General features: G+C 39.9%; 6 protein-coding genes, 3 long non-coding RNA genes and 2 pseudogenes across 20 annotated transcripts; 5 read left to right on the plus strand and 6 right to left on the minus strand.

Annotated features, from left to right (window-relative positions):
* Positions 1 to 70,035: 70,035 nt before the first annotated feature.
* Positions 70,036 to 91,305, minus strand: DIPK2A (divergent protein kinase domain 2A). 2 transcript variants are annotated; one of them, XM_032486939.1, is made up of 3 exons: positions 89,984 to 91,305; positions 75,815 to 76,118; positions 70,036 to 72,909 (listed from the first exon to the last, which is right to left on the minus strand). In XM_032486939.1, the coding sequence occupies exons 1-3, from the start codon at positions 90,638 to 90,640 to the stop codon at positions 72,578 to 72,580; spliced, it is 1,293 nt and encodes a 430-aa protein (XP_032342830.1). In that variant the 5' UTR covers positions 90,641 to 91,305; the 3' UTR covers positions 70,036 to 72,577. The 2 variants fall into 2 exon arrangements, with proteins under 2 accessions (XP_032342830.1, XP_032342837.1); XM_032486946.1 differs by lacking the exon at positions 89,984 to 91,305 and adding an exon at positions 77,857 to 78,056.
* On the plus strand, positions 91,007 to 698,061 carry SLC9A9 (solute carrier family 9 member A9). 6 transcript variants are annotated; one of them, XM_032486920.1, is made up of 17 exons: positions 91,007 to 91,137; positions 96,089 to 96,331; positions 111,903 to 112,022; positions 235,968 to 236,045; positions 237,600 to 237,676; positions 339,880 to 339,995; positions 376,859 to 376,964; positions 439,863 to 440,001; positions 442,635 to 442,740; positions 459,901 to 459,989; positions 503,595 to 503,708; positions 505,270 to 505,381; positions 525,181 to 525,334; positions 594,498 to 594,549; positions 606,393 to 606,472; positions 694,935 to 695,040; positions 696,368 to 698,061. In XM_032486920.1, the coding sequence occupies exons 3-17, from the start codon at positions 111,957 to 111,959 to the stop codon at positions 696,593 to 696,595; spliced, it is 1,623 nt and encodes a 540-aa protein (XP_032342811.1). In that variant the 5' UTR covers positions 91,007 to 91,137; positions 96,089 to 96,331; positions 111,903 to 111,956; the 3' UTR covers positions 696,596 to 698,061. The 6 variants fall into 6 exon arrangements, with proteins under 6 accessions (XP_032342811.1, XP_032342817.1, XP_032342800.1 ...); XM_032486926.1 differs by lacking the exon at positions 91,007 to 91,137 and adding an exon at positions 91,243 to 91,344; XM_032486909.1 differs by lacking the exon at positions 91,007 to 91,137 and adding an exon at positions 91,427 to 92,212.
* LOC116665868 lies at positions 194,819 to 204,936 on the minus strand. Its single transcript, XR_004322619.1, has 3 exons — positions 204,488 to 204,936; positions 196,837 to 197,008; positions 194,819 to 195,060 (listed from the first exon to the last, which is right to left on the minus strand). It is a non-coding gene; the product is annotated as an uncharacterized LOC116665868 (long non-coding RNA).
* LOC116665866 lies at positions 649,459 to 661,914 on the minus strand. 2 transcript variants are annotated; one of them, XR_004322617.1, is made up of 5 exons: positions 661,444 to 661,914; positions 659,374 to 659,647; positions 653,452 to 653,585; positions 650,951 to 651,107; positions 649,459 to 650,424 (listed from the first exon to the last, which is right to left on the minus strand). It is a non-coding gene; the product is annotated as an uncharacterized LOC116665866 (long non-coding RNA). The 2 variants fall into 2 exon arrangements; XR_004322616.1 differs by lacking the exon at positions 661,444 to 661,914 and having other exon boundaries at positions 659,374 to 660,062.
* Positions 698,062 to 699,664: 1,603 nt separating the features above from the next.
* LOC116665856 lies at positions 699,665 to 700,042 on the minus strand (annotated as a pseudogene).
* A 42,937-nt stretch (positions 700,043 to 742,979) lies between these two features.
* Positions 742,980 to 744,132, plus strand: LOC116665872. Its single transcript, XR_004322627.1, has 2 exons — positions 742,980 to 743,049; positions 743,574 to 744,132. It is a non-coding gene; the product is annotated as an uncharacterized LOC116665872 (long non-coding RNA).
* A 69,426-nt stretch (positions 744,133 to 813,558) lies between these two features.
* On the minus strand, positions 813,559 to 818,553 carry CHST2 (carbohydrate sulfotransferase 2). Its single transcript, XM_032486935.1, has 2 exons — positions 817,768 to 818,553; positions 813,559 to 817,661 (listed from the first exon to the last, which is right to left on the minus strand). Exon 2 carries the CDS (start codon positions 817,477 to 817,479, stop codon positions 815,887 to 815,889), a length of 1,593 nt encoding a protein of 530 aa, XP_032342826.1. The 5' UTR covers positions 817,480 to 817,661; positions 817,768 to 818,553; the 3' UTR covers positions 813,559 to 815,886.
* Positions 818,554 to 861,475: 42,922 nt separating this feature from the next.
* Positions 861,476 to 908,589, minus strand: U2SURP (U2 snRNP associated SURP domain containing). 5 transcript variants are annotated; one of them, XM_014564204.2, is made up of 28 exons: positions 908,474 to 908,589; positions 900,034 to 900,078; positions 898,563 to 898,694; positions 896,573 to 896,671; positions 894,644 to 894,758; positions 894,078 to 894,208; positions 893,176 to 893,243; positions 892,513 to 892,607; positions 892,393 to 892,428; positions 892,223 to 892,305; positions 891,036 to 891,201; positions 890,642 to 890,853; positions 889,664 to 889,707; positions 886,463 to 886,567; positions 885,324 to 885,390; positions 885,082 to 885,245; positions 883,597 to 883,759; positions 883,115 to 883,194; positions 882,086 to 882,173; positions 881,009 to 881,131; positions 879,297 to 879,453; positions 878,399 to 878,494; positions 877,648 to 877,714; positions 873,450 to 873,609; positions 870,579 to 870,689; positions 868,137 to 868,255; positions 866,758 to 866,934; positions 861,476 to 865,631 (listed from the first exon to the last, which is right to left on the minus strand). In XM_014564204.2, exons 1-28 carry the CDS (start codon positions 908,516 to 908,518, stop codon positions 865,493 to 865,495), a joined length of 3,087 nt encoding a protein of 1,028 aa, XP_014419690.1. In that variant the 5' UTR covers positions 908,519 to 908,589; the 3' UTR covers positions 861,476 to 865,492. The 5 variants fall into 5 exon arrangements, with proteins under 5 accessions (XP_014419690.1, XP_014419689.1, XP_006190605.1 ...); XM_014564203.2 differs by having other exon boundaries at positions 892,396 to 892,428; positions 894,078 to 894,211; XM_006190543.3 differs by having other exon boundaries at positions 894,078 to 894,211.
* A 45,333-nt stretch (positions 908,590 to 953,922) lies between these two features.
* PAQR9 (progestin and adipoQ receptor family member 9) lies at positions 953,923 to 957,102 on the plus strand. The gene is made up of 2 exons (XM_032487052.1): positions 953,923 to 955,302; positions 955,419 to 957,102. Exons 1-2 carry the CDS (start codon positions 954,173 to 954,175, stop codon positions 955,573 to 955,575), a joined length of 1,287 nt encoding a protein of 428 aa, XP_032342943.1. The 5' UTR covers positions 953,923 to 954,172; the 3' UTR covers positions 955,576 to 957,102.
* Positions 957,103 to 1,009,356: 52,254 nt separating this feature from the next.
* On the plus strand, positions 1,009,357 to 1,074,426 carry PCOLCE2 (procollagen C-endopeptidase enhancer 2). The gene is made up of 9 exons (XM_032487087.1): positions 1,009,357 to 1,009,833; positions 1,010,798 to 1,010,906; positions 1,049,056 to 1,049,311; positions 1,055,791 to 1,055,915; positions 1,058,683 to 1,058,819; positions 1,063,908 to 1,064,062; positions 1,068,917 to 1,069,000; positions 1,071,180 to 1,071,347; positions 1,073,842 to 1,074,426. Exons 1-9 carry the CDS (start codon positions 1,009,727 to 1,009,729, stop codon positions 1,073,970 to 1,073,972), a joined length of 1,272 nt encoding a protein of 423 aa, XP_032342978.1. The 5' UTR covers positions 1,009,357 to 1,009,726; the 3' UTR covers positions 1,073,973 to 1,074,426.
* LOC102510718 lies at positions 1,054,291 to 1,055,569 on the plus strand (annotated as a pseudogene).
* Positions 1,074,427 to 1,079,558: the final 5,132 nt, after the last annotated feature.

Below are 1,079,558 nucleotides of genomic sequence, written 5' to 3' on the forward strand. Positions count from 1 at the left end.
GTCATTGGAGTAATTGAGCTTACACAGTGGTGATTCTCAAACCAAGGAGTCCTGTCCCTAAGGAGACCTCAGAGTCACGTGGCATGATAGATTATGTCCCAGGAAGATGACAATGACCCCTCACATCCCCATGCTCTTTCACTAATATAATTGTGCCCTCTTCTCATTAAGAGATGGGTGTCTATTCCCCCCCCCCCCACTTAAAGTTGGGCTGGCCCTCTGACTTATTTTGACTTTGATGCTTTTTCATTTTTTGGATTTATGTCTTAGGAGAACTTACAACCTCTGTTTTTTCCTTCTTGGAAGCCAAACACCACGTAAAGAAGCTGGGGTGAATGATGAATTACCGTGTGGACAGGGAATGTTCCCAGGCTCCAAAGCATCCTCAGCAAGTCCCCAGACATAATGGTGTGGGTAAAGCCAGCTTGGACCTCTCACCCAGCCGGGCTGCCAGCTGAATGCAGCAACCTGAGTGAGCCCAGAGAAGACTAGTAGAAGAACCACTGTGCCAACCCACACAATCTTGAGAAATTAAATGGTTGTTGTGTGAAACCACTCAATTTGAGGTTGGTTTGTTACAGAAATAAATACTGGAAACACCTAAAGCTTTTCTGAAGTAATCATGCATTCTTATCTTCCCCCCTTGGACTCTGATGCACTACTTATCCTCCCAGGAACTTTAGATTTATCTGATAGAATCAATAATATGACCTTTCCTTGCACTCCATTTGTTCAACTGAGGATAATTAGCCATGGTACAAACCAGCTTGTGGTTAAATGCTATAATTTAGGGACACAAGAATTTTGTACTTCATCGGAAGTACATCCACCCTTGTCAAAAAAATTGAGAATTTCTGCTTTATAGAACCATTGAAAATGATTCCCATTCAACAACAACAAAAAATAAACAACCTGATTTTTAAAATAGGCAAAAGACTTGAATAGACATTTCTCCAAAGAACATATATAAATGGCCAACAAGCACATGAAAAGATGCGTAACATCACTAATCATTAGGGAAATGCACATTAAAGCCATCATGAAATACCACCTCATACCCATTAAGATGGCTACTATCAAAATCCAAACAGAAAATAACAAGTGTTGACAGGATGTGGAAAAACTGGAACACTTGTGTATAGTTAGTTGGTGGGAATGTAAAATGATGTAACCACTGTGGAAAACAATATGGTAGTTCCTCAAAAAATTAAATACAGAAGTTCCATATGCTCCAGCAATTCTACTCCTGGGTATATATCCAGAAAAAAAAAAAATAAAAACACTGATTTGAACAGATAGCTGCCTCCACAACATTCACAGCAGCACTGTTTGCAATAGCCAAGGTACGGAAGCAACCCAAGTGCCCATCAACAGATGAATGGATAAAGAAGATGTGATGTGTGTATGTGTATATATATATATATAAAGAATGTGCTCCGTATATTGAGATCAGTCTATTCTCAATCACATTGGAGAAATGAGGTCTAGATTAAACTGAAGAATGAATAAAAGATCAATCTCTGCCCTAAATGAGCTCAAAGTTTGAGAAGGAATTGCTCTGGTGACTGTCCAACATAATAGGTGTGGAAATAGTGACATGTACAGAAAGCCATGGGAATACAAAGAAGGGAGCTGACCCAGGGAATCAAAGAAGGCCTAAGAGATGATAGCTGGGTTTTATTTTTAACAATCATGTTAAGCCATTAAGAAAATGCAACTTAAAACTTTGAGACACGACTTCACACCCACTAGAATGGCTAATAAAAAAGAAAGATAATACAAGTGTTGGTGAAGAAATAGAGAAACTGGGATGCTTGTACACTGCTGGTGGGAATTTTAAATGATGCAGAGGTTTTAGAAACAGTTTGGCAGTTCCTCAAAAAGTTAAGCATAGAGTTACCACATGACACAGTAATATCACTTGTATGTATACAACAAAGAGAAGTGAAAACACAAGTCCACACGAAAACCTGTATACAAATGTTAATAATAGCCCCAAAATGATAACAACCCAAATGCCCCTCAACAGATGAATGGATAAATAAAATGTGATGTCCATACAATGGGATATTATTGGATAATAAAATGAAGTACTGATACATACTATAATACGGATGAACCTTGAAAATATGCAAAGTGAAAAAGGTAAATCACAAAATGCCGCATACTGAATGATTCTGTTTATATGAAATGCGCATAACAGGCAAATCTATAGAGACAGAAAGTAGGTTAGTGGTTGCCAAGAACTGGTGAGAGGAAAAATGGAGAAATATTGCTAGTGGATATGATGTTTCCTTTTGGAGTGATGAAAGTTTTCTAAAATCGATTATGGATATATTAAAGGCTACTGAATTGAACACTTTAAATAGGTAGATTTTATGAAATGTGAATTATATCTCAACATAGATATACAAAAGCTTTGAAGGGAATATGACAAAATCCTAGTATTTCTTAATCCTTCTAGGGGTGTGGGAGTAAGTTTAAGTGCATGAGAGGACAGCACGGAAAGGGAACTCCAGGATAGAGAAGAACGTGGTCCAAGGCATGGATGTATTAAACGCCACGAGCTGAGATTGGAAAGGGGTTTGCATCTTTGGAATTTGCATCAAAATCTGAGTCTGTCCTGAAGGTAACTGAGAATAATGAATTAATTATAACAAAGAGAGTGGGTCATGTTTTAGGAATATATGTGGCCATGTAGAGTGAACTGCTGAGGTAGTTAGTGACTGGAGACAAGAGAGACCAGTTGGCTGTAATCATCTGCATGAGAACTGTCAAGGACCTGACACACTGTGATAGTAGTGGAGATGAACAAGAAGGAAAATATTTGAAAGCTAATTACAAAAAATTGAAGACTTAAAAAGTCACTTACTATGCTAAGATTTTTAGGTTGGGAGATAAGGTAGATGCTGATACCAGTTTTAACTTTTATAGTAAAACCCAGCAACTTTGGGAGGCAGTGTCCATTAAAATGCATCAGTAGGACCTCCTGCTGCAGGGGCATAAGGACTGAAGGCTCAGGTGCTCTGAATCCACCACTGTGTCAGCACCAAGGTCACACTTCCCCAGGCTGCTCTCAGCCAACGACTGGTGTGGTAGGACTACTAAGGCAGGTCCCTTCCTGCAAAATGTGGCCCTCTTCTGGGAGACAAATTTGACTCCAGGACTTCTTGCTAAATTCTTAGAACCACACTGCAGCGTGAGGCTCCACCTACCAGTCCTCTTTCCTTCCCTCTCTCCTTCACCAAGGCCAGTCCCCCGTGGGTCTTACAGCTCTCTCAGCCTCTTCCAGCTCCCTCCCACTTTTCCCCTACACGTTGCCATAAACTGAATGTTTATGCCCCCACATCCATATGTTGAAATACTAACCCCAAATGTGATGGTATTAGAAGGCAAGACCTTTGTGGGTAGGAGTGTCTAAACCACTCTGGCTCCATTTGTCAGCTCCATCTAAGACCCACAGTCCTACGCTCTCTCCTCGCGGTGTAACTGAGCTTTAGCCTACTCACAAGGAATGTGCCCAAGCCAGATAAGTTTCCCATCAACTTTTACCCTTGCCTTCATCTGATATGAAAACTGGAAGAGTGCCTTTTTCTGATACAGGAGGTTAATGGTCATTGAGTCCGTTGAGGGGAAAGAAAAAAAGCCTGGGTCCAGTTGGTGCAGACAAGCTTTTCACTCGGTAGTCAGATTCTGTTTAGCTTTGGCCCCTTTCAGCCACACTGTATGCCCTTCAGTGGTCAGAAGGCAGATGCGAATGCCTCTGGATCTTCTGCCTGCCCACCTGATCCTTCCTACTTGTATGTAACTTACCCACAACTTCATAGTTGCACTTAATGGAGTTGCACACTTAGTCTTTTGGTCTCAAAATTCCTTCTCCATCTCCCAACAGCATGATTAGATCATGAGGGCGGAGCCTTCATGAATGGGATTAGTGCTGTTGTAAAAGAAAACCCCAGGGACCTCCATCACTCCTCCCACCATGTGACAATACAGTGAAAAGACAGCCATCCACAACCCTTACCAGGAGAGGCTCCTTACCAGAACCCAACCACGCTGGCCACCTGACCTCAGACTTCCAGCCCTCAGAACTCTAATAAACCCTGCTTCTCATGTCTGTAGTATTCTCACACTGACTAAGACAGAAATTGGCACTGAGAAGTGGGGGTGCTCCTGAAACAAATACCTGAAAATGTGGAAGCAGCTTCAGAACAGGGTAACAGGGAGAATCTGGAAGAGCTCTGAGGTGCATGCTAGAAAGAGCTTTCATTGTCGCAAGCAGGCTGTTGAGAGCAATGGTGCCGGGAGCTCACAAAGGAGAGGTGAGCTGCAGGGGAGCCTCAGTCTTCCTGGAGATCACCTACTAACCAGGAACAGGGTGTTGGCAGTAAGGTGGACAGTCAAGGCTATCCAAATGAGGTGTCAGACAGAAGTGAGGGATATGTTATTGGACAATGGATAAAATGCAATCCTTGTTATAAAATGGCAAAGAACTTGGCTGAATTGTGGAAGGTAGGACTTGTGAGAGATGAAATCAGATATTTAGTCGAAGTGATTTCTAAGCAAAGTGTTGAAGGCACAGCTTGGCTCCCCTGACTGCTTATAGTAAAATGTGATGAAGGAGAAATGACTAAAAAACAGAATTGTTAAGCAAAAAGAAACTAAATCTTAGAGATTTGGTAAACTCTCAGGTGTTTGGATATTGCAAAACAAGAGAGCGTGTTAGGCAGCTGACTAGGGTGCAGTCAAGTGACCATTTGATAAAGAGATTAGTCTTAGTATGAACCATGGACCTAGTCTGTCTCAATAGAAACCAGGTACTATTCTCCAAGTCAGTGGAAGAATGACCTCAAAGATAATTCAGAGAGCATCAGAGCTGCAGGTCTACCACAAGCCCAAAGTGCAAGGGTGGTGGGGGGCAGTGATGCATGAAGGGCCAAGTGGTTTCAAAGTCAAAAGACTGATGCCTGGGGGTCCCGATGCAGCACAAGCTGCTTTGGCTGCCCCTCTGGAGAGCACAGGCAGCAAATCTGGGCAGCCTCCACATGGGCCTCAGGAATATGGTTGCCTCCACCTGGATTTCAAAGACTCTCTAGCAGAGCCTCTGGCACAGGACCCCAAGCTGCGAGAGCCCCAGGGTCTGGACAGGGAGCTGCTGGAGGGCCTGCCTACTGAGCCTGGGGTGGCATTGCCGCCATAGTGGGCCTCAAGGATTGAGCCGATGAGAAATATTCACCAACTTTTAAGGTCTCATGGAGTTTGCCACGGAGTTTAGACTGACTTGGAATCAGTCGCCCCGCTCTTTTTTCCTGTTTCTTCCTCTTGGAATGGAAATGTCTGTCCTATGCCAGCTCCATCATTATAGTTTGCTTTACTTTAGGTTTTATTTTGTTTTTTAATTTTTCCCCCAATGGAGGCACTGGGGATTGAACCCAGAATCTTGCACACGTCAAGCACGTGCCCTACCACTGAGCTATACCCACCATCCCCCAACCATTGTATTTTGGAAGCACATAACTTGCTTGGTTTCACAGACTCACAGCTGGGTAATTGGCTTTTCAGGTTGAGTTGTAAATTTGAGTCTCACCCGTATCTGATTTAGATGATATTCAGACGAGACTTTGAACTTTATACTTTAGTTGATGCTGGACCAGGGCTGTTGAGATGGAATGAATGTATTTTCCATGGACATGAATTTTGGGGGGCCAGCAGTGGAATGCTACAGATGAAATAGTTATGTAGCTCCAAAATTCATATGTAGAAATCTTAACCCCACAATGTGATGACGTATTAGGAAGTAGGGGCCTTTGAAAGATGATTAGGTCATAAGGGCAAAGCTCTCACGAATGGGATCAGTGGTCTTATACAAGAGAACCCAGAGAGTTCCCTTTGCCTCCACAGTGATTTGAGGACAGTGAGAAGTAAGTCATCTATGAGCCAGGAAGTGGGCCTTCACCAGATACCAACTCTGTCAGCACTCTGATATAAACTTCCCAGCCTCCAGAACTGAGAAATAAATTTCTGTTGTTTATAATTCACCTAGTCTATGGTATTCTGTTATGGCAGCTCAAAGGGGCTAAAACACAGGTGATTCCTTCAAAAAATTTCTTGCAATCTAATCCCATCTTGGTATCTGCTTCTCAGAAGATCCAAAATAATAAATGGGGGAAAAGAGGTGAAAATAACACTCCTTATTCCTTTAGCCTAGTTTCCTTTTTTAATTAAAATTAAATATTAATGCAACAAACATTTTTGAGCACCTATACATACAATGATCTACAGAGAAACAAATCAAATACCATGAAAAATTTCTTGGTTTTAGTTGTTTCCAAGGTTCTATGGTTTTGTTTTACATATTAATGACCTGGCCTTGGTTCAGTACACTTTTTATATTATAGAGAAATACTGATTATCATATAAAAAAAATTGTATAATATTAAGGGAACAAAAACAAAGTTAAAACTTTAAGGTTGCCCCAACTATTTTAAATGTATTTATGTACAAAGAGAGAGAAAAGACAAAAAACAAACAAACAAACAAACAAACAAATAAAAAAAACCAAAAAAAAAAACCAGTTCCCAAAGGTCTGAAAGGTAGAAATTATGAATTACAGGTTAGAATTATGAGTTATTTTCCTTGTTTACTCTTTTCTTTATATAGTTTTAAATTATCCAAAATTTCTTCAATAAACGTTTTGGCAATGAGCAAGATTTCTATGTCTTGAGGTTACCTAAAGAAAGAACTAAATTGGTTGAGGCAGATAAGAAAATGCTATTTTCTAGTTTCAGAGACCTTGGCTAGACTCTTTTAGTGTGTTGCCATGGAAATTAAAATAAAAATAAAAATTGCTATAATTTTTTTTATATCTAGAAAGATCCATACATAGTGTTGAATCTCCTAGATTATCAGAATCATCCCTCTCTGCAGTTTGATGCAGATGTTTTCATGTCTTGTTAAAACCAGGTTTGAGAGCTCACCCCTACGAACTATGCTAAAAACTCTGAGAAACTACTCTTTTAAATACAAAAATAAATACCCTCCAATGCTCATTAACACTGAAAGGATTTAAATTCAACATAATTCTCAAAAGAAAATGTAGGGACAGCAATGTCTGTGCCTGAGGTGCATTTCAGTTCCCTTTCCACCATACCCTCACTGTTTTTTCTTCTTGGTATGTTTAATACAAACTGTTCTCTTCACCCTGGCTCCTTTTTTTTTTTTTTTGCCCACAGCTAGAAAGTCCGAAGTGGCACAAGCCTGTACCTTAAAGATAAAAAGGAAAGGACATTACACTTTTATCCTTGGGAGATTTCATTTTGCTTGCTCCATTATGTCTACAGAAAGCTAGTCTTTCAATATTTGTGCCATTCAATTTCTCAACCAGAATCCAGTCAAGAATCCAGTCAAGAACAAAATATAACTCTTGCGAACACCCTGAACAACCATTCAAATAGAACTCCAGATTGAAAGACCTACCAGATATAGAAAAATGAAGATTACCATTCAAGAAGTTTGGAGCACAAAAAGTCATCAAAGTATAAGAAACAATAGCATTATTAGAAATACGGAATCATTTTCCTTTCTTTAAGAAGACAAATCTCATTGCTTAAAAGACTACACAGTATCAGTTTGAAATACAGAGTTCTGACCAAAATCTCCTGCTTTAATCTCTTGCTATAACAGACTGAGCCAAGATTGGTGCGTCCAGGCAACTATCAGAGAATGATAGTTGATGAGAGCCATTCAATTTTGTGAGAATGCTGAGAAGGGAAATAAGTTTGAAAAATACAGAGTCTATTTTGGAGGAAACAGAGTAATTTTTTATGCGTTGCTATGAATTTGACTAGTGTTCCCAATCTCAAATTAGTGTGTTAAAAAAAAAGCAAATGTTTTAATTACATAAAACCAACAGGACTTGAAATATAAGCAATCTCATTTCACAATATAGAGCAACAATGGCAAAAATAAAGTAGTTCACTATTATGAGGTTCTATATTACTTACTTACATGTAATGTAACAATAGTAGGCTGAGAATTAAAGAAAGTCAAATTCTAATCTCAGATTCACCCTCTACTAAGCTGTACTAATTAGAGCAAGCAAACTGAACTTTCTTATCTGTTTCCTCATCTACAAAATGGGTTGAGTAATACCTGCTCTGTCATCCTCAAGGAATTACTTGAGATTTGAACATGAAAATGGCATAAAAGTGCTTTAAACATCATGAAGCATTACTCAGATTAAAAATGATTATTACTTCCAGCTACAGCAAATTATTAATGTATAGCACATGGGAAAGATGGCAAAGTGAATTCCTACTTCATTAGCAATGTTAGACAGAATGCTCTTTCTCTCTCTCTCTCTCTCTCTCTCTCACACACACACACACACACACCATTCCTTATCAAAGCCAGCTCTGAAGAGCAACTTGGGTGATAAAAGGAAGAATAATATTTAAGAGCAAATTAAAGATATTCTTTAACTCATTAAAGAAAAATTCTGTGTTTTATGTTCTTAGCATTTAGTATTATTTAAGTAGGTAAAATATTCCTTTCTTATTAAATATGCATAAGTGAGAAAAAGTAATAAGATTAAAACTCTACCTCATACCACTCACCAAAATAAAATCTACATGATAAAAGAACAGACTTTTTTAAAAATTTAAACCAACCAGAAAAAAATAGGTGCTCAATCTCTTACATGAAGAGGAAAACTTTCTAAGCATAAGAGCCAAAGTAAAAATCATAAAATAAATTATGGATAAAATTTAATAATAAAAAACTTCATGTATATCAAAATAATATCATAAAAAAATTAAAAGGCAAATGACAAACTGGGGAACTATCTATGTTAGCAATGGATTGATATTCTTAACATATAAAGAACTCAAAATCAATTAATATAAAGTAAATATTACAATAAAAAATTTTAAATAATAAGAAAAAAAAACAACCCAATCCAAAAATGGGCAGAAGATCTAAACAAGTAATTCTCAAATGAAGACATACAAATGATCAATAGGCACATGAAAAAATACTCAGTATCACTAATTATCAAAGAAATGCAAATAAAAACTATGATGAGGTATCACCTCACACCAGTCAGAATGGCCATCATTCAAAAGTCCACAAATGACAAATGCTGGAGAGGATGTGGAGAAAAGGGAACCCTCCTACACTGCTGGTGGGAATGCAGTTTGGTGCAGCCACTATGGAAAACAGTATGGAGATTCCTCAAAAGACTAGGAATAGACTTACCATATGACCCAGGAATCCTGCTCCTGCACGTATATCCAGAAGGAACCCTACTTCAAAACGACACCTGCACCCCAATGTTCATAGCAGCACTATTTACAATAGCCAAGACATGGAAATGGCCTAAATGTCCATCAACAGATGACTGGATAAAGAAGATGTGGTATATTTATACAATGGAATACTGTTCAGCCATAAAAAATGAAAACATAACGCCATTTGCAGCAACATGGATGTTCTTGGAGAATGTCACTCTAAGTGAAGTAAGCCAGAAAGAGAAAGAAAAATACCATATGAGATCGCTCATATGTGGAGTCTAAAAAAAAAAAAAAAGAACATAAATACAAAACAGAAATAGTTTCATAGACATAGAATACAAACTTGTGGTTGCCAAGGGGTGGGGGTGGGAAGGGATAGACTGGGATTTCAAAATTTGTAGATACTGACATGCATATGCACAATAGAGCAACAAGATTATACTGTATAGCACAGGGAAATATATACAAGATCTTGTGGTAGCTCACAGTGAAAAAAAATGTGACAATGAATATATGTATGTTCATGTATAACTGAAAAATTGTGCTCTACACTGGAATTTGACACAACATTGTAAAATGACTTTAACTCAATAAAAAAAGTTAAGAAATTTGATATGACAGTTCACAAAAGAATAAATATAGTCAATAAACATTCTTTAAGGTCAATTTTCACCACAACAAAAGCTGTTAATTAAAATAAAGCATAATCATTTTTCTCCCAGCAACTTGAAGGTTTCAGGAAGACCCATACAACTATAAATGGCTGAGGAGAATTTAATTTGTTATAGCATTTCTGAAAGGTCATTTGGTCATATAAATTATTTCACTTGTTTAAGATAAATTTGCTGAATGCCAATAAAAGTCAGATACTCTAACACAGACTAGAGAAAGAACAAGACATGTGAAATTCCCCCTATAATCTGGTGAGGGAAACCGGCATTAAATTGTTGTACAAATAGCTATAGTAATGTAGTCACATGTGAGGTGATGACTGGAAGAAGGAAATGCACTTGAGATCTGTTTTGGATATAGAATTCACAGACCTTGATGTGAGGTATTCGCTATCAAGAACAGGTTCTAGCATGAGCAAGTGATCAACTACGCAACTGGGTAGATGGTGGCTCTTTCACAGGCTGGGAGGGGGAAAAGGAGAGCAGGTCCAAAGACGTTAGGTTTGACATGCCTGGGAGACATCCAAAGACGTGAGGAAACAGGTCAGAAAAAAGATCTGCATGGAAAATAAAAACTAGTGGATTGTCAACATGGGGTTTACTATATTTAAGCCATGAGAGTAGAGAAGATAGGCAAAGGAAAGTGAACAGAGGGAGAAAGGGATGTTGCTGTTGAAACTGCTGAATTACGGAGAAAAAAGAATGTGGGTGCAACACTTCTGAGACATCAGGTAAATACAAGAATGAAAAGTATCCTTGGGATTTTGCAGCCTGGAGATCACTGGAATTTTAGTGAAACAGTTTCAATCACTCTATTTCTAGGAATTTACTCTAATGAAAAAATTAGAGGAGCACAGAAAACATTAAATAAAAAGGTATCACAGAATTCTATACAATAGAAAAATGCAGAAAATAATCTAAATGACTGAAAATAATTGGTTAATGTTTCTTCTATAAATAGAATGCTATTAAGTCATTCAAAATGTTTTCAGGATAAAATGTTAATTTTTAAAAAGCAGAATACAAAAATATACAGCATGATTTTAAATTTTGTAAAAAAAAATCACAAATATAGAATACCACATAAAGTATATTTAAAGACAATATATTAAATCCATCTCTGTGTAAAGTTATGGATGATTTCTATCATGTTCTAAAAAGTCTTCTCAACATTTCTACTATGACTGTGTATAACTTTAATAGAGAAGAAACTATAAATTACTTGCATATTTTAATAAGAGGTTGCCTAGACACCTCTGAGCACCCAAGAGTTTTTAGTGATATTAAAACCATTTTTCACAATTCAAATATGTTTAAAATGATGTGTCTGAACAATTCAAGTTTCTTTATTTTTATAAAGTTGGAAAATATTGATCCAAAATTTTTTTATGTCAAAAATCCAGAAATAGCAAAATTAAAACTATCAAATCAATAAATAATACTTAGTAAGCTTATTGTGCACATAATAACAATTTGCAAACTGGAAACTTTCCAAATTCCAAGATTGATATGAAGCTCAGGGGCATGAAGTTATAGGATGGCTTATAAAGTGAAAATGAGAAAGTTGTTACCTTTTACAGTGATTGGTTATTACAGTGAAGGTTTTCAGACAGCAGAGTATTGGTTAAAAGTGATTATCTCATACCATTTTAAGGAATCTGACTTGTTGCTTTTAAGATTGTCAGAAGCATTTACAAGAAATAACCTAAGTTAAGTTTCACTTATGTTCATGAGACAAGGTAAATTTAGTTTTGCTTACATGGCTTAAATGGTTTTGTCTGCTCAGGGAATTCTCAAGTCCAGTCTCCACTTTGTATCTACCACATAAAATAAATTTAGGTTACAGGGAAGAGACGGGAGAGAAAATATGACCCATGACACAATCAAGGAGGAATACTAGAAAATAATTTCCAAAGTTTCTTACAAGTACTAAACCCTAGGCTCAGGAAGGCAAGCCCCTTGCAAGAAGAGTTGCAAAGAGAGATGGTGTAGCCTCACTTCTAAAGCCAAGATACCTGCAACTCTATTTTCTCAGCTAATTCTGCTGCTGAAACTTCTAACTAGATGAAAAAGAGATCCAAAACTCCCACCCAAAACTTAAATTTCCAGATCACTTTCTTTCTAAAGTGGTATAAATGAAACTAAAAACAACCACAGAAAGAAAAGGACAATAATTGATCTAGACTCTTGGTTTCAAAACTCAACGATCAAATCCATTTCCCATCAAAATGACACTTGGGGAGGAGGTTTAGAGATTTAGATAATAGCTTCCAGCTAAAAAACAAAAAAGCAATGGAGTGGATTTTGAATGGGTCATTGAGTTTCTGGCCTGGAGCAAGTCACTCCACTTAAAAAAAAAAAAAAAAGTCTGTTTCTCACAATGCTACCATGCTTTTGAAATCAAAATAGAAAATTTGTAATAAAAGACAATACCTACTAGCAAAAAATCAAAACTCTCTAGCACTACTTAGTATAACAGAAACATCTTGTTTCTATGTCAATCTATCTTAACCTAAGGTTAGCCTTTTTTTAATCTGCTTTACTTGCTTCAAAAGAAATTCTGCATTGAAACAAAGAACTTAAAATAATTCACATTATAAGTTCATCTTTAATAACGTTCATCATAAAGACTAACAAGGAAAATCAGCTTTTTAATGGAAAGCAGACATTAGCACAACCAAGTTTGTAATGTGCGAATATCTTGCTTGGTCATCTTACTGCCTCCCTTATTAAAAGCCTGTCAGCTTTTACTTATACTTGACTTTCTGCCTCAACTCTTAAGAGATATTAAATATCTACCTTCCATTTTGACAGACTTTAATTTTGCTAAATGCCACTTCCAACTTTTAGAGTTTCGGAAGTTTTCATTAAAGTGGAGTGTTAGCAGAGCTTTGTTCAAATAATTTATTCAGCATCTCCTTTTATAACTATGCGCTCAGTTTCCAATAGGCCTCTAAATTACATCTGCAATGTATGATAACCTTTTCAACAGACAAAATTGCTTATTTTCTACATAATGGTTAATTTCAACCATAGTCATGCAAGGACTTCTCTGATTTTAGGAGACTATGCCAACTTATTAAATCCAAAAGAATTTTTTCTTCTTATTCAAGAGCTGATACATATTTTAAACTTTGGTTTGACATCAAAGAGGTAGAATATTTAATTTATTATTTCATTTTACTTGCTCCCTAAACCTAGACTAGGCTCAAATGCAGACCAACAGGATTTCTAAACACAAATGCCTGCCAATGTCAAGAAAGTTGAGCATCTACGAGAAAAGCAGAACTGCACTGCACTGTGAGAGGCTATGACCTGTTCAAAGCAGACACCTGCCACTCAGCAACAGCCCACTTTTGCTAGGAGAGAATATAGACCAGATGAAACCAGAGCTTTAGATCCACCAAAAAGGGCCAGAAATTGGGATTTATAAATCCATTAGCAACTAGTGTTAAAAAAAAAAAAAAAGAACTCTGAGAATTAAATCAAGCCAACAAAAAATGTTGCAGCCCACATCCACCACCATTTTGTTACTTCTGATGTAGGAAATCCCCGCATGAAGTGAAATTCCCTCTGTACCTGCTCCTTTGAAGGTTTAAGTTATACTGTTTAAATGTGATTATACTATCTGAAAGGAAAAAAAAAAAATAGCAGTTATCATACTGCCTTAGTTCATAAAATCAGAAAGAATTAATCTAAAACTAACAGAAATGAAACCCAAAACAGCTAGATTTTGATGACGGAAATGAAGGGGAGAGCCTGGTTGAGAAAGCTGCAATGAACTATGGCACGGGAAAACCCAGATGTAGATGAAGCAATGGTCGGGGATCTGTTTATGCAAATGGAGCCTGTGACCTGCGCTGAGGCGGCTTTGACGACCTAGAGGCTCTGCAAGAGTCCCTGGTATTCGGGACGAGGCTGCAAAGTGTCATTGATTTCTAAAAGTTGGAGGAGGCCAGCTCTGTTTTAAACAAGTATTGTCGACTGGCAACTTAGTGTAATAAGTCCCTAATCAATTAAACTACTAAGTACCGTATAGGGGGAAAGTTGCTAACTTTTTTTTCAATCCACTATGTTAAAATTAAGTATTATGCAAAGCACTCGAACATTTAAGAACCATATTATTAAACCATCACCAAGTCTTGGCAACCAGGACACAACAAGGAATCAAAACAAAAGGGTAATTATGATAGTACAGCAGCTGGTATTTTTTTGCAGCCAATTTGTTGAGAGGTGCTGGGTAGCAAACTGTAAAGTTCTCATAGGATTGAAAAGAGAGCCAAATAGTGAGGTATGTGCACTGCCAGGTTCTAAATTATATATCCCAAGTACCACAAAGCCAAAACATCTCACATTTCCATTACCTCTATTCTGACCACTTTAACTCTTTTGTTTCTTCTGACAAAGTACAATATTCTCATGACTCTTCATTATGACACTTACCATAAACTGGCTGGTGCTGTTTAATTGTCTTCACTTAAACACTGGAGGACAGGGAAAGGTTATTTTATTATCACTAACACATCTAGCAGGGTCCCTGGTAGAGAATACCGGCTCCATAAACTGACATGAATCCGACTGGTGGTGGTGCTTCCCTAATGCATCCTGGCAGCTCCCTTTTCTTCAGCTATTCCCCAGGGAACATCTGCTCTACCTTCTTATCTGGCTCTGCTGCCAGCCTTATCGAGAACGGTCTCAGCTCTCCCAACAGAATCTGTCATCCAGAAACTGTTTACCAAGTTTGCTTTTCGTAATACCCTTAAGCAGGCTCTAACCCGTGTCTTGGTATTGAGAATGGTCTCTTAAAAACTAGTTTCCCTTCACATTTTAAAAATTATTCCTGATACAAAATTCTCCCAATCTCTTATAAAACCTAGTAACTATGAAAACTGTCCTAATGTACTCAATAATTCCTAAAGCTTTATGATGATAAAGACTTGAGCTCTGTCACATTTACCTCCTAATTTTCTAGTATTGCAAATTCCTGCCTCTTCAGAACTATTACTTATTTAACTCTCTCTTGGGACATGATTTGGTCCTTAACAGGTATGGACTCTTCTTTCTGGTAGTTCAAAGACACCTTCATCCTTATAGCAATAGACAAGGTTTAATTTCCTTTCTCTCTGCTAAAATACCTGCTAAGATAAATGACATTGCTGAAAAGTGAATCCGATTCAATTCTCCACTGAACATGCCCTTGATAAAAGAAGACCAGCACTTCTTAAACCCCGGTGCGCATATGAATTACTAGGAGATCTGGTTAAATGCCTGTTCTGGATCTTGTATTTCTAAACCCTACCAGATGCTGCTGTTGCTGGTCCACACAGACCATACTCTGAGTACTGAGGATCCAGACAAGGTACCTTTTGAACTCTTCCCCCGATGCTTTTTCAGTTTTCCTTTTCTCCAAAGCACCCACCCAATTGCTGTCCCTACCCTTGGCCACACTGCAGTAACCTGCCCAAGCCTGCTTCCCATGAACTGGCCCACCTCAGTGCCCCATTACTCTTTCATGATTCCCATAGGGACTTGCCCTCGGCAGGCTGCAACACTGCAACAGAAAGCTAGTTGACTGACTCACATGAAATATTAATAGCTGCTTTTTGAGCCATGCTTTATTTTACAACTCTCTACTTGATTCATAGGCAGTGAGAGGAACATTCTAGAGCAAGGGTGGGGGCTTTCTCTGGACTTCTAAAATCCCAACCCATTGATGCTGCCTAAATTCACCTGTGTGGGCTGATTCATTTATGCTCTTGAATGTTATCACTATACTAGAAATTTCCATTATTAGGCACCTCTCAAGTTCACCTGCCTAGAGTGACTCTGATTCTCCTAATTTTCTCCTAACCCCCAGGTTGAGATGCTGTGACAGCCTTACTCGGGAACCGAGACTGTTAAAAATGTTGAAGTGCTTCTGAAATCCTACCAGACTTGGCAATATTACAGGGATGAATCAGACACCGAAGTATGTTCAACTTTCAGCTGAAATGAGAATGTCTTTATCTAAATTCCATTAAACCTGGCATCTTTCAGAGAGTTCTCCGACAGGAACAAAACTCAAACACAGTGTCTGCAGGCCTGCCAAGTTCCCCTTATCTGAATAACCCTCAATTTAGGACTGGCCTATACCACTGACTTTAGGAAATTACCTGTCACTCCATTTTTGCTTCTTGTGTAATTTAGGTTTTGTTATAGTCAAGTTCAAGTATCATTTACAATATAACATTAAGATTCCTTTACGGTCATTATTTTAACCTCTATAAGCATGCATGCCCACAGATGAGAAAGAAAAGAGATTTTAAAGTTAAAAATTTAAAAATATTGCATGATCAACGGCTCCTGTACCAATGTAGAAGAATAACCAGTCCCCAATTTTAGATGTATTTGTCCCTGAGAAATGTTTTTAAGCAGAGTGGAAGGCTGGGTGCCCTGTAAGCTATTGAATGTGCCCTGTCTCTTTCATAGATTAACCATCAATAGAAACAGAAAGGACAAGTCAAGTCAACAAGAGGTGACCCATATCATTAGGCAAAGGAAAAATAAGAGGATTAGCATGGGAATCAGAGAAAGGAGAATATTTGTCTAGGATTTCCTCCTTAACCCACTAGCATGATTCTGATTACAGCTCCTATATTTGCTTCTTTAAACAAAGATTACCCTAATTATCCTAACGATTTTTTCAACAATTACTTAGAAAAGCACTGCCTCGCTTTCCCAATTAGGCAGACAAAAATTGGATCTGATTTTACAGTACTGACAGAATGAACTCAGCCACAACCTAGGGTCAGCAGAGCAAAGTATTGACAGGCACAGACGGAGAGCCTCCTCTCCTGAACTCCTAAAGGCACATGATGTGTTTTCTAGCATTTCTGATTTTGGAACTCACCCTTACCCTCTTGAGTACCAAAAAAGTTGCCCCTAAAAATCTGAAAGGGCATATACTGGGCAAACAGAGCAATGTGAAGGTCTTTCTATAACTTTGAATATGTCTAAAGCTGAACAGCCTTAAAAGCTGCTATGCTCAGTCTCACAAAATCCCCATCACCTATGTGACTTTGATTTATCAAGGAAACTCCCAGCTAACTTTTAGGCTCTGGCTTGGAAGGAATAAGCAGGACACCATTAGTTATGGAGCACACAAAGCAAGCATGTGCTGGGAAGTTCTATAAATCCAACCAACTCTTCAGTTCCAGATTTAGAGATAGAGTCCTGGGATGGCCTCTAAGCCTCCCACCAGCAGCCCTGATGGGCAATGAAAAAAAGTGGCGCTAATGCAAGTTGTAAATCTACTGTGATGGATTCCTCAGTGACGACCTTGGAGGCTGGAGAGAGAGCTCTGTGACAGAGGGCCCTGGAAGCCTGCAGCCTTGGTGATTGCGTAGCAGCTGGGAAACAGAATCACAGAGTCAGGAGCAGCCTCTGACAAGCACGAGTTGTCTGTAGGTGCCCTCCATCATCCTTAATAAGTGCCTGTGAGGTGTCTGTCATGCTCAGGGTCTGGTCAGACAGAAAGAAAGATTGTACAGCAAGGTCCTTTCCCTGTTATGCTCTTGTTTACTTTATCTGTAAACACCACTCAACCTCTTGGCCCCCAGGAAATCCTCAGAGAGCATCTGTTGAAAAGGCACATAGCCCAGAACTGAGAATGGGAACATTTCAATAGACTAAAGGACAGGAGCCAACAGAGCCACTTACGACTTAAAACAAAACAAAACAAAAAAACTGGAAGAAAGAACTGTAGACAGAGGTTGACTTAGTGAGTTTGGAAACTAATCAAGCTACCATCCGTACTACCTGGATTTTAAAGACCTGGCATATTCTGAAATTGCCTTCTCTTAATTATATAATGCCCAAAGTTTTCCATTCTGAAAATTATCAATTCATGAAATAAAAGCTGTCCTATATGCAGTAAGTGAAAACATGTATTTCTCCTTTATTCTTGCACTAACATGAAATCTGGTCTCTTCTGTTTAAAAACACACCAAAATGCAGCTTTAGAAATATTAATAAAAGTGTATTACTTTATATCACTTCATCAGAAAGTGGGCCTAGGATAAAATGACAGAAATATTCTGTACTTCTCACTCAGCAAAGGCCATTAGACACCCGAGGCAAGCAATTATTTGCCAAACTAAACTATTAAACTATTTTCTGACTCAGAATCAATTGTCAACAGTATAATGCAAATACTTTAGAAAGCTTGATTACATAAAACTAGATCACAAATGGGAAATTCAAATAATTTGTTTAATAAATGTAATAAATATGTATGTTGATCAACAAAATATTAGAGATGGATTAGGATTTTTTTTAAGTATTTCCACTGCAAAATAGAAAAATAGCTGTTGCTATTATAGAGTATTTTGCAGTTCAGTGTCCTCTATCTGAGTAAAGTAGAACATTACCCCAGAATAGTGGAAAGTCCTGACCTAGAAGAGGTAAAGTCAAGAGTTGACAAACTTTTTCTGTTAGAAGTCAGATAGTAAATATTTTACACTTTGCAGGAAACAGTCTCTGTTGCAACTACGCAACTCTGCAACTATAGCATAAAAGCAGCCAGAGACCATACAGTGAAGAATGAACATGGCAGGGAGCCAATAAAACTTTATTAACTAAAACAAGTGACAGACCTGATTTGACCCAAGGACCATAGTTTGCTAACACCTGAGTAAAGCCAAACCCCACTATAAAAATCAGATCCAACAATGTTGTCAAATTTTACCTAATTTTAGTATCTGGTCTATTCCACCATTTTCTAATTGTACTAAACCATGTTTTCACAAATATGCAGGAAATAAAAAATCCTGATTAAGTATACAATCAGGTATGACAGTTTTTCAATGAATAAGTATTCATTAAACTAGAATGTGTCACATAATATTGTGCTATTAGATTACATAGAAAATTGCATGAAAAGCAAGTAATATTCTCCTAAAACATCATAATCAAAGCACCTTTCAGGATCTTACAGCAGTTCTGATATGTAAGTATAAACAACCTTCATTATATAATATTGTTAAAATATAATTTCAAAAGGACTCTCAAGCAAATATATACACGTTAAAGATTTTATTTAACTTATTACTTAATGAGAGAACAGTTAAGATGCCAAAAGTGGTTCAACGGTTCAAAGAACATTTGAAATGGTAATATGTAGGCAATTTAACAAGAAAATATCAGGATAAGTTTATTGGGTTAGATTTAAAACTGGTTAATTGACCAACAACTGAGGTTATCTGTTTAACTGGACAGAAATTATTTGCATATTACCTGACATACATCCACAAGTTAACCTTTGTCCCACAGAGTTGTAAATGGCCCAGTTAATAGAAGCCCAGCATTACAATGAAAGAAGATCTAGTAATCTCTTTTACCTATTTCCAAGTCTCAAATGATTTTTCTGACAGTATTGGAGATTAGCCTATATTTGTTCTGCATGTATGAAGCATCTCGAAATGTATTAAATAAACTCTATGTGTTACCTTATTGTTCTATTTTTTTGTTTTCCCATAAAAGTAGAGGATAGAATTCGGAAATAGGTGAGCTTCTCTGCATCATAGCACACAAAAAATAATGACAATGTATAGCCTTCTCCCAAGTCGTCCTGCACTAAGCCCTTGGTTGTGAGGACCGCATTCCCGTGTCCTTCGGCTTTACTGTTCCAAGAGTCTGTATTCACGCAGCCAACAGTGGACAGCTGAATGGATGATGGTATATTAGCACCAAGGGATAACTGCAGCTGTTGCCATCATGTTGGAGAAACACTTCTTGGCATGAAAATATTTTCATAATTAATTCATAAGTGAAAAAATTCAGCTATTTGATAGTGTGCATAGGCACTTCTGTGCGTACATTTCCCTGGTCTTCTGCATTACTTTTATAGTTTTGAAAGTTTAGGATTCTCTCCTTATTTCTTAAATGTAGTCTCTGCATAATGACTTTTTCCAAGGAGTACAGTATGTAAAGGGGGGGAAATAATTTTATAGTGAAGAAACCTGACAAACACTACCTTAACCAGATGATCAAGGTCAGTCTCAACAGTGATAATTCACTCACGCTAACACTAGGTACCCTTGATATGATGTGATGAAAATGGCGCTTTACCTCTGTGGTCTTCCTCTCAAAACCCCACACCCCCAGTCTATGCAGGAGAAAAACTTCAGACAAATCTAAATTGAGAGACATTCTTCAAAATCCAGAACTGCACTACTCAAAATTGTCAAGGTTACCAAAAACAAGGAAAGTCAAAGAATCTGTCACATCCAAGAGGAACCTAAGGAAGACATAACTAAATGTAACACAGTATCCCAGAGCTAAGAGGGATATCAGGTTACAAACTGAGGAAATCTGAATAACGAATGAACTTTCCTTAATAGTTATCTATGAAAATTGGCTCATTAATCACAACAAATATACCATACTAGTGTAAATGTTAATGACAGGGGAAACTTGGGTGTGGGACATATTGGAACTCTCTGTACTATCTTCACATTTTTTTTCAGTAAAGATAAAACTGTTTTAAAATAAAATTATATTAAAAATGTTTCAGGTTTTGATTCTCTATTTTTTGCATCACTGTTTTTTCATTTAAATTTCTTTCAGATTTTTCACTCATGTTTCACCTTCATAAAGTGAAGGCATATTTACTTTAAAACAAGGAAGCATCTTCTGTGAACTCATGCTTCTATATTTTCAAAGTTGCCATCTCAAGACTCAGAGTCTCTTTCTCAGAAAAAGAACACTTCTATACACATCGCATCATAATTTTCTCCAATATTTCCTCAATCGTTTCTTTTAAGAGAGTTCTCCACACAATATGAAAAATTGTAACTTTGATATAATAAGACTTAAACTTCTTCATAGGGTTTGCATGTTTGACTTCCTATCATGTAAACTATCTTCTGTAATATTTTACTTTATGAATACCACCCCAATGCCTAAGTTAAATCAATTCAGCTATACTGGTAAGGAGAGAAATGGTAAAAATATTAAATGTGGGTCCTGCTTATTAACATCCCAGTATAATTTATGGTGACAGAGGAATCTAACAGGTAGTTTTGGGGTCAGAACTGATTTGTGTCTTAAACTTTACTCCATACTTACTGAGAGGTCAAGTTATGTGTATAGAATCTATGTGGTAATTTTAAAATATAAATGGTATGATATAGATGTGTAAATTAACTTTAATCTATATCCCCAAGTGGCTTGTTAGTGATTGGAAGACCCCTAGTCAGAAATCTACATGACAGAGGTCTTGTAAGCCCTTCAAATGTCATTACTGAAATATGCACCAGACTTTTGTTAATGAACATAGAGGATGTTTAGAAAATAATTTTCATGAGTGAAATAAATGGAGTTTACCTGTACTAAATGATTCCACAGATGCCACCACCACCCTTACAAGTGCTACACTCTAAGCCTACTGCTCCATTGGGTTCTGGGTCCTCCCCACCTCCCAGCTGCCCTCATGGCCTGACCGCACAAGAGTTCATGTTGGGCCGCTAGAATGGTGGAACACGGTTTGTGTCCATGTCAGAGTGAACCTTCAAAGTAGTAAGGCCTAACATGTGTTGATCACTTACTGTGTGTCAGGCACTGTTCTATGCTTCATGCATGTAGACACTCATGCAGTCTCTCTGAACCCTGTAAGGTGTGCAGAGCTACACATTACAGATGAAGAAACAGGCCGGAGAGGTTACAGAACTCGGCGAAGGTCTCACTGCCAATCAGTGATGCCAATCAGTGAAGATAATACAAGAAGCACTTCTTAATCCACAGAACTTTATTATGTCTTATATTCTAAGAGGTGGAAACTCCAACAACAAAAAAAAACTCTTAAGGTGCAGACTGCCTTGACTATATTACATGACAGGACACTCTCCTTTGTTCTTCTGAAGCAACACTTGACTCCCTTTCATTTCAAATTTTTGTCTACTGTGATGCCCCTTGTTTTCAAAATGTTTGAGTTTCTTTTCAAATGTGTATGTGAAGTTTAAGAAAAACTTCTATTAAATCGGTGTGTTAAAAATTATTGTGTGATAGTCCCCGGACTCTGGCTGAAATGACTAACCCATCATGTCATCCTCCAGAGTGACCAGTGTGATGCTGGTCTTTTCCCACCACAGTTTGGTATCATCTTGGCCTGACCTGGAAAAGAACAGATACTAAAAAAGAGTAGACTGGCTATACAAAAAAGTCTCATGAAAATCTGCAGAAAACTTCTCTGAGCAGTTTTCAGTTCAAAAAGCTTTCATTATTTCAGGTAGGAATGAATCATCCTGAGCCTGTCTTCTGTGTTTGCTTGTTCTGTCTGTCCTCTGTCATCCCTCCCTACCACTTAATATATTTTCTGTAAAGTTTCCATAAATCGTTTTTTCTAGGTATCCTGTTTTCATCCCTAGGCAAGATTCACTTTTTGTGGACACTCTTTTGTCCAAGAGTCAGGAAGCTGAAGCCCCACCCTGCTCAGTTATCTTCAACCAAATGGACTCTGCATAATTTGGTTTACCAGCCATGACCCAAAGTATTCCCCTTGATGACTTCCAGGACCATCATGACTTGAATCATCTAAGAAAAAATAGAAAATTTTTTCTAATGGAAAAATTCCATCCTGGCCAGATGGAGTCTGGTATCTATGGGAAGAATAAGCATACAAAGAAAAAAAAGCCATACTTTAATTGACTCCCTATCAGATAATCAGGAGAGACTGCAAACCTTACTAAGTACACCCACAGAAAGAGAAATGAAGAAAGACAGGGTGAAACAGAGAAAGAACTCGGGGACAAGCCTTATAAATTTATCTATTAAAAGGCCCCAGGAGCAAAAATTCTAACCCTCCTCATTCAGAGGAGGTACACACCCAGGTCTCTCCACCAGACTATGTTTGGAGAGATGGACCCCTGTGAAACTCCACTGATAAAGGACTGTCCAATAACCTCAATAACATTTATACTTCGTTCTTCAGCTTATAATCACCCATGCATTAAGCCCCCACCAGCTTCTAGATTTCTTTCCTCAGGGATGCCAGGAAAGTTTCTGTACAGTTACTTCAGTACAAGATCAAATATTCAAAACAATAATACTGAAGTCCTAAACCCTGAGGAGGTCACACCTTAGAAATAATGGCCAGTGTTGGCTGCTCCACTTACAATAAATGGAACAAAGACTCATCCCCAGGATAAGTTTATCTTTCGCAAATTAATTCCTCTGCTGCCCATTCCTTCAGTTTTATATAATAGAAAGTAGATCAAAATAACCTCTCTCCTTAAGTAGACCAACATTACAAAGAACAGTAGAATAAAAAAAGTATTAGTGTAGCAGGAAGCAGTGAGTAGATGTTGAAATGCAAACAGGTATAATTACAAGTAACTCTGCTTTAGGTTGTAATGTAATCTCTCTTCCATCCATAGATGAAAAATAATATCCTAAAAAATATATAAAAACCTGTTTGGATAGTTACAAACATAAACTTGTTGAATTACAAATGATGCTGAGAACTTTTTAAGAACCTTAAGAGCTGTCTGATTGAGGAGCACTCCAAATACATTTACCATATAAAACGTCTATTTTTAAATGAATATGGTTAAAATGTATAAAACGTGTTGAATCTATATTAGAATATTTTGATTGAATATGACCATTGATTTATTTAACCAGGAAGACAGGATGACACTGAAAGTCTGTGTATAAAAATAAAACTATATATAAAATAATTCTTATTTGTTTACTAGAAGAATCATCTAAAGCTCAAAAAAGAAAAAGTTATCTTTGGTCTGATAGAGGCCAGTGACAAGCCAAGTAACTGATTCTAGGCTTGAGCCTGAGGCCAGTCTCTGAAAGTGAACAAAAAGAGTGAACAAAAATTGATTTTTTTAAATCAATTGCATTTTATTTGGATATATTCTTGATATATTTATAACATTCTTAGTTGGATTTTAGAAGTCCAAATTCATAAATGTTAAGATAATATTTATCTGCATCCAAAGGCTTCTGAAAAATGGCTGTGTTTATTAGAATCTTTATTAAACTAAGGATATCAAAAGAGAGGGAGGAAGGGAGGAAGGACATCAGCCTAAAACCTGCAAATAGTGGTAATTTCAGTTCTAGAAACCTGGGCAAGAGGTGACTTGATTACTTCCCTCTTCTTTAATAAAATATTCATATTTTATCTCATTTTTATTTCCAAAACACTCATTGCCAGTTTGAGGGAGTTTTGTTGTTGTTGCTGCTGCAGTTTTAAATGCCCCTGTTAGAAAAAAAAATGTATCTAATATATGGAGATAAAACAAAAGGAAGAGTGTGTGTCCTCTCACTGTCTCCCTGGAACACTGTCTCATAAGAGTCAGCCGATTCCCTTTGCTTGACTTACTATTTACTGTTCATTAAAGTTCAAACTCTGTAAAGTTAGCCATTAACCTGCAGAAAACTGGTAAGTTGCAAACGATTTTGATCCGATAGAGATGTAAATGATGTCTACCCTATAGAAAATACAACCCCCCAAATTAAAGCTCTTTTGCCCTGTTTTGCACCTAATTTAGTGCTCTGATTTCAGCATTCTTTGTTTTGAATACTCCTTTGATCCAGCTTTGCCATCCCACTGGATTCCTCTTTAATGAGTTGAACATGCCATGCCTTTGACTCCATCTATATTTATATGAGAATCATATTTTTAACCATCTACGTATTATACTTTGACATCTTTAAATCTGAAACCATAATTTTTAAAAACATTGTGTAATAATGAAACTTCTACTGGTGTACATGAATTGCAAAGAATGCAATTTTATATTGTACTCTGTAGTTACAAGAGCAATTACTATGAGATATAAAACTGGAAATCTTGGGCATAGCATATTTGTTTTCATTCAAGAATTTGAATTTCTGCACTAAAACTGAAGAGCTAATGTTTTATGTAACACATGACATTTCCTTCATTTGAAATGAAGTGCAGTTGAAATGTATTATAACTATAAACCTGGGTATTCTTTCTGAGTATCATTCTAACAGGACACAGATAATCTAAAAATTATGTGAACCCATGGAAAAGTTTCCACTTGAATTTCTTGAGTATACAATCTTCCACATTTTCCAGTTTTTTTAAATCAATTGCATTTTATTTGGATATATTCTTGATATATTTATAACATTCTTAGTTGGATTTTAGAAGTCCAAATTCATAAATGTTAAGATAATATTTATCTGCATCCAAAGGCTTCTGAAAAATGGCTGTGTTTATTAGAATCTTTATTAAACTAAGGATATCAGTAATATATGTGAAGTATTTTTGAACTTTTATTCCAGGCAAAGCCTGAGAAGCCTATATATCCATGCTTTGTTGTTTGATAATCACATGGGTTACAACACATGACACATTCCTTTGATAACCCTGGAGCAAAACTGAAGACTTTGACTGGGTCAACCTGATCCTAATTGAGAGATTTGGTTTTATATATTGTAAACTTGATATAACAATGTAAGTTATAAGATATTGAGTTCTTAAGGGGATGTTATATACTGTAAAATAAAAAAGAATTTGTAGCTCAGAAGAGGAAGCAAAATAAATTTAAATACTTAAAAGATCAGGAGATGATTTACCACAGTTTAAAATATATATAACTAAATACATAAAAATGTATATATAGAGATTCTGATATTCTAGAAATTCAGTAATACTTAGTAATATTTTAATATATAGCTTAATTATGTTTTTATTATGGATGATGATATTATAGACAATATACAGAATTTTGAAAACTGAGCTATTTGCATTTTATTTTATCTCAAGTAGAGCAGACCTTTCTTTCTCCTAGCCACCACGAAAAGATTAGCAGCTAAAAGGTTCCTGTTTCAAGAATTTAGATTATCAGCTAATAAAATGCCAAGGCCCTCAAAATGAAAGCTAATGGAAACAACTGGACTAAACTATGCATCACAGAACTTTATAGCTACACAAAAGCTATATAAGTTCTAGAACAAAGCAATTTGACTGCAAACCCTTTGAGTAATGCAGTTTAAAAACAAAAGGAAATACATAGAAATGTCTGGACGTTATTCTAGTAGTTTTATTATTTGTATTAATGTTGTATTTTTACTCTGAAGCTGCAGCTAGTATAGTTAATAATTATGTTGACTGCATTAGGTATCTAGATTCCTATAAGATATACATAGCATACTATATGTTATAGAGTATGAAAGAAAGGAGGTAACATTTTAAAATCAAGAATTAAAGGAGGAACACTCTATGGATAGAATGGGATTGGAAACTACTCATGGGAAATATGCCCATGAGGCAAGATTACCTCATTTCTTTATAAAATTTAAAAAACAAAACCCTCCAAAAAACGTTTCCTGTCTCTGCAATGTCACTTCTACAACGTACCCTAGCACCGGGTTCTACAGCCACCGATACTGCTTTCCCCAGGTTTCTCGGAAAAATGCCTGATGTCATGCCTGCACTGGGAAGTTACAAGGCAAACGAAGATCAACTTATTGACCAAAAAGCAAGACGGCATTCAAAGTTTATGAGAGCATGTCAAAATTACACCAGAGCCAATTGAAATGGGGCTCCCATTACTCACAAAGCTGTGATAATCTGAGCATCAAAAGGAGACAATTGGCCAAGACTGACTGCCATACTTTAAATTCGAAAAGCCATAAATCCATAATGATATATGGGGGAAGGGGTGGGAAGGGGAGGCTAACGCAAAATAATCTGAGAACTAAAAAAAATTGATTTCTATTGTTTTGTATTATATCAAGATGATCTTATTGAATCATTTACTATACCAGTGAAGAATATAGAAACAAATAAATGCAAATACATAAGTTAAAAGGTATTTTCTGATTCACAGATATGGCCTAAAAGATCCTGAATGACCAGAAGCTCCTGACATTTATTAAAAGAACTTAGATTTTATAAGTTTAATTAGGTGCTATTTGTTTAGTTTTGTTTTTATTTCTATGCTTGGGTAGATTGCCCTAGCAGAACATTGCTAAGATTTATGTTAGAAAATGTTTTGCCTATGTGTTCTTCTAAGAGGTTTATAGTGTTTTGCCTTATATTTAAGTTTTTACATGCACCCCAATGTTCATAGCAGCACTATTTACAATAGCCAAGACATAGAAATAACCTAAATACCCATTGACAGATGACTGGATAAAGAGATTATGGTATATTTATACAATGGAATACTACTCAGCCATAAAAAAGAATAAAATAATGCCATTTACACCAACATGGATGAACCTGGAGATTGTTATTCTAAGTGAAGTAAGCCAGAAATAGAAAGAAAAATACCGTATGACATTACTCATAAGTGGTATCTAAAAAAAAAAAAAAAAAAAAAAGACACAAATGAACTTATTTACAAAATAGAAACAGACTCACAGACATAGAAAACAAACTTATAGTCACCAGTGGGGTAAGAGGGTGGGAAGGGATAAACTGGGAGTTCAAGATTAGCAGATATCAACTACTATCTATAAAACAGACAAACAACAAGGTCCTACTGTATAGCACAGGGAACTATATTCAATATCTTGTAATAACCTATAATGAAAAAGAACATGAAAACCAATATATGTATGCATATATATGACTGAAACATTATGCTGTATACCAGAAATTGAACATTATAAACTGACTGTACTACAATAAATAAATTTAAAAAAAAACTTAGAAATTGCTCAGCAGCTCAGGTGATAGCACAAGGCTATTTCACTATATTAAAAATTAATATTCTTACTAACTAGATCAAAAGTAATCAATAATGAGAACAGACGTTGTATATTGTTAGATAAAGTTGGACACAGTGATTTTTTAAATATCCTTAAATTCATTTTAAAAGTAAACAGGCCTAAGTTTGTCATTTTATCAATAGAATATTTTTTAAATTTATATATTGATTTCTAATCATGCAATCTACTTTTTTTAAAATACAGATGCCCTTACACAGTCAAAAGACTATTCTACCACTCTTCATGCTGTTAATTATTTGTATTACGTTGGGCAAATCATTCAGATATTAATACATTTATCTATTGTTCCTTTTCCTCAGAGTATTGTGGTAAAGATCAACCAAGAAAATATATTTTACAGTGCTTCAAAAAGATAAAAACAAAGAAGGCTTCAGTTCTCACCCTTGTTTTTCCTACTGTGAAGTTAAATTCATATCTTATGGCAAGACAAGAAAAATTTAAATATAAAAAAAAAATCTTCTCTGTCCTTTGGTCTCCTTTCTCCAACCGCCCCCCAACCCCCGACCCCATGCACTGCATATCCACAGTGTGCAGCAATCAAACCTCCCCCATTGGCAGAAATACCTGTTCAACCATTAAGGGCAACATTCTCTGAGAACAAGACAACTCCTTAAAAGATAACATTCCTTCTTGATCTTGTAAGGGTCCACCAAGAGGCTTAGGTCTGGATTGTGTAAATTTTCAATAATATGTCATTTAACATACAGTCCTCTGTCTCAAAAAGCTTATATCACTGTGCCTTGACTTCCAATGGGTGAAACAGTTCTTGGAGCTGAGATGCTGTTCTCAGGTTATAAGCCTCATTTTGGCTAGAATAAAATTTTCCACTTCATTCTTAGATTGACTGATTATTTTTTTCGTTGACATTACCAAAGTGCACATGACAGAAAACATTCACATCCACTATCCACTCCTATGGGAATATTTATATGTTTTTTATGAACACTCACACAACACTTGCTGTGTTCTAGGCTCCAGTCTAAGCAACCTGTAAATAAAACTCACTGAATCCACAACTCCCTATGAAGTAGATGTTCTTACAATTTTCATTTTACAGACAAAACTGAGGCACAGAGAGGTGATGTAACTTGCCACAAGTCACACACGTAGTTGAGTCACAGAATTAAAATATAAACCTACCGCTACAACTCCTTAACTACCATAGGAAGCTGTAGCTAATGAAAATAAAGTGAATCATGATGCAGTTTCTTTGTTTGCTTTTGAGTTTTTAGCAGTTACATAAAGTCACATGAAAGATGAAGTCAGCTATCTGAAGAACTCAAATTGTAATTTTACATGAAAAAATAAAAGGGCTAGTTAAAGAAAATTAAATCGTCTTTAAAATCTCAAATTTTCAAAACAATCTACTTCCCTCTCCCCACCCTTGGGTAATGATACTAAGACAATCACTTGAGAGGCATGTGACATAGGGATAGAAAGGAGTTTCTGGAGTTAGAACAGCTTAGTACTGAAATTCTTGAAGGAGCTTGTAATTGTTGGTCATGAGTATTGAAGGCTCAAAGAATTATAATATTTATGATTCTCCTCATTCAAGACCTGCTGCCAAATCACTTCCCACAGATTCAAAAGTATCTCATTTATCTCTTCTACAGGGGAGGAAAAACACAAATGGGCAGAAAGCAGAACGTTACTTCTCAGATGACAACATAAATTTCAGTGTGGTTTTTTTTTTCTTTCTAATCAGAAAGTGGTAACTTTCACTCACAAAAGAATAAAAGATCCTTCTTCCTAAGCAGAAGTTCTTGTGATTGCTGCTGGTAAGGTATTTAGTGAAGTTTAATAAGAATGGATTTCCTCTTTAGCTAGAGTTGCCACTGGCAGCAATTCTGTTTTATACATCTTTCAGCAAGGTAATGTTTCAGAAATGATGCCTTGATATCTTGTATCCTTTACAGAAACAAAGAGCTTTCAGCACTGCAGCAGACAGGATAATTTCAGTTACTATTATACAGCAATACACAATACTCTTGCTAGTATATGCCTACTATGTGTCAGATCCTGCACTCATCAGGGGAGACCAACATAAGTCCTGGAACACATCCTAAAAGAGGTCCCACAGCAGTGGCGGAGGCAGTCATAGGAGTAAACACTGACAGAACACTGGGACTTGTGGTCTGATACAGGCATATAAAATGCTGTGGAAATACTACAGATGAACAGCTCCATCATCCTGGAGGCAAGCACTGATGAGGTGACCTTTAGTTTTGCCTTGAAGAGCAATGGAATTTTAATAGCTGGAGAAGGGAGGCAGAAGGTGTCCATATGTCGAGTAGGAACAGCACAAGAAGGGGCATAGAGGGATGAAAGGCAATAATCTGTTTGTGGGACTGCTGATAATTCTTAGTTACTTGAGAACAGCACCCCTGAGAGAAGGCTGGAGAGGAGAAGAGGCATGACTTGTGAAGAACCCTGGAGGGCATGCTAAGGAGTTTATATTTTATCCCGCAGACAAACAGGAGACATTTTTTAAGTTTAAAATCAAGCCCTAAATAACACTTCTAAAAAGTTGCAGTTTTGAAAGGTCACTCTTGCTGTAATGTGGAGGTTGGAGTAAAGGGAGAAATTAGAGGTGGGAACACTGCTAGGGGAGTACTGGGATAATCCTAATGGAAGACGGTAAGAGAGTCACCAAGGAGACCAAGAAGATGCTTTGGGAGCACTTCGTGCAATAGAATCGATAGGAGTTGCTGATCATTTGGTTAGATGCGACGAGAAAAAGGATGAGTCACAGATTTGTGGTCTAGATCACTGATACCACTAGCTAAAGTAGGGAGAATAGAAAGAGAGAGAATTAATCAGAAAGTAAAACTGAAAACATACCTGATGCTCATGTTCTGCAGGAAAAGGACAATGGGGAGTAACTGAATCAGAGTCTCTGGCATGGGTGCTTGAATGCAAAGCACAGAGAGTTAGGAGTGGGTAGCAGAATTAGAAGCAGAGAGACACCCAGAATGAAAGTGGTGAGAAGAAGCTGTATGTCTGTAGAAGTCATGAGGTGGTAGAAGACACAGGGCATCAAAAACCATGCCTCTATGAGGAGAGTGGAGAGAACTCAACTAACAGGCAAGAGCAACAGAAGCAGAGAAGGTGCCTGATGGGTCACTGTCATGTGGAGCCCCTCCAGAGTAAGCATGCTAGCTCTATGAGTACAGTTTCCAGAGCTGCCCCGGGTCTCCAGGAGAGCGGGAGGTCAGCTGCCAGATCACTGCCTTGCCCTGTGTACTGACCATATGGTTGTTCCCAGTCCTCCAGGATTGCACAGGGAACCCTCTATTCCTCTACCATTTCCCATGTATCCTGACAACAAATCCCTATCACCTGAATCAGCATGAGTTTTTTATTCATTGTACACCGCTTCCTTTTGTCTTTATGCAAGCTTATTATAGAAAAAAAAACCAGTAAACTATGCTTATTATTGACTTCAAACCCATGGCACTGGATTTTCTTAGCAAATACTTCTAGAGGTTTGATACAGTAGTATAATTACTCCATTCAAGGACTATATCCTTCCTAGCATTTAATTTCTGAAAAAAAAAACTCATGAATTTGTGTTTGGAATTTCATGATCATATGGGTATGATTTTAATACCAATGAAACTTCAATACACAGAAGTTATCCTTCAGACACTATACATGGCTTACCCATGTACGTGTACATCTGCCCATAAATTCTAATTCCTTTTCTTCTGATGTTAGATCAGAGGTAGCTGTAAGCTCTGAGGTTTTATTTGAATCAAAATCAATAAAGAACTCACTATAGGAAAGTAGAGGACAGATGATGTGGTTTCTTCAACAAATAAATCACAAGAAAAAAGAGAAATGATACAAAACCCATAGAATAAGAGAGGCTTAAAATCATACTGATCACAATGTGTGGACCTGATTTAAATAAGTTAAATAAATTCAAGTAAAACTGTAAATAAATACAAAAAAACTTTGGCATTTATGAGACACTTGGAAACTTGAACACTGAATATTGACAGCAAGAAGGAATATTCTTAATTATACTTGTTTCTGATAATGTTTTGTGGTTACACTTAAAAAAAGAATTCTTGTCTTTCAGACACACATACTAGCATCAAGGATTTGCTTCAGATAACATAGGAGGGGGGAGGGGGAAATGGGTGAGGGTATAGATGAAACAAGATTGGTCACAAGATAATTGTTAAAGCTGGGGATGGAGATTCATAATACTATTATGACTCCCTTTACATATATTTTGAATTTTTTGTAATAAAAACTTCTTAAAAAATCAATAAAGACCTTGAGCATCTGTCCTTTCTGTGACTTGATACAATAACAGAAATGAGATAATTTCATCGTCTTCCAAATGTATGCTTAAGCATATGTATGCATGAAAATATAATTGGAAATAAAATGCCAAAATATTAATGGTGACTATATGCAGATGATGTGTGTTTTAGACTGAATGTTTGTGTCCCCCTAAAACTTATATATTAAAGCCTAATGCCCAATGTGATAATGTTTGGAGATGAGACATGTGGGAGGTGATTAGGTCATACAGGTGGAGCCCTCATGAATGGAATTAGAGCGCTTATAAAAGAGGCCCCAGAGAGCTCTCTTGCCCCTTCAGCCATGTGAGGTTACAGCGAGAAGGTGGCTGTCTGCATACCATGAAGCAGGTCCTCACCAGACAGAGTCTGCTGGCACCTTGACCTAGGACTTCTCAGCCTCTGGAACTGTAAAAAATATATTTCAGTTGTTTATAAGCCACCCAGTCAATGGTGTTTTTGTTTCAGCAGCCAGAATGAACTAAGACTGCATGATTCTGAAAGAACGCTTAAAAACTTTTCTACTAATCTGTGTGTGTGTGTGTGTGTGTGTGTGTGTATTATTCCCCCCCCACAGTGGGTATATATGATGTTGTAAGAGATTTTCTTTTTCATTTTGCACAATATCCATTATGCCTGAGATAATAGCTGAATCACAGTGCTTAAATTGCACTGCACAAATTGGTGCATTTCCCTGAAGTGAAACACATACATGCTGAGAATTACTGAGCCAATCAGAAACCTGTTCTGATTAGCCAATCAGAAATACTGATATTTTCAGCCCAAGTTCTTCCTTATACCCTGAATCTCACATTGATACTGTTCCAACTCTTTCAAATTTGTATTTTCTTCATGATTTACTCTAAATGACCACATTCTCAAAAGTCCAATTCTAAAACTTCTTCCCAAATATTTTTCTTCTACATCATATTTCAGATGTCAAATTAATTTTTTTGGCAAGTTGCAATTCCAAAGATCTATAACTTTACAAACATTTATTGAGCGTTTATTCGGCTTAAGGCACTGTGCTAAGTACTACAGAAAATAAAAAGATGAACAACCTGTCAGTCCTCTCTACATATAAAAACTCTTTTATGATATTATATAATAAATATATAATGTTAGATTTTATTTATATTTGTGCATATATATATAAAATATGTGTGTGTGTATATATACGTATATCTTTTGTGAGAATTAAGATAGAGACACAAGCAATCACAAACATAAGGCAAATGGAAAGTGACAAAATAGATATATTAAAATACTGTAGGGAAAATAAAGGAGGAACAGATTACTTCTGATGAGATGCTCTTGAAAACTTCATGGAATCGGGGCCATTTGATCTGTGTCTTCAAAGGTGGGTGGCATATAATAAGCAAAAATTCCCAGGTAACTTTTCCCATTGTCTAGGAAAAACATTCTTGTGTTTTCCTTTGCTCACACACTTACAACACTTCTGACACCAGATGTGTGGGTTTTCCACACATTAAGCAACTCAGCAACACCAGCTGGGTCCTTATAAGCCAATTCAATTCTGACACTGTCTATCTGAAATTAGCATCAGATCTCACAAATTAAGGACTCAGTTCCACAAGACTGCCTCCACTTCAGACACTAATTGCAAGTCCCAGATTGTTACCTGTACTTCTGACCCACTGTCTGTAGATCAGGGTTCTCACTACCCCATCTTGGATTCCATAATTTGTTAGAATAACTCATGGAACTCAGGGATTACTTAACATTTACTGGATTATTATAAAGGATAAAAATGAACAGCCAGATGAAGAGACATATAGGGTGCGACCCAGAAGGATCTGCAGTGCAGAAATTCTGTCCTCGTGGAGTTGGGATGTGCCTCCCTTCTGACATGTAGATGTGCTCACCAACCCAAAAGCTCTTTGATCTCTGTAGTACTGAGCTTTTTTTATGGATGCTTCATCATACAGGCATGATGGAACGTTAACTCAATCTCCAGCTCCTGTCTCCTTCCCAGAAGGTGGGGGGTGGGGCTAAAAGTTCCAAGCTTCTAATTACTGCTTGGTCTTTTTGGTGACCAGCCCCCATGTAGGAGCCCACCAAGAGTCATTAGAACAAAGGACTCTCCTATCACCCAAGAAATTCCAAGGGATTTAGGAGTTTTGTATCAGGAACTGATGTCAAAGACCAAAGTGTAAGAACAAAACATCCTCCTAGTGCTCTTATCACTTAGGAAATTACAAGTGTCTTAGGAGCCCCATGTCAGGAACCACAGGCCGTGTTTTTTGTTTTTTTTTTTTAAAGAGAGATTTATATTTTTATTATATATTTTTTCTATTACTTCACACTCCCTCATCAAGGGAAAAGACAAAAAGAAGCAGTCCAGTGGCATGCAGCTTTGGATACCATATTGAGACTTTTATACATTTTAATAAAATGCAGCCAAAATATTAAATTTTACTCTGATGCAATTTTTTGGTATCATAATGCTCTCTAAATGTAATTGTCTAGTTAATGACCACAATCAATACAATTGAAAATTTTACTAAAATGGGCCCCAAGAACCCTTGGGACCCAATGCCCTGGCTGTATCAACTGAGTTTTTGCTGAGAGTGTGACTGTGGATAAAACTCTTGGGAATGTCTACATATTTAAGAAGTAGGTAAAATGGATGGTAAAAGTGGATTAACTAAAGGAATATCCCTCAAACTTCCTTTGAGGTTTTTGCTTTAAAAAACCTCTCTCCCCATCACATGTCCTCTCCCTGGTCCTACACATGCTTTTCCTGGACCTCCCAGTTCACATTCCTGCATCTGCACTGGGATCTGTATGGCCATTGGGCCTGACTCTGAGCACGCCATATTCTGACACAGTCCAGTAGTAAGCCTCTGTCTCTAAGCTTGTACAAGAAAGAAATATTCTCCCTCTCAGGACATTATTTTTATGCAATGCCCCTGACAAATATTAGATTAGTAAAATCCCATTACCATACAGCCCAATGGATAGGCCGGAAAGCATAGTACAAGAACCCATCTTGGGTAGACTGAAAGAATGCTCTCAGGCTGGTCTGACTACATTCGTTGCTCACCAGAAAACCCAACTTGGAGCAGAACAGAAAAGCCCAAAGTGATAACTTTATGATCAACAGGTTTCAGGAACAAGCAATTTTACAAAGCAGCCTTAGGCAGCAGTATATACAACTGTGTATAAAAACAATGGGCAGTTTTAAAATAAAACCTAAATGTCAGGCATAAAAATGCATTTTTCTTACTTTACTCTGAAAGAATGCACCAGGGAGAAATTCAGCAAATAAAACCTGTTGAAAACATGAGCATTCCTGCAGGCTTACTTCCAGTGGGACATTAACACAGGCTTGCGGTAATACTTCTATTAATGAAGAGAATGTGTTCCAATGACACACTTATATTCATCAGACATTTCATAAGCAAGCCAGAAAAAAATACAAAAGATTGAGGTGTCAGCTTCAGAACTTCATGTGGGAGGGTAGAAATATGACAAATAATATAAAAACATGACAAAAGACTAAAGAAAATAGCACCAAATCTGCTGGGAAACATTAAATATGCCTCCTACGATTCAGTGTAGAAGTAAATGGTGAGAAATCATGCTAAAGGATTAGAGGAAAGAAACCCAGTATTAAGCCTGTAATTGAGAAAGGTTTGGGGAAAGGTTGATTGGAAAAGGTTCACCAGGTGATCTGTTGAAGAGCAGGACAGTGCACCTTTCAGTAAAACCCTGTAACAAAGGACACAGTTTCTAACTCCAGCCACCCCAGTATGTGCCACTGGTAACCCAGAGGAGTGGAAAGAGAGGGAGAGACTGGGAGGAGTATTCTAGGGGAAAAAAATGGAAGTATCATTCCTCCCCTCCTATTTGTATTTTTTTTTCATTTTCCCCAGTTTTATTGAGATATAGTTGACATACAGCAGTATGTAAGTTTAAGGTGTACAGCATAATGATTTGACTTACATACATCATGGAACGATTGCCACAATGTTTAGGGAGCATCCATCAGCTCATATGGATACAAAAACAAAGAAATCGAAAAAAAAATTTTTCCCGTGATGGGAATTCGTAGGATTTACTAAGCGTTAAAAACCTTCATTTATAACATAGAGCCGTGTTAATTATATTTACCATGTTGTACATTACATCCCTAGTACCTATCTATCCTGTAACTGGAAGTTTGTACCTTCTGACTGCCTTCATTCAATTCCCCTTCCCCGCATTCCCCCCACCTCTTGTAACCACAAATCTCATCTCTTTTTCTATGCTTTTTTATTTTTTAAGTATAAGTGACCTATAACACTATGTTAGTTCCTGTTACTTAATATAGTGATTCAATATTTCTATATATTTCAAAATGATCACCACGATATGTCCAGTTGATATGTCACCACACAAAGATCACGCATAGTTATTGACTATATTGCCCACACTGTACACTTCATACCCGTGACTTGTTTATTTTGCAACTGGCAGTTTGTACCTTTTAATCAGCTTCAGCTATTTCTTTCCTCCACCTACAACCCCACTCCTATTTTTAATACAAGTTACTCAACTTTACTTTCATAACCCAGAGACCTCACAACTTAAGACTGTTACATACCTACTTCCCAAGGTCTGATATTCTTTAAAGAGGGAACTAAATCTTTTCCTTCACAATTTGAATGTATATGTATAAAATGCAAGTTCGTAAAACTTAAGTGCTATTGAGGGTAAAATTGTCATTAAATACAAGAGACAAAACAAATGCTCACAAGGGTCAGCAGGGGACTTAAATGAGTGAGGCAGCTGAAGAGCGGGAAAAATGGGGTTGGTGTAGAAGGTGCCCCCTGTGTGGAGGGGACAGACATACCCCAGCTTCAACCAAGGGTGGCTAAGGGAAAGTCTAGATGGTTACAAATGTTGCAAGAGCTTCTTATATTTCAAGAGAGATGCTGAACCATATTTATGTAAAATGTTTGTATTTTTAAACACTGGTAACTAATTCATTCAAGCCAACAAAACAAAGCACTGTGAGGGCAGACAAAACAGTTTTGACAGCCACACTCAGGATATAGATTGTCATTTTGTAACTTGCACATCAAAAAATATTTAGTCAAGAATATACAATGGAATAAAGACAGTCTCTTCAGCAAATGGTGTTGGGAAAACTGGACAGCAGCATGTAAAACAATGAAGCTAGAACACTCCCTTACACCATACACAAAAATAAACTCAAAATGGATCAAAGACTTAAACATAAGACAAGATACAATAACCCTCCTAGAGGAAAACATAGGCAAAACATTATCTGACATACATTTCAAAAATTTTCTCCTAGAAGAAATAAAAGCAAGAATAAACAAATGGGACCTAATGAAACTTACAAGCTTCTGCACAGCAAAGGAAACTAAGTAAAACAAAAAGACAACCTACAGAATGGGAGAAAATTTTTGCAAGTGAAACCGACAAAGGCTTGATCTCCAGAATATATAAGCAGCTCATATGACTCAATAAGAAAAAAAAAAACAACCCAATCGAAAAATGGGCAGAAGACCTAAACAAGCAATTCTCCAAGGAAGACACACAAATGATCAAAAGGCACATGAAAAAATGCTCAATATCACTAATTATCAGGGAAATGCAAATCAAAACTACAATGAGGTATCACCTCACACCAGTCAGAATGGCCGTCATTCAAAAATCCACAAATGACAAATGCTGGAGAGGCTGTGGAGAAAGGGGAACCCTCCTACACTGCTGGTGGGAATGCAGTTTGGTGCAGCCACTATGGAAAACCGTGGAGATTCCTCAAAAGACTAGGAATAGACTTACCGTATGACCCAGGAATCCCACTCCTGGGCTTATATCCAGAATGAACCCTACTTCAGGATGATACCTGCACCCCAATGTTCATAGCAGCACTATTTACAATAGCCAAGACATGGAAACAGCCTAAATGTCCATCAACAGATGACTGGATAAAGAAGAGGTGGTATATTTATACAATGGAATACTACTCAGCCATAAAAACCGACAACATAATGCCATTTGCAGCAACATGGATGCTCCTAGAGAATGTCATTCTAAGTGAAGTAAGCCAGAAAAAGAAAGAAAAATACCTTATGAGATTGCTCATATGTGGAATCTAAAACAAACAAAGAAACAAAGAATCAAACAAACAAAGCATAAATACAAAACAGAAACAGACTCATAGACATAGAATACAAACTTGTGGTTGCCAAGGGGGCAGAGGGTGGGAAGGGATAGACGGGATTTCAGAATTGTAGAATAGATAAACAAGGTTATACTGTATAGCACAGGGAAATATACACAAAATCTTATGGTAGCTCACAGAGAAAAAAATATGACAATGAATATATATATGTTTCTGTATAACTGAAAAATTGTGCTGAACACTGGAATTTGACACAACATTGTAAAATGATTATAAATCAATAAAAATGTTTAAAAAAAAGTTAGGAGATAAAAAATATTTTATGTGCTGTAAGATATGTGCTGCCCTGTTCATTTTTTAAATCACAGTGCCTTGCACAGAGATAAAAACATAGTTGTACCCAAAAAAAAAAAAATTTAGTCAGCTAGGAAAGCTGGTGGAAGTGAGACTTCCTCTTAGGCAAAGGTGAGAGTAAAGAGTACAGGAGGGCACTGGTTTAAGGAGGCAAGACATATTTTGAAAGCCTCACAATTTTGCTCCTTGAAGCCCTAGCTGCCTGCATTTAGATAGGACAAGTAAAAGCTGTGTAGAGTCATTTGTCCAGCTAGTTAACCACATGCAAAGCTTTTCTTCCCACAGTTTTAATAGTGCAATTTCACCATAAAGGAGACTAGTTCCCAGAGTTTTCACTAATCAAGGTATCACATTATGTTTTTTGGAAAAAAGCATATTTGTGTATCACATTAAGTTCTATCCATGAGGATGATTTTTCCAAGATGCGGCAGACAGAGTGTGGTTTTGGATTCTGCAGCCCAAACATCAACAAGGCATTTTTTTTCAGGAATTAAACCATAATCCGCAATGCAGCAATAATTCACTACAGAGCTTTGGGCAAGAAGCCTGCCACAAATTGTCAGTCTGAAATGTTATTAACACATCAGCTACTAAGGTCACCAAAAGACACTATAAAAGTTTCTTTCACTATTCTTAGATGGTAAAATATATAAATCACTTAACTGGTGCCCAGAACCTACTTTAAGCAAATAAATCCAACATTTGCTATTCATCGATTTCAAGGAAAGCAACAAGCTGATGAATAAATAATTTTTGGGATAGTAAGAATCGTACAGCTTAAATTAGATAGCAAGAACCACCCACAATGATACCCCAAAATACTCATGTACATTTGAGTAGAAGGAATATACATATGTTTATAGGTATGAGCACAAGGTAGCTAGGATGTGTGTGTGGAGAAAGCATTCCCTTGCAGAAACTAGAAACATTCATATGGTCTCACTATGAATTTTTTAAAGCTGGTACTGTTTGCTTACACGCTTTTTGCATTCTGTTGTAAATTTATTTTCTATATAAATAAATACTATCTCATTACCAACCATCTCCACTAGAATCTAGCAGACCATGAAATAGGCTTTGCAAGATCAAGCAATGCACTTAAGCCCAAAAAAACATTGTTTTGGCTTTTAGCTTAAGAACTCATGGAGAAATAAAATTTTACATAACAGTTTGGAGAATATACACCATATAATCCTTTCCAGTCAAAGGCATTTCTAAAAAGGAAAGCAGATTATTTATAACTGTGCAAAATAAACATTTCTACTTCTACCTACTTCTTTGTCTACATTTCTAGTATTTCTAACTTGCATTTTTCCAACAATCCATATTTAAAAGACTGTATTTTCTCTAGTACAAAAATCACCCAAGGGCAAAGCATCCTGAGATTTAAATCTGCTAAATTAAACACCAAGTAAGTGATCAATCCACTCCCCAACTTGTTTTAAGCACGTAACTTCCAAGGAGAATGTAACTAAGAATATTATAAAATTCAAGAGCAAGTGCCTGGCCACATCCTGGATGTCATTCTGAAATGTCGCTAAAATACCAATAAATCAGGCGTGTATTCCATTAATTAGGCAAATGATGCTGAATGACAACCACAGTAAATACACACCATCAATTGTTCTTATAGGCACTCATTTAGATCTTTACTTAAATCGCATAAATTTTAGCACTTTTCACAAAGTACATGTGCCCAGGGCCCAAAGTCTGAAAGGAGTATTTAAGTATCCTCCCCAAAGAAACATCAAAGAGTTATATTTTTTGCCCTGAATTTAAAGTGAGTGGGAAACGTAGCAACACAAATTTTTGTAGAACAAGTTCTATTGCCAAGATTAGGAACTGGCGAAAGCCCAGGAACCGATGTAAGAGCCTGGCACAGCAGAACAGTAAGTTTTGATTGGCAGAAGGCGAGCCTTGAGAGGCACAGCAAAACACACACAAGGGCACTTGTGTTCTGCCCACTCTCGTGAGCCCCAGGAAAGAAGCAGTGCAAAGGCCCCAGGACGCTTACACAGCAGAAGCCATCAGTTCTGCAGCGTGCATGAACCATAGCAATATTTTTATTTAACAGTATGTAAAAGAGAGTTTTGAAAGAACTGAGCTTATACTAAAAGAAAAATGAATTAATCTATTAAGTCACTTGGTCTAATACAGTGTTTGTATCGCTCTTTATAGGATATTGATTTGGGGTAGCTATATTTCAAAGTCAAAGATATTTTTCATATACTCCAAGGGATTTCTAAAATGAAGTATATTTAAATATGAACGGTATAGAGGATTCTATTTTAAAAACAAATAATCAATCTTAAAATTCAGCTACTTGGCGGTGGGGAGGTATCACCGTGGAGACTGTTGGTTGGCTGGGAGGCATGTGGCTTTGTAGAGAAGGATCTGGCTGGGACCTCAGGGACTCAGGGATCAGTGCTGGCAGGATGGTGGAGGGGCCACCATAAATCTTGCACCTCCTGATGGGATGCAGTAGGAACTAGGGGACATTACTCATTAAGTATTTGTGTCAAAAATGTTCAACTTGAATCCAATCACTCCTAAAGATCAAACTTCTGGTTTGTAGAAAACCAGGAGCTAGAAGAACAAGCTAAAGCAGCATCACCAGGAAGCAATTAAATTAAAAAAGCAGGTGGTTTCACAAGATGACTGGCCTAGTCTCATCAACAAGTTAATATCATGGAAAGGGAAGGAGGGAGGAAAAGTGGGTGTTGTAGATAAAAATAAACAAGGGACATCACAACAGAATGCACCATGGTCCCTCCTTAGGATCCTGGTTTCAGTAACTGGCTATAAAAGACATACTAGGGACAAGACAGGAAATTTGAATATGGGTTCAGTACTAGATAGTATAAGGCAATTATTACTGTATTTTTAGTTGTAACAATGAATTGTAATTATGTGGGGAACTGCCTTTGTTTTCTAAGAAATCCATTCTGAAGTATTTAAGAATAAAATGTCATGAAGCCTATAATTTATTTTTAAAGATTTCAGAAAAAAAATAGAAATATGACAAATGTTTCAACAATTATAAAGTCCAAGTAGGAGGTATCTTGGTGTTTATACATAGTATTCTCTGTACTTTTTAGTATGTTTAAAATTTTTTAATAATAATAAATATAAACAAATAAAACAAAGTTATTTTTTAAAGATTTTTCTGTCACTTTCTTTAGTTTAGATATTCAAAGCAAAATAGTCTCTATGTAGCATTTAACTATCTTCCTGTCCCATAAGTCCCAAGAAACAATTTTGTATCTTCTATTTATTTGTACTCTTTAATGCTTTTCAAAAAAGCAGCAGGTTTCTGAGCCTTAATTCAGTAACTTTTATAGAACACTTGAGAGTATATCTTATTTTACTCTTCTAAAATACACATTTAAGTGCTTGCTTTGGCAGCACACACACTAAAATACACATTTAAAAAAAGTATTTTAAAAGATAGCCAGTTACTCAATACTGTCATCCAAAAATGACCATTGTTAATATCAATATTCCAGTCTTTTTTTAGAGCACATATATTTTGATATACTAAAGATATTACTACACACAAATTTTTATTCTGCCTTTTTCATATATTGTAAAAGAGCCTGGGTCTTAGTCTTTTTCTAAATTTTTTTTTTCTTTTTCAGTTTTATTAGGTAGAATTATTACAGTTTGACTGCACTTACACATTATATTGCATGTAAATACATATATACAGTATACTGCACTTTTCTTAGTTTACATATATGTACAATTATTGTTTCTAAGAACAGATTAGAGCATTAGCTTTTTAAACTTACCTAGTTATCAAAAGAACAAAGCCAACTACAAAATAAGAATCAACAGAATGCAGTAATCCAATCATAAAGGACAGTCAAATGTGCTTACATATATTCAAGAAATCAAAATAATAATTAGTTCATTTGTGTCATTATTATTATTGCTATTATTTTTTAGATTCTTCATATAAATTATGTCTTAAATTGTCTTAAAAGATTCTCTAAACACAGGGTAGATGTTATAACTACAGTGCATCTATGCGTAAGGACAATTTTTTTAAGCCAATATTTAACTATCTTCTCCATTAGAGAAATTCCTATTAAGGAAGCCACAAAGAGGAAAACCACAGTTAGCATATAACCACCAAGCTATATTATGACTGGAATCATGGCCCCAGGGCTCCCCACTGCCAGCAGACAGCCAGAAATGGGGGCAGAGGCTCCTTCTCTTCAAAGTTGCATAACACTGACATCCAATTTCATTACTTGAAACAATTTGGGGATATGCTCCTTCAGAATGGAAAAACTGAACACAGATAGTTAGAAATATTTATAGAAGTAAGTCTTAGCTGTACCTAGAAGAAGGCCTGGCATGGATATGTGGATTGAGAGTCAGCGAGAAGGCAAAAACACAAGGGAAGGGATTGAGTTGGAGAAGGGTTTGAAAATGGGCACCTCCTGAAGAGGCAACATAGGAAAAGGTGTAGGAAGGTGTCGAGTACGTACCTGTAACCAAGCTACAGCAGAAGGTAGCTGAAGAGATTTAAAACACAATTTCTATAAGTAATATTAGACTGATGATAAAAGACTTTGAATGACAAATTCAATCGCACTTCAAACTTCACATCCTGTACAGTTACTGTGAGTTCTCAAGCCATAGAAAGCCACAGTGAAAGCAATGTTTTAGTTAGATCAATCTGGCAAAAGTGTTGGTGTGGTTTGCTTTGGAGGTAAATAAAAGCTGGGAAAGAATGACACGTCTGTCACAACAGTGAGTCAGTGGACGGCTGTAGCCATGGGACTAGGAAGGCAGGAACACTGTAAAGGAAGAGTAAACATGACTCTGTGGCTAATTAAATAAGAGAGATAATGGAGAGGAAGAAGTGAAGGATGACTCATGGATGTATCCCTGGTGACTGGAGGAAAGGCACGCCACCAACTGAAAAGAGGGCTGGGAGTGGGAAGGAGATAGGGAGAAGAGGGAGGCTTGACTTCGGAGTTTTAACTGATAGTGGGACGTGCATGTGGAAAAGTTCTATAGGCATCTGGAAAGATGAACCTAGACCTAGGGCCTAGAGCAAAATCTGACAATAAAGTAATGTGAAACGTTCCACAACTGGTTTGTACAACCCAGCATTTTAACTATATAGGACTCCTTTTATAGGCCAGTAGCTTAAGCGATCACTGAAACAAGAGCGAAAAATAATCTTTGGTCATTCATGTATTCAACCAATACACATTTATGTTCATCATGAATGCATATTACATTTACCATACATCAATGACATTCTAATCCCCTTCCCATTAAGAAGGTGTACAAGTAAAATTCAAAATACGTGAAAGTCAATCCAGGATAACTAGGGGATGTGTGCTGTCCTCATCTATGCTGGAAATTACTTGTATATTGAAAAATCAAGACAGGTTGTTTTCAGATGATAGAAAACATCAGTGTGATTCTAGCTCCACAATTTGATAACATAGTTATTCTTTTAAAATTACCTGTTAACCCTGGGCAACAGAAGAGTAACATGGCTCCACTGGACACAGGAGGATGGGGTAATAGGTAGGGGCCTTTTTTAGCCTTTTGAGAAGAAAATGAAATTATTTCATCTCTGGACTTTTAAGTACTATTAGAATGTTTTTTTTTTTCTTTCTAAACAGGGAAATAATGTTACAAAAGCATCTTTTTTTATTTGTTTGCATCTCTCCCCCACACCCTGGTGTTTTAAAAATGCAAAAAAAAATACACTTTCTGTATAAAAACACTTAAAAGATTTTTTAAAATACACCAAAATAAAATTTAAAAATACCTGTTATCAAATCTAGCCTTAAAATGCTGTTGCATCGGGAATCAATGTTGCATTAAACGAACTTACAAAAAATTCCCTGCCATCATCTTTGCTATAGCTGTCAATATTACTCAGCTCCCATTAGCCACGGTATGATTAAGTCCCAGTGAGTCTATTTTGATTCTCTTACATAGTTACTCATGGTGTTTCTGCTATGTCTCTAACCCAGAGAGGTATGAAGTCATATAATTCACAAAACTGTCAAAGAAAAGTGAATCAAAAGGACATTAGCATAATGGCTTAATCATTCAAAAATGAGTGGTGGTAGCCAGAGACAGGCAAGTCAACTACCTTTTCAGAACTCTTTTCCCAGGGTATCAAATTTCTTATTTTCTTTATCCTATGCCATGATCTAAAGGTCTTACCATATCTTTATTAACATTTTTCTGCACAATGTTAATAAATGCCAACATGTCAGAAATAACCATTTTTAATAGTTCATTAGTCAGCTGACATTGGCTGGAAGTCTTCCAGCTGCAAGTAAAAACATGATTTAAGCTGTCTCAGATAAGGATATGTATACCTGTAATTCCAGGGGAGGGCACAGTATAGGTTTGAAACAAGCCAATAACTCCAGTCCCTTTTCTCTGTAATTCACTCCACTGAGTCCTCCACTGTGAATTAATTTCACCCTTAGATTAGCTTCTGCATGATGGAAAAAGAGCTGCAGCAGTTCTGAGTTTTTTATCTGCACCTCCATGACGGCCAGAGAAAGACAGAATATCCCTTTTGAGTGTGGCTCTCTCTTAGGAGCAAGAAAATTTCTTTCCCTGAAGCACTTAGCAAACCTTTTTTTATGTCTCACTGGCACAAACTGGGTCATATCACATGCTCATTTCTGAAGCAATCACTTTCCAAGACGAGAGATTATGTTTGGTCAGTGACACCAATCCCTAGAATTTGGAAAAAGGTCTTACCTGAAGACCAAAGGCTCTGCCACTGGACATTATTTTTGTTTTATTTTGTTTTGTTTTTTAAGTAGGGATTTTTGGTGTAGGGTAAAGGAAAAAATGGAAAAGAACCCATTTGCTAGTTCACATGGTTACCTACTCCTTCCACTTGCCTCAATTTTTCACTTTTTGAATTTCAAGAGACTGCCCTGTCATTTGTCCCCACTTACTAGCCTAATTGCAAGTTTAATTTTTCAATAATATTAGTAACTAGGATCCAGTATACTGGGACTACTTTTTCCTAGTAATTTTTTTCACATATGTATTTTTTCTTTCTTCTGTTCCTAAAGATATTAGTCGGATTTCTAATATTTGGAGGGAACACTCATCAAGAATAAAGACTTTCTGTGTATCACTTCCAATACTAGATCATTTGAATACTTTTTGAGGGGTGGGAGTATGCATGGTATTTTTAAAATACCATCAGTTTATCAAAAGAGATCTGACATTTTCACTGCTAGAGTAAAGGTAAAATTTTTAAACATAGTATACTTAAGCCTGGTCAGATTTAATCTTTTCTCTGTCTCCCATATACTGCTTCTGAAAGGGTGTAGTTTTATCTTCTGCCTTCCTCGTTCTCTCAATGGTGTGAAGAATCAATCCCTTGGCTCCAGATCTGATATATATTACAACTAACAGCTACTATTCATTGAACATGTAGGAACTTATCTACATTACTCCTCATATCAGTTCTGCATAATAAATGTTATTCATTAATTTATTTCCAAGGAAACTGAGGCCCAGAGAAGCTAAATTTCACAAAGTTTTCAGACTAATGATTGGTACAGTCGAGATCCAAAAAATGTCTGTCTGATTCAAGGGCCATATTATTTCCATTATGTCAAATGGCTTCTCGGTTTCAAAAGCCCACGAATAATTTTTTTAAATTAATAATCTTTGGGGTGCAGGGGTAGCCCAGTGGTAGAGTGCGTGCTTAGCATGCATGTGGTCCTGGGTTCAATCCCCAGTACTTCCATTAAAAACAAACAAACAAACAAATAAACAAATAGCTAGCTAGCTTTTTTAAGAGCAATTTTAGAATCACAGTAAAACCGAGCAGAAGCAGAACTGAAAGTACAGAGTTCCCATGTACCCTCTGCCCCCACAGATGCATATCTTCCTCCACTATCATTATCCTTCACCAGAGTATTATATTTCTTTCATTCGATTCACTCTTGATGTTATACATTTTGTGGAGTTTGACATCTGTGCAATACAATTACCCACCACTGTACTATCGTGCAGACTACCTCCACTGCCCTAAAAATCCTCTGCTTTGCTGATTCATCCTCCCTCCTTCAACCCCTGGCAACCACTGATCTTTTACGGTCTCCATATAGTTTTGCCTTTTCCAAAGTGTCATGTAGTTGGAATCATACAGTATGTAGCCTTTTCAGATTGCCTTCTTTCACTTAGTAATATGTACTTAAGTTTATTCCATGTCTTTTTGTGGCTTGATAGCTCATTTTTTATCACAATAGTATTCCATTGCCTGGATATACCACAGTTTATTCATCTGTTCACCTTCTGAAGGATATCTTGGTTGCTTCCAAATTTTAGCAGATATGAATAAAGCTGCTATAAACACCTGTCTATAGGTTTTCAAGTGGATATGTTTTCAATCCCATCAACAATCTTCAGTTACTCCCACCTCCAATGAATGTAATTTTAAGGAAAATTACAGCAATCGTTAGAAAGATTTACTGTAGGCTTGTCCTCTGAGTGAAGTTTCCAAGGGACATCAAGAATTCTCTAAATCCAAAAGAAAATATTTTGAAAATATAGGTTAGTAGTTAATAATATCTTATGAGAGAGTTTTTATTAAAATTATACAAATGTTTAATATGGACTTCTTAACACAAATGGAACTCCTGAAATATTGTAAAAATACAATTTGAAGAATATTAATAAAGATTAGTTTTCACTGTTCTTCAGTTGATAGAACTGAAAGTCTCAATGCCAAATGACAATGGCAAAAATAAATTATTTTCCAATAATTACATATTTGCATTCCAGCCATTCTTGGCACAGATTTTAGGGTGAACATATAGAGAAAAAGGAGAAGGCTGTGCAAGCAAAGATAAGGACCTTATCCTGAGAGGCCCTAGATCCTGTGGCCCCCGGGAGAGGCTAAGGGTATGATGTCTGCAGCACTAGACAGCAGTATAATGAATTCCAAATCATAAATTTCACTGAGGGTTAATGTCCAACATGGGCCCAAACAATCATTTTAAAACAAGGGCACATAAAATAAACTCCATTTTCAGCACAATTTTAGAAGTTTAATTTGAATCTGATGAATCATGTTTAACACATATAAATTTTTACTTGTAGAGTTCATGTTATTTTAGATCATTCTTTTTATTATACAGGTAGATCTCAAAGATAGCGTGGGTTTGGTTGCAGACCACTACAATAAAGTAAATATTGCGATAAAGCAAGTCATGTGAATTTTCTGGTTTCCCAGTGTATGTAAAACTTGTGTTAACACTATACTGTAGTCTAATAAGTGTGCAATAACATTATGTCTTAAAAATCTATATAGACCTTAATTAAGAAATAATGTTGGAAAAATGGCACAGAGAAACTTGTTATCCTGCAGCTGCAGGGTTGCCACAAAACTTCAAAGGCAGAGTGGGAAACCTAGACAAGGAACAAAGCCTTGTGAGGCTGCAGTGACGCTCCCCAAACCCTCTCAGTGGTAGTATCAGAGACAGCAAAGTAGGAAGCAAAACCCCCATACTAAACATCCTTGTCTTGCATCATTTCTGACAAACCTGCTGTCAATCATATCTTTATTAACCTATAGTGCATTTTTTTTTCTTTTTTCCTTTAGCTGCTGCTTTTAAGATTTTTCTTTCATCACTTCTTCTAGGTAATTTAATTATAATATGCCTTGGTGTAGTTTTCTTCATGATTCTTGTGCATGGAGTTCATCGAGCTTCTTGGATCTGTGAGTTTAAAATTTCAACAAACCTGAAAAATGCCAGGCATAACTTATTCAAATATTTTTCTACATCTCCCTCCCCTTCTTTGGAGACTCCAATTACAACAATATTAGGCTGCCTGAAGTTGTCCCAAAGCTCACTGATGCCTTTTTCCTTCCTTTTACGTTCTTTTCTTTCTCAGTGGTTCACATTGGATAAATTTTATTGTTATGTTTTCGAGTGTACTAATCTTTTTCTTTCCTGCAATGTCTTATCTGTTATTTATCCTATTCAGTATATGTTAAAATCTCAGCCATTGTGGTTCTCATCTCCAGAAGTTTGATTTGGGTCTTTTAATGATATTTTACTTAGTTTTTTGAATTTAGTTCAATCAGTTTTAATGCCCTTATGTTAACCCATTTCTGGGTCCACTTCAATTGATTAATTTTTCTCATCATTATGGGTCATGTATTTCTGCTTCTTTAAATTTCTGGTAATCTTTGATTGGATGCCAGACATGATTTTTATATGATTGAAGGATGCACATTTTTGTATAAATATTTTTTGAGCTTTCTTTTTTAACACAGTTATTCGAGAAATTTGATCATTTTAGAGCTTACTTTTAAGATCGGTTAGGTAGAATTAGAATAACATTTAGTTTAGGGATGATTAATTATTCTCCACTGTTGAGACCCTTCTGAGTACACTACACAATGCCCTGAATTGTGCGGTTTTTCCAGTGTGGCTGGTGGAATCAGGCCCTCTTCAGGCAGTGTGTGAACACCAGGTTTAATTACCTCTAATCTTTTTTTTTGAACAGTTCTTCCCATGACCTTAGGTAGTTTCCTCCCATGTATGTGTAGATTAGTACTTTATTGAATACTAGAGGAGGACCCTCTGCAGGCTTCCAAGATTCTCTCTGTGCAGCTCTCTCCTTTCAACACCTGGCTCTGTGAGCCCCACCTACCATCATCTCTCTGGACTCCCAGTAGCTCAGGGAAGCCAGTGTTCTCTGCCTTGTTTTCCTTTCCCTGCATCAAGGCCTGGAAACTCTCTCAGGCAAAAAAAGAGGCAATAGTAGGACTAACTTCATGTGTTTTCCCTCTTTCAAGAGTCACCTTCTTTCATTGTCTGATGTCTAGTGCCCTGAAAACTATTTTTTCATATATTTTTGTCTTGTTTTCTTGTTTGTTTACAGCAGGGAGGTAAATTCAATCTCTGTATTCTCTCTTGGCTAGAAGCAGAAGTCTGGTGAGAAAATCTTGAAAGAAATTAGACTTGGAAATTGTACAGTCAGAAGACAAAGGAACCCGTATCTGCCTACTCTCTTTTACTCTTCAGTGGAACATGGCATTTGAGTGCTCACCATTGACTAAATGTTCTTGTCTCCCTAGACCCCACCTTCACCAATTCCCAGAATACCGAGACTTAGGGAAATGTGCGATTAGGAAAAGGAGAACAGATATTAGACCTAGATCCTACACCTCTGTATAAGGGTTGAGTTTTTCTGAAAGTCGGTGGAGATTCATTCAGCATAGTTTCAGTAGAAGCTTGGAACTGAAGATGCAGACTTGAGGTCAGGACTGCCATTTCCCAGTGAATACTCAAACTTCTTGAACATGTTTTCACACCAGCCCTGAGAAGCGCACATGATCCAAAGGTGCAAATTCCTTTAACGGGAAGACTCAAGTGGGACTAAGCTAAAATCTCCCTTTTTCTAACACTTTCTAGAATAAGCTAACTTTAATTGCATTACTTAATTTCCCCCCAAGAAAGAGTATAAATAATAGATTCATAGGGATAAGAGACTGTGGTGAAAGCCACAAGTTACTAAAATTAGACTCATGTGTTTAGCTTGAGATTGTTGAAACTGACATTTGGAGAGCAATGTTTCCTGGCTGTGCAAAAAACAAGTGTATTCTTAGAGAAGTACAATTAAAGAAATGACCATTTCAGAAAAAAAATTATTTTCAGGGTATAGTATAGACAAATTTGCAACACATTTTTCAATGCAGTATTACCAAAATCTGCCAATTGAGTTAAAGTTCTAGTGAAAAAGTTAATCCTTGAGACTGACCAGCTTCTCTGCCTTCTTCCAGACTTCACTCCAACTTCCTTCTTGGAGAAACTCCTCCTGTTTAAATGGACATACATCTTATCCTTTCATGGAGTTCACACCTCAGAAACATAGGCCAAAAGGAAGAGCAAAGAAAGAAAACTGTGTAATACTACCTTCCTTGGTTGACTCCTAGGATAGCAAAGACTTGGATAAACTTCATGAGGAAAACCACAGTACCCTAAAACCAAAATTCAAGCTCACCTGCAGATACCCTACCTTTTCATAGAATCTAATTCAAGTCTTTTAAATGTAGAGGACAATTTAAAGTAAATTCTTGCTTCATTAACCACCCAAAACTCTCTATTAGAAACCCAGTGTAACAGCTCCAGGTTCTTCTTCTTTTCCCAAAACCCCCATTGTCTTCCCTTGAATCTGGAAGATAAGCAATAGCTATAAAACAGTAATCTGGAAGAGACGGCTGAGCCTTTCCTCATAGGGCATAGGGGTGTCTGATGTGTCCAAAGCCCCTTTACAATCTGAGCACATAATCCTCTATCCTATACTAAGATTGGACCCCAAACCACCTGATAAGTCTTGATTTCCCAACCTCACTGTAGCATAGGTATAATGAATAAGTACTTTAAAGCCCCAATATAACGTGAGGACAGATCCTCCTCTGAAAGGACAAGAAAAATCTTCACTCTGCTACAGAATCAAGGCACCATACACTCTCCAGCTCCTAGCACCACATACTGCTCCCAGCTCCAATTCTGCAGTAGCAATTGATGCTCCTAGTCATTTATCCAACAGTTATCTATTGTGCACCTGTTACATGCTAGGCATTGTGCTAGATGATAGAAACACAAAGGAGAACAAGCCTGAAAAGGCCTCTGATGTCACAAAGAGCAGAAGGTGAAAACAGGTAATAGAAGAGTAAACAAATAGGTAATTGCAGAAAAATAAATGTTTTAAAGCAGATGAAATAGGGTAATTATGAAAGAGTACTTTGAATGAGGTGTAGAGGTTTCTATAAATAGAGTAGTCAGGGAAGGCCTCTCTGAGTGGGTGACATTTGGGCTGAGATGGAAGGCAAGACGTTTAAGGAGCCCAGGGAAAAGCCTGCTCTTAATTAAAAGGACAGGCAGGACAAAGTAAGGCCCTGTAAGATCCTAGCCAAGTCCCTGCTCCTTTTTTGGAGACTCTGCCTCCCAGACATCAGACGTCATGAACATTGATTTTCTGACCTGCTCTACTATGACACGCCTGTTCTACCTCCAGACTCCTCCCATGTTGAGTGCAAACCCTAAAGATTTCCACCTCTATCACAAGAGTCACCATCCAGGTCCAATCTTCTACTGATGATCAACATTCCAAGGACAACATGAGCTTTATCCTATAAGTCTACATAGGTATAGTCTTTGGGTGTCTTCCCAGCCTAGAGTTAGACTGTGCGCAAAGCACACTTACAGGAAAAAGCAGAGACAAGAAAAAGGAAGAAACTGATGTTTTCCAGTCCCTGGGTTCACTCCCTTCCTGAAGCCTGGCCACATTCATGCTGTTGGAGTATGAGACACTTTTATAATAAATATTTTTTTAAAACATAAAGTAGCTTGAATTACTCCGTTACTTACAATCAAAGAATATTAATCATAATGCTCTCTCCATTTTTCCCTCTACCATGCAAGTATTTCTATTTAATGTCAGTTCTGAACTATGCACTCAGTGATTTAATACAATGATGAGTGACCACACTTGGTCAGCTTTCCGATGCATTTTCTTCCTGATGGTAGAGAAGTTTCACTAGACAGTCTGTCATTTCTTAGATGCCAGTGGCTTGTACTGTTTTCCAAATATAATACTAGAAGCATCTAGTCTTGAAATTGCCCAACTGCTATTTATATCATCTTTCATCTAATGGCTGTGCACTTTGATAATAATATGTTCATTTTGCTGGTTCTGTCATGTTTGCATGTTTCTCTTAATGTTCACTTTGACATTAGATTCTTATTTTTTCCTATAAACATTTTAACAAACCTTCCTACAGTATTTGCCTTGATATCACTGAAAGTTTCTAAATGGGTTTTATTAGAGCAAAATATCCATACTCTATTTTTGATCAGTAATAATGTGTAAAGGAAATGTCACATTTTCCTTCTCACTTGTTAGTATAGTTCAGGGTATTTGGTAGGTATTATAGACTACATCAATTCTAATCTCATGTACAAATACATAATGAAGGCAAAATCAGGAATAGATGCTAAACTTTGCAGGAGAAGAAGCACTGGGAACTTTCACAAAAATAACTTAGAATCTGTTCTTGATAAGAATGAGTTTTCCTGAGAACACAGATCATATTTTTTAGTAGCCATCATTTCTACTTACAAGAAACAATTTCAATAGAAGAAAAAATTGTTGAAAACAATTATTAGATAGATTCAGACATTTAAGTCACTTTCTTTCTTAGTATAAACAAATGATCCTTTGTTACTATTTCTAAGATGATTGTAGTAACCCATCTACATTTGATTTAATTATGCCTATAAATATTTTAATTAAAAAAAACACATTTAGATAAGTGATGTCTAATGGAAATTCTAATTTCAAGTGTATAAAAAAAGACATTGGAGATGTGATGTGTTCATATTTTGGCATGTTTGAAGCCCAAAATTGGTGGGTAATGGGATAATCTAGTAAATAGGCAATCCCATTGCTGTATCTGTATCTGAATGGGATTGCCTATTTTCAAAGCATTAGACCAGCCCATTAGTCATTTACACCATTCTCTTTGAAATGCCCCCTGACACACTGGGCTGAGATCCTGACAGCCATTTTTTGCAAGTGGCAGTTATAAAAAAAATATACTAAAACATATAGAACTTAAATGATAAAAAGTGCCACAGAGAAAAAGAAACCAAGGAAGGGGCACAGTCATATTCAACAGGGAAACATTCATGTTCTATTTCAAATGTGAATATGATTTTATTTTACAAATATTTGAGAGAAATCTGATGAGAATTTGAATGAGTTTAGGATCTAATAGAATGCATAGCTATTTAGAGACTTAGAAAAATATATAAAAGAAACACAAATGTATAATGCTTTAAAAACAGTTTTTATAAATAAAAAGCTTTACCAAACTCTAAAGAATAGCACTTATTTAGCAACAAGGTCATCCTCCACATTCATCCCCATCAACAATACACCTCACCCTGACAAAAAAACGCACCACACACACACACACACACACACACACACACACACACACACACACACAAATGTCTATGAAAGCAAATGTATATTCATTTAGGTCCTAAAATCACTCCCAGGAAAGTATGGAAAATAGATCTTAGAGGAACTTTATCCCTTGTCTTATTTTTTTCTGCACCAATACGTTTCTCACACAAAGACCCACTACAGTTTACGAAACACATCTAATCCTCTAGCAAGCTTTTATTACAAGCCATTTTGCTTCACACCTAGTTATGAGTGTTCACTTTCCATTATGCTGACAGACTTCCAGGCCCTTAAAGGCATAGATATTTATTGAAAGAATATTTTAAAATATTTAATAGCTTTTTAGTAAGGTGTTCAATATTACTTGTCCAATGATACAGCACATATTATTTCAGAACACAGAGTAGTTATTATTTTAGAAAAGGACTTTTTAAGAAATCTTAATATATGATGTTTAAGTACATCACAAAGACCACAGTAAATTTATATCAACTTGAAATTATAGAAAACTGCAGCTGAAAATATCCTTAGGGATAATTTAATCCTACTTCCTTTTAAGAGGAAAAAGTTGAAAATCAAAGAGACAAAGTGATTTACCCGTGATTATTCAGCTCTAAGGTAAAGAGAGGCCTCAATCATAAATATTCTAGCATCCAAATCTTACCTTCTTTCTCTAAAACTTGGCAAAGGCCTTCAATCTTAAAATTTAATAATCTGAATTATAATTCAGCAAACTGCATTTTTTAAAGAATTGGGTAAAATATCTTTAAAATGCTTAAGTTCGCTCTGAGAATGTATATCCTTAAGACACCACTAGTTTTATCACAGCTTAACAGCAGTATTTAAATCTTCTCTGCCAAATGATGTTTCACAGAAATAAATACAGCCTCTGCCTTGAGGTTGCAGCAGTCCTGACCTTGGTGCACCATTGTCTAAGATGAGGACATTTAGGTAGACATTGTAGTGACACTCAGCAAAGAACATCTTTTCTCAAATCTAAAGAGCTAATTCAGATTTAAGGATGAGGCATTTTCTTATGTTATCCTCCAGGCTTGACCCAGCCTCAGAGACAAGAGAGTATTCATGGTGACTCGGCTCTGAAGTGGTAGCAAAGGAGCTAAAAAGTGAGTACAGATGGAATTCAAATTTGGAACACTATAAGACATAAGATTAGAAAGAGTTCTTTTAAGGGCATGGAGTCCATATGGAAATTACATTGGAAAGTTTTGTCAAGGGCTGCCTCCTTGCATCCTGCAGAATGAAACTACACACTTGAAATTTTTTATCCTCAGTAGAGATCAAAGAAAATGTCCTAAACATTCTCTTTCCTGCAACCAACCTTACTGCTGACCAGACATGCACATTTATTTACAAGGCAGCTGCTCAGAGAAAAAAGGGGGGAAACCTAGCATTTTCCCAAACTTTTAACTTACAGGAAACTAAGGGACTAATAATGGTTAACTATGATGAGACAGCCCATTCTGATGTCCTTTTAAATCACTTTAAAGTGGTAAAAATAAACTTGCTTTCCTAAAGACTTGAAACGTAAACAGACAGAAAAAAAATAATGATTAGGAGTTTGGAATTAACAATATACACACTACTATCTATAAAATAGATAAACAACAGGATCTACTCAATAGAAAAGGGAACTATATTCAATATCTTGTAATAACCTACAATGGAAAAGGATCTGAAAAAGAATATCTATAATATATAAATATATAGGTATATGTATAACTAAATCTTTTTGCTGTATAACTGAAATGAACACAACACTGTAAATCAATTATACTCCAATTAAAAAAATGTTCTTTATTCTTTAGTCATGAATCATGAATGTCTTACGAAGGATAAGGTCCTGTTACTCCTTGGACTAAAAGGGCTCTGGGAAATGGGTGATAAATTATGTAGACTACCCAAGGACAGTCAATTATTGAAATGTACTAAAAAAACGCCCTTGAGGAATGAATAGATTTGTGTCTTTTCTTCCGGAAAAAAAAAAAAAAAAACAATGAATGTATCCTACTTTTTCAGATTAAGCTTTTTGCTGCTTTAAATTTTTCAACAGTCTCTTATTTGGAAACAGTCAGGCTGAAAACTGTTGCAGCATTTCTTCCTGGTCTTGCTGAAGACAGGTGGCGAGTAGGTGAAGGATGAGTTCCCCTGGCCACAGCTCTTCTTTTTCCAGTATCTCATATATGTAACTCTAGGTACATTCATCCACAAATAGAAATGCCCTCCAAAGAAAGGACAACCTCTTAAAATGTGGCAACACATATGAACATATATTTTGTTGAGCTCAAGGCCTGGTACAAGCTAACATTTTAGTGTCAAAAAATAAAACAGTGCAAGGCAAGATCACATCACAGACATACATTTTTAAGAGCATCGAGTTGTCAGAAACTTGCCAAGAGGAAACAAATATCACACACAAGAAAAAAATCTTGCCAAAAACTTGAACAAAGTTGAAAGATCTGCAGACCCATAAAATTCTTTGCCAGGAGCCCTAAATATAACCTGAGGTGGCATGTAAACTTAAAAGCTAATCTCATCTGATGGGCCATTTCCTAACATGTGACTTGAGAGTATTTTAAAAGGAAACACAAAACAGATATGAACATTACTTTTAGCAGTTCTCAAAACTCAGGTTTAGAATTTTTATTAAAACCAGACATGAAGGGTAAATAAAAAACTGATGGCTTGAATTCACTGTTTTTTTTTTTTTTAAATCATTCCTTTATCCCTATAGAATGCACAAAAAAGGCAGTAAGTAAATGCTTCTGAATTAAAACAGTTAGTGCTAGTTTAGTGAAAATACTATGGGGAAAGAAGTGTTAGGAATTTCAAGTGGGATCCAAACTACTGAACTGTTTTCTTAAGGGGTTTCTTCATCCAAAGGTATGACATAAATAAATTTTTCTTCAGGGACTGCATTACCTAGGTATGTTTTTGACAGTCTGGACAGCTTGTCAGAACCACAAAAGCACTGCTAAAGATTTTGAGAGCTAAACAGTTTTCCCCATGATTGCCAAGATTCATCTAAACTTTAGAGATGGTAACAGCACACTTAGAATTCAGAACTTAGTTTTATAAATTCGGTTAAGAGTGAACAGATCATTTTCTCAAAATCAGACTGAAATATCTGTACTTGAGAAAAGGGTGCATCCTAAGAAAAAAAATAGAATCAAGAGAGAAATTTAAAGATGCTTCCATAACTTTTTACCTTAAATTTCTATTGTGGTTACCATTAAAAATGAGATGAATTCTTTTTTTTAAAAAAAGTATTGCCTCATGCATTTATTTTATTTTCTACTCCTTTTTAATATTCATCATCCTACCATCATCATCACGGATGATGAATATTAAAAACCACATCCATTTTAAATAAATCTTAACAAAACAGTATGAGTAAGAGATTCACAAATATTGGTGATATGGACTTAAATTATGAGAGTGTTGAGTGGGAAGTGATCAAAAGTGAAGTAGGATGTGTAATGAAAGAAGACCCAAACTGGGGCAGGAGACCAGTTTCTGGGCTAAATATTGCCAACAACTGTGCCCCCTCCTCCTGCCTTCTAGTGACCTTAACCACTCCTGGTATAATTTCTCATGTATCAAATGAAGAATTCAGATTTGATGAATAATTTTTTGACAGTGTTTTCCAAAGTAATTGGGTTTGGAGGAAGTGCCTCTTTTGGGCCACCCTGAGGCTGGCACAGGTGATGGGTACAGCAGTCAGAGTGGGTCTACCATTTATCTGCCCTATCCATCAAGATCTCTAGGGGATTTTGTTTGCAAATAGTCTATCTCTGCTTGTTACAGTTTCAAAAACTACTGGACAAAACCGCTAATACCCCTTTCTAGATTCTATAAAGTGAGAATTCATTATGAGATTTTTAAGGTCTCTGCTGTAATCCCTTGATTCAATTACTTCTACTAAAGATTGGCACACCCATTTCTTTCTATGGCTGCCTTATCTTGTGTTTAATTGTTGTCTACAATCCAGGTACTGCCTGCATTTTGATGTTCCTTCTCAGAGGGTATCAGTTTACGTGTTAGATAATATGCTCTGAGTAGCATGGGGAAACCTCCAAGACTGGAGAGCAGACCTTTCTGAGAAGCTCTGTATCAGCAGTGTCCTAGCTGATCTGACCTAGCAGGTCCCAACTGGCCAGGCTGATGCTGGAGAAAAATAGCAAAAGCATTATATGTAAAATTGGAATCACCATCATCATCATCTATATACAAATTGAGGTAAGAAAGAACAGAAAGGATGGGCATATTCAGGAAGTGTGGAAAGCTTTCAATTTTAAAGTTGGATCCAGAAGTTAAAAATCAGTGTACAAAAAAACAGCAGAGAAGCTATGATGGTTGAGGAGATGCTGTGAGATGGAAGCTCTGACTGGCCATTTACTTACACAAATGGAACCTCTAGCTATCTTTTGATGTTCTAAAGATCCAGCATCAGGAATATTTATGAAAATTATGTATGATGGAGAAATGCAAAATCAATGGCTTGGTTTCATAATATTTATTTATAGAAACAGTATTGCTGTTTATCATGTGACCTGCAGTGATTAAAGTTGGCTGATCTGATATAGCTATAAAGAAAAAAACGTTGCCTGCATAACCATTCTTCAAGGATCAAGTCATTAGCCACTGCAGTCACCCATCAATAGTGCACCCTGAGAGGGATTCAGGATGGAGAAAAACAGGAAGCATTCTGTGCTTTGGATACACAGGCCCCTAGATAGTTAAGACATATATTTAAGGAAAAATTTCAGTGACTCCAGATTCTTGTATCTTCCCATACTGGAAAAGCACCAAAATCATTAACTTGAGGCATCTGTTCTTTGTAATTAGCAGTAATCTCTTGATGTTTGACTATATGTTTTTTTTTCCAGTTAAAAAAAATGTATATATTCATCCTGGCTCCTCGCTTACCTCTTCAGGACAGTTCCCCAGAGTTATCTGAGATGCTGTCTCCCAGGCTATAGTCCTCAGTAAGATCCCTGAATAAAACTTAACTCACAACTTTTATATTGCACATTTTTCTTTCAGTTGGCATAGCCTACTGCTAACAGTCTAAAAACTTAGGTGGGGTAAGGTATAGAACCTCCTTGAATGTTACAAAATGCATAGGTTGCATCAGTGCTTGGATCATTTGTCTATTACTACTTTAAAAAAAATACTCCATAATTTAATGACCTTAAATAAATAAGCCTAAATCAACCACCATTTTATGTGCTTATGATTCAGTGAGTCACGGAATTAGGCTGGGCTCAGCTGAGCAGCTTTTCTGTTGCTTTTGCCAGGTCACTCATGTGGCTGCAGGTATTAGGCAGCTCACCTCAGAACAGGATGGTCCATGATGACCTCATGGATATGTTAACAAAAAATTAATCAGTCCATCTAAGAAAGATATGGAAAATTTTACTCCAGCCAAATTGTGGATTATAACCTGGGAATAGCATCTCAGAAAACCCTGAGACTTGTTCCACCCATTAGATGTCAAGGGGCAGTTATATATGATTTTGGAGACAGAGGACTGTACGATAAATGACATATTATCGAAAGTTTACATAATTCAGAACTAAGTGTCATGGTAGCCCCTTACAAGATCAAGAAGGAATGCTATTTTTTAAGGAGTTGTCTCGTTGATGCTCGGAGAATGTTGCTCTTTATGGTTGAGCAGGTATTTCTGCCAATGGGGGACATTTAGTTGCTGCACATTGTGGATACACAATGCACAAGGGGGCAGAGAGGAGGCCAAGGGGCAGAGAGAATGTTTTACATTTAAATTTTTCTTGTCTTGCCGTAAAATTTATTTCACAGACCTATCTGGCAGTGGGTACTGCCTGTCAGCTGAGTCATGTGTCTCCAGGTGGTGTTCTCAGGCTCCCTCATGGAACAACAGCAGTGGGCCAGGAGGGCAAAAGCAAAAACTGTGAGACCTCTTGGGGCCTGGGCTCCAAGTCACACCACCCTGCTACATTCTACCAGCCAAAGCCAGTCCCAGAGTCAAGGAGTAGGGAAGCAGAATCTATCTCTTAAGGGGAGGAGGAGAAAAGGACTTTGTGTACAAGATGGAGGGCTTATCCTCCATAATGTCTTTAATGCATTTTCCTGACTCAGACTACTGTACTTGGATTGATAAAGTTGCTTCCTGTGAGGCATGGGTTAACAACTCTGAAACTACTGTACATGTATACCGAGACTGAACAAAAAACTAAAGGCATGACATGATGGGAGCCAGATTTCTCCCAACCCAGGTTTCTTAGAGGAAGAGGCTACAAATAAGAGGGTGAAGCTAGAATGAACCTTATGGGCCTGGACTAAGTTTGGAGACATCAATGTGAACTCATGTTTAGCTTAATATACAGACCGATAAATACATGAATAACCATAGATATGTGTGTATACATATGTGTATGTGTGTGTTAATACACGTACATGTATTTCCTACCTCTGTTCACTGAAAAGGCTTAGAAACAATGGAATTCTCATAGCAACAAGCACACCAAGGGCCCACATGTTGCTTTCTGTGCCATTCTCCAATTAAGGAACCAGTGCTCTTTGGAGAAATGGCTGATTCTAGGGCTGGAACAGAGAATATACAAAGTGAACCTGGAGTGTTTTGTAGTGTCAGAAAGTAAGAAAATACTGAAAAAATAACCCATGTGGTCATGTCACAAGGACACAAGACCAATCTGAAGAGTTCCCAATGACCAAAGCTGAAACAATATAAGCAATAAAATAAATAATACGGTATTGGGTTATAACCCAAAATATAAAATAAATATCCATGAGTCTGTACTGATATAAATAAATGATTGAATAAATAAATAAACAGGGGAGAAGAGACAAATCTCTCATACAAAAGAATTCCAAACAGTTTATGTAGACACACCTCCTCTGAAAGATGCAGCTTAACTTCTCATGCCTCAAGTGTGGGCTGTGCTTAGTGACTTGATTCCAAAAAAGAATAGGAAAGGGGAAAACAGCAGCTTTACAGTGGAAAAATCTGGCAAAAACTATCTCAGGCAGGACATCAAGGTTAACATCATCAGTGATAAGTCATCTGGTAACATGAACCCTTGGTATTTACATGAACCCTTGGTATTTACATGAACCTTGATGTAGTGAGAATGGCACTTCACATGTGTAATCATCCTCCCAAATCGCATAACCCCAGTCTAGCCATGAGAATAACCTCAGGCAGTACCCCTCAAAACTGTCAAGGTTGTTAAAATCAAGGAAAGTTTGGGAAATTGTCATAGACTAGAGGCTAGGGAAACATGAGGGTTAATGTAATGTGACATCCTGGAACAGAAAAAGGACATCAGGCAAAAACCAGTGAAATCCAAATAAAGTATGGAATCGAGTTAACAGTGTACCAATGTTGGGTCCTTAGTTGTGACAAATTTGCCATTATAATGAAAGATGCAAAAGATAGGGGTAACCAGGTGAGGGTTATACAGGAACTCTTTTTGTTATCTTTGCAACTTTTCTGTAACTGTAAAAAGCTTAATAAAAAAGCTTATTAAAAAACAAACCTGGCAACCAACTGTTAAAGAATTCTTCTACTCTCTTGTTCTCTGGTTCAAACCTTGCTTACGTCTGCTTTCCAAACTTTCCTATGACTTTGGACCTGGAGTCTCTTAATCTGTCTAGCCCTTTGGATTGAAGGAGTCTGGATGACCCATTGACCCATAAGTGAAAAGCAAAAAATATATATATTTAAAAACAAATATATACCTATACATATACACCTATACATATACATTTGAAATTCACACACATACACATATACATATAGACACATATATAATCACATTGCAGAGATGCAAAATGAAAATATGCCACAAATAAAAACAGAACAGATAACCACTCCTAGCAGCTCTCTGCATAGCCCACTAGTCTCTTCTGAAATAAGAACAAAGTTTTACATGCTGTTCAGAAACCCACTTTCCCCACAAAGTATATTTGTGAAGCTTAAACTATAAAGCCCCATATAAGCATAGACCCTTTCCAGGTATCTGAATCTATTTTCTTCTTAAGTACTCTAAACTGTAAATTTTAATACCCGCAAAACCTGGATTCACCCACCTCCATGTAAATAAATATGTATCTGCATTATCATTTTAAGCGCCAGAAAGTATCATAGTATTTCACTGAATAGATGGACCATCCTTTTTCAATTAATCCTTTAAGGAGCTGTCTAGCTTTTCTAATTCTCTGGAATATCACCCAATATTTCTGCTTGGGGGTTGAGTTAGCTCTCTCTGAAGTGTTTTCTCTATGCCCTGAAGCCCCTTCACTCAATCCAGGCTCCTCAATAGTGCTCCTGCCCTTGGTGCTCCTGGCCTCTAATGGCCTTGAGGGGACAACTGAGAGTAAATTTGGGACAACAGAAAATAAGTGCAAGTTCTTGAGCAGGAAGTCAGTGAGAGGAAACTATGTTTTGGAGAATGTTATTATGACAATCATTTTATCATCATATTAGTATGACATGTGTGCTCTGTGCAAATATAAGTCTCAGAGTAACAGGAAAGAGAAACTGTAACAAACAGATCTTAGAATCCCTGCAGTGGCAATTGCAATCCTGGGGGAATAAGATCCCTTCATATGGCTCTTAGGAGAGAAAATATTTGAAATAAAAATTAAAATATAATAATAAGTAAATAAATAGGAAATAGAGAAAGCGTCTGCTCAGAGGGCAGAGATAGGGCATGTGGATGGGTACACTTTAGAAAGGCAACCCCATAAGCTACCTTTTTTCTCTCCTATGAAAATAGGAGGCCCCGCTATGCAGCAAGAGCCAGGACTTTGATGCTGAAGTATGCACAAGGTAGACAGAGGAAGTTAGAAAAAAGAAAATTCATACCAGCAGCACAAGGGATGGTTTAAGAGTTTGGGAACAAAGCTTTGTACCTCATTAGCCAGATACCAGACACACTGAAGGAGCTGCAGAGCTCTGGGCAGGATCACAACAGAACAACAGCCAGTCCCAGGAAGGGCAAGGCAAGCCTGCAACGATGAGAGGGCACCCTCTTTCTGACTATGGAGATGGGGAAGTGATGGTTAAAGAATTTCAAACGTGAAACTCATAGGGCCAGAGTGGCACAGTGAAAAGGACTGCAGGATGGGGGTGGAGGTGGCAGGTTATCTAGAAGCAGAGCCCTGTATTTGGATTCCATCTTTGCAGTTCACTAGCTCTACGGCCTTGGGCTGGCATTTAACCTCCGTTTAACCAGTTAACCTGGCATTTAACCATATAAAATGGAAATAGCATATCTATCTTGCTTCATAGATTGGATATAAAATGTGAAGCACAATGCCTGTCACTTTGTGTGTACTCAGGTGGAGTGGTATTTAAAATGATGTCAGTAGACCTAAATCAACTGCTCCTTCTCTCTCCCTGTCTCCTTCTGCTAGTTTCTTCCCTCTCCAAACCCCAGGTCATCTCTGTGGTTTCTGTCTCTCTCCTTTTTTCAGGCAGAGTCTTTAGCTCTTTCCACTTCCTATCCCAGACTCTAATAAGATAGAATTGTTCAGTTACTCTGGGCATAGTTTACTCCTTAGATTAATTTACAACGGCTAATCTCTTTGTTTCTAAAGATACAATTAAAGAACCTCTGGCCGCTCTTGCACTTAATGACATACAGCTGTGTGGACACTGTTGCCAGATGCTTTGCTCCCAGTTCCTTCACAGCCATTGCTGCATCCTTCCCAATGCATAACTTTCTATTTATTCTCCATGGTGTCAATCAGATGTTAGAGTTAAAGGATGTGTGACAGTTTGGAGATTTCTGAAAAAGTTAAAAATAAAATTCCCATGTAACCCAGCAATTCCACTCCCAGGTATATACCCCATAAAATTGAAAACAGGGACTCAAATGGACTCCTCTATGCCAATGTTCACTTCAGCATTATTCACAATAGCCAAGAGATAGAAATAATCCAAGTATCCATCAAGAAATGAATGGATGAACAGAATCTGGTATAGACATGAAATAGAACATTTTTCAGCCATAATAAGGAATTAAATTCTGGTACATGCTACAGCGTGGATCTTGGAAACATTATGCTAAGTGAAAGAAGCTAGACACAAACAGACAAATGTATGACTCCTCCTATATAAAATATCTAGAATAGGCAAATTCATAGAGACTGAAAGTAAATTAGAAATAACCTGGGACTGGGGAAAGGAGTAGTGGGGAGCTATTATTAAATGTGTACCGAGTTTTGCTTGGGGTGATGGAAATAGATAGTGATGGTGGTTGCACAATATTGTGAATGTAATTAATACCACTGAGTTGTACACTTAAAAATAGTTAAATGACAAATTGTGTTTTATATATTTACCATAAAAAAAGAAAAGAAGAACAACATGTTGGAAAAAGGCACTCTAATTCATCAATGATAACATAAACATTTCTTCAAATTTTAACATACCTGAAACCAACATTTGTTTCACCATCATTGTCTTACATTTACTGTCTGCCAGGCTGCAGTTGTGAAGTGGAGGCATTGCCTACACGTGTTCAACTTTGGCTGATATTCCCATTATTATTGGAAAGGTGTAATCCCTCAACACTTCAGTCAACATACAATTCAAGAACCATTTAAAGAGAAAAATATGAGCTCTAGTTTTTTTGTCCAAAACCTTGTTACATTTACTGGTAAGTTCAAGAAAGTGCCAGCATCAAAACTTAAAGAATTGGTGGCTATGGCTTGTAAAAAAAAATCTTGGCAGCAGCACCGAAGCACTCTTTGGAGAAATGGGGCTACATGTTCTTGATGACAGAGAGGATGACATAGTGTGGGAAAACATGTACAGCGAGGGCTCTGAAGAGAGAAGTGAGTCAAGACAGTGGATGAATTCTGAACATGTTTTGCAAATACCCTAGCCAATCTATTTTGCTTATGTTTTTCCTTTTAAGTATATACTCAAAAAAGTCTAAACAAGCTCTTTCAGTACATATAAAATAAAAATTTCAAGTGATAAGACTCACTATGACATGGCTTAACTAATAGGGGTTTTTGTTTTGTTTTTAACCTCCCTCCCCTTAGGAGTATATAAAGCAATGGTATCTTACAAGCAATGGCACCTTAGATTTAATAAATGCAGTAATTGCAACAAAGATTAATATCCTTAAAAAGATTAAGCACTTCTACGAATCAATAAAAAAATGATAAACCAGCTTTTAAAAATGGGCAAAGGATAAGGGCAAACAGTTCACAAAAAAATTAAATGGTCATCAAACTTATTGGAAAGATGGTCAACCTCACAAAAACGAGCTGGAGTGTCAGGAGAAGACATTGACTTTCTACTCCTGTCTCCAGGTGGAAAGACTGCCTGAGAGTGGCACTCCTGATCTGTCTCCTCCCCTTCCTCAGTGACTCATCTAACTGGTGAGTTTGGGAAAGGGAACTGGATGTGTGCGGTTCACACACTTTCTCTTTCCTCATGGGATATGACTGTATTATGAGTCGCAAATTCTCTGCTTCTCCACAGATGATTTCTAAGGAGAGACTACTAATGGCAGGACTGCCCTTTCCCAACTCTGCCTGTGATAAAAGCAGGGAAGATGAATTCCAGGATACAGTATTCAGAAAACGATTGTTACCATGGATATAGGCTATGCTGCCCAACAGCTTTCTCAATACCATAGGTGATATTCTCCATCTTCATGATTCCTGAATCTGCCTCTCAACTTACTCTAAATCAGGCAGGAAGGTAAGGGGATGTTATTAGTTCTCTCAAGCTTCATCAACTAATTATTAGAAATGAGGCAAATATTCTGCACATAAAATATTGGTAAAAATAAAAACATATAATAATGGTGGCAGGCAGTAAGAAGCCCATTCTCAGATGCTGTTTTGGGGAGTATAAGTTGGTAAGTCTTTGGAGAGTTTGGAAGCTATATTTACATATTTAAATGTGCACACCTTTGACCTGGCTATTTCACTTCCTACAGATGTATTCCTACATGTACAGCGTTATTTATATAGAGATATTCAAAACAGCAGTGTTTAATAGTGGAAAACTGGAGACAATTAACTACAGAAATAATTAAAGTATGGTTATTTTTATGCAGAAATACTATGTAGTAATTTAGAACAGGGGTTGGCAAACTGACCCATTGGCCAAACTTTGCCTGTTTATGCAAATAAAGCTCTACTGGAACACAACCATGCTCAGAGGTTTTGTACTGGCTATGGCTAATTTTGTGCTATACAAAGGCAGAGTTCAGGAACTGCAACAAAGACCGTGTGGCCTGTAAAGTCTAGAACATTCACTGCCTGGTTTTCAAAGAAAATGTTTGCCAACTCCTCATTTAGAAGAATGAAGCAGATTTAAACTGATACACTCTAAGGTCTACCATGAAAAAAAAAAATCCAGTTTAAGACTAGCATGATACCAATTATGTAGTTAGTGTGATCTCCCTTACATGAAAAATCTGCCTGTATGCTTACATAAATGCAACCCAACACAAACAGCACAAACAGCAGTTACTGATTTGAAGGAGAGAAGAATTGGGGTAAGGGGAGAGGGGTGATTTTTATGGGCATATATTCATATACTACTTTTGGAAATTTAGCATAGGCATCAAAAAGGACAAAGAAAATGTCTGGATCCATCCAAGGATTTCTCTTTGCCTTCTAGTACCCTTTATCCCTTTACTAAATCCTTGCTCTAGACTCACGTTCTGTCAAGCCAAGAAGGAAGACTCTTCACCTGACTCTCTACCATCTTCCCTGGTACTGGTTCCCTCCAATGAGAAGGGTAGGGATGAGTGGTTTATCATTGGATTACTAATAAGCTTGCATATTTTGCCATGTTAGCCCCACTGTGTTTCCTCTTTTGAGCACTGTGAGACTTAGTTGCATATACTACACTGGTTTCATTTAATTCTGATCAGATAAAACAAAGAAGATTCTAAATAAGACCATGAGCTGAAAACAAATAGCCACACCTTAATTATCACAGTAACTGACATTTTTTTATTTTTGATATTTCAAAAGATGCAAAAATTAAGTTTTAAAAATGATAATTTATTTGACAAAAGTAAAGTTTCTGAACAACCCCCCTTCCCCCCAAACGTTTGATTTCCCCCCTGCTGATAATAAATTATTATCCTATGAAGCACAAGAACCTGGAAACTTAAAATTCTCATGCTGAATCACATCTTTGGCAATTCATCTAAACCACAGGAAGTTTTCTAAAAATATCTGCTGCCTCTTCTCCTGCTAAAACTAGTTTAGAGTCTTAAGTTATAAAGTAAAAGTCATGAGTGGCTGTGTACTGCTAGTTAGCAAGAAGTCAATTATTTAATCCTTGAATGAAGCCTCCTCTGTCTCCAAGCAAACCATCAATAGTTGTTCTTACAATATACTTCACAGCTTACAGAATATTTTCCCATACATTAACACATCTGTTCAGTAAACTTGTAATAAGAGTCAAAGAAGAAATTCTGTTTCTTTAATGTGAACACTATCTCATAGATGTCAAATAATTTGTGCAGGGAAGCAACTGGCAAGTGTCAAAGAAGAGATTCAAACTTCCTTAGAAACATCTAAGTGTACATTTTTAAAAGTTTAGAGATGTCTATCTTTCCTCTCTTTTTTAACTGCCTTTTCTCAAATGACATTAGAGAAACACTATTTTTCCATGGGGCATTTATGAGTGTTAAGTGTTTGAGACTCCCACTTCTGGCTTTAACAATAGCAAATGACTTTTTAAGAGAGAATTACTAGTTTCAGAGGAAGATAGGGAAGAACTACCCACAAAACTTCATCTCATATCACTGCAAGTACACCAGTATCATTAACTAGTTTCATAAGATCAAAATCTTCCTGTAACTTCTCCTAAGTCTTAACCTTATTCTACTTCCCCAAATATTTGAAAAGAAGTTGTCTCAAAATCATGAGACAACTGAAAACACACCTTTCAAAGCAAGCCTCAGAAAATAGATCATTTAGAGGTGGGTATGTTTTCCTCATCACTCCCTAACAACCCAGTATTACCAAGTGATTATTTAAAAAACGAAAAGATAACCTACTTGAGACATCCTTAGGAGAGACTACAAGTATAATTAAGTAATTTGGGTAGCTTAAAAAAGAAAAAATGAATACATATTACAAGAAACTAAAACCAATAATCATGTCTTTAAATATAAAAAGAAAAAAAAAATAGAAAATTAGTGAAACCACTCAATGTCATTGGAGGGCCACTAGCTCTGTCCCAGGATTAAAGTGAAATATTGACAGAGCACTGCTTCTGCTTGTCCTATCTTCATCTTACAGTCTAGAGGTGACCTCTTTCAATATTCTGAATCACCTAAACACCTGAGATATACATTGAAAAGGAAAGCTAAAATGAACAAAATCCCAAGCCTGACAGCGTAACTGTTGAGCTTATTTTAATGGTCTGTCACCTTACAAGGCAGACTTTCTTACAAGTCTACATCCTTAGAACTTAGGGTATAAGGCATGACATACAATTTTAACTGTAGGATAAAGAAAGGTGAAAGGAAAAAAAAAAAAAACTCGAAAGTTTGAGGTAGATCCTTAGAGACAGAATGTATTAGTAAACTTATGTTGGGAAGAGTAATCTAAGTAATACTACATAGATCTACAAGAAGCCTAGCATTTTGAGGTTGAAGTGAGAAAGATCTTACCCTTTTATTTCTCTCACTTTCTGCCCTCTTCTCCCCGTCTCTCTACTAACCCTGACATCCTCTTTTTTTTTATCTTGTACCTTATTTGGGATTTCTCTAATTCTCCTTGCCCTTACAAATCTTCCCCTCCACTTACTTGAGAAAATGCATGTGAATGTTTCATGCACTTATATTTTAATGATCTTGCCTTCAACTCTATTCTTATGGTTCTTAAAAGTTGCAACACGGTATATTAGAATGTTGAAGTCAATCAGAAAATCAGTGTTGAGACCCACGTCTACCACTACCTATTTTTGTGACTATGGGCAAATAACTTTTCAAAAGAAAAAGAACCAAAATTTTATCCAAAATTTAGACATACAGTTAACTTACTATAGGTAGAATAAGTACTTTTATGGTTTTTCCATGTTAAAGCAAACATAAAATTAAGTTGATAAGGTAATTCAAGACATCCACCTATTGTTCGGTTGTTCAAATCTGTTTCCACTTGGTTTTAAAGTAGATTTGTTCAAATCAGGATACAAAGGTAACATTTGTATTTACTTTGTGTGTTATTTAAGTCTCTTTTAATGCAAAGGGTCTCCTTCCTTTTCCTTGTAATCTGTTAAACAAAACCAAGCCATTTATCCTGCAGAATTGCCTGTGTTCTGGATTTTGTTGATTGCATCCCCATGGTGTTCAGCAACGTGTTTCTTTGTGCTGTGTATTTCCAGTTAGTAGGCAGATCTAGGGGCTTGATGAGACTCTGGATTTTTTTTCTCCTGTCAAGACACTGCATAGGTGGTGCTGGGTACTTTTTATTGAGTCATATTAGAACACACATCAAGATTAACCAATAAGTCCATCAGGTGCTACCATCCTGATCCATCCATCCAAAGTTCATCAGCTTTTCAATTAATAGCTTTGGCAGCCATTGAGGATCATTGTCTAGCTCTTGCCAATTCATTAGAACTTTAAAAACAGTGATATTCTAATAGCACTCCTTCTGCATATATTAACTGGAGTAATTCTACCAATTCTTCCCCTCAGTAATTTGATTATCCTGGAGTAAGGCAGGATTAATGCTCCTTTCTCTCCAAGTTACCAGTCTTCAGAATAATCCCTCAACATCATTCCAAAGGTAACTGAGTTGGTTTTTGTTGTTTTTGGTCACATTTATCATTTTGAATACATAGGTTACATATTTAATACATTTCAATCCATTTCAGTTACTATCCTTATGAATCATCAAATCATTTCATGTACATCACTAGTTGTTTAGAGCCTCTGCAGTTCAATCTTGAGCTTTTGAGAAAATACCTTTGAGTTTTTGACAGCTTTCCCTCTTCAGCGATATTGAGGTACTACTGCTAATTTTTTAGATGTGAAATTTTTGTTGAGGGGGATAAAATGCCTAATGTGTACATCAGAATCAAATGATATCTCAAAATAAGGAGGGGGAAAGTAGGTTGGGTATAGATGAAATAAGTTTGGCCACATGTTGCTAACTTTTGAAGTTAGTATAATCAGTTTATTATTGTTCATTATATTATTCTTTTGTATACATTTGAAAAATTGCAGAATGAAGTTTTTTTATCCCATTTTAGTAAAAGTTTAAAAAATCACCAACTACTACAGAAAAACAGAAGAAAACACACATACCTTAAGTCCAGTTCACACCCAACCAGTTTCTGAAAATTATATTAAAATACATGCAAGAGGGGAAAAAAAAAAAACTTGTATCTGTATAACCTTATTTTCCACTCAAGAATAAGCCGTATATTTGAAAAGAGACAGTCTGAAAAGTGTGATTCTTAAAGTACTCTTTATTAAGTTCATTAAAAGTTGTAGAAACAACTTTATATTATAAAGGCACAGGGAGACAGTTCTGATAAAATATTCAAATTAAACAGTAACTTACAGTACAAAAGACAATTTTAATGCACATACAAACCCCAAATGTCTGATTCAAAAATATTTTACTGCGTCTATTAATGGGAAATGATTAAAAATATAAATTGCTGCTGTATAATAAATATCTGATAGTGAACATCTTGATAGCAAAGTGAACAAAATATTTATTGCTTTTCACATACCTATTTTTCCCTGTAATGTTAAATTCCTAATTCTTTTACTATCTTCTCAGTTTTTCCAAAGATAAAAGAAATTCCACATAATCTCATGGGGGAAATGGTAGTTACAAAAAACTACCTCAAGTAGCGATCACTGCTGGCAGTGTTTTTCACTTCCTGTTCTGCAATCACTCTTCCAAAAAGTAAGATAAATGTTTGCTAAACCACAGAAGGACAACTCCTCTATGACTGGCATTCTAAGTTTTGTAATGAATACTTATCAAATATAAAAGGAACTCCATTTTGAAAATGAGTATTTTATTTAAGGTTTTGAATAAGAGGTGAATGTTTGACTAGCAATTTTACCCACTCCCCTCAAAAGTTTTCCAAAGTTGTAAAGTCAGCTTAGTAAAATTTCCAGCAATTAAATGTTTCTTTGAGGGTTAGTTGATATATGTAATGTACTGATGTATAAAAATTAACATAATGAAATCTATTTTATAATGAAGAGATCTTACCCTTCTTCCAGTTTTTAAACTGGTATTAACTCTATTGATTTTCTCCTGCTGTTTTTGTAGCAACCCAGTGATAGATGGTACGAGCAGAATTTCCATCACAACAATAAGATAACACAAAAGCATCATTCTAATGTAATGAATGCTATTTCAACTTAAGAAATACCTACATTAAAGTCTTTGACAATTACTGTAAAGTAACTTAACCATATGTCATGTTCAGACAGTGTGTAGCAGCTAGTGATATACCTGGCACAGAGCTGATGCTCAATAAATAGTTGCTGAATGAATGAAAAAGAAAAACTTGGCTTTGGTTGTGCACATTTTAATCACTGTCTGATTAGAATAAAGTCAGTCTAGAACTAAATACTGCACACTAGAACAAACTTTGCCATAAAGAAAAGTTATAGTTTCAAACAGGAAAATATCACCTATGTTAGTGATAGTCAATTTATATATTGTAACTTTTAAAAATAGCTCACAGAACTTTAACACGCTTGTTAATTTTTACCCACATACTTAAATTTGATGTCTTGATGTTTAATAATTGGGTAATGAAGACCAAGCTGCGCAGACTGGCTAAACCGTCTGCTTTACAGTAAATATTACTAGTCCACCAATAAATAAAAAGTTAGGATGCCAGATTAAACTCAAACTGTGACTACCATGTTGGTTTCTGCAAAACTACCAATCAATAAAAGGTAGGACATCTTTAAGTTACATATGCTTGGGAGCAATAGCTTAATTTTTCAACATAAAATAACTAGGGAGATGTGAATTTAATAATGACAGAGCTGAAGTACTGGAAATAGGATAATAAGAATAAGTAGGTGACCAATTTTAAAATCTAACCATAGGACTAGGTCTAATATTTCTTTGGCATATGCATTACTATCTTGGACTAGTTAGCATTTAAAAAATACTGGGTTTTCTTCCTCAATTAAAATTAACATCAAGGTATAGATTGCTAATATACTCTGAAAGCCTTTTAAAGGACAAAAATGACATTTTGCAATATGCCAAAGTTCATGTTTAGTGTACACTTACAATTATTGGCAGAGAGGGATGTAACTGTTAAATAACCTTAAATGATCTCATGCAGTGGTGAAACCACAGAAAGTAGAAAGAAATGTATTTACATAATAAAATATTCAGCTTTCCAAAAAAAAAACACAGTAAACCTGGGAATCCTGCCCTAACAGTAAATGTGTACCGCATAGCACTGAATGAGAACTAGCCCAAATGTAAATGAAAACCTACATAACCTGAATGTGTAAAATTTAATAAAAAACATAAAAATGAAAAAAAAAACAAACAAACGTTACACATCAGAAGGAATAAGTGGCCTATAAAACAGGCCAATCTAACTTGACATTCAAAGTAAGTATAAGAGATTCACAAAATCATGATAGTAATGAAAACTAAGTCAAGTACCAAGTACCCTTTGATACACAAGCCAATGTAACTATCAGACTCATTTCCAATAGCTTAACAATATTCAGTAATCCACTCAGGCATTCGGGGGTAAAGCAGTCAACGATAGCTCAAGTCTCCAAAGTGAAAGACCAAACTTATTTGCAGAAGCATCACGTGATTTTTGAAATTATGTCTTATGCTGATGGATGTTAACATAAGATCTATCAGTGCAAGTTTATCACCTTCTGAATGTATTACTCCCAACTTTCATTTTTCCAGATAGTTTTTGGTGGTTTCGTTTTAGCCAGTGCTATTTAAATGGAGAAGAGAAAAGTTCACCATAGACTACCTCACATTGTTACTTAATTGTGCTAGATATTCACGCAGTTCTTTTGCAGCCTGGAATCTGCCATAGCGCTTCTTTGGGTTGGCGCACTCATCCAGCAAGGCCTCTAGTCGGCCATCTTTGGCAATTTCACTTGGTGGGTCATGGAGGAGTCCTCCAGAAGTGCCACGCCAGGTGGCATGTCTAGATAAGAGGTTCTGACAAACAGCATAATAATTGTGGTCCACAGTGGCACGAGCACAAAGAATTTCTTTTGAAAATGATAAGCAAGCCTCCTTATCACAGTCATCAAATTTGCTTTCATACCATACATCCCAATTTTCAGGTTTATCTGCGAAAAGGGGACAGAGCAGAAAAAGAAAAATATTTGTTTAAAAGAGTTTTCATTGCTTCCCAAAATACAGCATTTCACTAATTAACATGGTAGTATTTGTTTTTAAAATTTTATTATAACTTTAAACATTTAAATATACTGATTTATACACATTTATTGGGAGTCCACCAATGCCAGGCAGAAGGATCAGATAAGGGCCCTTCTACCAAAGGGTTCAGTGTAGAGTGAAACTCTCCATGATACAGAGGAAGTGCCACACACAAGTCTGACATGATGCTACATGAGTACAGAGGAAGCAGTTACCTCTGCCTGGAGCTACAGAAAGCTGCAAAGAGAAGAACAACTGATTTAGATCTTGAAAGATAAGTAGCTGTGATGTAGTCAGGTAGGCAGGTCATATATACAACTAGAAATAGACCTGAAACTTATGACTTGAGTCAGAAGAACAGTACATGTACTTAAGAATGCATCAGCATATCAGTGCTTGATGGAGCGAAGAGAACAACTGAATTATATTGAAAAGCATGTTGAAAGCAAAGGAAAAAAAAAATTTAAGGGGTTGGCAGAGGAGAAGTTAAGTGAAAGAAACTCCTTCATTCACTCAGCAAATAACTATCTGAATGCCTACTCTATGGCAAGCAAAGATATATTAATGGTAAATAGATAATACATAGTTCCTGTCCTCACTGGCTTACAATCAAGTATGTGAAATATACATTAAGAAAGTAAATAAACATTATCTATCATAAATTGCGGGGAATGCTATGAAGGAAACAGCAGTTCCTAACAGTGGAAAGGTTTATGAAAGAAACCCTCTCTGCCATTAGATATAGCCTTCAAGTTTCTCTCAGAGGTAACATTTTTAGCTAAGGCTTGAAGGACAAGTAGCTAGCTATGTATATGAGGAGAGATGAGACATGTTAGGCAAAGAAAACTGCGTATGGGAAAGCCCAGAAGTAGAAAGAGTCATTCAAGAAATCAAAAGGCCACTGTAGCTGAAGCATTAAGGGCAGTGGAGGGATGTTAAAAATGGAGAATTGAGCCAAGTCATGCAAATTATTCTCTGGCAAGGAGTTCGAATTTTACTCGAAAAACAATGGGAAATCATCAAAGGCATTAAGCAAGGGAGCAATAAGATCAGATTTATGTTTTAAAAAAGGAACCAAATGGAGTAGAAGGAAACCAAAGGAGGAAAGAATTTCAGAAAGCTGTTACAGTTCATGAGTCTGCCAATTAGGTGGCTGCTGATGGTAATACAGACTTCTGAGTCAGGCTTAGAAAGTAGAGATAGGCAGCAAGCAATACTTTTATAAACAATGGGAGAGCAGGAAAGAATCTTATACATACTTGTTTACGGGAAGGTAAGAAAAACTAGATTTTAAGAAAGAGGGGCTGGAAGTCGAAGAAGAAAACTGACGCAACAAGTTCTCAAAGAAGGATCTACTCTGTCTGGAAAAGAGACATGAATGTGTATTGTTTTTACCAGTTTAGATGATAAAGGAAAGGACACTGAGGAAATTGCCACTATAAAACCTCAATTTCCCTGTAAAGGTCATTTACTAGAAAGAGTTCAGAAAAGAGGGTGAATAAATAGATAACAGCCTTTCGCAAAGTGTCTGTTTAGATAGCTCAACATGAGACATTTGAAAAGAACTAGACAGAGCTGAAGTAGCACTGGAGCAATGCTCACCGCATGAAATGCAAGAAAAAAAAGCCATATGCTGTATTCATCTAAGGTCAGGAATTAGTTGGTATAAAACTGTTCACATGTATTCCAGGAACGCCCACATTAAAAAATTTTAAAAAATTAGTTTTACAAATACTGGAATAATTTTTTTTTAAGTTTAGGCAAGCTGCACAACTCTGTGAATATAATAAAAACCACTGAATTTGAAAAAATCATGTTGTAAGCTGATGCAACATTAAAAAATGTAGGAGGAGACAAGTGGAGGGTGAAGCACTCCAGAGCAGGACATCCGCTCCCTGGGGAAGGATCTACATGGCAGGTCAAGGAATAATCAGAAAGTTTGGCAAGTATGGAATCAGAAGAAGGTATTGGGAAAACAGAGTATTTAACAAGATTAAGCTAATATCATGCAAAAAGTTAGTGTCAACCTAATACACTGCTGTTACACTCACTGCATTCATTCCCTAGGTGCCTCAAACTTCTGGTCTTGTGTTCATCAAAAGACCCCTTTATGATGGGAGGGGATTAAAAATACAAGATCCTCACCATGGAACAACACTTCAGTTTCTTTTACTAAGTACATTAATTATAGAACTACAGGCTTTGTCCGTGACACTTTGAAATTCCTATGACATTTAATTTTCAAAACATTTCAGACACTCTGCCCACCTCTCCTGTGAATAGGTGGAAAGCAAAGTTTTGAATGAGATGTAATACTGTCACATCAAAGTTAGAGATGTGTAGTGATGGAATCATCTAAATGGTTAAAAGGAAAAGAAAAATCACTGGAGGGACCCCACAGAACAGTGGAATACAGAATATCACTGTAAGAGACTCTACAGAAAAACATGGCCTCCACAAAAGCGGTATAGTTTCTCTGATAGCCTGTAACTATATGAAAACTTAATTCTGCATTAGACTCCTAAACCATGGAATATAGCAGAGTGTATGAAAAAGATGTGTATACACACACACACACACACACAGAGTATATCTGTGTCCATTTGAACCTGAAGGATATTTTACTTAATATGGAGAAATTGTGACTAAGAGTACAAGAGTGAGTATAATAAATCAGCATCCATTTATTGATACTGGTCAAATAGTACAAAGAAAGATGCAGGGTTGCCATCTAAGGAGGAAATGAAAGGTTTGCTTCACATTAATGTAAACATTATTTTGACATAGAAAAAAATCTAAAAATTATATACTTACTTTGTCTAATTAACCTTTTGTCAGCAACCAAAACATTTTCAGCATCCACGATGATTACCTTGCCGTCTCTAGGACCAACTGCAAAATTGTCAAAGCTGACGTCCAGGAGGTAGAGTGCAAATTCAAAGTCATTGTTTGTAAGCTGCTCTGCTATTTCCATTAATTGCCAAGCGAGGTCAACTCGTTTCTCCCACGGTGCATTAAAGTAACTCCACAGTTCTTCTCCAACATAATTTACAGCCACCATTCTTCCACAGGCTCCAAGATACTTTGCAAAAGGCCAACCTTCATCAGATGGAAAACTCTACAAAAGAATTACCTTAATATTATAAACGATTCCGATGAAGTTATCCTAGGTCTATCCCCAGATCCTCAGTAGAGATTCCTACTAGGCATGGGCTTGGATTTTCTTGTTATATTCAGCAGTTCAATAGAGATAAATTTGATTTCTTTAACTTTTATAATTACTATGGACTTGAAAAAAATTTTTGAATTGGTAACTTTGCATTATAAAACTAAAATAAAATAAGTATGCTTATCAAAATCTCAGAAACAAATTGATCAACAAAACACAAGACATCTTCTTTATTACCAGATTTGAAAGTATGTATGATTTCCTTTATCTTTCTGACTTGCATAAGTAGACTCAACCAATCTTTTCTTTTTTTCTTTTCCATTATGGTTTATCACAGGATATGGAATATAGCTCCTTGTGCTATACAGTAGGCCCTTGTTTTTTATGCATTTTATATATAGTTGTTTGTATCTCCTATTACCAAACTCTTAATTTATTCCTCTCCTTTATCCCCGTTCCCCTTTGGTAACCATAAAATTGATTTCTCCATCTGTGAGTCTGTTTCTGTTTTATAAGTAAGTTCATTTGTATCATTTTTTAGATGCCACATACATCATAGGATATTCGTCTTTCTCTGACTTATTTCACTTAATATGATAATCTCTAGATCCATCCATGTTGCTGCAAATGGCATGATTTCATTCTTTCTATGGTTGAGTAGTATTCCACTATATATATACACACATCTTCTTCATCCAATCATCTCTTGATGAACATTCAGTTTGCTTTCATGTCTTAGCTATTGTAAGCAGTGCTGCTATGAACACTGGGGTGGCATGTATCTTTTCAAATTAGTTTTCTCCGGATATATGCCCAGGAGTGGGATTGCTGAATCATATGGCAATTCTACTTTTAGTTTTTTAAGGAGCTTCCGTACTGTTTTCCATAGTGGCTTCACCAATTTACGTTCCCACCAATCCTTTTCTCACACCCTCTCCAGCGTTTGTTATTTGTAGACTTCTTAATGATGGCCATTCTGACCGATGTGAGGTTATACCTCATTGTAAGTTTTGACTTTCACTTCTCTAATAATTGGCAATGTTGAGCATCTTTTCATGTGCCTACAGGCCATCTGTATATCTTCCTTGGAGAAATGTCTATTTAGGTCTTCTGCCTATTTCTTGAACCAATCCTTTCTTTTGAATGAATAGGACTGCAGGCCTATTAGCCACCAAGTATTTACCAGGCACCAGGCACTATGCTATGCTGGCAATAAAAAACAGTGAACTACACAGTCTCTAAAATAAAAATTTGAGAAAAGACAGATACCAAACAAATAATTATAAGTGTAATAAGTGTTAGTTATTAAAAAGTGGTGCAGGTCCTGAAAGAGTCTTTAATAGGGGCCTTATCTAGCCCAGAAGCAAGCAGGGGTGGAACTCAGAAGGATTCTTGGGAAGCATCTTCTAATCTACACCCACAGGTTGGTAAAGAGCGATCTGATAACCTATCAATGCAACCTCCACTCCAAGTACCAAGTACCTCTGGTCCCACGTTAGTCGTGCTTTTCTTTCCAATGCCACCACATTTTCTATTCACCTTAAACCCAACTTCTAAACTATTTATTCTCCTAATCTCAGCAAGATTTTCTAATGGATTTTATAACTACTGGGAGGAACAAGTCATTTTCAACCTAAGTAAAATGGCAAGCTTATTCTAAGGTACTTTCCAATGCTAAAAAACCTACCTACAAGATGAGCACCCGAGTAAAAACGGATGGGATGAAATGTTTCAACCAACTTCTTGTAAGATCACATGACCAAAGGTGTGTTTTAAGAGCCATTTGTCAGCCTAGCACCTCTCCTTAAATTGGGGGAAAATACTATCCAAAGATGATGTTTACACAAACTGCAGGGAAAACAACAACAAAAATCACTACAGAATATAAATGTAGTCTACTTCTGTTGCTAAAAACTGAACAATCTACATACATTAAAAGAGCTACGTAAGGCTTGTCTTCTTGGACCCCATAATAAAATAAGTAATATTAATTATACCCTGAGCTTTCATAAAATTGAAAAAACTCTAATATCCTTACATTAAAGCTTTTATCAACTTTAAAACAAAAGAGATTTTTAGAACTAAACTTCATCCATAATTACCTGTTTTCATTTGAGCTTCCTTTCAGCTCTATCAAGGCACAATATCTGTACTTGTTCATTGTACATACACATTTTTTTCTTTTAAATTTAAATATATGCAGTTTTGTGATAAAATGCTAAGTATGTAAACTATAAATTTAGATATGATAGTGTGAACCTTTAAATACAGTTAATGAATTGATCAGATTTTGTTTAGAGACAGTATCTACTGATACTTTAGCAATTAGAGGAAAGTACACTTCAATCTTATACCTGAGATTTTTTTTCCATTTCTTCTGGGCATTGGGAGAAGTGACAGATGTCCAAAGTGAAGTGCAAAAACTGCCAATCTCATGTTACTTTCAACTTTTCCTCCCAACTTAAAATACCTCCACAATCTTGAAAATTTAGTTAGGCAAAGTGATTATAAAAGATTTAACTGTTTCCCAGAAGTATTCATGTATAAAAATCTGACATAAAGAAATGAAAGCACTGAAAATAAGTAAATACATGATATTATATAGTTTTATCATACAAAAAGTAAAAAGAAAAAAAGAAAAAAAAAAGAAGTCTCCATACACTATTGGTATATTATTCACATGCCATATTGTAGAACAGATACAAACATATCTTTGTGAAAATAAAATGGTCTTTGACAACAGGAGGAAAGGGAACCCTGCCAACATCTGCACATGTACAAATGCCTCCTTGTTTTTGGAGCCTTTCCAACTGGCAAACGACAGTCAAATATACACTTTATTACCCAAGTCCCTCATAGAAGAGGATAAAATATATGAACAAATGTCACATTGAGCAACTTTATATTCATACAGTGATTTCTGACAATGTTAACTGAAATCCTGTTATGCCTCATTTTAAGAAGAGCACTACAATTCTTTCATATAGTTTGCTACCTAATCTTTTGGAAGAACTTAAATAAATGAGTGCACATCACTTACTCATACAAGAATTTTTCACTGTACAATCAAAATAGTCAGATTTTATTAATGAGAACGGAGTTGTATTGAACACACTGTAGTTCAAAGAAAGGCAAAATACTTACAATTTGTATTTAAAACAGTTCTGACTTAGAACCAAATTACCATGTTCAAGCAGAGTTTGAGAGATAAAATTAAAAGACATTACTGCTTGGACTTATTAAACATATCAAGCAGTAAAAAATACAACTTCTTACTTTCTGACTACCAAATTCCCACAGTGCATAACACAGTAGCTCAGATAAGACGTTTATCACTAAGGTACACATTTTTAAAAATTTAAGCAAAATCCTAAAATCAGTTATTCAAATTCCACACAGCAGGCACACAGTTTAAAGTAAACTGAAATAAAATGGGTGTATTTTAAAGAATCAAAAAAAAAAAATGTGTACAAACACCTTTCTTTTGAAGGAAAGAGTCTTTAAATTGGAAATAATTTAAATTCTACTTGGATTGGAGGCACTCCAATAAAATTGTTCAGACTTTTCATCAGGCTTGAATGTATGACATAAAGTGTAATATGCAAAGTTTTTAAAACAAAGTATTAGTTTAAAGTTATATGGAGGCACAAAGTAGTTCCAAAACAATATATTCCCTATTACACTACCGTTTTTTTATTTTTATGTTGTTAGTGACCACCCAAAGAAAAAGTCTATTGAGTATTATAAATGTAAAAATTAAAAATAGAAATTTTAAGATCAAGTGAAACATGGTTAAGAGTTAGAGGGTACCCGAGTTGTAATTCTAGTATGAAATCTTATCAGCATAACTTAAATAACTTATCTCAAGTCACACAGGTAGTAAGAGGCAAAGTCAGGCTAACACAACCTCTCAATCCAATAACCTTCTGTTTCAGAAGGTTTTAAATTTTGGAAAGGTAATAGTGCATGTATTTCATACTCATATTATGCAATGACCCCAGGAGAGTCTGGGGCAGCATGTCACAAGAGAAACGTATTATGCTGCAAAAATAACATAAGCTTATTCATCCCACATGGGTTAAACCAGATAAATTAGCTTATGTGTTTTCACATGTTTGTTTTTGATTTGACAAAACCTATTTTTCTACAGGTTTTTAAATTTGGATTTGCAGATAAGGGATTGTAGGTCAACCCACATTTCATTGACTACTACAAGTAGCTGGAGTAAAAGGCAGTGAGACAGTTACTGTAGAATAAAAAGAATACAAATTTTGAATTAAAAAGTCCTAGATCTAGCCTAACTCCCCCATGAAATGCTATGTAAACAGTTGTAAATAAAATAGTCTCTATCCTCAGGAAAGCTTTTCAGCCTGAGTTGGGAAGATGGTTATTAAACACATATACATTATAAATTATGAAATTTGTTATAACTACAGAAAAGTATAGAGTATACTGAGAAAGAAAAGTAGAGACCTATTTTAGATTGTGTGGTGAAGGGCGGCCTCCATAAGGAAGTGCTACTTAGGGTGAGATCTCAAGGAGGAGTATAATATTACATAGACTGGAGATGAGGCAGTAAGAATGTTCCCAGCACATGTTAGAGCCAGAAACTGTCTTCTCAGAACTGAAATAAAGGCCAAGGCAGCTGCAGTGAAATAAACGAGGAGGAAATGGCTTGAGGTAACAGTCTGGAGAGGGACTTGGGATCAGATCATGTTGGGACTTACAAATAAAATACAAGCTCTTCAACATGCTATACATACTATAGCATGTGTCAAAACCTTAACTTTCAGAAACATCTTATATACCGGAGTTAACAAATATTCTGTGGTATATAGCATCACTCTGAAAAACAAGCTTTCACAATTATCACAATATCCTTTAATCAACAGTCATTGTCTTACCAGATTAATTAGGTAATTTTATTCTATTACGTCAGAACACAGTCCCTGATGACATGCGACATATAAGTAAAACTGATAGAATAAGGTCAACTCTAATGCACTTGTGTTCTATTATCTTTTTATTTTTCTCTTTACAAAACCAAAAGTAGGGTTTACATATCATGTTTAAAAGATCACAAATGCTTCCATACTAAAAAATATTTTATAGCCATTTATTATCTCACAACACTCCATTAAAAGGAACACAACTTTGCAGTTGGCCGAAAGAAGAAATGTGTTACGAGACTATTTTTTCTTTTTAAATAAGAAAATTCCTAGTAAAAAGACTATGACTTGAAAAAAAATCCATTAATAATCAAAACATACAATCTAAAATCCAGTTATAGGTTTTCTACAGAACTGGCAATTCTGTGTGCACACACACAAATTTAAACTTGAGAACACTTTTAGAAAGAAAATGTTATCAAAAACAAAGAAAATGCTTAAAGGTTTAATTTCAGTTTCAAAATTATTTTAAAAGCCCAAATTTGAACAAAATCCCCCTGTAGTAACGCATGTTATAACAGCTGTTCATGGAGACTAGTCAACTGTACTGGTGACAGACTAATGTGTTCACAGTTTTGTGAACTGTCTGGAGGGGGAATATAGTAAAATTACTGGGATGATTTAATGGTTATCTAATTTTTGCTAAAATTTCCCTAAGACCTTGGCTTAATTTATACCGCCAAATAGTGGCCAAATCCATTGCAAATACTACAGAATCTTAACCTCATATTTTCAAGTTACAGGATATGTTCCATTTATTTCATTACATAATTTTCTGAATGCCATTTCCACCCACCTAGAATTCCAACAATATTAAGCAATGCCTTGAAAATAGCAAAGTTGTGTTATTTTACTGAATATTATGCCCAACAACTGTATCTAAAATTGGAAACTAACGTCAGGACACATCAATGACAAAAAAATCTACCAAGTTTCATAGAAATAAACCATCTTTTAAAATAAACAGCTTAAGAAATAATCTCTGCCACCTTAAAAAAAAAATCACTTGGCCACAAATTTTAAATATGCATAAATTTACTAGTCTCAACTGACCTTTTCTTATCTTGTGAGAATCAGCAACTGTGATCTACGTTTCTAAGTTCAAATATATACTTAGAAACATGACACTCAAATATTTACTTCCAGTAAAACAAAATGACAAATAAAGGGGGGAAAAAGATACAAACAAATTCTTTTGGACCCAATAACCTAAGAATGCTATCTTACTTTCTTTGGTCAAGATCTGATTTCTTTTTAACAGTCTGCCAACAGAACAGTACTAACTTTTCCCATTCCCTTAAAACATAAATTAACACAGCCCTTCAGAAGTATAGCAAAATATCTGCTAGGAGCATAGTATCTCTCTGCATTAAATATCTGGTGCCTGGTTTTAGATTTCCTTTCCTGTTGTTGCCTTAAATATAACATAGTCAAAATGAAATTCTTGACTTTTCCCTACCCCAAAGCCATTCCTTCTCTGGGCTTCCTCATCATAATAAGGAATTGTCACTCAGTAGTTGCTGAGACCAAAACCCTGAAGATATCCTTTATTTCTCTCTTTCCCTCACACCATAACCCATCATCAACCACCTTAATACAAACCACCAAGCTTTCTCCCACAATCTGGTGCAAAAGCCTGATTCCTCTCTTACCCTCTTATAACGCAATCTCCACCAATCAGGCCCTGCTAAAAACATGTCTATTGTTTCCCACTGCACTGAAAACAAAATCCTAAACTCATTAAGCATGTTTACAAGGCTATACAGGACATGGGCCTTGCCTACCTCTATGATCTTTTGTTCTACTATGCTTCCCTACTCTGCTGCTTGATCTTGCTTTGGGGCCTCTGAATTTGCCATATCTCTTGCTTAAAATACTCTGCCATCAGAACTTCACACCACTGGCTTTTTCTCATCATTCACACCTCAGATAAAATGTCACTCTTCCTGACCACCCAATTTAAAGTATTCTATCCTCAATCCAATTCTCCATCACAGGAATCTGCTTTGTTCTTTTTAAAGTATGTAAAATCTAAAATTACCTTGCTCTTTATTTGCTGCCCAAACCTAATGCCCCAGAAAGCAAAGACTGTGCAAACTGTGCCCGGCCTGTCTTTACTCTACCCTAAGGGCATATACAGGTCAGTTCCTGGCACTACTGAACAATGCTGAATAATTCTTGTCAGATCTCTTCATTTCAGTTAAAACTCCAAATGAGCACTAAGGCAAAGTATGAAGAAGACCCTGAAACATCATACCTACCTCAGACAGTAAATCTTTTAAGGTTCTGTCTCAGAGTCTAAGAATGCCTATAAATAACTCAGACTTAACCTCTATTTTTCAAATTATCATTCATCAATGTACTAAGTAGAATTATTAAACTTAATAATGATTTACAGATAAAAAGTAAACTGTTTTGTATTACTGAATCTTTATATAAACCAGGTTTCTTACAATATTCGCTCTATTCATCATATGGAACAAATCTCTAATCTCCCTTTTAACTACTATTCCAAAAAAGCTGTAGCCTGAAGCACCAGCTAACATAGGTATTTATGACGTGTGTGTGTGTGTGTGTGTGTGTGTGTGTGTGTGTGTGTAAAGGAGGCGACATTTGAACATTTGCCATAAGGAGAGTAAAATTTATATATTTCGACGACAGATGTCAACACAGTGTACTACAGAACTTTTCAGCTACTATGGCTGTCTAAAAATGGAATAAGCTGATTTGCAAAGTAATGATACACTGTAAAAAACTTTAAAGACATTTTGTTATATGATCTGAATAATCCTTTTTCCTTTGATAATTTAAAACAATCCTATTGGATAAGTAGTAACATTCCCATTTTACTGATTAAAAACTCAGGCTCTGAAACATTAAGTGACTTGTTCATTGCCACCCAACAGCTTTGTGGTAGTACTGAATGTTATCTCAGTACTGCCCTCACCACACCTCTTGCCTCCCCCAATCTATGGGCAAAATCTCATTTATCCACAAACCTCTAATCCACTGTGAAATCTTCCCAGGTATCCACTCCTAAGAAGACACATGCAGATGTCCCTCCATAATGAGTCATCTGACAGGGTGCACAATATGTTTTTGTAAGGCTTTCTATGCTATATTGATTATAATTAGTTGTTTATATACCTACCTCCTACATAGCTAAGCTACTTGCTGCCTAGAAAGACCTTTTCAGTCCAAATGCCTTATAACAGACTATTTACCAAGTGAACAAACAAAATTCAGTTCTTCTAACTCTAAATCCAGAGCTGGAAGTCCAAAGAGCTTCCAGGTATTTCACAGAAAATTTTGTACCAAGAATCTATTAAAAAGACATAAAAAAATGGATAAAAAACTTGATTACATAATTTAAAACCTTTCAGGGTCTATGACCGGGATGAATGATGAATAACTATCCTCATCTTACATCAATAATTTACAATCTTAAGACATTTTACAATTATTTACTAAAGTCCATTGTATATACAGAAAAAATGCAGGGCTTATATTCAAAGGTCATATTAGTTTAATATATGCATAATGAGTGAAAAGAAAAGAAAAAAAATATGTCAGCATTTTGTGAAGAGTCAGCAGCAATAACAGCAATATAGGAAATTGGCCAGAGACAATAAGCCAGAAAATCAGACTAAAAAAAGTCTGATTATCCCCTGAGAAAGTGACCACCTATCTCCAGAAAGCAGATTCCCAAAAAGTAAGCTTTCTATTCCCAGCCAACATGGATGAGGAAAATGTGCTGATCCATGCAAGAGATATTTGAGGGAAAAGAGTTCAAAGATTAGACAAAAGTACAGAAAGGACCTCAGAACTAATAATGGTCAAAAGATATGGCTATATCCAGAAAATAGGCCAGGGTGTCAAATGATTTTGCTCCACTGATCTGGAAGTGGTGCTTTCCTAAGAGTTATTGTCTGTTTCTATATCTTTCCAAAATAAAAGTCTCCTTTTTTGGACCCGAGTTAAACAGATTTTATTATTTTGGTTTGTTTTATCACGCAAGACGATCAAGTGTTAAAAGTGTCAATGAAACCTCTGATGATAAAAGAAAAAAAAAAAAAGAAAAAAAAATCACTCTAGATTTAAGCTTATGAATTTATTAGATAGAAAGTTCTCTATTCAGAACTATCTAGTCAGAATCATCTCTGAAGCCTAACTCTGAGAGTGCAGTTACTACAGCAGCAGCCAGCGCGAGAGAAGTAGGTGGCTCCCTAAACTGTTGAAAAATAAACCCCTGAGACAAAGTCTGGAACATCCCTTCTAGGTGCTATTGCCCCACAAGATCCTTAGCTACCTTTAGCTCCATATTTTTTTCCTTTAAAGGCAGTCTTAAATTTCTGTTTTGTTTTAATCTAATTTCACACGTGTGAAAATTGGGGATAGGAAGATAAGCTTAAATCAGGGCTATCTATCCTGGTCTCCAATCCATATTTTCCAGCAGAGATCAAAGTACCCAAACCCCCAAGTTCTTCTAGAAGAGTTTAAACCTACCAGTCAAAGTTAAGCTCAGAAGTAGAACAAACAATAATTTCTCAAGACTTTGAGTGTCACAGGATGTCAGGGCTGAAAAGGAAAAGATCTAATCCAATAGTCTCATTTTACAGTTAAGTGAAGGGAGTCCCATGTTTATCAACTGGTCCAAGGTAAAGACCATAATCTTTTATTCACATCAAAAGCTGCATCTTAGACAGTGCACCTTAAAAAATACATTCTTCTCCCATAGAAATTATTTTTAAGGACAAAAACAAAAACATTCAAAGTGTATTGCAAAAATACATCTTGTAATGTAGGAATGGATTAAATCAGTGCAACTAAAGATATGGTTGATATTCAGAATCATAACTATTTTTAAGGTGATCCATATTCCAAACAAGCTTCAAAACTGCTATTCAAATGCACTAATTACTTTTAACCTTATTTAATATCTAACATTTACTGAGTGCATACTATGCATCAGGCACTACGTAAAATGTTTTCCAAGTATTATGTCATTTATAAGAACTGAAATGAAAGCTTAAAATTTACAGCTTAAACAATGATAGTTACATACTATAAAAATTAAGGAAATCCTATTAAAACTATCATTCAGAAAGTTTAAGACAAAGTTCCACAAATATAATAAAACAAATTCTCACCTTCTCATGCCTAAACAAATAAGAGTTTTCTTATCCCTGTAAACAAAATCATGTTCACTATTTCCAGGTCATAAAGTTAGAATACAGTTTGGACTTCAGGAAATCCAGGCACATTTTTCTCTCTCACACACAATTTCAATAAATTCAAGAATAGGTAAGTACAAATGCTGGTAGAAATTTTACCAATAACAGAAAACCTCTTGTTATCGTGCCAAATACTTCAACACCTCAATTTTTGACTATTCCAAGAATGCTATACACAATGTTACAAAGTCCCTCTCTGCATTTTTCCCATAAGATTATGGCATACCTGTAATTAAAATATACTTACTGATGAGGTAACAATGAAAAGAGAAAGTATCAGACTAGAAAAAAAGGTTCTAGTATTATCTTGTTGCTTGATGTTTATAAAATTTTTTAGAAGATAATTCTAAAAAACAACTTCCCTTAGAGCTAGATAAGCTACTGTAAGCTAGTAAAACTATATCCAACCATGGGAAGAGAGTTGTACTTCCGTATCATTTCATATCAGGAAATCTGTATTTCAGATCTGTCTGTATAGCCTTACATAAAGTATGTCCATAATGTATCTTATATTTAATACCATTCATGTTTCTTTTCAAGGCTTAAAAGAAACTTCAGGTTTTTATTGTTTCTTAAAATCAGCAAGAGGCAAGTTTAATGGGTTAAATTAATATATAATTTTCAGTTCTTTAGTACCTTATAAAAAGAGATTTTTTTTAAATGTTTATTTTGGAAGCATGTTTACTACATTGGAACCTTTGTTAAGAATAGTTTGATGAATTCAGTTCAAAAGATTTTTTTTCCCCAAATAGTTAATTTGGGGGAAATATAAGAAAAATCCAGTTTGTCACCAGCTGTCCAAAAATTCAGTAAGTAGCTCCCTCTCCTGGAAAAAAAAAGTGAATTCCTCTTTTAAGCTGTAAAACACACACTTGTACCCTTAATAATATTTTTTAAAGATATATAAACCCCAAAATATACACAGAGAGCACAATTTGAGTGAGTTTGCCTACCATTATCAATTAATACCCCATTACTACCATAAACAGCTATTAACAGTTTCACAGAAACTTGTATAAATACTAAAATTATGTATGTTTGTCTAGCTGACAGAAAGTAATAAATAATAAACATCATGATTTGACTTCTTATATAACAATCTTTGTATTGGATCCAGAATTCTGAGATTCTTTTTACTTTACTGATTTTACACTGTCATCGAACCTTAATTATATTGTTCATACTTCACTCACTAGTTTTTTACCAAAGATGAAGTTGTTCTACAAGGACAGTAGCAGCTCTATGAAGACCTTTCATTTAAAAATAAGTCTACTTATTCTACTTGCTGTTCATCAGGTAAAAACTAAACATACCAATATGAATGACTAGTGCTAAAGACCTCAAATTTATATTTCATACAGCATGTAAGCAGTTACAAAACTGGGTTGACTAAATTAAAAATTCAATTTTCAAGTGTCACAGTGAACAATGTTGATACATATATATCCTCACAAAGAAAAATTCTTATCCTATAACCCATCTAGCCACCCACTCAGAGCAATTGTGTCACTAAGTTTAAATTACAAAAATAACTGTGATTTTGTTTAAAGCTGTTTATCACTACAGATGAAAACAGGAAGAAAGACTAAGCTTAGGGAAAGAGTTAATCATAAAATAAGATACAAGCATGCTTGACTATCTCAGTAATAAACTGAAAAAGCCAAGACAATGTCAAACTTCAAAAAATATAAAAGCTTCCCAAATAAGGCAGATTTACTTTAGTGTACATCAAATGCCAAAGTTTCTCATATTTAAATGCCAAATGTTTATAGAACTGGATATATAACACTCTTAAAATACTGGTTCTAATATTCGTTGTTTCTAACACATACTCATAACAATACTCAGAATTACTTGATAAAAACCGTTCAATATGCATACACAATTATAGATGCAGAAAATGTGTATTACTAAGATAACTCCCTACTAAGTTTTTGAGTCCCAGAGAATTTGACAGACTAACTCAGCAAACTATACTGCTAAAGCATTCCCCAGAGATCAACTGTATTAACATAAACATCTATTTCTCAAAGAGAAAGGCATTATAAGTGAAAAAAAAAAAGTTTCAAATCAAACATATATACCATAAATATGGACTTACACTTTAGAGTTTTGAAAGTACCAAATAAAGTAATTTCTCCCAGGGAAGTTTATCCAGTTTTATATACCATTCACTGTTAAAAAGAGCAGCATTTAATACACAGTCTGTACTTTAAGTGACCCATTACATACAACCTATAATGCCTTAAAATTTACTAAGATCAACACTAAAGTTTTGTTTGAGGCAAAATATTTATTTTGTGTTAAAATTATTTAGCTGCACTAATCAAACAAAACTGGTTTCTCTTAGCTAAGCTAGGCAGTGGAGAACTTGAGAAAAGAAAGCTGTAATGTAACAAATACTGCACATTCCTATTCATGTACTTTAGATTTAAACAATATAACCCTCTACAAACCTCCCGGCCATTAGTGACACTCTTAGCAGCACAGACACGGAGTGAAATATACCAAAATTACTTGTGATTAATTGTAAATCATTTTTCCCCCTTGCATTTGAAGTACAGCACAACAGGTATGGAAAAGGGGCAAGGTAACTTTCCCTGCGTTATCAGGAGAGATCACAATCCCCAGCTGCAATCACTACCCAAGGACACCGCACTAAAGGGGAGTGGTGGGAATGTGTATAAACTCAGTCACTATTCCCAAGGAAAACACAGTTGGGGGGGGTTGTTTTCTTTTTTGCTGTCACCAGTATAAAAGACCCCAACCTACTCCCTTAAAAGGCACATTTGCTTTCAAAATAAAGTCATGAGAGAGCCTATAAGTCAATTAGGAGAAAGGTGAGACTCTCCTTTCTCTATTTCTCCTGGCCCTAACATTTCATCTCCTTCCTGCAGCCAAATTACCAAAGGAATAGGGCAGGTCACAGGATCAGGATGAAAATGTATTGGCCTTAAACCTTCGCAGCCCCATGTCCAACGATGCCTTAGTTTTTCCTCTTCCTAATCCCATTCAAAGCACGGCTCAAGGATTAATCTCACCCTGGCCCACGGTCCCCATTCTCTGACCTCATCCTCCCGAGTTCGTCCCCAAATTAGCTGCCTCAATGATCTGCCAGGTGAAAGAGCTCAGGAATAAAACAAAGAAAGACTTTGAGGCCGAAGTTAAACCAGCCACACAGGTACTAAAAGGGAGAGCAAATGCGGTGTAGAAACACTTGAGAAGAACTAAGGAAGGTCCAAGGGCTCCTGAACAGACTGAGTTGTGGAATTGCAAGCCCTGGCGGATCAAAGCAGAAAGGGAGGGAGGAGAGCCGAAGGAACTCGCGGGAGAGACATTTTGGGAGTGTACAAGACGCGCTCCCTCTGGCGTTGAGGGATCCGCAGTCAGATCCGAGATTGCGCCCGCGTCTAGGTGACAAGAGCAGACTCTCCACCAGTCGCGACGCCCACCGCCACCCCGCACAGCGCCCAGGGGTCCCCCAGCGTCGCCCCCTTCCCATGCCCGCCGCCTGGTCTCGCCGGGCCGGGTCCAGACTGGGAAACGCGCGAGGGCGGGGCCGCTTCTCCCAACTCCCGTTCCCCTCCCGGCCCTCCCGGCAGGACGCCCCCAGCCCGGGCTCCACGCCTACCTGTAGCACCAGCGGCTCGGGGTTGAAGGCCAGGGTCAGCAGCAGCTGCATGCGCTCCGAGTCCTTGAGGTTGCGGAGTAGGAAGCTGCCAGAGTCCTTGGTCTCAGCGTAGCGGCGCACCAGGCGGTCGAGCAGGCGCTGAGAGGGGCAGTGCACCAGGTCGGACCAGCCCTCCACCGCCTCGGGCGTGAGCAGCCGCACGTCGCCGTTGAGGCGCGCGAACTCGGTGCGGGGCATGGCCTGGAGCAGGTCGCAGCGGGGCCGGCCGGTGGCCCGCTTGCAGATGCTCTGGTCGAGCTGCGCCAGCTCGCGCTGCGAGCCGAGGCGCTTGAGCACCACTCGGCGGCGGCCGCCCTCCCGGGGCTCGCCGTACTGTGCGAAGTAGACGTTCTTCACGTTGAGGAAGTCCAGCAGGCGCAAGCGGCCCCACGCCTCGAACACCACCTGCCCGTTGAGAAAGCGACGGCACCAGCTCGTGCCGAAGCACGCCGGGCACTTATTGAGCTGCAGGAAACGCCGGTCGGCCAGCTCGTTCCGCTGCCAGGAGGCGAGCAGCGACGGCGAGTGCATCACCATCAGCACCAACAGGCTGCCCAGCGCCGCCAGCTTCAGCGAGCGGGACAGGCGGCCCAGCTTCGGGGGCACCAGGCGCCACATCCCGCCCGCCGCCCGTCCGCACCCGGAGGGCGAGGGCACCCCCGGGGCGCCCCCGCCGCGCCGAAACCTGGAGAGCGACCGGCAGGGGCCCCCGGGCGAGAGAAGGAGCGAGGGCGCGGGTTGGGGCGGGAGGCAGAGTAGGTGTGTGAAGAGAGACGGGGAGCGGGAAGGAACCGACCAGAGCAGGCTGCGACTTCTCCCAGTCACTAGTCTCCACAACTCTCGAGCTCCCTCCTCCGAGCTCCCCGCCCTCCTACTCCGGCGGCGCCTCCTCCGAGCCAGCCAAGTTATAGAGCAGCGAGAGGGGGAGGGAGCGCGGGGACCTGACGGCCACGCGCACGCGTGCGCGCACGCGCACTGCTCGCTCTGGCGCGAGAGCTGCGGCGGGGCTGGCCGCCCGCGGGGCGAACGAGGTCTCTAAGAGGGAAAGAGGGACTCACGGAAGGGAAAGAGAAGCTGGAATATCTCACACCGAAAAGTAGCAACAGTGTAGAAAGGTGGGAAGGAAGAGGTGCCCGCGCGTCCCTGACGCCGCACGCCCCAGTTCGTGCGCGCTGGCTCTCCAGAGGGAGGGGGCCCGGGGGCGTGGCTGGCGGGGCGCAGCCAGCGCGTCGCGCGCCGCCCGGAAAGCGTAAGCGCGGGCTCCCGGGGGCGGCTTTGAGGGGCCGGCTCTGTGGGGGCGGAGCTGAGCTTCTGGAGGCAGGGTAAACTCGTGAGCTCTTGTGGTGAAATTACTTTTAGTAATAGTTAATCTTTTATGATTGTTGACTTTTACTGGGGCCTGTCTTTTGTCTTTGTGGAAACATTCTCTTGGCGGGGGAGGAGAAATAAACTGAGAAAGCCTACTGCAACCCTTTCGTCTGCGCGGCGCGCGCCGTGTGGCGGCAGAGTGGGCGGGGCGGCGTGCTCCCCGCGCCTTATTCGGGTGGGGCGCGCGCCTGGGGGCGGGGCGAGACCGCCAGAGTGAGCTCGCTTTCCCCGGGGCCCGCGCGCCAGGCCCCCGGGGGCGGCCCAGCCGGGGAAAACGTGGGAAACGCGTGAGGGGTGGCAGGCCGTTTGTGGGCTTCATCTTTGGCGACTGTCACATCTGTGGAGGCCTCTTAAATTACCCTGACTGGGCACGGAAAAAACGAAGTCCGCGAGACACCATGTTACAAAAAGGAAAGTAGGATGAAGAGGGAACTGACGCGGCGGGGTCGCCGGGAGTTCTGCCCTAAACACTGCGAAGAAGCGGGGACGAGCAGTTGGCTTGCTCTCCGCCAGCCTTCCCAGCCCAGCCCCGAAGCCGTTTCCTTCAACTCGGGGAAGCGAACGTCCCGGCGCCGCCCCTGAGGGTCCCTGAGGCGCGCGGGCGGCCACCTCTGCCCTTTCCCTCAGGCTCGGGCCTGCCCCGCGGGCCGCGACGCGTTGCTGCGGCGGTAGCCATGGGCGCCCGGGGCCGCCGGGTGCTCCACACACAGGCACCTTGGCTCCGATTCACGCCAGACAGAAAATAACTCGGAAATGCTGAACTACAGCGCCTTGTTTGAGTATAAGTTTTAGAGGACCCAGACGCTACAATAGCTGAAATATGTAATTATCATGCTTGTTAGTTTTAGCGCGAGAATAGTTGAAATGAGGGGTAGTTATTCTGATGGACGAGTGATTCCTGATGTGATATTAAATATCTGGGGTTTTAACTGAGTTAATTGTAGGGACTGAACAGTGATTTTTAGAAGACCCATTTACTGGCATGTATAAATCAATTCTGAGGAACTTAATGAGAAACGTCTATACTGGATTGTCAGATTCATTTCTGAGTTCTAAGCAGCTGTTTGATTGTAAAAGGCAGAGCCATTCTCTTGAGAAGAATTGTTGAAGTCAGTGTTTTCACCTTCGTGATGTAAGAATTCAAACTAAAATAAAACCTTTGTACAATTTATATTCAACATAGAAGTGATCTTTAAATGATGTTGCAGTGACTACAGACAAACCAGTCTGTAGAAGATTTAGTCTTCAAAGCCTGTAGAAAGTGACTGCTTAAGAAATTTGACTACTAAAACGAGGGACTTTTTGCCACCTTTGGCAGAAATTTGTTTAACTTGCCTTCAAAGCATCCCAGAATTCCATACAATGTGAAGTTGTGAGTAAAATCTCAAATGAGGATTTTGAAAGAAAAGAGTTTGGTATGATTTATCTGGAGGTGTCAGCTATACCATTGCTGCTGCTGCTGCTGCTGCAGCTGAATTGTAAACTAGGCAAGTTATTACTAAACTACAAATTTCTTATCCCTAACATCTTTTCTACCTGGCCTGTAGATCTGTTCAATTAATACTAGGTAATTTATGTGGAATTGCTTTAAAACAATAAAAGCACTACATATGTGTTTATATTTATAGTTAGAGTGAATGATTCCATTGTCGTTCTTGCCAGTGATTAAGCTGAGGAAATTGAAGCATAATGAGAGACTAGGGGACCAGTAACAGGATTAAAGAGGTATTGCTTCTATGTATAGAAAAGATCTCTGGAGTTCTTAAACTATTTTCAGCCTCCAAATCTTTGGAATTGTATAGGTATCATTTGAAGAGTAGAAATAAAAAAAGGTTATTAACCTGTAAGTTGAATATTGAAAAATACTTGCTTTGTATCTAAATATTTTACATTTGTTTAAAAGCCCTGATATTTCTTTTCAGTTAAGTTTTCTAGACTTTTATCAAGAAAGGTAGTCTTCAAGAACTTAATACATTCCTCAAGGTGGTGGAGGGGAGGGCAGGAGGCTTAGAGCTATATGGAATAACTCAGAATGTCCTAAAGTACCATGTAAGGGTTTAGAAAAAGATCAGTAAATGAATGCTAATGTACATTACCCACCTATCTATAAACTACAGAATGCTTTTGCCTAATGGATTATAAGCTAATACCCAAATTTCTTCCCTGTAAATTTAATTAATGACAGTTAATGTGATTTCCAGTACATTGTAAAATGTCAATTTACAATAGCTCTTTTAAATGTATGTAATGGAATTGAATATCATGCTATTTTAATATGCGTCATATGTTTTTTAAAAATGAGCTAGCTCTTTGACAGTCAAACTTTTACATTACATTGCTATTATATCTCCTACAGCAGTGGTACTCATGGAATATAGCCTCGTGGTGTGAGGGTGGGGACATTTGGCAATATCTGGAAACATTTTTGGTGTCATAAATAGGAAGTGGGGGCTATTGGCATCTAGTGGGAAGCGTCCAGGATTATTGCAAAATAGCCTGCATTGTGCAAGGCAATTCCCAACAAAAAAGAATTAACCAGCACAAAATGTCAATAGTGCTGTGCTATTGAGAAACTCTGACCTACAGAATTCTACTGTTAGGTAGTATGGTTTTAGGCATGAGAGTCTTATTGGTTATTATTTCTTTCCTGCAGCAAAAAAAAAAAAAAGTGTAGATACACATTTATTGCATATCTTGTGATCATAATATTCTGAACATTGTCAACTCAGAAAAATTTATCATTATAACTGTTATTAGTATACAGCTAATCAAAATATAAGTATCAACTTTGAATATTATAAAAAGTAATATTGAAATACATTTCTTAAGAAATTGGGCTTTTTATCATTTAGGTAAAGCTTTCTTGGATGAGTATTATTTATTGCTAGAATCTGATAGAGTTCAATATCAATTCTTTTTCTCTTTTTCAGTTTTAGAGATGAAAAGGCTAAATAAAACATCTTGTTCGTTTAAGTTGAGAGGAGTAAAAAGAATATTATACATTAATGTCGTCCAGTACTTTTTATTCCTTCAGTGTTGTTTGCCAAAGATCATTAGTGACATTGATCTATCAGAATATCCTTAATGACATATCGATTAGGCTCTCCAGTTTAGTTTGGTTTGGAAGCAAAGCATTGGAATCCCGACTTGGAAAATGATTCCTTATTGAGTTAACTTTCTCAGTATTGACTGTTTAGTGCCCTGGCAGTTATTTAATGGAACAATGCATCATAGTAAATTTAGAATGGTTAAGAGATATTCCTTTTGTAAAGACCAAAAGGGCAATACTCTGTGTTCTTAAGTGCCCCGAACAGTGTCTGATTTAAGTGGTTGTTTATTTGTAATTGTTGGATGCTTAGATGGATGAACAATTGAAACAATGAACACTTTAGGATTAAATATTATTGGGACAATTCAAACTAGAAATGACAGCTGATAATAAAGAAGCTGTTGAGAACATTCTCGATATATTCCAAAAACAAATCTAACAGTTTACACAAGGTTTGGATGTGAGAGAAGAAAAAGCATCAGCTATCACTGTATGGTTTTTGTCCTAAACTACTAGAAGAGTTACAATTTACTGAGATGGGGAAGATTGAAGGAAACGGAAGAGGAAGATAACAAGTAAAATTTTTCACATCTATTTTTTTCAGTGCCACATTTGTGTTTCTAAACTTAATTTAGCTGTTGAACCTATAGTTATCTATTAAAGTATAAATATTATTTTCAGTCTAATTAAAAGACTTATACAGTCATTTTCCCACAAAATGTTAGTCTTTTCCCTGTTTCTAACACCAATGCCTAGAATTTAAACACTTGACAATGTCAGTTGTAACTCTTCTACTAAGTAATGTTAATTATCTGGTTTATGTACATTAGATATACCTTAAGGACAGGTTTTATAGTTAAAAGATGTTCAATGTTTCAATAGAATTCTAAGTACATGTTATTCTATTTTAAATAAATTTTTAATCAATAACGCTATACACAGGTATTTTTTGACTGGCTTAATATCAAACAGTTGACTCCATTGGATATGAAAATAGACTTCTCAATTTCACAAACACCAAACCATGATTTTGTCTTTGAGAATTGAATCATAGAGTTTTCTGACTTGGTTAGAATAATTCAAATGAGTTCAAATGCAACTGCAGTTTATAACTCTTGACTCATGTTAATTCAAATTAACATGCAATGTTGCACAGTTTTCTACATTGACTATGCTAATCCAGAGAAGCACATTTTTCTCTTAGTAAATTTTTAATAATTCTGTTTTTTTTCCAGTTTGTTTTAGCAGAGAAAATAAGATACGCAAAGACAAAAAAATTAATACCACTTCAGTGAGAGGTCACTTATATATCCAATTGTTAAGATCTTTTGAAAAGTAAAACCAAAACCTATGTAAATGAACATTATTATTATCTATTTTGAGTTGGCATACATACTGAAAATGCCCGTTATTCAGTTCCACCCAAGTACAAGATTCTGTAGGTTTGGGTTCTCAGTCTAGTGGAGGAGACAGATACATACATACTAAATTTTATTACATGTTTGTGATAAATACTGAGATATAAGCAAATATTAAAGTGTCATAACAAATTCCTGTAGCTACAGACATTATCTTTGCATTGATAGCACTCTTCTTAGGAGAGTAGGTTTTGTGCACTAGGGTAATTTTGCTTCTTTTTTTCTTGACAGTTTATTTTCCTCATAAGCCTCACATGCTATGTCTCCTACTCTTTGAATCTACTGGCTTATGCAAGTGATGTTCCTGCCACCTCTGCTGGATGATGACAGCTGCAGCCTACTGCTCTTCTCTCTAAGCAAGCATTCCAGAAAGCTTGGAGAACCCCAACTGCCCTTTTCAGAGCTACAGCATCTTCTGGGTAGCTAAAGCTCAGACTTCTAAGTATGGATCCCTTCGTGGAAACCACAGTTTAGGTAAAAAACCTGCCATAGTCTCCACCGTAATGGCTGTGCCAGGTAAAAAGATCAGCCACAGCTGAGGAAGGCTATTTACATTTTGTACTTGGATATCAAACATAGTGTGTATTTAGTATTAATAATTATGTGGTTGAGATATGTTGACTTTTTTGTTTTTTTCCTTATAGCAAGGTTTATAAACACTGTAGGTAAGTAATCAAGAATTGCCATTTTCAAACCTAAAGATTCTGGTCACCAATTCTTGTGTGGGAAGTATATGTGCATGGGAGGGCATTGCTTGCATCAACAAGCAATTCTTCGACACCAGCTTAGTGTCCTACAATTTAACTCAATTCTGACACCATCAGATTCCATAGATTAAGGGCACAGTCCCATAAGATTGTCCTTCACTTCAGAAGAAAATTATGAGCCCAGGTTGTTACCTGTGCATCGGATGACCAGCTACAAATCAGAGGTTCCCTGGACCCCTCCTTAGGTTACACGGTAGGGGGTCAGTCCTACAAGACTCTCCCTCCCACTTCACAAGCCTGTTGTAAGTCCAGGTTATCATCTATGCTTCTCACCCTGTGCCTTCCTTGGGTTTGATTAATTTGCTAAAGCAGCTCACAAAACTCAGAGGAACATTTTATTCACTAGATTACTGGTTTATTATAAAAGAATATAACTCAGGAACAGCCAGATAGAAGAGATACATAGGCAATGTATGGGAAAAGGGCTCAGAACTTCTATGCCCTCCTCAAGTGTGCACTCCCCTAGACTCTACATGTTCACCAACCCAGGAATTCACTGAACCCTATCCTTTTAGGGTTTTATGAAGCCCTCTCATTACATAGTCACAGCTGATAAAATCATTGGCCTTTGGTGATTGGTTCAACCTCCAGCCCCGTTCCTCTTCCCTCTCCCGTTATCAAGGGGTAGGACTGAAAGTTCCAACCCTCTATTCAGGTGGGTTCCCCTGGCAACCAGCAGCATCCTTATGTGCTTTGCAAAAATCACCTGATTAACATAAACCCAGTTGTAGTAGAAGGGAGGTATTTATGAATAACAGGACACCCATTTCACCGTGATGGCTCCTAAGTGATTTCAATAACTGCAGACAAAAGACCAAATACTATAACAAAAGGTGTTCACATTGCTCTCTGCTCAGGAAATTCCAAGGTTTGGAACCAGGTCAGGAACCTAAGACCAAATATGTATTTCTTATTATAAATCACAATATCATAGGTACTAACTGGTGATGTCTTATCATCTAGTATAATCTAATTACACACTATACCCAGTAGAACTGAGTTCAGAATAGATGTAACTGATTCACTGGTCTTTGTGATTTGACAGACCGTCTACTACTTTTCTGTCCTCCTTGTGCTGCTATATATTTTCTGTGGAAAGTAGATTGATATGCAGGGTGTTTTCCATTTCCCTCCCCCTGCCCTCACCCTCAGGAAATAGTAAAGCTCTAGTTATTTTTTGAGAAGTTGTTACTGAACCAAATTTGGGTCCACTTGCCTGCCTCACAGCAAAGCCAATCTACTGACACTGGGTTGTAGTGAAGGAAAGTACAGCATTTATTTGCAGGGACCCAAGCCAGGAGAAAGGGTAGCTTGTGCTTAAAAGACCCAAACTCCTGGATGACATTCAGGGAAGGGTTTTTAAAGGCAATGTTTTGGGTGAGAGTTGCAGCTTGTGGACTTTCTTCTGATAGCTTGGTGATGCAGTAACAGGGTGACCTTTCAGGAATCTTAACCAGCAACCTGGTTCCATCCAGTCTGGGATCTATGGCTTGTGGTCATCATGTTATCACCATCTTCCATCTGGTTGGGGGTATTAGTCTCTACAGAACAACTCAAAGATATGCATCTGATTGTTACGTATATCCTTTGAGGAAGAACTAGGGTTTTATTTTATCACTGAATTATTGTTTAGGCTGTTATTACTTATCTAGCTTAACTGCTGTTCCTTTGTTTCTGCATTCCCTCACTTTCCTAATTAGTAATGATTTGAGTTTGCTCTTTGGAACTGTGGGAAATCCTGGGAGACTGAAGCTTTTTTCTGCAATCAAGAAAAAAGAGACAGGGAGAGGCTTTTGTATCCAGGAAGGCCCCAAAGGGTCCTGCTCAGTTTGAAAGTCAAGAATTAAAATTTTAAATCACATCAAAGGAAACAGAAAGATTACATATTCCTTTATTATAACTAAGCTTCCTTAAAGATTTGCCTGCTACTTAGAAAATATAATTTAAATAGTTACAGATAAGAAAATATATTGTGTGGTGATCTAATCAATGATAACAAGACCATTAGAATTTACTGATAAACTAAAAATAGCAACTTAGTGGATTAAACTGGAATATCAAAATAATGTATATTTTTATAAATGTTACATCATTTTAACATAAGATAGCACCTAATTGCAGCTATCAGTTTGCAGACTCAAGGGTAAATACAGTAATTGAAGTTCTATAATTTATTTAAAAAGAAGCTTTAAACCCTATACAAAGGCACATTTTAATCCTTTTTTGTGGTAGATTTTGATTCCCAAGTCTTTGAGACACTAGTACTTAATATTGAACTGTAGATAATGAACGGCAGTTTAAGAAACAGTTATGTAGTCTCCAATATCAAGAGAGAAAAAATAATTTAGTGCTAAAGTCATAAATACCAAGGTGATGACCAATAGTAAATAGTAAAACTTTCCTATAAAAATTATTAAATTGTAACATGTATTTTTATTCATTTTTTGGAATGTTCATTTCTATCAAAATGACTACCAATGAATTACATTTTTTTAACCTTGTTTTCACTCTTAAAATGAAGTAATTGCAAAGGAAATTTCAGAGAAAATACTAAAAAGAAAAAAAATGTGTTTTAAAATTACTTTCAAATTCCACAGATATTTTTAAGTCACAGCTCAATGTGCAGCTTAATCCTCAGCAAGACTCTAGGTCAGCCTTCTACAGTTCTCTGCAGTACTTTCTATACATTATTATATCTCCTCAACATTATCATATCTTGCAAATTCTAGAAAATTTGGCATCCTCAAACACCAAACGCTTGGTGTGACTGCTGATTTCTGTCTGGGAACCCTTCCACATGCTCCAACCTGGGAACTCCAGAAATGAACTTGGACAAAAATAGGGCTTACCTTCCTTATTTCCTTTTTAACAGGGTCATTGATCACTATTCTGTGCTGACATTGTCCAGAGTCTGAAAACCATTGTTTAATGTATTTTGTCCAGTTTTCTGTTTGTTTTGGCGGGAGGATAAAATCTGGTCCCTGTTACTCCACCATGGTTCAGAATGTAATATTTTGAAATTACATTCCTTGAGAAGGCACAAACTTTCCCATTTTACCACTAAACTGTTCACACTACATATAGTTTTAGAATGAAGAGTTTCACAAACATTTATGTCACTTGCTTAGACTCGAAAGATGGATGAGTTTGCAACTGAATTCTAGTGTGGCCTTTCCAGTCAGCTTTCTCTAATTCTTAGAGTTTTCTTCTTTACAGTATCAGAGTTCCTACAACAACTGTTCAAATGAAAATGACAAAAAAAATACAGAGGGTGATCCAAATCCAAAAAGAAAAAGACACATTTCACAAGGAAGCCAAAAAACCTGTAGAAACCTGATACCTAGATACATTTAATTTACTAAACAAAACTCAGCTTCTCTAAGATGTTTACATTCAAGATTGTTAAAGTTTTCCCAAGAACAATAGGTATATACTTGATTTACATTTGCTTTGTGGGCACATTTTTTATGGCTGTCTTAGAAAAATAATCTAAAGGTAAATTTAACCTCTTAAAAAGCAAGCATACTTATAACATTTAAATGACATTTTTCCCAGTCTGTATTAATCAAGGGCTCAAAAGTATTTTACAGTATCACCTTTTTGCATGTGGTATAATAGAAAAATATTTGTTCTTTGCCTCCATTTCCTAGCACAAAATTAAAACTTTTAGGATTTCCTTCCTAATAAGGCAGGCCCTTAGACAGCTTCATGTTAGGGGCTGGTCACCAGAGGGCCAATCCATGATTAAAAGCTTGGAACTTTTGTTACCCAGAAACTAGGTTTGCCTCTTGGTTGAGTGTCAAGCCAAAAGACAAAAGAAAGTCAAAGAGTGGGAGAAGAATTTATTTCTTGCAGCAAGTAAGGAGGATACCAGAGATCTTTCTCAAAGCATTGTCTCCCCAAACAGCAAAATTGGGGAGGTTTTAAGCCAAGGGTACATGCATACTCATGAAGGGGCTTGGGCAATGTATGCATATTCATAAAGGGGCTTAAGCAGGGAAGAATTCAGCATAGAATTGGGGCAAATTGATCAAGTCCAAGTTTTAGTTGACTGAAGTCACAAGGGTCAGAAAAGGTCAACATTCATCATTCCTTAGGTTCCAACCAGTCTGGGGTCTCAGCATGTAGTTATCGTCCTCCATCTGGATGGTGACCTTAACCCAGAACTCAAAAATACGTATCAAAATGTTATGTATATCCCTTGAGGAGGAACTTGGACTCTGTTTTATCACAGAACTATTGTTTCTTGACTATTTTTCCTTTATTCCTCCATTCCCTCATTTCTTTTAAGATCATTAATAAGTGAGACCTGTTAAGGGCAAGCATTGTGGCCAAGCTTAGATCACAAAATGGCTTAGGCCAGAAATGACTTCTCTTATGTCAAGAAAGTCATGCCTGATTCTCTTTCTCTGGGGAACCCCTACCTTATCTGCTTACACTTTTAGCACCCCCTCCCAACTTCCAGGATGAGGAGAGGGGCTGGCGATTGAGTTAATTACCCATTTCCAGTAATTTAATTAATCATGTCCATGTAATGAAACCTCCTTAAAAACCCCTGATCAGTGAAGTTTGGAGAGCTTTTCAGTTGGTGAACTCACTGAGGTGCTGGGAGGTTAATACATCCAGAGAAGGCATGAAAGCTTCACACCCCTACTCCTATACCTTGTCCTGCACATCTCTTCCATTTGACTGTTCCTGAGTTATATCTTCTATAATAAATCAGTAGTCATAAGTAAATGCTTTCCTGAGTTCTGTGAGTTGTTCTGGTGAGTTACCAAACCTATAGAGAGGGTTGAGGAAACCCTTGAATGTTTAGTCTGCTGAGCAGTAATGTGAGTAGCTTTGGCACCCCATCTGTGGCCAGCTTCCCGAGTGGATGCACTCTTGGAACTGAGACACTTGTAGATCCTGATGCTAACTCTAGTTGCTTCTGTCAGAGTTGAATTGAATTGTTGGAAACCTGGTTGATAAAAGAATTAGTTGATGTTAAAAAGAAATATCTATTTTTCCATGGATGGTTGTTACGGGCTGAATTGTGTTTAATTAAAATTCGTATGTTGAAATCCTAACCCCCAATCCTCAGAATATAATCATAGTTGGAAATAAGGTCTTTAAAGAGATGATTAAGTTAAAATGAGGCCATTAGGATGGATCCTAATCCAATCTGACTGTGTCCTTATAAGAAGAGGAAATTTGGACAGATAAATGGATACCAGAGGGCGTGCACACACTAAGAAAAGACCATGTGAAGAGGCAGCAAGAGTGCAGCCATCTGCAAGACAAAGAGGTCTCAGAGGAAATCAATATTGCTAGCACCTTGATCTTAGACATCCAGCCTCCAGAACTTTGAGAAAATAAATTTCTATTATTTAAGCCACTCAGTCTGTGGTATTTTCTTATGGCAGCCCTAGCAAGCTAACATAACAATTTGTTACTCCTTTTTCATTTCTGTTGATTTGAGATGTTTATTTCAAGCCTGAGTCTTTAGTCTGGAAATTTTAGGAGCACATTAACTAGTATCCCTTTCTCATTCTATCCAAACCTAAGGATTTGAATCATGATTTTCAAACTTTAAAGCTCAGCGTGTAAATCATACATCAGAATTAGAAGTATGAAATATTAAAAGGAGGACAATTGAGAGCACAGAACAAAAATAAAAATGGTTGGAAAGCATAAAAGACAAGAACAGAGAACTGAAAGACACATACTGAAGACCCAACACTGAATAACAAGAGTTCCAAAAGGAGGAAGAGGAAATGATGGAGTAACATTTTATAGCAAAAAAAAATTTATAGAAAAACAATACTCCCTAAACTGGAGAAATACATTCATCTGCTGAATAAAAGATCTCACTCAGGTAAGACTGATGAAAGAAAACCCTGTTGTGGAAAATAAAACCATAGACTCAAAATTTTAAATAAGACTTTGTTATTTACTAAGAATGACATTGCAGAAAATAAAGAGGGAAGTTCCCACCAGCTATAGCAAAGCCAAGACAACTAATTTCTTAATACATCAAAATTATCATGATTTATTTTATACACTAGTATAATGAAAGCCCAATTCCAAGAATTGCATTGTAGTCAACAGGGGAGAAAGGACTCATTTAATTAGATTAGTGACAATTAATGAGAAAGGAAATATCAGCAGTCACAAATTAGCAAGCAGAATAGCTACTTGAAAGATGTACCGCTATCTTACAATTATAAGGGGTTATAGAATCTTCATTAATATCTTAAGGACCTATCATTTGGTTGAGATTTCACCTTTCTCTGCATACTGACTTTTAATACTGTCTTGTTATGGACATATTAGAAATAATCCGGTTAAATTTCTGAGTTCCAATGATAAAGGAAAAAAAACTGTAATTATCTTCCTTGGAAAAAGAATTAATCATGAAGGGAAAAGAATCAGATCACTTTTTACTTACAATATTAAAAGCTACAAGAAAATTTGGTATCATTTATATTGAGAAAAAAGACTATGGTCGAATGACTCTAATATAACCAAAATATTACTTAGTCGTCAAAGACAATTGTTTGGGAATATGTGAAGATTAATGGAATATATCATTGAGTAGCACAACTGAGGAAATAGTAAAGGAAAGGACTGTAATCAAACAACAAAAAAATGGAGGAAAATACAGACATCAAGAGATGGAAAGATGTACTAAACGAAAGAGCTCTGGCACATCTGTTACCTAAAGAAATACCTAAACAGAGATGCAGAGTGGCTGAATATGTGTAATATGAGTACTAACTTGATTCTTGAAATAAAAGTGGCATACTGCAAGGGAACCCTGATAATAGACTCTAACCAAAGGCAATTAAAATAGATCAGTGAATCCTAGGAGTTTGGGGGTGGAAAGGGGGAAGTAAGTGTTCTAAAGGGTTCATCCAGTGAAGGAACAGATCACCTAGCAAACAAATAATTGGTTTCCTATTTTTATATAACCCTTACTTTCATATACATTTCATTTTGTGTATATGAAAGTGATAATCACCTGTTGAGTGGAAAGTACAATAGGATTTCCTAACTAAAAAGAGGAAAAAGATTATAAATTTAATTAGGTCCCATTTGTTTATTTTTGCTTTTATTTCTATTGCCTGGGTAGACTGCCCTAGGAGAACATTGCTAAGATTTATGCCAGAGAATGTTTTACTTTTGCTTTTCTGCAATGAAGACATACAAATGGCCGATACACACATGAAAAAAAATGCTCAGTATTGCTAATTATCAGAGAAATGCAAATCAAAACTACAATGAGGTATCACTTGACACCAGTCAGAATGGCCTTCCTTCATTAAAAACTCCACAAATGATTAATACTGGAGAGGGTGTGGAGAAAAAGGAAGCCTTCTACATTGTTAATGGAAATAAATGTAGTTTGGCGCAGCTGTTATGGAAAATAGTATGATGATTTCTTAAAAAACTAGAAATAGAGTTACCATATGATCCAGCAGATCCTGGGCTTATATCCAAAGGAAGCTCTAATTTGAAAAGGTGCATTCACCCCAGAGTTCATAGCAGCACAATTTACTATATCTAAGACGTGAAAGCAACCTAAATGTCCATTGACAGATGACTGGATAAAGAAGTTGTGGTGTATATATATATGTGTGTGTGTGTGTATATATATATATGTATATATACACACACACACAATGGAATGCTACTTAGCCATAAACAACAATAAAATAATGCCACTTGCAGCACCATGGGTGGACCTGGAATTTGTCATACTAATTGAAGTAAGCCAGAAAGAGAAAGAAAAATACCATATGATATCACTTTCATGTGGAATCTAAAAAAATGACAGATGACACAAGTGAACTTATTTGCAAAACAGAAACAAAATCACAGACATAGAAAACAAACTTATGGTTATCAGAGGGAAAAGAAAGTAGAAAGGGATAAATTGGGAGTTCAAGATTTGCAGATACTACTGTATATAAAATAGATAACAAGTTTCTACTGTATAGCACAGAGGACTGTTTCAATATCTTATAGTAACATATATGAAAAAGAATATGAAAAGGAATACATGTATGTACATACATGACTGAAACATGCTGTACATCAGAAATTGACCCAGCATTGTAAACTGACTATACTTCAATAAAAAATTAATTTAAAAAAATTAAAAGAGGAAAAAGATAAATAATAATAATGATTAAACAGGAAAACTAGTAATGGAAATATTTAAAAGGAAATAAGGAAAACTTAAAAAAAATACAAAGTGGGGTGAAAGGATTAAAACACACAAATGATTAAATTCCCCAATGTATAAAATAAATTCTCAGATTAAGTTGATAAAAACAAAACTATCAATATATTCCTAAAACACACACAAACATATACATTTAAACAAAGCAGTGAAGACTTCGAAACAAAAAATGGGAAAGGAGAGAAGCAATTGCATACAAAAAATGGAAGAAAGGGAACATTAACATCAGATAAAATAAAAAGGTTTAAAGTACTAAACAAGATAAAGATTATGCAACTATAAAAGGCACAGTTTACAAAGAGAATATAACAATTATAAGCCAATTTTTAAAATATCTCTCAGCTTCAATTTTACCCTTCTATGTTTCATTTTGTGATGCTGGAACTAGAATTCTGGATATTGCCTTTCTGATTTGTCAGATTGTTCCCTGTTGAGCTCTGTCAATAGGGGGAAATAAGGGTGATCACAAGACAGGAAGAAGAGGAAAGAAACTCTTCTTTTTCTTACCATTTGCTTCTTGTTTCTATAAACATCACCCCAATAAAGCTTCATTCTGGCAGTAACATTTCCTTACAACAGCAGCAGTTGACTGTAGTTTGCAATTTTTCAAATACCATTCTGATTGTGGCCCCTCAGGGAAACCAGTACCAATGGTGCTCCAGCTTCTCTTAGGACTACAGTCCCCTCATCTGAACTCAGAAATGCCAGCACCAGCCAAGCAGTACACTCTTCTTTGGTCTCGCATATCTAGATGTGATAGTTGCTTCCTACAGTTTCTAGCTCTATGATATTCAAGAGTTCCTTTTCAACTTTCTTTAATATCTAATTAATTTTTTTATATTAAGTCATCTCACTTTAGTAACTGTATGGGATTGTGAGAAGATGGTAATAGAGATGGTAGCATAGGTTTGAGATCTTTTGAATTCCCACACAAAAGCACATTGCAACTAGATAACAAAGGCAAAAACAGTATTTGCAAACAAGACAACAGGTTTTCCTCACAAGCCTCAGAATACAAGCAGGTGGAATAAGCCATCAGTAGTCACAAGACCTGTGTCCTATCGGTGTCTATGCCGGAAAAAGCAATGTGAAGCAGTGAGGCATCTGATGGACCTGAGAACAGAAAAAAGCCACATAAACTAAAAGGTATTCACTGGAAATTATGGTAACTCAATTTGAGAACAGTAGCTAAAACTGGGAGACATTTAGCATATTCCAATAATCAGAGATAAGTCTTAGTGTTGGCTTATTCCCATAAATTCTCATAACTGACACTAGGGCTCCCTTCAAGTACAAGATCTTATACTGAAGAGAAACTGCTGAGATGAAACAAAATTGTTCAGCATAGAAACAACTAAAATGAAAGGAAAAAAAAAATCCAGGTAAAAGGGAGACGGAAACAGAGCTGGAAACTGCACCAAGCAAGCAATTGTAGTTTTACTAATATAGAAAACAACAGAAAAGGGAGCTCATGAGAAGTTTGAAAAACTATCTGACCCAAATCTTCTAAGAAGTTATGCAAAATAAATTTATTTAAAAATGATCATTGGAAAACTATTGAAGCCAAATACCATACAAGCAACTGTAAGAAAAGATGACAAGAAGAAATAGAATAATCCTGCAGGCAAAGAAAATACACTAAAAAGACATGTTCATCATGTATGCAAATTGAAACATACTATGTCAAAATGACCTAAGAGACTTAATATTGCTTAATGAAAAGATACAAGATATGAAAAAAAACAAAAATTAGAGTTGAAAAACTTAGAAATTAGTGATACAGTTCAAAAAGAAAGAAAAGAAAAAATATTTCAGAGCTGAGGAATAAACTAGAAGAAAAAAATCACACACACTCACACACACACACACACACACACACACACACACAAATCCAAGCACAACAAATAATGCCTTACAAGAAATAGTAGATTAGAGGGAGGTAGTTTTTAAAAAAAACACAACAAAATGAAGAAACAAAAAGGATTTGAGAGAAAATGATGAATATTGAAGATATTAATAGAAGATTCAACATACAGATATAGGAGTTCCTAAAAAAGAAAAAAAATACATAAAGAATAGAACAAATATTAAAAACTTGCTGAAAAATATTGTTGTGAAATATACATTAAAAGAGCACACAATTGCCTGAGATTTTTAACCCAGAGCAAGACTGAGAAATATTCTAGTAAAATTATTGGACTTTAAAGAAAAAGAAAAAATAGTTTTGGGGACTCTAGAGAAAAGAGCACATATTTCATAAGGGCATCACATTATATTATCATCAGATTTTTTTAACAGCAGTGCTTTGTACCAGAAGAAATGGAGTAATATATTTAAATACTTAAATGGGATAAAAAAAATAAGTGAGATAAAGCAAATGAACAATTATGATATATTCTAAATCTATCATTACTTGTGACCTTAAGAATGAGGATTCTTAGTGTGGAAAGATGTAAAATAAGAAAGGTTAAGTAAAGACTATGTAGACCTGAATTTGAAAAATCTAATAAAAACATCACCAACAAGTAGCAAATAGCAACCCTAGCTTCCAGATTATACTTTTGACATACTATTTTCTTTTAAAGGAAACCTTGGCTTCTTCAAAATATGACTGATTCCAAGTCTATAGCAGAAAATATAAGAACATCTTGAAATACTGTATAGCAGAGAAAAAATAGAATATTACAAAGGTCATGTCACAAGGATTCAGAAGTCAAATTGAGGCTCTAATTGACCATAGTTTGTATAAAAATTAAAATGGATTGAGGCCAATAAAATATGTTTAAATTTGTGAGTTCATAATATATTTTTACATAATATATTTTTAAAAGATTGTATTTGTCACTGTGGTAGGTCTTTAAAGATACATAGTTCTTATGACTTTTACTGTAGGTGGAAAAAGGGTCTTTGCACATGTGATTAAATTCAGGGTAATGAGATGGGAAGATTATCCTCAATTATCCAGGTTGGTCTTAAACATAATCACAAGTATTCCTAGGAGGGAGACAGAAGGAGATTTGACTACAGACAGCAAATAAGACTACCATGTGATGGAAACACTGTTAAAGAGAGAAGATGGAGGATGTACCATGAATGAGGATTGCATTCTTCTTGTCTCTGGAGCCTTTGTAGTGAGTGTGGCCCTGCTGAAACCTTGATTTTTAGCTCCATAAGACTCATTTCAGACTTCTGGCCTCCAGCATGTAAGGAACAAATATATGTTGTTTTAAAGCATCAGGTCTGTGGTAATTTGTTACAGCAGCCATAAAAAGCTAATACAGTCAGTCACAAGTCATTATCTTAAAAAGATAAATAAAAGGAAAAAAGTAAGCTTTCATTTCTCCCTTCTTAAATGAACCATACCAATTGGTAAATAGTAAATGAGGTTGTATCTTCTTATAAACTTATTCCAGCTAATAAAAACATTAGGATATCTCTATTTTGCAAACACCAATGAATCAATGAATCTAAGCATTGAACACAAATGGCTGCAAACATAAAATTGAGTGAAAACAAGCTGTAAGTGCCTTCAGATGAAAATTATAGTCTTACCAAAGGGATAAAAAGGTAGTTTTATCAAGCTTTTGGATCCTGAAGACAGCTTGCAAGAAACAGAAAAAACAGAACATGTTGAATTACACCATGAATACATAATCAGCGAAATTCAGACTGTGAGAAACTGGACAAGACAAACAGCTCAATTCTTAAAAATATAAATAGTAAAGAAAAGAAAGGGATGAAGGGAACATCTCTACATGAAAAGAGACTTACAAGACAATTCAAGGTAACAAAAATGGGTAAGACTATATAGTGTCTAAGGGTGCCCACTTGGATGATTGAAAACCTCAAAAACTCCAAGGAAATGAGTATTACAAAAACTGAGATACTAGATATGGATAGAAGGGGGCTGTGAATGGGGAATAGCATACAGAGAGGCTTCCAGGATAGCTAGCCAATTTCTGTTTCTTGGCCAGGGTGGTGGTTATAAAGGTTTTGTCTTAGACCGTTTGGGCTGCTATAACAAAATACCAAAACTGAGTAGCTTATAAACAATGGAAGTTTATTTCTCACTGTATTGGAGCTGGAAGTCCATGATGACAACATTGGCATGGTTGGGTGAGGGCCTTCTTCCAGGTTACAGACCTCCTTGTATTCCCAATGGGCAGAAAGGGCTAGGGAGCTCTCTATTGCCTCTTTTATAAGGCACTAATCCCATTTGTGAGGGTTCCACACCCATGACTTAAACAAAGGCCCCACCTTTGAGGGTTAGGATTTTAACATATGAATTTGAGGGGGGACACAAAAATTCAGACCATGCATGGCAGGCATTTAACTTTACATTAATTCACTAAGCTACATTTTCTTTTGTGTGTTTAATTTAATTTAATTTTACAATAAAAAGGCAAAAAATATAAAGCAAGTAACAAGTACTAGATTTGTACACCATAAACAACTAAAAAACTGGACAAAATATGAGAAACAACTGGTTTCAGACTTTGGAAAACAGGCAACAGAAGGCTGTGAACCTAAAGAGAAGGGAGACCACTTAAGTGAGTTCAACAATCATTCCACCTTTCTAACTGAAGGCACTTTCCAGAATGAAAGACAGGAAGCAGAGAACATGAACAAGCCTGGGAGATATTTGAGCTCAGACCAGCCAAAGTGGAGAAACATTGGTGAACAATCAAGGAATTCAGTAGAGATCCCCAAAGGGTCATACCTTGGTAAGAAGGCTAAGTTATGTCTGAATTAAGGCTATTCTAGCATCTCATGAACAAAACTTTTTAAACCACCTCAAATGGATGAAATAATTATACCTCCCTCCACGCATACAAAAGCGCATTCTTTAGAGGAAAACTAAAACTCCAGACTCAACAACATGAAAATCATCATTAGCATTGAATCAAAAATTATTCAAAATGCAGGAAAAAGCGACTAATAAACTAAGAATGCAGTTAGTTAATAGCAGCAAAGCCACAAATAAAATAGATGATAATTAGCAGACATTCTTTAAAAAGAAATTATAAATATTTTTAAGGATTTAGAGGAAAACATAAAAATGAGGGGAATTAAAAATATGAAAAAAGAACTAAAATTAACATCTAGACCTGAAAAACATATCCAAAGTAAAAAAAAAATCACTTTAAATATAAAGACAATGATAGGTTTTTAGTCATAAAAAAAGCTAAAGTGGCTGTGTTCATATTGGATGAAATAAAACAAAACAGTATTGTTCAGATCAAGCAATATTACCAAAGTAAAGAATATCATCTCATAATAATTAAAGGATCAATTCACCAAGAGGACATAATTCTAAATGCATATGAACCTAAAACAGAGCTTCAAAATACAGGAAGCAAAAACTAAGAGAACTGAAAGGAAAAATAAATTAACCCATAAATGTAGTTGAAGATTTCAACACAATTCAGTATTAATAAAATAAGTTGACAGAAAATTTCTAAGTGTATAGGAAACATGAATAGCAGTACCATCCTGAATGACCTAACTGAAATTATGGAAAACTATACCCAACAAAGAATACATCTTTTTGCATGCACAGGGAATATTTGTCAAGATAGATCATATGTTGAACTATAAAAGAAGTTCCAATAAAATAATAAAGTCATACAGCATGTATTCTGTGACCACAATGAAATTAATTTAGAAAACAATAACAAAACTTACCTGGAAATAAATACCTAAACATTGGAGAATTAGCTACACAGTTCTAAATAACCCATGGTTCAGTGAATAAGTAATATGGTAAATTAGAAAAAATGTTGAACTGAATGAAATGATGAACTGTAATGCGAATAGCACATCAAAATTTGTAGAATGCAACTGAAATAATTCTTATGGGGAAATTTATAGCTTTAAATGCTAATATTAGAAAAGAGGAAATATTTAAATACTGATGATTTAAGCTTTGATTTTAGAAAGTAAAAAAGAAATTTAAACCCAACATAAGTAGAAGGAATGAAATAAGGAATTGAGTAATGAATTAAATAGAAAATAAATGATAAAATCAATTGAGCAAAGAGATAGTTCTCTGAAAAAATTGATAAAGTTGATAAACTTCTTGCTAGACTTATTATAAAAAAATGAAAGAAGACAAAAATTGCCAAAGACAAGATTTAAGAGGGGAAAACTCTTTGGAGCCTACATACATTAAAAGAATAATGACATATTTTGTTAAAAGCTATGACTACTTAGGATAAAATTGAAAATTCCTGGAAGGCCCAATTAATAAAACTGGTACAGGGGGAAAAAAACACATGTAAATAACTCTTCTATTTTTAAAAAAGGAAATTGATTATTTAAAAATATCCCACAAAGAAAATACCAGTCCCACAAAGAAAATACCAGTCCCACAAAGTTGGACTGGTAGATTCAAACATATATTGAAAGGAAAGCAATGCTAATCTTACATAGACTCCTTCAGAAAATAGTGCTAATGAATCACTGCCAAGTTATTTTATGATGCCAACATTATCCTAATATGCTAAAACCAGTTGGATATTATAAGCAAACAGAACTATAAACCAATATCCCTCATGAACATAGATAGATTCAAAAATTCTTATCAAAATATTGTCACTCAAATCCAGCAATACATAAAAATAATATTACATTACCAAGTAAAATTATTCTATTAATGTAACATTGATTTAATTTTCAAAACCCACAGATACTTAACTTGAAATGAGTCATCGATCAAAACATAAAAACTAAAACATAAAACTTCTAGAAGAAAACCGAGGAGAAAATCTTCACAGAACTGGAGTAGATAAAAGTTTTTGCAATGAAATATCAAAAGCTCTTACCATGAAATCAGAAAACTGTAAAATTATTTTATCAAAATTAAAAATTCAGTTCTTTATTTTTAAATGCTTTTATTGTTAATTTTGTAGTTTAATAAATTATTTTGTAAAATATATAAAATCCGTTTTAAGAGGTAAGGAGTTAAATTGACTGGGGGATTGCTTACAAAGGTTATTGGGAGACTGAACATGTGGGTTCTGAGATATAATTGTTTGAACATAAATTGCAGGCACTGACGAGGAGAGAGCATCCTGACTCTGATGACATCCCAAAGGAATGCTCAATGCGAGGAAATCACTGCAACTCTAAAACCTCTGTTTGGCAGTATAAGACCACACTTCATCCCAAGGTACAATGGAGTAGCTATATGTTTTAAGACTAGCTTGAAATTTACTAATACTTTCTTTTTTTTAACATTATTTATTTTATGATTTTGGCTTTCCTATTCCTTTTTTCTTTTCCAGTTTCTTATTAGCTGTTGGTTTACAGTGCTCATCCAATTTATCCTTACTTCATTGTTTTTTCATGCTTGATGTTTTTTCTTGCTTGAAGCACCTGTAGAGATGCCAAAATGTCTCATGATGATAACTGCCCTTCTTTTTTTCTTCTGTGCTTCCCACTCAGGGTTGTTTTATTACCCATTTTCTAGTGTGAATCTGTATTACAGTATATTTTGTTATGACACAGTCACAGTCTTAATTCCTTTTGGAGTGGTTTTAAAAAGTGAGTTATTATTTTTATTTTTAGATTTTGCAACAGTATCTTTACTTTTCCAGTTTTATTAATATATAATTGACATACAGCACTGTATAACTTGAAGGTGTACAGCCTAATGATTTGGCTTACAAATTTGCGAAATGATTATCACAACAAGTTTAGTTAACATCCATCATCTTGTAGAGATACCAAAAAAAAAAAAAAAGAAAAAAATTTTTAAATGTGTGATGAGAATTCTTAGGACTTACTCTCTCAACAACTTTTAAATATGCTATACAGTATAGTTAACTATAGTCATTATGTTGTGTATTATATCCTTACTTATTTATCTTATAACTGGAAGTTTGTATCTTTGACCACTGTCATCCAATACCCCCCACACCTCCACCTCTGGTAACCACAAATCTTATCTCTTTTAGTATGAGTTTGTTTTTTGTTTTTGGTTTTATTGGGGGGGGCTCTATATATAAGTGAGATCATACAGTATTTGTCTTTCTCTGTTTGTCTTTTATCACTTAGCATAATGCCTTTAAGGTCCAATCATGTCACAAATGGCAATATTTCCTTCTTTTTATGACTGAATAATATTCCATCATATATGATATATGTATTTATGTATATATTATTTCTTACATATATTTTATATTACTTATTTTTATTATACATTAACTTTTTTATTTATTCATCAGTGGACACACTTTGGTTGTTTTCATGTCTTCACTATTGTAAAAATGTTGCTATGAACATTGGGGTGCATATATATTTTAGCATTAGTGTTTTCAGGTACTTCAAATGTATTTCCAAAAGTGGAATTGCTAGATCATATGGTAGTTCTTTTTTTTAATATTTTTGAGGAAACGGTATACTTTTATTCATAGTGTCTATACCAATTTACAATCCCTCCAACAGTGCACAAGTGTTCCCTTTTTTCTATATCCTCACCACCATTTGTTGTTTCTTGTCTTTTTGATGATAGCCATTTTAACAGGAGGTAATATCTCGTTGTTGTGATTTGCATTTCCCTGATGATTTGTGATGTTGAGCACCTCATCATGTAGCTGTTGGCCATTTGTATATCTTGTTTGGAAAAATATCTATTCAGGTCTTTTCCCCATTTTTTAGATTGGATTGTTTGTGTTTTTGCTGTTGAGTTGTATGAGTTCTTTGTATACTTTCGTTATTAGTCTCATCAAATATACAGTTTGCAAATACTTTTTCCCATTCTGTAGGTAGGCCTTTCACTTTGTTGATAATTTCTTTCGCTGTGCAGAAGCTTTTAAGTGATAAAGCCCCATTTGTTTCTTTGATTTTGTTGCTTGTGCTTTTAGGTGTCATAACAAAAAATTATTGCCAAGATCTATGTCAAGAAGTTTTTTTTTTATGTTTTCTTCTTGAAGTTTTATTGTTTCTGGTCTTATATTGAAGTCTTTAATGCATTTCAAGTTAATTTTTGTGAGATGTGTAAGGCAGTGACCTAATTTCATTCTTTTGTAAGAGAATATCCAATTTTCCCAGCACCATTTATTGAAGAGACTATCTTTTCTCCATTAAGTATTCTTGGCTCCCTTGTCAAATATTTCTTGGATTTATCTCTGGGTTCTCAATTCTGTTCTGTTAGTCAGTGTGTCTGTTTTTATGCCAGTATCATACTGTTTCAATTACTTTTGCTTTATAATATAGTTTGAAATCAGGAAGTCAGGCCTCCCACTTTGTTCTCCTTTCTCAGGATAACTTCTGCTCTTTAAAACACACTGTTAAGGAAATAAAAAGACAAGCCATAGATTGTGAGAAAATGTTATATCTATCAAATTTATATATATAATTATACATATATAATATATGTAATATACTTACATTATATTTTATATAAAACTGTATATATAAACAATATGTGAAAGTATAAGTAGTCAATAAAAACATGAAAAATGTTCACTATCAATAGTCATCAGAAAAATACAAACTGAAATGCAGGTAAGTTACTACTACATACATACCCTTTCACATGACTAAGATGAAAATAACTAGAAATAATAAGATTTGGCAAGAATATGAAGCAACAGAAACTCATGCTTTGCTGGTGGAATTGTGAATTAGTACAGCACTTTGGAAGGCTATTTAGCAGTTTCAACAACATGTTGTTTTAGAACATGTTTACACAAATAAGTCAGTATCAAGAAATAGCACCCAAATTTACCTTATTTCAAAAATAAAGAGAAAATTGTATAGAAATTCATCTTAGTTACAATTAGTGCTAGAAGGGGATGCAATATTATTTACAGTTTTCTCAGGAAAAGAAGGACCATCCTAAGAATTTAATGCAAAACCAAATTATTGCACATGTTTAAAGCCAACAGACTTTTCAAGCCTATAAATATCGGAGGGTAAGTTATATTAATTTTAAAAAGAAAACTATTGAAATTATTAGGAAGAAAATAAACAAGATTAAAACTAAACCAAATAAAAAAACAAAACCTTATAGCAAACTTAAAATTAAACATAAAACATAACAATTTGACAAAACTAAGACCAAACATATCTATCAGATCAATAAATTTAAATGGAATAAACTTACCTAGTGAAAGAGGAAACTCTCAAATCAAATCACAAAGCAAAACCCAAGTATATAAACTATAGATTAAAGAGAATCTAAAACCAATCTAATTCAAAAAGTTTGAAAATTAATAGTTGGACACAGACATACCTGCGAATACCAATAAAATGGAAATAGGGAATATTTGTGCATGTTTGTATGTACCAACGTTTTTGTTTTGTTTTTGTTTTTTGCAGAAATTGCTAGATGCTCATCAATCCCATTTCCCTTTCCGAATGGGAAGACTACTTTTCCTGAGCCAGATTGCAATATGGATATGGCCTTGTAACTGGATGCTGGACAAAGTAATGTGGTAGATAGGATACATCCACTTCCGGGCCTGACAATAAAATGTTTCATGTGGTCTTCCCACTTACTTGTCTTAGCCAGCTAAAAGCAAAAGATCTAACATAAAATTCTGAGAGGACCGTAGAAGATGACTTGAACTAACTTGTTTTTTCCTAAAAAAAAAAAAAAATATATATATATATATATATATATATATATATATATATATATATATATATATATATATATACACACACACACAAACACACACACGCATACATACATATATATCTGTATATGTGTATGTATATACATAGTTGATAGTTTATACTTATTCCTCTAGATAATATGGCCCTTCACACCAGAAGGTAGCATTTTTAGGGGTGATTTCCTTGTTCTGGGGCCTTGATCTGCTCAACTCTCAACCATGAGATATCCCTAAACTTCAGAGGAAAGGTGATATTGAAATATTGCTGGGTAGTGCAATGTAAAAACTGTTTTTATTTACCTACTTTCCACCATGTAAAAATTCTGAATCATCAAAGCCTTATTCATTTGATGAGAATGATTTCATTCCTAGCATATCCCTTCATATAAATAATTTATTTTTCTATGTTGTGTACTGACTCTTGGCATAGAGTTATGATTTTTTGTTATTCTAGCAGCTTATCTCTGCTTCTTCATGATCTTTTAGCTAATAACTGGTTTCTAACTCCTGATCACCACTTCTGTTGCTGAATATATCTTTCTTGTTATTACCTCCTGGACCCACTTTTTGAATTTCTCCTTTGACCCAGATGCCATGATTTCCTTTCTCACAAAATGGAATTTTCTGTTTTTTCTCTTAAAGTGGTAAAGAATTTCTGGCTATGACATTTATAGATTTTTTTTGCAGAATATCTGATGGTTGTACCTAGTGATAAAGTGATGAATTATATTAATGTATTAAAATATGTTTTGAGCTTAAATTAACACCACATTTTAGATTTCAGAGTCCAATTGAACTGCTCTAAAATACCAGCCTTAACGAAATCGCTGTTGACAAAATGATGGATGTTATACTCCTTTAAAAGTTTCCTTATGGTATTAAAATTCCCCCCTGTTCCCTTCCCCCATCTGTCTGGAGTATCTGTACCTCCTTGGCCCAAGTCAAATATTTCTCTAGGAGTTTAGGCAACATAAATGACCTCCCCATCTTTTAGGCCCTTGATTCGTGTTAAGTTTTAAAGTACATCATTGGATGGTAAATCATCCTCTGTTACGCTTATAAAACTGGCTTATAGTCTTCAATTCTACTTGCCAATTTTGTTCCATATCTAGAATCAGCCTATGGTTCTCTTAAAGCGGAAAAAAAAAAGATGCTTTGTTGTGGAAAGCATAAACATTTCTTTCACTTAAAGACTGTATACTACCTGATTCAATTTACCTTCTTGTTCCTTCTTAACTGCTTCTGAAAGACAGGAGACACAGCCCCTTAGCTAATAGTTCCTAGAAAATAATAAATCTTTCTAAATAAGTGCTGTGCCTTGTTAAATCTAGAGGATTTATTAAAACAATGGCTGTCTCACTCTTCTAAGGCTGCCATAATAAATTACCACAATCTAGGTGGCTTATAAAAATAATCCCAAAATCTATTGTCTCACAGCTTTAGAGACTAGAAGTTCAAAATCAAGGTGTCTGCAAGGCTGTGCTCTCTCTGAAACTTATAGGGAGATCCTCCCTTGCCTCTTCCTAGCTTCTGGTAATTTGCAGCAGTTTTTGGCATTCTTTGGCTTGCAGATGCGTTACTCCAGTTCTGTCTTCACATGGTGTTCTACCTGTGCCTCCTGTTGGAAGCATTCCTCCCTTTGAAACTCAGACCTCTAGATCAGAGTGTAAGATTGCAAGTACACGAAGCAAAAGTTTTGCTAGTGGATCACTAAGAGTAACAGTGAGTGATGCTACTCCCATATTCTCCAGGAGGCTGTGTCTAAATCAGCACCCAGTATATGATATTGTTTCTTCCATAGCCAGAATTCACAGGTCCAGGGATCAGGGGTAGAAAAATGGAAATGAATCCTGTTGCTGTTTAATACAACTATTTCCATACTCTAAAACTTGACCAATGGTAGTGTTTTGCTGATTACTTAAAATTAACTTTCTTAAAAAAACTTTTAGCAATATACATAGTCACTAATATAAACACATTAAAAAGTACTTATGGATTGCTCATATATTAAAGTATGTGAAAAAATTTTAAGAAAAAAAGCAGTTACAGCTGAAAATTATCATTTCTTAGTCATGAGGTTTTTTTTAGTTATAGTTTTAAAAGGCCTCATGCATCATCCAATATAATTTCACAATTACTTCTTGTGCTGATCCCTGGGATATTTAAAAAGTTGTGGAGGCAGTGTTTCCTTTTATGTACATTTTCTGTAGTAAATGTTTGTAAGTCATCAGGCGCCAATGTAGTTTAGAAGGTCTCAGGTACAACTCCTAGAGAAAGTAATTCACTTTGAAAGAAAATGACCACGCCACTTTGTTTAAACAGACCTAGTGTGTTAAACTTGAGGAAAAAGGTACACTTTCATGTATAGATGATGATTTAACTTATATTTGCAGCCTTGATTGCTTCTCTGAGCTCCTAATACACTTACCTGCCATAACGACCTATCCACGGGGAAGCCCCTCAAACTTAACGTCGCCCTACCAGAACCCTTGTGTCTGCCCTTTATCCCCATCTTAGTAGATAGCTAAAATCCAAGACATTCTTATTTTCTCTTTCCTTTACACTTTACATCCAATCTGTCTGCAAGAACTGTTGGATTTATTTAAAAAATATATCCTAAGCCTGACCACTTCTTGAAACCTCCACTGCTACCACCCTAGTCTAACTCACCATCGTCTCTTACCTGAACACTGCAGTAGTCTCCTAAATTTCTGCCTGCTTCTACCAGACCATTACCTACCATCCAGTTTCTATATGGAAACCAGAGTGATATTTTTACAATGTAAAGTAGACCATATATGTTGCCCTACAGCCCAGAATACGGCTCAATGTCTTTACTTTGGCCTAAGGACCTACATACCCTTCTGTCTGGCCTAATCTTATACTACTCTCCCCTTCCTGTCACTCCAGCTACACGATCCTTCCAAATCTTCCTACAAATACACCAAGTTTGCTCTAGCTTCAGGGCCTTCCTACTTGCCATTTCTTTTATCTTTCACTGGATAACTTTGCAGATTCAATCCTTCACCTCTTTCAGTTGTCTGGTCAAATGTCCCCTGAGAAGTTTTTCCTGATTGCTCTAAAATGCCACCCTTTCCCACTGCTTAATACTTTTTGACTCCTTGATTATTTTTCTTCATAGGACGTGTTTATTTTTTGTCTCCATCTTGATTGTCTGTCTCTCCTGCAGGAATAGGAGCTTTGTCTTTTTTCATGGCTTTATCCTCAGTGCCTGGTACAATGTCCAATGCTTAGACAGAAATAAGTATTTTTGAATGAATGGATGAATGAATTTACTTAAGTATTCATACCTTAAAAATTGAGGCAAAATAGTTTAATTTAAAAATGCATAATGCTAGCTTAAAAAAAGAGTTGTATTACTTTGGAAAAATCTCAATCAGTTAAAATTGTTTGGAATTTGCTTCTCTGAAGAGAGTTGATGTTCTGAGTGAATCAAGCATTAATGGGTACACCTGGTGGCAGGTGCAGGCATTGCAGAATAAGGACTAAAAACTTAATTTGTCTCGAATGGGCCCCAAATTTGGCCATACATTAGAATCATCTGGGGAGATTATAAAAGTCTAATGACCAGGATAGACCACAAAAAAAGTAATTCAGAATCTTTAAGAGTTGTATCTAGGGCTCCATTAACATGTTTTAAAAAGTTCCTAAGCTGATTACAATGGACAACCAATAATGAGAACCATTGATCTATGAAGTAAGGGGTTTTTGTAAAACTATCCTCCATGCTGACAATAGTATAGGAAGTATTCAAATACCTGTTAAATGAATTAATGAGTAAGTGAATGAATGAATGGCTGAATGTAAAGGATGTTGATAGCCAACTGAACTCTTGGAAACCATACAAATGGCTCGGTCTACCCATAGGGTTGCCAGATTTAGCAAATAAAAATACAGGATTCTCATTTAAACTTGAAATTGAGATGAACAAGGAACTTTTTTCAGTAATCCATGTTCCAAATATTGTAAGGGGCATACTTATACTTAAAAATGTACTTATTGTTTGCCTGAAATTGAAATTTAACTGGCATTCCCTGTTTTATGTGGCAACCCAATCTACTGATGAGGCAAGAGTTAAGGTTCTCTTGTAAAAATCATTGTGTTATTAAAATATTTAAAGCAATTCACTGTTAAAATGGTAATTTAATCTCTTCTATCTTCAGCTATAAAAAGCTACCATAAAAATAGTCTATTATCCTTAGGAATAAATTTAATTTTGCATTTTTAAAGTATTAATAGAAAAAGTATAAAAATTAGGTGAGTTCTGCATTATAGGTTTTCCAAGAGAACTTCAAATTTAAATACTTCAGTATCTACTTTCAAGCTATCAAATCTTGTACCCTAGAGTAAGAAAAGCATAATTCAAACTGTTTTTAAGACCTATGAGATACACTCATAACCTCTGAGAATGTTCTCCTCATGTCCCTAGAAGTGTGAGAAAGGCAAGACTCCCTCTGGCTATAAGCCTTTATTTCTCCCTGGTTACTTTCTGCTCATTATACTGACCAGCAAAAACTAGGATTAAACAGTAATAATGAATAATACTTGACTTTAATTCCGGAAAAAGAAAATGATTGAAACAAATCAGTTGAATAATTGGTCATGCAAGCCGAAGTATCAAGATACTGCCTTTTTCTTTTTAAAAAATTTTTATTGAAGTGTAGTTGATTTATGATGTTAGTTTCAGGTGTACAGTAAAGTGATTCAGTTATACATATACATACATATATATGTTGTCTTTTCAGATTCTTTTCCATTATTTGTTATTGAAAGAAATTGAATATAGTTCCCTGTACTATACAATAGGTCCTTGTTTATATATTTTATATACAGTAATGTGTGTCTGTTAATCTCCAACCCCTAATTTTTCCCTCCCTGCCCTTTCCCCTTTGGTAAACATAGTTTGTTTTCTATGTCTATAAGTCTATTTTTGGTTTGTAAATAGTATTTCTGTATTTTTTTAGATTCCACATATAAATGATATCATATGATATTTGTCTTTCTTTGTCTGACATTTCACTCAATAGGATAACTGCCTTTTTTCTTAAAGGATCCACTAAAGTTCCAATCCTTTGCAAATGGCAGATAAACACCTTTCCACCACCAGGTGGCATACTCATATGTTCAGAAATTAATGAGTGGATGATCAAAAGAGGGATCAATTATGGTTCATTATCTATCTGTGGAAAGAATAGAATGATGAAAAGGCAAAACAGAAAAGCCTGTTAACATTTCTAATGCTTTCTGTCCCCAGCGGAATTGCACAGAATGGACTGGTTTCTATGCTTCCTGCAGAATTTGCAGGAAATTGTTCCCTGAGAGTTAGATGGTCAGAATTTTTTGATTTTATTGGAACACTGTCTTTTATTGTTTGAAGACATCTTCTTCAAAACTTGTCTAAATGTTGTAATAAAAATTAAATTTTTGTAGGAATTTTCCTGGATATATGCCATTTCTTAGCAGACATGTTAGCAGCCCATTCCTAAATCTACTGATAAGTGGAAAAAAACAAACATCAAAAGAGGAAAAGGTCTATTTAGACAGAAGTTTTAATCCATTTATCCCGTAAGTCTGAGTCTATTTCAACAAGAAAAATGTGGAAATGTCAGGCAAGCTATATATTTTCTACATATCACTCTGGCTGACAATCTGTGGTAAAGATACAAGAACATGGAAACTCAAATTGATTTTTCTGACATGGAGTGCATCTGGCACTATGCTTTTTCATAAACATTACTGCACCTTTCTTTCTCAGAGCTTGAGATGACAATTGTTGGCTTTGTCATTTTTCAGCAACACACTAAGATAGCTGATGCAGACATGAACATAGCTTTAGAGTATAAAATTACAAGCTTTTTTTTGAGGAGGAGGGAATATTTAAAGTTTTGTTCCTAGAAAGATTGTCCTGGGAAAGTCGATACAGGTGTGGAATGCTTAGCTGTATTTTGACTTTTAGAAGTCGTCCTCATACTTACTTTGCAATTTGGTACAAAAGTAGATGCTCTCAGTTCAAAAGGTTGTCCATGAAACTATTTGATTTCCTAACTACATTTGTCAACTTTCAAACATAATGCATAGATGTATTTTTTTTCTTTAGTGAATTGATTTTAAGTTTATTTTTTAAGCTGATACCTATGGTAATAATTATGATAGTAGCTAATTTTTGCTGAGGTATTATAGAAAAAGTTAAAGGCAATGACCTTGCAAAGTTTTCTTCCTGGGTTTTGACCCCAGCTCTGTCTCTTATTAGCTATGTAATTTTAGCAAACTATGTAACCTCTCTAAACTTTAAGAGAAAATAAATGCCAAGTCACCAGCATGTAGTAGGCAGTAGATGGTTGGTAGCTGCTCTTTTAAGGATAGAATTTGTAAACTGGAAGTTAACATTTCAATTAACTCATCTCTGAATTAGAGATTATAGCATACCTACCTTTATGGCTTTTGTGAGGATTAAATGATGTAAAGTGTATGACATACTGAGTTTACTGGTTGGCATATAGTAAGCAAGTCAATAAATGGGAGCCATTGTTTTATTATTCTTGTTCAGGCACCATATGTACTACATTGCTAATAAAAATATTATCCCTGTTTTACTGAGTAGAAACTTAAGCCCAAACAGCCTAAAAGGAATTTGGTCCAGGAGTCAAACCCTAGTCTGGCTTCAAAGACTGAGATCCTTTCCTGACAATCTATTTGACTCTAACCAATGGCCATTCCGACATCAAAAGGGCTGACATTGAGGGACCAAGGAACAAGTTTTATTTCTTTAATTGTTCAGAGATGGGACACTCCTCAAACCATTTTGCTAATACCCTACTGTATAATAACTGAAAAATACATTAAGTTTTGAGGACTTTTAAAGAAACATTATAATGATATTATCTTTTATCATTCAGGCAATAAGATTACAGATTTCATAACTAAATAAAAAATAAAGGGAAAAAAGGCAATATCATATTCTTTGAATTCTCTAAAGTCTCTGATAGAATTATATACTTCTTTGTACTTTTTGGTGTACTTTTAAAAAGCAAGAAATCTGATATTTAAAATTAGAATTATTTTGTACAAAGATGTTACATGAAATTATTATTTTTACCTCTAATGCTTAGTTTCTACCTCTAGTGTTTACAAAATGCACCTGGCTAAATATAAACCAGTCAATCAGTTGGCGTTCCAGATGTCTTGGGAAATATCCAGATGTTTGTGATCTTAAAAAAAGGATATTTTCAAAACAAACATTTTATTTTCCCACTTTTCAGCTTCATGTGCTAGCCTAGCTATTACACAGACTGAACTACAATTTGCTTTTTAGTGTAAAATAAACCGAATCTTTTCACAGAGAAAATTCAATTTCAAAAATATAAACTTTAAGTCACTTTGGAAACATTTTAGAACATTAGAATGGAAAGAAAAATAAGGACTGTCAAACCAGGGATTGGTGCACTTTTTCTGTCAAAGTCCAGATAGTAAATATTTTATAGGCTTTGCAAATCTAAAATCACCCTTCGAACTACTCAACTCTGCCTTTGTAGAGTTGATAGGCATGGCTGGATTCCAATAAAGCTTTATTTACCAAAACATGCAATAGTGGGCTGCATTTGTTTGACCTGGGTCTAAACACACTGTAAATACCAGATATATCCTGTTTTGGATAACAAGTAAACATCTGTCAACATAAATTAGGACAAGAAATTTCAATATGATAGCGCTTATCACTACTTAATCGGCCTTGAAGATGTGCTAATTATGCTTCATGTGCCCCAACTTCCTTCTCTGCCCTCCTCTGTGTCCTGGGAAGCTGACCTTAACAGACAATATCACCCTTGGACATTGGGGTTACACTAGTAGGAGATGAGAAGCTGAAAGGAGGGAGAAACTGTTTCAACTTTGGAGTGCCTCACCCAGACATAGATACTTAACTGCCTACCAAACCTGGACTGCCATGTTCTAAGGGAAACCATACTGTGCAGAAATCTTTCCTCTCTCCTCCAAATTAAAGTGTATTGCTTCTATATGTATTCTCTAAGGGCAAGCTTCTGGCCGATTCTCACTTAAAAAACAGCTCATAAGCCTGCTAAGTGTTAACTAACCGTGAGGAGGGACTTCTCTTTATTAGAGAACTCCAAGAAATACCTTAAAAAGTAAATAAAGAAGGATTTTATAAAAATAGTACCAGAAGCTACCTTGTGGAAAATGAGGGCAAAAGAGCCATTATGGCAATTCCTACCGTAGAGAAAATTCATAATCCATATAGTTAATCTTGATACTGGCAATGAAACAAGATTTGGGGGCACAGGTTTGTGTATTATGTCATCAAATGCTGTTAGGGCTTAACAAGTGGTGTGGTATTTATTCATGTTTGATACCATCTTAACTAGTATTATAGAGATATTTTAAATTACTCTCAATTGTCAGATGTTAGGATATCCATGATATAATTGAGAAATGATGGAATAGAACTAAAGTGGTGATTTTTTTTCATGATATCTTAATGACAATTAGAAATATTACTGGTTTAACTAGCTGTGTGTCTATGAAGAATCTACTGTTGGAAAAAAATCACTTTAGAACTCTGTTAATTAGCCATTTGTACTTTTCTAATTCCTGAAGTCTGCTTCCTGGAACCCTAATCGTATGAGACTCTGTAAAAGAGTTATATTATAATCTGTTCTTAAAGGATCACAGTGCACAGGAGCAGATTGAAACCTCTGGGAAGTATTGCAATAACTAATCTGTTTAACTTTCTTCACCAACTTTTCCCCAGGCCTGCTTAATCATGAAATTTTATTTTGAATGTGATTTATTAACAATCCATGGAACTTACTTTAGGAAATGCTGGTAAAAGATATTAAGATACTTGGTTTCAATCACTAGGAAAATTGCTACTATTTCATTCAATTGTTTATGTCATCTATCAATCTATTAATTTGAATATTTGTTATTTAAAATTCTTACCTTTGAACAGAAGGCAAAAATATAAGGCATTTCCCAAAATGTCTGGTAAAAAACTTTTGCCTGCCTCCAAATGTTAGATCTGATGACTTCAAGTCAGTAACCAATAGTGATTGAGAATAAGGACTTCCTACCTATGTCCAACATTCAACTCAAATCAACTCCACTTGGAAGCATTTCTGACTAATGATCCAGTTCCTTGCTCCCTCTTATACTTTTCCCTTCCCATGGCATTTAATGATCTTGTTTATAGTCAGTGATTTAACCTGTCTAATTCAACTCCCATGGATTATAAAATCCTTGAGGGCAGAAACTATATATAATCATGTTTGCTCCTAATATCTAACATAGTACTTGATTTTTTAGTAGTTGCTTAATAGAGTTAATTTCTTTGACAATTCTCCATGGTTTAAGGCGTCTATAGAAATAATTGACATTCTCACTAAATATTTAAGCAGTAGTAGCCAGAACTTCACCAAATTCTGAGTGTATACCAACTCGTGAGAGCACATGGTCAAAATCTGAGGAATTTTGCCAGCCCATTGATTTCACATTAGTACCTTGATATCAGGCTATGGTGAGAGTATTTACAACATAGAAATTGGCAAAAGCTACAAATCAAGACTTTTTTATTTTCCTGGAGAGCCAGTTATTAGGAAACATTTACCAGCATACCACTATGTATGATGTCTTTTATTGTTTTTTTTAATTAAATAGTAATTTAATCATTAAAAAATAGGATAAAATTTAAATTTTTAAAAGTAATGATTTTTAAATGAGTTGTTCTGTCTCCTCATTTAGATTGCAAGTTCTCTGGGGAAAGGGCCAGTGCTTTCTTTTTCTTTGTTGCCCCAGTGCCTGGGAACTTATAAGCATTGAATAAATAATTGTATATGGAGGGATTGATTTCCTAAATGGGCTTTGCATTTTGAGTAGTAGGGTAGTGGTGGGGTGGTGGTGGAGTGTCAAAAAGGGATGAGAAAACCAAAATAATGTTTTGAGTTGATCCTAACACTGAATTTTGTATTCAGAATTATACATTAATAATTATAATAAATTACACATTATTTTTTCTCCTAATTTTAAGTTTATTCTCAAAATTTAAATATATACAAGAGTTATATTAAAACCAGTAACATAATCATAGCCACAAGATTATAATCTCAGGGATATAGAATTTTATGATGGTTGGACTAAAGACAAAGACATACTTTCACTGCCACAAAACTGCAGCAAATTAGCTGAAGTTGCAGAATTTCCTTAGTTTCCTATTTTAACAAACTACCCTAAATATCTAGGGATATCTAGGGATATTAATCAACCTAATGAACTACTTTATTGTGTGGATTGTGATAAGAATTTCAACATGACTTTTTGACAATATGTGAAGAAAATGCTGCCTCCGCAATGTATCTTGTAGTATTTATGCTCATGTTGTTACAAATAAAATGAACCTTCAAAGCAAAAGTCATCTAACACTAGGATTTAATCTAAGCAAAATACATACTTTAAAAATGTTTTAAATTAAGATGTATTTTACACACAGCAAAATATACAAATCTTAAAAGGAAATTGTGATGAATTTTTACAAACATAAACCTCCATAACCATCACCAGATCAAGATTTAGACATTTACACCCTAACTGAAAGTTCTCTTCTGCACTTTCCTGTTGATACTCATCCTTCTCATATCATTATTCTGACTTCTACCACCATAGGTAATTTTGCATATAGAAGATATATTTTTATGTCTTTTTTGTTGTTAACAATTATATAAAAAGGAATGATTACTGTTTGGGGACTAGTTTGGTGCAAATGAATATGAAACACATTGGTGATTATATATTTAATAATGATAATGATTAACTCTCACTTTTAGGGATCTAGCAGTGTTTTCTTAAAGAGGTTTTTAAAATATCTTCCAACACTTTAGGAACACTTTAGGAGTTGTCAGTCGCTACTATGATTTTATTTACTCTGCCTACAGTTCAGTTAGACAACATAGCTTTTCTGTATGAAGAACTTTTTCACAAAAAGACATTTTTTTTATATTCTTTGAGTTCATTGTTTGAGGACCAAGAGACTGTGTTAGACATAGGCACTTCTGTCAAGAAGTCCATAATCTAATGTCTGTAGAACTTACCTGCCTTTCATCATTCACTACTATTTGCTTTATTAGGTTTTCTCTCCCAAGTAGTGTATTTAAAGCCAGCGTAGGATTGGAATCTGGTTCTCCACAAACCTTACCCTATGGTTAGCTCAGCCTGGTAAAAAGAAAAACAAAAGATGTTTCCTTTGATGGTAGGCCACAGAGATGTAGCCCAAAAGCCAAATGCTCTTCTTCAAGTGGAATATTGTAGGCCCTGAACAGACGGATTCTGGGAAAAGCCTGAAAGGCATGATTTTCTGCAATGTGTCTTCTTCACAGACAAGATTCGGAGACTGGAATGATAATAATTATACTTTATATGGTCTACAGTTTTCTTGCTTCCCAAGTTGCTTTTGAGAAGGGGCAGAATGTGAATGGAACAGGCTCCTCCAGACAGCATTCTTAGGGTGCTGCTCTCCTGGCCTGCTCTCCAACTCTAAACACCACAATTCCATCTATAATTGTCAGCTGGGTCCAGGCTAGAGATGGACCACACCCTCTGTAACTTTAATCCCTTCATCTAATATTCCATATTGCCTATTGCTTTTGGGAGTTAGCATCCAACCCCACAAGTCCCCTGGCGGATTTAACAAAAGCCTCATGAAAGAAAAGATAATGTCTCATGTATCTTCCCTTTAATTTTTTTTTTTTAGTTATTAATTGATCCAAGAAATTCTTGTTTTCTTTCAAAGATATTTGATTTAGTATATTCCCCCAATGTCCCAAACTTAAAATTCAAGTTAAAAATTTTATACCTGAAATTTTTCCTATCTGTTATTTTTCTTTTCTCCTAATTATTATTTTCAAACTTAATTTAAATGAATTCAGTTAAACAAATCTTTCTTGGGTTCTGTTGTGTGCCTGGCACATAACCTAAGTCCTGGGGAAGCAATAACAAATAAGAAGCTCACAGGCAGAGGTTCTCAGAGGGACTGGAGTCACCGAGAAGGTGCAGACCCTGGAATACTTTTTTCCTTTTTAAAAAAATTCCAACTGAATGGGAATTTTGAGAACCACATGTAGTGAATATTGTGGTGTGGCTTTCTCTCCAGCATCTATTTCTTTTTCTTAGAAACCTCCCTGAATTTTCATTTTGATGGTTACAACTACTGCATACACCCCTGGCTTCAGGGTGGGGCATGAAGCTCAAGCCCAAAGTAGATTTTATATTCTCATGTTCTGAGCTCAGTGCTTTATTAAAGGTTATACCACCATAGAAAAGCCAGACTCAGTTTGAGGCTAATACATAGAAGACAGAGACCTGAAAAGGAATGACTTCTTGATCAAATCAGTTGTGAAGTCCACTGAAGCCCTAGACTCTCTAGTTACATTAGCCAATTAACCCCTTTTGTTTTAAAATTTGACCTATCTTAGGGTAAATATTAAGCTGCTATAAGAAAGAGACAAAAAAAAAAAATACACCCAGAAAAAACTAGTTGCTAAATTAAGATAATAGTGTATTTCTTGTTTTATAGTTTAACTTGACCATCTAAGGCTGAGGAAACAGCTCTGTTCCTCCAGGCTATCCAGAGACCAAGAATCCTCCATCTTACTCTTCTGCTATCACTATGGTTATCTCTTCTGGGGAATGGTTAAAACTGGGTCAGTGCCACTCCTATACCCCAGCCTATAGGAAAAGGGGAAAGAGAAGCTGGAGAAATATATCCCAAATGTTTTTAAGGCCAAAACCTAGAAATGGGAAACATTATTTCTCTTCACATATCATCAGTCTAAATCCAATCACATGGCCCTATCTAACTAAGAAGCAGACTGGGAAATGTACTCTAACTGCATGCCTAGCTAAAACTTGATAACTAAGGAAGAAGGTGGAAATAGATTTAGGAGACAACTAGCAGTCTGTCACACAGTTTAGGTTTAGTTTTCTGTTACTTACAACATCAAAAGTTTTGAGACATCATTATTATAAGAGGATAAATTCATGTTTACAATTTTGTGTAATGATATAAATACTATAGAAACAGAAAAAGTGATGCATTTTTCCCCCCTTAGATCTTGACTTAAGGATAAAAATTGCAGTTCTATGAAATTATTTGTAGAGCACATTTAAGCCATTAGAAGATTCCTGGGGATGTCCAATAATTTTTATTTGATCCATTTCCTCTAACCTGATCTATTATCTGCTTTTCATTCAGTCTCCTGGTTTACTTCAAAGTACAGCCTCCAAAATGACCTAATATTGACTATTTTGAGAAATCTTTCTGAGGACATACAAAACTAAATGTGTTTTCTAATTAATCATTACTTTTATTTGTTCAAACAAGAGTACAGAAAAAGACAATGGCATTTATAGAAAAGTACTTCAACCAACCCAAACTTGGTCAATATTTATCATACTCATTAAGCTATCCATGTGTAAATGGCTCATTTTAGTCATATAATTTCATTTTGAAATTACAGTAGTGGAATGTTTTTGTTAAAACCTGAGGAAGCGTATTACAATTTTACTTGGAAAAGTTACTTCCTTTTAAAAAATGGCAGCATCTCAGAGCTTATAGATTTTTTAAGTAGACTTTATTTTTTTAAGATTTTCTTTTTAAGAGCAGTTGTAGATTCACAGCAAAATGAGAGGAAAGTACAGAGTTCCCATTTACTCCCTGCTCCCACACATGCATGGCTTCCCTCATTATCAATAGTCACTTGCAGAGTGGTACATTTGTCACAATGGATCAACCTGCATTGACACATCACAAGCACCCGAAGTCCATAGTTTATATTAGGATTCACTCTTGGTGGTGTACAATCTATGAGTTTTGACGTATGTGTCATGAAAGTATCCACTATTGCAGTATCATCCAGAATAGTTTCACTGCCCTAAAAATACTCTGTGTTCCGCCTCTTCATCCCTGTCACCCTCCTACTCCTGACAACCACTGATGTTTCATACAGTCTTCATAGTATTACCTCTTCCAGAATGTTACACAGTTGAAGTCACACAGTATGTAATCTTTTCAGGTAAGCGCCTTTCACCGCGTAATATGAATTACAGACTCCTTGAGACCAGAGATCTCAAATATAGCCACCCCCCTTTTAAAATAGTCCAGCTGAAAATTTTCATTTGAGGAAAAGTTTTTCCCATTTAAAGTGTTCTGATTCCACATTAGACCTAAAGTAAGGCTTTTGAAAGCTTTGAGGATTGATTGTTGAGGTTTCCCAAAGAGCTGTTTTCTCCTTGTTGACCTCCAGTATTTTATTTTCATCTTTAATTGCAAAGGTTTTCTTTCCAACTTAGAGAATTTCTCAAGTAGCATCACTTCTTTCTTTTTTTCAAATCCTATGGTTTTTAGATACAAACAGACACACGTATATACACTCATTTACAGATATATATGTTTTTAAATTTTAAGATTTTAGTACCTTTAAAAATGATAAGATGTTTCCCTTTATCCAACACAACCTTAAGCAATTAGGTCTATGGCTATTGTCTTTTTTAGTCATCTTCCAAAAGGTTTTTTTTTTTTTTAAGAATTATTACTGTAGCAATAAGATGAGTTATGACAACAAACAATATCACCTCCTTTATTTGTTAAGGAAGAATTTAGTAAAAAATCACAATGATTAATTAGTCAACATTTTACTTTATTAGCATAACAGTTGCTGTGTAATAACTATATTATGTATTGCATTGGCATGGCATTAAATTTAATTCATATTTATTAGTACACAGGTAAAGACTTAGAACTGTAAGATAAAATATTTTTATCTTCTGTCTGAATTCCAAGTTGGGATATTCATTTCATGCCGTATACTATCTAAGTTACCAATATAAAATCATAACATAATTTTTTGTCTGGGAAATTGCAGAAGTTTGAAGTAAAATACATTTCTTCTAGGTTGTTTTCCTACATTGACTTGTAGCTCTTAAATTCATATTACATTTTGAAAGTTTATTCACCTATAAAATAGTTCAAAAAATATACTTCCATTTTACAAATTCACTATTTGAATATCAATGACAGATGCATTAAACATTGACCAGCAGGCTCAGTGGTCTTTAAAGTACAGTGTTTCCACACCTTAATTGCTATGCAAATTGATCCAGTGGAGTGTGGGAAGAAAATGTTAAAACACATAATTCTTGTTACCTTTTGAAAATCTCATCCATTTAAAATAGCTTTTTTAATAAGTTCTTATGTACAGTATTAGTGCAGGAAAACATTATGTAATTCATAAATAAATAATGGGTGTATTGCTTTTTTTTCTAATAACATTGCTCAGTTTAAAAGTTTTTTAGACACTGACTCTAGATATAAACTTCATTTTTCTCTTTCTTATGGCTCGTACCTCATACAGTGCTTGACACAAAGTAGAGATGCTCAGTAAATATTTGTGAATGAATAATTAATTAGAATGGGTAGAAAAGGGCTCCATGCATTATTTAAATCTAGGAATGCCATGGAAACAGACTCAATATATAAATAGGCAGAGTAAATGTTTTCCAGACCTGTTTTTTTCGGGACACTTAGGCTTAGTGATTTCTGTGATACTGGATTGTCCCATGAAGCACAGAGCCTTCTAAAATGAATTCCCCCAATTTTTTTTTTAACTTTACTGGGGAACAAGAACAAAAATAAAAGCAAATGAATAAACATAAGTATTTGATAGGCTAGAATTCTATCTAGACTTAATGAAAAGGAGATTAGGGAAGAATTTGCTATTGAATCTAAAAATGTTGAAAGGGAGCAAAATGAAGTGTTGACAAAGAAACTTACAGAGCCATAGCTTCTAATGCTCAAAGCCTCCACCTTTAAGAATATCATTTAAATTTGCATAAGACTTTATACATTTGAATTTTTATAGTTTTTTTAGAGTCTTTAAAATTAAATAATGAGAAAAAGAAATTTAGGGAAGAGTTCTTTTTTAAAAGGAATGAATGACTGCATAGATTCTCATACAGAAATTACAGCCCTGTTTTGGAGGACATGGTAGTATTTTCTCAGGCACCTGCAGTGTGGCCCTCCGCAGAGTGTAGGAAAGGAAGGAAGCAAGATTGCTTATTGACAGTTAAACTTGAAGATCAAAGCAGAGGGGATAATTGCATAGGTGTGCAAAATAACTAGAAAGACAGGAGTCTTGGCTGTCCCCAGACTGAATGAATCACCAAGGAAGACTTGACAATAAGGTGGGGGCTGCTCAGTCAAGGACTTGGTAGTATTTGATCTCCAGCGAATCCTAGTGTAGTTATGGATGCAGGCAGTGTCACCAATGAACTTTCAAGGGTGTTTTTAGTTTTTTTTTCAAATCAAGACCTTCCCTCTTCTGAGGTTCAAGTTAGTGTTTCTGCTTGATCTGCTTTCAGCCCAGCAAGGGACCTTCTGAACAAAGGGCCTTCTCCTAATTTGATTGCTCACATGGGCTCACCTACAAGAAGAAAAAGATACTAATTGTATGAATTTGGGTTTTTCCTGATAGCTATGATAGTGGTTTCTTAAAAAGAACTAATAAAGTGGCTTCTGATAATGTTTGGGGTTCAAGCTAAGAAAGTGACCATGCTAAAGAGACCAGCACTCTAGTCTGTGAGACAGAGTTCATTATTCATGAACTGGTGTCTTCCTCCAGTTCAGATTCATTTTAGGAACCATGAACATTGCTCAGGTCTTATCATTCCTGAATGAGGACAAAAGTGAAGTATTTGCCATTGCAAAATCTTGAAAGGTTGGCCTGAATCCAGGATTTGGCAGTCCAGTGAACCAGCCTTTACTTAAAGAATTTAGCTTGCCTGCCTCTTCTCTGTTCTCTCTCCCTTACCCAAAAAGTGATTTGAACACAAAGCACAAAGTACTTTAACCTCTGTGTGAAAGAGCAACCAAACTACACAAGTCTTGAAAAATGACTTGGACATTTGTTATGATTTTCTTAAAGGGGTACATCAGACGGAAAAACTACCCCCTAAATCTATTAGCAGCTTTCTTTCTCCACATTTTCACCAGTGAGCAGCTGTTTGAAAATCAGTCCCTCTCCCCACCCCTTCTCTTTGCAGATAGTCCTATTACCCACACACCGTGCATTTCACAGTCCTCAGCCCGGACCCTTTCAAAATCCTGCCTATCGTCTGACTTGTCCTCCCCTGAGAAGAGTGCATTCTTGCTGAACAGTCCCCCTGAGATTCTGTAGAAAAAAAATCCTTTACCTCAGTTCAGCAGTGAAAACAAAACTCCCTTGGAAACTCTTTGAAATGATGCACCATTTTTATTTTAAAAATAAGCAAATATCAAATGGGTGATTTCTTATTTTAGCATAGGCACAAATTCTTTAAAAATGTAAAAATAACACTGAGAGAAAATGATTATTCAAATCTTTGAATTTGGTAAATGACCCTATCACAAGTTAAAAAGAAAAGGGCTTTGAAAAGAATTCCAAGGGACATTTGAAAATGTTTAATAATGAAGAAATACTTAAAAGGGTTGTGTTTATTTTTGATATTACAGAACCAATTGCTAGAAAACTTTACACTTAATCTCAAGCCATTATCTAGGTTACTGTATTTTTTAAAAAATAATTAATTTGGTGGTCTTTTACTTTTCTATTATTATAACAGTACTATGAGTTCATTGTACACCTTTCTTTTTCTCCCCAGCTTTATTGAGATATAATTGACATATAACATTGTGTAAGTTTATTGTGTACAGTGTATGGATTTGATACATGTATATATTGCAAGATGATTACCCCCGTAGCATTAGCTAACACCTCCAATCACATTACCTAGTTACCATTTCTTTTCTTGTGGTAAGACTATTTAAGATTTGCATTTGCCCTCTAGCAACTTTCGAAGGTTTCTGTATTTTGTTTTTATCTTACTCTAAGGAAAACCACTTGGCTAGGCATAACCCAGTGTCAAGCCATCTGATTCTACATTTCTTTGAACTTCGTTTTTTTTTCATCTGTAACATAGGATTAATATTTGCCCTGCTATGGAGATTAAATGATATAATTAATATATGTGTAATAAGGAAAATTTCAACAACTGGCACCTCAATCCTTCCTGAGGAGAAAGTTAAGGGACAGTTGCCTATATGCTAGAACAGAGTTAGAGTTTTTTTTTTTTTTTAACCTTCAAAATTATTTGCCCCTCCAAAAAAGTTAGCAACCTTAAATTCAAGTCTTATATCACAGGACATCATTTCAGTAGTTTCATAGTGGGTGACAAAGAAGCATTTGGGGAAAGTCTGCCTGAAATTGTTTTAATCGATATTAATTTTAGTTATTTAGAAAGGTCACCCTAAAGAATTGGTTACAAAAAAGGAGGCAAAGAAATTTAACCCAGCTGTAATCATTTTTCCCCAGTACACCCTCTCAACTGCAAGTGCTGAATGTCATTGTAAATAAGGCTTGAGGGTCACTTTAAAAAGCAATAAATTAAGTGGTTACATTATGGAGAACATAAATAACAAGTTGATTCTTATGGTTTGGGATAAAATTGCAGTACAAGCTGACTGGATTAAACATGCTTGTACTTCAAATTAGTTAGAAGTGAACTTGATGTGTTCTAGAGAACTGTGTTAGATGATTGAACAGTGGCTCTACTGATTGCAAAGATACGCATGTCAAAGGTGAAGAATTTTCATGAACTTTGAGAGTGGGAAAGAGATCTGTATTTTAAAAAGCAATATAGGTCCTCTATAACGGGTGCTTTTAAGTCTGTGTGGTTAAATTGATAAACTCAATACTGTAAGAACACATTTGACTATTTCTTCTGTATCAGGCATTTATATACATATTATGTTGGCTAAAAACTTTTTAAAGGGAATCTTCTCTTCCAGAAAATACATTCTTGGGTCTCTTTTATTTAGTCATATATAGTATCTTTATGAGCATCTCGTTGGGGAACTTGTGACTCTGGAGATGGGGAAACATCTCCATTTGAGAACATTTGAGGCCTGTTTTCAGAGAAAAAAATATTTGAGTGATTGTTAATTTGGAAATATGTACTTTGTGAAATAAGAAAAGAGTCATGTTTTTACTGAAGTCTGACCTGTCACTGAGTGGGTTTGAATCTTCCTCACTTTGTTTTTACTTGAAATATAAGTGCTTTTGCTAGAGTCACATACTTGCTCAATTTTACTGTATATAATTTTATAGTTTAATTATTATCTTCATTTTACAAAGAAACACATTAGATGCTTAGCTTCATCTATTTTCTCAGAAACATAAATATAGGCATAGCAAACATCTGGCTCATAACTCAGATAAGACCTTTAGGAAAATTACTTTTAAAAATTAATAGAAAAAGCATTAGTTTCAAGAATAATAACTTTTTACAAATAAGCAAGATTGAATTAAAACATGTTTTAATTTTATTCTAAAATGACCTTCTTTAATATATTTTTGGTTCCCATAACAATAAAAAAAGCTGTCATCATTTTCTGGTAAATGAAAATGGCATTTCACAAGCTTTGATAAGGAAAGCAGTTATATGACGTTGCTTCTGTTCATAAATACTGCTAATTTAGTTAAGTCTTATTTCAGCCATTTTACTTCTTAAATCATTTTAAGCATGTACCTGTTTTGAAAGCAGGTATTTAGCTTATGCTTGGAAAAAAATAAGTTAAAATCTGACTATTCTTTGCAGTTTATTGTCCTATGCAGTAAGGACTCACTTGTGAGGAGATTCAAGATGGAGGAGTGGGGAGGAGCAGGATGCCACTTGTTTAGTCACCAGGGGTTTTTACTGTGATCCTTATGTTTCTTATTATCTTGGATCTATTTCTGTAAAACTTGTAGTAGCTATTTTCTAAAATAAGAATTTGAGGCCTAACTGCTGATGTATAATTACAGCAGTATTATTATGTCTCTTGGTATAATCCACTATAATCACAGTTGTGTACTCCCTGATTATATATCCAGTTGTTCTGCCAACCATGAAACAGTTGCTGGGAATGTTCTTGGGAACCAGTTGTGCTTCTCCTTATCATTTCTTCATAAAATCTGCTTCTGCACTTACTATAAAATCTTGAAGACCTTATCTCTCCTCAGACACTCATTATCTTCCGTACATATAAAGCTTCATGTGAGGAATTTCTCTTAGAATTTAGTTTTGAGGCTCCAACTTTCCATACTGACAGAGAGAATGAGAGATCAGCGAGAAGCAGAGAGAAGCAACTCAAAAAAGAATTTAAAAAAATTACCCTTGGCCCACCTTGTTTATAATATTTTTGTTCTTCCCACTTGAAAGCTCTTTTTTCATCCATGAGGACTCCATGTTGTTCTGGGAGTTAGAGAGCAGCATTCTTAATGCCAGATTCATATGTTTGATATCCTACTTCCTGTACCTTTGGCCAACATTGCTAGTTAATTTAGGTATTCTTTCCTAACATGATCTCAGAATCCTCATCTATACAAGATTGGTAGCCCCTCCCAAGCAATCATAATTGGCTTGCAAGATGAAGCCCATTTGTTGTCTTTAGTTTGGAAGGTATAACTAACAATTCCCCTTTAAACACTTTTTATTGATGTTTGTATGAAGACATTGAAGCCTTCTTATTAGATTTGCAGATGACATCATGGTATGGAGATTGACTGTTGTGAGAGCAGCTTAGTGTTGTGCAAAGAACATTGGTCTGGGTGCAAGTTCAGACTTTGATCCCCAATGCGACTCTTCACAAATCGCCTTCCTTCTGTCTGCTTTCCCCTTTTGTAAAATGACTATCATAATTTACCACTTAAGTCTGCAGTGAGAATCTAATTTAATATTGGATTTGACAACTGTTATACTATGTCTGATGATATACACATGGAAGTCAGTGTCATTTTTGTTTTCTTTGGAAAACTGTGAAGTGGAAATATGTTTTGCTCTTTTGTCTTAGTCGTCTAGGGCTGCCGTAACAAAACACAACAGACATTATCTAAGTGGGGCTGTAGTCAAACAGACAACTCATCTCTAACGGACAACTGAAGAAGTGTAGTCCATTAGTCCCAAAGAGCTGGAAAATTCCCTCTTTTCCTATTCCCCACCTTTCCTTTCCCCTGTCTCCTCTTCTCCTTTTTCATCTCTTTCTCTACTCCTCCTCCTTTGTCCTAACTTCTTCTCTTTCCTCTAGAATGTTTTAGGGGGATATTTGGCCAAAGATCAGGGGTGATTTCGTTTTCTATGCCAGGTCTCAAAAAAATTAATAAACTCTTGTGTATAAAGCAGTAGATAAAATGTTCAAAATGCCAAGAGATAATCATTAATCAAGATTTAGAATAAAATTGCTTCATTGTCTACTCAAGAAAAGGTGAGGTAATAGATGTTACCTGCACTGGTTTCTCAGCCCTGAAAGAAGAGGCCTTGCTTCTGCCAACTGTTTCAGAGATCTGAGAAACCTATCCTAGGAAGGAAAGACCCAAAGAGGATCATCCATGGTCAAGATTCATGGCATAACGTGTTCATTCTTTCTCCCCCTTCAGAAGAGGTGTCTTTCCTTTTTGGACCCAAGAGGGATAATTGACAGTGAGGGCATCATCTGCAGTTTTCCTGTTCTCATTTGTAGTGTTGAGAGGCCAGCTTTCTTTTCTCTCTGACAAGTTTGCAAGATCACAAGCATGCAAAATTTCTGAACAAAGGGCAAGCTATAAAGCACATTACGCTTTTGTTCTTTTCCCCTTGTTTTCACTTATGTAAATTACCTCTTGGGAATGGGCCAGTTTAAACTTGCCACATCAGGCTTTCTTAGAGAGTAGATACTCAGGGCATGTGCTCACAAACTGCACAGGATCAGGATATTCCCTCTGTGTTTATGAGATTAGGCAGTAACTTGGAAAATAAAAGAAAAAGAAATAGAAACATCCTTGTTTAGAGTTGTGTAACAATGGAATAGTTTCCTTCACCAAGTAGTGAACTTCCTGACACTGTAAGTATTGAATAAGGGGTGGATGCAACTTTTAGAGACATGGCACTAGAGTTTTCCTCTACTTTGGCTCAAATGATATCTGACTGTTCATTGTAACTCTAATATTCATGGATTTTTCTGGTTCTGTATGACATATCAGCAGGGAACAGAGACCACAGACAACTGAAATATATAACAAAGTAGTTGAGGAAAACAATATTGAGTATGTAGAGTATATGATCATATGAATTATGACTGTAGGTGCCAGTTCTGACCACAGAAATTTATCAATACTAACACACAAAGGCTGCCTACTGTCAGTAAGGGCCACCTCAGCTTTTCAGCACCAAGATATTAGGTCAGCCTAGTTTGCATATAGCCAGTAGTACCAAGAGTGGGAAGAGCAGTAATCCTAGGTGAAACAGTCATAGAAAGGAGCACTTTACTATAGAGAGCAGAAGCCTAGGCTTCTGTGGCTGGATGGCCTTGCTCCCTCAGCAGGGGCTCATGCCATTGCTCTGTTTACTACACACTTGAAAGTTGAGGCTCTGACCAGAGATTCTGGATCCCGCTTGACTCTGACAGTGCAATTTGCTCCATGACAATAACCCAGACAGTTTCCTGGGAGAAAGAAAGTATTCATACCAACAAGGCAACCAATAGACCAATGCAGCTTCTCACCTAGAGACCTCACCCCTCAGCAATGAACGTGTGGGGGAGAAAGGTGCAGGTATTAATGGAAATGGTTCTACATTTGTAACTCTATATAACAGTAAGAGAAGGTATAATCCACTTAGTAAATCATGACCATGGTTGTTTATTATTCACTGTCCATCTTGACCACCAGGAGCTTTGAGGGAATCATTTCAGTATCTCAGTACTTTGGAGTCATTTCCAGGGAGTCCCCTACTCCAAGGTTAGACTTTTCTGAAAATGAGAGGATCCCCAGTGATTATATGAACCAAGGCAAGTCCTGCTTACCCCAGACCCAATCCTCTGAGGCCAAGAGGCCATCACTGATGGATTGAGGCTGGCAGGGGGTCCCACTCTGGCTGATTCTGACAATTATAGGACTGAAGAGGGGAATTAGGAACTTTCATCTTGCCAGTGGTAGGTAGAGTGGGATTGGATGCAGTTTTAGGTTCTGTATTTAGCAAGCCTTGGGCCTCTGTGTATTGAAAGTTCTGGTCTTCCATTCTGATCAGTCCCTGCTCTAAGGGCCTGGTCAGAGTCAATACTGTTTCTGCCTCAATCTTCTGTTCAGCACTCCAGTTTTCTAGAGAACCATATATACCAGTACCAGCCCTTAAACCTGGTTAGAAAGGGCCCCTGTCCTGAGCCCTGAACTTTGGACAGGCTGTATATCAGAAGTACCAAATTGCAAAGACTATGAGAATGTCTTTTGGATGTTTGGTAACTGATAGAACAAGTGAGAATTGTAAGAGAGGAATTTATGAGCTGAACTGGGTGTCCATCCAGCCCAGAGAATGCAGGGCTGAGAACCCTCACCTGTGAGTGTGGTGGTGAGGGTGGGCGGGGGGGGGTGGGGGTGGGTAGAATAAAATCACAGCCTCTGCCCGGGGAAACCAGGGAGAGGGGATAGTTTTTATTTGAAGCTAGCTGCTATTCATTCGAAGTGGCATCTGAGCAAACTGGATTCCATCGATAACTGTGCCCCCTCCCTCTTTTTTGGGAAATGCTAAAAATTCTAAGAAGAAAAAGTCTTTGTCGGGAGGAGGACTGGTCCCCTTCAGCATTCTGGGGAGCTTTTCTGTATCACTGGGCCTGGGGCCAGTTTCTGCCCTGCCCTGCCCTGCCCCACCCAGCTGATCTGTGTTGGACCGGGAGAGGGGCCATATCCTTTAGCCATCAAGGCTCCAGGGCAATACCTGGGAAATTAGTGGGAAAGGAGATGCCTGGGAAGAGAATGTGAGCCCCACACTACACTTTCGCTAGTTCCCTGTGCTGGGTTACATGAGGGGGATTGGACTCTGCTTCTGAGACTCTGGTCCTGGTCTAGGGTCTGACTCAATAAACTGATTACCTAGAAGAACAATATTACTGCCTGCTCTTCTGGGTTTGACTTGCTCCTGCCTAGAAACTTCTGCTACTATGTTCTTCCTCCCTAGAGTACCCACCTTCATAACATCACCACCATGACCACCACATTGAACCATCCTGGATAACTTGGTCAGCTTGAGCTAATCCCCTTTTTGCCTTGGAATATTGGATATTAAGTAAAATCAATCTCCCTTAACCCCATTTCCTACCAGGCCTAGTTCCCTAGTGAAAAAAAAAAGATTTCAGGCCAGGTAAAAATTGTGGGTTAGTCACTGACGTTAGTTTTCTAGGGCTGCCGTAGCAAAGTACCACACACTGGGTAGCTTAAACAACAGAAATTTATTTTCTCACAATTTTGGAGTCTAAAATTTCAAGTTAAAAAGTTGATAGGATTGGCTTCTCCTGAGGCCTCTCTTCTTGGCTTGCAGATGCCTGCCTTCTTGCAGTGACTTTCCTCTGTGGGCCCACATCCCTGGTATCTCCCTTCTCTTATAAGGACACCAGGCATATTGGATTAGAGTCTACCCTAATGATTTCATCTTCACTTGGTTACTTCTTTAAAGACTATCTACAAATACAGTTACATTGTGTACTAGAGGTTAGGATTTCTCATCTATACATTTTGGAGGCAATGCATTTTAGCCCATAACTGTCACTTATCAACTATGTGACCTTGGGAAAGTTACTCACTCTGAGTCTCAGTTTCTACAATTGTAAAATGGAGAGAGGCATAACCACCCTATGAGGTTATTATGGAAATTAAATACATACTACATATAAATAACAACAATGATCCTTGGCACTGAGTAGAACCAGAGACCCTTGGATGCCAACTTGACTACTGTGGGGTGGATGAATGTGTGATTAACAGCTCTGCTAACTCAAACCACGCATACTATGGTGTCTGTGCGAATGTGAGTAGAAAACATGTGACTTCTGGATAACCACTCATGTACGTGCCTTTCTAGTGTCTGATACAAGTATTTATAATTTAGTTTGAAGAAATAGCCCTATACAATTTCAGAAATGAAAGTTACAATCAAATTCAGGTGTTAGAAAATGAAGGAAGGCTTGTTTCCATTTTGGCACAGTTTTTTGTTACTCTTTCAACATTTTAACTTTTGAGTGAATCAATTCAAATTATGTTCCCTAATGGTCTTTGGTGTGCATTTTACAAATTGAAGAAACAGAAAAAAATAGGAAAGAGTCTACCATTGATATAATAGGTTTCAGTTTTCTTTTATCTTTTTTAGTATATTGTTTTTGAAGTAGACTCCCACAGGAATAGAATTTCCTTCATGAAATTTGAAATGAAACTGCAGCATTCCTCACACAGAGAAGGCCGTGTGATTCCAAACATGCTTCCCATTCATCTCCATAATGAGAATGGATTTTCCGTGACATCACCCTGAGAAATGTGAGCATCGTGGCTGGGGTGATCGAATAGGGCAAGATCCATTTTGGGGAAAAACAACAACAGCAAAGAGAAAATAAGTTACCAGAAAAGTTGCTTTTCCTTAGTGTCCTTTGCTATGCATAACTGGTAATTCCCAGAGGCTCTGGTCAGGGGCTTGTCTGGGGACAGGGCTGAGTTGAGCCCATTATAATGCAAGTCTTCAGGACAACTCAGGAGGAGTGGTCAGGCCCAAAGCTGTTCCTGAAGCCTGACTTAGAAGACTAGGTGTTTGGGCCTGAGAAAGAGTGTTTCACTCCATGGGCATAAGCACACCAAGTTAGCAGGAAAAGGAGGCCCCACGCTGCTAGTTTGGTGTCTTTCTCTAAACAGTCTGGGGTTATTTCCAGGACGTCTTGAACTCATTTTTGGCAGCCTTTCCCCATTCTATCCGGTGATATAGTTCTGTTGCCCTGGCAGCTAGTCTGAGATGTGCAGATAGCTTTCCAAATGCCCTTTTGCCTTCCATCCACTTTCCCTGTCTCCCTGACAGGCTCAGGGCCAGGCCTCCTTAATGGTCTCCCCGGCCTTTCCTAAAGTCATGCTTTACACTGAAATCAAAGTGTCCTATAGATAAAACTCCAGATCCTTTCTTGAGCATGTAGCGATGCCAGATAAAATACAAGATGCCCAATTAAAATTAAATTTTAGATAACCAACAAATAAATTTTAGTATAACTATGTCCCATGCAATACTTGGGACATACTTATACTACAATGTTATTTATTATTTATCTGAAATTAAAGTTTACTTGGATGTTCTGTATTTTTATATGCTAAATCTGAGGAATCAGGGCCCTGCATACTCTGGCCTAACCTTGCTTTAACCTCTGTGGATTTTACAAGTTTTCTCTGTTGCTCAGCTGCTTGCAGCTCACTCAATAAGGCTGCTTAGTCTGGATTCCCCAGAGCAGAACCTGTGACAAGGACTGGAGTGAAAGCACTTTATTTGAGAAGTGCAGAAAACACTGGTAGGGAGTAGGAAAACGACACAGGAAAAGGAAGCCCGTGCCCACAGTGGGGTTTGGAGCTAAATCCTTGGTGAAATTCTAGGAAATACTGTAAAACACTCTCAGAATTATCCCACCGGAAGGGAGAAGAAACGGGGGTGTTTTCATATAAACTGCACCACTCTGTCATTGGTTGAAGTCTGCTGCTGGCCATGTCAAGCCTCTCAAGCTTTTTACCAGGATTTCCTACAAGAGAGAAGAGCCTTCTGCCACCTGGGAGAAAACTCTCAGGTGGAGCTGTAGATACAGGCAGGTGAAAATACACTGGAGAATTGGAAAATTTTCAAGCCCAAGGGATACTGACAGGGCAGCCACAGGCCTGCGATACAGATAATGCTTTTCATCTTTTAAGTCCCTTTTCTTTGATAATCTTAGATGCCTCTCATCTTCCCACTGCCCTTTGTTCTATTCACTCTGTAGTATTCAATTTATATGTCACTTCTGGAGGAATTCCTCCCCACCATTACACCCACTCATACATCCAAAATTCAAGTACTTCCCCATCTGTGTGCTAACATCTAATACAACTCTTAGCGTGATTTTCTTTTTCTTTTCTTTTCTTCTTCTTTTTTAACTGAGGTATAGTTATTTTATAGTATTATATTAGTTTCAGGTGTACAGCATAGTGATTGAGTATTTTTGCAGATTGTACTCCACTATAGGTGATTATGGCTATATATAATGGCTATGCTATATAGTATATCTTTGTTGCTTATCTATTTTATGTGTAATAGTTTGTATCTGTTAATCCCATACCCCTAATATGTCCCTTCCTTCTTCTTTCTCCCCTTTCATAACCATAAGTTTATTTTCTGTAACTGTGAGTCTGTTTCTGCTTTGCATAAATATTCATTTGTATTATTTTAAAAATTCCACATATGAATGATATCAGAAGGTGTTTGTCTTTTTCCGTCTGGCTTATTTTACTAAGCATAATATTCTCCACGTTGTGGCAAATGGCAGTTTTTTTTTAATGGCTGAGTAATGTTCCATTGTATATATATACATATCTCATCTTAATCCAATCATCTATTGGGCACTTGGGTTGCTTCCATATCTTAGCTATTGTAAGTAGTACTGCTTTTCAGCTAATTTAGTTATGAGCATATGTCAAAGTTCATTACAACTTTGCTTCAGGGAAAAAGCCTACGAAAGATTATGCTGGCTAAAAATTATTTTTTGGTAAGAAATTTTATAGTTAAAATAATGATTAGATAATTATTGCTGAATCAGATCAAAATGAAAAGAACATTTGGTAAAAGTTCACCAAACTCTTGACTGACAGTCATCATGATAATGGGTTACTTGATTCCCTAAGGCAACTTTTTACCTATTAAAATTTGTAGGGAAATTATTTAAAAATTAATCAAAATTAATACTTTCTCCCCAAAAAAGTGATGAATTACATCACTCAAAACATGTTCTTTCTTGGATCAGATTGGGAACAACTTCTTTTCAAAATGTGATTACATATTTTCTTCTCTCTTGCCTCCCTCTAATTTCTTGAGGTTGGTGATTATATCTGGTTCCTGTTATATTCTTAGTAACTAATACAATTACAAAGCTTTTAATATACAAGGGACTGAATAAATTCATGTTGAATAAATATTTATTATTCTAAATACTAGTAATCTGGTCCTAGCCTGGTAACATAACCTTGAATCTTGCTTCTCTGCAAGATCCCTAATCAAAAATATGTTTCCAAAAAATTAATTCAGCAGGTACTACTGGTATACAGCTCAGCAAGTAAGGATCCTAGAAGTCACCTAACAATAAGTAAAAACATGAACAAATCAATAACTCTTGATCTTTCAGAGCAGTAAGGTTACAGGGTAATCTACTGCCCCCAAAATCAGTGTCTTATAAGTTTGGGCTGCTACAAAAATGTCATAAACTGTGTGACTTGAACAACAAACATTTATTTCTCACAATTCTAGAGGAAGATCAAGATCATGGCATCAGCAGGTTTCATGTCTGGTGAGAGCCCACTACCTGGTTCTTAGATGGTTGAATTCTTGCTGTGTCCAGACATAGCTGGGAAGGGCAAGAGATCTCTCTGAATTCTCTTTTATAAAGACACTAATCCCATTCATGAGGGCTCCACCCTTATGACCTACCTAATCATCTCCCAAGGTCCCCACTTTCAAATACCATCGTATTGGAAGTTAGAATTCAACATACGAGTTTTGAGAGAACACAAATATTCAATCTATGACTTTCCACTCCTGACCTCCCAAAATTTATGTCCTTCTCACATGCAAAATACATTCATTCCATCCCAACAACCCCAAATGTCTTAACTTGTTCTAACATCAACTCTAAAGTCTAAATGCAAAGTCTTCGCTAAATATCATCTAAATCAGAAATGGGTGATTTACCCTGACACAAATTCCTCTACAGTTGTGAATCTGTCAAATCAAAAAATTGGCGTGCTTCTAAAATACAGTGGTGGGACAGGCATAGAATAGACATTTTCATTCCAGAAGGGAGAATTAGGAAAGAAAGAGCCTAATGGGTTCAAAGTGAGTCCAAAACCTAACAGGGCTAAAAACATTAAACATTGAGGCTCAAGAATAATTCTCTTTGGCTCAATGTTCTACCCTCTGATCCCACTGGGGTAGCAACATTGCCCTCAAAGACTCAGTGGGGTGTTGTTTATCCTATGCTGTCTGCAGTGGCCCTGCCCTTGCTGCTCTCTGCTGGGGCCCTATCATTGAGGCATTGAGCAGGGGCATCCTAGCCCATCTGAACTAGAGAAGTAGCCTCACCCTTTGAAGCAGTTCTGCTACCTGGGCTCTTTCATTCTGGGACTGTGGTGGAAGTGGCAGCTCTGATGATCTCTGAATCACTTTGTGGAGGAGGTGTTTTCATTCTTCCCCTGTCTTGGAAAATAGTGCCTGGCTTTTGTTGAGATGTTCTTTTAGGGCCATGGTTCATATCCATGGTTGTACCCTTAATGTTCTCTTCAGAATATGCTTTCTATTTTTTTATAATATGGATAGGCTGAGAATTTTCCAGATCTTTAAGTTTCAGTTCTTTTTTGCTTAACAATTCCATTTTTGAAGGACTTCTTTCTTGTCACATCTTGTGACCAGCAGCCTGAAAGAACCAGGCCACTCCTTCAACATTTTGTTTAGAGATCTCATCAGCAAAATATCCAATTCTATTGCTCACATGTTCCACCTTCTACAAAACACTACAACATGAATATAAATCAGCCAAGTTCTTCGCCATTTTATAACAAGGATTGCCTTTTCTCTAGTTTCCAATAATACATTCCTTATTTCCATCTGAGATCTCATCAGAATGGCCTTTACCATCCATGTTTTTACCAATATTCTGTTCAGGGTTACTTAAGTATTTTCTAAGATGACTGGAGCTTTCTCTATGCTCTATTCTTTTCTTTCTGACCCCACCAGAATTACCTTTAATGATCCATTCATAATGTAGTATGTATCTCAGAACTCTTTCAGCCTCTATTCATTACCCAGTTCCAAAGCTGCTTCCACATTTTTTTGGTATTTGTAACAGCAGCACTCCCTTTTTGTAGTACCAATTTCTGTTAAGAGAGAGAGAGATTTATTATGAGGAATTGGCTCATGTGATTATAGAGGATGAGAGGTCCCAGTCTGCTGTCTGTGAGCTGGAGACCTAAGCTGGCAATGTAATTCGGTCTGAGTCTGAAGGCCTAAGAAGCTGGGGAGCCAATGGTATAAATCTCATTCTGAGGGCTGGAGATGAAATGAGATGTACCAGCTGAAACAGTGAAGCAGATAAAAAGGGCAAATTTCTCCTTCCTCTGTCCTTCATTCTATTCAGGTCCTCATTAAATTGGATTATGCTCACCCACATTGGGGAGGGCAACCTATTTTATGGAATCCACTGGTTCAAATGCTTATCTCATTTGGAAATACCCTCAAAGACACCCAGAAATGATGTTTAATCACCAGGTACTCCATGGCCAGAGAAGTTGATGTATAAAATTAACTGTCAAATTGGAGAGACAGAGAGATACAGAGAATCACAACTAACTGAATCAGCAACCCATGAGAATTGGTGCCAACACAAGAAAATCTAAACTGTAACTGATGAATTATTAGAGACTTAGTGTGGACAAGTCTGAGAATTGGAAACTCTAGGGAGGCCCAGTCATAGGAAGGCCCCACAATATTTTGAGATTTACCCCAAGACCTCTACCATGTCTTCACAGTGAATATCAGAGGCAAATCTCCTCTGGCTTCCAGCAGGGAGAGAGGAAAAGGAACCATCTGCAAATATACCAGAGCATTCTGTTCTTAACAAATTCTGCCCTCAGGAGAAATTATTTTACCAGAGCCTAACTGGCTGGGAGTTTGTCAGAGCCTCATCTACCTGGAGGAAGGGAAATAACCAAATCCAGTTGACTAGTGTTCTACATGAGGGAAAGGAAGTATTCAACTCCTGCCCCTTCTTGCCGTCCTATCCCACATGAGGTAGGGGGACAGGGAATGAGAATCACTAGTGAAGTTTACAGTCCAGGGTCAGAGGCTTACCAAAAGACTGAAACCTAATCATAAGACTGTAGAATGTTTCCCTCCATACACAACTTATAACTTACCATTACATTACTGAAGGTCTATTTACCATGGTTGTTTTTGCAGAGTGCATTATATCCACCTTTCAAAATTACAAGCACCAAAAGGCAAAAAACAAAGTTTGAAGAGAGTGAATAAGCATCAGAACCAGATTCAGTTATGGCAGGAATGTTGTACTTATCAGACCAGGAATATTTTTTAAAGCTATGATTAATATGCTGAGGGCTTTAATGGAAAAGTAGACATGTGTAAGAACAAATAGATAGGGTAAACAGATGGAAATTGTAGGAAAGAATAAAAAATGCTAGAGATCAAAAAAACTGTAATAAAAATGAAGAATTCCTCTGATAGACTCATTAGTAGACTGGACACAGCAGAGGAAATAATCTCTGAGCTTGAGGATATGACAATAGAAGTTTCCAAAACAAAGAGAAAAAGGACTGAAAAGAAAAACCAGAATAAAAGGTGGGATCAAGATGGCAGAGTAGGAAGATCCTGAGCTTATCTCCTACAGATACACCAAAACTACAGCTACGTATAGGGCAACTCTCTCTGAGGACAACCTAAAGACTAGCAGACTAGCTTTTCAACAATTTAAAGATGTAAAGAAAAAACCACATTGAGGTGGGAGGGGCAGAGATTTAATCTAATCTGGATCCACAACCCCAGCATGGCAGCCCACAAGTGAAAGGAGATATCACAAACAGAGGTCCTCTGTGAGGAGTAAGGAGTTCCAGCCTCACACTGGGCACCCCAAACTTAGAGACTGGCACTGGGAAGACAAGTACCTGTAACTGACTTTGAAGCCAGCAGTGCTTACATCTGGGAGAGCTGGAAATCTGTAGGAAATTGAGACTCTATCTTTAAAGGACTTGTGCACAAACTCATTCTTTTTGAATCCCAATGCAGTTTGAAAAGAACCTTTTGCTTTAGCTAGACAGTCAAGGCTGACAGCCTGCCCCTGGTCCACACCAACTCCAGCACCAGCTGTCCCAAAGCAACAGTACTGGCGCACACTGGGAAAGCCTCTAGTCAGCACACACTCCAGCTCCAGTCACTTCTCCATAGTGGGACTGGCCTGGCCTCCTAAGTGCCAGGACTCCCCTAGCCTATGCCTGCTCCAGCCCCAACTGGCCTGCCAAAGCTACCTGGTACATTCAGTCTATATGGGGGATGCTCCTACATAAGGCCATACCTTCAAGACTGGGAGAGGTAACTGTTTCACTTAATTCATAAAAACAAACACAGAAAGTCAAACAAAATGAGAAGACACCAGAATTGTTCCAAATGAAAGAACAAGATAAAACCCCAGGGGGAAAAAAACCCCTAATGAAACAAAGATTAGTAATTTACCTGATAAAGAGTTTAAAAGGAATAGTCATAAAAATGCTCACTGAACTGAGGAGAAGAATAGAAGAACACAGGATGTCAACAGAGAGTTAGAAAATATAAAAAAGAACCATTCAGGGCTGAAGAATAAAATAATGAAAATGAAAATATGCTAGAAGTTATCAACAGCAGATTAGATGATACAGAAGAATGTGTAAGCAACCTGGAAGACAGAATAGTGGGAAATCACCCAACCAGAATAACAAAAAGAAAAAAGAATTTTTAAAAATGAAGATCATTTAAGGGGGTCTAGGAAAACATCAAGCATATTAACATTTGCATTATAGGCGTCCTAGAAGGAGAAGAGAGAGAGAAAGGGACAGAAAACTTACTTGAAGAAATAATGGTTGAAAAATTCTCTACCCTAAGGAAGGAAACAGATATACAGGTCCAGAAATCACAGAGAGTCCCAAATAAAATGAACCCCAAGAGCCACATCAAGACATATAACTAAAATGACTAAAGTTACAAAGAAATAATTTTAAAGGAAGCAAGAGAAAAACAATAAACTACATAAAAGGGAACCCCAATAAGGCTATCAGCTGATTTTTCAGCAGAAACTTTGCAGGCCAGAAGGGAGTGACTTGATACATTTAATATGCTGAAAGGAAATAAATTACAACTAAGAATACTCTACCCAGTAAGTCTATCATTCAGCATTGAAGGAGAGATAAAGACTTTCTCAGATAAGCAAAACTAAAAAGAGTTCATCACCACTAACCTGACCTTACAAGAACGGTTTAATGGTCTTAAGTAGAAAACAAAAAGCCATAACTAGAAAAAAGAAAATATATGAAAGAAAAAAATCTCACTGGTAAGAGCAGATATAGTATGAAAGCCAGTATGAAGGTTCAAAGACAAAGTCATAAAATCACCTATAATAACAAAAAATAGTTAAAAGTAAAAAGTTGTAAAATATGATGTCAAAAACATAAAATATGTGTGTAGAAATGTACTGCTTTTAGAATGTGTTTGGATTTAAGCAACTATCGGTTTAATTGCTATATCTATGATGTATCATAGATATATATCATAGATATATATCAACCTCATGGTCACCACAAATTAAACTTTTTTTAAAAAAAAGAAAGGAATTCAAACATAACACTAAAGAAAATTATCAAACTGCAAGAGAAGAGATTAAGAGAAGAAGAAAGAAATAAGAAGAACTACAAAAACAACCAGAAAACAGTTGACAAAATGGCAATAAGTATATACCTAGCAATAATCACTTTAAATGTAAGTAGACTAAATACTTCAATTAAAAGATATAGGCTGGCTATGTGGATAAAATACAAGACACATCTATATGCTGCCTACAAGAGATTCAATTCAGATTTAAAAACACACATAGCTGAAAGTGAAAGGATGGAAAATGATATTCCATGCAAATGGAAATGAAAAGAAAGCTGGAGTTGCAATACTCATATCAGACAAAGTAGGTTTTAAAATGAAGTCTATAACAAAAGAGAAAGAAGAGAATTATCTAATGATAACGGTATCAAAGAGGACAATGTAACATCTGTAAATATTTATGCAAACAAAATAGGAACACCCAGATATATAAAGGAAATATTAAAAAATGTAATGAGAGAAATTGACAGTAATAAAATAATCATATCCCACTTACATCAATGGACAGATCATTCAGATAAAAAAATCAAGAGTGTAATATAGGCCTTGAATGACACATTAGACTAATAGATACATATAGAAAATTTCATCCCAAACCATCAGAATACATATTCTTTTCAAGTTCTCATGAAATATTCCCCAGGATGGATCACATGCTAGGCAACAAAACAAGTCTCAATAAATTTAAGAAGACTGCAATTATGTCAGGCATCTTTTCTAATCACAATGGTAGGAAACTACAAATCAATTACATGAAGAAAACTGGAAAAACATACCGACACATGGAGACTAAACAACATGCTACCCCACAACTAGTGGGTCAATAAAGAAGTCAATAAGGAAATAAAAAATACCTTGAAATAAGTGAAAATGGAAAAACAACTTTATGAAATCTATGGGACACAGCAAAAATAGTTCTAAGAGGGAAGTTAATACAGAGAGGCTACCTCAAGAAACAAGAAAAATCTCAAATAAATAACCTAACTTTAAATGTAAAGGAACTATAAAAAGAAGAACAAATAAAGCCCAAAGTTAGTAGAAAGAATGAAATAGTAAAGATCAAAGCAGAAATAAATGAAATAGAAACTATGAAACAAAAAATAGAAAAGATCAAAGAAACTAAGGGCTGGTTCTTGGAAAGATAAACAAAGTTGACAAACTTTTAGCCATACTTATTAAGATAAAGAAAAAAGACCCAAATAAGTAAAACTAAAAATTGAAAAGAAACTACAACAGATACCACAGAACTACAAAGAATCATAAGAGACTATTACAAATAATTATATGCCAACAAATTGGAAAACCTAGAAAAAATGAATAAATTTATAGAAAGATGCAATCTTCTAAGACTGAATTTGGAAGAAATAGAAAATCAAAAGGAATAAATTACCAGTAATAAAACTGAATCAATAATCAAAAAACTTCCAACAAACAAAAGTACAGGACCAGAAGGCTTCACAGGGATATTCTGCCAAACATTTAAAGAAAAGTTGATACTTATCCTTCTCAAACTATTCCACAAAATTGAAGAGTAAGGAACTCTTCCAAATTCATTCTGTGAGGTCAGTATTACCCTGATACTAAAACCAGACAAAACACTAGAAAAAAAATTACAGGCCAAGATAGATGCAAAAATCCTCAAAATATTAGCAAATTGAATTCAACAATACATTAAAGGGATCATACACCATAGTCAAGCGAAATTTATTCCAGGGATGAAAGAATATTTCAATATACATGAATTAATCAACCTGATAAAGCATATTAACAAAATGAAAGATAAAAATCATGATTATCTCCATAGATGCAGAAAAATCATTTGACAAAATCCAACATCCATTTATAATAAAAACACTCAACAAAGTGTGTGTACAGAGGAACTATATCTCAACATAATAAAGATTGTATACAACAAACCCACAGATAACATCATAGTCAATGATGAAAAGCTGGAGATTTTTTCCTCTAAGATCAGAAATAAGACAAGAATGCCAACTCCCACCCCTTCTATTTACCTAGTATTGGAAGTCCTAGCCACAGCAATCAGACAAGTAGAAGAAATAAAAGTGTTTACAGTAACAATGGGGTGTAGATAGATTAATATGTAAGATCTTAGCCTGAAGTATCAGGATTTTAGAGTCTAGGAACCAGAGGTTTATTTCATTCAGCCCTGTGCCTTTCCTCGCTTGAATGTGTTCTGGCATCAGCGTTCCCAGAAGACGTGCATCATTCATGTCTGAAGAGTAGAAATGTATTTAGGTTGTTCACTTAACAATTTGCTAATTTTTAGGGATCAATCAAGGAGAATCCTTGTTTGTCATTCCATGTAGATTTATATTCTAAACATTTACCTAAGGGATGCACTCTGGATGACCCAAAACTTTAGCACTAGGAAGATCCCACTACCAGGGGTTAGCATATGAAAGGAATTGGAAGCTGAGGGGCCACTGAGTGATCATGAGTCAAACAGCCCAGAAGTTCATAGACCTTTGCCTCATTGCCCACTGGGTTAGTCTGGCCCTCCTCTATGCTATCCCTAAAATTCCTATCTCTCTTCCTTTCACTGGGAGCATCTCTTAGAAATATGAGATTCTTCATATTTCTGTGGAGAAGCTCAGTACAATATGAGCATTTTCATAGGGAAGACAGTTCTTTGAAGAACATTTTATTGATGGGATTTTTCCCCTTAAGAAACATGAAAGGTTTGGTCTGAAAAGCTCAGATATTAGATGGAATCATTCATACTTTAGAGTTTCCAGGGACCAAAGTATGTGCAAAATCACAATACTCAGGACAATTTATTTATATTATATGTCAATTAGCAATATATAGATGTCCTAAAATTGGTCATAGTTACATATTACAATAATTTCTAATCTGTTACTCATAAAATGACTAATGAAATTAAAATATAGCAACAGACCTGATTCCTCTTGAGTCAGTCTGCTTCCATTCTGGCATACACACACACACACACACACACACACACACACACACACACACACAGCAACTCAGTCACTCAGAGCAGTTTGGAGATCAAAGTCTCTACATTTTCAGGTTTCAAGTTGTCCTGAATAATTAAACCCAATCTTAAATCACTTAAGTTTTCAAAAAATCCTATTTGCTTTTTTCAAGCCACATCCTACCTGGCTCATTAAGAGGGAGTGGTGAGAAAAAGTGCTTGGGATAAATGTTCAGATAGTTCTAGAAATAAACCAACAAGTCAAATTAAAGGTAATATGCATTTGTAGCAGTTGTTCAACTAATTTGATTTAGTTATTGTGATTCTAGAATTTATGCAACTGAATATAGGGCCAACCTTACGGTTCCTGGTATGCTCCTTGGGTTGATCATGTTTTGGGCTGTGCTGTCAGTTTAAACTTTTGAGCCTTAAGGGGAAATATCGGAAATGTCACCAAGTTAGACAAGTTACCTTATTTCTCATCTGTTAGTTTCTCATCTTTCAAGTTTGTAGTGAGAAGTAGAGATAATATAGAAATAAAAGAAAGAATAAACAAATGGGACCTAATGAGAATTACAAGCTTCTGTACAGCAAAGGAAACCATAAGTAAAACAAAAAGACAACCTATGGAATGGGAAAAAATTTTTGCAAATGAAACCAACAAAGACTTGATCTCCAGAATATATAAGCAGCTCATACGACTTAATAAGAAACAACCAAACAACCCAATCCAAAAATGGGCAAAAGACCTAAACAAGCAATTCTCCAAGGAAGAAATACAAATGATCAATAGGCACATGAAAAAATGCTCAATATCACTAATTATCAGAGAAATGCAAATCAAAACTACGAGGTATCACCTCACACCAGTCAGAATGGCCATCATTCAAAAATCCATGAATGACAAATGCTGGAGAGGCTGTAGAGAAAGGGGAACCCTCCTACATTGCTGGTGGGAATGCAGTTTGATGCAGCCACTGTGGAAAAAAGTATGAAGATTCCTCAAAAGACTAGGAATAGGCTTACCATATGACCCAGGAATCCCACTCCTGGGCATATGTCCAGAAGGAACCCTACTTCAGGATGACACTTGCACCCCAATGTTCATAGCAGCACTATTTACAATAGCCAAGACATGGAGACAGCCTAAATGTCCATCAACGGATGACTGGGAAAAGAAGATGTGGTATATTTGTACAATGGAATACTTCTCAGCCATAAAAACCGACAACATAATGCCATTTGCAGCAACATGGATGCTCCTGGAGAATGTCATTCTAAGTGAAGTAAGCCAGAAAGAGAAAGAAAAATACCGTATGAGATCACTCATATGTGGAATCTAAAAACAAAAAAACAAACAAACAAAAAAACACAAATAAAAACAAAAACAAACAAACAAAGCATAAATACAAAACAGAAACAGACTCATAGACATAGAATCCAAACTTGTGGTTGCCAAGGGGGCAGAGGGTGGGACGGGATAGACGGGATTTCAAAATGGTAGAATACATAAACAAGATTATACTGTATAGCACAGGGAAATATACACAAGATCTTATGGTAGCTCACAGAGAAAAAAATGTGACAATGAATATATAAATGTTCATGTGTAACTGAAAAATTGTGCTCTACACTGGAATTTGACACAACATTGTAAAATGATTATAAATCAATAAAAAATGTTTAAAAAAAAAAAAACAAGCAGTTTTAGGTCTTCTGACATCAGTCCTGAGCATGCTTTGATGGTATGCTTGCTTCCTTACTCCACACAAGTTGGTAAAATGGGAAGACCACTGTGAATGGTTGTAAGCTGCTTAACTTTACAGCCTAGGGAGATGACACTATTACAACAAAACAACATATCTGTCCAGCTTTCCATGAGTGAGTTATATTATCCATAAAGATGAAGACAATTACACATTTCTTTATATTTTCTTGAGAATAAGAAAGCTGTAACAACAACAAAAAGGATCAAAAAAATGGAAATAAATGTCAGATTTTTCTTCTGGTTCACCTAGTATTCCAAGATGAAATATTGACAATGCACATTGCAATATTCTACAATTCTCTTATTTGGTTATATTTCTAGCAATTGATGTCTCTAAAATCAAAAGCACTTAACAAGATCTGTAAATGTTAATACTGAAGTATTGTATTAGTTAGCTCAGGTTGCCATCACTAATACCATAGACTGGGTGGCTTAAACAACGGAAGTTAATTTTTCCAGTTTAGGGGGCTGGGGTGTCCAAGATCAAAGTTCCTGGTGAGGACTCTTTTCCTGGATTGCAGACAGCTGCCTCTTTGCTGTGCCCTCACACAGTAGAGAGAGAAAGAGCTCTCTCACTTATACTTCTTATAGGGCTACCAATCCTATTGGATTAGGGCTCCACCATTACAACCTCATTTAACCTTACTTACCTCTTAAAAGCTCTATTTTCAAACAGAGTTACAATAGGGGATCAAGGTTCAATTGTATGAGTTTTATGGGGACATGGTTTGGTCCATAACAGGTATGTTTTTAATATCAAGAATAAATAGAATAGGAAGGGAGGGCAAACAAAGGCAGGGAAGGGAGAGAAATTTTTTAGTGTGTGAAGAGGTAAACATTGGTTTCTTGGTATTTTATATCCTGAATGGGCTTCCCTTAAGTTTATAGACTTGAGTTTTACTGCTGCAAACAACCATTAACTAAGAAACATTTCCTGTCAAGCTGTTGCACACAAAGGTGTGAACTAGCATCCTTCTCACAAGTTTCCATAGAATTCTCAGCTAACTGGCATTGTTATAGCAACCAGAGTGCCAATGGAAGCAGTCATGGTCTTCATCATCATCAAGTATCACTATGGCAACAGGAGCCTCTGGAAAGTAAAAGGGGAAAAAAAAAAACTTAAACTGTCAACTGGAATCAAAGAGGTTTGTGAAGAAAAAAAGGCGGAGGCTGAAATGAACATGAGGCTGGAGCAAGGGGCAGAGCAAAGAGAAGTGATTGTACAGAAGCTGAGCAAACAAGAGAGAAAGAAAACAATAAGCAAAACGGAGGTCAGAGACGTAGCTTGCATAGGAAAGAGGAAGGCAGGAAGAAACATGTAAACATAAAATGATGGAAAAAGTGTTTCTAATGAAGGATTTGTAATATTTACTGATTTGAATAGCCCAGAGGTAAACATAATAAGTTAAGGTTTATATTGTTGGGACTATCCAGTATGCTACTATTAATATTCAAGGAATATTTGAAATGAGGCCACAAGATAGTAAGAAAGGGTAAACCAATTTACAGAGTGCTTTCAGCATAGCATCCCGCTGACTAGGAATTCTTGTAATATTTGGTGTTCAGAGGCACCACATTTAAATGTGGATCTTCCTTTATTGGACAGTATGATTGCTTCAGACAAGGGCATGTTGCCATTTGGTCCATTACAAATGTGTATTTCCTTCATTAAAGGATCTTAATGGATGCTTTTTTTCCAAGAGAGAATTAAGGTAATTACTCTAATACTATTAAAAAGTAAGTGGCAATGTCATTTAGAATAAAACATTTTCAGTTAATATTTTCTGTTTTATTAGTACTCAGACAATACTCAGCTTTTTTATGGCATAATATTAATTTTTTTCAAGGGAAAATATATTTTATTAAAAGGTACAACAAAATTTTGATACTTTTTTTCTTTTTAAAATAAAATGATTTTGAGAAGTGAGAGATTAAAGAATGAATGAAAATAGAGACAGGGAAAGATGTGATAGGTGCAGTCATAAAGAAATAAAGCAAAAGAAAAATAACAAAATCCTGAGATTAAAGTATAGAAATAAAAACAGCAGTCTGGGTGCTTTGCAGAAATCCGTTCCCAAGAATTTTAATAGTATTTTTTTTCTGTTTTTTGTTTTAAAACAAGCATTTCTCTCAAGCACTGTATTTTAGGTGTCATTTGCTGACTTGGCAAGGGATGGTTTGTCACCATTTCTTTTCTGTTCAGAAAGAGTCAACAGGTTGACAACAGAGATGAGCAGACCTCTTTAGGAAGGCCCAGGTTTTCAGTAGCCATAGGCCCCTACTGACTTGTTCCCACCAGCAGTAAAGACCAATCCCCAGAGCACATTATGGGATGAATATCCATCTGGTCTTTGGGATCCATCCCAAAAGCTGGGATGCCAACAATGACAATGCCTCTTTGTGAAAGTTCATGATTTGAAAACCAATGCAAAGTTTTTTTTACTGGATAATACTTACTCTCAAGTTCCATTTTTCTTTTGACTATTACAGCTAAGTTTTAATTTTTTTCCTACTTTTTCTGCCAACAGACACACCAAGCATCATAATTTATAAAATATGTATAAAATTCAGTGATGCATAAGTAAAATAGCCAATTTCTAATGTTCTAGATTCTTGAGAAATGAAACAAAAAAGTGAGGTAATATGCAAATAGAAGTCAAATTATGGATTATATCTTTAAAAATAAACTTTTTTGAAGTGTAATATTAAACAAAAAACTACCTAAAAATCATAAGTGTGTTGCTTGATGAATGATCATATAGTGAACACATTTGTTTAATCACCCAAATCATGATATGGAACACTATAGTATACCTTTTCAATAGTTTTCTAATAGTATAAGAAATTACTTTTGACACATTTTGCAACCACATCAATTTACATTGTAAGATGGATAAGCAAAATGAAAATATTCCATTGCAGCTTTTAAGAATTTTTGTACCATGTGCAGAGAGAGACCCCTGCTGGAATAATTTTTTTTTTTTTTTTTTTGTAAAAAGAATGACTAAACCAACCCAGAGAAAGTGTATGTAAAAAGTTCTACTGGCTTTAAGATAAAATATTTGAATGTATTTTATCCCCCAAAATAGAAACTATTTAACCCTCTACCACAAAAAAAAATTTCCAGTAGGGGCAGCTTTGGATTTTTCCTTGATATTTATTTCTTTGCTTATTTTCTTTTCATCTCTAGGCTTGGGTAACAATAGGATCTAACTTTTTTCTATGTGTCTTGAGATCCCTATGTCATTGCTTTCTGCTGGGCTAATCTCTCCATATACTAAGGATGCTCCTGGAGGCCTCCATCCTATGGGGTGTGTGGCTGCTCCTCAAGTTCTCTATGGCACTGTAACCTAGTGTTTAAGATAGACTGTGGAGGTGTCAATTGACTCCAAAGTATAGGCCATAGTTTTATAGTCATATGGATGCATATCACTTATACTTTCTCAGCTGATTTAATTTATTCCAGAGTTTGGGACTTTGTATATGCTCTTTACTGGGGCTCTCTTAGTGGTATATCTGAAGTCTGTGGTTGCAAATTATGAAGATTGGATCTCTAGTCAGTACCTTGGTGTGGAGTGCCAGCTAAGGTGGGAAACCAAGAGAATCTGGAACTGGAGTAATAGATGCATGGGGGTGTTGTTCAGCCTGAAGTAGGAAGGTGAATGCTGGAGCAGTTCCCTGCCCCAACCACTATATAGTTGGGTAGGCTTAATCAAAAGTTCCTTAGGTAGAGAATGGGATTCAGAGGGATTCAGGTACATAGAACATGGGAATGATGATAATTTTAGAACTTGCACCACTTTAATTTTATCTAAATTTCCTCTAACTCCATACTTGTCCTCTTTCTGTGTTTCCTCTCTCAGCAAAATAGTACAAAATAGCTCCTCCCTCACCCCAAAACTCAGGATTCCAACATACTTACTTCCTTCTCTCCTTCACCTGGACCACTCTCAAAAAGCTAACAAGTTCTACTGAACTCCAATTCGTAACATGTTCTGAATCCATTAATTCCAGCTTCTGGAATGCTCCAGGGCTGCCCGGTAAAAGCCATCATGATTTTTCACCTGGCCCACCATGACAGTCTAAGGATTGGTACCTCTACCTAATCAATTCTCTGAGTGGCAGGGATAAAATAATAGCTCTCTTATCACTAAAATATTCCATCTCAATCTTCAGTGTTTTTGAGGTCAAAATTTCTTGGTGCAACATAAAGGGTCCTCTACTATCTACTTATTTCTTAAGTTTTTAGTTCCGTCTCTTGGTAGACATTGCCTCACATCCCTATATTCTGAACTTCTCAGCTGTTTGGGGGTTTCTGAAAACATCTTTGCATTTGCTATTCTTTTTCCTCCCTTATTTACCATGCCAACAGCTTGTGACTACTACTTTTTTGAACCTTTTATAATCCTTCCCCTCCAACCTCAATTGAAAAGAGCCATTTTCTCTTTCATATTACTATTTTAACCTTGTGTTCTTCAATGGTCACTCTTTTACTAATTTCTTGAACCTTTTTACTTACCTGCCAGTTTCTCCAAGCTGGAAGGTCAGTGGGAGCCACAGCTGATTGATGTTCTTAGTGCTCAGCCCAGGGCCTGGCTCCTAAAGGAGCTCCTTAAATATTTGTTGAAAGTGTAGTAAGGTGCTTCAAGACTCAACACCAGTGACTCTGGAGGAGTGACTGTTGGAAAGGTAGACAATTTGTTATTTTATCTAGGAGGCATTAGCTAAATTTCTTATATTTATTTTAAGAAAATCTATTACTAGGTCTTTACTTATGCAAAAGTAAAGACAAATTCAATTCCAGGATGCCCAAGTCAGGACACAGATATCAACCGAGTTGCATTAGCACATGCAGTAGATTGTCTTCATTTTGATCAGAGTGGTATTTTTTGCAGAGATTATCGTGGCATTTAAGGGACATCAGGAGATAGATTGAGTTAAGGAAGGAATTAAAAAATTTCCCTCCTTGTGAGATGAGCAAAAGCACTTACAGATAGCTGGGTAGTGGATTGGCCCAAAGAAAGGAAAACACTGATATACAAATAGCTTTACTTTTCCCTTTTCCTTTAGTTAAATTCCCTTCTGTAAGCTCTCAAGTTTCAGTTGTATTAATCACTCTAGCCTGGATTCATTTGAGCTTTCAGGACATATGTGAATGGCAGTGAATGGTGGGGTCCGTTCAGGGCAAAACAGCTTAGTTAGGAGCAGTGCGGATGCCTCACCACATGCCCTGAGAAGTTCTGGGTTCAGAGTAAAATGGCTGGATGAGCAGCAGACAGAGCTGCCACTAGCTCTTACGGCACCCTTGTATAAATCAGAAGACGGTGCCCAGTCTTCAGTACCCCTTACTTAACTCTGTCAGGAAGTTGACCTAATATACTTATGTTAACAAATTAACATTTGTTAAGTGCAGCCCAGGGTGCTGGATGGTGAGCTGTGGTTCAACAACAGACCCAGGAGAAATTGAAATGGAGAAGTTTACTACTCACAGGTCCTGAAGGAAGGACCTGGCACATCTTGAGGGGCCACGTGGGGAGGTCAAATGAGAGAGAGAGAGGCAGGACCTGGGGCACATGCCTTTACTAAGGTTCATGAGTGGAGTGCTTCAGGGTTCCCAAGTAAGGGTCAGATTGGTCAATTCAAACCAAAAGAACTGGGTTTTGGTAAGTCCCCTGAGGATCTTAACACTGGGAGGCAGCGGAGACTGTTGATCAAAAGGGGTATGTTGAGAAAGTCATATCAGAAACTTGAAACATTTGCTTCTGACTCTATGGGCTGTTATCTAAGGCTGTACTTATATGACAGGGCTGGTGTTTTTAAGGTTTAAGATTATTGCAGTCTGCTTGGTCAAACAAAATGAGTGCTGAGGCAACAATACTATGAAGTACTTAGCTAAATTCTCAATAACTTCATTTGTTAAAGCAAACTCTTTACTTCTACCTGCCGGAAAAGTGTTGCATTATCTTTATGACGTCCACAATGGGAATGATGCCCCTTTATATGTGGTCCCCTATGCATTACAGACATACATAACTGTACACAGCATATGTGGTCATGAGAGAAAGATGCAATGCATTATCATACCTTGAGAATCCCCAGAAGTATTTGAGATTAAGAACCTGCTAATCAGAGCAGATTAGGACTGACCAAAGAGAACATTACCATTTCTGTTTGCATGAATGGATGATATTTTCAAACAATCACACAAAGTATACATCTTCACAAAACTAGGCAGCAATACAGATGACTACAGCTGTAGTCTAGTGCATCTACAGTTACAGGAAAGTCCTCTTTGAAGGCAGTCCAAGACTTTCCCACTGCACTTCTTTAAAAAAGAAAGGCTGAGATATCTGGTCACTTTGTTCAAATCCAAAGAACTGGATCCTTGCTGACTCTGGCGTAATCTTCTTCTATCCTGAAAGATACAAGAAGTCTAGCGCTTTCTATTTGTACCCAAAACCATCTAGTCTTACTTTGTAGGCAACAGAGAACTGGAATGCTAAACTAAATGCTAAACTAAGTGCCAGGGCTAAGTGTGAGCGATGGCTGGTTGGCCTGTGGACTGTGACATGGAAAGGAGACCTGAATTCTGCATTTGGGAGTGGGGGAAACTAGGGAAAATGGGCCAATTTGGAATATTTGGTCTAATGGGGAAAATGGGAATAACAAGCACAATAGAAGCAGAGAGTCTAGAACAGATGAAAACTGATTTGGCAGGGTCAGGAAGTGGAAGTGGAGGAGATATGTTGGGGTGCTGCTGCACAGAGGGAAGACACATCACATGGAGAAACCCAGGGGAAGGGAGGGAGCTACTAAGGCCAAGCTGGTTCAGAGGGGATATTTGTCACCTCTGTGACTGTTCAGTATCCAAACATTTTGTTTTCTATTTTGGATTAATTCCAAAAAGATGAGAGGCAGGACTTCACCTCTCACCATAGCATCATAAGTGAGGCAGATGTTCCTTTTCCCAGCTTGCTAGTTCAGGATATGAGAATTGTAGCCTAATCAACTGATGGCTCCAGCCTGGAAATTTGAAAGGAAAGGGTGTGACACTGATTTAGCACCAGTTCCCTAGATAAAAGAGCCTGGGGAAGAATCTTAGATGCCTAGTTCTTATTGAGGAGGCACATTCCCAAGAAGACAAGGTTGAGGAGAAGGAAGGAAGTGAAGCAGGGTAGGAGGGAAAGAAAACACAAAGTGATGCATTACAAATCTGGCCACAGCTTCTCAGGAAGACACCATTGGTAGCTCAGTTATGTGAGAGATGACTACAGTGTGTGCACGGAGCTCTGTGTCAAAACAGTCCAGCAGGGGCAGAGAAGAGAGTTACCTGCAAGCCTCTTCCTACCTTCCATCTCCTGTAGATCAAAGTTCTCCTCATTTGGGTGTTAACTCTCCCACACTTCTGGGTTGTGTTAACCTGCTCTCAAGGTCAGCTCTATAGAAGGCTCTGTGTATGTGAACAGATTGGATTGGCCCTGGAGCTGCTTTGGCCATGTAAAACCTACTCCCGTTTCAGGGGAGACTGACAAAGTAGGTGGCAATAGGAGATGTGATAATGTTACAGCAAAGCATCTAACACCACAGCAACTGCATGAGGAGCTCTCTGTCTAATAAGCCAGGCAAGTGGCTCAGGCCTGAGGTCATGAGGGCCCAGCAGCTCTGGGATGGTATGGAAACTGGTTCTGGTGCCAGTAGGTAGTCAAGGAAACCATTGAAGATTATTTAAGGACACATCTATTGTCTTAAGGTGGGGATGCCAACAGTGATATTATAACAACTGTCCCCATGACTAGGGAGAACTGTAAATGACCAGAGTGGGATTTTCTTGCTTGCTTCTAAAACCCCTGATATCCATCATGGCCAATTATCCTTTGGTTTGCAAAATGCAATACTCTGCACTTGCTCTGGATGGAGAGTGTCTGTGATCGTACCCCATCTATGTGGGGGCCTGAGATAGGCAAAACTACTTTTTATGGCTCTAGAACAAGTCACCAATGAAATATTTTGAAAACTATTTCAAGTTTTTAAGACACTATGTTACAGGGTATGAAGAAAGGAACTAGCATTTGGTGGGGCTCATTCAATTCGCCATGTGCCTTATGTATGTTATTTCAGCCTCAGAACAACTTTTGTGATAGGCATAAACAGAGACACCACAAAAAGTTTCAACATAAAGTGGTTTAAGCACTCTTTAATTGCCATTTATTAGAAATGTAAATCTCTGTTTTATGTAATACTCCCTCTGATATCTTTATTAATGTTTTGGTTGGTATCTCTGAATTGTTCACTATATTTAATGTAATACTTCTCACATAGTAGGTCCTCAGAACTGTTCAGCATATGGAGTTGGAGTTATATGCCATATGCTACCAAAAACTGCCTTTTACAGAGCATATAAAAGGCTACTTTGTATTCACTCTGCATATTGTAGCAATGGATTTTCATTTTCTTATGGACCATGAACAGCATAGCCATCTTGTCTCATCAAACTTGTTAGAAGAAGAATTTACCTGTCTGTGTATGTCTGTGCATGTATAAATCTTTTGTTTTGGAAAATGACAGTGACTGTGATTACTATTTGCAAATCAGTTAAATGACTGCTCTATAATTAGCAATCATTTCCAGATTTTACACACAAGGATTCCCATTTGATTTTAACCCATTGTTGCTATCTGTGTGCTGTTTGCTCTTGGCATTGTAGATTGCAACCTGCCACTTAGATTTACTTTCAGGCAGATTATTTTATGAGATAATTGGACATCTATTGTCCCAACAGCTCCTCATGGTGCCACATTTGTTCCTTTAGTAACTATTTTTGAAGTGCCTTTTGTAGGGGCTTTGGTGTTATTGGGCTTCAGTGAATTGCAAGCATTGCCTTGATCTTTCACATGGGCCCTAGATTTTTGTATTAATTACATAAAAATCTAAATTCTGTAACAAAGAGCCCAATAAACCAGTGGATTAAGTCAGATTGTTTCTCTTACCTAGTGAGCTTCTCCACACTACATGACTGTTCAGGGACCCAGCTTCCTTCCCTCTGGTTTCCACTGTAGATTGTTGCCTGCATAGTCAAAGGTGGGTCACAGGCACCAGCCTGTTTCAGTTCACAGCAACAAGAAGCAGGAAGGAGACTATATATAAGGCCCAGGCCCAGAGTGACACACATCACTTCTGTTCACACTCCACGGTCACACTTAGATGCAGAGGGGCCTGCGATATGGTAGCCCCTAGCTAAGTGGCTACATGTGCAAGTGAGACTGCATTTACATGCAGAAAAGGAATGATGGAAATCTGTCTGTCACAGCCTCAAGGACTTCTTATGCTTTACACTTTGTTTTTTGAGAAGTGTAAGTCACTGCCTTTCTAAAATCATTACTGCAGAGCCATCCGGAGGCCTCCCTTTTGGAAATAAAGGTTTTGATGACCAGCTTCTCTAGAAGTTCATGCTGGTCCAGGAAAATGTCATTTTTCTTCCGCTTTGTTGATATAGCATCTTTCTTTCATCTGTTATCTCATTTTCCTGGACTCATTTCTGATGCCAAATCACCCCATCTACCACATCTCATTGTTCCTGGAACTTGCTTGCTTAGAAATTTATTATTGTTAAAGTTAATCCCTGTCGCCAGATAATTTATCTAAATATTTACTGAGATATTAATTGAGTGTTTTTGTTTTCCTATTTCAGAAAAATCACAGAGATGCTTATGTTTTTATTTTTTTATTCTCCAAATGTGTATTGAGTACCTATTATTTATTTAATTGAGATATAATCAACATATAATATTACTTTCAGGTGTACAGCATGATTCAATATTTGTATATTGTGAAATGATCACCACAATATGTCTAGTTAGCACCCTTTACCATAAATTGTTACAAAATTTTTTTCCTAGTGATAAGAACTTTTAAGATTTACTCTCTTAACAACTTTCAAATATGTAATACAGTATTTCTAACTATAATCAACATATTTTGCATTATGTATCCATGAATTTTTAAATTTTATAACTGAAAGTTTGTACCTTTTGACACCCTTCACCCATTTTGTCCACCTTCCACCTCTGGTAACCACCAGTCTGAAATCTATATATATGGGCTCATTTTTTTTAGATTCCACATATAAGTGAGGTCATACAGTATTTGTGTTTCTCTGTCTGACTTATTTCACTTGGTATAATACCCTCAGGGTAAGATTTTATTCTTTTTTATGCCTGAATACTATTCTATATATACCACACTTTTTTGTTATCCATTCATCCATTGATGAATGAATCGTTAGGTTGTTTCTTTATCTTGGTTATTGTAAATAATGCTGCAATGAATATGGGGGTGCATGTATCTCTTTGAGTTAGTGTTTTCAATTTTCTTTGGATAAATACCCAGATGTGGAATTCCTGGATCATATGATAGTTGTTATATTTCTAATTTTTTAAGGAACCTCCATACTGTTTTCTATAGTGGCTGCACCAATTTACATTTCTACCAACAGTGCACAAGAGCTCCCTTTTCTCCATGTCCTTGCCAACACTTGTTACCTTTTGTCTTTTTGATAATAGCCATACTAATAGGTGTGAAGTGATGTCTTATTGTGGTTTCGATTTGCATTTGCCTAATGATTAGTGATGTTGGATATCTTTTCATGTGTCTGTTGGCCATCTGTATGTCTTCTTTGGAAAAATCTCTATTCAGATCCCTTGCTGTGCAGATGTTTATGTTTTATGTTAAGATTTATTTATTTATTAATCAATTTACTTATTATTATAGTCACATCTTTTCCTTCCATGGCCGTGAGTTGGGATAGATGCTATATTGAAGGCTAAACACAGAAATTACCTATGTTCTTGCTTTCAAAAATCTCAGTTAATTGAATGGATTATGCTAGGTCAGTCCTTCTCAAAATGTAGCCTCAAATCAGAGTCACGTGGAGGATCTGTTAAAACACTTCCTTCTGGGTCTTTACATCAGAGATTTTGATAATTTACATTTCTAACAAGCTCCCCCAGTACTGCTGCCACTGCTGCTCTCAAGATCACACTTAGAGACATGAGAGAGGTAAGGTGGGAAGGAGAGTGTTCCAAGAGTAGTTCAGAAGCAGCATAAGGAGGGAAAACAGTTTCCTCCAGCTAAGAAGGGGTCAGAGGTCCTAGGAACCTGAGGCCTGCTAGGTATCCTGGAGAGATATCACATAATGGCTTCTATCAGAGTCTTCTGACTTCACCCAAAGAGGGGCAGTGCCCCTGCCCTCAAGGGACATTTGGGCTTTGCTAACACACATAACAAAAAGGGACCAAACTCCTGGCTCCTTCTCACCCTTTGAAATGTTCTTCTTTACGTAAAGTCTTCAGGACCTTCCCATGCCCTCATGAGTGGACCTCATAATCTTTAGATTGGATTTCCCAACAGCTCTGACCAATCAAGACATAGATTGAGATTGAATTTGATTTGAATAAAGAAAATGACATTCTTGCACATCTGGGACTATAGGGTAAAATTTCTACATGCTTCATTGACTAAGTTGCTATCCAGGAATTGGCTTAGGGCACTAATCCTTCTCTTTATACCTGGACATCTTTCCAAGGCCACAGGGAGAGTACTTCAAAAGGTCATTTACAAGCCCTGTGATTTAGCTTTGGGAGAAGATTGGGGCTGGAGGAACACTTCTCAAGGCCATGCCCATGATCCTGACCCTCTTCCCATCCAGCACAGCTGGTGCAAGTGTTCTGAGGTTACGAGGGAGGTGGCCTGCTATCCCGGATCAGCAGACCTCCATTTGTCTAGACCTCAGGGCTACACTCTGTTGTTGCACTTCTATAAACACTTTTACATTTAAGCAACAGTGGAAATCTTTTGCAAAAATTATTATTGTTCCCCGATTCTCCCAAACAAAAAGGCCATTTTGTATAAGCCAAGATATTTAAAACAAATGTTCTAAATCAGAAATGTTTATTATCCAAACATTATAAACAAAGAAACTTTGTTTCTATGTACTTACCCAAATAAAGTATTTTCTGGGACAAAGTTTCTTCTGGGAAACTTGTCAGGGAAATCTCCAAAATGTCCGGAGTATGTCATATAATGCTTTTCTTTGTCCTTAAAAGATTACCCTTTGTTTTGGCTTTGGCTTGTTCTTTATTGATTGAATTTCTAAGCATAGCCAAGAATAATGTCTGTTTTCTGAATTATTTTCTGGCCATTTTCACAGAAACATGGAATGAGATGGTCATTACATTTAAAGGAGATGACAATAGAAAGAGAGGTTGATATAAATAAGGTTTAAAGACTTAGCAGGTATTGACAGTGAGATAAACCACTGTGAAAGAAAGTGGAAAATGTCCCTATAATAAAAGCATGGTGTTCACACTGGATCATTAATTCATATCCTGCTGTGTACAGACCACACAAATATTTGATACACAACTTGCCAAGTTTAGTCTCTGCCTAAGCTTTACAGTATTTGTGCAGAGGCCCGAACTCCTCACTTTCTGCACATAGATGAACTCTGTCAAGTCACATAATACATGGCTCTTTTGGGTGCTCTATTAGATGTGGCATAAATAGAATACAACATGCAGCACCTCTTCAAAAAGGCAACACTGGATTATTATTTATCTTCTCTTGTAGATTGTGCCTGATACATTTTTGATAGCTATAAAAATAATCAGACTGCACACTGAGGACTGGTGTTGCTTCACAGTTCTAATTTCAAAATATATTAGTAAAAATAGCAGCTTCTGCTGTTGTAAATGCACCTTTGGATCTAAAACAGGAAAGGAATACTGTGTATGGGGCAATTTCAAGTCAGCTTAACAGTCAGCCTCTATCCACTGTCATTTCAGGTTCTGGGTTTGGTTTTTGTTTTCCTTTTGGTAAAACATAGAGAGTTCCTATACTTGCCATTTGTTGAGATTTAGAGAATTCTTAGACATTGTGCTAGGAAATGTACATATATTTCTCATTTGATCCCTACAATAATGCTATGGGGTTAATACTGGTTTTAACTCATACTGCTATAACAAAATACCATAGACTGAGTAGCTTAAACAACAAGAATTTATTTTTTTACAGTTCTGGAAGCTATAAGTGCAAGATCAAGGTGCCATGTCTGATGAAAGCTCTCTTCTTGGATTGTAAATTGCCACCTTCTCCCTGTGTCCTCAGACTGCCTTTCTTTGGTGCATTTGGGTGGGGAAAGAGAGCAACTTCTCTGGTGTCTCTTCTTATAAGGGCGCTAATCCCATCATGATGGTCCCACCCTTATGACCTTATCTGAACCTAATTATCTCCCGAAGGCCTCATCTCTAAATACAATCACATTGAGCATTAGGGTTTCAACATACGAATTTTGGAGGACACAATTCAGTTCACAGCAGTATTATTATTATCTCCACTCTAAGGATGGAGAAATCAAAGCTCTGAGAGGTTCAGCCAATCAGTGGAAGAGCTAGGAGTTGTATCCATTCCATCTCCAGGTTCTGATCCCTGAAAAGCCGTACAACCTTCCTAGAGCCATCCTTGGGATGATATCACTGGCTGATATCAGTATCACCTAATTCCCCAGATCTTAGTAGCCCATATCTATAAATAGAGTTACAATTCCAACTGGACCCTTCCTTTCCTGATCATCCAGGGTCTCATCTCTTGCAGATTGTAGTCCTCCAGTCCTTATGGGAGATGACAACAGTAATTCAGCTTCATTAGGGCTATCTTTCCTCAGGTACCTGTCCTTTCCATCCCCAAACCCCTTGTTTCACCCAGGCTGAAATCCTGGAGCCTTCAAACTTCATGACTTCCTACTGGAAATGTTTGTTGAATGCCTTCTGTGTTCCTGGCACTGTGCTTCATTTACCACAATAGGTGAGACAGAGTATAACTGAGTGAAGTATTAAATATATATATGACTACAAATTATGATACATGTTTTGAAGGTTTCAAACCTGTGTGTTATGGGGTAAAAGTACATCTTTCTCCGTCTTTTTATGAATGTATTAAGAAAAAAAATCTAAAACTTAGAAAAAAGGCAAGATGATAATTGTATGCTCTTTCAAAATCATACTAGACTAGTGATTCTCAGCCATGGGCAATTTTGTCCCCCAGAGTCATTTGGCAATATCTAGAAACACTTTTAATTGTTATGATTGAGAGGGGAGGTACTACTAGTGTCCTGTGGGTAGAGGCAGAGGTTCTGTAGCACGTCATACAGCCCACAGAACAACCCCCTTACAACAGTTATCCAAGTTATCCAGCTCAAAGTGTCAATAGTATCAAGATTGAGAAACACTGTACTAGAGCATGATCTACCAAGCCTGATTAAGTGTCATCTGGTGCTCTAGGGGACAATAACTTTGTTCGACTGTCTATTTACAATTCAGTAGTTCTTCAGATGTAAATTTGGTTGTTAACTTATAGAAAATTGATAAGCTGCCAGTGATTTCTGTCTAGTACAAAAGTTTTATTGTCTAAATGGTCATTGACCATTTTTTTTTAAATCTAACTTTGTAATTTTATTCCAGCATTCTTTTCTTCTCTGAATATGTATACAGTTGGTGTTCATTGTTTGTGGTAGTTATGTTCTATAAAGTCACTGTGAACTCTGAATTAGTGAATACTAAACCACTGCCCCAAGAGGAAATATAGGGTTAGGTTCCTTCAAGCTTCTGGTCACATTTTAATCAATTAATCAAGACTTAACCTTGATTTATGTGGGTTTCTGTTTAAAGGCATCTTATTTAATATATACTGTTAACTAATTAACATTGAACTCACAGCCAACAGCACTGTAACTCATGCCTGAATGAGGCATGTCTAACACACATAGTTTCTCTGTGAGACATATCACAGCTTTCTTGAATTCAAAGCAATAGACAGAATCCCAGCACTACTTGTGGGACTCATTTTGAACAATAAAATCACCAACAAAAATACAAAAATGTGGCAATAGACTTCAAAAAGGACATTTATTTACAATATGAGAACTGAAACAAGAAGAAAGAGCATTTACTTGTTTGACCTCAGCTGGGAACTTATGTGTTAGGAGACACTCCACAAATGACTATGAAGTGATGCAAGTATTGATTTCAAGATTACATATAAACTTTAGTGAGTAGATATATTTGCAAATATGGAATTTGCAAGTACTGAGGATTCACTATGTTAGTTTTTCATATTCCGTTTTGAACCAGCTTCTTTCTCGTCCTGTTAGTTTTTTTTAATCACTGAATTAAAAAATTATTTGACACATGTCACTATATTGGTATGAGTGACATTTTTAGCTTTTTGAAAATTGAAATAGAAAATTTAACACTTTTCAGGTGTCCAAATTTGTTATTTAGGAAGACAAATGCCCAATGTCATGATGGTTTAGGGCAGTAGCTCTTCCAGGTTTATTTCAGGGACATGAGTCCCACTCAAATGGCAGCTGGGCCCAGAGATGAATGTACATGGCAGACGACTCACTGTGTTAAGAGTCTTCTCTCCCTTCAGGTGTTCCTGGGCTAAACCCCCTACGACTGGCCCCTATTTCTCTCAGGACGCGTTCTCCCTCAGGAGGCTTGGTCCTAGGGAAATAGGCTGCTTCTGAGCCCACTACACAATTTCCAGAAATGCCAGGCTAAACTCAGTCTGGGTCTCCTAGAGACAGGTGGGAAGCTGGCCTCTGAGTTCACAGCAAAGGTAAAGTCAGGGAGGCTACAGTCAGAAAAAGTTCAACAAGGTTAAGCCTCACTAAAGGGACTGAGGAAATTCTCTTTCATCATAGAACTTTTTGGAAACTAAAGAAATAAGGTCACAGCCTGTAGCAAAATAAACTTGTAGCATCCTCAGCATACAATTGAAATTTTATCATAAAATTAACATGTAAAACGTCTTTGTAAGTAAGAGGTGCTATATTACATTAATCAGGCTGCCAAGAGGAAGGCTGATGTCTTGAGAATCAAAAGTAACTTTACAATCCCTGCGTACTCAGAATCCATGTGAGTTGTATTTTTAAATACTAGTATACATTTTTTACTTGGGGAGTTTTAAAATTAAAAATAGTATTTAATAAACTCAGCAAGAAGTAAAGTAGCATTTTCCTTTTCATCCCCTCATCTTCCCTTCCTTCTTCTTATCCTTTAGCAACCTGAATCATCCTTATAGCCTTGTGAAAATTACTGGGATGGTGTTTTCATCATTCACAACACTGGTTCTGTTACTGACCCTCTTGAGTCTGAGTCGGTGCTCAGCAAGGTTTCTTCTGCCTGGTGTCACTTGAGCAAACAGAATGAGACCGAACTCCATTCAGAAGCAAAGGAAAGCTTTATCCTTTGATCAAAGAATGGAGAGGTGCAAGCTTCCACTCTAGAGTACAGGCTCACCCCAACAGGCCTCTAGCAGGCTGCCTTATAGGATTCTTGTCTTTGGACAGAGAAGCGGAGTTCTTGTGGGTTGGGAGCAGTGCTGTTGCTCATGGTGCTCCAGACTAAAATACTGGGTGCAGCATCTCTGCACAGAGTACGTTATCACCATCTTGAGTTGGAGTGTCATGGGCAGCACTTCTGCACGTGGTCCACCAAGTTGGGATGTCGGGCCCAGCATTTCTGGCTGGGAACTCTAATCAGACTTGTTAGGTACAAGGCCTCTGCACATGGCCCCTTATAGGCAAATGAAAGTAGACTTAGCACTAAGAAGAGATTAGATCCTATCTTATCAGCTCGACTCCATCTTATTTTTCCTGGGGACCTCAGTGGGCTTTGCCAGTGACCATTCTCAACCAGGAAGGATTTTTGCCCCTCAGGGGACATTTGCAATGTCTGGAAACATTTTTTGGTAAGAGACAGAAGGGTGGTTAGCGCCACAGTTTTGAAACTAGTCTACCCAGGGGTCAGCAAATTTTTTCTATAAATGACCCAATAGTAAGCATTTTAGGCCATACTGTGTTGCAATGACTCAACTCTGGTTGTAATGTGAATGTAGCCGTGGACAACGTGTAAACAAATGATTGTGGCTGTGTTCCAATAAAATTGTATTTATTGTCACTATTAAATTAATTAAGCAAGGAGGCCATTAAGCTGAGGTGGCTGTAATGCTGTGACTGCCTACATAAGCAAACCAAAATCTGATTCTATAAATTATGCTATAAGTTTACAAAATTGAAACCTAAGGACAACCAATCACAGTTACCTAGGCTTTAAGCTGTAGCCAATCAAAAATTTCCTCTCTTTGCTTCCACCTTTTCTCTGTAAAAGTCTCTCCCAAGCTCCTGTCTGTGGAGCTGTCCTGACCACTTCTAGCTTGGCGATACCTCATTTGAATCAATTTTCGCTAAAATACACTTTAAAAATTTTTTATATGTATCAACTTATCTTTTAATAACATTGAAATTTGAATTTCATATAATTTTTATGTTATAAAATACTATTCTTCATGTGATTTTTTTTTCTTTCTCAACAATTTAAAAATACAAAAAAAAAAAAAAAACCAAAAAAAAAACTATTTCTGCCCTGCAACCTATACAATAAGAGGATGGGCCTAATTTGGCCCATGGTCCCAGTGAATACAAGGGGTTTTGCTTCTATCTATTTAAAAGAAATGTTAGCAGATAGAGGGACCCCTAAATTAGGAGGCCCACCAAAGTGTGGGTCTTTGCCACCATCTGTGAAAGAATTCACTCAGAAGAAGCAGAGGGATGATGTGAACAGCCGCTTTATTGCTCAGAAGGGGAAATGTAAGGAAACTCCTCGAGCAGGGAGAAGGGAAGAAAAGTGCTCGAGCAGGTAAAGGAAGCCACCAAGCAAGGAGCCATCGTCAGCCAAGATGGGCAGAAGGGACAGCTCTGGCCCGGGTCAGGCCATGTGGACTTTTATGGGAGGCTTCTGCCCTTGCGTCCGCCTTCTGTGTGTGATGGAGCCAATCAGTCCTTGTATGGGCTTTTCAGCACTTGCATGGACTTTTCTAGTTGTTGTCATGGAGATCGTCAATTGTCAGGCCACTGGTGGGTGTGTCATTTAGCATGATAATACCTTACAGTGAGTGTATAATGAGGCTCAAGGTCCACTGAAGTTCAAATCCTCCACTATCTTGGACTCCGTCTATTCTAAATGATTTTTGTTTATTCTCCTTGCAACTGCCTCCTGAGACTTGGATAAGGGTAATTAGTTTCTATTCGAGGGAGGGGCAGGGGTATGATCCTGGCAGCAACAGCCTTGGTAACAAAAAGGAAAGTTGCTTTTAACCAGAATGCCTAGAATCTGAAGGACCCGGCATCCCCCTGCACCCCCAAAAAACCACATCCAAAGATCCTGTTCAGCCATGAAAGTTTTAGAGGGAAATGGGGGAGTAATCTCAGTTAATCGCTGAGCTAGGAGGTCAGAGTCATTACCATCCCCCAATGCCTGTAGGCTTGTCCTAATCAATTGCGAGCTTGCTCTTCTAAGACTTAGGGAGGACTGGGAGAGTTCAGGTTTTCCATAAACAAGACTGGGGAGGGGTGGTGGATGTGGTGCCCAGGGTCCTGCTCCCTTTCAGAAGCACAGTATTTCCATTCAGCAAAACCATTCTTTTTTCTTCTTTTTTTGCTTACAACATTTTACAGTATGACTTGTGTTGTGTGTTAAACACCAGTGATTCAGCTAAGAAGAGCTGTGGATGAAGAATAGCCCTATTCATGTAAGCAGTGCTGTTGTGTTCCGGTCATTAAGAGCTGAATTTTTAATAGGCTCATGTACTGAGGAAAATTATTCTTTTCCTTAAGTGTTTATGATTTGGTTATTTAATCTTTGTCCCCCTTTTCAGCCTTTTTGGCTTCTTTTGGCTTAGTACTGGATCTTCCGAGTGAAGCAGACCCAATTTTCTGTGGGGCTGAAATTTCACCAGGGGTGAGTTCATTCGGATTTGGAGTCATTTACATTTCAAGTCTACAATTTGATCTGATTATCACTGGCTGAAAAGAAACACTAAGAGCTTTATAATGTGGGCTGAACTGGATAACCCATTCCAAGGGCTGGGTAAAACTGGGAGTCTCAATGGTAGTTGCTTTCTTTTTATTTCTCATCAGTGGAATATTATGGGAGAGTTTCATAAACACCATTTTCCAAAGAACAACTGAAAAAAAAAGGCTGAAGAACCAGGAAGGGAGAAATACTTCCTGCCATGGCGAAAAGGAAGGAGGACCGGGAAAGGAACAAAAAGGGGTTATCAGGGAACGGGCTGAGACATGCCTAAAGTGAAGGGCATTGTTTTCGTACTTCCAGTACTTTCTCCTTTCCTAAGTGGTGCAAAGAGTACCTGAAAAAGCTCTAGAACTGTTCAGAGTTTGCTACAGGGCCCAGATACCATATAAAATATACAAAACTCATTAATTTCTAAGGAAAATGAAGGATCCCATCCTCAGTGTCAACAAAAGACATAAAATAGTTAAGAATGAGCCTATCAAGAAATGTGTAAAACAGACATGATGAAAACCACAATATTTTACTGAAAGTTACAGAGAAAAAGTTGAATAAATGGAGAGACGTTTTATCAGTCAGGCTTCTGTCAGTGAAGCAGAACCATTATGAGTGATGGAGAGTCGGGGCTTTATTCAGTGACTGGACCTTACATACAGCTGTGAACCGCTGAGAAGTCAACATGTGGCAGTTGTTTCTGCATCTGGTGCTGGCCTCTTGTCAGTAGAGTCGGCAAATGGTAAAGAAAGATGGTCTTAAGTGAGGGAGAGCAGGGAAAGACCGGCAGTTGCACTTTTCCCCCTCATCTCCGCCAACCTCAGTGACCTGGGTGGCCTTCAGGAAAACTGGCACCCTTCACCATGGTGAAGCTGGCACATGAAGCTGATTCTGAGAGCTCAAGGAGATCAGGCATTAACCGGTGGCTCTGTAGGTCCCAATGCTGCTTCATTTCATACACTTCTCTTGGCCAACCCTATCAGAACCAAATAGGGAAGGAAAGTGAAGCATAGTTCCAGCCTAGCCAAGTGGACCCTGTATGAAGCAACCATACATACTGTGTCTATGGATACTAATATTAGTTATAATAAAACAGCAAACAAACAACAACATTTACTACATGTTAGACACTTTTCTAAGCATTTTACATTTATTAACTCATTTTAACTCTCACCACAACTCTTTGAAGTAGGTATGATTATTAGCCTTATTTTACAAATGAGGAAACTGAGCCTTAAGAGCTTAATAGCTAGTAGGTGGCCATATACCTTGCAAGTGGCAAAGCCATCATTCAAACCCAGACAGTCTGGAAAGACTGCACTTTAAAAAATGTTGTCTCCCTAGATTAATGTATTTTAATACAATCTCAGTTAAAATCCTAATGGGTTGAATATGAAAATTTGTGAGACTGTTCTAAAGCGTATCTTAAAGACCAAACATGTGACTACATGCAGTAAAACTCCACAGCTGAAATAGCATATTTCATATGAAATAGAAAATCAAATATAGCCCCTAACAGAGCTTAATATACACACCCAGAAAAGAAGAACTAGAACTTGAAAAATGCATCCTTGCAAAACTGGCTTCTGGGGCGGAATCCAGTGAGACTGTCATCTTCCTGTGACTCACTGTGACTGTGACATTGAAAGAGGGGAGACAACATCAGTCACTTTCACACTTTCTCACCATCGTCCTGGCAAAGCTGCCAGACCAACCCCTTTTTCCTGTGTATTTGAGTACTGTCCTGGTCAGGGAGGTCCCATCAATTATTCAACCATTTTTAGGTAGTAAGTCCCTCCAGTCACATTCAGTCATAAAAGTAGGAGTGGCAAGGAGTAGAAAGTTCTGACAGGCAGAGGTGCTCTGGTATTGGCTTCTCCTGCCTGCAGGTGTTTAAAGCTGGCTCTTTATTGTGCAGTCGTTTTCTGGGGCTTACCCTCACTAGTCCTGCTGGATCCCTCCACTGCAGATCCCCTGAGGGGCAGAGTTTTTCCTATCCTGGTTCTTGCCTCCCACCTTAGCCTCTCCTAAATGCTGTTTTCCCTCTTTTTTCATAACTTCTTGGGCAATGTATAGGGTGACCTGGTTTGCCTGGGACTGAGGGGTTTCCCAGGATTTGAGACTTTTAGTGCTAAAACTAGGACAGTTGTGGACAACCAGGAGGATTGGTCACTGTAGACATTCCCATTTAAACAACACTTCTGTGCCACCATGCCTGTCTACATCTGGCCCCTGAAAAATAAGCACTTTTGATCCACTGTTATGTCCCAAACACAGTCTTGTGCTGCCATGGGGTCACTGGTAAGTGGCTTGAATCTTACTCTGGTCCCTTGTGTCCCCAGGTACCAAGAAACTACACACCAGGCTCTCAGAGTGGCCTCTTAAAAGCCCAAAACTGGGATTGAAGTGAAGGGGAAGAGTCCCCAGGTCCTCCCTTCAGAGTAAGTGTGGGACCTGCACTGACAACTCTCTAAAGAGCGCCCCCCCCCCCCAAGGCTTTTTCATTATCAATCCTTGTAAGCCTTTTTCTATGGTAGGAAAAGGGCCGCAACACTGGTGATTATCACTCCTTTGCAGTGCTGTTGAGGCACTGGAGTTTACGCACTACTTTGGAATGTGGGAGCACCTGCCACCCATTTTTCAGTCATGAGTTTTTAGGCCTCAGAAGAAAACTGTGACAAAAAGAATTAAAATTTTAATATCAAGTTTCATAAACCCATTAACCACAAAAAAAGAAAATTTCAGAATGACATTTAGAATGTCATTCTAAGTGAAGTAAGCCAGAAAGAGAAAGAAAAATACCATATGAGATCGCTTATATGTGGAATCTAAAAAACAAAAACAAAAACAAACAAACAAACAAACAAACAAAAACAAAGCGTAAATACAGGACAGAAATAGACTCATAGACAGAGAATACAGACTTGTGGTTACCAGGGGGGTGGAGGGTGGGAAGGGATAGACTGGGATTTCAAAATTGTAGAATAGATAAACAAGATTACACTGTATAGCACAGGGAAATATACACAAAATGTTACGATAACTCACAGAGAAAAAAATGTGACAATGAGTGTGTATATGTCCATGAATGACTGAAAAATTGTGCTGAACACTGGAATTTGACACAACATTGTAAAATGATTATAAATCAATAAAAAATGTTAAAAAAAAAAAGAAAATTTCAGGGTAAGAGAGGACTATGAAATATGAAAATAACTGATTTGATACTTGGAATTGTTGTTTCTGTACATCAAAAATTGTATACAAATTTAAAAATTAATAGACAAGTAAGAATGTGTTTCCAACAAAATAACAAATAAGAGGTTAATAAACATAACTATGTTTGAAAAAACCCACTTTTACAAATAATATTCTAGAGTCCACATCTCACCACCTGTACCTGGCCCCTCCCCTGTCCAAATCACTCTTACCAATTTTCCTGGACTGAAAGCATAGAGATTTAGGGTAATGAATGCCTCTGTTGTCTCCCAATGTTCTATTCACCACCATTGTCAGAATGATCCTTTAAAATGTGAACACATCATTGCTCTATCTGAATTTTCTTTATGGCTTTCCTTACATTTGAAAGTGAGATCCAAAGTCCTTACCTGCCATGGTGCAGAGGGCCTCATGCCGTCTGGTGCCGGCCACACTTCTGACCTGACTCACACCCTAGCCCTCTGTGAGAGCGGAAACTGTGTTTATTGCCATCACTCAACAGTGCTTACCACAGAGCACACACTCACTAAATTTTTGTTGAGTGAATGAATTAATGAGTGGACGACTAGAAGCAAAAAGACCAATGAAATGTGAAGAGTTTTTTTAAAAAAGGGTATTTTCATCTTTGGCTAGTTGCTAAGGGCACTCTCTTGTACTGCTTCAGGACATATACATTTAAACAATATTTTGGGGAAACAATTTGGAAATAAGAATGTAAAGTACATGAAGTTCATATCATTTTAGGATTTAGTAGTTTCAATTCTAGGAATCCAGAATATTCATACCAGTTGATTTAGGTAAAAAGAGTTTATTATAGCATTATTAATTATAATAAAAATTTTGAAATAATCTAAATGTCCAAAAATAGGGGGAAGTTTAATACATGTTTGTTTACTCACATGATGGAATATTATATAGGCATTAATTATAGTGATTTTCAGACAAGTTTTTACTTCTGTGTGATTGCTAAATAAAAGAACAAAATATAAAATTTTAGATTTCATATAATTATAATTAATAATGCATATGCATAAATTAAAAATTGGAGTAAATCATTACAATGTTAACTATGGTTAATTCTGGTTGGTGGGATAACTAGTGATTTAAATTTTTTTATACTTTGTTTAAATTTCAAATTTTATTAAGTTTAGAATCAGAAAAGCATATAAAATTTATTTTTAAAATCATTGTAGTGATAGAGAAACTACTGATCAATGAGTGCTGGTGGTCTTTAACATTTCCACAGGCAGGTGTGGGCCAGTGAATTGATGAATGTGATTCAAATGTACATAAAATTAAATTAATTTCCTACACAACAAGGCCAGAGAACCATGTAACAAGATTGCAGTTCACTCCTGTGGCTCAGATGTGCATAAAGAGGAACTTTGTTTTTTGTAACTGGTCTCATTTTAATCTACACCCTCTTATGCCTCTTATGATAGGACATATTTGATCTGTCAGATGAAGTTGTCTCCATCTCATATAGTTTAAAATAGTATATTTTGGGTAATTAGTCTTTGCTATTCTGTCTCTTTCTTCTCTGGTTAATATAAATCTGGGGGATGTGGTTCATGAGTTTGTTCTAGAAACATGTCATTTCATCCTTGCTGGACCTGGTTACAGTATCTCACTTTGTTTGGCCACTTGCCACATCTGCCAGAGTGTCTCTTGGCTCCTTAGTGACTGGAGTCCTGTTCCATCAACTATGGAAGTGAGGGTGGTCTCATTTGGTGTTTGGGGCAGTGTTTCCAACTAATGCTTATAACAACTAGTTTTTATTGAACACATACCATATGCAGGGGCATTGTTCTAACAACTTGAGGTGTACTAGCTTGTGTAATTCTCATCCCAGCTCTGTGAGATAGATACAGATAAGGAGACTGCAGAACAGAGTCAGTAAGTACTTTGCCCACAGTCTGTAACTGTCAAGGTCAGAATGACCATGGACCTTGCCACTGTCCCAGTTGTCAGGTTCCCTCACACTGTGGCCTTCTCATTTGACCCCAGATCTCCTTGGGACCCCTTCTGCAAGGTTCCAGAAACCCTTGACTGCTTTTCCACAGGAAAAGTTGGGCCCTATGAGGTTGTTCTCATACCTAGGTACAAGTCTGTACCTAGAATCCCCCACCATCGCTGCCTTACCTTGCCCAGGGTGAACTGGAGGCAGTAATGATAGGGTGGTAGTTTTCTCAGGGTCGTCATAGGGAAAGAAGGGAATTTGTCCCACTGTCTTCAATTTTCCAGGGCATGCCCTCCTGAGAACTTCTTCCCAGTTCTGTTCCTCTAGCCTCTGGACAAGATGTATCTTCTTCAGCTTTGTCTTTTTTCCTCCTTGTCTGATCTTCAAGCTTTAGATCTTAATGTGTGAAAACCCAGCTGTGAGATATTTGATAAAACCATTGAAAAGCCAGGTTATTAGGAGGAAAAAAAAAAAATCTTGCTAGGAAAAAAAGTTCAAAAAAGTCTTCTTAACTTCAGGTATTACCAGTTTGTTGCTTTTCTGGATTTGGCTTTATAATGAAGAGCTAAAGAAGGAAAAAAAAAAAAAAAAACACCTGAATTACACAGAAAGGACATTACCCTGCTCCTTATTTTATCTTCAACCCTGAAGGTCCATGCTAGCCTGGCCATCCCTACCTGGAAGCACCCCTTTGTGTCTTAGTCAATGGTCCCGCCTTTCCCATTCTGCAAACACACACTCAAGAGCTATTAATATCTAAGTTCTGCTATTCAGCATTTGGAAGGCTCTTGGGTTTCAAAGGACCCTTGTTGAACTCCATGCTACTGAAAGTAAAATCTTAAACATCAAAAGCTGACATTTTAGCTACAGTTCACTTGTGTGTCTCAAGTGAGAGTGGGAAAAAGAACTCAGAAAGGGATTTCATAGAAGGTCAGTGAGAGTATCAGAATTTTACCCAGAAGACCCTCTTCTTTCTAATATGAATGCTCTCATTGCACAAAGGGAATGCTGTGCTACCTTTACAGGAATATACTTGCAGTTTAATATCTCTGTTGGAGTCATAAGGCTAATGATAACAAGTCTTAGTTGTTACCTTTCATTTTGTTCACATATCTAGATTTCAGGTTATGTTTTCCTCATGTAGGAATAATCAATATTCCCTTTTTATATCAAAGCATTTAGACTCACATTCTTAACTCTGTTCAACTTGTAAGACTCTGCTGCTTGCTTACAGTGGAAAAGAATAACTAGAAAAATTGCTTTTCACTGAGGATTTTTACGGAACTGAACTTGAATCCTCTCACCTGCTATGCAGCAAAGCCAATCTATCGACACCATGTTGTGGTAACACCAACGTTTATTGCAGGTGCCAAGCAAGGAATAAGGGTGGCTCATGCTCAAAAGACCCAAACTCCCTGATGGTTTTTTAGGGAAGCATTTTAAAGGTAAAATTTGTAGGGAGGACTGCAGGGTGTGTGCCTTTCTTCTGATTGGTTGATAATGAGGTAACAGAAACAAGAATCCGGAAACATGGATAGGCTTTTGTGCCTGGGAGGGACCCTCAGGGCCCTGCTTGCTTTCAGTATTATTACCATAATAATTTTAATCAAAACAATCTTGCCTGGAAGTTGAGTCAACAGACAATCCACACTCCTGTAATATTCATTTCTTTCCTGTTTTGAAGGGCTCAACTAAGGGGAGGAACTACCCTTCAAGAAATCTCATTGTGCCCTAGAGGCAAAGTTCTAGAGGTTGGAAGTTCATCTAAGTTAGTATTTAATGGTCTTCTCCCTTCTTCCTTTTTGAATATTGTCATGTACTTGACTACTTCTTTAAGTTACTAAAAGTAAATTCTCCTCTTATCATTGATTTGCTTAGACGCATTTTAACATTCTAATCATGAAATTAAAAAAACAAAAAAGCAAACACTTTAAAAGATATTTCTTCTCTGATTCCCATTATTATAAGGTCCTGCCCATCTAGGTTCTGTTTCTGTCTATGCCTCTTACCCCACACTGGGAGAGGCACTGAGGGCAGTCATGGCAGCTGTCTGCCAGTGCATGAGAGCCGGTTCAATGCAAAAAACCAAAATGATAATGATGTTGATGATGAAGTTTTAGCTTCATTGTCTGTAGGGCCAAGGATATAAGCAGATAGTTCAAAGGAAAGGAAATGTAAATGTCTATTAACTCACATGCACAGATGCTTAGCACCATTCATAGTGAGAGAAATGCATATTATCAGATATACCATTTTTCACCCCGTAGATTGACAAAGATCAGAAACTCTAATAACATGCTGTGTTAGGAAATACATTGGAAAATAGATCACCTTTGGTGCTGACATTTGGCAAAATCTAACAAAATTGCCAATGCATATAGTTGTTGACCCTTAAGTCCCACTTCCAATAAACTTATACTATAAACATACTCACGCAAATGCAAAGTGACAGATGTAGAAGTTTATTCCAGAGTTGTTTTTAATAGGTCTATAGGAAACAATTTTAAATGTTTATTAATAGGTCACTGGTTGCATAAATTATAGTACATCCCTGCAGTAGAAGACTAAGCAGCCTTTAAAAGACTGAGAAAATATACACAGATACATATGATCTCTAAATATAAGTTAAAAGAGCAAAATATTGGAGGCGGTTACCATTTGCAAAAAAATAATTAAAGGAGAGGGCTTTGTTTATGTACAGCACTTTCTTATAGCAGCAAAAAATAACTCTGGAAAGACTTATAAGAAACTGATAGCATTTGTTGCCCCCATAGAAGAGAACTGGAGGGCGTGACATTTTTCACTATATTTCTGTCTATCTACACACATACAAATACACACACACGTTATTTTTTGTTTGAATTTTGGACCATACAAATATATTGTCTATTTAAACCTTACATACACTTTTGTTTGTAAATAGTGAACACTTTTGCTTCTCAGTAACTGTGAGCTGTTTCTACTCACAACTTCTGACACCAAATGTGTGGTGTTTTCACCAGCACCGAGTTCTCCAATTCTCCAGCTGTCTACGGGATGTTCTACAATTCATTTTAATTCTGACACAGACCTCATAGGTAAAGGGCTTATTCCCAGAGAAGCCTGAAGACTGTCCCCACTTCAGACACAAGTTGCAAGTCTTAGACCACCCTACTTCTGATTAACCAGTTATAAATTGGGAGCGCCCATGACTCCCTCCTCAGGTTTGTTAATCTGCTATACCAGCTCACAGTACTCAGGAAAACACTTTACTTCCAATTATTGGTTTATTATACAGGGTACAACCCAGGAATTAACTCAGTCACTGGCCACTGGCCACTGGCCCCTTCCTATAGGTTAGGCAATGGTGCTGAAAGTTCCAACCCTGTAGTTGTGTGTGCCTAGGTCTTTCTGTCTTTCTGGCAACCAGCCCCATCCTGAAGCTATCTAGGGACCCTCAGGCAGCAGTCATCTCATTAGGATACAGAAGACACTCTATGGCTCCAGAGATTCTAAGGGTTTTAGGAGTTGTTTGCCAAGAACCGCGGACAAAGACCAAACATATATTTATTGCATCACAGTAACACATCACCTTACAGAGGATGTGGCAGATTATGTTTTCCAAAGATAGCTATATCAATATATCACACGTCACAAGCTCATCTTACAATATAATTCTGACACTCCCCTTGACTCTGGGTGGGCCTGGAACCACGTGGAGGTGACTATTTGAATTTCAAGGTTAAGTCATAAAAGGTGATATAGCTGTCCCAGACTTTCTTCCTCTCTGGGAATGCTTGCCCCTGGAGTCCAGTTACATTGTCGTGAGGAAGTCAGTAGCCCCACAGAAAGATTTTGTGTAGATGTTTCCACCCCAGCTCCAAATGAGGTCCAGGTACAGCCAGTATTAACTACCAGACTTGGGAGTAAGTGAGCCAGCCTTCAGACTCTTGCAGCCTTCAAGCCATCTCAGTTGGTGCTGACTGTAGCAGAGACAAATTGTCCCCTCCCAGCTCTGCCCAAATTGCAGATTTATAAGTAAAATAAATGATACATTGTTTTAGGCCACTAAGTTTTGGGATGGTTTATTGTTACACACCAATGAATGAATAACTAGAACAGAGGGGAAATTGTTAGAAGTTTTCGAGAAGACCTCTGGTGCACTTGCATGAAATAAAGGCAGGCATACAGCTTGGTGTTGGGCACAGCTAGAATCAGATTGGTCACTTTCACGATTTCCCCTCTCTTTGTCAATTTCTCCTCATCCATTGGTCATTGCTGCTTCTCTTTTCCTGGATATCATTTTCTTAGATCATCTAGCTTCGTTTACATGGTATGCTTTCCCAACTCCCAATTCACAGCTTGGCCCCTTAAAAATAACTAATCCTCTTTTCTCAGTTACAGGTTTCAATATCCTATGAACAACTTTGGACCGATCAAATGTGCCTAAAGGGAGGGTCCTATAACAACATTTGGCTTCTAGGGGCTCCACCAGAGAACTGGGGCTGTTTTCTGAGAAGAGAAAATTGCAAAATGAGTAGTCTTCTCTTTTGAGTTTGGGGGAGCTGTTAGGAAAATAATAAATTACTGTCTGTGTAAGTTTAAATCTCAGAATCTCAAGCAAAATGCAGCTCTAATTTTATGATAGAAATCAGTGGCAAATAGGATTAGCTTAACAGGAATTCTTCTAACAGTACCATCTTGGATACTTCAATAAAAGTCATCAAGATCAGTTGATTAGGGAGCTAGCAGGATGTTAATGGTAAATCAAAAGGGATATTGTGAAGGGCAAATTTATCCAACGTGGCTTTGTACTTAGACTAATTTTATGGAGCAGCAATACATTATAATTGTTAGGAACCTGGTCTCTGGAGTCAGACTGCTCTGCTAAATATGGCTCCACCACTGGTATCTTTATGACATTTGGCAAATAATTTCTCTGTGCCTCGATGTCCTCTCCTGGACATTGGCTATCATAACATTTCTTGCCATAATGGTTATCGTGGGTTTTAGTAAATTTCTTGCAAAGCACTAATAATAGTGTCTGGCACAAAATGAGTCCTCAGTGAATAATGACTCTTGCTTTTATATTCTGGACACCAGATTTGATATCCTATGGAATTTATAGATTAAGTCTTTTTCACTAGAATTTATAATCAAGTTAAATTAATAAAGTATGAGCAAATCCAGCCAAAAATTAGATGCTAATAGGAAACTCCTTTCTATTGCCCTTTGGTCCCTGTCTCCTGTCCATATTTGGAACTGGTGGAACATTATGAATATAGTAGTTTGGCACTCGTTATCCATTCTAACTTCCTCCACATGTGCCTGGAGTCATGCAGCGACTGGCATACTGAAACCTACCTTCCCTAAACTTCCACACAGCTGGTGTTCTGGGCACAGATTAGACTCTTTAATTGGATGCACTTATGCAGTCTTTAAGGTGGACATAAAATGAGCACTGCCATCTTCCTGTTGCTTTAGACCTTTCTACTGGCAAACATGGTTGTGACAATTCTGAGTTTTTCTGGAGAGGTCCTTCATTGGCTCTGTGTGTGTTGAAAGGCCACTGTGATGGGGAGGGCAGTGGCTGCAGCTTCCTGATCTCTGGGTCACAGGAGGTGGCAGTGGGTTTTGAGGTCAACCAATCCAAATGTCATCTCCTGAAGTCCCACATTTTTTAATGTGTCAGAGGTAGCAGCTCTCTTGGCAGGACTGTTATATAATTTGGTTGGGAGTCATTCCTCAAGCCCCTACAACACTTATGTAAGCTCCTAATTTCCTGCATTGTATCCTTTCAGTTCCTTTTCTTGCAGCCAAACTCTGACTGATTCAGACAGGGAGCCACAGAATTTGTCTTCTCCATGGCAGTCCTCAGTCAAGTGACTAATTTTTTCGACTTATTTAGTGTGACCTTGTTGAGCTTCTCTTTATAATGGAGGAAAGCTAGAAAAGGAGAGTGCAGGCTGAGGTGCTGGATTGCTGATAAAGGGTGATTCCTCAAAAAATGACAAACAGGTTCATTATGTGCACAGGCAAAGCCATTCCTCTGCTACAGCACTGTTATTGGGGTGCAGGGGGGGTCATGTAGTGAGAGAACCTAGAGTAATCCTCAGCATGATTACCCCCAAAAGAATTTTAGTTGATTTTACAAGTTATTGTTGGATATTTCCACTTTAGCAGAGTGATTCAGATCTGTTTTATCTCCTCTGCTATGCCACCTTGAAAAATTAACTTTTTAATGCCTGTCATTCTTCATCAACACTAGTATTAGGTTCCCCAAAGGTTCTCAGCTCCCTCCTTTCTTACTGTTTCCCTCCGCAGGGGATAGAAGGCCATACACTTACTGCCCTGTCTTCTCTTGCCCTAGCAGGGGTCATATGATCTAGTGAAACCCTGCCTGAGGTAGCTTCTAGAAAAGCTTTTGTTTTCTTTATATATATAAAAAAAGACATGGTTAATGGAGTGCCCTCCTTTCTTTCCTTCTATCTTAAAAATAAACGTGGTATCTGGAATGCTAGCAGCCATTTTGTGAACATGAGGTGACAAACCAATTCACCAAAGACGATAGAGGGAAAAAGACAGGAGTCAAGATCTCTGATGACACCATCAAGTCTCTGCATTTGCCCTGAACTTCTTACACCTGTACTTTTTCTTAAGTGAGAATAATAAACCTCTACTTGTTTAATTAAGTATTGGTAGGATATTGTAGTCCTTATAGTCTTATTTCTACATAATATGTCACTTATATCTCCTGGGGGTTTTGTGGGGACCCAACAAAATAACTGGTGTGAGAGTACTCTGAAAAAACTAATTTTAAAGTCTTATTTTAAAGGGAATCAGATGTTTTCTGAGTAGCTCAAGATAGAAGAAATTTCAGTGAAATGATAAATGATTGAAATAAATACACCACATATTCCTTTCAGCAACTCAGATGAAGGTTTGCTTCTCTCTTAAATTATTAACAACCCCATTTAGTACTTTCAAAGTGCTTTACTATCATTTGATATTTAATCCTCAGAATTTTCCTAGCAGATTGTAAAATCTCATTTTACAAGGGTCAAAATGAAAACAAGGTTTTTGAAAGACTTTCTCAGAGGTACATATGCCTGTGGCAGATTCAGAATTAAAAATCAAAGAATCTAACACTCCAGTGTGTAATTGGCTTTCTCATGTAAGTTTGATATGCAGGGCATGACACAGCCCAAGGAAGCTGTATGCCCTAAGCATTTTAAGTTTCACTTATATGTGTATTCTAAATGAAGTCCAGCTATCCATATATTTTATACTTTATATATGTGTGGATAAAATGCCTTTATGCACAACATTAGAAGAGGGCAATAAAGTAATATCTTCTACCAGTAGTGAACTTAAGTCCACTTACATGCTGCTATATACTGTATAATAGTTTTGTGTGCCCCCCAAATTCATATGTTATACTTAATCCCCAATGTAATGATATTTGGAGGTGGAGTCTTTGAGGGGTGATTAGGTCATGAGGGTGAAGCCCTCATGAATGAAATTAGTGCCCTAAAAAAAGAGACCCCAGAGAGCTCTTTAGTCTCTTCTACCATGTGAACACAAAAAGGTGGCAATTTTTGAACTAGAAGGAGGTTTCCCCATATATTGAATCTGCTGATACCTTGATCTTGAGCCTTCTAGCCTCCAGAGCTATGAGAAATAAATTTCAGTCTATTTGTTTATAAATCATTCAGTCTGTTTGTTTCAGCTGCTCAAATTAAGACACATGCTGAAAGCACCATCTAATCCTGGCATAAAAGAAGTGAGGTCAGATTACTTTGTTATTTTCCTGATGTACATCATTATAAGCATTAAAAAGGTAGTTATGTTGATACTGTAAGTTGGAAAAAAAAAAAACAGGGGCAAAATATGGGAGATATATAACTCCCTAAGAAGGAAGTAGATTCATGCTTAAAAAAGGAAGTAAGGAATAATTGGTGATCAAAGCCTCATTGAGAATTGTGCTGCTCAGAATTTCCCTCCACCTTCAGCCGAAGGAAATGCTCTGGCAATTTTAATCATGTTTTGTTCCATGAAAAGAAATTTGGCCTTTAATTAATGGTGTTATTTTCAAGAACAAATTTATGCATTTTAAACTCTTTTATACAAATTCTTAGTAAGATTTACATGATATGAGGTCAAAGAGAGGAAAAAGAAAAAAAGAGCTTAGACAGAAATACAAAAAGGCTTAAGTCTATATTATTACTATCTTTATTTTCACATCCAGAGATGGGTGGTATAGGCATTTCATATCCCAGCTCCACTACTTCCTGGTTGTGGGACTTTGGGCAAGTGACTCCCTCTGAACTTAACTTTCTCAAGTGGTAGATGGGCATAATGCTAGTACCTTCATGGGCTGGGTAAGTGGATTGTATGAAATGGTTATTGTAACAATAATGTTAGCAATTGTTACTATCTATAAAAACCGTGACACAGTAGGCACAATTGAAAAAGGGACTCTTAAGACAAATACTACAAAGTTACAGGACCTATGTCAAATACATTTTGTAAAATACTACGGGGCAGATTTTGAGCGGTCACAAAGAGCACCCTTTGGTCTAGTTCTGCCATTCTTAAGGGCAACAATGGTCACTGGATTGAAGAGGACACAGTGAATTTGAGGAATGAGGAGGGTGGTGGTCAGCAAAGAAACAGGGCTATTCCTGAATAGAAATCCACTGTAAATAGGAGAAAATTATCAAAAATTATTAAGGGATTATTACTTGTCACAACAAGGAGGGGATGGCTTCCCAGAACTGTACTTTCCAGAAGGCCTGAACAGTAGAACTCTGATAAGCCCTCTTGATTCTTGTTGAGGCTTATGAGTTTATGGGAATAGCACACACCCTGGGAGAAAGAATTCTGTAAGATATTTAGATCTCTGTCACCCGGTGATTTAAAGCCTGTTGTGTATGTACATTTTATTTGTTAACTACCTCTTCTGCAAAGGTTTTATAACAATTACAACAGGGGAGTGAGGTTACAATCTTGCCTTTTTTATGTAACATATTTTCAAGATGCAGTGGTGTTAGAATGGGGGAGAGATAGGAAAATGAAGCCAGAGAAAGCACAAACTTGAAACAGGAAGGATTAAACTAGGTAAACTCCAGGAAGAAATGTGAAGAGAACATAAATGTCAAGCCATACCTGGCTTCCAAATATTGTTACTGCCTGATGCACCCAGCACAGGACAGAGCCCTTCACCCTCAGGACGCCAAGTGTCCTCAGTGTCCCAAGAGCATCTCTTGTGTTTCCTGTCTGCCTCCCAGGTGGCGCAGCCTCTTCTGAGTAACTTGGGCTAAAATAGGGGAAATAAAATGAAATAAGGGTGAGGAAGAGAAGACAACAGGGAAAAGGGGGGAACTGAGGAAGAATACAGAAGAATGAGGGAAAATTAAGAAGAGAAAGAGATAGCAAAAAAAGGAAGAAAATTAGATAAAATATAGAGAAGAAAGAAAAGAAAGCTGAGAATGGGACAAGCATGGAATCACAAAGACGTCACTTAGAAGCTTGGACTGGAGTGTTGAGCTAGAACTGGGTACAAGAAGGGAGAGAGGGGACACTGTGTCCGGAGGGCATCGTGAGAGTAGAAGAGGTAGGAGAAAAGAAGGTTAGAGGAATAAGGAAACACTGTCATCCCAGATGTCTGGATTAATAATCATCTTTTATGTCTATTCTGTCAAAGCTCTTAGTGGCATTGTGGGCAGAATCACATCCAATATTATTTCAAAATAACGATGCCTTCTGTTGAAGCAGAGTCTATGAGGGGGAGGAGAATTAGATAAATGATGAAGAGATAAGGGGCCAGTCCTATGAGACACTGTGGGGAGACACTGATGCTGATCACTTGGGAATGGAAGTGATGCAATGCCTGTGAGAATGAGCAGGATGTTTATTACCTTTTTGCACAGTTAAAAAAGGAAAAAAAATGATGGCACTGGCAACACACAGTATTTTCTTAAAGAAGAACACATTGATATCTGATTTATCCATGACTGGGTTGATTGTCACCTTGAGGACTTGGCATGTGTGATATTATCTACATGTGATGTTATATACCAGTTATTTTACTATTTTTAAACCAGACTTTAGCACTTTTTTATTTGTATATTGGCTCCTTTTACTTTATGAATCATTTATTGCTCTATCAAATCATATGTCTAACAAGTTATCTCTTGGATCTGTTGTTCTCAAACTTTAGTTAGCAGCAGAACCATCTGGAAGGCTTGTTAAGTACTGATTTATGGGCTCTGTCCCATCAGTGTTTCTTATGCAGCGGTCTGGAGTGGAAGAATCTGCCTTTCTAACAAGTTCCTAGGTTAAGCTGATGCTACTGGTCCGGGTCTCACTTGAGAACCACAGGATCTGACACACAGTAGAGTGTTCCAACTGGGCACAAATGCTGTTACTGCTGAGATATTAAAATTGTATCTCCAAGGATGGAAGTTTTAGGGTTTAGAAAAACTGTTAGAAGCATCACTATAGACAATTATCAATTAGATTATTAAATCAATGGTAAAATCAAAGAGTTCTATGACATTTTTTCAGGAAAGCTTCTGAATTTGTGACTTTCTCTGATTAGATGATTCTCTTAAGTTCTGGTCTTCCCATTATAGTTTCCCCAATTTTAAAACCTCAAACTTAAGAGTTGTGAAGAAGTACACCCAAAACTAACACAATATTGTAAATCAGCTATACTTCAATTAAAAAAGAAGAGTTATGAAGGAAAATTTTTCCTCTTCTTCACCTAATCCCATCTTGGCCCAGAGAGGACATGTTCATTACTACTTTTCTCTTCTCAGAATAGTTCTGGTGAGAAAGCTTGTGCCTCTCCCTACATCTATTCTGGACTGCATGTGATACTCACTGGGCTATGTTGGTTGTGAGGACTGTGCCCATAAAAGAGAAGGGGGCCACCTTTATCTCTGTGACTCCCCTGAGCTCTCAGGTGCAAGGATGCTCACCTGCACTTCTGTGGGTGTGCATTAAGCCCACCTGGGGTAGTGCCCTTCCACAGGCATCAGTTCCTGCTGGAGACAGCGCACAGTGCAGACTGGTCCTTGCAGCTGGCTGGGTAAGTGGACACAGAGTCTTATCTGCAACCTGAACACAGTCCCAGTGTGAATGTGCAGATCCTAGATCTAAGAAAACTTCAGGTTGAAGTTGCATTCTCCAACATGCTTTAGCAGAAGTCCTGCTAAACCATTAATACAACTGGCTATCGGTTCTTTGTTTCATCAGTCAGCACTCTGGAGGGGAGAAAGAAAGAATTTTAGATCAAAAAGACCTCTAAAACATAGGCTGGAAAACAAGTATACACATAATATGGACACTTGGGCAGCAAAAGCTGACCTAGGGAGACAGAATCTCAGTGTGGGACTTGGTCGTCAGCTTGGGCTGGGACAGCTCGCAGTAGTTTGTAACATAGTCTTAGGCGGTACATCAGGCACAAGGATGCTCAGAAGCAGAGTTATGGTCAAGTGCCACCTCAAAATATGTGGCCTTCACTATGTGAGGCCTTTTTAGACATTTGTGGAAAGAATGATCATCACTTTCATAGTGTCTTTTTTCTCCACATAGTGCTTCTCAGCCGGATTCTCAGCTTCACGTGTGGCACAGGGCACTCATGTGTCCATTCTGACCTCCAGCTTGTTAGGATCAGGCTTCAGTGTCAGCTCTAGATCAGTTCCCAATTTCGATTTCTTTATCCTAATTTAAACTAATTAGGAGCCAAATAGTCTCTTGGACTCATGTCTCCTTTATAGAGTTCTGGGAATATCCAACCTCTGCCTCTGAGTTGTAAATTGGCTCTGAAATGGGTATGTTAGGAATTCTGCTTATGGGTGTGGACTTACCCCAATTATAACTTCAACCATGGAAGGGTTGTGCAACAGGCAAAGAGGAATATGGAATTTCTCCAGAGGAGCTATGTCACATTTTTAAGCTGGAGTAGAAGCAAAAACAAAACCATCTTCATTATGAAGCAAAGGGCAAGAGGAATAATTTCAAGATTTCCTTCCAGGACACTCTATTATTTGGAATTTGGTTTGCTTAGTGAAATATTGAGGAAAGAAAACTATTTGGAAAGAGATTTGATCTTGCAATCAAAACATCAGTGAGAAAAAGTGAAAGTAAAATGAAGGCATATGGCATTTAGAAAGAAGACAAAGATGGAGAATCTACTTACATTTGGAGAAAGGTTGAATTCTTGAAAAAAGATGAGACTAGGAAAAAAGGGAAATATTTCAGTTGTTAATCAAGGAGTTTGAGGAGCTTAAGAAATCAACTAAAGGAAAAGATATTTAGAGAGTTAACTGGATTAACTCTCCCAGTGAGAGCCCAGAGAGAGAATACTTTTGAAAGAGAACTTCCCTTCCATTCCCTTCCCTCCCCTTCCTTTTCTCCTTCTTCTTAAAAAAAAAAAAATTATTACAGAAATTTCCTAGTGTATACCAAAGAATAGAGAATAATATGATGATCTCCATGTGCTCATCTCTCAGCTCCAGCAGTTATCAACATATGATCATTCTCAATTCTTCTGTAACTCTCCATTCCTCCCCAAGCCCCTGATCACCTGCTGGATTATTTTAAAGTTAATTTCAGACACCATATAATTTCATCTGTATTATCTTAAAGACATAATGATTTAAAAAGCAAAATTTAACCACAATATTCTTTCACGTCTAAAAATATGAAAAATGACTCCTGGAGCTAATAAGCTATTGCACCAAATTTCCAGTATACAATGTTAATATACAAAACTTAATCACTTTCCTACATACAAACAATGAACAAGTGGAATTTGAAATACAAAATGCAATATCATTAACATTAGCACCTCAAAAAAGAGCCACTTAGGTATAAATCTAAAAAATATGTATAAGATCTATATGAAGAAAACTATAAGACTATGATGAATAATACCAAAGAAGAACTAAATAAATGGAGACATATTCCATGTTCATGAATGGCAAGACTCGATATTGTCAAGATGTCAGTTCTTTCCAATTTGATCTATAGATTTAATCAAAATCCCAGTAAGTTATTTAATGGATTAGACAAGCTCATTTTCTAAAGTTAATATGGAGAGGCAAAAGACCCAGAATAGCCAACACAATATTGAAGGAGAGAAACAAAATTGGAGAACTGACCCTACCCAACTTCAACACTTGGTATAAAACTTCAGTAATCAAGATGGTTTGTTATTGACAAAATATAGACAAATGGTTTAATAGAACAGAACAGAGAGCCCAGAAACAGTAACTCATTAATATAGTCAACTGATCTTTGACAAAGGAGCAAAAGCAATATAATAATATAATGGAGCAAAAATAGTTTCTTCAACAAATGGTTCTGGAGCAACAGGACATCCACATGCAAAAAAAAAAAAAAAAAAAGAAACTAGACACAGACCTTACAGCCGTCACAAAACTTAACTAAAAATGGGTAAAAGACCTGAATGTAAAACACAAAACTATAAAGCTCATAGAAAATTTAACATCGGAGAAAACGTAGATGACCTTGGGTATGATGATACCTTTTTAAATACAACACCAAAGGCACAATTCATGAAAGAAATAATTAATAAGCTAGATTTCATTAAAATAAAAAATTCCTGGCCTGTAGAAGACAATGTCCAGATAATGAGAAGATAAGTCACAAACTTGGAGAAAACAGTTGCAAAAATCACCTGATAAAGGACTGTTACCCAGAAATATACAAAGAACCCTCAAAATTTAACAATAAAAGAATGAACAACCCAACTAAAAATGGGGAAAAGATTTGAACAGAGTTCATCAGATAAGATATACAGATAATAATTAAGCATATAAAAAGATGCTCCACAACATATGTCATCAGGGAAATGCAAATTAAGACAACAATGGGATACTACTACACATTTCTTAGGATGGCCAAATGTGAGACACTGACACCACCAAATGTTAGGAGGATGTGTAATAAAAGGAACTCTCATTCATTGTTGGTGGGAATGAAAAATGGTACAGCCACTTTGGAAGCCATATTTTTGTTTTTTTTTTTGTTTTATGAAATGAAACATAATTTTACCATATCATCCAGCAATCCTGTTTCTTGGTATTTATTCAAAGGAGTTGAAAACTTGTGTCCACATGAAAACCTGCACATGGATGATTGGAGCATTTTTTATTCATAATTGTCAAAACTTGGAAGCACCAAGATGTCCTTCAGTAGGTGAATGAATAAACTGTGGTACATCTAGACAATGGAATACTTTTCAGTGCCAAAAGAAAATAAGCTATCAAGTCATGAAAAGACATGGAGGGACCTTAAATGCATATTACTAAGTGAAAGAAACCAATCTGAAAAGGCTACATACTGTATGATCCAACTATACAACATTCTGAAAAGGGGAAAACTATGGAGACAATAAAAAGATCAGTGGTTGCTAGTGAGGGGCAGGAGGGTGGGGAGGGGGAATTATGAATAGGCAGAGCACAGAAGATTTTTAGGGCACTGAAAATATTCTGTTTGATATTATAATGATGGATATATACCATTATACTTTTGTCCAAACCCATAGACTGCACAATACCATGAATGAACCTTAAGGTAAATTATGAACTTTGGGTGATTATGATATGTCAGCAAAGGTTCATACTTGGTAAAAAATATACCATTCTGATGAATGATGTTGATAATGAGGCAGCTGTGTATGTGTGTGGGCAAGCGGAATATGAGAAATCTCTGTACCTTCCTTTTCTTTTTAATTGAAGTATAGTCAGCTTATAATGTTGCATCAATTTCTGGTGTACAGCATAACGTTTCAGTCATCCATATACATACATATATTCCTTTTCATATTCGTTTTCACTATAGAATGTGACTTTATGATGTGGACACTTAGGAGATCAAAGAAATGAATTTTCTCAGGTCTTTGATTGCAGTAAATTTGCAATAAAATATGCTGCAGCCTGGAGTGGCAGTTCTCCATCATGCCCTCCCTGTCCTTGGCTCCAGAGCGCATACTTCTTTACAACTCTGAAGCCTTCATCCTGGGTTGTGGGGGAGGTTTCAGCCACTGTGGCCAGTCTGCACTTACCCTGCCTTATGAATTGCTGACAGAGACTGAACAAAATAAAAAGCCAATGAGTGACATTCTTCTCACAGTTGACCTTTCAATATGTTCAAGACAAAAGAGGGGACCAGTGAACTGAAACTTGTTATTTCTTTTTTCTTAACTTTTTTTTTTAAACTGAGATATAATTGACATGTATAATTCACAAAAAGGTGCTCTCTCCAAAAGAAAAGGGGTGATATGCTGTAGATAGAAGTCTAGGGACAAAGGGAGAGAAGAAGTAGAATTAGGCATCAAGATATTCACCTGGGACCCTCCTCACTCTGAGACTTTACCTGTGAGGCCATTGACCTTTGATGGCATAGGGATGATGTGGCTAGATCACAGGCACAATGCCAGATTTGCCTCCCTTCAGCTCTGCACAGCTTTGGGACTCTTCAGTGGAGAAATGCTTAAATAAAAAGTGGGATACAGTATGTGTTTGCTGGTCTCACAAGTGGCATCCAGTGCAAGTGCTAGGGGATTTCCCTCTTCTCTGGTCAGCACGGGTCAGGGGACCTTATTATGTATTCCTGCACTTCAAGGATGAACAATCCAGGGATAAGACCTCACCTGGGAAAACAGTGAGGTCTGTACCCATTTTCCCTCCTCAGAGCATGGCTGAAACACACTGTGTGGGTAGAAGGAAGTGATACTCATTCATGTACACAAGTTTCTTCATATGAGTTGTTTAATAAAATTATACAAGTCCTCTCATTTTCACTAGTTTTCAGTGACCTTTATTTCACCTTGCCAACATAATGGAGATCAGTGGAAAGAACATGGCCTTGGGGGTTATGTCCTAAGTTCAAGGTCCTTGGTCCCATACACTCAGAATCTGCAGAGGCTAAAGACAAAAACCAGGTATTATGCAGTGAATTTCTCTGGGACTTAATACTGTCCAAATGTTTATCATGAAATTTAACTTTCTGTGAAATTTTTAAACTCTCATTTCTCTGTGGGAATCTACTGATGGGAGGGGTTCATATTCAAATTAGGGGCATTTTTATGGTAACATGTGACTTTTGGTGGGTAAGGGAAGCTAAGATATGTTAAAAGATAAATTGAAGCACATTAAAATTTTCAAGAGTTTGTTTGAGCATGCATCCGTTCAAACTAGGGCAGCACCAAGCTGAAAGTGATTAGGAGCACTCCACCAACAGGAGCTAGGAGAGAAGTTTTTTATAGAAAAGACTGGGAAACAAAGCAAGGACATTATTTGATTGGCTACAGTTAAAGCGGTCACCTTATTTGGGAAACCTTAGTTGGCCATTTGTGATTGGTTGTTCCTAAATTTTATTTTCTCAGATTTGAGCACATTGACTCTGGCTTAGGTTTGGTTTGTTTGCATAAGTGACCAAGGCATCAGAGTCACCCCAGTCTAATGGTTGCCTCAGTTAATTACTTTAACTAATGGATTTATGGCAAGTTTGAAAATAGAACAGGTGGTGAATCTTTGGTTTAGTGCATTGTGTGACCTTCACATAAACTTAATTACAGTCCTGTCCTGTCCTGTCCTCTTTTAGAACCTTTGTGGGCAAAATATGAAACTCCCACCTCACTGGTCTCAGAGAAGGATAAATACACAGAGAGAGGCCGAGTGAATGAGACAATGGGATTTTCCTCTAACCCAGGGTCTGTGTTGACTTCAGTATTTTCTGTTAAGTCTAATGTTGAGAGAGAGCTAAGGTAAGGTGGGGCTCCAGGGAGCAGGGAAGAGGAACCCTCAGCATCTCTCCTCACCCTAGGGAAGTTTCCCTTCTCAATTCTCTAAGCCCACAGTCTCCACTATCTTCTCCAAGAACAAGGGACTCTCAAATGGTTGGTTAGATCATGAAACACAGTCTATGGGTTCTAACTGGTCACATTCACAGCGTGGGGTTACTGTGCTACACAAGGTTATCTGGCGTGGAATTCTTCTCCCTTCAAGTCTTTCCTTCCATGGGGCTGGATGGGCAAGCTGAGGCAGGGCATACTCACTGCAATAAGCTGGGCCATCCTGCTTTTCTCTTTTCTTCCCTCCTCTCACCTACATGTTGTATCTTGCAGCAAGAGCCTTTGACTCAGTCAGCTAGCAGGTGTTAAGATCTAAATTAAGAGACAATCAAGAATTCTCCTTGGGCTTTGTGTTTAAGTTTTGAGTTTCATCCCAACTTCATCAGAGACCTAGCGCTAAGGGTTATGTCACCAGCTAATAAAAGTGCCTTAATTTTTAACTGATATTTTTCTTTGTGTGACTATCTGGCCTCAGGAGTCTCATAAAGAATAATCATTTTTGACAGTACAGGATTTGTAAGTTGGGGGAACCTTGGCTATTAGGGTGGCCAGTTGTCCTGGTTTGCTTGTGACTGAAAAGTTTCCTGGGATACAGGACTTTCAGTGCTAAAACCAGGACAGTCTCTGACAAGCCAAGATGAATTGATCACCCTAAGATGAAATGCCATCTTAAGGCCATTAAACCCTATACATAAATTTAACTCCTACTGGCTGTGTAACCTTGGATATATTAGCAGCCCTCTCTGAGCCTTAAATCCCTCACATGTAGAAGGGTTTTTATGAATACTACATTAAACTAAATTAAATTTCCCAGCATATTTTCTGGTACATGTAGATACCAAATTAATATGTGTTTTTATTTCATTTTCTTACTTTCATTGGTAAAGAAGAATATAAAATGATATTCTGAGAAGAAAACACAAAATAGGAGAAATTGAAATACTTTTCTGAATGCAAGAATTGGAGAAGTTTCCTGAGCTCCCTTTTCCTCTCAGCTTTCTGTCTTAATGTAAAACAGTATCAGAATTGGACAATGCAATAGTGAATGTATTCCATTCTTGGAATTAACCAGGGGCCACCTATTCAAGTGACTGTAGAGGCCATGCAGGGAACATGAATGAGTGAAATGGGGTGAATGGGACTTGTGGCAAACAGGCAACACCCCCAGCCCTAACAGATTGTGGCCACATGGGAAGGAGGGCCCAGTGTGCCAGAACTTAACATTTTTTTCTAGAGAAGCCATGTCTATGATCTTTTATGTGAAATATACTTCTTAAAATATGTTGACATCAAGCTTAAGATTTAAAAAAAACAATGTATTAGCCAGTCAAAACATTCCATTGGCCTTTAATCCTCTCACTGAGTTGCTTCATTGAGTAAGAGAGGGAAATTAGGTGTCATAATAAGACAACCAAAGAAAGTTTATTCTGCCCAGATGGAATAATCATCATTATTGAAAGGAAACCAAAGTAATTAAATGGTGACTGAAAAGAAAAAAAAAATAAGAAATTGCGAAGTTTTGAATTTGGGTTGTCTTGTAGCTCTCATGACTCGAGACTAAACCTGTGGGGTTGCAAAATTGTAAAGGTAGAACCTGCTAGCAAAGCTTCATGAAATGCTTGCAAGCATCATCTGACAGATTTCAAAACAGTTTGAATATTAGTCATCACAGATATGCCTGCCAAAAAGGGTAGTATGTTAAAAGAACATCTGCAGCCCACATAAATACCCCTTACTGAGTTAAACTCAGGAAATCAACTTCAAAAGTTGCAGAAGGCAAAGCAGCTGAAACAGCAGAGTTTTATATTAAGTGGTTGACAGACTTCCTCTGTGGGTGCAACTGTTATTGAGGAGCTAGTTAGCTCCCAATATATTGCATGTTCGACCTCCAGCTTTTGGTGACAAGATGTTTTGAGGATATATTTGGACTCATCCTACTCAATGAATCACTTACACTGTCTAAAGTGAATACCAGTTCTGTCAAGTATGGACATACGAGGTGATTATTAAAAAAGCAGCAGAGCTGATGGTAGTATTGTCTTGAACTTTTTCAAAAAGCATAAAGATATTAATTCAAACAGAACCAACCTGCCAAATGGAAGATGGTCTGAAGAATCATCACTGTCTGTGCCCTGGGATTCTGGAAACTTCACTGTTGGTGGCAGACTGTTCCTCAGTGAACCACGTTGTTTTGCCACAGGACAGAGGAGGTTTGTGATCTGTAGCAGATTTCTATGGGTCCTGATCGTGTGGACAGGAGCTTACAAAGAGAAATCCACGTATGTGGCATTACTGAGGATGGCTGTATGGTTTCTTACTTCAAAGATACGTGTTTAGCTTTCTTTCTTTTTTAACTCATCATATAAAAACAGTGCAGCTGCAGAGATGAGGACAAAATTCTTTTTGTCTTATGCTTTCATTTATTCTTGTTCAAAGGAAAGCAATTGATTCAGAGTTTAAATACTGCTCTTGTGACTGCCAGTTATATAAAGCCAGAGAGAGAGAGAGAGAGAGAAAGAAAGAGAGATAGAGAGAGAGAGAGAGAGAGAGAGAGAGAGAGAGAGAGAGAGATAGCGAGCCACATACAAAATTATTTCTTGCTTCTCAAAAAAAAAAACAACAAACACAAAAACCTCCTGAAATCATCTTAGGTCAAACCCATCACATTGCTAGGCTTTGGTTGGGGAGGGAAAATCTCGCATGTGACTGAGGTTATGATTCAGGAATTGGCTTTTTGAACTTAGAAAATGTGTTGCTAATTTAAGGTGATCTGTTTTATTATTAATCTGCAATTCACCAATTATGCAGCTTCAGAAGACTTGTTCGAAAAGATTGATCATGACTCAAGATCTCAGAATGATTCCTTGCAGGCTTGTCCAATATGAAAGAAATTTCATGGAATGAATCATTTAAAGACAGTAAGAGTAGATGATGAAACCACACTCTGGAATTTGAAAAGAGACGGGGCTGCTTTAAGAGAGAAACAGGAAGTTGTAACTAGAAGCCATCTGAATACTAAGCCAAGACAGAATGCTCATGAAGTAGCAACTTAAGTGGCAGTGTTTATCCCGAAATCCTCAGGCAGCCAGATCGTCTTAGACAAACCTTGATAAAATAGTCCTTATCCAGGTTTTTATCTAAGGAATCCTGAGAAGACAGAAGAATGGAGAGACAGCGAAGGTTCATGTCAGAGAAGGATGAATATCAGTTTCAACATCAGGGAGCAGTGGAGCTGCTTGTCTTTAATTTTTTGCTCATCCTTACCATTTTGACAATCTGGTTATTTAAAAATCATCGATTTCGCTTCTTGCATGAAACTGGAGGAGCGATGGTGTACGGTGAGTGAAGAAATTGTAGGATTGATGTGAAACTTTTTGCTTGGGCGTAATTAGAGACTTGTGCTCAGATGGCAAAGTATCGAAACTGGAGAAAATGTGCTGATTGAAATGTCATTAGCTTGATGAAAGGTGCTGCAGCATAATGAATGCTCATCTCTTTACAGATGAGCTGCCGAAATTTGCCTTGTCACAGGAGTAAATGTCACAGTTGTGTTCTCACGCAGCACATAATGAGAGTCTGTTGACAGATGTGGGTCCATTGTCATGTGAGGAGCCAAACCAGGCTAGCTGTTTGTTTTTGTAATGATAGATATTGGGAAGTGATGGCTCTGAGGCACAAAGAGCAGCCTTTTTTCACAGGAGGGGCTGATGAGCATTATAAAGTTCTAGAAGCAGCATCACTTAAACATGTATTGGGTAAATCCTCTTAGATCAACTAGTTTTAAGAAGAAAACTTGGAGAAATGCATTCCACCCCTCCTACTGGGATAATTTTGTTCAAATCTGTTTTAATTACATGAACATGTTTTATTTTCTTATAATACACAAGAGTTTCTTTATGCAGTACTCTTCATTTCTTAGCCTGATTTCACACTTTCTAATTAATAATAATTGTCATTATTAGTATTATTTGCTGTGTGTCTTCTTTTTTGGAGGGAGGGACAAGGTGTGGAAATGCACTTAACATTTTAAACTCCCAGTTGCTCTTTCTGTACAATTTACCATGCCATGCCTTTCAGAAAGTTTAATAAAATGTGGCAGAGATTATCCAGGCTATACTCTCACCTTTTAAAGTAAGATGGAAGACAGGTTTAAAACTGACCTGATTGATGAAATAGTTCACTTTACCACTCTTATCTCAGTCTGATAATGGATAGGAACTTTGAACACAGTGGAAAGAGCTGAGGTATTGCTATAATTCATAGCAAAGGATAGACTTTTGTATTTCACTTCCCTTATTTTTGGAAGTCCTGAAGCCTTTTATACCCCTGAGGTTCAGGGAAGAGGATCAATGCACATTTTATATGCTAACCATATGATGTCCTGATGATAACAATGTACAGTCATGATTTGAGACCATAAGAAATCCTATGCCTTAACTGGATCCCACTGTGAGATACTTGAGCTAGAAGGCAGAAGTTTCAGGCTAAGCAGTGTAATTTTTGTCAGGAGACTGGCATGCTGATCCATTCAGAGCACAGAGCTAAATTCCTTTGCATGGAGGGACTTAAAACACACAACAAAACTCTTATTTGAGGGGAGAAACTCATAATCAGTTTAAAGAGAAATAGTCAAAGAGAAGGGAAGTGACACCATCAGATGTAAAGCCCTAGGCGCCAGTCATTGCCCTTGTCCATCATCAATGGACCAGGCTCTTGCTCCTGACTTGACTAATAACTAATCAAGAGGATATGGGAAGTAATTTGAGAAGCCAGAGACAGTGTAATTCTTGGAATTTAATTAAAGGGCTATATATGGTTTAGCAAAACATAGGTTTTAAAATTACAAACTTCTATTAGATGGAAAGATTTCTTCATAGCCTTGAATTTGATTGAACTATGACTGATTTACCAATTTCAGCTTATTTATGATGGAGATACTGTTTTGTTAAACTTTTGATTAGGTTTTGGTGACCTATTAAAATTCAGACATACTTTGTGTTCATAAGACATAAATGTAACTTTTACTTTTGAACCTTAAAAATTCCAGATTATCTTTAATACTCAAAAACTCCATTAAATACTTTTAAGTTGTGGTTAAAGTCCTAAAATATTAGCACACTGAGCAACAGTTGAGGTAGCATTTCTCTAAATTGCTATGCTTAAGGCATTTTAGGCTTAAGGTTTATTATGTGTGGGATTAAAGTTCTGTCCTTCTTTCATGGATTTTCTATACGAATGTTATTAAAAGCAAGTTCTGAAACAATGTAATATACAAAGGTTATAAAAAATTATGGAGACATGCATATATGTGATGAGTATTTGATTACTAGAATTTTTAGTATCCTTGAGTTATCTTGAACTGTATAAATCAAGGGAAAGATTTTTATTTTAGTGTTATTTAATTTTTTTGGCATAGAATTATAATTGTTGGAATTAAATGGGATCTTAGAGGTTATTTTTTCTAGCCCTCTCATTATACAGAGGAAGAAACTAAATCTCAAAGAAGGGGAGTAACTTCCCCTAAACTGAATCGCCACTCATAGCAATATCCGTGTGATTTACTCATCCCTATGCCTAATAAGGTTCATGTTCATCTTAGAAGAGCTGCCACTGATAGTCTCTGCAAATAGTCCATACGGATGGCATTAGTGACCTCTCATATTTCCTCTTAAGGGATGATCTAAATGTTATGTCTAAAATATTTATTAGGGACTTTGTCAGTGATGTAATAAAATAGTCTGAAGCGACAACAGAGAAATAAGATGGGACAGTCTAATAAACCTTTTTAAATGTAAGAGGAAAGGAAATGCCAAGCGAATGAATTTCCCAATAGCTATAAATGTTGAAATTCTTATATTGGGAAGGGGTCTTAGAGATCATAAGTCCACCATCTTCATTTTACAGGTGAGGAAATAAAGACTTAGAGATGTGAGGTCATGTAATTAGTTAGCTGCTGAGCCGGGATTCAACTTTTATCTCTACTAAGAGGTGCTGAATATATTTTAAAATAAATAAATTCTTTCAGTGATTGTCCTGCAGAGAGGATGTATCTGTGAGATCCAGATGCATCCTCATATTGTTTTTGCTTTCAAGATAAGTCAGATAGATTCTATTTTCCAGGAAGTCCAAAAGAGTGAAATTTCAGAGAAAGACCATATAAACCCCTTCCTTATCAGAGGATGGAACCTATGCTTCTGTGAGAGTCCTGCCATGGGCATGATGATAATAAATGGAGAAGAAAAGAAACAAAACTGTGGTTCAAATTTGAGCTTTTAAAAGGTTTTTTGTTTGTTTGTTTGTTTTAAAGGGGATGACCATTGAAGAGTAAACTGCACCTCAGTCATCTCCATCTTACAGATAGATACACTTGTAATGAAATATCTTCTAAGATTTCTTGGTCCTGTATATAATACTTATCGATGAATTTGGCTAACAGTCCCCCTACTGAACTATTGCTCTTACTCTCATAAACTATTTGCATAATGTGTCATTTTCCTCTGTGTCAAGAATCATAAATATTTTTCTTAGGCACCAGATTTTGTGTAATCCCTCAGCCCGGCCTGCTATCTGCCTTTCTGTTCATATTCCATTGGCATGTGTCAGTTATCCTTTAGAAGACACAATAGATGTTGATGCATTTTATCAGTATACCAGGAAATCCAATTTGAAAATTCCAGGGAGCAGGGGCTTAGGAAATGAGCAATTAAAGAAAAGTTAGGGGAAAAGTGATAAAACAGAACATTTAACTACTCTTTTACAGTTATTATTAGAAACAATTTCCAAGTTGTTAACCTTAAAATATCCTATGAAGGGTTGTAGAGGTGAAGAAAAATCATGTGTGGTATTTGGTTTGACTCTGTGTTTACTGGAGATAAATCTGATACTCCAAAAATACAAATAATCCATTATATGAAAAGTAGCTTCTTTTTTGGTATCAAGAGTCCTAGGATACTTGCAAAAATTAGTGGCAGCATTTTAACAATATTTCTGCTTCACCAGGAATAGCAATTTGTAATTGTGTCTCATGACATCCTATAGCTCTTATTATTTCAAAATCAAAGGATTAGAATCCATAACTGGTTTAAAATACAACCCATAGTAATGTTCATTTAAATTGGACTAAAAGCTTTAAAGACTATTAATGGTCAAAATATTGATTGACAGCAGATGGTGCACTTTGCACTGCTCACTTAGGGCAACGTATCCCTTACTCATTGTTCATAAAAGAAAAATTGCTCCTTGTTCCCTGATAGCATTAACAATTCCATTACTCCTCACTGAGGGCTACCTTACTTTATAGGACATTTATAATGCCATGCATTTGAGAGTTGGGATCTGAGCTTAGGGACAGAATAATTTAAACCTCTTAGAATTCTACTTTTGATTTCGTAGCCTTACAATATAAAGGACAGTCTCTAAATACACATGGAAATCTCACTCACTATTTAGTGGGCTGAAGGGAAATTTCAAGCCACAGAGTTTAGATTTTGAATTCATTAAACTATATTATATTAAACTGTTAAACTATGTCTGATCCTCTAATAACATACTTAGAAGTTTAATAGGGCCAATTGAGTTCACTCAACAGCGTATTTTTCAAGATTTAAAGAAAACATAGTTACATAGTCGATCACCAAGGTTTTAAAAGCTATCTCTCTTGAAAAATCATAAGACATTAATTTTATCCTAGCACTGCTTGGAGGTTCCTCAGGATAAACTTGGGTTGTTGGACATGGTGTGGCTCTTCCCTACTGATCCATTTTACTCTGCTCTAGTCCAGCCGCTTGACTGCCAGGCCAATAGGAGATGTTGACTGCTACTTCACACCCTTCTCCCTGCCTGGAAGGCCCTTCTGAGGCTTTTTATTTATTCAAATGTGGCATGCTTTATGGAGAAAGCATTGGATTGGTTTTTAAATCCTTATGACTTCCCTTTTTTTTTTCCCCAGTCGCTAAATGCATGACTTTGGGCAAATGACTTAACCTCTAGCCTTACTTTTTTCATCTAAAATGAGGAAGAAATGAAATATGTATCAATAACCTTCCTTCCAGCTACAAAAGCCCTTCAAAATTCAGGTCAAGACTGACTTTAGTAACCAGGCATCTCTCAGCCACTCGAACCCAAACCAATAGTTTTCTTCCCAGAACCCTACCAGCCTTAAATGACATCTAAGTCTTTCTCCCAGATGGGATCTTGGTTAGTGTTATTTTATGATTCTTAGTTCTTCCAGTCCTGCTCTGATTGTGTATTGAGTGCTAAGTAAATGCTGTTGAATTCCTGTTAGAAAGACAAGGAGAGAAAGTTATACCATCAGAACAGTGAGGGCTGACTATGAATTTGGGGGTTTGTGGATGCATATCATATGAAGATCAGAGTGGCTCTGGTTTAATTTGAAGAGATCTGTAGGAAAGGTAATTAAGGTTAAGAGCCTAATGAACTAAACTTGTTTTCCTTTTCAGTGAAAAAAGATTGATTTTCAGATATCATGGCAAGGTTTTCCATGCTATAAAGTGTTAGCCAAAGAAAGGTTGAAAAGTGGGAAAATTGAAGGTATATTGCTCTATGTAAGTTTTTAAAAGTTAATTTTAAGAGAGTAATCTGCTATATATTCTGCTGTGCTTTGAATCCCTAAGGAGCTATAGAGGAAGATCTTAGAGCAAACCACTGTGTTGCCTCAAAGGATCCCCTCTCAGGTCTTAAAGGCTAATGAGCATGCACATCAAGAAAATGAATTATGATTTAAACTATTTATTTAGATATTATATATAGTCTAACTTGAATTAAAATTACATGACTAGGCACGTGGGGACATGACGAACTAACATTTCTTAATCATTTATTATATCAAAATAACATAATAAAAAGGAATTTAAGAAATAACTAATAAAAATCACTAACACAAATAGCATTTACAGTGTGAACTTTGCTGTCATAAGTACTTTACATATATTAGCTCATTTAATCCTCACAACAACGATTTTTTTTTAGATGGAAAAACTGAGAAATTAAAAATAAAGTAACTTGCTTAATGTCACAGATCTACTAGATGTCACAGCTGGACTCAGACCTTGGCAAGTTTGGCTCCATGAGGTCACTGCGTATCACAGACAAGGGTGTGTTTGTGTGTGCATGTGTGTGTTACAATGGGGGAGGTATTATCATTTTTATGTTACAGATAATCAAAGCAACACTCAGAGACATAAAGTGACTTGCTGGGCTGACCTTCAAACCAAGGACCATAAAACTCATGTTCTTTCACCTATATCCCACATTTAGCCCTGGAAGAATTGCTGTTATTTACTAAATGTCTACTCTGTGCCAGGTGATAGTATCTCAGAAAGTTTATAGAAGAAAGATAGAGATTCAGAGATCTCACTACATACTAACCTTCATTGCGAATCACCATATCCATGGAAAATAGGCATGAGGATCTTCAGTTTGTATATAAGGAAACAGAAACTCAAAAATTTACAACTTTGGCCAAGGCTGCACACAATAATTGTCAAGAACAGCATTTTTGAAAGTTAATGCTCTCAGATTTTGGCCACAATGGTCCTCTCATTAAAGTCTGCTGTTGGTATGTAACTCTCCCATGAAGTCAGGAGTGGGGAGACCTTGGGGAAGGGAGGTGAGGTAGTTAAGTTTTCTATTTACCTTGGAGCTTCAGAAATGTTATACTGTCTATAGTAAAAAGCCCAGAATGGGAAAGACAGTGGGAGCAATATGTGAAAGTACATACATGCCAAGCAGCTGGGTTGAAATTTCCCACGGAGTGTGATGAGGCTGACCCGGAAACACCTGCCCCAGCATCAGGGAAGGTGATGTTGCAAGTCTGTGGCCATTCTGGTTTTAAATGCCTGTGGTTGTCAGAATGGGTGGGGAAGTTACTGTAAATCATGTGGAACATGCAAAATAGTCTTTCATCGTATGTTAGTTTAATGGAATTGAATTTTTGGAAGAGACTGAAAATAAAAGCATTAATTATGCTCTGGGCTCTCCAAGCTCAATAAATCCTGTGTGCATGAGCCTGAGATGGCATGGATTTTGACAGTTCTATGACTGTGGTGGCACTCATATTGGTAGGAACCTTTGTTTTCCAGGGCAGTGCTTCTCACAGTGAAGTCCCAGGACCAGCAATACCAGTATCACCTGAAAACTTGTTGGAAATGCAAAGATGTAGGGCCCAACCCAGACCTACTAAGTCAGAAACTTGGGGTGGAGTCCAACAAAGCAGTGATTTAACAAACCTTCCAGAGGGTTCTGATGCACTAAAGTAGGAGAACTACTTCACCAGGAAAATGAAACTGAACATGCAGTTCCTAGTTTTGTCTCCTTTGTTTTCTTCTATCTTTTTTCTTTCTCACTCCATTACCCTCCTGTGATGAAGAAGGAGTTTGGAAGACAACCTTCATGTATTGGAGAGGCCCTTCCTCTTTCACTATCTATAGTACTTTGTGACATTTCCACCTCTGGTCTGAGGAAAAAAAAGTCTGCTTTGTGTAAATATTATAAAGTAAGAATCATTTCGTTTTAGTCAGTATGTTTCTAGTCAGATATCTCTATCTCTATATTTCTTCTGTAAGCTTCCTAAGGGTATTAGCTAAATATAAGCTGGTGGCTGAAATAGTTTCTAGAGAAAAGTTTCCTATAGTGCTGTGTTAAGAATCCCAGAGTGCTGTGAAATGTGTGTGTTGCGTGTTTGTGTATATAGTGTGCATGCATGTGTTGTCTGGGATGCCCCAAGGATAGGAGTCCACATTGGACAACCTACCATAGTGGACAATCTCATGGTTGAGACTCTTTGTTATTTCCCATGACTCTAACCTGTCCAAAGATAGAACTTTGGATGAGGCATCCCAAGGTGGACCAGCTTCATGGACCACTTTCCACCTTGGAATATCATGGGATACTCTTGCTGGCAGATGCTCCAGAGCAGTTCTGAAATCCTTATGAGACACTTTTCTTCAAACCAAGTTGATAGCACAAAGCAATAAAATGTGTCCCTTTTAGCAACACTCACACATTCCTTTAGTTCTTTGAATTTGGAAGGTTGTGGGAGGGCAGAGAAAAAACAAAAGCCCTAAATAACCAGAAGGCATTGTATATTTTTACTTTGTGTTCTATAGCTGACTAATCTCAGTGTAAAACTAAACTGCTAAAGGAAAATGTTAGGGAATGCATGTAACATTTGAAACTCAAACCCATGTCATCTCTCTAAATCAGTGTTCTGACAAACGCTTTGGTAAGATGGTGGAGGTGGATTAATATCATGTAAACAGTTAAAAATTGTGGAGTTGCCACTTCATCTCTAATATTTGTGAATACTATCTTACAGACAGTTAAATGGTGTCCACTGGTTTGGCTTCCTTCCAATATTTAATTACACTCTTTCCTTCTTTTTTTCCACACCTGAATCCCTAGTTCATGTTTTTCGAATCTGAGCAACTGAAATTACATTTTAGATTCCTTGCCTTACAGAGTCTCCCACTGTAAAAAGTCTTAAAAGTGGTCAAGGATACGCTTCCTTGGGCTTTATTTTATTCCTGTTATCTTGAAATTCCTTGACTCAAGTTCCTCTGCTAAATTCTTTTTTTCACATAAATATAAACTAATTCTGATGTTAACTTCCTTTCCATGTTCCCACTCTATCTCAGTTCTCTCTTTAGATAATTGTCTCCAAACAGTTTCCTCTGCTCCAAGACAGAGCAAATCTACCTCCCCAAAGGAGCTCACTTTGTTCTTCTTCAAGATCTTGGCAACCATCTCCTCCTCTTGAACATGCTCTGTTTCTCAGCTGCTCTGGGGCCCTTGCCCCAGCTGCTCTAGTGGGCCATCCCAAACTGCCTGAAGCGCCTGATTAGCCCTGTACTCATTGATTTCCATGTGCTTCTCCCTAGAAAATCCACACCCTCTTCTCTACCTTGCAAATCCTATGCATCCTTAAGAACCTCCTCTGTGAAGCCTTCCCTAACACTTTAGGGGTGGAGTTAATTAACCTCTTCTTTAAGATTCCTTGGGGCTTTGTACATTTACTTGTTAAAAAAAATGTATCTATTAGGACATATTCAGATACTAGTCACAGAAACCCTGACTCAAACAGATTTAAGCAATATGGACATTTATAATCTCCCATAACTAGAAGTCTAGAGAAAGGCAGTTTTCAGGGCTGGCTGACTGGCAGTCTACTATTGTCATCAAGGACCCAGGTCCTTTCCTTTGCTCTGCTCTGCCATTCCCAGTCCTGACTTCAACATCAGGCTAGGAGCCAGGTGGGTATGGTGGTTCCTGGTGTCCTAACCAGGCCCAGGAATAGCCTGAGGAAGAAGAGAGCTCATCTGGTCTCCCCCTCTTCTCTTAGGATGTCAAAACTTCTAAGAGACCTCTGAGCAAGCTTCCCTTCACATTTTATTGTAAACTGGAATAGATTCACATGCCTTCTAGTACCAATCATCAGCAAGGGGAATGGAAACATCCTTGGAACTGAGAGAGAGAGCAACTTACCCTGAGCATGTGTGGGGAGGGGTGGTTAGCAGAATGAATCAGGGCTTTGTTGCGGGGAAAGGGGAGGATGGATGCTGGATTGGCAATTAACAGTTCTGGTGCCCTTATCAAGGTGAAATATAAGATTACATATTATAAGGATTTATCTTCTTTTTTAAAGTAAGGGACAATATCTCATTTCTGTAGCTTATTCTTGGTGGCCCCTTAGTGCATAGAGAGTGAAAAAACTACAGAATTCTGTTGTTCTACAGTCTTCATATATTAACTACATTTTCTTTAGGCTTCTAAATTCTCTCCGATACCATGCGGCATTTAAATATATATATGTGTAATAGTCTGTTCAGATGCATGTGTATAGTTGGGCTTGTTGCATTGCACAACTCCTGGGGAACACCAGTCCGACAGAAAAAGAGCCTGAAGGGAGCCTGCTGGAGTGGGCCATGCAGTGTGGCAGTGTGTGTGATAGTGTGTGAACACAATCATCAGTTTGAACGGAGCCAAAGACATTGCAACACTTTATATCTTCAAAACCATTCTGTAAGCCATTTCATTATATGTAAATATAATCATTATATATAAAAGTAAATCCCCATCCATATTCCTATAAGAAAAGGCCCTTTAGGATAACACTTCAGCATCATGTAGAAAGACTGTCAATAAGATGCAGGGAAATTGGTTATGAAATGAAGGCTTAATATAAGAAAACACTGAGGAAACACTTTTTGTACCTTATTCTTACTGGAAATCAGGATCACAAGATTGGGCAGGAGAAAAAGGGCTAGTAAGATTAAAATATTTTAATATTTTATGATCAGGGCCATATTTTATTCATTTTTATAACTCCCACAAGCCTTAGAGCAATGATTTGCATGTCTGTAGCATGAAAGCAGAATGAGGGAGGAAGGGAGTGGGGTTTTCTCGTAATTTTCAATGTAGAGAATGAAGTGAGAGCCAGTCCAGAAGGATGAGGCTTATATTTTGAAATGTTTCTCTTTCCTCTTTCCTCCCTCCCTCCCTCCTTTCTTCTCCCTCAAACACCACCATGTCAACTGTATGTCAGGCATCTGTTATGAGAGTTCTTTTGCAAGCTCTGTGAGGAAAGGGACATCGCAGCAGTTGTGATGCTCCATACATATGACATTTTTAAATGTTGGTCACTGACTAACTACATAAATTCAGAAGATCTTTTTCTTCTTGAATTCAAGGGAGTTTGTGGACTTGGAGAAAGTTGGGTTATAACTGCCTAAAGTGTTTGGCATTTCTAGAGAAAAAAGAGATGAATAATAGCACAGTCTCTGCCCTAAACCATCTCATTGTCTAGTGGGGGTGACAAAACCAAGGTCTACAAAGCACAGCTGAACTATATAAGTCTTTACAAAATTGGTCCATAAACAGTGTGTTCAAACTGTGAGTGCTGAAAGAACTCAAAGGCTAGAGAATCAGTGAGCATAAGCTGCATCAGAGCACAGGCCCCCCAGGTGGGACGTGAGCTGGACTTTGTAGGATTGTGAGTGCTTTAGGGATGAGGTCTGTTGTCCAAGTTCCATCTTGGGGCTTGTTGGGGTGAGGTCAAGTTCCCATTACTGTCACCCTAATTGCCCAGATGCTCAGACTTGTAGGCCCAGGGAATACATCTGGACTAGAGTTCCTGCCTAGAGAAGGTAATGTCATCAGCTGGCCAGGTGACCGAGCTCAGCAGAATGGAATGTCATGCTTGTGAGGATACAACCTGGAACCCGGGCTGTCCACACAGATGTTGGTGGTATTGCTCTGCTGGTACAGGCTGCCCCCTTTTCTCCCTGGGCAGGTAGGGCTCTGGTTCATGGCTTACCAAAGAGAGTGTTGTGGTTTGTGTCCATAAGTCATGGTAGACAGTCCCCTCTTTCCTTCTTGTGTACACGGGTGGTTGATGCTTTCTTTATCTTGTATCTCTTTGAGGTGTAAAAACCACCGTCCTTTATTAGCATACTCTTTCTACTAGCAATTCTACTTTATCTGTCACCTGCTCTCATACAGTCTTGGGCTGGAGTACAATAGCTCAAGACTCCACATTTGTGTCAGCATATGGCTAAAGCTCTGAGTGGATGTTTGGCTGTCAAAGGCATTATGAAGCTCCGTGGGTAGGTGTCAGGCCTTCCACATCAAGGATTTTTCAGTTGCTGCTATTGCAGCTGGGGTGCACAAATGGGTGGATGTTTGTTAACTGAGTGCCTTCCCCACTGGCCCTTCCACCATGCCAAGATGTTGATTCCTCTCAACCCTTGAGGTTGAGGAGAAGCAGAGCCAGGGGCTTTTGTCTACTGTGTTAATTTGAGTCCTCCAAGAAGCAGATGCAGGAAAGAGATTAGTTGTGCAAAATATTTATTGGGGGAAATTCCTTTGAGGAAAAATGAGGAGGGAGCCTGTGGATGCTGGGCCAGCTATCAGGCCTTAGTGGAGCACCAGCCAACCCCTGTGGAGAGAGGGAAGGAGGGGATGCTGGGTAGGAAAAGGTTTAGGCTGTGGTGCAATTCTAAGAAAGGTTTGGCCAGGCTGATGAGAAGTCTTTGAACTATGGTGGCCCTTCAGAGAAGTCCCATCTCCCTGTCTTAGTGCCCCTGGTGTGGTCAGCCATTGGTCAGCCAGATTCCAGACCGTCATCAATGTGCTCCTTATCGTGGGAGATCTATCTGAAAGGTGTATTTTATGGCCATTACGTTTGGTCACCTCTGGTGGCAAGCAGCTTTCCACCAGTGTGCCACGTGTTAAAGGCTGGGATCAGAGCTGGTATGGGGGGCCAGGCATGGCCATTTAGCTTTTGAGGCATTGTATGAATTTAACTGCAGAGACCAGGTACTAAGCACTTGCTATTATGACAAATGCCTGTTTTCCCTGCTTGGGAAAAATGGTGGACACTTCACGTTCACTTCTTGCTATTGCACTGAAAGCATTTGCGAAAACAAGCATGTCACCCTCTGGGAATTTCAAATAGTATTAATACAGGTTCTCTCCATTCCACTCAGCAGAAAGCAGAGGTCATAGTATCATTCACCATACCTGCCAAGTTACTTTTAGGAAATGAATCCTTCCTAGGCAAAGAGTGTTAGAAAAATGATGTTCTTACTCAGACACCCTAACCACATGCAGTGTACATGACGTGTCTTCCTTTCTCCTTCCTGACTAATTTTATTGTGGTCGTTTGACGCTGCACATGGAAGGCTGCCCACTGTTCTGTGGCGGGCCCGTCAGCCATGGTGGTTACATATCCGTCACTTACTTTCTCTTGCCAGCAAAGGTTAGAATAAAATATTTCTCACTAGTATGGAGGAGTGGACCACACACTGAAGCAGAAATAAGTAAGGTAACATATTCTTAAAAGAAATCTCTTTTTATTCTTATCTCTCACTATAAGTAGCTCTCCACATTATTGCCAAAGTGATAGTTCTTATATGAAAATGTGACTGTTTTACTTTCCTGCCTGAAATCTTTCAATAGTTCTATATTATCATTGGGTTAAAAAGAAAAACTTCTTTGCCTGACAGAGAAGCCTCTTTATGATCTGGCTTCTGCAGTCTAGAGGTGTTCTCTCTTTTTGTCTCTTTCCCTGTCTATCTGTCTCTCTTTCCACTTATTCTCTTCTTACTCCACTGCTGATACTCTAAACCCGTCAGATTTCTTAAGTCCCTCTGTCTGTATACATTGTATTCCTAGGTCATCTTAATGACAACAGAAGCACTCACATTTTGGTGACACAAGAGAAGTTAACTTTTCACTCACATAACAGTCCAGTGCAGGTTTTCCTGGTTGGTGGATGTCTTTTCCCTACCCGATGTCTCAGGGACCCAGGCTGCTTCAGCGTAGTGACTCTGTCTATCTAGAGGACCCTGTTGCCTCCCCACCCATCTGATAGATGGGGAAAGAGAAGGGAGAAAACTCACCTACTTCTTCAGTGCTGTGCCATATACCACTTTTCTTACGTTCCTTTGGTGGGAACCCAACGAGATGCAAGACAGCCAGAAATACAATCTCTGGCTGAGCAGCCACTTCCCTACAACTATTCTACACATCGACGAACAAAAATCCTAGGGAATGTATAGCTGTCTGTCTCTGCTGTTACTCACGTGCTGCCACCCACATGTGCAGCCTGGATCCTGATTCATTCCCTGATTCAGCTCATCTGGACAAATCTTATGTGACCTTTTAAGATTCATCTAAAGCTTTGCATCATTCAAAGGGCTTTGGCATGTCTCTTCTTTATACTCATATAATGCAGAGTCCTTACCAGCTGTCATAGCACATGTCATGTTGTATTATATTTGTTTGCTAATGGGTCTTCATTTTACAGACTTCAGCTCCTGTAGGATTGGGGCTGTATTTTTATTTTAAGCCTGTAAATGTCTGGTGTAAAATATGCACCCAATGAATGTTTTATTGAATAAATGAAAGGCAATTAGATGACTAGATTCACAAAAGCATGGTAAAACCCTCAACATTTGATGTTTTAAAGAGTGAACTGTGGATTTATCTTAAATACATTAATCCTAAATTTAAATCGAGGAATGTGTGGGCTTCCTTGCTATTTGTTAATAAATCCACAATATTAAGAGAGTTCACATTTATCTGATTACCACAAGCATCCTTACAGAGTTTATAAACTTAAAAGTCAAGGATTGTTACTTGGGTTCAACTCTTTAATAAAAGAAATATTTAATCATTAGAATGCTTTTGGCTACAGGTGAACAGAAACTTGATTTTAAATTGTTTGAAAACTTAGAAAATGTATGTCACATATCAAGAAGTCTAGAATTAGTATAGCTCTGGGATAGATTGATCCAGGGCTCAGTGAAGTCATCCAGGACCTGGGTTCTGTCTATATCTCAGTCCTCCATCCTCAGTATGTTTTTGGACTATATCCCCTGAAGGTCACAAGATACCTGACAACAAAAACATGGATAAACATATTGCCTTGATCATGTCCTAAGGGAGAGAATAAGAACACCTGTCCCCTAACCATGGCATATAAGTACTACCTTGTAGTCTGATGGGGCTGTCTCAGAGATGTGCTGATCTGTGGACCAGAAGCTTTCTCCAGGGGAATTCCATCTCCTGCCTGATTAGGTTACTCAGTATCTGTCACAGAGCCAAGGCTTCCTTGAAGCACTTGGATGGATAGAAAAGGTGGATAGCTCTTTTCTCCAAAATCTATGGGTCCATTAGGAAGGAGAACAGGGGGAATATTAAGAGTGTCCATCACAAATATTTTAACAGTACAATCTATTGAACTGATATCTATGGAAGAGTGAACACTTTTCTAAACCAGGCAATGACCCTTTTTCCTGCCACTTATACAAGTTCTAAATCACATATTTAAAAGCATCTAGTACTGAACATTTTAGATTACATTCCTCCAGTGCAATTATTTATCCTTTATTTTAGGCCTTGTAATGGGATTAATTTTACGATATGCTACGGCACCAACTGATATTGAAAGTGGAACTGTGTATGATTGTGGAAAACTGGCCTTCAGTCCATCAACTCTGCTGATTAATATCAGTGACCAAGTTTATGAATATAAATACAAGAGAGAAATAAGCCAGCACAACATCAGTCCTCACCAAGGCAATGCTATACTCGAAAAGGTAAGGATCCTATCTGGTCATATATTTTTGTTTTCCGGTACAAATAATTGCATCATATGTGAACCACCATATATAATGCAGTCACACACACACACACACACACACACACTTATGCCTCTTTTCAACACCACACTAATGGGGCAATTTAGTTGACTAAACAGCTAAACCTCGATATACTTTTATTATAAGCTCAGTTGTCTGTATTTTTTTTTCTAAAAGTTATAAAAGAATGCTTTTTAATATAGTTGTTTTGCAAGCCACAGGTATATTAGGTAAAAACATAATAATGATTCAGCTGACTCTGCCTTTCATGATACTTGATTCAAGTTTTCACATGTGTGTTTTGTGTCATTATATATATATTACCAGCTGGCTACTCAGTTCAAATCTTCCTTAAGTCAAAATAAAAATGGAAGAGAATTTTTTAAAAAAAATTGCACTTGCAAGCCTTGATCTAGAATGACTGACTTCTGGCTGCCAATGCAAAACACTGGCCACTTGGTTGTTTATAAATACACTGACGCACAGTCAGTCTCAAGAGATCTTAACTCCATCAATTTAATTAGGGATCTTAGACTGCAAAAAGAAAAATTGTGAAGTTACTCATCTTTTAAAATTTATTTCATCATTCCAAATGTGTGCACTGCTTCAGTTATTGGAAGGAAAATGTCTTTCTGCCCCCAGGACTCTGGTTCAGAAAACAGATAAGTTTACCTTTTGTGGTGCCTTGTGTGTGGGTCAGTCTTTGGAATAAGTGAATTTGTGTTTAACCATACAAGTACATGCTTAGAACCAGGATCTCAAGTGACTTATTCTAGATCCTTTTATGTCAGAGCTGAGAACTTCCTTGAAATTATGGAAGTGCATTTTATCACTTTAATCCCATATGGATTTCGTTTTCTCTTAACATATACATCTTTTTTTTTTTTCATTTTGAGAGATTTGGGACAGGAGGGGAAATGTGTGATCTCCTGTTTTTCCTCATTCAAGACGAGTAATTTTTAAGTTGTTTTTTTTTTTTTTTTTTTTTTACAGTATCTCTCACTAGCACATTTCTAGATTAACTTCCTCCTAGCACTTGGTGAGGCTCAGAAAAGTCAAACTAATTATAATATTATCCTAAATCAGACTTAGGAAAGTTAATTGAAGCACACAAAAAGCAAATTAAATAATGTATTTCTGAAGTAAATAGGAGCAATATGTAGATCTTCTGCTATTTTGGGTGATCTCTTCCATGTGATTCTTTCTGGGTAATAGAAATTCTTTCATGGGTAATAGAAAATTATCTATCTTGAAATAAATAATCCTTTTAAATGAACTTGTGAGCAGAATAGGATTTAAATACATTCTTCATTTTTACCTTTGATTATTACCAGAGCATAAATTATTTCCCTTCTCACTCTTTTACCTATTTTTATCTGCATTTCTAAGTAATATTATTTCTCTGAACAGGTTGACCCCCAAAGATGCTGATAATCATCTCTGTTATTATAACAATTTGTTCTCTAACAGGATTGCCAGCAAACACCTGATCAGGAATTTTGTTCCTGTATTATTGACATACTGATTTCTTTATCAGCAAACTCTAGTGTTTGCTTTTTAAAAAATTACAGCAAGAGATGGAGAAAATGTCTAAGTTTCTGGAGCCCTCTTGGTTTTTTCGTTGGATAGATTATGAGTTCTGAACAGAAAATATTTAATGGACCTTAAATGGCTCAACTATTTTATAGATTAAGTTCTAGATCATATGACTTACTGAGTCACAATTAGCATTTGCTCCTCCAGGTATCCAAGATTGGCAATAGGTGACTCAGTTTCCAGGGTAACCCCCCACCGCCCCCACTGCTGGTGGAGAAACGGGCATCCACTTATACACTTACCATACTAGGCGACTTTTAATGGGAAGGATATTTTTTTATAAATAGCCAGAGTATATCTGAACACACATTTGTTGCTTATGTGCCAGTGTTGGGGGGCCCTAGTTAGTCTGTGAAATGGAATACCCATTGTCTGTCTTCCTTACTGGGAATTCTCCACTGCATGAAACTGCTCATATCAATCAATCAATCAATCAATCTGTGTCAGATGCTAAAGAACTCCAAAAAAAGGCCCGTTTATTGGAAGGCTTGTAGGGAGTCACCAAGGGGTAATGGGGAAAAAATCCTGCACCAGACTGATGTGCCATGCATCCTTAGTAAGTTCCTTGAACTTCTTAATCTCCAACTTGCTTGTTTGTAAGGTGGGGAGATTAGGACTATTTTGTAGGATTGTTTTAGTGTTTAAATGAGACACTATATATAAAGTGCCTGACCACCCACCATAAGGCCCCTTACATTGCTCTCACTACCTCTCTCACTACCTGCTCTCACTGCCTCTACTACTTACCACTTCCTCTGCCACTGGTAATACCCACTGCCAGTACCGGTACCATCACTACTACACTACTTCTAACATCAGTGCTACCATTGCTGCTACTAGGTAATGTTTGAATGCTTAATGTATGCCAGGGATAAATGAAATGTGTGTTTGGGGTTTTTTCCATTTATTTAACATCCTGGGGAGATAAGTATATACTAATGTATACTATATGCTAGTATATAGTTTAGTTCTTGATTATATCACATAGACTATGAGGATTTTAAAACTTTACAGATTAGTTGTCACACAAAGCACTTGTCTTGCTTCAGGACCTCTATACATGTTACTCTTTTTTCCTAAAATGGTCTTACTCCTGCTCTTCAGTTGTCAGGCTCCTTTTTATCCCTAGAGTCTTGAAATTCCATCTCTTCAGAGAGGGCTTGCCCTGTGATTTTCTCACACCGTGTCCTCTCTCTCTCTTTCTTTCCTGCCTTCTCTTTTGTTTCGAAGTACTTAGCACCATCTGAAATTTTATATGTATTTTCTTGCTTACTGATTATCATTCTTACATTGTTTAATGTCCTCTAGGCTGTAAACTTCACAAAGGCAGGGATGATGCCTTTTTTACTGACCAGTGTATCCTCAAAACCTACCATAGTGCCCAATGCATACTGCTGCTGAATAAATAGTTTGTGAATGAATAAACGAATAAATGAAAGAGTCTGAGAGCTTGGTGGAGCATATACAGATAGAATATTTGGAAGTTATCACCTTGGAGTTGGTAGAATATTGTTCTGGATGCCTAATGGCTGAAGAAACTAAGATATTATCTAATTTTAGTTGTGTAATATAAGTATAAGGTATATCAAGAGAAATTACAAGGTGGGTCAAGGTCCCACTACTGATCAGAGGCAGAACTGAGACCCACGGCACTTTACCCTGAGTCCTGAGTGGTTTATCATACCCCACACCACTGGACAGGCTTCTGAGTGGCCCTGTGGGAAGAGGAAGGGCAGGGTGCCTTGGGCTGAGGCCTGGGGATTCTCACAGTGACACAGGTGGAAGGAGATAAGGACCAGTGCTGGAGAGAGAAGAAGCTGGGTGGGATTATGGGGAGAAGTCCAGCATGGTGGCATTGCAGAAGCCATTGGTGTGACTCTACTGGTTCCTTTTTCTTTATGGTACAGATTAAAAGGAGTATTTGGCCTTTGTTTTTAAAAGTTACAGGATGAGGTAATAAATTTTACAATCAGAAGAATGTAGTTTAGGGGCTTGGATGAAATTCTTGACTTAAGGATTTGGAGAGGCTGGAATAAATTCCTGTGCAATGTAATCATTTCTTGGAATACTTGTAAGAGCACTTGTACTTTTGGGATGGTTAGGCATTGTTGTGCTTGGAAAAAGCATTGAGCTTGATGGCTTGCTAAGTTTCTTCCAATAAGAAGGTATAAAACTGGAAAATATGAGAGCTGTTGGCATTATATAAGCAGCAGTGTATTCTACTTTAATGCTATGTTGTAAAAATATAAAAAATTCAGGAAATACCGTATGCCAAGCTTCTTTTGTTCATGCTTGATACAGATAAAAGTGTAGAAAAGAAAAAAATATTTTTGCTTAAAGATCAGTGAACACTTTTTCTATATATTGTGAGCAGCTGATGTTCTCAAAACAACCTTCTGAGAGAATAAAACTAGATAGTGTTGCTCGGTGTCTATCCAGTTAATGTTTCCAAAACCATTTGTCAAATTGTTCTGTGGATCCAAGGTATTCTTACCTAGTTTTAACTGAATGAGGCCTATATTCTGTTACACAATGGCTTTACAGACATTGATTTGTTATGGAATATTTAGGAATACTAAAATATCTACTAAGCATTTCTGAATTTCATATCAATAGAAAGTTTAAAACTTGGTTTTGAAGAGCAGATGATAAAAGTGCTCTCTCCATCACTCATCCATTCTTTCAACGCAAGTGAACTGAGTCCCATCAGTATCAATTCTGTTTTGTTTGTTTTGGGGATAATTAGGTCTGTTTGTTTATTTATTTATTCTTAGAGGAGGTACTGGGGATTGAACCCAGGACCTCATGCATGCTAAGCATGTGCTCTACCACTTGAGCTATACCCTCCACCCGCCTCAACTCTGCAATAAGGAATGGTCTCAAGGAGTTTATTGGTAAATCTGGGGAAAACACAGCATATGAATAAATGAATAAATAGACCACAAGATAAGTATTAAAGGAGTGGGTCAAATACCACAGATATTCAGAGGGTACAATATTAATCCTTACTAAGGTGATAAGGAAGATTTCAAAGAAGCTGATTGACTGTGGTGGTGATATATGTAGTGTGTGGAGGTGGAAGAGCCATTCCAAGCAGTAGGAAAAGCATGATGTGGAGGTGGAAAAAGGGGTAGAGAATATTCCAGGAAAGAAAAGTATTTCCAGTTTGTTGAAGTATGGAAGACCAGTGAAACATATGGGGCTGGGAATAAGGGCAGAGCTTGGTTACAGAATCCCTTAAATGCCAGGTTGAGAAATGCCTACTCTATCTGTAGTCAGTGGAAGAATGTAATGTTGACAAAAGCAAAGGAACGGTTAGGCTGCTGTGTACAAGGTAGAGAGTGAAAGCAGGCAGACAGATGAGACCTGTGCTTGGATGGTAACCAAGGGCCAGATTGAAGAGAAGCAAAGAAGGAAGATGCTGTAGATTTTGGAGCAACTGGGCATGAGGAGGAAGAAAGAACAGCTTATTCTGCTACCCTGTTTTGTGGGTTCACAGAGAGTGGTAAGACAGAAGTGGGGAACTTAGAAATTAAGGAAAGGAGCTGGTTTGTAGTTGAAAATCACAAGTATAGTTTAAAACTGATGAATGAATGAATCAATCTATCTCATCACTAATTTATTTACCATTGATTGAACACATTATGTTTTTCCACATTGATATGGAAAGGTGAACAGGCCATTTGGCTGGAAAGGTCTTGCAGACCCAGTAAACTTTCAAAAAGTTGTCAGCACAGTTAAATTTATACTTCCTATAATTTATAAATCAGTTGACTGTAATGTGAAAAGTCAAAGGAACTACCCATTGAAAAGTTTGCCTAGTCTTCACTTCCTGTGTGACAAGTGACACTATCATTTGGTAAGGAAAGTTATTTTGGAGTAAGTTACACTGCTGAATAATCTGTCCTGTCTATTGTTTCAATAAAGAAAATTCCCAGGCTTCAAATAGGTCACACTGAAGCTGTTATCAATTGTGTTGATAATATTGTGTGCTTTTTGAGATATTTTAAGGAAGTCCTTACAGCAACAGCTAATTATATGACTTTAAAAAATAATTTTGTGCTATACAGAGGAAATTTGAAAGACAAATAAAATTTAAAAAAAACAAAACCCATAAAAAGTAATTTTGTATTTGCAGCATTAAAACATCAGTGTCTTAAATTTTTTTCTCTCTGTCCAACTTTTTCTAATGGTTATTTTGACTTATTGTGTTTCAGAATCTTAATTCTCATAAATTTGTTTATAAACTATTTCTGTTCTTTCCAGTCTTTCTCTTTGCTTTATTATTCTGGCCGCAGAGGCCAGAAGGAAAAACTCTTCTGGTAACAGGAACAGCTTGACCAGAAAGAGTCATTAGACTACGAGATAAATATGTGCAGTTAATGCTGGGACACTTTTGGGGAGGATAAAGAAAAGACAGGAAAGAAATCTCTAAAACTATTCTAGGCACAATGAGAGGAGCAAGCATCACAATAAATCAGCACTTTGGGTCTGGAGAAGCATTTGTAGGATATTATCAATTACTTCTCTATTCTGCAGAAAGCAAGGATTCATGATTTATATTTTTCTATCATGACAAGTCTTGGCTCTTACACATGAGATGGTCCCAGGGAATATCAAGCTTGGCAGTGCTTGGGATGCGGCTGTTTGGATAGACTTAGCTACTTTCATCCTCAACCTTAGTTAAGAGATCTATTGTTAATAAAGAAACTTAACATGTTAAATTTGTCTTATCTATTTTTTTCCCACCTTTATTCAACTCTTTGCAGAAAGTTGGCCTGAGAAATGATTTCAGAAATGTCTCAAGACACTAAGTATTCCATTTTTAAAACATGTTTGCCAGTTTTATTGAGATAAAATTAACATAAAAGATTATATTAGTTCAAAGTATACAACATAACGCTTTGATATATATGTATATATCAAATGCAAAATAATTATCATAATAAGTTTAGTCAACATTCATCACTTCATATAGTTATAATTCTTTCTGTGGTGAGAACTTTCAAGTTCTTAGCACCTTTCAAATGTACAATACAATGTTATTTACTGTAGTCACCATGCTGTAAATTGTATCCCCAGGATTTATTTATCTTACAACTGGAAGTTTTTATCTTTTGACTACCTTCAGACATTTTTCCCACCTCTCATCTCTCACCTCTGGCAACCACCAGTTTGTTCTGTTTTGGTGAGTTTGGTTTTTTTGTTTTGTTCTGTTTTGTTTTTAGACTCCTGGTACGTGACATCATACAGTATTTGCCTTTTTCTATCTTATTTCACTTAGCATAATGTCCTCAAGGTCCGTCCATGTTGTTGTAAATGGCAGAGTTTCCTTCTTTTGTATGGCTGAATAGTATTCCATTGTGTATGTGTATGTATGTGTGTGTGTGTATGTATATATATATATATATATATATATATACATACACACACCATTTTTCTTAATCTAATTATCCATCAGTGAACACTTAGATTATTTCCATGTGTTGACTATTGTAAATAATGCTGCAGGAAACATGGAGTGTGACTATCTCTTCAAGACCCTAATTTTAGTTTCTTTGGATAGATTTTTAGAAGTGGGGTTACTGGATCATACGGCAGTTCTATTTTTAATTTTTTGAGAAACCTCTATACTGTTTTCCATAGTGGCTGCACCAATTTACATTCCCACCATCAGTGCACAGTGTTCCTTTTTATTGACATCCTGGCCAACACTTGTTATATTTTGTTCTCTTTTGATAATAGCCATTCTAACAGATGTGAGGTGATATGTTCTATCTCCTTGTGGTTTTGATTTTTATTTCCCTGATGATTAGTTCCATTTGGTTATAATTTAGTCATTGAACAACATAGATTTCCTTATCCATTTAGCCATTAAACAAGTATTTATTTATTTAGCACTAATCATATACCAAGCACTTATTTTAGGTGATGAAAATTTATCAGTGAACAAAACAAAGTCCTTGCTCTCATGGAGCTTAGATTCTATGGGAGAGACAGACAAGCATTTATAGCATTTATAATCTAATGTCAGGTGGAGACATGCTATGAAGAAAGGTTCGCAAAATGAGAGGATGGAGAGAGAAGTACATTGAGATATGTCCTGCAAGCCTCATTGAGGAGGTGAAGTTGGAGCCAAGATGTGAATGAAATTGAGAGTGAGCCACCCAGAGATCTGGAAGAAGAGAATTTCAAAGCAGAGGGCAAAACTAAATAAGATTAGATGCCTTTGCTTTCTGGAAGTCATTTTTTTCTTGCCAGATCTATGCTATATTTTTCAATATCTAAGACCATTTTGTCTATACAAAAAGTTCTGGAAAAATCCCATTTATTGTGGTCAAGAAAGGTAGAGGAGAAGAAGAGAGACATCTACTTGAAATGGGCAGTGAAAATGCAGAAAATGCAGAAATAACAGGAACATCATGCCCCAAAGGCTGGCAGACTCTGCCTAGCTTCCTGGCCACTTTTGCAATCCTGAATTCAGAATGCACAGCCAGACACCAAAGAGTTGTCCTACTGCACTTTGATTGTATCTTGGAGCACCCCAAATGCAAGATTAAGAATTACCTGGACAGATCTGTTTGGCAGAGTTGGGGTCAAGCCCTTGCCACCTGGACTGCAGCTTGGCTTTCTGAGACAGGGCCATGGACACCTCACTCAAAAACTCTTCTGACTTCCTTTCTTATTCTTCACAAATCATCACTCAGGACTCATGTTCTAAGGAAACTGGCCACTGGAACATTGATTTGTGGCAGGGATTGCATTCCACCAGCAGTCCAATTTTATTTCTTACCAAAAATCCTAGCTACTCAAAATAACATAGAAGCTCTTGGTGGCAGTGGTCTACTGGAGTGCCATGTGATTTGAGCATAGATTGTACTGTTTCTCTCACACTCACTCTTGGCTGGGGAATGAGAGCAGTCATATGAAAGTGTGTGAGCAGGCTGAACACTGGCCTTGGTCCTCTTTCTGACATGACAGAATTTGAAAAGAGGAGAGTGGCTGTGGAATAAAGGGATGGCGTCTTAGGTTTCTGGCTTCAAGCCCTAGAAAATACCCTAGAGCACCACAGGGAGAAACAACTGGGATGCCCACCCATCTCCCAGTCTCCCCTGCCTCTTGCCTACTGCCTGGTCTTGGACCATCTTAGATCATCCATCTGGTCATCCATTTCCTAGTTCCAGAAGGGACTTAAGGTTGTAGCACAGACACACTTTCTAAGAACTCTGGGAGCCAGCATGGCAGAGCACACTGTGGACTAGTGATTTGGGATGTTGATAGCCATCCACATAGATTAGATATCAGAGGACATGTTTTTAAAGCTATTTGTGGAGGGAGTGCGTAGCTAGGGGTTCTGAGACTGTTCTCTCCACTTCCCCATCCTGCGCAGCTCAAGATCATGGTGAAATATTTTCCATGCGAGGCTAATCTTTTAAAAACTGACTCATACTTTGTTATTTGATACTATTTTCTATATATATCAATAAATCTTGTATTATGTGTTATCTCAGAACAAATTATTCCTCCTAAGTGACTTTTCACCAAACAAACCCTAAATATTCTTTTAAACATTAACATGTATGGTGATTTAAAAAAAAAGTATAAAAAGTTCTTTGCACTCCCACAGGGATCATCTTGTTCACTTCCTGACATATGTACACCCCAACTTAAAGACCAGTAGAATAGCTCATATTTTATTAACATTTTATTTTTATTTTAACTATTTTTGTTTGTTTCTTGAAAAATTCCGCTCTTTTCTGAAATCTTACTGTATTCTGAGTTTCAGCAGCACCAGTATATACATAGGCTCTTGGCTTGAGGTAAGGATGTTCTTAGAGGCTGTTAGCTTTGTGGGAACATTGATTCCCATCCCAAGTGACCCCACACTGCCATACTTCAGTATCTGGTTCTATCAGCTTGTAGCTCCAGCTTGGGTGCTCCCACTGTATCTTAACTGAGTGGTAAGTTAATATTTATATCTGTGATGCTGGATTAATGTCTATCTCCTCACTAGGTCGTAGGCTCCAGTAGGGCAAGGACCAGGTCTAAGTCTGTCTGTGGTCACATTGTATTCCCAGCTCACAGCAGGGTGCTTTGCACATGGTTGATACTCTGTGGACCCTGGCAAGTGAGTGGATGAAATAATGAAGCATCATTCTCCAGTTTTCAGTTGCTACTTCTCCCTAGTACTCAATCCTGTCTTAGTTGCTGGCCATTTTATATCCAAGTATCTATCATAGCTTCCCCCTCAGAGTGAAGTACCAGGCTCTGTGGTGGATTTTGCTACTCAGAGGGTTGAACTGCTGGCAGTCTCATCTCCAAATAATGGAGTAAGGCTAGAGGGAGAGGGAGAAGAAGAGGCTGGGCACAGGAGAGACAATCGGGGAGTAGGGGGGGAGAAAGGGAGGGAGAAAGAAATTTCTCATCAGACTTTAAGTAGGTAAAAGTTAAAACAGGTCTTTCAATTCCTTTCCCCTTTGCTTTGTTCCTTCTAAAACATTAAACTGTGCTGAGAGTGCACATTTATCATCGTTGATCTCCAGCGAGTAATTATATAAGGTTTCATCCAACTGCATTTCCTTGTTCTTCCCTAAGGAGCTAAGAAGCTCCTCATTAGTAGCTTATACAGTCCGAAGTTAGGATACGCATCAGCGGCACTGGAGGGATGAGGACCGTCAGGAAGGGTGGGAACCTTAAGGAAGCTGTGCATTTAACTGGCTTGTCTCCTGATGCCATTTGAGCCTGTCTTGAGTTAAGAGTCTCCCAGCTGCTCCTCTCAGATCCATTTCCAATTATAAGGCTAACTGGACATGGTCTGCTGTACAGAGTTTCGCTTCAGGTGGTGGCGTGTGGAGAAAGAATGTCCTACAAATTCAGGTGTTCTCCACCGTTCCTTCTGACTATCGGGTTCTTAAAGAAGTGGTCTCTGATGTGGAATTTAGTGAGCAGGATAGTTAAGTGCCCTTGAAATCAACACTTACTAAATGAAAGAGGAAGGAAGCCTGAGTGGGCCGAGGGTGAAGTTAAGCTGTGATGCAGGCTCAACAATTTTTTTTCTATCTCCTCAGGAGGCTCTGGAGTTAGAATGGCTCTTTGGGGTCATCTCCAGTTGGTCCGAGATGGCCTGGACTCTAAAATACCAAAGCATTCTGTCTTTGGATGTGGGCTACTCTGGAAAGGGCATGGCTTCAGATGAGGTAGCTCTTTTTAGTCTTGGCAATCTCTAAAGGGGCTGAGAGCATTCCAAGTGGCAGAGATAACAAGACCTTCATTGGAGGGGATCCCAGTATCCAACACACTGACCTTTGCAGGGGAAGAAAAATTTTTCTTTCTACCCATCTAGGTTTTTGACTAGGGCCCCTGTAAAAAAGGATAGATTAACAAGAGAGAAATAAATGGAAATTTATTAACATAGTTATTTCATATATACCTGGGAGAAATCTAGGGAATGAGTAACCCAGAGATGGCTTAGAATTCAGGCTTTAATATCATCTTCAACTAAAACAAGGGAAAGGATATAGAGGAGGCAAGTTTTAGGAGAGTGGCCAGGAAATGTAAGGTAAATAAGGGTAAGGTCCTAAGGTTTAAGTCTATGCCTTTCTTATTGATAAATTTCTCATGATTTAGAGTCATCCTTCTCTTCCTACTTTAAAGCAGAGGTTTCCTTAGTGAAATTTCCCTTACAAAAGGCGTATTTTGAGGGGGATATATTCTGGTCTTCTACACCTTCCATGGTCTGGGAACTTTTATATAGGTTAAGTGCTCAAGAAGAGAACCCAAATCACGACTTAAAACATAGTTGGAGTCAAATAATGTAGTAGAGTGCTAGAACAGGCTTGTCCATGCTCTGAGAGCTGATTATTTATTAGGTATCTAGGAATCTTGCAAGCCAGTTGCTCAAACATTGGCTTCTTGAAATGGGCCATGGTAAGAGTAGTTAGACCACAGAAATTGTCAAGTCCTACAAATCTGAGCTTGTGGGCTTTTTTTTTTTTTTCCTCCAGAGAGATGATTTACTAGCACACCAGTGAAAATATGCCTATATCATTGCATTTTTAGGAGAACTGGAAATACCATACACCTCATTTTTCATCTCACGAAAAAGTTCTTTGCCACATGATGACTGTCTTAAAATTCCACTGTTAGAGCTGCATATCTTCAGCTTAAACTGACTGCTTCTAAGGTGATATAGATAAATGCATAAGGTTTTTGTCTTAGTCCTTTTGGGCAGCTATAGCAAAAATACCATAGTCTGGGTGACTTAAACAACAAACACTTATTTCCCTCAGTTTTAGAGACTGGAAAGTCCAAGATCAAGACACAGGCATATTTGGTGTCTGGTGAGAGCTAGCTTCCTGGTTATAGATGACTGTCTTCCTGCTGTGTCCTTACATGGTAGAAAGAATGAGAATGCTCTCTGTTTTCTTTTATAAGGGCACTAAACCCATTATGAGGGCTCTTCGCTTATGACCCAGTGACTTTCCAAAGGCCTCACCTCCTAGTACCAACACTTTAGGGGTTGGATTAACATATGAATTTTGAGGAGACACAAATATTCAGTCCATTGCAGTTTTGCAGTTGCACCTAGAGCTGAATCCTATCTATGTCATTTCTAGCACTGAGATCTTGAAAAGTTAACTTCTCATATTTTTTTTCATCTATGAAATAGATCAGTGTTACCCATGTTAGAGGATGGCTTTACAAAATAAGTGAGAAAAAGTTACATTTAGTGTTCGGTGTGCTGTAAATATTACTCTGCTTCCTTAACATCTGCCCTTGGCAAGCATGGAGTCCCCTCTTGGGGCAAAATTTGAGGAAGGCATGTTGGAGGAACTTTGGTGTTATTTTTTAATTCATCATACTTAAGGTAGATGCACTGTTTGAAAAACACATCATTTTAATTTTAAATCAGGCTGTTTGGCATCTATCTTCTGCTGATTTCAGCACCTCCTCCTCCTTCCCCCAAATCCCCTCAAGCATGCCTGCTGTGACTGCGGTCCTTGCTGACTCAGCCCTTCACTGTCCAGCTTCCCCAGGCCAGTTGCTCCCTGGTGAGGTCTTGTGATGGGGAAGCTGCCCGCACGTTTCAAAGTTAGGTGAGGCCAAAAAGAAACTGTGGGGCTGCAGTGCTCCCATATGTTCTGAGGGTTGGAAAGCACAGTTTCTTTTGCCTATAATATAAAGATTGGCCAAGATTAAGACCAATTCCAGATTGGGGAAAATCACTCTTGATGCACAAGTTTTCAATTGTGTTGGATGCCTTTCCTTTTGTAATTCTTACCTTGGTAATGAGGAGTAAATACTCTTGGTGAGATGGGGACCAGTCCCTTCTCACACCCACCTGTTATTTTCTCTTCCCCTGCTTATATCGAGCCAATATTAGAACAGGAGCCTCCCCACCCCACGCCACCCTCCCACCCCCGTCATTTTAATATCACAGCTAGTGGCGGGAGGTAGGCTATCCATACAATGAAGGGCAGGCCCACAAAGGACCAGCAGCCAATCGAAGTTGTGTGTAGGCAGTTAAAAGGCCTGGAGTCTGGGTGCCTAGGTTCAAAGGAGGAAACCAGATCATTTGATTTTCAAACTGGAACTCTTGAGAGTGAATGGGGCCATGATAATTAGGCCAGGACAACAAGTATTACCTGGGACTATTCTGGTCAAACCAGAAGGTATGGTTATGTTAGTAAAGGCTCACAAAGATAATAGACATAATTTCATGTGTCAAGAATCTTATGCAGAAACATAGGAAACTCTGGCCATCAGTGTCTAGGTGCTGTGGCAATGATCTAGAAAACCTAGGTGGTCTTTATGTATTTTTAGCCAATGAGGGCACATCCAGCAGTGGAGTGGGTAACCCGAACCCACAGGTGGATGGCAGATGGAATATTGTAGTTAAGAAGGCAGCCCCTGGCACTGTATTACTTGTTTCAAATGCTACTCACCAGCTGTGCGACGTTGGATGAGTTACTTAATTTCTCTATACTTCAACTTCCCCTTTATAAAATGGAATATTCCTAACTACATTGTGATTTGCAAATGAGAAAATACATGTAAAACACTTAGAATAGTGCTGGCTTATAGTAAGCACTCAAGTTATGTTAACTGTTAGTTTTATTATCATTATTTTTATCAACAAAGCAATGAACTCACAATTAGAAGCTAAGATTTGAGTCTAAGTCTTACTATTTACAAGGTATGTGATTTTGTGAAAGCCACATGACTCTCTGAGCCTTGGTTTTACCTCTGTAAAAATGAGCTGTTCACAATACTTATACTAGGGTTGTTGTGAAGAAAAAATGAGAGTCTGTGTATGAAGGCACTTTTAAAACTGTAACAGCCTTTGAAAATGTCAGTTGTTATTTTTATTATTAATTATTATTATGATTAATTGATGATTGGTAACTGTACTAGTATATAAGTGAGGAAGACAGACCTTGAATTTCAGCCCTGCCTAAATTTTAATGACTGTGTGTTCTCTTTTCCAGGGTAGTTGTTATTTCCATTTCAATCTCACCATTATTCTGTGAGGTGAACAGATGTTACTCCTATGTTTCACAATAGGAAACTGAGGCTCTTGAAAGCTTATATGATTTGATCAATATTGATCTGTGGCAGAACTGGTCTTAGGACCAGGTCTCCTGACTCTAACTTCAATGTTCTTTCCACAACTCCATGCTGCCAAACTCAATATTTAGAACTATATAAATGTTTTGTTCACAATTCTCCGCTTAAGTCTGCCTGGGTTTATAGACATTATCTACCTCCAATGAAATACCAGTGTTTATATCTGTCTTTTTGCATGTATAATGTTCACATAGTGTATTTCTAACTTCTGGAACTTTAATCACATAAAAAGTCATCATATAATGTATATGTGCAGTCAAACTGTAATAATTCTACCTAATAAAACTGAAAAAGGAAAAAAAATGACAACAATAATAAAAAAAGTCATCATAGTTTTATGGTATAATATTCTTACAATTTCTCAATGATAATTTATGCTTATTACATGTAATATTACAAATAAATATATTTACATATATTTCACATTTTTCCTATGTAGTTTAAATCAGATAGTCTTTAAAACACTATAACTTACTTTATTTATTATCATAACCTAAACCTTTCCTCAGGCTTTTAAAATTTCAGGATGAACAGCCAATTATAAAACTTCAGGAAAAAAATATATTTATGACATTAGGATAAGGGAAAATTTTTTAAAGTTACCAAAGCTGAATTAAAGTAAAGATGGAGTAAATTCTACTACATTAAACTGAAAAATTTTGCATGAAAAAGACACAATTGATAAAGTTAAAAGGCAATGTCAAAAAGTTTAAAGAGGTGAGAGAATAGAAGAATGTATTTGAAATGTAAGTAACCAAAACTCACAGCGGAAAAAGAAAGTGACAATGAATATACGTATGTTCATGTATAACTGAAAAATTGTGCTCTGCACTGGAATTTGACACAACATTGTAAAATGACTATAATGCAATTAAAAAATGTTAAAAAAAAATAACCAAAACAGAATAGTAACCAGATTGTATGAAGAACTAATAAACAAGAAAAAGTCACGCTGGGTAATAGATATGATCCAAAATTCACTAAAGAGATATCAAAAAAGGCCAATAAACAAAGGAAAATATGCTTATTTAATTAGTAATGGAAAATGCAAAGAAAACAATAATGTGACATCAGCTTATACTTAACCTTGTGGGTAAAAATTAGAAATTTGTCAGTATTAAGCGGTGGCTAGAATGTGGGGAAATACTCCTATACTCTCCTGCAGAGTGTAAATTGGTATAACCACTTTTAAGTAATTTGTCAGTACATTCTAATATTGACGATTAGTATACCTTATCATCCAGCAGTTCTATATCTAGGTATTTTCTACTTCTGGAGAAATTTATACCTGTACGCAAAGACTTAAGTTCAAGAACATATGTCGTGTTACTTTTAGTCATGGTGACAAATAAGAAACAACCTAATTGTCCTAATTCTCTTGTTAGAGAAAGAAAAAAACAATCATGATACATTCACCAATAGAAGGCTACACAGCAGTGTAAGTGAATGGACATAATACACATGTATTAATGTGGGTAAATCACTTCTGAATGTAAAAAGCAGGATACAAAGGCTAAATTTTGATAAAATTTAAAAATAAAAATACTAATTTTTGCTATGAATACATATATATGAAGTACAAGGATACAGTCATGGGAGAAAGAACACTTTCTAACTTCAGAGTATTTATTACTTCTGGAGAAGGGTAGAGGGAAGGTCTTCAAGTCTGACACATCATTTAAAACTTGTTTGAAGCAAAATTTAAGACATAAATATAATAAAAAGAGAAACAACTCTAATTTAGGATTTCTAAGTTCAGTAGTGCCTCTGAGTGACCCAGTGACCTTCCACATCTCCCTTGAGCTCTCTAGGGGATGATATTAGGTCAGGGCTTTGAATACTTTTTAGCAGAGGAACCTTTCATGCAAAAAAAATCTGAAAATCCTTCCCAACATGTGAAACGGGTGAAATCAAAACTGCTCAGGCAGAAACTGGAGGGCAGAGCCAGGGTGGGCACCAGTGCAGTTGTTCCCACTTCCCATCACCACCGCATCCTCCACAGAGCCCAGGGATCAGCAGAGATCAGTTTGCAGACCCCCAGATGGGTGACCTCTAAGACAGCTTCTCCTTCTGACAACCTGTCTGCGGTGCTGTTTTTCTTAAACAATGGCCTACTTGAGGTAAAGCTTGTTTCTCTGACGAGAGCCTGCCACGTATAAGGGCTCTGTAGGGACCATCTGGAGGGGTGGAAAAATACTTTTCACTGTGAATAACTATCTCCTAATCTGGCTGTTCCTCAGATTTGAATGTTGAGAGTAGGATTTCTCCCCATTAAAAAAAAAATTGATTCACTAACTTTTTGCTGCTCGTATCACTTCCTTACCTCTCTCCACTTATACCTTCATCATTCTATGTCCTGGTCTGCTCTCCTGCATCCTCCTCCCTCAGCCTTTGTCCCTTTGTTCCTCCTTCATCCCTCTGTCTCATCCTAGAGCCATGTATCAGGTTTCTGAGAGAGTCTGACACTCAGCCTCCCAAATGAAGGGCCTAGAACCCACTGCTTCCACATTCTCATCACTCACTCTTTCCTTAACTCCCTGAACCTACTTCTTGATTGAATCAATTGAAAATGATCAACAGCCACTTCTCAACTATGAAATTAAAAGATTTCTCCCGGGCCCTCAAAATTCTGTTCTCAGTCACTGATCCCAGGATGGAGAGTCAGCTTCTGCTTTATCATTCCCTCAGTCAACCAGGTGCAAAAGCATAGGTTCGTTTTGGGTTTTTTATTTTTGCCTCTCTCTTTATTTATTGAGTTTCAGATAAATAAATTATTGGGGAAGGCATGTTCCAAATATGATACTAAGAAATCATTCTGAAAAATTGCTGTTTATCTGAAGTTCCCATTTAACTGGGCGTCCTGTATTTTTATTTGCTAAATCTGACAGTCTTGCAAAAGGGAGCAGCACCTCCTTTTTACACCGTACTTCTTTCTGGCTTTCTTTGTGCATGAACTTTATTCTCCTCTTCTCTCTGATTGTTCCTTCACTGTCTCTCTCCGTGGTACTACCACCTCTTCCCATCCCAGGGTCTATTCTTGGCCCTCTTCTCTGTCCTACAGCACTCATTCCTTCAGAGATCCCATCTATAAGTCATCCTCCATGCTGATGATTCTGGATCATTTCTCCTTGGCGCTGACCGTCCCCAAGTATGCCTTTCCAAATGTCTCACAGACACCTCAGCCTCAGTGAGCAGAGGCTTCAATTAGCCCTCAACTTTTCTGACCCCTCTTACCTCTGCCAAGTCAGCTCCTCTTCAATCATTTTTACTCAGGCAGTCACCCAGGTACAAAAACATAGGTTCCTTCTGGGGTTTTGTATTTTTGCCTCTCTATTTCACCTGCAAGCCCTGCCAATCCTCCCTGCCATATGCCTGGCTTATTCTAAGTAAATATTGCTGGATGAATGGATTCCTCCTGGTGTGTTCCTTTCTTTCCATTCCATATATATATATGGTGAGGCTATGGCAATTTTTGTTACACATGCCAGACATGCTGTTCTATATCTTGCACTTTTACCTTGCCAACAGACTTTAGAAAGCAACCATATCAGTTCGTAGATAGTTTCTTCAGCCTTTCTAACAGTTCATAGTATTCAGTTTTATAGATTACAGTTGACCCTTGAACAACACAGGTTTGAACTGCACAGGTCCACTTATATGCAGATGTTTTTCAATAGCAAATACTATGGTACTTTACGATCTGCAGCACTACATGGTCCAATCTGTGGATGCAGAACCGTGGATAAGGAGGAAATGCAGAAAGGGAAGAACCTTGTGTACAGAGGTCCAACTGTGAGTTGTATACAGATTTTCAACTGCGTGGAGGGCCAGCACCCCTAACCCCTACCTTGGTCAAGAGTCAGCTGTATACTGTGATTTATTTAACCATGATTCTGTGATTTATTTATACCATGATTTATTTAATCCATGGTTCAATTATCCTCAATGCTTTCTTTTTTTCCCATTCATTCATCTGCAATGAATGCTCTTGTCCTGTCATTCCACACACGTGCAAGCATATCTGCAGGACAGATTCTGAGATGAGGTATTGCTGAATCAAATGGTATGGATATTTGACATTTTGATATCTATTGCTAAAATACCCTACTAAGAGATTATACAAATTTATATTCCCCAAAGCCATTTTATTGTTTAATCCTTCTGTGTAAAACTTCTCTAATTTTATCCATGTTTGAACAAATATAGTTCCAATTTATTTACACCGGGTCAGAGAGAGGTTCATAGTCTGGGTAGTACCCACGTGCCAGGCCTTAACTGCCTCTCCTATCACTTAGGAGGTTTACATTGCCTATTTCTGTTCTCCAAGGGCTCCAAGTGCACCCTGGGCCTCCAATCCTCAGTCCATTACTTCAACAGTTTCTTTCACTTAGATTCAGGTACAGTGAACATCTCTTGAGAAACAATCAGGGTTGGGTACCAAGTAGAATTCTTTACATCTGTTATCACATCTAATCCTCAAAAGCAATTCTAGGAAGTAGGTATTTGCATGCCCATATTGCAAATGAGGAAACTAAGGCTCAGAGAGATTAAGTAAATAGACTAAGCTCATCTGATTAGTAGCTGATGTATTTTCCTCAGACATTCTGAACTTATTCTTTTTTCTCCCACTCTAGTGCTGCTCACAGCAAAGCATAACTTAGGGCAGAGGAAAGGAAATGCACACCTTTGAGTTGTCTCTAGGTACGTTCCCACAGCTGCCTGCCCTGAGAGAGACAAGTTTTCTTTGAAGTCCCCAATTTATAATAAAAATGCATACAAATTTTGAATTTCACTTTTAGATATGCCTGCATTTTAAAAATATTTAAAATATTTCAAATTGCTTAGTATCAAATATAACTGAAACTCCAGGAAGCTGCCAGTTTCCTCTGTGGCTTAGTGAACCCTGGCTCACTGCTCCCAGGGCAGACAAAGGAGCATGGTTCTGAATGTTGATGCCCCATGGAGAAGCTCCTACCTGTCTTTCAAAACCCAGCTTATGTGCTGCTTCAACGTGAAGCCTCCCTACAGGGTCAGCAAGCCCAGACAGGTGTCTCTGTCCTAGAGAACTCGGAATTACAGCTTAGCCCCCTGCCTTGTACTGACACTGCACAGCACCTTTCCTATCTTTGACTATAACCTTCATGGATTCAGTCCATCTATCATATATCCTCAAGAAGTTTGCAGCTGAGAAGAAGCTTGTTAGATTTCTAATGAACAAAGCATTGAATATGAGTGAATACATTATTGTGTTAACCATTTTTACTTTTCCAAAAGAACTGGGAATTGCCAAAACAATGAAAGTCTTCTTCTAAGTCCCAACTTCTCTTTAACACTGTTAAATCTCGCTTTAAGTAGTTGTGTTAGCCTGGCACTCCCCTGGAAAATACACGTTTAGTTTGCCCATGCATGTACACCCCATTCCCAGTGATGTCCCTGTCACATTGATTGACACTGGGCATGCCATTCATTTCTTCTTTGTCTCTGGAAAGCAGGAATAACTGCATTTACCAGCTACCACTCAGGAATGTTGTCAGAATTGATGAAACGATGTTTCTAAAAGGCCTCTTTGGAAGTAATATGCCCCATAAATCACAGTCCCCATTAGAGTGGTTATTTTAGTACTTGGTTATTTAGTAGTTGCATAGAACACTGGTATTTCTTCCTAGATAATTCATATTGAGTTGCTGAGTGCCTTAATACTCAGGTCCAAACAGAGTTTTGTATCTGTAACCTTCTGATTAACTTAAGAACTAAACTTGGTACCTTTCCTTTCTACTCTTGGAAGTTTTCAAGTTGATTATCTCTATGAACATATGTCCGGCCCATTCCCAGCCAAATACTGGTGTATATATGAGACAATAGGTAATACTTGTACTAGTTGAATATATTGATATTTTTCTGTCCCTTATGTTATCTGGTATTTAAAAAAAACTGAATCCCAATATTTAAAAATCTCACTTAAAGCATCCATAATTCTTTTACCTCAGGGTTTCAGGTCTGTTTCTCCAAATTAGCCATTCTTTGTATAGGATGATAGACCATCTAAAAACTGAATGTTCTGCATTTTTAAATTCTAGTAACTGTCTATAAACGTTCTGTCCACAGTTACTAGTTCTAGATGGGAAAATAAAAAAGTCAGTCCCTCAGTTCCATTGGCCTACACTTAAGTTGCTCAGTATCTCATGTGGCTTGTGGCTACTGTATTAGGCAGTACAGTAATGGCACATTTTCACCATCACAGAAAGTTCTATTGGACAGTGCTGGTCTGTAATATTTGTGTCTTAAGACTAATGTCTTTAGCTGAAATATTCTTTAACTTTCTGTTCTTCCAAATCACATCTATCTTAGATTTTTCCTCCTCATGCTGTAATGAAAATTTTTAGTTGTTTGGGTTTTAAAAACAGTCTCACCTCCAAGGCCACGATTTGAACACAAAGTCCGAGAAAAATGACGTGTGGAATCGCCATCTGGAGGTTGGTGCAGCAGCAGATCCAGACATCTCTGAGAAATTGTCTAGGATTGGAGTTACTCCCAGAACTCTGATTTAGCAGTTTCTAAGCTTATAGCAAGTCTGAAAGGAACACAAATCTGTTTTGTATATACAAATAAATCCTCGTATGCTGGATGCCATTCTCAGCCTGCCAGTTTGATCTGGTTGTTCCAGAAAATATAATTCAATAGCACATTAGTTAACCTGCATGAAGGGAATGGGGCATTCTGATTATTGAAATGTTCTGGTTGAGTGATTAACCTGATTTTTGCAGAAAAACTGCTGAGGCAAGGAATTTTTTGTCCAAGATGTTGTGCCACTGTAATTCTCTCTCCCAGATGACCACAGCTGCATTGCTTCACTCCTCTAGAACTCAGAAATACATCTCTTTGCTAAAAACTTTCAAAGATGAAATTGATATTCTCTCAAAGAGGCCTCATAAAAATAGATCAATATGGTATTTCAGATAATTTTAGAAAAAATAGTAAACTTAAAAGGAAAAGTAATATTTTTGCCAAATATTTCACTTTTAACCTTCAAGAGTTCCTGACAACAGGGCAATTTCTTCAAATATCATAACTTGAAAATATTTATTCAGATATTTAATTTTCTTTAGTAATAAATAGTTACAAATGCTTACTAGCTGTTAGGCAATGCTATGAGGGCTTTGCAAACATTAATTCAGTTAATTTTTATAACTACCATAGAATTATGTATCAAATTATTATGTTCATTTTAAAGATAGAGAAAGTAAGGCACAGAAACCTATGGATGCGCCAAGCTGATCTACTTGAATGCTCACTAGTACGAAAGGTTGTAGCATCAGTGAGGTTTATGAAGAGGGGACCCAGGCAGCTCCTACTTCACCCACTCATCCCTTCCCAAATAGTGGCTGAGTAGAGCTGAAGGGCTGGGAGGGGGAAAGGAGCAGAAGGACTCCAGCAATGTCAGCTAGGCCCAAAGAAGAAAATACAGTTAAGAAAATCTTTTAATCTTACTTAAATAATTCCTGTGTGTGATGTGTAAGGTTGTTAGGGCCATATATAATTCATTCTATTTTAATAGATTTGATTCTCAAAGGTATTTTTTTTCCAATTTAGAAAATGTATATCGAGCAATGGGCTAGCACTGGGAGGGATGAAAGTAACACAGAACTGATGAAGGAAGGCATCATTGTGATCCTTGATAGGTTCCCAATTTAATGGGGAAAACTGTCAAGCTGAAACCAACAATCATATAAAAACACATGCTATAAGGGAAGGTACAAAGTGCCGAAAGAGCATAGAAGAAACATTGGTCAGTTTTGACTGGGGAAATGAAAGCATGTTTCAGAAAGGAGTAGCTTTTGAGATCCAGCTTCAGAGAGGAGTAAGAATTCAGGCATAAAAGGGGGAGGAAATTAGAAATTATAGTTGTGAAACTCATACATCTGAAAGATTTTGATGAGCACTGTAATGATAAGGAGGCCTTAGTGGTGAAATAATGAAGGGCAGCGTGTGTGTGGGTGTGGGTGTGGGTGTGGGTGTGGGTGTGGGTGTGGGTGTGTGTGGGTGTGTGGTGGCGGGGAGAGAGAGAGAGAAAGGCACAGAGAGAGAGAAAATAAGGAAGAAGAGACTGAGTCTAAGGAAGGTTTTAAAGATTAAATGAGTTTTCATTTTCAGACTGCCCAGTAAATAGCAGATATTGGATTCAAGAATTTCTACATCTCATTTCATCCTACTTCATACCAAGAAATATTTATTTTTTGGGCTAAGTTTATTTTAACATTTAAGTAAAAGCCAATAAACAAATACTAGAAAAATCTATTTTCACTTTTAAATGTGTTTTTTTCTAGAATCTGGAAAATATTTTGAACATTGGAAGGGATAAAATAGGGAAAACTAAGACTAAATTTCTAAAACTGTTTTATTGGGGAAAACTTTAAATAAATCCTTGTCAAAAGCTAAAATGTTTGAACGCTACCAGACCCTTCAACCAGGAAAAAAAAAAACCAAAATAGAATAAAAGCATTTAACGTATGAGGAATGAATAATTAATCAAAGTAAAAGGAAAAAGTTTTCTTTGCCTAGAGAGGTTTCATTGAAGTTTTTTGTTGTTATTATTCTTATTAGCTACAGAATTGAGTATAAGTTTTACATTTAAAATATTACTTTACAGTTGTATTCAATTATGAATTTCTAAGTTTGCATTTTCTCTTATTTTCATCTCTGCTGATTTAATAGCATTTTAATATGTCTCATACAACCTTAGCAAAGGTGACCAAAACTGTTTTGTTTTATTTTTAAACCTATTTTTAGTAGCACCAAGAAGCATCTTCCTAACTCCACTTTTGTCTTTTCTGGCAGATGACATTTGACCCAGAAATCTTCTTCAATGTTTTACTGCCACCAATTATATTTCATGCAGGATATAGCCTAAAGAAGGTAAATATACAGTGATTATTTTCTTCTTTTATCATTAAGTAGAGAATTTTGCCAGCACTAATGAAAAAACAATTATTTTATTTTATTGGTTTACCTATTTGGTAAGAATATCATTATCTTAGATCATGTAATATAGATTCAAATCTGACATTCTTAGACTTCTTCTAAACCTGTTCTGTCCAATACACTGGCCATTAGCCATGTGTAGCTATTAAGCCCTTGAAATGTGGCTAGTCTGAATGAAGATGTGCTTTAAGCGTAAAATATGCGCTGAATTTTACTCAGTGTTAGAAAAAGAAGGTAAAATATGTCAGTAATGCTTTATAGTAATTTCATGTAGAAATGATATTATTTTGCATATATTGGGTTAAATGAAACATATTATCAAAAATTCATTTTGCTTTTTTTAAACTTATTTTATTGCAGCTACTAGAAAAAGTTTAATGACATATGTGGTTTGCATTGTATTTCTATTGGGCAATATTATTCTAGATGATTGTAACCAAAGAGTTTGCTATTAATTAACATCAGGTTTAACCATCAAGGTGACAACTTAAGATTGCTTTGCTAATACTCAACTGTTGATGCTCACAGAGAGAAAGTCCAGTTTTGCAGTTCCTATGCACTTTCATGACATTGCTTAGGTGCAGCCTGAATGTGCACATTTCCCAGATTAGGAATTCACATCATAGTTTAAATGCTAGCACCCCCTGTGCCACAAAGTGAGGCTCTGACCTGAATGAGTTTTGGGAAGCAGAGGTAGTGAGCTGCTTTTCTACTGCCCACTCCCCGCTCCGGAGACTCCTGCGGCTCTCCTCCCTTTGGCCTCTGGGCTCCAGCAGCCAGGGTGGCTTGTTCAGTACAGACCTGATTTTCTGGTGTTCTCCAGGCTCCCTCTTGCTGTCAATTCTGGCTACTCAGACACCACTTGCAGAACCGGAAGGGAGTTTTCCCAAGCAAGCACTGGAAAATATTTAGAAGGCTGGATTCATTCCCATAGTGCTTTCTCCTCCACAGCCCCGAGACTAAGCAGCATTTTTGTGTGATTCATTAAAATAAACTGTTGTAGGTGATTAAGTTTTTGTTTCATCACATTCAGAAGAAATATAAATCAGAGATCCAATAAAAGCCAAAAGGCAACTTAAATCTTTTAGAATGGTATTTTTTAAGTGCTAAAGGGGTCCCAGTGACAACAGAACTTCTTAAAAACTCTGTCTTCCTTTAATCATTCCAGAGTCCTGCGTGGCCATTGCCCCAGTCCTGTCCCTCCCTCCCGGGTCCAGCCAGGTCTGGCAGTCGTTTCTCTCTTCTCTACCCTGTCACCTACCAGAAGTATTTTTTCCCTTTTCTTTGGAACCCTCCATCTTTTGCAGTGTAAATCTTAAGTCTTGTTTATACAGTAAGGCCAGGAACTGAGGCTCCAAAAACAAAACTTGCCGAAATAGTGAAGGAAGGGAGAGACTGTGAAAACTCATATATTTATTTTTACTTCCTGTTACACTAAGAAAAAAACCCTGATGTGCTATATGAAATATATATATTTTTTATCCCCAGAGACACTTTTTTCAAAACCTTGGATCTATTTTAACATATGCCTTCTTGGGAACTGCCATCTCCTGTATCGTCATAGGGTAAGTGACATTCAGAACTCAAGTTCCAGAAGGCTGTGGGGCCAGTCGTCTGTGGGAGGGATCTCACATTTCCTGGACCCTTACTGACTGTATGAATTATCTAGTTTTTTCAGTGTATCACGTCTTTACACATTTTTCTGACTCAGTTCCAAGGCTTGCGTGTCTTCATGCCTTTCGTTGCAAATCAAAGCAAACTAGAATTAGATTGTTGGATTTTCTCTGTGAGTTTTGGACTTCTGACTTAGGAAATGTGGATAATTTGGCTTAAGGTATGAGAAGCAAAATGCCTTTTTTCCCTTTTTGGCTTAAATAACGCAGATAAGCATATTGTATTCTTTTTCCATCTCTTTGCGGAACCTTACCTCTATTTGACAGGAATACATTAGTAACTATATGTCAAGGGTTTTACTTCTAAGGGAAAGTTGGCAAGAGAGCAGTCTGAGACAGGCATCTCCAAAGATCAGCAGAGGTGTTTAGTGCTGGGATGGCTTTTCGGTTGATACACTGTAGAATGCAGACTTGTTTTTTCTCATTACATTTTATTGGCTATACTGCTAAGCCCCAAGTCTAACTATACAGACTCTAGCTTGCAGCTCATCATAAAGTAAAATGTGGTACAAAATGGTGAAGCCAATCCAATTCACTTATAATCCTATCCAATACATTAAATCTCCACTGCAAAAAACATGGCCAGCTTCTATGTCTGTGGTGGTGTGGATGTCTTAAATTGTCTGACACAGCCAGTTCTACCCTGGAATTTTATTGCATAAGTTGTTACATCCCTAACACAAGAAACTGAGGCTAAAAATACACATTAGTCACTCATCCAGTCCTTTCCTTATGAAGTGTTTAGTGCGTGTCACTGGAAGGCTAAGAAGTTATCATTACTTGGACCTGAAAGCCGGACAGGGTTATATTGAATTCTCTTGTAAATTTTTTATTGATTCAAGCCTAGAACAACTCGGGCTACGTTATATGGAAATGTCCGGTATGATGAAGACAGTGAGGAAGCTGAAAATTTCAGCACCTGTAAGTGGAGGCTTGCCGAGACACAGACTGGGGAGCCCCATCAAGTCTGGACAGCTAAGGTCTGCCAACTGTTTGTGGTTGAGAGACACAGTGGATTTGATCCTTCTCAAAGCACATTCAGGGAAGGTTTTTCTGTTCTGTGGGTATGCCATAGCTCAGTATCCAAATTTCAAAGCTGGCAAGGGCCTCAGAGATTTGTGTAATTAAAACTCCTACTTATGAAGATGAGGAATGTAACATCTTAAAAGGTAAATTAATTCTTTCAGTCTCACCATCTATGAGAAGTAGGGCATCGGTCAGGAAAAAATTCAGAACTTCTGCTCTTGACCCAGCAGGGCTTATCAACCCCCCTCTTCACTTAGCAATTTCTCTTGAATTCTTATATTCCCTAATCATTGTTCCTATACATTGACAAAAGACTCTGAGATATGTGGACTCTCAACAAATATTTATCAGTTTGTAGCAAAGATTGATCTTTAGCAGTTCTACAATATGGAAATCTGAAATTTATAATGGATCCAAATTCTAAACTTGTGGACAATGTTGTCAAATTATAGAATAATCAGTTTCATTATTACCCTGTTTCCTTTGCATAGCTGATTTTAAGTATACTTAAGTGTATGCATTTATATAATATGCTTTTACTATCATAAAAATCTATACAACTATTTTTTAAAGCACAACATTGTGTGGTGTGAGTGTATGTGTTCACACATGTGCATCATATATAATTGACTTGTTCTTAAAAATTTCAGTTCAGGAGATCCAGTGATATGTATTTACTGGAGTTGAGAAACTCTTCTAATTGAGTTTTAAGCTACAATCAATAATTTGTAATGGAGAGTGATTTGAATAAAATCTTTTAGAACCATGTTCTTTGTTTGAAGAACAAAAACTTGTAGGATGTCTTCTTAATGTGGGTCATTAGGGTCATTAGATTAAAGTGCAGAAGGGATAGATAGTTAAGATTTTAGGATCTTATCCAGCAAGGTAAGGGAAACCACTGAAGAGCTTTAGCTTGAGGGTAACAAGGTCAGATTTACACTTTAGGAAGGTCATTCTGGTGGCCATGTAAACGAGAAATTTTGAATTGGGAAAAAGACAGCAAGGGGACTGTGTATGAGACAATTTCCCGGCTGTGTTGGAAGAGAGGAGGGCCTAGTCTCAGGCAGTGGCAGTAAAAGTGGATGTGGAATCATTAACTTGTTAAAATCCTGAGAGAATGGGGTCATCCAGGGCAAGTGTGTGGAGTGAGAAAAGCAAGGTACCTGGGCAGTAGCACTGTTTGAAGAAAGGGAAGAGGTACCCACCAAGCACTATCCAGTACTGGGCCAAAGAAACAGGAAGCAAACCAGCAGGGTGTGTGTCTGAAAGTCAAAGGAAGACGTGGATGGAGGATGGACAGTGTCTAACACACGGGGGGGTCAAGGGGGATAGGAGTAGGTATCCACTGGATTCAACCTCTAGGGAATGATGGGTGACTTGACACATCCATCCTGTGGGCAGAAATAAAGGAAGAGTATTGGTAGGGTCAGTTGTTTTTGATACTGTACGATGAGAAACAACACTTTATTTTTATGCTGATCTCCAGACACAATTTCAGAAATTCTGAAGGAAAGGCACAAACTTCAATTCAGACCAAACTGACACTTTCATATTTTGGTGACTTCCATTGTGTGTCACTCAAACGTACCCTTAAACCTTAGAAAATGACCAGTTATGTATTTCTGGTAAGTTAATGCTGATAAAAACAACACAACAAACATTTATGGAGTGCTTGATATGTACCATACCCTTTTAAAAGTACTTTACATGGATTATTTCATTCATTCCAAATAATCCTGTTAAGCACATATTGCTATTACCCTCATTTAACAGTTGAGACAACTGAGGTTGAGAGAGAATGAGTGTAAGTAATATGGCTGGTATTAGTAACTAAATAGTTTGGCTCCAGAGTCAAATTCCAAAAATGCGCTTTACTTCTATTTATTTTTGGCACTAAAAATAACATTTAAAATATTAAACTAGAAAATAAAATGGTGTAAACCAGTCAATAGTTACTAACATGCGACATGTTTCTTCATTTATCCCTTTAGAAGTTCTCACAAACATAAGATATTTTTATTAGGGGATCCCATCTGAAAGGAATCCAGATTTTTAAGGGGAATTAAGGATGTCCAAGTTTATGCAGAAATACTCATACTTGCATGAAATGGGCAGGAGGAGGGATTCAGGGCAGTCAGTTAGATTGGACTCTGAGAATAAAATTATAAAGCAGGTAGTCATCTAATGAAGAGGGGTGAGTAGTTGGATTTTCCATCATCAGGTGCATTAGTCCTGTTGCATATGGGGAATACTGTGCAAGTTTCCAAGCTGGAGAGTAAGTTTCACAGGGCAGTGTAAGAGAATGTGGAAACTGATGCCAGAGAGTCAGCTGAGAGATGGCCATAAAGCCCAGGATCAGAAATGTATAAGGATGTGAAGATCATGAAGAGGGAGTGTGGAACGTGAATGAAAACTTGGCTAGTGGGCCATAGTGTTCTGTAGGTAAAGACTGTGTCTAATCAAAATACAGGTTGGTTTTAGAGCTGGATTCAGATGCTTTATAGGAATTGGGATCATTGGGTCCATTTAAATGAAAGAGTTCTTAAGTTTTATTAAATTCATTTCATTTCAAAAATTGGATGTAAAGCATCTTTCATATTACAAGGGAAAGTTTTACAATATCTCTCTGCCAATAAAATCAAGAAATCTTAAAAAAAAATTTTTTTTTAAGCTTGGATTATTCTTAAAGAATTCAACTGCCTTTCTTGGCCTCTCACCCATTCTATCACTTAGGAAATGTTTTAAATACATCTCTGTTTTAAAATAAAACCCATGTATTTGAATTATTTCTCAATTCACCTGCTCCATCTTTGGGGGCTTTTCCTTTATCTTTGATTTCATGTCTCCACCCTTATGGTGACACAGATATATCATCGCAATGACAACCTACCTAATGCTTATGTCAGCACATACATGTCTGTCCTAAGAATTTATTAGTAACCATGAAATGCTTCTTCTTTAAGAGCAATGAAAACGATATCCTTTTGACTTCTCTGTTAATGAGGAATTAAAACGAATGCCACAGTTCTAAAAATATTTGGAGAAAAAGACATGGATCTAAATGATGAAGAATGGGATTTTGGTTTTTAAAATAGCTCATTTTTAAATCGCATCCCATGTGCCAGAAACTGACCTATGCTTTTTACACACATTATCTCATTTTATTCCTGTAATGCCCCTATGAGATAGATACTATTATTATCCTTATTTTATATCCATGGACGCTGACGTTGAGACTTGCTCAAGGTTACACAGTAAGTAAATGGTAATAAATGGCAAAGCCAGTCTGACTTCAGAACAGACACTCTTAAAATCTCCTTGTCTTCCTCCCCCTCCTGAGTTAGGCCCTTACATTTCCTGTAGTGTTTCCTGTAGTTTGATGAATAGCTATATCTGCCAGACAAACCAAGCCCTAAATAATTTCAGATTCATACATTTATCATTATGGCTAGCAATTATGAAAAAAATCTGCACATTAAGAATGAGCTGTGAATACGATTGCAAAGTAGAAATGGAACCTGTCTTTTCTTATTGGAGGTATTTGGAGGGATAGTCTAAGTCCATTTTACTTGCTTAGAATTGCTAGACTCTGGGTAATACACTCTGGAAAACCTGGCTTCAGAAATGTGAGGTTGTTTATATTATTCAAATCAACATTCCTCTGAAATGTTGGTTTTCCTGTTGGGTTCCTTAATAAACCACCAAGCACACCTGACACTTTGCCCTCTTGTGTCATTGTGCCTGCTGACCTGGGGACCTCAGGCCTAAGTGCCAGTGGCGCTGGTTCTGGAATTGCTGTTGCTCTGTCCTTAACTAGGATAAGGTATGGCGAGGTTCAGTAGTCTTAAAATGCTGACTCCTAAACCTGAAAGAAGGGACAAGGAACTAAAACCAAATCCTGAAGAGGTATAGTTCATAGATGGAGTCCAAGTGATAGATACATCAATGTCTTAAGCTCTAACACTGGAAAGAGAATGACTTAGAGCAGAATTCTTAACCAGGAAACACAGACCCTTAGATGGTGCATAGAAGGACTTCAGGAAGGCAGTCAACCCCCTTAAATTATCCATGAATTTTTCATGGGAGAGAGTCTGCATAGATTTCACTGTTTCATCAGCTTTGCTAGGGAATTACAAAGGACAAGTGTGTTTTTCAAGAGCCTAAGCAAAGAGAGAGTTGGGAAAGGAAGGATTTTATATCTCCATAGTTAATTAGGACTGAAGAATTATCTCGACTGCATTCAGGGTAGCTATAAGGTATTGAAATATGCATGCTATTATTTTATCATGTATCATAATGCAATAACAATAAACCAGCTATTACATAATTGTCTGTGTTCCCAGACTTGGTGGCCCTTCTATATTCATATCTAAGTGTGGAAGTGCCAGGATGGAGAGTCTACAAATGAATTGGTTTTTATAAAATAATGCAAAATTATTTCCAAACCAGTTGTGCCAATTTTTCTTCTTAATTTTTGGCTATCTAATATGTGTGAAATGAAATTATTCTGTGGACTTTATTTATATTTCCCTGATTGTTAATGAAATTAATTATATTTTCATATGATACCAGACCAAATTTTTTGTCCATTTTTCTAATGAGTTGTTTTATCATATTTTCATTAGTTTGCCTGATTTCTTTATATGTTCTACATGGTAATCCATATTCAGTTACATATGCCGCAAGTATTTCCTCCCAGTTTAGTCTTGTGCTTTTATTTTTTCATGATGTCTCTTAATGAACAGAATTTCTTAAATTTAGTGTAGTCAGGTTTATAACTTTTTTTTTTCCTTTTATGGTCAGCACTTTTGTATTTTATTTAATAAATCCTTTCCTACCCCAGAGTCAGGAAGATATTGTCTTCTAAAATGTTTTAAAGTTTTGCCTTTTGCAGTAAGTCCATTTTCTGGAATTGATTTTTGTATACAATATAAAGTAGATATCCAATTAAATTTTTCTTTCTCAAAGGGACAGCCTGTTATTATAACATCATTTATTGTCTAGTCCCACTTTTCCCCAGGGTCTATCTACAGTGCCTCCTGTGCCATTTGTTGTGGTTTCTGTTTCTAAACACTTAATTCTATCTGGCTGGCCAATATCTATCCCTGCACCAATACCACACTGCCCTAATTATGATGGCTTCATAATAAGTCTTTATATCTTAAAAGGATACTCTTCTTCATGAGTACCTTATCTGTTATTAGTTCTTTACTCTTGAACATAAATTTATTTCAATGTGTATATTTATGAGTATATAATTTGAAAATTTATAAATATATTCTTATATTCTTTGTACATATTTGTATACTTTATAACTATATTTCTGAGTATTTTCCAAGGGACCCACTTGCACACATGTACCATGTATAAAACTATTTTGTAGCAACATTATTCATGGTAGCAAAAACTTGTAAACAACTTGTATCATTAAAAGGAGAAAAGAAAAATGAATTTATATAACATAACATTACACAGTGGGGAAAAACAATGAAATAAAATTGCTTATGACAATGTAGGTGAATCTTGGAAATATATTGTAGGATCGATAAATCAAGCCCCATAAGATTACATGCAGTATGACATCATTTTTATAATGTTCATAAATGAGCAAGGTTAAACAATATTGTTTAAGCATGCATGCATGTAGGTGAGAATGCATATATGCATATGTGTAATAAAGAAGGGAATTAAAAACAGAAAATTCAGCGAAGTGGTAATTTCTGGGAAAGAGGGAAAAGAATGGAATAGAAAGAAACACATGGAAGAGATAAATTATTGGTAGCATTCTGGCTCATAGGTTGGAGTGGGTTTCCAGGTATTCAGTATTTTTTTAATAATTTATAACTTGTATAATCCTTCTATATATTCTCTTGCATGTATCAGTTATATTAAAGTAAAAATAAAGGGGGAAACAAGTGAAAGGAGCTATTTAATAGATTTATAAAGCCCTGCTTGATTATTCTGCTTACTTCCATCTCTGGGAAACTCTGATTCTACAATTGTGTGTTTTAATAAGAACAACTCGGGCTGGCAGGCAGTAGCAGAGAAGCAAAGGCGCCAAGTGTGTATTTGCCAATATCCCCTGGTTAATTCTTACCAACCACAAAGCCCTATATTTTTCGTCTCTCTTCTTCTGTCTTTACCTTCCCTCTTCCTTCTCCCTTCTCTCTCTCCCTCCTTCCCAACCATGTTTTTCTCACTGTCTCTTGAGACTCTCTGGGCTGCTGCTCTCTGAGACTCCATTTTCAGTAGGTTGCAAAACAGCAGAGCTCAGGGAGGCTGTGTTGAGTCAGACCAGAAGGCCCTGTGACTCCTCAGTGCATTCATTCATTTACTCTCTGAATTTGGAGCTGGCACAGTAATAGCTGTCACTGATGTCAGAGAGAAAAAATAAATACACTGCTGCCCTGACACAGCCAAATAAGAAAAAAATAATCTCTAATCTGTCAAGTACAGCCCGAGCTGCTTAGCAGTGTGGTTTCTCATATCCATATCACAGCAAGCTTGGGCTGTATGTCTGGCAGCAGAGAGATGAGTGAAGTTTATGAGGAAAAGAAACTAAAGGGAGGGAGGAGGGGACTGTGGGAAACATCAGAGATCTAGTTTGGAAGTAAAGGAGGTGAAGTCGTCAGAGCCACATGGATCTATGCGTTAGTCACCAATGCAGTCCTTCCATCACAACCTTGAAGATGTCTGGGGTAAGAATGATAGGACAGGGTAGGAGAAAATAAACAAATTCTAAAAGATTCAAAAAGGAAAACAAATAAACCCAACTCTAAATTAGGAAGAGAAATGTTAAAAGCCATGTAGAAGGAACAAAATGGTATATGAAATTGCTGATGTGAGAAAAGAGAAACAGAATAATTTTTAAAATATAAAAATAACTGAAACATACTTTATTCTGAAAAAGAATTTACCCGAGAAGTCTTATTATTAAACAGCGTATCGTAAAGATCCTAACTATGGAATTCATTTTAAATGAAATATTCAGATCTTGTAATTACCCAGTTTACTTTCATTCTTCAGTACCCTTAGGCACAAAGCCAAATATTTTTTTTTTCTCAGTTTGACCAAAATCTGATGGAGGAGCTACAGTAAATGTAGGTCAGCTTCTACATGCATACATACATACATACATACACACCCCTCATCCCATTCAGATAGAGGATAAAAAAAATAAGGGAAGTACATCAGTTATCTATTGCTGTGTAGCAAACCACTCTCCAAATTTAGTGTCTTAAAACAACAATTATTTTATTAGTTCACAATCTGTGGCTCAATGATTTAAATTAGACTGATTTGGGCAGTTCTATGGTTCTCATCTGAGGTGACCCATGAGATCACAGTCATTTGGGGCTTGAGAGGGATTGAATGGTCTAAGATGGGCTCACTCAAATGTCTGGTAGCTGATTCTGTTAGCTGGTTGGTCTGGGGCTCAGCTCTGCTTCATGTAACCTCTTATCTCCCAGTAGGCTAGCCCTGGCTTTTTTCCACGGTGGTCTCCGAGCAGCATTCCAAGATGTTGGGAACAGAAGTGAAAGCCCCTTAAATCTCAGACCGAGAAGTCCTGTAGTATCACTTTCACTGCATTATATTGGTCAGATTATCACAAGAGCAGCCAAGATTCAAGGCACGGGGAAATAGGCTCCAGCTCTTGATGCGAGATGTGATAATTCACATTATAAAGGGGTATGCATACAGGGATGGGAAGAATTATCATGGTCATCTTTGCAAATAACCTGCCATGAGAAGAAACTATAAAATATCTTCAGAGCTATCAAGTAAGAACGTGCATTAAAAATGGGACTCAGAACTTGGTATGAAACTTACGGCTACTAAAGGAAAGCATGATGGAGAATCAAGTCGGCCTTAGAGGGGCTGACTCACTGGCCTCCACTGTTAGACTTCCTCATATTCTGAAACTAGAAATAATGATGACTTAAGAGACTTCTAAGAAGTATCTTGTTCTATGTTTGGATATAAAATTTCTAGGGAAAAAAATGCATAAAGTTCAAAGGAAATAAAGTAGAAAGCATAGCTCACTAAGATTTTATGCTACCAAAGCAAAAGGCAGTCATGGAAAAATTGACCCCTGCTCAGCTAGAGTGGGTAATTATGGAAAAGTTTTATTTAATTTGAGAATTTCACTTGCACTTTTCCCCAGCAGTGATCCAGAGAACACGGAGGTGAAGGTGTGGCCATGTTAGCTGTAAAGGCAACATCTCTGCTGAGGGGGCTTCTTTCGTAGCTTGTCAAGGGCTGTCAGATCAAGCCTGGCTTGCATCCGCATTTGTCTGGCTGGTGGTAGTGCTTTGGGAAAGGGTGGAGCTTTGAAGATGACTAAAGCTTGATGTTGGCAGCTTATTCACTTTGCTTGAACAGTTTAAGAAGAAATAAAATTAAGGAGTTATGCCACATGGCCTTTATTGCACCTTTTCAGGGCCTTGAAGATTAACTTAAAAATGGAAACTCATGAATCCTTCACCATACTATAAACTACATTGTCAAAACTGCCAAATTTATCTGTGTGCTCCTCCCATTCTCCTTTTCCTCATTCCCCAGAGGTAAAATCTCATGAGGAATTTTTATTTATAGTTTTTCCATGTGCTTTTGAATTTTATAAAATCAGTGTCGTGCTTTGCATCATCAAGCCATTTTCTTTTCTCCCCTGTTCATAATTTTTCTAATTCATCCATGTCATGGTTTTCAGCTATATTTCAATTTCATTGATAATATGCAAATATGTGAATATTTCACACTTTACTTATTCTCTTACTGATGGAGTTGCTTCCATCTATGAATATTTTTGTACAAGTCACCTGGGGCCCATGTAGAAGATTCTTTAAGCAATGACTGTTGAGTGGAATGCACAATACCAAACTGTCTTCCAAAGTAATATCCCTACCAGCTGGTGTACATGTTTCCATTGCACTACATCCTCACCAGTGCTTTGTATCGTCAGACTTCTTCCTGATCAATTTGTCTAGCCCTGTAACAGTACCACACTACTTTAATTACCATTGCCTTTTGGTAATTAATTAACTCTTGATATTTAATAGGACAAATCTTACCTCTCCACTGTACCTGCCCTACAATATTCTTCTTGAGTGTCATAGTTATTTGGATCTTTTTCTTTCATTGTAAAATTTTTAGAATCATCTTATCAAATTCTTTGACTCACTGCATTGGTATTTTGATTAGAATTGCATCAAATCTATAGATCAGTTTAGGGAAAACTGACATATTTATGATATTGTCTTTCTAGTCTTGAAATCTGATATCCCTTTTACTCATGTTTACTTTAAGTATTCCAACAAAGATTGAAAGTTTTCACTGTAAGAGTCTTGCACAAATTTTATGCAATTTATTCCTAAGAATACTATATTATAAATATTTCATTTATGAAGATTTTATTTTCTTAGTGTTGCAATTTAGCAGTGTTGATGAATAAGAAAATGGCTCACTCCTGGCTGGCCTGGAGCTTACAGACTACAAGGAAGGTAAACATTCATGAGGGAGTCACACAAACACTTGGGAAAGTACAACTGCAGTGAGTGTGAGTGAGGAGAAGTGAATGGTACAAAAAGATCAGCAACTTGGAGGGTCTCCTTGAGGGCTGGGCCTGGTGTGACAAGAACTGTGATGGGGTAGATTGAGGAGGCTGAGGGAGCACACTAAGAGGGCCAGAGAGGCTCCTAAAGAGGTATCTTCTAACCTGAGATCTTACATTTATTTCAAGGGAGGGAGCCAGGCAAAGATCTGGGAGAGGACATTCCAGGCAGAGAGGGAAGCACATGGGAGGCCAATAGCAAGGTAGAACTTCAGTTCTGGCTTTCATCCAAGGAGGCCAGAGTGTGGGCAGGTAACAGTAGGAGATACACACGGTGAGGAGGGAGTTTATCCCAAAGACTTGAGACCTTGTTCTAGAGTTCGGATGTAACTCTGTAGGCTGCAGACTGCTAAGCAGGGGATATGTACTTTTAAAAATTCACTCCAATTGGAATATGAAAATGGAAGAGAGAAGGTCAAAATGGGAAGTAAGAGAGGAGTTAGGAGATAGGTGATTGTACTTTAAACCGGGAGACTACTTGGCTGGATTTGAGAGCGGACTGGGAGGTGGAACTGACAGGACGTGACTGTTGATTAGATTTAGAGAAATAAAGTCCATCATGGGTGACTCTCAAGTTTCTGGCTACAACCATAAGCCAATTCACTCTGAATTTGACTGTCAGATCTAGCACAATTTGGACCTCATGTGCTATCCCCTTCCATCCGTGTCTTATGTTCCCTAGTAGACGTAACCTCGTAGTTATCATGCCTTTACTTTCAGTAAAAGTCAATAACTATATTGCCAAATGAATGAATGAGTTAATGAAAACATTTGAGAATTGCATATCCTTTTGTTGACAAAGAGGTGGTAGAAATAACAAGTTACCACCAAAGCTAGTTTTTGGGGCATTTTCTATGTTCCTGGCCTTGAACTGATCATTCTGTATTTATTATCTTATTTAATCTTTCAATAAACAGTAGAGATTGATAATATCTATTGTTCCCTTTATGTAAGTGAGAAGTATGAGGCTCACATCGCTTAAGTAATTTTTCTAAGCTGTGACTGACTCCAGAGCTTATATGCTAAACTCATCCTTGCAACTTAAATTGCATCTTTGGACCTGTAGCAGCTCCTGGAGCTTGTTAGAAATTCCAGAGTCTTGAGCCACCCTACACCTCCTGAATCCTAATCTGCCTTTTAACAAAAACCCTAGGTAAATTTGCTATGCTGCACTTACAAACTGGTAGTAAGATTTAATACCTTACTTAGGATTTAGTAAGAACAAACTATAGAAAATAAGATAATTTTAAACTTGCATTTAATCCATATTACCCAGGCATCATTGAAACTAAACCAAATCAATTAATTTTATAATTTATATCCACAAGATTTATATAGCTATCTCTGTCTGTGCACATGTCCTCATCAAATATTGTATGTATGTTATGTAGAGGATAGTTGGTAGATTACTATTAGGCACACAGAGCCAACTAAGTGAGAAATGCCCAATGTTCTGGTCTAAAGGTTTTAGCAGTATCAATGTGGGAGGTGCTCATCCTGATTTAGCAATTATACTCTGATGTCATTAAAATGAAATGGCCCCAATAAAAGGAATAGAAGTCAATCTTAACCACAGCTCTGAGATGCTTTATTGCTCTATTTCACCCTCACTTATGAATTCCTGCTGCATGAGAGGTAGCTATAAAAGTTTCCAATAGGCAAGCTACATTATCAACAGAATCATGAATATGAATGATGACATCATTGTTTTAGCTTCAATGAGCAAGTTTAATCTTGAAGGTCATTGCTACTGGATTATAGGTACCTAGGATCTCTTTTTATACACTGTGACTATTTGCCCTGTGGTTGCATCTCCTTTTTCCAAAATGTAAGTGTGATTTCAACACTTATATGAATTAACCTGATTTTAACTGGATTTTTCTTGGAATCTCTGTTCTAGTGCTTGGTGAAGTGGATTACTCAATCTTTTCCTTAACTTCTCAAGTGTGTCATAGCACTTGGTCCCTGTCTTCAAATATGGACTACAACTATAAGAACTATTGACTGTAATGATGACAATTGCTTGCATTTATTGAGCATTTACTATGTGCCAGCCACTAACATGCACTTTACATGCATTAAGCTCATTCATTACCCCAATCCCCCACTTAAAGATTTTTTCTCATCATAAGAATATATATTTATGTCTATATTCTTTATTAAACAAGTTTTAATTTTTTCTTAGAATGTCAAAAAGTTAACAAAATACTTTCATAAATATTCTTATTTATAAAATAGACTTTTGTTGACATTTTGTCAATTTACAGTAGAAGTTTAAGATTCATGAGAAAGAATGTCTACAAAGACAAAGAGTGAACCTTAATGTAAACTATGGACTTTAATTAATAATAATGTATCAATATTGACTTGTAATAGAGGCAACTGAAGGGGAGTGAGGGGTCTATGGGCACATATTTTGAGATTTTGAGTACTTTCTACTCAATGTTTCTGTAAACCTGAAATGTCTCAAAAAATTAAATAAAGCCTATTAAATAAAAAAAGAATGTCCACATTACAAATCTTTTACACAACCTCTTTCTTTGGTAACACATAGAATATACCAGATATTTCCTGTGGTTCCAAAGGTTCAAGACTGAATAAAAATTGGAGGTCCTAAACCTTGGACTCCAACTCTTTTGAGCTCATGGACTCCTAAAGTCCACTCAGTCTGTTTCAGGGGTAGTGCCTTGGTTGACCAGTTTGACAGTGGCCCTATCACACTTCATCTCTATCATTGTATTAGGGGTCCTAAGGAAAGCAGTAGAAACTAAATTCTGTATGACTACTGGGAAACTTTCCCTCTTGTTCACCTCCGTTATACAGTGGCCACCTTCTCAATCCCTTAGAATAAATATTATGAGGATGATGGTTTCTTAATTGCCTAAGTTAAATCACATTTCCTCTATTTTACAGAATGGATATTAGCACTCATGAGTTCCTTGCTTCTCCTTTGTAAGTGTCCAAGCTACACTATTGACAAGGTCATGATTGAATAAAAGCTTTTCATGAGAGTGATCATAATATATCATAAATCTCTAATTGACTGTGATTGAGTAATCACATTTCTCAGGATAATTTTCTCCATGGCTGTGATCATAATGTCTTCATTATGCTTTTTGGTTGCATGTAATGTGCCAATGTTTTCTTCCCTCCAAATACTAGGCATAATTTAATCATCTGTTACTAATTGACTCTTTCTGTCTGAGTAATACATGTCACTTTTGTTTCAAAATTTACTTATGTGTTTAGTTTTTCCTGTTGATTGTGTATAGCTTGGTTTTTGTTATTGGACTCTCCTCTATCCAGGTAAACCTATGACTCCTAACATATGTAGATAAATTGCTTACATGATTGTGAAGGCATTCCTTTTAATTTGCAGCATATGTATCTATTCTAGGTTACAAATTTAAGGCTTCTATAGGAATCAATAACCTGATTATTTAACAAGTTATCCACTGTGCTTCAGAGAGAGAAATACAATTATAGTCTTATCCCAGCAGAGAGAAATTAAGAGTCTAGGAAAAGGTAAACATTATCCTTTAAGAGTAGAAAGTAAATTGAGACTCATTTGGAAAAATATAAGTGGTTATTGTGGATGGCACAGGATTTAGGAAAGAACTTCACTTTAAAATGTCCTATTTACATAGGAATAATATTCTAATGTTAGAAATAAAGGTAAAACATACAATTTTCATAGTTCCTTACCCTCTTCTCAAAGTGTATTCATTTGTATCTTACAATAACCATACCAGACAGACAGGGACAGAAATGATCCTACTTCAGGGATAAGAAACCTGAATATTAGAGAAGTTAAATTACTTTCTCAAATCCTTTCTTCATTAGTATTTGTCAAAACTGGGGATGATATCTATTTTTTCTAATTCTTAGATCTCTTCAAATGCTTTTCATCCTTGGTTAAGGGCCTACCCATCTCTTGAAATCTACTTTCTTGTTGATCACTCAATACAACAATTAAGACTTATAATAGACATGATAAATAATAACAGTATATTACACGCACTATTTATATACATGTACATAACTACACATACACACATACACATACATATACACCACTTTCAATTTTTAATTAATTTTTTAAAAATCTGTTATTTTAACTGCCCATCAAGCCAGCTGGTATGTAAGATTTTCCCCCCAAAACATCCCTGAGCCAGATCAAGAAGTGAATATAAATCCAGTGAAATTTTTTAGGACACTGGAGGTGTAATTTCAAGTTATTGCAAGAGTCCTACATTAGAAAAAGTGCTGTGTTCATGGAAGTTTGGAGAACTGTATTTAGGTAATCTCTAGAGGAAATTACATACACAGAGCATGCAAGTCAACCAGCATTAACTCACTCAATTGCAGCCCAAGTTACACTTTTCAGGAGCTGTGTCTCTAATCTTTTCTTAGACTCAACTGATCTATTACTTCCACTGATGTGCAGTTTAGCTTGGCTACTTCTAATGAATAACTTTTTGTTAGGAAATTGATTTTCCTGTTGGAAAAAAGTACAGAAATCTCCCCAAAGATTTTTCTCTTTTTCTTTCTAAATTTAACTAACTTTCCATATATCAGATTAGGAAAATACAGATTTCTTGAAAGATATGTTCTTACATAGTTGCCAGATGATTTCTAAACCCCCTTTTTCTCTTCCTCCCTGCCTCACAGATGGATAAGTTTACAAGGGACATAATTGGACATTGATATACAGTTCCAAAAACCATTTTCCGATTCCATTCCTCCCATATTGATAAATTTCAGCATAATTTAGTAGCAGTTATGGGGTTTTTGGTTTAAAGTTTTACAAGATGAAAGGGACTTTACTTAAACCTCGAGTCAGTCATAGCTATTTAGATTCTTTGAAACATATTTTGAGTAGTTTTTTTTTTTTTTTTGAATAGTGTTGGTACTCTTCAGACAATGTAGTTATGAGAACATATCAAGTTTTTTACAAACCTTGCTATAAGAGGAAAGGCCATGAGCACAGTGCTACTGAAAGTGTTGTCTGTAGACCCATGCTGATCTGGGAGCTGGGTGCTACTGGATTGGAAGGGATAACTACAAAAAGCCATAAACTTTCCATCTTAAGTAAGTTTCCTTGAGGCAACTGAGCTTCAAGTCACTCTGGCTATCCAGTTTTTAATGAAAATGGATGTTTTCTAGGAAGGGCCCAGTACAACTGAGCTTCAGGAATGATCTCTGTGGTGGGCATGCCAACACCAGCCTAGTATTTTTGAAAAAGAGAGAATAGAGCCCAGGAAGAGGCGACAAAAATATCCTTTAGTGGCCTCCTTGGTACCCCAAAGAACTAAACTGGTGTATCTTTCACTGAATAGATACTCAGTTCCTGAATGTTGCAAGTTGCTCCTGCAAAAGAAAGCTTTTATATCGAGAATATATCTTAGCACTCCCTTTAAGTGAGCTTACAAAATTCTTATGATGAGGTGTTCAAAATTTGCAATCTTTCTAAAATAACAACTGTACATAGGGGTAGATTTTCCTCAGTTGAAGCAACATTCCTACTGTGGTGTGGAATTCATGCATGTTGAAGAGGAAATAAAATATTGCTTTAGAACATAACTTATAATTGAAAAGAATTCTGATCCAAAAATCTAGCCTCCCTTTGTAGATTCTCTCAGATTTTAAAATTTTAACATCTAATAATATTTATGAGATTTTTTATTTTATTAATTTAAATTTTTATCTTTTTTCTCATTATACAATTTTTAAAAATTGATAAATCTGTAGGAGAAGTCATAGTTATGAGAAATAACTTTTATTTTAAATGGAATTTTCCTGCTCTATCCATTTTGAAAAGGAGGGAGAAAATTACATTCCTTAGAATTGAAGAGTTGACTTTATATTGCTTTAGAGTTTGTTTTCATCACCCACGTTGCTGTTCAGTTTTTCAGATGTTCAGATGTTTACTTACTAGTTCTTAACTTCACTGGATAAGTCCATTCAATCACTATGAAGAACATCTCAGTACTAGGGAGAAATTCCCCTGACAAAGTTTAGTTTGATAATTGGATTGGCATGAGGATAGATAGATAGGTAAATAGATAGATAGATGATCTAATAATAATCTTTATACATATTCCTTCTGAAGAAAGGGAATAACACATAGCTTACTATTGTATGTGTTAAATCCTATTAAACCGCCAGTATTTTAGATAAACACATGTTTTGAGAAAACAGAAAAGAGTAGTAAATTAGTTTTTTTTAAATTGTGATGTTTTGGATTTAAAGAACATACATTTAAATTTTGAAGATGATAGATTTTATTTAGAACATGATAAGGATGTGTATATTTTTTCAGTGTTCCAAGGATTTGCATATAAACTAGATTTGGAGCACAGAACAAATAAAGCTATGCCCTTGCTTTTTAACCACTAACGCCCAAGCAGAGTTGAAGCCGGATTTTAGCAGTGCTTAAAGGCACCACGATGTGTTATTGTAAGTTTACATTTCAAGGTCATTTCAAAGTTACAATCTTTTGCCTATTGGAAAGAAAAGCTGTAACTTTAAAAAGATCTGTTTCAATAAGCAGATGTGAAAAGCCATTTTGGTAAAATTATTTGCGGATTTCAGACTCAGGCAAACCCTAAACACGTAAAGAATGGAGTGTGGATTATATTAAAATGGATGTTAAACAGGAGGGGGCAACTATCACCACCTAGGAAGCTGAAACTCCATTCCAAAATCAACAGAATGAAATAATTATACACAGTAAACGATACACCAGCTGTAGCTCGGCAACCATTGGCTTTTATATTGTGCCCTCTGGTGGGAAAATTTATAAACCACAATTTTAACAGTTTTGAACTGACTCAACAAGGTTTGTTATTTCTGGGCTTTATGTATAATCAAATTTTAGCCTAAGGGAAAATACATGATGACTTTTTGAGGCAGAGTTGCCTTAGGTATCAACTAATCCAACCTCCCAGTTTTACCTGGAGATGATAAATAATTTAGTCTGGCTTAAGAGAAGTGAACTATTTATTATTCAGTTCTCCTGTCCCGGGGAACGTATTAATTATTGAATACCTCTTAAGTGCCAGACACTATATAAGCATCATTTCATTTAACCTCATTAACTCTGAATTTAGTCCAATAATTTCCCTGTTACCTTAAGGTCTTCCGAGTGCTAAAACCACATCTCCAGTTTATTCATTCTTGCAAATACAAGCTTTAAATGTTATTTCCTTCCTGTCCCCTTTTGGAGAAAGACCAAGGAGTGACAAGATCAGCAGGGAAGGGGTAGGTCCCAGCAGATGCTGGTCTCTCTGGCTAGTGAGACCAGAGGCCTGAGGCCTGGGGTCCTTCACACAAGTTAGCAGTGGGATTGGGAAATCCAACTCCAGGTCACCTGTCCTGGGCCAGGTGGGGCAAAAGTCCATGACAGAGAACTGCCATGAGGTTTGTGAAGCTGCAAAAGCTGAGGAGAAAATGAACCAGAGGCAGGTGAGAAGAGGCTGGCAGGGTCCTGGGGTGGGGAGAACAGAGTGGGGCTTTTTCACACAGCATTGGGATGGGCTTGCCCACATATGCCAGGTCAATTTGAAAGGTCCAGAGTGGGCAAATATGTATAGAATATGAACATTTTTAGAATTAAAAAATATTGCAACAATATGTAGTTCAACTTTTGGTTTTTAAAAAATTGTCTTTTTTTTTCTTCTTTATAATATGATACATGATGCACATAATAATAATAATATAATAGCTAACTTTATAGGCCACCTTTTATGTAGGTATTTTGTTTTAAGCCTTTCCTATATCTCAACCCATGCAGTCCTCACACACACCCCATGGAGAGGATGGCGCTGTTGTCCTCAATTTGCCAATGAGGAGACCTCAGCTCAGTGGGAGCAGGTACCATGACAGATGTCACATAGACATTTAGTGTGAAGAGCTGAGGTTGGAACCTAAGCCAGCTGGCTTTAACCTGTGCTCCTAACCAATATGCCATGCCTACAGGAAGTTATGAAGCATAATAATAAATCAAACACCTTTAAACCCTCGGCTCAACTTTAAAGAGGGCAGGCATCGCTAGTGCCAGTGAAAGCCCCAACTAGTGAAAGAGCCTTTCCCAGAAGGGCTAAGTGACTGGCCGACAGCTGGTTAATACGCCTTGCTGAGTTTAAAACCCAGGTGATGAATGTACGTGATTGCTACACAGTAGTGAACGTAGAAGTTTACTAGTTGATTTTTTATTTATTGAGGCCAATATAACAGAATTTTTTCTTTATATGACTTTTTTATCTTATATCTAAGGGTCACTCCACCCACCCTTTATTTGATTTTAAACAAACCTGAATCTTTTATTGTTTTTACATTTGGAAGACTTTCAGGCTCTGATAGTTACTCATTAATAGATGAACCAATTGATTCACCAAACGTATGTAAAATGCCTACTGGGTGGCAATCACCACGCTAGGGACATGTGGCGACAGTCAGAGGTGCACTGAAGTGGCTTGTACTGACTCAGAGCTGACAGTCAGTGTTTCAGGACTTTCATAAGCCTGCTGTCAAACACAACCATTATTAAAAATTAAATTATATGAAGGTACAAGTATATAAATTATATTATAACAAAGTTAATAAATACTAAGAACTTATCACTTCCTAATTTTTTGCTCTTGATATTATTTACAATTGCATCTGTATGGTGGAAATACAGTGTAAGAATGTGCTAGCAATTGTGCATTTCTTCCCAACTCTACTTCAGAGACTTCACACTGGTAGCTTGAAACTGGCCATTGTGTATTTGTACTATGGAAATCGGCAAATGCTATATATAAATCAGGGCTTTTCTCCCCAAAGAGCTAGTTTTTAAACTTTTGGTAGCACATATACAATAGTTACAGTGAAAATCAATACACAATCTCTAGCAAAAAAAATGCTTGATTTAATGTAATTAGTGATTTGATCAATACATACACTTAAAATTAAAAAAAGAAGTTGAACAGAACAAACATCAAAACCCACCATGGTCTCCGACAATGATAATTTTCAAGTATTATCCTGTAACAATTATCCTTCAACATAGTTAAGATCAACTCCATTTCCATTTTTCTCTGAAATTTACAGATGGAAATACAGAACTGATTCCACACTTCTGAAATTGGAATCAGTTGGGCTGGACCTCTTGGGGGCAGTGGTATCCCTGTAAATGTTTCCAGTCAGAGCTCTGATCTGACAGTTTTCCACAAACTTGACTTTGGAATAACCATCAGCTTGCTAACCGGCACTTCACAATAGTGGTCATAACTCTTCTTTTGAGGTGAAAAGTCCTTTTGAAAGTATTTAACTAATAGAGTTTAAATGCTATAGTTCCTTCCAGAACCTGCTTTCACTTCAGGTAACAACTAGGCAGAGAATACTTGGAAAAACCACAGAGTCCCTGGGCTTATAGGTTAAACTTACACATGACTCAACCTCGAATTTGAGTCCCTTCTAACTAGAACCTTCCTTCTCAAATATCAGTGTTTGATTATACTGACTGGCTGTCCTTTAATCCACAAGCTTGAGTGTACCAGAAATAAATTTTTCTTTACTCTTTTTCTATAACTAAAATTATTTTCTGTTTTGAGGCTTTAATATTCTGTCTGGGTGGCCAAAACTAAATCTTTCTCCCTGAGATCATGTCCAGTGCTAGGAGACCTTGTAGCACCAGGGTATCCAGGGTGGGGGCCTCCTGGATGTTTTCTGGGCATGCTGGCATTCACGGAGACACCATAGCCTGGACTTCAGACATTGGTCTACACATTTCACTTGTATACCCTTATTTGTCCTGGCAGCAAAGTCTCACCGGGGCTGCCAGCAGCCGTGTGTGTGCCACTCTGGGACCCATGAGAAACGTTCTGCTGCCCCCACCCCTCAACATGCAGACACACACACCCTGGGGATCCTCTGAGGCTGCCTGGGACCCATCTGCCTGAACGTGAGGCTCAGCAGACCATCTGGCTGTTCTTGAGTACTTCCTCTTCCATTTCTGCTTCTCAGACTGGAGGGTAGTCTGGAAAGGAGGCTGCTGCTTCCTCTGTGTCATTTTAGGAATGGGATGTGGTCACTTCTCCACCCCCTGGTGAGTGAGAAGAGGAGCTGAAGTCCTCTACTGGCTGCCTCCAAGTGATGACAAGAGGAAGAAAAGAATCTGAGTGGTTTCTGCTACTTTCACAGCCAAAAATATGGCAAGGAATGGCAACAAGGGTAGAAAGTAAATCATAATGTCTTATTAACTGAGTCCACCCCCATGTCAATAAAATTTCTATTTATAATTAAGGAGTTTCCTGGGGTTTCAATTACAAGTTAGCCTGAAATGTTCGATGTTGAGGATAGATTCCCTTTCAGTCTCTTTATCCTCAAATGTGACATCTCAGCCTTTCCCCAAGGCACTGACTCTCTCCAAGTTCAGGGTATCTGTCTACATGTATGTGTGTATGACTAATAAGGATAGTATTAATTTGAAAAAGGCAGGCTTCATTCAATATAGTCACTCTGTCACTTTCTTTCTTTGATACACACCAAGCACTACATGCAGTTGAGTCAGAATCCCATCTAGCATGTCATGAAAAGAAAATAAATACCACAAAGAACAACTCCACCTTAACATGGTTGGTGTTCAGATTCTATGTGGAGAACTCCTTTCCCTGTTCTCTACAGATGCTCTCATCAGCCATTACAATCCAGGTCTGTTATGAGATCCCCTTGCTTCTTTGCATCATTGTGTTGTGTGGACTGAGTACTTGTGCCCCACTCCCAAAATTAATATGTTGAAGCCCTAACCCTTCAAAGTGATATTTGGAGATGGGGCCTTTAGGAGGTAATTAAATTTAGATGCGGTCATAAAGGTGCCATCCCATGAAGGGATTAGTGTCCTTATAAGAAGAGGAAGAGGAAGCAGAATGTGCGCCCCCGTGCTCTCTCTCTCTGTCTCACTCTCTCCGCCAGTGTGAAGACATAGCGAGAAAGCAACTATCTGCAAGTCAGGAACAGGGCTGTCATCATGACCAGAATCTGCTGACAACTTGATTTTGGACTTCCAGCCTCCAGAACTAAGAGAAATAAATGCCTATTGTTTAAGCCACCCAGTGTATGGTATTTTGTTATAGCAGCCCAAGCTGGAATATTATACAATGTGTATTTGAAATCAAGGCTCCAATTAGAACATAACAGGGAGGCATTTTCCCATCTACAAACATTTTGATCTGATCTTTGCCATTTTGATAGGTGAAAAATAACAACTTGTAATTTTCATTTAGACTTCTCTCGTGCATAAGGCTGAACATCTTTACATTTGTTTAAGAGCCATTTATAATTCCTTTCACTGAATGATCTTCATACTTTTGTCTATTTTGCCTTTTTCTTATTGAGTTGTAGGAACCCTAAAACATCAATAAGAGTGGTCTATAGTGATATGAGTTGCAACTATTTTTCCCAGTTTGTCATTTGTTTATGATAGGAGTTTTTTTTTTTCCAAGAGTATTTTTTTTTCATAGAATTGATGTTATCGATTCTTTATTTTGTGGCATTTAGGTCATTCTCACAAAGCTTTTCCCAGTCTAAATTTTATTTAAACTTTTTTTCCTTGTTGTCTTCAAGTGCTTTCATGTGTGTTTTGTGTTTGCATCAATTATATGGTCTATCTTCAGTTCCTGGTATAAAAGATAATGACGTAAGGCTCTAACTTTATTCCCCCCTCCAATCCCACACACAAGGTGGTTACCCATTTATTCCTGTAGTGTTTGTTGAACAATCTAAATTTTTGTCCACTTATCTTAAATACTATTTTTGTCATATACCAATATACACATTTATTTGGGTTTTCCCCTGAACAATATACCCTGTTATATTGATTATCTTTCTTTTTAAATGCCAGTACACCACTATCTTAATTATCATGGCTGTAAAATATGTTTTAATATATGATAGGGCTAGTGTCTCTTCCTTTCATCCCCAGAATTTTTCTGACTATTCTTTTTTGTTTATTTTCAATATTAACTCATGAATCACCTATTTAATCTTGTACCAGAATCATATGTAACTAGTTTTTTTTAACAGGGATTTTATTAAATTTATAAATTAACTTTTGAAAAATTTGTATATTTATGTGGTTGAGTCCTCTTATTTAAGAAATATATGTTGCAAATAATTGATTATGAATGAAGTATCAATGAGAGATAATGATTTATATTCTTGATATAGTGAGAATTAATTTCAAGCTACCTGTAAACGCTTACTTGCATACAGATCCAGCTTCTCTTAAACTGGAGAAAAAGAGATCACAGTGGCAACTAGTTACCTAGGAATTCCACACACCTCTTGGCATATCTTATCTGTGTACTCAAAGGTGTGTATTCTGCTTATAAACATCATCCATCCTTGTGTCACATTTGAGGGGAAAAAGTTTTTGATTGTAGCCAGAGCACATGCTCTTATTTACCTAATAGATTGCTGTGTTTTCTTGACCTTTTCCTAGAGTATTACTTTTTCAGATCAGTAATGGCCTAACTTGCTGCTATATTTTTATATTTTTGTATGTTTATATGTACTTTTTATTCATTAGTGCACATGGAATTACAAGTTAGCATGGCTTCCTGGAGATCTGGGGGCCCACAAGGCTATTCTTAGAAAATAGCAAAAGAGAGCATTTGTGGTAGTGTGGAAAAGAAACAGTTCTCATGTTTTCTAGTGTTTTCTCCCGATTTTGCTTTTGTTTCAGAAGACTACCTTAGGGACTGAAGAATGAAACATTAAATAGACTAGGCTGGTATCAGCAACTGAACTCAATACGGGCTTGTTTTCACTAATGTTAACATGAGTAAGGGTTGTATAGATTCTCTGAGGGGAATAAAGAGAAGTTTTGGTTTCTGGGCATAGAAACAGCATGATGCAGAGCAGGGCCCAAAGCAAGTTCAGGTTGTAGTAAGAGCTGAAGAAACCACTCCTATATTTTTAAGATTATAAAATATAATTTTATTTTTGTTTACTTTGACAGCTCCTTGCTTCTTCTTTAATAACCGGCAGTAACAGTAGTTACTATCTACTATGTGCCAGTTGCTAAGTATTTTACTTATCTTTTCTCCTTGAATCTGAATAACTATTATCATGTTGTTTCTTCCCACTCTGTAGATGAGGAAATCTAGGCTTAAAAAAGTTTAATAACTTGGCCAAAGTCACACAGACAGTAAATAAAGGAACCTGAGTGAATAGCTGAACTCTTAACCACTAATCCATTCTTAACCTTTTATAACAGACTCAAAACCTTATTATTTTTAACTATTTATATTTCAATATGAAACATTTTCTCAAAGCAAAATATAAACATTTGTACTAAATGTTGCATAAAGATATATAATTTTGTTTTAAATAAAATAGCGTTAGTACTTTGGAATTAGAAACCTTACCGTGGAATCCCATTTCCCACATTTTACTGAGTGAAGACATATTTATAGACCATTAATTTGCCATGCCATTTATTCAGCAATTACTTTTAAGGCATCTATTATAAGCAAAGCACTGCATATCTCAGTAGCCTTACTATAAAGAATCTGTGTCTTCTAGTATGCATGAGTAAGAGTTCTTTTACCTGAAACAGCCCTTTGGTATCTTAAGCCAGCTCCTCCTGTGTTTAGTTAGATGAGATACATTCCATCCAGTTCCAATACCTTGTTAAGTAGTATTCTATTACTAGAGTTACATGCTCAGAGCAATGTGGTGCATCTGATTCCAAGAGAACAATATTTCATTCTCTTAAAAAAAAATAGAACAACCTTTTTCAAATCTGTAACTTGGGGACAAAATAAAAGGCAAGTTTATTGTGAAGATTAAATGAGTTAATATATATGAATTAATATATATGCAGTTCTTAGAATGATGCCAGACACATTTTGCCCCCTCCGTCAGTGGTGTTCTGATTGCTTTTTATTACAGCCATTGTTATTACTTATAGGTAGAAATGCTTTGCTGGTTTTTCCTCCTGACTGAGAATCATTGAGAGAGAGGAGCCCTTCCGGTGTATAACTTTAGTGTGTAGCAGTTAATTAGTGAACGTTGTATGAAAGCAAGAAGAAGGGGTAATGTGAAGAATAAGAGGGGAAAGAAAATGGTAAGAAAGGGAAAGGTCCGGCTGGAAGCAGGGAGCACAGTGGTTATGGAGACTATCTCTATAGCTGTCATCTATCTGCCTTTAATTGCCTTGTACAAACTTTGCTACAAACAGAGCAAAGATGAGATTTTATACCAGCTCTCTTCAAGAGGATATATTTTGATCATTAGAAAATTCTGAGGGAGTGAGAGGCTAGAAAGATGTAATTACTGTCTGTATAGTTAATTCTAAATCATTAAGGGTCCCCTTTATAATCATTTAGTTATAAGATAGAGAGGTGTCACAGAAATGCATGAAGTGATGAAGATGATTGGGAAACCAGACCTCTAAATGACCATTTCATTAAGGAAATAGACTGTTATTTTTAAACATTCAGTGAATTTTTTAAAAAATCATGCTGTAAAGGGTAGAGGAAGATTCATACTTACTGTTGAGAAAATTCTAAACCTTTTCACCTCTATAAAAACAAGGCTGCACTAAAAGTCCCTTACTACAAAAGAGTAGAAACAATAGAACACATTTGTTGAGGGTCTACAATCTTTATTCCAGTGGACTTGGATGCTCTAGGTATTTAAGAGTGAGAGGAGTCCCTGGTCACAGGGAGCTGTCTAGTTGAGGTTAATGAGACTTTTGCCCATTAAACTATCCTTCTTCCACCAAACCACAATAGTCAGTTAAGGTAGCCCTTGAAGTCAATTTATTTTTTCCACTTTCTTGTGCATGTGTGACTCATACGCACACTATCTTTCTGTTTCAGTAAACAAATCATCTGAAGGGCAGTACCGTCTCGTGTGTATATGATAGGGAGGGAGTAAATAAAATGGAAAATTGCATGTAGGTGGGGGATCAGCCACATCTTCAAAGGTCTTGTTGCTCAGTCCTGTCTGAAGATACCCCAGCATGAATAACGTGCTTGAAGTTTGGCCATGTTATCTAGTCAAACACCAGTTCTTTCACTGTTTCCCCTGCAGAGACATCTAGAAATTCAATTAAGGGGCACACTTTCTGAATGAGACATATGCTTTAAACACCCTAACCATATTATTAGCATAATTCTCATGAGGTAGTCTTCAGTTCAGATACACTCAGATCATAGTCGTATTGCTTTTTAATTATATTTTATTTTTTATTCTACTGCTTCTCTCTCTCTCTCTCCTTTTCAACTTTCTTAAATGTCAGCTTATCTTCAGCATGAAGAACTTTCTCACTTTTGTTCCCTCTAGCTGTCATTTTTCAAAATCCCAAACTACAGTTCTTCATTGCTCTCAGATTACTATTTTCCAATAAGAACTTCTTCTCATTAACCCCTAAGCCATCCCCAAACTAGTGAGCATCCTCTCTATCAGTTATCTATTGCTTCAGTAATATTGCACAACAAACCACCACAAGTCTCAGTGGCTTAAGGTGATAGTAGCTCAGGAATCTGTAGGTCAGCGATTTAGCCTTTGCTCTATTGGCTGGTTCTTCTTGTGTCAATTGGTCTCACTCACATATCTGATATTCAGCTAGGGTGACGATAGTGATTGGGCCACTTACCTCTCATCATCTTTTAGCAAGGTTGCTTGGACATGTTTTCATGGTGATGGAACCGCTGTGAGAGAGGAGGCAGAATTGTGCAAGTACCTTGTCATGTCTCTGCCTGAGCCAAGTCTGCTAATATCCTGTGGCCAAGCAAGCCACAGGGTTGAGGCCATAGGCAGAGTTAGAGGGCACTGCAAAGTGGCATGGCAAACAGACGGAAGAGTGATGGAAAGAGTGGGGTCTTTAATGCAATCATTCCCACCAAAATCTGACAGGAAAGTAATATTGAAATTGGTTGCACAGAGGCCAGGGTGACTATGAAGCACAGACTTACATCAGTGATTTATATTAGCAATTGCAGACTTGTATCTTTCATAGACAGCGGTCTTTATACCAACTGACAACTGATGCTTTTTGGTTTTGGAGTAAAAGGCAATTATTATATAAATTTAATGCTACTTAATTCAATTTAATAAGTATTTATTTACCAAATTGATATGTTAGTCATGAATAAACAGCTAGCGTACTGAGTAGCATAATTCTGATGAGATCCCTACTGAACTTCAAATGTCTCCCATCTTTCCAGCAGCATATGTATAATATGACAGACTCATAGGGTCTGAACTCAAGGAGTTAGAAAACAGGGATCCCGCTTGGTTCAGTGATCTCTCAGGGATCATTGGTGATGGACTCAGGTGCCAGAAACAAAATGCCAGACAGAAGGAAGAGAAGGTGGAAAATTCAGCAAAGGCGTTTTTAGCCTTTCCAGATCACTGGGGTAGCCACAAGAGATGGTGACAATGCACCCAAATCTTTTCCAGAAGTTACTATGAGGGCAGCAGTTAGCACTGCTTGTGGAAATGTAACTTGCATGACATGCGGTTTTACTTTTCAAAGGAAAAAAGGATCAGAAGTGGTTTATTTGGAAAATGACATGCTATCATTGAAATTTCTTCAGTTAGTTGTACGGAAATAATCTGTCTTTATTCTGAGACATAGATGGGAGCCCCAGGATTTATGATGTCTCTTTAATCTACCTGGGAACACTCACATCACCTGTTATACACCTTGTCAGCAACTTTCTCCATCAAACTTTTGATGAGAATTAATAACTAGGAGAAAAATGGCCTTTTCTGAGCAATAGTCCCTTTCCCTTGCCCTGCCCATTCAGACTGGATTTTTTTTTAACATTTTTTATTGATTTATAATCATTTTACAATGTTGTGTCAAATTCCAGTGTTTAGCACAATTTTTCAGTTATTCATGGACATATACACACTCATTGTCACATTTTTTTCTCTGTGAGTTATCATAACATTTTGTGTATATTTCCCTGTGCTATACAGTGTAGTCTATTCTACAATTTTGAAATCCCAGTCTATCCCTTCCCACTCTCCACCCCCCTGGTAACCACAAGTCTGTATTCTCTGTCTGTGAGTCTATTTCTGTCCTTTATTTACGCTTTGTTTTTGTTTGTTTTTGTTTTTGTTTTTTAGATTCCACATATGAGCGATCTCATATGGTATTTTTCTTTCTCTTTCTGGCTTACTTCACTTAGAATGACATTCTCCAGGAGCATCCATGTTGCTGCAAATGGCATTATGTTGTCGGTTTTTATGGCTGAGTAGTATTCCATTGTATAAATATACCACTACTTCTTTATCCAGTCACCTGTTGATGGACATTTAGGCTGTTTCCATGTTTTGGCTATTGTAAATAGTGCTGCTATGAACATTGGGGTGCAGGTGTCATCCTGAAGTAGATTTCCTTCTGGATACAAGCGCAGGAGTGGGATTCCTGGGTCATATGGTAAGTCTATTCCTAGTCTTTTGAGGAATCTCCACACTGTTTTCCATAGTGGCTGCACCAAACTGCATTCCCACCAGCAGTGTAGGAGGGTTCCCCTTTCTCCACAGCCTCTCCAGCATTTGTCATTTGTGGATTTTTGAATGACGGCCATTCTGACTGGTGTGAGGTGATACCTCATTGTAGTTTTGATTTGCATTTCTCTGATAATTAGTGATATTGAGCATTTTTTTTTCATGTCCTTTTTGATCATTTGTATGTCTTCCTTGGAGAATTGCTTGTTTAGGTCTTCTGCCCATTTTTGGATTGGGTTGTTGATTTTTTTCTTATTGAGTCGTATGAGCTGCTTATATATTCTGGAGATCAAGCCTTTGTCGGTTTCACTTGCAAAAATTTTCTCCCATTCCGTAGGTTTTCTTCTTGTTTTACTTCTGGTTTCCTTTGCTGTGCAGAAGCTTGTAAGTTTCATTAGGTCCCCTTTGTTTATTCTTGCTTTTATTTCTTCTAGGAGAAAATTTTTTAAATGTATGTCAGATAATGTTTTGCCTATGTTTTCCTCTAGGAGGTTTATTGTATCTTGTCTTATGTTTAAGTCTTTAATCCATTTTGAGTTGATTTTTGTATATGGTGTAAGGGAGTGTTCTAGCTTCATTGTTTTACGTGCTGCTGTCCAGTTTTCCCAACACCATTTGCTGAAGAGACTGTCTTTATTCCATTGTATATTCTTGCCTCCTTTGTCGAAGATGAGTTGACCAAAAGTTTGTGGGTTCATTTCTGGGCTCTCTATTCTGTTCCATTGGTCTATATGTCTGTTTTGGTACCAATACCATGCTGTCTTGATGACTGTAGCTCTATAGTATTGTCTGAAGTCTGGGAGAGTTATTCCTCCAGCCTCTTTCTTTCTCTTCAGTAATGCTTTGGCAATTCTAGGTCTTTGATGGTTCCATATGAATTTTATTATGATTTGTTCTAGTTCTGTGAAATATGTCCTGGGTAATTGGATAGGGATTGCATTAAATCTGTAGATTGCCTTGGGCAGTGTGACCATTTTGACAATATTGATTCTTCCAATCCAAGAGCATGGAATATCTTTCCATTTTTTAAAGTCTTCTTTAATTTCCTTCATCAATGGTTTATAGTTTTCTGTGTATAATTTTTTCACCTCCTTGGTTAGATTTATTCCCAGATATTTTATTACTTTGGGTGCTATTTTAAAGGGGATTGTTTCTTTACTTTCTTCTTCTGTTGATTTATCGTTAGTGTAAAGAAATGCAACTGATTTTTGAACGTTAATTTTGTAACCTGCTACCTTGCTGAATTCTTCAATCAGCTCTAGTAGCTTTTGTGTGGACCTTTTAGGGTTTTCTATATATAGTAACATGTCATCAGCATGTAATGACACTTTTACCTCTTCTTTTCCAATTTGGATCCCTTTTATTTCTTTCTCTTGCCTGACTGCTGTGGCTAGGACTTCCAGGACTATGTTGAATAGGAGTGGTGATAGTGGGCATCCTTGTCTTGTCCCAGATTTTAGTGGGAAGCTTTTGAGTTTTTCACCGTTGAGTACTATGCTGGCTGTAGGTTTGTCATATATAGCTTTTATTATGTTGAGATATGTTCCCTCTATACCCACTTTGGCGAGAGTTTTTATCATAAATGGGTGTTGAATTTTATCAAATGCTTTTTCTGCATCGATTGAGATGATCATGTGGTTTTTGTCCTTTCTCTTGTTGATGTGATGTATTACATTGATTGATTTGCGTATGTTGAACCAGCCTTGTGTCCCTGGGATGAACCCCACTTGGTCATGATGTATAATCTTTTTTATGTGTTGTTGGATTCTATTTGCTAAAATTTTGGTGAGGATTTTGGCGTCTATGTTCATCAGTGATATTGGCCTGTAATTCTCTTTTTTTGTAGTGTCTTTGCCTGGTTTTGGTATCAGGGTGATGGTGGCTTCATAGAATGAGTTTGGGAGTATTCCCTCCTTTTCAATCGTCTGGAAGAGTTTGAGAAGGACTGGTATGAGTTCTTCTTTGTATGTTTGGTAGAATTCCCCGGTGAAGCCGTCCGTTCCTGGACTTTTATTTGTAGGGAGGTTTTTAATTGCTATTTCTATTTCCTTTCTAGTGATCGGATTGTTCAAGTGTTCAGATTCTTCTTGATTCAGTTTTGGTGGACAGTATGTTTCCAGAAACTTGTCCATCTCCTCTAGGTTATCCAGTTTGGTTCCATATAGTTTTTCATAATATTCTCATATGATATTCTGTATTTCTATTTTGTTTGTTGTAATTTCTCCATTTTCCTTTCTTATTTTGCTAATTTGTGCTCTCTCTTTTTTCTTCTTTGTGAGTTTGGCCAGAGGTTTGTCGATTTTATTTACTTTTTCAAAAAAACCAGCTTTTGGTTTGGTTGATTTTTTCTATGGTCTTGTTAATCTCTATTGTATTTAATTCCTCTCTGATCTTTATTATTTCCTTCCTTCTGCTGCTTTTTGGGGCTTTTTGTTCTTCTTTTTCTAATTCATTCAGGTGGTGGGTTAAATTGTTTATTTGAGATTGTTCTTCTTTTTTGAGGAAGGCCTGTATCGCTATAAACTTCCCTCTTAGCACTGCCTTTGCTGTGTCCCATAGGTTTTGAGTGGTTGTGCTTTCATTATCATTTGTCTCAAGGTATTTTTTAATTTCAGCTTTAATTTCCTCATTGATCCATTGTTTTTTCAATAACATATTGTTTAATCTCCATGCTTTCCTTTTTCCTCCTTTGTTTCTCTGTTGTTGATTCCCAGTTTCATGGCATTGTGGTCAGTAAAGATGCTTGAGATAATTTCTATCTTCTTAAAATTGTTGAGGTTTCTTTTGTGCCCAAGTACATGATCGATCCTGGAAAATGTTCCATGTGCACTTGAAAAGAATGTATATCCTATTTTTGGGGGGTGTAATGCTCTGAAAATATCCACCAAGTCTAGTTTTTCTATTGTAGTATTTAATTTCTCTGTTGCCTTGTTTATTTTCTGTCTGGAAGATCTGTCTAGTGATGTTAAATTCAGTGTTAAAATCTCCAACTATGATTGTATTCCCATCAATATCCCCCTTTACCTCTGTTAGTAATTCTTGTATGTACTTAGGTGCTCCTATATTGGGTGCATATATATTAACGAGTGTAATATCCTCATCTTGTATCACTCCTTTAATCATTATAAAATGTCCTTCTTTATCTTTCTTTATGGCCTTTGTTTTAAAGTCTATTTTGTCTGAAATCAGTACTGCAACACCTGCTTTTTTGGCTTTTCCATTTGCATGGAATATCCTTTTCCATCCTTTCACTCTCAATCTATATGTGTCCTTCTCCCTAAAGTGGGTCTCTTGTATGCAGCATATTGAAGGTTCTTGCTTTATTATCCAGTCTGCCACTCTGTGTCTTTTGACTGGAGCATTTAGTCCATTAACATTTACAGTAATTAATGATAGATGTGTGTTTATTGCCATTTTGAACTTATCTTTGCAGTTGAATTGGTATATCCTCTTTGTTCCTTTCTTCTTCCTTTTGTGGTTTGGTAATTTTCCTTTGTATTATCATGGATTTTATTTAATTTTTGTGACTCCTTTGTAAATTTTTGGCTTGTGGTTACCCTTTTATGTAAATCTATCAACCCATTACTATAACTGTTTTTATTAAACTGATAGTAATATGATCTCAAACCCATCCTACTGTTAAAAATTTTTTAAAAAGAAAGAAAAAAATATTCTATATTTCCCTGCCTCCCTCTCCCACTCTCAGTGATTTGTATGTCTTCTTTTATAATTTCATGTTTACTTTATTTGTAATTCATGAGTTATCACCTTTCCAGTTGTGTGTTTCTCATTTCTGTAGCATCCTGCTGCTTTTCTATTTAGAATAGCCCTTTCAATATTTCTTTTAGCATGGGTTTAGTGTTGCTAAACTCCTGCAGCTTTTTTTTGTCTGTGAAACTCTTTATTTCTCCTTCTATCCTCAAGGATAGCCTTGCTGGATAAAGGATCCTAGGCTACATCTTTTTTTCATTCAGGGCTTTGAATATATCTTGCCACTCCCTTCTGGCCTGTAGTGTTTGTGTAGAGAAATCAGCTGAGAGCCTTATGGGGGTTCCCTTGTAACTTACTCTTTGCTTTTCTCTTGCTGCCTTTAGAATCATTTCTTTATCCTTGACTCTGGCCATCTTGATTATGATATGTCTTGGTGTGGGTCTATTTGGGTTCTTCCTGTTTGGGACCCTCTGAGCTTCCTGTACTTGGATATCTGATTCCTTCTTTAAGTTTGGGAAGTTTTCAGTCATGATTTCTTCAAAAACCTTTTCAATCCCCTTTGATCTTTCTTCTCCTTCTGGGACCCCTATTATGCGAAGATTGGGACGCTTTATATTATCCCATAGGTCCCTTGTGCTATTTTCATTATTTTTTATTTGCTTCTCTTGTAGTTCTTCTGAATGGGTGCTTTCTATTGCCCTGTCTTCTAGATCACTAATTCGTTGCTCTGCATTATCTAGTCGGCTTTGCACAGCTATTAGATCATTCCTCATCTCTGTCAATGAGTTTACCCATTCTACTTGGCTCTTCTTTATAGCTTCAATTTCATTTTTGACATATTTTATATCTCTAAACACTATCTCTTTTAATTCCTTGAGCAATTCGATCACTCCTTTTTTGAAATCTTAATCTAGTAGGCTATTGATGTCTATTTCGTTGATCTTTCTTTCAGGGGATTTCTCTTGTTCTTTTAATTGGGAAAGGTTTTTCTGCTTCTTCATCTTGCTCATACCTCTTTGGCACTGTGGTTTATGGAGTATCAGTTGTTTATTTTGGTCCTTAAGGATTTTATCTATCTAATGCCTATTTAGGAATAGAACTTAGGAAAAAAAGAAAAAAAAAATAAGAGAGAGAGAGAAAGAATTTTAAAAGAAGGGAGAAAGAGGGTTTGAAAACAGTGTATAATGAATAATAGAAGAGTGAGTTGAAGTAGAGTATTAATCGGGTTGAGACGTCCTTTTAAAACCTTTACAAAAAAAGGGGGGGGGAGATGAATAGATGTATTTGAAACCTGTGTCTAATCAATAGCAGGACATCAAAACCCAAGAGAAATAGAAATGAATTAAGAAGTAAAAAGAGAATAATAGAAAATAGAACAGGTAAAAACAGATTAAAAAAAAAAAGGGGGGGGGGTGGTTTGTCTGTGTTCTCCTGGAGTCTGTGTGCTTTTACTGTGAAGTCTTTCTGTCTTCGTCCTGTTTTGGAAGCTCAGCTTGCTATTTTCAGAGGCCCTCCGTTGGCGCCCTCTTCTGTGCTGCTCCCAGCACCTGTCGGCAAGCAGATCGTGCCTCCTCCTAACACTGGGTCAGGTGCAGCTCTCTGCTGTGGGCGGGCGGGTCGCTGCCCCTCCGGATGCCGCAGTCAGATGTTGCAGACTGGCCGGGTAGGAGGGCGGGTCGTGCCCCCTCCCAGCACCTCGGTCAGGCGCTGTGTTCCTGCCCGAAAGGCGGGGGGGGCCGCTCTCCCTCTACCTGCGCCGCCGGTAGCTCCGCTCTCTGTACGGCTGCGCGCTCCGCCCTGGTCTGCGCTCCGCAGGTGGGCTCGGGGAAGACCGAGGGACAGCCTTGTCCCTGCTCCCAGCCAGAACCCAGTTCCTTGTTTGTCTTTGTGGAGCAAGTTCTCTGAGGGACCAGGATGGAAGGATCCTATCTGCCCCTGGCTGCAGGCCAGTCTCAGTCTGGCCTTTGAGGCTGCTAAGCCCTTCGGTGCGGATGCAGGTTTCGCCCCCGCCCCCGCCTGAGTGCTAAGCGCGGAGGATATGGCGGCTGTGCCTGAGCCCCGCCTCTCTTCCCCCGAAAACTTTCCGCGGGTTTTCAGAGATGAGGGTGTGCACCCTTCCCCTGAGAGCACATCAACCTTGCTGTTTTATGGAGGGCCCAGGTTGTTCTGCCCTGTGCACCCACAGCCACGGCGCGCAGCCCCTTGCGTTCCCCCGGGGCTGCCTCCGTGCAGCCACTTCCGTCCTCCTCCCGGCTTGTGCAGCCTGGCCCTGCCCGCGGCTGCCGGCCCGCGTCTCAGGCTGGGTGTCGGGGGGAAGCTCTGTGCCCGTTTAACTTAGTTCTGTTAGTCAAGGGCTGCTCTGTACAGATCCGAGCCTCGGAGGCTCCCCCTCCGTCCCGCTGGCCTCAGTTGGAGAGGGGAGACCCAGCGAGCGAGCGCCAGTCCTCCTTTGCCGCTCCCTCCCCGCGGGACTCGTCCCGCGCTGCTTTGCCTTTTGTTCTTTCTTTTTTCCTTTTCTCCTACCAGATTTTTGGCGTCTTTATCTTTTGAAGAGGGCGATGTTCTGTCGGAGTTCCACAGGTGCTCTGGTTGGCTGAGTGGGTCTGTAGATGTGGGTCTTGGTGTATTTGTGGGAGAGGGTGACCTGCGAGCGTCCTTCTACTCCGCCATCTTCTCCGTCTATCCCAGACTGGATTTTTTAAAAGCAGTGAAATCTTCTAATAACAATTTGACAAAGGGAATGAGGAAGAGCCCAGCTATGGTTTGACAAAGAATGGCTTTCAAGGATCAAGAGTCTTAGTAGAAAAAGATCTGTTAATAATAACCTAGGAAATGTGAATGTTCCAAGTTAAAAAGGAGCAATATTGACTTATCATATTAGACTCTCAATAAATACATTTTGTGTAGTAAAGAAAAAACTCATCTGACTTTATGGCCCCATCCCCACCTTTCTTGTATTTTTAGTTCTACAACAGAGTTAAAACCTTAAACATTCCACTAGGTGGAGATCCTGAGCCATATTTCCATGCTTTATGACAAAAAAAAAATGAAGAAATGTGAAAAATATTTAATTTTGCTTTTTACTTCATTTTTCGTGGCTTTTTTTTCTTTTGGAAGATTGCAGAGTAGAATTATTTATCAGTTGGTATATTAAAGAAAATCTGGCATGTACAAACAAGCACTCCAAAGATTTTTAGTAACACCTATCACAGGCGGCTGAATTGATACCAGAAACTAGGAGTGTAAAATCCATGATGGTATTTTATTATAAAAGAGAAGTGCAAGGGTTTGTGCTTTGTTTCAGAACCACAGTGACCAAATTATGCATCAGTTATTTGAACTTATCTGTTTATAAAGACATTTACTTTAAATCAGATTATGGGATTTTTTTTTAATTCAAAATTTCTTTGTATAGAGTTTAGTAAAATAAATGTATGATGAAAAAGAAAAAAAACTAGAACAATGTAATTTTCCAAGGCTTGTGAACTAAATGGTTCTTGCTTTAGTGACTGACACATATCTGAGTGTCATTGCAGATTGTCTCTCATGTACATTATCTGCATTCTGAAGGCAGGGTTGGGGGACTTCCTTGGCTCACAAGGAGAGAGTATGAATTTCTAGTTCTGCCCACTGTATAAGAAAGCCAGTAGAAGCTGCCACCAAAAGCCTCAATGAGGGGCTAGCCAGGTGTTCTAGAGGCATCTGAGGACTCTCCAAAATGTCAAGAAACCATTGGAACTAGTCCTCTCCCTCTCTCTCTCTCTCTCTCTCTCTCTCTCTCTCTTTTTAATTTTAACAAATGGAACCCAAAAGCATAGCTCCATAAATGGCAGAGGCTGGACCAGAACTCCCCATCCGGTGCCTGGCCATTCTACTGGCTACTTCTCATGTGAATTGATCTGAGTTCAACTGATCTGAGGTTTTTGTTTTGTTTTTTTGAAACATTTTCTTAGCAGTATTGATCTGAGTTCAAGAGGCAAACCCTAGTTTTCCTCTTAATGTTATAAAGCTTGTAAAAGCCACAAAGCCTTCTCAAAGAGGTGAAATGTAAAGAGCTTTAAATCAGGAATGTCAACCAACTCAGGATCCAATGCTAAGTGTGCCATTAAATTGTGTAACTTTGCTTTTTAAGCCTCAACATCCTCATCTGTAAAATGAGGATGATGGAGAAGAAAGTCTCCTTGTTCTATTTTGTATTCATCCACAGGCATATTAATAGCTCAAGCAAGTTCAAGTCAACTTGAGAAAATAATCATAGGCAGTATCCTTGCCTCCATGGTCCTCATAAAAACATAGTTCATGTGGGAAAGTTGCTTTCTGGATCATTACACTCTTAAAGCAACTCATTGCAACGTTTTATTTGGGAGTATTAAAGTTAAACTTCTATCAGGGGCTATTTTAATTATTTATCCAGGATTGCAGTAGAATTCCTTTTTAATGAAATTGGTAGACTATCAAAATAGTCCAAATACCATTAAAATTAAAGTCCACTCTACAAAGAAGAAGAGTATTTATGATATTAGATGTGATGGTAGTGGCTATTATTATTTTTAAAGTCATTTTCATAAAGCAACACTCTGTGGTTATTTTGTTCCCAGTCTTTCTAGGAGGAGATAGAGGTCTTCTGATGCCTATGATATTATTGTTCTAAGGCTAAATCTCAGTGGGAGATTCCTCATCTGAAAGGAGACAGAAAAATGTTGATGAAAAGAATAAATGCTTAAGGAAGTAAAATACATAAGAGGAGGAAACTACAGACTGGTATCTCTATGCTGTTTTAATTACATCTCTTTGGTTGTAAGTGACAGAAACCAACTCAGTGCAGGTTAAGCAAAAAGAGTGTGCTTATAATGAGGACAGAGGGCATCTCACTGAACTGATGTCAGAAAAGAACCTGGTCTCAATTAGGCCTGAAATAATGAGCTGGACAACCACTGAGGACCTCAGAAATACTTACTTTCTCTCTTTTCTATGTCCTTCTGCTCATTCCCCATCTTCTGTCTCTTAGTAGGCACAGAGGGAAGACAGCAGACACCTGGTACCCCTGTATTGACATTTTAAAGCTAAAAAGACTGATCCAAACTGACTGGTTATTTCTATCCCAATTCCAAATTACTGGGAAGGAGAGAGAGAACCTGAATGGATTAACTTGGGGCCAGATGCCCTCCTTAATTTGAACAGTTCTGTCCTGGGAGGGGATAGTGCACACAGGGCTTCTGGGGCCCCTCGTGGGGAGATGGAGATAGTTCTCACGGGGTCTGTTATCCAGGGAATAGTAGAGAGTGTCAGGTGTGACAGAAGGCATTGTTACCTAATGGTTAAAAACAGGGATTTGGTACCAGATGCCTGCCTTCATATCCCTCTTTCTACCTGTGATTTGAACAAGTTATTTCACCCTCTCCACTTTAGTTTCTTCAGCTGTAAAATGAGGATGCCCATAGTGTTGAGATGAAAAAAAGCTAATCTGTGTAAATTTGATAGACTATTGCCTACAACATAACCAATGAATATTAGTTGTTGACATCATCATAATTATTAAAAGGAACAGATATTTTAAAAGCATAACAAGAGTTTGAATTCATTTCTGAGGCTATAGGAACTTGTTAGTGACCTCTTATTTTGCAATCCTCCCTTCCTTGCCAGTAATCATGGACATTACATTTAAAAGCCTAGCTTTATACCAAGGCTTAGAGGACTCCTTCCTCCTCCCCGCTCCCCAGCCATGTCACCTCTTTCCCCAGTGACACACACCCAGTTTGCTAGTCTTTAGGACTAAGCTTAGTGTCAGTTGTACCTCCTGACCTTTCCCTCCCCTGGGTCTTCCACCCTGCATTAACTCTGTCTGACACTCCTCCATTGTGAACTTTTGAAATTGTCTAACACATATATACCTCCCCCACCCCCAACTTGATTCATTTTCTCTTCTCTGACAACAGTTTTATTCCAAACATCTTCAAGTCTGCATATCCCTGATACCTTCTTATCGTTTTTACAGATGTGAGGGCCATTACTCTATCAGGGGAATCTCTACAGTCATTAAGTCCTTGTAGGTTGTAGCTTACTCCACTCAGAGGAAACAAAAAACCCTACTTTGAGAATTGGTGCCAGATTTACACAGGATATTATAACATGCAATCAACCATAGGTAATTTCTATTTCTGAATGAAACACTACATCAATAGGTATATTAGCTAGGTTGACTGGTAAAAGGACAATGACTTGGAAATACATCTGTCTTACATGAGTTTTTCATTTAAGGGAGCTAATTATATCCATAGCAGCAACCTTGGGTTAGTGTGGGCTATTGACCATGAGTTGGCAATGGCCTCATTATGTAGAACTGGATGTTATAAATGGTAGTCATTAAGACAGGATTCTAACTTTATTTGAGGGCCAAAGATATAAATGCAAAGTTTCTCAAATTGGGCATTCTGGGAAAGTTCCAAGGTGATGGAAGAGGATGAAAGAGAGCAGCTTTGAAAAACTGTGTGGTAGTAGTAATAATAAAAATCACTAGTCCAGCCTCCCTCCCCACATACTTTCCCTGCTGTTTCCTTTGCCTAGTGACTGCATTGATTCGTCCTTTGATCATTTTCTCCTCCTCCCCATCTCATTATCTTCATATTTCCTGCCAACCCCTTCATGGTACCCTTTCTAATCCGGTGTAAGACAAAGGAAAGGACCTGCTCTTATACTGTCCTTCTTATCCTGAAAATCATGTTGTGAAGAGGGAAAAAAAATAGGGTGAGATATGAAACTATCAAGAGGTAGAATAGTTTAGCCATGAATCTAGACACTATGGTTCTTACCTCGGGAGGGTGGGAAACACATATTTGAAATTTGTTAGTTGTCTGAATGGTGTTATAGCTTTTGGTTCCTTTGAGACCTGAATGTTCATAGACTTGGAATGCACGGCAAAGTCCTGCACAGTGAAAACTTGTTCCACTCCAAGTGCCAGTAGTTCCACTGTTGAGAAACTTTAGTGGAGTGAAATATATTGATTCTTCAGACCAGAGGTCTCAGTATAGCTACTGAGCCAATAACTGTGGTCGACAGATGTGTTTTGTCTGAGTTAAAGCATGTTTGAAAAAAATATAAATTTGAATGATGGGCAGGCACATACTCCATTTCCCCATGAGCCACCCCTTCCCTGGTTTTTCACCACTTCATTCTTATTCATTTATACCACCCACTTGGAACTTGAAGGCATTTACGTTTGCCTGGTGATTTTTGGTTTAGATGTCTCAAATCTATATTATTCAAAACAAAAGTGAACCCTGAGTTCTCCCTGTTACTGGTTTGGTTTCTCCAGCATCTGTGGACTGTTTGGCCCTGTGGACTGTGTCTGACATTGCTCCGGGGGACAGTTTCTGGGATATCACAAGGAGCCTTTATTTTCTCATTTCTCCTGGGCCCTGATAGGGATCTATTTGTTCATCATACATTTTACTTAAGCCCCTGTGGAAAACATTTTTATTTTATTACATTTGTTTATATATGACTTAGATCTTTTAAAAAAGACTTTGAGGCAGCTTACCGTAACAGGATAATTAAAAATAGAAACAGAACCATTTAAGAGATCAATTAAAAGGACTAGAACTACCAGGATTAATTTGTTCCTTCAGTCAGATATTTAATTTAACTCTGTGCCTCCTTGGATAAACCAAAGAATAGATTATAGAATTCTCTTGCCCAGTTAACAGAAGTAGACACCTTTGTTTGGTGAGTCAGACCTCACCAAACAAAGCTAATAATGAAGCTAATATTGAAGTCTAAAAATATTTTATTACTTATACTGTGGCTATTTCTAATTATTTTCAGTCTGTCTCTATTTATTGCTACAAAAATGGATTATCCATTCAACAAACCAACACTCTCCCCAGAATGCCCTGGTTTCTGATGTTCAAAAGTGTGGAGGACCAATGAATGCTTTTGAAAATAAGCACCTCTGAAAATCTCTGGATACTTTACATATATAGGGCAATGATTACAAAGCAAATGAATGTTTGTGTTAAAGTTTCTCAAGCAATTTGGGGCACAGATATTTTTTAAAAAGCACACTGAAAATATGGTACGAGAATGAGATAGTGTATGGAAATGGCAGCAATAACTCTCTTTTCATGCTAAAGCCCTTGTCTGGTGAGTCAATGGCTTTAATTGGTTTATTCCAAGGATTTATAAGGCCTGGGTACTGCCACTGTTCTGTGAAGAAGAGCTTTCCCCACCTGAATCTTGAGGTGTAATTATGGGATTGTGGCCTTCATGTTTTATGACCACAGGCACAGAAAGGCCTCTAGATATCTTCTCTTTATGAGAGTGTGAGATAGATGAAAAGTGATTTGTTTGATGTTGTTTGGGTGCAGAGAGGAGGAAGAGGACCTGATTAGTGAAAAATGGTGATTTACCGACCATGGTGTTTTAGAGACTGGATCTCTGGAGCCACCACTGCGTCACCTAGGATGTGCCATTGAGCAAGTTTTTTACTGGAACCTTAGTTTCCCTAAGGTTATATGGTGTCCATCATCTTTTCTTTTCTTTTCTTTTTTTTAAATTTCTTTTCTTCTGTGAGGCTCAAAGAGAAGTATAGAGCCAAATTTCTTTAACTTATTTCTTGATATCTGACACAATTCTCTTCCCTTTGTTACATTTTAAAAATTACAGACACACACATACGCACACACACGTGCACACACACACGCACGTGCATATTTGCATATACATAATAATATATTTTGGCATAATATATATTATGACATTATATTCTAAGTGACTTCAAACTATTTTTGGAAGTCAGAGGAGTATATATGATAAATAAGTTAGATAAATAATAAATTAGGATTTTTCTAGTGCTTTTCAGCAATTCTGCCTTATTTCTATCTTCCACGTAACTGTTTAACAGGACACTTCTATGTGGCCACATAGGAGCCTCACAGTAAGTATTTCTTGAATGTCTTGAACCCTATTGCTTCTAACGGGGCTCCAACATATTTTCAAAACAGATCTTATAAATTTTAATATTAAATTACCATGGTTGCATACTGATTTAGGCACTCCCTCTTTCCCTGAGTCCTTGGATGTAATCTGTAAAATTCCTCCTTGCTCTGAAATGCCTGTGAACATGTTAAACACTTGAGAACACACTTGTGGTCATTTCGAGGATCACTATTTTGGGGCAATCAGCAAATCTTATAGGTGTGCATACCAGTGTGGATCCAAATGTGTTCATCTTGAGAAGCCAAGACAGTGAGCCTTGGCAACCTACTGAGAGGGGAAGTGCCTTCAGTTCCATTCAAGGGTGGCTTAGGGGCAGCTGGAGAGAGCCCACCAGCCCTAGTGCTTTCCAGAAGGGCTGGAAGCTCCTAAATCACCCATTGTGCAAATACCCATTCACTAGCAAGTTGTGATTATAAGATTATATGCCCATAGCAAGTTTTTGATGGTGCTATAAACCACTCAAGCTGAGCTCTTATAATTTGTTGAAACACCAGTTCCCCTCAAGGGAATTACAGGCTAATTACCATTTGTCCAGGTGCCATAAACCAAGTCAGGAGACTTTAAATTTCTCCATGGCAGAACTAAATGCTATGTTGTAATGGGGGGAGGATGCTTTTGTAAAAACTGAACAGCTTAACAGACAAGGAACCATGCCACCCAGATGAAGTTCTTTTGATACACATATTTTCTCATCTCTCCTCACCACCCACCTTTGTCTTAATCCCTGAAAATTCCTTTTTTTGGAGGAGCTTCTGTGATAATCAGCTTTCCTTTTGAACACCTAGAGAAGCTTTTGTTTTCAGCCCCGGCTTTGTCTCAGGACTTCTGGCTCAGTTTCCACCCCTCTGTTTTCCCCTTGTCACTTTCCTTTCCTGGAGGTGCCTGCCTCTGTCTGACTCGTCCTTTTCGGTGGCTCAGCCTTTTCAGTCGCTTGCTCACATGGGGAAAAGTCTATTCTGTTCAGGGACCCACTGAGGCTTCCACGTCAATAAAGCAAATTGATGGCAGGCTTAACACATTTCCCAATTATTGTCTGCAGATGCTTTTCAGAACAAACAATCCCCCAAACCATTCACACACAAGAAAACACTCCCCTGGCAAAATAATCTTGTTGGGAGCCTGAAAAGGAAAACCCTGATAAAGGAAGAATGGAAAATATTCATTGGCAGGAGCTTCCTGGCCATAGACCTTACTCCTGTTCAGAGGGATAAGAGCAGGAAAAAGTCCCAAAGCATCATAGCCTGATGCTGGGGTTACCATATTGGACCTAAATTTTACTGAGAGATAGAGACTGGGTGCAAGAACACTTTCCCCTATTTTATCACCTCAGTGGTTACGTCTTTCTATATTTTCTATTTTCTTTTTAGTCTCACTTTTCCACTATTGCGGAAGGTGGGCTAATCCTGACAGCTGGTTGTCTCTTTTCCATACCTTTGTCTCAAGAGTCTTCCCCATGTGATCTCTGAAAGGCCTATGCAAAACTGTGGAGGATGGTTGGGCTTTAAGCCCTTCTCATGGCTTCTAGGAAAGAAAGAGAACTCCTGAAACATCCAGACATGCCTGATTACAGGGGAAGATTCAGCACATACGTTGGTCTGTTTCCTGTCGGCAAGCAAACTCTGGTTTTTTATTTCATTTTTCTCTTTATCAAAAATCTTCCCTCTTTGATAACATTTTTCCCTTCCTCTCTCCACTTAAAAAATTAGAAATAAATTTCAAGACATTTTCTTATCTATTATTATTACACGCCCTTCTGGGCATCGCTGGTATGCAAGTGATCCTGACAAGGCTGGGGATCACCAAGGCTGGAGGCCTGAGAGGACTAAGTCCCCTCCAGCTACACGTCCATCTACGGTGAGGGCGTGTCTCAGTCACATCCATCTGCATGAGGGGCCACTGGGACTCAAAAAGCTCTAGGGGCTGCTGCAGTGAAGGACAGCATCATTCCTGGAAATCCTCTAAGGTTGCTGTCAGTGGTCGCCAGTTTGAAACTCAACTGTGATAACCCACGAGGGCCCTGAGGGGCACCAGGAAAGAACAAAGGCCAGTGTTACATCAGGCCCAGGGCATGGCCTCCACTGGCTTCCTTTTCTTTCTTCTTTTGGAGGGAAAATTCCACCTTGTTTCCCCAACCATTCAAAGAAGGGACTGGATCTCCGTGTGGCTGCAATTAACAGAAGTTGGAGAGGGAAAAAAGCAGAGCTTTCAATCAGTGTTTGGTATCTCCGTAAAATTCAGCTAGCCTGCCACCCCCCAACTTGCATGCATGCAGAGTGAGCAAAGTGATACATCTACACCTCTTTTTTCACATAGGCCAAAATCTAATTTCAAGGAGGCAGAAAAGCCTTTCAAATGCGGCAAAATACAAGGCAAAACTACAGCCTAGGGGCAGATGTGAGCTTTCTAAAAGCAGAGCAAAACTTCTTGGAGCCATTCTGCTCGAGGGAGTGAGGAAAGAGAAGGAATGAACTTCAAAGAAATGTAAATAAAACATTCCTCTGGCTCTGATTTTAATCTTTTCATTGGTTGCTTTCTGTGAGGGGCTGCCGAAGTGAGTGGATTTGCCTACCCCTTCAACAAATCAAAGCTTTTCAGAACAGGATCATCGGTGGGGACTCCTTACCCCAGGAAACTATAATTGGAGGTAAATATTAATTCCAGAGGAAGGCCTTTGAGTGCAAGAAGTGCAGCAACAATGTGCCTCCAAGGAGACATTTCTTTTCTTTTCCATATCCGTTGGAAGCAGATTGTGGGAGCAAAGCTTATCTCCCATTTTTATCCACTTTAACAATGCTCTGCCTACTGCTAGTTAAACTGAGCTGCCTTAAGCTCAACACAAAAAGCTCTTTTCAGGGCATCTAACAGATAACTTAAAAAAAAAAAAAAGAAAAGGAACCTTTTCACACCGCTCTCCTGGTGCCCTTTCATGAGATATGGCTGTGTGCAGACAGCCAGCCCTGAGATGGCTTTTGGGGACAAAGGCATCACCAAGCATTAGGTCTGCACTTACTCTTCTTTGAAATTGCCACCATGCTCTTACCTCTAACCTTCTGCCTTTCTCCCCACACCCACCCCTATTCCTCCCAGGTAGGTAGGTCTATGCTGGCAGCTACGATGGCTTTCCTTTGCACGTTGTCCAGCAAAGCCCAGTGAAGGTCTCTTGTGTTAAATCATGTCTCAGTTTCATCAGCTCGTGGTGTCTAAAACTCATAGTCTCATCCGGAGACCCACTAGACCACCTGTGGCAAAGATGATAAAAAGGAGAATTCAGAACAGGTTGGTGGCCAGATTCTGCTAGAATTCTGTGACTGGTTTGTTTCCACACAAGCATGCTAAAGATGGGCTGCTGTTCTCTCTGCTAATGAGACAGATCCCTGGACTGCCATTTCCCTTCCATGATAAAGGCAGGAGTGGCGCCCACTCTGCTGTGCCGCTGAGGAGATTTCTGAGAACTCTGGAGTTTATTTTAAAATCTCTGAACATCACTTTGAAGTAAGGCTTCTTTGAAGTAACTCTGAAGCTGTTTCTGGAGAGTCTGATGAGCGTCTGTGAGGTGATTAAAAAGACTGTGGATGGAGGAATCGCTTCTCCTCCCAAACCTAGTTGTCCTTTCCTCTCAACAGAGGCCACGTTGGTGCGAAAAGATTTTTCAGTAGTCGAACTCACTGAGGATGACCCAGGCTCATGGTCCAGAATCCACTTGACTTGACTCAACTCAGTTTGAGGAGAAAGGAAAACATTACCTACTCTGTTTTAGTCTTCAGTGTGGCCTACTTCTTTCCTGTACCTTCAGCCACTTTGTTACACATCCTTTCAGCATCTGCCTGTTGATGTCATATCCGCCTCGTTACTCTGACTTTGATCAGCGTCATACCATTTACTTGTGTGGAAGGGAACTTCGTGTCATCTCTGTCACAGGCCAGCTCCTTCGGAAGCCATCTATGAAGCAGAGGTTAGTGTGCAGAGATTAGGGAGCATTCTTATGATACAGGCCTGTGGAAGCAGGTAGCCTGGGGCAGGGGGAGAAGTTGAGTGACAACACAGTGCCAAGGCCTTTGTCCTCTTCATCTCATTGGATGCAGGCTGCCTCTGGAAGGAGGATGCTCCTGAACAAGATGGATCTCTTCAGCCAAGGCAATCCCTACAGGGAGGCTGACAGCAGCAGGGGAGTAAACCCTACGTTCCTGAAGGGAGATGAGGCCATGCATCATATCATCTACTACAGTCCCCATGTTAGACCACTAGGTGGGCCTGCTGGGAACATTCTACCAGTGATTTTAAGGTGGTAGGTGCTTAGAAAGATGCCCTTCAAGTGTGTGCATCCTCTTGTCCACATAGCAGGAACCTGACTGAACAGTGGTAAGAACAGTAACCTCCAGTCACCCTGCAATGCCAAACTGGGGTCCCAGTTAGCCTGGCTTCAAAACCAGAACAGTCCATAATGACTTCTTATCTGATGTGCATCTTCTCCAGCAGCCCTGGTTCTGCAAGCTGGAGAGTAGAGACCTAACATTTAGACACAACAGGAAGCCTGAATTTCAACACAGATAAAAACATAAATATTTATCTAATCACTTAATTAAAGGAAATCCACTGTCCCTGTACAGTTGCAATCTAAATGGCCCACTTCATTAAAATGCAAACGTTTTGTGAAATACTTTAAACTATTTCCTTAAAAGACTCTTTCCTCCATGGATTTATTTTTTTAAAGTGGAAACATATAAATATATCTTATATGATATAAATATACTTTTATAATTTAAATTAAATTAAATTAAAAAATATTTTTATTATATATATTATATTTGAATACATTTTGCTTTTACCCTGTACCTACTTCCTGCTTTGCAATAGAACAGTTATGCATTATTGGTACTTAACAAAGACATTACCAGGCAGCATTATGAAACGTTTTCTTCTATGTTGTCATTACAGGTAGCGGGTAGATTCATCTACACAGGTGGGGGAAGTGGAGAGCTGAATTATTCAATGACTTTGATTAATGTTTATGTCAGAGCAGGAACTAATGTATCAGTAATGGGGAAGTTCAATTAGTGCTTTAATTAATTAGACTCCTGTTTTTAGCTCTATTGTGAAGGATAATTATTTGTTAGCTTTACTTAGGACCTGGGTGAAGGCACTGATTACAGGTATTACAAAAAATATGCCACCAAGGTTGGGGCCCTTTGAAGCAATGTGAAGCTTGTGAAAATAGAAAATGTCGGTGAAAATTCAAAAGCATTGTCATTTACTAAAGCCATTAAAGGCTCAACTGAAAGTTAGAACAAAGTTCAAGATGAATGATTATAACTGAAGATAGGATTGTAAGTAAGACCTCTTTGATGCATTAATTGTCTTCTGTTTGAATTTAGAGCCATTTTAAACTGCAATATCCAGGCAATACAGTATCATGCATTTAACCAAGAAGCTGACTTGAGAGTCTCTCTCTTTCTTTCTGCTGCTACAAATTTATATCCTTACAGTGATAAATCTACTAACAAATATTAAGACCATGGAGGCTTAATCTTACCGAAAAATGGAGTACCACCTGTAGGGGAGCCTGCATAATTTAGATTTCTCCCCCTACTCACTGCCAGGGTTCAATCATATCTGAGAGGCAGAGTAATTTAGATGCTTAAGCATCTGCAAGTAGATCTTCCTTTTGTTCCTTATTTTAGTCTGGCCAGTAGTTCTCAAACTTCAGTGATATGCTCAAGGATTACTGTACAGAAATATGTTCTTAAAATCAGGATAGTTGTACCTCATGGACCAATTAAGGGATGTTCAAGGGTAATCTTAGCTATCTGAGAATTATAAGAATCAACTCAACTATTGAGCCACTTAGGCCTTGAAATCAAGGCCTAATGATCAAAAGTATTATCCAACTAGTCATTCTCCTCCACAAATATTAGGCTACTGATAAAGTATTGAACCTTATGAATGATTTGCTTTATACTTTTGAATGAAGTAGAGAGCATTTAACATTTGTCCCATAAAGTAGCATGCTTAATCTTCAGCATCAAAGAATGTTTTCCTAGTGGGAGAAAAGGAATTCCAGCCAAGTCTCCAGATCTGGAATTCTTAGCCTAGCTCTTTGATGCTGTAGCATTTTGCTATGGGTTGTGACTTTCAAATTCCTATAGTGTTTTTGAAATTGAAATTATAGTTAATTTTCTTCTTAACTTATCTATGGATACAGTTTTCTAAAAGGAAGAAAAAAAAAAGAGTAGAGAAAAAAAAAAGAGTAGAGGAAGAAAATGTCTCATTTGTGTATGATAAAGAATGACACCATATCTATCTGTTTTTACATCCCAGCAGTTTCAATGCCTCCAATAGGGCAAAGAGATTTATGCAATATTTATGAGTATCAATTTAAGATAACAAGCAAATAAGTAAAACCATGTGTTCACAATATTTATAGTCATAAAATGCTTAAAAAATTTTAATAGTCTGTATTTGCATCCATGAAATAAATGAAAGTCTAAAAGAAATCAAGATTTAAAAAAATTAAGTTCAGTTAGAAAATATATATGCCATATTTAACTATTTTCTGTGAAAAAAATGACACTTTTATTATTCACTTCCTCATATAATGCTGTTACTCACATCTTTATTATGTTTGAGTTTTTTTTGGACTGCAATTTTAGTTTTATTCCTGTCTTTAGTTAGTACCATCTTTTTTTCTAAATACCTTTTTTACCCCTCTTTCAACTATTTTATATAGTTGAAATAAATCTTTCATATTTTACATTACCCCTTTAAGACTTCTAAAATCTCTTTTTTTTTTTTTTGAAGACTGTGTATGTAAGTGTGCATGTGTGTATGTTTGGGCAGGAGGATAGTGGTAAAAAGCAAGCAAGTAAGTAAATAAACAAAGACATCTTAAAAATATGTGTAGGCATACGTGGCCCTGCATCTCTTACATGGCTGTACTTGAATGAAAAAATGAATGCAATCAGCAAGAAAGCTGTTCTTAGATTTTATATGTATTAAATGTATATAATCAACATACATATTTATTAGGCTTATTGGATTGCTTCTCACTTGCAGGAACAAAATGAATGATAAGATGTGACCCTCGCTTTCAGGCAGCTTGTGGTCGATGGAAAAAGACAGAATAGTATACAAGCTATCACTGTTCCATGAGACAAGTTCTGGAAATACTTGTGCTTAGGCCTGAAGGAAGAATAGGAATCTCCCGTGAGATAGGTCCTCTCTGTTATCAAGGCAGCAAAATCAAAAGCAGCAAGAGTAAAATAATCAAGTCTCAGAAAGCTTCATAGGAGGGATAATTCTTTCTGTTTATGATGGGAAAGAGAAGCACTGTGGTGCCAGATAAAGCGTGAACATTCGTGAAGCAAAAGGCAGTGAGCCGAGAGGATCATGAATCACATATTTTGTCAAAGCGAAAGGGGCAAAGAAGACCAGCATTTATTAAAAATCTCATGTGAGGTGAATGATGGACTCATTGACCCCTCAGAGCAAGCCTTTGACGAGTATTCATTCAGGAGTAAGTTATAGAGCCAGCACCATGCTTGGCACTAAGAACATAGCAGGGAACCAGTCAGTGAATCCCTGCCCACATGGGGCTTCCACTCCACTAGGAGAAACACAGTCAATAAGGAAACAAACAAGTGAATGAGCTGGGAGTGGGACATCAGGAAGTGATAGTTGAGCTTAGAGGTACTTGGAGGAAGGGGTCCATTCCTGAGGTGATGTGAGGGCAGAACATTTCAGGCAGATACAAAGGACCTGAAGTGGAAATGAACAGAGCATCTTCAAGGAACAAAAGGAAGGAAGGTTGGTCTAGAGAAAGGTGAGCAAGGAGATAGCAGAGAGGATAGGAAGTCAGAGGAAGAGGAGCCACGCTGTGGGCTCTAGTGGAGAGTTTGGCTCTTCTAAGTGTGACGGGAAGTACTTGGGTAGTTTTCTGCAGAGGACTGATGTCAAAGAAAAACGCAAGCTATGCAGCAGTGAACATGATCAAAACTGATTTCAATCAGTAACTATTGCAGGAGGGGGAAGGAGACCTCACATAAAACTGGGCTCAATTCTGAATACAAAAGCAAGAGGGGATTTAGCCAATAAGCAGGGTCAGGGGCTGTGGATAAAAAAATTATGAGGCAACATTAAAGCTAAGAGGGGTGGGGTTCTGCTAAACTAACTCAGCAGACTTCCTATTGAAGCTAGGCCAGCATGATCAGATATCGAGGGTGAAGGCTTCTCCAAAAATTGACTTACAATGATACTTGCTCTTGAGGACAAAGTCCTAAAGCTGGACCTAGTCAGAAAAGAGCAGGAGCCTGACTAAAGTTTGATCAAGGAGAGAGTCTTTGCCAGTGACATGATTATCTGATTTTCTCTTTAAAAATATCACTCAAGCCACTGGATGAGAAATGGATTGTGGGGAATAAGAATAGAGACACTGAGGTCACTGCAGTGGGGCAGGTGACAGGCAATTGAGGCTCCATGAACTTAAAGAATGTGCCATTAGTCATGGAGCACAGATTTGATGCAAAGTCTGATTCCAAAGCCCCAGTTCTTTTGGTTATTGGATCCTCCCCTCGTTGGTTATAGTAATGTGCCAGGAACTTGTACAAGAACTCTGATGAAGAAGATCAGGAATGTGGAATGCTCTTTAAACTAGCTATCAGACACTCAGACTTGGGCAAGGCAGAGGAAGTCACATGATGTCAGCGCAGTAAGCCCAGACCTATTCCTGGGTCTGTAACATTTGTGGGTCCCAGGATAAAAGCACAGATGGATACTCATGTATCTTTTGCCTAAATATTTAAAATTAAAAGTCAAGCCAACAGACTGCTAAATAAATATGTTCATACTTCTACCTTGACAAATATACCTTTATCATTAACTAACCTGGAAGGTTAGTTCCAATTTGGAATTCTCAAGACACCAAGTTCAATGCCAGAATGTAGGGGCAGTGAGAGTGTGTCTCTGATTCCTGGTTGCCAGCCCACTCTGGCTCCATCTCAGACTTAGGAAAGGGGCCCACAGAATCCCAGGAGCAAGCGTGGCACCATTTAATGGTAGGGGATCCCGGAGTCTCAGATACCAGAGTGTGATCTAGGAGGGCTGTGGGTTCAAGGTGGCCACATCTCCTTGTTCTACAAACTCTCACCCTGAGGGGGGGGTGGGGGGTCCTCTGGACAAGGTCGATAGTTGTGTGTCTAGAGCACAGGACCTTGGACACGTGGTCATTTCTCCAGGTCTGGGAACAGTGCTGCCTGTCCAGTGAGCTGAGAGGTGCAGTAGGAAGCTACAGGGGACAGAAAGCAGACCAGATCCCCAAGGAGAATTCTTTAAAAAAAATAATAACTTAAAGCATAGCATTGTTGTGTTGGTTTCCTATGGCTGCTCTACAAATTATCACCAATTTGGAAGCATAAAACAGCAGAAATGTATTGTCTCAAAGTTCTGCAGGTCAAATTATGAAATCAGTTTCACTGGGCTAAAATCAAGATCTCAGCAGGGCTGCTTTTCCTCTAGAAGTTCTAGGGGAAATTGATTCTTTGCTTCCTTCAGCTTCTGGTGGCCGCTGGCATTCTTTGGCTGGTGGTTGCATCACTCCAGTATTTAAGGCCAGCATATTTAAATCTCCTCTGCTCCATCTTTATATCTCCTTTTCTCTGTGTGTTCAACTCTCTCTCTTCCTCTGTCTTATAAGGATATATGTAATTGCATTAAGAGCCCACTTGAATAATCCAGGGTAATCTCCCTACATCAAGATTTTTAACTTAATTACACCCACAAAGTTCCTGTGTCCATATAAGGTAATGTTTACAGGTTCTGGTAACTAGGACCTGATATTTTCTGGGCCCATTGTTCAGCCTCCCACAGCATTGTCTTTGTCTGGTGGTTCAAGTTATAATATTTGGTCAAAAGGGATTTTTTAAAATATTACTTTAAAGGGGAAAAGCAATTAGATTTGTCACATGGTTCAAAGAGATAAATATTTTCATCTTGGATGCTATCAAGACCATCATCAGTGATGACAACAATTTTCTATTTGGTCATCTTTTTTATACTTTGGGTGGAAAACTGATCACAGATGACTGAGAATGCAAGGATTTCTAGCCAACTGTTTTCTAATTTTGTTTGTATTAATCAGCACTATTTTTATTTGGAATGGGCAGGTGGCAAGCCACATCATGCTGGAAAGAAATTATTTGAGCGCTTAAAAAAATGGTGAACGTACTCAAATAGGCAAGGCCTAATGACAAGCTTTATTCTTGATAATTTGAGATAGGAGTCTTGAATTCAATTCAACATTTTATTTATTTATTGAGACACCACTAGATGCCAGGCACTGGGCTTTGGAAATAGAAAGATAAATTATATCCCATACATGTCCTTCAAGAGCTCACAATTTAGCTTGCTAGAGAGACACAGAAACAAACAATTAAGAAAATGAAACTACAGTGTGTTAAGTGCTGTAAGATGGATATGATTGAAGTGCTAAGGATAAAGATCCAAGAGGAGAAAAAGGCGAACCTAGGAAACCATCAGACACTCAAGAAGCACTCAATAAATATTTGAATGAATGGACCACTGCCCTCTCTTCCCTAACACCTCCTCCACCTCACTGTGAGTTCAAGCTACCATCATCTCTTGCCTGAACCACAGTAATAGCCAGCAAACTAGTCCCCTGCTGCCATTCTTGTTCCCCCACATCCCTTCTCCATGCAGGAAATCTCTGTCTTCTCTGCCTAAAACTCTCTCATTTCTTACCATATTGAGAATAAGATTCCATTTACTTGCCATGGCCTACCAGGGACATGGTTTACCCCTGCCTATCTTTTGATAGTTGCTTATGTTCATCTTTCTCCATCTACACTGGCCTTCTTTCTCTTCCTGGAAACCCTGATCTTATTCCTGCCTCAGGGCCTTTGCTTTTGCTATTCTTTTGTTGTATCTTAGTTCCTCTTTTCATCCAGTCTCTGCTCAGGTGTCAAGTATAAATGTCCAGAGTGATTTCCTGTATTTATTTTCTTTCTTTTCAACTGAAATGCAATTTCCTTGAGGCAGGACTGTGTTAATCTTATACAACATTTTATCCTCATTGCTTGCCACAAGATAGAGATAAACTTTGACACCTGCCATGATACGAAATTTTAAACTCTATGTTGTCCAAGTCAGGGCCTTGATGAAAAGAATTTCCAGAAAAATACACACCAAACCTTAGTGGTGTAGGCATTGATGACATTATTATCCCAGTCCTTTAAGTAGGCTTAAGAATTAATCCCATAAAGGCCAAGTTGCATGGCTATAAAGTTTTCAGGAAGGATGATTTTAGTATACTTTCCAGACTCCTAGGCTAGTCATTAAGCTAGAATTATGATACAGGAGTAAAAATGAACTTAAAAAATACAGTATCACTTTAAAATGAGAACACAGCAGGAGATAAAATTGTGATAATTTGAAATAGTTATTTGAAAATCTCTTCTTTTTTCTTTCTCTGGACAATATTTTCTGTACTGCAACAATAAAAATATCTGTAAATACTTTGCAGTCAGAGAAGCTTATTATAAAAACATGTCTTCTTTGCTTTAAAATGCTCACTGGTCAGTATTTTTTATTTATCAGTCTCTATGCTGTATTTGTCTGGAAGCTCCATCTCTCTCTCCTTTGAGTTACTGCCTGAACATCAAACTAGTATATTTTGTATGCCAGTCATATTAAATTTGAGGTTAAAATGAAAAAGCTCTTTTGTGTAAAGGTCAAGCTCTCTTTAAAAAGCTTCTGGCATTCAAAGTTGAAGCAATAAACAACAAAAGAGCATGGCAAAGTTGAACAAATGGGCCTTAATTGGCCATTAGACTTAGAATGATTTAAAAACGAATGCCTAACTCTGCATTCTGGGTATCCACCAAATCTAAGCTAGTTCCCCATTAGTGGGTTCACTTTAGATAAGTATCATCTAATTCCTTTCTCACTAAAAACTTCCTCTGGATATTGGCACAGTAAATACCTCGTGTAAAAAGCTACCCCTGGCTCACACCCCTTTCCTCTGATTCTCCACTTAATCAGACTTAATCATTATTCATTTGCGTAATTCAGGAAACATTTAAGGCTGTTAATCATTTTGACTAAAAAAGCTACAAGACCAGTGGAGATTTTTTTTAAGCCTGTTAAAACCTTTAGAGCATAAAATGGTGAACTCTAATTATTATCTAAATAAGACAGGGAAAAAAAGAATCAGGAAGTTCTTTTCAATGGTGAGGGGAACACATGCAGGGCCTGGGTAGGCTGGTAAGTGAGTGGATGGGGCCCTGGGGAAAGGAAGCCAAGTTTTCTATTGCTGTGGCTCAGCTCTGAAGGGGTTTTGTGTTAGGGACACCTGTGTGGGAAATGACTATGCAGAGGTAACTGTCATCTCTGATTAACACCGCCTAGAGTCCCGTGATGAGGGAGACACACTCAGGAGCCTGTTAGAGGGTCAGTCTCTGCAGCCAAGAGGCACCATGAGGGATGTCTTTGACGGGTGTGAAGCAGCTTTTGCCAATGTTCCTAAAGAGGACAGGAGCATCAGCAGGTTTCCACCAGCTGAGTGGATGTCTGGGGACACTGGAGCCTAGGAATGGTGTTATGCTTTAAGGCAAAATTGAGAATTGGTATTAACCTGGAGGTGTTAAAGATTCTGGACTTTTCAGAAATTACCTTGAATTCTATATTGCTGGTGCCGGGGACATAGTCAAGTATTTAATTGATGCTAACTACTGTTATTGGTGTTAATTATATTAGCTACTCACCACCTGCATCCACAGGCTCATGAAGCCTAGATGGTCATCTGGTCGAAACTTCTGCCTTTAGGGGCTTAAAGTGTCAGAATATATTAAAGTTAAATGTCTCACTTGTATTCATATCTAAAGAATTGTACAGCAGAAAAAAATATTCTTCTCACCCTCATGCTTTCACTCTTGAAATAATGAGAAATGCCATGGGAAACTAATACAGGAACTAGCATATATTAATGCATTTATGCAAATTATAAGCACATACCAATGCCTTTATGCAAATTACACAAAGCTGCCCCCTGTGAAGTGGTGCAGCCTATTACCTGGGCCACAAGCTGTATAAGCAGAGTGGAAGTTGGGTTTCAGCCCCAATCACCCTCCACAACTGGCATAAATTGGAATGAAATGAAGGTAACCTTCTGGGAACAGGCCGCAGGCTCTCTTGGAGAGCTGTGATATATATATATTTATATAAAATATATATATACATAATATGTATATATAATTCTTTAAATAATAGGCTATATTTTAAAACAGTTACAGATCTGCAGAAAAATTAAGCAGATAGTATGGAGAGTTCTCATTATATCTCCCCCATCCCCCCTCCACATGCAGTTACCCTTATAATTAACATCTCACACTAGTTTTGTTAAATAACAAAAATTCAACCGAATAAATTTTAAAGATTTACTGAATGATTTATGAATCAGGCAGCATCCCAGCTAGCAAGCAGAAAGGAGCTTTGAGGAGCTGTACAAAATGGAAGACTTTTATAGGCAGAAGAGGAGGAAGAGTAGGTCCTTTCAGGCTTAGGTACCTACCTATGGGGGATGGAAGGGGTCTGTGTGGCAGATTACCTCATTGGTGCTGACCAGAAAATTCCAGACTGATCTGAAAATTCTAGGTTGACCAGTTAAGTCAATATTCCTGGGAGAGGTTGTAACTGCAATTAGGGTAGGTATTAAGTCTTGACTTGATGACATCAGGCTTATGACAAGTGACTTCATTTCCAGCCTGTTGTTTCTTTTTTAACAGTTTGGTATGTTTGTTAACTCTAATGAACCAATATTGATACATTATTATTAACTAAAGTTCATACTTTATTCAGATTTCCTTAGTTTTTAGCTTACTACCGTTTTTCTGTTCCAGGATCCCATCCAGAATATCACATTACATCTAGTTGTCATGTCTCCTTAGGCTCCTCTTGATTGTGACAGTTTCTCAGATTTTCCTTGTTTTTAATGACTGACAATCCTGAGTACTGGTCATCTATGGACAGAATGTCCTTCTGGAATTTGATGTTTTTCTCATGATTAAGACGGGTTATGGGTTTTGGGGAGGAAGATCACAGAGGTAATGTGCCATTTTCATCACATCATATCAAGGGTACAAACTCTCAACATGATTTTTGACTTAATGTTGACCTTGGTCATCTGCCTAAGGTAGTGTTTGTCAGTTTTCTCCACTATAAAGTTACTCTTTTCCCCTCCTTTTATACTGTACTCTTTGGAAGGAAGTCATTATGTGCAGCCCACACTTAAGGGGTAAAGAGTCATGTTCTTTTTCCTTTCCATGGAGTATCTGCATCATTTTTTGGAATTCTACATACATGGAGAGATTTGTCTCTTCTCCCCCATTTATTAATTTATTCAATTATTTATTTATTTCAGTATGGACTCATGTATATTTATTTAACCTTTTGGTTTATATCTGATATCTCTTTCTTTCTTTGTTTCTTTCTTTCTTTCGCTCAAGTTATTTTAGCTTTAGCCATTGGGAACTCTTTTGGTTGGCTCCTATGACCTGTTGACAAATTCCCATCATTGTTGGGTTCCTTGTGGGTGGGGGTCACTTCCTTACTTTCTGGCACTACAAGATGTTCCAGGCTTATGTTGTATATTTCCTGTCCAGTGCTAGAAGCATCCATTTATCCAAAGAACACTGGTTTCTTTTATTGCAGAATGATATTAGAAACCAAGATTTGAGGGTTAGGTAAAGTCCTTTCTTTTAGGCCTCTTAGCTGAGAGGGCAAGGAAATATGTGTGTGTATACTAACTGTGTATATACATATGTCTATAAATATCTCTATATGTAACCATCTGCATCTATATTAACTTAAACATGAGTTCTCACCAGTGTCTCCAACTCTAATCTGTTACCGGAAGGATTGTTTTAGCCTCCTCTCCTTGCTGACCTATACATTTTCCCTCCAATAGGGAGAACCATTTCATTATTTAATTCCAGTCTATGTGTATAGTAGTATCAGAGTTTTTAACCCATACCTCTATGGAAAACAATTTTATTAACTAGAATGAAGTATTTAGGTGCAGTTCCTTTTGCCTTTAGTTTTAGGTCAGTCCCTTCCCCCTTCTTCTGTTAGTGAGTTTTTTCATACATTTTTAATACAGCTACATACTCTTTTCACAGTCTGCATTTTTCCCTGGGATTCTCTAACGAAGAGATGTGATCATTTAATAAATTAATTAATCCCATGTTTACCAAACACTATGAGAACCATTTGTTCATATGTTCAGGTAGTGGCTTAAAGGAAGGACAGATGAACCCTGTATATGTTATTATAGAAAATATCATTGCTTGAAGGCAAATGAAATAAATGAAATTAAACTTGAACTTTGGAGTTCCCTTAATTTTATTATGGTTATTGATTGCAAGATCAGGTAAGGTTATTAACCTGTAAATTTAATAAAAGTGACAATTACCAACATTATCATCTTTGTTATAATCCTTTTCCTTTAATGGCAAACTTTTAGTAAGTATTAAATAACCGTTCTATTTATGTTTGACCTCTTTTAAATCAGGGACATTTTGTTATTTTGGGTGTGGTGGTTAAGGAGCAAATGGTTTGGACAAGAAGGAAATTTTTTTCAATTTTTTTTTTTTTTACTTTGTTTATTTTGAAAACATACCTCAAATTTGCTTCATTTTTCATTTTCTCATTTGAAGTTTATCATAAAATATAAATATAAAAATCTTAAAGAAATTTGTGGCCTCAGATACAGTAACCCAATTTTTAGGAATTTCTTTTTATGGTATAATATGAAATGCAGGCAACACTTGGGAGTATGACTTAAGAGTGAAAATTGGAATTCATCTCAATGTTCAATATTAAAGGACTACTTAAATATATTATGTTAAATAAAATGAAATTTTCCATTACCCTTACAAGTTAAATGTGTAAATGACAAAGAAAATTCTATATAGTGAAAAATAGGAATTTGTAGCATTTTATAAATGGTAGGGGTCACAAATGGGTTAAAACGCATAAAAATTAGATTGGTATAAAATGTGCTAAAGTTGTGTACAATATATCACAGGGCTTAAAAGTGCTGCCTCTGGATACAGACTGAATGAGTTCTAACACTTTCTAGCCATTGGCCTTAAATGAGTTTATTAATCTCTTTTAGTTCTCTACTGGGAAATGGAAGCTGTGGTACAGTGGGAAATATATATTTGGTCTTTATCCTGGGTTCCTGGTACAGAGCTCCTAAAACCCTTGGAATTTTCAGTGATAGGAGTGTCACTATTCATAACAAGCTCCTTTTAACTATATGTGAGTTTATGCTTCTAAGGTGATTTTTTGCAGGCCTGTAGATAGCTTCAGGATGGGGGCTGGTTGCTAGAAAGACCAAGGCATGATTAGAAGTTTGGAATTTTCTACCCCACCCCATGACCTCCAGGGAAGTGAGGAATGGAGATTAAGTTCAATTACCAATGCCAGTGATTAAATCAACCATGCCTGTGTATTGGGCCGTCATACAAACCCTGCATGATGAGGTTCAAAGAGTTTCCAAGTTAGTGAACACATCAAGGTGCTGGGAAGGTGATGTACCTGGAGAAGGCTTGAAAACTCTATGCCTTTCCACACCCACTGCCCTCCACTACCACCACTATCCTTGCCCTATACATCTCTTCCATTTGGCTGGTCCAAAGTTGTATCTTTTATAATAAACCGGTGATAGTAAGTTAAAAGTTTTTATGTGTTTTGTAAGCTGTTCTAGCAAATTACTGAACTGAGAGGGGATTATGGAAACTCCCAGTTTTATAGCTGGTAGGTCAGAACTACTAGTGGCCTAGGAATTGTGACTGGCATCTGAATTGAGGGCAGTCTTATGGGACTGAGCCCTTTAACTTGTGGAATTTGATGCTAACTCCAGTAGATAGTGTCAGATTGAATTGAATTGTTGGACATCTGTTGGTGTCTAGAGATCTGGAGAATTGGTTTTTGGTGTTGTAAAATACGCCAGGAGTCATATTATTATTTAACTGTAACACTAATTGTTCACTTGAGAAAACAGATTGACTCTAGATATTTCAAGTAGAAAAGATGTAATAATACTTGGGGGTTTACAAAACTACTGGAAGGGCTGGAGAGGGAAGTCAGGAAGGTGGCCACTAGATTTTACAACTGTGTCCCAGAGATCCATCCAGTGGTGGAGGACTGTAGGAAACCTTGCTGTTATCCCAGTAATACCTAAGTCCTGTTGCATGTAACTGGAAGGGGATTCAGAAGCCATTGAAAGACTAATTTCTTCTAAGGCCCACATATCTGCAGGAGGAAGAAAAATGAATTCTGACTCCCTCTTGTCTCCCAAACCTAGTGCTAGTGCATCTCACTAAATGGCAAAATGTAAGTTGCCTGCAGAACCTAGGTAGCAATGGAGTCTAGGACACATAGTTCTTGGTCTTCCAACTCCTGTGATAAAGGGAAAAGCACAAAGAAGCATGGGAATACATGCTAATGGCTTAAAAATAGTTTTAAATCTCCAGCATACTATCTTATAGGGTTTCTGTGAGGATTAAATGAGAAATGCATGTAATGTATTAACAGAGAGCATGTGAGCATATTTTAAATATTTAGTTAGTGTAAACATTCTTGATGATGATGGTGTAAGGTCTTAGGGGGTGAGGGAAAAAATGGATAGTCTATCTTGCTCTATACTTTTCCCACACTTTCAAATTTTCTACAGTAAAACCTTGCATATATTTGGAAGAAAATTAAGTAAATACCAACATGAATGCCAGGAAATCATTTTCTGTAGGTACATATAAAATATTTGTATAGGATAGCATATTAGAAGAAATTATATATAAATTTACAAGCAAATTATGTTTTCTACACAAACCAAATACATTGACCTTCATCCTGCACATGTTTGAAACTTGAGATTGATACATGCCATCTGAACAATCCTCACTAGTTCTGCCATTCATGGGAGTTTTAAACTCTCTTTAGTAGGGTTCTTATTTTAGGTATTGAGTGAATTCTGAATCAAGTCTTTATTTCTGTGATTCAGACTTAATTATTCTACCTGCTGTCTTCCAAAAATAAAAGTGCATCCAATTCCTGTGAGAACATCTTGGTAAAAATTGGAAAAGGCAAATGACTAACAGGAAGAACATTAAATGTACCTAGAACATAAAGAGTAATAGGAAGATGAAAAGAGCTAATTTTTCAGTGAACCCAGAGAGACAATTCCAGTTAAAGGACTAATTAGAATACTGGGGCAGAAAATGTTGTTTTCACGATGAAATGATGTAAAGACCTAGAAAGCATGGTACTTCCGGAATGAATTTTAAAATATGACATACTGCCTTGACATTTTTAATGTGGCATGAGGTCTACTGAGTTATTATTACCATAAATCTTTAGTAATGTAAAAATATTATAACCTGGTATTTTAATAAAAAAATATTATTAAAATGACTCAATATCTGAGCTTTGCTCTACTTAGTGTATTAAAATAATTCTTTCAAATACTCCAATTATAATTGTCAGAGTAAGTGGGAAATAGTTTATTTAGGAAGTAACCACATTCTTAATGTTCCCTACCCACTGACTCAGAGCTGATTAATACTTTACAAACCAGATGTGATTAGCTGGCAGCCTGGCTTGGAAGAGTCATCTCATTACTGGCCCATTATTGTGTTAGCCCTTTGCTCAAAAACTGATTAGTGAGCCAATTAACTACCCTCTCCTTAGTGCGCAGGAGCATAGAATTGTAGTGTGTTCCTCTTTTACAGATGTCACCTACCATAGTCATTTATTTTGAATATCATGAGAACTAAGAGCAAATAGGAGAGAGGTTTCCTCAGTCTTAGACCTCCTTGCTATTGCTTTAAAAATACCTCAAAATTTAGATAAAACTTGAAAAGAGTAAATAGTTACCTTCACAGAGCCTCGTATTTAGTGTGTTTTGTGTCTGTTCAACATTTATTGAATACCACTTCTACTTCAATATAACTTCTAAGAGGGTAGGGTTTTATCTTGATTACCTTGAAATCCACACTCTGAGAATTTTGCCTGGCATGTAGTAGATACTCAATAAATGTCTGTTTAATGAATAAATGAACACTTGACATGAGGCTGGTGTATAAGGACAAAGAGAACATTATTCTTACCTTTGGGGAACTCCTAGGCTAGAAGAGAAACAGATACATAAACAAGTAAATACACAGTAGTAAGTGATGAATTATTATAATATAGGTACAAGAAAGAATGTGAGTCAGGGAGAGACTAAATTTGGCGTCAGGAGTGGGTAGGGACAGAGCAAACTCCCCAGGGATGGGGAAGCATAGATTTTAAAGAATTGTTAGGAATATAACAAGCCAAATGAAAGGTTCCAGAAAAAGAACACAACATATATAAATGTATGGATTCCTGGAAGAGCATCATGTATTAAAATATCTCAAGGGAAACTGCATAATCGACTAATTTTTGCAGTTTCATGGTCATGATTCTCAAGAAGAGAAGTAACAGGACATGGGGAAAGAACAAGTAAGTTGCAAGGGGAATCTGAAAGTGGCAAAAAAAATCATTGTTGAAGAAATTAAAGCTTAGAGAGGCTAAGTAACTTGCTCAATGTTAGACAAGTAACAGATGAGAGATCAGGGATTTGAACTCCTCTCTCTTACTCTGGGACCCATGATCTTACACACTAACTCTTGGCAGTATTGTGAGGCATCCACTTACATCATCCTTTCCTTGAATTATTATACCTGAGAAATCACACGAGTTATTCAAAGCCTTATTTGGTGAGCATGAAATCTTAAAAAAAGAAAAGGGAGCCTATAGTTTAAATGTTTTTATAGAATCCTATGGTCCCTTTAGCTTTCTGCAGTTTCATTGCTTCATTCATTCAGTCAGCAGTTCCTAGCTCTTGTATCCCAGGAACTGGGCTGAGCATTGATTCGTAACACTCCTTTCCCTGGGTTTTGTAGACAATGAGAAGTCTTGATTTCCGACTTTACTTTCTCAGGCTAACCTGAGAGTTAATGCAAATCTAATTTTACAGATAGTATATCTTTATTTATTATTTATTTATTTGTCAGTTTTTATTGAAATATAATTGATTTCAAATTCTTTTTCAGATTCTTTTCCATTATATATTATTACATGATATTGAATATTGTTCCCTTTGCTATATGATAGGTTCTTGTTGTTTATCTATTCTATATATAATAGTGCATATATGTTAATCCCAAATTCCTAATTTATCCTTTCCCTTCCTTTCCCCTTTGGTACCCATAGTTTGTTTTCTCTGTCTGTGAGTCTATTTCTGTTTTGTAAATAAATTCATTTGTAAAAGTTTTTTAAGATTCCACATTTATATCATATGATATTTGTCTTTCTCCAACTTATTTCACTTAATATAACAATCTCTAGGTCCATCCATGTTGCTGCAAATGGCATAATTTATTCTTTTTATGGCTGAGTAATATTCCACTATAAATATAATATAATAATAATATAATATAATATACACACATCCATATAACTGGGTTGTTTGTTTCTTTGATATTAAGCTGTATAAGCTGTTTGTATATTTTGGAAATTAGTCCCTTGCTGGCTGCATCATTTGCAAATATTTTCTCCAATTCCATAGGTTGTCTTTTTGTTTTGTTTATGGTTTCCTTTGCCATGCAAAAGCTTTTAGGTTTAATTAGATCCCATTTGTTTATTTTCACTTTTATTTGCATTACTCCAAGAGATGGACCCCCCAAAAATATTGCTGTGATTTGTGTCAGAGAATGTTCTGCCTATGCTTTCTTCTAGGAATTTTATAGTATCTAGGCTTTCATTCAGGTCTTTAATCCATTTTGAGTTTACTTTTGTATATGGTGTTAGAGAATGTTCTAATTTCACTCTTTCACATGTAGCTGTCCAGTTTACTCAACACCGCTTATTGAAGAGACTGTCTTTTTTCCACTGTATATCTTGCCTCCTTTGCCATAAATTAGTTGACCCTAAGTGGGTGGACTTATTTCTGGGCTTTCTATCCTGTTCCATTGATCTATGTGACTGTTTTTGTGCCCATACTATACTGTTTTGATTACTGTAGCTTTGTAGTATAGTCTGGGGTCAGGGAGAGTAATTTCTGCAGCCCCATTTTTCTTTCTCAAGATTGTGTTTGGCTATTCAGGGTCTTTTATGTTTTCATACAAATTAAAAAATTTTTTATTCCAGTTCTGTGAAAAATGCCATTGCTAATTTGAATGAGATTGTATTGAATCTGCCTTGGGTAGTATGGCCATTTTAACAATATTGATTCTTCCAATCCAAGAACGCAATACATCTTTCCATCTGTTTGTGTCATCTTCAGTTTTTTTCATCAGTATCTTGTAGTTTTTGGAGTACAGGTCTTTTGCCTCCTTGTGTAGGTTTTTCCAAGGTATTTCATTCTTTTTGATGTGATGGTAAATGGGGTTGTGTCCTCAATTTCCCTTGCTGATATTTTATTGTTAGTGTTTACAAATGCAACAAATCTCTGTACATTAATTTTTTTATCTTGCAACTTTAATAAATTCATTAATGAGCTCTAGTTGTTTTCTGATAGCATCTTTAGGATTTTCTATGTATAGTATTATATCACATGCAAACAGTGACAGTTTTACCTCTTCTTTTCCAATTTGGATTCCTTTTATTTCATTTTCTTCTCTGATTTATGTGGCTAGGACCTCCAAAACTACATTGAGTAGAAGTGGTGAGAGTGGGCATCCTTGTCTTAGAGGAAATGTTTTCAGCTTTTCACCACTGAATGTGATGTTAGTTATGCTTTGTCATATATGATCTTTATTGTGTTAAGGTATGTTCCCTCTCTATACCCCCTTTCTGGAGAGTTTTTTAAAAATCGTAAATGGATGTTGAATTTTATCAAAAGGTTTTTCTACATCTTTGAGATGATCATATAGTTTTTATTCTTCAATCTGTTAATAGAGTGTGCCACACTGATTGATTTGAAGATACTGAAAAATCCTTGCATTCCTGGAATAAATCCCAGCTGATCATGGTGTATGATACTTTTAATGTATTGTTGAATTCGATGTGCTAGTATTTTGTTGAGGATTTTTGCATTTATGTTCATCAGTGATATTGGCCTGTAATTTTCTTTTTTGTGTTATATTTTTGTCTGATTTTGGTATCAGAGTGATGATGGTCTCATAGAACAATTTTGGAGTGTTCCTTCCTCTGCAATTTTTTGGAGTGATTTCAGAAGGATAGGTGTTAACTCTTCTCTAAATATTTGGTAGAATTCACCTGTGAAAACATCTAGTCCTGGATTTTTCTTTGTTGGGAGTTTTAAAATTATTGATTCAATTTCACTAATGGTAATTGGTCTGTTCATATTTTCTATTTCTTCCTGATTCACTCTTGGGAGATTGTACTTTTCTAAGAATTTTTCCATTTCTTCTAGGTTGTCCGTTTGGTATATAGTTGCTTGTCATAGCCTCTTATGGTACTTTGTATTTCTGTGGTGTCACTTGTAACTTCTCCTTTTTCATTTCTGATTTAATTGATTTGGGCCCTTTCTCTTTTTTCCTCAAAGAATCTGGCTAAAGGTTTATAAATTTGGTTAATGTTTTCAAAGAATCAGCTTTTAGTTTCATTGATCTTTTGTGTTATTTAGGTTTTATTTCACTTACTTCTGTTCTGATCTTTTTGAGTTCTTTCCTTCTACTAATTTGGGGCTTTGTTTGCTCTTCTTTCTCTAGTTGCTTTAGGTTTAAGGTTAGGTTGTTTATTTGAGATTTTTCCTATTTCCTGAGTTAAGCTTGTATTGGTATAATCTTTCTTAGAACTACTTTTGCTGCATCCCATAGGTTTTGGATCATTATGTTTTCATTTTCATTTGTCTCTGGGTATTTTTAAATTTCTTCTTTGATTTTTCCAGTGACCCATTGGACGTTTAGTAGCATATTGTTTGGCCTCCGTGTTTTTTTTTTTTTTTTTTGCAGTTTTTTTTTTCTTGTGGTTGATTTCTAATTTCATATTGTTGTGGTCAGAAAAGATGCTTAATATGATTTCAATTTTCTTAAATTTACCAAGGCTTACTTTGTGGGCCAACATGTCATCTATCCTGGAGAAGATTTCATGTGCACTTGAAAAGAATGTGTATCCTGCTGCTTTCGGACAGAATGCTCTATAAATATCAATTAAGTCCATCTAGTCCAATGTGTCATTTACGACTTGTGTTTCATTATTGATTTTCTGTCTGGATGATCTGTCCATGATGTAAATGGGGTGTTAAATTCCCCACTATTATTGTGTTACTGTCAATTTGTCCCTTTATGTGTCCCTAAATGTCTATTAACTTTTGCCTTATATATTGAAGTGCTCCTATGTTGGGTACATATAAATTTACAATTGTTAAATCTTCTTCTTGGATTGATCCTTTGATCATTATATAGTGTCCTTCTTTGTCTCTTGTAACAGTCTTTATTTTAAAGTCTATTTTGCCTGATATAAGTATTGCTACTCTGGGTTTCTTTTGATCTCCATTTGCATAGAATAACTTTCTCCATCCCCTCACTTTCAGTTTGTATATGTCTCTAGATCTGAAGGTTTTTTTTTTTTTTACTAAATAAACATCCTCAAAGAAAATGTGTATTGGTAACATGAAGTAGAGGTAAACAGTTATAAAGAAGGGAAATATTTTGTATTAACAATAAAAATTAATAGATTAGATGAGTCAATGATTAATGAGTGGTAAATACTGTGTAGCACAGAGCTTTTACAGGCTTCAGAAAGAATACAGAAAATGTGATGTGAAAAGATTAGAAGTAGAGATTTCAGCAAGATACTGAAGTGGGGAAAACTCCACAAGTGAAGAGGAGAATCCACTTGGAAGGAAGAAGAGTGCCAATTTTATATATGTGAAAGTTTCTTGTAGGCAGCAAATATATAGGTCTTGTTTTTGTATCCATTCAGCTAGTCTGTGTCTTTTGGTTGGAGCATTTAGTCTGTTTACATTTAAGGTTATTATTGATATATATGTTCTTAATGCCATTTTGTTCATTGTTTTGAATTTATTTTTTGCAGATTTTTCCCCCTTTTCTTCTTTTGTTCTCTCCTATCATTTGGTGACTGTATTCAGTGTTATGTTTGTATTCGTTTTTCTTTCTTGTGTGTTTATCTATTATAGATTTTTGATTTGTGATTATCATGAGGTTTTGGTATACCAACTTGTGTGTATGTGTGTGTGTGTGTGTATATACATATACATATAAAACATACATATATGTCATTGTTTTAAGTTGCTGATCTCTTCAAATTCATTTAAAATACCCTGCATTTGTACTTTCCTCCCCTCACAATTACTGTTTTTGATATCATATTTTACATCTAGTTGTTTAGTGTATCCCTTAAGTGCTTTTTGTGGATACAGATCATTTTACTACTTTTGTCTTTTAAACTTGCTGCTAGTTTGTGTGTGGATGATTTCCTACCATTACTGAATATTTGCCTTTGCCAGTGAGCTTTTCCATTTTATAATTTTGTTTCTAGTTGTGGCCTTTTCTTTTTTTCCTAGAGAAGTTCTTTTAGCATTTGTTGTAAAACTGGTTTTGTGGTGCTGAATTCTTTTAGCTTTTGCTTGTCTATAAAGCTTTTGCTTTTTCCATCAAATCTGCATGAGAGCCTTGCTGGTTAGAGTATTCTTGGTTGTAGATTTTTCGCTTTCCTCACTTTAAATATATTGTGCCACTCCCTTCAAGCCTGCAGAATTTCTGCTGAAAAATCGTTTGATAGTCTTATGAGAGTTCCCTTGTATGTTATTTGTTGCTTTTCCCTTGTTGCTTTTTAATATTCTCTCTTTATCTTTAATTTTTTGTCATTTTAATTCTACTGAGTCTTGGTGTGTCCTTAGGGTTAATCCTATATGGACTCTTTGTGCTTTCTGGATTTGGGTGACTGTTTCCTTTCCCAGGTTAGGGAAGTTTTCATCCATTATCTCTTCAAATATTTTCTTAGGCCCCTTCTCTCTTCTCCTGGGACATCTATAATGTGAGTATTAGTGTGCCTGATGTTGTCCCAGAGATCTCTCAAACTGTCCTCATATCTTTTCATTATTTTTTCTTTTTTTTGTTCTGCAGTAGTGTTTTCCACTACTCTTTTCCAGCTCACTGATTGTTCTTCTGCCTCATTTATCTACTATTGATTCCTTCTAGTGTATTTTTCATTTTAGTTATTGTATTCTTCAGTTCTGATTGTTCTTTATATTTTCTAAATCTTTGTTAAAAATTTCTAACTTCTAACTCTGTGCATCCATTCTCCTCCCAAGTTCTTTGATCATCTTTACAATCATTACTCAATTCTTTCTTGGGCAGATTGCTTATCTCCCCATCACTTAGTTATTCTTCTGGGATTTTATCATGTTCCTTTACCTGTAACATATTCCTCTGCCACCTCATTTTGTCTAAATTTCTATTTATATTTTTGCGTATGTGGTAGGTTAGTTATGTTTCTCAACCTTGGAGAAGTGGCCTTCTGTAGGACATGTCCTAGGCATCCCAAAAGTGCACTCCCTTCTTATTGCCCAAGGGCCAGCTAATCCTGGGGTTAAATCTGGCCTGCATTTTTGTACTCATTTCACAGACTGCAGAATCGCAGTTTTCTTGCTTCTGGTGTCTGCCCCCTGGTGGATGAGACTGGTTTAAAGGCCTGTGCAGGCTTCCTGGTATGAGGGTTCAGTGCCGGCCCACTTGTGGGTAGAGCTGAGTCTTAGCTCTCAGGTGGATAAGAGTGTGTCTAGGGGCATATCTAGGGGTGACTGTGGATTCAGGAAGTCTTTAGGCAGCCTGTCTGCTGATGGGTGAGGATGTGTCCCCACCAGTTATTTGTTTGGCCTAAGGTGTCCTAGCACTGTCACCCACAGGCTGTTGGGTGGGGCTGGGTCTTGGTGCTAATGATCCAAGCAATATGTGAGCCTCCAGGAGAGTTAATACAGATATATACTCCCCAATATGTCTGCCACCATGTCTGTGTCCTTAGGATGAGCCACAGCCACCCCCTCCTCACCTCCCTAGGAGATCCCCAATACCAGCAGGTAGTCCTGGCTCAGGATCCTATAAAATTGCTGCTTTTGCCCTTGGTTTCAGTGAGCATGAGATTTTGTGTGTATCCTTTAAGAGCGAACTCTCTATTTCCCCCAAGTCCCATGGAGCTCCTGCAATTAATCTCCACTGGGCCTTCAAAACCAAATACTCCAGGGGCTCCTCTTCCTGGTGCCAGTTCCCTGGGCTGGGTAGCCTGATGTGGAATTCTCATTTCTATAGGAAAAACTCTGCAATATAATTATTCTCCAGTTTGTGGGTTGCCACATGGGAAGTGTGGAATTTGAAAATATTGGGAGTCTACCCCTCCTACTTGGCTTGTTGTGGTTCCTTCTTTATGTCTTTAGTCATGGAAGATCTTTTCCAGTCTTTTTTTTTATCAATGGTTGTGATTTTGGTGTCTTTGTGAGAGGAGGTGAGCTCTGGCTCCTTCTACTCTGCCATCTTGGCTGCCAGCCATAAGTTTGTTTTCTGTGCCTGTGAGTCTCTTTCTGTTTTGTAAATAGGTTCATTTGGAATAGCATATCTTTTAAATCTAGGATTCCAGGGCTGAACAAAAATGACTTGAATAATTCCTGGAGTTCCTTAAAGGGGAGGAGTTCTTTTATTTGAGGACTTTAGGAATCTATTGTTGACTTTTCTGCTTCACATCATTGATTGCAGAAGCTTTAATCATTATTAAGATTTTCATTTAGGTAGTTGATCCTCAAAAGTGATTACTTTCTCTTTGAGGAATGAGGAGAAAGAAGAGAGTTTATTTTCATTTTTATTTTTCCAACAGGGCAAGAAGTGTGGCTCTCACAGGTATTAATGTTGATTTTGTCAGGGACTGCATTCTATGTCTTAGTGAATAGACCCTTCATTCTACCCAAAGCAAGTATTTGAGTACACTGTTTATTGTCATTTGTTAAATGGATTCAGTTGGGCTGTAGCCAGATTGAATTGATGCATGTTTACCAAAGTATGGGTGACAACGCAATGCACAATCTTATCGTCTTTGTTATGACTTAGCCAGAAGATACTTCACCTGGGGTTTTCTTTAGTCATTTAGAGAAGGGGAGTAGAGGAAAAAGCATGGCTATGTTACCTAAGTTTTAATTCATCTTCCAGCTCTGTCACCAATGTAACTTGAACACATTACTGAATCGCTCCATAATAGGGTCTGTTCATCCACAAACCTCCCCAGCAGGTTTATGATTTGTGATGATTAGAGATAGTACCTGTATATAACGTAACCAGAACGAAATCAGCACTCAGTAAGTGCTAAGTGCTGACACTAACATTATTACCTAGGTACTAATTAGTGTAATAACACATATACATGGGAGGACACGAGAACATTGGAAAACAAGATTAATTAGAAGGTTGAAGAATGAACTTTGAAATGGAAGACTATAGAGACTAAGGTTCATGATATTAGAAACGAGAAGAAAGACAATTTATTAATGGTATTTTGCAGTATGAAGTGTTATTATCCTAAAGATGGCAATTGTTTGCTATTTAACTGAATACAAAGTAGGAAAACTGGGGCCTATAATATAGGATGGTGAATAGAGGTTAGACAAGCTGTTCCCATGATGTTTGCATACACTAGACTCTTGATAAATTAGTTGAATGAAAGCACACATGAATTAATGAGCAAATGTAGAATAATTTCCTAGTGTTTATGTTTCTTGAACATTAAAGAGATTGGAGACGTGATTAAAGAGGGACTTTCCACTGTCTTGACAACATGTTATTTCTGAGCTGGGTGAGTATATATTTACTATAGTTGTGTGTTGGTTTATTTATTATTTCTTTTTGAATAGGTTAAATATTGCATAATAATTTTAGAAATAATCACACCACTAAAACAGATTTAGGTGTCGCAGAGAATAAAATCCTTTTGCAAAGAGGCTTAGTGATGAGAAGGAATAACAGGAGAGAAGGATACCAAAATGCTCACTTCTGCAGCACCTGTGGAATATGCTGTGCCAGCTCCCCAGGATTTAGCATGTAGGAGGCTGGGCCACAGATATTTCGTTCCTTATCATCACTGCCCTGGAATGGAGGCTGCAGCCAAGGCAGGAGGGAAAGGCATTCTGCTGGAGACAGCTCACAGCTCCCACGGTGTTCCCATGGAGAAACTGGACTAGTTCTGAGCACGTTACATGAGGGGCTGAGACCTCAGCCTTTCCTTTTAGCATCTCATTGGCCTGCAGTGGTAATAGCTATCATGATTCTGTGTGTTTTTCTACTAAATTAGCAAAAATTTAAACTAATGCTCAGAGGTAGTTAAGTGTTGAGTGAATGAAAATAGAGCATCCTTCCTAATACTGAAAAATAAAATTGTAGAAATATATGAACGATTAATGGTTGTGAGTATTACTGACTCCAGTAGATGGACTTTTGTGGTCTCTGTTTCCACTGGACAGCTGCTTACACCTTTGGCTCCAGTTTGGTCCTTCTCTCAGAGTACCTCATTGGATAATTTGTCCTGGGATCAAAATGCCTGTCACAAATGGTTACAGTGGATCCTGGGCCCTTACAAATGGAGGACCAAAAGGAGACCAGTTCTCCCCCTTCATTCCTTCCTCTGAATTGTGAACCTCTAAAAAAAGGGTTTCTACAGCCTTGTGACCATAAGCCTGCTCTCCCCTACTCCCGGTCCCTTTCAAAATCCTCCTTGGGGCCATTCTGAGTATGAGACCCATGAGTGGAGGTAGTAGGGACAATGTTCCTTCATTCTTTTTTTTAAATTGTGGTTAAATATATGTAAACTGAATGTTACCATTTTAAATATTTTAAAGTATATAATCCAGTGGCATTAATTGTATTCCCAATGTTACACTGTACAACCATTATCACTATTTATTTTCAAAACATTTTCAACTCACCATATAGGAACTTTTGTAACCATTAAGCAATAACTCCCCATTCTCCTCTCCTCCAAGCCCCGCCGGTAACCTCTAATCTACTTTCTGTCCCTATGAATTTGCCTAGTCTAGATATTTCATGTAAGTGGAATCACATAATGCTTGTTCTTTGGTATCTGGCATATTAATTTAGCATTAATGTTTTTAGGGTTCATCCATGCATGTTGTAGCATGTGTCAGAACTTTACTCCTTTTTATGGCTGAATAATTTTTGTTCAACATAAGTCCATTGAGCACTTACATTTTCATAGCCCTGAGTCAGCTATACAAAGATGAAAAAATAATACATGGTCTGTGTTCTCAAGATGGTCATGATGCAGGGAAAGATGAGGGAAGGACTTATGGAAGGTGGAAAACAAGTAAATGAGTCATTATTGGTTGTACCATGTGCTAAGTATGTACGTCATGTAAAAGTAAAAATCAAACAAATAAGACCAGTTTAAAATGCTTTGAACAATAAGTGGATTTATTGTCTCAAATAACCTAATGTCTAGAATTCTTCCAGTTGGTTAACTGAGCAACTTAAATCTAGGCCAGTTTCCTCTGATCCTTTTGCTCTGCCACCTCCAGACTCCTCCTATCAAGCTAACTCCCTTCTTCACAATAGCTGTTAGGTTGGACAATAGCTAAAACATTTCTAGGCAGCTATTTCTCATACACAGACATCCAAAAGTGGGAACAGGGATTATCTCCACCTTGAGTGTCCTTTTAAGAGCTAAGAAACATTTTCCACAATATCCACCCACCCCCAGCAGATTTCCCCTCGTGTTTCATTGACTTAGATTGTCCTACATCACCCCTGGGTGGGGATGGTGTAAGGCCTTTCTCACTCAGAGTGCTCTGAGGGAAGTCACCTGAACAAACTTTGGATTCTTCTGGCAACACAGGAAGGAAAGGGCCTAGGGTGATGGACCACATTCTGTTACTTCCTGGGACAGAAGTGTTCATGGAGTCTCTAATCAGCTTACAGAGTGGGAAGAGATTAGATAGGATCTTCTCTTGATGTTTTATTTCTCTGAGGCTCACAAACTGGTTACTTACATCAAATTCTTCTTTCTTTTGTAACTAATAGTTTTATTTCTAATATTGAAGTCCACATGCTTCTTAAAAAATGTTTAGAATAAAAATATATAAAGTAGAAATAAAAATAAGACATAATTCTACTATTCTGGGATTTTTATATATTTCTTTTCTTTTTCCATAAATTATAGATCACATATAATTTGTTAAAAAAAATCAGGTATATAAGCCATGTAACTTTATTTCCTGTAATTCAAATCACCATTATGCCTGGAAGCAAAAACAAAAAATCTTGACTTAAATTAATCTCAATCAATTCAAGATTTGAATTAGTCAATCCAAGTCATCCCCAGTCAGTTCAAGGTGTTCTCTTTCTCTTTTCTTGGGGATTCTCTAAGTTCCAGGAGTCACAGTGTTGGTGGAAAGTCAGGGCATCTGGATTTCATTGTCCTCTGTCCACAGTCCATGGCTAGATCTGCATCCTGGGTAGTTTCTCAGTTTTGGTCCAAGCAGATGACCACTATGTCCTCATTGTTTCTACAGCTAGACCTCTTGGATCTGCCAGCTGTATTGCCTGTCTCTTTGCCAAGAATTGCACAGGAGGTATGGCCAGGGATGAGGTTAATGAAGTATTTAGGTGGATTCTATTGAAGCATGGATTTATCTGTTGTAAAACTGGACATTAAACATTTAAGTGAAGGCTTTGTTGATGAGAAGTTAAAATCAAAGTGGTCAGAGGCTGTCCTCAAATCCCCATTCATAATTCCCACGGGTCTGTCTAAGATATTCATACATGCAGCTGAATGTAGTGTTGCATAAAGCTCTTTCTTTGAGGTTAATACCATAAACATACACTTTCATTTATGAGAAAAGAGGTTAGTGGAACTTGAGATATCTCTGTCACATAAGGAGAGAGTGATGAAGAGCTGTCCCACTTTTCTTTGTAAACTCTCTATTTGTCCATGATTGGATTGCAGTTTAAATACAAATTAAGATATTTGCAAATAAAATACAAAATACAATTTAGGAGGCCAAATTAAGGGACTTGGGGATTTTTGACAGAGAGACATAAACTGCCACCAAGTTTCAGACAAAGTGATGTATTTTAAATTCATGGCACAGTGTGCTTAGCTTTTGAAGTATGAGATCTGGGCCTTCTGTCGTCGTCAAATTCATCCTCTGAATCAGTGACACATGGTCCAATAAACATCAAGTGACAGCTCCTAGTCAGTAACCAACACAGGGTTTCTGGAGCGGATCCAATCCTCAAGAACAGAAGCCATGTAAATAAACTCTGTTGGGCAGGTTGTGCACCGAGAGCAAACCAGACTAAGACATCAAGGCAATTCCTGGACATATTACTGTAGCTGAACAGATGGCAGGCAAGAGAAGTGCTTAAAGGAGCCACTGGAGCACAATTTCAAGCGATGTCTCACATCCTCTGACAGTTGGAGAGTGATAGAAGAAAACAGATCACGGGGATATATTACCACTCAGAAAGGAATGATTTCATTCAAAGATGACCAAGGCAAAAGACACAGGAAGGTCTCCTCAGAAAAGGGCAATGGATATGGAGAGCTGAGAGCAACTTTGGGCACTAAGGACCTACCCTGGGTCAGGAGTATAGCAAGGGTGACTTTCACATCTTAAGAGTCTCATGTTCTTTGTAGGGCACTGCATCCCAAATCATCTTAACAATAAGAATACTTGATATTAGAGGGAGACAGGTATATTAGAGCACTTCTTGGCTCAGAAGTATGGCTGAGGACACATTATGAGGTTGAGCCTGCAGGTGGAAAGATGAGCGAGAACAAACTGTGGAGTAGGAGAATTGAAACAGAGGGAATGAAGTGAGGACTCATAACAAGCAGGATTACTGTCTTCATCCCTTTATAGACCTTGCACAGGCCCAGGAAGGAGCAGTAGAACTCAAACTCAAACCTGTTTGGAGATGCATTTTGAATAAGGGAATCAACTGGGAACTTTGACTTGGGGAACAAATACCTACCCAGCATCCTCTTTTCCTTCCCCTTGCTACCAGAACACCCATTTTGTTAGGCATCCACCCAATACCCTCATGAAGGTGGTGACCTCTTCCCTAGTTCAAGAGTAAATCCTCATAGGTATGAGTAGGTTCCTTGCCAGAGGTTGGTTGGACATGTGATCTAGTTCTACCCAATGAGGCTTGTCGGGGAAGTCTCTACAGGGCTTCTGGGAAAGATTTCCTCTCTCCTAAAGAGATATAGCCCCTTCCGCTTTGAAGGTTGTTGTGTCTATATATAAAGGCCAGAACAAGATGTTGCAACCATTTTGTGACCACAAAGGAACCAGTCTATGTTGATCAGATGAAAATGACTGAACTGAAAAATTACTGATATGGGTCTAGTGTTTTGTCACTTGCAACCTATAGCATCTTAACCAATAGTTTTTTTTTTTAAGTCATGCTGACTTTTTAGAAAGTTTAGTAGAGGTCAGAGAGAGGGGAGTTGGCTTACTCTATAAGGCTCTATCTTTTCTTCTGTCCATCCATCCATCATTTATTATGTGCTTACAGTATGCATTTAGATGACCAGGAAGATATAAAGATGAATTGGAAATAACCCTTGCTCTTGCAGTGCTCACAGCACTATTAATGGATGATATGTCTTGTAAGTTAGGAAAGTACAAAATGTCTTGATAGTCCAGAGTGGGGAGTGATAAGCTCTAATCTATAGGTCAGATGTAGAGTAGGATGTACAGAGACTGATTAGAACTTGCCCAGCAGAAAGTATGTTTCAGGGAGTAGAACTGAGGAAGCAAAAAGAGGCTGTAAAGAAATCCCAGATGCTTCATTCCTAGATGTAAATCCATGCAGAAAGGCAGGCTATGTGGAAATGGACTGTCTACATCATAAGGGAAGTCCAGATCATGGCAAACAAAAAAAAGAGTTTAGATGCTACAAGAGAAAGAAGGTAGGTTTGAGGAAGGGTGGGAGGTGGGTTATAAGAGTAATCCTTGCTCTTGACTTAACACAGTCATGCCAAAGTCCCCAAAATACCTCTCTTTCAAAGGTGGTCCAACAAGTGAGTATGCTCCCTGAAGTCTTCATGACCCCCTTTCTGGTTCTGATTGTCAGAATGAGATAAGGCCACCCCACTTGGCCTTAACATGTACTCTTAAATTCCAAACACATTTATGTAATTAACCACTTGCTATATGTGATATAGTTTAAAGAACAAGGTACAGAGATAAATACCAGGCTTCATATCTAAGGAGCTCACAGGATAGAAGAGAAAACACACAGAACACATAACTATCATACAAGAGGAAACATTATAATAGAAGTATGTACACAGGTGTAATCCTTGAGAGATACAATGCAGGGAGATTGGCCAGGTACAGACAGTAGATTATATTTCTGTTGATTCTGAATGATAAGTAATGGTAGGAGTTTCCAAGTTGGGAAAAGGCAAATAGAAGGATCAACAAAACAGAGAACTCCAGAAGAAGAGGGCCTCTAAGGTAAGAATATTCTGGGGGCAAGAAGTCACAATGAGGTGAATTGGGGAGATGACACACATGAGTGGATGAGAGAGGAATGGGAGGTGATGAGAGGGGAGGGGCCTTATGGACCAGTAAAGGTAATGTATGCAGTCTCAAAGAGTCTGAATTTCATCTATTATGTGTTTGTTGAATGTCTCCTATGTGTCCAGGAGTTTTAGGATTCACAGATACAAAGTCATAGTCCCTACACTCAAAGAATCCTGGACCAGTGGAGAGGAAAGACACAGGGACAGGAGTAAGGAGAGTTAATGTTTGAAGAGCCTTGACCTTGTGCCAGCACTCTACCTAGATTATAGTATGTATAAGATAACTTTTAAACATTAGAAGGAGTTGGCTAGGTGATGAAGGGAGGACATTCTAGACAGAGGGAAGAGCATGAGCAGGGGTGTGGAGGTAGGGGACTGCCTGGTGGTAGAGAGAGTTAAGAGTTGGTATCACATACATTAAGAGGCAAGAGAAGGGAATGAGATGAATCTAAATACGTAGGCAGCAATCAGATTATGGATGACCTTCAAATTACAAGGAGAGGACCAGACACTGTGTATGCTACATGACCAAAAAACACTTCAACCATTTCACCATCACCAGCTCCCTGCAAAATATCTTCACCATATCTGTCATTGGACCCATAATCCACTCAGTTGTTAAGACTAGACCTTGACAATCACCCTTGATTTTTCCATACCTCTATCCCCGAACTTAATGAATCAGGAGTTAAGCGAGGTCATTTCTCCCTTCTAAATATGTCTCTAATCTTCTCTGCTCTCCATCCTCCCTGCCAATACCCAAGTTGAAGCAAATCATTCTTCACCTAGATATGGTGAGGACCTCTTTTGTGACCTTGTACTTCCTCTCAGCAGCTACAGCAATCTCCTGAAAATGTAACTCAGACCACCTAACTCCTCACTTCTGTTTTAAATTTTCCTGTGGCTTCTCTTATGTATCAGATGAAATCCAAACACCTTACCATGGCTGGCAAGGCTCTGCCTTCCTCTCTAAGTTCACCTCACCCCTCTCTCCCCTTCATCCATTTTGCGCCACTTCCGTCAAGATCCTAGAATACGCTGTACTCCTTGCCTCAAGGCCTTTGTTCTTGCTGGTCTTCTTTCCTGCAATGATTCCCTTCCAGATCTTCACATGATATCCCCCTTTCCATTTTTCAGATCTCAGCTTAAACAATGCTTTACTTGATTCCTCCTTCCATTCTCCTACTTCAAGTTGTTCTCCATCATTGATGTTGTCATTTTCTTAGCATCCTCAGCAGAAGTAGTCAACTCCCAAGAGGACAGCACCATGTTGTTTTGTTCACAGTCTATCCTGAGCACCTCATCCAGAATAGCCACAGTCCTTAGAAGTATTGTTGTCTTCTGTTAATTGTTTAATTACAGCTCCACTAATTAATAACTGGAAACTTAAAAATAACTTTAAGGGACAGCATAAGATATAGAAGAATATGGAGAAGAAATAAAATTTGTGCAGGAAATGTATGGAAGCATGATGATAAATTTGGCTTAACAGGCATGGGGACATGGTGACTACTCTGGACAGTGCCTGACACAAAACGGGCATCAATAAATATGCCTAATTAATGTTAGCTCAATGATTGAATCTATTGACATAGACAAACAATCCAATACTAACAGACCTCATAGTGGCATGTAAAATTAAGAGCCCAAGTCGGGTTATTGTTGAAAGCATTTTCTTCCTCTGTGAAGGGAAAGCATTCAGTAAATTAATCTGTTTTATTTTCACGGCTTTCTTTTTTTCTTTACTGTACAAATTTGAAGCCAAGATATAATTTGTTATGGATGATGAGCCCTGCTAGCCATAAAATTTTGGCAGGAGAGAGGCAGAAGCCTTTTCACTTGGTAGTAAATAGAGTATGACTCACTAAGAGTAATCTAATAATAGTGAGAGAAACAAGTGTCAAACCTAAAGAGTGGGCTGAGAATCTTTGGTCCTCATAGGCTAATGCATGGATAGAGATATATTTTAATTTTTAAAAAATTTTAAAGGTTACTTTCCATTTATAGTTATTACAAAATATTGGCTATATTCACTGTGTTGTACAATGCATCCTGGAGCCTGTCTGATACCCAGTAGTTTGTACCTTCCACACCCCATCCCTGTATTGTCCCTCCCCCAACACTGGTAACCACGAGTTCTCTATATCTGTGAGCCTGCTTCTTTTTGGTTATATTCACTAATTTGTTGTATTTTTTAGATTCCACATATAAGTGATATCATACAGTATTTGTCTTTCTCTATGTAACTTATTTCACCTAGCATAATGTCCTCCAAGTCCATCCATATTGCTGCAAATGGCAAAATTTCATTCTTTTTTATGGCTGAGTAGTATTCCATTATATATTTGTTTATTTATTTATATACCACATCTTCTTTATCTATTCATCTGCTGTTGGACACTTAGGTTACTTCTGTATCTTAGCAATTATACATAATGCTGCTATGGATGTTAGGGAGCATGTATATTTTCAAATTAATGTGTGTTTTTTTTTTTTAATATAAACCTAGGAGTGGAATTGCTGGGTCTAAATGTTTATAATTCAAATGGCACAACACCAGGTCATTGAAGTTGGTTTTTAAAATGTAACAATGGTTCCATTGATGCCCTAAGTAGCACTTGTAGAGAAAGCATTTTATAATGTAGATTTTCTTCACTGTTCACATTTATATTTGGAAATGCAGTCTATGTTTGAGCTACCTTGGTTACAAATAAAGATAAGATTTTAGACTGTTGTATCCTCTTCTCAAAGTACTCAGAAATTTTTTTTATCCCTGTTTATTAGACAACAAATATTTATTGAATATCTGCTATGTGCCAGAAAGTGTTAATTAAGGTTTTTTTTCTCTTTGTCATGTTAAAACTCTAGGCCTTTATTGTTGTTTGCCCCGTAATTAGGAAGGCGGCTTTTTTTTCTAACTATTCATTTCTTTTCCATTCACTCAGGACTTTTTGTAGGGGTGAGGATCTCTTATATTTAAAATCGTCTATGATTCATGTCAAACCTCAAGTGATTATTAAAAAGCCCCACAGATGCAGTAAGTCCAATCTTAAGGCACTGGAATGATTCCTTTATATTTTAAGCTGGATTCTTTTGCAATGATGGATTCCTTTAGAATTAAGGAAAGACATCTCTGTCTCGGTTACTACATTTCCAATCAACCATATCCTCCCAGAGTATTTCCCTCAAGCATTTTAGAAAGGGAGTGGATTTTTTTTCCCAGTCTATGAAGATATTCTTTAATTAACTGGGTCAATACCTTTTAAAACTCTGGCTGCAAAAATGTCCATTCACCTCTCCCTGCCTACTATTTGAACATACTTATGTTACAGCTTATTCATGGACAAGTAGCTTACCCACTGAAGAGATGTGTCACAGACTATATTCAGAATATTCAGAGGTCAGCACAAATCTAATGATGTACTGTGGGACAAAAAATTAACAATGTGTGTGATAATCTTTTTACCTGATAAAGTTTTAAAATGAACTTTATCAAGATGTCACTTTCATACAATAAAAGGCACCCATTTAAGATGTACAGTCGGATGAGCTTTAACAAACGTATGCCCCATTTAAGCACCACCTCAGTCAATATAAAGTGTATTTCCATCATCTCAAGCGTTTCCTTGGTGTCCCTGTGCAGTTAGTCACCCTTGACCAAGCCATAGGCAACATTGATTAGAACTGTGTTTCTAATTTTCTCCTCATCACTGGGCAGAGTGAAGGACAAGACACATCTACTGCCTTCAAAATCCTTATGCAATAATAGGAGAGAGGAAAAATTCCAAAGAAATTCAACAGCAAGTTAGTGATATACTCAAGCATAAAGATTGAATGTTGGTGGGGCAAGCAGTGCTGGGGTGGAAGTTGGCCTAGACTGAGTAGTACGAGGCCTGGACTCTCTTTTGTACAAACTCTATTTCTAACTCTCTTGTCTTGGTTTTCTCACCTATGACATGAGCTTGAACTACCTTCTAAAGGCTCTTCTGGTGTCACACTTCTGCATTTCACTTGTGAGGAATGAATGCTCTAGTCCTTGGGATTGCCACTGGTTTCGGAGTCTGTAATTACTCTGTGGTAGGTAAAATGTCTGACTTCACTCACCAAATACATTTTCATAAAAGTTAATTTTTTTAATGTTTAGCATATTAGGCTCTTCTCATCAGAAGCAATCAATGGAATTTTATTTTACTCTATTTGCATAATTTGAAATAATTTGAAGGAGCTACTTTTGGGTTCAGTTTTGTGAAATATGTTAATTGATGTTTTCTAGTCAGGCAATAGCTACAAGAGACTGTCCTTAATTGTCCATAATCTTCCCTGCTGGTCGGTCTCCTTTACTCAAAAGTGGCTTTTCACGAAGTTGAATGTCCAGAAAGTTATAATTCAAACAAGGAATAGATAGGGAGTGAAAACAGAGGAAAAGAGATCTCTTCAATTCCAGCAATGGTAAAACTTCCATCTCCAGAGATCAAATAGATGGGCAATTATTTAAACGTTGTTCTAGCATCTCTGACCATTAGGGGTATTTTATTTTTCTTTAATAGTTCACAAGTTAAACTTCTCAAATTTGAATCACCTGAGAATCTTGTTAAAATGCAGATTCCAAGTCAGTAGGTTTTGGTGTGGACTCTACATTTCTAACACACTCTCAGATGATGTGGATGCCCCTGGACCAGGGGCACACTTGGACAGGTGACTGGAGTGGTGAGCTGTGAGTCAGCTTACCTTTTCTGGATAACTGATCTACTGACCGCTCTACTTCAAGTTATTTATGTTATAAAAGGTGTATAGTTTAGAAATGTCAACTTATGCAGGGAATATGCTTCCTGTGAGTTGAGTCCAGTATAGAGTCAGCAGTCTGCAAATGTCATTGAAATATACATTTTCCATTGGACAACCAATTCACTTGTCTAGTCTTCTGGCTAGAAAATGTCTCATCCTTTGAATTAACATGAAAAATATGAAAATTATCTCCAGCCCTAAATCCCCAGGGACCTGTATGCAAAAAACAGAGGTCCCATCCCAGTCTTCTGATGGACTTAAACTTGAGGCAATAGTAGATTTGGGCCCCTCTACCCAGCGTACCTATTTTGGGAGTTTAGCATCTAACTCTACATGAGCAGTCTAATCAAATTTTTGTCCTGACCTTGGTTTTCAGGAACACAGGTTTTTTTTTCTCTGCTTATTGGTTTGTTGATTTCTAAAAGCAATCTTTGTTCCATCAATCACATATCAGGAAGACATATTATTTTTATCACCTAAAAAAGCTAGATACTGAAACTTAGAGCAGATTTATATGTTGTTGGGTTTATTTATCTGTAGGGGTTCCAGAACTCAATCAGCCTGCTGGGTTGATTAGAAAGGAATGAAGTAGAGAGTAATCATCAAACTATAGTCAGGAGACTGGGGGAAAGATTATAATTTGAAAGTTGTACAGAAAGAATAGGGAGCATTAGCAATAGCTAGAACTGATGATATGGGATAAGGATTACACAGGAACTCATTTTTAAATGAAATGGAGAGTTAGGAGACAGCCAAGGTTTTGGTGTTCTGAGCCCTGTTTGTACTCAGCAAATATTAAAATACCAATTATCAAAAATAATTGGGCCTTAGGAATAGTGAATGGGTAAATAAGCAGAAAATGGTCTTGGAAACCGTAGCACAGAGACTAATTAGTGGCCACTGAAGACAAAATTGACTAAAAATCAAAAAGAAATTCAAGAGGAGTTGGGGAGTGAAAAGAAACTGTCCTCTTCCCAGGAAGGAGGACAAAAGGAAAAGAAAGTTAAAGCCAAAGAATTTTTGACCAAGCAGAGAGAGGGAAGCCTGCATTCTGTGTGATCTTGCAGTTTGTGTGGGACTGGAGGCCAGACCTTCGGTACACAGGCTTGGCCCTAGGTGCACCATCATTTTTATTGATGATTACAATTCATTTTGGCCTGCAGAAAACTGTTGAATTCAGGAGGAAGGAGAGTGTTACCAGATATACATCTGGCAAAATTGCACTTCATTTCCACACCTACTGCCCACCCCTCCATCTGTCAAATTCTTTAAAACTTAACATGATACTGCTTCCCTTCATTCACTTAAAAAAATTACTTTTGGCTTACAAAATTCTTTGTAAAGGCCATGTTTTCAATAATGCGTTTGTTTTAGATGCTGACTAGTCAGATTGCTGAGATATAGAAGCAAACCATCTGTTTTTAAAAATGATTTTTTCTAGGCTCTTCTTCATTTGCCTTTGTCTGATGTCCATCTGACCCTCGGTGTTAAAGGTCACTTCAGAAAGGGCTCCACACTTTCCCCCCTTGTGCTGAGCTGCTACTGTGTGGGAATTTCTCCTGTCTCCACCACTGCTGACCCTTACAACCACAACCACTAGTGGTTTGGGACCTCACTGCTGGCCAAGGCTGCTGTGAAGGACTCTATAAAGCCTGGGCTGTTGGAAAGAAGTGGGGGGGATGGGGTTGGCGGGGGGACGTTACCCACCTCCGCAGCCCACTGGAACATGCCTCTCCCTGGGGCCTGAGGTGGATTACTGAGGCACACCTCCAACTCTTTCCTCTACCCTCCTTCTTATTGATTACCTCTTTCTCCAGAAGTTCCCCTCCTGCTCCCTCACAGGCATCTCCAGATTCAGAGAGTGGAAGCTCACCACTTCTAAGTGTTTCTTTATACCATGCCATTAAAAAGATTAATAAACGGAAGCTCCTAAATTTCTCCTCCCTCTGTCTGCCCACATGAGGGGTTTCTGACTTGGTCCTCTCAAATAGCTTCCTCCCAGAGGCTCTGAGAATGTGGGTGTGATTGCAGTAGGTAGGAGATGTAAGGGGGGATTTTTAAGAGGTCTTGTTGGGACCTTTTCAGGTGAAAAAATTAAATCTGATGACCTGGACTTTGTTCTTTTAACAACGATAAAGTTTAAGGAAAATACTTAAGGACTGAACTATACATGGGTTATAGCTTCAAAATATTAAATTGATCCTTCCTGTACCTAGAAAGCCAGCATTTTCATTTCCCCATTCTTTTGCCTTCCTAAACTGGACTTAGAAGAGAGACTTGGGCATGAAAACCTAAGAAGGCGTTTTTCAATGCTCTGCCCATTTTCCTGTTGAAGGCTACGTGTGTTCCTCCAGGACAGGTGAGTGGGCATTGGAGAGGAGGGGGAAGCTGAGACTGTTGGAAGCAACAGAAGGTGGAGGTGGAAAGGGACGCTGGCTCTTTGCAGTTATAAAGGGTGTGACAGGACACCCGTAGTTCTAGGTCACATTTTGAGGAGGCTTATACTGGCAGGAGAGCCTGGTTTCCTGTCATCTCTGTACAGCAGGGTTGAGTTAAAAAAAGTGAAACTCTGCACCTGCTCATTTGTTCTTTCCTCAGCAAGTGAGGCCTGAGGCATTGGCAGCCGAATGCATCTTCCTCAGGTGGCCTCCAGCCTCACTGTTAGTCCTGACTTTGATTGTCAGGTAAAGAACAGCAAAGAAAAACCCTGGGCTTAGGTAGAAATCTGTCTTGTTTTTTCAAATTATTTATCATGTGTATAGCTAAATAGACAGAACCCTTGGAATACCTGCCTCTTAATTCCCGCAGAGACCCCAAGCGTGGCATGTTGCTCTGTGTGTGTGTGTATCAGAATCTTTACAAAAATCAGTTGGGTTTAATTTAGAACATTCATTTGGAAGCCACTTAAAAATACTGCCAGCTATTTAAGGTTAGGAATTACAGCCAAGCATGAGAGGGAAAAAAAGGTAGATTACTTATTTAATTGTGTACTTATTGGGCATCTACTCAATAGTAGGAGTAATAGTAGAAGCAGTTTTTCGGAAGGGAACGTCAAGGAGTCTCCAAGTAGGAGGACTTCTGATTCTCTGATTGAAAGCTAGTGTGCAAAAAGTATTACCATGTTTGACCTATATACGTATGGGTGGCTGAGTGAAAAATGGAAGGTGATATCCCAGAATGACAAGAGGGCGTATACGTGGCTAGGAATGGAGATAGTTCAATACTGCTGCCAAGTATTGCTTTTTTAATTTATCATAAATGTTTTCAACAAGCAATTATTCAGCACCTCTTAAACGCCAGGCAGCGTGCTAGGTATTGAAGATAAGAGAAAAACACGCTGTCCCTGCCGGAAGGCACCCACAGCCTAGCTGCAACAAATATACAAATGTTACAAAACGAAAAGATAAGCTACATCTACCAGGGAATCAGGGGTAGAAGAAAGGAGAGCACACTACCTTGGAAGACCCAGTGTAAACGATGGACAGGTCCAGATGGCTTCCCAAAGATAGCAGCCCCTGAACTGAAACTTGAAGAACAGGTAGGACTATTTCAGTGGCTATCCAAGGGTGGTAGTGGTGGGGGTGGAAGGTATTCCATGTGAAGGAAACAGCAAGTACCAAGGTGCAATTTTATCAGCCTTACGTGTAATTCAACAAGGAACATTGCATGCATACTTGCATCTATTTTATTTTAGAATAAAAATATGGGCTCTGATATTTCTCCAGTACCACCATCTTCCACATTGCTAAGACTCTCACCATCTCCCTATTAGGAAAAACAAGCAAATATTCAAATAAAATAGTGACTAGATTAATTGGGACAAAGATAATTAAAAGCTGGAGATCCCAAACTGTCTTTTTAACTAATTTCTTTCATTCCTGAAAGGGCTTACTTGAAAGCTAAAGAATGTTTTTGTTCTGTGGCTTCATCTGTGTTTTTATTAAAGATACAAGAAAAGGGACTTTTTTCTCAAGCAAAACAGAATTTAAATTTACAGTTTATTATCATCCAGCATCATGCCTGTGCATTTGGTGCCCAGGGACTGCTGCAGCCCAGATGTCTCCCCACAGGAATGGCGGTGCTTGGAGGCAGCTACAAGTCCTGCCCAAGAATCTTGTAAAATAGAAAGTGGCAAGTCACCTGTCTGCATGAGAAAAATCAGGGCCCTTTATCTGCCATGGAATACAAATTCCCAGTTAGAGCATCTCAATAATGTGCATTGTGTTCCATAAGGAAGCAAACACAAATTGAAAAAAAAACAGTAAGAAATTAATGTCCATGAACACATTAACATGGATTTTTAAAAATCTGAATGAATATATATATATTCATGTGTGACTGAAGCGATGTGCTGTGCACCAGAGATTGACGCAGCATTGTGGACTAACTATACTTCAATTAAAAAAAAAAAGATTCAATAGCCATTTATTTAGCTGTGTGTAAGCACAGCAGCCTTCCAGGTTGGTAGGGTTATTCTCATTGTACAGAGAAGGGGACTGACGTTCTGAGAAACTAAGCTGTCCTAGTTTAAATAGCTCCTAAATAGCAGTGCTTGGAGTTGAATCCAGAGTTTCTGACAAGTCAAATGCCCCTTTCCCTATATTCAATTCTCACCTTGAAATTCATAAAGCAGGGTCCTAAGGAATGGAATTCACGATGAAACAATTTTATAAGAGGAGAAAAGATAAGGAACATTTCGATCCATGTGATACCACCTGGGCGGGCTGAGCCAGGTGAGCTGCTGCAGAGCTGGGCCTGGGCCCCTTGCAGGAAAGCTATGCGGGGCTCAAGGGCAACAGCAGAGCCTGCCTGTCCAGATTGGGAGTGGGAACGAGCTGGGAAGGAGGGGGAGGCATTTCACCCCGTGAGGGGCTCAGCTCCAAGTGAGAGGTGCTGGTACAGCAGGGACCTGACTGAACCTGATCCAGGCCCCCTGGCACTGTGCTGCCTGCACTTTTCATTCAAAGCTCTTGATTCTATAACAAGGGCAGAAATGTTCCCTCTGTGAGGACTCTGCTGGATATGGTTTCAACAAAAACAAGGACGAATTATGCAAGGAAAACATTTTCCCCTGAGTTTCTTCTCCAAATCGAATGTGTGGGGGAGAGAAATATGTAAGGAGAACAGAAAAATGTAAGTAAACAGTGCAAATCAAACCAGTAGGCGAGCTTGCACATCCAAAGATTGCAAGGAGGAAAAAGGAGTTATTTCAGCTTTATGTTGTTCTCTGTGAATGTTTCTTTTTGTTTTTAATGTTTTCAAGTCAGAGGCTTGTAAACGTGCCAATTCCTAAGAAATGGCCTAGGTGGGATGCACTCGCTATCTATTTTTCCTTCTTAGCTTCAGTCGTTCTTTTCTCCCTTGTTTATCTCCCTGTAACCTATTTGATCTTTAACTTCTGTGGCTTGAACTTTCCATCACCATCTGGATCCTTCTACCTTCATTGAACATGATTAGCTGCTTAATTCTTACCGCTTGAGAATGGTACATCCACATTGTGATGTGTGGACCTACTAACCCTGCCGCTGTTGATTCAACTAATCATGTTTTCTCTCTTTATCTGCAAATGGATAAGGCCACCTGTCCATAGAAGATGTGTTCTTTCTGCACTTGTTTGCCTCCTCAATACCAGTGACATAGCTCCCTAAAATGGAGAATTATGTTGGTAACTAAAAAGACTTGTCTGGAAGCAAAATTATCTTTCAAAAAACAGGGAGCATCTCAGTTCAAACTAGTATATCAGAATTCACAGACACAAATGCAGAGGGGGATGAGGCAGGGGATGTAAAAGATTGAAGCCACCTAGATGTAAGAGTAATTCAGACTGTGGCAAAGCAGAAGCAGGCAGCCACCACCCAGTTCCAGTGGGCTGTTTCCATGAGGGAGCAATGGTCCAACATTGCTAGATGTTATTTTCCAAGACAATTTCATAGTCTAAATTTTTATGTGTCATCTTTTACTATTAGCTACTAATCCTGATAATTTTCAAGACACTCAACTGCTGCTCTGTGGTAGGTGAGGAATGAAAGAGAGAAGCCATGCTGAGATAGCACTATTCATTGGAAAATGATACCATGTGTGTAGTTTAGGACCTTGCTCCTTAAAATGTGGTCCATTGACCAGCAGTATTCATATCACTGTATTCAAATCTGAATGAATTAGAATTCAGAATCTCCGGCCCTACCCCAGACCTACTGAATCAGTGTCTGCGTTTTAACCAGGTCCCTATGTGACTGGTCTGCACATCAGAATTTGAGAAGCCCTGATATCAGTATAAGGTGATGGTTGGTGTAAGGACAACTCTGATGTTCTGGAAGGGGACTTCACCACGGTTCACCCATCCTAGGAGACACCAAAGGAGGCTTTATTAGCTCTAAAAGCTACAGACAGGCAGCTGAATGTTGTGGTTTATTTGTAGTCATCTCTCCCTCATCTCTTCCCATCCTCCTTTGCCCCTTTCCTGGTCTCACCAGTTGTGGTTGGAGAAAACAGGGCTGTTGCTCTCCATCGACCTCCCAGACATCTGAGCCAACAGCAAGAGAACCACATAAAGGGCTTTAGCAACCTCTTTCACTTTCATTCTATAATTCTCTCTCCTTTTTTTCCCTCTGCCTTTTGCACATTCCCTTACTTACCACCTCCCCCTTGGCCATCATCTTACTTGTTTTCTGTTTTGTTTTGTTTTGTTTTGCCTTAGCCTTTGTCCAACACCATTTGAGCTGACAACTTCATTCTGGTCTGATTTCCAAACCTTGACCTTGTACTCCCATAGGATGCTTCTCTGGAGTGTCCTTCCTCCTCTCACAACCACGTAACAGGAGAGACTTGCCTGAGTTCAGCATAGGCTTTTGGGCACTGGTGGCCACTTCTCCACTTGTCAGGAGTCTGGGATGAGACTCTTTAATTAATCTCTTCTTTGATGTGAGCTGATAATTAACAGGTAATACTTAATAAGAAATTAAGTAGGTGGTTTTTCTGAAAAATATTGACATTTGAGCCTTGAAGAAAAAAACGCCATTTCTCTTTTGAAAACATCTCCAGGTAACAACTGTGCCAAATCCAGCTAAGTTGCTGTATGGTGGCTTAGCTGCAGTAACAGGAAGTGACTTACTCTTTGGGGATAAACCTCACATTATGAAAATGCATTTAATTGAAGATATCTTCTTTGACAAACAATCTCTTTGTGAAAAGTATCCTGCCAAACAACTTTTTGATGTCATATCTCCCCCAGCTTTTCTACAACAACGAGAGGACAGCCTCTGCTGCCCTCACTTCTTGGCCTTACAGCGTGGACGTCCTTGGTGGGTGATGGCTCTGTTGGCTCTGACTGGGGCTCTTTCACTCCCACCTCGTCCCTCCTTTCTATCTTTTCTTCTTCTCCACTCTCACCAGCGCTCTCATTTGATAGATAATTATTGAGCACTTGTGTGTAAGTGTTCTAGGGATTTGGGAATGGCTACTACAGAGATGGTCCCTACCCTCTTCCTAGGAGGAAGGACAGAGATTAGACAGTCTGCTACACAGTTACTCTTTTAATTCTATGGTGAGTGCTATGAAGAAGTATAAGCATTATTAAAAGATCTGTTAAGCAGATCTGACTCTTGCAGGAGGATCCAGAATAGTGTCCTGAAAGAGTGATGTTTGAGAACTATTTAAAAGATGTGGGCAGGGCAAAGAAAAACTGTAAGGATAGTCCAGTTTCCAAGGCTACTAACAGTGGGGCATCATAATCTGAGGGGGAAAAGAATGAGGTGATACTAGAACTTGAGATGAGATCTGTGTGGACAGGACCAACTGAATGGAGTTGTGACCTTTATTGAAGAACAAAGAGCCCATATAAACCCTGAAGGGAGAGAACTGAAAGAATAAAGAATAAATACCCCACTCTTACACTTCTCTCACACTCTGATCTCCTGCCAGTGTCCCTTTACCCCACTAACCCATTGGTCAAATCTAACCAAAATCTAGAGAATAAGGGAGCCAAGTGATAGAGCCCATACATGGTAGCCTCTTGGGGCACAGAGCAGGGTGGAAAGGATAGAGAATGGATCTGGAGAGGAATAACCACCACAAGTATTTTGGCATTTAATCTAAGAGCAATGGGAACTCATGAAAAGATTTTGAACATGGAGATACATGGTCAGATTTGTGTTTTACAATGATTCTGGCAATACATTGGTAGAAAGTGAGGGGATACAAGGAGACTATTTCAGCAGGCATAGGAATATCTAGAGGAGATGTAGTCTAGGCTAGATGTTGGATATATCTGAAATCAGTTCAAGAGTGAAATAGCAGTTTAGTGATGAGTTGCCTATGGGGAGGCACATGGCAAAGAGGTAGACATGTGTCTAAGATGACCTCCAGTTTTCTGAGTAGGAGATGCTGCCTTTGCTAAGAAAAGAGACTCTGGAGCAACCCCAGGGTTATGGATAAGATCTTGTGTTCAGGATTAAAGCTGCTGAGTTTAAGGTACCTACTCATCATCTTAGAAGCCAGAACAGGAGCCTGGGTATTAGATGTGGTAGAGAGGCTGCTAGATATCCTGTTAGAGTCATCTGGGGGGAAAAAAGTGAGTTATTCCCCAGTCTTGGGGGGAATTAAATGAGTTTTGTGAATATTCCTCCCCTCTCCTAGGAAGGTTGAGGTATTGACACAGACAAGAATAACTTCACGTATTTTCATTTTAATCTCAGAGTAAGCATTTGTGAAGAAGCTACTGTCAAGTTAGGAAAAGAGTGCTGATTAACAAAAGCAGTTCCTGGTGCCAGACTTTGGGTCCTGTCAAACTTGTCTTTATTTTGACTTTGATAACTGACTAAATGCTAGAAAATATTGTGAATTACAGAGTTTCCCATCTTCTGCTCTTGGTCTTTGCTTTTATTGAAAAAAATAAATTTTTTTTCAGATTTTATAAAATCATAAAGTTTGAATTTGAAACTACCTTAAAATGTATTTAGTTCTACCTCCCAAGTTCACTCCTCAAGTATGCCTTCATCTTTTTTCATATAATAAACTAGTATCCTTTTAGTAGAATACTTAAGGAATGCTTAAATGCCTCCAGGGAAGGAAATTCACTACCTCCCACAATAGTGCATTTCTACCTCATTCTTTGAATAGTTGTTCAATAAGCTGATTTGACTCTTTGTAATGTCCACCCCCCTCCCACCATTTTTTCCCTGATTTTCTGGAGGAACACAGATTAAGTTCTCTTTCTTACTTCTTATGATCACCTTCCTGTTCTAAACTCTGGATGCCACATTGCTTCTTGGCCTTCTTCAGGTAGCAAACCCAGCTCTACATCTCTTGCCCATTTAACATGTTTCTGACCCCTCAGTGTCTTAAGAGGCATTTTCCAGTGGGGTATTTTGAATAAGAAAATATTTTAGCTGAGATCTGAACAATGTTGAATACAGTGAAATTAGTATGTCTCAAGACCTACACAAATATACATCCATTGATACAATATCTTTTCCCTCCACTACTTTTGCCATACATCTGTCCTCTCTTATTATCTTCTCTTGTCAAGTCACTAGGCTTTGGGAATTTTGTGATATTTGTTTGATTATTTTCATTATGTGGATGACCAAACCTATTAAGCTATTTGTGGCTTCTTGGCAAGCCTCCCTTCACCATCTTCTGCTTGGCTACTTGCCTGTTTTCTTCAGGGCACCTGAAATTGGATGTGGTGGTGTCAGCAGAGGTAGGCTCTCTGATGTGTGCTGGGCTGACAACACTAGATCTGGTATTAAGAAACATTGAAAGGAGTATTCTCTTTGCCAACGAGTTCTTAGCAACTTTCTATTGCAAAATTAGATGAAAATGTATGTTTCTATGTTTAAAACAACCTATTAAAAGCTTCTCTTGGTAGCTCCAAATCTGTGCCTCCTGGTTTGCTGATTCTCTGAGGGACATGTTAGTGCTAAGTGGCCTTTTGTGTTTCCTGACAAAAGTGATAGCTGGAAGAACTAAAGAATCCCTTGGATCATTCAGCAGTGGTTCTCTAGTAATAACACAAAAGGAGGACTATTATATCTATTTTATGGACAAGGAAACTGAGGAGAAGATGAGATAGATAACTTGCCTAGTATCAAAGAGCTAGAAAGTGGCAGAGGCATTTACCATAACTGATTTCAACAGTCTGTTTACTTCTCTACATACCTGAGTAGAATGCCCATTATTTTTTTTTCCATTTTATGCCCAGCACCTACAGGGTGCTGAGTATATAGTAGGTGCTCAATTAAAAGTGTATTGTATGAATGATAAATGCTGGAGACGGTGTGGAGAAAAGGGAACCCTCTTACACTGTTGGTGAGAATGCAGTTTGGTGCAGCCATTGTGGAAAACAGTATGGATATTCCTCAAAAGACTGAAACTAGACTTACCATATGAGCTAGTAATCCCACTCCTGGGCATATATCAGAGGGAACCTTAATTCAAAAAGGCACCTGCACTCCAGTGTTCATAGCAGCACTATTTACAATAGCCAAGACATGGAAACAACCTAAATGTCCATCGATGGATGACTGGATAAAAAAGTTGTGGTATGTTTATACAATGGAATACTACTCAGCCATAAAAAATAATAAAATAATGCCATTTGCAGCAACATGATGCCCCTGGAAATTGTCATTAGATTGTCATTCCAAGTGAAGTAAGCCAGAAAGAGGAAGAAAAGTACCGTATGATATCACTCATTGAAAAAAAAAACAACAAATGAACTTATTTATAAAATAGAAACAGACTCACAGACATAGAAAACAAACTTACGGTTACCAGGGGAGAAGTGGGTGAGAAGGGGTAGGTTGGGAGTTTGAGATTTGCAGGTACTGACTGGTATATATAAAATAGATAAACAAGTTTATACTGTATAGCACAGGGAACTATATTCGATATCTTGTAGTAGCTTACAGTGAAAAAGAATATGAAAACAAACATATGTATATTCATGTATGACTGTGCTGTACACCAGAAATTGACACAACATTGTAAACTGACTATACTTCAATTTAAAAAACAGTGCATTGTATGACTTCACATATAAACTTGATTCTTACCTCTCTCTCTGAAACTCACTTTTATAAAGAAGAAGACACTTGTTCCTTCTATGTTGTGGTTTTAGAGATTACACTTGGTAATAACAGATGTTTTATTCTCCAGAGGAATGGAGTTGTTAAGAAATCAAATCATTAACTCTTAATTCATCCATTTACTTGGATGAATCATCTGTAGTTGGTTCAAACCACCATGTTATGTCTTACTGCTAAAATTCAACTCAAATCACATGGGAGTATGCCAAACTGTCTACCCTTCAGTTCAGTGCCTAATAGTGTAAAGCCAGTCCATTTGTCAAGTGGATGGGGGTTAGTTGACAGTAAGTAGGGGCACAGATGAAGAGTAAGTTCTATCAATTGTCTGGTGTTGTATAGACCAGATAACTGGGTGATTTGTCAGAAATGTTCTCATAGATTGTGCAGGCTGGCCTAATGTAGATCTAGCCCTGGAGTCTGGTCAGTTAATATTATGACAGGGACACTTGGGAGTAGCAAGATTTAGCAAACCAAATGATCTTTTTTCAGCAAATGCTTGTGCTGCTGGAGTGATGGGAAGCAGCAGCAGTGATCTCAAAGCTCAGGCTCTGTAAAGGAATACTTAATTACCTTATGGGATTAAATATTTTATTGTTTTCTTGTTCTCTAAATCACTTTGGTGATTTCTTCTATATTTGATTAGTTGGTAAACTCTGTTATTAGAAGAAAAACCCATGAGAACAATGTCTCTGGGCTCTGAAAGGTGATTTGAAATATTGCGAAAGAAATTCACTTTATAACTACAAAGGAATTTCAAGTAAGAAGTTGTATTACATGCATCATAAGCAAAACAGGCCATTTTGAATCTCTCCATTCTAGATCAAAAAGTTTTCAAAAATATATTGACATGGTTGAAAAAGGAAGAATCAGGCCAAGGAATTAATGTTTGATTTTCATCACTCATAAGATAAATGGTTCATTTTATCTTGTCACCAATAATGGTAATATATTTTAAAGCCATCAATCAAACAGTAAATAGTGTAACATCTTACACTGAGCTAAATATGTCTTAAACATCTACATTATTTATGAGCTTGCTGCTTGCTGGAAAATTGATCTGATTGGGGAAAAATCCAGAGAGTTGCATTTTCTTGCTATTTACATTCGATTACAACCAGCAGTTGGCTTTAGGGTTCCAAATGGTACAGCTGAAGAACATAAATATGCTTTAGGGAATATGAAAAGAGATGGGAAGTTTTCTGGGAATAGTAAATTAGGCAAATTATATTCAAATCACAGGCTTTATTCCCTTTGCTGAAATCCCAGGCAGCAGATCATCTGTGGAATCTGCCAGTTCTAGTGAAATCTCTTTAGGAGAAAACTGGCATTCCAGTCCTATCTCCTCTACCAACCAGGTTCAGTGTGACTTTGACCAAGTCATTAACCTGGGTGGGTCGTGGTTTTTATGTTTTTAAATAGAGATTCTGCGTTGAATAACTTTTAAGTTTTTTTTTTTTTTTCCTGGTCTAAGCAACTGTTTCCAAGGGGTTTCAATTTCGCACCTTTGGGAAAATAGTGGAACAAAGGCTGTGAAGTGGTGCATAGGCCTCTAAGCTCCTTGTGGCAGTTACTTCATCTGTGAAAAGAGAATGATGGACTTTTATTTCATCCATCTCCTGGGAAGGGTGAGAGCAGATGAGGCAACAGTCACGCACATGTGTTTAAAGGTGAAAAGGAATGGCCAGGGCCTGACTGTGCGGGGCATCAGGTCGTCTGTTACTGCTTTAGCCTGAATGAATTTCATAGTTGGAGATATTTTGTCCAAGCTTCCTTACTTGTTATTGATCAAAGATTATATGTGTGTGTGTGTGTATACATACGTCTACATATTTATGTATATGTGTGTGTGTGCATGTGTAATACACACATACGTATTTGTACTACTAATCAGAGTTTCTGATTTGATATAGTTCAGCCCAAAGCAAAGAAACCTGTTATTTCATTTAATAGTCACAGTATTCCTTTAACAAACCTGTAAATTTCTGCTAGGATTGACAAAAAAAAAAAAAAAAAAACATTTAGAAAGAAAAGCTTGAGGATTCCTTTTACCACTTTTGAAAACTCAGTAGAACTTTGCAGTGACCAGCCTCAGATGTGATGAGACCAAAGCAGTCATCCAGCTCTTTCCCTGTGTCAGTGAAGGGCGGGTCTCTACCTAGGAAAGAAGTCTCCATGGAGCTGTAGATCAAAGGCATAATGGAAGTCTGTTAAATTTTACATTTTAGTGGGAGAGACATTCTTTCACTTCCCCTTCCCCACCTCTTTTTAAATTTTCTTCTACAAGAAGCTCCAAATTGAAAACTAGAATCCTTACATGCTATTCAATAATCCTCACCACTCAGTCACAAATCAGCAGGGAGACGAAGTCACCAAGCCGTGGGTTATTAGGTGCTTATCTGCATGTGAACCTGTATTAATTACATCTCAGGCAAGCTCTATTTGTGAATTCAAAGTGCTGCCCCCTTAAGGAACTTACCATCAGGGCTAGAATGTACACAAGTGGCTGAGCGATTTTGCTTAGTTAGCAGCCTCCTCATTTAGAGTCTCCTACTCAGGGTGTGGCATGGGACCAGCAGCATTGGCACCTGGGAGCTCATTAGAAATGCAGAATCTCAGGCCCATTTCAGACCTGCTGATCCTCAGGTGATTGGTCTGGACATTACAGACATGATGTGGTGATTTAGAACCCTTGTTCTAGATCCTGGCTACATATTGGACTAATGGAAAAACTTAAAAAAAATACTGATGTCTGGGTCCCATCTACAGAGATTCTGACTCACTTGGTCTGGGATGTAGCCTGGGCATCATGATTTTCATAGCTCCCCATGCAATTCTGATATGCAGCAGAATTTGAAAACCACTGAATTAGACTATATAGCAATTCATAGCGGAAAAATCCATCACCTCATGTGTTGCTTTGGTGGCCCTTGTTACTCCTTAGTGACCACCTCCTTTTCCTCCTTCTCCTATCACAACTCATGTCTCACCCCATTGGCCCTTCAAGAAAGATTCACCTCCAATGCTTTCTTCCCCCACACCATATTTCTCCTTTCCTCCCCTCAACCCCATACCACTTTATCTTTAGGTTTCTTCCAAACTGCTTATTTCTCACGTAGTAGTCCAGTTATTTATACGTGTTGCTTATCCCTTCTCCTAAGCTATGAGCTCCTAAAAGACATAAGCCACATCACGTTTATCTTAGCATCTAGCTAGGCTGGGTAGTATGCAGAGGGGAACAGAGAGGGCAGAAGGCAGCACAGCCCAGAGGTGCCATCTCTCTTTACATTGGTCAGATAAGATGGACACACAAAGAATGCATGAGTGGAATTTAATATCTGGATGAAATAAAGGCGAGAGCTGTGTTAACCACGTCAGAGGATGGACAGTGGTGATACAAGTTGAAAGAGGGGTGGAGACAAGAAAGCAGTGAATATATCCAGTAAGCACTAACATGGGGTTCTGAAGGGAGAAGGCAGGATCCCCAGGCTGTAGAGAGAGGAGCAGAGCTATGATTACTCATGCATTCCAGAATGCTGGCTCAGACTGACAAGCTCTGCAAGGGAGGTTGTCGTTTGGGGTGCAGGATGCCTTTGGTGAGTGTGACTGAGTCCTACACTGCCTTCGTTGCTCCTCTCAGTCTTCCCAGAAGCAATCCCTTCACCCCTGAATGAGCCAGCGTGCTCCCAGAAAGTGGATATAAGTAGACACGCAATAGGATGCCTGGTTAAGTTCAATACTGTGCTTAGTTCACCTTTCAGTAGATCTGAACCTCCTACTGCATTTCAGCATCGCCACTTACGCCCGTTCCATATTCATGCTTGGGATTTATATCACATTTCCTTTAACAGCTGTGAAGCACTTAACAGGAGGGAGGCTTGATTCGCTGCAGACAGCTACACAGATTGCTGGAGGGCCTCCAGGGGAGGCCCAAGAAGGTGGTGAGTTGATAGTCCAGTGGTCAGTAGAGTATGTGGGGAAATGGACTCATTTAACTTTGTTCCAAGGGTCTCAAGATCCCAGAGCCCTAGACCCCAGCCATGGTTAAAGAATAGTGTATTTCATCACAACCTCCTCTCTGCAGCCTCTCTATTTTTGAAAAACAAACAAACAAAAAACATGGTGACCATGTGTTCTTCTAGGCCCATAGAAAGTCTGATATAGAACTGGCTTAAAGGGAAAATCATGGAAGGCATGGCACTTTCCATATCCTCTTATAGCCAAATTTGATGCCTAAAAGCAAGGTCTTCTAGGCCATTCCTAACCCTCAAAAAGCTGATCTTATTATGTATCATTTCAAAAACATTCTACCAGAAAAAAATAATATAGTAATTGACTTTTTAAATTTGGAAAGCCAAGGCAAAGATATCATAAATTTTCTACTTAGTGTCCAATAGTAAAATATAGAAAGGAACGTGTATTTAAATCTCATTTCTATCATTTGCTGGATTTCCTTGTCTGTAAAATAGGATTCATGATAGCTGCTCAACTAACTGGTGTGTGTGTGTGTGTGTGTGTGTGATTCAAAAAATATATAAAATGCATTAACATAGGGCCTGATACAGAGTAGAACTCAACAAATGTTAAAATGTTCATTCCCTTCCCCATCCCCCCATTTTTATTCCTATTAATTTTTTTTTAGTGACGGTGCTGGGGATTGAACCCTGGGACTTCATGCATGGTAAGCATGCATGCATGTACCACTAAGCTATACCTCCTCCTCCTTATTCCTATTACTGTTATTCCTTCTTAAAATCTCAGAGCCAGAGAGCCCACTACCCAATGACAGATTAAGTGTCTTGAGAAGAATTAAGGTTTCATGATGTTGGTAGCTAAGAAAAAAGTAGAGGACATGGATAGAGAGAACTGTGGAGGTGCAGTTGTCTTGGTGATGGCTGTTGCAAACAAAAATTTTTGAGTGGTCAAATGTCCTGGCATAGAATTTCCCAACCTCAACACACACATTTGTGCCCTTGACAATGAACCCTCCCTCATTTCTCCCCTTCCTCCTACCCCATCCCATTCTCTAAACAGCCTCCTTTATACTTTTAGGGACAGAAAAGTTGGATGCAACCTTTCTCTTCCTCTAAAGACTGTCTCTCTCTACCCCTTTCAGAGGAGAGAGGATAAAGGGCAGGCAGTGTGCAGTCTTCCTGGTTCCTTGTGCAAGATATCTGATACAGGAACTGGGCAGGGGCTCACTTCTCACCATAGCCAAGCTGAATGGGGCTTCACCTGATACCCTATTTTCTGTTAACATGCCCACAAGCCACCCAATTGATTCCTTCATCCTCTTCTCCCCAACTTTCAATAAAACAGAAGGAACAAAGTCTTCAGACTGGTGGGAAAAATAGAATGGGCCAAAGAGGTCGCCTAGTTTGTGAAATCTTAACACCTGATTCAGTAACAAAAGCCTTCTTGGGGCAACAACTCCCCATACTGGGTGCCAAGGTAAAAGCCATATGTACAGCCACAGCTCAGTCAGGACAGGCCTTTCCCTGTCATCTCTGCAGTGAGTGGCAGATGGCAAATGATTCCCCGGATTGCTAAAGGAAAGGTTTTGATTCTTTGCCCATTGGGTTTTGTACTGAGTCAAAAAGAAACCACCTTCAGTGGGAACGGTTTTGCATTTTAGGGGAAAAAATCAGTAGTTTGGGCATCACGCATTTAGATGAGACATTGCTGGCAGTCTCCTAACTTAAATGTGTATTTCAGATTCAGCAAATATGCCACCTTCCTCTCAAAGCCTTTCCTGAGTCCCCAAGTAAAGAGAGCTCCTCTGTGAACTCAGTGCACTTGATCTGTACCTCTCCTGGGACACTTAGCACCTTCTACCACACATTCTGCTTTTGTGTGTGACTTGTCTCTCCTTCCTGAAGATGAAAATTATGCCTCACTTATCTCTGCATTTCTTGTGGGACTTAGTAAAGGCTTTTATGACAGTAAATACTGTATGTATTTACTATTATATATATGTATGTGTTTATATATGTGTGTGTTTATATATATATACAGTAAGAAACAATGAAAAAATAAGAGACTCATCTCTTTGACACCTGTAGGAGCTGATGGTTCTATAGACCCTCTAAAGTCCATACAATTTCACCCAAATTCATATTTACCACCTTGTGCCACTACTCTTGACGAAGCAGAATTATTATTTTGTAACTCCTGTTTGTGAGCAGCCATGAGATGTGAGCTTCTTCACAAATTCTTCCTTATGTCTCTAAGATTGACTTAAATCTCACCCCAGTCCCCTTTCATAAGCCAAACTCCTTGGAAGGATGGGTATGTTGCCTGTCTCAATTTCCTCATTTTCTGTGAGCCCTTCAACCCATTCTAATCCCACTTTAGCTTCCACAATCCTAATAACACCAAGTAAAATGCCCTCCTTGGCAGCATTCATCCCTATTTATCATACCCTCCTTCTTGAAACACTCTTCTCTGGACTCCTGAGACTCTCCACTAGATTACACTCATGTCTCTGTTGACTGATTCTTGATGTCCTCTGCTCCGCATCATCTCCACCTCGTCTTCAAATGCTGAACGCCAGCGTTCCCAGGCCTCAGCCATGGGCCCTCTTCCACTTTATGTTCTCATCACACTTTCATCCATATCCAAGGCTGCAGTAACATACACCACACCGTTCTGCTCTCAAATCTATCCCTTGGGCAACCCCGTCATTAAGTCTAACTCTGAATACCTAACAGGCTCACCAACTCCTCAACCTCAACATTTCTAAAATTGAACGTGTGATCTTTCCTATAAAATATAGTCTCCCTTTAACGTTCCACAGCTGATCAAAGTGTGCACATGTGCAATCTGTACTTCTCTCCATAGGACTTAGCCACGATATTGATAAAATTATAAATTAGTTATTAAACATCTGGCTCCCCAATAATATATAAGCTCCCTGAGGGAAAGAATTATGTCTATGAGTACTTATTTGTTGAAGAATGACTTAATGAACAAATTAATGAATGCATCAGTGAATGAATGTGTCTAGAAGGCCTTCCCAATCCCATCCATCCCAACATTAATAAATTATGAGTTCTCTCATAGAAAAGGAGAACAGATTGGTGGTTGCCAGAGGCACAGGGTGAGGTAAGGTGGGAGAATTGAGTGAAGATAGTCAAAGAGTGCAAACTTCTAGTTATAATATGAATAAATTCTGGGGATGTAATGTACATCATAGTGACTATAGTTCATACTTCCTTGTATATTTGAAAGTTGCTAGGAGGTAGATCTTAAAATTTCTTACCACACAAGTGTCCCAGAAAAAAAAAAAGAAACTATTGAGATTGAAACTATCCATAAAATGTGAACAAATAAATAAGGAAAGATACTTATCCAAGGGAAATGTCTCAGTATAGAAATCAGAAGTCTCGATGCAGATTATAGTCTTCGTGTTGCTTCCAGAGCCTGTTGGTGCTGGGCTTTCCCACTGCAGACTGGGCTCCATGTAATGGTCTGTTTCACATGCTTTCACGGGCAGGGATGTGTCTCTTCTGACAGCTAACAGGCCTGGTCCACACAGCTGTCTCCAAACTAACAGCAATTCCCTTGCTTATCTCTAGCAATTCAAAAAACTGCCTTTTCCAGTAGATCTATTCATAGCTTGATCAAGACTATTTTTTTTTAAGTTGCATTCTTTTTAAAAAATACTGAGAAAGACTAAGATGGCATACTTAAAAATCATCCAAGCAGTTGAGCCTTCTGGAACATTTTATTTTGAAACATTTTTGCAACATGTCTTTAGGTGTGGAGCTTTAATAGTGTGAAACAAGCTCATGAAATTTAAAATCAGTATGTGTATCACAAGCATTCGATAAAGTGAGTGTGTGGAGCACTGTGTAGGGCATTTCCCCAAATTCTCTTTTACCCAGTGCTTTCTGTTAGCATAAGTGACATGACTTTCATCCTGTGATACTCTACTCTTTGAAGGCAGGTCACGGATTTTTACCTTTGTATCCTCCATAGCATAAGCACTCTGCTTTTTAAAGAATAGCACCAAGTAGATGTCTGTTGGAATCAATGTTATCAACAATTTGGCTTTTTATATGGCAGTTCTGCTTCTGCCCATCCCTGTGGCCCAGGCTGCCCCTAACCACAGACTGACCCCAGGAAGGCATTTCACTCGGATCTACCATCTTCATGGCATTGCATGGGCTGGACTTCACTGAACTCCCTCTCCCCATTAGACTACGTCTTTCCTGTCTTCTGAGCCACCTGAAATACTTTCTAGGAAGTGCTGCTAGAATGTACCACTCTGTGAGACTATGGTGGTGCTTTTGCTTTCATTTTTTATCCTCCCAGTTAATATAGTTATAACTAGTTAGTTATAATAATATAATAACAATGTCAATAGCTATCATCAATAGAAGAGTGCCTGGAACTTAGTAGATGCACACTGATTATTTACTTATTATAATTACCAGTGATAATGACCATTGTTAGTAATATAACAAAATATATTGAGCTCGTACTGAAATGGTCTCCCTTTTTTTGCCTTTTTTTGTTATTATCTCAGGGAAGCTATTGGATATATAGTAATTTTGTGTCCAGGAATTGATTTGGAGTGAATAAGTCATTTACTTTCTTTAAAAAAAGAACAGTGTGTACAGGGGGGTGTGTGTTTCTCCTGATTTCAAACAATTCAAAAGCTTTACAGAATAGTGGTTATGTTGGCTTTGGCATCCAAAAGCCTGGGTTCAGAAGCTAACTTCTGTGACCTTAGGAAACTTATTTAACCTCTCTGAATCTTAATTTTCTCCTTTGTAAAAAGGAATAATTATAGTACCTAACTCATAGAATTGTAAGGATTGGATGACACAATAAACGTCTCTTGTGTCACATAACAGCACTCACTAATGTGCATTGCTATTTTTTATTATGACTGTTATTTTAAAAGAACTGGAAAATGTGGAAAAGCAAAAAAGAAAAGTCACATTTAATTCCATTATATAACCACTATTAACATCTTAGACTATATGCTTCTAGTTTTTTATGTTTATGTGTGTGCCTAAGTATGTTTAATTTTTATAAAATTAGAAATTATTATTTATTACTTTATAATTTGCTTTATAAATTTACTTTTCTGTGCCTAATATATACTGTCATACATGGTATTATTAGTTGCATATTTATCATATGTGTCTTCTGTAATTTATTCACTGGACATTTAGATTGCTTTGAATTTTTCATTAATAAATAATAGTAGTTTCTTGGCAAAATTTATAGGAAATCATTTAATAAACTGCAGAATATAAAAAAAAAATTTTAAATAAATTGTCAAATTGGCTTTTATAAAGACTTTAATTTTATTTCCATCAATAGTGTATGAGACTTCTAGTTTCCATATAACCTTGCTGAGCCTGGATAATATATATGGATATACTTTTTCAATCTTACCCAATCTAATGAGTTCTATGCAATATAGGGCAAGTCATTTTAATGCTGAGCCTCAGATTCCCAACCCATAAAATTAACTAATGAGTATAGAATTTAGAGATATGAGTCACAGGTCATCAAGTTATATTGATTCTAGAGCCTATTGATGCTCCATATTAGAAGTGTAGCTGAAATGAGAAAGGGCTGTGGTGACACTTGGTTAACATGCAAAGAGACTGAAGGGGGTGACTATGGGAGAGCATTTCCCTGGTAAAGTCAGGACTGTCCAGATCTCCCAATGTTCATCAGACATGCAGTCTAATTCAAAGAGTGATGTGGGCAACATGTATAATTAATATTTATGATTATTTTTATTGCCACTTATCTTGCTATAAAATGCAGGCTCTGCAGGCACAGGAATCTTTGTCTTGTTCACTGATGTATTTTAAGTACCTGGCACAGAGCCTGACACATAGTGGGGGTTCAATAATAAATGTCTATTGAATAAACAAATAAGCTGAATGAAACTAACCTATACCTGTCCAGAGGCTGTACACCTTGTTAACCAACAGAATTGCCTCCCCGGGATGAATGTAGGTGACCCGCCATGATTGTGCCTCTTGCCAGAAACCATTGCTGTGTCCCATCACAGAGTCTTTCTCAGTTATGTTAATACCTGCAGTCTGGTTAAGATTCAGGCTTTCTTATGGGAATCCACACTCTTCACAGCAATGTTGGGTCTCCGTGCTCCAACCCATTATAAATTGTCTTAATAGTTCAACTCAGAAGGTAGTATTATTTCCAAGTTCTTAGGAATACTCCATTACTGCCCCTTTGTACTACCTAGAACAACCACCTTATGGCCTAGTTGAGAGTACATTATATGAGATAACATATAATGTAAAACATAGAACTGTTTGTCAGGCAATCTGATGTGGTGGTTAAAAGCATGGGAACTGGAGTCAAATAATGCAGTTCAAATCTGGGTTCAGCAATTTAACAACTGTGTTACCTTGAGCAAGTTACTTTATCACCCAGTATTCAGTTTTCTCATCTGTAAAATGCAAATAGTACCTGCCTTATAGGATCAATGCATGGATGAAATGAGTTAAAACTTGTGAAGTAGAAATAGTAAGTGACTATTACCTAATGATAATTATTATTAGCAATAATAATAATAATCTCATTGAGAATTCATTATGTGTCAAAACCCAAGTTTATATTACTTAAAATAATCTTTAAAACAACTCTATGGGCTAACCATTACTATTATCCCTACCTCATGCTTAAGGCTATTGAGGCTCAGAAAGTTTTAGTAATGCCCTAAAATCACATAGGTAGTGAGTAGTAGAAACTGGATTTAAATGCAGATGTGTCTAAAATAGTCTCTCACGGAGAAATCTTTAACAGAATTTGAAACATCTACATTCTCATTGACGTTACAATTTCTAATATCTGATTTACACTCTTTTTAGTCATGCTCACAGCCCTAGAACATTTTTCAACAAACTTTTTTTTTAACATTTTTTTTTCATTCAACAAACTAACTTTAAATGCATGTGAATACTTGAACACCATCTATTGGTCTGAGGGTCTGTAGTTTCTAAGGATTCTTACACTCACTTTTAGTGATTTTATTATGGTCCAGTTCAGCAATTTCTGTATTTCCTCGAGTAGGATTTAGCAAAATCAGTCAGTTAAATAATTAAATACAATTTATAAGCTGTAGAAGGGCAAATCGCATGAAAAAAACATCTTTCCTTGCAAGGTCAAATGTAACCTTTTCAAGATTCATTTTCAACAGCGTGTTGAAGTTACGGGTACTCTAACCTAGCAGTGATTCTCCACCTGGTGTGGAAGTGTCTTGACACCAGCAGTAGTACAGACTCATCTGTTGTACATTAGCTGGTTGACATGGTCCCCTGTGAGCAGATAATATCCATCTCATCGCATTGAGAGACTTGAAATTTTAACCCTTTTCAGACATCTCCTAGCAGACAAAACAACCTGAAAAAAGCAAGCCATCTACAGTTGTCAAGCCAGCCACCACATTTGTGGGCCTGATTTGCTATGCCATATTTGACAGATTATTTTTTGTATCTTTGAGACTTATCTTGTTTTCATTGAAATATACTCTAAAATGTTCTGTTACCTTTGCCAAGTGAAGGAGTTGTGATGTTTGGTAAAAGTGTCTTTCATAGTCAAGAGATTTAGACAATGTACTGAGAACTAGTATGGCCACGAATTGGTAGAGTAGTGGTAACTTGGCAATGATCCTTATTCAGGAAGCACATTAGAATGTTAGCTATGATTGCATGGGTTTATACAGGATTCAACTTAAGGTTTGAAGATCATATTTTTCTCTTCAACAGGTTAATTATTTATGGCTTTGTGAAGGCTATGGTATATGCTGACCAGCTGAAAAATGGAGACTTTCATTTCACTGACTGTTTGTTTTTTGGTTCACTGATGTCTGCTACAGATCCAGGTAATTGCCCAAATAATGTTTTCTTCTTTTAAGAGTCAAACATGTAAATTGAATGTTTCTTTAAAGACCATCACCTGAGCCTGCATAATAATAATTCCTTATTCCTCTTCATTTGCAATTGACATACATGTTAGTGATTACAAAAAAAAAAATAAGAAAAGAAACAGGTGAACTTTCTAACAGCTCTCAAAAAATGGTTTTGAAAGCAATTTTAGTAATGGGAAAGACTCTTTAAAATTCATTATAGTTTATTTCTCTAGAATATGCAGCCATTTTGAACTATGGTCCTTAATTTTTCTCTGTTTAACTTCTTTCAAAAATGATTTGCTGAATTAAATAGTAAAAAATATTTTTAGAAAATTATTTACTATGTAACTTTTGAAACTAAGAGAGAATAGTAAAAAGATTTATCATATATACTTCAAATCAAATTGTGATAATTATCAAATATGATCAATATTTTTATCTATACCCTCTTGTACTATTCCCAGTGTGACTGAATTATGTTAAAGCAAATCCCAGACATCATATTTTATTTGTAAATATTTTGAAAAACTACCATTGTCAATATGAAACCTAAAAATATTAATAATCATTTAAAAAATATTATCAAAGAGCTAGCCTCTGTTCAGATATCCCCAATAGTCTTTTTGTCATTATCATCATCATTATCAGTTTGAGTAGTAATGTGTACAAATTAGGACCCAAATAAGGGCTACACATTACAATTGATGGTTATGACTATTGAGTTTCTTTTAATCTATATGTTCCTCCTCTCTTCTATTTTTCTTGTCACTTATTTGTTAGGGGGGAAAAAGGCAATTTTTCTTGTGGTTGAATTAAATATGGTACTTAAAGTGTTTCTCTATCCTCTGTATTTCTTGTAAACTGTTGATTAAATCTAGAGGTTTAATCAGATTCAGGTTCCTCTTTTTTGGCAAGATTACTTGCTTACTATGAGTCTTTATAGAATCATATCGGAAAGTGTGTAGTGTTTAGTGACTCAGCTGTCAGCCTGATCCATCACATTACTGAATTGCTACTCCAGCAAAGACCACCAAAACGCACCTGTAGTTGAACAAGATGTGTTTATTGTAGTGAAGAGACTGCTCACCAGAGAAACAATGGGATCTCTCAGAGGGTGTTAGAAAGGACTTGTTATAGGACTTGGGCTTATGCTTAGTGATTTTAGGGAGAGCTTAAGGAATTGGGGCTTTGCTCTGGATTAGATGCTGTCTGGAAGCATGAGTAATTGGGCATTTTAGTAAGTCTTATCCGGTAGGAGGAAAGACTGAATAGAGCCTAAGGCTACAAATGGTAAAGAAGCAGCGCCATTTATAATAGCCAAGGTAGGGGGATCTTTGGTCAATTTTGTTGTTTGGACAGTGTTCATTATTTGTGTTTATGCAGATATGATTATGTAGTAGTCTTATTTTTGTCTTGATCCATGCTCACAGAGTGAACTTGTCTGATGTTTTCTGTGAAATTATTTACATTCAGCAGAAGAACAAGGCCCAGCTAATATACCAGGCCAGCTCGTAAGTGCCAGGAGCTGCTTTTCTCTTTCTTAGAATAGCCCTCTGACCAGCAGTATTGATTGGCACCATGTGGTAGCTTGTTATAAAGCAGAGTCTCAAGCTCAACCCCAGAACTACTAAATCAAATTCTAGAATTTAACAATATCCTCAAGTGATTTATATACACATTAAAGTTTGAGAACCACATTTCAGACTTCCCCATTTTAGCGAACGGCTTTAGAACCAATTGATGCTTACTGCTTAGTCTAGTATTATTAGTGGTTACAAACTAGTGGTATGCTAATTTTATCCTACCTTTTGCATGTATTACCTGGTATTCTCTTAAAAGAAACAATTTTCCAGATCCATTATTTGAGTGCTCTGTGATATTATCTGAGGAAAAAATCAGGATAAATTATTTATTTTTTCTGTTTATTTACTAATTTTCTGTTTTCAAAATAATGAGTTATTTCCCTAGCATCCTCCACATATGACTAAGGATATGGGTGGGGTTGGCTTTTTATGAGTGTCATATCAACACATGGATTTAAACATAGTTGATATGTTATAATCTACTACTGTAGTTATACTTTTTTGATGATCAAAATATTCCATCTTTGACAACCAGGAGCCTTTTCAAGTTTCTCCTGCATCCTTTTGTCATGAACCCAATGGTCTTTCATAGATTTCTTGTTTTGGAAAAACATTAGGTGTTCCAACCTTATCTTGTATGTTTCCTGTACTCTGACATAGACCAGACATTTCTCCAAGAGGCTTGGTTCTTTCTAAGAGGGAAATGTATCTAAAGACCAAAATGTGGGCACTAGGCATTCTCATTGCTACTGGATTGCTCATTGTTTCTAGATATTTTTATTTGTTTTGAAGGAGAAATAATATCACAAATTCATATTAATATTTTTAGTTCCAATTTAGGATTTCAGGAATTTTACTTAACTGCCTTGAATTTTTATTTGCATTTATATTTTTCTTCTTCCTACTTTTCTTCTTTCTATTACATTAATATAATTTCTTACTTCCTTTAAATATATTTTTTCAACAGTATAATACACATTACTACTAAAATATGATTATTGAAAACTGCTTTAGAGTTCATTGTGGTTCTTTTTAACCTTTGTACATATGACAGTAGGATGAGCAGTTTAAAATTACTCTGTTTTACAAAAGACCCTGAATAGCCAAAACAGTCTTGAAAAAGGAGAATGGAGCTGGGGGAGTCATGCTTCCTGAATCCAGACTATATTAAAAGGTACAGTAATCAAAACAGTATGGTATGGCACAAAAACAGACACATAGATCAATGGAACAGGATAAAGTCCAGAAATAAACCCACATACTTATGGTCTATGATATATTAATCTATGACAAAGGAGACAAGAATATACATGGAGAAAAGATATTCTCTTCAACAAGTGGTGCTGGGAAAACTGGACAGCTACCTGTAGAAGACTGAAATTAGAACATCCTCTAAATACCTAAATATAAGGCCAAATACTATAAAACTATAAAACTACTAAAGGAAGACATAAGCAGATCACTCTTTGACATAAATCATAGCAATAGTTTTTTTCAACCAGCTCCTAAAGTAAAGGAAATAAATTAAAAATTAAACAAATGGGATCTAATTAAACTTAAAAGATTTTGCATGGCTATAGATACCATCAACAAAACAAAAAGACAACCTACAGAATAGGAGAAAATATTTGCAAATGATGTGACTGACAAGAGACTAATTTCCAAAATACACAAATAGTTCATACAGCTTAATATCAAAAAAAAGCAGCCTAGTCAAAAATGGGCAGAAAACCTAAATAGACATCTCTCCAAAGAAGACATCCAGTTAGCCAACAAGAACATGAAAAGATGCTCAACATCACTAATTGTTAGAGAAATGCAAATCAAAAGTACAATAAGGTAACACCTCACACATGGTAAATTTTAAAAAGTCCACAAATGATAAATGCCGGAGAGGGTGTGGAGAAAAAGGAACCCTCCTACGCTGTTGGTGGGAATGTAAATTGGTGCAGCCACTATGGAGGACAGTATGGAGATTCCTCAAAAAACTAAAAATAGACTTACCATATGATCCAGCAATCTCAGTCCTGAGCATATATCTGGAGGAAAATATATTTTGAAAAGATACATGCATCCCAGTGTTCAGAACAGCACTATTTATAATAACCAAGACATGGAAACAACACAAATATCCATTGACAGATGACTGGATAAAGAAGATGTGGTATAATTATACAATAGACTATTACTCAGCCATAAAAAAAGAATAAAATAACACCATTTGCAGAAACATGGATAGACCTATATATAGTCATTCTAAGTGAAGTAAGCCAGAAAGAGAAAGAAAAATGCTATATGACTTCTTATATGTGGAATCTTAAAAAAAAAAAGAAAGACACAAATGAACTTATCTACAAAATAGAAACAGACTCAAAGACATAGTGAACAAACTTATGGTGACCAGTGGGTAAAGGGAGTGAGAAGGGATAAATTGAGAATTCAAAATTTGCACCTCTTGGGGAGTGATAGAAATGTTGGCTATTTTGATTGTGGTGGTGGTTCCACAGGTATATATATTTATCAAAATTCATCAGATTATACATCTGAAATAAGTGTAGTTTACTGTAGAGGAATCATACCACAATAAAGGAATTTTTTAAAATTACTCTGTTTAAAGAGTTCTTAAAATAATTCCTCTGTATGTTTAAGCTGCAGGTCAATATACAATAATGTTCATTTGTTTCATTTTGTTTTTAATTTTTGTTTTAAAATTATATTAAATATCTACAGAACTCCAAAATGAAAACCATAGAACTAAACAAGAGAAATCTAGCTTTTATCCCTATCACGTCTATCTTAATTTTCCCACCATTTTGATTGGTTTTTACTTTACCCTTCTACTTTTAAACCTAAGCAAATACACAAACATGAGCACACTCTACTGTATACTACTATACACATGGATCTTCACCTTGCTCTTCTTTAGTTAACAGTGTTTTCAAGAATAATCCTTAGCAACATATAAAGATCTTTCTCATTCTCTTTTATAGCTGCAGAATACTTCATAGTTTATTCAGCCTGTTGTCTGTTGATGGACATTTGGGTTCTTTCCTGTCTTTTGCATTACTAGTGGTGTCACAATTAATAACCTTAAAACTAATAGCTTTTCATATTTTGCCAGTGTTTCTTTAGGATAGATTTCTAAAAACAGTTTGAAATGTATATGTAATTTTCCTAGATGCCAAATTCCCTGCCGAAGGTTTGTACTATTTTGCTTTCACACCAGCCGTGTATGACAGTATCTGTTCTTCACAACCTTGCCAATTCAGAATTCTGTTACAATTTTGGGTTTTTATCCATACAATAGGTGAGGATTTGTATCTCCCTGTGGTTTGACTTAGTACTTTTCTTGTTATGAGTAAGGTTGAACATTTGTTCATACATTTAGGCAACATGTGCATTTTTTTTTCCTGAAAATCAAATATTTATAAGATGCCCTTTTTCCAGTGAGGCTGTTGGTCTTTTATTCTTCAAGTTTTAGAAGCCCTTAATATATTAGGGATATTAACCCTTTGTCTGTAATATCAGTTACAAGTATTTTTCCCAGTTTTTTACCTGTTTTATTTCGCTTATGGGATGAAGGAGGAAAAAATATTTTTTAATGTATGATATTTACCTGTTTCCTGGAAGAGGATGAAATGAAAGTTTGTATCACATTTGAAACCCATGGTGTAAATTAGAGAATCAGAGCTCCAGAATGATGTACATAAATAGACAACTCCATCTTCAGGCCTAGAGATGACCTGGCCACTAAGTCCTTGCTGAAACATTTTACACAACACTCTCTCAGCCCCAGGGAAATGCAGAAGTCCCTTGGCATCCATGGAAGTATGGACTTGAGATAAAATATTTTCAACCCATCAGTGATTTCTAGGGTTGTTCTCTTACGCCATTTATGGATACTTTGCTTCTCATGGTCAGGTCCCATTTTAGGTCACCTTTGCACAAATCTGCATGTTGAAAAGCATTGAATCCATTGTTTCCTGGTCCCAGCATTAATGGCTGAGTTGTTGCATTCTATTGAGTGATTCAGCCAGCTCCAAGCACAAAAGTGTGTTGTGTTAAAGCTTTGCTCCCTCTGTGTCTAGTGATGTTCCTGAGGTTATGTTTACACAACACAAGAAGTCTGATTGAAATAGAAAAAAAATATCTAGCTTAGTAAGATGGTTACTTATCTGCATGGTGTCAAACAGCTGAGCTGACTGGATTTTTAAACACGGAATTGACTCACAGCCATAATGAGAATCCTGGGAACCAAGTAGGCTTTCCAAGTCTGGCACAGACCAGCTGTGCAACTTTGAGCACCACTTAGCCTTTCTAGATTTTATGGGTTCTTGGAAGTGGAAGATATTCGATCTCATCTCTTCCAACCCCTTCATTTTATAGATGAAGAAACTGATATTTCATCTGTAAAATGAAAAGTTTCGACTAGAGCCCTTTCTGGCTCTAAAATTTCATGACAGTATCTGTCATGGTTCTTATTTCTGTGATACTGTTTTTTTTTTTTATTTTAAAATAAGCTTTTGTTTTAAAGAAAGTTAAAAGTCAACCCAGAGTCCCCCACCCAGACATTCTGGGGTTCTAACCCCAACTCAGCAAATGTTAGAGAAGATCTTATATAGCAGAGACCCACACATGAGCAGAAATACTTAAGCTCCTTTCTCTTCTGGGAGTTAATTGTTATATTAAAACACATTGAACCCACTCTCTGCTAAATTGGTGCAATTTAAGATCTTCAACAACCTTTAAACACCTAGTTAATCTTACCCCACAATTATTCATTTATTGCCTAAATTATTGTGACTCACTAATTTATGAAAGAGAACCTATGTTCTCCAGGTCTGATTTTTCTTGGCCTTCTTTAAATTAATTCTTTCCCATTTAGCCTTAGCTAAATCTTAGCTAAGTGTTATTAACTCTTCATATTTTTCTTTTATAGATACACATTTATATTTAAATCTAATTCTTCTTGCATGTTTCATACTCTCTTCAGCCAGTTTTCAGTTTATTTCCAATAAGGATGATTTGGCTATTATTTGATTGATTTTATCTCCTCCCTTTCTCACTGATGAAGATCTTGCTGGTGATGTAAAGGTCATCAGCAGCATTTGACAGAAAGAGTTTATAACTAAAGGCAGACCCCCCCACAAAAGACCATGTATGATAAATTACAGGGTAGGGGAAGAGAGAACTTCTTAGTGGGCCTGATCAATGAGCCAGCTCATCTTCAGTTGTGTTTAGACAAGGAAAATTTGGAGGATGGGGCAGGGGAGAGAAAAGATCAACAAAATGACAATAGAATAAACTTCCCAACAACTAGAAATTGATGCTAGAGTTAATATCCCTCATTTTACAGATAGTCATAGCCCATTAGAGAACCTTCTGACCTCATACTACCCTCCTGTCTCTTTCAGCATTGACTTGGGTCCAAGTTTGGAAAATTTAGGTTATCCAAGATAATTATTTTTATTAATAAATCTGAAATGTCCCTTTATATGGGGTGGGTGAGATAGAGAGGTTTAGGGTATGTAAAGACACTTGGGAATCCCAGTGTACCTATGGGCTATTCTTGAACACACTAGTCTTTTTTTTTTTAGTTAAAGTATAGTTGATGTGCAATAGTATATTAGTTTCAGGTGTACAACATAGTGATTCAATATTTTTATAGATTATACTCTATATAAAGTTATTACAAAATAATGCCTATATTTCCCTGTGTACAGTATGTCCTTGTTTCTTTATATATATATACACATATATATAAATATATATATACATATATATATATAAATATATATAATATATTAGTTTGTATCTCTTAATCCCATGCTCTATCTTGCCCCTGCACTGGTAACCACTAGTTTGTTTTCTATGTCCTTGAGTTTGTTTCCATTTTGTTATATACATTTATTTGTTTTATTTTTTAGGTTCCATATATAAGTGATAATAGAATATTTGTCTTTCTCTGTCTGATTTATTTAACTAAGCATGATACCATCTAGGTCTGCCAACAATGTTGTAAATGGCAGCATTTCATTCTTTTTATGGCTGAGTAATATTCCATTGTATTTATTTACTATTGTTGATGGGTACTTGGGTTGTTTCCATTTCTTGGCTATTGTAAATAGTGCTGCTATGAACATTGGGGTACATATATCTTTTTTTTTCTTTTTCAGTTTTATTAGGTAGAATTATTACAGTTGGATTGCACATATACATTATATTTCATGCAAATACATATATACAATATACTGTACATTTTTTTTAGTTTACATATATGTACTGATAATTGTTTCTAAAACAGATTAGAGCTTTAGCTTTTTTAACTTGCATAATTATCAAAGGAATAAAGCCAACACAAAATAAGAATCAACAGAATGTGGTAATCCAATCATAAAGGCCAGTCAAATGTGCTTACACATATTCAAGAAATCAATCATCTAAGATATAAATAATAAGTTCATTTGTGTCCTTAATTTTTTGTTTTTTGTTTTTTAGGTTCCACATATAAGTGATACCATATGGCATTTTTCTTTCTCTTTCTGGCCCACTTCACTTAGAATGACAATATTCAGGTCCATCCATGTTGCTGCAAATGGCATTATTTTATTCTCTTTTATGGCTGAGTAGTGTTCCATTGTATATAGGGGTACATATATCTTTTCAAATTAGTGTTTTTATTTTCTTTGGATATATACCCATCAATGGAATTGCTAGATCATACAATATTTCTATTTTTAGTTTTTTGAGGAATCTCCATACTATTTTCTGTAGTGACTGCAATAATTTACAGTCCCATCAACAATATATTGGGGTTCTCTTTTCTCCACATCCTTTCTAACATTTGTTATTTGTAGACTTTTGAAGATAGCCATTTTGACAGGTGTGAGGTGATTATCTCATTGTGGTTTTGATTTTCATTTCTCTGATCATTAGCAATGTTGAGCGTTTTTTCATGTGCCTGTTAGACATCTGTATGTCTTCTTTGAAAAACGTCTATTCAGGTCTTCTGCCCACTTTTTAATCAGGTTGTTTGTTTTCTGATATTGAATTATATTAGCTGTGTATATATTTTGGATATTAACCCCTTAGCAGTCATATCATTTGAAAATATTTTCTCCCATTTAGTAGGTTGTTTTTCCATTTTGTCAATGGTTACCTTTGCTGTGCAAAAGCTTTTAAGTTTAATTAGGCCCCATTGGTTTATTTTTCCTTTTATTTCTTTTGCCTTAGAAGACAGATACAAAAAATATTGCTATAATTTATGTCAAAGAGTGTTCTGCCTATGTTCTCTACTAGGAGTTTAATGGTTTCTGATCTTACATGAAGGTCTTTAATCCATTTTTTATCTATTTTTGTATATGGTGTGAGGAAATGTTCTAATCTCATTCTTTTAGATGCAGCTGTCTAGTTTTCTCAGCACCACTTATTGAAGAGACTGTCTTTTCTCCACTGTATATTTTTGCCTCCTTTGTCATAGATTAACTGACCAAATAAGTATGGATTTATTTCTGGATCTATTCTGTTCCATTGATCAGTGTGTCTGTTTTTGTGCCAGTACTATTCTGTTTTGGTTACTGTAGCTTTGTAGTATATCTGAAGTCAGGGAGTGTGATACCTCCAGCTTTGTTCTTTCTCAAGATTGCTTTGGCAGTTTGGGAATCATATAAGTTTTGTGGTTCCATATAAATTTTAGAATTATTTGTTCTAGTTCTGTGAAAAGTGCCATGGGTATTTTGACAGAGATTTCATTACATCTGTAGATTGCTTCAGATAGAATGGACATTTTAATGATATTAATTCTTCCAATCCAGAAATATGGGATATCTTTTCATTTCTTTGTTATCATTTTCAAATTCCTTCATCAGTGTTTTATAGTTTTCAGAGTATAGGTCTTTCACCTCTTTGATTAAGTTTATTCTTAGGTATTTTATTCTTTTTGATGTGATTTTAAATGAGATTGTTTTTTACTTTCCCTTTCTGATAGTTCATTATTAGTGTATAGAAAAGCAACAGATTGATCTATATTGATTTTGCATCTTGCAACTTTATTAAATTCATCTATTAGTGTAAAAGTTTTTTGGTGGAGACTTCAGAATTTTCTGTGTATGGCATCATTGCATCTGCAAATAGTGATAGTTTTACTTCTTCCCTTCCAATTTGGATGCCTTTTATTTCTTTTTCCTGTCTGATTGGCATGGCTAGGGCTTCCAATACTGTATTAAACAGAAGTAACAAGAGTAGGCATCCTTGTCTTGTTCCTGATTTTAGAAGAAAAGCTTTTCAGCTTTTCACCATTGAGTATGATGTTATCTGGAACACACCAGTCTTGTTGCTGCCTCGGGGCATTTGCATTTGTTGTTTCTCCCTCTTCATCTTCTTTGGGCCTTTACTCAAATGCCACCTCAATGAGACCTTCCCTAACCATTCTATCAAAAATTTTACCTTATAATCCCCCTATACAGTCACCTGCAAATCACTTGGCTTCCCATCCCCTTTTCTTGACTTACATTCTTGTACAGCACCAATCACTATTGATCTATGTATTTATTTTATTTCCCCTTATTTCTTTGTCTCCTGTGAAAGAGGAGCTTTTTTCCTGTTTTTTCCCTTTATTTTCACTCTTATATTTCTAGTATTTAGAATAGTAGGTTTTCAATAAATGCTTGTTAAATTAATGAATTAATAAATTTGTGGAAGAAACTGCTAGAGCAAAATGTGAAGGGTGTCTCTTCTCAAATATGAAATGTGAAGTAGTTTAGTATCCCAGATCACCCTTGGAGATAAGGAGTCTCATGGCCCCAGGAGGGACAGTGACTCAAGATGAAGGTGGACCTCCTAGCACATAGCTGAACTTCCAGCACATAGCTGAGTGGCAATATTAGTTTCTGTCCTCCAAAAAAAGATATTCAACCAAAACAAAAACATGTATCTTTCTTTTTTTTTTATTGAGTTACAGTCATTTTACAGTCTGGTGTCAATTTCCAGTGTAGAGCACAATTTTTCAGTTATACATGAACATACATAAAAATATGTATCTTTCTTTTTGTTCAACCGTGCAGCCAATATTTCTTTCTCCCTACTCACCAGTGGTCAATGGCTTAACACTTTCCAGAGAGCACCAAGCCATCGACTGTAGACTTGCAGAAGCAGTTCTATATAAAGTGTGGGGTTTTTTTCAGGTTGGAAGATGTCCAAAATAGGAGCTTCCTTTAGGAAAAGGAAGAACTCAACACAATACATTAAGTAGTAATCACCCATAAGACGCCAGAAACAGATCCTGATATTTATAGGACTGACATTTCTTCCAAGGTCTCCAGGAAGCCATTCATTCAAACACACGTGGGCTATGCATTTTCTCACTTTATCAATTTTCTTGTTTCCTATTTGGATTAAAATGCCTTAATTTTATATGATGCAGCTGCATAGAGACTCAAATACAGCTGCACTATTTTGAACTTCAGAAGTATTAGTCCAGTATTTAAAACTAGAAAATAATTCTTACTTCATAGAGTTGTCCTATTTTCTCTCTAGAAAATTAATCCAGGTTGTCCTGATTTAGGTAACCTCAAATAGGGCTTACTCAAGCATTGCTCTGTCCAGTTTGGTGGCTATAAGCCACATGTAGCTACTTGAAAGGTGACTAGTCAAAATTGACAGGCTGTAAGTATAAAATACACCATAGATTTCAAAGACTTAAAATGAAAAAAAGTAAAATACCCAGTTGATAATTCTATAAGCCACATGTAGCTACTTGAAAGGTGACTAGTCAAAATTGACAGGCTGTAAGTATAAAATACACCATAGATTTCAAAGACTTAAAATGAAAAAAAGTAAAATACCCAGTTTATAATTTTACTGCTATAAAATTATAGCAGTAATTAAATATTTAGTTAAATAATATATGCCATTAGAATTACTTTTGCCCATTTCTTTTTACTTTTTTAATGTGGTCACTAGAAAATTTTAAATTACATATGTGGCTTACATTGTATTTTGATTGAACAGCACTGCTATAGAGCAATATAGATATGGAACTGTGGCAAGCTGAAAAATATTATTGACATATATAACATAGAAATGTTTAAAATGTACAGGGTGATGATTTGATACCTGTATGTATTGTGAAATGATTACCACAGTATGATTAGTTAACACCTCTATCCTCTCACATAATTACCTTGTGTGTGTGTGTGTAGTGATAACATTCAAGATCTACTCTCCTACAATGAGATACCTCATCTACAATGAGATATCACCTCACAACAGTGAGAATAGCCATCATTAAAAAGTCTACAAATAATAAATCCTGGAGAAGATGTGGAGAAAAGGAACCCTCCTACACTGTTCATAGGAATGTAAATTGATACAGGCACTATGGAGAACAGTATGGATGTTCCTTTAAAAACTAAAAATAAAGATACCGTATGATCTAGCAATCTCACTTCTGGGCATATATCTGAGTGAAGCTATAGCTTGAAAAGATACATGCACCCCAATATTCATAGCAGTACTATTTACAATAGCCAAGACATGGAAACAACCTAAATGGATGAATGAATAAAGAAGGTGCCCATATATATATAATGGAATATTACTCAACCACAAAAAAAGAATGAAATAATGCCATTTGTAGCAATATGGATGGACCTAGAGACTATCATATTAAGTGAAGTAATCAGACAAAGACAAATATCATATGATATCTCTTATATGTGGAATCTAAAAAAGCATGACACAGTTGAACTTATTTACAAACCAGAAATAGACTCACAAAGAGAACAGACTATGGTTACCAAAGGGGAAGGAGGGGAAGGGATACATTAAGAGTTTGGGATTAACATATACACACTACTATATATAAAATAGATAAACCACAGTCCTACTGTATAACACAGAGAAGTATATTAGATGTCTTTTAATAACCTATAATGGAAAATTATCTGAAAAAGGATAGGTATATGTATAATTGAATCACTTTGCTACACACCTGAAGCTAACATAACATTGTAAATCAACTATACTTCAATTAAAAAAGATCTACTCACCTAACAATTTTCAAGTTTATAGTACAGTATGGTTAACTGTATTCACCATATTCTATCTTAGATGCCCAGAATTTCTTCATATTATAGCTGGACATTTGTACCCCATTTCCCCTATTTCCAGCCCCTGGCAGCCACCATTCTACTCTCTATCTCTATGAGTTCAGATTTTTTGGATTCCACACAAAAATATGATCCTTAATAGAAATATCACAGTTTTAATTGAGTAGAAAAATTAAGCACAGATATAACACACTGCACAAATTATAGCATTTGCTGAAAAACAGGCCATTTATTTTTATAAGATTGAACTAATGTGTCTGAAATGTTCTTTTTAAAGTCTCTTTTCCTTGTCTTATTTTTCTGCTCCAATACATAATAACCCATAAACTAGTTCACACCCATGCTTCAGAAGTAAAACAAAGCGAAATGAGAGTAAATATCTGTATGATTTAAATGGCATGTATATGCCATTCAAAATCATAAATACAGCAACCTCTGACTTGAGAGAAGCAGATTAAATAAACTTCTGTCCAAATGTCTCAATTTTGTTCCTGTCCCTTAGTAAAACATAAATAACAAGTCCCCAAGCCTGATAATCTCAGAGTTGTTTTTTTAATGCCCATTACTGTTTTGTTTCTTATAGCATGTCAGAAATCCAAGAAACTTGACATTTATATTGTTAGCCCTGTTTCCAAGTAAGTTGATGCGTTTAATGTCCCTAAATTAGGTAGGCCTAATATCAGAAATAAATATTGTTCTAAAAGGAGTAAGTAGAGACTACCTGTGTTGCCAGTTGGGAAAAATCAGTCCATAACTCTTTTCATTAGGTTTAAAAATCCAGTTGATGTAAATTATTAGTTCGATTCTCCAATTAAACAAGTCAAAATATACATAATGCTTAATAATGCCATTTCTTGATCTTTATCATCATTAAATAATATTTAAAGACTAGAACTAAGAAAGCATCTACAGATGTCTCAAAATACAGAAGGTCTGCTAAGTTTTGCATAGTGCATGGTAAATATTTATTGAATAAATAGAGCAGTCATTGAATATTGGTTAGGAACACTGTATATGGTGTGGGATAGGCCTGCATTTAAATCCCCATTCTGTCTGGCCCATTTGAGCCTCGGTTTCTCCAGCTATAAAATGATGATAATAAGATTTATTTTAAAGGTTCTTTATAAGAGTTAAATGAGATAATATATTTAAGTTATTATTTTTATTTTTATGCTATATTAGGATAAGGCTGCTATTTTCCCATCAGCAAGTGAAACGTGCACATTTTTGCTTGTTTTCCTGGTAACAGTAATGGATTTCCATAATTTTACAACTCGATTAGTGGAATGTTCACTTGACCAACTACATTTGCTCATGAGTTGGGAGTGTAATATGTATAATGTGGTAATTTTACTTTGGATAAAGCACAAATACACTTTTATATTTACATTTCACGGGTCAAAGATAGTAATATGTAAAACCAAATCCCAGACATTCCCATTTATCCTCATGTATTTTGGTATGCATCTCTATAATTATGAATATTATTCTTATTTAGCCATGAAGCCATTAACAAACCTGCAAAATTTTCTGTAATCCATTGATATCATCTAATACCCAGTCCATATTCTATTTCTCTGATTTTTGCCTTTTACTTTAATCAAAACTCAAGCAAGATTCCCACTGGACATTTAATTGTTAATATTTCTGCATTCTCTTTTAGTCCAGAGCAGTGTTCCCCTCTTCTAGTCCACACTTTTTATGCTATTGACTTGTAGAGGAAATTGGTCAACTCTGTAGAATGTCCCACATTCTAGATTTGTCTGTTCACTTACCTGTGATGTCATTTTATTGTTTCTGTATTTCCATTGTGAAAGTTAGTTCAAAATCTTGATTAGATACAAGTTTGCCAGTTTTTGCAAAAATATTGCATAGGGGATGGTTTATAGTTCATGTTACACCATGTCAGAAGTTATACATTCTCTGGGTGTTGACTTTTAGTGATATTAAGTGTGATCAGTTAGGTTCAGGTGGTGATTCCTCCTTGTGAATTTCCCCATGAAACTTTCATGTAATGGTTTCATTCATTGATGCTTATTGTCTGGTCTTATTAGTTTCATTAAAATTGAAAAAATGTGATTTTTTTTTCTAATTTTATCATTTCTTTCAAATTGTTTGCTAGAATTTATCATTTCTTTCAAATTATTTGCTAAAATTATTATTGCAGCCAAAAAAAGTCCTATATTATTACTTTGAACCAATCATTTCATCTAAAAGGAAGGTGTAGATCTTATCTGGATCTTTGGCCAAATAAAGCAGCTGTAAACAAATTTCCATTTTAAACATGTGGCTTAAAACGTAACCCCAATGCCATCATTACACATAAAATATTAACAATAATTTTTGTGGTAGGCAAAATAATGGTCGCCAAAGACATCCATATCCAGAACCTGGGAACATTTTATCTTACTTTGCTTAAAGGGCTTTGTAGATGTGATTAAAGACCTTGCAGTGTGTATCACCCTGAATTATCTAGGTGGGCCCAGTCTTATCACATGGGTCCCTAAAAGGTGGAGAAAATATTCCTGGCTGTGATCAGGGGAAGATATGACTATGGAATAAAGGCACAGAGAGACAAAAATTTTACTGGTTTTGAATATGGAAGAAAGAGGGTATTAACCAAGGAGTGTGGATGGTCTCTCGAAGCTGAAAAGGACAAGGAAACTTGTCCAGTTCTCTCTTAGAGCCTCCAGGAGGGAATGGAGCTGTGCTGCACCTTGATTTTTATCCCATGAGACTGATGTCAGACTTCTGACCTCCAGAACTATAGATAGTCCATTTGTGTTGTTATAAGCCACCAACTTGGTGAAAATTTGTTATAGCAACCATAGAAAACTAATATAATTTTAAGTGTTATCAAATTTATAGCTAGATTTAAATTCCCCAAATTGTCTCATAAAAATTTTTACAGCTGCTCTATTAGACCAAGGATTAAGACAATGTCTGCCATTGCTTTCAGATGATACAAGGAATAATTTTAAATAATACAATTGTAGGATATTTTTGCAGGAAGAGACTTTAGAAATTATTTAATCTAACATTCTTATTCTACAAAAGAGCAAACTAAGGTTTAGACGTGAATTACTTGACCCTAAGATGGTCATGTCAAAACAACATTATAATCACTCTAACACACTCAGAAAGGTCTTCAGTGAGTTCTGGGAAAGCGATGACTTTAACTTGGTTTCCTTGGCTTTTATTACCCACTCCAATCTACCCAATTTTGCTATGCAACCAAGTGCTAGTGAAGCCATGAGCTCACAACAAGTGAAAAAACAAGTACTGAGCTTTCTCTACCATGGGCGTCTAGATGCCAGCTTCACAGATGTTTTTAGCTAGAGACAGGAAAGCTATGAATACTCAGCAAAGGTCTGGATTGTAGAAATCTGTGGCTCTTGGTGATGGGAAAGGGGGAATAGGTTGACCTGCTTGACTATGCATGAGTGAACTTGATTACTGGATACGGGGGTGGCTTCCTTCAGGTGTCTGAGAGTAGCCCATCTGCTTCAACACCACTGGCCTACCTTCTGCCCCTTATAGGGCTACTATCTTGGAGGGTAGTCCAACAAACAGTCTTAAGCACCAATAACCTAAAAAAGAAAACACAACGTAACTATTCAGCAGCCTGAGAGAGGAAGATCAGTCAAAACAAACACACATACACAGAATAAATTCCTGAAGTAGTCAGAGGACAATTTGAACAACATTCTTATAAGAAAACTCAGGAGGATCAAGGGCAGATAAAATTCCAAGTAAACAATAGAGTAAATAAATTAAAGAAGAGGATGATGCAGTCAAGACCTTCCCTCCAAATCAGATAATCTTCTGGTCCAAAATGTCAATAGTTCCAAGACTGAGAAACCTGTGTTAGCCAATTTCCCCAGTCACGGTTTAGACCTTTAGGGAGAAACAATGTTGGTAATTGACCAGCCCTGGATTTGTACAGAAAGATAATAGCTAAGATTCTCGTCAACTTCTTACCCCAGGAGATCTTTTGCACTGCCCTGATATCACTCGCATGAATACCTGTCCTAGTGTCTAGCTAATGGTGTGTGTTTTGTGTGGCAAGGAGCTGAGCAGCAATTACTCCATGGAATACAAGTGAGCCGAAAGGATGGAGCTTAAATTGTTTTTTCTAATTTGTCTGTTCACTGCTGTGTATAGCTGCCCTTTGCTGGAGTCAGCTGTACCCTTCCCACTTCCCTCACCTCCTTTCCACAAGCAGCAATTCAAAACAGGCTTCCTTCTTTCCAGGGATTTCTCATGGCTTTTGTTGGTATTATTCTTACTGTTTGTTAGCTTTAATTCCGTTTTCTTTGTATACTTTCTCTACTATTGATTTTGGGGAGGAAGTCAGTAGATTATGCTAGCTTACCCTCTTGATGATGGGGAAAATGCTCTGATAGAAATGCCACTTTCCCCCCAAATAACTATAAAAATTTGATGTAATTCCCATGACAGCCTAACACTTTAAAAGTTGGAACTGGATAAAATTATCTTAAAGTTTACAAAGTAGAAAAAAAAACATGAGGGGAAGTTTCTAATCAGGCATAAGAATATACTGCAAAACTATTATAATGAAATCAATATGGTATTGGCTGAGGAATAGGGAGACCAGTGGAAAAGAATAGAGAATCTAGAAACAAATTTCAGTATAAATGAGGGTTTGACAGGGGTGGTATTTCAATTCAGTGGGGAAGAGATGGTTATTTAATAAATGGTACTTGACAACTGGCTGGCTATCCATTTAGGAGGTGTTAAAATTGCACAGTTATCTAACCATTTACAAAAGTATATCTAGAAGAATTAAAATGTAAATGAAAAAATAAAGTAAAATAACTCCTCTGCAATAAAATCTGTAAATTTATACTTGCAGATTATAGATAGGGAAATTCTTCTTAGCAAAGAATGGAAACCCAGAATCTACATTTGACTATATAAAATTGTTTTAAATGAGAAAAAATACCATAAACAAAGATAATAAAGAGATAATACATTGGGAAAAAGCATTTAAACCTAGAAGACAGAGTATTATTTTCTCTAATATACAAAGAACACTTAAAAAAGACAATCTGGCAATAAATAACTGAAAAATGAAAAAAGACTATAAAAGGGAAATTCATAGAAGAGCAAATCCACTTAGACCACAAATGTGAAGTTATTCAAACTCACCAGAAATCATAGAAAGTAAAATGAAGTAACAGCGTATTATTTTACCCCTAGCAGTTTGGCAACAATTATAACACCAAGTAACAGTCATTGCTGGCAGGGAGGCAGGGAAAAGTGGACTCTTACCCATTTCTAGTGGAAATTTAAATCATTAACAGACTTTTGGAAAGCCATTTGGCCACAGTTTTAGAATTTAAAATAAATAACCCCTTCTCCCAGTGATCTGACTCCTAAGAAGCTGTCTTACACAAGTAAAAAGACTGGTCCTTAGGGATATATGGACAGGGATGTTTACTGCAGCTTTTTGGTTTTTGTTTTTTCTATTTTACTGAAGGGGGGAAAAAAAAGCAGCAAGTGAATCCTATCAATAAGGGAATTGTTGGATACAGTGTAGGACATCTATGCCATGTCAGGTAGCCATTAAAAAGGTAAATTAGTGCTCTTCCAGCTGACTTGAGAGTTTTCCAGGAGGCATTGCTGACTAAGTCAAGAAAAATGCAGAAAAGTATATATAATATATGATTCAAAAAATTTTAAAGCAACAGTCACGCCCATGAATTTGTATATAAATAACTAACCTCCATGCCTGTACTTGTATATACATATATATATGTATAAATCAGGACTCATGGGGTTAACCATAGAAACTGCTTTTTTTTTTCTCCTCCCACTGCTTCTTTAAAAGTATTCAGCAGTACTACTCCTCTCCCATCTTCTGGGTAAAATCTCTTGGCATTTAAGTTGCAATCAGAGACTCAATTCACAATGTGCATGTCCAATATCATGATATGTCAAGTTTTCAATTTAATTTAAGACTTTGCCCCACCTCTCCTAGCCCATTGAAGGCAGATACGGTTCGGGTTTCTTCCTCACATGCCTTATCTACCCTTTGCTAGATGTAGTTTCTGACTTCTACAAGATGGGGGCAGAAATGAAGTAAGAAAAATTTTTATTTGATTGAAAATAAGCCACCATTAGAGCAGCTGAACAGTCACATCCCATTAGATTTCTCAGGTGAGAGTCAACCAGCTTTCCACTGTGTTCCCAAACTCCAGGGGTCACATCTTAAGCTGTTTAATGGTCTAGGCAAAGTTCCTTTTCATAGCCTTGAGATGAAGTCAAATACCCCCATCCCTCCCCATATGGGAGTGTGAGATTCACCACTTACAAGTAGCAGACAAACTCCATTCACAAATCTTAACTGCTAGGCTAGAGTCTAGAGACACTTCGACATTCTTAATGTAGGTGAGAGGTTTAAGGGAGTCATGTAACTGATTTTTGAATAAGTTCTTTCTTTTCTTTTCTTTTCTCTCTCTCTCTCTCTTTCTTTCTTTCTTTCTTTCTTTCTTTCTTTCTTTCTTTCTTTCTTTCTTTCTTTCTCTCTTCTTTCTTTCTGTCTTTCTTCTTTCTTTCTTCTTTTTTTCTTTCTTTCGTTCTTTCTCTTCTTTCTTTCTTTTTCTTCCTTCCTTCCTTCCTTCCTTCCTTCCTTCCTTCCTTCCTTCCTTCCTTCCTTCCTTCCTCCTTTCCTTCCTTCCTCCCTTCCTTCCTTCCTTCCTTCTTTTGGTAGGGGGAGGTAGTTAGGTTTTTATTTAATGTATTTACTTTAATGGAGATACTAGGAATTGAACCCAGGACTTTGTGCATGCTAAGCACTTTCACTGAGTTATACCCTCCCCCTGGATAACTACTTTAAAATTGTACATCTCACTGTGGAAAATGTTCTTTTTTCTTTGCTTCTCAGTTTAAACTTCTGATTTAATCTGTTATAAATGTGTGTATGTGATTATTATACAGAGAATTTTAGTATAAAGAGACATTGGTGGGACATATACTAGATTGTAAAGTTGGGTTACTTGGGAGGTTGGAAGATACAAGTTTAGGAAAGGAAGAGATGGAGAAAAGGGAGACATGCCAAAAAGGAGAAGAAAAAAAAAGACTATTAAAATAAAGCACACAAATAAACAGAGCGTATATAATATGATCACATTTATGCATTTGTATGGAAGCACATCTATGTATGCAAAAAATAAAACTTTAAAATTTCATAGAAATGGGAAAATCAATTATTTTTTATATCCTGTTAGTAAATCACTATGAAGTGTGAATCCAGACTCAGTATGATATTGTGCATACCATGGAGTTAAAAAAAAATCCAGTGAGTTCACATATTACATGTAAGTCACACATCTTGACTCGCTCTGGCGGCTAAAGTGTGCTAAGAATCCTAAGTGCTTGATGAAGCCCTGAGTACTGGGTGTTGGCTTTCATAAGGAGACTGGCTCATGTTAATTGAATTTAGAATATTCCCTCTGGCATTCTCCTGTCTGGAGCCTAAATTAAATGCGTGGATGATAATTCATTTATTGAAGTTAGAAGCCAACAGGAATATAGATACAAAGTCTCTGCTTTGCTAATGTTGAGCCCAACCAGCTTCTACTTGGCAAGTGCCAAAGCACCGTGCTATTCTTATTATTGGGCATTGGGAGATCTGAGATCTAGTTCAGTTCCTGCTGCTAACTCACAGGGCAAACTAAGGTGGCCACTTAACCCTTCTAGGCTTAGTTTCCTCATATATTCTGAGAGGCATTGCTGAGGTCACTCATTTCCTGTTCTCCATTAGTGGTTCTCCAACTTGAGTGTACATAAAACTCACTTAGAGAGTGTTAAAATGCAGATTACTGGGCTCTGTCTCCAGAGATTCTGAGTAGGTTCAGGTGGGGTCCAGAACTATATAATTGTAACAAGTATCCAGTTGATGCTAATGATGCTAGTCCAGAGGCCTGATAAATTAAGAATTGATGAGTGAAATATTTGCATTTCTGAGTAAACATGGTGAATCATAGAGAGTGAAGTAGGCTCAATACTGATGTTTTTAGGCTGAGGTAAATATCAGTTCACGCACTTGTAGGACACATGTAATTTCAAGTGTGGCAAAACTGAGTTTTTAGCGTAATTATAGTAAAGATAAAATTTTCCCCATATATGTTCCCTCTTCAGAGAATGTGACTGTATAAGTCTCATTTTGCAGGAGACTGCAGGAGTGTAGAAAGTGCTGCTAGAAAATTTCTGAGACTTCCACCTCTGGGAATAGTGACCTCCCTCTCGAGATGGCCACAGTCCCGCTTTTCCTGGTGGTCTCCCTTACTCCAGCCTTCCCAGCATGTGCTTCCTAAAGTCACAGCTAGGTGTCGCTCTAATTATGGAGCCCTTGGTCTCAAGGGGAGGTGTGCGCTAGGGCGTTACCAGTTCCTGTGTTTGTGGGTTAAAGCATGTAAGAGAGTGCCTAGCAAATTCTCCATATAAAAGGATCACAGTTAGGGATGGATCATAAACTTTCAATCCCAAGAGGAATTGCCACTAAAAATAGAATAGGCATGTGATGGTGTAGGAGAGTTACCTATAAATGAGGTCAGGATAGGGCCTTCCAGTGACCAAATTATCCTGAATATTGAAGTGTCTGTTCATTAAGGCAGGATTAGTGTCATGGGTGAATGGAGCACCACATTTTAGTGATTTAACTTCTCTGAACCTCACTTTGCATGTCCTTAAAATAGATACTGTGAAAACAAAACACAACATGAAGTACCTTCAGTTTCTTGACAGAATTGTTATGAGATCAAATTTAATGCGTAGAAAATTATTCATAAATTGCTAGGTGTCATTAAACAAATTTTTACTAACAATGAGTTTTTCTAAGTCACCTTATTGGCTTTTTAGATGACACTATCATAACATTCGTATTTGTTTATAATTGAACCTAAAATTGCCAGATATCCATTCTTTTCTTAAATAGCCATGAAGAAATAATTGTTTTCTCCTATTTTATTACTACTGCATCCACTTTCATGGTAAATCCCAAAGGTAAAAAGATTTAAAAGAAATAATAATTATAATTTAATTTATCCTTGTGTGAATTCTCTTTTTGTAGTATTCACTGTACATTTAAATATTTAAAATTCAGAATAGTTTCCCCATGCTTCCAGATGCTGCTCCTGTAGTCATATCAGGCATTACAAAATGGAATACAAGGGCTTGTATGCAGCCTCTGTTTTGCATTATATAGATCATGAAGTAATTGAGCATGGGTGCTCTAGCCTTTTATTCCCTGCTCACCCATCCCTCCCCATCCCTTTCTACCCCTACCACAATTATAAAGCCAAATTCAGATCTGTGTTTGGGTTGGTACTTAACTGCTTTTTCAAACCGGTTCCACTTCCCTAATTAAAGGCTCCTTTTCTTTGTAATGTGACTGCCAGTCCACACCTTGAGTCACTGACTATAGCTTATCCCATGTAATGTATGTCTGCAATCACCATTGACAGTAGCCATCTCTGAGTGCATGGACACAAAAAATAGCTTCTCATCCCGCAGGGCGCCCAAGGGTAGGGTTTTCTCTGTAGCAAATTCTCCAACTTGGCAAAATAATTATTATCGGAAATGAGCAGCATTGAGTTTTTATTTTTTTTCCTATTGTTAACACTTTGAGGAAATAAAAGTCTCCCAAAATGACAGGCGTTTGTATACACCATACTTGCCAGTCACTGTTTTCATTTAACATTTAAGTTGTTGGGGGGAAAAAGGCACCTTTATCCTTTAAAGTTTGCTGCAGTGTAACTATTCCAGCGGCACATGAACTATCTTACCTTTGATCATGTTGGTAATCTGAAGACCCTTTCTATTTGGGGTTACTATGGTTACGGCTGCACGAGTGATGTGCGAGCTACACTGCTGTTTTGATAAAAATAGGTATTAACTACCAGTCATAGTGCTTCTCATTTCACAGTAGTTCTTGCAGAAAAACAGCATTTTTTTAAAAGGAGGAAAAGAAAGAAAAAAGCCTTTCCAAAGAAGTGTGAGAGAACATCTGCATAAATAATGGTGATGGGTCATGTGTATAAAAATATTTTTAATTAAATTTTTTTTAATTAAACAGGGCATTTTGCTGAATCCTTCTCTGTTATTTGCACCAAGCTTAGCCTTGAGGAAGATAGCTGATTAATAGACCCAGGAACCTATAATTAAAAGCAGAACTGTTATTTTTGGAGAAAAGCCTCTTCAGTAAGGGTGACTTAATTGGGCTGTCTTTCATATTTTTTCATTTGTCATTGAACTCTCTGGTTAGAATTTTGATTTTTTTTGTTTTTTTTTTTTTGCCATGGGAGAAATGATTACGAACATTGTCATAATCAGAAGAATTTTCATTGTTGAGTTTTCTTTTTCGTGAGTCCCTTTGATCACACACTCTCTTCACTGTTGGTTTTCAATATTTAATAGTGGTCTTAATTCACTTCTTTTGCTTGTATTATATCTTCTTTTTAAAGTCATATATATTGTTCTTTTCCACCTCTTGTCCTCTCTGCCTTTGCATTTCAGAGTTTCAGAATACAGCAAGTTTGTGGTTTCTCATCACTGGTGTTATCAGCATTCTATAAGGGAATTCAAGAGAAAACTGAATAACTTTCTATCCGCAGACAAAAAAGAAATAAGATGTGATTTACAAAGTAGTCCCTTGAGCACCAGGGCTTGCTTTGAGAACAAAGACAACATTCATTTAATGTTAAGCAGCATAGGAAGAGATTGAGATGGTTTTATGCCCATACTCTAGGGGGAAAGAAAGTTCACATACAGTATAAGGTCCATGTCCTTAAATTATTTGCATAGTTATCTGTAGAGAAACTTGGGTGACTCTATTTTTTACTACCTAATATTTGGTAGAGAAGTATTGTATTAGTATTGCTGTGGCAGAAGGGAAGCTGTGAGGGATCATTCAGGGTCTTTTTATTTATATGCTTTCGTTGAATTCCAGGGGGGGTTATTACACCTCTGAGGAAGTCAGAGGATATTAGACCAGTGTACTTCCCATTGAAGGCAGTAGGCTTCTAGAGACTGCAGACATACCATTTTCACCATGCAATCTGTGTATCAAACCTGCACCCAATGACATTTAATGGTACTCAGCTGCATTTTCTGTGTCTGTCCAATTCCATGTTAAGCACACTGGGATAGCATCAGTTTAAAAGCCTCGACATAAACCCAGGTCTATAAAACACCATCATATAAACCCAGATTCTATTTTTGAGTAAATTTACCCAGAAATAAAAAGAACAGCTTGAATTTACAGTGTATATCTCTTTCAAAGAACTCAGAAAGCTCCCATACACAGTATTTCTGTTACTTTCACACAGTTTTCTTGGGTAGAGAGGATCCATTTCTTAAGTGAAATAATTGAGGCACAGAGCAAGGATATGTTTTTCTTAAGATTTTATAGTAAGTCAATGAGAGATTGACACAAAAGCCAGGACTTCTATTTTCTTAGATGACTAGACTATGTTTTTTGTAAGACACTAACATCTGTGTGATCAAAATATATTATTGATTGCAGCCAACTATGAAATCAGTAATGTCCTTATTCTACCCATCAAAGCAACTGTGCACTTGAGTCAATATTTAGAACCCATAGCCACCAATTGGTAGCAAATGAAAAACTCCATCTGAATTTTTCTACCTAAAGAGTATGTCATTTAGTGATAAGAGCCATTAACTGTGTACACATATATCATCTAATTTGATCATCACTACAGCCAATTACTTCCATTTTAAGAAAGTTAAGATCCTAAATACTTGAGTGGTTTGTTTAAGTCTACAAGCCTCATAAGTGGCAGAGATGAGAGACAAAGCATATCCAATATTCTTTGTCCTACACCTCTGCTGTTTCTCAAAATAGAACAGTGAGGTGCCAATCAGTCTTAGCACAAAATGAAACCCAGTAGTCAAGTTCTCACTTTATTATTGATTTCATTTAGCAAAGATTTATTCAGCACCTGCTATGCACTAGGCATTGTAGGAGTGACTGAGGGAGGGGGTGAGAAACACAGATCCTGCCCTCGAGAAACTCTAGTCTAAAGGGGTATATAAATGCAACAACCGGTAGTGAGTTTAAAAGATAGGGCAGAGGTAGTCAGGCAGTTTTGTAAGCTCGGAGGAAGGGCCCCATGAACTGTATCATTCTGGTGGGGAGAGGGTTCTGGGAAGACATAAAGCCTCCTTCACTTCAAGGTAATATTTTGCTGGATTGAAGAAGATGACATGTCAGTTGGAGGAGCCCCAAACTGTGTTTCTCTTCTACAAGAGAAAGCTGTATGAGTAGGGTATATTTTGTTCCCATTCCAGACCACAGACGACATGACCTGCTCAACATCAGCAAGATCTGCCTGGGCTCAGACTCCCTTTGGAGGGGTCCTGGCTTGATAATCCTGGGGATCAGGGTCAGATCGAAGGCACACACACTTGCTATTATGACAGCTCTCTCCTCACTTATGCAGAAAAGAGTCACACTCATGATCATTTGTCCTCCACGCTATTCTGCACCTCTTGCTGCAACCCGTGGTCCCAGTCCTGCACCCAGGCGCCATCAGCATAATTAGGAAAATATGCACTCTCTACACCTAGAGTCTACAGTTTAGAATTTAGGTTTGAAAGCCATAGAATTTTAGCTTTGAAAGGACCTTGAAGACAACCTCTCTAACCTCATTTTTAGACGGGGACCCTGAGTCTCAGAAAGAGAAAGTAAATGTACACTGAACAGGAATAGGTGTTCTTTTCAAGTGCAGAAACTCAAGGAATAATTTGTGAGAAATTTGGGAGGTTAAGAGAAGTTTTCATCACTTCTCTGCTTGATAATATCTATTTTTATCTCTTGAAGGCACTTTTGAGTGTCAAAGGGAAAACACACAAGTAGAAGGAGTCATTCCATTTTATAATGGACTCTGATGGTTTGATGACATGAATAATAGCATTAATAGTAACCACCATTAATTGAACTACAATATGCCAGACACTTTACATAAATTATCCCACTTAATCATTTCCCAAAAACCTATGAAGGAGGGAATATTTTTATCTCCCTTTTGCCAATGAAGCTTCCTGAAAGCTTAGTGAGGTTAAGTAGCTGGCTCAAGATCACCAAGTTCATTTGCATTGCAGTTGAGATCTGAACACAGGTTGGTGTGACATCAGAGTTAAGTTCCTAACCATTATCTTACTTCAAAACAGAGTTGTGATTAGCAGGGTCTTGGCACAAAGGTCTTCCTTCAGAAATCAGAAGCCCAGTTATGGGAAGTCAGCTCCCTAGAACAGAATTAGAGCAGATAATGGATGACAACCAACTATATAAATGCCTCGGGATATTGAAAGTGGATAAAGCAAGTCTCCAGGTGTTCTGAGGATGGGATTTCAAGAACACACTGAAAAACCATTTGAAGCAATTGAACAGCTCTGTGGACAGCTGGGAAACAGCTGTGGCTGACAGACCTCTCTGGCTCACTGCTTTGGGGAACAGAATGGCTCTGTTTAAATGAAAGCAGTTCATTCTCAGCAGTGCTCAAAGACAGACCTGCAGGACAGAAGTTTTGAAAGTCAGTGTCCAGCCCACACGTTCCATTTTTGTGTTTCATATTGTGGTAAATTGGATTCAGAAATTTGTTAGAGTGTTTCCTTGGACAGGAGGCTGGTTCCCTTGAGGGCTCAGCTTAGCTGACTGAGGGCAAAACCATGGGGCAGTGAGGCAACTAGTGAGTCATACTGAAGGCAGCACTCACTCTCAAAGTCGTGTAAGTGCAGTCAGCACTTACACAACCTGAAAGCGGGGACTTCCTGAGGGCAAGAAGCCCCGGGAGCCAGGAGGTTGAGCAGCAGTCTGGATTGAGTCCCCTTGCTCTACAAAGCTCCACAGGGGCCCCTGGGGTTAGGATTCCTTGAGAAGTGGCTTCCCTCCTTCTAAAACACAGCCAAGAAAGGGAAGAGACTGACCTCTTACCTGGGTACAACAGATAAAAAACATTGTACTGTTCAATGTATTATTTTGATCTGAAATGGAGATAGCTTTTTATGGCAAGTGCTGTCAGGTCAGTGAGTGGGCAAAGAAGTCATTGATCACAATGGGAGAACACAAGAGTGGCAGGGGCTGGTCTGATCCTCAAGGAGTTAGACACATGGCATGTGACCTTCAAGTTTCATTCATTCCTTCACTCACTGAATCAACAGAATTAATTGACTGCTGCTTGCCAGAAATTATCAAAGGTATCAACGCATACACAGATGAACAACCAATACCAGTGATGACCAATTATTTATCTAAGAGGACCAATTCAAAGAAAAGTTGAGATGCTTGCGGGCTATTTCTTGGGCAGGGGTTGGGGGGGGTTCTTTTTAATACTGCTTTCGCATAAGAAAAAAACATTAATCTGCAACTGAACTTCTGCATTCTTATATTATTTTCCAGTTCAGAAAGGATTACTGTAGAGGGCTAAAATTTCAGATATGACAACACTAGTTCATAATGCAGTATCTGATGTATATAGCACTTCTGGAACTGGTTTCTTTTTCTTTTCTTGACTGACCTTATAAACTACTGAATTGCAAATTGTGGCTTGTATCTTGATATTATATCCTACAATGCCAGAGGTTTTTCCATTGTAAATAAGATAAATCACATTTTTATAATACAAACAAAAAGTTTCTCGGTAGGTCAGGATGCCATTTCTTACCAATTCAAGAGCGAGAGCAGCAGATTGACGAGGTAGTTAGGGGATAGAAAATCTATGGTACGTCCATACCAAGTGCCAGGCATGCAGTGATGTTTAATATGTATTTGTTCCAGTAGAAGAACTCCAGGTGGAGTTGTCTTGGCAAAGGCTAGACATGGGAGTCTGTAGCTGAAGGAGAGGAAGGGATAGACTGGAGACTGGGATTACTGAGTGTGGATGAGTTTGCCCAGGGAGAAGGGAACTGAGGAGGAGTTCCTGAGCAACATCTGTATCAAAAGGATGGGTTTACAAAGGGGAGAGAGAAAGAGAGGCTAGAGGGGTTGAAGGGAAACTAGGAGAAGTTGGTCTTCCCAACACAAAGGAGGAGGGCACTTGGAGAGACAAGAAGGGTCCGCAGAGTCATGTCACATAGCGAGCTCAACAGTCTGGAAGCCTGGCGAGAAAGTTCTGAGAGGAAGGGAGGAGAAGAGGAGGCCTCACATGGCATCCTAGGCCATGGAAAGAGACTCTGCGTTCCATACTCTATCTTCTTACTAATTTTGCCAGTGTTTAGAATGGCTTTTTGTTCTTTCTTATTCTAAAAATAGTGCATGCTTATTGTAGAACATTTATAAAATACAAAAAAAAAAAAAAGGTTCAAAGAAGAAAAATGAAAATGTCACTGCTTGCTTTTATCACAAGAGCTGCTTTGTGACTTTTGGCTTGCCCTCCTCAAGCTTGGCTTGCCCAGCGGTGCTAACCTTCCATCCTGGTTTGGACATCATCATTCCCTCTCTCAACACTAATCCTCCATAGTGATTGAGCTCAATAATGTAGGCCAGATAAACACTGGAAAATAAACTGATTTCTTAAGCTATAAAATAATACATTCTGAGTATATGAGTGATCGGTTGTGTGTGATGATCGTACTGAAGGGGACACACATGGATAATTAATCAGCAAGGAGGGCTCCGTAGGCACACATATTCACAAACCCACAGCCTTCTCATTGGTTCAGGCTTTCTTTGCTAAGCATGAGATAAGACATGAATTTGTCTAAGTGACTTCTTTTCTATCAGAGGTAGGGTAGAGGGCAGGGAGGACTGAGGGACCATTCTGGCCTCATTCCCACTCAGTAACTCATGTTTTGCAAAATCAAAGGCCTGGGGGCTTAGCCTGCCCATCATTTTGTAGTTTCTATTGTGAGAGGTGAGCAGAGTATATTTGTTTGCCACGGCTGCTGTAACAAATTATCCAGAAACATTGCAGCTTAAGACAACACAAATTTATTGTTTTACAGTTGTGTAGGTCAGTAGTCCAGGCTGGCTCAACTGGGTTCTCTACTCTGGGTCTCACAAGGCCAAAATCAAGATATTGACTAGCTGAGCTCTTACTGAGAAGCTCTAGGAAGAATCCCCTCCCAGGCTCATTCAGTTTTTTGACAGAATCCAGTTCTTTGCCATTGTTGGATTGAGGTACCTGTTTCCTTGCTGGCTGAATGCTAGGACTACCTTAGCTTCCTGAAGTATCTCTCTGGCCCTTGCAGGTGAACCCCTTCATCCCAGAGTCAGCAATGGTGTGTGTACTCCTTCTCACACATGGAATCTCCCTGTCTTCCCTTTTTTAAAGTCTTTCTTCTTGCCTTCTCTTCAGCTGCATCTCTGACTCCAGGCAAAGAAATTTGTCTGTTTTTAAGGGTTTGTGTGATCAGGTTGGACCCACCCAAATAAAAAAAAAATTCTTCCCATTTTAAGGGAATCTTACTTCCATCTGCAAAGTCCCCTTTGCCATGTACAGTTACATATGCACAGGTTCCAGGGGTTAATGCCAGGACATCTGTGGGGAGGTCATTCAGCCTACCACACAGAGTGATAACAGGAATGATTGGACTCATGATATGACCCCTCTCCTACTGCCTCTTTCCCCCTTTCTCTCACACAGGCCCGGTGTTGACTCTTCTCAGTATTACTCTTGTTTACCCTTAGCAGCTTTGCTCATCTTCTTAAAATACAGGAATATGCACGCTCTACTCTGAAACCTTTCTGTAATGTCCCTCAGGGTCTGGATCCACAGGTTGGGGAAATGATGGTATAAGATATCTGCTTGTTTCATATCTTTTTATAGCAAGAGAAAAATTTAGTTGTGAAATATAGTTATGTGTCCCATGATCATGACTAATACCATCATCTCTTTCCTTACAATTATTACATTTAATGGGTCACAGTGATGTTTTTACCTTTGATTGTTGACCCATCCAAATTTTGTCTGCTTTATGGCTCCACTGAGCTTTTCTCTGAACTTATTTCATGATTTGTAGGCAAACCCCTGCCTACCTCATTCATTTTTTAAATGGCAAAATGCTTAGGTCATAATCCTGATTGGAGAATCCTTGTAGGACAGGGTGAGTCATCTTCACTCAGATACTGAGCACACAGCAAAGATTCCCCATTAAACTGCACCATGGCTCATTAAACCCCATTGGTGAGAAAACTGAGCCTTTGTTAAATGTTTATGTTCTGTGCTAATGTTAAATTTAGAACATTTCTGCTGTAGATACCTTTGGGGAAATTTTTGAAGCATTAGCTAAAGTGCCAACAGATCTCCGCTCATAAATTCCCAAATTCGGGATCTGGAAAACATCTCCCTCCTACCCTGGTATTTATTCTCAGATTTCTCTCTTTTTAATCTTTATATATCTTATTTATTTTTCTTTTCTTAATGCCAAACCTCGTGATCTTCAGATTATCTTTTTTATATTCTCAGTAGCTACTAAGGACTGTACTTCTGGCCTTACAGTAAAAGAGGAAGTAGATTGTTCTAGAACACCATTCAGCCATGTTTGAAATCAAGAAAAGGATGTGTGATTGTCAGTGTTTTTATTATGCACTCATGTACTGAGGAAATAATCTCTTCCTACAAAGCACTTACATTCCAAAAAAGGACTTAAACAAACACAAATACTAGTTCACAGAAATACGGTGGAATTAATGTGAAAAGAATAATTTTCCTTATATAAGAGTAATTAGAAACCCTGTACCTGTACCTGTATGCCAAAAGAATCAGCTGGTTATTGTGTGGCAAGAGATGTTAAGATCTAGGGAGCCTTTCTCAACAGGAATCCAACAGGAGAACTAAACTCTACAGAAAATTATGTGAGGAACTGTTTTCCCTTTTCTCTCAAAGATGATGCTTAGCTGGATGTGTAGCATGTAAGTTAATTCATTACACACAATAAATGCATTTAGTTCTCAAGCGTTTTGGTGTCATAGTCCCTTTTGGTGTCACAAACCACAATTCTTCAAAATTAAGAAACACCTCAAGGAGTTTTATGCTTATGGGTGTTATATCAGTATTTATGTCTATCAATATTTACCATATTAGAACTTTAAAACATTTTAACATATTTTTAATGATCTATTTAAAATAGCAAACATACACCCTTTACATGTTAAATGACATATTTTTATAAAAAATAAATTCATTTCCAAAACAAACAAAAAAAACTTGCTGAGAAGAGAGGTATTGTTCTACACCTTTGCAAATCTCCTTAATGTGTGGTGGAGTAGAAGACAGCTGGATTCTCACATCTGCTTCTGCATTCAGCTGCACTAGCACACATCACATCACATCGCCTCTGGAAAATTCCACTGTACACAGAAGAAATAATAAGAATGAAAAATGCAAGTAACATTGTCATTTCATTCTGAAAATGGTTTTGACCTTGGGAATCTTCCTGGGTAGGTCTCAGGAGCTCCTGGGGGTCCCTGGGCCATACTTTGAAACCATTGCCCTGGGGCATTAGGGCTGGTTTCTCCCAAGGATTCTCGGTGAAGAGGTCTGCAATCGTGTGCTTGCCTATAATATTTTCTCTATTTCTAATTCTGTACCAAAATGATATATTGATGGCCAAAATAAAATTGCAGTGTTTTAGGGCTAAATCATTCATGATGGTTTGTATAACTTCTAATTTAGAATGACCTCAGTGAAGTAACATCTAGTGGTTAGCTTTCTAGATTTGGCATTGTTCTCTGACCTACTTCAGAAGGGTTAGGTTTTCTAGTTTTATTTCTAGAACATGACTGGCAAAGCTTGACCAGCAAAACCAACAGGCACTGATTCTGCTGCCAAGTCTTCACTGGGAAGGTTTGGGCTCAGAATAATTCCAGTATTCCAGCCTGTCCTAGGATACCTCAATTTTTTGGAAGCCTTTCCTTGAAATCTCACTACATACAATATTTCAGAAAAGTGGAAAAAGGTACTGGAGAATTTCCTGTACAGGAATTACAGGAGGGAAAAAGAAACCTACATTTTCCTCATAATCACTTTTTGGAAATGGAAAAATGCTACCTCATCTGTAAGACTACCAGCTTCCTCACCTGTCAGGACTGACATGGTTCAGCTGCACAAGCCGGAGACATTTTTGATTCTCCACGTGTCAGGAACAAATGTCAGACATACTGATTTGCAACCACAGAGAGCAAAACCACAGTGAGCTCTCCAGGGAGAGCCAGCGTTTTGACAAGGCTGAGTGACGACTTAGAACAACAGGGGTGGGAACTACTGTGTGGTGTTGTCCACAGACCCAGGCAGGTCTTGTGCCAGGTTGCTGAGAGCTACTGCATTAAAATATCATTTGAAATTTAAATTCCTTGTGAAACACTAAAAAAAATGAGTCAGAGAGCTGCTAATGGAGATTCTAGGGAAGGAACTATCACTAAATCACCCTGAAGACTTAGAAATGACTGAAAAAGCATTAGGAAAGTGGTCAGTTCAAAAGTTGGCATTGGAAAAGAAGGGAAGAAGGGAAGAAAGAAAAAAGGAAAGAAAGAAGGAAGGAAAGAAAGAAAGAAAGAAAGAAAGAAAGAAAGAAAGAAAGAAAGAAAGAAAGAAAGAAAGAAAGAAAAGAAAGAAAGAAAAGAAAAAGAAAGAAAGAAAGAAAAAGAAAGGAAGGGAAAGAAAAGAAAAAGAAAGAAGAAGAAGAAAGAAAGAAAGAAAGAAAGAAAGAAAGAAAGAAAGAAAGAAAGAAAGAAAGAAAGAAAGAAAAAAAGGAAGGGAAAGAAAGAAAGAAAGAAAAAGGAAGGGAAAGAAAGAAAGAAAGAAAGGCAGACTGATTGTTTAAGAGTCAACACATTGAGATACTGATGGGGTTAACCAGTCATTATCTAAATTTTTATTTCCAGATATGGTTATTACATTTGAGATGGGAAAATGTTTTGATGCTGTAATAGGGTTGTAACTGGGGATAAGACTCCTGATATGAAGAAAAAATTTATCAAAATATCATATTACTTCACTCTTAGGGTTTTTCTCTAGAAGAATGAGAATTAGCCTATAATTGACCTTAACAATTTTTCATAAAACTTGACTTCATCCCCCCCCCCCCCAGCTGATCTGGACATTTTTAAAAATCCTCTAGCCTCTAACTCATGCCCTGCTCCCCTGGCTTCCAGCAAATGATCTTGCTTTATTGAGAAGACAACCTCACTTCAGCCCCTTGGTTGTTCTCTGCCTTCTCTGGACCTTGATTCAACAGTTTCCCTTCTGTCCCCTCTGTCTTCAACTTCTCTTTCCACTTATTCTGCTCAATCTGTAAATTAGTAATTGAAGAGAAAGCCTTGCTTGGCTTTATACTCCATAGGCTTCCTTTTATCACCAGCTTCTCAGAAGTGCCATCCTCACCACTGCCCCATCCATCCCCTATCACTCCTTGCTGTTTGGCTGCTGAAACTATTTTCTCAGATATCTCCAGTGATTCAATGGCATCTCTCAATCATCCACTACTCTTACCTGGGGGTAGTTGTGTGTGTATGTGTGTTCATCTCCTTGAGCATGAGGTCATATATGCGCTTGTATCCCTTACTACCAACTTGGGAGACAAAGTGGGTTTTTCTCTAGCTACAAAGTCAGTGGGAAGAGGGTGTGTGGAGGAGGAGCCCCAAGCGGAGCATTAGAAGCTGCCCGTAAGTGATGAGTACAACTAAAGTACGACAAAGGCAAAAATGACTAAATCTCCTGATAGAAATCAGAGGTTTAAGAAGTTGGATTATGTCTTCATCCCTTCCTACCCAGCTGGTGTCTAGAGTGTTCCCTTTACACTGTCACAGAAGGCTCACCTAAACATGCATTGCTTTTCTGCCCAGCCTTGGGCCCGGGTTGTCCTTATAAACCTAGCAAGGTGCCGTCAGAGCCAATGTGAGCATGTCCACAGCTCTTCCAAGAGGTTCTCTCCTGGGAAGGTGCCACAGAGAGTTTTGGACATTGTGTGTGAGACTGAGTCCTGCCAACGAGCTAATTAAATGAGTTTTTTAAAAAGCTCTATGCTTAGCAGCAAAAGTGGGTGGCTAATTTCCTGACTCACCTATTCAACTCATTTGTGGTCCCAGCAAATACTTCCTCTTGTAGGACACACTGCCTGGCTTTATTTCGAAGCTGTCCCATTTCTTCACAGGGTAGTTAGGAATGCACGAGCAATAGCTTTCTCTTTCGTGTGGGACAGCGTTTATGAAGTGGAGCTCAGTTCTTCGTGCAGGAGGAATTGTGGGAATGTCAGAACAGTTTTGAACAAAACTGGATATTCAATTAAAAGCCTCCAAAGGTCCACAGCTCTCAATGGAAAGATGCAAAGTCTGTTCCAGCACAGGGTGGACTTTGTACATAGGGAAGTGGGGAGAGAAACCCAGGACCTTACTTCCCTACTTGTGAGCCTAGGAAACCCATCTGGGAGTGCAGACAAGCTGCAAGTCATTGTCAAAGGTTGGAAATACAAATAAACAACTGCAGAGATTAAAGTCAATATTCAATAGAGCTTCTATGATAGAATTTTCTAATTTAAGAATAGCTTTATTTTTATTCCACAAGATCCTAGCAAAAGGAAAATGCTATTCATTAGAAACCCCAGATGAAGCCTCTTTGTTTTGATTAGATGCAGGGTCTTGACTCTATCCTAGCAGCAGAAAGAAGTTACTTAGCAGAGGTAATTGTTAGCCCCTTCCCACCACCACCTGCAAAGGCCAAGGGTGGTGGCAAATGTGAACAGCCACACACTGGTAGAGAATACATCTCTGCCGTCCTGCCTGTCACGATTAAGGATCTGCTCAGCTAGAATAATGAAATTGACTCTATGCCTAGTAAAATGGGATTTGGCTAATTATCATGCCGATTCATGACATTTTCTATCTGTTGTCTCTTTACCCCAAAGCTAGTTGTTGAGTTCAATACTCCTTTCCCTAAGATAGTTTTTAGTAAATAAAAATCTACTCATGATGGATATGGTTTTCAGCCGACTTGTTCATGCTTAGGGTCAGGTTTGGCAAATATACCACATGTATATTTCATGCTTCTTTTTCTCCACTTACCCCTCAGCTGTAAGTGTCCCCCAGGGATCTCTCATGAACTCTCTTCTCTTTCTATATACTTTGTCTAGGCAATCTCAGCCACTCTTGTGGCTTTATGTTCCATCTATATGCTTATAACCCCTAAAATCTTTCTTCTGCTTTGACTCTGTGTAGTTCAGCCTTTTATTTTCAGCTTTTTTACTGAAGTTTCCACTTGAAATTCCACCTGGCTATTTAAGTCAACATGTCAAAAACCAAACGTACAAAATTCTCCTGTCTACAAACTAATTTCTCTTATGCAGCTCATCTACCAGCTGCCCAGGATTGAAACCCAGGTCACTCCTTGCTGTCTCTCAGGCACCAAGACCCACCAGTTCTTCATCCCAAATATGTTGTGGGTGCTGTCACCTCTGCTGTATCCTCTCTGACATTATTTTTTGTGCATTCACCCACTAAAAGCTTACTGTATTCTAGCACTGTGCTAAGGGCTAGTGATACACAGGGAAGATGAGAAACAATGAATAAGTGAAGTACAAAGCACTGTGGTGACTGACCTGTCAGAACCCATGGTGGTGGCTGTTCAGGGCAGAGCAGGATGTGCAAGAGTTTAAGAGCCTGAATCTAGGACTCTTCCTGTCTTGGTATAGCTCATCTCTTGCCAGAACATTTGGGAAAGCCTCCAGCCACATGTCCATTCTGCCCTCTGTCCTGCTGCCTGCACTTTATTTCCAAAGTGCAGATTGTGTCACTCTGACTAAAACCCTTCCATTATGGCAGGACAAGAGCCAAAGTTCTTGACCCTACTTATGAAACATTTCAACTCAGCTTTTTCTCCCTCAGCATGCTTTTATACAACACAGTTACTAACCTCACAGTCCAATAGCAAAGGAAAGAACAGAAATGAAAATGCCCACTCTGCCTTAAAAATTTACCATCAGTATCATTTTCAACCACCCTCTTCTCCCCCTTTGGCAATCAGCTCAGTGGATCATTTTCCTAATGATGGCTGTTCACACTTTGCATAACTTTTTCAAATATCAAGACACTGAATAGTTTTGATGAACACAGTTAATCAGAGTGTGATTATTTACTGCCCTGATGAACTCCTGGCAGCTGCATACAAGTATGTGATATATAGTAGCCAGGCAGCAGGCTGCCAAATACGAATCCTGAGGTCCTGATCTTAGGAACATTGACTCCATCTTTATGGATGAATCTGATCACGAGAGAATGAGAGCCAGGTGCCACCGCCTCTCCTTCCACAGGAGTCAGCCACTGGGACACCATTCATTCAGTCAGTCACTTAGTCATTCGTGCATCAAATATTTATTGAGCATTTGACAAGTGCTCACAGTTTCTTCTGTGATAATTTCTCTTATTTTCGCCACATCTGGGATCAAAAAGGAGTGAACTGGGTCACTGCTGAAGGATCAGGGGGCTGGGGGGGCCCTTGAAAGGCTTTTAAAGATTGAATAAAATTTTTTTGTAGCAAGAAGTGTGTATGTGTGTTTATGTATTTAAGGAAGGAAGGGAATGGCAGCACTTGAATGGGAAAGAAATATCTGCTCTGGTAAAGTGAACCAAAATGCAAAAATAATTTACAAAGGACACAATGTGTTTGGGAAATTGTGGCAAATCAGTATGGCTTGAGGGAGGCAGCAAAGGGTGAGCAGGCGGTGCAGATGGAGATGCTGGAAGGTAAACACAGTGCAGATTATACAAGACTTGTACCAAGGAGTTCAAACTTTCTCGGTAAGCAGTGGGAGTCCAGAGAAATCTCTAAGGAAGGGGATGCCAGATTGGATTGTTTGTGTGTGTGTGTGTGTTTGTGTGTTTGGCGGGGAGAGGGTGGGTAGTTAGGTTTATTTATTTGTTTGTATTTGGAGGAGGTACTGGGGATTGAACCCAGGACCTTGTTCATGTTAGGCACGTGCTCTACCTCTTGAGTTATCCCCTCCCCCACAAGATTGTTTTCTGATGAAAGCTCTGGTTTGTTTTTAGAGATGGATTTGAGAAGACAAGCATTTACTGAGTACCTTATACAGGTGACCACAACCAAGGACAAGTCAATGGCTATATCCAGCTAACGCTGCATATTTGTGTGTGTTTCTTCCCCAGTGACGGTGCTGGCCATTTTCCATGAACTGCATGTTGACCCCGACCTGTACACACTATTGTTTGGGGAGAGTGTGCTGAATGATGCAGTCGCCATAGTCCTTACATAGTAAGTACCAGACCTTGGCCTGTGCTTCTTCCACCATGTGAAATATGCTTCTGTTTGGTGATAATTCCTAGTGACTTTTCTCTTATGGCATAGAGATACAGGCAATTTCTAGCTTTTTAAGGAATTGTTACCAAAGAAAATCTCCAATAATGGGTATAATTCATTAGGAACTTAATTTCAACACTAGTAATAAGTTTCATGTTTCTAGCCTATTGCAAGATACTACTCAGATGGTACTGTTTTTTTTTTTTCTCAGTGCATATATTTAGCTGATTCACTTAGGGTTCCTAAAATGCATATAAATAAGCTTTCTTCATTTCTAATCAATATCATTTAATTTTTTTCCCTTAAGTCATTTTCCAGATAATAGACTAGCAGAAACCATTATATTTGTAGCAAGTTTGGCAAATTGGAGATAGAAGTTGAGTCAGAATACTCTTTATTTATCAATGCAAATGTAATGCATTATAGAAACACACGTTTTCAAATCATCACGTGACAAGTAAAACTGATGGAGTTTCAGCTAAGAGCTAATGTAATTTTCCCTTCTTCCTGGAAGAATTTTCTTCTTGAGATGAGAACGAGTGCTCTTTCCTCACCTCCCCCTGCGACACATTTGTATTTAATAAATGCCACTGTGGTGCCTTTCGCTATGTCAGAGGTCTCTTCTTGGCTTTAGATTAAGACCAACATTTTGGGCAACTGTCAAATACCCCAAAGGAAAGCAGCTATCTGATAATTAAATGTGACAACAGGATTCAATTCAGGGTGTTAATTACTTCAAATGCATTTGAAAATGTATTGTGAAGTCATAAAGGATTTTTAAAAGTCAGCTCTCACAGAGGGGAGTAGGAAACAGCAGGGCAGTGCTACTCTTTTTCCTGCCAGCTGACATTTCTTAAGACTGCCACCCCAAAGTTATCACTGAATTCAGCAACTTGCAAGCAAAAGTCTCCAAATAAACTTCTATTTCACCTGGCTAGTGAGAAGTGCCTTTCCCGCATTAAGGGAAAATACCACAAAGTGCAGATTAAGAGCAAAAGCCAAGGCAGATTCACAAATGCTGAAGGATGTTTTTAAAGAAACACCAAGAACAATTAATTAGAACATCAGGAATCTTTGTTCAAGAAATAACAGTGTTAAAGGAACTTCTGGAGTAAAAATGTTTAAAAATCTGCTGAGTCCCTCATTTTTACTTCCTGGGCTGCCAAGTTATAAAAGGCCAAGCAAAGCAGAACCACTAAAGCACAAATGAGCTTGGGAAAGAATAATGCAGCTACAACCAAGGAAAGGTTTGGCCCTTCCGCTTTTAGCACCACCATTCACAGTGGTTTTCCATTAAAAAGGCAAACTCCAAGAATGAATGTTGATGCTGTTGAGCACAAGCCTGTGGGGCATTTGAAACAGTCCATTTAATATTTCAGGTCAATAGGTGGTTATTACTGGCAGCGCCTTTTCTACTCCCCTACCCGGCGTTTCATGTCTTAATAAAATGTTTTTCCCACCATGGCAAGTATCCCTGCCTTTCTAGGCACCAGACACTTGCCATTCTAGCCAAAATCTCATGTGTCCCAGCTTTGGCAATTCAAGTGTTACGCAGAGTGAACCTAATGAATTTCAACTTTAAAATCATGGTAACTCTAATTTAGGAATACTTGATCCAGAAACTTCCACACATTGAAATCTGCAGGCTCTTTATTCCGCCTGGTGCGTTTGGACTCCACCAGCCCCTTCCAAGCACTCTACTGAGTGTTATGTACAATCAGCTCTCTGTCTATAAGGGATTGGTTCCAGGACCCCTGAAGATACCGAAATCCATGGATGATTAAGTCCTATATACAAAATAGCATAGTACAGTCAGCCCTCTGTATCCGCAGGTTCCATATCTGCACTGTCAACTAACCCCAGATAGTTCGATTAGGAACTCACAAATACGGAGGGCCACCTGTACCTACACTGTCCTGGGTCTGGACTCTGTCCACCAGTGCTGACTGTTGTTGACCACTTCTTCTTTCACCTGGCACAACTTTCCACATGTTGTACTCTGCTTTTCTCACTTGCTCCTTAAACAGTCTACAGAACTTATGACAATGTCTTTTGATGCATCTACTTACACACACATTCCCTCTCCTTTTAATGCCACATCCCCATGCTCTCTCTTCCAAGTATCTTCTACTTCACATGGAAGATCCCTATTTAAGTTTTCCATGACTTTCAGACCAGAAGTTCAAACCTTTGTCTCTCTATTTTTCTCTTCCTTCACTCTAAACTTTGCACAGTGCCCAGACACAACTCTCTGGCTTGTAACCTGGCTTTGTTTACACACACAAAGCTGTCTCCTTCCCAACTTCTGTTTCTTCCTAATCAAGTCATTCACCACATATCTCAATCTCCTCTTTCAGGAACCACTAGGCCACCTGCTACGTCCCTACTCCACTCCTGTATGTGCTTCCAGCATAACAGTGCAATATTCAGTTTACACATATATTTGTGTTTCTAGATAGTAACTTTTTGAAGATGGAGTCTTTGAAATATACATTAAAAGAGCAAATGAAAATGTCTTCTGTATTTTTCCTTTCTCAGTTCCACCTTTGTGTGGTTTTGAAATTCAAGAATAGAGATAGACCTTTTATTGTACCATGGAAAAGAAAAGTTACACATTTTGATGTGAAATCAGGGAAAGAACCTAAATCACCGACCACTGTGGCCTTGACAGTACCTCCAAAGCCTCTTTGGAATGGCCACACACTTTCATTTACTCTCCCATCTTCCACCAGCAAACCTCCTTGTTTAAGAACCATCTTCTTAGTATTTTAAATTTTTTTCATTTTTAGTGTTATGACAGTACTGTGCTTTAGTATTTTTCATTCAAATACACAGTAACCTAGCCACATTTTAGATTAAATCAGCTTTTCTGTGCTAGTCTATGAAGTAAATAACTCATTATAATACTGTTTCTTAGGTTAAATGTGCTCTGAATTTCAGACAACTAAGGTACAATTGAATTTTATGACTGCAACTTTTACACACAGCAGTGGGTGTTAGATGGTGCATTATATCTTAAAACGATCCAGAATTGTTTATTTTAAATTAAAAGTAACTTAATTTAATGAAAGTTTTGAAGTTAGGTTGTCTCTGATCCATACTGTTATTTCAAGTATATAGGGAGTATCATGCCCAAATATGTCATGTGTCCATGTTCATGAGTGAATGAATTCCACGTGATGGATTTGCATTTCTAAAAATTGCTTAATAGGCTATGAAGGAAGGCAAAGATATATTAAATATGTCTTGAAGGGTATGTGTTCCCAAAACCTGAACAAAGATCTTACTTTCAGAAGCATCATGGCAAAGTAGAAAGAGCCCTAGATTTAAGTCAAAAGAGCTGATGTCAGGATTGCCGTAAATTAAGTGTGTGATTATTACAGTTGACATGAAACCAACCCAAACTGGACTAAACACAAAAGGAATCTGTGTTGACTCATGAAATTGAGCAGCCAGAGTAGAAATGGCTCAGGCTGGGGAGGGTATAGCTCAGTGGTAGAGGGCATGCTTGGCATGCTTAGCATGCATGAGGTCCTGAGTTCAATCCCCAGTACTGCCACTGAAATAAATAAATAAATAAATAAATAAATAAATAAATAAATAAATAAATAAATAAATAAACGAACCTAATTACCTTCCTCACCCTGCAAAAAAAAAAAAAAAAAAAAAAGGCAAAATGGCTCAGGAAAGGATCCAGTGAAATACTAGGATCCTCTCCTTATGCAGCTTCTTCAGGGTTACCTCCCTCACCTGGTCACAAGATGGCTGCCAGCATCTCCCTGGGCTGTATCTCTCTTAAGGAGAATAGAGCAGGAATCTTTGGCCCATTATTCCCAGCCCAAATCTTAGCACATCTTTCAGATTCTTATGCCATTTCCAGACCCACTTGTGGCAGGGGAAATGTGCGGTATTTTTGTTTCAGGTCTAAGTCACATTCTTCATGAGTTGAAGGCAATAATTGGTTTTACTTGGAAGCACATGAACTGAGCCTGGGCAAAAGTGGGGTTATTGCTGAGAGTGAAGCTGCCGCAAAAAGGAGAAGTGGATACTGCTTAGAAACAAAACAAAACCTAAAAGACCACGACAGTGACTTTATATGGCCCAAAACTCTTCACGCTTATTTCCTTACCTATAATACGTAAAAACAGTCATTCTATATATGTTACAAAATTATCCTGGGCAATAAATAAAGCAATATAGTTGGAAAGGCTCTATAATCTATATAATCTACATAGTCTATGCTTGTAAGTATATGCTTAGTATAATTTATACAGTCATTTATATCAGTATCCTTCATTCTACTTACACAGTTCTCTCTGGTTTCATTGAAATGACTAAAGATAGACCTGCTTCTAGTGAAGCATTCCTTCTTAAATATGGTATTTTATGATCCAAGGAATAGGAGAATAACAATTTTTACATGTGATTTCCCCCATTAGGAATGAACCACTTAGTTAAGGCATCCTGTTTGAAGCTGATAAATCAAGAACTAGAGGTTGAAATGTATTACTTAAAGTTATACAGGTATTCCCACCAAAATTGATATCACTTGTGGAAGTTAATTGGTGGGGAGAGAGGGAAAGACAGGACTGTTACCTAAAAGGCTACATCTCTCACAGTAAGAACTCAATATATGCATGTGAAGTTGATAAATCAAGAAATGGAGGTTATATATATTATTTAGGGTCATAGGGCAGCTATTGGAAGAAATAAATATATAAATGGTTAAAAGGAGATACTTTTGCTACGTAGGACCATGATAAAGGGGGAAAAGATAATTTAATTCTTTATTTCAAATCCTTTCATACTGTCTGAATATTTGTATGTATTTGAATTATATTTATCCAAACTATTCTTCAGGTGATCAAATATCAAAAGTAGAAACTATAAAAAAAAAAAAGGCAATTTATTTGATAGCAATAGAGTTAAGAAATCCTAGCAGGCAAAAGTCACTACAAGCAAAATTAAATGAGGAAGGATAAATCAAGGAAAGCAGTTTCAACACACATGTCGATAGGTTAATGGTCTTTATAATATACATAATGAATTGTTCATCTTTTTAACATACCAAACGTACTAGTAATGTTACCTGAGGTAAAGTACTTAACCTCTCTGTACCCCAGACACGTCATTTATAAAATAGAGATGGTAACAGCACTTACCTTGTTGGGTGGGATTAAACGTAAAACGCTTGGAACAGGGCGTGGCTCATAACACTCAATAAACATTAGATGTTAGCTACTGCTGTTACTCCTGTTACAAAAGACCAATAAAGAAAAGGTAAGCATAATAGAAAAATGAACAAAGGATGTAAGTAGATAATGAGCAAGCGAAGAAACATAAATGGCCAATACTCTACTAAATAAGATCAGCTTTACTAGTAATAAAACAAATTAAACCAACAATGGAGTATCTGCTTTGCCTCCCAAATCTTCAAATTTTCAGAACTCAACCCCCCCCCCAAAAAAACAACAAAAAACCAAAACCACATCAGTCATAATTGGGGTAAATCAAAGTTTAGGGAAATGTGAGCGTTCCTACATTACTAGTGAAAGAGAAGAGGAATGAAACTTTTACAAGGGCCATATGGCAGCATTTATAGAGTCATTAGAATTTGTGAATCCTTCCATCCATTTATTTCATTTCTAGAAACTTATCCTAAGAAGAAATTAAGGGCGTGTGCAAAAACTTCTCCATGAAGATGAGTGCACTGATTTGAGCAAGAAGTTGTACATAAGTTACTAGATGGTTAAATAAATTAGAATATACTAATATCATGAAATCCTATGCAGACATCCAAAAAGATAGAAAAAAATGTATTAATGTTAAAAGATATTCACAATACATTTTTAAAGAAAATGGGAAAATTTTAAAATGATGTATACTATTTTGGTTCAAAAAAATCAGAGCCAAATTCATGTGTATGCATGCAAGGGTGTGTGTATAACACATGACAAGTATAATTTGTATGTAAAATAGTGTTAGGTGGGAGTCATAGGTGATTTTTATTTTCTTCTTTTTGCTCATATGTATTTATTGGGGATAGATTAAACTACTTATGATTAACCCTGGTCCAAAGAATCCTCCATTAACATACTTGATAATTGGCAATCTTCATTTAAATGTAGATTCTACAGAGGTTTAAGTCTGAAATATTTTTCTACCAATGAAATAGGAGAAAGAAGATGTTGAGTGTTCTCAGCCGTTTATCCACAAAACTGAAATATTGCCAGCATTGTACTGAAACATCTTCTTGTGAAATAATTCCATAGTTTGTAAATATCTCCAGATTTTCTCAGAGATAAAATATGAACCTCATTAAACAGCTGACTCTTGGATGACAGCAAATACATACTAGGTGCTTTTAATTGTCTGTTAAGCAAATGTTTCTAAGGAAACTCAATGCAGATTATTAAAAGAGAGTGAGAAATGAAGCACTGATTTTCTCTTTTTTGAGTAAGAGTGTTAAGCTGGTTAGAGGTTCTTGCTAGAAAATGTCATTTAAAGTGTGTAACTGCCAAATGCTTGGCACTTAGAGTGAGTGACATTTTGAAAGACCACATTTCTTATAGCCTATGCATCTTAAGGGAAATTTAACATGAAAATTAATGGGATGGCTGTGAGGTTCATGCAACTAAGAAGAACCCTGAGATGTCATCCAGCTGTTCAACAGAAATGCACTAAGGATCTGTATGTGCCAGATGTTATGCCGAGTGTTGGTGATACAGCTGGATGGGCAGGCACAGTCACCGGTCCCTGCCTCAACTCCTCACTGAAGTAGGGAAATGTTACCTATAGCAGGACTTAATATGTGCAACAAAAACTTGCTCTAAAAATTACCCCAGAAAACAGCTGTATAGGGATTGGTTCTAAACATACATCACTAAGGAAATCTATTATTTCTCTAGGTACCATCATCTCTAAGTAGATTACAAGCTCCTTGAAGGCAACTTATACTTTTCTCCAACCCCCACGACATGCAGCTAATTGTCTGGAAGGTTCTCAAATAATCCCTGAATGAGTGAGATAATATACCCTTTCAAATACAGGTGGGGACATTTTACTAATCCTCTCATTAAAATCGAGAGGATGGATGTTTAATATTCTTCATACTACTTCTTTCAAATATTTGGAAAGCCTTGTTAGTTATCCTCATTAGCTCTACTTCTTCTCCCATTTGACCCATAACTGTACACACGGAGGTGATAAGAAGGTATCTCCTTTTGATGAGAAATGAACCGAAACTGTTATCACAACCAGAAAGTATACTATTTCTCATGGATCTGCTTAACTTGAAAACAAATTTCTTATATCTTGACACATCTTTCTGAGGTAATTCACTTTGATATTTGCCTTGGAAACTGATAATCAGCATGAAACGCATTTATTTTGATGCCTGTCCAGATACTGCTGTGATACATAATTTTTAAAAAATTATGGCCCTTTTTGCTTAAGGATTCCTTGCCCTGGCAGTCAATTCTATGTCAGCTTCATTCTTTGGACACCAGGTGGCATCACCTAGCAGGAATGGGAATACGTCTTGGCATTTTAGAAGCAGCTGGGAGGCAAAGCTCAGCTGACCTCCAGTTTAAGTCAGAACGCCCAGTGTTTGTGGCCCACACCCCTGCCTGCTGCTTCAGCTTTGTTAGTTTTTTCTCATTCCTGATCCCTGCTTCCTGTTTCCTGACTATGACTGGCATCTCCCCTATCCTAGCTCTTAATGTCTCCATTCAGATTACTGAAAGTTGACCTTGGCTTTATCCTGTGACTCTGTCCTCTTGTCTCTCAGATTAGATCTGACATTTACTCACCGCTTCTCCGGAACTCAGAACTTGCTTTGCTTCATGTCAAGCCAAGCACGACAAACTGACCTGCCAAAAATTAATAAATATAAGAAACCCATGTTGATGCCTTCTTATCTCAACTCCATTGTACTTTAATTTATTGGTGTATAAGTCAGATGTAAGTGACAGAAACCCAATTCAAATTAGCTTAAGCAGAATTCACTGACCTACTTAACAGGGATTGCCCTGACTCTGGGCATGCTGGGACTTAGGGATTCGAATGTGTCTATTCTTCCTTTTTCTTTCTTGGCCCTGATTCCATCTGAGTGCAAGTATCATTTTTTCCTAGTACAGATAGATGACTGTGCAGATAGATGACCCCAGAGCAGGAGAGGATGACTAATGGCATCTCCAGGCTTATATGGTTCTAGCTCAAAGTGACACTTAATTCTCACCATGTTTGCATATCAGCCACAGAAAAGGATTCCCACTGGCTCTGCTTGTATCAGAAGATCACCCCTAGGCCAATCACATAGTACTCCATGGGAATTACACATGGTGATTGGCCAGATCTGAATCATATCCCCATCCCTGTGGCCAGTTGCATGGACTGTATTGTCAGAAGAAAACAATTGGAAGACAAGTATAATGGGCATCCCAGAACAACTACTATATTTCACAATAATAGAATGTTCAGAACGTGGTGGATTAAAGTGAATCAGCTGTCCCTATGTCATTACAAGCTTAAAAAAAAAGTTTCATGTAAAAGGGCAAAAATTATTTTCTAAATGCAGATTCGATTTGAAGAAGAGAAAAGGAAATTCTCTAGGTATGAGAACCGAGAGAAATCAAGGCAAGAGTGAGAAGCTACCACTGTCAGTGGCCATGTGATTTTGTATAGGACATAGACCCAGAGGTTTTAGAGCCAGAGTGCCGTTTCCATGTGGAAATCAGAACCCTGTCTTTTGTAGGCTCACTCATGGTAACAGATCTTGAGGAAAGTTCTTTGAATAGAGCCTGCAGTCTCAAAGGGCTCCCTCCATCACACAGGCTCTGTCCATCAGCCTTAAGAAATAGTAGGGAAATTTGCCATCTATCTGGATTTTGCATCAAAATCCCTGGCTTGGGAAGTTATGATATAAGAAATATATGCCAATGAAATAACATTAAAAGTTTTTAGGACTATTAAAACACCTGCCCCAGTCTTATTTCCCTTTCTTTATTTCCAAATATGCTAAACTGCTCTGAAGTGATACTATTTCAACCCAAACACATGGAAATCCCACAGTTAAAAAAACAAAACAAAAAAACAAAAAACCCTTCCTGAAAGTGAATTCACAATAAAAATTTAGAAGCCACAAAGGAAGTAACTCCACTATGAAGAAACTTCAGGATATTAACTCAAAAGAATAAGCACCCTAAGGAACTAAACAAAAATTACAAAATTTGAGATAAATTATAAAATGAGCATATTAAAATGACTAAAGAGATAAATGGAGTAGCAGAAAAAAGTTAGGAAAGAACAGTAAAATAGGAAACAAAAGAATGTTTCAAAATGAAAAATGCAGATACTGGAATTAAAACCTTAAAACCTTAAAAACTAAGTGGATGAGATAAATGTCATATAAAATCCAGCTGGTTAATCAGAAGAAAGAGTTTGCAAATGATCCAGAATGCAGAGCAAAATTGATCTGTGGCAATATTTGATGAGATAATGGATGATGATTTTCCAGAATTGAAGAGAAAAAGTGAAGTAACATATTATGTCCAGAGCTGGATAAATTAAAACTAACCTACATCCAAATATATTATAGTGAAATGTAGGCTCATCAAAGACAAAGTGAAATCTTAAAAAGCAACCAGAGAGGAAAGATGAATTACTTACAATGGAACATAATTTGGATCGCAGCAGTTTTCTCATTAGCAGTAATAGCTGCCAGAGGACAGTAGAATAATATGTACAAAATATCAAGGGAAAGTAACCTGCAATCAAGGTTCTGAATTCAACTGAAATACCATTCAAGGGAAAGGATGAAATAAAGAAATTTTCAACTAGACAGTTAACCACTCATAGATAATCAATGATAGAAATAGGAAACTGAATTCACAAAGGAATGGAAAACAAGGCATGGTGAGCAAATAAATGGATGCAATAACCATAAATATAATAAGGAATGACTGTGGTGTTAATAATGATGATGATTAATGGGGAGGGGTAAATTATGGTAGAAATAATATTATCCACTATAATATTCAAAGATGGTGAACATTAAATGATAGTGAAAGGAGAGATGATGTTTTGTAGAGGAAGTGGAGACACAGCAAAAGAGCTATTTTAAAGCAATCCAATTCTCACTCAAGTAGCTATGTTCATCAAAATGTTTCTCAAAATGGCACAAAAGAGTCTAACAACAGATAATTCTTTCCAGTTTGGGTTAGAAATGCTGGAATCAATTTATAATTTCAAACTGTACAAAGTATTTCTATACTGATGTATAGAATTTAGAAATATAATAATGTATCTTTCTAATGGGAGCTGGTAAAGTACCTTCCCTGGGACCTTTCCATTTTTCTGTTCAATATTATAGGCTCTCTCCTTTGTACCCCTAGTGTCTCAAGTGTGGGCCTTGTCATGTTCTGTCTGGAGTCTGTTCATCTTTCTCATTGTCTTCCTAGTTTTGCTTACCCTCTATTCTGATTGCCTTGCATTCTTTTATTGTTAGATTTATGATCCACACTAGGAACTCATCTGTTCAGTTCTTGCTAAGTCCTAGGAAGAGGAAAGCTCCCTAGATGTAAAGTGGGGGACATTTTCTGCCACACCAGTTGCTGATATCTCCATCAGCTGTATGATGGAGATTCTTTAAAATATGGTCCTTTATGTACACAAGTGACTTTGAGCCAACGTTTTAGGCAATGAACCAGTTTTGAGAAACAGCTGGAAGAGGTAGTTCTGTCTTCTGACACTAAGTCATGGTAGCTCCTTACTCATGGTAGCCTCTGTTTGAAATTTTGGCTCTCTCTCTACATTGAAGAACCTGGTGATGTTCTCTAGTCTGGGCCCAGGATGACCAGCCATGTACTAAGAGAGTGACTTGCAGTATGAAAAGTATGTGTGAGGCAGAGGTGGGTACTAAGGTGCTGATGTAATAAACACCAAGAAATTACTGATCTATGAACCAGAATATCCATGTTAGCAAGATAGCTCATTTTTGTTCTATAGTTAAGCTACTTAGGAAGCTGAATCATAATTAGCATCCACTTTATTAATTCGCCACAGGAAATTACTGTCACCGGGATTTCAAGTACCCCAAAGATCATATGATAAATGCAATTTTCCCTTGTAGGCAGACCTGTATATAAAGACAAATAACATCCAGAGGGTTATATGGTCAGTAAGGGGACAGATGAAAGGTAGACCGATGAGTTATGTTTATCTGCATCTTTCGCACAAAAAAGGTATTTTTCCCCCAATGGAACTTGGAATTTTGAAGTGGTAGGAAACCACCCCTCCCCCACCAAATCCATAGCAACATTTAGGCATTTAAAACTACTCAGAGTTTGTTAGGATAAGTAAATCTTGCTCTCTCCCCACTACATAAAGCTGAGATGGTCATTTGCAGTATTTGATTCTGTGATTCTTCACAATTCTTCTGTGACTAATCAGTCCTTCTTCTGGGGAGAAAGTGATACATTCCACTTTTATCACTATACATGAATGCCATTTGTCTCTATTTAATATCCTTTAATATCTGGTGGGGGATTTATAGTGATTCCCTCTCCTTCTCTGTGTTGTGACCAGTGGCATATATTCAAACACAGTGGCCTAGTGATGGGGAATAATTCATAACTACGTATCAGGGACATCCATGAGAAGAATCAATCTTGGCTTTGGCTTCACGTGAGCTAAGATTTCCAAAGGTTGTCAAACTGGCTTTTATTAATAACATGATCTAAAACGCTACACATTAAACTTTTGGGGAGGAGGTTATAAACTTCTTTTAGAATCTGAAGAAAACTATGGCTCTCACCTCAGAGGTAGAGGGAAGTGAATCTAAACAAAAAGACAAGACTTTATATTTTAAGAACTCTGGGTTAAGATTTTTTTGTGTGTCCTCAGGCATATTTCCTTTCCCATGTGCTTAAGCTTGACTTCTCATTCTTAAGAACCATTTATTTGAGGTGATCAATTCTGAAAATTTTCCAAGAAAAAATATATTCCAGAGAACAAGGGGCCAAATCAATATGCAATCAAAATTTTGGTCTAAATTAAAAGCTCTCTCTTGGCCTGGAGGATATAATCTGTTCATATTACTTGGGCTCCATAATTAATTTACATGGCAGGCTTATTGCAGGTTTTATGTGGGCTCTGCATTACCGTGGCATGTAATTCTCAGGGAATCTGATTAAAACTTTGGGAAGGAGCAGCTGTTCAGCCATAGAGGGTGAACTCAGGGCCTATTTTTCAGAGCATGACTATAACGCCTGACACCCTTGCCAGCTTTGGATGATAAATGAACTGTCTTTGAATGGCCAGCTCCTGTGTTAATAGCTTTAAAATATTGGTTGTTTACGGGAAAGAAGTTGGGAGCTCTTATCAATTTTCCTGTCCCAGGGTCCTCAAATACATCATTTTTTTCATTGCCAGAATGGCAGGCAGTGTTGAAGTGAAAAGGAAAAAATTCTTTCACTATTTAGTTTGTTCTTCATGGGTTAACAGCAAGAGTTTCTCATTTCAAAAGAAAGTGGAGTGAGTGCCCAGTGAATTCTTATATGAAGTGAAACATAAAATCCAGACCACATGCTTGATGGCATTATCCTATAGTAGCAAAATCATGATGTGGCTTCACCTGATTTTTTTAAAGGTACTTCATTCAATTAAACATATGAAAGTCAAATTCTGAAGCCTGTGCCAAATAGCTTATTCCCAGAATGGCAGTTAAATGGTCAGGTTTGATCTAATGCCATTGATGTGAGCATGCTTTACCTGCTGCCACTAAATTAAATCCTAACCATAATATATTTGGAGGTTTATCCCTTTTGATCTTTAACCCCATCTCCACCTTCACCTGCCTACTTTGTTTTTATGAACATTAGGATATCATCTTCTAAGTGGAGTTAATTCTCAATGATGTGACTGTTGACCACTTATACTTTCAGATATTGTCTATCGTTCTAATAGCAGTTTGCTTTTAGCCTTTTCATTAGCATGTTTATAAGACGAAGCTGTGAAAGCTAAAAAATATATACATATATGCATTCAATTTTGTTTTATTAGTCATTCTGGTAAAAGTTTTGGTGGAGGAATTTTAATTAGAACATACCTCATGTGTAGATCGTGTGTTTTACTTTGTCCGTGAAGTGAAGGCTGGGCTGGGAGTCTGGATGATGACTCTATCATTTACTGACTTCATGCCATTGAGCAAGTCAGTGCACCTCTTCAAGTCTGCTTTCTAATTTCATCAAGATGGAAGCTTCAGTGGGATAAAGAAGTGGGACATACATCTATCCCAATTTAAAAGGTAAAAATCTGTTGGGATTTTAGAAGCAAGATTACACTGACGATATAGATTATGAAAACAGATGAGATCAGTGTCATGGGGAAATGAAACTATAGAAAACCAAAGTCCAAGACATGTATAATTATTTACTAAGATGGAATAAAAGACTATTTATATCCCTAATACAAGAATAGTTGAAATTTTAAAAGTAAAATCATAGAAATTTAAAATATAAAAATCAAAATGAAGTACTTGGTAGATGAGCTGATATGGTTATCTACTTAAAAATACAGGGACTCCCCCTAGAAGAAAATATAGGCAAAACATTATCTGACATACATCTCAAAAATGTTCTCCTAGGGCAGTCTACCCAAGCAATAGAAATAAAAGCAAGAATAAACAAATGGGACCTAATAGAACTTACAAGCTTCTGCACAGCAAAGGAAACCATAAGTAAAACAAAAAGACAACCTATAGAATGGGAGAAAATTTTTGCAAATGAAACCGACAAAGGCTTGATCTCCAGAATATATAAGCAGCTCATACGACTCAATAAGAAAAAAACAAACAACCCAATCCAAAAATGGGCAGAAGACCTAAACAAGCAGTTCTCCAAGAAGACATACAAATGATCAAAAGGCACATGAAAAAACGCTCAGTATCACTAATTATCAGAGAAATGCAAATCAAAACTACAATGAGGTATCACCTCACACCAGTCAGAATGGCCATCATTCAAAAGTCCACAAATGACAAATGCTGGAGAGGCTGTGGAGAAAAGGGAACCCTCCTACACTGCTGGTGGGAATGTAGTTTGGTGCAGCCACTATGGAAAACAGTATGGAGATTCCTCAAAAGACTAGGAATAGACTTACCATATGACCCAGGAATCCTGCTCCTGGGCATATATCCAGAAGGAACCCTACTTCAAAATGACACCTGCACCCCAATGTTCATAGCAGCACTATTTACAATAGCCAAGACATGGAAACAGCCTAAATGTCCATCAACAGATAACTGGATAAACAAGAGGTGGTATATTTATACAATGGAATACTATTCAGCCATAAAAACCAACAACATAACGCCATTTGCAGCAACATGGATGCTCCTGGAGAATGTCATTCTAAGTGAAGTAAGCCAGAAAGAGAAAGAAAAATACCATATGAGATCGCTCATATGCGGAATCTAAAAAACAAAAACAAAACAAACAAACAAAACAAAACATAAATACAAAACAGAAACAGACTCACAGACATAGAATACAAACTTGTGGTTGCCAAGGGGGCAGGGGGTGGGAAGGTATAGACTGGGATTTCAAAATGTAGAATAGATAAACAAGATTATACTGTATAGCACAGGGAAATATGTACAAGATCTTATGGTAGCTCACAAAGAAAAAAAGTGACAATGAATATATATATGTTCATGTATAATTGAAAAATTGGGCTCTACACTGAAATTTGACACAACATTGTATAATTATTATAAATCAATAAAAATGTTAAAAAAACAAACAAACAAACAACAACAACAAAAAAACCAATATTACATTGCAGAGATGATGGCAGAAATTGATGCCACCATTAAAAACCTAAAAAAAAAAAAAAAAAATACCCAGGAGACTCAAATGTCAAAATTTAGAGAGCTCAGAAATCTGTCTGGACAGAAGACTGACACACAAAATAGCTTTCTTAAACTTCAGCAACAACTGATGATAAAATGTAATGGGAAAATTATTTAGTTCACAGTAGCATTTAAAATTTTAAATAAACTAGAATATCCCTAAATATTCTATTATTCTATTAAATAAACTAGAATATCCCTAAATAATAAACGATATGTGAGAAGAAAAATCTTAACTTTAGTGAAGGACAAAAAAAGATAACCTCAATAAATGAGGAGACCTACTATGAAATAGGATGGGAGGATTAAATATTGTACAGTAGTTAACCCTCCCCCCAAGTAACCTTCAAAATAATCTCACTCCTCAAATCTCAACAGATTTTTTTGAGGTAATTCTAAAGTTCATGTGGAGCTTCTGCTTAAAACAGAAGGACAAAATATTTTATTCTCCTAGATGCCTTCAAAACAAAGTAGAACTATGAAAACCATTGAAAAATAGGAAATTTTCATAGCACATGAAACAGTGAAATAGTCCCACCTCCAAACCATAAACTATGAAATATTTAAGTATGAAGTATTGCTGCCAAATAATGTGAAATCATGAACAAGAGATGGAAAGATGCTGAGCCAAGGCAGTTCCTCTCGGACCTGACAGCATATCACATCACTAAAAGGAGCAGCTAATTTAATATTCTGTTATTTTGAGCACAGATAAGATCAGGTTGGATGGGCCAAGGAAGAAATGGAGGAAAATAATCTGACCTTTCAGGATGAAAGATGAGTAGAAATCATGCTGACCTACATTCTAGTTTCCTAGCTAGGGCACTGGAGGAGGCTATTTGCATTGGAGGAAAGGGAAAACAATTTCCAAATCAAAATATAATTTGTCTGTAACTTATGGGTCTTTTCTCTATGGCACTCAATTTGAATTCTGTGGACTGCAAAGAGATGTATTCCCAACAGAAAGAAACCAGATTTAGTGACAAATGTATAAGACAGACAACTTGGGGCAGTTTTTGAACATGACCCTCACATTCTTTGACACTTCTCCCACAGGGAGATGAAGCCTATGTTCCCTCCCCTTGTCCTCTTGAATGGATAAAATGCAGAGGAAGGGATGCTGTACCAGTTTCCAGGCCCAGACCTTAAGAAACTAATAGCTTCCATTTCCTGTCCCTTATGACACTCCCTTGGAACGCAGCCACCTTGCTGTGAGGTCAAGCCGCTCTGTGAAGAGTACCACCTGGGGAGGGAATGACAGCCAGCCCACTTTCCAGATGTGTCGGTAGTTCATCCTTGAAGTGTATCTTTAGAACTGCCCTAGCTGATGCCACTGCAGCAGAAATGAGCTGAACCTGCTGAGCTCTGCCCAGTTTGCAGATCTGTAAGCAAAACAACTGATTGTTGTTTCAGACCACTAAGTTCTGGGGTGGTTTGTTGTGCAACGATAGATAACCAGAACCAAACCCGAATTAAAACTTCAGTTGGCTTCAGTTTACTCAACTCTATTCCACCCATTTCCCTGTATGCCTGCACTATATTATTCTTTAATAAACAGCCAGTCTCTTTTAAAGATGAATGATAATCAGAAAGCAGGGAGTAGGACATATTCATCAAAACTGCAAAGTATTTTTTAAAATTTAAGCCAAAGAAGAGCCCATAATCCCCCAATTTACCAAAGTATTAAAGAAAAATTTAAACAAAGAATTCTCCACTATTATGAAGGACAATATGAATTTTCTTTCTCCCTCTAGATATAGATACAGATATATGATTCAAGATTTCATGGGAGAGACATAAAATAATCAAGGGAGATTAAAAGTGTGCTGGCAGAACTCAGGAGAAAAGCTGGAGAGATAAAATCACTGACAAGATTTAAAAAACACTTTAGAAACAACAAAAACATGATGAACTCTGAAAACACTGTCAGGAACATAGAAGATAGACTTGAGGAAATAACGAAAGAAAAGAACAAAGATATAATAATGACTATAGGGAATATGATAGAACTGGATGACAGATAAAATTGAGTGCTTTTGAGAAGAAAACACATGGAAATTATTTTAAAACATAATAAAGCAATATTCTCCTGAAATTATGTAATAAGTGAATTAAAAGACTTAAAGGAGTCACTGGATGCCAGGAAAATGTCATTTGGAATCATCAACACAATGAGGTAAAATGGCAAAGTTTTTGAATTTCAAGTTTAAAGAAAGACAGAAAATCCAAGTTACTTACAAAAGCAGAAATGATTAGGTTGGCCTGGGACTTGACCACAGTGACATTCAATTTCAGAAGATGGAAAGGCCACACATTTTCACTTTTGAGGGACAGAATGTGAAACCCAAGTCAAATTATTCTTCCCATATAAAGGCAACAGATTGGGTGTTTTAATAAATAGTGTGAGTCAATGGACTATTCCTTTGGAAGAAAAAGTTAAATGCCTAATTCACATCATTTCTAAAAAAGAAACTCTGGAGGAATTACAGAACTAAATGTTGAGAAAAAACTATGAAAATATTAGAAGCCATTTCTATAATTTTGTAATGTTAATGGTCTTCCTAAATAAGACTCAAAACTTAAAAACAGTAAAATAAAAAATTAACCAATTTATACACAAATTTTAAAAAGTAAATAACAGCATAAATAGGAGACAAATGACAGACTAGAAGAAAATATTTGTGACTTCTTTGACAGTCTTAATATTTTAAATACACAAAGAACACCTACAGATCAGTGTGAAAAAATAATACAATAAAAATCTGAATAAAAAATACGAACAAATAATTTGCAGGTCTCTGTATGTGTGTATATACATGTATGTGTACATATATATATACATATACTGAGGTAAAATGATGTTTATTTACAAATAGGGAAAATATAAATTCAAATGAGACATTTTACATCTATACAATTAGCAAAATTTAAAGGATTTTTTCAAGTTCAGTTCAGTATTGGCAAGAATAAAGAGCCTTAGGCGTTCTTATACACTATTTGTCAGTATCACCCAACATGTTAAATGTACCCAGTAAAACTACTTCTAGTAATATAACTCAAGAAATATTTCCTTATGCAGACAAAGATACCTATACCGTACATCAGTGTAATGACAACAAAAATATAAACAGCCAAAAATGTATATTGATGAAGGAGATTAAGTATATTGTACTACATACAAACTGGAGAAAACTGCGGAGTCTTTAAAAAGTAGATGACATAGAAAAATCTCTAAGGCGTTTTAAGTTGCAAAATAACATTTCTGAAAAATACGTATTGTATAATAGCATTTATACAAAAATTGACATTTGTATATAAGTACACATAAGTGTAAGGAAATGGCTTTCACATTTTATTCTATATTTTTGCATTGCCTTAACCTTTAATATAGAGGGTGTATTTCTGTTTTACTTTGGTAGTAAATGCATTTTTAATGGGAATAAAAGTGCCTCACCTAGTAGAGGCTTTAAGTTGTGTTTACTGCTACATTCTGAGCACCCCACAACTGGCATAATAGTTGGCAATCTTTTGTTAGTAGATCTCTGTCTAATGAATGAATGACTAAGGTTGTGGTAAGATCCAATGGGAGGATGGTTATAAAAGACTTACACAAGCACAGGTATTTGTGTGACAGCAAAACCTGATTTTAAATTATAAGAGTAAAACCCTAGAAATATGTGTATCTCTGCCAGAACAGTTGACTGAAAATTGAAACCTTTGTCCAGTCCATTTAGATCATTTTTAATTTGAAGTTCCAAATTCCTAGCCATATAATAACATTTAAGAGGTATAGGATGTATGCATCATGAACTTGACTCAAGAAAATATGTTTACATAAAATCAGGTTTTTTGCCTTTGTATTAATGATAATGCAATTTGAAGTATTTGGAGACAAAGCAGGTGATGTAAATTTGCGATGGTCTAGGATACAAGACAACAAAAAATGGTGGGGCCAGTGCCTAAGTGGAAGGTGCATGCCCTCCAAAAGTACTTTAGGTTCAATTTTAATTTTAAACATTGTGATAGCCAAACATAACTAGAGGTGACCAGTTTGTGACCCTAGGTTTATTTGACATAAACAATGAACCATTAGAACTTTCTCATTGCCCTCCCCGTTTCATGCCATCCTCATTTCTACCTTTATTCTTTTGTGCCTGCTGTGTTATCAGCTAGGAGTTCCCTCCCAAGTCTTCAGTCTCCAAATGGTTATTGTTTTACAAAGTTGAGATCACATCCTACCTCTCCAACAAACACTATCAAGAAAATTCTAGGCATAGATTCCCCTCTCTGAACCGTAGGGAAAGCTTTATTTGGAACCATAGACTCTCAGAGTGAGAAAGGGCATTCAAGGTAAATCAATCCAGTCTCAGACTAGACTGCCTTCCAACATGACCAGCAAGCGGTCACTCCTAGCTGGGACTCTGAAGAGCAGTGAGTGCTTCCTTCCAGTGATCTCCTACCTGATTCCCTGTATCTTCAAGCCATTGGTCCTGCTCCACCCCATGGTTGTCCTGCAGTAACTAGCAGTTTGGTTTTGTTGGGACTCCCCTGTGTTGACTGGCAAAGTGTTTTCTTAGAACAAATCTGAATTTATTTAAGATTTAAAAATCAAGCAAATTAACATAAAAATGCAGGTTTCTGGTTACTTTTGAAAAAATCTGTTAGATGTACTAACACTGGGAGAGCATAGATAACATCTCCGCTGACAACAATTCACTGGCATTAGGAAACAGCTGCCCTCCTCTTTCCCCGAAGTACAACACCTCAGTCATAGTATCGCCCCTACGCTGAGCCCAGGGATCATTAGCTGTGGGCTATTGAGTTTGCACAGTGACTTTTTACGGGATAGTTAAGAGGAAAGGCATTATTCCTTGTGCTAATGTCTTTATCAAAGGAGGAAAAGTGAGAGTAAGGCTGTCCTCCCTCACTCACATTGCCGGCCAGACCTCTGTGGAAATTTGAATTGGCCACCTTAGTATTGAAGAACAGTACCCTCTCTTTCATGTAAAAGCTGCACTAACATATTAGAAAAAATAAAACTACCAAAAAGAATTAAAGGTTTTCTCCTCTGCAATCCCTATTTCAGTTCTACACGACGTAGTTCTGATTTCATTCATCATCCCAGTTGCTCTGCTGTGAATGAGTTGGCTGCTATGTTTTCAAAAGTGCATTAGAATTTTTGACCCAAATGCAGGGATTATTGTTAATCCCTACTAAATTTTGTTTGGATTTATGCAAAGTGCTTGGCCTCTCATCAGAAACTTGTGGAATAATATGGAGAACTTAAAGTTAGTAATAAGCAAAATTAAGTAATTGGGTATTCATTTAAGTAGCAAAAGTCAATATTTCTAGTAGCTTGGCAGAGAGCTCTATTTGGGGACTTATTCTGTTTAATATTTTTATCAGTGACTGAGATGGAGGGACAAATCACAGCCTTGTCAAATTTGCAGTTGATATGAATCTAAGAGATATAGCAGATATACTGATAAGATGCTGAGATTCCAGCAGCAGGCTGGAAAAATAGACTACCACATGTATTTAAGGTTAGTTTGACATAACTAGTCTCTGAATTATTAATTATTATATCATAATCATCCTATCAGATTTTATTTTGTTTTCAGCTATTAACTGATGAGTAACACTAGGGAAGAGCATTTCCAGAGAAATATACTTAAAAACCTGTTATATTCGGAAAATACATTGGAGTATGAATTCATTTTTAATGTATTCAAATAATCAAATTAAAAATTGAGCTGTAAATCAGAATTCTGTTCCTTCTTCTTAGATTTTCAAGTAATGAACTCAGCTCATGGCCTGAAAACTAATCTCTGATCATTTTCCCCATGAACTGTATTATCATTAATATAGTAGATATTATCTGAAAAATCTCACAGATAATTGTCAAGACAGAAAGAATTTGCCTTAGCTTCTGTGATAAGAGGAATGGCTCTGTGCTCTTTTCCATAAGAATCATTCCTCCCCCGCCTCCAAATAAACTGATTTTCAGAACAAAAAGACAATTCACTGGAGTGTTTGTAGTTATCCTGGCACCTTCCAAATGACTACATTTATAGAATTTATCCTGTTTTCTGTTCTTTTTTCATATCCAGAGCATCTCTTGATATTCTTAAGGCAGACTAGATCAAACAAGTGGTTGTTTTTTGTTGTTTTCTTTGTGCCTTTTGCCTCCCTGCCCCCACCGCCTCCCATACTTGAGTTGATTGGTTTAGGGAGTTATTTAAATGGGTCTGAATTTTCTCTAGAGAGTTCATTTTACTTCTCATTGATTTTGAGGCATTTTATTGATGAGCAACCCAAAGACAATTATTGTAAAGGATAACAAAAGGTTCTCAGCCAATTTCTTTTCTTCTTTTCTTCCCCTGGCCAAGTTGAGGATAAATGGTTGTTGAATTTAACAAAAATACACATTTTTGTTTTTTTCATTGAGCCTCATATTAACAGCGAAGGGAATAAAAAATCGTATAGTTGGATTATCTTCCATCCTTTTACTAAATATGATTTCACTGCTGCTGTGCCCTGTCATCCTAGTTGGTTCTAAAGAACTCTTACAGGTCCACCAGAGTAGAGAATGCTTCTGTTCTGTTCATCATTGTATTCCCGGTGCCCAGTGCCTGGCTCATAATAGATATTCAATGAATACTTGCTGAAATAAATGGACATCTCAGGGCCTTTGAACATGCTGTTCTTTTTGTCTGGAATTCTTTATCCCTTCCTGCACCTACAACACCCCACCATGCCACCTGCTTTCTTTCCTGGCTGTCTCCTTTTCATCTATCCAATCTCAGTTTAAATAAACTGTCTAGAGTGAGGTTTGCTTGACTATCCTAGCTAGTGTATCTTTTCTCCTGCCCTCTGCAACACACACAGGCACACACATTTATTTTCTATATACTGGTAGGGTTTCCAGATATAGCAAATAAAAAAATAGAATTGAATCATTATGCTGTACACCAGAAATTAACACAGCATTGTAAATCGACAATACTTCAATTAAATAAATAAATAAATGTAGGGCCTGCAGTTAAATTTGAGTTTCAGATCAATAATGAATACTTTTTTTTAGTATATAGAAGTTTAATATAGCAACCTTAAATATGGTGCCCTCATCACAACACTTACCATGATTTACAACTATATGTTCACTTATTTACTCATTTATTGTCTATCATCCCCTACTATTTTGCAGACTCCATGGGGGCAGGGACCATGTCTGTTTTCCTTACCAACATATCATTACTACTCAGCACAATTCCTTGCACTAGTAGATGCGCCATACATATTTGCTGAGTGAGTAGTTTGGAGATCAGATGAGCTATCTATCAAGCTTAATAAATGATTTTTTTATTAATTGATTGATGAGTTGAGTGGACAATTTATTGATTAGTGTTTCCGCCCACCGCTTGATGACTGACTGCAGTCAGTTATATTTGAAGAATATTACCTTTTTCCTTTGATGATGTCACCAAAAAGGTGACCTCTCTAAGTGCAGGTGATCCAGAGGAAACAGAGAAATGGCCATGGATTTACCCAAAAGAGATTTTAACTAGTAAAACATTGACATTGAAGTTCCTCTGATGATGGTATTTGTCTGTTTTAATATTTCTAGCAAAAGAAAAATACTTAACTAAGCTACATTTTAATTTATTTAATTTATTTTATTTTTTGCACAAGAAGGATTTTGAATGCATTAATCTTGTAGAAAATAAGATTGTTTGACTATGACAGTTCAAAGACATATTTGAACATTTGGGCCTGATTTACATCGTCTGTAAAATGAATATTGACTAAATGCCTCTTATTTTATGTACTGTAACTCTGATACCACCAAACTATAGTTCAGAAAATAATTTCATAGTTCAGAAAATGATTGTTCTAACAGAAATAATCAATTTAAATGACTCAAATAAGCCATATTGTCCATTTTACTAACAATGAGTACTAAGAGTGAGTTGTTATGGTACTCTATTCTTTTATCCTTCCATCACTCCATCTACATCCATCTGTCCCTTAGGAAAATAACTTCTACCTGCTAGGTTCTCGCATTCTAAACAAAGAAGATTCTGCTCCTTCTAAAGGGTCACAAACAGCAAGAAAGTAGTATTTCCCTAAGAGTGTGTAGAAGGGATTAGCATATTCTTAGGTAGAGCCCCAGGGTAGAATATAGACTACATTGTAAAATTATAAAATACATTAAATAAATAATGGCCTGCCCTCCTGACAGTTCGCAGTTTAACTGGAAGAGTAAATGTTCTTCACTGAACTTGTGTATTACCAGATTCCTGCTCATTTTTTTTAAAATGTTAATGTCTATTGAGTATTTACTATGTGTTATGTATTGATAAGTAACTTACACATACCATCACATTTCATCTTCCCAACAATACTACACAATAGATACTTCTTATCTCCATTTAATAGATGAGAAAACCTAGGCTTAAGCTACTTGCCTACAACTCCTCAGTTAGAAAGTGGCAGAACTTAGTATTGGAGCCACTGCACAGATATTTGGTACAATTTGAAATGAGATATATAGAATAAATGTTAAAAGAAAGAGGTCCTGTAGGAGAAGTGCAAATGAACCAAAGGGTCATGTCATGACTCCCAGACACAGGGGCCACTGAGAGGAAGAGGGGTTCCCCCAGTCTTGCTGCTGTTCCATGGCCAAGGCACAGCTGTGACAACCCAAAGACAGCCTGGATTGAAGCCCCACCTCTGCCACTTCCTAATGATCCTGGACAAGTTACTCAACCTATCTGACACAAAATATAGTTGTAACTTTTATGAAAACTTAATGAGATAGACTCTTTGTTAACTGTAAAACACTACACAAATTGTATTTATTATTTGACCTCTTCTTTTAGTTTGTCTGGAACTTGTTGAGATATTGAGAAAGAAAAGGGCATTCTTAGAAGTGCTTCCCCAAATCTCAGTTCTTCCCCAAATCTCTGGCCGTGTGGGTGGCCCTCTGGAGTCAGCTGCAGGGTAGTGGAGATTAAGGAGGACTAGTTTATCCTCTTACTCAAAGCTATTGTCCTGGTAAAATGAGGATTTGTGTGCCTTTCCTCAGGATTGACACAGCACGACACCAGTAGATGAATTTTTATCTGGGGCAATACAAAACATTGTACAAATGCATTACACTAAATAAAAGGTCTATAAAGATTTTAATATTTGAATGCTGTGCATGGAAAATGTGTGTGCATTATGTATAAAATGCAAATTTTTGCAAATTTGAAAATCCCATTTTCATCAGACAAGCATAATGGTTCTGGTTTGCTTCAAGTAAGCTTCCTTTCTAAATATTAGTTACTGTTTGGAAATGTGTTTTCTTTCTGTTTTCGCCATACACAAGCACAATTATTCTGCTCAGAGCATTTATCACAAGTTCTTTCAAATACAGAGCATTGCCTGAGATTTTGCTTCAGAAACTTTAATCTTTACAGTGACAGCATTTCTTAGGTTTCCTTTTTAACCTCTTTCTTTCCCTCTTGTCTTTCAGTTACTCCTTGTGGACCTTCTTCAGCATCTCTTTCTAACGTTAGTAAAGTATAGGGCTTAGAAAACTGCCTCAGCTACGCTTCTGAATGAATTAGATAGAGGTGTGTGGGCTGTCAAGGAAAAATCTTTTCTCCCCTGTAAGATTCATTTCACTGTTATGATGAACTTGACTGGAGAAGCTATCACAATTTTCAAAATTCAGGATGTTGTGCTTTGAGTCCCTTTGATGTGATGCTCCATGAAAACTGCCATCTCTTCTCTTCTCAGAGATATGGCCTAAACCCTCTGTCTTTTATTCTCCACTTGGTCAAAATCTTTAGAAAATACTATCTGGTACTTGTTTTTTTCTTCAAATAAATAACTGTTTTGAGATTATCTCTCCATTCACAAGTGAAAGTCGCCTTTCAACTCTGTAAGATGCTACTCCTCACTAGTAGTTGGTGATAGATCCTTATCGGAAAGCTCAAGAGAGTCTTTCTAACAGACAAGAAGTGACTTGCCTGCTGTGCATCTAAAGAGGCTGAGAAGAATGGTATGTCTCCTGATGTAGTATTAGGTTGGTCCTGAGGCAGCCCCTCTCTCTCCATCAGAAACCACTCTTGGTTTTGGAGACAGAATTAGGAAAGAGTGGGAAGAGGCACATGGATTGGATACTATCTTTGAGCCCCTGTGAGGTCTCATATCTGCCTCTATCTACCAGACTTTACAAATCTGGGATGTATATTGGACCCCATGGCTCCTGCTAAAGCACTTGTCCCTTCAACCACCTTGATGTTCTACCCCTACCTATAATGTAAAGTGATGGCCACTAGTCCCAGATATTGTTCTATAGTGTCTTCTGAAGAGCTTCTTTGTCCCACCTCAACACTTGTCATCCCCAAGATTCCTGATGCATAAGCTGTCTTGACCCAAGGTCGATCAGTCAGCCATACAAAGCAGGCCCTTACTGACTTTAGGACTCTGTTGAGAATCCCCAAGTGGGGATTCAGGAAATGGTCTTCCCCATACCATTCTAGTAAGAGAAGAAGTGGTTAGCTTTTGTCAATCTAATGTCTTCTGCTTGTATCTCAGTCCCAGCTGTGCTCTTGGTTGCCATGCAAATATTCCTAATATCCATTTCCTCTTTACTTTTCCTCTGACACTAAGTTAAGATATTCCTCAATCCTTTACTAGACTTCTGAATTCAAAAGCCCTTTGACTGGTCTCACTGCTTCTGGTCTTTGTCTCTATTAGTCCATTCTTCATGATGCTATCAGAGTCTTGTTCTTTAAAAGGCCAGTCTCCTCAGGTCAGTGGGCTCTTTCAAACCCTTCAGTGGCTCCTCACCACCTCAGAATCAAGTCCAAGTTCTTCAACAGGGCATTCCTAGCTCTTCAATGACTCATTACTATCTTTATCTCCAGCTTCTTCTGGAATTTGTAAACTTAAATTCCTACAGGGCAGAAGTAGACAGATTAGTGAATGAGGCTGGAAGCGGAAGGACAATGGGAAAGTGGAGAGCTAATGCCCATCTGCAAGGGGTTGCTCCTACTCAGCTCTGATTCTTGCCATGCAGAAAAGTACGTCCAAAACTGGTAGAACTTCTGATTTTTTAAGAGTAGATACAAATCTGGATTTTTTATGTGCAATCTCTTAATTTTTAAAATTTGAAAGTATTTCATATTTTCTTTTAAACAAACAAAAGAATAATATATAGGCCAAATAAAACATGGCCATCAGATGAAGCCCATAGGCCATCAGTGTGTAATTTGTTCACCCTGCTTCCATCTACTCTAATCCAGGGTTCTGAAGACTTTTTCCTATGGATTGTCAGATGGTAAATATTTTAGGTTTACAAGCCATATGGTCTCTGTGGCAACTTAACTTCATCATTGTAGTACAAAAGCAGCCAAAAACACTATGTAAATGGATGAACATGGCTGTGTTCCAATTAAACTTTATTTATAAAAATAGATAGTTGGCTGGATTAGGCCCATGGGCTGGCTATAGTTTGCTGACTCTTGCTTTATCAAATTAAGGTATCTGATATTTCTCTACAGACTCCATGTCATGGTAGATTCTGTTCCTTTGCCTGAAATACCATCTCCTCCTTCATCTGCCTGGCTGGTTCCCAGGCACCCATTAAGACTGAACTCAAGAACACCTGCCTCGGAAACCATGCCAGATTGTTTTGAAAGTCCAGCTGTGCTGGGTGTCTTCTGGGGTCCCATTTTACCTTGAATATTCTTTCTATCATGCTAGACTTTCTTTGTTGTTTCATTTCTCTGTCTCTCTGACTAGACCATGATCATCTTTCAGGCAAGCATTTGTAGCTAATTTATCGAGTAAAAAGGATATAATATATAAGTAAAAGTTAAATATTTGATTTAACAGTGCCAAACAATGAGATTTCTTTTTTTTTTTTTTAATTCATATTTAGGAGAGGCTTCTTAAGAAGTGTCACTGAGCATCCTTGGGAGAAGAGCCTAGAGGAGTTGTCAGCCTCCTGAGCTAGGAGTTAGGAAAACTGAGGTCTTTGCTCAGCTTTGCCAGTGACCAGCACTTGGCTGAGTCAACTCTGATACCTTCTGGACATCAATTTTTTATATCTGTAAAGTCAGCCCAACCTGATGATCCATAAATGTCCCTTCCATCTCTAATATGCTTTGGGAACTTTTCTCAACATTTTAAAGCAGAACAGTGAATATATTTAATGCCATAATCCTGTAATAAGCCCAGAGATTATTGGCAGACATACAGAACTATTTGCCTTTTCACTCAATGTCCTCATCTTATTTTTCTGTAAAATAGTTTTCTCCTCCTAAAATTTCAGTTCTAAGTTTTTGTACTTCTAGAAGTCTCTCAACTCTCCAATTTGCCATTTCTAATATGTTTTACATTATAAAACTAGGTAATCAACTGCTCTAAACTTCTTAGAATTATGTAGATAGTAAGGATCAGTGGAAGCAGATTATTGTACAGAAAAGAACACAAATGTTAGTCAGATAAGAATTCAGTTCCTCTTTCCATAACTCACAATGTGCAGCCTTGGAGAAATTACCTATTCTCTCTGAACACATATTTTCTTCGTCTATAGGATAGGGATAATTTTACATACCTCACACAGTTTTTGTAATAATAATAATGGTAATTTTTTGCAGCATCTAATGCAAAATAAAAATTAAATAAATGATGTTTGCTATACTTATTTTACTATTACTGTTGACTCTGGGTTATCTCCTGTGATAATTTTAATATATGGACTTAAGTTTTCATGACCTATTTTTTTTTTATTTCAAATGTCTAGGCTCATACACTTGCCTTTTGAAAACCTGAGATTGTCATATAGTCAGTATCTGAGAGAACACCAAGTATCCCGCCTGACATGTAAGAAGATCCCATAAATGTAGAATCTGAATTGATAGTTCCACCACCCATCATGCGAGTGGAAAGTTTCCAATGTCCTAGCTATGGTTTATATCTTTCTTATACTAATAAGACGACCAAAAAAAAAAAAAAAAAAAACCCAAAAAACAAACCAAAAAAACCCTTGAAACATCCTAGATCCCTATTGAATGCCATGTGAGCAAAGACATGATCCAATTATAGCACATTCAGAGAGCAATTTCTCCTCATTTTATTAGGCAATCAGTAAGATGTACTCTATTGTCTGTTGGAAGATTGTGAATTAAAGTGCCTGGAATTGGAAGAGAGCTCTGCACAGTCTATTTTTCTCCCAAGCTAGAGGTATCCCTGAATACGCTTTGTGGCTTATTAGAAAAGAGAGGCAGAAATGATTGAGAGCCAGAAAGACTGATCAAAGAACTAAATATACAGCTTACCAAATGATGCACAGCAAGGGTGAGAGCGGAAAAAAGGGGTCAGAAATTGATACAAGCGTACGTCAGATGAGGAAAGGGATTTGTTTTGAGAGCTGATCAGAAGCAGGAACATGAACCTAGGCCTAGGAAACGCTAGTCTTAACCCTCAGAAATGGTGTACTCACCACATGGCTTGTTGAAGACTCCCCCAAAGGAAACGAAGGAAGGACCCAGACTCATTCAAGCCATTGGTTGCTGCTCCGGAGCAGGTGGGCAACTGAAAACACAAGCAGAGGTAATTCTCAGAGCCCACTGGAGTGGAATTATACAGTTTGAAGAGGGGAGAGATATACTACTGCATAGGAAAACTCATTATTAAAACTGCTAATTCTCCCCAAATTAATTTTAAAATATAACGCAATTCCCAAATTTAATATGACCACTTTTTTAAAAAATGGATAAAATTATTTAAATTTCGTATAGGAGAATAAATGAGTTACAATAATGTCTAAAGTAATCCTGAAAAAGAAAGCATAATGGAATGATATAATTATAATTATTGCAATATGGTACCAGTACAGGAATAGACAGGTCAAATGAGCAAAATAGAATACCCAGAAATAAACAGATGTGTGTCTGTGGAGATGCATGCACATATGTTATATGTTTAAGGTAACATTACAATTCAGTAAAAAATGAGAAAGAAGATGAAGTTGGGCCATTTAACTGGCTAATTATAAAAAGGCGAAAGAAAAATATTATAACTCTACCACCATATCTTACATGAAAATAAATTCCAGATGATGTATAAAAAAAAGGTACGTAAACTCATCAGAAATACTACCTTTACTACTACTGAAAATTACCTATTAGCACTTAATAAATATTTCTGGACGATTTTGTGGTCATAAGATTTAATTGCACAATTTGAGAAGATTCGACATATTCTGAAGACTCTGGTTGCCAGGACTTCAAACATATTGAAATTACAGAATGTTTCACAAATTCTTCATGACTCTGTACTTAATTTTCTTTTTAGTAAGTTAACCATAACTGCCAGAAAATTAGTCATTTGTTATTGATATTTGGAATTTCTTTTCCACTCTTTTCAATTCTAAGATGTTTTTTGAAAAGAAAGAAAGAAAAAAGTAAAAAAAAAGAAGCATACCTCAGGGCCCTGCCCCTCTGCCCCCTTAGACATTAATCATGTGACTCTAACCACAGTATCCCGTACAGAAGGAGAGGTAATTGATCACTATACCAGCAGCTTGCCATAAGAAAATGTTTTGTATCTTTTCAGTACTTCCTGGAGTCAAGGAATCAAACTGAGAAGAGAATACAAGCAGTGTGTTATTGGGAGACTATTGCAATCAGCACAGTTATTTCCAAATTGTTTGTCACATATTTTAGCCCCTGCTGTGTTATTTTTTTCTTTTTTTCTACATTAGGGGAAAAAAATCCATACTGGTCTGATTTAGCTTTCTTAAAGTGCTTCAGGTTTCTAAGACAGTACTTTAAGTATGTTGCTAGTGAGGTAATTCCTTTTGTTTACACATAATATTCAGATTGAAATCACAGTCCTTCCCTCTATGTGGCAGGCTGGAACATTTCTGCGAGAGATGTCACAGAGTCTGCCCTCAAGGATGTATGAAAATGTAACTTGGTGCAAATTAGCTGGGAGTTCCCGTGCATGTCATTTCAAATCTGCTGAGACTAGTTGCAGGTATTTTGGTCTGTTTTTCTATAAACAAAGGATACTATGAAATGGAGGTTTGATAAATACACAGTTTTTTTGGAGATCCTTGAAACCACCTCAGAGAAGCAATGATTTACTTCTGTTTTCAATCCAGCATCCATATTGGCGGCCTGGCATCTTAACCCCTTTTGCAAACCTGTCTGAGGACAGGGGCACCGCCCTGAAGGTCAGTGAGATTGCCAGCAAGGCCAGATCCTTGCTCTTTCATGTAAGATTATCCCATGAGTGAGAGAGTCTGTCTGAAGGCAACTGGATTGCTTAGGATTTGGTTCTACCTTGCAGATACTATTCTGTTTAAATGGGCTGCACTCATGCAAATTCTCGTGGGTTCAGGGTTTGAGACTTTGAAACAGGCTGAAAAATGTCGAGTTTAACTGCTGTTCTGCTGTACGTAGTGGTACCTACCTCTCTTCAAGCTTCACTGCCAAAGGCAGTCACTGCTTGTGGAGACGGGGCCCCGGGCTACCCCACTGTGACACACCCCACATGGAGCAGACTGAGGTGCTGTCATGGGTGAAGTCCAGCACTCACTATCTCTCTTTTAGATGCTTCTAATACTGATGATTTACCCAAAGCTTTAACTTAAACGTATCCCCTGCTTTAATCTCCACTTGCTTGTGTTGACCTCTATAATGTCATTGTCTTTAACCTCTTGATTATCCATCCAAGATCCCTTCTGCGTGAATCTACTCTGTATTTTTTTCACCCATGTGCCCAGACCCTAGAGCACTTCCTAGTCATCTTGCAGAACAGGATCGAATTTAAAACAGCTTTGGAGACCAATTGGCTGCAAACAAATTGATCTATCAGTAGAATGATTTTTTCCATAAATGAGTATTCCATTCTGGCTTTTTTCCCCATGTATCAGTTTGATTTTTGAAGTGCCACAGATCAGTTTTATATGCTTTGTTGTCTTCTCTGATCGTCTCTCTCTTTTGTTGTTGTTGTTATTGTTGTTTCCTCTGCTTCCCTCCACCCTCCTCCTAGAATACAAGGGCAACTAAATATTAAAAAAAAATGTATTAAGTTGAAAAAAACCTAAATACTCAATGGTTGGGGGTGATGCCTACCAAAATTGTTTGGAAAGGTTTTTGTTTTTTTTTTTTAATAGACTGAGGGTAAAAATTGGTTTAAAATGAATGTTTCACTATATCATGATTTCATAACTTTTTGTATAAAGGGCATGAGGTAGTATATGAGGAGAATGCAGAACAGGCCTAATACCTGAGTAGACATACTTGACCAAGAATTAACTCAAACTTTATAAATTAAAGAAAAATATCTGAAAAGCCCAAGTTTGAAAAATTTTAGTATTTTTTCTTTCTTTGTATTTTTCTTTCTTTTCACCTTTAAACAAAAGTAATTTATGCACTTTAGAAGAAAATGACAAATTGTAGACAAGTAAAAAGTACATCAGAACCCTTGCCATGATCCAACCTACTTAGAGACAACCACCATTTTATATATATATGTATACCATTTCTTTGTTCATACCTCTATATAACATACATATATATGCCTTATTCAGAAATTATACCATACCATACCTAGCGTATGAGAACATTTAGCCAATCATCTGTTGTTGGATATTAGTTTTATTTACGTGTGTGGGTAAATTTTTATTACTACAAACAGGTACAGTAATAAGTATAAAAATAGAAATTAAAAACTTAAGAAAGGAAAAAGGAAATAAAAATATTCTTGAAATGGACAAAAATATTTTTAAACAAAACATTGTAAAACTAAATAAGTACCCAAGTTACCTATTTGTGAAAAAAAAAAAAAGTATTGTTGATAATTTTTTTCCAGCAATTCATCCTTTTGACTAAATTATCTTGTTCAACAAATTACTTGTGAACAATTTTCTAACATCAAGTCCCATTATTGAGTCCCATTACATTTTTTGCTGCAAGTGTCTGGCTCTCATAAGAACTCAGAAAGTGGTCCTTTCTGAGCCCCAGGTGTTCTACCACTTACCATATTTCAAATCTATTTCTTGCTCCTTAAACCCCTGATTCTTCCACCCTCCATCTGGAGTTTCTCCTTCAGGCAAGGAGATTTGCCTGATCTGATTTATAAAAATACCCAAGCTGTTGCTTATAAATTAACTTTTACAGAATCAATCAGACATACCATTGTTCCTACCTTTATCTTCTTACTCTTTTCCTTAGTCTCAGATAAACAGTCCGGCTGGTTAGAGGGAATGCCTTCACTTGGATTCTCATCCTTTTGTGTCCATTTTAAAATGTGATTCTAAACTCATCTCTTCCTCTACTTTGTTGTATCTTTTCTTCTGTATCATCTCCTTTATTTCTTCTTTCAGATATACCCTAATTTTCCCCTCTTAAATAGTACTTTTGCTTGTCTCTACTATCTACTTTTACTATAAATATACTTTTCTTTTTCTTTGCATCCCCCAAAATAGTAAATGAATTATACTATTCTACTTTCTCATATCCCTCCTTAACCACTGTAAATTGACTTCTGTCCCACTGACTCAACAAACCTGCTTCTCCATTCCTTTTAGTCTATTCAAACTTTGTGCTTTGCAAGAACTTGGCTGCCTTCTTCTCTGAAGCATCAAGAACTGTTTAACCCCTTACTTTTTAGGACTCTGCCCACTTCCATCTATTCCCAACACTGCGTTAACCTAGCTCTCTACCCATCTTTCCTTAAACCCTCTTGTGTTTTATCCTAACCGCATCTCTTCCTCCTCATCAAACATTAATGAGGCTTAAGTTTCTGTCCTCACCTCTATTTCTCTCTTGGCATGTACTCCCTTCAACAACTTATCTGTTCTCATGGTTTCATATCCCTTCTCTATTTCATCTTTCCCCTGTATTTTCTTTTTTGGTACATTTTGGAGGGGAGATAATTAGGTTAATTAATTTATTTTATTTTTAGAGGAGGTACTGGGTTTTGAACCCAGGACGTCGTGCATGCTAAGTACGCACTCTACCACTTGAGCTATCCCCTCCCACTGCCCTATACTTTCATGGTGCATATCCTTTTGTATGTTTCTGCAAAGGAAGCATAAAGAGCAATTATTTTGAGACATTGCCTGGTAAACACAGCTTTACATGTTTCATCTCATTTTCTCAACTTTTCTCTTGTACTTTTCAATTCTTTATTTATATCTATCTAAACATCTATGTATCTATTAATATAAACATTTTGGGGGAGATTCACTCAACTTTATGTTCCAATTTTGAAATTTTCATTGCAGCCCTTGTATTTTTAATTTCTAAAAGCCCTTTCTTGTTTTCTGGTTGTTTCTTTTTCTAGAGTCCTATGCTTGTTTCCATGAATGCAATATTTTCTCTTGCCTCAAAATATTGATAATAAATTTTAGAAGAATTTTTCAATGCCTTAAATTCTGTCTGTTTTCTGCAAATTCTTTTTTTCCCCATCTTTTCATTTTGTTCTCCACTTTTCCTCACCTCTCTAGAGAAAGTTGGCTGAATATCCATGTTTAAGAGTAAAGGGGGACGTAAAAAAGAAAGCCTAAGAACGCACAGGATGTGGGTCGGGGGCAAATTATGGGCTTGTCAACTGGTGAGCCTCATTGTAGGGTAACTGGGGAACCTGGCCTTTATCTGGGGGTAACCTAAATCTAAATATCTGTGAACCAGGCAGCTTCTCCAAATAATTGTTCTAATAGGAGGTATAAGTAAATTATCAACATTTTAGGAACACTGAATGGAAAAGGATCTTGGGGTCCTCACAGTTCACTGTATGGACTTTCATTTAACCCACCTCTATTCAGTTCTGCATCCCCTTCTTCCTCTCCTGTGCCTTTTGTCTCCAGTTCAGAACTTTTCTGGTTCAATTTCTTAAGAAAGTAAATCCTTCAGAGATGGAGTGCATGAGATTGGCTGACTGCTCAGAGAAACAGATAGGATATTTTAAACTTAACAAAATGATGCTAAAGTTTATCTGGAAAAATGAACATTCAAGGAAAATTCTGAAAGTCCTGAGGAACACTAGAATACCAGATCTACCTGACACTAAAATGTATTATGAAGCTCTAACCATCAAAGTTTGGTGCTGTGAGGGAAAAGACTGTAGCTTTATGGAAAATCAGAGTCAGAAAATAATCCAAACAAACACATGTAGGGATTTTGGATATAATAAAAGCGGCTTTTCATATCTGTAGGGAAAAAGATGAATTATAATAGGATATTAATTGCAACATTGTTTATAAAAACAAAAAATTTTAAACAGCCCAAATGTCTACCAATATGGAATTAGTTTAATAAATGTAATAACTTAATACAATATTTGCAACTGTTCAAAAGAATGAAATAATTATGTGTGAGTGAGCTCATTTGGAAGATATTCAATATATCACTTAAGTTAAAAAACAAGTTGCTCAATAATATGTACGATATTATCCCATATTTGTTCTAAAAAAAGAGAGGGTATATATTTGTAAATCCATGCTTAAAAGTTCTAGAAGCATAAGAAATATTAATAGTACATCTGGGAGTGGGAATCAGGGCCTGGAGAGGGAGGGAAAGAGTCTTTCACTTTTCACTTTATACCCTCTGCACTCTTTAATTTTTAAAAAAAAAATTTCCTATGAGAATACATATCTTGTATAGCTAAAATTTTGTTAAAAATTAATAACTACAAAATTGCTAGCTTGCTGTCCAAATACTAGATTGCAAAACAGTTTTTAAATGTAATTGAAAAAATATTGATTCTAGGCTGGTTTGTCCTATAGCAAATTGGCCCGTGAGCTGGGATTTCTTCAGGCTTGTCATCATCCCATATATTTGCCTTCATCAGCTCCATCTGCCAATTATCATGTTTTCTTGCTTACTTCTTGGAACCCTCTCTCCCCAATTTTTATTTATTTACCCAGTTGCAACATAAAAGTTTCCCAGATATCTGTTCTCTTAAGTCATTTGCTACAGTTGCAGCAGATCTGTATGTAGAACAGCCTGACTGAGAATAGTTATCTCCACCCCACCTTTACCTCACTGGAGTGGGGAAATAGGTCAGATAAGGAAGTTGTAGAACACCGCCTACAAGGACACAACAAGCCATGTTCTATCATAGATAACTAGGGAATTTACATGATCTCACATTTCTTTTGTTTTAGAGAAAATATTTAAAATGATTCAGCTATATGAAGGTACACAGAAAAAAAAACATGTACCCATTTCTCAGATTTCCCCCAAAGGATCGATGTTACTTTAGAATTCCTTTCAAAAGAATAAAATTACAGCTCCTGTTGTAGTCCTATTCCTTCCTGTTCTCTTCCTTCCCCCAACTCCCTTATCCCTGAAGGTAACCACCACCATGAAGTCAGTGTTTGTCCTTCCTGACCATTGTTTATTGTGCTCTGTATCTGTATATACCTGTAAACAATATGTACCCCATTTCTGTGTTTTAAAAATTTTACAAAAATAGTATTATACTGTACTTACTTGTTTCCATTAGATTGCATTCAGATGCAAAGTTAACTGAAAAATACTCTACAGGGTATTAAATAATTGAGTGCTATTTGTGTCACTAAAAAGATGTCTAGGCAAAGATGGTCTGGTGGTCATTTAGTGGCTCAGTGATGTCATCAGAGATGATAGTGATGTTTTCTGTCATCCTTCTCTACTATTCCAGTGAGTAATTCTTAACCTGCTGGTTACAAGTCGGTGACAAAGCCTCAGGAGTTCACACTCCAAGGAGGACAGAGGGAAGGCAACAGCCAAAAGCCTTTTTCCTGTTAAGTTTTGTCTTTTTATTTGGGAAGGTAAAGACACCCATATATTTTCACTACATCTCATTTGCTAGAACTGATACTTTAAAACTTTGCTTTAAAAGAGGGCAAAGTATTGAATATTTTAGTTTTTCATCTTCCTTAGTGGAGAAAGTCACTGGGAAAAAGGGGGGCTGTTAATAACTTTTAGGTAGCCAGCCATGCTATTATTCTTTCAAAACTTGCTTTTTCCATTTGCCATCATGTTTTTTACAGTTTATTCATTTTGGTAATTCTAGATATAATCCATTCATGTTAACTGTTGAGTAGCATTTCATTATATAAATCTATCAAAATTTGTGTATTTTCCTATTGATGGGCCTTTAAATTGTTGCCATATTTTCACTATTTGAAAAATGAAATCTTTGTGTGTATATATATATATCTATCTCTTTGTACTCATGTGAGAATTTTATATATAATACATATAGATTACACAATGCTGTAATACATAATACATGTTACATATTGTATATAGTATATTACATATTGTTATATATAAAATATATATAAATAGTGAAATAGGATGGTAGATAATATCATTTTCATCTCTACATGCACACACATACATATACCTTATTTTGTGCTTTCAATGTAGATTCTTTTCTGTGCTTCTTTAAAAAAAAAAAAAATCTAATGAGGATTGAACCCAGGACCTCATTCATGCTAAGCATACACTCTAGCACTGAACTATCCTCCTCTCCCACCTTCCATGCTTCTTGTTCTTTCCTTTCCTGCTTTCATTTGGATTATTGAATGTTCTGTGTCCCTTTTATATTGTCATCATTCTACTACTCTGGAGTGATTCATTTTGGTTCATTTTGTTGTCTTAGTCATTATCCTTAAATTATAAATACATAATTCATAGCATACATAATTAACAAAGTCTGAAATAAATAAGTATCTCTAGCATCATCCTGGATAATAGTAAGAAATTAAAATCCTTTAACTCTTCTTACTCCTCCCATCATTCATGTTAGTAATTGTCTAGTATTTTAATTTCACCTCATTTTTAGCTATTTAATAATAATTGTTGCTGTTACAGTTAATGTTTATTTTAGCTTATGTTTAATAGCTTCTTTAATTAACATTGCTTCATAAACCTACTCTTTCTTCTGTGTCTAGTTTTCTTCTTTCTGAAAGTTTTGCTGTTGTGATTCTTTTGAGATTAGTAAATTAGTAGTTTAGCAGTAAATTACTAGTTTTTGGCTTAAAATTTTCTTTATTTTGTCATTTTTAAAAGACAGTTTATCTAGCCATAGAATTCAAAATTGACAAATATATTCCCTCAGAACTTTGGACATATTAGAAAACTGTATTTTGGACTTTTTTGCTATTGATTAAAAAATGCTCTGTGATTGTTATCATTTTTAAAGCTAATCTGTCTTTTCTCTCTGGTTGGTTTTTGGTTTTCTCATTACATATTATAATTGTGCAATTTCACTATAGCAAGTCCAAGTGCTTATTAATTTTATTTTGCTTCACTCAGAGCTTGATATGATTCTTCTATTCTACAAATATTCTCCTAGAATATTGTCTCTCCCTCATCTCTTTTCTTTCTTCTGAAACTGTTATTAGATATATGCTGGATATCTTCAGTTTATTCTGCATCTGTCTTATTCATTTAAATATTTTCTCTCTTTGTATCAATTGAGCTATATCCTCAGATCCTGTTCTCTGATTCTCTTTTGAGCTGTGCCAACTGAGTTTTTAATTTTGGTTAAAAATTAAACCAAAGACAACCTCTGGTTGTCTTTCCAGATTTTGGTTTGTTTCTTTTTCAAATTGGCTATATTCTTTTGTTATGTTTTATATTTATTTTTAAGATATCATTAATCATTTTAAAGGTAACTGTTTTGGAGGGTTTACAGATTGTGTTGCTGTTTCTATCTCTTATGGTTCTAGTTAGTTCTCCTTTTTTTAAATATTTTTATTTTCTGCCTCTCCCTCATAGGAGTTTCTCTTTTTACATTATGTATATATTTTTAATTTTTTTTGTTAAACAAACTTAAAATGAAAAGAGAAGGATATTGGTTTCAATTCTTCTTGGGGTCCGTTGCAGAAAGCACGACAACTCATCTTTTGTGAGGTTTTTGTGTTGTTTTTTGAATAGCATCAAATGGAGCTCATCCCTCTTGCTTTCAGTTTTCCTTTGTTCCTTTCTCCTGGGGATTTCTATTTCTTTATTTTGCGTTCAGCTATGAGTTAAAAAAGTTGTAATTTACATATAAATTTACATACACTAATACAGGAGGAAACTTTACATTAGTTTAGTTCTACTAATTGCAAGAACCACATATTAATGACTTTCTGAGGACACTTAACTTCCTTAACACTGCTCTGTACTCCTCTCGGCACTCAATCATGTCAAAAGTCATTGAAGACAAATAGAAATTTTAAAAGTGGTTTCTGTACAATTCCTTTATTATGTACCAAAGATAATATCTGCTAATATGGTTATCCAAAGCTAAAGTTACAAACATATGGTCTATGGTCAGATCCCATCTGCAGACATATTTTTAGTCCACACAATGTTTAAATTTTTATATGTTTCCTACATTTAAAAATTGGTCAATTTTACATTACGGTTAAGATTTTTCAGTGTGTCTTACAAAGAAAATAACCAGAAAAATGCAGTTCCTCCTGCACTCCTGTGCCAGTCCTGAAAGTTAGAGTTCTTACCCTTTCTCCCTTGTTTCCACAGACAGCTTGTTCCTTTATATAATAGATGTGGCCTTGCAGGCACCTGAGTTTGTAACTTCTAGTTTAAGGAAGTAAAAAATTTGTAGAATGCCATCAGATAAATCACCATTCAGATCCTAATAAATATGTAAAAGGCTGGTTAATGTGGTTAGTTGCTGACTGCTTTAGCATGTATGCACTTCTTTGGCTCACTATGGTCAGAATGATGATCTCCTCTTTTGGTAATCTCCAAGGGTTTGGAGAGTAATCCGAGGTCCTATAAAGAAAACCTATACATTAACTAGAGTAACTATGGACACAGTGGGTTCCAGTGTGGTTTGGACCAGCAGAAAGAGCAGAAACGGCATTCATTTTGGCTTTGTATTGGTACATTTGTATCTCTGAAGTTTCGTGGTTTCTTTGGGAGCAGAGCCTCCAGATCTCTCTCTAACTCTTGTTTCAGCTGGTGGGCCCCTTGCTGGAAACTTGACAGAATCTGTGGGTAATTAGTAAGAACTGGACATGTTCCAAGTCTAAATTATTCCTTCTTTCTAGTTTTGCAAGAATTCAGCAGTATCACAGCTGAGTGGGAGTGCTGTAAAATGTTACTGAAGAGCTTTATTATTCCCTGTAGGTTACTATTTATTAATTTGGTCAGTACTCATACGGAAAAACAGTCTTTATTGTGTTGAAATCTCTTCTATATAAACTGTGTTCCTGGATACTCAGAAGCACATTACTTGTTCTGATTTGTACCCCATACACTTCCACCTCCACTTCACCCCTACTTGAGCTACACTGGACTTCTCACCATATCCTAGATGATTGTTACTTCCCTGAGACCTAATGCCAGCTTTTCCCTCTTCATCAGGCCCAGTTCTGGTTTTGTCTCAAGTCAGAAGTCATTTTCTCTCACTAACACTATCATCCTGCTTTATTCACTCTGTGAAGAGCATGGCTGTCATCTTGTTTTATGGCTAGTTCTCCAAGTAGCTGTTCATTACTAGTTTTTGAGCTTCTTAAAAGCAAGCCCTACCTATTTTTTCTCTTATTCATCTTTGTATTTCTAGAGCCTGGTACCCTGCTTAGCACCTAACAGGTACTCAACAAACTCACAATGTCTTGAAGTAATCTTAATTACTTCTGAAAAGGATGTGAGCTAGTTTACGGGCCTAAGGAACATTTATTTTCAAAATGGATAAATAAGATTAAAAACTGATAAGACGTCTTTTAAAAGAAATGAGAAAATGAGTATCGGGCACCAGTTAGATCCTTAATTTAGCACTAAATTTTGCTCAGAGCCTCCTGGCAACAAAGTGAAAAGGAAAGTACATCTGTTTATATGATTCTCTAAGCCAGTTAAAGAAAACACACAGATCATCTGCCAGTATTGCTTTGTTATTGAACTCCATGAGAAACAAGGCATAGGGTGATGTGGTAGACAATATTATTGACTATAGGCTTATGAAAGACACAAAATTATTCTTCAGATTGACCTTCTAAAATCTACCCTCTACAAAAGCTAAAAGTAAAACAATAATCCCTAAGTAAATAAAGCCACTGCTATAATAGTTCTTCAAAGATGCTTCCTCATGATCTGACGTGGAACAAAGTTAGAGCTTAAGTAACTATTAGTTATCCACTGCTGTGTAGCAAATTACCCCCACAACTTTGCTGCTTGATATGGCAAACATTCATCTCCCATTCCTGAGGGTCCATGTAGGCTGGGTATGCTGGCTCAGGAGCTCTTGTGACTTTGCAGCTAAGCTGTCGGTCAGCGCTGCAGTCTCTGACGACTCGACTGGGACTGATGGATCCACTTCCAAGCTCACATCGCTGACAGCAGAATGTTTAACTTCCCTGCCATGTGTTCTCTGTAGGGCTGGCTATGACTTGGCTTCCTCCACAGAGAACAATCCAGGAGAAAGATGATGATGTGGCACATATGAGAGAATGAGAGAGCAACCAAAATGGAAGTTGTGGGGACTGTTTAAATCTGATCTTGGAAGTGACCTGTTATCACTTCTATTGGTCACACAGACCAACTCTGGTACAGTCTGAGAGGGGATTACACAAGGGAGAGGATACCAAATGTCAAGGATCATTGGAGGTCACCTCAAAGGATGGCTGTCACAGCAACCCTGAAGAATGTTTGGTTCTCATATACTTTGGATGGTCCTTCTAGAATCTCAGATGTGAGCACTTTTAAGTAATGCATGAAGACCATTCAAAGTCGACTTCTATGGTTGCAAGTCAATGTTTATGTTGTTGATTAATGAGAGATATATATACTTCCAGTCCCAGGAGACAAATGTACTTGGTATGGGGTAAAAATGTGCAGGCCTGCTGTGCATATTTCTTTCCCATCCTTGCAGTGATTAAGCCAACAGTATCCTCAGAAGAAATCTGATTATGTTCAAGTACTTAGAAGAGCTGAACATAGATTTCTGCACATAAAATATGGAAGAAAAACTCTTGGCTTTAAAACCTTTAAGCACATGTGTAGTCACAGGCATTCTCAGCCACAAGTCTTAGAAATGCTATTTCAAATGCCTGATTTTAAGGACGGCATCTTTTTTTTTTTTTTCAGTTGAAGTACAATCAGTTACAATGTGTCAATTTCTGATGTACAGCACAGTGTAAGGACTGCATCTTAAATGGTCCTCAGGGACAGAGCTAAAGAAGGGAACTGTCTTATAATGTTAAAGGGACTCCTTTGGAAAAAGTCAGGTACTACTATCATCCCTATTGTACAGGGGGATTAAGTAATTTACCCAATATTCCAGAGCTAAGCATCATATATATTAAGCCAGGAGAAACAGATTAGGCTCTGTCATATTAGACTACATGCAGAATTATCCCATTCATGCCTGTATTTCTTTAGCCTTTTAAAAGGAATTATGAAACGATTAAAAATGAATGAAATATTAATTAAAAACACAAAAGCTAGTATTAAATAGAGAAAAAGTAATGTACTTAAGTATCAAGAATTTCTAGAGGGTAAAAAATATCGCTTTACGTCCTTCTATAGGCAGCTGGTAAATGTTTGGAGGAACTGACCTGATACAGCTGGCTTTCCTCACAGGGAAGAACTTCTTAACAGGCAGACTTTAACTAAGATCTCACCGTTGAAATCTTGAGAGGTGTTGACCTAAAGTCCTTGGGTCTGAGCCAGAGCCTTCAGCCCCCGTCAGAGCATGCACAGGAAGAGGCCATTGGCTGCGGGGCTGCCTACGTGCTGCTGGTCCCATAATAAGCAAGCCAGCGAATTTTCAAAGCACACTGGTCCAACCACCCTCCTCTCTCCCCTGACTCTTGGATGCTTTGAAACATTAAATAATACAATAGCAAAGTTAATTTTTATATGGTAGTGTTAAGGACAAATAAAACCTGTAGTAGTAAAAAGTTTTTAAAAATTGAAGAAAGGCATTGACTAAAAATAGGAAAGAGGATGTTGGAAAACTGTTATATACAGGCTGGAAATGCAATAGAGTAGAATTTCTCCAGGAAGTTTCCCCAGCAGGGGCCTCAAGTCTTAGCCAGGGGAGTATGAGGGCACTGGATGGGGGATGGGCATGGGGGGGTGCAGACACAGTGAGGGGAGGGGCACATGAGAGCAGTGTAGGGGAGAGTGAGAGGGTCTTGGGCCCAGGGAGGGTGTTTCCTCCAGAAGAGTCTGCAGAATGAGAGATACTCTTGTGCAAACCACTTGGACACATTCCATCGGGTTTAGGCGCCTTTCAAAATAATGTAGAACTATGTCTTCCTTCTGGGTGATTTTATGTGAGAGCTGGATAACGGGTTCAATAAATAGCCCCCAAAAAGTGTGCTTCATAGGCATCTGCGCTTGAGGATCTAGGAATTAGACTACCTGGTCTATTTGCTGGAGTTCTGCTCACACCATGGCACTGGCCCCAAATTTCAACACAACACTTGTTCATGAATGAAAATAATGAGAAGCCTAGTCCAGCTACATGTCTTCTATCAGACATCTGTCTTATAGGATTCCTTTAGCCATAATTACACTTCACTATTCACAAATCTTCCTACATCTGTTGCACAATATGATTCTCATGACAATATAATAAATAAGGTAAACTAACATCATTATCATTCCCTTTTCACAGATGAACCAGTAGAGGCAAAGAAGAGTAGTAGTAACTCCCCCGGTTTTCATATGGAACCATCATGTGTGTGTGTCATGCCTTGCCTCTTACCCCATTGAATCCTTACTGCAGTCCTGTAAGTTACTGTACTGGAGATGTTGCGTGACCCTGCCCGGTAAATTGCTGCCTCCAGGGTGGCGGAACTCCTCTCAAACCTAGAGGATATGGCACCAGCCCTCCTATCTTTCCACAGTGAAATTTGAAAGCAATGGTTAAACTTCAGTGCTATAAATTAGCAGTAGAGAGTGGGAGAGTTAAATACATGAATTTGGAAAACTGTTTAATACTGGATTTGGAAACTGTGCGTAGGTACACAAAATTTTGAATCAATCTGGGAAGGTGGTATGATACAGTAAAAGAGCAGAGGTTTTGAAGAAAGGTGTCCTGAATTTAAACCCTGGCTTCTCCATTCACTGTTTAAATGGATTTGGCTAAGTCACTGAACTTTGCTTAATTTCAGTCCCCAAATCTACAAAATGGAGCTTTTACCACAAAATTTATTTAATTGAAATACGATGAAACTCAGATAAGATACTGTCTGTGAAGTCACTTTAGAATTCTAAATTCTGAATTCTTTCAAATCTTTGTGTAAGGAGGGTCACAGGTCACTCTCCATCTCAAAATACTGATTGTTGGTTTACATATTTATTGTCTGTCTCGTTGCCTCCCCCTCATATTCACCTACATAATCACAGTCTACAACAGTGCCAGGCACTTAGGCCCTCAGCAAATATTCATCAGATGAATAAACATGAACACCAATAGAAATAATCATACTGGAATTTTATCAAAGAGAAGAAATTTTGAAAAATAACACCTATACTATCATGATTGAGACTGTGTCCTGTGTCTAAGGGAAATGAAATGTGTGCTTAAACAAATACACCTGCAGCGTTTCCATTTATCCCCAGTCACCACTTTCTTATGCCCAGTTAAAATAAATCACACAGAGCTTCACCCCCATATTGTTTTCTGATCTTCAGCAAGTTCTGCCATGAGCTAGAGACTGCCCAGTGGGTCTCTTCTCTCAGCCTTGGGCACCGTGAAAAAGAGGATTTGAAGTAGTTGAAAATGTTTGTTGGAAAAAAATATTTCAGCCTTCTGGTCTGTTTAACCACCTGTATCACCCATATTTCATTACCTTAGCTCCTCTCAATGACTGTAAAATAACTTCTCAATTCTTTCCTTAGTCCTGGTTGCTGACCAACATGAGTGTTTTCATAGTGATCAGTTTTTCTGATTTACTGGCAGTCATTTTTGGGACATGATGTCAAATCCATTGATGAACAAGAATGTCACCAGTCTCTGTACATCATCAATATTTAAAAAGCTAATAATGTTTATTAGCTTTAAGGATTGAGTTACCAATGTTAATATTTAAGTCTAATAAGTTAATATGTCCTACTTTTATTTTTTGCACACTTAAAGAATTCTAATCTGTCTAGAGGGAGCTTCTCTGATTTGCTGCATTTCAGGGCAGCAGACTATCAGCAAGCAGCACTGGGCTGATAGGTAAGAGGCCAAGAAAACACTCGTTGGGACAGTTACTGATTAGCTGCATGACCCTGGACAAGTGACTTCATTCTGCATATTTCCTTTGGTTTCTGAGTTGAAAGAAAAAATGGAATGAGCCCCTGATTTCCTTTGAGAGATGGTAAGACAGGTGAAATGTTCTGGGACACTTTGATCCCTTACAGGTCTCGAGGGATCCATAGGTGTTTGTTTGTTTCTTTCATTTATTTCCATTTTATTATCTATTTTATTATGGGTGATACTGAACACTTCAGGGCACTGTGAAGGAATTTGGATTCCTTGGTCCTCACAGCCCTTGTCCGTGGTCAGCCTTACCTCATTTGCTTTGCAGTAGCACAGAGAGAGGTGAGTGACATTTTGCTGGGTCACAGAGAGTGTCAGTGGCAAGTTAGGACCCAATGCAGGCAGTTGTTTACCTCAAAGTCCCACAGCTTCCCTGGATGATTTGTGGGTCGCATCTCTACTTTATGTTTAGTAACAACCGCCATGAAAATTGCTGATTACTCAGATGTTAAGCACAGCTGTATTTCTTTGCAAACAAAGGCTTTCCTCACGGAATAAAAGAACCACTTATGCTTTCCAAGTATAGTCCCTTTATTAGTAAATTCCTGGGCATTTGGTGATTTATACCATTTATAATTCAATGCTCTTAGTAATAACAAAATTGCTGTAACCAACTGTTTGATAAAATACAGAGAAATCCGGAATCTTTTTTTTTTTTTTTTTTTGAGAGTTAAATGGTAATATGAGATGGAGTGAGGTGGGGGCAGGGAATGTAATTTCTTTTCACACCCTTTTCCTGTGAGGCACTTGGTAGGCTTTCTTTTCCTCTTTGTGGCCACAGCCCCACTGCACCTGTGTTTCAGCAGGAACTGTCCCTTCAGGTTAATGAAGGGATAACTAGTTTCAGTCTTGTTTAGAATGAGGGATATGAGGGACTGAGGCCACCAACATTTCAGAGCTGTGAGTTCTTATCGCATAATATTCAGTAGCTGGTTGGCCAAGCAAATCAAGGGCTTAAAAACAAAAACAAAAATGAAACAATAAACAAAAGCATTATCCTGCTCCCTGAGAAAGATACTGTCATTGTTAAAGAAATGGCAGCTCCAGAGGTGTCTTCTTGTCTTGATTGGTGCCTGCTGTCCCACACAGTGAAAACCAAATTCCCTCTTGAAGGACCAGGACAGCAGCAGGCAGCACACTCGCTGTGACTGGAAAGTGGAGAATGATTTTAAATACATTGTGTTGACCTTCTTGCAGCATTTTAATAACTCATGATGGGGAGCCATGGAACTTCAGATGAACAAGTACTGAGTGAGTGCTGTCAGTAGCGCTTGCTTCTGGAATGTTCTGGGGTAGCATGTGGAGATTAGAGGCAGGTGAGGGTATTTTTTTTAAAGGCAGCTATTGGAGAAAGTTATGTCAACAGCAATGACCCAGTGCTGAGTATCTGTCTGAGAAAACCGGGTAGACATTGAACTCTCATCACCTCTAAATTCCCCTCCAACAAGCCCTGAAGGGAGCCTGGCCACAGTCCATCCTTGGTTCTGCTCGGACTCACAGACATGGCCTTCTCATTCTGGCAAAAGGCAGGAGCATCATTACGTCTCAGCGTGTTTTATGATGCCTCGTGGAAACAGCTGTGTTGCCTGTCTTTGTGTGGATACAGTTTTTAAAAAATGGAAATTGCCATGGCAACAGCTGCAGGCACTTATTATAGAGCAGTAGAAGTGACGCCGGTATTTGTGAGGAAATCTATGCTCTCAGAATAGTGTGCCCCTTACAATGGAGTGGATTTCTCCTACTAACATTTCCATTTTTGAAAAATCAAAAGGTATAAAAACGTGTCCAAAAGAAATTTACCAGGGAACTGGAGAACTTAGGGAATTGGTAAGTGGGAACGGAGCCTTTTAACTGTGGCCCCTGAGTTAAAAATCCAACTGGCAATCTCAACACTGGGATTCTAGGGAGGGCAGCGCTCATTATTTGTTTTTAACCCCGTGGTACCTAATATGGTACTCTAAACAGGATTGCTTAATTGCGATGACAGGGATGATTAGAATTAATTAAAGCCAGTTTTCTGCTTCTTTTCACATCACACCTTCCTTACAGCTTTGAGGAACCTTTAAATTTGAGACTATCGGAACCAATGTGCCCTCATCTCAGCCAATAAATTTAAAGTAGTTTAAGTATAAGCTTCAGTTTTCTTTTAACTCAGTTCTGAGGTAAATAACATCTTTCATAGGCTCATGCTAAATATTTTTTTGCTAAGCATTAAGAAGGAGAGTGAAGAGGAAACCTAACAAAGAAAGATTTGCCATGACGTGTGTTTAAGACTTTATACATTAAGGAGGGAGCATCCTATGCTGAGTTTTGAATGAGTTTTTCATGTTCTCTAAACATGACGTCATATCATTTTAATGATCCCATAGACCATGTCCTTGATGGAAGCAGCCAGATAATTTAACAGGAAGTATTTAACTATAAGGAACACAGAAAAGTGATATCAGTATTGTGTAACTTATGGAAATAAGCTGTGTCTCTAAGACTACAGATAAATAAGCCTTGAGCATGGCACAAACATCTATCAAATCCAGAATTTTTCACTCACTTCCAAAGAACTCTGACACCTGATGAGAGATTTCAGGTGTACTGTTGTCTCTGAGAGAGTCGCAAGGTTCAAATCCCTTAAATAAGTTATTCCATATATATATATTGGATATATATATATTTTTTTTTGGTTGTTGGGCCCTGAAGTTTTAGAGTATATATTTCACCACCAAAATTATATTTCATCTGAGCTTTGTTCAACTAGGTTGTGCCCCGGTTGTTTTCCTCCCATCACTCAGAAGAAGCAGAGAAGCCCATGGAGAAAGTTTTTTTGCCCTGGGCTATAGGAAACATATTGCAAAAAGGCTCCATCTCATCCTATTCCAAGAAATGACTGAAAAACAAAAACTTCCCCCCACTTTAAATCCAGTCACTAGGGATTGTTTTATTTTCATTAGAAGACAAAGCAGCATATTAGAATCTATTGTGCAGCAAGCAGTATGTCCCATCTCTCTCCTTTCTGCTGCCAAATTTGTTCCCCATTCAAGCCAACCAAGCAACTGTTACACAAAATAGGCTAGAACACCATTGGATGGAATCTGTCCAGAGAAATCTTCAGTGCTCATGATTTACCAGTCCCCTTTATTTCTATACTTCATCCATACCACTCTAATCAATTTATTCATGGCATTGCATTGTATCATACTTGAGAGACTCAAGAGGAAGGTAACTTCAACAATTTTATATTCACTAAACTAGGCAAAAAGGAAGGGCGTGCTGATTTAAATCTTGATGCAGAAAAAGGGAACATTGAAAGGAATGCAGCAATAAAGAAGGGAGATAATCTTTCTCTTCATAAGAAGTCAATACATTTTCCTGAATACGGTAGCCTCAGGCAGATGTCTGATAAGAGTTGTTGGTAGAGAAGGAATTACCATCTGGTGATAAAATGCATCTTAGTATAATTAATTTCTCATTTAATAAGTATATTCAATTTTGCTGAACCACCTCTGAAGCCAAAGGAATATGTCTGTTGGGAGGATCTTGGATCTGCAAGGAGGATCTGGTCCTCTAACTCCACTTATAACCTTTGTTGGTGTGCTTAGGTCAGAAGGAACCACTGCCCCCAAATCCTTGTGTACTTTGAAGCACAAATCATTTGTTCAAGAACTCATCAAGGGTCACATTTCTTGATGGCGTCCTATCTAGATGTCCTCAAGTTTGCTTTGAGGTATAGATTTCCAACATTTTGCCCCTAGAAGAGTCTACATTTGGTACCACATTCCATTCTGATAGAAAAATAATGTTTTAATTATCCATAAAATTTAGGAGCAGCCAAAGACAGATATGCTACTTCCTGCCAGATACCAGGCAAGACATTCTACCTTTCAAACACAAACATTTTGTTAAGCCTAGGGAAAGTCTGGAGGAGAGCTGACCCTGATTCTACTTCAGTTACAATAGCCGTACAGTGGCCCCGGGGCCTTTTTTTGGTTAGCTCTTAAATAAACACACAAAGAAAGAACTAAAGAAATATGCAGCTAGATGCTTTGAAGACCTCACCTCCCCAGTAGAGACTACCTAAGGGAAGAACTTACTCATTGGGACCATCAGGTATAACTTACCTTTTGTTGATGCACAGACACGCCGACAGTTTACTGGGAGGAGGCAGTGAGGGAGAGGCAACACAGGAGGTTTGGAACTTGGGTTCTAATGCCAGTCCTACCATTTACTTGCCATGTGACTTTGGCCACATAGCTTAACCTTTCTCAGTGTCCTCAATTTCTCCTTGTAACATGTGGATAATATTATGTCTTCTGTGGGGTGGTTGTAACGATTACAAATGCTGTTACAAAATGCCTCTCACAGTTCTGGCTTGCAAGAGGCCCTCAATAAATGGCAGCTATTAGCACTGCAATGTAGGAAGCACAGGGTCCAAGAGGATACTAACACTGAACATTTTGCAGAAACAGCCCATATATATACAGCTTTCCAAATTCAGTATTTAAGGCTCTAAAATTACACTGGCATTGCATGGGCTGATCACTCAATTTACCAGCAAACTATCTTTTTATATTTTCCTAGTTTATTTTATTATGGTTTTAAATGCCAGAAATTATTATTTTTTCTCTGTGTCATTTTGGTACCTTACTAAGTTCTTTTTTTTTTTTTAATCCAGAATTTTGAAGGCTGAATGTTTTCAATGTAGGTAATTCAACAGAACCATGATCTTGTTCCTCTTCACTGCCACCTACACAGAGTGGTTGGTGCCAGAGTCACAGATTATCGGGTAATTCCAAGGCAGAAGGTGGCAGAGGCACTCATCCAGTTCTCTGAGACTCGTTTTCATTACAGTCCCCACATTTTGGCATTAGGTCTGTGGGATTATCACACGTTGCCTGTGATGAAGTTACCTGGGACGTCACCATCACATTTCGTATGTATCCATGGTGCTCTAGTCTCTACCTATGCACTGACCTCTTGCTGATGATGCTTCAAGAGCACTGAGTGACAAAGCAGGCTTTTCACACACAAAAACATGAATTTTGGATTTTGCTATTTCTCAGCATAAAGTTTTTTAGAGCTTCTCTCTTGCTCTCTAACACACACACACATACAGACACACACACACACACTGAATGGATATGAGAGCAGCACAGTCCTCTATTGTTTTCATCTAAATGGTGTTCATCTCTCCTATCACTGGCTCACCTCTGTTTCCATTTGGATGCTTGCTAACAATGGCCCTGAGGCATTTTTTTTAACTGCATTTTCCAAGAAGGTGGTAATAGGTTTGAATAAAAATATAATGAATACACTTAGTCCAGAGGAGACACTGAGGTATAATTATTGAATTCTGCCTTTTCTTTCAAAGACTTTGCAGTTTCTCTATAACCTTAGTCCCTCTTTAGAAGTAAAGTTCAACACTAGCTGGTAGCATGCTCAGTAATGTGGGCAGAATGGTAATACAAAAGGGACCTGACCAAATGAATAAAAAAAAAACAACAAAAAACAAAACTGCAGAGACAGCGAGACTGACTCCTACCATAAAAGGAACAGAGGGGAATTATCACAAAGTAGCCCTCACCACCTGCTGCATGCCCTCCAAGTAGGGGGATCTACTTGGCATCTTGTACCAGCTCCTCCTTTCAACCCACCCTGGCTACTAGCTTCCTCCCTAACGAAAAATGTGAACAATTCACTAGTTTTTAACCCATCTCAGAAAGAGACATCTGCATCCCAAATGCTATTTATTACCAACATGTTACTTATTTAGTAATTGAGCCATCAAGGAACATTTCTCCCCCAAATTCCTGGAGGAGCAGTGTCCTGCTTCTCCCATTTGCTCTCATGACACATAAACAAAGACAAAGGTAGTGGGTCTTCTGAAGATCTAGCCGTGGGTGCATGGAGCAAAGCCTGGGAGCTGTTGTGTCTCACACATCCTGGGCAACCTAAGAAGAGCCAAGTCCTGGTAGTAGTGATGGTGATGGTGAGTCTGGGCATGTGACTTTGGATATTTTGAGTTGATAAAGTTAAGCTAAACCATAAATAGGGAGCAGGATTGGCTCAAGTCACAGTTAATTTATGCATCGTGGTGTTATCTGCTATACTTCCGAACTCTGCCATTTACTCCTGTGTAAATAGAACTCTCCAAACCTCACCTTCCTCTCCAGGTATACTTAGATGTCGTTATTCACTTGCATTCTCCTATGCACTGCCTGCTAGCCCACAGCAGCCATGTACGATTTCGGTGTGAGCAGGAAGGATGTGAAAGGCCATGGCTTAAGCACAGGGTTTCTTCCACGACCCCACTCCTGTTTCCTGGACTTTGCACTTGTTATCTGATTGTCTTTCATCTCACCTTCTGTGATCACCATTCACTTCAGCTTATGACCACTCCCTCCTTGTTCTACCTATTTGTATATGCCTACTTCAGTGGTTTTTAACCTTTTTGAGATCATGGACTAAATGGAGAAGGTGTATGAAATTAGGGACTCTCCTGCCAGCAAAATGAGTGTGTGTGTTTATTTGAGTTTACATCCACCTCTGGACTCCGTAAATCATTGCTTTCCTGGCCATCTTGCTGGTTGTTTTTGTGCTCATTCTGGCTTGCTCACCTGGTCTAACTTGAAGCCTTCCACTGACCTCCCTCTACACCATTCTCAGACTCAGTCTTCCAACCTGAATTTTTCCCAGCCTCTGAGCTATTTTTGGCCACATGTGCAAAAACCACACACCTGATTCTTCAAGACTGCTTCAGGGCCCAGGGCCCCAGCTCCTGGCACTGCACAGTAGATTGTGTTCCTCCACAGCAACAGCCTTGGTAAATGAAGTATTCAAAATGCTTGTGCTTGGCATTCGACTCCAAGTCTTAGTAACTATCTTTGCTGCATAAAATGGGAAAGACCTGCCTGTTGCTTGAGTTAGGAATCCCTCAATTTTCACAAGTTGTATTGGTTTGAGATTCAGATATAATGTAAAGTCTACATTCTTATCCTGGATAAAGCTGTGCCCTGAAGATCCAGTATCAGAGATGACCCTACTGTGGAACCCTAGCATTCTGCAATATCTACTTTTCAGCAACTGTTAGACACATGTAATGTCCTTTAAAAGCATTATGTGGAAGCAAAACCCACTTTGATAAGATTTGTTGGTCTGTAGCTCACATGCTTCAAACACAAAATCGAAATCTGTGGAGGGGAGGCAAGTACTTTGGTAAAATACATGAGTTTAGGAAGATAACTGTGTGCTTTGCCCCCAAAGACAACCTTGTACTCAAGCAAGAAATTATCTGCAACTCTAAAAAGATGGATGCAGATTCTCAATTAAGTTGTGATTTGGGGCCCAGATGCTCACCTAATTGCTAATAAATGGAAGAATAAGAGAAGGATCGGAGGCTACAAGTTGATCAGTGTGAACATTTCCTGGAGGTTGGCTTGTCACCAGGTAAAACTCCATCAGGCTGTCTCAGAGAGCTGTTTGTAACAGGAGTGAGGTTTATTTAATGCAGGAATGAAAAGTGCCCAGATTAGAAAAGCTTTTCATAGGACATTATCTATGGTAAATCCTTTCATGCAACCAGAGGAAACTGGCATTTCATCCAGCCCCTCATCTCTGTCCTCAGCACACAGAATTAGTGGAGCACTGCAGGTCCCTATGCAAGCAAGTGCCTGCTTTCAGATTCTTCTTTATCTCTAAGTGACATGCAGGGAACTGTGAATTGGTGATCGCCATGAAAGTAAATGTCATTGATTCCTTGATTATTGCTGATCAGCAATTCCACACAACTTCCTTAGACACCCTCTGTTTGTGAACACTTTTTGCCTCAGGTATAGCAATGGGATTTCTGTGGTCTGTCTACCTTGGTGTCCCCTTCTCCAGCAAGGCTGCTAGAAGATCAGCTCTGTTGGATTTGCAAGACACTTGTGGATTTTTTTCGATCTTAACTATTGTTAACAATTTATATGCATCTCCTTTTTTGATACTGTCCCAGTAACTTTGTGCTTTACAGGCCTCATTAAGAAAAAGATGAATTCAGTATTTGATCTAACTCTAAACTTTATTACTCATTCCACCCCAGAAAATTCTTATAATGGTCTGACACATTAATTGGAACTCCTAAATGCCTCTATATTCTTAGAAGTAGACCTCAGTTTTTATAGATTTCTTTTGAGCAAATGGTGAAAGATAGAGTAATTATTCCAACAATAATATTAATACGAGTAATAGTAACAACTGTAGTAGCAGCTAACATTTATGGAGTGCTTTCTATGTTCCAAGTAGGAGCACTGTACATGTTTAACCCAGTTAATCCCTGCTCCATGAAGGAGGCACAATTTTTATCATCACCGTTTATTAGATGAAGACACTGAGACACAGATAAGTAATTATTCTAAAGAGACAGTAGTCACCACATGGCAACACAGGGTGAGCCGAGATGAAATGAGATGAAATGAGACCTGAGCTGGTGTTGCCATGAACACCTAGAGACGTGGAGTGTACAGAGTTTCACAACAGACTCACTGGATATGGAGAAGAGGCCTCCCTGAAGAAGTCCGAGCCTGCGAGCAGCACTAGGTTGTCAGCAAAACAGCTTGTGTGGAAATGGCTATATTCACTAATGTGATTTTTCTCTCACAAGTTAGTACTGGAAGTCCTAAAACCTTCAACTTCCAAGAGTAGTCTGCCTCTATGGTAGGAAGGTGAAATATTTGTTGAGTCGTTTATCCGTGAGCACGCTCGGGCAGTAGATCCAAGTGTTCTCACTTCCCATCTGTGGCTGTGCACGGGCTCTCAACAGTGAGGCCTGAGTTGAGTGCCTGCCCCTCCAGCTACTAGGGAGTTACTTGGGGCAAGTGATTTACCATCCCTGGGTCTATTGATCTCTAAAAGGCAAATATTTTCATTAGATGGTTGGAAGGATTAAATGAAGTAAAATATACAAAGTTACTGAATTTCTCTAAACCATGGTTTCCTCATCTATAAAATGGAAATCATAATAGCAGCTACTTCAGGAGGCCCCTGTGAGGGTTAAATGAGATAATGTTGATAAAAATTCTTAAATGCTCTGTAGGAATGAATGCAGAGAATGATAAGTATTCTGAGTGCTCAGAAAATGTTGAAGCACCTGACCCCCTTCTGCATTTCAACCTTGGGGATTAATATTTGGTCTTTCTTGTGCCTGTTAATGATTATATTTTAATTTTAACTAGATTTCCATCTTTAGTGGCTATTAACCTACTTTTCTATGTCTTTTTATATCTATTATGACTAAAAGTTTCACATATCACAGTACTCTTTGGAGCTAAGATTTCATTAGCAAGGATTAAAGGAACTGAAAAGTTGGAGAAGGGGGTTGAAGCTCCCATTAGATCATGAGAATTAGTCTCTCTCTTTTAAATAGGCTCACGGTAGTGCGATTCAAATTCCTGTTTCTGCTTCAGAAAAGAAAGAAAGGAAGAAAGAAAGAAAATGAAATAAGAGTATTTGCAAGTTACTTTTATATTTAGGACTATCTCAAATTCACTTTTCTCTCAATATTAGGTGTAAGAGAAAAATTCTCAAAGCCCACAGACTAACTCAATTCTGACAAGACTTTTCAGGCTAAATTGCAAAGTAATTTAAGATCTCCTTTCAAAGGAAATGCACATATAATTCATAACAAACCTCCTTCAACTCTTCTTCCCTTTAACCAGTTTTAAACACAGAGCTCTCTTTGTCACTTTAAACTTGGAACTTAATGGACCAGAGCCACTTAGGACTCCGTCAAAGACTATTCCATGCTGAAATTTGTAACTGTTCTTGATGTCATTATCAACCTGGCTCCAGCCTCAATCATCGGTGCCTTCATTGCTTCCCCACTGCTCACTAAATACTCAGCCGTTTCTAGTGGCAGGATCTGGTTTGGCACAGAAAGCTGAGTACTCTCCATCCCTCTCCTGATAGTCCTGGAGGAAGCTGGAAAATACAGAGAGTCGGTGACTCTTGGGGTGGGAGGTTCCTTGAGGCCCCATTATGCCACTGTCTAGTGCATGAATTTCCTCCATAGTACCTGACAGGTAACTCTTTCATGCTGTGTTTAAGTATCTCCAATGACAGAGAACTTGCTTTTATAGATCCCATTTCATTTCCCATCAGATCTAAGAATTAGGAAGTTCTGAAATAGAATATAAAGCTGAACTCTTTCTCCCTCTGATGTCTTACTTGGGGTCTTTATCTTGCCTTCTGGAAACACAAAGAACGAGGCCAGTCCTTCCTCGGCATGATCACCTTTCAAGTGCTTACTGTAGCTGTTTCTAAGTCCATCTGTCTTTTAAACTCTCCTCCTTATTTACACCTTCCTTCCCACACCTTCCTTCCTACTTTTTCTCCTGGGGTCTGCTGTGGTTTGTCAGGTCTCATTCAGGTGGTGGCATCCAGACCAGTGAAGAGAGGCCTGGTCTGCTCCAGCCACTGAGGAGTACAATGGGGCCATGCTGACTCCAGCTCCCTCAGATGTTATAACATAGCCTCCACCTGGAATGTTCTATACCATGCTTTCCTCTACCCTGGACTCTCCAGTGGAAGCCCTTTCACCCCTAGAGGAAAATCCTAAGTCCTGAGAAAGTCCTGAAAGCTTCCACAAGACCTGGCCCCAACCCCATCTCCAGCCCTGTCTCCCACCACACTCTCTCCCCTTGTTCGTTGCCCTCCAGGTACCCTGCCTCCTTGAGGCTCCTCAGACCTACCGAGGCAGCTCTGCTTTAGGGACTAGAAGGCTCACCCCGCTTTTTCCACTCAGGACTCCACTTCATAATGTTTTTCAGAGAAGCCTTTCCTGTCCACCTTAACTAAAGCAGCACCCCCAGTAGACTCTATCCCATCCCCTCATGATGCTTCATTTTTCTTTTCAGTCTCTGTCATTAAATCATATGTCTATTTGCTTAGCTATTTATTATGTCGTCTTCTCCACTGGAATGCAAGGAACATGAGGTCAGAAGCTTTTTTGTGTTTCCTTCTGTATCTTTAGTGCCTAGAACAATGTCTGCAGATTGTAGGTGCTCAGTAAATATGTGGATGGACTGAATCTGTTAATTCAGCCTGAGATCCTATTATTCTGGAGGCAGCCATGGTATACTAACTCATACTTCTCACAGAATTCTTGTCTTTTTCTTTCTTGTGCCAGACCTCAAAATGACAAAATGATCTTTGTCCAGGATTTGGGAAATCACTCTTTGGTATGAATTTGGATTCTCAGGGAGCAGTCATTAACTAAACAGTCCTCCAGAAGCCGAAAGAGTTAATTGATGTACCTCCCCAAACACAGCTCTTAACCCTGCAGGGTTGTTGGCCCTTGGAAAGGTGAAATCCTATGGTTCTAACTCAAGCTCAGCGAACTTCTGGCCAGCTCCTCTTATTATTAAAAGGCAGCTCTTCTAAACTCCCAGGGTGCCTGGAATGCCCCCAGTTCCTCAAGTCATTATGTTTCACAGCAGGTTCTCTTGAAAGAGCTTCATCGGCCTTTGGCAGAACATAAGCCAGAATAATGGGCAAGCAGATGCCAGAATGAATTCCAATGTGTACACACAATTCTTGGCCCCGTAAAAATCAATTCGTTATTCATAATTAAGCAACTTCTTGAGAAAGGGAAGGTTGATACAGTTATTAAAAGATAAATAATAAATAAAGATCTACTTGTTTCTCTTTTTTTGGAGGGAGGATAAAAAATTTTAAACACAAAATAGCACTGTAATTAGTTTTTCTTCTACTTTGTTTCTTACCTGTGACACTTAGGGCCAGCCAAACAGAGCAGCTTTTACAAATTTCCATCACCCCTTTGTGTTGTGTTTCTCCTTAAAATGCATCCTTCAGAGCAGAATGGCAAGGCAGCTCCCGATAGTTGGGGAGAAAAGAAACTAGAAGCACCTGAACATAAAGGTCAAAAGGTGTAGCATCCTGTAATGTGAGTCTTTTCTGGTTTTCCAAATTGAGTTTAGGGAGCAGAGCTGAAAACATAAGTTGCTAAATGCCTTAGTACTAAAAGGAGCCTCTGGGCTGCCCAGCAGTTAGGACCACACACCTCCCAACAGGCTTAATTGGCAACAGAATTAGCCTCATTACCTCCCATTTCTACCTCATCAACCTGGTCTCAAATCAGTATATAAAAGGGATAGGAAAGAAAGGGGGTCCTCCTTGGAGAGAGTGCAGGTTGAAATGTGAAGCTATTACCCCTCCCCATGAAAGAGATTCCTCTCCCCTAAGTCAAGTGGAAGGAACCCCCTGGAATCATCCAGATAGACTGGAACTGTCTGCGAGAAAAGGGCTTCCAGCTCATCCCCCATGGAGGGAACTGCAGGGGGGCTGAGGTCCTCCCAAAACAGAGCAGAGAAGGGAACTCTTGTGTGTGGCTTCTTGGAATAGGAGAGCACGAGAACACAAGGGTTGGCCTAGAGATTTCTGAAAGGAATCAGCAGGAGCCTTCTGTGTCAGCAGGACCTGAACGCTCCCTGGTTTGCTGTGTTTGGGGAGCGATCAAGAGAGAGGTGAGAGCCACTGACCTGCCCAAGTGGCCCCTGATCCAAACCAAAGAAAAGGGCTGGGGATGTGTATAGCTGGCAGGGCAGATGGAAAATTGAGTGGCTCCAGAGAGGGGACTCTCAAAAAAATAGAGGTGCCACCATGTCAGCAGAGGCATCCAAGAGAAGAATCAAGCAGGAACAAGAGTGAGGCCAGGGGCCCCTGACCACTATGGACAAGCAGTGGGCCACCTAAGATGGAGAGCTTGGCTCCCATCCATCCTTCATGCCTCCATCACCAGGGGGTGCTGGTACCCAGGAAGGTGGTGGAAGGTACCTCTTCTGCCTCTCCTTCGTTCTAAATCATCCTGCCTGCTGCTCTAGAATATTCTGCAGGGAGAAGAATACTGCTTTGATGATTTAGGTTTTAAGCTGGACAGCACTAAGTTTTAAAAACTGAAAGGAATTGGATAATGGAATTTGACCAAGACATCATTAATTAAACTATACACCCAGCACAAAGAGGGATTCAATATAGTACAGTTAGAATCAGTGATTGGAAAAAAATATTCATGTATATGTCCCAACTAATCAAAAACTCTGCAATAAACTGGTGCCAGCAGTTAAAAAAAAAATTGTTAGGGATTAAAGATTTGGCAGAGAAAAATGGGAGGCTCTTTTGTGTATCTTTGGCTATAGTAATCATCTCCCCTTTTTTTCTTTAACGATTAAATTCACAGAAATTCTAAAAAGGATACTATGTATTTGCATAATACTTTCCTTCTAAAATTCTTAAAGTAGCATTGATTTCATGTTGATAGAAGAAATGAGACAGGACTGGGAGATAGAGAAGCAGGTTGTCCTAATCAGGCACCCAGGACAGTGAGTGGATTACGTATGGAAGCTGGGAGGACCAGTCAGAGGAGAGCATCGTTATGAAAAAATGGCTGCCTGGTAATTTGAGGTTGTTGGGTAGTATCTGTGAGTAATTGTGGGGGAAATATTTTAGCAGTAGCAGTAAAGAGTAACAGGAGTGGGTGGTGTTGGAAATGGGGTGGTCTCGAGAAAGATTGTAAGAATCAGGAAACAAATGACTTCATAGGGTCCAGAATGGGAAGATGGCCAGAGTTTTGGAAGGGATGGCATTGGTGGCAGTGATGGTGGTACCATTTATAGACTACTTTCCACACATTATCTCATTTTCACTCAGCATAATTGCAGTACCTTCTTACACACCTCTTCATTTTACTTCTTTTCCCCTCTCCCCTTCTCCTTCTTCATCAGTAGCATTTGTTGAGCATATGTGCCCCATGCCATTCTTCACAATCGGTAAGCTCAAATGGTCCCTGAAACCCATAGATTCTAGACCAGGGACCAGTCAGCACATGAGAGAGATAGGTGATGATGCCTCAGTTCTGTTTTGATTGAGGTACTGATTGGACATCCAGTTTGAGATACTTCTTTTAGAATGAAACCAAGCTCTGAGTGAGAGAGAGAGAGAGAAAGAGAAGGAAAGAGAGAGAAGGAGGAGGAGGAGGAAGAGGAGAGGAGGAGGGATGGGTTATTTGAAAAACAGTGACTTACTTAAGAAATGTTTACCTAGTTCTTAATATGTGCCAAGTACTTCTTCAAATGCTTTAAAAACATTAATTTATTGATTTCTCAGAGCAATCTTATGTGACAGGTACAATTATTATCATCCTGATGTTTATTATCATGTTTTAACCATCATCATGATATGAAACTGAGGTTCATATAGTCTTTAAGTAACTTGCTTGAGGTCACACAGCCAGTAAGTGGCAGAGCTGAGATTTGCACCCAGATCTCAGATTCAGATACTATGCTCGTAATGCTACCTAAGCTGCCAGGGGGGCTCCCTGCACGAACATTATAAAGATGAAAAGATAGGTTGTTGAGAAACACTGGAGTTTCCCTCATGTCTATGAATCTTAAATGATCTGGTGAGTAGTATGATCCTTATTCAACTTGCTCTCATCAAAGGAATTTAGGATATTTCATACATTTCAAAACTTTTGAGTAAAAGATATACACATTTATTTCTGAGACTGGATGCAATACATATCATCAAACTAGTTTTTGCTGAATAATCTGTTTCTGAACAGAATGAATCAATAACCTGGACTTATTTCCAATTTATGAGATGAATATTTAAACACCACTGTGTATTTCTGGTCATACCATTTTCAAGGATATTGGTTCCCTCCAACTCAAATATTCTTTTCCAGAAATCTGGGGGCCACAGATCTATCTTCTCCAGCTTGTTCTATGAATAGTACCTCTTCAGAGTGTTGTCCCAAAGAACAAGCACCACAGGTTAGCAGAACGTCTAATTCCTCTTCCTCACCTCTCCCCACTTTGGTATTTGCATCCACTAGTGGTTCAAGCCTCTCCCTTGGTGCAGAGGAGGAGGTGTTTCCTTTTTAAGTCCAAAGTGCTGAAACCGTTGGAACATGATATTCCTTCCTCTCTCGGGTTGAAGTTGGAAAACTCTACACCCACTACCCAAACCCTCAGTTGTTTCCAAAAACACCCTCTGCAGCTGCTGTGCCATAATCCAGAGGCTTAGTGTTGAAGCTGAGTTAGAGCCTGGAGGAACCACCTCCTAAGACCCTGGCAGTCGGGAGAGATGCAACATCCCTGAACCACAGGCTCCTGCTTTCTTTACCTCACTCCTCGCCAAAAGCCAGAGGGCTTTGCCTGCAGAACGTCCCCTGCTAAACCTGGGGAGATGCAACTCAAGCCCAGTCTCCTGGCCTGTTCCTGTCCTGGGGCAGATCCCTGTCCAGACGGCTGAGGACACTCCTTTCCTCCTTAATTCTCAGAGCCAGGAGCTCCGCACTAAACATGACAACCTGCTAGCCTCACTTCTGTGGCCAGTTCCTCCCTGGAAACCCATCTGTTCCCATGAAAAAGTGACTGGTTCCCCTGCAGCAACCTGGAAGCACATGGTGCTGGGAGGGAAGCCATACCCCACTGGCCCGTAGTGGGGACCGAGGCCTGGTTTAGCCACGGCACTCTGCTCTCTGTCCTCAGGAGCTTGTGGAAGTCCTTAGTAGAATGATGATGATGGTGTTGGTGATGGAAGTTAACATTCACTGAGTGTTAATTTTTTGTGCACATAATCAGCACTCAATGACTGGCCCTACAACCCACAAGGTAAATATACAGATTCTAAATGTACCTCATATCCTCACACATTTCTGGGGGATAAGTACTTACTATTATATCTACTTTACAGACTTTGAAACTGAGTCTGAGTATGATGAAGTAACTTACCCAAGGCCTTTCAGCCAATAAGGATCAGATCTTTGAGGCTCAAACTGAGAGTCCCAAGTGTCACCTTCAGTCTTGATTTGATGTATTTTATTTAAAAAACGGGAGTCGGGAGAAAGAAAAAGTTAACCTTACCTCTCTATTTATCTAGCATACATTTTATAGGATCAAATAAGGTTATAATGCAGGCATAAGAGAACTAAATATTATGTAACTGTGAGGGCTTTTGTATATTTTTAATGTGGAATTTAAAGCTCTGGGTGATGCCACCTACCCACATTTACCCCTCCACAGTTGCCCACATACATGCCCCTAGGCTCTAGCCGTAACTATATGGTTCTACCTTGAAGTGCCCTTAACTCACCTGCCTCCTTGCCTTTGCTTCCACTCTTTCCACTGCCTGGAATACCCTCTCCCTATCACTGACTATTGACTTGCTTCTTTGCTCAAACATGACCCCCTCTATTCTAAAATAGTCTCCCTTTCCTCTTTTGCCCCAATAAATGTTGTACATCTCTCACAAAGTCACACTCAGCACTATGACTATAGCTAGTTGTCATCTATATCTTAGGCTTCTCTGCCTATGCCTTGCAGGTGGTCAATAAAATGTTTGTTAGCTTAATTCTGCTTCTCTTTTCTATGCCCTTCCCTGCCTGCCCCCAACACCTTGCACCTAATGCATCTCCTGGTATAGAGCAGGTCCCCAGTGCATCCTGGGTAACATCCTGAGGTGCTTTAGGGCTGGCAAATTCAATGGGCAATCCTCTATAGGTCAAGGAGACTTAAGCTCTTCTTTTCAGTTAAATCTGACGTCACAGGGAAGGTAGGCTGTACCCTGTTGGGTGGGGATCAGAGCCCAGGAAGAAAACATTTCCCAAAATGCAGACTATCAACCCATAGGGATACCCAGATGATTTTAAGTGACACACAGGTGAACTTCTTTTTTTTCAAAATTTATAATTACATAATCTCATTTGTATTAGAAAGAAATATAATAAGCACATCAAATCTATGATTTCATAAAGATTATTTAATAAAAGCATTTACATTTGAACAAAAATATGTTGATTTAGAGAAAATCATCACAAAAATAATGACACAGAATATGACCAGAAGGTGGGCTGGTGGGGCTTCGGGCTCAATAGTCATGGGGACAGAGAAAACACTTCTGCTGAATGTGGAGGTGAAGATGGGGGTGAAGATGTCCTGTTCTATAAGTCAGATCTGCTGGGGGCAGCCTGAGGAATTAACAGAATTATTTACAAAAACTGTGTTACTGTGCAAAAACCTGTGTTTGAAAGGCACACTGCAACTAGAATGTTTTCTCATTACTATTGTTTCTTCATTGGAATGAAGAAATATGTTCACATCTCACGTACACGGCCTTAGGCACCAAGTTTCATGACAACGAGGGGTTTCACACACTTTCCCAGGCCTGTCAGCTACCATGGACCCAAATATGGGTTTGCTTTTCCTTTCTTTTTTTTTTTTCCTGCAAAGCACCACACTTTACAAAGAGGAAAAACACTTCAAAGGCAATCCCTTTCTCGCATACATTTCAGGGTTCCATTTGAGATCCACATTCATCTTCCTTATCCAATTACGTGATCAAAGCAGAAGGGTTTGGCCTACTTTGGCGGTTTAAAGACATCCAGGGAAAAGCTAAAAACATTTAAAACTACCTTTTCTATGCCAGACATCTTCCTAGAGGAGAATTGGAATCCACTCCCCCTGCTTTCTCTTAACTAGTCTCTAGACACAAAAAGTCAGGTCAGAGAGTTAACGTGCCCTAAACATCCAGCCGGTAAAAGATTCAGTTACATCTCTGTAAAATCCAATCTAATCTTAAGTCAGTGTGTCTAGTGTACTGTTTGCTCTCTACACAGCTACAAAGTCCCTTCCAGAAGCTGCTGAGAAACTCTTGTTTTTGTCTGATTACTTTTAAAGACCTCGTATTAAAATAAAAACTGCAACAACAACAAAAAATCTGAACAGTTAATTCATTAGTCTCCCCAAAGCTACTGGCTCTAGCACATCTGTTCATTTTAATGCTATAATATGGAGTCCATGTTTCCTAAAATAAGACATACCTTGTCCTTTACATGAATAGTCTGGGATTTGAGGCCTTGGTTAAAAAAAAATAGCAAATATAAAATCCTCAAAAATATTTAAGTGAAAAGACTGCCTATTGGTGGATTGATTTTTCCTCTATGGATATAAATCTGTTGGCAACCACCAGAATCGGGGTATGAAAAATGACCCGAGGCAGCTGCTGCTATTTGTTTCAGTGGGAAAACGAGGGTTTTGCCTCTCCCCAGGGGTTAATGCTGTGATGCTCTGAACGTCATCTGGGCTCTGTTTCTGAAGGGTTACACTGGAGAGGAGCAATGCTTTGTGGTTTATGACAGGATCACAGCAGAATATTTTGTGCATGCTGTGATTTGTATCGCCCATTTGTGCACAGGCCATAAAAGTGCACTTTTTATCAGGAACATTTGTGAATATATAACAGCGCTGAAGACATATGGCCACTAAATAATTCACAGTTATCTATCTCCTCAGCAGATTCCTTATACACCTACCATGTTTTAATGCCTAGTTTGCTCAGAAACAATATTCTTTATGACCCTTCCAATATAAAAATGTTTACTGACTGGCAGCAATATATGGATACCATGGGATAGGGCTGTATGGAAGGGGAGAGCTTTCTGCTTTCTCCTTCTCTCTTGGTCCTCATTTGTTTCCCCTGAACTCTTCCAGACAGCACCTAATCTCATAGGAGAAGGTGTCCTCCCCCCGAAAGTGGGTGCTAAATTGTAACTTCTAGGGTTTGGGCCACGAGATGGAAGTCACTGACTAACCTTCACCCTCTTCTCTTTTCAGTTCTATATCCATTTACAGTCCCAAGGAGAATCCAAATGCATTTGATGCTGCAGCATTCTTCCAGTCCGTGGGGAATTTCCTGGGGATCTTTGCCGGCTCGTTTGCAATGGGGTCTGCGTATGCTGTTGTCACAGCACTGATATCCTTTGTCTGGATGTGGAAAGCTGGGGACTGTGTGGGGCTGTTAAGAGCAGTCAATGTCCCTGGAATGTTTCTATGGATGGACAAACTCCAGGCCAGAAAATGGCTAGATAGTCTTGTTTAAGTGCAATCCAGCACCACTGGGGCCATCTTGATTCTGAGTCAACCCTCAAGGCATAGGTACCAGTGGAAGAGGGGCCCAGGCTCTTTTCCTGTCTAAGGACAGTTCTAGCACTGCTGCTGATACTCTCTGATTCTAGGATATCAACAGTTTTAAAAATTACCACCTGAGAAAATAGGTGGGAAGGGGGGCATCAGGATTAACTACATTAGGGTCAAGAGGAAGAACTAAAGATCCAAGGCCAAGGATAAAACAGGATTGACTGTGAATGATAAACTAAGTATTTTCTGCCTCCTTCTCAAACTTGTATCAATCACTAGTTCACAGGGTTGGCTGAGCCAATGATCACTATGGGTTTAAACAAGCATCCATAGCTATTTTCTGGAAAGGGAACAGCAAGCAACGCAGAAATGATGTTTGCTGTTATCTGGGCAGTCATCTCATTTCCTCTTTTCAGTAGAGAGGTGAGAGGATGGGTAGAGTTCCTAGAGGAGTCAAGCCAGGGAAAGGAGCTGGTCTGGTGGGTTATTCATTCAGAGCAGTTGGATGGACCAAAAATAAGTCAGATTTGAGGAGGAAAGCCAAAAGGCTAACGTCGAGTATGAGGACTTAACAGAGGTCACAAAGAAGAGGCAGAGCAAAGGATCAAAGACCTTGGGGAAAAGAGAAGGAAGAAAGAAGACAGGTGCAAGAGGGGTCAGGGATTAAGGCAAAGAAAGTGAAATGTTGAGGTCTTTTTGCATGAGAGCTGGTCCAGCAGTTGACTGAAAACTACTAAAAGACTAGGTTCTATGAAGGGTTTCTAAGACAAGTCAGAAGATGAATAAAACGTGGACCCTGCCTTCAATGGGAAAAAGGGTGGAGAGAAGGAAGAGATGGAGGTGGGGCCTCGGCCAAACCTCCTTTGGGTATAGGCTCCAGGGCTCTGGACTAGCGTGGAGCTTGCTCAGAACCGAATGGCTTTCTGGCGGCAGTAGAAGGAGAACACCCTATGTCCAGGGGATGCTCTGCTATTCAAATAGGCCTGAACCTTCTCCTTATAGCACATTAGAAGAGAGAATTCAGAGGAACAAACGCCACTAGAAACAAAGCCTTTCCTCCAAGTAACAAGAAAGGATGCTGGAAGAGTCCAAGGGCAGCCCATTTTTTCCTCCAGATGAAGAATTGTTTCCAGATCCTCACTGAATCTTTTTTCAGAAAATGTTTTGCAGAGCAAATTAATTTAAATCACACTAATATAAAAACTTACACATCCCTTGTCATATACCCCACACTCTTCTGAGCACTCGACATATTGTAACTGGTTTATATACCTAGAGAATCAGTTGCATTATTATGCCCACTTTCAGACAGGGAAACCAAGGCACAGAGCCCAAGATAGAGTTGGCTTCTAGTAGCCATACTCCCAACCATGACATTACCCTTGGTATTTTGTGCTTTCTAAGTCCTAAGACTTTACAAAACATTTTTAATATACTTCATCTCATTTTACTCTCCACACTGTGTGGGTAGGTATTCTTCTTATCGCCAGTTCACCTAGGATACCAATAAGGCTCAGAGAGATAAACATACTGCTCAGAAATCACACAGCCAGTGACTTAGAGAACTGGGACTCAAACCCAGATCTTCCATCCCAGGAGTCATGCTTTTTGCTTCCCTGCCCTGCTGCTAAACATCTCTTAATGTGGAATTTTCTTTAGATTTCGCTCTAGAAGCACAAAAATGCAACATTGCATCTCCTTTTCTGTCAAGGCATTTTCAGCCTAACAGTGGACACAGCTGCAGTGTAGTCCTTTCCCATCCATCACATGCTCCTAATCATCTCCTCATAACCCATTCTCTGCATGACTCAGATCACTGTGCCTTTGCTCTATTTGCAATTTATAGACTATTGACCAAGTGTCATCCTGGCCAAAATGAACCATTGCTCGCCAAAGGGCATCTTGCTTGACCTAGAAATAATATACTTTTTCCTCCATCCTACTTATACAGAGAGAGCATAGGCAGCTTCCCTATCACTGAACATGAATGCTTCTTATCCAATTTCCATCCCCAGGAGAGAAGTTTCTTCAAGGCGATCTGTCCACAGACCAGCACTCCCTGGAGAGCAGTGGCCTCCTTTGGTGTTTATGCCCTGGTAGGATCTCTTCCAGCCACAATCTCCTTGGCTTTCCCCCTAGATCTGCCAGTCTCTTAAGGGGCACACCCCAAGAGCTGAGGCCAAATTTAAGAAGTTTTTTGCCTGCACTTAGCTGATTTTATCCTCTTAGTAAGACATCTTTTTATTCTGAACACCAGTTTGAATTTTTGCAAGAGTGTTCGGCCCCCAGTGAAGCATGAAACTCATGCTGGCTTTCAAAGTAAGTCTCAGTGAGAGTTACAGCCTCCCAGTCAGGTCTGAAAATCAGTTCTCTCATCTAAAACTATCACAACTAGATTAGTTTCTCTCAGCCAAGAAGGAGATTTATCTGTACAAGCAGTTGTTGTTTCCCTTAACACGTCTTTGTCACTTGACCAAATTTACCAAACTGTGTGAGTTCCCAATGCTGGAAACCGGCCTGTTTTTCCTCCTGTCTTGGAGCGCCTTCCTGTCTGCTGAGGCTGCTGGCCTAACAGGTCAGTACTTTGTTCTGTGCAACAAACTGGGCATGTGAATACATGTGTTTCCCACCCCACCCCCTGCCCTGTGCCCCACTCCCTGCACAGCAGGTGAAATGAAGTCTCTCTTCTATAGGTTTGTGTCAGAATCAGTCTCTCTTGGGTACCCTGGGGAGAAAAAAAATTCATCCATTTACCCAATAGCTCAATCAGAAGCCTCCAAAGTGCCATTTCCTCTTCTCTCCTTGTGGGTCAGGAAGGGGATGTTGAAATCTACAAATGACTGATGTGTGGAGGTGATGGATGATTTTACAAATGGGAGTCTCTGCTCAGTGTGAATGGACGCACAGCTGCTTTGTGGGAAAGGGTGGTGGCTTTCCATTGGCTATTTACAGCTATGCCTGCATAAGCAGCCTGTCTGGGGTGTGCACATCTCCACACACAACAGTGTTCACAATCTTTGCATTCACTCCATCACAGGCCAGAAAACAGAGAGCTAATGTGGTGACTCTATAGTTTGGTATCTCCTACTGCAGAAAGTCTGTATGTAGAGTCCTCCGAGGTGGAATAGTTGATAGACAAAGAGGCAGTCCCTAAGGTTCCAGGGCCACGCATCCTGTACCTGGATTTGGCAATTAGATTGCCTTCCTGCAACAGCAAGGGTTTGCGCTTGGATGGCTGCAACAATTGGGTGCTTTTCCATGTAGAAGAATCACTGCAGCTCTGAGCAAAATGTCAAAGCTATTTCTCTCCTTTGGCCTAGTTCCCCGCTTCTCCCAGGTTTCAATCCTAGATCCCTTGCTACTCACTAACTACACCTTAATTGACATTCAAGTGGTGAGACACCCCCTGTCTCCCAAAGTACTAGCCGGGAACAAAGTGTGTCTCCCTGGGTGTTTGAATTTGAATAGATGATACTTTAAGTGTAAATAATAATAAAAGTTGACATATGTTGAACATGTACCATGAGCCAGGTGCTGGCTAACTGCCTTTTGTGAATGTTCTCATTAATTTACAGAAAGACTCAAAGTTAAGGATTATGCACAGTTTACTCAGCCAACAGTAAGTGGTGGAGCTGGGATTTAAAACTAGGAGATCTGATTCCAGAGCCTGGGCTCATGGGTACCAAGCGTTGTTATCTTGAATGAAATTCTATTTATGGAATATAAGGCAAGCCCCCAAGAGTAGGAAGACCCAGGAGCCTGCCAGGCTCACCTGCTTCTAAGTTGGTTTTGTCCCTTCTGGGAAAGCCAGAGCAAATCTTTGTTGCCATGGTAACCTGTTGCTCTGGGCAGCTGACTCACCTGACTTCATAGCCACAGGAACCAAGCTATTCCCACAGGCTCTGAGTGTGTCTGTTGCTGAATCGGATAGCCACCCTGCCAGTTCTTATGACACTATAATCAAGACTACATTACCAGAGTCCACCCCACCAGGCCCTTGTATCATTTCAAGTCATTCCAGCACGACATCCATTATATTAGTGCCTTACCATGTTATTAGAGAGGTTACTGAAGAGCTTATGCATTCCAGAGAAAGAGAATGCTAGTGTCCCTTAAATGAAATAAGGCAGGAAACAGTTTACATCTGTCTTTCAAAAATTTGTGGTCCCCTTTCTTCCACATTCTGTGCCCTTTTCAGCACTTAACATGTTGTAAAATGACGCAAGTAATGTTAACAATAAGAATAGCTGTTTGACCTTCCAGAAAGGTAAAAAAAGTATCTTAATTCACTTGGTATTTTTTAGTCTCCTGTTGAACATTGTAATAAATACACACACACACACACACACACACCAATGCCTAAGATTGTTTCTGTGTGAAAATTGTCTTACTATTTCCTGGTCCATTTCAGCAAGATCTTGTTTTCTTAACTCATTAAAAGGATGTGGTTCACTTACAAATCTCTAGCTTGTCTGTGCCTTGCTTTTTTGCCACCCCTTTCAACCTGGAATCTTTATTGGATACCGTGCAGCCTGCCACTAAGGAGCTAGCATCGTGGGATGGGTGGATGCAGGTATGGGTCTCGTAGCAGGAAGACTCAGACTTCCATGGCTGCACCCAGAGGTGCACTAGTCCAGAACAGTCCTCCAGATTAAGCAACATGCGCAGCAGGCGTTTGATACAAACCAAACTTTAGGTGTGAGCATTTTGTCCTGCCAAAGACCAAGCCTGCTTAGTCCAAATGGCTTATGTGTTTGTTTGTTTATTATTTAATCCTTGCCTATTTCTAAATTGGATTTGAGACAACTCATAACAGGAGCCATGTACATCATGGGACCATTTAGTTGAGGATAGACACTCAAGTGCTTTGGGATAGAGTTTTTCTGCAAAATTAGGCAGCTGTTCATTGCTGTGGCTTGGCAATAAATATAGCTCTGAGCTTTCTGGCAGCCAAAGCCAAAAGGGAAACTTGATGACTTATGTAGGAACAATACAGTATTATAAACAGAAGTCATACTTATTTATAAAATGGGCAACCTTGTTTTCTAAAATTTTAAGGAAATTTATCACATGCATATTTATATAAGGACCTTTGAGCACTATAACAGACAATGTATTGTCTTAGGGAAGATGGAAATCCATTCTTCATGTAGTCATTTCCCATATCAACCATCAATAAAATCTGAGGGTGTGGTATTAAATTACAATTCTCTGCTGATATTTCATGTAATAGGAAAATCCTTCTAGTTCTAATCCATAAGTAAACTAATATAGCACAAAGCTAAAATCTAGAAGACTTTTTAAAAAGTGCTTAACAAATGAATATATGAGAATGAATACAGCAAACTAAATGAACTGAGTTAACAAGTAGTTTATGAGTAACTGTAGCAGTAACCAGCAATCCCAAGGCCTTGCATGGATTCACTAACAATACATCATGTAAGTTCTAGGAAAGGTGCACAATAGTTTCTCAACACAATTCCACCAGCCCTTTCGGTGCTAGGTGGGTGCTCAAGGATGCCCACTAGGCCATCCCCACATCACACCTCTTACTGGTTCCATGAATTGGGTTTTCACACAAGATTTCATTTGAAAAAAAGATTTCTGTTGCTTTAAACAAAATACATCTGTTTTTAAGAACATTTTTAAATTTTTTTCTTACTGCCAAGGTAAGGTATACACATTGTAGAAAATTTGTAAAATGAAGATTCACAGAAGGAAATAAAATTAGAGTTACCTATATTCTCACTGCCTATTAATAACTGTTTTTAGTGTTTATCTGAGTCCATCTAATTATATGCATTTACATGTACTTAATTAAACATATGCATGAATACATATATGTGATTATATTTTTATTTTTAAGTAACTTGCTTTTTTCATTCAGCGATTTATAATGGATTTTTTCATGGCATTAAATATTCTTCTATATTACTATTTTTAATGGCTGCCTAATACCATATCATATTAATTATTCCCATAATTTATTATATCAACCTTTTGATTGTTTATAGTTTTCAACATTATTATGATTGTGATGGTAATCCTCATATATTAACACATGGATTCTTATTTATTTAACTGCCTTAAAATAAAGTTGTAGAGTTAATAAGAAGGCTAAAATTTTAATGTCATCCAAGTTATCCTCCAGAAAATGTCTATCCTTTTGTATTTCCGCCAGCAATGTAAGCGCGAGCTCATTCACTCACATCTTCACCGCACTGACTCATTTTCATCACTGCTAATTTGATAATCAAGTTCCATTTCATTCTGATTTAAATTTATTATATTTTCACCAAGGAAATCATTTTAATTATGTCATTGGCAATTTGTATTTCTCCTTTGGTGAACTACCTGTTTATGCCCTTTGTCCTTTTTTCTAGCGAGGCGCTGATAGTTGTCACATTAAATTTTAGAAGATCTTTATCTATTAAGAAAATTAACCTTTTAGCTGTCCTGTAGGCTATAAATAGTCTCCAATTCATGGTTTTACCTTTCAAATATGTTTTTTTTGTTTAGGTTGATGTAGACATTTTCAAGTTTCATATGGTTAAGTTTATCTCCTCCTTAGAAAGCCCAAGATTTTATTAATTTCTACTTAGAAAGCCCAGTGTTTGTTGACAATAATGTGTACTTTCTTTTAATAGTTGTCTGGCTTTATTTTTGCATTGAAATCCAACTGGGATTTGTTTTGATATAAGGTGCAGTATATAGTGGAGATTTGATTCTATTCACTCATCCTAAGACCCTTCGACCTTAACCTATGAATTTATACTACAGTGTCCACATGTGTAGGTACATACATATATGTGCAAGTTCTGGCCTTTCTATTGTTCCACTGAGCTTGTGGTTTTGGTCTTTACCGTTTTCATCATTTCAGCTCCATGTTTCATTTTAATATCTAATAGATCCATTTCTTAACCCCTTCCCCCCTTTTCAAGGACCTCTTTGCTATACTCATTTTTATTATTCCAGAATGACTTTGAAAATAGTTTCATTATGTTTCAAGCAGAAAATAACTTTAGGATGATGATTTGGTTTGTCTTAAATTTTTAGATTAATTTGAGGAGAAGTGGTGTTTTTACAACATTGAGTCTTCCTACCCAGGAATATGTTATATCTCTCCATTTATTCAAGTCATCTTTTATGGCCCTTAGTAAATTGTTATAGTTGTCTTCACATTAGACTTACAGATTTCTTGTTAAGTAGTTTTTAAGCTATTTTATATTTTGGCTTACTGTGATGAGTGGAAGCTTCTTCCATTATAGTTTCTAGACGGCTATAGTTTATTTATGTGCATGTAGACTTCACTGTACTATTTGACTTACTCTCTGCAGCTCTGAAATAGAGAACATGGGCTGATGTGTAGAATTAGGACTGATGGATCAAACTTATATTAAACTATCAGGCCCATGAGGGCTGTATCATCATTGGCAGTGTGGCTGAAGCATGCTAGGCATTCAGTGTCTTTTGAGCAGTGGAATGAATGATTTTAGCTCAACAAAAGGAAATATTTCCAAAAGTTGAATAACAGACTATTTTATAAGGTAGTGAGTGCCTTATGCCTGAAATATTCTTGCAGATTTTATATTCTGGTCAAGATATTCCAGAGCAGATTCATACACCAACTAAAGGATATATAACAAATTGCATTAATTTGCAATTTCATTTCTCTAACCATTAAGTTAAAATAGAGACATGTGACCTAAGGAAACAAGAGCATAGTCTAAAAGAATATGGTGGGCATATGTTGGTTTTGGCTGCCCAGCACCCATTCTCACTTTTACTGATAAAGCATCCTCCTGTTACTTAGGGAACTACCCCTCCTCCATCAGATACTAACTTGTAAACCCCACCCTCCCACTCCCCTCCCCTACAAAAGATAATAGGGACACCTGAAGCTAGGTCAATCAGAAACTCTTCCCCCAGGATGTGAACTTTAGGAGGGAGAGAGAAGGGTCTATAACTGTTGGCACCCATAATTTCCAAGAGTGGAACACTGTTGGGACCCTCTATTTATTTCTGCCATAGATCCCTGGAGCTGCCTTCCTGCCTCTTCCCTCTAGTAAATTCCTTTCTGATTACAGTTGCCGGAATCAGTTTTTATTGCTTATAAACAAAGAAACCTAAATAGTACGAGGGAAGGAATAATCCATGAGGTATTTCAACAAAAGAAGCTGCATAACTTGGTGACAATTCAGAAGGGAAGAGCGCCTCAAAGACAGCACAGCCTCTAGGCCTGGATGCTTGGGACCATCTTATGCCAGGTGCATACTGATAGACAAAAAGAATCACGCTTTTAAAGACAGTTTGCACAGTGTTCATTATCCTTTTCAATTCAGCTTCTTGTAAGATTCATTATGAACGCTTCTTTGTGAGGGGGGCTTGCTCATTACCACATCTTCTGCTTTCACTTTCAGTTGTTACTAATTTGATGATGATCATCTGATTTATTTTGATCATCTTTTACTTCAAGGGCCACATTTGCAGCCACCTCATCTCAGTCTCTTGGAAGTTGCACCTGCAAGTATTCAGTAGTCACGTAGAAGAACTTAGTTTTATGGAAACAAGTGGCTTTTAGACATGCAAATGAAGGTTGTCATTTCTGTTACCCAGAAGTCTGATGCTCTGCTATTGGAAATATACAAGTGCAGTTTAAGAAAACTTTTATATGGGAAGACTGGGCAGAATGTCAAATGCAGGTGAAAAGTCTTTCTGGAGAATGAGGATGTGTAGATAGAAATGGATTTTAAGGAGTCCTCACGAGCCAGGATTGCATAGAAAGAAGGGAATTTATATGAAAGTGTCTGCCCTAATTACAGAATCAGCCCCTGGGGGATATGTCTCTGGCTTCTAGCTCTTCTGCTAACTTGCTGAGGGATTGGAATAAGTCTCCCTGTTAATTGGTATCTCGGTTTTTTTTTACGGCCAAGGTAAAAGGATTTTTATTATTTTGTAATAGAAGGACACTTACACATACAGAATGTGGCTTTTGAGTAAACACATGACCTGAGGTATTCTCTCCATGAAGCACCTGGAACACATGCATACCTAATTTCTGATCAAGCAGAATTTTTTTCTTGCAGAGTCCTATTTTCTAAAAGTCATTAGGTTACTGAGCCATTATTTTAAATTGAATATTGAAAATAATTCAGCAGTATTATTTATAGCATAATCTCTAGTGGAATTGAATCCTGTCATAGAAGCTGCTTTTCAGTTTATAAAGATAACCCAAAAGCACAGCTGGACAGGTTGTTTGAAAATTCATTTTTATAATCTGTTTCCCAGCTGAGACTTTAGGGGTCAGGTTTTTGCCAGAAGCAAACTTTCAGGGACTGTCACTAAACACCTGAAGAGCAAGATTTCTAATGGCAACATTGACACCATGTCTAATGATTTCTCCACTTCCAGGCACTGCTGTAATAAAGACAGCTTCCATTTTTAGATTCCTGGGGCATATTTTATGTCCATTGGAAGTGAAAGAGGAGGAGGGGGGCCATTGGCATCCCTCATTTTCTCATGCAAAAAGTTAGAACTGTATAGCCCACTGTTTACACAGCTTAGAATGGTTTCCATCTAAGAAAACAAACATGTAAAAGTCTGAAAGAAAAGTGCTCATTACTAAGCAATGCTATTGGGCTTTGTAGTCTGATTCTAGAGAGTAAGAGACTGAAGAATTTTTTTAAACACAGAAGGGTGAAAACAAGTGACACTCTGGCCCATTCACTAAGGAATTGACCAAGATGTCTGAAAGAGAGAAGAATTTAGCACACACAAGCATCAAGCACAATATAAACAGTTAATTCATCTCAATCCCATCAACCAGGCCTTTTCTCCTGTTGGTCTCAAATGACAAAGGCCTAATTACATTGTCATGATAAGGAAAAGCTGACACTTGAAAGCTCAAGTCCTGCTTATCTGTCAGGTCAGTTCTTGAAAGGCTTTTGTAAAGTAGTCATGAAGGGAAGCCTGGGGAAGTCTTTCTTTTTTGCAATAGACAAGGAGGAAAGATTTCCAAATGAAATGACTATTACTGGACATGTTGCAACTTCACTTGATCTGAGTAAGTTGGCTTTTTACCTCTCATCACCATCATCTCTCAGCTTGGCAAAAACTTGTCTGTAACTCTTAAGAAGGCTTCTAGTTCAGAGGTGAATGTGTTCTGTTTGGCTTTCTACTGATGCATCGCATGACTGGATGGGAAATATATTTCTAGATCTCAGTAAATAAAACAAATCACCAGGAGGGGACTTAGTTTGAATTATTTCTCGATTCAAGTCTGGCTGGTTTCAGTTTCTATATACATGTCATTAGCTGACATCTCAGCTTTAGACTGTTCTTGCTTCATATTGACAGGACCATGTGAATCCAGATTAATTAGCCAACAATTCACCAGCAAATGAGGGGCATTGAGTGTTTTCCAAGCCAAAAATAAAACCCGGAGGCTCAAAATATTAGGCATTCAAGCTGTAGCAATAGACACCCAAAGTTCTCAAGGGGATTAGTTAACCAACTTGCTTAACCAAGGGCAAACGCTCAACGATGCCATCGCAATAAAAGCAGGGGTGTAAAGTACATCTCGCATAACAACATATTAACTCACAGCTGCACTTTCTTGAACCAAACAGCTCATCATTTCAATATTCAGACAACCTTGCACATGTAACTTGAATAGTGGACAAATTCACCTCTGCTTTCTTCACTGTAAATGTTTTCAGTCATGATTTAACATCTCCCCATGGTGTCAGCAAGGCTTAGGGAAAAGAGAAAGTTCTTCCTTTTTCAGTTGCCCGTGTTCTGCACAGGTATGTAGAAAATTGTCAGAAGATAGATGGTACAAATGACTAACATGTAAGTGAAGGAGAAAGAGGGGTTGACGATCATTCTCAGTCCCTATAGCAAATGGATCAGTGGTTCATTTCATCAGACTGGGGGCGGTAAGTGAATAAATACATGTAGTAGAAAAGGAGACACAAAAACTGGTTCATTTGAAGAAAATCTTCTGGATTCTACACAAGTGTGGAAACTTCACATGGAAAAGTACAGTGGGCCATGGGACATGAACACCTGGGGTGAGCTTGCTGATTAGAGATTTAGGTGACGATGTCCAGCTGACTCTAAGGAAATGGAAACTGAAAAGAAGGGACAAACCTGACAAACACCAACATTTGAGGTAAAAAGCCAGGAATTTAAGCTAAAGGGGATTTTTCTTCTTCTCTAGGCCTCAAGTTAATTTGCATAAATATTCACTACTACATTATTGAAGGAGATTTTTGTTTTAAATGGAAATTTATAAACCTTGCAGCATTGACAAGAAGTAACTCTTAAATGCATGCCTACCTTCTGCATTGAAGAATCTAGAAATAAGAGCATAGATGTGTGTTGTTTTCTGAATTGATACTCTTACATCCCGCAGACTCATGATTAATTTGCGGACTGTGGCATTGCCAAATATGGTGAACTAGACAGTGATTGTACGCTTTGGAAACTTGGAATCTTTCATATTCCCTGAAGGAGTTTTCTATTTCGCTAAATCTTTGACTTTTCAGTTCCAGGTTCACGTTCAGCAGTGGTTGGTAGGAAACCTGTCAGAAATGTCTCTTTTTACCAGATCAAAAATAAATAAAAGTGTGGCATGGAAAAATAACCCATCAACCTTAAAACCCCTCAGAGTATCGTCTGAGAGGAAGACACATTTTTTTTTTCTTTCTCGCTTGCTCTCGCTCTTTGTTCTGATGATATAATCAATATTTCCTGTCCAAAAATGCAATATTCTCTGGTCTTAGAAACCCCTCAAGTCTGCATTTAATGTCAAAGAAAATCATGCTCCATGTGACAGATGTTTGCTTTTCAGCTGCTGTATCTGAAGGCTTCATCAACTTTTAATGAGAAAAGAACTACTGAATAATGTTATCAGTAGTAGAGACTGTAGGTGACAATAGTCTTGAATAAGAAAATTTAAACACTAGAAGAAAATGGGCCCTGCCACTAATAAATTCACATAAACATCTATTTCTATGCGAGGATCAAAAATAATTTCTCCTGCATTCTCTTTTTAGAGCAGATAAATATTTCTTGAAATAGAGTTTCATTCCTTTTACAAACCTGCATTTGAGTGTCTGATGTCTGCTGGGCACTGTTATGGAATTGGGGGCAATTCAAAGAGGGAGGTCATTGACCAGCCCTTCAGGAGATCAAGGTCAAGAAAGGACACTGGTAATTCAGTTGTCAGGAAGTCAACCTGAAGCTAGGGGGACAGGGAAGGCGACTTATAATTCTTCAATTCCATATATGCAGACCTTGGAGCAAATGTAAAAACAACCATTCAGATCACATTTAAAATGGGGAGGTGCTTAGAGATCATTGAGCAGTATTTGCCAGTTTCTTGACCCTTGTTGGAAAAAATAAAATAGTTTTATCACGCATTTATCTGCATGTAGCATAATTTTTTGCCCACAAGGGTACTTATATACTTTAAAATACACAAAAATTCTAATTAAAAATTATGAGGTTCTTATATTTTCTTCCACCCTTCGGTGGATTTTCTTGTATACTCCAATTTAAAGAACACTAATGCAGACCATCTTCTTCAATTCATTGAGAAGAAAACAGAGGGCCAGGCAATGAATTTAAATTGCACTAGTCATTCAACTAGCTAAGTGTCTGAACTATGACCAGATAGATACCAGGTCTCCTGGCACCCATTGTAGTACAGTTTTTTATATAATTTAGAACCACACAGTGAGCCGTGAAATCATGTACACATGTTTATACATATACCTATACAATATTTAGTAACACAAGAGCTCTCTGAGAGGGTCCAGAAACAGAAATCACAGAGAACAGTATAAATGGTTCTCTGGTAACCAAAAAGAGTTAATTGTCCTCTCAAAATTGATTCTCTGGAAAGAATTTACTGGCTAGCAGAATCATTATTCTTCCCAAAGAATTATGGACCACCTCGTGTTGTTTCCTAAACTACTTTGCTTGCCAATTAATTTGAATTTAACTGTGTACCTCTTTGTGGTTTCTCAAACAGCTCTTTTAGTTAGTGTCATAAAGTGTTGGTTTTAGTTCTTGTTCAAAATTGCATAAATGAGTCCTTGCAGACAGCCCTTCAGGGATGTTGCTCACCCCTGAAAGCTTGCTGTGCAAACTGAAAGGCAATTTTGAGCACACATGTGAGTCAGAAACTCTTATTATTATTTTCTCTAGGCCACTTCTTGATTTCTTTCAGAGCTCCTAATTTATTTTAGTTCTCAGCTATTTTTGAGCATGCTCCACTCCCTGTGGACCGGATATATGTATTTGGTTCCATTTGTCATTGCCACAGGACCCCATAAATACAACCTGAAACCAAGACCTTAGACGTGCAGCCTAGTAGTTGCATTTAATGACTGCTTGCTTTTGCGGAAGAGGTAGAAGCAGAATGATCAGATTTTACTTCTGCTGGGAAAGAAAATGAAGTAATGTTTTAACAGCAGAAGACAGACGTACTATTTGTTTCATAGTTTTATTTTATGGATACTAGAACTAATTTAAAATGTAAGAGAAATACCTTCATACTTATAATAATTAGACTATTTAAACATGGATCATATTCATTGTTTCTTCTAAGTTTTGTATTTAGAAAAAATGTAATTAGTTGATTCAATGTGTGTTTATTCCCTAACCTATAATGGATTAAAACCCAAAATATGCTGGTAAACTGCACGTTCCTCAAACATGCCCCTCAGTCTCCTACCTCACTCCCTTCACTCAGATTGAATTCCCTACCCCTGACCTTGCACCTCCAAATTCTTCTTATTTTTCAAGACCTAAATGCCTCTGCATCCTTTAGGAAAAGTTTCTCATCTCTCTCCCACCTTCCCCAGTCCAAAAGAAATCACTCCCTCTCAGAATTCCTATGTTCTTATCACCTACTGCATTCTGCCCCCTATTAGGTGTCTCTGTATGCACGTGGTCTCTGGTAGGAGACATAAAACTGCTTGAGATCTAGGACTGGGTTTATTCATCCTTGCATTCCCCATAGCCATAATGTATGCTTTCCTCATGGAATGACCTCAGTAGATAGTAACATTTGAGTGGAGGAATAGCAGGTACCCTAGCTAACTTGCAAAAATATGGTACCTTAACTATAGTATACTGAGAATTGTCTAGGTTTGGATTTCTAGGAGGGAGGAGCACATTTTCACTTGCTCTTCCTTGATGTGGGAGTTAATGTGGAAGAGAAGGCAACAAATAATGATTTAGTTATCAAAAGTTGTTTATGAACTGAGAAAAAAAGATAATTAAAAACGTGTTGCTTCTTTGGAGCTGTCTTCTAATTGTCCCAAGATGCTAAAAGGCAAGAATAAAGCAAAAATCTCTTTTTTAAGACCATACGAGATCAAGGCCAAGCCATTGCAAAGGGGAGTTGAGACTTAATACCAAAGTGTCGGTCAGAGATTCACATCTCAAAGTGGGATCCTAGAACTAGTAGCATGGGCGTCCTTGGTAGTATAAATGCAGAATCGTGGGCTTTATACGAAACCTACTGAAGCAGAATCTGCATTTAACAAGATTACCAGGTGGCTTGAATGTTTAGTAATTTCCAAAGGCATGAGGTGGAGTTCAGAAACCTCTCTTGCCTAATGCAGATTCTTGGGCCACAGCTGAGCTTCCAGTGGGGTCAGGTGGTTTCTGATGCATGAGGATGACAAGATAAACTGTAAATCAAGCACAGTCTGGGAGTGACAAGCGAGACAGAGGGGTGAGAAGCAGCGGTAAGGAAAAAGAAAGGAAGTGGGTTCCTCTGAGGTGAACTGTGTCTGGCACCTGAGCACAGATATCAGAATTCACCATTTTCAATGCCCTTTGACCTGAAAGTTTGTGGTCTACAGATTTACCACATTTTCTGCACAGAGGAGATTTCCTGAGTTCATCTTTAAACCTTCTAGCTTACTTGAAAAAATTAAGTTTTTATGATTTGAGGGTATGGTGATGATATGTTTTAAAATTTTACTTTAGAAAGGTTGTCTATCTAAAATTGAAAGAATATTTGAAAGTGTCTAAGTTTATCTTGTCTTCACTTTTTGAGAAAGTCAGGCTGCTTTTATTCAAAAGGTCTATAGGTTTCATTTGGAGCCACTATTATTACTTTGTCCTGAACTTAAAAAAAAAAAACAACTAAATTGAGATGTTAATCCTAGTGAATTAATAAAATAATATATAGGAAAATGGTAGACCCATAGAACTGGAGGATATTTAAATTTCTACTTTATGAAAAAATTTATTTCTATAACACCTCTGACAGATGATTATTCAGCCCAAACATTTCCCATTATAGCGAAATTTTCACACTTCAGGGCAGCCACCCCACTGTAGGATTGTTCTCACATTTTGGAAAAATCCTGTGATTGGGAATCAGAAGACACAGGTCGGAGTCTGGGCCACCCCTCTTTAATAGATCTACGCCTAACTTACTCCTCTCCCCAAGCCACTTGTTCCAATCTAGTGGCTCAAACTCACATCACTTTTTAAAAATATGAATTTCAGCCATAGGTAGGATTGAAATGAGCCTGAGTCCAGTCCTCTGGGACTTGGCATGTTGTCTTAGTTGACATTGGCATCTTCCATGGTCCCAGTTATAATAAGAGAATACAGGCTGAATCTTATTTTCTGATAACACAGCTTCGATGTTTTCAGAGAACCTGAAAGTTTAGAATGCAAAAGGACCACAAGAGACTGCTGGTCAGGTTTCTGTCAGGAAGAGAGGAACCAACTGGTTGTCGACAGAGTTTAACTCAGGAAATTGGATACCTAGGTGGTAGAGAGCTGCCAAAGTAAAAAGCGGGCACTGAGGCAACACAGAGGTAGTAATTGCAGGAAGCAAGTGTGAACCCTAGGACTGGAGGAGCAAAGGAAAGAGAATCTAGAAGCTTCTTAGAAGGAACCTCTGAGCTGGGAACCAGACCTCTGAGGACACTGCCTGGCTGCTGCTACTTTCTCTGAGGGGGTCCCAGGAGGCTAATCCAGAGTGAAGCTAAAAAACAGAAAACAAGCCTGGGACCAACTGCTAAAGCTATGGTCAAGAACCATTGCTGAGATGCAGCCGAGAGGAGCAGCAGGCAACCAGGGAGAAGCAACACCTTCTCTCCTCTCCTGCATCCTGGTCTCCCTCAGGGGCTCCGTACTGACAGATCCTAGCTGGCTCCAGCAAAGGAAGATGCGGTCTGCAAAGCCCGACCCCAGAAACACAGAGCCAACACATGCGCTGAGACACTGTAGTTTGCCAACTGACCCAAAGAACACTTGGTCCTCCTCCCCCACCTTTTTACACCTGAGAATCTGAGACCCAGAGCATGTAAGAGGTTGTCTAGGGCCCTCCTTTACAGTGGTATGGCTCAGGCTAGCAGGTATGCACAAATATAATGGCAATTAAAATGCACTTTTGTAAGGTAGAAAACTGCTAACTCTAAATCTGTTTAGATGGCAAAGAATTTTATAGGTAATAGATGTATTTAGGTGAGACATTTTCAAAATGTGTTTTGGCTTGTAAAAGTCATACTAATTATAGTTAATTTGTGTGAGTTGATTAATTACCAAGCTATAGAATTATGATTGTGTATACTGATACTAAGGGTCGGATCAACTTAGTTGTTTTATTTTAATTACAACACTAAGACTCTGGTCACATAGGCACCCTCTTCATTGTTTGTTGCTTGTGTGACTTATCTGTACACAAAACTCAAAAAATATTAGCAGAAACTTTGTTAGTGTTCTAACAGAAGCAAGGAAACAAAAACCAGTGGAGCTACTGGGGAAAATATCCTCAAAGGAGACATCCAGGCAGATCACATGTATAATATTCATCTTCAAATCTCTGACTTTTTCCCTGGGACATCAGAAATGACATTTTTAGATAAGCTAAGATTACCCTAAACATTCACGGATGGTCTAATACAGGGAGAAAAGCACAGGGAGTCTGTGGAATTTCGAATCTCAGCTCTGTCACCTTCAAGGTGACCTTGAGTAAATTACTTTAGTTTCTCGTTACATGGGGATAGGACTGTTCATTTATTCAACAAATATGTGGAGGGCCTACCATGTGCCTGGCATTGCTCTAATGGTTGGGGACCAGTGAATCACTGTGCACTCGATGAGTTTCCATTGCAGTGCAGGAAGGCAGAAAATAAACCTATAAATATATAAAATGTTAGGTGGCAGTAAATAATATTAAAAAAATAGATTATTGTAGGCGAGTAGAGAATGATGAGAGAGATTATTTTTGTAGAGTATATAGCAAAGGCCTGTCTGACAATGTGACATCTTAAGGAAAGGAGGGAACCATATAGATGTTTGGAGAAGAACTTTCCAAGCAGTGGGAACCAGACATGCAAGGGCCCTGCAGTGGGAGCAGGGAGCAGGAAGCAGGGAGCACGGTAGGAGAGGAGGTCAGAGAGCTGTGGAGAGGGGAGGAGGGATCTAGGTCTAGATCTAGGTCCTGCCTTTTAGTCATGGGGATCTATTACAGAGCTGGGAGCAGAGGACTGACATGATCTGAATTGTCTTAAAAGAACCAGTATTGCTAGGTAGAAGATAAACTGGGCCCCAGGGGCAGCAGTGGAAAAGGGGTGGGTGGGGGTGGAACCAATTAGGAAGCTGTTGCTGTCATTCCAGGCAAAAAAAGAAGGTGGCTTGAAAAAGAGTGTTAGGGTGGAGGTGTTGAGAAGGTTTCAGATAAGTTTTGAAGGACAAGTCAACAAAATTGCTGATGTACAGAGAGAGGAGAGAAAAAAGGGTGTTCCCAGAGTTTTGGCTTGGGCAGCAGGAAAAATAGATATGCCATTACTGAGAAGGGGAAGATAGTGGGAGGGGCTGATCAATAGTGGAAGCCTGCTGTGAGATAATAAAACAATGAAATAAGGTGGTGTAAATAAAACTAATGTGTTCTTTGTTCACAATAGGCATTCAGCCAATCTTAGGCCACTTACCTATCCTTTATAACAATCCTTTGTTACCTGTTCTTCTTCTCAGAATGCATTTGTGCACTGCTCACACCCCTCTCCCTTTTTATTCACTACTTCTCCACAGATCAATACATAGTCAAAACATTTCCGCAACAGTAGGAGGTCAGCTAAAGCTCTTGTGGAAAAACCTCCAACAGACTGTGCAATCGGCAGAAATAGACAAATAACATTTTTAAATAAAGAAAGAAAAATATTTGATACCAAAACAACATTCATGGCAATCCTCCCAGTTCCTCAAAATACTTGACGTGCTTCGGTACCCTAAAAGTTTTCCTGTTACTGGTTGTTTTTTAATAGAAATTCTGTGAAGAGTGAAATATAATATTTCACAAGCTTTTTTTTCCTTAGAATTTCTGAAGACAGGCTAAAAAGCTGAGAAGTTAGCCCAAAAAATCTGTATAAATGCTTACTACATATATATTCTTTGCAAAATTTCCTAGCTGTTTTTATTCTTTTTGCCTAAAATTTTGAAACATAATATTAAGAGGAAATAAATGATAAAAATATCTATGCACTTATATTAGATAAATACATCTTAGCAATATTTTATCCAAAGCCAACCCTCAAAATAACAAACATATAGATAGAAGCATACAGTCTGCATGTTAAAAATATGCTTGGTTCTTTAAATTCTCTATTGCAGATACATTTGAAATGTCAATATTCAGTTCATGTAGTTCTATACTCTTAAGAATCATCAGCATTTAATTTATGAGTGTTTTTAGTTGGAAGATTCTGCTGCTTAAAATTCAGTTCAATCCCCTTGGTTTGAGTTGAGGAATACTTACATCTAGTGTTTTTCCCAAAGCCCTCCTTCATGCCCAATTTCCCATAATTAATCAAATCTTTAATTCAAAGTAGAATGCAGCCCCCACCACTTCCCCACCCCAGCTCAGGGCAATAACACAAAGAATAACAGAGCCCGGGGACAAATAACACATTTGTCCCATGGTTGCTACTCCTCTGTTCCCAGGCAGCATCTAGCGTATGTGTGGCTTCACGTAGTGTTTAAAGCTGGGTATAATGATGGCTTAAAAAATAATTCGTGCAACCAGCCAGGAAGCAGCGGAGGGCCACTGTGGGTAGGAAGCACACAAGAACAGACGAGCTTATCTTCAAGGAGTGTGTGCCTTGGATGTGTTCATGAGATTAGTCAGCAGCAGAAAGACAAAGCCCCCAGCTTTGCCAAGGAGGCAAGGGGCAAACGAGGACCTGTGTCTGTGCTTGGAAAGTAGGAGCATTGGCAGAGGCAACAGAACCCTTGTAGTTGTCTTAGGGTTATGACTTATGGTTTTTAATATTAAATTACAGTATGAGAGAAACTTCTTCAGTCTCCTTAAGGCACACAGTGGAAAGCAAATGTCTAAGCAAATATGCCAGCATTTCCTATAAAATACAGCAAAGTAGTTGGCACTCGCTAGGAGAGGCCTGGATTTGACTGTACAGTCTTTTGTTTATGAGTTTCCAAGTATAAATTTCCCAACTCATGATCAGACTATCGTTTATCCCTGGGAAGAATCTATTCCTTAATGCTTTTCTTTAGCTTTAAGCCTACAAGCTCCATGTTTAAAGCAAGTAGCAAGGTTTACCTGGGTTTCAATATCATAATTATTAGCAATTTTAACTCTACTGACATCAACTCCATTTTCTAGCTGGGATAGTACTACCCTTTGACTTAGATGAGAAAGAAAATTGTTTTTAACTGGTATGTTTTTAAATTTCAGGGATAGTCGCCGTTCTCTTCTGTGGAGTCACACAGGCACATTATACGTACAACAATCTGTCGCTGGATTCCAAAACCAGGACTAAACAGGTAAAAGAAAAAGCTCACTACAGGCTTTGTCTCTTTTCTCAGTGTAATGGTTATGTAGCAATTCTGGCAATGCACTCGGGAAGAATTTCATTAGTAAAGGAAGAAAAAAAAAGCTTAAGGCTTCATTATAGATTAGATATTTATAGATTTTTTTTTTCCTTCAGGATAACTATTAACAATTCTCTTGGTAAGCAAAAACATAGTTATAATAGTCTCTCCCTCCTGAGAAATGTGGACCGTAGACTGTCAGTCTTGAAGATGAAAGTCTCACTGTTGGTAATAACTCACAGTCACTTACATCTAAAAGCATTATAAAGCGTGTGCGATTGGGTAGTTACATAGAGAGAAGGAAATGGAGAAGAATTAGCAAGTGATGTTTGGTTTTTAATTGGGTGCTTTTGCTTCCAAGTAAACTCAACTGCCAGTTGTCACACAAGCAGGATGTATCTCTCAAGAACACATCTGTTTCAATATTTGCACATAAACACTCACAGATTCCTTCCACAAACATTTGCTGCATAGCCACTCTGTGCCAAGCACTGTGCTAGGGACTAGGAATAAAAAGGCAGATACCTTTAAGTGGGTCATTATCAAATCTGTTGATAAAGACATGCAATGAACAATTAATTATCCACAGTGTGATAAGTACTGTGATGGAAATATCTGTACAGATTGTTCTGGGAGAATTCAGCAGGGCCTCCACTCATGGTTAGGACTGGGAAGGTGAGGAGAAAGTTTCCAGAGCTGATAGCCCGATCTGGAGCTTGAAATACACATAGAAATTAATTAGATAAAGATGTGGGATTCATTGGGGGATGAGAAGGTGGCAAGAAGGGCATTCAAGGCCAAGGTTGTAGCATGGACAAAAGCTCTGAGGCAGATGATTGGAGCACTTTAAATAGCTCTATGTGGCTAGTGAATGAGGTTGGGCTGAAGCTAGTGGAATACAGTGAGGGATGAGACCACACACATACCCAGCGACCAGATCATGAACAGACTTCCAAACCTTGTGAAGAAGTTTAGACTTTATCCTAAAGGTAAATGGGGAGGAGCTGAAACAAATAAACTTATTGTCTCAGACTGCTGGAGGCTAGAAGTCTGAGATCAAGGTACAGGCAGGATTAGTTCCCTCTGAGGGCACTGAGGGAGAATCTGTTCTATTCCTCTTTCTTAGCCTCTGGTGTTTTTCTGGCAATCTTTGTGTTCTTTGGCTTCTAGATATATCATTCCTAATCTCTTCCTTCACATTCACACAGTATTTATCCCATGAGTATGCCTGTCTCCAAATTTCCACTTTTGATAAAGATATCAGTCATATTAGAATAGTTGAATAATATTCAACTTAACTAATTACATTTTCAATGACCCTATTTCCAGATACAGTTCAGATTCTGAGGTACTAGGGGTTAGGAATCCAACACATGAATTTGGGAGGGCATCATTCAGCCCATAACAGGAAGTCACTGGAGGGTCTTAAGTAGAATAATTTTAGGATAATTGAAGTTCTACTTTAGATATCACTCTGGCAGACAAGAAGAGCATGATTCAAATGGCACTTGTATAGTTAGCTTTTGCTATGTAACAAGCAACCCCAGTGGCATCCAACAATATTTATTTATCATGCATCTGCAGGGTTCAGCTCTTTTAATCCAGGTTGATCTGTGTGGCTCTACTTGTCTCTACTGGGCTGATTCACTGTCTGGGGGTTTGGTGGGGCTCTATTCTAGGGTAGGCTTGGCTGGAGCACCGTAGCCAGTGCCATGTGTCTGTCATTCTTCTCCTGGCAAAAGAACAAGCCCACTGTGCAAGTTCACTTCAAGCCTCTGCTTGCATCACATTTCCTAAACATTCTACAGGCAAAAAAAATCACATGGCTGAGCCCAAGGTCAAGAGACTGAACAGGTCACCAGCCCACAGTGGGAGAGCACTGTAAAGTTATATGACAAGGAACATGGATATAGAAAATGATGAAGAATTGGACCAAATGATTGTAATCTATCCCAAAGTGCAAATGGAGGTAGAGAGGCTCCTTATAATGAGCCCAATGATGTTGAGGACATCTGATGTGATACTGGGGCAGTGGCAGTGGCAAAAGCCGAAGTGATAGCTAAGCAAACCTGTAATTGGCTAGGAATGTGTAAACGATTTTTGAAGACTTACCTTAAAATTCTCTAAAATGGTCATTGTTTTCATCCCTCTCTCTTGGTCATGTCCCAAGCTCAGCTGGACCTGACCTCGCCTCCCACCTACCCAGGGACTCTTCAAGGTCACCCTTACCCTTTGCCCACCAGAGGACTCAGAAAATGCAATTACAGAAATTTTAAGGACCCCCGATTTTTTAAAAAATGAACAAATAATTGATACTAATATCTAGAAACCGCCAGTATAGTCTTCTAAGATCCTTTTAATTATGGTGACAACTAGCATTCTCTAGAGTTTAAAGGAAAATATCTTGAGCTGGTTTTCCCTGACCTCATGTAGTTCTCTGAGCATTTGTATTCTTGGAAGCTGAACTCTGTTGAGGGACTTACACTTTTAAGTCATGCTATCTAGACTTCTCGGCAGAACTTCAAAGATAACTCATCTCATGGCGAGACAGCAGCCTAGCACCTAGGGGAGACAAAGCCAAAATCAGTGCCCCACAGTGTTCTGTTCTCCTCTGAATGGCTTGACAAGCACTCCCTGATGGGCTGCCAGCATCCATTTTTACAGTAGTCTCCCTTAGGGAAGGAGATTTTTACAAGTTCATTTTTTAACATCCGGATAATTGCATCCCTCCATCTTTGTACCCCCCGTCGCCTTCTTTCCTTGGTGCCTGGTTCATCGTAGGCACTTAATGAGTGCTAATTCCCTTCCCTTCCTCACTTCTTTTCTTTCAAGATCTCTCATTTTCTATTTATTTTTTTCTCTCAATATAGCCATATGTGGCATATGTGCATATTTATACATGTGTGTATATATATATACATACATATATATATATATCTACTCACATATTCCTCACTCTGGTATATACAGTCTGATCTCATTGTAAAAATAATGAGATTAAGACCTTTAATTAACTTCACAGATCAGAAGTCCTTGGCCACATCTGCACCAATGTAGCAGGCAAAGTTTAAACTCCATGTGGGAAACCAATTACAAATTGTAAAGATAAGCTGAGGCAGGTATTAAGATTGTGGCTATTTCCTCTCTGAAACTGGAAAAGGTTTAGAAAGTATTATATGGTGACACATGGTTACAGAATACGTTATCTCCCTCTGCATCTCCCTGAGTTGTTCATTGTCAGTGGGAGAAGTAGCCTCTTTGCCTCCATCCCCAGGACTGTTTAATGGGATGTAAAGGAAGTCAGTTAGTGAAGTCTAAGGAAAATCTATGAAAATCAACTTTGTGTTATAAAATCCTTAGGTGATATGATTTACAGAGGAATTTTATTCATGGACTATGCCTATAGCAGCTAATCAAATAGCTACATCTGAATACAAAGACCTTTGAGAATTAATATATCCTGTATAGCTTCAAGAATCAGAGTGCCTTTTAAAATTGCATTTTTACTTTAAAATATGTTTTGTAACTGATAATGACCATCTAGATGCAGGCAAATTAATTTTCACTCCAGCTCATGAAGAAACATGTAACATTACTGTGTGTAAGGCACAAAGCAGAATAATAAACACACCCTGGAGCTGCTACCTACCATAAGGATTTATATTTTCATAGGAAAGCACTCTAGTGACAGGTACATGAGCATATATGCAGCAGTCCCTTTCCCTGGACTCGGAGCGGTTTGCTTACTTTAGGGTGTGCACATATAGCCCTAGAGAAGACAGATACTATAAGCCGTGACTCTTGCCCTAGAAACTGAGAACTGCTAGAGATGGACATCAGCACACCGCAGCCTGTGAGCCTAGAGCTCTCACTGAACCATCTGAAGACTGCATACTGACCGCATGACCCCACTCGTACAAACCCCAGCCTGCCTCCCACTCGCTTCCTCCCTCGTGGGAGGCTTAGGAGCCGGTAATCTGGGCCAGACTCCAGGGTGTTTCCATCATCTGTCTCTACCTTGCCTGAGGCTGATTTGCAAAACCATGTACTTCTTTATTATTCCTTTGAACTAGAATTTCTCCTTCTCTTCCTGCAGTTTCCACCTAAAATTTACTTCCAACAGATACACATGAACATATGAGATTAATTGAAATAATTAATATCTGTGATACATTAACATGTACAATTACTTATTTAATTTTTCCTTATTTCTCCACCTAAGAGGTAGCTCTCCTTATTATCACTGATAACCTTCATTCACTCAACTAATATTTATTAAGAGCCTGCCTTGTGCCAGCCACTCTTCAAGGTGCTGAAATACAAGAGTGAACCAAAAAGAATTGCTAATAGAGGAGCTTTATAGTAATCAAAATAAATAAGCAAAATATATAGTGCATCTGTGGTAAGTTATAAGGCCAATAATAAAGCAAGAAAGGGAGGTAGGAGTGTGTGTATGGGGAGGCAGATTGCTATTTTATTTTTGTTGTTGTTGTTGTTGATTTGTTTATTTTGGTGTTCGGGGTGGGGGTGGTTACTATTTGAGACAGAGTGGCCAGGGAAGGCCTCAATAAGAAGGTGATTCTTGAAAGAAATTTTAAAAAGATCTATGTGGGTATTTGGGGCAGAGCTATCCAGAGGTTGGGAACAATACATTAATAACAGCATCCTGGGACAGGGTGACCAATGTGGCTAAGGTGGAGTGGACCACGGGAGAATAGGAAAGACAATATCAGAGCAGTGACAAGGGATGTGTCCTGGAAAGCCTGAACAAGCTGGGAAAACACTGGAGGATTTTACGTTCAGGCATGGCATGATATGATTTAAGTTTTAAAAGAATAGATGTGCCATTTATTAGCTGAGAAAGACTGTAAGATAGCAAGTTTGAGGGACAATCAAGAACCAAGTGTTGACTTGCTACACTGGAGATATGTATTAGTCAATAAAGCAGAGCTGTTGATAGCCAGTTTCAAACATAGAATTTTGGAGTTCAGGAGAGAAGTCTAGACTAGAATAATATATAATACTGTTATGTATTGTACTATAAAATGTTACTATACTTTATTATACTATTATATTATATATAATATGTAATACTATATTATACTATTGTATAATAGTATAAATTTGGAAGTCATTAGTGTAGAAATGATATTGAAAACATGAGACTGGAGGAGATCTCCAAGGGAGTAATAGAAAAAAGATCCAAGAACCAGGCTTTGAGGCACTCCAATGGTGTAAGAAGTCAGGAACTAGCAAAGAAGAACGAGAGGGAGTAGCCAATAGGGAGAAGGAAAATCAAGAAAATATAGTGTCCTGGGAATCAAATGAAGAGAATGTCTCAAGAAGGAGCACGATGATGGTGCCAAATACTGCTGAAAGGTCAAGTAAGATGAAGGTCATGAACGTCATTGATGACGCTGATAAGAACCATATTGGTGGAGTGTCAGGTAAAAGCCTGAATATAATGGCTTCGAGAGAGAATAGAAAGAAAGAAGTTGGAAACTGTGTGTGCAGACAAGTCTTTCAAAGGGTGGGGAGCTGAGATGTGAGATGATAGCTGGAGGGAGAAATGAGGCTAAAAGAAAAATCTTTTTATTTTTAAGATGGAAGAGGTAACAGTACTTTTGTATGTGGATGGGAATAATAAAGTATAGAACACTGTGTGTTAGAGGATTTGCCCAGACTTATGAGTGGCAGAAGTAAATTTTGAACTTAGAATTTTTGAATTTGTAGTTTTACTTTGTAGTTTGCCTCTTAATAATGTTCTTTGATTAGTGGATGGGATTAATAGCAATTGTGGGCCTTAGCATCATTTATTCAGTAAATCTTCAATAAATAGATGAATGAAGTTTTGCTATCTTTGTTGCACTTTAAGCTAATTAGACATTTATCTTATATTTAATTCTATTATCTCTGAAAGTCTAACAATTTCAGTGCATTTTATTTGTTTGTTTGTTTGTTTATTTTTACTAAAATACAGATTGGGATGGACATAGATATTTTAATGCATTTATTTTGAGAAACCAGATCCTTGTCTACCATTTATGAGCAAACAATGACATTTCATTACAGCACATTCTTTCCAGATGCTTATTTTATTTCCATTCCCCCTGGATGATATTTGGAGTGTTTATTACCATTAAGTGGAAAAGCAGCAATGCAAATCCAGATTTAAATTTTTGATTAAAAACAATACAGTGGGAGCCAAATTGGATGTGCTGTGCATGACTTTGTAAGAAAATTAAGAAAAAAGAAATCTGGAATGTGGGAGAAGCTGAATGATATGGTGGAAAGAACACTTGACCAAAAGTTCAGAAAGCTGGGGTTTGCCCCTTAATCTCTACAACTGATTGTGGGGCCTTGGATAATTAATTTAACACCTGTGAGCTTCAGTTTTCTCATTTATAAAATGAATGATTGAACTATATGACTGGATTTTAAGAAACATCCTCTAAACCTAGTATTCTGTGACTTGGCACAAAGCACAAGATATGCATCTGGTTCCCTCTTCCAGACCAGGATTGGGCAGGGAGCGCTGGTTTACAGACTGCAGTGCATAGAGATGAGAGGAGACATTGCTCTTGTTGGCAAATCATCAGGTAGACCATTTTAATAAGTTGTCAAATCAAATCCAAGGATGAAGCGATCAAACATCAAAGGCCCTGGTTCACTCTGGGGTGAAAAATTTCTCTGAGGGCTGGACACCTCTTCCTGGAAAAATTCTCTGCTCCTGAGTTATTGCATGGGGTTTTTCAAGTACTGCCTGCATCCTTGGAGTAGAGAATATAGAGCTTACATTGCTACCACTCAGTATTGGGGTCTGAATGAAGGGCTTCCCAGCCCTTCATTTCAAGCTTGGACTGAGTGTGGACTAAGCACCATATGTCTGCATGGCAGGCACCATGCTAGAAGCCAGAGAGGCAAAGGCAAATAAGAAATGATTCTCACCCTTAAGAGCTCCTAATGTAGCAGGGGACACATGCATATACATACATGCACGCACACACATGCACAAACAAGAATCCCATGTGGCAGATGTTAACATAGAGGGATACACAAGGTGTCATGGGAACCAGAGGACTGCATTTCTTCCTGGAGGCAAGGAGTTCATGGGAAGCTGATTATGGATTGAGTGTTTTGGAGATGAGTCTAAGGATAATTAGGAGATTTTCTTCCAGATTTCTTGGGGAATGAAAGCAAAGAGAAAAGAGTATGCCAAGGCATAAAACTAAGAATGAGCTTGACAAGTCCCAGAAACAAAGATAGTAGTACACTCTGACTGGGGCCCAGGTTGCCTTGGGGAAGTGGGTAGGAGTGTTTGGGCTGTGGGTACAGGCTGTGGAGCAGGAAAGGGAAGGCTGTGGGAGTGTGTTGAAAATTAAAATGGAGAGGTGAATTCAGGTGGACATTTTAGTGTCTCAGATTTAAAAGAACTATATTCTATAAGACTAACACTTGCTTAAGGCTTTTAGACATGGAGATGATGATAATAATCAGATCTGTGCCTTGCAAAGATAATGAAGATAGCATCATGGAGGAAATGACATCAACTCATGGCATCAATCTCACTGCTCATCGCACTTCCTTTTGATATATACTTACATGTGTAACATCTAAATTTATCTTAACCTTCTGTAGCTCTAGACATACTTTTGTCCTGTCTAATGTCTTAAGATGTTGTGGTCTATATGAAAGTTTATGGAAATTTACCATTTGGTTTTGTGTTGAACTTAGGAGTTCATTAAATTCTTGCTGAGTTAACAAGTGAATGAATGAATGAATTGTAACCATTAACATTCCAAGATAAAAAATAGGGGAAACAATATTTGCTAATTAATGGTTTCATTTAATTTTGATATGATGCATTAATTTAAATATAATGAGTTTGATGTATAAAGCAAATGTCTAGGGTAATCCTGAGATATTGAAAGGAAGATCAAGTATAATTCCATTACTTGTGTGAGTTTCCTGCAGTGTGCCTCTGCCTTATTGATTTGCATTACAGTGATTTTTGATTATGGCTTTGTGTAATTTTTCTCCATCACTTTTAACAAAAGCAGGCACGTTCCATCCCAGTTACCTATTCTGAGGCACAGCGGAGAGAGAAAATTGTGGGCAACAATGCCCCTGCCTCCCTGGCTTCTGAGAAGTAAGATCAAAGATATCTTCATAAAGCATAGAATTGCCTTTTTTAAAAACTCTAATTACATTTCTTTTGTCAAGATTTCTACCACTTTTCTTCTTCCTTTCATTCAAAGTACCTTTAAAAATACCATCCTAGAAGGGTTGAATTCATAAATGATGGCAAAGTGTTTAAATTTCTCCTTAGCTAAGCTGGTGATTCTTTTCAATGAAACTCATTATATTGTATAAAGGACATTTAGTAGTTCAGCTAATAAGTGTTCTCTTTTAAATGCTAATGAGAGTGGAGCTCCAACATCATGGCAAGAACACACTGTACTTTCAGTGCCCAGAAAGAATGATTGTCTGTGAACCACTAGTTAAGAAGCCTTACACCACAACCAACTTGCAATGTAGTAAGAACCACAAATGACCATTAGGCACCTCAATATTAGGTATCTCCTATACACCAGGTACTGGGACTCAGGGAGAAATAAAGCTAAGTAAGACATGAGATGTGCTTTCCCTTGAAAATTTCTCAGGTAAATTTTTTCTATGATAAAGCTATAACTGTACTGTAACTTCTCAATTAAATTTTAGCTACTCTTTTAACCACACATCTGTGTTTGTTTATCATAGTATATAATTGCAGTTGGAAGTTTTAAGTCATAAAATCCAAGAGGTTCCAAGCAAGGTGGAACTATAGAGATAAACTTTTAAACCCAGAATTTTGTTGAAGGAAACTGAAGCCCAAGCAAGTTTGAGGATATGAGGGATAGAATCAGTTGACCCAGGGGCCAACCTGGACATAGAACAGTGCTCAAGAGATACGTATTGTAAGCTAAAAATACATAGTACCCACCTCTAAAAGTAGCCTTTGATGTATTAGTTATCTATTGCTGTATAACAAGTTATCCCCAAATTTATCAGTTAAAACAGCAAACTTGTATTATATCATATAGTTTTGTGGGATCAGAATCTAGGAGCATCATCTTAGCTAGGTAGTTCCTGCTCAGGGTCTCACATGAGGTTGCAGACAAACTGTTGGCCCAGCAGTGTAGTGTCTGAAGACTTGACTGAGCCTAGAGGATCCACTCCAGGATGTCTCACTCACATGGCCATTGTCAGAAGGCCTCAGTTCTTCACCATGTGTCTTCCATAGGGCTGCTTGGGTGTCCTCATGATGTCAAAGTTACTTTCCCCCAGAGCATGTGTACAGAGAGAAAGCAAGAAGAATGCAGCAATGCCTTTTGTTAACTAGTCTCTGAAGTCACACATTGTCACTTCTGCCATATTCTATTTGTTAGAAGCAGGTCACTTAGACCAGTCCACACTCAATGGGAGGAGAATAAGCTCCACCTCTTGCAAAGAGGAGTATCAGAGAATTGTGGGCATAGTTTAAAACTACCATGGAACTTGATGTCATTTTTGGAAGTAATTTTTTTTATAATAATTTCAATATCTTATATGGTTGAATATTTAGGTTTTCTACTTCTTTAGTCAACTTTACTTTCCTAGTGTACTATCTAGTCTCTCCAGATTTTCAAAAATTTTAATAACAACAACTGTTGAACACTACAGTGTGCCAGGTACTATAAATATATGTTTCATATAAGTTATTCTAATTAATATTCATAAAAAATCCATGAGGTAAATAGTAGTATTAGTCAGATTTTTTTAAGCCTTAGACAAGTTAACATGGTTACCTAAAGAATGGGATTGTGCATCATAACACATTGTTTTTAATGTCTTTTTCATCTATTTGATTATAGACTTTTCCTGTAGAAAATGATGTGTGTGTGTTTTCCCCCTTCTTTAATTTAACTGCATACTATACTGATCATTTTAAGACACAGCATTTGGATTTGTTTATCCTTTCCACTACCACGTTCTCTAATTCATTCCTTTCTCCTTTTATCACTACCATTTTCTTCCTCCCATTGGGTATCTTTGCTTCTACCCTGTTCCCTTTAATAGATGACAGTGCACCTAAGTAACCTTGTCCCTGCTGACCAACCCTCCTCCCTTTGCTCTTCTTTTCCTTTCTCAACCGTAACACCAAACCTGACATGGCCTTAACAGGTAGAGCCAAGGATGTCATTTCTTTTTCCACCAAAGTATTGATGCTATCACATCTTCTATTCACCTCTTTATCTTGTAACAGATATTTTATTCCACTTTGCCGCTGTTGATTTTCTCTTTCCTCAGGATTCATCAGTGCTCCATGTAGCTAAGAGTAATTGAGCATTATTGCTGCTTTCTTCTGCTTCCTCATCCCAATAATAAAAGACTCTGTATCTGAGTCACCTGTCAGGACTGTCACCCGATAGGCAACATCTTTTGTGGCCCATATTAATTCACCATGACATTTCTTGCCAACAAGATTCCGAGTCTTCTCTTAATTTTTGTCTTATTCATCTTTCAAAAGCCCAAGAAAGGGTACTTTCTTCATTCAGAATTTTCTAAAATTTAATTTTTACTACATTTCCCCCAAAATAATGGCTTTATGTTCTCTACTCTGTGTTTTCCCTAAGAGGGCACTGTAAATCATTAATTTATTTATAGGGAAAACACCACCCTGTAGAGCTTCAGCTTCTCAGAGAGATGGTCCTCTCAATCCCTCTCTCACTCCTGCCCTTTGTCTCACTCTTTTCTTCTCTCATTTCTTTCACCTTCAGGAAAAAAAAAGTCATCATTCATGTTTAAGTATCAACATATAAATACATACAGTCCATGTCCTTCTATGTATGAGTCTGATTCAAAGCATAATGGAAAAATTTATCTGAATAGGATTTAAGAGATCAGCTGGCCTGGTACCCACTTTGATGGCATTCAAGACAGATGGTTGTTCATTATTACCTTAAAATTTCTCAGGATGGCAATGGCATAACCCCTTTGAATAGCCCATTATAGTTTTATCACCCTGCTTGATAGGTGCAGGTATGAAGGGCTTTGGTCTCATAATGGCATTTTGGGATGATAAATGGAAATTACTGTAATTTTTCTACTCATTTTAATTAAATTTTACTGACGCAGCACAGAAAACATCGAGGCTGAATACATGTGCCTGAGTGTGTGTTTGTTAAAGAATACTGCCAAATTTAAGGATGCCATTTCCTTGATGGTTTTGAAAGATGCAGCAAATGGATTTAATAAAATGTTGAGTCTTTTATGCAGTTCCCTCCAAAGAGAAGTTGAACTGCTTCTGGAGGCACAGCTGAAAAATCCAAAGAAGCCCATCAGGGGAGAGAAGATAGGGAACTCCAAAGTGCCTGAGAGGGAGCTCTAATGAATGAGAACGAGAGTTTGGGTTTAGGAAAGCCGCTTAATGCAATTGTTCTGGGTTACACTGAGAAAGAACTTGACTGCAGTCAGCAGTGACTGCTCTGTTCTTGAGGGAGAAGAGAACGTCCCTTCTAATGGACCTGTTTTAGCAGTGAACACCCAAATAACAAGCTACTCCTGATACATTCTTCCATTGGTTCCAAGCTGTTAAAAATTGTGCTTGAAAACATGTTTCTTCTCCCTTTTTGTACTGTGTCTTGCTCCATTCACATTAAATTTCAAGGACAAATCAGAGGGGCAAAGATACCTGATAGAAAATAAAGGAAGTCTTCTGTTGAGAAAGAATGTCTAATCTTTTCTGAGTCATTGTAGGTGACTGAATTTACACAACTCTTCTCTTCCCCAGAGATCTGTGAAAATGTGGTTGTCAGGACTCAGATCTGGAAAAAAGTGTTATTTTGGGTTTCTAGGACAATGACTTCATACTTCACTCAGCACATGTCATCCTCTGACACACTTTTCCTTTCTAAAGATTCTGTTCTGATGACAGCATAGAGACCTACAACATAGGGCTGAGGTAGAACATCTCTTGGACAGCTAGAAACAGACAGGCAGTGAGGGGCTCCAGGTAGCACGTGGGCTGGGAACCAGCCGAGTTTCAGTATTCTGAGTTCTGACACAGCAGAATTTCTATGAGCAGCCCTCGGGGGTCTTTCCTAGGGCCACAAGGTGAACCATAGCTTAACTGTTTATACCCTTCTGCAGATGTTCACCAGTGGTAGTTTGCAGGCTGATGTCATAATGATTCAATTTTATGACACTGCCTATACTCAACCCCAAAATAAATTAATGATTTACACCACCTTCTTAGGGAAAACACCACCATTCTTCCCCTTTGTGTTTGGTTTTTTGCTTGCTTTTATAATACCAAGTTGGGGTAGGTGGCCTACAGGCGTCTTTTGCTTCACCCAAGTATATTAGAGACAAAAGAGTTTGAGACCATCTAACCTTCCAGGGAAAAAGTAATCTGATCTTAAGGGAACATTTCTAGTTTCCTTGGCTTTACTGAATGTTTCATGTAATGGCTGGACTGTTGTTAGGACTCAGATGTATAGGCCTGTAGAATAAGGCAACGTTCCTTTAGGGTCTTCCCTATGTTCTGGGGGGAAAGTACCTTATTAAAGGCTCCAGAATGTTCCCAGGCACTAGCACAGGCATCTAGCGCTGGTTCCTTATGTGCCTGAAGTCCAGGCAACCAAGAAAAGGAGCTTGAATTTTATCCCTAATTGGGATTCTGGCATAGAGTGATATATGTGTGAGGAAAGGGTTAATGACAGAAGTCAGGCACAGAGAGGAATAATTCAACCCTTAAGAGGCAAATTCCTATCAATTGGAAGGCATCTGGTACAGCCTGAGGGTCAACATCCTCTTGTGGGACATTGTGAGGATGGACGTGGCCCTCCCAACCCACCCCACTGCGGTCGGTCGTGCCTGCACTTGGAAGATGATAGCACTAATGGGTAAAAGGGGAGTGAGGGAGGCAGCATTGTTTCCCTGCTGGGACCTTCCTCTCTTCCCCAAATGGTGGGTGGTAAACTAGGAAGAATTTAAGTGGGTGTCCAAGTAACTCTACTAAGGGACCATCTCTAAAAGAACTGGGAACAAGAAAATGAAGGCCTCTGCTACCAGTTGGAGTGATGGATAAGTGGCAGCGACCAGGAGGCAAAATAGTGGGTGTCCCAAGGAGGGAGGCCATCCTGCACCTGCAGGTGGCTGGCAGCTGCAGCGCAGGCAGAGTGGAGCGCAGCGCCTGCTCATCCCCTTGGAGTAAAGCAGAGCAGGTCGGTGCAGGCAGCATTGCTGTGGCTGAGCAGAGCACCCACGGGGCAGCTGGCACTGAGGCATGGCAAGTTCTACACCGTGGTCACATGCCACCCCTGCTCCCTCCTCCTAGAAGCCCCCAGAGCAGTCATTCCCAAGCCTGGGAGCATGTTAGAATCACTGAGGAGCGCTTACAAATCCCAGATGCCTGGGCCCTGTGCCCAGGAATTCTGATTTATTTACTCTGTGGTGAGGCCTGGGCTACAGGATTTTTTTGAACTTTATCTAAGTGATTCTAATGAGTGACCAAAGTTGAGACTCTAGAAGGACACTGGACAGGGAAGGACTGAAGGCCTGTCCCTAGGCAGGTGGGGTTATGATCCAGCAGACAGAGGCCCAGGGGCCAAACTGTTCAAGTGACTTCATGTGGGGTGGGAATCGCACACAGTGGGCTCAGGGTCCTGGTTCTCCCACCAGGCTGCACACTGGAATCACCCGTGGAGTTGTGCCTGGTGCCTCCCCCCAGGGATTCTGGTTTAATTGGTATGGGGTGGGATGGCCCAGGCAGCAGAGCTATTTAAAACACAGCAGCACTTGAGAACCCTTGACCTAGGGGACATTGAAGTCACTCATAAAACTCCCCTTTGGGATTCCCGTAAATATTCAAGAGACAAGGAAACTCTGGAAGGAATTTTATATTCTGTATGAGTAGGTGGAGGCTCAGAGCCATCCAGATTTGGATGTTTATACTTCATATTTGCAGTCAGGGTGTTTCAGAGACATTACCCAGATAAGCATTTCCACAGTTCTTAAATCTGGGAAGACAGTCACATTGACAAATCAAAAACAACAACTGGCAGGCCCCTTTATAGGTGACTTGCTCACCTACCTGAAGCAAACAAATAGAGTTTTCACTTTAAGATTCACAGATTCATTGTCGTAATCACAGCCTGCAAACCTGTTATACCACATAAAAAATGGGACTTCAAATATAATGAGCTATTTAGGGCTATCTATTTTCACTTCTTTCATCTTTAACTTGGGAGAATGCAGATTTGATTAATATTTATTGAGTATCTAAAAAGTTCCAGTCACTGTCTAACGCGGTTTGGTGAAAATTAGTATATTTAACCTTCATGACAACAACTGGTGAGTTAGGTCTTAATAGCAGCTGTTTTACTGAGGAGGAAACTGGCACACAGAGAGGGTAACTAATTTACATGGGATCGTACAACAAATAGACATAGGTAGGGAAAATGGGACTAGGACAGATTCCAACTTCAGTTTTTTTCCCACATCACCAAGCTGCCTTTCTTCCATCTCTACTTATGGACTTAAAAGCATCCCACGGCTTAACTCTCATTTGCCAGCTTTACTTTCATATGGTAATTTGTTTGGGATGAATTTCATGAAATACTTTTGGAAAATTGCTAAGTAGAGGCTCTGTATATGAATCTAGACTTACCTATACTATCCTATACCATAGATAATTCTAGGAAAGAGGATTTTTCTCCACTTTTTCTCCACCTAAATTTACTTGGAGCCCCAATAAATAACATCTTCCTAGAGTCAATACTCTTGAGAGTATTGAGATCAAATCTAATTTCACCAGCTGAAGAGGTGGTATTCTTAAATGACAGTGATTCTAATTACTGTACTCTCCCATGGATGAATTGGGAAAACATGTGCCGTGTCTATTCCTCAGAAGGCACGCTCTGATAATTTTCAGAACTGTACAGAAGAAAGTGAAATGTTTTCTATGTAATGAGGTAAATGTGTAAAGAAGAATCAAATGTGTGTTTAAAGTTATAATCCATGTGCAAATAGTGTACATGTTTATTTTAAGAATTTTTAATTCTTTAACATTCTCAAGAGCTTTCATCTTAGAACACCTTACTCTACTCACTGAATCCCTCTCCCACAAAGAACACGTTTGTATCATCAGTTATAAATACTCCAAAAGCTCATATCACCATAAGGAACATATTCAACTACTTGAAAATAGTCAAAGAAAATCCTGTTTTGATTTTAAATTGCTTCCGATGCAATTTAAAATGAAAAAGCATTTTCTTTTCAAATGGAATTTCTGGGTTGAGGGAGGCCTTTAAAAATGGTAGAAAAAGTAACTTTAATTGCATAAATCATTCGAATATTTGGGTGAACAATAGAAATGAAATCAGTTCTCTTTTAAAAGCAGATCTCAAGTTTAACTCCTATAGGTTACCTAAAACATCATAATAAATCACAACCTATGATTTTGAAAATCCTGTGGTTTATGGTAATAAAACCGTATATTAGTATTTAATTTCAAGCAGTTTACACAATGTTTTTGTGTAGAAAAAAAAAAGGTTGTATATTCATTGACAATGTTCAACTGGACATGGAAATAAAACACCCAGGTATCATTGGCAGAAAATGATAGGACTGAACCTGACTCCATGTTTCTACTTCTAACATGATTTTTTTTGTTCAGAAACAATATGTACTAGTGGATTTTGTGATATAGAAACTTCTATGACAGAACTCGAGTGGTTTGAGTTGTCTTAAGATTTTCTCCAGTCTCTATGTTCATCAGTAGCTGAATTTTACTGACTTGAGTATGTATATTACATGTCTTCTCAGCACTTTTAAGCACTTTTAAGGGATTGATTCTTTCCTAAATGTTTTTCTTGGTTGTTATTTATTATGACGACTTAAGTGGTAACCTACGGAGTTAAACTTGAGATCTGCTTTTAAAAGAGAGCTGATTTCATTTCTATTGTTCACCCAAATATTCAAATGATTTATGCGGTTAGAGTTACTTTTTCTATCATTTTTAAAGGCCTCTCTCAACCTAAAGACTCTATTTGAAAAGAAAATTCTTTTTGATTTTAAATTGCATTAGAAGCTTCCGCTTATTACACAGAACACAAGAAGTGATTGCTTTTTAAGTTCTTGTTTGTTTTCTTTTTTAAGTAAAATGTTAGCTGTACCATAAGTTCCTCAATAACTTAAGTAAGGGTTGCAATTCAAAGAATGCCTCATGCCAAACTGAATGTGTTTACTCCAAATATGTTTTTCTGATACTACTATCCAACCTTCCAACTCTTCCACCAGTTTCCAAATATCAAGCCAAGCAGCCACTAGGGTAGATAAAGAAACACTTAAGTCTACCTTGCTGGTCACCACACAGGGCTCAGGCAGGTGGCTGGCCCCCCAGCTCTGCCCTGCTGCCACTTTCTAAAGTTAAACCCAAACTCTGTGGACCAAAAGAATCTGGGGTGTCTGAATGAACCCATGATCTTTAACGTGAACCAATGATCTGCCTGCTAAAACACACCCACCACCTGCATCCAAAAAGCATCATTACCTGACCCTGTGAGGAGTAGTTCCAGGGCTCTGAGAGAGGTGCCCAATGCACTGGGCTCCGGGAGAAAGCCATTACCACAGAAACTTTAGACTTCATGGTGGCCATGTTGAGAAAACCAGTAAAAAATTCACATTTTATAGTCAATCAACTTCATAAAGTCATACTTAACCTCTTCAGACTTTGAACTAGGTGAACAGAGAGATGATTTGATTTGTGACTCTATTGCACAAAAGTTGCACATCATTAAAAATAATTTTAGAATTTATTTTCAAATTTTTTAAAAGCACCAAAAAATCATTTTTGTGTTTTATTGACTTTCAGACTTACTTAAATCTCAAAACATTATTATCTTTTAATTATTATAAGCTGGTCTTGAGTTTCAAAGTATCATCTGATAACCGAATTAATTTTCAATGTGTAAAATATGGGCTTTCTTCCCACAAACAGAACTGTTTTTTTAAGTGAAATCTGGGCAAGATAATTATTACACTCTGTTTTTACCATATGAAACCTTTAATAAAAAAAAAAAGCTTTTACTATAGCTCTGTGAGTTGTTTCAACCTGCAATATATGACTCCATTTGTTCATAGATACTTATGTTAAAAATTGCATTGTATTTTAGACTATAGGTTAGGTGGACTAAACTCAGACATTTATTGCATTACAGGATAGATCTACACTATTATCTTTTGAAAAATATGCATAATAGCTCTTCACAAATGTTCACCTCATTAAAAAAGAAATGCCATTTCACTTTAGCTACAAAGACCTTTCCTTGACAAAGGCGTATTTGCTACAGTGGTCTGTTTGAATTATTTTTCTCTCTCTCAGATACATTTTTAAAATACCTCTACCTCCAGGTGATTCAAAGATACATGAGATTTTAAAATGTAGGGTTTTTTTTTTTCATGGCTATGCATCAGTAGCATAACAAAGGTCAGCTTAGCCATGTCTTGCATGTGGCATATATCTGACTGCTTCTATCCGTTTAGCCTCACTAACTGCACCTCTCCAGATTTCAGTGTGTTTGTCCTTTTCAAATCATCTTCTGCTGGGTTAGAGCCATGACTTTTGAATTATTAACACATTGCCTCCCAGAAACGAGAGAATACAAGTGCTGAATTATCCTGTATGTCTCCAGGTCAGTCTTCACACAACCTTGGCATCTGGGAAGTAGGGCAGGTTGGATGGCAAACACTGAAACTGGGAGACCTGGGAGACCCTGGGCTCTCAGCCTGGGTCAGCTCATGCACTTGTGGTAGCTTCTGATACAAGAGATTCTTTTCTTTTACTCTTTACTATTTTGTATGCTTTTTTTTTCTTACTATGTCATGGGCAACATTCTAGGCCACAATATAGATGTCCTTCATTAAAATGAGACTTGTGTATATATGCTAAGTGATAGTTACCTAGATCATTTGGTATTGTTTTTCCTACCATTTCTCATAATTTATCATATCTTGTCTTTTATACAGAGTTAGGCTGTAAAGAGGACAGGAGAAGAAACTCCCTCTTCTTGAAGGAAGGTTTGCATGGACTGCCCTTTTCTGAAGATTTTTAAGACAATCTTCCCATATTAATGTCTTCCCGGTGTTAAGGCCACTTCCAGCAGGAGGATAGGCTGTGGACCACTTGTGGTTTTTGTTCTTTCATTCCCTCATCTGAATCCCAGTCCCCAAGGACATAAAAAGATGCCCTTACTATTTGGGGGGAGAATTCAAATTGGTAAAACTCAGCTGCATTCACTGCGGGCTCTAGAGAGTTTGGAGCAGAGATCAGTAAAGAGGAAGCCTGGGGATTGCGGTTTGCTTTCCTTAACAATAGAGCATTCAAAATCTCAAGAGCTCAGTGAGACCAAGACACCCAAGAGGAGGCCTGAGGGGGTGAATTTAGTTCTTTTGTGAATGGGGATAATGACAGCTTCTACTTCACGGCCCAGAAATCTATAACAAGACTCACCAAATGCTGTTGATGAATGAATAGAACTGTTGTGAGGATTCAATTTGTTTTCACACACTCCTTGTTTTAACAGTGTTGTGGCACTCTATGCATGTTAGGTTTTGTTTTGGTTATTTTGTTTTGTTTTCTGAGTGCTAGAATTAGGATTCGTAATTATGTCTTGCAGTTTGAGCTTCCAGTTTGTAATGGGATTATCTTATTCCATGAAATCAAATTTAAAATGCTGAAAGACGATAGGTTGACATAGGCAAATCCTGGATCATAGTATAGCAATTTTGCAATGACTTTAGACAGAGTAGTGAGCAACCTGAAGCCCATTGGATCAGAAAACGGGTAGAGAGGAACGCACATATTTACAGAGAAGTGAGAGGCCAGATCTGCTCTTTGCACAGCTGCCTGATTCTTGTCTCTGTTTTCTGTGTTGCAACAACTATTTGGATAGTGGTTGGGGGACTTTGGACAGACTTGAGAAAATGCCTGGGCAATCTTCCATCTGGTCAGTAAGGAAAAACCTTGACCAGATAAAGTAACTTGATAAATGACTACCACTCGTAATAATTTCCTTGCTTATTAGCCACTTCTTGTTTATTAGCCAAAAGCCTCTCCATTCCTCGAAAGCAGATATTCATTCCTTTCTCCTTGTGCAGTACATGTCACATACTCGATAAATGCAGGCTGAAATAAGTCATAAACCTAAAACGAGGCTGCAGCTGCTGGCCAGGTTCAAGAACAGGTGATGCTCAGGTTCAACTCTGGGCAAACACAACCCCCAGTTTCTCACTCCTCCATCCTGGAGTCATGGAGGTGCATCTGTTTCTCTCATCATTAATTTGAATCAAAGTAAGGCACTCTGATAGATGTTTCTTTTGCTAAATTAACTAGAAGTACAACATCAAATATAGTGTGCAATCTTTTTAGTCTTCCATTTGTGAATTCTTCGCTTTTTAATATGTATCAACAGCTTTATCTAATACTCTATGAATACCATGTAAATTTTATAAATATCAAATACTGTCTACAATCCTCTGCCTTCTCAGTCTCTCCTTAGAAGATAGTAACCATTCATAGGTCACAGAATCCTTACAATTAAAAGCATGACTTTCCTTTTCCTCTCTGTTAAAATTTACTTCAAGTTTTCTTAACAGTTAAAAATTCCTGCTCTAATGTGTTCAGTTCACCCAATATATAAAACTATCCAACAGAACAGTGTTGGATCCTTCCAAAATCCACACAGATCCCTTTATGGGCTGACATTCCCTAAGCAAAACTTCATAATGCTCTTGTTTTATCCAACCCCCTAGAGAGGATTACATATCAAACACAATAAAAACTTTTTACTAGAAATGAGGCCAAAATGCTTCAGATGAATAAAAAAAATCCTCTAGATCTTTTTCAAAAGCCAAATGAACATGGGCTTTTTCTCCATTCTGTGTTTTTATCAAAAAATTTTTTAAGTTTACTTTGTGTTTTTGTTAACTATCTCAGTGTTGTGGTTTAGGCCATAAAACACTGACTTCCTTCCAAAAGGCATTTCCCACCCTGAAATAAGATACTGTGATTGTTGCTCAAGAGGCTTGACCGGGTCTCTGAACCTGGACAAGTTAGATGACCCAGGAGACACTGCACCGTGTTCAGATGCTCTGTCTCCTCCCACCATCACCTGCCTCTCTCCTCATCTTTAAGATACACATACATGTTCTCCTTCAGGCTTGTTTTCTTTTTCTTCAGAGATAAGATCCTTGCTGACTTCATATTTCTGTCTTTTAATGTTGTTGATGTTGTTTTTCTCAACTTAGGAGTCATGAAGATCAACCAAAGTGAAGATAAATTCCTGATTTATCAGCTAGTCCAAACTCTGCAGATAGTAAATGCTCAAGAAATACGTGTTGCCTTTTCTTTCTTTTGAGCTAGAGGGGTAAGTTGAAGTATAGAAGGCCCCTTCTCCTTAGCCCCCTCCTAGATATGTTAGGACTTTTTCTAGGCTGGACTATGTGAAATGACTGCTATTTGAAGGTTTTGACCTACAAAAATGGCAATTTCATACCATTCAACTAAGTCTGTGCTGCTAAACAGCTGGACATTCTATTTGTTAAGAGTTCCTACCCTCATTACTAGGTAGCCAACCAGTGGTCCTAATTTGCAGAAGACTGAGGGGCTTCTAGGCTATAGGATTTCAGTGCTACAGCTGGAAAAGACCCCAGCAAACCAGGACAAGTTGGTCACTCTCCTCATTAGACTGCAGTCAAATTTTGCTTTCTGTGCTTTCTTATTTCCTAAAAGTGTAAAGAAAAAAAATGTCTAAATTTCTCATAATAATATAATCATCAATAAGGTTTATTGAAGGCCCACCATGTGCAGACACCTGAGATCATTTGTTTAATCCTTCCAGTAATCCTATGGGGTAGGTACTATTCTTGTCTCCATTTCACCAGTGGGTGAATGGAGGCACAGAAAAGTAAAGCAACCTGATTGAGGTCACAGAGCCTGCAGTGGTGGAGGAGGGAGCTGAGCACAAGGACTCTGAATCCAGGGTTAGTGCTCAAAGGAGAAATATTCACTTCTCCCTTCCCTGGGTGTCTATAGTTTCTGCAAACTTGGCCAATGAAAGTGGTTTCTGAGGAAAAGGAGTACAAATTGTTTTTTCTGTCCTTCTCTGGCTTTAGTCTGTTTCCTTTTCCTCCCACACCCATGCCCTGAGTGTTAGCATTCATTACAGCTACTTATTTTTGGTCATGTCACTGCCCAGCCCCGACCTGGTGACCTTCCCCTCACCTTGTCCCAGATGCACATGCTCAGCCCTTAACATGAGATGTCACTCTCTGTCTGCTAAGCCTGTCCCTCTGCCTGGACCACCACTTCCCACAAAACAGTTTCACCTGCGGCCCCTGCCACCCGCTGTCCCCACTGCTAAGGGCACAGGGGAGGAGAGTTACGCATCAGGAGGTGGGCCTGTTGCTCAGTCTCGGAGAGTGTTGGATCCTGAAAGTCGTGCTAAGCAGTTTGGCTTTTATTTGATAGACAGTAAGGAGCCAGCTAAAGTTTATAAGCAACGGCATGAACACACTGTGTTTTAGGAAGATGAGTCAGAAGATGGACTGGAGCAGGGAATCTATAGGATTACTTTCATTATATGAGAGCTGACCAATTCTGATGCGGTAGCACTCAGTGTGTACTGTGTGGCACCAACACAACTAGTCAATTAAGTGCGGGGGGTAGGGGGACAGCGTAATCCAGTTACTTCAGCCTTGTGGTCATGTTCCCTGATTTTTACTCTCCTGAACCGATTGAAATTTCTAACAAAAAAAAAAAAAAAATACAAGTTGTCAAGTTTTGTCAAGTGTCAAACACTTTAGATCAGATTAGGTTTAGATTTAAATTTAGGTTTAGATTGGATCATACGGTGCTCCAAAATGGCTAATATGTTTAGTGAAAATGATAGTTTATTAATCTTATATTAAGACCTAAAAAAGAATGATGGAACACATTTCATGCTATCTATGAAAAATGGTGAAAATCAAAAACAAAAATGAAAATGTTAAATCTGTGAAAGAGAAACAAGTGCTGGAATATGCTATCAAACCACAGTTCTGTATATGTTTGTGGATTCCAAGCAGAGTTACCTAAAACTGCGTGGAAAAGGTTTCAAAACTAGAGAGGTAAAAGCCTGCTTTATTTTAAACCTACTTTAAAATGAGAAAACCTCTCCCCAAATAACCCTGGTTCCTATTATGAAGTAGATCTGCTTTAAATGAATGCAACACTTTTCTACGTATGTGTCCATAGTTCCCCAAGCGTGCCCAAGCCCCTCACCCCACAGGAAGCTTGATATGTAGTTCAACACATAAGATAGCATATACTTTGCTCGGATACTTCCTTGCTAAGTTCAAGATCCTTACAATGGCTGCTAAATCCTAATATTTCAAAGACTGTCTACATTAATATCTTTCAAAGCCCCAAACCTTGGCAAGGAACAAAAATTGGTTTTGAATCTGCTTCAAGAATTAATATTAGAGAATAGGAGATTTTCCTCTCAGCAAGTAGAAGCTGAATAAATTGTTCTCTGTCTCCTTAGAAATGGAATTGATTACTAGAGGTGAGCGCTGCTGTGAGAAGGCAGGGTGCAATGCTGGGTAGGGCGCGTGTGGGCTGAGAGGGGCCTTTGTTCTCTTCAATTATTGGCAGGTCTGTTTCTCTAAACCCAGTATAAATGCTAAAATACAGGAAGTAAGTATATTAGCTTGGAGTTACATTAAAGACAACTGGAATTGCTGAGAGGTTACTGGCTGTTTTCTTTTATTACTGTGCACACGGAGCAGCCTGCTCTGAAACATTTCTGGGTGTCCTCGCCGCAATGGCAGGTGAATTGAAACAATCCTGTCAGACTTGCCTTCGGTTCTGTTCCTTGGAACAGGACAGCAGACCCGAGAGACTGCTCCTTGTGGTGCTTCTGGCATCTGCTTTGTCACTCTCTGCCCCACGCAAGCAGGGATTCTCTGGTTGCGGGTTTGGTGTAGTTCCTCCATCAAATATTTCAGTGATGATTTTTTGACTTTGTTATTTTTTTCTATTTATAAAAATAACATAATTCTTATAGTATACCAGTAAATACGAAAAAGAACAATGAGACTAAAACGAAATCCTGCTGCCTAAAAGCAACCGCTATATCTGCTAGTATTTTGGCATTTTTTCCTTCCAGTCTTTCTTAGTTGTTTTAATTTAGTCGAGGAGAAACTGTGTAATTTTGTATCCTGCACCATCTACCTGACAGTTATGGCCTAAGCATTTCCCAGTAATTCTGTCTTCTTCTTTGTTTTGTCATCGCTGGCCAAGTAGGTGTGTCTAGATCCATCTACTTTTCTTCTCTTAAAAACCTGTGGATTTTTATCATTTTATTCTCTCTTATTTATGTGTCGAATTACATCAGATTCCACAACAACTTAATGACACCATCTAAGTTTTAAGGGGATAAAATGTTCTTCACTGTAGGCCCAGAAATACACTCTGAGGTTGACTGTAATGCCATTTGAGTGCTGATTCCTAGGGTAAAAGAAGAAATGTTTCCCCAAGAGAGTCACAGAGCAAAGGAAGATTGTGGGGGAGATTTGGAGGATGAGATTCATATGCTACTTCAGCATCTAGAGAAGGCATCCATCACTAAGCTGGCAGAGCCAGAGTCCTCACTTGTCACTTACTTGCTGTGTTATCTTAAATATGTCACTTCGCTGAGCCACAGAGGCTTCATCTGTGCAATGGGAGAAGTAACACCTAACCCACGTGGGAGCATTGTTTCGCACGTAATCGATGTTTGTTGGAGCTCTATCCTTCCTGTTCAAGATGAGGTCTTTTCGTAATGGATTTCTGTTAATTTAAACAATATAAAAATAGGGAAATGCCATTTTCAAAAGCCTTAATAATATGAAAACTAGTTCCTAAATTAACTGCATCCTCCTTTAGCCAGCATTTTTTAAGCAGGTAGCCCGTATTTTGCCTGGGCTGACAATTCCTTTTGACATCTGTATAGCACTCAGTGTACTTTGTTCATCTTGGTCAAGTGTGGATGTAGAGTCTCAAGAAATCTATGAATTGGTCATAATGATGGACACTCTGGAAACCCAAACGATTAGTGTAGATAGAATTCTAGGCGCTTGTTTCCAAAAATATATGAAAAAACTGATTTTGGTACTGTCAAGCATTTTCAAAACAACTATATACATATAAAGAAACAACATGGCTACCACACATTCATTCCTGATTATTAAAGCTGACCCAGTTCTCCTCTCTGCACATTCTCCAGTCCCACCCCTGCCTTGCCTTCAGCTTGACTCAGACAACTGAGGCCATCAGTTGGATGGAGAATCTATTACCCTTGATCCCCCATCTCAGTTCAGCTTCTATCCTTTTCTTCTCCTATGTCAGCAGGGTCTTGGGACTCTTCAGGAACTTGGGTTATCTTCTTCCCCACTTGTATCGTCAACCTCTCCATCCTTTCTAGCTGTTTCTCCTCAGTACAGTGTTTTTCATTATAGATAACAGATACATTCTTCAATCCACCTCTGATTTATCTGAGACAGTCAGTCCTTTCCTGGTCTTCCTTTCTCAGTCTTCCATCTTCTTTGCTGAGTCTTTAAAGTCTACATTTAGAAAGGATCCCCCAAGTCATGGCCTTTCAGCATGTCAAAGAAATATAACATTACCATTAAATTTCATTGTTTGACTTGGATGGAAGAGACAGCTATATTCAACTCGTTTTTCTCTTTATATAGCTTATGTGACAGAAATAAAAGTAAAGACATGTACCATCAAAACTGTGTTTCTTTCTCTTTACCTTCTTGCCTTAGGTATAGACAATCCACAAAATGTTGTCATGATTTGTTGTCTTTCAACAATTAATAATTGAGAATCCCTATGTGCTAGACATTGAGGGGAGTACAGAAAAATAGTGATAACTGTTACCCTTCACTGAGCCCCTCATGTTTGCCAGAAGGTTTACATAATAACAACCTTGCACAGTAGGTATTAAGTTCTCCAATTTTACATGGAATGATGTTGAGGCTTCAAGTTCTCAAGTTCACACAGCTTGCGACCAAAGAGCTGGGATTCAAGCTGTGTCTTTATAACTTGACACTTTCTTTTTATGACTCAACACTAAGTGTTGAGCACATATAACAGCTCCTAAGAGGAACAAATTATGAGGAGGGGTGATTACTGGGGTTAGCTCTGAGTTTTGATAAAATTAATTGTGTAGTTTTTTAATTTATTCATTTGTTTTTCTAAAAACTAAGAAAAATATGAAGTTCTGCAAAGTTTGAGTTTTGTAAAAGGTAAAAAGAAGTCACTCCTCTCCACATTTTTCATTTCAATTTATAAATCAATTTTTGCTACCTTATAAAATCACGCACTTTGGAAGCAAAGGTAAGCATAATTTTATGGAGAAATATGAAAATACGTTCAGAAAAGTTACATGCTGGCCTTTTGCTGGTCATTCCTAAGACCTGTAGACTAGGAATTTTTACATGATTCGGGAGGTGTTGAAGCTGTGTCTCCCCGACAGCTCATTAATTATGGACATTTTCTCTCTTTCTCTACATGGAATTTTGGGACTGGAAGAGAGCCTGTTACATAGCCCCCATAGGAAAATAAGCAATGACCTGAGGACCAAATGAGATCGGAGCAGGTCTAATGAGAATCAGGAGGTGTGCATAGTGAGAGGCAGGCAGTGGGCCTAACGAGAAACTTAACAGAATCTGTTTCTTTTTTGTTTTTTCCACTTTTTTTTTTTAATTGAAGTACAGTCAGCTTACAATGTTGTGTCACTTTCTGGTGCACAGCGTAATGTTTCAGTCACACATACACACGTATACATTCCTTTTCATATTCCAGACTCTGTTTGTTTGTATTACCCTTTCTCTGTTTTTCAGGGTAGCGTTTGGGTTGTGTTTTGCTGAAATCTAAGCATGTTTTCACTTACACTTTCTTATATTCTTATAACTTTCTAATGTAGTGATTATAATGGCATGAAGTGGCAAGGCTGTACCACGGTGTAGGTAGCTACCCGGGGCAGTGTTAAAGTAGCCCAGGGAAATCCTTGGTAGATCTGGTGCCCAGGATTTTCTGATCTTGGAAGCTGGTTACATTTGAGGGGAATACTAGATGCTTTCTCCTAGGTCAGGGAAGATAAGAAGGGATGAAATACGATGACTCAGATGAATTGAAAATACAATGTAGAGATAGAGTTTATGGCTGTTTCCAAAATCAATGGGAAAGAAAACTGGGACCAGTTAAATGCCTGTCATGGGCATAGAAGAGAGAACTTGTGGTGCTCCCACCAGGTTTGGCCATTTCCATGTAACAAGGCTGTAAATCCCTCTATTTGGCTACTAACTTCTAGAAGACAAGACTTATGTTTTATTCCTTATTGTATCTCCAGTGGCTAGCTTTAGCATAAGGTAAACAGTTGACCAATATTCGGAAATAGATGGGAATAGAATTAAGAGTACAAATAATGATTTTAAACTATTTTCAAGTTTGATTTATGGGCTAGGGTTGTCTCATAAATAGTTCTTAAATGTAAGCTACTAAATCTACGATATCTCAGAAAATATTGTTGGTTTCTAGGTGGGAAAAGATGTATCCCCTGAGAAATTTAAAATTCAGCCTTGACCTTATGAGAGTTCGTGGTTTAAATTTATATTTCCTATGATATCAACAATACCCAAACTTAAAAATAAGTTTAAAACATGATCTTAGGTTGGAAATATCCCTAGAAAAACTGGCAAAAACAAAGACAAAGCATCTTTGGAGTCCACTTTCTAGGCCAAGGTCACAAAGATACCACCTCTGCTAAAACTCCACCAACATTAGCTCATAATTCAAAATTTAAAATCCACAAGGAAACAAACCACTATGAGAGACAGAAGAAATAGCAAACAACAGAATTAGACACCAAGATTTTCATATATGAGTAATTGGATAAGAATAATAAAATGTATATATTTAAAATGATTAAAGAAGTAGAAGATGGAAGCAAAAATAAGAAAGGAAAATAAATTACTAAAATAAGGAACAAACAGATCAAAGGATTTTCAGTTCTTGGAATATTAACAGTAATCCACCTTATGTAAAATATGTTTGTTATAATAGAATGCATAACTTCCAACCTGGTGAAGAAATAAAGAAGAAAAAAGTCAATCCATACAAATGTAGACAGGAAATGGGAACAACAACAAAATCCCCAAAGCATAGAAAAGCAGGGTAATTTGAAAGTAGACAGAAATAAAATCAAATACATTAATAGTAGGCAAATGGACTAAACTCATGACTTAAAAGGAAGAGACTTTCAGATCTAACTTTTAAATTTTTTTACTGGAGTATAGAATATAGAAGGGAAAATGCGTATAAGTGCACAGCTTACTGAATTTTTGTGAACTGAACTCAACTGTGTTAAACACCACCCAAGTTAAGAAACATTACCAGACCCTCAGAAGCCCCTCTCATGCATCTTTCAGTCACTTCCCTGCTCTTCCCCAAAAGAGTAACCACTATCTTGACTCTAACATCATAGACTAATTCTTCCTTTTATTCTAGATTAGATTAAAGATGAACATATGTAAAGTAAAACTCATAAAACTTTCAGAAGACAGTGTTTATGATCTCAGAGTTTGCAAAGACTTCTAAAGCACATAAAGTATATAAAGGAAAAGACTGATCAATTTGACTTCACTAAAATAAAGAAGTTTTGTTCATCAAAAGACATCACAAAAACAGTAGGAAGTCTAGTCACAAACAAGAGAAAATATTTGCAATTTGACATATAACTGCCAAATGATCAGTATCCAGAATATATATAAAAATTCCTACAAATCAATAAGGAAAAATAAACTACCCATTAATTTGAAAACTAGACTAAGATATTAGGTATTTAATATGAGAAGAAATATTAATAGCCATCAATATATCACAAAATGGTCAACATTAGTGGTCACATAGGGAATTCAAATTAAAACCATAACTACAGGTTAAAAATACTGAAATATATAATTTATTGGCTAAGAGCACAGACTCTGCAGTCAGCCTAGCTGGGTTCAAATCCCAGATCCACATACCTAATTGTATGTTCTCAGGCAGGTTACTGCACTTCTTTGGGCTTTGGTTTCCTTGCTTATAAAAAGGCTAATAATTCTTCCTGCCTTATGAAGACATTAACCTCATTAAGATTTTCATTTGTTTAGGCTGAAATCTTTGTGTCATCTTTGGCCTTCAGCAAATCCCTTCACTTCTATTTTAAAAATGTATACAAAATTTTCTCTCCTTTCACAAGCCCCATCACTCCCACTCTGGTCCAGCTTCACTGACATCTTCATCGTGGATTATTATAATAACCATCTGGCCTTCCCACTTCAGCACTGGCCCCTGTAGGCTATTTGCAACATGGTAGCCAGAATAATGGTGCTAAAGCATAATCAGAACCATGCCATTCTATCCTTCAGAATCTTCCAGTGCCTTCCCATGGTCCCTAGAAAAAGCCAAAATCCTTACTAAGTCCTACAGATCCCTAGATCACCTTGTGAGCTCCTGATTCTCACTCTGATCTGTTTTTCTTCCATTCTGCTTCTCCGCTCCAGCCACACTGGCTTCCTTGATATTCCTTAGAGCCTTTGTGTTGCTGCTCACTCTACTTGGATTGTTCCTCTTCCAGATGTCCACTTGGCTTGCCTCACTGTTTTTTTAAAGTCTTTACTTGAAAGTCTCTTTTCAGTGATAACTTCATTGGACACTATCTAAAATTTCAACACTTACCTTGATACGTTTTTTTCAACCTCCGAGAGGGGAAACCAAAGGCCAAAAATAACCTGAAGCAATTGAAATTCCTGGGCCAAAGGCAGTGTTCAGCCAACACATTGAATAACCCCACTTTTTCCTACCTAGCTTCCTGTCTTGGCCACACAACACATCAGGTAACTTCTGACCTCGGCACTTTCCCTCTGAATTTTCTCCATCAGTCTTGCCCTCTTTTTGGAGGGGGGGATTTGGAGGGGGTTAGCTGGGACTGCTGTCTAATAGCTGCAGCTCTCATCTCCCTGGCAGCAGAGTGAACTCCTTGGGAAAAAAAACTTGATATTTTATATCTCCCTTTCTTGCTTTATTTTTTTACCTTTAGCTCATATCACTAATATACTATATATTTTAGTTATTTTTCTTGTTTAGTGTCTCCTCTACAGAATTTAAGTTCCAAAAGATAAGGATTTTTGTCAGTTTTATTCACTACTGCATCTCCAGCACCTAGAATAGTGGCTGACACATAATTAAGTCCTCAATAACTTTCTGTTGAGTGAATGAATGAATGAATGAATGAATGTCTAGTTTGGGCAAGTATGTGGAGCAACTAGAACATTTACACATTGCCAGCAAGGGTGTAAATTTGAATGACTTTGGAGAAGCAATTTGACAGTACCAATAAAGTGGAAGATGGGTGTACCTTCTGAACCAGCAATTTCCACTCCTGAGAGACACTCTCTAGTTAAATGCATCATATGTGCATCAGGAAACAGGTACAAAAATAGTCAGAGCTCCACTGTTTGCAATAGCAAAGAACTGGAAACAACCCAAATGTTCATTAATAGTAGAATAGATAGCTGCATTTCCATTTATTTATACCATATAGGAGGGAAAATGAATGAATCAGACCTGTAGCAAACCAACACAGATGAATCTCAAAAACAGAATATTGAGCAATATATTCAATGTGATTTCATTTATATAAATTTGAGAAACATAACAACCAAGTAATATATTGTAGAGAGATGTTAAGATTTGTAGCAAAACTGTAAAGAAAAGCAAGGCAATAATGTACACAAAATTTAGGATAGTGGTTACCACAGAGGCAGAAAGGAAGAGATGGTATCACAGAGGAGCAGAGAGCAATTCTGAAATGTAAAGTTCATGTTCTTTTTCTTTAACTGTGTAGAGAATGCATAGACATATGTTATATTACTTCTTTTTTATTTCACAGTTATAAGTATTCTATATTGTCTACTCAATATTTAAGAAAAAATGATTTTAAACAAAAATCTAAAGAAAATGATTAAAGAAAAAGATAGGCTATTCACTGAACAGGAATTCCAATTGGTCAATAAACATGAGAGGTTGCCCAAACTTACTATTAACCAGTGCTACAAATCAAATAATAATAAGATAAACTCATGAGATTGGCAAAAATTCTAAAAGTTGACCAGGTTAGGTCTTTTTAAGGTTTTAGAGAAACAGATATTCTAATCAACTGCTCATGAAAAGGTAAGAAGGTATACTCATTTAGAGGGAAATTTGGTAGTATCTATTAAATTAATGTGTAAACCTACAACCAGCAAATTTTCAAAGTGGTACCATTTTTTTCCTTTAGTATATTTTCAAAAGAATTCCATTTTGAAAAACATACAAAAAATAATATTTTATGAGTATACCTTTCTAGATATAAGTAGACTACATGGGATGAGAGAGGGAGAGACCAGGAGGATGGTCAAAGGGGATTCTCTCATCTGTAATGTTCTAATTATTTTTAAGCATATTTATGTATTGTTGGTTTAATTATATTTAATTTTACAAAAGAAATATAATTAAAGCTGTATACCAAAATTTGCAGCTAATTTAATGTAGTGTTTACATGAAATTAGAGCACTTATAGCCTTTAATGTTTATATTAAAAACTACAAAGGACTTAAATTTAATAAGTTAGAGTATCAGTTTAAGAGGTTAAAAAAGGAACAAGCAGAACAAATGCAAGGAATAAAATTAAGAAAAAAAAACAGAGATAAAGCAGAAAAAAAGAAATAGAAAACAAAACAGTAGAGATCAGCAAATTCAAAAGTTATTTCTTTGAAAAGATAAAGTAGACAATTTTTTTTTAAATTGAAGTATAGTTGATTTACAATGCTGTGTTAGTTTCAGGTATACAGCATAGTGAATCAGTTAAGTATATACATATATATTCCTTTTCAAATTCTTTTTTAATTATAGTTTATTGTAAGATATTTAATATAGTTCCCTGAGCTATACAGTAGGTCTTTCTAATAGTGTGTATACGTCAATCCCAAACTCCTAATGTATCCTTCCCTGCCCTTTGGTAACCATAAGATTGTTTTCTATGTCTGTAAGTCTGTTTCTATTTTGTAAATAAGTTCATTTGTGTCATTTTTTAAAATATTCCACGTATAAGTGGTATTTGTCTTTCTCTGTCTGACTTACTTCACTTAATAAGATAATAGGTCCATCCAAAAATAGACAATCTTGATAAGGCAAAAAGAGAGAGCAAAACTTAAGAATGTTAGACAAGAAAAGAAGGACATAGCCACAGGTGCTGTGGAGTTAAAAAGATATGAACATGTCATGCACAATTGATGCAAATAAATCTAAAAACTTAGATGAAATGGACAATTTCTTAGAAACATACAACTTATCAAAACTGTCTGAAGGGGAGAAAACTGAATAGACCTATAGTCATTAAAGAAATGGAATTAGTTGCTAAAAATCCCTTCACCAAAACACATGGTCCAGATTGTTTTATAGGTGAGTTCTATCTAACTTTCAAGAAACAGATCATTCTATTTTATACAAACCTTTCAAAAAAAAAAAAAAAAGATAAAGGAGGAATGCTCCCCAAATCATTTCATGGAGCTATTATAATACTCCTGAAATAAAAGCCAGTCAATGGCAGTAATAAGTATGAAAAGTATATGCCAATCTCACTTATGAACATAGATGCAAGTGTTGTGAACACAATACCAGCAAGCCAAATTCACCAGTGTCAAAATACATTATTACTGAGCTGGGTTTGTCCCGGGAATGTAAGTATGTTCTAATGTTAGAATATTGTAAGTATAATTTACCCAGAAATAAATGAAAAGAAAATATCTCAGTAGATACAGAAAATGCATTGAATATGAAAGATTCAACACATATTGGTCTTTTAAATTCTTGGCAAAGTATAGAAGGGAAGAATTTCCTTTGTCTGATGAAAGATATCTGGCCAAAACCCATAGGAAACATCATACATGGCAGTGAACCTTCAGAAGTGTAATCCTTTTTAAATCATTTAGTATTCTTCTTTTGATGTATGTTTTGGTTGTCTTCCATATTTTTCTATTTTAATCAGTGAACATCTTGATGTAAATCTATGTATACGTGTCACATTATTTCCTTAGGGAAAATTCCTTGAAATAGAACTGTTCTGATCAAGGTACATCCTATAAATTTTATTGTATTTTCCTAAATTTCCACAAAGGAAGATTGTGCAAACTTACAGTGATACAAAGCAGTTCCTAAGAGTTCCCTTTTTATTTAATTATGTATTCAACAGATATTTACTAAGCATTATGATATGCTAAGCTCTCTGCTGGGAGTTGATGTTCAGTGACAAATACAAAAATTGTGCTCGGCCCCCTTCTGGAGATTACGACTAGTTTTGGGGTCATCTGTACATCTTCTTTAAGGAATTGCCTGTTTGGGACTTTGCCCAGTTTTCTGAGTTTTCAGTTTGATTTCCCAGAAAGCAAGATTCTAGGATATTTGGCGTCTGAAGTATAGAGGTACAAGGAATGGGATCTCTTTGGGTAAAATGACTTTGTTTTCCAAACCAAAAATAGAACAGATGGTGGAAAGCACAACAGTACTTAGATGGGGACAAAAGAACAAAGTATTTGAAAATAGGTCGGTCCCAAAGAGTCTGAAATATATGATTTTTCACCCTTAGAAAGGGAAGCAGTGCCCCACACCGAGAGGCCAAGGGCACAGGCCACAGACTGCATCATAGTCCCAGTTTTGCCTTGAGCAGGCTCTGCAGCACTCCTGATGTGGGCAGTAATTTGACTCAGATTAAACTCAGAAACCCCTATAGAGGAGGTTCAATACCATTTATCATTCTCAGTCAGCAACTTTCACTTTAAAAAAATAATACAAAACTTGGTGATGACAAGATAGTGAACTAGCTTCAGCTGCTGGCTCCTTCCTCCCAAATCAAACCTGGAGACACTACATAATTGAGAGGAAACATGGAACTGAGCAAGTAATAAAAACTCTAAGAACACCTGGAGAGGCCAGAGGTGGTCTTGAAGTGTTGTGGAGAGGCCACACCTGCACAGCAGCCCAAAGCAGGAGCCAGGAGGGAGGATCAGTGAGAGATTTTTAACTTCTGCACTCACCTCCTGCCCTCACCGTTTTGGGGTGATCTTCACCCGCATAATAGCAATAGCCTAGGGCATCCACTGTGGTGTCAGGAGTAGCATCTGGGCAGTAAAGAAGCTGATGAAAGTGCAGGGTGACCAGTTGTCTTGCCCTTGAGTATCTTCTCCATCTCCTATGCCTCCAAAACCCCTGGCTGGTGGAAAATGACCTAGAGAGACTGCCTCTTCCCAGTGTTGCTTTGTTCTAAAGATTTAAAGGTGAGTCCCTGACAGAGGAATTGCCAGAGGAGTGAACCCAATTCAATTTCTGTGGAGTGATCAAAAAATGTGATGGTTCTGGGGGGCTTCCTCCTCCCTGAAGCTCATCCCTTCCCATAGCCTAAAAATCACTGAGGGGACACTCTAGTGTGTATCCCTCATAACATTTCCTCATAACATTGGCAGACAGGATTGACCCCAGGAAAATATGAGCTCACAGGCCAAAATAACAAGATGTCCAATGAGCACAACCACTATAAAACAGAGACCAAAATTTGGACACGAACCACAAGAAGCAACATTATTGGAACAGACAAGCTGACAATTTATAACAGGCAGAATTAGTATCCTTAAAGAGATAAAGGAGAATATTAGTAACACGGAACAGGTACAGGATGTTGTACAACTAAGCAAATGGAAATACTAAATACAAAAAGAAGTTAAAATAGAGAAAAACAGACACCACTTTTATTCAAACAAAGTTACAATCAGTCAATTAATGGAAGTCAGTTAAAGCAAGAAATCATTAAAAAATGACACAAATATCTCCAACATTTAATTGTCACTTGTATAAATGCATATTAATTTGCCAATCTTTTGATAAAGATTCAGTGCTTTTTCTTTGAATCTTAGAGTTCTAGGATGTCTTTCTTGCACAAAGCATACCCAAAATATATCTACCAGAACTTCCAGTTTCTATTTCTGTTCTTTAGTTCAGAGCCAAGAATTAAAAGACATCAGCAAAGCATGTAAGTTGAGAATCCTTCTATATTTAAATATATTTTTGGTAACATTTTATGGTTGTCCTGCTCACTACCAATTTAGTAGCATTTTCTAAGCAACTAAATTTTACCAAGTCTTTTCTACACATTTAACTTATTTTTTTTGAAAAACATCAACTCTTTCTTTCATAGTCATACTAAATCTACATAGTTAAATTAACAACTACAAATAGCAATTTAAAGCAAAGATAAATAGATTTTGGAACAAGTGGAAATGGCTCTTGTTAAGCCTAAAGTTTTTGTGGTGGGAGCAGAACTGACTTGGGCACACTGGAGAGTAACCTAGTGCCATCTGCATGAGGTGTGCAGGAAGCATTGGTCACTGTGCTTTCCAGGAGGAATGGAGGGATAAGCAAGAGACTGGAGACTGATTAAGAGCTTCTAATGCACATCTATAGCAGAGTCTTCCCCTCTCTATATTTGATTTGCTTTACATATAAACTCATTTTGAACATCATCAAAAATACACATGTAGCCCAAGAGAACATTCTGAGGGATCTTTGTAGAATGCCTAAAGAGTTCGGAACAATAATAAAATTAGCTCCAAACCACCAAAGTAAGTCAAAGCTAAAATTCTCATTCAGAATTGATTTACGCATGCATGATTTTTATGTGAAAATATAACTGCTTTCCTTGGAAACAAAGAGAAATGCATTCTCATACTGTAATAATTCATAATTTTTGACATTTTGCCTGTATTGTCCAGGGTGTACAGTAGCAAAGAGGCTTTAAGGAGGGGGTTTTATAAATCTTGCTGAAAAAGAAAGCTCAACAAAGTTAATTGGTGTAAAATAAGAGTTTTCTGGAGGTCAATACAAGCACTGAGAATCTACACTCACTGCATTTTAACTGCCCATTACAAAGAAACAAGCCAAACAAACTTAATTTTCATCAGCTATTGATTTATCGATATTTGCGCCTTCATAAAAATCATTTGGTAGCTGTTTTCTAATTAAATGGCATTAGTCAAATGTCATGTATTTGTTGTCTTCATTTTCATTGATTTCTCTGATCTATAAAGACTTTTTCACTCTCCAGTTTCTTATCATGCTTAGCACAATCAATGTTCTACTCTAAGCTTTAAGCCTTCTATTGAATGCCTTTCCATAATCCAATTCACCATAATTCAGAAATTGAATTAAAAATCTTCTGTAAAAGGAAATGATTTTTAACTCTTAGTTTTGTTTTTTCTTTCCTTTGTCAGTGAAGTCAATTAACTCTATAACTATCTGAAAAACATAAAATTAAGAGTTTGAACCTTACCGTTTACATATAGTATAAAGTTGAATGTTATGTATATGCATTAGACTTAAAGTCATATTGAAATACACAAGAAAAAAATCTATACCTCTTTACATTCTAAATTGTGCAATATCTACCTCCATGTATTGTAAAAAGATGACCTCAAAGCAAAAGGAAAAATTGAACAAAGAGTTTGGTCAGGTTAAATAGCAAATCAGTTGAATCAGTCTTCAAATTATTTTCCCTCAAAAATAGAAGATGGAATAATGTTTGTAAAATAGTTTTTTCTGAGAAGTTCTGATTACTGTTGTACCACTACAGCAGAGTATTCAAAATTAGCTGCTTTAGAAAGTTTATCAAAGGAGTTCAAATATGATAGATGCACTAACATAAATGACAGGGTTTATTAGGAATAACGTAATATGAAGCAAAGAAGCCCTTGAAATTTTCAAGCTAGTGATACAAACACATGCTTCAACTTCTCACTCTGAAATCCTGAGGCAAAGTTTTTTTCAATGAATACTGGTTTGACTCTAGTGTTTCACATTTGTCCGAATATTCTACTGCATTACACTGTGAAATAGCTGATCATGAAACAACACAGAATCATGTCCTCCATCCTAGGTGTTTCACTTTGCAGCACTTTTATCAAGGCAATGGGAGGGCATGGAGAAGTCAAACACAGCTCATAGTGCTTGAGGCTCCATATTCTATATGTTGCCAGTGGTACCTCTTCAGGTACAAGGAGCACATTGTTCTCATAGTGCAGATGGAGTAGAATGTCCTCCGCCATGGTGTGGGTGGTTGTCGCTCAGATCAGTGGCAAGGGCTGAGGTTTTGACATTCGACTCAGAGACATTAAAAAAAAAAAAAATCATTAGAAATCTTCCCTTTCTGTGTACATTCTTCACACTCCTACTCAAGAAAGAATTCAGCATAGGTTAATTATAAAGATAAAAAGACACACAAGATGGATAAGAAAGGAGATTAAGACTAGCTAAATGAAAAAAGCTAAATAAATGGTATATAAACCTTTAAATTTTTTGATACTGTGTGAATTTTTTAAACCAATGCCCAACAATATCAGTATTTCTCTTGGTTTATTCATTAAGAGATTTTTTTAAAGCATGGTTTTAATTTCTACAAAGAAAATATATTGTTTCAACTAGTAAATTTTCTTTAGCTAGTATTTATTGGCAATACTACCGAGAAATTAATGTGTTATGCCACATGTCTTTTTTCCCCCTAAGGGCCAGTACTTTTAGATTTACTAAGATCCTTCTGGAGAACACTTATTTGAAAAAAATTAGAGTTACTGCAGTCCCCCAACCCTTGAAGGTATTCTAGACTTGAGGCCCCACAAGCCAATCACGAACTCCTAGTAAAATGTTTACTTTCAAGACAAACAAGACTATGGGATGAAAAGTGGCAGTTGCTGCCTGAACTGCAGATTTGCCAACTACTGCAGCTCTTCTGATAGGAATCCCCTTTCTGCTTTAAAGGAAAGCAGTATGGAATAAAATGATACTCTGTGTGACTTTCTCTTTTTAATAAACTAAAGAAGTAGAAGTCGGAGAAGTGGACTCAATCTCTCGACATAAGGAGAGATTTTCTAAGTCACAGATGTACCAAAATGCCATTTGCTTCCTGGGAAAGAAGTGAGATTTCTGCCTTTGACTGTGTTCAATTACAAGCTAAAAAGCCCCTTAACAAGAGTGCTGGAGCAGTCAAGCATTGGCTAGATGTCTGAACTACATACATCACAAGATGACTCTGCCTTTGAAATTTTGTGCTACTGTATTGTGTGTGTGTGTGTGTGTGTGGTGTGTGTGCGTGTGTTTAAATTCACCAAAATAGGTCTGAGGCCAATCTTATTTGGGGAACCAATATTTCTGATCAATATCATGATAATAAGCACTCTGACATTGCAGACTTGAGAAGCTATTCTTAATAGTATATAGACTTAAATACAGCCTTATAAAACTCTGCACTTTCACCTTAATAGTCCCCCTGAAAAGGAAGAATCAAAAGTGGAAAATCTCCAGAAATAAGAGCATTATCATCAGTGTTTACTAGCTAAAGTAATTTAGCAAATTCATAGAAAATAGCCTTCCCCTTAAGTTATAACCTCAAGGATTTCAAGAAAATCTGGCTACAGTATTTATTCAGTTTAATGGAACTCAACTCCTTGTAGCTATAACTACAATTATTTCCTATATTACCTTTACTTACTTAATGATGACTATTCATCTTCCTAAAATGTGTTTTGTTGTGTTTTTATAGGCTGTGCTTTTGAAATTCTCATGTTTTTAAAAAGTCAAATTAAGTTTAAAGAAGACAATGAAAAATGCAGGGAGTGGGAGAAGGTTGGGTAGTAGCCAGGAGTTCATATGGAACCCAAGAATTCTCAGACAAACAAATATATGACAAAGAAGCAGTTCTCTGAGCACTTAAGTGGTACACCTCCTTTACATCAGGGCCAATGGAGTCCTAACCTTAAAGAATCTGATCTTGAATTTGGAACCCATGTCCTGCAAATGGAGCAGAGACAGAACATCCACACTGAATGAAATTTGTCTCATTTTAGACCATAGACAGATGATAGATAGGTAGATAGATAGATAGATAGATAGATAGATAGATAGATAGATAGATAGATGGATAGATAGGGATAGAGATATAATATATGCATAGTAGTATAGATAAAACCACATATAATCATTATCATGGTACCATAGGGGACAGTATAAAGTCCAGAATCTCTCTAAGGGAGAAATGGGTTGGAAAGGGGTGATTGGGAAGGAGATTTGTCTTGTAGTTACAAAAGCATTATAAGAACTTTGCTTTTACTCTTTTTCTTTTTTTCTGAGAGGAAGGAGAAGGTTAGAGATTGACTTGGGTGAGTGGATAATAACAGAGAATAAGTGTCCACCCCCCCACCCCCTCACCCCCTGCTTCCACTAGTTGGGTACAAAGAAATCTACCTTTCAGTTTCTTTACTTGAAGAAAATGTGGTTAGAAACACAGATATCTTTCCTGCCTATCAAGAGTTGCTCTGATGATTCAAACATATGTATGAAAATATGCTTTGCAGACTCTAATGTATTACAAACATTCATCAATATTATTATTAACAAACATCTTGCTGTCCCTGAACTGTATATAATGGAGAGGCAGCCTAGTCTGGCAGAAGTGGTGTGGGCTTTGGAAAAAACTCAGGACAACTGTTTTTTTTTTCCTTTATTGTGGTTTATTTACATGGGCAAATGCATTAATACCATTGAGTGCAGTTTCCCCAACTATAAAATAGAAATAATATTATCAATTTATGAGCTTTGTAGTCATTATAACATGAATAGTTAAAAATTTTAAAAGTAAGCAAAAACCTTTAACAGATTCCCTAGAACAATTTAAGTCCTAAAAAATGAATCCCACTAGCATGGTTACTATTTCAGAAGTAGAAATATTGATATTATTAAAATGTCCTAAATCTCGAAAAAGATTTCAAAGGACTGCACTTGTATTTATATGTAACTACAAATCTTCAGCTTTGTAAGGAGAGGCTATACTCTGGGAACATGACCCTGACTGACAGCAAAGCCTTCAGGTCATGTATGTCCTAGTGGGAAAGATCATGTGTCTTCAGTACAGTGTATCTCCTATGCTAACCTCTAGAGCCCACAGGAATTACTGGGTTCCTGGTGACTCAGGACTAAGAAAATATTAGAATCCCAGGAGTAAAGGTTTAAAATTTCAATAAATATATTGTAATATTTGTTTACAAATTCCCTAATATGGGAATAAAAATTGTTTACTTATACTCCAGTTTGTTTAGAATAGTTATAGACACAATCAATAGTGTATGAAAAGTGAAATCTGAGATGTCCTCTAAAGAAAGTTGCCAGTTAGGAATAAAGGCAAATTTTATAAACAAAAAAAAAATTAATCTGGAGACAAAATTATGGAGAAAATAGAAGAATATTTATAGTTCTACCTTTTCTTTCACTTTTATTACAGCTTTGCAGTTTCTTTAACATCCCAGTTAAAATGAATCTCAGTGCATTACTTGGACAAGTAGATGAAAGTCAGTAGGTTGGGTCAAACTTTACTAAGCCAAATTAAAGCCATGTTGAGGAATATATGTGAATTTAATTAGCAGTATTAGTTAAGCAGGGTAGAGTGAACTGCTGTAGTGTTTCTGTCCATGAATCATAGTAATGCAGGAAAGTTCTTTTACTAATAGGAGAAAAAGTCAATCAGAATTAATAATAAACATGTTTTATGAAATAGATATGACTTTTTATTTTTACTTTCTAGTGTCTAGTAAGGAACACCGACTTAAAAGCATAGTATTGAATAAGTCTTTAGAGAACATGATTTGCTGACCAGATTAAGTTGTTCAATTAACATATGAGTGGTTACCAAGAACTTTCAGAGTTTTTAAACACAGATTGTCCTCTTATGCAGTTTAAATATTTCCCTGGTCTTGTTTGCACTATTAACTTGCTTATTATTTTTTTCTCTCTGAAGAAAAGCTTTGCTAAGCAAAGATTAGTTTTAACCTGGGTCCCCTCCAAAGGCTCACAAACTGTGAATTCATGGAAGTAAAACAAATATTGTTTACTGTACTGGATAAATAAAATGTTGATTGAAGTTATTTTTCATTGACCCTGAGTGGAAAAAACGTAGATTTGAGATTATTCACATTGAAAACTGAATCGACTAGTTTGTCTGTTGTTGTTGTTATTATTATTATTGGTTTTGGGGTGGAGGTGGTTCTTTTTTTCTTTTTTTTTTTTTTTTTTCTCAGAATTGACCAATAAATCTGCTCCCTTAGTAACTGACTACTCTGAGTCAGACTCAGGCAATAAAGGTTTCATGTTCAAACTGGTGGTTTCTGTCAGCTGAGCCTTCCTGTAGATTCTCCTCTGAAACATGTCTTCAGGAGATTTTTGCATGTGAAACCCAAAGTTGAATTTGCCCACACATTTTCAGTAAATGCCCCCAAGAAGGAAGTTATTATGAAGCTATTCATTCAGAGGAGTGTTGTTACATGTTATAAATAGAAGAGGAGTGCTAATCAGCGCTGCTGCCTTGCTATGAAGGGAACCTTTTTTAAAATGCTAACAACCGTCTACAATTTAAAATGTGAGTCTATCAGATTGACAAAGGTTTTGTAAAATTGATAAAAATTAATTTTGGCAAGTGTGTGAGGAAAAGGGCACCCTCTGCACCATTATTAGAGATGTAAATTGGTATATCTTTCTGAAGGGCAGACTAGTAGTATGTTGAAAAAGAAAAACGAATGTATATCCTTTGACAAAAGTACCCTGTATCTAGGAATTTCACCTAAGGAGTCATCACTCAACTGAGGAGAGATATTTGTATAAGATGCTCAACGCAGCATTGTTTATAACAGGAAAATCTGAAACAACCAAATATCCAATAATGGGTAATAATAGGTACAGTGAAATAAAATTTGGTACAAAGACACAAAGGGATATTATGCTGCCATTAAAAATGGTTTAGCAGATTCAAATTTATTGCCATGAAAAGAAGCTTATGAAATATTAGTTAAAGTAAATTATATAAAAATATGGTCAGATTTATGTAGCACTATGCATGTTGTCTATATAATCTTCGGATCTGTGAATGAAGAGATCACTGAAAAAGATGCTCCACAGAAAGATAAGTGTGTTTTTTGTTTGTTTGTATTTTTCTTCATTTAAAAATAATTTTTAAAGAAAATAAGAAAAATATTAAAACTAGATATACATGCTTGATAATTTCCTGAAACTAAACAAATGAAGAGTTGCTAATGCTAAAAGGAAGAAAACATTTGGAAAACATTTTATTCTACTTTAAAATTTTTGTTCTAATTTAATCTAATTTTTTAAACTATAAAAGTAACATGTTCATGGTTAAAAAAATTGATACAGATGTCAAATATCCATAAAGTGAAATAAAAATTATGTGTAAATGTATATGTTAATACACTTAATGGATTCAGACATACACAAACATATCCTTTGTTTCTTTAACTTATATTTTTTCTTTTTTGCATCTCACAATCAGAAGTTCTAACTCCAGCTAATAATTACTGAATTCATTATACACATTTCTGAACCAAACACACTGGGCTGAGATTGGGAAAAGAGGTGGAACCCAGAGGCAAACTGGGGATATGACCACTAAGAACAGGCTGAATGGATCCCAGTCAGCAAAATGTCCCCTCTAGAGTAAAACACACTTGAGATGGAGGCTGGAGAAGGAGAGGCCTTGGGAATTTAACCCTAACATGTGATTATTAATCTCAAAACCTGGGTAGCTGCTCTGGACTGAATGTCTCTCCCCCAACCCCAACAAATTCGTTTGTGGAAGTCCTGATCCCAGCGTGATGGAACATGAGGCAGGGCCTCTGGGGAGTGATCAGGTCATGAGGGTGGAGCCCTCAGTGAATGGGATTAGTGCTTTCAGAAGAGACACAGAAGAGAAAATCTCTCTTGCTCTCTGCCATGTGAGGATACAGCAAGTAGGCTGCTGTTTGCCAACCAGAAGGAGGCCCCCCACCGGAACCAAATCAGCCAGCACCTGGAATTTGGACTTTCCAGCCCCCAGAACCATGAGAAATAAATTCCTGTTAGTTAAACCACCCTGCCCATAGTATTTTGTTATGGCAGCCCAACGTGTTTTGGCAGATTAAGACAGTGGCCAAATCTCAAATTTTGAAAAAGTAAGGATACAATGAGGTAGGAAATATTCTCCCATCCCCAAATCCCCCCCCCCCATGTCTTCAAGTTGCTTGTAGTTATGTGGGTGACAGCGTTTGTTTAGATGAGCTGGCCTCGAATGCAAAGTGAGTGCTCAGGATAACTGATGATCACTGCTGCTGCAGAAAGACCATCCTGTAGCAAAGGAGCTGTGTCTTTTTAATCCTTTCTTTCTATTCCTGGTTTTAAATAATGTGTCTGACAAGATCCTGCTTTTCCCTCTGTCAACTGTCAGTGAACAAGTATTGGGCGTTATTTGTGGGGCTGTAAATACATTACATGAAAAAATAATGAGTCCTTAAAAAGTCAAGAGAAATGCCTCCAGAGACGTTTACTTAACAGGGTGATTTATGTTGGTCTCGGAATGAAGTTTCAGAAACTTCCACATGAAAAGTCTGGAACATAATCGAAAGCCTCTTCCAAACCTGCCTTCGCTATAGCCCCTGGATACATTTCCCTTTCACTTCTAATCTGGAAGTTGGAGAACGTTTTGCATGTTTAACTTAAATTGTTTAGTTAATGGTCTAAGAGTAAGTCTTGGGAGATCCCTCAGCATAACGTGTTATTACTCTATTCCTCTGACTGAATTTGATGTATCTATTGTGTTCTTGCTGAATAAACTGATCCCTGGGATTAATCATTTTCTTTTTACCAGCTAGAAATTGTAGACATTTAATGGATGTACCTACATCAGTCAATTTAATGAGTCTCATTGTCTGAAGTTTGAAATATACTGATCATTCTAATGTTGAAATATAATCAACATTCATCCTTATTACACATTTCTAAGTTTTCCAAGTTTGTCCCTCCTGCCTGCCAAAGGAAAGTAGTTTAGCTAAGTTGTTTTTTTTTTTTAATTAATTCTTGAGGGTCTTGGAACTCAAGTGTACCTACTGGTTTACAAGGGGCTAAACAATTTTTGCATCATTCATGACAGTACATGTTGAGCAAATCATGTAGTCTCTGTTTCTGTAATAGGAAATATTCTATTATCCTAGTAGGAATTGTCCCACGGAAGGTCATGCTGGTTAATCTCACCCAGAGGTATCTCTGGCAGCCTTGTGGTTGGAAAGGAGGGTGGGATATTGACATGGCTGTGGTATCTGTCACTGAGTGGAGAGCCAGGGTAGAGTCAGCTGGCCTGGCAGAATAGGCAGGGACCACTCCACCCCTCCAGAGATTGAGCACGAGGCCAAAGGATGGCTTTCCCTTCCAAGCACCAAATACAATAACAAGAAATTAAGTGGATTCAAAGCTGAGTCATAATTAATGGGTTTTGGTTTCTGTTTTATTTTCAGTTGTTTGAATTTATGAACTTCTTGGCTGAGAACGTCATCTTCTGTTACATGGGCCTGGCCATGTTCACATTCCAGAATCATATCTTTAATGCTCTTTTCATACTTGGAGCCTTTGTATCCTTTGAAATACAGAGCATGGGGTGATGAGAGAAGAGAACAAACTACTTACCGTTAGTGATTATTCAGTTAAATTATTAAAGTAATTTCAAATTCAAGGCAGGTAAGTAAATCTAATTAGAGGAGAAAAGTATCCTAAGAAATTAAGACTCTTAATTAAATGCTTATGATTCAGGATAAGAAGTTTGGAAAATACTGAGGGAAATAAAGGGGGAAAAATAAAGGAGAATGACATTTTTCAAATATTCAAAATATGTTTAACTAAAATTATGAATCATTTACATAAAAAATTATGTCAATCCATTTTTATAGAGAAATATATTTAATCTGCATTAGAGTGTATCTGAAGAGAGCCAGAATTTAGAACTTTAGAAATATTTTTTATTCCAAGATGGTAAAATCTTTTTTCCAATGAGGACTTTGAAAATAGGACAGACAGAGTAAAGACCAAGTGAAATTAACATGATGGATGTGCTTTCAATATCTTAAGCATTGTGCACATGTAAGTTTATTTTAATAAGACAGACCCTTCCCTATAAGTAGTAGGACAGGTAGAATCTAGACCTCACTTTTAATGAATGCATAGGGCTTTTCTAGCTTTAAGCCAGGGGTGTAAGCATTCCAGTGGATGTCTATCTGAAAAAACAGAGCTACTCCAGATGTCCCCAGGGACAGCAAAAGCTTCTGTCCTTCTTGCCACTTGGAAAATGGGCAGATGCCGCCTCGACCACAGGCAGGTGATCCTAACAGCCAGAAGAGTTGAATCCTCCTCTCTGGAAGCCCCGGTCCAACTGTATTTGCCTCCCGTTTTCTTTTCACTCATCAGTCAAGTGAATTTTCAAATTCCGTCCAAAACCTGTATCTGAGAAAGAAGCTCCCTCTTCCCAAATAACCCCATCCCATCCGAGGACACACTAGAACAGACGATCAGGGGTGGAGTCCACGATGACAAAGGGAAGAGATGACTACCACCAACATTTTCCTAGATTTTAACTGTAAAGCTTGGATTCCAATGAAACATCTCTTAACGTAGCAGTTGTGTTATACATTTAGACAGGCAGTTCCTCTCAAAATTAAATCCACTTAAAGAAAAAAATAAGTGAAGCTTGCTAGATTTAGGGAGTATAAACTGATGGAAAGTAAGATGATAATCATGAGCCGAAGCACATTTATCCTTCCTAACGTGCTGCTTGAGAGGATAATGCCACAGCCTCGGAACAATCTCTGCCTCACATCTTGCAGCAGAATTGAGCCTAGAGTCAGTTATCTGCAACATAAATGTGATGAGAAAATTTACAGTGATGGAAATGGTATTGGGTTAACAATTTTAAACGAAGTATATGTTCAAAGAAGACAGAGTTCTCCATTATTTCTGGAAAGGAGCTGACATTGAAAGACGAATTCTGGAACCAAGTTGGACATACGTGTATTGACATGTTTATCCTTGTTTTCTGGGTCATAATATAGAGAAGCTTAAGGGTATAATATTTAAAGCTCAAGGACTTTCACCTTTATTGCAACAACATTTTCCTCAATGCTGCCCTGTGCTCATCTACAGCTAGCAATTTTTGTAGCCAGAGCCTGCAACATATATCCCCTCTCCTTCCTCCTGAATCTGGGCCGGAAACGGAAGATCCCCTGGAACTTTCAGCACATGATGATGTTCTCAGGTACGTGAGCTATATTACAAGTTAGTGCTGCTGTTCTCTCACACTGCTCTTCATGTGCTAATGTTCTACGTTACATGTTAGTGCTGCTGCTCTTTCCCAGCTCTTGGGAAACCACAATGATACTTGGAGACCTTCTGGGGAAGCATAACTTCTCTTCATCCTATTGTACATACTATCATGCTGCTATCTGTAAGTTCTGAGCAACAGCGGGATGTTCCTTTGCAGAAAGGAAACAAAATGAAAGGGGATTTTGTTGGGATGGCCTCAATGTTCAGTAGCTGCCAGAAGCTGGCCTAGAATAGGCATTGGACTTTCCCCTGACCTATTTAAGATCAATTTTCACTTGGGGAAATTTATATCATCATTTCACAAATTCCATACTTGAAGGTAGATTGTGTGTATGTGGTGTCAGTGGTGTCATTTTTGTCCAATGTTAAGGCTCCTTCTCCTTAGAACCCTTGCTCCTCCCCTATTGCAAAGCTCCAGGGACTTCCCATGGTTAATACAAAAGTGAGTCATATTCAGGTATGCTCAGTTGTCAGCTGAGAAAACAAATATTAGTTGTACACTCACCTGATGCCAAGAGCAGTTCTGGGCACAGGTGGATGAAACCGACAAGGTCTCTGCTCTCAAACCATACCAGAAGGTTCCTTTTCCCCATAGAAAATAAACAAAATGAATTTGCTGACCGGAACTACTCTGGGGATTGTGTTTCTTTCTGTTCAATTAATTTTCCTACCAACAGTCTCTCCCTGTTTGGAGACATTTCCCCTTACATGCTTTCTGTGTGTATGTACCCTTACATTACACTCACGTTACACCCAGAGGCAGCTCATTGGAAGATACATGAGAGTAAAACAAAAAACTGCTTCAGAATAGAGCAAACAAAATTTGGAGTATACAGGGAGATATGGAAAAAGTAAGAGAAACTATCATTTATTAAATATCTACTATTCACTACTCACTATATATATCTATCCTGTGAAGCAGATATTAACCCAACTTGGATGGAAAGCTGAGGTTGAGGATCTCAAAGAGGTTAAGTGACTTGGCCAAGGATGAAACCATTCCTAAACCCAGGTTTGTGAGACTTCACCTCAAACCCAACTAAGTGTCCAAAATTCACATTTTTAGAAGTAGAACTAGGAATAAGAGGCTTGTTTCACCTTCAGTTCTCTCCTGGCTCATTCCACATAGCGAAGAGTGCAGCTCCCAGGTAGAGAATGAGTCATTTAATCAAATACGGGCAAATGGAAACCCAGAGTTAAAAATTGCCCTTCTGTGGGCCTCTGACAGTGCTTCTCTACATTTCCAGACATGCTAGGATGAGAGAGAGAGTCACACGGAGGACAAGTTGTACTGATAGGTGGTCTTTGACTTAGAACAGTCATGAACTTTGGTAATGAGTTGACTTCATCATGGGAAGGTAAAGGGAAAAGTGAATCACACAAATAGGAAGGCAGCAGTGGGTGGCATTTTTGCAAAGCATTTCTAGGAGTTGGGAAGCACTTTTCCTTCTTTCCCATCAAAATATCAGTAGCTCTACTCTGAGAATGGTGGCTTGTTTTTAAAACTTGGATATCATTATTTTAAACAATGCTTTATTTTACAAAGAAGATTTCGAGAAAAGTGCAAAGTTTTAAATAGCCATGTTGGGATGTGAAGTATCTGCCCAAATAACCTTGTGCCTTGATGGTTTTCTGGGTTTGGCACCTTCCATGTTTGCTTAGCTGTTGGATTGGAGCTGCATTAAAAATTGAGGCCAGCAGTATGGTGTGTAATGTGAGGAAACCCAGAATTTGGTGCTACCTTATGATACTCTAAAGAAGGGAGTCAACAGACTATGGCCTTTGAACCAAACCTAGCTCACACGAATTTTGTATATAAAGTTGGAGCATAGCTGTACCCCTCTGTTTACACCCTGTCTGTGGCTGCTTTTGTGCTACAAGGATAGAGGTGAATGTTGCAACAGAAACCATATGGCCCGCAGAGCCTAAAATTCTTACTTATCTGGTCCTGTTCTAAAGCATCTTCACCCTCTAGAAGGAAATCAATAACCCCATCACATTAATGGAATTGACATTATTAGTTTAATTCAGGGAATAAAGCTAACATTAAGAACATTGGGTTTTCCACTAAAATGCTGTCTTAGCTTTAAAATAAGGAGATTGCTGTGTTAGATGGTTGTGTAACGGAATCACAGATGCTCGACTCAAAAGTCGCTTTATACCTTTCTAAGACCTTCTGTGAGCAATGTTTTGAGACTCAAAGCCAGGACAAGACAGGATAAGCATTCCTGGTCTCTGTCTGCAGATTAAAAAAGAGAAGGAGAGAGAGAAAGACATGCAGAATTTGGGTAGCTTGTTCACAATCTGACAACCGATTAGAGGTGAAATTGAGACTTGAACCCAATCGGCCTCTTGACTTTGAATGTAGAGCCTTCTTCTCTGTATGACACCACTTCAGATTTACCCTCAAGGTCATGAGAACAAAAGTTAAATCAGAACTGTGCTTTTTCTAGGCCAGGCCCACTCCAGCATGTCTAACACTGCCCTCATGCAAACCTGACCCCCATCCAGTTCACAATAAACCACATACGAGGGCGACACCCCTCCCAGCTGCAGGCTCAGTTTCTATGCTGTGCCCAGTCACCTCGTCAGAATGTAAGAAGGATCAGGGGAGCTCACCATGTGCAGGGCTGTATTTTTCTTCAAAAGAAAATGCTCCAGACCAGCCTTTGCTTTTCTGCATGGACTCTGATATACCATACTTCACTCAGGACCTAAAGTTTAAAATCTATTTGCCAAGAAATAAAGAATTTAGAAGGTCAACTTAAGGTAACGTGAGCCAGAGAAGGAGGTGAAAAGCAGATCAAATGACACACCGTCTAGCCTTTTCTGGGTGTGTGGGCACAACAGCTGCTGAAACCGGAAGAAGTAGCCAACCCCCTTAAGGAATATTTGCAGCGTAATGTGGTTTAATGTTCTTAATTATGCCTAGAGTGGTTTTGGTCGTCCAGTAGAAGCATGACTTTAGAGGCTCTCTGGCAGAATCTTGTTGTTCATACCTTACTAAAAATTTAGATGGAGTCTTTTTTACATAGCTCAAAACATTCTTCAAAGAGTCCTTTAGAGAAGGTAAACAACAATGACCCTCAATCTAAAATGGGAGTGTGAATTTATTCACATATTCAATCCATCCATCACGCAGCTACTCATTCAGCAGTCACTCCCTGACAGGCTCTCTTGGGGAGGTGTTTGAATGAACAAAGACAAAGATGTGAGCCCTGCCCTTAAGGTGGCTTGCGGCCTAAGAGAGAGAGAGAGCTTGGCTTTGGGCCAAGCTTGGTCCACCAAGACCTCGCATCACAGATGGTTCAAAGGCCAATCAAATAAGAACCAGAATTTCTGTCTTACTCAGTTACACCTACCATTTGACAAATCCTTTTCTGTCATCATTACCCTCACCTTATGCATGCCCCTTTGACACTGGGCAGAGGAGAGCTGGTGATGCTTTCCAAACAGAAGTGGATTTATTTGTAAAGTTAAAGAAGCTTGAGCTTCAGGCTCCTTCATGTCCCCCTTCCAAGACCCTAAGATGGGTCCTAGCAGTGTGTCTTGGTGGCATATAAAATTTGTAAGATGTTTTGTATCATTTTTCTTAAAGAGAGTCCCCAGTGTATAAGTTTCAGTCCCCATAAAACTTGAATCAGACCTGTCTCCAAATCTGGATACACGCGGAGGTGACAGTGTGCAGAGGGGTCCGGCTGCACATGACTTCGCTTGTGGTGGTGGGCCCACACTACTTGCAGAGAGCACTGAAGCAAGGGCATGGAGCTGTGTAGATGGCTGCGGTTCAGCAGTGTTTCTGAGTAAAGGTCACCCTACTGCTACCTTCACCACCTCTATGGCCGCCTCCACTGTTGGCCCCTAGAGCCAGTTAAACTAAATGAAGCGACTGTCAGGGCCCAGGTTGAATTTCTTGCCTAGCACAGACCCTACCCAATTTGTTTTGTATAGACTAGTAGTACACACACACACACACACACACAGCCTTGGAACTTGAAAATGAGGAATAGTCTTAAGGTCAGGAGTAGAGTGGTCTCTCTGCTCTCTCTGTCTTGAGAAGCTTTTAATAATGCAAATTCTGTTTTTGGTAGCTAGGTTGCAGCTAAGAGTCAATGGGGGAAGTTTACCATGAGACATTTTAAGACCTTCTTTAAATTCAAGGCCAGAAGTTCGTAACTGCTCTGCTGTATCGTGTGACACCCAGCACAAAGGGCTTAAGAGGAACGCTAAGCTCCCCTGAAACTGTTCCTGTCGCTCTCAGCACAGCCCTAGTTAATGCCTGGAGTGAGCTGCCCCGCCCAGCGCTCAGCTCCCTTGAAACTGAAGAGGCAGAGCTCTGTGGTTTAAATTAAAGGAGGAGATGTGCTTTGCACAAATTAGCTTTCCTATTGATGTGGTGCATATTACAAAGATCAGGCCTCTTGTTTTAATTCAAATCCATGTGCTGCAATTTTTATTTAATTTAAAACTAAATAAGAGCCCGGGAGTTGCTGGAAGGAGGGGAAATGCCAAGCCCAGTTGAGCCCTGGCAGCCTTCTCGAAATCACTGTTACCCGGGCCTGTAGCCTGCTGGGCTACAGAGGCTCCGTGCGGAGCTGCTGGGCTGATCCAGACAGAAGGGAGGCCCAGAAGTACCGGGCAGGTTGAAGGAGGAGCCCAACAGTGCGTCAAAGAACATGATTCTCCAATTTGTCCACTTCTGCACCTTGAAGAGACATTGCAACCCTGATGTGTCCTATCACGTAAACTAGGAAGAGTTTTACCCAGGAGAATCTTGACGGCAGGGGACGGAGATAGTATAAAACCTCATCCGTGAGCTGGCATAGCCATAAAGACAACAGCACCCACATGGCCAGTCTCTGCTGCTGATGTGGTTTGTCATTCACTTGGTTGTCCACTGGCGCTCAATAGCCTTCAAATAGCTTCTTTCTCAAAGAACTAAGAGAAAGTCATGGAAGAAAACCTTTAAATTAAGAAAAATTTCCCATTAGCATTCACTTTTACCCCTTAATGATGGGAAGACTGCCATTACTATTAAAGTTTTGGGAACACTATGCTCCACATAGAACCCCAGTGTTCTATGGAGGGATGGCTTAAGAACCACTGCCAAGGTATAGGAGACCACATTTCTCAGTGTCTTTTTGGTGAGCCACCAATCAGGCCCTGAACAGAGCCAATTTGGGACTTTGACCAAAAAGTGGTTTTCCCCGGTTGACACATCAGTGACAGCCAGGAAGTAAACATAAGTGAAATTCAGGAAAGTGATGATTGAAGGTTATTGTTTCAGCAATGCCAAGAACAGGAATCTGTATCTCTGACTACTCACATTAGTGGAACCCTATTAAGCCACCAGGACTGTCCCACGACAATTACCAGCCACCATGTAAAAGGGGCACTTCCATGCTTTCTTGATCCTTGAAACCCCAAAGTATGGTCCTGGGACCAGCAGCTTTGACATCACTTGGGATCTCTTTAGAAGAACTAAGTCCAAAACTGCCTTCTAACAAGATCCCCAGGTAATTTGTGTGCACGGGCAGGTTTGAGAAGCACGTCCCAGAACATAATCACAGTTCGTGGTTTCTGTCCTGAGCCTCTCTCATCAATCCAGTCCTCCTACCTTATTCTGTTTTGCTTTAGACCCTCCTGGAGGCCAGTCTTGCTTCTTGTTTCTCGATTTGCCAATCTGATCAGCACAACAATATTTATTCAGTTACCAAATCTCTTCCAGTTCCTTTAGTATGTGGCGGTCTTTCCCCCATTCACTCGGGTTCTCACTCTGCCCAGACCCCTCTCCATGCCCATCCACCTTCACTCTTTTACTCAGCCAGTTCCTTGTATCCTTCAGATGTCGGCTTAGACAGCACTTCCTGTAGCAAGCTTTGGTCACTCCTGCAGGCCGCATGGATTTCCCTCTCATCAATTTCCATAACACCCAGTCCTTCTCCTCTCCTATTACCCTTCACATTCTACCATGATTTTTGGTTTGCCTGCCTGTGTGCCCCTCTAGACAGGGAGCTTTGTGAGGCCATATGGTTCTCCATCTGGTTCACTCTGTACAGCACCCAGCACACTACTTGAACCTGAGTAGCCTTCCAAAAATGATTGAAGGATGACTAGGCAAATGAATGAACAACCTACAACATTGTCTGCCCAGCTAAATTTGTACATTTCATTAAAATGCCACTTAAGGACTATCTATTTCTGTCCTATCAGCCCTGGAAACTTCCAGGTCCAGAATGGGCCCCACAAGCAACTCTCAGACTAGATTTGCCCAGTTCTACAGGTGGAAGCTAAGCAACAATGAATTTAAGGAAAGGGATCAACAAATAAAACCTTTTGTTTTTGAAATGAGGGAAAGTATTTTTCACCTACTTACTCTGGCTAAAAAAGCCTTCCCTGAGTGTTCATAACAGTAAACACTGTTAACACTTCCTCAAAAGTGGCATTCGAATATGAGAATGTTTTTCAGATCTTTGTTTGCTTTGTGTTGGGGGGATGTTTTTGATTTCCAATTAAAAATTTAAGATATCATTAAATACCCTGGGACTTTTATGTGAGCCAAGCGATTTGAATCAAGAATTGGGCTAAACCTAACTTCAGCTTAAGGAAGAGGTTTCTTTAAATGTATACACAAGGGTTATCTGAGAGTCTGAGTTCTCTAAGCAACAGGACTCTTTCTCTCCTTCTCTCTTCCTTTGTTCACACTTCCAGAAAGAGACAGCCCAGGTGAAACCGTCACGCTGTCAAGCATTTCTTGCCAAGGCTACCTCTCCACAGCCCGCTCCCCCAGCATCCAGTTCTCTGCGGGCTTCAGTGCTATATCTCCTTCCCGCTCTGGATATATCTTGTGCAACTGATTAGGTCACTCTCTCTTCCTTACTAGTACAATGCCACTAACCAGGTAATGAGGCACAAGCTCAGGACCTTTTCTCCATCAGAGGAGATGAACTTCCACCTAGCCCCTCCCCCTCTCACGTGGTACCCACTGTGGCCTGGGGTGGGCGTCCGGGAGCAAAGTGGCTGATTGGAGAAGGTCTTCTGAGGTCTTCAAATGGGACAGGGTTAACCAGCTTATGCAGGAAATGAATCATGAAAAATGTTCTAACCAGTGTATCAGGCAATCACAGAAAGAGGCACCTCGAATAATGAATAACCATGCACAGCATTGCTGTGACAAAGTAGGCAAGCATGCTAGGCCCATGTGAATCACAGATCCCATTAAGTCCTCATAGTTTTGAGTGCTGAGAAAATTTTATGTGATTATGGTAAATTCAGAACATCTGAGAGTTAGCTTCGAACTGTGGCCAGCCCCAGAGTTTCCCCCTGCTATTAGGTCAAAATTGCTTACTCTCCACTTGGTTCCAAAATAAATTTACAATAAAAGTTATTAGCTCTTGCATCTTTAAGCAGCAAATTGGATTGTGCTATTTGGCACACCACAATATTTTCTAAGTAGAAACTACTGTTTTGGTGAAATGCAGTGAGCTCAGGCTTTGAAGTAGGCTCAGCCATGTGGAGAGGTTTAACCCTCTGTGAACCTCAGCTCCCTTGGCTGTAAAATGGTATTTACCTCAGATGGTCAATGTTGAAAACCAGACTTGAAAATACGTATAAAATGCCTGGCACAGGGACTGCCAGTTAGGAAACTTTCAACAGTTGGGAGTTTCCATCACTTTCTTTAACCACCTAAGATGAGATTACCATTAGGGCTTCACAGAGACGTGATTCATATACACTCACAACTGCTCTCAGAAAAACCTCCTATCAGAGATTAAGGTTTTCATTCTAAAGAAGGTGTGACTGTCAGATCACTGCTAAGGACCTAGTCTGAGGCCGATGATAAGTGCTAGTGACACACCTGTGGAAGGCAAGACCCAAGGCTCCCCCTCCCCTGCCCCCACCCCCCATTTAAGGACAATTGTTTGTGTTCTTTCAGTTCCAGCATTGACGTAGACCTGGCACTAAGACACGAAATGTTGTAACTCAAAGTACCAGTTTTTGTAAGGAAAATATACTGTAGCCCCTTCTGGGCCAAGTTGACACGTGCAAAATGTCACTACCTACTCAGACGTTTATGGAGTGTGAAAAAATGTCAAGACCTTATAGATAACCCAACCACGCTATATAGGGAGGGAGTACAGTCAACGAGAGCGTGTTAGCCCCTCAGAGACACTTAGTAATAAAAAGAGACAACCCAGAATGCTTGTCACCTCTCCCTGTGTTTCAAGTATAAGGTCTTAAGAAGATAAAGGAAAATAAGTATTTTTACCATTTAATTCAGAAGGTTAATGTGTACATTTCAGTCTTTCAGGATGTCCAGAGTGTCACAGATAACCACAAATATCTGACTGATAGTTTTAACCAAATTAGTCTGTCGATTGAGGCAAACAAATGGACTACATTATTTCCCCGTTTTCTGCCTGAATTGGCTTACTAATTGCTTGCTTGTTTTTGACATTAGGTAGACATAACCTTAGAAAACCATCAAGACACACGAACCAAGTTCAAAAAATAAGTCTGTCTGTTGCCAGGCATAAATCCCTCTAATTCTGCCCTCAGGTTCTGTGGATAGAGTTCAGAAGTCAATAAGATTGACTCAAGTAAATCATAATGTGCAAATGAGCAAGAAGCAGTTACATTTAAAAATACCTTGTGCTACAGGGAAATATATACAAGATCTTGTGGTAGCTCACAGCAAAAAAAAAAAAAAAATGTGACAATGAATATACATATGTTCATGTGTAACTGAAAAATTGTGCTCTACACTGGAATTTGACACAACATTGTAAAATGACTATAACTCAATAAAAATATGTTTTAAAAAACTGAAGGAAAAAAAATACCTTGTGCTAAATGTCCATAGGGCCATTATGTAATTTAGGAATTTTTGGCATTTGCTCTGATATATTGGGAACATCCAAATGCTGTTTGGGCCACCAAGTTCTTCCCAGACAGACCAAACATCTGTGTGTAGGGCTGGGTCCCAGCCCCACTGCCCAGCCCACCACTGATCCTCTTCCCAAAGCACCAGGAACTTTTAGAGCCCTGTGATTACACATAAGGGCAGGAGACACAGGGGCAGGTGCCCTGCCTGTGAATAATAACCTTGATCTCCCTTTACAGGATCCTCCCTCCCACTCACCACCTACTCCCCTCAGTGCCTGAAAAAGGCCACTGGGCTTTCCTGGAGCTGTTTTAAATTCCACCAGTAAACGTGAAAGCATGCATGTTAACGAGAATTTAGAATGCACACTCCTTGGGAGAATTGTGTGCTATCCTTCCTCAGCAGATTTCTTCCTGCCGGTTGTTTTCTTCCTGGCAGGAAGCTCATTTTGGCTGCAAGCACAAATGGGAGGTTTGACTGGAAAGTCATAAACTGATCGTTTTAGAATAGGGTCGCCTGGGCTGGGGTGTGGAGGGCACCCTGATATCAGTGATGCGGGAAAGGGAGAGAGACAGAGACAGAGACAAAGACAGAAGGCACAGAGAGAATTGAGGAGGGAGAGCAAAGGCAAAACATCTATTTCAAAATGTTGCCTCAGGTTGATCTTCTACCTAGGAAAGGAGAAGAAAATTTTCTTCTTTGCATCTTTCCTGAAAATTCAAATTCTTAAGATAGCCATTTTATTAAATCTCTGTTACAGGTTATATATTCAATCGGGGGGATGAGACACAGATTGAATAACCAGCCATACCATTTACTATGTAACCTTGGCCACGCTATTCCTCCTAGCCCATATTTCCTCATCTGTTAAGAAAATATTCTGATTCTACAGGGACATGTAGGGGAGAAGGATGTAGGGTAGGTAGGTGTAGAGAGCCTTATGATAGGCTGAGCTGCTGGAACACACAGACTCTCTAAATTCATTTGTTGAACCATAGTGTTGATCCTTTCTGGTTCAAGTCACAGGCCAGGGTGGATATTAATATGGGGGTAGGGAGCGGATGCCTCTCCTTCAGGTGGTGATTCAGGTATCACCAAGCTCTTCTACCTTCTGGCATCATAATCCCCTAAGTCAAGGGTTCTAAAAGTGTGGTCCCTGGAGCAGCAGTAGCAACAACACCTGGGAACTTGTTAGAAATGCAAATTCTCAGGCCCCGCCACAGACATGCTGGATCAGACACACTGGGGGTGGAGCCTAGCAGTCTCAGGTTGAAAAGGTTCTCCAGTTAATTCTGATGTAGCTAAAGTGTGGGAACCACCACTAGAGGAATTCATCATGTTTGATAACTGGCTGGGAGAAAGGGAGAGAGACTGCAATAGGAACAGCTGCTTCTTAAAAGCCTAGCCCAGAAATGACGTACATCACTTCTGCTCTCATTTCACTGGTGAGAATCAGCCAGATGGCTATTCCTAGCTGCAAGAGATGCTAGAAAATATAGTTCATGCAGTTATAGCAGCATGACATGGGTGATAAAAATAGGTACCAGTGGATGGATAGCCATCTCTGCCAAAATAGCCTCTGCAGTAGGAACATTATCAATATTCATAACATTACCTCTATGGGGAAAAGCAATCCAGTATCTATAAACTACGGTCTCTCAACCCCAACAACTATTGATATTTGGAGCCAATAATTCCTTTCTGTGGGGATTGTCTTGTACATGGTAGCAGCACCCCTAATCTCTACCCATTGGATTAGTTGTAGTACCTCCCACCTTCCAGCTGTGGACCATCAAATGTCTCCAGACGTTGCCAGATATTTCCTGGGGGACAAAGTCACCCAAGTTGGGAACCACTGACCTAAACAGACACAGACCTTTGGAACACATCCTGGCCATTTTTGGGTACTGCTCACCGAATGTTGACTTTCTTCTGATCTCTGTTAGCCTTTGTCTTGAAACCCTCTGTTGAAGATTTCAGCTAGTGGCAAGGATTATTCCACAGTTTCCTATCACATCCCCATGACCCATATAAAAATAAGCCTCCAAAGCCAGAGGCATCTATGCATGTTAACTCAGAGCTGTGACAGAGCTAATCCTAATTACAATTACCCTTCCTGGCTGCCCAGGGTGTCCAAAAACAAACTTTATTTAATGAAAAAATACACTGAATTTATGTTGCATTCCTTCTCAGTGGTCTTAGTTTAAATGATTCAAGTTCAGGAAGAGAGATGGAGAGAAAGTTCTGCTTGCCTAACACAGACTGAGTTTCCAGGAAAACTCAATTTATTTTTGAATGCAGAAGGCTTTTTCACTGAAACAATCTGTTGGCTTCACTTCCATGTGATAAAACGATGTTGAACTGAAAATGGGACTGTGTAACAAGGTTGTACAATCTTGGAAAATGTACTTTGAAATCAGACTGACATTTTTGCTGAAAGTAGTTACTCTTTGCAAGGTCACGGGACTTCAGCAAGTGTAAAAGCAATACATTAGTCAATTGTAGACCCAAACTAGGGTTTGATTTATCAGATTAATGATAAGAATGTGTTAAATCTTTGGAATCAGCCCTCTCACAGTACTTGAAGTAAATGGAAAAAGGAGAATTGCAATGGATTATATCCCAAATGGAAAGAGAGTCAGCAAAATAACCCATCTTAGGGACATTTCTTTTAAAGAATGGGTCAGTTTCTCAGGGACATTTCTGCATCTCTGTCGCACTACTGCTCGCTTTCCTTTGGGTTCCAGTTCGGTTTCAAATGCAAAATATGGCCTTTCCCTCATCGTTCATTCATGCATTCATGCAGTGCTTAGAGAGGGCCTGCTCTATGACAGGCAGCATCCTGGCCCTGGGCCTGCTGTCACCAGGCTCGCTTTCTTGTGGAGGGACACAGGTCTTAAAGGTTAAAAAGTAAACATATAATTTCAGATGGTGATAAGTGTAGTTATAGACATGCAAAAAAGACATGAGTTAGAGTGGGGGGCACTTAGATGGCATGTTCAGGGCAGCCTTCCTAGGACTGAGATGAGGAGGAGCAGTCGGGGGCAGCCTGGGAGGAGCCCTCGAAGTGGGAGAAGCAGCATGTACAAAGGCCTTGAAGCAAGATCAAACTTGCTTTAAAATAAAATTTATCTTTTCACGCTTTCAAACCAAACTTTCTTCCTATCTTCCCACTCTCTCCAGTAAAAAGATTGTACCCTCTCCCCTGAACTCCAGATTCTTGGATCCAACCACCCACTCAAGTTCTCCACTTGTATGACTAATAAGTATCTTGGACTTCACATGGCCAGAACATAACCCTGGACCTCTCCCTACCTTACACCCAAACATGCTCCTTTCACAGTTTCCCCCATTTCTTCCAGTAGCTCAGCTCAACTCCATTAGCTCTTGGAGTTCTCTCTTCATCTCATACCCCTCGTCCAACCCATTAGCTTGTGGACCTTTGATGTTATTCCAGCATTACCACGCTACCAACCTGTTCTGATTCACTTTCACTTCTTCCCTGGATTAATGCAGCAGCACTGACCTCCTACCTCTGTCCTGGAGGTCTGTTTTTCATAGCAGAGCCAGACAAAACCTTTTAAACATAGAATGGATCTTATCACTACCCTGCCAAAAACCTTCCAAAAGTATTTCATCTCAAAAGTCTGTTGTTCTAAGAGCCCAACATGATCTGGCTCAGTTACCAATTTGGCATTATCTCCATCCACATCCTTCTCCCACCCCCCACATGTATTCCATTCCAGCCACACCAGCCACTTTGCTGCAACTTGAACATGTCAAGTACATCCCTGCCCCAGGGCCTTTACACTTACTATTCCAAAAGCCTGAAATGTCTTTCTTCCAGATATACATGGCCTCTCCCTCATTCTATTACAGTCTATGCTCAAATGTCACTTTACCAAAACAGCTTTCCTAAACACCCCTACCCTTCACATAAACACAGTCTCTATCTTCTTACTGTGCTTTAGTTTTCCTCATAGCACCTTCCATACTTTTTTCTTTTCTTTTCTTTTTTTTCAACTAGTCTGGAAGCTCCTTTAAGGCAGAGACTTTCTTGACTTCTTCTGTCCCCTGGAGCCTGAATAAATGAAAGAATGAATGAATTTATACATGAATACCACCATCTAATATCTAGAGGATCTGAAACTACTGTAATCATTCAATTCAAAAGCATTTGCTGAATTTCATGTTTTGGGTACTATGAGAGATACAAGAACTGTGTAAAGAAGAAGTAATTCCAACCTTTTAAAAGATTAAGAATTAAGGATAAAGAAGAAATCACATTAAGCTACTGACTCATCTCAGACTATCATTGAATAATACGAGTGGTGTGAGCAATATGTTTTATAGGATTTCCAAGAAACAGAAAACAATATGGACTGGAGTATTCCTGGAAAACTTCATGGGATGGAATAGAGGCAGAAAGAAGTAAAACAAGGGGTTAACGGTGGGGTCACAGCACAGAGGCAAGGATAACAATTGTTTATGGAGAGAAAGGAAACCACATTGTTGGTATGAAAAGTTCTCAGTGGACAAGAGGAGGTAGACAGGAAAAGCAGAATGTAGTTCTGATTGAAAGGTTTCTGTGGGCTATAGGAAGCCACTTGTGGTTACTGGGTCAGATCACAACCTCATACAGCTAGAGTTTGAGGAAAATGTTCAGAAGGACATCAATAGTCTAGAAGGAGGAAAGGATGGGGGCTGTGAGGCCAAGAGACCAGAATGTTGGTCAAGGGCACAGTCAGAGGTCATGAGAGGTGATGGGCCTTAGACCAAGGTGGTACAGAGGGAAGGGAGAGGAGCCTGAGCTATCTGTTAACTCATTTTGCTGAATCCACATCTCTAGAGGCAGGACACTAGCATGAGTGACTACCTGTATTTGTAAGTGTCATTCTGATGGGCACTTCTGGCTAAAGACCATAAGCTAGTCTTAAAACCTCTATTTAGTGATGAGACAACACAGATCCAGATGAAGCAACCTGCTTATGATCATGCAACCTGTCAGACAGGCCTGAGAACAGATCCCAGGTCTTTTGACTGTCAATACAAGGCTTTAAGGGTCTCAGTAAAAAATAAAAGAACAGAAGCCAAACTTGCAGAAATAATCACTCAACCATTCCATTAAACTAAGAGGTTTTTCACATATAATCTAGAATCATGAAGAATTAGAACATTCATCCCTTCATTGACTTGTTCAGCAAATATTTATTGAGCACCTACTATGTGCTTAGCATTGCTCTAAGTGTCGTGGATAAACAAAGAGCCAGCCAATTACAATGTAAAGTCATAAGTCCCCTGATAGGCTGAGCACAGGTTGTACTAGGAATATAAGTTAGCCCAACCAAGGCCCAGGCCTCAGAGGAGGCTGCATAGAGAAATCAGAGGCTCGCTGAGCTCTGAAGAGCAGTTGGAATTAGGTAAAATTTGGGTGAGGGTTAAAGGAGAAAGAACCAGAGAGAAATTGGATGGGGGAAAAATGATTCAAGTATAGAAAACCATGTATGCAAAGATCTCTTTACCCCACCATTGATTTCAGCGCCTTGAACATTGCACGTTCGCTGACAATGGTCATGATTTGGGCCTGTCATCAGACTATACATGCAAAGCATGCTCTTTATACCCCTAATACTCTTCATCATAGTTTACCTATTAAAAGAGTCATTTTGAGGGGACTGTGAATCATGGTACAGAGGAACCTAAGCTTCTTCATCATAGCATTCTCCTACCGTGTCTTGGGTAACATGTGCTTAGTAGAAGTTGAGGGTTTGACTGTTGCTTCGCACCTTCAATAAAAATGCCTGAGAGGGTACTTAAAATTCCTGTAATTTAAATGCAGCTATATATGACCTTCACCCATTTAGAACACATTTGCAAATTTATAACAGATTTAGTTTCACCTTTGCTGTTTAAAGATAAACAGGAAGCTACACATTTTCTGCAGCAGGGGTCCTTGCCTGAAAGCTTTCCTTGGTTCAATAGTCTTCTATTGTTATGAATAGAACATCAATATAATTAACATAAGAATCCCTTAGAGGCCAATTTTAAATGAAACCACTTTTAATTGCAGGTAATTCTTTTATTCCCCAAGATGATGCTAACTTTTCCAACTGAGTATGTGAAATATGTCAAGTCTCTGAACATCTAAACCCATCTAAAATGAAATGGTATAGTCTATCAGTCCCCAAAAGTATAGAGTTCTGTCCTTTAGTTGGCCAAAACAAAGAGAAAAAGAAAGGTAAAACCAGAGTCAACATATCCATGACACAAACCAAAGTGTAAGTTTTGACAGTGAGTTCTGAATTACCTGTTTTTTAAGCAAAATGGCATGTGTTCTTTGGAAATAGTGTTTTGCTAAAAGAAACTCCTAAGTCAATACTAATCTTTCATTTCTGGTGTTTTGCTGGCAGCCTAAGTAATTTATTTCAATCCTAAAGTCCTCTGTTTCCCAAATCTGCGGTGTGAAGAAGACAGGAGAAGTGTGCCCAGAACCTCCACACAGCAGATAACCAACACATACTACTCTAGCCTGAATTGTGTCCCCCTCAAACTCATAAGCTGAAGCCCTAACTTCCAATATGATGTTATTTGGAGATGGAGACTTTGGGAGATAATTAGGTTTAAATGAGGTTAGAAGGGTGGGAACCCTATGATGAGATTAAGGCCCTTAATAGAAGAGACACCACTGAGCCTGCTCTTGCACAACAAGCAGGCGGCCTTCTGCAAGCCAGAGATGGCTCGGACAGAACTTGGCCATGCTGGCATCCTCATCTTACACATCCCAGCCTCCACAACGGCCGGAAAGAAATTTCTGTTGCTGAAGCTACCCAGATGAAGGTATTTTGTTATGGCAGACTAAGACGCATGTCTCAAATGGAGCAATGAATGGCCATTAACTTGACAATTTTCTAGGCTCCAAATGTATAATCAGTAACTTTGGAATCATAAAGGATGAGTGGTACATAGGCAATCGTCCTTATGTGGAGTTCTAAATTGCTTCACTTTGTCCACTTAGTGACCTCACCTTGCTCCATTCCAGGCTTCCCGTGCTACCAGGCCATCTCACAGGTGGCATGTACCATATTTGCCACATGTGGCCAGGGCTACAGACATATGCTCTCTTCTCCAAAACATACATTGTTTTGTGGTTTTTTAAGTGGTCATTATATGGAGAAGGCATCCTCTTGTAGGGCCATCTTGGAGTTGGTTCTAATTAGCAATGTTCCTTAATATGCCACAAGTACAAGGAAGTGGCTGCACTTTTCTTTCTTCTTCTTCTTCTTCTTTTTTTTTTCAGAGATCTCCGTATTGCATCTCCTGTAAATATAGAGAGTTTTATATATAGGATATAGATTTTTTAGAAGTCAGAATAATGGTTATCTTTTTTTGATTCAACTTTTTATTTTTTTAATTTTTATTTATTTTTTACTTTTTTAATTGAAGTATTGTTGATTTATAATGTTTCAGGTGAACAGCAAAGTGATTCAGTTATAGATATATATATTTTTTTCTTTTCCAGATTACTTTCCATTATAGGTTATGGCAAGATATTGAATGTAGGTCCCTGTGCTATATAGTAGGTCTTTGTTGTTTATCTTTTTTATACAGTAGTGTGTAAACAGATATCTTCTGAGTATGTTTTTAAAACAAGAACTGCCCATGAATAGATAATTTAGATTTAAGAACCTAGTTACGCTAGTTTCACATAATAACAGTACAGTGTTAAACATATTTAGAAAGATACATTATGTCCTTCCTTGCCCTTGATATCTAACATGGAAAGTTTACCATAAGCATGATACAGCAACTTTTAACTTTTATTCCAGTCTCTATTCTTTTCTTTCTCACAAAATTCAAAGTAAAAACAAAAGATAAACCAACACACACATACACACGAATATTCAACAAAGCGAAAATAAATACTTAGAGCCTCATCACTCAGCGTTTCTAATACACACCACTTAATGTGGGGCGATGCTGCTTTATGAGCATTTCTGGCAATGTGAGCTTAAGGAAAAGAGAAAATGGAAAGATCACCTTCTGTCTCCAAGCTTGTACCAATTAAACAGTGCTAGGAGCTTTACCTTCACCTATACATTTTCTCCTCAGATACAGAAGGCTGTTGCAAAACTGTTTCCTTCGATTCTCGTTTCCTAATGACACCATTTGTATTTCCTGGAGACATTATTGAAATATTCTCCAGTATTAAGGGTTATTAATATCCCCACTCTCTTGTCCTCAGCTGGGTCTGAGTGCTTGAACATCTCTGGTGGGAAACTTTCCTTCCTGAGTACAATCATCTATGTGTTCAGAATTTCTGATGTATAAGAACTTTTTTTTTTATTAATATCTACTTCAAATGTTATCTTCCTTATCTTTGGGCCATTTCCTTGTCTACATGGAGATTTAGAATAATTTTCTTCCTCCATTACATTTTGTTCCTTGAAGGTAATTTTATAATCAGAGTGCATGTTCCCCTCTCTTTCTGAAGCTTCCTTGTTTCAGGCAAAATACATTAAATCTCTAGTCGAATCCTCTTGATCTTGTATTATGTCACTTGTCTCTTGGATATTCTCAGTGTGGAGTTAAGAAAGGAGCATTGTAGTCTAAGCTGCTAATCCAAGGGTAAAAACCAAAGTGCTTGTAGTGTTCCTCATCCTCCCCTATATCCAATGTCTGAAAGTCTTTTAATGTATGAATAAAAATTTGGAAATGTAGAAACCTAAATGATACAGTAAATATTATAAAGAGTGGACCATTGACAATTTTTGTATATGACTTGAACCTTCCTATAAAAAATAACAGAATCACTACCTCTTTGACTTATACTTGATGTCATTATAAATGTTTATCTCCCCTGTTACATGGTATAACAGAGCGTGTAAATGTCTTGTAAGTTTTGTGTTACCCGAGACAGACTGTCCATTTTAACATTTTTACTTTACTACTTGTGCTTTTATTTCCTCTGCTTTGAAATCTACATCTGTTTTTATGTCATCACACTTTGATTTGAAATTTTAGCAATTTAATCTTTAATACCTCTTCTTACAAATACACTTAATATATTCATAAAAATTCATTAGATATTGTTATTAAAGAAGAAAAATAAACAAATAAAGCAGGTTTTCATAGATCAGCTTAGATTATAGTCTTTGTAAAAGTGTCTTATCAGGCTGGAGTAAATCTTAAATGTTATTTAATTATTTATTAATTTTCAGTGTTCCAATAAGCTTTTCTCTTGTTGTCTAACACATTCAATTTTTAAAAAGTACTTGTGCCCAGAAAGTTTTTTTGTAAATACAGACAATATTCTTTTTAAAATTTTATGGAAGGGCAAAAGATCTAAAATAGTTAAAACTATTTTGAAAATGAAATATAAGAACCAGTCTCTCTGTCATTAAAGGTTACCCAGAATAAATATGACAATGTACCATTAAAAGGGATAGGACACATAGATCAGTGGAACAGAATAGAGAACCCAAGAATAGAACCACACAGATATACCCAACTGATTATTGACAAAAGTGCAAAAGCAATTCAACAGAGTAATTAAACATCCATAGGCAAAAAAAAGAAAAAAAAATGATCCTCAGCCTACACCTTGCCCTTTATACCAGAATTAACTCAAAAGAGCATGGACATAGATGCAAAATGTAAAGCTATATAACTTTTAGGAAAACAATTTTAAACAGGGAAAAATCTTTGGGATCTAGAGCTAAGTAAAGACTTCTTAGACTTGACTTCAGATGATTCATAAAAGGGAAAATCAACAGATTAGGTTTTAACAGTAAAAAGCTACAAAGTGGAGGGAATATTTGCAAACTACATACCCAACAAAGGACTGTTATCTAGACCATATAAAGACCTCTCCAAATTTAACAATCAAAAATCCAACAATCCAATTAGAAAATGAGATAACGACATGAGCCATTTCACCCAAGAGCATATACAGATAACAAATGAGCACATTAACAAATATTCAACACCAACAGAAAAATGCTAAAATAAAAATAGTGACGACACTAAATGTGGGTAAAGGTGCAGAGAAACTGAATGACATATATCGCTGGCGGGAATGTGAAATGGTATAGCCATTCTGGGAAAGTTTGGTAATTTCTTTTAAAAATATGCAAATAATGAATAACTCAGTGATTGCACTCCTGGGCATTTATCTCAGAGAGATGAAAACTTATGTTCACACATACAGCAGCCTTATTTGTAATAGCCAAAACCTGGAAACTACCCAGATGTCCTTTAACAGATGATGGTTAAACAAACGGTGGAACATCCATACCATGGAAATACTGCTAGACAATAAAAAGGAACAAACAATCAATACATTAGGCAACCTGGCTGACTATCCAGAGAATTATGCCGGGTGGGAAAAAAAAAAAAAAAAAACCAATCCCAAAAGGCTACATATTTCATGATTCCATTTATATAACATTCTTGAAATGGGAAAATTATAGAAATTGATTACTGGGTGCCAGATGTTAAGGAGGGAGTTTGTGGGAGAGGAGTAGGTGTGGTGATAAAAGGGCAAAGTGAGGGATCTTTGTGGTGATGGAAATGCACTGAATCTTGACTGTATCAGTGTCAAATCCTGGTTGCAGTCTTGTACTAGAGTTTTGAAAGACGTTATCACGGGGTGGGGGGAGTGAGAAAAGGGCATACAGCAAGTCTCTATTATTTCTTGCAGCTGCCTGTGACTCTACAATTATCCCAAAATAAAAAGTTTAATTTTAAAAAGTGATTGTGTTTCTCAATAAACTGTAAAGATAAATTCAATGAAATGAGAACGAGACTCATGCGGATCCTTATTTCCTTTTTTTGGTTTTTCCTGTAAGGTTTGCGAGGAGCGATCGCCTTTGCCTTAGCTATTCGGAACACAGAATCTCAGCCCAAACAAATGATGTTTTCCACCACGCTGCTCCTCGTGTTCTTCACAGTCTGGGTGTTTGGGGGAGGAACGACCCCCATGCTGACTTGGCTTCAGATCAGGTGAGTGACGCTGCTTGACGAAGGAAATCATGACGAGGCATGCCTGCACTGCTGTTCTTGTGTTGCTGACTTGGTCCAGAGTGCAACGGCATGTCTGTCCACTAACTTCCCCGGGGGTAAAGCAGACAAGGTGAAACAACATGACCCATCACCAATAGAACTGAACTTTTCCAAGAGTTCTAGAAATCTCGGATGATGTCTGTTTCCAGTCTGTCCCTAGGAATGAATTTATTTATCTATGATATCTTCCCTCCAGCCACATTTATTGAGTACAATCTGATATGCTATGGAGTTTCCAAAATTGAGTAAGACCCAGGTCTTGGCCTCAAGATCTTCATGATCCAAAGAGATTAATACAGAAAAAGCTGTAATACCAAGGAGAAAATGAATTTGTTTTATTTTTAATTCCTCACAGCACTTAGGATAGAATTAGGGACACAGGAAATGCTTAAATGTATTTGATTAGTGAGCCATATATTTAGCCCGAGGGATGCTATAGACACAGACTAGACAATTTCTCAAAGGAAGATGGGGTCAAGGCTTCCATCAGGGGCCCTCCAATGAGCAGTGCTGGGGAGATGACTGCCATAAAACTGAAGTATTCAGGGAGTAGACAATTTGATGAAAAATGAACAGCTGGTGCCAATTGTGAAAAGGGGTAAATCTGTTGTAAAATGTTCTTGTCTTTATTTAAGTGTTTCTTTGACCTGGGTCCTCATTCTCCCAGAATGTAACAGTGCTTTACGTAAATCACATTTCACTTCCCAAAGCCATATATCTTGATGATCAAGCAGCCCCTCCCTGGTCCCCACCCATTCTCTGTTAGGCAAATCTGTACCTACTACATGTGGCAGGAAAAGATCCATCTGACTGGAAAGGGACTTCCAAGAAAATTCTTCCAGACAAGGACTCTGTTATTCGAGCACCAGTGCAGTGCCTGGCACATGGCAGAACTGAATAAATAATTGCTACGTGAAAAAATTAAATGAACATAACCACACAAGTAAATTCCTTTTTTTAGGCTTTTACTGACAAATTTCTATCTATTTGACAAATAGAAGCAGAAACAGGGCTCATGAATTTAGTATAAGAAAGCTTATGTCTAAACTAGGCCAAGTTGCTATGCATTAAGCCATATTCATGGGGGGGAAAAGGACCCCTTAAAGTACTGTGAATATTACTAAACACAAAAAAGGACTTTGACCAAAGGTTGAAATGGAGAGAGCTTTGAAATGCTCACTGGACAATTTTCCAGGCAAAATGTGACCTGTAATTTCTTTCACAGTGCTCTGGATGAGCACAAATATGACATTAAATGCTATAGTGTTGGGTCCCATGTAAACTGATAGTAAGATAATGATGTGTTCGGGTTTCTGGAAAGTAAAATTCAGTAGGTGGATCCATGCATAGAAAAATTAGGACTTGGAAAGCAGGAGTTAGAGGAGACCAATCCCCAGCAGATAAACATATTGAAGGCTCTATCAGGTAAATTCAAATATTCAGAATATAAAGTAGTGATGTCAACATTTTTCTTGAAGTAATTCAAATATAACTTATTTTCTACTGTTGTCTTTCTTTTTACGCTTAAAGAGGTTGTCCCCAAATCAATAACATGTTTTACCTTAGAGTGTTTACCTAGCTCTCCTATGGTGTTTTCCAAACGTATCCATTGGCTTCAAATAGATGTCATAGCTTATGCAGTCTCTTGATGTCTGGGTCAGCAGGGAGAGGGTAATATAACAGTGGGGGTTTTGGCAGATTAGAGAGATTATTCAGGTTATAAAACAGAGCCTAATAAAAAAACATAGTAATGTCAACCATAGTGCCCACACGAGAGGGGCCTGGAGGTCATCTTAGGCCAGTATTATTATGGCCTTATGGCCTGCTAGGGGCACAGCATGGAGTTGCCAGGTCATGGATGCCTCAGTGAGAACTGGCCCCAAATGGCCCTGCTGATTCAGTGCCAGACTTGCCCACCAGCCAGGAGGGGAGAGCAGTGAAAGCAGGACCCTGATGTATTTAGGGAAGGGAGCCAACAGGGCTCCAGTCTAGCAGGCCAGGTGGAAGTCCCAGCTGGGAACTAGTGTTAATCTGAAGTCAGGCAGAAACCCAGTTAGAGAGACCAGAGATCTGGTCATGAGGAAATCAGAGGGGGATAAGTGAGGTTTATAAGGATGTGTGTACCCAGGAAGTCAACCCAGGCAGACAGGACACAGGGCAGGAGGACCGAGTTAAGACCAAAAGCTCTCAAACTTTAATGAACATCAGAACCACTGGGAGGGGCCATTAAACCTCAGATTACTGGGCCCTTGCCCCAGAGCTTCTGATCAAGTAGGTCTGGGTCAGGGCCCAAGAACTTGCATTTCAAACCCATTCCAGGTAACACTGATGCTGCTGGTTCTAGGCACATTTTGAGAACCACTGGTTTAGACTTATAACCCCACATGGAGATGGGGCTGGTATTAAATACTGTCAGATTTGGCTGGGGTTGCCCAAGGCCAAGAACACCTGAGCCTTCAGTTCACATATTTTAGGACCTATACCAGAAGGAAGCAGGTGCTCACTTGAGGAGAAAATGCCACTGTGCATTCATCAATGGGAGGGAAATAGAACATAATAGAATAAACATAAAAGAACAGGACCATAAGTTAGTGTGTGTGCAAACACACACACAAGCATGACATAAATTTGGTTTGACCATGTTACAGTGACACCGTCTTATGCTCCACTTCCCTGTCATGGTTTATAATGCTATCAAAGAAATCCTCAATCTTATTATAGCTTTTCAATGATAGTTGTCCATCACTTACACTATATTTAGCAAGACTTTGCTTGTTTACAGAGCAACATCTCATTAACTAACTTTCATGTCTGACTCTTTCCATAAAATACCACAATGTAAGTAAATTGGAGCTTTAATAAAATGACACATAAAGGGAAACCCAAGGAGCAAGAATGCAAATGTGATGTTGAATGAACTCAGACATCCTCACTTGGTTATGATTTATTTATACACTTTACATTGTCTTCCCTTCTTGATTTTTTTTCTAGATTTTTTCCTCTTAAATTATTAGGTATGTACTTGAGCTATTTTTTCAATCCCTATAAAATTTGCTATTCAGCTGCAAACTACCACAGTAAGATGTAGATAAAATGTTTTATATAAGGTAAAAATTGATAATATTAGTATGAATTGCACTTTGATAGAAATAACTTCAAAACAGCAATGACCTCATGCTTAGAGAAACTCAGAATGATCTTTACATAGGAAACAAATTCTCCATCGGTAAAGTCTTGTCCTAAGCACATTCAAATTTCTTGTCCTAAAGCTGTTTTTTTTTAAATAATAACAAGATATTTTTAATTCAGCATTTGAAATAAATCACAGGTCTTTGTTTCTTAAAGTTCTAGAGAAAAAGAAGATTCTTCCTGTATTATTTTGGAGATTTTCATGTAAAAGAAAGTAGAATGGTTTCTTGATTAGAATTCAAATCTCCTCTCTTCTGTAAAATACATTAATACTGGTGGTGAGAAAAACCCAACCCCCAGTCTCCAAGGACTAGCTCTGCTGTTGGCCAGGAAACAAGGGATCAAAGTGTCAGGCTTTGCCCTACAGAGGCCAGTAAACAGTATTATCTACCAAATGATCATACATGCTCACAAATAAGCCTCAAAACCCAATAAGGCAGAGCTTTCAGGCAGTGGTAATTAATTTAGGGTGATAACCCCATCCTTAGTTTAGAGTAGAGCATCACATGGGGTTAACAAATCTCATGAGAACGGAGCCCATACAACAGTACAAACCTTTCCTGGCTTCTCCCAGATAGTAATGCTGGACTCATCTCTTCAAAATATCTGAATCACAGTACAGAAAGCCTTGCACAGCAGAGCAATTCAGAACCTGTATTCCAGATGATAATGAGAAAGTGCCCTCATCAAGAGGATGTCTACAGCTTCAAGATTTTTGCTGCTTATGTCTTAAAGAGTAATAGCCAGCTTTTATTGACTATTTACTCTGTGCTAGATATTAGATAATAAGGTGCAAGGCACAAACCTCCCTGTGACCCAGCCTCTAATCTATCAAGTGGGGATGATAGTCGTAGCGACATCTTAGGATGCCTGAGGCCGGGAGAAGTGGCTCGGGGTCCCACTGTCAAGCTGCAGAGTCAGACTCCAAGCCGAGGCAGCCTGAGCCCAGGGCCTGCAGTCCCAGCTAGTTCATTCTTCTGCCACCCTAAATAAATGAGCTTTCTCTGCAATCTACCGTGATTAACAAATCCTCTGGAGGAAAAAGAGATGTACTTTTATAACCAAGACAGGCCTGTTAAAAAGAAACACAGGAAATCTTCATCCATCATGAGTGATTGGTTTGACTTACACAGCACAGACATTTTTCAGTGCAGATTTTTCTCTTTGACCTAGAAAAGTTAAAGGTAAACAAGGCCAGCCCTGATCTAAGGTAGCCAAGCGGGGAAGTTTGTCTTCCTCAATTATAGGAATTTGGAATTAGAGGAATTTATTACCCTCAGGCTCATCTTCCAACCCCATTTGGAATCCCAAGTAAGCCAGCTGTCGGCCTCTTCCACCCACAGATCAAACAAAAAAATTGCACAAACTGCCCTGTGTCCGTTGCAGAGTTAATAACTTGTAGATAGTGCAAGATCTCAACTATCATTATTTTAGTTAAGAGTTTAAATTTTATTTGGGGTTTAGGGCCCATCCCATTTTATGTCATCCTAGAATGATTTCTTTACCATATATACCCACTGGTTACAAAATTTTTAATAACAGCCATCATGGGGATATAGACAGAGGTAAAGAGAGAACTATTTTTAGTAATATTTTTTTAATCTTAAACAATAACACTTAAATATACCTGCTTACCTACAGACTTCTTGTATTGCTGAGGTGAGGAAATATCAATTTAATAAAATGGAATCATACATATAATCATGTTCCCTCACTAGCTGTGTTCTGTTTGGTTTTCTTTCTAGCATCCAAAGTCTCTTGCATGTTTAACAACTTGCTTCAGTGGTATATTAATGTAGTAAATCAGCACACACACTTTGGAGGTGGACGGTGTGGGGCTCAACCCTGTCTCCCTCTCTTACTAGCTGTGGGAACTTGAGCAATAAATTCAACCTCTCTATGCTTCAATTTCCTTCTCTGTAAAATTGGAATAATAATAATACCTACCTCTTTGGATTGTTACATGAATTAAGAATTACATGTATAAATTTAGAGCACACAGTAAGTACTCAACAAATGTTGCTTTAACAATACCCAAATGACCACATACGAACCTTTTCTTATCCACTCTTTTACTGCCTATGGCATATATATACACACATACATATACATAAAGTGTTACTAATTAATTGTATTTGTGAAAGCATGGCTTACATGGGAAATATAAAGAAAGAGTCTCTGGGGAGCTTAGTTCATTTTATGTAGTGACTGGACTCATCAATTTTACAGGCAGCTCCTATTTCTGCAGTCAAAATGATAAACCTCTTAAAGACAAATGCTCACAAAAAGCATTAAATTTATACCACAGCTCAGAAAGATTCTTTCTAGAGCATGCTTCTATTTTCTTCTTAACATAATAATCCTTGCTTAGAATCTTTTCAGGTATTTAATTTGCACCACATCATTGATTTGCATTGGGTTATTATTTTGCATTGAGTTTGTACCAATTTGTATATTTTGTATCGATTTGTATTAATTGCCAAGCCCAAGAAATACCCTCTGACATGAAACATGGAAAACCAGTTTATCCATTTGAATATAAACTTACACTTAGTGTTTCTTACCTATAATTACCACTGAAAATTATGTTCTGTTTTCTGTGGGTTCTTCTAAAAAAGTTTCAGAACTTTTATGTATTGCTTAAGCCAATCTACTTTGGCATATTTTATTGAAGACATTGGATAACTCTAGTAACCTGTTGTTGACCTAAATAAATTCCAGGTTCTTAACAAGCATGAATTAGCGGCTCCTAAACTTGCTTCCAATGCCATCTGGGCTCTTTCATATGCTTTCTTTCTGTATACAGCATCTTCCCAGTTCCAGAGATAACAGTCTTTATCTTCACAACTGCCAGCTACCCTCCACTAGGCAAGTTCTCATTTATCTTCTCCAACATGCTCTTGAAAACATCAGTATCAATAAGCTTCACCCATTTATTAAGTTTACCCAACAATGAACATTCTGCTCTATTGAAGAGAATTTTTTTGCCTGCTATCATAAAGTAAGACCCAATATAGATGCCTTACTTAAAGTAATAGATGTATCTTTACTTTCGGTAGTAGATGAATTCTGAAAAAAATATTTTAAATTCAATACATGAAACTTTTGATTCAAAAGGCTATGGAGGAGGTTCTAGTTCTGGTCGAGATGGAGTAAGATTACTTATTCCCCTCTGCCTCTTCCACTGAATGCAATTAAAATCCCTGGACAGAATGTATATAGTTACCTGAGGACTCTTAAAATCAAATAGTAGCAGACAGATTGGGGAAGGAAACAAGAATTCGGAGTACTACTAAACCAGTGGTGAATTTCCCATTTTTTTTTTTACTCTCTGGAATCTCTTGACCTGAACTCAAAGGCAGTTCAAAGGCCAGAATTGCACAGCAAGGAAAACAGAAAGAACTGCAAAATAAATTCTCTGTTTTGGGCATAAGGAACAGGAAAGAGGACCCCAGTGGATCAGAAGATGAGAGGAATCCCCTGGGTTTGCTTCATTCTCATCCCAGTGCCAGGCACACCTGAGGCAGCAGTGGTGATGATGGCAGCAACAGTGGGGCAGACCCCTAAATTTCCAACCAGAGGAACTGATGTCCTGGGACCTTGGGACGAATTCCCACTGGGCTTTTTTCACTCTTAATCCTTTCACTGCTTAACCTTAAAAGCAGGCCCAATATTATGGAAAAATCATAGGGAACACAGAGCAGTGTAAGAAAACTAAAGTTGTGGGCTTTGGAAAGCCAGAAAATGTGGAGGAGATTGTGGAGTGGAGGGAGCACAAGAAAGTGATTCTATAAAATTGTATATAAACTTTTGAGCTCACCCCCAAGCTGTGTAAGTATGTATCTGACCCTAAAGAGCTCACCAAAGTCTTTGAGAAATGAACTACAAGGGAGAGCATCACTCAGGCCCCAGACTAGACACTGGATGGCACACATGCAGAACAGATATGAATAGCACTGCAAAGACTTTGAAACTGAACTGACATTGGAACCACAGATAAAAGAAGGCAGGTAAGAATTTGTGTCTTGGACCTAATGTGGTTAATTGACTGATAAAAAAAAATCAACATTCTTCATAGAGGAAACCTATGTCACTTAACACATCTAAATCCAGAGTCACTTAACATAATCTTCAAAGTTGCTAGAATAAATCCAAAATTACTCAGCATATGAAAACCAGGGAAATCTTAAAATTTCACAAAGGTAAAGACAAAGACAACTAACATATCAACCCAAGATGACACAGATATTGATTTTAACAGACCAAGTCTTTAAAGCACCTATTATAACTATTCCCCAAGAAGTGAGAGTAAACACAATGGAAACAAATGAAAAAATTGGGAAAACATCAGCAGGGAAACAGAAGCTACAAAAAAAAAAATAAATGGAAAATTTAGAACCAAAAAATGCAGTAACCAAAACAAAAAATTTACTGGATTGGGTTAACAATCAGATAAAGAGTGGCAGATGAAAGAGTCAGTGAGCTTGAAGACACATTATTAGATATTATCCAATTTGTACAAAAGTGGGAATCGAATTTTTCACCAGCAGACTTGCTCTAAAAAAAAATTAAAATGCCAAAGGAATTTCTTCAGGTGGAAGAAATGATATTAAAGGGCAACTTTGAACACCAGGAACAAAGGAAGAACAACAAAAATAGTAAATATTAGTTTAATATAATAGACTATTTTTTCCCCTTAAGACACTTCAAATATGTATGATTGTTTAAAGAAAAATGTTAACATTGTCTTATGGAGTTTTGTAAAAGGAGAACATATAAAGGGACCTGTAAGATGTAAGTTTTCTACATTCCACGTGAAGTGATAAAATATTAGTAAGTAGACTGTGAAAAATTAAGTATTTATATTGTAATTTCTAGATCAACTATTAAAAATTCTAAACAATAAGGTATAGTCAAAAATCCAATAGATGATATGGAATACAAAATAAATTCAAATAACCCCAAAGAAAGGAAGAGAGGGAAATGGGGGATGGGGGAACAAAAGAACAAACAGAAAACAAGTAATAAGATGGTAGATCTAAATCTAAGCATATTGAAAATTATATTAAATTTGAATGATATAAAGATGTTGGTTCAAAGAAACAGATTGTCATGGTGGACAAAAAAGCAAGACTTAACTGTATGCTGATATCCTCTCTATAAGAAACACACTTTAAATATAATAATATAGTTAAATTAAATATAAAAGAATAGGAAAAGATGTAAGAAAGATGTACCATGTAAACACCAAGCTGAAACTGGAGTGGCCATATTAATATCAGACAAAATAGTCTTCAGAGCAAGAAAACTACCCATGGATAAAGAAAGACATTGCATAGTGGTAAAAGGGTCAACTTACCAAGAAGGCATGACTATATAAGATGTGTATGTACCTAATAACATAGCTTTAAAATGTATGAAGAAAAAACCAGTAAATCTAAAAGGAAAAATAGACAAATCCATACTTACAGTTGGAAACCGCAATACCATCCCTAAGTAATTGGTATAGTAAATAGGCAGAAAATCAGTAAAAGTATAGAAGAACTGAACAATACCATTAACCAACTGGATTTAATTGACATTTATAGAACACTCCACCCAAAAACAGTGTAATACACATTCTTTCAAGTGCACACAGATACAGCAAACTAGATCATATCCCAGTTCATAAAACAAATCTTACAAATTTAATAAAATTGAAATTATATAATGTGTGTTCTCTGACCACAATGGAATTAAACTAGAGGTAAATAACACAAAGAATATTTGGAAAATATCCAAATACTTGGAAATTAAATAAAACAATTCTAAACAATCCATGGTTTAAAGATAAAAACCCAAGGGAAATTAGAAAATATCATGAAGTAAAGGAAAATGAAAAAATCTAATCTACCAAAACTTGTGGCATGCAGCTAAAGCAGTGCTCAGAAAAAAATTTATAGCACTAAATGCTTACATTAGAAGACAAGGAAGGTCTCAAGTTAACAATCTAAGCTTCCAGGATTAGAAAAATAAGAAATCAAACTAAATCCAAATCAAGCAAAAGGAAGGATAATAAAAGATTTGAATATAAATCAATGGAATTGATAATGGGGAAACAATAGAAACAAGTCAATAACCAAAATCTGGTTCTTTGAAAACATGAATAATATTGATAAATTTCTAGTCATGCTGACAAAAAGAAAAAGAACTAAAAGGGAACCTCATGACAGACCTTAGAAACATTAAAAGGATAATTAGAGAATACTGTGAACAACTCTATCTACATAAACTCAACAAAATTGATGAAATGTAACAATCCTTGGCAAACTGCCAAAATTCATTCAAGAAGAAATAAACTGAATTCTGTATCTACTAAAGAAATCAAATTCATAGTTTAAAACCTTCCAAAAATGAAAACTATAGACCCAGATATTTTCACTGGCAAATTTTTCATTGAAAAAGATATAACACTAATTCTAAACAACCTCTTTTAAAAAACAGAAGAGGAAGGAACATTTTCCAACTCATTTTAAGAGACCAGAATTACCCAAATACGAAAGCCAGATAACAGTGTCACAAAAAAAAGTTAAACTACAGTCTAATACCTTTCATGAACTTAGATGCAAAAATCCTCAACAAAACATTAGCAAATTAAATCCAGCAATACACAAAAAGACTAAACACTGAAACTACATGGGATTAATCCCAGGAATGCAAGATTGGTCCAATATTCAAATATCAATCAATGAAATCTATTAACAGGTTAAAGAAAAACATGATCATATCAATTGACATGAAAGCAATTTGACAAAAATTAATTTTCATGCATGATTAAAAAAAAAAAAAACAACTCAGCAAACTAAGACTAGAAGGAAACATCCTTCAACTGATAAAGGGCATCAGAAAACTCCCATAGCTAACATCATACTTAATGGTGAAGACTGAATGTTTTTTCCTAATATTGGGAGTGAGACAAGGATGTCCACTCACCACTTGTATTCAACATTATACTGGTATTCCTCTCCAGTGCAATAAGGCAAGAAAAATCAGTAAGATCCTTACAGATTGGAAAGGAAGAAATATAAATGCTCAATTTGCAGACAGTATAACTGCCTATGTAGAACCAAGGAATCTATCAAAAAAAAAAAAAAAAAGCTTCTAGAGATAATGGGTGAGTTTACCTAGGTTCTAAGATACAAAATCAACGCTCAAAAATCCCATGTATACAAACAAAAACACTAACAATAGCTCCAAAAACTTTAAATATTTAGGAATAAATTTAACAAACCACATGTAAGATCTGTATACTGAAAAATACAAGATGCCAATGAAAGAAATAAAGAAAGACCTAAATAAATGGAGAAATACACTCTGTTTATGGATTGAAAGACTGAATATAGTCAAGATATCAATTCCCCATGAACTGATCCATAAATTTAATGCACTTCTAATCAGAATTCCAGCTGGATATTTTGTAGATACAAACTGATTTTTTTTAATTTAGAAAGAAAGGCAAAGGGACTAGAATAACTAAACCAAATCTGAAAAAGAAAAATTAAGTTGTGAGACTCACACTGCTTGATTTTAAGACTTACTATAAAGCTGCTGCAATGTGGTATTGGCAAATGGGCAGACACATAGATCAACTGAACAGAAGTGATTCCAGAAATAGACCCATACAAATATAGCTAATTGATTTGACAAAGGTACAAAGGCAATTCAATGAAGTAGGGACAGTATTTTCCACGCGTGGTATTGGACCAATTGGGTATCTGTGGTAGGCAGCACTCTAAAATGCCTCACATTTCTCATCCCTTTCCACTTTGGTGTCCGTGCCTTGCACAACCCTTGGAACTGCAAATATGATGAATTTTCATTCTCACGGTTAGGTCACATTAAATGGCATGATTAACTTTCAAATAAGGGGATGACCTGGGAGGTGCCGACTGGAGCCTCTTTACAATAGAGAGTTTTCTCCAGCTGGTCATAGAAGAGGAATGCAGAGATTCAGAGCAAAAGGAGGATTTGATGCACTGTTGCTGCTTGAAGATGGGGGTGGCCACTTGTCAAGGAATGCAAGCAGCCTCTAGTTCCTGAGAGTGATCCTAGCTGACAGCTGACAAAGAAAAGGGAGCCCTAGGCCTACAACCAGAAGGAATGGAATTCTGCCAAAAAAAAAAAAAAAAAAATGAACTTGGAAGCAGATTTTACTCTGGAGCCTCAGACAAGAATTCAGCCCAGCCCATATCTTGATTTCAGCCAATGTGATACCCTGAGCAAAAGATCCAGTCACACCATGCCAGACTTCCAACCCAGAGAACTGTGGGCTAATAAAAAGATAATGTTTAAGCCTTTAAGACTGTGGTGATTCTATTACACTGCAATAGAAAGCCAATACAATATCCGTAGCCAAAAAATAAACCTTGAATTAAACCTCAGACTTTATACAAACCTCAACTCAAAATGGATCATAAATCAAAATGTAAAATATAAAACTAGAAAACTTCTAGATGAAAACTAAAGAGAAAAATCTTCATGACCTTAAATTAGGCAAAGATTCTTTAATATTATACCAAAAGCATCATGTAAAAAAGAAAAAAATGATAAATTAGACTTCATCAAAATGAATGTATTTTGCTTTGCAAAAGACACTGTTAAGAGAATGAAATTGCAAGCTACATTCTCGGAGTCGATGCGTTGCTGGTGGGAATGCAAAACAATACGGCCAATCTGAAAATCACTTCAGCAGTTTCTAAAAAAGTTAAACATACAGTTACTATGTGACTCAGCATTCCCTCTCCTAGATTCCTAGCCTAGAGAGTAAAATGGGGATAACAGCATCTATCTCTGAAGATTAAATGTGTGAACATTAAATAAGAAAATACATGTTAAAATCCTTTGAGCAGAACTGAGCACTCATTAATAACCCTATTTTACTCACAGCTTTTATTAGAAATGTCAGAAGAATTTTAATAGCATTTTCAGCATATATTGAGATAATCACATAGTTTTTTTCCTCTACTTAATTGATGTGATGAAATATATTGATAAATATCCTGGTACTGAATTATTCTTACAGTCTCAGGATAGTGTTTTCCTGCAATTCTGTTATCTGTAATAATAACTGAGGTTAGTCTATGGTTTTCTTTTTCTCCTTTGGGGAAAGGGAGCTGTCTTTATTAGGTTTAGATAATGTTAAGGATGTGCTATAGTCAAAGCATGCGCTAAAGACGTCTACTCTTTCATGGTCTGAAATAGCATAGCACAGAAATGATCAGGGCTTTAAAACCTAGTTAGAAGTCAACTGTAAAACTATCTGGTTCCTGCAGTCATTTTAATGCTAGGTCTTTAATCACCTTTCCATGTGCTTCCTATGGTAATTTGTGTATTCAAATGTAAAATTGTCATTTTTTAAGCTCAAAAAATGGTCAAGTATTGGCAATTTCACATGGTTCAATATAATAGTAAAATACATATCCATGCACCCTTTACCTAGTTTTATCCACTATTAATATTTTGCCCATTTTGCTTCCTTGCCTTTCTCTATTTATACATATATATTACATATATTAAATATGTTGTTATTTATTCTTTTATTTTTCATTGAATCATTTAAGTGTAAAAACAGACATCATACAATTCTTATCTAAATACTGAAGGATGCATCTTTGAAAAATAGGGACATTCTCTTAGATAGCCAAAATACTAAAAATACTAAAAACAATTAACAATTTTATCAGTACATACTCAAAGTTCCCCAGTTATTGCAAAAAATACATATCATGTACAGACATTTTTAAATTCATTATCCAATTGAGGTTATGTACTGCATTTGGTCAATTTTTTTTTTTTTTTTTTTAGTCTCCTTAAATCAATTTCTCTCCTTTTTTTTCCCCATGACATTGATTTTTAGAAGAAACCAGGTCAGTTGTTGTGCACACTATTCCACATTCTGGACTTGTTTGCTTCCTCATAGCATCAATTAATATGTTCTTCTCTATGCTGTATTTCCTGTAAACCAGAAATTAGGTCAAGGTTTGAAATTCGGGTTGAACACTTTTGGCAAGAATATTCATTGGTGATGCTATATGCTTAATGATGTGTATTTCAAAAATAAAAATTAACATGTACTTCATATCAACAGGCACATAAGGTCGAGTTGCCCCACTATTGGTGATGTTAAGTTTATTCATATGGTTATAGCGGTAACCTCCATTGTAAAAGTATGATTTTACCTTTGTAATTAGTTTTTAATCTATGGGGCAATACTTGAGTGCTATGTGAATCTTCTGTTACCAACATTCTTTACTCCCTGTTTTTAGCATCCACTGATGATCCTTGTCTGATTCAGTGATTACACTTGAGATAATTCAGTTCCAATTTCCTTTGATAATTTTTTGGAGGGAGAGTTTTTTAGTTTGCAGAATGATTACAATTTTTGATTACCTTTTTATTATTTATTTCTAATTTATCAAATTATGAGAATGTAATCTGTAATGATTCTACTTTTAAAATATAAGATTTTCTTTGTGATCAAACACATCACTGACTTGGGTGTATGTTCTATGGACATGAAAAAAGTATATTTTCTATTTTTAAGAAATTGAGTTTTTTATTATGTTACTCAGATTTCCTATATCCTTACCTATATTTTTTACTAGATAGCAGTCTGAAAGATGTACATTAAATTTCCCACTATAATTTTTGTAATCAAGGTCCTGCATTCTAACTTTATATAGTCTTTTGTATATTTCTGGTGCCCTGTGTGTAGTATACCACTTCATTATAGAGAATCTTCAAATTGCCTGGTATGTCTTTCTTGTCCCAGAAATAAAACTTAAAATGGTTATATTCTTCTTTTATGTTCATGCCCCACTTCTGTCCTCTAGTTCTTATAATATGGAATCCTAAAATACAGAGGGAAAGTAATATAGAAAAGTCATTTTCATTAGTACCAGACAGTGGGGATTCCCTCTTTCCTCCATTTCATTTTGGTTGTAAGTGAGCAGTGAGCTTGTATTGCTTGAAATAGATTTCAGTGTTTTGATCAACATTATTTCATTCCCTGAGGTCCTTCTCTTCAGAAAATAAAGTCTTATTTTTTAATCTATTATCATCTTTTACCTGCTAGCATGCATTTTAAACCTTAATGAAATGATTTAAGAAAAATTACTGTGTAAATTCCAAAGAGCTACAATAAAACTCCCATTTTGTATTTACCCTATGGATCAATTGCATAGCCAAAATATGGGATTTTAACTGGAGTTTTTAAAAATAAGTGCCAGATTCTATCACACAGAGTCACTTTGAAGAAATTGCTTAAGACAGTGCATTGCCGATTAGAGGCAAAATATGCTTTAATGCAGACTTCATTGTAGTCGGTACAAGGAATGTTTGGAAGAATATTAGCTCTCATGTTCTTCTCTCTCTTTTTTTTTAATGAGAAGAGTGTTGCATCCTTCCCAGTGCTAGATTTGCAGTGCAGAGTAAGACTGGCCAGTAACGAAGTGGCACCCGTATTTGGAGATGAGGTTGAAAAGCATCTCGTTACTTCTCAGTGGCACGGCTACTTAGTTCTTAACATTCTGCAGGATTCAATGTGAACATCAAGGGTCACCTTATGTCCCCTTGAACAGCCTTATCTCTCTTTCTCCTTCGTCATAGCACCTGCCGGAGTGCCCACCAAGCAAATGATTATCTTTGTTTGGAAAGTCCAGCTAAAATGCTGGGAATGGGTCTGGTTCAACCCATGCTCGGGCCACCGCAGCTTGGATGTCCTCACCTGCGCTTCTGCGTGGCTCTCTCCGAGCTTTGCCAAAGAAAACAGCTGCCCACCTGCAGCATTTGTCCACATGGATTGCAGTTTATTCTGGTCTAGCCATCAAAATAATTCCACCCTTTTCTTTTTTTATTTTACTGTCACCATGGATCTATTCATTTTTGTACAGCACTCTTTTCATTTCAATGGAATTCTCAAAGGGGAGAAGATGTAAATGTTCCAAACTGTGATTTTAGTTCTATTTTTCATAAACCGATACTAGGCATTTAAGCAGGTGTTTAATATTTCTGAGTATAAACTAATATATGCTTATAAAATTAGAAAACTAAAAAATTATTTTAAAGAATAAAATTCACTTGAAGTTCTTTTACAAAGAGATTATTACTAACACTAGTAGATTTTTCTATAGACTTATTTTGGCAATCAATTTTTTTTTGACAAAATTGAGAGCTGTTATTTTTTTCTTTAAAAATATAGCATGATAACTTTCTAATTTTATTTCTCTATCCCTTGAAATTATGTTTTCAAGGACTGAATAACAAAATCATATGAGCAGGCCAAAATTATTTACTTAAATTGATATTAGAATATATTAGACTAAAATTATTTAAACTATTATAAATGATGCTGTAATTATTACATACATACATAAATATATTTATACAAATATTTGTATCTCTGATTTTTTTTATCACTAAAAATGAGATTAAGGGGTCAAAGGGTAGAATATATTCTAAAGCTCAAAATATATTTTGCAAAACTGCTTTCTAGGAAGGATGAGTTAATTTAAGCACCAGCCATGTAATCTGTTCTTTCCTTGGTGACTTTCCAACCTGTTTCTTCTAATCCAGGTTAATTGCATGTTCTTAAGGATGTCCAATAGTTTTCTGAAATTTTGCCCTGATTCCAAAAGCTCATTCCTTCTAGGTTCTCAGGAAGCTGTTCCTTTTTCTTCATTCTACAGAGTATCTTGATAAATTCTGTGCAATTCTTCTTGTCTTTGCTAGTATGGAGAAAGCTTTCCAGACCTGGTATTTTCCAACAGAAAGTGTGTGGATTGCCCCTGGCTCCCCTCAGTGCCCATGTGGTTGTTCATCACATTCTCTTCTTGGAGCCATAGCCAGCAAGTCAATCTGCAACATTTATAATCTATGCTCTAGGATCAAGCAAATACTCATCTCTGAACCTATGCCCTATGTGTGTAGAGTTTTATATATGTGCTGCCCTCATTGCTCAGGCTACAGGCCCTCTGAATTCACACTCTGTTCCTGGCATCTCCCTACCTCCACCCTGGGCTACCACCTTGCTTGTGGGACATACATACCCCCTAGAATGCAGTGTGCCAATGCAAATGCTGACCTCTGCCCCCAATGCTTTCCTTTTCTCATTCACATTCATTCAGTGAATATTTATTGAGCTTCTACTTTATACCAGCCACCAGATAAAGCAGAGAAGAGAAGGGACAAAAGTCCCTGCCTTCGTGTAGCTGATACAACACCCCCAACTCCCACCTTCCACCCCACCCTATGACTTTTTGCTCTAGGTTTTTTGATTGATACAAGTTCTCTAAATTGGGGCAGGTGGTGAGGCTAAGAACAAAGTGTGTTTCTGCTGCCTTGCAGCAGATGAGGTTGAAAGGCAAGGATGCTGCATTCCATGAGGTGGGGGAGGGGTAGGCATAGGCCGCTGGTTGCTCTTCTCAGAATAGCTCTATCAGCCTTACGATTATTGAAAACTCCTATAAGATTCTAACATTAGCCAACTCCTATAAGATTCTAACATTAGCCTGTCCGTTATTTCAGGTTTTTGATGATATTGGAGTTGTTTGCCTTTTCTGGGCCTTCAAAAGCGTTTTGGTAGGAAGTTAGGAGGGGTACCATTAGGGACTGCTAATTGAAACTGTTTCAAACAGGAGTCACACAGAGCATTTGCAGACTTCTACTTGTGCTGTTTCCTTTTTTCAAGTAATCTTGGAGGCAATCATTTTGGATAATGTTTTGTTGGCAACAAATGAAACTGCTGTAGTAATTGTATTTTGTCAAGCTACTGATGAATATTGATAGTATAGTTTTGATTTTTTTGTTTGTTTTACTTAAAATTTCTGCTTCCAATCCTCAATACAAACATTTGACTAGAAATTTTTTTTTTCAGTCACTGAGCCATACCCTCAGTCTGTATAACTCAGTAGGACACCAAGGTGAATGAAAATCTGGCCTGGCTTTACATTTTACAATTAACTTGTCATTGGGTTGTTCAGTGTGCCCCATAACTTCTAATGCATGCTATAAAAATAACTTTGTAATTTTGTCTTCTGCCAAGCACATTTGCGATAGGTGGGGTTTGGGGGTGGATACGGAGGTAGTTTCTAGTGTGCGATGCACGTCATACGGAAACGGGAAGGCAGAATGTTGCTGATGGTGTATTCAGCACATGTGTGTCTGGGACTCGCTTGGTCATGCATATACCCCTCTCCCAAACATGTGTGCACGTGAGTCCATACAGATATGGGCCTGTGCGCGTGCACGCGCGCGCGCACACACACACGCACACACATCCTATATCTCAGCCATGTTGAAATACTTTCATTTCCCGCAAACATTCCACACTACCTCAGTACAGGCTTTTCTTTCTACCAGGACAGGCTTTCCCCTTCATTACTTAGACGACTCCCAGTCCCCCTTTATTCCTTGGATGAGGAGTCAGTCATTCCCTCTGAGAACCTTTCTCTCATCAGCAACATCTGCCCCCCAGGTAGAATAGGTTCTTTCCCTACTTCATTCTCCCACCATGGTCCTGATGCATCCCTTCCTGATAGATCATACCTCATAGAAGTCATTTGCCCCACTTATGTATCTGAATGACATCTCTCTACCTTAGACCATAAGACTCCTGGAGGTAAGGTCTGGATCCTGTCCCTTTATCTCCTAGCTTTTAGCACCACGCTTGGCATGCAGGATCATGGGCTGCCCAGCAACCATCCTAAAGTTCCCTAGCTCATTAACACCCCTCCTCTGCCAGACAAGCTCATTCATACCTTCTCTCCTCCCCTCAAGCCCCCTGCACCCCTGCCCTGGCTTTCTCTTTCCACTGATGACCTTCCCAACTCACTAAGGAAACAGAAGCAATCAGAAGATAAATCTTCACAAGTTTCCCCTTTATCTACCTACTTCCTTGCATCAATGCCCTTAAACTCCACTTTCCATTATATAACGAGGGACAAATTGACCTTACTCCAATTAAGGCCCATACTTCAATCTGTGTGTTAGTCTCATCCTCCCTCACTTATTAGAAGACATCACTCCAGCACTTGTCTCTTCTCATTCATACCATCATTTGCCCCTTCACCAAATAATTTAAAAACCTAGTTTAATTACTCTTATCTTAAAAAAATAAAAATAAAAAACCCTTCTTGCCCGCACATCCCCCTCCAGCTATAGCCTCACTCTTTGCCGTCCTCTGTAACAAAATCCCTCAAAAGAGTTTCCGACTCACAATATCTACAAATTCACGCCCCTTACTCTCTCTGGAACGTACTCTGATAATGTGGGGGCCCTCATTATTCTACCAAAACTGCTCTTACCAGTTGTTATGCTCCTCTTCATGTTACTGAACCCAATGGTCAGGCCTCACTTTTCATTTTATTGTACTATCAACATTTAACTCAGTTGAGCCTCCTTCTTACTTGACACCTCCTTCTTCACTTAGATTCTATGACACACTCCCACCAATTTTCTTAATGCCTTCCAGGTCACTACTGAGCTAGTCAGTTTTTGCTGCAAAGACAATAGCCCAAATATCTCAATGATCTGCCACCACAAAGATGTTTCTTGTTCAAGTTACATAAAGGCTGGGAGTCACCTACAGGTCTGCTTGACTCTACTGGGCTCTACTTAGCTGCAGCCCAGCTGGGCTTAACTCCTCTTGGCTGCAGTTGGGCTGGAGGTGGGCCATCTTTTTTCTCATTCTAAGACCCAAGCTAGTGGGGCAGCCTTATCTGGAACATGCTGTTCTCTCATAGTAGAAGACAAGAGAAAGGGCTGAAACTCCAAAAGTCTCTAAAAGCTTCCACTTGAATGTGGTGTGTATTGTGTCTACTCACATTCTACTGGGCAAAGTAAATCTGTGAGTCCCATCACCTATGAGAAAGGGATAATGTGAATGAGACATCCCCTCATCTTAAGCCCATGAGCTGGGATCCAGGAAGACTACTGATAAGCTTGATGCATGTCCCCAGAGGATTGAGGGACCCAGTGTCAGACCTGCTACCTGACTCACCTGAGAAATCTAAAGGGCCAGGGACTGGCAGGAGCAGCCTGCAGCAGAGTAAGATCCACAATGTGGGAAGCTGATACATTTCCGCCAAGAACATATCTTAAGGAGTGTGTTTCCTATTGACTGATTGTGCAGTATAATGGACTGATCCTATTGTGTGGCGCTATCGTAGACCTGGCCCTAGAATGTCACCTGGACAGGCCAGGAGATCACAGCAGAAGAACACCAGGTCTACACAGTTGGATGTTCAAGGGCCAAGGGAAGGGTGGGTGGAATGAACAATCCATTAGGAAACCGCTGGTTAGAGAGCTTTCTGGGCTTCCAGAGAAACCCTCACGAATTCCACACCAGTCTGCTTCCAACATCCATCACAGCCAAAGAGAAGCGGCGCCTTAGTCATGCTGATGAGCGAAACCTTTCTTGCCTGTTTATTTCTCCTCCTTTTCCTATGCCCTAAACTTGGAGAAGCCAAGCTAGCAGTAGGAGTGGGGTGAGAAACAGCAGGAGCAGGAGGATGAAAAGAGAGGGGGGCCCTTGCAGCTGGTCCAGTGGTCCAAGCTGGTGGAGGGAACTCACTTCTAATGAAATTCAGTTTCTGATATTATTACACTCAACTGAACATACTTATTACCTGAGACTATTTCTGTGATTACAAGTGACCAGAAGACTCTTTTCTAAGCTATCTGAGGAAAAAGTCACAGGACCAGCTCCAGAGAGGGAGTCTGTAGAAGCAAGTGTGTGTGTGTGTGTGTGTGTGTGTGTGTTTGTGTGTGTGTGTGCGCTGGGTGGAGGCAAAGGAGGGTGATAAAGGTGTTTTCTTTCTTGCTCCCTGAACCACATTTGCTGCAAGGACTCCTGGGCTGGTTGCTTCCATCTGCCTGGGTTGTCTCCATACTAAGAAGCTGTAACAAGACTTTGTGGCAACTTCACTGACATCTTTGATCATGATGATCCAGGAGGCCAGAACCTTAGTTTACAATTGGCTGCCCTCACATTTGACCCTGTTTACGCAAAGGAAATCTGGGCATCTGGCCAATTCAGGACCAAGGAATTCTGCGACGAGGGTGTTGAACTTCATTTCCTTTTTCATTTATAAACACAGTTGGAGCTGATTCCGACATGTTTTTAGAAAGTCAGTAAAAACATTTAGGCGTAAGTACTACTGTTTTATGAAATTTCATCTATTGTTTTGACCTTGCCTGTGCTTAAATATGGTAATTAAAAGCTTGGTCTGGCCAAGGGGCCATGGGGGAGTAGAGGGGCATTTATATCATTACAGTACCTATTTCAGGTCAGGAAACTTCAAGCCAACCATCCACTTCCTACTTTAGTAAGCCAAGGAGTGCAATCAAGTGTGTGACTGAGGGTGACACGGGTCAGGTTAAGAACTGAATCTATAGAATTTGTTTCCTGGCCAAGAGAGCTACAATTCAATTGCTGCTAGAGTTAGGTGGAAAATACGTACTTTTACCTTCATTAGAGCTATTGTTACTTTTAAAGACTTGCTGAGAACATAAGATCAAATTTAAACATGATAGCATGAATTCTAGTTATTGGAAACTAAAAGAGCCCTTGGGAATGTTGCCTTCCACTTCGCTTCTACCCGTGCTCCATGTCTGACCTTGGACATCACATCTCAGTCCTTACACCTGAAAGAGAGGCTGTTGCTCATTAACACTCAACACTGGGCAACTTTTAAAAAATGCTCATTTAGATACAGGTTTGACTAATATGATCCCTCACCTGTAGATTTATTTATCTAGTTCTTCACTTCTTAAAATGGTACCCTTCACAGAAGCACCTCACGGGGTACAACCAGCACATTAGAACAGTAATTAAAATAGATAAAACATTACAAAGCAGCAAATGAGGTTACATCTTAAAACACTATTATGCTCAAAACCTTAAAACAAGGATAAGGTGATGCTCACCTCAGCATTATAGCCAGCACCCAGGCAAGAAGTGCAGGAGCCTTGTGGGGACTTTGAGAAATCAGAAATGGAAAGAATGTGATAATAAAATTACTCTAAACCTTGCTTCAAAATGTAATTGTCCATCCCGCTGCACCTCTGCCCTACTCTGTTTGCCTGTAGGGTGGCTTGTTGTACACCCTGCTTTCACGTGTCTGTTCAACCAGAAAGGGTTACAGGGGATTCCAAAATGTCTTTCTTTCCCAGAAGCTATAACTGGAGTCCTTAATCATACTTAACATGGCTTAAATGGCAGTTGGTGATGCTTAAGTACTGGAAACAATCAAAGGACCTCAACATCAGAGAACATTCTTCCAACTGAAGTAGGAAAATCCTTGCCCTTCATCCCCAGCTCCCCGCCCCGACCTGGCCCCACAAACCCACACAGTTTCCTTACCATCCCTCACCATCCTGTCCCTCACCTAAGCAAGCCTCTGTTAATCTCTACCAACTGGGCTCACCAATCCTGTTTCACTCCACCCTGTTCATAAAGGGTACTTGAAAGATGTGGCTTTTAAAAGTTCGGATTTGTGTGAGTAGCAAGCAGTTTAGAAAAGCTGAGAAGTCTGCAATTGTCTGCTTTTTAAGCATGTGAGAGCGTGGTGAGCATTCTGAACCGAGGAGCTGAAAATGTATTCTCTCTGTTAAATTGAACCAGGGACAGGTCGCCGCCAAGATGCTGCTCTCTAACACACATTGAGTCCTTTCAGAAACTGCTCTATAGGAAGTCCATCTTGTTGTTTGTATACAGGTGTCCCTGTACGTCCATTTTGGTTCATGTGGTATTAAAAGGTAACGTTCCATCGTGCCAGCACCTGCCCCTGCTACCCTGGCTCCCTTCCAACCTCCCACTCCTCTCACTCCAGCAAAGCCACACCACTCTGGGTGCTCAGTTCAGTACATGGACAGAATTCCCAAGAACAGCATCTTAAAATCTATAGTTCTGGACCAAGCTCTGTAGAATAACAACCCACAAAATTTATGCCAGGCTTATTTTAAAGCCTCTTCTATGTGGACATATTTAAACAGTTTCAAATTTGCCAGCAAAACTCCTTTGGGGCTTGTACGGTTCAAGTGGTTTTCTGCCACAAAGCCCTCTGTGATCTCTCTGGAATTTGGCGTCAAAGACAGAGAGAATCTCTATGTTCAAAGAAGCCCTTGCTTTTGGAAGCAAAGGCTTGCTGAGGCCCTTAGTGAACTCCTTCAGGTTCCTATGGCTCGTTTCATAAATAACTTCATGTACCCGGTGGGGTGTGGCCCCACTGCCAACAATAAACAATAGGGAAACTCTGAGAATTCAAGCCACATTAGCAGAGTGGCGATTAAAGAAATCATTAGAATGCTTTAAAAGACCTTTTGATTTCCTACAGGAAACATTCTGAAATTGCTGTGTTTTCAGAGCCTGTAAAATCCTTAGGTGGGTCTCCTGCAGAGGAAAGGGGCAAAGCAGAGTCAGACACATTCTCAACTAGCGGCAGCCTGTGCTTCCCTTGTTTCCTGCACCATTCACTCCATCTTAACTGTCCCTTGCCTGCTGTAAGCGCAGTTGGAATGTGGCTTAAGTGAGCATGAAGACAAAGCAAATCACATTGGCTAATTCTGCTGCTCTGGGAAGCCCACAAGGTCAGGGGCAGGCTGAATCGGGCACAAGGACAGCCTCTGAACTCCCGGACCCATAAAGCCCTTGTGGGCCTAATCTTAAAGCCCAGACATAGGTGCCAGAGCTTCAGAAGAGCCACCTCTGCCTCTAGCATGACTGGCTTCTGCTTTGTCCTAGTGGCCACGCCTGCCCCTGAACTGCCTCCTTCCTCCCCACCTCCCAGGGCTCATAACAGCCCACTCACTCAGCCACCTCCTCTCAGTCAGCTGTGTTCTCTGTCCCATCCTCTCTTTTCATTGACCTGATATTTACTGGGTGCTCTGCGGAATGACGAGTGGGGGACAGAGAGGAATGGCATGGTCCCAAAAGTTGGCCCCTGACTGAGGGGACAGATGACACTTGTGGGAAAGCCACATGACTCCACAAGCCAGGGCTTGACAGGTAACCCACTGTGAGGTCCCTCCAGCCTTTGCTCCCGAAACACCCCACCCCAGCTCAGGCTGCCTCTCTTGCCCTAATTCTTCTTCCTATGCTACCTTCTACTTGGTGCTGAGTTGTGGTGACATCTCCTCCATAAACCTTTCCTAATTCTGTGGAGAACTGACCCCTCCTCCCCGTGCCTCTGCTGGACTCTGAAAATACAGCAAACTCAGCCAGAGGCACTGCGAGGTGGTGGCTAGGAGGATGGGCTCGGGAACCCGATTAGCAAGTACTAAATCCTAGGTCTCCTTATCTGTGTGGCTTGAGGCAAGTCTTTCTGTGCCTTTGTTTTGTCATCTGCAAAATGGGGATAAAATAGGGACAATCCTACTGCTCAGGGTTCGCAGGGCATTAAGTTAACAGAAACAGCTCCGAATCGTGCCTTGCATAAGTTCTTTTAATTGTTGGGTGTAATGACTGTTGTCATTCCTGCTAGGCAGCGTGGTCTCCCCGGGACAGACACTGCTCGTGTATCTTTATCTCCCCACCGCACTTGCAGCCATAGGGAGCACAGAGTGGGCAGTCACATAAGTTTAATGCTGTACAAATTGTACAACTGCATAGGTGACTGAATCAACAAATGAAAGGACCTTAGTGAGAACACAGGAAGCAGCATCTTATTGTAACAGTAGCCCTGGGCCCAGACTGGGAGGCTTGAGTTCAGCCAGTAGCCTGAACTTCCTCAGTCAGAGGAGCCTCTGAGTCCTCTAGCAAGCATCCCTGGAGACAGACGGTGGGTGTGTCTCTGGGGTGGCCCCAGGGGCTGAGGCACTGGAGACTGGGGTCCACTCTGCCATCAGGGGTTTGAGAACCATGTGGCTCAAGCAATCCCAACCTTGGTTTCCTCAGCTTCCAAAGGCAGGCACCGGACAGACCAAGGGCCCCAAATCCTGTGGGTCATTCCAGGCTGAGGGCGTGTAAAATTATGTTCTTCCTCTTCCCTGGGAGACCCATTTCATTGTCTGGAGTGGGGCTGGGGATCTGTGTTTTTTAAAACTCCCCAGGTGTTTGTGAATCTCAGACACGGGTTTCTGAACAACTAGACTAGACAATTCCTCAGGCTGGAAGTCAGAGATGACTGCGGGCTGTGCACTGGAGTGTAATTCTTGTGTGGAGCTCCCAACACTACCCTCCCAGTCTTACTGTGCACGTTCACGCGTGCACGCGCGCGCGCGCACACACACGTGCGGGAGTGGGGACACTCAGCAGAACCCAACTCCACCCTGCACCTTGAACACAGACCCTTGGGCCCCTCCAAATCCCACACAAACCTCTGCTCCATGGAGGGAGTGCAGCATTGTTGCTCTGAAGCCACCTTCCTGAGGCGACCGGCCTCCCCGCCGGGGCCCCTCCCCAGCACACACCCGACAAACAGTAGGATGAATTGCTACCTGCGATTGATCCCTGCGAGTTCTAAACTGTTATGAACTTGGATAATTGTTTTGCCTGTATAAGCACATTTTGCTTCAACCATTTGTCAAGCTGAAGGAAGGTTGTTTTATAAAACGGGATTTAATTAAATGTTTTGTCCCAGCCCAGCCTTTCCTTTCCACATCTGCATTATGCTTGTGTCATATTTTCCCTGGAGGGCAGGAAAACAATTTAGTGAAAATGAAGGATTCATTGATTTACTATTGAAAAAGGAAATTCCAAGCTAACAACTCCCCTCTGTAATTTTCTAGTGACCATAAGAGAGAACCCAGCTGTTTCACTTAAAGACAGTGTGTTTCCTGGCCCACCGGGCTCTTTACATCCTTCTGCACCATTCATGCTGTTACGTCTGTGGCCTTGCTCTTGACGGAAATTATGTTTTGAACACTCTAAAGAGCTATTTCTTCTTCCCTAAACAGAAGAGATGTTTCTAGTCAGTAAAGTCCTTTTATTTTTTCCCACCTCCAGTTTGGTGACATGGGGGTGGAGAATCTTTCCTTCCCCAAGAGCCTATCAGTGGGATCATAGCACACCTCCCATCACTGAGCCACAGATCTCCCTGCGTACAGAATTTAACTTGACCTACTTTTCTGCCTGTTGAGCTGCCTCAGGCCTCAAAATGTTCTTCTATTAGAGATCAACTGTTTTCCAGGTTAAAGGCTTAGCTCTTTAGCTCAACACAGTATCCCAGCACCTCAAAGGAAGCAGGTTGCATTAACAGTCTGAGGGAGCTGAATATGACAGGACCCTTGCTGGGCGTCTCCTTCCTCCTGCCACCCCATGTCCACTAATTACCGTCCTGCAATCTGAGGCTGCACCAAGGACCAGGATGGTTCTGGGAGCGATCCCTTTCATTCTGAGGGGAGGGGGCCCACGAGTGAGCATAAGACTAGAAATCGGGAAAATACGATTCAACACAAGGAATACTGTGTCTTTGGTCACAATGTGTCACCTCTGGGGGCTTCACTGTCCATCCCAGTGTTAACACTGCGACATTCATTCATGCACAAGTTTTTGAGCCTCTGTTAGCAGCAGCCGCTGTGGCTGCAGCAGTAACGGGGAATTGAGGCAGACCTAGTCCTATCATCATGGAGGTCCAAGTCTAGTGGGAGGAACAGGCTGAATGATGTGTGAGATGATAACACTGAAGGAGCGACGCATGCCCGAAGGGCACACAAGACTGTGACACATCCTCTGGCTGGTGCCTGGCTGTACAGAAAGCAGGGGGTGGAGAAAGCCTTTAGAAGGGAGTGGTTTTTGAGTGGACTCACAAAAGATGAATTAGCTGTGAGGAAGATGGCTCCAGGCAGACCCATCCAGACAGATACTAATACAGCCTCAGCCAAGCATCCCAGGTAAGGATGCTCATTTCCCTGTGAAGAGCATTTGCCTTCTCTCTTTTTGATCCCATAGAAAACATAGCAGCTGACCTCTGGATTGGAGTTGGTCAGCCAGAATGCATTTATATCTAATTAATCACAGATTACTGTCCATGAAGAGGAAATATTTTATTTTGCTGTATTAGACTGAGAATCAGGGCAGCCGTACTTTCACTGTGTCCTCTTCCATCTGCACCACAAAGAAAGCAAGGGAGAGGACCTTGCTTCTGCTCCGATTTTCACAAATCATCTGACCAAATTGCAAGGGACTCATTGGGACAGGACAGTAACTCACCCATCATTTGCTGATGGGCTGAAAGAGATCTGGCAGAGGCTGTTTTGCATTTATAGCACTTTCCACCTGAAGGCCTCAAAATGTTTTGTGAGCATGACATGCTACAGGGTCTCACGCTAATGTTAACTGCTCTCATAAGAAATTCTCACAGGCCGGGGTCTGGCTCAATAGCCAGCTGCGGTGGGGGAGGGGCACGCCACCGCGGGGTGCAGGGGAGTCTGCTGAGCCTGTGCCCACCAGCCGGTGCTCTCGCCACAGACACCAAGTGTGAGCCTTGGGCAGACTGAAACCCACTTCTCCCCGTGCCAGGAGGAGTCCCCACGGCTCTTGTGTCTGGAGAGGTGCTATAAGGGCTGAGTGACAGAGAAGGGCAGAGAGAGACTAGAGGCAAACAGGGAAGTCCTGTCCTTGGGATGAGGGAGGGCAAGGAGAAACGTGGGTTGGGCCTCAGGGATTGGTTAGAGTGACAAAAAGCTGGCATGGTCATCTTAAAGGATTGTTGTCAATGTCTGTGACTTCTCTTTCTATGTGATTCCTCCTGGTCCTACCTCTGGACCTAGGAAGTCACTCCAGGGAGGAAAGGATGCAAAAACTGTGGCACAAGCTTGTTTGTGTAAAATTGCATTAGCCCTCCAGGTCTATTAGTGGTTTGACTAAGCAGAGTAGAGAAAAGGATTTTCATATGCCAATTCGGACTGAGTGGCACTCAAGCTGGGAATCTTTGGGAGAGATCTAAGTGGGGCTTCCTGTCACCCCTCATGCCTATTACTCCACGGGCTGTTCAGGAAGCCTGACCTAGGCTTCCATGCTTCTGGTCCTCTCATTCCAAAGCCCTGTATCTCCTTCAAAGCTTGATTTCATCGATTCATTCCTCCAAGTTAATTTAGTGAAAGTCTAATGTGTCAGGCAATGTGTTAGACACAATATGAAGACATTTTCCCTTGCTCTGACTTCTGAATTTCCCATATTTTCTGTAATGTGCCTGCAGAATTTTTTGGATAGTAGAATTCACTATAGAATTATAATTGAAAATAGAAGTATGTAAGCTGATCATTTATTAGATAAATAAACAAATTATTATTACTTTTTAAAAAAAGATTTCTCAAAACTCTTATTAAAACCTTGACTTTGCTATCTCCTTCACCAAGAAACTACAAGGCTATTGGACTCCAGCTCTCTCACTATTTACAAGTGTCTTTCCTCCAACTCAGAAAATCAAATGCATTGGGTTTATAATGGGGGAAAAAATTAAGGAAATTTTTAAAAGCAAAGACACAATCATGCATTCTGTCCTCAAGATGCTTACAATATAGTCAGGTAAGAGAGAAAAGACATCCAAAAATAGAAATTTTATAATATAAAATATATAAAATATTATATTAAATATAAGACAGGATTGAGAAGGATAAATGTTTTAAAAGATGTCTTCATAAGCCTAAGGGTTGCCAGTAAAAGGTGTTTGCTCCAGCTGTAGGTTGGAGAAGCTTGACGGCAAAGAGGCACAGGAGCTATGCCTGAAAGCCAACAGGATCCAGAGCTGCAGACAAGGGCAATATCGGGCAACCAAGGAACGGGTTGACATGAGCAGTAGAAGAGAGGGCAGAAGAGGCTTGTAAGATGGATCACATGAGCTTGGTTAGCATGAAGCCTGGGAGGCATGAAGAGATGGAGGTGAGGCTGAAAGAGCTGGGTGTGGAGAGGTCATGCAGGGTGCTGGGGACCAGACTGAGAGATTTGATTCCATCTTCAGAGGTACTGAGATGTTGGGGGCTCTCCCCAAGTCAAATTAGTCCAGCAGCAGAGGTTATGGGGCAGGTGGGGAGAGATGGACATTTGTGGGACTGAATTTAAATGAGATAAGAGGAATACCTGACCCAGGGGAGTAGTTGTGGGGATGGGGAGAAGGGGCAGGCACAGGGGGCATTTCAGACACAGAATCAGCAGATTCCCAAGAAATAAGGAATTTTCTGTTAACCTGTGCCCTCAGATTGTATGGGGCCAGCAAGAGAAGGCCAAGGTGGTTTGTAGTGGCAGTAGGACACAGGAAAGGAAAATTATAGCACAATGCAGAGGCTCGAGAGGAAAATTACAGGATATTCTTCCATGAGAACTTCAGTGCAGAGGAACGGCAGGAGATGCCAGCATAATGAAAACTAAACATAGGATTTCCAAATAAGCCAAAAAGATAACCTGTAAGACTTCTCTTTCTTTTTCTTGTCTGCCTCCTCCTTTTTTTTTAAGTCAATAGTCACTAAATATCCATAAAGCAGTTATATGATGTAGGAAATCAAAGAAACACAATTTAACACCTAATCACCATTCTCAAATATTCTCAATATATTTGCAGAGATAGAACGGCATCCACATATCAACATAGCATCACACACTGTAGTTCATGATAAAGGCTGCATTGACAAAGATGCTGAAACTTGAAGCAAACTTGAAACACTGTGTAAATTAGGAGAAACTAAGTGTGTGTGTGTGTTGGGGAGGAGAAGGCAGGTATCAGAATGCAGTGCTACTATGTGTCATATATTTGACTTTTGTTATTGTGCCCATTTTAAAGATAAGGAAATGAAGCCCAGAGAGTTTAATTGACTTCTTCAAAGTCACACAGCCAGTAAGTGGCATAGCCAGGAGATCCTGATCCAAAGGCCCTTGGTAGCACATCACCCTCTAGTGAGGCACAGGCTGGAAGGCACCTAGATGAAAACTTGATGTGCAAAGATAAGGAAAATATGGGTGATCAAACTTCCAACCCATTGAAACTCTAAAGGCTTGGTATGCACCTCCCTACTTACTCTGCTTTTCAGGGGGTTTAATCGAGGTTTCTGAGAGACTCCTGCCGCTGCCAAGAATCTACACATTTCCTCAAGATTTGGGACAGGGTAGGACAAGATAGAAATACATGAGTAGACAGAATACAGATGAATTGCTTTCTGGAGTGTGTCTGAGAGTCAAACAGGTTTATTCCTTGTGTTGTTTGATATGCCTGCCTCTTGGGGTTTATAGGGTTAAGAGACAGCAACCTTTTATAATATCAGCAGATCTTGATTAATCTGGCAAATGCTATAAATCAAGGGGCAGTGTGAAATTGGACACTAAATGTATTGGACGTTATTATAAAAAGAGAAATTGGATAATTTCTACTCATTTCTATCTGAAAATGAAAAACCGCCAGGGTAATGAATCTCCTTGATCTGCTGAAATGCCTATCAGTTATAAAGTACTTTTCCGTCAAAGAGATAAGCAGAGTCAAAACACACAATAAAAATTATTCATCACAATATTTTTTAATAAAAGTAAATAAATCTCCATGATACTTATGCTTTATAACCCCCCACAAACAAAAAGACCAAGTGACTATCTCTTTAAAAAAAAAAAAAGGCACAAACTCCAAAAAAAAAAAAACCAAAAAAGAAGCTTTATTGCCCTTACACATTTGAGTAAAGGGAGGAAACCTTTGCAGCCTTTACTGGAACTGTCCAACCTTCCAAAAACTCAACAGCAAACTTATCAAAACTGAATCCTATGATCAAGTCCAATTAGATTTTCATGTAAAGGAATACTGGCCTAAGGGTTTTATTTAAATTCTCCCCTTCATTGTTAAGTTCAAAGAAAGTTACCATGGCTGTAACTTCATACCCAAGGGAGCTGGTTGATGCCGTTGGTCCAGTAACATCATGTTTTGGATTCTGATTTTTTTTCAGCCATAGTCAAAAAGGTGAGAGTGCCTTCTGTTGGAATAAAATGTGGGCAAGATCAGCCGGCTGGCCTGCATTCTCAGGGAGAAAAAGCCCTTCAAATTCCGACCCTGGTCAGCCTGCTCGTTGTAGTAACAGCTTTCTGTGTAAAGTTCTTCAAACCCTGGACCCAATCTGTTTCCCCTTCTGTATGAATTATGGATGGGACTGTAATGAAGTAGCCCTGCAGAAATTAATATTTCAGTTCTTATCCTTCCTTTATGTGATAAATCTACCCTCTGCCTATTAGTGAGACTTGTCCAAGTCACGTAACAGGGATGGTCAGCAATCACTTAGCTGTAGACTCTCCACGGTCCAGGATCATATCTTGTTCCCACCACATCCCCAGGACTCAGAGGGTTTGGCACATAGTAGGTCCTCAGTGCCATAGTGATCTTACATGAATCAATTTATTCATATGCTCAACAAATATTTATATACAAAGCACTATTCTGGTCACTTAAAAGAAATCAGCTAACAACAACGACAACAAAAAGACAAAAATGCCTTCCCTCAGGGAGCTTTCATTCTGGCAAGAGGGAATAAACCATAAGCAATATGCATAACAAATATGTAAATTTTATAATATATTAGTAGTGAATGAGAGATAATAGAAGAAAATAGAACAGGGTAAGGGAGAGTGGAGGGCTGAATGTAGGGGATGGCTTTGGGTGGCAATGTGAATTAGGGTGGTCCAAGTAAACCTGATGAGAAGGTCTCTTTTGAGCAAAGACTTGAAAGAAGGCAAGGAGGGGGAGCATTTTAGCAGAGGGACCTGCTTATGCAGACTTGTAGGTGAGAGTGCCTGACACTCTAGGGGAACATCAATGGACCAGTAGGGGCGAAGGGTTAGAGAGGAGGAGAATAGTAGGAGGTGAAGTTGGAGAGGGGAAGGAAGGTCATACAGGGCCTTATAGCCTATTGCAAGGACTTTGCCTTTTACTTTGGAAAAATGAGGCTTCGCTGGAGGATTTTGCAAAGAACAGGGATTTGATCTGACTGGTGTTTTAAAGAGACCTCTTGTCTGCTGTCCTGAGAATACACTGTAGGGAGGCAAAGGTGGAGGCTGGGAGTCAAGTTAGGAGGCAACTGGAAGCATCTGAGCAAATCAACAGATAAGAGGTGGTTTTCTGTGTTGTGGTGCTGGTACGACAAGGCTTGAGTGTGGAGCAGGGCGTGCAACCAGGTCAGGGGAGGACTTCTCAGGGGAGGACTGTGATGTTCCATTTGGAGGAAAGGGATTTAGAGACTGTGGCAGGAGGTGAGATGGGAAAGGTTTTGTGGCATCAGATTGCCTTGAATCCCTGGATTGTTTCTTGTTATGAAACCATGAAAATACCCAACTATGTAACTTACACAAATAGGGTTGTATTGGCCTCACCCTTAAGAAATCTGAGGATCAGTCCAGAGCTTGTACAGAAAATTGGTGATGACAATAGTGACTCAGGCTCTTTCTGCCATCCTTGTCATGATCATAAAAGGCTGCCACAGATCCATGTTCTCGGAAGGAGAAAGGGGTAGGGAGAGCACGTGTAACACATGAATCTGTCACCTCCTTTATTTAACCTGGAAAGCAGATCTCCTAGAAGCCCCATCCAACAGCTTCTGCTTACGTATTTTTGGCCCAGTGGGGTCACATGACCATCCCTACCTGGAAGGTGGCTGGACAGAGGGGCTGGTGGACCAAGTGTTGCCACGACCAACAGTGCTGCCACAAGCTCTCAGTGCAGCTGATCTAAGTGAGAGGATGCTTTCCCAGAAGGCCACAAGCAGCTGCATGGCCTCCCCACCTCTTCAGAGGGTTTGGGTTCAGAGGAAGCAGAGTTGCCTGGGAGCACCCAGTCCCCACCTTGGCTGTCATTGCCCTGCCCCCCCCCCCACGGGGCCCCAGGTGGGCCAGGCAGGGCTGCCGGGTCCCGCCTTTCCTGCGTATCTGTAAGCATCACTGACTCAGCTGTGGGCTGGGCCCCTGGGCTGCCTTTGGGACCTGTCTCTCTGTGGAGAAGAGGGTTGGATGAATGGACATAACAGTCAGAATTTCTCAAAGACTGCAGGGCTTATTTTTCTTTTGTCAGAGGAGGTTTCTGTCCTGTCAGCCTAAGTAACGGAGCAGTAAGGCACACGTGTGAGGGACCCGCGGCTGTGCAGGACTGAGTCACGTTGTGAGTCTGCAGAACTTGATTTCAGTGGCTGCCACCAGGCTCTTCCCCACCCCAGCCTGCTGCTCATCTCTCTTCACCCTCTTTCCAAATCTTTTCTCCTACAGGCTCTGACAAAGTCACTAACCCTGAAGTGTAAATGACTCATAAGACTGAAATGTCCCCTCCCCTAGGTGTGTCCTCATTTAAATAGCTGCCAAGCCCCTCTGGCTTAGGCCTAAATGTGGCATGAATAGGGCATCAGAGCATCTGGGTTCTATTTCTAGCTCTGCCACTCTGCCCAGTGAATCAGTATGTCTCATGGGCTTCAGCTGCCTCATCTGTAAAACAACAGATTTAGAGGAGATGCCCTCTATGGCCAGAAAAGCCAATTAATGAACACAGGACATTGTGACTCTGGCCTTGACTTCGTCCTACACCCTCTCTGACTACCAGGACCCCACACACTCTGCCTCTCCCTCTGCAGGGGTGATCTCCAGCCAGGTGTGCACCCCCTTCCTCCCAGATTTCTGCCCGATTCCCTCTAAAAGTGAGTATCTGGGTGTGAACAGCCATGGAGAGGAACTGCCTCTTGGTGTCGTCTGATAGACCATCAACTTGTCAAGGGCAGGGCCATGTCTGGGTCACTGTGGTACCTCTGGCATCCAGCACATTGCTGGCACGCAACAGGCACTCCATAAGTGTTTGTAAAGATGAACTGTCCTAACCATGGTTAGAAGGACAGCAGGGAGAGGCCTCTTTCTCCACTCCTCTTCTTGCAAACAGACTCAGTGGGGGTCTGCCTTTACCTGCCTTCTCCTCTCCTCTCTTCCTAATGCAAGGCAACGCCTGCTTTACACACAGTCTTGCTAGGGAGTCCCAAGTTGGCACCTCACCCCAAATGTCATCCAAACATCCTCACAGCCTACCTAGCTGCCTGAGACACCACAGGAGTCAGTTCCCTAGTTTAAAGATATTACTGCTTTGAATGTCTGATTAATAATAACAATAAATCCCTGTAGCACCTTTTCAAGTCTTCCAAGTGTTCTCATTTATTCCTACTCTCTTGGGAGAGGTAGTGTCTCAAGCTGATACCAAGCTGTGACTTCAAAGAGATGAGCTGACAGCCAGCTAAGAGACCCTAGAGGGAAAGAGCCTTAGGAGACAGGCCTGAGAGAAACATCAGCATTAAGTGCCAGTAGCTGGGCAGGGAACAAGGATAAAAGATGAAATATCAGAAGCCAAGACACATTTCACCAACGTCGCACCAGTTCCTGGTGCCAATGAAGCACGAAGTCCTGGGCTCAGGTGCAGTAACTATGTCAGGCCCTAAATTCTCTGAAACCACCATTTTCTACCCACTTCTGACCCCACCTCATCCCCTTTATCATAGACATCATTTGTCCTTGTTCAACTACTTGACTTTGTATTGTAAGTTGCCTCAACTCCCATTTTGTAAAAAAATAGGGTACAGACAAGAAGTACCTGACTTGATAATTATTAGAGACCATTTACTCCACACAGGATGCCCTGATGCAAGAATTGTTTTAAATACCTAAAAAGTAGCCTAAATTTCTAAATAATAATAATAATTATTAGTATTAGTATTGTTATTGTTATTATTTTAATTTCATGAAAATGTGGTGGTTTCTTTTCTTAGAGTCTGGGACCACATAAGGAGGCCTGGGTGACTCCAGTAACCTGTGTGCCTGAATGTGTCACACAAGTGTAGGTTTTGCCATTATTTCTGTGGATATTTTCTGGGCATTTAACCTACTTCATGCTTCAGCCTGAAGTGCTCAGTAATCAAATGGAACCTTCCCCAGGACTTGTCCGTGTTGGTTGTCAACCAGGATATGAAGAAGTTGCTTCTCAAACCTCTTTTACTTCATGTTTATGGATTTTAAAACAAACAAACAAAAACCCGTACATTGGTTCTACTTTGCTTACCCAGTCATCGTGTTCTGTTCTGAAGATACTAGTAGATGGTCTTGGCTGTAAGCATGGGCTCTGGGGCCAGCTACCTGGGTGTGAATCCCAGCTCTGCCACCTGCAAGTTCTGTGGGCTTGGCCTCATTACTCAGCCTCTCGGCCCCTCCCTTTGCTCTTTCATAAACAGGGGATTATAGTAGCAACTACCTCAGAGGGTCGTTGTGAGGGTTAAATGAGTGAAATTGTGGACAGCATAACCAATCCTTAAAACAGTGCTTGGCATATAATAAGCACCCAGTAAGTGTTAGCCCTTCTAATTATGAACAGTCTTCTACCATTCCACTTAATTTCCATTTCTAGTGCCGTTTTCCAACATGGCATTGCTTATTATCTAAATTATTATCTTCCATCAAATAGGTTGTCCACCTAAGAGTAATCATAAAATTTCTAGTTGACCTTGACCTTGATGGGTAGCTTCTTATTTGTTCTACGTGTGTATGTGTGTTTGGAAAATATTAAGAATATAAGTCTACGTTGAGAGACAAGAATTTATTTAGGAATGATGAAGAGTGAAAAGGTTGGGGGAGGGGCAAGAAAATTGCTGCTATGTTTCCCTGAAATGAAGAATCAGTGAACCCCGAGCTGGATGTTTTAAGAAAGGAAACTGATAGGTTTCCACAAGATGCTTCTTATAAACTCAGATCAGCTTGAAAATTTCCAGTGGCTTAATTGTGAGGGGCCAAAATGGTTCCACACTAGTGACTGAATATAAAAGGGTTGATTAAAATACTTCTTTAGGAGTTCATATCCTTGAAAGTAAAGTCTCAGCTATGACCTGAGCCAGTAATAGCCAGTAAACAGCTAATTACATTATAACGTGTGTTTTTTAATTGTTAATTATAATAAAAGAAGCAACAACCCAACAATAATTTGCCAGTCCGTACATCTGTGAAGTTTAAATGGGAAAATTGCCTCTTGTCTCAGCAAGGATGTAATTGATTCTTGGGCACTTAACGATATAATACCAGTTGCTGCCTGTTCTCCTTTCTTCCTTCAAAGAGCTGACACCATTATGTCACTGATATAAATGGAATCTCGAAGGTACATCAAAAATTCTCTGCCTTTTGAGAGGAAAAAAAAAAAAGCCAGTGTGGCTCTTTGATTTGAAGCAGGGGTATATTCCAACTGGGCATCCCGGGGTCAATGTTCAGCCCAGTTGAAGGTTTTCACTCTTTTCTGTAGGATAGGGTGGAGCCCATTTGCTTATGTTAGCAATGGTCATTGTGAACTTCTAAAATGCTTTAAAGTAACATTTTAAAAGACTGCCAAATGAGAGAGCAAAGAGGCTTTGTCAGAGCCCATCTGCTCTCATGTCAACCAAAGCTAACTGAAAAAGAACTCAGCGTTTTTAAACCTGAATTTCATTAGTAGAGATGGACCCCCAAAATATGTATTGAAAGATAACTAGAAAAATATTAGCCTTACTCCCCACCCTCAGACTCATCATATTGCATTTTTCCAGCTCGATATTAAGTATCCAAAGGGCAGAAAAGGAATAATTTCAAAGAATCAACATCAAACTGCTATCTGCATTTCCTTTCCAATCAGAACATTGTTTTAATGTCAGTGTTTTAATTTCCATTTTTAATTGAATTAGCCACTCTTGGTAGTGGATACACTTTAATCCTTTAAAATAGACCTTGCATGTATATTTTTAAAATCGGGTAAGAAACATCTTGTCAATGTAATAATCACTTTTTCTTCATACTAATGCTTACATTATTCCTAACACAGTATTTTGACCTGATAGGATGATTATATATAGTTTAAAAAAAATCTAATCCCCTTTGGGCCCCACATCAAAAAGTGTATATCCAAAGATGATAAACATATCAGTGTTATTTTAAACTTTCTCAGTCTATGAAATCTACAGCCATCTGCCTGAATAATAGGATTGACCATATAGCAAATGTTTGCTAGCTAATCCTATTTCTAGCTGTACAAGTCAGTCGGGGTGCACCAGATCTCTCCCCCTGGCATATGCCCTGAGGGGAAATGGATCACAGAGAATCATGTCACTGCTTACTGTGTAATAAAAACAACCAGTGACATTAAGCACTGATTATAGATCTCACGATATTAAGTACTTTATGGTTGCCAATCACAAATCCACAAGGAACCTATGTTGGTGCTTTTATTATCCCCATTTTACAGACCAAGAAAATAAGTCCTAGATAACTTAGCCCCAGGTTCCCACAGCTAGTAAGTGGCAAAGCCGGAATTCAAATCCAGAGCCTAAATAGTGTTTTTAACCACTTTACTAGAACCCCTGCCTGCACCATCTGTGTTTCTTTTTTTATCGTTGTCTCTGTTTTGAGATTTTTATTGCTGGGGGAGAAAACTTTTTATCTTGAAAAAAATCCAGTTTAAAAATAGTTGCAAATACAACACAAAGACCTTTTTTCCTGAACCATTTAAGAGTAAGTCGTTCACCTGATACATCTTTACTTTGAAATACATTAGCATGTAATTCCGGTAAACCAGATAGATATTCTGCTACACAACCAAAGCACAACCACCAGGATCAGGAATTTTACATTTAAAACATTGCTTCCATCCATTCCTCATACCCCATTCACATTTTACCCGTTCATCCACTCATGGCTGTTAAAGCAAAAGACTGCAATTCAAAGTCATGTATTGCATTTATTTGTCTGATTTCATTGGTCTCATTTAATCTGGAATAGTTATCTCAATCTTTTAACCTTTATGACCTTGATACCTTTGAAGATTACTGGCCACATCTTTTGTAGAGATCTTTCCTTTGGGAATATCTGCTATTTCCTCATGACTAGATTCAGTTTTTGCATCTTTAGCAGGGATATCACAGAAATGATGCTGAAGTCTCTTCACTGTGTGCTATCAGGAGACACAGAATTTGGACTTGTCACATTGCTCATAATCTTCACTCTGATCATTTAATTAAGATGATGTCAACCTGGTTTCTCCACTGTAAAGTTACTCTTTTTACCCCCCATAATTAATAAGTACTTTGTGGGGAGGTATTTTGAAGCTATGTAAATATTCCAGTTCATATCAACTTTCAAGAAATTCATTTATTTGCCAATATCAGCATAGGCTTTTCTATTTATTCAATGGATTATAATGTATTACTACTGTGATTTATTTTGTTGTTCCAGTTGTCCTCACTTTGCCTATTGGGAGCCCCTTCAACCTGTCTGCTTTGTCTTTTTGAATTTTCCCAGCATTTTTGGAGCACTGCCTTGCTAACTGGCACAATAACATCTTCCAGGCTTATCTTGTACCTTCCCTGTTCCAGCTCTGGCACCAACCATTTCTCCAAGGACTCCTGGTTTCTTCAGAATGGTATTTGGAAATCAAGATGTGTTGCTAGGTATGCTCATTGCTGCTGCAAAGCTGGCCCTCTAGGTGGAAAGAATTAGGAGCTGAGTGTGTGTGTGAAGAGAGATTAACATTTAGGTTCATTTCTATATCTGCACATGGAAACATACACCTTTATATATGAGTGCACACCAGTACCTTCAATTCTAGTCTAACACCATTCTAGTTTTACCCTGTCTTTTTAAATAATCTTTTTAAAATTTTATTATTATTATTTAATCTTTGGGGGGAGGGAGGTAATTAGGTTTACTCATTTTTTTAATGGAAGTACTAGGGATTGAACCCAGGACCTCATGCATGCTGAACACATACTCTACCACTGAGCTATACCTTCCCCCTATTTTTCCCTTCCATATTTGTTACTCCCTTCTCTGAGAGTGAGAAACCTAACAGCCTGTGCTCTTAACCATTCTACTATATTGTCTGCCCCACTGGGGCTCAAGGGAGAGGAAGAAAACTAGACTGAAAATTGGGATTGAGTCTTGGACCTTCTCTTCAATAGCTGTATGATCTTGAACAAATCACTTAACTGCTCTGATTTGCCATTCTTCATCTGTAAAATAACTATGACCATAATACCTGTTTCAGGAAGCCACAAGGGGGTCAGAGCAAAGGGCCTGGGGCCAGACTGCCTCTGATACTCACTGGCTGTGTGAACTTGAAAAAATGACTCTTCTTCTCTGAGGCTTGTTTCTTCATCTTTAAAATGTAAATAATGCTACCACCAAGCTCCCAAGTGGTTGTAATATTTAAATATATGCAAAACTGCTTGGCATAGGGCCTGGTAGATAGAAACAATTAATAAACAATTATTCCCTCACCTTTCTCTTCACCACAATGTTAAGTAATAAAAATTAATGATGATGATGATAATAATAATAATAATAATAATAATAATAATAATAATAATAATAATAATACAACTATGATTATACCTATATAAACAGTAAAAGAAAATCCAACACAAGTTAAAATGATCATGTAATTCTTAAGTATGGTTCACTTAGATGACCTTGTATAAATAACAATTGAGTGTAGTAAGTGGTGTTTTCACCCTCTCTGAATATTCCCAAGGTGCGATAGAACAAGGAGGAAGAGATGACTGCTCCAGCAATAAAGGATGTATTTAAAACAATTTTTACCATAGCAGTTTAACTCTGTGTAATAATAGATAATCATTGCCTGGGATGATTGACTGTATCTTATACCAAGAACTTTACAAACTTATTGCTAATCTTTACAACATCCCTGCAAGGAAGGTACATTTCATAGATGAGAAAACTGTAGTTTGGAAAACTTAAATGTCTTCCCCAAGGCTGCATAGCCAAGAAATGACTGGGACCAGATTGGATCCAATGTGCAAGGGGCCCCAGACCTACCTTCTGTTCAGCCCACTGTCACATTACTTGTCATGAGAAACATGCCTGGGATGTGACCCTGTCCAGTTGATTTGTGGAACTCTGACCATGCTCCATTTGGTCAAAGTGACAAATTAAAATTGCCAACAATGAGCTCAGAACATCACCTCAAGTTCTCAGCACTCCCCATTCCCCATGTTGGGGAAATTCAAGGGCACAATGACTAGAGTTCTTGGCATCTTATTGCCAGAGTATTTCTCTAACACAACCAGAAGTGTTGGTATCTGCTCAGGGACTAAAAAGGCTCCCACTGAGAATGAAATAAATTCAGCATCATCGACCTGTTCTTTTTCTTTCTGTAGCTTGTTTTTCATAAGGTCTTGTGTCTCTGCAGGTTTACCTGTGTCCTTTGTTGTACTTCCCCTGTCCATTTGATCCCCAGCTAGACTGAGTTCAGGGGATGCAAGGAGAGTGTATACAGCATGGAATCCAAGCAAGGCTGCCTGGGTTGAATCCTGGCTCTGATAGTTACTAATGCTGTGTGACCTCATGCAAGTTACTAAAGCTCCCTGTGCCCTACCTGTAAACTGGGATTGTTGTGAAAAATGAGTGAGTTCATATACGTAAGGTGCTTAGAACAGTGCCTGGCACATAGGAAGGGCTATATAAGTATGAGTCCCATTGTCATCTTGTGCCCTTGTTGCTTGGGCAGAGATTAAAACCCTGATAGGGTAATAAAAAGAAAATGTAGTACCTAAAGCCACATAAACTAAGAAAATGAGTTCTTTGTCCAAAGCATTCCACAAATTAAATTACCATAAACTAGTAATTTACACATGTAGTCTCAGGGGAAAGGGACAAGGAAATGAAAATGAAGTTGCACAAGGTGAGAAGACTCTAATATATTTCCCTTCATCATTAACATCATGTGTTATGAAAAAAAATTGGCACACTTGCTGTGTATAAAAGCAGATTTTAGTGCACAGTGGACACGCACCCCTGCAAATGAGGACGATCGATCAGAAAGCAGCTCCGCGCCTTCTGCCTCCAGCACCTCAGGCTGCTGGATGTTGGAAGAAATGCACACAATCAAGCCTCTGTTTTCACTTTAAATTCATGATCTCAAGATTCAAATTGGCACTCAATATTGCTCAGCAAGCTCGCTAGGTTTCTCTAGAAAATTCATTTTCCCCCTCTCTTAGGCATCTAATTCATTCCTTCTCCATCCCTTGCAAGCCTCGCACAGCCCCTCCTCCACACTCCCCATCAGCTGATGACCTTGCTTCATGCTTTACTGAGGAAACATAAACCAGCAGGCTCACACCCCCTCACCCTCCACTACCAAACCCGCCACTGCAACTTCACTTGCTCCTGTCTTCTCCTCCCGATACAGTCAAGAGCATTTCCTCTAGAAGCAGGTGCCTAGGCCTGAGCTGCCCATGCTTCGGCTCCAAGAACTGCCGTGGGTCCATGCTAATGAACTCAAGGGAGAGGAGCAGCACAGGTAATAAGAGCCAAAGCTGAGTATTTACCACATGCCAAGATTTTTTACATATATTAACTCTCTTGATTCTCCACAATAAGCCTACAACGTGGATGGTATTATTATCCCCACGTTACAGATGAGAAAACAAAGGCACAGAGAGGTTAAGCAACCTGCCCTAGGTCACAACACCAGTAAGTGATGAACCCAGGCATCTGGCTCCAGAGACTGAGTTCTTACACCGGTACAGCCTCACCATGACGTGTGGGTAGCAGTTGTGAGAAGAAGAGGTAATAAATCATGAATTCTTATGTCAACCTTTTGGTGCTCAGAGCAGACCCTCCTGTTGGGTATGCTTCCTTCTTGGGGGTATTGAGTAGGAATTAACCAGATAGAATGTTATGGGGACCACAAGAAATGCATGTAATGAAATTGCTTGCCCTGGAGGGTAAGACTGCAGAACCCTGATGCTCCTTCCTCTGAGGGTCTCCCATTGTCCCAGCCTCTGTGACCATCACATAAAGCAAAGATGTGCTTTCATCAAAGTTAGAGTCCCTCTGGACCTTGGAGGCTACCCTTGCACAGGTTGATGAGAGTCCTTGAGGAGTGTCTCAGTCCGCTCAGTCTGCCATAACAAAATACCCAGAAACTGAGTTGCCTAAACAATAGAAATGTATTTCTCACAGTTCTGGAGACTGAGAAGTTCAAGATCAAGGTCCCAGCAGATTCAGTTCCTAGTGAGGGCCCTCTCCCTGCCTTGCAGATGGCCATCTTCTATGTCCTCACGGAGCCTTTCTTCAGTGTGTGCAGTGGGAGAGAGATCTTTCTCTCTCTTCCTCTTCTTTTGGTTGACAGCTGCTACGTTGTTTACCATAATACTTATGTGTTCCAAACTACGTATCCAAATTATCAAATAATATAGGACTTCTTAAATTATAATAAATCCACAAAACGGACCACTGTGCTGTGATTAAAAACAAGATGGTTGATTAGAAACATTAAAAACAAAGTATTCATGATTATATCTTTCAGTGAAAAAAGGCAGTTTCTAAGACAGTATGTGCCATCTATTCAATTTGAAGGATAGATGTATTTGGAAGATATTCACAAAAATATGAATAGAGGTTAAGACCACCATGTTGCATGACTCGTGTTGTTTTCTGTGTGAATGGCAGCCCCAGAGCTGTGCAATGCAGGAGTCCTAAGTGGTTCTTTCTGGGTTGTAGGGTCACAGATGCGTTCTGTGCATCCTGTATTGCTTATTTTATTCCCCTTTTTTTTTTCAGAACACATTGTCACTGAACCAGGTCTGTTTTGTCTAACAGGCAGCAAGCCTACACCCTGAGATTCAGAGCGTTCGCAGTTAAGAGAGTGTTTATTCACAAGGCACCAAACAGCTTTTCCTCTTCCTATAACGCCACTAATCCTGTGGGATTAGGGCCTCACCCATACATCCTTATTTAAACTTAATCACCTCCTGAAAGCTTTATCTCCAAATACATTGGGAGTTGGGATTCAACATATGAATTTGAGGGGACACAGTTCATTGCATAACAAGGAGTATTCCAGAGCCTTCTGCCACAGGTTCTACTGCCCCAGGAGCAGTGAAACAGGGTGGCCCAGCTTGGAAAGAGCCTCCTAACCCAGTAGAAGACTTGCCTCTTCTATCTAAGGCGTTCTCCCCTGAACTCTGAAGTCTACCCTCACTCACGTCTCAGATCTTCCATCCCTCAGCTCCCCTCTCCTTCTTTCCTATACCATCAATGTCTCCCTTTAGAGTGGAGGGCTAGTACCAGCATCTCAAAATGTTCTCCTCTACCCCTTCCACTAAAATGACTGTCTCTTCTTTACCCTTTCCCCTTCCTCCTACAGCAGTGCTATAAGAGTCAGGAAAAAAACCCAAGCAAGATGGCATTTAGACTCTTTTCAATCTAGCTTTTATGAAGAAATGGCTTGATCATTAAGCTGTTGTGGGTATCTGATTTTTTAATTTATAAAATGTATATTTAAATTATACATAGTAAATGTGTGCATACACACATATATACACATACCAACACATATACATCCACATGCAGATATATATATACACAAATATATACACATACACACATATGTATAGATTTACACACACACTCCCACACAAAAATATACTGACATACACATAGACATGTATACAGATACACACACATACATAAAGGCATGTAAAACTGGGCCCACATAAGCACATACACACATACACATTAAACACATGTACACATACAAACACACACATCTATACACATATAGTCTTGGAGGAGGTGTGAAGAGGAAAGGAAGATTTGGAATGCAATTATATAATCAAATGGGGTGAAGGCCAAAAAGAAGGAAATGAACAGACTGAGTTTCTATCTTTCCACCGAATACTGACTGTTCTGCTTTCAGCACGTTTTTCGAGAGCCTGCTCTGTGTCTGGCCTGGGGTGAGGCACTGGTCCTTGCCTTTAAATGGTCCATTTAGAGTGACAGCATGCTTAATGGGATTCTTAAAGGGGGCAGTAGGCTCCTTTCCAGGAATTGCTGCTGCTAATACCTCTTTACAATAAACACACACACATGCACACGCTCACTCAGCTGATGATACAGGTCTCTGCACTTGAGTACCTTCAACATGGCTTTCAGAGCAAGAGCAAGAAAATGACGCCATGAGAACAGCTACTTCAAGGGGCCCCAAGCAGAAAAATGGTTAGACAAGCCCGGCTTAGGCTATTGCTTATCCAATAGCATTATCTTTGCTCATTTTCAAGTCGCACAGAGGTCTGGTGACAGGTGAAGAATTCTCTAGAAAGTAGTGGCTCATCCTTCCCTCCACAGCCTCCCCTCCTCCCACACAACAACTCTGCACAGTAGGTCCCAGTCCGCTGCCCTGGGCCCAGCTTCTCTCTACTAGGTGGGAGTCTGTAATCAGGTGTGAGCAGAGTGAGTCTTGCTTCATTACAATGAGTTGCCTTTGAAAAGGCCCCTCCCAGTTCTTCTTGTGCATTCTGTAGGACTGCACCATGCTGGACCAATCTTTCTACTTCTTAACATGATGCATCTTGTCAAACTTCTTGAAATGTCAATGATATTTCCTCCTCAGAGCTTATCTTTTTAATGACTCACACATAACAGGTCTTCTGAAAAGCACAGACTTCTGGTCTGGGATGGATGTTGCTTGAGCTGGCCATCTTCTGTTTTACCAACCTGCACACTATCAGGCCACTGAGGAGAGGTTCTGCAGGAAACTCAGTGACCATGACTGACCCCAAATGCTGTTACTCCACATCTCTGTACAATAACACCTCCACGGGGTTGGAGAAAATAATAGGACATCCTTCCCGTGGGATACAGAAGCCTTTTCTGAAGGTGAAAGTCTGCAAGCTGACGCTGAGGACATCAGTTCCTCTGTTCAACTCCAGCAGCTTTTCGTGACTTCATCTCCCACCTAGAGTAAGAAAAGCTCAGGGTGGGGCCGCCAATGTCCAGTTTAATTGTTTTCCATTGTCAATTCAACATTACAAATATTGGGCATCCATTTTATGGAAGACACTGTGTGAAGAGATAATATAAAATAGACCTGGAACCTCACTTCATATTATTTAGGGTCTGGGGTGGAGAGGGAAAGAGGTGCACAGGTCATTTAAGAAAACACTGGTTGTATTAAGTGTTGCCGCTGAGACAACTAGGAGCGATAGAGGCACTGAGGACAGAGGAATAGATGCTAACTGAGGCTCTCTGTAAAAGGTGGTGTCTGAATCAGAGAATGAGGAGGATGCCGAAAGTCAGAGATAGGGCAAGTGGTGGAACTTCTAGATAAAGGAAAGTGTTCGCTGACATGGAAGGGAAAATACACTGCATGGATCTGGAGAAACTGATGAGTCAGGTGTGACAGAAAGCATAGGGTTCAGTGCATCCAACCTATGGAGGGTTCAGCTCGAAGGACCCAGAGTTTGGACATTGCGCTCTAGAAGATGGGGACCCAGTTGAGCATATTGGGATTATCACACCTACATTTTAGGAGAATAACTTGGAATCTGAGAAGGTGTCTGCCAGAGAGAAAGTATGGTCCTTGTCCCCTGTTCTTTTCAAGCCCTTCTCTAGAGTCAATAAAAGTGAGATTAGAGTCAGGGCCCACAGGACACATCAAGGAGAGAGCATGATGGGGACTCTTGGTTCCATGGCAGCCAACAAGACCTGGGGACCAACAGCAGCACAGGAGCCTTAAAGTGAAGACCTTGGATTCTGTGACTCTCTGAAAATCCCATCTGGCAGATGTCTGCCTGTCCCCTTAGTGGGGGACTACATCTATCCTGACTACAGGTGTGGAATTCAAAGAGGTCATCAACTTGTACTCACTCTCCTGGACCTACATAGGACTTCCCTGTTGGGCTGAAATGGTCTCGTCTGTTCTGTTGAGAGAAGATTCGATCAGAACCTCAGCAGAAGGTAACAGTTTGCTTGCTTGGTGTCCACAGCCCACAAAAATGGGCACTGCCATGCCCCCCGCTCTGCCATCACTGCTAGAATTCCCCAACAGGCTGATCAAAACAGGTATTGAGGGAGCACACAAAATCAGCAGGTAATGAAAAATTACAACCTACTTAAGCGGAGTCCATGGCCAGAGGGAGAGAGACTAGGCTGAGCAAGTAGAGCTGGCGACTTCGTTTATAGTGGGGCTAATGGAAGAGAGAAAGAGGAGACATTAATAAAAGTAATTAGAACAAGATATAATTAGAGCACAGAAAAGGCTTTCTGGAAACAAGAATGATATTTCTGAATCTTAAAAGTTCAGTAGACAAACTGAAAAAAAATGAATGTTCACTGCTGAGAATAGAATTTGTGCTCTGAGAGATCAAGTTTAAGAAATATCTCAAGACAGAGAGAACTAGTCCCTAAAGTAGAAAGTACATGGAATAAGAAAAGAGCCTGAGAAGACACACCCAGAGGACCCGCCATGTTAACAATGGGAACACCAGAGGACACAAAGGAACAAGTGCATGAAAAGCAATAAGCAAATAAGAGAAGGAAAGATTTCCTACTGAAGAAATACTTGGTCCTTCATATTAAAAGCTCCACTGAGTCTTAGAGAAGATGAATTAAGACAGGAAAACAACAACAATAAAAAGCTGAGACATACTGTAGTGAAATTTCTACATTTCAAAGATAGAGAGAAAACCTTCTGATAGAAAGAACATGTGACTTACTCATCATCTGAAGTATTAGAATCTAAAGAACACTGAAATAGCATCTATATAGAGAAAGGAGGACCATTAATAAAAACATTAAAATCAAAAATGAAATATTAAAAAAAAGGACCATTATGATCCTAAAATCTTATCTAGCCTAAGTATCATTCATTTGAAAGAGAAAAGAAGGCAATGTCATTGGCCCCATTCTCTAGTTACAGATGACCCTTAAACAACATGAGGGTTAGGGCACCAACCCTCAGTACAGTTGAAAATCTCCATATAACTTATAGTTTGCCCACCATATTCAAGTTTCCTCCATATACACAATTCTGCATCAGGGATTCCAACAAATGTGGAATGTACAATACTGTAGTATTTACTACTGAAAAAAAATCTGCATAGAAGTGGACCTGCGCAGTTCAAACTACGTTGTTCAAGGGTCTACTGTGTTGTAAATCAAAACAAATGATTACCCAAAACAAGTGTAATTACTTGCAAATTAAGAAATATTCTTTGACATAATAGACAAGTCCTAGCTAAAATTTGATATTATCTAGAGAGTAACAAAAAAGAAAACATTTCATACTAAACAGTGTAAGACACAGCTAAAACTGTATTCAGAGGAAAATGTAAAGCTTTGAATGCTTTTAGTATGTTTATTAGAAAAATTAAAAGGAAGGTAAAGAAACTGGAAATAAATGAAATTTATCTATTCAACTTCAGAAATTAGAAAAGGAATAATAAAGTACAAAAAAAAAAAGACAATTCTGACAAAAATGCCCCAGGATAAGAGTGGAAATAATTCTGAAGCAAATTGATAAAGGCCAGAAATACCAAAGCAGCAGGATCGAAAAGAACAGCTGGATTGAGAAGCTGTTCTGGAAGTGAAATGATCCTGGCATCTGAAAGCAGAAAATTGGAGGTAAAAGGAGTCAACGAGGAGTGATAGTTGGAGACTGGATAATTAGGTGAAGGTGATACTATTAGTAAGACAAAATGGAGAAGGAAGAATAAGCTTGGGAGGGAAGACATGAAGTTCAATTTCAAATATATACAGTTTGAGGTGCCTGAGATGGGCAAGGCACTTTATGAGGCGCTGTACTCATTACAGATCTGAATATGCCCCTGTTCACCCAGACTCCTGTGTCACCAGTCCAGGTCTGCAGTTGGCATATCAAGGTGGCAAACAAGCTATATATATATATGTTTAATATAGGCTGATCCCAGGAATGTCCAGCGAAGCTCCAGAATGAGAGAGAAAACTCTGTCCTCTCCAGCCCTCTCCTCTGCTACAGTTCAGAGGGAGTGTCCTCGGAGATTGAGAATGGAGGGCAGGGGCAGAGAGAAGCAAGCGAGGTCAGCGTTTCCTCAATCCAGCCTCATTATCCAACTCAAACGCCCTACTTAGGGAACAAGTGAGCTTCTCAAGAGACTTGTTCCTAAAGTAATTAAACACAACGTCACAGTTGTAGCTCAATGACTGTTAAATACAGCTCAGTTTATGTTTTCTTTGTCCTTCCCTCCTGCCCCTGCAGCCCAGAACCCCAGCCACACATCACTGAGAACTCTAGATTTTGGGAATCAAAGAAAAGAATCGCTGGTCAAGATCTCTTAATATGCAGATAACTCTTTCAAACAAATCTGGTAACAAACATTCTGGATTCCATCCAAGTCAGTCTTCCTGCATAGCTTCTAGAAAAGCAGCAGGTCAATGATAATATTTGCCTGGGGAAGAAAAAGAGCCAGGCGGTGAAGCATCCTGGAAAGACTCTTCTATTCTGTGCCTCTCCTTAGGCCAGCTTGATTTTCCCTTTGATGCAGAAAGATAGTTTCAGGCAAAGTATATTTGCTTACTTCTTTACCACTGATTTGTGCCATGTTGACTTAGTCTTGGTGAGAAGGTTTAAACTGTGAATGAAGTGGGAACTTTGAATATTGGCAGCTAATTTTGATCAAACTTTCTGGTGCTTTCTTTGAGGCTGTGCGACAAAGGACTGAGAGGCTAACCTACTATTCTACTCTTAGAGATACTTACAGGTTGGTCTGTGCAGTGTCCCAGAAAGTGTTCTCCCAAGTTAAAGCCATTGAAGATTGGGTAACTATTTTTATGCCTACAACTTTTCAGTCAAAAGAAATAACAGGACATCACACTATTTACAGTTGAAGCCTCTAAAGTTTTTCTTTGAGGTAATACCATCAGAGAGCACAGTGGCCTGACCTCACATCCAAATGAGCCCAATTCATACTCAAGGAAAGTAAAGGCACAGAAATTGAAAGTAGTTCTGAGAACCACTGACATATCACTAGAGAAAAATGGTATTCCTGAGCCCAGTATTAACTTGCCTCATTTGTAGGAAATTGTCAAAATACAACTGGGCAGGCATTCTCTTTTCTCTTTCTTTTCCTCTTACTTGTAAAGCCGTTTTGTAAAGTCAGTCCTCCTTTCTCCTGGCTGATGATGCTTATCAACAGTCCCAAATTAAATGATGGCAAAATGGCCTGATTCTTCATCTTTTTTGAAGTTGTACATCCCTTAAGGTAGTACATATTTGGAGATTCAGGTAGAGTATTCTTTCCCCTCTGTGTGCTAAGATTATTTTTCTCATATGGTGCTATGGTTTTGTCTCTTTGCATCAGCTGAAAATGAACTTTTTATACTGTTCCAGAGAAGGGGTGTTTGGAAATAGACTTTTAGATTTGAAAGCATGAAGCATGTCATCTGGCGAATTTCACATGTCTTAGAAGAGGTCCAGGTATCTGAAAGATACTGTTTAAGGAAGTTCCACTTAGAGTCATTTGTTAAAGAATTGACTGCTACTGTGGTAATCTGGTCATGTCTTTATACTTTCTTTGATGATATCTTATGTATAAAATAAGGTGCAGTGCTGTTATTCTCATCAGCATCATTCCTGAACAAGCCTTATTAATATGATTAGCTGTGTCATTCCATTATCATTGAGCACCCCCTCTCTGTCCTAAAGCAGCAGGACCTGGGACCTTTGACTTTAGTTCCCTGATACTCAAAATGTGGTCCAAAGGCCAGCAGCATCCACATCACCTGAGAGCTTGTTAGAAATGCAGAATCTCAGGCCCCACACACACCTACAGCTATGGACTGAATTGTGTCACCTTCCCAAATTCATATGTTGAGGCTTTAACTCCCAATGTGACTGTATTTGGAGATAAGGCCTAGTAGGAGGTAATTAAGGTTAAATGAGATTATAAGGATGGGGCCCTGGTCCAATAGAATTAGTGTCCTTATAAGAAAAGACACTAGAGAACTCATGCTCTTTCTTTCTTGCACACACACAAAGAAGAGGTTATGTGAGCATATAGTGAGAAAGCACCTATCTGCAATCCAGGAGGAGAGAGCTCCCTAGTAACCAAATCAGCTAGTACTTTCATCTTAGACATTCCAGCCTCCAAAACTGTAGGAAATAGATGTCTGAAGTTTAAGCTACCCAGTCTATGGTATTTTGTAATAGCAGCCCAAGCTATCTAAGGGACCTCCTAAAACAGACTTTTCATCCTAACAAGATCCTTAGATGATGAGTAAGCATATTAAACACACACACACACACACACACACACACACACACACGATGCCATTTCTCTATTTTTAATGTTTCTTTTGAGCCAAGCCTTTTTTTCCATTAGTCTTAATCTAGTCATGCATTCTCCTCAACAAAGATTATTAATACCAAAAAGGAAAGAAGGGAGAATTAAGCATTTATTTATTTATTGAGCACCTGATGTTTCCTAGTAAATACATTGGGTGCCTTATCTTCATCTCTGAGTGTGATGTTAACTCTGCAGAGTAGGTTCTATCATCTTCTTTTTATAGACAAATAAACTAGTATTCATAGAAAGGATGTTTCTTGTCCGTGGTTTCACAGCTGAAAGGAATGGGGCCAAAATTCAAACCTGGGTCATCCTGGTTCCAGAACCATTAGGCATTCTAGCACATCCTGTGTCTAAAGTGTGATACATATGAATGCAAGAGTATTATAGGAGGTACAGTGATTAACTTAAAATATTTTAAGTTGTACGTGTATGTTTAACCCCTATTATAACAGGGAAAATACTCATTGTTATTTACCATCTAGAGCCAATGTGCTTTTGTTTTTTAAATTTTAAAACATTTTACAAATAATTTTTTAACATTTTTTATTGAGTGATAGTCATTTTACAATGTTGTGTCAAATTCTAGTGTAGTGCACAATTTTTCAGTTATACATAAACATATATATATTCTTTGTCACATTTTTTTTTTTGCTATGAGTTAACACAAGATCTTGTATATATTTCCCTGTACTATATACAGTATAATCTTGTTTATCTATTCTGCATTTTAAGATCCCAGTCTGTCCCTTCCCACCCTCCGCCCCTTTGGCAATCACAAGTTTGTATTCTATGTCTATGAGTCTGTTTCTGTAAAACATTTTACAAATAATTTTTGCAAGAATAAACAGCTAATGAAAAACACCTTAATTCAAAAATTCAGTAAGAACACAAACACAGTTTTTATTATATATTTTTCTCTCTCTCTTTCTCTCTTTAGATACATAAAAGAGAGAGAGAAATCTGAACTAAGTAACATCCTCTGAGTTCAATTAATTGCTTGTCAACTGTCATGCATGTACCAAAAACATATTCCAGATTTCAAATGCATCGCTAAGAGGTTCTAGCTTATAATTACTTAAGGATCTTCTTTTTGTACTTTCATCATGAAAATGGAAAACTTCAAGTTTTTTTAATAATTTTGATTTATTATAATTTTGTTGAAGAGGCCATATTTCTAATTTCACATTACAAAATATTTCCATTTTAGATTTACAAATAGCAGTTAGAATAATGTCTATTGAATTGTTTTAATTTTCTTCCACTCATCTTTGTATACATATCTGATTCAGCATTTGTCTACTTACAAATCATATCAAATAATTTTGGCACAAAAGCATCATAAAGTATAAACAAATAAGGGATATGTCCTTTTAGAAACATGGGATAACCCAAGTTCTTGTTATGAAATAGTGCATGAGGAAGTTCTTCCTGTTCAGTGACTCAATGGATGAGAATACCACATCTCCTTTGTGCTCTTAGAATTATATTCATCATAATTCATAAACTCATGGATTCTTAAGTTTAAAACAATTCATCTAGGATATTGTTATCTGAAAAATTATGGTCTAAGATTTTGCTAATACAGTTTGACCATCATCCTTAGAGAATAGAGTTTTGCTGTCTCTTTGCATTTGTCTTCTCATCTGTCTAATAATTGTGAAATATCTTCTGTTGTAAATTTTATTCTTTTTGTCATTATGGGTGAGAAATGAAAAAAATTCTGAATTCTCAGTTGCGTCCAGTGAAAGCTACAAGCAGACTATGTCTATAAAGAGAGTACCTCCTGTCTTTTACACCTTTTTGACAGGTGATGCAATATATTAGGCAACATAAGATAACTGAAGGATGATAACATAATGATGACTCATTTCACTATTGTATCTAAATGATCCCATCAGTATTCTTGTTTTCTTATTAATTCAGTAGTTTTTTAGCATCATTTGAAATAATAAGTGATGAGGACATAATTTCTAGGATGATAAAATAGCAAAATTTTTCAAGATACAGGCAAAATAAGATCACTAAAATTTTATAATATATCTTAGATTTTTAAAGGTGTCCAGTGGACATATGTGGTAATTTCAAGAAAAAAATAGTATTATTTTATTTTTTTAATATGTTAGATTTACCTTTGTCCTTTGGAAGACATAAGAAAGAAGAAGAAGGTCATGATATAGCAACACTTACAAATAGAACTACTCAAAAATAAACTCAAAAACTAAATTTAGATCCAATGGATGCTGATAGTATACTAGCGTAAATGGATATTTAAATATATAGCTAGCATATCAAACCATGATTTCATAGATACTGTTGTTTAAGATAAACTAAGCTTGTAAAACATCAGTTGAGCAGGACTTCCAAAATGGAAATAGACTTTACATAATTTGTCCAGGCAATCCACTAAACAAACAAATTAAGAAAATAGCAACATTATCATGCCCTGGGAAAGGGAGAGAGCTAATCAGAATTCAGAATTGGTACAATATATATCTATAATGTCCAGTTTTTGACAACATATTATGAAATATGGGAAGAAACAGGATATTGTGACCCTTGTACAGGAAAACAGCAAGTAAACAGTAAAAACTGCATTTGAGGGGGTCCAGGGAAAGGAGACAAAGATATCAAAGCCACTATTATAAATAAGTTGAAACACCTAACTGAAACCATGTTTAAAAAATTAAAGGAGGATATGATGACTGAGACTCATCAAATAGAGAATATCAATAAGGAGACAGAAATTATATTAAAATGGAAATTCTGAAGTTGCAGAGTATAATAGATGAAGTGGAAAATTCACTACAGGGGCTTAACCATAGATTTGAGCTGGAAAAAGAAAGAGGTAGCAAACTTGAAGATAGAGCATTAGAAATTATACAATCTTAAGAACTAAGAAAAAAATAAAAAGGAAAAATGAATAGATCCTCTGAGACATTATTAAGCACACAAACATGTGAGTATACCAGAAGGAGAGGGAAGAAAGGGACAGAAAAGATATTCAAAGAAATAATGGCTGAAAACATCCCAGATATGATGAAAAACATTAATCTACACATTTAAGTTTAATAAACTCCAAAAAGAAAACAACAACAACAAAAAAAAAAACATATCTAAAGATATCACAGTCAAAATGTTGAAAATCAAAGACAAAGAGAAAATCTTGAAAACAACAGAGAAAAATCATTCATCACATAGACGAGAATCCCAATGACATTAACAGCTCATTTCTTATCAGAAACAATAGAGTCCAAATGTTAGTGGATAACATATTTAAAGTGCTTCAAGGAAAAAACTGTTAGCCAAGAACACTATATCTAGCAAAGTTAGCTTCAAAAGTGAGGAAGACATAAAGACATTCCAAGATAAATAAAGACTAAGAGAATTTGTAGCCAGCAGACCTGACTTACAAAAAAATACTAAAGAAATTCTTCACGCTGAAAGGAAGTAACACTAGACCATAATTTAATCCATATGAAAAACAAAAAATGCTGGCAGAGGAAATTATGTATTAGCTATAGAGGATAGTATTTCTTCTCCTTTCTTCTCTTAACTTATTAAAAGACAACACAATAAAACAATATCTATAAAATTGAATTGTGTGTTCTATAGCATATAGAGATATGTATTTGACAACAATAATGCAAAGAACAAAGGAGGGAAGGATACTACATTTAGTGACCAAGGAAGTGACATAAGATGGCAACTCAAGTCCACAGGAGGAAATGAAGAGTACCAGAAATAGTAAATAAGAAGATTACAATAAAAACTTTGTAAATATATTTTTCTGTATTCTCCTTAGTTTCTTAAAAAGACATGTAAAGATTCATAAATTATAATTTTATGTAAGATTAATTTATAATTTATAATACACTTAATTTATCAATCTTATCTAATCTTATATTTATAATTTTAATATAAGATTATATAAAGTGCCAATTATAACACTATATTTTTGGGTTTGTAACATACATGGATATGATGTATATTGTATTAATAATACAAAAGAGTGGGAATAGAGTGGAACAAATGTTCTATATCTCACTGGAGTTAATTTAATATAAATCTGAAGTAGTCTGATCAGTTAAGATGTACATTGTAATCCCCAGAACAACCACTAAGAAAATACTAAAAATATATATATATATTTTAAAAGTTATTAGAGGAATTAAAATGATACAAAGATAATATCCATTTAATACAAATAAAGTAATAAAGGAAGAACAGAGGAATAAAAAAATACATGAAACATATTGAAAGCAATAGCAAAATGACAGGTAAACCTGATTTTATCAATAATAACATTAAGTGAATGAACTAAACAATTGAATCAAAAGGCAGAGATTATTGGATTTATTTTAAAAAATAAAAACAAGATCCAACTAGATTCAAAGATACAAACAGGCTCAAAGGCAAAAGATGGAAAAAGATATACCATGGAAATAGCACCTGTACGAGAACTGAAGCAGTATACTAACAGCAGACAAAATGGACTACCGCACACACGCTTGCGCGCACACACACGCACTTCGATAGAGACTCCTTTATAACGATAAAAAAGTCAGTTCATTAGGAAACTATAACAATTATAAACACATGTTCTTAACAAGGCCCCAAAATACATAAAGCAAAATTGACAGAATGGAAGGAAGAGAAGTTAATTTAAAGGAAAATATTAAAGAAATAATGGTACGGGTGGCTTTCACTGATGTAAAAAACAATCACAAAGCTGCTATCTGAATTACTAGAGTTTGAGAAATATCACATCAAACCACATTACAGCCAATACTGTTTTCAGATTTCAAATTCACTCTGTATTGTTTTATCCTGACGTCTCAGACAATAAGTATCTTCCACTAACCTCTTCATTTTAATCTTTCCTTCTGAAAGTCCCCTCTCACCAAAGGATAAAAGAGGTTTTATAATCTCCCCAATCATTATTCATTTGCTTATTTGAGATAGGCAGCATGGAAAGTTGAAATGAAACAACCTAAGTTTAAAAACTGGTTTACGTCTTATTTCTATTACTTACAACCTAATTACCTCTGCCGAATACTCTGTATGGGTCTTGGCAGTCTCATCTTTTGATGTGGTAGGATGATACCATTTGAGGTCCCTTCTGAGCCTGGTGTGAACTGTTTTTACCAAGCTCACCATCAGGACGGTCAGCAGGAGCCAGATTGCTGAGTTGGTGAGATCTACCTCATGGCTTCACTAGGTTACAATTTTAGTTTCTAGAAAGACTTCTGCCAGCTCTTTAACATTTTTCCTGAATTCAGTAGTTTAAGACAGAACATTTAATAAAGCATATTTTGCCTTTGGTTGTAATAAATGGATCTAGTTCTGGAATGCTTTTATCTCCTCCTGTTTAGGTCCTAGTACATCTGTGGTATGATCTACGCTCCTAATATCTGCAGTCAGCAGATTATCCTGGTGAAAATCTGAGCCGGCCTAGGGCTGGGAGCAGTTTCTGTCAAGTTGGGCATGAATATGCAGATGCCCTAGAGAAACAGTTAAAAGCACAATTCTAACTTTTATGGCTGGAAATGAAACTGTGTTTAAGATTTGTTTATTATATTCAGGAGTTCCCTAAGAAATTTCAAGTGCCTGCAAACAAAGTTCCCAGCCAAGTAAAAACTTTCTACAGCTGCATACTCACAGATATAAAATTTTCTGTATTAGCCCCAGTTTAGGCAGGAAACAAGTGGCAGATTCAAGTTGACTCATTTAAAGAAAGTTAATAAAAGGAGTATTTACAAAGATAGGGGCTGGCCTAAGAAAATCAGCAAGGGATAGTGCAGTACCCCTGGAATAGAGTCGGTGGAGACCAGTTACCACTCTGTACCCGAAAGGGCAGGAGAGGGAATATTGACCAGGACCCAGAGAGAGTAGCTGTACAGAGAAGGCTGCCAATTAGAAGCTGAGGAGCTCCCCTTGAAAGAGGGACACAGACGCCATGGTGACCTGGCAAGAAGGGAGCTTGAGAAATAAATACTGTCTTCACTCTTCTCCCTCTTTCCAATATCCTGCCAGCACTTCCTTTTGGCCAAAACCGTTCCAAAGCCAGAGAGCAAGAGACGCTGTTCACATTGTTGAGCATCTCAGAGCCCAAAACAGTAAGGAGAAGGAGGAAGAGAAGATGTAGAGGGGCAAATGGAAAAAGTCACACATTTCCCAAATCCAGGAGTGGGGCAGCAAAAACAATCGTGAAGGTATTTTGCCCAAGATCAGGACTAGGGTGAGGCAAACAGGGTACCTAGGATGCACAATTTAAGGAGATGCTCACTCTCAGGATCAAGCTAACCTTCAGCACTTGCCTAGCCTGGAGAGAGAGGTCACCTAGTCCCAGCCCTGATTTCACTGAGAGACTTGATTCTTTGCAGTAGAATTAAGAAACAGATGTATTACCTTTTAGTCTATAAGTATAAAAAGACCATTTGTTTAAAAATTTTTAAATATCTTTTTTTTAATTGAAGTATAGTCAGTTACAGTGTGTCAATTTCTGGGGTACAGCACAATGTCCCAGTCATACATATATATATATACATATATTCATTTTCATATTCTTTTTAATTAAAGGTTATTACAAGATATTGAATATAGTTCCCTGTGCTATACAAAAGAAATTTATTTTTTATCTCATTTTATATATAGTGATTAACATCTGCAAATCTCTTAGACTTTTTCCCCAAGGACCAGGCAGATAATACACTACTTATACGTGAAGTGTCCAGAGGCTAGAGTGCTTAATGGCCCAGCATGGGCACTGAGCTCTGGATTTTGATTATTCTGTGTGGGGGTGTCATTGATTCCAACTGCACATTTTTTCACATCCTAACATTTCTGAAGTCAATGTTATAATCAATGGTGTCAGAGTACAACTAGCAGCATTTTTCTTAGAAGTATATGAAGTAATAGTGTGCCTTATAATGGATGGCATCTTTGATTTGATTAAATTCACTGTAAATACTTTATGTATCTGGGCTTAACACATTTTTCATATCTATTACAACATCTACATCTAGCAGGTAATAATGGTCATGGGATGTCCTCAACCAGGATTTCCTGAATGAATGAGTGAATAAGTGAGTGAAGGAGGGAATGAATGAAGGAGTCCTCCTGTCCTAGCTGATATTTACTTGCAGGGCTTGGATAGTGTGGTGTCAGGAAAAATATCAGTTCGTATACAACAGTTTAAAATATCATTATGATCTTCTGGAATGATAGGCAAAAAGCCTGATTGTTGCATTAGCCATCAGCATTCACTTAACTCTCATTATTTCATTTTCTGCCAAATTGATGCTAATTTTCTTTCCACGCTGTGCACTTTCTGTAGTCTTCATGATCATTTGAAACCCTGTTTTACAGCAGATTTTTACTCACTCCTTTTGTCTTCCTCTTTCTCATATGCTCTAAGATAACTTCTTCCCAACAGCCTTTTCATTAATTCTGTTTTCACATCTCTGATTTTAACCCTTTAATTCTGAAATCAAGGTGCAGTTGTCAGTGTAATTCTAGCATTAACCATGAATTCTTTTACTTTAAGCATTTCATTTTATTTTAACACAGTCCTGCATGAGCATGCCCCTCATCGTTAATAGCTGCTGGTTTGGCCAGAGAAGACATTTTTCTAGTGATTTACTTTAATCCCTGTCACCAAGAAATGAAAATCATTTTCTTCTTTTTGATGAGTCATGCAGTAACAGCTTCCTCGCTTACCCTTTATCTCTTCCTGTCAATTTCCCTCTAAAAATTAAGGTATTTATTCATTCTTAGCAAAAGCAAGATAATGCAATATTGAGACTGGTATTTCTGACTTCACTCTCTTCTGAGAATAAAGAATATTTTTTTTTCATTAAAAAAAGTAAATATATGTATATCACAAAGCTGATTATTAACTATTAACAGCATTACATGGCCTTAAAAAGTGTTAACCACCCCGAAGGAAAATAAGATTTCAGTTGTTAATTTGTAGAGATTATGAATCACAATCTACTTCCAGTTTGGGGCTTAAGTAATGGTTTTGGCAATCATTATTTACCCAAAATCTATTTTAATTTCAGTTTTAGTGATTTATTAGTGTTGGTGAAACAATCTTTTCTAGCTATTTGTTCGTGGTTTATGTCCACATGATTAATAATTCTGTACTATCTGCAGGACATTGTTGATGGATAGCCAGAAGCAACAGATGTACTGGTGCAAAATTATTACAGAACCCAGTCGCAAGTGCCTTTGAATGGATAACTTAAGAAATGGGTTATAGTTTGTTTTTTTTTAAATACTAAAATACATGGTGTTACAGTGATAACTTTAGATCCTCTTCCCAACCTCCATATGCTTTAGATAAAACATGAATGCTACCTAGTGCATATTCTAGCCCTCCATAAACACTCAACGTATGTTAGCTGCTACTATGATTTTAAGTTTACGTTTCCAGCTGCCTTTTCACACTCTGCCTCCCTTACATCCTCTCTCAATACCGTGGTGACCTTTTGCCCTTGGGCTTTTGTTCTCACCTCTTTCTGTTCTCAGGAATAAGTCTGATCCAATCACTTGTACATTGTTTGACTACAAGTCCAAATATTGCCTCTACCAAGTCCTTGCCTTTAGGACCGATCTTCAATGGGGAATGAAGCACTTTATCTCATGCTAAGGAAGTTCAGGCACTAGAAGTTAGAAATGGTCATGATTCAGGGCAGTAGCCTTCTCAAAACATCTTGTAGATTACCTGCCCTACCAACAGCTAAAGCCAATCTGGGATGGAGATTTCAGAACCAGCCACTGAAATTACACCTTCTGCCTCAGCTGTACTGTAGATAAACATCTATCAATCTTGCAAAGCTTTTTTGTTCTCTTCTCAGGATTATTTCCAGGACATCATTCCACATAAATGTTTCCTTGTCACCGTTTACTTTGGCTGGGTCAACTTTTCTCCTGGATTTTTGCCTAGAGGAATTTAACGTTTCCCTAAACATATGTTCCATTTATTTCTCCCTCATTGTCAAAGTCCATTCTTATTTTTTTTTAATTTTTATTGAAGTGTAATTGATTTACAATATTAGTTTCAGGTATACAGCAAAGTGATTTAGTTATACATATACATACATATATATTTTCTTTTCTGATTCTTTTCTATTATATGTTATTATAAGAAATTGAATATAGTTCCCTGTGCTATACAGTAGGCCCTTACTGTTTATCTATTTTATATATAGTAATGTGTGTCTGTTAATCCCCAAACCCTAATTTATTCCTCCCTGCCCTTTCCCTTTTGGTAACCATAGTTTGTTTCCTACGTCTGTGAGTCTGTTTCTGGTTTGTAAATAGAGTTTGTAAATAGAATTTAATGGTTCCCTAAATGTATGTTCCACATACTTCCCCCTCATTGTCAAAGTCCATTGTTGATTTTTGCATCAAGAGAACACATTCCTATCCCAGCCCCTTCCCTCTGAAGTCTGAGCACATCCGAGAACAGCAATATGAAGGCCTGCTCTGGGGTGGCAGTCCAGACCCACACTGCACACCCAGTGTGGGCCTTCACGGAGAGCTGGGATTCTGCCGCAGTTCCACCTGGAGTCCCTTGTAGCCGGAGTGGTTTGGAGTGAAGGAAGGAGATGCTCGTCTGGTATTGTCATGTGAGCCTATGTGTTTGACTGTGAAGTAACCACAATAGTCTCCAGGCTTTAAATTTTCTACTTCTCACTCAGACCGCCGACAGTCTGGGATTTATTTTCAACCACTTTTGGTTTCACACCAACATACAAAGCAGACTCCTACAACCATTTTATATTCAGTAGTAAAAAGTCTCTTTTTTTTCTCACCCATCATCAGTTTGACATTGAGATGACGCCCCACCTGGTAACACGCTAGAATTTCAACAAGCTAATCCACTTGAAAGGATAAATCCCTAATTGCCCAGACAGGGCACCCAGAGTGAAGCCTTAGGGAAGACAGGCCAGATGCCTTGATAAGTTATTACATCTCTCTTCTCACCAAAGTGTGTCAGTGTGCTTGCGGCTTGGGTCAAAAGAAATTAGCCTGTGTATTCAGTCTCAATCCTGTTTCTAATTGACTCTTATCTGTAGCCTGAAATTAGCTTACATCTTGGCAGAACTAAACATGGCACACTCAAGGGAAGTTTTGCCAAACTTCAAGAACAGGATGTAGATCTGCATTTGTGTCGGTGACTTGTACTTGTTTATTAGTGTTTATTTTTCAAAGAACATTATGTTTTCAGCATACGTATATGTTCCTGAGCATACTTCCGAGTCGTCAGAGGTGAGAAACACCAGCTCAGTGACTCATCTCTGCATCCAGGGCACACCTACTCTTAGTCTGAACTCTATAAATAAGCCTCCACTGGAACCAGACATCACATGGAGAACTGACTTTCAGGTCAAGAGAGGGAGGGCGGAAACACAGCTCCTATGCTGGAGATGCTCACAGTACAATCTTAATTCAGAAGACCTCCGTAGCAAAAAGAACACCGTCATCACCCACCACCACTAGAACAGCAGCTGCCACTCCTGAGCAATTCTTGGTGCAGCCTGTGCGGAACCTCCTACCTGCATCATCTCTCAAGCACCCCGTGGGATAGTCACTACTTATATCCCATTTTAAGGGAAAGGGAAAGGGAGGCACAGCTTCTCGCCTGTAGTCACACAGGTGAATGGTGGGACCAGCTTGTCAGGTGTCTAACTCCTAATGATTATGCTCTGTGCTCTGTGCCTCTTGGTAGCAGTCACCTAGTAGTTTTAGTAAACTATGTCAGCAAAGAGTTCAAGAGAGGCCAGACCCTTCTCTATTCTGATCAGCCTAACAGGGACCTAAGGAAGCTGTCCCATATCCATAATCTCATAAAAAAATGTCATGTGGACAGCCCCAGGACACCAGCACAGGAATGTCACATGAACCCTTGATCTAGCAAGTTGGTAATCAGCCAGATCCCAGGGGTGGGAAAGTGTAACCTAGCAGAGCACATGAAGGACCACCAGACGCCAGTGCATCCGGGCACCGGTGGAAACCCAGAGGGACAGCTCCGCTCTCAGCAACATCCCCAGACTTCCCAGTTTCTTACTCTTCTGCGGTTTGCTCAGTCATAGCAAATGCTTCTTGTCCCCAAATTATAAAACCTCTCTTTCTTCCTTCACTGCATTGGCAGATGTATTATCTTATCCCTCCCCAAATTCAAAATCAGAGTTGCTTCTGAGTACACGTTAACCTGTGTGCTCTACAACCAGTCTTCGGATAGATGTGTAAAACCAGCCACCCAGTTACTGGCCAAGAGACTCACTATCACACCTCTGACATGATCCATCATTCTTTGCTTGAAGGCAAACAAGAAATGGGAGAGGTTATTTTTCTTGATACCAAGCCCACACTGATAACATTTGGGTAATTCCCATGTGGTATGGTCCCACATAACAGATATTAATCCAAACAGGAATTTTTCTATGTCTATTGCCACAGCTTTCATCCAGAAAATGTTCACCTTCTTCGAGACTGTGATAAATTACTCTCCTGAGCCTCTTTCCTAAGCCTCTCTATAGCCTTTCTTAAATATGATGTCCAAACTGTCTTCAAATACTAAATGAGATACACCCTTCTCCATCTTCCATGAACATTCCCAGGCCACTGATCTTGCCCTTGGAAAACCCACTTCCCCTCCCTTTTTCCTTGGATTTTACAGTTTGGTCTCAACCTCCACTTCAGACAAGCAAAGAGCCAAAACTCTTAAGGGTGTGGGAAGGGCTGTTTTTCTTGAGCTGATAAGAAGGTAGAGAGCTGACCTTGCTACACTCACAATAGAGATGCTCAGAACTCACTGATGCCGAGCTTCTGTTCCACCTTTCTAGGAGGCTATGCCTCAGGGAAAACTCACACATATTCCTCCCGTCTGCGGCTAATGGCAGGGGTGAAACATTAAGGGCAGGAGTAGAAACTCGGAATCATCTCAGTACTTTCCTCTCCACTCCACAGCCAGTCCACCACATCCCACCACCACCCCCCCTCCATGCACACAGCTCTCAATTCCATCTCTTGTCCACCACCACTGTCTTAGTTTAGACCCTTGGTCAGACTATTGCTGTAAGTCTACTAAATGACCTCTATGCCTCCAGTTTCTTAATATCACAGTTTTGCCCCCAGTGGTTTCTGTAGAACATAAATCTAATTATTTCAACCCCTACTGCCTACAGGAGAACAAAACAAAATGAAAAATACTTTCCTAAGCATAGCATTCAAGAGCCTTTATAATTTGGCCTCAAATTACATTCTGATCTCACCCAGAGCAACTCTGCCCACCTCAACGTGCATAACCGTCACAGTCTACCCACATTATCATGTCCCAAGTCTACTTTTTTTCTTTCAAATTTCTCCTTTGCTCCTGGTGTGCCCTCCCCAACCTCCCTTTCACCAAAGGTTAAACTTTTCCTCACTGTTGTGTGAGTCCCAGCCCACTGATAGTGAGGCTGTGAGCTAGGAATGCCTGAGGCACTTGCCCACATTCCTCACCCGTATTTCTCTAGACAGAGACCCCACAGATGCTTTCCCACGAGGGCCAATGTTGTGGCTAGACCAGCTCTTGTGAGTTTTGTTATGATTGCAGGATACACTTCCAGAAACCATCAGGGAACTTTAAGGAAAAAGATTCATTGCTCTCACAGGTCCTGGAGGGTATACCCGGCACGCCTGAGGTCACACAGCAAGGTCATGGAGACAGAGAGTGTGGACCTGAGGCTCTGCCTTTATTAGGCCTGAGGTTGGGGGCTGAAGTGTTCGCTCCTTATTGGCTAATAAAGCAGAAGAGCAGGAAATTGGGCACAGGAAAGGAAAATCTGGGTCTTTCAAGCACTTACTCATCTGGGTTATCCAGGGCTTTCCAAAAGACAGACTTTATGGGTGGGGGCTGCCTAACTCCTCATCTGGCTGTTTTGCTAGGAGCTGTATTGTATGGCTGGCAATATGTTTATGGAAGATGGATATCTTTAGAAGTGAATGCCTCAGTGATCAAAAACTTAATGTCAGGCACCTATACTACACTCCCCTTTCAATACCCACTTCCTCTTTGAAATGTGCCCCACCTCTCCACAGCCCATCTTGGTTGGACTTTTTGTTGCTGTGTTTCAGTAATTCCGTGTGTAATGCTTATTACCTCATCACATTCTGGTTCTTTGTTTCCAACAGCTGTCTTTCCCATTAGATCTGGGGTCACTGATGGCATGAATCCTGTCATCAACCTTTATATCCTAGCATCTATCATTTATAGACAACCTACCCTTGGCTTTACCCTATCTGGTATTTACCATTCGGTGTAGGGGACATCAACACCTCCCTAAAAGAATAACACCAGTAATGGCAAGAACATCAGCTAATGTTTCATGAGTGCTTCCTAAGTGGCAGCCAATATGTTACACACATATATGTATTAACACATTTCATCCTTAAAATAACCCGGAAGTAAATATATACTTATCCCCATGTACAGTTGAGAAAACTGAGATTTAGAGGCATTAAGTAATTTGTCCTGAAATTACAAATATAGTGAATGATAGAAGTGAGATTTTAACCCATACAGCCTGGCTTCAAAGTCCCAACTCATTTAGCTACTGTGCCACATCGAAATAACAAAATGAACTGAGGCGAGTTTTCCACTTACCTTAGTCCATTTTTTTATCTCCCCTCCCCCAAAATTTAAAATCAATTATAATAGATTAATTTGGGTCATACACAAGTTCTACTAATATTTATGCAAATAATACGAGGTGGGGATGGGGCAAAGTTCCAGATTTTGGCATGATGTTCTCATAGCTACCCAACAGCCCGCAAACCTCAGCAGGGGTCTTTCAGACTCCTCCACTGTCCTGCTGTATTTATTGTGCTCAGTATCCAGTCACTCTTCTCTTACTGAAAATGTCATTTTTTATGTTTAGCCATCAAATACAGCTCTTAGAGGAAGTGGCTTCTCCCCCACCCCCCCTCCCCACCACCCCGCCCCTGTCAGCCAGGGACTCAGAAGAACCAAAACTGAACATAAGACTGTTGGGATTCACACAATGAGATTAAGCCCTGGTAATATTTCACTGCCTTTCCGGAGGTGCTAAGTGATAAGGATCAGAATGGGTTTTGTTGGCTTTAATGGGAAAAGTGAACCTTTTGTTAGTTGCTTACCTTGCTTCCCCTCTAAGAGAAACCCAACTTTGGAGCTCTCTCTTTTTGCCGTGGTTGGATATGGGAGCATCCTGAGACTTTAATACGTCTAATAAGACTCATCAAAGAATGGAGCTGCCATGGCAGGGGAGGTGCATTGTGCTGCACAGAGATGTGTTTTGCTCTGAAAATGGAGCTATATGCTTGCTGTAAATGAGGAACCCAGAGTGAGATGTTGGAGGGCACAGCTGGGAATATGTGCAAAGCTCGTTTTCATTTTCATCTGAATACCATAGAGGCAGCACTCGACTTGTTTAAAATTAAAAGGTGCATCAGAAATGCAAAACATCATATAAAATTTTAACCAGTCTTTTTAGTTGCTTTGTAATCTTTACTGGCGCTTCATTCTCTATATTTTTAGAAAATTTTTTGAGCTGTGTGGTGGTTCTTCCATCCACCCTGGGCTTCCCTTTCTATAGTCGCAGGTACCTTTCTGGTTATTCGTCCACCACCTGCCCCTATTCTTTATAATAATGTACTGCTTCCTTTTCACCTGCCTTCTCTTTGCTCTCCTTCTGCTCAGTTCTTCCCTTCCCCCTCTTCCTCTTGCTCTTTAGACACCTTCCTTTCCTTTGTTGCCCTCTCACCTCCAGAGCCTACCAGTAAATTGTAGGTAAATTCCAATCCGGGAAACGTGGCCCTCCATGAATAGAAATCATGTTCTGTGAAACCAGAAATCCCTGCTTTGCCCTGGCCACTCCTTGTGGCTCAGCTGGAGCTGTTTGTGTACATCCAAGGGTTACCCGATGCAGAACTGGGGACAAGAAGGGTTGAGCAGTGACCATGGTGGTACTGAGCTCTGGCCCCGCTGATTTTAAAAAGTACTGATAATAATAAAAATGACAAAAAGGACAATAGCTGCTAACATTTCTTGAGCACTCACTAGGTACCAGGCCCTAAGCTAACACTTTATTAGTGTTTTCTCCTTTAATCCTTACAACAACCCTGGGAAGCAGGCTCTGCTATCATCCCCATTGCACTGACAAGAAAGCCGAGGCAGTGAGTGATGCAGTCACACAGCAGTGAGAGGCTCTTGCCAGCTGGGTTTCACTCACCAGCCCTGTTCCCCCAACAACCACAGGGTAAGCGGGAGTCCTGGGATTCCTGAAGAGCTAGCCCCAGGGTGACATGCAGCCATGGATGCAGCATGTCATGGCGTAACCAGACAGGTGGACCCAGGGTGGGCCAGGGTTGTCATAGCCCCAGCAGAACGATCATAGGGGCCCCAGGAGGGGTTCCGTCAGGAAGCAGAGTACAGAGTAGAAGGTGCCAGCTACTTGCAGTCCAAGTCAGTGAAAACTTTAAGCAATGGGGCATCTGAACCAAGTTAGGGCACCAAGATGAATGGTCCACGGTGATTAGAAGAAGAATGGCAGTAGTGGGAAGTTCAGGAAAGTAGGTGGGGCATCACGATGGCCAGTGATAGTCAACAGGGCCCCAGCCACCAAATGGAGTTTGGAGAGAGGGGATTCAGTTGATGGAAGAGGCACTGATCTAGGCAAGGCCAGAGCTCAGGGATACTGGGTCTCGGAAACAATGACAGGTCCAGTTACCAGCCCTGGGGGACTGGGTCCAGAGGAGACAAGCAGCAAGGGTAGTTCAGTGTTATGGGAAAGACGCTTAAGAGCCTTAGATGTCACCCAAGGAAGTGGGACCTCATCCCAGACACCTGTGATTTCACCTGGGGAGCTGCTGTATACACATGGGGCACCACATGCTAGGACAACATCCTGTCTTCTTTCTGATAATCCCTCAAGAACCCCTAATGTGTAAATGATCTTTTATGCTTAAAAGGGAGTGGATTCGAGGTTAATCCTAAAAGAATATCATTTTCACACTCTGATTTGCTTTCTGGAAGAGAAGAGGAAGAGATACAGACACAGCTGGCATGTTTGCTTAACCGTAGGGATGCTGTGTGATGTGCTGTGCATGCTGGTGTCAGATTATATGTCACAATTGTGAAAGGCCGGCAAATTGCCCTCAGAAACAATGGAGAGTCAGTCTGGGGGTGTGCAGGGTGTGGCAGAAGATAACTATGTTTTCTTGTAAGCCCTTATATAATGTTTCAATTGTATTGTTTTGTTACATATGTGCGTGTGTGCGCGTGCAGGCGTGTGTGTGTGTGTGTGTGTGTGTGTGTGTATTATAAACTTGAAAAGAAAAAAATGCACAAAACTTGACTCTCAGGCTATCAGTCCCATCTGTACTAAACTAAAGACATATAGAGACAATATGCTAACCTATTGTTGCAGACAGGAAATCGGCACTCTTAACTGGCAGATACAAGAATTTTAAAAAGCAAAAGAATAGTAGCCAGGGACCATTTAATGTAGGCATAAAGAGGCTCACTTTCCTCTCAGAAATCATTATAACACAGCGAGTGTTAGATTTTATGGGGCCAGCGGTGATACTGAGACCTCTAGTCAAGTTCCGCGTATCCCCATTACACTATGGTTTAGGAGGCAGGGAGCCAGGTAATATATTTTAGCATGACTTCTATCAAAAGGAGCCAAAATCACAAATGAGAGAAGGTATCATTCTTGCCTGCCTTTCCTTCAGAACTTTTAAATTATAATGAACTGTTTAGATTTTTCGAATGAAACCCACCAAACTGTATGCCATGTGAGGGCAGGGACTCTGCCTGCTTTGTTCACCCCAGCTGCCCCGGGGTTGGGGGTGGGGAGTTTCTCTTTCCTCGAACCTCTTGAGATGTTCAGTGTGCTGTAGGCAGGAAGGGAGTCAGGCCGGGCCCCAGGAGAAGCGCTCCTGTTCGGGAGAAGAGCAGCTCTCCTGGGTCCCTGAGGTGCTTGTCACCAAGTCCCACAGAAACTGAAGAACTTAATCCCCTGCTATCATTCCTCTGCTCCACCTGGCTTCTGGAATAATTGAAACTAGAAATGTCTGTTGTGATTGCTGCTAGGGAGGAAGGCTTAAATTTTAATGGAAAACTTCAGTACTACCTCAAAACTTTAAATGTTGGGTTTCTTGTGAAATTTGACTTCTGTTCTCTCCAGTTTTCTAGAGAGAAAGAGAAAAGAAAAGAAAAAAAAAGCGCTAAACAGATGCAGCAGGGGGAACTTCAAGACCCTCAGTTCAATTCACAGCCTGCGTGGGTGCCAGGCAGCCCTTGGTTGGGGGCAGGGGGCTGGGAGGTTCTGGCTTACTCAGTAATAAAGGCCTCTGGGGGCCCCAGCTTCCCCAGAGAGCTCAGAGCCCCTGGAGGCTTGAAGGTAGACCAGCCCCGTGAGAAAGGGGGATGGGGACTCCAACTTGGCCCTCAGTGTTTACAGAGGTTAGACTCATGTCACCGGACCCCAAGGTCACTGCCTAGACTCACCTTAGGAGGCTGGGCCTAACCTCCCCTCCATTGTCTCTCTCCCAGCCCTTCTGGAAAAGATCCTTCCTGACTCTCACTGCCTCTGTCCTCCCACCCTCCCTCCCCCTTCACCTTCCCCAGTCTTCTCTCCCCACTGCCCCCCATCCTCCCCCTCCCTGCACTGCCCTCTCCTCCCCTCTCACTTCTCTTTCCTCCCTCTCCTCTTACTCCTTCCTGACCTCCTTTCCCTCCTTCCTCCCTCTTCCCTTCTTCTCTCCCTCCAACTTCAGTGAAATAGATCAAATAGCTCTTTCTACTCAAAAAAATCAAAGGTTAGTCCTCACCAAAGTCCCTTTCTGGTTACCTGAAGGCCAAAAAGATCAGCATATGATAAATAGCTACCCATTTCCCCCCCTGGGTTAGAGAGAAGGGGTTCTTCTTGCCCAGAGGACACTAATTTTTGAAAAATCAGAGGTATTTTAAACACACTGCCTCTCCACTGTTGCTTTCCTTTCACGTGTTAACACGTCTGTCGTCTGAGCTGGTGGCTTCTGGCCTGACTCCCCTTCCCACCTGGAGAACCTAACAGCCAGGGCACTAAAGAAGTGTTTCCAGGGGCAGGCGTGGAGGGAAGGACTCTAAAGTTCTACAGACTGTGGTGTTCTCAGGAAAGGCTCTGCTCGAGCTTGAGCCAGGTGGCCCTGAGCTGTGCCCCCACCCCCACCCCACCCCCGACAGACAGAGGCTCACTCTCCTCCCGAGCAGAGGAAGTTCAAGCTCCGGGCCCCCACTTGCTCTGGCCCTACCAAGGTCCTGGGAAGAGCCTCAGCATTGTGTTCCCATGGTCCTATGTTTTTGTAAGATTTGCAAAAGGAATATATTTTAACCACTGTTGGGTATGATCGCTGTTTCTTTCCACCACAGCTTCCTGTCCATCATGCTTCTCCCCTGGTCAGTGGGCTCTGGAGTGGCCCTGGGCGTCTGGGGGATCCAACTAAGGGAAAGCCAGATTGGGAGTGCATTTAGTTTCTCTCTAGGGGGATGCGTCTGTGTGGTCTGCAGTCACTTCTGTGTGTGGGCAAGTCACTTCTGGTCATCCTCCTGCAGGAATAGTGCCACAAGGTTTGATCAAAGATGAACAGGTCCTGTGGCGCCTGGCTTCACAAGTCTGTGCGTAGTGGAGGAAAAAACAAGGCTTGAAATGCACTGAGCCAGAAGCTAGTCTATGGATAATCCTTCCAACTATGAGATGTGGAAAATTCAAAGTGGAAGACTCCATTCTCACCGATGCCCTTTCAAAATGGAAATCAGGGATACGGATATTCAGTGATGCAGCATATACCCAATAAGCATAATGGGCATTGTTTCTGAGAATTGCATGAAATGAGATTTATCAGAAATCTTGTCTTCTCAGGGTATTAAGCTTTAGCAGTACTGCACACAGCAAGCGTGTCTGTGTGTAAGGAAGCATGCTTTAATGCCTCCCAGTTATTAATAATTCTGATCAGTCTTGCTGGAAGAAAAGACTACCTTATCTGCCTATTCTCTCTTATATAAAACCATTATCATATAAAGTATGCAGGCAAAACTTATGAGGAAAAAGTTATTTTAGAGACATGTCAGGCAGTAAATTAATTAGAACATTATGTATTTTATAGACTTTGAGATGTCGATTGCATTTGCCAGATTTTAAACTTATGAAGTGTTTTATAATTCATTTTCTCTTTCTAAAGAGTCACTCTCATACCTAATTTTGTATTTGTATTTTTGTATTAATTTTCTTAAAGAGAGCCCCCCAAATTGTGTAAGCCTCAGACCCCACAAAGCTGGATACTCCCTAGCGAAAGCTTCCATGAGCATCTGGACAAAGGACCTATTTTCTTCTGTCTTGGGGAGCCTGCTCCAGCCTGGGCCCCCCCCCCCCGCCTCCCAGAGCAGTTTGTTCAGTGATCCCGCGGGGGTAGCAGGTGGCCTTCCTCCAGGATCCTGTTTCCCTGGGAGCCTTTTTCTGCGGGCTCCTGGCCCAGGTTCTCAGGCTCCTGGTCTTGCCGAGGAAAGACAACAACGAGGAACAGCTGCTGGTGCTTGATCTCACCAGCTGTGCTGAGGCCCAGATGTACAAGTTTTCATTTTTGCCGTAAATCCATCTGAAGTTCTTTTGATTCAGGGAGAGGTGGGCTGGTTTTCTGCCAAACCTTTCCTCTGTTTCGTATTTGGGTCGGGTGATCTGACAAATGAGACTGTCTTGTCTCACCCGCGGCAAGGCCGTGACCACTTTTCTGTTCTCTTTTACAGAGTGGGTGTGGACCTGGATGAAGATCGGAAGGAGGAGCCCTCCTCACACCAGGCAAGTCAAAGAGGCCGATGCATAGAGTTTATAGAGGCTGGAGATGTTCTGTTCCATGGCTGAGGGGCTCATTCTAAAGGGAGGGCTGCCTCTGCAGATAAAACAAATCAGACGGCTGAAATATATGTGAGACTTACAAGGTGTCGATAACCTTTGCGTAAAATTTAGAGAGCTTAGAACTAGCATACACGTGTGCCCTCCTCGTGGCAACAGGAAGCCTGAAAGCTCTGCAGTGCAGGAGCAAAGGCACAGCTCTTGGAATCAGGCAGCCTGGATTCAAACCCCTGCCCAGCGACTTGCTGGCTTGGCCGTCTCAGTGAAATTTACTTGATGCCTGTTGCACGCATGTTAGGCACGCAACAGGGCCTGCTTCTCCTGCGTGACTTCTCATGTATCAGGTCTAGGGGTAGAGAAATACAGAAACACTGAAAAATCTGCAAAAGCACAGCCGGAAAATCCTTAGGGAAAATTGTTCAGAACAACGTGCGATCGCCTTAAGTGAGGGAAGTGTATTCTCCAAACTCTGGTCTTGAATCTAACATCAGAGTAAAGCCCGTCATCGGCAATTTTGCTCTAGTCATTTTTAATTCAGTACTTAAAGCAAACAATTGTGTAAAAATGTTGCACCTTTTGCTGAAATCACAGGGAGACAGACATGCCGGAACGACGTTGTAAGTAAGCGACGCTGCTTAATGACTTGTGGTTCTGATCACATCTGGATTTGAGGAGGAGCCATCTCTCTTTTATTTCTTGCTTTTTCCCTCCAATGCCCAATGAGGTGCAGCTGATTAGTGCCACTGGGCAAGATACTGCTGCTTTCCTGGTTCACGTAAAGGAAGGATGCTACGCTCTACAAAAAGGGCTGCAAAATTAAGTTGGCGACGATCCTGGCTCTTATGTACTTTGAATTTTTTTGTCACATGTGTTCCAAGGCCAGCCTGGTGCTGTTTTCACAGACTTTATTGCCCAGGAAAGACACCTAACTGCAGGACCGAGCCCAGCAGGAGTGTCAGCGAACTGGGATTAGGGCCAGAGCAGTGACCTTAAAAAAGAGATCAAAGCCCATCTCCTTATACTGGTGGGCACTAATGAGTGGTTAGGAAGGGCTGGTGGTAGCCCTGGCGATTTTTACAAAGCATTTTATCTCCCATAGGTCAACAAATCCATCCTCCTACTTTCAGGCAGGACTTTTATCTAAATTGTATCCTTCTCTTACATCTTTTTCTTTAAAAGAAAAAAGACAGAAAAAGAAAACTCATCAAAGAAAATTTATCATCTTCCTCTAACTGCCTAATATTTTACAATCACATATAATTATGTGCTAGCCTAACTTTTTTCTTTTATAATTTAAAAGTATTTTATTTTAGCTCACTCACACCTTTGTCAATTCAGTAATAACTCTTACCTGAAGATACGTAAACCAGTAGAAAGTATTTTTTTGTTGTTAGAGAAGTGAAATAGTACAACATATTACAGTGAAAACTACGTGGTGTTTGGATCATGGGCAAGTGCTTTACATCTTTGGATCTCAATTTTCCTATCTGTAAAATGTAAATGATAATAACATCTACTTCTCCAGGTGGTTATAACAATCAAGCCAAATTATGTTTATGAAAACTGGGCAGTAAATTAATCAGAATATCGTGTATTTTATAGATTTTGAGATATTTGTTACATTCACCAGATTTTAATTAATCAAACTTAACTAATTTTGTTAAAACAATCTTATGAAGGATTTGGTGAAGCAGCTTACACTACCACATATAAAAAATAGTAAAATTTTTTAAGAATTGTAAAATTCAGTAAAAAAAAAATAATAATAATTAATAAGAGCAGAAAGTCAAAACCAGAGGAATAAAAAGGATCGTGAATAAGCAGCTCATAAGGTCCTATATGCTTGCTAGGGTTGAACCACAAGTAAGCTTTCTGGTAGCCAAAGTCGGGAGAAAAATCAGTGATACACTAAATTATTATCATTAGAGGGAAAAATTATACTGTCTCCTTAAGCTGTGCAAAACTTCACAGGCTACAGTGTTTCAAAAGAAATTTCTCACTTGGGGCTTCCTGGAGAGGACGAGTTGAGATTCCTTGTGATCATTTGCACGGTTCCTACTGATCTGCTGCTGCTTAAAAAACACTTTTATTTTTAAGAAGCATCCTGCAAGTGTTCTTATTCATGATATTGACCACATGTTAGAAAGAGGTTTTCTCCACACCTTGGAATAGTTCTTATTTTCAATGCCAAGTACAGGAAACAGTGGGCTCAGGCCAGAAGTAACAAACCACAGTGTCCATGCAGCTGCCCCTCAGCCTGGACAGACAGGTTTTTTTGGTACTTTCCAAACCGTGAGTCAAGAACCTCTCTGCCCTCATTTTGCCTGACAGCTTGTTGCTTATTATCAGCATCTGTTGCTCTGACTACAGAGCACAAACCTAATTCTTAGCAGGATTGCATTTTCCCACTCCGTTTGCATTTATTAAACTGGCCTTGCGTTAACAAATAGGATAATCTTTGCACTGGTCGACCTCTAAAAAACAAAAGACTTTCTTCTTACTTAACAAAAAAACTTCTACAGATAATTACAGCAATTACTGATAGACACTCTCAAAATCAATAATACCCGTATGTAATGACATGTACATATTTTTGAAGGAATCTCCCATTTCTGTGTTTATGGAGAATAAAATAACCTTTGGGAAATATGAACTGGTGGCTGTGACTATCTAGCAATCTCATGATTTTCCTTTTTGCCTTGTCACACCTTGAAAGTGTGACATATTACGCTGTTACTTGTACCAGACCCAGAAGCTTTAAAAAGCATGTTCCACATGCAGGTATCAAACTGCAAATACATGCTCCATGCAAATGTGCCACTTGGAGAAATGGAAGGTATTGCAGTTGTGAATTTTTATGTCTCTTAAATGTAAGCAAACAAACAAACCACCCTCAGACACCCTCTGCCCCACGTTTTCCGTATAGTCGATTCTGGGTCCTTGGAAGCCAGCATTACAGAGAAGGTGAGAGTCGCTGGAGCGTCACTCCCGCCTTAATCTTTCAGTAGAAAATGCCTGCCACCCAAGAAGGGCTGCCACTCTTGCTTCTCTTTTTCCTTTCTTGCCATGTTTCAAGATCATCCTAATATTTGTGGAGTAGTGAGTACTGTTAACACTGTTCTCAGCACCTTACCTGTATTAACTCATTTATCTTCCGAGGTAAACCTATGAGTGGGCACTATTATTATGCTTATATTTCAAATAAAGAAACTGTATACAGAGAAGATAAATAACTTGCCCAGAAGAGGTGAAATTTGAACCCAGACAATCCGGGTCCAGATCGTCCACTTTTACCTGGCGTGCGTGCATGCATTCATTCATGCATTCATTCATACAGCGTCCATGTCAGGCACTACTCCAAGTGTGAGGAGGATGCAGCAGTTACCAATTCAAAGTCTTCGCCCTCACAGAGCTTACACTCTAATGCAGGATGCTGAGAAGAAAAAGTAAACAGCTACATAGTCTTAAGTTCAGAGAGTGGTAACAATGAAGCAGGTAAGAAGATGGAGAACAATGGAGGAGAGGCTGTTGGCTGGCCAAGGCAGTCCTCTGTGAGGAAGTGGCATTTGATGGGAGTCCTGAACGATGTACAGAAGTGAGATGTGCATCTGGCCTCTGGGGTGAAAATGGTCCAGGCAGATGGAACTGCAGGGATGATGGCCCTGGTGTTGCAGTGGGTTGTGTGTGCTCCACGTGCTGCAGGAAGGCCAATGTGGCTGGAGCCGAGTGAGTGAGGTGGGAGTGGGTGGAGGTGATGTGGGGGAGACTGAGAGGGGCCAGATCACTGGCCATGGTGGTGAGTTTGATTTCATTCCACGTGTGATGGAGGCAAGAACTCTCGTCGCAGCTCTGGAGCTTGGAAATAATGGAATCACCCCTTTTTAAAAACTCCTTTTTCTTCCATCTCCACTCTGCCAACTGTTACAATGAGGTTAATTTTTATCTTTTCTGCCATAATTTTACTTTTAACCGTATGCTGGCTTCTCTATGTGCTCCCTTAAAGCTAACTTCCAATTTTATTTTTGCTTCCGGAAGTCCCTTTGTTGAAATTCTAGTTTTGCTTGTCACTTGTGCTTGTGTGTAACCTGGGTGGATCAGTTCTGGTCACTGCAGCTCAAGAAAGTCAAAGCAAAGCTAAGAAAGGTCCAGAGGAGGGCAGCTTCCATGAGTAGAGGGAGATGAAAAGAATTAGGATTTCTCCAGCAGAGAGCCCAGCACTAAGAAGGGATACAGCAAAGTGTCTGTAAAAATATGAAGTGTGTGAGTCAGGTGAATGGAGACTTGTTTGCCAAATCCAAGAAAACCATAACCTGGAGTACCCTTAAAACCTGAAGGAGCCCATTTGGAGGAGAATAAAGTATTTGTTCTTCTGTACAATTGATACTTATAGTCATCTAGAGTGGCAAGGGCTGGGGAGACAAGTGGGTTCAGGAAGGGAAGAGATTACTTAGCAAATAGTCAGGTCATCTAGTCTTTAAATAAAATTTAATTTCTCTTTGTGAATATTTCAAATATTTCTGACAAACTTACGGAAAACAGAATAAAGATTCCCACATATATGACCTCAGATTTAACAATCATTAATATTTTTTCATACTCGTCCCTAAGCTGTTGGAGTTGGCCTCATAGGATGTAAATTCCACACTAGACCCCTACAAATATTTCAGAAATAGAATCCTAGGCTTTAAAATTGATCTGACCTAGATGAGGGTTTGTTTTTTTTTTATGTTGTTGCAACTAATAGTACTTCGAGAAAATGGAATGACTATTTCAGAGCAAATATCTTGGGTTTTCCCTTGGCCAACACTGAATTTATTGGGGTTATATTTACTTGTGGCTTATACACCCAAAAGTATACACCCTCTTCACTACATTTTTACTGCTTAGGACTAAATATATATATATATATATATATATATATATATATATATATATATATATATATATATATATATATATTATATATCTCTTACCTTCAGATTCTACAATTACACGCTCTAGAAAATAGAAATAATCATGAGGAAGAGGAAGTGGAGGAAGACAGCAGCTACAATTTAGCAAACACTTTTTATACATTAGATGTCATATATAAAATCATATTTAATTTTTACCTTGACCAACCAAGATACCAGTTACGAACCTCATTTTGTAAATGATGAAATTAAAATTCAAAGAATTAAAGTAACTTTCCCAAGACAACAACACCAAAAACTTCCAGCCACTTCAACAACACCTAAACTCCAATGTCTAGTTCCCCAACTCTGTGAGACTGTTGCTCGCTGCTTGCACTGTTCTCTGCTTGACTGCACTTCCTTGCACTACAACTGGGGAAGGGCCTCCAGGCAGAAAGAAACAAGAATATAGGGCTCACCTCGTTTCTTTGCCTTCTCTCAAGGATCACAGTCTTTTGCTGCCTGTTACCCAACACCTGAACTCTATCATATATTTATGATATCAATTATTTTATCATGGCCAGCCAGTATGTACTTTGCAGTAGTTTTCTAGGGGGAAACATCGTTTTGTTTTGTTTTCAGACAAAAACATAATACAGTATACTCACATCATAAGTCTAAACATATGACTCACTTTTGCTATGGCATTTGTGGTTTGGGGCACTGTCACTGGAGGATAGCATGAGCTGGGTGGGATCTACCATTTTCCATTAGGTGGTTGTGTATATGGGTGCATGTGTACGTGTGTGTGTGTGCATATATATAAAAGAGCACAATAGCTAAATTATGCTGTAAATCAGGCATTAGTTAAGAATACTGTGAAACAGGTATAGTGAGATGATATGAACTTGCTCCTGCCTGTAATCTGGTCCCTCATTGTATGTCTTGGTATTCAATCTGCAATCAGTAACATGGTATACTTGACCTAGGATAATTTTTTATGTACTTTTAAGGGGAAAATATGTCTTCTATACCACAAATATGTTACCTTTACAAATACACTTTGTAAACTACAAAGAGTTACTCCTCACCATTTTATTATCTCTTCCCAATTCCCACTCCAATACCTTATCTAGAACTTATGATTCTAGTATATAGTAGTATCAGCCTCCTATTGCTGTGTAACAAATTATCCCCAAAATTAGTGGCTTAAAATAACCAACATTTGTTTTCTCAGTTTCTATGGGTCAGGAATTTGAAAGCAAATTAGCTGAGTGTTTCTGACTCAAGGTCTCTTGTGAGGTTGCAGTCAGGATGTCAGCCAGAATTACAGTCATCTGAATGCTCGACTGAGGCTGAAGGATCCACTTCCACGATGACAGGAGGCCTCAGCTCCTTGTTGACTATTGGCAGAGAGACTCAATTTATTACCACATGGATCTCTTCCTAGAGTTGTTTGTCTCCTCACAACATGTAACTAACTTCCCTCATGTGGTCCAAGACAGACAGACGGCAAGGAGGAAACCACAGTGCTTTTCTGTGACCTAGTCTTGGATATCACCATCACTTCTGCCCCATTCTGTTATTAAAAATGAGTCACTAAGTACAGTCCACACTCAATAGGAAGGGAAATTAGTCTCCATCTTTTAAAGGAAGACATATCAAATAATTTGTGAATGTACATTTTTTAATCACCAAAATATCATGTTATATTTACATGAACCAAAAAATTTATTTTTCCATGGATTAACTTGGATTTCTTGAATGGACAAAGTTACTTGAACCAGGCCTTTTGATGGGGAGCTGAGGGTGGTGGAGGGTAGCTAAACCATGAGTTTAGCCCATCTGTAGTACATCTGTGACGTCTGTGATGTCCACATGTCCTCTTGACAGTTTTACCCATCCTTATCTAGTTGTTTTCTTCATTTTTTTCTCTGTAAGCATTTATTATCTGACCATACCTTCTTGGGAACATTTATGAGTTTATCATGGCATGAGGAAGGTGAGAATATTTGTATAAAATACTATTTATATGGAGGCTAAGGATTAATTTTACCTTTTAAAACATAAATCCTAAAGAATTCCTATTGACTCTTAATTATATTATGTTTTCCCTCTTCAAAATCCAGACATTTTTCTCTTTAGGGGAACAGAATCTGGTCCTCTATTTGATAATCAGAAAATCAAGGCAATAAACTTGAAGTTATTCCACGAACACATTCCAAACTGGGGGAGATGGCAGGGCAAAAGTACTGCTATCAAATTCCATTCACACTCACTACTTGAAAAAGTGCTCTGGAACCCATAAGGAACTCTACAGATTTGTTACGTTAATTATTTGTCTTTGTCATCATTCTGTGTAACTTCCGTTGACATTAGTATTGAATATGAAAGGTTGAGAAATAGAAAGGAAAATCTTGGCTCTCTTAATCCTTTGAATCCCCCTGAAATGAGGAGCAATCCCATATGATTATCCCAGAGCAGAGTTCATCCAGTTCACTTAGCAAAGTCCCCTCATTTGAATATTGATAGAGGAATGTATTTACATTTGCTCAGTTCTTTTTCATTAAGGTTAATACAAGACATCCCCTCTTGCTTTAGTGTCTGGTTTTCACAGATTTCTGGCCAGAGCCTCTTGTTTTCTCCCAGGGGTCCAAAAAAGTCTAAAACAAAGAGTCCCCTCATAATTTTCCTGTTGCTGTCTCTCTGGGGTGGTGCTAAGAGTGAGGGGTCACTTGAAAGACACCTACTCACTCCCTGCTGCACCCAGTCACTTCCCAGCCTCTGGCCTATTCCTTTGTTTAAGGAGAAAAGGGAAAGACATCAAATGCCCCAGTCACTTTTACATTTTCCCAGAAATAGAGGCTAATAAAAGAACCAGAAATTGCACATATATCAAGCACTCTGCTTCTTAGAAGTATCAAGGGCAAATAAAAGCTAAGATTCAATGCCCTTGAATCGCCAGTTCCCATGCACAGCTGTGAAACAGGAGGCTCCGAGTTGGAAAGTGTATCATTATTATTAAATGGTTAATGGTAGAGAGTCAGAGCTCAAATCTTGGTCATCAGTTTCTGGATCTTCTGCTTGTTTTAACATGGACACAACCTCCCCTCTGGGATCACAGAACTCAAAAGAGAAGATATATTGCTAGTGATAAAGAAAATATCACCAAGTTCCAGATTCTACTGCTGATGACTGCACACATCCATTGTCCTTGGGTGTGGGCTGATCTCTGCTTCAGAATAATCCAGGCACATTGATGCTACCTGCTGTCCTCGGCCCACTGGGCCCCCCCGGGGGCCTGCCCTCTGTGCTGCCTCATCAGAGACCTTCCCCGTTCCAGGGTGACTGCAGAGGCTGGCCTTCCTTTGGCACATTTATCTTCAGCCCCCAGTGAACAAGCAGAGCACACAGTGGACTAACTCATTTATTTCTACTCATTTATTGATGGCCTTTCATAACCGAGTTATTAAGTCATCAATAACTTCAGAGAAATAAATGAATGGATCCAGAACTGGGCCGACAGATCTTTAAGACATACACTGAACATTTTATCTAAGATCAGCAGAAAAGTCAATGCTGGGTCATCAGTGGTATTTCCCTCACCTGGAAAAACATGTTCTATGTTTTATTCTAATTGGAACCTAGTTTATCTCTCTACAAAGTAGAGAAATGAATAACATCTTCAGTCTCCTGAGTAAATTAAAGTTTGAAAAATAGATTACACATGTGACCATTTTTCCAAAATGCTACCTAGTATGTGTTGCTCTCATCAGCTGACAAAAAAAAAAAAAAACCCTGCAAGATTTACCAGAAATTTAGTATAAGCCCTTTCAGGAGTGCTTATAAGTTCTGATGCATCCCCCGTCAGGAGATAAAATAAAATTAAAGGGAGAGGGAAAAGGAAGAGAAAGGCAGTGAACGTTTCTAAGACCTTGGAAAAACCCCTGAAACTAAGAGTCTAGAGAAATTCCTAACACCAAAATTTCTGTAGGGACACTCAGCGAGCCGTCAGCAGCTCACCCAGCTGAGGGCAGCCATGCATTTCATTGTCTTGGGGTACAGGTCGCTGCTCTCTCTCACCCTCCATGAGCACTCCAGTATCCTGACCTCCCCTCCTGTTCAGATACCCATTTGCCCTAGTTTGCTCTTCACTGGTGCCCCATCTAAGATGACAGGAATCTTAGCTGCTGCTGAGAGGCCACAGGTGTGCCTGGAAACCTCTCTGTGCCCAGTTGCCTCAGTTTCCTCATCTGTAAAATAGGAATAATAATCTATGAAAAGCACTTAGAATAGTGTCTGGCACATGATACGTTCAAGAGGTGTTAGCTGTTATTGTTGTTGTCATTAATGAAAATACAGTATTTTCCATATGATTAGGACCTCAGAGACCAGCCAGTCCAATCTCCTTGATTCATTTTACAGATGAGGAAAGTGCAGCCCAAGTAGCCTGTCGTACAATGTGTGTGCTTTCCCATTAAAGGCTCACTGAGACACTAGCAGAAAGAACAGCATCTTTGGAGTCCTGCAGTCCTGCACCCAAATTCCAGCCCTGTAGCTCTCTAGTTGGGTGACTTTGGACTCATCTCCTCCCTTCTCGGGGCCTCTCTATGTCCTCACTTGCAAAACAGGTATGGCACAATCTACCTTGATGGATTATTGTGAAAACTGAAAAATAATGACTGAAAAAGTTAATGACTGGATCATGTGACCAGCATGCTGCCTAGGAGTTAATGAGCATCCCATAGCTGGGGATTGTCAGTACTACCCATGTCATTCAAGTGGGCTGCTCCAGACAAAAATAGGAATTTTCTTACATTCCTTTCTATTAGTTTTCTTCAATGACTGTCTTGTCACTATCTTATCAGTAGGTACTATCAGCTATCAAAAATTACCTGTGCCTCTTGATGGATAGAATTCTGTAAGTCCTTATTGTTCTTAAGAAAAGAGAGAGAGAGAGAACTCCCCAGCACCTTTCTAACTAGTTTAGGGTGAACAGTTTTACTCTGCCAACTGAGCCCCAGCATGCTGACCTGTTTGAAAGATGGTGACTCAGAAGCAACTCGCAAATGTTGCAAAATGTGTAGCAGTGACTTTTCAAATTTGACACCTTTGTTCGAGTAGAAATGGCCACAGAAAGGTTCAGGGAAAGATGGAAACTGAACTAGACACCCTGGTTTCCTTTTTGTGAACATATGATGAATAAATTTTAAGTCTAGATAACAGAGCATGGTACTCTGGGTCTCTCAGAAAACAGATCTGCATAACTCTAATGTCCATGAAAAGATCATAGATGTCCCACCATGGGGTTTGGAAATGGGGCCTTTGGTCCATGGCCAGGTTAGTTTGAGAAATGCTTCCATCTCGAAGATTTACATTGCTTATTTATAAATGAAGGAGTCCAAAAATTTCTGTATACGACAAACCTGTTTAACACTCTCGAACCCATCCTTTCCTGAACAATTGGCACAGAGTTTCCATCAACATCACGTGGCATACTAAGGAACAATGCTTAGGAAGCTGTACAGTGTTGGAAATCAGAGATCTTAGCCAATGAGAAGAGCCGCCAGTTGGGCTTTTAAATTTAGTGTGTCTCTGCTTCCACCGTTTTAGACAGAGGACAAACGGCTGACTAGAAATGGACCACACGTAGCTTTCTTGCTTTCCCGTTTCAGCTGTGCGGGGTGGAACAGCATCATCTGCTGTCACATGTTTCAGAGAACAGACTGCAGCGTTTTGTGTTCAGTTATTTATCATTAACCATCAGTGGAGCTGTCTGGGAAGGGGCAAAAAAGTAAATAAAGTAAAATGAAAGACATCAACTGGGGTTCATGTAAAGGCTGGCTTTGGAGCAGTCAGTGGTTTGTCCCTGTCTTCCAGGCATCATGGTTTCTTGAGAATGTTCATGTTATTACTGGACTGTGAGCTCCTTATACAATTTAGGAATGGAAACTGAGGGCCCAGACAAAACAATGCGGCTGATGTTCAGATATAAGTACTTTTAATGATAGAGATCATTACAACCAATTGAAGCCTGGAATTTTCTTTTCTTAAAATACAAAATGGGATACACAGAAGAAGTAAAAATGTCACTGAATCTCCTTCTTACCACACTGCAATGTTTATCATCTGTCTCTGAAGATCACAAAAAATTTTCACCTTTTTCTCTCTTTGTCACATTTTCATCCTCTACTCTCACATAAAAGCCCATCAAATGCTGTCTCCTTTGTCCTTCCTAATTCCTTTTCTTCCTGCCTCCCGCTGTGGTCCTTTTGGAAAAAATAAAAGAAAAAAAAGAGTTGGAGGAGAGAGCGGCACGTTCATTTATTACAGACTTTCTAGCAGGAAACTTAAGAATCAAAGAGGGAAAATATCAAAAATTAACCATAGCCTTTGGTAGTGATTTATCCAAAAGAAAATGAATGAAAACTAGTTTAACAATTATTAGACTGTTATCATCCCTTTAGTCTTGACCTTTTGGTAAGTCCTAAATAAATACCATCCAAATTTGACAGAAGTAACTGCCAAATTCCCACAACTGCAATCTGACAGAAATATCATTCTTACTGGTGTCAAAAAAGTGGCATTTCTTAGCTGTTTAATAAAATAGGGATTATTAAGAAAAGTAAATGTTGAATTATGCCACAGGAGCCTCATCCATATGGCAAGATCTATGAGCTAATTTGCTTGGCAGCTGCTTCACCACTTAGATGAAAATGCCTGTGTCTAGAAAGTCTTTTTAAAATGTGGTTAAGTTTAATTTGGTTTGACGTGTATTTTTATAGTTAAAATACAAAATATACTATTAGATACACATTATATATTACTGTTTATAGTATATATCAATATTTATATTGATTACTTATCCAATGCCTTTTTTCTATTATCTCCCTCCAGGAAGCAAATGACTTGGATAAAAGCACGACAAAAACGGAGAGTGCCTGGCTCTTCAGAATGTGGTACAGCTTTGACCACAAGTATCCTTTTTGATAAAGATGATCTCCCAGATCCTGCTGCACAGCAGAGGCTAACATCCAGCACTTAACCCACGAGGTACGCACTCCTGCTCATCAAGAAACACAGAAAGGTAAAGCGAATTCACAGCCAAACTTATCAAAAAGAGTGATTTCAAAAACTAAAAAGCTGTGTAATCCATACTTAGGTTTTACAAAGAGCGACAGTGAAATCTCTCAGAGTGAAATGAATTTGGTGCGTTCATGGCAATCTACTCTTTCCTAATGCCAGGTGATGAAATCATAGTCCTGAAAAACTGATCTCTTTGACTAATTTTACCGTTCGTCCCTTTGTAAAAATCTTACTTCTGGCGGAGTTGGCCAGGGTGAAAAGTTCCTTCACCCTTCTCCCAGGAACCTATTTATGTGTTTTTGTTTCACGCTGTAAACAATGAAGTGGCTGGAGGGGGTAGAGGAGAGGACGAATGGCCCAAGGAGAAGAATGAGTCTGGTCACCACACTGTAAAATAATCCTACTTTGTTTTCCAGGAAACCCTTGAGTAAGCTTTTTCTAGTGAAGGGCAATTTTAAAGTTCTAGCAATCAGTGTCAACATAGTGGCTCGGATACACCTTGCCGTGTGACTCACAGGGCTGCGAAGTCAGGCCTGAAGGGCTTTGCCATTGTGAGCTGCAGTAAGCGGTCCAGCTCTAATCCCAGGCAAAAGCATTACAGAAGAAAGGAGAGAACTGTGCTGAAAATTGAATGTGTTGGGTCTTTGTAGTTAGTTTTCCACAGTCACAAATCCCTCTCCTTTCCGGGAGAAAATGCCAGTCACTGGGTGATTTGAAAGCAGCTCAGCAATGATTAAAGCTCCATCAGTAGGAGAGGAAGAAGAATTAAGAACAGGGGGAAAGACATTCAAAGAATAAGATAAAGAGGAGGTAAAAGTGGAAAGGGGACAGGAGGCAAGAGAAATATAAGAAATTCACAGCAGGAAGGAAAGGAAAGCAAATTAGAGGAATGACTGTAGGAAAAAAAAAATTAAGTAAGAATGAAGTGAAGCCAGCCAAAGATTGCAGAGATAAGCAAAAGTAAAACAAGCTTAAAATTAGAAAGCAATTCTGAAAAAGTAGAGCATTCCAAGAATTATGAAATGGAGATGTGGAAGGTAGAGGTGTTTTGAGGCTACAGTTTTGCTTTTCCACACTAACGTTGTCTATGCACGAATACCTTGCTTTCCTCAATCCTGCGTTTTCACAGGCAGTGTAGGTTGCCACCATCTTAAAAGCGGTCCATCTTGGCCATTTATTGCCTCGTGGAGGTTCTGGTACCTCATTAGCCACCCAAAGCCTTCCTAGTCTCTTTGCAGGAAACTGCTTCTTAGCAGGTTATGCTGGTTTATGTTCCAGGTTGATTTCTCCTCTGGAAACACGATTTTCCCCTGCCACTGCTCAAAGTATCTGATGACCAAATTTATAGGAAGTTATAAAAACTTGGCTAAAGGGTACATACAAAGGCTGCTTAGTTATGACAAGATGTACAGTAAGAAACTGTCTTTGGGGGTTCCTGGACCAACTTGTGGAACGGGGGCTTCCCCACAGCCAAGCAATGCACCAGACACCAGCTCAGTGTCCTAAAATTCAACTCAATCCCTATGCTATATACCTGGAGGAAGTATCAGATCTCACAGGAAAGGGCTCGGTCCCGCAAGACTTCCCCATCACCACCACCACCACCACCACCACCCCCCAGACACCACTCACAGGCCCAGCTTGTTACGCATGCTTCTTACCGACCAGCTACAGGTTGGAGGTTCCCATGACCTTCTCCTTGGGTTTCATTAATTTGCTAGGAAAGTCACAGAATTCAGAGAAATATTTTACTTACTAGATCACTGGTTTATTATAAAAGGATGTAACTCAGGAACAGCCAAGTGGAAGAGGTGCTTGGGGCGAGGTATGGGGAAAGGGCTTGGAGCATCCATGCCCTCCTCAGTGCACCACTGTCCCCAAATCTCCACCTGTTCACTAACCTGGAAACTCTCCTAAACCCCATCCTTTGGGTTTTTATGGAGGCTTCATTGTATAGGCACAACTGATGAATCATTAATCATTGGTGATTGAATTCCATCTCCAGCCCCTCCCCTCTTCCCCAGAGGTAGGGAGGGCGGAGTCTGGTAGTTACAACCTTCTAATCATACAGTTGGTTCTCCTGGCAACCAGCCCCCAACCTACAGTGGGGTCCAAACATCACCATTAACATCACAAAGGATGCCTTTGTTGTTTTCATCAATTAGAAAGTTCCAAGGGGGTTTAGGAGCTCTGTACCAAAGCAGGGGATGAAGACCAAATATGTATTTCTTGTTATAAATCACAACATCACAAAATGATAAATCAGAAATTAGGTAAAAAATATTTTTGTTCAAATTCTGACAATGTTGTGAGGAATGCTTTATGACGAAGTAAAGGACAAAATGGAAAAAAACAACTTGGAGACAAGAAAATGAAAGAGGGAACCCACCCAAATTTTTAGCTCAGAGCAGTTACACTAAATTCAGATGATGTCATCGTTTTTGCCTCACATTTCATCAGGGGGTGATTTCCACATGATTATGGACAGACTAGCAAAAAATGAAAGCAGACTTACCCTCTCTGTAATATCTCTTCTCACGGTAACTTGTCCTCCTGTGCATTCATTCTAAAAATTGCAGGGCTACCGTCACTGTGTAAATATATTTTTCACTTAGACAACAGAGTTTTTATATCCTAGTTATGCTCTGAATTCATACCCAGAGAATAGCAAACCAACCAGTTTCCGCTCTGTAACCTCTTGATTTATCTGTATTTTTAAAGACCAGTTACCCTCTTGGCATTTATGTTTGTTCTGTTGTCCACCCAGAACTCAGGTGATGTGCCCCACGAGCCCCATGAGCAGACTGTGCCAGTCGCTATCAGTGTAGGGATGGTTCCCCCCACCCTGGGGTCAGGTTGCCCGGCCGGGGCAGAACAGAAATTGTCGTGAGACCAAAAGAAATGGATTATGCAGTTTGGAGCTGCTCAAGTTTCATTTTAGTAAAACTGCATCATGCAAATGAGGCATCAGAAAGAATTACTGACAAAAGAAAAAGAAGAATAAATAAGCCTTCATACATACCTTCATTAGTCAGGATTCTCCAGAGAAACAGAAACAGAACCAGTAAGGGGTACGCACGTGCACACACGTACATTTATGTATACGTTTACCTAGACATACACACATACAGATACCTACATATACACATAGATTTATTTTAAGGAACTGGCTTATGTGATTGTAGGGGTGGCAAGTCCAGGATTTGTAGGGCAGGCTCTCTGTCTAGAAACTCTCAGGCAGGAGCTGAGATGCTGCCATCTTGAGACCAAATTTCTTCTTCCTCAAGAAACCTCAGTTTTGCTCTTAAGTCCATTTAACTGATAGGATGAGGCCCACCCACGTTACTGAGAATTATCTCCTTTATTTAAAGTCAGCTGACTGTAGATGTCATCCACACCTGCAAAATATCTGCACAGCAACACCTAGATTAGGGTTTGACTGAATAACTAGGTAGCTTAGTCAAGTTAACACGTACAACTAAGCATCACCATACTCCATTCACATTTAATTTATGCCCAAAATTCAGACCCAAAGATAGAAGGATCCTCTTAATTCATCGCTGGTATCAGTAAAACAAGCCACTGTTGCTCATATAGTTTTTCTTGCCTTTTTTTTTTTCACTTTTTCATAATGAACACGCATATACATTTCCATAATTTTTTCCAGAAACTACAGAAGAATACAAAGAATAAAAATTAACATTCCATGAGGACGAACAATGGCCAAGGACTGTATTGAGTACTTTACATTATAATTTTATTTCAGCTCCACAGCTCTGTAGGAGAGTGGGACAGTCTAAGAGTACAATGCAACCCAAATAGACTGCTGATTATGTCAGCCTCCAACAAAACAACCTGAGCTCTCCTGGTCAAGAACGCTGTTGGAAGCCTGTGGTGCCAAAATCGATGATTAACTAAGATTTCATTGTGGCTCCATATGCGCAGCACTTCTGAGTCATGCAGCGCAAAGTAGGAATTGAGAAGGGGGAGATGAGAAACGGAACTCGGTACTCAGTACCAACACTTTGCCATCGAAAACATTATTTCATTCAATCCTAATAGCCACCCTTTTTGTTTAATTCTCACAAACACTCTCTTTGAGGTGGAAGAAACAAAGTCTCCAAGAACTTGAATAACTTCCTTAAGGTTCCATAGCTAGTGTCAATTCTGCAATTCAAGCCCAGATCTGTCTCACTGTGAAGTTCATAAATATACTTAAATGAACTTTATCATCAACAGCTCTGTGTCTGTGATATCCTTCATCTACATGTAAAACCCCATCTCCATGTGTTCAGAATGTCACTGTTAAAGCAGTGACCGTTCTGACTGTTTACATTATATAGTGCAGAGCTCACATCTCAAAACATCTGTTGAAGATAAATGGTGTGATAAGTTTCAGGGTCCTGGTTGATCACCCTAAGAACATCACCATAATGGAGTCTCCAAGTTTCTGAATTAGGTCCTCAGCTTTTCAGAGGCAGAAAGTTCTATATCCCAAAGACTCCAAGAATGGCCTAGTTTCATAGAGATGGATGCACTTTTGCCAAACTCCAAAGAGGCACAAGTATAAACCAGACATCAAATTCCTAAATCATCACACATGTCCTTGTGGGGAGGAATGTTCTTTCCCAGCCCTTAGAAGGGTCAAGTCACAATCTGGTCCCTACATCCCTCCAGCATCCTCTCCAGCTCTTGCTCCCTGGCTCACTCTGCTCCAGCCACCTTGGCCTTGCTGAGATACCCCAAGCACGTTCCTGCGTTGTACTGGCTCCTCTTCCCTCTGCTCGGGGTGCTCTTCCCTCTGACATTTGTGTGCCTCCTTCCTTCACCTTTTTCACCCAGTTTGGCAGTGAGAACTTCCTGGCTCCATATTTGCATTAGCAGCCCCAACAGGTGTGCTTCCTCACCTGTTCCCTGCTTCTTTTTTCACCATTACACTTACTACCATCTCACACCTATGTACTTTATTTATTTGTTATAGTACTCTCCTCCAACCAGGATATATGCTTTCTGGGGACAGCAATTTGAGTCTGTACTCAGAACATACAACAGTGCTTAGCACAGAGTGGACACTCAATAAATATTTGTTGAGTGAATGAATGAATCAAGCAAGCAAGAAATATTTTCTATCCAGGGAACCTTCATTCTAGACATTGATATAACAGAAAAATCCAATTAATTATCGGAAGGTTGCCAAGTGAGTCTGAAAGCAGAGCAAGGCAGAGCAGATAATCTTAGTGTTTTCAACCAGGCTGCCTTTCAGTATATGAAAGGCACACCCCATGTAGACATTCACCCCCACTCCAGCCTCACTGTGTCTCTCCCTGGGCAGGGACAGCCACCACAGCAGACTTGGATCCCTGTTGCCTCACTGACCTCCTCGCTATGGTTGGTCCATCCTTCCTTAGGTTTAATTAGTACATCTGATCTCATACATTCAAGCCTGGCTCTGGCTTAGCAGCCATTCTGTTTGGGTGACTGTATCTTCTCTCACCAATTGTGTTGATTTTATTTGTATACAGAACTCAGAATTTTATAATCACCTATCATCCTCACTGACAATTTCTTATAATGAGATAAGAAGCAGAAATTGATGCCCCCTTAGTCAGACTTTAAGACATCAGATCAAATGATTTGCTTAGATTCACAGTGTTACAGCTGGGGTGGGAATCATAGGTTGCCTTATTCATAGGTGACTCATGGACCTGCTGGACCGTCTGCTTCCTATGGTCCCTCTCCATCCAGTCTATCATTTATCATCTCTCTCCTTCAGCATGTCTGTATATTCATCCTACAAATGTGAGTGACACAGGATAAGAATGACCTTTTCCAAAGCAGCCTAAAATCATTTTTAGCTGTCTACCGACATCAACTGAAAATAAGGAGTTATCCTGTGGTTGCCAACATTTTACTTAAGTGTAAAGAAAGCCCAGAGATAACAATGGATTGGCAAGATGACACAGTAGCAGAATTACATAAAGTCACATGGACGGAGAGTTTCTTCCCATCCCTGGTTTGAAATGGATTGCACTCTGAGATGTTACCAGCAAAATGAAAGGCCCATGGCAGATGTGTGGTTGCTGTAGCTTTTGAGTTTTCCATTAAAGAGTCCGGCAAGGAAAGTAGCAGATACCAGACCCCTTCCTATACCAAAGTGTGCCAGGCTGGGGCTGCATTCAGGAATCTCAGGGTCATTCAAAACGATACTTGGAACCAAGTATTTCATGGATTTACAGGTAATGGCGTTATAGTCTTTTAAAAAACAAAAAGGAAAAAAAAAAACTCCTTTTTCCTAAAACTTGACAGAATTCATTATATCCCACACAGTCACACTCATTTTAGATCACAGGTATGAATATTGTGAGCAGCAATTTCCATTTTTAATGATGATCACTGCATTGCAGTTTTTTTCTTATTCTGAGTAGCATCAGAGTAAGAAAAGCAGCTATGAATTATTTATTGGGTTGGTACTGTGGCCTTGTGAATGACTTGAGTTTACTTCACTAAAACCCTCAGAGGAGCAAGGAATTGTAGCTCTGTGATTCCCATTTTATAAATGAGGCAACTGAGCCCAAAGGACAGAAAAGACACATCCAAGGTCAGTGATGGACTTGGAACCAGCATTCATAATCAGCAAAGAGTGGGCTGTGTCCACCCGAAGAATCCTGGTTCAGGTAGCCCGTCCACTAAGCTCTGGCAGCATCAATATGTGTGTGATGCCGTTATTGTAAGTGTGCCTGGCATACGTCAGATAGTTTTACGGGATAGCTTCTTTGGTGGCACAGCAAAAGCTTCACCGGTCTGGAGGTAGGGAGCCAGAGGGCTAGCAGAGGATGTAACTTAAGATGCCTTTTGTTCAACTTGACTGAGCGCCTACTTTGTGCCAGACAATATACTAGGTACTGAGGGCCCAACAGCAAACAGGGAAGGAATGGTTGACTCTCATGAGGTCTTGCTTTTTTGACTCATTAAGTCATGGCCCCAAAACCCCTCGAAATGACAGGTGGTCCTTAGTGTAGGAAAGAGGAACACTGGCATCACCGGAGTTTAGTGGGGGGACTCTTCAGGGAGACATAAATTAAAATCATTTGTAACCTTCCCTTGCAAAATGTAACCATATAACTCCACAAGTTGTTTCAGAAAACACCAAAATTTCAAAATATTTGAAACAAACATAAGCAATCAGCTTTCTAAACACTCTCTCTAAAGACATCCCCAGTAGTATCCCAAATGAGGATTCCCATGGCGTTATAACTCCTTCCCTCCTGGAAAGCTGGCTGCAGGGAGGAGCTGAGCTTGTACTGGGCAGTAGTGAAGCCAGCACTCCCTCCCAGGTGGTTAATCCATTGAGTGTACAGCTTGGCTTTTGGTCATCCTTGTCCTCACAAATGCTGGTGTAGAAAGATCTTGTAGATAACCCTTGACTTAGCCACCTAAGTGAAATGAAATTGAAATTCACTAGAAGAAAACACTAGCTTCCTGGATCATTGTGTTTCTTGACTTTTTGGTGAGAACCAATGTAGGGGGATGTTATTAGTACGTGGAAACATGAGCTGTCTTTTGTTCAAGTCATAACTAGGGTCTTCCATGATTTCTTCTTCTGTATAATGGGAATAATAAATACTATCTTCTGTATTGGCTAACTCCCCTGGAAAATTTGGCTAGTTATTAAAACAGCTTCCTACTGATGATAACTTGTTCACTTACCTCTCAGAGCTAAAGCATGATTAAAACAGTTAAATAGTGCCATTTTCTCAAGACGCAATGGCGTAAATACATTGCAATTTCCATAACTGGACTAAAACTCTCCTGGAGTCTTGACAAGTGAGTACAGTCATGATATTGTGAATTGTTGCCCAGACACGTTGGGTCCCCCACTGTGAATGTGAAAAGTTGTGAGTCCCCAGATGATAACTGAGTTTTCCACAGTAATCCTAGGATTCTATGAGAGTTTGGGCCTCCCTAATTTGTTTTGCGTTTTTCCCCTGTAAAAGTTTTAATAATATTTCTATTAAATGAGAATGCTTACTCATTTCATCTTCACAGTAAGCAAACAGTATGAAAATCTGGGTTTACCCAAACAAGAAATCAGAAGGTGGCTCTTCCTCTTCTAGAATGGATTCATAAAATAAATTCCTTTAAAACTAATTTTTTAAAAATCTATTGAGGACTCTCTCATGGCAAAGCACTATTTTAGACTCTTATCTCTATGTATTTGTTTATTCAGCACATGTTTATCATGAGCCTAGCATAAGCCATATTCTCTACTGGGCACTAGGGATGCAGCTGTTGACAGACTCTCCCAGAGCTTACATTCCAATCTGGTTCTGTTTTTAAGTCTCTGATTTACAGATGTCTTTTCAGGAAATGACTGTGGTATAAAGAAAGATACACTTAGACAGCCCACTATTGGTTTTTAATCAAATAGAGGAAGGTCTGGCTCAGTGGTCCAGATTTACTGATTTGCTATTGCAGCCTACCCATTTCCTAGCTGTATAATTTTAGGAAAGTTACTTACCCTCTCTGAGCCTCAGTCTCTCACACAAGTCTCTACCTCTTAGGTTTGTTTTGAGAATTAAATGAGTTGACACAAAACACTTAGAAAAATGCTTGGTCATGTTAGCTCTATTGTCACTACTACCTGTTGATGTCTGCTTCCCTTAAAGGGAGGCATCATGCAGTGTGTTTAGTATTTATTGTTATTTATTACCTCTGAGTGACCAAAGCATGCATTGTCTGTATGCCTATAATAATTTGGAGTTGCAACAGCCGTATTTTAATACCATAAGAAAGTTTTCAGTCTCCATAAACAAAAGGTTCCATTTAGGCTATAAATCAGACAGAATTCTTCTAATTTGATCTTGAGTAAATGGCTGTAGCTAGGTGTTCAGCATTTCCTTTGTGACCCCTGTTCTGCACATATGATTGTTTCATCTATGAGTTTTCTAAGTTATAGTCCATCAGCCCATAGTTATCTTTCTGAAAATTACACCACAGATAGCAATTTTTGACTTGCTAGAGAAGTGCAGCAGTTTTTCTGTTCCACAATGGACGCGCTACAAGCCTTTGATGATAATTACTTCTCTTACACCTTCTTGTGATAAAGGAAATCTTTTAATTGCACCTTTCAGGCAAAGCCGTCGTATTTTATCATTAGCGATGTGATGGTATATTTGAAGATTTCTAGGTCAGTACGTATTGAATCATTTTATCAGAAATAAAGGAGAAGGAAAAAATGTTAAGACTGACAAAAATATATATATATATATATATATATATATATGTGTTACCTGAATGTTGTTAGTTTTGAATTCAGTTTCAATATTTCTTCCCCAGGGGAAAAGAAGAGAATTTTGGGTAAGTGTTCTTTAACTGCTACTTGGTCACTCCTTCTCAAGAAGCCAAGGCATTTTCAGGCTGGCAACAAATTCATGAGCTACCAGAGACACATTATCAGCAGGGACCGTGGCTGCCGGCCTCACGTGTTATCACCTGACAGGGAGACAGGGGCCGAGTCTGTCTCGTGGACTGCGGTCCTCAGCCCTTGTCTGCATGTGAAGCTGTGGTAGACACAACACAAGGCACACGGGCAGACACGGCCTTGCGCTAATCAAAGTTCACTTCACGAGGTGGATGGTGATGACATAGCCTCAACGTCTGCCAAACCAAACCATAAATAAGAGCGGGCACAGAGATACATGCACTGGCAGTTAACGGGGGGGGAGGGGGGGGGCGGTTGTAGCAGAAACAACTGCTGCTCTTCCAGTCACGTGGGAAAGCGTCTGTGGAGGAATCGGGATTTCCCAACATGAAATTAAACAATGGGAAGGGAGGATGGGCGTTCTGAGCAGAGGGGGTAATGTGGAGGAAGTTTCCATGACGGGTGAGGCATGAATAGCTGAACAGAGCCCAAGTAAATCTGGGCACAGAACTGGAAAAAGAGAGAGGAGGGAGTCTCTGGAGAACAAGTGTCAGCCTTTGAAGCAAAGGCCGAAACTCTATTCCCTACACCTCGCGTAATCAGAATTCTCTCTTATTGGTATTAATTTTATTTCTTGGTTTGGTTACTCGGTGGCTCACGACAGGACAATCTGTCACCAGCTAAGGAGCCTTTAGAGTTTCCTTTCAATCACAAATCTGATTTATCTGTATGACAGTCTTTTGTTAGATATCTACACATTTAATTCTTTCAAAATTAAATTTAGTTTTAATATATCCCCTGGGAAAAAAATAAGCATTTAGTTTACATTTTCTTTAATTTTTTTATTTTAACTGAATTTAGCTTTAAAGCTTCTTCTCTAGAAAAAAAATATGTAAGTATGTCTTTTAGCTTCTTCTGAAGCCACAGAGATAAATAAGAAATGGTGGTTGCCGTCAAGATGCCGGCATCCTAACGAGGTAGAGACAGCAGCCACCCGTTCACTAGGAACTATATTAAAGTTATGAACAGAAAGTCTTGCAGAACCCAGAGGCGGGGATAGTCAGTTCACTCATGAGCTTTAGAGAATCAGAGAAGCCACATACAAGTAACTTTGAAGCCAGGAGGAGCTGGGCTGAAGATGTGAAAGGCATTCTGGCAATGGAAACAATTCAGGCCAAGGCACAAACCAGGTGCAGGGTGTTTGGAAAATGGTAAGAGTCTCAGTGCGACTAGACCAGTGAGAAGTAAAACTAGAGAGTTATCGTGTGGACAGATTAGGCTGGACCATGTGTGCCATGGTTTGGAAAGTGGATTTTATCTTGTTAACGGCAGCAGACCAACACAGCGCGTTGAGCAGAGAGTCACACAGTCCTGTTGGTTATCATGACGAGAACTCGTGGCTGTGCAGACGGTGGTGCGACAGGGAGGACGATGAACTTAAAGTGATTCTGGACAGATGCTCTTGAAAACCCCCACCCGTTTTCTATGCGGATAAAAACGAGGACAGGAATGTCCTCATTCTTCTTTGAAAAACATTTTGGAACACTCAGTATGCATTTCAAAATACACATGTGTTAAAATATAGAGGTATCATTTCATTAAGAGATTGGTTCTTAAGCTTCCCCTAAGAAAAATGATCCAGTGGTGAAATTGTGCGGGTCTCCTAGGACATTTTCCCATTTAAGAGCCAACACAGTCTCTCAGCTCATGACCTATCACCGTCAGAAACAGCAGCGCTTCTGACAGAGGTTTTACCTAATCTAACAGAAGATGTTGAATAAAAAATCACTTTCAAAGAAAAGGCTGCTTTTTGTTCCTGAACTGATAAATTCGAATACCCCTGGGCCTCAGGCCACACTCAGCCTTGGGGTCAGCCACTTGCCAGTGGTAACTGATGCTTTTAAATGTAGGGGAAGCAGCACAGGAGAGCTAACCTTCTTCCAGTGGAAACAGACACATCCTCAAAGCATTGGCTTTGCCATCCCTTGAAGCTGTTTCCTTGAAATTTCTTGAAATCCACCGGTGTGTTGAGTTTTACCGACCTGTTGCCTATAAACAGAGCCAGAGCTGATGTCCGGCTTATACCTACAGTCTCCTAAGCAAGTCTGTCCCTAGTCCTTTATTATGTTTAATAGCTGGAGCAGGAAAGACTGCTTTGTCCCTTTCCTCACTACCCGTTCCCAGCAGCCGCAAACACCCCTTCCCTCATTCCTCACCGCCAGGAGCACCTGGGTTGCAGGTGTCAAGCCCTGTACCTTTCCCTCCCTTGCTTCACGAAGACACAGATTGTGTGTGGAGCTCCCAAGAGCAGCGTGCCAAGGCCAGCTGCAGGTACCACAGGAAGAGAGGACCCCAAGCAAGAGGCAGGTACCCCAGAACAGCTCCAGCAGCATAAGCTCAGAAGCCTGATCTTTAGCTTGACCACTATTTTTTTCCTTTATTTATTTATTTATTTTTAAATTTTTACTCTTAGTCTGAAGTCCTCGGGCCTTCTCTGAACTGCAGTGTTCAAAAGATGAACATTATGGTAATCGGTAATTGTACAAGCACTTTGCAAACATCAAGTGCTTCATAAAGTTGGAAAGATACTAAATTCAGTGACAGGTTTATAGGCCCGAAGGCCCTCAGACTCACTATGCAGATATAAACAAAGAATTTCATTACATTTTTATTATTTTTAAATTCTAGCTGATTTCCTGCTATATTCAAGATTATGATGTGCACACAAGTCTCCTCTCAGTCTACAGATGTGCCCTATTGAGAAATCTTTCTCCCCCGATCTCTGGCACTCACAGTCTCACTCTTTTGAAGATGATCCACTGTGAAGTGGAGGTACCCCAGTCCTCCATCTCTTAGCTCATTAAGAGTTCCTATCTTTGCATGACCTCACTTACACATGGAATCCAAAAAAGTGAAACTCATAAAAGCATGGAGTGTAATGGTGATTAGCACCAGGGGCTGGGGACTGGGGGAACTGAGGAGGTGGTGGTCAAAGGGTACAAAGTTTCAGCTATGCATGTGAGTAAGTTCTAGAAATCTAATTTACAGGATGGTGATGAGTTAATAATTGTACACTTGAAATGTGCTCAGAGAGTAAATGTTCTTACCACCAAAAAAAAAAAAAAAAATGGTAACTGTGTGAGGAGATGGATTTGTTACTTACCTTGCTCCTGGTAATCATTGCACAATGTATACATACATCAAAGCATCACATTGTGCATCTTCAGTAGATACAATTTTTGCTTGTCAACTATACCTCAGTAAAGCTGGGGGAAAAAAATCCTTATTCTTGACTTTCCAGCAAGTAGAAGCTGGTGCTCTCCAGCTGAGGCCCTTCCTTCCTGGCCTAGCCATTGTGAGAACTGTTGGTGTTCCTGTTAGGACTACAGATAAAACCCCTGATGACCACAGCTCTACTGCTAGCTCAGTCTTTTACAAATCTTTGACGGTGTTGTCTAGGCCATTTGAAAGGCCAGATTCAGTTTAAACCAGAGTTTTCCAAACTGCTGATCAGGACTCAGTAGTAGTTCTCAAAATCAATTTAGTGGGTTCCTAACCAGCACTTTGTAATAAAAGAAAGTAGACTAGAGAGAATATGATAGTGCATAGCAGAATTAGAAGTAAATGCTATTTCATGAAACTTATTTCAGCTCTGCATGTGTGTGTGTGAGCGGATACTAGTTTATGATATAAAATGTGTATCTTAGTGGAGGTCATAATCAAAAAGGTTTAAAACCTTGATTTATGTTGGCCTCAAGCCCTTATCCAGGAACTCTCAGGCCTTTTCACAGAACTGCTTTAAGTGCCAGGGGAGTTAGACAAGGAGCTGTCAGAGCTTAGGAATGAGAGAGCCATAAACTCATATGGGTTATTTTGAAAGAGTTCGTGGAGTTAGTGGATTTGAGCTGGATTTTGAGAAAAAGGCAGAACTTGACAAGGAGAAGCTGGAGGGGGCCAGAGGAAAGCCCAGATGTAGGAGAGAGAAGAGCCTCACAGGACTGTGGACAGAGGGAATTTGGAGACCTAGCTCCCAGGCCTGCCTCGGCCCCTCAGCCATGGAACCTCAGGTTCCAGGCTGGCTCAGAGCCAATATTTTCTAATCTGCAAAATGAATATAATCATATCTGCCCCACTTAGTAACTACAGTTTTCAAATAGAATAAGGTAAGTGAAACCGTTATGAAAACTAGGACTTACCAAGCAAACACACGGTATGCTTATTCAGTTTCTCCAGGCAAAGCAAAGGTCGCAAGTAAAGAAGAGAAAGTACCTGGGATAAAGTGAGGGCGGCAGCTTGGCACGCACGGGACTGGCTGTTAGAGAGAAAGGGATTTGCTTAGGGAAATCTGGAAAGATTTTGAGTATCAGGTGAAGGTGTCTGGATTTGACGCAGTAGATAATGGGGAATCAAATGATTTATAGACACAGGAGTGACGCAGAGTCTCGTTTTAGAAAGATTGATCTAACAGCATTGATTAGGGAGAAGTCACAAGGGCCAAAATGAAGGTAGTGGCAATGGGACCAAAAAGGAAAGGGGTAGGTGCTAGAAAACTCTGGCCCCAAATCCACAGAATCTGACACTGCCGTACTGGGGGTATCGGGGCTACAGAGAGGAAGCGCCCCGGGGGGCGCAGTTGTAAGGAGGTGGGGGCTGCAGGTCGCTGGGGGGTTCCAACCTTCTGCTTCTGCCAGTCACAGGAGTGGAAGGCAGGAGGACTACTCTCACGGGGAGAAGCCAAGGGGTTGGTTCCCCCAGGTGGACACCTGTTTATATGAACCTACTCTGTGTTCTTGCTGAGCCTGTTTTATGGGACAGTCAGGCCACTCGTCCAGTCTTGCCTCACAAATGGAGTTCGCTAGACCTCTGAGTGAACTTGTTTTTTTCTCCAGAGCTGCTCTCTCACAGAGAGATATTCTGCAATTAATATTCTACTCAAAAGAAGGCAGAACACTTATTGTAGTATTTTGTGAAAACTCAGTCTCATTAACCTGTCTTCTATTTGTAGACTTCACTTAAATTAACCCTCAGGTTAACTTATGTTATGAACACAGCCCTGATACCATATCCTACCAAGTCAAGTTCAAACTCCTTAGCCTGGAGCAACATGGAGGATGAGTCAAATAGCTAGGTTTAGGTCTTTGCCACTTACCGGCTGTGTGACACTGCAGAATCTACTCAAACTCTCTGAACCTTAATTTCCCCATCTATAAAATGGTGATGATAATCATGATTAGGTATCATAACAATACCTATCTTTCAGGACTGTTGTAAGATTTGTAATGTTCGGCACACCTAGCATAGGGCCTAGGAAAAATAGGCCCTCAATAAAGGGCTGCTATTGTTATTACTATTCAAGAATATGGATTGATGTGTTCCACATTCCTTCCAGCCACACACTAGCTTTTCCCTAGTTCCGTGGGATGAGGTTTAACCCAGAGGGCCTTCCAGGGCTGACCTGGAAAAGGCTATTCCTGACCCTCTCCTCCCAGGTGAACATCTAGAAGGCCATCTACAGGCTCTTTAGGCAAAATAACTTTGTTCCAGCTCAACAACAGTCCAAAAATGCCACCATGTCCCTCAGTAGGAGTAAGTGGACTATGTGTGTACCCCTTGGGTTGCCCAGTAGCCGGGGGCACGGGGTTGGTGCTGTGGGAAGACTGGGTTCCCATGGCTGCAGGCAGCTGAGACCTGGGGCAGCTGGCTTCGTCCTGTCCCACGGTCAGGAGAATCCTTGGGGATCCCATCTGTCCATGACATAAACTACCTGTTTTTCTATCATAAAATATGATTGCAAGCAATTACATTCAAGCAATGATTTAAGTGAACAGAGTGTTCCTTATGAGAAAGTCAGACATTCACCAGCTAAACCAGAAATTACAGTCAAAGAGTATGCAGTTGGGTCCCAAAGGTCACAAAGCAGCAGGATTACAAGTCAGAAGTCCTGGTCTGGGACCCTAGCTTTGCTGGCCATGTGACTTGAGACAACCCCTCCCAGCCCCAGTCGTCCCATCTGTGAAGTGCCCTTTCCTGTTCTTTGACAAGGAGAACAACTCCCCCAACACACAACGCTCCTTACGTGAGTTTGGGAACCAGGGGCCTTGACAGCCCATGAGTCCCACACAGTATCCTCCACATTTTTAATAGGCTTAATAGGGTTGGAAATTCGAGCTCATTTTTCAGTCTTTCATGTCTATTTAATGCCTCCAACCAATACCATGTTGCATAATGGAAGTGCTTAAATTCTTCTGTGAGAATTTGGCCCCCTAAAATCCACTTTTATGAAAAGGAGTGTATAGTCTCCCATGGTTTTGTGTGAAGAAAGTAAAGACATCCTTGGAATGTCTCTTGCACACCTGGAATCTATTTTCCAGAAATAGGGCACACTTGTCATGCTTTTATCCTTGCAAACTCAACAAAATATAATATCCCATTTTGATGGCATGTAGTAAATAAAGTATTTTCTAAGACTCCCAGAAAGTAAATAATTGACCTATTAACTTCCTTTGATTCAATCACAGGAAGCATACATGAAAATGAAAGAAATAAATGGAATAAAGTCCAATGAGCTACCATCAACAGTGGCTTACGTTCTCATCCAGCTGCTGGCAAGACCCAATTTTACCCTATTTCTGATAGAAACAAAGGAGGAAATCTTGCATCACTTCTGACAAGTGATGAACTCATCGTTTTATGAATGCTCCTTAAACTGTCACTTTACAAATATTTTTTTCTAACTGGATCCTCTTCATCATTTTCATCTTAAAACAGTTCTTTCAAGACAGAGTTAGAAATGGCTGCTCATTCACAGGGTACTTCTAAACTACATCTCAAGTATTTGGGAAAAGGGTGGAAAAGGTTATCATGTAAGTCTGGCTGTGGATGAGAGAGGGCAGGTGACAGCAGTGGTGGACTTCTCAGTTTAGCCCAGAGCAGGAGGCACTCCTCCCTCTTCACAGGTGGGGAAACTGAGGCTCACATAACAGGGACTAAAACCCAAGGTGTAGGACACCCCCATCCAGAGGTTTTTCCCTGTTTTGTGTTTTATTCCTCTGGACCAACTGGAAGGAGCTTCCCTTGTGGTTTCTGTTTTAGCCAAAAAGGTCTATATTTTCTTGTAACAAATTCTCTTTGGAGAAATTTTGCGGGGGAGGGGGATAATTAGGTTTGTTTGTTTGTTTGTTTATTTAATAGAGGTACTGGGGATTGAACCCAGAACCTTGTGCCTGCTAGGCATGCACTCTACCACTGACCTATACCCGCCCCACTCTTTGGAGGAATTTTGAAGTTCACTTTTATTCCTTCACTAATCTGTTTCCTTGAGTGATTTTCTTGATTTCGCCTTTTCTCCATCTCATCATTTCCATTTGTTAATGCAAACGAACAAAACCATTCCTCTCCTTTCCCATGCTACCATCTGATTAAACCATACATACAGCTGCTTCACTATTAAAGCCCAGGATGATTAGTTGCCACGCCTGTGAAAGTTCTCGAGCCAGTACATGGCCAAATTCGGTGATGAAACACATCTTGGACGTTCCTTGCTGAGAAAAGTTTTATCCATTATCTGATAGGCTCACAGATTGGCACATTCTGGAATAATAGCAATTGCTCCAATATGTCTCCTACCAGGTCCAATTTCAGGTCCTTGGATTGTTAGATGCTTTTTGTTTATTTGAGGTTTAGTTTGTGAGAAGAAAATTCCGTTTCCTTTCATTTGCTGTTCCGGAATAACTAGTCATTTTCCCTTCTGGGAAAAAAAAAAAATTAGACTTGACCTTGGCCGTGATATTACTTATTATTTGGTGAAGGAAATTGACAACAGTCATCTGAAAAGTTTTGTGGAGATTGAATGCAGTGTTCTTTCTCATGATTTTTCTCTTGTTTTCTAATAATTAGGGCTTTCTTTCTTTCCTTTTTATTTTATCCAAAGGTTTTAATAAAAATAATATAATATTAAAAGCCCACATAGTGCAAAAAAAGAAATGAGACTAGTATGATTATTTTTAAGTATCTTTTTCACAACAAAAAATATCAACATTCTCTAACAATTAGCTCAGCATTCATTTTGCTGAGAATAGTGAGAAAATTAAATGAAATGAGGCTCCCCTTGGAGCAAAGTTATGCTTTCTATCCTCTTTCTGCATTTTTTCCCCTCATCTGGACTCCAGTTCTTTGTACACAGTGGTGTGCCTTTACCCTTAGCCAAATGAAAAGAGAGCATTTTTCCACAAATTTATTATGCCGAGAGAGTTTTAACTGGCATGTAGGGAGAAACCCACATTCAGATAAGAACTTATACAAGTCTGAGCTTGTTCTTTGAAATATGTTTTGTCTCTGCTTAGACCTTCCTACAAATTTGTGGGAAGGGGAAGTAGTTAAAAATGGACTTAGTTCCCTTTTGTCCTTTAATCAAAAAGAAGTTCTTTATAGTCAGTGGCTTTAAATAATTATAACTTTAAACAAGACATAAGTTTTCCTTCTCCTATAGACAAGCTGTATTAAGGGGGACATATGCCCAGATGGGACCCCACCCTGATGTGATAGGGACTCCAGTTGACTAAAGTCTATCCTTTCTCCACTCTTCTATTAACCTAGATTGGAATCCATTCTCTATCATTTCAATAATTCTAGATTTATTTATCCATTATCCTTTTAGTACACCCATCTGGCTACACCCCAAGCAGTGATGAACCCAACTCTCTACTTTTGAAGAAAATCACATCTGAGTAGGTGAGCTGTTAGAGTTACACACCTGGGAAGACTGGTTCTCTTATAAACTACTGATCACCAATCTCAAATGGATCTGTACTGCTCCACACATCCTACTTGACATCTCCCAATTTTTACCTTTAATTACTTTTTCAAGCCTGTATATGCTCTCCTCAAACTTCAACTCTCCCACTTTCCATCTCACTCTCAATAAATGAGCCCACCTCATTTTACAGAGTAGAAGCCACTAGATGGGAGCTCCTCTCATCTATCAAACATGAAAATCAGCCTACTTACACACTTTCTCTTTTTTGTTTTGTTGACCACTCCTCTCAACCGAATCCTTTGAAATGGCCTCTAAACACGCTTAAGTCTTAACCACTCAATACCAACCATGTAAATGAAAACTTCCGGTAGCCTTGCAACCCCTTCATCACTCATCTTCCCTTTTACAGTCAAAATTCTCAGAAAAATTGGCTGTAACTCACTGTCTCCATTTACTCTTCTTCTACTCAGCCCTCACCCCACCCAGTTCCGGCTTCCGTCTCAACCACTTCACTAAAGCAGTATGTTAGGTCAACATGACCATCGTATCTCTAGACCATACAGGTATTTTTCAGTTCTCTTCCGACGTGTCTTTTTAGCAGCATATGATACTGTCGACTATTCCCTTCTTGTAATGCTTTTTCCCTTGTCTTCCCTGACTCAACACTCCCTTTGAGTTTCCTCCCATCTCTCTGGCCAATCGTTTTCAGGCTCATCTTTCTTTGTCCATTAAATGCCGAAATTAATCATGATTCTACCCAAGGTCCTCTTCTCTTCTCATTCTATTCTCTATCCTTAAGTGTCCATCCATACTCCTGGATTAAAATAACAGAGAAACAGAGATAAGTCACAAATTTAAACCTCTGTCAAACTCCAGGTATCTAGATGCAACTGACTTGATGTCTCCACTTATATGCCTTAAACTCAGGAATCTCCTCTCCAGACCTAATCCACGTTTAGTGTCCCTCTATTCTGTTATGCAGACAAAAAGCTCAAGCATTTTCCTGGATACTCTCCCCTTCATCCAGCTGTTATGCAAATCATCTCTCACCAGTTTTACTACCTTCAAAATTTACATTCAGGGTAGCTTAGAATGTTCTGATTGTTACTGTCTGGTTGAATGTTTTAAAAGAACTGCATAACATCTTTTTTTTTTTCCCTCCAACACACTGAAACAAGAAAGAATTATAAATGGGAAATGATGTAAGTGTAAAATACTGCACAGGGTCAAGTATTTTTTGAAAAACAAAAAACAATTACATGTCAGGAAATACTGTTTTTTTAAAAAAGAAACAACATTAATAGTGGGCATCATTCTTGTCACCTTCTCAAGGTCAGAGTCACTAAACTACACAGAACTGAGACACATAAAGGATACAAGCTACACCAAGAATTTCAAAAGGTCTAAATGGATTAATATCTCACCTTCGTAGCTACATATTTCTTCCATTTGGTAGAGTTGTAAAACAGAATTTTAAAGTTAATTTTCTGATCATAAAAACTTGCAAATGGTCATCATCACCATATTGGATTTCTCGGGGGATCTGTGACTTGGCCTATAAAAGAGATGTCTCTTAATATATTTTAAAATATTATCTTTACTTCTCAGCAGAAAGCACTGCAGAGTTGGAAGGAACATTTTACTCTGTTTTCTTTTGGTCTTGATCGTTTCTACACTAGTTAAAAAAAAATGATATATTCCTCTGCAAAGCCTCCTGAGAACATAGAACTAAATGCATCAGAGTATTGAATTGTTTGGGAAAATGAGATTTGCGTTTTTGCAAATAAACCCTCTACTTATATTGAAAGCTGAATATGCATAGGAGCTTTCCCAAATAATATGCCTCCCTCTGCCAAAATACAAAGCAACCTCCATCAGTTAATAATGAGCATGACTAATTATTAACCTGAACAACAGATGACATCAGAGAAAACCAGCATAAATTATCCCGAAATGAACTGTGAGTGAATCTGTCCACTTAATGAATCTAATTTACATGATTCTTCTCCCTGCTGTTCCCTTTGTAAATAATCTTTCATTTAAATAATTTTCAGCCCCAAAGCTAGAATCATCATTATTCTGGGAGTTATGTGGGTTTGATGGGTAAGCTATTCTTTCAGCCATAACTTGCAAGCTGTTCAGATCATTGATCACTACACCTGGCTGTTAGTTTAGACTGTTTGTTGCTCAGACAGACGGCTCAGAACCTTCTTCAGAGCTCAGATCACAGAGAGAGACTAGTTAAATGGGAACTCCTGGGAAGCAATGCTGGGTAAATAGCCTAGATAAAAATGTATCTCCTGTGTCATTTTTAAAGTATGGATAGGAGACAAAAGTATATTCCTTTTATACATAACCATGAGTCATCTTTGACACCATAGGAAGAATCAGTGGCAGTCACACCACCTTTACAGCCCTCCAAGTTCCAGCGGACCCTTTAAATTCATCTGGGGGGGACACAACAGGGACTCCTGCAGTTTTCTCTCCAGAGCATTTTCTTGCCGGATCCAAGACCACATTATGAAGCCATGTCATTGATTTGATCGACTACCACTTGTGACAGTTCTCTCTTAGCTGTTGAAAATTACTTTTTTCCCTCTTAACATCTTGCTGGAACATCTCATTCTGAAAATTGGCTTACTCTATTCCTTCATTCCCAAACTTTGCCTAGAAAAGAATTTTTAAAATATGGCCTCCTATTTCTATCACTACGAAACAAAAATTCAAAAGAAATTTAATATTTCCTCTCACACATGTGCTCGTGTGTGCATGATCACACAGAATTAGTCCTTTCCTAATAAGGAGGAGAAGACCAAGGAAAAAGAGCATCCCTCACCTTTTTTGGTATTGAGCCTACCAGATGTGATGCACAGCAAATCATCTACTAAGGTCAAAACCATTATCTCCTCCTCTGGGTGTCAAAACTGCCCATATCAGTTATTTCAGTGAATAAAAGAATAAAGACTAGAAAATAGGATAGTTGCAGATTTGAAAAACAGTAAAAGCGTCAGTGCTGTGGATGGCTATAATACCACTTGTATCATTACAGTCATTTTTATATTACTAGCATCTGAGGATTTTATTATCTAGCATTTGAGGGTTGTTTTGACAATTTGTTCAAAGAGAGAGAAGACAGAAAGAAGGAACAGTCTTTTCACGAAGACAGACATGTTTATGTGTGTATGTCCCAGCTGGAACATAATGTAGACATAACCTCGCCTACCCAAGTGATTAAACAGATCACCCAATAGGAATTTTTGCAGCTAATTTTCAGTTTGTTTGGGCTTTTGAAATAAGGTGATATGGGGTCCACAGGGATATGTGTCTACAAGCATTGCCCAATTTTAACAACTTGCTCAAGTTAATCTTGACGAATCTAGTTTTTGGCAGCTGTTTGGTCCTGAAGGTTATTCTATTTGTGAATATCACTCTGGTGCCTACATGGATAACAGCACAGGGTGGCGTGTTTGAAATCTCGGGCAGTTCAATGATAAACGGGAATACATCCACAAAAGCTCTACAAGTGGCCTCCTGAGGAATCTCCCTCACCGAAAATCCTTAACCAAGCACTGGAGGCTCCCAATCTGGTCCCATCTCAGATGTACATTCTCAGATGCACCCATAAGCCCTCTCCTCCAAAAGGCCTGCACAACAGAGGCACTAAAACCAGTGAAAACCATCCTAATCAAAGAAAACTACTTCCCACTCATAGCAAATGAATACTATCCTGAGATAAACCCAGAAAAAAGAATTGATTGTATTCGATGTAAGTGCCAAAAGGCATTTGGGCAGAATTTTCAGCCTAAATGATGGTGGGAGGGATAGTCTTAAGAATTCCATTAAGGATTTCTTAAAGAACTTTCTTCAAACTAAGTACCCTTTTCCATTTTAATTATGATTCCGCTACGAACAAGAGTGATAAAGTTCAGATGATCCTAACTGCACAAAATATGCAGAAATGAATAAAAAAAACCTTTTGTCCTGATGACTGATGAATTTCAACAAACTCCCTGTCTCTCTTCTTTACATTCCTCATACCAACCCATTAGTACTGTCATCTTAGGGTAAATGAAAGGGCGCCTGCAGACAGATTTTTGGACCTTAAGAGACTCTCTCCTGAGCGGAGATAAGATCTGGGCAGAAGACCTTTCCTGAGTATATTCTGAAATACAGATAGATGACTAGACGAAGGGCAAATAATTATTATGAACTGCATCTGAAAAAGGATTGGTGCCCTTTTCCAGAAGAAACCTTGAAGAAGGAGCAAACAGAGAGCCCTGGGGAAGCCGCCACGGCCCAAAGCAAAACCTCACTGACAGAGTTCTTCAAAGACTCCACCAGCTACAGAGAGGCTGAGATGGAAACCCATCCTGGTTTTCCACTGAAAAATTCCAACCACTCATTAGTGCCTGTTTTCTCACCAAGTTAGCCTCCAGGCCTGCCACCATGCCTGGCACATAGCACATGTTCTCAAAAATGTCTTATCAGCAGGTAATCAAAAAGGTCCTGCAGTTAAATGATAGTAAAAACACGAATATATTCCACCAAACAACTTGCTGTATTTCAGGTTAGTGTTGGGCATTGTCTCTTGACCTCTGCCCACTATTTTATTTATTTATTTGCTTTTCACTTCATTTTTGTGGCGTGGAATGGCTGTGCACAGTTTCTGGAACCTAAGTCTGTATTAGGCCAGTCAAGCATGAAATTATAGTTTGTTGGCTAACAACATGCAAGGATGCCTGGGAGACTAAGCATGATACGACAGCACTGAGGGCTTCTAACAGGAATGTAATCAACCATGATTCTCAGTCACTTATTATTTTGTTTACAATGTCACAATGCAGAAGTTCTCATGGTGGGTCCTTAATGCTTTTGAGATTTCTCCTATGCATCAGTCTTTGACCTGATCGCTTTTTTTTGCCATGGCAGTTAACACCTTTTTGGGAGCTGTAATTGTATATAGCACACCCCATAATTCAGGCAGCACCATTCTTTTACTGAAGCAGTTGTCACTCCCAGAGTTACATTAATAATCGTTAAGAAAACAGTGAACTGAGCAACAGTTGTTAACGTGAACGTAATGATCAGAACTGACCACGGCCAAGCTCAGCTTCGGAACAGGAACGGAAATTATCCGAGTGGATGTGATTGTTGAGAACTCCGGAGTACTCCTCAACAGTCTGCTCTTTGGGTAATTTTTTAACTGTTGTTCACCAGGCTCAACAACGGTCTTCAACGACGTGGCAATGCAGTGTGAAGGAAAGCCTTCAGAACATCCGTGCAAAGGATCTGAAAAGTGATTTGTCCGTGTTAGGAACAAAGTAGTAAGTCAATGCAGGAGGGAATGTGATGTAAGGGAGGCAGGAGGGGAAAGGAACGCTGTGTTCTGAGCGAGAATTAAGCAGCCTGGGACGCAAGCAGAGAAGATTCTCATCCAAGGCTGGAGGAGAGTAGGTGAGCAAGGGAGCTGGAAACTGCCTTTCTTCCCCCCAGCCACTCGGCTCCCATGCAGCAAATTGTGATTAATGACAAAAGGCAAAGATGACAGCAGTGCAGCCCAGCAGTGAAGGGGCTGAGCGCACCTGCCCAGGGAGCAGCAAGAGGAGCCTCCCCACCGGGAAGGAGCACTAATGGGGAGACTGTGAGGTAGAGCACGGTGGCATTCCAGGGACTCGGAGAATTACTGATGGTGATTGAGAGTGAGGCCGTGAGTGGCAGATAGTGGCATAGGGAAGCCCAAATTCTATCCCGCGGGCTGTCGCTTGACACAGAGCCTTGTGTAGGAGACGTCCGTGAGATTTAAATTATGGAATCTGAAGTTTCCCAGCAGTCTCAACCACTCCTTGGTTATCATTCTAGGAAGGCCTAGTAGAGGAGAATAAACTTTCAGATCACATAAGTTACAAGTTAAAGGTGGTGTGATTTGTGCAACTTAAAAGGTCTTTGGATTCAAAACACAGGAGTTAAGACTCCTGTCTCTTTCACTTAATAACTGAGTGGCTTGGACAAGTCACTTAACTTTTTTAAATCTCTTTTTTCTAATCTCCAAAGTGGGAAGAAGCTATTGCCATAATGGGAGAGTGCCAACCACCATACCCACATTCATAACTATTTTGGTAAGTTGGCAGCCTAGACATAAAATCCTCAGGCTGCTATAAGTTTGGGATTATTTTTTTTTAATGTAAAGGTGACTGATCTGCCCTGCACCATTCTGATTCTTCTCCTCTACCCAGTGGCTGCTGGGAATAGAAGCAAGCACCTGTAAGCCATCACCTGGCTTGGGTGTGGTCAGGTGTGTTGTCGTTTTTAAAGGATCTTTTAAAAATATGAGTACGCATATCCCAAGTTCTGTATACACAGTGTGGGCTGGGAGTGAGTTAGATCAAAAGTAAGTGATTAAACAGAGCTGACTGGCTCCCTCTCCCCCTCTCTTTCCAAGGGTTTCACAAAGGTGTTTGTTAATATAACACTGCCCTGTCTGCCTGTCAGGAATTTCAGTCTGACACAGAAAAACACAGACCAAATTGGGCCGAAAATGTTTACACTTCAGTTTTATTGACAATGAAGCCTCTTAAAATGTATTTAGACACAACTGGGTTGACAACCATAACTCTTTGACATTGCAGTCAAAAATGAGAGCTCTTTCCCTTTTTGAAACTCTGCAAGACCACTATGATATTACAGCCAGCTTTCAGCCTGGTCCAGGAAGGACATTCCATACCTCTCCAAATACACGGGAGTATGTGTTTTAATAGGACTTGTTATTCAAAGAGACGTCCATGTTAGACTCTGATATACAAAAGTCACTTAAATGATATTCAAGTATCCTTCGTGGCTTCTTTTACCCTTTTTCTTAAGGACAGAAAAGCAAAAAGCACATGACTCTCCTTCATGGGGTCATGACTGGTTCCACTCGGGCCCTGACAAGAAGTAGCAGTGGGCTCTGATTTTCAAAGTTCCGAGGCAGGTGCTACTCTGCCAACAGAGATGACACGGGTTGAGAAAGAAAGGGACTTGGGTACAAGGCCAGGTCACCATAGGCTGGAGATTCCCCTCTCATTCTTTAGTTTCACAAGAACCTTCATCACCGTTTTTCAGGCTGCCTCTAACGTAGTAGTTTCTAATTGTGGAGGCAGTTCAGAATCCCCTGGGGCACTGAGTAAAAGTTCAGATCACTGGTGGCTGTCCCCCTAAAGATTCCGATTCAGGGAGCCTGGGGTAGGGCAGGGTGATCCGTACACTTAACCAGTATCCCAGGGAATTCTGCTAGAGCAAATGAAAAGAAAGCTTTGGGAAAGTCCAGAAGTCCTCTGTCAGTTTCAAGTAGAGCCTGACCACTGTGCCCATTTTGCAGAAGAGAATACTGAGGCTCAGAGTCAAAAAGCAAGTAAAGGTCTGAATTGGGTCATGACCCAAAATCTGTTAGATTCCAGAGTCCACATTTTGACCCACTATGAGACAGTCCCTCCAATGCGGTGGGTAACTGAGTCTCAACTCACTTCTTCTGCTGTGGCTTGTATTCGTTTTCAACACGTCAGCTTCCAACAGGTCTCTGCTAATATATGCTGTTGAAATTTAATAACCAGGATTGTTAAATCAAAAACCTTGTCTTTAAACCCATTTTAAGTCCATGGCCATGGTATAAGAGCATGTAGGTAGATCCAGAGCTCTCCTGAGAGTCAGGTTCATGGGCTTTGTGACAACTCTTATCTGCTACTTTTTCCAGACATGCACAGAATCGAAATTGGATTTCCAGACAATTAAAATTAAAAGAAGTCCAACTGACCGACATATGCAAATGCTCTACCCAGGGGTTTCTTAGGTCTAGTGCCGCGCTCTTCTTTGTTTTCAAATGTAAAATTAGTAAAAGCAAAACTTCTCTGGTTGGTATGGGATGGGATGAACATCCTAGAGCCTAGAGCCCAGCCCTCTCTCCTACCTTCTTCTCCCACCCATGACATCCACTGAGGTCCCTCTTACACACTGAGGAATCTTGGAGGTCCATGGAACACAGCTGGAAAGCCAAGGTTCTAGGGTCTCCTTCCAATGATAAAAAAGCAGATGCTAATGGCATGCATAAGATTTTCCCAAGGGAGTAAATCATAACAAACAAATAAAACACCCCTTACTTAGCTCCATTGTTAGAAATTAATACTATCTGATAACTGAAGACTTTAGACTTGGAGTTAGGAATTCTGCACTGTCGTGTGTTCCTCTGCTGGGGTCTTTCATTATCAGGGCAAGCCATGGGGCTCACCTCACTGCAATAACTTGCTTCTCCTCAAGCCCAACTTTCAAGGTCTATCACCCAGGCCAGGAAGCAGCCTGCTGGCTTGTAGGTGAGATACGGTTGTCAAATTAAACACACATCGCGGCTACTGGCTCTCATATGTGGCTGCCTTGGTTGTGCAGAGATAAAAGAATTGACATTTCAGGCCAGCGTTTACTGTGCGTGCTACTGCTATCACCAGTCTCCTCTTTACTAGTCCTGAAACCACCCAAATAGTTAGGCAGCCACAGAGTGTTGATTGGTCACTAAATAACAGTTGGTGAAACAAATCCAAGGTTTCTAGACATTTGCAAAAGGACATTTAAAATGAGCCAACGTGTCTCTTAATTTTAGAGGTTTCTTTGTACCGTTTGTTCCGCAATCACAACCAAGCAAACTCGCCTGGTCAGGGCCGTGATGTGATGCGCGTACAGTAAGGATTTAGGCCAACCAGATCACAAAGTGCAAACACAGGTCCTGGTGGGTGGGAATTACCTTGTCTGGACCAGAAAGACACGCATTCCCCTCAGTCCTCCCCAGAAAGACTTCAGTAGGTGTAAAATCACCCATTTCCTGGATCACAGGGCCAGCCCAGCCTCCCTGACAGAAAAGAGGCTCAGGTTTTAGTTCCTAAAGTGAACTTGATCGTACGTAAGAGTAACAACATACTCCCCAGCTGCTCTTATTTCTTCTAATGCATTTCCCGTGTTCTACATGTGATCTAAAGTCCTGAAAGTGACGTGGGGGAGTGAAAAGACTGTAACTCTTAGCATCGGATTTCCTTGTGACTGTAAGCAAGTTGCTTAAGGTCTCTGAGACTTGTTCACTTCAGCTGTAAATTGAGGATGATACATACTTATTTAGAGGATTAACATGGGGATCAAATGAAACGATATATCTGCATACAAGTTAGCAAACACATAAACACATTGTCGATGGCCAAGAAAGCACAGTCACTATTAGCAGTGCTATTTGAGTAAAGGCCAAACAATGGCCAGTCCTTTCCCCATTCTTCCCCAAGTCATCTTCTCTCCTCTCCAAGCTCATCATGAAGGGAGATAAAACCTCTCTGTTTAATAAATATTCTCCCTAACTAATACCAAGACAAGTGGATCTCAACCCCTGGGCACATGCGAATCATTTGGGTTCACTGGTTGGCGGTGGGACCTAGGTGATATTTTTAACAAGCACCCAAGTATTTCAATGTGCACCCGGGGCTGAGAGCTTAAGCTATTAAACGTTTACTATTGGTTTTTCTCAACCAAGATTCTGTTCACTCTAATCTATTCTCTAGTAAAATAGTCTTAGTATTTATAAAAGACTAGTAGTCCTAACTACTAGTAAAATAGTCTTCCCAACAATCAGATCTGACTTTGTCATTCCTGTATTTAAAAACCTTAGATAGCTTCCTTTGCCTACAGCAGAGACAGTAAATATACTTTTCCTATGTTCCAAACCCAGTAAGGTGGAGGTAGCTTCCCAAAGTCCTTGGCAGAGAATGATTCCATGGGTTGGCTCGGTCTCAGGAAGAAAGAATGCCATTCATGGCAGACTGGGGACATCTGCCACAGGGCTAGAAGGTGGGGAGCTCTGGGATTTGCCATTCCCAGCATATAGAATAAAGCTGAAGCTCTAACATGACATCGAAGATCCTACAGAGGTTGCCTAGTTCCATTTCCTACCTACGAAGCCACAAGCTATAGCCACAATCAGTTTCTTATTTTCTTATTTTCCCTCCCAAGCATGAATCCTTAACTCCATGACTTTGCTCATACTATTCCTTTGCTGGGAAAGGAAAGGCCCTTGCTCTCCCCCCTCCCCATCACCTCCCCTTAACCCCCTTATCCAGCTTCAAAATTCAGGCTGAATGTCACCTTTTGTCACCTGGGAAAATTCCTATGACTCTGCCAGATATAATTAGTCTCTCTCTCCACTTCTATGCTTGTGAAGCCTTTCCCCATTTTTATAGCTGACTGTCATACTGCCAGATAGTCATTTACTCTATGTTTATATATTCAAGTCCTTAATATACGATGCACGTCATTAATGCTCAGTAAACGGTGAATGAATGAATGAATGGACTCCCTGGCTGCAGCTACTATCCCTTACTCATCTTTGTTTCCCAAATGCCCAGCTGGTAACTGACGCATAGTAGGAACTCAGGAGTCTGCTGAGTGACTGAGCTGGTGTCTGAAGGCTCCGTTGCCATCCATATGGCACCATGATCTGGGCTCATTCTGAGTCACAAATCACAATCTGCCAGAAAACTTCCATCTGGAGAGATCACTCCCCACAGCAGCTTTTCCTTTCAGTCTTCAGGCCTGTTTTGTTCCTTATTCAACAGGAAATAATTGAATGCTAGCACTGATTCAAAAATAACTCGGGAAGCTATAAAAATTGTAAAAGGTCTATTAACAATAGTGTGCAGGATGCTTTATGGCAGCCTTGCACAACACCATCCATCTCCTCCCCAGGGTTTCTTTATGCATTTGTGTTGCACATGCTTTCTTATCCATGTGGTCAAGGCAGCCCACCAGCCTCTCTCGTCCCTCTCATGTGCAACTCGGCCTCCTGACTGCTCAGTGCAGTGAAACTGATCAGCTGTCTACGTAGAGTAAAGGGAAGGCGCTCAGGGTATGCTCAGGATTGTCCCTAATCAGTTACTGTTGTGCGGAAGAAATGTCGCATCTGTCCTTTCTCACCCTCTCCCACCTGAAATATAACTGCTCTGCTCTCTCCACTAACTAAAGGAGCAATCCTGCCCCAAGAGAATTCTTTTATAAGCGCGAGATGCACAAAGAGTTAAGCTTCCTGGATTCCTTGTGGTTTACTCATTTAAATCGGCATCGCTACAGAGCAGAAACTATTTTGGCTCTCTGCATAAGCTGAATATCTAATACAGAATTACATTATAATGAACTATGCATTAATGCAAGCTTCATAAAGTGCTCTTCATGCTCTGTGGGCATCCAAAAGTTGAAAATGCCTATAATCTTATTTTAGTTGCTGCTCAAACGATGATCCATCGGGTTAACATGCTTAATTAAAAGTCACATTTGAAACATTCAAAGGGATAGTTAATTGGCTATTGACGTTTGCTATGACACAGTTAAGCATTGTGGAAACAAGACAATGGGATCTGTCACTGCTGCTACGAGTAGAAGGAAGATATTTTATGATTTTCAGGAAACGGCAGGTACTCACACCCAAGAAAATGTAACTAACCATATCCTAAAATATTTGCCATTGATAATAAATTTGTACCTAGAGAGACTCTCTGATAATCATACCCAAACCACTTACTTGTCTACTTTTAAATGAAAATTAATGAAAAAGAGATATTTCCAGGTGCCATTTATTTAACAGTCAGGTCTGATTAGTTGACCCGTGGGCACAATCCTCAGAAATAGATGAAGACTCTCTGAAGACTGTCCCTTTCAGTTTCTGATGCGCTATCTGTCCCCAGTGTTGAAAGTGAGGCTTGAAGCTATTAAAGTCCACTCCCTACCACTTGGCACTGGATTTAAAATAAAACGACCGAGCTCGTTCCATTCACAAACATCTTGACTTCCCATTTATAATGCTTTATCCTTTTATTCTCCTGCCTTAAAGTCCATGCTGGTTTAAATGCAGCTGGGCTGCCCTCTGCTCACACTGCCCCTGCCGATGCTCTGGCCAGATCAGGTGGCACAGAGCATCCCTCACCTCCCCAGCTGTTTCCTCCTCCCCGGCTCAAATCCTGGTGTGGTGGGTCACAGCCCGGCCAAATTCCTCTTTTCCAAGAATTGCGCCTCCAGCATTTTTTAAAAAGTATTTCAAAAGCTCTTTCTCAGGATTTCCTTCTAATTACCTCCCCCACTATATCATGGAGAAAAAAAACCACACAGCCCAGCTTGCAGGGAGTAAAGGTGCTGAAGAAAAGCTAGTGGGAAAGAGAAAAACACTGAGGGATCCGGATCGGGCTCCCAGGCCCCGCCAGTGAGGACCCCAGTCCCTGGGGAGGAGGGGACTGGTGTGTCCAGAAAGGGGAACTGCTAGGCATCCCGGGGAGATGAATGGAATGGAAACCATGCTCCTCGGCCTAGAAGCAAGCAGGTCTGTATCAGCCCTGAGACCCCACCAGGCAAGAGGAGCAGCCATGCAGGTCAGCCCAGGCGCCAGCAGAGCACTGGAGCAGAGGGTCACATGGGGTGAGCCCAGCTTCTCCAGTGTTAACACCCCTCCCTCCAAGGACTTGATGGAAAATCAAAATTGTTTTGCTAATCAGTGATTTCAGATTTCATCCCACTAGCGATCCACTGATACTAAAACAGAGGGGAGTTTTCTTTACAGGGTCTACAAACATTTACTTTTTCATTTTGGCTATTTCGGCACTCATGACTCTGCTGAGTACCCTGTTCTGCTCCTGGTCTCAGATTCTCTTTTTTCTTCTCTAACCCATCTACTCCCCTATTGCCACTTCCATCCCAAACACACACACACACCCTTCAAGGGACAATAAATTACCAGATCTGTAAAGTTGCCCTAACTAGGAAACATCCCTTATACGCTAGGATTTATTGTGAGCATTAGGGAGCAATGGCTGTACTGAGGCTCAGAAACAAACTCCCTGTTCCTAAATGGTTGAATTCTTGAAAGCCAACTCTTAACATTCCTGACCTTTTTAGAGCAAGTACCACATGTAAAGGTCAACTTGAGTGGAAAGTCTGGGGCCCCCAACAGGCAATAAGGGTATATTTTCAGGGCTCTTTGACAAGATCCTTAAATGGGTCAAATGAGGTCAAGCAGGGTTGATGCAAAATATAAACCAGCACAAAACATGCACACTTGCAGACAGGCAAGAACAGCATTACCAGAGAGGAAAAATCCAGGCACTGTTCTCTCAGTCCCTCGGTTCCATGACAGATAGGGTGATGGGGGAGGGGGTCAAGCTAATCGGGGAGCACAACCCAGACATCCTCCAGCAGCTAACACTAACCTGTGATAGAAGCAAGAGAAGCCCTGCCTGCAACCTGTGGGAGCTGGGAAAGTTCGAGCAAGAAGGATGAGATTACTTCCCAGGGGAGAACTGGGTGTTCTGACATACGGGAGGGCAGGAACTGGGCTTTGAATACTGTGTAGGGTCTTGAATCACGGAGGTGGAGGGAGGGGGTGTATGAACGTGAGCAGGGGCATCTCGACTCGTGTCCCCTGTAAGATGGCAGAAGTTCCTCGCTTCTTTGTGGCTCACTGTTGTCACTTCAGGCTGTTCAGAATGGTTCTGTGAAACAAACGTTAGTATTATCGAAGATCTTGAAACCAAAGACATGATAAACGACTTTGTATTACTGCGCTTTACTTTTTAGAGCAGTTTTAGGTTTAGAGAATTTTCAGCAGAAAGTACAGAGTTCCCAGATACTCCATCTCACTCTGCACTTAGTTTCCTCTGTTCTTAATATTTTGCGTTAGTATGGTACATTTGTTACAGTTGATGAGCCAATATTGATACATTATTATTAAAGTCCATAGTTTGCCTTGGGGTCCATTCTTTGTGTTGCACATTCTATGGGTTTTGACAAATATGTAAGGACGTGTATCCACTGTTACAGTAACATGTAATAGTTTACTTTTTCAAAGACAGCTCAGACTCTGGTTTCTAGATAGCTATTATTGATGAAAACCCAGGTAGGCAGGGAAAACAGACAGTACTTGTACACACAGCAGAAACGTCCATGTGGAAATACTTCCTCTGTTGACACACGTTGCTGGCAGCAAGGGAGGAGCCTCCCGGAACCTTTCTTTTCTTGGCAAGAACAGCTTATCTAGGTTTGCAACTTCCAGTGGAACATGAAAGCTGGGGATTGGACTAGTTAGCACTGAGTTTAGAACAAATTTGGAAGAACTGGTACTGTTCCTCATAGACATTGCTACAGGTACTGGATCTGCCCCCTAGACAGCCTGGAATATCTTGTTACTACCATATCCCAGAACAGTGTGGGAACACACCAAAATTTTGAGATCTGAATGTCCTGTTACTCCTGTATTACATTCAGAGTATCACCCCCAAGTACACTGACCATGAAAGATGTTAGGGATATTTCTGTATCTCCAGTAGGTGGCCATAGACAGAGGATGTTTGTGGAAGAATTAAGCCGAGTGAAGGGGAGAGGGGGCGGAGAGGTCAGGGGCAGAGGAAAATACTTCTAAGTTCAAACGATAGGAAACAAAAAAAGCCTCAGGGTGCAAGAAATGGAATCAATCTACTAGTAATAATAAGAAGAGATGGAAAAAGTTAAACAGACAAAAGCTATGTCTCCTCCTCTTAATTAAAATTCATAGTTGTTCCAGATGGCACTGTACTAAGAGACTTCTCCTCTGTGTACTGTCTGATCCAGTGTCTAAGTTGGTTTTCTTTTTTATTCCCCACATTTAATAGGCAAGTTCCTTTACTGTTCATTCACCCCACTCTACCTCACCCCCACATGTCTACTTTTATAGATTTTTTTTTCTTTAATTGTAGGAGGTGGTGGTTTTTTAAGAGAGGAAGCTTAGCTCTCATTTGGATTTATCAGTTGCAATTTTTGGAGAATTTAGACTTCCTTCCTCTTTCTTTCCTGTCTGAACAAGCCCCGACAAGTGAGAGCTTTAGTTGAAATTCTAGAGGAATATGTTTCCAGCTCTCCACTGTACTCTCAGAATACTTGCAAGGACCATTTTCAACTAAAATTATCCTTAGAAGACTTACTTATTTCTAAACGTGTATCTGCTGACAGATTCAAGGGGATCGTTACTGCTGATGAGGAAAAAAACTACTTAATTTCACCACAAGATAAATGAGTGGCCTCTGTCACCACTGATAAGAACTCTGAGCACAAGGCAAGAGAACGTGGACCCCTGACCAAGAGACACACGTGGCCACTGATTTAAGTGCACGAGGTATAACATCCTACTGATGCTCCAAGTACTTACTTAGTGCCTACCAAGTACCATGCACTGTTTTGTTTACCATGATGGACAGGAACCATGGAGGGGAGAAGCTCTGTTAAAGAAGGTCGTCAGGAAGGGCTTTCTGCAACTAAAAATGAGAAGGAGCCAACATTTTGAGGAGAAGGCTTCGAGGAGAAGGCTTCGGGCAGAAGGAACAGCATGTGCAGAGACCTGGCAGGGAAAGAGCTTGGTGTGTCTAGGAAACAGAAAGGCGCCCAAGGTGGCTGGAAAGTGGCGAGGGAGAGCATGACCAGCGGGGAAGGCAGGTCACGCAGGGCCTGGAGGCCAGGCTAAGGAGGGTAAATTTTATTCTAAGGGAGATAGGCATCCATCAGAGAGTTTTAAGCAGAGGAATCGTGTAATCTAATTTCCTTTTTCACGGATCACTGTGCGAATGCCGTGGAGAACTGTAGGAACATGAGCATGGCATCTGGGAGGCCAGTTAGGAGGCGGCTGTGTAACTGTAGGTAAGAGACAGTGGTGGCCTGGATGCAGGGGATGGTGGTACCTTGAATCTAGTCTGGAGGCGGAATCACAGGACTTTCATGCATTTGGTGTGGGGAGTGGGGAGAGGGCAAAGGAGGAATCAAGACTAACTCCCAGGATTCCGACTTCAGCAACCATGTGGATGGCGATGCCATTTACAGAGACAGGGAGGGCTGGGTCGGAGCAGGGAGGGCTCCAGAATTCAGGGAGGGATAAGTTTGAGGTTGGCCAGTGGAAATGGTGAGTAGCTGGCTGGATATACAAGTCTAGAGCTCAGGAGACACAGGGAGATATAACATTTGTACATGTGATTTGTTAACCTCTAGGTGCTATTTAAAGCCATAGATGAGATCATCTAGAGAGATGGTGTTTTGGGGGAAGAGAGAAGGTAGGACAGACCATCCAGGTATACCAGTTTTTAGACCTAAGTAGAGGGACGGGAATCTGCCAAGAAGACTTCAGAGGAAAGGCCCAAGGGTGGGGGCCAGCCAGCAGGGTGCAGGGTCCTGAGGGCGCGGCACAGAGAATGTGGTCATGGTGTCGGGGGCTGAAGGACACAGAGAAGAGTCCTTTGGAGTTGGCACCACAGAGGTCATTGGTTGACCTTAACAAGAGCAAATTCAGTGGAGTGAATTCAGGAACAAAAAGCTGGCTGGGGGTAGATTGAGGAGTGAATAAAAATGAGAAAGTGAAGGTAATGAGCATAAATTAACTCTTTTGGGTGTTTGAGCTCTAAAAGGAAGCAAAGAAATGGGGCAAAATATGGAGGAGAGTTAAATACGGAAGATACTGGATCACGTTTGGATGTAGCTGATGGAAATGACTCAGGAGGGAGGGAGACAGCAGTGATGAAGAGTGAGTAAAAAAGGAATTCCCTGAAAAGGTGTCAGAGGATGGAATCCAGGTCCCAGAGGGAGGCACAGGCCTTTGACGAGGCGGGACAAACACTCAGAAGACAGAGGCGCAGAGGAGGAGGGCGCCTCCCAGACGGGTGGGAGTTTGATGGTGGGAAGGGGAGGTGGTTCCTGTCTCCCCATCGGGTGGCTTCTTGTTATCTTCCTCACAGCACGTGACAAGGTCATCGGCTGACAGTGAGGGTAGAGCAGGAAGCTAGAGGAGAGAACAGCAAGTCATTTCAGGGAAGAAAAGTAAATCTTCTTAAAAAAAAACACACAATAGGATCATGTGGCAGGGTTGAGTACCCAGAGGAGGTCTGTTACCACAACTCAGTTGAGTAATTTTCTCCAACGCTGTCCAGAGAGAGGATCCTTCTTGCTTCCTCCAGAAAAAGCCCCTTTACTTGCCAGAAAACATCTCCCCGCTCAGGTGCTGGCACTAAGCAGCTTCAGAAATGCCTGCCAGGACTAGAAGCTCTCTATGAAATGTACCCAGGATCCAGGGATGCCTAGGAAGACGGACAGAGGAGGGGTGCAGGGGCAAATTTCTTCTAAGTCTTCCCCTTCTCCTTCAAAGTATTCATTTCTCCAATAATTACATCCAAAGGCAGTCAAAACTTTTCACTGCACATCTAAGATTTTTTTCCATGATCACTAACAACTTTTATTGAATTTTATATGAATATCCATGTGCAACCAGATACATAAAGTGCTCAGAGGACAGTTGCATGCATGAACAGAAAACCAATACCAAGTGCTATTACAGCTTCAACCATAAAAAACAGATTCATCCTTCTTAAAGCAGTATATTAAGCCAGGACACATTATGATGCCTAAGGACTGACTGAGGGCATGTCAATACATTCCAGAACACGCACAAGTGCTGGCTGACACACCCCTCTGTGCTGGCCCTGAGCTCATCCTATAGGCAGAGACCAGGTTAGCAGGATTCACTATAAACAGTTACTGACAAGGCCCCAATAAACAGTCCACTACAATCCCCTTGGATGCTGCTTCTGATAGTCTTGACAAGCATGAGGCCCTGAGCTTTCATGAACACCCCACAGAGCCCAAGGGGATGTCTTGGCCTATGGAACACTCTAGTAGACATCTTTTTTCTTTTAATCTATAGGCATCCTATTCTGTACTAGTTAATACCCTAAAAGTAACCCTTTGAAGACACACACACATGCAGGCACACAAACCCACACACACAAAGGCCTAGATCCACTGAGGAAGAAACAGTTCACAGGCAAAATGAGGATCCTGACTCTTCTTTCCCTAGCTATATTAGTCAGGGCTCTTCAGAGAAAGAGAATAAATAGGATTTAGAGAGAGAGAGAGATTTGTTTTAAGGAATCATCTCACATGGCTGAGAAGTCCCAAAATCTGCAGTCAGCAAGCTGCAGACCCTGGAGGGCTGATGGTGTTCGGTCCAGTCTGAAGGCTGGTGGTATCAAAACCCAGGAAGAGCCAATGTTTCAGTTCAGGTCCAAAGGCATGGCAAGATGGATGTCCTACCTCAAAGGCAGTCAGGTGGGAGGAGTTCCCTCTTATTCCTGGCAGGGTCAGCTTTTTTTGTTCTACTCAGGCCTTCAACTGATTGGATGGGGCCCACCTGCACTGGGGAGGGCAGTCTGCTTTCCTCAGTTTGCTAATTCAGATGTTAATCTCATACAGAAACATTCACAGACACAGCTGGAATAACGTTTGACCAAATTTCTGGGCAACCATAGCCTAGTCAAGCTGACACTTAATATTAACCATCATACTGGTGAATTATGTAAATAAAGGAAAAAGACTCAGATGAGCTCGACCAATAGGTCAGGGCTCCTCCACCATCTTCCTGAAAGCCAGAGGCCAGGACTCCACCGCAACCCCCTCCTCTTCGGAGAAGTCAGCGGAAGGGCCTAGCAGCTTCCCGTTTAGACAAGCTGAGACGAGAGAGAAGACGATCTGCCTGGGGCACAGCAGGGGCTCCTGACTCGCGATCCAGGGCCTAAAGCATCATCCACATGTTGTGTGGATGTTCACCTGTCAAGGGAGACTCCATAATGTCACCAGACACTCAAAGGGTCTGTCACCAAACCAAGTCTAAGAATCATTGCTCCAGAGTGAGCAGAGCCTCCCTGAGAAACTAAAAATCTGAATCAAGAACTTTTGACATTCCACAATTACTAGAATTGGAGTTTTTAAATATTCCTTAGTTACCAGGAGGGATATACTTCAAAGCAGTGGACATATCTTTGGGCCTTAGTGCTTACGAGTAATGTGAGGGGGAGCGTCCCAGAGCATGCCTGACAGACAGACCACAGTGCCCATGGCCGACCCCTTGGGCTCACTGGAAACAGAATAGACCACACAGAGTAAGAACTTGAAGCTCCAAAATGAAAGGCAGCCAGTCGATAGGTAACTGGTGGGTCCCTGATGGTGAACATGCCAAGGGAAGCCAACCCTGGAAGAAACGCCTCCTGGAACAGGAAGGACTTCCAATGGCCGTATTTGAGGACCGCACTGACCCACAAGGGTCAGAGGGCTCCTTGGCACAAAGAAACGGCCCCAGTAAATTCCACACACTTCCCTCTCTGCCCAGCCACATCTGTTACCGCTCTGACAAAGCCGCTCTGACTGATGACCTACTGCCTGGCTCTGCCGGGGAGGCTGCGCGGTAACTGAGCTTCCTGTCTCACTCCCCGAAGGGTCTCTTGTTGATCTGTAATAACCCTCACGTCTCTGTTTCCCAGGGTTGTTATAACAAAGTACCACAAACTGGGTGGCTTAAAACAACAGAAATGTATTCCCTCACAGTTCTGAAGGCCAGCTGTTTGACATCAGTGCAGCAGCGGGGTCCTGCTCCCTCCAGGAGCTCCTGGGAAGAGTCCTGCCTCGCCTGACAGCTTCCGGCATCTCCGCCATTCCTGGGCTTGTGACTGCCTCCCTACAATCTCTGCCCGCACCTTCACATCATCTTCTCCCCTGTGCGTGTTGTGTCTCTATGTACAAATTCCCTCTTCTTATAAAGACATCAGTCACTGGATTTAGGGCCCACCTTGATCCAGTATGACTGCATCTTAACTTGATTAGATCTGCAAATAGCCTATTTCCAAATAAGGTCATGTTCACTGGCACTAGGGGGTTAGAACTTGAATGTGTATCTTGGAGGGGATACAATTCAACCACAATACATCAAATACAGAAACTTTCTCTTCTTCTGAGCAGGAGCTTGTTGTCATCGGCATGATAGTATGTAGAGGAGAGGCAATAATTCATTCAGGCAATATTTACTGAGCGTCCCAGGCCCTGAGGATGCCATAGTGAGTAAGACGGACGAGGAGCCTGTCCTCGTCATGGGGCAGCCTTATTTCTCCTGCCTTATTCCCTGTGTCCTCTACAGTGCAGTGGAGGGAGACAGAGAGTGAACAAGCAAGCAAGCAGAGTGACTTCAGAGAGCGGTGAGAACTGTCATCCCAGCTGCTCCCAGGTGGCCATCCAGGTGGTGGAGGGCTGAGCGGACCTCCGATGTCACCGGGCATGCGGTAGCAAAGCCCTTGAAGCACTGGTGCTAACGCATGATACCGCCCCACGGGGTGTGTGTAGATTAATTAGTTAATGTTTGTCAAGTGGTTTGAAGACCAGCGCGCTTATCTCCTGTAAAAGATTTTTACCGCTGTTCCCAAGAAGTCCATTCCCTTAGAAAACCAGGCCGCCTCCCAGGGCAGTGGCTGCTCTCCATCTGATGGGATAAGATCTTCCCCATGTTTTCATCTGTCAGAATAAGAAAAAAAAAAAGGAGGGGGGTTGTTTAATTAGCGGGCGGTGTTTTTCTGGAAACAGCTTCGGTGAATTAGCACAGAGGCTGCAACTCCCAGTGTATTATTATCATTTGTCTTTCCCCCAAGCTGACATTTGCAGTCTGTCGCAAATTCCTAAAGGATGGATGTACTAGAGGGAAAGCTAAGTGGTGAGAGTGACAAGCCACTAAGGATTTCTGTTGCAGTTGAAATTTAAAATCATGCAAGAAACATCTACAAGATCATTAGGGCAAAATGGTAGCACAGAGAGTAGAAGCCTGGAGGGGCTGGTGGGTAAATGCTCTCCTATTTTATGTTTCTATTTTCCTAACACGGCAATGGGCTGAGTCCTCGCCTGTCCCTGTGCTTCCCTGTCACGTTGTTTGGGTTGATCCGGTCACCTGGGTCCACTGTTTATACCTTCTTCTCAGGCAGGCAACAGAAATGGGTATCAAAGGCTCACTAAAGACCAGGAGAGATGAGCGAGACTCCACCACACGTCAGGGAGAAGTGGCGAGGATTCTGGCAAGCCCAGAGTTCATGCCCCATAAAGAGCAGCCGTTTGTGACTGATGGGTGGTTTTGATTTCTTCGGTCCAATGCATGCTTCCGGACGGTTGACTATGACATTTACTGACTAATTGTGAGGTCTGTGTGTCGTTACAAGTTCTGCTTGACGGCACTGAGTATTCTGAACAAGCAAATCACTTTTCCTCTCCATGTTTGTTTCGTCATAAGAAAAATACACCTAATAATATATCTCTCATATTTACTTCGCAGGGCTAATTGAATGTTACTTTGAGTTCCTCAAAGAAATAATACAAAAATGCTGCTTATCTTTCTTATTTTAAATATTGCAGTAGCGACAGCCTCTTCTCAATAGTTTTAATTTTTTTCTCATCTTCCCTTTGAAATATCCCAGTCCTGGTTTGTTGAAAGAAGGGCAAAGTGCATTTAGGAGCATTTACTGGTCATATGGTGAAACAACCTGAAATAGAGTTTTTGAAAGTAGATTATTTTTTAAAAAGTAAAAATAAAAAGGTGACTATATCAATATCCAGCCCCACAGCTGGTGGTTGTAACAATCTTCCAGAAATCGCATTGAGTGTCAAAACCTATAAAGAGATTGGATGGAGAGAGAAGGAAGAAATGAAACACAGAACATGTCAAATCTCTAGAAATAACGAACTTTGTAGACACCGCTTTCTTTACAAGAAAGGTAATAGATGTCTGCTTTCTTCACTGCCCAGGGTGTCTAAGTCTTGGAAGGTGTCAAATGTGGTTCAACAAATCCCATCTGTCCCCACCCACAAAAGACCTCGCACCCTCCTGCAGGCATGGGAATCAGGAGGATTTTGACTAAAGAATGTCTTTTAATCTCAGTAACACTGAGACATCCAGTCTGAGAGAAAAGGAAGGGGCAACTGAGGCAGGAGTTGGCTAGCCTTGCGCTCCGGGAGAGCCATGCTGAGATCTCCGTGAGCTGGGAGCATCTCCTCCTCGGAGCCGGCAAAGCGCATCATGTTCTGACTTCACCAGAACCAGATACCTGGCTGTCCAGAGGAGCTAGCAACTCCTACCTCATTTCTTTTCTCCTTCAGAGGCAGGTAATTCATGTCTTTAATCACGGAGGGGTCTGCATTAGGTTGGTTAGTTGAGGGGAGATCATTTCTCTTTCTCTTGGAAGAGTGCCGCAGGAGAGATTTGTCTGTGTTGGTATTAATAGTTAACACTCACCCGAGTGCTGGCTCCATTTTGAGCCCATTCCTAGCACTTTGCAAGTATTAACATTTTTAGTTCTCCTACCAACCTGAGGATCAGAACTAAGATTGACTCCTAGGCTCACCACTTAGTATCTGTGTGATCCTGTGCCCACGCACACTACCTGACCTCTCTGAGCCTCAGTTTATTCATCTCTGAAATGGAAATAATGATTGTTTCTTCCTGGGAGGGTTGTTGGGAGAATTAAATGCAGTAACACTTGTAAACTGTTTTGGGTGAATTTGCTTTAAGTGAATTTTGTTTTTAAGTGAATTGTCTTAATATGCATTTGCTGTTAATATTGTCAGTACCATTCTTCTCTGCTCCTGCTCTGCTGTGTCCATTGCATCCTGTTGACTCCCAGGAGGGCTGATTCTCCCCACTGTCCTGTTTTTCATCCATGTGAGATGGCCAGGGTTCTATGAAATGTTGAGACTGCACTACTTCATATTTACATGCCTGGTAGGTGGCCAACTAAATATTTTATTAATATCATTGTGGTATCGGTGTCTGTGCAGTCTTAAAGACACATCTCCAAGGCAATTCACTGCATGGAGCATTGTCTACTGGGCACTGTGCTGCATGCCAGCTCTTCTGGGAAGCACTGCAGTGTGGGAGAGGGCCTCTTGCCGCCGAGTTTGGGAATAACTTCTGGTCCTGTGTGCTCCCAAAGATTCCTATCTAGCCCCGCTCAGAGCACTGAGCACAGGAACTGAAGTTGCCGGTTTGTTTTCTGTCTCCCTCACTAGAATAGGAGCAAGTCTGAGGGCAAGCACTACGTTGTAATAATGGTCATATCACCATTGGCTAACAAGCTCCTTGACATGTAGTAACTGCACATCATAAATGTTGGGTGGATCGATCATGAAAATGAAATAAAGCTGGCAACCCTCTTTGTCCATGTGGCCGAATCTGTGGTCTTGTGCGTGGGGAGTGGTTTTCGATGTTCAAAGGTGGAAGAATGTCTTTGCCTGTGCAGTTTCAACAATGGGTCTTTTCCTCCTCAATCTAGTTTCAAACCCTTCAACTCCAGCCTCAGTGTCCCTCAGTGCAGGCTGCCTCAGCTAAGTATAACCCATTTTGTCAGTTGGAGGATCATTTCACAGAATCCTCTGACCGTAGCCTTGGGCAAGGGGACTTGGATGTCACGGCCTCCCCCTTGCTGCCGCCTGGCTCCTTTCATCAGCCGCAGATCCTCTGTGGCTGCCCTTTGGAGGCATCTTCTCTCTGTCTAGAACCCAGGCTTCACCTTCTCCAGGACCCTCCCCAGCTGGGGCCGTGGGATCACGTTCACCCTACCGGCACGCAATTAATGCGCACTTGAGCATTACCCCAGGGAAGCATCAAACACTGGGTTTATTTTCGCTCTGCCCAGGTGGGAATTCTTCCAGTTAAAGAAGATAATGTGAAAGCCTGAAACTGGTGCAGACAATAACTAAGAGTTGTCAAGTCTCCGACAAAAGGACAGGCGACCCCCTGGGTCTTTATTGTCTTACGGTTCCTGTGCCATGATCCTCACACATGGTTTTAAGCAAAGCTAGGTAGCAAAGGGACTAGGTGACCTCTTTCAGCTCTCCTTGGGGAGGCGACGTGGATGTTTGCTTAGGGCCAGCCGTGTACGCACTCTGCGCGCTGAGCAGCAGAGGGAAGAGAAGCGGACCGCTGGGTTTTGTTTTGTCATGCCACGCGGCAGTACATCAACTCTTGAAACACAAAGAATGCTTTATACAGCCGAGCAGAACAGAATCTTCCCAGATGGAGTGTGTTGCTGCTAGAGGCTCTCACCACCCATCAGCCCTGTCAGGATGAGCCAACTATATCTTTGCAGAGATCTAATTTTAGAGAGATCAGAGCTTGGTAATATGTGCCCCGTATAATGGGAATAAAATGTGACTTCCATTACTTAGACGACCAGAAATGTACTATAAACTTGTCTTTGCTGGGGCCTTACGGCTGATGCATTTTAAATTTAATTTATTCCCAAAAATTGATTTTCTTTATTTGATTCGCCTCCTCTCTCAGGCTTTCTACTAAGACTGCCCATTGTATGACCATTAATAACCACAGGACTCTCTGAACTTTCCTTGAGTATCACACCTCGAGGTTGTTTGTTTCTGTGAATTAGATTCTTAATTCTCTAATAAGGACATTTCAAAAGCCAAACAGTATTTTATGTCTAACTTCCCAGGTGCTGAAGGGCTAATGGAAACAGCACAGCCCCCCAGCCTACCAGCTACTCACTGTTGAGTGCTGTAACAGACCAATTCTGAGAGTCCCAAGGGCTGCTCTGAGGTTCATCAACAAGAGTGTGGCTCTTGCCCCAAAACGGAGTGAGGCCAGCCTGGCTGCCTCTGTCTCAGGTGGCATTTTACTTCCAGCTTTACAGATAGTGCCAGGGAATTTGCTCAGGACCAGTTAAAATTTGGGACAAGCAGCCAGTGAAAAAAAAATCGGAATTCGTTTTATCTCTGTGACATGGGGAACCATAGCCTCCAGACAGGCTGGCCAGTAGGGGAAAAGCAGGACTAAGGGAGCTCTTTTTGCTTCAGCTGGAGCAACTTCTTTCCTGCAACCCATTTAGAATGATTTAGATGGATTCGTTTCCATGGAGTTTTGTTTTAAATTCTGAGTTCATTTGTAGTGATACTTGCTAATCAATTTTAAGTGGAAACAGCTGCTGTGTGTCACTCACACAGCCCCCCCCCTTCCAAATGGGGAAAACTATAATTCAAACCATTCGCTCCCCACCCCCAAAGCGTACTCATAATGCCTATTCATATGACTCTGTCTGCTGGACTGCTTCCCTCTCTTCCCGGGCCAGCCCTCAGTGGGGACAGTTCAGGGGGAGAAGGGCCAGACCGCTGTGGGGAGAGGTAGGCGAGCCGGTGGGGCATGGGACCCTGACATCCAGTGACACAGAGCAGTGTGTGACCTCAGCAGTAAGGAAGGTGAGCTACATGAGGCAGCCAGCTTTCTCCTTCCACTCGTCCAATACTTATTTATTTAACGGTTACTATGTGCTAAAAACTATGCCTCCTGCTAGGGATGGAAATGAGAAGATATAAACCTTGTTCTTAATTTGCTCATAGTCCAGTCGGGAGATGAGCTTAGAAAGTCATAATTCAGGGAGTTAAGTCCTGTGATGGAGGTGGACACAAGGACAGCGGAAGCTCCCGAGGGATTGCTGAACTCACTCTCCACCCTACCTGTGCACACCCACATCCTCAGTCTCGCAGAGGCAGGTCTCGTGGCGTGATCAGCTCCATGCCGAGGCCGGGCATGGCCACTCCCTGGAGACAGCTTCTGCTCGTGTGGGATCAAGGCCGAGTCTGCCACTCTCTGCCTCCCCGCTCTGTGCTTCCACTTCCCATGAGTGGCAGTTCCACTTTGAAGGCCAGCATCCTAGCCAGGGCCATTTTCCAGGACCAATCCAGGAGAAGCAAGGCATGCGGCACGGCCTCGACCCAGAATGGAAGAATGAGGAAGACCCAAGTGTTCCCTGAAAGCCAAGAGGTCAAAAGATTATGAACTTTCACTCCTTCATTGTTCTCAGGACATGGGTTTCTCTATCTGTAGAATGGTAGTAACACTTGGGGAGGATTCAGGGAAAAAATAGAACTACTGACATTCTGGTAAGAGAAAGTGAAGAAATCTTATGACAGGCAGCAGTGGCCTGCCTTCTGGCCATTGTGACTCCAGGACGGAGCAGGGCTGTAGCTTAGATCATTCTGCTGATCTAAGCAGCTGAGCCCTGGCTCTGTTACCTGTGGAGCTATGTTCCTATGGCTACAGGCAGACTAAAAAATAAAAAAAAGAAGCAGGGACAGGATTTAACCTTGGGGATGGGCCCCTTTCCCATCACTGGGCCCCATCCTCCTTGAGTGTCTGGCCTTAGAATCAGCAAGACACTGAACTGTGGTTCTTCTATTCACAGTGGTACTGAAGTTCCATTTCCTCAACTACGCAACCAGCAACAGCCAAACTCACTTTGAAGGACCATCCTGAGGATTAGCTGTGAGGGTTACCTGGTCCACAGTAGAAGATCAATTATTTCTTTTTTTTCTTTTTCTTTTCTTTTTTTTTTTTTAAAACCTCCTCAGCCTTTGTGCTGTTTCCTGTATAATATTATTAGCTTCATCAAAATCTCACAAGTTGAATTAGACCTCTTGCCCAGAGAATAACCTGAAAGAGGAAATTTGAAAAAAGAAGATATGTAATCTTTTTTTTATTGATATATAGTTGACTTACAATGTTGTGTTAGTTGCTGGTGTACAGCATAGTGATTCATTTGTACATATATACATACTCCTTTTCATATTCTTTTTCATTATAGGTTATTATAAGCTATTGAATATAGTTCCCTGTGCTATACAGTAGGACCATGTTTATTCATTCTGTATATAGTTGTTTGTATCTGCTAATCCCAAACTTCTAATTTATCCCTCCCTCCTTCCTCTTTGATAACCATAAGTTTGTTTTCTATGTCTGTGAATCTTTTTGTTGTGTAAATAAGTTTATTTGTCTCATTTTTTAAGATTTCACATATGAATGATATTATGTGATATTTGTCTTTGTCTGACTTACTTCACTTACTATGATCATCTCTAGGTCCATCCATGTTGCTGCAAATGGCATTATTTCATTCCTTTTTTACGGCTGAGTAATATTCCATTGGATATATGTACCACATCTTTATCCATTCATCTGTTGATGGACAGTTAGGTTGCTTCCATATCTTGGCTATTGTAAATAGTGCTGCTTTGAACATTGAGGTGCATATATCTTTTCAAATTGGAGTTTTCTCTAAATACATGCCCAGGAGTGGGATTGTTGGATCATATGGTAACTCTTTTTTAGTTTTTTAAGGAATCTCCATACTATTTTCCATAATGGCTACACCAAACTACATTCCCACCAACAGTGTAGGAGGGTTCCCTTTTCTCCACATCCTCTCCAGCATTTATCATTTGTGGACTTTTTAATGATGGCCATTCTGACTAGTGTGAGGTGATACCTCATGGTAGTTTTGATTTGCATTTCTCTGATAGTTAGTGATATTGAGCATCTTTTCATTTGCCTGTTGGCCATCTGTATGTCTTCATTGGAGAAATGTCTGTTTAGGTCTGCCCATTTTTTGATTCAATTGTTTGGTTTTTTTATTATTGAGTTTTATGAGCTATTTGTATATTCTGGAAGTTAAGCCTTTGTCAGTTGCATCATTTGCAAATATTTTCTCTCAGTCCTTAGGTTGTCAGAAGAGGTGTAATCTTAAGAAAAGCTTGTCCTCTGGGATGGAAGATTGACTGGGGAATTCTTTGAATCAGCAACATAAGACAGGTGTTGTCACAAGCATGAGATGCCATCTTGGGCTGAGCAATGGTCAGAGGTGTGAGGGGGATAACATTAGTCCCCAAATAATAATAATAATATCAGAAAATAGTAGCCAGCTGCACTGAAGGCATGTGCAATATGAGAGACCCTTTTAAAAGTTAGAAGATCTTCTAGGAAGCTGAGATTGCTACCCAAGGAATGAGTTGCCAGAGGAGGGTATAGAATATTACTTCTCTATCAGCTGTGAAAGCAAGGTAGGTCTTCATCTACTAGACAGAAAGGCAGGATGATGGAACAGATGACTTCACTGGGTCCCCCCTCATCTTCTGGCCTCTTGACCACCCAGTGTCCAACTTGGAAAGGCCATGTGTACTGCCTTTGTGTGACATCAAGCAGCTAACCTGCTTCTCTCCTTTGGGACAAGTTCAGAGGTAGTCAGATGGAGGTTGGAGTAAAGCTTTGAGAACAGTCTTTTCCCAGACAAATACCCATGCTTCTGAAAACATCAAAGCCAGACCTTTTGTAGAGGTGCTTTTGTGACATTACAACTGAGGGTCAACTTTTTGGCAACCATTTCTGTTTTTCCTCCAAAGTTTATTCCTGCTCCTTTGACTTTCTGTTGGATTGAGCCTTGTTGCAATACAGTTTCAACCATCCAGCACTGCCCCTAACCCACACACCTACCCATCAGTCCTTGTTCAGCAAATGACAGAAGTAGGTTGCACCACATCCTCTGGCACTGAAAGAGGGCAACTGAGTATTTTTCTGGGGTAGAGGGGTTGATTCTCTATAACTTGAAAAAGATTTAACAGACCAAATTGTCAGCATTCAGATTTTGTTCCTCCAGGAGGATTGGAGCTTAATGCTTTTTTCACCTTCTGGTAGACAAATAAAATGTGTCTCATCCCTCAATAGGACTAATGCATTTAACTTTTCCCCATTGGGTAGGAAACTGAAATATATTTTCTAAGACTGAACTTAGGAGGATCTCAGAGAAACTGAACTATGGACTGGCTGCCCTCACTCGAGTCTCATAATGTTTAGTGTTGGTATTCAGGCCACAGGGGAGCAAAGCCAGAGCAATAGGCAAAACAAAAGAACATTCAGAACATAGCTCCTCTCCCCACCATTGTCAACATAATTAAAAGAGGCATTTTCCCAATATTTTTATTTCATGTAATAAGACACGACATACCTGCTTCTAATACAACTTCACTTGTCCTAATCCCCCTGTTGTTAGTTCTACAAGGTAAAAGGTGTAGGAGCATCCAACCTGCCTGGGAGTGAAGGCTGCTTTTCCCCGGATCCAAGAGAAGAATTTCTCATAACCTAGAAAAATTGCATTATTTTAAGATGGAAAGACAATTTTGAGCTGGAATAAAAAGACCCTAGGTCAAGTCTCACATCTGCCATTTAATCGTATGCCCTTGAGCAAGTCATTCTTTCCCATGCTTTCAATTTCTTTATCTGTGAAAATGGGAACACATACCTCACAAAACAGACATTTAGAGTAGATGAAACATCATATTCTCATTAAACTGTTAAGTCCTATACAAATGTATGAGAGTGCATGGTATTTAAATAGTTTTGTTCCATTAAATTTCCCAGCTAACTGTAAGAGAAGGTCATAACCTAGGGAAAGTAGGTACATTAATTTATTAATGTAGAATATTTATGATCCCATATCAAAATAATCTGTCTTTCCACTTCACCAGCCGTGTAAGTTCTTCCCTAGGGAGACCCAAAAGGTTGAAATCTGAACTATCAAGGCATATTTATTTTGGTTTCTGGCTATTAAAAGTGTTTCACTATCTTTTCTGCTCACTGAGACATCCTTCCCTTTATTGCTAAAGTATAAACCCTCCTACAGGAGAGAGGTGTCGGGCGAGTAAGAACCCTGGCCACTAGAAACAAGGCAGTTGACCAAGGGCCAGTGAGTGCACAGCAAACTCACTTTTAAAGAAAGGACCGCCATCTCCCACTAACTGCGTGGGGCACTTAAGAAGCCAGTTTTAGTCTTGGCTGTACTAGGTGGGGAAAGTTCTCTGGAAATCATCTTGTTTACACAGAGCGCTTTTACAACCTCGGGCAACTCAACCTTTCTGGGTGCCCATTTTCTGATCTCTAATATGAGGAGGCTAAGGACATCTGACGTCCTCCCAAATAAACAATCCAGCCCGACTTGAGGACATTCAAGCATCCCTGGAGGATGTGAGGACGAGAATAGTTTTCCAGAACTTCAATTTTTCTTCTGACTTTGTATTCATGAAAATTATGACCGCCTGCACTTAGTAGTGTTTACACAGTCTCGTGAGCCTGGGAGACACAGGTCCTTGTGGATACACCAGTTCTCAGGGCTGCCCTCTCTGCACACACAGGGTTCGCACCTTCGTTTTTTCAGTCCCCTAGGGGATGCTCCATCTACCTAAACAACCATAACTCCACAACTCTACAATCTCTACAACTAGAAAGCATCCCTGGTGTCAGGATGGGAGCAGGAAGCAGGAAATATCCATTTCTGAAATTGGTGCAAACCTAGATTCTAAACTGGGATCATTTAAAAAAAAAAAAAAGTGCAAGACTTTCTGGGTTTGTTTTGTAAAGGCCACACCACCCCCGCATTTCACTCCAAGCTTCTCAGCCCTCACGTTGGCCTGATACCAGTTGAAAATTCAGAGCAGCTCCAGCTGTATGTGGCTTTCTCCTAGAAAGGAGATTATTACCCAGCCCTATGGAAAAGGAAGAGAGTGCCCAGTGGAAACTGTTCTTAGTTTACAACCTTATTCGCGGGCTGATCCGCACTGGTTGGCAAATTAGAGTTCCTTGGAATGTGAGCCTTTGGGCTTCCTTTCTAAGCTGTTTGAAAATGAAGAAAATGGCATATTGCCCTAAATCTCAGTGAATGCTGAGGGTGGCACAAAAAACCCTTTTCGGCTGACCCTGTGGCATCTGTCAGCTCAGCACCACTGCAGCAGAAGAAGGGCAGGTGAAACAAAGAGCCTAAAATTACAGTCTTCACTCCCACTGAAACAATACGTGTTTTGTTTGGCCCTGAGCCAGTTCATGTGAAAAGCACAACCTTAAATTGAAAAATATATCAGTTAAAAAAGTGAGCTGGAGCCCATGGTCCAGCCAAGGATCCCTCAGTGAGAGGACTGGCACGAAGGAGGGTGGGCACAATGTTAGGGAGTAACAGTATTTCCAGGAACAGAGACATTTTTTTATTCTCTAACTCTCACCCCTGGGAAGAGCAAAACTTTCCAACCACCAGGCACATGACCAGATGCCCCATGGAGAGATCTAGTGGGAATTCACTCAGACCAGACCCAGGGCATGGCTGAGAACATTCCTTCTTTCATTTCAACCTTTTCTCTTAAGGGGGGGATTAGATATCCCCCAAAGACCAGTTGAGATAGAGGGGAAAAAAAGGTTAAGAAGATGTGCTTTTAGAGAAACATCTGTTTGTTCGCCCCAGAGTGCAGAAACGTGAGAAGAAAGGGTCTGGGAATCCTACCCTCAGATGGGGAGTGGGGAAACCCTTGTCCTTACTAAGTAGAAACTATTAGAGAAATTCTGAAAGCAAGCCTGGGTCAGGTGGACTAGGCTTGAGAAAACAGGAACAAAAATACTCGGAAAAAAAAATCATCTAACCAGCCTAAATGAAGTTCCTTTTGTTTTGTTTTGTTTTGTTTTGTTTTGTTTTGTTTTGTTTTTCTACTTCTTTGTTTTTATGAGAAATTTTTCAGGAAAGAATAATGGCAAAGTATGATTATAAAGATGTCCTCTGGTGTTTCCTTAGCCAGGAAAGAAGTCGTATAGTACTGTGGAGGAGCAGGGCTGATCCCTGCCCTCCTCCATCTTGTTACATGGCCCCAGGCGAGGCAGCCAGCCAACTCAAGCCTCAGACTGCTCACGTGTAAAATGGGTTGACCTTTGAATTAGAGGAACTTTAGGAATAATCTAAAAACCCTTGATTTATGTATTCAAGGTTGGAAAGAGAGACTCTTTGATATGAACGGAGCTTGAAGGCCAAATAGAATCTCAGCAAACCCAGGGAGGGAGAAACTGCTTTCAAAAGAACATTAAGACCTTGCTCGGATGTATAAATGTCATGGAGTTGGCCAAAACAGATTTAAAGCTGGTAAGCTCTTTAGAGATTTCCTGCAATCCCCATGTTTTATAGAGGGAAAAATCTGAGCCTAGAAAAGCTGAAGTGACTTACAAAAGATCACCCAATTCACATTACTGTCAAGGTAAGAATTCAGGAACCTGTTCCAAAAGAGGTTGAGCAAGCCGGGGAAGCCAGGCCAGACCTCAGCAACAGTCACCCCACCCTCTGAACATTCCCTGGCAAGGCACCATGCTCAGTGCTGTTGATGCTTTGGGCCCCACAACTCTGGATGAGAGGTGTTATCCATCTCCAGGTCCAGCTTCATGGGCTTGAGACCAGTGGAGTCACAGAGAGGCCCACCCCCTAGAAGGGCCCTGGGTCTGCAGTCACCATCTTGAAATTCTTAATAGTTTTTGAACAAGGGACCCCACATTTTCATTTCACACTGAGCCTCACAAATTATGTACCTGGTCCTCATTATTTCCGTGTTATAGATGTAGCAACAGAGACAGAGAAATTAAATGGCTTATTCTTGGTCCTGGCCACTCATGTAGGTAGGGACGCAGACACGCGGAGTCACAGGCAGTGTGAAGGTGGACCGAGGGAGTGGCTAAGTGGAGGCTGTGCTGTCAGAGCCCCTTTGGGATGTCCCTTCCTCTGATGGCTTCAGACTGCTCTGTGCTCTGAGTAGGGTGACTAGCCATCCAGATTACCTGGGACTGTAGGGGATTCCCAGGACATGGGACTTTCAGTGCTAACATTGGGGAAGTTCAGGGCAAACTGGGAAGAGATGCTTACTGATCAGTTGCAGGCCTGGAGCTCTGGAGGCTTCCCAGACCTCATCTGTTGTGCCATGTCCTCTGTCCACTGGGCCACATGTAGATCCCCAAAGGTAGGGCTCATCCAGAAAGCCATCTGGAGACCTTGACCCAGACAGAGAGTGGGCAGTCAACCCACTGTCAGTGTGAGACTGGGGACCAGGCAAGTGAATCCAGAGAGACCAGTCTGTGTGGGAACAGTCAGGCTGCAGTCCATCTTCAGTACCTTGGCCAGGCTGGAGACAGCGTGGGTGCAGTCAGCCAAGAGTTGCAGGCAGGAGGCTGGAGCAGAGCCCCAAGGCGCACACTCAAGGGATCTTCAACTCATTCACTCTCTGACGTTAGGGGAAGTCACTGACTTTGCTGAGCCTAACCCTCCTCATTTGAAATACAAGAGATACAATACTAAGTTCATAAGGTTATTATCAAAATGAAAGATCACATATTTATATGAAGATAGATAGATAGAGCACAATTCAATATGGTGACCCTGAAACTCTCAGTTTATGCTTATTTAATTCCATAAAATTTTAAAGAACCCTATTATGAACCAGCCTCGGTGGGAGGGACCAGGATAACTTCAGCTCTTGTGGGACTAACCAATGGTGTGCGAATAAATGTTTAACAACCAGCTTTCTGGAGAAAAAGTAAAAAACTACATTATAGCATATGCCAATTTCCATGATGTAACTATTTCCACTGAGGCTGATGTCAGTCTACCAATGTGAGGTATCTGAATACAGAGCTGGGAAAAGTTGTGCTGAATCTGCTCTAAGGAGCCTGTCCCAGCTACCCTCTACTAGAAAGAACAAACTCTGACCCCAAAAGTGTTATAGAAGTAGATGGAGAGGGGAAAACAGGTCGATACAACTTTGGACGGAGAGCAGAGGGTCACCTGGGGGAAGAAGATTTCTGCTGAGACCTGAAGGAGGCAGAGACATGACCAGGGGAAGAAAACAGCATGTTTTCAGGCCAGGAGGAAAGAGAAGGAAGAAGAAAGGAAAAAAAACATGTTTGAGAAAGGCCCGGAGCAGGGAAAGGCAAGGCTGTGGGGAAGCAGAGACCAGACCGAGCAGGCGCCAAGTTCCCCAGCTTCCACGACCATAGTACTTACATATTTTTTAGAACCTTCACTCTGGCTACAGTGTGGGCACTGGGTTGAGAGACAAGAGGGCAAGCAGGGAGATAGGCGTTGGCAGCATCCCAGGTAGAAGATGCTTATGTCCTGGGCCAGGTTTTATGTAATTCTTTGAAGAGACACTTACCAAGCTTGTACCAGGTACCTATACGTGTGCTAGACCCTGGTGATTCATCAGCGAGAAGGCTGTCCCAGCCTTCATGGAGCTTACTGGCAAGTGGAGATGTTTTAAAAAATTGGCCCCAACTCTTCCTTTCCCAGTCTACCCACATGGCCCACAACATCGGCATTAGGATTGTTAAGCACACAGATATGGATATAAAAGCTGTAACTTTGTCTTGTCACCTTCTGAGCAAAGGGAAAGGGAATCTTTTTCTTAATCCCAAAAATTATCATTTTGACATCTGGTCCAGGATCAGATATCAAAATATAAATTATTCTCCAAAGTTGTTCTTCATAGACCCAAATCAACTGGTTGACCCTGAGGAATAAAGGTATAAGCAGAGCCAAGTGGCACCCAGCAGGAGGAGTTAGATTGCCAGTGTGTGTGGGTGTGTCTGTGTGTGTGTCTGTGTATGTGTGTCTGTGTGTGTGTGTATAGAGGAGCTGTGACCTAAGGGTGGGAATCCTCTTCATCTGGTCTTGTAAACAATCAATCTTTGGAAAGATCTGTGTTTAAAACTGAGGCATTTAATGTCACTGGACTTAAATTTTAATAGGAATACTTTAGAAGGAAGGGAAGATGTTAAACCAGCCTTTTTAAAAAATTGCTGATAAGAGATAGATTTAGAATGTCTGAGGAAACATTCTGGGAAGTCATTATTATTTGCATTATCTTTATTGAGAGAAATCTCAGAGACTCAACCTTATCAGCGGTGATAATAGCATTTTATTGGCTACTCTGAAGATAAACCTTGGATGTCTCATTTATGAACCAGCCTTGGCTGGACTTTTATCAAGTCTGTCAACTTGCAGCCAAGTTCTTGACCAAGGCCTGAATGCCACCAAGATGAAGTCAAGTGTAAACAAGGTATAAACATTCCCACTTACCCCAAAGTGCCTCTCTTATAAAACTCCAGGTGATTGAGAGACTTTGGGTTCCTCTCTATGTTTCACACCTCAGACACAGGATGCAGTCCCCTGTTAACTCGTATGTTTCTCGCTTCTCGAGTTAAACAAAGGCACTTCCCAGACACAGCCGTTAGAGTGGGTGTTTCCTGGAAGGCTCGGCCACCAGTGATTCAGAAGATTAACCCCAGAAATTGGATTTTCAAGGCTCTTTCTCATCTCTCTCTTCCCTGAGGCTGTTTGGTAGAAATCTCACCTGTGTACAGGAAACAGGAAAAGGAGAAAAACACTGAAGAAATTTCATTTTGTTATCATAAGCAGACCTCGTACGAAGTTATGTTTAAGTCACAAACCAAAACCATTGGGTACATCATTCCAGTGGCCACTGAGAACTGACTGTAGTTGCTGTCTCCCCACAGAGATCTAAGACCTCACTGAGTCCTCTTTCCCCCAGTTTCCCTCTTCTAGCTGACAATATAAATATTTTCTGGAAATCAGTGCCAGTACATACCCAGCGGAGCATTTTGGTTTAGCTTTCTAAAGACTAACCTGGTATGAATAAAGTCTTTCTGTTGAGAAATGAAGGAACTAGATTTTTTTTTAATCACGTCTTTAGGGGCCCAAGGGGCCTTATCTGAACAGGTCTGAATCTAGCAATTTTTGGCTTTTGAGCCCTTGCTGGGCCTAGCAAGCTCTACAAGGGAAAATCTCACCAGGTTTAGCGCAACAAAATGAAGTCAGGTTCTGGCTCTGCCATGACCTGAAAGATGTGACGTGGAACACATCATTTATAAATACCCCTTTGAGGCTGAGTTTGCTCATATATAAAAAACAAATAGTGATACCATTCCAAAGTAACCATCCTCAAATGCAAATTCCATGTTTCATCCCTGCCTCAAACCGGACACTCCCTATTTCCTATAAGGTGACGTCTGGCTCTGAGCCTGGCCTTCAAGTTCCTTCACTACCTGGCCTTTCCCACCTGCTCTAACCTCATCCCCACCACTGGGTCCCCTCTTAACGGCCATTCGCACAAACTCTCCGGCAGCCTTGGCTGTTGTCCTGTTTCCCACCTCTGCTTCCTTGCACCTGCTGTTCCTGCTCCACGGCAGTTCTCTCCCCTCATCCCACCTTCCCCACCAAAAAGCCACCTGCAGCGGGGAAACATCTGCTTATCTTTGAAAACTCAGTTCAAACATCACTTTCAATGAGCAGCTTTCCCCCAACGCTCCTGGGCGCACGTGCACACACACACACACACACGCACACGCACACACACACACACACACACACACAGCGTCTTCGCAGAGTCTCTGGCTCTGTGACTCAGGTCTTGTTTTATGCTCCCTGCACTTTCTCTAACTCATCTGCCCGTGTCCAATCTGCACAAAGGCCGCGGATAGGCAGCCCATGGCTCTGGAAGAACGGGGGTCCGTGGGGACAGGAAGGTGGCTTAAGAGTTCATGTGTCACAGTGGACGGAAGAGCCTGGAAGTCAGGAGGGGAGGTGCCCAGAGACCCAGTGGGGGCTCTGTGATGGGAGGGGCAGGATGTGGTGGCTGGAAAGGGCCGGCAGTTGCCAGGGAGGCTGCCAAGGAGCCGTCTGTGGTGTTAGCCGTGGAAGTCTGGGGCTTAACTGAGGTGGATTTGTGAGGTGGGAGGGACTGTGCTGTCTCACAGAAGATCCCTGAGAACAAAGAGGATTATGCAGTTTGAAAATCTCCAGTTCCAGAAAACATGGTCCACCCTGATAGTGACCCACTTCACTCACACCAGTTTGACCCTTCCCCCCACTTCTGCCTCATCAGGCCAAGTCCCTCCTTCCATCCTCAGCGAGGGGACCAACCGTCCTGGCCCGAGGGAAGCTGTGTCCCTAGGGCCGCGCTCCCTGCCTCCGTGCCTCCTTCCTCCCCGCCCTGCTCCCGTCCTCTGTCTTCGCTGCCCTCAGTCCGTGTTGGTCACCTCTGTTCTATCTCTCTGGTCGTTTCCCCCCTTTCCTCTGGCTGTTTCAGGGGCCCTGTCCCCACGCAAACCTCACTCAGGCCCCCCTCACCTTTCCTGCATCTCCTTTATTGGGCTTTTTCAGCCCTTTAGTTCATTCCCTTCAATATTTGCTAGCATGAATATCTTTTCTCTTCAATATCATTTCCTTTTTGTCTTCTGGGACCCTTCAGCTCTGCCACGCTGCCTGACTTGACTTCTTTCTGCCACTGCGTCCCTTCGTTGGACCAGCACCACTTAAGCCCTGCTGTGTTCCAGGCAGTGTGCCAAGTGCTAGGGAAACGAAGATGCAGGAGCCTGTTTCATAAAGCCGGGCACGGCCATCATCCAGAGAAGCCTGGGCGGGGGGACCGAGCGGGCCGCTGGAAAGTTGTGGGACGTTCCCACCGAGGGGTCAAGGACAAGACTGACCCCGCAGGGCCTGTCTGTCTCCTCACCACGGCTCTTCAGAAACCATTTCTGCTCTCTTGTTGATTTCTCTGAATCTCCAGGTTGCGTTAAGTCTAAACTTTGCGTGAATAGAACAGGAAGGAATTCGTACCCTTAAAGGAGAGAGAGAGACACCTATAGTTTAAATGTGACAGATTTTCAAGACTCCCAAAATATGCATTTTGCATAGATGTCCAGATTTAGTCAGCAAGTCAGAACAATTTGAGAGACACGAAGGCGTGTTTTTGAAGCCACAGCTGACCATACACCAGTCCTGTGGTCACTTTGTAGGATTAGCCAAGTTTCGCAAATGAGAAAATGTGGAAATACAAGCACTGAAAGATTTTCCAAGGTCGCCCTGAAGGCCGTGATGGAGAGGGTTAGGGGCTGAGTGCTCCCTCTTGGGCCTGTTTCTGAGCTACTGTACAACACAGCTTCCTGAATGCAGATGTTAAACAGGTTTTCGCCATTAAAGTAAGAGTAAAAATGTTCTTATTTTGGCCATATTTCAGTGCCAGTCTCCTAGGGAAAGCGGGCCCCGTTGTAGGGAAATTAATTACTTCAAGCTCCTGGAATATGCATCAATCCGACTTCTTTTGCCTCACTAAAGAGTGCTTTGGACTTTAGAGAGAGGTCCTCAAACTTTACTGCTCATTAAAATACCTGGGAGCTTTTGAAAACCTTAATGCTCAGACCTCACCCTCGACCAGATTGGAAACTCTGAGTGGAACCCAAGCACCATTGTTTTTTAAAACCCTTCGATACACAGTGAACTTTGAGAACCAGCACTGTCGGAACCACACCCTGGGATCAGCTGTAGAGTTTCAACCATGACTGATGTTTGCATTGGGATTTCATTGGTTCGGGGTGTGGTCTGCGGTTGTTAAAAATCTCCAAATGATTCCAATATGCAACCAAGTTCAAGAGCGGCTGCTGAGGGGCCTCACCACTCAAAGCATAGCTCCATGGACCAGGAGCTGGACCAGGAGCATGGGCATCGCCTGAGAGCCCTTTGGAAATGCAGAATCTCAGGCCCCTCCCCAAACCTGCTGACTCTGAATCTGCATTTTAATAAGATCCTCAGGTGATTTGGTTGCATATTCAAGTTTGAGGAGCATTCTTTTAGATCAATGCTCCTTCCAAAGTAAAAAAATTTAGGAAGTAAAAAAGTTTTTACATTTTGAAACACTGGAGGTTTATCTCCTTCTTCCAATAAGGTAGGGAATAGGCACAAGAGTGAATCGCAGGATTTTAGAAATGGAAATAATAACAGCTAGTAATAAGAAATAGTATCTAGCATTTATTAGCATTCACTGTATACAAGCTACTTCGCATGCCAAGCACTCCACCTGCCCTGCTTTGTTTGCTATTCACCTCCTATGATACAGGTACAAGCACCGTGCCCATTTCACAGCTGACCCAACTCTGCTCGGCCCTAGGTGAACAGCTGCAAGACCACGCAATAGACAGAGGGAGGACTCCCCACAAGATTTCCAGGCCTTGAAAGCACACGCTCTTAACCACTTGGTCTGACTTTCCCAGCCGAACATTCTAAATGGGTTACAGATGTGCCAAGATATTGGTGCCCTCAGTCCCCGGTCAGTCTAGCGGGGCCTGGGAGGAGGGACATCCACTACAGAAAAAAGATCAGGTGGCTCCACTCTAAATTACACTTTTTCCAAATTATACTTGTTGCCCTTTGTCGGACAAAGAGGAAGCTGTGTCTTCTAAGGCTTAAGAGACTTGCCTAAGGTCATGCAGCCTCGCAAAGCCAGGATGGGCCCAGAGCCCAGAATCCCAACTGCCTGATGTCTCCTCCCACTAGGCTGCGTTTCTCCAAGTGTGGTCTCCAGACCAGGGGCGGCAGCAGCATTTGGGGGTTGTGAGAAATGCAGATGTCCAGGTCCCACCCCGCAAGCCGTTTAACAAGCCCGATGCTTGCTTCTCTGAGAGCCAGAGCACTAAGGCAAGCAGCCCCAGCGGCCCGGCCAGCGTGCGGGCTCACGGCTCCGGCGTGAGCCCCTGCTACAGGCTGCAGCTTCTCTGCAAAATAAAGATTTCTTACGGGGCTTAGCTTTGAACCAAGCTGAAATGTAAGTGCTGATTTAATCTTCTTAGGGCTTCTTTACCCCCATGACAGGAAAGAACTGTCATGCTCTAGAACAGAGGAAGAAAATGATGGATAACAGATGAAATATTAAGCACTCTTCCCATGCCTTCAGCCCACTTTCTGCTAGGACAGCAAACACGTGGGCATCAGAAAAGGGAAAGAGAACTGGCATTTCTTGAGCACCTCCTGTATGCCAAGCATCAGGCGTGCTGTGATACAGCATATATGCCTTGCTCACCCATCATCTCATGTGATAGACTGATCCCTGCCTGAGAAATGAGGAAACTGAGGTTCAGAGAGATAAAGCGACTTGACTGAAATCACAAAGTGGCAATGGTAGGTAGCCCCAGGGTTTTTCCAACAGCCTGTGCTCTGGTGTTTCTCGCCCTCCAGCAGGAAAGGTAAAGAGCTTAGGACACACGCAGTGTCTGGAATGATTGGGTCGGAATTCCCAGAGCAAGCTCCCAAAACAGCTCCACCTACTCAAAGCCCCTGGGATGCCTCATTCAACAGCCCTATGTTCTGTATCCTCACTGCACCACGGAAGCCGCTCTCAAAGCATGGAACAGACCGACCACGAGAACTGAAATAGTTCAGCTGTGCTCGAGCACCCTGAAACACTTAGAAATCTGTTCTTAACCGGCAGCATCTGTTCCAAGGCAGCAGGTCCTGCGTTGCCAAGACCCTGCTACGCGTCCTTGAGCTTTGCTCTTCAGAAGACCAGGTAACCTCTTGGCCACATCTCAAACTTGGGAAATGAACTCCCAAGAGAAAGGAACACATGGAGGCAGTGCTAGTGAGCCATGGCCTCCCCACCTCCCCAGTAAGAGCTCTTGTTCGTGCTGTTAAATGCAACAAGGCTCTGAGCTAGGATCCAACCAGTACAACAAAAAGGACACCAGTGAATTCAACCACAGGATGAGACAGATGTCTGGTTAAAGGGTAGCAATGGGTTGCAGATCCGTACAGACTTCCTTCCCTGTCTCTTTGCCCCAGTGCCTGCCCAGCACAACCTCTGAACACCCACTTCCTGACTGCCATGTCCATCCACGGGACAGACACACCCTGGTTAATCTGGACCCCAGGATGTGAGAAGCCCTTCCGACACTTGGTCCAGGTAGATAAGTTCTACAGAGAAAGTTTTGTCTCAGCCCTTCTCACTCATGCAAAGAGTAATTTTATTTGGATTAGATGCTCTGGTCAAAATGCAGATCAATATTTCTGTAAGGACCTCCATGGGCCGTTTTCCCCCTTGTTTGAGGTTAAGTCAGGGATTCTGAAAATCTGCATCCAGCGCAAGGGTTACCGTGTACTTGCCAATATCGGGACTCCAAGTTCCACTTCCCATTGCCCCTTCCAGGTACATACTATGGCCGACTCAAAGTCAAGAAAAAAGTTATTCAGACATGATGGACAATGGTGTCTCAATTGTACAATTACAATAATACGATTAACAATTGTAAGCCCTTGAAACAGGAGTGATGATGGAAAGACCCACAATGGTACCCACATGTCAGAGAATGTGGGGCTTCATTTCCCAGTGAGTAGCAGGGGCCGTGAGCAGCTATGTGAGGGGGTGTTGGAGAGGCAGGAGCCTTTGTATGTTTAGCTCAATTGTTGTGTTTCATATTATGAAAAGATGTTGCTATGTAATTACAGTAATATTGGAAATGGTCTGAAGTATAATTAAAAAACCACTTGACTAAAAGAAGAATGAAAGGTGAGAATGGTCTAGAAAAGGGCATAGGTGATTAAAAAGGTTAGCTGTTGAATGGATATGAGAGGCTGCAGATACACTGTCAGTGGTGGATTGTTGGTGGGGCAAAGTTTCTTTAAGAACTATTTTTCAAGAATGTCTTAGAGTCTGTTAACATTTACTGAGCATAGTCTCATGGGCTGTTTTATTTAATCTTTCCCAAACCATTTATCATTCCCACATAATAGATGAGGAATATGAGGCTCACAGTGGTTAATGGACTAGCCTGAGATTACAGAACTGATTAATGGCATGGGAGATCCTTGAATGCAGGTCTCTTTCTTTTAGCTTCTACTGCTTTGTGTATCAGGAAACCCACCTAAAAGTGCCTACAAGGACAGGGGAGACAGGGCAAATAAATGGAAGCTGCCAGATTTGAGGGGGTGGGGGGAGTGAAGTAAAAGCAATCAATATATGGCTTCAGTGTCAGGGAGATATTAGGGATTGGTGGGGACTATGGCAAAGTGGAAAATTATAGACAACATCTAAAGTGAACAGCTGGTACTCAGAACCAACTGTTTGTTACCTTTCAGGAGTGCAGACTCGATTGCCAGATCTGCTGATTGTTCAGATTTTCATATAAGGTTTCCTGTTAGTTTCTTTTAATGTTAGCTCAAAAAAAAATCTTAAATATCAGATGTTTACCTGTTCCATCAACAGGCAAAACAAAACCTATCTGCAAACTAATTTCAGTTCATGGACTTCCAGAGGTAACTTCAGCTTTTTCTCAACCAATAACATCAAATCTTTCCATTTTATCACAGATAAGACTTCATGATCTGATCAGCTCCTCATCTTGTACATGAAAAATTTTACAATAAGGGATAAACACTAATTGAAATTGTCAATATCAATCCTCAGATAATGTTATTTTTGACATAATTCTATTTCCTATATGGGACATGTGTAGGAAAAAACATGTCATCCACTCAAGGTTAGAATCCCAGTCCTGCTAAGTAGGAGTGGTGTGACTTTAAAGCAAGCAACTTAATCTCTCTGAGTACTCAGTTTCTTCGTCTGCAAAACGGAGACATTGACATGTGAATTATAAAGTTGAAACAAGATTTAAATAAGGCAATTATTAGAAGTTGTAGTATACGAAGCTCATCAGAAAGAGCTCAGGCAAGACTCTAGGGGTTGCCACTGCCCACCCTCCACCCCTCTACCCTCCCTCATCTGTAAATTTCTTTTCTTTGGGTGTTGGGACATCCCACTTAGAATACAACTTATTTTCTCAAAAAGTGAATGTAAAGTAGAAACTGGAACTTCTACTTTTGTCTGAAGCAGGCTCTTGCACTAGACTTCTGCACGTCCTTGGCACACACTGGGCCCCTTGTTTGGCTGTCGTCTTGCCTTATCATGATTTGAAAATGCACAGTCAGGATTTGAGCGTTACCCGACTCTAGAGGAAGAACCCAGATTTTTCCTTCCTGAGTGGGGAAAAGCCAAATTCTTCCCTTCTGTGTTTCTTCCCTGTGAGTCTCCTTTACTGTGAGTCACTCAGCCCACTTCACTTCCGACATTTCTGGTCACCAGATGTGGAGGAGGGCTTCCCCACAGCAACGAGCAAGTCTTGGGCACCAGCTGGGTGTCCTACAGTTCACTCAGTGCTGACACCATCTACCAGGAGATAGCATCAGATCTCACAGGTAGGGGCTCAGTCCCACAAGACCACTCCCCTCACCCCACTTCAGATGCGGGTCGCAAGCCCACATTATCCCTTGTGCTATTCATTGGAAGTTCCCCTGGTTTGATCAACTTGCCAGAGAGGCTCCCAGAACTCAGGGAAATCCTTACATTTACCAGTTTGTTAAGGGATATGATAAAAGATACAGACAAGCAGAAGATGAAGAAGCGCACAGGGCAAGGTCTGGGAGGGTCCGAGCACAGAAGCGTCTGTCCTGGTGGAGCTGGGGTGCATCGCCCTCCTGGTGTAGATGTTTGTCCATCTGGACGCTCTCCAAACCCCTGCTAGAGGGGATTTCAGGAGGCTTCCTCATGGAGTCATGACCAGTTTTTAATTCCATTTCCGGCCCCTCTCCCCTCCCTGGGGGATGTCAGGTGGAGATGAAAATTCTGTGTCTAGTCATGTTAGTCCTTCTGGTGACCAGCCCCCATCCAGGAGCCACCAGGGAGCCCACCCAGAGTGACTTCATTAGAACAAAAGATGCTCCTAGTGCTCTTATCCCTTAGAAATTTACAGGGGATTCAGGAGGCCTTGTGTCAGGAACCAGGGTCAAAGACATATATATACATACGGGTTTTTTGCCTTTAATCTCACACCTAATATAGGTGTTTTGTCAGTTGAAAACAGGCAGAAAGCCAAGGTGCCTACATCTCTTCCCCTTCCCCCATCAGTTGCCTAAATTCAACATGTTCTTCCCCACTGTAAACACCAGCAGCTACAAGAGAGGGTAGAAACCTGGGGTTTAGTTTTCTTTAGTTTTCTTTGAGGTTAAGTGAATCCCACAGCAATGAAAAATCAATATTGTATTTGGTCAGATAGACATTATTAAAGCACCTAGATTAAATGGAACATAATTAATAGTCCATTGATTTTTTTTATCTAATGTTTTGTAATTTAGTTTGTAAGAAACAGTTATTCACAAGGCACCAAGTTCTTGATTTGGCTGAGTATATTCTACAGCATTTCATATGAATTTATGTTTCATCATCTCATCTTATTTGTTCTATTTGTTTGTATAGATACGCATAAGAAAAGAAGATTATAAAAATTTTCTTCCCTTTTTTTACTGTCTGGTCCCTAATTGAATGTTCAGTTTTAACCAAGCATTTCAATACCTCCCATAAGGATTACAGAGGCATTCAAAACACTGGCTTTTGCTAAAAGATGGAATTCTTCAGTACTAATAAATACTGTAGGAATCACATTTTAAAATCTGATCATGGAGATTAAACCACCTTCTGATTCTGAGACTACCCGCTGCTTCAGTGTCACATTATTCAGGAATTTCCAATTCCAGCCCAGATAAGACTCAGATAAGCTCCCATGATTGACAGTAGTGTACTAAATTTCACAGCCACCAACCTCCATCTCAGATCACATTCAACAACAGAAAGGGAACTTGTACAATGATGTGCAGCCCTCAGGTGGGTTCCATTTTGAAGTTCCTCTCTCCCATAAGCACCGAGGATCCTGAAGACAATTAGCAGGAAAATGCCGATTAAGACAATAACAGCACAGCCAGAGAATGATAAACAGCATGGATTAGTCTCCCCTCTCAAGCCGTTTCCAAAAGTATCCACTCATGACAGGTTTCCCATCCAAAGGTGTGATTGCAAAGCTAACGTTATGCACATACTATTGATTTTTGGTGGAGTGAAGGCAAATAATATGAAAATAATGTTAAGAATGAGGAATACATGCAGATGCACATAACTGCCAGCCCACTTGTTAAACCCTGCCCGAACTAGTGCATACAAGTAGGTCCCTGTAAGTCGATGCAAACCAGGGCAGCTCCCCTGGCAGGAGACATTAACCTGCAGGAGAAATCTTGCAGACAAGTGATACATTTTAGCCAAGCAGCTGTATATATTATTTATGAATTGATATAAGCGTAGAGATACATGGGGAGAGGAAAGCATATTACACTTATCCTTAAACATACTCCAAAATAAAGAGAGATGGGAAGAGACATTTATACCCACACATTCTCCAATTTAAAGAGTCTCTTCCTCCACCCCCACCCTGACCCCTCCAAAAAAAAAAAAAAACTGATCTCTATTTACAGCTCCAGGGCCTTAATGCAGTTCAGTGCCTTCTATTTTATCCCCCAGCAAGTGTAGCATTAACCAGCCCCGGGTTCCTGTCTCAGTTAAGACCACCCATGCCACAGCCAGAGCAGTGCCTTCAGGGCACAGAGGGATCAGGGGATTCACGTGTGTCACTTGGTCCAAAAAGCACCAGGGTCTTGCATTTTGAGAAAGGGAGGCAGATTTCCCTCCCTAGGCATCCACTTAGATGTGAACCCCATTTTAGACAGTGGAACTTGTTTGTTTAGAGTTATGGAATGAGAGGTCAAGAAGGAAACTTCTAGATCATCCAATCCACAGCTCTCGTTTACAACTCTGGGACATCCCCCAGCCACAAAGACTGCCCCAGAAACACAGGAAAACGCAACAGAGGACCTCCCTGTGGCCAGAAAGAGGCAAGAGGTAACAGAAAGAACAAGGGTTCAGGAACCAGGCTGAGTTGTATTCAGATCACAGATGTATAAACTGAGCCAAATCCCTACCCTTTCTGGTCCTCAGGTTACTCACCTGTCTGATGGAGATAATAGTATAAATTCACAACCTGTCTTCAGGCGTTCAGAAATCCAAGCTGCCCTGAAAACCAGAAGTGTTTCCTAATTTCTTTGGTGGCAAAAGTCAGCCCGGACTGAGCTTACTCGGAGGTAAAGACTGACATGATGAGGCTGCAGATGGTCGTTATTGATCCTGTCGCGGCCGAGCACCACGCCGGGGGCAGTGCAGGAAGGGCACTGGCTCTGTGTCCTCATCCCATGTGCTCAGTGAAGAGGCTTCCCATACTTCTAAACCCCTATCTCATCCTGCTGTTCTGGCTGAAGGAGTAGGCTAGGCCAAGAGGATGGCTCGCTCTTTCTTTCTTTCTTTCTTTCTTTCTTTCTTTCTTTCTTTCTTTCTTTCTTTCTCTCTTTCTCTCTTTCTCTCTTTCTCTCTTTCTCTCTCTCTTTCTCTCTTTCTCTCTTTCTCTCTTTCTCTCTTTCTTTCTTTCTTTTTTGCGGGGGTGGGGGGGTGGGGGTAGGGGAAGCGGTGTCAAAATCTAAACTCTGAAAGTCTAAAGCATTCTTTAGTAAGGCACAGGGAGAAGTCAGACTGATTCATATCCCAAGAGCTTAAAGTAATTCATCTCCCTGCGAAGGGACCCCCCTTTCCCCTAGTGGGTCCCCTGTCCCCCACCCCCCCGCACTGGCTTAGAGCAGCGGTGCAGGTGGCAATCCCACCAGCTGGACTGGCTTGCACCTCATATCAGCTCAACTGCAAAATTTCACTACAGCATCTTCTGATTTTTCTCCCCTTTTAGATTGGAAAAGGGACAGTGAAAAAGGAGGAGACTCAGCGTGTAGCTTCAAGAAATTCTGTCATTCTGGAATAAATAATTAACTTGAAAGAAGGCATAGTATCTCAGAAGAAAAAAAAAATCAAAGTTACAAAGATTTTGCAAAAAGATTATTCAAGACAAGCTTTTTAAACCTGTTGCCAGCGAGCTGGATTGAACTTCTGAGTGCCATCTTTTTTTTTTTCCGCCTCCATTATTGGGTGGTGTTAAGTTGGTTTTAAGTGGCTTTTCTTTCCTGATGTCTTGGGAACACCAACAGCCTTGTCCTCTTCCTTTCTGCCCCGTGAGGCCCCCTGGGGTGATGGAGAGGGCACTGGGCTTGGGTGCCTAATCAGGGTTCACCTCACAAGTGGGTGGAGTGAGAAATACAATGTCCCATCATGGGGCGGCAGGACCCTGCTCAAAATAAGCCCTGCCACTGGCCTCCTGCCACTCGAGCTGCTCTCCCTTGAAGCCAGAAGGGTGTTAGTCAGCAGGAAGCATCTAAGCAAACAGCACTGGGTGAGGCTGAGCCTCATCAGCTTAGCACTTTGGTAAATAGACACTGACAGCCAAGCCCCGTGGGAGTGGACGTCGGGGAGGTGGGCTGGGAACAGGGTATGAGGCCAAGGAGGGCACTGCTCGAAGGGAGGGTGTGGGGCGTGACAGACAAGCTTCACCAACTTCATTGTGCCCCATGTCATTTTCAGGCAAGTCGGCATCCTCCCGTTTCCTAGGCCACCTGCAGTGCTGGCCTGGCAGGTTACCTGGCTTCCCCCACCCCATGCTCTTCGGTCCTCAGCTGAATGCATGGCATTCTAGGCCACATGCAACAAACTTTTTTTGAGTGTCAACTGTGTGCCAACTGGTCTAGGCAATGGGGAGGGATGAGTCAAGTACAGCCCTGGCCTTCAGGGACAGAAAGCTTTCATCTACCTAGAGGTGTCTGGGCGACAGGACTTTATTGATTCTCAGAGCAGGTTCCATGGAACAGGAAGTCTGGGAGATGGGACAGGGAAGGGGGAGAGGTTCTTTGTCTACCTAAATTTGAGAAACGCTACTTTTCTCACAGTGTTTTAAAAAAAAGTCTTAACAGTAAAGAGACGTGCTTAATTTCCGTGACTTATTTGGGCCCAGAACCCATTTACCATTTAATATGTTTTACATCCTAAGGTGCTTATCTACCAGGAAACACACTTTGGGGCCTGACCCGTCTGCTTCATTTCAGCCAGATGTGCTCTGGAATTCAGAATTTGGGCGGTGTTCAAAAGGCAATCTAGTACACCCCTTTTCTGTGCTATTCTTGATAGCTGAGGGCTTCTTCAGAGGGAAAACAGAGAATTCCTAGCTCCATTAGACATGGAAGGTTTGGGGACAAATGATTTCACATCAGATTCTGGAGTCTGGGACCACATGACCAGACTCCTATTTGCATCAATCATATTCATCCTTTCTCTCATTTTACTTAAAAAAATACGTTTTGAGCACCTGCTGTGGAAGCAACCACATTGAAAACTGGGCATTCTCTGTCATTGGGGAAGTTGTAGTCTGCCAGCCAGGGTTGGGGTGACCTGGCCAGTTAACAAGCCGTTTGAAGGTGTGTGTGGCCCATGCCATGCTTAGGGTGACCACACACCCTGGTTTGCCTGACTCAGCCCCTGTTTATGCCTGTTGTCCTTGCATAGTGCGTACGGCTACCCCCTTTCTGCTCCCTTAGGTGTCCTAGTTCTGACGTTAGATTACGAGGTCCCCCTGGTTATAATGGCTATAGGCTGTGGAAGTCCAGAGGTGGGAGGGCCAGGGGAAGCTTCTGGGAGGACCTGACAAGAGTCCTGAATATCTGAGGGGGAGGAGGAGCCAGGGACAACAGTGGGACCAGCACTCAGGTGGAAGAAGTAGCAAGTGCAAAGGATGAGAGAAGATAGTAGGGCTCAGCACATGTGGTTACGTCGAGGGAGGCAGGAGACAGGTCTTGAAGAGTTCAGTTATATCATGGTAAGGAGCTGAGACTTTTCAGGGCCTTGGGAAGACCTTGGTGGGGTTGTAGGCAAGGAGGTGCCTAGATGGAGTCAACGTCGTTGAAGAACCACTCTGGCTGTGAATGGGAGCAGAGGTGGGGCAGTGAGCTGGGAACAGTCAGAGGAGCCCCTAGACCAGTGAGGAGATTGCTGCAGCCACCCAGGGGAGAAGAGCTGACGGCCTGGGTGAGGACCACAGCTGTGGGCTGGAGAGAAGTGGGCGGATAAATGGGTGGATGGATGGATGGAAGGATGGATGGATAGGGAGGTCTTCATTGATTGATTGATTGATTGATTGGCTGTGGTGGGGATGGGAAAAGAGAGTTGAAGGTGAAACCCTTGCTTGTGCATGAACATGGATGCTGGAGTCTTCTTCAAGGAGACAGGGAGTGTAGGGGGAGGAACAGGTCTTGGGAGAGGGAGACAAGGAGGCCAGTTTTGGTCAGGACATATGTGCGTGTCTTGGCCTTTTCAAAGCTTCAAGGCTAAAAGGGTAAAGACAAAGGGGCATTTTTTTTAAAATGATTCAGAAACATTCTTGAAACTGAATGAAACAAAAAGCCAAGTCACAGCGTACCGGAGCAGCCTTGTTACTGGCACGATGTGTCACTGGCCGCTGTTGTTTGGGAGGCAGGGAACTGAGCCTCCAGCACCAAGCTCCTCTGTTTAGCCCTGCAGCAGAGCAGGTGTGGACAACGGCCCTGTGAGCACCCCTCCCGCCCACCCTGAGCACAGGACCCTCCACTTGCCGCCTGTGCTACCACGGACAGTCCCCCGAGCGGACTGGCTGTTAAGTGGCCTCAGTCCTTCCCCAGCCTGAGGCAGGTTTCCTTCTGACGCTGGAATGCTCTCGAAGCCGTTCACCAGCCCCCTGAGCCGTCCACCAACAGTGTCAGTTCTCTTGCCTCTGCTTCCTCACTGTCCCCAGGGCCATTGTGCAGGTTGGATGAGGGCAGAGACAAGGGGATTTGGTTTGCTTTGGGCCAGAGAGAATCAGAGCTTAAAACTGCCATGGCAGCTCTTGGATCTTCCAAGGCCATATGGCATTCCCTGCTTGATTGTCCAGTCATTTTTGTCTTTCAGCTATTGATTCAAGGTTTATTAACATTATGCATCTCGGTCATGGCCTGAGAAGTTCAAGTGACTGCATGTCTGTAACGGTCCCACCCTTTCCAAGCAAAGAACAAGAAAAATTGCTCCATGGCTGTCAACGGGGCTCTGCCTGATAGTGATGCCGTAGCAGGAGGCGTTCCCTCTGTAGCAGTAGTGAAATCACCTCACCCGAAACAGTCCGGTCCAGGCAGTGGAATGATTCTGTTGTCTGAAACCCTGAGCCATCAGCAGATGTATTAGTCACCCCCAAAGGCCTCCTGTTGTAGTCCAGAGGGCCAGCCTTTGCATACAAAGCAAGCAAATTCCAAGTTCAAGTTTCATTTCATAAGCTGTAACAGTGACCCAGGGCCAAGGTAAACTTTTTAAAGAAAGCCTAAAAAGAATTCTTGGCCCTGAAAATGCAAACAAGTAGAACCTGAACTGTATTTATATTTTACTTAGCAGTCCCAAGAAACCTATAAGCATTTGGAGTTTATGAAGTGTGATGTGTTCCTTGGTTTTTGTTATAGCAGGAGTCTGGGCTTAGCTTTTTTTTTGCATGCTCTCTCTGTGTAGAGCTGGAACTACAATCATCATAATCAAGCATTTAAGCAAACAAAAATAATCATTTGAAAGCTATTTTCCATAAGCTCTTTAGTTCTCAATTCACTACAATTGTGTTCAGAAGAAAATGTTCCATTTCTTTCCTATTGTAGTACTTACTGTCAGCAGCAGAAGCAATGACCAGTTCTCCACATATAAAATTAATTCCATTTCAGCATTTCTGAATAAAAACAAATCAATCAAAAGCCTAAATTTGTTTTTCTTCCAGGAAGACATTTTTTGGGACCGTCCAGAACCTCCCAGAGGATAGCATCCTAGGTACACTTGAGTGTCAGCACTTGGCATAATTTTGAGCCCTTCTGGCAAAACCAAATAGTTCACCTCTGTGAAATTTTTTCATGTCTAAAATCCCCTTTGGCATTCACTTCATGCGAATTCTCCCCTTAGCCCAGGCCGTTCCTAATTAAAGTGCAAAGGTTTATAGATACAAGGAGTCTATAAACTAACTCACTGCTAGTCCGTGGCCGGTGGAGGGCAAGGTGCTGAGCAGAAAGTGGGGAAATGATTGCACTGGTTGCAGGAATAGCCTAACGGGAATGACTCCAAACCCCGCGGGAGTAGCTACCGTCAGCTCCCTCACTGTGACCGGCAAGGGAGCGAATTTGCAGGGATAACTCAGAACAGTGGGCCATCTGCTCCCGGTTCTTCTTGTGAATCCTAGAAACAAGATGCGAAGTCACAAGAGAAGCTGGCAGTGGTGAGTTCAGGGCGAGAAGCTCCCGGAGGATAAAGTTGAGGTCTGCCTCTTAACAGGCTATTTTCTGAGTCATCAAATTCTTCATAGTTTGCTTTATTAGCACTTTTCCAAATTGGCAACGCAAAACTTTTGTCCCAGGTGTGAGCTGGCCAAGCCTAGCGTCACACAGAGAGTGGGAAATGGTACCTGCTTCTCTGCCTTGTGCAAGTCACACCCACGGCCCATTTGAGAGCTGCCTAGCTGGCCTTCTTGGGCCTCCCCTGCTTGCCAGCAGTTTTCCCCCATCCCACGTTGGCCCAGCTACCAGGACGGAGAAGGGCCTGAGAGGTGGAGAATTTGGCTGACACATCCCTTGTGAGGTTCAGAAATAGGGAGACCACATTTTGCTTTCAGACTTCTGACAACCGAGGCTGTAATGACTCAAAGGGGACCTGCATTGGCACCAGTGTTCACAGTCGGTCAGACACTGTGAAGTTTTATTCTAAAGAGTTTGGAGTTAATCTGAGTTATTTCCTTCCTGGGGGAGACACCAGAAGACGCCACAGTGATGGGTAACTGAAGTCCCTGAGATCTGGGGTGACTATCTCCAGCTCCTCTCATAACTGGAGCTGCATCCCTGAACTGGGAAGAATCAATGGGAGAAAAAAAATGTCAGTTTATAGTACGAAACAATGCAGCCTTAGCCTGAGCAGGAACACCCTGTGAGGCCCCAGGCGAATGGAAGGGTGGGAGGTGGAGGGGATGTCACCAGGCTGTCAACTTCAGTGATCACCAGGGACCTGCACTGAGAATGCCTTGGCCTCATTTCAAAATATCAGATTTATTCCAAGGGCTCTGCATGGCATCAGGAGCCCTGTGGGCCCACAGAAGCCAATAGAACGAACTGTAGAATGCTTGGCTGGGCCTCCTCGAAATCCTCCGGAAAGTCGCAGCTCCTCTGCGTCGAGTGACACTGGTGCACGGGCCCAGGGCCTGACTGGAGCTCACAGGTTTGTGGAAACCCCACCACTTCCCCACTTCCCCCTCGGGAGCACATGCCCACCTTTCTTTGCAAACACTCTGAAAATCAGCAACAAAAAAGAAGCTCAATTAGGAGAAAATGTTAATTGTGTTCAATCAGCAGATGGTGCGCGGAATGTGAAAATTCTCTAACCTCCAAAGTCACCAACTTTTGAATGTTCTTGATTTCCCTTTCGCTGTTTGAAAGAGAAGGGAATCTTTCCATTCCGGGTACATTACTAACCTCTATATTCCAACCTCTCTTGGATTCTGGGTTATAAGCCACATCTCATACTCCATAATGGTGTATTCAATTCCTAAAATGCTCAAAAAGTGTCACTACAGCTCATGAATAGAACCTCAAAACTGTAAGTAGTAGAGAGAAAGGGGGGAGGGTGAGAGAGCATAGTTCCTCTTTCAGGGTATCCCCATTTTCCTCTCCTTCTCCGCCTTTTCCTCAAGGAACCAGAGATACATGGGACAAAATGTTAAAACTCCAACCATTGCAAACGGAAGTCTCCAGTAAACTCCCGCATGGCAAATCTTTTCATACCAATAATACTGCTCCCAAACCAAGCCTATGAATCATGCCACAGAGTTCCCGGGCCTCAGTCACCTATGGGGTTGATGGCCTCAGGTATGAATGGTGCTGAGGCAGCCTCAGAGGATGCAGGAAAGGGAAGGTCTTTTCTAAGAGGCACCTCTGATGACTCCTTCCAAGGCCAGCGATGTGACCGTGTGGCCCCAAGCTCCGGAGTCAAAGCGATGGGGAGCCAGGCTGGCAGTGCAGTAGCCTGAGTGCGTGTTCTGGCTCCACCACCTCCTAGTCATCTCCCAGCGCCTCAGTTTCCTCACCCATAAAATGGGGATAATGATAGAGCTACTTCCTAGGATTAAAGGAGATTATTCATGTAAAGCACTTAACACAGAAGTGCCCACGTGCCTAAGTGTTTAATAAATGCCCAACATCACTAATTTGCAATTCTGAGCCAGAGGCATGAGCTTACTGCTTTTGATTCTAACCCAGAGCAGAAACTCAACAATATTGCACAGAACGTGAAGTTGGAGAGCAGGAGTTACAGGAACTCACCCACACTACAGAAAGGCCCACTAACACCAGCATATACCCACCTTCTCTACCCAGTTGGTAGTCGAGCAACAGGAATCTCAAGAGACTTGAAACCCCACGTAGAGCCAAAGGACACGGCCGATTCGTATCACTCATTTTGTCGACAGATGGTTCTACTAGGCTTGGCAGATTACCCATAAATGCTCACTGCTGTGTGGGGCAGGGGAACCCCTGGGAGAGTAGCCAAAAAGCTAGGACCATCCCATCCTTCCAGAGTGGTTCCCGTGGGCTCCAAGTTTTTGTCTGGACACCGAGGTCCAATTAGGTTAGGTGGAAATCTCATAAGATCTAGTTTCCTTACCATATTCCAGTTCCTCGGATTCCAGTTGAGCTGAAAATGTCCTCAAAGTGATCGTATTTCTGAGAAACTGCCAATATTTCTCACCTATGACCCTACTGAGTCATAGAGGGGTGTAAATGAGGGAAAGTTCTCCATCCTGCTAAAATATTTAGGGAGGAATTCTGACTGAAGGTCACAATCAATTCAGCCTTTCCAGTTCCTCAGGGTGATTTCAAATTGGGTTTCAAAAAGAGGCCAAGAGCCAAATCCCACAGAAATTTCAGGAGCATTAAATGAATCTTGCACAGAACTCCTAGCAGCGGTTAGATATTAACAAGGAGAAAAGAACAATTATCGTTTGGGACTCCAAGTGCCACTTTATGTCACTTTAAAGAATGAATAGACTTCCAGCTCCACTCAGCTGTCTGCTCACAATTACAAAGCAATGGTAAATAATCGTGGCAAATGGAAGGTTTGATTTAGGAGAGTGAAATTGTGTAACGACTCGGTGCTTTTTCTTCCTTTTCTGTGGCAAGCGGGACAGCTCCTGCCACTGGTTTGGCTTATATCCAGACCCATGACTTACAAAAAAAACAGGTTGGTGCCTGGAACCACTTATTAAAGCAGACACACTGACACACACAAAACCTACCAAAATATTTTTTATTATTTTTACAAGGAAAAAATAATCATATTGTGTGGCATGGTTTAATTTGCTGTCCAGTGGTTTTATTTAGCCAGAATCATCTTTGTCCATGCCAATAAAATTTTTCAGCAGCTTTAATAGAAAGTGCACCTTTCCATTTTCTGAGAGCACCAGTTTCCGAGGACACCCCCGGAGCTCTGCCCCTGAGAAGATGTGTTGATATAGTGGGTATGCAGGACTTCTCTCCTTCTGCACCCCTAATTCACTGGAAAGGGTGGGGCAGGTTTTATACTCGATCTGAAAGGGGTCTGGGCCCCTGGCAGGGAAGACTTTGATCTAGGGCCCAAAAGCATCTTATCCAAACATGCATTCATTTAATCTTGCAACTCAAGAGTGACAGGCCCTTCCAAAGTGGTTTGGGAGGACCAAGGGGACAGAGTAGAGGCACACAGGAGGCCCCTGCAGGCATGCCCAAGGAGCCAGTTATCTGTGATACCCGGTCTCGGGAGAGAAGCTTTGCCTCTCAGAAAGGCAGGAGGGGCGACTCAAAGCCTTCCTAGTGCAGACGGCCTCCTCTCAGGGCTTTTCAGGGGAGCTAGGTTTTGTGGACTGGAAAGCCTAACAGCAAACAAGAGCTGCCCGAGGGAGACCCAGACAGGCTGGAGTCCACGGCTGCGGTATTCCCCACCGTTCCTTCAGTGGCCGGCCCAGCCCCTACTCATCCCTCTCACCCTTATCCCAAAGGCCCTGTCCAGTGTCATTTCTCATGACTTTATTTCTTGCCAACTAAATCCCAAATAAGGTTCAGGTTTCAGATAATACCCTTTCCAAAAGAATTTGCTTGTTAACAGAAAACCCCAAATCTTTTTCAAGTCTTAACTGAATTTAACAAACATCAATTGAGAGAACTCATTTCTGAGTACTGGGCGTTAAGCACGGCAGACACAAAAAGGAATGAGATGTGTTCCTCACTTAAGGAGCTCACAGTCTAACAGGACAGGAGATATATAGTCAAATAGTTCTTATATATTAAGACAAATACAATTAGAAAATTGAGTGAAGGCCTATGGGAGCCCCAGTAAAGAAATTCTCTATGTTTTGTTGCATATAGCAAGAAAATACAAATAACAATGGCTTAATCAAAATAAATGTTCAGCATTAAACAGTCTACAGCTGGTAACAGACTTCTATGATGTCATCAGTATCTCTATGGTCCTCCTATCTTTCTTTTCTACCATCCTTAGTATACAGCTGCTAGCCTCAAGTTTACTTCATGGCCCCAAAATGGCTGCTGGAGCGTCAGACGGCTCATTCCAGTTCCAGGCAAGAAGGGAGAAAGGACAAAACTGATGCTCTCTTTGCAGAGCTTCTCTCAAAATTCTACCCAACAAATTTCTTCCATTCCATTGGCCACCAAATCTGCTGAGGAAATAAAATCTCTGCCCACTGTAAGGAGGAAAGGGAGACTGGATATTGGCTAGGCAGAAAGCAATCTATCCCACAGGCTTTAAAGAATAAATAGGCCTCCCCAAAAGACAAAGTGAGGAAGGGCATTCCTGGTAAAGGAAACAGAGCATGCAAAGATAAAAGTACTTAGTCAATGTGGGAAATGTGAGTAGCCTACAAAGGCCTTGCCTCTCAGCCTTAGTCGATCAACCTTGTTTTTTCGGTCAGTGGGTTTCCTAACTTTGGGGTATGTGTTTTGGTTATTGTTGTTTATTATGGTTAAAGGTCATAGGGACTCTTTTATTTGGATGGAATTTTGTGTGGAACCCCAAGATGAAAACGCTAAAAGAGAACAGCTCTAGTTCAAGGTGGGGTTAGACAAGGAGCACTGTACTTTACTAACCATTAGGTAGAAAGTAGCAAGTCCTAGGAGAGGAGTAAGTAAAAGATCCCTGGGGTTTCAGAGGCAGTGACAGTTGATCTGTGTCTGAAAGGATTTAGGATTTCCAAGTGCCAAGGTGCAAAGAAAAGCTGTTCAAATGGAGGAAAGAGGGAAAGGCCCCAAGGGACAAGGGATACGTAAACAGGAATCAGGGCCCAATTTCCCTTACCAGAAACTAAGGCTTTGAGGAGAGTGTGGGGAACAAGGTTGGAAAGCTGTGGGATCAGCTGAGGACAATGAAGTTCATGTGTCTAGCAAGGGACGTGGCCGCGATGGAGGCCACTGACGTCTCCACTCCACAGGACAGTGGTAGCAACCATGCATCTGTACTCCAGCTTCTTTTAGTAATAGCCAGGATACACCTGTAATTTGGGTTCTCAGTGCATGTAGGCCTATTGATAAAACACAGAATACATGAGGCCTGAATCTGGATGCACATAGAGCCAAAAGGCAAAGTCCCACAGGAAGGCAAGTCCACGATTCGGTCACCTTTGGAACTTGTTCCCAGTGACTCCCCAGTCAAAGCTACTGCAGCCTGACTCTCTATGTCCCAAGTCACACAATCATCCAGTCCTTAAGCCAACCAATCCTAGGAAGGTGGAACCCTGAGGAGAGACGGCACTGCTACGTGCTCTCCCTCCTCTGTGGAGTTCTCGCTCTGTCTAAACTTTGGGGCTATCAGTGTGGCAAATGCTTTGGAAAAATGATTTGCAAACTGTAGGAGGCTACCCATAACTCAAGACCTGCATTTCTTAAAGAAAAGAAAAATTAGAATAAGACAGAATACCATGTTAGAATAGGTAAGACTATCTTGTGGTAACAAACACTTCCCAGATCTTAGGGGCCCAGCAAACACTTTTATTTCTCTCTCACTTAAAGGCTGCTGAGGATGTACATGAGCCTCTAGGGCAACAGTCTACCATGTGGCAACTAGTCATCCAGGAAGCTTTGATGTGTGGCCCCACCATCTCAACCCGAGGCGTCCTTGGGCCTCTGTGGCAGGGAAAGCATCAGCTGGGGGGTTGCTGGCTTTCTATGCGTCAGTGTAGAAGTGACACTAGAACTGGATATCTGGATACCAGTGCCTACCAGCAACGCCGAGCAGAAGCACACAGCAGTCAGAGGGGACAGGGTAGGATGGGACAGAATAGGGCTAGGAATAAAAATAGGAATAGGACTAGATCCAAGTGCATCACAGAAGTATTTTTAGTTGTAAGACTGAGCAGATGCTAGGACATGTACTGAGGAGCAGTTGTAAAATGTATTTCCAGGTAGGGGTTTGAGGTGAAAAAAAAGTTTGAAAGTGACTGCATCTGAGAGAAAAATGTGCCTGGAGATAAGAATGAGATTATTTATGACATGCGACCTTGTAACAGTAAAGGGCTCTCCCCTGGTGTCCTCTCAGTCAAAGGAAATAGAGTTTGTGATGTCCCCTGAATGGGCTTCATCCCATAGTGCAAAATAGCCCAGTGTCACTTATCCTGACTCCCACACGCGTAACAAACTCAATGGGTTAAAGCAGTCACCGTCAATGTGTGTGTGTGTGTGTGTGAGAGAGAGAGAGACAGACAGACAGACAGACAGACAGACAGTCACAGACAGAGAGAGAGAGATAAGGGGAGGGAGAGAGGGAGCGATCTGTCTTCTTCAAAGAGCGTTCTACTAAGGAGTTTGTTAAATGCCCTGGAAGAGGTGGTGTCTTCAGAGGATGGGAAAGTCAGATTGGCCTCAATGACCACCAGGGCCCAGAAAAACAAATAGGATGATGAGAAAGGGTTACTCTAATGTGACCTTAAAAGCCTGATGCCCAATACGAAAGCCCCACCTTCTGAGTGAGTGCCTCGTTCCCATGGAGGAGCCTCGAACTGTAAGCACTCCATGGAAATCCCGCTGACATGCAGCAGTGAGCAGAGCCTCCCTGGACACCCCCGTGTAAGGGGCACCTCTCCAAGAATAGAAGGGAATCTTCTGAGAGAAACTTGGACATCTCTTTCTCAGGGCTCCAGCAGACAGCAGAAGGAAAATCAGGAACTCCGCAGGGCATGTGGGGGCTGAGCAAATTGACTTGGGGATATTTGAAATAGATTTCTAATACTTATAACTCCTCCAAGGGCACAGTGGAAAAAAATAATAATGTTAACTAATGTTTGTCTATGCTTATTAGGTGCCCAGACCTGTGCTAAAAAATGGATCTATTTTTATCTCACTTAATCCTCTCCCCTCTGAGGTCACTATTGTGAGCTATTTCCATTTTTTGAATGATGAAAATGAGGCTCAACGAGCTTAGGAAATTTGCTTACACTCAGAGAAGAAGTAGCAGATCTGTGATTCAAACCCAGCCTGTCTGTCTTTTTAACTCCTACCCCAAAATAAATACATACATAAACAGAAGATTTAGGATTATCCAGAAGGAGCAGGAGGTTGTGGGCTGAATAGTTTCCCCCCAAAGAAGATATATTGAAGTCCTAACCCCCAGCACCTCACAATGTAACCTTATTTGGAAATAGGTTCGTCGCAGATGTAATTTGTTAAATTAAGATGAAGTTATACTGGAATAGGGTGGGTCCCTGATCCAGCATCACTGGTTTGCTCATAAAAAGACAGTCATGTGAAGACAGGGAGAAAGCATGGAAGATGGAGGCAGAGAGGGGGTGGTACACCTACCAGCCAAGGAACACCAAGGAGTTCTGGCCGTATCCAGGAGCTAGGAGAGGGGCCTGGGACCGCATGGCCGTCACAAGGAACCAGCCCGGGCCATACCTTGATCTCAGACTCCGGGCCTCCAGAACTGGGAAACAATACATTTCTGTTACTTTAAGCCACTCAGTTTGTGGTGCTTTGTTACACAGCCCTCGGAAACAAAGACACAAGATAATTGTAATCTCTAAACAATTACCTAACCAGATCTAACACAGCATCATGTCTCTCCTCAGTAATGAGAAAACAGAGGCACAAAGAGTTGGAGACCTTTGCTCAAATGGAGAAGCAGTCACAGAGCCAGAACCCCAGCCATCTGTGTTTGGTGTCTGCTGTCTTCTTCCCCAGGAAAGCACTGAAGATAGTTTCCTCTTTAGCTTTGTGCTCTGAGCATCCTGACCCACAGAGTCCACACTGAGGCTGCCAGTGCAGAAGTGACTGTCTCTGTTTCCCCGGAGGTAGGAGATGAGTAGAGCCACGCATCCCCATGGGCTTGCTGCCCATGCCCACATGGGGACCAGGCCCCTCTAACCCGCTCTCGCTTCTGGATATCGAGGGAAGGGCCCAGCCCCATGGGGTACTGAAGGAACCACAGAGGGCTCGGGCAGGCCTGGCCATCTCCATCTTAAATGTGACGTCCAAGGGAGCCAGCTGAGGCTCCAATACTCACATGACCTTATCTAATCAGTGTTGGGGGCAGAAATCAAACAGAAATTTCCCTCCAAACCAGCGTGGAGACTTGGAACGCTGGGGCAGTTACTTCAGAGAGCCCAGTTCTCCAACACGCTGCAAGGGAGGTGACCCGTCAAGTCCTTTTGTCAAAATCACCATGAGCCAGCAGGGGCTCCTGATCTGGGCAGCCCTTCCTCTAACCAGAAGGCCTTGAAAAGCCAAGACCCACTCCCTGTGAGTAACAGCAGCATTTTTCTCCAGAACCACTTTCTCACAAAACAGTGTGCCAAATGTCCCATTCCATACGGTGCAAATGGATTTCACTGCATCTGACAGGCAGCAAAGATTCCTGGAAATCTGGTGATCCCATCCTGTGCCCAAATGGAAAAATTTTAAGGGCACAATAGTAGGAAGAGAAGCGATAGTAGTAAGAGTAAAAGTAATGTTGTCGTCGTCACTGTTCCTGTTGAATGCCTGCACCGTGCGGCTCGTGGATGTGGCCCCTCCACATCCAGAGTCCCTTAAAAGCCGAGGTGCCATTCTCCTCTGCATCACTTAGACCAGTGGTTTTCAAGGGATTGTTAATATGCAGATCACTAGGCCCCCACCCAAGGGGGTCAGGGTCAAGGGCCCAGAACGGCATTTTAACAAGCAAAAGCCATTCTGATGGAGATGATCAGGTGACCAAACTTGGAGAAGCCCCAAGTTTGGACTTGCCTTTGTATTTAGAGCTGAGGCTGTGAATCAGGTGAATTCTCAGGTTTCCTCCAGCCTCGCGATTCCAACATCTCTCCCTGTTTATCTTGTGTCCACTTGCCCTACTTAGCTGGTTGCTTTGGTCTCCTACAACTGTCTTCTTTTCTTTAACCTTTCCAATGAACTCCACTGCCCTTTCTCTGTCCCTGAATTGTCTGTCTGGAATGGCAGAGCCCAAGAGAACTATCAACATTTGATAGGTAGATCCTATAGATACCTGATAAAACTGGCTCCCAATGCAAATAGGATAGCAGGCACACCGCTTTATCTGCCTTCAGTCGGCCCTCATGCTTAATACTTAATCGCCCTTGACCAGAGTTTCCTAGCTCAGGGGCTCTAGGGGAGCACTTGAAACGTCATGTGAAACTGTATGCAAATAATGAGCACACGGGCATTTTTTTCAGAGACACCAGTCCAAGGCCAGGGAAGGGTAAGAATCACGGCTCTAGGTACCACCTGACTCACCAGGCTGTGACATAGGAAGTCCATTTTGGTAGATCTAAGCTACATTGGTTAAATTACAGACAGTTTCCAGTCAGTTAAGGCAGTTCATACAGAGCACAATTTACAAATCTAACTAGACCACATCTCCATTCACATGTAATATGCTAGATACTAATCACCAAAAATAGGAGATCAAATAAAATACAGTTCCAGGAGGATTCTGGGAAGATGGCAGTGGTACCAGCAGCAGTCTTTCAATCCCTCCAAATCCCTGCATCAAAATAGGCAGAACAATTAGATAACAATGCCAAAATCCTTGGACACATTTACAACAAAACTAGGGGCAAGTTTTCTCACAAACTCCAAATGACAAGTGAGTAGAAATGAACTACCCATAGCTCAAGTGTCCATCCAGGAGGAAAAGGAAGCAATGAGGTAGCATCTGACGGACTTGAAATCAGGAGATCTGCCAAATGGCCAATAGTATTTCCTGGAAAGTGTAGTTGGACCAATTTGATAAATGTTCCTAACACATGTGTTGGGGTGGGGAGTGAGGGTATAGCTTTCTCTGAGAGGAGCAAGTAAAAGTCCCCAGGAAGAGGTCCTGAAGGGGACGGGGCAGTTGAGACTCCCAAGAGCTCTCAGAATGGATCCCCCAGGGCCCTCTTCCAGGTCAGGGCCCTGCACTCGGGAGAAACATCCTTGGAGTGGAATCAAAATTGAGCTGCATAGAGACGATAGTGATAAAGGAAAGACAAGGTCCAGACCAGTTAGTGGGGGAAACATGGCAGGAAAGCTTAGAATGCAAATTCTGGTAGACCACCATGTCTACCACTATATGAAAATAACAGAAGAGGGAACCCTATGGAGTCAGAAAAGCTTTCCTGAACCTGGCCTCATTCTATAAGTTCAGGAGAACTAATTTCACATAAAAAGGAACAACAGAAAAGAAATCAAAACCCATACAGTGTTATTATAAGAAAAAAAAAAAGGATGAAAAAAGGCCAGAATAACATCTCTGCAAACAATGGAAGCATGCCAGAGAGATGTGCCCATAATGTATCAAAACTACAACAAACTATACTAAAACAAGTTAAAAGGCATTAAGAAAATGATATAAGATGTATCTGAATTAGAAAAAAAGAACCTCTGTAAATAATTTAAAATTTAAAAACCCTTTCAGACATGAATAGTAAATTAGAAGGACTACAAAAGCAAATCAACACAATGACTAATATCTTGAGAGGAAATATCAGGTGAAAAGAAAGAAAAGTTTTTTGAATCAAAAAGAATGAAGAAAAAGATTAAAAGGATTCAAGAGAAAAATGACAAATATTGAAGACAGGCAAAGAAGATTGAACATTCAGAAAATAGGAATTCTTGTAAAAGAAAAGCAAAGCAAGGAAACAGAATAATTCCTAATTCCAGAGAACTTTTCTGAAATGCAACACATTTAACACACTTGAAACTACACATTGAAAGAACACACCATGTACCTAAGACTATCAACTAGGATCAACCAACATCAGAAAAAAATTAGTGAAATTCTTGAACTTTAAAGAAAAATTCTTCAGGCATCTATAGAAAAAAACACATGTGATTTAGAAGGGAAATAAAACTATATTTTCATTAGACTTTTCAGGAAAAACTCCTTATGTCAAAAGAAGTTAGAAACATATTTAAGTAATCAAGTAAAGAAAATGCAAGTCAACAATTTTATGTCCAGAAAAATGGACTTTCAATGTATAAAGAGTACAAACTGTTATCAATACTCAAGAACTCAGAGAATGTTCCCGTGAGTCCTTACTGAGAAATCTACTGAAGAACAAGCTTCAGACAATCAAAATGACTAGAAAGACATTGACAAGAGGCCTGAAAGTGAGCATTAAATATACAGTTACCTGTAGAGCTAAGATTAAGTGAGAGCTGAGAGAGAGAGAGTATGGAATGCAATGGCTATATGATCTGACAATGTAAATATAGTCCAACTACGTATAGTTGTACTATAGATTTTCCTTTTTTAATGAGATGTTAGAATGGAGGGAGGATAAGCAAAAAATGTTAACATATTATGTAATTATTATGGTGGTAGTATCAGTATTCTTATTATGAGACCCCGTAAGTGTAATACCATGGATAAAACAAATGAGTAACTATGGACTATTCTATCATTCCTATGTCCTTGAGAATCAGAAACACTTGAAATTGAATTGGAAGTATCCATAGGAACTCATGACATATATAACCAGTGGTGTGGTAAAGCTGGTTTGCAACAGCTGGTGAGAACAGACTGAACACATCCTGTTCAAACTCCACATTTAGTGACTTAGTGCTGGTGTACTGGAATCAGCCATAATGGGAGTATTTACACCACAGAAATTGGGAAATGCTACAAATCTGCCCTTTTTTCCAGAGAGTCCATTGTTAAACATTTACCAATACTGTATATTGCAACCCTTGGTGCCCAGATGGTGCAGTTAAAATACCATTTCTCACTAAAAGAATCCAGAGAATTTTGGAGAAGTAGTTGGTTTGAGGTCTGAAACAGGAAATGTACGAGATGAGCCTACAACACCTTGTCAGACAGATGACCAGGAAGCTGTCAGAGATACTGGTATCATGTCAGTAGGACTCAGAAGCCACACTGAGGACACCCGCTGACCAAAGAAGGGTCAGTCTGAGCTTCAATAGTGATAATAATTACAATAAACTTCATTTAAATTCATTACCTTATAGTGATATTTAAACAAAGAATCCATTATTTTCAGAGGGTCATAACCAATCATTACCTGGAAAACAAATAAATAGATGGAGTAAATCAAACATTTATCTTGCTCTTCCTATATTGACTATTCCACAGAATATCCCAGTCAGACAAACGAAAAGTGGCTCTTTATAGAAGTATTCTACCTAATAAAATAATAAAAAGATAAAATTAGAATTTCATCATTTGTGCATCCCAGAGAGCAAATAGATAGAGGTATTACACATCACTGGCCGTGAAGATCACACAAAAAGAGACAACCAGATATGGTATCTTTAGTCTTGCCAAAGGGATAGAATTAGAACCTAAATCTTACCCAGTCTCCGGATCCAGCTGGCAATTTGCAGCAATACCAAGGGCAGAGGAACATGCTGGGCTGCACATGAGTTTGCAATCAGAAATTCAGAACACGGGAATGTCCACAGGTCAAATGGCCCAGGTTCTTCAGCAGATAAATTGTAAAGAAAAGGGTGGAAGAGGAATCTATAGCTTAAAAGACATAACACATTTTTTTAAATAGGCAAGACCAAACTGTAGTGTGCCAGAATGCACATTTGAGTGATAAAACTGTAACTAAAAATTCAAGGAAGTGATTAGTATAAAAATCATCATACTGGCTTTAGGGGAGACAAAGAAGTTTTGATTAGGATGAATCACCTGGAAAGGGCTTCAAGGGTAGGCGACAAAGTTCTATTTCCTGGAACTTGGAAGATTTCCTCATCTTGTAATGATATAAGGTAATGAGGTAATGATGTAAAGATATACACTGGATCTGTGAGGTTTGATGTAGCCCTTTTTCATTTTACAATAAAAAGATTTTATTTAATAATAAATTTCTTGCCCTCAAGGAGTTTAGAGTCTAAAGAGGAAGACGGAGATGTAAGCAATTAGCTTCACTCCGACATGATAAACGCTATCAGGCAGGTATGTACACGTTGCTTTGGAGCTGCCATGGAGCTGAAACAGTTCGGCATGGCAGATCTGAGGAGGCTAGGGGAGGAAGGGACACACCAGCTTGGCTTGGAAGGGAGAGCCATTCATCAAACAGACGTGAATAGCAGAGCGAGACCAGGCTGAAGTGGGTTGCAGTCACTCCTGGCCAGCTTTTTCTGCTGACCCAGCAGGTTTATTCAGGCTTCCTTTCTGCCCCAGCAGTCGTCTTGGGCAATTTCCTTTAAAACGGGCAAGGTCAACCAAAGGAACACATGTTCACCTGTGTGTGTGGATAGTGGGTTTCTACCTTTTCCTTGTTTTTAAACCAGAGCTTCATGCATAGCCTAGGAGAAGGTACCATCCTGATAGCTTGTTCTTGAAATAGAGTGGCTGCAGCAAAGACAGGATCCCATTCATGTGTTCTCTACTTGTGTGCAGAGCAGAATCAGAAGTCCTTCCTTGAACTACAGAGAACAAATTGATGAAACAGCTTAAAGAGGAGGGCTTTTGGTTGGACTCTTAAAGCCTTGCTCCAATCTGAACACCAGCTACAGCTCAGCAAAATGATTTATCACAATCTTAAGCAAAAGGGCAAGACAGGGAATGTCCAATTACAGAATCCAACATATCCAAAGAAAAGAGGGAGAACACATTCAGTTTGTTAGTCCCCGTTTCCTGTGAAACAAAGCATGAAGGGTGTGACTTGTATATTGGAATCAAAGAGTGATGGGGTGTGTACAATTTGGGGGTATCCTCTGCTAGTCCTGTGCATGGGTGCTGTGTAAATAGCAGTGTGGGGACATAGCAAGTCAATAGCTAGTGGGACCTGGTTTCCTGCAGTAACATACGGGCCTGGAGGGCAAGGTTGGCTTCCACTCCAGGATGTGCTTATCCTTCCCCACCACCTGGCATTGATCCCTGACCATCACTGGTGGCACGTCAGCCCTAAAAGCTAAATGCACTCTTGAAAGTGAGGTATAGGTAGGTTAGAAGAGAATTTAAAAGCCATCGGATTACACTTGCCTTGATCTGTAAAATGGGACTGTAATAGCCACCTATAGTTGTAAAGAGAAAATAAGACATATAGAAATGCCTTATAACTAAAAAGATGCAAGGTGTATTACTGAAAAGATAAATGTGCTTTCCTTCTGTACACACCTCTGCTTTAACAAGTATTTCATCCTGATAAGAAGACCATTTATCAAGCCTATACATACAAACACATTCAGATGCTTTTGGTAGACACAAAGTCTTCCTACAAAAGCCAAGGTGCGATGCTTCATTAATCCACTCTCAGGAGTTACATCATCAAGACTTCAGCTTGTTAAGCCAAGTTGCCAGCCCATCCCCTAGATGATATGAAACAATTGGCACCGGATAGGTCTGGGCTCTGGGCAGATGGGTCTTCTGCCTATCCTTACGCTAAAAATGATGGCTTTACAACATAAGAGGCCATGTTCTTTTTCTCCCTGTTTGAGATTTGAGTCCCACATAGAGGGCAATACACTGGAGAGAGACCACTGTGCTCCATACTTGCCTGATCACTGGTCACCTGGGACACTTGAAATACAGGAACTCTGTATTGAAAGTACAGAGTCCAGGGCTACTTCCCAGAACTGCCAAGTCAGAATCTCCAGGGGAAGACTTGGATATCTGAATTTTTATCAGATGCCAAGATTATCTTCATGATCAGGCAAGTTTAGAGAAACCCAAGATAGAACATAGCTCTTTAGGGTTCTCAAATCAAAGACTTTTATGAAGACCAGCAAGAGGGGTGTGTTAATCTGCCCAGGCTGTCATAACAAAATACCACAGACTGGTGACTTAAACAATGAAATTTATTTTCTCAGAGTTCTGGGGGCTGAAAGTCTGAGATCAGGATGCCAGAATGGTCAGGTTCTGGTGAGAACTCTCTTCCAGGCTTGCTGACAGTCACCTTCTCACTGTGTGCTCCCATGACCCCTTCTCTGTGGACAGGTAGAGAGAGAGTCTCTTCTTACAAGGACACTAATCCCTCTATAGAGGCCCCACCCTCATGACCTCTTTAAACCCTAATTACCTCGCAAGGGCCCCATCTCCAAATACCATCACACGAGGGGTAGGGCTTCAACATGTGAATTTGGGGGGAACACAAACATTCAGTGTGCAGTAGAGGGCATGGATCTTTGCTTGGGGCTTTTGCATCTCACCAATCTATGTGTGACCATGTCATACGAGGCATAGGCATGAGCAAGCTGTGCACCCAATTGTTTTGGCAACTTACAATCGACAAAACACGAGGATTTAATCAAAACAAAAACGAGAAATTCATGTTACTGCATATTTTAAATATTAGTTCAGTTAAGCACTGAATTTAGTTCTGAACCTGATGATAGCAATGCACTTTCTCCTTTGGCCTGAGGTAATTGTCTTCCCTATTTCACACATGTTAAATTCCGGGTAGAGTTCCAGCTTTTACTTACATCTCCTGAACCAAACTGTTATTTCCAAACTTATGCCCTTTAAAGATGAGAAAAGTTATTGTTTTATTCCCCCAGAGCTCAACATTTCATCTCAATGCATTTCTAGCTTATTAGGGAAGCAAAACTAGCTGTACCAAAAATATCCAATGGGGAATCTCTCTCTCCAAACCTACACTAGAACCTGATAAGAAAAATTACACATTTTGCCAAATTGGCAGTTGGGGTTTTTTGGAGAGCAAAAGAGTTTTCTTACTTTTTAATAATTCAGGTAAACCTAGAGATCCAGCCACTTTCCAGACACTGCTCGGTAGTGAAGAACGAGAAAGTCACGGATTCCCGGATTCCAAATCAGTTATTCAGTCAGATGAGACCTGTTGTTCCGTGTCTCTATGCAGAAGGAGGACGCCCAAAGTGGTGGAAATGTCTGGAGTCTGGGGCCCAGCTCGGCCGATAACTAACTGGCTGGGTTCCTCTGAGCGGTTCTTTTACTCTCTCTGAGCCTGTGGTCTTCATTCACTTAACAACTTTTTCTTGAACATCCAAAATGTGCCAAGCACTGTATCCAGGTGAAGGAGACAGCCCTGCCCTCAAGGAAACCACTGTCTGGAGACAAGGGAGCTTTCTATTTTATAATATAGGTATTCATTTCTTTATGTGGATGCCTCACTAGTTTAGCACATAAAACAAAAACATATGAGCATATGCAGGAACACAGGAGGGACTGAGTGAGTGACACATAAAAGTTGTTTTTAGCCTCTTTATTCTGTGCCATTACCACATCATCCCCTCTGTCTAATAACTTAGGCCTAAGAAGTCCACCTTTGAATTGACATTTCTTAGCCTTTTACCCTCAGGAAAACCTCATTCATTGGCTGTAAATCTGCCCCCTTCATTCTTGGCATAGTTACTCAGAATCTACCTCCATCACTCATAACACTCCTGAATATTTTTTTTCTTCTTTTTTAAATTTTTTAAAATTTTTATTCTTATTTCTTATTGACGTGTAGTCAGTTTACAGTGCTAGTTTCAGTTACACATTCAACAAACATCCACTGAGCCCATAATATACGGCAAGCACTGGGCAAACCAAGACATCAGAGAAAACGGACTCTGCCCCACGCCTGCCGCGTCTGTGGATGGTGCTTATGCAATCCGTTCACTGCCTCACGGTGTATGTTTTATTCCTCTGACTCACAGCTACTGAGATACCAGGGCAGCCAGAATAGCATCACGAGTTTCCTAGAAGAGTCTTACATGAACAGGTTCTCCCCACCTCTCACCTACCACCTCACACTAGCTCCCTACACAACATTTAACCCAAATTGCTATTTTTGGTGTAGTGTTGCTACACCAAAAATAAAAACAGCTTCTGTACCCCACTTACTGAATTGAGACTCAAGGACAGAGTTTTGGACGAAGTAGAAAAAGGCAGCTTTATTTCTGCTGGGGAGAGAAGGCAGGGGGTTTTATAGGGAAAGTTTAAGAGTTCAAGGGGCAGAGCTAGTTTCCATAGAGATCATGTACACAGTAACAAATTGTAGCAAAGTTGTTCTTGCTTTTGCAGATGCAGTGGTCCCCTTCCCTCTTCTGGGTATGAAGTTCACCTCCAGCTTTGGGACTCTTAATATTCTTGTACCTAGAACAAAGAATGCATAAGAAGGTGTTCTGTGGGAAACAGCTCTAGAGAAAAACTTGTACAGTTTAAAGTCAGGTTGATAAATGCTTTTAGCCTTTTAAGTAGGCTGAGGCCTGGGATCTCCTGCTGCAGGCTGAGTTCAGAAATCACAGAGCCTGTCCAGAGGAGGACAAATGGTAGCCGGCTTGGTCCAGGCCTCACATTCACAAAAAGTTACAAAGTCAGTCATTCACTGTTAGCTCTGACAACATTACACACAGAGTTACAGAGATACCACATCAGGATTAAAAGAAGAAAATGTTCATTACACAGTTTTAAATTTGTGTTTTACTTTTGTAGTATTATTTTGGCATTTTGATATTTCAGTGTATTAAGAACCTCAAGCCGGGAAAGTTGCCAGGGCCTTTCTAACTCTTAGCGCCCTGACAAACCCCTTCGTTTTTGTTTCTACAACGTCTCTAAACATGTTGCTTACTTGCTGTCACTTTTCTATCCAGAAATAAAGTTTGTAGGATTTTCTTTGATTTATACTCCAGTTGTACATGTATCTTGTCTGCCTCACCTCCCTAAAAAACTGATATGCCCACCATAAACCCTAAGACAACTACATGTCTATATATAAAATAAAGAACAAACTTCTTCCGTATAGCACAGGGAACTATATTCAATATCTTGTAGCAACTTTTAATGAAAAAGAATATGAAAACGAATATATGTGCTGAACACCAGAAATTGTGCTGAACACCAGAAATTGACACACTGTAACTGACTATACTTCAATTTAAAAAAATTTTTTTAAAAAGCAAAAAAAAAAAAAAATAGTCAGTTGATTTGGGAACTAAAAAAAAAAAAAAGACCACATGTCCTCCTCCTGTGCCCCGGGCTGAAAGGGTCCGCAGCTCACCAGCAAGGGTGAGGTCTGCAAGCTTCTCTCTCCAGAGGACCAGCTGGTCAAGCACATGATTCTGCCCTGATAAATCACCTTCCGCTGGGATATGCTGAAGGTGGATTCAAATAGCAAAGGGAGACTTTGGATTGTTTAAAATCATCATATCCCTAGGCCTCAATTCCTTTATCCAACAAATGAAGGAAATAACACTCTGTAATCAAAATTAATGGAAAATCATCAAGGGCTTTCCAGAGTTGTAGAAATACTTACAAGGTGTTCCAGGGAATGCCAGGCTCTGAACTTTAATATCTTCCCGGTCCTTAACTGAGCACAACAGTTGCTCATCTGAAAGGAGTTATCAAGTATTCCATTTGCAGTTGGAATTACAGACCCTCTTAAGCATCTTTTCAGTTGCTGTCCTCTCATCATAACTAGGCTACGTTCAGGAGCCTCTCCCGATCTGTCCCCACTGTGGTGGTGAGTGGGTTTGAATCCAGGGGCAACCAGACTCCCAGCTCCTGCGGGCTGCATCCGCCCTCTGACCCACACACTCAGGGCATCCCAGGAATGACGGAGTGGCACTGTCCAGATGTGGACCAGCTCCAGCAGCACCACCTCCAAGATAATCTCTTGTCTTGAGTGCCTGGGGGTGACTGTATCTCTACAAGCCAACATTAACCTCTTTCCATTTTTTTCCCCTTTCCCTATTTATTACAGCATTTCAGAAAGTTGATGAGGTGAAATATTCTCCAGCAGAGGAAATTATATAAAGCCTAAGAGTTAGTTCTGATGGAACGGTGAAATAATTTCACTACTTTTCTTTGAGGGAAAAAAGAAAAGGACTAAGGCCACCTGAGGCAGCCTCTAGGGATTTCATTATTGATAGATCGGAGGGAGACATAATGGCTTTATACGGACAGGTTTTTCTTTTAACTTGGTAGAGCACTTTGGGATGAAGAGATGAGAAAGACAGACAATAGAATAAACCGGGCACCAGCTCATTGACATACATTTTGTATCAGGATGCACTGAGGTATGAAGTATAAACCGACTGCGTTGAATGGGGAAAATAAAGTATTTTGGCAGTCTCTGTTCACTACCCAGTTTGAGAATGACTGAACATTTTATGAAATGCCTCTTGCTTCTTGGTGAAAATTTCTGGTGGTTTAAGCTGTGTGTGCAGTTTTAAGAAAACACAATCCTTTATGCTATTGTTGAAGATAATGCTTAAGGATGCATTCTCTAAGCAGATGAGACAGAGTGGGAGAAGGGGAGGGAAGAGGACCGTTTCCACATCTCTCTGATACTGGCTAGTCCAGGCTCCATTTCTCCATGATGAAAGGCTACCAGGAGAGCTGGGAAAGTGTGTGGAGCCAAGATTATAAATAGTAATTTTTGCAGGCCAAATTACCTCCTACAAGGGGGAGTAGGGATGTCGAGGTAAGAATGACTGTCTCCTTTCACTGCATGCAAATGTTAGTGCTGTGTGAGAAACTAAACCCCACCTTCCTTCCAGCAAGGATTCCTTAACAGGCCTCGCAGATACCTGAAACCGATTTTAACCCACTCTGGTCCTCCATTGACCACAACGTTACCTGAGTGGTGCGGCCCAATTTCCAGACTGCTCACCAGTCCTCAGGCCTATGGGGTGAGTAACTATCCCGAGAGGGACAGGCTTGGTGAATACTGATGAGCCCAGCAACCTCGAGGCTATTACTTCCCAGCTTGAGGAGGAAGGAGTTAAAATTCACTGCACCAAGAAGCATTTCTCTTCTCTCTCCAGTTGTAGCTGATGTGGGCTCATTCTTCTTTTAAGAATGCAGATTTTTTATGGTGACCAATATTTTTAGCCATAAAATGGATTTTGAAAATATAAACGAAGTCATGTGTCCTCACAAACTGCTGTGTTTTGAGGTTTTGACTATTAAGCCTGTGCTTTGTAGCTCAAGGGAGTGGAATAAAAAAACCACTGAGAAGCAATTAGACTCATTACCAGTAAATCAGAGTGCCAGGAATTGGAGAGGAGCAGAATCTTGGAGTTTGTGGCACCTTTGGAGGTTGTCCAGCTGGTCGACCCCTCATATAAACAGAGAAAAAGGGCCTCTCAAGTCTCTGATGTGCTCAGGGCACAACAGTCTGAAGCAGTGGTCATCAAAGTGTGTCCCCAAACCAGCAGCCGCAGCATCACTTGGAAACTTAATAGAAATGCAAATTCGGTCTCAGGGGCCCAGCGTCTGTACTTGAACTAGCCCTCCAGGTGACTCCAGTACAGGCTAAACTTGGAAAACACTGACCTGAGGTCACCTAACCAGGGCCCATTCTACAAGTAATTTTGTTTGGGTTTCCCCAAACAAGTGGAAGAAGAGTTGAGATTTTAATTCTCTTCTTCAAGGAAAGCTCTGTCTGAGGAGAACTTGTTGGCCAGACCTAGTTCATTTCCACCATCATCCACTATGGTAACTTCCAACCATGTTTAGCCTTGTGACCCTCATCCCGAGAAACAGACTGTGAGGACTTATTTTTCAAAGAAAATATAAGAGAAACTGTGTTTTAAGAATTTTGTGATAGGCAGGAGGATTACAAAGCCCACACTGAGAACCATTCGGTGCTATGAGGTCACAGGATTCTGCAGACTCCTAACTCCTCTCACCCAGATTGGGTACCAATTCAAAGCATCCACTGCGTTTAATTTCAACTCCCTTAACCCACAGAGGCGCTCAGTTAGCACGGCTAACTTTCACCGGCTAGGCCTGGAGACCCTGATGGCCATGTGATGATGTGAGTCCCCAGTGCTGACTCGGGGAAACGCTTCAAAAGCCCACGACATGCAGGGGGCATAGGCACTAGCAGAAACTTCAGCAAAGACCGGGCCGTTAAAAAAGGAAAACGAACATCCTATTTTCGTACACCGTAGGACTGCTATTGTTTTCTGCCTTTATCAGGAAGTGACCTCTCTCTCTCTTTCCAAAATCCAGGAGCAGCTAAAAGAGGATGATGGAGAATGCATCGTAAATCAGGACGAGCTGGCCATGAATTTCCAGGAACAAGCCCCCTCACCTTGCAGTCCTCCCGCCAGGCTGGATCTGGACCAGAAAGCTTCGCCCCAGACTCCGAGCAAGGAGAACATCTATGAGGGGGACCTGGGCCTAGGAGGCTATGAACTCAAGCTCCAGCAAACTCCGGGTCAGTCCCAGCTGAACTAACGGGCACGAACAGCGCCGAGGTGATCGCAGGCCGTGCGAGGCTCGCGGAGGGATACGAGCCGCTGGTGAGGCCGCGCAGAGGGGAGGCTGGAAGATGTATTGAGGGCATAAATTGGAGAGATTCAAAACCTTGTCACATGTATCCTCTGGTGCCTGAAGAAATGAGAATTTATTATCAGCCCTCTATATCATGCAACTGAATTTAAGATTTTGACAGCGCCATTTTTATTCATGAACTTGGGGGTGGGGAGCGGAGAGGGGCAGGGGCGCCAGGAGTCTAGCTGCTGAAGGATGAGACGGATGTGCTTGTGTCTGCAGGGGGTTTCTTGTCTGTGGGCAGCTCTCCTTCACTCAGATTTTGGATTTTTATTCCCTTCATTAGGGAGAGTTAAAAAATAAGAAAAAGAGTTTCTGAGCTTAAACGTGTGGCTCCTAAACTGAAGGGAATGCCCAGTTGTTCAGAAAGTGATAGGTTTTCTATTTTTAGAACCTAGGCTCCCACTTGCTCTTAACGAAGTAGGGCTATTTGCAGAGCCCGGATACGTGCCCGACAGCACTGTTGACGCCTCACAGAACCCTTGGCTCGTGGGGACCTCCTGTTCTCCTCCGCATCCTTTTCACACCGCTTTTCCCATTGAGTGAAGGGGCTGGCTACAGCTGGGGTGCACTCTGCTCTAAACACGGTGCCACTTTCCGCCTCGCTAGGACACCGTCCAGGGAAAGCTGGGTTCTCTTCCCAGTACCGTGTTTCACCTGAATAATGAGCCTTCCTGTCCTTGCATTTGAGTCACTTACTGGCTCTGCGGCAGGTGCCTCTGGGGGCTGCGAGGTGATGAGATCCCATAGCACAGGGCACTCTCCCCCGGGCAGGAGCCGGGACCTGTCCTCCAATCCTAACTTTCACGGCTGAATAGCAGTGCAGGGCAGGACCGGGAAGAGCAGGGCTGAGGATGTGTGGGGACCACACGGAGGAGGCAAGGACGCAGCATCAGGACCACCTCCCCTTATGCGGTGTGGCTCTTGGCCCTTGGAGGAGAGACCAACACAATAGCTTTGAATTCAGCTGCATGACCTGTGCCTTTAAGCCATTAAGATACCTCAAGCCCAGCTTCTCTTGAAATACAGATGTAATATTAGACTCCAAAAAGCAGGCCCCACTCACGGGTGCCCAGGCTTTGATGAGTCTGCGTCTGAGGGAGGCAAGAATGGCGTCTTCCTGGGACCCAAAGTTTGGAAGTAACATATGCTTGCTGACCAGTTGTCAGGCTTTAAATACAGACCATGGTGGTGTCAGGCACGCCACTATGCACACGGGTTCTCTTGCTTTCCAAACAGTAAAATCCAGGGGCACAAACTGTTTTGTACTCAGCTAAGTATAACTTGGCATTCCAGGTAGATATGGCAAATGGCAAAGCATGAAGTTTTCTAATTTGACTTAATCCTAATAAAATTTTGTAATACAGTAAGATGGTGTTGGCCAGTTCTTTATTTAGACATCTTCTCTGTCCATGCTAACTGGCAGTGCTAAGCCCTGACTCTCAAAGTGCCAGGAGAAGCAGACACCGAAAGGTGACATCAGGGAGATGCTGGGGTCCTCTGACCCAGGAAGAGCCGCAGGGGCTGCTCACCGAGTCCATGACGAGTGAAGAGAGCGCACTGGGCTGGGCTAGGCTGGGTCAGGCAGAGGGATGCATCCCCTTCTTTCACAATGCAGGGGACCAGAAATCCAGAAGAGCTTCAAAAATGAGGGAGGAGATTGTAGAGTAGAAAGAAGAAAAGGCAGAAGAGGAAGATTCATCTTATTTCTGCCCTTATCACATGAAAGGAAGGGATGAGAGCTCGGTGTTCTGTTTCTTTCCCTTGGCGTGGAGAAAGACACACCAGGGAAAGAGATGGTCTCCCCAGACAGCGGGAGCAGAAGTGGAGAGAAGGGGAGAGATACTACACACCAGATGCAGGTGAGGTGGGGAGGGGAGGGGAAGGTACCCCGTCCACACCTGGAACCAACTCGCTAAGAGGGCAGAGCACAAATAGCCTCACGCCCCACTGGCAAAGCCCTCTTCCTGCTTGGGAAAAAAAAAAAATCTCTTTCCAGTTGAATATCATGACCCACTACCAACATGGAGCATGACTGTTTGATCTGGGCTGGACTGCTCACCTCAGCTGACTCCAGGTAAGAACGATATTGTGAGTTCAAGGAAATTGGGTCCCACCCAATGTGTGAGAGCAGGTTCCAGCTTCCATATGTAATAAACAGATTCCTTCCCTTTGAATCAGCTCAAGACCCAAATGGAGGCTACCCAGTGTCCCAGTTAGCAATTCATAAAAATCAAATTCCCTTGATGCTACTGTTGTGAAGGATAATAATTTATGATCTTAAGAAATGCTCTGTGCTTTGATTAGCAGCATCAGGACTGTGAAATTCAAACCTATTATTTACTGCCAGTTCCTAATGAATAATAAAGGCAAAGGAGCTTTATTCAAACCACTAATGCTTGCACTCATTATTAGAGCTTTAAAGGACTCTCATTAATTGGCTTACAGTTCTTCCTTGAACTTCTTACTGTGTGGACATCACACACACATACGTACACATACACAGTTCCTCTCACTGTCAGGGTCCCAGTTGGCCCCTTTGCAGTGTTCCCCTGGGTCCTCAGCACATGTCTGAGCAAATTCCATCACAGTCTTCATTCAGGAAGTTTCTAGAAACTTCCTGGAATATAACTTAATGATATGAATCAAAGCTGAACATTCAAATACGTTTCATGGGCAGTTTCATGGGCAGAAAAATTTTTCCAGATATTGGAGAATTTTATACATATAAAGGGTATTTATTAAAACTACTGAATTGTCATCCTGGTGAAATAAAACATGGCACAGCCCCCTCTTGAGAGAGCATCATATGGACTGATATGGAATGATCTCCAAGATTTATCATCAGATAAAAAGAGCAAGGCGCACAGTAGATGGGGTGCCGCCATCCTGGAATGTTAAAGAAGAAACTGGTAGTATGACTGCTTCTGAAGAACTGAGGAGAGACTTCTCACTTTTTTTTTTTTTTTTTAATTTTCAAAGCCAGAACATTTATTGTGCAGCTAATCGTTGAAATCTTTAAGATGAACTGGATGCCACAACAGCTGCCCTCTTGGGCTCAGAGAGCCCTTCCCTCACGGAATCCGTGCCTGAGTCTGCAGCGTACAGTTCTTAGGCGCCTCATTCGCCCGGTCCCGGTGGTACTCCCATCTTTCAGCTTCAGCGCTCCAGTTACACTTCCTCGTTCACTTGGGAGGGTGGCTGCATTTGCCACAGGTAGACTTCTGAAGATGGTGGGCCTTACAGCCAAATCGGCCGCCCACGGTGTGCGTCTCACTCCGACGCTTTCCCAACGACGACGTTCCCTTCGTCATCTCGCTTCTGCAGCCGAGACCAAGAGGCCGGAACAGAAGGTACTTCCGCTGTATCGCAGCTTCTCACTTTTACACCTTTTGGGGTTTTGTACACTGTGGATGCATTGCTTATTCAAAATAATAATAGTAAGAAGCAGCTTACGAAATAACCCATTGAGGTACTGAGCTACAAAAGGAGGTAAAGACTGGAAAAGTTATTTTTCACCACAATCTTTGAGACCTTGAGAATGCAAAGTACACGATCAATAGCACCGACATCTTCTGATTTATTCATTTGTATCAGTTTAACACACATGGATGCAAACTATGTAAAAGGTTTTTAAAATTCAAAGACGTATGACTCAACCCCATCCGTCAACATTAGTAGAAGACAGACAGCTAAAATACATTTGATTCCTTATAAGGTACCAAAACATATGATAAAGCTATAGTAACCAAAACAATACAGTATTGACCCAGAAATAAACAAAAAGATCAAGAAAATCTACTACTAAGGACAGAAACGGATTCATGAATATATTTAGAAACTTGGTTCATAAAAAATGTCATTTCAACTTAAGGGCATGGTTGAATAGACTATTACTCAATAAATAGTCAATCTGGAAAAAGAAAGAAGACTAGGTAGTACCCTCGAACATGTACAAAATTAAATTCTAAATAACTCAAACAGCTAAGTGTAAAAAATAAAATTACAGGGTAACAAAAATATAAAATAGAATATATAAATAACTCTGGCATATGGATGGTCTTCCTGAGAAAGATACAAATCAAAAACAAAAATGATAAATTTGACTTCATAAAAATAGGAACTACTGAATTCAAAAATATGTCAAGAATATGTAGAATCAAATATGTATAGCTTCTACCCAGACTTCTACTTTTAGGCATCTCTGTAGAAGAGAAATACTTGGCATTTATGCATAAGGAGGCACACAATATATTTATTGTGACACCATTATTGCAAAATATTAGGGGGGGAAATATCCACCAATAGAAGAAGAGTTAACTAAACTATTATACCCATACTATGGAATTCACTGCAGCAATGGTACTCTGTGTAGAGATGTACTTACATGCATGCACTCAACATGGAATATTTCCAAGATAAATTGCTAGTAAAAAAAAAAAAAAAAAAACAGCCTGGAATGATTGCACAGCAGATTGATAACCAAAAGGGGAGTGGGAATAGGAGTGCTGAATCAGAAGAGCCTTTTGTTTTATCTGCATTAATTTTCATTTTTACAATGAGATCACATTCATGTACAGTCAGTTCTGACAGTGGCTCTGGCTTCAAGATGGAGGAAGGGAATTAAAGTGTAGTCAAGAACAGCTTCAAGGAGGAAGCTACATTTGAGGGAGGTCTTGAAAGATGAGAGGGTTTGACAAAGCAAGCAGATTGGCTCTGGTCTGTGGGGCAGGAGGTGGGGTGGGTCACTAGAATATGGAAAAGTATTCCAGCCAAAGGGAACAGCATGAGCAGAGACAAAGGGATGTGAAGCAGCCTGGGATGTTAGAAGAACTACAAATTATTCCCTACGGCTCCTGGAGGGGCTTGAGTGTAGGAAATGGAAGAATATGAGACAGTTCTGGAGCTGTAGATCAAACTAAGCAGTCTGGGCCATGATCCTCTGAGAATGGGGAGCTATTGAAATCTCTTCAACAGGGAAGATAATGACCTGTTTTGTGAGGAGATGGAGTGCAAGTTAAGGCTGGAGGTGGTACAATAGCCCAGTTAGGATGCTATTTCACTAGCCCAGGAGAGAGATGATGAGAGACTAAGGCAGAATCAAGGAGGATGGAGGGGAGGACAGGTTCTAGATAAGTTTCAGGCCTAGAATCTACAAAATTGGTAGCTGATTGGCTATGGAAGGTGAGGAAGCTGGGGGAGCCCAGAACGGTCCCAGGTTTAAGGCTTAGATGACAATAGGTTGGAGGCTCCATTCACCGAAGTGTATTGGGAGGAGGAACAGGTGTGGGGAAAAGCCAATGAGTTCAGCTCTGGACACGGTGAGTCTGAAGTTCCTATGCAGAGCTGCGTGGAGACAGATGTCCAGAGGTTTACAAGGAACTGAAGTCTCCAGGCTGGAGATGTATATTTGGAGGGATGAGCTGTGCATGCCAGCTTCACTGAAGAGTTTCGCAAATGCCACATGCCCTCCCTCACCTTTCTCTAAGAAAGAAATTCTAATACTCCCTCCCCACAAAAGGACCATGTCAGCAACTCCGAGCAGACAAGCCTATTTTTCTTCAAAAGGTACCACAGATGCTTCTCATTCAAACCCTGGGGAGACCCACTGACAAGAAGAAGAGGGAATCAGACAGAGGCTGAAAAGCACTGCATTCAGCGAATGGACAGAGTGTGCCCTCGTGAAAAGAGCCCTAGACAAGCCCTCACTGAGAGTCTAAGAAGCTCCAGCATTCCCCAGGGGACAGGGAACTAGATTAGAGAAGTACTGATTTCTACTGTTACTGTGCTGGTGGCCTCATACAATGGCCCTAACTCTCCTCAGCTGTGATGGTTTCATTTGTCAGCTTGGCTCACTGATAATCCCCCATGATTCCATCCAGCACTGATGTAGGTGTTGCTGTGAATGCAGATGTTGTGGATGTGATGAGCATCCACAGTTAGCTGACTTGAAGTAAAGGAGATAGGCGTGATAATCTGGGTGGGCCTGACTCGATCAGTTGAAAGGCCTCAAGAGCAAAACTGAGGTTTCTGAGGAGAAGAAATTCTGCCTATGGCTGCAGTTTCAGCCCCTTCCAGAGAGTTCCAGGCGGCCCCTCTGATGCCTGCCCTGAGCCACGATTTCCTTCCCTCCCCCAGCTCTCTCTCCCTTCCCTTTTTCTCTTCCCCTCACCCTCCAGATTGGAACACAAAGATAAAGACATGTTCATTCATGCAAAAATAAATGAAACAGGTTGATTATTTGATAAATTCCAATAGTTTTGAAAGGAGTACTTTGGGGATTTGTTTCTTTAACAAACCACATTCCACACTACGTTCTGATTTGATCATAGTGTTGACCGGGTCCCCTACCCCTTCTCCATCTATAGCACAGTTGAAGAATAACCGATGGCATAAAGATGGTCCAAAAGCACAATCCTGAAGTGCCTGTGAGATTAGCCAAGCATTCAGGTGTGTTTGTTACCCAGCACAGGCAGCTGGCAGGCTGGGTGTGGCGCAGGCTGCAAGGACTAAGAGGCCTGTCTGTGGAAGGTTCCACATGCCTCCCAGATATTGTCCATCAGCCTGTCAATCATTCAGTTTGACAAATACTTGTTAAACACTTACAGTATACTGCTGATAATCCTGTGGAGGACCAACAGAACCATTCAAATGACAGCTCTTGTAGTGGAGGAAAAAAAAGTCCTCTCTGAGAGGTCCCCTCTCACATTGATCTGTGTAGCCAATATGGTGTTGTGGAGATGGTAGCACATAATTCTTACAGCCACTCCAGCTTCCGCCTTGCTTTCTTGGATGCTCACCCTGCAGGGAGATTGGCTGCCATGTCGTAGACACTCAAGCAGTCAGTCGTATGCAGGTGGGGTGGCATGGAATTGAGGCCTCTTGCCAACAGCCAGCACCACCTTGCCAGTCCTGTGCGTAGCCACCTGGGAGGTGAACCCTCCGCTTCAGTCAAGCCTTCAGATGAGCCCAGGCCCAGTTGACTGCAACTTCATGAGAGACCCTGAGCCAGAACCCCCCAACTAAGCTGCTCCCAGATTCCTTATCCGCAGAAACTACGTGAGACAGGAAGCGTGCACTATTGTTTTCAGCCACTGAATTTTGCAGTCATTTGTTAGGGAGCAATAGATCGTTCAAAGGAAAATTTCCTGAACAGACGAAAAGAGGCTTGTAGCCATCTATACATTTAAGCACAATTTTTTCTAGCAGAGTCGAATCTTTTGCTTAATAAGAAAGACCCTAGCATTTCAGAGCTCTTGCCTCTCTCAGCCTCATCTCATGCATATATGACTTCCCTGCCCCTAATCTTCGAGTCCAGAAACAGAAGTGATGGTGACAGCAAGAGCAGCAGTAACCACATCCCCTCTGAACAGGGTCAGTGGTCACCCAAGGGGCCCACCGCAGGTGAAGCATTGGATGGAGAAACAGTGTGATGTCCACTGAGTCCGTGCCAGATGCTGTGAGGGGTAGGAGATGAGAAAACTCTGCCCCTGACTTCTGGGAGCTTACACTCTGGGCAGAGGCAACAAGTGAAGACAGTGGTTTCTTGTGTAATCCAGAGCAGCATGAGGCTTAAGAGGAACCCTGAAAGGAAAAGGATTATGGAACTGATCCTCCACCCTGGCCAAACACTGGACAGCCCACAGAGCTGTACAAACTCCTGATGCCTGGGTCCACCCCCACCAACCTGACTTAACTGGTCTGGGCTGTAGCCTGAACATGGGGATTTCTTAAAGCTTCCCAGATGATTCCAATGGGTAGCCAAGGTTTCCAACCACCAGATGGCAGGGACTTTGGAGGAGGGCGAGGTGTCATCCAGGTGCAGGAAATTGTCAAAGAGGAAGTGGTGGCAGGAATGGGCTGTAAAAGCTGGGAATGTGGGGGGGCAGTCGGGGAAAGGGACGATAAGGAGCAAGCCGCAGGTGCCACAGGGCCGGTGGGATGGCTTCCCGCCTGCTGGAGCAACAAGGAACCACCCATTGGCTAAGAAGTAACAGAGGCGATGGGGATGCTGCTCTCGTTTGCATCTAATTCTCAACCCTCAGGCTGTAACTAAGTATGTTGCCGAGACCACTGTCCAACAAGAAAAGCACCAACTCACAAAACCTGTGAATCATCAAGTTTTAAATCCCTGGCGTGCAGTACATTTGGGAGCCGCAGCTGCTGCCTGAACAAAAGAAGAAAAAATAACTGCTCCCTTCCAGCCCCCATGACCACACAACGTCATCCGCCAAATCACTTCAAATTGTCTCCTCTTCACAACACTGGATCCAAAGATGAGAACTGCATCAGGGGCTGGCCTTGGTCTCCAAGAGCACCCTTCTCCCGGTGCAACCTTGACAGAGAGCCAGCCCCGCCCTCCACCCCCCACCCCCCAGTCTGCACCAGCTCCAGTGAAGAGATGCCTGTTGCTTCACTCAGGGCTTGTGTAGGGTGGGGAGCGCTTCCCTCCTTCCCTTCTGGGTTCTGTGCCTGGTCTAATCATTAAGTTGACATGGATAGAGTCAAGGAAAAAAACACATGTTGTGCGTTTGGGAGCCTCATAAAACGACGAGACTCCCCAGCAGTCAGGTAACTGAGGCTTACATACCAGCCCGAGCTAAGGAGAAGGGGGCGGGGGCCTGGGGCTTCAAAGAGGAGGAAGGCAGTTCAAGAGAAGCAGGGAAGAGCAGATGTTTGGGAACAAATGTTTGCCACGCCGTGTAGATAAGTCCTTCGGCTATAAACACTCTCTCTGGTAATAGCCGTCTTCCTGGTCCAGGCCCCCTATCTAAATTCTTCTAGGCAGTGAAGTGGGAGGTACAAAGCTCCTTAGGAGTCTGCCGGGCCCCAAATGTCCTCAGCGTGAAAGAATCCACATGCCGGCGTGGCACCTCCTCGGGTGGCCGATTCTGCCCCTCCTCGGCTGCCCGTGCGGGCGGCGTGGACGGCCATCCTCAGGGGCTTGTGCGCCTGCTGCTCCTTGTTAGGAGAGTAAATACGCCCTCCTGACGCCTGTCTTAGGAAGGGGTGTCCGGAGCATCACTTCTCAAATTTTAACTGCATCTGAATGCCCTGACAACTTTGTTAAAATGCAGATTCAGATTCCGAAGGTCTCAGATGGGATCTGAGGTTCTGCATTTCCAGCCAGCTCCAGGGTGATGCTGATCTGCTGGTCCCTGGACCACACTTGGCGTCACCGGGGGCCAGAGCAGTGTTTCTCAGACTTGAGACTGGGTTAACAGGTGGTCCTTATCTGTCAAGGGATCTGCAAACAGTTTGGCAGTTTCAGAAATTAAGTGACAGAGCCATGTGGTTCACAGCCAGGGCGCTCAGATGAAATGCAGTATTAACTGTGACTTTTACAAAAATCCTTCTATTTTTAAAGTTTGTCCATGGCTGGTAAGGATGAGAATGTTGAGTTTGCCCCAGCTGCTACTCAGTTAGCTAATCCTTCAGATATCTGATCTTCAGTAAGAAAGCAGAGCTTATCTTGATGAATACATTTTCTCCTTATTTGGGCAAAATGGCTGCATTTGTCATATACACATTTTTGTGGCTGGTATGGCGTCACCACAGTCCTAAAAATGGATCTAGACTCAGAAGTAGTTCATTGAAGCACAAAAGTGCAATAGAAATAATAATGTAAAGACTATGATTCAAAATGTTATACATGTTGATACAAACAAGACTCAAGGGAGAGCTTCGATCTGGGGTGCTGGTGTCTGGGCAGGCAGGTGAAGCCACAAGGATGACCGCTTCACATAAGCAGCCAGAGGAGGTGCAGCTGAAACTCGGCAATCATCAGGTCACCCCTCCCTTGCGGGACATCATTTGTTAGAAGACGTGTCAGAGAGCGTAAAGCTTTACCTTCACTTCAGAGCAAGGAGGGAAACTTCTTTTAACTTCTGTGGTAAGATTCTTCTGTTTTGCTAGAACAAGTACAAAATAATACCTTCCAGGACAAAATTAACAGATTTGGCCCAAAGTTGAAGAAGAGTCATAAGGCAGAGAAACATCATTAAAAGTTGTATGCCTAACAGCAAAAAAAAAAAAAAAAAAAAAGAAGGATCGAACTCTACTTTTGCCAAAATGTCTGTTAAACCAGTTTCATTACAAATCTTATGCTTAGAGGGAAGACAAGAGTGAACTTTCAGACACAATTTGCAAGGTGAAAAGCCTTTGTGGTCTTGTGTTTGCTAGTGGATATTTGTCTTTGGTTGGACAACAGCACCAACAAATAGAATATAAATCAGCTCTCAGCTTATGTGAAATAAATGAAGTAAAAATGCCCTGTAAGTTTTTGTTCTCTTTGTTACTAAAAGCCCTTGCTACAGAAAACACTGTCCCTTTCGAAAACGATTGTTTTGTGCCTGAAGAGGTAGACCAGGAAAGGCGTGTTCGGATCAGACTGACAAAATGTTGTTAGGTGGTCAAGGAGGCTTTTTCCGGCAAATGGAAAAGTCCACCCACTCACCACATTCTTCAGAGAGAACCTTGGTGATCATCAATATACCTCTTGACCCTTATGTATTCCACAAATACTTAATGAGTATCTCCACTATGTCAGGCACTGTTCCAGGTGCTTAGAATACTGAGTAAACAAAACAAAGTTTCCTCCCCTCCAAACATTTACATTCCAGCAGAGAAAGGTAGACTCTAACAGTGAATATCTGGTAGATTACCACGGGATAATGCTGAACGAAGGGAAAATAGAAGAAGGTTGGAAATATAGGGTGGAGTAGGATGGAAGTTGGGATTTTTAAATAGGATAATCAGAGTAGGCTTCAGTGAGAAGATGGCATTTGAGCAAAGACTTGACAAAGGTGAGGGAGCAAACCATGGAGATACCTGCAGGGAGAAAATTCTAGTCTTGTCTCAAATGATCAAGGACTGCAAGGAAGTGAGTGTGGCTAGAGCAAAGCTAGCAAGGAGGAAGGTTGTGGAAGATAGTCAGAGATGAAATTAGTAGGGCAAGGAGGTAGTTCATATTATATGAAATTATATTTTCACATTATATATGAAAATAAAGGTTTTTGTTTGACTTTTAGGGAAATGAGAACCAACTGCAGGGTGCAACAAATAACTGACAAAATCTGGTTTCTAAGAGGATCATTCCATCTACTGTGTTGAAAATAGGCTCTAGGGAGGTAATGAGAGAAATAAGGTATTTTGGTCAGCTAATGCTGCGTAACAACTACAAAATCTCAGCAACACAACAGTAAGCATTTATGTAGCTTGTGTGTCATGATTCGTTGTTGGGGGGTGGTGTCTGTTAATCCAGGCTGGGTCCTACTTGGCTAGTCCCACTGGTCAAGCCTTGCTGCACCTCCCATCTTTCCCTGGGCCCAGCAGGTAGACCTGGAATTTTCTCTTCATGAGAATCATTGGCATATAGATGGTATTTTAAGCCATAATCTTGATTTAACAAGAAAAAAAAGTTGCATATCAAATCAAATTGTAGCTACCACATGGGTACATGTGGTGGTGAGTCCTCTGTGCTCCGAAATACTCTGAATGTCAAGGGGAAAGGGGCTTATATGGTTTTTTTTAAAATGGATGATAAAAATTTTTTTAACTTTGATGCTGGATTCTAGCGGAGACCATTTCAATAACTAATCATTTCAATCATATTGCTAAAGTTACACGTCACAGTCACATATTCAATGTCTTGAACAACCTGAACCTATCACTTCAGAGCTGAAATGCCATATTTTTAATATCAGAAATGAGACATCTGGATGTTTAAGAAATAAACAGTGGTGCAGACGAATCTATCCCTGGAAATAGCTATTTTCCAAAACAATTTCTTTTTTCTTTGGAGAGAGAAATATATGGCATATTGAAAAGCTGTATCTAAATGTTACAAAAGATTATAAAGAAAACTTACAAATAAAACTAAATCATAAATAAGGAATCCGTTCACCAGCATCTCCCTGGTTGAAAGTCCCTATTGCCACAGAAGGACATGCTAGTTGACAAGGGGGCTGATGGACATGAGGACACTGAGAAAGTGCTCTGTCATGCGGGGTCCCTGTCCTAGTCAGATACCCAGAACCATCCAACAGAGCCACCCTTCATGACCCTCCACTACCCAACACATAATTATGAATAAGGATTTTCAAATTTAGAAGAAATACAAACTAAAAAGCAATGGACTACAGGGAAACTCATCTGTGGCTCAGACTCTCCACCACTGATACGTTCTAGGGATCTGTCTACAGATATGGATACGTCAGTGAAGGATGGTCAACTTACCATGTGTCTCTTGCTAGGACAAAGCAATTGTTCTTCATTGTGAATGCACTTTTCACTTCACTTTTTAAAAATTGTGTTCCATCTTTTTTTCTCTGAAGATTGTGAGCCATGGGTGTATCAGCGGCTGCTAGGTATTCTTATAGGCTAAGGTTTTGAGAAACACATGCCAAGAAGGCACAAGTAAATCTAATTCAGTCACTCACCTACCGCCAGTCAGGTTACACTAAGTACTTTTGACAGCTAAGCTAGAGGAAGAAGTAGGGGAGGCTTTCCATTTGAAGGAAAAGAAAAATTACTCGCGATAATTTTCAGTCCTCAACACCCAGCGGTGCCAATAAGCCAAGCCAGTTAGAAGAAAGATGAAATAAGGACAGCCATGAAAACAGTGACCCGTCCACATTAAAAAGAAAAACACACACACAACTCCATTTAGCAGCTCAATGAAGATGACCTCTAGCCATCACACTTGTTACAGCGACGGCTTCTCCCTCCCACACCCACTAGACTCAGCTTTCTCATGTGGCCTGGAAACCAGGGGGAGGTGATCAGCATTCCATAAGCACTTGTGGTGGCTTTAACCTCGGAAGAGGCCGCGCTCTGAAGGGTGAAGTTGTCTCCATCATGTGTAATTAGCGCGTTGATGCCTCTCCCTCACTGCGCTCATCCCCCCGAGGGCAGCATCAGTAGGTCAAGTTCAAGTGACGAAGGCAGGCAGCACAGCTGCGGAAGACGCGAGCGAGCCCTCGGTGGAGAGGGGGCGGGAACCCTGAGGTCTCGGAACCAACACTGATGCCCTGGGAGACGCGAAAATTGTTTGAGCCTTATGACGTGTGACTCCCGTGTCTGGGGGCCGGGACAAGGAGCACGTGTCGGGCGTGGCCCGTGCGGCTGCGCCTCCCCCGCGGCCTCTCACGGGAACCCGGAGCCAGGTGAGGGCAGAGCGGGTGGCGGTGGAGCGAAGAGGAAGCGCGGCCAGACCAGAAGCTGTAATACACACACAGCCACGGAAGGACGTCGGGGCCAAAGAAAACGGTTGTTTCGACAAAGATGTTGGTTAAGCACAATTACGAGACCGCAGCGGAAATCGCAATGGACTGAAAGAGAGTGAGAAATATGGGTGCTGAGCCGCGCAAAGCTGAGTCAGCGCGGTCACACCGGGGAAGGGGCGGTGGGGATGGAAGTGTCATTATCAGCTGAGCTGCCTGGGAGCGTTCCCTGTGTTTCTTTGTTCTTCTGTTCTAGACTGGTTAGAAGCAGGGGCATTTAGGACTGCTGCAGAGCAAACAGAGCCACAACGCAACGTTCTCAAGTTCTGAGGCTGAGTTTATACGCTGTGGGTAGTTCTGATCCAACTTCAACACTTACGGTCTTCTCCCCCTCACAGGCACCCTGGCTAAGCTAATGGATTGGTTTCCCGCTCAAAGGTGTGCCGGGACCACACATGTGGATACAGCACGGGAGTGACCGTCGAACCCAGCAAACATTCAAGAGTAAACTTGCCCCCTGAGACACCACCTGTAAGTCCCCTCCACAGTGCAGGAGTTCAGCCGTCTGTGGAAACCAACCAAAAGCCTGTAAATGTGTGACTGCAAAGATTGGGAATATTCAAAACTCCAGTCAAAGGGACCAGTGTGTGATTTTAAAGAAACAAAACCGAACTGTAACTGTAATTTAGGAACATCAATCCTAATCAATTGTATTGTACCCAGCTGAAGAACAGCCTCGGGAACACAGGAGGCACGGCTGGCCTGGAGCTCCCAAAGGGGCAGCACAGGGACCCCATCACTGACGGTGTTTGTTCAGGCCCATCGGGCTTGATGGGAGAGATTCCAAAGCTGGCGGCAACAGGGAGGGGCATTGTGCCACGGCCTGGGCTGACGCATCAGGCCTGTCCCGGACGGAGCCCTGGTGCTGTCTGAGGGCCCTCGGGGCCACCACAGGTGGGGAGGAAACCCCCCACCAGATGCACGCAAAACAGCTCTCCCTCAATAACTCACACATACTAGACTTCTCTTGTTAAAAAATGTGCCTTCTTTTGAAAACTGTCCTGAATTAAATGCCCCCAAACTCTGATTTTTTTACTGAAATATAGTTGATTTACAATGTTGTGTTAATTTCTGGTGTACAGCATAGTGATTCAGTCATATTTCTTTTCATATTTTTTCATTATAGGCTTTTACAAGGTATTGAATATAGTTCCCTGGGCTATAGAACCTCTGATATATTAATACTTCCCTTTGCTCTGACTTCATAGCTACTAAGCAAGTTTCTGATAATTCTTCTCTACGAAAGGTAAAGGGGCTCCAAATTGTATCAGTACGAGGCACCAGCATTCAGTGTGCCCAATTATGGATGCATAAAATCCTGCTTAGTCATCAGTCTCTTTGGAGTTTAATTGGCTCCAGTGACTCCCAGGACCTACCCCAAGTCAGGTCAGCCTCCTGTCCGGCTGAGGCCCTCGATACCCTCGTGGGAGCTGGCCTTCCACTGCTGTCTTCAAGTTACAACATGGAAGTGTGAAAATTAAATGGTTAACTCCGTATTCGTCAACTGACAAAAACTCTTCTATTATGGTAAAACCCAGAGAAGGAGCAACTGGACAGATTTTCCTGGCAGCTGCTGTGGCAGAGGTAGGTTGGGGGGTGATTATTGGTGCAACACAGGAAGCAAGTGGAGAATCAAAGCCTTGAAAGCAAGGGGAGCATTTTTGAGGATGCACACAAACCAAAAGTGATTCTTTCCTCTTAAACTCAGAGGAAGCCACTCCCCAGGTGGCTCAGGAGAAGTTGTCTGTACACCTTCAGGAACATCACTCAAACACTGTGGCAGATGTTTGCAGAAGGCATTGGCTGGAGGAAGAAAAAAAAAAATCCCTCCAGCATGTAAGCATCGGTGTGGAGCATTGCTGCTATAACAGATTACCACCAGTGCAGTTGCTTAAGTCAACACAAATTTGTTATCTTATGGTGCTAGAGGTCAGAAGTCCGAAATCAGTCTCAATGGCCTCACGTCAAGTTGTCGGCAGAGTCTGTTGCTCCTGGAGGGTCAGGAGGAGGATCTCCACCTTGTTCTCCATTTGCTGCCCCGGCCCTTGGTCCATCACCCCTCCCTGTACTCGCTCCAACCTCTTACTTCTGTTACCGTATTCCCTTCTCCTGACTGAGCCTCCTGATCCCTCCTCTTGTAAGGACTTTGTAATTACATCGGGCCCACTGGGTTATCCAGGGTCATCGCTTACTCTCAAAATCTTTAACTTAATCACACCTGCAAAGTCCCTTGCTCAGTGCAAGGTAACGTCCAAGGGTTTCAGAGATGAGGGCCTGGACATCTCCATTCTCAGCCTACAGCAAGCATCACAGCCATGGGTGGACTGAAAGGTAAACCGAGGCAGAGTGAAAATTTTAAGAGTTTATTTGAGCAAAAATCTATTCTATTTGGGCAGCACCAAACCTGAAGTGGTTGGGGCCCTTGGCAGACAGAAGCCGGAGAGAGACTTAGGTAAGGATGGTGCAAACACAAAGAAAGGGAGTGATGTCACAAAGGGAGTGAGATCCTGGTTGGCTGTTGGTGATCGGTGGGCCTCGGCATTTTGAATATGTAACTGGGAGGCATTTACGGGTTCAGAGATGGGTTTGCTTATATAGGTCATCAAGGCATTAGAGCCCGTCTGATGGCCTCCTTGTTTAAATCATGGAACAGTTGAAACAGGAGTAAATGGCACAACTGAAATGCAATTGATAAACCTTAAAGACTGAGCTCCAAGGGGCTGCCTTCTAAAATTCAGAGAATTCTTTGTGCCTCGGACATCGATTCTGACTCAGAAAGAAGAGCATGTCTGAAGTGGGCTGGCATGGGTCCCTGTGGGACACAAATCACCTCGGGACGTCAGCACAGATCAGCAGAACTCCCAGGACCTGGGAGAGGACACTAACAACACCCAGCAGACACCCCCGAATCCCAGCCGCCTCCACATTCACCAACTGGTAATCACCCCAGATTAAGAAGCATCCAGGATGTTTAGGGTCTGGGTGGGTTTTAGTTTATAATATATAGGCTGGATGAAAGCTGTGTCCTTCCGTGTGTTCTTAATTATTCCTTCTTGTTGTCTTTACGAAGTCCAGGGTAGGAAACTCCTCTAGAGCTTGTTAAGCAAGTAATCTGACCAGAGGTCCCAGCTAGAGCTGGTGGTCACTCTGCCAGGGCTTGAGCTGGGGAGCTCAGGTCAGCATCGCACATCATCTATGATTTGCCTCTCTTTCCAATGTGAGCCACGCTGAGAGACACTCAGCGCAAAACGTCTCCCCAGACAACCCCATCACAAGCCTGTAACAAAGACCTGCTTCCTATCCAGCTGGCTTCCAGCCTGGGTCTGTCCGGATACTGATTTGCCCTGTTTTTAGCTGTGTGATGGTGAACTTAACCTTCCTGGTTCCATCATCCATACAAAATAGCTCTTAATCTCTACCTTGCAGGTTATTATGATTGCAATGAATAATGTAGAATTATAGCTAACAACAGAATATAGCACTCAATAAATAGTAGCTATTTGTTATCGTCATTGATATTATTTTCCAATCGGTGAAACAAGGATAATAATAGTCACACAATTTGTACAAATGAGCTACTGCGTGTTAAAAACCTCACTCGGGACCTAGCATGTAGAAGACGCTCAGTGACGATTCACTCCTAGTCCCCTTCTGCCCTGCATTCCTCACAATCACTCTGTTGGGTTAATAGAAAAAAAGAACTGTTGGCTCCAGAAAAATGCTGTCAAAATGTAAACCTTTTTCCCTGGGACAAGGCCCTCCCCATCGGCTCAGCAGTACAGACTCATTGCTCAGATGAGCCCGCCATCAGCACTGCCCTGGGAGCCTGTCCCTCAGGGGGCAGGAAAGACTAGTTTTAATGGGGTGGGCCATTAAGGTGTGTAGGAGGGTACTTACCTCTCATGAAAGGATCCTGTGAGTAACAAACACAGTTTTAAGAAGCTTAAGGAAAGACATGTAGGATGGAGAATTTGTTGGCTAATATAACTGAAAAGTCCAGTGGGCATAATCTGGTAAATATGACCAGATCCAGATACTCCAAAGATGTTGTCAAGAAGAGTGTCATGAGCCACCTCTTGGCTTTGCTTTCTTCTGTTTTTACTTTCTTCTATGTCTCAAGACGTGACCCTCCTCGGAGTGGCCCCTGGTCACCAGATTAGCAAACGCAATGGACAGAGGGAGCCTCTTTCTCAAGAGTTCCAGCAAAATCCCTCGGTCAGAATTCACTGGACCAACTTGGGCAAGGCAACCAGCCCTACACAAGTCCCCGGGGCCAAAGGGATGGAATATGCTGTTGGCCAGGTGGACGGGACAGGCCCACCTTGGAGCTAAGATAGGCAGAGTAGGGGAGGCTGTTTATTAACAGCTCCCACCTGGACTGAGTGGGTGATGAGTCATTTGCCAAAGAAAGAAAAAAGTGCTAAGGTGAAAAGAAACAGAAGTAGATGCTAGAAAAGCCAGTTCTTCAGAGGGCCTGGGCTGTCTGAGCAACCCGTGGTCTCTCCTAGAGATGCCAGGAGAAGCAGCTCCTCTGCTTACAGTTCTTACCCACCCTTTGATTAGCAGGGGACCACATCCCACCAGCCTTTCAAAATAGTCTCTAGAAAACCCATGATTCATCTTCTTTACAAGACTCTAGAAGATCTTACATCTTCAGAGGGTGAACCAAGATCTGGGGTTAAAGCCAGACAAAAAGCCACTGAAACTTGCGGCTCTGTCCTGGACGGGCTATCCTGCATGGGGTGGAGGGCAGAGAGCTGGGAATTAACCCCTTTGCTTGAGAAGCCTTGTCAAAGGATGCTTTAAATTGGTTTAAAAAAAAAAATCTTAAAAATCACAAAGTTTGTTGATCGGATCATTGATCGGGTCCCCACGAAAGGGGGCTACACTGATCAGCTATTTGTTCCTGACCTGAAGTGTCCTAGCTCCTGATCAGTCCTTAATCCCTGGCAGCTATGCAGTCTCCCCACTTACCAATTCCTGTCTTATGCAGAACTTTATCAAAGGCTTCTAGAAAGACTAAATAAATTATAGCAACAAGTCCCTTTTATCCACTGCTTTATTTCAAGGACTTCTGACGGGTTCAAGAGGCATAATTTTACTCACTCCAAAGGCATGCCAGCTTGTTCCATTCAAATTCCACCCATCTAGGTGCTTCAGAAGACTCTTGAGTGATTCAGTTTACCTCGTCTGTCTCGGCCTCGTTACAGGGGAGCTGTATCATCAGTTTGTGATTCCCAAGGATGCAATTCTTTCTTCAGCCTCTGCTGAGTACCATACATGTGGCTTAAATTAAAAACAGAACAAGGTACTGGCCCGTTTGTCCTCAGCTCTCCAAAGTCTGCTTTTTTTTTTTTTAATTGAAAAACAGTCAGTTACAATGTGTTAATTTCTGGTGTACAGCACAATGTCCCAGTCACGCATATACATACATATATTCATTTTTATATTCTTTTTTGTTAAAGGTTATTACAAGATATTGAATGTAGTCCCCTGTGCTATACAGAATAATTTTTTAAATCTATTTTTATATATCTTGTCTAACATTGGCAAATCTCAAACTCCCAAATTTATCCCTTCCCAAAGCCTGCTTTTAAGGGTGAAGTGCCACCCACCGAATCGACGAGCTAGCCAAGAGCATCTGATCTTCACCCTGGACATACGTTAAAGTCATTTAAGGAAATTTTTAAAATAACCATGTCAGAGCCTCACCCCAAACCAATTAAATACAACTCTCTAAGGTTGGGGCCTAAATTCTGGAATTTTCTTTTAAACATGCAGCCAAGTTAAGAACTACTGATTACAAGAAGCTGGGGTTCCCACGGCATGGGGCCAGGTCATCATTTCTGATTCATCCTCAGGCTGGTGTCACCTAGAGAAAGACATCTGCCAAACGTCCCAGGAAATGTGTGCCCCACTCATTGTGTTGAGTTCCTGAGAGTGATGAGCTTATGAATTAAGGGATCCTGAGGTCAGATTTAAAGGAGACCCAAACGTCTGTGCTTATGAGAAAAAAAATACTCTGTCTAGTCACAAAGGAGGACACTGACTGATAAAGGAAGTCTGTCCCCTAAACTCTAAAGGGTCAGACCATCAGGGTACAGTTAGCAAAATCTCACAGTGACGGCACCTCTGGGTCTGAGTGTTTAAGTGTTTGTTCTTCAAAGACTCTGACACTTATTTGCTATATGACCTCAGATAAATCTATTAACCTCTCTTGTCAAGTTTACCCACTTGAGGACTAGGTTGGGCCTTCTTGGCACTTTAAAGATCCTTTGAAGAAACAAAAGGCATTAGCTCTCATCTAAAAATAACTTTTGACCTATAATAAATGAATGATAAAAACAGGCCATGGAAGCTGTTGATAGGAAAGAGAGGTCCCCCCGATAAATGGAGGGACCACCCCCCCTTCCCATCACTTTCCTTCTCTCTCTGCAGCAACAAAAGACAAAACTAACAAAATGCACGAAACTAGGTAACGGATATATTAAAACTCCCTCCATGTGCTGCAGATAAATGCTTTGAAAATGAAGATGATCAAAGCCACTCAGAGTTGAAATATGATGAGGGTAAATCAGAGAATCACAAGTCTCAACAATCTGTTAAAAAACATAAAAACCCACACGCTTTCAAAGAGCCCCCCCACCCCATATGTACAGATGAATTCATGCATTGTCAACATGTCTTTCTTGTTACAGAGAAACAGGAAATGATAGTGGAAAGTTATTAACCATGACAAGGCTTCCTGACAATAAAAACCAATACAAAAACGAACAATAATTTCTAGCAGGAAAGACCAGAATCAGAGCTGACATACAGTATCTTGGATTCAGTCCTCCTAAGTCTTCAGTTCTCGCAGGTCAAGTAGCTGACCAGGTGAGCTCTTAAATTTGGTCGCCATCGTCAAGGGGACAGAACTTGGGAAGCAGGCTGGTTCCTTCCTCCCAGGCCCAGGCACCTGACCCCAGTGGGCAATGTCATTTGATTCGGGAGAGCACAGTAAGCAACTGAGGGTCTCTCCACGTACAGGTAGCCGAGGGAACACAGGCAATTCGTCTCATGATGCAGTCCCCTGTGGCAGTTACTGAGATGCAGACATCGTATCTTGGAGGACCATCTACTTTCTTGATTTATTTCCATCAGAATGATTCATTTCTTCCTTCCTTCTGCTAGTCACTCTTTCAGGAAACACATTGTATTTCTATTGTGTGCCAGACTTAATGATAGGTATGGTGGATAATGCAGAGCTTAAAAAAAAAATCCCTTCATTCAAAAAGCGTGGTAAGGGTTGTGACTAAGGAATGCCTAGCACGCCACGAGCAGTGGGAGGGGAACTGAATCCAGATTTAAGGGGTGCAGTCAGGAAAGGCTCTCTGGGAGCATCAACCTTGATGAAATGAGTAACCCAGTGAGAAAATGATGGGTATTACAGTTCAGACAGAGGGCAGAGTTTATGCAAAGTCCAAGAGATGCCCATCAATCAGAAAGAGTGTTTCAGGCACTCCAATATGGCTGAGTGTGTGGAATTTGAAGACAAAGGGAAAGAGCTGGGATGAGCAGGAAGGGTGGACCAAATCGGGAAAGGCTCTGAGGGCTCCAGTAAGGAGTTCAGATTTCACACTGAAGGTCATGTGGAGCCACCAAAGCTTTCAACAGTGTTATGAATGGATAAGAGCAACACAGTGAAGGATGGATTGGGAACATGGGGAAAATGGAAATGAGGAAGCCGGTCAGGGATGCTTGTTGCGTAAAATGGCAGAAATCAAGGGGCACAGGACAGGAGTAAGGAGGAGAGAGTCAGAGAGAAAGTAGGGGGCTGGGGTGAGCCCAGCTTCCGCATTGGGTGACCGGGGGTGGAGGTGAGAGACAAACCTTGGAGGAAAGCACATCTGGGAGAGGGCAGGGAGTTCAATTTTAGTGCTGGTGGCAAGCTGGGTCCTAAAAGGAGGTGAATCTGTGAATCTGGGACTGGGAAGAGAGGCTTGACCACAGTAGAAGTACAAAACTAAGGATACAGGATGGAGAGAGATGCAGTTGCCCACAGAAAGCGTGTTCATGAGATGAGAAGGTGGCCAAGACCAGAATCCTCCCTCTGGGAAAGCAAAGGTTGACAGTGATGGACTCTGTAATGACTAATGACTCAAAGCCCCCAAATGTACAAACATAATAGACCAGTGCTGGCTCCCTCTTACTGAAACTTAGCAGGTGCCAGGCAGTGCATGAGTGACCCCACGCCACCCTCCAACAATCAGGGACATGCCTCCCATTTTTATCCTCATTTTCCAGATAAGCAAACCTAGATTTGTGGAGGTTACAGGACTTGCCCCAGGTAACACGTTAGTGAGGGAAAGAGCTGGGTTTGAACCTAGCGCTGTCAGAGTGCAGAGCACAAACCTTAACTGACGTGGGATGGTCAGATACCACATGCTATTTGCAAAGAAGAAGAAGAAGAAGAACTTTACCTCTGCTCTTTATCAGGACAAAAGGTGAGATTTTAAAATGCAAATGTTAGAAGAAGAAACAATGACTTAGAGGACAGGAGAACCAAGAAGAAAGGCATGGTTTACTTAAATCGAGTCAGAAACTACCTCAGCCACAGTCTGCCCGTGCTTGGGGCGCAAAGGGCACAGTAAGGAACAGATCGCAGTCTGGTCCCTCCTTTCTGAACCTGACAAACCCTTGCTGATGTGTTAGAATGGTTCGCACCACATAACAAAGAATGATGCAGGGTGAGTGGACCAGGGACTGAGATGCTACACCACAAACTTCGAGGCAGAGGAGAACTTGGCTGAAACAGTGCATCTTCTTCAGCAAATCATCCAGAAAGTGCCTTTCACTTGCTTAACATCAGACAAGATGTCACACATTTTTTTCCTTCCTTTTTTTTTCCCCCTGGAAAAAAATGTGTCTCCACAGGGCAGTCTGGTCTTGGGGCTTTTTCTATGATTTTCAGCATTCAGACCCAGCCTAACCTCGTCTCAGAGAGAAGTCCTGGGGGAGATTGTGCCGACGAGCCCCTCCCCCAGAACTCCACCGAGGGCCATGTTTGCCTCTTTGGTTTCACATGGCTGACTGGATGCCATCAATTCAGGAACCGATTTTTTTTTAAAGGTGAGCATTTTTCTTCACTAAACTCAAGGCTGGCAAGCCTCTCTCCTCTCTCATACACACCCACACCTCTTCCTTTCTAGCCGTATCTTACTGCGTTGGTGAAGGGTGCAGTGAAGCAGAAAACAAATGCAGGAAGTGACAGGCGACACAAGCATTTCTCCAATTAGCAATGCGAAAATCACAAGTGCAGTGATGACCACTCATGTCGAACAGCCAGCTCAGCAAAGAGCCCTGCTCCACATCTCTCTAATTAGAACCACTCGGGCCCCCACTGCCCAGCATTTCCCTGCATTTTTATCCTGCACAGTGACCATCTTGGCCATTAATGAGGGATATGGAACCATCAATAGTTTTGATTAAGCCACAGACAACCGTGCTGTTTAGATGGACCACGTTTCATAGATTCTGAGACCTGCTTCCCCCCAACATTCAAAGCAATCATGAGCTCGTCATCATTGCCTCTGTGGCGAAATTGGTCCCAGCTGTTCATGTTGTCATCACTTCACTGAGTTCAATACATCGTTGCAACCACGGGTGTTGAGGTTCAATGGCTTTTAAAAGGCCCTCCAAAAAGTATCCTATATTTTGGCGTTCAGTGAGCTATTGTGTATCCAAAAAGGAATAAAGGTAGGGGCTGTAAATTTGACATTTGTGAAGCAAATATTTGTTGCTACAGGAACAACTGCCGTTCAGTACTTTCTCACAAAGCAACTATCAGCCACTTTCAAGACCTAAAAAAAGATGAAATCTACAAGAAATGAAGCAGTTACATTTGCCCCACATTCAGTAATGGGACTCAAAGCAGGAGTAATTGATGACTCCTTCAGAAGAGGTGAAAGTCATTTCAAAGCAGCAAGAAGGCTAGTGTGACCGACTCCTGGGCCATACAGAACTACAGTTCAGACATTATATGAGTTCAGAATAACTTTTTCATCTTAGAAGTTCACAAGATAATGGTGATCCTTGTCCTATGGTTCTATGGTTTCTTAGGTTTGATGAAATACAGGATTTCAAGAATAAATTTCACCTCCAAGAAAACACATAACTGCTCTTTAATGTGCTTGAGAATTTGAAAAGGGAAACTTCACACTTCAGGAGAGAGTAGCCCCTGCAGACTTCGATTAGAGAAAGAGGTAGGTCTGAGTACTCACAGACACCACCCGCCCTGCAGCAGGTGCTCGCTGTCAGCCTCTACCCTGTCTTTCTTGCTAAAAGGACCCAGAGTTCATTCAATGCTTAAAGGGCCCTGTGCTTCAGAAGACTTGATCCTTCTTCCCTCCAGAGAATCTTCATAAATCAGTCCCAACAATGATGAGTCCTTCTTATTCCCATTGGTTGTTTTGGGGGTCGCATGTGACCCAGTTCTGACCAATGAGATGTGAAAAGATGGGAATGGAAGGGTAGGGAAGAATTCTAGGATCTTAAAAAAAAAAAAAAAAAAAAGATGCATGAGAAGAAAAGAAAGGTGTCTATTTCATCTCTGGGCTTGGTGATGCCTGGAGTGGCCCTCGCCAGCTTGCAAGCAGGAGGGAAGCAAACTGAAGGACAGGACACGCACTGAAGGTGGCAGAGGAAGCAGACGGAGAAGACCTAAGTCCTCGACGTCGGCACTGAACCACTTTCTTAACCAAGCCTAGAGACTGGTTTCTGGTTACATGAGCTATTAAGCATCTTCATTATTCAGCCCACTGTTAGCAGCTGGCTTTTCTGTTCCTTGCACCCAAAGTCATGTGACTGACACCCTCTGCCCTCCCCACTACTTCCCAGGTGCCACCGTGCCTTCTAGACTTCTTGAAACTCCCACCTGGGAGGAGTCAATAGAAGTACGGACTCTAAAATGAGGGATGTGAGAGTGCTGGTCAACGCCGAGCCGAGCTAGTCAGTCAACATCTACAGGAGGTTGTTGCAAGCTAGGAAACACCCAGTTATGAGGGGAAGCGGAGCATGTGTTAGGAAGAACCTGGCACAATAAGGCTGAGGCCTGTTCATAGAAGAGTGACTGATATTTGTTATTTTACTGAGTGGATCTGTTAATGAATAACCGGGATTATACAGTGATATCAAAATCACGTAAGAAAGCGGAAGTTGGATAATATTGTACCTTGGGGGAAAAGAAGCCCTGTTTGGGGTAGGGAAGGACAGGGTCTTCATGGAACTGAAGGTGCAGCACGTGTGAGCAGGATGCTGTTGTTCCTGGGTGGCCCCGGAGGGTAAGACTAGAACACACTATTGTCATTCATTCATTCATTCATTCATTCAACAAAGATGTCCCAAGCTGCCACCTCACAGCCAGAACTTGCCCTCATGAAACATATGGCCTAGTGGGGCAGATGGATGATAAGCAACCAAGTTAATTATTACAAAGCATAAAATGTGCAAGGAAGGAAATGAAGTAAGGCCCTGAAAGAGAGAAGACGGGCAGAATTCTAAAGTAAACGGAGAGACACACGATGTTTCTGCGGCAGTTAGGTTTAAACTGAAGCCAAAACACAAAAAGAAGACACTATTCAGAGGGCGGGGGGAAGAATATTTAAGGTGCCATAACAGCATGTACAAAGGCCCTGAGGCAGGAAGGGCCGAAGAGATTTGGGACTCATGTATCCAAGTGAATGAGAGGATGGGGAAGGAACGAACAGGAAAATGGTGGGAGGGTCCACGCCGTATAGGGCTTTAGGCTACCTGAAAGTCTGAATTTTATGTTAAATACAAAGAAAGCCATTTAAAGTTTTTTAAAAGTAGAGGGACATAATTCAAGTTCAGTTTTTGAAAGATCGCTGACTATGGCCTGAAGAACAGTTTGAAGAGAGGCCTGAGGGAAAGAGCAGAGAGCAGTCAGAGGGAGTTGTCACTGCTGAATGGGTGGTTCGGGGAGGCTTGGACAGGGTGCTGGCAAGACAGAGGGAGCTGAAGGGACACATTCAAGACATTTTGTTTTAGTGGGGGGAGGGTATAGCTCAATGGTAGAGCATGTGCTTAGCATGCACAGGGTCCTGGGTTCAATCCCCAGTGCCTTCATTGTTATTAAATAAATAACAAATAAACCTAATTAACTCCCTCTAGAAAAAAAGACATACTCTTTTAGTTGAAATAAATAGGACTTGCAGGGAGTGGGAGTGGGCAGGAAGGATGAGTGAAAGCAAGAAGTCAAGGGTGACTCTCTAATTTCTAGTTGAAACAAATTGGTGGCTGGTGATGCCATTTATCACGACGAGGAAGAAGGCCAGGCGATTAGGTCCGGGGGTTGGGAAATAGAGCATGCAGTTTGGGCATGTTAATTTGAGATGTCTATGAGGTAACCAAATAGAGGAGTCAAGATGGCAGTTAGATATATGAGGCTAGAGCTCAGAGGATTGTACAGAGGACCTACGTGTCTGGGGGCCTGCGGATGCTGTTAAAACCCGTGGGGGGCAGGGAAGTGGATGAAGTAATAGAAGGCAAGAATATGTAAAGAAAAGGAGGGCATAACACTGCACTGTATGGAACTAAGAGTCTGATTAGAACAGGGTTATCAGCCAAGGACAGTAGGAAAAAAGGGTCAGAGAAAAGCCAGAAGAGCGTTGTATCATGGAAGTCAATGGGGTATCTCAAGAAAAAAATGAGTGGTCAGCTATAACAAACGCATCTGAGATGACAGAATAAAGGAGGCATTGGACTTATAAACTAGAGGTTATCCTGACAACGGAATGATGCAGACAATGACTAGATGGGAGAAGATTGAGCAGGGAATGAGAGGCAAGGGAGCGGAGACAGCTCCCAGAGAAAACTCTCTGATGAAGGTGGCTATGAAAAGCCTCGGGAGGTACAAGGAGAAGACAATAACAACAAAGAGGAAAGCTTCCATGGACGGAGCGCCCACTATGAGCGAGCAAATAATCTCCAGTCCATACAAGAACCCTTTGTGGCAGATATTATTATGCTTTACAGAAAATCACTGAAGTTAAGAACAAAGCCCAAGATTGTATAGTATGTTATTCATTTTCTTGATTGTGTAATAAATTGTGCAAATAGCAGCTTAAAGAAACACAAGTATAGGATTACACACCTTCTGAGGGTCAGGAGGTCAGGAACGGCTTAGCTGGGTCCACAGCAGAGCTGAAATCAAGGTGCCAGTCAGAGATGGCTTCTCATGTGGAAGCTTGTCTGGAGGAGGGTCCACTTCTAAGCTTTCTCAGGTTGGTGGCAGAATGTATTTCCTCATGACTGTAGAATTCCTCACAGCTCACTTCTTCAGAGCCAGCATGGAAGATAGCAGGCGGTCTGCTGGGAACATGGAGTCTTGAGTATCACGGGCGTCACATAAGGAAGGGAGGGACATCACCCTGCTACACAGTGTAACGTAATCAGAGGAGGGACAATCCGTTCCTTTTACCATATTCAATTGTTAGAAGTCACCGATTCACCTACACTCAAGGAAAGAGAAGTACACAAAGGCATGAACACCAGGAGACCAGGGTCCTGGGGTCATCTTAGAGTCTGTTCAACTCACACAGTCATTCATTCTCTTTCAGGTTAGCTGCAAAGCCTCAAAAATATAAAAATAAGTTTCCAAAAATGTAGTCATCTAAAAATGGAGTGTACTGACTGCAGAGGCACTAACTTCTCTGTCACTGGAGATGTCCACGCTTAAGCCGGACGGTCGTTAGGCGTGGATGTGCTGGAGGGCGTATGCGCTAGCGGCATGGGGCGTGGCAGGAGGGAGCTGTTGAGTCAGGTGTCTTCCGAGGTGCTTCCCAACCTTGCGATTCTGATTCCATCGGGCACATCATGGAAGCACAGGACGTGACGTTGGGCAGAGTCTTTGAGATGGAGGCCAGCCCCTGCACTTTCCAGATAAGGAAACTGAGGTCAGAGAAGCCAAACTTGTCTCAGGCTCAGCAAAAGCTGCTGGTGATTTTCTATGAATGGACATAATGCCTGTCTTCAAGACACTTATAATCTAACAGGGAGAAAGCAGTAAAAGTACAACGTAATAGACAAAAAACAAGTCTTATGATGAAATATAATTTCAAGCACCGTAGGAACCTAGAGGAAGAGAGGAACCTCAGGACGCGGCAGGGTTATGGGGGCAGATGACCATTTTAGATCTGGGCCAGTGGACATTGAGTACTTAAGGGACATCCGAGTTGTGATTTCTGGTACGGGGCTTCTCAGACCTTCATGTTCACACACATTCTCCCAGAAACTTTGTTAAAATGCCGCTTCTGGCTCAGCAGGTCTGGGATGAAGCCTGAGATTCAGCATAACAAGCCCCTCAGGCGGTACAGAGCCTACTTATCCTCAGACCACAGTCTGAGTAGCAGTCTCATAAGGCAGTTGGATAAACCGGTCTCATATATTGGCTCTCCATTCCTTCCCCCGTCATTCCATTGTCCACTCTCTGAAGAGGGACAAGACTGGAGTCTTTTGCCAGGATGAGGAGGAGAGACCCCGAGAGGATGTCCAGGTAGGCGCACTTTCACCAGAAGGCCATTGGAGGCAGCCACGTTACCTGGGAGGGGAAGATGCCTTTTAGTTGATGCAAAGGATTCATCTACTATTTCTAACCTTCGACTTACATTTACTAACTGTCCTTTCTAAGGGAATACAAAACTGAATGATGCAGCCCACCACTGCAAGAATTTAATAGTGCAGATGTTCGTGCCTGATCAGCCAGGACCTGTGGCCTTGAGGGCAGGTGATGTAATAGGTTTCGGTACTGAGGGTGAAAACCAAAAGGAGGCAGTTGGGGGTAAGACACTAAAAGGACAATCAGGGCTGAATGCAGAAGAGGCTAGAGCTAAAAGACAGTCCTTTCCCTTTATCAAGGTAGCTAGTGGCCCAATCCAGAGGGGAGTAAGTTACAAACGCACCGAGTCTACAATCCTGAGAGACTATTTTCTCCATCAGGCGCTCTCGGCCCAGTACCTGAGTTTTTCGGGGACCTGTAAAAATGTTTGAGGCCAGAATATAAAATCTTGACTCCCAAATGTGAAAAGAAAGCAGCAAAATGGAAATTAATACATGTTAATTTCCAAAATACAACATTATTTTAATTCAGTTTAGTACTCATAAAAATTCCATTACATTGAAAACTATTTGTAAGTTAGATCTGCTCACTTTGCAAAACCTCCAGAGCAGGCAGGATGATTGCCAGGAAATCCTAGCAAATTGTCAACGAAGGAAGGTTCCAGTAGCCAATAATTTCTAAAGAAATCTTTTGCTTATTTTACAGCAAAAGATGTATTTTTAATGCAGGCATGTATTAATATCAATACATAAGATGTCTGATATCATGTTAATATTAACACATTGATACGTTAATTAATGTGTTAATTAATACATATGTGTGTATTAATACATATGATGTCTGAATGTGGTCTGAAACCTGGTGCTGACCTCAGAACGTTACAGTTACTTTGTGAAAATTCTAAACTGAAAACGAGCGATGGATCTCTAAGTGACAATAATCGTTCAGGTGAAATGATAGAATTTTGAGAGTTTCACTCAAAGCAGTCTAAGGATAAAAGAGACGAATCCATTCACTGAACACTTTCATTGAGCACCTACCATGTACTAGGTGCTCTCCTAGGCAAAGGGGTACAACAGAAGTTAGGAAAGGTAGCAGGTAGCAATGTAACGTAAGGGGAGGTCACTAAGCCATGCTCCCCCCAACCCGTAGGCAGGGCCAGGTGAGCTCAACGAAAGGAAAACAGATGTCCAAGATGCCTGGAAGGCCTCCTTGCTTCCTTAAAGAGAGGGAAGAAAATCCACATTAAGTGCCTACCTCGTGCCACACTGTGCCAAGCGCTATGTCATTCCTTCCTCTTGACGGGGGTCTCTTAGGTCACATATGACCAGCAAGGGAACTGAGGCTTAAGCGCCTGGACACCTGGCCACCTGGCTACCTGCCCGAGATCAGACAGCTAGTTAGCGAGTGGGTTACTCGGGACTCAAGCCCAGCTCTGCCTGACCCCCAAACCCCACTTCTCTCCTCTCTTAAGGAGCAGCCAGCGCTGCCCGCTGTGTGCTCGGGAAGTCCTCTGAGCTGGCAGCTGTGTGAGCCAGAGCCAGCAGGCAGGGCGGGGTGCAGGGGGGCTGTTAGTGCTGTGCCTTTTTGTCACCATCTGGGGACACAGGGCCCACCCAGGCCCCAGCTCTGTCAGAGAGCCCCCAACGGTGGCCTGGAAGGCTCCGGATGGGTTCTGTCTCTGCCCTTAAGTAAACATCTCTCTGACGAGGGCAGGGTTATCTGGCGTCTGGGGAGAACGCCACCCCAGCCCTCACCAGCCCCTCTCGTCCTGCAGATACTTGTCTGTAGCTGCACCGATGCCGCCTGGGGATCCAGCTCAGTGTCCTCCACATCCCTGAGCAGCATGGCTGACGGCTCCTTCCCTCCCTCTGGCTCATGTCAGCTGCTCCCCCAGCGGCCCCCAGAATTAAGGGGACAGTGGACGGGCCTCTCCCAGGCTCTGCCGCTCACCCAGCTCACCAGCCTCTCCTCTTCTCCCCACGCCCACTGCTTCTCAGGTGTCATCGGCTGTCTCTCAGGACCAGGTGCCAAAAGTACAGGGAACAGGACTCTTTAAAGAGTGATGGGCGTTCATGGCTCACTTCCAGGCACTCCATCCAAGGGTCCTCCTGTGCAGGCCGCTGGGGAGATGTTAACGACCCCACACCTGTCTCGGGTGTCCCTTAAAGTGCATGCAGAAAGCAGCCGGTCTTCTGCTTAGTGTCCTGGCTTCCATCCCCTTGTCTTCAAAGTACTTAAGTACAAAGAAAGAGACAGCGGTGCTTACATTTCTTTCCCCTCCTGCTGAGGAGCGGTTCTATGGAGGTAGAGGCAGGGTGGTCCCAGACCTCGTATTTGGACTCTTTCCCCTCAGTAGCTGAGCTAGAAGTCCGTCTCCCTGTCCTTTTAGGGGCTGCAGGTACCTCAGTAAAGACCTGGCCGGAAGCCAAAGCTGATCAGAGGCAGGGAAAGCCAGTCTGTCTTGTAGCAACAGCAACAGATCCCAGCCAATAACAAAAATAATCCGACATCAACTCTCGCGTGCGCGTGCTCTCTCTCTCTAGCAGACACCACCAGTCATCCCCTCAGTATGCCTTCTCCTCATCCTCCTCCATCATGTTTAAAGTCTCCACTTCCTTGCATCGATCCCAGCTCCTCCTTCCTCCCAGGAGGACTTCCAACAGGGTGACTGGTAGCCAAAGCAGAGTTTCAAAATATGGGGTCCGTCCATTTAAAGAAACCCTGCAAGTCTCATTCCACTCATTCATTTGGGATTTATCTTCATGAATGTTACTAGACACAAGTCCTCTTTGATCTTCTTCCAGGTGGATAGCCTGTTGGGCTCACATCACTTATTAAATAAATCATTCTTCTTCCACTCAATCGAAATGCCACATTTTCATATATAAAATCCTTCTATAAAATGGGATCTGTTTCTGAATTGTCCATCTGTGTCCTGATCTGTACTGCAGTCCCTATGCCTGTATCAGACTGATTTATTACAGCGGCTTTTTAGTATTTTAATACCAAGCTAAGCAGATGCCTCCTTCTTGTGCATCTTTTTACACTCACTGACTGTTAATAGGCATTTTTTCCCTCCATATGAAATTTAGATCATCATCATCAATTATCCCCTCAAAAGCCCTCACTGGAATTCTAATTGGAATCACACTGACATATTAATAGTGACATAATAGGTTATGTGTGATATTAACACTTTCATCCAAGAACATAAGTTCTCCCGTTTATTCAGATGTCGACTTACATCCTTTCATCTCATATTATCATTTATTTTATAGGTTCTATTCCTTTCTTACCTATATTTTAAATTTTTTAAATAAATAAAATTTTTGTTGGTGTAATAACTGAAATGCTTTCCCATCTCCAGATCTCATTTCTAGAATAAAGGAAAGTTTATGCCCAACATCACCACATTCTCTTATTAATCCTACAAAATACTTAAAACTAGAATTTCTTGATTTTTCTAGGTGTCAAATCATATGAATGGTTTAGCTCTTTTTTTCTCCAATGCTTATACGTACTATTTGATTATTATTTTGTCTTAGTCTGTACAATAGAACCTCCAAAACACCACAGACTAGTAAAGGTAGTCACTGGTGCCTCTTTTATGAATTTCGTTAGCTTGCGTTCATCATTTCAGTACGCAGGGTGATGTTTCCTAGTTTGTTTTCAAAAATAACCTTTTGCTTTAATTGAGGTATAACTGGCATATGTTAGTTTCACATGTACAACACAATGATTCAATATTTGTATATATTGCAAAATGATCACCACAGTAAGGCCTGTTAGCATCCATCCCCCTACATTTTTACAAGTTTTTTCTCTTCTTTTTCCTGTTAATCTGATTTATATCAATTTAATTTCTTTGTTTTCTTGTTTTTGAGGAGGAGGTAATTAGGTTTGTTTATTTATTTATTTTTAGAGGAGGTACTGGGAATTGAACCCAGGACCTCATGCATGCTAAGCATGCACTCTACCATTTTGAGCTATGCCCTTCCCCTCTTTTTCTTTTCTTTTGATGAGGATTCTTAAGATCTAGTCTCTTAGCAACTCTCAAATATGCAACACAGTATTATTAACATAGTCACCATGCTGTACATTACATCTCCAGGTCTCATTTGTTTTATAACTGGAAGTTTGTACCTTTTGACTCTCTTTAATCATTAATGATGTTTAAATAGCTTTCTGTTATTGTCACTTATTTAGAGGGCTTTTCTTTAGGAATAACTGCTGGGTTTTTGTTTTGTTTTTTTTTTTTTACTTGTATTGTTTGTTTTCTGAGATGGGAGGTAACTAGTTTCTTCACTGATCTCCACAGATCTCCACTTGAGGAGGTACTGGGGATTGAACCCAGGACCTCTTGGGTGCTGAGCATGCGCTCTACCACTTGAGCTGTACCCTTCCCCCCTGCTGGGGGGTTTTCTTAAACAATTTTTTCAGCATTTATTGCTCTGATCATATGGCTTTTCTCTTATTTGCTGATATGATTAATTATTGATAAGTTTCTTAATATCCAACCACGCCTTTCCTCCTAGGTTACTATACACCATTGACTTGATACTTTGCTGTATTTATTAGTATATATTAGGTAGGCCAGCTATGTTTCCTGATCTTAGAGAAGTGGCTTTCTATAGGAGACATTCCATGGGGCCCAGCAGCACACTTCCTTCTGGTCCCCGGAGCTATATTCTCTAGAGGTGCCCTTATCTGGGTTCATGGGCCTTTCTGTTCTGATGAGGCTGACTACAGTGGACTCACTGGCCATCGAAACTGGCTCAGCCCAGTTGGCTGCCAACTTCTGCCTTGCTTAGTGGTTGCCAGCCTGCTGGTGGACGAGGCCAGGTCCCCCGGGTGCAGCTGGCTGCATGGTCCAGTGTCTGAGGCTGGTGACGGCCCATGGGTGGTGGGGCTGGGTCCCAAGGCTGGTGCCAGCCTGCCGGTGGGCAGGTAAGCCCCTGGCATTACTCAGCTATAAAAAGGAATGAAATAATGCCATTTGCGGCAACACAGATGGACCTAGAGATTATCATACCAAGTAAAGTAAGTCAGACAGAGAAAAACAAACATCATATGATGTCACTTATATGTGTAATCTTTAAAAAAAAAAAAAGATACAAATGAACTTATTTACAAACCTGAAATAGACTCACAGTCATAGAAAACAAACTATGGTTACCAAAGGGGAAGAGTCAGGGGGGAGGGAAAAATTAGGAGTTTGGGATTAACATATACACACTACTATATATAAAATAGATAAACAACAAGGACCTACTGTATGGCACAGGGGACTATATTCAATATCTTGTAAAAGCCTATAATAGAAAAGAATCTGAAAAAGAGTCTATATATATGTATGTATAACCGAATCACTTTGCTGTACATCTGAAACTAAGACAACGTTGTAAATCAACTCTACTTCAATAAAAAGGGGGGAAAAACTAGCTGCTCTGTAAGCAGTGGTAACCTTGGTGCGCCTGTGGACGGAGATGAGCTCAGAGTCTTCCTACTCCATCATATTGGCCACATCTCTCTCTATAAATATTTAAATGGCTATTTAAATACCTACATAATATCCTCAATTTACCTCTCACAAAGCCTAAAATATTTACTACCCAACCTTCTACAGAAAGAGTTTGCCAACCCCTGTTCTCGATTTTCAGATAGGTTGCTGATGAGTTGCATGCAATTTTCCCTTACTGTTTTAATCTGCACTCTCTGTTAGCTGTCTCTTCTTAATCCTGTGTATTTTTGCTCTCACACGTCACTTTTGCTCTTAATCAGCCTCATGAAGAGTTTACGTATACATTACCAATCTTTTCAAAAATCTAGTTTTTGTATTTATTTATTCATTCTGCTCTTTTAGTTTTCTATTTCATAACTTTAGCTTTTGGCTGTGTTACCACATTTCATCATTATTTTGGATACCACTAAGAAAAATAGAACATTTTCACATTATCTGGGACATAAGGCTTTCTTATCACTTGGAATGTTTATTTTATACTTATTGGATGAGCTCTTTTAGACTCACTAGGCATACATTTTAATCATATTTATCTCATGCATTCATAAAAGAAAATATAAAATCACTTAAGATACTTCTAAGATGTCTTCTCATTGAGAGTCCGGCTCTTTAAAATCACCATCCACTCAGTCATCAATGTCCCAATCTTTCCACACAATTTTGTCCTCTGTGCTGGTGACACAGCATTTCCTAAAATAGCATTGCAGTGTTGTTTCTATGACTTTCTTCCAAATTGCTGATCTTCATTCTTTAAGTTCTGATGGTAGTTCTCTCTTCCTAGAAGTGCCATTCAAAGTATTTCAGACATCAACTATTATTCACATCCCTTCTCAAACAGTGCTCAGATGGTTTTGTGACTGACATCCCAGGGGATTTCAATCATACCACCAGGAAGAACAGCCACGGTCTCACATGCATAGGCAGTAATGAGGTCACACTGCTACATGGTCAATAGAAATTGAGGACATATTCTGATTTGAGAGATGTCAAAATAAATAAAGTGAGCCTTAGAACAGATGAAATGTGGTAATCCTCAGTTCATGGCTTATTTTGATTTATTGTATTTTTTTTAAGATAGGCAATAAGTTTATTTTTAGTCCTATTATAATAATGAAGATATTTAAGGCTATGAGTTTTTCTATGAGAATAGCTTTTGCAGTGACTATTAGGTTTTAGGATAAAGCGTTATTTTCATTGTTTTAAAAAGACTGTAAATTCAATTTTGAGTTTTGATTATACCAAGAATTTTCTATTTATTTTTATTATCCATGCAGTGATATTTTAGTTACTTCCCAGTCTTTGGGGTTTTTTTTTAATTAACTTTGCTACAATACGACATTTTTCATCTATTATTTCCATTGGAATTAGCTTTTTATTTTTTTTTAATTTTTTATCAAAGTATAGTCAGTTTACAATGTGTTAATTTCTGGTGTACAGCATAATGATTCAGTTATACATATATATTGCTTTTTCATATTCTTTTTCATTACAGGCTATTACAAGGTATTGAATACAGTTCCCTTTAGGGCAAAGGACACATACAGATTGAAAGTGAGGGGATGGAAAAAGATATTTCGTGCAGTCTTGGCTTTTAATTGTATTGAATTATGACCACACAATTTGCCTTGTAAAATCTCTACCTTTAAAAGGCAGTAAGATGTCCTTTTGGGTAACATAAAACTAGTTTTATAAATTTTTATGGACATACAAAAATGTGTAATATTAATCCAAAGAAAACAAGATTAACATTAATTAAAATAAAATTCACTAAGAATAAATCAGTTTGATAATTGTTTCATTCAATTCCTCACTGTCTTATTTTTTTTTTCCTACTAGTTATGAAAACAAAAAATTAAGCAATTTCAAGAAGCCTAGAGTTTCTGGGTAATACAGAAACCTAAGTGGAACTGGGGTGTGATCTTTTTTAATCACACAGTCAAGCAGAGCTCACATTCATCATGCAGCCACAGCGTTAGTAGTCAGGCCAGAGGTATTTCTGTGGGTTCATGACTGAAAGGGCCATGAAGGGAACGTCTAGGATCCTGGTAATTCTCTGGGGTTTTTATTGTGATTATTATTCCTGAGCCAGTTACATGAACATAATCAGTTGGTAAAGCATTGTATGGTTTTTGTACATTTCTTTATATATGTTATCTTTTTTTAATTTTTAGTATTATTGTCACTTTTTAAAATTCTTTTATTTGTTTTTTATTTTTAATTATGTATTTTTTTAATGGAGGTGCTGGGGATTGAACCCAGGACCTGGGGTCTGCTAGGCACGCACTCTACCACTAAGCTCTACCCTCCCATCAATTTTTTTTTTAATGTAACCCCAAGGTGAAATTATTTAACGTCGTTTCTTCTTTCTTTCCCTATCCCCTGTTCTCTTCAACAAACATTGATCGAAAAGAAATATTGATTCCACCTCTAGGCCTGTGTTTGGGAAAACTGCTTCATTTCCTTTCTTCATTGTTCTTTTCCCACATATTAATCAAGATGGTTTAACCTATGGTTTAACCCAGCACCTCTAGGGCTGAGCTTGCCCACACAAAGCCCTTTACAGATCAGGAGAACTTCCTTTGTCTCATCTTCATCTAGAAAACTGCACAGTAGCAGAGAAAGGAAAACCTGGAGAGTCGGCCAGGCTTTGAAGAGCAGGGTCTGCAAGCGGTTACACCACTTCCACCCTCGTCGGATGGTCAGAACCCAGCTAACTGCCAGGGGCCCGGGGGAAAAGGCGCTCTCTTTTTGCTGCTGGGGCCATGCCTTAGTGGCCTGGTAGCGTGTGTTTCACATGTCAACCCTGCAATCTTCCCAACTGTCCAAGCTATCTCTTAATCCTGCAAACCAGCTCTTAAACTCATGCAACTGGTATCTTAATCCCTTTTCCTCCATTGTAAATCCAAACAACGTGTGTAAACATTTTACTTTCAGAAAGCAAAAAGACTCCAGTGCTTGTTTCTAGTTAAGTTCAAAGTGGGAAAGGAAGAGTTTTAATCATCTATTTACTTACTTAGCACCTCTTATTTTTCTTGGACACTCCTTCACACATGGTCAATTTTGCCTTCGATATTCTCACGTCAGCCAAACAGTAAAAGACTCAAACTCATGTGTGGCTTGATCATTTTCTCCTCCTACCTATTCAAACCCATCCTCTGGGGCCTAATTTTCCCCCTGCTCATTAGATGAAATTTAAGACAAGTGTCATGGTTTTATGGTCAAGCATCACCAATTTAAAAAAAAAAAAAGTTTTCCAGCTACTTATAGTCATGAAAATAGTCTTAGTTCAAAAAAAAAAATCCAGATTTATCGAATTTGAAAAAAAAAGAAAGTAGCCTTAGTTCAATAATTAAAATATCTAGTCTTATAGAATAGTCACAAGATTCGATTCCATTTGGAATGAAATCTTCCTGTCAGACATGCTTTGAGAAGGAAATGGATGTGGTTGACTCCTTTTCTGTTTCTCCACCTAGAATTTCTGTTCCCCTCCATTCTCTGGGCTGTGCTCGCCTCGTCTAGGCTTAGAGAGCAGGGAGAGGCCAGGGGCAAAAACATTCTTATTAGACAGATACTGTCATGAGCTTGTGCACGGAGAAGGTTGATGCCAGCGAGCCTGGACTAAACCTGAGCTGTTTTACTCAAATAAAAAAATGCACCAGTGTGGCACTGACTCCTGGTCCAGGCATGATTAATAGTGTCACTTTAAAACCATGTGTCTGAGGAGTTTCGGTGCTTTGTACCAGCTTGTCAGCATTGCTTAGTGATAACAGTGTCATTGATGATTTGCACCTGGTCTTGGTGAGAGCCCCCGAAAGTCTCGGCCATTGAGGCTGGTTGCATAGCAAAAATATACCCAAGTGACAAGCAGAGTATAAGAAACCCTGGTCCAGACTCTCCACTGGGCTCCCCAGCTCCTATGTATTCTGTGCACACATCAGTGGTTCCTGCACTGAGAGGGCAGGTGCATCCCACCTCGGCCTTCACGGAGAATGACGTCTGGGGCTTGTACCTGGTCTCCCCTGACCCCTTGCTGGGAGGCAGCCCTCGGCTGAGATGGATGTCCTTGCTTTAATGCCGGTGCTCAATTTCCTTCTTCTCCTGCCATGAACTGTAGACAGGCAAGCACTGACAGTTGGGGTCCTGTGAGCCTCCTTTAGTGATCACACCTCACAAGCCGCCATCAGTGCAGTTGACACCAGTGTTTCCTAGGATTGGCAGCTGTAGATAACTGATTCTTGGTTTTGAGTGGCAATTTTGTGGGTTCTTCAGAGACTCCTCCTAAGACTGGGTTTCTCCCATAAACCTGGATGCCGCAGGACCCACCAGCACTCTCGGCTGACTTCGCCCTGCCCTTCCAGGCAACCTTCCTGGTTGGCATCTAAAACAACCCTCATGAGCAACATCTGATCAGAAGAAAACGTATCTTCTTGCCCAAATCAGCTTGGAGACAGGAAGCCATCCCCTTTGCAACATCTTTTCACTCCTCTCCAGTGAAGCGAAGCAAAATTGACCTCTTGCTTTTCTGATTTCTCCAGCGTGGCTCAAACATCAATCGGTTAGGACACATGTCAGACTCACTGGGGGTCCATTGAAGACCTTCTTGAGGTAAAAGGCTTGAGATAAAAGAAAAATCTTCCACTTTTCCAAATAAAACTATCCTAATCTCTGTTCAATCCTTTCATATCCTTAAAGGCAGAGGGGGTAAGAGTTCCAAAACTGATTTTGAACTTCCTGGCAAGTCCTGCGTGGTGGCTTCATACCACACTTGGTTGCATAAGTTCATATCATCATCTTGAAGCCCTGGCCAAAACTGATAGCAAAAAAGTTCTGTATTAACACCCTATTACACTGGCATTAATGGGAACTCAGGATTTGAACCCACATCTACTTGATTCTAAACTTCATATGCTTTCTACTAAGCCAGAAAACATCTATCTGTGTGAAATTAAGGATGCCATTTAGAATTTATTTAGTACGTTTTTGATAGTCTCCATTTTGGTCCTGGGGAAAAAGCGTCTCTAAATATGTGTGGCCGCATCCTCCCCTTTTTGGTGATTTTTGTTCACTTTACCAAGAGATGGAAAAAAACAAAGGAAGCTATTGGCTTCTCTTTCCTTGGTAAAGTGGAAAATTTTAATTAGCTCCTCTACTCAAGGAATTATGCGGTTTTAACCACTGTCAAACTGTAGTCTTGTGGCATCACTCTTTCCTTAGAGAAATGGGGAGGTAAGGTGGAGGACAAAAGGAAAAAATACTTTCTCAGCAAACGCTGGGAAAAAGCACTTGAAAGATTTTTGCCAGTCACTGACGCGGAAGTCTGGGGTTTCCCAATTTCCACTTCCGAGGGGGGGCCATATCAACAAGTGTGTAAATCTCTTCACATCCTGTGGGTGTCGTTGTTGTAGAACTTGTGGGCAGTCACTTCAGGGCTTTCTGACTCCCCTTCTCACCCTGAGCTTTGGCCACAGGATCAACAGACATAGAAAACAAATTTATGATTACCGAAGTGGAAAAGAGTGGGGAGGGATAAATTAAGAGTTTGAGATTAGCAGACACACACTACTATATATACAATAGAAAAACAACAAGGAACTACTGCACAGCACAAGGACCTATATTCAGTATCTTATAGTAACCTATCATGAAAAAGAATATTAAAAAGAATCTATATATATAGATTTATATATATATATAATTTATATATAAAAAACTGAATCGCTGTGCTGTACACCAGAAACTAACACAACATTGTAAATCAACTGTATTTCAATTTTTAAAAAGTGTAAAAGTTTCTCTTTACCCACCTCTTAGAAAATCAAAGTTAGAAGCTTGGCCATATACTTTCCCACCTTTCTTCATGATCATTTCAACATTTACAAATATATGTGCATATGTACAAGGCAGATTCTTTCACAACTATTTCTTAATCATATCCTACTATACATATTACTCTACAACTGTATTTTTTTTCCTGCTTATATAAGGTATTAATTGAGCGGTAAGTCTGGCTGCAGATAACAGAGATCCAAATGAAGAAGACAGAAGTTTCTTTCTACCTGACTTAACAGTTCCTGGGTAGCTAGTCAAGGGGCCTTCTGGAGCTCACCCCAGGCAGTGGGCCAGGCATCCAACATTTTCTGTCTTGTTACCCACCCTCCCCACGCAGTACCCCTCATCCACATGGCCTAAGTTTGCCATCACAGCCACGTTCAGGGAATAAGATGGAGGAAAGAGGGAAGAAAGGACACGCCCCGCCGCCCTCCTTTCCAGAACACAGTACAGAAATTGCCCATCTCACTGGCCCTCTAATCTCATTAACCTGGACCTGGTCACATGGCTACACCTTGCTGCAAGGGGAGCTGGGAAATGTAGTCTTTCTGCCTGGCAGCCATGTGCCCAGCTAAAAATCATGGAAAGGGATAGATTTATTTTGGGGAAGATGGTGTGGGGGAGGTAACACACAGCCTTTGCCCCAGGTGGAGCTCTTACTATAATACATGTCACCCATTTTAATTACCATTCTTTTTAATACCCCATCATTCTTTTTATTAGTGGCTCAACTCTCTAAAGTGTGGGTGTGTCACAGTTTATCCAACCATCTTATTTCTGAAAATGTGCACTCTTTCCCGGGTTTTGCTGTTTTCTCTTTGCCATGACAGGCCAGAGTACTTGAATTTGAGTGGAGGTTTATCAAACAAGTTTAAATAAACGTGTCACATTTTAACTCTCGTTGACAGGCAGGTGGAGGGACCACTGTCTCTGCTTCTCTAGTGAAGCCCATCGACAACGGGTGATGAGACTCGTGTCAAAGGCCCCTTGCTATCCCCTGTCCCCGGGTGTTTGTTATCCCCTTCTCCGCTCAAAGAGCTGCTGAAGATCACGCAAATGGAACCCGACATCCGTACTTAGCTCAGGGAAGGCTGCCTTCAGGGAAGAACAATGCCTTTGCTTATTTCCCTCAGATAATAGGTTGTGAGCTGTACTCTGGGAGGTATGCCCTTCAGCTTAATTAAGCCTTCAAAGCTGAGGGTTTGTAGCTAGGGGATTCCTGGCAAGAAAATGGCTTTGGGTGAGAACAGGGATTCTCTGTAACCTGAATACACAATGATAGTGCAGTTTTGGGGGGAAATTCAAAGAAAAAAAATGAAAAGGAGCAGGGAGGGAGGAAAGAAGGAAGGAACATTTTGCAGCAACAGGTGGGCACCAGAAGTATGTTCGGGAAAGTGGGTCTCTGCCTGGTACGTCTCTTTGGTTTGAAGTCACAGAAAATAACTCACGCGGGCTTATAGGTAAGGGTAGTTTATAAAGAGAGAGGAATATTCAGGGAGCAAAAGGAAGGGAGGATCAGGGAGAGGTGGAGGCCAGAAAGGAGGAAGCTCTCTGAAATCTTCTCTTTTCCCTCTGAAGACCAGCCTTTGGTGCTTTCTCTGCACGTATGAGCAGGAAGTGAGCGTATCCCAGCTCCTGAGACTCTGTCCTCTCTCCTCAAAAGACCAGCCCAGACTGACCGGGTTTCATTCTCAATTCCAAGTTCCCAGGAGAAGAAATACCGTTGGTTCAGCATGGATCAGGTGCCCCACTTTTGTTTCAACCAACCGTGGCCAGAGAGGCAGAGTCAGGCAGTACAAACCTGGCTGGCAGGACAAGAGCCTGTGAGTCAAATCTAGGACTTTATTTTCTCTATGAAAGCATGTTATTGTGAGCCGGGAAGAGAGCCAAAGTACCTAATCAAGTTGAGGACAAAACCAACTAGCTACTCAAGTCTCTTAATAAGGGAAAGATAAGATATTCTACCTCAGATAATGTGAATTGCAGTGAGAGCCTGGCCATCTCTGGACAGGATTCTTGGATTCACAATTCCAATTACATAGTTGAGGATGAATTATAACTGATACAACAGTTCTTGTCCACAAGATGTGCAAACCTTAGCATCCAAGCCAGTAGATCAGAAAAAGGTCATCAGTTATTGTACCATCATCTGAACACCACTCCATCCCCTGAGAAGGGAGATTTGGCGTTTTCTCGCCACACTCAGACCCAACTATCAGGAGAGTCATTTCAGCCTTAGGCATATGACGACCTACCTGCTCCTAGGATGGTGTAAGCCAGTACAAAATCAAGCTCAGAAAATGACAGAGAAGTTAAATTTAGGAATGACACTTCCCACGTACAGCGTGGAGGGAGCTGCTTGAAACAGAGACAGGAAATGTTCTTCGGGACCGCAGGGCACAGCTCCTGGCATGACTCCCATGTTGAAGATTTGGAACATGGAAACAAGAGGATTGGCTTCTGTACCACCACACTGACCTGTTCTGCGGGCAAAGCAGCTCCCCTTGCCCCAGGATCACTCCTGAGGAAGGACTCTGCCATCGGCAGGCATGGGGAAGGGATGCCCAGTCCTCGGGGGAGGAGCCGGGAGGCACATCACAGCATCCCCCATGTAGATCAAAGAAGAGAACTGACTGCACAAACCTAATCTTCTAAATGCACTTATTAATAAGAATGAGATTCTGGGAAAGCGTAACTACGTTCCAATAAGATTTAAAGACCTGGCCGGTATGCAACAACGGTGGGACAGAGAGAAAGACAACAAATATCAAAAGCCTCAAAGCCTCCAAATCTTAAACTCTCATGACCAGCAAGAGAAACTGTTAAAAAGTGGACCCAGCCAGGACCATTGACCACAATTCTGGTTTAAATTATCTTGAGCTTAAAAAGAATCCACTGGTGCCTCCCAGAACCTGCCATCTCAGTGAGTCTGGTAAACTTCCACTGCTACCCTGGGAAGATAAAAGTATACAAGTGAGAATGAAGACAGAGATATGGATAGAAACAATACAACATTGAAATGAGTAGTGTACGCATCCTGAGAGACAGCAAGGTCCTACTGTAGAGCACAGGGGACTATAGTTAATACCTTGTAACAGCTTATGATGAAAAAGAACATGAAAAGGAATGTGTGTGTGTGTGTGTAACTGAACCATTTTGCTGAACACCAGAAACTAACACAACATTGTAAACCAACTATACTTCAATTTTAAAAATTGTGTAATCGTAACAATAAGGTCTACAATCGTTGTGCTGTTCTGAGTGTTTTCTCTCTCTCGGGGTGTTTAGATCATTTAAGAGAATCCTGATACTTTGGACTTGTGAAGATTTACTGTGTGAAAGTGTTCAATCAAATAACTTTCTAAGTTTGTGGAGGGGGGAAATATCTTCTCAAATTCCTACATTTTGACATTAAATTGCATGTAAATATTTAGAAGAAGATTAATTATTTAATCATTTTAATGCTTATTGTTTTATAAAGTCAAAAAAGTGAATAAACTGAGCATGAAAGGAAAGGTAGGTAGTAGTGAGTGTTCCTCTGCAAGCAAAAAAAAGCCTTTCACATATTAAGTCATAGAGATGATATCACAAATTGTGCCCCGGGGTTGGCAGAGAAGACATAGTTTGATCGATGTTGGTATTGCTGTAGCCATAAAATTCCCCATATTCAAAAGACAGTACCCAACAGAAGACAATTCCAAGCTAAATGTAAGTAATTGGGTATTGTCCACAGCTTCTACCTTCTTCTAACTGTCATGTCCCATTTGCCAGACAATTGTGGGCTGACTCTACATGCAAATAGTGATGAAGTTCTCTTGATTGGCCCTGATACAAGAGTTCTTTATCTCATCCTTAATCAACTCCTTCCATCCTTTGCTCTTCCTGGAAGGCAGCAGATAGACTGTGTTCCAGGAGCCCAGCAAGTGATCATCTGGAACTGGTAATTATTTGAGACTTTATCCAAAGTCATTTCCACCAGGAACGTTGCTTTCCTTCCAGGGTGGGAGAAAATCAGGAAAATCAAAGCAAATTCAGATTGATGTTTGTGTGATACAATAAATAGAAAACACTAGACTCCTGACACTCCAGAGAAGCCAAGAACCAGGCAAAGATTCAGATTTTAAAACCAATTCCTTCCCAAATATGTTTTTAAGTACTCGGGCTTCCAAAATGCATGCTGTACACTCAAAACAACTCCCCTGGAAGTATTCAAACAGACCCTAACGAGCTGACTTCCTTTTCTTCATAAAGCATGTAAGCTGTGCACCGGCAATGGGAGATCTCTGTCACTGGAATAATAACCTCTCTTGGAAGTTTTCAGTCCTCATGTAAAATGTAGGTGTGAGAGATTCCAGGCTTGATTCAAACCCACTTTAATGTCCAAAAACGTGAGCGCACAATGCCTACTCCATTCCCACAGATTTGTTTGTGTTTGGGGGTTTTCTATTTTGTTCTGTTTTTTCAGACTCTTCATTTCCTTTTCATTTTCTGTTGAGTTTATATTTACTTTTCAAGACACTTTCCTGAGCTAGCTTGTCAGCAAGCATCATCCAAGTTGGCTGGAGCTGCCCAAGAGAGAGAGACAGAGACAGACAGACAGACAGACAGACAGACAGAGACAGGGAGAGAGGGAGAGAAAGAGAGCATCCCGGAGGGCTGCTACTGAAACTGACCACCACCCTCCAGCATTTCCGCCTTCCCAACAGATACACAAAACATGGAGACTGTCCCCTGGAGAAAGAATTTTCTTGTCCTCCAAGGAGATGTTCCATAAGGTGCCGTGAAGGGGAGGAAAGATCTCTGGTCTCCAGAAGCTTGGATTCCAAGACCAGCACTGCCACTAGCTGGCCGTGTGACCTTGGGCAAGTCCCCTCCCCTTTCTGTGTCTGCGTCCTCTCTGGCACAATGAAGGCACAAGATTAGATCATGTATTAAGAAGTCTGACTGAACAGCAGCAGTTGTAATTGACAGCTTTTAACCTCATCCTTCCCACTTCCCCTTCTGCCCCACATCTGGAAAAGCTGAAAAGAACACCCAGATGTTCCCTCAGGGGAGTCTCAAGTCACTCAAGCCTCTGCCGGCCACATGGGAACCCTCACCCCCCTCCCACCCCCTAACAGCCATAAAAACCCCAAGCCAGCTCCCTAACCCTGCGCTCTCAGGCTATTTTGGAACTGCCTAGGACCTACCCTGCCTTCCCCAGAGAGCCTCACTACTTGGGCAGCAAACTTTTTGTGCCCTCCTGCTATGTGGCATGTAATCAGTCTCAGAATCTGAACCAAATTTGGGGTTGAAGTCCATCCAGTTTCTGCAGGGTGGTCACAACAGCCCGTCTCTGAGATCTTGGTTCTAAGGCAGGAGAAACGTTAACATGAGCTGCCTGTGGAAATTTAAAGTTTCTAGTAGCCAATTTAAAAAGTAAAAAAAAAAAAAAAAAAAAAAGATGAAATCAACTGTTTATTTAATTCAGTACATCCAAAATATTATCACTTCAACATGGAGTCAATAAAAAAGTTCCAAGGGGAATCTTAGCATTATTTTTTCCATTTGCAAGTCTTCAGAACCTGGTGAGTGTTTTGTGCTGCAGCACATCACAACTTGGACTAGCCACATTTCAAGTGCTCAAAACCCACATGGGGCTGGTGGCTACAGTTTTGAACAGCACAGTTCTAGGAGATTCTAATGAAGGCCCTACATTCCTGAAACCTTTGTTTTTTTATAAAAAGTATTACCATATTCATCCAAACTAAGATGCCATCAATTACAAGTTACATTCTTACTTTGTATAACCATAGGGAAAAAACTGTAATTATAAATGCCATAAATTGTCAAATGAATTCAAAATTCAGAGATTAAGTTGTGAAAAAAAAAAAGTCACCTTAGAACTTAGGAAACTTTAGAACTGATTGAAAAAGAATATATATATAACATATAATATTATGTATGTATACATTTAATTATTATATATATGTTTCCCGTAAAAGCCCTGACATCAGGGAAAGCTGCAAGAAATCAATATCTTTGCTGTTATCACCCATTTCCTACAAGATTCTATCTCTCCCCTTTGACCCTCTCTGCTTAATTCCTGCCAATCATTGCTTTAATTATCATTAAGTGATGAGTGAGTACTCACTGATAAGCACTCATTGTATTATAGGAATCCTTGATGTGACACTTGTATTTTCAAAGAGGGCATCTACAATGAGACATTTATTGAGGCCCCATGTTATGCAGTGAGCTCGTGTAATCCTTCCAGCAACCCTGTGAGTTAAGCATTATTTTCATTTCTATAGGCAAAAAAAAAAAAAAAAAAAGCGGAATCAGAGAGGTTAAGTATATTACCCAAGGTCAAACAGTATCTAAATGGCAAATTCAGCTTTAAAACCTAGCTAGATCTGTCTGATTTATGAGCCCAGGTATTTTCTCTGTAACAGAAGAAGGAGATGGAAACAGTGGGTGACAGGTAGCATCCCAGAAGGCAACCACTTACCCACGCCCCTTCCTAGTAAGACCACCTCATCCCTTGACAGAGACCTAAGGCTGGAACTGTCAGTGATCCTTCTATCAGAAACGCCATCAGATGCTAGCTCTGGCCACTACATTTAGCCACCCATGGTGATTCAGCAGGTTTCCTCTGCAAGACTGCAAGAAGCACTGGAAACCAAAAATCCCCTTGAAAAAAAACTGCACCATCCTGGGCTCCAGGGACATGCCTCAGTGAGCAGATGCAAATGCCAACACAGAAAGAAAGGGCTGCATGTGCATTTTTAGAGATGAGACTGCACAGTTGAGTGGTCGTGGTCCGTCTCTCAGGACACCATGGCTGCACAGCTGCCGTTCTCAGGAGCCCAGCAGCCAGGCCTGGGCAGACATGACTTGTTTTTCTTCTCCACCCTTGACAGCAGCCGTCCGAAGACCTCAGTCAGGTCTGAAGGGCTGCCCGGCAAGCCAGCCAGATGGAATTCCAACCCGGCTCAGAGAGCTGAAATGTAAGAAGGGGCTATTCTTCGGGATAACCAAGGTCAAGGCAGCACACGGCATTAGCAATGCTTCGAAACACACAGGCAAAGAGCCCTTCAACGAAGTCTCTCAGATGGAATCGTGGGTAGGTACCAGAACTGCTCTCCAGCACTATTTATCATTGACAAGCTGTGAATATGAGGGAGAAAGCAAACAAGAAAAGGGAATTTGGATGCCGTCATAGAGAAATAAGACAGTGCAAAAATGTGGTCCAGTCTGTCACTGACAAGGATTAGAAGTGGGCCAGCTCATGAGAGAGCTTGCTCTGTTACTTTGAGCTGGAAGTCAGGACATGTCCTATGCTAATCTTTCTTGGACACCACTACCATTAAAAAATACTTTACAATAGATAAATAACAAGTTTCTACTGTATAGCACTGTATAGGGAACTATATTCAATATCTTATAGTAACCTATAATGAAAAAGAATATGAAAAGGATATGCATGCATATGGATGACTGAAACATTATGCTGTACACCAGAAATTGACACAACACTGTGAACTGACAATACTTCAATTAAAAAAAAACACTTCACAAATGCCTGCCCCACAGGTCCCTACAAAAATCCATACTGAGTTGTTTTTGTCGTGATCCTTCAATTTCTAGGTATTTGGGATACTTTGGATGAGAACTGCTGCTCAAAGGCTTAACATGCCTCATCCCAAGCCAAGCCCTCGCATCTCCCAGTGAAGGACCTCGGCGTGGACACTAGGAGCCGTGTCTCCCATCTGCCCACTCTGACAGCTGCACCACCCGGGGCAGGTGGCAGGGGACGGGGGACATACAGGCACTTGGCCATCTCCATCTGACACGCGTCAGTAGCCACGGCTGCCCAAGGGTCAGAACAGAGCCAGCGGGGGCCGTTCCACGGAGCCCCCTTCACACCAGCCACACTGCTCTCCTGGGCTCACTGGGGGAGGGGCAGCGCCGAGGAAAGAGCCAGTTCTGCGATCCCGAAGGTAAAGATTCAGACCAACGCATTGTAGAGTGGGTCCCACCCACTTAATTCTGATGGACAGAAATGGAAGGAAGGAACAGACTTCATTTTTGTGCGATCCTCAGACCAAACTCAAAGTTCCCACGTGCCCACTTAACTTTCCCTAATGGCGATCTGAGTTCTATTAACTTTAGTAATAAAGGTGATAAGAGCCCTTCCAGTTTGCCAGGCCCGGTGTTAAGCAGTTCGCATATCTCATCTCATTTCATCTTTGTTGTACTCGTCACTATCTGAGATTATCTTGTGTACTTACTCATTGTCTGCCTCATACAAATCTAGTCACCAGGAGGGTTGGAAGTTCATCTGTCTCACACAACGCTGTTTCCCCAGAGCCGAGAATGGCGCCTGGCACACAGCGGGCACTTAAGAAATACTTAATTGCATGAATGATTGTATTTTCACAAGAATTCAATGATGGAAACCTTTTTATCCTAAGGAAATAGAGTCAGAATAACTCAGTTTCATAGCTAATAAGTAGCAAAACCACGGAGAGCAGAAGTGGAGGTAGTTCCTTGACCGTGTCAGTGCTGAGTTTCATCAAGGACCTGGCTTCTCCGTCCTTCCCTCTGACCTGTCCCCTTCAGTGTGTGGCTCCTCCTATTGGGCTGTTGGCTCCCTGATGGTCCTAGGATGGGTACCACAGGTGAGGCATCAAATGCAGACAACAGCATCCAACGGTAGCCTGAGAACCACCCTGTCCTTCAACCCCTATTGAGAACAAGGGAAATTTTCCCAAAACCAGCCCCAGCCAACTCTTCCACTCACCGTATTGAGCAGAATTGCATCCCCTGAGCATACCCAATCTAAACACTTAGTAAGAGAAACGAGATGGCCTTAATTGCCTTAGACAAATAAATACTCATCCTCAGAAGTCACAAAAGGAGCACAGACTCTCCCTCAGGTCCTACACATGCAGAAGAGAGTGAACAATTGGGATTCTGCCACTCTTCTGGCTATTACTGTTCCTGAAGCAATTCCCTTAAACTTAGTGGCATAAAACAACAATGATTTGATTATTCTTATAGCTAGCATGTTTCTCAATGTCTGGGACTTCAGCTGGGACAATCAGAATGGCTGGGGCAGTGGGGGGAGGGGACACAGAATAATTATCTGGAGACTTCTTCGCTCACATGTCTGGCTCCTTGGTAGGAATGACGCAAAGGCTGAGCTCAGCTGGGGTGGGTACCAGAATGCCTACACAGAGCCACACAGTGTGACTTGGGTTTCCGCACAGCATGGCGGCCTCACGGTAGTTGGACTTCTCTCATGGCTTCCCTGGGTTCCCAGTGTCAGTGTCCCCGTGAGCAGAGAGGAAGCTGTATCACCGTTTAGGAATCAGCCTAGAAAACCATCTAGCATAACTTCCACAATGTTCTGTTGGTTGAATCAGTCAAAAGCCCACCCAGACTTCAAGGGGAGATTACAAAGACCTTATCTTTTGATGGAAGGAGTATCCAAAGAGTTGTGGCAACTTTTTAAAACCCCCACTGTTAGCAAAACACAAGGAGTAGAATAATAACAGCATTTGCCTTCAGATCATAAATGAATTTCATTTTCAGAAAACAACCCCAGAATAACCACACTTTTAGAAAACTAACGACGTCTCACAAACTTTTCCTGGAGCTGAGTCTCCGTCCAGCAGTGAGGCTGCAAGACAGACCACCTACCCACTGATTTCATCTATAATTCAGCGATCAGTAAGGCAGGTGCTTTTCAAAATATATGAAGAGCACATTCTCTGCTCCCTAGGAGTTGCAAAGTTTAATGAGAAAAAATGAGCCGGTTTACAACTCCTTTTCTTTAGCGTTTTCCATTGGTTGGAAGTTCTCTCTGCATGCTTCCCAGCTCATCCTGCCGCTCCGGTCAAATGCACCCTTGTGCGGGTTTGCTCTGGCTTAGGCGTCTGTAAAATGGAGCTAGCCATCCCCGGGGGAAGCAGGTCCTTGTAACTTCTTTTTCCTCTTTACAGCAGACTGTAAGGTTCGTGGAAACTGTGCTGTGTAAATGCAAAATGTTGCAACTATCATTTCATCATTTGAAAAACTAAACAGCACGAGGATGCTTCTGTTGCCACGTTGCCAGGTTACCGACAGACCTCCCCATCTGCACTGAAATGAGTCTCGCTGCAGCTCTGCACCAGGGCGGCCCTTCTCAGGCTGAGAGGAAGGTAGGGGAGAGAGGTGGCGGACCTCGAGTCAAATTGCTATGAACGTCACTGGGAAGAGAGGGTATTTAGCTACCAAGTACCATGGCAGTGTTTGCTTGCTCTTTGCAGCTAAGATCTCAGACTGTAGTATCAATGCCAGAGACGGCTCAACACCCAGCTGATGGGCTTAACCCTGACGAAGTTGAGACTGCTTCTCTGAAGGAGCCCAGTCCACAGGCACTTCATTTTCTAGAGAGTAAGGGATGAGATAATCAAATGTAACAAGCAGGTAATAGGTAATAATACCTGGAATGTCTCTCATATGCTCCAGGCATGACATTGCCCTTCTGACACATTTAAAGGGAGGAGAAAAAAATTGTGTGCTATTAATATGTACCATTAAAAATACTCTTTCCAGGGCAGCCCCAAGGTGGCTGCTACTGGAAATGTCTAAAGGAAGATAATTCCTCCCAGATATGACATGTAGATACAGTGACAAGTAATTACCCACACACACAAAAGAAGGAGCTCTCGCCCAGCACATCTCCAGCTGAGTACTATGTATTGAATACACTCTACTGCTAAAGAAAACTTCCAGCAGCTTTATCCTGGTGAGTCTTTGTCTCTTTAATAATGATTTAAACCTGGCACCAGCACCAGCACCCCCACCCTCAGAAAACCCGCGGGTATTTTCTCCCTGTCTATGTAACCGTGAAGAGTAATTTTAGAAAATTCTGAAATGATCTCATCAATGGGGATGTGATACTCAGTATTCATCTGAAATCCTCTACCCATCTGTTTCCTTCTAGAGAAACATGGGAGAGAAATAAAAGACAAGGAAACCAATAAAGTAACAAATGAACAGGGGAAGGTGGGAAGGACAGAGGAAGGCAGTGAGAAAGTGAAAAAGGAGACAGATGGAGATCGAGCTGTAGGTGAATTCTGCCTGCACAAGGCAGGGAGGGGAGCGGAGATGGGTCTTCCTGGGAAAACCACGAGGTTCAGTCCTTTGTCACCAAGGATTTACTGGGCACCTCTCTGTGCCAGCCCTGTTCCAGGTGCTGGGGGAGCAGCAGAAGAGCCCTGACGGGGATGTACAGTCCTTCCAGAGAAACCAGTAAACACGCAAGGAAATGTCATTCCACAGACAGCGGAGGGAGGCAGCTGGGAAGCCAGCAGGATGCCGGGAGTGCATACAACTGGGAGACCTGACTGGGATTGATCGGCAGGTTGTGGAAGGCCAACCTCAGTGAGTGACATTTGCTCTTGGGAATTACTGGGAGCCTGTGGACAGCAGGAGAAGATGCTGGCGGCAGAGCTCACGGGCAGCTCAGCATTGTGGGGACCTGACCCCAAAGGCAACTGGAAGCGAAAGTAGAGCTGGTCCACTGCTGCCACTGAATCTGGACCGAGAAATCCACAGGGGCTGCAGCCTGTGGTCTGGCTCTGCCCCCTTCCCTTTCCCGGGGTCCCCAGGGAAAACAAGCATCCTGTTTGCAAGATGGTTTGTAGATACTCCCTCTTTCTCCGGTCCAGAATGAAGTCAAAGAAATCTGTCTGTTTGGTTTTGTAATTTGGCGATATTATCCTCTCTTTTAATCCTGTCACTTTTCATAGCATTTTCATCACTCTTTTATCCACATGAACCACCCTCCTCCCTTGGTGGGTAGTTAAATGCTTCCCCAGAATCCAGTTATAAAGGAAGATTCGCAGTAAGCTATCTTCCACAATGAAATGGGACAGGATCTCAATGTGTATAGACAGGATGAATCTATTCTTTAAAAAAAAAAAGAAAAAGAAAAAGAAAAGGAAGGTTCTGGGGCTGCGATAAAACATTCATTCTTCCTGATGTTGAAAGAGTTCTTGAAGAGGACTCACCTCACAGAAACCTCTAACAGGACTACATTAATTAGCTGCAAATTGAGTTAACATTATATAAACTTTGTGGGGAAAACCTAATCCTGTCTCTCAGTCCCTTGAATCATTTTTCCTAATGCAGCGTGGCCACACCTTCCAGATGCTCGTAGCCTGGACAGAGAAGGGAGGCAGCATTCACGAGAACTGGCTGCATTTATTCACAGTCACAGCTGCCATCCTGCAATAAACATTCTGTATGCAAATTGCCTCAAGTGACTCTCCAGAAATTGACTAGTTTCTTGCTCTGTAGCTTAACACCAAAAGAAATTGAAAACATTTTTATGGCTTATGTCCATAATGCATTCCTTCAGTATGCGCTGTGTCTTTATCTGCCAATATATTAAGCTCTTCTCCCAGTGCTGGCTTATGCGTCACCAGTTCATTTTTGTGACAATAGGGGGAAAAAGAGCTTTCCAAAATATCCATCTAAATGAGAGCTATTAATGGCCAACACCAAACTGAGTGCAAGCTTCCATTGTTCTTGGAACTAAATTGTTTTCAAAAGCAATAGGGAAAGTTGTGCAGATTAAAACAATTTATGATGTAGAAATTAAGCCCCATTTCTCTAGGGGTGAAAGATCTTGGGTGGACCTGAAGCTTTGCTCTGAGTTATTCTGTCCTGGACATAAAGCTTGGGCTACTACTTGGTTGAAAAAGAATTTCCATCGGAGCTTTATAATCCAGTTAATGAGATCAAGCAAAGCCACTGTCTTTCGTGTTTTCTTTTTAATGGTGAGATGAAGATGATTGTGTTTTTGTTTTGTGGGTTCCTAGGGGGTATTAAATGTTTGGTCATGCTCTTAGAAGCCTCATTTTCCTCCTAATCCCATTGCTCTTAAGAAGAGTTTGGCAGGGACCTTCAAAGCAGCTCCATTTCTTTTGTTTCGCTTCCCTGGAGCTTTGCAAAATGGTAACAGTGCCCACGGCTCCATGCCTTCAACGTGAGGCCCACCTCCTCCCACCGAGAGCTCACATCTCACCCCTGCTTTGGAACAGCAACAATGGCATGGTGCGGTGGTTTTAAATTTGTTTTTATCACAGTACTGAAAGCTAGAAAATGTAAGAAATGAAACTAATTCCATAGTGTGCACAGTTCTTCTATTTCTTACTGACTTTCATCTAAGGAGTGGTGGGTGGGTGGATGTGTGCAGTTGAACTTTTGTGCACGCCTGTGACAGTGAGCTATAGTAACATTCTCCTCCTGTGGGGGACCACTTGCTATACAAATTTTGCATCATGATTCATGGAATCACAGGCTGCTGTTGCTGGAGAAATCTCAAGCCTTCCTCATTTTACAGGTGAAAACATTGAGGCCCAAAGATGTTCATTGTCCAAGTTCATACAGCCATTTGGTGGCAGGGCTGGAACAGGAATAGCCAGAATCCAGGTTTTCTGATTTCTGGTCCAGGACTGCTTGGGTTAAATTGAGAGCGGTGATGAGGCAGGCTTGCTGATCCTGGCTGATTATCAACAAGGGAAAGGAAAAAAAAAGAAAAATCCTAGCCTGTTTAAAAAAAAAAAAAAAAAAAAAAAACTACGGTATTTCTTTTATCCCACAGCTGACTCCTTGATTCCAAGGACATAGCCGTGTAACAAGACGTTTTATGTTCCACAGCCAGCACCTTGATCCCAAGGATATAAGCCAACATCTTTGTCTTTGTTCTCTTTTCCTCCGAAGTTTCTGTTGTAGGGCAAGCTCCAAGGGAGGAAAAAAGCCTGTAATAGAGAGAAGGTGATTGGCCTCCACATCACCGGAATAAAGGTAACGATGACAAAACCCTCCAATAAAAAAGCCCCACAGCCCGATCTGGAGGTGAAGTTGCCTCTAACGGTTACCTGTGTGGGGCCTCCCTGCAATGAGAGTTTGCTTTTCCCTTCTCTCTTTTGAGCAATAAAGCAATCTTTCACTTTGTCTCTCTGCCTCTGCTGAGAATTCCTGCTCAACCAGTGGGCAAGGACCCACACTTTTGGTGGGTTTCTAATTTGGAAATTTCTCTGTCCACTAACAAAATCATGTTTGTGTGATTTTATCAAAGATACTTATCAAAAATATTATATTGCATCAGAAGAAATCTCTAACTTGAAAAGATACCTGCACCCCAATGTTCACAGCAGCATTATTTACAATAGCCAAGACATGGGAACAACCTAAATGTTCATCCACAGACGGATGGATAAAGAAGATGTGGTACATATATACAATGGTATATTACTGGGCCATAAAAAAAGAATGAAATAATGCCATTTGCAGCAACATGGATGGACCTAGAGATTATCATATTAAATGAAGTAAATCATTTAATCAGATCACAGAGAAAGACAAATATCATATGGTATCACTTATATGTGGAATTTTTTTAAATGATACAAATAAATTTATTTACAAAACAGAAATAGACTCATAGATATTGAAAACAAACTATGATTATCAAAGAGGAAGGGGTGTGGTGGGAGGGACAAATTAGGAGTTTGAGATTAACATATACACACTGATATATATAAAATAGATAAACAACAAGAACCTACTGTATAGCAGGGGAACTATATTCATTATCTTATAACAACCTATAGTGGAAAAGAATCTGAAAAAGAATATATATATATATGTATATGTATAACTGAATCACTTTGCTGTACACTTGAAACTAACACAACATTGTAAATTATTGTAAATCAACTATACTTTAATAAAAATTTTTAAATGCAAAAAAAGGTATTATATTGCACAGGTATTTTACTGAATACCTAACAACAAGTTAGCTATTTGAATAAATGAGAAGGTTGATCATGTTGGGAAGAGAAGCCTGGGTCATGTGAAGATGTTACTTCTCTTCAAATTAATTTATAGGCTTAATACATTAGGTTCAGTAGACTGGGGATAGGAAAGAGCGTGATTAAGTTATTCTGAAATTCATATGAAAGAATAATTGTTTTTAAATATTTGGAAAAGGCATCTCATTGGAATTTTCACTACTACTTTTAAGAATACACTGCAAAAATACAATAATTAGAACAGTGTAGTACTGCTTTGGTAAGCAGATACAGTGATAGGAAAGAATTGATATCCTTGAGGTGAATCCTAATGCGTGTAAGAATTAAATATATTTCAAAAATAACAGTTCTTTTACATAAAATATTATTCAGTGAATGGTGTTGGTACATTTGGCCATCTGTTTAGCAAAACAATAATGTTAGATCTCTAGTTCACACTTGCACAAAGGTAAATTCCAGATGATCTAAAGATTTAAATTTCAAAAGTGCCAAAGCAAATAAAGCCATAAGAGAATGGATTCATGCAAAAAAATTAAAACTTCTTTATTTTAAAAAATCCTAAACAAAACTAAAACAAAAGTTAGAGACTAAAAATATTGTTTGAATATATATACATATATACACATAAATATAGTATATATACATATATATATTTATAAGAATTCTTGGAATTCTATGTAAGAGAAGAATATTTAACCCATAAAAGTCTTAGAAATAAATTAATTAAAAATGAGGCACACTAACAGAAAAAAATAAGCAAAAATATCTGAGCAGAAAAATATTACAAAAGAAGAAATGTAAATATTATAGATAGATAGATTGACAGACAGATATTTAATCTCAGTCGGAATCCAAAAAACACAAAAGAGAAACATTGAAAAATATGTCCTCCTATCATGCTTATAGAAAGATCTTTTTTCTCATTCTCTCTTTTTTTTTTTTTAGGATAATATCAAGGTTACATGCTAGTTCAGTCAAAAGGGAATGCTTACACACCCACAAAAAATGTGTTCATTGATACAGTCTCGACAGATGGACAATTTGGCAGTATGTATCAAAAGCTTTAAAATGTGTTGAAACATTTTGGCCTATATCTGCCATTCTAAGAATTAATCCAAGGAACTAAGAGATTGGGGGAGGGGAGCGAGAGGAGGGAAAGCTTTATGAAAGAGAATATTTCTTATAATATGATTCATAATAGAAAAACTTTAGAAATGTTCCCAAACTCAAAAGTTTAGAATAGCCAAATAAACTGTACTGTAGCCATGTGATAAATATCATGTAACAGCAAGGATCATGTTTGGAAGAATATCTAAAGACATGAGTTACAAATTTTTCTAAAGTAAAATAAAAACTACAGACTACCTATTTCTTCTCAAAAAATTTGGAAAAGATATACACTGAAATTGTAAACTTTCATATTGAGTGATATTTAATCTTCTAAACTCTGAATTTTTCAAATTTTCACAATGATTTTATACTCACAAGACAAAATGTTAGTAGTAAAATAATATAGAATACCAAGTTAGGAAGAGGCCAGAGCTGGTCCAGAGGTAGCATGCCCAGCCCCTTCTCTAGAAAACACATATTTAAACAGTTGCTCTGTATACTGAGTCCTGGAGATCTGTCGTGCTGCTAATGGTTGTGGCTGGGCCGGAGGAGATGGTTCTGACTGCTGAATTTTGAAAGGGGGAGGAAAAAATGGACCATCATTAAAAATCCTCTAAATTAGAAGCAAACAAGATGTCCTTCAATAGGTGAATGGATGAATAAACAATGGTACATCCAGACCATGGACTATTATTCAGCCCTAAAAAGAAATAAGTTCTCAAACCATGAAAAGAAGACATGGAGGGAACTTAAATGCATATTACTAAGTGAAAGAAGCCAGTCTGAAAAAACTAAATACTGTATGATTCCAGTGATATGACATTCTGGAAAATGCAAAACTATGGAGACAATAAAAAAGACCAGTGGTTGCCAGGAGTTAGGGGGAAGGCGTGATGAATAGGTGGAGCACAGAGGATTTTTAAGGCAGTGAAAATACTCTGTATGATACTGGAATAAAGGATACATGTCATTATACATTTGTCCAAATGCATAGACTGTACACCACAAAGAATGAACTGTAATGTAGACTATGGACTTTGGGTGATAGTGATGTGTCAGTGTAAGCTCATCATTTGTGACAGATGTACCACTCTGATGGGGGATGTTGCTAGTGAGAAAGGCTGTGCATGTATGGAGAGAGGAGGTATAGAGGAAACCTCTGTAACGTCCCCTCAATTTTGCTATGAACCTTCAACTGCTCCAAAAAATTGTCTGGGGGAAAAAAAAGAGCACCTCTAGGATTCCCTTGTATGCAATCAGCCACATTAAATACCAACTTATTACAGAACCACCACCTAACAGACAGACTCCCTTCTTTACATCTATCCCTCAAGCCACACGTTGACTTTTTCTAATGCCTTTTTCTCTTAAGCCTTCCCACGACACTCACTTTATTCTGGCTGCACTTGGATAAAAGTACAAGGGGTTATATATGGAGAGCAAGCAGTGTGATCTGCCCCTAGAGTATAAATAGTTCAGAGATTTTTTTTCTGAAAGGGAATGATCATGAGATCTGTTGTAGAAACAGATTTACTCAGCTCCAGAAGAAACTTACCTTAGTGGCTTACAGTAGAGAATCCAATCCTTTTATACAAATACAAACAAGCAGCCAAGACTCAGCAAATGGTTGAGGAAATCAACAACATGAAAGAAACTCTAAGAGAAATAGAGCAACTCATCCCCAAGGATGCACATGCAGGTTCAAAAAGACACTGCACCCATCAAAACTGAGTAGGATACCTGAACATGTGCAGAGACAACTACAATCTTTTGGAAACGAAATACATAATTGTCAAAAGAAAAATCCTAGAAGGGCTAGAAGACAAAGTCAAAGAAAGATGGTGGATTAAAAAGAGAGATAGAAGGAGAAATGTGTAAGGGAAAAAAAGAGAAAAACTTAAGCAATATGGTAGCTCTAACCTCATTCTGAGAATTCCAACACCAATTCAACAGGAGTTCCAGTAAGAGAGGGGAAAAAAAGAACTAGAAGAAAAGGAAATCATAAAAAAAAAAAAAAAACCATAGAGGAAAATTTCCCAGAGCAGAAGCAAGTGCAAGTCTGGGATGTACCAATTACTGAACAAAGAGGCCCATGACTGAATCTATTCTTATGAAACTTTGAAATGTAAAAGATAAAAAGAAGAACATAAAACTTCCAGTGGGGGGATAAAATATCTACAAAAGAAGTGGCATCAGACTTCTCATCAACTATACTGGATGCCAGAAGAGAGTGGAGCCATACTGGCAAAGTTCATCCCAACCTAAATTCTATATCCAGCCAAAACATCAATCAAGTGGGAGAGTGATGCAGTGCAAGGACTTTTAAAACATACAAGAACTCAGAAATTTTACTTTCCAGTTACCCTTTCTGAATAAATTGCTTGTCATTGCATGCCAGCACAAATTTAAAAGACCTAAGAGAAAGAGGAAGACGCGGACCAAACCGGAAGTGCAATAAAATACAGCTATGCAGCAGTACTAAACCTGAAAGTTTACATTGAAACGGAGTCAGAACCATCCCTACACACACACAAGAGGTCTTCACTTAGGAAAAAATAGATTTACTTCAATAGCAATGCAATTAAGAAGTTTGAGATGCTTACTGAGTAAAGACATAACAACATGATTAAAATCTCAGTCTCCAAAATTAGACTGTTTGGTTCAAATTACAAACTATGTGTGTGACCTTGAGCAGTCACTTAAATTCTCTTTGGTTCAGTTTTCTTGTTGAAAAACGGGTATAAAAATAATTTCTACTTCATAAGTTCATTGTGGGTTTTCAACAAAATAATACATGCAACATATTTAGTGCCTGGCCCTCAGCAACTTCTCTAAAAAGGTTTATTTTTATTGTTATAATTTTCATATCAACAAGAAAAAAAAAGCAAAGGAATCAGAGATTTGGGAAAAGACAAAATAAAGCCGTCAAGAAATGTCATATATCAAAGCAAATTAAACTGCAGTGTGATTTTTAGCAAGTAAAGGAATATGGAGTGGAAAACAGAGAATTCATCTGACCTTGAAGACTGGATTTTTCTCCTTTGAGTGTCATGAGTTTGGTGATTTAGGATTATTTTTCCTTTTCTACAAGCCCAATCAAAGTACTTGGTTCTACACTGAGTAATATTTACATAATCATAATTTCCAATTGCCATTTAATGATATTCGATTTTAAGAAACTAACCTATCATCAAAGCACAGAAGACTTAATTATAGTCACAGATCAGAATATAAATGTAATAAACCTTGATCATGTAAAAGTAACGACTGAAGCTGAGCAGGGAAGGGCAGGGGGTAGGGGAAGGGAGTCTATGTATATTTTCTCCTCTTCCATAAAGGGGAGACAAGAAATAGTGGTTTACATGCACTATTTATGGTTAAAAAGGTAACCAAAAGAAGACACTTTAAACAATCATGTAACTTTTAAAAACAGACAAAGAAATGGAGAGGGGTGATGGTAAATGCTAAATTCTACAAACTTCCAAAACCAACTTAGTTCTTGGGAGTGGGACCAGCAGAGGGAGGTCCTGCACAGAGGCAGGAAGATCACTTTACTTTTCATTTTATTCCTTGGTGTTATCTGAAAATTTTCTCATGCACTTGAATTACTCATATTATTCAATAAATCAAAACGCACTGGTCCAGTCAGTTAATAAATATTTACAGAGACATACTCTGTGCCAGGCCTTGTCTAGTTTCCAGGAATCACAAGATAAAGTCCTTGCCCTCAAAAAGCTCACATTCTGGTGAGGAAGGTTAAGAGTAAACATGAAATTTGATGAATAAGCAAATTTTAGATAGTGACTGCTATGAAGAAAATGGGGGGATGTGATACCAAGTTTAACAAGGGGGCCACGTGAAATCTCCTTTATCTGCGGTAATCAGAGAAGGCCTCTGGGAGGGGATGATTTGCACTGAGCTGTGAATGATGCTCTCAGAGCAGCCGTGCAGATGTTTGGAGAAGCATCACATTCAAAGGATGGAGACTGGAGGGAGCTTGGCATTTTCTCAGGCTTGAAAGACCAGCTGGTTGGCGCGGAATGGGTAAAGGGGAGGTAATAGCAGTTGAGTTTAGAAAGTTTGGCTGGATTTTTTCAAGGCATGCTTAACCATTTGATTTTGCTCAGTTGCAACACAAAGTAATGAAAGGGTTTTAAGTAGGAGAGTGAGATGGTCTGATATTCACCTTAGTAAGTTGACGCTCACTTTGATGAGTCTGCCATTTGCACCAGGCAATCTGAGGCCATTGGCTGTGCTTTTAACCACACAGTGACATCTTTACCCAATTAGTGAAGAAAAGGTGAGCAGCTGCAAGGTGATATCGTGGCTTGGACTGGGATGACAGTAACGGAGATGGCAAAACAGTCAAATTCAGAATATTTGGAGCTAGAAGGGAAAGACTTGGATTGAAGGATGGATGGATGGGTGGGTGGGTGGATGGACAGAAGGGCAGATGGACAGATGGATGAAGAAAAGATTGATGAAGAAAAGTAAGGAATCTATTGGGACTGTGGGATCTTTATCCTAAGGAACAGAAAAGATGTTGGCCTTTGCTCCAGTGGGAGGCTGAAGAACAGCAGTTCAGGGTGGGAGGCTAAAATCCATTGTTCTGTTTTAGCTGAGTTGATTTTGAAATGCCTATTAGACATTCAAATGGAGACATAAAATGAACAGCAAGGTATAAAAACCTAGAGTTCAGGAGGAAAGCCCTAGAGAGAGGTACAGTTCAGGAGTCCTCAGAGGATGGATTGTATAGGAGATTAGATGTGATCACCAAGAAGAGAGTGCAAACAGAAACAAGAAGACATCAAGAAGTTGATGATGTTAGAGAAAGGAGGGATAGATGCAGGAATGAAATATTTAATGAGGTGAGAAAGGATGCCATGCACAAGGAGAAGGGTTTGCCTTGGATCAGACCAGAAATTCTTTTTCCACTTCAGCAGAATGGAAGACAAGGTGTGTGAGTGCAGATTCCTGTAAGGTGATGGGTCTGGTAGTGGGAAAATAAGGCATTTCTCATCTGATTGCATATATAAATTGTGAGCTGAAGCTAACCCCGGGGTGAGTGAGAGGGATAGAATGACGCTGGGGATTTGAGGAAGAAGAAGACGTGTGACATGGTCCTGCTGGAGAGTGGGAAGGTGAACAGCAGGAAACTGTGCTGAGATTGTCTAGAAGTCTTCAGAGATCATTTGAGATTCATGTTAGTAAAATAAAAGTGAAACAAACTAGCTAGAAAGTTGTGTGATCTTTCTCCGGAAACATTCAGCTACTCAGGTGCAGACATGGAGTCAACTGAGAATTGGATTTGACCAGGTCAGGAATATTGTCAGGCATGGAAGAAGGGGAAGCAGATGAGGGCTGTCAGTGGAGAAATTATATTGCTGCATCATGATCAAATTTTTTCCAAAGATGGCGTCAACAAAACCCGCTATTCGACATGCTCTTTTGCAGTGTAATCTTGCCACTCGCCCACCAAGAGATACAGTGTAATTCTTCTACCTTTGGATCTGGGCTTACCATATATTTTGTTCTTTCTTTCTTTCTTTTTTTTAATTGAAGTATAGTCCATTACAACATGTCGATTTCTGGTGCACAGCAAAATGTTTCAATCATACATGTATATATATACATATATTTGTTTTCATATTTTTTATTTTGTTTTGACTAATGTGATACAGCAGAAGGGATGCTGTGTAACTTCAGATGTTGTGCAATTTCTGCAGCTTCTATCTTTGCTAATTAGAATACTCACTCATGAGATCCAACTGCTGTGTAAAGATGCCCAAGACGGACATCTGCAGTGCAGTACAAACTGAAAGAGGAAGAGGCCCCCGCCATCACCAACAAGGTTCCAGACACAAGACTGAAGCCATGTGGGACATTCTGACTTCAGTCACCATCTGACTAAACCCTCATGAGAGACTCCAGCTGATGCCATGCAGAGCAGAAGAACCATCCAGTCAAGCCCTGTCCAAATTCCTGGTCCAGAGAACTGTGAGCAAGTAAAATGCTTATGGTTTTGAACCACCAGGCTTTGGAGTGATTTGTTACACAGGTTAAATAACTGAATTGGTAACTGCTCCACCAGCCTGTTACCATCGTCCACTGAAGGGAAATGAGGACTTCAGGGGGTGTTATTGGAAGTGAAGTAATATAGGGATGCTGGAAAGTTGGATTTGAGGCTTTTTTTGAGGCCAAGAAACTTCTGAAGTAGGATTACTACAGTAGAGGGTTGGAAAAACAGGAGGTGATGCCAGAGAGGGGAAAACTTGAAATCAATATTTGGAGATAATGCTGTTATAACTGAAGCAAAGACCACAGGCGTGGGTCGTGGTGGTAGAACCAAGGCAATCAAAGGACAGAATAGCCAGGGTATCAAGTGGGTTGTCTGCAGACATGTTAAGGTTGCCAGGAACGTGCACAAGAAAACTGCTTAACACGGTATTTGTATGCACCTGCTCTGGAGCCAGACTATATGTCCAACCCTGACTCTGTCACTAACTGCGTGTGACATTAAGAAAAATAGATGACTCGCTGCACCTCAGCTCACTCATCCATAAAATGAGGGCGATGATCATACCGATCTCCCAGTGTTCTAGGAATTAAATACAGTAATGTTCCTAGAGTGCTTAGAAGAATTCCAGGAGATGAGAGGGGGCTTGGCAAATGCAAGTTCTCCTTGTCGCTGTCTTCGGCAGTGGAGACAAAGACAGCCGAGCAGGCACTGGAGGCACCAAGGACTAAGGTCAGTGAATGACAGCAACGAGGTGGGGGAGCAGGTGGTAACATCTGATGATGTGCTTCAAAGGGGCTCTGGTCTTTGAAGTTGGAAGCAAGAGCAATGATTAATTAGAAGCAGTAAAGAGCGAGTAAGGAAGAGATTTCCCCTTTTTCCAGGCTTTAAGATCCTTCAGGTATGAAATCAAAGTCTCTCCTTGAGAGGGCTGCAGAGGAAGCAGAGTCCTCAGGGAGAACCAGGGTCCAGTCCAAGTGAGACAATAAAGGGAGCATTCTGGGGAAAAGGGGGGTTTATGTCTGATAATGACAAGCCAGGAGCTCCAAAGGGCATGGTGGAAAGGCTTGGACAGATGGGAGAAGCATCAGATTTCAGGATGCACAGAGCAGGGTGGGGACAAGGGAACATGCAGTGAGGGGTTATCTGATGGGGATTAAGGGTTAAGGCAAACGTATTCACGACCCACAAGAGGTCAGTCCGAAAAGTCTCTCAAGAAGAAATTCAGGGAGATCCAGAACCAGCTGTCCATTCTTGTGGCCCAAAGTGATCTGTGGGTCTAGGGGAGGGTGGAGGCCTCCTCAGAGCTTCTCTGCTGAGCAATTCGGTTCCTATGCAAGCCTTAAAAAGGTACGAAGTCAGGGGTGATGGTGAAGGGGGTGTTCGTCCCATCTCTCCTTGGCTGGAAGGAATTAGAGCATCCATCTGTGATCCATTCGTGGAAGCCCAGAGGGTGATCATTCTCTTCCGGGGCTAAGCCAAGCAACCCTGGCTGATTCAAGGGAACCAGGTGGTTGACATGTCTCACAGCAAAAAGTGACCACTACTGGTCTTCACAGTGCAGCTTACTTAGTCCATTTGGGCTGCTGTAACAAACAGACCATAGGTTAGGTGGCTTATAAATAACAGACATTTACTCTTGCAGTTCTAGAGGCTGGGAAGTCCAAGATCCAGGTATCAGCAGATTGAGTCTGATGAGGGCTCACTTCCCGGTTCACAGGCAGCTGTCTTCTTGCTGTGTTCTCACATGGCAAAAAGGGCAGGAAGCCCCCAGAGGTCTCTTTTCTAAGGCCACTAATTCCATTCATTAGGGCTCCACCCTTGTGACCCAATCACCTCCCAAAGTCCTCTGCCTCCTAATACCACCACATTAGGGATTAGATTTCAACATACGAATGTTGGGGGCACACAAACATTCAGTCTGTGGCAGCAGTGCCCTAATGCAAATCAGGAAAAGACACTCTCTCCTGGAAGGTGCAGCTTCCAAGGTACATGGCTGGACCAGCACATGGGGCTAAATAGGAAGAAAAAGGCCCTGCTTCCTCTGAGCAGACACAGCCTATAGCAAGGACATCAAGCTTGATGTGGGCTCAGCCAGGGGCCCCTCTACAGTGCACAGCCTGCACATCATCCCTGGTGGCACCTGCTGGACGTGGACCGAACTTCAGCTGCACTGGGTTCTTGTGTTGATTCTCACTTTGCAACCTTGGATCCATCACTTCTTCTCTCCAAGCTCACTCATCTTTAGGGGTCTTACTTGGCTCATATGCCAGATGAATAGTTGGGGTAATTCAATTCATACATCTTCTAATGCTCTTATGTGTCTGTCACTTGTGCTGGGCACCAAAGACACCAAGATGAATTAGAAACCCGGTCTTTGGGGGAGGACAGACCCAGAAAAAGCTGGTTCCCACACTGTAATGCAGGGGCTATGACAAAGGTGTGCACAGGTAGCTGTGGAAGCAAAGAGGAGTCCCTGCATCTCCTGTCAGACATATGACAAGTTCTGGCCAAGGAGATGTGAGTAGAAGAGAAGTGTGTCACTTTGCCCAGAGGCAGTCACAGCCCCCCTGCTATTCTCCAATCTCCTCCCATCCCGCTACAATGCTCCTAGGGAGGTCTCCTGTCAACATGGGGAAACGAGCAAGACCAAAGCATCCTGGATCCCCAAGGAATCAGTGACAGATGGCTGCCGACCCACAGTGGACTATGTATGAGCAATAATTAAGCTGAATCCATTAAGATTTTGGTGGTTATTTGTGCCAATGACAAAACCTAGACTATCCTGACTGATATTGGAAAGAGATAATTAACAATGGATGATGTCTAAGTTGCTTTCCAAGGTGGGTAAGTCTGATTAACTGCTGGGCTTTTGTTCGGCTGAACGTATATGCAAAACTGGGGCCAATGTTGAATCATTCAGGATAACAGAGGAAGGCTGAACACACTGTCCCCACGGGCCTCAATCTCCTCAGTCAGATTTCCTCCAAATAAATGTGGTGCAAAACATTTAGTTTTCTTTTCCTTTGAGGACCCTTCCTCCCACACCCTCAGTTCATGTGAAATAGCTCCAGGAGTGAGGGTGTACCTGGCCGGTTACAGCCCCACATCTTCCTGGCCACATTGACTGAGTCAGCAATGGGAATGTGATCCAAGCCATGCAGAGACAAGATCCCAAGGCATCTTTCTGGAGAATCACTGGGGGAGAGATTTCTGTCTTAAGATGTGGTTATGTGAATAGATGTAAGGTTGGGGCTGCTAGTCTGACTTTACCACGGCATGGAGAGAACCTTCCTGAATATGAAGACAACTCAGAGGAAAGCAGAGTCAAGAAATGAAGAGACAGTGGCTAGGCAACAGTGTTTATTCTGTCCAGGACACCCACTGTGACAGTCCAGTCTCACCACGCTGTAGCCCAGGAGCCCACCAGTCCCCCTTGTGGTCCTTGTTGCTGAGCCCAATCTCCGGCACCCAGCTCATCACGTCCATCCTCAGGAATGCAAACGAGGTCAAAGGCTCACGTGCTCTGAATACGCCCACCCAGCCCTAGACTCCACCCCCTCATTGGCAAAGAACAAGAAAAGCCCCCAGAGATTTGTGTGTTCCTGGGAAGGACCCACACCCCCTTCCCACCTCCCTCCCACCACCAACACTCACAGCCTCGACATCACTGTCTGCTGGAGAGCCCATCTGGATGAATCCCACCATACTTCTCCCCCCTGCTTCTCAGCCTCCACAGACAGGTGACTCCAGGTCACCCCTTACACCCCAGCTCCCACCTCAGACATCCTCTAGTCTGATTCTCTCTCCCACCTGTCCCCAACTCCTGAGACTCTCCTGCTGTGTCTGCTGAAACTCACTGCACATCAACAGAATCCCGCAGCACACCGCAACATCTTTTCTGAACACCCCGTCACCTCCCCGCTCCAACGGAAACTGCCTGTGTTCTGAGGGCACTGCTTTCCCTTCGGCCCTCACATGTCATGGGCTATTTTCCCCCTCATGGTCATCATATCCCTGGGCCTGGAGGTGGACTTGCTCCTCACTGATATCTCGCTTCTCCCTAAATATCCCAGATGTGCGTGGCCAGACAGCAGCCTAGACGTCCACTGCCTCTCCTCTTGAGGTCACCTCTAGACCCTCGTCACACTCCCTCATTGCTGTTAGCTCCAAGTTCACAAAAAGCACATGTCTGTCCTAAGACTGGTTGATTTCAAGATCCACATAAAGGAAACTTCCAATATTCTGGCTTCCCAATTCCTAGACCAACTCCCCTTCTCCCCCCACCACTGAGCTACCTCAGCTATCCATGCACATAGTCACACATTAAATCTTGTCAGTAACAATAATCACATGCTCTTTATGATCTCAGTTTAAATCTCCTGCTGTCTGTTCAACAATTACTATCTCTTCATCCATCTCTCTGATACTCCAACTGCAACAACTCTGACTCCACCAGGAGAAAATCTATTGATCCTACCATTTTTACTGCTCAGATTCTCACTCCTCTCCCTACACAACTTAGATTGGATGGTTCACCATTGTCATCACTCCCTTTCCCTTTCTTCCTTTCTTCTTTTTCATCTGAAAAAAACACAGCCCAGTGACATCCCACACTCTCCTTGATTCCCCCCTACACACTCCAGCTGGATGTGGCTGGAGAAAAGCACACCAACAGGCTGACAGGTCCCACCCTAAATTCAAGACCATGATCGACAGTCCGTCACGCTGCCGCCACCTCTACCGTTCTGCCTGAGTTCAGTCCCTCTCCCCCCTCTCCTGGACTCTCCTCCCTTCTCCCCTCTTACATGAATGACCTTAAGTGTGGGGCTTAACCCTCAAAATCTCAATTTATCATCCATAAAATAATTCCAAAACCTACCTCACACTGTTGTTGCTAAAGTAACTGACATATGCTTGTGAAGTATTTCCACTGTGCTGGGATTTGATAGGAGCTAAATAAGTTCTTACCATTGCTGTTGTCATCACAACTGATGTCACTGCAGCAAACTGTGGTCAAGAATTCCGTTTGAAGCGTCCCCCGAAAACCCTCCTCATCCAGTTCTAGAAGCTTCAGGGGTCAAACACACTCCCCAGGCTTGCCCTGCCCCAGCAGACCCTCAGCCAAGCGTCCCTCAGGGCAGCTGGGGGCCTCAGGCTTGTCGGTACCCCGAGCCCTTTGTGGAGGAACACTTCTGCTTGGGGAGAGAGTAGCTCACCTGTGTGACACCAGTTCCATCTTCCAGGACACCAAGGTGGTGTTCTGTGCAATGAAAGTAATTTACTAAATAGCTCTCTGGTGCCGCGGAAAAGTGAATTCATTTTGCACAGGTCACAAGTTTACTTCCAGAGAGCAGTTTCCTCCCTGCCAGAGCAGGCCCAAGTCTAATGGAAAATTGAAGAACAGCACTGAGGGTCCACGTGACAGTGGTTCCTGACCGTCCCGAACTTTGGGAGCCCGGCTGAGGGGGAGAAACGGGAGCCGCAGTGATGACTGTGAGAGGGGGAAGTCGTTCTCTATGCTGCTCTTGGGACTGCTGGCTTGTTCAGAGGGACCAAGAGACCGGGGTAGGGGTGTCAGGTGACTCCCACCAGGAAGAGGAAGAAGAAACAAAGAAATGAACACAGTGGGAACCAGTTGTCTAAAATACAGTAAACTTAAACCTGACGGTGATGAGACAGAAAGAGAGAGTGAGTGTTATGGTAGCAGAGATAGACTACAGTTCTTAACCATAGTCTTAGAATGTGGCTGGGAATTCCAGCCCCCAGATGTGTAGGCAAGTTCAAACATGAAGTGATTGTGATGATGACAGAGTCTTCAGTAAATAACAAATCCCTACATCAAGTTTCTCTCTTTCTCTCTCTCTCTCATTTCTGTGTTTTAAAAAGATCTCTTTCACATACACGTGCACACTCTATAGCTGTTCCTCTCAGATAAGTAACAGAATTTCTCACCATATCTGCGTTTAGAATCTGCCCTTTTTGAGCATTTAGAAATCACTTGAAAATGTCAAAAGAAAAAAAAAAAACACGGCTATTTGAGGAGATGCTGCAGCACACACAGGGAGGGCAAGTGAGGTCCACCACTATACTTCCAAACTCACATCGAGAGCTGACCGCGTCGGGAAGAAATCCAACAGTGTTAGTCCACAGTGGGAAATGTCAGCTCAGCAGATTATCATAGACCTTAAAAGATGAATTTAGACCTCACAGGCAAAAAAGACAACCATGTGTATCATGGTTTCACTTCTTGGTCATTTTTTTTCCAGCCCTTTTTTGCTTGCCTTCTTTGATTTTTAAGGAATCAGATTGAAGTTATATAACACTGGTTCTACAGGATATTATTATTTTGTGAATATAATTTCACAAAAATTGGTCAGCTTAACTTGGTAAATTAGGTTGAGAAAAGTTAACCAGGTGTCTTTCCTGAGGGACGCTTCTGTACCTTTAGTATGTGTCTGGTGAATCTCAAATATACCAATACAGCATGTGAAGTTCGCCAAACTTATTTGATGATAGAAACCACTTCACAGGGACCATCCTGAAGGGGCATTCCTGCAAGGAACACATTTTGAGAAATGCTAATTAGGTCTTTCCTTTTTATTGGCCCAGAGAAACATTAATGGAGTCTCTTGTGGTCAAATTCTAATCAACCGTCTTTTTAAGGTAAGGACTTATATACTGGGCACTTTTGAAAATCATAGTTTGAATGTTTGGTAAACATGTCAGTTCACGATACGGACATCTGAACCCCGCAGTAGTGGAATTATCATAAACTCAAGCCGCGTTTGAATGCAGACAGGCTGGCATAGAGTTTCAGGCCACGGACTCTGGAGCCAGACTTCCTGCATTTGAATCCCAGTTTTAATCTCATTTATTAACTGTGCAGCCTGCGTTAGGTACTTAACCTCTCTGTGCCACCGTTCTCAGCTTCTCCGTGTGTATGATGCAGATGATGATAATTATAGCCCCTGCTGACAGAGTTGCTTGAAATTTAATGAGTTAAAATTGCATAAAGTACTTAGGATGGTAAATACTAACTAAGCCTTCGGAAAGTAGTATGTGATGCAAATCGTTTCAAGCTCTCAGGAGCAAAATGGCGTACGTACCCTTTGAACCAGTGAGATTTGTCCCATTGCCCTTCTCTGTCTGAGAACCGTCTCGTTTTCAATGTGAAAAAGGAACAGTGGAAATTGGAGTTAGACATTAAAAAAAAAAACAATCAGCTGAAAAGTTATACAATATTCAGATGCAGAATGAGAGAATGTTCAGTTTGGGATGTTTTAGAGAAAATAATCCGATGTGAACTAAATACGATCCACCGAGTCTTCGGGCCTGGGAACCCTGACATATTGTGGAGGAGGGTATGCAGGCCCGCATGTCTGGGTGCTTTTGTAGACACTGGGCAATAACATTTTTAAGATTTTGCTATTTTAATTGCTGGATTTAAAAGATAACTATGTGTCGTAAAACCATCAGTGTCACGAGCCCGTCATTAATAAGCAGATTTTCAGCATCTGTCTAGATTCAGTGTGGGGGCTACCGATGATTTTACATTGGGCAATCCGTGCCCCACCACGGGCCCCTTCTTCCCTCTCTCCAGGCTGCACCTTCCTGCTCATTCTCCCCTGGTCTATCTCTTCCCCCATCAGCACAAATGCAAGACTCTGCCTTAAAATAATCCTTCAAAACTCCACTGAGCACTCCAACCCCATCGCCTCATATTCTCGCAAGCTCATTTCAGCTTCCTTCAAAATAACTTTCTGTCCTCAAAGACATGACTGAAAATCCTCTGGGTTCTCTACCCTTGGTTTGGGAAAGGCACTTCAGATCACGCAAATCTAGTGAGGCTGCAGCTTCCAATGAAGCCTGTCCACTCTCTTTGGATTCACTGTTGCCTGCAAAAGCAAGCGTGTTATGGCTGGTTGGCTGCCTCCTCCCGGGGCCATCTTGGTCTTTCTCAGGCTGCTTTGAGCCCTGCAGACCGACTCCCATGGGCTGCATCAACCAGGCTCTGCTCCCAGCTGGCTCTTGGCAGGGTCTGGCCAAGGGAGACACCTTAAAGCGAGACAGGAGAGAGAAGACAAGGCATTTCTTCTTTGCTCCCTCCCTGTGCCAGGCCATGTTTTCCCGCAGCAGCCGCATCCCTCCCTGACTCTAGCTTGCACCAGACTCAAGTAGGCGCCTCGTAAAGCCCCGTGGCCCTGCCAGCCTGCAGCGATGGCGCTCACTGTTCCTAGTCTCAGGGACCTGAGCCCTGTCCACATCCCTGTAAACAGCCTGTTCTTTGCAGTCTCTTGACTTTTGTCCCTGGGATTCTGCTTTTGCTGGGATCTGGACTGATAGAGAGCCCTAGTAAAAATTTAATACTTTCATGTCAATTATAATTAATGTGATTATTAAACAAAATAGCATATTTGCATATCTATAACCTCAAAGGTAAGAAAAAAGCCAAGTATTGCTTCTTTTCAGTTCTACCGCCCTGGTGAGTGAGGGACCCTTCTACAGGGACGTAAGCCTAGTACAGGTATCTTAACTCTTTCATAAGTAACATTCGTGATTCCTAAATGAGTTAAAATACCTTGTACAGGGCACATGCTTACAACCCAGACACAGTTATTTCGCAAAAATTAGAAATGTTTCAAAATGTATAATGTTCTCAAAAAAAAAAGGGGGGGAGAGAAAAAGCTCATGTTAAAATTTTTAATTTAGAATCTCACAAAATTCAGCCCCTTTAGCAAACACACTGGGTCTCTCCCTCGCCCCTTGCTTCGTTTCTCTACCTGGAATTCTCCAGATATCTTGATAGCTGACTTTTTGTTATCATTCAGGTCTCAGCTTCATGGGGACTCACCTTCTACCCCAACATTCTAATTTAATCCTGTGGAAAATATCTTTCACTGTTTGGTTTGGGGGCAGGGTTTGTTTGTTTGGGTACCTTCTCCCCAATCAGGACATAAGCTTCAAAACTGCTGAGACCTTGTCTATTTTATACACCAATGTATCCTCAGCATTTGACCCACAGTAGCTGCTTAAAAAAAGGAAAGAAAGAAAGAAAGAAAAAAAGAAAGAAAAAAATTATTGACTGAATTAATGAATGAACTGACATTTTATAAAAGATAAATAAAAGAAAAAACTGTTCCTGCTCTCAGGGAAGTCATAAATGGGAGAAAGAAACACACCTGAAAATTTAGAGTATTTATAGATTAATAAGGATAAATGATAAGATTGAGAATTTTATCAGAGAATTAGAATCTCTAAAAAAGAATGAAATGGAAATTCTAAAACTGATGTCAGAAACTGAGAACTCAATAAATAGATTTCACAGATTAGACACAGCTGGGAAAAGGACAAATAATTTGGAAGATGCGATAGTGGAAATCATCCAGAATGAAGTACAGGAGGAAAAAATGGTGGAAAATATTAAAAGAGACTTATGGGACCCAGTATAAAACTCTAACCTAAAGAATTAGAGTCCCAGAGAGAAGAAGGAAAGAAAGGGTCAGAACAATATTTGAAGAAATAAGAATTTTCCAAAGCTGACAAAAGACAGTAAGCCACAGATTCAAGTAGTCCCCCAAGCCCCAAGAAGGATAAATATAAAGAAGAACAGACCAACCCACATCAGAGAGAACTGCTAAAAGCCAAATGCAAAGAGAAAAAACTTGGAGGAATATGGCAAATGTTATCGTTCCATAAAGGAGAAAAATAGTTTTTGCTTCGGAAGATCAGATAAAGATTCCCAAAGGAAGTACAACTCATTTATCTATTCATTCAACAAGGACTCACTGAGCAGTTAATACATATCCATCACTAAGTAAAATCTTAACAAAAAGATAAAAATGACACAGCCCCTGCTCCCTGGGAGCTCACGCCTGGTGTACAAAAGAGGCAGAAATGTAAGCAGAGTCTCCATAAAGCCTGCCAAGGGGGGTTGTTTTTAAAACAGAGGATGGGAGATGCTTGGGGAAGACGGTGGGGAGGGGCTTAAGGAAGACGCAGGACATTTGCTTGTCGTCTTGCTGGAGGCTCTAGGGGTGAAAACAACCCACGCAAAGGCCCTGTGGGCATCTCATTGAGCAAAGTGAGTTGCCTTTTGGAGTTCAGTGTGGGGAGAACGCAGGAGGGTTGCAGAAAATGAGGCTGAAGTGTTAGGTTGGAAACAGATTCAATAGGCAGTGGGGACCCACCACAAGGTTTTCGGCAGGAGAGGGGCAGCATCTGAGTCGTTCTTTAGGAAGAGCGCCCAGAGGGAATGTGAAGGTACTTTTGAGAAGGACTCGATGGCAGCCCATGAGACCAACCAAGACAATTATTTGTTGTCCTGGCCTGGGCAAGCAAGAACTATGGCAGTGGAAGTAGAGAGGGAATCCAAAGAGAGTATTCTGTAGACATTTCAAAGTCAGAATCGACAGGTCTTGTCCACCATGGATTGTAGGAGACAGAAAAATGTCAAGATTGACTCCGGTGTGTAGAGGATGTCAATGGTATTAATGCAAATATTGCTTGGAGTTAATATCATGAGGTCACTGTTAGTTTGTTGAGTTAGAAATACCAATAGGATTTTTCTGAAATGTTTCTTAGGGAACTGAAAAACCCAGTCTGGACCCCAGAAGCAAGATCAGGGGCTGACACCAAGCTCTGAGGGCCCAGAAGGGGCTGCCTGGCAGAGCAAGAGCTAAGACCAGTCATTCCAAAGCAAACACGTCTCAGGAAATACAGTTCATCCTAACAATCTATTCTTGGGTTTCTCATTTTGAGATATGTGAAACTATATTAATTGAAAAAATCATCAAGATGCTCGGTACATAGGAAAACTCTTTGAGAAACAGATATTTATTACCCTTCATATTTTGTTTTCCTCAGCCTTTTGCTAAGCCGCATCCCAATTTTTCCTGCTTAGACAGCAGAAACACTAATGATGTGAACTGCAGTTAAAAGCTCTCTCCAAGTCGGCTGGTTGAAAGCTTCGGTATGAATAATGCCAGAGGCACAGAGGGGTTTAAAAGCTACATCGGTGTCATGTTTCTTAAAATAATGCACATCAAATTAAGAAAAACACCACTTAAAACTGAGATGAAGTTTCCACAATATTAACCAATTACTTTGATTTAAATATATATGTATATATATACACACACATCATACATACACTGTTTACTGTCGCTGGGGAAATCTTTTCCCTGCTATCAGTCAGTTGGCTCCTCTCATTTCAGATATGATTTATGGATAGGAATATAACTTTGTCAGTGAGAATAGAAGCATTTTTGCAGCCACCACATTATTGCAGAATACTGAAGTTCAGGTCAAGAGTAACAGACTTCCTCTGCTGCAGAAATTCTCTCACAGAGTTACACCGGATGCAATTTGAACTTTTGTGTTTTTCAGCTACTTGTGGTTTATTTCTTGAAAAGTCTGTTGATCTGCACCAAGTCCCCTGAGGACTAGAGACAAGCAACCTCAGTTAATCTTCACACATTTGGTCTTTGGAGATGATCCCCCCAAATTACTTTCCGACACCCCTGAAAATCAGCACCCTTTGGTATCTACCCCAACGCGGGTTTAATTAGAGAGTGAAACAATGAATAGTTACTGAGTTCCTTCTACGGGTTCAACTCTGCCTCATGTGACAGGAAGCGATGGAAGAGATGAGCTTTGAAGCGAATGAAAGACGTTATTAAAGAAACTAACTAAAAATAGCTATCATCAAGGGCTGGAGTAGCATCAAGGATAAAGCACTGTAGGATCTTCTGTAAAGGAGTGATGTGGGTGGACTGCAAAGATCTGAAGGCTTCATGGAGAAGGGAGAGTTTAACCCTGGAAACACTAGTGTGCCTCTCATACAATCTTTGGTCCAGATGTAACCTGTGTGGTGCATTTTTCCAACCAGCCAGGGAAGACTGTAGCATTACAGACCTGGTGTTTAGATCAGGCTGAGAAGTCAACCCCTCTTCCTGACACATTGGAGTAAATGGTCAAAATTGCAACTTCCCTCACTCCCATGCCCACGTTTGTGCTGCCTGCCCCCATCTTACACACACACACACACACACACACACACACACACACACACACGAGTGCCTGAGTGGGCATGAAGAGGTAACGCAAGGAGAGAGGTGTAAAAGTCCCCATAGGCTGGATGTCTGGAGAGCCCCAGTCCAGGCCAACCCCAGGCAAGACGGCGGCACGATGGAGGTGGTCCACAGAGCTCCTCGTGCTGCCCCGCCTCCCGCAGCTCTCTTTTCACTCTCGTTTAGCTTCTCTCTGGACTTTTTCCTCTGCAGATTTATATCTCATGGGTGGTCATTCACCAAACATTCACTAAGCCCCTACAAAGTCCTCCACACGAAGCAGACAGAACCTGTGTACCCAGTGAAGGGACTGCCAAGCTGTGCACAGCCTGTCAGGGGGACAGACAGACAGAGAATTCTCAGGCGGGCAGGCGGTACTGTGTGCTAGAACTGGGTACAGACAAAGCTATTGGGGATGCGAATAGTGAGTCCACAGACACAGGAATTTTTCAAAGCCTAGTGGTATAAGATCTGCAGGGAGGGGAGGAGAGTAGGGCTCATCAGCCAGTTAACACACAGAATTACAAGGGAGCCCCTCTGAGGACAGCCTTGTGATCAGCAGGGGAAAGGGGACCAGGATGGCACTCAGAGGAGAGGAGATCTCATTAGACTCAATATGAGAAGGAAGAGCAAAGCTTACAACTGCTTACAAAAAGAAGAAGGAGGTAGGGGGTAGTGTTTGAAGAAAGTACACTTGAAAAAAAGTCCCAGCATTTGTTCAACAAAATGTTCTTGAGCTTTCATTTTGCTGAAACGTTTTCTTTCTGTAAAACTCCATAAGGTCGTCTTATGAAAGTTGGAGCTGCTTTCCGCCTTAAGGATGACTAAGGGGGAGAGAAAGGAATTGGGAGGCTGCAGGAAGACTATGTAGGAGGTGGTGTACGAATCCAGCCCAATGCGCAGACTTTTTAAAGGCAGTGATGGGGGCACAGCATGATGGGAATCCATGGCGAAAGGGAGCAGCAGCTTCCAGGAGCCGCACAGACTCCAGGAGAGCTGCATGTCCACACATAAGGTAGGACGGGGAGTTCAGGAGGAGTCTGATCCAGAAGAGGAGCCTGGCACTAGTTCTTGCAGCCACTGTGTGCCAGGCTGGACTGTGCAGACTTAATCACGTGGGCACTGGGGGGCCACTGAAGGTGGCTGGAGCCTCCATCCCACCAAACCATCCCCTGAAGCCGCTCGTGAACATTGCCTCAGGGGTGGTCCTCCTGGAAATATTCATATTTTAATTGAAAACTTCCTAAAGGCAAAAAAATAAATAAATAAAGGGTTTGTTAATCCAAAGAAATAGGCATCAAGTGTCAAGTGAGAGAACACTTACAAGGAATGTATCTTGGGACAGGGCCTCCAAATACACCTCAGACCACTCCTTCCATGCCAGGATGCTTGGCCTGCAAAATAAAGGAGGTCTAGCCCCAGATTTCCCTTCCCTTTTCCCCCTGAGGCACCCAGGACAGATGACGGTCACTGACAGAACGTCCTCCCATGGGTGCAGATGACGGTCACTGACAGAACGTCCTCCCGTGGGTGCACCCAGGCTCACGTGGGAAACCAGCTCATCGAACGGACTGAAGCAGGCAGGGTTCAAACAGGAAACAGCGTTGTTGTCCTCCAGCCGCTGCCTTCAGATGGGCCCTGGCAGACCTCCCTCCTCCCTCCCGGCGACACTCTTGGCTGATGCCATAACTTCCCCGACATTTCTAAGAGCAAGCCTCATGTTGATAGTGAAGGCCTGGTCCAACCAAAATCGAAATTGCAGTCCCGTGCAGTCAACGCTCAGCCTCCTCTCCCTCAACCACTGACCGCCCCTCCCCCCCAGCTTAACCCAGACCTGCGTGGGCCGGAGAGTGGTGTGTGTCTCTGCTGCCCTTCCCCGCCTCCCCCACCTCTGCCCAGCTCTCTTCCATGGTAGGAGTAGGGAAAGGGGGATGGTGCAAAGGGGACATGCAAATGTTCCCTGATTGATGCTTCTGTGACTCAGTGTTGGCACCCTGGGGGACCTTCCACCCCAGGCTCAGAGGCAAGAGCCAAAACTCTGTCACGCAGAGCATCACTCATTTCCTTGTTAATCCCTTTGAAGCTCTGGTCTTCTCTTCAGGTAAGTTGAAGGTGGTCATTGGCTGAAGCTCACTGGGCTGGTTTGGCCTCTTCTTTTTTTTTTTAATTTTTCTAATTGAAGTAGACTTGATTTACAATGTTGTGTTAGTTTCTGGTGTACAGTATAGTGATTCAATTATACATATACATACATTCTTTTTCATATTCTTCATTATCAGTTATTACAGGATATTGAACCTAGTTCCCTCCCCTGTGCTATACAGTAGGACCTTGTTGTTTATTCTGTATATATAGTTTGTATCTGCAATCTCAAACTCCTAGTTTATCCCTCCCCATCTTTCCCCTTTGGTAACCATATGTTTGTTTTCTATGTCTGTGAGTCTCTTTGTGTTTTGTTCATTTGTATCATCTTTTTAGATTCCACATATAAGTGATATCATATGATATTTGTCTTTCTCTGATTTATGAATACTACTCAGCCATAAAGAAGAATGAAATAATGCCATCTGCAGCAACATGGATGGACCGAGAGATTATCATACTAAGTGCTTTGGGCCCCTCTTAGTAGGTGCTGCAGGACCATGGCTAGCAGCAACTCCCTAGGAACTTATCATTCAATTATTATTATTGGCTTTGGGAGTTTAGTTGAATTTCTCGAGCCAGCAGAAGTGCCATTCAGCATCTAGTGTAGATGCAAGTTACCACTCACTAACTGCCACAAAACATTTCTCTCCCACTCCCTCATGAGATCGTATCAAATATCAGCCAATGAGAATAAAATTATTACATAGAAACCCCTAAATCTACTCTAATTTATTTTTCTAAATATATATTGTTAGCACAACGAATAACAAGTTAGACTTGACACAGCTCATGACTGATGTTCTACAACACACATAGAACCTTTCCTTTACTGGGGCAACTACAATCTCCTTCCAAGGCGAAGAACTCAGTAGAGAGAGGTCCACTTGTGCAGATATAGAAGTGCTGAGATGCCAGCATTAAGTACTACTTTGTATTACTAAATCACGTATCACGTGGGCAGGTTTAAAGAATCCTGACTAATCGCACCTTGCATTTTTGAGTCACCTCTCTGAGGCAGGGAAGAAAGTGATGGAGAATCAGGAGACTGGAAAAGAGCACGTGGCATAGAGGGAGTATGGATGGTGCCAGACATGCAGCCCTCACAGCACACTTCACAGCGTTTTCCGGCTGCTAAGTTGTGAGTGCCTTTGGTCTCTGTGACCTAATATGTGGTGAACCAGCATTATAAGAACTGCCTGAGAGCCTGACCCAAATGGACCAGTGTTTGGACACCAATATCCATTCTCACCCCTTGGTCCCTTGCAGATTAGGGCCTTAATCTTCACAGTGATGTATTAAATCACCACAGCATCCATTAGCCTGCTTCTGTGAACAGGGAGAGGCTGGCAGAAGACAGACAATTTTTGTCAATTTCTCAGTCTCTTCTCGGATACTGAAAACATTTACCGTCACAGGCAAATCAATCAAGGAACAAAAACCTAAGAAGCACCCACTAGGCGCAAGACCCTGCAGGGTACCCCCAACCCCAGTTCTAAGGAAAAGCACAAGCCAGCCTACCTCTAAGACAGAGAGGCTGGACTCACCCCATGGCACTTGACCTCACAGCATGTTCCCTTTAGGGGATGGACTTCAGGGACGGACTTCAGAGTTTGATGTGGGTCAGGAGGGAAGGAAAGAAAGGAGAGCGCTCATCAAGAGGTAGAAGAGATCACAAATTACTCATGGAAAATGCCCAACTGATAGATAGAAATTAGGGGATGAAGAATTAGGGTTCCTAAGAGAAGACAGATCTAGCGATATAGTCAGCTCTAAAATAAGGAAGGATGTCTCATACACAGGTCAGAGCCATCCATTTAGCTGATGGTGTTGAGTGACTTCTAAGTCCTCCATGCTGAAAACATGGTCCACAGACAGAGCATCAGCATCACCTGGGAACTTGTTAGAAATGCAGACTCTCTGACCGCATCCCACAAATGGTGGATCAGAATCCGCATTTTAACAAAGATCCACAGGTGATTCACAAGCATATTAAAGACTGAGGAGTCCAGGTCTGAGTGCCAAGCATTGACTACACAGACAAATGGAGACCAGGAAATCTGCTTGAGTGGGCCGTTCTGAGCTGCTGAGAAAGACTCAGTCCTAAGCTTGTCCTTCCCTATAAACCTAGAGAAATCTCAAGTGGCTGGTGCTCTCAGAATTCCCACCTGGCACTTAGTTCCCTCAGTGGGGGCCATTGACTGCTACGGCTGCTTTGGAATTCAAGACAGCCTTCTCTTCAACCACTGAGCCAGCAGGAAAAATGCTGAATTACAACTCAGAATGCACTTTCCCATTGGCCAGGGTTTGTTACATGTTGTTGTGCATTGGCTTTCTTGGTATTTCAAATTAATTTATAGAAATTATTTACACTTCCAAAAATGATCTGTAACAACTTGCAGCAAAAGAGATACATTCAGGCGGGGGTATAGCTTAGTGGTAAAGCACATGCTTGGCGTGCACAGAGTCCTGGGTTCAATTCCCAATGCCTCTGTTAAGAGAGGGGAAAAAAGACAAAAAAAACAAACAAACAAAAAATAGAGAGAGAGATAGTCAATAAAGGGTGTTCGAAGAAAAAGAAGAAAAATCAGACAGGTAGGAAAAAGAAGAAGCAAGAGGAAATGCTTCAAGCACCTCGGGTATCACGATTATTTAGACTAAGCAATAGTGGTAGCTTTGAGGTTGCTGGTAGCCAGAGCAAAAGTAGAAACACGGCGAGTTACGAAATTCATTATGTGAAACATACTACTCCACTCAAGAGAGGTAAGAGTTATGTTTGCAAAGCCTCAATATCAGTGCTAGGAGGAAGAAGTTAAATATTTAGAGAAAGAAAAATTAAAGAAACAAGTCTGGTTCCAAAATCTTCAGATCAAAAAAAAAAAAAAGTTTTACATTCTGCATACATCCTTCAAACTCTATATAAAACTCTTCAGGATAAGAAATGTATTTCCTAAAACTTTTGCGCCCCCCACCAAGGCACTGAATACAAACTGCAAATTCAATACTAGTGAAAATATATGTCCCTTTTTCCCTCTCCATTACAGACTTAGAATTTCAAACACTCAGATTTTCACAGCACTTTCAAGTGTTATATCTTGTTTGACCTTCACAGCAACCTTCCGAGATTACTTCTTCCATTGCACCATGAGGAAAGCAGGCCCAGGAAGGTTACATCACTTGCCTAACATCACACAGCGGGTCAGCCCCAGAAGTTAACCTGAAATCTATGTTCCCCAACACCCGGTCTGGTCTACTTGACGCTACAATCTGCCCATTCTTGGAAGTCAAGATTTAATTCCAGTGAGCAGTCCAAAAATCTCATTTCCAGCTACCAAACAGCAGATTCTTAAGGGAAGTAACTCCTTAAGACAAGAGGAAGATGGATCTGTAATATATCACAAGGCCAGTGACTGCCTGCTCTTAGAAAACTCATTCTTAAAAGGGTCAAGGGGAGAGAGCACTCCATCTAAAAAAATTCCTGCATCCACGCACTTGAGAGCTCAGCTGAAACCCTAAGAGGAGATTTTAAAGTCTGAAAGAACTGAGAAGGGGAGGGAAAAGGTAAGTCTACCATAATCAAAGAAACACAGCCAAGACAAGTGAAAGAGACCTCTGCTGGGATGGGCCATTCAGCAGCGAGCTTGTCTTGCCAGAATATAACTCAAGAAAAGGTGTCAACATTAAAACTGAAATTGCAGAAAAACAGCGTGAGGATGAACTGTGCAGTGGGGCAAGCTGATCACACAGAGGATGACAACAGAGGTTCAGAATATAAATAATGTCGTCTCCACTGCAGGGAGAGCCCTGGCGCCACTCACTTCCAGAAGGAAACCTTCATGTCTTCCTGCCAGGAAAACCGAGCCAAGAACAAAAAAAAAAATCTCCAGTTCCTTCTCTCCTCACCACTAATCCACCACTCGGGCAAACAAATCGGACACCTGGGGTTCTGAATAATAGATCTCAGCTCAAGACGCTGCTTGAGTGCATCTGTGAATCTGCACTGTGGGCTGTTTAGTAACTAATCATGTTTCCCTTTTTGTCTCTGTGGCTAGGAAGCTCGGAGCCAAATCTATAAACCTGCGTCTAGTAAGGGTTCAGGACCAAATGGTGTCTATTTATTTGTGGCTTTGGGTTCACATTTACTTCCTACACCATTTTATCCAGTGGCTGACATGTATTTTTATAAGCCACATTAAATTGACTTTGGAATGAGGTGGGATAAAGATGAGAAATGAATTGGAAGAAGGGAGGGAAGGAAGGAAGGAAGGGAGGGAGGGATGGACAGTCCATGATTGTGTGTCTGTGTGTGTGAGTCAAGAATTCAGGTGCGTCGTTGTGGGTTACAATAAGAACATCACAACATCTGCCAAAACTGGGTCCAGAGGGCCCTGCTAGGCAAAGTGGGTGGCTAACAACTCTGCTGATTTATTGGGGCAGCAGATCAAAACTAAAACCACTGGTGTTGCTGTCCATGCCTGTCATACCCACAGCCACCACCCCTGAGATATTACCCTGTGCCCTTTACTTCCTTGTCCTTTTTGATTTAGGGATAATTTACATACACTACTATGCACACATCTTTTAGATGTTCAGCTCAGTGAGTTCTGATAATTGTATACACTCATGTAACCACCAGTCCTGCAAAGATAGACATTATGTCCATCACCCCACAACATGGCTTTGGGTCACTCTCAAGTCAGTTCCCACCCACGAAGGCAACCATTGTTCGATTTCTATCACTGTAGATTCATCTTGCTCTGTCTTATAATTTAGCAGAAATGGAATCACGCTGTATGTTCTCTTGTATCTGTTCTCTTTCACGCGGCATAATGAGGTTCACCCATGTTATTATGTATCAGTAGTTTGTTCTTTCTTATTGCTGTGTAGTATTTAATTGCATGGAAATACCACAATTTGCTTATATTTTCACCTGCTGAAGGACATGTAGGTTGTTTCTGGCTGTTATGAATAAGACTCCTATGAACATTCTTGCACAAATCTTTTTGTGGACATAGGTTTTCATATCTCTTGGATAAATATCTACAAGTCTAATTACTGGGTCATAGGGTAGATGCATGTTTACCTTTGTAAGAAACTGGCAAACCATTCTCCATAATGGTTGCAACATTTAAATTCCTCTGAGCAACGCGGAGGGTATAGCTCAGGGATAGAGTGTGGGCTTAGCATGCACAAGGTCCTGGGTTCAATCCCCAGTACCTCCATTTAAATAAACAAACAAACAACAAACAAACAAACAAACAAACAAACAAACCTGATTACCTCCCCCCAAAAAAACAAAACAAAAAAGAATTTTAAAAGAAAAATATATTTTAAACAAAAATTTTAAAGAAAATATTTTCAAAAGATGAGACTGATGAGGGCTTAATTTCCAGAATATATAAACAGCTCATACAACTTAATAAAAACAAATCTCAATCCAAAAATGGGCAGAAGACCTAAACAAGCAATTCTCCAATGAAGACATACAAATGGCCAATAGACACATGAAAAAATGCTCAATATTGCTAATTATCAGAGAAACGCAAATCAAAACTACAATAAGGTATCACCTCACACCAGTCAGAATGGCCATCATTAAAAATTCCACAAACTATAAATGCTGGAGAGGGTGTAGAGAAAAGGGGACCCTCCTACACTGTTGGCGGGAATGCAGTTTGGTGCAGCCCTTATGGAAAATAGTCCAGACATTCCTCAAAAATCTAAAAATAGACTTACCTATATGATCCAGTAATCCCACTCCTGGGCATATATTCAGAGGAACCCTTAATTCAAAAAGATACATGCACCCCAATGTTCATAGCAGCGCTGTTTACAATAGCCAAGACATTGAAAGAACCTAAATGTCCATTGACAGATGACTGGATAAAGAAGTTGTGGTATATTTATACAATGGAATACTACTCAGTCATAAAAAATAAAATAAAATAGTGCCATTTGCAGCAACATGGATGGACCTGGAGATTGTCATTCTGAGTGAAATAAGCCACAAAAAGAAAAAGAAATACCATATGATATCACTTATATGTGGAATCTAAAAAAAAAAAAAGACAAACGAACTTACTTACAAAACAGAGAATAGGGGTCAGAGAAGCCACAGCCCACCCACAGGATGATGCGGTTACTGAGAAGTTAAATCAGTCCTTCAAAACTGCCTACCCCTTGGAAGAGTTGTTGGAGTGATTTCCATCCCAAAGACACTGTCAGCAGGAAATCATGGGATGACTGGGCCAGAGGCTGAAGTCTCCAGGGAAGAGATAAGGCAGCCTCTAGAGAAACATAGAGGTGATCAATCAAGGACAGAAGGACAATGTCCAAGAATTCAGAAGGAATTAAAAAGCAAAATGGCTTCTGTACAGCACAGGGAACTATATTCAATATCTTGTAATAACTTTTAAAGAAAACAAATATATGTACATATACCCACGACTGGGACCTTATGCTGTACACCAGGAATTGACACAATGTAACTGATTATACTTCAATTTAAAAAAAAAAAAAAGCAAAATGGCAGCACTCATGATGAAGATATGAAATCTAAGTGGAAGAGAGAAACCAATGCAGAAACCAGTGAAGAATTCAGCTTTAAAATCATTCTCCTGGGATCTATGGACCTCCCTTACTCTCAGGACACAGACAAACATTTCTGCCTCCACAAGCAAAATGGGGAATTCAGCAAATCTCTGGGAAACTGGGCACAAAGAATTCAGGCTTTTTAAGAAAGGACCGTCTGTTGCTCTCTTCATCCGAATTACTAGGATGTATCTTCTGCTCTACCTTTAGAGCTCGACAAATAGAACTTGGCAATTAAACACAAGGCTCACCACTTCAGTAGCTTAAGAGAAAGTTAGATTGTTGAGTCAAATCAATTCATGAAACATTTCTTTTCTAAAACTCTCCTCAGGTCTTTGGAATCTTTTATTATCCTCTAAAGACAATAACAGCAACAGGGAGTTTCTCACCAGATACAAGGCAATTTGCTTAAAATGTATGTCCAACACAGGAACTCATTACCCACACAAATGAAAGGAAGGACAGGTAATTCACAAACAGCCATGAAGCCACGTAGTATCAGTGGCCACCATTTGTTAAAAGTTTAGTGCAGTAGGGCAGCCCCTATGCCAACCACCTCACATACAGGAATTTAATCCTTTAAAAAATTCTATGATAATAATATCAATGGCAACTGATGTAAACGATTTCATTTGTTTCTCGGATCAAGCCTTGGAGTGACGCACTGTCATTAGTTTATAGATAAGGAAAGAATTTAAAGACGCTAAATAAATTTAAAGGCACTAAATGTACTTCCCATGGTCCTGTTGCTACGGAGTGTGGGCCACAGAATCAACCCAAGTGCCTGATCTCATTGTGTCTTTAACTACTAAACCCTCCCCACATTTTACACGTGAGACAACTGAGCCCTAGAGAAGATAATTATATCAAAGGACACACAACTGGGAAGGGGCCACATCAGGACTTGAACTCCAGTCTTTCTAACTCCAAGTTTCCTCGCTCTTCAACTTGGCATTGTACTAAATTGACTTTCACACCTACCCTAACTTTGATCTGCATTTTATTTGAAGATTTCATAAGATATGAAATCAGGGAGATCCCAGGGCTTCAAACCAACACCCAAACTCCACGGTAAAAGACTACCTCAAGAGAAACCAGATGGACATCTGAGTGACCTGCCCTGACCGTGCCCTGAAGGATGGCTCAGAGCACGTTTTGGTTGACAGCAAAGCCAACCACGTATCACCATCTGACTCACACCTACCTTGGCAGGGAGGGGATAACTATCTAGGATTTAAAGTGAATACAATATGTATGCATATGCATGACTGGGACACTGTGCTGTACACCAGAAATTGACACATTGTAACTGACAGTACTTCAATTAAAAAAAAAAACAAAGTGAATACATACTTCAACTAAAAAAAATTAATCTGAAAATTTTTAAAAATTTAAAAAATGAAGTGAATACCCGTAGGGAATGTGGGGAAAGACAGTCTATTGCTCTGTTGTTTTACTGATGAATTAACTCCGAGCTCACAATAGATAGAAGATGAGCACATCACAGAGGGTAGAAGGCCTCTGCTGTTGGCAGTTTACCACCCTCTCCCCATCGGTGGGTTTCTGCTAAAGGTGCTCTGCCGTCCCACAACCTGAGTGGGCACCTGACTCAGGCTAGGCCAATAGGACACTCCCAGAAACTGAGTCTTGATGGAGAGACGCAAATTTCTGAAGTTGATTCATTCTTACAACCATGGCCTGGACATCGTGACAGTTGGTTCCTGCCATGGAGATTCCCAGAGCTTCTAAGTCCCTGTCTTTCTGCAGCAGGGTCCAGCAGATTTTTCTTCCACTCTATGAGCAACCGTATATCCTCCGGCACATTCTTTTTCTACTTAAGGTAGCTAGGGTTGTTTTCTGTTGCCAGCAACCAAAAAAAAACCCCAAACCGAATCTCAGGTTGGCCAAGGGAAGGCATCTCCTGACTGGTGAATCTCAGCATCAGAGTCCACTACAAAAGCTGTCAGACTAACTGATGTGACAGAGCAAATGAGTGGAGAACTGGGGGCTGTTTCAGGACAAGAAGATGGGGTAGAGGAGGGTAGAGCTCAGTGGTAGAGCATGTGCTTAGCATGCACGAGGTCCTGGATTCAATCCCCACCACCTCCCTTAAAATAATAAATAAATAAACCAAATTAACATCCCAATAAATAAATAAATAAGATTTCTTTAAAAGAGAGAGAGAGACAATAAGATGAGGGAACAAGTGCTAATTTTGTTGGGTTTCTGCATAGTTTTACACCCCACAGATACTCCATCCCTTGAATGATTCACACCTCTCACAGTTACTCATCATTTAAACCTGTGATTTATTGTCCTGCGAGAAGCAGCTCGGCTGTCTAAAGCATGATGCTAATGAGGGCAGCACTTCTGACTTGACTTGTGGGCTGGGTACCTTAGTTCTGAGTCACCGACAAGAATGCACACGAAACCTGAACAAAGCTCTTTTGACATTTCATGGGGCAGGAGCAATGAAGTTGATGGACAACACTAATCATTGCCACTGGTTCAGCTCATATTTCTTAAGACCTTGCTCCATGCCAGGTAGTGCATTAGGCACTCCACATGCATTATCTCATTGACCGTCAAGCAGGCACCCGTGACAAATGAGTCCAAGGGTACTACAAATGAATGACACAACCACATTGAAAAGGGTGGGAGGAAAGGAACAGAGCCAAGTAACTTTGGTAAATATCATCTTAACTGGGTACTGCAAGGCTAAAGACACAAAGACTATACATAAACATTATACTCTAGTTGGTAAATTTGTTTCTCACTGGAGTATTGGGTTAGCAATTCTGAAATGACTCTGTATGTATGCTAGCGTTGAACAAATGAGAAAATATATTGCTAATAATGAGAACCATCCTGCTGCTAGAGAAAGAAGTTACAAATAAAGCAAGAGGGAGACTAGAATAATCCCTGTCTGGCTAGATGGGAGTGGGAGGCAGCAATGTGAATTTACAGCTATTTTTTTACACAACATACAATTCAGTGGCATTAAGTGCATTCACATTATTGTGCAGCCATCACCATTATCCATCTCCAGAACTTTCCCATCATCCCAGACTAAAACTTTATACCCATTAAACACATACTCATTATCCCATTGTTCTTTTCTTATAGTGTCTTTGGCTTTGTTATCAAGCCTCATGATTAATTGTGGCACATGTACAGCCAAAGAAATATAGATGTATGTGTATGCATAGATTACTATACACACATGTGGGTCCTAACTTGAGAGGGCCTGGAAGTAGTAATAACCCTGGAGCAATGAGCACACCTACTGCCCTGATCTTGGTTTCTAACACCACACTCTACTAAAAGGAACCTGTGTCCCTTAGAGAAGTAGTTGTTTCCAGGTCTGAAGTGGGGAAAATATAAGATGAACTTGGAATATCTCACAGTGGTGTAAAGTTAAAAAGTGATGTATATTTTAAAAAAAAAAGATAAGGACATGTTAAAAAGCATAGGAGCCAACCTGAAACAGCTCCCAAAGGCTAAAGATGGAAAAATTTGTGTAACAAAGTAAATAGCAATAGTATTGCATCATAGCCCAAAAATTAAAATAATAAATTCCCTGAGTCCATAGTAAGATAAATAAATGGTTGACTGAATAAATAATAAGCAGATGGGAGAAAATGGACAACGCTTCCTTACAAAAGAATTCCAATAAATAAATGCAGGAGAAACTGGGGGAATGGGAAATCACTGTTAGAACAGGACAGCAGTACCTGTGAGAGGCGCAACCCACTGAATAGTTGTTAAAACTAGTGAGTGAAAATTTAAGGAGAAACAGGATATTTCCAGACTGTCAAACGATCTCCCCCCAGATAAATATTTCGAAGGTAAACATGGTCATTTCACAGCGGAGAAACCACCTTCGCCACTTGATCAAGGCCAACATCACCAGTGACGTCATTATGACATCATGTACCCTCCAATACGACCCACTGACAAGGGCGCATCAGCTCCGTGGTGCTGGCCCCAATGATCCCCCGCTCCGGTCTAGTCAGGAGAAAACATCAGACAAACCCAAACAGAGGGACATTCTACAAAGTCCCCGAGCAGTATTCTTCCAGACTCCGAAAGCCATGAAGAGCAAGGAGAGACTGAGGGGTTGCCAGTCTGCCAAAGGAGACTAAGAAGACATTACTCCTCAGTGCAGTGTAGCTTTCTGGGCTGGATTCTGCAACAGAAAAAGACATTAGCAGACAAACGAGAAATTCTACAATCATCTGTAGTTTAGCTCATTGTACTGTGCCAATGTCCATTTCTTAGGTTTCATAATTATGCTACATTTCTGTAAGATTTTAACATTTACAATAGCCTGATAAAGGGTAAATGGAACTCTCTGTACTATTTTTGCAACTTCTTTGTCAGTCTAAAATTATCTCAAAATTAAATGTTTTTTAAATATCTGAAGGAAAACAAAAGCACACAAAGTCTATACTTTGAGAGTCCCAAGATGTCATCTTTCTAAGCAAACAAGGCACACTTTCATTTTGCGTGAGTTAGTAATTCATGGCAGGAACTCACTGTCTCTCCCACCCAGGAGTACAGAGCCCTGAAGGGACACTGGTCAGGCACTGTATTTGGGAAGCACTGGGGCACGGGGCTGAGGCAGATCTGAATTTGAATTTGGGGAACTGGTCGGGGAAAGTTGTTTCTGACCTCTGAAATGTAGTAAGATCTTTCCAGAGTCGTTGTGCCTATTAAATGAGGCCATGCTTAAGAAAGCACTTTATCCATCACAGGTATGCCATCAATAGCCTTTCTCTTCTCTTCTCTTGTTTTAAACATGTTGGAATACAAAAGGAGAACAAAATGTGCCCCCTTCTACATCAGGGCCTTATAATCTAGATTGAGACCAAATGTGCACAGGTGTGAAATAACGACCAAAGAACAGCTTTACACTCTGATACAATCGAATGCTGAGTTCTGTTGGACAGTGGGACAGTGTGCACCAGAGCACAACCCGCACAGTAGAGAAGGGAGAAATGCGGGCCAGCATCCCCCGGGGCGGTCTTCTAGAGCAGTGGGGCTGCCCTGAGCATGGTGAGCACCAGCTAGGAAAGGACGGGGCGAGGCGGGGCGGGGCTGGGGGAGGTGCAGTGGGGAGGAAGCCCAACTAAGGAAGAGGCAAAGGCGTGAAGACAGGATTACCAGTGGGTGGACGCCAGCTATCTCCACTTATTTTTCCATTCTTTCTGCAGATAAAAGCAGACCAGTGGGAGGCACATTCATTGGGAGCACAGGATGAATGCGAGGAAACAACAGATCCACACAGACTGATTTGGGAATGGAGTCAAGTTCTGGAGAGACCGAAAGGCAGCCTGAGTTGTTCAGGATGCCAGAGGAAAGGGAAGCTGTGGCTGGTTCTTGAGGAAAAAAGTAGGGCTCAAGGGAAGCACAGAATGTTTTAGTTTGGACTGAATTTGGTACCCAGAAGTGTTTTAAGCAGAGGAGTCCTGTGATCATAGCATGATATATCAGGTAGGAGCCTGTTGCAGGAAATCAAAGCTACTTTGGCAATTTTAAGTGGAAAGAGAATTGAGTACTTATAAAATCATGGAAAAGGCTGGAGAACTGGGTTCTAGGCTGTTTTAGTAGGACTGTAAATTGGTAAAGCCTTTTTCAAAACCTGTTAGAGGGTGCCTATCAGAATTGTAAAAGTATGTATATTTGACTTAGAAATTCCATTCTTGAAAAAACAACTCAGTTCTGGAAAAAAAAAATCTAGTCTAGAAAAGAAAATGACATAAACACAAAGGTAAATATACAAGGTTGTTCACAGGAGCACTTTTTCAACTAGTGAAAAAATTTTTTTTTCTATTTTGTAAATGAAAGAAGTTAAATAAAACATGGTATGGAATATCATGCAATAATTAAAAGAATATATGGAGCCTTTGGGGAAAAACCTCCCAGACAAATTTTTAATGAAAAATCAAGTCTCAAAGCAAAGCCCATAGCCTGTCCCATTTATATGTGTTACAGTGTGTGGACCAAACGAATGCAAAGCAGCGGTCACAGGGCTTGTCCCCTGGGGCAAGAGACAAGAGGGATGGGGACATGCCTGCCATTGGGAGGCTGCCGTGTTTCCCTCTGAATATTCTTGCATTGTTTGAACCTTTCATGAGGACTATGCATTCTTGTATTCCTTGTGTAGTAAAAATAGGAGTAATGGGTGACCTCCTCCAAATCTCTCCTTAAAATGGATAAAGAAAATAAGCCTGACCTTAATTGAGACCGTGACAGGGATGGGTGAGGAGCACCATTCTTCTCGTATGAGAAATGAGCTATTGTTCACCTCGGGTAGAGAGGATGACTGAAAGGGAGCACCAAGCCAGCGTCTCCTGATTTTGTTCTAGTGGGTTGGGTGGTGGAGGGAGGAGTGGAGATTTAATTTTTCCTTCATGAGCCAGTTACAGTCATACCGAAAGGGATGTATTGAAAGGGCAGAGGCACTCTCTGAATCCACTGGAAAACTGAAGGCATGGACTTGGAAAACAGATAGAAAAGGGCTAGCCGAGCAGCCAGGAACACCAACAAATTTCCATCCAGATGGGATGTTGTCAGGTCATCTCCAGCCAGGCCAACGCCACCCACCTCTGACTGCCTCAACTTCTCTTCAAAGGACCCTGCATCCTTGCATCACTCCCTGAAAATTCCATATCCTGGTGGAAGCATCTTAATTGCCAAGAAAACAAGGAATAAGGATTAAAGAGCATCTGTCCCTCTCCTCGGTTTTGTCACAGACATCTGGGACCTGCCCAACTCCAAGACCCCCACAAGCACAGACCTGTCTCAGATAAGAAGAGTGCTTTGATACTGACAAAGCCAGCAATGATCAATGTCAACCACACTTGGCTGGTTCAACTCAGATGTAACCTGGTTATTGAAAATGTCCCACATGCCTGTCCATTTGCCTGTAGGTCTAACAAATTCATTTGCTTCTGATTTTTGAGCACTTCATGTTAGCTTAGAACTTCACAAACCACGTGAAGGAGGGAGGGAGGCTCCACAGAGAAAAGGCAGCCTCACTTCTGAAGAAGGCACCGGAAGCGGCATCCATGAGACGAGTATTTACTGAGCTAAGGAGCCAAGGAGATGACGGATGCCCCGTCCCACAGCCTCCAGCTGAAGCGACACGCCCCATTTCAGGTGCCCCATCGCATCAGGAAGTGAAACAAATGATTGGGAAGCATCTAGGCTGGCTGGCCGGGAGGGCTGGCGGGTGTATTCGCTGGCTTCAGCAGGCAGATAGGTTATACTCTGGAAAAGAATTATTCAGCCTAGACTAGGGAGACAAAAAAGCAAATTCAATTGTGGTTCATAAAACTTATGAAGCATATGCTGAAAAGTGCCTCAGCAACTCACTCCCAGCCTTATCCCATCAATAACACAAGGACAAAGGGGAGAGGAAAACGAAATTGGAGACTGGGAAAAAAGATCTCTTTTGCACAAGCAGGACTTTAGATGAGGCAGGCAGGCCCTTCGGCAGGCTGTGGTTGCCAGAGCACAAAGGAGAGCAAAATGTCTTTGGAGAGGCCCATCTCATTTGATTTTTCTTTGGCCTTTGCAGGTATGGGGTATTGGCACGTCTTGAGTTAGAAGGCAATTATATGTTTATTGGAAAAGGAAGGACTCAGAGGGTGATTATTTCCCGTGTGTAAGAGCAGTTCATAAAGACCACATTCACGTCTGCATCTCACCCCAGGCTCTCTCCACGTGCCTCGCATCACTCTGGGAAAGGGAATATGTGAATTTCTTTTCTCTGGGAAATCTCTGGGCCGATGTAGGCATAAGCAAAGAGGAGTCTAAAGGCTGGGTCGCATCTTGGCAGACATCAGAGTCCCTGTTTGCTGACGGCTGAAGGAGCGGGCATATGCTGTCTCCAGCAGTCTCTGGCTTTTACCAAGCTACACCAGGGAGCAGGTAGGGGAGCACCAGTCCCCGAGTTGTAACTGCACTCCAGGAGACCTTGGCCCAAAACCACGTTCCTCCTTCTCCTCCAGTAAATCAGCAGCTAAAATAAGGGGGTTAGTTAAGCTAATACAATTACCTAGGAATGCTTTGGTTGTTGAATTTTGTTTTTAAGGGGCCAAGAAAAGCAAATAGGACCACGGCTGGCCTCTCTCTGGCCATTCTCCTGGAGTTAGGTCAGGTCACTCCCTGTCAAATGAGGGGACAAGGACAGCCTCTGAAACCATTACTGCAGGGAGGACAATATTTGTGTGGCAAACAGAGCTAAGAAGACGCCAGGGGATGTGACCAAGAGGAAAAGAGCCAGGACAAGAAATTAGGCTAAATAGGAGCAGAGGGAACCCTGCCAGATCTGGAGATGCAAGTGGCCTGTCGGCGTCCTCACAAAGGATTGCTTCCATTTAAATTTTTTTTTTAAGGAACACAAGACACAAGAGGCCAGATGCCATAATTTAAGACAAAGCAGTAGCTAGAAAGGCCAGTTCTCCTACAGAGAACTAGACTGTGTATCGTTTTCATTATCTGCTCATACACCCTTTGTTTTCACATAAAATCTAGAGCCCATTTCAAAAAGGGGAAATTTATTGCTGTCTGCTAGCCTGTTGTTATGGAAGCTATTTGTATCAGTTAGAAATATGTGGCAGATGCAAATAAATGAAAACCTGACTACCAGGGACTTAAATAGATAAGGATTTATTGGTCTTTGGCGATAAGCAGTCTGGGAGTCTTCAGTCTAGCAATAGCTCAGAAATGCAACACTGGCGTCTAGACTCCAGTCTCTTCTCTTCTTCCTCTTCCACAAGCCTTATATTTTAGGTCTCCTTTTCCATGCTTGTCGCCACACAGCGCCAAAAAAGCTGCTGCATCTTAAGTCATCACATGTACATTCCAGGCAGGAAGAAGAGGAAAAAAACCAGAAAAGGGAAGCACTTGAATCCAGAAAGCAAATGCTTATCCAAAAATCCCTTAGCAGCATTCTGCTTACAGCTCAGTGACCAGAGTGGTGTCCCATGGCCACTCAGCAGCAAGGGAGTCTGAGAGGTGTGCGTTTTTAGTGGAACACATTGCCACCCCCTCACAAAATCACCATTCTATCAATAAAGTGAAAGTGCGTATTGGAGAAGCAACAGTAGGGCCATTGCCATGATTGGGCTACTTGTACTAGACACGACCACGAGCACCAGCCCAGACAATTAGCAGGTCTGTGGTTCAGCGCCAGTGTTGCAATCGGCTGAGTTCAGAGAGCTGTCAGAAGAATGCTGGCATTTTATATTAATGTATAATGCTGATACGTGTGTCATATACGAGTTAGTCTCATCAGTAACTCAGCTTTCTACATCTATAAAATGGGTCCAAGCAGAGTTGGAATTATCTGGTGAGGAGAAGGAACAAATTGCCCTTCTAACAATATGGAACATGTATCTGATTTAGTTTTCCTCCACAGCTTCATAGAGTCTACACTTTGCGATTACCTGTTTCCATAATTATTCAGTTTCTAATGCCATTAAAAGGAGTAGCTATGGGACGACATAATATCTCAGGGACATCCTACTGCAGGACTACATCACAGGCGAAACTCTCTTGAAAGTTCATCTTTCTCTACCTCCAGCTGTTGATGTAGACTCTAAGGTCACCCTGCATCCATCATATGTCTTATCAAATATCACTTTCTCAGAGAGGCCTTCGCCGGCCACCTTCCCTAACACATTTGGTGTTTCCTTGTTTCCTTGCTCTCCTTTATTGTCCTTACCAGGTGCTTCTACCATACCTGGGTGGCTCACATGTCTAACAGCTCCATGAGGGCAAGGACCCTGCCAGCACTTTCTCCTGTGCCTGGCACAGAGGAGACACCCAATGAATGTCAGCCCAACAACTTTTAAGCAAACATTTATTGAGTATTCCTTGGCATGATTCTCAATGCTTGACATAGATTAATTCATTTAAACTTTACAGCAACCCTGAGGTAAGTGCTGTCATCCCATTTTTCAGATGCAAAAACTGAGGCTCAGGGAGGTTAAAGTTGCACAGTAAACGACAGATCTGGGACTCAAAGCCAGACAGTGGCTCTGGAGCTGTGACGTTAGTCCCTGCTCCGTTCTGCCTCCACCTTGTAGAAGTTTCCACGACACCGTGCGGTGCGTTGTATCACTGCCCGTCTGCTATTCCTGACACCTTATCTCGGGACTTCATTCAGCTCTTCAGTTATCCTTACTTCTTAATCTTTTTCTCCCTCCTCCCCGTTGCTTAAAGTGACCCTGGCCCTCCTTTAACACTTCATGATAGGCACCGGTAAATGTTTATTAAAAACTTCATTACAGTCCTTAAGTGCTCGGGAGAGTCACCATTTGTTGGAAATAACCTACATTTTCAAAGCCAGCTGTGAAAATAGTTATCCTTTTCTGCTCAGGGAATTTCAGTGATGGCAGATATAATTGATCGAAGTAGGTACTACTTCATGCCAGCAGCGTGCCGGGCACTGCTCATACGTTATTTTTAATCCTTTCAGCAATCCTGTACAAAGTCAGCACTTTTCCATTTCTGCGTTGAGAAAGACAGCCTTCAGGGGTTAAAGTGAATTGTCCAAAGGTGTGTCATGAGGTGGAGGTGGAGGATCGGTATTCCCGTTCACCAGTTTTCACCATTTTGTGAAAGGATTAAGTGCCTTCCCAGACCTGAGGTCTTCACAAGGAAAACCTGAGGGACAGTAAACGTTAAACCACCGTCTCAACGAAAAGCAAACTCCATAGGCGTCACATGCCCCATAAGAGAGTTGAACAAGCAGAACTCCTTCACCCCAGTAAGAAGGTGCTGTACTTCTTCCAACAATTGTGCCAAGAGAAAGGCACTTCTGAAATTTCCATAGAGCCAGGTCACAGGGCACACGAGGACAGGAGCACCGTGACTCGGCCGTCTCATTGCATACGCCCAACTTCCCCCAGAGAGGAAGCTCACTTTGCTCGCAGCTCCTTTCTATAAAGGATTTTTAGCTCTATTCCAAAAATCAAACCCACCTTCAAAGGATAAAGATTGGCCTGTCACTAGAGACGATGATGAGGTTGTAATCATCTCCAGTTTATGAGGGAGGAAATGAAGACTCAGCGCTTGAGTCAAGGGCCTGAGGTCATTTATTTTGTCATCCGTGGAGCCCAGTCTTGACCCCTCATCTTCCAACACTACACCCCGTGCTTTTCCTCAATTTCTAAGAAGAGCTTCATTGTCCAGGACAGGTTATAGAGGCCAAGGAGTTGGAGAAAAAGAGAACATGTTATAGGCATTGGGGGCATCACTGGAATCAGCCCATCTTGGCTCAGGTTTTGACTTTGGGGGAAGCCACACCTACGTATGTTAAAAAGCCATTGATTTACTTCACAGTCACAACTCATGAGATGTCACTGTATGAAATGAGATGTCATTGGCGGTCCTTGTCCCCAGGGAGAATTATCCTCAATCCCTCTCTGTAGGACGTTTTCCCATGGACACTGGGGCTTAGAGACTTCTAGGATTTCTGCTCATTTCCTCAGTCAAACAGATGGTGGGATTGAAGGACCTTCTGGATCCCTTAGATGACAGGCCACCAGCCACAATGTCTTGGAGACTGCCATGGGCTCTAGAGGCAGACAGACCTGGGTCCAGCTCCCATCTCTGCCACCTGCCTGGTGGAAAACCTCAGTTTCTTACCACCAATACAATGGAGTAACTGGTACGAAACTCAGGGGTGGGCGTGAGGGCTGGAGGAGCTCCTGCTGCAAAGCCTTTAGCGCAGTGCTGGCACTGAGCGAGCTCCCCATTATTTCTGCCCTTCCAGCTGGAAGTGGAGGGTCCCAGAGGAGTCACCTCCATCCCACTGTGGGGACTTCACGGGGCAAAGGAGACAAAAATTGCTCTCCCTTCAAAGGTCAGCAAGACATTGCCTAAAGGGACCCTGACTTTAGACTGAACCACACGGGCTCCCTGAATGAACCTCGCCAGGTGTGGGAGCTGGGAACATCCCTGCCTCTGGTCACAGCAGCCGTGGCCATGTTTGCCGAGGGGCACCATCCCTCCCACGAAGAAAACAGAGTGAAGAAAATCTCCAAGAGCAGCTTGTTTGCAAAGCAGCCATCCAGCCTCTAAGCATACTTCTTCAATAAAAACGCAGGAAAATACTGTTTTTCTTTGTTTATACCATTTCTAGCATCGAAACGTCGTCTAAGAGACACATTACCATAACTGCAGTCACCCTCTGTGCACATAACCTGCTTCTTTCACAAAATATAATTACTCCCACTCTCCATGCTTTTAGCCGAAGATTAACTTGTAGCAACTTAAAAGGTCAAAGCTGAGATCAAACTGCGTGTGTTTTAATCTCCAAAAAATGTAAATTGGGCCAAAATCTCAAAAATAACAAGCCCTGCGGGTAGACTGTCTATTCATGAAGAGTGTCCCATGACACAGGAGCTGGTCTTTGGATAACCAGCTTGGCATCTGAGCAGCAGATGTAGCCTCTGAGGAGGTACTTGCCGTGGTCGGGTAAGTGCAGATGCTTTACGGAGGAAGAAACAAGCCAGCGGAATAGAAATACCAAAACATTCCACGGTTGAAATGAAGGTTGTCTCCAGCGTGGGGGCCACGATGATTTATTCAGCCAAATGTTTAAAATAAATGCCTTGGTATGTTTGTATTGATCACTTTTATTTTCACTGACAGAAATCGTATCTACTAACTCCATCTCTGGAGTTAGAGGGGTTGGATTGGGGGATATAAATTCCACCATTGTGCACCATAAACCATCCTGAAGAAAAGAAAATAAATAAATAAAAAGCTCCACTTTGCACAGAAACAAAAATGCATTCCTTTCCACATGGCTGTTCTTCAACAAGAAATAATGAAGGAAAACAGCGCTGAAATGTGCCGTGCCAGTCTTAATGGCATTTTAATAGTTTAAATTAGGAGCGAAAGGCCACTCGGCATGTGGTTTTGCATAAACATTGCCCTTTCGTGATAGTAATTGGGGTGAGGAGAGTTGTCAGATGGCAGGGCTCCGCCCCGCTGGCCCGGGGGGTGGCCGGGTGGCACAGACCCGCCTCGGCCCCTGAGAAGCAGCAGCCAGACCCGGATGTCAGAGTAAAGCAAATCTTATCCTTACCCCCACATTAGGAACTGACTTACAGTTCCTTACACATGCGGGTGACAACTTGCTGGTCTGCACACTGCAAGTGCTTAATTTATGTAACGTTCAGCTAGGGAAGAAGGCTGACGACCCTTCGCTGCCACTCAAATTCATCTTTCCTAGTTTCTACAAAGAGAGTGATCATAATCATGAAATTCCAAGGCAGATAGCTACGGGGGCGTGTGAATTTACAATTTGGTGGTGGACCTGAGACCACAGCATACCAGTCAAGGAGGCCCAGAGACTTGTTCCTTCCAGGTAAAGTTGATGGCTCTGTCTACAAATAGACACAAGCATCATGAACCTGTTATCAGACAGATTTCACTATTCCTGTTCTAAACCCTGCTCCCAAGAGGTTCCTAGTCTAGCCCCCTAAGTGTCGAGTAAACAAGGAACCAACAAAATATCAGGTAATGATGAGTGCTATGAAGAAAATAAAACTGGGACAGGAAAGAGAGTGCCTGTGTGGTCAAGAAAGACTCTCTGGAGAGGGTACATTTCAGCTGAAACCTGAATGGCACGAGGGGAACAGCCAAAAAATCTCAGGAAACAGCATTCCAGGCAAAAGGTACCACAAGTGCAAAGGCCCTGGGGTGAGCCTGTGCCACGTTTCCTTCCTTTCACAGTCAAAGCAGGTCCATGTCATGTCAGATCTTCTCACTGCAGCATTTCTTGGACAGATGGCCTAGCTCTCCCAGGAAGAACATGGGCATGTTTCTAATGCAGAAAACGACCACCTTATTGAAGAAGTGAATGCAGTGCTAGAGGATCATACAGGCATAGAATCCCAGGAGAGGAGGAAAACATAAGTCCTATTTCCAAGGTACAAGAACTGGTTTGCAGAATCCCCCTAAACCCTCTAGGGCAATTACCTACAGAAACAACACATGGAATTAAAGTGTACGTGGGAGGTGGGAGGTGGTCCTGAGAAGGTGTTTGACAAACGCCAGATTGTGTGTTAGGTTTTTGACATATACTGAGGGATAGGATACTCTGTTGCCAGGTTGGCTGATCTGAGTCAGTCGCGAGTTTTGCTCTGCCCCACAATTCCCATGATGGCAATAATACCTGCCCACAGGGGTAATCTACCAAGGGGAATTGAAGTTGAGGCCTATCCACTGGAGCAGTAGGAGCCAACAGGAAGACAAGTCTCTAGGGGCTGACTTTTTCTTCATCAAGAGCTCTGGAGGAAGAAATAATGCTCCCAAGTGGTTTCAGAATGGTATCACATTGTGTCTCGAGAGGCTAAGATGGAAGACTGGAATGGATCTTATTCTTTCAGAATACAATTTTAAGGGAAGAGCTACTCATAAAAAGCACTCTTCTGTTGAAGTAATTCTGAGAGGCACACAGGAAGTATCAGAGATATCCAGATGTCCTTTCTAAGCCTGTTGGGAATGCCCCTCTCTTTGAAAGGACGGTGCCATGGTCAAGTCTGGTGCCATCCCATTCAAGCATATCTCTTGATCAGCAACTATTTTTATAGTCACAACCCAGGTTTGATCATACCAGGAAGTGCTCATTTTGGGGGGAAGTGGCTCTGGACAACAGAAAAAAAAATTTTTATAAGAATATGTAAAATTCCTCCCAACTTCTCTTTTGAAATCTTGCATTTTTCCTCCTTAGTCTGTCATCCGCCACCAAATACATCAAATACAATGTAGGGAAGTCTTTGACTTTCTAGATAAGAAGAATTAAGTGTTTTGATTTATATGACTGCTCCAACAGCACTACTCACGTGGGAAATTGTTGGCTAAATCAGCATGATTGAATCGTGTTCCAAGGGTTTCCTCACTGCACTCTTATTTGATCTATAGAGTGAATTTGACGAGGAATCCATAGAAAATGAAATAGAGATATCCTTCACCAAAACAGAACAGATTAGCTTTTGCACTGGGATATTTGGCCTTGAAGTTCGTAAATCACCTGTTGACTATGCATATAACTATGATATCCTTCAGGGGAAGGTGTACTGGAGAGTATTAAGCTATGCTGACTTGATATGACTCAACCATCTTGGCAAATACATCACAAACTGGGCAACTGAATTTCTAACTAAAGCTATATCTACACAAAAACACAGTTGTTTAAAAAATGAAAAATACAGTTAGTTGTTTAGGGTCTAATTCTGCCAAACAACCAGCCACACTGATTTTTCCTCCACTAAATTGTCCAGTAGCTTGAGCAAATGGATTGAGTTAACCAGTTGATAAGGAATTAAATAGATCTAGTCTATTCATACCAAAACATACAAGTACATAAGCAGAGTTAGATTATCCATAATCTAGTTTCCTTTCAGCTATAGTAGAAATCAATTTTGGTGCTCACAGGGGAAAAGATGAATTGTTAGAACAGTAAATAGTCAATAAATATTTGTTGAAATAGAGTAAATAAAAATAAATATGCACACTGGTAGTTTCTGTAACTGTTAGAACATTAGCTTATATCTCAACCTCTCACGGGCCATAAAAATAAGTTGATGATAAAGAAGTAACTGAGCAGGAAAGAATGAGAAATGGCAATACACAACCAAAGCCCCTTGTATAGAGGCATACAAGCGTTCCGGTTGATGACCAGATCTAGCACTCAGATCTTAATTTCTAAATGTCATTCTCCAATAAAAGGAACCATGACTCCTTGGAGAAATGGCTGATTCCAGCACAGGGAAAGAAAAGTAAAAGACAAGCCTGGACCACCTTACAATGCCAAAAAGTAAGAAAGGCTCAAAAAAGTGATGGGACTATGTCAAAATGACACAAAAACCAACTGGCCAAATCTGGGATAATTTTAGCCATAAAGTAAACAATGATAGTAATAGATAATTGCCCATAGAATAAAATAAAAGCCATAAACCTACACTGATATAAATAAATAATTGAATAAACAAATAAATAAGAATGAAGGAAAAGCTCTTGCAGTAGAATTCTAATTAATAAATGTAGAAGGAATGATGGAAATAGAGAATTTGACAAATACCACAGGAATAATTGTTCCCAGCAAGAATTATCAATGGGTGTGAAAATTAATAGGCATGAGTATGAGAAACGAGATGTTTACATGGTCTCGGATTATCTCCCCCTAACATACTTACCAGTTACAGAGGGGGAAATAGTAACTTCCCAGTGGAGAAACCTGTCAGACAGCACCTTAACTGAGTTACCAAAGTTAATACCACCTGTTATGGATCAAATCAATCTCATGTGCCTCCTGATATGTTGCACAAAGACACAATATCACTTCTGTGCTGTTCTTGTCAAACATGCGTAACCTGAATTTAATCACCAGGAAACCTGGACAAATCCAATGAAAGGACACTCCACAGAATAACTGGCCAGTATTCATCAAAAAAGGTCAAGGTCATGAATGACAAAGACTAAGGAGCAAGCTGTCACACATTAAAGGAAACTGGGAGACAGAACGACTAAGTGCAACATGCTATCCTGGATTGGATCCTGGACCAGAAAACAGATATTAGATGGAAAACTGGTGAAATGTGAATACGGTCTCTAGATTATGCAAGAGTATTGCATCAACATTACTTTTCTGGTTTTTATAATTTTACTGGGGCTAGATGAAATGCTAACATTTGGGGAATCTGAGTAAAGGGGAAAATTCTTTGTGCTATTCTTGCACCATTTTGTGAGTCTGAAATTATTTCAAAATTAAACATTAAAAAATAAAGAAAAAGTTCATAATAGTTCTGGATGGAGTTGTGGTTGGAGTCGGCAAGTAGGGATAGCCAGCTGTGTAGAGACCAGCTGTGTGATCTGTCAGAGAGCTAAGGGGTCAGCCACCAACAGGAGGTAGCAGCAACCTGAAAGTTCAAGGTCTAGATAAAGCCTAAACCCTAAACTAACCTACTAATCTGAACCCACACCTATGGCCACACTTACCCATTTACATCCACAGATGCTTCAGATTCCAGCCTGCTTCCCACAGCTCTCAAAAATGGAGAGCAAACTCCTTCATGCGACTTTGGACAAGGTATTTAACCTCGTCATTCTCCATCTATAAAATGGGGCCATAATATCAGTTATGTCATGGGGCTGTCATGAGAATTACATGAAATAACATGAAAAGTACTTAGTATGGTGTCTGGCACAGAGACAGCTCTTGATGAACTTTGGCTACTCTAACCATCATATTCGTTCCCATCCTCATCCTCATCATCATTATTACTCTGTTAGCAAAGCCCCACAAACAGCCTCACTAGAGTCTAGTTCCATGGAAGTGGGCACTCTGTCCAGCTTGGTCACCGCTATAGTCCCAGCTTCACACAGTCCATCCACAGAGCAGACCCTCCATAAATGTGCTACTCAAATGGAAGAAAGAAACATCTGGCCCAGCTTACCTCTTAAATTATTTTGAATAGAAGGACAGCTGCTGTAACAGAGACCCAAACTACCAGTAACTTAAATAAGACAGAAGTTTACCTTTCTTTCACATCTCCATCTGAGCATCAGCTGTCCATGACTGCAAGATGCTTCCAGGAACAAGACCCAGATCCTCTCTTGGGGCAGAGCCATTCCCAGAAGTTTCATGACCTCATTCACATTCCAGCCTGATGTGGGACGCCCCATGAAAAAGACGGCAAGATCCCCAGACAGGGCCACTACTCTCCTGCCAGCACCATCCAGTTCCCTGGCCCAGCAGCATTATCTCGCTTTTTGTCTCTGAAAAGGCTTGCTTCTAGGAAAGCGGAACTTACCCCTAAGATTCTATTGGTTCCCTGGGCTAACTCCTGATTGGTCCACTTGTAGTGCCTTATTTGCATGGAGCTTACTCCTGGTTGGTCCATTTCTATCACTCCTGATGGGTCCATTTCTACAAAGCTCATTCCTAATTAGTCAACTTTGTTACATCTTATTTGTGTATGATGTTGCAAAGTCTAGACTGGCAGCCTATAAAGGCCTGTGTAAACCTACAGACAGGGTCCAGAGCTTGGAATGCTAACTCCTCTGGGCCTGCCGGCGTAATAAACTTGCGTTCTCCAACCCTTCAAGTGCTGCTTGGTCTCTCGCCCGGATCCAGGTTGCTGTCACAACTGAGCTGTAACACTGAGCTGTAACACACTTTGCTGCAACAAGCCCACAGGAAGCAGGAAGGGCAAAGAGGAAGGACACACTCTAAAGAGGGCACAGCCAACAGGATACGCATATAACTTGTATTTCCTCCTCCCTGGCCAGGACTTGAACGTGGGTGACATCCAGTTGCAAGGGAGGCTGGGGAATGTAGTCTTTATTCTGGGCAGCCATGTGCCTTGTTAGCATTTGGTGGTTCTGTGACTGCAGAGGAAGAGGATGATGCATTTGGGAAGCCACCAGCAGTCCTGCCAATCTCTCCACCTTCATCACTCCCCCTCTAGACACTGGCCCCACAGCACTTCTCCCAGGTCTTTGCACCCACTGCTTCCTCTGTCCAGTGCCCTAGCCCAGCCTCAACGGCACCCCTTTCAGAGAATCCCCATTCACTTTTCAGACCCCTAAGGAGACATCACTTCCTCTTGGAAACCTTTTAGCACCCCCACCCAGTGGGGATTAGCCCCTCCTCCCTCCTTGAAAGTCTTCCTCTATCCCTGATCTTGCCCTACAGTGGCACTGTGTCTAAACTGTTTATTAGTCTGTCTCTTTTCACTCCAAAAGGGCAGAGAATATCCATCTGTCTTTGTCCCTTGCACATTACAGCGCTTGAAACTTCTGCTGAATTATTGTATATATACTTTTGAGAATCTATATTTGAATTTTTAAGCTACTGTAGCTTTGCCCAATACAAGAACATTCCTGGCATAAACGGGAGCACCCCGGACCCGGGTAAGTAGTAGAGAAGATATCAGTGAAATCAGACCCGCTGCTTAAGAGAAGAAGGAATCCAGATGCTGTGGGCCTCACAGGACCCTGGGAATGTTTGTCCGGCTCCTGACTCCTGTTTACATCTAGCCAGGCTGGAGGACAACAGAGCCCCATCACCAGCGCCTCCCTCAGTGAGCGCAGCCAGCCCGGGGGCCGCCTCGCCCTCAGGACAGTACAAGCTCACTTCCTGGGCAGGGAACATGGCAACATCAAGACCCTGCTGGTTGAAGTCACAGCACAGATGGCTTATGAACATGAAAAGGCTGTTTAATGTGAAAAGCCTTTGATTTTTTTCCCCCAAATTAATTCCTTCAGTGCCCTGCAAGCTGTAGGCAAAACTATAGGAGCCGAGGAGAAGGGGCGTTTCAGCCAAAACTCCTAATTTCCTTGCCTGATACCGTTTCCGTGAGTTCCAAATCTGAGTCTTAAATATATGTTTGTGGAATTAATGTTTGTTTTGTTTGTTTGTGGTAAGGGAGTGAAGGATGCCGTTCTGGGCTGTTTTGCTTGCCTAAGTCTCAACAAAGGGTAAGAGAGAAAAATATCAAGCTTGGATGGAAGGATCAAGAGAAGTTACCGCTCACTAAGGATGTTGTATTGAAGGAAATCGAATCTTCAACCTCATCCTAACTCACATCTTACTCGCGGGTTTATAACCCCTGCGCACCCTCTCCTCCTCCCTGATGCCATTTCCCTCACTCCCAAATCAGTTTTAAACAAGTTTGTCCATGGAGGGCTTGCTTTTGTTCGTTTCTGGAAGAATTCCTTCAGTATTAGACCATCTGGCACTTTTACATGTCAGGGTCTACAAGGAGTCTCATCTCATTTAATTTTTTTGCCAATGAGATAAAGTCAATAACAAAACAGGCTTTAAAAAAGGTCCCCAGCTGGTGGGTGACAGTGTCTCTTCATCAGAGACCACCACCTGGAAAAAGACACCAAGATTTAATGTTTTCTTTGGCTGCTCAGGGAAAGTGAAGGGAACCCCAAAGACTCTTTCCTGAGGAAGTTAATAAGCCCATAGATCACTCTGGGTCCTTGGCTCATACTCGTCTGTTCTGTCACCCCCCCCCCATAACACTACTCTTAATCAAAATCCCCCCAACTTCTTGCCTCTTACTGATTGTTCAACAGGCCAGCATGATCTGTGTGTACTCCCTGGGTAACCAAATCTGTGCCCCTCCACTGTCTCCTGTCAGTGAACAGAGCTATGACATGAAACAGTAATACTTGTCACACCAACGCAATGTCTTTATCTTTATTTTTAAGTACATGATACTCTGGAAGATGACAGTTTTGAAAAAAAAATTTTTTAACCTGCTCTGAACATCACAGGATATTTTCATAATGTCTTGAGGATTCAATCTCTAAAAAATGACATCTATGTGAGATTAAGTTTTCAATGTGCATCTTTATTAACAACACGGTCACTGAGGTCCCCTGCCCACACGTCTGACTAAGAAAACACATAAATAAGTCCTCCTAAATCATGCGATGTCAGCTGATTCTAAATGGCATGAAAACAGAAATAATTGCTTTCCTCTTGTACCCAAATAGGACGTTTCCATTAAAACTGTTCATTTGATTCAAAGTAGGGACAATACATGATGATGATGATTCAGATCAGAAATTATATCCTAATTGGGTCTCTGGATTAGACAATTTGAAGTTTTCTTTAAAAAAAAGAAAACCTGTAAAAGCAAAAAACAAAGATCCCTCCACAATTATTCAAACTCAAGGAAGGGGTTGTGTGACGTTTTCCTCTTCCTGGCAAATCAGTAGCCCTGTTCTAGGTTTTCAACTTGACCAAAGGTAGCCGTGTCAGCCTGAAATGAGAACAACTATAAACTCTTTAAAAAAAAAAAAAAAAAAGAGTTAAATGGTAAGATCTTGGGCTCTGGGCTGAGACTGCCTGCTCTACTGGTTACAAGCTGTGTGACTGTGGGCAGGTTACTCTACCTCTCTGGGCCTCATCTGAGAGCCGGAATAAAACTAGTGGCCACCTTAGAGGGTCACTGTGGGGATGAGATACATGCACAGCACAGTGGCCGGAACAGTACACTCAGTAGAGGTCAGCAGTGATCATCCTCTGAAGGTCAAAGGATCTTTTCTACCCATTCACGGCCAATATGAAGTTGCTTTGGAAAAGTGAACCAGCCACCAATTTGGCAAATCTAAAGGGGCTGGTACCTATCCTGGAGGAAGGAAGCACTGCCTGCGCCAGCTGGCTGTTAGGTGTACTTAAGCCCAAGGTGGAGTGTTTAGCCCCTCTTTGCTCAGCTCTTACATGTTAAAATGCTATTTGTCCCTGAAATAGCTTAAAAATACATTTATACACACAAACATATATATGTGTGTGTGTGTCTATACAGATAAATGGATATAGCATATCAATAACTATCTGTTGCCACTCTTGATTTTCCCCTGCACTCTGAGGGCTGTCTTCCACCCTCAGCAGTGAGAACCAGAGTGGCCAGCTGTCCCGAGCTCTCGCCCAGTGAGTCCTCCTCCAGGCTGCCGCCAGGTCAGCGTGTCCCACAGTGTGTCTTGTTTAATCTGCAGTGCTTTGCTCTCGACCATTAATTGGAGCTGTAAACCATGCTGGCTGTTAGACATGGTGGAAATGAAGGCACTTAACTTGACACGAAGAAACAAAGGCTGAGTAACATGTTGGGTATCAAAGTTCAAGTTCCCACACTGGGATACTTCCATCAGAGGGGTTAGGTGATAATCTATAAGCCATTAGGAATTCCTAGAAGCCCTCGAGTATTATCAGGCACCAGCATATCATTGCAACCCAGAGAACTGATCCCCAGCCAATGCTCAGCTCGACACTAGAGGCTGGAAGAGCAACTGCCAAAGGCAATGCCAGGACCATGTTCCCCAAGGGACGATGCTGAGTCAGTCATCACTCCCGCTTCCAGGAGAGCAAACCGCAGCTAGGAAGGATATGACTGTGTTCCTCTCCTGCTCCCAGCTTGAAGTCTCCAACCAGCTGTTTTTAAACAAATTCTTAAGTTACAGAAAAGAAATGACTCATTCCTTCTGCCCTGTGTTATTGCAGATCATTTATGTCACATGTACATATGCATAAAACATGCATATGTGATCCTTAGATGAGACTGCCTTTATAAATCCACTCAAAATTCAAATTATGATGAGTGCAAAATTCTTATGGTAGAAATATAGTCTTACTAAATTGAGGCAAGCAGAAATCAGAAAAAAAAAAAAAAAGAACAAGACCAACATTGTCATTTATAGCTAACATAATTTTTATGTGGTCTGGCTTGTCAAATATGCTTATCACCTGAAAACAAGCTAAGAAAGGAGAGTATTCGTCATTTTTTCTGTTATTTATACAATGCTTGCTTGCCTTTTGCCCTCTTAAAAATGCATACTCAAAAAGACTCAAAATCAAAATCAAAATTCTGGAGTCAGCCACCTGTCAAAAATGCTGCAGGACCGAAGCCCAGAATTCATTTTAACATGTAGTCGTCCCTAGACTGTGACAGAATTCAGGTTTCAATTAGCTTTCTTCAGGCTCCCAAAACCAAGAAGAGTCTAGTGGGTTGTTAACATATTCATAAGTAAACAAATACTTGGTCCTTTGACGAGCAGCCAGGATGGGAGGGATCCAGGCATCCACGGGGAAGCCGTGGGGAGCTTGCACTTCCCTCACTCCGTGGGAATGGACCCACTGTGGATGCTGCTCCTGTCTTTCTGAGCATCTTTATCTGTACCTTTATGGAACCCTGTGAGCAAGATGCCCACTGTAAGAAGCCTGACATGCAGCCAGAATTACTAAACTGAGGTGGTGCTTCTTGTGCAGAACCCTGCCAGGCTCAATGTTTGCAAAATGAAATTGCCCATAGGTCTACACAAATGTGAATGTGCACGTCAATCACCGGGTTCCTATTGAATGCAGATTCCAATCTGGCAGGATAGGGAGGGGCCAGTACTGCGGATCTGAAGACCCTACTTCTGTTCACAATTAAATAAACATGGTTTGGAGGCATCCCAGGTGCCAGGCACTGTGCCTTCTGCTGGAAACACAAAGATAAAGCAAGGGTCTTGCCCCAGAGATGCTTGTGCAATAGGAGAGACAGCTTACAACACACTGGAAAGTTCAGCATTTGTTTGGATCTTTTGCATTACCAGGAAGAAAAGCCCATCCAAAGTGGCTCATGCAAAAAAAAATGTAACTGGCTCCTGTAATTGCAAAGCCTGGGTAAGGTGACTTGCGATCCAGTTTGAAGCAGGGCTAAAATGATGTCACTAGCACCTGGTTTCTCTCTCTGTGTCTTTTGGCTCCGCTTCCTGTTGTTTGGCTCCCTTCTCTTGGAGGCAACATAGATACCAGTCCATATGTTTTCTCCTCTTAATAAGTGTGCCTTCTTATCCAGGAAGTCTCAGCAGAAATCTCAGGGTATCTCATTGGCTCTAACTGGGTCATGTGTTCAGCTCTGAACCAATCTATGTGTCCAGGAAGTCAGACTTCCATCATGGTAAGCCCTAGAGTTTAGGGAGGAGTTAGCGCCAAAAGAACCCCATGTACCAAAAGGGCAGGAGGCGTGGATTCCCACAAGAATCAGAGGTTGAATGCTGGGCAGCCAAAAGCCCACAGTCACCACTACAGAGATGTGATAGAATCACAGGCAGTGAGCATGGAGAAAAACACTGGTGCCTGATAAATACCATCACAACGTGTGTGTGTGTGCGCGCGCAAGCGCGTGTGTTATGTGTGTGCGTGTGTGAGTGTCACCAGCCACAGGCAAAGTGCACACAGTGCCCAGTCTGGAAAGGACTACTGATTGGTTTCTTGGGGGCCTTTAACACAACACCTGCATCCTTCCACCTCAGCCATGGTATAGTTCAGTCACTCCAGAAATACTTCATTCACTACTTTCTGTGCAGGAGTTGAGAAGTAGAAAGTATGGTTTCATTGTTCCTGAGGTTAGAGTTAACTGGAATATAGACGAGATTAACACACTAAATATTTGAAAGCCAGTGCAAAAAATACTGTGTAGCTGAGCACTAATTTGTCCTAAAAGAAAGGAGGCATTGTTGTGAGCTGGAATAGAAGCTTCCACAGGCATAAACATACAGATGCACAATCCCACTCCTGGGCATATATCCAGAAGGAACCCTAATTCAAAAAGACACCTGCACCCCAATGTTCATAGCAGCACTATTTACAATAGCCAAGATATGGAAACAACCTAAATGTCCATCAGCAGATGACTAGATAAAGAAGATGTGGTATATTTATACAATGGGATATTATTCAGCCATAAAAAATGACAACATAATGCCATTTGCAGCAACATGGATGTCCCTGGAGAATGTCATTCTAAGTGAAGTAAGCCAGAAAGAGAAATAAAAATACCAAATGATATCACTCCTATGTGGAATCTAAAAAAAAAGAAGACAAATGAACTTAAATATAAAACAGAAACAGACTCACAGGCATAGAATACAAACCTGTGGTTGCCAGGGGGAGGGGGTGGGAAGGGACAGACTGGGAATTCAAGATTTGTAGATACTGACAGGTATATATAGAATAGATAACAAGTTTATAATGTATAGCACAGGGAAATATATACAAGATCTTGTAGTAGCTCACAGTGAAAAAGAATATGAAAATGAATATATGTATATTCATGTATGACTGAAAATTGTGCTGTACACCAGAAATTGACACAACATTGTAAACTGACTATAACTCAATAAAAAAAAAAAAAAAATACAGATGCAATGGTGAGCTGGCTTGTATACTGGGTCAGGAAGGGACCAAACAAGTTGTAGAAGAGGACAGTGTCATCTTCCAACACCAGGGACAAGTGCCCAGATCAATGACCTCTCCACTATGGCCCCCACCCTGACTGCAGTACCCATGGTGGGAACCCATCTGACATCCTAGCTCCAGTCCAACACAACTCCCTTAACCCTGACCCAAGAACAAATGTACCATCTCAGAAACGGAGGTCTCAAGAATTCCTGCCTACCTGTGCTACACTCTGTCCTGCCAGAACTGTGTGTGTGTGTATATATATACATATATGATCTGAAATCTTTGTCCTCATTAAAAGTTTCAATCCGGTATCTCTCCTACTTCTTCCCTATCCATTACCCATCCTCCAATCAACCATCTTCTCTACGCCTAACCCAAAGCAGCAGAATGTAGCTACAGGCACGGGCAACCTTTAAATTCATTATAGCCACAAATGCCCAAAACAGCAATGATGACTGATGACGGTGATGATGAGGATGTTGACGACGGCGGTGATATCATTATCACCTAACGTTTATTGAATATCATTTTGCAGCAGCCTTGTTGTGGGCTCTGAATCAGTAAGAACATAATTCTCTTTGGCTTAATTTTGCTCAGTATTCCTCAAAGGAACGCTATTGGCATTTGGAGCAGGACAATTCTTCATTACCTGGGACAGTTCTCTGCTCAACAGAACATTCAGCAATACTGCTCGCATTCCCCAAATGCCATTACCACTCCCCCGTCCTGGCAAAACACACACACATAACCACACACAGTTTTCTAAAGACTGGTCTTCAATACTCCCCTCCAAGCAGTTTGCAGAAATAGTTGAGGACCACTGGCTGATGGAAAGAGTGCTAATTTGGACGTCAAAACTGACATTCACTGTACTTTGACCTTGAGCAAGCCACTTAGCCTCTCTGGGTATCAGTTTCCTCTTCCATAAAAGGTGGATCATAATCCTACTTCTGCTTAGTGGTGGCAAGTTTCAAATGATCTAATAAAATATTAGTGAGACTATGTAGTGTATTCATTAGGATTGTAGTTGGCTGTGAGTAACAAAAACGGCTTAAACAATTAAGCATTTCTTCTTCCCACACCGCAGGTATTCGGAAGGCTGGTGGTCTGTGGCTGGTGTGGTGGCTTCATGGTGGCCTCAGTATCCCCAGCTTCTGTCTTTCTGCAAGTGGCTTTTACCTTTGTGGCTGCCTCTCAGTCACAAGACAAAGACCCCACTTCCAGGCTCATGACAGACAGACAGACAGAAAGGAGGCAGGAAGGAAGGAAAAGGAGGCAAGAAAAAGCTCTATTTATATCAGAAACTAAACTAAAAAGGGAAGGGAGGAAAGAAAGGAGGCAAGAAAAAGCTCTGTTTATATCAGAAACTAAACTAAAAATCCCCAGGAGATTTCTGTTGACAGCTCACTAGCTGCCACGTGATCATCTCTACCTGCAAGGGAGACTGGGAAATATTTTTAGCCAAGCATATTGCCTCCTTGAACAAAATTAAGATTCTGTGAGTAAGAAAGAAGGGGAGAAGGTGGGAAGCCAGCAATATTTGCCGTACTTTTCGGTAAAGTAAAAAGCATCATAGACATGTAAGCAGCATTATTATAAACCCTGAACGAAAGCACATCACACAACACAGTAACTGCATGAATTCCGCTCCATGATTTAACCCCCGTCACTTAAATAAGTAAATGTTCTTATTTACATCCAACAAGCAGGGCAGCCCAATTAACTAATAAGGCACTTCTCTGCCCACATCCTAACATAGCAACGCAGAGTCAACCAGCTCTTGCGTAGCAGGCTCTAAAGCAGGTTGGCCCCAGTTATTCAAGGTAACAGGAGAGTATAAGAGAGCGTGTAAATGAATATAGAAGATCTTTATTGGTTTAAGGCCACCTGACAGTTATTCCCGTACTTTTGATAACTGCACCCTGCTGTTGTTGTGGGAAACTACTTCCCCACATTGTGTGCAGGTTGGTGGGACTGCCAGTCAAAGTGCCCTGCTTAGGTGCCAAGGAAAGACACCTGCCCCAGCCTCAGCCAATGCAACTCTCTCTTCCAGGACTTCGAATTCTGAATGTGTGAAGTGAGACAAAGAGAGAGACAGAGACAGAGACAGAGACAGAGACAGAGAAGGGGAGTTGGAGAGTGGGAGGGAGGGAAGAAGGAAGGAATGAAAAAAGAAATGAGAAAACCAGTGTCCAGCCTTGCTTTGTAGCTGTTCTTCAATTCTCTGGGCTCCCAAATCCTTTCCGGTTAATTTCCTGTTTTGTTTAATGTAACTGAGTCAGTTTTTCAACAAAAGAACCTTGACTGATGCCTCTGAGAATGACACTTGCAGATCACCCGGAATCTCAGCTGTCTGCTTTGGTTTCAACCTCATCTCCTACTAAAGCTCGACCAGAATCCCAAAGGGCACTTCTTCTCTGATCCCCAGACACTATAGAGATACCGCGAAATCATGGAGTGGCCAAGACTGGGAGGAACCAAAGAAATAAAAGCCTTAGGGTGAGGACGTGTCAGGCAGCCCCCAGTTGGGAAGCAGGAGCTGTGATTTCTAGTTTGCACAATTTCTCTGACTAGAGACTCGGCGTACATCTTTCGGCCTTTCTGCACCTCGACTTCCACACTTGTAAATGACAGAGCTGACTCTATCTCATCAGCTTTTAACACACCAGAATTACTTAACTTTGCTAGGTCTCCAGCTGCCCACTAAGTTCCTACCTGCAAAGCCTTAGAGTCACCAGCAATGTCAACCTCCCGGACAGTCCTACGTTTTTTTCCTTTAAATTTTAAATAAGGTTGCCCAGAAGCCCCATCTCACAACTGGAGAGAAATTTCCCACCCTGCTCAACACCTCCAGGGACTCCTGGGCTGAGCCAGCGCATCCACAGATCAATTCTATCTCTGAGTTTCTGCTTCCACTGAATTTGCAGTCGCCTCCCTGCGTTTCACCTCCTGCAGTTTTTTGCCCCGTGCCAGCCTGGGAGGCACAGCTCTGATTCCTTTGAGACAGGAAAGGGGCAGGGCACAGCCATTCAAGGAATGATACAGCAATTAACATCAAAATGGTGGAAGTTTCAACCCCCAGTAGGCCTTGAGGCTCAAGATGGTGGGAGATTTGACTTCTAGCAGATCCTGAGCTTCATTATACGCTCATTGTAATTTATTAACGTGGTGAATAACATGCCCACAGGCACCATGATAGTCCCAAGGCTAGCCACAAAAGGTCAAAGAGTGAGAAATGGCCAACTTCCTGGGAATCCCAGGCTAGTTAGACTGGTCCTTACACTTATTAGCATATGAAGCCACTGAGCCCATAAAAACTGGCAATAGGGTGCCCCGTGGCCACCGCCCTCTCTCTCTCTCTCCCTTCAGAGACAGACTGCACTCTGTCTATGGAGTGTGTACCTACTTTTACTCTAATCTGAGCACCCAGCCCCCACATCTCGTGGCCTTTCTCTTGCCTTTCAATGTATCTCTCTGAATAAATCTACCTTCACTCAACTGTGGCTCGCTCTTGAATTCTTTCCTGCACGAAGCCAAGAACCCACACTTGGCAGGGCATGTCCCAGGGGCTCAACCGAAGCCTGGGATGTGGCCCTCCTCATGCCCCACATCCGTTTTTCCTGCATCGCCTTCAGCTACAAAGCACTACCCGCTCAAGGCAAAGCACGTAGCAGCCTTTACTAGAAGTTTAGGGTAACAGAAGCTACCACACTGCCACTTGGTGGGGCAAACACCTCCATGCTGAACGTGGCTTTTCCCATCACTGGCTTTCCCTTCTCTTCTAGGAGCATCACTGTAGCATCATCTCCTTGGCTCCCGCATCCTGTCATATTGCGGGTCTCCTATTATCCCTCCCTCGACCTCTTCCCTTCTCCTTTCAAACTCTCTTTCTCCCAACCCCCAAATTGCCTGTTGAGGTTTTACGCAGCATTCTTCTGCCACCAGAATGACCTATTACCTGTTTTGCTAAACAAAGGTCATTCTAAGAGGAATTTTAACCAGCAGCACTTAAGCCAACAATTACTTCTCTCTACTGAAAAAAAAAAAAAAACATCTCCAATGATACGGATGACACCTGCTCCCAGGCTGAAGGCATAGTGCCTCCAGCATTTAGGAAGCATTTCTCAGAAAGCATTAGTCTGGGACAAAAACCTTTGCTATTTTGTTGCTATCCCTTCAATGAAAACAGTGTGACCTTTCCTGTACCATGCAAAAAGAAAGAGGCTTTGTCATTTACTAAGCCCTGTGACCTTAGGAAAATTACCCGTCTAAACCTGTATCTCCTTTCTGTAAAGTGAGGATATTTCTTTGCATCACAAGGAAAAGATTGTTTTTTACTATTTCATTAATTTTGTGTCTATATGAGATGACAGATGTTCACTAAACTTACTGTGGTCATTATTTCATGATGCATGTAAGTCAAATCATTATGTTGTATACCTTAAACTTACACAGTGCTATATGTCAATTATAGCTCAGTAAAATTGGAAGAAAAAATGAGGACAATAATAATACTTCTATTAATATCACAATATTGTTATGAGAATCAAATAGAATCATACTAGAAAGTCCTCTGCAGGAGGTGGGAGTGTAGCTCAGTGGTAGAGCATGTGGTCAGCCTGCCAGAGGTCATGGGTTCAATCCCCAGTATCTCTATTTAAATAAATTAAATAAATAAAGTACTTTGCACGAGGACCAGCACATAACAAATGCTCTACAAAAGGGTAAAGGACAGTACTGTTAGGACATTTGAAAGTGAAATTAAAATGGGGATAGAAAGTTATAACGAGCACAGCACATCGAGGAGTCACTTGGGAAATGTAAAAATATAAATGAAGACTTAACCTCAAAAAGTGCACTCAGAACTCACATCCTAAGAGGATACTGGTCTCACCAGCAAGGAGGGCTGGTTAAATAACAGGGCTAAAAAGTGTAAATGTGAATGCTGTCATTTCAGAAAGAAAATGTGTTTCATTTCTATTTTTCTTTTAAAAAGGAATAGCACAATATCCATCTAAAGATACTGAGCACCAATATGAGAACATCAAATATTTTCATTCCTCCCAGGACCTAATTCAGTCCTAGAGAGAATAAGAGCTTGCCAGAGTAACTGGGACATCTGCAAACAGAAATGTAATATTCAGAACTCCACGTTGTTCCTTGAAAATTTTCCAGTCCCTGTAAAGGTTAAAAGATGATCATACTGACGGTATCAAAACAATTACACAGGTTCAGCCTGCAGGGCAGTAACACGTTTTCCTAGTGGGCCCTTAAAAACCTGTGTCATTTCTACATTCACCCTAACGTTCTTAGCAGCATTTTTTACAGCTGCCAAGATATGGAAGCAACTTAAATGTCCATCAATAGACAAATGGATAAAGAAGAACTGGATAAATAACCAGGTCCTACTATGTAGCACAGGGAACTGAATTCAGTATCTTGAATAGCCTAGAACGAAATTGAATATGAAAAGGAATATGTGTATGTGTATAACTGAATCACTATGCTGTACACCAGAAATTAATACAACATTGTAAATCAACTATACTTCAATTTTAAAAAATTAAATAAAATAAAAAATAAAACCCTGGAAAAAAAATAATGGAAAAAAGTAGATACACACACACACACACACACACACACACACACACACACACACAATGGAATACTACTCAGCCATAAAAAGAATGAAATTTTGCCACTTGCAGCAACATGGATAGACTTGGAGGGCATTATGCTAAGTGAAGTAAGCCAGACAGAGAAAGACAAATACTGCATGATATCACTTATATGTGGAGTCTAAAAAATACAACAAACTAGTGAATATAACATAAAAGAAGCAGACTCATAGGTACTGAGAACAAACTAGTGGTTACCAGTGGTGGGAGGGTGCAATATAGGGGTCGGGGAGAGGGAGGCACAAGCTATTGGGTGTAAGACAGGGTGATGGATGTATTGTACAATACAGGAAATATAGCCAATATTTTATAATAACTGTAAATAGAAAGTAACTTGTAAAATTATATAAAAATTTTTAAATGTGTAAATATATACATTCGGTGCATGGCTACAACAACAAAAAAACTATCATTTCTGTTTAATTCAGTTCTTACCATTCTTTCGGGGGCTTCAATTTATTGTTTCTCTGTTTCAAACATTAATATGGAAAGTCCCCATTTGAGGCCTTCCACAAGCCTTATGTGGCATTTCTTTTGCCCATATTAATTTGTCTGGCTATTTCAGCTTCTGCCTACCACACATATGAAACTCAGGCCATGGTGGAACGTCACCTAGTGACTCTAAAGCCTCTTTGACAGTGTCAGTCCCTCAGTCCCTTCTGCTCAGACTTCTTGGGCGCCTTCTTTTACTCGGCACTCACCTTCTAAGGACCTACTAGCAAAGCACTGTTTCAGTGTTGGGGAGACACACACACACAAGCAGGATCCAGTCTCTTCCCTCCTGAAGGACCATGACTAGGAAAGGATGTAGGCTAGAAACCAAGCATCCCAGTCTGCAGGGAGACACAGCAACAGATCAACACATCAGGTGGTGAGAGGGACCAGGGGACGAAATCTTGGAGCAAGGCTGATACATAAAAGCTTCAAAGAGAGTCAGGATCTTCAGTAATGAGCAGGAATTCACAAAGCCGAGAGGACATGGGAGGCAGGAGAGGGGCAGAAAGTGTGGAGAACTTCACCCAGAGGAGAGCGAGACATACCACACCCATAACACACCACACCCATAAGGAAGTACACGCAGTGGACCAGACTCAGCACAACGAGGAGGCAGAACAGCTGGCTGAGCGCATCTGACATCCTGACTCCTTGAGTTTATTGTGACTTGACCTTCTGCTTTTCTAGACATAGACTTCCCCTCTGTTACACATGAAGCAAATGGAGAGAGCCCCACGGTAGCTTCAGAAGGAAGGGAACATCGTCATCAGCAGAACTTGCCAGCATCCCCAGTTGAGGACGAGGAGGTCAAGCTCTCCATCCTCACAGAAGACATCTGTCTTCGTGAGAAGGATCCCCTGACAGTACAGGCTGTCCTGGTCCTGAACAGGATTGGTCCCCAAGGGTCTCCAGCCCAACTGATGACTCAGAGAGCATGTCAATCGCTTGCTGCAGTCACCAAGGATTATCTGTCGTCTGTGCACCACCTCCTTAGAACATCATCAGGCAGAATGCACTTGTCTTACTAGGATGTCTGAGTTTTAATTAGCATTATGCACAACCCCCTGCAGCCACTTTCCAGGAACTGTGCAGTCTGTGGGCCCCACATTCAGAAGGGCCCAGGCTTGGTTTAATTCTCTGCTGTTGCGGAATCGAAATGCTTAATAATTTGTTTTTTAACAAGAAGCCCTGCATTTTCAGTTTGCACTGAGCCCCACAAACTCTGCAGCTGGTCCTGTCTAGAGGACTAACTGCTTCAAGGTGAATTGCTATCAAGCCCTGGCTATACACTCAGGACGGGAGCCATTACTGAATGGTTCTGAGTATAGCCTTTGGTTACGGTGATCATTTTCACGTCGTTTACTTGGCAGGATGATTGTCAAAAACCTGAAAGTTCAGACATTCCCAAAACTCTTTTGACATCTGATTACAAGTAACTGATTGGGCCACAAGCTAAGCTTTGGCCCCGGCCAGCCCCTGTCATCCTGCCAGGTAGGCAGGCAGGCTCTTGTTCCTTCAAGCCTCCTTCAAGTTTATAAACAATACCACCCCCCAAACTCTGGTTCATAAAGTTTCCCATTTTATAAACTTAACGTGTTATTCAGAATTTAACGATTTCCTTAGCATAATTTGGTTAAGGGTATGCAGAATTGCATCAGATGTAATAAAAGTCAAGCCCTGTCATTTCAATTATTAAACACTTGTACCAGATCCTGTACCCAAGCAGCTCAGTGGCTCGTACTTGAACTGCGAAAGTTGCAGCTGGGCAGCCAGAAAGAAGGGAAGGTACAGAAACCAATGGTGTGCTTAGCCGTGACAGGTCAGAAAGGGCCCTCCTCAAGGAGAGTGAGGACTTCTTTTGAGGAGTCCATAAACTGTGCATTGACCTCGGGACATCCCATTACACACCTGAAGCCATTCCTCCGATTGCAACTGTCATTTTCTACCTGCCCACACTGGATCCTTACTGTCACCAGTTCTGACAGAATAATCATTCATGTGCTCTCAGAGGCCTGAGATCAAAAAGTGTCCCTCCCAACAGACTGTTAGCTGGCACAAAAAATAAATAAATAAAAAATCTCTCTTCTAGACATCAAGACAGTGCAGAAACTCACTTATGGGGAGGGGTGGGGGAGCTGTGCATAGAGAAGGAAGAAGAGTGGGGAGGGAGGTAAAGTGACACGTCATCCTTATTCACAACTACAGATAAGGCACACCTTTTTACTTCCCTCTTGGTTTTTCTGAAATCTTTATTTCATTGCTCAGACCAAGGTAATATTAATTTAATGGCCTCGCTCAGATTGATATTAATTTCAGATGGACAGCGTAATCCAGCCACAACTATCCTGTGTGCAACAGAAATCTGGACACAACTGGCCAGGACCAGGCAAGAGACGCAGGGGAACAGGCAGTCCTTGTCTCGCTCAGCGTCCACAGCAGGACTCACTTCCTGCGAGGGGCCAGTCTATGCCTGGGTGAAATCCACCGCACAGTCCTCCCAACCTCACAGGCACAGCGCTTCAGACAATAAATAAATATCACAGGCTTCTGTAATCATGAACGTCACAGTTCTCCCTTTAGCACCAGGGCAGCATTCAGTCTGCAGGTATGTTCTGATCCCTGACCTTTCTCTTGTTTGTGCAACGGGAAAAATAAATAATAAAACTTGAATTCCTCATCTGGAAACTTTTATCTCCCCACATTCAGAAATGCTAACTCATCAGTGGGCCTAGACATAGACCCCTTGGAAACCTTGAAGATCTTCCTCTCACCCACTCTCTTCAGCAAACTTAATGAACAGCCTGGAACTTTCTCCCAACAGGTAACCTGTTCTCCCACTCTTTCCCTTCCGACCACTTTCAGGTTGGATAGTTACCTGTTTCATTCACTTAATGAATATTTATCAAGTACTCAGGGCGTGGTAGACACTGAAGGGTATAGGATTTGCCCCGGTCCCCACCCGCCAGGTACCCACGGGTCAGCCTGAATGAGGCCTTTGAGTACCTCGGAGCTCCCTGAAACTCAAGCCCCCAGCCCGGGCCGCTGCCTTGCTTCAAACTCGTATTTGTTGGCTAAATGCACTGGCTAGACTTCATTTTATAAATAGAGCTTTCTAATTAACACAGGCATTCCAAAGTCAAAGGGGTAAGTCAGGCATGCTATCAGTGGAGCAGAATCAGAAAATAAAAATCACTCTGATAACCCGCCCTGAAGAATATTTCCTCCTGCCAGTGGACATATTGCCCAGTCGGGAACCACGAAAGGATCTCTTTCACATTTGCTGTCTCAGAAATTGTCACAGGCGCTGTAGCAATTTGGTGTGGCCCCGGTCTGCCTGTACCAGGGCTGACAGAAGCTTATTAACGCCAAAAACTGCTTCTTTCCTTCTCAAACCCGAGAAGCTGAATGTCATTGATATGACTATCTTGGCCGTTAGTGGGAACTACACCTGTCTCCCTTTCCTAGAATGCAGCTTGGTACAAATCTCCGGAGCAACAATTCACCCTGTCAAATTACAGAGCCCGGGAGTGGTGGGGGGAGAGAAGGCAGCTGCTTCAAAACAAGGGAATTACAGGCGGAAACCCCGTACAGACACAGCAAGGGGAGAACTGTTGATGTTTTGCTTAAAATTTCATCTGAGCAGAGACCACGAACATGCTGCCGGCTGCAAAGCCTCTACGTGGCATCTCACGTTTTTTTAATATACAAGAGCCAAAAAGATTTAACATACAAGAGCTAAATTCCACTGTCACGCAAAGTCCTTGGATATACTGAGAGAAAAATGAATTAATTCAACTGCTTAAAAATCCGTCACTCCAAAAAACTCAGCACGAATTTTACTGTGATTAAGTGAAAAGAGTTGATTCTAATGCCACATGAAATTTGTTTTTAAATGGTTCTTTTATTCAGAGTGGTTGCTTTTTAATGATGCTGTCTTCATTTCCTGCTAAACCTGTTTCATCTATAGTCATTGAACATTAATATTTATTTTGTTCATTTAATGTTGAAGTATTCTTAAATTAAAGCTATTACAGATATTCCACTGCTGCTGAAGATGATTCAGTATAGACACTACCATGAAAATATCATAGAAACCATGATCAATCTGGTTACTAAGCTGTAATCTGGCTTAATAAACACACTATAAACTATTTTAGTAAATCAAGAAATAACCATTCTAGAATGTGCTATAAAATCCACTGCTAAATACATCCTTTTTTTAACCTCTGTGCTTCTTTATCTCAGAAATTGAGTGTAGTTAATTGCACACCATAATGAAAATTATACTTAAGATTCATCTTGTGTTAAAATATTTCCCATGTACATATTATTTTTCATCGTATTTTCCTTGAAATAAAATCTTCAGCATTTAACCGATAGATTGGTTTGCACAGATCTCACAATCAATTATTGTAAAATAAAGTCAGAATGAGCTTGAACTTGTACCGTATTTAATGTAATATATAACTATACTCTCTTGTTCCTATTTAGGCTTCATAACTGCTTATCACAATACAACATTCTGCAGAATGCTTCAGTACAAATGGGCTCAGGACAGCAGCAACACCAGTACCACTGCAGGAAAATTGCAATGGTTTTTCCCCTGGAAATTAACAAATCTCAAAAATCCAACATACTAATTCATAATTCATTTTTGTTTCCTCTTTCCTGTAACTTATTTTTCCTATCTAAAAGGAGCTCTTGGTTGAAGCCTTATACTGTCAGCAACATGTTGTAACTTCTTTGCAATTTTACTTTTAGGAAACATTATAAGGAAAGGCAATGGGCCCCCCGGACATTCCAGGTAAACCAGTATGAATTCACATTCTCTGAAAAAGAATATGAAAACAAATATATGTATACATGTGCATGGCTGGGATATTATGCTGTATACCAGAAATTGACACACTGTAACTGACTATACTTCAATAAAAAATAAATAAATAAATAAAAATTCACATTTCTCTTTTGCACTAATTTGGTTGGGAAGCCAAGAAAAGGGGAAAAGCTTGTAGGTGCCCTTACAGTTCTCAGATAAAACTTCCCTTTTCATATGCCTCCATGGACTGTGCCAGAAGCTGAAACACACTCCAAACACATACACTTTCTGTCACTTTTCTAATCAAAGAAGTTGCTACTGTTGCCAACACAATGTTCACACTAATTTTTGAGGTTTGTGTTCTCATCATCGTAAGTTTCTTAAATCACATACTTTTAAAAAAAAAAATCCTTTTTCTGAACTAAACACAAGACCAAAACATCAGTCTCTGCTTCAAGGTTTCCCCGTCTCAATAGTAATCAAAACCGAGTGCCTTCAAATCCTAAGAGGTTGCTTCTTCCTTTCTGTGCTCCAAGTGGAAGAGGAAAGTAGCCCTGTGCTTTTTCCTCCGCTGCCCTGCTTGGTTTTTGCCTTTAGAATTTGAAGATTTGTTCCCATTCCTGGGCACCTGACAGGCTGTGATTTACATGTGAGAAAACAACTCCAAGGTTCTTATCAAGGAATCAGAAGCTGTTCCCACCCATCGTGGCTGTTTTCTAGGAAACAAACGGGCAGAAGGGGTGGCGGGAGGGGAAGCAGATTCTGTCTGAAGCTGCACAGGACAAGTAACACAGGTAAATCCAAAGTAACGGAGGCAAATATAAAAAAAAGGAATATTATTTATTACCTTCTTTATTAATACTCACATATAACCTTTGTTTTTTACACAAGTCTACTTTAGAAGAATGCCTCCTTGGTTTAGTTTGCCCAATGGGGCATTTTGCTCCTGGACCACTTCCCCTTTCTCCACCCCAACCTCCACATCCAAATGACTCTTTTACATGTTCACAGATAAAGGAACATTTTGTAAACAAGATCGGGGTTACTGGATCTTGATTTAATCAACATCCCACTTTAAAATGGAAGGTAGAGGAGAGGGTAAGAAACGGGAGCAAAGGGAAAGGAGAAAAGGTAGTGCAGAGAAGAGGAGGGGAGGCTGGTCTGAACTTTCAAGTCTTGCCTTTTCTGAGATGTGTGTGTACTGTGGCTGTTCCTTGAAACTCAATGACTCAAAACATTGACAGCAAGTGCCTGTGTGGTTATTTATATTACGTATCTATAACAGAATATGTGGGCTTCCTCAGTTTGGATCTGGGCTGTTTTTGTTGAAACACACCACAATCCTCCTGAGGGTGTCTCCACAGGGAGTCAGGTCTCCCTGGAACCCTTCTCAGAGTCGGGGTTTCCGGAGCAGGGTCTTGCTGAGGTCTTTGACCTCCTCGGGGCTATTGACCCGCTCGTAGCCCAGCACGGCCATGGGCTGGTAGCAAAACTCCTCCACCTGTTTGATCTGCTGAAAGGTGAGGGCAGTCCGCCAGGCGTTGGCGGCCTGCGTGGCGTTGCGTGCGGACACCACAAAAGGCTTGGAAGAGGAGCCCGAGCCACTGGTCATGTTGAGGGCAAACTGCTCCATTTCGGGGCTCACCAGCAGCCCAACGAAGTCATACACCCTCCGTAGGGTTTTGACGGGGTCTCCCACCAGGTCCTCATACCGCACCACCAGGTAGTGACCTTGCAGCCAGTCAGGGGGCTGCAGGGCCGTCTGCAGCGTCTTGGCCATGCTGTTGCAGATGACCTCCATGGCGCCAAGGGCATGGTAGTCTGCTGGCCCTCCCATGCCTTCCTTCTTGGGACCCAACTTGTGGCCAGCGGCCTCCAGGAAGGGCATGCGGTGGGCTCGCGGGTCCCGGCTGCGCACCACCTGCAGGCTTTCACGGATGAGACCATGGCGCGAGCGGATGCGTGAGCTGGCCACAGCACGGGGATCGCGCACCAGGTGGATGACCTTGAGGTCTAGGGCCGGGTCGCGCAGCAGTGGCGCCAACACGGCCACGTCGAAGACACGCACGCCCTTGATGACCAGCGTGCGGTACTTGCGGCATTCCTCCTCGAAGCGCGCCAGGCGCTGCGGCGGGCACTTCTTGCACACGCGATCGTCCACCAGTCCCACGACCTCCTTGCGATAGGCGGGGCAAAGTGGCGACGAGCACACCACCTTGTTGGTGGCAGCTCCAAAAATGCCCAGTGTGGTGAGGTTTCGACCCCCGCTGCCAGCGGGGCTGTACAGCTGGAAGACCGAGAGGTCGCAGCGGTAGAGAGCGCTCAGCATGTCCCGCGCCGCCCCTTGCAGAGAAACGGCGTCCCCTGGGTACAGTTTTTGCCACACGTGCCACACTGGCTCGTAGAGGAAGAACACCTCGGGGTTCTGGTTGAAAAGCTCGCCGAAGAAAGACGAGCCTGAGCGCCACGTAGTGAACACGTACACCAACTGCCGCTTGTCCCCGCTGCCCCCCGTGCCCCGAGTACCATTACCAGGAGGGACTGCTGCCCCTGCCGCGCCGGCCCCGGCTGCCGGAGCCGCTCCGACGGCGGCGACCGGAAGGCGGTACGGGGTACGGGGATCCAAGCGGGTGTGTGCGCGGGGCGGCACGGCTGGAGGTGGCCCTGGGCGTCCCAAGCTGCCCGCAGCCGCGCCTGCCACTGCACCCGGAGGCCCGTCGGGGCTGCACTGCTGCAGTGGCTCCTTGTGCCACTTGTAGTCCAGGAGGTTGAGCATGGTGAGCACCAGCAGCAACGCGTAGCCCGCGCACAGCACCAGCGCCTTCCTACGAAACACTTTCATTCCGAGCGGGGAGGCGGGCCAGCGGCGACCCGGGCGCCGGGGCCACGGCGGGAGCAAGGCGCGCGGCCCGGCAGCAGGCGCGGCCGGGAGCAAACGAGGGGGCGCGCCGGCAGGCAGGGCTCGCGGCGGGTTGCGGCTCATCACAGGTACTGCCCCGGCCGGCAGCGCGGCGGAGGCGGCCGTGCAACCCGGGAGCGGGACGTAGCGGCCCGGCTTCGTGCGCGGGGACTGGGGCCGCGGCTCCGAGGCGGGCGCGGCAGCAACGGCGGCTGGTCCCCGGCGCCCAGGGCTGGCTCTCCCATGGCAGCGGCTCCGAGAGGGACCTGCCAGGAGAAGCAGAGTAAGCCCGTGCGCCCCAGTCCTCCTCCCCAACCGCCTCTTCCCCCTAAGTAACGCCCACCCTCGGGTCTGCCTGGCTCCCCCGCTCACCTGGAGCCGCGGGCGCGCCCCGGAACGGCCCGGGATTACGGCCCGGCGGTCTGTCCTGCTGTCACTCGTTCCTTGATTTCGCGAGCGCTGTTTTCCGCTGGGGGTCCCCGCGCCTCAGAGGGAGCTACGGGAGTCGGCAGCCCAACCTCTGGGCAGAGTTTCCGGGCAGCGGACGCCCTGCGGCTGAGGAAAGGAAACTTTCACCGGGCCCGGAGCCCTGCTCTGGGCTCCGCTGAGCCCAGTGAGCCAGGCTCCAGCGGCGCTCGGCCGCCCTCTCGGGAGTGTAGCTTCCTTCCTCGCTCTGGGGGACGAAGCTGGCTGGGGGAGGTGGGGGGAAGGGGGCTTATACGGGACCCAGCTCCCGGCAAAGCGGCTCCGCCTCTCTCGCTCTCGGCCTCCGCGCCCCGAATCTTCCCATCTCTCTGGCGGCGGTGGATGGGGCGCAGCGTGACCCTGCAGCGGCGGTGGCGGCAGCTGCTTCTTCCATCACCCAGAGGATGCCCGGGCGGGCATTGCCGGCAGCCCCGGCCGCTCCGTAGCCTCCGACTGGCCCGGAAACCCCCGACACACACAGCTCTAGGCAAAGGAGCTGGGGTCCGCAGCGCTCCTTTGCCCACCCCGCACCCGACACCAGACTCTTCAGGCCAATAAGGTAACTGGGCAGAGAAAGCCCTCGCCGCTGCTGCCGCTGCCGCCGCCCCGCGAAAGCAGCGCCCAGGAGGATGCTGCTACCCGACTCTCCCTACGCCGAGCCGCTGCAACGCGCTCGGGCCAGCCTCTGCGCGGCTCCTGCCAGCAGACGCCGGGTTGGTGCGCGCCGCCGTCTGTCGCTGCGGCTCCTCCCCTTCACCGCGCTGCCCTCCTCCTCCGCGCGTCCCGTGCCCGCCCCCTTCGCGGCACTCAACTCCCGCCACCGCCGCCTTGGGGGTTGGAGATGCGGGTGCCGATTTACAGCGGCGCCGCTTGGGCCGCCATCCGCGCGGCCGAGGCCGTAGCAGTCAGTGCGCCAAGCGCCATGGCGTGGACACGGGGTTCGAAGCGCTCGGGCGCCCCGACCTCTGGGAAACTTGGATTCTGCGTGCGGCTGCCGGACTCAACCGCACATTTTTGCTCTCGGAAAGAGTTAGCGATAAAGTTTGGGCAGAAACTCCCCAGCGGCTTCCCACTCCACTCTTCCTGTGGGTCGGCACCGCCGGGCCCCTCCGGGAACCGAGGACGCACCCGCCCCCCGGAGCGCTCCGAGGACGCCGAGCGCCGCTCTCAGGCTTCCCGCTCCCAGCTCGCCCGTTCCAGCTGGCGTAAGGCTTCTCCCTCACCGAGGAAGTAATAAATCTTTCTGACCCTGGGGTCAAAGAAGACGCTTCAGTTTTCCGGAGGAGTGTGCCGGCGGGGCGTCTTCTCCCAGCTTTACTCCACCTATGAAGAGGGCCTCTTCGGTTTTATTACGCCCCCAGCAGCCAGACGCTCTCCCAAGCTCCGCTCGTGATGCTGCGTCCTCTGTGACTGACGTCCTCGGGAACTGGGGTGATGGGGTTCGGGGGTGACTCTTTGTTCTGATTTACAGTAAAATACTTATCTTGCTTCTTGGTTTTAGAGATGAGATCAAATGACTTGACCCTAAAGGAAACGCCGTTGTTGGAAGTAGATCATTTTCATTTGGTTTAAGTACTTTAAGACAATGAGGAACCGCTTTCTGTGTGGGTCTCGCTCGCTCTCTCTCCCCTGCCCCGCCTCGCCCCGCCTCGCCTCGCCTCACCAAAGGAGACTAAGCCATAGCTCAGTTTCATCCGCGAAATGGAGACAATTGTAATAACCTCCATAACTGAACAGTGATGGGGAGTTAGATGTCCAGATGATTAAATCTCACGTGAGCCCCAGGCTGAATCACTACGAATCGCCACGGTGCCAGAAGCTAACAGACTGATCTCCTGGAGGCGTTTTTCTGCGTCCTGTCCCGATGGACTTTTTAGAAGTTTGACAAAGTTAGGGCGTATTTATTTTTGAACTATTTGATGTAGCGTCTCTCAGCCAGAAGATCCTTCTAAATTTGAAATGTTGTTTGTGCCATTATTCTACACTGAGTCTTACAGAATCTTGGAAGTGCAAGGATTCTTGGAAAGTGACTTAATTCATTTGAGGTTTCAGGGTAGAAAAATATTCAAAGAACTTGACTTAGCCTCATTTCCCAGAAAGATCCATAATGCCACAGTAGAGTTTAGATCATTTTTCCCCCTGTGGTTCAAATAAAGTATAAGGATGAGATGTTTCTAGGACAGATTTTATGCAAATAGTGGGATAATAGAGATCGAATTTTAAACGCAGCTTTCCCAAGTAGCATAGCATTATCTCTGGGAGCGTTCAGGACAGACAGACGTTTTTAACTGCTGTCTTCAGGCGAAGATGATAGTTTAACTGAGTGACATCACGTCTCTGCATTTCTAGACCCACCCACTTTCCTTCCTGTGCTGTCTCTATCCCTGTCACTTCTTCCCTCTACTCTTTTCCCACAAAAACTAAAGTGATATTGACACATTCAAAAACTGATGGAAGAGAGAAGAAATTGAGGAGAAAAGAAAATCTCAGTGTTAGTATTCAGCATGGTTCCAAAAAAAATAATGTCTAATATTTTAAATTTAGTCCCTGGCTTTGTGGTTACTCAGAAAGCATGTGAATTGCAGTTATTTGATGGATGGACCCTTTTTTAAACAATTGTTTGCATAGACACAATTTTGTCTGCACTTTTGTAACACTTCGCTGAAGTTGGCAAAATAGAAAATCCATTTGCCAGATGCCCCCACAGTGAGCGCTCAGCTGGCATAAATGTACAGGTTCCAGCATCTCCACCCTCTCCTTGTTTGCAAATATTTTGCCATATTGCCCCATGTCAGTTAATTCCCAACTTTGTTACAACTGATGACATCCAAAGACTTGATAATGCCTTCCTTCCCACATTTGTTCAGCAAGTCCTTTCATTTTAATCCACTTATCCCTTTAGTACAATCATGACCCAGGTATATAATAAGCTACATGATTTCATTGGCAGCGAAGCCAGTCATGCCACAGGTCTGTCCTTCAGCTCACTGTTGAGTTCATTGCAATTCAGTCTTTTCCAGGATGCTCCTCGGTCTCTCTCTTCTCTGCTATCTGGGATGTGGAAAGGAAACTGCTGTTGGAAACTTGCTGTGGCTTTTATCTAATCTTGGGCAGAGAGGGGACCTAACATTCTGGGGTGCCCTAGGCCCAGTGCCCCACCTGTGAAATGTGACAGATCTTCCCAGACCTTCCTCCATAGTCTGCACTGGGAAAAGATGTAAGGCTGCAGTGCCCGGACAGTTCCTGTCCAGGCCTGTCCGTGTCGCTGGGGAGCTGCAAGTTTCACCTCAGGAATGCCTGCCCCTGGACATCAAGATAGATTCAGTCACTCAGTTTCAGCAAACATGCATTTTCAGTGGAACTTCAGTGCACAGAATTAGATTAATCATAATCCTTGATTGAAAGGATAAACCACAGTTGCCATTAGTTAGAGGGTGGCCCTTTTCTATTTTATATGATTTTAAATAATACAATGAATATTCATGAATTCATTATGGAGCCCAGGAACCTCCAGAGGTAACCAGTCTATTTAATTTAGTTTAAAAACTGAAATGAAATAGTCAAGTCCAAGGGGGAAGAATTGGGGGGGGGGGGCTTGCCTTAAATGCAAAAAAAACAAAAAGATATAGCCTGAATACTCTTATGATTGTGAAGGAAATGAAGCAGTCAGTCATTTTAAATAAGAAAAATAACGGTCCCAGAGGGCTTTATGGGAGAGTTCTACCAGACTTTTAAGGGCTAGATAATTTCCACCTTATACAAACTCTTCCAGAGAATAGAAGAAGAGGGACTTCTTCTCCAGCTCATTCAAGGGTATAACTAGAGAGGGTTTTCAGAGAAATAGGTTCTTTTCACTGATTAATATATATGTTAAACTCCTAAATAAAATATCAGCAAAACAAATCTAAGTGTGGCAATCAAGCTAGGTTTGTCTTAGAAATATAAGAATGATTTAATAAATATTTATTAAGCACCTAAAAGGTGCTAGTCTAACTCTGTGGGAAGCAAAAGTGAAACAGACAGGCCTGGTCCCTACTTTCACAGAATTTACACCCTGGAATGGGAGACTTGGTATACGTGCACTTCAACAGATAGGTGCTATGGAAAAAATAAAATAGATCAATGTTGCAGGTGACTGGAAGCAACTCCTTTACATTGGGGAGGTGACCTTTGCAAAGGGGAGGTGACCTTTGCAAAGGGAGGTGACCTTTGCAAAGGGAGGTGACCTTTGCAAAGAATAAGGAGGCAGCCAGGTGAAAACTGGGTATCACTTACATGTGTAATCTAAAAAATAATACAAATCAATTTATTTACAAAGTAGAAACAGATTCACAGACATAGAAAACAAATTATGGTTACCAAAGGGGGAGGAAGGAGGGTTAAACTCAGAGTGTGGGATTAACATTATACACATTCCTGTATATAAAATAGATAAACAGCAAGGACCTACTTACAACATAGGAAACTGTATTCAATATCTTGTAATAACCTATAATGGAGAAGAATCTGAATACACACACACACACACACACACACACACACACACACATATATATCTGAATCACTTTGCTGTACACCAAAACTAACACAATATCATAAATCAACTATACTTCCATTTTTTAAAAAAAAGAAAAAAAACTGAGGGAAGGGCATTGCGTGCAGACGATACAGCAAGTGCAGAAGCCCTGGGGATATTTTTACAATACCTGAAGAGATGTCCTTAACATTAGACTTCGAAAAGCCATCTGTTAAGAAGCCCGGAAACGATGTTATAGAAGAAGAGTGCTCAGGCTTACTTCTCCGGCAACTTACGTGCTCATCACCAAGCGTGTCCCCCAGGTGTTGTCCTTGTTTGAGCACCACTCTCTCCTCCCCAGGCTCCACCCGCATGTGCTCAGCCTTTCTGCATCTTCGCCTTTGAGACCTGGACCAGCCATCTACCTCCTGGCTCTCACCTCGAAGATTGGCAACAAAACCTTGGCATTTCTTTCTGCAGTTTTCCCTCCCAGACGTTGGCAGACAGGGATGGGCTAACTGGACCAGGAGAGATTTTCCTCTGCCAGACTAGACACCATCTTCTCTAGTGTGCCAGCCATTTCTTGCTGCCTGTAGTGGGCATCCCCTTGGGTTCTGCCCACCCACATCCATTCTTCCTTCCTTTGGTAACAATGTCTGAAAGACTCCACCCCATTGTATGTGGCTTTGGTGGGAACTTCGACCAAGAAACCCGCCCCCCTCCTCCCAGGGGGAATGTATGTGCTCTGGGCTCAGCAAATTAGATGAAAGTTGCATTCATTTTCATTCTTTCAGTCAGTCTGTAGACACTGAGCTCCTACTATGTCCCAGGCAATCTATATCTTCATCAGAGAGACCAAAAGATGGAAAACAGTTGCTGCCCTCCCATCCCAAAAGTGGACCCTAGAGAGACGTCCCATTATTCTCTCAGAAGGGACCCTGTCCCTTTTAAGCCCACTATTTGGTTTTTCTTTAAATTTTGTGAGCTACTCCAAAGGCATCCACAAATTCCTCTCCCCATCCCCCCATTAAATTTGTGAGAGTCAACTTCTGTTACTTACAAACAAAACTTCGTGGTTGGCACAGTGACTTACTGCCTAATTCCAGATTTGATTTCATTCATGCTTTGTCTTTGTGCCTTGTTCTCCATCTGCCCTTAAAGCAGTGCTTTCTCTTTTGAGTTCCCACCTTTAAATTCTAGGATCTCGCCAGCCAGGCATCCTAAGAAACTCCAGCCTCTGCATCAGCATCACTGACCTCACCACTCACACCTTTCTCTGGACTCATTTATCACCAACTGGACTGGAAAAAGCCAGTTTTACACCAGTGTCTTTCTCCTTTACTATTCACAGAACACTTGACTACTTACTTCACTTCTGACACTTCTGGTCACCAAATGTGTGGATTTTTTCCCTCCGCACCAAGCAATTCTGTGGCACCAGGTGGTGTCCAGCAACTTAATTCTGATGCTATTTACCTGGAGATAGCATCAGAGCCCAGAGGTCAAGGGCTTAGTCCCACTAGACTGCCCCACACTTCTGCTGCCAATCACAAATCCAGATTGTTGCCTGGGATTCTGGCTAACTGGTCATAAGTAATAGGTTCCGGCGACCCCCTCCTCGGGTTCAATTAATTTACTAGAGCGGCTCACAGAACTTAGGAAAAGTTTACTTGTGTTTATTGGTTTATTATAAAAGGTTATGATAAAGAATATAGATGAACAGCCAGATGGAAGAGATGCAAAGGGCAAGGTATGTGGGGAGACGCCCCCTGCAGGCGCACCGTCTTCCCAGCACCTCCCAGTGCCACCAACGACATGCAAGTTTCTTGAAGCCCCTGCTACTGGAATTCAAGGAGGCTTCCTCATGTAGTCATGACCAATGGTTAACTCCATTTCCAGCCTCTCTTCCCTCTCTGGAAGATGTGGACTGGGGCTGGAAATTCTAAGTGTCTAATCATGGCTTGGTCTTTCTGGTGACCAGCCCCCATCCAGGAGCCACCCAGGAGCCCACCCAGAGTGACTTCATTAGAACAAAAGATGTTCCTAGTGCTCTTCTGACTTAGGAAACTACAATGGTTTAGCAGTGCTGTGTCCTGGGGCAGAGACCAATATATATATTTCTCACTATCTCACACTAAGATTGATTGGGGCACTTATTCAACCTGTGACGTACTGGGCCCTTTTATTACCATTTAATTACAGCCCCACATTCAAAAAAGATAGTAGGAATTTGAGGTAGCCCGCAAAGATAAATACAAGAAAATGCATTCATGTGATTTCCTTCTTCACTGCTTTATTCCCAACACTGGCACTGTATCTGACATCTAAGTGCTCAAACAATATTTATTGGCTAATTTACTATGGGTCCTTAAAAAGGAATTATGCAGTATAGAAAGTGCCCTGTTTCCTTAAATATGTCTCTATGTTCTACAATAAAAATAACTGTAGAGTTGGGGCAGAAGGTGCTGGTTCTTATAGGCCGTCAATGCAATCTAACATTGTAACGTCAACGCTCAGTTCAGTAAAGGTACTTTAGTGCGGGCTACGTCCACCCTCCGATGGTAGGGCCCGCTGCCCCATCTCCGCAGGCTGCGTGAAGCTATCATCATGCCCACGTGTACCGGGATGAATCTCCTCTAGGAAGAGGCTACTTGGAGAAACTACTGCCTGCAAATAAGAGACTCAGCTTCTGTCAACTCTTCCTGCATCTCCACGCCAAACATCTCCCAGCAGCGGCCAGAGCTGTGTCTTGCGCTATCTTCAGCTAGAAAGTGGTCTTGAAGCATTTGGAAAATCATTTAATTCCCCCTACTTCCCCCCTCAGTTTCCCAGGACTCAGGAGTTAAGAACACACTAAATGGGGTTGACTGGGGAGTGTGCAGCATGCCTTGCTCTGACCACCGCCCTCATCCCCAGACTGGAGCTCCAGTTCCCAGAAATTGCTCCTTGGAGCAAACCTGTTCTCTCCATGGACAGCCTGTCCCCTGACAGTTGGGTACTCAGGGGTTCGTCCTCTCTATACCCCTTAGGCGATGGCCAACCCCTCACCTGGATCCATCTCTCACCTGGTCCTGATCAGTCAGGAGCGGCTCTCACTGTATTTTGAAACACAATATTTGAAAAACTGAAGGAGCTTTGACACTGAGGTTTTAGTCCATGATCATAAGTGCTTTAAAAATAATCAACCAGTCACCAAAATCAACTGTCATGAGGAAGCAGAGATAACATCACATTAATAGAAACTCCATGGGACATCCACATGGCTGTGCAGTAATAGAATTCTGTTTAAAACAAATAAAGGGCTGTCTAGTGTGATATACCCCCTGCCTTCAATGTGACTTCTACCTCAGGTACCACCATCTCTGATAAAAGGCTATCAACTGGAAAACTCTCTCTTTACTGACAGAAGAAATTAAGTTCCTTGAGATTCAGAAACAAGATGTAGTGACTCATATACAGAATTTGAAATGAACCCTGGATTAAATTTCCTACAAGTTGACTTACGAGTTCTATGTTCTTGGACAAGGTCTGTCATCTCCTTGGGCTTCAATTTTCCATCTGTAATATTAGGATATTAATAGCTGTCTCTCCAAATGGCTAGAAAAATCCAGGTATAGGAGGCACACGGCGTGGCTCAGAGTGCTCAGAAAACAATAAGGACTCTTCTCCTTCAGGAGGAATGAACTCCGGGTCTGCAGGAAAGAAGGACGCCATATCATTTTCTCAACCCCTTCTTCGGTAGGGACATTTGGGGGTCTGGTTTGGCGAGGGCTTTTTTCAAGGTAGGGAGCATTCTGGTTGAAGTTTGCAAGGGTAGAAGATGGGGAGGAGGGTTCAGTGGTTAGAAGAGAGGATGGGGACTTCGCAGCAGGAGCTGACCTTGGGATTCGTGGGACTTGACATCCCCTGGGACTTGCTTCTCGAAATGTGGTCGGTGGATCAGCTGAATCAAGGTCACCTGAGAACTTGTTAGAAATGCAGAATCTCAGGCCCCAGATGACTTCCATCAGAATCCAGATTTTAACAAGATCCTTGAGTGACTGATCTGCACATCAGAGTTTGGGGAGCCTGGTAGCAGCCATTCTGGTATTTAAATGAGTGGAAACATCTATAATAAATAACTTAGGGTCACGCAGGTAGGGGGCTGGTTTATCACTCCTTTTTTCTGTTTCATAAGATTATCAGGTGGCTAGTAGAGGCTTCATCTGGCACAGCTGCTAGCACACATATTAATAAGAAAAGCCTTCCTCCCCACCGTCCCTGCCCCAGGTGCGGACCAGGGCTCGCAGCTCGTGAGCAGGAGCCTTCGTGCAGAGCGAAACCTGCACAACCACATGAGGGCCTGTTCTTGGCACAAAAATAAGTAAAGTAATACTGACACGTTTCCAAAACTCGTCCATCACTCTCAGCTTCTGTATTTACCAAAAACAACAGAAATAGCTCCCTCACTTGCATTAAATAGAAAGAAAAAGAGATTACGGCCGCACTTAATTACAGAAGCAATACACTGTACATCGGTTGCTTTTCTGGGCCCCTTCCTGAGTCTCATGGTGCTCGTTGCCACGAACAAAAGCAAATTCCATTCCGGGCAGCATTACCTCCATTCTTGTAACTTACAGGCAGGTTATTACGCAGAAACACAGCAATTTTCCACAGATGACCTTCGTGCTTATGTGTGTCATTTCTATGGTGCATCGGTGAACAAGGGAGAATGTACAATTTCACGCATACATTGTTTTGGCAGTCACAAGATAGAAAATCCAATCGGTGAAAAATTTCAGAGGAGGAAAAGGGGTCTCAACCTAGATTGTTTCATTCTGCATCTCCTCAGTCTGTGGTTGGTCCTCCCCACACTCATCATCTATTTCAGCATCTGAGTTCTGAATTCCCAAAGTTTGATGTCAATTCTTTATACTTTGGCTCAGATCTTGCCTTGTTACATGCCGAAAAGTTGGATGCAATTTTGGCTCAAAATGTAACGTCTCATTAATTTTCAGATCATAATGCTTTGTCCTTCTCCAGATTTCTCTTTACTCAGTCACAACATAACATGTGGTTTGACTTACTTCAAAGGAACAACCTTTCTGCTTAAGCACAGATTCTGCCACATCCATTTCGAGAGCACAGAATGTTTTGTTGATTTGTTGAATTGTTTTCTTTTCCTTTTTCTTGTTAACTGTCTATTTTTATGCAAGATTTCATTGTTAGGACGCAACACATTATGCAGAAAAGTTTCTCCTGCAAATCCATGCTCCACTTACAGTTTCGGGAGACAATCTGCTTTTGAATACCCCAGGTCAAATTCCAATCCAATAAATACCTAAACTCCTAGCCTTCGTATGAAAATATATCATTCTTTTCCTCTCCAGCCAATGCCTCATTTCTCTTTATTTCAGGATTTAATTGACTTGAAATTCCAATGCAACGTCAAGAAATTAAGGATGTATTGTACTAACATATCTGTTTTGATTTTTATAACAAATACCTGGGTTCATCTAGGTGTATTTTTCCATTACCATTTTAGTGATGGTTATCTTGTTTCTTTCTCCCCCAAATCTCCTCTGCCCAGAGCGTGGGCGGCTGGTGGGCTTTAGACCTCCTGTTTCGGGCCATCGCTTTCTGCTCATCATGGAGAACCAACGTCCAGCCATCGCCACCGCCTAGACTCTGCCCAGAGAATGAAGACTTGATGGACAGCATCATAACCCGTGGCATTGCTTCTGACTGCGGGCAAAGTGGAACTAACAGTCACTGATGGCAGAAGGAAGCCCTCTCCCTCGGGTGAAATTAATTCTTCTCACTTAATATGCATGGCACTGCTCTGGAAGCTTCTGGATCGCTGGCCTGTTGAATTCTGTCTATAATGATGTGGAAGCCACAGCACCTTCCCCTATTTGCAGCATTTTTGCCGGTGTCACCACATCAGAGCCCTTGGGGGTCCATCTCTCAAGTTTTGCCCTTCTGCTCAGTGTGCTATGTTGGAGAAGAGCCTGAGAGAGATGGTGCCATCTGGTATGTTTTGGCTGAATGGCATTGTTTCTGCAAACAGCTGGATTTGTCCAACCATATTGGCCATCAGCTTGTGTGTTTACAGCCCTTGTGAAACTCCCATGTCACTCAGGCAGGCAACTGTTTACTTATGTTCTGAAGGAAACCCTCGGAAATATGTGCTCAGTCGCTGCAGATGTGCCCACAGCTTGCCCACAGTCCCAGCCTGGGTCAGCAGTCTTTTGCATCCTTTTAAATAACCCACTCAGAATATCCCCTAACAGATTATTATCCATCTGGTAGTTCAAGTCAAAGTGCTGAATATGCACTATGTGCTTTGGGGGTTCACATTTAATCTAATCCCATGGTTCCTCTTGATTCAGAAAGCCTTTATTCACCTACAAGTCTCCCCACATCACCAGTTCTTGCTGTCAGTAGAAGATACACAGTGTCATCTCTTTGCACAATCATGGTTCACTTTCAAAGCAATTTACAGATGCTCACCCTGGCAACCTCCCACCAGAGAAGGGTAGAAATTCCAAGAAGACAGGAAATGAAGCACTAATTTTGCCCATGAATAGCTAGGTCCAGTAGAATTTTAGCATCCTTATTTCATGGTGTCCTCCAAGGACCACTGGATGCCTAGCCCTGCACTAGGTTTATAGAGAAAGCATGAAATGACGACTCAAAAAAGAAGATCTTCTGTCTCCACCTTCCCACATCCAAGCATTCTCCTCCCAATCTCTCCCACAAAAACACCGCCAGATGGGTAGCAAATATGTGTCTAAGCTTCATGGGCAATGTGAGAGATACATACACGTACTGAAACTGATCTTGTCCAGGGTTGCAGTGCAGAGCCCAGGAAAGGGGAAACCACCCAGGGGAATTACAAGTCTGTGATCACCAGAGGGATGCTGACTCTGTGCTCAGAGGGTTCTGACCTCCAGCTCTGTATCTGTTCTCTAGATTCACAGCCCCTCTCAAATTGTGCTCCAAGGACTTTCTCAAAGTGGCATTTAAACACTCTCCTCTCCTGACCCACTGAATCATTATCTCCAAGGGTGGGGTCCTAGAGAAGCCCTCTAGCCGATTCAGATGCACACTTAAACTGGGGGACCCCTGTCAACTGCAGTGCATGCCTTGACCCTCAGGTTTTCAGTCATTTCCCCATTTTGCAAGGCTCCTGGCTCCAATCCCCATCTATAGACACGCTGAAAAGCTTCCTCCAGGAAGGTTTCCGTGATTACTACGGGAAGAAGAACAACCAATGTCCAGAGTTCTTTCTGTCTGTAGCTGATGTTTGAACCACTGAGTTAGCTGTGCAGAGTTGTGTATGTGTGTCTGTCTTCTCCTTGGGCAGTTTTCCAAACCTCATTCATTCCTCCTTCATTTTTACTCCTTCTTCTCATGTACGGATACCACTTGTTTTATTGCTTATTTAACATTCTCTTTTATCTGATTCACTGTTCAAGACCTAACCCATGTTTATTTTAAATAGAAATTGTGTATCACCACCATAAATGGAAAACCATTATCATTTTTTTACAAATGAAAAGTAACCAAAAAAAAACATAACAAAAAACAAAAGGAAGTTATTAAATTCTAGTTAGATTATAGCCTGTAAAAGGCTTAAACATGCTCTCTCTTTGTTTTGGGGTTTTCTTTTGTTTGTTTTGTCCTATTTTTAAAGGAGGAGATGTTTAGCAAGTATTAAAAACAGTTAAAGACAAACCAGCCCCAGACTGAAACTGAAAATTATTCCTTATTCTTCTGAAAACAATCTGACATACCATGAGTGGTAGGGTTCCTAGTCTTTAAGAAACACTGCCCTAGGAACTGAAAGTTTCTCAAAGACTATCTTATGGGAAATGTAACAGTTGAAAAGTAGATGTATTGCCATTTAAGAAACCAGTCAGAACATTTTATAATACTGTCCCATACATCTTTAAAATGGCTTAAGGACTTAGAACAAGTGCTTTGCATATGGAGTGCACTGAACAAATATTTGTTGAGTGAACGAATGAAGGAATGTACAAACATCTTAGCTGTAAAATTGATTTTGCAACTTTCTTCAGTTTAACTGCTCCATTAACCTTTAGTGGTTCAGTTCAGTGTCTCCGTGGTACAATACAAATTCTACTCTGTGAATTCCTTCCCCTTTGTGGCGAGTTCCAGTTACACAATTCAAGCAGACAGCACCCGATTTGCATGTGATTTGATTACGGTCAGAATGCTCATTAACGGAGGCAGAAGTGGTGTTGTTTGTTTGCTTGTTTAGTACACTTTCCATCTTGTATGCCAAATCACCCCATTCATTATTGTTAGGTCATGAAAGACACGGTTTATGGGAGCCACTGGTTGGCTTTTACGTGCGGGTCTTGGTTTAGGATTGTGTGTCTAATTTTAACCCTCCAGTCACTAGCTTCTCTGTGGCTGAGGGTTTGTGTTTATGCCTGGGCAGCCAAAAGCAGTTTCACTCAACCTGTAGCTCTAGCTCCAGCTCACTGAACAACTTCTTCATGCTATTTCCTTATTAACTTAACAGTAAATATTTCCATTCCAGGCTCATGAGCATTGCAAAAGATGCTAGCAACTCTGTGCATCCAAAATCTGATAATTCCATTGAAATGCTTCTGTGAACCATATCCATACATACAATTTGCTTTTGTTGTTAAGCTTTATAGTTAAGAAAGAGCTTTTAAAGACACTCATTTGCTTTTGAGAGCATCTAGGCCTTCTTTTCAGAACAGTATATAATCAATTATTTTCAAACATCAAAGCCACGTGGGAACCACACATGCGGTTCTGATGATCAGGAAAAACACATTCTGCTTGCCGTTACACTTGGCATTTTTATTCATGCAGAAGATTCATATATTTAGCACATATTTTTGAGCAGCTACTGGAGGCATGAGGTCAACACTGTATCACCACCTAATTAAATCACAAAACATATAAATAGTCCTCTTCCATGCTCCATCTTGTTCTGACCTGATTCTGGGGGTTCACACTGGTATCACCTTTTCCAGAGTGCCTTTTGGGGATGATATATCGAAATCTTAAAAATGTGCCACTCAGGAGATACGGCTTCCACTAATGATCAGCTTGGTTATTCAGATCAGCACACCCACTAACTACAAAATGTGGCAGTTATATAGTGCTGAGGACCAAGAAAAACCAAGCAAACCTCAAAGGAGAACAAGCAGAAGGCATGCTGTGGCAGATACAAGGCCTGGTAAGGCTCTTGGAGGGTAGAGCTCAGTGGTAGAGTGCGTGCTTAGCATGCACAAGGTCCTGGGTTCGATCCCCAGCACCTCCATTAAAATAAATAAATAAACCTAATTACCTCCCCACCGCCCCCCAAAATAAACAAAAATAGCAATAAAAAATACTTTTAAAAAACCCTGTAAGTGTTCCCCCTTTAAAAAAGAAAAAAGACTTGGTATAAAGCTCTTGTTATTCAGATAGGGTGACAGAAGTGCAGGGACAGAAAAATGGACCATGGACTAGAAGAGACCAGGCAGATCCATCCCAGACTCATGCATATCTGGACCTGAACTGTGACAAAGTTGCCACTGCCAAAGGGTAGGACAGAGACAGTCTCTCAATAAATGTTGCTTGGACAATTGAATGTCCGTATGGAAAAATGACACTGAACACCTATACCTAAAACTCAGTGCCAGCTAAGTTACAAGCCTCAATGTGAAAGGTAGAACATTAATGCCTTTAGTGTAATATAGAAAACTTAGTGATCGCAATAGAGAAAAAAATTGTAAATGTACAAAAGCACTAACCATGAAGGGAAAAAATATGCCTTTACATTAAAAAATAAGAGCTTCTGTTCATCAAAAAAAATAGCATAAAGAAAATGGAAATACAAACCATGGAACAGGAGAAGATATTGCAACACATGTAAATGTCAAAGGACTTCAGTCCACATTGTACGAAGAACTCCCATAGCTTAGTAAGAAAAAGGCAGGTATCCTAATAAAAAAAACTGCAAAAGACTTGAATAGGCTCTTCGCGAAGAAATAGGTTGAAATTGTCCATATACACAAGATGGTGCTGAATCTTATTAGTAATCAGGGAGATGCAATTAAAGACCACGAAAAGATATTACTACACACCACCAAATTGCTGAAAACATAATATCTGGCAGCACCAACTGCTGGTGAGGGTGTGAACTTTCATTTGCTGCTGGTGAGAATCGTAAATTACTGCTAATTTGGAAAAAATGTTTTGATATTATCCAATAAACTTGAAAAAGTTCATACCCTATGACTTAGCAGTGCCACTCATAGGGGATGTTTGCTAGAGAATCTCTGGAGAAGAGACAGACCAGAATCCTCAAAACAACGTTGTTTATAACATCTAAAAATATCCAAATAGATCAATAAATTGTACAGTCAAAGAATGGAATATGAAATGAAAAGAAATGAAGTAGAGTCTAAACAAAAACATGAATCTTACAGACACCATTGAGTCAAAAAGAAGCAAGACATGAAATACGACCTCATTCCTATGAAGTTCAAGAACAGGCAAAATTCCACTGTTCTTTTGATGTATAGGGTGACAATATTACGTTTTTTTAGAATCAAGGAAATGCTTTCCACAAAAGCCAGTTAGTGGTTACCTGTGCGGAGGAGAAGGCAAATGGTGACTGAGAAGGCGTTTGGGGGTGTTTACAGGGGACCCCGGTACTCTCATTATTATATTTTTTAACTTAGATGGTGGTAGTTGAGTGTTTGTCTTTATCAGTATTCATTATAACGTATATTTTTATGTACTTTTCTTATAAGATGAAAGGAAATAAAAGGGGAAAGAAGGAAGGCAAGAAGGGAGGGAGGGAAAAATGAGAGAGAGACGGGAGGCAGAAAGACCCCAGCTGCTGGACAGAAGGCAGGCTTGTGACCTGTTTCGATGCATATAAGACAGTCCTCTCAGGCATGGCAGAGCAAGGTGGAGGGAGCACAGTCCCTGATTGACCACATGGAGCCCAGCTGGCCCCTAGTCTCCCAGCCCACCAGCCTGGGCCACCACCTCGGAGAAATAGATGTCCATCCGCTTAAAGCCACTATATTTTGCAGTGTCTTTGGGAGAGCAGCACTGCCTTTTACCATAACTAATACAGTTGTCTACACCTCAAATCAGGAGATTTCAGATAAAAATTCAGATTTCTGTTGAAAAATCTGAAGATCTGGTGACACTGGAACTGTATGCTCGTAAGATAATGTTCCAGAGCCGAGTGCTGGCTGTCCCCTCAGAAGGGCCATGTGATGAGCAGCTCCCCAGAGCCCCCACCTGGTCCCTTTCATCTGTTCATGGTACCTGCCGAGCCTCTGAGAAACTGGCCACCCCAGCATCAGATGCACTGTTATCAATCGGTTCTTCTGATACAAAGATTTCATTTGCTTCCCACTGCCAGCAAGATTTTGCCCAACCCTCTTAGCCCAGCATGGGAGGCGCTGCATTCTTACCCCAACCGTGTTACCCTCCAGTCCTGCACTCTCAGAGCCCCACTTTCACCCCCAGGCTCGTGCTGGTGGCCCTTCCCAGCCCGGGCCCCCAGCCTCTCCTCTCTGCTCAGGCAACCCCGCCCCTGGAGGGCTCCTCAGTGCCCATCACCTCGTCATGCTCTAAACTGCTAAGACACAAATCAATTGTCTGTGCTTCTCAAAAGAGCACAGAATTTCAGAGCTAGAAAAAAAAAAACCATAATGAAGGGAACAGAGAAATGTAATGAGAGAATTTGAAATCACAAAACTAGTCAATGGTCAATTTCTGAAAGGGAAAACCTGGACTCCCCAACACCTAGCCCTTTTGACTCCATCTGATTCATTAACTTCTCCAAGCCAGAGTTTTATAAACATTTTTTTAAATCACAAAACACAGTAGGAAACCAACTTTACATTACAACCCTGTACAAACACACACCTCCCCACTCGTTTGCACGTGTGCACAATTCACAAAACATGAGATGCACTCTGATCTTTTCTAGTCTATTCTATTTTTTTAATACTGTCCTTAACCCCTAATTATTTTCATGACCCATACATTGTTTACAACCCCCACAATCTGAAAAACGTTCTGCTCTGTGATTCCGGTTTGTCTGGTCAGGGGGCAAGGAGCTCTGCAGTCCTGGATTAGCCATTTTGGAAGCTCTGAGACTTGGGGAAATTGCCTGACCTCTTTAAGTCTCAGTGTTCTGATCTGTAATATGGGATAATAATGTTTACTAGGTTGTTGTAAGGACTCAAGATAATGTGTGTAAGGATTTTTATCCCAGTGCCTCGTACACAACACATGGTCAATAAACAGAGCCTTTGTTGTCAGTTTTTCTTTAATATTTTTGTGTTACATTCCTCAACTGCATGACAATTTTCTTTAGAATGTCACGGCCCCCAGAAAGCAGCTTTGCACCTGCCAGGTTCTCAGTGTTTACATTGGGGACAGTGTCCTGTCATCTCCTGGATTCCTGCCCTGAGGTCCCAACTTCAGGAATCAGCTGGTAGAGTCTAAGTGGAAATCGGGGGGGGGGGGGAAATGTGGGAAGAAGGGAGGAGAGGAGGCGGAGTGTTCCCTCCTCTGATGCCTGACCACCAGCCACCCAGCCTCCTGAACACAGATTTAGAGGCTGTCAGAACTACAAAGTATCTTCAAGGTGATCAGAATAAAACTCCTCATGTGGGGCCCAAAGGGAACATGCCCTGGTAGCAACAGCTGGAGGGATGGGACAGAAGTGTGGTACTCAATTTGGGGGAGGGGAGCTTTTAAAAATGACACACGCACATGCACAAGGACACACACACACATGCACAAGGACACACCCACATGCACAAGGACACACACACATGCACAAGGATGCACCCACATGCACACATGCACACACACACACACACTGAGTTGTCTGGTGAGAGTAATAGTATAACATGGTGCAATAGCCCCATTTTACAGTTGAGGAAGCTAAAGTCCACAAGGTAACTGGCCAAAGGTCACCAGCTCACCCAGATCTGGGCCAGGAACAGAGTTCTTTTCTCAACCAACACCTTTCCCCCTGAGCAACTGCTAGCTGCACGCTTCCAAATCTCCCTGAGATTCCCTCTCTGCCTCTCTTCCCTGGATACAGCCGGGGACCACATTGGTTTTGAAAAGTCCTGGCCATTTCATCTTCTGTTCCCATTTTTTATAAGCAACAAGGCTGGTTTGGGTTAATTTTTGTTTTTTAAATCTCTGAGGAAAGTAACATTGAAGACGTGTGATATGGAGGTGTAACCATCATACTGGCCTCTTCAGAAACAGCCCCAAAGCTTCAACCATGGAAACGTCTCCATTGGTGATCTCTGAAGACACTGCCGTGGACCACGGAAAACCCAGCTCCCTTCCCATCCTCACATTTGCCTCATTTGATTCTGGAAATCAGAAGATAAGCACTGAACCATTAAAATATTATAGAGTCACTAACAAAGGAGAAACCAAGTGAGTTTATTGGCAGCCTGCACTGCTGGCTCGGTCACCCAGCCTGGGGAAATGCCGAACGTTTAGGCCATAAAGGACGGGCCAGGCCCAGTCCACTCTGTCTTCAAAATGCAGGAATTTCTCATAGACAAGAGGCTGAACAACAGTTCGAGCTCTAAATTTCTAAGCTTTTGTCAGTTTAAGTTAGTACTTTAATGCAATTTTAATAGGCAGTGATTTTATTTTGTATCTAATGAAATCAACAGAGCATGGAAATAGACATCAGAATTCGGAAGATAATGAGTCTGTTAGCTCTGCTGCCAGCGTTGCTGAGCGAGGTATGGTACTTAAGGTACAAAGAATAGACTGCTTCAGAGGAGGCTTTTATTAGCTTCATTAGGGTGGACATCAAATGAATGATTTCATAGCAGATCTAATTAACCAAAGAATGTGCGGAGGCTGCATCTTCTTCCTGCTAATTGGGCATCTAGACGCCAGGCATGTTTGCTACCTTAGAAATTTAGCCTACAGATAAACTGGAGAGTGCTTTGTGGAAAGTGTTCCAAGCCAGCGGGGGAGGATTTTATAGCAGAATTTTGAACAAGATAAAAACTTTCCAACCCTTTGGCTCCTGACAGTGGACCAAGGACACTGGTCTATCTCACCCTCTTCCCCAGACACCAGGAAAGGTGGTATCAGCAGACTGAAGTTTGAGGAATCCCCGGGAAATGGTTTGACTGTGGGACAAAGAGCAGAGAAAAAGGCAGAGCCAGAGAGTAGACGTAAGTGGAGGGTAAGGGTCAGCCAAAGGGAACTCTGGGGAAGCTCCAGGTTCTGCCAGAGACAAAGGGCTGTCCTGGGGCGAGTCATCAGATTGCACTGAGGGTGGTCAGGGCTCTGGGCAGTGACCACTGAAACGGAGCCAGGGAGAGCCGACCACAGCAAAGCACTCCACCCCAGAACGACCACCTACTGCTGGCCGGCACGGCTCTCCCACGGCCACCTGCCCGGCTTGACTTGTCAACTCACCTATCAGGTTGTCCATGTGCCCCACCCACATATATGAAAGCACGAGGCTCCTGTTTCAGGAAAACTCAGATCAACACGTCTGCAAAGCTAACTCATATGGGCGAGTGGGAGCTGTGGGACATGGTCAATCAGAAAAAAAAGAAGAGAGATCAATTAAATACATGATCATCAATATAAAAAAAAAGTAGAAGGATGGTGGGAAAGACTGAAGAACAAGTCATTGATTTTAAAGGCAAGTCAAAATCTCCCAGAGTATACAGAATAAAAAGGCAAAGAAATAGAAAACATGACAGAAAAGCAGAGAACGAGAATATTCAGGCAGTTTGATGTGTATCTAATAGTAATTCCAGTACAGTCATTCCGGAAGAGAAGAAATAATCAAAATGATAATAAAAGAAGATGCCCTGAACTGAAGAAAGCAGGGTTTTTCAGATCGAAAGGCCTCACGAAGTCTCCAACAAGATTAAAGAGAAAGACCCTCATCTGGAGACATGCTGCTGTTTCCAGACGCCAAGGACAAAGAAAAAATCCTAAAAGTTTCTAGAAAAAAAAATTCATATTACCAAAAAGGAACAAAAATCAGGCTTCTTTTAAGCAACACTGAATTCTAAAAGACAATCATGAAATATATTTCATAGTCTAAGGAAAAATTATTTTCTACAGAGAATTTTACGCCCTGGCAAACTGAGTCAAATATAGAGTAAAATTAAAATATTTCTAGTCTAATAAGTACCAAAAGATTTACCACGCACATACTTCATATGAAAGAACAAGCAAAATTAAACGAAACAAAATAAATCTACATTGCGTAGTAAGATCGGCCACTGAATATGAGTTCAGAGAAGTGAAGGAAACTAGGAGAGCTTAAGGGGAAATCCATTCAGATGAGATGCTTGGAAAACTCTTCGATGAGCAAAGATTTTTAAAAGAAGGATTGTATTTTCTACTACGTGACTCAAATCAGAGTTGACTCTACAATGACCAGCACCTAATGACATGATTGTAAATGCTGGTTAATAGACCTTCATGCTTTAGAATTAAGCTAAAGGGAAAATGGAAACTTTACTTATAGTTCCATGAACAGAGTGGAGTTGTGGCAAAGCATGACACTGATATAACAAACATAAACTGGGAGGTGGAGAGAGAAGTGGACAGAGAGTTAGAAGACAAGATGGGAGGATTGGCTGCAGGACTCTCTCAGCTGTTGGAGGCACCACTAAAAGATTCGGGCAGAATTACAAACAACAGGCAGCTGGGGTGGAGAGCGGGAAGGGGACAGATGTATGAGTGAGCTAAAGGCTTCTTTCTTCATAGAGGGGAGTTAAAAGATAGTAAGTCAAGAAGCAGAGGTATAAGCATATTACATAAAGTTATGGTAGTCAGTGCCCCAAGATCTTACGGCAGAAACTATTCACAGTGGTTACCTCTGGGGAAAGACCCTGGTAGTTGAGGTAGGAGGTATTTAATTTCCTTTTTCACTCTTCTGTATGTTTGAAATGTATTATTTTACCATAGGCATATGTTTTTATGGAATCTTTAAAATAAAAGATGAATCATCACATTGATAACCTCTCGTCTTCACCAAAGTGTTTCAAAAGCAGTTAATAGGAACACACTGAACAGAACAGTTTGATGGCCTTCACCAGATTTCAAAATTCACTTTCCTCTAAAGAACTTTGTTTAGCTGGATGTTAGAGATCTCTGTGTCTGGACTGACCTTATCTGTTGCTTTAACCAAACGAATGTAGTGGAAGTAAATGTGTGCGACTTCAGAGCCTAGGCATTAAGAGATCATACAGGATCCAGACTCATCCTCTCCAAAGAGTAGGAAGCCCAGGATGAAAGGTCACGTAAAGAGGGAAGCCAGCGTCCCAGATGTCCCAGCTGAGCCCAGCCCCCGGCCGACGCACCAGCTGAGTGATGTCACCAGTGCACGGGGCAAGGCCAGCAAGCCCCAGCCCCGTCCGCCCACAGCACTGCACGACTTGGGGGCCACCGAGGTGCGTGTGGTTTGTTAGCAGCCATAACTGAGACAGAGCTCAGACGGCACAGCCCACTAATTCAACAGTTAAAGAATTAAAAGTAAAGCAACTCACCAGGTCCTTAAAGGCAAAAAAAAAAAAAAAAAAAAAAAATTAAGACAGAGCCACTGTGACCCAGCCTCTTGCTAGAGAGAGAATAATGCCTGTGCTCAGGGAGCCACTAGTATTGCGGGGCCTGCATCCACCCTACCCTGGAAGGACAGGGGCCCAGAGCCGCAGGTGGAGCAAAGGTCCAGCTTCAGGCTGCAGCTGTCACACTGCCCACCCTTCCCTGACTTGGCCAAGTACCCGGGATCCTCAATCTTAATGTGTGGGGGTGGGCAGTGGGGGGTGGAGAGGACCAGCCTGCAGATGCTGGAGGAACCTCCCACCTCATGCATGGAGCCTGAGCTCAGAGGCTGGCAAATGGGAGAAACAACAGAAATCAGCAAGGGGATCCCCCGCTCATGACCTGAGCCTGAACTGAGAGACTGCGGACCTGGGGTCATTCTCCACGTCCATCCCAGCGTTGGGGGCAAGGCAGCCTCGGAAGCCCCCCACTTGCCACAGCCGCTGCCCTAGCTGATCAGCTGGCAAAGCCAAGCAGCCTGAGCTGGGAGTGAGGTGGTCAGGAGACACTAGAGGAGACAAGGAGGGAGGCGGCAGGAGGAGGAAGAGGGAAACAAGGAAAGCCCAGGGAGGATTCCAGAGGTGCCCCTTCTCCCACCTGCCTCTGTTCGTCTCTCTGTACCTGCAGGCCAGAAGACGAAGGATCCGGTCGGGGTCTCAGAAGGGTTCAGCCCCTCCTCTCCAGCGAGGGCCTGGCCCTGCTGCTACCCCTGGGGCCCCTCTCCCTGGGGACACAGCCAGCGGCTCCTCTCCAGTTCTGGCCTGCCCTGGTCTCTTCTCTCTCTAACCCACCCCCACAGTGGCACAGCGGGAACTCCCCAAAATCCCAATCTGCTGCTCCCTTTCCTGCAAAAACGGGACAGACCTCCACCAGCTCTTTGCACCCCGCCCATGCGATCTCCTTTTCCGCGGCCACAGTCACCTGTACTATCGCTGTGCACTTTTCTTAAAAAAAAATGGCTCACTTTCTGACTTAAATGTCTCCTCGTCCTAAGCAATAATATCCATGACATGGTGGGTTTGATGTGCTGTCTACAGTTTTTCCCAATATGCGTTAAAATAATTACACAGCTGAAGAATGTAAATGTCCTTTGTGTGCCACCTCAAACCACCCCGCTGGCTGGATCTCACTGTGAAGCCCCACTGGGAACGTGTCAGAATATGGGGGTTGCCAGAAAGGGGAACTGAGTCTGAGCCCCATAAATGAAGATGTTATTAGGGCCCTGTGAGGGTGGTTGGGGGCACAGTGGGCGGGTCTCACCAGAGAGAGGAAGACAGAAGTCCCAGTCTGGTCTGGTCTGGTGGAGAGAGAGAGGTGCCCAGGAGATGGTGCTCCAGCCCCACGAGGCACAGCCACTGGAGTGAATGACACCCAATATTTTCTGTCTCTACGTCAAATCAAAACGCGATTCAAATTCCGGGGAGGGAGTTCCCATCATCCTGCTCGGCTCCCTCGCCCGCCTCTTAGCTACGGGTTCAGGGCCAGTTATAAAAGAGATGCAGCACCACCCAAAAAAAAAAAAAAAAAAACCCAATATCTACTCTTGTTTCCTTCTTAACTGAAAACTGCCTCTGCAGAAATACTCAGGGGTAGAGTGTTTCACCAACTTTACACTGAAGGCGGAAATCGGTTTTTGTCTTTGGGGCAGCTCTGGTTCTTTGGAGGGATTTTTATGTTTGTTTGATGTCGGAGACTTTTAGGAGGAGGGTTGAGTCACAGAGGACATTAGTAACACTATAATTGTCCAACTTTAAAAAATAAATCCAATTTAAATAAATTAAAAGACTTGAATCATCACAATCTACTGATAACCTGGACCCAGAAGAAATTCCTTCTGGCTCATATTCTAAGAGCAGCTGCTTGTCCTCGTTTAACTAGGAAGCTCAGAGCCAAATCTGGGTCCACTGATAGGAGCTGTGCTGGTTTTTAGCCTTGTTCCATTTTTATACATCCGTACTTGTTTTTCTGCTTTCCATCAGCCCTTCCCAAACTCCACTTACTTTCTTTTATGCTATATTGTATCCTTGAAAGGAACCTTAAATATGATACATACCAAGTTGGGGGGAGAGAATGATGAAGACGCACAATACACACACACACACAACAGGATGTTAAGCCGGGCCTCCTTCAGTCTCAGTTTTGGCCCAAACTCCACATGGTCAAGAACAAATCAGCAGGTGTCCAGGACTCCCACATTTCACAGTTTGGTACCAGACCCCCCACAAAAGAGTTGCAAAAGAGGGGCTCAAAAACTGCAGTCCTTAGCCCAATACCACCTTGAGGGTGCTCACGGAGGGAAGCTGAGAGATGATGGAGAAAGCTGTTAGCGAGATGGGGAGGTTTCCCTCTCCCTCCTTCTGTGGGGAGAGGCAGGAGGAGAGGGGCTTACTAGGGGCTGGGGACAAGAGGGGAGAATAAGTGGGTTCTTGGGAGTCCTTGGGACCCCTACGCTTTGAACACACCAGTTCCCACAAACTCACAGTCTTAATATACAGAGTTGAAATCACAGAAATCAGTTCTTCACACAGCACTGGTCCCAGGGCCCCTGGATGCAAGCCTACAAGTTTTCTACCAGATAACCCATCACAGAACTAATAACTTACAATTGGACAATAGCATTGATCTAAGCCTAGCAAAATGCCACTCCACCCAGATGCCTAGATGTCCCCTAGGGGTCCTTGGATTTTGTTTTCTTGATCTGGGAGCTTTTCAAGTTTTCCCTTGTTTGCATTTGAAGGGCACCGGTCTTCTAAGCCTAAGGATGGGCGGCTCCTTCCCGCTTCTCACAAAACACGCTGACAGAGGCCATTGCCCCTTGGCTGTCAGGCGAGCACAGAGTCTGAAGAGGGAAACGGTGACGGAGAAAGTGGAGGACCAGAATGGTGGTGGGCCCAGGCGGCAGCGAGAGCCCAAGATGTACGCCTTGGGAAAGCCTGCGAAGTAACCCGACCAGGTCATCAAGGCAGAAATCGAGTGGGGAGGTCCTTGCCTGACTTCTCCGTAGGCTGGGAGGGTGAACAGTCCCACTCCTTCGTGAAATGCAGTAGCTAAACGCAGGGCTCTCGTGGGGCACCGACCCTCTTCACCTAATTGGGAAGTACCTGGAGATTGGGTGTTTCTACGTCTCCTTAATGATAGGTTGTTCTGAACGTTCGATCCATGTTAACAGATGTGGTAGGAAGAATGGATTGTGCAGCTTAAAGCAAGTGGTATGAAATTTTAGCAAATCAATGCACTCTAGGTTAAGTGTTTGATTACAATTACAGAAAAACTAAGAGATTCAAATAATGAACTCCAAATAAAGTGTTCCTTCATTTTCTGAGGTTATGACTTGAGCACATTATCTTTCCTGAAAATCAAAAACACAGCAAATGAGATGCTTTTTTTCCTTCAATTGTTTAATTACTTTTGTTCACCTTTGGGATTGTGTCTGATAGCTAGAAAAATGAGAGATGAAGGCATCCCAGGGCTCCCTATTAACTCTATGCACCAAATGTTCCCAAATAAGCCTACATAATACACTGCTGACCATAAATAATTTAGTTTGAGAAATAAATATATTTAATTATAAATGTATGGTTGGGGATAAGCTCTCAGCTTCTTAAGCTTTTTCTTGTTTCCCAGAAATTTCCCAAAGATAGATGTTGACAAAGGACTTTTCAAAAAGAATTTCTTTTTAATGAGTCATCGACTCAGGAAAGAAATGGGCAAAAGATATGAAAAGACACTTCACCAGCAACCAAATCCCTTTCCCATATTTGGAAACTTCACCAACATGGGTCCATCCTGCTCAAGAAGCCAAAGAGGGCTGACACTCATGTTCCCAGATTCTGCGTGGATGGCCCAGGACTGTGACTTCAGCTCAACTAACCAGCTTTGCAGATGCTGAGCAGTCGAGAATCTAGTCTGACGGTGGTCTATGCCTTTAGCACCTCTGTTCCCACCCATCCTCTGACCCTGGCTCACAGCCTTCCTACTGATTCCAGGAGCTGCCCAGTAACTCTTTGTCCCCTCAATCAGCACTAGTCAGTTTCTGTTGCATTCAACTAAAAACTCTGACTTAGTTGACAAAGATGTGGAGAAAAGGGAACCCTCATACACTGTTGATGCAAATGTAGATTGGTACAGCCACTGTGAAAACAGTATGGAGGTTTCTCAAAATATTAAAAATAGAACTATCATGTGATCCAGCAATCCCACTCTTGGTATTTATCCAAAGAATACAAAAATAATAATTTACAAAGCTACATGCACCCAGGGTTCAGCTCAGCATTATTTACAATAGTCAAGATGTGGAAACAGCCTAAGCGCGTGCCAAGGAATGAATGGGTAAAAAAGATATATATACACAATGGAATACTATTCAGCCATAAAAAGGATGGAATCTTGCCATTTGCAACCACATGGATGGACCTTGAGGCTATTACGCTAAGTGAAATAAGTCAGAAGGAGAGAGAAAATTACTGCATGATTTCACTCATATGTGGAATCTAAAAAACATGTAAAAAGAGCCTAAACTTCACACACAATGAAGCAATATCGGTGGTGAAAGCATATGTATATTTTTTCATTCTGATCGATTTTACAAATTGCCCTCCACAGAACTGTCCCAGTTTACATTTCTACCAATAACTCTAAGGGCTTGTTTCCCTGCACTGTCACCAACAGTGTATCAACTTCTTAAGAATCTCCGCCAATCTTACACATGAACATTTGCTCCTTACAGTTTAAATTTGCTTTTCTTTCATTGTGTGTGAAGTTTAGGCTCTTTTTACATGTTTAAGAGTAATTTGCATTTCCCCCTTTATCTACCATTTCTTCATTGTCTTGTCACACATTTACTGGGTTACTGGTCTTTTTCTGAAATTAACATTTTTAGGAAAACTAAATGTAGTCAGAAAATCCATCTTTTGTCAATTGTATTTCTTTTTCTTCATCTTATCTTCTCATATTTCTTTTGTTTTTATATCGTTATATATCCTTTCTTTCATAGCTTTTAAGTGTTTTATATTATCTCTAGAAAAACCGTCTTTCTCTAAGAATTTTTTAAAAATCTTTCATTTCCTCATTTATTTATGCTTTCAGTTTTTATATTTAAATCTTAAGATTTGTTTTAGTTACCCATTTAGCTCTTCTAGCCTAATTTGCTGAATAATTCATCTGCTCATCATCCGAATATAATATGATTTCCATCAGAATATAATATGATTTTCATCATATGCTAAAATCATTTATTAATAAACGGTGTCTTTTTATGGACTCTTTAAAAAAGAAACCTGGGAGCGGGATAAATTAGGAGTTTGGGATTAGCAGATACACACTACTATACATACATAGATAAACAACAAGATCCTACTATATAGCACAGGGAACTATATTCAATAGCTTGTAATAACCTATAATAAAAAAGAATATATATATATATATATATATATATATATATACTGAATTGCTTTCCTGTACCCCAGAAACTAATACAACATTGTAAATCAACTATACTTCAATTAAAAAAAAAAATCCTGACTCGTTCATTATTGATCCAGGAAAGCAAGAACACTGAGCTCAGACTCCAGATCTCGAATGTGCCTGTTTCCCACCTAGAACATGCAGCTACAAACGCCAGCCTGTTCCACTGAATTCCTGAGAAGAATAATTTGTCAAAATGCAAACGTCCTTTGGAATTAAGTGACATGGCCAAAACACATCCGTGTACAAGCTTTTTGGACCAGCGCATTTTACTAAACAGAGTGCAAATTTCAATACTAGAGGAGAAGAAAAAAGGCTCCAGGCAGAAACGCTGTTCCACATCTGCGTCCCAGGTCCTTCAGGCAGTAAGTGGAAATCCAGCTCATACTGCAGCCTGACTGGACTTCAGAAGTTACGGAGCCACTTAAGGAAAGGGAAGAGTTTTCTCGCAGACCCAGCAATGCCATCTAAAGCTCAGAGAAGCATCCCACTTAGCCACAAATCTACCCGTGTGTCACCGCATCTCTGTGTCTCCTTCCCCTGTTTTCTTTTTCAAGCTGCTGAGATAAATAGAGAACCACGGTCTCTTAAGAATACATCTGTTGGAGCCTTTTCTTCGCACCAGCTGTAACCTCCAATTGTAGCATCCAAGGTAGAGGCTGCGGACGTGGTAATCTAGTCATGATGTATTAGCCCAGAAGGGAAAAAGAAAAAAGAAAAAAAAAAAAAGGCAGCAAATACAAGGAAACCCCGCACATCTGAAGCCCATTCCTAGAAGAAAAGGGTACTTGCAGGGGAAAAGGAAAAAGGAAAATGAGCATTCAGAGACTATTCCTTCATTAAGACTGTTTCAAAGCCTATAAGGTTGAGGTACCCGCAGCCTTTAGAGAATATCACACACTTCTGTTTGCAAATCCATCCAACAGCATTGAGTCCCCTCTTGCTGCAAGTGTGTTGGAGACAATGAATAAGAGCCCGTCCTGGGTCACCCACAGGGGAGGAGGGAGCCCCAGGGAGCGCAGGGCGTCAGACCAGAGGTAACATTTCCCTGCTGGTGTCAATGACTTGGAAAGTCGATTCTATTCCACAAAGCCTTTTTTCTCAGTGATGATACTCTGAACCCATCTTCTTTTCACACCTGCAGCTTGGAGACAATTGTGTGAATCAGTCTGTCGCCAGCCCGCCCTCTGCAAGTCTCCAGCACAGGCACAGAGGTGGCATCAGCAGCTGGCCTGAGGCAAACACAGAGACTCCTTTTAGGGGAAGGTGCTACCAAAAGATTGTCAAAGTCTGGGTGCCCGGAAGGGAAACCTGCAAACCTCCCGCTGTCTGCAGGGAACCAGGCCCTTCTCACAGGACCCAAAGGGCAGGGAGAGCATCGCCGTACTCCCGCTCTGAGGCTGAGTTTGCTCATCCTTCCACACTCCTGGAGGGAGTGCCCAGCAGACAGACAAACTCACAAGCACTTGTAGAATTAAGAGATAGGAAGACCGGCAGTGAGGAGGGTCTTGCTCTGACCTCTCCCTGCAGCTCTGAAGTCACAGTTGAACGTGATTTCCCCAGGTTAGCCTCAGGTCCATGCCAGGTGTCTGGGGTGCCCTAGCTCCCAGAATAGGGGTTACTGGGCACCCCAGGTTTGCCCTCAGCCTGCTGTGCTCCTCACCCAGGACACAGTGAAAGGCCATCACTCAGTCAGAGATGGGCACTTCTTTTGCATGCATTCAAAATGCATGCAGCCCCGCGCTTCAGCCAGTATGAGTGAAAATGGCTTCCGCTCTCCCTCTCCGCGGGTGGGGACATGGAGGGGACCATGCAGACCTGGGCTCAACCACAGGGCCCCACCTGTCCCTGTAATTTTCACTCTATACAGTACATCCTGACTCTTCAGAGAGTTTAAACCATTCGTGTTAGCATTTTTCAATATTATTCCTAGATGAGACACAACGTTATTACCATCTCCAGCTGCCCTTTCCAATTCTAATATTCTCATATTCTGGGCATCCCAAGGGGCCTCTTTCCTGACAAAGATATTTACCTTAGATATGTGTGACTTCCAGGAGTCTAAAATATGATCACAGAGCTATTAGCTAATACAGTTGTTTTTAGCTTCTCCAAAGCAGAAATCACGTCATTAATAAGGCTTTTAGGATATTCATCTCTGCGCAGCTAGCCTTCATCTCCCTATGTGAGGAAGACTTATTAGAGACTATATCTTAGATCCACCAGGGGACTACAGAAACGAGGTCTGCGTGGCATTTTATTAGCCCAATAGATTATGTTCATGATAGAGAGGGAAAGAACACAAGTTAACCCCCTCAGGAGACCTGTAATATTCCAAAGCTTCTCCTTCAGGGGGAAGCAGGTGGGAGACGCCCCAGCCTGGGCAAGGAAGGAGTCAGGCTCCTGTGTCTCCTCTCCTTTGGCTCACTTTTGCCCTTGAGAGACCAAAAGGCTTATGCTGCTTTAGAAACCAGCTCTGAGAGTTCTCCTGAGGCTCCAGGATGGTCTGGACAGGAGTTCCCAGACTTGAGCCTAACGGAACCTCCTGGAGGGCTAGCTGGTTGAAGCAGAGATGGCTGGACTGCCCCCCACCACCAGAGTTTGGTCTGGGGTAGGGTCTGAAAATCTGCCTTTTTAACCAGTCCCCGGAGATGCTGTCTCTGCTGGTCTGGCGACCACACTTCAGAACCAGTGGGGTTCCAGGATGGGTCCCTGTTTTAGGACACTTTCAAGGGGCCAGTGAATACAGGCTCTGAGGGACATCCAGCTGCTCTTCAGGTCCCTGTGGACACCCCTCCTCAGAAGTCCAGATGTTCCGTTTGACCTCAGGGCCAAGTGCCGTCCTTGCCGCAACCCCTCACCATTAGGACAACTGCTCGCTGGCTCCACCCCGTCTTCTCCCCTGCCAGGACCAGTGACAGAATTTGTGCGGCTCAGTGGTGGAGAGCATATAGCTCAGTGGTAGAGTGTGTGCTTAGCATGCACGAGGTCCTGTGTTCAATCTCCAGAACCTCCATCAAAATAAGTAAATAAATAAAAACCTAATTGTATCCCCCTCCCAAATAAATAATAAATTTTTTTAAATTGTGGGGCTCAATGCAAAAATGGACACATGGGCCTCTTATTCAAAAATTAAGAATTTCAGTACAGTGACAACAGAGCATTAAGCCAAGCATCCCCTTATTCCCAGGGTGGGGTCTCTGAACCCCAACATGCAGACCAGCAGGTTCTGAGTCTCTCTCTGCCCCATCGTCCCATCTCCCTCATGTCTTCAGACAAGAATTCACCCTCTCTCTGCACCACACCCCACCTCCTTGACTCCACAACTTCTGTCCCTCAAAACAGGGGTATTGATATATTTTTGGAGGGAAACTTAAATACCCATCAAAATTATAAAGTGTTTCTACACTTCGACACAGCAATTCCACTCCAAGGGATCTATTTGTCCTCCAGTGGGTAGATTCCCTGAAGTGCTCTTACAGTGCTCAAAGGATGTTCACCGACAGGGTGTTTGCAAGAAGGAAAAATGGTGGAAATAAGTGTTTATTAATGGTAGTTAAAGAATGAAGCAGGTTTGTGGGCAACGACAAGGAAGTGTGCTCAAGATGTAGTAACTACAAAAAGCAAGTTGGAAATACATGTGTATGCCTCACACTGGCCAGAATGGCCATCATTAAAAAGTCCACAAATGATAAATGCTGAGAGGGTGTGGAGAAAAGGGAACCCTCCTACACTGCTGGTGGGAATGTAGTTTGGTGCAGCCATCATGGAAAATAGTAATGGAGACTCTCTAAAAAACTGAAAATAGACTTACCCTATGATCCAGCAATCCCAGTCCTGGGCATATACCCAGAGGGAACTCTAACTCAAAAAGATACATGCACCAAATTTTCATAGCAGCACTATTTACAATAGCCAAGACATGGAAACTACCTAAATGCCCAGACAGATGACTGGATAAATAAGTTGTGGTCTATTTATACAATGGAATACTATTCGGCCGTAAAAAAGAATAAAATAATGCCATTTGCAGCAACATTAATGGATCTAAAGATTTTCATTCTAAGTGAAGTAAGCCAGAAAGAGAAAGAAAAACACCACATTATATCACTTACATGTGGAACTTAAAAAAATGACACAAATAACTTATTTACAAAACAGAAACAGATTCACAGACATAGGAAACAAACTTATGGTTACCAAAGGTGAAAGGAGGGTGGGGGAGGGATAAATTAGAAGTTTGGGATTAGCAGATACAAACCACTGTATACAGAATAGATAAACAACAAGGTCCTACTGTATAGCACAGAGAATTATATTCAATATCTCGTAATAACCTATAATGAAAAAGAATCTGAAAACAAACATGTATATATATAACTGAATCACTATGCTGTACACCAGAAACTAACACAACATTGTAAATCAACTATACTTCAATTTAAAAAAAAAAAGAATGCGCGTTGAGAATTGGTGGCGGGGGGGAGAAAAGCGTGTATGTGTGTGTTAGCACATGAATAGAAAAAAATTAGAAAATCTAAACAATACATTGTTAGCCATTACCACTAGGAATTTTTACTCTTAAACTCTAAATTTTAAAAATTACTTTGTTTATTATTTCTGAGTTAATGTAGAACTAAAAAATACTTAAGACCCCACCAAAACTGTTTTCATCCAGAAACCTGGACCACCATGCAGACTGCTCCCTCTCCATTCCCTCTTCCTTTCAGAGTGTCCTTTGCAAGTTACATGTCCCATCCCAGCCACTCTCTGCTCCTGTTGCCATGAAGACTCTCAGGGACCTGATCAAAGAGAGACTAAGCTGAATCTGCTGCCTCTAAATGTGTTCAGTTCTCCCCAGAAATGAGCTCCTGTAAAAACCTGACAAGAACACTGAATGGCGAAGAAGCAATTATGGAATGCCTTTCAGATCTTTTGCCTTATTTAGCTCTCACTCGGACGTGATGAGTGCATCCTTACTGTCATGTTTGGACTTTCAGTATGAGTCAGGAAGCTCACCTTTGGTCAAAGGTGTCTCCAGGTACATCCCAAGCTGAACTTTGATCTTCGCTAGAGACCTCAGCCTCCCCACCTCCTGAGGCTCTAAACCATTCCTCTTTCTCACTCTCAATCCTGAATAACAGGCAGTCAGTTGAGATATTAGGGTGAGTAAGGCTAGCTAACGACAAACTTCCACATTTCAGTGGCTTAACACAGAGGTTTATTTTTCACTCAGCTGGGTCCAATGTGGACGTTCCTCGCTGGCAGACAGCTTTCTACTTGGCCATCCAGGGCCCCAGGTGCTGCCATCTTCTGGCCCTTCCTTCCCTTGTGTCCTCAGCACAGAGAAAGGGAGAGAGCATGGAGGGCAGATTCGATGGGCCGGACGGACCCAGAAGGGAAGAGAAGGAACCACACTCCTTCGGTCACTTTCCAACGGCCAGAACTTGGCGTCATAACCTCACAGTGTTTTGGAGCCTGGGATGAGTCGTGTGGTAGACAGAATCATGGCCCCCTAAGACGTCCCCAGGGCTTTGGGTGCTATGTTACATGCCGAGAAGGACTTTGCATGTGTGATTAAGTTAAGAATCTTGAGATGAGGAAATTGTCCTGGATTATATGGGTGGGCCCAGTGCCATCCCAGTATCTTAAGAAGAGAGAGGCAAGATGGTCAAAGTCAGAAAAGAAGACATGGAGATGAAGGCAGAGGTCAGAGCAACGTGCTTGAAGGTGGAGGACAGAGCCCCAGCCAAGGAACGCAGGTGCCTCTAGAAGCTGGAAAAGGCAAGGAAATGGAGTCTCTCCTGAGCTTCCAGAAGGAACAAAGCTCTGCCAACACCTGGGTTCTAGTCTTCTGACCTCCAGAACTGTCAGAGAACAGATCTGTGCTGTTTTAAGCCACTCAGAGTGTGGTCATTTGTTACAGTGGCAATGGAACTAATACACGTGGTCTAGCTCTGAGCCAAGGAGGAAAAGGCAACCGAATTTGGTAAATAGTAGCGGCCTTTTCCTCAGTGGGGAACCCCTTTCTGCTGCTGCCAAGTCTGCTCAAACTCTGGTGGCCTTTCTTCACCTGGCCCCCGGCTTTGGCTGCCCTCCGACCGACTTTACCTTATGCCAGCCTTGTGGTTCTCCATAATTACAGGTCAGATGGCGTCACTCCTTTGCTCAAAATCCCCTAGACTTGCCACAGAGGAAAGTCCAAAGTTCTCATCCCGGCATTCCAAGTCCTGTAATGTAGCACCTATCTGCTTCCCATCCCAACCCCTCACAATGTCTTCTCTCCTGTGAGGGGGAAATGCTGGGGCGATCAGCACCCAGGAGTAGACGTTAAGAGGTGGGGTCAAGGGAGGGAGGTTATGACTCAGTGGTGGAGCAGGTGCTTAGCATGCACAAGGTCCTGAGTTCAGTCCCCAGTACCTCCATTATAAACAAACAAACAAACAAACAAACAAACAAACAAACAAACAAACCTAATCACACCCACTCCCCCCAACAAAATAAAAAAGAATTAAAAAAAAAAGAGAGAGAGATGAGGTCAAAAAGGCCCAGTTAGATGCTGGCAGGTGGCCGGGGTTCATCCCCTTCCTCAGCCTCAGCACCACCTCTCATCAAGAGAAAGAGAAAATTGGGAAGGCTTTCCAGATGCGAGGAGTGGTCTTTCTCAAAAGATGCTTCACACACCAAAAAATACAACACAAAGGAGCCTGTTCTAAATCTAAATAATTACAAAGACAAACCCCAAAGAAATTTTCATCGACTCCCTTGGATTCCAGAATATATTGAGGCCAAATTCCTCAGCCTGCCTGGCTAAACAGTTGTCCCTGCCATCAAGTCACATTTACCAAAGTCTTCCATGTGAAAACAGATCACAGTCCTCCCAGTGATGAGATGCCTAAGGTGTCCAACCAGAAGACTCGGAGTCTGAAAGATTCCTGCCCAGGGGGAGGGTATAGCTCAGTGGTAGAGTCAGTGCCTAGCAGGCACAAGGTGCTGGGTTCAATCCCCAGTACCTCCTGTTAAATAAACAAATAAACTTAATTTACCCCCCGCCCCCGTAACAAGATCGAAGCGTCCAATGTCAACACCTCCCCCTTCTCGGCCAGGTGCTCAAATCCCCTCCCCCGCTCCTCCCTAGGTAACCCCCAGAACTCTGGGCTTTGCCTTATGCTCTGGGCCCCTTTTCCCTAAGCCCTGTTGTTTCTAAATGACAAGGCACTGCAAGTCAGTTAACCATGACATATCACAGACTCATAGAATCTGAAAATACATATTAAAGTAATTTTGGAAGAAAAATTGGAAAAGTGGGATGGTAGAGAGAAATCGCCCATAAGTCTACTAACCTACTGCTATCATTTTGATATATTCCATTTTAAACATTTTTGTATGCATATTCTAACATACTGTCATAAATACAATTTTGCATCTGGCTGCATCGTCCTCCCAGGCATCATTTAATGGCCTCATAATCTTCCTTCCAGTAAATTCTCCACAATCTATCAAACTGCTCCCCTATTTTTGGAATTTCAAGCTAGGTCTAATTTTTTACAGTTTGCAAATAAAGCTTTGGTGTATGCATCTTTTTCCAGATTTTTTTTCTGTTATTTTCTCAGATTTCTAAAAGTGGGATTTCTGGGTCAAAGTGTATGGAAATATTCAGGGCATGGTCAAAAGGCATTTTAAAAAGTTGTACCAATTTAAAGTACAGTGACAAAGGAAAAGAATTTCAGTTATCAAAATATATTTTTATTTCATATAAATATTTTAAAATCATTTCAAATATATTTTTGCTACTTTAACTGGCAAGAAGGAAAAAAAAATTGCATTTTGGAGTTGGAAGGACTCTCAGATCCAACCCAGATGCTCCCAAACTTGGCTGCACATCAGAATCTCCTGAGGAGTCTTTTAATAATATGAGTTCCACCAAAGCTTGAGAAATGGCTGTTTTAGGTCTGGAGTCAAAAATGTACAAGATGAGTCTGGAGAATCTGTCATTTCAGAAAACAAGGGAGCTATGAAAGACCAATGTCAAAAAGACTCAGGAGCCAATGGCACGTCAAATATGTTAAAATCCATGAGGTTATAATGATGCTAATGATAATAGTAGTAATAAAATTTTAATGGTCACTTTGGAGAATGGTCATGATATCCCTGCATCAAAATGACTTTGAAAACTGGAAAATAAAGGGGAAAAAAATCAAGCATTTAGGCTGATTTTCCCATCTGAACTGTACTTTGGGCTGAGCATAGCAGACAAGGGGCAGTTTCTCTATTATCCCCACTAACAAATGAAAAAGGAATGACAAACTTAGGATGTCACCATCTGGAGTCATAATGAATGAATGGACACAGGCAACGACCATCGCTAATGTCACAAAAAGAGACAAACAGACATTATGTGTTCCTGATGGAAGTGCACACCCCCACTTACAAAGTTTTCGTGCCAAAACGTTTAAACCTAAGTCAGATCGAACCTTTAAATCCTCTAAATTACCGCTTTACAGAAAATAAACACAACAGGAGGCAGGGGTGCAGTCAACAGAATCCAGACTCTGAGAAAGTCTTCAGGACAAACAACTCAGCCTCTTCCACAAAAGATTTAAAGGGAAATAGAGAAAAATGAGGGACACCAAAGGATGAAACTTACTTAAGAGATACATTCACCAATCATAATGCAGGACCCTTACTTGGATTTCAATTCAAACAAACAGAAAAAAAATCTTAAGAAGGCAATTGTGGATTTGTGAACACCAAGATTTTTATGATATCCAGAGATTATTGTTAATTTTTTTCTGATATATAACTGGATCATGGATTTTTTTTTTTTTAGGTCTGTATCTTGTAGAGAAGAAACATACTGAAATACGTATGATTAAAATAAAATGTCTGGGATTTATACAGATGGAAGTGGCTGCGAAGGGATAATTATCGAAGCTGGGTGATTCATCAAGGGGATTCACTATACTATTTTCTCTACTTTTGCATATGTTTGCATTTTCCATAATTAAGAGTAAATATATATATATACACACACATATATATATATCAGGTCTTAAGTCCCAGCCCAGACCTATTGAACCAGGATCTCAGAGGTGCGACCTGGAACCTGAGTGCTGAGATGTCCTGAGTGATTCTGATGCAGCTAGTCTGTGGGCTGGTATTTGGGAAGCAGGAGTTTGACTCACAAGGACACTGAGGCACAAGGACAGTACATTTCTCACCCAGGCTCACACAGCTAGTTAATGGAAGAACCCAAGTTGCTCGACTCTGACCCAGGATCCTTTTCTGAATAATAGACAGCCTGTTGAATGCAAACGCCCTTCCTCCTGAATGTAGTCCCCTCTTAGGCAATGTGATGCTTTGACCCAATTTAAATGCACGTGTCCGAAGGCATCCTGGGAGTGATCTAGGATCTTTCATCGCTCTGTAATCCTAGCCCCATGGGGCTACTTGATGGGTGAGGACCTCCGTGTCTTTTACAGTAAAGGAGGGGAATTTCGAGCCACATCTGCACACAGGAATTCAAATTTAAGACCTCCGATGTTATCTCCACATGGAGATCATAAACCTTCCCTAGTTGTCCTCCAGGATTCACAGTCCAGCTGCAGCAAAACCCTCTGTATCCTCAACATCTTTTCTGAACTTTCTTATTACCTTCTGCTTGAATGGAAACCAGAAGGCAACAGGAACATGCAGAAAGGAGGCTGAGGACATGGGAAGCTTTGCTTCTGTTGGACAGTGAATCCTGGACAGAATAGGGAATATTCAGCCTGAGGAATACTAGAATGTTGGAGGTGAAGGGCGGCCTGGGAGTCTGGGGCTTCTCCTAACTGCCATAACCTGGGATAAAGGATTGGGTACATTCAGTCTTGGTGGATTAAAGAAAAACAATGGTAGGAGCGGTTGTGAGAAGCTGTGAGAGTTGGGGGGTGGTGGGGGGGCTGGGTGTCTGTGGTTTTCTCCTGACCTCAGGAGATATGAGGACCTCTCCTTGACCTTTGGTGATGGGGGTAGAGGCTTAAGGGAGGTTCACGCTAACCTGACCCATGTTGTTAAGGAGGCAAACCCACACTGGAAGCACTGGCTCCCCCCTTCCCAGAAGCTGGAGGTGTCTCATCACCTATGGTGACGGGGGTAGGAAGCTTGGGGAGGTATGGTGCGCCCTCCCGCCTTGCTACCTACCAGGTTTGATGTTCCATATTGCTACTCTTTAGATTAATCAAACACAAGACAAGATTTGGAAGTCTTAAGGACCAAATTTTTATTGACTCAGTGCAAGAGGCTCTCACAGTATTCCATCTTGAGTCACCTGGGAGAAGGACAAGTCTCTTCTTAACCACATGCGAAGATAGAGCAGAAAAATGGAAACCCGCCCAGGTGGTCCCTTATCTGGAAAAGAGGATACATAGCATTGCTTGCTTGATTTCTTAATGTACCAGAAATGTCTTCCATTCTATCTCCCCCGGGCCTGCTCCTGTAACACGTAACCATACTTAGACACGTACGCATGTGAAAAACTAACCTGGTGAAATTACATGAAAAATTGAAAACAGCTAAGGTCATGCAAAGACTTACATTTAAGTTATTATAGAACTTCTGTCTACTAAAAGTTACAGAAAATAGTGATTTTTTTTTAACTGAGTTACAATAGATCCTTATGGAGAGTGTTTGGCCTTCTGCCTCGGATGTCAGAGGAAACTGTGCAGATCTAGGGATACTGTCGCCCCCCAGTAAGGCCCGTGCAAGTGGCATTGCTTCACTCGTTTCTTCAGATGACTAGATCAGCTACCTCTCTCGTCTACACAGCCCGCCAGAATCACCCTCCGTTTTAGACAGTCCAGAAATCTCCACAGCCAGGAGCAAGCCATTTCATCCAATTCGAATCACTTTTTTAAATAATATGTCCCAAATTCCCAGTGCTGGCAAAGGCATGGTGTAATATCCAACATTACAAAAGTCTAAAATGGTACATTTTTGGGAAAAAAAGGTTGGGAACATGCATCACATGATCTTTAAAATGCCTACATCCTTTGACTCAATTATTCCATATCTGGGAATAATCCAAAAAAATTTTTTAAAAGAATGAAAACCAAAATGTTATGCACAGTGATGTTCATCACAGCATTATTTAGAATAGAGAAAAAGTGGAAACAACCCAAGTTTCTAACAATGGAGTCTTAGCAAACTATAGAAAATTATTGTTTGTGGCCATTAAAGTTGTATTTTCTAAAAGATTATGACTGGAAAGCTGGGTCCATCAGCTGCCTCTTTCCTGGAATCTGAACCTCCAGTAGAAGTACAAAGAGGCCAAAAAAGGTGGGAGCCGTGATGGTTCCTGGGGCGGCCAGGGGGTGGTGGTTGCCTGGCCAGACCGTCCATTCCGTGATTCCAGCTCCCACAGTCTGCTGCCCTCCACGTCCTGCTGACCCCCACATCTGCCTCTCCACCTGGCATTGTCAGTTCTCGGAGCCTACATGGGCTTCCGTTGAATTTCTTTTCGCTTAATTAACTAGGGATAGTCTGTTATTTGTGCCAAAGGACTCTGACCCAAGAATCAGATCGTCAGACTTGGAAAAATAAAGTTTCCCGATCACAGTTTGAAAATGTTTTCCAAAGTACGTTCAGCAGAACGTTAGCCCTTTGAGATCAGGTAAGTTTGGGAAACAGGACGTTCTGTCGCCTGCCTGGGGATACGTAGTCCATATTCGAGGTGCTGAGAAGTACTGCTGTAAAGAAGCCTATTGAGCCCGGTGTTGCTCAGCTGATTTGACCACACCACTCCCTTTTCCAAGCAACGCCTATTAACGCCCTGCAGTGCAGTCGGTAGTAGTAGCAGCAGGGGGCAATAAACTATAGATATGAAAGAGTGCTTATGTAGTCTACACAACTTATAATTTCCTCATAAACCAGCCTGAGAGCAACAGGGGTGCTATGTCCTGATCTGGTTTGAATTTGTTTGAGAGGTCAAGTGAAGTTCATCTTAAAGCGAATGCTTAGCCTCTGTTGGGAAGAAAGAAATCACAAGATCCAAGAAAATGACAAGAGGAGAGGTTGAATTATTTATTAGAGAGCTGCTCTGTGCTTGGGGCAATGCTAGACACTTACATGATCTCATTTAATCTTCATAGCCAAGAATTTCCTAACCAGGGTCCGTTTCTCCGCTCACCTCTGCACAGTGGCCAGTGATCTGAAACTCCATCACTCCCTCGCTTAAGACTGTTCAAGTTCTACCTCCCCTCGCTGCCTGCTGCACCCTCCTTTCCTCACTGTACTGGAGCCACACTGGCTGCTTTCCCTCCTCAACACACCAGCACTGTGCCCTCCTTAAGCCGTCCATACTTGCAGCTCCCTTGGCCTGGAGCTGTCAGTGCACTGTCTTCACACCACCAGCCCCACCTTATTTCTCATCTTAGCCCAAACTTTACCACCACTGTGAGGCCCTCTTTGACTACCCTACCTTTCTGTCTCACTGCCCTGTTTTTTGTTTTTCAGTACCTTTTACTATTAGAAACGATCTTGTTTGATTTTTCACCTGGCTCCTCCCACTAGTATGTAAATTTCCCGACAAAAGACCTTGTTTTATACATCACCATATATCCCGTGCCTAGAAAATAGTGCCAGGTGCTTAGTAAATGCTCAGATTGCGGATGAATCCTGCAAAGTGGATGGTGCACTCGTGCTGATGAGGACACAGGCTCAGGATGCCTCAGTTAGGCATCTTGGCCAGCGCCACCCAGCAGGGAAGAGACTGGAAGCCTTGTTCTGCAACCAGGCCAGGCCGAAGGGAGTCTTTGGAGTCCAGGCATTATGTTGTCTGGTTTGGCCAACTCCCGCTGGGCTACAAAATACAAAGAGCTGGGTCTCCAAGGAGGCACTCGGTGTCCGTGAACTTTTTGCCTATCAAGCCCTGAAGGAGCTCATCTAGATTTGTTAAAGATGACCAAGGTCAGAAACTCATCTTTAGAAATCACATTCCACCCAAAATATCTAAAGAGCCCTAAGGTCTTGAGGTTTGACAGCTAGATTCATTCAGACATGAGATTATGGGAGTGATTACATCTAATACTTCGTGCCTTTGCCCTAGTCTTCTTTCTTGCACTGGGCAGTGTTGGGTCAAAGTATCTGTACAAATCAGAGAGAAACATCGTTTAGCCAAGATCAGACATTTTATCATATATACCTTGTTGTCCACAACACATTCTGCACAGAAAAGCTTCAGGGAAAGTGGGAAGGGGGAAAAAAGAAGCACTATAAGGCAATCAGAAGAGATAAGGAGGGCAAGGCAAATCCTCTATTTCTCCAAAAGTACATTATATCCTCCTGCATATTCATCACAAGGGTCTGTTTCCACAGACATAAACCATCTTCCACACAGACATAAGGAGATTTGCAAGGTCTTGCAAGGTCCTCTGTGGATCCCCAGTGGGTGCGTGTGATGACATTAAGATACGCTGACAAAAAGCTGAGGTCTAGGATAAAGAGGGGTAGGTATTAGGAGACTCAGGCACTAAAAATAGCTTCAAGGCCTTTTCCCTATAATCCAAGTTATATAAGGACGCGTGAGGTACAAGGAAAGCCATGATGTGATGATCTGTGTGGCTAAGTACTTCGAATTCCATTGTGATAGGCTCTGGTACCTGAAGGGAACCATCTGAACTCTTCACTGGGTAGGACAGTATCTGTGTCTGGACTGTGATGGTTAACCACGAAGATTATTATTACTACAAGCTCTGGAATATACAGCGGGCAGGGTGATTCTTTATCTTAGCACCAAAACTTCCTCTCATTCTTGGTCATGGTTTTATCATATAATAGAATAAGAATACACTAGATTTGCTAATACATGCAAATAAAGAATATTCTGAGAAATTTCGACAAGTTTCACGTCTTTCACATCAAGAGAATAAACAAGAAGATCATTTCCTGCTTAAAAACTTTCTCTAACATAGGCCTGCTAGTTAAGTAAAATTAAGCATGATTTTAGGGCAATCAACTCAGCATTAAACCAGAAGTTTTAGATGTCGATGCCTCTTGAGAAGTCCTTGAGTGATACTTCTGCTTTGAGGCAGACATATATAGGATTTGGCACAGGTTTGGACATGCCGCAGGTTTTTCTGGAGAGGACACATTCTTAAAATAAGATGGATTTATCAGAAGTTGAGGATAAGCACCCTATGAAATACATAAGGTACACGTAATATGTGGTCTTGAAATTTAGAGTTGAAATTCACATTAGCTAAATGTTGTGATTGGAGAATACAAAGATAAAAAACCTACTTAGAAACCTTTTGGTTTTTTTGATACCGCACTATATACCCTGTGAGGGAGGCCGATATTAGGCCCAGATAGCTAACTTTCCCAGGAGTGAGTGAAGAGTTTGACAGATCCCTTATTAAAATGTTAGCATGGCTAAAAACCATCTGAAAAGCATCTTTCCTAAATGCTCTTAACAAACTGCTCACACCCAAGAGCTATTGCAGCACAATAAAACAAAATATGCGGAAAGAAAAATCATCTAATAGCACTTCATGTAATAGGGCTATTTAGCTGCTAAGGTAGTCGGTGTATAGTGAGGTACTCATTCTTTTCAGCTTCAATGTTTCAGCTACATGGAGGACCAAATAGTGTCTTTAATCAAAGTCGTACTCTTCCAGATTGTTTGTGCTGCTGCAAGAACTCCAAAGATGTGTACAAATGTCCTGAAGACACTACTACAAAGCCATTATTTCTGAGTAGAATTTCAAGTGCAATTCCCTTTTCAAATTCTACATAGTTTCAGCTCTCCATTCTAAAAGTAGTTTCAGGGTAGATTTCTTATTTCTGCATAATCTGAAAATACAAAATTTGTAACTTTCAAATATACACAAAATACAAGGGTTCAATTATACTCACATTACCAAGCCTCTTTTCCAGTCTTCTCTCATGCTGTTCTCTGTCCATTCTGTGAAAATTACACTGCTGCTCAGCTCTGGTAATTTGTATAGTCTTTTGTTGCTGTTGTTTTTTACTTTGAACTCGGGCAAAGAATCCAGGGCTTCATCCTATCTTACACTACTTGCCAGGCTTCTTCCACATATACCCTGTTGAAGCTGTTCCCGTTTGGGTTTTGCTATACAAGCTTCCTTTCAGGAACTTTGATTATAGGAATTCTACAATAATAAATGAGAACTAATAAAAAGTATTTTTAAAAATCTACTTAATGAAAGTGTTTTTCTCAAAGGAGATTAAACGTCACCAGTAAGACTGGGACAGCAAATTATTAAGTGATATCAGTGTGCAAACACAACAACATATTCCTAAGTGTGTAAATTCATGAATTATGTTAACTAAATACAAATCAAGTACAAGAAAATCGCTTTTGAAGGTAGTTTAAAGGTGCTATGGAATTGTAGTGTTACTCTTTTAGTTAAAAGATGTTCCCATCATTCGTTTTCAGGAATACTGAAAGGTTACTAATTTTAACGATCACTGAATAACAACTATGTGCTGGTGATTTGCATGCGATTTCATCCTTAAAATAAACATACATTATTGAAATATTATAGGCAAGAAAAATAAGCTCCAAAGGATCACACAGCTAGTAGAGGGAAAGAGCTGGTGTTCAAGTTCAAATATGATGCCGCAGCCTCTTCCTCCACCGTGCCATGCCACATTTCATTTAAAAATCAAACAGTCTGATGCTTTATGTTTTCTCAGGATAGGAAAAAAATAACTAAGAAATATTAGAAAGGTTTTTTTTCCCCTTCCTTTGTGGCAAAATGAGTATCTAAACACTGAGTATACTAAATCCCAAAATTTTAGTTTCCTTTTCATTAGGCAATAAATAAAACTACAAAGAAAAAAGCATTTGAGTACAGTCATTAATATTAACACACTACAACTTTAAAATCACATGTGCTCTGAAATTATATTTTGCACCCCATACTATGGAGTGCTGATGTGAAAGCACACCATACATAAACATTTAAGAGAACACAGCACAAAAAGTGATCAAAATGGTCTAAACGAGTGGTACTTGGCATATATACTTGGTACTACTTTGATTTTTTTTTTAAGTTTTTACTCAAAATAGAAAATGTTAATGTGCCATTTGAGGAAAAAATTTTTCAAGTTCTATAAGGAAATACAGAAACTTTAAAGAAAAAGTAGGCTTTAAAAAAGAACCAATGCACGTGCTACTGCATGGGTGAACCTGAAGGGACGTTACGCTAAGTGAGACATGCCAGTCACAAGGCAAATTCTGCCTGTTTTCACTTTTTTTTGAGGTGTTTGGAGTGGTCAAACTCACAGAAACACAAAGTAAAACGGTGGTTGCCAGGTAGGGGCGGGGGGCAGGGATGGGGAGAAAGGCTGTTTAACAGGTATACAGTTTCAATTTTGTAAGATTAAAAAGTTCTGGAGACAGGTTGCACAATATGAATACACAACACTACAGAACTGTACACCTAAAAATGGTTAAGATGGTAAATTTTGTTATGAGTATTTTATCACAATTTTAAAAAACTTTAAAGGAACCAATCGATTACTTTAATGTGATAATGACACTGTGGTTATGGTTTAAAAATAAAACATTTAGAGACACATACTAATTAAGTCGGTATTTGCAGGCTGATGGGTGTTAGGGATGCTCATCTTACTAGTCTGCTTTTGTGTATGTTTGAAATTTTCCTCAATGAAAGAAACAGAACAAAATAATTCTTTAAAAAAAAAAGGTGAAACCAATAAGGAAATGAAATTTCCTAATCAAGAGAATCATCTATAATGAAAATATTTTATTATGATCTAAACATGTAAAATGCAGTTTAGCTTCAACTGTTAAGTATGACATCACTTATTTCGCTTGGGAGAAAGCTGCTGAAATCTGGACACGGTTCACTGGGCTTACAGAAGACAACCTATATGGAGAAAATTACATGAACAGTCTAAAAGTTTGCTATGAAAACAATGTATTTTTATTAAAGTAATTAAAAGTCAAAAAACAACAACAAAAGGGAAATTTCACAACCTTTGTTTGCAACTATATAATCTTTATGTAGAAAAACTATAAAGTGACAGTCTGGAAAGCAGCTCCACAATAAACGTAATCCTTAACATCAAGAGTAACTAAATTATGGAATCAGTTCACCAAAAGAAACTGTCTCGCCGTATAATGTCTCAGCTGAGCTGATTTCAACTATATTATTCTCATTCCTGAAAATTTGTCTTTCCTGATATTTCCGATCACCAAAGACATAACATACAAAGAGCCTATTGAAGTCAAAGAATAAAACACAAATACTCCCAAGCACAATTACATACAAAAATGAATGAAGGCATTTTATCGCTAGAGCTACAAAACTATATAAATAACCAATTACACACACACTCTGTTTACTCTGAAGCTCCATGAGGTGGTACTGAATAAACACTGAGGCATTGAATTTTCAACAATGGAACATGGCTCATTCTGGACAGCAGCACATTCCCACCTTTCAGTCCAGCATCACAACACTGCCCCTGGGGTTTGTATCTGTGTATTATCTCAGCCCTGGGAAGTTGACAACCAAAATAAAGAAAATGCCAAAAGGAAAATGAATTAAATACCCCCTAAGATCTATTCTAAAACATGCATGTGAAACAGAAAGAAACCAAGCACTTTGTGAGTTTTTAGTCACACATTCCTTTAAACTTACACTCGTGTCTTCATTAGTACCTGCTGCTGAATTTTCTATAGCTTTTCCATTAATATATAATTGAAGAAAAAAAGCTCTTATTTCCTTAGAAAAGTGGTACTATTTATTTTTAAAAACAACTTTCTCTGCTAAAGAGATTACACTGTTGTGGTCATCAGAACAGGTTATGTCACTTTGGCAATAGAGATTTATTCTATCTCATTTTTAATAATCATAATGATAAACTATTTTCATGGCCATATAATTTTTCAAAACTTTTACCACTATGGAAGCAAATATGTACAGGATATTTCTAATAACCTAAATTAAGTCATGATTAGAATTTCTTTAAAATATTTTCAAGTGCACAAAAATATTAAAGATTGGGGGTAAAAATACAGAAGTCATAAGCAAGTATTTCCTCCTTCTAAGATCCTTTAACTGGGATAAAAGTCTCAGGGTAAGCCCACAGGAATGGTCTGCAATAAAGAAAAGTTAGGTCAGTATGTAGTCATTTCTGCAAACTTTAGCAGAAAAGCCAATGACATTCTACAATGAATAAAAGCATTATTTTGGGTCGGGGCTTTTTGTTGTTTTAGTTCTTTAGTCTCTTAACTTCTCAACATGTTACAACTCAGAAGTGCCTGTACTCTTACTAACAGTAATAAGAAAATACAAAGTCAAAGAAAAGATTCACAAACATGATTCTTTTTAATCATCGGTCTCTCTTTGGTAAGAAACGGACCACCATTTCTTTACTTTCTCTCACCTGTTGAAGACAGGGAGCTTAAATGATACTAACATGATAAGGAATCCCTGTATAAAAATATTAGAGGGGAAAGAGTTTAAGCCACACCCTTAATAAAAAGAGTAGACAACAGAGAATTTCCTCTTGCATGTAGCTGTGGTGGAAGGTAACTGTCTTTTATAAAGCTGAACAAGGTATTTCCTATAACTGGATGGCCATGCCTACGAACATTTTAGTCAACCTGTAGAAATTCTGCTAATTAACTGTTCTTTAGATAGGAAACAGGTGAATATTATGCTATTATAAAAATATGGTAGAATATCTCCCCCTTACAATAATTTCTGACTGTTAAGCTTTCGTAGAATCTATGGAGAATTAAACACGCTTGCTCTAGATATTTTCTCATTAAGCAAAGTTGGATATAACCTATCTAACAATACCATTTGCAATTCCAGGGTAAAAAACTCCAATACAATCTAATATGCACATTAACTTCACAGAATACATGTTCTAGCAAGCCTAAATGATACCCACCCATCATCACCCAAAAGGAAGTCAGTCTTACCCCCTCTAAGATAAATGATGTTCGTTATATCTGCATCCAGATTAAAAGAACTGCTAAATTCCACTGCAGTAGAAAACATACTACAAATAAGCACCCAGACTGATCTAACAATTTCTACTCACTCCTGCTTCTCCAGTATATTTTTTTAAAGACAGAAAAATAAGCACTCTTTGCAGCAACATAACTGGCAAAATCACTACCTGACCAATTATCTCTAAACCTATACTAGACACAAATGAATGATGGAATGCCCAAATCACCAGTAACTCAACATTATTATTTTTGCAAAGAAAAATAATTGTATAAAATTCCGTTCTCCCAGGCAATGAACAGGGGAGAAAAAGGTGTCACAAAAATGGCTATATTTGTAGGTTTTTTAAAAAACCAGCACCAAATGTTCATATTTAATTATTCTGAGCAACAATTAGTAATTAACATTTCCTAACAACATGGACAAACAGAAGAGTGAATGATAAGGGAGTAACTTTCAAGCAATATTACATGTTGATAAGAACCACTAAGTAAAATAATCTGACTGGCTCACTTCTACACCTACTGCAGGTTTGCCCAGTTTGGAAATAACATGCCTCACTGGCTCAGCCAATATATCTACTCCTAAAATCACGGGTATAACTTTTTTTATTTTGCTACTAGGCAAGATTAAGTAAAACAACTTGAAAAGATATTCTTAAAAAACAAGCTAACTCAAAACAATCCATTATTAGAACAGTTTTCTACTCTCTATTAAGGGGAGGAGGGGGAAGAAACATCAAACCACTGTATAAGGTGCCTAAATGAAAACCTAAAAGCAAGATTCACAAATAGCAGTAGTGTCAGTTCAAGTCTACATAACTCTTTATTACATTATAGCAATAGTATGTTTAATGTTATACAAGTTTTCTTATTTCTTCCTCATACTGCAGTTTATTCCCATTGTATAAGATTTCAACTCTGCAAATGGTTTAAATTAACTTTGCACCTTGAATTTACAAACCATTGGATTTCAATTTTCCTGAAAATTTTACTTTTAAATTTTTTTAAAGCTAAACCTAAAACTAAATTCTATCTTAAAAAAAGAAAAAAAGGAAAAAAGGAAACCTAAGGTGCTTTGAACAGAATCGTGTAGAAATATACTGATACCAATGTTTGAAAGACAGCCTACAGAGGGCTATAAAAGGGCAACTATTATACAAAGAATTCTATGGCCAACTATTGTTAGAAAACTTCTTTTGTAAATAATTTTTTTAATGACAGAAGATGAAATCAAAAGATGAAAATTTACTTTTTCCTGAAAATAAATAGTTGCTCAGAACACAAATTAAGTGTATTGAAATCATATTGCTCCTGTGAAAAAAGAAAAATATATTTCAGCCCAGCTTCCATTAACAAAAGACCATGTCACATCCACCTAGTCTTTTGATCTCTGGGTACGAGTATTATCCAAGGGAACCTTATCAAAGAAACTGGCTGGCAAACCTACCAAATAGGAGTAGCTCAGGCCCTTACATTTTGATAGTCATCTTAGTCACTACAAAACTTTAGCTACTTAAACAATGGAGTTTGTAAAGTGCATTACTTATATAAGAAACACAACAGAAGTGCTAAACTTAGTAGGACTTTAAAGGACTTGGTGTTATCAATAGGGCAAAAAAACAACATTATAGTTTTCTGTGCAGATTTTATTTGAAATCTAATTCAAATTGTCAAAGCTACAAAAGGGGGGAAGACATCTGTATTATTTTTTGCTAAGTCACAACATCCTAAAACAAAATACTACTACTGCCAGCAGATCCATTATACACATTTCTGATGAAATTCATTAGCACAATAAAAATTTCATCTTGAGAAACAGCCACAACAAAAGTAATTTATACAATATAAAACAACGACAGGTCTACAGATGCAGTTACTTATGAGTTTACACATGCATTCACAAACAAATAAAAACCCCAGGAATGCTCTTTCATTAGATTTTTCGTTTTTTGCTTTTTTTAAAAAACAGACCGTTCAGGCACAAAACAAAATCGCATTTCCAATAAGTGACAGCATCTTAAAAATTTATGTCAGTGTTTGTTTTTCTTTGACTTTTTATGAGACCTGTGTGGAGATCGGGACTGGGATCTGGATTTCTTCCCTGATTTTTTGGGGGATCTAGACCGTGATCGCCTAGACCTTTTAGGTGTCCTTGAACCAGACGGTGACCTGAGGAAACAAACAAAAACAATTTATCAAAGTATTCATGTGATCAAAACTGACTATCCTTAAATTATCTAAAACAATCCCTAACAAAGCACAATGACATTGAAAAAAAAAAGTTGTAAATGCTCCAAATTTATACTTTTGTCTACTGTACACACACAGATTTTGTACTTCTTATGCATGGTGCATAGGAAACATGCTTAGAAAGGCAGACTCCTGAGTCTTACCACTGCTCTACTGAATCAAAATCTCAAGAGGCAGGGACTAGGAATTTGCATTTTAACAAGCTGCCCAGATTATATAAGCTTCAAAGTGCAAAATGGCATCTAAGATCAACCACAAAATTTTAGGAACACAGCAGCTCTGCAGCCTATCTCCTTGAGGGAAAAAGCACCCACTACTGCAGTATTGTTCAAGGGAGTCATGACGACAGCATGGCTTTGCAAGTGCTGCTCATGAAAATTACCAGAACAAATAAATACATTGTATGTATATATATATATATATAAAATATATATATATATGTGCAAGTACCATTTAGAAAGAGAGACTTATCTGTTTTATAGAGAGGTTACTAAAAATGGTTATAATAAAAAAGTTTTAGGATAAAAAGCAGTTTTAGCTCTCAGGAAAATCCCTCTATATAACACCAGATAAATAAAACATTTCTGAACCACCTTTCTGGAACTCGGAGGAGAAAGGTACATGACACACTAAATTATACACTGAAGAAATGGTATGTCTGTCCACAAGTCTCTACCCAAGAACTTTCTACTACTGTTGGGTGGGAAAGGAAGATGCATTTTTCTTTCAGCCTTGACAAAAATCAAAGAATATTCTACAGAAACTAAAGAACAGAAAGAAAAGTAAAGCAGCTATCCCTATTCCACAGGAAACTGGATATGTTTACAATTCTTGGCTCATCTTTACTTGTTGGAAGCCTTCTTGTGCTTTAGTCATGAGGAGACTAGGGTGAGGAGGTGGGAAGGAAGAATCTAAAATGAAAGTATATCTCTTTGGTTTTCTGAAATCTTTTTAAAAATGGCTGCCAACCGAATTATTTTCAAAAGCTGGTGGAATGACAAGGAAACTGGCAACTGAAATATTACAGAAAATGACTTGTGTTTACCTTTTGGCCTTTTTGCTAACATCTCTAGGAGAATCTTTGTGAGATGACCTGGACCGTGAGCTCTCTTTATGAGATCTTTCTGAACGCTCTGATCGCTCCGATTTTGGTGATGGGGATTTCACTCGTCTACCACTGCTACTGCGAGATGGGCTAGGGGATGTACTGTGTCGCCTTTTCCTATGGAACAAAGCCCCCAAAACATTCCATAAGTGAGCAAAGGATCAGGTATTCATTTTCCTTTTACTAAATTAGCTTTTACTTCCTACCAGCTTACACTAACTTTATTTTCACTAACCTTATTAATGTTATTTTCCAACAACATTCAAAGCCCTTTATACCAAGAACAATTGTTAAGTCTTAAAGATAGGCTGATCTAAACAAAAACTGAATTCAACTAAATTGGACTTTCTTCTGCTCTAAGAGAGATTACTGGAACAATGGACAAAATTCCATCAAGGCCTCTAATTAGATAACAGTGTTTTTTAAATGTTAATCTCCTGATCTTGAAACTTTTATTGCAGTTAAGTATGAAAATGGGGCATCATGTTGGCAAGTTACTCTTAAATGGCTGGGGAGGAGAGAGGAAAGAAGGGAAAGAAGAAAACAAAGCAAAAGGAGAAATATTTTAACATTTGGGAGGTGTGAGTGAAGGATATCTGGGAATTCTTTATACTATTCTTGTAACTTTTCTGTAAATCTGAAATTATATCAAAATAATAATAAAAAACAAAAAAGTAATAAATTTATTATTTAACCTATTAGTATAATTATGTTATTTGTAACTGTAACGTAAAATGACTATGCCAAAAATTTTTGATTTGCACTTGCTTGGTTTGTATTAGAAAAACCTCACTTCTGTTAACTGAAGTAATTTTCTCTACTAATCAGAGTTTCAGGAACTATAAAACTGAGAGAAATAATTTTGATTAGGATAAAGACTTAAAGTGAGGACCAAGTCCTTATGGTTTACGTACACCATCTCCCTTTAAGACAGGACTAGGAGACCAAGTTTACAGGTAGCAGCCTCAGCACAGAAGAAACGCTTGTATTGGAGGCTACAGGTAAGATCTAGCAAGTCGTTTAGTTATTTAAGCCTTAGGTTCGATACCTAATAGAGTAACTGAATTCTTGCACTGAACTAAGGCCAAGGTACCATATGAACCATGTAAAGGGATAATGGCCCAGATAACTAAGCCAAGTGCCAACTTACTGCCCCATTTCTCAGCTAATTCTGCCTCCTGCAGGCAGAAGCCAAACATGTTTATCACAAAGAATACTTTTCCAAATTGTTACCAACAGTGCTGAAAATATTACAGAATGAAACATGATTCCAAATCCTGAAACCAGTTATAGGCATTAAGTGAGAAATATTATTATACCTCTCTTTCCTTGTTGGAGTGCACTCATCTTTCTCCTTCTTATCTTTGGATCGAGATTCCAATTTTTCTTTATCCTTCTTGTCTCTTTCTCGTTCTCTTTCTAATTCTTTCTCTTTCTCCTGTTTTTTTTAAAAGAAAGAATATTTAGTCATTAAAGAATACCAATCTGGTTACTCTCATTTATGTAACAATATTTTAAAATCACTTTTTTTTAGCTATTTTTAAATCACTACTAAAGGTTTAATACTATTTTTTTAATACTCACCCTTCCAGAAAACTAATCATTTCTTCTATTTATACTGAGTAAGAGTGATACCAGTGACAGCAGCTGAGTGCCCACCATTACTAGAAGGCCAAGCAATTACTAACAAACTTTCCGTATACCACTTCATGTCATTCTTCAAAACATGCCTAGGAATAGTATCCTCATTCTAGAGATGAAAAAGTATGGCTCAGAAAGGTTAAGTACCATGCCCACAGTCATAAAGGATGGTAAAGTCAGAATCTGAGCCCAGCTCTAAAGTCAGGGCTCTTAACTACCTATAGAATGCAGTTTTGGTTTTTTTTTAAACTGGAAAAAGCTAACAATCCAATGACCTTTCCATCTCAGATTACAATAAAAACTGTCAGTAGTTCTAATTGCACAGCAAGTTGATTTAATCAAAGGAAAGTGTTTATTGGTGTGATATACTGAGAAAGAGAAATAGCTATTCACAATAACTGTCCATCAGAAAATCTTAACCAGTGAGAAACACCTCCCAATCGTATTGGAAATATTAAGTCCTAATTTATAAAAGTATAAACTGACTACAGGACTACGTAACAATATAAACCAGAAAAATAACATTTGCTTATTCCCAGCTGCTACAGTTGCCCCTTATCACTTGAAATTATGACTTCTGTTTATAATATAAAGGAATGGCTACAGACAATGAACCCACAGAGCCAACTTACCCTTCACCAACAGGAAATGAATTTCTCTATGATTTGTATGCATCAAGAAAGCTAACTGACAGCTAATAAAAAGCCTATACTAGATGCTGGCAAATGTTTTCTGTCAAGGGCCAGGTAGTAAATATTTTCTGCTTTGTGGGCTACATACAATCTCTCACAAGTATTCAAATTTACACTGTAGTCCAAAAGCCACCACAGATAATACATAAGTGAAGGGACGTGGTTGTGTTCCATTAAGTTTATTCACAAAAATAAGGTGATGGCCAGTCTGCTGACCCCTGGTATACACCTTCGAAAACCACTCTTCTCTCCAATTACAACCATGGGATGCAAGGAGACTAAAATGGTAATACATGTATTACGACCAACAGGCCCAGCTGGCATCTTGAGGTATAGTCTTCCACGCAGGTCAAAAATCTGCCACTATCTCCATAGGAACTCATGGGGTTCAGATATATAACATCTTTTTTTTTTAAATCTCATTAAATTAAATCTCATCTTTTTTTATACATATTGAGTACAAATTTAAAAAGTGAAGCTGAGGAGACTGACTTCCTCTGGTGATCTGCAGGATGTATTTTCCTGATTGATAATTTTATAGGAATCAGGCTACAGTGAAAATACTTGAAGTATTTTAAACATTTTAATTCAATAATAGAGAGTGATAGTAACAATTATTTAATTCACAATCCTGCAAAAATTGGGACTATAACCCAGTGTCACAGAGAAAAGGCAGGTTTCAGGGATGTGCCTGGGTGCACACAGCAGAGTGGCGACAGACCTGCTTTACCACACGGGCTGGTGCTCCTATCACCATTAACAGCTTCGTGTAACTTTAAGTTCCCTTCTGCTTGTTCCTATTTCTCTCTAGTTGTTCTTATAAAATCTTTCTTTGTAATGACAGTCAAGATACAGGTAAAAATTAATAGCAGTCCCAATGTAATTCCTGGGTTCTTTCAACAATTATCATGTGGGCCTCCTTGTTCTAAAATTCTCTGTATATCCCTACATGTTATTTTATGCACAAGACTATAAGGTCTCTTAAAGTTTAAAATTCACAGATGAGGTATTCTACCACTTGTTACCTGTCCTTGGACACAATGGAAAAGGAGTCCTAAATGAACTTCCCAAACCCTAACTCCACCTCTGTCTCTGTGCCACTTCTCGGGGTTGTTGTGTCTCACTGTCACAAATGTGACTCTTCCTATAGGATCTTCCAGTTTTGAAAGCACGCTCTTAGCAGGATTTTCTGCTGCACAGGTAGTATCCACAAAAAAACAGCATGCTGTTGCCCTAAGATTTTTTCCCAAGTTGAAATAATTGTAAAACGTGAAATTTCAAATGTTCCTAATTGTCTACCAGTATTCAGCATTTATACAAAGGATTTAATCTGAAATACACTTTTCCTGAAGTATACCAACATGCCCATGGTGTAGGCAAACAAGTAACTCTGGAAAACGCATGTTAGTGAGTAAACTTATTCCTTACTCGTTGGAGAAGTTTATCTCTGTAGTGTTCTACTTGTTCCTGAAAGCTCTGGCCCGGCTTTTTAGGTCTTTTTCCAGATTCCAATTCATCCTGAAACTTCATAACTTTGAGCTGTGAAATAAGATATTTTTAAAATAAATCTTTTTATCATTATAGCTTCTCAAGCATTACTTTGCTCTGTTTTAAAAAATTCTCTTCTTTGAAACAAGTGTGTAAAAAGGAAAAACATAAATATAGCAACATAAAACATAAGGACAGTAACTGATTAGGACTCAGTCAAAATATAACATCAACATGTAACTCCCTAATCTGAAGGCCATTTGTCAGATAAGCCTGATGATACAGAATTCAAGTGATCAGGCGTGGGCCCACAGGCTCTCTACACAGCCGTGTGACGACCTAAAAACCATGACCTGTGGTATATACCCTTGAGAACCTACTTATTCCTCAACACAGTGAAAATGAATTTGGTATCTGGTTCCCCAAATTAGAAAGGCAATGTTGCTAAAGGCAAGCATACTTTCAGCAAGATAAGACAGCCAGCAAAACACAGAAGACAATTATCAAAAAAAAAAAAAAAGAGCAGCAGCAGCATTCTGGCCACTGCTCTTCTAAGAATGTTACATTGGTTACTTCCTAGAGCACCTTTTAAAAAATCATTATAAAATCCTTAGTTACAGTTTCTGCTGATGTGGCCTAACTCAGGCACAAGCACAAAAAAAACGGGTCACAACTCAGAGCAGCCCATGCAACAGCTTGTTAGCCAACCATCCCCTGGTTGCTGCAGGACAGTGCCAAGTATCACTTTCCCACTCAACTATTCACTCTTTCCTCAGGAATCAGAAAAGAGCAGAAAAGGGATCTTCCTCTTTCAACAACAAAAAAGGGTCTTCACCTGGCTCCCTACCTAGTGTTCCACTCCTCCAACCCTTATTGGTAGAAATGGACGTAACACTAGAGTGAGAAAAGACAATGCCAACCTAGGCACTGCTCTAAGCGGTATCTGAAAGATTAAAAACTTCCTTCCAGTAAACACTGTAATATCACATGGCCTCATGTTTTCTATGTGCTTTGCTGAGAATGCCAGTATTTTATAACATGAATCCTTTGGTTTTTATTAATCCCATGGTTTAAAAAAAAAAAAAAAGGTTAAGCTATTGACATCTTCATTATGACACATTTGGGAAAGAAGAAAAGATACATATATGTTTTTAAACAGAAAAATGACATTATATATACATTATACATACTACATATACTATAGTATACAAAAAAACTAATTAGAACTTTATCTGACAAAGAGAGGCCAGATTATCAAAGAGCATATGAAGCAGGGAAATGTATGTATGTATGTATGTATGTATGTATAAAAGATGTGCTGGTGTGTACATGTATGTGCATGCATGTACAACACATATATACAGATACAGTGTGGAACCATTCAAATTAACAAAAAAAGCTGAATCATGTGTTTTTTGTTTTGTTTTGTTTTTAAGTCAATGAAAAAATAGAACATTTAGGAACCATCAGGCTGTTCTGACATTTGCAAGAGGGTAATTCAATTATCGAGAAAATATACTTTTTATTGAACTCAGTCTTTGTTTCTACTCCAATAGTTCCATCAGGTCAGTAAGGCAGAGTTCAGTAAGATTGGGAGGAGTTCTCAGAGTTAAGAAGGAGCATATGCAGCTTAAAAAAGGTCCCCAGGTGAGTGCATTCACTGATATACATCTTATTCCCCTAAACATTTTATAAAGAATGTATATGTATGTATCTCAGGAAAAATGAATCAACTTATTAACTCTGAAAATCCCTCCTGGTCACTGATAAGTGACACCATACTGATCCTGCATAAGTTTGAAAAAAAGCGTTTTCTCTGTTAACTTTTTGGTTTGGTGGTATCCGAGACAAAGGTGGGCAAGAACTTGTACCAACCCAACAGTGAGAAGCTGGAGAAGTAGTAGTAAAGTAATTAATATGGTAGGTATAGTATCTAAAAGTCAGTAAGAGAAATAGCACTGACACAGAGTAGGCATATAAAATACTATTAAATGAATGGACAGAGTATTAAAATTCCCTCTCACACACACACTTGAGATTCTGGACTGACTACTACACTATTGCTAACATTCACTGGGAATGTTTCATCACCTGGGGCAAGGAATAAAGTAAGGTTTTCATTACAAAACCCTCCTTTCCCTGACATGTCTGAATACTTTTGGTAATTAAAAAAAAAGGCATTATAAAAAGGAGAAGGGATGGAGAGAAAAGTCTTGAGAGTTTATACTCTCTGTGAGTTATTCCCCTCCTTGTATTGTTAAGCCTCACTCAGTGTCTACTCTCCCCACCACCTGTACAGACACTTAAAATGAAGTCTACTATAGTACAATGTACACATAACATGAACATGCCAGAAAGTATCTCACTTTTCTTTGTTACATACAATGTACACTCAAAATGTGATGGATTTCATAATGCAAGATATAATCTACTCATTATATCAATTTCTGCAGAGGATCCCCTATGTGCCAGGGACTGGAGATATGATGGACAACAGACATGGAAACCAAAGCCTACTGGGGAATACAGACATTAAGCAAGCAGGAAAAAAAACATAATACACATACAATACATGTAAAATCACAACACAGATAAACAAGAAGAAAACAAATCCAGAAGGTCAAGAAAAGGGTACGAAGAGAGAAGAGACACTTGAACTAAGAGGCCTGAAGAAAGGCAGCTGGTACAAAGGTTTCTAAGCAGAGAGGAAAGAGTATGAACCAAGGTATGATGCCACGAGGGAGCACAGTTTGGTGGAAAAAGTAAAAGAAGGCCAGTGTAGTGTAGTTAAAACTTCACTGCAATACTAACCTCAATTTCACGGAGTTTAGCTCGTTTTTCTTCACTCATTTCAGAGTACTTAGAGAATTTGGACTCAGTCATTTCTTCTTTGATTGGATTAGAGTACAAATGATGTTCTTCAGACTTGGAACTTTGAGTGTCTTCTTCATCCTCACTTTCTTCTTCTTGACTTTGGAAATAAACAGAACACATCGTAAGTCAAGGCAGCAAAAAAAAAATTACATTTTACAGTCTGGCTTTTGATTGCCTTAGAGCTTAAGTAATGCTAACAAAAACATAAGGGACAATTTATCACTAAGATTTTTTACAAAATATTGATCAAATAATATAGACAAATTTATAAACTTATGTTTCCTCCACAGAAAATGTTTGAGCTTCAACATAATCATACTTATCAAAATTCTGCTTATGTTATTTCTGTGCCTTTATTCTACAACAAACTCTCCTTGCAGCAGTTAAATGAAATAAATAATCAGTGATTTCTGCATATTTTGTAGTTAGAGCGATTTCATGACAGTTAATGTTTAAAAAGCCAACTGTTTACCCATCCTTTAGCAGAGCCTATTAACTAGAAGATACATGAGTTTGAGTCACACAAGAGTTACTATAAAACAATCAAAGCAGCAGGTAAAGACATTATCTAATTAACACATAATACCAAAACAATGCATTAATTTTAAATATTAGCACACATTAGTATTCAAGTCAGTCGATTACGAAAGCTATACTGTTCTATCTCAGATAAAAAGAAAATGAAAAACTAAGTGACTACTACAGCTAAGAACACAAAGAAGAAAAATTCTCCTGCCCTCCTAGAAACAATCTAATAGAAAAGACAGGCAAACAGCTCTGTAAAGCTGCTCATCATGGCTAAAATAGGATTAACAATGTTCTTCAAGTAAAAGGAATGAAAGGACCTTTATTTTAAAAAAAGATAGAATGCTCTGGGACTGGGCTTTGTGTGTGTATATAGTAAATCTAGGCAAGTCTTCCATGTACAAACTAATGCAGAATGTTTATGTATATAAAAACAAAATTCCTTTAAAAATATTGTGGTATGAACACTACTAGCATAGCCTAGAAAATGTGCCGTTCTCCCTTTAATATTTGAACCTGATAAGCCCTTACAAGTTGGTATTTGGGTACTAAATACACTCTACCATAAATAGGAGTTCTTTCAGTATATATTTAAAACTATTCACAATAATATAAAAACAATTACAATCAAATTATTTCCAAATAAAATTTTAATTATTTTAGAGTCTGATAAGAAGATACACACACTGAATGAGAAAACTAAGTAAGGTAAACAAAAACAAGGAGAGGATTATGCTACTAGCTTTTTAATTTCCTTTTTGGAATATTAATAAAATACTCCACAAATTTTATACTCTCAGAGCCCCACAGACTAGTAGCATACATTCTTACAACTCAATATAATACTTAGGTGAGGGGAAAAAAAGAGAAAAAAGACAAAAACCAATAATTAAAAAATATGTATAATATTCTTTTCAGAAATAAACTTTTTACTTATTATTTCTCATTAATTTGTCAGATGCAATTCCAATTCCTATGTGTGTGTGTGTGTGTGTGTGTGTGTGTGTGTGTGTGTGTGTGTGTGTGTGTGTGTAAATACAGATATTAACTAACTGAAGGATTATTCTGGAGTCAATCAATAAAAATGCAACACAGTTAATGAAACTGTGGTATCTATGTAATGGAAATTATTTAACCAATTCCAGCCTGTTATTTATAATATTTAAAAAAAATTTTTTTTGCAATTTGAAACATTCCTTTCTTTTTTTTTTTTTTGGTGGGGGGAGGTAATTAGGTTTATTTATTTATTCTTAGAGGTGGTACTAGGGATTGAACCCAGGACCTCATGCATGCTAAGCACATGCTCTACCACTTGAGCTATATCCTCCCCCCTGCAATTAGAAATATTCCTTGATAAATTTCCTTGTACACTTATCTGAAAGCTTGCTTTTTCAATCACAGATGAATACAGAGCAGATTAACATATGGATTAACATGGAGTAATAACAACCATGATACCTGAGAGAAAAACGTGGATCACAGAATAGCATGCAATAATTTGTTTTAAATAGATATGCATTTTTATATATACAGAGAAAGGACCTACGTGGCTTGATGCCAAGCATTAATCATATTAGGACCTTTAAAATGAAACACACTACAATTTGATGGTTTAAAATACATACAAATTTTACAGTTGCAGTTTGATGATTCAAAATATATACAAATTATACAGCTGCTATTTAAATTTTGCAAGACCTGAGCAGTCTGTTTTAATTGGTTTTGATTTTAGCTATTAGTTACTATTTCTAGATTCAGATCTCACCACAGCTTCATCTTGCTCTTCTTTTAAAGAAACAGAAATTCAAGACTCTAAACACATACAGAATTCATTACAAACGAAACTAAATTACTACCTGGAACTTTTCTGCAGGGCATTAGTAGTGCTATATATGTACTTTTTAAATCACCATTTCTGCTACAAATACAATTATTAGTGTCAAAAAGCAGCTCCTTGGTAAAAAAAGGCATTTTAGATTCAGCCACTAGAGAGCAGTAGTGAGGCCTAAGAAAATCTCAGGGACCAGAAAGTTGCACATGAAAAAGTATTTTTTCCCTGCTTCATACTTTCATAAAGTTATTTTAATGTTATGACTTATTTGGAGCTCCTAGGAAAAATCAAAAATATATTTTCAGTGATCCATGCTTCACTGTATGAATTTATGATTACCATCAACACTAAAAAGCATTCACATTTCAAATATTAACATAAATACCGAATTTATTGCGAAAAAATTAGCACCTTTAGAAATGAAACCACTTAACAATATTTAAGTTCTACAATGGCTTTTCTACCCTTCCTTTTCCTTAAGTAATTATAGGTACACGGAATCATTTTAAAAAGTAGTAATTCTACAATGGTAAAAGATGTTACTAATGATGGGATTGCAAATATAAAAAAGAGAGCAAACTGGACTATTTCCAATTCTTGTACTCCTGAACAGCCTCAGATAGGAATTTCCATCAGTGAACCACATCTGTATTTCGTATATATGGTATCATATTTACAGTATTACAATGTTACACTGTTGACTTGTTCTGATCACACCATTTCCGGACAGACATCACTGTTGCCAAGTTTTCCTCATCATATTAAACTGTGTTTCCACAAATGCTGATCAATCATATTTCCTTAAATCTAAATGCTACTAATACTCATTTACTGAATGCATACAAATGTTGAAACTGCTGGGACACAAAGGGACTTTTCCTCCTGTTCACTCTTCCATTTGAAAATGATACAAGAAGAATGATTTTTAAAAAACCAGAAACCTCTGTTTCATGTTCTTGATGCCATCTCTTTAAAAAAAATTTACTTCCTTTGCAATGATTTAAAAAGGCGTCAAGAGCTACCTAAAAACTACTATCATAAACTTGCAGGAGAATTTGGAAGCAGGAATTCCTATAATCATATTCAGTGTTCAATTCAAAAACAATTGGGGGTAATTACCAAAGAGCAAAATTCAAAATTATACATTCTCTATACATTAAAGGAAAGTGCTGTTTTTTCTTTTATTTATTCTTAGTTCTTCTAAAATGTTTACATTTAAACAACGTAACAGAATGGTCATAATGCCTTTATTTAAGTAATGTACGATCCCCCCAAAAAAGAAGTATAATCTTCCCATTCACTATTTTTTTTTTTTTGCAGGGGGAGGTAATTAGGTTTACTTATTTATTTTTGTGATGGAGGTACTGGGGATTGAACCCAGGACCTTGCTCATGCTAGGCATGCACTCTACCACTTGAGCTATACCCTCCCCGCCATTCACATTTTTAAAATCACTTTTTATGAAGCCAAAATAATACTTGATGACAAAGATTTGAAATAAATGCAGGTGACCATTTAGTAACTACAAGGTGAAAAATGTATAACCTAGCATAGAAAAATAAAACTCAAAAGCAAAGTGAAACCAGATGCATCAAGACCAGAAACCAAAAGCTTTTTATTCACAGGAAAACCAATGAAGAACTAAAAACGATTCTCTTAACAAGTTTTTCTTAAAAGTGAAGTTTTCCTCCTCACTATTATTTCAAGCACACTTCTTAATGAAAAAGGGAGTGTACATGCAATAAGAAAGTTGAGTATATTCGAAACTTAGATTCTTACTTTTGATTTTCTTCTTCTTCTGATTCTTCATGCTGGTCAAATAATTCCCATTTAGAAGTTGTTACAGCTGAATGGAAGGGGAAAAAAGGATGTAATTCCATAAGGTAAATTAGCATTTTTGCAGTGGCATAGTAGAAGCCCAGCTTCAGAACTGAAAGTTTATATTACAGAAGTTCTCTAGGTATACCTTTTCCTTGAATATGTGCTAAATCTATTTCTTTCCTCACATCTACACTGTAATTTTATTCAAATTCATGAAGTGAATAATGTTGTCATTCTTATTTCTGTGCTAGATGGTAAGATCTATTTCATGAGAACCTACAAATATTAACAATTACAGATTATAAGCACTAGGATAGATGTCAAAGCAAGTATGAAAGGCTAAACTGCATCTAACAAGTCAAGCAATACAGGAGGGACAAAGCTTTGGTTTTTCTGAAACTGACCTCTAAGTAAATTCCAAATACATACAGCTTCCCATCTACATTTTCTACTAAAATGGCTTAACCTAAAAGGTTTTTAGTGATTTCTCTCTCTGATTACTCTCAAAGCATCCAAACTGAAGGGATCTAAGAAAAGTTTAACAGCAACCACAATGAAAACTTAGCCACTAAACGTAAAATATAACACTGGGTCTTAAGGTTGAAACATGTAAAATACAAAAGGAAAACGTACACGTACAAACAAATGACTTGGTAAAGTTGTTAAGTACTCAATTTTTCAAAGCTTCACTAGCTGTACTTTTACTTACCCTGTGCTTCCAATTCAGATTCATCTACAGCTTCCCATTTTGATGGAGCAACTTTAAATATAGGTTCATTCTTCTTTGAGTCTTCAGTTGCATCCACTATTGAAGAAACATAAGGCATTAACCTGACTATCAGAAGATGATTTAAAGAGCTCATGAGTACTATGTTATTAAAAAGTAAAATAAGGCCACACATGGACTAATAATGCTAATGTCAAGAACAAGGATTAGGACTAATTCAAGACTAATTCAACTCTCTGCACCTGAGGTCCAACTTTTAAATATAAATATATACATACATATATATGTGTGTTTGTGTGTGTGTATATAATATATGTTTGTCTCTCTCAACCAACCCAGAACACAGACATGGTTACTTCAAGCAAATGGAGAAGCTGAGGAAGTACCTTTACCCAATTATTGTTTAAACTGTAGAATTCATATATTATTCAATATTTTAACTTATAATCCAAAGGTATTGAAGATTATGTACCCTTCCTATTTCCAAAGATGATTTTAGGCAGCTAGGAAAACTGAACCTGTAAGTTAGGGAAACTAATAATAAGAACAGAAAAATAAAACCAAGCACCTGGGATCATGCATACAACTGAACACAGGATTCTGCATATAGTTTCCAGACAATTAAGACAAAAGAAATTTGTTTTTATAAAAGGCTGACTGTCCCAACAAAGAAATGTGACCAGAAAGAAAACCTTTTTCTTGGCACAATCAATGTATTACTGAGTATCTGACAACTCAGAAATAAAAGACAGCAAAAAGTTAATGACTGACACCTTACTCAGAAATTATAACCTTTCCCCTTATCAGTGTGTGTGGAAATTAAAGAGTTCTGCGAACAAATTTATTAGCTAGATTTAATGAGTTTAAAATTTCAACTTACATGGCACTCCATCAAGATCATCATCAAGATTCTTGATAGGGACTCCATCGAGATCATCAATGGGAGTAGCATCAATAGGAATTCCATCTACATCTTCTAGAGGTGCACCGTCAAGCTCCTCCTCAATGGGGGCACCATCAAGGTCATCTGGTACATCCTATGAAAACACATGCTACTGTAAATTTTCTTTTGCATGCTAAGGTCATATTGTTAAAAGATTAATTTGCAACACAGTATAAACCAATCAGCTAGATATCCACATTCCCAGGCACAATGTGAGGACACAGTTAAGTACATTTTCAATGGAATACTACTCAGCCATAAAAAGGAATAAAATAATGCCATTTGCAGCAACATGGATGGACCTGGAGATCATCATTCTAAGTGAAGTGGGCCAGAGAAAGAAAAATGCCATATGATATTCCTTATATGTGGGATCTTTAAAAAAAAGGACATGAACTACTTATTATTTATAACTTAGATGACTGATTTCTTGAATAAGCATAAGTACATTTGACTGTCCTTTATGATTGGATTATCGCATTCTCTTGATTCTTATTTTGTGGTTGGCTTCATTTGTTTGATAACTATGTAAGTTTAAAAAGCTAAAGCTTTAATCTGTACTTAGAAACAGTGATCAACACATATATGTAAACTAAAAAAAAATGTGCAGTATATTGTATATATGCATTTACATGCAATATAATGTATATGTGCAGTCAAACTAAGAATTCTACCTAATATAACTGAAAAAGGAAAAAAATAAGAATATATTTTTATCAAAGAGGCAGTCATTTGTGCAATATTTATCAAATAGTCACCAAGTACTTAAAGATGCCAGGTACCATGTGAGGCACTGAGGATATAATGATGAGCAAAAATGAGTTTTGGTCCCTCAGTCCCTCTTGTCACAGAGCTTAGTAGAATTTTTAGGAAGCGAGGGTGGGGAGGGAGGGTGGAGAAGGAGTCAGGCAATCAGATAATCACAATACACGATGACCACTACAACCAAGAGGTGTGCCATAGTATTAGAATGTGTAATAAGTAGGTTTCACCTAAGAGGTCTGAGAAGGCTCAATGAAGTTATGCTCAAACTGACATCTGAGTCTCAGAAAAAGAGATATCCCAGAAAGAGGAAAGAACATGTACAAAGGTCCATGGTAGGAGGAAACATATATTTAAGAAACTGAAACAAGGACCATGTGGTTGGAGCAGGGAGGCTAATTAGGAGTATCTTGTAGAAGTGAAAGTGAAAATATGATAGCTGGATTAGGATGACAGAAATGAAGATGAAGGATTTAAGAACTACTGAATAGGTTAAAAAAAAAAAAAAGAAATCCAACAGAATGGTGATGAACAGAATCTGCCACCACTGTGATGCATCTTCTTATGTAAATACTGACTTACATATAGCTATCTTTAGTTTAATAAAATGAAATCATGCTGTATATATATTGCTCTACTACTTGCTTTTTTTCTAATATGTTATAATCATTTCATGTAATCAAATAAAAAACCAGTCACCAATCTTCACATAAGGACACAAAATCACGAATTCCTCCAGGGCTCCAGCAACAAAAATCCTATTCTGTGACAAACAGTACATATTTTTTACAAACAAGTGTTACTCATGTATGTAATATATCACACCTCCAAAGCATCCCCAGAAATAAATTTTAAGATATTAAGGCATGTATACACTGAGAACCTACCTCTGCTTCCTTTTCTTCAATAATATTTACAAGTCCTAAGAAAATATTTTGTAGTTTGATCAAAAATGGTTCTGGATAAATTGCCCAATCTTCCCATGCTCTAAAGCAGGTCATTACCCGTTGCTAATAGGAAAAAGACAACGAATTATTATTTAGGGCAATATGTATCAAACTTCATCTCATAATAATGACCATCACAATCTGAATTTTCCTTTAAACCAATATTCTTTTTAAAATTTAAGAAAAATAACTATCATTACAATATTTTTAAAAAATCAATGTTACCTTCCAAATGAAAGGGGAGAGAAACTAAGAGTAAATACAAGATAAAAAGAAACAGTAACTGTTTGCTCTTAGTCACCTAAGATCTAGGTCCCATAACCTTGGTGGTACATGAGGCCACATTCCGGGAAATACTACCTTAGAAACTTACAGAAAGCTAGATCTCAAGGTAGCCAAATTTTGATTTGAATTCCTTTATAGTCCAATAAAATACTTCCTGATTCTGGCTAACACTTCTCTCTGTCCCATCCTTAAACTTTCCTATAAGCTCTGTTTTATGGTCAAAATTTAAGGTCAAAAAAATTTTAAATGGAGTTGTTTCAGTCTGCTGAATGGTGGGGTCACTGGACATCTTCCCAGGTTAAAAAAAAAAATTTTTAATGAGTCTCTTCCCATGAAAGTATATCTGTTTTTCAACTGTAAGTAAGATACTTTGTTCAGCTTTTTTTTAACATTGGTCCACAGCTTAAGAGGTTATAAAAAATTAGTAACTTTATATACTTTCTAAACATAAGTAACTAAGATGTATACTCCTAATATCACTACAGAAGAAGTGATCTGAATGTTTTCTGTGTAGAGACTATATGCTTAAAACTAAAACAGGCACCCAACAAAATAACACTATGTATGTTTTAAAATTTCAGACTTTTTTTGATACTGAAGATAAAATGGCAGTCAATTTTAAAACGATTATTTCTGAAACATACAAGTTATGTCTTATACCTGTCTTCCATAGATGTGCTTCCTAGACCCTAAGACCCATTTAAAATACTAGGGCAAAAATAATACACGTACCTTAAAGTTTTCAGACTGTAAATGGCCTTGAATTGTACGATACGTAGCATTGAGGTCTGAAAATATCTGACATAACTTTGTTTCAAAACTGAAATTCAAATAATATATTTATTACAATAGAATTTGTTTTAAAATCCCTACCCACTTCAGCATGCTAGCCAATGAAAACCACTCCTGGACTTCAAAAAAATATACAAAAAAATTAATCCAGCAATTCTTTAAAAAAATCAAGAACTAGGTATTTAAAACTATAACTTTAACTCCTATTATTCTGAATTTTTCTTCTGCAAAAATCCCCAAAAAGAGTATTAATAACTATTTCCTTTGATTAGCAAGGAAACTTACATCTAGGATACTTTGAGCCATTTAGCCCAAACTTTTTGTTTTATAAAATACAAACAGAAAAGTTAAATGACCTGTCCAAGGCAAAAAACAAACAAACAGCAGAGCTAAGCTTAGGATCCACATCTCCAAATTTCCTTTCAGAGTGATTTCCTAAAGAAAAATTTCCCTAATTCATAAAATAAACACCAAAAAGGAACTACGGGGAACTGAGGAAGAGTTATGTATTAATTATAGTTGAGCAACATAATTCCCTATGCCTAGGAAAACAACAACAAGGAACTACAACCAATACAATGATGATCAGAGAACAATGATTCCATAAATAGCTAATGTTTTGTCTTTGGTTTTCTCCTTTATTTTTGCCATTATTTCTATTGTTTCAGCTTATTTATTATACATGTGCCTAAATATGCAATAGAAATAATTATTTTTAACTCTTCCTATTTGTTCTATCATCAACAGTTAAGAAACTGAGATGAAAACTTTCAAAAGATTCTGATAATTAGCTTAAACCAGTTTAATTCAATAAATAAATTCCAATTTTATAGAAAATCCTATAAACTATGATGAAATTCAAATTATTTATTATTGAGGGTATTAACTAATAAAACTATCCTTTTTTTCTGACCTCCTTAGCCTTTAATATTTTATTTCAGGAATATTAGCTTACACCACTATACTTACAATTTTCTGTAATAGGAAGCATTGGCAACTTTGGCTGAAGAGTTGTATAAAACATCAGAAACCAAATATAATCTGGCAATCTAGAATACCAAAAGGTAACATAAAATGGATTAAAAATTAAAACCAACAGCAAATGTTTCTTAAAAAATTCCATACTGAAATTTATTAAATCAATGATATAAGGCCAATGTCTAGCTATAATTTAATAATCTCAATCAGAAGAGGTATAAGAAATTCAGTATCACCACAACCATGACTTTGGCAGGCATAAAATTAGTAATTCATTTACATTTCAATCTGTTGGTAACTTGTGTCAACTGACATAAGTTACCCAGGCAGAAGGAAAATAAAACTGCATAGGAAAGATTTCTTCAGTCAAGTTCTTCATTCAAAGGGGAAACCAATTTTAATCCAAAAAGAAGTCAACTATTCTCTCTCTTTCACTTAATTAAATGTTCCATAAAGAGAAATCATTCCCATACCTTTTTGGGAAGGGGTGTCTTTAAGATAGACAATGACTCAGTGATGCAATCCACTATTTCTTCAGCAGCTTCAGCATTATTAAGACAGAAAACCATTGCATCTCCAATATCATTTTTCCTTGGAGTTAACCCCCGCAGAATTTCTTCTAATTTATCCCTCTGTCTGAATACAAATTTTTTTACTTATAAATATTTACAGATACAAATTTCAAATGCCATTATAGTTTCCGCTCACAAACTAATTTCTTTAAAACCCACTCAAATAAAATTCTGAAGACTAAATTGTGTTAAGTCTAACTGGTGTTACGTACTCCAAATGTAATTTTTTAAAAGAACTGATATGAGAAGGAATATTTTTCCAAGAACTAATAAATTATTTGAGTGAATTTTGCTTTACAAATTAAGTAAATTTAAAATTACAGGCATTTTTCAAGAGTCTTTGAGAGTGTGCCAGTCCTATTATCCTATTACATTGAAAAAGAACCTCCACGTCCTTTACTTTCCTTTGAAGGAAGTCTGTCACTTCAGCACTTCTGCATAGGATTAGGACAGGCTAAAGCAAGGGCTGACAAACTTTTCCTGTAAAGGATCAGATAGTAAATATCTCAGGCTTTACACGCCATACAGTCTGTCAGTTACTCAACTTTGCTACTATTAACATCAAAGTAACCAGACTACATATAAAGGAATGGGCATGGCTGTGTTCAAATAAAACTTCATTTACAAAAACAGGAGGCAGCCCGATTTAGCCTATGGGCTAAGGCTGCAGATCCCTGGGCAAAAGTAATGAAGAACATACACCTTCAGAAGCAAATACACTCTCAAATACTATAGCTCTCCATTAGCATATGCTCTCACAAACAATGCATCAATGCAACCAGCATTAAGATTTATAGACTATACAGTGAAGTATATAATCCTATATGCTAAAAATTATTTTAGCCTTTTTCTTTCCCATCAAGTATACAAAACTTTCTCCGAATATTTCAATAGTTAAATCTGTTTTTGCCTCTTAAACCAGGCTAACTGCACTGTACCAGTACTAACTAAGCACTAACAACATGCTTCCATGGTGGCCACACATTGCACTCTGTGGAACAGCTTTGCACAGTCACCCATCTGACTTCACTAAGCCATACAATAATTTCTCCTCTTTACGTTGCATTCAGAGAGGCAAGAATTATAAGGGCCCAGAGATAATTTCTGTAAGAATCTGAAGTATTCCACTGCTGGAGTAGAGTTACTTAAGGGATCATCATTAATTTTTAATAGTAGGAGGAGGTCAAGTTCAGTAGGACACACACTTCTACTTGCCAAGATGTTTAAAATTACAACGCATGTGTTAAGAGATGTCACTATTCTAAAAATTCACAAATTTTGAAAACCATTTTATTTTAGGAGTAACACATCTTATAAGTCCATTAAATTAAAATGATTATTAAAGCAACATTTTTGAATATATAAACAGAAAGGCAAAAATCTTACTCTTCTTTAAGTGCTCCCTTTTTACTAGGCTCTTCTACAAAAGCTTCTGTTTCTTGCTCTTCTGACATTCCATGCAGGTATGGATTTAATGGTGGCGGCCTCCAAAAAGATCCATTTTTGAACATACGAAAATCTTCCGTCCGCCACTTAGTTGGTGAATCTCCCTAGTAAGTGTGCAGAATATTATTAGAAAGGTCTAATACCTCAGAGTCAAAATTAACAAAGTAACTGATTATACTTGCCTGCAGAATGGAATAAAGTTTCCACCTATAGTAAACATGGGCTGGTGTCTGGTTTTCAAATAAGAACCTAAAACAAAACAAAAAATTAAGCATATTCTTTAATGGAGAACGGTCTTCAAGTAAATATAAACAAATGAAAGTATCAGTTGCCTTTCTGGCCCTAAATAAAGCCAAAAGCAAATATCTCTGAAGAGAAATCCTCACCCACTGCCATCTATCCCCTTCCTCACTCCAACCCCAGACTGCCTTTCTGACATTCATACTCAGAAGGTATGTACGCATCTTGCCGAGTCTCATAATCAGTTTTATTGAACACTTATGTGTCAGCTACTGTGTCTGGCAATGGAGAGGTTTTCCCAAAATATAATTTCAAAGCAGTCGTTTTTAAATGACTTAAGTAAAACTGTTAAATGAATGTGTTAGATACCATAGCTATTCAGAAGTTAAGCAGTTTTCTATTAACCTCATTTATTCTACCATACCTTATTTACAAAAGACTCTTTCATTGAAAATGTAATAAAAAGTATTTTCCTCCTAGAGAATGCTAAAAACAATACTATGTTATTAACTAAAATCCTGAAAAATTATTGAAAATTGACTCAAATACATTCTAGTCTAATTACTAAAATTGCCTCCTCACCCCATTACAAAAATAACCTCAGACTTCTAGAACTTTATTTCTGAAGTATTTTTAATTCCAAAAAATAAGTTTCAAGTGTTTTTTTAAATGTACACCTGAGGATAAACAAAATGTGGTATATCCATGCAATGGAATACTATTCAGCCTTAAAAGATTAACGAAATTCTGACACATGCTACACCAAGGATGGACCTTGAAGACATTACACTAAGTGAAATAAGCCACTCTCAGAAGTACAAATAAGGTATGATTCACTTAGATGAGGTAACTAGAGTAATCAAATTCAAAGAGACAGAAAATAGAATGGTGGTTGCCAGAGGCTAAGAAACCAAGGGAATGGGGAGTTACTGTTTACAGGATACAGTTTCCATTACAGAAGATGAGAAAAGTTGTGGTAATGGTTGCACAACATGAATGTACTTAATGCCACTAAACTGTACATGTAAAAATTATAACTTTTTGTTATATATAAATTTTACCGCAATAAAAAAATACACACCTGAACATAGGATTGTTGATCTCTCTGTTCATAATCATAGCTTCAAACATTGGCCCTTCACGTACAACAAACTCTATCATTCGATGTATTAGGGCGAGCAAATTCCTACAACAACAACACAGTTAAAGAAAATGGATTCAGACCTACCACTATATAAAACTACACTTGACCTAAGTTACTATAATTGTGCAGAAAAGATTATTCTGCTGACTAATGCAGAATCTTATACCAAGAAAGTAACCTGGAGCATATTGTTAATACCTTGTGCATTAAGAGGGAGTGGGGCAATGGGGATAAGGGAGTGGGAGGGGAAGGAAAGATAAGGGAGGGTGGTAAACCACAACACAGCTTCATAGTAATTAAGATTTCAATTTCTAAATGCCACTTAACTTTATTTTCCAAATGTAAAACATTAAATTATGAATCACAACTAATTGGAAAGCTGCAAATACATAAAATCAGTAACTTACAGCTTACACGTTATAGCCATCTAAAAACTTACACACTATCTCAGTTTTAAAAGAAAACATTCCTAAACCAAGCACTTTTGTGGTAATATTGAAATGCTATATACATAACTATAATTTATAAAAACATAAAACTATTTAACAAGTTTAAGGCCTGATTTAATTTTTAAAAAATCCATCCAACTCCTGTGCTTTTCTGGTACACACATAGCAGATGGAGTTTTTATTGAATCTGACCTTTCATGAGGCAACATCCCTTTGGATCACACTTCAAACTAGTTCACACAGTTCATGACATGTATAATTTCGCCCGTGTGTTATGAATCAATAAAGCAATTATATTGCCAAATGAATGGAGTCCTCTTTCCAAAATATTCCAAAATAAGGGACATAGTGATATGCCCTTCCAATTTTTCATAACAATTACTTTCCAATATTTAAGCCAAAAGTAAACATGTGAGTAACTTTTTAGTAGTCATGTTATTGGTTGGAGTTATAAAGTTCTTTATTTTTAAAATCTGAAGCTGATACTTTATTAGACTCCAAACACATTTTTATAATTGATTACAGTGTCAGGCAAAACTGACTCAGCTTATCACAGCTACTTGTGATTTCTCATTTCACCAGTCCCCCAGCAAACAGAACTGGCAAATAACAACTGGGGAAAGCAAAAGGATATTGGCTCTTGGTACAAGGCACACACTAAATTACACCTTTAGCATTCCCAGCTCAAATTAAGTTCATATAATTGCTAGAACATAAATAAATATGTAGTTACAGAATAAGACAGATTTTTTTTTTGGCTCTATAATGCCCTCCTTCAGAGTACATGAAATAATTTATGTCATGGTAATTATAATTATTTTCTCACAGTTTTCAAACAAACCTACTTAAGTGGACAAAATCTCTACATTGTGAAATAATGAATTTTTTGACCTCCTAAAACAGGTCAAAAAATTATATGAAGGTTTACTAATCTTAAACAAGGGGGAAACTATATATTTAAAACTATTAATTCAACCTCAAATTGTTAAAACAAAAAACCAAAAGCATCACTCAATTTTAAACCTAAAAATCATTTTTCTTTCACAGAAGTATTAATTGCTCTGCAAATGTGCAGTTCTTGATATCCAAATGAGAATGTATTCTCAGCATCCATATGGTTAATGACATTGTTTTAAAGGAAGGGAGATAATGTAAAGTTATGATTCAGTTCCAAAACTCCCACTGGTATGTGTCAAATTAAAGTGTAGGGAAATTTTATGTATCATAATACGTAAAATCAATTACTAGCTGGACAAATGCTATATATCCAGAAACTTGTATGAATTAAGTCAAAAGCAACTTGACTTGCATATTATAGATAGATGAAAAATGGTTTAGCAAGTTTAAAACAAATGATTCATTGTAATGGTGAGTCAAGATTTCACAGCAAAATGTATACTCAATATTTTGTATAGCAATAAGCTGAGCCACAAGTAAAGCTAATACTGGATATATGCTTTTTGAGTGCTACAAAAATACTCTCCTGTGAGTGCTTTATCAGTGGAAAAAAAAAAAACCCACTATAGTTTTAAACAGGCTTGTAACTGATAAATCTATTCTTAGAAATTTTACAGTTTAAAAGTTTTAAGTTTTTTCATGATTATTTAAAATCAAAATCTGACAATTAGTTGTTGCTAACTTAAGCTCAAGATTACTAAAGAATTGTAATCACACTTTTTCCTTAAGGATTGTGTTTCTTATTTTTAAAAGGGTGACTTTTCTATCAAAATGAAACAGTGTAGTACAAAAAGATGATATATTTTAAAGTGCATTATTTTATTTTAAAATGGTAATTATCTTATTCTGGGCAACAACAACAAAAAAAAAACCAAAAATTGTCTCTCAGTTATAATAAAACCACATTTATTGGAGTCGATCGTACCAATGTCTGGTCAAAAACTGTATACTTTCCCAATCCATCCCATGATGTTTTCCTGGTCCCCCGCTGCCGCAGACAGTTCAGCTGGTGTTGCTCACCAAGGCCAATGTCAAAGAGAATTTGGTATTCTTTTGTGTTCATTTATTATTCAACCAGTGTTGTGTTCCTGTGTTTGGGAAAAGGCTTAGCTTGACTGAGCAAGAGCATACCTAGAGCATGAATTCTTCTGCTTTAACATTATGTTGAAAAAGAAAAAAACAAAAAAGAAGAAAGGAAAATAAAAGAATTCCAAACCCCTTTTGTAATCATGAAAAAAGTGGTTCTAGTATGTTCAGTGCTCATGAAAATAATAGAAATTCCTTCTTAAAATTAATCAGAGTGGGAAAAAAAGCTATGTCTTCAATAAGGAAAATTCAAATACTAAACATTCAGAAACCAAGAAAAAATAAGATTGGGTCAAATTGTAACATTACCTAAAGTTTAAAATACATATAAAACACCTACTTATTTTCCCATCACAACAGTCTATTATGATTAGACCAACAACTCCAGATTAAATCTATTAAACACATTCTAACTACTAAAGCTATAAAACACCCTACATTGGTAACAATAAAAAACAAAAAAGATTATGACATAAAATTGCAAAGTATACTAAAGTTAGTTAAATTTCACATATCCCCCCAAAAAGTATTGGGAAGGAACCATTGCTCAGTCAAGAGTTTACCTTTTCCTCAACACCATTTTTTTTTAATTCAGAAGGGGATATTGTCTATATTTAGATCAGTAATAATAAAGAAAAACATGTACCTTTCTGTTGGGATAACCACTTTGACTATGGCTTGCGACAGAGTCTGTATATGAAGTCACATCAGATAATAAACATAGAATATGTGAGTATTGTTAACAAGTAACAAGCAAAAATATACATATGCATTGAAAATACTACACATCTAATCACAAGTTTTGCAGGCAATCACTGCATTTGAAGTAATCATATACTAAGCAATTACATAAATGCAAATGGATGTGTTCAGTGAACAATAACGTTCACCAAATGCAAAGAATCAGAACATTCCTGCCAGAATGCACATCAATGCACTGAAATAGGTACTACACTGAGAATTATCAGATAAAGATTTTAATTTGTGAAATAATTAACTGTTTGACTCTGACCATACAGTTTGCTACTTTGTTCCCAAGCCTTTAAAACCAGCCCTGTCATTTTAAGTGTAATTAATTCATAATAGAACCAACAAATTTTTATAACTTGAAATTAAGTTGGTTTTATGTTTAATAAAAAGAAAATACTCACCCTTTGCTTTCGCTAGAGTAGTTAACGTTTTAAAAACCACATATGCTGTCAAATATTCTAATACCTCAGATCTTGAGAACTATTATCTAGCTGCCATCCAAACAATTTAACTATTTAGGAGGTCTTTCTACTTGAAAAGGCACTTAACCAAATACAAAGTATCACTTTCTCAAAACAAAGCAAATTTAGATAGTACACTTAAGCAAACCTGGATACAACAGTGGACAAAGGAAAAAAAAAAACATAATAAGTGGTCAAAAAAGGAATGGTAGCCACAAATAAAAATATGACCTAGTATCCCAATACAGGGTTTCCATGGGCTAAGGCCGGGAACACATCTAGTTATTTTTTTTCTTTAAGAGTTGCCAAACAGAATTACACACACATTTTCTATAAAATTGTTGAAAAGAAATACTACCACAGATTTAGTATTTACAAATTAGATGCGGCCCTATGTACATTTTTTAAATTACCTTCTCAAAATCCTCCTTGTTTTTAGGTGGTGGTAACATGGGAGCATTGGGGTTTTTTAACCGCTCTCTAGGCTGCGCATTAAAAGGCAGTCCTGATGGAGGTGGGGGAAGTGTATGTTCCATCATAGAAGGCGGAATGTATATTGGATGTGGAGGAATAGGCACAGCTTTACCCCAACCTAACTTCATTTCAAAAGACATAATCATCTTTCCTAAAAGAAAAGAAAAGAAAAGTCACCTTGATAAGTCTCAAAAGAAAATAAAAGATCTCTAGTGATTTGAATTAAATTTCATTTTTAACCTTTACATTTCTGGTCCATCTTTCCTCTAGAGTTTTTACAAATACTTTTCAAAACCAAAACAATGTCTGAATTCTATAAATGGACTTTCTTACCATTTAAATTTTTTAGAGCTCTTTCAGCATCTCTTCTATTCATAAAGGCCACAAAGCCACAATTTCTCTCTCTTGCCCTTTCTTCATCAGTTCTAGGCCACATAATTTTCACACTGGCTAATGGTCCAAATCTCCCAAATTCTTGGCACAACATTTCTTCATTCATCTATTAAAAGGCACAAGAGGTTTTTGGTATGCAAAAAAAGAAAGGGAAAAAAGAAATCCATGCAACAGAAAGCAAGGTAGTTTTTGTAAAATGGAAGTTTTTTATTAATACTACAGTTATCCATTCAAGTACTGGGACCTCTACAAGGGTAAAAAGAGAAAAAAATCATGCCCTCATGGGGCACTCACAAATCTTTTCATACCAGAAACATTCCGTTTTACTAACAAGTGACTGAATAAAGAGGCTGGGTGGCTGAAGAAATCAAAAGCACACCTTTACCTTCACTATTCCTCTTTTTGAGATTCTGATCTCAAATAAGCTGTTCTACAGCAAAGGTTTGTTCAGGCATTTAGCAATACTTTTTAGGCAATGATTACCACACTTAAGTCAAGGAGGAAATATTTGCTGGCAATGAAAGAATAAATAATATGATAACTTTTTCTTATTCCAGCACCCAGCTACCAGTGTAATCAAGAACAAAGAAAACAGAAAATGGTAAATATGCAATGAGGTCCAAAATATATACATTTTTAGAAGATCATATTATGCACAATAATCAGTACATTCCCCATAACGATTAGCACTGAAGCAGGGAAAATATTTAAAATATAAAAGAAAAAAGCACAAATACTAGTCTGCTATCATGAGGACAAAAAAATGAAAAAGGAAATCCATAAGGAAGCAAGCTATGCATCAGAAAGGGGTAATCTCAAAAGAATACTGTCCACCACTGGTCATATCCTGATTTGATAAATAAAATCAGCACCTCATAAAACATTTCAAAATCAGAGTACAGTTCAGTTACAGAAAGAAGAGACAAGCCCTCAAGAATTGCAACCAAAAAATTCAGCCCATACCAGTAAGGCTCAACTTTAAAAGATAATTTTAGAGACTTATCTAGTTCCACTAAATCTGCTTACTTCAGATTCTTGACTTCATTATTTTTTAATTGATCAACAAAGTTTTCCTCCAAAAGTATAAAGCACATGAGCCAACATTCATCTTATTTTTCTAATATTACCTGTGGATTAATGTTTCCAAGGTACAAATTAGTAGTGCTTGGATCTCCTACATCATGCGAGCCAGGTGCATAATCATCAAGAACTAGGACAAAGAGAGAAAAAAATTATAACCTGCAAAAAAAAAAGTTGGACAATTTCTACGAATTGAAAAAGCAAAAAACTGTATTACCACCAGATGATCTATTTCTTCTTGAAGGTGCGTCCACTTTAAAAGGGGGAAAAGAAAACAATTCTCAGTTTTTAGAAGAGTTTCATCACAAATACAAACATTAAAATAAATGTCACTTACTAGAACGACGCTGACCATCAGAATCTGACTGAGGTGGCTCAAACCGACTTAACCTGCCTTTCGTTTTATGTCTCTCATCACGCTCTTCTTGAATTCTGTTGAAAATATATGTAATCAGTGATAATAAACCAAAATTTGTTTGTTCATATTTAATAACAGACATTATCCAGATACCATCTTCAAATAATCTGAAATATTTGTGTGTAATGCCAGTTCGGATAATCACATTAGAGAGTTCCTCAGCTACAAGTCATGAGCAAATTTCTGATATATCATACAAGTAATGGAATATAACACCTACTTTTAAGATGAGGAGAAAATTCAATATTAAAACCACTGAAATTGTTCTTTCTTGGCTAAGGTCAACCACTCCTCACCTCATCTCAGTGACTATATTGTTTCCACTGCAAACAGGACTCCGGACATCAGTTATATCAATTGAATTGCATCCACATAATGCAAGCAACCTAGACACTGGACAAAACGCTAATTCATTTTCAAACGTACCCCACAAAATACCACCAGAATACCTAAAACATCGTCATGGTAAGCCAGTTAGTAAAAACTAACTGGTAGACTACATTCTCCATACCTGCATCTATTAAGTATCAGCTCAAAATACCTATGATACCATGATACCATTCTCAGCACTATAAAACTTACTGTTTCAATTCTTCTTTGAAGAGTTCCAAATTGCTTTTTTTCTTTTCTTTCTCCCCTTTCTTCAGTGGCTATGAAGGATATGATAAGTTATACTCCCAACAAAACAAGTTTAAACAAAACTAATGGTTCAATAATCAGATCATTTTAAATAAATTTTTATTTTAGTGCCAATTATGGTCTAATTATTTAAATTAAAAAGAATGCTTTTGTCACCACTGAACTTTATGGTGTGTGAATTATATCTCAATAGAGCTGTTAATTTTTTTAAATAGTTCTGAAAGAACTATTTTATTTTATTTTTATTGAGTTTGAAAGAATTACTTTAAAAGCCACACACCACACACACACACACAAAATATCAGTCACATTTCTTCACCAATTTTGGCTCCAAATGACATGACCCATGTCTGTCTACCATCTCCCATGAAAACCCCACTCTCAAAAAATAAAGCTTCCCTAACACTGAGTATATATAAAGTGTCTGACAGTAATTCCAAATAAATTCCAAAAATATTCCAGGCAACAGACACATTGCTGCAGCATATAGTCTTCCAAAGTAACTGATACTACATGCTGATATGATTTAAATACCCAAGTTCAGCACTACTCAAAAAGACAATCCCATTATTTCACATTTATACCTAAAATACAGTTAACTTTTTACTTGCAAAATGCTATGAGTAAGTAACAGCACATGTTCAGTGCTCAAAGAAGATAAAAAGAGTATCATCTATGTGTTCTAATTTATTATCTCTCATCTAGGAAGCATCAAAACTCAACATCTACTCCCAAAATAATTAAAAACAAGAAACCAAAGTCCTGCTTACAGTGGAAGTACTGAAAATATCATTGGCAGTGTTATCTCTGAACATTAAATGGACACTTCTTTAAGTATGACTTACAGGTTTTTTGGTTTCTATCACAAGAAGAGATGGTGGTCTTTCATTGGATGACTGATTTGGAGGATTTTTTTGATCGGCAAATCTTGAAGATGGCTTATAGATTTTACCTCTTTTTTCATCTGTTTCATGTTCTTCTGAAATTTAAAATATCAAGCTTCAAAACTTATTTAACATTATGTAATTTTACTATTTTTATTTAAAAATAAACAAAAATTAGTAAAATGCTTTTAGTACTAAGGTATATCACTAGTGACAAAATATGAAATTAAATTCAAATATTAGCACCCTACTCTCAAAAATGCTAATTGAATCATATGCCTTAAAATTTTTGCAGAGTTCTCTACCATCTTGAAACCTGAGAAGTACTAAATATTTTTAAAACTTAACTGGCTCCAATATCTCATTAATCCACATTGGGCCATTTATTTTATTAATATCACCACCAGAGGGTGCTGACAGAAAGGAAAATATGAAATTTACAAGCAATCAAACTTCTTTAATAAGTACCCGCAGTCATTCAAGTAAGACTTTTAGGTTTGCTCAAGGACTATAATATTCACACTCACCTTTAGCTGCATTAACAACACCTCCACGCACAAACGTTTTCACTTTATTACCATCACTTCCTTCAAAAGCAGCAAGAAATTCCTCATAAATCTCAGCAGCTGCCTTTTCATCCTCCTAAATACACATGAAAATATTAACGTCACTTGATATTACTGTACACAGGGTGAAACTCATCAAGTAGTAATGGAAACAAAACCTCTCCCTCCACTGAGGAAAGAAGGTTAGTAAGCAGTCTTAATAGACAATAATATCTAATCCTTAATAGATATTAGATACTAATTAACAGTAAAATTAAGAGGAGCTCTGCTACTCTACTGGTAATTTGTGGAACCAGAAAATGATCCACTAAGTAAACTTGCTTAGAGACAATTTAAGGGTCCAACTGTATGACAACTGACTATAGAAAATACATTATCCTATTCATGTTTATGATAGTACCAAGGCATGATCTAATTCAGTGAATATAAAGATCTCCTTCACAAACCACCGAAGACATGAGTATTAGAAGTTTGAAGAAGCAATATCTCTGGACAGTTGGCATTAAAGGAAAAAACCTCAGAAAAACCTTGACAATTAAAACTATTCTAAATGTCCCCAAAACATGTATGAAAAGAAAGGCCAACAGAATAGAATAGAAAATGTAGAAATAGATCCAACAGCATGTGGAAATTTAGTATTCAATAAAAGAGGCATCTCAAATCAGTGAAGAATAGACGGGCTTTTCAATGAATGTTGGGATAACCTGATGGCTATTTGGAAAAAAAAATGAACCAATTCCTCATATCATATAACAGGAGAAACTGCAAATAAATCAGATTTAATTTTAAAACATAAGTATTAGAAAAAACATGAGGAAATTCCTTTATAAGTTTGGAATGGAAAAACCTAAACTGACAAACCAGAAATCGTAAGACTGATAATAAATCTGACTGTACAACAAAAACTAGTTTCTGCGTGGGGGGAAAAAAAACAGAACAGAAGCAAAATAAAAAGGCAATCTATCTAACTGAGAAAAAACACTATACCCTGTGTCACAGACAACAGGAGTTTCAAAAACAGAGATAATCTACTAACTTAGGGAAATATTGGTTTAGCTATGAGCAGACAGTTCAGAGAAACACAAGAAGAGCTGTTCAACCTTACTTACAAGAGAAATGAAAATTTAAAACTACAATGAGGTACCAGTTTTCACCAAGCATATTGGTAAAGCCTTTTCAAAAAACACTCTGTTGGCAAGGCTATGGGGAAACAACCCCTTATACACTGCTTACAGGGATGCAAAATGGACCTTCCCATAAAGACCAATTTAACACTATCTAGCAGAACTATGTTTATGCATGTACCATTCAACCCAGTAATCTCACCTATAGGAATAGATCCAAAAGATACACATGGAATAAACCCATATGCATAATATTATCCATAACTGCACTATTGGAAAAGGCAAAAGAAAAAACACAAATGCCCTCATAGGATTTTAGTGAAAAAACTACTGAATATCTATACTGCTTAAAAAAAAAAAAACAAGGAATAGTAAAAGAATAAGCAGATACACTTGCAGTTATCTGAGATATAAAGTTAAACGAAAAAAGCAAGAGAGAAAAGTATACTGTATATAGCATGCCATTTATTGTTCATCTAAAAAAGAATAGGCACAACATATACTTATACACACTCGCTTATCCAAAAAGAATATACCAGAAAATGTTCAAAACTGCTACAGAGAAGAGATGAAATGGTGGACGGGACAGGAATAAAGCTGGACTCCTCTGAATATACTTTGCATTGTAGACAACTTTGGGGTGGGAGCTGAGAATACTTTGGAGGTTAAGAATCTTGTAAAAACATTTCGCCATCGTCCACACACTTAATGCCCCCTTAGACACATTTATTGACAAACATAACTAAAAAGACTTAAAAAGCATTACCTTCTTCTTTAATTCTTCTTGCTCCTTCTTACTTAAAGTTCGCTTAGCTGTACTCATTTTTCCAATACTGAATGCTTTAAGTTTGTTCTCCAGAAGAGGCTGTGAAAAGAAATAAAAAGCATACCTTCATATACAAATTCTTAATGCTATCTATAACACAATCAACTTAACTGTTAATAACCTCAGGGTTAATAACATACAAAAGGCTTTTTTTTTTAAGTAAAAATAAAACACAAAGAAAGACACCAAGGCTTTGAACTCATTCAAGCTACTTGCTGGCAGCAAGAATAAAAGCACTTGAGGAGGGAAAGTACAGACGTTTTGGGGCAAAAGAAGCAGTTACAGAAAACAGACATTCAAATAGGGAGAAGGAGACGTTTGTTTCCATGGTTCAATAGCAGATATCACTACCATCTAGAACCCCCATTTCAGGCACTACAAATTGCATCACTTCCTTTTATAATTCAGTAAATTACCTTATTCTTCATCAATAAAACTCATGTTTATGAACATAATGATTTCATTTTCATTGCTGGGGAAATATCAGTGTTTTAGGTTTCAGGCAAGTAAACAGTCATCACTTAATTTGAATATGAGAAAATAGTATTTTAATAAAGTCTTCATTAATGTAACTTAAAAGCAATTTCCTTCTGAAATATGGCTTAAATAAATTTCAAACCTTTAATTGCTTAATCAGTTATTAACTTGAATGTTAATTTTGATTCATAAACTTTTAAGAAAGTAATGTTTATTGAATACAACCTAAAATACTAATCAGCAATTGAAATCTAAAGGTTTCTCCCTCATTTGTCAAAATGAGAAGTTAACCAATTACAAAATTAGACTATTAATCCCCTGGTTATTAAAACAGGCTTGCCCTTGTGAGATACGGAATGGAAAATAAATATTGCTGCAAACTATTTTAAAGTTACATTAAAATCCCTTTGAAAAAATAAAGCAGTTCATAATTCAAAAGTCAAAATTGGGATTTAGAAACAGAGACAAAGTAAAAATTTTCCCAAAATAGAAAGGAAAATGTTTTGCCATCATTCAGTACCTTTTGTTTCAACTTCTAAAGTTTAAACAAATGGTAAAGTTACATATAAATTCAATGAAAAATATAATTTTACAAAACAGCTCAATTTTATATATATCCTAAGAGCTAAACTTAGACACCTAAGAGAGAAATGGTTAAGGAAATTATGGAATATTTACTCAAAAAATATTAATCATCCATTAAAAAGTCTGTTTACAGAATTTTTCCTAAAATTAAAAAAAATCAGAACTGAAGAATACTTTAAAATGCATTCCTGTAAAATGGACCTCAGCAAAGTAAAAATATATTTATGCTTACAAATATTAAACAAGAAAAATAAATTTATCGGTTTTCAAAGAAAAGTTATCAATTTTAATACTGGCTGGTAATGACTGTCTTCTTTATTTTATCTTCCAAATTTAATCATGACAAGAAAACATTTGAAATTGGGGGGGGGGGGGGACCAAAAAAAAAAAATCACAAGACTACTTTGCAGACACAAGCAGTAAAGATGCTCCTTGTCTGTAACCCTGGGCACTGCATTGACCAGAATGAACAGCACCCGCTCGTTTGCTTCCCAGGGTGGGACTACATCTTTGAAGTGTGTTTTAATCATCTGTGTATTTCCAGTGACCAGCATTTAGAACATGGTTCAGTAAATGATTGGTATAAGGGAAAAATTATAAATTTATTTGCCATTTAACATCAAAATACTCCTTGGTTTTTTTTTTAATCAAATTTTAAAACTTTAAATGAAATCTATCTTACATATGAGCTAAAAAACATTTCCTTAGATGAGTTTGAGTTTCTTGTTTACCCAAAAAGAACAATGAATGCTATTTTCAAATAGTACAAGATGAAACAGTAAGTACGAAACCAAAATATTCAACTACCAAATTCAATCCAGGACAGATCAAAATCATTAACTATCCTTTCTTTCTTTATTCATCTTACTTTTGAGAGATTCTGATGAGGAGAATCACAAAGGCTTTCACGGGCACTCTCATTCCTATAATTATGTTTTCTTGGGCTCTTAGGTCGCGTCCGACTTGGCATATCACTATCCGAGGGTCCAGACGCATCCATCTTCAGGAAAAGTAAAAACAAGTTTTTAAAATTTATATATGTAGCACTGAAATTAGAAACAACTCAAATGTTCAAATACTGACAAACTTCATTACACTGTATAAAAATATATCACCAATGATCCCTTAATCCCATCTCTTTCATACCACCACTGATTTCATCAGAAAAGTGCTTAAGCACAAGAAGTTTTCAATAATTTTAGCTTGCATTTGAAAGCTCAGATTTGATATTGGTAACAAATAGCTGTTTTCCTTGAAGTAACAGGTTCATTTCCTCAGTTTTCAAGAAAATATCTGCCAAACACCCAAGGCTATTAACCATAGTTTTCTGTCCATTGTACCTTCAAGTAAAAATGGTATTCCATGAAAAAAGGAGCCAGTTTTATTTCATTTAAATAATCCCATAAATAATTTTCCTCAGGACAAATATCACAGTCTGGCAAGCAGAAGTGTGTTATATGTACTTCCCATTTCATCACTCAGAACATTAAAAAGATCCATACACAAGGACAAGTTTTAATATTAGTAATTTTTACTGCTTCATCAAAAACATTCTTAAATGAAACTAGCGTATTTTTACCATGCCTGGTGGGGGAGAATAAAACGGCTACTAGCACATTTTGTGACACTGCCTTGATTTGTGCTAAGGTGTCAACAGTTTACCCACCAATTACTTCTGCACCTTTAGTGTAAATGCCAACATAATGGAGGCAAACAATGTCTTAGTAATGTTACAAAATACTTCTGAACTCAGATCCTCTGAAAGGTTCTCAGTGACCCCAGAGGTCTGAAGACCACACTGTGAGTGCTGCTGTAGTAACACATGTTAAGGAATGTTTATTGCAATATTATTCAAAATGTCAAAAAGCTTTAAACAAAATGTCTATGCCCATAAACAAAGAAATAGCTTAATAAATAACTGTACTTCCCCCATGGAACATTAAGATCCCACAGAAAGACTAGATTACAGTTATATCTATTGACCTGCAGGGATTTCCAACAGGTGTATTGTGCAGTGACTGTGCATAATGTAAACCCTTATTTTAAAAAATGTGTAAGTACACACTTAGTGTGCATGTACAAAACTTTTTAAGTACAATAAAAAAGGAAATATACATATTTGGTTTCTAACATGGTTTGAGGGGGCCAACTTATGTAAATAATAGAACACAAAAAAGGACACAGAACATCTAACAGAAAAAGGTGAAAGAAAACAGGCACAACCAATTCAATCACATTTATTTATCAAGTAAAATCAAAAGGGATATATCAAGCAGGGATATATACAAAGAGAAATTAAATTTTAAAGAAAAAAGACAAAGATTGTTTTTTATACTCACATGTGCATCTGAAGATCCAGACGAATGAACATCTGATGATCTGGTCTGCAAGTATTAAAAATAAAAGTCAACATTTAAATAATCAGAAAATGAATTACACTAACAAACAAGTGTTTCTCGTTACACAGACTTAATCTTTCCACACTGTAGCAATTTCTTCTCAGCTGGGATATATCTGAGGCATAGTTACCTTTTACACTATAGAGTGAAAACCTAACTATTTTTACAACAGAATTTTTGTTCCATAGCTCTTTCCAAGTCATAAGATACACTGTTTACTCCCATAACACTGATGGTCAAAACTTCTTGCTACACAACAAAGAAACCTCTTAAGAGTCAGATTCCAACAGCAAGAAAACCCATACCTAATCCCTTGATGTCTAGTAAAAGGTACAAATTCTATTGGGGAAAGAGTTTCAAGGAAAAGAAACTCTCACTATGAAATCTTAGAAAGGCCACCATTTGCAACTTGTTTTAGGGAAACACTTCTAACGTCAGCTTGCCACTATTACCAACTGCTGCATAAAAAAGAGTTCAGTCTTCACATAATGGCACTTTCCCATTAAGTCAAACGTTAAACTTCATCTTATTTTTTCTTAATTGGTCTACATTTCAGATTACATATGGCATATAATAATTCATTTGATTTTCCACTATGCATCTAAGGATGAAGAAGACAAGCTACAGGGCTATTAACTAATATCTGGTATCTTTCTGAAATTTTTAGTTGGAGGCCCAGAATTTAATTCTATCACTGAGTTGTTTTTATTTTTTAAGGTATTGGGTATTGATATTTCACTTATTCTACATACATTTAAGTATTTAAAAGTGAAATCAAGAATCTTGAGATCACAAATATCTCACCTGACCCTAGCTCAGTCCTAGATCTGAAATAAAGTGCACAAGATGATATACTAATTTTTAAGAGAAAACTGAAGATTTGTATGATGTAGAAAAGAGTAAATAAGATTCATATGGGTCCACACAGTACTGCTTTACCTATCTTGTTGAAACTTAAGGCTAAGAACAGCTGGTCAGATTTTCATACTGAATCAATTTATTCCTCTGAATTCCATTTTACTGGGCCCTGGGCAAATCAGCCCAAGACAACCAAACACCAAGGTATCTCCCATCTCCATTCTCTCTACTCATCTTTTTTCTGTTCCCCCAACTTTTATTGTGTCCCTCCTCATTAACTTTCTTCTCCCTGCTAACCTTTCTTAAAAGGCAAGATGGCATGGAAGAAATGTTTTGATATTTAAATTTAACCCTGTAAAACACACTTTGACTCACAGTTTGAAATACGCCCATTTGCAGACACTTAGAAATAAGAAAATCCAAGGGAATAAATAACTTCTCTAGAAAAGAAAAAATGTTCAGTCAAGAAACTGAATGAATTGACAAAAAAATTCAACTGCCTTCCAATAAACCTGCAAGGTAACAAGAACAACACCCTAATCATAATAGTAAAAAAAAAAAAAAAAAAACCATAAAACACCTAGAAACCAACTAAAAAATATATGAAACCTACACGAAGAAAATACAAACTTCATGAAAGAGTTGTTATTCAAGTCACCTTTCGGAAAGATTCACCACATTCCTAGAGGCGAAAACTCATTATTAAGACAAAGTCAACTATACGTAAAGCTATTTATATATTTAATACATTTTCATTCAAAAGCTCAAAAATCTCAAAGTGAAGTCTTTGCAAGGGGACAAGAGGGATTGCCAAAAATAATTCCAAAGTTCACCCAAAGCAGCTAAGAAAGTGCAAGCCTTTCTTTCTTTAATCTATGCCACCTCATCCAAATCATTTCTAGGATTTAAAAATAACAGCATGGCTGAGGAAGATGCATCAGCTGACTCCAATTAACCTAAGATGACACTGTTCATATTTACTGCAAACCAGACATTTTCCACTGATACGCAGCTAGAGCTACATAGCATTCAGAATGAAACTTTTTTTAGGCTTGAGAACGGCTAGAGAGATGCAAATAGTAGTTAATAAAGATTTCAAAGGAATAATCAACTTCTAAAGCAAATGGGTCCAGGTAAACAGTAAATGTAATGCTACTTCAGTAGCTGAACCTCTCCCTCTACTTAAACTGCAACTGTGCTGTATTATTTGCCTTGGGTTTGGGTTTTACGTTTTCACTGAGGAACTGCAAAGTAACGATGTTTAAAGATCTTCTGAATTCCACAGCACAAATCCTCATCCAAATGAAAAGACCCAAAGCAAAAAATGAAAAGGGTAAAACAAGGGAGGTTTGAGGCAATAAAGAAGCAGACACAAGAGAAATTTATCTCAGGAGAAAGCAGATACAGTACAAATGTAGGGAAGGACAGCAAGAGAATTTTTTAAATTAAAAATATCATTCTGATGGCTGCTGAGCAGATAAAGGTGAAGTCAACTAAATTATACCATAAAACTTTTTTTCTGGCTGCTCCTACTTTACTTCATTTGAAAAACCCCTACACCTACGTTTTCAAATTAGCAAACTACCCGCAGCAACATTTCTCCAACACCTCCATTCTGCCTAGTCAGATCTCCATTCCCACATCTCCCTCTTCACATCCTTTGAAGCATCAATTTACATCTCCAAAAGTTTAACAGTCACTCCCACAGGAAACATATCAACACCTTTATCATACTGAGATGACTCCTAATTCCTTACCTTGATGACTCTCCTGGGTTCCAATATGTTCTTAAACAACTTCCTGGGCATCTTCACCTGAATGTCTTCAAGCTCCTCAAATCTAATATACCCAAAATTCCTCCCAAACTGGTTTCTCCTGTTGACCTTCTTATTCCTGACACTGAATGGTAACTCTCAATCACTCATAATCTGTAAGTAGTAAAATGTTAAGAACACAGATTCTGGAATCAGATTTCCTGTTTTTAGCATTTACTGGCTTTGTAAGTTCCTTCATCTGTAAAGCTGAATCATACCTGCCTCACAGGATTGTTGTGCAGGACAAACACAGGTGAAGCACTAAGAACCGTGTTCGTTACCTAACAACTGCTCAATGAGGGTTAGCCAGCAGCATTCTAACAGGGTCAACATGGTGTCCTTTCCTTATCCCCATAATCAACTGCGTCAAATTCTGTTCATCCCACCTCTAATATAGCAGCTTTTCTACAGGGACCCTTCTTCTTTCTAAATTCACTATCGTGGTTCAGATCTTCCCTTTTTTCAACCATTTACTAGGCAACCACTTTCTGGTACTTCATCATGCATGAGAGATATAAAGCAAGACATTGCTCTTGCCCTTGGGAGCTAATAAAAAGAGAGAACAATGTGGCTATACCACAAAAGCACAGAGGGCAAGCAAATCTTAATGGGAGTGGAGATATGGTAGAAATGCTTAATAGGAGTGGGGAGACGGTAGAGTATCTGAGGTGAGATTTCTGAAGGAACCCTCAATATTTGTCAGCAGCACTGCAAAAATTTTCAGACTAGTCCTCCTCACTCTCAAATCCTTCCAAAACTATGTCCCCAGAATAGCTTTCCTAAACGACTTCTCTGCCTCTAATTTTCCACAGCTTTCGAAAACACAATTTAGCTCAAACTTACGTCTCCAACTCAGCAACTTTTATTCCCTATGCAAGTGCCCTATACACTGGCTAAACCAGACCATTTATCAATCCACTTCCCAGTGATTCATTTTCTTCACCTTACCCATCCATCTCTTTTCATACCCCTATATCTACCCTTCAAAACTCTGCTCATTGTTCTAGAGACTTAACCAAACTCCTCTATTCCTGAAGCCCTCCCACCATCACCCTCCATTCAACTGTCACTTCCTTCTCTAAACTTTAAGATGCTTCTGATAGCTCTGCCTTGTACTGTTATGTGTTGACTCTCTTCCTCTACTATATAGCATATTCCCGAAAACAGAATACTGTCTTATTTAATGTTTTCTTCTTCAGAATCAAGCACAAGATCTGGCAAGTGAAGGAGCCTCAATATACTTGTTGACTTAACCTGCTGGAACAAGTACCTACCCAACAAAATTACACTGCACACTATCAACATACTAAGCTGCTGTCCACTCACTAGCAAGTGGCAGTACCTGGCTGAACACTACTCTTCAAGACAAACCAAAGACTACTTCTCAAAAAAACTTCATAAAATCACTGAGACATGCATGATTTACTTTAATAAAGTTAAATAACCTAAAATTAAGTTAATTTATTAAGTTTATATTAATTTATAAAATATTATTTGTAACTATTAATAAAGTTAACAAACTTAAAATTACATCCAAAACACTACCAATATATGAAACGTTATAAGTATATTTTGAACGATCTGTAGTTAATCTAAACTGAGAAAGAGCCTAGTGAAAAAAAACTCAAGGAAGAGACATCTAACAGTATCAAAGAGCCTCAAATGCTACTGGCAAATGCACTTTGCTTTTTAAAAAATTATTTCAGCAAAATATCTAGCATGTGACCAATCTGCAAATAAGTGCTAAAGCTATTTAGTAATAGTATGAGGCAAATTATTTGTAATATTAATGTTTTTGAGTTTAATACCCTGTAGGAAGGTTTTTTTATTTTAAAAAATTATGCTCTTTATAAAAAGAGAGAGGCAGGAGTCTTCAACCTGCATACCAAATGAACTCTCCTCTCCTTTGCCAGCAAGGTAAAGAAGTAGCTTTTGTCAACTCACTTTCCAGGAAAAACAAAGAATCAGGAATTAAAAACTTGAAGGAAAAAACTGGACTTTTAGGAAACAATCAATTCAATCCAACAAGATGGGAATTTTTTAAAACCATATAAAGTCATATACAAGTACTAGTGCTGTAAATACTCAAATTTCTAAAAAACATCAATCAAGAAAACAAAAGTTTGTAATTCCTCTCTCCACACAAAAACACAGCCTTCCACCCAGAAAACTAACCACTTTATATTTTAAGGTAGTTGTCTTATGGTTACAACCATATCATAATGAAGATTCAGTTTAAACTAAAACTGGCAAACTACAAAGAGCCTAATTTTCAAGGTCTGTGTTTTGTTTGGAGTTTCCCATATTTAATTTTTACATATATTAAGGTACCACCAAAAAAAAGTACACAGGCAGTAATATACATCTAAGAATCACAAGCCTTGAATGGATCCTCGTTTTATTTATTTCATACAAGTGAAACACTTTTGTTAATCAGCAGTCAATTAAAACAGTTCCCACACCAATTTAGCACTAGGTGTCCAAGGAATCCAGCAGTTATTTTCTACTTTGCTTATGTACCTCTCTAACCCAATTTTTGACAATATGGCAAAAAAACAGCACTGTCAGAGTGAAGTATCAGGGCACACAATTCCATTATATTAGCAGTATTATCAACACTGGAAATGCAGAAGGAATGATAATGCCACATTTATCTTCATATCTTCATTTTGATGAGCAAAGAACTCTTAAAATCAAAATAAATTAATTTTTAGAAATTAAATTCTAAGGAAATATGTTTAACATTTTTCTAAGCAAACAATTATGGCTCTTTGTCTCTCCTCCCAAGATAATAAATACAAAATAGCACCAACATCCCTCTCATCCAAAACATTATTTCAGTCTGGTGATACAGGAATAAATGCACAGGAAATTTTTAGTTAATTCCTAAAACATTTACTGAATTTCTCCCACATTTCCCAGGCTTAAAAATGAAAAGTACAGCAAAATTACACAGCAAATAAAGGACAAGGGGGTCTCCCCTATAGGGAAAACTACACATAAAAGTTAAATCATTTGACTATACACACTTACAATGCAATTTTTAAAACTAAAAGAAACTGCAGAGGTTATCTAATCTCTTCATTTTATAATCAAGATCCATCAAATAATTTTGCCATTGTCAATAGCAAAAACCCTGTCTATTATACATTTAATTTTTAATTTCTTTTTATTGAGGTATAATTAACACACAACATTGTATTAGTTTCAGGTGTACAACATGATGCTTCAATATTTGTATACACTGCAAAATGATCACCACAGTAAGTCTAGTTAATAGGCATCAATTTTTTCCTGTGATGAGAACTTTAAAGATCTACTCTCTTAGCAGCTTTCAAACATGCAATACAGTGTTATTAACTAGTCTCCACGCGGTACATTACAACCCCTCGTACATTTTTAAATTAACATTTTCCTCAGTGTCTAGAAACATGATTAACAAGCATCCCCACCAGTATAAATGAGAACTTAACTACCAAAGAGTAAAAATGAACATTAAACTGAAGAATCTGTTCATTCCATCTGTATCACAGAACATGTCATTCATGTGCACTCCCCAGAGGAAGGGAAATCAACCAGAGATCAAAAGCTAGAAATTCCAAATACTACAGTATTAGCCAAAATGATCTTATACTCTCTCCAATAAATTCTGGACTTGCATTAGAAGTAAAAAGCAGCATAGAAAGTCATTATGAAAACTGATGACTTAGATTCTAAATCTCAAGATTAGAACTTATCCTGATATTTTGAAAAGTACTTTTCATTTCCTCTAAACAAAAGGGGAGAGGACAGGAATTAAGATTTTTTTACATACTTTATATTCACTCATTCAATCTTTGTATCAACCCTGTTAAGAAAAGGGACTATGTCCATGTTACGAACGAGGAAACTTGAAGCTTAAAAGCTTAAACAATCTGCTTTGATATCGCAAATACAAATAATTACCAAGTCAGGATTTGAATCCAAATCTCTTTGTTATCAAAATCCATAATCTCTCCAATATATCATGCACCCTCCATATTACTGGAGAAAACCACGTTACTATCATTTGAGTCCTGAGATATTTACATACATCGGTAGGAAATCTCTTAATAGCAACAACTGATGATAATTTAAAGAAAAAGAAACTGAAAAGATTTATCACTGGAAGATCCAACAATTTACTTGTAGGTAACAGCCAGAGACTCACAATCATGTGAAGTACTATTAGAGAAGAAAGCCTGAACATATACATTAAGATGTTTTCAATGTATCCAAAGCTTCAAATAGGAGATACTTTAAATATTACTTTGAGAAGAAACAAATATAGTGAAGCTTATGCATGAATTTTATGGATGTAGCTAGCTTTAGTAATAGTTTCCTAATGGTAAGGAGGACTGTTTTTGTCACTAGTCTACTGAGAAAATGGGCAGTGATGTACTCAACTATTTCCTTCCTCTCCAAGGGAAAATGTACTGGGGAAGGGAAGAAACAAGGAGTAAACGCAGGAAGTAAAGCAGCCAAGACTGGTCCTCTAACAGTTTCTACGTAACTAAAGGATTTCTGGTAAATCCATTACCAATTACGAACTAATCATAAGCATCGTTCACCAAATGGCATAAAGACTGATTTATTAGGAACTGCGAAAGCCAAGTATATAACAGGTTATGTTTCCCAGAACAAACTACACACGGGAGTAGTCCCATTACCGTAAACATAACTTCCTAACTGACTTAAAATCATACACACTCTATAAGATGTAACAGTCCTTAGAACCTTTAAGTATCACACAACTACTTGCATCAGCATCAAAAAGCTTAACAACTACTTCAGGCAGAACCTATTACTTTTAATATCGTGTTGGAGATGAGAAACTTGAAGCAAAAAACTATTAAATGACCCGTCCAAGATGGCAACTAGGACCTGATGATAACCACTACCTAACTAATGCTAAACTACTTCTACAGCTCAACAGTTTCGCAATACCCACACACGCTTTCCTGAAAACTCAAAAGCAATTTACTAATTTTAGGTGGCTTCCAAGTCTATGAAAGGTGTCCTTTCAGGAGTTGCAGAAGACCCCGAGTCCTCGAAAATGAGCCCTCCAAAGAAGTGCTCATTTTATACTTCCTCTTTTAAGTGAGGTAAGACCACGTGTAGACCGTAGCATTAACCTTGGCGATGCAACACCGCCCCTGTACTTCCCACCCCGGGTCCCTCCACTATTGGTCCTCCCCTCACAACTTGCGGCCCTAGAGATTATTTAGTCCCTGAAGGACGTGAGGGAAATTGAGGGAGGCCGGAAGCGTGTGAAATCCAAAACCAAAGAACTGAGGAAATAGAGGCAGACACATAAACACCGGGAAGCGATTCCCGCCTCTCCCAAGCTCTGTCCGCCGCCTCAGAGCTCAACAAGCTGAAATACAGAGGCGCGTTTTCACGGCTTCAGACCTCAATCGAAGTCCCTGATTTCACTCCAGTGCCAAGCGCGGGCCGAACTATTCACGCCACCGCCCCGGACTCGCCAGTCTCGAGCCGAATCTAGGCTAGGACTAAGGGAAGCCACCAGGCCTCTCAACCTGCGCACCACGGTGCGTCTGCGCCCCGGCCTACCGTCGCGACCAGAACGCGGACTCCCACCCCAATCTCCTCCCGCTGGTCTGAAGCGTCCGTAGTCCCCAGACGACAGTGACAGACTCACTGACTTACGAAGTCCTCTAAGATATTACCTTTGAACTGGCCTTCTGAGAGCCGCCTGGCGTTTTGTCCGCCATCTTGAGTTTTGCCCCTCCTTCGGCGGCGGCAGCAGCACGGGCGAGTCAAGCGCCGAAAGAGTGGATCTCAGTGGAGCCCGCCAGAGGCGCCTACAAGGCTGAATAGTCGACTGCCGACTTGGAGAATTCAAGGAGAGCCACCCACGTGGCTTCCGGTGTCGGTCTTTCCCCCGGCCCCGCCCTCTCTGCCGAATTTTTTGTGGGCGTTTCCTTAGCGGGTCGCGCTATTGGGCCTGGGAATTAGAGAATCTTGTCCTAGCTTCAGGACCGGTTGATATTTCAGTGTTTTCCCAGCGCCACCGCTTGATGTGAGCCAGTAGCTCTTGTTCGGCGGGGAGGGAAAATCTCCTTAGAGAAGAAATGCATGATCAGCTGGGGAGGAGCTCTTCGAGTCTAGAGCCGACCGTGGGCGGGGCGGGGGGGGGGGAGGCGTCCGGCGCTCCCTGGACAAAGACAGTGTTCGCGCCACCTCTGGTGCTCACACCCCAGTGGGAAAGGCAAACTTGCAGTCTGTTCAAGTTAACGCAGAGTAATGCCCAGAAAGCACAGGAGGGGAATATTTGACCCAATCTAAGAATCCAGCAGTGGAGTTAATCAGACTCAGTATAGGGCGTCTACAAAATGGGTACATGCAGAGAAGTTGAATGAGAGAAAAATCATAAATAGGTAGTATTTTATTTTATTTTTTATGCTCTTTTTACTTCCAGTCTATTATTCTTCTGGGTTTTTTTTTTTTATTTATTTATTTTATTTGGGGGGTAATTAGGTTTATTTATTTAATTATTTTTTAAATGGAGGTATTGGGAATCAACCCAGGACCTCATGCATGTTAAGCATGCGCTGTCACTGAACTATACCCTCCCCACAATAGACAGTATTTTAAATCTAGCATCCATGTAAGTTGTATGTCATTTAAGAATTGCATTTTACTGTTTAGTATTGTTTTCGTTTTTAATCACGTAAATGGAGGGGAGCACCAGAAAATTCTCTGCATTTAGGGTTTTTTGGGGTTTTTTTTTTTTTAATTCTTAATAGGATCTATATTCAAAGAAGGAAAGCTTGCTTGAGAAGGTCATTCCTGAGCCAAACCAGGCAAAGAAAATGGAAAGGGCATTCCAGGCAGAGTGAAGAGTTGAAATAGAAGCCTAGTGGCATGAATCAGTACAGCCCTCTGTGCAGTCACGTTGAGCAGTCACGTTTTATTAGATCAGATTTGGAAAGATGGATAGGAGAAAGTTCATAAGGGGCCTGAGGTAACCAGTGTAGATAGGAGTTAGAATTCTATTCCAAGGATGAAGAGCGGCCTTTAACAGTTAAGTAGGGTTATGGGGTGAACAGATTTTGAAGTTTTAAAAGATTTCTCTGATCACTGGGGGAAGGGAGGAAGAATTAGGGTTCATGACCTTCTCCCTAATTCATTTATTCAAAATATTTTTGAGCTGCATTTTGTGTTATAAAAGCCTGCCCAAAGTGTTGAGTGGCTTACAGAGACAAAAACACATTGTCTTCATTTGATTTAAAACTTAATGAGGAATAGGGAAGAGAAACAAGGGAACAACAAACTAACACTATGTAGAATTAAATTGATGCTTCAAGGAAGGACCAGTAGCAATGAAAGAAGAAATTAATTCTGAAGGTAGGGGTAGAGTAAAGAGATGGGGGAGGTTTCACAGAGAAGGAGGCATTTGCGCCAACTCTGAAGAAGTAGAATTTTGTCTGTTGCATGGTAAGGGGGGTGTGTAGTGGAAGGGAGGTTTTTGGAGGGGGTGGTGAGGGAAGACACATGGAAAGATTAACAGTCCCGTGTGTCAGGTGCTGAGGAATCAGCAGGTGAGGTAGGGCTCCTCTTCTGTGTGAAAGGATAAGGGTAGAAGAACAGACAGTGAACAAATAAGCAAAAAAGAAATGATCTGAAAGTAACAAGTGTTCTACGTAGAAATTACAATGGAATGATGCTTTGCCACTTCCAGTGCTATTGTATTTATTTTCAAGCCCAGATTTTTTTTCAGCTCTGGGCTTCTCCCCTCCCCCCCCCCACCCTCATCCTGGCCTTTAATTGAAGGCTAATCCATTTTTTTATTCTTATTGAAGATATCATTTCCTCCCCCACCGAGCCTGAGTTAGAGACTCTGCTTCTGTTTCCATAGAAATCTCTTTCCCACTCAAGGTGCTCATTATACTAGACCTTAATTGTCTGTTTACAATCTAGGATTAGAAAGTGAAATCATCAGCTGAGATGAAGGGAGAAGTGTGGGAGTGGCTGTGCCTAGTCACGTTCTGGCAATGCTGCAGGCTGATTTTGTTGCTATAAAGTGAGTGTGTGTGTGTGTGTGTGTGTATAAAGTGAGTATATATATATACGTGTGTGTGTGTGTATACACACATGATTTTCATTCAAATCCCTAAAGTCCTACTTCTCATAAAAATACTTTTTACTAAATGTTTACCCCTGAAGACTTAAAAATAAAGGAATATAGACTTCTTCCCTCCCTTCTTTCTCACACAGTTAAGCCCCAAAGGAAGTCAAACAAATGTGACCTGACTAGAAGTAATACATAGGCATTTATTTATTAAGGTCTAAGTACCCTCTTAAAAATACAATCACAATTAAGATTAGAGTTTTCCTTATTACATACAAGTCATGAAATCATGGCCCTATTACTCAAACCACAAATTAAGGAAGATGAGATAGCATGAATAAAAACACAAGTGTAATTTTACAGAACCTGAAATTTTTAATTAGATTCACAATTACCACGGCCACATTTACACATAAATAGTAAGAAAATCATACAATTTAGTGCAATTAGTGTTACTTTTTTATAATCACGTTAAAAACCATGCCACTCTTCTCTTCCTGACCTGATCTCTCATCCCACACCTGCCAACTGTTTTTAAGCGTAATCCCTGCAGCTCTGTTGGACAGAGATTACGATGAAGTGGCAGATACAGGCCACAGAGGAGATTTGATTGGCTCAGGCAGGGAGGATGCTTTTCCTTTGAAATTTGAGCTAGCATTTTTCAGTTGGGAGACTTTGCTTTTTTACACTCAGGATTTCCAATTTTTCTTGATAAATGAAGAAGTCTGGCTACAATCCAGTGGAGGCGAGCCACACCGAGCTGTTGGGAAGGAGGCCTTGGGTTCATCAGGGCTTCACCACACAGGGTGGACAGATGCCCCACACAGGCCTGCAGGCAGGCGTAGGAGTTTTCTATATCTCAGGTGTAATGTAAGTCTCAGCAGGGGTGATGATCAAAACATTTAATTACCAATTCCCCGGCAGCAACAAGAACTGACTTACCCACGAGGCAGCAAAGGCTCAGGGCCTGGGACCCATCTACTTTTAGGGGCCCTCCAAAATGTTTTAATGTATTTTTTAAAAAGAGGGAACAAAGGCGGAGTGAAGAGGCTGAAAGAAAAGCAGCATTTCACAATGTACACAATAAAAGAGCAAGACCTCGAAAACGATTGCCCCAGAGCTAACATCTGTGTTGTGCCTGCTCCTACTTGGTGGCACTTTCTTTCTAGAGAATTTTTAAGCAGCTTCTCCCTGCTCTTTAGGCTTCAGGACGTAGGCTGGTAGAAGGACAGTGCCATCCATTTGTTCCTTTGGCAGTTAATGACTTTCTAGCACATGCCAGGCTCCCGAAGAAAGAATATAAAAAGGGAGAAAGGGAGAGCCAAGTATCTGACTTAGCTTTTCTGCTAAGAGAGATCCTAGCTGTCATTGGGAATAGTCAGGTGGCAGCCTCCGGGGAGGGTGTGGTCTGTGTGGAAGGGAAGAGTCCTCCTGATTACCTTGATTGCCCTCCCCACCCCGCCCCCAACGCTAGCCTGACGAGTAAGATTTCAGTGGTAATAACAGCTTCTCCCTTTACTCTCCTCCCCCACCAAAAAACACCCACCCCAACTTATTGATGATATCTGGATTTCCTTTGACAATAGTAATTAGCAGTGGTATTGTTTAAAACTACAGTGCTTGTCCCTTTGATAACTATATAAATTTAAAAAGCTAAAGCTTAAACTTGTTAGAAACGATGAACAGTATGTATATTGTAAATTTTAAAAAATACGTGTAGTATATTGTATATATGTATTTACATGCAATATACTGTATATGTGCACTCATTGTATCAATTTGACCTAATAAAACCGAAAACTGAAAAAAGAAAACCTACCAACTGGAAAAAGAAGTTCAGACTTTTATATTGTCATGTGACAGGAATTCAGGTCTTTTTTTTCACCTTTACTCTCTACTTGGTTATAAGTTTTTCAGAGTATATCTTTCTTTACTGATATCCCTCTTCATTTAATGAACTTGTTTTCAAACATTTCAGATAACCAGTTACCTGTTGCTTAAGGGTAATATGTTGTAAAACAAGTTATCAAGCTGTCAATTTGGTGGTTCAATAAATTGTATTTTCCTAGTGGAAAAAAAACTACAATGCTAGGGAGGTAAGAGGTATATAAACAGGTTTTGGGGTTGGGCAGAGGGATAGCTCAGTGGTAGAGTGCATGCTTTGCATGCAGGAGGCCCTGGGTTCAGTCCCCAGTACCTCCAAAGAAAGGATGGGGAGGAATAAATCAGGGGTTGGGGATTAACAGATACACATTACTATGTATAAAACAGATAAACAAAAAGGACCTACTGTATAGTACAGGGAACTCTATTTAATTTCTTATAATCATCTATAATGGAAAAGAATCTGAAAAGAAAATATATGTATGTGTATATGTATAACTGAATCACTTCACTGTACACCTGAAACTAACATTATAAAAATACTACGCTTCAATAAAAAAAATTTTTTAAAGCATATAACCCAAGAATGGTCTGGCGACATGTTGAAGATAATAAAAATATCAGCTATGTTCCTGGGGAGATTACCCTTACCATGTAGCAACCAATTTATCAACGAGATAGTAAAACCTAGGATGGTCCAGGAAAGTCTTCCTTTCGAGGAACACGGCACGCCTTTCTTCTTTCAAGTTTTGTTCAGTTTCCTTCATGTTCACTTTGCACATCCCTTGTTACCCTAATTCTTAGGGTGTTTTTTTTTAATCTTTTCTGTTGTTACTGCAATAGAACGTTTTCCCATTTTTCATATGTGTGCTAAGTGACTTTATCTGTTGATTACTACACATGAATGATGTGCCCAACCACGTTGCCAAATTCTTTTATTTTTTGGTATAGTTTTTCAGTTTTTTCTCTTGGGCTTCCAGGTATACAACCATCTCATTTGCAAATAACTACAAGTTTACTTCATCTTGTCCCACTTTTTTTTTTCCTATCTTTTGTTTTTCTCTCGTGTAATAGCATTAGCCAGTATCTCCAGAGTAACTAAGTAAGAACGGTGCTAATGGATACCCCTGTCCCTTTGCCACATAAGTTAACACATCCACCGTTTCTGGGGATTCAGATGTGGATGTCATTGGAGGACTATTATTCAGCCTACCATAGGATCTAAAATTAACTCTCTGTGTCTGTATTTTGTCCCTGGCTGGCAGGCATAGCTTTGGTCCAACCAGAAAACTGACATGGGAATGGTCCTAATAAATACAGTCTTCTCGAAGCAACTGAGTTCTGAAATTGTTATTGCAGAATTAAATGGGTAGAAGGTGTGGTTCCAGGGAGATGGAATGAAACAAGTTCCTGTTATAAGAGGACTTACAGAGAATAAACGATCCAGATGTGTCACAACGTGTAATGAGTAAAGACTGAAATTTTAGTCTGATGTGTTTACTGCTGTATCTTCAGTGCCTGGAACAGGGTCAGTACCCTGCAGGCACTCAGTGAATATTTGTTAATGAGTGAAATCTACAGCAGAGGCTGTTTTTTGGGGGGCACACAGAAGATCGACGCTGAATAAGAGGAGTCAGGAAAGAGCTGGTGAAGATGCTGTAGAACCTGTAGGGGTATCTGTCCTGCTCTTAAGAGGTCACCTCTGGGACTAACTCCCAGGATTTACTAGAGACTCTCAGAGAGCAGGATGGAGACCTTGGTACAGTGTTGTCTCATTTTAAGAAAATGCAAATTTTGCTAATTTTAAACAGAAAAGTCTCCCTTCGTGTGCAAATTTTGAAATAATGCGAAGCTCCTCTCATCCCTAATTTAAAAAGTGTTTTTCAATAATTGTGTAATTTCTGCACAGACAGGCTCAAGGGACGGCAAACATCGTTTACTATTTAGCTACATGGTGGCGCTGCTGCAGCTGGTAAACAAAAACACCCACCATCCTTTGTAGGTGTCTGCTCAACACACCTGGAACATCTGTGAGTGGTTTTGGTTTTATGGTCAATTCAAAATGTTCCTAATATATCCTGTCACTGATCAGTTGTGCTAGCTCCAGTGCTGAAAATAATTTAGAAAGGAAAGTTAAATGCAATAAAACAATGGTATAATGTATTGTTCATTTAGAGAGAATCAGTCCACAAAAATATCAGAGATAAAATATTAGAGATGACACTAGAGATCATCTCTTTCCAGTCGGGCTTGCCCTGCTTCTGGAGGAGGGCAGCAGGACTGAATCCCTGCAGCTGTTACTGTACACACAGTAGGCAAGCAATAAACCTGTGTTGAATAAATAAGAAATGAACATGGAAGATGGCTTCCTTCTAGCTACCAGCCACAGAGCCACTCACCCTACACAGAGACTAATAAAAAGTTCCTGGAACCAAATTCCAAAATTGCAGCAGCGAGTTTCTGAATAGTCCAGCTCAGATTAGCTGTTCATTCTGGCCTAATCAGCTGTGCCCAGCCAATAGGGCCAATAGTACAAATGGCTCCCAGATGCTAACTGTAGGACGAATGAAGATTTCAGGGGAGGGGCAAGGGGAGGAGCCAAAGCTAACTCTAGAGTGTATGAATAATAGGTCTCAAATACATATGCAATTATTTTTCAAATGTGTGGAGATGCTGCTGGGATTGATAAGATACAATTTGTTTTATTGTGGTAAAATGACAAGTAACATAAAATTTGTCATTCTAACCACTTTAGGCATACAGTTTAGTGGCATTAAATTCATTCCCATGTTGTGCAAACTATCACCACCAGCCATCTCTAGAAGTTTTTCATCTTCACAAACTGAAACTGTATGCATTAAACACTAACTTCCCATCTTCCCTTTCCCAGCCCCAGGAAACCATCATTCTACCTTCTGTCTTGATAAATTGGACTACTCTATCATGTCATATAAATAAAATCATACAGTATTGGTCCTTTCATGACTGGCTTATTTCACTTAGCATAATGGCTTCAAGGTTCATCTGTGATGTAGCATGTGTCAGAATTTCCTTCCTTTTCAATGCTGAGTAATATTCCATTGTACATCTATACCACACTTTGTTTATCTGCTCATCCATCCATAAATATTTGGGTTGCTTCTGGGTTTGGGCTATTGTGAATAATGCTACTATGGACATCATCAAAGCATTCCTTTTTTTTTTTTTTACTTAAGTATAGTTGACTTACAATGTTGTGTTAGTTTTTTGGTGTACAGCATATCAAGTCAGTTATACATATATAGATTCTTTTTCATATTCTTTATCAGTGTAAGTTATTACAAGATATTAAATATAGTTCCCTGGGCTAAACTGTAAGATCCTGTTGTTTTTCTATATCAAAGCACTCTTGAATTCACAACAGCTCTCTGTCGTTATGCATGTTCTCAATCAATGGTCTTAAAAGTATACTCACAATCATATGAAGATCATCAGAAAAACTGGCACTATGGGTGCCCTTGTGCTTGACATTTTTTTGAATCTTAGAACAGGAGTATGTTCAGAGGAGAGGAATCAGGGCGGTAGTGCCTCTGGAAATCAATTCCTGGGAAGAAGGAATGATGCAAAATAAAGTCATCAGCCTGGAGAAAAGCATACAGAAGGAAGCTATGGGACCTCTTTACAAGGAAGAAAGACTTTTCCCCTGGGAGTCTATAAGGCAGATGAGGAAGTGTTGGGTGGGGACACAGAACAACAGACTTCTGATTTCAACTCAATGTGCAAAATAATTTTTAATCTCTAGAACTGTTTAACAGTGGAACAAATCTACCTTAATGAAATAAATGTATGCATATATACAATATATTTCTTTCAACAGTGTCCACTGTACTTCCCACCAGGGAAGGAAACTTAAGATTCTGGCTATCAGGGGTGAGGGAAAACTTACTTTTTACTGTAGAAACTTTGATCCCTTTCTGTCTATTGTTTATTCAACAAATGAACAAAGAGACAGATAACAACATTTTTAATATCCTCCAATAAACAATAATTCCAAAGGCTCATTTCTAAAATTCTCATATGAATTTTTTTTTCTGTACTACATACATTAACAACTTACTCACAAAGAAGCTTTTTCATACTTTCTTTAACTTAGGCACATATCATATCACTTCACATAAAAAAGGAGACTCTTTCCTTTCACCTCTTTGGGAGAACAGGAAAATGCCTTCGTTTCAGTCCCTCTGTCTGCCCCTTGTGGCCTGATCACCTTGTACTCCAGACACACCCAGGGTCCCAGCTCCACCACTGAGACCTATTTTCATCTTTGTCTCTTAACTCACACCTCCTCCCAACTTGGAATAATATCCCCCCACAGCCCCTCCCCTGGCTCGTTCCCGTGCAGAATACCCAACTCCAGACTCTTCCTCTTCCCACTCCTGCCCCAACCCCCACTCATGCCTATACCTCCTAATCCAGCAATTCTGTTCCTGGATATGCATGCCAGAGAAGTGGGTCTCTTGCTTCTTCGGGCTATCCCTGTAGTTTACACTGAGTCTCAGATAAGTCTTCACCCACTGTCACGTCATTTTTTCTGTCTTCCCTACTAGACAGGGAGCTCCTTGGAGATGAGAGGGGATGGGATAGAAGGCAGGCATATGAAAACTGTGGTACTACATGCCCTGTTCACTCCCCTACTCCCAGTGCCTACTCAGAGCAGGAGCAGTGGATATGGTTAGCCCATACAGAGGTCACATTCTTGACTTAAAATTCACAAGAGATATTTGAGGAGTTACATCAACTTAGGAAGCACTTTAGTTGCAATGGATGGGAGTCTCATCACTTGTGCGGCTTAAACTACAAGGAAATTTTATTATTTCACTCATCAAGAAGTTCAGAGGTAAGACTGTCCCAGGATTTGTTAATTTAGTGGCTCAGTCTCATCAAGGACCCAGGTTCTTTCCACCTCTCTGCTTTGCCATCTTCAGTGGGTCAGCCTGCTCCTCGGCTAATTTCCCTCACAGTCACAAAATGGCTGCTACAGCTCCAAACATCACACCAGAGGAAGAAGTGTTCCTTTCTTTCTGAAAGTTTGTATGCCTTTTTTTTTTTAAAGACTAAGAAAAAAACTTCCTAAAAGCCACCCGAGCAGGCTTCCTCTTCTTGTCTTATTTGCCAGAAATAGGTCAATGCCCATTCCTAAACCAACTGATGGCAAGGTGGGTAGGATGACCATGACTAGCCAAATAGACTAAGACACCTGCTATGTTTATGTTTCTCATTGCTTTCTGTTTTTCACTTTAGAACCTAGAATTTTCACTCAGATTTTTGTAGTGAGTTTTTTTGTTTGTTTGATTGGTTGGTTTTGTTTTTTGATGGAGATCGTGGGGATTGAACCCACAATCCTGTGCATGCTAAGCATGTACTCTACCACTGAGCTATACCCTTCACCCCACTCAGATTTTTTAAAACACAGAATTTCTTGACTTTTAAGAAAATGAGAATAGCCTTTAATGGAAAAGAATATGAAAACGAACAAAAAAAAAGAAAAGAAAAGAAAATGAAGAGCTGTAAGTTTGAAAGTGTTTTCTTTAACCACTAGAGGGCACACTACATTGGCTGTTTTGCTTTTATTCTAATTCTGTGTAATTCAATTTTTTATTTTTATTTTTGTGTGAAATTTTAAATGTTTATTTCAAGAGAATGTCAAAGAATAAGAAGAAGAATGAGTTTTTCAATGTCAATAGTTTTTAAAACTTTCATTAAACTAGCAGTAAATGATTAAGCATGAAGAAAGGGCCAAAATAAAAGGAAAAGAAAATCCTCAAAACCTAAAAATTGGTAAATCCAGGTACTATACTTGACAATCAAATAAATAAACGCAGACACTTTTCTCTTCAGTTCCTAAGTGGTAAGAAGGTAAATCTAACTCTCTAGGAAGCAAAAAAAAAAAAAAAAGAAAGAAAGAAAAGAAAAGAAAAGAAAAGAAAAAGGAGAGAGAGTTGCAGCACCAGGAAAGAGTTATACTGTGAAGTGTAGGCAAAAGAATATAAAAATGAATATGTGTATGTTCGTGTATAACTGAAGCATGGTGCTGAAACAACATTGTAAACTGACTATACCTCAATTAAAAAAATTTTTTAAGTACAAAATAGTAAGTCTCCCTTCTCCCTACGATACAGTTCCCCTTTTTAGAAGCCACCATTGTTACTAATTTTTTATATATCTTTCAAACAAACCTACAATTTATAAACATGTAACTGGACATATATATTGAGTTCCCCACCCTACAAAAATGGCAGTGTGCTACCTACACAGCTCTCAGTTTGCTTCTTTTTTTTTTTTTTTTTTTTAACTTAATGATATATCCTGGAGACCCTTCTCTGTACCTTATTTCTGCCCTATTATCTTTAGTGGCTGCTTGCTATTGAAGTAACATTATTGTTTTATAACTATTGAAATTATATCTATCATTTATTTCATCACTCTGTATAAATGAATATTTAAGTTACTTCCAATTTTTTTCTTTTATAAACACAATTGCAATGAATACCCTTTCACATAGGTTGTTTTGCACTGTGCATATCTGGAGTATAAATACCAGGGTTGAGTCAAGGCATATACACAATTAAAGTTCAGATAGACTGTCAATTTGTCTTCTACAAAGGTAGTACTAACAAAATTCCTACCACCTTGTTTTTCCGTACCTTGCCCACACAGTTTGTACTTGATTTGTTTTTTTAAATCTTGGCCAATCTCCTACGTGAAAAATATCTCCTTGTATTTTGCTCTGTTTCTCTTAACTTAAGGGAGCTGAGTTCTTTTTCACATGTTTAAGGAAAGGCTGGTCTTAATCAAGGTGAACTCTACTATATAAAGGGATAGAATGTGGAGATATTATCACCCATATTAAGACCAGAGGGGAGGACATGTTCATGGGAAAAGAGAATCTGTGAAAGTCTTGAACTGACCCTGTAAACAAGGCCCTCGACATCACCCCAAGCCATACTACTGCTTTCTATGCTGGGACCACAGCGCCTTGGCAGGTCTCGTAGGAGCCCTCCCCATCAAACTGAGAGAAGACCAGACACCCCCTGGGATCAAAATGCACCAAAGCGAACCCATCATTTCCAGAATATCTCTCGTCCCCACAATCTCAGCCCTGCTTTGACCTGCTCCCCATCTCTCAACCTTTTCCCCTACACTTTCTATGTGTTACTGTGGAGTTTTAGGGGGTGGGTAGGTAATTAGGTTTATCTATTTATTCGTCTTTTAAATGGAGATACTGGGGATTGAACCCAGGACCTCATGCATGCTAGGCATACATGCTACCACTGAGCTATAATCTGCCCCCTCCCCCTGCACTTTTTAGATCAACTCTATCCAATAGAAATATAACATGACCCACATATGTAATTTAAAATTTTCTAGGAGCTACATTAAAAGAGAAGATGCGGTTGCAATTACTTTTAATAATATTTTTATCTAACATAATACATCCGAAATATTATCATTTCAACATGTAATCAATATTAAAAACCATTACTATTGTATATTCTTCTTTTTGGACTCAGTCTTTGAAATCCATTGTGTATTTATGCTTACAGCACATCTCAAGGGCTCAGGAGCAGCAGGTGGCTAGACCAATATTGTCCAATAGAACTTTCTGCAATGATGTTAATGGCAGATCCTTGTTCCCATAAATACCCTCTAACCTCCTCTACATTCAGTCTTTCCCCAGAGCACTTCTTTCCTCTTCTGGCATCAGTGGGACCCAGGCCCACTCCTAAGGTCATGACACCGTCCCTTGGCATTTCTAGCACAGGCCACTCATTCTTCTATACCCCAAACAACCGGAACCCATTCCTCACACAGCTTGAGTCCGTTGTCCCATGTGATAAACACGAATAGCATGTGGCTACTTAAATCTAAATGTATCAGAATAAAATCTAAAACTTCATTCCCTCAGTTGCACTAGCCACACTTCTAGTGCTCAGGACCCACATGTGGCCAGTGGCCACCATATTAAACAGTATTTCTCTTCCACCACCAGATGAAGACTTCTCTCCTTGGAGACCTCTGCCATGCAGCTCTAGAACCTCCCTCCCAGGAGGCATGGAGCTGCCTCTCCTAAGTAAGACTACTAGAGGGGCCTCCTCATCCTTCAGAGCCTTCAGCGCTGCCCCAAGGTGTCCCCAACCCCAGCTCCCAGCATCACCCTGGGGCTTTTCACCACCTGCATACCTCTAGGTATGCAGCTTGGCTGACTATCTCTGGTACCTCCTTAACTCCAACCTCACCCTCACTTCATTTCAACCACCTACTCCCAGAAACTGAGCTGGTCATCACCCGGCACCACTCCACCCCACCCAAGAAATCTTTTTTATTCCTTTATTTATAATTCATTCATAAACAATACATACTATGCTCTTCTCAGGAAAAAAAAAAAAAAAAAAGAATTGAACCACACAACTGAAAAGAAAGTCCCCTTTGGCCAGCCCACCCCCTCGCTCAGGCCGCCCTCTCATGCCTTTCTCCCAACCCTAGTCCTTGTATTTCTAAACTTTGATATGCGTGTGCATGTTGTTCAGCAACTTGCTTTTCTTAACAGTATGTTTTGCAAAGGGGGAGGGTATAGCTCAGTGATAGAGCACGTGCTTACCATGCGGGAGGTTCTAGGTTCAAGCCCCAGTACCTCCACTAAAAATAAATAAATAAACCTAATTACCCCAAACCCCCCAAAAAAAATTTTTAAAAACCAGTGTCTTGCAAACCTTTTAATGTCAGAATATGTAAACCTACCTCTTTCTTGTGATGTGTAGGTAGGGGAATCAGCAAATCGACACTTATTAACTTAAATTTATGAGTTAGCCCAGCCCTGCTTTTCCTTCACATTCCCACCTCTTGATGCTTTCACAACCTTGTTGGAGTAAGCATCATCATTTACCTGTTGCAAGGGCTCATAATTGGAGGCTAACATCTGGAGTTTTATAGCCTCTATCCACTCACTGACAAAGCAGGTCAGGAAGTTTAGGACACAGGGCCCAAACAGCAGAACTGCAAAAATCAGGAGCAAGGGACTTATGAACAGTGACAGCCGGGAGGTCCAGCCCCAGGGGCCTGTCCATGGGCTCTTGTCTAAAATATGTTTTCTCTTTTCCACTCGGCTTGTAACTCTTGAACCGTCCCTCTGACAATTCCTGATTGATTGGCATAAAAACAGCACTCTTCATTTAGGAAGACACGTATTCTCCCCTCTTTGGCCGTGAGTAGGTCCAGACCCCTCCTGTTTCGTAAGACCACCTTGGCCAGAGTCAATCTGATTTTGCAGAGCTCCCAGGGTATCTGCTATTCGTTGGAGATCTTGGCTGAACTCACCTGTAAGCTGGTAATAGTAATAAGAGGATGAGGCTATGCCACCGACTCCTGTGCCTACCCTTGTTGCCATTCCGAGCCCCACTAGCAAGGGGGTCAGTTGTATGGCTCCTTTTATTCTCCGTGGATGCTGGTGAGTTATGACAGGGACAGGTAGACTTTGATTATTAGGCATAGTGTTCATTCGGGGAGTGAGATAAGCCAAAGAATTTAACCCTGCCTATCCAGCAGGGAGGCATCAGTAGGCAAATTCGACGCACACAAAATAAGTCCCGTTATTAGAACAGCATCCTTGTGTGGGCTGGCACCCTAGACCCATACAGTGTGAGGTTTTAATACATTGTTTTATAGTTAGATTGCCCTCTAAAGGATTAGTTCCATTATTGAAATAACATTCTGGTGCCTTGTAGGCGAGCTGTACCCAGTTCAGCCTGGAACTCCTAGTGGTAGAGGCAACATCGCTATTAGTCGTAGTGAAAGTCTTAGTGAGGTTTGTCAGAAGTAAATAAAGCCAGGTGCTGGATGGGGCCGGGATGCAAGCAAAGCCAGCAATCTTTAGCCAGGTCTGGATTGGAATGATTGAGAATCCTGTGGACTGCAGCTAACAACCCTTTTATTTGTGGATCCAGATCCTGAGGCTTGGCTAAAGATGGAAGGTTTATTGGCTCCCAGGTAGGTAATAATTTCTGGTGTTGCCTCTGGACTGCTTGTTGGACTGCTTGCCGGCGTGCCTGGTCCTGTGCCCCTCCTCCATCACTCATCCCGTAATGTGTTTGCTTGAGCCAGCACACCAGCTTGCCTGGTGTGCCATAGCACTTGATGCCAGATACATAATAAGCCTTAATCATGCCGATCCAGTAGGATCTGCCCTGATATGTGCACTCTGAAGCAGAGTCATAGCATCGACTCAGCTGATAAGTATAAGCTGAAAATACAGGTCAGGACATGGACAACCTGTCACCCAGTTCCATGCAGGTGCATTGTGCAGCCAAGGGGAGTGAGGGCATTAGCATCAGTATCATCAGCCTTATGATTATCTTAGACATGATGCTGCGGTGATGGCACTAGTTATAACAAGGTATAAAATCGCTATCAGAATCCTATGGCCTATAGTCCAGTCAGGTGGGGCGGTGCTGGCCAGCCCCACTGCCAATAAGCAGGCTGGTATAGCAAACAAGGAAAGAGGCAAGGGAGCACAAGAGGAATACATTTAACAGTTTTGTTGAGCCTTCCTCAAGCTTCGGCCGTGCATTGACTAGGCAGCTTCCGGGTGTGGCTAGAGCAGGGATCATCGATCTTTCTCTGGTCCCTCTTGATCTTGATCTTGAGAGGGTCTCCCAGGACACTCTCAATTTTCCAGGGACCCTCTGTCTGAGGTGAATTTGCTCTCTTAACCCTGGAGTGTTGGATCCAAGGGATGATTCCTGCAACTTTAACAGCTGTAGGGCTAGTTAATACCATTAAATATGATCCCTTCCGTGTTGGTTTGAGAGGTTCCTTTTTCCAATCCTTTACCTATACTTGGTCACCTGGTTTATGGGGATGCACTTGGACTCCTAACCAAATGGGGTTTTCTCTATTACCCAACCCCAGACTTCCTGTAGTACTTGTCCTAGTCCCAACAGTTGTTGGTGGAGCCCTAAATTTCCTATCTCTGGGGTGGGAGTTCCCATCCTGACTAAAGGTGGTGGTCGCCCATAGAGGATTTCAAAGGGAGAGTACCCAATATTAAATCTTGGGGTGCATCTAATTCACAACAGAGCCAGGGGTAAAATGTCCACCCAGGGGAGCTGGGTTTCTTGGCTGATTTTAGCTATCATTTGTTTTAGAGTTCTGTTCATTCGTTCTACCTTCCCTGAGCTTTGAGGCCGGTATGCTGTGTGCAGGTTCCAGTGGATGCTCAGTGTCTTTGCCACTTGCTGTACAATCTCTGCCACAAAGGCGGGTCCACTGTTGGACCTGATGGACGTAGGCATTTCAAACTGAGGGATGACATCCCTGAGGAGAGCCTTTGTTACTTCTTTTGCTTTCTCTGTCCTGGTGGGGTGGGCTTCCATCCACCCTGTGAAGGTGCAGACAAAAACCAGCAGGTACTTATACCCCTTACTGGGCCCAAGTTCAGTAAAGTCCACTTCCAAATCTTCGAAGGGAGCCAATCCGCATTGTTGTACTCCTGTTGGCCCAGTGGGCCCTTGTTTTGGATTGTTTTGAGCACAGAGCAAGTAGCATTGGGAGACTGATGCGCACTGAGTAGGAAGATGAGAAATCAAGAAATACAGCTTTAGGAGGGCCTCCAAAGCCGTTTTTCCCTTATGTGTGGCTTCGTGTTGTTGTCAGACTATGCAATAAGGTAGTCGTTCTGGGAAGAAAACCCTTCCATCCTTCATGATCCACCATCCATCCTTTCCTTTCTTTCCCTTGTTCAGCCTGTGCCCACTTGTTTTCATTGTAGCTAGATTCTGGGGCAGTGGGTAGCTCTGGCGCTGCCATAATTAATTACTGGGTGTTCCCAGGTGGCTGCCTCTCTTGCCTTTTGATCAGCCAGCCTGTTCTCCTGGCTCACAGGGTCATTTCCTTTTTGGTGTCCCTTACAGTGAATAATGGCCACTTCCTTTGGATCTCATAGTGCTTCCAGTAACTGTAAAATTTTTTCTTTGTTTTTGATTTCCTTTCCCCCAGCAGTCAAAAGTCCTCTCTCCTTATAGATGGCTCTATGTACATGTAAGGTTGCAAATGCATATTTGGAATTGGTGTATATATTGACTCATTTTCCTTTCCCTTCCATTAGTGCCTGCCTGGACCAGTGCCCAAATCTCTGCTCGCTGAGCAGACCATCCTAGGGGAAGGGACTCTGCCTTTATTACCTCTTGGGTTGTTGTTACAGTGTAACATGTTCGCTGTTGTCCATCCTGCACGTAACTGCTGCCGTCTGTAAAAAAGTTCCAGGTCTGGGTTTTGCAGGGGCTTGTCAGTTAGATCAGGCCTACTTGCATATACTTTTTTTGATGATTTCTTCACAGTTGTGGTAAGGCTGCCCTTCCCCTTCAGGTAAATATGTGGCTGGGTTTAAGGTTTGCACAGTCTCTAGATGGACTCTTGGATTGTCACATAGAAGCCCCTGGTAGTGGGTCATCCTTGTGTTAGTTATCCATTTGTAACCTGGGCCATTCATGAGGGCCACCACGGAATGGGGCACTTTTACATTTAAAGTCTGTCCCAGTCTCAGTTTGTCTGCCTCGTTGACCAGGAGGGCTGTGGCAGTGAGGGCCCGTAGACAGGGTGGCCATCCTGATGCCACAGGGTCCAGTCTTTTAGACAAATAGGCCACAGGGCACTGCCATGGCCCCACATTCTGAGTCAGGACTCCAAGAGTAAGTCCCAGTCTGGTCTGGTGTCAGGGGCCCGTGTCATGGCCCACCCCTCAACATCCAGTGTGTCCCTGGGAGCTAGTCCTGCAGCCATTTTCGTGCTTCAGTGAGAATGTGTCTCTTTTCCTCCATATTGAAAAGAGTCAGAAGCGGCTGGTGAACATCTTCCCAGGTGAGCTGGTGAGAATGGAAGACAGACTCTACAAGGTCAATCATAGCCTGCGGTTTGACAACCTGATTACACACATCACACACCATTGTGGACTGGACAGAGACCAAACATTGGCATGTCTTCACGACAGAGCCCCATGACTGTCCCAGCATCGCTTCGGGACTGGGCAGAGGTCGGCGCTCCCCTTCAGTTGCCATTGCAGCGGTGGTGGCGGCGGCGGCGGCGGCGGCGGCGGCGGCCGAGGTGGGGGCGGTGCCGGGGCTGCACGGGCTGCTGCTGCTGCCACCTGGCGGCCACGGCTGCATCCGCTGCTCCGCCGGCCGCCGCCACTCAGCGCAGCTCCCCCTGACGTCATCCGCGGCCCGCTCTGACACTTTTTGCTCCTTCTCTTTGGAGGGCAGGCCAAAAATACTGACTCTTCAGTATTTACCAGTTTACCAGTGGCTCTTCATCTGCTATTATTGTGGAAGCTCTTTTTCTTAATTCTGTTCAGACCATAATATGACTGAAATGCCTGCGGCTTTTCAGAGTAGGAAGGAGTATGATGGCGCCAATTGAGAAGGTCTGTAGTGCTAAAGGGTTGGTAGCAGAGTACGGCGCGCCCAGGATGAACAGTCCCGTCTTCCCCAACTTGCTGCAGCCCTTGTGTCTCCGGCAGTGGCATTTGGAGGGCCGGTGGTGCTGGTCTCCTGGCTTGTGCTGAGCAGAGTCTCCTTCCTACCAGCTCAGGCTGGGAGCTGGGCTCTGCCTCTGGGTCCTCAGGTTGGGGAGGTGGTGACACAGAGGGTGGCGGTGTCTCCAGTGGGACTAGGGTGGCGGTGCCCCGGGGGCATACGGAGGGGGCAGGCACATCTCGTCCTCTGTGTCTCCCTGGAATATAGGCTTTTCTTTGTCTGTCTTTTTGGCCTGGACTGGCTGAGCTGCTAATATCTTGCATTGCCCAGGTCCATTTGAGCAGAACCAAATCCATGAGGGTAGAGTCTGGGCAATATTCAGCCAGGAGTCAATGTAAGGGAATTGATCTGGGTGGCCTGGGGTTCCAGTGATTATTTGATAGACTGCTCACACTAGGTCCAGAGTTCCTCCTGAGGGCCACCTGACTCCAAAGGTCGGCCATTCAAGCTCACACAGTGTGGAGCCTGCCAGGGGTCATTCAAACTCCATAGTCTCCTGAGAACCCTTTTTGAAATTCTTAATCATGTAGTCTAGGATGATGGGTTTCAACTTCGAGTCACCCATTCTGTCTATATGCTTAAGAATAATAGATCTGTTGCTTTGGGTGTTTAGGAAGGTAGCCTTTATGTCTTTTCCTTCTTCACTCTTCAAAACACTGGAGTTCCCGGAAAGACTGCTCTCTTGCTGGCTCTATGAGTCATTTGAAGGCTAATTTGGTCAGGGAGTCTGGGTTCCAGTCATAGCTGATGTCTCTGGAGCTCAAGGCCCCAAGCAGTTCCAGGGAGCTTTCTCATTAAATCCTCTCTATATCCTGAACTAACATACCAAGGGCATGGAATTGACAGCTGATGGCAAAACAAATGGACTAGAAAGGCAACCTCCAAGGCCAGGTGAGCCCAGTCCTGAAGAAATTCATCTTCTAAACTCAAGTCCTGGGGGTCTGAGGCTAGGCAAAAGGGGCACTCCCTGGGTCAGTTCAGTAGGGGAACAATAAGTCTCGGGTGTTCTGTGACAGAGCCAGGTAGGAGACTTTCTCAAAGAAACAGCATCCTAGCCTCCGAGGGCACAGGGGCATTGACTCATTGGCTGTTTTATGTCCTTTTCCCTCCCAGTGTAGCCACCTTGTGCCGGTGTCGCAGACAAGACAAGGGAGGGTTTTAGCTGCATCTGGCTGGCCACTCCCCTCATGGGGACGAAGGTGCCTCTTAGCTTTGGTGGGTCAGTATAAGCCACTGACTCCGATCGGGACCCTGAGGGACCGATACCACCCTGAGCCGTATGAGATCACCACAGAATGGCAGGTTGGGACTCACTCGAACTCAATAGCAGAATGCCATGGAGCTACAAACTCGAGCCTGATCACGTGCTTCACAAGCCACACATTCGCTCACACATGCACACACAGAGGTTAACAACAGTCCTCCCACCAATCCCAATGTCCTGTTTCCTGTAGGAGGGGATCCGCCTCCTCTTCTGTCCACTGGGACAGGACCTGATTTCTCCCTGGGGGTTCCTACCTTGTCCGGACAGGCCACGTGGTGAGTCTGTCCAAGTCTGTCCGTCCCTCCACCGAGTCTGGCTCTGGTTGTAGCCCAGCCACCCGGGGGGGGGGGGCAAGTCACCATCACGAAAGAGAACCCAGAATACTGTTGGGCGGCGCCACCTCATTCACTGCTGGAGTCCTGTCCCCCGGTCGGCCGGAGCCACTAGTCCAGCGGCTCAAGGGGCCAGCGTGGTTGTATCTCACTGGGGCCTCCAGAAATGTTATGGAAATGACAGGCCAGCCAAGAAACAAGCACCACTCGGAGGGTTGGAGTACTCAGATTTATTACGCCAGCGGGCTCAGAGGGGCTTCTGCTCCAAAGCTCTGAGCACCTCCAAGACATGCGCATGAGGTTTTATAGGGTTAATTACAAGCTTGGGGTATTTGGCCAGTAGGCATGGAACAGCTTTAGCAGCATCATTATCACAAAAGTAGAGGCAGGGAGGCAGCAAACCAACATTTCAAGGCCAGATATGTCCCTCTGAAAATCCAGCTGGCTAGCAAAAAAAAAAAAAAAAAAAAAAAAAAAAAAAACACGAGCAGAGAATCAGCAAACTGACACTTATTAACTTAGATTTATGAGTTCCAGCCCAGCTTTTCCTTCACAATACCACTGAGTGGAAATTACAGGCAGGCACTCCCTCAGTGGGCTGAAGGATCTCTAGTCTGGGAAACACTGTGGCTATAGCATTCCTGTTTTGTCCTAGATTGCTACCTTTTGAAGCTAATTTGTTTCCCCTTCTCTCGCAGAAGGTAATCCGCTTAGTTGACTCAGGACCTGGGTCTCCTTCCCTCTAGAGGATTTAGACCCTGAGGCTCTAGTCACATTTTCTCCCGCTTGCCCTTGCTCCTCTCCTTGACTAGTCCGAAGGAGCCACCTCAAGCTCATGGACAGGGCATCCTAACCAAGATGGGGACAAGTATCCCAAAGAACTCCCCATTAGGGATACATATTAATAAACTGGGAGAAGTTTAAACAGGGTAGTTTAAGGAAAAGGGAATTAACTTTCATTTGTAATACTGCATGGCCCCTATACAAACTAGGGGACCAAGAGGTCTGCCCAAAGAATGGGTCATTAAATTACAATGCCATCTTACAGCTAGACTTATTTTGTAAAAGAGGAGATAAACGGGGGGAAGTCCTATACATCCAAATGTTTCTGACCCTATCCCAAGACTCAGATCTAAGGAACTCCTGTTGGATACGCCTGGCTCACGCCCCTTCAAAGCGGCTCCCCGCAGGAGCTCAGTGTTTTAGATGACCCTTTATGGGTCCACCTCCTCAAGGTCCACAGCCAGGAATTTTACCTCCCCCGACTCTGAGGTGGGGATAACCTTCCCAGTCATCTACCCCTAAGGCCCCTTCTGGGCAGCTGGGGACCCCAGGTCCCCATGAATCAGCTCATGGATCTGGCACTTGGAGTATTTAACAATAGAGACAGGGTTGAAGAGGCCAAAAGGATTCAGGGATAACAGCAAAAGGCACAATTCTTAGCAGGAGCTTTAATCCCTGTACCACCTAAGGGTTACTTACCCTCCACAAAGACCTATGGCAAGGACAGGATCCAGGATGCCTGGATCAGAGCCACTGTCTCACCAAAAAGGGATCTGTTTTAAGTGCAGCCAGAGGGGCCACTGGGAAAACGAATGTCCCATGTATGGGGGAAGTCCACCAGGACCCTGCCCCATACGCAAATAAAAAGGCCACTGGAAGCGGGACTGCCCCCTGTCCCAAGGGGGCTTGGGGCTCCCAAACCAATGATGGCTGAGATGACTAAAGACTGACAGGGCCCAGGACCCTCCCTGGCTCCCACAGGACACCTGGTCATTTCTCCCCAGGAGCCTCGGGTAACCCTTGATGTGGCAGGTTAAAAAAAAAAAAGATTGTCTTATTAGATAAGGGAGCCACCGACTCTGTGCTGACTGATTTCCCTGGACCCTTGTCTTCCCAATCCTGTGTACTGACAGGGATCAATAGAAGTCCCCAAACAAAGTGCTTACTACAAAATTTACTTATACACCTGGGTTTTTGCTGGTGGCTGAGTGCCCCATCCCCTCATTGGAAAGGAACCTACTTGCTCAGTAAACCCCCAAAAATGATCCAATTTAAAGATCCTCATATGAAAGACACCCACCAAAAGAAAAATGTCTACTCTTAGCTTTGGGAGCCTGCCTCAGTCCTTAGCCAGAAGAGGTCTCCCTTCCACCCCGTATTGTTTCTCAGGTAAACCCTGCTGTCTGGGAAACTGAGGTCCCTGATACAGCTACTATTGTCAGGTTATCATCAGAAATGGGACCACATGAGGCTATAGGCAAGTCTCTTCAGATCAAGGGCCAAACCAGAGCCTTAATTTAAAAATTTCTCAAACCCAGAAAGGCTCCTCAAAAGTGTTTGTAAATAGATGGCCAAATGGGAGGCCATTGGTTGGTCTAAACTGACCATAGCTGATATTTGGGGCCTAATAAAAAAAATTTTGGGGAAAGTCTCCCCTAAGCTAAGTGAGAAAAAGCAAAAGTCTTTGTACTACAAATCTAGTCTTTACAGGACCAGAGGTGTGGCCCCCAAAATGATACAAAGACCACCAATCCTTCTACCACTCCCAAAACCTCCCCTAAGTATTTACCTTAAGAGACAAGTATTCAAAAAATATTTTTTTCTGACCTTAAAGAAACAGTCTTTCTCAGAGAAACTTGCCTTCCTATGCCTTTGAGATACAAATATTCTACCTTGTCTTCTCCAAGAACTCTGATCTCACCATCTTTTTAAAATACAAATCTCAAAAACAGGGGGAATAAACAACTTGGAACTTAATTTGCTAAGGACAAGTTAAAACTGTATCTCTTTTTCACAAATATTAGTAAAATGGCTTAGCCATCTAGATGGGCAACTTTGATTTGTTCCATCTGCCCAAATTCCCAGTTTAAATCCAACCTCTTTTGTAGCCAATAGGTTTTACTTAGTTATATCTGATTCATGACTAAAATTTTAAAATAAAAACTATAAGGTGTATGGTTTGTATGTCATAGATGTGTTGTATTGGCAAAATTAAATGGTAAAAAAGCTCCTTAATTGGCTTACAGGAAATTAAGTACTTATATAAATACTCAAACACAGAGAAAACTGGCCAAAATAAATTTCGGGTTCACATTATCTAAAAAGTATTCAGTACTGGTATTGGTATTAAAACTAACTTAAGCTTGTTGGTTTAATTAATATAAACACGTCTTTGGAGACATCAGTGTTAAGTATAATACTTCTGTTGTGCCTAGGCTTATACAGGTCAAATAAGACTTTATTATATCTGTTACAAATTTATCAACAAAAAAAGTAACTCAATGTAAAAAAATTTTTCAAAAAAGTAAACAAAATAAGAAATTTGGGGTAAACTCTATAGGAGTTTTATTTTGGAAATATCTAACTAAATTGTCTCCAAATTATTGTACTTAAAATTTGAATTTAAGTTAAAAGGTTCGCTGACTACCTGCATCATTTATAAAACATTAAAACATTAATTGCTGGGCAGGTCTAAGTTTATCTACCTTTGCCTTAGGAGAAAAAAACTAAAACATAAGTTTCTAGTCAGGAAACGGTGATATGACAACCAATTCACAGTTGTTTGCTTCTTGACTTTTGCCAGAGATTTAAGGTTTTTAAGGGCTAAAATTATAATATATGTAATTAAAGCTCCTAAAATAAGAAATATTTCAATATACAGTGGAAAAGTAAGATGTATGTTTTCAGTAAAAAAAAAAAAAAAAAGTTTTGTAAAAAAGAAATACTAAAAATTTCATGCATAATCAGGATTTTAAGTATTTAACAAATTCTAAAAATTCTTCACAGCTCCAGTTCACTTTAAGATGCTACAAAGAAAACCTGAGGCATCTTAGATGTTAAGTTAACTATGATTATTTAATATGTTAAATTAAATATAATCAGTCATAATTCTAGTAATTACAAACAAATCTGTCTATGAATTACAGATGTTTAACCATGCCTTTTAAGTCTTTTTTGTTGATACAGACTGTCAAACTGTTGTTACAAAGATGCTTCATCTTTTAAAAAAACTCATCAAAAGTCAATGAAAACAGTGGGTTACAGCACTCCCATGTCAGATGATGGCTATGCGAGGATTCCAGCACATACTCCCCTCAGACGCAAAAACAAAAGGCTCTCCTATCCCTGGGGCCCCTAGATTAGACATTCAGAGATTTTTACTCCCTGATTGGCAAGGTCAACGCCCCTACTCATCCTGGAAGTAGTTTCAGAAGACGGACTATCACCCCTCTGCAACCTCATAAGATTATAGGAGTAAATCTCTGAGCGGGTAATGAGACAGGAAGAGGGCAGGGCATGGCCATTAAAGGAATAACACAGCAGTTAACACCAGAGTGGCGGAAGATTCAACCCCAGTAGGCCTTGAGGCTCAAGATAGTGGGAGATTTGACTTCCTTGAGCTTCGTTATATGCTCACTGTAACATATTAGCATGGTGGATAACACGCCCACAGGTGCCATGGCAGTCCCAAGGCTAGCCACAAAAGGTCAAAGGGTGGGAAATGGCCAACTTCCTGGGAATCCCAGCCCCTTCCCCGGGCTAGTTAGACTGGTCCTTCCACTTATTAACATATGAAGCCACTGAGCCCATAAAAACTGGCAACACAGTGCCTCGTGGCTGCCCTCTCTCCCCCTTCAGAGACAGCGGCACTGTCTATGGAGTGTGTACCTACTTCTGCTCTAATCTGCTCTAATCCAACCCCCACACCTTGTGGCCTATCTCTTGCCTTTCAATGTATCCCTCTAAATAAATCTACCTTTACACAACTGTGACTCGCATGTGAATTTCTTCCGTGAAGCCAAGGATCCACACTTGAGGGGGCACATCCCAGGGGCTCAAATGAAGCTTGGGACACGGCAATCCTCACACCCCACATCCATTTTTCTACATCAGTTTAGTGCGCTGATAATGGAACAGGGAATTCCACTGACTTTCAATGAGCGTATTTGGCTGACTAGCAGAAAAGCAAAGAGAATTGTTTTATAAATGTATGCACATTAAGAAAAATTAGGTAGTTTTTCAATCTTACGCTCTCAGAATATGTGACAAAGATGTTCTTAAATGTAATTTCCTTTTCCTACAAATTTTTTTTCTATAGATCTTTTTAAAATTTAAAACAGTAATCTGAGGAATAGTGCTGTTAAATTCTGAAACAATAGGAGTTATCCCTAGCTATTGGGATTTTAAAAGACTTTCTTTGGCTTGGAGGGCTTAATTAAGATGATTTGTTTTGGCAGTTATGGAGTTTTGCCTTCTCTGCGAGCGTATAATTCAAAACTGACAGAGTAATGGGATGATAATAGATACAGTACCTGGTGGATTCAGGTCATATCCACAGTGGTAATGTGAAATAGCATTATTTACAAAATCATCAGAGCTTTCCACTCAAGGACAATAGATTACCAACGTGTCAATTCAAATGTTAATACTCTTCATGTATACCCTTCCCTACCTTCCTCTACCCTCAGTCGAATCTGTACAAATCAGTGGACGCATATGTAAGGCGGGTTTTCCCCTCTATTTCTTGTTTAACAACATGAAATTAAAGGATTCTGCTTCAAGAGAGTGGACCAGACGTTTGCCTCCTGCTGTTCCAGAGACAATTACTGTATAGACAATCTGGCAGCGGGTTGGGTGGTAGGAGGGAGGGAGAAAATTAAAACAGCAAAGAGAACAGGAGAGGATGCCACCAATGGACAATCATTTCTGGAAGATAAGTCAGGTAAAACAGCAGAAAAAGCCAAACCCCAGAATACACCAGGGAGGAGGATGCAGATACAGATACAGTGAGAATGAACCCTGGCCATGGTGTTTAATGTAGAGCCCATATTTAAATGGCTTAGCACGCTGGAAGTACTCAGTAAATGTTAGTCATTATGTCACTGATGCAGGAAAACAGATGTGGGGCATGAGAAGGGCTGTGTCCCAGGCTTCAGTTGAGCCCCTGGGACATGCCCTGCCAAGTGTGGGTCCTTGGCTTCACGCAGGAAAGAATTCAAGAGCGAGCCACAGTTGAGTTAAGGTAAATAAATTTATTAAGAGAGATACATTGAAAGGCGAGAGAAAGGCCACGAGGTGTGGGGGTTGGGTGCTCAGATTAAAAGTAGGTACACACTCCGTAGACAGAGTGTGGGCCAGTCTCAGAAGAGGGAGAGAGAGTGACGGCTATGAGGCGCAGTGTTGCTGGTTTTTATGGGCTTGGTGGTTTCACATGCTAATAAGTGGAAGGACCAGTCTAAGGGGAAGGGGCTGGGATTCCCAGGAAGTTGGCCATTTCCCACTCTTTGACCTTCTGTGGCTAGCCTTAGGACTGCCGTGGTGCCTGTGGGTGTGTTATTCACCATGTTAATATAGTACAATGGGTCTTATAATGAAGCTCAAGATCTACTAGAAGTTAAATCTCTCATCATCCTGAGCCTCAAGGCCTACTAGGGTTGAATCTTTCACCATTTGGATGTTAATTGCTGTGGCATTCCTTGAATGGCTGTGCCCTGCCCCCTTCCATCCTGTCTCATCATGACTCAGGAACTTGCTTGTTATTCCAGATCAATACAGAACATGTAATGTGTTCTTCTGTAGACATGAGAGTCCCTAAACTGTTTATCCATTTCCTTATTTGAGAAACCTTCAGCTTATTTCCAGTTTGTTTTTGTTTTTGTTTTTGTTTTGGTTTTTTTTGAGGGGATGGTGTACAAAAAATGATGCACCTAATTATCCCACCAAAAAAAAAATTTTTTTAATGGTGCAACAAATTTCCTTATACACCTATCCTTTAATTATGCTCTTATTTCTACAGGCTAGATTTTCAAAAGTGAGATTGCTGGGTCAAAAGGTATGTGCAAGTTTAATTTTAACTAATTAGTCAACTGATCTAACTTTCCCAAGGAAGTTGTAACTGATATACTCCGGCCAGCAACATTGAGGACCACCTGTTTTTCTAGCCTCTGGCCAGAGCTGTATGTTACCAGTATTATACATCGTAAATTTACAACTTTTGCCAGTCTGTTGGAGTAAAAAAAAGACATCTCAGTGCTATGATAATTTGCATTTCCCTGGCCTAGTAGATTTGAGCATCTTTTTATACATTTATCTACTATATAAAGTTCTTAATTCAAGAATTCTTAGTTCTTATTCATATCTTTGACCATTTTTTTTCCTATTTTTAAATCAGATTGTATGAGTTCTTTGTATTTTAAAGATATTAATTTCTTGTTTGTCCTGTATTGACTTTGATTACCATTTTTCGCTAGGCAGAAGTTTCTAGTTTTTATGTTGTTCAACTCATCAGATTTTTCTTTTATGGCTTTCGGGTTTCTGTCTTCCTATAGGCTGTCTCCCTCAAACTGAGGCTAGACAAATCCTCTCCTATATTTCTTTTTGTTCTTTTTTTTGTTTTAGGTTTTAAACGTAGATCTTTAACCCTGTCTGGGATTTATTTTTATCTGGTGAGAAGAAATAATAATAATGAGCAACAATAACAGCTAACATTTACTGAGCAATTCCTACGTGCCAGGTGCTCACTGCTTACAAAGCACTTAATACACTTCACATAGATAAGAAAATTAAGGACTATGGAAAACAGTATGCGGATTCCTCAAAAACCTAAAAGTAGACTTACCATATGAACCAGCAATCCCACTTTTGGGCATGTATCTGGAGGGAACCTTAATTCAAAAAGATAAATGCACAGCTCATACGACAATAAGAAAAAAACAAACAACCCAATCCAAAAATGGGCAGAAGACCTAAACAAGCAATTCTACAAGGAAGAAATATAAATGATCAATAGGCACATAAAAAAATGCTCAATATCACTAATTATCAGAGAAATACAAATCAAAACTACGATGAAGTATCACCTCACACCAGTCAGAACGGCCATCATTCAAAACGCCCACAAATTTATCAAATTGCTGGAGAAGCTGTGGAGAAAAGGGAACCTTCCTTCACTGCTGGTGGGAATGCAGTTTGGTGCAGCCACTGTGGAAAACAGTATGGAGATGCCTCAAAAAACTAGGAATAGACTTACCATATGACCCAGTAATCCTGCTCCTGGGCATATATCCAGAAGGAACCCTACTTCAAAAACCTGCACCCCAATGTTCATAGCAGCACTATTTACAATAGCCAAGACATGGAAACAGCCTAAATGTCCATCAACAGATGACTGAATAAAGAAGAAGTGGTATATTGATACAATGGAATATTATTCAGCCAGAAAAATGACAACATAACGCCATTTGCAGCAACATGGATGTCCCTGGAGAATGTCATTCTAAGTGAAGTAAGCCAGAAAGAGAAAGAAAACTACCATATGAGATCACTCATATGTGGAATCTAAAAAGGAAAAAAGAAGAACATAAATACAAAACAGAAACAGACTCATAGACATAGAATACAAACTTGTGGTTGCCAAGGGGGCAGAGGGTGGGAAGGGACAGACTAGGATTTCAAAATTTGTAGATACTGACAGGCATATGCAGAATAGATAAACAAGATTATACTGTATAGCACAGGGAAATATATACAAGATCTTGTGGTAGCTCACGGTTAAAAAAAAAAAGTGACAGTAAATATATGTATGTTCATGTATAACTGAAAAATTGTGCTCTACACTGGAATTTGACACAACATTGTAAAATGACTATAACTCAATAAAAGTATGTAAAAAAAAAAAAAGATAAATGCACCCCAATATTCATAGCAGCACTATATACAATAGCCAAGACATGGAAACAACCTAAATGTCCACTGATAGATGACTAGATAAAGAAGTTGTGGTATATTTATACAATGGAATACTACTCAGCCATAAAAAGAATAAAATAATGCCATTTGCAGCAACATGGATGGAATTAGACATCATCATTCTAAGTGAAGTAAGCCAGAAAGAGAAAGAAAAATACCATATGATATCACTCATGTGGAATCTAAAAAAAGAAAAAAAGAAGACACTAATGAACTCATCTGCAAAACAGAAACAGATTTGCAGACATAGTAAACAATCTTATGGTTACCAGGGGAAAGGGGGTGGGAAAGGATAAATTTGGGAGTTTGAGATTTGCAAATGTTAGCCACTATATAATAGAGTAAAAAAAAAAAATAAATGTATGTATAGAACAGGGAAATATATTCAATATCTTGTAATAACCTTTGATGAAAAAGAATATGAAAACAAATACATGTATTATATGCATGACTGGGACATTATGCTGTACACCAGAAATTGACACCTTGTAACTGATTATACTTCAATTAAAAAAAAGAAAATTAAGGGTTAGAGAATTTAAGGAACACAGCCACTAAAGCACAAAACTGAAATGTGAACCCCAGCAACATCACTCAGGACCTCTTCCTTCTAAATGTCCAGATGAACAGTTAATTATGCCACTCCCATTTAAGAAATATCCTTCCAATTTAACTGAAGCATGAATTTCATAATACAAGTTCTCAAATAGAGTCTGTCCATCTCTGGATTCTATTGTAGTTGTTTCACAACTATATTGTTTTGATTCTAGTAGTTTTATTTTTAAATTCTTTTGTTGAGGGGGGTGGTAATTAGGTTTATTTATTTATTTATTTGACAGAGGTACAGGGGATTGAACCCAGGACCTCAATGCATGCTAAGCACGTGTTCTACCACTGAGCTATAGCCTCCCCCAACCCTAATTTTAGTAGTTTTATAGTATGTTTTCTCTGTCGGGTAAGGCAAGTCCTCTCTCACTAATCTTCTAAATTTATCCAAGAAACTTTTAAATATTTTTATTCCATACAAACATTTAAATCACTTGCTCAATTTCAAAGAAAATGTATCTTTTTGATTTGGATTGTATTAAATGTGCCTATTAATTTGTTCAGAAATTGACAAATATGTTATATCTCTCTGTTCACGAACATGGTGTAACGTACAATTTATTTAAGGTTCTTCAAGAAAATTTAGAGTTTTTAAAAATAGAATTCTTGTGCCTTTATCGTTGAAGCTGCTCTTTTTGTCATCATTTTGAATGGGATTTTCCCCCCATATCTAATAGGCAATAGCTACTATAGAAGAAAGAGTCATTTGGGTGAATTTATCCGGTATTCAGCAATTGAGCTAATATGTCTAATTGTTCTCATTGTTTTTTAATGGAGGCTTGCATTTTCTAGGTACACCACAAACAATTTCTTCTCTTTTCCAATATTTATACCACTTGTTAAATTGATGGAGGAGTCTCATTACAGTAGTTAAAAATTTCAAAACATATTGAATAGTAGTGACTGTGCCTGTCCTACCTTTGTCCCTGATTTTCATAACGGCAGCTTCAATTTTTCACAAAATAATATGATGTTGCCGATTGCAAGTCATAGTCTTTAGCAAGCTTAAGTAGTTTCCTTTTGTTCCTATTATATTTGGAATTTTTATTAGAAAACCTACTTAACTTTATCAGATCTTTTCATCTCTATTGCCATAATCACATAATTTTTAAATGTGATAATATTCTAGATTATGTTGATATATTTCCTAATGTTATAAAGTGATATAATTCTGGAATAAGCACTACATGATTATTCCTGTTTCCCATACCGTTCCAGACCATGAACAAAGGCAGAAAGCACATTAGTCCTCTATATGATTTTACTATATCCTTAACACTAAAACCGACTACAAAATATATAATACAAAAATTATGGAACAATTTTACTTCTGAAGATAGGGATAAACAATTCTAAATAAAACATTAGCCAGTTAAATCAAGCTCTGTGTTAAAAGTATGACAGCAAATGATATGAGAGTATAATTCAAAGACTGAAGAGATTCGACAACAAAAATATACCAGAGTAAAGGATTTGGGGGGAAAAAGGCTAGATACCAAAAATCAATCATACTGAAAATCAATAGCTGTTCTATACATTAACAACAACCGGCTAGAATTGGAAATGGGGGGAAAATCCTATTCATGCCATTGTTTTATTTTTTTTAATAGGCTTTTTGGAAAAAAATTATTTTCTATGTTATTTGGAGATTTGTGAAACATAATCTTGAAAATGGAAAGTACACATGGGTGGGGCCCTGTGTATCGTCTAATGATTAATTCAAAAAAGGCCATTTAGAGATAGAGTCCTGGGTGCACGGCTAACTCACCAGATCTTCATTTTCACAACCAGAACCAGTGGCACCAACCAAATTCACAATCATCCTGTCCTTTCCCTAACAGGTACTGAGTAAATTGCATTTCACGAGAGAATTTCTGAAATGAATTTCCTTTTGTTTGAGCTGGTTTTTACATCAGGGCATGGTTGGTGTTCACTTTAGTCTCCTAAATGTTGTGCTGTCACTGTTACCTATTTAAAAAAAAAAAAAGGAAGGAAAGAAAAAAAAGAAAGCACCACATGCAGCTTGGATAGAAAGTCCCCTGGAGAGAAAGAACTGGGTTGTCTTGCTGATTGGAAGTTTCCTCTTTCTAGGAAGACATTCATTCACTTATGAATTTTACAAAGATCTCTTGCACTTCAGCTGTGTACCAGCTGCCGGGGACAGGGAGGCAGCACAACTGGACAGGTACCACCCTCATGGAGCTTACAGACTAGTGGACTGAGCAGAGTGCTCCACATTTGTGATGCAGTTGTGATGGACTCATCACTTTCCTTCAGAACAACCCAATGGAGAGCCATTGGTGAATGAAGCATTGGTTATCTCCACTTCTAAATGAGTAAGTAGGGTCTCTTAACATGAAACAACCCGATAACAGGACAGTACAGGAAATTCTATTACTATCCATGGGGAGGGCCCTTTCCAGTTCAGTTCTGTATCCTGCTCCCCTTCTCCACACGTTCTCTAAGCAGAATGAGCAGCATTTCTTCTCTGCCTTCTCTCCCAGGCTGAGGTCGGCCTGGAGCCAAGGCCATTGTGAGTCAACTTGTCCAGCACCAAGTCTCGCCTCTGCCTCGAGGCTGGCCTTCTAAAACCCTGCTGCACACATGAAGTGTGTCTATCCGGGGTCCAGGGCAAAGGTGGGGGCACGTCCCTGTGGAATACGGGGTGTGAGACCTATGTGGGCTTTCGGTTGACAGGGTAGTGAGGACAGAGATTTCAGTTTTTTCCCAAAAGAAATTTATCACTCATAACAGAAGCCACCAAACTGTTCATATATTTGATCACATAATTTTCTTGGGAGGAATTTAACACATTACTACATATAAAACAGATAAACAACAACTGTGTAGCACAGGGAACTATATTCCATTTCTTGTAATGAGTTGTAATGGAAAAGAATCTGAAAATATATATATATATGTAAAAAAAATTAAAGTGCTGAGCATAAAAAGAAAATTCTAGGGGAGGGCATAGCTTAGTGGTAACGCATATGCTTAGCATGCATGAGGTCCTGGGTTCAATCCCCAGTACCTCCATTTAAATAAATAAATAAATAAACCTAATTACCTCCCCACCAAAACAAAACAAAAACATTTTTTAAAATCTACTTAGGGGAATTTATGGCAAGGAAACAATGTTAAAAAAATGTCCAAAGAGTCTCACAATAGTGCAATTGGTAATTATGATAAACTCTTAGCATCCTAAATCCGTCCAGTGGAGGACAGTGATATAATCTGGATGAGGCCTTGTGGAGGTATTAAAAATAGAAAGGATGTGTGCAATGTTAATTCACGGAAATATCTCCATTTAGAACAGAAGATGGAATTCACACATGGATTGTAATCATGTGAAACATCTGTAAGACTATTGAGAAAGATTAGAAGAGCATTTAGAATATTGCTAATGGTTTAGAATTTAATTAGTTTTTTCCCCTTGAATTCTCCATTTCTTTTAATGCTTTTATGAGAATAAAAATAAATGGCAACTGACACATCGACTTACACAAGCTACTCTTGCTAGACTTAAAAGGGAAGCCCAGAAGCAGTTGTCTGTGTGTTGGGATTTGCCAGTCGGCCCACCGTCAGCCTCGCCAGGACCACACATGAGACCAGGTTCCTGTGGTCCCCCTACCTCTCAACAGAGCGCCCTGATGTTAGACCTGCAAGCGTGCTTCTCAGCTCCTCTGGGTCTCTGGTTGCTGTGCTGTGTTCCTCTTCAGGCTAACTAGATGGCATGATCTGAATATGGCTACCTCCCCTGAGGCTGACTGGAGCCCTGGACACCACTCTATCTGTCTTCCTGTTCACGTGTCCTCCTCACCCAGATCCCCTCCTGGCACCTTCAGGGGAAACCCTTTCCCTACCACTTAGCCCATCCCCCTGCCTGTAGCTGGATTGTGCTCGGTTGTCCACCTCATTGCTCACATTCAACTCTTTATATCCAATGGCTTTTTATTTTCAAGGATTTCCACTAAAAAATACTCTTCAGTAGTGTTTTATAATATCTGTGGCTGGGTTTGTTTTTCCTTGAGTAAGTGAGGGGGTGGGTGCAGGAACAACATAACAGCTGCTTTTTATTGATACCTAGTCTGTGTCTAGAACTTTTGACACATCGATCTTTACAATAAACTTGCAAGAAAGTGTTCCTTTTGCAGATCAGAGAGGTTAAACAACTTGTCCAAGGTCACACAGTTAGTATATAACAAAGTTTTATTTCAAGTTCAGGCCTATCTGATTCAGAAGTCAGGGCTCACAATGAACCACAGTTATGGAGTTTCCTCAAAAAACTAAAAATAGAACTATTATACGATCTAGTGATCTCACTCCCAAGTATATACCCGGAAAAGATGAAAACTAATTCGAAAGGATTCATGAACCCCAATGCTCACAGCAGCACTATTTACAATAGTCAAGACATGGGAGCAACCCAGGTGTCTGTCAACAGATGACTGGCTTAAGAAGATGGAGTGTTACTCAGCCATATTGAAATATTGCCATTTGCAGCAACATAGATGGACCTAGAAATTATTATATTCAGTGAAGTACGTCAGACAGAAAGGCAAATATTATATGATATCACTTTTATGTCAAACCTAAAAAAAAATACAAATGAATCTATACAAAAAACAGAAGCAGACTCACAGACATAGGAAACAAGCTTATAGTTACTAAGGTGGAAAGGAAGGGGAGGAGTAGATTAGGATTAATGGATACAAACTACAATACATAAAATAGATAAGCAATAAGGATTTACTGTATAGCACAGGGAACTATATTCAATATCTTATAATAACCTATAATTGAAGAAATCTGAAAAAAAATATACAACTGAATCATTTTGCTGTATACCTGAAACTAACACAATATTGTAAATCAACTATACTTCAATTTAAAAAAAAAAGCCAGGGCCCTTTCAATCACCTCACACGGTCACAATGTGTACCCTATGAGTGTCAGAGAAAGCACCAGGTTGGGAGTCAGAAACCCTGCTGTGTAGCTGAACACAAGACTCTTAACCTCTCTGGGTTCTGGTCTCCTCATATGTAAAATGAGGGAACTGGACCTAAAAAGCTGCCCAGTAGGAAGGAATATAAGGGGATGAAGAAATGGCAAAAAGGGTCTCCAAAGGCCCTCCTTTCCCATTTCATCCCAGGACCACTGCCAGGCCACCACAGGGGCCCAATAGCACCATTCAGGCAGCTACCCATTCACAGGGGAGAAAAGGAGAAAGGGCCAAGGGTGGTCAGCACCGTCAAACTTCCCCCAGTTGTCACATGAAGAAATGAGCACAGGACTCTTTCCACACTTGTAGAGAGAGTCCTTTCTGATAGAGAGCTCTCAGCTGGCAATTGCAAGCCCTGCAATACCAAGACCTTCCCGTATAATATGGACATGATGTGGGGAAAATCCTTGTGGGAACGTTAGCTGCCATCACCCTGGGTGAAGAATTAGCGATGAGAAGGTCCTCTTGGGACAGGCTCTGAATTTGCTGAAAGGGTAGGAAGGAAGAAATGTATCTGGATGTAGTTTTCGCTCACACACCTAAGTACTGTCATAGCCTCTGTCATCAAAGAAAATACACAGGATGCAAACAAGAGGGAGCATTACGTCTGGAATATTCCCCACCTATCCCAGCCACTCACCTTGGAAAGGTCAGGTAACAAGGCACAGATGGTTCTTTTCCCAGGGGCTACCACCAGGGGCAGCCTTCCTGTGTCATCACACACAGATATAAAAGCACCCCTTTTGAAAACAAGGCTAATACTTTCCTAAGTTTCTTATTAAGCACATCAGATGAAATGAAACCTCAATCAGGCATTTAAAAATTCAAGGAGGCACTTTAAAGTTCAGCTTCAACCCCTCAGTTATTGATGCAGAACTCAAATCTTCCACCTCTCCCGTTTCCCAGAGATGTTTTCCCCTCTGAATCTGCAGCCAGCACTGGGCTAGACTCAGCCTTTAGCCTCCATTCTCCGAGGGAGGCTGTCAGCTCACTTAGCACCTGTTGGAGCTGCCCCGTCCGGGAGAGGGCATGTGGAGAAGGCCCCCAACAAGTCTCACTTTACAGCCGAGGCTTGGCTACTCCCCCCGTTCTCCCCAAACTGAGATGCCTCAGGGCCACATATGTGCTGGTGAGACAGGCCACCCCAAGTGTTGGTGCCTGAGTTGGGAAGAGACTCTGTACAAGGCAGAGTTTCTCTCTGTAGCTGCAAGCTCGGCTGCACCCTCATTAGTGGATCAAAAATTAATGCAGTGGTGAAGCAAACTAAGTGTCCATCAACAGGCAAATGGATAAAGATGTGGTATATATACACAATGGAATACTACTCAGTCATAAAAAAGAATGATTTTTTGCCATTTGCAACAACATGGATGGACCTGGAGAGTATTATGCTTAGAGAAATAAATCAGAGAGAGAAAGACAAATACTCTGTGTTATCACTTACACGTGGAATCTGAAAAATAAAACAAACAAATGAATATAACAAAAAAGAAACAGACTCAGATATAGAGAATAAACTTGTGATTACCAGTGAGGAGACAGAAGAGGGTAGGAGAAAGAAAGGGGTAGGGGATTAAGAGTACAAATTACTCCATATAAAATAAACTATAAAGATATATTGTACAGCACAGGGAATATAGCCATTATTTTATAACTGTAGATGGAATATAATCTATAAAAATATTGAATCACTATGTCATATACCTGAAACTAATGTAATATTGTAAATCAACTATACTTCAATTAAAAACATTTTTTTAAATTACTGCAGTGTTCTTAAAAGCTCTTTGACGTTTGCAAATCCCCGAACGAGACTTTCAAGAAAAGGATGTGTTACGTTCTCAAAGCTCAGGCCTTAGGCAAAGAGGGTGTAAATTTTTTATACCTCTGTGGCACTATATCCGCACTGACATTTGTTTCTTTATTATCTCAGTTAAGGTGAAACCATGGTGAGACAGAATCCTAAACAGGCTCTGCGGAGCTGCCGCGGTGCAAAATGATGCTATTAATAGAAGAGATTTGAGGAATTCTCTTTGATACAAACTACTTTGTTAGAATTGACCTTTAAAATTCAAATCAAAACACTGTGTCTTTCCTATCAGAATAGCCCATGTTATATACTGTTTCTTTCCAGATAAATTACTAGTCCACCAAGTGTTCAGCTGAGGGGAGAGGAGGGGTAGGGGTTTGTTCTGCTGTTGAGATCCCCAAGTGATTGATTCTGAAATGCAGAAACCATGGCCCTAGTCACTGAGGTTCACAGCCAACAGCTTTTGTGTTTTCTATTTTTGGTTTAGCTTTTCTGGGTTGTGGAGATCAGTTAATTAGAGAAGAGTCTGCTTGAGCAGGGTCAATACAAATGTTCTGAACCGAGCCTAACTGGGCTTAGAAAGCCTTGGGGATGGATGTTTTTTAAGCATTCCACAGATGTTTATTAAGTGCCTACTATGTGCCAGGCCCTCTGATAGGCGCTGGGGACAGAGCAGAGAGCAAGCCCTCGCCCTCACAGAGCATCTATTTCAGCAGGGGAGAAAGAAGGAATAAATACATATTATGTCATATACTGCATGGTGTTGGGCAGTGAAATACGAAGAAAATAAAGCAGGATGAGGAGGCAGAGAGTGATGGGGCTGTCATTTAAATCAAGTGGGTGTCCGAGTTTTCCAAGAGATGGTGACGCTGAACAGAAAACTGACTGAAGGGACAACGTCAGGGCAGAAAGCATTTGAGACAGAGGAAGGCAGAGAGACATAGCAAGTGCAAGGATCCAGGGGCAGCTATCAGCCCAGCAGTGAATCAGGAAAAGGCACCCCTTCTTCTGGGCAGATAGGCCATGCCTGGGCCCAGGGTGTGGCCGGCAGATGACGGACTGCCTGTCAGGCCTCACTGCCCCTCTGCCGGGCTGCTGTGCAGGGGACAGCCTGTGTACAGCCATACAAAGCCTCTCCTAGGGTATGTGTTTTTAGAGGAACAGCAGGAAGGCTGGTACAGTTGGATGAGAGAGAAGACAGAATGAGGGAGAGTGGTAACCAGCAACCTCAGTCTTAAAAGATGAGTGATTTAGATTAAAAATCCTTTTCACATATGAACTAACCACCAACCAACCACATGGGACAGGATTTAGGAGCAGCCTCCCCACTCCCACCCCCACCCCCACCCCACCAAGTAGACTCCCCTCTATCCCCCTTTGGGGCAATGGTTTTCTGCCATCAACCATGAGGCTGACATAGAATTTTAGAACCACATCAGCTCTCATGACATTATCATTCCAAATTGGAAACCTCAGGCTGGCTATTTCCATGCCCATCTCACACAGAGCAATTCTCTCCTCCCTTCCACATTTTATTCCTTCCTGTATAGCATTTGTACCATGCCCGTCTCTCCTGACGCACACTTTGCGCAGCAATGTCAAAATATTCTTGGCGTAAGTGTAAAGTCACTAATGTTTTTTAAATTACAGAAGAAAACAAGACAAATAGCCTTTCCTCACCCCTTCTTCCATCTCTAACCCCCTTCCTTCTTTATGAGAGATGTTCATTTTCTACTCTATTTCTGAATTGTTTAAAATATCTTACAAATCTACTGCTTTGATGAGCCCAGGTCCAATTACTCACTATTTGTTTTAATTTGTTTTAATACTATGAGAAAACGAAGCGTTGTGTGGTCTTGCATTGACTTCTGCCAGACCTGGATTAGCCTGCCTCCCTAAATTATTACAAAGGAGTTTGATGCCAGTGGATAGAAGGTCTTTACGTTACTGAAGGACCGGTGAGAAATGTTCATTGAGGATTTCCGATGCAGCCTGGAGCTGGGAATATGAGATAGAATTGTAGCCCGCCCGCCGAGCCATTCCATTCCTGCTCCTCTCCCTTCCCAACACTGACCCAATTAAATAAAGTCAGTATAATCAGGAAGCCTCCAAAATATAGGAGTGGCCATTCATGCAATTCACCATGGAAAACAAAGTAAATTCCATTTCCCCAGCATTCAAATCTATTTGTTAATTAGAAGTGAGTGAGCCTGGGCATTGTTATGGTGAAGGGGAAATGAGAGAACCGAAATGCAAACTAAGGGACAGACAAACAAATAATCCAGGATTGACAGTTCTCTTTGAGATGAACAAGGGCAGATGGCTCAGAAGTCTTAGTTTTACATGGTTTTCTTGCCAGATGGTGCTTAACCCTCGCCCCAGCCCTGACCTCTGTGGGCAGGGTGCAGGTGTCTGTCCGGCACATTACTTAACAGTAAAAACATTGGAAGCTTAAGGGTGTTCGAAGCAGCATTGAAATGTTCCTTGTTTCAAAATGACTACATTAAATGAATAATCACAAAGTGGTTGCATTAAAATATTGTGGGCCCATCATCCCTACAACTGAGATAGGGATGGTTCCCACTTTCCTTTGTTGTGCTCCAAAACTTGCTCCTATGCTCTTCCAGGCCCTGAGACAGCCATGTGCATAGGTGGGGTTTATGATTGCTTGTTAAATAAACAACTGGCCTGTCTCCTGAATGTTCGCTATAGATTTATTCCATGATCCTTACCCATCACTGGGATCTCTCTAGTCAGTGAGTTAAGTGTGCATGATAATACGGGGTCTAGAGTTGAGATTGGTGAAAGGAAGGAGGAAGATTGGAGGAGCAGGGCAGGGACCAAGAATAAAACAAAACTAATGCATGTTGACCATAGAATTCTCAGAACAGGCAGCTCAGAGGAAATGTCCCAATGGGTGACCACAAGAATACCCATGTTCCTAAAGAAAATGCTCCTTGTTCATTGTGTAGAAATGAATTAAGTGTGAGGAGGAGATTCTTATTGGTAACCCTACATTCTTGTGGTTCTCATATGAATGGGGAAAAAAGTGAATGAAACATCACTGGAATACACTCTGTGAAAAATCGATATATATAAGATTTGATACTGTCACTTAGTTTAGTGATCAGTCCCAAGATAATTATGTTGATAAATAATTTCAAGAGACATTGCACCTCAAAGAAGAGGAAAATCATTACATTAAAAAATCAAATGTACAGGGGCATGAAAAGATGCTCAGCATCACTGACCATCAGGGAAATGCAAATCAGAACCACAGTGAGATATCTCCTCACACCTGTTAGAATGGCTAGTATCAAAAAGACAAGAAATAACGTGTGTTGGCAAAGCTGTGGAGAAAAGGAAACCCTTGTGCACTGCTAAATGGAATGTAAATTGGTGCAGCTATGGTGGAAAACAGTATGGAGTTTCCTGAAAAGATTAAAAATAGAGTTACCATATGATCCAGCAATTCCACTTCTGAGTATTTATCCGAAGCAAATGGGAATGCTAATTCAAAAAGATATCTGCACCCCTATGTTCATTCCAGCATTATTTACAATAGCCAAGATATGGAAACAAACCTAAATGTCTATCAATGGATGAATGAATAAAGAAGATATGTATATATATATACAATGGAATATTATTCTGCCATAAAAAATGAAATCTTATCATCTGTGACAACAAGAATGGACCTTAATGACATTATGCTAAGTGAAATAAGTCAGACTGAAAACGACAGATACATATGCATGGGGTAGGGGTGGGTAGGATGGGTGAAGGGGGTCAAAAAATCAATTTCCAGTTTCTGCATCCAGGATATAATGTACAGCATGGTGACTATAATTAATACTCTATTGTATACTTTAAAGTTGCCAAGAGAGTAAGTCTCAAAAAGTCCTCAACACACACAAAAAAATTTTGTACCTATGTATAGAGATGGATGTTAACTAGACGTATTGTGGTGATCATATCACAATATATACAAACAGCAAATCATGTTGTGCACCTGAAATTAATATAACATTACATGTCAGTTACACCTCAATAAAATTTAAAAAAAAAAAAAAAAAACTAAATGAAACCACAGCAGAATATTTCTTTTCCGTATTAACCAATCACTGTAATCAATAATATTGAACTCAATGCAATGATCATCTATAAAATCATAGAATCTGCTATTTGCCTCTTTGTAGAGATCTGGGTTATGGGAAGCCCCCTGGTAACAACAGATGTTAATTGTTTACAGGAAAATGCTCTTTACATGAAATGTACCTTCCAGCCATGCCTGATCAATATATAGTTGTCACATACTGCATGCACACAAGCCTTACTCGGCATCATTCTTTTCGGGGACTTTCTAACCAGATCAAACTGGTGACCACATTCAATAACACTTATGGTTGAGCTTTAGGCCAAGGTGCAACAGTGGGTTTTTTTCTTTTTTCTCATCCATTGTGCTTATTTAAGTATTTATAAAGTTTTCCAACAACAACCATTTTAAAAGCTTAAAATGGAAGTGAGGACCATATGAGGGAGTAAGTGCCTTTACTGGAGGTGTTCAAGGCTGGTTACAACAGCCTCGCAGGAGGCAGCACCCTGTAAAGGAGAGTGGAGTGTTTGGAATTAACGGTTTGCCTCTGGGTCTGCCACTCCACTGCTTCACATCTCAGAGCCTCTGGTTTCTTCTCTGAAAATGGGGAGAGTGGATTTATCCTGCAAAGAGTATCCTGAGAATTAGAGACAATATATGTAAAGGGTCTATCCCAGTACCTGAATACAGTATACGATCAATAAATTGAATCAACTACCATAAATGGGAAGAGAGTTGGACTAGATGACCAGCTCTCTGGATGACCAAAGGATTACATGACATCCCTATTTAAGATTCCAACCTGTTAAAGATTTACAGTACTGAAAAGAATTTCCCCAATCACAAATAGGTGCTGTGTGCTTACTATGTGCAGAGCATGCTGTCTCAAGGAAAACTGTCCACGAATAATGAGGAACAGGAACTCAATCATCTAGCTTATACACTTGTATCACTGTTTTTAAAGTTAAATAAATGGAAGCCACCTAAATGGCCCTACCCAGAAATCCTCCTCCCCACAGAGTAACTGTGAATTAGGGTGAATATAACATGTAAATATGAGGCCTTTGTTGGAAGACAAGTCAGGCTCAAGTCAGGAAACAGGAAAGGCAGAATTGGGAGAAGTAACTCCAGACTGGAGACTGTTAGCTCAAGGAAGCTGCAGGTGGGGCTGAAGGCCTGGGCAGTTCTGGTCAGAGCATAGGGACCGTCGGCTGACAGATGGCGACCCTGTAACACCCCTTCCAGTGACCTGAGAGGCAGGAAAGCGGAGTACCTCCTGGACATGGGCAAGGGGATGGAAGCACCCGGACAAACCAGAGCAATGGACTATAGGGCAGAAATCAACAAACAGTTTTGATCGTGAGCCTTTATCAACCAGTGTTTAGCTGTTCCTCGTGCCCCAACATGTTATTTATAAATGACCTGCATGGACTCCATATTAAGTGTATGATACAGCCTTCACGGAGTACAGGCATTTAAAAGTTGTGACATGTTATTCTCTTGAAACAGAAGTTGTGACATGTTATTCTTAACCTGAATCAGTCTTCTGGTGCACCCGACTTTAGAGAACACTGGGAGAGAGCAGGTGAACTTGTGTGGGAGAGAGGGGAGTATGGAGCTGTCACTCCCGGCATAGAACCTCAAAAGAAAAAAACACCCTCTGCAGGACTCCTTTAGCTCTTCTTTGAAAGGGAACCCATGTCAGTAACTGGGCAGGAACAGTGTCAGATAAGAACTCAGTCTCCCACCACTCTCTCTCTCTCTCACTTCCAGCCCTCTACCTGGACTTTGGATTGCATTTTGCCCTGAAAGTTGCCATGGTGACAGCTGATGCCACTTGCGGACCCTGTAATCTGGTAGAGACCATATCTCTGGAAGAGTTTGGATGATACCATGACAACTGTTTTCAACATGAGGGAAAGGAAGCATTTTGCTTAGACTGTATGTTCTAAATTTATTTGTTTTATTATTATTTTGGGGGGTAATTGGGTTTTTATTTACTTACTTATTTTTAATTGAGGTACTGGGGAATCGAACCCAGGACCTTGTGCTTGCTAGGCACGCACTCTACCACTGAGCTATACCCTCCCGCTTCGGCTGCATATTCTAAAGAGAGGGATTGAACCTTATGGAGTTCTCTTCGTAGAGAGTCGTGGTGCAATTAAGCACTGGGTCCATACTGGGTTTTGTCTGTCTGTTTGGTTGGTTTTGGCTAAAAATGAGGCTAGCAAAAAATTATTTCCTCCCACAACAGCTGGAGTATTAACAAATATCCTAGCATATTATTTTTTTGCAGTTTTACAAATCTGTCGTAATCCTTATTAGAAAACATCACATTTGCTGTGGAATTTTTATATATGCTTTATCTTATTACTATAGACAGAAACACAAATAAACCTATAGTTGGTCTATAAGAACATCACCAGAGCAAACCATCAGGGCAAAAGCATTCGTCCTGCTTGCTACAGTTCCTATATATGATTGATTTTTGCAGCCAGGACCCCTTAGTACCCAAATGTTCAGAGCCTCCACAGAATTGCAATAAACATATTTGTGGCCTTAGTTTGACAAGATTCCAATTGGAAGAACTAGCTGGTTTCTGCCTCTAAACGCTGGCACTGGCTTTCCAATCTGATACCTGGTGACTCTTCTCTGTCAAGAACTTGGTAGTCAGTTCTGGTTACCTTAGAGATGCCTTATCTCCTGGGGCACCTTCGGGGAATGGCAGCCAGCCCGCTGCTTCTATCTGTTTAGCCAAGCCCAGGGGACATGACTGGGGCTGTCACTGACAAGAGGGAGTTAGTTTACTGGAGTTAAAATAAATTATGAAACCCAGCCTGTGTAGGATTTGGTGAACAGTGTTTTGCATCTGAAAAACCTTAAGAAAAATTAATCCAATAGATTGGTAGTAATTGAGGAAAAGTCATATTGCTGGGTTTGGGCTTTTTTAAATAAGTTAGGTCAATTTTGCTGCTTTTGTAGTTCCTTTTGACTTGGCTTTGTCAAGGTTTAGCCAGAACACCTATCTTGGTTGGCACCAGAGAGCTTTCAGAAACACCACGTCATGACAGCAACTGATTTTAGGCCTCATGTGGGGTGGGCAATGGATAAGAAAAGAGAAAAGCAGAAATCACAAAGACTTTCTGAAAAACTCACAGGAATGTTACGAGATTTTCTTGACTTCATAAAATACTGAGTGCTTTAAAGGACACAGTACCTTATTATAGCCAGTCTCACCACTCTTAGTCATAAAGATAAATGTTTTTCTATCTAACCAGTTTTTTTACATCCATTTACAGTCAATTCCATTATTTTACTTGATGTGAACTTTCTATTATATCCTCCCTGATTATGTAAGTGAGCTGATTATACAACTAAGAGGTTGGTAAATATGGGAATTATTATAAGATCAACTTTTTTTTTAAAGGCTACAGCTCAGGTTGTTTGTGGAGCAACAAAGAGAATATAAAAAAATCTTTTTCTGGTCTGCCCTGGATTCAGTTTTATTGTTCCTAGGCTTGATTTATAAATGTCTGAACCGTAATTCCTTTTACAAATTAGCCTGGGTCCTTAGTCCAGATGTGAAAGGAAATAAGGCTTTAAAACAACAAGGCTATAGACAGTGGCAAAACAAATTACTAGAACAAAAATACTGGCTAAGTAACTACAACAGTATCTCATTTATTTAAAATCCATTAATCAGGAATTTGTGATGGTTCAGAAAGGCACAAGACCCAAGTGTACCTCTGGCCTAATTGTGTAAGAGTTTGCTATATCAATAACTAGTGGAAAACATTTTTTTTTATTTTTTGAAAGAGAAAGCTGAAACTTCTAAAGAGACTGTTTCTAGTAGCCTTAGGTAAATTTAGACATTTACAATACTAAATGATTTCTTAGTTATAAATAATTCTTATCCATAACTTAAGTCCTTCTGAGCCACCAATAAGTAAATCTTCCTTGATCTAATTATAGGATTTGTTGTAGTGATGAAGGTAGCCTTTCATTTATAAAATGAAAATGAAAGCCTTTTCCTAAACCAGACTATCCTTTCCCTACTAGTTTCCTTTGAGCAAATCAGGTTGTTGGATGTTCTGCTTTAAGTACATGAGATCTAGAAGCAGCTTGCTGGGGTCAAATCCCCCTCCTACCAAGTGGGCATTTTATTTGTGGTCCCAGTGCCTCCACTTCCTTATCTGCAAAATGGGAAAAATAATAATGCCTCAAAGATTTAAAACTGTAAAAGCACTTAGAATAGTGCCTGGTTCCTTAAAAGTTAGCTCTTGCTCCCATGACACTTATCAGTGATGCAAGGCAGACTCAGTCACACCCCCAGGGCATCACTAAGAGAAACTTCCCTGAAATGGTAAACATTTTACAGGAGGCAGGCTTTTTTGCCCCTCTTTTCACAAGGCTCAAGGGCATATTTTCACACCGTAGTGCATCACAACCGTTTTCCATTCTTCAGTCTTCCTTTCTTCTGGCCTCCAGCCATCCAACCTAGCCTGCCAGGTACTTCTGCTTAATTATGCAAAAGCTTTTTTTCAAGCCACTCCTCCCAGTCCCTACGAATTTATCTCTGTTCTTTTTTCAGTTCAGGTTAGAATGCACCTCCTCCCTGAATCCTCCCTCTCAACGCTCCCCGTTGTGATCACCTCTTGACTCGGGCACAGTTCTGCTTGGGAATCCCTTTTTAATAAATCTCACAACTCATTACAAGCTTTCTGAATCGCCTGGACTTCATCTGAATTTTTTCATTAAAACGTGGAGTTTGAGCAGCCTGCCCTGAATGGTAGGACTTCGAGCTCCAAACAAGATTCCTAGTTAAAGACACAAGAACAGGAGTACGGGTGAGCTGCGGCCCCTGAGGGCTGGTGAGCGCGACCACAGGTCAGTTTAGAGGACGGTTCGTTTGGACAGGACAAGGACTAAGGAAGGTTAGTGACGCACCTGAATAAGTCCGCTAGACGAAAGGAGATTAATGCTTGACATGGTGCCGAGTGGGAACCGCGCGCGCGCAGGCGCGCGCACACACACACCCCGAAAGAACGGCAGTCCCAGGTATCTGACAATGATATGGTCCCAATCCAGACACGGCCTCAAAGCTCCCTCTCCCCTACCCCCGATTTCTGGAGCGCTCCGACCCCCTCCGGAGATTCCTGTTAGCACATCTCTCCGCCCTGGCCCAGCTCCCGCTCGCCGGCCGCCCTCCCCTACCACCCCCCACCCCGAGACCGCAGCTCCCCGCCCCCCGCGAACGCGGCTCTCCAGTGTCCTCTCGAACGCCCAAGTGGCTGTCGGGTTTCGAATCCCCGCGTCGACTCTCGCCCTCTGCGCGGGCTGCCGAGTCGCCGGCGGAGACTTTGGCCCCCGCATCTATCATTAACGGGCCAGCTCGGGCTTCTGCGACCCGAGCAGGGGGGATGGTACAGAACTCGAGACAGGGGACAACTCTATCCCACGAGGCGGCCACGAAACACTAGCCGGGGAGGTCCCCACCCTCCCTCGGTGCGCACTTCCCTCCCTCCCTCTAGCGCCTCGGCTCCCACATCCCCGCCTCCCGCGCCGGGGGCGGCGGCGGCGGCTGCGCCCGCACCGCGCGATGCCCAGTCACCGCAGCAGCGCCGCCGCCGCCGCCGCCGCCGCCGCCGCCGCAGTCAGCCGCGCCGCCGCCGCTGCTGCCGCAGCGCGGGCGGCCGCGAGCAGGTAGCAGGGAGCCTGGCGAAGGGGCCGCCGAGCCCGGCGCGCTCCTGCCAGTCGCTGCGCGGCTTAGAAATTGATGATTCTTTTTTTTTTTTTTTTTTTTTTTTTTTTTTTTTTTTATTTATTAGGAACGGTTGCTCCGAGGCTCAGGTCTTCCCTTGAACCTGCAGCGACGCGCCCGGCGCGTGCACAAAGGCTCCGACGGCGGCCGGCGGGGACTGGCGAGCCCGCGGGAGCCGGCGCCAGAGGTCGCCTGTGCGCGCCCTAGTCAAGCCCCGGGCACCATGCCGCGGCGCCTGCAGCCCCGGAGCGCGGGCACAAAAGGCCCGCCCGGCACGACCGCGGCGGCTTCAGAGGCCGCCTCGCGCCCCCACCCCTCGGCCCCCGGGGACCCTCCGGCATCCGCCAAGCCGCTGCTGCGCTGGGACGAGGTGCCCGACGACTTCGTGGAGTGCTTCATCCTGTCGGGCTACCGGCGGCTGCCGTGCACGGCGCAGGAGTGCCTAGCCTCGGTGCTGAAGCCTACCAACGAGACGCTCAACTTCTGGACGCACTTCATCCCGCTGCTGCTGTTCCTGAGCAAGTTCTGCCATCTGTTCTTCCTGAGCGGCCGCGACGTGCCCTTCCACCACCCATGGCTGCTGCCGCTGTGGTGCTACGCGTCGGGGGTGCTGCTGACCTTCGCCATGAGCTGCACGGCACACGTGTTCAGCTGCCTGTCGCTGCGCCTGCGCGCCGCCTTCTTCTACCTGGACTACGCGTCCATCAGCTACTACGGCTTCGGCAGCACGGTGGCATACTACTACTACTTGCTGCCGGGCCTGAGTTTGCTGGACGCCAGGGTGATGACCCCGTACGTACAGCAGCGTCTGGGCTGGCACGTGGACTGCACCGGCCTCATCGCCGCCTACCGCGCGCTCGTGCTGCCCGTGGCCTTCGTGCTGGCCGTGACCTGCACGGTGGCCTGCTGCAAGAGCCGCACTGACTGGTGCTCTTACCCGTTCGCGCTGCGCACCTTTGTCTTCATCATGCCCCTGAGCATGGCCTGCCCCATTATGCTCGAGAGCTGGCTCTTCGACTTGCGCGGCGAGAACCCCACGCTCTTCCTGCATTTCTACCGCCGCTACTTCTGGCTGGTGGTGGCGGCCTTCTTCAACGTGAGCAAGATCCCCGAGCGCATCCAGCCAGGCCTCTTCGACATCATCGGCCACAGCCACCAGCTCTTCCACATCTTCACTTTCCTCAGCATCTACGACCAGGTGTACTACGTAGAGGAGGGCCTGCGCCAGTTCCTCAAGGCGCCACCTGACGCGCCCACCTTCTTGGGCACCGTGGGCTACATGCTGTTGTTGGTCGTCTGTCTGGGGCTGGTCATCAAGAAGTTCCTCAGCAGCGCCGAATTCTGCAGTAAAAAGTGAGCCTCCGCCTCCGAGGAGGCGGCCGGCTCAGCCTACCTGTTTGTTTGGAGTTTCTGTTGTTGCTGTTGTTGGTTTGTTTTCAAGTTTTGTTGTGTTTCCTTCTTTGCTCCAGGACGGTGCTGCAAAACCACAGGGAAAAATTCAAGGGGGTCTCAGTGCTTTGGGCCTTTGGAAGATGGAGGTGGGTTAATCAGGAGGGAGAGAGCAGCTGGTTCTTGCCCCTGAAAAAAAATTCAGGTGGTGTCTGTGACATCCAGGGATTTTTCTAAGGCAGCGAATAAAACCCCAAACATTTCGATTTTCCCGTCATCTTCTCTGCCAGAGGTAATAACAAGTAGCTCTTGTGAGGTCAGGCCTGCGGTAAAGACGGTAAGTAGACAAAATCCCTGGCTACTTCCATTTCAGTCTGAGGAATGCTTGGATTTGTCAAAGAATAGAGCTTTGTAGGACGCAAGCATGAAGACACAAACCCAGGGCTTAACCTACTAGAAAATGCATGGAATGTGAACACACGTTAATTATTTCAAAATGTTTCTCATACGTTATTTAAATAGTAATATATACAACGATTTTTCGTAATTTATGAAAGCCCGTGATCTGCACTGAATTTTCTTTGTCATGTAGTTTTGAGTTTTTGCAGCCCGTCTGCACTGCGTACTCTTGAACTGGACATCAGGGCAAGCTGCTTGAGCGTTCTCACTTTTTTAAACAGTATTTTTTGAAGGCCTGTGTGTGTCATGATATAACTGTGATTTCTCCTACCTTAGGAACTCTGGTTAAACTATTGGAAAGGAGCTCGGTTTGTATAGATCCCAGTTTCCTGTTTACTTTCATGTATTCCACAAATCCCATCCTATTTTTTTGTTTGTTTGTTTTTAATCTTAATTTTTCCTTCTCTACTAATTTAAATTGCCACTGGAATAAATGTGCCTTTTGAAGCAATGCCCAAGTGACTGGTCCTCACACACAGCTTCTTGCATGGGGAGAGCAGTAGGAGTAAGCTGTTCGTATTTCCTTACAAATCAAGGTTTGACATTCCACCCAGGAGGGAAGGAAGGTGCTGTTGGTTGTCAGTTTGGGGTAGGACCGAAAGTGGCTTACCAGGACATGCAGAGCATTTGACTTCTCTGCAAGGGGAAGACGCCAGCCCACTACTGTGGCTGTGGTTCTTAATGCAGCCATCATGAAAGGTGAGAGGACACTGTTCTAGACTGAGCCCATCTAGCCTTGCTTAAAATTAAAATTGTAATATTCAGGAATAAATATGGCAGTTATATTATGAAAGTCAGGAGGATGTTACTTGGGTCGTAACTGAAAATTTTGAGCTGCATAAGGTTACCTTGGCCTAGTTAAGCACTAAACTCTTGTTTGGATCCAGACCATGGAGATGAATGGCAGGCACCCTAAATCGCTGGAAAATTAGTGAACACGCTCCTGAGATCCTGCCTGACAACCACATTGGCCAGTGTTACGAGAATATGCGCTAACCAGGACCTGAAGTGGCAACTCTAGATGAACACAAACCACGAAGTTGGCTAATTTAAATACTTATCGCACTTCCTGACAAGTTTTTTTGGTTAAGAGCCGAATAAGTCATTGAATGAGGAAGCCTTGACTTCAGTGGTATGATTTAGATAAAGCACATAAGGTGGATGAACACTTACCTCAGCAGCGGTAGGCTGGCACTCCTACCAAGACTGCTGTTTTTGTTTATGCTTTTAATCCCTACTGTATTTGTAAACAGGGAGGCTCAGCACAATTCCCCGGAGGAACCAGTATCCTTGTGTGTTCATTTGCATACAGAAGATAACTATATATGGCTATATTTAACTTAGGACTTCTTAATGGGATCACAAATAACACTTTGCACGTTTGCTGATGGGTGTCAGTGTCTCTTTCGCAAAGTGCAAGAGATTCTTTTCAGGTTACAGAGGCTGAATAATTGTGCCTGCCACGGTTGTTATTCCTCAGCTGTGAAGTAATTCAGTACCTGCATTCAAGGACAACTGTGGAAATCAGGATGTTTCCACAGGCAAACTTAACTTGCATGTCATTGTTGTCTCTTCTGGAGCCCCAGAGACTGTTAGTTTGGTGACTAGAAAAACAGGTTGAGGAGTATTTTGGATCCTCCTTGTAAAATGGGACCTTCTTTTTCAAAAGAAACTTTCTAGAGACAGACTGTTAGAAAAGAGTCGATGAGTTTGAGAACAGGAAATAAACCCTGTATCTGTCATTTTAAATTTTTGTTGGAGAACTTCCGGGTCCTCAGACGGAATTCTCTTCTTGCTCTGTGTCTTTGTCCTTAAGCAGAGGCCACTTAAGGATAAAATTATACCCATATCACTTTCCAGTGATTATGATGCATGAGCCCAGTAAGATGACACGCTTTTCTCCTGGAAGGTTTCAGCAGCGAAAGCTCACTTTACTTCCTAGACTTTTCCTTCCTGCACTTCCCCTTTCTCATTCCACCTTAGCTTTTATAGACCACACACAACATTGACAGAGGACATTCTAGTTGAAAACAGCGGTTTGGCTTCACTTCATGTCTCCAAATAGGTACTGTATACACTGCCTAAGACCAGGGATGATGTGTGCAGCTTTAGGTGTTATTTGCTAAATTTTATCGGATTTCTGTCAGGATAAATGATATTTTAGAATCAGCAAATACTTACTCTGTCTCCACATTCACATGGAGCTATCCAGGTATATTACATATTTCAGGGGTACTAGGGCAAGCTGGATAAAATCTCTTTTAAAATATTTTTTCACTCTGTCCATTTTGCCACATCCTTTAAAATTCAGGCTTGGTTGATTGTGGTTAGCTGTTTGAAATGTAGGACAAATGACTCCATTCTCTCTGTACCAACGATTTTGGCAGTAGAATTTTGAAGCCTATTATGTAATGCATCTTCTTTTCCCGTGTTAGTCATGATCTAGATGACATCTCAAAGAGCAGAATCAGAGAGTCATGCCTGGGAAATGAGGGTGTTTGACTTCCATGCCTGTCACCCTGTGGGTTGGTCTCTGAGGTTGACTCAGGCTGATTTAGATGGCTAAGGAAGGTGGAGGGGGGGGTCCTTTCTTCTCTCGTTCTTGTATCTGCACCTTCAGGTGAAGAGGATGACCTTCCCAGAGAGAGGAAGTGAGTTCTTTGGTCACGTCATGGCTGGCTTGTAAAAATAAACGTGATGTTTTCCACTGGCCATACACTTTCTATAAATAGCCCAGGAAGAAAGGATGGGGCTTCAGAGCTGGCCTGAGTGGCCCTCTTGTGTTTCCATTCATAAGTCCTGCCTCTAAGTGATGGCAGTCAAAAACCATTTCACCTAATTTCATCATCATTTTGAAGACTGCAAAATTGGGGGATGGTGGTGATTATTAGTAATTTTTTTCTAATTTGGTGCTGAATTGGAGAGCCAACAGCAATAATAAACAGGGATTTCTAATCTTCAAATCTCTTCACAACTTTATTTAATCTGCACAAAGCTATAGCAGGAAACAAGTACAGGAGGAGTTATCTTCATTTCAAGCTTATACCGCTGGTCCAAGGTGACAGAGTTAGAATGTGGAGGTGATGGTGTGCTTCGTAGTTCGCATGGCTGTGATGCCTGGCCAAGTACATCAACACTAATTGGATATATATATTTTTTTCCCCTTAAATGACCCTTTAATTATAAAACAGAGCAAAGTAAAATATGGCTATCCTTGAATTTAAGTTTTAAAATGTGATCAGCCACTTAGGTAGTTTTTATCTCCTTGGATTGTTCATCTGTTGAAGTTTGCCATCGCTGACTTCACTCTGTCAGGGTCCTTTCCATTGCTTTTCATTTGTTGGTTTATGTAACCCCTTTAGTGATCACTGAGCAGCTTTTGCATGTAAGGCAAGGCAAGGATCCATCCGTACGATTACAGCGGTTACCCTTTTGTCTGCTGGTGGGAGAGACGTAGGTGCACCAGAAAGGCCCTCTGGCCAGGGACCAAGCTCTGGCCCTGGCCGTGAGCACGGTGCCTAAGCCGCTGAGCTTGGTTGTTTCTCCGTCTGTTAGCTTAAGAGCTATGCATAGTATTTTATTTCAATTAACATGCTAACTTACCCACAGTCAATTTCTTTATTTTTTTTTCTATCTGCTTCTAGGCCTATGTGAATTTTATTGGTAAAAATAACTAGAAAGGTCAATGTATAATCCACATGAAGGGAGAGCAGGCATACGTAAATGTTGAAAAATTTATTGTGACTCCTAATTAACAAAGACACTACTATCGATCACTTTTGGAAGGTTAGTAGTATTCACAGCACTATGAAGCAAGGTTCATCCAAAGTGCCTAAACTGCGACGTCATCATGAACTGTCTGCATTTCATAGATAGCATGATGAAGTTTTAAAAAATGCGAGCTAACAAACAAGCGAGCTTAAATGCTGCTATCTCCAAAGATTAGCTAACATTAACTCATGTTCTTTAGCCATTTCCCTCTTTTAAGGTCTTTGTGTCGTAACCTATGAAAACTGTCATAGAAAAAAAATTAATCTGGAGGGAATTATAACGAAAAAGTATCAGATGTTAAAATAGGAAGAAGATGTGGGAAGCAGGGAACCAGGAGGATTAGATTCAAACAATTAGAGTGGGACAATAAGTTCAACCATAAACAATTTGATATTTTGTCCCTGGAAAAGCATGTGCACCTCCATGGCATTAGCACTCAAATAGGCAAGCGAGGAATTCTGTTTGGCAGCCTGACCACATCCTGTAGCAATATACCTGAGCTCTAGTGCCTAGGTATATTTTGAGTAGCACACTTACCTCTGGTTTAATGTCCTTAATTTGTTTTGATAAAATTAAGGCATAAAGCAAAAAGGCATTAGGAGGTAGCACCAGCCAATTGTAAATCACCTTTTGAGTCGTTTTCTTGAAGGATTGCCAATATTCTCTGACATGTCGCCAGAGAAAAAGCGCACAAGTCTAGATAAACGGAAAAAAGGAAGCAGTCGTTGGTGGACGCTGAGCACCACTGTATTCCATTGTGATGGGACGCACATCTTCCTACTGAAGATTTTATTCCTTCAATAATGATGAATAATTATTTCTTCATTGTGAAAATGGATGTCCACTCTTCTTAGTCACTATTCCAAAACTAGTACAAATTTTTATTGCCGTTAAAAAAGGACAAATGGATTGTATTTCTGGTTTGCAGATTTCTAACCAGTTGGTGGGCTTTTTTTTCAGACCAGCTTCTTAAGAGTCTGTGAGTGCGTTGCAGAATTAGAGTGTTTATTTATAGGTCGAGGCCAAAAATGCTCATTTGGCTGTTAATTGTGGCAGGATGTGACTTCGGAAGGCTCTGAACACATACCTAGATGCAGCAAAATGCTCACTTATTGACTATTTACCTCCATGGAGAACAGCTTTTGGTTTGAGCTTTTGAAAATGTTCTCCAATGTATTGTGCTTCTAAATGAAATGCATGATCTTTGATACTTCTTGTTCTTGAACAATCTCTGAAAGCTATTGCAAACGTGGCACTTCTTGATTGTGCAGAATTATTCTCGAATGTGTAAAAGTGGCTGGCCACCTTTCTCATGCCTTATACTCCACCTAAAATATGCAATAAGCACTCAAGTAGGAGCGGAGGGTCTTCAGTTGGTTTTTTAACCAAGCTGTAGAGACAGCCCTGTTCCTCACGGCTCACCCCAACATTGAGAAAGGACACCATGTAAATAAACCCTCGTTTCTGGATGAAGGGAGGACAGGGAAATGTTAATTTCATTTCTTCTGTTAGTTCCATCTCTAGTTAGAAAGCATGATCTGTTTTTAATATGCTGGATGCAAAAAAGAAAACTTAACAGGAAAAATTTTTAGAGAAGTATTCTAATTTTATATTTTAAAAGTTTATAGCAGCAGTTTGTTTGTAAAAACAGGCCTTAGCACATAGATGAGAACCGAGCTTTTTGGAAAGCCTCATCTTTTGTCCTGGGAGTTTAATCACCTTGAGCTCTTACCCAAATGATAAAGACCTAGTAGGTCTTTAAAAATGTAAATAATGTATAGTTTCAAGAAGGATAAAACCCTTTTTTAAAAAAGAAGAAAATAGGTCAGTTATGTCATAGGTGTGTAACAAGGCTAAATTTAAGTCTTTTTAAAATTATAGTTAGAAACTTCATTAAATTCACTCTCCCAGCAAGGCTTAGCACAGAGGGTCTAATTTTCTACAGAGCTTTTCTTTTATGGATGCTATGAGCCAAATGATTCCAACTAAGCAACTGAGTACCCAGGCAAGAAAGAAATGAGGCTCAGTTGACTTTAATGGGGGTGCAATCACAGTGAATATCACAGCCAGTGAAATGTGCTGCCGCAGACTCTCTGCTCCGTGTTTCTTTGGAGCAAAAAGAAGAATAATACCCCAGCCATCATCCCACAGGCCAGGAAAATGCTGTCTGTGTTTCAGGGCTGGGGGACGGGTCGGGGGATGCCGTGGCCACGCTTTCCTCTGAGTAAAGCGCATGGAAGCCCTGAACTCTCCCCGTTTCAGCCTTCTACCAGACCATGTCCGTCAGCCCTGAAGCCTTCACTTTCCACAAACTCAGCCTTGAAGACGGAAGGTTTCTAAAAGGATGCCCCCTGTGTATTTAAGCCTTCTCAAACCATCTGCCTTAGGAAGTTCATCCATTTCTAAACGAAGGATTTAAACACAATTACTGTACTCAGATTTACCAGAATGTACAACCAGCAGGTCCCCTTTTGCAGTAAAGGGCATTAGTTGAAGGGCCATACTCATTTTTTTTTCCTCAGGGCAGAGGCAGAGGGAGGATTTAATAGTGACCAAATAGAGACCTCCTGGTGTCAGTGTTTTGTTTTTTTTAAGTTCATTTAATGGTGATAGTGGAGGAAGAAGGAAGTAAAAGATGATGCAGGCACGAATAAAGAAACTGAACAATGTTTTCCCACTGTTTGCTAAATCAATTCTTCTTAGGCTACCTTAACTCCAGTCGCCACCTACATCCTAAACAGCCGTGTTTAGCAAGCTGGCGATGCTTTCTTGGGATGTGTGGACTTCCAGCAGGGACTACAGTGTGGTTTCAAACCGTTGGTGAATTCTGCCAGAAAAGCATTATTTAATCATAATTCCACATTACCTGATAAATTAAGGGAAATATTCCATAGAAACAGATATCACTTGGTCAGTTCTGTGCATGTAACTGAACAAAATCGTGACTCATTTCTGTTGTATAGTTTGCTATGATTTTGGTTTTCTGAGACATTTGTTCCCTACGATCTTGAATATGAAAATCTGTAGAAACAATCAACTATGCATTTTTTTGCTGAAAAAACAAATGTATGGAATAAGAATAAATTATTTGTAAGCATCGTGTTTAGGACTGCATTTGTATGACTCTGTGTATGTTCAGAAGATATCCTTCAGCCAACAGATTATTCCTAAATTAATAGTATGTATGACACTAATAAACATGATAAAAAAAAAAAAGAAACAACAAGATTTTTCTTACCAATATCAGCAGGCAGAAGGGAAGAATGTAAGTTTTTCCTGAAGAAGCACCGTTAGGATATTACCTTTACAGTTTTAGTTAAATGAAAAAGAAAAGTCATGAGTTTCTTTGAAACCATATCATCTAAGAAAATACTTACATTATCCCAGTAATGAAGCTTTTCCTGACACCTCACTATTTTTCAAGGGTACATGTGGTCCACAGACTTCTGTGCAAATGCAGCCTGCCCCAGATCCCTGTGATATGCGTAACTTTGCATCGTCTCGGTCCCAAATAATATTCGCAAGGGAGATTCAACTTCAGTTCTTAAGCTCTGTGGTGATTGCTAAGCCTTTAAATCATGTTGACTTTTGTTTCAGGTAGGGGTTTTTGGTTATGAGGAACAGAAAAATCTCTGAATTCAGCATGTAAAGGTTCATAGGCAGGATACTGGGGAGTTCCCAGAATGCACAGAGCTGACCTCAGGAAGGTCAAAGACCAGGGCAGAACTGGAGACTCCAGCTGGGAACTCCTGCCCCAAGTCAGCGGCTCCCCAGGGTACTGCTACCAGAGAGAGCCAACTTCAGCTGTTTTCTGACCCTGTTATATCTGTCCTCAAATCAGATTCCTGAGAGAGAGTATCTGATTGGTTTGGCTTAGGTCACATGGCTCTTCAGGTGACCGAGGGTACGGGTGCTTGTGATTTACAGCCCTTTCCAGAACCATGGAGAGGGGAAAGATTATTTCCCCAAAGGAAAGGGTGATGGGCAGACAAAAACAACAGCTGTCCACGGCATCATCCATCCCCTTGGCTGTCTGTACACAGACATACCTCTGTAATCCCCACTTCTGGGGAGCATGAGGACAAGGACGATGGGAGACTGAAGGTTTGGGCTGATGGGTACTATGTAAAGTACTTGTCCAAGCCCAGTGTCTTACCAATGTGGGCTTGCCGTCCAAGTTCTGGAGCACCTGGTTACAGAAGGAAGGAGGGAAATCCTGCCTGAAATCCAGAACTATAGCAACCACAGCCCAGTGCCTGGCTGGTTAGCTCACACTTTCCATTCTCTGTATGCTTGCCGTGGAAAATACAGATGCTACCTGTGTAATCTGTGTTCTTGCCCCTTTTCCCCAAGTCAACCCGAAGTCCTCGTTTAGAGCTGCAGCCACCTCCCGACAGCCAGGATCTCCATGTTAATGAATTTCTTTCAGCAAGACATTCAGCCACCCCCCCCCCCAACTCAATGCACAATGGCAGAGAAGAACAGGATCACTGAGAGACAAACTCCCACTCACAACAGCATACACTTCTAATAGCATGCTGTGCCACCAGCACATGGCAGCTGTACCTCCCTTGATGTCGGAAGGACAAGCCCTCCATGAGCTGGCTGTGGGCTGAGCTCCTCAGGTTCCATGTGCTGGGAGGATCTCTGTCTACCTCGCTCCAAGGCCACTTCATCTCCTGGGCCTGTGCCAGATATCTGCCTGTTTGCCTTTGGATCCATTTCCCCATCTTTCCCATCATTTGTTCTGTGCTGGAGCTGATTCTAGGCCTCCTTCCCTTGACTTTTTGTTAGGTCCTGCGAAGGGGAGAAATGGTGGGGGATTGGATGGAAGGAAGAAGGCAGGTATTTTTTTCCTACCCTTCTCTCCCCACTCTTCCTTTGTGGTTCCAATTTTTTCTGGAATCCCTAATCCTGACTGCTGCTGCCTGTCCAAATGTAACCCTGAGAGAAGCCAGAACAAGAATAAAACCAGAACATGGAGTGGGGCCAAATAGAGTAAAGCACAAAGGGAGCCTTGATCAATCTGTGCCTGAAGCCTACCCATTTTTAAACTTTTCCTTATGAGTCAATACATTCCCTTCGTTATACAATCTAGTTTAAGTTGTATTTATTGCATATAATCAGAAGCATCTTAACTGATCCATATGGTTTGCTAACATCCTAGGAATGTATAATAGGATTTGCATACCCCCATTCCGCCTTCACTCAGACAATTCCATATTTTAGGGTCTGCATATTAGATGTTTGAAATAATTCATTCTTAAATTTCTATATTAGGGCTCAGTGCTGCCCAGGGACCCTCCTGTTCCCCATCGCAAGTATTTCATCTCTTTGATCCTCTCACTCCCACTTCTCAAATCTCTCATCCTAACCATTTCCATCTCTTCACACCCCATCTACTGCACATTGTCTCCTGTGTGTTCAACTACTTCTACTCAATATGGTTTTTCCTCTGAATGTTTTAAAATGTGCTACTAGTCTCTCCCTTCTTCTACAAAAAGAGTCACCCTCTCCCCACTGTGTCACACTCTAGCAGCCACCCCCTGCTCTCTCCTCCTTCACAGCCAGGCTTTTTGCAAGAGTGGTGTACACTTGTCTTTGTTTTCATACCTCCCACTCACTCCTTCACCCACTGCATTCTGGCTTCATTAATCTCACTAGAACAGTTCTTACAAGATTTCCAACCTCCTCCTTATTGACTCCTGGGTGTTTCTTAGATCCTCTTTTCCATTCCCTTCTGCTGAAACTCTTCCCTTGGCTTCTGTGACCCCATACTCCCTGGATTCCCTCCTACCTCTGTGACTACTCTTTCATAGCCTCTTTTGCTGACTTCTCTTTCCCTGGTCATGCCTGACATCAATTTTCTCAAAGTGTGAACACAGACCATCTACGGTAGTATACCTTGGGGGCTCACTTAGCAGCCTGATTCTGCTACTTCCTGTCAGCTCTCTGACTCGCAGCAGAGGCATTGTCATTCTTGCCCCAGGAAGCACAACCTGCTACTCCTCCAGTCCTTCCAGTGGGTTTCTAGCCAACAAGTGCCTGTTAACTAATCCTCTTCAGCCTCAAGTAGCTTGTGTAGCTTGAGTGGATTCTGTTGTCTGCAACTGATGCCAAATTGATACATCAGCTAAGCAGAGAAAGATGGTGATGAGGAGTGCTGGAAATGGGAAGCTATAGCTCTTTATTCCCCAAACCAATCATTGGCAAGTAGTCTATTAAGCCTCTGATTCTTTACCTTTAAGTCTCCTTGGAAGACAAAGCAGATTCTGGATCAGGCAGCTTCTTCAGAGAGTTAGATTCTATTTCAAAGGAAAAAAGGAACATGGGAAAAAGAACTACCTAGGTTTTTTTTTTCCCTTAATGTTGACTTTAAATAGATGAAAGGAGCCATAATATGCATACTCAGCATATACATCAAGTAAAAGAAATCTAAAATAACAAAACCCATAAAATAGTAAGAGACATTCCCATTTATCAGCCTAGTTTATATAATTTTTATATTGAGATTCAGCTCCTAATCACCAAAAACCCATTAAATATAAAAATACACAGAATTATAACATTGGAGAGGAAGCCTACAAGTGCCTGATGTAAAAAATTAATTGTAGTCCTCCATCCTAGTGAAAGGCACTCAGAAGTGAGCCAGCAGCTGCTTGGTTTTCTCTTTCCCTTGGCTTCCTTCTATCCCTGTAATGCATTCCCCCTCCTTTCTCTAGCAGTACCCTAAATTTCCTTTTAGGGAGAGTCCCTCTCTGAACCTTGGTGGGACTGCTATCCTTGGCTGGGGTGGGGAGGTGGGACTCGCATGTGACCCAAGGTAGGCCTGCAAGCCCGGAGCTTCTTTAGATTCTGTACTTACCACGACTTCCCTGCACATGCTTTCATGCAATTCTGTGAGCCACCCATAGTCTTCAATAAATTATTTCTTTTTTTCTTTTTATGTTAGCCAGAAGGTTTACATTTCCTGCAACTAAAGAATTCTTTTGTTGTCGGTTTTGGAGGGAGAGGTAATTAGATTTTTTTTTTTTTTTTTAATAGAGGTACTTGGGATTGAACCCAGGACTTCATGCATGTTAAGCACCATGCACCTTATCACTGAGTTATACCCTCCCCCTGCCTCCAACTAAAGAATATTGACTGAGGACTTCCAGTGTCTGGTCTGGCATGTAAGAAGCTTACAAAATGTCACTCTGTCTTAACAACAACTAAAAATATGAATAAAACAAAATGTCAACAACTCTTCTTGGATTTATCGGAGAAGTGAGATTATGGGGCAAACCACTGTCCTCAAAAGTAGAGATCCAGACAGGTGGATACAGAGAATTAAAACTTATCACGTTAGGAATCCACAGTCAGAAACTTCTGTGGGAACAAGTACTGGGTTCCTTTTACTGATGCACATCAAGTCTAGTTTTAAATTAAAAATTACAAGGCTACTAGAAGGCAAAAACAGTTTGAAGGGCCAGAAGCAAGCATCAGAACCAGACTCAGTTAAGGCAGGAGTGTTGGAATTCTCAGACTAGGAATTTAAAGCAATGATGCTAAAGGCTCTAATAGAAAAAGTCAACAACATGCAAGAACAGATGGCTAATTGTAAGCAAAGAGATGGAAATTCTAAGAAAGAATCAAAAATAAATGCTAGAAATCAAAAACATTGTGACAGAAGTGAAAAAAATGCCTTTGATGGACTCATTAGCAGACTAGACACTGCTCAGGAAAGAATCAATGAGCTTGAGGATACATCCATAGAAACTTCCAAAACTGAAAAGCAAAGAGACTGGAGAAAAAGATGGAAAAGAATATCCAAGAACTCTGGGACAACCACAAAAATTGTAACATATGTGTAATGGGACGACCAGAGAAAAAGGAGAGAAAGGAACAGAGCATAGTGCCTGATACAACACCTACTCAAAATCTGTAGAAAGGAAATTCTGCTCATAGACATGACATGACTTTTGAAGCCTTTGGAAATCATATCTTTCTCTCCTGTCTTAGGAGTCCACTATCAGTTTCTGACCTCCAATTTTTTTTTTTTTTTAAGAGCTGAAAGAATTCCAAAAAGATGGTGGAAATTTAAGAAACCTGATTAACTTTGCAATTTATAAGTACTTCCTAAAATCATAAGATTAATAAAAAGAAGTCCCACATCCTGCCTGCTCACATAATTTCCATCCTTCCTATCCTGAATCTATATAACTGTAAATATATATGTAGAAAACAGAGGTAGGGAGAAAGCATGTGAATACTTATCAGTACAAAATGTAATTCTCTAAGAGCTACATTTTTTAAATTATTATTGTTATTGAACTGTGGTTGATTTACAATGTTAATTTCATATGTACAGCAAAGTGATTCAGCTATACATATACATACATACATATTTTTTCCCAGTTCTTTTACATTGCAACCAAGAGCTACATTATTAATTAAAGGTGATCTGAGTGGGTTTTTGTTCCTGTTCGTAATTCAGTGGTTCACTGTATTATTGCACCCTTACTCTCTATAAATCTGTTTTGATAGTAATCTATAAATATTAGTTTAGAATTCTGTCATATTCATATTTTAGTTACACAGAAATGTCAAAAGTACAGAAAGAAATGAGTTTAAGGAAATAAGTATTTCTACAGATAGATGCATATAATATACCAACTATAAGAAGGCCATGATCTTATCTTGCAAACAAGGCAAGAAAAAGATGCATGTCCTCATTATCTCTTGTTGTTTGTTTTGGTTTGCTTTTTTGGTTTTCATTTGATTTTTTGCTTTCGGTTATGGTGTTTTCCTTTTGTCACTTTTAGATCTCAGAGAAAAGGTCAAATATAAAAAATGGTATATGTGCAATCCTGTCAGAAGCCCCTCATTTTGATCTCCAGTGTTACCTACATCTTACCAGATGCAAAGCTTGTTATTTTATAGGTGCCTATTTATCACATGAAAGCATAAAGAGATCCAGGGTAAGCGGTATAAATCTTCGAGGGTCCCTTAAATTTTGTTACACAAGAGAAATCAAGCTAAAGTGAATTTTAAAATAATAGTTTAAAAAGGAAATGTTAAGGGCTTTTCTTAGCACTGGGTGGCAATTCTACACCGTCTCGCCATCCTTCTGGTCCACTGAATAGTTTTAGCTCCGGGGCGGTCATTTGCTCCATCGTGGCAGGGGTAGCTGTCCTAGAAGGATGAGTCGCAGCTATCTTGTGAGTCAGACTCAAGTCTGGTGAAGATGAAGTTCTTCCTTTCTTTCTGAACGTAACACCAGCATAACACAACGGGGCTCGTCATATGAATACCAGGGTACTTTAAAAACTAAACATTTTCCTTTCTGTCCTTGCTGTCCAGTGCCATAAATAGTTCTGATAAAGACATCTGTCAAGCCGCAGTGTTACCTGGCTTGCTGCCACCCCACCCTCCCACCCCAACAAGAGCTGATGACTATTCACAGTCCCTCCGAAGAGATCCTAAACAAGTGCCTTCCTATAAAACAGGAGGCTGCATCTGGAATCGCTGCCCAGGTGTTCGGGGGCATCTTCGCGTCCAGCCTGATTGTTGTGTCTGGTGCTCTGGCCCCACTGTCCCCGCTGCGGCCATGGAGCTGGATGACTGCCTACTCAGGCAACCTTGCGGAGGCGCAGCCTGAAGTTCCTGACAACCGGGAAGAAAAAGCTCGACCCCCAAGTTGTGGGGGAGGGTGTGGAAGTGGGGATCCTGCCCCTTCAGAGAGTGGTATCTAAAGAGTTGTGGACACACACATCCCAAACTCAAACACCCTGGTCCCTCGAGATGGCGAGATGACCCCTAAGCGGTCAAGATCCCCAGAAAGGCCTCTTTCAGAACCTAGGCAGGCAGAGCTGGCGGGGAGATGAGGAGCTGGGAGGGAGAGGAAAATGGCTCTCGCTGGGCTTTTTGCAGGAATTCCTGCAGCGCCGACGCGGGCTCGGGAATATATTTCGAGCAGTAGAAGAATGAGGGGTGCTCTCCCCGCGTGCGCGCGGGAGAGGTCACCAGGGGACCGAGGTTTGAACGGCCGCAGGTCGCGGGGCATCGGCGCCCGGGGCAGCCGCGGAGAGGGCGGACGCCGGACAGGTGGGTCCCCCCGGGACGCGGGCGCGGGCGCGGGCGGCGGGGTCGGCTTGGACCTCGGGGAGATCGGCGCCTCGGCCTCGGCCTCCACCCGAGGGAGCCAAGCAGAGAGCGCGAGCAGGATGGAGGGATGGCGGTGGGGTCCCGGGGACTGAAACTCGAGGACCAGGGAGGTTACAGGAGACCTGGCGATGGTCCTGACCCTGTCCATGCTCTAAGCACCTGCCTCCTCCTACTGCAGCTCTTGGCCTCTTGCATCATCAGATCTGGACTGGGTTTGCTTCTCACACCGTGATATCTTCGTCTTATCATCTTAGAAATTTACTTGGCCCCTCCATTTCCTCGTCTGTAAAATCGAGTTGGAAATATATCTTACTTCATAGTAGTGTGAGGATTCAGTGCATGAATGAAAGATTTTACTCAGTGCCTGACACACGGCAACTCTCCAGTACATTTTAGGTAGGGTTATATTAGCTCAAACTCTTAAGAACCTGTAACATCCCCAGTCCATAAGGATCCTTGGGGGCATGTGTGCACTCCGGAAAAAAGTGGAATTGAATTAACTTTCTTTCTAGATCAGTGCTGTCCAATAGAAATATAATGCAAACCATATGTGTAATTTTCTAATATCCACATTAAAAGGGTTAAAAAAACAAGTGAAATTAAATTCAGTGATATATTTTATTTAACCCACCATGTATTCAAAATATCATTTCAACATGACACACACCACATTTCAAGGGCTCCCATCTCCCATGTGCTGGACAGCACAGGTCAGATTCCTTGTCACTATTTGGGTCTCAGCTCAAACATCACCACTACATTTGACTATCCATCTCCCACATACACACGCATTCCCTGTGGCTTCACCCTGCTTTATTTCCTACACATCATTTATCACTGTGTGAAACCACCTTGTTTATTGTTTCTCTCTTCCTCTTAGAATCCACGATCTAAGACTGCAGAGTTGGATCCTCAGTACCTTGCACAGTGCCTGGCATACCGTAGGCACTTGTTTAATACTTGTTATATGTGTGAGTTGTTGAGTTAACAAACGAATCGATGACTGCATGTGGTAGTATCTACCTATCCTACAGACAGAACTACCTGGTTTTGACTAAGACGAGCTCTCAGCATCCTGGACACAATAATATTATATTTGAAGAATACAGGATGCAGCGATATGAAAACAGGCTTCTGTAAGTTTGATGATTAATCAGGCAATGACGAGTGACTCAGCTACCACCTTTATGCTTGGGTTTAAAAACTCTCTCAACTGCAATGTGAGTTTCAGATGTCCTTCAACAGCCTTTATTTATTTCATAAATTATCTGAAATGTAATGCGAACTCAAAGATTTAAGATTTTTAAAAAGAGCTTTTAAAATAAAACTTAATATATAAAAATATTAGACTAAGCCCAAATGGTGAAGAGTCAGCCAACTATTGATGGGTTAACCTTCATGAAAGAGAGAGCAGATGGGCTGGCATAGGAATATGTATATAAGCTCTGTTGAGACCGCTAAAACACCAACACTTTCCTTGATAAAACTGAACATTTGGGCTATGGAGTCGGTAACAGTAGTTAAAACTTATTTCTGGGCAGGCTACACAATTAAGGCCATAAATGTGTTTGTAGTACCAGTTCTAATGGACTTATTCACTATTTATAAATTAGTTAGTAAAACTGTGGTCTCCAAACCTGGCTGCACAGTAGAATTGCCTAGGGAGCTTCACAAGACAGCTGATTCTTGGGCTCCCTCCTCAAAGATTCTAATGCAGGTATTCTCTTGGGACTTTGAAACCTGTCATTGAAAATGCTCTTGGTGTCTCCAGTAATCAGGGAACCTCTGCAGCAGAACTGTCCAAGTATCACCAGAGGCAGATTCACCAGGACACCAAGAAGCTTCATTGTCAAGGGCTTCCCTACTGCCTGGGTCCTTCCCAAAGTCCTGTATCTAATTTCATATTTGTAATTTTGTTTTCTTTTCTTTTTTTAAAAGAAGGTCCCCTTGTAAAGGGCTCTCTCCTAACAAAACCTGCTTCTGACAGTAAACTATATATATATAGTAGTATATATATGTAGTTTTCTGACAACTATATATATATATAGTTGTCAGAAAACTACAGCCACAGAGCAAATCTGGCCCTCTGCCTGTTTTTGTACAGCCCATATGAATAGTCTTTACACTTTTAATGGCTGAAAAAATTAAAAGAAGAATAATACCTTATGATATGCAAACATTAAATGAAATTCAAATGTCAGTATCTACAGGTAAAGTTATATTGTTCACAGCCATGCTCATTCATTTACAAGTTGTCTGTGACTGCTACATGGCAGAGTTGAGCAGTTGCAACAGAGACTGTACAGTCCACAAAGCTTAAACTCTTTACTATCTGGCCTTTCAGACAACATTTGCCAACCCTGACGTATACTATCAAATGATAACGTCATAGATACCACAGAAAACTGAATTGAAAGGGTTACTTTATTTAATGTGAAAAGCATGCTAGGCGAATTGTTTAACTTAAACAACTTATAAACAATCCCAACTGTAGAAGTGAGAAGTTTATTTTATGAAAATCTACAAGTGATTGCATTCAGATATGAATATCAAAGACTTTATAGAATTGTAGCATCTTATTCAGTATCATTTAGCGTCAGCTGTGCCTGGTCTATGAGTTAGGAGCAACGTAATGTAAGACAGAAGGATTTGTGAGCTGATTCAGGACAGCATGATTATCATTAAAAACCTTCCCAGGTAGAAAATACTGGAAAAATCTTGGAGGGTAGTTGCAAAAGATGTATGCAATTAATGAGTAACCATTAGGCATAAGATAGTATGTGCTCTGGGTTGTGGAAAATGTTGCTAAAATTATACTTCGTAGTTTAGTTATGAAACCAGTTAACCCAATACTTTTAAACAAGGCTAAAACCATTTGAACAATAATGATTAGGTGAATTCGGCAAGAACTGTGACAGATCATTGAATTCTGGCAGCAAAACAGATGAAAAATATTGATTTAACTGTCCCTTTTCATGGAAGTATGATGGAAACTTATGCTGGGCAGTGAGGGTCACTCTGGAGATCGGAGATGAAGGGGGAAATCTATCAAAAGGATGGCCAGTGTAGCAACCTGTGTTGGTGTGAATGCTGACCGGTCAGATTCTGTAGACAAACAGCCGGTGGAAAACTAGACCAAAGGACAAATCAAGTGGGAAGATTAGTCAGTGAAATGTTATTAGATTGGGAGGTCAATGATAAAGGCAGAGCTTTTTTTATCAGTCAGTTGACTTTACAGAACTTACGACAGAATTGTACAAAAGAGAACAAGAGATATTTCTTAAATGACTCAGGCACCCAGTTCTTTGAAGATCTAGCTTCGGATGAAATCTTGGCTGTTTGAAAACAGTTGCTTCTGTGTCTTTTGGAGGGACCATGGTCCTCTGTGTTCCAAATACCATCTGGGAATAATAATCCCAACTGCAGTCCAACCTTTCCATTTCAATGATAAGAGAAGGATCTTGAGAGCTGGAAGGTAAGAGACTTGTTGAGTTACTCTGAAAGATGAGTGATTTACCAGGCAGACATAGAGAAAGAGGAAATAAAGCAACATTTTGGAGCATCTGCTATGCTGTAGGTACTTTGTGTATGTTCATTACTTCCACATCCCCTCAATATAATTATCATTGATTCCACTTAACACCTGAGGAAACAGAGAGGCTCAGTTTCATGCTTTCAACCATCCAGCCAGTAACTGTAGAGCTGAAATAGGAGCGCAGGTCTGTCTGTTTGCCTGGCCCTGAGTCCTGCCGCCTTCCTTCCTTCCTCACCCTTTCCCAGCAGGCTCTCCAAGCAGAGAAAGCAACAAGCAGAAAAGCACAGCATCATAAATACATTTTCCCACTTTCAGTGACCACTAAGACATTTCTTTAAGTTTATTAGAGTTATAAAAATAAAACTAATACCCTTCATGAATTAATAATACTGTCTCCAAGGTGGAAGGTCACATTACCCATCGTAAACTAAGTGCCAAACTCTAAATCTAGGAAATGTCCTTGATTAGGTCCCTTTGAGAATTTACACTATGTCTGTAAAAATTGTCTCAGATGCAGATGCAAAGCTTTGCAGACTACAAGGTATCCCAGACAGGCAAACAGCTGTCCTGACCCCTCATTCCGGTTGTGACTCATTGTCGTTTTCACCGCACTCCAATTAAAACTGAGGTTGTAGTTCTGTCTTTCCTCCCCAGGGAGTTTCTTTACATGGGCTGTTACAGTAATGAGTCACATGACCATTCTTCCCTTAGGTGATGGTCAGTGGTGAAAACACATGACACAACAAGTTTCTTCTGTATAGCACCAGGAACTATATTCAATATCTTTTGTAACCTAGAATGAAAAAGAATATGAAAACGAATATATGTATGTATATGTATGACTCTTATGCCATCCACCAGAAATTGACACACTGTAAACTGACTACACTTCAATTCAAAAAAGAAAAAAAAACAAACATACATTCAGTAGATCATTAGAGGAATTATTACCAGTGTCTTTAAAAATTGGTTAAAGAACATATACCGCCATTTAGAAGTCCTTTAATAAGTTATTGGATCAATTTATAGATATTTCTTTTCCCTCTAAAACTGCATCCTCAAATTGGTCGGAGTTTATGTACCTTCCCCCCCGCCATTCATTCACAAGCCATTCAGAAGAGGTTGTGGGAAGAAACTACTCTCAAGTAATGCTGTCTTCAAGCATCCTGTCTGCTCTAAATTTAGTAGGTTTTGGGGGGGTAAACCTAGGTCTAATCTCAGATTAAACAAAACAAATGGTAACTAAATAGATGGCCTTTTTAAATCTGTTCACTTTACCACAATGAACAAGCCAAGACTATCCTAATTTGCAGTTCAGAAAGCTCTCTTCCCAACTTAGAAGCAGCAGGAAAAGAAGACCAAGCATCAGCTTAAACAGATGTTTCATAATTACAGGATTTTAGGTTTGGAATCACTTCACTTAATCTTTACATGGCCCAGAATTCAACCCAGAAGGTTAAAAGAATAGCGTTTTCAATTCCATTCATGGAAATAAAGGGCTTGGTTAGAGTTAATAAAGCCAAGGAAAAAAAGTATAAGCTGTTAATCAAAGCAACATAATCCTCATTCCAAAGCAAAGTGAAAACAATTTAGTCGTATATTATTTCCATGATACTAGGCAATACTTCTGCTTATAGGTTTGTAAAAGAGGACATGATATCCTGAAGGTGAATCTCTCTCCATGTGGGTGAAACATATTAAGATTCCACTGTTGGAGCAACCCCAGAAGCTTATCAGATCTAAATAAAAGATTGATGATGATTCTGAGTTTAAAATTTAATGTTCAGGCTAGCTACTAAATTTTACATTATGAGAATGTTGATGGTACTGTAAATCAATAAAATCATTTATGCTGTCTTTATGGGGTAGATTTTATGTGATAAAAATTATTTACATATCACTGTGCTTTGTCAGAGGGCAGTATTTACTTACTTCATTCACTGTCATTTATCAAGTTTTTCATTTTGATGGATTTAATGGGTCATATTTAGTATATGATACATGAGAAGTCCTATTCTGCTAAAAATGCCCATTTTCCTTATAAATTTTGAACAGACATAGTTATTTCTACTTATAAGCTTGATATACCAGATCTGCAGATACAGTGTAATAACCTGATATCCAAATTTAAGGAAACAGTTCCCAACTTCTAATTATACTTAGGAGCTTCAAGACAGCTATCTTGTGCTATGAAGAAACAATCAAAATAATAATCCTAGCCACGGGGCTTCTTTGCAAATAAATGGTAAGTGTCTGTTTATCCAACACCTTAGTTACTATGTAAGTTTTTCCTCAAAACCAGGTTACCAATTCACAAGGGCTTAACTTTGGCTAAGCCCATCCCTCAAGTGAGTTAAAGGTTTGTAAGAGAAGGTAAATGAACTTCTGTTGGTTTAAAACGGGCTGTGAGGTAAAGAGCTATGAAATGCCACTTGAAGACAAGAGCTGGCAGTGTTTTCTCCTGGCTCTGTCTTATGTTCTCTCACTGATCTCCCTTTCCCAACCTCCAGGAGGGAAAAAACCATCTTACTAAATAATGCAAATGTAAATACTGTAACAACATATGCAAATTGTGGTTTCATAAAACTATAAGATTGAATTGTGTTTTCATAAAATTATAACATCAAGATTTTTGATCATTTAGGCGGATCAGATACTTGGTTACATTCATAATCAAGAAATGAAAAATGCCAAGGGGTAGGTATAGCTCGGTGGTGGAGTATGTGCTTAGCATGCATGAGGTCCTGGGTTCAACGCCCATTACCTCCATTAAAAAAAAAAAAAAAAAAAAAAAAAAAGGTCATTCTCCCTTCTGAGTGAGACAGCCCACACTCTGTCTATGGAGTGTGTATCTACTTTCACCTTAAACTGAGCACCCAACCCCCACACCTCCTGGATTTTCTCTTGCCTTCTGAAACAGTCTGCACTCTGTCTATGGAGTATGTATCTCTCCGAATAAATCTACCTTTACTCAACTGTAGCTCACTCTTGAATTCTTTCCTGCACAAAGCCAAAGACCCACACCTGGCAGGGCACATCTGAGGGGCTCCACCAAGACTTGGCACATGGCCCTTCTCATGCCCCACATTTATTTTTCTGTATCACTTTTTAAAAATTACTAATGCACTGGTACCTTTAGGTTACCTTGTTAAGAGCACACTTGCCTCATATTTGGGTTACCTGGTACTTTAATTTTTGGAAAGGAAAAGATAGGTATCCCTTTATCACAGAGGTATGTTCCAACTGGATGTAGAATTTGAAATGAACTTTTTGAAATCTTTTAGTTTGTATCCACTTTGAAATGAAAGATATTCAGTCTCCCATTCATTCCACATTTTTCCAACTTGTTGAATTATGAGAAATCTGCAAACAATTTGTAGGGAAGGTGCTCTAAGGAAGTCACTGACATGATAGCTCTTTACTAAGGAATCAATTATATTGACATTAAAGAGTAAAGATTTTAAGACGAAAGTCAAGACTAAAGACTTGCCCTAGGTGAGCTTTGTTAGCTACTAGCACCCTGTAAGTATTAGAATGTCTAAGTCTAATTCATAAACACATATGCAAACAGATGAAAATAGTTTTTATTTTTATTCAAGAGATGAATGTGAAGTAGATTGAAATAATATACTGAAATCAGACTCAAGAAATTTAAATCAAATAGCTGACATTAAAAAAACAAATCTGGATTATTTATATTTTAATAACATGTACTATATTATCTGTTATTACTTTTAGATAAAAATAAAATTCTTTAGAGGAACTTTATTTCTAAAATAAATCTTAGCCTCAGGAAACACTTATATGTAATTAACTCCACTACAAGATATGACTCTTTAATGTTTCTGATGAAAATTTAGCATAGTTTTCTTCAACAAAGAGAGCCCATTCTGCTCTTAAAACATGTGATTCATCATCTTATTTGAATATATTGCTTAATCTAGTAAATGTGTGATGAATAGTAGTTAGTACTGACACAGAGCTAAAACGAGGTACTTTCACTCCCATAACTCATTATCCACCAGGAAAGCTAAAAATCTGAATTGTGGAAAGGTGATGTATCTAGTCATGACAATATCAGGAGGGGACAGCCCAACACTTTTACCCACTGTTTGTCATATTTCTGCATGGAAACATGTTTTAAAATAAAGTGGACCTAACATAGAAAAAAAGAAAAAAGAAAAGAAATGGAAGATGCCAGTGTGGAAAAACAATCTCAAATATTATCATAAAGGATCATTCAAAGCATATTTCACAATAAGTTATAAGAACTTATAACTAGTTTTTAACTCAGAATCTGAGAAAGACAAATTTCTAGGACAATAGTGAAATACTTTATTTTTTGTTTTCTTAACATGGGGGTGGGTATATTTTAATCGTTGAGGAGAAATCCTGTTTCCAGTTACTAAATATATTGGATTATTGTCACAGGTGCATCCACTTAACTAGAAAGAAGGACATTTCAAAGAGCGTTAATCATGCATATTAAAGGTAAAGTTATAAAAAGCAATAATAAATTATATTTAAGTTTGGAAATCAATAATTTACTCAGAAAAGCTTTTCTAGGTTTTTTTTTATCAGCTACTATGATTATTAGTTTTAAAATGTTTCTAGTATCAAATTTAAGCTTTTTTCCTTTTTTCCAGATCACTTACGTCATTTCCCCCTCTATAAAAAAAACCCATATTTGAAAAAAACCCACAAAATATATGACACTCATTTTAAAAATTTACAGGGCTTTAAAAATTACAAGCTATGAACACCTATGTACAAGCCAAACATTATGGATGTATGTAAAGAAAAAGTTATTAAACTTCCCTTCCCTCCCTACATCCCTTGAATCCTATCCTCCTGAGAAACCCAATGTTAAAATTTTAGTATATATTCTCCACACCAAATACGTACATATGCATTTATTTGAACACAAGTGCCTGATTACAGAGGCTCTGTTTCATATAAGAATCAAATCATTTACATCATTCTACATTTTTGGTTTTTGGTTGCAAGTAACAGAAACAGAAAGTAATTTAAGTAAGAAAGGGGATTTATTGGTTCACCGAACTGAGAAGACTTCAAGCTTAGCTGGATCTAGGGACTTAAATTGGCACCTGGCTTTGCTTTGCCTTAGCTCTGTTCTTCTCTATATTGTTCTATTCTTGAGCAAGTCTCCCTTTGTGGTGGCAAGAGGGGTGCTACAGCTTCAAGTTTACATCTTCACAGATCCAAACCCAGGAAGAAAAGAGTCTGTTTCTCTTTCAACAGAATCAATGAAAAGTTCTGAGATTTTGAATTCACTGATTGGATCAGTCAAATGTCTTTTCCTGAATCAATCCCTGTGGCCAGAGGAATGCTCTCATTGTGATCATCCAGGCATGTGTCCTGGGCACACATGGTTTGAGAATAGGCTTCTGGTCTGGGTCTGGGCTCTTGTAACAAAAATATACTAGACTTAAACAACAAACATTTACTTCTCACAGTTCCAGAGGCTGGAAATCCAAGATCAAGGCACTGGAAGATCTGATGTCTAGTGACTGGTTTGTAGACTCAGAGAGAGAGACAGACAGACAGAGACAGAGACAGAGAAAGAGATGGAAATGGAGGAGGAGGAGGGGGGAGGTGGGAGAAAAGGAGGAGGAGGAGATGGAGAAAGCTCTCATGTCTCTTCTTATAAGGGCACTAATCCCATTCATGAGGCTCCACCCTCATGAACTAGTATCTAAGTCCCCACTTTCTAATATCATCTCACTGGTGGTTATGATTTCTTTCAACATATGAATTTGATGGGGTGGGGAACATGGACATAAACACTCCATTCATAACACTCCCAAAAGAACCCAGGTTCTGATTTACCAGAAAGGTTAATGAATCTTGGGTCAGCAGAAACAACATATTGTCCATTATATCCTGTATCTCTCTTTCTTTATTTAATAGTACCACATGGACATCCCTCCCTATAAAGTAATCAATGTACAGATAATGTCAATAATGGGAAAAAACACCTCATTTTTTGTAAATCCCTACAGAACATACCATTTCGTTACTGACAGATGTTCAGCTGTCTCTGCTCCCCCCTCACTTCCCACAGAGGGAACAGTGCTGCAGGTAACATCTTCGTATGGTCTAGTTCATTTATTTCTGCAAAATAGATTCCTAAAGTTCAAAAGATGAACACATTTAATGTTTTAATATTTGCTACCTGATACTGGAGGATGGAGTGCCCACCAACCCTGGGAAGGCATCTGGAGACTGAAAAACACGCAGACAGCTCCACATCATCAGTGAATCTGTTGATCGTAAGTAACTTACTCGCAGGGTGGGATCCGGATTGGCAGACAAAGATCTAGCATTTGCAGCTGCACTCAGCACCGCCAAGGGGCCACTGGGACAATTTTATAGTTAATCCAGGGTATGGGGGCAGGTGCTTGGAAAGAGGACATGCATTCCTAAGATTTTGAATGGGTAACTAGTCCCATGAGCACTAGGAATACATCAGTGAAGCTCTTCATCATTGTTTGGGGACTAACAGAGCATAGAAGCCACATGCTCCTAATGATTATTAAACAATTTCCATTAACTACAAAGCCCTTGACAACAGAGAAGTGATTTACCACACAGTACAGTCCCAGGTAGCATCAGTGGAGGGACAGGAGGAACTCAACAAGCTCAAGATGGCGTTAGTTATGCTAACAGCCATACAGCTTTTGTATTTCAAAATCTGTTGTTTGCACTCCCATCAATAACATGGGATGAGAATGTCAGTTTCCTCACATCCTTGACAACGTTATTATATATGTTATCATAATCTTTTCAGTTTTTGCCGATCTCAAGATTAAAAAATGATACTACGCTTATAAAAAGAATAACCAGTCTGCATACATGAGAAACATTTTAAATCTGCATGTCAATAAAAAAGGCAAAAAATTTGAAAACCAGAATCAGACCAGAAGAGAATATTAGCTGCAGATGTGACAAATGAAGAATTTCAGTCTCTAACTTGTGTTTTCTTAACAGTTTAATAGCAATACGAATTTTTTTCTATTTTTATTGGCCACTTACTTTTCCTCTTCTGCAATTAACCTCTTCAGGTCCTTGGCATATTTTTTAATTGCTTAAAATTTAATTTTAATAATTTAATTGGTTGCTGATTTTTTTCCATGAACTTTAAAAGTTCTTTATATGTTAGGAATGGTTTCTGAATTTTATCAATTCCTCTTGTAGGGGCATATATTTATTCTAACATAAGATTATTTACTTTTAATTAGTTAATAATGTATATTGAATTATGTTGATATACTTCCTAAGATTGAATCGTCTTTGCATGTGACCACAGGGCATTACTCTCAATCCACTTTTAATCCAATTCAATTTCTAGTTATTTTATTTTGAATCTCTCTGTATGGAGATATGTTGTTTTCCTTTGTTTAGACATTTTATTTTTAAGTTTTTTTCTACATATACACATTTATAAAAATTCCTGAACGTCATCACAAATTTTTGCATCTTTTGTTCCCTTTTTGTTGGTTTGGTTTTTGGGGAGTAGGGGGTAATTCGGTTTGTTTGTTTCCTGGAGGTACTGGGGATTGCAGCCAGGACCTCATGCATGATAAGCAGCAGCTCTACCACTGAGCTACACTCTCCCCACTTGCAGGCTCTTCTTATACTCACTGGGGGAGTCACCCATAAGTTTAAAGCCCACTCTGCCACTAAAACCTTAAGTATGCCATTAACTACTCTGTGCCTCAGTTTCTTCATCTGTAAAGTGGAAATAATATTAACACCTCCCTCATGAGGTTATTGTGAGGACTGAATAATTTAACACATTTAAAGCATTTAGAACATATATGTATATAAGTATGTACATACATGTGGCCCAGCAATCCTTCCCTTGGATATTATCCAGATCAGTTCTCACTCAGATCCTCAAAGGGACAAAGATGAGAATACTCAGTGCAGAGCTGTATATGGAATCTGGGAACTGGATGCATCCTGAGGGGACATGAAAACACACTACAAAGTGCTAGGCATTAGTTGGGAGCAATGAATCAGAGGTATGTATAGCAAATATAGTTGGATGTTTAAGACCCACTGTTGAGTGAAAGACAAGAAATAGACAAGTTCTGTTTCACAAAACTATTTACAAAAATTGAAAACATACACAACAACTTGATATTTTACAATATTACACTTATGTGGAAGGATACATATGTAATATTTTATAGCGGATGCATACGTGGAAGAAGAGGGAATGGAAATGGAAACCAGGGATGAATGGGAGAAATATCCATGAAAAAGCAGTAATTATAGTACACCATGAATTGAAGTATATGACTTTCCACCCAAGAGTTAAGCAAAATAAAGAAAGAACAGAAGGGAAGAATGGAGGAGCAGGAGGGAGGGGGGAAAGGAAAAAGATAATTTGTTAGCTGGTGTCTGGGCTGCTGGTGAGGATGATTAACAGGAAATAGGCTTGTCCTCAAAAGGCTGCTCAGAAGAGGTGACATTTAGGCTGAAGCCTGCCATACGGTGATCTGGGGATGAGTATTACTGGCAGAGGGAACAGCATGTGCTAAGACCCTGAAACAGCAACATGTTATATTCAAGGAATGGGGGGGGGGGGAGGGAAACAAGTGTGGTTGGAGCACAGTGAAAAAATAGAAGACAAGTTTTCATTTTAAAAGATGGTCTGGTGAAGGCCTATGCTCATATGCAAAGTCTGTACATATGGTTTAGGATAATTAGTTTCCTTGGGAACCAGTAATTCCCAAGAAGAGGGGAAGTCTTTTCCAGGCTCTGGTGAAGTGGTTTGTGACAGGGAGGTGGGAGGTGAGCCCCAGGCAACCAGACGGAGGCAGAACTATACTTTGCTCCCACTGGTATAGAAGGAGCCAATTCTCCAGCCCCTAACTGTGGGAGGCAGACATTATAGCTGGGACAGGACCTGGGGCCTGTGATCTAAGTCCCCCACCGAGGGCCAGACAGCCCAGTGAGGAGCCTGGTTGGACAGCACTTTGGACACAGTGCTTTCCCTGCTGTGGTCCTGCTCACGGCCCAGCCCCACCACTTCCCAGGGATGCTGTCCACACCTGTGCCCTCTGGCATTTGGACTCTGGTCTCCTTCTGCCCCTTCCAGACCTTCTTAGACATCAGATATTTCTTGATTTCCTTCAAAAGAGTACCTGGTGCATCAAAAATACAAACCCCAAGTTTTCTTTCTGTCCTGGAGTGTTAGTCTTGTCACCCTGTCAAGTGCTGACCACCTCCTTCTAAAACAGCAAACAAATAAACAAAAACAAGAACAAGCTGTGTTTCATGAACAAGAAATCCTTGAGGACAGGGACCTCGTCTGTCTGGATCTCTGTCTATCTTCTTGCCTAGAAAAAGGCCAGGCTTAAGATAGGTGCTCAATAAAATGGGTTGAGTGAGTTCACACACACACACACAAACGCATACACTTAAAATGATGAAAAAAATCATATGTTCTTCTTATGGTAAAAGCTCCAACTGGAATTCATCTATCTCAAGATAAGCATAGATGTAGCCATGTTCAGCACCAGTTTTTGCTCATAAAGAATTGATTTCCCTCATCGGGACTGCAATGGGTGATGATAATGATCATTGAGCAATATGTGCTAGACACTGAATTATCTCATTTAAAACCCATGACAACAGTATGACATAGGTACTCTCCTATCCTTATCTAAACAAAGAGAAAATTGAAGCTTGAAGGGATAGAGTAACCTTTAAGTGATGGCTAGATCCAGGTTTTTAATCCCAGGTCACCTGACCCCAGAACTCTTGGTTCAACCTTTGAAACTCTGGTCAATTTCACAAAAATAAAATGTATTAAAGTTGTACCTAAAACAATGATTACTCTTCTGAATATTGTTTTTTCTTTTCTAGACTAGTCACTAGCATCCTTACACTGAAGCTGGTTTTAAAGAACTGAAAGCTTTCCACAATATTGTGATCATTTAAAATAAAAGGTTTAAGGACATTTTGCAAGTGAGCAGCAGAGATAATAGAAGTGATCTCTTCCACGTCAGAAGCTATTCTTTGCCCTGTGAGTCCGTGTCTGTTTTCATTTCAGTTTCCAGCTTTGAAATTCCCCTTTTTCATCCTCTATTTTTCCTTCTGCTAATGATTTAATTACTTTTTGTGACCATAAAACAATGTCTGAGCATTGTGACAATTTTGCTGCAGTAAACATTCTTTGTCTGAGTTGAGTTCCCTAGCAATTATGACCTGACACAGATTTTACATTCTGAAGCTTTATTGGAAGAATGCAAACCCGAGGAAACAAGTGAGAAGGGGAATGGGGCAATGAGGCAGGAGGAAGGGGAAGCAGATGGGAAGTGGTGTGTGACTGAGCTGGCCCCACTTCGCAAGAAGGTACAGCTGGATGCGTAGTCACATGGGAAGTGTCCAGAGGCCACATGGAAACTTTTCTCAAAAGAGTACTTTAGGGGAGAGGAAGGAGAATTTATCCAGGGATTCTTCCCCATCCTTTACCTCTGAGTGATTAATTTTCTTTGATTTTTTTTATTGAAGTCTAATTGATATGCAGTATACATAACAGGTGTACAATATAATGATTCATAATTTTTAAAGGTTATACTTCACTTATAGTTATTATAAAATATTGGCTATATTCCTTATATTGTGCAATATGTCTTTCTAGCTCATTTTAAACATAATAGGTTGTGCCTCTTAATCCCCTACTTAAGTCCACTGCTTGCCTCTCGAAAGCCAATACATGTGTTGGTAGAGAGTAAAGTTTGCTTTATTCAGGAGGCTGGCAACAGCGGGGGGGGGGGGTGCAGAGGGAGGACTCGTGTCCAGAGGACATCTCCTCCCTTGCCGATCAGTAGGCAAGAGCTTTTAAAGGGGGGTTTCAGGAGTGTATAGGCAGAGGAAGGGGACTACATGCAGAAAAGCACAGTCAGCTCTGACAGTCATCTCAAAATTGGTCCTGCAGTGGTCTGATCAGTGTCATCTTGATTGTTTTAAGTGCAGTTAATCTTCAGTTCCAGGGTCAGTTTGTTCCCCTCTCTTTGAGACCAGTTCTCAGAAAGTGGAGACTTATGTCATGGCCACAGTCTGGTCAACAAATAGTTAACTTCTTCCATCCAGTGGGGATTTCAGTATCTACAAGATGGCTCAAAGGATACGGCTCAGAATATTATCTACAGCCCTTGAGGAGGAACTAAATGTCCTTGACTTTGCTTAATGACTGAACTATTTTCATTTTGCTTTACTTGACTATTTCCCTTTGTTTCTGTATTTTCTTATTTCTCTGATTAAACTTTTTCTTTGACTAAAGACTTTCTACAGACAAGAGGCAGGCAGAGGACATGGTGGGAAGGTCTGTCCTGGGAAGGCTCCATAGGGTCCTGCTCCATTTCACTGCCCATCTTACCCCTCCCTGCTTCCTTCTCCCCTCTGGAAACCACTAGTTTGTTCTGTGTAAGCTGTGGTACATATATACAATGGACTACTACTCAGCCATAAAAAATGAAAATTTGCCATTTGTAACAACGTGGATGCACTTGGAGGCTATTATGCTTAGTGAAGTAAGTCAGAGAAAGACAAATACTATATGATAGCACTTTAATGTGAAATCTAAAAATATAACAAACTAACAAAGATAACAAAAAAGAAGCCCACTCACAGATACAGAGAACAAACTAGTGGTTACCAGTGGCGAGGTGGAGGGGCGATACAGAAGTGGGGGAGTGGGAGGTACAAACTATTTAGGTGTAAGACAGTCTACAGGGATGTAATGTACAACTCGGGAAATATAGCCAGTATTTTGTAATGACTGTAAATGAAAAGTAACCTTTAAAAATTATATTAAAATACAGATTTTTAAAAAGTGAATGGCTGGATCATCGGGAATACTGTCTTCAACTGTACCAGGTATTGTCAAATTTTATACTCCAAAATGATTTCTTCTTCTTGACTTGGTCTCATTCTTTTCCTTTCCTACGGTTATATCTAAAACTCAGCTATTGTTGAATAAACTCACCCTGGGGTGGGGTGGGGGCGAAAATCCCTGAATATACCTTCACAGTTTCCTCCTGCTTATAGGAATCTCTGACCAAACTCACAGGAAAACTGAGAATACGAATTAAATGGTGTCTGTGTGGTATTCTGAACTTCTTGGAGAAGCTGTCTAAATCCACATTAATTTTAAAACCAAAATTTCCCATTGTTTCCAGGAGAGGGCACAAATTCATTTTATGTGTATTCTCAGGGCTCTTTACCAGCCTTGCTAACCTCACGCCCACAGGCAAACATGCATGTCTGCACGCAAACACACCCTAACTCCTGCTACGCACTCAAGGGTAGACACACGGCCTCTGCTGTCATTTCTGAGTCTATGATAAGCAACCTTGGGCAGGCTCCTTGCCCTGCGAGTTGCCGGGGCTCCCGTGGCTGCGGAATGGGGAAGGAGGGAGGGTGTTACAAACTGAATACATCTGGCTTTAGTTTATAGTTCCTATATTAATTTTCCTAATTTCCTGTGGCATTGGTGTTCCGAGAGTAGTCATAAGAGTGGTCCCAGGCAATAAGGGAGTGAATTGTCTGCAGAGACTTTTAAAACAATGATAAAAACAGACTAAGTTGGCCTACTTTTAAAAAATAACACACTCGCAATTTTACTCACCGTCGGATACAATGTGAAATACTCTCCCTCCCAAGTCTTTTGTTTATCTAAATTCTAAAAAAATTCTTTAGTTACTCTTCAATTTTATAATGAATAATATTAGCATGTTTAATTGCTTATCCTTTAATAAATATTATATTCTACATGGAAGTTCACTCACAGAAGCCCTGGCATAAATGGCCTTATCTACATGTGTCTGTTGGAGAGTGTAGTTCCTAATGGTTTAGAATCATTCATGCCTGCTTTGGGCACACTTTATGGCTTTAACTCCAGTGCAACTCTCTGTTTCTGCATTTAAACGCTAGATTTGAAATAAGTAGCGGCAGTCTCAACGGCAACAGAACTAGAACTATTTCAGTTCTCTCATTCAGTTTAATTGTCTCATTTTTATGTGACCACTTGGAGCTTTAATTTGTGATTAAAATTTAAAAGAGTAAAAGAGTGCAAACTGCAAGGTGTAATATTTTTGTCTGCTAAGTGCAAGTTTTAGTTCATTCATGAAAACTTAACAGCATTTGAATAATATCTTTAAAACTGAAATTGATTCCTTTTTAATCATCATTTTTCTTAATTTTTATTCACTTACTATTAACCTTAATGTTATTTATTTCTGTGGCAGACCAAGACATTCATTTGAAAAATAATAATGTAATTTTGAAGTATTAATCCACTACTTTTTCCTCTTTTTGGATCCTGTAATAATTTATCTTATTACTTAATTATTTATTTTTATTGGTGTGATTGTGTATACCAAGTTCAATAAAAGAAAAATCTCACTGTGTTTTTTTTTCCTGTTCATAGTATTATCATTTTACTTTATTATTATTATTACTGGAAATGATGTAGGGAGGAGGGTCTGTTAAACAATGATTTGCTCTGTGTGTCAGATACAGAGTGGGTCCTCCTGCCTCCCAGGATGGTAGGACTAATAAATTATCACATGTAGATCTGCAGAGCCAGCGGTGGGCGAGCTGCCTCGGCTGAGAAGACTGCCCCCTGCTGCTGGGGTGTGAATCTGCCCACAAGGCCGATGGAGGGAGATTAACCCTCACTTTACCTTCATCTTCCTCTTGGCAGTGCCAGAGACTTTACAGTTGCAGACTGACTAATTGACTACAAGGTCAAGCCTCAAAACCCTATTCTGATGAAACTGAAAATGGGCAAGGAGTTAAAACTCAATACGAAATAGCATTTCTAATTGTCTTCTTACCCTCTTGCTGATTTCTTTTGGAGGGAGGGCTACTCATTAGAAAATAAAATGATCGGCTTATTAAAAGATAATATACCTGATACTAATCTTTGCCAAATTTTAATAATTTACTGCTCATTTATATAACTGATGCTGGAAAATACATCTAATTATGTATTAGAATTACTAAAGGTTATATTCAAAGTTGGAAAGGAGGGCGAATGTAACTTTTAAAGGATCTGAGTAGCTCAGGTAAGGTGTTCTTTCAAAGATAAGTGATATAGAATGTTAAAGACCCTAAAGATTGCATAATCCAGCTTCAGTTTATCAGTAAAGAAGCCAGAGCCCAGAGAACATAAGACTTTTGTCCAGCCTCACAGTGTAGGGGGAGTCCCAGGGCCAGAAGCCAGTGACCGTGACTTTTAACTACAGGCTCTCCTCCTAAATGACAGAACTTCTAAATGGCAAGAAAATGCCCTTTACTTGTTTATTGTGTCAACTTAAAGTATTTAAGATAGGTGCTCCAGAGTTACCACTGTCTATAGTGGCCATGGACCAAATAATGAAAAAGAACATTATAAAGATATCCCTGGAAATATACACAAAAGGTTATGATAACTCACAGAGAAAAAAATGTGACAATGAGTGTGTATATGTCCATGAATAACTGAAAAATTGTGCTGAACACTGGAATTTGACACAACATTGTAAAATGATTATAAATCAATAAAAAATGTTAAAAAAAAAAAAAAGCAATTGAACCCATAGGTGCAGTTAAAAAATTTAGAAAGGAAGACAAAAAAGTATGTGTGCATGTAAATATATGTGCATGCTAAATAAGATATGTAGATATATGTGTAATAAACCAAAATCTTCCATCGGGGGGAAAAAAAAAAGAGAGTATCATCATAATAGTAGAATCATAATTATATACATTTAATTATATTAAAACAAAATATTTAGCTTTGTGTGATTATTTTTAAGTTCCAAATAAAATAATAACTAATATCTAAAAAAAAAAAAAAAAAAGATATCCCTACCTTGGCAAATAGCTAGATACTGATTAATGAAGATATCTTTAAGAACCATTTGTTACAGCACCTACAGCTGCAAAATAGAATTAATAAATATTTACTGAGCATCTACCATGTACATGACATGTATTCCCTGTGGAGACTACTGAAGGACTAAATAATAGACAGCCTTGCATAACACACACCATACGCCAGTCTCTGTTCTGTGCAAACTATGATCCACTTCTCATTTTAAGGAACATAAATCCAGGAAAGGTGAACGGCTGTGCAGATCTAAAGAACAGTTAAGGAAGACAATAATGTCCACCGGGCAGTACACAGAGATGAGGGAATGGTAAATCAGAGCTCTTTGGGTCCAAGTGGCAGAAACTAAACTAGAAATAGGAAGAAAAGAAGGAAGGAAGGAAGGAAAAGGGAGAGAGAGGGAGAAAGAAAGATAGACAGACAGACACTACTTACTTGCAGTCCATATTTGTTGCTATGGGCTAAATTGTATTCCCACCCCTGCTCTCAAAATTCATATGCTGAAGACTTTAATACCAGTACCTCAGAATGTAACTGTATGGAGAGAGGGGGCTTTAAGAGGTAATTAAGGTAAAATGAGGTCATTAGAGTGGGGCCCTACTTCAGTCTGACTGGCGTCCTTCTAACAAGAGGAGATTGTGATGCCGATAGCACAGACAGAGGGGGGACCACGTGAAGACACTGGGGGAAGATGGCCACCTACAAGCCAAGGAGAGAGGCCTCAGAAGAAACCAGCTCTGCTGATGTCTTCACCTTGGACTTCCCAGCCTCTAGGACCATGAGGAAATACATTTCTGATGTTAAAGCCACACGGTCTGTGGCACTTTTGTCATGGCAGCTGCAGCAAACTAATACAGAGGGGTACCGGGTAGTTGACAGAATTGAAGGAAGGGTTACAGGAACCAGTCAAAGCCAGTCACCTCAAGGACTAGAGCCAGGGCCTCAATACACACACACACACACACACACACACACACAAACACACACACACACACACACACACACAATCTCTCTTTCTCTCTCATCTGTGTTTGACTTCATTCTTCTAACTCTGCCTTTCTCTACAAACTCCAGAATATAAAAACACCAAGGATGGACTTAATTGACCTAATTTGGGTCTCATGTCCAACTCTAGACCAATCAGTTCATTCTCCTCCAGTCAGGTGTGTCTACCACCCTTGCTGGCCCGTATCCTGAGTCTGGAGCCTCATCCAGTTCACTCTCCCCAAAGAGTAAACCTGGTGTCTGCTGGGGTGGGAGAAAGGTAGCCATTTGGCTGCTGACTGCTCCTTCAAGATTTTCCATAAACCTCCTGTTTGCAGCTCTGCCCCCTATCCTCTCTTTCAGAAGAGGCCAATTCCAGGGCCTTTCTAGGGTGCGGTGCCATGAGCTGCCTTCCCTCTTAACAGCTCTCCCTCTGCCGACACCCGGATTTTTGTTGTGTTTCAGTTCTGCTGGGTTAGTCACCCTGGTCCAGCCCCTGTCCCTGTTTCCCCACAGAACTGACATTGACTCTTCACCGCTTCCCTCTGTCCTTGTGGATTTGGACCGTTTGGGCTTGTTTGCTGTCATTTCAGTGGCTTTTTTGGAAGGGATCAAAGAAAAGTGCATGTTTTTAAATGGCAGTGTTTAACCAGAAGTCTATTCTGGGGATTTTCACATAATCCTCTCTGAACATGCCGCAGTGGCTGCCTTCCGGCTGGGGGGTGCAGGTGGGGACCAGGGGCCCTGGCCCCCACCCCTCTATCAAGCAGAAAATCTCTGCTTTTTTTTTTTTTCCTGGTTTATATTTTGGGCTTCTAAGATTTCATTCGGACAAAAAGCCTTTGTCTAAAAATAGAAAAACCTTAAAAACCACTGCACAACACGAGGCTGACTCCCACATATTTTATAGAGTTGGAATCATAGTGTATACCCAGTTTGGTATTCTGGTTTTGTTTAGTTATTTATTTTACATTATATTGCAGTACAAACATGTTTTCATTATTTCTACTGTAGCTTTTTCATGACCACTTTCTCAACCCAGTGCCTGGCACATGATAAATCCTTAGTAAACAGTGATTGAATGAATGAATGATAAAATTTAATAGCTGCTGTTTCTAATTTTTTGTCATTATAGTCATAACTTTTGTTGAATTCATGCATTCGTTCACCTAAAACATATCTGTTGAATACCTACTATGGTCATGCACTGGTGAATGGTGCTGGAAATACGACAATGAATACATTAGACATGGTCTTTTCCACACCAAACTTACAGTCTAAAAGAGGAATCTGGCAGGTGAGTTGACAATCACAATACAGAAGCATAAATGCTAGAGGAAACAAAAAGAACAATTGGAGCACTTAGTAGGGCCCCTAGCCTATACTTGAAAGTCTGGAAAGGCTCCCTGGAGGAAGAGACCAAGGAAAATAATTTTTTAAAATAAACAGGACATGCCAAGTGCAGAAGGGAAGACAAATTCTCCATGCAGAGGAAGCAGCAGGTACACCATTGGGCACAGAGGAGACCTTAGCCCATCCCAGGACCTAGAAAAGGTTCAAGATGATTGGAGGGCAATGTGCACATAGGTGAAAGTCCAGGGAGGAGCTGGAGAGGCAGACAAGAGCCAGGGAATGAAAGATCTGATGAACTCCCTGCGTTTGAGGGCAATGGGAATCATTAAAGAATCTTAGAGTAAAACCCATTGGACATTTCAAGGTCAGTTCTGCAGATCCTGTAGGGTCTGTAAGCCGTGACAAGTCTGCAACTCATCCCTAAGAGTAATAGGTACTATTGAGGGTTTGAATTAGGGGACAATATTTGCATTCCAAAAAGCCCCAACAAAATAATAAAAAAAATACAGATATATACACATATATGTATAACCGAATCACTTTGCTATACACCTGAAATTGACACAATACTGTAAATCAACCATATTTCAATTAAAAAGAACAGTAAAATAGAAAAAAATTCTTGATCAATTGTCAACAAACCATTTATTGAATAAACCTCAATTTAAAAAAAAAAAAAAACACACACCAACTGATTGCAATGTGAAGAATGGATGGCAGAGAACAGAAGACCACTCAGGACTAGCAGAGGCTAGAAGAGCATAGCGGTGGGGAGGAAGAGAGACAAATGGATTCAAGGAACAGGCAAGGGCAGAAGCAATAGGTCTTGGTGGCTGAATGTGGGAAATAAAGGAGAGGAAAGAGGCTCAGTCGACATCAAATTTCTGGCTTAGGCAGCGCGTGGATTGTGGCGCCGTTTATTAAGGTAGAGACCACAGGATGGGGGAAACCAATGAGTTCAGCTGGACACACTGCGATTAAGGTGCGTGAGGAACACCCAAGTGGAGCTGTCTGTAAGGGAAGAAGGAAATGTGATGCGAAAGCAGATGAGGATCTGGGTATCCTCAGTGGTAAGAGCTGCGGAGGAAGAGGCAGGAGGCCTGTGGTCAGATCCCCGAGGCATGCTGGTAGTTCAGGATGCGCAGAGAGAGACGAGCCTGCTAAGGAGCTGAGATGAGAGAGAGCCGCTCCAGGTGTTAGACGAAATCCAAGGAGGTGCTGGGTTCTGGAAGCTGAGCAAAGACAGTGCAGGAGGAAGAGTCAGTGTGTCAGTGTGATACGACTGCGAAGTGGCACCAAGAATGTCCCTGGTGCTTGATTAGGCAGCTCCAAGCAGAATGATGGGACAGAAGCCAGGCTGCAGTGGTTCCGAAGCATCTGAGTTTCAGACAAAGTACTTACGCAAGACTTTCAAGAAGCAGGACTGAAAGGGAGAAGAGAGAGATCGGGTCTAGCTGGAGCGGAAAAAGAAAGTAACAGAGACTTGAGCATATTTGATGCTACCAGTGGCTCCGCATTACCACCTATTTAAAAACAAAACCAATCAACCAAACTCCCTAATCCACTTACTCCTCGGGGTTCTCCAAAGTTGGGCTCCAACCAGCTTTATTTCCTACTATTCTCCCACCATCACCCTGTGCTTTGGCCAAACAGGTTAGCTCGGCAGATAAACTGCACGGTCTTGTTTATACTGTTTGCTCCCCTGAAATGTCCCCATCACGTCTCCTTGGTCCAACCCTAGCCACCTGCACCACCCACCTCTGGTTCTCGGGACCCAACGACATGCCATCCGGAGACTCTCCAGAGCTCACTGCTTGTCCCACTCTCAGATCCCTTCTTATCTTCTGTACCTAAGTCACTTGGACTTTCCCTCATGACCCTCTAGACTACAAATTTTCTGAAAGCATGGGTTGTAGCTTACTTAGCACTTTGTAAGCACTTTTGATACAGTAAGAGTTCAACAAATATGAATGAAAAGTTTCAGTGAACTTCATGGAAGTGTTTCTCTATCATACACAGCTGATGCCCTGGCAAGAGGTGACCCTCACTCCAATCCTGTTTGAGCCCCTGCATTTTCATTAAATAGTGACTCCGTGGGCACACACAATGTGTCAGGCATAGAGTCTGTTTTACCCGTCACACCTATGAGGTTCATCACCCCATTTTATAGATGAGGAAATTAAGGCTCTGAGACGTTAAGTAACCTGCCCAAGGGTCACACAGCTAGTGAATGGCTGAACCAAAACTCCAAGTTCAGATCTCTTGGCCCTTAGTGGCTTGTGATCTTCTCCAGGACAGCACGGTGACATTGTTGTCTTCTCTCTGCTTTCACTGCTGATTTGAAAAATGGAGAAAGGCAATTTTAGAAAATGCTCCAACAGTGCTCTCAGTAACAGTCATGCAAAAGATTGTGAAATATGCTACTTGAGAAAGCTCTTTCCGACTGGTAGAAAAGTCATGGATTCTGTCATTTTTCCCTCTTTAAAATTCAGTAATGAGTAAAGAGCATAAACAGCAGGAGCCTCTGAGAAATAGTCAAGTTGAATACAGGCACTGAGAAAGCAAGGTACTGGAATACCAGAAGGGAGGGAAGGAACTAGACAGGAGAAATACTCACTTTTCTTGGGGCTTTTATCTGGCAACACTTAATATTTAATAAATTCTGAATGTTCAACTCCCTGGCCTGATTCTGAACACCAATTTTTTATAAAAATTGTATTTGTCAGTGAGTATCCTAGGAACATTCTTTCATGGTGACACAAAATTAGGTGGCCTTCATTTTCCAAACTTGTGAAAATGATTCTTTGCTCATATGATTGTGTTTTTCTATTAGAGAAACATCAAGGAAAACAACTTATCACTGGCTGGAATGAGAGCCCTGCCCTCATTCCTAGGTAGTGATCCAGGAGCTGGATTGTCTCTTCTGTTTTCACAGACACGTCTGGGTTGGCCTTTTTCCATTCATCTAATAACATTACTCATTATTTCTTGACAAACATTATTTAACCACTCATTTATTTTTCTTTGGGGTACCAGTTCTAATTAGATATTCGTGAGGATGAAATTAAAACATAGCTCAATTTCTGCTAGTGGACTGTGGCATTCTTCATATTAGGGGGAAAATATTCTATCTCTAAGGCATTATAAAGACATTGAGATCCAGGAATATGCTGAACAAAGTCAGAAATGGCCGGTCATAGTCCCTTCTTTGGCCAGATTCCAAGTAATGTCATTGTGCCTTTCCCCCAAGTAGTCTATCAGAATGAGGTTCCTCATCTTTTAACGATGAGCACTCCATCCTTGTCTGATGTGAAAGATTTCTCTTTTGGCCTCTCTTTCTTCTCTCCAACCACCTGTCTTCCATCAAAAAGCGTTTCCTGAAACACTTTTAAAAACAAAAGTGAGATTAAAATAGCTGTGTTTTGAGATTCCTTCCCCCTCGACAGAATTCTGGGTCAGGCCCAGAGAATCAGTTTCGGTCAAGATCATTTTATAACCCTTAGCACATCCTTCTAGATTCACTAGCACCTAAAATTTTTATCACTGATTTATTATTTACGTCTTTTTACATAAATGAAAAATTGAGAAGTTGGTTCAAATAATCATCTTAAAGAGAGGGTTTTAGAGAGGAATACAGCTTTTGGAGGCAATGTCCCATTTTTAGCTGTGCAGCAGCCATGCCAGATCCTGAGTTCCCAGCCCCAGGGCAGTGGGTTGAGTATATCCCATCACGGAACTGGGTGAGGCCAAGGCAGGGATGGAAACCCAAGGGTGACCTGGAGTGGAAGCCACATGTCCTATCTCAGCTGTGTTATATCGTGTAGAGTATGCCCACACCATGCTGGCATCAGGTAGGTCTGGGCTCAACTCCCAGAGAACCACTCTGTGACCTCGGGGAAGTCCTTCACCAACACAAACCCCTATTTTCTCATTCATAAAATGGAAAACTGCTATGTCCATCAGGGGCCAGTCAAGAGACAAGAAATCATACCAGTTATCTGGGCAATGAGAATTTAATATTTAAAAAAAAAAAAAAACCCCGTTGACTAGGGATAAAGTTGTTAACTGGGAGGCTGAAAAGGTAAAAAGAAGACACTAAGAAATCACCAGCAGGGCAGTCAACACTACTGCTACCATCCCCTCTCCAGTTATGGATTTACATGAAGAGGGCAGCCCCCAAGGGAGAAAGAGTTGGAACTCTGGGACTGGCCCAAGAGCAATCATCACCTACCCCTGTAGGAAAAGCCTGGTTCTCAGTAGTCTACCCTGTGCACTGATGGTCAGCCCAGCCTCCAGAGACTCACAGCATGAGAGGACTGCACGAAAGAGTATGGAATAACACACAGGGAGGTTTGACTAACCTCTGTGGCCAAAAAAGCACAGCCTGTCTCAGAATACCATGCCTGCCCAGCCAGCATCTCTGGGAAAGGGGGTACACATCAGGCCATCAACTCAAGCTCAAGTCCATTTTTCCATCTGGGCGCTTCTCAGCTACCTGCTCCCCTACATCCCTGTACTTAGGCTACAAACTGGGACTTGAACAGGGCACTGCATCCAGGAATTTCCTTTGGCTCCGTGGATCCAGTCCCTTGGCTTTACAACCACAAATGGTTGTGTCTTGGCCCTAACCCCTGGCTTACCGGTTGGCTAGGCACATACCACCTGATCACCCATCCATCAGGTGAGAGGGACTGGATGGCAGAAATGGGAGTGAAGGGTATTGTCCTCATGTGGGGTCCTTTGGGGGAAGTGAGAAGAGACACCATCTTCTACAGGGTTTGCTGAACAAAGTCAGCAAACAGTCACACCATCCCTGCCGCCTTGGTGGGCATTGGGGCCTGGGGCAGCAGCACTGTGTTTGGGGTACCTTGGCCTTGGCAGCCATAGAAACATCACAGGAGGCCATAGCAAAGGGGGAAGGGGTTGCAGGTCCCGAGCGTTACCGAAAGAATTGTTTCACAAGTGCACATGGGACTCTTTGCTAAAGTCTCCCAGAATAATTTGGGAGGAAGCTAATGGGCTGGAGCTCCCACACAGCAGGTGGGGATAAAGCCAGAGGAATCCTAGATTGCATGCTCTCATGACTCACTTTGTTTCTCCCATCTGCCTCCGGCCACTATCACCACTCCTGTGTAGCCTGAGGTCTAAGGAGTTACACATGGGTGATTAACATCTGTTATTTTGTCACTTAGCTCTGTTCTCCCTACTGGTAACCAGGGCACAATTTCCCTTGGGGGATCACCAACTCTTCCTCATAAAATGATGGTGGAGTGGATTGTACCCTTGGCTCCAGGTATGGTCAGGTGACTACCTTATCAATCAGAAAAAAATATGACTTTTTTTCTGGTCACAATGATTGGTTTGGCATTGGGCATGTGATCAAAAGAGTCAATAAAACTCAATGAGGTTTTTGCTGAGAATCTTAGGAAAAGGATAATTACTCCTTTCCAACAGACATGAATGAGGTCTGCTGCTCCTGGAAGCATCTTGTGACCACAAGGGCCAGTAATATATGGAAACGGAGCCAACACCAAGGAGAACAGAGGTGAGAGAGAGGGGTTGGGTTTCAGGGTTGCCATTGGAGTCCAGATCTATTGGGATTTTTCGGTTATGAGAGCCAATGTATCTTGTTTTCACTTAAGGCTATTTAGGTTGTTTTTCTCTGTCACTTGCAACCAAAAAAATCAGGACATAAGCAGTCTCCAACAGGTGCAGTACAGGGTAAGGAACAGAAAAGGTAGGCAAACTCACTTCAGTTTATGTCTCTCCCTTCATTTAATCTGCATTACAACTATGAGATGTAAATAGGGGTGGCGATTTTATTGAGCCATTGAAAAGGTGATAAAATTATACCTCTGTTATGCTGAATGACTTACCCAAGGTTTCCTAGCTAGTAGATGATAGAACTTGGGATTAGTGACCTTCTGATTTGGGAAAGAGGAAAAGTGAACAAGACGAGTAAGCCACAGCATGATAGGTAATCAGACCTACTTACTGATAGTGTTGTCTTGAAAATACTTTTGGGGAAGTATCTGATGCTTCAAACATTTTCTGTTTACATCCACTAATGTCATCTTATTCTGTCATTGGTCATATTTGCAACCCCATGCAGCTTCTCACATTAACAGAGCCAAAAAGTACCTGGAAGAAACAAATTCCATTGATCAATAAGAATTTATAAAACGCTTAGAAACTGTTCCATCACCTTCTACCTCATTCCCTCAGCTTTTGTGCCCCTGGCTTTCCAGAGTTGCTCACTCAGATCCCCACCTGACAGAGAATAGAGTTGGGCAAGAGTTGCCACAAAAATCAGTGCTAGGCGTGGGTGGCATTTAAACAGCCCTGGATTTCCTATTCCCAAGCATGCATCACTCCCCCAGCCTGGGAGTCCGGGTTGTGAGTGATGCCCGAGGACATTCAGACAGACAGAAGACTGACTGAATGACTGACTAACCGACAGATTAGTTCTTTCCCTTGTCGATCCCAAATTCTCCACAACCTTGCTCTGTCTACCTGCTGGGATGTGAATATCACTTATTGGAAATATTGGGTGCAGACTCTTACCTCATTCATTCATTCATTCATTCATTTGTAACCAGTGCTAGTCACGCACCTACTGTGTGTCAGACACTGGGCTAGACTCTAAGGATACAAAGCCCACAAACAGACAGTCCCTGCCCTCAACAGCTTTGCAGCCTCCTAAAGAGAGAGCCACAATCAGAAGAGTGAGGATTCTCAAGCACTTTAGGTGCTGTGATACAGATGTGTACAGAGTACAGCGGGGGGGAAATAGAGGGAGGGTCAGTTCCACCTAAGGCAGGAGAGCCAGGAAAAACTCATTGATGATTGGTGCTCGAAGTGAGTCTTGAAAGAGAAGGACGTATGTGCCAGTCGGTGGGGGTGGCATGGGGTGGAGAACAACTTGCCACTGCAGTTGTGTGTGACAGAAAGTCTGAGCCCAGAGGGTTTAAGCAAGAAGGGAATGTACTAGGGAACTGAGTGAGAAAACAAAAGTCCAAGGATGGATCTGTCAGGCACGGCTGGATGCTGGACTCAAGCCCTGTCTTCAGGACTCGAGCTCTCTGTGGAAGGTGATGGAACAGTTTCTCTGGAAATCTCATCTGACTTCTCTGCGGTGGCTCCAGTAGCATCGGGATGGTGACAGCAGATCCGACCCTACATCCTCTTAGGTTTCAGCTTCCGAGCCAAAAGTACTCCACGTCCCACTCTTCTCAGAAATGTCTCATTCTCCAAAAATGTTTCATGGCAACCCATGGCCTCTAGGGAGGGACCAGTCATATCCCCATCCCTGAAGTCACTGTGATGGCCAGGGCAGTGTGAAGCTCTGATTTACTGTGGCCTGAGTCACTGCTCTCTCCAGAGAGCCGGGGTGGAGCTGTCCTCACCAGGACAACTTGGACCAAGGGTAGGGAAGGACCATCAGGGCACTATTATCACAAGAAAGGGGAGTTGACCACAAACATCTGTTTCAGCATCAGTCCTGCTGACCTTCACTGTTCGGTGTCATTCTGACCAGGAACCTGGAACCAAGCAATTCAACACCACAGAGCCCCAGGTGACCAGCACCAAGTCTGATTCTCAAAAGGACCAATTTCTGGTCATGTCTCCTGTAAGCATCGTCTACTCTGGAGTCCACACTTGGGGTAAGGTTTTCTCTTCATTCCACCAGAGAGCCCCCACCTCTGAGGCGAGCCAGCGAGCAGCTGCAGTCTGGAGTGGTCCCTGGAGTCTCAGGGGAGCCTGGCCAACTCCCAGGACCTGCCAGGGCCAGGCCACAGGCAGTGCCACCTCAGTTCTCTATTTCCTATTATACCTTACTAGAATCTATGAGCAAACAGTAGAACCAGCTTGAGGCTTCACCTCCCAGGAGCTGAGCTTCAGGTTTGTGCAGTGGCCTCACGCCTATATCTTGGAACCTATTTCTACCAGCTCATTGCATGGTATCCTCAAATCTAAGACATGGTTTCGTTCTTGGTACAGTTTATTCCTTGTTTGGAGCTTTCTGACTTCTATACTGTTCCCTATAACCTGATAGCCCTTCTTATACAGATGAGGGGAAAATTATTCACACACACACATATATCTACACTTTATGGGTAGATATGTATTTGTAAGTTGTTTTTATTGACATAAATTGCATACAATAAAACGCACCCATTTAAAGTGTACAATTCAGTGGGTTTTGACAAAAGCATACACCCGTTAAACCACGATCACAACTGAGATATAGAACATCGCCACCACCCCAGAAAGTCCCCTTGTGCCCCTTTGCAATCTATACTCACCCACCACCCATCCCTGTTCTGGCCCCAGACAACCACTGAGGTGCTTTCTGCCACTCCACATTAGTTTTGCTTGATACAAGGTTTCATACAAATGGAATCTAATATGTACTCTTTTACGTCTGGCTTCTCCTGCTCAGCGTAATGTTCTTGAGATTCATTCATGTTCTGGCAAATATCCGGGGTCCATTCCTTTCTATGACCGAGGAGTTTTCCATTGAATGCATAAACCGCAGTTTGCTTATCCAGCACACCTGGGCCCCTTCAGCTTTCAGCTATTAAGAATAAAGCTACAATATACTTTCCAGTATAAGTCTTTGTGTGGACATACATTATTATTTTGCTTGAGAAAATACCTAAGAGTGGGGTTTCTGGGGCAAAGGTGTATTTTAACTTTGTAAGAAACTAGGCAAAGCAACAAGGATATATTGTACAGCACAGAGAATTATAGGCATTATTTTGTAATAACTTTTAATGGAGTATGATCTATAAAAATACTGAGTCACTATGCTATACACCTAAAACTAATACAATATTATATATCAACTATACTTCAAGGAAAGATAAATTAATTTTAAAACTAAGCAGATGGATGTTTAACAGAGAATAGAAGCACTCATACATGTCAACACTCCAGGCCTTGGTTTCCTGTAGCAAGATGGGAATAACATCTGCTCTAATTCTTGCCACCACTGCAATGATCAGAATGGATAATGCCTGTATTAAACATCAAAAAGTGCTACACTGCCGCATGGACAAAGGGCTATATGGGTTCTTAGGGAAGGGAGAGAAGTAAGAGTTAAAGGAGGACTGAGTGGAGAAGGACCTCACCCTTGGATGTTCAGTGTAATCTGCCCAAAAGGTAGATGGATGTACAGATGTGTATATAGATGGATGGATGGATAGATGGATGACACGGCCTCAAGGAATAAATAATAATATAAAGACTATAGGGAGAACATTAGATTTATTTTAATTACATATTTTAAAAACTCACATTGGCATAAAGAAGTTTCCTAACAACTTTGTAATATATATTGTCTTGTTCAGGTGCTCGACTGAGGCAAGTGACAATCGGCCAGTGTGGTCCTGCAAGAAAGATGATGCTCCTGTGAAAGAAAAAGCATCATCTCGGCTCTTACTTCAAATTATGTTATATCGAGCTCTAGACTTTCCTAATATTATTTCTATTTTCTACTAAAAGTCAAAAATAAGCAATGCAAGGAATATAAAATAAAAGGGGAGAAGAGCACAAGTTTATCAAAGAATGTTTACTCTTGTGTGGTAGTCAAAGTCTAAGATCATATTAAAGTTTCTCTTCCCTAAAAGCTGCTAGTTGCCCAAGTCCCTTCCTTACTGAGGCAGCCTGATGCGCAGCTCTGGGTCAGGGAGGAGGTGCACCGCCCCTCGGTGAGTACTGGAAACCATCAAAGCCTTCAGAGACCAGAAGCCATGCTCCTCCTCACCTTGGAGTCTCTGCTTACTGTTCCCTTCACCTGAAGCTCTCTTTCCCCCTTTTCATGGCTGGTTCTTTCTTATTATTCAGTTCTCAGCTTAAGTACTACGAGTGAGGATTCTGCTCACGCAGGCCTCCCTACACTAACATACTGTTTAGTTCTCTTTAGAGCTTTTACTACGGTCAATATTTTTCATGAATTTATTTGTTTGCCTTCTCATTGTCCTCCCTCCTCACTGGAACATATGCTCTATAAGAGCAAGGACTTTGTCTTATTTACCACCATATCCCTAGGGCCTAGTTCCTGGTAAACAGCAGCTCACTAACTGTTTGATGAATGAATGAATGAGATCACTCCTTGAAGAAGAGGAAGAGAAGGGAAGTGATGACCACTGAACTGCCTGAGTAACTACCCAGAATAAACTGAGAAGAATCTGGTAATGGCTTAGGTTTAGACTCAATAGGTAAAATGAGGCTTTCTGAAATTGAGGGCTTGAGAGATGGTGTCCTGTCAGCTGTAGAAGAGAAGAGAAAGTTCCATTTTTGTGACATCTAGATCTACCACTATAAGGTTCTGCACAATTGATCAAATAAATGAATGATTTTACTTGTGTAAAGATTGCTCCATTCAAAATTAGTATGGGGTTGGGGAGGGTATAGCTTAGTGATAGAGTGCCTGCTTAGCGTGCATGAGGTCCTGGGTTCAATCCCTAGAACCTCCATTAATTAATTAATTAATAAACCTAATGTGACATTTGACCAAAGTAAATATAAAAATATTTCTGACTTCTTTAAAATGCTGGTAAGATTTTTACACATTGTAAAAAGTTTTAGAAATATGTCTTCAGAAAGAAGTCATTGATTTTTAAAAAATTCTCCCCTCTGAAAAGATAAAGCTGTTTTTCCTGACTTTAATATACTTTTTTTGTAAGCTCTTTTTTATGTTTACTTGGGTAAATAAATCATATAATTTTTTAATGTTTACTTGGGAATTAAGATAATATGATTTTGTTTAATTTGAAAAGCTTGAATTTATCCTAGAAGGAAAGCTCACTTCCAAGAGGAAAGGTACAAATCTCCAGTTGGTTACTATGAAATTCTAACTGATCTAAAGTCAAGCTTTTCCTTTGGGCTTAAACACCAGACGCAGGAGGAGCAGGCGAAACCTGTTGAGAATATTTACTAGACAGCAGAAGAATAAACAAAGGAAAGGAAAGAAAGACAAGGGAGGAAGGAAAGCAAGGAGAGGAGTTCTCACAGCAAAGAGAGAGGTTATAAGCATTTGGTAAAGGCAAATGCACCATTTAACCATTTGCAAGTGAGAAGCTGTTTGACTGTCTGAATACCAGGACAATTTATTTAAAATCTAATCAGCCATCTAGATCAGCACTGTCATAGCAGCACTATTTACATGGAAACAACCTAAATGTCCATAGACAGATGAATGAATAAGGAAGATATGGTATGTGTATATATCCATAAAAAAGAATGAAACAATGCCATTTGCAGCAACTTGGATGGACCTAAAAATGATCATATTAAGTGAAGTGAGTCAGACAAAGACAAATATCACATGGTATCATTTATATGTAGAATCTAAAAAAAGATACAAATTTTATTTACAAACCAGAATTAGACTCACGGACATAGAAAACAAACTATGTTTACCAAAGGGGCAAGGTGGGGGAGGGATAAATTAGGAGTTTGGGATTAACAGATACACACTACTATATATAAAATAGATTAAAAAAACAAGGACCTACTGTGTAGCACAGGGAACTACATTGAATTTCTTGTAACAAGCTATAAAGGAAAAGAATCTGAAAAAAATATACATGTATATGTATAACTGAACCTCTCTGCTGTGCACCTGAAACTAACATTGTAAATCAACTACGCTTCAATAAAAAATAAAATTAAAAACAACAACAACAACAACAACGAACTATCACGAGCTGGCAGCCTCCAGCTGCTGCACCTGAGGGATCTACAGTAGGATGTGTGCCAAGGCCACCAGGCTATTCCCAGCCCACGGCGGGAGGACTAGAGCCGGGCTGTTCCTAGGCAACACAGGTCTCCTCTCACAGGCTCCTGGCTCCAGCTCCTCGTTGCCCCGCCTGAGCTATTTTACTCAGGGCTGTACTGTCATGTAACGTTCTTCCAACCCAATTCCCCTTTCCTCTCTAAGTCCTTTCCCAGGTGCCAGACCTGCACTGCAGCCTGAGGCTCCCCACCTACTCAGGCCTCCTCTTCCCTTTACCCTCCCCATTCGTTTCTCCCAATACATCTCTTGCACATCGAAGTCTGTATTGCTGTCTGCCTCCCAGAGGACTTGAACCAACACAAGGCAAAATGAATGTGATTAACCACTTAAAGAAATAACCTTGAAGGGCATTCTCCACTGTGAGGACACAACCTGGATCTGTTCTCTTCAACACCGTATCTCCAGGGCCTGGTACAGCAGTTGGTACAAAGCATGAAACAGGCTGTCAAAAACTAATGAAAGGAAGGGAGGCAGGAAGGGAAGATTTGGGGTGAGCTGGGATTAAAAAGCAAATCAAGCTTTCATGAATGTTAAAAAAAAACAAACTGTAGCATTAGAAGGAAAAACATGTAGACAGAAGAGGGTGGTCAGTTTGGAATATAGAGAAGGGAACTTCAAAAAGTAAAAATCGGTTAGTGTCTGGAGAGGCACTGTCTGGGGAGGCTGTGTACACACACAGATGCATGCACACGTTAATACCTACATCCACATCTACATGCACGTAAATGATAACCTGCGGGAAATAATAGGTATATCACACATACATTCATATACCCTTTCCTTTCCTCAGAATTCTCAGTATATGCCAATAATACCTAAACATACCACAAAGGTAAAAGAAAATGAAACAAACAACAAAATCTCCTCTAGAACAGCCAATGGAAACATTCCCAATTGAGAAAACAGATCATCGCCAGCTCCAGGCCCAGACACAGCACTTTTGTTGCTACAACTTCCCATTTGGGCAATTAGTTCTACACAGCAGGCCAGGCTACTCCTGTCACAGGCGTCTGGCAAACATCCCTCAGTTAAGAAGTGGCAATTGCAGAATCCCCGAGAAAAGGCTCTGGACTGTATCAGGAGCAGCAGTCCTATTAAATTCCATCAAAGAAGTCTCCTGCTAATTTTTAAAATGAATCACCATTTAATATCTACAATAAATATGTGGTGATGTTCCAGCATTTTGGCTTTATTTAAAATGTACTGAAAGTGGTATTTTTCCACACATATCTTCTTTTGCAATTATCTTAGTGGAAAAATGTGTATTCGGAGTTCGACTTGTTTCTTAGGAAAAATGAAGTTTTTGTTGGGATTATTTCAAAAGCATTTACATGATTGTAAAATGTTTTTAGAACTCTGAGGGTGAAGGACTCAGGACACATACTTTAAACTAGGTTTATTAATAGCGTGGATGTATAACTGTGTTCATACCCATAAGTTTATATATTATATATACATATATTAATTACATATAAATTCTTTACATATGATTTTTATATTTATATATTCTTTATATTAAAAGTTTTTGGATAAATTCTTAAATTTTAATTTAACTTCCATTCCCTTTTTTTTTTTTAAAGGGGAAGAAGTAATTAAGTTAATTTATTTACTTATTTTTTAAGTGGCGGTACCGGGGTCTGAACCCAGGACCTTGTGCATATTAGGGAGGCACTCTACCACAGAGCAATCCCCTCCCCTTTGTTCTTTGATTCTTAAATCTGGAATACTCTACAGAAATGCTTAAAACTAACTGCCAAATTCATAGAACTCTAAAGACTCTCTTAATGACTCAGGCTCATAGTTCTAATGTCTTTGTTTGCATATAGTATTTATTTGGATAATGCCTTTTAGGTAGTTATCTTACTTTTCCAAAAACAATAACCCTTAAGCAATCTTGCAACTCATAACAAACCAAGTTCATATTGGAAATACAAATTCTTTTATTCTAGATGTTTAATGAGCAAGGAATGTGAATCTTTTCCCTGAGGAACAAATAGAAGACTCTTTGAGTTGAGGTAGATTTGTCAGCTCTGCCTGTGATTAGAATTGGCTTCTCCAAACAGCAGTTTAGAAGAGCGATGAGTAAGCAGGAAGTTACTTGTGAATGGAGTTAAAATGGAAAAAGATCCACTACCATTCCTCGGGAAGTCATATTCAGTCTGTCACTGCAATAATGTTAACACTATAAAATCGTTATCATTGATTTTCTTTATTGGTAACTTTCCTAAAATCAAAGAAGGGCTTGGATTTAAAGCAAACTCTTCAAATCCTGAGATATAATTATATAGTAGAAGCAGCCCATCAGAAAGGACGGGAACCTAAAGTGACACTAGTGTCCTCTTTGGGTGGCAAAGTTCATGGTGATTTTCTTCTTTCTCTTTTTAATATTTTCTCGATTTTATGTAATAAGCATGTATTTCCTTTATCCTCAGGACAATTTTTACTTAAAAAACAAAAAGAAGAAGAGACAGTGACCAAAGATGGAAACCCACACAGCTTGAGAGAGAGCTGCAGTTTTCATTGCTGGGCATTGGTTAGCATTGGGTGCTGTCAGCAAAGTCTTGCCTGGAGCTTTGAGAATCACTGAGGAGGGAAGAGGGACCCCAGTGTCATCTGGGATAACGAGATCTGGGCTAACACCCTCTGGTACTCGGGCATTTCTTGGTTCAGACTCCTGGGTCCTTGTTAGTGGGCAGTCATCATGGCGTTCCTCTCATCTCTGGAGTCCCAGCCCTTCCTGCAAGGGACCCCATTGCATTACTTTCCTTGAAGACAACTACCAGCTTGGCCTGGACTCAAGATTAGGAGTAATATTGAGTCCCAGTGAAACAGCCAGATGAGTGAGCTACAAAGAGCACCCAAATGCTAACTGGATCAATCTATTGAGGTTACTGAAATATGGGGATTATACCATGAGCTTATTTAAATATGGAGTGTATCTAACAAATAAAAATACATTTCTTACCAACAGTTAATACTAATCATTCTTATAGGAAAAGATTTATCCCCAAAAGTCAGCATAATAAAATAATTCCAAGTGTTTGGGTTTGATCTGGCAGTGTTGTTAATTATACACTTCACTTCATGGCCCTTATTACCATCAATTTTTTAGGATCAAATTAGTTTTTTGATTAGCACTTGCATCTTTTTCACACATTCAAGTCTCCATGTTATATGGTAGAATCCGGGTTCTCAATAGAATCTTTTTCAAATTCTTGTAGGGCTATCCTCACGTGGAAGTTGGGCGTCCTATTACTCAGAAGCATTCATCTCAGGCTTGCTCCTCCTATCCTGTAACACTTGCTTACAAGCTGCTTCCAGGGAAAGAAAGAGGGTAGGAGACCCTTTCCCCCAATACCTCCAGTAGAAAAGTCCTGGGAGAGCTCTCCGATTGGACAGTCCTTGGTCACGTGCCTTATGGGCTGGAGGAGAAATGACTGGGATCAGTGGTCCCAAGTGGATGCACAGCATCTATCCATCCACTACCCACACCATCTCCATGTACACTGAGCACTCCTGGGTCCCAAGAGAGGCTCTGCTGGATGGGTGTGCAGTTTTGATCAAGAGCTTGAAATTTCCAGTCAGCCTGGGTTCAAATCCAAGCATTTCATTTACACATCGCAGGTTTTGGATTAGTGGTTAACCTCTATAAATCTCGGAATCTTCACCTGTAAAATAGTGATAATCTCTCTTATTGCACAGGGTTTTTGAGAGAATTAAATGAGACATAACTGCAGAGCACTTATGTCAGAGTTCTTGGTGTATAATAAGTACTCATTAAAAGTTAGGGATGATGATGATGATTTATCATGGAGTGTTTCCACTGGACAAAGTTTCATCCAAACAGCAAAAAGCTGCTGACGTCTTTCTCCAGTGTGGGCAGGTGAGTGGAGTTGGTTTTATTCGGCATACATTATGTCATCTCTGGACCCTTAGACATAAAGACCACCTTGGAGCTGTTTTCCTTAGCAAAGAGGCTAATTGATCATTTTGTATCCTTGTCATGGGCATTCATCATACTTAGGCCTGCCATTATTTTCTGAGTAGCCTTTTAATATTTGGGGAAATTTCTATAGCAGGTGGCCCTTATCCTCTACGAAGAGTTGAGTTCCTAGCCTCACAGCCGAAACAGGCATGTGAAATAAACATTACCACATGCGCTCGCATAAGACTGATTCAGAGCCCCACCTAAGGAAAGAGGGTCTGGGGTGTTCCTCAGGTGCCTTTCAAAACAATTGGAGGTTGTCCATATCTGAGATTAATTGTATTGGGAAAGGCCACTTAAAACTAACTTAAAACAGTTCCAGATCTTCATAGCAGATATTGAAAAATTGCTTACGGTTTTAGCTTCAAAAAATGAAACTGAAAAATTTTGAATCAAATTTATTTTATATTTAATAAAATTTCCTTTAGATTTGAGGCTATCTGCCAATTCTCATACTTAACAAAGAACGAATCAAATGTGGGGTTTTTTCGCATAATTTTCCCTCCAAAATGCATTTGACCAAAATACATTGTTCCCTTCACTTTCGACCTTTACAACATTCTAAGGCAGAAGAATACTTTTGTAAAAACAGCACAGGGATTCTTCATTTTTCCCATGGGGCTTTCTTTAATATTTTTTGCATTAAAAATCATTCTTCTTTGAAGGGACTTTCGGTCAGTGACCTTTAGCTTTTTTCTTTCAGTTGTTCACTGGAGTAATTCATCCAGGTCCTCATTTGCCAAAAACAGCCCATCAATTCCTCACTTCTTTCAGCAACACTTACATCCACCGTATGAAATTCTGGATCTTTTAGGAGATCATACTGCATCATGGATTAAATGTGCATTGTATTTCCACTGCATTTTCAGACGTTTGTAAGGTTGATGACTTGACCAGGGACTAACCAACAAAGATGTTGACATACTGGGCCCAGCTAGGTGTAATATTCTGCAGCAAAGTATATTTTACTGGGGTCTAATTTTATTAAGTGCTCAGTTCACCAGTGAATATTTTCAAATTTCCATGACTATGGACTGTGACTCTCTGAACTTGGTTAACTGCAGATTCTGGATAATAGATACTCTGGACAACAAAGATCATTTCACTAACTACCCTGCTTTTTTTTTGAGGATGCATGCACAGGGCTTTTGTCCTCTCCACCTCTTCCCTTTCCAAGTGCCTGGAGTTCTGTGGCGCCCTACCATTATGCCAACTCTGCATCACCAAAGTCCAGAAATTGGTCTCACAGAAATGGACCTTACATGAATGTTCAGAATCCACTTGGAATCTGTCTCAATTTTAACACATTAAGCTTCTCAGGGCATTTAAAGATTGTAATTTTGGTCAGAACTGTAGTTCTAAGTTAATATGTATTTCTAAAAGAGCAAATAGTAAGGTCTTAGTAAACTTTTAAAGTCCCATGGTAACATTAGTGTCTTTCTGCATGTCTCAACAACAACAGGACCATCAATGTTGGAACCCCAACTTCTTAGTGAGGATACAAACACAGTCATCAGTCTATAAATTAAGAAAAGAATTGTTGCACATTTATATTCAAATGGTTTTCTGTCCACTTATCCTGTTGAATACTTTATTTTTTAATTTTAAATTCTGAAAACTTAGCTTAGTCCTAAGAATGAAGTATTTTCTGGCTATGATGACTTCAGATCATTACCAGAAAGTGAATTGAGCAATATTTTCACTTGATAATTTAAGGCTATGACTTTTTAATAAAATATCATCTAAAACACTTATGCTATTGGATAGCATATTCTTGAAATGTGTGCAAAGTAAACAATCATTTATTTTCCTCTTTGCTGTTTTCAGACAATTTTTATTGGATTGAGCGTAGGCTTCAGGATATAATGCAGTTTGCCAAATTCTGTAATTCTTTTTATTTTTTATTTTTAAATGTCATACAGGGTGTGGTGCTTTTAGAAATTTTTTTAAAAGTTGTAGTTCTTTGTGTTTTTTTCCTTCATTTTTTCAAAAATAGTAAGAAAATCTAAACCCTACAGGCAAATTCTGGTTCCTACTATTGACTCCTGGATTCCCTCCCTCTTAAAAGTAAGATCACTCCTGTATGTAGTTTTTGTTTATTTCCTTGCTGGGAGTATTTATGTTCTTAACATTACAAGCTCATTATTAGGAATGAAGTCTTGATAAGTACTATTTTAATGCTATATATATATTTATATTTATATGTATTTTATAAATATATATATATTTGCTTAGGATGGTGAAAATAATTTGAGAGGGACAACAAATGAGGCAGCTATATCCCTCTTGTGGTGATGTGATCATTGAAAATCTTGAGGAATCCATTCTGTTCCTGTATTTCTTCTATTAATCCCTGGTTATTGGGAAATACTTACCAAGATAAATACTTGATTTTATGTTAGTTAAAATTAATTACTAATTAAATAAGGGAAAGCCTTGATTCCATAAGGCTGCAATTGCTCTTAGAAAAACAAATTCTCTCTAAATCTCAGTATTAATACTACATAAAAAGACATTGCTGGAAAAGATCTTTTAAGAACAGAGACGCCAGGAAAGAAACACTTGGGATGGGGAAATCTGATGATTTGGATTTTGTCTTCGTTATTTGACACAGTATGACAATTCACTCACAAATAGCATGGCTGAAGACTCATTTCTAAAAACCCCGCGCCGCTCAGAAACTCTCTCTATTCTCACACATCAGCGAAAACAGAAAAGAATCTACTGAGGCTGTGTGTGTGTGTTTAAAGTAAGAGAATAAGAGTTAAAATATGATAGAATCTCCCTTCTACTTTCCTTGGATCTGGCTGTTTGAAGGAGACTCCCTAGGTTTTCCAGCAACCAGCAAACGCTAATACTTTCTATTTAAAAGCAACTAAGGAAAAACACTTCCCCAAAGCAAATTAAGGCAACCTCCTGCCTCCAGCGCCCCCACCCCCCCCCCACCCCCCCCCCCATCATCTGTAGAGCATGGAGCCAGGTCCCATTTGGGTACCACTCGGCAGGGGGTTCGCTTTCATCCCTCTCCCCACCGCCCCTGCCGGCGGGATGTGACTAGGGTTGCGGGTCCCGGGGTGCCAGGGAGGAGCCGCCCGCCCGCCCCAGGAGAGGAGGCGGCTCCCGCCTGGGAGCCGCCCCCTCTCGTCGCCGGAGAACAAACGGGATATTCAGCAGTGGCCTGTGGCTGCCAGAGCAACTCCTCGGGGGAAATTGAGCGGCGAGGCAGACTGCACCGTAATCGCCTAGAAAAGCGCCAGGGCCCCGCTTGCCGCGCACACCGGGTACCTGGGCTGCCCCGCGGCGGTGCGCGCGCGAGAGAGCGGGAGAGGGCGAGCCGGGGTGCGGGCGCGCCGGGCGTGAGCCTGGGCGCTGCGGAGCGCGCGTGCTCCGGGCTGCGCGCCGGGGGCCGGGGGCGAGCCCCGAGCGTCTCCACCCGCCATGAGGGGCGCGGGCGCCTGGGCCCCGCTCTGCCTGCTGCTGGCCGCCGCCGTCCAGCCCTCGCGGCCGCAGCCGCAGCCGCAGCCGCAGCCGCAGCCCCAGGAGAGGTAACGCATCCCCCTCCATCGCTCCCTCCCTTCCTCCCTTTCCCTCGCCGGCTGCTTTTGCTTTACTCAGTCCGCTTCGGGGCGCCGGGGAACCCACGAGCGACCGGGACCTCAAGACGGCGCCTGTCCGCGGGGCTCCCTTTTGCGCCGCTGGCTCCGCCGGCCCGCCACCACGTGGTGGAGCCTTAACCTGCCCTGCGTCTCCTCTCCCCGAAGGTTTATGCAGGCGAGGGAAGCACTGGGGCTCAAATATGTGAACTTTGGTTTACTTCTGTTTTCCTCCCTGGAGAGGCTTTGCTCAGAAACGTAAGCCTAGGGAAAAACTCGAGTCGCGCGGGCGCCCGGGCGCCCGGGGAGCCACCGTCGGAAAGTTAACTCTTTGCCCACCTCCGAGCTGCCGGATGGCCCCAGAACCTGGGCTGGGGGACCCACTCGATGGCCAACTTTGGTATCTCCTCTTCCACTCCCATCACTGTCAACCTCCATTTTCAATGCGAGGCTCTGCCAGTGGCCAACGATTTTAAGAAAAGGGGAAAATTAAGCATCTCTTCAACTCTAGGACATTAAAACTTTTTTTTTGTATTAGCCAATTAATTGTCTATCTTTAAAACCATGGACCCCACAGAGCCTAGCTCTCACCTTCTCTCTTACAACCCCTCACCTCCCACCCCCACCCTCAGTTAAATTTTCCGTTTACCATTTGCTTGTAAGTTGCATACCACTACCTGGAGGACTTGATTGCATATGGATGGATGAATGGATGAATGGTTGGTTAAATGGATAGACGGATCTTGTGTTATTATGCTGGAGACAGATGGCAGCTGGGCTGAATATTTCATCAGGCTATAATTTAAATATTCTAAGAGCCAGCAAGTATTTAAAATCCCTTATATTATTGCAGGCACTTAATAATCAATATTAACTTTATCCAGATTAAATTTCCTTTCCTCTTTTATTTTCCCAGACCTGTTTTCACATGTGGCGGCATTTTTACTGGAGAGTCTGGATTTATTGGCAGCGAAGGTTTTCCTGGAGTGTACCCTCCAAATAGCAAATGTACTTGGAAAATCACAGTAAGCATTTTTAAAAAGGGTATTCTCCTAGAAGTGAATATTGGAAACAGTGGAAGGCTGCTGCTTTTTCCCTCTGGTGTCAGAATTCGGGTTGGGGGCAAATGTCTGAAATAGTGAAATGTTGAATTTACCTCAACTATTTGGGAGGTTTTTAATAGAACTAATGGTGTCCTGCATTAGCGATTAGAAAGGGCTCAAGATAATGCTTGGAGGGATAAATTCTTAAAGCAGATGTGTTTCTGAAAACCTAGTGTGACTCAGTTGAGTTTCATGGATTCAGAATAAAGCTATTTTCAGGCAAAGGCCTGCCCTGAAAGACTTAGAAGCTATTTGCTGCCTGTGCCTTGCATATATGTCTCCCAGTGGGAGATAGAAGATCAAAGGTAATGATCACCTCTGACTACTTTATATCCATTAGGGGGAAAAAGTGGGAAAAGAAAAAGAAAAAATATACCACTTAGTGTCCCTGACTTAAAACCACCACCAAAAGCAATCTAAGAATAGAAAATAATAACTTAGGGGAGAAAAGTCTAAATATCAAACAGAAACGAATAAAATAGCCATGCTGGTTAGTAATGGCATGGATTATGTGGAGTCAAGATAAGAAGTCAGATTTAGAGACAGCCAGCTTTAAAAAAAAAAAGATCTGGAGTAAGTCAGCTAGACTGAGTTTGCTTTCCACTTAGCATTGTAGCAACTGTTATCTTCTTCATTTCTTTATTGTTGGGAAGTTGGTGATTGAACACACTGGTTCCCTGAAAGCTTCATCCAGATTGTGCCACCCATGAATTAATGATTTGTAAAAGTAGGTGCCTCTTATTGGGCACTTACTGTGTGCCAGGTACTGTCTCAAGTAGTTAACAAGCATGATTTCACTGAATCTTTGAAATCACTGTTAGAAAGTAGTAGTATTATCCCCATTTTATAGATGAAGAAGCTGAGGCCCAGAACAATGATATAAATTGGACTTGATCAAACATTTGGTAAGTCCCAGCTTTCTGTCAAGTGAAACCTATTTTACCAATGAGGCCTTCCCACCAGGAAAGTCATCTGACAGCCAGAGAGGAGGGGTTTCCCTCCTTGATGTAAAACCTGGCTCCTAGAGGCATTGATGGTCTCCTAGAAAATAATCAGCTGTCTGATGAATTGATATATCACATTGCATAGTATTTCGTTATGATATTGTAACACGTGGGGCCAGGAGAAGATGGGTCATAAAAAATAGCTTTGAAATCTTGGTATTAGCATAAATGTGAAATCAGGCTCAGAAATATACATGTAACTTGTTTTTCATATTATAGTTGTGTTTCCATTGTAATGAAATGGCTATAAAAACGATCCGAGGAAATTCACGACTGAGAGCCATCATGTGCCTAACAAGTGGAAATTCATGGTTAGCCAAGTGTTTTGGGTATTGTGGGCGTTGTTAGTGTGGAAACAAACTTTGATAAGAGGGAGGGTGTCCAGTGAAAGTTTTCCTTGAGAGAAGAAAGGTGTGCCCTGGGAGAGTCCTGACTACCCCATTCTTATGTGGGGGGGGGGGGGGAGGGAAATGTAATGATGCTTCCGTATAAATACAATGGAAAGGTGAGGCCAGTGGGCACTCATTCCATCACTCATAAGTTGGGCGACCAGGATTTATCTTCCTTAAAACTCAGGACTTTTTTGCTTTTTTTTTTTTTTTTTAACTTTATTTTCTTTAATGGAGGTACTAGGGATTGAATCCAGGACGTCGTGCATGCTAAGCATGAGCTCTACCAGTGAGCTATACCTCCCTTCCCAGATCTCAGGATTGTTGTGAAGATAAAGTGAGATAGTACATATTACAGCCTTTAGCTGAACGCCTGGAATATAATAAGTGCTCACTAAACATTAGCTACCACTGTTAACCATTGTTGCTGGTATTGACTTGTCTTTCCTTCTGACCTGCAAGCAATATGGCAGCTCACTGCCGCCTCCTTACATCGGCTAAACTGGGCTCGGCATCAACTTAAAGTGACTCAGACTTTCATGGAACAATCAATTATGTCATGTATATCTAGGAAAACTTACTTCTGTGCTTGGGTTCTCCTGTGCTCTCACTGGAGAGGTTCTGTGTGAGTTGGGACTAGGTGGGCTCCTAGTGACAGAGATCCAGAGTAACAATGGCTCAGACAGAAGCTTGGTTCTCTCTCCAGTGAAGGAATCTGGAGGTAGGCAACCCAAGGTTGGTGTGGCATCTTCAGACCACTAGGCACTCACTATCCACTCAGATGTGTGCACAAGTTCCAGCCATCAGGTTCATGTTCTAGCCAACAAACAGGAAGACAAGAAGGGCATAAATCCTCCCTTTAAGGACGTTGTACAGAATTACATGCATCTCGATGTTGGTTTCATTGGCTGGTTGTTAGTTACATGGCCACTTCTAGCTACAAAGAAGCCCTGAAGTGAAGGTTTCATGTCCGCAATCCTTGTGCTCTGCTAAAATTCAGAAGTCTCCTTTTGAATAAAAGTCTTCTATCAACTGTGGAAAGAAGGGAAAACAAGCAGACGACAAGCAGTCTCTGTGACATATTTATTTGTGGTTTGCCCAGGATGCCTGACCTCATGCTCAAAAGTTGAGTAACAGATGCCAGCCTTTTTTGAAAAATATGTATTTTTAGAAAGCATAGGCAATGCAGAAGAAAGGACTGCATAATTTGCTTTTCTAGTGAGAAGCTTTATGGTTCTCACTCTTAGCCGGTTAAGTTGATTCTATTTCAAGGGGCTGCCTCTTTTATGTTTGCATATGAGTAGCTCCCAAGAACTTCCAGAGGAGCCCAGCACATTCTCCTGGTTATAATTGTAGCCTCAGCAGAATGTTCACAAAGGCCCTGGGTGCTCTCAAGGTCTCAGTTTGACAATATAGTCATTCCTTTGTATTTTACAAGGAATAACACTGAATCGCTGGTAAAAATCTACCCAGTTCTTCATGGTTTGTTAGTAGCAGAAGGGAGCTCCCCAGCTCCTGGAGACCCTCTGGTTGATAAAAGGAGGAAAACTGGTAGAGTTAAAGCTTGTAGAAGCTTGTAGCCTTAAGATCTGTTATTCATTCAACACACATGCACTGGGTGTTGGGTGCTATTGGAGTTATGGTGAACAAGGCAGCCAAGCTCTTTGCTCTCATGCAGCTAGCGTTCTAGTTTGGAGGGACAGGCAATTAATGTTTAAACAAGTGAGTAATCAAGGAAATATCAAGTAGTGATAAATGATTTCTGAAAATAAAAATCAATGCCACTTTGTATCCATTACGATAGCTACTATAAAAAACAACAACCCAGAAAATAACACCTGTTGACAAAGATGTGGAATAATTAGAACCCTCGTGCATTGCTGGAAAGAGTGTAAAATGGTGCAGCTGCTGCAGAAAACAGTATGACACTTTCTCAAGAAATTAAACATAGAATTTCCATATTACCCAGAAATTTGACTTCTGGATATATACTCAAAAGAAGTGAAAGCTGGGATTTGATCAGATTTTTGTGTGTCCACATTCATGGCAGCATTATTCACAATAGCCAAAAGGTGGAAGCAACCCAAGTGTCTATCCACAGATGAATGGACAAACAAAATGTGATATACCAAAAGAAAAAGAGAGGGAAATGTGGTATACAAAGGAACATTATTCAGCTTTAAAAAGTAAGGAAATTCTGACACATTCTACAACATGGATGAACCTTGAAGAAGTTATGCCAAATGAAATAAGCCAGTCCACAGAAGGACAAATATTGTCTGATTCTACCAACATGGGGCACCTAGAGTAGTCAAAATCAGAGAGACAGAAAGTAGAATGGTAGTTTCTAGAGGCTGGTGAGGGTAGAGGAATGGGAATTAGTATGAAATGGACACAGTTTCCGTTGGGAAATATGAGAATGTTCTGGAGATGGATTGTGGCGATGGTTGCACAACAATGTGAATGTACTTAATGACACTGAATTGTACACTTAAAAATGGCAAAAGTGGGAAATTTTATGTATATTTTATCACAATAAAGTATTTTAAAAATAAAACACAGAGGTGGGATATTATATAATAATAGTATCATTCCCTTACACAAAATATTCAGAAAAGGCAAATCTATAGAGACAAGGTAGATTAGTGGTTGTGGGGCAGGGGCTAGGTATGGGGATTAACAAGTTCATGGTCACTAGGGATCTTGAGAGGATGGAAATGGTCTAAAACTGACCTATGGTGCTGGTTGTACAACTTGGTATACTCACTAGAAATCATCCAGTTGTGCGCTTACAATGGGAGAGTTTTATAATATGTTAAATATACCTTAAGAAATTTGTAAAAAAAAAAAAATACCCTGAAACCATAACATAGCAGTGGATAGAAGTAGCTGTGGATGAGGTGGTCAGGAAAGGCCACTCTGAGGAGGTGACATTTAAGCTGAGGCCTGAATGACAAGGAGTCAGCCAAGTGAAAGTCTGGGGAAGAGCATTTTAGGCAGTGGGACCAGAAAGTGCAAAGGCCCTGAAGTGTAAAGAAGTTTGATTGTATGAAGAGCAGCCAGGAGGTCAGTGTGGCTGGAACAGCATAAGCAAGTGGGGGGACGGGAGGAGAAGTGGAAAAAAGATGAGCAGCGTCCTGTGGGCCACAGAGAAGAGTTTGAATTTTATTTTGAGTAGGAAGCCACTGGAGAATCTTAAGCAAAGGAGTGAGATTACCTGATTTTAAAAGATCATCCCGGCTGCCTTGTGGAAGATGAATTGTGGGGAATTAAGAGTGGAAGCAGGGAGGCCTATTGGGAAGCTCCGTGGTACCCAGGGGTGAGAAGATGGTAGGATGGACAAGGGGGTAACAAAGGAGATGAAGAAATGTGGACTCTTCTGCCTAAAGCAGTTGTCTTAGGAGTTCTGAATGCAGCTCGGGTGTCATGGCACCAGGCGAGAGGCCGGATGCACTGGGCTCTGGACTTTCTTGACAGCTGCTCCAGGCAGGGCTGTGCCCTGCTGTGGCCTCATCCAACGCAGTCTCTTAAAGGCTTTCCTGAAGCCCGTGGATCCTGTCCATTTTCCAGCTCCCGCCATCAGTAAACCAAGAATAGCATTCCCACTGGTAATTCATTATCATAGAGGCCCCTCTAGATGGAAGAGTTTCAGAGTAGCCCTCAAACTCAAGTTCCTATACCTAGAAACACCCTGCCTCTCACTGCTCATCCGCCTCGCAGTCCGTTCTTCTGGGCTGGAGATGTGTCCCAGCAAGGTGGCTTTCATCACCAAATTGTCTTCATCGAACTGTGTCTATCTCGTGGGAGGGACTGGGGAGAGTCCGATGTTAACATCAGTTCAGTGCTAGAAAGGAGAAGGCTAGTTGTTACCACCAAACTTTCCAGCCCTTCGTAGGAGACTTTCTGATAGAGAACGGACATCGAGATTTAAATTTGGATGTGTCCTTAAATTACAGTACTTTAACATTTTCATTGCTATTTCTTGGACAGCTGCACTGTCTAAACACACTATCAACGTTGGCTATTTAAATTTAAACTGATCAAAATTAAGTTGAAAATTAAAAATCCAGTTCTTCAGTCTCACTGGCCATATGCCAAATGCTCAGTGTCCACATGTAGATAGTGGCCACCATATCGGATATATATATATATAATATCCATATAATATATTATAATGTAATATGAATATTTCCATTCTCGCAAGAAGTTCCTTCGGACAGTGCTGTTCTAGAAAAATCATGAGGTTAATCTCGCTCATGTAAAGGCCTGTTGAGGACGCAGGTGCTCCACGCTGCTTATGTGTACTCCTGCTTTGCAAACGGGGAAGCTCACGCTTGTTCTGCGTGGAGTTGAAGCTGTGACTGGAACTCGAGCCTGTCGACTCAGCTTTATCTTTGCAGCCACTGACTCTTGGTGACCTCAGCTGGTCTTAGGTCTTACTAGTTAATTTTGCTGAGTGTGCTCAAAAATGTATGAGTTCAGGTCAGAGAATTTGAGGGTCAAGAAATTGTTAAGTATTTTGTAATCAGTGTTGCAGTTGAGGGTTTCTTAGTTTCCTGTAAGAGCTGATTTTCGGGACTGTCACCTAAGGGGCATCAGGATAAACTGCTTAGTCTGCCTACGCTGGGGGTGGGCAGGAGTTAAGTCTAATTTGACAGCTACTGGATGTATTATTCTTTGGAAAATGGTGGCTGGTCTTCTAAGCAGGCTTGGAAGGACAACATGATGGGGTTGAGGCAAAAGTCACCCTAACTGAAGGATGAGAACTAGGAACTCTCCTGTGTCAAGCCAGGCAACAGGAAATGAAACTTATTGCAAACTTGGCAAGTCACCAGTACTTCTATTCCTTGAGCTTTTCATCCATAACTTGTTCATTTTATAATTCCATAGTAGAATTAGAGATTCACATTGATGATTTGACACAATTTAAAAAGAAAAAGAGGCATCAGTAGCAAAATAATACCTTGTGAAAGCAACGCCGTCAGAGGCTGACTTGGGCTGCCTAGGGTACGGCCAGCTAAGTGGAACCAGCTGAACTTCTGTTTATAGCAGCTATGCAAATTAGAGGAAACTTGAAGCCTAGAACTTTCTGGGAACTCTCCTCGAATAGGTATGTAGGAATTGTTATTTTAAATTGGTTCCTGAAGTTAAAACTAAATATTGCCTCTGAATTGCTGTTATTATCGAACAGGACCAGCCATTGGTGTGCAGATGTCAGTGAGGAGGATTTTGTTCTTAGACTTAAAGCCTGAGCATAATTTACAGAACAGTCTCTACAAATGGGATAATTCATGTGTGTGGTCCTGTTGTTATAAATCATCATCGAAATTACAAGGTGTTTATTTATTATTTATATTGCTGCTTTATTTTCAAAAAAGGTTTCAAGGTAGTGAAATTAGAGAGCAGATCAGTTATTATTTTCGGCAGAAATCTGGTTTGGGAAAATCCAGCAAACATTTGAGCAGTTTAAAATGTGGTATCAGAGTTTCCTTTAACTTTGAAGTATTAATGTGGGAAGATCAGAAAGTCACAGACCCAGGCCAGAAGTGGGAGCATGATTATAGCAATCCCATTTAAGCTGAGAGTTTGTGGTAAATTTTTCCTTATTTAACTAATTCATGCAAAAGGAGAAAAGCATAACTTGTCATATGTAGACGATCTTCAGTTCTCCAGGTTATTCACGTACTGTCACTTTGATAACTACTCACTGTTTTCTAATCAGCTGGAATTAAATATACCAGTTATTATATAGTTGCAGATCCAGAATAATAACATGGTTTTCAGCATCCCTTCAAAAATATAGTTATCATTCTGTCTCATGTACATCCAATTCTGTGATGTCAGCGGATACATGTTCGGATGTCCTTTTCGCAAATGGGGAAGCTGAGGCCTAAAGAACTTGTATGCTGCCTGATACCATCATCCCTGCAAATGGAGTGAAAAGATTGGGTGACAGAAATGCACCATCATGCACCTATCTTTTTTTTTTTTTTTTTTTTTTACTTTTCTTTAGTGGGGGTAATTAGGTTTATTTATTTATTTACTTATTTTTTATAAACAGAGGTACTGGGGATTGAACCCAGAATCTTGTGCATGCTGGGCAGGCACTCTACCACTGAGCTATACCCTTTCCCCTTATGCACCTATTTAGCAAATAAATATTCACTCAGTGCTTATTGAGCATCTGCTGTATACCAAGCATTGGTTTGAGCCCTGAGGGTAAAAAGGGGCAAGGCACAGTTTCTGTCCTTAGGGAGCTTATAATCTGCTAGGGAGTAGTTAGACCAGAAAATCAGTAGCAATTATGTTGTATAAATAATTATGCTGCTCACTGTTAAGTAGTTTTAAGTATTGATAATGTGGAATAAGGCTTATTGACATTTTAAAAATTATCGAAGGTCTTAGATTATTAAATGAAAATAGTGATTACCTCATGTGGTGTAAAAGATGGTATGACCCATTTTATATCTGTGCTACTCTAAGACTTAACAGATTGTTACTGGGTCCTTCATTTAACAGCACAGGGCTGTTTTACAACACACACCTTGATATTTCCAAATACACCTAATAGACAATTATGTAAAGGCATTCCTATACGATTGCCTTGGGGGTGAGTTTGTTGCTAATGTATGTTAAAGTCGTCATACTGAATCCATCCACCAAAAGCCTGATTAAATGTAAATGGCGTTCACATTTAAAGAAATGATACATTAAAAAGGTGATTGGGATTTATGTCTTCCCAATAACCTTCAAATGGCTTCATGAAAAGGAAAGTCAGTGGTGGTGGGGCATGGGGTTGTGTGAAAATTGAAGCTTATAGTGATGCTCCAGTAAGGTTAGTGCTAGGTATGTAATTTGAGAAAACAAATAGTGAATTTAGACGGGAAGTCAACATTTAAATCACTTAATTATACCAAAGAGTATGGCCAAGTGTTCTAAAACTACTGTATTATTTGCCTGGCATTAACACAGCAGGATAGATAGGGGAATGGAATTTTGGCCTTACACACATAATTCCTGGCTTTAAGCTACACATAGGATTTAAAATTATATGGAGACTTAAATTCCTTAACTATGGGTTTTTAAGGTGTACATACACATTTGTTGGACTAGGCTTCGTTATTTCAGCTGCCTGAATAGTAATTTAACCCAATACCTGACTTCATATTATTTACATCTGATTCCTTAGTAAAGATGAGTGTAATTAACAGAGAATGTCTACATACCCACGCTTGAGGACTGTGTAAATGGGAAAAGAACACTATAGCTGTTTTTTATTTGTTTTTTAGTGAAGAGAGTCTAATTCAGAAACTGATTCTTATGATACTTAAACTGTCCCAACTAGGTTTCAACTGATAAGATACTGAAAGAATTAAAACATTTTCCTTGCTGCCTTAAATCCTTGTGGGAAGCAGGGAGAATATAAATCCTAAATAAATAAGCAAGTAGGTGACGTTTTCCCACTGGGGCCTCACTTAAATTTTTCTAAATTTGTTTAGTTTCCTGTTTGCTTTTAAGGGCCTCTGTTGTTTGTTTTTGTTTTGTTTTTCTTTGCTCTCTCACATGGAAATCGACTATGTTTTTATTGATTGAAAACTTGATGTTTTATTAATGTACTTACTTGTACTGCTTGTGTTTTTAGTGCTGGGCTAAGGCACCCTTAGAAAGGGCTTAATGACTAGAGAAGAAAATGAGAAACCATGAAAATGAAGCCTTCATTGCGTGTTTCTTTTTTTCCTGAACGAGATCTCTTTAGTAATACACTAATGACAAAAAAAGTCATTTTTTCCTGAAACATTGCTATAATAATAGAGCGCAAAGATAACATATTTAAAACCCCTCTATTAAAAAGCAGTGTAATGAGAAAGCATTTGACAGAAGTAGAACACCCAGAAATGATTGGGAAGAATTTGTTTTCAAAAAGACTGGTGGAATTATTTTCACATTCCTTTCGCATCTCCAGAGTTTAATTTATGATGTGAAATTATGGGCAGATTTGATTGTTCCATAAATTTGCAAATTCCTACAAGGCATCAGGTATTGACAGAAAAAAACAAAAGCAAAAACAACAGAGCATGTTCTCATGTGTTGGCTGCTATATGCTGGAGACCAGAGAAGCATTTAGAGGGCTCTTAATTCTAAGACTCTCTCTCTTTTTTTTAAACTTTCGCATGGTCCTGCTTTTAGGTTTTGGAAAATGTTCCCGGGGATGGCTGCTCGCCCTTGTTCCTTGCACAGTCAAGTTTAATCTCTGTGTAACCTCTGTGGCTCGTTGATCTTTGATGCTATGAAAAATGCAACCATGACCTTCAGCTTACACACCTGCACCTTATAATTTAGCAACTTTTTATCAACAGTGGCAATGGCGGTTCTGGGGTACTCTTGAATTTCTTACTCTTGGAACTTGGGAGAATAGAAATGTTTTCTTCAGATATATTATTTGTTAGATTGTAAGAGTCAATGTGGCAAGTCTCTGGAAAACCAACATAAATACCTAAAAATAAATGGAACACCCACAGAGACGTGGGGAGTTGCAGTCAAAGCTGCGCAAGCCCCGCCACTAAATATCACCTCTCTTTCACCACCTCCCCCTCAAGACGCTCCTGAGCACAACATATAATAAAACAGTGTTTCCCAAAGTGTGGAGGAAGGGACTTTTTAGTCACAAATGGGCTATTCTATGGACCAGGCTGATAAGAAACACAGGGAAGCCCAGTGGAGATTTGTGGCACTGCTTACTGCTCCTGGGAATGAATGAATGGGGTCTGAGACGAGTCTAACACAGACTTTGTAAAAGCTCTGGGCTACGACCGACCTTCTGTGAAGAAATCATAATTCATTAAAACCATTTTAAGGTACCTACCAGAGATCAGGTGTTGGGTTGAACACAGAGACAGCAATGATTGGAAAACCACGTCCCAGAACAGGGCTTGGCGAGGTAGGGAGGCTTTGAGTCAGGGAGATGTCCTGGAAATGCCTAATAGCACAGGGTGAGAGGGTTCATGGTGGAGGGCCGTATACGTGTGGCATTACTCAGTGACTAGAAGAATGGACATTGGCAAGTTGTACTGAAATACAAGCCATTGTACTGAGCCGTTTACTAGGTATGTGATGCAGTTTCCAGAACTTTCCGAAGGTGGTTGTCACAGCCAGACCTGCCTCGTAAGGGTATGGTGAAGACTGATGAAAGGCCCTTGGCACACTGCTTGATGCAAGCAAGGACTCAATAAATGTTTTTTTTTTTTTTCAACCTCTCTTCCAGGGCTGTAATAAGGCATAAAAGTGTGGTGTTTGTGTAGAACTTGACTGCAAGCCAACACATTTCAAGCTGGATGGTAATCCCTTTGGGGCATGGCTAGTTCCCATTGGAAATACTCATTCCTGCTCACTATGTCCTTTCTTCACTTAAAATATGGTCTTTCATAAGACTTTGTCCACAGAAAGTCTTCCAAAACTTCCCTAATTCTCCTCGAGCCTTGTGCCCTCAGCTGGCCACCTCCCACCCAGCACCAACCGAGCTGCCCCTTAACTTTGAAAACTAGGCTGTTTAGAGGCACAGAAAGCCTTGTCAGTTAAAAATTACAAATAATTTTCTGTCTTTAGAGATGGAGACTTTAATTCACCTTTGGGACCTCAAATCATCAGAGTAGCCCCCACAAGTTACACAAATGAAGTAATGCATTTATTTGTTTATTCCTAATAGAGACACCCCATGATACATAGTTAAGAATGTAATTTCTTGAGCCAGACTGCCTGGGTTCAAAGACCAGCTCCACTATTGTGGTGGTGAGTCTCCAAAGATGACCCTAAGTACCCACACTTCCTGGAATTTGCACCTTTTCCCAGTACTGCCAAACATGGAATCTGGGCTGGCCCTGTGGGAAAATAGGATGGGGAAGATGTGACACTGCGTGACTTCCAGGCGAGGGCATGTGAAATCTTAAAGCTTTGCCTTAGTCTCTTAAAATGTGAATTCTAGGGGAAGCTAGCTGCCATGTAAGGACCACCATGCTGTGAGGAAGCCCAAGCTGGCCATGTAGTGAGGCTTCATGGAGAGAGAGAAGGATGCTCTGACTGTCCCCAGCTGCGGTGCCAGGCCTGTGAGTGGAGAAGTCATCTTGGAGGACCGGCCCAGTCAAGCCTTGGGATGACTCAAGCCCTAGTTGATAACTGATAGTAACAGCATGAGATAATTCAAGCAAGAACCACCAGCCTGAGACCAGTGAACTCACAGAACCATAAGAAATAAGAGAACATTGTTGATTTAAGCCCCCAAATTTGGGGGTTGTATGTTATGCAGCAACAAATTACCAAAACAATGACTTACTAGCTGTGTGACCCTGAGTTTGTTAACCTTTCCATGCCCCAGCTTCCTCAACTATAAAATACGGCTAATAATACTCCCTGCCTCATAGGATCCCTTTGGGCATTAAATTAGCACATGTATGGTACTAAGAACAATGCTTAACATGTGGTAAATACTGAAAAAAGAAAATTTATTAATTCATCCATGAAATATTTAGTGAATGCTTAATATGTGTCAGTCCCTGTTTTGTATTCTGGAGATATAATAGTGAAGGTTCTTGCACTGATGGTGTTTACTTTCCAGAGGGGAAGAGAGACACTAAAGTAGATCACAGAGAGCGGGGTGGGAATAAGTACTATGAAGACAATGAAACAAAGTGATGCAGGTGATGGGACATTTGAGCTGAAACCTGGATGATGCAACACATCTCTCCACTGATGGTTCTTGAAAACATTGTGAGGTCATCACTGCTCTGAATGCAGATGATTGGGTATGTGGCATTAAGCAACTTCTGGGGTTTCTAGTCCATTATAAGTAGAGTACAAAATGTATTCTGGATGGTTATGAGTGGGAAGGCCTTACTCATGAGTTAAGTTTAGCTCCTGCAGAGAAGGTAGTGGATTTGGTTTGCTTCTTTGCTTCTTTGTATTTGATTTGTTTGGTTTTTACTTTTGTAAGGTGCTTTGGGATGTGGAGAGGGGACGGGCTGAATGGTCAGTTTTTGTGAGTAGCTTTGCCTTGGGTACCAGGTGACACGGTGTGATGCAGAGTTGGGAGGAAACTTGTCATTGTCCCCACAGAGCATCAAGAATTAGCATCCTTGAAACAGGTAGAGGCTTCCTCTTCATCAGCCTGTTCAGGGGACTTGGAGGGCACATCCATCAACAAGAAAATTTTGTTTATCCATTTATTTGTGAATGGACACTTTTTGGGGGGCAATTTTGAATAATGCTGCTGTGACCATTGGTGTACAAGTGTCTGTCTGAGTCCCTGCTTTCAATCCCTTTGTGCCTACGCCTAGGAGTGGAATTGCTGGACCATGTGGTACTTCTATGTTTAGCGTTTTGAGGAGCCACCAAAATGTTTTACAGTAATAAGAGAGGAAAGACATGTGGACGTTACCGCTAGGGAGCCAGACGGCTTTGTGAGCCTGTGTATGCATCCCTTGGAGATGCTCCAAAACGACTGGGATTTTAGGGGGGATTCTGGCACAATCATCAAGCCTTAGGAACTTGTACCATTGTCCATTGCCCTTCAGAGATTACAACTAAGCATGTATTATTTGGAGATACATCTGTGTGGTAGAGAAAAATTTTTTTAGAGTAAGGGAATCATCAGGAGCCAGGCAGCTACTTTAAGAGTTAGCTGCCCAATATACTTGTTTTTATCATTGTGAGTTATAATTTTAGTGAACTTGATTTATTGTTCTCCGTAAATCTTATATACATTTATTTATTCCTATAAATCTTAGCAAGGTGTATATTGTTTCAGTATTCTCTATAAATCTTAGCTGTATCCATCTGAAAATAATGAAACTACATTTCTCAACATAGAAATAAATCATAGAATTATTAAGTCAGAAAAAAGTTATCAGACAGCGTTCCTATCTCTCTATCCCCCAGTGCAGGCTGGAATCTACTGCCTCTGTGTTCCTGTAGCATCTGGGGAGTATCTTTATTGCAGCGCTGATCACTGACCATCTGCGTCCTTTACTAACTGTAAAGCTATTGAGGACAAGACCCTTATTTTAGTTGTCTGTTTTCCAAGTAGTTAATAGAGTGCTTGGCACAGGCAGTAGTAGTTGAAAGAAAGAATGGATGTATAAATAAGTGAATGAATGAATAGGTCAATTAATTACTGCACCTGCTTTTAGGCAGAACAACACGGAAGCCATAGATCTCTGCAGAAGAGTATCTGTTTATTGCCAGAGATCTCTGGGGAAGGCGACTTGCTCTGAAAATGTTCGTAGTCTGTAGAATGCTGTCGTTGAAAGAGAGGCTCTCTTCCTGTGTCCTGCCCGGCTGCACCTCTAGTTGTGTTCCACGTGTGTGCTGTCTGCAGCCCCCCACCCCAGTTTGTGCATTATCAGTCACTGTATGGTTGTCCTTGTGTGACCACCAGTCCCTCAGCATATCTACTTCAGTGACATGAACTAAACAACGCACCATTTGGATTTAATGTTGGTTACTGAATATTTACTTTCCAGTATGGGTGAACATTTCTTAGCAGCATCACGGACTGAAGGTCTTCTTATTGTGGCTTCTATGTTGACATCCCAGGGCACAGTTAGTTACAGTATAAATGCACATTACACTTCGCGTATGTGCAAGAGTCCAATGCTGCATTATTAATGTTGACTTTGATAGCTGCTAATTTTATGTATAAAACCATTTGGGGTTGGAATTTGTAAATAGTTAAATAGAGAAATAGATGAACAGTTAATATGAGTTACGGGTGTATTCTGTTAGCTATTTAGCTTTGGGAAAAACACTTTCTTTTAAAGCCATCAAATCCTTATAAAAAGTGGCAAAAGGCTGAATGAAAGAGATGAGATTATAGCATAATTCTAACATTTGTAGAATTATTTGGTGAATGAGCATTTATAACATTAAGTCACCTCCCCTAAAGTATTATGTTTAAGTTTAAATATTTCATTCCATTTTGGTCGTAAATCTTTTGGAAAAAAGCCACTTGGGGGGAATTCTTCACATCTCGTGAGGATGAATGAACTGTAAAATCATCGTTCTGTTGATGATTATACCTGCCTCTGGCTGAACAGTGATTTTCACACTTACCCCAGTGATCCTGGAAACCTTTATGAGGGAAACAGACACGGTAGCTTCTGTGGCAGAGCCAGGCCAATAAGAGGCGAGATTTTTCTTTCCACTTGGTGTTATTTTGTGGACTGTGATGAAGACCAAAGCAGGACCAGTAGGAGATGTACATATACACACAAGCCTGTGTACAAACACATGCATATAAATACATACCCATGTATGCATATAAACATATGTACACACAAACATACACACATGTGCATGTAAACACACACCTGTGTATACGTATAAACACACGCACACAGCAACATACACATATGTGCATGTAAATACATACACGTGTATATATGTACATGCATAAAGAGATTTGTTTCAAGGAATTGGCTTATGTGATTGTGGCAGCTGGCCAGTCCGAAATTCGTAGGGCTATAGTGGGTAGACTGGCCAGGAACTGGTGCTGCAGTCTTGAGGCAGGATTCCTTCTTCCTTAGGGAAACCTTGATTTTGCTATTAAAGCCATTCAGCTGACTGGACGAGGCCCACTCCCATTAATCAAGATAGTCTTCTTTACTTATGGTGAGCTGATTGCAGGTGTTAACACAGCTATGAAATACCTTCACAGCAACCCTAGGTTAGTGTTTGAATTATGGGTTCTGCAGCTCAGCTGAGGTGACAGGTGAAACTAACCATCCAGCGGCACTGCAGGGTTTTGGGCAAGGAGTGACGTAATGTGACTTGAGTTTGTAAAGGATCACCCTGGAGGCTGTGTTGAGAATAAAACATGGGGTGCAGGGACCGACGTGGGGAGACTAGTTAGGAGGCTATTCCTGTAATTCAGCTGGGAGATGATGATGGCTTGGACCAGCGTGGGAGCCATGGAGGGGGTGAGGCATGGTCAGTTTCTGTATACTTTAGAGTAGAGCCAATAAGAATTACTGATGGACAGAATGTGGGGTGCAAGAGAAAGAGGGGAGCCAAGGATGACTTCCAAGTCATTGGTCTGAGCACACTGGGAGGATGGAAGTGAGAGCAACTGTGACAGGGAAGGTCAGGTGGAGCGGATTTGCCCGGGGTGATCAGGGGTTCTGTTTCAACATGTTAAGCTGGGGTGTACATCAGACCCCACAGCAAGATGTCATTCCAAATACTGCTTAACCAGCAGAGAGAACAGGAGGCAGGTAACATTTGCTTTGTATTCTTGAATCTGTGCTTCAGGAGAAGTTACAAAAATGCAAACGTGATCAGATGGCAACCAGTGAGCCCTGTCTTTAAAGCGTGCGGTTCCAGGACCTGGCTGCAGGAAATGGCTCTTAGGTGTGCTGGCTGCTGAAGATAAAGGTGCTCATGCAAGTTTCTGAAATGAAGAAGGATATATAGTAAAAAAAACAAAAAAGAACGCTTCCCTTCACTGATAATGTCAATAAAGCCATTTCCTCTACTTCAAATGACCTGCTCTGGTGTATTACAGCAATAAATCTTATTTCTTGCCCAGCCTAAACCTATTATTCAGAGCCTACCATCACTATTTTACATTGAAAATAAGGTATTGGAATCTTTTGAGACTGAACTGTGGTACAGAGGGCTTGGTTGCTGAGAGTTTGGCATATTCCCAACACTGGAGATTTTTCTTCACTTTTCAACAGTTTATTGGGCCTGTTTTCAAGCCGTGCTCAAATGCTGCAGCAGAATGTGAAAAAATGCTTTCTAGAGCTAAACTGGGGGAGGGGGGGGAGTGGTTTGCAGGGGGGGAAGTAATTAGGTTTTTTTCCTTTAAAACTTTTTTTGTGAAGGCACTGGGGAATGAACCCAGGACCTCATGCATGCTAAGCATGTGCTCCACCACTGAGCTATACCCTCCCCACTCTAGAGCTAAATGTTATCTGAGACAGAATCAGGAACCCGTGCACTGTTCCTGCCCAACTTGAAACAGTCAGCTTTCTAGGTCTTGAGTGTGATAGGTCCATCAGCCTAACATTTTACAGAATTTTACCCTTTATAATGAGCAATCACTCCATTACTCTGAGTCCTAATTTGATTTGACTCTCCGGATCAGCCTGACAAAAACAGCAAACACATTCTTGACATCCTGTTATTCTCAGGAGTTTCTGACTTTTAGAGACAAGAATTAAAAAATAAAGCTGACTGCCTTTGGGACTGTTACCAGATGTATCGGTGCACTTTAGAATCAGCCCTCTTGTTTATGTGAAAATAGTGTTAATTGTAAGACAGTACATTAATTTAATTTTAGACTTAAAAACAGGCCTAAAGTTGTCAAACTGTGTATATTCCCAGTATCCATTAAATGGTCCTTGGAGGCTGAAAGTTTGAGAAACATGATCTGAGACAATGTTCTCAGAAGCTGTTCTCAGAAGCTGCTGAACGCAAGGTCATGTGCCAGATGGACAGTGAGGCCAAACAAATTGAAACATCGGAGTCTGGAGCAGAGAAAGTTTTAAGGCCGGGCCAAGCAGGAAGAGTGGGTGGCTTGTGCTCAAAAACTCTGAACTCCCTGATGGTCTTGGCGGAGGGAAGTTTTTATAGGCAAAATTTGGAGTGAGGGCTGCAGGATGCGTGACTTTCTTCTGATTGTTTGGTGGTGAGGTAACAGGGTGTTGTCCCAGGAATCTTGTGCTCAGCCTGAAGCTGCCATCCTTGACCTGGGTGGGGGCCTTCTTTGGGCAGAAGAACTCAAAGATATTGTTGTGTCTATTCCTTGAGGAGGAACCAGGACCCTGCTTTAGTTGCTGCACTATTGTTTCTTGACTGTTCCACCTTGTTTCTGCATCCTCTCCCCTGATGAGCAGCTGTTCGAATCTGCCCTTTGGAACTCCGGGAAGGTCTAGGAGGCTGAAGCCTATCTTCTGCAAACCAGAAACGGGACACTGAATGTATATGTACGGGGGTGGGGAAGGGGGGGGGCACACAGGGTCCTGCTCAGTTTCAAAGCCATAGTTACCTCTGACCTTTTCTTAGAGTCTAACAATGTGACCTGACACATGGTACATTGTTGATAAATATTTGATAAATTTATTGAAAAAAATTGGATAGCCTTCCTGGGAGAAACAAAAGAAGTAACATCGTTCCCTTGTGTTTTTACCCCTGCCCTTGAGGAACTTACATTCATTTGGCAAGAGTTTACAGCCATTGTGTTCCTGTGTTTTACTGACGAGTTATCAATACGTTCTGCTGCAGTTTTCTCACACAGTATATTTCTGAGCAGAAACCAAGAACCATAAGTCACAACCCTCCGCAACAATTCAGCTTTAGCTCTCTTGGGAAACTATCAAATTAACCACTGATATTTTCTAGTTTTATTTATATACAGAATGGCTGTTATTTCAGATTGAGAGTACAGTTGGTGTTAATGTCACTGAGCCAAACTTGGGTCCGCTTGCCTGCCCACTCTGCAGCAAAGCTAATATACTGACTCCCTGGTTGTGGTGAAGGAAAGTACAGTGTTTATTTGCAAGGGGCCAAGCAAGGAGAATTGGCAGCTTATGCTCAAGAAACCCAAACTCCTTGATGGCTTTCAGGGAAGGGTTTTTAAAGGCAACATTTGGGTTGAGGATTGCAGCTCATGGACTTTCTTCTGATTGGTTGGTGGTGTGGTAACAGGGTGATGTTTTGGGGATATTAAACATCAACCTTCCGGTTCCAGCCAGTCTGGGTTCTGAGTGCTTGTGGTCAGCATGTAGGCACCATCTTCCATTACGGTGTGGGTCTTATTTTCTGCAGAACAACTCAAAGATGTGCATCACATTGTTATGTATATTCCTTGAGGAGGAACAAGGACTCTGTTTTATCATTGAACTACTGTACAAGCTATCTTGCTTAACTGCTTTTCCTTTATTTCTTAATTTTTTTTCAACTTCTCTAATTAGTAAATGCTTAGTCTGCTCTTTGGAACTCAGGGAAGGCCTCTAGGAGACTATAGCCTTTTTCTACAAACAAGAAATAGGGGACGTGGAGATGCTTTTGTACCCAGGTGGGCTCACAGGGTCCTGCTTGATTTCAGTCCCCCCTTTTCTTTGATACTCTTTGATCCTGAGGGGAACAGGGGTGGGACAAGAAAGAGAGTAAAGTTTTGGATAGAGAGATTAATTATAAACTCGGCAGGGGAACCCAGTTTTAGGGAGACTGGGTTTCATTAACAAGACAGGATAAGTTGGATGTGGCATGTAATAAATTGTGGGATTTTTATAATCGACAACAGGGTGATTGACTATGTCTAAACTTTATAGCAATTTGTTATACAGATTCATATCAATTTCAAACTTTTTTCTAAATAGCAGATTTAAAGTTTGCACAGTGTTGTGGATAGCATTGTCATGATAGATAACACTTGTAATTTTAGCCAACATTTATTGGGCATTAAGTAAGCTTGGCAAGCACTTTCCTAGTTGATAGACATATGTTTGTACCACCTGCATGGCATTGTGTGTATCTGCTTGCTTTGGTTAGTTTTTTTTTTTTTTCTGGTATACTTTACAGAGTGAAATGCACAAAATTAAAATTTATATTTTAATGTATTTGACAAATGCATACACCTGTGTAACTGACACCTCTGTCAAGATGAATATTTCCAGCATCCAGAACATCCCCTCTTGCTCCTTCCTGGCCAGTTCCACATCCCTCCATGGTATAAGCACCACAGATTAGTTTTTTCTGTTCTAGAACTTCATTAAAATAGAATAATTTGGAATGTATTCCTTTTTCTTCTTCAGAGTTGACTCAGCTTAATGTTTTTGGATTTATCCGTATTGTGTCAGTAGTTTGTTCCTTTTATTACTAAGTATTGTTCCATTGTATGAACACACCACAATTCGTTCATCCATTCTCCTGCTGAGGGACATTTGGGCTGTTATGAATAAAGCTGCTGTGAGCCTTCTCGCGTGAGTCGTTTTAGTGCATATGTGTTTTCTTTTCTCTTGCCTAGCTACCCAGGGGTAGAGCTGCCCTGTCGTGGGATAGGTATATGTTTAACTTTATATGAAACTACCAGATCAGTTTCCAAAGTGGTGGTCCCTTTACACTCCCACCAGCAACGGTAGAAAGTTCTGTTTGCGCCAACATTCTGGCATTTGATACCATCATCAGTCTTTTTAATTTAAGCTATTCCACAGGATGTATAGTAATGTCTCACTGTGATTTTAGTTTGCGTTTCCTTGATGACTAATGAGGTTGAACTCTTTTCATGTGCACATTGGTCTTTCTTTGTAAAGTGTCTGTTCAAGTCTTGTGTCCATGTTTCTTACCAGATTGTTTGTCTCTTTCAAGTTGTGGGAGTTCTTTATTTATTCTGAATAAAATTCTTTATTAGGTATATGTATTGCAAGTATTTTCTTACCATCTGTGGTTTGTCTACTCATTTTATGAGTTTCTTTTTTTCCTTTTGATGGCCAGAAATAGAAAAATATTTGAAGTCCAATTTATCAGTAAAAAGTCTTGAAGTTAGTCCTTTCTTGCTAACAGGGATTGTAAAGATATTTTTCTATATTTTCTTCTAGAAGTTTTATAGGTTTAGCTTTTATGTATGTCTGTGAACCATTTCAAGCTAATTTGTGTATGATGGGAGGTGGGAGTCAAGATTCATATTCTTCTGTGGATTTCTAGTTTTTCCAACATCTTTTTTTGAAAAGACTGTCCTTTTACCCATTGAAGTGCTTTAACACCTTTGCTAAAAATTGATTCACCTTGTAAGCATGTGTCTTTTTCTGGACACTCTGTTCTATTCCATTGATCTGTTTCCCTATCCTGGTTGTTCTTCTGTTGCTCACAGGAGTCTTTTGGACATGATTATTATGGTGATACCAAACAACAAATTAAGTGAACTCCATTTTTTTTAAAGGGAAAAACAAGCCTTAGATTAGGTGGTCTTCACATTTCTGTATCTCCTCTTTCTCCCCAGTCACACAAATTATTCTAAGCTCTCCAAACTTAGTTTTTGCTAATATATTTATATCATGAGTTAATGTTGATTACGTAATATTAGTATTTGCAGTTATTTCTAAAATTTCCCCATGTGTTTAATTGTTGCTTTCTTTCATACCTCCTCTGAAAAGCAGTGAGGGGACTTCCATCCTTCACAGGGTGTTGTTTCTTTCTATACTCTGCAGAAATTGTTGCTGATTGTTCCTACCAAAGCATTCTTTAAGAGGTGCTGTTTTCAGCTCATTGTTATTTTGTGTAGAATAACTTCATCAAACAAAGTTGCTAGGGGGGCCTTGCCTCTACCTCTTGGCATAAAATGGATGTATGAAACCAGATTTTGCAGTGTGACTCAAATGCTCATCTTTATTACAAATTAAGTTTTGATGCTTTTCTTTCCGTTTGTAACTGGAAAGTGTTTTAGGGTGGACAATTTAAAACAACAGGCAAAAGATCTGAAAAGACATTTCACCAAAGAAGATACATGAATGGCCAACAAGCACGTGAAGAGATAGATGTTCAGCATCATTAGTCTTTAGGGAAATGCAGCCCAAACCACAGTGTTACCACTTCACATCCACTAGGATGACTATAATTGAAAAACAGATAATAAAAAATGTTGAGAATGTGGAGAAACTGGAACTCTTGTACACTGATGGCAGGAATATGAAGTAGTGTAGTAACTTTAGAAAACAGATTCTTTTAAAATTAAACATTGACTATATGACCCAGCAGTTGCATGACTCTTACGTGCATGAAAAATGAAAACACACGTCCACATAAAAGTTTGCACAAAGATGTTTATAAAAGCGTTATTAATTATAGCCAAAAATTATACATCTCAAGTATCCATCAACTGATGGATGGATAAATAATAAGAGGTATATCATACAATGGACTACTGCTTATCCATAAAAAGGAATGAAGTACTAATTCATGCTACAACATGGAAGAACTTCAAAGCCACTATGCTAAGTGAAAGAAGGCAGATGCAAAAGTCCACACATTGTATGATTCCATTTATATGAAATACCCAGAAAAAGAAAATCTATTGAAACAGAAAGTAGATTGGTGGTTGTGTGAGGCTGGACATGGGAGTGGGGAATGACTGAGTGGGCGTGAGGAATCTTTTTGGAGTGATGGACATGTTTGAAAATTGGATTGTGTTGATGGCTGCCCAACTCTAAACATTTACTAAAAATCATTGAAATGTACAATGAATGAGTTGTAGAGTTTGTAAATTTTACCTCAGTGAATTTTGTTTTTAAGTGTTTTAGGATTGAAACATTCTGGCCTGAATGGGGTCAGAGATATCAAGGAAACACCAAGACCCTACCTGGGAACATGGCCAAGTTGGGGATGATAAAAGGAGAACTACTGTATCTGGCACTGTAGGACTTTAGTTTGAAGAATCATTTTCTTGAATTAAAAACCCACAGAATAACACATCAGCCGTCATTTTATAGGCAGCCAAGGGCTTTGAGGAAAGGGTACTTGGTGAAATGTGGGTTTTCTCATTTTATGAATAATCCCAAGGTTTGCAATTGAAGAAATAAGAACGGACAGGGGATGCCATGGAGGAGTGCCAGGCCCTGTTTGAATGTAATTGAGACAGGAAGGAAGGTGGCAGAGCACAACCACTGAGGCCAGGACATAAACTGGTTAGAACCAACGCCACCCAAGATGGCAGAAGGTTTGATTTCCAGGAAACCTTGAGTCTCATTATAGGTTCATTGTAATACATAAGCATGCTAAATGACACACTCACAGGCACCATGACTGTTCCCAGGCTGACCATAAAAGGCTAAAAAGTAGACAGGGCTCAATTCCTGGAAATCCCTGCCCCTTCCCCCAAATAGTTGGAGTAATCCTCCCACTTGTGAGCGTATGAAGTTACCCAGCCCATAAAAACAAGCCACCCCTGCACCCCAGGGCCACTCTCATTGTCCGAGACCACTCCATCTCCTGGGGCCTCTCTGGCCTTCTGAGATGGCCCACACTTTGTCTGTGGAGTGTGTATCTTCCTGAATAAATCTACTTTCACTCTACTGTGGCTTGCTCTTGAATTCTTTCCTGCGTGAAGCCAAGGACCCTCAGAGTGACAAGGCCATCCTGTCACACCCCATTTTCTAGCAACATAAGTACCTCTACCTTGCCATAACTTTCCAAGCCACCTGTGCCAGTCATACACAGTCTGGACTAGTGAGTTTGTTCTAAGCCTCTCTCCACTTTTCTTCCCATCCACTAGTGCCTTCTTTTTATGATTTTTTCCTAAATGTGCTGTTGTCACAGAACATTTCATTTAAATGTCACACCATCTGAGCAAAATGATTTGATGTCTTTTCTCCTGCTGACTAAACTCTCTTCTGGGAATCCTGGGCTTTTTTACTTAAATAGCATGTCAGTTTATCCATTTTTCTTTTGGTTTTAATTTCATTTATGTTTTTCGAAAAGCTTACTTGGGGGATAGGGGTCCGAGTGGAGGAGAATTTATAAGCAGAGTTAGCTAGGAGGTTGGCAAGCTTGGAGATACGGTCGTGGAAATAATGGAGGTGCCGCCTCTGTTTACGCTGCTAACCACCGTCCCAAGGACGATGTGCCCTTTGGGTTGTGGCTTCTGGCATCTCTGAGTCCCTCACACACCCTGTTTCTCTCTTGCTCTCTCCTTGTGGCTTCACATTTGTGAGACATCTGGCTAGAGTAAGAGTCATCTGTGGCCTCAGACTGTTTTCTCTTGTAAAACTTTTCCATGCCCTCTTTCTTGAGAGAACCACACCTTTTTTTTTTTTTTTTGGAGGGGGGAGGGTAATTAGGTTTATTTATTTACCTATTTAATGGAGGTACTGGGGATTGAACCCAGGACCTCATACACACTAGGCATGCACTCTAGCACTGAGCTATACCGCCGTCCCAGAACTACACCTTTTAAAACCGTTTTCCTCCCTCAAACTGTCATTCCAACTGCCTTTTGATACTGAAACATATACCTCTAAACTTGTCATACTTGAAAGTGAACTTATTACACCCTCTGTCCCTCCCCCTCTTTCCTCTACAACAAAATAACACAAAAGCTTTCTCCTTCTCACTGCCTTTCTAACGTGGATGGTGCCCATAGGGCCTGAAGCCTCCAGATCACTTTTCATGACGTTCCTCTTCCCTGTCCCCTTCTCTCTTGTCTCCGCCACCTTACGTGAACCCAGCTTTCCTATGCAGATGCTCACTGTGAAATGAAAACAACGAGCTGTCGGGTTTTTTGCCTACCAGATGGGCGGGTATTGACAATACCAGTGGAGTTAAGGGTGTGAAACTGGGAAGGTGAATTAACTCAGCTTTTTTTGGATGTATTCTATAGTGATCTAAAATGCCCATACTCCTTGACTCAGCAAATCCACTTCTAAGAATTCATTCTACAGAAATACTCTGTTAAACACAGAACGATTTATATAATTGTGATCATTATAGCTTCATTTACAGTAATGAAGAATTAGAACATACTAAAGGCAGAAAAATAATGTGATTGTTTCTGTAAATTATGGTACCAGCATACATTAGCATAAATAAAGCCATTGGAAAGGGTGATATAGCTGTCTTTCAGTTCTTTTGAGTCCTCCATGGCATCGAGCATAATTCTTGGTATTTGATAAGTGCCTAATAGAATCTGGCTTCTGTTTTTCAAATGTACTCTTCTATGTAATTTTATAATGGTATACATAACATACTCTTACAAATAACCTTAGAATATAGTGTCATATCATTCCTACTACTTCTTAATAAAAATCACCTTAGTGACTTCTGGTTAAGCATGGTAGATTAAACACATGTGTTTATCTCTGCCACCTCTCAAAACCCCACCAAAATTACAGTAAGGAAATTAAAAAATGTAAATCCACAAAGACAAAGGGAACTGAAATGGAAGGAACAGTAGATGAGAGATACCAACACAATTTTGGAAGATAAGAAAGCAGATGGTCAGTGGTAACTGAATTAGCAAAGGAGAGAGAATGAAATCATGTCAGCCAGAGCAGGTGGGGAGCGGTGCCACCCAGAAGCAAGCTGATTTGTGCCATAGAATCCCTGAAAGGCTTAGAAATTGGGGGCACCAGGTTTCTTGGATGAAGCAGAGCAGGGGTTAAAAACTGGAGTTACATTTGAAAGCCTTTTAAGAGCTGCTAACCTCCTAGGGTCCCTCCTCCATTCCAAGTAGCCAGGGGGCCGCCTCCCTTTCCTGTTGCTCCACCCCACTGCCATCATGGCAGGGCTTCTACTCTGGAACCAGAGGGCTTCTGGACTTGAGAACTGCAGGTCCAGCAGAAGGGACCAGGCCAATGTGTGGCACTGAAAACTGGGTAATTAAAGTCTACATATTGCATGGGGAAGGCTTCCCAATCCACCTTCCCCCTGTTCCTCCTGTGCAAGCTGCAGCAAGGTCTTTACTCCTTGGGTAAATCACTGAAGGATCTTAGAGAAAATGAGCAGCCCAGAGGAAGGACCTCCAGACAGTGACTTTTGGAGGGTGCAACGAAAAAGCCAGTCTGTCCCCAGTTACACTGTGGTGATAAGCCCTGCCACAGACCTTCCAGTCAGCCTCGCCTCAGCTCTGAATATGAATAGACCATCAAGGGTTCCCAGACATTTGAAGGAACCCTCTTACATGAATGAGTGGACCCCCAAACAGACAGAAACCAGAAACTCTCAGGAAACAGAGACAGTGCAGATGGTAGAAGAAAATTTCAAAATGTGTATGTGTATATTTGCATATTTTTAAAATATGTGTGTATGTATATATATACATAGTTAGTGGTGGTACCTGAGGATTGCATCCAGGACCTCATGCATGCTAAGCTCTACCACTGAACTATACACCCCCCGACCCCGAAAATTTCAAAATGAATGTTGTTATCCTCAGAGAGATCAAAAAAGATGTTGTTTAAAAAAAAAAAAAGGATATTGTTCATGTAAAATAAAACCAAGATGCTAAAAAAAAAGAAAATAATAAGGTAAGAAAAACACTCCTGGAAATTACTAACTTGGTAGAAATGAAAAAATTGAGAAGGACCGTGAGATAAATTTGAAGAAGACACTCAGAAAATAGAACAAAGGAGAAGAGATAGAATATTAGAGGAAAAGGATAAGAAAGTTAGAGGACCGAGGAAGCCCTGATGTGACCAAGGAGAGTTCTAGAAAAAGAGAACAGAGAATATGAAGGGGATGGAATTATCAAAGAAATCATATTCAGTACAATGAATAGAAAAAGACAAACACCAAGGCATATCTTTGTTAAACTTAGACAAGAAAGCTTCTGGAGGCAGGGAAATTACATAGAAAGGGAAAAAGAACATTAGCCTATTGGAAGCCAGAAGGCAGTGGAGCAATGCCTTTAAAATTCTAATGAAATTTCTTTTTAAGCTACAATTCTATACCCTGCCAAACTGGCAGACAAATGTGAGCACAGAATAAAGGTGTTTTTAAGAAATGTAAGATCTGAAACTTTGTATCTCTGAACACCCCTTGTAAGAAAACTACAAGAGGATGAGCTCCAGAAAAATGAGGGAATAAAGCAAGCAAGAAAAAAGATACAGGAGCCCCGTGGGGATTTTCTAAGTTGATGGTGAAGCAGAGTCCCAGCCTACCAGCTGTGCAGCAGGCCTTGAGAGTGGCCAGGCCAGACTGGAGAGAGAGAGAGAGGTCAGAGTGGTGGAGGGCCCTAGAATCAATGTTTCCAAGAAGAAAATGGAACTGATAGGCCATTATTCAGAGGGGTTTTAGTGCCAGGCAAATGGAAGACAAAGGAAACTTAAAGAACAAGGCAATTTATTTGCCCTAGGGAAGACATAAAACTGTGCAAGAAATGGAACTTGTTCAACAGTGAGTAATATTTATGTGGTCATAGTAATGGAAATCCTGGATATTGATTTAACCAGAATTTTGGTGGAGGAACAGAGGCAATAATAGTGAGCAAAGAGATAAAGTTTTAAAAGGATAAATCAAGATACAGCAGCACAAGCATTTTATTAAGAAGCATTTTATTAAATGCCAGATGAAACAGTAAATTGGTTGTCCCTGAGAGGCGGGAATCAGGGATAGGAAGAGAGACAGGACTTTATTTTCCATTAAAGCCTTGTGGTGCTATTTTAAATGATAAACTATGGAACTGAACTTTGGGGATAAAAGAATTAGGTTCAAAAGCAATTTTTGTTCTTTCTGTAACAACCTAAGGCGGCCATGTGAACCCTGCTTCTTACTCCTGCAGGAGAACAGTGGATGCTCACATTTGCATCTGTTCTGCTTGAAATGTGTTTATTACCTTCCTGTGACTTCTCTCATCCCAGAAGGGAAGGGCTTTCTGTTTCATTCCTAGTAAAATAGTAGAATTTTGTGTTCCTGGGCCATTACAGATTTCTCAGATTTCACACATGACAAAAGTATTTTCTTGAAAATTTCATAGCAGATTTTTTTTCCTTTAGATCATTACATAGAAATCAGTGCTGTCCTGTAAAAGCTTTGAAAGAAATTACACCCACAGGTCATTAAGAAGAAAACAAGGGTGCTGTAGGACAAAAAGGCCCCCTGCTAACAAAAAAGCAACCCTGGCTTTTATGTGCTGTACTCTTTTTTTTTTTTTAAACCTTCATTGTGGTATATGGTTCCTGTGTAGTAAATTACACATATTTCAAACGTACAATTTGATGAATTTTGGTAGATGTACTCTTAATCCCAGCTGTCAGCATGTACCAGTGGCTTAGAGGAGAGATGCTTTTTCTCCAAGAATCTGCACCAGTCATGTTATCCCATTCTGGATTAACTCCTGTTGATGACTTCTGGAGAACTGAAAAAATATCCTGAAATGACTTACGTACTTTTTTCCATCTTTTTTGCAGGCTTGAAGAAATTGGCTAGATTTAATTTCTATGACCTATCTGCAGTTTTCTTTCATGAAACACATCTAGGAAAAAGCAATGAATATCCTGACTTAAAAAAATATAGAATCTAGTATATGCAGATTGAGTGATTATAACAAAGCAGGCTGTTTGGGATGGGCATTTTTACAAAGTTCTGGTGCCATCTCTCACATGCTTCATTGGAGCCCCGACTTGCCCTAGGGAGGCACCGCCAGGTTCCAGGGCACATGGACCCTCAAAGTTGAGGTTTAATCGTTGCTGGCTGTATGTCCCTGTGCCGGCAGCTGCTGTTTAGCGAGTACTTACTGATTTGCAGAGCAGATAATCAAATGGCATAGAAAGTCCTCAAACTATTCACAGATCTGAGACTAACATGAAGATAAAAAACTCTTCTGCATCTCCAGCCTCATCTTCACTGCACTTTTTTGATGCCAGGCCTCCAGCTGCAGGTGGGTTCAGACTCAGACACAGTGAATCCAAGTCCTGCCCGTGAAGGGTTCACAGCCCACCTGGGGGCAGGGAACACACCCCTGACCCTGTGGGACTCTGTGGGCCCCGTAGATGCTGTGGGATCTACCAAAAGAGAGGGGAGAGCAGCAGAACCTTGGACCCTGGGAGCGGAAAGGGGGAATGTACCGTCCCCCTGAAGTGTGCACATTGGTCGAGGAGAGGGAGGCTGGTGAGTTTTTAGAGAGGGTGCATTTGGCCCAGACTTTGAAATTGGGGTGGCAGTCTATAGTCTGAGATAGTCTGAGACAGAGAGGGAGGATTCCAGGCAGGAGATGCACACAGGATCTCCTGGAGGTGGGGAATGAGAGGGGCTGGTGTGCTTGAGGATGGGTAGATTCGAACCCAAGATACAAAGGATTGGGGTGAGGGACGGGGAAAATGAGACCAGAATGTCAGAGGGGTGGGCCTTACACACCATTATTCTAAGGAGTTTGGACTTCATTCTGCAGGTGACAGGAAGCCATTCTGTTATCCTTTCATCCTTTTATCCACTCAGCAGCTGTTCAGTAGTCAACCTATAGTTTCTAACAGGACAGCTTCAAACTTCAGAGGAGGAGCCCAGATGCCCTGAGGCCAGGATGCCCAGGTGTCCTCATTTGCCCTGGACAGTTCCAATAGGTAACTGTCATTTAGGGCATCTCTTGTGATTTACCGTTTGTCATGGATTATTCATTGTTTTAAAAGAAATATTACTCTGAAGAGTTGCTTTAAAATAATCCAGGATCAGTTTGGTAGAGCATCCCTTTGTGTTTTCGTCTTCGGCCGTGCTCATGTCTAGAAGCGCGTTCTACACATATGCAGTGCCCAGAGTTCTCTCTTCAACACGGGTTAAATGTGAGACAATTAGTGAGAACCATCTCTCTTTTGCCAACACAGTTAAGACCTTCCAAGGACAGCATTTGGGACATGCAGCAATCACATGTAGTAGCTCGGGCATTAGGCACAATGTTCAGCTACTCCTTCCAGTCTTGGGGCGGCGGGGATGAGTATTTGCTGCTTCTGCTCCCGTCAGCCACATGGCACCAGTGCTGTGGTTGTTGCTGTGGCCAGTGGGATGCTTGAAGCCACCGAGCTGTCAGTTGGCTGGTTCGATGGACAAAATGGCAGGTGTCGGTTCGTTGTACGTGAAATACATGCTGGAAATGGAGTGCTGTAAAGTAGTCTGAGTGCTCTTGCTGGGGCAGTTGCATTATTTATAGCTCGGTATAAATCTACGGCTCTCTGTTTTATAAATCTATCTTAGTGTTCGGTAGTGCTTTTTAAACTTTATTGTAGGGTAAGTCTGTTTTATTTTTCAGTAAACCCCTTGAGGAACAAACAGCTAAAAAGACAGCTCATGTTTGGTGAAAACGTTAGTAGTGAATTTCTGGTTCTCAAGAAGGTTGACGATGGATGCATGATGTGGTCAGATTTGTCATCACCTACACCCACGGGAGGGACCTAGTGATACCCTGAGCCACAGGAAAACCAGAAGAGGCACCTCTGTGAAAAGGATTACCTACATTTACACCTGGCTATAATTTCTCCACCCCCACAAAACCTAAACCGGCAGCTCTCTGACCAGTTGCCTGTCTTGCAGTCCTGCTCGGATTCCCTCAGAGTTCCTGTTGCTCTGGGTTCTGCCCTGTTGTTCCTTCACTTTTTTCCCATCTGCGTTTCCCCCTTGGCAGACTTGAGTTCAGTAGCGCTCTCAGTGCTGAGAGGCACCCTCCCCTGACTTCTTCTTCACTCTGAGGCTTAAGACATGTGACCAGCTTCTTGTTCATTTCACAGCCAGGTCTTCGGTCAGAAAATCCATTTCTCTTCTCAGCTCAAGAAGTTCTCATGGCTGCCGCCTGCCATCTTCCCTGAGCGGACAGCCTCAGATAAAGGAGTCAGGGGTCGTGATGGTGGTGCTCGAGGTGCTTGTTAGACTTTGCAGGGGCTGTTCATTTACGGCATGTACCTCGGTGATGCCTACTGAATTTGCTCGCTTTTGTGATTGCTCCAAGTTGTCTGTCGCCCCTCTTGCTATTCATGCGGCCTGAGACTGTGTCTGATTTGGGGGGGGGCATATTACAGTGCTGATTTGTATAGAACTTATAGACACCAAAAAAACAGCAGAGATGTCTTCAGAGTTGCTTGTCACAGAGCAGCTGGTTGAGGACAACTGGCACATGTCACTTTCTATTTTTTAAAAAAAATTTATTTATTTATTTATTTATTTAGGTGGGGGGAGGTAGTTAGGTTTACTTATTCCGTTTATTTTTAGAGGAGGTACTGGGGATTAAACCCAGGACCTTGTGTATGCTAAGCATGCGCTCTACCACTTGAGCTCCCCTCCATTTGTTAATCAGGATAATTAACCCAAAGTGCAGAGCTGAAACAAACAACCCCCCAAATACCAGGGGCCTGACTTAGACAGCACACGGTTATTTCTTGCTCCCTTCACAATCCAGTGCAGTTGGGTGGCTGTCCTGCACAGCTCTCCTTTGAGCACTAACTCCTGTGTGGCTCTGGCATCTCCTACAACCTTCCTGTTTCCTCTGTTGAGCCGCCTCCTTAGAGCAAAAACAGAACTCCAAAAGGATTGCACAGAGCACTTTTATGGCTGGGCCTGGAAGTGGGCACATCACTTCCACCGCCATCCCACTGACCAGGAACTGGGCGCCTGGTGCCAGCCTAGCTGCATTGCGGGCTAGGAGATGTCGACTTCCTGCATGCCCGGGGACAGGAAACTAGAGTGGTGAGCAGCAACTCAGCCTCCGCCAGAGTCAGGCCATGGGAGACACGGGGGTAGAGGTCAGGAGACCTAGGCTCTGCCCCGACTTGCTGGGTGTCTGTAGGTAAGTCATCATGGCCACTTCCTTCCCAGAGGGGTGCTGCTACTGCTTGCCTCGTACCTGTTAGTAAGTTTACATTGTTGTGTAAGCGTATGTGCGAGTACTAGGAGTCGTAGTCTGCACTGTTTTCTTTTAAGTTAAGATTTAAAGGATCCAAGACATTTATTCAATAACTACTTTTTGAACTCCTGTAATAGCTAGGTATTGGACTGGCTATGGACAATCTCTGATCTCTGGATGGAACATTCTGGTGGAGAGCCAGATGATAAGGAATCGATAAAGAAACAATCAATAAACATGGTGATGTGGTCTCCATGGTCTAGAGCAATGGATGGGCTCGGGATGGCCTCTCTGGAAAGGTGACACTGAGCTAAGATCTAAATGATGAAGTAGAGGAGACAGATGATTAGGGAGGGGAGTGTGCCAAGCAGAGGGGCCAGACTGTGCAAAGGTCCTGAGACAGAGAAGCAGCTTGGAAGGCTTCTTGAACAGCCAGATTATTGCATGAGAGGGAAAGATGATGTCAGAGAGCGAGCCAGGGGCCATATTCTTCAGGGCCTTAAGCCTCTCTGTGCCTCAGTTTCCTCACCTGTAAACTGAAAAACTGGGCTAATATCAACTTCATAGGGTTGCTGTAATTAAATAGAATAATATGTGTCAATTGCTTAGAAAAATCCCTGACATCTGATACACACTACGTAAGTGTGTGACTATAGGTACAGTGAGGATTTTATTCCAGGAGAGATGAGAAAGCTTTGGACAGTTTTCAGCAGGGGAGTGTCACCCCATCTCCATGGGTGCTGATGGGCTGGGCTTGAGGCGCTGGGCATTTCCACCCTCCTTCCAGACATGAGGGTGTAAAGGGTTTTTTGGGTAAAAATCCCCAACAAAAAAATTTTTTCCCCAAACATCACATGTTATTCCCCTTAATCAAAATGTACGTTTTATTTTCCAAACATTTTTAAGATTCCATCTTTAAAAAGGGGAATATTTAAATATACACGAATAAGATCTTGAAGTGTAGCCAAATATTTGTGCATAATTTGTACATAAATTTCCCTGGATTACATTTGGGGGTGTAGGGGAGCTGACACAGAGCTGCCATGCCTCTTGAACTTGATGTAAATAAAATGTGGCCTGCACCGTAGAACACGCTTTCCCAAAGGGCTGTTTGTGGAAGAGGAGGATCTTAGATTAAAACGATTGCTTTAAAAAAAATCAGGTAGGCTGCAGGAATAGATCGTTTTGCTCAAATTAGTAAATGATGTGTTGGGGGCAGAAAGCTGCAGACACAAAGGAGCACTACCACTTCTACAGAAATCTCCTCCTCCTCACAAATGAAGCTGGCTTCTATCTGCGTTTGCTCATAGTATCCTGAAAATGCAAACCAGCAGCTTAGAATGCAATTCCCCTTTCATTCTCTGGCAGCAGCCTTGCCATTGGCATCGAGTGATTTGGCACGTTGGCCTGTGACCGTAGGCACATCCCAGGGGCCGTGGGGTGAGCTGAGGTCATGGCTGCAGTCCTGGGCTTTGGCCCACACAGGACTTGGCCACTGATAGGGAAAAATGTGAACACAGAATTCTTTTTCTACAGGCAGATAACAGATCCCCTGGTCAATATAATCTCACAAATCAGTAACCTGGTCTATTTTGCTACCAAAAAATTGTCTTGATTGAGTTTCTGCATTAAGTGTTAGCTTTTACAGGAGATTTAAAATATAAAGTCTCCCCAAAGATACGTATCTTCTCTTTTGTAAAGAATGACCTAGAAAGGAGAGGGGCATTCTGGAGTTTTGCTGCTGGATGGAATATGAACTATTAGAACCCAAGAGGTGCTTTGTCCAGGATTTGTGCAAAGCAGCTGGCGTTCCATTTAGCTCTTGGTGGGTTCATTCATTTCATACATCTTTATGATGCACCTGTGCGCGGGGCCACGCACTGCCTAGAAGCTGGGGGTGCAACAGGGAATGAGGCACGAGAGATCCTTGCCTTCTAGAGCTCCATCTTTCAGGGAAAACAGAGGGAGTGAGCAAGTAGGTACGTTGAACCATCCAGCGCTCACAGACCCGAGGGGTGGGCTGCTAACTGGGCAGCACCCATTTTGAAAGAAGGAGGTGGGAGGGTCTAGAAGTGCCTCCAGGGAGATGTGACCTTGAGACTGAGACCCTAAGCCAGAATGAGAGAAAGACAGAAATGGCAAAGTGATCTAGGCAGAAGGAATAGCTTGTGAAGGCCCTGCTGTTGTTGTTTTTCTTTATTTCTCCCCCTTTTTTTCTTCTTCACCCAGAAGATTCAAGGATGCTGAGGTTGTAAAGTGATACGTACAGCATTGTTCCATTTTCATTAATTTTTAAAACAGGTACGAAAACACACTTATATATTTTGCATGGATACATACTTATGTATATAAGAGTATTTTGAACAGACACAGAAGAAAACACTAAATTTGTGGTAGTGGTTGTGAGACAGGAGGGAAGGGAGCAGGGCACAACCACTGAAGGAAGGATGCAGCAGCTGAGGACAGGACAAATGGGTCAGAACTAAGACGGCGAAGACTCGACTTCCAGTAGACCTTGAGCCTCATGGTGCACCCACAGGCGTCAGGACAGTTCCCAGGCTGACCGTTAAAGGTCCAAAAGTGGGCAGGGGCCCAATTCCTGGAAATCTCTGCCCCTTCCCCAAAGTAGCTGGAATAATCCTCCTACTCAGTAGCATCTGAAATTACCGAGCCCATGAAAACTAACAGCTCCGCACGTCGTGGTCTCCGTCTCCCTCTCCCTCTTCCCCACTTCTTCCCCCTCCCCCTCTGTCTCTCTCTGTCTCTCTCTGTCTCTGTGTCTCTGTCTCTGTCTCTGTCTCTCTCTCTCTCTCTCTCTCTCTCTCTCTCTCTCTCTCTCTCTCTCTCTCTCTCTCTCTCTCTCTCGCCTTCTGAGACAGCCCACACTCCTGTCTATGGAGTGTGTATCTCTCTAGATAAACTTGCTTTCACTTTACTACGCCTCACTCTTGAATTCCTTACTGCGCGAGGCAAGAATCTGTTCTCCGACAGCACTTGCTTCTGAGAAAGGAGGGCGAGTGAGACTGGGGATGAGGACAAAGGAAAACTCATTTTATCTAAAATTATTTATTTACTTCATTAAGGGAGACTTTAAAAATGTGTTTACAAGTGTTAACAATAATCAATTCAGGATGGTTGGCACCCAGGTGTTTGTTACAGTATATTTTTAAAATATTCATAACAAAGAAAAATCAAGGATACAGACTGTAGATTCTTTACCTACAAGGTCATTTTACTGTAGATTCTTCAAGTGGAAAGTCATCTTCAGAGAATACACTTTCCAGAGACCTTTAGAGTGATAATCCAGGAACTCTCAGCAAAGTTCACATCCCGGGGCATCAGACCATCTTGGTTCCTCATATAAATATGCAGAGCAGCTGTGTGCTGTAGTGAAAGGGTTCACTGCGGAGTGCATCTCACTTGCAGTAGAATTTCTCCTTGGCCTTTGGTGCAGGATGGCACTTGTCTCTGGTTCCAGTAGACCCACAGCTGGTACAGAGCTCCCCTGCAACCTTCCTTCAAAAGAGGTTTTGTCAGGGTTGTTGGGCTTTGTGTTCAAAATTACAGTGATGTAATCCATTTCCGACGCCAACGTGTTTGTATCTTATTCTCAGAGAAGCTTCAACCTTTCATTGCATTGGGACCAAATAAAGAACGTTTGAGAAGGAATGATTTGTCCCATGGGGAATGAGTAAGCAAGCCCCTATTCCATCTCAGCAGCCTGACTACAGGAACGAACAAACACGATTTCTTAGTGTCAGAGAACTGAGAAATGACCAATGAAACAAGATTCTGATGCCCAGTGTCCTTCCTTTTTTCAATCATCTGAAGACTCCAGGAGAGTCTTCCTCATTTCTTATAAATTGTAGCTCCTGGCTTGTGGTCACTGTCTTCTGCACGCTTCCTTGTCATAATTCACAGTCATCTCAGTATCTATGTGGATGATCCTTTGGGTTTTTAGCCTCCTCTTCTCCAATGAGCTTACCCTGCCTCAGTCCTCAGACACCCACTTCCATTGTCATCATCCTTGCTGCCGCCACGAACTAGGTTGTCACTGTCCTCATCCCACTGTGTCCTGATTTCTGTTCTTAACCCAGCTGGGATTCTGTGGTCCACCACTGGAGCCATTCCCCTGCCTCTGCCCTCTCTCCCCTCATAGTCCTAAGTTGGCAAACACCGCTCCACCTCCCCAACCTCCCAGCCACCACTGCTTAAATCCATCTCCACCAGCCCTGCGCCTCCACCCAGGGAGCCGAATGTGGCTGGGGAAAGGTACAACCATGCAGCGAGGACTCACTGTTGTTCCTTTCTATTGAGGCGCAATTGATGTACAATATTATCTAAGTTACAGGTATACACATAGTGATTCACAATTTGTAAAGGTTACACTCCATTTATAGTTATTATAGAATATTGGCTATATTCCCTGTGTTGCATAATATATCCTTGTGGCCTATTTATTTTACACATAATAGTTTGTACTTCTTAATCCTCTACCCGATCTTACCCCCTCCCCTTCCCTCTGCCCACCCGTGACCACTAGCCTGTTCTCTGTATCTGAGATTCTGTTTCATTTTGTTATATTCACTAGTTGTTTTATTTTTTAAGTTCCACATAAAAGTGGTACCACACAGTATTTGTCTTTCTCTGACTTATTTCAATAAGCATAATGCCGTCCAAGTCCATCCATGGTGCTGCAAATGGCAGAATTTCCTTCTTTTTTTCACAACTGAATAGTATTCCATTGTATATGTACACCATATCTTCTTTATCCAAGTCATCTGTCAGTGAACACTTAGGTTGCTTCCATGTCTTGGAATCTGTAAATAATGCTGCTGTGAACAGTGGAGTGCATGTATCTTTTCGTATTAGTGTTTTTGTGGGGTTTTTTCCCCCTGAGTAAATAAGCAAGGGTGGAATTGCTGGGTTATGTGGTAGCAAGGACTCACTTTTAATTTATTTACTTCCAGTAACCCCTCAGCACTCATGGCAGCCCTGTGGCATTTCCTTCATCCATTCACACACCTTCTCAGTTCTCAGACACCCAGTAGCTCCTCTCAACATCCACTCTTGCTGCTGATGACCTTGTTTCCTATTTTACTAAGAAAAACAAAGCAGTCAGAAGAAGAATTTCATATGTGCTCACAACCTGATGTCCAATGTCTGCCTGTCTTCCTCTCACTGGGCAGAACCATCCTGTCTACAACTGCCCCTCCGTCTGTGTCTTGGATCACATCTCCCCTTGCCTGCCCAGCGACATTTCTCCAGCAATTCTCCCTCCCTTTTCCTTCATCAATTTTGCTCCCCCTTCAGAATCATTCCCACTGACATGCAAACACCCATATTACAGTTGCCCCATATCACTGTGTTTATCTCTCCAGCAAAACTCCTTGACAGGTTTGCCTGTATTTATTAGCACCAATCCCTCTCACTCCATTTTCTCTGCTTCCTTCTCTTATCAGGCTTTGCCCTACTGCTCCACCAGAATAGCCTCATTGGAGCCACCAGTGACCTCTGGTTGCTAAACCCAGTGGTCATTTCTCAGTCCTCATCTGCTTGGACTCAGCAGCAGCGTCTGACTCAGCTGACCAGACTTTCCTCCTTGACACACTCTCTTCCCTTGGCTTCTGGGCACCACACCCTTCTTGGTTGCCTCCAGCTTACTGACTAAGCCTTTGTGGTGGTTTGACCTTATCTTGAAGACCCGATGACATTGGAATGCCCTGGAGCCTCATCCTTAGACCTCTTCCCTTTTTCATCTACACTCACTCTGTGGGTGGATGAGTCTCATAGCTTTTTTGCTATGAGCTGAATTAAGCTGAATTGCCTTCCCTAGGTTTATCTAAACACTTACACAAAGTCATTATTCATGCAAGGACAGTCCTAATTAATTTAGTTTAGAATGTTTTTTGGGGCTGGGGATTTTTTCAGTGGCTCATGGAAAGCTTGCTTTTTATTCAAGTTTACAGATGTGACATCACATTTTGAGAATTTTCTGATCATGGAATAAACAGAGATTGTATGCAGCAAGACAAAACAAACGGAAAAAACCCAAGGATGTTCTACAACAGATATCTCAGTGAGAATGTTGAAAAGTTAAATTGCATTTTCTACATCAGTTTCTTAGACTGTGGCTTGGGATACTCACCCTATTAATATGAGCTCCCAGCAATTAGAATGCAACCATGGCAAAGCCAAACCATCCCCTTTCCTGTGACTACTCCACTACGGTTTCTATGTTGGAGTGTGTTTCTGTGTTGGAGTGTGTTTGCAAAAAAGGCAGATAGCACCAAAACGCTTCTTATCATAGGAAGAAAAAAATTAATGGTACTGAACTTACCAACATGGGGAAGCCATAGTTATGTGAAAGCATCTGTTGATTCTTGAATCTGAGGCCATTACTTAAGATGGATGTAAACCAACCAGTGTTCCTTGTGGGTTGTTGTTGTTTTAAATCACTGAGCTTTCTTATCTGCAAGTTTTTACAGATTGAAATTCTTATACTACTGAGTATAAAACAAATCAGATTAAGACTTTATGACTTGAATGAAGAAATTAAAAGATAGTGTGAACTGGGAAAGAGATGGGGCTTTTGTAAGAATCCTGTCAAATGCTTTTGTAGCCATTTTTTCCCCCTACCTATTCAGGAAACAGGGAGGGATGAATCATAAGAATTATGTAGAGGAAATTATAGTGAAGAAAGTCTTATGAGAAAGTGAAAACACCTTTTATTCATCAGTGTGTGGTGTCTCAAGGCTGCCTGGTATATAAAATTTTCTCCTGGAAAACAAACAAAAACTCAGTGACTTTGAGAAGAAGTGATTCAACAGTTACTCAGTTAACATAATCAATAGTTGGTCTAGATTTTTCAGGACCCAAAGTGAATTATCTATAAATTAACTGCACAATTGCCAGATCACCCCTTCAGTTTGAACTTCAGAGAAACATTCTGTATATCGAGATTGTCCTGTTGTATTAGTGTGAGGAATGACATTTCAAATGTTTCTCTGCCAAGAGATGTCTCTGAGCGCCACAGTGTTCTAGGACCTGCACATGTGTGCTAAGGTCCAGTCAGGACTGGTAGTCTTTGTCAGCAATGACTTATCAATTAATGAGACAGCCAATATTTCACAGCTTTGTTGAGACAAGCTTCCTAGGGATAAAATCATGTACCCTAGAGAAGTGTGGAATTTGTTAGCAAACACTTCTATTTTATCAGGAAAGCATTATGGCAGAAAACCTTTCCTGGCTTAGTTCAGAGCTGAGGGAAGAAAGAGCATCGTCTTGGGCCTTAGACTTTTGTCTGCTCATCTTAGTAACTGGCTTCAGACGTGCTGTTCGTGACATGATTTTCCTTTTGGCCCTTTTCTTGGCAGGTTCCCGAGGGAAAAGTAGTAGTTCTTAACTTCCGGTTCATAGACCTCGAGAGCGACAACTTGTGTCGCTATGACTTTGTGGACGTCTACAACGGCCACGCCAACGGCCAGCGCATCGGGCGGTTCTGCGGCACCTTCCGGCCCGGAGCCCTTGTGTCCAGCAGCAACAAGATGATGGTGCAGATGATTTCCGACGCCAACACAGCCGGGAATGGCTTCATGGCCATGTTCTCTGCCGCCGAACCAAACGAAAGAGGTATCGTTTCCACGTGACAGCAGTAATAAGGGCTCAGTTATTGAACGGCTGCTGTGTGTCCGTCCGGCACTGTTGTAGGCACTTTCTATGGACGTCCTCATTTAATCTAAAGTTTAAGAGCAGCTCTTCTCAAACAGAGAGCTAATAAACGCCACCAAACCATCAAGAGACCATTAAAAGGACAGTCTCTTTTTTTAAAAGCCCATATATGTTCTCATAAAAATTCAAATATGGAATCTCCTCAAGTAAAAATGTGAAGCTTGCATATAGATATACACGTGCAGATACAGAAACATTTCACCCCATTGTCATCCCCTCTTACAGTCAGCCACGGATGGTGGTTCTCACACCTTCTATGTGCACTTGTTTGTGTGTGTGTACTTTTGCAATAGCTTCTAAAATACAGAAGTGGGATTATACATTCATACTGTTTCACAACTTCTTCGTTTCTCTTGATGCAACGAGTTGGGATATTTTCATATCAGTACACGTGAGTTCCCAAGGGAGGAAACCTGTACCGCTGGACCGAGACTGCAGTGGTCAGGATCTGTTAATTTTGCAGTCTTGTGCCTGAGGGCACTCCCTAATCGTCTCTTGCCTTGGGCTACAGAACAACATCACTGGTCTGAGATATTATAGTATGACGTACAGAATCTGGGGCTGACAGCAGCCAGGACATTTGGAAGGAAATCCTGGAGCTACTGAAGAACTGAGGCACAAAATAGACATATAAAATCCACTCAAATCTTTGGCTAACAGCTAAACTCTATAGTTGGGGGGAGCCCGGTTGGCCTGGCATCATCTGGAAGATGAATAAACCTAATAGAGATTACAGTTGCTACCCACTGCCAGGGCGACAGATTTTGAGCTTGCGTCTAACCAAGTTGAATGCCTGCTGAAACAAAAATCACTTTTCATAGGAACACAACAGAATCTAGAGACTTTATAATGTATCATTCATTATGTCCAGTATCCAGTCACATGATGAAATCAGAGATGTGTGTCCATATTCAAGAAAAAAAGAATCAATATAATCTGACCCCCAAATAACCCAGAGGTTACAAGAAGCAGACAAGCACTTTAAAGCAACTATTATAAATATATTTAAGGATCTAAATGGGAAGTGTATGTGGAAAAATAAATGGATTGAGATCCTCAGAAAAGAAACACTATTTTCAAAAAACAAAAAAAAAAATCTTAATACTTGAGCTGAAAGATAGAGAATATGAAATTTTAAAATTTACTTGATAGGCTAATAAGCAGACTGGAGATGGTAGAAGAAAAAGGCAGTGGATTGGAATAGAAGTGATTCAGTCTGAAGAACCAGGAGGAGAAAGATGAAAGAAAGAGAGCGTTGGAGACCAGTGAGACAGTATCACGTGGTCTAACATATGTGTAATTCGTGTTCCAGAAGGAAGAGAGTGATAATAATGCAGAAAAAATATCCCAAGAAATAATGACTTGAATGACTCCTCACTACCCAAATTTAGTGAGGAACACCAATTTATAGAGCCAAGAAGATGAACAAACCGCAAATAAGGTAAATAAAAATGAAGCCACACCTAAGCACATCGTCATTAAATTACAGAAATCTAAAGATAAAGAGAAAATCTTAAAGATTAATCAGATAAAAACCAACTTACATACAGAGGAGCAAGGTAGGAGCAATGACTTTCTTATAATTGGAAATAATGGAGGCCAGAGGGCAGTGGAGCAGCATTTTTAAAGTGCTGGAATAAAACTGAATTCTACCCAGAATTCTATAGCCAGTCTTCAAAAATGAAAGTGAAATGAAGACATTTTCAGAAAAGCACCTGCAGCACAAGAAATATTGGAGGACGTTCCTTGAGTTGAAGGGAAATGACCCCACAGGGTAATCCAAAGGTAATGGAAGGATTGAAGGCCACTGGAAATGGTAAATATCGAAGACTATGGATTCTTTTCTTTTCTTCCCTTAATTTCTTTACAGGGGACTGTTCAAAACAAAACTGACAAAAACGTTTAATGCTGTATTGGGTCGAGCGTGATGTATGATACATATGACAACATAGAACAAAGGATGGAGAGGCCAGTGGAAATACCCAGTAGACGAAGAAATACACTGTTAACACTAAATAGGTTGTGATAAGTTAAAGATGTGTATTGTAGTCCCTAGAGAACCCACGAACAATGCACAAGTTTTAGCTAAAAGCCAAAAGATGAAAATAGAATACCAGAATTATTCAGCTAACCTGAAGAAGGCAGACAGGGGAGCAGATGGAACAAGAGAAAGGTGAGACAAACAGAACAAAGTAGTAACAGGCACACTAAACCCAAACCCAAGCATGTCTATAAATACATTGAATGTAAAGCATGAAATGCTCCAATTAGAAGGCAGTAAGTATTAGAATGGTTAAAAAGCAGAGCCCAACTGCATGTTGTCTACAAGAAAGCACTTGAAATATGAGGACAAAGTAGGTTGAACATAAAGGGATGGAAAAATATGTACCACGCAAGGGCCATTAAAGTCAAAACTAATGCTTATAAAAAAAACTTGTTACAGGGGAGGAGGGTATGTAGCTCAAGCAGTAGAGCACATGCTTAGCATTCACAAGGTCCTGGGTTCAATCCCCAGTACCTCCTCTAAAAACAAGCAAACTAACAAACCTAGTTACTTCCCCCCACCAAAAAATAAATGGATTAATTAAATTTTTTAAAAATGCAGATGCCATTTTTTAAAAAAAAAGTTACAAAGATAAATAGGCAATCTACAGAATAGGAGAAAATATTTGCAAAAGTATCTGATAAAGGATTTGTGTTCAGAATATACAAAGAACTCATACAACTTAACAATAAAGAGCTAAAAATGCCAGTAAGTATAAAAATAGTCAAACACTTGAATGGATACTTGACGAAAGATGTCATATGAATGATTAATAAGTACCTGAAAAACTGTTCAGTATCATTAGTTAACAAAGGAATGCAAATTAGAATGACAGTGCGATACCATTACACACCCGCCAGGTTGGCTAAAAAACCCGACAGCGCTAAATGGTAGCAGGCAAAGTGCTCATCCCTTGAGAGACAGAAAATGCTACAACCACGTGGGGAAAAATTTTGGTAGTTTCCTATGAAGTTAAACATCTACATCTACCCTTGGCCCAGCAGTTGCATTCCTGGATATTTATGCAAGAGAAATGAAAATACATGTCCACAAAGAGATTTGTACAGAAATGTTCAGAGCAGCTTCATTCACAGTAGCCCAGACTGGAAACCAAAGGCATATCACTGGGAGAATGGGTGAGCAACTCACGGTCCCCATACCCTGGAATACTGCTCAGCAACGTCAAGGAACAGACCACTGATACGCACAGCAACATGAATGAATCTCAGACGTTGTGTTAATAAGCAAGAGAAGTCAGGCACAGAAGAGCACACACTTTAATTCCATTTATATGAAGCTCTAGAATAAAACTCCTCTAAGGAGAAATTTTTCAGGAAAGTGGTATGGAGCGCCAGCAGATGGACCAGCGAGGGATACAGAAATTTTGTGGGAAATGGATTCTGTTATCGTTGGAGTGTGGCTCACACGTGTGTATCCATTTTTCAGATTTTCACAACTAAGATTTGTGCACTTCAAAGTATTGAATTTACCTCCCCCAAACCTATAAAGTAATAATAATAGTAATAATAATGCAGGTGGTGGGCACTGGGTAGTGATATTGATATAAAGAATAGTAGAATAGTGATAATTGTTGAAATTGGGTGATAAACACTTAGAGATTTGTTATATTGTTACGTTTACTTTGGTATATGCTTGAAATTTTCCATGAATAAAAAGTGAGAGAAATTCCAACCTTATAATACATTGTCTTAAATTTAGAGCTTTAAGAATGATTTGCTTCTGTGTCAAATATTTTATTAAAGTATATTAATTTCTTTCAGTTTTTCTTTTCTTTATTGGTTAAATCCAAGTAAAATTTAATGTGAAACCTGGGTTAAAATATCTTTCTAAAATTATTTCTGTCAATCTTTTAGGAAATACACGTAGAGGTATCTGAAATGAGATTTTTCAAATATTAATTGTGGTTAGTTTTAGGTGGTGAGATCTGAGGTAATCTTACTCCAAGTTTAAATTTTTTTTTCACCAATGAAGAAGCAGTCTTAGTAGGAGTCTAGATGTGTCCAGGAATTGCAGTTCAGCTCCAGAGAAGAGAGGCTATGCAGGAGTCTGGCACTGCAGAATATTCTCTTCAAAACCAGGTGTGACACTAAACCTGCATCTTCGTATCTTAACAGAAATAGCACTGAGTTCAGCTCTGGTGCAACTTCGGGAAGCTCCTAGTGAAGTAATGAGACTTGTCATAAAGGGAGAGCCCCTGGCACTGCTGATTCTGAGCTCTGCGTGAACTCTGGGCTTGGGAGAGAGAGGGGAAGGGTTGGGAGAGGTTCTCACCTCCCTCACAGGATCTCAGTGAGCAGGTGGACTGAGGGATGCTGGCTGAAGATACAGCGCCCGGCGGGCTCTGGCGTGCCGCGGAGGGCCTGGCAGTCTGCTGTGAGGGCACCCGTCCCTGAGGCCCCGGGGAGAGGCCCTTTCCACTTCTGTTCTGATCTCATTCAGAACAGAGCTGCCAGTGCCCAGCGCCCAGGCCAGGGTGGTGGCTGTGAGGAAGAGCGCTCCCTCCCGCCTCCCCGCCATGACTCCTGTACCCATTAGTCTAGGACACTTTCCTGGAGCAGTCACCTTCTCAGAGCAAGAGAGAGAGCTTGCCAGTACAGGCCCCATCTAGAAACCACTCCCACCTTCTTAAGGCTTTTCTGTATTGCTGGAAATGGATAAACACATATTATTTTTACAAACAAAACTTTTCTTAAAAATTGTTGAAGATATATGAAAAGCTTTCTAGTAATGAGAGCTGTCTGTAACAACTAATTCAAATTTTATCCATGGACATGACTTTAGCCTTATTGATAAATACCCCTGCCTCGCCTCGAAGATGGCAGTGCTCAGGTTGTCTGCTGTTACCAGAAGAGGCCTCACGTAGATAGCCTTAGGGGCATCACGCAGAGAATCCTGGTCTCAATTCAGAAAAGAAACAGCCAGTGGTCGCTGAGACAGTAGAAGAGGTGAAGAAAGAACCTATCCTGGTGTGTCCACCCTTACGAAGCCGAGCACACATACCACCTGAAGATCTCCAGAGTCGTTTGGAATCTCACGTTAAAGAAGTTCTTGGCTCATCTGTTCCCTGCAGTTGGCAGGACATCTCCCTGGACGATGTTCATCTGAAGTTCCGTTTCTTGGCACATGTGGCTGATGACTTGGGCCATGCAGTGCCTAACTCCAGGCTTCACCTGATGTGCAGGGTCAGAGATGTTCTTGATTTCTATTATGTTCCTGTTCAGGATGGATCTAAATTTGATGAACTTATTGCCAGTAATCTGCCTCCCAATTTAAAAATCACTTGCGGTTACTGAGTAGTTCCGAAGAGGAACAAACACATTGGAATCATTTTTTTTCCCTGAAAAGGGAGCTGTTTATCAGACTGTTTGATACTTTTCCATGTGAAATGCTGTCAGAACTGTTCTCTAAACCCACCTTTTTTGTGGAAGAATGTATTATCTTTTTTTTTTATCATCATGAATTGAAAAATAGCAGGATTTTCTCTTTTTGCATTTGCTGAAACTTTTTTTTAATGGAACCAGATTATTAATAATTTATGGAAATACTCTTTTCTGGAAGACACCATAATTAATTTGGGTTTAACATATAAGGCTGTTACATTTCAGATTGTTCTTTTGTTGTTGTTGTCGAGGTGTGGTCAGTTTGCAATGTTGTGTCGGTTTCTGGTGTATGAGTCACACGTGAATATACATATATTCTTTTTCATATCTCTTTTCACCATAAGCTACTACGAGATGTTGAATATATTTCCCTGTGCTGAACAGTAAGAAAAAAAAATACCCCTGCCTTGAGAGTTCTTAAAATCTATGTAATTAGTTGAGCCTGTGTGATTTCTGAATGGGCACATGCCCAAATGTTTTGTCTCATCCAAAAAAAAAAAAAAAAAAAGGGAAAAAGAGAAGAAACCATGGCCCTGATTTTATTCCTTCACTCTCTTGTGCTGATATAATGTCAAGTAACCTAGAGGTCAGCCTGTGTGTGTGTGTGTGTATAGAGGAGACTATATAACATTTTGGGGTATTTATTTATTTATTTATTTAGGAGGGGGAGGTAATTAGGTTTATTTATTTATTTACGTTTAGAGGGGGCCTTGGGGATTGAACCCAGGACCTCATGTATGCCAAGCATATGCTCTACCACTTGAGCTATACCCTGCCCACCCCCTGTAACCATTTTTTAAAGAGAAAATTTAAGAGCTCCTGTCCTTTATTTACTATACTGTCAATATTTCAAATCCATAATTTCCACATGGTTGCATTGCTATAAACTTGGATGTATTTTTTCACTTTTAATAAACTTTTTTTTTTAACTTCAGGGGATCAGTACTGTGGAGGACTCCTTGAAAGACCTTCCGGCTCTTTTAATACCCCCAACTGGCCAGACCGTGATTACCCTGCAGGAGTCACTTGTGTGTGGCACATTGTAGCCCCAAAGAATCAGGTGAGATTCCCTGAAAGTATGAAGGAGGCCCACCTGTGTGAATTGCCCAGACTGTGTGAGGGGCCCAACTCTCAAGAGCCCAGGATGCAGGGCGAGGAGGGGCCCTGCTGGGCACAGTACTCCTTCATGCAAAGACCCAGGGTAAATTGCCTTTTCACTATTTGACTGGCAAAGTCATGGGTTTAATTCACTATTAGAGAATTACACTTTTCAAAACAGGTTTTGAAATGCAAATGGTAGACAAATCCCATGTGAGATCGTTTAAGCCCGTGGAAGATGTAAGCGTGGGGTCATAAGCAGCAGTGACTGACTGAGGGAGGAAAACACATCCCCAAGTTCATGTCCACTTCAGGTTGCCATCTGCTCACAGAGCACACCCTTCGGGTCCTGATAAGCGCCATTCTAGCCACCGAAACAAAAACGGTCTGAATGCTCCACTTCGACAAAGCCAATGCAAGCACACCACGTCATCTTTTCTAAGAACAAGGTGTTTGATGTGAAAGCTGGTCTGCTCTGTGGTGTTTGTTTATCTTGGTTGTTGTTTAAAATAAAATTTGTGCAGGTTCCCACAAATAACTTTATTCATTACTCTAAACCAATCAACAGAGAAGGTCTAGTTTTCCAGTGTTTATTGGTTTGTGGTTCTATGAATTCTTACCCTTTCTGGGGACCGCTTTCAGATATCAATTGCAGAGCAGAACTTAGCGTGGGAATAGACCAAGCCTATGTTGTGGGATTTTGAAAATAGCTTTTAAAAAATTGTTATTCTTACAAACATTACAGACTTTAATCTAAACACTATACTGTGAGCAGGATGATGTTGTTAAAAAAAAAAAAAAAACAACTTTTCCAAACTGATCTTTTGTATTGCTTACACAAATACTATCTGCCATATATTCATTTTTTAATGGAAAGTTATTCAGGCAAATATACCATGCAAGTTAGTAATTTGAGCACATACAGACACTTTGATTATAATCCCAAAACTCAGTTTTATTTTTAAGAAAAAAATATGTTCTGTAACTCTATTGAACGTTTTATAGCTTAAAATAGTATTTAAAAAGTTAAATTTCTCAAATACGTAAGCCATGATGTAATTCTTGAGATGGTATTGATCATTTTTCTCTGTGTCATTTGTGAATATGTTAGATTATATAATTTCAAATTACTGATACTCACAGATTACAATTTAGTATCTTTTCCCCACTTTTTTTCTCTTTATTTAAATTTAAATTTGGGTTTTATTTTATTTATGTGATTTTTGGCTTCAGCTGATTGAATTTTTAATCATTGTTGTAGTATCTGAAATCACTGGAAACTCTGTCCAAAGAAGAAAAATAAAATGAGACAGTTAAGTCTTGAGTAATTTCTCTGTAAATTGATAGGTATTTTCTTCTCTTAAAGACTTACTTTTTTAAATCATAGCTTTCCCCTTTACCCTGCTATTTATTTACCTATTTTTAGCTTCTCTCCAAAAGTTATGTGACTAATTTCTAAGTAGAAAAAGTTCAGCCAATTTTTTAATAACCTGGAAAGAATTTTATTACTAGCTGGTGAGAAGTTAGTGGACCCAAAAAGAAAATAGTTTAATATAATTTAAAGTGTTGTTAAGTATGAATAAGCTATTATTCACCCATCACTGGCACTGACTTTTTTAAAATGGGTAAATATATGGGTGTGTGGCAGTTATGTTCAAAGCCAAAATTTGCCTTGGTGTCTCTCTGTGATACTGTTTCTGTTACCATCTTCACTCAGATTATGGTGTCTAAGTCTCTGTTAGCTAATAGCTAATGGCTGTGTACCTGTCCTAATAGGAATTAATGCCTGTTATCTTCCATAAGCAGTAGGGAGGGTTGCCTGCCCACCTGCCACCCAGCAAGGATGGGGACCAGCTGTCTGGGTGCCATGGGTATTTATGAACATGGTGAGACTTCCTTTGATTCACACATTGGCTGTACTCTTGAAAAATCTGCTTACAAGGGGAATCAAAACTCTTAAATCAAAACTTCTTATTGACTCCAGTAATTTAAGACACTAGTGTTGGTACTAGCACAAAAAATTAAGAAATACTTCAGAAACACTGACTTTGTGTATCAGTGCTTCTGTGCAGCCTTTTAAAAAATCATGCACATCACCAAGTAGACTGTGCTTGGTGGGCACATTTATCAAACATACTTCCAGAAGACATCAGAGTCAATTCCCACTTCCCTGAACTTCTGGTCCTAAACAATTTGACTTCTTTACATGTGATGGGAATGTTAGTCTCCTTCCTTCAAAAGGGGACCAACTCTGTCCACCTGTCTCACCCACCCAGACACACACATAGACACCACACTCCAACACACACTATTTCAGGGGCCATCTTAGATTACTTTTTAGTTTAGTTTTCTTCTAGAGAAGAATGAAGTTGGTATATAGCCCTCTTCCCCACTCCAACACAAACTCAGTTTAAGTCTTAACATAGATTGTTAGGGTTACATAGTGTTTCTATACTTTCTTAGCTGTAGGTGAACAGAGTTCCCACGTTTAACACCCTAACTAGGGTGGATCTGGGCTTGAGATGATCTTTTGGAATGTTTAAAAATGAATGCAAAAGAACACCACAATTTTGTTAACCAAAGAAGTGTGGAAACATAAGAAAAAAATTTTAATCAGGATGGGTAACATTTTCTACAAAGGAAAATCACGGTACCCTAACAAATGTGGGGAGAGGAATAATTCTGTTCCATGCTGCTTTGACTCTTCTAATGTTGTGCTTTCCCTAAAGCTTATAGAATTAATGTTTGAGAAGTTTGACGTTGAGCGCGACAACTACTGCCGGTACGACTACGTGGCTGTGTTCAACGGCGGCGAAGTCAACGACGCCGAAAGAATCGGGAAGTATTGCGGCGACAGTCCCCCCGCGTAAGTAGCGCCTGCTTTATTTCATTAGTATTTTAGAGGCTCTGAACTTGTTTCTTGTTAAATTGCCCAACTACATTTTATTTTCTGGAAGATTTTACGTTGTGGTTCACAAATTCTTGGGTTCCGTGGTGGAGGAGTCCCATAAAGCAGCAGCACAAAGAGGTGCCCCCCCAACCCCCCCCCCCCCCCCCAAGAAAGCGAGAGACCTCGCGGCCGTGCGGACAGACACAGGCAGGGCTGGAGACGCGCCAGGGCAGGTGCTGAGCCGAGACCTGGGTACCTCGCTGCCCTGCAGGGGTGAGCTCAAGCATCAGTGGAACGAGGAAAACTCTGAGCGAAAACCAAGGGGCTGAACATTGGAAATTCAGACGAGGAAACCTCGGCGCTTACAACAGATCCAGATCAGAGATCTGTCTCGGACGTTTTGGGGCTTTATGCCTCCAAATGGTTGCTCAGATTTGTTGCTGAGTAAGCCTGAAAGGTACTGTGTATCAGCAGACTGGTGCCCTGAGCTCTGCCACTTACTTAGCTGTGTGACATTGGGTGAGTTACTTAACTCCTCTCTACTGTATTTTGGTGCAGCACATGAGTGTTTGGGTGCAAGGTATTTCACACCCTTACATACATTACTAGGAAAAACGGCAAATGAGATGACTACAGTTTGCCATTAGGGTCACCACTGTGCCAGTTTAAATAGCTTTTCCTACTCTGTTGCTTACACATAATTAGGTTATATGCTTCACTTGATCTTACACAGGTTTCTATGATTTCCTATAGACACATCTGAGTTAAAGCAGTTTCCAGTTTAAATTCATCTATATTTATTAAGTTTGATAGTATTAAGAATTTTCAATATATACAGATGAGTTACAAATTAAACAGCACTATAACCAGATTGGGTTTTGCTGAGGAATGTGTGGAGAAAGGCCCATTTCTGAGCTTCTGGGGGAGGTTGTCCCTCTGAGTCTTTTCCTGTCGCCACTGTGACAACTTACCATAGACTGAGTGTCTTAGAACAACACCTGTATTCTCTTACAGTTCCGGGAGTCAGAAGCTGAAATCAGTTTCACTGGGCTCCAGGGTCAGCAGGGCAGTTTCCTTCTGGAAGCTCTAAGAGTCCGTTCCCTTGCCTTTTTTCAGGTCTTAGAGGTGGTGGCTCCTCCCTCCCTCCATCTACCTTTGAAGCCCATTACTCCTGTCTCTGCTTCTGTCATCACATGACTGTCCTGTAGTCAGACTTCCCTCTTCTAAGGACACGTGTGATTACATTTAGGGCGCACCTGGATAATCCAGGGTCCTCTCCCCTTCTCGGGATCCTGAACTTAATCACATCTGCAGAGTCCCTTTGCGTATAAGGTAACATATTCACGGTCTGGACATCTTTGGGGCTGTTACTCAGCCGACCACACCCTCCTTTATTCAGAGCCAGTCTTTTCATCTCCATCTTCCTCCTGACCTCCTCCTTTAATCCCTTAAAACTTCCCTCCCGCCAGTAACCGTCCTCATTTTCTCCGTCTTCACCCTCTGCCTCCCTTTTTTGTTCCTTCCTCATATAAACTTAAGTTCTCCCAAGTTAAAAAAGTCACTCTCTCGGCTTTGTCCTGCTGTAGCTTTTTCTGCCATGTCTCTCCTCTTCATATCCAAGTATTTTCTTGAACTAATTTCAAGTGTTATTTTTTAGCAGTATAGACAATAAAATATTCTTTTAAGAAATCTTTAAAAATTAATAAGGAAAAGACAACAACTCAATAGAAAAAATGGGCAAAAGACATGAAAAGGCATTCCCTAAAGATGAAAGCTGTACAGTGAATAAATCTTTGAGGAGAGTATAAACTGGCACGGTCACTTGGGAAGTCAGTTTGGCAACGTCTAATGAAATTGAAAATGAGCTTATACCCCTGACCTTGTGGAGAGTGTCAGCCCTACCCTCCTGGTGTGTCCACCGAAGGCACTTTTGTCCATGTGCGTCACAAGGCATATGCAAGACTGTTCTTATCAATATTGTTTGTAACGGGGGGGGGGAGAGGAAACAGCCCAGTGTTTGTCAACAGGAGGGCAGTTAAATTCTGCTGTAGTTCGCACTGTGCAGCAGTGAGCACAGTGGATGAATCTCAACAGTTATAAATTGAGGGTGAAAAAAGTAACAGAAAAATACACACCATACCCTTCCATTTATATGCAGTTTAAAAGCATGCAGACCTATAGAATACATTGTTTAATGATGCATCTGTATTGGTAAATCCATAGATAAATGAAGAGAAAGAAAAGCACAAAACTCAGGGTAGTGGTTGCCTCCACAAAGGTGGGTGGGGGCAGGGGAGGGGCCGTTGAGCATCGCTGGCTTCTGAGAAGTTTGCCTGGAGCCACTGGACTGCCAGCCCACCAACTGACACTTCTGCGAGAGGGATATTTTTGCATGGTCAGAGTACTTCTGGGGTGGGGCAGTGCAGAAGATGAGAAAACCATCTGGGAAGCTTTTCCCCTGCTAAAAGTGTGACTGCTTTTAACTGGAGTAGTGTTATGATTGGTGGGACATCACTATCCCTGTGTCTGGTTCAATGCAGTATCCATACCATTGGATTCAGGTCAGAAATGTTTACTACAGTCCAGCCGTGTGGTGGACACTATGTTAGGTACCTGGAATTCAGAGATAAATAAAAGATGCAAAGGTAAGTAGTGAGAGGGACTGGAACAAGGCAGTTGCTTATTATACGTAATTTATAGGTGGATTGGCAAAGGAATTGTCCTGGGTGAATTTCTGACAAGGACCTTTTGGTCCAGTTGGGGCAAGTGGCGGGGAGTTCAAGGGAGGTTTTGGGGAGGAAATTGTTCCTCTGGAAGCCAGATCTTGAAGGCAGAGTTGGAGTGAGTCAGAGACAGAACGGTGGCCAGACTCATTCAAAGCAGAGGGGGCTCCATTAGTAAAGATGCACAGGGGAGATATGTGCTATGCTGGAGCCCACACCTTACGTGGGGGCCGAGACAGAGAGGAGGCTGAGGATTGAGCTGGGTTCCATGCCCTGCAGACATGAGAGCCCTCTACATGCAGTTAGGGGAAGTGGGAGGACCAGTGCCTCTGGAGCCCCCGTCCTAGACAAGATGAGCAAGTGGCTGATGAGGAGGCTATGGCAGTGGTCCCGGTAAAGCTGAGAAGGTGGGGGGGAGGGTTGATAGAGATGAAGAGGAGGAGGTGGGTCAAGGGATACTTAGGAGGCAAAATTGGCAGGACATGGTGGTTGGTTAGCTGCGGTGATTGAAGAAGGGGAGATTGTGGGATGACAGAGCAGACAAGTGACATGGATTCTGTACGACATGAAACAGTATCCTCCATCCACTCCTGGGATTGGCCCGTGGGGAGTGGGTCCAAGTGCGATGTCCTCTTGCCTTTCTAGGGATTTGTAACATTAATTTGCAGATGCAACACTTGGCCCGTGGGACATTTATGACACTGCAATTCTGTCACATTCATAAGAAGGCTCAGTAGCAGCATAACAAAAATGTGTCTTTGTTACTAAAATAATCTTCTTGAGAAAATTCAGCTCCCAATATAGTGCTTCCAAGATTAGTTCATAGAAGAGGCAGTGAATGGTCACTATAATTAGAGCATCGTGCCTAGAATGCTGACCTGGTGGGATCTTAAGGTTTTCTTTGCTGTTTATATAGTAAGTGCTTTTTGTAATTTTATCATCTAAACAGGATTAACGTATCTTGTTTGTAATTGTAGCTGAGAACTGTGTTTCATGTACACTGTATGTTTTTAATGGAATGTGTTTTCCAAAGCAAGATAAAAAATTTCTGCTAAAGGCTTGATTCTCAAGAGCATTATTTAAATGACCTTGGTCACTTTTGTGACTGGAACTCTAAAGGCAGGTGGCAAAGCTTGCCCTTGGGCTTGTCTCATCCCTTGGCTTGGAAGGCAGTAACCTCCAGGACAGAAAATATCCTGCAGTTTTTCTAACTGGTTGGGTCAAGTCCAGCTCTCCCTTCCTCCCCACCTGCCCCACTCACGATAGCTGATAGGTGGGGGTAAAGAGAGGCACCTCATTATTTCCTGTCCATGATGGCTAAGAAGTGGTTTGGCTGAGAAGACGCCTGAGAAAAGGAGTTTAATCAAACCACCAATTAACTCAATTAAATACTTTAATTTTTTTCCACAGCTGAATTAAATAGAATCAGCCAAACAGCATTTTAAGCCATTGTTTAAATAATAATAGCAAAAGATAAAGTGAAGCCACTGTCTTGTATAACACAGTAATCCCCGAAGATTTAAAGAGCTTCAGAGCCTTGGTGATTATCACCACTAAGTCTTTAGTACCCACTAACCAGCACGCTCCTAAAATGGCTTTAAAATTAGAATCCTTAATGATGTTGTTCACGACCACGGCATTTTGCTACCCAGATTATAAACAGAAATGTGTCCATTTCAGGCACGCAGAAGAACTCTCATTAAAATGAAAGTCCCATTAAATCGTGCATGGCTTTCTCCTCCCCAGGTGACCAGCCCACTGAGATGATCCCTTTGTGGGGGAATTTGTTCGTCAGATTTCTCCACCTGACTCTCCATGGCCAGTGACCTTAGCTCCCAGCCAGCTTGAACTCAGTCTTAGTTCAAAGAAGCTGTGCGGCTCCCGAGTCAGGCCAGACCCTGTGGTGCTTGTGCCGACCCAGCCGCAGCTTCAGTGTTTACAGTGGTCCCAGTGTCTCCCAGTCTCTAGAGTCACCTTGTCCTGGGTTCGAATCCTGACTCCCCCACATACTAGTGGAGGACCTTGGGCAAATCACTTGGGCTCTCCCATCTTTATTGCCTGTTTCATAAAGGGGATAGCAGCAGGACTGTTGTGAAGACAGAATTCAGGTCTGCATAAAGGACAGTGCCTGAGTGAGCAAACGTTCAGTAAATGTCAGCTATTAGCATTAATAGTCAGCGCATCAAGACCATCACCTTTTTAAGTATTTTTAGCTTTTAAGTTTAAACAAAGAATAATCTATTGTCAGAAACTGATGGAAAGTTAGGAAACATTTCAAGAGAGATGCCATTTAACATTTAAATATATATATGTATATATTTTAACTTTTTTTTTCTTCTAGGCCAATTGTATCTGAGAGAAATGAACTTCTCATTCAGTTTTTATCAGACTTAAGTTTAACTGCAGATGGATTCATCGGTCACTACAAATTCAGGCCAAAAAAACTGCCGACAACTACCATACCCCCTGTTACCACCACCTTCCCTGCAACTACAAGTAAGTTTTCTGTTTTGAAGTTTGTACAAAATCTTGAGGAGTATAAGAAAAATTTTTCTGAAGTAGAAAAAAAATTAAATAAGAGGAAAATACTTGAAACTAAGTTAAATAAGATGAAAACTTATATAAGAGAATAATATGGTTCCATTAATGAAAGAAAAGTATAAGGTGTAGGAATGCTTATAAGCTAATAATTTTTAAATGTTATCTAAGAAAATTATGGTCATGTAAAAATTCTGGGAACCCTGTTGTAGGCACAGATCATTATAAGCCTAATTTTTCTTTTCTGGCACTTATAAAATTGTGTTTTTCTTTTTATTACATAGGATTGTAGTATTTTAGGTTCAAGTTTTAGGGCCTTGATACCTCCCTGTTTTCACATCTGTATTTGGACTTTATTTTTTGGTGTGCTCCAAAATGTGTGCATACAAAATATATTATCTTTTCCAATTAGAGTAAATTAAACAAAAATATTTGACATGTTATAGAAGCCAGTTGGGACACTGGTCTGGGCGTGACCTAAGAAATGGAGGGGCAGGAGTTGGGTCCCTGTGTCTTGTCTCTAACACCCTGTCAGCTCCAACCACCAGGATTTCAGGCTTTAGCTCTCAAACTCTAAATCCAAGGGGGAGGGAAAAAGTAGGAAGGAAGGATCTCTGGTTAAGCTATGAAGTAAGCTGAAATAAGCCCAGCTTTATTGCCCATGATTTTCTGTGAGTACCCAGGGTAGGGCTGTCCTGAGTACGGGCACTTCTGGAAGGGCTGATTTTTCTGGGCACTCCACAAATGTGCCACCTTGTGGCCTGGATGTGTACTGCCTCATGTTACAGCAGTATTTCTGCCCCTCATTTCAGTGGTCCCTGGTGTCCTTGTTCCTTCCAGTGAGTTGTCCGTCTGCACTTATGTGGCTCCCCAGCTTTTGTTCTCCAGCTTTTATCTAGTGGTTCCCCAGCTTTTATCTTGAGCCCTAAACTTTCTCTGAAGTTGCAAACCTGAGTTTGCAATGATCTCTCCTAGAGTTTGGCAACTGCTAGATATTTAAATGAAAACATATCAAACTCAACTTGTTTTTATCACACTATTTTCTGCCTCAAATCTGCTTCTTCACCTGTTTTCCCCAGCATGGCCCACGGCATCCGTAGTCACGCTGCTAGGATCCCCTTTGACTGACTTTGTCTTAACTTCCCACAGCACCCCCCTCCCCACACACACACAGAGCAGACCGTGTCCTTCTCCCACTTAAATTCCTTGTCTCCACCTGTGCCATCCAATATGGTGGCCACTTGAAACACTTGAAATGTGACTGGTGATACTAAGGATCTGAATTCTTAATTAAATTTAAAAAGCCTCATGTGGCCAGTGGCTACCATATTAGACAGCACAGGAGTCAAGTCCTTCTCACTTTGTCCCTAGCCTCTCTTTCTAACTTCATCTTTAAGCCCTACCACCTCACTCCTTATGTGCTAAGTATTTGGGATTTTATCCTAAGTGTGGGGTAAGCTGTTGATGGATTTAAGCAGAGTTCAGGATTAGATTCACATTTTATGGGGGCCGGTCTATAGCTCAGTGGTGGAGTGCATGCTTAGCATGCACTAGGTCCTGGATTCAATCTCCAGTACCTCCTCTAAATAAATAAATGAATGAATGAATAAACCTAATTACCTCCCCCTTCAAAAAAGAAAAGACTAGATTCACATTTTGTGACGATCACTCTGGCCACCGTGAGGTGAATGGGCTGTAGGGTCAAGAGCATCAGCAGGTCCTGGTGTTTGTCCAGGGGAACTGTGCGAGACAGAAATGCAGAGACAGTCAGGAGATGCTGACTTGTGCAAACCAGAGACCTTGGGAGATACTGACAGGGTTTGGCGGTTAACCAGACTAGAGGGGTCAGGGAGAATGCCTCCCGGGCCCCTGGCTTACACAACTCTGGGGATGATGATACCGTTCATAGAAGCAGAGAACTAGGTTTTGGGGTAGATTCATAAGTTAAGCTGGTGACCTTGTTGGGTTTAAGGTGTCTGTGAGACCGTTAAATGGAGCTGTTTTGTAGACAGATCTGTGGGCCTCGAGACCAGAAGAGAGATTTAAGCAAGAGACTTAAATTTGAGAGTCATAACATATACGTGGTTCATACCATGATCCAGAATGAGACAGCCTAGGGAGAGGTTACCGTGAAAGGAGAAGGGCTGGAATTAAGTCTCTAGAAACTCCAACTTTTTGAAGAGGAGAATCTGCTGGCAAAGGAGACTGGAAGGGAGCCGCTACGGAGGAAGGGGGAGACCAGGAGCATGTGTCATGGGGCCGAGGAAGAGAATGTTTTCAGAAGGGAGTGGTCAGGAGAGCCAGGTGTTGATGAGACTTCAAACAAGGGCAAGATCAGAATGTCTCCATCTGATTTCATGACGTGGAGGTGACTGGAGACCCTAGGCAGGGTGGTGAGTGGAGTCGTGCAGGCAGAAGCCAGGCAGGGGCGAGGGGCGTGTGGAGCAAGAAGAAACCGAGACAGTGGGTCCAGTAACTCAGTCCACTAGTTCGGTCCTGACAGAGGGAGAGAGGCCACGTGTTTGAATGTGATAAAACAGATGGGAAGCAGCCGGCAGAGAAGGAGAACAGAATGGCAGAGTGAAGGAATAACCTGAGGAGGAAATTTCCACCAAGGTGGGGGGGGGGGGGTGTCTGGCTCCAGAGGACTCGCAGAAGGACAGACCTGAGCCCGGAAGTGGGCAGGCTCCTCTCTCCGGGGAGGAAAGGAACTGAGGGTGCAGATAAGACACCTTGGAGGTCTGGGGGGAGCTTTGAGGACATCCTCTTCTGTGATCTCTGGTCTCTCTAGAAAATAGGCAAGTTCACCTGCTGAGAATGAGAAGGGAGGTGGGAGCCCTGGGGGGTCAGGGGAATCCGAAAAACAGCTGTGGAAATTGGAAACAGCTTGTCACATGGAGGAGGGTCCATTTGTATACTCAGCTGTCTGAGTGCAGACACAGAAAAAAAAACCCAGAGGCTCCAACAGGATTCATCCACAGTTGAAGGACAGAGGCGAAAGGGAGTTGAAGGTATTGTCAAGAAATTGACTGAAATAACGGACTGTGGCAACTATGTGGAATAGCTGAGGAAGCAAAGACAGGACAGGACTGATGGAGTTGGAAAAATGAGAAGGGTCATTTGCTGAACCTCTAAAGAAAGAAAAAAAGTAGTCATGAGAGTCTGAGACTGGTAAATAAAAAAGCTTGAAGGAGTGGAGGCTCTACTGGATAGCAGGATGCTTACAATTGGGAGACTGATGATGAGACTTTAGCAGGAGGATGTGTGAGGCTGAGACTGAGGGACTGGATGGAGCAGAGGGGGAAAGCCTCTGGGAAGGATGAGGCCACAGCACGGAGAGGGATCATCACAAGGAGGGTGGACCCACCGAGACGGTCCAGGAGCCCCTGGAGAGGAAGGCTGAGGACCAGTACCACGCCGGGAGCACAGGGCAGTCGAGAGAGGACAGTAAGATGGGCAGGCTTGGGGAGGTATAGCTGATGGCTTGAAGGCAAGAGTGCAGGATTGTACCACAGGGAGAGAAGAAGCTTGTGGGACGCCCTCCCAACCTCCAGACTAATGTGCTGAGGCTGAGAAGGAGCTGGTTTCCAGTGGTCCATGTAAAGAGATACTCTTTCATCGGGCAGGAGAATCACTAATGCCACTTCTTTGTGACTCAGTGAATTAGAGAAAATTAGGTCCCCAACTCCTAGAACAATATTCCCTCTAGTTGCTCTCTGAGCTTTTTCTCTTAAAAAAATATATATGCTGTTATGTGTATTTAACATTAATAATTGTATATATTTTAATATTATCATCCATTTCAGATCCCCCTTGTAGTTAAGTATCCCTACAAATTGAGTTAGCAGAACATATTCGAAGGGCAATATTACACTTGCAAATGCTTACCAACGAGTACGATTCTGTGACAGTTGTTTTGTTTAGTTCTTCCGAGCATATTGCCACATATAAGTGAATCATTGGCACATATTTTGGAAACATTTTTAATGATGATAATGAGGGTTAAATATTTTCATTTATTAATCCACAGTCTGTCAGGTAGTTAACTCTGTGCTGTTGGAGGCCGCTGTGCTCACTGTGTTTAGCAGTACCCGGGTACCTACCCGCTGGATGCCAGCAGCATACCCCAGGTGTGATAACCGCACATATTCCCAGACATTGCCAAATGTCGCACAGTGGGCAAAATCACCTCTGGTCAGAACCACTGTGTTTGTTTCATTGTACTTTCGACATTTGTCTCCTTCTCCATTCTTAAGATCATTACTGGTAATGACAGGCTGAAAGTAAATATTGAGTGATGGCTGCATCTAATGACAGCTATAACCCACTTCCTAAAAACCCGGACTGCTCACATTTGAGCAATTGCATATTTCAAATGCACCAAGAAAGCTCCTTATACCCTTAGGGGGACGCCATAGGATTCCTTTTGTAAAGTGAAGAATTAACCTATATTTCCTGTGTTCATATGTGTTTGTTCTGGGTTTTTCTAAGCAGAGCATATGAGACTGTACCTATTTTTGGTTATGCTATTAGTTACATATAAAGAAAGAAAAGAATAGGGCTAAATTTGGGTTATCTTTGATCTCAGGTTTAAAATTCAGCAGAGGGTACTGAGTTAGCCTAAAGAAATTAGAGCAGGAGTTGGTAGCATGAAGAATTTCTTTTGCATCCTTTTTAATTATCTCACTGCAATGACAGATTGGTGGCTCAGGGAAATACAGAGAAATTTTAAATTGATAGATTCAGCTCTGAACACCGATTATAACTTGAATTCACTTTCCTGAATCTTATGTCTTTCTTCTTTGAATTAAGGTTTAAAACCCACCGTGGCCCTGTGTCAACAAAAGTGTAGACGGTCGGGGACTCTGGAGAGCAATTACTGTTCAAGTAACTTTGGTAAGAAATAAAACCCAGGCTTTTCTCTTTCATCAGAAACCTGAAACTGCATGCTTAATCTCAAAGGAATGGCCACGAATGTGATGGTAAAGGGTCAGTTACACTCTTCATTTGCCCAAGAAAATATTTTCCTACACGCTGAGGTATGTTGACTTGTGCCCTTCAAAGTGTTAGATTTCACAACTGAGAAAAAGACGAATACAGAAAATACACGTTTTTCACATAAACTTCATCATTTGACTCCTGGTACATGATACTGCCACTCTGTGTATTCTGGCTGGCTCAGTACTCCTGGAGGGGGGAGGGGGGCATGTATTTTTTTTTTCTTACACGGCTTTCATAAACCTGTATTTTTTTTTCTCACACAGTTTTCATGTACTGAGTATTTTTTCACACATCTGTAATTCAGCTTAAGTAAATTAGAAACATATATAGGCTGGCCTCTCTCAGTAGAAATTCAAGTATTTCCCCTGTAGTGTCTTTCCAAAGTACTAAATTAAAACTTGGAAATCTGAAGTCCACTTGGAACCTCTTATAAATTGGAACCTGAGATGTTACCTAATGACTTCGAATCTCTAAGCGCTTTTTCCAATTTGAAAAAAAAAAAAAAAAAGCCACACTTGCTGTGAAAATCACTTAAGAGCAAAAGATCCCAAGTTTAATTATGTTGGTTGTGTTTAAAAGGAACATTTAAGAAAAGTCTTACCAGGAACAGAAGGTTGCTGCAGCCTAAGTAGGTCACCCAAAACAAAGAGCTTCCCAGAAGAGGCTTTGCTTGCTCTTTCTATGCCTTCAGGTGGGAACTGTCTGCAGCCCAGGTGGACTAAGTTGTAGCGAAGGTGTGATGGCACTAGAGAATCTAGGGCCTAAATCTGACGGGAGTTTGCACGCCGAAATTCAAGTAACTGGCATAGACATGAAAACCGGCAGCTCCAGGTGCCATTGCTCCCACATCCAGGGTAGTCTTCTGTAGGCGGTGCTGAAAGAAGTCTCCCTCCCTGTCCTTCAGAGCCACTTGATTTCACTTGGGTATGGACTGACATTTTGCAGTGAACACTCATCACTGGGAAGCAAAGCAAAGCATGATTAGAATTGTGATGTTATGAGCTTTGCACACTACGGAAGCAGTGAGTTCTCACTTTATCCTGAAAGGGTCGTATCAGCCACGTGCAAAACTTGGTCTATTACACTGTGACTCCCTTACATGGCAAAATGACCTAATACCATCACCAGTGGCCCACTGGTTCTCAACCAGCATTGGTAACACGCCTTTTGGGGCAGGTTTTGGTTATTTTGAGGTGCCACTGGTTTTTCTGGATAGGGACAGGGTTCATAAAAAAGCCAGTCCATGCAAGTCCTGCATCACATGGAATGCCCCCCCCCCCAAATGCCAAAAGCACATCTTTGAGAAACACAGCATCTGTCTTTCTGTAGCTCAGTAGTGAGACTCTTAATCTCTGTCACATGGCAAAAAGAGAGAGTTACATAATGAAAAGCAGCAGAATTTTGCCTGAGATTTTTTTTTAAAGCAAGAAAATGTTTTCAGTTATACCTCTGTGCCATACTCTGACTTGTTAAAGGAGATAAACAGGATGGATAACAAAGACAATAAGAAAGACCCAGAAAAAGACAGATATTTACTGATTAATTAGAGACAGGGACCCCATAGACGAACCATAGCTGAAGGAGAGGGGAACAGGGTGAGTCACAGAATGGCAGGCGTTCACCTACACAGACAGAGACACAGGGACTCAGGTCTTCGTGGCTCAGTCCACCATCGTGCACCTGTTAGTACTGTATTGCCTCCAAAGATTCACGGTCTTGTGGAGTAGTCCCAGGTAGAGGCTCATGAGCCCAGTTATTTGGTAACTGATCCACATGTTGGGTGAAATATTGGGACGAGTCCCCATCTCAGCAATGGATTGCAATACGGCAGGTATTTTGGTTTCTCCCCTCGGTATCAATGCCTAACAGATGGGTGCCTTCCAGCTCCGTGGCCCATATTTTCAACCTGCATTTTGGAGACAAATGTACAGAATCAAATTCGACAGCTCTCTTGGGGCCCTCTCGCTAACATTAAACTCTCCCGTCTGAAACTTAGAGGAGTGTAGAATTGTTTTCAGTTCTGCTTATATTTGTCTTCATGGTCACATTATTTCAAAAACATTTTCCTCTGCAGTCTTGGCTGGCACTGTTATCACAACCATCCCTCGAGGTGGGAGTCTGCACGCCACGGTCTCCATCATCAACATCTATAAAGAGGGGAACCTGGCGATTCAGCAGGCCGGCAAGAACATGAGTGCCAAGGTCGTCGTGGTCTGCAAGCAGTGCCCTCTCCTCAGAAGAGGTGAGTGGGAGGAAGACGTCAGTCCTTCTTCTAGGGGAGTTCAGCAACAGAGAAGGGGACAAGAGAGCCCAGCCTTGCTGGGTCTTTCCATGCTGTGTCTAGTCTAGGCAAATAAAGTCAGGGCTAATATACTGCCCACTTCTGGTTTCGAAGGAGGGCCTCTGGAGTCAGAGAGAATTGGGCTCCAATCCCAGTTCCTGTCACTTGTGGAAGAAGACAAGGTAGTGGAAAGGATGAATGAGTCCAAGAAGCATTTGAAGTCAGATCACTAGGGAACAGACACAAAAAGAGCAGCTCAGCAGAAAGAAGTTTTCAATTATTGCACTTAAGGTGCTGATACTAAGTTTAGAGGAAACTATCCATCAAAGAACAGGAAGTTCAGAGCTGGAGTTCAGAAGACAGAGGTATGTATATATGGGCTAGAATGAAAGATTCAGGGCTCATTTGTAGACATAGGATTATTAAATCCAGCAATGAGAATGAGTTTATTATTAAGAGAAATTTTGAAAAAAGGAAAGTTACTCCAGAGATAGAGGCACATGATTTTTTTAAAAACAGGTTCTTTAACTTATAAAAGTAATGTTAAAAAGTTCAGCAACAACATGGATGGACCTGGAGAATGTCATTCTAAATGAAGTAAGCCAGAAAGAGAAAGAAAAATACCATATGATATCACTCATATGTGGAATCTAAAAAAAAAAAAGACGAACTTATTTACAGAACAGAAACAGACTCAAAGACATAGAAAGCAAACTTGTGGTTACCAGCCGGGGAAGCGGGTGGAAAGGGATAAACTGGGAGTTCGAGATTTGCGGATACTAACTACTATATATAAAATAGATAAACAACAAGTTTATACTGAATAGCACATGGAACTATATCCAATAGCTTATAGTAACTTATGGTGAAAGAGAATGTGAAAACAAATGTATGTATGTTCCTATATGACTGAAGTATTGTGCTGTACACCAGAAATTGACACAACATTGTAAACTGACTATACTTCAATAAAAAATATATTAAAAATAAAATTAAATAAAAAGTTTAAAGAAGTAGAGAAGGCTATAAAAGGTGAAGCCTTTTCCCTTTCTCCAGAGGCACAATGAAAAGTTCCTTTGGGAAAGTTCTCTCCATAGAAAGCATGCACCTACGCACATAGATGGGATCATGCTACACACAGCCTACTGCAGCTTTTCCCCCACATGATGTGTATGCAGACATCTTTCTGTCAACAGCACAAAAAGGTCTCTTTCTTTCTTTGGAGTGGTAATAATGCCTGGTATTCCACTGTGTGATAGATCGTGATTTTCTCTATCCAGTATCAGCTCATTCCTTTCCTCCGTCTTGTTACAAACCTCTCCCACAACCAAAACAAACCAAACCCCCACCACACACACATACACAGAAATACAAAATACCCACTTCAAGAAAGCTTCACTATGACTTTAGATTGTTCAGAAAAATCAGGAGTCCAGCAGCCTCACGCTGACTCTTCAGAGGGAACAGCAAAGTAAAAGGTGACACTTCTTCCCCAGAACTGTCAGGAGCAGCAGATAATGCACGTCTCGATACTTACTTACAGGCTGCTGGCATCTCAGAGTGATGCCAGCAGCCCGGCCCTGCGGTGGCATCGACCTGCCCAGCCTACCAAGCTTTCTGAGGCTCAAGACTGCTATGATGACAACGGTGGCCCACAGAGGAAGTGTTATGCAAGAGAGAAAGGAAACATATATTTTCTCTATGACATACAGGGTGAGAGGGAAAATAAGGGAGGTGATAACACACTTCCTTTACGACATTTTTCTGAGGGAACATAAATCTGCAGGCTTGAACCCAACATAGTTCAGCGTTGGCCCCAGTCTAGTCCTGATCTAGCCAGACACACTAATATATTAAAAAAAATAGTATAACAGATATAAGTACTTTTTAGTACCTATCTTTTTGCAAGGGACTATTATAGTAAGAAGGTAAAGAAGTGTATGATCCAACCATACCCTCAAAAAACTTACATAGTATAAATGTTCACAATGTTAAAAAAAAAAAAAGTTCAAGACAACAGCAACAGAAGACAGTGGATCGTCAGTTGCCAAATGCCTGGGGAAATCCAGACGCGCTGTGGGGCCACGAGAGGCCACCTGAAGATGGCGTTTCAGGGAGCACTGGCGGCCCCTCGAGGAGGGACAGCCTCTCACAGGAACACAGTGTGTCTTTCATAGTGGAGACTCAGTAAGTACACTGGGCCTGCAGCACTGCTGGGCTGGACGTGACTGGATGTGACCATTTCGTCCAGTGTCCTCGTGTCCACAGACCTGGGACAAGTCATTCCGTTGAATTTAGATTTTTTTTGATGAGAGTCTTAAACCACATTTTATCCTAGAGAGAATAAATGTCTAATTATATCATTTATAGAACATTTACAGAGAGGTAAGTGATAGTCTAAGCTCTTTCAAACCAACACAGAGAAAAAAAATAATAATCTTATATTCTCTTTTAGGCCTAAATTACATTATTATGGGCCAAGTGGGTGAAGATGGGCGAGGCAAAATCTTGCCAAACAGCTTTATCATGATGTTCAAGACCAAGAATCAGAAGCTCTTGAATGCCTTGAAGAACAAGCAATGTTAACAGTGAACGGTGCCCATTTAAGCTGCGTTCTGTCACTGCCTCTGAAAGATCTATTTTTTTCTCAGTAGAAAAAAGAAAAATTTATAACATGAAATATTGAGCATCCAGAAAGATTTACTCTTCACACGATGTAGGTATGAGACCTCCGACATCGCTGATGGAAGTTGTGTGCCTGCACGGAAGAGGAACAGACGTCCGACTGAAAACCTGCAGACGTAGTGGGGTGATGAGAAACTAACCATATCCAGCGTTGACAGTTCGGAAGCCATTTATTTATACGTCTCTGTCAAAGGATATTTTAGAAATGAGTTGTGTGAAGATGTAAAAAAGAGATTTTTATATGTGCAATATTTATAGTGATACTCGTTCTGCCTTCAAGCATTTGCTCTGAGGTGTTATATTCTTCTCTTGCATTTTTTAAATCAATGCTTAATAAAATATTTTTAAATGATTATATAACAGCCATTAAACTTGTTTTTATAGAAAATGGGACACTGTGAAAAGAATATTCCCCACTATAGACATATAAGGTTGTCTTTGTATCAATTTATACTTTGCTAAAAAAGCATGCCAACAACTGCAGGACGGGATGGATCCAGGCATGTAAACAGACTATAAATCATCTCTGCAGAACCAGAGGATTGTGTGTCCCTCAGGAATCTGGTTCAGGTCTTTCATTTTGTAATAGAAATGGGAGGTCAGGCATATTGCGTGGCTTGTCCAGAGCACACATCTCCCAAGACAACAGAAGACAATCAAGCTCAGAAGTCCTACTTCCAAACCCAGTACCCTTCCTTCCACTACAAGCAGCTTTCTCTGCTCTAGAGGAAAAATCCTCTTACCTTGCAGAGTTCGGTCTTTGTTTTCCTGCCCTGTATCATAATTTGTCATCTTACAGGACTTGAAATTAGAAGTAAGCCTGAGCCCCCTATCCTGTTCATCCCTACTCAACTGCATCAGGCTGTATCAGCTAGGATGCTTTTCTGCCATTGCTTTGAAAAATCTACTCTCACTCAGTAATGGAAGAACTGTGCAAGGACCCCCATCGTTTGCATGGAGCTGCTAAAAATGCAGCTGGACCTGCAAGGAGTGTGGCAACCAGCCCTCAGGAGGTTGCCTGCCGGGAGCTGTGGGAGAGGGGACAACCACCCCTATTTGAAGAAGGTTAGGGATAAACAAAGACTTGGGTCTCCAGGTCTCCCACAGTTGAAGCAAAGTTCTAGAACTAAGTAAAAATATTCTTTTGGGTGAAGACAATAATTCCCAGCCCTAGAAGTGACCAGACATTCAAAGAGCAGCAAAATGGAAGTTCAGAAGGAAGACAACTGTTTGGCAGCTGAGGGAACACAAGAAAGCCATGAACGTGGGCTGGTTGGCAGGATCAGGAATCACTCCTCAGCTCTCCCCCTGGGATGCCATCAGTACCAGAGAATTCACCAGCTGAGGAAGTGGAGGAGCTAGAGGAGCCACTGGCAGGCTCCATGGGCCAGAGGCACCTTTTAGAAAGGCCGTCTCCACCAGCTGAGGGCGCAGGGCACCCAGCCAGGCTGTAACTGTGGAAACCTGATTGAGTCCAGCATTCTCTTTCAGGAATGCATGTTGTGGGGCTTTGGAGTGATTACTGAAGATTTTAGCATTTTCTCTTTCAGCAGAACTCCACTGTTGGTGCGCTACAGGCAGCAGGCTTGCAGCTGTCAGCCTCCTGCACCCCCACGGGAAGACTCCCACAGGTTTCTGAGTGGGGGCTTGAGTCACAGTGAGGTTAAAAACTGGGTAGAGCAATCCAAACTTTCCAAACCACTGACATCTCTGACACAAGACTTAACAACTGTCTGTGGGATTAGTGGTTAACAACAGAAGGCAATGGTTTGTCTTTTAATTCAGTTATTCAAAACATAGATGTAAGCTGAACAGTGACACTGCTTTTTCTGCTCCAACAACCATCCCTTAATTTCTTTTCTTGTTTATTATATCATATATTTTAACTGAACTTCAGTTTCCTTAGTTATAAATTGGGGTTAGGCCAGATGACTTCTGGGGTCCTCTACTATTTTCTCTTTTGGGACTTACTTTTAAAATTTTTTATTTCTTTTTACAGAATGGTGAAAAGGTTTTGTTTTTGTTTTTAGGTATTTGTACTTGGGGAATCAATTTACATGTGACAAACAAGTGAATGACCATATAAACATTTCAAAATGATAAACCAGACTCTGATGTGTTTCAGAGGATTCTGCTAGCTTAACTTTCATCCTTTGAATTCAACTCCTATAACAAAAACATAAGAATCTTGCAAATTTCCCAAATCTTAATTCTGTTATATTACTTAATTGTTTGAAGGTTAACCTTAAGTTGGAAGAAATTTACCTTCTTTTTTTCCTTCCTGTAAGAGAGTACTGCTAGGCTTCCATTAGACCTTCTGGACTATTCAATGAAATAAAATAGTGACAAAAATCTTCTTTAAAGAAAAGCCCTATAACAAAACAGTCACTAATCAGGAAGCTCTAATGTTAGTCAAGTAATATTAACCAGAAAACCCTTTGGTTTAAATTCATGTAGAACAGTAAGTTCATGTAGAAAACAAACATTAAAAAAAAAAAAGATTTGAGCTAAGTGTTCTAAGGCCTTTATATTGAGAAAGAGAAGGATAAAAATATTGATTAATTTGATAACTTTTAAGTATTTCCATTAAAATATCTAGGGTTACCATAAAAGAATATTGAGTTTGAAAATTTAAAACTAGCAGAGAAAAAAAGGTAAGAAGTTCAAGAAAGTGAAATAAAGTAAAAATAGAACAAAATATGATGGTAGAAATGCAAATGTATCAATAACTTCAATATACATAATTAGACTAAATACTTAAATTAAAAGCCAAAGATTATCAGACTGAATTAGAAAAACAAAATCCAACTATATGCTATTTGAAAGACACATCTAAAACATAGGGACACAAAAAAGTTGAAAAGCAAAGGATAGAAAAACATAAATATATCAGGCAAATATTAACCAAAACAAAACTGATGTGGCTTTATTAATATTAGGGGAAAAGACTTTAAGTCATTTCTCCAGATGAAGAGGGCTACAAGGAAATACAACAATTTTAAAATTTGCATGCAGCTAAAAACATTCTTCAAAATATATAACTAAATTTGGCATAGTATAAATGGAAATTGACAAGTTTATCATCACAGTGGGAGATTTTAACACATTTCTCTCAGTAACTGGCAGATTTAAAAGGGAAAAAAAAATAGATACAGAAGATTTGAACCACACAGTTAACTAAATTTGCCTGATGGACATAGATAGAATCAAAAGCTCATTTTTAATCTCAGTATGAACAACTTCAAAACTTGACCACTGCACCATGAAACAAATCCCATCAAATTTCAAAGAACTAGCATCGCATGGTCATCCTCTCCAGCAACAACGAATAATTAGAAATTAATGACCCAAAGTACACAATAGTTAAAATAAAGAAAAAACTTGATGTTGGAAATTGAGAAATGTACTTTTAAATAACTCATGATCAAAAAGAAACTAATGGAAAATAGGAAATATTAAAAATTTGAACAATAATAGAAACATTGAATATTAAACTGTGTGGAATGCAACTTAAATAGCACTTTAAAATTTATAACATTAAAGGTTTACGTTCTAAAAGGGTGAAAATATTTTGTGAATGGTACAAATTAGGAAGTCAGTAAAAGAACAAAAGAACACCCTCCTAAAGAGTAGGAGGAAATAAGCATAAATGCAGAAATTGAGTAAAATAGAATTTAAGTAGAGAAAATTAACAAAATCAAAAATTGGTTCTCTAAAATGACTAATATAATTGACAAAACTGACAAGATTAAGCAAATAAATAAATAAATAAATAAAGGACAACAAAACAACTTAGGAATGAAAAGGGACCTTACAACAGATGTTACAGACTCTTAAAAAGGATTAAGAGGATATTATGAACCACTTATGTCAGTAGATTTGAACACTTACATGAAGTGGACAAATTCCTGGCTGAGGGGTGGGGACTTACTAACTTAGACTCAGGTAGAAATAGAATACTTAAATAGTCCTATAACCACTAAAGAAACTCAAGCATAATTTTAAAACTTTCTTCAAATAAAACTCCAGGCCCAGATAGTTTTATTTAGAAGGTCTACCAAACATCTGGGGGCCAAAGACTGCCAATCTAACATATTCTATTCCAGAGTATAAAAAAGTAACATCCAGCAATTCTTTTTATGAGATTAATATAATCTTAACATCAAAACTTTAGCAGACAATAGGATCTAGGAAGACCACTAGTCTGATTTTACTTACGAACATAGGTGCAAAAACCCTAAACAAAATATTACCAAAATCCAGCAAACAAAATAGGTCATGATCAAGTTGGGTTTATCCCAGAAATGCTTGATTGATTTAACATGAGAAATTCAATGGTCAAACTTTCCTGCAGTGCCAACTAGGGAGTCTTAGGAACAACTAAACATTCAGATTCAACAGTACCACAGGCCTCCTTCGATATCAATATCCTTAGAAAGACAGAGCACAGGGACCAGAGCTTAACAGGGCTATGTCACACCTTCTTCTTCTGTGGGAGCCTCTGCAGCCATCTGGCAGCTGTCCACACAGCCATCCATGAGCTGTTTTCCTTGGCCTCCCTACATGATGTCTCAGATGCCAGGAGACAAGATTCAAGCCAAGTGGATGCAGACACTCCAGTTAAAGGCCGCATTTTCACAGAAGCTGGTATCTCTTGTAACAACACCATAGGCCCAGCTTCCAGACTCCTCATAGATGACATAAATAGTTATGAGTTACACACTCAGGAAAGCCCAAAGCTATGGCTTCCCTATCAGGTATTCATAGTTCCTTTATATTGGATTAGATTCCTTCCAATCCAATGCAGTTCACCAATCAGGGGTCATTCCTACCACAAACAAGTTAGCCTAGCAACATAGTTGACATACTGTATTATCAGATTACTAGGTAGACTAAGCTAGAGCTAAACAAAGATCAACCGTTAATGGGGAAAGGTTCTGTTAAGCCCTATTCATGACAGATTAAAGAAGAAAAATCATTTGGTCTTAATAATGCAGAAGCACTTGATATAATTCAACATTTATTCATGACAAAAATAAACCCTGAGCAAACTATGAATAGAAGGGAACTTCCTTAAGCTGACAAAGAAACTTGCAGCAAATCTCATATTTAATGGTGTAATATTGAAAGCATTTCTTTTAAGATCAGTGGTAAGAATGCTTAAAATCACCATTTCTATTAAAAATTGTACTGGAAGGTCTGGTCAGTGTAGCTAGGCAAGAAAAAGAAATAAATGATATTGGAAAGGCAAGAAACAAGACTATTAAAATGCAAAGATGATATGTTTATCCAAATAGAAAACTTGAAGCAACCTGCGCGGAAGTGATTAGAATTAGTAGTTTCACAAGTTTGTCTCTTAGTCCTAGCCCCAAACAAAAAATAAATATAATTTTATTTTTTATAACTAAGCATCTTGAATTAGGGATTCGAGGGTCAGAGGGTCATTATTCACACACCAACAGTCCCTTTTTAACATAGAGCCTGTGG

Source organism: Camelus ferus, chromosome 1 (genome assembly GCF_009834535.1).
Source record: "Camelus ferus isolate YT-003-E chromosome 1, BCGSAC_Cfer_1.0, whole genome shotgun sequence".
Lineage (NCBI taxonomy): Eukaryota > Metazoa > Chordata > Mammalia > Artiodactyla > Camelidae > Camelus > Camelus ferus.

What these genes read in the sequence shown, in the direction of transcription:
- U2SURP (XM_006190543.3), bottom strand. Translation starts at nt 908,518, where the DNA reads ATGGCGGACAAAACGCCAGGCGGCTCTCAGAAGGCCAGTTCAAAG. An exon ending in CTGGATCTTCAGATGCACAT is followed by an intron (nt 898,695 to 900,033) that starts GTGAGTATAAAA and finishes CTTTTCCTGAAG; the next exon opens with ATGGATGCGTCTGGACCCTC. An exon ending in GTTAGCAAAAAGGCCAAAAG is followed by an intron (nt 865,632 to 866,757) that starts GTAAACACAAGT and finishes TTGTTTCCTCAG; the next exon opens with GTCACCGTCTGGTTCAAGGA.
- PCOLCE2 (XM_032487087.1), top strand. Translation starts at nt 1,009,727, where the DNA reads ATGAGGGGCGCGGGCGCCTGGGCCCCGCTCTGCCTGCTGCTGGCCGCC. An exon ending in CAGCCGCAGCCCCAGGAGAG is followed by an intron (nt 1,009,834 to 1,010,797) that starts GTAACGCATCCC and finishes TTATTTTCCCAG; the next exon opens with ACCTGTTTTCACATGTGGCG. An exon ending in TGCGGCGACAGTCCCCCCGC is followed by an intron (nt 1,058,820 to 1,063,907) that starts GTAAGTAGCGCC and finishes TTTTTCTTCTAG; the next exon opens with GCCAATTGTATCTGAGAGAA.
- PAQR9 (XM_032487052.1), top strand. Translation starts at nt 954,173, where the DNA reads ATGCCGCGGCGCCTGCAGCCCCGGAGCGCGGGCACAAAAGGCCCGCCC. An exon ending in GCCGAATTCTGCAGTAAAAA is followed by an intron (nt 955,303 to 955,418) that starts GTGAGCCTCCGC and finishes TCTTTGCTCCAG; the next exon opens with GACGGTGCTGCAAAACCACA.
- DIPK2A (XM_032486939.1), bottom strand. Translation starts at nt 90,640, where the DNA reads ATGTGGCGCCTGGTGCCCCCGAAGCTGGGCCGCCTGTCCCGCTCGCTG. An exon ending in CCGAGCCGCTGGTGCTACAG is followed by an intron (nt 76,119 to 89,983) that starts GTAGGCGTGGAG and finishes ATTCTTTTGTAG; the next exon opens with AGTTTTCCATCTGATGAAGG. An exon ending in CAAAAGGTTAATTAGACAAA is followed by an intron (nt 72,910 to 75,814) that starts GTAAGTATATAA and finishes CCCTTTTCGCAG; the next exon opens with ATAAACCTGAAAATTGGGAT.
- SLC9A9 (XM_032486894.1), top strand. Translation starts at nt 197,912, where the DNA reads ATGGAGAGACAGCGAAGGTTCATGTCAGAGAAGGATGAATATCAGTTT. An exon ending in TGGAGGAGCGATGGTGTACG is followed by an intron (nt 198,087 to 212,664) that starts GTGAGTGAAGAA and finishes CCTTTATTTTAG; the next exon opens with GCCTTGTAATGGGATTAATT. An exon ending in GCACATGATGATGTTCTCAG is followed by an intron (nt 505,382 to 525,180) that starts GTACGTGAGCTA and finishes TTTTCCTGTAAG; the next exon opens with GTTTGCGAGGAGCGATCGCC.
- CHST2 (XM_032486935.1), bottom strand. Translation starts at nt 817,479, where the DNA reads ATGAGCCGCAACCCGCCGCGAGCCCTGCCTGCCGGCGCGCCCCCTCGT.